General features: G+C 41.2%; 191 protein-coding genes, 8 long non-coding RNA genes and 6 other non-coding genes across 342 annotated transcripts; 104 read left to right on the top strand and 101 right to left on the bottom strand.

Annotated features, from left to right (window-relative positions):
• Positions 1-696: 696 nt before the first annotated feature.
• On the bottom strand, positions 697-2,013 carry LOC129581898 (uncharacterized). The gene is made up of 3 exons (XM_055473183.1): positions 1,714-2,013; positions 1,357-1,554; positions 697-876 (listed from the first exon to the last, which is right to left on the bottom strand). The coding sequence occupies exons 1-3, from the start codon at positions 1,809-1,811 to the stop codon at positions 840-842; spliced, it is 333 nt and encodes a 110-aa protein (XP_055329158.1). The 5' UTR covers positions 1,812-2,013; the 3' UTR covers positions 697-839.
• Positions 2,014-3,225: 1,212 nt separating this feature from the next.
• LOC129581897 (protein FAM210B, mitochondrial-like) lies at positions 3,226-5,100 on the top strand. Of its 2 annotated transcripts, XM_055473182.1 has the most exons (4): positions 3,226-3,407; positions 3,520-3,934; positions 4,170-4,373; positions 4,717-5,100. In XM_055473182.1, exons 2-4 carry the CDS (start codon positions 3,795-3,797, stop codon positions 4,916-4,918), a joined length of 546 nt encoding a protein of 181 aa, XP_055329157.1. In that variant the 5' UTR covers positions 3,226-3,407; positions 3,520-3,794; the 3' UTR covers positions 4,919-5,100. The 2 variants fall into 2 exon arrangements, with proteins under 2 accessions (XP_055329157.1, XP_055329156.1); XM_055473181.1 differs by having other exon boundaries at positions 3,226-3,934.
• A 580-nt stretch (positions 5,101-5,680) lies between these two features.
• LOC129581894 (alpha-2-macroglobulin-like) lies at positions 5,681-12,939 on the top strand. The gene is made up of 17 exons (XM_055473177.1): positions 5,681-6,317; positions 6,529-6,792; positions 6,915-6,966; positions 7,100-7,228; positions 7,286-7,373; positions 7,434-7,569; positions 7,850-8,269; positions 8,353-8,646; positions 8,921-9,115; positions 9,226-9,387; positions 9,613-9,684; positions 9,756-10,141; positions 10,251-10,368; positions 10,445-11,779; positions 11,860-12,179; positions 12,275-12,440; positions 12,646-12,939. The coding sequence occupies exons 1-17, from the start codon at positions 6,036-6,038 to the stop codon at positions 12,778-12,780; spliced, it is 4,554 nt and encodes a 1,517-aa protein (XP_055329152.1). The 5' UTR covers positions 5,681-6,035; the 3' UTR covers positions 12,781-12,939.
• A 284-nt stretch (positions 12,940-13,223) lies between these two features.
• Positions 13,224-14,923, bottom strand: LOC129581896 (uncharacterized). Its single transcript, XM_055473179.1, has 4 exons — positions 14,423-14,923; positions 14,066-14,186; positions 13,800-13,887; positions 13,224-13,562 (listed from the first exon to the last, which is right to left on the bottom strand). The coding sequence occupies exons 1-4, from the start codon at positions 14,685-14,687 to the stop codon at positions 13,422-13,424; spliced, it is 615 nt and encodes a 204-aa protein (XP_055329154.1). The 5' UTR covers positions 14,688-14,923; the 3' UTR covers positions 13,224-13,421.
• Positions 14,924-18,128: 3,205 nt separating this feature from the next.
• LOC129581630 (uncharacterized) lies at positions 18,129-20,535 on the bottom strand. The gene is made up of 3 exons (XR_008689523.1): positions 20,279-20,535; positions 18,929-19,163; positions 18,129-18,725 (listed from the first exon to the last, which is right to left on the bottom strand). It is a non-coding gene; the product is annotated as an uncharacterized LOC129581630 (long non-coding RNA).
• On the top strand, positions 19,878-23,540 carry LOC129581628 (uncharacterized). Of its 3 annotated transcripts, none has more exons than XM_055472823.1 (4): positions 19,878-19,892; positions 20,888-21,104; positions 22,459-22,595; positions 22,931-23,540. In XM_055472823.1, the coding sequence occupies exons 2-4, from the start codon at positions 20,892-20,894 to the stop codon at positions 23,130-23,132; spliced, it is 552 nt and encodes a 183-aa protein (XP_055328798.1). In that variant the 5' UTR covers positions 19,878-19,892; positions 20,888-20,891; the 3' UTR covers positions 23,133-23,540. The 3 variants fall into 3 exon arrangements, with proteins under 3 accessions (XP_055328798.1, XP_055328797.1, XP_055328796.1); XM_055472822.1 differs by lacking the exon at positions 19,878-19,892 and adding an exon at positions 20,185-20,324; XM_055472821.1 differs by lacking the exon at positions 19,878-19,892 and adding an exon at positions 20,528-20,574.
• Positions 23,541-24,852: 1,312 nt separating this feature from the next.
• On the top strand, positions 24,853-32,058 carry LOC129582080 (atrial natriuretic peptide receptor 1-like). 2 transcript variants are annotated; one of them, XM_055473485.1, is made up of 23 exons: positions 24,853-25,418; positions 25,677-25,718; positions 25,808-25,832; positions 26,229-26,542; positions 26,612-26,655; positions 26,781-26,819; positions 27,028-27,108; positions 27,186-27,323; positions 27,533-27,583; positions 27,665-27,847; positions 27,930-28,071; positions 28,276-28,375; positions 28,466-28,580; positions 28,865-29,002; positions 29,094-29,270; positions 29,447-29,774; positions 30,032-30,350; positions 30,431-30,650; positions 30,820-30,958; positions 31,079-31,127; positions 31,229-31,278; positions 31,343-31,433; positions 31,765-32,058. In XM_055473485.1, exons 1-22 carry the CDS (start codon positions 25,079-25,081, stop codon positions 31,423-31,425), a joined length of 3,117 nt encoding a protein of 1,038 aa, XP_055329460.1. In that variant the 5' UTR covers positions 24,853-25,078; the 3' UTR covers positions 31,426-31,433; positions 31,765-32,058. The 2 variants fall into 2 exon arrangements, 1 of the variants encoding a protein (XP_055329460.1); XR_008689587.1 differs by lacking the exon at positions 31,765-32,058 and having other exon boundaries at positions 30,820-31,005; positions 31,343-31,369.
• Positions 32,059-34,846: 2,788 nt separating this feature from the next.
• LOC129582088 (zygotic gap protein knirps-like) lies at positions 34,847-45,845 on the top strand. 5 transcript variants are annotated; one of them, XM_055473493.1, is made up of 5 exons: positions 34,847-35,295; positions 37,414-37,488; positions 42,531-42,608; positions 43,235-43,379; positions 44,589-45,845. In XM_055473493.1, the coding sequence occupies exons 3-5, from the start codon at positions 42,531-42,533 to the stop codon at positions 45,380-45,382; spliced, it is 1,017 nt and encodes a 338-aa protein (XP_055329468.1). In that variant the 5' UTR covers positions 34,847-35,295; positions 37,414-37,488; the 3' UTR covers positions 45,383-45,845. The 5 variants fall into 5 exon arrangements, with proteins under 5 accessions (XP_055329468.1, XP_055329470.1, XP_055329467.1 ...); XM_055473495.1 differs by lacking the exon at positions 34,847-35,295 and adding an exon at positions 35,427-35,808; XM_055473492.1 differs by lacking the exon at positions 34,847-35,295 and adding an exon at positions 36,751-37,290.
• A 633-nt stretch (positions 45,846-46,478) lies between these two features.
• Positions 46,479-54,869, top strand: LOC129582086 (cytochrome P450 20A1-like). Its single transcript, XM_055473490.1, has 12 exons — positions 46,479-46,942; positions 47,011-47,063; positions 47,173-47,342; positions 47,685-47,824; positions 47,963-48,127; positions 52,951-53,020; positions 53,204-53,383; positions 53,549-53,669; positions 53,893-54,004; positions 54,070-54,134; positions 54,197-54,298; positions 54,463-54,869. Exons 1-12 carry the CDS (start codon positions 46,868-46,870, stop codon positions 54,641-54,643), a joined length of 1,434 nt encoding a protein of 477 aa, XP_055329465.1. The 5' UTR covers positions 46,479-46,867; the 3' UTR covers positions 54,644-54,869.
• Positions 54,719-59,735, bottom strand: LOC129582081 (uncharacterized). Its single transcript, XM_055473486.1, has 15 exons — positions 59,394-59,735; positions 59,221-59,315; positions 58,808-58,922; positions 58,540-58,694; positions 58,398-58,429; positions 58,163-58,306; positions 57,771-58,055; positions 57,622-57,705; positions 57,400-57,562; positions 57,165-57,329; positions 56,551-57,028; positions 55,858-56,425; positions 55,684-55,794; positions 55,448-55,615; positions 54,719-55,237 (listed from the first exon to the last, which is right to left on the bottom strand). The coding sequence occupies exons 1-15, from the start codon at positions 59,475-59,477 to the stop codon at positions 55,038-55,040; spliced, it is 2,847 nt and encodes a 948-aa protein (XP_055329461.1). The 5' UTR covers positions 59,478-59,735; the 3' UTR covers positions 54,719-55,037.
• Positions 59,736-60,544: 809 nt separating this feature from the next.
• LOC129582082 (protein cappuccino-like) lies at positions 60,545-65,850 on the bottom strand. The gene is made up of 13 exons (XM_055473487.1): positions 65,222-65,850; positions 63,933-65,065; positions 63,711-63,846; positions 63,493-63,643; positions 63,237-63,407; positions 63,082-63,161; positions 62,814-63,016; positions 62,330-62,463; positions 62,134-62,251; positions 61,913-62,069; positions 61,703-61,852; positions 61,267-61,351; positions 60,545-61,165 (listed from the first exon to the last, which is right to left on the bottom strand). Exons 2-13 carry the CDS (start codon positions 64,258-64,260, stop codon positions 61,076-61,078), a joined length of 1,803 nt encoding a protein of 600 aa, XP_055329462.1. The 5' UTR covers positions 64,261-65,065; positions 65,222-65,850; the 3' UTR covers positions 60,545-61,075.
• Positions 65,851-66,250: 400 nt separating this feature from the next.
• LOC129582084 (uncharacterized) lies at positions 66,251-69,961 on the top strand. The gene is made up of 10 exons (XM_055473489.1): positions 66,251-66,571; positions 66,840-66,931; positions 67,023-67,087; positions 67,288-67,555; positions 67,904-67,996; positions 68,088-68,375; positions 68,503-68,568; positions 68,641-68,694; positions 68,897-69,103; positions 69,487-69,961. Exons 1-10 carry the CDS (start codon positions 66,471-66,473, stop codon positions 69,702-69,704), a joined length of 1,452 nt encoding a protein of 483 aa, XP_055329464.1. The 5' UTR covers positions 66,251-66,470; the 3' UTR covers positions 69,705-69,961.
• A 211-nt stretch (positions 69,962-70,172) lies between these two features.
• Positions 70,173-71,831, top strand: LOC129582092 (uncharacterized). 2 transcript variants are annotated; one of them, XM_055473504.1, is made up of 2 exons: positions 70,173-70,820; positions 71,053-71,831. In XM_055473504.1, exons 1-2 carry the CDS (start codon positions 70,448-70,450, stop codon positions 71,313-71,315), a joined length of 636 nt encoding a protein of 211 aa, XP_055329479.1. In that variant the 5' UTR covers positions 70,173-70,447; the 3' UTR covers positions 71,316-71,831. The 2 variants fall into 2 exon arrangements, with proteins under 2 accessions (XP_055329479.1, XP_055329477.1); XM_055473502.1 differs by having other exon boundaries at positions 71,050-71,814.
• Positions 71,396-75,785, bottom strand: LOC129582089 (uncharacterized). The gene is made up of 3 exons (XM_055473498.1): positions 75,441-75,785; positions 72,661-73,198; positions 71,396-72,322 (listed from the first exon to the last, which is right to left on the bottom strand). Exons 2-3 carry the CDS (start codon positions 73,105-73,107, stop codon positions 71,681-71,683), a joined length of 1,089 nt encoding a protein of 362 aa, XP_055329473.1. The 5' UTR covers positions 73,108-73,198; positions 75,441-75,785; the 3' UTR covers positions 71,396-71,680.
• LOC129582087 (major facilitator superfamily domain-containing protein 10-like) lies at positions 75,621-79,589 on the top strand. Its single transcript, XM_055473491.1, has 10 exons — positions 75,621-75,848; positions 75,936-76,188; positions 76,281-76,496; positions 76,723-76,923; positions 77,191-77,349; positions 77,412-77,606; positions 77,862-78,070; positions 78,378-78,486; positions 78,697-78,865; positions 79,251-79,589. Exons 2-10 carry the CDS (start codon positions 76,168-76,170, stop codon positions 79,388-79,390), a joined length of 1,419 nt encoding a protein of 472 aa, XP_055329466.1. The 5' UTR covers positions 75,621-75,848; positions 75,936-76,167; the 3' UTR covers positions 79,391-79,589.
• LOC129582083 (protein kinase C and casein kinase II substrate protein 3-like) lies at positions 79,577-83,601 on the bottom strand. Its single transcript, XM_055473488.1, has 9 exons — positions 83,120-83,601; positions 82,640-82,848; positions 82,406-82,543; positions 82,209-82,334; positions 82,047-82,147; positions 81,618-81,738; positions 80,930-81,455; positions 80,507-80,781; positions 79,577-79,941 (listed from the first exon to the last, which is right to left on the bottom strand). Exons 1-8 carry the CDS (start codon positions 83,352-83,354, stop codon positions 80,543-80,545), a joined length of 1,695 nt encoding a protein of 564 aa, XP_055329463.1. The 5' UTR covers positions 83,355-83,601; the 3' UTR covers positions 79,577-79,941; positions 80,507-80,542.
• Positions 83,602-84,191: 590 nt separating this feature from the next.
• Positions 84,192-86,244, top strand: LOC129582091 (40S ribosomal protein S6-like). Of its 2 annotated transcripts, none has more exons than XM_055473500.1 (5): positions 84,192-84,419; positions 84,554-84,685; positions 84,892-85,057; positions 85,151-85,300; positions 85,889-86,244. In XM_055473500.1, exons 1-5 carry the CDS (start codon positions 84,414-84,416, stop codon positions 86,089-86,091), a joined length of 657 nt encoding a protein of 218 aa, XP_055329475.1. In that variant the 5' UTR covers positions 84,192-84,413; the 3' UTR covers positions 86,092-86,244. The 2 variants fall into 2 exon arrangements, with proteins under 2 accessions (XP_055329475.1, XP_055329476.1); XM_055473501.1 differs by lacking the exon at positions 84,192-84,419 and adding an exon at positions 84,438-84,499.
• A 345-nt stretch (positions 86,245-86,589) lies between these two features.
• Positions 86,590-90,209, top strand: LOC129582090 (muscle-specific protein 20-like). Its single transcript, XM_055473499.1, has 6 exons — positions 86,590-86,835; positions 86,904-87,031; positions 87,533-87,699; positions 87,769-87,806; positions 88,166-88,457; positions 89,905-90,209. The coding sequence occupies exons 1-6, from the start codon at positions 86,800-86,802 to the stop codon at positions 89,955-89,957; spliced, it is 714 nt and encodes a 237-aa protein (XP_055329474.1). The 5' UTR covers positions 86,590-86,799; the 3' UTR covers positions 89,958-90,209.
• On the bottom strand, positions 90,135-103,279 carry LOC129582079 (protocadherin beta-1-like). Of its 2 annotated transcripts, none has more exons than XM_055473484.1 (6): positions 102,099-103,279; positions 98,008-99,399; positions 97,098-97,426; positions 91,873-91,965; positions 91,336-91,432; positions 90,135-91,006 (listed from the first exon to the last, which is right to left on the bottom strand). In XM_055473484.1, exons 1-6 carry the CDS (start codon positions 102,802-102,804, stop codon positions 90,414-90,416), a joined length of 3,210 nt encoding a protein of 1,069 aa, XP_055329459.1. In that variant the 5' UTR covers positions 102,805-103,279; the 3' UTR covers positions 90,135-90,413. The 2 variants fall into 2 exon arrangements, 1 of the variants encoding a protein (XP_055329459.1); XR_008689586.1 differs by having other exon boundaries at positions 90,916-91,006; positions 91,144-91,432.
• A 9,972-nt stretch (positions 103,280-113,251) lies between these two features.
• LOC129581844 (U11/U12 small nuclear ribonucleoprotein 25 kDa protein-like) lies at positions 113,252-116,637 on the bottom strand. Of its 3 annotated transcripts, none has more exons than XR_008689551.1 (6): positions 116,327-116,637; positions 115,880-115,997; positions 115,504-115,600; positions 115,317-115,391; positions 114,159-115,094; positions 113,253-114,101 (listed from the first exon to the last, which is right to left on the bottom strand). XR_008689551.1 is itself a non-coding variant. In XM_055473109.1 (5 exons), exons 1-5 carry the CDS (start codon positions 116,414-116,416, stop codon positions 114,980-114,982), a joined length of 495 nt encoding a protein of 164 aa, XP_055329084.1. In that variant the 5' UTR covers positions 116,417-116,637; the 3' UTR covers positions 113,252-114,979. The 3 variants fall into 3 exon arrangements, 1 of the variants encoding a protein (XP_055329084.1); XR_008689549.1 differs by having other exon boundaries at positions 113,253-114,095; XM_055473109.1 differs by having other exon boundaries at positions 113,252-115,094.
• Positions 116,638-117,228: 591 nt separating this feature from the next.
• Positions 117,229-117,300, top strand: Trnad-guc (transfer RNA aspartic acid (anticodon GUC)). The gene has a single exon. It is a non-coding gene; the product is annotated as a tRNA-Asp (tRNA).
• Positions 117,301-117,731: 431 nt separating this feature from the next.
• Positions 117,732-119,433, top strand: LOC129581831 (uncharacterized). The gene is made up of 4 exons (XM_055473091.1): positions 117,732-117,935; positions 118,025-118,282; positions 118,914-119,044; positions 119,129-119,433. Exons 2-4 carry the CDS (start codon positions 118,067-118,069, stop codon positions 119,283-119,285), a joined length of 504 nt encoding a protein of 167 aa, XP_055329066.1. The 5' UTR covers positions 117,732-117,935; positions 118,025-118,066; the 3' UTR covers positions 119,286-119,433.
• Positions 119,434-119,887: 454 nt separating this feature from the next.
• Positions 119,888-121,008, bottom strand: LOC129581830 (uncharacterized). The gene is made up of 2 exons (XR_008689545.1): positions 120,448-121,008; positions 119,888-120,298 (listed from the first exon to the last, which is right to left on the bottom strand). It is a non-coding gene; the product is annotated as an uncharacterized LOC129581830 (long non-coding RNA).
• On the top strand, positions 120,801-122,903 carry LOC129581829 (uncharacterized). Of its 4 annotated transcripts, none has more exons than XR_008689544.1 (4): positions 120,801-120,815; positions 120,914-120,995; positions 121,716-122,201; positions 122,689-122,903. It is a non-coding gene; the product is annotated as an uncharacterized LOC129581829 (long non-coding RNA). The 4 variants fall into 4 exon arrangements; XR_008689541.1 differs by having other exon boundaries at positions 120,914-121,174; XR_008689543.1 differs by lacking the exons at positions 120,801-120,815; positions 120,914-120,995 and adding an exon at positions 121,019-121,033.
• A 1,459-nt stretch (positions 122,904-124,362) lies between these two features.
• LOC129581907 (uncharacterized) lies at positions 124,363-127,861 on the top strand. 2 transcript variants are annotated; one of them, XM_055473199.1, is made up of 4 exons: positions 124,363-124,774; positions 125,247-125,336; positions 125,621-126,187; positions 126,263-127,861. In XM_055473199.1, exons 1-4 carry the CDS (start codon positions 124,510-124,512, stop codon positions 127,621-127,623), a joined length of 2,283 nt encoding a protein of 760 aa, XP_055329174.1. In that variant the 5' UTR covers positions 124,363-124,509; the 3' UTR covers positions 127,624-127,861. The 2 variants fall into 2 exon arrangements, with proteins under 2 accessions (XP_055329174.1, XP_055329173.1); XM_055473198.1 differs by having other exon boundaries at positions 125,621-127,861.
• Positions 127,862-128,317: 456 nt separating this feature from the next.
• LOC129581909 (uncharacterized) lies at positions 128,318-129,949 on the bottom strand. The gene is made up of 5 exons (XM_055473201.1): positions 129,894-129,949; positions 129,496-129,643; positions 129,329-129,413; positions 128,948-129,097; positions 128,318-128,844 (listed from the first exon to the last, which is right to left on the bottom strand). The coding sequence occupies exons 1-5, from the start codon at positions 129,932-129,934 to the stop codon at positions 128,570-128,572; spliced, it is 699 nt and encodes a 232-aa protein (XP_055329176.1). The 5' UTR covers positions 129,935-129,949; the 3' UTR covers positions 128,318-128,569.
• Positions 129,950-130,704: 755 nt separating this feature from the next.
• Positions 130,705-132,554, top strand: LOC129581910 (uncharacterized). The gene is made up of 2 exons (XM_055473203.1): positions 130,705-131,330; positions 131,682-132,554. The coding sequence occupies exons 1-2, from the start codon at positions 130,949-130,951 to the stop codon at positions 131,966-131,968; spliced, it is 669 nt and encodes a 222-aa protein (XP_055329178.1). The 5' UTR covers positions 130,705-130,948; the 3' UTR covers positions 131,969-132,554.
• Positions 132,555-132,638: 84 nt separating this feature from the next.
• Positions 132,639-136,707, bottom strand: LOC129581908 (uncharacterized). Its single transcript, XM_055473200.1, has 6 exons — positions 136,235-136,707; positions 134,817-134,917; positions 134,369-134,481; positions 134,201-134,285; positions 133,685-133,870; positions 132,639-133,225 (listed from the first exon to the last, which is right to left on the bottom strand). Exons 1-6 carry the CDS (start codon positions 136,312-136,314, stop codon positions 132,930-132,932), a joined length of 861 nt encoding a protein of 286 aa, XP_055329175.1. The 5' UTR covers positions 136,315-136,707; the 3' UTR covers positions 132,639-132,929.
• Positions 136,340-139,127, top strand: LOC129581911 (uncharacterized). Of its 6 annotated transcripts, none has more exons than XM_055473206.1 (3): positions 136,340-136,806; positions 136,956-137,085; positions 138,054-139,127. In XM_055473206.1, the coding sequence occupies exon 3, from the start codon at positions 138,327-138,329 to the stop codon at positions 138,930-138,932; it is 606 nt and encodes a 201-aa protein (XP_055329181.1). In that variant the 5' UTR covers positions 136,340-136,806; positions 136,956-137,085; positions 138,054-138,326; the 3' UTR covers positions 138,933-139,127. The 6 variants fall into 6 exon arrangements, with proteins under 6 accessions (XP_055329181.1, XP_055329182.1, XP_055329180.1 ...); XM_055473207.1 differs by having other exon boundaries at positions 136,340-136,861; positions 138,172-139,127; XM_055473205.1 differs by having other exon boundaries at positions 136,340-136,861.
• A 488-nt stretch (positions 139,128-139,615) lies between these two features.
• Trnay-gua (transfer RNA tyrosine (anticodon GUA)) lies at positions 139,616-139,701 on the bottom strand. The gene is given in 2 exon segments: positions 139,616-139,651; positions 139,665-139,701. It is a non-coding gene; the product is annotated as a tRNA-Tyr (tRNA).
• Positions 139,702-140,922: 1,221 nt separating this feature from the next.
• On the bottom strand, positions 140,923-158,013 carry LOC129581878 (partitioning defective 3 homolog B-like). 2 transcript variants are annotated; one of them, XM_055473159.1, is made up of 13 exons: positions 157,521-158,013; positions 152,503-152,607; positions 151,185-151,443; positions 150,937-151,115; positions 149,913-150,298; positions 148,064-148,419; positions 146,334-146,824; positions 144,591-144,995; positions 144,355-144,440; positions 143,225-143,890; positions 142,087-142,269; positions 141,756-142,007; positions 140,923-141,471 (listed from the first exon to the last, which is right to left on the bottom strand). In XM_055473159.1, exons 1-13 carry the CDS (start codon positions 157,638-157,640, stop codon positions 141,318-141,320), a joined length of 3,642 nt encoding a protein of 1,213 aa, XP_055329134.1. In that variant the 5' UTR covers positions 157,641-158,013; the 3' UTR covers positions 140,923-141,317. The 2 variants fall into 2 exon arrangements, with proteins under 2 accessions (XP_055329134.1, XP_055329135.1); XM_055473160.1 differs by lacking the exon at positions 157,521-158,013 and adding an exon at positions 152,715-152,973.
• A 788-nt stretch (positions 158,014-158,801) lies between these two features.
• LOC129581881 (bifunctional coenzyme A synthase-like) lies at positions 158,802-163,141 on the bottom strand. The gene is made up of 4 exons (XM_055473164.1): positions 162,015-163,141; positions 160,620-161,015; positions 160,358-160,531; positions 158,802-159,351 (listed from the first exon to the last, which is right to left on the bottom strand). The coding sequence occupies exons 1-4, from the start codon at positions 162,831-162,833 to the stop codon at positions 159,166-159,168; spliced, it is 1,575 nt and encodes a 524-aa protein (XP_055329139.1). The 5' UTR covers positions 162,834-163,141; the 3' UTR covers positions 158,802-159,165.
• Positions 163,142-163,218: 77 nt separating this feature from the next.
• Positions 163,219-163,290, bottom strand: Trnaw-cca (transfer RNA tryptophan (anticodon CCA)). The gene has a single exon. It is a non-coding gene; the product is annotated as a tRNA-Trp (tRNA).
• Positions 163,291-164,107: 817 nt separating this feature from the next.
• On the bottom strand, positions 164,108-169,408 carry LOC129581885 (L-gulonolactone oxidase-like). 3 transcript variants are annotated; one of them, XM_055473168.1, is made up of 12 exons: positions 169,242-169,408; positions 168,746-169,156; positions 168,494-168,619; positions 168,098-168,192; positions 167,715-167,805; positions 167,211-167,396; positions 167,019-167,147; positions 166,855-166,943; positions 166,534-166,680; positions 166,286-166,453; positions 164,880-164,970; positions 164,108-164,679 (listed from the first exon to the last, which is right to left on the bottom strand). In XM_055473168.1, the coding sequence occupies exons 2-12, from the start codon at positions 168,866-168,868 to the stop codon at positions 164,527-164,529; spliced, it is 1,398 nt and encodes a 465-aa protein (XP_055329143.1). In that variant the 5' UTR covers positions 168,869-169,156; positions 169,242-169,408; the 3' UTR covers positions 164,108-164,526. The 3 variants fall into 3 exon arrangements, with proteins under 3 accessions (XP_055329143.1, XP_055329142.1, XP_055329144.1); XM_055473167.1 differs by having other exon boundaries at positions 168,746-169,408; XM_055473169.1 differs by having other exon boundaries at positions 167,034-167,147; positions 168,746-169,407.
• On the bottom strand, positions 165,343-166,257 carry LOC129581891 (uncharacterized). Its single transcript, XR_008689554.1, has 2 exons — positions 165,503-166,257; positions 165,343-165,385 (listed from the first exon to the last, which is right to left on the bottom strand). It is a non-coding gene; the product is annotated as an uncharacterized LOC129581891 (long non-coding RNA).
• Positions 169,409-170,210: 802 nt separating the features above from the next.
• LOC129581890 (COX assembly mitochondrial protein homolog) lies at positions 170,211-172,312 on the bottom strand. Its single transcript, XM_055473175.1, has 4 exons — positions 171,928-172,312; positions 171,572-171,676; positions 171,173-171,263; positions 170,211-170,622 (listed from the first exon to the last, which is right to left on the bottom strand). The coding sequence occupies exons 1-4, from the start codon at positions 172,025-172,027 to the stop codon at positions 170,448-170,450; spliced, it is 471 nt and encodes a 156-aa protein (XP_055329150.1). The 5' UTR covers positions 172,028-172,312; the 3' UTR covers positions 170,211-170,447.
• Positions 172,313-172,503: 191 nt separating this feature from the next.
• LOC129581887 (26S proteasome non-ATPase regulatory subunit 14-like) lies at positions 172,504-175,362 on the top strand. Its single transcript, XM_055473172.1, has 9 exons — positions 172,504-172,871; positions 172,943-173,020; positions 173,294-173,413; positions 173,643-173,713; positions 173,817-173,875; positions 174,051-174,250; positions 174,325-174,399; positions 174,842-174,967; positions 175,023-175,362. The coding sequence occupies exons 1-9, from the start codon at positions 172,824-172,826 to the stop codon at positions 175,182-175,184; spliced, it is 939 nt and encodes a 312-aa protein (XP_055329147.1). The 5' UTR covers positions 172,504-172,823; the 3' UTR covers positions 175,185-175,362.
• A 37-nt stretch (positions 175,363-175,399) lies between these two features.
• LOC129581888 (uncharacterized) lies at positions 175,400-181,318 on the top strand. Its single transcript, XM_055473173.1, has 4 exons — positions 175,400-175,698; positions 176,162-176,741; positions 180,268-180,735; positions 181,180-181,318. The coding sequence occupies exons 1-3, from the start codon at positions 175,497-175,499 to the stop codon at positions 180,317-180,319; spliced, it is 834 nt and encodes a 277-aa protein (XP_055329148.1). The 5' UTR covers positions 175,400-175,496; the 3' UTR covers positions 180,320-180,735; positions 181,180-181,318.
• On the bottom strand, positions 177,255-179,998 carry LOC129581886 (lysophosphatidic acid phosphatase type 6-like). The gene is made up of 2 exons (XM_055473171.1): positions 178,744-179,998; positions 177,255-178,044 (listed from the first exon to the last, which is right to left on the bottom strand). The coding sequence occupies exons 1-2, from the start codon at positions 179,507-179,509 to the stop codon at positions 177,527-177,529; spliced, it is 1,284 nt and encodes a 427-aa protein (XP_055329146.1). The 5' UTR covers positions 179,510-179,998; the 3' UTR covers positions 177,255-177,526.
• LOC129581879 (methionine--tRNA ligase, cytoplasmic-like) lies at positions 180,236-183,874 on the bottom strand. Its single transcript, XM_055473161.1, has 4 exons — positions 183,151-183,874; positions 182,401-182,870; positions 181,156-182,058; positions 180,236-180,695 (listed from the first exon to the last, which is right to left on the bottom strand). Exons 1-4 carry the CDS (start codon positions 183,686-183,688, stop codon positions 180,501-180,503), a joined length of 2,106 nt encoding a protein of 701 aa, XP_055329136.1. The 5' UTR covers positions 183,689-183,874; the 3' UTR covers positions 180,236-180,500.
• A 212-nt stretch (positions 183,875-184,086) lies between these two features.
• On the top strand, positions 184,087-185,814 carry LOC129581889 (translation initiation factor IF-3-like). The gene is made up of 3 exons (XM_055473174.1): positions 184,087-184,677; positions 184,757-185,039; positions 185,450-185,814. Exons 1-3 carry the CDS (start codon positions 184,382-184,384, stop codon positions 185,633-185,635), a joined length of 765 nt encoding a protein of 254 aa, XP_055329149.1. The 5' UTR covers positions 184,087-184,381; the 3' UTR covers positions 185,636-185,814.
• A 549-nt stretch (positions 185,815-186,363) lies between these two features.
• LOC129581884 (protein-serine O-palmitoleoyltransferase porcupine-like) lies at positions 186,364-189,741 on the top strand. Its single transcript, XM_055473166.1, has 5 exons — positions 186,364-186,932; positions 187,083-187,258; positions 187,627-188,283; positions 188,383-188,634; positions 189,412-189,741. Exons 1-5 carry the CDS (start codon positions 186,704-186,706, stop codon positions 189,511-189,513), a joined length of 1,416 nt encoding a protein of 471 aa, XP_055329141.1. The 5' UTR covers positions 186,364-186,703; the 3' UTR covers positions 189,514-189,741.
• On the bottom strand, positions 189,621-194,196 carry LOC129581882 (putative serine protease 47). The gene is made up of 6 exons (XM_055473165.1): positions 193,786-194,196; positions 192,764-193,320; positions 191,761-191,840; positions 191,238-191,518; positions 190,017-190,290; positions 189,621-189,880 (listed from the first exon to the last, which is right to left on the bottom strand). The coding sequence occupies exons 1-6, from the start codon at positions 193,949-193,951 to the stop codon at positions 189,763-189,765; spliced, it is 1,476 nt and encodes a 491-aa protein (XP_055329140.1). The 5' UTR covers positions 193,952-194,196; the 3' UTR covers positions 189,621-189,762.
• Positions 194,197-195,108: 912 nt separating this feature from the next.
• LOC129581880 (DNA polymerase lambda-like) lies at positions 195,109-198,629 on the top strand. Of its 3 annotated transcripts, XM_055473163.1 has the most exons (10): positions 195,109-195,673; positions 195,940-196,176; positions 196,285-196,359; positions 196,460-196,567; positions 196,893-197,086; positions 197,157-197,177; positions 197,249-197,454; positions 197,646-197,734; positions 197,827-197,988; positions 198,112-198,629. In XM_055473163.1, exons 1-10 carry the CDS (start codon positions 195,257-195,259, stop codon positions 198,217-198,219), a joined length of 1,617 nt encoding a protein of 538 aa, XP_055329138.1. In that variant the 5' UTR covers positions 195,109-195,256; the 3' UTR covers positions 198,220-198,629. The 3 variants fall into 3 exon arrangements, 2 of the variants coding, with proteins under 2 accessions (XP_055329138.1, XP_055329137.1); XM_055473162.1 differs by having other exon boundaries at positions 196,893-197,075; positions 197,157-197,454; XR_008689553.1 differs by lacking the exon at positions 198,112-198,629 and having other exon boundaries at positions 196,893-197,075; positions 197,157-197,456; positions 197,647-197,734; positions 197,827-197,966.
• A 1,902-nt stretch (positions 198,630-200,531) lies between these two features.
• Positions 200,532-208,553, bottom strand: LOC129581877 (membrane-associated guanylate kinase, WW and PDZ domain-containing protein 2-like). Of its 2 annotated transcripts, none has more exons than XM_055473156.1 (6): positions 207,842-208,553; positions 207,308-207,748; positions 204,677-206,014; positions 202,407-203,338; positions 201,730-202,276; positions 200,532-201,618 (listed from the first exon to the last, which is right to left on the bottom strand). In XM_055473156.1, the coding sequence occupies exons 1-6, from the start codon at positions 207,996-207,998 to the stop codon at positions 200,951-200,953; spliced, it is 4,083 nt and encodes a 1,360-aa protein (XP_055329131.1). In that variant the 5' UTR covers positions 207,999-208,553; the 3' UTR covers positions 200,532-200,950. The 2 variants fall into 2 exon arrangements, with proteins under 2 accessions (XP_055329131.1, XP_055329132.1); XM_055473157.1 differs by having other exon boundaries at positions 201,751-202,276.
• Positions 208,554-210,697: 2,144 nt separating this feature from the next.
• On the bottom strand, positions 210,698-213,709 carry LOC129581767 (uncharacterized). The gene is made up of 2 exons (XM_055472991.1): positions 212,878-213,709; positions 210,698-211,437 (listed from the first exon to the last, which is right to left on the bottom strand). The coding sequence occupies exons 1-2, from the start codon at positions 213,416-213,418 to the stop codon at positions 210,899-210,901; spliced, it is 1,080 nt and encodes a 359-aa protein (XP_055328966.1). The 5' UTR covers positions 213,419-213,709; the 3' UTR covers positions 210,698-210,898.
• LOC129581768 (MICOS complex subunit mic25-a-like) lies at positions 213,671-215,851 on the top strand. The gene is made up of 5 exons (XM_055472992.1): positions 213,671-213,894; positions 214,019-214,342; positions 214,948-215,018; positions 215,106-215,241; positions 215,620-215,851. Exons 1-5 carry the CDS (start codon positions 213,829-213,831, stop codon positions 215,644-215,646), a joined length of 624 nt encoding a protein of 207 aa, XP_055328967.1. The 5' UTR covers positions 213,671-213,828; the 3' UTR covers positions 215,647-215,851.
• LOC129581766 (uncharacterized) lies at positions 215,831-218,398 on the bottom strand. The gene is made up of 4 exons (XM_055472989.1): positions 217,947-218,398; positions 217,668-217,826; positions 217,314-217,572; positions 215,831-216,833 (listed from the first exon to the last, which is right to left on the bottom strand). Exons 1-4 carry the CDS (start codon positions 218,213-218,215, stop codon positions 216,135-216,137), a joined length of 1,386 nt encoding a protein of 461 aa, XP_055328964.1. The 5' UTR covers positions 218,216-218,398; the 3' UTR covers positions 215,831-216,134.
• Positions 218,399-219,160: 762 nt separating this feature from the next.
• Positions 219,161-221,637, bottom strand: LOC129581916 (galanin receptor type 2-like). Its single transcript, XM_055473215.1, has 4 exons — positions 221,168-221,637; positions 220,723-220,866; positions 220,394-220,658; positions 219,161-220,100 (listed from the first exon to the last, which is right to left on the bottom strand). Exons 1-4 carry the CDS (start codon positions 221,410-221,412, stop codon positions 219,561-219,563), a joined length of 1,194 nt encoding a protein of 397 aa, XP_055329190.1. The 5' UTR covers positions 221,413-221,637; the 3' UTR covers positions 219,161-219,560.
• Positions 221,638-223,769: 2,132 nt separating this feature from the next.
• On the top strand, positions 223,770-227,844 carry LOC129581635 (fibroblast growth factor receptor 3-like). Its single transcript, XM_055472830.1, has 7 exons — positions 223,770-223,823; positions 224,028-224,459; positions 224,752-225,338; positions 225,549-225,764; positions 225,854-226,251; positions 226,776-226,996; positions 227,243-227,844. The coding sequence occupies exons 2-7, from the start codon at positions 224,179-224,181 to the stop codon at positions 227,451-227,453; spliced, it is 1,914 nt and encodes a 637-aa protein (XP_055328805.1). The 5' UTR covers positions 223,770-223,823; positions 224,028-224,178; the 3' UTR covers positions 227,454-227,844.
• A 776-nt stretch (positions 227,845-228,620) lies between these two features.
• On the top strand, positions 228,621-230,145 carry LOC129581950 (uncharacterized). Its single transcript, XM_055473273.1, has 4 exons — positions 228,621-229,100; positions 229,338-229,460; positions 229,603-229,768; positions 229,831-230,145. The coding sequence occupies exons 1-4, from the start codon at positions 228,819-228,821 to the stop codon at positions 229,887-229,889; spliced, it is 630 nt and encodes a 209-aa protein (XP_055329248.1). The 5' UTR covers positions 228,621-228,818; the 3' UTR covers positions 229,890-230,145.
• Positions 230,146-231,601: 1,456 nt separating this feature from the next.
• On the top strand, positions 231,602-233,339 carry LOC129581747 (ferric-chelate reductase 1-like). Its single transcript, XM_055472966.1, has 4 exons — positions 231,602-232,035; positions 232,108-232,215; positions 232,334-232,484; positions 232,809-233,339. Exons 1-4 carry the CDS (start codon positions 231,781-231,783, stop codon positions 232,865-232,867), a joined length of 573 nt encoding a protein of 190 aa, XP_055328941.1. The 5' UTR covers positions 231,602-231,780; the 3' UTR covers positions 232,868-233,339.
• Positions 233,234-236,030, bottom strand: LOC129581703 (high-affinity choline transporter 1-like). The gene is made up of 7 exons (XM_055472917.1): positions 235,704-236,030; positions 235,327-235,449; positions 235,076-235,231; positions 234,842-235,005; positions 234,331-234,613; positions 233,975-234,186; positions 233,234-233,812 (listed from the first exon to the last, which is right to left on the bottom strand). The coding sequence occupies exons 1-7, from the start codon at positions 235,867-235,869 to the stop codon at positions 233,234-233,236; spliced, it is 1,683 nt and encodes a 560-aa protein (XP_055328892.1). The 5' UTR covers positions 235,870-236,030.
• A 1,645-nt stretch (positions 236,031-237,675) lies between these two features.
• Positions 237,676-241,372, top strand: LOC129581935 (uncharacterized). The gene is made up of 6 exons (XM_055473244.1): positions 237,676-237,989; positions 238,393-239,603; positions 239,697-239,831; positions 239,999-240,309; positions 240,382-240,676; positions 241,026-241,372. Exons 1-6 carry the CDS (start codon positions 237,923-237,925, stop codon positions 241,137-241,139), a joined length of 2,133 nt encoding a protein of 710 aa, XP_055329219.1. The 5' UTR covers positions 237,676-237,922; the 3' UTR covers positions 241,140-241,372.
• On the bottom strand, positions 241,300-249,933 carry LOC129581936 (atrial natriuretic peptide receptor 1-like). The gene is made up of 23 exons (XM_055473245.1): positions 249,270-249,933; positions 248,097-248,471; positions 247,852-247,895; positions 247,724-247,762; positions 247,434-247,511; positions 247,226-247,363; positions 246,919-247,149; positions 246,390-246,522; positions 246,150-246,243; positions 245,934-246,054; positions 245,640-245,801; positions 245,308-245,490; positions 245,104-245,193; positions 244,330-244,489; positions 244,041-244,159; positions 243,523-243,616; positions 243,032-243,239; positions 242,738-242,957; positions 242,525-242,672; positions 242,205-242,253; positions 241,896-241,945; positions 241,719-241,813; positions 241,300-241,643 (listed from the first exon to the last, which is right to left on the bottom strand). The coding sequence occupies exons 1-23, from the start codon at positions 249,730-249,732 to the stop codon at positions 241,602-241,604; spliced, it is 3,336 nt and encodes a 1,111-aa protein (XP_055329220.1). The 5' UTR covers positions 249,733-249,933; the 3' UTR covers positions 241,300-241,601.
• A 982-nt stretch (positions 249,934-250,915) lies between these two features.
• Positions 250,916-257,633, bottom strand: LOC129581933 (atrial natriuretic peptide receptor 1-like). The gene is made up of 23 exons (XM_055473241.1): positions 256,810-257,633; positions 256,621-256,670; positions 256,103-256,427; positions 255,791-255,834; positions 255,600-255,638; positions 255,446-255,523; positions 255,207-255,344; positions 254,902-255,132; positions 254,566-254,704; positions 254,327-254,417; positions 254,137-254,254; positions 253,898-254,062; positions 253,645-253,827; positions 253,494-253,583; positions 253,261-253,408; positions 252,966-253,081; positions 252,386-252,687; positions 252,067-252,286; positions 251,859-252,006; positions 251,687-251,735; positions 251,428-251,477; positions 251,208-251,302; positions 250,916-251,113 (listed from the first exon to the last, which is right to left on the bottom strand). The coding sequence occupies exons 1-23, from the start codon at positions 257,462-257,464 to the stop codon at positions 251,066-251,068; spliced, it is 3,522 nt and encodes a 1,173-aa protein (XP_055329216.1). The 5' UTR covers positions 257,465-257,633; the 3' UTR covers positions 250,916-251,065.
• A 438-nt stretch (positions 257,634-258,071) lies between these two features.
• LOC129581934 (atrial natriuretic peptide receptor 1-like) lies at positions 258,072-265,755 on the bottom strand. Of its 2 annotated transcripts, none has more exons than XM_055473243.1 (23): positions 265,213-265,755; positions 264,294-264,343; positions 263,696-264,020; positions 263,589-263,632; positions 263,420-263,458; positions 263,235-263,312; positions 263,027-263,164; positions 262,667-262,897; positions 262,387-262,525; positions 262,217-262,307; positions 261,846-261,963; positions 261,619-261,783; positions 261,355-261,537; positions 261,168-261,257; positions 260,799-260,946; positions 260,575-260,690; positions 260,008-260,309; positions 259,655-259,874; positions 259,448-259,595; positions 259,135-259,183; positions 258,993-259,042; positions 258,565-258,659; positions 258,072-258,471 (listed from the first exon to the last, which is right to left on the bottom strand). In XM_055473243.1, the coding sequence occupies exons 1-23, from the start codon at positions 265,718-265,720 to the stop codon at positions 258,430-258,432; spliced, it is 3,369 nt and encodes a 1,122-aa protein (XP_055329218.1). In that variant the 5' UTR covers positions 265,721-265,755; the 3' UTR covers positions 258,072-258,429. The 2 variants fall into 2 exon arrangements, with proteins under 2 accessions (XP_055329218.1, XP_055329217.1); XM_055473242.1 differs by having other exon boundaries at positions 261,619-261,786; positions 265,213-265,754.
• Positions 265,756-269,806: 4,051 nt separating this feature from the next.
• On the top strand, positions 269,807-290,115 carry LOC129581801 (transcription factor AP-2-beta-like). Of its 4 annotated transcripts, none has more exons than XM_055473048.1 (7): positions 269,807-270,096; positions 280,710-281,180; positions 284,719-284,797; positions 285,694-285,901; positions 286,697-286,815; positions 288,291-288,432; positions 289,286-290,115. In XM_055473048.1, exons 1-7 carry the CDS (start codon positions 270,073-270,075, stop codon positions 289,563-289,565), a joined length of 1,323 nt encoding a protein of 440 aa, XP_055329023.1. In that variant the 5' UTR covers positions 269,807-270,072; the 3' UTR covers positions 289,566-290,115. The 4 variants fall into 4 exon arrangements, with proteins under 4 accessions (XP_055329023.1, XP_055329021.1, XP_055329022.1 ...); XM_055473046.1 differs by lacking the exon at positions 269,807-270,096 and adding an exon at positions 276,690-277,907; XM_055473047.1 differs by lacking the exon at positions 269,807-270,096 and adding an exon at positions 277,931-278,062.
• On the bottom strand, positions 290,096-299,714 carry LOC129581800 (endoribonuclease Dicer-like). Its single transcript, XM_055473045.1, has 20 exons — positions 299,444-299,714; positions 299,268-299,322; positions 299,029-299,136; positions 298,669-298,851; positions 296,905-297,191; positions 296,439-296,693; positions 296,031-296,277; positions 295,733-295,894; positions 295,528-295,672; positions 295,050-295,331; positions 294,728-294,863; positions 294,434-294,655; positions 293,444-294,156; positions 292,891-293,264; positions 291,779-292,745; positions 291,498-291,644; positions 291,243-291,438; positions 290,940-291,123; positions 290,538-290,613; positions 290,096-290,477 (listed from the first exon to the last, which is right to left on the bottom strand). Exons 1-20 carry the CDS (start codon positions 299,555-299,557, stop codon positions 290,336-290,338), a joined length of 4,995 nt encoding a protein of 1,664 aa, XP_055329020.1. The 5' UTR covers positions 299,558-299,714; the 3' UTR covers positions 290,096-290,335.
• Positions 299,715-299,823: 109 nt separating this feature from the next.
• On the top strand, positions 299,824-302,387 carry LOC129581804 (transmembrane protein 170B-like). Its single transcript, XM_055473056.1, has 3 exons — positions 299,824-300,130; positions 300,292-300,462; positions 300,894-302,387. Exons 1-3 carry the CDS (start codon positions 299,980-299,982, stop codon positions 301,022-301,024), a joined length of 453 nt encoding a protein of 150 aa, XP_055329031.1. The 5' UTR covers positions 299,824-299,979; the 3' UTR covers positions 301,025-302,387.
• Positions 302,097-307,199, top strand: LOC129581802 (uncharacterized). 4 transcript variants are annotated; one of them, XM_055473054.1, is made up of 10 exons: positions 302,097-302,248; positions 302,326-302,387; positions 302,458-302,526; positions 302,626-302,652; positions 302,863-303,020; positions 303,137-303,186; positions 305,290-305,628; positions 305,894-306,119; positions 306,398-306,738; positions 306,818-307,199. In XM_055473054.1, exons 5-9 carry the CDS (start codon positions 302,895-302,897, stop codon positions 306,716-306,718), a joined length of 1,062 nt encoding a protein of 353 aa, XP_055329029.1. In that variant the 5' UTR covers positions 302,097-302,248; positions 302,326-302,387; positions 302,458-302,526; positions 302,626-302,652; positions 302,863-302,894; the 3' UTR covers positions 306,719-306,738; positions 306,818-307,199. The 4 variants fall into 4 exon arrangements, with proteins under 4 accessions (XP_055329029.1, XP_055329028.1, XP_055329026.1 ...); XM_055473053.1 differs by lacking the exon at positions 302,626-302,652 and having other exon boundaries at positions 302,139-302,387; XM_055473052.1 differs by lacking the exons at positions 302,097-302,248; positions 302,326-302,387 and having other exon boundaries at positions 302,388-302,526; positions 302,587-302,652.
• LOC129581803 (elastin-like) lies at positions 307,054-308,332 on the bottom strand. The gene is made up of 2 exons (XM_055473055.1): positions 308,196-308,332; positions 307,054-307,793 (listed from the first exon to the last, which is right to left on the bottom strand). Exons 1-2 carry the CDS (start codon positions 308,208-308,210, stop codon positions 307,305-307,307), a joined length of 504 nt encoding a protein of 167 aa, XP_055329030.1. The 5' UTR covers positions 308,211-308,332; the 3' UTR covers positions 307,054-307,304.
• A 1,884-nt stretch (positions 308,333-310,216) lies between these two features.
• Positions 310,217-311,365, top strand: LOC129581702 (trace amine-associated receptor 7e-like). Its single transcript, XM_055472915.1, has one exon. It carries the CDS (start codon positions 310,217-310,219, stop codon positions 311,363-311,365), a length of 1,149 nt encoding a protein of 382 aa, XP_055328890.1.
• A 1,422-nt stretch (positions 311,366-312,787) lies between these two features.
• LOC129582033 (integrator complex subunit 11-like) lies at positions 312,788-317,346 on the top strand. The gene is made up of 14 exons (XM_055473402.1): positions 312,788-313,125; positions 313,231-313,242; positions 313,314-313,399; positions 313,616-313,801; positions 314,037-314,249; positions 314,314-314,487; positions 314,691-314,810; positions 314,878-314,973; positions 315,032-315,154; positions 315,494-315,586; positions 315,653-315,908; positions 315,985-316,052; positions 316,121-316,260; positions 316,669-317,346. Exons 1-14 carry the CDS (start codon positions 313,098-313,100, stop codon positions 317,087-317,089), a joined length of 2,016 nt encoding a protein of 671 aa, XP_055329377.1. The 5' UTR covers positions 312,788-313,097; the 3' UTR covers positions 317,090-317,346.
• A 429-nt stretch (positions 317,347-317,775) lies between these two features.
• Positions 317,776-340,995, top strand: LOC129582037 (uncharacterized). Of its 4 annotated transcripts, none has more exons than XM_055473410.1 (9): positions 317,776-317,849; positions 318,273-318,425; positions 318,494-318,856; positions 319,174-319,255; positions 319,691-320,115; positions 320,499-320,782; positions 339,683-340,092; positions 340,154-340,278; positions 340,478-340,995. In XM_055473410.1, the coding sequence occupies exons 5-9, from the start codon at positions 319,871-319,873 to the stop codon at positions 340,629-340,631; spliced, it is 1,218 nt and encodes a 405-aa protein (XP_055329385.1). In that variant the 5' UTR covers positions 317,776-317,849; positions 318,273-318,425; positions 318,494-318,856; positions 319,174-319,255; positions 319,691-319,870; the 3' UTR covers positions 340,632-340,995. The 4 variants fall into 4 exon arrangements, with proteins under 4 accessions (XP_055329385.1, XP_055329381.1, XP_055329383.1 ...); XM_055473406.1 differs by having other exon boundaries at positions 317,834-318,050; XM_055473408.1 differs by lacking the exon at positions 317,776-317,849 and adding an exon at positions 318,044-318,165.
• Positions 320,559-339,075, bottom strand: LOC129582035 (uncharacterized). Of its 2 annotated transcripts, none has more exons than XM_055473404.1 (2): positions 337,166-339,075; positions 320,559-320,775 (listed from the first exon to the last, which is right to left on the bottom strand). In XM_055473404.1, the coding sequence occupies exons 1-2, from the start codon at positions 338,467-338,469 to the stop codon at positions 320,757-320,759; spliced, it is 1,323 nt and encodes a 440-aa protein (XP_055329379.1). In that variant the 5' UTR covers positions 338,470-339,075; the 3' UTR covers positions 320,559-320,756. The 2 variants fall into 2 exon arrangements, with proteins under 2 accessions (XP_055329379.1, XP_055329380.1); XM_055473405.1 differs by having other exon boundaries at positions 337,217-339,075.
• On the bottom strand, positions 334,433-336,074 carry LOC129582034 (uncharacterized). The gene is made up of 2 exons (XM_055473403.1): positions 334,544-336,074; positions 334,433-334,478 (listed from the first exon to the last, which is right to left on the bottom strand). Exons 1-2 carry the CDS (start codon positions 336,070-336,072, stop codon positions 334,475-334,477), a joined length of 1,533 nt encoding a protein of 510 aa, XP_055329378.1. The 5' UTR covers positions 336,073-336,074; the 3' UTR covers positions 334,433-334,474.
• Positions 340,908-345,157, bottom strand: LOC129582032 (PWWP domain-containing protein 2A-like). Its single transcript, XM_055473401.1, has 7 exons — positions 344,999-345,157; positions 344,512-344,929; positions 343,627-344,025; positions 342,783-343,563; positions 342,488-342,631; positions 342,382-342,424; positions 340,908-342,276 (listed from the first exon to the last, which is right to left on the bottom strand). The coding sequence occupies exons 2-7, from the start codon at positions 344,745-344,747 to the stop codon at positions 341,384-341,386; spliced, it is 2,496 nt and encodes an 831-aa protein (XP_055329376.1). The 5' UTR covers positions 344,748-344,929; positions 344,999-345,157; the 3' UTR covers positions 340,908-341,383.
• Positions 345,158-345,566: 409 nt separating this feature from the next.
• LOC129581594 (cGMP-gated cation channel alpha-1-like) lies at positions 345,567-351,435 on the bottom strand. Of its 3 annotated transcripts, none has more exons than XM_055472772.1 (17): positions 351,216-351,435; positions 350,887-351,000; positions 350,482-350,687; positions 349,690-350,277; positions 349,369-349,404; positions 349,146-349,258; positions 348,744-348,837; positions 348,496-348,581; positions 348,318-348,438; positions 348,016-348,186; positions 347,767-347,942; positions 347,629-347,654; positions 347,095-347,498; positions 346,875-347,016; positions 346,504-346,564; positions 346,143-346,417; positions 345,567-345,969 (listed from the first exon to the last, which is right to left on the bottom strand). In XM_055472772.1, exons 4-17 carry the CDS (start codon positions 349,696-349,698, stop codon positions 345,797-345,799), a joined length of 1,887 nt encoding a protein of 628 aa, XP_055328747.1. In that variant the 5' UTR covers positions 349,699-350,277; positions 350,482-350,687; positions 350,887-351,000; positions 351,216-351,435; the 3' UTR covers positions 345,567-345,796. The 3 variants fall into 3 exon arrangements, with proteins under 3 accessions (XP_055328747.1, XP_055328746.1, XP_055328748.1); XM_055472771.1 differs by having other exon boundaries at positions 351,221-351,435; XM_055472773.1 differs by lacking the exon at positions 351,216-351,435 and having other exon boundaries at positions 346,504-346,568; positions 346,875-346,906; positions 346,983-347,016; positions 350,887-351,107.
• A 130-nt stretch (positions 351,436-351,565) lies between these two features.
• Positions 351,566-358,330, bottom strand: LOC129581560 (phosphatidylinositide phosphatase SAC2-like). 3 transcript variants are annotated; one of them, XM_055472704.1, is made up of 13 exons: positions 358,092-358,330; positions 357,927-358,010; positions 356,850-356,989; positions 356,626-356,784; positions 355,935-356,432; positions 355,342-355,453; positions 355,042-355,234; positions 354,256-354,678; positions 353,825-354,049; positions 353,283-353,584; positions 352,752-353,087; positions 352,277-352,526; positions 351,566-352,122 (listed from the first exon to the last, which is right to left on the bottom strand). In XM_055472704.1, exons 1-13 carry the CDS (start codon positions 358,186-358,188, stop codon positions 351,753-351,755), a joined length of 3,189 nt encoding a protein of 1,062 aa, XP_055328679.1. In that variant the 5' UTR covers positions 358,189-358,330; the 3' UTR covers positions 351,566-351,752. The 3 variants fall into 3 exon arrangements, with proteins under 3 accessions (XP_055328679.1, XP_055328681.1, XP_055328680.1); XM_055472706.1 differs by having other exon boundaries at positions 355,935-356,429; XM_055472705.1 differs by having other exon boundaries at positions 357,927-358,007.
• A 3,397-nt stretch (positions 358,331-361,727) lies between these two features.
• Positions 361,728-361,846, top strand: LOC129582139 (5S ribosomal RNA). The gene has a single exon (XR_008689597.1). It is a non-coding gene; the product is annotated as a 5S ribosomal RNA (ribosomal RNA).
• Positions 361,847-362,110: 264 nt separating this feature from the next.
• LOC129581921 (rho-associated protein kinase 1-like) lies at positions 362,111-373,875 on the top strand. Its single transcript, XM_055473222.1, has 21 exons — positions 362,111-362,649; positions 363,135-363,380; positions 364,971-365,052; positions 366,016-366,116; positions 366,199-366,258; positions 366,521-366,598; positions 366,712-366,887; positions 367,491-367,575; positions 367,667-367,950; positions 368,435-369,284; positions 369,950-370,531; positions 370,637-370,698; positions 370,775-370,844; positions 371,009-371,455; positions 371,533-371,881; positions 372,049-372,211; positions 372,295-372,448; positions 372,619-372,748; positions 372,812-372,901; positions 372,968-373,109; positions 373,350-373,875. The coding sequence occupies exons 2-21, from the start codon at positions 363,294-363,296 to the stop codon at positions 373,480-373,482; spliced, it is 4,125 nt and encodes a 1,374-aa protein (XP_055329197.1). The 5' UTR covers positions 362,111-362,649; positions 363,135-363,293; the 3' UTR covers positions 373,483-373,875.
• Positions 373,876-373,880: 5 nt separating this feature from the next.
• Positions 373,881-379,807, bottom strand: LOC129581923 (uncharacterized). Of its 9 annotated transcripts, none has more exons than XR_008689559.1 (5): positions 378,874-379,807; positions 378,114-378,422; positions 376,075-377,946; positions 374,506-376,021; positions 373,881-374,307 (listed from the first exon to the last, which is right to left on the bottom strand). XR_008689559.1 is itself a non-coding variant. In XM_055473225.1 (3 exons), exons 1-3 carry the CDS (start codon positions 379,533-379,535, stop codon positions 374,205-374,207), a joined length of 1,074 nt encoding a protein of 357 aa, XP_055329200.1. In that variant the 5' UTR covers positions 379,536-379,803; the 3' UTR covers positions 373,891-374,204. The 9 variants fall into 9 exon arrangements, 1 of the variants encoding a protein (XP_055329200.1); XR_008689557.1 differs by having other exon boundaries at positions 374,506-376,240; positions 376,393-377,946; XR_008689558.1 differs by having other exon boundaries at positions 374,506-376,780; positions 376,841-377,946.
• Positions 379,808-380,232: 425 nt separating this feature from the next.
• Positions 380,233-386,143, bottom strand: LOC129581922 (glutamate--cysteine ligase catalytic subunit-like). Its single transcript, XM_055473224.1, has 15 exons — positions 385,628-386,143; positions 384,885-385,065; positions 384,611-384,726; positions 384,411-384,468; positions 383,866-384,002; positions 383,520-383,639; positions 383,259-383,317; positions 383,043-383,185; positions 382,787-382,861; positions 382,546-382,662; positions 382,114-382,252; positions 381,893-382,005; positions 381,345-381,624; positions 381,003-381,221; positions 380,233-380,789 (listed from the first exon to the last, which is right to left on the bottom strand). The coding sequence occupies exons 2-15, from the start codon at positions 385,032-385,034 to the stop codon at positions 380,551-380,553; spliced, it is 1,965 nt and encodes a 654-aa protein (XP_055329199.1). The 5' UTR covers positions 385,035-385,065; positions 385,628-386,143; the 3' UTR covers positions 380,233-380,550.
• A 533-nt stretch (positions 386,144-386,676) lies between these two features.
• On the bottom strand, positions 386,677-388,226 carry LOC129582038 (uncharacterized). Its single transcript, XM_055473411.1, has 3 exons — positions 387,655-388,226; positions 387,174-387,551; positions 386,677-387,032 (listed from the first exon to the last, which is right to left on the bottom strand). Exons 1-3 carry the CDS (start codon positions 387,708-387,710, stop codon positions 386,894-386,896), a joined length of 573 nt encoding a protein of 190 aa, XP_055329386.1. The 5' UTR covers positions 387,711-388,226; the 3' UTR covers positions 386,677-386,893.
• A 732-nt stretch (positions 388,227-388,958) lies between these two features.
• On the bottom strand, positions 388,959-407,218 carry LOC129581927 (laminin subunit alpha-like). Its single transcript, XM_055473232.1, has 35 exons — positions 406,672-407,218; positions 405,679-405,915; positions 405,357-405,527; positions 404,791-404,958; positions 404,685-404,730; positions 404,463-404,581; positions 404,296-404,386; positions 403,794-404,066; positions 403,427-403,564; positions 403,218-403,355; positions 403,010-403,147; positions 402,714-402,908; positions 401,704-402,656; positions 400,862-401,401; positions 399,553-400,173; positions 399,120-399,415; positions 398,206-398,906; positions 397,478-397,954; positions 396,915-397,314; positions 395,956-396,718; positions 395,063-395,740; positions 394,432-394,866; positions 394,017-394,211; positions 393,760-393,893; positions 393,058-393,547; positions 392,830-392,960; positions 392,640-392,768; positions 392,423-392,540; positions 391,690-392,290; positions 391,027-391,275; positions 390,633-390,894; positions 390,181-390,518; positions 389,696-389,878; positions 389,577-389,630; positions 388,959-389,464 (listed from the first exon to the last, which is right to left on the bottom strand). Exons 1-35 carry the CDS (start codon positions 407,092-407,094, stop codon positions 389,172-389,174), a joined length of 11,178 nt encoding a protein of 3,725 aa, XP_055329207.1. The 5' UTR covers positions 407,095-407,218; the 3' UTR covers positions 388,959-389,171.
• Positions 407,219-407,293: 75 nt separating this feature from the next.
• LOC129581928 (UDP-glucose 4-epimerase-like) lies at positions 407,294-411,129 on the bottom strand. The gene is made up of 8 exons (XM_055473233.1): positions 410,646-411,129; positions 410,426-410,547; positions 409,813-409,926; positions 409,421-409,600; positions 409,044-409,224; positions 408,892-408,977; positions 408,635-408,827; positions 407,294-407,877 (listed from the first exon to the last, which is right to left on the bottom strand). Exons 1-8 carry the CDS (start codon positions 410,773-410,775, stop codon positions 407,822-407,824), a joined length of 1,062 nt encoding a protein of 353 aa, XP_055329208.1. The 5' UTR covers positions 410,776-411,129; the 3' UTR covers positions 407,294-407,821.
• A 356-nt stretch (positions 411,130-411,485) lies between these two features.
• LOC129581707 (transmembrane protease serine 9-like) lies at positions 411,486-414,722 on the bottom strand. Its single transcript, XM_055472921.1, has 9 exons — positions 414,570-414,722; positions 414,382-414,474; positions 414,176-414,317; positions 413,813-414,066; positions 413,457-413,751; positions 412,447-413,253; positions 412,217-412,304; positions 412,000-412,088; positions 411,486-411,932 (listed from the first exon to the last, which is right to left on the bottom strand). Exons 1-9 carry the CDS (start codon positions 414,640-414,642, stop codon positions 411,704-411,706), a joined length of 2,070 nt encoding a protein of 689 aa, XP_055328896.1. The 5' UTR covers positions 414,643-414,722; the 3' UTR covers positions 411,486-411,703.
• A 721-nt stretch (positions 414,723-415,443) lies between these two features.
• Positions 415,444-418,261, top strand: LOC129581562 (alpha-(1,3)-fucosyltransferase C-like). Its single transcript, XM_055472709.1, has 3 exons — positions 415,444-416,215; positions 416,710-417,169; positions 417,564-418,261. Exons 1-3 carry the CDS (start codon positions 415,798-415,800, stop codon positions 417,934-417,936), a joined length of 1,251 nt encoding a protein of 416 aa, XP_055328684.1. The 5' UTR covers positions 415,444-415,797; the 3' UTR covers positions 417,937-418,261.
• A 30-nt stretch (positions 418,262-418,291) lies between these two features.
• On the bottom strand, positions 418,292-419,290 carry LOC129581566 (39S ribosomal protein L41, mitochondrial-like). The gene has a single exon (XM_055472713.1). It carries the CDS (start codon positions 418,998-419,000, stop codon positions 418,434-418,436), a length of 567 nt encoding a protein of 188 aa, XP_055328688.1. The 5' UTR covers positions 419,001-419,290; the 3' UTR covers positions 418,292-418,433.
• A 144-nt stretch (positions 419,291-419,434) lies between these two features.
• LOC129581564 (uncharacterized) lies at positions 419,435-422,510 on the top strand. 2 transcript variants are annotated; one of them, XM_055472711.1, is made up of 6 exons: positions 419,435-419,722; positions 420,290-420,339; positions 420,530-420,795; positions 420,924-421,014; positions 421,097-421,316; positions 421,885-422,510. In XM_055472711.1, the coding sequence occupies exons 1-6, from the start codon at positions 419,582-419,584 to the stop codon at positions 422,194-422,196; spliced, it is 1,080 nt and encodes a 359-aa protein (XP_055328686.1). In that variant the 5' UTR covers positions 419,435-419,581; the 3' UTR covers positions 422,197-422,510. The 2 variants fall into 2 exon arrangements, with proteins under 2 accessions (XP_055328686.1, XP_055328685.1); XM_055472710.1 differs by having other exon boundaries at positions 420,918-421,014.
• On the bottom strand, positions 422,508-424,361 carry LOC129581565 (chymotrypsinogen A-like). Its single transcript, XM_055472712.1, has 4 exons — positions 424,007-424,361; positions 423,151-423,622; positions 422,894-422,976; positions 422,508-422,733 (listed from the first exon to the last, which is right to left on the bottom strand). The coding sequence occupies exons 1-4, from the start codon at positions 424,282-424,284 to the stop codon at positions 422,652-422,654; spliced, it is 915 nt and encodes a 304-aa protein (XP_055328687.1). The 5' UTR covers positions 424,285-424,361; the 3' UTR covers positions 422,508-422,651.
• A 4,069-nt stretch (positions 424,362-428,430) lies between these two features.
• Positions 428,431-455,155, bottom strand: LOC129582047 (ecdysone receptor-like). 9 transcript variants are annotated; one of them, XM_055473427.1, is made up of 11 exons: positions 454,642-455,155; positions 454,168-454,580; positions 441,577-441,666; positions 440,922-441,352; positions 440,118-440,326; positions 431,577-431,762; positions 431,288-431,428; positions 430,607-430,938; positions 430,219-430,377; positions 429,884-430,103; positions 428,431-429,756 (listed from the first exon to the last, which is right to left on the bottom strand). In XM_055473427.1, the coding sequence occupies exons 4-11, from the start codon at positions 441,245-441,247 to the stop codon at positions 429,509-429,511; spliced, it is 1,821 nt and encodes a 606-aa protein (XP_055329402.1). In that variant the 5' UTR covers positions 441,248-441,352; positions 441,577-441,666; positions 454,168-454,580; positions 454,642-455,155; the 3' UTR covers positions 428,431-429,508. The 9 variants fall into 9 exon arrangements, with proteins under 9 accessions (XP_055329402.1, XP_055329403.1, XP_055329407.1 ...); XM_055473428.1 differs by having other exon boundaries at positions 454,168-455,155; XM_055473432.1 differs by lacking the exons at positions 454,168-454,580; positions 454,642-455,155 and adding an exon at positions 448,747-448,768.
• Positions 455,156-456,232: 1,077 nt separating this feature from the next.
• LOC129581527 (SAYSvFN domain-containing protein 1-like) lies at positions 456,233-457,710 on the top strand. Of its 2 annotated transcripts, none has more exons than XM_055472656.1 (3): positions 456,233-456,432; positions 456,535-456,836; positions 457,141-457,710. In XM_055472656.1, exons 2-3 carry the CDS (start codon positions 456,540-456,542, stop codon positions 457,534-457,536), a joined length of 693 nt encoding a protein of 230 aa, XP_055328631.1. In that variant the 5' UTR covers positions 456,233-456,432; positions 456,535-456,539; the 3' UTR covers positions 457,537-457,710. The 2 variants fall into 2 exon arrangements, with proteins under 2 accessions (XP_055328631.1, XP_055328632.1); XM_055472657.1 differs by having other exon boundaries at positions 456,511-456,836.
• Positions 457,711-457,738: 28 nt separating this feature from the next.
• On the bottom strand, positions 457,739-470,389 carry LOC129581526 (heat shock cognate 71 kDa protein-like). The gene is made up of 11 exons (XM_055472655.1): positions 470,085-470,389; positions 467,917-468,194; positions 461,085-461,148; positions 460,936-461,000; positions 460,681-460,782; positions 460,165-460,560; positions 459,802-460,079; positions 459,533-459,743; positions 459,059-459,364; positions 458,455-458,970; positions 457,739-458,276 (listed from the first exon to the last, which is right to left on the bottom strand). Exons 1-11 carry the CDS (start codon positions 470,125-470,127, stop codon positions 458,043-458,045), a joined length of 2,493 nt encoding a protein of 830 aa, XP_055328630.1. The 5' UTR covers positions 470,128-470,389; the 3' UTR covers positions 457,739-458,042.
• LOC129581528 (uncharacterized) lies at positions 470,073-474,120 on the top strand. Its single transcript, XM_055472658.1, is given in 6 exon segments — positions 470,073-470,284; positions 470,604-470,703; positions 470,858-470,945; positions 471,329-471,667; positions 472,094-472,912; positions 473,603-474,120. Coding segments are annotated over 4 exon segments (615 nt in total). The 5' UTR covers positions 470,073-470,284; positions 470,604-470,647; the 3' UTR covers positions 472,226-472,912; positions 473,603-474,120.
• A 4,138-nt stretch (positions 474,121-478,258) lies between these two features.
• LOC129581606 (5-hydroxytryptamine receptor 1-like) lies at positions 478,259-484,672 on the top strand. The gene is made up of 4 exons (XM_055472789.1): positions 478,259-478,928; positions 481,849-482,335; positions 482,816-483,183; positions 483,779-484,672. Exons 2-4 carry the CDS (start codon positions 482,113-482,115, stop codon positions 484,490-484,492), a joined length of 1,305 nt encoding a protein of 434 aa, XP_055328764.1. The 5' UTR covers positions 478,259-478,928; positions 481,849-482,112; the 3' UTR covers positions 484,493-484,672.
• Positions 484,673-486,003: 1,331 nt separating this feature from the next.
• LOC129581960 (uncharacterized) lies at positions 486,004-487,698 on the top strand. Of its 2 annotated transcripts, none has more exons than XM_055473288.1 (6): positions 486,004-486,282; positions 486,357-486,504; positions 486,741-486,782; positions 486,861-486,905; positions 487,121-487,263; positions 487,392-487,698. In XM_055473288.1, exons 1-6 carry the CDS (start codon positions 486,097-486,099, stop codon positions 487,458-487,460), a joined length of 633 nt encoding a protein of 210 aa, XP_055329263.1. In that variant the 5' UTR covers positions 486,004-486,096; the 3' UTR covers positions 487,461-487,698. The 2 variants fall into 2 exon arrangements, with proteins under 2 accessions (XP_055329263.1, XP_055329264.1); XM_055473289.1 differs by having other exon boundaries at positions 486,014-486,207; positions 487,392-487,697.
• Positions 487,699-487,752: 54 nt separating this feature from the next.
• On the bottom strand, positions 487,753-492,228 carry LOC129581798 (syntaxin-1A homolog). The gene is given in 11 exon segments (XM_055473044.1): positions 487,753-488,150; positions 488,258-488,374; positions 488,773-488,828; positions 488,831-488,909; positions 489,328-489,407; positions 489,713-489,821; positions 489,996-490,063; positions 490,130-490,204; positions 490,309-490,405; positions 491,443-491,610; positions 491,836-492,228. Coding segments are annotated over 11 exon segments (963 nt in total). The 5' UTR covers positions 491,869-492,228; the 3' UTR covers positions 487,753-488,069.
• Positions 492,229-495,900: 3,672 nt separating this feature from the next.
• On the bottom strand, positions 495,901-498,920 carry LOC129581974 (23 kDa integral membrane protein-like). The gene is made up of 6 exons (XM_055473310.1): positions 498,696-498,920; positions 497,897-498,312; positions 496,931-497,012; positions 496,591-496,644; positions 496,462-496,513; positions 495,901-496,311 (listed from the first exon to the last, which is right to left on the bottom strand). Exons 2-6 carry the CDS (start codon positions 498,280-498,282, stop codon positions 496,232-496,234), a joined length of 654 nt encoding a protein of 217 aa, XP_055329285.1. The 5' UTR covers positions 498,283-498,312; positions 498,696-498,920; the 3' UTR covers positions 495,901-496,231.
• Positions 498,921-500,741: 1,821 nt separating this feature from the next.
• On the bottom strand, positions 500,742-503,335 carry LOC129581913 (CD63 antigen-like). The gene is made up of 4 exons (XM_055473211.1): positions 502,674-503,335; positions 502,153-502,237; positions 501,811-501,925; positions 500,742-501,204 (listed from the first exon to the last, which is right to left on the bottom strand). Exons 1-4 carry the CDS (start codon positions 503,069-503,071, stop codon positions 501,116-501,118), a joined length of 687 nt encoding a protein of 228 aa, XP_055329186.1. The 5' UTR covers positions 503,072-503,335; the 3' UTR covers positions 500,742-501,115.
• A 777-nt stretch (positions 503,336-504,112) lies between these two features.
• Positions 504,113-508,785, bottom strand: LOC129581765 (nuclear pore glycoprotein p62-like). Its single transcript, XM_055472988.1, has 17 exons — positions 508,472-508,785; positions 508,235-508,393; positions 508,044-508,115; positions 507,779-507,943; positions 507,520-507,708; positions 507,081-507,308; positions 506,861-507,013; positions 506,550-506,780; positions 506,180-506,416; positions 506,008-506,070; positions 505,922-505,945; positions 505,800-505,860; positions 505,481-505,658; positions 505,097-505,296; positions 504,906-505,038; positions 504,588-504,672; positions 504,113-504,526 (listed from the first exon to the last, which is right to left on the bottom strand). The coding sequence occupies exons 1-17, from the start codon at positions 508,635-508,637 to the stop codon at positions 504,444-504,446; spliced, it is 2,427 nt and encodes an 808-aa protein (XP_055328963.1). The 5' UTR covers positions 508,638-508,785; the 3' UTR covers positions 504,113-504,443.
• Positions 508,786-509,018: 233 nt separating this feature from the next.
• On the top strand, positions 509,019-512,421 carry LOC129581729 (microtubule-associated protein RP/EB family member 1-like). Of its 2 annotated transcripts, none has more exons than XM_055472944.1 (6): positions 509,019-509,131; positions 510,336-510,615; positions 510,685-510,931; positions 511,142-511,419; positions 511,674-511,829; positions 511,900-512,421. In XM_055472944.1, the coding sequence occupies exons 2-6, from the start codon at positions 510,337-510,339 to the stop codon at positions 512,041-512,043; spliced, it is 1,104 nt and encodes a 367-aa protein (XP_055328919.1). In that variant the 5' UTR covers positions 509,019-509,131; position 510,336; the 3' UTR covers positions 512,044-512,421. The 2 variants fall into 2 exon arrangements, with proteins under 2 accessions (XP_055328919.1, XP_055328920.1); XM_055472945.1 differs by lacking the exon at positions 509,019-509,131 and adding an exon at positions 509,141-509,380.
• LOC129581727 (beta-alanine transporter-like) lies at positions 512,408-516,984 on the bottom strand. 3 transcript variants are annotated; one of them, XM_055472942.1, is made up of 7 exons: positions 516,904-516,984; positions 516,528-516,770; positions 515,455-515,746; positions 514,681-515,103; positions 513,805-514,614; positions 513,127-513,309; positions 512,408-512,939 (listed from the first exon to the last, which is right to left on the bottom strand). In XM_055472942.1, the coding sequence occupies exons 3-7, from the start codon at positions 515,635-515,637 to the stop codon at positions 512,766-512,768; spliced, it is 1,773 nt and encodes a 590-aa protein (XP_055328917.1). In that variant the 5' UTR covers positions 515,638-515,746; positions 516,528-516,770; positions 516,904-516,984; the 3' UTR covers positions 512,408-512,765. The 3 variants fall into 3 exon arrangements, with proteins under 3 accessions (XP_055328917.1, XP_055328916.1, XP_055328918.1); XM_055472941.1 differs by lacking the exon at positions 516,904-516,984 and having other exon boundaries at positions 516,528-516,880; XM_055472943.1 differs by lacking the exons at positions 516,528-516,770; positions 516,904-516,984 and having other exon boundaries at positions 515,455-515,794.
• Positions 516,985-517,531: 547 nt separating this feature from the next.
• Positions 517,532-520,919, bottom strand: LOC129581627 (beta-alanine transporter-like). Its single transcript, XM_055472820.1, has 4 exons — positions 520,387-520,919; positions 519,772-520,267; positions 518,260-519,014; positions 517,532-518,042 (listed from the first exon to the last, which is right to left on the bottom strand). Exons 1-4 carry the CDS (start codon positions 520,537-520,539, stop codon positions 517,695-517,697), a joined length of 1,752 nt encoding a protein of 583 aa, XP_055328795.1. The 5' UTR covers positions 520,540-520,919; the 3' UTR covers positions 517,532-517,694.
• Positions 520,920-521,137: 218 nt separating this feature from the next.
• On the bottom strand, positions 521,138-524,483 carry LOC129581626 (beta-alanine transporter-like). Its single transcript, XM_055472819.1, has 4 exons — positions 524,069-524,483; positions 523,271-523,767; positions 522,108-522,862; positions 521,138-521,845 (listed from the first exon to the last, which is right to left on the bottom strand). The coding sequence occupies exons 1-4, from the start codon at positions 524,183-524,185 to the stop codon at positions 521,385-521,387; spliced, it is 1,830 nt and encodes a 609-aa protein (XP_055328794.1). The 5' UTR covers positions 524,186-524,483; the 3' UTR covers positions 521,138-521,384.
• Positions 524,484-524,654: 171 nt separating this feature from the next.
• On the bottom strand, positions 524,655-536,587 carry LOC129581665 (POU domain, class 6, transcription factor 2-like). Of its 3 annotated transcripts, none has more exons than XM_055472870.1 (12): positions 536,476-536,587; positions 535,413-535,537; positions 535,234-535,328; positions 533,873-534,102; positions 533,261-533,538; positions 528,487-528,602; positions 527,838-527,989; positions 527,553-527,771; positions 526,951-527,323; positions 526,222-526,555; positions 525,662-525,882; positions 524,655-525,310 (listed from the first exon to the last, which is right to left on the bottom strand). In XM_055472870.1, the coding sequence occupies exons 5-12, from the start codon at positions 533,320-533,322 to the stop codon at positions 525,186-525,188; spliced, it is 1,602 nt and encodes a 533-aa protein (XP_055328845.1). In that variant the 5' UTR covers positions 533,323-533,538; positions 533,873-534,102; positions 535,234-535,328; positions 535,413-535,537; positions 536,476-536,587; the 3' UTR covers positions 524,655-525,185. The 3 variants fall into 3 exon arrangements, with proteins under 3 accessions (XP_055328845.1, XP_055328846.1, XP_055328843.1); XM_055472871.1 differs by having other exon boundaries at positions 533,261-533,408; XM_055472868.1 differs by lacking the exons at positions 533,873-534,102; positions 535,234-535,328; positions 535,413-535,537; positions 536,476-536,587 and having other exon boundaries at positions 533,261-533,799.
• On the top strand, positions 536,580-538,516 carry LOC129581666 (tRNA N(3)-methylcytidine methyltransferase METTL6-like). The gene is made up of 6 exons (XM_055472872.1): positions 536,580-536,805; positions 536,916-537,112; positions 537,217-537,545; positions 537,621-537,788; positions 538,014-538,155; positions 538,240-538,516. The coding sequence occupies exons 2-6, from the start codon at positions 536,917-536,919 to the stop codon at positions 538,383-538,385; spliced, it is 981 nt and encodes a 326-aa protein (XP_055328847.1). The 5' UTR covers positions 536,580-536,805; position 536,916; the 3' UTR covers positions 538,386-538,516.
• Positions 538,517-538,659: 143 nt separating this feature from the next.
• Positions 538,660-539,862, bottom strand: LOC129581667 (uncharacterized). Its single transcript, XM_055472873.1, has one exon. It carries the CDS (start codon positions 539,340-539,342, stop codon positions 538,887-538,889), a length of 456 nt encoding a protein of 151 aa, XP_055328848.1. The 5' UTR covers positions 539,343-539,862; the 3' UTR covers positions 538,660-538,886.
• Positions 539,863-548,764: 8,902 nt separating this feature from the next.
• Positions 548,765-551,392, top strand: LOC129581859 (uncharacterized). Its single transcript, XM_055473130.1, has 5 exons — positions 548,765-549,499; positions 549,601-549,723; positions 549,843-549,997; positions 550,363-550,737; positions 550,877-551,392. The coding sequence occupies exons 1-5, from the start codon at positions 549,110-549,112 to the stop codon at positions 550,968-550,970; spliced, it is 1,137 nt and encodes a 378-aa protein (XP_055329105.1). The 5' UTR covers positions 548,765-549,109; the 3' UTR covers positions 550,971-551,392.
• Positions 551,393-551,458: 66 nt separating this feature from the next.
• Positions 551,459-563,299, bottom strand: LOC129581855 (uncharacterized). Of its 8 annotated transcripts, none has more exons than XM_055473126.1 (10): positions 562,750-563,299; positions 562,498-562,655; positions 559,260-559,880; positions 558,987-559,038; positions 558,379-558,754; positions 557,936-558,011; positions 557,639-557,868; positions 553,933-556,470; positions 552,833-553,878; positions 551,459-552,574 (listed from the first exon to the last, which is right to left on the bottom strand). In XM_055473126.1, exons 3-10 carry the CDS (start codon positions 559,829-559,831, stop codon positions 552,011-552,013), a joined length of 5,454 nt encoding a protein of 1,817 aa, XP_055329101.1. In that variant the 5' UTR covers positions 559,832-559,880; positions 562,498-562,655; positions 562,750-563,299; the 3' UTR covers positions 551,459-552,010. The 8 variants fall into 8 exon arrangements, with proteins under 8 accessions (XP_055329101.1, XP_055329099.1, XP_055329100.1 ...); XM_055473124.1 differs by having other exon boundaries at positions 551,459-553,047; positions 553,129-553,878; XM_055473125.1 differs by having other exon boundaries at positions 551,459-553,038; positions 553,129-553,878.
• Positions 563,300-563,775: 476 nt separating this feature from the next.
• LOC129581858 (nuclear cap-binding protein subunit 3-like) lies at positions 563,776-566,122 on the top strand. The gene is made up of 5 exons (XM_055473128.1): positions 563,776-564,459; positions 564,601-564,729; positions 564,822-565,176; positions 565,280-565,486; positions 565,627-566,122. The coding sequence occupies exons 1-5, from the start codon at positions 564,057-564,059 to the stop codon at positions 565,823-565,825; spliced, it is 1,293 nt and encodes a 430-aa protein (XP_055329103.1). The 5' UTR covers positions 563,776-564,056; the 3' UTR covers positions 565,826-566,122.
• Positions 566,123-567,498: 1,376 nt separating this feature from the next.
• Positions 567,499-571,978, top strand: LOC129581857 (ectonucleotide pyrophosphatase/phosphodiesterase family member 3-like). The gene is made up of 11 exons (XM_055473127.1): positions 567,499-567,812; positions 567,981-568,207; positions 568,531-568,891; positions 569,070-569,226; positions 569,517-569,758; positions 569,824-570,390; positions 570,608-570,826; positions 570,915-571,041; positions 571,124-571,319; positions 571,406-571,553; positions 571,681-571,978. Exons 1-11 carry the CDS (start codon positions 567,726-567,728, stop codon positions 571,834-571,836), a joined length of 2,487 nt encoding a protein of 828 aa, XP_055329102.1. The 5' UTR covers positions 567,499-567,725; the 3' UTR covers positions 571,837-571,978.
• Positions 571,972-573,472, bottom strand: LOC129581860 (uncharacterized). Its single transcript, XM_055473131.1, has 4 exons — positions 573,188-573,472; positions 572,739-572,848; positions 572,472-572,672; positions 571,972-572,164 (listed from the first exon to the last, which is right to left on the bottom strand). Exons 1-4 carry the CDS (start codon positions 573,247-573,249, stop codon positions 572,145-572,147), a joined length of 393 nt encoding a protein of 130 aa, XP_055329106.1. The 5' UTR covers positions 573,250-573,472; the 3' UTR covers positions 571,972-572,144.
• A 1,598-nt stretch (positions 573,473-575,070) lies between these two features.
• LOC129581597 (medium-chain acyl-CoA ligase ACSF2, mitochondrial-like) lies at positions 575,071-580,044 on the top strand. The gene is made up of 10 exons (XM_055472776.1): positions 575,071-575,464; positions 576,315-576,815; positions 577,339-577,552; positions 577,639-577,698; positions 577,795-577,960; positions 578,169-578,320; positions 578,454-578,561; positions 578,905-579,053; positions 579,201-579,447; positions 579,777-580,044. Exons 1-10 carry the CDS (start codon positions 575,403-575,405, stop codon positions 579,930-579,932), a joined length of 1,815 nt encoding a protein of 604 aa, XP_055328751.1. The 5' UTR covers positions 575,071-575,402; the 3' UTR covers positions 579,933-580,044.
• A 295-nt stretch (positions 580,045-580,339) lies between these two features.
• LOC129581598 (uncharacterized) lies at positions 580,340-582,375 on the bottom strand. The gene is made up of 4 exons (XM_055472777.1): positions 581,800-582,375; positions 581,172-581,399; positions 580,812-581,052; positions 580,340-580,655 (listed from the first exon to the last, which is right to left on the bottom strand). The coding sequence occupies exons 1-4, from the start codon at positions 582,233-582,235 to the stop codon at positions 580,604-580,606; spliced, it is 957 nt and encodes a 318-aa protein (XP_055328752.1). The 5' UTR covers positions 582,236-582,375; the 3' UTR covers positions 580,340-580,603.
• A 202-nt stretch (positions 582,376-582,577) lies between these two features.
• On the bottom strand, positions 582,578-586,018 carry LOC129581596 (uncharacterized). Of its 2 annotated transcripts, XM_055472775.1 has the most exons (4): positions 585,890-586,018; positions 585,203-585,780; positions 584,451-584,945; positions 582,578-584,092 (listed from the first exon to the last, which is right to left on the bottom strand). In XM_055472775.1, exons 2-4 carry the CDS (start codon positions 585,537-585,539, stop codon positions 582,822-582,824), a joined length of 2,103 nt encoding a protein of 700 aa, XP_055328750.1. In that variant the 5' UTR covers positions 585,540-585,780; positions 585,890-586,018; the 3' UTR covers positions 582,578-582,821. The 2 variants fall into 2 exon arrangements, with proteins under 2 accessions (XP_055328750.1, XP_055328749.1); XM_055472774.1 differs by having other exon boundaries at positions 585,203-586,008.
• Positions 586,019-586,461: 443 nt separating this feature from the next.
• LOC129581814 (protein timeless homolog) lies at positions 586,462-591,502 on the top strand. 2 transcript variants are annotated; one of them, XM_055473069.1, is made up of 14 exons: positions 586,462-586,597; positions 586,881-587,070; positions 587,277-587,382; positions 587,474-587,633; positions 588,129-588,258; positions 588,314-588,516; positions 588,648-588,881; positions 589,036-589,303; positions 589,367-589,506; positions 589,647-589,751; positions 590,193-590,375; positions 590,471-590,613; positions 590,718-590,880; positions 591,022-591,502. In XM_055473069.1, exons 2-14 carry the CDS (start codon positions 586,891-586,893, stop codon positions 591,377-591,379), a joined length of 2,373 nt encoding a protein of 790 aa, XP_055329044.1. In that variant the 5' UTR covers positions 586,462-586,597; positions 586,881-586,890; the 3' UTR covers positions 591,380-591,502. The 2 variants fall into 2 exon arrangements, with proteins under 2 accessions (XP_055329044.1, XP_055329043.1); XM_055473068.1 differs by having other exon boundaries at positions 586,493-586,536.
• Positions 591,503-591,949: 447 nt separating this feature from the next.
• LOC129582111 (cell division cycle 5-related protein-like) lies at positions 591,950-595,857 on the top strand. Its single transcript, XM_055473538.1, has 8 exons — positions 591,950-592,406; positions 592,523-592,684; positions 593,030-593,257; positions 593,352-593,586; positions 593,659-593,799; positions 593,954-594,284; positions 594,415-595,385; positions 595,451-595,857. The coding sequence occupies exons 1-8, from the start codon at positions 592,258-592,260 to the stop codon at positions 595,565-595,567; spliced, it is 2,334 nt and encodes a 777-aa protein (XP_055329513.1). The 5' UTR covers positions 591,950-592,257; the 3' UTR covers positions 595,568-595,857.
• Positions 595,858-595,996: 139 nt separating this feature from the next.
• On the bottom strand, positions 595,997-597,969 carry LOC129582114 (proteasome subunit beta type-2-like). Its single transcript, XM_055473541.1, has 4 exons — positions 597,774-597,969; positions 596,677-596,870; positions 596,351-596,563; positions 595,997-596,272 (listed from the first exon to the last, which is right to left on the bottom strand). The coding sequence occupies exons 1-4, from the start codon at positions 597,952-597,954 to the stop codon at positions 596,168-596,170; spliced, it is 693 nt and encodes a 230-aa protein (XP_055329516.1). The 5' UTR covers positions 597,955-597,969; the 3' UTR covers positions 595,997-596,167.
• LOC129582115 (spermatogenesis-associated protein 17-like) lies at positions 597,035-598,173 on the top strand. The gene has a single exon (XM_055473542.1). The coding sequence runs from the start codon at positions 597,035-597,037 to the stop codon at positions 597,701-597,703; it is 669 nt and encodes a 222-aa protein (XP_055329517.1). The 3' UTR covers positions 597,704-598,173.
• Positions 598,174-598,347: 174 nt separating this feature from the next.
• Positions 598,348-600,283, top strand: LOC129582113 (proteasome subunit beta type-4-like). Its single transcript, XM_055473540.1, has 7 exons — positions 598,348-598,651; positions 598,704-598,910; positions 599,061-599,144; positions 599,356-599,418; positions 599,482-599,563; positions 599,652-599,768; positions 600,006-600,283. Exons 1-7 carry the CDS (start codon positions 598,542-598,544, stop codon positions 600,105-600,107), a joined length of 765 nt encoding a protein of 254 aa, XP_055329515.1. The 5' UTR covers positions 598,348-598,541; the 3' UTR covers positions 600,108-600,283.
• Positions 600,284-600,318: 35 nt separating this feature from the next.
• On the bottom strand, positions 600,319-603,195 carry LOC129582112 (COP9 signalosome complex subunit 6-like). The gene is made up of 6 exons (XM_055473539.1): positions 602,375-603,195; positions 602,141-602,272; positions 601,904-601,995; positions 601,553-601,660; positions 601,164-601,487; positions 600,319-600,905 (listed from the first exon to the last, which is right to left on the bottom strand). Exons 1-6 carry the CDS (start codon positions 602,556-602,558, stop codon positions 600,546-600,548), a joined length of 1,200 nt encoding a protein of 399 aa, XP_055329514.1. The 5' UTR covers positions 602,559-603,195; the 3' UTR covers positions 600,319-600,545.
• A 287-nt stretch (positions 603,196-603,482) lies between these two features.
• Positions 603,483-605,766, bottom strand: LOC129581519 (eukaryotic translation initiation factor 5A-like). The gene is made up of 4 exons (XM_055472647.1): positions 605,456-605,766; positions 605,285-605,389; positions 605,078-605,212; positions 603,483-603,971 (listed from the first exon to the last, which is right to left on the bottom strand). The coding sequence occupies exons 1-4, from the start codon at positions 605,630-605,632 to the stop codon at positions 603,900-603,902; spliced, it is 489 nt and encodes a 162-aa protein (XP_055328622.1). The 5' UTR covers positions 605,633-605,766; the 3' UTR covers positions 603,483-603,899.
• Positions 605,767-605,996: 230 nt separating this feature from the next.
• On the top strand, positions 605,997-606,866 carry LOC129581520 (DNA-directed RNA polymerase II subunit RPB7-like). Its single transcript, XM_055472648.1, has one exon. It carries the CDS (start codon positions 606,099-606,101, stop codon positions 606,618-606,620), a length of 522 nt encoding a protein of 173 aa, XP_055328623.1. The 5' UTR covers positions 605,997-606,098; the 3' UTR covers positions 606,621-606,866.
• Positions 606,867-608,238: 1,372 nt separating this feature from the next.
• On the bottom strand, positions 608,239-611,285 carry LOC129581761 (uncharacterized). 3 transcript variants are annotated; one of them, XM_055472983.1, is made up of 4 exons: positions 610,879-611,285; positions 609,673-610,623; positions 608,568-609,225; positions 608,239-608,461 (listed from the first exon to the last, which is right to left on the bottom strand). In XM_055472983.1, exons 2-4 carry the CDS (start codon positions 610,425-610,427, stop codon positions 608,441-608,443), a joined length of 1,434 nt encoding a protein of 477 aa, XP_055328958.1. In that variant the 5' UTR covers positions 610,428-610,623; positions 610,879-611,285; the 3' UTR covers positions 608,239-608,440. The 3 variants fall into 3 exon arrangements, with proteins under 3 accessions (XP_055328958.1, XP_055328957.1, XP_055328959.1); XM_055472982.1 differs by having other exon boundaries at positions 609,673-610,572; XM_055472984.1 differs by having other exon boundaries at positions 608,239-609,225; positions 609,673-610,572; positions 610,879-611,283.
• A 2,088-nt stretch (positions 611,286-613,373) lies between these two features.
• Positions 613,374-614,630, bottom strand: LOC129582027 (V-type proton ATPase subunit F-like). The gene has a single exon (XM_055473398.1). The coding sequence runs from the start codon at positions 614,035-614,037 to the stop codon at positions 613,636-613,638; it is 402 nt and encodes a 133-aa protein (XP_055329373.1). The 5' UTR covers positions 614,038-614,630; the 3' UTR covers positions 613,374-613,635.
• Positions 614,631-617,035: 2,405 nt separating this feature from the next.
• LOC129582017 (soluble calcium-activated nucleotidase 1-like) lies at positions 617,036-619,101 on the top strand. Its single transcript, XM_055473385.1, has 2 exons — positions 617,036-618,056; positions 618,339-619,101. Exons 1-2 carry the CDS (start codon positions 617,432-617,434, stop codon positions 618,914-618,916), a joined length of 1,203 nt encoding a protein of 400 aa, XP_055329360.1. The 5' UTR covers positions 617,036-617,431; the 3' UTR covers positions 618,917-619,101.
• LOC129582006 (nuclear pore complex protein Nup153-like) lies at positions 619,016-623,657 on the bottom strand. Its single transcript, XM_055473367.1, has 9 exons — positions 623,269-623,657; positions 622,752-623,184; positions 621,335-622,567; positions 620,800-621,270; positions 620,422-620,616; positions 620,082-620,204; positions 619,767-619,916; positions 619,480-619,708; positions 619,016-619,406 (listed from the first exon to the last, which is right to left on the bottom strand). The coding sequence occupies exons 1-9, from the start codon at positions 623,374-623,376 to the stop codon at positions 619,349-619,351; spliced, it is 3,000 nt and encodes a 999-aa protein (XP_055329342.1). The 5' UTR covers positions 623,377-623,657; the 3' UTR covers positions 619,016-619,348.
• Positions 623,658-627,616: 3,959 nt separating this feature from the next.
• On the top strand, positions 627,617-635,537 carry LOC129582013 (orexin receptor type 2-like). Its single transcript, XM_055473380.1, has 6 exons — positions 627,617-628,614; positions 628,768-628,909; positions 632,216-632,343; positions 633,000-633,572; positions 634,635-634,747; positions 634,948-635,537. The coding sequence occupies exons 1-6, from the start codon at positions 628,334-628,336 to the stop codon at positions 635,154-635,156; spliced, it is 1,446 nt and encodes a 481-aa protein (XP_055329355.1). The 5' UTR covers positions 627,617-628,333; the 3' UTR covers positions 635,157-635,537.
• A 346-nt stretch (positions 635,538-635,883) lies between these two features.
• On the bottom strand, positions 635,884-643,161 carry LOC129582004 (structural maintenance of chromosomes protein 5-like). 3 transcript variants are annotated; one of them, XM_055473363.1, is made up of 20 exons: positions 642,771-643,161; positions 642,545-642,710; positions 642,082-642,276; positions 641,777-642,005; positions 641,279-641,491; positions 640,850-641,089; positions 640,623-640,757; positions 640,425-640,542; positions 640,173-640,327; positions 639,898-640,109; positions 639,586-639,784; positions 639,196-639,503; positions 638,941-639,061; positions 638,739-638,864; positions 638,544-638,678; positions 638,325-638,420; positions 637,632-638,039; positions 637,414-637,506; positions 636,877-637,168; positions 635,884-636,474 (listed from the first exon to the last, which is right to left on the bottom strand). In XM_055473363.1, the coding sequence occupies exons 2-20, from the start codon at positions 642,595-642,597 to the stop codon at positions 636,110-636,112; spliced, it is 3,693 nt and encodes a 1,230-aa protein (XP_055329338.1). In that variant the 5' UTR covers positions 642,598-642,710; positions 642,771-643,161; the 3' UTR covers positions 635,884-636,109. The 3 variants fall into 3 exon arrangements, with proteins under 3 accessions (XP_055329338.1, XP_055329337.1, XP_055329339.1); XM_055473362.1 differs by having other exon boundaries at positions 642,545-642,661; XM_055473364.1 differs by lacking the exon at positions 642,771-643,161 and having other exon boundaries at positions 642,441-642,569.
• A 1,167-nt stretch (positions 643,162-644,328) lies between these two features.
• LOC129582012 (ornithine decarboxylase-like) lies at positions 644,329-649,794 on the top strand. The gene is made up of 5 exons (XM_055473379.1): positions 644,329-644,492; positions 646,079-646,255; positions 646,892-647,894; positions 648,377-648,526; positions 648,596-649,794. The coding sequence occupies exons 3-5, from the start codon at positions 647,097-647,099 to the stop codon at positions 649,151-649,153; spliced, it is 1,506 nt and encodes a 501-aa protein (XP_055329354.1). The 5' UTR covers positions 644,329-644,492; positions 646,079-646,255; positions 646,892-647,096; the 3' UTR covers positions 649,154-649,794.
• Positions 649,795-650,422: 628 nt separating this feature from the next.
• LOC129582002 (ATP-dependent RNA helicase TDRD9-like) lies at positions 650,423-664,131 on the top strand. 2 transcript variants are annotated; one of them, XM_055473361.1, is made up of 34 exons: positions 650,423-651,424; positions 651,671-651,889; positions 653,268-653,408; positions 653,539-653,619; positions 653,707-653,871; positions 653,980-654,080; positions 654,148-654,188; positions 654,503-654,560; positions 654,651-654,808; positions 654,887-654,991; positions 655,482-655,576; positions 655,635-655,778; positions 655,888-656,050; positions 656,125-656,252; positions 656,396-656,503; positions 656,608-656,727; positions 656,845-657,110; positions 657,210-657,296; positions 657,364-657,483; positions 657,559-657,658; positions 657,721-657,834; positions 657,904-658,020; positions 658,105-658,311; positions 658,649-658,786; positions 658,848-658,922; positions 658,987-659,060; positions 659,142-659,348; positions 659,474-659,624; positions 659,817-659,953; positions 660,060-661,526; positions 661,871-661,986; positions 662,685-662,879; positions 663,203-663,313; positions 663,410-664,131. In XM_055473361.1, the coding sequence occupies exons 1-30, from the start codon at positions 650,681-650,683 to the stop codon at positions 660,205-660,207; spliced, it is 4,512 nt and encodes a 1,503-aa protein (XP_055329336.1). In that variant the 5' UTR covers positions 650,423-650,680; the 3' UTR covers positions 660,208-661,526; positions 661,871-661,986; positions 662,685-662,879; positions 663,203-663,313; positions 663,410-664,131. The 2 variants fall into 2 exon arrangements, with proteins under 2 accessions (XP_055329336.1, XP_055329335.1); XM_055473360.1 differs by having other exon boundaries at positions 660,060-661,986.
• A 218-nt stretch (positions 664,132-664,349) lies between these two features.
• Positions 664,350-668,746, bottom strand: LOC129582011 (ATP synthase subunit beta, mitochondrial-like). 2 transcript variants are annotated; one of them, XM_055473378.1, is made up of 11 exons: positions 668,613-668,746; positions 667,974-668,102; positions 667,625-667,795; positions 667,201-667,409; positions 667,098-667,109; positions 666,861-666,994; positions 666,412-666,718; positions 666,006-666,164; positions 665,616-665,738; positions 665,327-665,530; positions 664,350-665,134 (listed from the first exon to the last, which is right to left on the bottom strand). In XM_055473378.1, the coding sequence occupies exons 2-11, from the start codon at positions 668,086-668,088 to the stop codon at positions 664,685-664,687; spliced, it is 1,884 nt and encodes a 627-aa protein (XP_055329353.1). In that variant the 5' UTR covers positions 668,089-668,102; positions 668,613-668,746; the 3' UTR covers positions 664,350-664,684. The 2 variants fall into 2 exon arrangements, with proteins under 2 accessions (XP_055329353.1, XP_055329352.1); XM_055473377.1 differs by lacking the exon at positions 668,613-668,746 and adding an exon at positions 668,203-668,573 and having other exon boundaries at positions 664,351-665,134.
• Positions 668,747-669,616: 870 nt separating this feature from the next.
• On the top strand, positions 669,617-671,752 carry LOC129582026 (dynactin subunit 6-like). 2 transcript variants are annotated; one of them, XM_055473397.1, is made up of 6 exons: positions 669,617-670,114; positions 670,211-670,384; positions 670,440-670,513; positions 671,070-671,114; positions 671,179-671,280; positions 671,392-671,752. In XM_055473397.1, the coding sequence occupies exons 1-6, from the start codon at positions 670,038-670,040 to the stop codon at positions 671,496-671,498; spliced, it is 579 nt and encodes a 192-aa protein (XP_055329372.1). In that variant the 5' UTR covers positions 669,617-670,037; the 3' UTR covers positions 671,499-671,752. The 2 variants fall into 2 exon arrangements, with proteins under 2 accessions (XP_055329372.1, XP_055329371.1); XM_055473396.1 differs by having other exon boundaries at positions 669,669-670,114; positions 671,179-671,327.
• A 145-nt stretch (positions 671,753-671,897) lies between these two features.
• LOC129582016 (ankyrin-3-like) lies at positions 671,898-674,773 on the top strand. The gene is made up of 6 exons (XM_055473384.1): positions 671,898-672,219; positions 672,417-672,475; positions 672,576-672,697; positions 672,807-673,024; positions 673,563-674,129; positions 674,323-674,773. The coding sequence occupies exons 1-6, from the start codon at positions 672,046-672,048 to the stop codon at positions 674,560-674,562; spliced, it is 1,380 nt and encodes a 459-aa protein (XP_055329359.1). The 5' UTR covers positions 671,898-672,045; the 3' UTR covers positions 674,563-674,773.
• Positions 674,664-676,545, bottom strand: LOC129582018 (uncharacterized). Its single transcript, XM_055473387.1, has 5 exons — positions 676,159-676,545; positions 675,784-675,999; positions 675,446-675,628; positions 675,164-675,389; positions 674,664-675,080 (listed from the first exon to the last, which is right to left on the bottom strand). Exons 1-5 carry the CDS (start codon positions 676,375-676,377, stop codon positions 674,728-674,730), a joined length of 1,197 nt encoding a protein of 398 aa, XP_055329362.1. The 5' UTR covers positions 676,378-676,545; the 3' UTR covers positions 674,664-674,727.
• Positions 676,546-676,711: 166 nt separating this feature from the next.
• On the top strand, positions 676,712-678,594 carry LOC129582024 (PITH domain-containing protein 1-like). Its single transcript, XM_055473395.1, has 7 exons — positions 676,712-677,062; positions 677,208-677,251; positions 677,356-677,433; positions 677,539-677,577; positions 677,729-677,794; positions 677,852-677,937; positions 678,018-678,594. Exons 1-7 carry the CDS (start codon positions 676,862-676,864, stop codon positions 678,140-678,142), a joined length of 639 nt encoding a protein of 212 aa, XP_055329370.1. The 5' UTR covers positions 676,712-676,861; the 3' UTR covers positions 678,143-678,594.
• Positions 678,595-679,468: 874 nt separating this feature from the next.
• Positions 679,469-685,927, top strand: LOC129582005 (A disintegrin and metalloproteinase with thrombospondin motifs 18-like). Its single transcript, XM_055473365.1, has 17 exons — positions 679,469-679,650; positions 679,739-680,129; positions 680,222-680,303; positions 680,379-680,650; positions 680,954-681,092; positions 681,168-681,388; positions 681,710-681,851; positions 681,947-682,108; positions 682,207-682,255; positions 682,350-682,409; positions 682,485-682,725; positions 683,030-683,305; positions 683,754-684,438; positions 684,571-684,788; positions 684,874-685,126; positions 685,258-685,399; positions 685,491-685,927. The coding sequence occupies exons 2-17, from the start codon at positions 680,070-680,072 to the stop codon at positions 685,708-685,710; spliced, it is 3,222 nt and encodes a 1,073-aa protein (XP_055329340.1). The 5' UTR covers positions 679,469-679,650; positions 679,739-680,069; the 3' UTR covers positions 685,711-685,927.
• A 44-nt stretch (positions 685,928-685,971) lies between these two features.
• On the bottom strand, positions 685,972-690,866 carry LOC129582007 (uncharacterized). 4 transcript variants are annotated; one of them, XM_055473370.1, is made up of 5 exons: positions 690,685-690,866; positions 690,108-690,435; positions 686,840-689,937; positions 686,346-686,635; positions 685,972-686,237 (listed from the first exon to the last, which is right to left on the bottom strand). In XM_055473370.1, exons 3-4 carry the CDS (start codon positions 689,307-689,309, stop codon positions 686,523-686,525), a joined length of 2,583 nt encoding a protein of 860 aa, XP_055329345.1. In that variant the 5' UTR covers positions 689,310-689,937; positions 690,108-690,435; positions 690,685-690,866; the 3' UTR covers positions 685,972-686,237; positions 686,346-686,522. The 4 variants fall into 4 exon arrangements, with proteins under 4 accessions (XP_055329345.1, XP_055329346.1, XP_055329344.1 ...); XM_055473371.1 differs by lacking the exon at positions 690,685-690,866 and having other exon boundaries at positions 686,840-689,316; positions 689,707-689,937; positions 690,108-690,592; XM_055473369.1 differs by lacking the exon at positions 690,685-690,866 and having other exon boundaries at positions 685,972-686,240; positions 690,108-690,592.
• LOC129582008 (xaa-Pro aminopeptidase ApepP-like) lies at positions 690,735-694,676 on the top strand. Its single transcript, XM_055473372.1, has 7 exons — positions 690,735-691,083; positions 691,176-691,257; positions 691,349-691,748; positions 692,278-692,632; positions 692,869-693,106; positions 693,185-693,782; positions 694,020-694,676. Exons 1-7 carry the CDS (start codon positions 691,038-691,040, stop codon positions 694,491-694,493), a joined length of 2,193 nt encoding a protein of 730 aa, XP_055329347.1. The 5' UTR covers positions 690,735-691,037; the 3' UTR covers positions 694,494-694,676.
• A 5,091-nt stretch (positions 694,677-699,767) lies between these two features.
• Positions 699,768-701,908, top strand: LOC129582022 (uncharacterized). The gene is made up of 2 exons (XM_055473392.1): positions 699,768-700,313; positions 700,461-701,908. Exon 2 carries the CDS (start codon positions 700,613-700,615, stop codon positions 701,474-701,476), a length of 864 nt encoding a protein of 287 aa, XP_055329367.1. The 5' UTR covers positions 699,768-700,313; positions 700,461-700,612; the 3' UTR covers positions 701,477-701,908.
• A 265-nt stretch (positions 701,909-702,173) lies between these two features.
• On the bottom strand, positions 702,174-705,740 carry LOC129582020 (syntaxin-16-like). 2 transcript variants are annotated; one of them, XM_055473390.1, is made up of 8 exons: positions 705,627-705,740; positions 705,187-705,480; positions 705,007-705,131; positions 704,847-704,899; positions 704,097-704,384; positions 703,285-703,421; positions 703,058-703,207; positions 702,174-702,614 (listed from the first exon to the last, which is right to left on the bottom strand). In XM_055473390.1, exons 2-8 carry the CDS (start codon positions 705,286-705,288, stop codon positions 702,432-702,434), a joined length of 1,038 nt encoding a protein of 345 aa, XP_055329365.1. In that variant the 5' UTR covers positions 705,289-705,480; positions 705,627-705,740; the 3' UTR covers positions 702,174-702,431. The 2 variants fall into 2 exon arrangements, with proteins under 2 accessions (XP_055329365.1, XP_055329364.1); XM_055473389.1 differs by having other exon boundaries at positions 705,187-705,736.
• A 1,236-nt stretch (positions 705,741-706,976) lies between these two features.
• Positions 706,977-709,992, top strand: LOC129582015 (uncharacterized). Its single transcript, XM_055473383.1, has 6 exons — positions 706,977-707,330; positions 708,126-708,169; positions 708,263-708,328; positions 708,635-708,689; positions 708,769-709,440; positions 709,557-709,992. The coding sequence occupies exons 1-6, from the start codon at positions 707,007-707,009 to the stop codon at positions 709,803-709,805; spliced, it is 1,410 nt and encodes a 469-aa protein (XP_055329358.1). The 5' UTR covers positions 706,977-707,006; the 3' UTR covers positions 709,806-709,992.
• Positions 709,993-709,994: 2 nt separating this feature from the next.
• LOC129582009 (uncharacterized) lies at positions 709,995-714,670 on the bottom strand. Of its 2 annotated transcripts, XM_055473374.1 has the most exons (7): positions 713,804-713,860; positions 713,707-713,740; positions 713,165-713,396; positions 711,492-712,869; positions 710,942-711,225; positions 710,412-710,697; positions 709,995-710,318 (listed from the first exon to the last, which is right to left on the bottom strand). In XM_055473374.1, the coding sequence occupies exons 3-7, from the start codon at positions 713,304-713,306 to the stop codon at positions 710,222-710,224; spliced, it is 2,187 nt and encodes a 728-aa protein (XP_055329349.1). In that variant the 5' UTR covers positions 713,307-713,396; positions 713,707-713,740; positions 713,804-713,860; the 3' UTR covers positions 709,995-710,221. The 2 variants fall into 2 exon arrangements, with proteins under 2 accessions (XP_055329349.1, XP_055329348.1); XM_055473373.1 differs by lacking the exons at positions 713,707-713,740; positions 713,804-713,860 and adding an exon at positions 714,540-714,670.
• LOC129582021 (uncharacterized) lies at positions 713,913-716,179 on the bottom strand. Its single transcript, XM_055473391.1, has 2 exons — positions 715,103-716,179; positions 713,913-714,684 (listed from the first exon to the last, which is right to left on the bottom strand). Exons 1-2 carry the CDS (start codon positions 716,022-716,024, stop codon positions 714,578-714,580), a joined length of 1,029 nt encoding a protein of 342 aa, XP_055329366.1. The 5' UTR covers positions 716,025-716,179; the 3' UTR covers positions 713,913-714,577.
• A 127-nt stretch (positions 716,180-716,306) lies between these two features.
• LOC129582019 (uncharacterized) lies at positions 716,307-717,448 on the top strand. The gene has a single exon (XM_055473388.1). It carries the CDS (start codon positions 716,399-716,401, stop codon positions 717,446-717,448), a length of 1,050 nt encoding a protein of 349 aa, XP_055329363.1. The 5' UTR covers positions 716,307-716,398.
• Positions 717,449-717,450: 2 nt separating this feature from the next.
• On the top strand, positions 717,451-724,450 carry LOC129582014 (uncharacterized). Of its 2 annotated transcripts, none has more exons than XM_055473381.1 (3): positions 717,451-717,542; positions 721,802-722,142; positions 722,930-724,450. In XM_055473381.1, exons 1-3 carry the CDS (start codon positions 717,451-717,453, stop codon positions 723,904-723,906), a joined length of 1,410 nt encoding a protein of 469 aa, XP_055329356.1. In that variant the 3' UTR covers positions 723,907-724,450. The 2 variants fall into 2 exon arrangements, with proteins under 2 accessions (XP_055329356.1, XP_055329357.1); XM_055473382.1 differs by lacking the exon at positions 717,451-717,542 and adding an exon at positions 718,093-720,348.
• On the bottom strand, positions 718,246-720,656 carry LOC129582010 (uncharacterized). Its single transcript, XM_055473376.1, has one exon. It carries the CDS (start codon positions 720,419-720,421, stop codon positions 718,334-718,336), a length of 2,088 nt encoding a protein of 695 aa, XP_055329351.1. The 5' UTR covers positions 720,422-720,656; the 3' UTR covers positions 718,246-718,333.
• Positions 720,745-724,508, bottom strand: LOC129582030 (uncharacterized). The gene is made up of 3 exons (XR_008689576.1): positions 724,173-724,508; positions 723,733-723,902; positions 720,745-723,648 (listed from the first exon to the last, which is right to left on the bottom strand). It is a non-coding gene; the product is annotated as an uncharacterized LOC129582030 (long non-coding RNA).
• Positions 724,509-734,982: 10,474 nt separating this feature from the next.
• Positions 734,983-736,333, top strand: LOC129582023 (acidic leucine-rich nuclear phosphoprotein 32 family member B-like). The gene has a single exon (XM_055473393.1). It carries the CDS (start codon positions 735,328-735,330, stop codon positions 736,066-736,068), a length of 741 nt encoding a protein of 246 aa, XP_055329368.1. The 5' UTR covers positions 734,983-735,327; the 3' UTR covers positions 736,069-736,333.
• Positions 736,334-736,779: 446 nt separating this feature from the next.
• LOC129581701 (uncharacterized) lies at positions 736,780-743,891 on the bottom strand. Its single transcript, XM_055472914.1, has 11 exons — positions 743,693-743,891; positions 743,453-743,616; positions 743,020-743,066; positions 741,307-741,382; positions 741,124-741,231; positions 740,883-740,992; positions 740,508-740,690; positions 740,089-740,238; positions 739,757-739,864; positions 737,704-738,229; positions 736,780-737,468 (listed from the first exon to the last, which is right to left on the bottom strand). Exons 2-11 carry the CDS (start codon positions 743,598-743,600, stop codon positions 737,062-737,064), a joined length of 1,863 nt encoding a protein of 620 aa, XP_055328889.1. The 5' UTR covers positions 743,601-743,616; positions 743,693-743,891; the 3' UTR covers positions 736,780-737,061.
• Positions 743,892-744,022: 131 nt separating this feature from the next.
• Positions 744,023-751,769, bottom strand: LOC129582110 (sister chromatid cohesion protein DCC1-like). 2 transcript variants are annotated; one of them, XM_055473537.1, is made up of 10 exons: positions 751,552-751,769; positions 751,241-751,457; positions 750,771-750,936; positions 750,565-750,696; positions 750,229-750,322; positions 749,913-750,172; positions 749,685-749,851; positions 749,493-749,555; positions 749,208-749,390; positions 744,023-746,241 (listed from the first exon to the last, which is right to left on the bottom strand). In XM_055473537.1, exons 2-9 carry the CDS (start codon positions 751,435-751,437, stop codon positions 749,234-749,236), a joined length of 1,236 nt encoding a protein of 411 aa, XP_055329512.1. In that variant the 5' UTR covers positions 751,438-751,457; positions 751,552-751,769; the 3' UTR covers positions 744,023-746,241; positions 749,208-749,233. The 2 variants fall into 2 exon arrangements, with proteins under 2 accessions (XP_055329512.1, XP_055329511.1); XM_055473536.1 differs by having other exon boundaries at positions 751,241-751,769.
• LOC129582109 (protein tumorous imaginal discs, mitochondrial-like) lies at positions 744,069-745,920 on the top strand. The gene has a single exon (XM_055473534.1). The coding sequence runs from the start codon at positions 744,269-744,271 to the stop codon at positions 745,718-745,720; it is 1,452 nt and encodes a 483-aa protein (XP_055329509.1). The 5' UTR covers positions 744,069-744,268; the 3' UTR covers positions 745,721-745,920.
• On the bottom strand, positions 746,112-746,183 carry Trnap-ugg (transfer RNA proline (anticodon UGG)). The gene has a single exon. It is a non-coding gene; the product is annotated as a tRNA-Pro (tRNA).
• LOC129582108 (trichohyalin-like) lies at positions 746,713-749,358 on the top strand. The gene is made up of 5 exons (XM_055473533.1): positions 746,713-746,873; positions 746,942-747,254; positions 747,541-748,304; positions 748,574-748,798; positions 748,996-749,358. The coding sequence occupies exons 1-5, from the start codon at positions 746,791-746,793 to the stop codon at positions 749,135-749,137; spliced, it is 1,527 nt and encodes a 508-aa protein (XP_055329508.1). The 5' UTR covers positions 746,713-746,790; the 3' UTR covers positions 749,138-749,358.
• Positions 751,770-752,320: 551 nt separating the features above from the next.
• LOC129581906 (39S ribosomal protein L15, mitochondrial-like) lies at positions 752,321-754,071 on the bottom strand. The gene is made up of 4 exons (XM_055473197.1): positions 753,776-754,071; positions 753,527-753,684; positions 753,103-753,268; positions 752,321-752,920 (listed from the first exon to the last, which is right to left on the bottom strand). Exons 1-4 carry the CDS (start codon positions 753,875-753,877, stop codon positions 752,459-752,461), a joined length of 888 nt encoding a protein of 295 aa, XP_055329172.1. The 5' UTR covers positions 753,878-754,071; the 3' UTR covers positions 752,321-752,458.
• Positions 754,072-754,209: 138 nt separating this feature from the next.
• LOC129581619 (uncharacterized) lies at positions 754,210-758,586 on the top strand. Its single transcript, XM_055472809.1, has 8 exons — positions 754,210-754,898; positions 755,034-755,490; positions 755,745-756,320; positions 756,391-756,688; positions 756,886-757,010; positions 757,087-757,279; positions 757,707-757,991; positions 758,059-758,586. Exons 1-8 carry the CDS (start codon positions 754,486-754,488, stop codon positions 758,232-758,234), a joined length of 2,523 nt encoding a protein of 840 aa, XP_055328784.1. The 5' UTR covers positions 754,210-754,485; the 3' UTR covers positions 758,235-758,586.
• A 347-nt stretch (positions 758,587-758,933) lies between these two features.
• LOC129582028 (uncharacterized) lies at positions 758,934-762,507 on the top strand. The gene is made up of 7 exons (XR_008689574.1): positions 758,934-759,068; positions 759,190-759,322; positions 759,456-759,523; positions 759,612-759,848; positions 760,078-760,145; positions 760,393-760,558; positions 762,429-762,507. It is a non-coding gene; the product is annotated as an uncharacterized LOC129582028 (long non-coding RNA).
• A 1,245-nt stretch (positions 762,508-763,752) lies between these two features.
• Positions 763,753-765,132, top strand: LOC129582029 (uncharacterized). The gene is made up of 4 exons (XR_008689575.1): positions 763,753-763,821; positions 763,887-764,018; positions 764,075-764,135; positions 764,590-765,132. It is a non-coding gene; the product is annotated as an uncharacterized LOC129582029 (long non-coding RNA).
• A 5,405-nt stretch (positions 765,133-770,537) lies between these two features.
• On the bottom strand, positions 770,538-772,966 carry LOC129582044 (cytoplasmic 60S subunit biogenesis factor ZNF622-like). Its single transcript, XM_055473423.1, has 6 exons — positions 772,540-772,966; positions 772,126-772,399; positions 771,621-771,776; positions 771,321-771,557; positions 771,120-771,245; positions 770,538-770,867 (listed from the first exon to the last, which is right to left on the bottom strand). Exons 1-6 carry the CDS (start codon positions 772,714-772,716, stop codon positions 770,740-770,742), a joined length of 1,098 nt encoding a protein of 365 aa, XP_055329398.1. The 5' UTR covers positions 772,717-772,966; the 3' UTR covers positions 770,538-770,739.
• Positions 772,967-773,343: 377 nt separating this feature from the next.
• Positions 773,344-774,573, top strand: LOC129582046 (transmembrane protein 234 homolog). The gene is made up of 3 exons (XM_055473426.1): positions 773,344-773,554; positions 773,714-773,920; positions 774,256-774,573. The coding sequence occupies exons 1-3, from the start codon at positions 773,507-773,509 to the stop codon at positions 774,472-774,474; spliced, it is 474 nt and encodes a 157-aa protein (XP_055329401.1). The 5' UTR covers positions 773,344-773,506; the 3' UTR covers positions 774,475-774,573.
• LOC129582041 (HBS1-like protein) lies at positions 774,431-779,245 on the bottom strand. 4 transcript variants are annotated; one of them, XM_055473417.1, is made up of 15 exons: positions 778,997-779,239; positions 778,684-778,925; positions 778,437-778,502; positions 778,221-778,355; positions 778,021-778,155; positions 777,670-777,717; positions 777,563-777,604; positions 777,279-777,491; positions 776,875-777,178; positions 776,554-776,793; positions 776,012-776,472; positions 775,677-775,850; positions 775,342-775,601; positions 775,064-775,249; positions 774,431-774,683 (listed from the first exon to the last, which is right to left on the bottom strand). In XM_055473417.1, the coding sequence occupies exons 2-15, from the start codon at positions 778,721-778,723 to the stop codon at positions 774,672-774,674; spliced, it is 2,316 nt and encodes a 771-aa protein (XP_055329392.1). In that variant the 5' UTR covers positions 778,724-778,925; positions 778,997-779,239; the 3' UTR covers positions 774,431-774,671. The 4 variants fall into 4 exon arrangements, with proteins under 4 accessions (XP_055329392.1, XP_055329393.1, XP_055329391.1 ...); XM_055473418.1 differs by having other exon boundaries at positions 776,554-776,790; positions 778,684-779,245; XM_055473416.1 differs by having other exon boundaries at positions 778,684-779,239.
• LOC129582045 (uncharacterized) lies at positions 779,174-782,795 on the top strand. Of its 7 annotated transcripts, none has more exons than XM_055473424.1 (6): positions 779,174-779,509; positions 779,604-779,829; positions 781,097-781,287; positions 781,519-781,849; positions 781,960-782,172; positions 782,284-782,795. In XM_055473424.1, the coding sequence occupies exons 1-4, from the start codon at positions 779,449-779,451 to the stop codon at positions 781,680-781,682; spliced, it is 642 nt and encodes a 213-aa protein (XP_055329399.1). In that variant the 5' UTR covers positions 779,174-779,448; the 3' UTR covers positions 781,683-781,849; positions 781,960-782,172; positions 782,284-782,795. The 7 variants fall into 7 exon arrangements, 2 of the variants coding, with proteins under 2 accessions (XP_055329399.1, XP_055329400.1); XR_008689578.1 differs by adding an exon at positions 780,200-780,941 and having other exon boundaries at positions 779,281-779,829; XR_008689579.1 differs by adding an exon at positions 780,200-780,836 and having other exon boundaries at positions 779,285-779,829.
• A 117-nt stretch (positions 782,796-782,912) lies between these two features.
• On the top strand, positions 782,913-786,540 carry LOC129582043 (UNC93-like protein MFSD11). Of its 2 annotated transcripts, none has more exons than XM_055473420.1 (14): positions 782,913-783,303; positions 783,527-783,705; positions 783,855-783,936; positions 784,131-784,168; positions 784,226-784,268; positions 784,342-784,492; positions 784,558-784,593; positions 784,650-784,853; positions 784,917-784,948; positions 785,054-785,248; positions 785,333-785,501; positions 785,575-785,615; positions 785,683-785,777; positions 785,978-786,540. In XM_055473420.1, the coding sequence occupies exons 2-14, from the start codon at positions 783,535-783,537 to the stop codon at positions 786,182-786,184; spliced, it is 1,464 nt and encodes a 487-aa protein (XP_055329395.1). In that variant the 5' UTR covers positions 782,913-783,303; positions 783,527-783,534; the 3' UTR covers positions 786,185-786,540. The 2 variants fall into 2 exon arrangements, with proteins under 2 accessions (XP_055329395.1, XP_055329396.1); XM_055473421.1 differs by having other exon boundaries at positions 783,290-783,425.
• A 372-nt stretch (positions 786,541-786,912) lies between these two features.
• LOC129581827 (UNC93-like protein MFSD11) lies at positions 786,913-790,596 on the top strand. Of its 2 annotated transcripts, none has more exons than XM_055473090.1 (17): positions 786,913-787,392; positions 787,571-787,633; positions 787,863-787,881; positions 787,988-788,023; positions 788,107-788,151; positions 788,217-788,335; positions 788,489-788,520; positions 788,617-788,652; positions 788,723-788,789; positions 788,865-788,977; positions 789,065-789,096; positions 789,154-789,219; positions 789,297-789,588; positions 789,757-789,797; positions 789,924-789,946; positions 790,022-790,093; positions 790,191-790,596. In XM_055473090.1, the coding sequence occupies exons 1-17, from the start codon at positions 787,138-787,140 to the stop codon at positions 790,341-790,343; spliced, it is 1,464 nt and encodes a 487-aa protein (XP_055329065.1). In that variant the 5' UTR covers positions 786,913-787,137; the 3' UTR covers positions 790,344-790,596. The 2 variants fall into 2 exon arrangements, with proteins under 2 accessions (XP_055329065.1, XP_055329064.1); XM_055473089.1 differs by having other exon boundaries at positions 788,202-788,335.
• An 815-nt stretch (positions 790,597-791,411) lies between these two features.
• On the top strand, positions 791,412-795,605 carry LOC129581553 (uncharacterized). Its single transcript, XM_055472694.1, has 5 exons — positions 791,412-792,496; positions 792,829-793,590; positions 793,757-794,116; positions 794,172-794,414; positions 794,544-795,605. The coding sequence occupies exons 1-5, from the start codon at positions 791,674-791,676 to the stop codon at positions 795,368-795,370; spliced, it is 3,015 nt and encodes a 1,004-aa protein (XP_055328669.1). The 5' UTR covers positions 791,412-791,673; the 3' UTR covers positions 795,371-795,605.
• Positions 795,606-795,733: 128 nt separating this feature from the next.
• LOC129581554 (clusterin-associated protein 1-like) lies at positions 795,734-798,835 on the bottom strand. Its single transcript, XM_055472695.1, has 9 exons — positions 798,652-798,835; positions 798,443-798,554; positions 798,198-798,282; positions 797,784-797,960; positions 797,454-797,549; positions 797,209-797,292; positions 796,829-796,962; positions 796,568-796,700; positions 795,734-796,126 (listed from the first exon to the last, which is right to left on the bottom strand). Exons 1-9 carry the CDS (start codon positions 798,671-798,673, stop codon positions 795,827-795,829), a joined length of 1,143 nt encoding a protein of 380 aa, XP_055328670.1. The 5' UTR covers positions 798,674-798,835; the 3' UTR covers positions 795,734-795,826.
• Positions 798,836-799,164: 329 nt separating this feature from the next.
• Positions 799,165-806,868, bottom strand: LOC129581980 (uncharacterized). The gene is made up of 7 exons (XM_055473315.1): positions 806,574-806,868; positions 805,248-806,103; positions 802,789-805,055; positions 801,740-802,624; positions 800,790-801,478; positions 800,196-800,653; positions 799,165-800,127 (listed from the first exon to the last, which is right to left on the bottom strand). Exons 2-7 carry the CDS (start codon positions 806,092-806,094, stop codon positions 799,412-799,414), a joined length of 5,862 nt encoding a protein of 1,953 aa, XP_055329290.1. The 5' UTR covers positions 806,095-806,103; positions 806,574-806,868; the 3' UTR covers positions 799,165-799,411.
• Positions 806,869-806,918: 50 nt separating this feature from the next.
• On the top strand, positions 806,919-814,349 carry LOC129581981 (multidrug resistance protein mrp-7-like). Of its 4 annotated transcripts, none has more exons than XM_055473317.1 (11): positions 806,919-807,049; positions 808,150-809,073; positions 809,564-809,602; positions 809,663-809,723; positions 810,623-810,681; positions 810,822-812,285; positions 812,405-812,679; positions 812,917-813,002; positions 813,073-813,141; positions 813,278-813,772; positions 813,843-814,349. In XM_055473317.1, the coding sequence occupies exons 2-11, from the start codon at positions 808,184-808,186 to the stop codon at positions 814,083-814,085; spliced, it is 3,681 nt and encodes a 1,226-aa protein (XP_055329292.1). In that variant the 5' UTR covers positions 806,919-807,049; positions 808,150-808,183; the 3' UTR covers positions 814,086-814,349. The 4 variants fall into 4 exon arrangements, with proteins under 4 accessions (XP_055329292.1, XP_055329294.1, XP_055329291.1 ...); XM_055473319.1 differs by lacking the exon at positions 806,919-807,049 and adding an exon at positions 807,365-807,917 and having other exon boundaries at positions 808,150-808,835; positions 809,672-809,723; XM_055473316.1 differs by lacking the exon at positions 806,919-807,049 and adding an exon at positions 807,365-807,917.
• Positions 814,350-814,457: 108 nt separating this feature from the next.
• Positions 814,458-820,487, bottom strand: LOC129581699 (mutS protein homolog 4-like). The gene is made up of 23 exons (XM_055472911.1): positions 820,419-820,487; positions 819,864-820,245; positions 819,463-819,611; positions 819,168-819,364; positions 818,977-819,098; positions 818,622-818,899; positions 818,257-818,517; positions 818,087-818,153; positions 817,837-818,021; positions 817,736-817,760; positions 817,635-817,668; positions 817,450-817,574; positions 816,677-816,771; positions 816,531-816,578; positions 816,306-816,473; positions 816,102-816,174; positions 815,941-816,005; positions 815,777-815,847; positions 815,601-815,704; positions 815,408-815,496; positions 815,050-815,338; positions 814,911-814,946; positions 814,458-814,837 (listed from the first exon to the last, which is right to left on the bottom strand). The coding sequence occupies exons 1-23, from the start codon at positions 820,485-820,487 to the stop codon at positions 814,755-814,757; spliced, it is 3,015 nt and encodes a 1,004-aa protein (XP_055328886.1). The 3' UTR covers positions 814,458-814,754.
• A 504-nt stretch (positions 820,488-820,991) lies between these two features.
• LOC129581647 (mediator of DNA damage checkpoint protein 1-like) lies at positions 820,992-825,737 on the top strand. Its single transcript, XM_055472848.1, has 8 exons — positions 820,992-821,177; positions 821,254-821,669; positions 821,956-822,408; positions 822,508-823,134; positions 823,266-823,460; positions 823,882-824,754; positions 824,828-824,911; positions 825,160-825,737. Exons 2-8 carry the CDS (start codon positions 821,256-821,258, stop codon positions 825,421-825,423), a joined length of 2,910 nt encoding a protein of 969 aa, XP_055328823.1. The 5' UTR covers positions 820,992-821,177; positions 821,254-821,255; the 3' UTR covers positions 825,424-825,737.
• A 263-nt stretch (positions 825,738-826,000) lies between these two features.
• On the bottom strand, positions 826,001-829,884 carry LOC129581613 (beta-1,4-mannosyltransferase egh-like). Its single transcript, XM_055472803.1, has 4 exons — positions 828,520-829,884; positions 827,550-827,809; positions 826,957-827,102; positions 826,001-826,790 (listed from the first exon to the last, which is right to left on the bottom strand). Exons 1-4 carry the CDS (start codon positions 829,140-829,142, stop codon positions 826,377-826,379), a joined length of 1,443 nt encoding a protein of 480 aa, XP_055328778.1. The 5' UTR covers positions 829,143-829,884; the 3' UTR covers positions 826,001-826,376.
• A 373-nt stretch (positions 829,885-830,257) lies between these two features.
• On the top strand, positions 830,258-833,058 carry LOC129581612 (uncharacterized). Its single transcript, XM_055472801.1, has 4 exons — positions 830,258-830,562; positions 830,674-830,754; positions 831,163-831,732; positions 831,949-833,058. The coding sequence occupies exons 1-4, from the start codon at positions 830,522-830,524 to the stop codon at positions 832,835-832,837; spliced, it is 1,581 nt and encodes a 526-aa protein (XP_055328776.1). The 5' UTR covers positions 830,258-830,521; the 3' UTR covers positions 832,838-833,058.
• LOC129581614 (EP300-interacting inhibitor of differentiation 3-like) lies at positions 832,827-834,796 on the bottom strand. The gene is made up of 2 exons (XM_055472804.1): positions 834,149-834,796; positions 832,827-833,957 (listed from the first exon to the last, which is right to left on the bottom strand). The coding sequence occupies exons 1-2, from the start codon at positions 834,477-834,479 to the stop codon at positions 833,209-833,211; spliced, it is 1,080 nt and encodes a 359-aa protein (XP_055328779.1). The 5' UTR covers positions 834,480-834,796; the 3' UTR covers positions 832,827-833,208.
• Positions 834,797-834,962: 166 nt separating this feature from the next.
• Positions 834,963-835,999, top strand: LOC129582075 (uncharacterized). The gene is made up of 2 exons (XM_055473480.1): positions 834,963-835,198; positions 835,317-835,999. The coding sequence occupies exons 1-2, from the start codon at positions 835,184-835,186 to the stop codon at positions 835,674-835,676; spliced, it is 375 nt and encodes a 124-aa protein (XP_055329455.1). The 5' UTR covers positions 834,963-835,183; the 3' UTR covers positions 835,677-835,999.
• A 234-nt stretch (positions 836,000-836,233) lies between these two features.
• Positions 836,234-838,885, bottom strand: LOC129582074 (bromodomain-containing protein 4A-like). Of its 2 annotated transcripts, none has more exons than XM_055473479.1 (3): positions 838,375-838,885; positions 837,805-838,297; positions 836,234-836,780 (listed from the first exon to the last, which is right to left on the bottom strand). In XM_055473479.1, exons 2-3 carry the CDS (start codon positions 838,294-838,296, stop codon positions 836,559-836,561), a joined length of 714 nt encoding a protein of 237 aa, XP_055329454.1. In that variant the 5' UTR covers position 838,297; positions 838,375-838,885; the 3' UTR covers positions 836,234-836,558. The 2 variants fall into 2 exon arrangements, with proteins under 2 accessions (XP_055329454.1, XP_055329453.1); XM_055473478.1 differs by having other exon boundaries at positions 838,405-838,882.
• On the top strand, positions 838,789-842,449 carry LOC129582072 (uncharacterized). 5 transcript variants are annotated; one of them, XM_055473475.1, is made up of 5 exons: positions 838,789-839,000; positions 839,704-840,102; positions 840,245-840,606; positions 840,767-840,872; positions 841,039-841,903. In XM_055473475.1, the coding sequence occupies exons 2-5, from the start codon at positions 839,766-839,768 to the stop codon at positions 841,587-841,589; spliced, it is 1,356 nt and encodes a 451-aa protein (XP_055329450.1). In that variant the 5' UTR covers positions 838,789-839,000; positions 839,704-839,765; the 3' UTR covers positions 841,590-841,903. The 5 variants fall into 5 exon arrangements, with proteins under 5 accessions (XP_055329450.1, XP_055329452.1, XP_055329449.1 ...); XM_055473477.1 differs by lacking the exon at positions 838,789-839,000 and adding an exon at positions 842,284-842,449 and having other exon boundaries at positions 839,094-840,102; positions 841,039-841,410; XM_055473474.1 differs by lacking the exon at positions 838,789-839,000 and adding an exon at positions 839,094-839,591.
• On the bottom strand, positions 841,431-846,019 carry LOC129582070 (neuronal acetylcholine receptor subunit alpha-10-like). 4 transcript variants are annotated; one of them, XM_055473470.1, is made up of 13 exons: positions 845,783-846,019; positions 845,288-845,564; positions 845,003-845,059; positions 844,796-844,884; positions 844,664-844,690; positions 844,313-844,440; positions 844,034-844,093; positions 843,773-843,866; positions 843,517-843,658; positions 842,970-843,125; positions 842,714-842,800; positions 842,144-842,511; positions 841,433-841,944 (listed from the first exon to the last, which is right to left on the bottom strand). In XM_055473470.1, exons 2-13 carry the CDS (start codon positions 845,466-845,468, stop codon positions 841,687-841,689), a joined length of 1,647 nt encoding a protein of 548 aa, XP_055329445.1. In that variant the 5' UTR covers positions 845,469-845,564; positions 845,783-846,019; the 3' UTR covers positions 841,433-841,686. The 4 variants fall into 4 exon arrangements, with proteins under 4 accessions (XP_055329446.1, XP_055329445.1, XP_055329444.1 ...); XM_055473472.1 differs by having other exon boundaries at positions 841,687-841,862; positions 841,928-841,944; positions 845,288-846,019; XM_055473471.1 differs by lacking the exon at positions 845,783-846,019 and having other exon boundaries at positions 841,431-841,944; positions 844,796-844,915; positions 845,288-845,432.
• A 1,064-nt stretch (positions 846,020-847,083) lies between these two features.
• On the bottom strand, positions 847,084-864,369 carry LOC129581697 (uncharacterized). The gene is made up of 23 exons (XM_055472908.1): positions 863,848-864,369; positions 858,600-858,656; positions 858,335-858,423; positions 857,326-857,349; positions 856,972-857,102; positions 856,830-856,889; positions 856,568-856,661; positions 855,869-855,891; positions 855,760-855,769; positions 855,574-855,682; positions 855,046-855,288; positions 853,804-854,430; positions 853,123-853,133; positions 851,558-851,666; positions 850,951-851,016; positions 850,598-850,686; positions 849,861-849,884; positions 849,661-849,791; positions 849,336-849,395; positions 849,088-849,181; positions 848,646-848,787; positions 848,290-848,532; positions 847,084-848,087 (listed from the first exon to the last, which is right to left on the bottom strand). Exons 1-23 carry the CDS (start codon positions 863,987-863,989, stop codon positions 847,489-847,491), a joined length of 3,177 nt encoding a protein of 1,058 aa, XP_055328883.1. The 5' UTR covers positions 863,990-864,369; the 3' UTR covers positions 847,084-847,488.
• Positions 864,370-865,242: 873 nt separating this feature from the next.
• Positions 865,243-870,159, top strand: LOC129581511 (sodium-independent sulfate anion transporter-like). The gene is made up of 7 exons (XM_055472637.1): positions 865,243-865,880; positions 866,860-867,067; positions 867,335-867,506; positions 867,576-867,718; positions 868,284-868,503; positions 868,571-868,747; positions 868,931-870,159. The coding sequence occupies exons 1-7, from the start codon at positions 865,524-865,526 to the stop codon at positions 869,847-869,849; spliced, it is 2,196 nt and encodes a 731-aa protein (XP_055328612.1). The 5' UTR covers positions 865,243-865,523; the 3' UTR covers positions 869,850-870,159.
• Trnap-ugg (transfer RNA proline (anticodon UGG)) lies at positions 868,093-868,164 on the top strand. Its single transcript has one exon. It is a non-coding gene; the product is annotated as a tRNA-Pro (tRNA).
• LOC129581510 (WD repeat-containing protein 7-like) lies at positions 870,042-877,023 on the bottom strand. Of its 3 annotated transcripts, XM_055472634.1 has the most exons (17): positions 876,698-877,023; positions 876,540-876,640; positions 876,403-876,481; positions 876,086-876,254; positions 875,663-875,856; positions 875,376-875,521; positions 875,240-875,266; positions 875,065-875,164; positions 874,724-874,990; positions 874,512-874,665; positions 873,631-874,380; positions 872,834-873,395; positions 872,148-872,687; positions 871,587-871,925; positions 871,132-871,380; positions 871,041-871,062; positions 870,042-870,880 (listed from the first exon to the last, which is right to left on the bottom strand). In XM_055472634.1, the coding sequence occupies exons 1-17, from the start codon at positions 876,863-876,865 to the stop codon at positions 870,395-870,397; spliced, it is 4,353 nt and encodes a 1,450-aa protein (XP_055328609.1). In that variant the 5' UTR covers positions 876,866-877,023; the 3' UTR covers positions 870,042-870,394. The 3 variants fall into 3 exon arrangements, with proteins under 3 accessions (XP_055328609.1, XP_055328611.1, XP_055328610.1); XM_055472636.1 differs by lacking the exon at positions 876,540-876,640 and having other exon boundaries at positions 876,698-876,760; XM_055472635.1 differs by lacking the exon at positions 875,240-875,266 and having other exon boundaries at positions 870,043-870,880.
• Positions 877,024-877,145: 122 nt separating this feature from the next.
• On the top strand, positions 877,146-878,654 carry LOC129581513 (uncharacterized). Its single transcript, XM_055472638.1, has one exon. It carries the CDS (start codon positions 877,366-877,368, stop codon positions 878,392-878,394), a length of 1,029 nt encoding a protein of 342 aa, XP_055328613.1. The 5' UTR covers positions 877,146-877,365; the 3' UTR covers positions 878,395-878,654.
• Positions 878,655-879,468: 814 nt separating this feature from the next.
• On the top strand, positions 879,469-884,114 carry LOC129582050 (uncharacterized). 3 transcript variants are annotated; one of them, XM_055473438.1, is made up of 5 exons: positions 879,469-879,653; positions 880,017-880,267; positions 880,405-880,637; positions 880,724-882,066; positions 883,910-884,114. In XM_055473438.1, the coding sequence occupies exons 1-5, from the start codon at positions 879,478-879,480 to the stop codon at positions 883,959-883,961; spliced, it is 2,055 nt and encodes a 684-aa protein (XP_055329413.1). In that variant the 5' UTR covers positions 879,469-879,477; the 3' UTR covers positions 883,962-884,114. The 3 variants fall into 3 exon arrangements, with proteins under 3 accessions (XP_055329413.1, XP_055329415.1, XP_055329414.1); XM_055473440.1 differs by having other exon boundaries at positions 879,929-880,267; XM_055473439.1 differs by having other exon boundaries at positions 879,895-880,267.
• A 553-nt stretch (positions 884,115-884,667) lies between these two features.
• On the top strand, positions 884,668-888,487 carry LOC129582052 (uncharacterized). Its single transcript, XM_055473442.1, has 4 exons — positions 884,668-886,381; positions 886,665-886,981; positions 887,056-887,243; positions 887,599-888,487. The coding sequence occupies exons 1-4, from the start codon at positions 886,321-886,323 to the stop codon at positions 888,275-888,277; spliced, it is 1,245 nt and encodes a 414-aa protein (XP_055329417.1). The 5' UTR covers positions 884,668-886,320; the 3' UTR covers positions 888,278-888,487.
• LOC129582051 (heat shock cognate 71 kDa protein) lies at positions 888,484-892,297 on the bottom strand. The gene is made up of 9 exons (XM_055473441.1): positions 892,138-892,297; positions 891,605-891,676; positions 891,425-891,526; positions 890,915-891,310; positions 890,544-890,821; positions 890,275-890,485; positions 889,823-890,128; positions 889,343-889,738; positions 888,484-889,044 (listed from the first exon to the last, which is right to left on the bottom strand). The coding sequence occupies exons 2-9, from the start codon at positions 891,668-891,670 to the stop codon at positions 888,811-888,813; spliced, it is 1,989 nt and encodes a 662-aa protein (XP_055329416.1). The 5' UTR covers positions 891,671-891,676; positions 892,138-892,297; the 3' UTR covers positions 888,484-888,810.
• Positions 892,298-892,730: 433 nt separating this feature from the next.
• LOC129582049 (heat shock protein HSP 90-alpha-like) lies at positions 892,731-896,113 on the top strand. The gene is made up of 5 exons (XM_055473437.1): positions 892,731-892,944; positions 893,285-893,912; positions 894,136-894,575; positions 894,676-895,236; positions 895,396-896,113. Exons 1-5 carry the CDS (start codon positions 892,882-892,884, stop codon positions 895,876-895,878), a joined length of 2,175 nt encoding a protein of 724 aa, XP_055329412.1. The 5' UTR covers positions 892,731-892,881; the 3' UTR covers positions 895,879-896,113.
• Positions 896,114-896,488: 375 nt separating this feature from the next.
• Positions 896,489-898,644, bottom strand: LOC129582134 (ras-related C3 botulinum toxin substrate 1-like). Its single transcript, XM_055473570.1, has 5 exons — positions 898,385-898,644; positions 898,160-898,280; positions 897,778-897,868; positions 897,346-897,430; positions 896,489-897,063 (listed from the first exon to the last, which is right to left on the bottom strand). The coding sequence occupies exons 1-5, from the start codon at positions 898,421-898,423 to the stop codon at positions 896,821-896,823; spliced, it is 579 nt and encodes a 192-aa protein (XP_055329545.1). The 5' UTR covers positions 898,424-898,644; the 3' UTR covers positions 896,489-896,820.
• Positions 898,645-898,759: 115 nt separating this feature from the next.
• Positions 898,760-900,860, bottom strand: LOC129582131 (mediator of RNA polymerase II transcription subunit 6-like). Its single transcript, XM_055473565.1, has 4 exons — positions 900,538-900,860; positions 900,317-900,479; positions 899,975-900,066; positions 898,760-899,620 (listed from the first exon to the last, which is right to left on the bottom strand). The coding sequence occupies exons 1-4, from the start codon at positions 900,584-900,586 to the stop codon at positions 899,133-899,135; spliced, it is 792 nt and encodes a 263-aa protein (XP_055329540.1). The 5' UTR covers positions 900,587-900,860; the 3' UTR covers positions 898,760-899,132.
• Positions 900,861-901,010: 150 nt separating this feature from the next.
• On the top strand, positions 901,011-904,541 carry LOC129582123 (ribosomal large subunit pseudouridine synthase D-like). Its single transcript, XM_055473556.1, has 10 exons — positions 901,011-901,362; positions 901,629-902,004; positions 902,457-902,878; positions 903,046-903,226; positions 903,295-903,395; positions 903,458-903,507; positions 903,707-903,848; positions 903,990-904,050; positions 904,112-904,148; positions 904,215-904,541. Exons 1-10 carry the CDS (start codon positions 901,317-901,319, stop codon positions 904,413-904,415), a joined length of 1,617 nt encoding a protein of 538 aa, XP_055329531.1. The 5' UTR covers positions 901,011-901,316; the 3' UTR covers positions 904,416-904,541.
• LOC129582122 (sodium/glucose cotransporter 4-like) lies at positions 904,018-911,151 on the bottom strand. Its single transcript, XM_055473554.1, has 18 exons — positions 910,710-911,151; positions 910,388-910,462; positions 910,155-910,209; positions 910,005-910,054; positions 909,787-909,846; positions 909,606-909,710; positions 909,111-909,216; positions 908,916-908,963; positions 908,602-908,824; positions 906,929-907,083; positions 906,692-906,799; positions 906,477-906,627; positions 906,274-906,313; positions 906,039-906,167; positions 905,762-905,980; positions 904,966-905,080; positions 904,595-904,767; positions 904,018-904,510 (listed from the first exon to the last, which is right to left on the bottom strand). Exons 1-18 carry the CDS (start codon positions 910,809-910,811, stop codon positions 904,475-904,477), a joined length of 1,950 nt encoding a protein of 649 aa, XP_055329529.1. The 5' UTR covers positions 910,812-911,151; the 3' UTR covers positions 904,018-904,474.
• Positions 911,152-912,242: 1,091 nt separating this feature from the next.
• On the top strand, positions 912,243-914,167 carry LOC129582132 (uncharacterized). Of its 2 annotated transcripts, none has more exons than XM_055473568.1 (3): positions 912,243-912,767; positions 912,991-913,130; positions 913,538-914,167. In XM_055473568.1, the coding sequence occupies exons 1-3, from the start codon at positions 912,736-912,738 to the stop codon at positions 913,954-913,956; spliced, it is 591 nt and encodes a 196-aa protein (XP_055329543.1). In that variant the 5' UTR covers positions 912,243-912,735; the 3' UTR covers positions 913,957-914,167. The 2 variants fall into 2 exon arrangements, with proteins under 2 accessions (XP_055329543.1, XP_055329541.1); XM_055473566.1 differs by having other exon boundaries at positions 912,245-912,767; positions 912,868-913,130.
• A 77-nt stretch (positions 914,168-914,244) lies between these two features.
• LOC129582116 (atrial natriuretic peptide receptor 2-like) lies at positions 914,245-921,707 on the top strand. 2 transcript variants are annotated; one of them, XM_055473543.1, is made up of 22 exons: positions 914,245-915,342; positions 915,513-915,905; positions 916,273-916,316; positions 916,418-916,456; positions 916,580-916,657; positions 916,837-916,974; positions 917,079-917,309; positions 917,400-917,538; positions 917,623-917,713; positions 917,841-917,952; positions 918,196-918,345; positions 918,413-918,595; positions 918,667-919,000; positions 919,285-919,439; positions 919,551-919,852; positions 919,964-920,021; positions 920,073-920,183; positions 920,365-920,512; positions 920,789-920,837; positions 920,930-920,979; positions 921,045-921,130; positions 921,310-921,707. In XM_055473543.1, exons 1-22 carry the CDS (start codon positions 914,937-914,939, stop codon positions 921,370-921,372), a joined length of 3,360 nt encoding a protein of 1,119 aa, XP_055329518.1. In that variant the 5' UTR covers positions 914,245-914,936; the 3' UTR covers positions 921,373-921,707. The 2 variants fall into 2 exon arrangements, 1 of the variants encoding a protein (XP_055329518.1); XR_008689594.1 differs by lacking the exon at positions 921,310-921,707 and having other exon boundaries at positions 919,964-920,183; positions 920,729-920,837; positions 921,045-921,094.
• A 2,821-nt stretch (positions 921,708-924,528) lies between these two features.
• Positions 924,529-930,353, top strand: LOC129582120 (atrial natriuretic peptide receptor 1-like). Its single transcript, XM_055473552.1, has 23 exons — positions 924,529-924,918; positions 925,001-925,044; positions 925,114-925,132; positions 925,221-925,240; positions 925,347-925,386; positions 925,449-925,486; positions 925,604-925,744; positions 925,841-926,071; positions 926,316-926,448; positions 926,626-926,719; positions 926,804-926,921; positions 927,011-927,154; positions 927,238-927,420; positions 927,499-927,732; positions 927,908-928,027; positions 928,100-928,401; positions 928,469-928,674; positions 928,790-928,803; positions 928,902-929,049; positions 929,286-929,334; positions 929,526-929,575; positions 929,692-929,783; positions 930,049-930,353. The coding sequence occupies exons 1-23, from the start codon at positions 924,582-924,584 to the stop codon at positions 930,112-930,114; spliced, it is 2,823 nt and encodes a 940-aa protein (XP_055329527.1). The 5' UTR covers positions 924,529-924,581; the 3' UTR covers positions 930,115-930,353.
• LOC129582137 (uncharacterized) lies at positions 927,028-932,028 on the bottom strand. The gene is made up of 3 exons (XR_008689596.1): positions 931,283-932,028; positions 931,128-931,229; positions 927,028-927,782 (listed from the first exon to the last, which is right to left on the bottom strand). It is a non-coding gene; the product is annotated as an uncharacterized LOC129582137 (long non-coding RNA).
• LOC129582118 (atrial natriuretic peptide receptor 1-like) lies at positions 930,931-939,664 on the top strand. Of its 7 annotated transcripts, XM_055473545.1 has the most exons (25): positions 930,931-931,187; positions 931,416-931,933; positions 932,394-932,789; positions 932,851-932,894; positions 933,129-933,147; positions 933,271-933,290; positions 933,360-933,399; positions 933,520-933,557; positions 933,650-933,790; positions 933,867-934,097; positions 934,349-934,481; positions 934,808-934,901; positions 935,007-935,124; positions 935,945-936,088; positions 936,319-936,501; positions 936,572-936,805; positions 936,876-936,995; positions 937,524-937,825; positions 937,897-938,102; positions 938,172-938,185; positions 938,343-938,490; positions 938,633-938,681; positions 938,857-938,906; positions 939,051-939,142; positions 939,280-939,664. In XM_055473545.1, the coding sequence occupies exons 2-25, from the start codon at positions 931,528-931,530 to the stop codon at positions 939,337-939,339; spliced, it is 3,282 nt and encodes a 1,093-aa protein (XP_055329520.1). In that variant the 5' UTR covers positions 930,931-931,187; positions 931,416-931,527; the 3' UTR covers positions 939,340-939,664. The 7 variants fall into 7 exon arrangements, 6 of the variants coding, with proteins under 6 accessions (XP_055329520.1, XP_055329521.1, XP_055329519.1 ...); XM_055473546.1 differs by having other exon boundaries at positions 930,931-931,933; positions 936,572-936,790; XM_055473544.1 differs by having other exon boundaries at positions 930,931-931,933.
• Positions 939,665-941,004: 1,340 nt separating this feature from the next.
• LOC129582119 (atrial natriuretic peptide receptor 1-like) lies at positions 941,005-950,330 on the top strand. Its single transcript, XM_055473551.1, has 25 exons — positions 941,005-941,116; positions 941,169-941,250; positions 941,441-941,885; positions 942,399-942,794; positions 942,882-942,925; positions 943,298-943,316; positions 943,427-943,446; positions 943,547-943,586; positions 943,854-943,891; positions 944,083-944,223; positions 944,288-944,518; positions 944,616-944,748; positions 946,127-946,223; positions 946,376-946,490; positions 946,807-946,950; positions 947,147-947,329; positions 947,399-947,752; positions 947,818-948,119; positions 948,185-948,390; positions 948,459-948,472; positions 948,678-948,825; positions 949,193-949,241; positions 949,332-949,381; positions 949,612-949,703; positions 949,819-950,330. Exons 3-25 carry the CDS (start codon positions 941,498-941,500, stop codon positions 949,879-949,881), a joined length of 3,267 nt encoding a protein of 1,088 aa, XP_055329526.1. The 5' UTR covers positions 941,005-941,116; positions 941,169-941,250; positions 941,441-941,497; the 3' UTR covers positions 949,882-950,330.
• A 545-nt stretch (positions 950,331-950,875) lies between these two features.
• Positions 950,876-955,407, top strand: LOC129582121 (atrial natriuretic peptide receptor 1-like). Its single transcript, XM_055473553.1, has 14 exons — positions 950,876-951,233; positions 951,455-951,850; positions 951,907-951,950; positions 952,137-952,175; positions 952,353-952,430; positions 952,528-952,665; positions 952,732-952,977; positions 953,097-953,244; positions 953,836-953,929; positions 954,015-954,144; positions 954,302-954,430; positions 954,566-954,757; positions 954,894-955,136; positions 955,198-955,407. The coding sequence occupies exons 1-14, from the start codon at positions 950,900-950,902 to the stop codon at positions 955,255-955,257; spliced, it is 2,271 nt and encodes a 756-aa protein (XP_055329528.1). The 5' UTR covers positions 950,876-950,899; the 3' UTR covers positions 955,258-955,407.
• A 2,150-nt stretch (positions 955,408-957,557) lies between these two features.
• Positions 957,558-961,906, top strand: LOC129582136 (UNC93-like protein MFSD11). The gene is made up of 18 exons (XM_055473572.1): positions 957,558-958,167; positions 958,392-958,397; positions 958,472-958,553; positions 958,707-958,744; positions 958,813-958,855; positions 959,011-959,161; positions 959,235-959,270; positions 959,360-959,545; positions 959,639-959,676; positions 959,852-959,917; positions 959,976-960,101; positions 960,238-960,324; positions 960,420-960,501; positions 960,582-960,622; positions 960,781-960,803; positions 960,882-960,953; positions 961,042-961,060; positions 961,334-961,906. Exons 1-18 carry the CDS (start codon positions 957,913-957,915, stop codon positions 961,570-961,572), a joined length of 1,590 nt encoding a protein of 529 aa, XP_055329547.1. The 5' UTR covers positions 957,558-957,912; the 3' UTR covers positions 961,573-961,906.
• Positions 961,907-962,317: 411 nt separating this feature from the next.
• On the top strand, positions 962,318-966,398 carry LOC129582127 (UNC93-like protein MFSD11). 2 transcript variants are annotated; one of them, XM_055473561.1, is made up of 16 exons: positions 962,318-962,505; positions 962,675-962,832; positions 963,085-963,166; positions 963,273-963,310; positions 963,385-963,427; positions 963,519-963,669; positions 963,781-963,816; positions 963,923-964,143; positions 964,255-964,320; positions 964,416-964,541; positions 964,707-964,878; positions 965,148-965,188; positions 965,289-965,311; positions 965,516-965,587; positions 965,668-965,686; positions 965,885-966,398. In XM_055473561.1, the coding sequence occupies exons 1-16, from the start codon at positions 962,448-962,450 to the stop codon at positions 966,028-966,030; spliced, it is 1,452 nt and encodes a 483-aa protein (XP_055329536.1). In that variant the 5' UTR covers positions 962,318-962,447; the 3' UTR covers positions 966,031-966,398. The 2 variants fall into 2 exon arrangements, with proteins under 2 accessions (XP_055329536.1, XP_055329537.1); XM_055473562.1 differs by lacking the exon at positions 962,675-962,832 and having other exon boundaries at positions 962,367-962,505.
• A 141-nt stretch (positions 966,399-966,539) lies between these two features.
• On the top strand, positions 966,540-970,624 carry LOC129582128 (UNC93-like protein MFSD11). The gene is made up of 15 exons (XM_055473563.1): positions 966,540-967,100; positions 967,367-967,433; positions 967,978-968,015; positions 968,171-968,213; positions 968,398-968,548; positions 968,613-968,648; positions 968,717-968,890; positions 969,047-969,084; positions 969,161-969,226; positions 969,287-969,412; positions 969,468-969,636; positions 969,770-969,810; positions 969,871-969,893; positions 970,056-970,127; positions 970,219-970,624. Exons 1-15 carry the CDS (start codon positions 966,861-966,863, stop codon positions 970,360-970,362), a joined length of 1,428 nt encoding a protein of 475 aa, XP_055329538.1. The 5' UTR covers positions 966,540-966,860; the 3' UTR covers positions 970,363-970,624.
• A 132-nt stretch (positions 970,625-970,756) lies between these two features.
• Positions 970,757-975,392, top strand: LOC129582124 (UNC93-like protein MFSD11). The gene is made up of 17 exons (XM_055473557.1): positions 970,757-971,795; positions 971,961-971,990; positions 972,069-972,120; positions 972,227-972,264; positions 972,456-972,498; positions 972,633-972,783; positions 973,003-973,038; positions 973,108-973,290; positions 973,368-973,408; positions 973,492-973,557; positions 973,866-973,991; positions 974,173-974,341; positions 974,413-974,453; positions 974,575-974,597; positions 974,681-974,752; positions 974,827-974,846; positions 974,925-975,392. Exons 1-17 carry the CDS (start codon positions 971,529-971,531, stop codon positions 975,163-975,165), a joined length of 1,599 nt encoding a protein of 532 aa, XP_055329532.1. The 5' UTR covers positions 970,757-971,528; the 3' UTR covers positions 975,166-975,392.
• A 205-nt stretch (positions 975,393-975,597) lies between these two features.
• Positions 975,598-980,069, top strand: LOC129582126 (UNC93-like protein MFSD11). The gene is made up of 17 exons (XM_055473560.1): positions 975,598-975,930; positions 976,482-976,511; positions 976,733-976,784; positions 976,962-976,999; positions 977,078-977,120; positions 977,302-977,452; positions 977,670-977,705; positions 977,816-977,989; positions 978,103-978,128; positions 978,241-978,306; positions 978,372-978,405; positions 978,583-978,674; positions 978,737-978,905; positions 978,976-979,016; positions 979,100-979,122; positions 979,332-979,409; positions 979,546-980,069. The coding sequence occupies exons 1-17, from the start codon at positions 975,688-975,690 to the stop codon at positions 979,747-979,749; spliced, it is 1,500 nt and encodes a 499-aa protein (XP_055329535.1). The 5' UTR covers positions 975,598-975,687; the 3' UTR covers positions 979,750-980,069.
• LOC129582133 (pyridoxal phosphate phosphatase PHOSPHO2-like) lies at positions 979,928-980,853 on the bottom strand. Its single transcript, XM_055473569.1, has one exon. It carries the CDS (start codon positions 980,757-980,759, stop codon positions 980,049-980,051), a length of 711 nt encoding a protein of 236 aa, XP_055329544.1. The 5' UTR covers positions 980,760-980,853; the 3' UTR covers positions 979,928-980,048.
• Positions 980,854-983,649: 2,796 nt separating this feature from the next.
• Positions 983,650-991,613, top strand: LOC129582125 (uncharacterized). 2 transcript variants are annotated; one of them, XM_055473559.1, is made up of 8 exons: positions 983,650-984,209; positions 986,832-986,969; positions 987,097-987,280; positions 988,010-988,131; positions 988,370-988,774; positions 989,278-989,509; positions 990,054-990,242; positions 990,724-991,613. In XM_055473559.1, the coding sequence occupies exons 1-8, from the start codon at positions 984,015-984,017 to the stop codon at positions 990,798-990,800; spliced, it is 1,542 nt and encodes a 513-aa protein (XP_055329534.1). In that variant the 5' UTR covers positions 983,650-984,014; the 3' UTR covers positions 990,801-991,613. The 2 variants fall into 2 exon arrangements, with proteins under 2 accessions (XP_055329534.1, XP_055329533.1); XM_055473558.1 differs by having other exon boundaries at positions 983,652-984,209; positions 986,829-986,969.
• A 505-nt stretch (positions 991,614-992,118) lies between these two features.
• LOC129582135 (ras-related C3 botulinum toxin substrate 1) lies at positions 992,119-994,796 on the bottom strand. The gene is made up of 6 exons (XM_055473571.1): positions 994,348-994,796; positions 994,127-994,247; positions 993,937-994,027; positions 993,439-993,523; positions 992,938-993,025; positions 992,119-992,612 (listed from the first exon to the last, which is right to left on the bottom strand). Exons 1-6 carry the CDS (start codon positions 994,384-994,386, stop codon positions 992,458-992,460), a joined length of 579 nt encoding a protein of 192 aa, XP_055329546.1. The 5' UTR covers positions 994,387-994,796; the 3' UTR covers positions 992,119-992,457.
• A 148-nt stretch (positions 994,797-994,944) lies between these two features.
• Positions 994,945-997,551, bottom strand: LOC129582130 (cleavage stimulation factor subunit 2-like). Its single transcript, XM_055473564.1, has 5 exons — positions 997,292-997,551; positions 996,908-997,209; positions 996,231-996,443; positions 995,631-995,807; positions 994,945-995,484 (listed from the first exon to the last, which is right to left on the bottom strand). The coding sequence occupies exons 1-5, from the start codon at positions 997,410-997,412 to the stop codon at positions 995,146-995,148; spliced, it is 1,152 nt and encodes a 383-aa protein (XP_055329539.1). The 5' UTR covers positions 997,413-997,551; the 3' UTR covers positions 994,945-995,145.
• A 1,677-nt stretch (positions 997,552-999,228) lies between these two features.
• On the bottom strand, positions 999,229-1,003,270 carry LOC129581797 (nicastrin-like). The gene is made up of 14 exons (XM_055473043.1): positions 1,002,976-1,003,270; positions 1,002,822-1,002,920; positions 1,002,610-1,002,742; positions 1,002,281-1,002,402; positions 1,002,095-1,002,219; positions 1,001,881-1,002,025; positions 1,001,578-1,001,705; positions 1,001,366-1,001,512; positions 1,001,058-1,001,258; positions 1,000,634-1,000,806; positions 1,000,380-1,000,548; positions 1,000,074-1,000,304; positions 999,755-999,875; positions 999,229-999,638 (listed from the first exon to the last, which is right to left on the bottom strand). Exons 1-14 carry the CDS (start codon positions 1,003,028-1,003,030, stop codon positions 999,445-999,447), a joined length of 2,043 nt encoding a protein of 680 aa, XP_055329018.1. The 5' UTR covers positions 1,003,031-1,003,270; the 3' UTR covers positions 999,229-999,444.
• Positions 1,003,271-1,008,751: 5,481 nt separating this feature from the next.
• On the bottom strand, positions 1,008,752-1,010,629 carry LOC129581636 (uncharacterized). Of its 2 annotated transcripts, XM_055472832.1 has the most exons (4): positions 1,010,372-1,010,629; positions 1,010,235-1,010,303; positions 1,009,145-1,010,168; positions 1,008,752-1,009,103 (listed from the first exon to the last, which is right to left on the bottom strand). In XM_055472832.1, exons 1-4 carry the CDS (start codon positions 1,010,494-1,010,496, stop codon positions 1,009,080-1,009,082), a joined length of 1,242 nt encoding a protein of 413 aa, XP_055328807.1. In that variant the 5' UTR covers positions 1,010,497-1,010,629; the 3' UTR covers positions 1,008,752-1,009,079. The 2 variants fall into 2 exon arrangements, with proteins under 2 accessions (XP_055328807.1, XP_055328806.1); XM_055472831.1 differs by having other exon boundaries at positions 1,008,752-1,010,168.
• Positions 1,010,630-1,012,574: 1,945 nt separating this feature from the next.
• LOC129581551 (ammonium transporter Rh type B-like) lies at positions 1,012,575-1,018,384 on the top strand. Its single transcript, XM_055472688.1, has 9 exons — positions 1,012,575-1,013,220; positions 1,015,029-1,015,092; positions 1,015,164-1,015,283; positions 1,015,389-1,015,466; positions 1,015,623-1,016,010; positions 1,016,900-1,017,037; positions 1,017,099-1,017,232; positions 1,017,534-1,017,715; positions 1,017,889-1,018,384. The coding sequence occupies exons 1-9, from the start codon at positions 1,012,935-1,012,937 to the stop codon at positions 1,018,107-1,018,109; spliced, it is 1,611 nt and encodes a 536-aa protein (XP_055328663.1). The 5' UTR covers positions 1,012,575-1,012,934; the 3' UTR covers positions 1,018,110-1,018,384.
• A 348-nt stretch (positions 1,018,385-1,018,732) lies between these two features.
• Positions 1,018,733-1,023,147, top strand: LOC129581645 (retinoid-inducible serine carboxypeptidase-like). 2 transcript variants are annotated; one of them, XM_055472846.1, is made up of 12 exons: positions 1,018,733-1,018,960; positions 1,019,042-1,019,129; positions 1,019,217-1,019,287; positions 1,019,538-1,019,687; positions 1,020,023-1,020,158; positions 1,020,598-1,020,707; positions 1,020,793-1,020,916; positions 1,021,040-1,021,101; positions 1,021,381-1,021,509; positions 1,021,932-1,022,049; positions 1,022,135-1,022,311; positions 1,022,539-1,023,147. In XM_055472846.1, exons 1-12 carry the CDS (start codon positions 1,018,958-1,018,960, stop codon positions 1,022,838-1,022,840), a joined length of 1,470 nt encoding a protein of 489 aa, XP_055328821.1. In that variant the 5' UTR covers positions 1,018,733-1,018,957; the 3' UTR covers positions 1,022,841-1,023,147. The 2 variants fall into 2 exon arrangements, with proteins under 2 accessions (XP_055328821.1, XP_055328822.1); XM_055472847.1 differs by having other exon boundaries at positions 1,018,734-1,018,960; positions 1,019,048-1,019,129.
• Positions 1,023,148-1,023,508: 361 nt separating this feature from the next.
• Positions 1,023,509-1,024,997, bottom strand: LOC129582031 (rhodopsin-like). Its single transcript, XM_055473400.1, has 2 exons — positions 1,023,996-1,024,997; positions 1,023,509-1,023,708 (listed from the first exon to the last, which is right to left on the bottom strand). Exons 1-2 carry the CDS (start codon positions 1,024,896-1,024,898, stop codon positions 1,023,574-1,023,576), a joined length of 1,038 nt encoding a protein of 345 aa, XP_055329375.1. The 5' UTR covers positions 1,024,899-1,024,997; the 3' UTR covers positions 1,023,509-1,023,573.
• Positions 1,024,998-1,029,915: 4,918 nt separating this feature from the next.
• Positions 1,029,916-1,041,465, top strand: LOC129582102 (pecanex-like protein 1). Of its 2 annotated transcripts, XM_055473515.1 has the most exons (28): positions 1,029,925-1,030,051; positions 1,030,152-1,030,406; positions 1,030,634-1,030,911; positions 1,031,224-1,031,444; positions 1,031,532-1,031,651; positions 1,031,719-1,031,790; positions 1,031,871-1,032,386; positions 1,032,562-1,032,769; positions 1,033,037-1,033,119; positions 1,033,190-1,033,246; positions 1,033,307-1,033,477; positions 1,033,587-1,033,674; positions 1,035,521-1,036,233; positions 1,036,376-1,036,956; positions 1,037,092-1,037,309; positions 1,037,399-1,037,794; positions 1,037,861-1,037,877; positions 1,037,949-1,037,990; positions 1,038,046-1,038,234; positions 1,038,364-1,038,639; positions 1,038,776-1,038,969; positions 1,039,031-1,039,258; positions 1,039,652-1,039,755; positions 1,039,840-1,040,139; positions 1,040,380-1,040,563; positions 1,040,704-1,040,873; positions 1,041,100-1,041,191; positions 1,041,324-1,041,465. In XM_055473515.1, exons 2-28 carry the CDS (start codon positions 1,030,254-1,030,256, stop codon positions 1,041,374-1,041,376), a joined length of 5,724 nt encoding a protein of 1,907 aa, XP_055329490.1. In that variant the 5' UTR covers positions 1,029,925-1,030,051; positions 1,030,152-1,030,253; the 3' UTR covers positions 1,041,377-1,041,465. The 2 variants fall into 2 exon arrangements, with proteins under 2 accessions (XP_055329491.1, XP_055329490.1); XM_055473516.1 differs by having other exon boundaries at positions 1,029,916-1,030,406; positions 1,033,307-1,033,465.
• Positions 1,041,466-1,041,613: 148 nt separating this feature from the next.
• On the top strand, positions 1,041,614-1,049,383 carry LOC129582103 (hyaluronan mediated motility receptor-like). Of its 9 annotated transcripts, none has more exons than XM_055473520.1 (13): positions 1,041,763-1,042,045; positions 1,042,295-1,042,556; positions 1,045,098-1,045,247; positions 1,045,393-1,045,489; positions 1,045,619-1,046,006; positions 1,046,301-1,047,107; positions 1,047,174-1,047,562; positions 1,047,666-1,047,779; positions 1,047,850-1,047,948; positions 1,048,160-1,048,231; positions 1,048,329-1,048,469; positions 1,048,609-1,048,785; positions 1,048,972-1,049,383. In XM_055473520.1, the coding sequence occupies exons 3-13, from the start codon at positions 1,045,123-1,045,125 to the stop codon at positions 1,049,224-1,049,226; spliced, it is 2,664 nt and encodes an 887-aa protein (XP_055329495.1). In that variant the 5' UTR covers positions 1,041,763-1,042,045; positions 1,042,295-1,042,556; positions 1,045,098-1,045,122; the 3' UTR covers positions 1,049,227-1,049,383. The 9 variants fall into 9 exon arrangements, with proteins under 9 accessions (XP_055329498.1, XP_055329495.1, XP_055329492.1 ...); XM_055473519.1 differs by lacking the exons at positions 1,041,763-1,042,045; positions 1,042,295-1,042,556 and adding exons at positions 1,043,875-1,044,670; positions 1,044,734-1,044,821; XM_055473523.1 differs by lacking the exons at positions 1,041,763-1,042,045; positions 1,042,295-1,042,556 and adding an exon at positions 1,041,614-1,041,732.
• Positions 1,049,384-1,060,344: the final 10,961 nt, after the last annotated feature.

Genomic DNA, 1,060,344 nt, shown 5'->3' with positions numbered 1-1,060,344 from the left:
CTTCACATTTTTATCCTCCCGAAACTCAAGGAAAGCAACTAAAATTAATTACTTGTGAAAGGTTAAGGGCGTAATAGTACCAAAATGCATGGCACTTTGTATACTATATATATAGGTAAATATCATATTTATACTGTGAGCGATGCTTACAATTAATGATGTACTGTATGCATAGTTATTGCACACTGTGAGTGAATTTCCTCACATCAGAAACGAGGTATCAAACAATACTGCTGTCCGCCTCCGCTAGAAGCCGCTCAGTACATGTGCAGCACCTATTTTTGTATTTTGATTTCACAAAACAAAATTCTGCAATCTGTGCACCAACAGCAAAACAGCTCCATTTATTACCGACTTCTAGTTATCAGTACACTACACTATCAATTTCTGGTACTACTCTAGTACTATAAATAAATATCCAGCAACACTACAACATATCAAGGAAAACGAAGCATTTTCCACAGAAAACTGAGAACGAGATAAGAAGATATGTACACAGGTAATTTCTGATGCTGTGCATTTTCATCGTACCGGTACACCACATGCTGTATCACGAACTTCAAAATGCAAATCAACACATGCACTCATTGAGCAAGATGCTAATTTCTCAAGGCCGCATTCCTGGAGGCAACTTGAAAATGTGTTCCTTCCGAAGGCGCTTAACAATAAAGGGAGTGGAAACCGCTGTGATGAGCACCCGGACCGGAGAAAAAGCTTTATGTATCGAATACGCTAAGGCAAAATGGGAGCCTCCAAATGCCTGTTGGATATGGGATAGCAGCAGGTTAAACGGTGACACAAATCCCAGTCGTGCCAAAAAGCCCACCACATCGTATCCACTACAACGGCCCACGAAACACTTTATTTATCCACAATCTGGAGTTTCACAATAAAAAATAACGTATAAAACACAAACCAACACCACAGTTATAGCATTACAGTGATCACACACTCGAGCGTTTTCACATTTAACTGATTTAAGTAATCTACGGTATCAAAAAGTTACAATGATTTTATACAGCGCTGGGAAAAGTATTTGCAAACTACAGTCTACAGATATACAACAACGTACGTAATAATTATGATCAAAATATTGTACAGTACTGTACTGTATTAAATTAGCAACCCTTTATACAGTTTCATTTGTAACTTGTATTTTGTAAGCATGGAAGTAGTTGTACTCGTACTGTATGGCTGCGTAATCAATTATGCATGATCCAAACATTCTGTGCATAACAAAGCGCTTACCCGACAAAAACTCACACAAACATCTAGAAATAATGTACTCGAAACATCACAGCTGGCTATATTTTCAAATTTTATTACAAATTTCACGAGCGAGTGCGGAAGACTTACTTGTAGATCAGATACCAGATCGAACCCAGGGAGAAACCAGCGCATACAGCATGGAACGTCAACGCCGTCAGGCCGTAGTCCCGATATCCCACAATAAGTCGTATCATAAATTTCAGAGGAAGAGACATCTTACTGTAGTCAGGAGTGCGCTTTTCCTCCTGAACAGTCGCAAAGCGGGACTGCGTGTAGGAAAGACACCTAAGTGATGCTACAATAAGTAAAAACATAACCATGCATCCGCTTGATATAATATGTGCGAACGTTAAACACAAGTACACACCAGTGGCACATACAGTGACATACTGAGATACACCTTCCAATAACTCAATATTATCGCACACCAGACATCTGAATTACCTGGATGAACGATTGTTTAACTCCGTCAAGTACCATAACGATGGACCGAAACGCCTTGGGAGCGACGCAACTGTCCTCAAACCCAAACGCGCACTCATGTTGTTCTTAAAGCTTCGCTATCACCACTATGCCCAATCCTTCGAGCTTGCTCATGCGTTTCGTAAAGCAGAATCTTTCGAAGATCTGAATGCTTGCTTTCGAAGATCTGAATGCTTGCTTTCGAAGATCTGAATGCTGATCACTTCTGAGTTCTGACAACTCCGAAGTCCGAACTCCTGGAAACGCACATCTCGTGAAACAAACCTATGCGGCAAACCTATGCCCCTCTAGAGTAGTAAAACGGATGTCGACCGCACGAGATGGCGCCTTAGTTTTGACATTCACAAGTTGGTGACAGTTGGTCATTTATTTGGTCATTTCCAATTTTTCATCCCATTTTGCTTATTTTTGCACATTTCCGAGATTTTTCATCCATCTCCTTTCAATTTTCTTAGGTTTTCTGTGGTACCTGCGAAATCCGTGGCACGTCCCAACCGTAATCTCGTAGATGTTTCTAATTTACGTTAGTTTCGACGTGCCTGTTTTTAAATTTAGCCTATTGTGATATTATCGGTATGCAACGCTCTACAGTGCTTGTCGGTGCGTCGCTCGGAGCTTTGGCAGGTCTTGGTTCTGGATACCTGAGTTTCTTCGGCGATAGTGGTATGAATTACTCTAATGCCCAACTGCTTGGAGGTATCGGTGGGGTAGTGTTTGGTGGATTGGGTGGCATCGTCGTCCGAAAGCTTTACATCCGTCACGGTGCTGTCCGGAGAATGAGGATCGTTGATGCTTGGATGTGTGGGACTATTGCTGGGGCAGTGGCTGGACATTACATCGGGGGATTCGTCCACGAGCGCATCGCACTCACAGCCAGAAACCATCAGGCAGTCTGTGAGCCTCACTTGGGTTAAGCCTAATAAATGTTGATAGTATAAGTTATTGTGCCTGTTGTGTGTGTGTGATACAGGTAATAATGTGTTATTAAACTGTTCGACAAAAATCTTTGCGTTCGTTTGCAGCCAATGCTATAATTTATTGCGATTTGTAATTGTTCCGCGTACGTCCATCGAAATGATAAGTTTTGGGCGTAGTTACTAAAAACAGAAAATATGGATATCTCGTATGGAAAATGGAAAGTTGCGTTGCACATATGTATCCCAATAACTTACAGCATCGTGAAAACAGTGATGTTAATTCACATGGGATGTGTTGAATTGTAACAAAGCAGTCGCATACAGCTTAGGACAAAATGGTCGCATACTCAATATCTCCACATTCAGTACGAATGCAGCGCAGTGCACTGTACGACTGAGTTCAAAATATCCGTTTCGTACAAGTGCACTGCACCGCTTGCGTACAGAATGCTGGGTATGGGGCTATGCGACCATTTAGTCCTACATTGTACGGCCATACGCTACTGTACGTCAACTGTTTTTTTTTGTTGTGAACGCTACACCAATTTACCCTGCTAACCGTATTAAAGTTGTTCTGCGAAACAGAAACACTTATATTAATTTTTCATCCCATACTTAGTAGTAGTAGGCTAGTAGCATAGAAAGTGGAATAGCTTATTTATTTGAGGAAATATATTTGAGGAATATATCCCTGGAAAATGGAAATATATTTGGAAAGTGGAATAATTATAATATTATGTAGGTATTTGAGGGACCGGTGGACGGTGGTAATACTAATCAAAACAGAACTCCACCATTTGCGTTTATATCGCATACGTCAGTAGACATTAAATAATGAAAAGTCGTCCAGGTTTTCGTCCAGTCGTAAAGTCGTCCAGACCCTTGCCGCTGTGTGAACCGTGAACTCGAATTGTGTTATCTTCAATATCTCATATAAACACTACTGATCTGCTGCCACGTTTATCCATGAAAATCAAGTGGAAAAGAGTGAAATCTGCGGTCCACCGTTCAGCTGACAATGAGCATGAGATAGTGTTTACTGTGTAGCGTTTGCTGATTACGATTTTGCACGTTTTCGAATCAAAACAGTCAAAGCCAAAAGTGGGATTTTGACTGCAGTGCAATATGTACCGAATACCTCGCGTGTTGAATCTTGTGCTTCGTGGGTCCGTCAATATTCCTGGTGGCATTAGGAGCAACCCAGACACGATAACGATGCTAACGAGTCGCCGGAGTCGGGCGCCCTCCTTTTTAAAAGTTTCCAGGTATGACTGCGAGGTCTGTTGTTGTCGCTTCTAATATAAAAGTTCAGAATTTTCAGAAAGAAATTTATAACCCTTTTTCTCATTGAATGATTAATGGTTAGTGGTTACGCAGATGTGCGTAGCAAGTATCTGCAGATGTAGAGTGAAGACTAATGGTACTCGTTATGATATACATAATAACATACATACATATTTTTTGTCAAAAAACAAATGCGATTTTGTTTTGTTTGTCAAGATTTGCGTCTTCCTCAGCAGAAACACCAGCTAAAACGCCTTCCACCACTGATCCTCCGCTAGCAGAAGGGACGCCTTCCCCTGCACCGAAGACCAGCCGAGAGAAATTAAAAGCAGCGATTCGGGATTATGGTTCCACTGTTCTTGTTTTCCACATTGCCAGTGGAGTCAGTTTTCTGGGCATGTGGTATTTATTGATTTCAAGGTTCGTGTCGAAACATCAGATTGTAATTATGATAGGGACGTTAGTCGTTATTCTAAAAAATGGGATAAATATATTTATTTATAGTAGATTGGTGCGACTTGTTGCATATTTTGTTGAAACGCACATGTGGGATTGTATGGATTGCAAAACAGTGAGAACATTTGAAAAAGGGATGATTCTTTCAAAGATGCTCTTAAAATTTTTGTTAGTTTCTTGCGCATTATCAGTACGGATTGCTGTCGCGCAATTAAGATCTTTTAAGTGAGTTTTAACTAAGCAAACCGAAATTAGACACTTCTGTTCTGGAATATGCTATTGCGGTGAAAATACCTGTTGTTTGTAGCGGTGTTGACGTGACAAGCGTGATCAAAACTTTTGGACTTGAGGGAACCTTGGGGAAATATGCTAGCGGCGCCGGAACATTTGTTGTGGCTTATGCTATTCATAAGGCCACCGCTCCATTACGGATTGCTTTGACTTTGACCGTATCGCCTTTAATCGTCAACTATTTGCGTAGGAAAGGATTTATGAAAATCAAAAGTTAGATTAATCGTTAATCGTTAACTGAATGTTTTTACTGGAGGAAAATTATATTTAATTATGAATTGCATCGTTGCGTTTTTTTAGCATTTGACGGCACATATGATCAGCTCTTTTTGTGTACTTCTACTGTTAATTCCGTACGAGTACCCTATTCCGGCTTTTACGCAATAAAGTCACTCTCATATTGTGTTCGCTACTGCTGTTTACATGTTTCTGATAATCATAAGTGTATTCTTACAGAGCAGCGCTTTTTCAACTTTGTTACTGTTTCGTTATACGATTACATTTTTATTTAGTCGTGAACTTTCTTTGGGTTGCCAGATTTTTCATGCAGGTTTTCGATTTTGGCATCACTTAACTACAATCATTTAATGACAATTATGTGGGAAGAGGATAAATTAACAATCCAGAATTATTCCTGAGAGGAAAGCATGGCAAGACGTTTAATAATTATATACTGCATTATTAATTATTTATTACAGACAACACATCAATTGCCATGCTATATAATGACACAACCTAAAGTCATTAAACAAAAAAGTTTTAACTCTTGTTAGCGCTATATTTCCCTTTCCCGTACTTGCTGCACTTATGACTTATAAACATTCGCTGTGCGAATTCTTCTAATTGTGGTAGGTACAGTACATCCTGTCCTGTCTGGTTACGAAATGGTTATTTAACACCCGACAACAATACGTCACAACGTTAGAGAAGTTAGTCTAATAGATCATTATCACTTTTTTATATGCCTAGAAGTAAACCGCAGAATTCATAGCTGAAGGTGACACGTGGATATTAGTAAGTAAATCTGGCAGAGATTCCACACATTTGCTTGAATATTTCTAGTTTCTCGAGCCTATTTTCGTAAAAAACAACAACACATTTCTTTGGAGTGTTAAGTTCAAACCGGTTTCGTGCGCACAGTGTGTTGGTTGTAATCAAGAAACAGAATACATACAGATTGTTGCATTATTTTGTACTATATAAATGCTTGTTGCGTTAACGAAGCGGCCATTTGTCCATTTAGCCGCACTTTACCAGTGATCACCGGAAGAGAACACAGCTTTACTCTTCCTCAACCGATTTTTTTAATCGTACTTGCTATTGCAAAGGAAAACGATGGATATTCATTTGAAAAGTCTGGTAGTAATAACAGCGTTTGTCTATGGAGCAAGCGCTTTTGATTATGTGATTTTCGGGCCAAAATCACTGCGGTCCAGTCAAGTGTTGCCGATATCTATTTTGTGCCGGAATACCTCGTCGGACGTTAAGGTGGATGTAACTATTCAGCCTCGACCGCAGGCATACGCAGATTTCCAAGATACGGATATCAAGAACAAGTTGACTTTTACGCAGTCTTTCCTTGTTAAACCGAATCAACTAAGTCAGCTGGATTTCAAGGTGAATCGGACTTCATTTATCATCTATCATACATACTGTACTGTATTTGTATTTTGTAATGCCTTCTGTACATTTGCGCTGTAATTTGTTATTGCCATCCCTTTATAACTAATTTGCTGCAATAACTAGTTTAAACTAATCGTATTTATAACGCTGTTCAAAATGCGTCTTCGTAATTCTTTAATCGCTAATCGATTTGTTTCATGCACAGGTTGGTGATTTATCAGTTTACCCGACCAAAACCGCTTTCTCTATGGATTTAGTTATCAATGGTTCCAATGCCGAAGACTTTTTTAATCGGGCTGTGTACAGTTTGACTGTGGAGAGTGAGGAGTCGAAAAGTGTGAAACAACAGTTGGTTTTCATTCAAACTGACCAGCCATTGTATAAAGCCAAAGATACCGTTCGATTTCGAATTGTTACTGTTGACCAACAACTACTTCCTGTATATGCACCTTTCACTATTCGCGTTTTGGTAAGTTTTCTAAATGCTCTGAAACATATAAAAATCAAACCCCAGAAACTTTATGAATGTGTAAAAGTACTGCACGAGATAATCAAATCGGAGCAATAAATAAGCACCTTTCTCTTTCACAGGATCCTCAAAATAACATTGTGAAGCAATATAGCAACGCCTCGGATCCTAATGGTAAAGTGTGATACTGCTTTGTATTACTCATTTTTTTGGCCTGTGTTGTAATAAAATTCAGTTATACTTCTAGATGTAAAAATTAATATATTACAACAACCTCGCATGGAAATTTGTATTTGTAATGTTTTAGCTGTTGGATTTTTTGCCGGTGATTTCCTTCTGTCCACTGACCCACTGATAGGCGCATGGAAAATCGAAGTGCGCAGCGGCGATTTACAGAAGGTCATGGGAAGCAAGCAGTTTTCCGTTGACGAATATGGTAAGTGGCGATATTCTGCAACAATTCGCTAGAAAAATCTGTCCATTTTTTCATTAGTTTTGCCACGCTTTGACGTCAAAATATCTGCAATTGATCCGCCTGTTGTTACAATTGATTCCGTGCTGCAGTTCGTCGTGGATGCAAAGTAAGGATTCTGTGGAGAATTTTTTCTGGCAGTTTTTGATCAATGTTTTCACGTTTTTAGCTACACATTTGGTGAACCCGTGAAAGGAAACCTGGAAGTCAAATTAATTGAACCTATAAGTAGTTCCAGACGAATCATCGGTCGACGCAGCAATGTGCATGAAACGGACCGGTTAAATACTACTGTTTCTGTTACGGTAAGTGCAATAACGTTCAACAAGTTAGATCTAATAATTTCGTCTTACCATTATCAGTTTAGTTGATCATTAGACTAAGGTCACAGATATTTATCTCGCATACACTTTGGCAATTCAAAATCGCAAACTCATAATTATCGGTAACAAATTGTGCACTTCCAGTAAAAATAACTATATGCTTGGACAAGTATAGCATCAGTGCTAAATAACCGCACACAAATGCCTGTTGTTTTTGGTGCAATTCTGAAATTTTAACATACATCGATACGCAACATTCTAGGATTTTAACGGACGCTACAAGTTTACTGTCCCTTTAAGCCGTTCCGTACTGAATCCAGAGAAAAAGTACAAGTTAAGCAACCTGGAAATCCGTGCTAATTTTACCGAAGCGCTGACCGGACAAACTAAAAACGCTACAGCATTTGTACGCGTCAGTGATTTGCCGTACAAATTAGAAGTAACGAACAACGCCAGCACATTTTCGCCGGGACACCCATACACTTTTCGCGCCCTCGTCAGCGATCTCGTTGGGCGTCCACTGCCTCCCAGCACCAAAAAGGTCAACATCGAAATTTCGTTCTTCGATAAACGTGGTTACTGGGGAACCCAGCTGACCAAATATACAAACATCAATAAAACCGGAAACGGTTCAGACGCAGACATCTCGCCAGATTCGTTTTACCGTGGATCCGTCGGTCCTGTAAGTGATTCAGTATCCACAGTTTGCAATGATATTTCAACAGTGCGCCGCTTGTACTGTATAATGTACAAGTACACTTTTAGCGTCTTCCGTCGTGGGCAGTGTCATGGCCACAGTCACAGGTCGATGTGATAAACTCCTCCATTCCTGCTGATGGCATCGTCGACGTCATTTTCAAAACACCTAAAGAGGCTCGTCGGATTGAGATAAAGGTCACGTATTTGGAGGAAGAGAAACGTTTCACCGTCAAAGGAAAGGAATCGCCGAGCAGCAGTTTTCTGGAGATAAAACAACTGTCAGATGATCTGCAGAGTGGAAATTCTGCAACTTTTGGCATCAATATGACAACGAGGACAAACGAAGCAATTCAAATTCTGGTAAATCCACATAGACAAAAGCCCTTTTCCAACAGTTGTAAACTGTTGCGCGAAAATCCCTTGAAAATCCCTTGAAAATCCCTTACAAACATACCGAGCATCGTAATTTTTTTATACACGCGCCAAGTAGTTAAACTGTAAAACAATGTTTTTGTAAATATTTAATAATTTTAGAATCGTAGATTAATGTAGATTAATGTTTTAGAATCGTAGATTAATGTTTCGTAGATTAATTTTAGAATCGTAGATGTGAAGAATGTCGTTATGTTATTAGGTCCAATCAAACTCCAACAGCAGCTTTTTATGGAGTAACTCAACATCTGAAACCGGTCCATACGTCGTAATTTCCGTTCCCATTCTGGAGGCGATGGGTCTCATTGGTCGGTTGATGGTCTACTATGTGCGAGCCGATAAGGAAATTGTTGGAAACATTTTCGTCCTGTCACCGACACCAACAATGAAAAACACTGTCAGTAACCTTATTTATTGGGCATTTGCTGATAAATCTCAATAAACTGCGTCGGCATGGTCGTATATACCGTTATGTGCACTGGCAGTAAATTAGGCTTTTTTTATCAGGTTGATGTGTCGGCTGAAGCAACCAGCGGATTCGGTTATGCCCAGCCCGGCGAGGAGGCGCTCTTTAAAGCCAACACTAGTCCGTCAGCCTTTGTGGCTTTTCTGGCTGTGGATGAGAGCTTGCTACTGATGAAAACCGGGAATGATCTTTCAGCCGATGAGGTATAACGATACGCGTAAATCGGACACTTTTGGTCATCAGCTATCACTGGCACATAACTATTGCACCTTAATTAAGCTTACAATATTCTTGGACTTTACCGGTAATTTCCTTTTCTGACCTGCAAAAACCGGTTCAGTTTCAAGAGTTTTGTACTTTTACAAGATATTAATAGAACACGAGCTATTAATATTTTATTTTGCTCGATGAAATCATATTTTTTCTAGGTGAACTGGGTAATAAGCAAGGACAGATTCGTTATACCGTCAGATATCTATTCCGTGGAAGATTACTTTGACGTAAGTTGAAAGAATGTTTATAACTGCATGTGAACAGGTCATTTTAATTATACGTCAACTGTTTTATACAGAAAACTTACACCTCTGGCCAGTTCATACTGACCAATAACCAACTCCCCACATCCCGAGAAGAGCGACCATGGTCTTATCACAGGCGGTACAGCCCGTCGCGTGGGCGTGGCTGGGGTGGTGCCCGTTCCGGCGGTTCCTCACGCTTTGCAAGTGCAAGTAGCAGTCGTAAATCGTGGTCTATGAGCGCTAGTAGTGCCTCGTCTGGCAGCGTCGGTATTCCTGGAAGACAGCCTGATGTGGAGTTAGAGTCTTTTGCATACACGGAACTTCCGCCGACGTCAAAAGCACCATTCAGTGAGGAAAGCTCCGTAGAAAACTTGGAAACTCCACATCAAACGCGAAAGGATTTCCGTCAGAGTTTCTTGTTTGAAACAGCATTTTCTAAGTAAGCCTAGACGAGAATATGAAATTTTCCACTGAAAACAATAAGTTACCTTTTTCCCGGATGACCTTTCGGCTGCTCTGTTTTGATACTTTGCATTCGCTGTTGTTAGCTCCAACGGACTGGTGGAACTGCATTCAAAAGTGCCGGATGCAATAACAACATGGAGAATCTCGGCGTTTAGCTTGAGTAACACTAGCGGTCTTGGATTAACCTCCACTCCGGCCAAGGTGCGTCATGTCGTCAAAACTTTGATATTTACAAAGCACTGCACAAAATATTTAAATTACGGCGTTGGTTTTGCAGTTGAAAGTTTTTCAGCCCTTTTTTGCTGTACTGAATTTGCCGTTCAGCATAGTGCGGTTTGAAAACCTGACTGCCGAAGTGCTGGTCTTCAATTACATGTCGCAAAAACAAGATGTGACGGTCCAGCTGCAAATTCGCAATCCCGATAATACAACGGCTACGTTGAAAAAGAATGTTCTCGCCAAACCGAACGAAGGCACCACCGCAACTTTCACGATCATTCCCCAGCAGATTGGTGATCTAATACTGAAAGTGACCGCTCAATCGTCATTTGCTGCCGACCAGCTGGAGAAGACCCTTCCAGTCAAACCCGAAGGCGTCAAACAGTACTTCACAAAACCGGTTTTTATTGATCTCCGCCAATCAGCCAGTATGAGCGCACCAATCACCTTGCCGTCCGATCCAGCTGGTAAAGTTGACGGATCCGATCGAGTGGAAGTGAGAGTGGTCGGTGACATTCTGGGCGCGGCTATGAATAATTTGGATAAGCTAATTCGCCTGCCTACTGGATGTGGCGAGCAGAATATGGCAACGACCGTCCCTAATTTAGTGGTTGCGAAATATCTTAAACAGCTCAACCAGTTGGCTGAACCCCAAAAGTCCAAGCTGTTAGCGAATATTCAACTGGGATATCAACGGGAACTGACCTATCGTCGTGGTGATAACTCTTACAGCGCATGGGGCAAATCTGATCCAAAAGGCTCAACATGGTTAACCGCTTACGTCGCCCGCGTTTTCGCCGAAGCGGTAGAGTTTGTCCCGAGCATTGAGGATGACGTGATCAAAACGGCATTGCGCTTTTTGGTAGATCAGCAAAATACCGATGGATCGTTTGAAGAGAACGGCAGAGTTATTGACAAACAGCATCAAGGCGGTGCTTCCAAAGGCATTGGATTGACAGCGTTTACGTTGATAGCCTTCTTGCAGTACAAAGAGTCCGGTAAACCTGTTGTCGTTAAATTTGACGAATCCATGCAGAAAGCCACAAATTATCTGGAATCCAAATTGAATACACTGAGCAACGATTCTTACGCTCTAGCCATCACGGCTTATGCGCTGGCAAAGGCAAAGAGTGAAAAGAACGCTGCTGCCTTGGATTTACTGGAACAGAAAATGATTCGAAATTCTTCGTTGGCGTACTGGACAACTACGGCCTCCCTTTCTGATCAAGGCGCCGATGAGGAGCACTCCTATCCAACGAATGCTAAGGATGTTGAAGCGACAGCTTACGCGCTTTTAGCATTCATGGCTAACGGGAAAGTATCGTCCGCTCTGCCCATTGTTTCGTGGCTGATCTCGAAGCAGAATGCAGAGGGTGGATTTATTTCTACGCAGGTAAAAGAATTGTACAGTTTTCTCCATGGCGTCATATTTAAATAGTTAGAGAAACTCAAAACATGACTATGACGCTTTAGGATACTGTAGTCGGCTTGACGGGCTTGGCAGAGTTTGCGAAAGTTTTTGTCAATCCGCCATCAATGCAAATTGATGTGAAGTACAATGACCAATCAAAACAGTCGGTGTCCGTCACTCCGCAAACAGCCGTCATCCTTCAAACAATTGAACTACCAAAGAAACCGAAAAGTATTTCCTTGAACGCTCAAGGCAATGGTGTAGCCTTAGCCTATTTGAGTTGGACGTATCACGTGGGAAAACCCAAAGAAGATGTGGCGTTTGACCTTAACATTACCAAAACGGTTTCCACAGCGGATCTTCGTATGGGAATATGCAGCAGGTGAAATAAGTTGTTCATTTTATTAGTGCGAAACTATAATTTTAACGAGTGATAATTTGGATTTATAAAATGCTAGCAATCCGTGACCTTTGCAGGTATACTCGTGACGGTAAGAGCAGCATGGCTGTTATTGAAGTCAACACGCTGTCGGGTTCCCAGTTCGATGAAGATGAACTTCGTAAACTGCCAAAGATGGTCCCTGGTCTGCGAAAAACGGAAATGGAGAATAAGGATACCAAATTGAATTTGTATTTCGATGAGGTCAGTATTCAATACCGTAGACGTGTATTTTACGTGTTGTACTTGTACGAGTAGCTGTCTTTATGATGGCTTGTTACCACTATCAATAAGTATCATACGCAGTATAATTGTATTTCGGCAAACTTTCCTTAATTAAGCGCACAAAATAGCGAATCATATCTTATTGTTAATGTTTACATAATTACATTAGGTTTTTCGTTTGCAGTTGAATGAGTCAGCGACATGTTTCAAGCTGACCATGTATCGAATCTACAAAGTGAAGGATCTCAAAGACCAGAGCATAGTTGTTTATGACTACTACAATCCTAAGGAGCGGAAGACTGTATCGTACAATTTGTAGTATTTGTTACGTTCTTTTGTGCATCGAGCTTTTGAGAGAATTGGTTCGTTACAAATAGTTGTGTTATGTTCTGAACATTTGTGTGAATGAAGAATGCAGGAATATTAAATTACATAATGGTTTTTCTGTTAATAGATGTATCGTGCACAAGTGCTTATTATAAAACTGCACCAACATAATCTTATATTTGGCATTGCTTATGCAGCACCGCGTACGTGCTATACAACGTACACTATTCTATGCGGGAAACCAGCACTATCACGCAAACGCCTCAGCACATCAAAAAGCGCTGTTTATTGATTCGATGTTTTTATTTTGTTATACAGTAGTAATTCCAGAAACATAGTGCGGTTAAAAAACCAAGACAACAGCTACGCCGGTGCATCCACCAGAGCGCCACAGACTATTGTATAATACCACCATAAGTACTGTAAATGTCCAGGAGTGCTCGCTAAATTTAATTCAATCGCCATTTTTTTGCAGTGAATTACTCGAACGTATCCGGGTATCTCAGGATGACAGAAATTTCTTTAAACGGGCAGAGGAAGTGTGCTTTGTCTTAATTATGTTATTGTTAATAAAAAAAAGGTGTAAAACGATCACAGAGTGGAAAAAAACAGGAATAATTTATCATAAAATACTCAGCGATTTTTCCCGTATGTTTGACTGGCCCATATACATCTTCCGCCATGAACATAAAGGCACAGATTTCCATCTGTCTGCACTTTGAGCTCTGCACCAGGATTTCCGTGTGTATTTGTTGACCAATAGGGATGCTTATGCTGCAGAAAAGTAAACATAAGCAAGCTCATGCGATGTTTGCCTTATATGTAAAGTAAGGCAGTAAAACTGCTCAGTCAGTTTTTTATTGTGAAAATTTATGCCTTAAAAATAATTATTACGTTACTGTAAAACAAATAAATTATATTCAAACCGAAGATTGTTAGGGCTTACTCCATGCTTTTGAAAAGTTTTGTAATCGCACAGTATGCACGTAAACAAAGAGTTCCGAAAATTACCTGGTCGTATAGCACGAGATTTCCGTCTTCTTGCATGACGCATTCCGTTATAGGCTTGTGTTGTGTATCAGAAGCCCAGATTGCATGACTGCATGAAAAGGAGAAAACTAATTATTATTATTATTAATATTGTACATACATTGATACCCTAAACTTAATCCACGTGGTGTAGCGTATATTTCATCTATCGTTAAAGCACTAATTACAGTTTTGCTTAAGCTTTTTTTTCACGTAATATTCGGATTACACAGTAACTGTTCACGAACTTGTCACGGCTGCGATAAAGCACCAGATTCCCGTCGGTCTGCATCGTCAGATACACGGAGCGGTCTTCGGCAAAAAGCGACTGTCCAGGAACTAGCCGTTGTCCAGCTCGCAGGGCATATTCTACAAACATCGCCGATTGTACTCGTACTCATATCAAGGTCAACTGGAAACTTAAGATAAGTACATAACAAAACCATACGTCTTGCTTACCATCCTTATAATTATCCCTTAGGCCCTTACCAAGCATAATTATTTATAATTATGGGAACGGCTTATTATGCTCGCACTTGGTATGCGCATTATCGCAGCTACATACTACCATTCGATTACTATATTAATGAACATAATAAACGAACCTCCGTATGGACTGTACGGTCCAGCAGCTCCCCCTGGAACGGCTCCCGCGGGGTAACTGGGCACAGCGCCGGCCGGATAGGTGGGAACCGCCCCGGCGGGATATCCGGGATACGAGGGAACTGCGCCGGCGGGATAACTGGGAACGGCTCCCGCTGGATACCCAGGTGCCACTGTCGATCCCGATGGATAACCTGGTGGCACCGTCGATCCTGATGGATAACCCGGGGGTACTCCGCCAGCTGGGGTTTGATGATGGTGTGGCATTTTGCAGGCTTATACAATCCGTTCGTAAATTGCAGTAGAACTTTCGAAACTTTAACTATGTAGTGGTGAACTAAGCCTCCTGCACTATGGTTATATAAGTACCGGGTGTAGGTGTAAATTCTAAATTTATAAAACGGGGTAATTCGTTAGTTGATAAGCAGTGTAAAGTGTAAACCGTAGCATGGACTATGGAGAATCATTCTTATGATCTTGACGAATGCAAGCGAGTTGTGTGATCATATGCACAATACAGCTCGGAAGAATGTGCTAGCTTTCAAAGTATGGTATGCCTGATTCACTTGCGGGGTATTTCCGCTACCCTACACGCTAACAGCCAGAAATGCGATCGATAAGGCAAACTTTGACCCACACGGGCCACACCCGTATAAATGTACTGCAGTAGTGTAAATGTCTGGTAAAAATCTGGAATATGCCCGTCTTTATGTAATTTCTTTACTGAACCAAGTAACCAGTATGGCGGAAATGTAACGGATTGTACATGTTTGCCTACCGGAAAGTGTCCGAAATTACAGAACAGATGTACTCGTAGTTTGAGAACGGGCGGCTTTTAATGGTTTAAGTACGGTTGGCTATGGTGGAAGGAAAGAGTCAGCGAATCAGTAGCAAAAAACCGGCAGTTCAAATTACTTATTACATTCGCTGCAAAGTGAGTAAAATGCGCTACAGATCCGTACTTCGCACGTCGCATATACACCAATTTTATTTCTTTTTTACGGGTGATATCGAAAAACTAAATAATCTATTATAGTACTCTTTGTAACATGATTAGCTAACGATTCATGCCGAGAACGAATCCTGGAAACAAACAACCTAGCAAGTAAGCAACGAGTAAATGACAAGAAAATTAAAAACATCATCAGGATAAGATTCATTAGTTCAGTAGCTCTGTCATGTTTTTTCAGTCTTCTGGGTGCACAGGCGCAGTATTATTAACAGCCGACATAATTTCTTTCATCCAGTTTGACGTTGACTCCTTCGCTAAAATTTCCTTCGTAATTACAATGAACGACATCAGCACCGCAAACGTCTATAACAAGTTGTAAGCCAAAAATTAGTAGCGGTGACTGTATTGTGCAGTTATATTTGTAGTTATCAAATTAGCGCTACGCTAATTTTACACAAAAGCGGTGACTTACACTAAAAATGAATGCTCGTGTAATGTGTAAGAATTCCGCGCCACTATACAACAAATGCCGATCCGTGCTTGCTTTTATGCAGCTTTTCAAGATTGAACGCAAATTTTTGTGCACCTGTGGGAAGAAGAAAAAGTTGTGCGGTTAGGGCAATTTGACGCGAAATATTTTAATTTTCTGTGTTTACCGGCATTGTTAAATGATTGCTAGAGCTAACTATCACTGTCACTGATATAATTCAGAGAACTATCGCACGTACCGCAGATTTAGGAATGTTCATGGATTCCACAACTGCCAAGGAATCGTGAAGCACAATATTAACGTGCAAACTCTGCAAAAAACAAAATGTAACGTTTTTGCATAACGAATTGTTCCCTGCAATACGTTAATACCCGTAAAAATGTTTGATTGCTGCAAGATTATCCTATAATATCCGGTTTATGTACGTGATATACATAATATTATATGTAGATTATAGATATATACATCCAAATGTTATTTTTGTTAACTGATGCGGCTTCGAGAAAAGGTTACACATTTGTTGATTAAAATTCAAACGCGATAACGGACTCCAGAAAATCTCTGTTATCTCTTCGGTTGCAACTTGTAAGGCAAAATATTTAGCAGCAATATATACACTCATCATACAGTACAGTACTACGGGTGTGTGCAAAATACAATTATACAAGTTAAGAAATTTACTAGTGTTGTTAGTGTAAACTTATGGTTACCGTTAGGGATATTTCATAATTCTACCATACTGTTAGTACTGTACAGATACATAGTGATGCTACATGAAATTTATGTCTAATCCGTCGACTCTAATCTGTACATGGCACCTGTTCGTATGCGGCAGCAAAAGGCCACATGTAAGCTGTGATAAAAGTTGTATATACGACTGCCCCGACAAAATTGAAGATTCTTGTTGAAATAAACTTGTCAGTATTTTGTACAATTGCTGCCACAAATCCCAGCACCGTTATCAAATCCAACCCGTAAATAAAAAAAATTATAATGCCGAAATTATGGCTGATATTGTCGCATAAACGACAAAGATCCAAGTATCGGCATTTAATTGCCGTCAGATTCTCCGCTGCCAAGTCAAAAGCTCCGCACATATCCTGCTGACCTTTGGTTGCAACACTGGCACACGTCGCCACTGAGTGCAAATTATTAATTTCCAGCAGAATGGCACGTTTTAAAACCGCACAACAATCACCAGACATTTTGGCCATTATGGCAATCGATATAAGCAGTGATTGTCCAATAAAAAATAGAAATGACACACACGAGTACCACCAGGCCATGAACTGCCATAGCAGCATGCTGGCCGGTATCGGATCCAAAGCACCATCGTCCATCCAGGAGATTCCTGTGGATTCCGTGTACTGTATGGATTCGGCTGTTTCCCATCCCACTTGCAACACAATGGTAGCAGCGACCATTATAATATTGAATAACTGCCAGTGTGACCAAACTTCCCGCAGTTTATGGTAATTATTTTGAAAACATTGGCTGGCGAGACCATTGGTTTCATCCAGTAATTTTTTCCATTCAGCTTTCCGAAGATATAAAACCGTCGGAACAACCGCAGCCCGGAAATTCACTGTGGCATATGGCAGCAGCGTAATGACACCGGTCAGGGAGTTTTCTGACTTTTCTTGGCCGGATTTATCTAGTAACGCTTTGGCCGCTATGGCGAGATTTAAGAATGCCATGCACCAACTGGCCAACAACCAGAAAAATGTGAAAGAATGGAGAAAAATAATTAGTAAGGTTTTTAATCGCTTGCACCCCACTTCCGGCTTGTATGAACTCCTGTGGTACAGACCGCAAAATTTAAAAAGAATGATTTGAATGCGCAAGGAGCTACTGAACCAATACTCCTTTAATGTCATGATAACTAAACGAATTCGAATACTGCAAAGAATGAACACATTATCAGAGTCCGTATGTGCGAGTACATTAAAAATCATCATATGTGCTGTTTTGCCAGGTGTGTGAGCGCATTTATAAATCCGATACATATATGTGTACATACCTCAATCACAACGATTTGTATATGCACCAGATACAAACGATGCGACCGTTACAGCTGTATAAAGAGAGCCTTCCCGAATTACCTTTTTTGTGCAAAAATCGGACGGAATGCTGTCAACGATGGGTATGTCAACCGTGACCTTTGGCCATGACAGTTTAGGTTACTGTTTGACTTTGGGTAAAATCCTTTTAAAAAGGAAATTGGTGTCATAGTAAGCGGACGATTTGGGAAAAATTTATTCCAGTGTACAGTTTCATACCAAAATGCAGCAAAACACGGAAACGTAATCAGAATAATCTAGTATGCATCGTAACCTGCCACGAACTTATTTAAAGGTTACGGCAAGGTAAACAGCTGCAGGCACTTAATCATGAGCTTGGCTACAACCCCTTAAGTACTTAATACTAGGCAGAACATGTAATATAGATATAACGTCATTTTGTGCATTTTTATTTGCCGGAGTCAGTGCATGAGGTCAATATGGCCTTGCTTCACGCGACGTACAAATTCCTCTACTTCTTGTGGAGAAGTAAACACCCAGACATGAATTCCTTCACTTCCAAGATATCGAACCCATTCTTCCTTTTCTTTCCTCCTCCACCAAAAATTTTTAATCATCGCATAAATAAGACCGTCGTCATTCAAAGCAAACACACTGGATAAAGTTTCCCGGCATTTTCCCCACAAGAGTTCGTTGTTCCACCATCGCCAAAAGGTTCTTATGAGAAGTCGATAAAGCACCACATACAAGGGAAAATTTAGCCAAATGGCATGTGTGATTATGGGTGTGCACGGGCGTGTAATGCGCTTTCCTTTGTAATTAAAGTTTCCATCCACGGTAAACTACAAAATTTAAATAATATATTTGAATACTGTGAGATTCGAGCACCGCTCCTCCTTTTCGAAGCCTTGAAAAGGTCACAAAATAATAAAAATGCGCATAATGCATTTGCGTGCAAAATGTGACTGTATTCCGTATTGATCTGGAGATTGTACTATGAGATACCATCGTAAGCATATTCAAGAAGATATTTAAGATAACATACGCCGTCAACTATCCATGATGGGCCTTCCATAGCATTGCGGGCGCGCAGTAAAAAATCCGGAGCGGGATTCCAACCGGGCTCCCACAACAGACTGTCCAGTTCAATGAATGGTACGCTTAGCAGTTCTGACAATTTGTTGCATAGCGTGGATTTGCCAGATCCAGAAGGACCGAAAACTGTAATTCTTGGCATATTCAGTTGCTGGTATGTATGGTAATACCGGAAGTCTCCGGCTCTGTTAAAAGAAAGCTATAGTTTAACCACTGCAACGCATCTCGATATTGCTGTATTGCTCGATATTAATTGCTGTTACAACGACATAATATTGCATCAGTCCAGATTGTGCAGACAGATACTATATAAATTTTAACAGATACTATAAATTTTAATAATTTTGTAGTGTCTGAAGCAAAGCGCTGGAGGATTTCTTGCATATTCGCATACAGTCGGTGTATAATAGCATCGATATCAAGAGAAGGACATGTACACATTACATATACGTCACACTTGCAATTGTGCAATACCACTTTTGTACTGACTTGTGAGTTGTACATGTATTCAAATAATCAGATCTGTATCAAAAACGAGTACTTACCTTTATAAAATTGATCTAATGATGCGAACTTTATTATATACTTTACCGCACAGCACTACTTTATCGCATAAGCGATGCCTTGTACAATATTACCTAGCTAATTACCGTACACAGTGTTTTATCTAGGCAGTCTTACACTTTCTCTTTTGAGATAATTATTGTAACGAAATTTTCGTTTTCTTTAAACACATGTGATCCGGGTCGTAGCGCTACAAAATTGCGAGCAACAACCTTTCTCGGTTGCCGCTAAGGCGCATCAAACAAGTTGATAAAATTTCACTTGTTATCAGTTACTAATGTCCATTTATAAAATTAATTTGTTTCCACATCCACAAGCCGATGCTCCAACCGGTATTATCGCCTACAAGTGTGAGTAAATTCTTTGCTTCTTTGAATTTAAACGGTTATCAATTTCAAATTAAAATAACAAATATAAAATTGTAATCTAATTGTAAGTTATCAATAACATAAAAATTCTGATTTCGTATCTTCCATTAAACGTACAGTAATAATTTAGAGCTACAGTTTGCTTAATCGCTATGATCCGCATCCCGAGTAGAAATAAGTATCGATCCTGATACACCGCTTACATACAGTAACATTAAACGCTACCGTGCAACGTATTCTGTAATCCGTACTGTATACGGTAGTTGAATTAGTCAGCTATACGCAGTTCAACTGAACAGAATTATTATTATAATATTTTGTTTTAACTAATACAAAATAAGAGGGTGCCTAGAAGAATTAGAACTTACAGATTGTACCACTGACTTTGAAACTCCGGCAGCCAACCTTGCACAGGTTTGTACCCTTGTAACTGTAAACAAGATACTAGCCCGGCCCGAGGTAGACCTACTACGCGCGATCCCGAAATGCGATGTGGGTTTCAGCTTACTTATTTCATTCTTTCAAAATAACTAGGAGATAAACCTGCGCTAAATTTTATCTTTATAAAATTTTAACCTGCGCGTACAGGTGATAAGGAAAAGCTTTACGGTATGTCACAAACCTTGTAGTGCATGACTGCAAACAGCCTGTGCACAAAATGCAGGTATTGCCGAGTCATATAGCAATAAACTGCGCTTCATTCGTGCTATGACCAAGTTGCTGTTGGCCTGCTCACTTCAAAATGTGACTCACGTCTTATGTTTATCGATAATTTCAGTGGTGATCCAGCCTAAAAATTTTACGATGATGATCTGTTGTCGTTCTGTTGGTTAAACTTACGATTTTAATAAGCGACTTTTCCGCGTTTTCTTTGTCATGTTTTACAGTTTTGCTGGGTAAACATTTTTCTCAAGTATTTCTCTTCTCAAGTTAATGGTTATCGAGGCAAGGAGCTGATGGTGCTCTTTTTCATGAAGGAATATGGGAAACTGTTTGAAGCTGTCGCGCGTTGACAGCCAGCACGATTATTCGTTGTTACATGGGCATCAGGAGCACGGCGGACACCATCATATGGGGAACATTCAGCAGGGCTCCGTGTCGGGTGTGGGACCATCATCCGGTGCAGTCAATTCAGCGTCGTCTTTCAGTGGAGCATCGCCGCGGGATTCACGAGACTTCCCCAATTTTTCGTCCGTAAGTTACCTTTACTATTGATTGTTGGAATATCAGCTGATTGATTATAAATAAAGCGCAGATCATCGCTTTGCTGGTACTGTACAACGCGAGCATCTTGTTGTCTGCAGAGAAAAGTTAGAGTCGCGCCTATGGTTTCTGTTTTTGATCGTGACAGACTGAAAAGACTTGGTATTAGAAATTTGAATTGTTTTGCATTTTTGTTTTTATCCGATGTTTTACGTTTTTTCGACGATTAACTGCTTCTAGTTCTTCGAAAATTTTTTAATGCCGTGCTGAGAAGTGTGAATTATTTACATCTGGAATTCGAAAATAGCGAGACCCTTTACGTCGTATAACAAATATTGTTTTTGTTAAAAAACTAAAAACTTTCATCACATTCTAGTTTTTGCATCGTAGGCTCATATTAGGCAGAGTTAAGAAATGGGTTACTTAATAGTTAATGGACATGGTTTGTTGCACCTGGATGCTGCATAACAAAAGCAAACAGTTCGTTACAGTCATCACGTGTGGGTTCAAAGCAGACTTGGGCCGCCAACGACATCTCCGCTTTCCGCCCGCCCCGCTCTTGCTAAAAATTTTCCGCCCCGCTCCGCCCCGCCGTAACAAAAAATTTCCCACTTCCGCCCGCCATATTTTAATTTCCCGCCACCCGCCCGCCAAAATTGAGAAAAAAATTTTCAGTGCTTTTCCTTTTTTAATTTTTTTCCGTGTGTTCTTTTTCAGAAATGTCTGTTCAAAGACCACACCAGTTGCCAATTTTTGCGCGAAGCGCGAAGCCAGCAACCAATTTCGCCGCAAAAACCGTTAGAAATTCTATAAAAAATAGTGAAGATATTTCAGTAAATGATGTTAACTTTTATTTTATGCTTGATCTCCGCCCGCCTTTGAAATAATCCCGCTTCCGCCCGCTCACACTTTTTTCCTCCCCGCCCCGTCCCTCCAAACTCAAAACTTCCGCCCGCTCCCGCCCTCCAAAAAAGCGGGGAGGGGCGGGAATGGCGGAGAATTTTCCCGCTCCGCAAAAAGGCGGCCCAAGTCTGGTTCAAAGTTGTGCTGCATCATTTTCCAGGCTATTTATAAACGAACAGTCGTTTTATCTGCCTGTTGACTGGAACTCTAAACCCGGAGGCCATACGTCTATGCGAGCAGCATTGTTCTATTTATAAAATCCTGTTCTTTAGTGGTTTACTATGTGCATAAATTTTATTTTCCTTTGTCCTTTCCCAAAATAAATGTTCTTGTCTAAAGCTAAATCTGTCATGCTTCCCCAGAAAACTTTCCGCGCGGAAGTTATGCTAAAACTAGGAATTTGAAAATTAACTGCGATTTACATTGGCTTTATTTATTTCAGGATGGTAACTCAAACTATACGATCTCATCGGATCGTGGGGTGCCAGTGGATGACAGCCAAATGAAACTTGCCCAGCGCTACGGTTTGATACAACATTTACCAACAGGGCTCTACGACGGTGCCAAAAAAGATCGCGAGTAAGTGATGCGTTATGCAATTTCTCTCTTGACCTGCTGGTTCGCATTTGCTAATTGCCAATTGGTATTAGTATTCCTCAAAACTATTCGCATTTTCTTCTTACATTTTTATTGATTGACACTAGCGCTTTTTAAATCGATGAATAATCCCTATTTTTTTGCTTAGATGCGCTGAAAATATAGAAAGCACGTTTATCACTTTAGCGCTAAAATTTATTGAGTATTCATAGAAAGGAAACTTGAGCTTATTTTTTTGTGTTGTTATTGTTTTGTTCAGTATTCCTAACTTAGGTGGAAGAAGGACGTTAGGGTGACTAAATATTTGCGCTGTCTAGGTGTCCAATTTGCATGGTGGAATTGAATTGTGGCGATCCGGTGCGCTTTCTGCCCTGTATGCATGTCTATCATAAAGACTGCATTGATGACTGGCTCCTGAAGCATTCGTTAACCTGTCCGAACTGCATGGAGCCCGTCGATTCAGCGTTATTAAATTCATATGAAGTCGGAAAGACGCCATGGAACTATGATTCCGGCTGACGATATCAGTCTGTTTTTGTTGGGCTGTGCAGTGAAAAATCACCTGCAAACACACACACAGATCTGAATCACGCGTACGACACCGGTTTGGCAAGGTGGAAAGGGTTACCGATTATATGTAACTGCTTTTTTTGTGGATCTCATTTACTGCGTTATGTCCGCACTTGCTGATTCTCATTTCTTGGTTGGGCCGATTTCGCCGATGTTGTTCTTTTTCTGAATTTGACCAGTGTTTGGTCGGATTGCGATTTCTTTCTAGCGATGCACGATTGGCTTAAAACTAGCGCAACTAGTCCAGTGGGAAGGTTTTATGTTTTATCATTGTGTTTGTTTGCCTCAGCCGCAAATTATTTTTGTCCTGTTGTGATTATCAGTTGTATAATTGTGATAAAACTTTCGCTGTCCCGATATCATATCATCTACAGACGAATTTATTAAAAGTTTTCGACGCAAACGGCAGTCTCATGTAATTATGAAAAATGGTACAGTACAGCATTTCTTTTAATAATTAAAAAGTCCTCCGAAGAATTCCAGAAAAATATGGTGCGAAAAAAGGGATCGCTAAAGTTCGATACTAATACAAAGTAATAACGCTTCAGATTTTACCAGAACTGCAGTAGCTTTACCTAGCGTACCGATAAACGATGACCGTTGGCACAGCTGATGACTGGCCGTGGAACAGTTTGGGAATTCGCAATTTCGCAGTCCCGATTTCGTAAAATATTCAAATAGGAGTGCAGACCTGTACCTGTGGACACACAGTACAAAAACAATACGGTAAAACTCAGTAAAAGCCAAATCGAACTGAGAAAACAGTGGTGATTTTCGGTAACAAATCATAATGCAAGTACCGATTTCGAGATCAAGGATCGCTAATTTAATTCATCTAGCGTCAAGTCAGTTCAACTCTATGGGTTATCAAGTAATAAAAAATTGCGTGAGTGCGCGCCAACTTTGAAGAAAAAAATTTAATATGGTATGCTGTAATCATATCTTATAGTAAAATTACTGTAATACTTCAGTTCGCACTTTTAACATTTTCCATGTTTAGTCGGTCTTTCGGTTTACCTGCTTCAACCACACTCACAACATTCAGTTATTAGATTATCACACATGCTTTTTTATTGTAGCAGTTCAAAGTTAATAGAAACGTATTCGTACATAGGTACAGTAGTTCAAGATATGTGCAGACACCTTATTTCGAACTACTCGTAGCAAATGAGAACTATTTCAACTATTTTTTTACACTATTTCCAATACATACAGTATTAATGCATAAAAGGACGCAGATAATGTATAATTATAAATACCTCGTAGCAGTGATGTCATTATCCAAGACTTTTCATTCGGGGATACAGGCATAGCGATTGACTGGTTGTTTCCGCTGCGCCGTTAACTTTTGTACTAAAGAAAGTACCGGTACCGTAGTATATCCGTCCGGATATACATGCTTTCACATAAAAATATGCGCATGTTAGTTTATTGATTTCCTCACCTGTATGTACTAACTTCCTTGTTGAATTTTGAAGGTGTCTTTTCAGAAATGTTTGGAAACGTGTACCGATATGTAAGTAATACAGATCGATACGGAAACCTAAGGTCTCAACAGACTGAAAAATTTAACTATTCCGGCAAGACAGAGGGAATCATCCCGTCTGTGGTAAAACCGGAAAGTGCTAGCTAGCGCTTTCCGCACCTCTGTACGAACTACTACGAAGTATTTCCGGTGTTTTTGGTAGATTGAAGTACGTTACTAGCGCTGTAATACATTTCTCTCGGGACACGGTAAGGGTTGATTAAACCCATTTCTGCTGTGAAAACCAGCAGGAGACGGCATACACACCGAAAATCCAACTTGTTTTGCCATTGTTTTTGTGGAAACTATTCTGAAGATACATTAAGTAAAATTATCTGGTTCTGGACAACAATGGAAAATCATTCATACGATGTGGCCAGTGCGAACATACGTGTATTTTTCACTGCTGCTTTATAACTCCGTCGTGAATCTGCTAGCCGCTGATGACAATCACGTGGTTTTTTTGTCCATTCACTCCTATTCAACTTTGATACACAGTCTGGGATATGTTGGTCCGGCCATCGATATGGGACTGCTGTACGCACGAAATACCTACACTAATCTGAACTTTTCCTTGGTGACCTTTATGAAACCGTCTGTGAAGTTGTGCACAACCGTGCAAGCCGAAGCGTTACCACTGGTTGCCGATTATTATTACACTCATCATTTGGATTTGCTTAATAATAGAACCACCGTCATTCTTGCCACAGGTAAGCTCTCTGCAGTTTGCCAACTTTGTTTTTAGTTAACGTTACGAGTACATAGCTTTTTAAAGATATGCCTTCGGACATATTTAAACTCTACAAACAGGCGACACAACTGTTTGTTTTTTGACGTCGGCTTTCGTTTATGGGTTTGGTGTAAAACATTTAAAAGATAATGGTAAACCTTTCTGTTTTAAGAGACTGCAACAACAATTTTGAATTACTGATTTACTAGCAAATCGTAACATTTTTTTTAATTTTCAGCCTGCAGCGACGCGTTGCCAGCATTAGGCGATTTCGCACGAGGTACTGAAACGACGTAAGCGTAAAATATACTACATAGATACTTGTCGAAACAAATGTGATAAGACTAACTTTGTGTTTATTGTTTGCAGAAAACAATATTCCCATAATTACTACGTAAGCATGCAACTGCAAGCGTATTTATAGTGGAGCAATTGTTTTACTTGCTTAGAAATACAGTAATTACCGTACAAGCAAACTATTAACTGCATAAATTATTATAAATAATAAAAAAATTAATAAGAGCTATTCAGAGACTAAGCAGGGAAAAAGTGTTGGGTAGGGCATTACAATTTATGGGCGCTAGTGGAACGCTAATGGAATGTCTACGCCACAAAAAGTTTTTTATAATATCCTACAATTCTTGTTAGCTGCCTTGCCTTCGCTCATTTTGTTAATGCTTCCATTATGATGAGTTTAAAAATTGCGGTAATCAATGATGCATAACGTATAATATAGATCAGCATTATTATCTGGAGATGGTTATTAAATATTAAAATTCGGTTTGTTTAGCGGTGGAACAGATTCCCACCTGGATTCACGCGAACGCTTCCCTACACTACTGCGCCTGCTTCCGTATTTATCCAACGAACTGGGCGAGGTCACGGCGGCCTTGTTAGCTTATTTTGGATGGACGGATGTAACCATCATTGGTGATGATGGTGCCACAGAGCTAAACACTTTCGCCATTCTGAATCGCGAACTGCCGCAGTACATGTACAATGTTAACGCCGGCAATCTGACATCCGTTCACTATCTGCATTACAATTTTGTCAAATATCCTCTTTACGATTATTATCTGCGTGAGGCATCACGATACAGTCGTGGTACGAAAAATGAGCAGACCTTTCAGAAATATGAACTTTACAGTTAAGGTAATAATCCTTTGCTTGCAGTGTTTATTGTCATTACGCACGGATCACGATTAAGGCATATGCTGGTAAGTTAAACACAATACCAACATATACATACGTAATGATTACCCACATTGCACAACATTAAAAAGTCATGACGTACGTTGTTCGAGTTTTCTTCTATACCTCCGTGTTATTTATTGCATTCTAGGCTGCTGCTGAACAGATGGGAATGACTGCAGGGGAACATGTGGGTGTTAACCGTTCTGATATAATTTACTCCTAGTGGTAATCGAAATCTATATCCCAACGAAAAATTCAGTTCTACAGACTTTGTATTTGATAAGCTGACACTCATTACACATATCATAAAAATTTAACAATATTGCTGATTTGCTGTACTGAAACTGTTTTTGCTGCTAAGAGGTTCCCACCGTATCCGCATGTTACTGTTGCAGGTTTTTATTGCGTTTGAGCCTTTTAAGTCTCCAAGAGGTTTTGGACGAATGACTTGGGAATATGGCGACGAATTGGACAACGTAAGCCGGTTATTTGGATAATATTATATTAGTGCCGGCTGCCAGTTGCTTTTTAATAATTGTCCTGATTATGTTAGCAAACTCGCAAAGCCTACCAATCTCTCTTGCTGATTTCCACGTTGGAGCCGGAAACCAATGCTTCCCGTTCATTGTTGAACGAAATGATAAACCGTTCACTGAAGGATTATGACCAAATTTACGACTTGAATGAACCTGTACGCAGTACTAAAACGCACAAATTCAAGTTGCGTATTCGACTAAATGTATTAATAAGCTTATTCTGTCATAACTGTTGATGTACGGATATGTAGATCGTATACTTCGTACCGGTAATATTTTTTCTGGAATTGACTTAAGCCAAAATGAAAATATTTCAAGCGTACACGTACGTGTATATGTCTGCATTCCTTTCCTTTACGATTAGGTGATACCGTTTGTTCGGGAGTTTTATCAAGGAGTAATAATGATTTCAAGGGTAAAGTACTGTCATTTGTTGGATGATAGGACAATAAACCGACATTCTGTACAACTTGAATTTTGTTGGTAAAAAATGTAGATTATCTCGGAAGCCCTTAACGAATATGGCACAATATCCGCTATGCATAGCGTGAATATGGCCCGACTGGCATGGGATCGATGGTTCACTACTCCACTGGGGACATTTCACGTTAACAGTAACGGCGATCTGGATAATAATTACGCCGTATCCGGCTTAGTACCCGGGGGAAATGACTTTCAGGTGCCGACATAATGTGAAGTTTAATTTCTTTAGAAACGTTCGAAAGCTAATTTGGTAGATAATGCTTGTCATGGATTATCAGGCTGTTCTGAAATGGGATAAAGAGCATCGGGAATTCAGTCGCATCGGTGATCGGCAATTCGACTGGCCCAACAATGGCACCCCGCCATCCAACCGACCGCCATGCGGATTCGATGGAAAAGATCCCAAATGTTTGAATACAGGTGCTGTATTTATATCAAGTAGCTATCGTCGGAAACGTTACACGTGCGCCTTGCCCCACACGTTTGTTTTATTGAGAAATTATAAATTATTCATATTTTTACTCGCATATAGTACGGTTTAATTATTATTATTATTATTATCACTCTACAGTAGTCAAACTCGTATTCGCATATTCCAATGCATAATTCGTATTTCTGCTTCAGGTTTCACTGCCGCCTGGAACACAGCCGTAGAAGCACTGACTATAATTTTACTGCTTTTGATCGCCGGTATTTTGTCTACTGTATTCGTGATTCGATACAAGTAAGTTTAATCAACATATGTTTTGTTCTAATTATTTATAGCCGGGTGGCCTAAATTCAAATGCTTATTTTAAAACCGTTTTTCACGCAGAAAGACAAGAAAACCAATAACCGGCGAATGGATGATATCCATGGACGAACTTACACCGGTAACTTACACGACCTTTGACAGCCTGGCTAGTTCCAATTTCCGCGCGAGGGTGTCGGTAAGGGAGTAAAACGTTATTTTTTGGCAGTTTCAATACAGCGCTAAATAGTTATGCTTGTGTGTAGTAACTGTTAGCATTTGTTCCAGTGGTTGGCTTAAAAATTCAACGTAATGATTAAGTTTACAACGAGCTGCTTTACTTTAATTTGTTGCACATTTATTAGTGTAAATCGGCGCAGGCATGTTTTTATGTACACTGGCGCCTGTTGTCGAAATAAAAGTACTCGTACATTTGTTGCACTGGTACTCAAATCTTACAACTTTTGCGGCCACTGATTACAGCGACACACCGATATGTTCAATATGCAAATCTTGCACATGATGACGTATCGCGGCACTATTGTGTGGGTGCGTCGGCAAGATAACAAGGAGCACAAAGACCCATCGCATATTGATGACCTCCGGAAGCAGATTAACCTGGTGCGTAAGTTAACGTGCGCAATGCAATTACTATGACGCTTATCCCACATTATTCTATATAACTCACAACTACTGCCACCCTTTGTCGTAGAGAAAGTCCCTGCGCCATCAGAACGTGGCTGATTTCATCGGAGTGTGCTTTGATCAGGCCAGCATTCTCACTATATCCGAATATTTCCCCCGAGGAGGAATCGATAAACTAATACAGGATAGGGATAAACCTATAGACCCCAATTTGCAGTTAATGCTGCTTTATGACTGTGCTCAGGTAAAAAAGAACTCATACATTATACTCGTACATTAATATTTACATCAACAATGCAGTAATACATACATCCTAATTATTTAAGCATATGCGTTACAAAATATACCGGAACTTTGGAGATGACCTTTGATGTTTCTTTTATTTGAAATTCAGGCATTCTGTGTACAAAATGTTTTTAGGGACTGGCATATATTCACCGATGCGCCACATTTCATGGCTCTTTGTCCACTGCCACATGCATGCTGACACCGCATTTCAGTGTCAAGCTGACAGATTTTGGTTTGCCGGTTTTTTATAAATGCCGGGTAGAGTTGGCGCTACGTCAAGGGCAATACGAGAAATTGTTCTGGACGGCACCGGAGTTACTACGGCACCCGAGGAGCAACCCGACTTCCGCAAGTGATGTCTATGCTTTCGGTATTGTCATGTATGAGGTGATGTTCTTGACGAAGCCGTATTACGTTCCGGATGGAGATACTTATCATCCACCCAGTTTGTCAGAAAAGGGTAAAAACATTTTGTCGTACACTGCCGATGGAACTGTAATTTTACAATGCTAATCATTATTATGGCAGCAATTAGCGACGCATTTTTAAGCGTTAGCTAAAAAATTATTATTTCAGGTCTAATACACTTTAACGTATGGCTTCTTACATGTACAGTGTGGTAGTTACAATCTATAGTTTGTGTGGTAGAACCGTAGAAAAAGCCGATGCTGGAATGCTTTTATACGAAATGCGTATCTGAAATTTTGAATTATTTAGAGATCATCAGCCGAATCAAATCCTCGAGCAGTCCATACATGCGACCGGAAATGTCAATCGGCAAAGTGTCTATCGACTTGAAGGCGCTAATAGAGGAGTGCTGGCGACAAACCCCGATTGAGCGACCGACCATCGACGAAGTCGTAGCCATCTTGACCTCCAGCTTGCAAGGCAGTTGTGAGCGCTCTTATGTGGACAATCTCATCTGGCGACTGCAAACATTAGCGGCTGACTTGGAAAATGAAGTCAACCAACGCACACAGAATCTGCAAGCGGAAAAGGAACGATCGGAAAATTTGCTGAGGGGTATTTTGCCCAGGTATTTTCAAAATCAACAATCTGCATATGATCATGAGTACTACATGCACTTATAAAAAATGACCCTTGGGAATTAATTAGATCCGTGGCCAACTGTCTTCTCCGCGGGGAAACAGTTCTTCCGGAATCTTTCGAAAGTGCGACGGTAGCTTTTACGGGAATATGGGAATTTGCTGCGTTAACGGCGCACTTGACACCGCTGGGAATTGTTGCCTTGCTGAATGACCTTTACGTCTGTATGGACAACCTGCTACCTTTGTATGATGTGTACAAAGTGGAAACAATAAAAGACACATATATGGTCAGTTTAAGGATTGTTTTAGCATAATTAGATTATTTTTGCCTGAATACGCAGGAAGTATAAGGAACATGTAAGTAATACTAAGTATATATAAATAATTGTTTACTGCCTGACAAAAACCTAATTTGTAAATAATATTGAGATGAAACATTTAATTTGGCACTCTTAGCTGACCAGTGGTGTTCCGGAGCGTAATGGACAGTACCATGTTTTTCAAGTGGCATCGTTATGCTGCGCGTTTCTGGAAGCAGTACGCACCCAACAGTTTGCTGGATGCCGAATACGACTGCAGATTGGGATTCAGTGTGGTAAATCAAAATAAATATTAAGAATTTATGGATAAAAAACTTTTCAGGTATTGTATGATCACAAAAAATGTATTTTATGATCACAAAAAATGTTTTAAAATCTCCCTCTCTTTTGATTAGGTCCACTGGTTGCCGGTGTTATAGGAAACAAAATGTTACGCTTTTGCTTGTAAGTGTTCAGCATGCTAGTACAATAAAACGTAGTGGCGTCGCTTTATCCTACGCAATGCAGTAATGCAATCAGTATAGTATACAACATTTTTTGTTTAGGTTTGGTGATACGGTCAATTGCGCATCACGTATGGCTTCCACTAGTGAACGTAAGTCGCGTGGGGCGTTACTTGACCTTTGAGGAAAGTTTAAAAAAGTTCGAAATCTTTTCAGCTCAGAGGATCCAGACGACAGTAAATGTTAAAGATGTCCTTGTGTCAGCAAAAGGATTCATTTTACCACCCGTGGATCTTTAGAAATAAAGGTAAAATTGTTACTTTGCAAAGGGAGTTTTGTAACGCGAGGAGTACTTGTACTGTACACATGATAAGCTAGAAGCCATATTGCAAATTTGCAATGTAGTTTAGACTTTAGAGTGCGACCTTATACGACTGCGACTTTATACGTGTGGTAGATCAAAATAACGATAATAAAGAGCACAACAATAATAATAAGCATGGCAAAAATAAAAAATTAATAAACGTGTGAAAGATACGAATTAGCGTCTATATCTATATACCGTATCCCACTTTGACTGCATGGCCCTAATTGCTTTATTAATTAACCTGTTGGTCAAGCAGCTTTATGTATTACAGGGGAAAGGGGTTATGCAGACGTTTTGGCTGGAAAAAGTCATTCCGGCACGACTATCTCTCACGGACAGTTAGTTTATATTTCAAATCAAACATTTGTTGAAATGCACTTTGATGACTTCAGTTTGGAAGCGCTTATATAATCCATACATTGCATTTACAACGCTTAATTATTTTATATTGTGGACAAATAGAATAGTTTCGCACATTTTTTTATCGGATGGGAAAATTCGATTTTATTATTGTATTTATTGGGCTGAAAGTTCAAAGAAGAAAAAACTGGGACGTACCAAACGATTAAAAAGAAAATGTATTGCCAGACAGGTAATTTACATTATGCGGTACTAGATGCATGACCTGTGCAATTGTTTACGAACAGACACTAATGTGCAATATTTTAAGAGAGCTTATGCAGTGTATAATAATAGCGTAATAAGCATTGTAATATTCTGCTTATTGTTGAAATATGATTAAGTTCATTAACAACATTAATTTGAGCTCTTCTAAAATAGCAAAAAACCATTATAGTATTATCTTTTGCTGCATATTGATATGATGTCATACAAATAAACCTTTGCAAATCATAGTACTATGTTTTTTTTTGTTAGCAGGGTTAGTGTTTAGATGTAACATATTATAAACTGAATGCATACGAGAGCTCGATACTGGCGCATGATGGGAAGACTCACGCATCAACTTACGCATCGAATGATTACATTAATTCACTTTTAAATTTATGTTTCGGCCTTTTTATAGACAAACAATAGGTAGCTATGATTTGTTATACTGTACAACAATATTGAACCAATTGATAACATATTACAAACACCCTGCCCAGTTTTACTTCGCACAATCGAATTTTGTCAAGGAATCTTGTCCGTACATTATTACCTTGTTAAGCATAAAATTTCCATCTTCTGGATATTCTCTGTAGTTTCTCTTGCGAAACTCCAGTTTACCTGACCTTAACGCCCTGACGCACGAGTTTAAGCCGTAAAGTTCTGCCGCTGGAGATTACCCGATATTGGGAACATAGCGTTGTCGACATCAAATCAGACCTCATCTTATTACCTTGTCTCACATTTGTTGTGCTTGGCCACTTTTGCGTACAAAGTGGATTCATCACTCGGAAGATATTTCGAAAGACTTTGGTGTGATATCAGGAAAATAGAATTACTGGCGTGGGATACGTAGAAGCCGTGTAAACGGTTCCCATAAATTTTTACACCAAAGGACGCTGCTGCATGTTTTGCGACGATTTTGTTCCTACTTTTTTTCTAGACAAATAGAATAGTATGAACATCATTTAGAATCCATAGTAGTTATACAAAACCAAAATGCGAACTGATAATATGGTGATGCTTTCTTTTACCATTGTAGTAATATTACAAGAAATATTTCTACTTATTATGCTCTCAAAGATGATAAGTAGAGACATTGTTCATATTGATATTTCTGCCGTGCAACCGGCATCGGAATATGAGATAATCCAGATATGTCCATATTGAGAGCATTTTTTCAACTGGTACAAACCTTTTATTGCGCTTTAAAAGCGTCATCTGTTCAACTTTGATAGTGGCTTACTTTTAGTGCGCTCACCGAAGCGCATATCTCTCCGCTTCAGTGGAGATTGTCACTACCGAACATTTCGAACTGCAAGCAAAATTTGAATTCAGATAGCGTTGAAAAATATGTATCATTACGGTATGTACGCCGTACGGTGGTTCAGGCTTGAGTTCTTGCCGACGGACGGATAAAAACTCAGTTCACGTTCACTTTAATACCCGTTTTTCTCTTCCGCCGTAGTTTTCCGCTTACCTTTCATCCGTAATATTTTCTTTATGGTGGCTTGATAAGTAAGCATTAGTACTGCTAAATTTAGATTAAGCATGGAGAAGATTCATAAAAAAAATGCACGTACACAGAGAAGTCTGCCATAGGATCATTCAAATATAGTACAATGTACCTGCAGTATGCACTTTGGAAGTATACGAATATACAGGATACTGAAGTATACATAACTGCGCTGTATCTACTGATCCGGGGGTACAAGTTTTCCTGTCAGGATTAATCGCATATATTTCAAACGAATATTTTAAGTACATAAACTTTTGCGGTTGTATTATACCTTACTTAAAAAAATTATGTGGAACATTGTAGTACCTTAACACATGTTATGAAAACGTGTTTATATGACTTATGGTTAGGTCGTACTTCACTTGTGCGACTTAACCTGTAAATTTAGAAATCCCATGATAAGGAAACGAGAGCACCTAAAGTTAAAAATAGTGTTTTTCATACAACAGAACGATCATAGCAGTGCATGTGATCTGCTTTAATTTATTTTGCATATCAATTTGTTCTAGCAAAATTATTCCATCATCCAAAAACGCAAGCGCCAAGCAACCATTATACTAGAACAAGTAAAAATGGTTCTTTTAGCTCTTTAATAGTTCCCAAAGCTGAAGCCGCATTTCCGCGCCGATTTTGTATACTTTTCCGTTGCCGAAAAACTGGGTGGCACGCGCTTCTCCGTTTTGATCGTAGATAAATAATTCACCAACTTCATTAACTTGTTTGTTTTGGAAGCAACTTTATTACAAGTTGCGCTACTTATCTATAGGTTCAGTTATTGTACTATATAACAGTGTGAAAGTGATCAACACTGATCCTTGAATGCAGTATACCAATCATGGGATTCGCACTTACAGGTACAGATGCGGTAAAATGAGGTATACTCAATTTATTTAAAATCGTTTTCTGGTCAGCGCAGTTATATCTGCCGATATGATGTGCACTGTGCACAAAGAATTCCTGCGATCCTGTACATGTAACTGTAGTAGGTGTTATTACCGTGCGTGATTGTAGTGGTGTTCGACTATGATTTTCAAACTGGTTTTCAGATCCTGGCCATTAGCTGCATTATTTCAGCTTTGGTGGATCTTCGTGGAAATTTTTACTGTAATAATTGCAGCGGTAGCTGTATCGTCAAATCAGATCTGGCGACATATATTACTTTCAAGTCTACCATACCGAAAAACAGAGGGTGAACCTGAACCAGAACAAATAAACAGAATATCGAAGCAGTAGAGCAATCGTAAAGCGTCAGTTTAGAGGACGGTGTGACAACCGGTATTCTGTTATACAGCGCGTTCACACCATAGACTATTGCTTGGGAATCAACAGGTTGATGATCAGTGCATATGTGACAGAGAATTTCAAGTTCCGCCTTTTGTATCCGATTTTGTCCAATCTGATTTTAAAACCAGCGCTTGCTCTAGTTGTCCTTATATATTATAGTATGTATGCTAAGCACTAGCAGTATGATATTGTAACAAGAATGTGTTAAAAATTCGGGTGGTGTTTCGGTTGATTCTATGAGAGTTGATTCCGTACGTTCTGCAGTTTAATTTGGAAGGTACGTATTGTCTGACCACTGCTCAGCTTGCTGCTTAAACAGTGAGTTAACTAATTAGAACAGTGCTTTTTTGGTTCCGCTCCCGTCTAGTCCCGAAGTCAAATTCTGCTTTCCTGGTAAGTGAAGTCATCAGAAGTGTCATTAAGCGGTCGATTAACAACTTTTGATGCGATCCATACTACAAAAAAATTTTTCCGTGGCGCAGATTTTGTTACACTCATAATATTCTCTTACATGTACAAGTCTTTTATACAAGTGTAAAATTATAATTCCGCCAACTTACTACTACAAACAATTTAACTACTTACTATTTCGGTTTCTATCTTAAATTCACATTGAGTTGACGTGCTAATATTACTGGAGAATGTAGAACTTTTTATTCTTTTTACTGCTTGGCCAAGCAAACCAATGCCACAAGCTGGACTTCTAAATTATGACAATTTAGCGGTTTCACGCTCAATTCATCGTCCATATCATCTCCTGCTCGGGCATTTATTCTTCCGTGCAGTATTAGCATTGAATTTAAATGCGGGCAGATACATTTGTGTAATCGTCATTTAGAGCAACTGACTGATTTTGTGTGAACGTCCAAAGCCGACCTAATTGTTCCCGTTCCACACTCCCCTTTGGTACGTTAAATCCCAGCTTCTATTGGCAAGGGTGTTTAATGAAGCGCAAATTTCAAATTATCTCAACATGTTTGCATTCATCGGCTAAATTAACTGTCTTTTTAAAATTTGCACTTTGTATCTAAAAGCAGCAGCTGACGCGAAAATGTTAACGCGCGTTGCGATATAACACTGCACGTACATATTCAGACATAGATATAATTGCATTTGATCTTATTAACCGAACATTTATATAAATACGCAGAAACTTATTGACATCTTATTGCGGCTGTCCTATATATTTTTTATCAAATAAAATATTCCGTACGCACATCATGTTTTCTCTGATATTTTACATGAATTTTTCACTCAGGCAGTTTCTAACATTTAGAATATAAGGTTGCCCTCTTTTTCGCGGAAAACGAGCAAAGAAATAACTTTGCAATTGCGAGTACAACCTGAAAGGTTGTTAAACGCATTGCACGGAAATGCGCATTGCATGGAAATACAATCGTTTGCATGCAAAAAAAAAAACACCACAATTTGTGACGCTGATAAATAAAGCGCAATAAAAGTTTACTATCGGCACAAACTTAGAAGCAAAATTTGCTTGACATACGCGAATGTCTCATCTTTGAAAATTAATAGAGCGAAGATGAATCACAATAAGCAAATTCCGGATTTATTTTGCTGTATACGCCGTCGTGACCTGGTCCAAATAAATTCTGATCTATTCTCCTAATCACGCTAGTCAGATATGTTAAAAGGTCTCATTTCGTTATTCATGGCAAAATGCATAAACGTAGCGCATCCGCGCCGTAGCGAATGGGTGTTGACTGTTTGTAACTTTTGCCCGGTAACACTACCGGGTTATACAGCATCTATATGTGACATTGTGGATATTGCGCGGTGTTATTCTTTGTGTTGTGTACTTGGATTTGTTTTTAATGATTATGTTCTTCTTTAGACTTGTAAATACATATGTCTTATAATGTAGAGTTAACCCATTGGCCGGTCGATGATCTTCAGCAGAGAGTAATCGCTCGTGTTACCAAGGGGGGAAAAGAATGATTATTAACGGCCTTTTGGAAACTTGTTAGTGGTTAGCTGGTGGTGGAAAAACGAAAAAGAAAAAAATGTCATTGGCGCCCGCAAGCGCGAGTCATCTGATTCTTATGCGATAGTTTACTTTGTTATTCCGATTTTTCGCAAATGCGCTGCTGTGATGCGCGTTTGGCATTTGTTGTTGTCATCGAACTCACTTAACCATTCATTCTACTTATACTGTATATCGCACAGCAGTAGCATTCAGCTTCTGGTGCATCCGTGTTGCCATTCTAAAACGTCGCAACCAAGAAGCCGCTAGTTTTTTTTCAAGGTCGCTACGCAGTTTTGCCGAAGAATAAAGCTTTTTCCTAGTGAACTATTCCAAGTTCGAACAGCTTTGCCTAAACCGCCACTACTATCTATTAGCGCATGCAGTGCGCAATGATTGACGAAGAGGTTATATTGCATATGCACAAGTTCACAATTTATACATATTTCTACGACCCTATGTGACATTATTACAGTTTTTTTACGTATGCTATTTCCGCAGATCTTAAAACGGTTCATTATTATTTTTAGATTGCATCCGCGCAAGACTTTTACCCTACTCTTGGTACGAAAATATCCTTGGACAGCGAGTATACATCTTTTAAGGTAAGAGAAAGAAATAAAAAACAATACTAAAAAAATTAAGGCCCATGCAAAGAACGGCATTTATAGGTAGCATTAATAAAATTCTTGTTACAGTAATTCGTATTAAGAAATGGAGCAATAACTTTACTTAAGTAAATATCTGGTGTCTTGGAAGTTAGTTTATTCCAATGAATACAATCAATAACATGACTGTAACAATAACGAGCCGATGTACAATACAGTACGAAAAAAGTTCATTTTACGAGCAGTTTGCTTCGCGACAAACAAAGAGCAAAGCGGCTAGTAATTGCTAATTTTAGAAGTGGTCTTTCTGCAAAGCTTGCATAGGAAAATGTTACCGAATTTGCAGTTTAATGCATCAGTTATCTAAAACCCGGTAACGGTATATTTAACTACTTCAGTAATAGCCACATTTGACCACCACCTATCTTGTATTCATTGTGACCAGCTTATAAGCAGGGAACGGAATAGGCTATTGTACCGGTGCTGGCGAATGTGTAACAAACAAGTGCGTTACAATATCCTGTTCCTGGAATTTAATTATAGTTGTCCTAGACAACACCGTTAACGCTCTAATAGACAAATCTCATTAGACAATCTGGACCCCAGCCGAGTAGGGCTGCACGGGAAAACTAGAGCAAGTGGATCGCATGCAGTAATTAAGCGGTGTGGCAGCACTTAAGAAAGGTCAAAACACTGTCAGACACATTTTCAACGAGCAATTACTACCGACTGCATACACCTATATAAACGAGTAGCATAGTTTAAAGACACCGGGACGCGGGTTTACCCACATAAATCTCCATGCCTCATTTCCCGGGAGATATTCAAGGCAAATTTATGATAATAGATGGCACCTATAATTACCGAAAATAGACGGCTGTTATATGTGTGCAGGGAAACAGAACACAGTGATGTTTATGCTTTCCCTTTACGTGCTGACCTACAGAGAATTATACAGTATTATAAAACTGGTTCTCTTTTACCATAGTAGAGCATTATATTCCGCTGCCTGCGGCGCGAGCGCATCTTTCTTGTGATCTGCGAAACAAATTAACATTCCAAGTCCATAACCATATAACATTATTCCACATAACGTGACTTCCATCGTGCTCTACCGGTGCAGATTTCCTGCAGCAGACATTGTCCAATATATTTTACTTTTAAATTCTTGGTAAGCAATTGATTTCACTTTCGATTTGTTGCATAGCGAGAGATGACAGGAGGGGATTTTGGCTGATGGGCACTGCGCCAATTCAACTAAGGTCAAGACAGAAATTTGAACTTTGATCAATCAAATTGCGCCGACCCAAGCCGATCAGCTTCCGGGCACAAACTGTCACAACTTTTTACTAGCATTATGCGCACCAATCGGCAGCGTTGCCGGTTAGGAATGATGCGGGTCACTATTGCCCGCAACGTCAGCGGCACTGCTGTGCAGCTACTAGTACTCTAGGTAATTTATTAATGATAGTGCAATAAGAAATACAAAAATTATATCAATCATAAAAGCTCGTATGTACTTGTAATTCGCTGAAAGAATAAAACAAAACAACGTATACAGATTTTCTAGGATGCCTTGCGTACAGACTTTTAAACTAATATTTAGTACCAGTAATCGTGTTTACGAGTTGTATGTTACCATAAACGTGAAAAAGCAGAGCGAAACCATTGATATTCTTATTACTGCTTACATTTGTATAAGCGAAGCTCAAATCCGAGATCTATTTGAGGTGTCAGTTAAAAAAGTAAGGAGCCGTGAGTTAAACAATTTGTATGTGCAACTAAAGACAAGCTGGTCTGATTTGGAAATATTGTAACTGGAACGTAATACAGGTGGTTTGTATTGCTTCTGTGTATCAAGAAACTACAATGCATAATCACAAATAATCACAAATCGACAGTAATACATTACAAGCCGAGTTAAATATGGATTCATACCTATTCAGAATTACATACGTAATGCAGCAACAGGTTTTTCCTTTTCGGCTACTATGCACTGTCAAAACCGTGCCGCGTGTGCGTACGCACTCGCAGTACAATTGTATATGGGTGATGCACGTGAATTTCTGCATTTTTGATTATACGTGTCTTGGTTCATGGTCAAGATGATAATATAATATCGCCGTGAGATCGGCGGAGACGATGAACTGTGAGTTTTGCTGCTGGCGAAAAAGCACAAAACAGACCTTTGTTGTCCATCAACATTCAACAACAACTCATTGCCAAAAAATGGAGCGACATAGGCGATGCTATTTCCGTTCTTGTAACTTTTCACGCAATTAGTGCACCGCTGTTTATAACACCCGATACTCTTTGTTTTTCCGTACTGTGTTCGCACATTGATTCTTTCCATATAGCAGCGCTAATTGTTGATGATACTATCACATTAACAAGCAGGCCAATTTTAACTGCTGCCGGTATATGCGACAGAATCAATTAAGTCACCCTTCCGCTGCCATGAGAAACGAAATAACGAAATAGTCTTTCCACGCACTAATACCTGCAATGAGAAATCTTGCTGTTTAAGGTGACAATTTGTTCGACCAATTGAACTATGCGGTCAACAGCTCACAATATGGCAGCCCCAATGTAAATCAATAGGATTTCAAATGTAAATACTTACAACATATAGGAAACATCAGCCCGCATATGTATCTATCGTGTCGTTATGTGTCGACCGGTAGCGCGCACTGGTTCTGCATGCCTGACTGCATCATCTGATTTGTGCGTGGATGCGGTCGAGTGGGTTTCATGATCATTCGATTTTCCCCTGTTTTATTCCGCACTAGAATTCAAATCGGCTATTTTAAAAAGAAAAGAGAATATGCGAGATCATTGAGACAATAAATTGTGGCGCGAATAGATTGGTGAATAGATCGGCTAGAACAACATAAAGATTCCCAGGCCAGTGTTAAAGTTTTGAAAAGGAGGATTCTTTAAGTGAAGAGACGGCCTGTGAATTATTATTGATAATTTGCTCATGGGGTATTGATGCCATTAAATCCAGCTCACGGATTCACCAATTTATGACCGGCATCGGCTGAATAGCCGGTACACATACTGTACATAGAGTGCATTGCGGCTGATGGTCATCATCGCCGCTACATATCTTATCTGTGTTGTGTTGAATACAATAATATGCATGCAGGCGGAACCGCGACATAGTCTACTTATAAAGCCGGGAAGAATATATTTTCTACAATAAATCTTTAGAAATGGGCTGCATAGATGGGAGGAAGATATTTTCATGTTGTTATATACGCATTGAACATATAAGCATCTCTTGCCGCAGCCAGACAGTCAAGCGTTTAGTCCATCCATTGTCCACTGTCCAGTGCACTACTTTTGTTGCTCCACTGATATATCGCTGGACAATTGATTTTTCCCAGAGATGAGATGGCTGAGTGGGGTGAAGAACCTGTCCGAACTGCCGCTAATCATCATTACGCGGATTACATTAATATTTCTAATTATCCGTAAACACTCATACGTATCTGTACATACATAAATCATTGGCTGCTTGAGCTACCGTGCAATGCTGAAAGTGATTTACACCGGCCACAGTGCATTTGGAACAAAATTCTTGTTAGTATGTACACACTTGCAATAGCAACTGAAAAATTATGAAAATACATAATACAAAGTTTTTCTGCTGATTTTCCAATTGGTGATCTATAATCTGTTATTGTGCACGTAATGACAAAGAGGTAGATTTAATTTAAAGTTTCCGTAAATGTAAATAATGTTAAACTGATAACCGAGATTTTCAAGTGCCTTTACATTTAACATAGAAGTGCTCATATCTTCTTTCCGGCTATACTGTGTTTTTAATTATTGTTTAAGTTTTTTTAATAAAACGAACATTTGCATTCGACGTTATTCATACTGACGAACTAATTTTCTCTGCGGTTCATAATTCACATTACCTATGCCTGCTTAGGTAGTGAACGTTTACAAGTAATTAGAGGTTAAAACAATAAAAAGACAAATTCGAGCGCTAAATTAGTCAAGTGTCAACACATTAGAAAACGGACCAGGAAGCAACAAATCTTTAACACCACGAGCACCAAAACCGCTCTCACCAAATCTGTGTTTTTCGGTCTGCAGTGTCGATGGCCTTTCACGGTCAGACTTCTTCTGATCTGCACCACCTCAGATTATTACCGCAAAAGAACCAAAAATTACGATGGCAATTTGGATCATTTTCCGCAGTTATTGAAGTATAACCGTTGTATGCAATAGTACTGTGGCGTATACTAATTTTAGCATCTGTCGACACGCATCGTTGATGCTTCGGGTAGTAATTACGGACATTAAAAATGTTCTGTTGCTCGAAGAACTTTATTCAATTCATTGCATCTGAATGTGCTTGCGGATTATCGGTACATATTGACGTACATTGCTTGACCATTACCTAATAAGGTACAATATTAATCGCCAGTATTTTCGGTGGAAACCAGGGCGATTTTCTTTCCACCTGTTGCATCGAAGGGCAGCAAATGCCGGTCGTTACAAATCTTCGCATTGTGCGGATGCCGCACTACTTAATATTTTATTAATCACATTTACTTAATCGTTTTGTAGTGCTACTTCGCATTAAAAGTTTTCCATATCGATCGCAGACGGTTTACTGACTTTAACCTACCTGTTATCTGTGCGCGCCAATCAGAGGGTTTCTGGACTATTTCGAAAAACGGAGCAGTGATGGTCAGCGAGTGTACCATACCGGCGATAGCGCCACCTCCAGCTAAAGTGTATCAGAACTGTACTAGCGATCGTTAAATGTGCCAGTACTGTAGAAGATAATTCGGTTCAGTTTGCAACCTTGAATCTTGAATCCATGATGTGGAATTATTTCGTCTGATCATTATCGACAATTCATGACTGATTCTTGATCCGGTTTAGTGATCCGGCTCGCAATTGTCAGAACATAAAGTAATAATTTCGGACGACTTTCAGAATATCTTAACTTCTTCGTCAGTTGTGCTAATAAGAGACTTTGGATTTAAATGACGCTGATTTCACGCGTTTTGCTACAGATGAATCAGCTCTGCAAAGTATGCGGTGAGCCTGCCGCAGGATTCCATTTCGGGGCCTTTACATGCGAAGGCTGCAAGGTAAGGATTTCTGGATTTTCTCCAGACACTCTGACAGTCGGATAATGCATGTAGGGCCAGCGCAGCGTCGGCAGACAGAGTGTCGTCTTTTCCTACTGATAACGATCGAAATCGCATTACGCAATAATCGTGTACCTACTACCTTGTATTGATCAAACTACTGCTTTTTATTGTGTCAAAGTTGAGAAATCGAAGTAAATAAAAAAAATAATCTCAGTAGTATTCAACGAATGCTTGATTTTGAATATTCATTGCACGTTAGAATTTTTATTATCTGTGCATGCCCTTGCCCCGTGTTGAAAGCTGGAAAATTTTGTTTTCAAAGAACTGATACAATGCGCTGCAGTTTTCAAGGTGCACGAGTTTTTCCTGATACGGTTGTCTACTAATTTTTCACATTCATATGCTCCTTTTTAAGTTATTATACTTCATTTGTCGAAACGTTCGCTATAAGTTTGTTTTGGCACACTGGCCACCGAAGAGAGTGTAGGTACCAGTCGCGTGTCCTTCTCTGACCTTTTGCTCAAAATGCTGCGCTGCGCTGTGCCTTGTATTATTTTTCCATGATCCTGGCTGGATGATGCATTTGTCAACGTTCTAACCGGGTTTCCCTGCTGGCATTGCAGAGTTTTTTCGGCCGCACCCACATGAACAAGGAGGCTATGGCCGAATGCAAAAACGGCGGGAACTGCACGATCAATCGCAAGACCCGCACGTGCTGCAAAGCCTGCCGACTGGAGAAATGCCTCGCTGTGGGCATGTCGAAGAACGGTAAGCGTTTGCAAATTGCAATCACTTATTAGTAGTGAAGTGAATTCTTCTGTTTTCTTTCTGGATCACGAGATGTGGTGGACTATCAGTTTGGTGCAGATATTTCGGTTAGGCCCAGTCAGGTCACCTATAGTCTAGTCTTACATTGTTAGTAATTGTAAAAACATGTACTGGACTGTTGGGAATCTTGGGATTTTACCGTTCCTGCTTATTGTGGCATCCAGCTTTCCGAGCGTGATAATATCGTTATTGATTTTATTTAAATCTTATATTTTGGAAAAACTAAATACTATTAGCTAAACATATTTAGGATATTAGGATCATGTTTTATTGTTGTACGCTCAAATTATCGAATAGGTTTTTTTGCGCCTGTCTGCGTTAAGTGCTTTATAAAAAAGTGAGAATTATAGTTTCGACGTTTCGGATTTTTGAGTTTTATGTACCAATAAATGCGGTGTATATCCGTGTTGCGATATGCAACACAAACTTAACGATAACGATCACACGCTTTTTTTATCGTCGCCTTTGCCGTATGACTTCTCCACTTTATTGATAACCAGTTGTAAATTCAGCTGTTTACGATAAAAAACGACCGATGGCGATGGGGCAGACTGCTCTGATTCCTTTTGCCAACGACAAGAGTTAGTAACTTGACTAGGTGTTGTAGTTACTACTTACTGTAGTACACGGTACTGTACAATTCCGTTTACATGTTATCCTGAGGGTTTTCCACTGTTCGATTTATCGGTAATTTCCAGTGGTCAACTTTTACGACATCCGATACATGTGTTCTGGTATAATAATTTTGTTTGTGTTTATCCACTTACGACTTAACAGTATACTCGAAAGACGCTTTTCTAGGACAAATTCACGGTACTATATACATGCCTTTCAAAAGGCGGAAGTAAGGCGGAAGCCGCGGAACAAAATCTCACTGTGATAGAATCAACAACAACATTCTCTAGATCTGCGTAAGAACGCTTTGTACTTTGGTGTGTACTGTGTACATTGTGTCCGGTATTCCGTATACGTACAGTATTGAAATCTTTAATTTCATGTGGATTGACCGCTCGTAAATTAGGTAGCCCACACCTTGGCTGCATGTCGCTAAGAGTGGATCTATTGTACAGTACACAGGTGTACGCCATAATTATACTGAATCGCAAAGTTTGCGAATATGTTTTTGTTTAATTTCGGATTTTATTACAGGATCTCGCTATGGCCGGCGTTCGAATTGGTTCAAAATCCACTGCCTCATTCAGAGCCAGCACGATCAGAACGGCAGCTCCGAGGCGGACCACGACGCTGACGAACGCTTCTCCGACCGCACCGTGTCCACGCCATCCTCGGTCAAGAGCGGCGGCCGTCGTGCCCCGTCGAAACTATGGAATCCACCGGTTTCCCCGTCCAGTTCTGTTTCGCCGGCTTTTGAAAAGGAAGAGAAGCCGGATATCCCGCGTTCACCGTTCTTCAGCCCGTTCTTCCCCGGCAGTCCATTCGGTCTGTTCCCGCCCACTAGTCCCGGAATGCTCTCCCCCACTGGTCTCACCGAAGAGCAGATGCGTCTGGAGTTTTTCAAACTATTCATGGCCTGCCAGACACAGGGAATGTCCATGCCAGGCGCATTTCCGCTGATGAACGTCAACGCCGGATTACCCCTGCTGCAACCACAGCCCGCGCCGCTCCCGGAACGAAAGGTCGCACCGGCGACTCCCGTTGACCGGAAACGCCGTATCAGTATGGCGGAGGCTATGCAGGATTTCCAGGAGCAGCCGCTAGATTTGTCGGCCAAACGATCGCGTTTAACGGAGCCGCTGCGTAACTGCGGTCTTGGTCTGCGGGGTGGTGACAGTACCGGCGATCAGTCGCCGATTTCCGGTCGGGAATCGGATGCCGATGATGAGCGGGAGGATGACGAGGAGGAGGCCGATGTTAACGATCATTTCCGGCGGTGTTTCCGCGGCCCGAACGGGTCCATTCTGGATTTGTCGGCGCGGAAGTAACACCGGATGAAGCGGAATTTTGCGGACTAGTCGGTTGTGGTCGACATTAAAACGGCCGAAGTTTAGTTTTCTACCGTAGTTTTCTAGTTTATTTGAGCACATTCCTTGCGCGCTGGCTGGGTGAGAAGTGATATGTTGGACGACACATTCTCGTTTTCTTTTGTTATTTGATCATTTCCAGGATACTCTTCATTTGTTTGATTACTACTTCGTGGACGGATAGTTTTGATAATTGATTGTTTGTACTTTATGTTTTTGTTGTCGCGTTCTGGAATGCAGACGTGTGAATTTTGACGGTTACCTGTTGCATTGGATGCGATCATGCGTCGCCGTTCATATTATTTTGTATGCTGTACAGCAACGCTTGTTTGACTTTTGTTTATTAATTAGTTCTGGTGTTTATCTCATGTTATTATCCAGTGAAGTTTGGATGCATAAACGTTAATAAGATTAAAAATCGTAATCTATATATCCGCTTACAGATACTTGAGTAATATCACAATTCCAGGTTGAATTGCATGAAGTCCTTGATTTCAACCGAATCAGGTGACGCAGTTTGTGGACGTTTCTACAAACTGCATTCGCATTCGCAATACACTGCAATAAATGCATACGTTTACTGCACTGCAATAAATTTGCATTCATTGATGTGAAAGCTTCGTACTAAGAGTAAAGTATAAATTTTGGTTTGGTTATCCAGTTGCCTTCGGGCTGCCTTGAAGCTTGGCAGGAATAAATTATACAAACTTATAATTCTATAATATATTAATCTTCAAATACTTATCGAACCACAGCCTGCACCGGGACACTGGGCTGTTCATTGACTGGGCACCGATTTTGAATTCTTCGAAGTTTTGACTGTTTTGTAAGCATTACATTGTGTCATACTTCGATACTTATTTACTCAACTGAAGGATGCAATAAAAATATCTGTAATAATTATTAAAAATATTGTGATCTTTATTTACTGCAATCCACTAACCAGTTAGTGCCGAACCCGCAGGCGGTGCTCTGTTTTGCTTACGTCACTGACTGAACGGTAACAGCTGTTTCGAAACTGGAGTATCGTTCGTTTTTGCGATTTTTGTGATGTCGATAAACTGTAAAGTGTGTAAACGCTGGAGTAAACAGCAAATGACCTGGTAGTTTCCGACCACTTGTTGCTTATGGTGTCCGCTTTTATTGTTTTTGAATTTTTGTGATTCTCTAGTATCGTGTCGCTACGATTTGCTAATAACTGCGACTACTGTAAACACTACTGTACAGTATACTCGGAGTTGCGGAGTAGAGTACAGATAGTGTTCGGATTTCTTAATTCTTTCTTGCGCGTAATCGCTGAAGCCGTCGGAAATAAGCTGGAATTTTGATATTGTTAGCTGAGATAACTAACTGATACTCATGAAGGATTTGCTCTTCTAAAGCTTTGATCCAAACCAGACAGTCCTCCAGTTTTTTTCAACTTTTTCCCAACTTTAAACTGCCATTATGATCAGCTTCGCCGTCCTTGCTGTGACCATTATCTCTGGATTGCTGGGATTCTTATTCTACGTCTTCCTCAACGTAAGAATAATATCGTCATTATCTCGGTTCGCGGTTTGCGGCAGTTAAGCTTGGTGTGAATTTTTCAGAATAAGACACCGCGAGCATCGAAAATCCCTGGTCCGCCAATTGCTGATAAGGCGTAAGATGAAGACTGATGTTTAATTCCCTGTCGCTGTGCATGCTTTCCTTACCATCTTGGTATTTAATTTATTTCACAATTTTCGCTAAAAAATCTTTTCGCTGTGCAGGGAGGGAAATGTGCCAGAATTGCGTGAAGCCGGAACCATCCATGATTATCTCAGCGAACTGCACGATGAATATGGACCAATTGTGGGATTTTACTTGCGGGATTTGTACGTAGTCAGCATCGGATCCGCAGAACTGTTTGAAGAACACGCGCAGCTATTCGATCGGCCCAGTAAGCTTTAGTGCTGCTTTTTTGTAAAAAGTTCAATATAAATAGAAACCAAAAATACAAATAGAAATCACAAATTGATTTTGTCAATGATCCGTGTGTGTGTGAAACCGCTGAGGATAGGTCTTTATTTAGTACTCTGTACATTTCGCTGGAACGGTAAAACCCGAAAACATTTAATTTCGAATTTTTTTCGTTAATTAACACGAAGGACATGACGTACGTATCTGTATATACATCTTTCGCAAGTGAAAAGGAAATAATGTAATCATTGTTCTTGTACCTCCAGTTGTGGCATCTTCGTATTTATAAAATTAAAGATATTAACTGGCTATTTTTTTCCAGAGGCACTGTTCCAGAAATTTGAAGAAATAGCTACACCGTCGACAATTCAATTCCAAAATGGAGAGGAAGGCCGGCGACGACATGCTTTATATGCTCGCTATTTTAATGGCACTGCAAAATTCGTCTCGGAATTATCCGAAGTAATAATAATTAATTATAGAAGTATAGATAGTACTGTATTTCTTTGCACGCACCATTTGTTAGCATGCGAGATACTAAGTATTCAACAATTTTTGCCTGTTGTGCCTTGATTTATTAACTTAAAGGCTTTCTAACAGGGTGTTCAGGACACGATCAACTCCATATCCGCTCTTCCGGCAAACGAATACATTCCGCTACGAAAAAGCATGTTTATTTTATCATCAGCCAACATTTCCAAAACGGCGTACGCCAGTGTCTTTACGAAAGCAGAACTGGCCGAACTAGTGGAATGCTATGATCTGGTACAGTACAAAATTTTACAAGATTAATAACTAGTATAAAGGTCGTAACCGCCCTTAGTGCAAGCGAGCGAGGGCGTAAATTTTTCTTGTTGTAAAAGACTCGGTTGGGTAAGACTGCGCCACTGGAACAGAAGTAGTTGAGTCTACTCGTTTTTTGTAGCTGTTGCATATGCTGTGGAAGGCTTATCACCAGAGCTGCTCAGATATCAGTTTTGTCACTGCTACGATGCCGATATAATATCATTATTTTTATGCCGCTTGCAGAATTATGCCGCTACAATATGTTCTTTGAATGTTTTTTTTTTATTTTTGATTCCGCTGGAAAAGTATAATATTCTTTGAGCTTCGTACTGGTGCATCCGTTCCAAGAAACTAAATTCCGAATTTCGTAAACTGAAATGGTTTCTGGTTGGCTGAAAATTGCGTGTGAAAAGATAAAAGATGTATTTTATAATGCGTAAATTTCTTCTAATTAACTTTTCACGTAAAACTAAATTCTAAAAATTATAAAATTTAAATTTTTTTGGTACTACGCAGGAGGGGGAGGGGGGCGGGGAGGTTGAGTCCGTTGAGACGCTTGAGCTAACCAAGCCAAAGGCATTTCAGGTTTGTGTGTTGGCCAAAATATTTTTTTGCGGTTACGCTCGCCATTGTAGAGCCGATTGTGAGTCGACAGTCGGCGTGATTGACTGGCACGAGTTTACCGCTATCCACCAGTCTGTCTAGATCTCTCCGTACTCTCGCACGCGACGCAACGCGATACGACTGTGTCCCCGGTTAGGCTTAATTTATTGCGCAAACGATTTATCGGTTCAACACCTTATTTGATGTCTGTTGGCAGCGGCGACGTAAGTAACAATAACGCAGTAGCGGGTACTAAACGGATGACTTTCTTGGGTAAAGAGTACCATGTTTTTCTATGGTTTTTAGTTTTATTCGGTTAATTTATTTTGAAGCAAAACATCGATCGAGTAACTCATACTTGCCATGGTTTTGAACACCAAGTGCCCGTTTCCCGCATAGGACTATGGCAGGTAATCTACGGTCGTTTTTGGTCTCAAGGTACTAACTCAACTCGACCTGGTGCGACAGCGTTTTAGTGTTTGGGTATTAGTTTGACGAAGCTTATCAGAATCTTTGGTTTACAATAAAGTTCATGGATCGCATTATCTTCAAAAAATGTCTACAATAATTTCCTCGAAAGTCTTTAAAAATTTAAGAATTTCGTTAAAAGTCGTTTGAAAATCAGGAAATTTCACCACTTTACTTACTACGTTGAACCTTACCCAATATACGCAATGCTCGTGGGGGCAAGGCCACATGATTAAATTTCTGTGAACAGTGGTGTATGTAATAGTAAAGGCCTTTGAGGTAGATCACCCTTCTTTTTCTCCGCAAAGAAACATGAACGTTAAACGCTGAGGTTTATTTTTTTTGTTTCTTTGTTTTCAGATTTATATAAACCTTCAGAAGTGACCCTGTTTTAAAGTTACAGCCCAAGGCGAGAAACTTTGATCTAGCAGTCAAATAATTCGTTTTTCATTTGCAAAACTGTTATCTAAAATTTATGAAGATTTTATTAAGATTTTGTTATATTTATTGAAAAAGGTTTGAATTAAAAAAAGTAAATGTTTCGTTCTACTTGATGCTTCAATTGCGCAACCGCTTGGCTTTGCCTTCGGTTTTCCTCGAAACGATATTTCGCTACGGAATATGATAACGTTAACGGAAAGTTCATCCATGAAAATTATCTTTTTAATAAAAAGACAATGGAATGCTCTTGTTTTACTCGCTGTTCCGCTCGCTTCGAAGCGTTTGCTCTCGGCGCAAATTTGCGTCGCCTTCGACTTCGTACTCGGTTTTCGTAGAAATGATAGCACGCTACCGTACCATCACAGTAGCGAAAAGTTCCAACGAAACAGTAAGAACTTCTTCAGAATAAAAGGCAATAAAGTCCTCTCATTTTACTTGCTGCTCCGCTCGCTGCGCTGCGCTTGCTCGCGCCGCAGCTCGGCGTCGCCTTTGGATCCGCCTTCGGTTTCTGCTACCGTATCAACACGGTAACGAAAAGTTCAAGCGGAACTGTAAGAATTTTATTAGAATAAAAGAGCAATAAAATCCTCTCATTTTACTTGCTGCTCCGCTTGCTGCGCTGCGCTTGCTCGCGCCGCAGCTCGGCGTCGCCTTTGGCTCCGCCTTCGGTTACCGCTACCGTATCATCACGGTTGCGAAAAGTTCCAACGAAACAGTAAGAACTTCTTCAGATTAAATTCAATAGAATCCTATCGTTTTACTTGCTGCTCCGCTTGCTGCGATGCGCTTGCTCGCGTCGCAGCTCGGCGTCGCCTTCGGCTTGGCCCTCAGTTTCCGCTACGGTATTAAAACGGTAACGAAAAGTTCAAACGGAACTGTAAGAATTGCTTCAGAATAAAAGATCAACAGAAACTCCTCGTTTAACTTGCTGCTCCGCATGCTGCGTTGCGCTTGCTTAATGCTGACGTTATTAAGGGAATGTTTCGCTATGGCAACGTTTTAAAACATATTTCCAACAACTGCTCAAAAGCCTGAGAATCCTTTGGATTTTGTTTAAAAAGTTACAAATTCTCGACTATGCGCTTTCTAAGCGTACATCTTCAAATAAAGTTTAACTCACAACCCTCGTGAGCGCGAATTTCCGTAGTTAATCTTTGATGAACATTGGTGTTAGTAATTCTAAATCCAATTCAGGTTAGCTTTTTTAAGGATTTTTACTACCCCTTTTTGAAGCAATAATCAAATAGTTGTTCGCAGTGCAGCTAGGCGTTGCCCTCAGCCTTTTTTATCGAAACGGTCAATTATTAAAGTAAGAGCAACTGATTGGGACAACTGGCGATGCTAAAAGTGAGCAGTAACGGTTATGGTGACCCGAAACGGTGACAAAAATATGCACGGTAATCTGTTACAATAACGGTAGCAGTAACAGTATCCCGCCATAGTATTCCGTTAAAGAACGGTTTGCGGTAACGGTAACCAGTTACGCTAAGGATTAATTATTATAGAAATTCAGTAACGATCGCCCGTTGGATAAAAAGTAATCCGTTGTGGTGACAGTAACCCCCTGCTAAAGTAATGTATTGCGGATACGGTAATTTGATTGATAGTATTTAGAAATGGTTGTAAGAACTTCCACGATAAAACTAACCTGTTAAGGGACCCGCAACATAAAAACCCTACCACCAACACCGGGCAAAATGATCGGACAGGGCTCATAAATTGGGCCACCTATACAAATGCACGGCGGACTCCGGAAGAATGAATAAGTATCTCCCAAAACGTCAATTCTCAAAACGCAATCCAACCGGGACCGCAAAGAAATCATTCCCGGGTACAAAATTCACGACCACCCGTATATTACTGGGTTCGTCAATAATGACCCGGTTACATTTAACGTTGCGGTTCCCTAAAACTGTTCCTAACCTAAAAAAATTTAAAAAGGGTCCAAATTTCCAGGCACACCGTGTATTACTATGGCGGGTTCGTCAATAATGACCGGGTTATGATTTACGTTACGGCTCCCAAAAAACTGCACCACCCGGGGCCGCTAATATAATCCGAACCGGGTCCAAATTTCCGGACCCTCGTATATTACTACGGCGGGCTCGTCAACAATGACCCAGTTATAATTTACGCTACGGTTCCTCCAAACAGGCCCAACTGAGACGCTCAAAAAAAAAGCCGGACTGGGTCCAGATTTCCGGAACCCCGTATATTACTACGGCGGGTTCGTCAAAAATGACCCGGTTATAATTTACGTCACGGTTTTTCAAAATCGCTCCACCCGGGGGTCGCTAAAAAAATCCGGACCTGGTCCAAATTTCCGGACTTACCGTACATTACTACGGTGGGTTCGTTGAAAATGACCAGGTTATTATTCACGTCACGGTTCTTCAAAATCGCTCCACCCGGGGGTCGCTAAAAAAATCCGGACCGGGTCCAAATTTCCGGACCCCCCGTACATTACTACGGCGGGTTCGTCAAAAATGACCCGGTTATAATTTACGTCACGGTACTTCAAAATCGCTCCACCCGGGGGTCGCTAAAAAAATCCGGACCGGGTCCAAATTTTTGGACCCTCTGTACATTACTACGGCGGGTTCGTCAAAAATGACCCGGTTATAATTTACGTCACGGTTCCTCAAAACCGCTCCACCCGGGGGTCGTTAAAAAAATCCGGCCCGGGTCCAAATTTCCGGACCCCCCGTACATTACTACGGCGGGTTCGTCAATAATGACCGGGTTATAATTTACGTCACGGTTCCTCAAAACAGCTCCACCCGGGGGTCGTTTAAAAAATCCGGCCCCGGTCCAAATTTCCGGACTCCCCGTACATTGCTACGGCGGGTTCGTCAACAATGACCGGGTTATAATTTACGCCACGGTTCCTCAAAACCGCTCCACCCGGGGGTCGCTAAAAAATCCGCACCTGGTCAAAATTTCCGCCCCTGGACTCCGGGAACCCGGCCCTCCGGTTCGTCACGTCACACATTTTAAATTAAAAACGCTTCGCTCGCTTCGCTCGCTCGCTTGATTAATGTCCGATTTTTGCTTTTGTGTCAGTGATATTCATAATTAAGCTTTTTTTTGCTGATGCGAACTCTGGTGTATACAAAAGAGAATCTTTGTGCGTAAATTTAATTAGCAATACGGCTGCGTGCTAGTACTTAATAAAATGTTTCACCCTGATGCACACATTTATGGTCGAGTAGAGTTGTTGTGGGTTGATTTTGTTTTTATTTTAAGTGCGTTTGATTTCAGATTTATTTCTATCCTGGTTGTCGTTTTAGTGGGATGCTCGTGTAGAGAATGAGTTAATCGGGGAAAGTGTGGAAGTTATCAAAGGAGGGAAGACTGATCGTAAGGAGCTGTAGTGTGTACTGTGTAGTGTAGCAAGGAAAGACCGCTTTACAACTTGAACAATTACAACCCATCATGATATTACCTGTAAATTGTTGTAATGATTCTGGGTTTTTTTCGAGTATTTTGAACAGGTGAATCGACTCGATTACAACTGTTCACGAAACTTTGATGTGTTTTCAGCGGTAAAAAGAATTCAGGGACTGGTTAAAACTGGATTAAGCCGGCGACAAAGCAGCGGTGACATTGCCGAGGATAAGCGATTCATTGACATACTTCTTGGTGACCCCGAATTATCTTCGGAAGCCAAATTTGCAGATGCACTAACCATGTTTATCGGAGGACTGCATACAACCGCTAATCGTAAGAGGTGTTTTTCTTCTTGCACGATAATGCTGTATGAAATTCAAGCTTGTATGATTCGCTTTACGTATTCTTTGTTGCACAATACATACACTCTACACAGTTCAGTGTTGCACTGTTGCAGTACTGATTACAATATTTAGCTTTTGACTGGTGTTTTTGTAGTACTGACATGGGCGTTGTATTTTTTGGCTGATCATCCTGAAATACAGGAGCGCTTGCACGAAGAATTGGACTCCAAATTGAAATCGAAGGATATCACTAAATCCGAGCTTGATTCGCTCACGTAAGGATACATTCACTATAATTTTCTATGCACTTTTACAAACAACGGTTGTGGATTTAATACTGAATTGATTTTATAAATACAATGTACACTATTTTCTAACTTAACCTTGTGCAGATTGTTGTTTTTGCGTGGAAATCTTACGATAGTACATTTATCAATGAATGTCAGGTTATCGGCTTTCATTGACGTCCTTATTTGTACATCCCGCTCGCATTTGCAGGTATCTGAATCAAGTCGTCAACGAAAGTCTGCGACTGGGAGGAGTTGGAACATTTGCAGCTCGTTACTCGGAAGAACCCCTTTTACTCGGTGGATATACAATTCCTGCTGGGGTAAATTGTTCAGGCAGCTCCAAACTGAGTCAGTTATTTGATTGTTGTGCTGTTTTACACTGCAGACCCCTGTCTTTCATCCGGTCGTGTATGTCATGCATTCGGAGAAGTATTTTCCTGATGCTGATTGGTATGTGTTGATTTATGTTTATTGGTTTTAAAAAATCGTGACATCTGAACTGCCGTGTTTAGTTTCAACCCGGAAAATTTCTCCAAGGAGAACGTGAAAAAGCGCCATCCATTTGCGTTTAAGCCATTTGGTTTTGCTGGAGGTCGGCAATGCGTAGGCAATCGGTAAGAGACCAAGTACGGTGGTTTTTGTTTTTGCGACATTTAAGCTAGCTCATTGCGTTAAAATCTATTTCGATCGAACATTTTTGCATTTTTTTTCATACATACTGTCTGTTCTCCTGATTTGGTCTCGCATTAATTTCTGTCATCTGCCAAATTGTTCTTAGGTTCGCTCTGGAAGAAACGGCCTTGGCGCTGGCGATGCTGATTAGAACATTCCGATTTGAAATGGTTCCTGATCAAACGGTGGAGCCGTTTTTTGGATTCGTAACCCGACCGGTGGAAGAAATCTGGGTGACTGTTTCCAAATGGACAGAAACGGAAGAATCTTTGCTGCCTTCCGAATGAACTAGTTTCGTTCTAATTGTGTTTCGACGAAATTTTCCGTCCGTACCATCTCATTCAGCTGCATGAAACTTGCGATTTCAATCTGCAACTTTAATTCGACTGGTGAATAGCCACTAAATGTACTCGTGATTTACGCTTTCTGTATCAACCAGTATTAACAAAAAATCTCGAGTAGTTCCGTCAAAGTACAAAATTTCCAAAAATCAAATAATGCTGCAGGAGAAAACAGCTACCCATTCCGCCAACAAAGTCAACAATGAATACACAAACAATAAAATGCGTATACCAATAACTCAACCATTGTCATTAAGAAAATCCACAAAAACATAACAGAATTACAAAACTGTACAATGCCGTTATAAAGCGAAACGCGTTAACAATGCGCACCATCAACTTATTTCTTGGCACCGCATTTGTTGGCAACCAACAAATCTACCGCTGACTGATTGCCTTCATCCAACACCAGGTCGCCCTCAAAGACACCGTATTTCTTGTCCACGCCGGTAACAGTCAACTGGCCAAGTTTGCTCGCCAGCAGCTCCATCGCCTTATCGTTAACCGCGCGCGAGTACTCCTTTCCCACGGGTGCAATCCCTGAAATACAACAATAACCTTGTTTATGATCCTCTTCCCACACGTTCTTTTCGCAGATATATAAGTATACTTAACTTCAAAACTGAAAATTAGGAAGCAGTCTTATTAAATGATTTGTAATAACGTTTAAAAGCCGAGATCTGTACCAAAAGTGTTTCAAATAGATGAATTCAAAATAAAAATGGCAAAATACAGTTCCAAGTTTCTTACCGTTCAGGCCAACTTGAAATGCGGCCCGTGGCACTTCGAAAAGCTCCTTGGTGATCTCGCGCATATCTTCCAACTCCACTTCTTCGGTGTTGCCGTAATCAACATAAGTAACCAGTCGTTTCTTTGCCGTTCCTTCTTTCTCAATGGCAGCGCGATACCACTGATTATCTAAAGATCAAAAAGCAGGCAAATGTTGAAATGCATCGGCAAGTTTAGTCAAGGTAAGTCCCGTGTACCTAGACTAAATTTCGCAACAACAACGGATCCCGTCGGTGGCATCTCTGCAAGCTTCGGCAGCTTGTCACCCTCTTCCTGAAGACGGACTTGCAGTTTGCTTAACACTGTATCTAAAAGCGAATAATCGTTTCGGTAATTCGAGCTTTTAATTAAAACAATTACGCACTGCTTACCAATGTTGAATTGGGTCGTATTGAGGAACACGAACTCCGGATCCGCAACATGGCTGACCGCGACTGGAATTTTGTCACCTTTCTTTAAATCCACATAGTATGTCATATCTTTGGCCAGGAAGCTCGGCAGTCCATTCTGCACCACAGTCTTGTCCATGAATTCTTCACCAACCAACTTGCCCTCAGCATCCCACAAGAAGACGTATTCAAGTCCGTCCTTCTCATACTTGACTTCGTACGGAACTGACTTCGAGAGAAGGGCGTTCAGCTGGGCAATCAGGGCCGGATTTTTTTGATCCTTCGTTGGCACATTAGCCACAAAGCATCCCAAAGTCGGCGTGCCCATGTTAGCCACTGATGAGCTTAATCCGCGTATCTTATCAGCAGACTGTTCCACCATGTTGCCATAATCGAAGAAATCCACTTCGAAGCCTTTCGCAGTCTTTGACGTCAAAATTCCGCGATAGAACACGTTGTCATCGTCGAACAGCACTGCATTCATTTCGTTAACTTGCAGCGCACCTCGCAGATTCTTCTCGGCATCTTCTTTCACAAGGCTCTGGATTTCCTGTAAAAAAACGGCAAAGAGTCAGCATAATGTATCAGGCCGAGCAGGCAAGCGGTAAGTCAAGTTATCGGAATAACTTGGACAATTAAGATTTCTATTAGTAAATATTTGAAGACAAGACTTACATCAAGTTTCGCCAAATTGGAATCATCTACCAGGAAGAACTGCCCCGTTCCAGAGTCAACAAACAAAACATTGCCGATAGAGGCACCGGTCTGTACGTTGCCGGCAATCTTCTTCCCGCTGGCCTCGCCGCCGAACAGGCCATTCTTTTCCGCCATCGCCACCACCAGCGGATCAGTCTGTCGCACGACGACCTTGAAACCACTTTGATGAGAATCTTCGTAATTGGTGAGCGCTTTTTCCAGATCGGTCGATTTCATGTTCTTCGGCACGTCCTCCAACGTGGCGACAACAGCCAGGCAAGGATCCCCAAATTGCTTGTCCAGTGGCTGGATAGTTGTGTTTGGCAAGGAAAGTTCTTCGCCCACATCCACGAGTAAAATTAACGAGTTGGGGCTCCCTTTAGTTAAACATTTCCCACGATACCACTGGTTACTTTTATCATCCTTGACCGCCACCGGCTTGTTCTCTTCGAAACCACTGAAACAGACGAAAGAAATCACTGAAAAATGCTTACTGCTGTGTGCCTTCGCTAACGTTCCTCATTATCAGAGATTAAGTAAGCTCCTCAAACGAAACTACAACACATCGAATAAAATTTCTTCTTATAACTTACCGTGATTCCGCTTTTCCATCATAGAAATTCTTCAAAAGACCGCCAATTTTGTTGACGGAATCGTCCCCAGTAAGTGCTTTGTCTTTTTGAGGCAGGAAGAAGCCCACGCGGCAGTCGGGGAGCACAGATGCCAACGTCAACACAACTTCTTCACCCACAGTCAAGCTGAAGAAAAAGATAACCAGCGGTCAACTGACAAAACCGTATCATCAATGAATTATCGACTACAACCAACCTTGTTCCTGGAAAAGCATCCAGATCCGTGCTGTCCTGGCCGATACGCGCCGAGCGTGCTCGCATACGACCCATTGCCATGACTGGCTTGACCGGCTCCTCACCTTCCTTTGGCGCTTCAATTGGTGCATGTCGACGACGGGGAGCGTCGCTTTCCTTCTCGTCTGTAAAAGATAATTGGTGTTTGCCATGAGAAAGCCTGACTTGAATATCAAACCTGTACCTTTTCCGCGCTGTGCGTCCGACACGCTCACTGACGCATCGAGAATTCTGCGCCGGGATGTTCGCTGCGGTACATCTTGGATTTCTAACATAAGCAAATGAACAATGAAATGAAAGTCACGTCCATAAGAAATTACTACTAACTCTCACCAGGCATAATATCTTTATCTTGGTCTTCGATGACGTTGATGGAACTCTTCGATTTGTTGACATCCCGGCGACGGAAATAGGGTTTTCCTTCTTCCTCACTGGCAGGAGCCGGCTTCTCTGTAGCCGGTTCGTCACGCTTGGCACCAAAACCTCGACCAAAACCACGAGCCGGCTCATGCGATTTCCCATCTTCTTCACCGCCAACAGGAGCAGCTTTCTCTGCGACCGGTTCGTCACGTTTGGCACCAAATCCTCTTCCAAAACCAGTGCTACTGGCTGCAGGGGCTGAAATGGATGCAGTTGTCCAAACAAAGTTCTTTTCGAAAGTCACCGGATGATTTATAAACTTCTTTCGTAAACCATAAATCAAATAAGACAAAATAGTAACTTACCGGCAGCGCTTTGTTCATTAGCCGCTGAAGACCTGGGAAGCGTCGAATTCCCAGTCGCTTCTTCCCAAATATATCCAACAACCGTGTTCTTTGTGTCTCGAAGCGGAACAAGCACACGTCCGCAGTGGGAAAATGAAACGTTGACTAATTGTTAAAAAGGAAGCAGGCATAAAAAAAACCGGTATCAAATTGGATAACTTAACTTTGCATATTAATACTGAAGAATTTAACTCACCATCACTAGCGCCGCCGTTAGCAAACGATGATCTGAAAATGACACGTTGTTGATCATTTTGTATTGTCAACAAGAAGTCAGAAATTAACAGTAAGTATTCACACTACACATGCAGCCGTATAACCAGTAAATTAATACTTACCCCGTGTTATCGAAGTTACGTGGGCCACCGCTCTGGAATGAACTGCTACCGGCGCCGTTTCCCGCCGAACCGCCAAAGCCGCCGAAGCTGAAACCGAAGCCACCGCCACCGCCGTCACCGCCGGATTCCTTCTCGGCATTGAAACCGCGTTTTTGCTACAATTATTCCCGCATATATTAAATGTTCAACATGTTCAACAGTACTGTTAACGTTTAACTAAGAAATGTAAAGTATATTAATTTCGATACCGCTAACAACGGTCACTTACCATACTGCGACCATCCCAATTGACGCGCACTTTCTTTCCCTCCTCAAAAAGATCCCTGCCAGCCATTGTTCGCATGACTTTCTTGGCATTTTCTTTTGATCCCACGTCAATGATACTAGAAATTATAATTACCATTTAAAGAAAACATCGATAAAAGTCTGCATGGAAAAAACACAATTAAGTAATCCGATCTTGTAAGTTTTATCGTAAATGTGATTTCCGAATTTTTTTTAGCTAGGAGGCAACCGCTTTTCTGTTCAACGATTTGTGTGGTGCATAAATCATACAGGGAAATTCAGGCAATGAAGAAGTTTATCTCTACAGCCTGATTTTTAATGTCCTTATTGGAACGCATATTTGAAACATCAAAGAAGAGACTGAAAGAGTTCATAAATGTGTGAAGGTCAACTTACCCAGCCCGTGTTGTTTGGTCTTCTTTCTGTTTCAGTAGTCGAATCTCAGCGATCTCCACCTGGGCCTTCTCACGGAAAACTTCTCTTGTGCGATCCTGCAAAAAGTCATTGTAATTCGGCTCTAAAAAACTGTTTCCACTGAGTTCCTTAGCGTCTTCCTTAGTGATGCTTACTTCATCATCTACAAGATTGGTAATGAACAAACACCCGAAGTCAGCAGGGATTTTCGCTTCATCGTATTCCGGACGAGACCCCATTTTGAATGATCACGGAAGGAGTTGATACAGCTAGTAACACTCAATCCTCCAAATTAAACTTTCAGAAAGAAGGAAAACTGAAATTTTCTTATCGCGAAACCACTGAGTCAGAATTAGTTAGATTATTGAAACACCACTTAAATTAATAACGAGAATCAGGAAGGATGGAATGCACAAAATGGCCGAGGTTAACAACACGAAAACAAAACAAAATGATGTTTCCCATCCAGACCGATCACGATAGCCAGACTCTTCTCACAGCGCGTAGCGGTGAGCAAAATCGGCGCTCCTTCAGTTGACCCGTCCTGCCGCATGAAAGGCGGCTTGTTTGCCAGTTGTACGACCCTTGCGTACGTTCCGTACTCACCATCAGACGTACTGTACGAACACTTCTCGGGTTTTCTATGTTCATGCGCGATATTAATTTGAACCCGATTCTTGTTGCTGATTGGTGGAAAATTTGGTAAAAACTTAAAAGTAAAATCAACCGCTTTTCTGCAGTTTTGTACTTGTATTTAAACTGTAACTTTTATTCAAGCTTTGCGCTTTTATTCAAGATTCCACACCATGAGAAAAACGAAGAACTGCAAAGCTGAATATTTTATTATTAAATTATTAATAAACAATAAAACGAGCCGCACGATGCACTGCCACTTTCCCGTTGCGCCGGCAGCGTCTGGTTTTACATAATTAAAATTAATGTACGTCATTTGTCAAATCAGAAATGATTACTTTACTTTCAGTCAAAAGAAAACAACAATGAATTGTTGTTTTAAAAAAATAGAGTGGTTTGAACATTTGCTTGTGCGAGAATTGAGATAAACCAGCTGTTGACAGAGGATAAAGTTTAACTTGACAGCAAATACTATAAAGTATGCGTCAGCGTCGCTAACTTGGGAAATTTTGTTGTTGATCTTACTGTTAGTCGTTGGAGATTTTGTTGGTTGTTTCAAGTTTTTTTGGGCGCCGTTATCATGCAACAGTTATCGAAAAATTAAAAATATTAAATGATGTTGCAGACCTTCGAAACTTCAAACAGAGTTAAGTTTATGGTTTCGCTTTACTTTATTTGAGGTTTTTTCACCTCGTGCTCGCAAATGACCAGTTCACATTATCGCGTTATATTATATTATCAAGTCTTTCCGTGCTAGTGTTTTAAAAATCAAAAAGCGATAGCAAAGCCATCATCCCATCACCGAACGTAATGGATGTCAGAAAGAAATCCAAATGTGTCAGAATCCACAGCTTATGGATAATTTTTGAACACTCTTATACCGTTACGGAAATTCATTTCAGTTTTTATGTCACTGGGATCATAATGCTGACCAGAAATTTCTTGCAATCTGCAAAGTGCAGTGCCCGGTTTCCAGCTTAACGCAGCATGGTATGGAATACGGTTCAACGCCGTAACGGATGAACCACACATTTACTGCTGAACAGCAAGTCCGTGTCCAGTAATTAATCACCTCATGGGTACGACTAGCGAGCACCGGAATAACATCGGCTGTGATCGGCATGCATTAAAACCAAAGCATCCAATCCCAGCAAGAATAGGACTGGGTGGAAAGAAACCCGTTAAATCCTCGGTTTCTTGTATTTCAAACGGACATGCTTGATTTGGGTGTGGTTGTCCCGGACTCTCCCACGGTACATTTGCGCTTGCTTATCAGCGAAGACATTCGCTCTTTCTGCAATTTAACGTTTGTCAGTTGTCACTCATATGTCAGCCTTATCAGTCCATGCAACAGCAACAACAGCTTAAATAAAAAAAATAGTGTAGCCTACTCACAAAGCCGCCTTTTTCCACAGTCTTGACCGATACACGCTTCTGCTGATCATGCTGAATCTGTTGTTTACGTCGGTCTGCCGCTTGCCTGCAATCACAGAAATAGGTGTCTGACTGCGAGTTGTGCACCCCACTTATCAAAGAGTGTCGGCACTATAATCTTGCACAAAAAATGGTGAGAAATGACACAACCTATGCTGACCAATTGGCCATGACCATTTCAATAACAAGATAATTTACACAACAGCTTATGATTTAGTAAACAGACGGCAAAAGTCGATATGCATTGTCCGTCTTCATAATTACCAAGTAGCCTGCTTTTATAAAAATTTTCTGTACATTTTGAACGAATAACCAGGGCTGAGCAACCGAGAATAATCTTCTCCTGAAACATAAAACTGAACAATATCGCTCTAACAATTTTTCTTTAAATACTCGCCTTTCTTTTATAGCCTTCAGCTGCGAAGATTTCCAAATAACGCTGACGTCGTTGGCAAAAGCACTCCAGATTCCCACGAACTCTTTGATCAGTTCATTTTCCTTTTTACCTTTTCCTTGCCACTGGAAAAACTGGACAGCCTGTTCAAATCTAGAGCCAAATATGCATTGTTCTTCAATTTTTAAATTGTGAACAGTCTCAACACCATACTTTTCTTGGCAGGTTTTGACCAGAGTACGAGCATCATCCAATCGGATCCGGGCGGCATCGAGGAAAGTCGACATTTTCACAACAAAACCCTGTCCTTCTTCTGGTGTATCGCTAATTGTGGGCGAAGATGTCACAACTTCCACTTGTTTCTCAGTTTCTATAATTTAAGTAAAAACGAAACTATAAAAGATTTCCAAACTCAAGTTTCTGTTGTAACTAACTTGTGAGAGTAGCTTCGATCTGTTTCAATTCTTCGAGAGCGACTTCTGGTTCAGCGGTTTCCGCTTCACGCATCATACTGCTTTCGGGTAAGGGAAACGGGCAATCAGGAAAAGTTTTCTACAGCCGCATAAAAAACATAAAACTTTCCGTCTCCCATTGCGTTCATAACCGAAGAAGCAACCATGCACGCGATACCTTCTCATGTCTTTCGATATAGATGTCCATCACAAAGGAGAGAAAGGTCACTTGCGGATCCTTGCCTTTAATATCTTTCAACTTTCCTAATAAATCTAACTGGAAGCCATCCGCCTGCCCACGCTGCCCATGTCCTGTAATATTCAAACTGAAACTCTAATGCCATCAAAATAACGAAATTTCAACACACATTAATTACACATCATACTGTACATAATCACGAGTATTAACAGAACAGAACCCGAAACCAATGCAAAATCGAGGTCAGCAAGGTGTGATTACTTTTTACGCCAGGCGAACAAAAATATGAATCTATGATCTATCCTTATTAGTCACAGATACGTTACTATGAAATTACGTACTGTAAAAATACCAAAACCAATGTTAAACAAATAATTTTACTGTACAAATTGTAACCCAAACGAGCGCTTCTCGCATCGCCATCTTAACGGCATAAGGCAATAAGGGTACAGTAATACTGTACCTCCGTTCATGTAATTCCCGTACGACAGAATTATAGCCAGAATATTTTTAACGGAATCCGAACTGGTAAGAGTGGTTAGTATACTCTGCAGAGCGGCAGTCGGGTTTGTTATCGTATTCAGTTTCTCTTCGAAAGAAAAGAATGTTTGCAGGCACGACAGTCGAGTTTCAAAATGCAAGATTTGCGACAAATCCAGCAGCCACCTGGAAATACGGAAATGGTATGAACACGAGACGGAAATAACAGAAAATCTACAAAAGAATCGTACTTTTCGGGTTCATCCAATGGGGTATCCGGTTCTCGAGTTAGCTGATCCCGCATCAGCTTCAATTCTTCCGGTGTTGCTTTCTAAAAACGTGCAACACACGTTTTCGGAATATTTGATAGCGCTGCACAAGTGCACATGAACAAGCCTCGCAATACCATTTCGTCCAGACGTTTAACAATCTCCGCAGTTAATTTTTCCGTCTGGCCTTCATACAGCGCTGTTTTAATATCGCCCGCTGTTAATTTCTTTCCTTCTATCTTCAAATTTTTCATCACAATTCCCACAGCTTGACTCCGCTTCGCATCGAAAATGTGTGCCATTCTAAGCTAACCAATAAAAAATCATGAATTATGTAATCACAGCTGACAAAACAACAAAAGTAAGTTCGCGTTCTTCTTACGACATTCTCACCTTTTCCTTGCTCTGAGAAGCTAAATTCTGGTTGACTGCCGACTGCTTTGTCTTCAGTTTAATTCCCTCTGACTTCTTTTTAGAGAACTTGTCGACCAGTTCCTCTTCGTTAACTGGAACCTCCGGTATAATTTCCCACAATGATTTGGCTCTAATACAATAACCGGACGCTATTTCCACAGTGAAAGTAATCAAATTTTTATAGTTATTGTACTTACTTTGAAACCATAACGAAATCGGCTTCCGAAGTGGAATCACTGACCACAGTATCAGGAAGAATGCTGGGAAGAGAGATTTTCGTCCAGAAAACCGGTGTCATTTCTGCTTTCGGCTTAATACATGGTTTACGCGGAACTGCAATAGAAAAACCGTTTAACACACACACACACCGTGACGATAGTCTACACACCGTTTAACCCAATCGTCACTTTATCGTTCACCTTTTTTGAGAACACCGAAACCACCCGGAGGAGGTGCAGGCCATGCCGGTGGATTGGAAGTATTGGGCGAAGTCAGTGGTAGTCGCACGCCATTGATGGGAGCTGGTGGGGGTGGAGGGGGAATTCCACGCAATCCCGGAGGGGGCGGTGGTGGGGGTGGGCCTGCTCGGGTTCCAGGTGGAGGCGCTGGCGCAAATCCGTGTCCGCTGACTGGTGGCGGAGGAGGCGGTGGGGGACCGGCCTGAATTCCTGGTGGAGGTGGGGGAGGAGGTGGAGGTGCACCGGAAACCGAAGGAGATATCAGCACACGAGGTACGGAAGAAGCCATTCCAAACACGGGAGGTGGAGGCGGCGGCAGAGGAATCTGCGCTTGAGATCCAAGAAGAGATCCAGGAGAAAGACTGAGTGTTCCATTATCTGACCGCAGCAACGCAGAAACTGGTGGTGGTGGCGGCGGAGGCGGGGAACTGAACGAGTGAAAGGATGCTGAGTTTCCGGTAAAACTGTAGCGGATAACGAATCCTTCGATATCAGGCCATCCAGTGATGTGGGTCGCAACAAACCAGATTCCGCATCCGTGAGACTCGAAGCTATACTTTTAACATGCGCTGCGTCTGCAGAAGGAATAGGTTGTACTTTTCCATGTTCCAGAGCGGCTGTGAAACGCTCCACATCCGACAGCGTCACGCGAATGCTCTCGTGAGCGGGAGAGACAATCCCTACATCCGAGCCTGATACGGCGGAAAATACGCTGGGCACGTGTGCAACATCGATAACCGAACCGAGCTCCGTCTGCGACACGGCGGTGGCGATGTCCTGTGTGGAAGATATGGCTTGTACCGCTGCATCGGAAGTCTCCACATCCTCCACACCCACTTCAAACAGATCATTAACTGTCTTTTCCGCGAAACAGAAAACACTGTCACTTGGCGATTGATGATCAGGAGGTAAAGGCGCACGATTCAAAACTTGATCCAGCGGATTCTGATTAACACTGGACGCTAACGGGCTCTTGATTTCAATGGGAGATTTTAAAACACATGATAATCGCGTAATAAATGCGGCATCGGACAGCGCATCTTTAGAGTGCAACTCAGTGAACGCGGACGATGGCAGCGACAAATTCGACAATCCTGTACAGATAAAATTCCCAGAAGATATATGTATACAAGAAGTAAATAAAAATGTCAATAAAATAAAGCAAAAAAATTTCTTATGTACAGCTAGAATAACTATTCGCAAGCGGCACGTCTGTCTACGCAACAGTATGAAGTGGATGTTTGATTTACCTGCTCGAAGTTTACTGGCACTCCGAACCAGCTCTTGCACCTGCAATTCAGGGCTGCAGGGTTTGAAGTTAGGTTGACGATCGTAGAACGCATTGGCCCGTCCGACAAAGCCACACTGCGGACATCGCAGAGTGCGTCGTCGATGTTTGTTGCGAGTGTTCTCCAGCGAATGGGGCTCGGTGGGGAATTCGGATTCACTGGACGATGATACCAGGGGACTGGTTTGTATTCCCATGGAGGAAACTTCGGGCTTCGGGCCAATCATGGTAGGATGCTCCAGAAAGCCAGTGACAACCAACCGAATCAAACGCCACTTAGGGAGCGGAACCCGTTCGCGATTCAGGTTGCACCATCACCGTCAAAGTTTGTAGCCTGCATACTGCACACAGCCACGATATCGTTCGCCAAATGGTAAACAAAAGAATTTTTTAATTACTTAATACCACATCTCCTACAACTTTCAAGGCAAGAGATCAAACAACACTTTAAAGAATTATCAGTTACGAACCTTCGGTTCTTATTCCAAAAGCCAAGCAGGTTTGATTTAATACGAAAGCTCAAGTTAGAAAAAAGTAAACTGAAGTTAAAGTTAAATTTTTCAAAAGTTTAAACTCAATGAACTGCTTAAAAAATTGCAGACTCATTTGGTTTCTTTCAAAGGTAAAGTGACAACAAGGCTGCGGCAGGAGCATCCACCCAGGTAACAACGCTACGTATATGCCGCACTAATCCACAATAGGGAGGTCGAGCTCGTATTCCCATTTTAACAGTACAGTAATTGCAAGTGCAGTTTTGACTTTTAAGTATGTATTTACGGTTTTGTTGCTGGACAGGTATACAAGTATATGTACCGGAAAAGCGTTTCCGCCTTCCTAGTCGTCGAGAAAAACGTTTTCTATATAGTTAGAGCAACCGGTTTCCGTTCGAATGAAGAACTGCTTAAATGAAGCACTGGAGCGCATAGGGCACATTGCAGAAAACAAACCCTTTTCTCTCGTGCAAATAAGGCGCTGAACATACTAGCTTGCAATTATTTGTAAGAAACCGATATCGGCACAGGTGCCAAGTCGATATGGTTCGCGCATTTTCGCACAGTCAATGCCGATATCCTCGGCTTCTGTCGGACTGGCGCTAATGTTCAGATTTGCGTTTGCTTTGTTACTGCTGTACTCACTGCAGGTTTCCTGCGTATCGTATGCGGTAAAGACTTCAGATTGGCTTGAAACAGTTTGCAAAGATTTTGATAAATATGGAGCAAACATACTCTGCTGAAAACATTTCCGTTAGACTGATAACTGGCCTGCTACTCGGAATACTGTTAACGTTTTCGGACGTCGCAGCTCACATCAGGTATTTGACGGCCCCGTGCGGCGCAGTACACAGACAGAAGTACAATATTTGCATATACATGTAATACTAGCTATGTGCATAAAATTTACTAGTTTTCGTGCGGTAAGTTTACGTTCGGAAAATTGTGAAGTATATCGCAGTCCAAAGTTGGATATACAATTAATACTTCGTAATTAATTGTTATCTCAGGAGTTCAGTGGATCCTGCCAAACATGACATTAACACCGACGTGCGTTTGTTTAATCACGCCATTTACTACTCTTTCCAGTTTAGTTTATCCCCGGGCTAGACAGTATCCCATAAACGCCCTGACTAACAGGAATGCTCCGGTTGGACCATGTGGAATGCCCAAAGGAAATGGTAGACTTTTGTAGATTTCCTTGTTATTTGTAGTCATTAGTGCTTAGCACCGCAACCGAAAATAATCTGAATTCGTTCTTGCTGATTTTAGACGTTACTGAGCTGCTAATGGGAAGCTCTTTTAATGTGACCTGGGCAGTCGGCCAGCTGCATGAAGTACGTACCTCTGTACATATGTACGACTGCATTGTGTTTATATTATACTTGTACCTCATGAAGTATTAATAATTATTATAAGTGTGCGTTTGCTCCTTTTGTGCAATGAACCGATCAGACTTCTACAGTATTTATTTAATTTCTTCTTACTGGTTAGCTTGAAAACAAATTTACTAAACACTAGTGGACACTATTTATAGGGTGGATACAGAATTGAGTTACTAGATAAAGAATATAATGCAATAGCAACATTGGCTCCTCCGAATGGAAAGGCCTATGAATTCTCTGGAAATAACTCGGCTGGAAATATTGGATACGTCACCCTGCCGGCGGAAGTGACTTGCGGTCGCTGCATAATTCGTGTTATCAAGCAAGGCTTGGGTCCAGCGTGGACGAACACTCCCGCCTCGGCAGTTCCGCCTGGGTTCAGGACCTGTGCGGATGTCAGCATAGTGGAAAAGCCGACAAGTAAAATTTAATAATACGACTGATAGAATACACAAGTATTTTGATTTGTGGTGTACCGCGCGAACAATAAATCTTTTTGTGCAAGCAGTGAAATTTTATTAAGGAAAAGCTATGCAGCCAGGAGCCATGCATGTAAGAAAAGTTTACATAAGCAGTAGCCAACATAAACACTAAATTTTTTTTATGGAATGATGGTAACGCTAGCGGCCAATGATTATATTTAGGTTATTACAGAAACAAAAACAACTACTTTGTTAATGTTCGTGTTCCTGTATAAGAAATACACAGATATTTGGCTGAACAAGATGAAAATCCAAATATGAAATGCCCTGTCGATTTCTTTTCCAGCTGAAAAATCGTCGTGTTCTGATCACGGAACATGGAATGATGGTTTCTGCAAGTGTGAAAAACCATTTGTCGGCACCTTCTGCGAGTTTGAAGGTAGACTGATTGATGCAGCTTTATTAAACATTTTACGTCATTTGGCAACAGAATTCATAAATATTGACTTGCTCGGTTTCGCTGAACACAGAGGAGTGCTTGGACGACACTGACTGCGACAACGGTGGAAAATGCATCAACACCCACGCCCAGTTCTATCCTAAGCATCAGTGCTATTGTCCCACCGGTTGGTTTGGTCCGAAATGCGCGAGCGAGTCATCGGTCAAGGACTTCAACTTCCAACCGGATCTATACAGAAAACGCTCGTCGCCCGGTAATTTTACGTTTTACTGGAGAATCCTGCCAGATATCGGAGAAATAGAGGTGATTCTGGAAGCCGGCACAACCAACTGGGTCGGTTTCGGTTGGCGCCCGGAAGGTAAAATTCTTCAGTAGCCCCACTGTTTTTAATTATATTCATATTTTATAACTTTTTGCCAGGATTGTACGGCACCCATATTCACTAAAGTAATAAGCAGAGATAATCAATTGTCGCTCAATTACAGGGATCAACACCACTTGCAAAACATTTCCCATCATTCCAAAAGAAACAGTTTCATCTGTTTCAAAAAGTACGAAATTCTAGAACTTATCGTGAGCTTTATTTCTGCTACAACTGTGGGTGTGTTGTTAATTTCTTTTAGATGGAGAAGTCATTCAGACGGTTGTGGATTTCCAAGATCAGGCATTTTTCGCTGGTATGCAAACTTTACATAAACCACCCACCACTGTTCGTGAAGGAAATGCTTTTCTAAACTACCTTATAATGGGCATGTCTTGAAGTCATAATGTTTTAAAGCATCCATGTATTTCGAATGTTATTTTGCAAAATGAGTGATCACTCTATAGTGACCCTAGGTCCACAACATTAACACTCCTTTACGTTTAACACACTTACAGTGCCGCTCCATCCCATGGGTTGCAACGATATTACATACGCAGCTGCTCAAGGACAACTGTGTCGCATTCGTGACCTTTATACTCGTGATCACTCCACACCGCTACCAGATGAAGTATTTGGTGGGGAGCAAAGTCTTACAGCTGGAAACTGTTATGAAGATCCAGATACAGGAATCTTGCATGTTTTATTTCGCAAAAAATTGCAAGGTAGGTTGTTATGCATAGCGAGCGCTATCTGTATAGTGTACGACGCGAACATAGCTGTACCGGTACAAATGACGTAATAACTATGAAGTATGAAGGCAGTGTGATCTGCGTTGCTGAAAAATGAATATGTACTCGTAATTAATACGATTCGAAAGTTCGTGACTTCCGGTTACTTTGTGCAGTAATTTGTTTAATAACTGTTATTTCAAGTTTTTATATTTTTTTGTGTTATCCGTATTATTTTGCTAAATTGTCGATTGTCCGAGTATAATGATTGTAATTCAAATCTATAAGGTAATTTTTGCATGAGAACGTATATAATTTATGCATATGCATTCTTGACTTGTGTGCTTGCAAATACTCTACTTCACTTCTGTTTCTAGCATCTCATCCCACCGACCAGTCTATTGTCAATGGCGTTATGCATGTGATTTGGGCAATAGGAGAAGTGCCATATTCCCCGACAACAAGCGATGCCGACATGTACAAAGAAGCCGACAGCAAAACGTTCTACCGAAAAGGCGAACTAAACAGTCATGCCCACTCTCCTCGAAACAGAGGATTTTTCAAAATTAACCTGATGACAGGTGGCTCGTATTAGTTTCTGCATTCGCAGCCTGGGCGAGATACATATGTTTATCTATCGTATTTGCGGACAACGCGCTCAGATTTTTCGTTGTGATGAATTAGCTACAGCCGACAAACTCGTGAGATTTTAAATTGGAGCAACTGCGGTCTTGATTTCCATTGCGGACAGTTATTAATTTTGCAATATTTACGGTAAGATATGCAGAGTACAATGCATATAATACAAATACGTCATTTTTCAATACTGCAGCGCGCATGGAGTTTGAGCGCAATAAATGATTGCCACACAGCCGATGCCGAAATCGGCATTCACCATATACATATGCGGCATGAATAGCAGGAAAATCGAAAGCGATATCGCTACATGATCACACAGACTTGCCCACAATTCCAGTAACGACTGAAATGACAGCAGAAAATTTGTTCTGAAAACTCAATGCAAAAATAACTTTGTAAGCTGCGTCACGCAGTCAGCTGACAATGAGCATACTGTTTGTCCAGGATCTATCGTTGTCAGCTTTAGCGAAAACAGGATTGGTTTCAGGATATGCAGATAAGTTACTACCCTTAATACCAAGAAGGACTCCAAGTGCTCGGTGCAACTATACTGCGAGAAGGAAGATCCCCAGAAGCTGCCTAGTACTATTTCAGTCTGGGTAGATTCGGTGACAACTTATAATCATTTGCGAAGTTGATCAGAACGTTTCAACGTCGCTTCGGTTCTGTGTCGTACTATCTTCCTCGATACTTGTAAAAATGCAGCGTGACCTTTGGCGTTTATGTGCCGCTGCCTTCGTGGCATTTTTTGGTATCGTCAGTGCCAACAAATCGAAACAGTCTTCCAGCATCTCTACTAGCGTCACCTCTACTTCTTCGCCGGGTATAAATGCTACTTCCACTACTGAAGCTGATGAAATGCAGTTGGAGGATATTGATCAGGAAGTTCTGAAGGAACTGCAGCTAGAAGACGAAATGGATAAATTAGCGGCCCGCATTGGACAATGCCGTCAAGTCTGCCAGCGCCGGTGTTTCTCTCAGGGAATTACCACCTGTCGGAATATCTGTCACAATCGCTGCATTGTGGCCGATGAAGATAATGAAACGAGTAATGCCACGGAAACCACTGCAGGTAAAGCTAAGCGATATGTTTGATTTTGTGCAAAAGACAGACTTTTGCCCACCGTTCCATTAAAGCACCAATAATTTCGTACACAAAATTAACAAAAAGTACATAGATTATTACAATTTACGTATTTATAATGGTTGAACTGATTTTCGATTACAAATAAAAATCACCAGATTACCGTTGCGCACCATACCACCCATTAATCAAAAAATTTAAGCGATTTCACTTTCAGAAGCTTCCGGTTGGGATAACGTGACCGCTTCGCAACCATCGTGGAATGCAACTTTGGGCGTCAACACTGCGAGTACCGAGACAGAAGCCGTGCCTCGAAAACCTGCAAAACCACAGTCTTCGAAGTTCATCTTGATCAAAGAGTCGAGACCCAAGCGCATCCGCGCGAATCGCCGTAAAGTTCAAGAAGTTGTGCTGATCGTTGACGCGGGTGACGATGGGACAGAAAAACGCTTCGATCGTGACGCAGAGAATATATTTTTTTAAACGAGACCGAACCGATATGATTCGCTGACATGGCTTGGTACTGTGGACAGTTCGCGCTCTCAACTAGCGAATTATTTCTGACTCTTTTTTGTTTTATTGTTCCTTCATGTACTTACGATGCAGCCGCAACAAGAATACACTTATCGGCAAATAAACTGAAAGTTTGGAAAATTATACGAAATTTTCGAAAAAAAATGGAAGAAGAAAACTAGTACAGATATATGAGAGACATAGCTGAATACATAAATATCTACAAGACTCCATACAATTATCTAACTAAAAAGATAAAACAAAATTACGAACGACTTAATCAGGGAACATCATAGAAAAGCCATCGTCCGACTAACTTCAGCAACAGCTGTACATCATGAATTATTTCGAAACTCTTCCTCGGTCATCCCGTCTAAGATCTTCACTTCTTTACACCCAACTATTAACAACCAGTCATCGTCCAGCTGATCGATTTCTTTTTGCGAGCACCCGGCCTTTTTCGTGATGTACGTCTCATGGTCCGATTTGAGCAGCGTCATCACATTCCCTTCCACAACCAGCACTCCATCGTCTTCCCATATTTTATGTTTGCGACTGCTGGGATTGGCATAATTTACGCGCCAGTATTTGAAACGCTGTTTCTGTTTAGGAGCAATGGGAACGGCGGAAAACATGCGGCGAGAAGCTCCGAGCATACCGCCGTACTTGGCAGACGGCGATGAGATTGGGCGATACGGAACTGGGTTTGTTCTCGGATTCGGATACACGGGAGTATCGCCACCACTAGCCGGTGGCACAAACGACAGGGGAGGGCGATCTTTTGAGTAGTCTTCCTCCTGGTTAATCGCAGGTGCATTCGGAAAGTAATGCGACTGACGAACACTGGTCAGGTTCCTTGTTTCCTGGAAATTACAGTGGGCACACTTAGTACTACCACACGGCTCAGGCTCAACTTCGTTTCGAAGAAGCTGTAATAATCGGGCAGCAGTTCGAAATTCTTTAACTTCCACAGGCGCCTAAAATGTGCAATTATAATCATGGTCAAACGTACAGAATACACATAGCATCTAAACGAATTTTATGTAAAATTAACAATTAACTGCTTAATATGAGAAAGTATTAAGTATTGAAACCATTTTGCACAATCCATGAAATTCACGAGCACCAACGAAAACACATTTATTATTGTTACATTTTGCCGTGAAAAAAAGGGAAAGCATGTACGCCAACTGGTACTCAGAATTTTCCTACGGTAAGCACAGCGAGCAGGAAACTTTCACGTTTATGTATGTGCAGGCCAGTGCAGCAGCACATGCATTATGTGTACTTCTTTGTCACTAGTTTTCGGACTTACCTCTTCTTTGACTGCTTCTTTCTGCTTCTTGGCGAGGCCTGCCCTCGCAGCGCTCTTGTGGGGCTTCTTGGAAATGGCCGCATCCGAAACTTTCACGGCAACAGTATCCACAGAATCTTGCACAGCTGCGTCGTGGTCATCAGAATGCCGTCGCTTGTTTTTGGCTGTCTTCTTCGTTTTCGCGTGTTCTGGAGCTCCAGTCTCTGCCTCAGGTTCATCTGCACCTTCTTCCGGAGCATCCTCGCTTACTCCGACTCTTTCTTCGCCAGCAGATATCCGGGAACTGGCTTGTGGGGATCGAAATAATTCTGCGTCAGAAACAGAAAGTCGTGGATCCGGCGATTCCGCAGTTTCGCCACTCTTATAAGTCTTATTCTCGAATGACAATTTCATAAACGCATATTCACGACGTTGTTTCGGTTGCCCCTTAACTGATTCAGCATTCATAATTCAAAAGCAATAACTTCTCGTTTGTAAAAAAAAACTTTGAAGTGAAAAATTAAACAACTGAAAACTTTCGTGCTTTCGACTTCGCGGTCTAAAAAAGAAGGCAAAAGTCAAAAATTAACAGAAGCATAGAGAAGACTCGGAAGAGTTTTCGGGAAGCATACGTTTGGGAGATGCGGGTAAGGACATGCGACTGCACTGCCAATGCGTTGAGCGCGCTGGTGTTCGTTGCGACGTCGGCCAAGTGCAATGCGGGTGACGTCGACAAGGCATACTACCTCCGGATGTCGCAACACCGGCAATAGCTTTATTGTGTTTAACTATGGAGTTTGCAGTCTCATAAATTATTTCTGATTTTTTAATCGAAAATAGTTAATTTTAATACCATAGTCATTTGATCTAACCATAAGTCGATAATTCCAACTAGTGCTAAATTCAGTAAATTACTGTAATGCTGTTCAGTAAATTGCTAATGCTGTTCAGTGTTCACTACGCACTTGTACGTCAAAGTTTAATGTTATAATTCTACGCTGTTGTCGGTTTCAATAGTTCACTTTGAAAATTTGTCGATTAAATTTTGTATTCACAAATTTTATAAAATCTCAAAAATAGTACAGTAATTAGTGCACATTCAGAACCGGTACTGTACTTTCGATCATACTATGCTAAATTATTTGAACAAAATTTTTGCTGTTGTTTTGAGTGCTTATGAACAACCAACCTTTATTGAGTTCCGTATGCTGTTATGCGGCAAAAGACCCTCTCAGCTCTAAGCTCTAAGAATAATACTCACGCATGCAGTTAAGTTAATAGTGATTTAATAATTACGTTACAGATTTTGAGAATTAAAAAAATTGCATTTTACAGGTACTGCAGCTGATTGCACTGTAATTAGACGCTTACAGATTATACAATAATGATAAATAAATATTACTGTATAAGCACTTGTGCGCTACGATAACCTTTCTTTATCGCGTATATACACCAAAACATTTGGAGGGACGGCAGACAGACCGTCCATTTCCGGCACGAATTTATGGCAGACCAACGTAAAATGTGAAATGAAAAATACACGTGTAAAAATTACACGACGGCAACGGAGTCATTAGTTCGTATTTAGTCTTAGTTGTCCAGCATTGTTGTGCACCACGGTGTCTACAAATGCCGATTACTGTGCACCACAAAACGATTCATAACTTTTCTGAAAATAATCATTTAGCGCATAGTGCTGGTGCGCTTGTGACTCCTATTGACCGGCATCATAATTTTATCCTGCGGGCTGTTTATAACTTTTTTTATTCAAAATTAAAGGTGTTGTTGCAATGTTAATTTTCATCTCACTTGCGTTATATTACGCAGATATAGTAATACCACATCTGGTGTCGGCTTTCGGCCAGCACCTGATCAATGAAAACTGGCAAATAAAAAATATCCTAAATTACGTTTAGCCACGTACCTGATGTCGCGAGCCTATTTCTTTAAAAATTATATTCCTGGTAAGTATGTACGTATAACTTACGAAGTATTATTTTTTGGTACTATTGACATTACTGGAAAATGTAAGACTGTGCGATTTTATTACTGCTATTTAAAAAAATTTTAGCTACAGTACTCTGGAAGCCGGCATCTGCCTACTTCGAAGTGCTTTTTTTCGACCTACAAATTACATTCAATGCAAAGTTATTGCAAAAGAATGATAACAAAAATGCGGCAAAATCTTTAGCGTAGCGAAAATTTCACCCGATGAATGCAAGAAAACGAATATTTTAAATTTTCTCGACGGACTTTTTTAAAAAAATGGGGAGTCAGAAGGTGCATTTTTATGCTGGTGCATCACTAAAATTTTATAAGTAAATCACCGGTGTGTTCCACAAAATTCGCCACAAAATTTTATAATTCACCGGTACATTCCGCAAAAATCCAAAGGCGTCGCGAAATTACTTAAACGCACTATCAGCCAAAATATAAGAGCTTATTCCTTAAAATCGTGAACTGAAATTTTGTGGAATTATAAATTAAACTTTGACGATACGTAGTGAACAGCATTAGCAATTTATTGAATTTAGCACTAGTTGGAATTATCGACTTATTGTTAGATCAAATGACAAAGATATTAACAATTGATTATTTTCGATTAAAAAATTAGAAATAAGTTATGAGACTGCAAAATGCAGAAGTACTGTACTTTGTAGTTAAACACATTAAAGCTATTGCCGGTGTTGCGACATCCGGAGGTAGTATGCCTTGTCGACGTCACCCGCATTGCACTTGGCCGACGTCGCAACGAACACCAGCGCGCTCAACGCATTGGCAGTGCAGTCGCATGTCCTTACCTGCATCTGTTTGGGCATGCTTTTTGTGTTTCCTTCCTTGCAAAGCGGCCAACCGGAGGGGGGAGGAACACCACAGAGTCACAACAACTGAACACAATCGTACAGACCTATGTACAATCTGCCCGATTTTCAGCAATGTGATAACAGTGCTGGAACAGGTGGCTGCGAATCTTGCTTCTGCGACCGTAAAAGTTAAAACGTAAACTCAGTTTTTTTGTTTTGTAAGCAGGGTATAGTTTTCGGGATTTTAGTTTTCCATTGGTTTTATTAAAAATAAGTTGCTTATAAGTTGCACAGAATACAGACTATACGTTCTTGATAGAAAATAATGAGCGCAGGATACGATTATGTTTTATCTGATGCACCGATACCATTGTTTTGTTTTGGTTTATGGTCATACCGATCAAAGTGCGTGCCACATGTTGCAGTTATTTATGAATACATTCCGGTCAAGTATTGCAAACCGGTTCTTGTACTGGTTAGCTTTTTTAGCAGACAGTGCAGATTGCCGCTCAGGTGCGCACGACAAATGGTGGCACGGTAAGACGATGCGAGTGCTTTTATGGATTCACCCGATCCAAGGACACTTCGTTGAAACGACTGTAAATCCAGCGCACAACTAAATGAAAGCTCTGTAAAGACAACCAAGTTCTTCGATATCGGATCTTCGCAAGGGATGTGAGTGAAGCCATCGGCCCATCACGAGATTCGGAAAACTGATTTAAATATGGACGCTGGTGGCAGCTTGGTGAGTCAGAAACTGAGAAACTGTACAATGACAACCGTGCAGTGCCGTTTGTGAATTTTTATTGATTCTTGTAATCTTGTTGCTTTCAACAGCGGGAGCGAGGACGCCGCGATGGATCGTCGAAATCGGATGATCATTCAAACCCCCGCGCTGAAGCCAAAGACATCAAGGATGGTGATGCAGCGGACGGGCACTGTCGAAAAATTTACGGAATAATTTTCGTTATATTACTGATTGATCTCTTGGCATTTACTTCCATTTTACCGCTTATGCCAGCGTTACTGGATTTTTATGGGAAAGATGGCCAGGTATCGTCTCGGTCAATAAACGAATATTCAGACGATAGTAATATTTTTAAACACGTAATTTTTTCCGCAAGCGGCAAGATCATTCACAGTTACTTACGCCGAGTTCACCATCATAACGTAGTTTTTGTTTGTATTAAATGATTAAAATTATATTGCAACAACCACCGTAATATCATTACATGATTACTGAAACAATTAAATTGAATGTTGTAAATTATACTTATAGGATGTTACATATAATGTGATCCAGCAGTGTATCGCAAAACTCCAAACATTTTTGGGAATTGCTGATTTGCAAAAATTCAGCTCGGTGTTGTATGGAGGAATTTTGGGATCACTGTTTTCCCTCCTGCAGTTTCTGGCTTCTCCTTTAGTGGGAGCGCTGTCGGACGTGTACGGCCGGAAGCCCTTGCTGTTACTAACAACAGTAAGTTGCATGTGTTGCACAAGTTCTAAAATTATCGAATCTCTCCAAATGCAGTCAGTCTGTTATTGTGAATGTTGAAACGCTGAAGCTTTTTGTATTAGTGCAAGATAACCTGTAAAACTGAAATTAATTAGATGCAGTTTTGTTACATATCTCTATTTGCATGTTTTTCCTATGCCAGCAGAGGTCAGATTGTAAATACTGACCAACACCATTATTTTGCTTTTTGGGTATACGGGTGAAAATGTTTCCAAATATTATTTACAGAGTGGAATTGCTGTTTCGTACTTGATCTGGGCATTGTCTTCGAGTTTCACCATGTTCATTGTGGCCAGAATAGTGATGGGTTTGAGTAAAGGCAATATCGGGCTCGGAACCGCAGTTGTGACGGATGTGTCCACCGTGCAAACCCGGGGCAAAGGCATGGTATTAAGAAGCTCATGAAAAAATTTCACCATGTACGATTTTCACAGCGGAATGCCTTGTAGGCGCTGGTTGGAGTGGCTTTCTCAGTTGGATTTATAGTCGGTCCGATGATTGGAGCACTGTTTTCATCCTACGCACAACGAAACAATTTGTCCCTTTTTTACATCTACGCAGCCCTTTTTGCGTTGGTGCTGGAAGTTGCCGATTTATTGGTTGTGTGGTTCGCATTGCCCGAGACGCTGCCGAAACATAAACGAGTAAGTTTTTTTACCTTAATTTTTATCGGTATGTTTTGTGAATTGGTCTATGTGGTTGGGTGGGCTTCCGTACTCATACGAGTATTAATTTGAAATACAGCTTTAGAGAATTAGCATATATCCATTCAGATGTAGAAAATCTATTTAATAATTCAGTATTATATGTCGTACACTTTCGTGTATATGATAACTTTCAGTTACATCAGTTACATAACGCTTTGTAGACCACCGTTGCTGTGATTCTTGCTTTTTTAGGCGAAATCGTTAATACACAATCTTAAGGAAGCTGTGTATCTTATCGATCCCCGACATTTGTTCAACTTTACCGCTGTAAAAGATCTCAGCAACGCTGATCGAGTGTGGATACGGAAGATTGGACTGACAAATTTCCTGTTTCTCTTCTTTTTCTCTGGGTTGGAGTTTACTTTGACATTTCTTACCCACACCAGATTTAACTATACCAGGTGAGCATTGTTAGATATATCGTTCCTCCACCTTGTGCCATATTAGTTTTGGTACAAGTACCTTGTAATTTATTTCTAAGGCACATGCAACTGCGACGCACATAAAGGTATTGTCCATGGCCATAGCAAGTCAACAGAAAAAAATCTGAACGGAAAATATTTGTGGAAAATATTTGTGTTTTGCACTTCTAGTAAAATTTAACATAAAATGACGTATTTTTTGCTTAACACGTTCTTAATGGATTTTTAATCCAGCTTAGTGAGGCTGACGTATTACGGGCATAATGCTGATGAGAGTGTTTTGCAGCATGCAACAGGGCCGTTTATTCTTATTTGTGGGAATCATCATGATTCTGGTGCAAGGCGGATTCGTCCGGCGCTTAAAACCAGGAAGCGAGAAGAGAACGGCATTGATGGTATTTACTAGCAGCTTTTGTTCTGTGTATATTCTGCATTACATTTGTGAATTTGCATTTTGGTAGCTGTCAAATAAAAAAATGCTTGTCTGTTGTTATTTTGCTAGCATATTGTACAAGGGAAGTTTGAACGAACACTTATGTACTGCACCTGCACAAAAATCTGATTGAGTTTCTGCGCTATGTAATGATGTATGTGCATCTTTACAGGGATTGGCTCTAGTTGTACCTGCATTTGTCATTATCGGAATCGCTAACAGTCAGGGTGTGATGTATTTTGGATTATGTTTGTATTCATTTGGTTCCTCCACTGTTGTGCCTTGCCTGATGACCATGATTTCTAAATATGGGCGAGATGATCAAAAGGGCACCATTATGGGTATGCTTTGGAGTACTATAAATTTTACTAATTTGTTGTTGGGATATTTATTGGGCATGATTATGGTAATGTGATTAAGTAATGAAATAAGATACAAACAATTTAAATAAAATGTTTAATTTAAACTAAGGTTTGGTGGTAAAATACAGCATATACTAAAGCATTATTAATTTTTAGCATGGAAGACAAAAACGAGCTGTTTTTTTTCTATGGCCCTTGCGTTCTTTCGAAATTTTTATTTGCGTAAATACATGGCATGTCTTATGTGTTTTACCTTACAATTGGTACGGTAGTACGTCGCTAGTACGGTCGCAGTTTATGGAATAAGTGACGGTTTCCACATTTCGTGTCATGGTTTTCTGATTCCATCATTTAAAATTTCAAGGGATCTTCCGCTCTTTGGGCGCTTTTGCCCGAGCGACTGGTGTGCTTCCAGCGTCTGTTCTTTACTGGATCTTGGGACCAACGTTTACCTATTGTATTGGCGGTTTGATGTTACTTTTGCCGTTCTGTGTCCTAAAATAGTGTCATTCCTATTTGAATTCTTTTTGTCTGGTTTAGCTCGTTTGTATAAATTTATATTTTAATATATATTCGCATACATTTTTTATTTTTATATGTTTATGTATATCTGCCATAAGAAACTTGAGCATAATGTCACCGGAACTCACTGGAAGACTTTGGGGCGCCGTCAGGCTATCTTTAATAAACACTAACAACATGAGCAATGTCGAAAAGCAAATGCAACAAAACAGTAAAAAGCAACCGGCAATTCATTAGGATTGGGTGGGAGGGAGACAGATTTATTGACCAAAATAAAGAAATGTTGTCAACTACGAACACAAACTCTCCATTCACCAACAGCGAGGAAACAGCTCAACCTCCCAGGAAACAACCAAATCAATTCAGGAAGTGCCGGCACCAATCAAGAGTAAAAATTCGAAAACGTGCAGAGCACAGATGCAACATCGTAATTTTCTGTCATTGCCGAATGGCGAAGTGCCGGTCAGCGGAGAAAAAGAACACGAAAATCAAGCGAGTTCAGACTAAAAGCCACCGGAGGCCGATCCACAACCCTGCAATGACACCTCTCGTACAAAGAATCCTGGTTTATGTGATATTTATACAGTACTGTTTAGGTATACTTACGGTACTTATTTGAGTACCTAACTTCCGGGCCTATTCACAAAATTGTGGCACTTGTAAGTTGCATATTTTACAGTTACAGATTATACAGCAGTAATTGTAACTGCTGTGCAATTGTAATTATAACTGCTGCTGTGTTTCCTTTTGTATAAAAATTACGTATTTCACCAACTTTCCATATTTACGAGTATAGTGTATTATTACTGATGACACTGAACTGTCACTGATGGGAATCGTTGGAAAAGTTGCAGATGCTTGTTGGGAAAATCAATTTTTGATAATGCATGCGAATGAATGCATCCTTATTTGGCTCTGTAGTCACGTAAAAAAATACACAACACTCCTCGGGGGGATACGCAAAGGATTACTGCCAATCGGTACCATGTACAGAATCATTCTCTTATAAACGTTGTAACAAAAACAAGAACTAAATGGATACTGGCAGAAAACGGACCTCAGTTTCCATGTGATACAACCTGATTTTACAGTACATACCTGGATGTTATAGTTCACAAATTCGAATGACATCAACTACTGTGAGGGATTTCGGCGTCGCAGGGTCCTAAGGCGTTGCTGCACTTTTTCCATGTCTGCATTCTGTTGCTTCACGATTGCCAGCTCATTGCTCATTATAGTATGTTCTGCGGTCATTCTGCTAATCTGATCGTCTTTGAGTTGGCACTGATCGCATTTACGCGGGCGCTTGGAACCTCGACGACTAGTAGAACGCGGAGCGACTGTGGGTAGCGAAGTAGGGTCGACAACCGAAACTGAAAAAAGCAGATGTGTTCACCTGTCTGACAGCCGATTGCCGTATTACAAAGGCTGTCAGTTGTCATGTATTTCATATTACGCTGTATTTTAACTATAATAAGTACCATATTATCTGAAAACAGTCAGTTTATTTGAATAACCTACCAACAGTGGTCCGTGGCCTTTGGGATCTTCGGAGAGAAACGGCGGCAGGCGCGTCTGCTACGGTCTGGTTCTCCATCCCGTTCGGCTGGTTAACCATCCCGTTCGGCTGGTTAACCATCCCGATGGGAGGGTCATCCATCCCTACAACTTGGTTATTCAATGCGACGGACGAGGTTTCCACCGTGGCTACACGTCCAACACCGCGCCGGGCATGCGGTGTTCCGCGATGACGCGTCCTGCTCCGTGACGACGCTTCCTGCACGTCCTGCACCGCAACCGGCACGCCCAGCACCGCCGCCGACACGTCCTGTGCCACGGCCGGCACATCCTCGTCCACGGCTGACGTATCCAGCACTGCGGTCGGCCCGCCCTGCACCACGACCGGCACGCCCATCGCCGCCGTCGGCACGTCCTGCACCACGGCCGACACGTCCTGCACCACGGCTGACACCTCCAGCACCGCGTCCGGCCCGTCCTGCACGTTGTGCACCTCAGGAAGCGCATCCGGCAAACCGGTGCAACGTTCCTAAAAAACCAGCAAACTGTCAGCTTTACATATGCCAGAAGTATGTAAGTGCTGCATCAATAGCAGTCCGTTATACGTATAGAGTAGAAGTATAGACTATAGAAGTATCTATATAAGGTGCAGACTTAAGTACGCGTACAGATGGTACACGGCTAAACGCACTTCAAATTTGGGCCAGCTCATAGGCATATCGATTCCTCTGTGTATATTCCACCATATTAAATCGTTTTCAGAACTTGCTGCTTCAACTTCCTTGAAGAAATCCTCAAAAATCTGCTTGAACCTGTACGGAAAAACACAACGAAGCAAAGTTTCGTGGAGCGTGCTGATGCCTTATATAGATATATAGCGTGACAACATTTTCAAACTTTCGACAAAATTATCGTAACAAACCATTAATACACCTAACGTAAAACAAAAAAAAGAACATGCGGGGATTTACCGGTATTTTGATCTTGAGTCTATCCTTCAAAACGTAACACACAACGAAACTAACGATAATTACATACTTAACGATAAGCGAATACGTAAACAGTTTATGTCGTTATGTGTGCAGATTTATTAAAGCGCGTAAGACGGTTATTAGCATACTGTATGTCATTGGGTAAGTCTAGTATTTGATGTATGGACATCAGTCTTTCGTGGAAGAACTCAAGTCGCTTTTTCTCCATATCTTGACATTTGCCGTAGACCTGAAAAACATGTGTAACTTGATTACTCTTAAGCCTGACCTTACCAGTATTCAGTGTTCACCTTCTTCATATCCTCTACATATCGCGGATTATAGCGAGTCAAATCCCGAAGAGCACCCTCGTAAACTGCTTTTGCTTCCATTTTTAAATGTGCAGATTTCGCCACTTCATCAGCAATGTCCTTATGCTGCATGGAATTAACTCACAATCAACACTGCAATAGACAGACCCGAAATTCAACATTTCCAGTATTTGTACCTGATCTGCGGAAATAGTCGTGTCGCCGTTGAACATCTGATATCTTGCAGCTGCCGACTGTTCTGTTTGGGAACTGATATGGTATTCAATTTTAGATTTTTCTACGAGTTTTCGGAGGTTTGCCCACTGTTTTTGAGCCTGCAATATAATTCTGCATGATTTAGAAATCGGCAAGTACTATTATTTACAAACTATAAATAAACGTTTAGGTAAATTCACTTAGTTCAGTCATACGTTCTCAAATGCGACGTCCGTATCTTTCTTTTCCTTGAAATGCACTGAGTTTAACATCCTAATTTGATGGAAATGATCCTGCTGCCAGCGTCCAATCTCCTGGACAATATTGATAAGATCTTTTTTAACACGCAAACGAACTTCCGCTTCCCGGTCCGCTGCAACGAAAACAGCTTTCCATGCGCCAACCAACGATCCATACACTCTGTCTAAAACCATCAATGCACGTTAACAAAGGAATCAACTTCTGCACTTTACGTATACCGTTGGCGCTATCCTGTAACGAATTGAAATAACGACCAAACGACCGTTGCACATGGTTTAACAAATGAAAACGAAAATTATTTGCAGCTACAGGAAACAAAACAGAAACTGTGTAATTTCTGCTCTACGTAATTTTTGCAGCGCAAATTTCCATTAGGTCTCCATAAGAAATTTGTCTGTACTAAACACCGCCCGGGGCAATCCAGGCCGACTAACCTTTATCGACGATCTTTCCATTCCACTTTGTTGACCAACTATTTATCTCATTGGCATGTTTTGTTTCAATTTCGGCGCGCTCTTCAATCATCTCCGCTAAATCATTGCAGAGTTCGTAACCGTCGAAGACGCGCTTCGTCGTTCGTTGATAACCACCTGGTTCCCAAAAGTTCAGCACACTGACGGGCTCACCATGGTCCTGCAGGTTGGGCTCCATACTAGAACGCCCTAGCATAAAATTAAGCGCGCGGTACAAGGAAGGATACTGATACAAGGAAAGATACTTAATAAAAAATTGCCTTTCCCAAAATTGCCCGATTAACAATTCTAAAAAATGAAAAAGCGATTCACAAAAATCGCGTCTGACGACATCCGCTGCATGTCGCGAATCGCGATGTGAGTCCTGGCGGGTCACCCAAGTGAAGAAATGTGTATTCCACCAAGGTATACTTTTGATTCCACCAATTCCAAATACGACAGATGTGGTTGTCGCCTATCCCTGTCCGGTCACTCCGCTGTCGCGCTCGGGGTAATGGAATCCCAAACGCGGCCCGACTGCTGTTTAGTGTTAACTAACTGTTAAGCGTTACCGTATTCTACGACGAAACCGCATCTCTGTAGCGGTAAGTAGTTGTAGAGAGTTCTATGGTAATTCCTGGTATGCGGTAGAGGGGCGGTGCCGGTGCAAACACGCTCATTGGCTATGTGAGTGGCCAAACAACAGAGAATTAAGCATAGCGCTAACAGGGCAAACTACAGGTGCGCAGTTATAACAGAATCTGTAGTACCGAATTTTATGGTGCAAAGCGCTGGCGGCAATAAGTCACTGCAGTAACAGATTTCCACGTGACAGTTAACATTTCCTTGTAGAGCACATTTTTCTGTACATTTTGGTTATGGTCTTGGTTTTGCTAACAGATCATTAGCTGCATGAGCAGTATTTAAAGTCGCTGTTTCGAACATGTGCTTAGCGACAGAAACAGCGACTTCCGGAAACTCGTAAGTTTTCACGAACTGCCGTCCGTACGCGGCTGCCCTGTCGCATAAGGTCAATTTGGTAAAATAATTTATTATGTAAGCAGTAGCACAGCGTACTTACAACAGAGTACTTACTCGTATAATATTATCATAATTATTATCATTATTATTATTCGGGAGTCTAGACTTTAAATCACAACTTTAAAACGATCCTCGCTCGTTAATTTTGTAATAGTTCTGGTAGCAGGAGTTTCGGACACCTGTGAACCAAGAGTAGAATCCCACGAGAACCCGATTTCATTCCCTTTATGCCATTATGAAGGTGAACTTTCATTATCTTTAATTGTTTCCTCTAAACTGACTGAAGAGCGTCGTACGAGTGTACGGTCATATTGAGGCTAGGTACGGTGAATTGTGCATAATTAAAATTACAGCATCTTTGTCGTGGTTTTGCAGCTGAACGTCACGTATCCGGCCACTGGGGCTCAGATGCTCCTTGACATAGAAGATGAGTTTTGCATTCGCTTTCTGCATGCACAGCGCGTAGGACAGGAAATCGCCATGGACCGTCTCGGTGATGAATGGAAAGTAAGAAACAATCAAAATTGGCCTAAAACTTACTTTTGAATTTGCTTTGTTTTAAGATTTCAACGTCAGTATTCACCGTCTGTTAAGTGGCAGTTTCGACATGGTTAATTGAGTACAAGCTTTCACTAAACAGCGCCGCAACAGACTGTTTTTTACGCCCGTCTTGCCATGGTACTGTAACTGCATTCCGTTATTTGCTTTTTTAGGGTTATGTCTGCCGAATCGTTCGGGGTGATGCCGAAGATAGTTCTCCAGTCCAGCAGCCTGTCCGAGAGCGCCAACGACTCACTCTTGAACGCAAGTGCAAAGGTGCCCAGGGCTGCACTGCTAACGGAAGTCTTAATGTTATGAGTCTGGTCATAGTCAAGAAAGGTACTGGCATTATAAAAATTTTCGATTAATTTAATGTTCGTTAATATTTTTTATCCTTATCACATTAGAGGATAAATTGATTTTTAATTACAGGTGACGGCGATTTTCTAGGAATCACTGACACGACAGTTCCATGCAACCCTCTGCCATCCAAACAGGCTGCCCGCAATAAAAAGCGGACTAACGTGTCCAAGGAGAAGGGTGCTGCTCAGCGCGTCGTTCGTGAAAAACTGAAAAAGAAAGGTACGGCTCATACTTTGCAATGTGTATGTTTACGAGTTTTTGAAGTTTTATTTCGGTTGTGTATTGCTCTTTACAAGCGTGTTTGGAGTGCGTATGTGCATGTGTGTTTGGAATTCGTATTTAGACATACGGAATAATTTATAATTTAAGTCTAGTTTTGCAATTTAGTTTATGGAGGCTGTTACTGAGCTCAGTCTTTTGCATGATGAGTTTTTATAACTAATGAGTCCTTTTTTATTGTGCAGTGAAGGGCTTTGCGAGACTTATATTTAAAAAGGTAACGATTAAATACAGGAAATATTTAAAGTGTTTTAGCCGTTTGATCCACAACAGTGGAAAGTGGAAACGAAAACTATCCCGGTATCCATTAATTGAACCATTCGAACGTACAGATAGAAGCAGACAACAGTGATGTTAGCGCAAGCGTTAATTATAGTTGACGAGGGTGTTTGGCCCCGACAGGCCAGTTAGTTGTGGTGTTATGGAGCAGGGTGATGGTACTGAATTCGTAGCCTTTTGGAATTGATTAACAATGAGTGTGTTGCCCTTATTGCGAATTCTGTGATAGCATTGAACGGTTTACTACAGAAGTGACCAAAGGTGCCTCGCGGAAGCAGCGGACGACCATGAAGCCACGTGGTTGTTCCAACTGCAAGAAATTGGATGACGCTGCTCGCGATCTCCTGGCTAGCATGATTTCATTGAGACGTGAAATTGCTGATACGAAACGTCAGATGGATGAGACTCACAAAAACATGTTGGAGCTGGAACAAGAATACCTAATGTCATAGTACTCTGCCGACGATAATATTTCTTTTTGGCTAGTTTTTCTTAGTTAGCTCAGTGTTGTTATTACTGTAGCATAATGTTGTTCTCATTATGTTGTTAGGTTAGTTTGACTGACTTGAGAACAGTTTATGGGTATGTGGTTTTCAGCCGCATATTGAAATGAAAACTGAAAACATCTGTATCAGCAGTTTTGCGGTTCGCGTTTTGCTTAATTGGCATTTAGTCGATGTGGTTGGATTTCAGTAGCTTTAAAATTGATTCGTCAGTATTTTTTTGCATCCAATCGCGGCCAAATATAGAGATATCTTCTTTCATTGGAAGATTATTATTCTATAAACCTTGATAATCTCGTTTGTTTATATTCTTTGTATCTTCCACAATGTTTTTCGGCAGCTCGTGTCGTGTAAACTCAAAATCTTTAATCTGTCGTGAATGAGAAATAAGAATCGCTATAATTTCTTGTGATGGTATTGGTTTTTTTGGATGGCAATTTGTTTGATATTAGTTGGTGACTAGGCTGAGTTAAGTTCATGGGATTATTTTTGGCTGGCGCCTAGGTAAACAAGTGTACGTTTTTCTTGTTCTGTCTGCTTAATCGATTCAGTATTTTCTGTCTGCTTTGAGATTCCACATCTGGTTATAGTCAGACACATCGCTAAGAAATTTCTGTGTTTCGTTCTTTTTACTCGGTGCGTTACATTTTGAAAAAAATGGCACAGTCGTCCACGGTTTTTGGTGGAAGAAAGGTCAGAACCCGTACAGTGAAAATTATTAAATTTTCCATGACCGAATTTACAAAGTCTTTGGGTTTCAGTTCCGAGGTGGCCGTGATTTAGCGGAAGAACAAGCTGCGCTGCAGTGGATATTCGGCGTACTACGGGAGCCGGTGCCGGCAAATGTTCCATTTGACGAATTATTGAAAGATGGTCAAGTGCTGTGCCGGTAGGTACAGAATGATCGTGAGATCACGTATATGTTAAAAAGTAATGACATAAATCGTTTTCTACAGCTGCGTTTGCAGAATACGTTAGTGTCTAAATGATAGAATTAATTGTTTTCCATGTACGTTAAATAAAATGATAGAAATATTGCATATCATTAAAACTTTTGACTTCAGTTTCAAATAGTATGTAATTCTGGTGCTTACAACTTACAAGTAGTGAGTCCGCACTATGTGTTTATTGTATTACGTGGTCATTAACTGTTAAGTATTGTGAATTAAATTAGTAAAGCCATTCCTAGAGTTTTTGTGGTTTCTTGATCTTAAATCTGTGAATATTGTTAATTAATCAATACGATGCCGGTTAGATGGTACTTCTTTTATTCTGACAGCCGATGTATCACGAATCGCGTTTTACATAAAAAAGTGCAGTTGGAGTAAATCCCTGGTGAAATTCGTTGAACTCACTTTGGTAGTCTGATCACGAAACTGTATCCACGCAGGTTTATGCAACGAATCGACCCTCAGCTGATACGAAAAATTAACACATCCGGTGGACCTATCAAGCTGATGGAGAATCTTGGCATGTTCAACGCAGCCTGCCGGCGTTTAGGCGTTAACCATGTGGATCTGTTCCTGACCACTGACTTGTGGGATAAACAGGATATCGGTTTGTTATGCTCCATGATTTAATTAATGTACTCAGCACATCATTAATGACAACGTCTTCCGTTTTAAGGAGCTGTGTACAACTGCTTGAGCCAGCTTGGCAAAATCGTAAGCATACCGCGAGCGTATTGGGGCACAAATATTATTTCTCAGTAACTTGGTAAACGAATAATTATATGTACTAACACGTTTGGTGGCAGCCTGTGAGCTGTGCTGGTTAAATTAATACACACTGAATACTTGCTTAAATTAATACACACTGAGTGCTGCGGTTTCGTTTAACAGGAGTTTCGTTCCTTCTACAGCCCTTATATGTACGATGACTTTCTTCATGATTCTGCACATTATTATGTGCTTATTGTAGCTGTTCTGATATGTTACTGTGATAACGAGTGTTGATTATTGTTTGTTTTGTTAGTGATATTAATCTTCGAAGAACCAGTTAATATTTATACGTGCATGTATAGGTGCAGAAAATTCGGCCGGATCTTCCACCATATGGACCAAAAATCGCGGAGGAAACCAAAAAGAATTTCGCTGACCAGGATGGCCGTTTCGGTGATACCAACAAGATAAACCAGCAGTTTTACAACAAAAACTATCAATATGATCAGCAGCAATTTAATCAACAGCAAAACCACCAGCAGCAACAGCAGACGACGACGATTCATCACCACAGCTCGCAACAACAACAGCAGCGTCAATACAGCAGCAGTGTCCAGTACAGTCAGCACCAGTTCATGTCAGCCGTCAATGCCGGTAATTAATCACGATTTGTTACATATTTAAGTCCACAGTGGTACAGCTTTAGGTTAGATTGTAATTAATTATCATGGTTTTTTCCTGTCAGAAAAGAAACGCGATGCTTTGATCATATTATTGTGTGTTTTACCGATGGGACATTTCTAGGTGCCGCTTCCTCTGTTCTAACAAAAACCACGTTGAATCTAACAGCTTTTTGACAAATGACAAAGCTCGACCTTGTAATTCATATCACTTGGTTAAGGTCATAAGTAGTATTTTTTATAGGGTTCCCTCCGTGTAATTCGCAAATGGTTAGTTTATAAGTGACGCTAAATCTGATGTACATTATTCAAGGCGAGTGAGTATGCGAATGGAATGCGCGGTTTTTTCTTTACAGTTCCTTTTTTCTTTCTTTATGTTTTCTTTCCTAGAACATTTGCCTTCACAAATACAGTAGTAATTTGTTTCGCGTGAAAATTTATGCTTAGCATTGCTGAGACAATTTCTGACGCTACAGTTTACATACACCTACAGTTGTAAATATTGTTTTGTATAAATCAGTTACAGTACCTACGCTAATTGCATTTCGGTCACAAATGCTAACCGTAAGAATACGTGAATACATTATTTTTGCATATGATGGCTATTACTGTACTTATGCGCCGTGCGGTAAGTTGCGGCAAAGTTATCCAAAGTTCTGTTGTGCTGAATTTTTTTCGAATGAATTGCCACTTTTCAAACGTGAATAGCGGTGCATACAAAATATTTAGAACAGTTTTATGGATTGACACATGCACTGCATTGGTGGTGAAATGTATTTTTCCCTGGCGTGCAAGTAATCGAATTTACCTGTTAACAAACTTCGTTAAACGCCGCTGAGCGGCAGGCAGTGCTGCTTGATATTACTCGCTTCCGTGCCCATTAAAGTGCAAATTGGAAGCTCCATTACCGGCTAAATTGGCTAAACAAGCCCAATTTTTTGCACCATTTCCAGAGAGTGCACAGTCCGTAGTGAGATCCCCGTACGAAAGTGATGCGGAAAAACTATGCTGATTTGGTCATCTTTCTGTATATTTCCAATTAACTTCGCGCAAATCCGACTGTTGAAATTATGTAGTTAGTTGGTTGTCTCTAAATCGTATGCCAGGTATGCGCTATCTTACGGAAATTTAGACGCTTGCGCACATTTTAGTACCACTTTGCAGAACGACTACTTTTTCGATTGAGCTAGCACGAAATCCGATCGACATCAACCACTGGATTTCTGACCAGCAGGGCTTTTAACTGAAGTAGAAAAAAATAATAGCAGAGATTTTTAAAAATTCGTTAGATTGAGAAATCGTGCAGAATAGAAGAAGCCAAAATGCACGCGTTCGCATTCTGACCGCATCACTTTCGTATGGGATCAGTGTTGTTCCTCATATAACGCGCGCACTTATTCTCGGCTCTCTCTGTGTTTCAGGTGGCAATCAGCGACCTATAAACGCAGGATACGGAAACAACCGATATCAGTAATGATTCGGGCGCACTGCACTGCTAAGGATTACTCTGGACAGCCTTTTCACTTTAAATTGGATTCGGTCTCTTTCGCTGTGCTGGGCTTGTCGTAACTCTTTACTGTACGATCAGATATTTTGTCAACTTTGTGGGTTTTGTAGCATTTCATGCGGAAAACGCGCATTAATCGTAAAACGGGGAATTTTACTGCATTTCGCGCTGTACACGCTATGTTGCACTGAACTGGCCACATGTGACCAATAATAAATAGACAGATCAACATTTTAAAAAATGTGCACTAGAAACATTTTCCTCTCCGACCAGATCCAGAATACAGTGACAACCGACTGACCATGAAACCCTTCAGGAAGCAATTGCGTACGAAAATGGTCCAAACGATAAATGCCCGTTAAAAAATTTTAACAAAAAACACAAATTCTTGTAACATTATTGACACAATTGTGCACTTCCGTTTCAACAAAGCGATTGGTATTCTACGACTTGAGACACGCCAAACTGCGGCGGTGTCGGTGGGATGGGAAGCAATCCGATCGGTGGCGATGGGAGAAAATCATCAAACTCCAAACCGGCACCGATGGATGAGGATAAGGTGGATTTGCCGCTCGTGGCGGACATGTTGAGCGAACTGGAAAACGGACTGGAGATTTGGTCCTGATCCTGACTACTGGGTTGCGACTGACTAGCCGCATACACTGGCTGCGCACCCGCGCCGCCACCGGGAACCGGTGTCAGGGCATAAATCCGTCCCACTTGCAGGGCATCGATGTAATTGCGGGTCATGGGACTCAGAGAGGTGACCGGCTCCCGGTGGGGGGAGGTGGGGTAGGCGATAGGGTTGGCGCGAATGATAAAAGAAGAGTTGGAACTGTAGCCGCTCTCCGCGGGCGGCGGTGGCAGTGAGCCGCGTTTATTCAGCGAGACACGCCGCGGCAGACTGTTGACCCGCTGGAAATTGGCTGGTGTACTGCAGGTCCCATTGATACTGCTGGCACAACGGGCTGTCGACAGGGTCAGCGGATGTCGTGCCGCTTGGTAGAATGAGGAAGCTGCGGAAAAGCCAGATATGCGTGTCAGACAATACGCTCGTGGCGCCGGCATGTATAGAGAAGCGGAGAAACCGGGGAAAAATAGCCAATTACACCGGAAATGAATTTGTGCCGGTTTTAAAACGGCGACCCCATACCTGGTGGAGTGGTCAGAGAGAGAGGGCCATGTGGAGTGAGAAGAATGCATTTTGAATAGGTAGTGTGAGATAAAGATAGAAGATTAGGGGGGATACACAGAAGAAGAGATAATATAGGCCGTCACCCGAGGAAACACACACTGAACCGGCATCGCGCGCTCGCATCCCCATCTCAGACAATGGAGTATTTACCTCGTATCACCGATGGCCGCTTGAAGCCCCCATCATCGTCCTCCTCACCGCTGTTATCCACATCCTGATCTAGCGTCTTTTGTAATTGATTAGCCAACTGCAAACAGCCACATATATATAATCAAATGTGGAATAATTAGGCACAAAAGTCAGTGAGCGCGCAAAGAGGGAAGCATAATGCTGATCATTGGCATTTAAATGGGATAACACCGGAAATACACTAAGCAAACGATGTGGCCCAGAATGACCACAACAGCCCGCGGTGAACGCCGGGGATAATAATTGATTTTCACTGACCGGCATACCCGACTAGCGTACTGGTTAGGGACAGGAAATAAATCAGAATTAATGGTCTGGAAGGTGTCAACTAATTGGCTTAATAAAGAAGATGAAAATTTCTCTCTCGATATACAGATATGCGTTGCGGCACAGATGCGCCTATCATAACATGGACAGACGCGCGCGCGGACGAAAACTCATTAGGCCAGATGACCGGCGTTGCGCTCTTCTTCTTCACTGCATCATTAAGCGGCTTACTTGAAATGTCTGGATGGTTTTTCCCGGTGGACTAGTGGTTTCTTCATTGACAACATCATAAATTATAGGGCCATTAACGACTTTTCCATAATCCTGCAACGATAAATACACTCATCAATTTTATTTGTTTCCTTATATAAACCCAGAAAGAAACTTATTCGGAAAATGGACAGATAATCCTGTGATTTTTTCCTTCCATTGTATGTCTGAGAATGTCCTTGTGTGATGGTCAGCTGTAATTTGTAGTTGGGTGTAAGTGGAAAAAATTTATGTGTTTGACACACATTTGATCTATTGTCAAAGGGATTTAACATGTCAAAATTTCCCGGCCCATTGCCCGACCGGGCAGCCGAACTGGTACACGTATATATTTTTATGGAAATTAAAGTTTAATGTAGCTAACCAGTGAAGTGTTAAGTATTAAAACCGCAATCGGAACAAGTTTTTATTCATGATGCGTAGCATCCTAATGGCTATTTAATAATCCGGTTCTGTTGTTGCGGGTGAAGCATCCCTGGCCCTGATTGCCGGTTCTCAAAACGGCGGTCTTATACTGGCTGTCCTAACACACAAGTAGGGTGTTGTGTCGCCGGGACCGGGTACACAGACATGCCACGGGGAAGGGATTTTGGTGAGAAAACAGGGCTCTGCTGCACTGCACTATGACACGGGCGGTTTGATAATCCCCCCTTCTCACACACGTCAGTAGCATGTGACAAAATGAGAGGCTTTCATTTGCACTTTGCCTAATCGTCATCAATCACAATTAATCGCTAGTTTAGGCCCATTAAAACAGCCGTATAATGAACCGATTTATGTGCTAGGCATGGCCATATAACAGCATGTATTGGCACATATACCGCCATTATACCTTTTACTTTAGTAAAAATAAGTACATTAAAATTGTTCTCTTTTGGAATATGAATTCTTAAACAAGCAATAATTTCCACAAAAAATATAAGCTAATACGTATATGTGCACACTTAATTGAAACGTTAAAAATGCGGCCATAGTCTATACGGAACTTGATTTAAAAATGCATAAACGGCATATCTTCGCTATCAAAAGTTTTAATTTCTCTAAGTGCATTACCGACACCGCGGCGGTGCAGCTTTTAGGTTACGTATACGTCATGTTGGTTACTCTGGTACAACATGTAAGTAACAAAATTTGTCATTCAAATATTATTTCAAGAGCCTGACACGAAATTGTCCTGTTTTGATTTGTAGATTAGCATTAGAATCGGTTGAAACAGTACAGCGCCGACTGACTAGCTGGCGGGCATTAAAACTTCCAAAAGGTTGCATGCAGAAGTATAGCCTGAACTTCAGCCTGTTCAAAATTCCATTCTGCGCATGACGCAGCGCGAGCGGGGGTAAACAACGCGCACATAGCGGATAATCGGATCGATTTAAACATGGATCTACTGACCGAAAAGGTCGCAATTTGCGGGGAAGAAAAGAGGGGCTTAGGATGGCTACTCTGCACACAGAATACAGATACTTTCGCGTATAATATTATGTATCGGGCGAATTACAGCGAGCCCTTTCACTGGTCACGCATTCCATTCCACTGACCACAGGATATCGAAAACAACAATTTCCCCCCGGTTTTTATCGATTAAAAGCCAGATATTATGTTGCCGGTTGGGCAGTCCCAGTGCCGATTACACACAATGATGATCATGGGATTCCCGGCTTGATCGAATCAAAATATATGTTTAGACAGGCAGTCAAACAATTTTTGGCGGCGCTACCACTGGTCAACGATATTACTATTATTTTTACTGTATCAACGGATGACGTAGATAGTAACCGATAATTGCGATATGAACAGCGAAAGCAGATTTACTCAAGATTACAATTACCAACTTGTTCAGCAATTCAATATCTCAGTAAGAATGCGGCTTTTTATCCAAAATTAAACACCTGTACCTTGTTAATGAAAACTTTTTATTCTTTTGCGATTTATCAACATTTTAAAAAGTTGGGACCGAATGAGTAGATTTAAATTTTTAATGATTTATATTACACATCAGACGATTCATAAGCGCTAAATTTTTGCTTAGTTACAGAAACAACTGCGATTTGTAACAATAAAAATCCGGAATTGCAAATCTGTATACACCGCATACTAGTAAAAAAATTCCAGATAATAAGACATGCCACGCCTTAGAAAGTGTCTAAATCTATTTATAAGTTGCAATGCTTTAGAATGAAATTCAAATGAATTCGAAGGTCCTCAAGTGCGGAAGAATGTGCGAAGTCAAAGTTCATTTACGCTAAAATTTCTGCCGAGATGGAAGAAGTCGGATTCAGTTGCAATTTTCTGTGGATATTACTGGACTGTGCGCCATGACCCCGGCGAACTTCCCTTCGGTTCAATTGCTAGCTGACAGGCATGCACCATTCCCATGATGTTCCTTACTATGCTACTTTCTCTGCGTGTGTACTGTATGTCAGTTTCACACACACACACTTGGGATAATATGAAAATTCTCCTGTTTTGACCAAACGGCAGATCAGGTTGCTTTTATTGGATATTGATGGTCAATCACCAAACACTTTGGATGGCTTTTGGCTACTACAGCAACATTGTGATAAGATCTCTGTATATATTCCATCAGTTGGATCTCTTCCGGCTTCGCATACCTCTTATATATACGGACAACAGGAATAATATATGGAGCAAACGGTTGGCCATTTTGCCGATATATGCGTACCGGATAGGCAAACTTGAGATTAAACAAACAGAAAGCACGAAACACTTCACTTATGCAGCATATTAGATATGTGTGTTTATATTGTACTATATTCTAAACCTCAAAAATTCTTTCATTTCACCTGCTCTGATCGATGGCCGGCTGCATTAGTATTGTCTTCGTGTTGATTTTCATCAGGCTGCAGAAAAAGAGAAAGAGAGAGACAGAGCAGCATTCTGCCGGTTCCGTCCTCATATTTCCTATTTTCTGCCTCTTACACTTTTCCCTCTTTTGGCATACTTTGTCTGGCCCCGGCAATTGTCCAGTGCCATTGGAGTGAATTGCTTTTTAAATTTTAAAAACCATTCCCCGACTGCTGCTTCTTCCCTGTCTGCGTGTACGCGTATCTGCATAAAATGCCCTGACCGATAAAGCTGTCAGTATCGATCAAAAAGCGTCCCTGCAGTAAATATACGCGCTACAGCCATAATATATATAGACCGCTGCGTAAATTCATTCTCCATTTGCAGTTGGTCATTCTGTGTCAATATTTAATTATTCATCAATTTCATTAAACAGATACAACCCTACGGTATGTATGGATATTCTATCGAGGAGAGAAATAAAGTTAGTTAAGCTGATCGGCAATGAATGCTGTTCGGCTACATGCTGGCAGTATATATGGACATTACGCATTATGTCTTCCAGCGAATATCTCTATGCTGATATTCCTTGTGAATTGTGATGCTATACGAAAAGATACATCAAACAGTCAAGTGTACTTGAGACTGCGCTTTTCTATACAGACCCAGGCTGTACGTGCACTTCCGCTGGAAAAAGGGCTCCCTATGGGCATCTTTAGTTTGAAGCTGCGCTAGGCCATGCTAATGTCCACCATATGGTCAATACTCGAGCGATTATTCATCAGGCAACGATCAACGTCGAACCATAAATTATACACAAGCATTCTTAGACGATGGCCTTTTAAATATTCCTTTCTAATGACTGTATTCACGCACAGCGTGAAACATTATTCTTATGTATGGAAAAGCTGTTATACGTGCGGTTGGCGCTCTTTTTGAAAAGGTAGATTATGAAGATATCTCATTTCTTTGTAATACAGACATCATAATTCACACAAGCAGACGCCCCTTTAAAGTTTCTACCTCAATAATTTGAATAACGGATACAAAACGTATTTGTTTGGAATTCCTGCTAACAAGATGAAAAAGCAGTTCAGTCGTACGCAAAAATCAAAAACGTTAAATAAATAAATTTGTAACTATTAATAAATATTCAGTTCTTGTTCTTAATAAGCGACAAGAAGAAAAATTTGGCTTATATAATAATATTTAAGTTTTAAAAATTAATGGGTGTGTCCTAGTTATGAAAGTTACAGACGTTTCGCTATTTGGAATTACACATTCGGCATTGATAAAAATATACCATGTCATATGTTTACCACGTTTTTATGGAACTTCGCTCAAAGATTAAAAAGACAGTAGTCTGCAATTTTTCATTTTTATTACGTATACACTTCACCGGCGACAGTCGGTCGAGCGCCACATTGCCCAGTTATTATTACAGGCGCAGCGCCGCATCACACCGTGCGGAGAGAAAAGTGCTAATTTTCAACCTGAGCGAAAATGAGTGAATTTTGATGAAAAACCACTTTGTACCAGCGCCGGCACGTGTGGTCAATATTTGGGTCATATCAACGCCTCAACCGCTGTTTAAGGTGACGTTGATTCTACAATTTCGCTCCATATGCCGCATTAAACAACTCCGACGTGTATTTACCGCGGCTGACCATGCTCCGTCAGCGCGGATAGCGGTTATGATAAGAGAGTAGTTCTGCTCTCTCTCTTTGACTCAAAAACCTGGGCTGGAAAATTATCGGTATCGCAAGATAAATATTGCCTCACGTAACGTATCATAGACTGGATTATTTGCTTTCCGCATGGTATGCCGACATAAATATAATGTACAAAAATTCGCGTTTTTGCTTATATACAGTACACAGTGCACACATCGGGGGTAATATAATAAAATATGCCGGTTTTTGGGTGCATATGTTCCGGCGGGGAAAAATGTCAATATATACCACTGACACCGAAAGCATAACCTCTTCAATGGATGGCAAGGCGTAGGGAGATAAAAGGGGCGCTGGAAAAAAAGTGTCACACCGGTTTTGACACGCTCTACGTCTCAGCCAGTGTGAAAAGGCTACTCTTCTTCCCCCCATTCACAAGTAGCACATAAGGATGCCCTTCTCATGACACAACTTGTCGTTTTCTTATGGTGTTTGGTCAAGGAGAAATCCACACCACACACGTATATATAGACGATACGGCATATATGTGCATATAATGTATCCCAACCCAGATCGACATCCAGGCCGAATTTGAATTTTCATCAAGTAGCTTCTTGTGAGTAAATTGCAAAATTGGCCTGGTTTCCTACTACAGAGCCCGGCGAAATATTATGCTGCCGCCGATTTGCGACGACAGTAGTATCTACTTACATTCAACAGGGAATTGCGATTAGTGCTGGCTGAGGAGCATCGCGATGATTTGGTGCTGGAGCTGACGGGTGGCGTTTGGCTATTGGGGAATACCCAGTCATACCCGGCTTTGTCATCAACCCCGCCAGTACCACCGGCACTGCAACTGCTACTCTCCACGCTCCGCCGATGACAGGAGTCCGTGTCGCTCTGCAGGCCGCTACCCTCGCCCAGGGCTAATTGACTTTTGGAGCCCCGTTGAAAAACACGCGCCGTCTCCATGCGGACGTTGTAGCTGTGGTTCTCTTTGGATTTGTTACGATATAATACCACAAAGCAGATGGCTCCCACTGCAAACACATCACCAGACAAACAATCATTACACAGTATAGATGTATACATATAAGAATGCCGGCAGGTCGCACTGGGAGAAGGAAAAAACTGGGCCACTTGCTCGTTTTGCTGCTAGTGCATTTCAAACATATGAGAGCCACTTATCCTTTATAGCAATGTACAAAACTGTATTGAATATTTTTTCATTTACATAGCCATGTGCAGTATAAACGAAAACACATGTTTGTGGTTCTTTTTTCTACATCCGGCAGTATTTGCCAATAAGCTTTCTTGCGAAAAACTCATTCTGCATCAGTTATAGTTATTACAAATTTTACAAAACAACTTCCATAAATTCTATGATAATGAAAATTATTTGTTGCGCGCTTATTTGGGCGTAAAAATTTTATACAGGCATAGTTAAACGTCTTTTTACGCAACCGCAAGCGAAAAAGCTCGTTCATTACACATCAACAACTTTGTCATTTAAGAAAAACCGATGCGTATACTGTTGAGAAATTGACCGTCTTTCGACACTCCATTAATCATGATTTGTCAACAGATTACTGCGCACGGCGGCACATTGACTTAAGCTTACCGAACAGCGCCAGCCCCATGACGATCAGCGCCACGATGACCGGAAGTCCCACATCCGAGGCGAAAAACGTGGTCAAGATATTCTGCGACGTGGCCAGCTGATTGGCGCTGACATTGGCAATGGTGATAAAGACCTGGGCGGTGGCGGTACGGCGCGGCTCACCGCCATCGGCCGCCAGCAGTGTTAATTGAATCTGTCGTGGCTCAGTGACGAATATATCCCGGGCGGCTACCAGCTCACCCGATGTCTGATTAATGGTGATTTCCGAGCTATTGATATAGTACGTGATAATGGCGTTGTTTCCGAAGTCGCTGTCACTGGCGTGGACACTGCCCAGCACCGTGCCCCGGCGGAGGTCATTGTGGATGTCGAATTCATACACTGCGGTGGACCATTCCGGTGCGTTGTCATTCTCATCCAGGACTTCTACCACAACCGCCGCCTGCGAGCGGAAGGCCGGCTTCTCGGGGTCAAAGGCCTCCACCGCCAACTGGATCATGTCCCCGAGGGTCTCCCGATCTAAGGTACTTTGCAGGGAAATGACGCCGCGTTTATCATCAATACTGAATAAACTCGACGGCTCCAGTAGCCGGTAGCGGACTTGTTGGTTGTCCGGACTGGAATCGCGATCCTGCACGCGTAGTGAAACTATTTCCGTTCCGATTTTGGCGCTCTCCCGCACTTTAATCAAGTATGTAGAGCGGTCAAACACGGGCGGCGAGTCATTGACATCGCCCACCAGGATCTGTAGAGTGGTGCGGGACTCGAGGGAGGGTTTGCCCTGGTCGCGGGCAGTCAACTCCAAGAGGTAATCCTCGCGTTTCTCCCGGTCCAGCATCTTACTGGTGATGATGGCGTAGGTGTCGTCGGACTGTTGTTGGAGGACGAAAGTGTCGCTTTGCAGGGAGCACACCGCGCGACCGTTGACGCCGGCATCGGCATCCTTCACCCGCACCAACGCCACGAATGTCCCGATGGGGGCGTCCTCCGAGATGAAGGCGGCACTGGCTTCCGGGGGGAAGTACGACACATCGATCAGCGGCGGATTATCGTTCAAATCATCCACGATGACCGTGGCCAGGACGCTGGCGTCCAGCGGGTTGCTGTCGGCCCGATCGCGGGCACTGATCCAGATCTTGTGGACATCCTTGACCTCCCGGTCCAGTTCGGCTTTCAGCCGGACTTCGCCGGTTTCGCCGTCAATGTCGAAAATGTCACGGACTAATTTGCTGGTGATGGGGGCGATACTGTAGGTGATTTCCCCGTTCCGGCCCAGATCGGCATCCGAGGCGTGCACTTTCAGGATGCGCGTCCCACGGGGGACATTCTCGGGGACGCGCTTCTCGTAGCTGGGGTCATCGAAAACTGGGGCATGATCATTGGCATCCGTAACTGCAGCATACAAACATGGGATGAGAAAATTCAACCCCGTCAGTCTCTTCTAACTCATCAAGTCGACTTGATTAGCGCCCATTACGGCCGTAAACAACTCTCTAATCGGCAAATGTTTTCTAATCACCCGGCACAGAATTTTTGCAGCTACAGTGTATATTGCGCTCGCTGTGACGTTTTTCTATCTGTCTTCGCTGGAATTACGCCAAGAAAGGCGTGAAATGTTCACTGAATGCGACATATTTCATAATATAATTCTGGCCCAAATGATAGTGTATGTAAAATAATTATTGTAAACGGAAACGTATTTTGAATACAAGCTTGTACCGAAAAAATTATGAGCACTTAAAAGTATTTTGCTAGAGATAGCTATAAAACATTTATATTAAGTTGTTCAATAATTGACATTAGACCCACTTAAAAGTATGCTTACCATCAAATCTGATTATTGAACATTTATTGAAGAGTATCCTTTCTAACTAATTATGACATATCAGTGTAAACACACAGTCACATATGCGAATCTGCATTCATATTAGATTTCACATATGGCAACGTATTTTCGCGCTACGGATACACGTGTACAAGTCACACATCTCACACACTGACCAGTGACGGACACATCAACCCAAATTCAAAATTTTCCATTCGGATGGACTATCCCGACCTAAATAAACTTACTTCCGTTACGTGCAGGCCTTGTATTATATCTTCCCACAGAACAACACCCGACGCCTGATTTTTGTGATACTTTGCACACACACAGAAAATGGTGAATAGCGGCTAGTTTGCCGGACACACCGCCGGATTACACGAAATCGATCAACTACTCCCGATGGAAATTCGGGCTGATAATTGTCAATTTTAGACTTTTCCTATTCCAATTTAAAGGGCATTGAATTTTTAAACAGTACAATGCGCCCAGTACACTGCTATTCCACAGTGATAGATTAAAAAGCGGGGAGTTGCCCTTTAAGCACAACACTTAATTTTCTGGTATTACGATCAGCTGTCATAATACCACATCGTCCAGTTTAGCGGACTACAAACGAGCCTGGCCTACTTTCTCTCCCAACAGGGCGGAAGTGGGTTTCGGGTGTTTTTTCCCGGTTTTCTCTTTCCTTTTCCTAAATGTGTGATTCATTTGATATGGCACGGCTTCCAAGTGGTTCCGTCGTTAAGAACCAACGATCGAAAAAACCATGTCAATTATTATTCCCAGCCCCAAAAATCAATTGTCTTATATACCAGCATGTCAACACTCGGCTGTCATAAGTCAAACTTAAAAAGCCGGCTTTTCTCTCTTCACAAGAAGCGCTAAATGTATGGTTTTTTTAACGACTGTCGACAGCAAATCGTTTAGAAAACAGCTTGAGTTACCGCAGAACCTATCAAGTGAATCTTTGTAGTTTAATCATGATATATGAGAGTGTAACGTGGTTGGAAAAAATGTCCACATATCGTTGGTGGTGCGGTAAGGAACCCATCTCTTTACGGTATGTAAGTAAAATCAATGCCGGCCAGTAGTTTAAACATGACCCGGCTCGATCCGTTACCCTCGGATGTATTATATATGAGGCGTATCCAGGAATGTGATATATTGCGCAACCCGCCACCAACCATCGCCGACCCAACACACACTCAATTTTGTGCACGGCTTCATTATCAAATTGTGCGGAGCAATCAAGTTGTTATTAGTGTATTCGCCTGGATGTGGTCGTTTTAACAAAAGGTGTGTAGAACCAGCCACAGGGGAGATTCGATTGCTGTCGCACAATACTGGGAGAGAAAAAACGTGCAAATGCTTTATACATACACTGGGTTGCTCAATTAACGGTTGCACGATATGCGATCAAATTTTAATTTGCATTTTATGTACAAACTGGTTATGGATCGTTAGATCGACAGGGTGACGTTTTCACCTAAATATTAGATCAGTCTGTTATACTTCCGGTCAATTAAAGCGCCTTTTGCATTATGTAAGTACAGCAGCAAAAAACTCTTTGGAGATGCAACCAGTATCACGCTTTGCATATCACGCTCGTGCACTCAGTCCACCACTATACAAAATTATCTAGACAAAATTATGCAGTAATACCAAAAGAAGGAATAATGTGCTTTAACTGATATGAATTAAAATTTATAAAAATAGGCAGTTAAGCTGCTTTCTAATTTAAGCAAAAGTCTCTAGAAAGGTAACTCTGCTAATTCTGATTCGTAATACATATACTTATTTACCTTTTCTTTGTTTAGTAATTATTGTGCTCTGCTAATTGTATAGTGCTAATGAATAAACAACCAGTTGTGTAAATGAAAACAAACTGGTAGCACTCAAAAGTGCAACGCATATAACAATCAAGACATATTGCAAAGTGCCGCTTGTTTACACTTATAACCCACTTATTATTTTGATAATGTTTAACTGTCTGACCTTCGGTGAAACAAGTTCAAACCGCAACAATTGTCTGACACAGCAGCGATGCTGTTCTTGAGCATAATCATCGGTAAACACGGATGGACAAGTTTTTTTCATAGACACTCATACCCCATCCTTAAGTGGCCACTATGGATACATATCTATGTTTGATGTTTGACAAGTCAATGAAAAGATAAGGAAAGTATGCTATGCCGACAAATATTCATACTTTTCCGTAATTACATGTGACATCGTCACTGTACATACAGCATATGTGTCTTACCTTGAATGACCACATCCATAGAGCCGACAAGGGCGGGTACACCTTGATCTTTGGCCAGTACGGAGAACGCATAGAAATCCTTAACTTCCCTATCCAGTGGAGCGCTTAATTGCAGATACACGTCTTGTGTTTCTGTATTAACACTGTTAATTATCACGAATGGAATGTCGGCCGATGGGCTTTTCAGCGAGTACTCAATCTGCGCCGCTTTACCCCCATCGGCATCGGTAGCCGGTGGGATCTGGAATTTCGCCCCGACCGGCTGATTTTCACTGATCTCCAGGACAATCTCCCGTTGTGGGAAGACCGGCGCATTGTCGTTAATGTCCAGCAGTTCCACTTTAATGGGGATAATTTGAAATTGGTGCAACGGCAGCGTTATGACCGGAATGTCAAAATAACAATTAGCCGGCTCATGCTGATCAGCGCACAACGTCTCGCGGTCCAGTTTCATCGCCGTACTGATATGGCCTGAAGTATCGTTAATTTGAAAGAAGCCTTTTTTGTCATAGCCCCGTAGGAAACCGAATTTCAAGTCCGGTTTACTGCTGAGATTCCGCGGTAGCTGTTCACGGACGTCAGCCACAAACGTTCCCACCGGCAACTCCTCAATAACGGGATAGATTTTTTCCCCGGCTGCCGTCCAACTGAATAATGCATTTATATAACTGAGAACATATAAGCCGCATAGCACCAGGGGCCTCATTTTCTATTAGCGTAAATGAGAGAAATTTTCACACCACTGAAGTCGCTCCTGGCGACGCGCAGTATATACTAACGAGATCGCTGTTTCTCCACAAAAATGTCACAAAATTAATGCCGGTGAAAATGAAGGATAGCGCGCGCGTTTTCCCATGGATAATGCATTAATGTGATTCGGTACGGATGGAGATATTATGATACATATGTAATAACATCCGATTCCACGGGAAATCAATGCCTGTCCAAAATCAAACAACCGCAACTGACCAGCGGATATTCTTTCATTGCCAACTGATCAACAGTGCACATCAGAGTGAAGCGCGTAGTCTGAAAAAGTCCAAAGTAAAAGAGGCACATTCAGTGAGCGGGAAAACAAGCGGCGCGTATACAAGCTGACTGGACATTCGAAACTGGTCTGCCATTCACACACCGAAATATGCGCAGAATCAAAATGCTCCATCTCACACAGACATACACCACTCTCGCTTCTCTCTCTGCATCTGCACAAGTTTCGTACACTCGCCGCTGAACAGCTGGCGTGAATAGCCATTGATTCCATATATGGTAGAAATGCTCGGCGCCGATTGGCCGGCTACTAACCACAAGAACCACCCTCCTTGGATACAATATGGGAGGATCGGTGGCTGCCCAGAATATTTAACGGGTATTGTGTATTTTACGAATAGCACAGTTTCCACCCCGGTTACACCCAACCGGAAGGCCCACCAAACTGGTCTGGGAAAAAATGCCGAACCGCTGCTGATGGGTGGCCATACTATAGTAATCAAGTTGGGCCCTGTTAAGTGCCTTGCGCAATAGGTCAAATTAATATCAAAAAGAATTTGTTCTCTCTCCGACTCCCTGCGTTGGGGCAATTAAAGAAAAACAACCACAAAGAGTGTTTTCTTCGATACTTTTAAAGTGGCTGTGTCTCCCTCTCAAATTAGTTGTAATTGCATACCAGTTTTTTTCCTTGTCATTCGGGCTGAGTTTATTTGTCTATCGTAGGGTTTCGTAAGCGACCCTTGAGCAATTAAATTTACTAAGCACGTTCTTTGTATACATTAGGGATTTTTCTGCCTGTCAATGGGGCCAATACATTGGAGAGTATTATTGCATAACATTTGGACAGAACTCTACAATATATGGAGAAGATCACGCCATCGTGATCGCATCACAATGGGAGAACAACATTCCCACTGCTATTCTCCGTACAAGCGTAACCGTGAGATGTATCCATTTCAACACCAGATAACAGCCATCAACACCAACTTGCATCAACGAGCCTCACTGCAAATGCAATACACCGCGTCATGAAAAGCATCTCAATATGACTGTTTTCCGGTTTTTTCTTGTAGCCGGTAATTGCCGAGCATTTGCTTCGGATATTGAGCGTTTTTCAGAATAAAATTGATCCGCGCGCGTAATCCGTGTGTTATGTATGCACCTATATCTGTCTGATGCATATATAGATAAACGACCATAAATTGTACTCAAGATATACTTTTCAAAGAAAAATTATAGTGATTTACACCGGCATAGCGGTTCAGTGCAATGGTAATTAGTGTGATCGCCGGAAGCCGTTATTTTCCAGCCTGATGTAAGGTAGACTGTCAGTCTAGCGGTGCTAAGAGAATAATGATACTTTTATACACTGGACACGCTATCGTAGTTATACCTGAGTATGTACACCGGTATATGGCGTGTCCAGCGCGCGGATTCGCATGAGTGACCAAAGGCGTTCTGATTGTAGTCGGCCTCACCTCACCTGGCAAATAAGTGGGTTGTTGAAATAGTCTTTCATACCTTTTAGACGACCATATATGTATAAGCAGAATGTGTGTATTTGAATTCATTTCCTTGCAAACAATAGACCCCTTTGGAGAGGGAAACAGCGAAGAGAGTAGACTGCGGATTTGCATGCCAAGCCGAACGCATTGCCGGTTTTACTTGTTAGAACAAAGAGAAAAGGGCACATCGATGGGGTGTTCGTATTCGCTCCAGTTGAATATTGTTGGCGTTTTCTTCCTGTGAGCACCGTATGTCTTTAGAACAATTATCCACAGGTGGAAAATAAAAAGTTAGACGACCTTATAATAACATCCATACAACGCCACTCAATTGCCCTCATCATTGACCGATTGGCGCTGGGGACAATGCACAGCCAATTTGACAATGTGGAATAAGTTTGGTATTTTAATGAAAAATATTTTCGGTAAATGCGCGTTGAGATCTTCAAGTGAGGGCGCATACGCATTTCCGACAAAGTAATCCCTGTTCAATGATAACTCATAATTCATTCTTACAGAAGCGCTTTGTTTCGATCGGGTGTATGGTACTGGCGTAGTGCTGACAAGCCGCTACAGCTGTCGAGCAAGTATTTTTAAAATTCGGAAGATGTTGAGTTAATTATTTCAGAGCTATTTGCATTGCATATTTCGCTCATACGAAGCGAATCCATTAATTCTATGAACTGCAGTATTTGTATTTTATTCTGAAAACCCTTTCTGCTTTGTGGAAAAAAGTGGAAAGGATTAATGTTGTTGTGTAACATGTGTATATAATTGCAGCATAATTTTCATATAAAAAAACTGAGTGCTTATGTACAGCACTGGCATGTGTTAATGTAAATATGATATCATTCAAACACAGGCATGCACTACTGAATGCTCTTAAAATGGAAGTACAGAAGGTGCAGACAGATAGGCACTTTCTGGTCATTATTCCATTCGGGAAAGCGCGGAATACGATCTAATAAAGTAATAACGTTAACGTGAATAATGAGTGTAAAGATAATAACAGCTTGTGGATGCTGAAAAGTTAGTTGAAGGGTAGGTAAAATGAGATGGCGCACACCTGTCATCCGTTTTGTATTTTCCTGTGCTGAGTTGCCTTATACGGCGGAGCAGGAGCGCGTGCCGGACCGCGGCCAGACATAGCCGCCTAATGGTGTTCAGCATATCAGTAGAGTTCGATTAGCAGTTACCTCGAGATCGACCGTATGGATCTAACAGCATTATCCAGCCGGCACGCTGGGAACAAAGCCCGGCTGAGTAGGCAGCTTACAGCTTCTGATTCCTATCAAAACAAGAATCACTAACAAAAATAATGAGAGTTAATGGTCAGCCGGTTTTCATCAGCACATTATGCGATTAGCGAGAGATACAACCGACACTTCATTACATTTACCCTAATTAATTCCTGTGCAAACGTACTGTGCAAAGTATGCATGTTTCGGACGAAATGCCAATGGTTTTATGTCCACTATACTATTATGTTTCATTACCATGATAAAACATCAGTATCTAGAACAATTAACAAAATTGATTGAATGCTAGTGATGGAAATTAGGGTATGTTTTGGGAAATGCCTCTTAAACCAGAAGCATATTTACTGAACTGCTACGCTATATATTTGTATCGTATATTAGCGGTTTCGCACAGGTCGACTTTGATAAACTGAAAATGTTTTGCACGCTCCCAAAAACCGGAACTATGGGGAAATTTCGTGCATACTCATTGCGCAGTTACATTTACGCGTTACGATTTCAAGGTTAAGAACCGTAACATTGTGGTCTGGAGCTGCACTGTGGCGCAGCATTCACACCCATGCATAACCAGATTTGTGCGATATGATGTCCAGCTGCAACTGGATCGATTAATCACATACTATACACATTTTCCGGCCGCGACTCTCCGGGACGAAATGATCATCTAGATCATGTACTGCCATATTTTTATCGCCACTACAAATTTCCTCGCTACATAAGCCGTCATCTTTATGCCGACAATCCGACCGACCTCCCGTTGTGCGAAGGAACACTTTTCCTTATCGGTTTGCAGTATTATGGCTTAAGCCCATAACTGACCGGATGCGGAATATATACGTGTTCGCCGACTCAAAATGCATATATGCATTTTATGCCATAATATGACAAAACAGTCAGACAAACCAAACGCCGGGAAATAAGATCCTAATCAACAGATGGTCGATATTCGAACGGAAAATACATTGCCATCGATAATCATAATGTATGCGTACAGTTTTCTTTTATGCCGCTTTATGGAACATGTGCCGGCTACCATTATTATATTCGCTCTCTCCGAAAATTGTTCGCGCTTGGCTTTTCTACCTGCACCAGTGCGCCTCTCATTTACGCTAAACAGCACTTGTCCGGCATTATTGCTGGCCGTAATCGAGACTGTATAGAGGACAGATAAAAGTGTACATAACGTTAGCCATTGGCTTTTTCTTTTTGCCAATAGTTCATGAAAGGACTACCGTCGCCTGACCATCTGCTCAGGTTAAAATTGTGCACCATATATCGGCATCATTATTATTTCAGATGCCAAGCTGTGCTCTACACTACGGTATATAGGCGATCGAAAATTAAATTTTATACGCAAAACTCGCATCTCTGCGCACCCAATGATGCTTGCCACACAGTGACAGGATCGGATTATAATGAATCACTAGTGTTTAAGACTCAATTGTAAATATGTTTTCTCCGCAGATTCATATGTGTGACACTGTCGAAAAAGGATTAAGTTTGTCCCCAAAGTAAATCGGTTTTCGCATGCAAAACATGATCGCTTGACCTGCTTAATGTAAAAGGCTGCCGTTTCAAGGATCAACTCGCCGGGTGGATTTGGGGAAATTTTTTCCCTTTATCGGATCAAGCACTTGTCCACGTATTTCCGGTTTTCAGCATATTGAAATAACGGATGCCGCTCTTTGTTCCATTATACAAATAGAACTATGAACATTATTTCGTAGTTCACAATTAGCTAGTAGGACAAAAGCGAATACACGATCTGTCTGACCACTGGTCAAAAGATTTTTTAGCAGTTCGTTAATCTTTAAAACTCACTATCGGATTCGGAAACTTTGCTTCTGAATTCAGACGCATTGCGTTCTTTCCAGTCTTCACGTAGATAAAATATTTCATATATATATTGACAGTTATATCTCAAATTAGAAATCATGTTTTGGCACGAACACTGCTGAGCGCACGCCAGGATAACACTAATCTTTCACAACAATTTTAATTTAATTTACATGATCCGGCTTTAGAACGGTGGCATCCGTGAATGAAAATAGAAACCTCGCAATTTATTGTCAGATGTTTAAAAGTGATCTGCATGCTGCATAAGCACCATACCCAGATCTGCTTATCACCAAATTTATCTCCTGTGACAGAAAATGCGTACAGCGAGTAATAATCATATTCCGCCTCAGCCGATCATTATTATTGGCTTACGCGATGAAATCCAACTATGCGAGCGACCACACATGCGCCGCTGCATGGGAATCACTTAAAAAGCAGGTTTTTATATGAGATTGATGACCGTTAATAATTTCCTAATTGTATAAAAATACGATAGATATTTAGTATTTCCCTAAAAATGCAGGCTGTTATAAAATTATAGCCACCCAAGTATGTTATGGGCTCGAAGCGAATCTCATCTCCGATGAAAAACTAAATTGTTTCCTTGTAGAGAAGTATTATTATAGAAGCTTAAACAGTCATAAAAATATTTGTTTGTATAAATAGGATTATTAATAATACTTCGCTTTTTTGCAGTACACATCTCTAACCATTTCGAACAGTTAAGAAAAAGATAAATGATGGCTCGGGTGTTTTTGAGCCGCTAATTGGCACTAAGTGCCCGTAAAATGTAAGAAATTCCATCAGCGAATAACACTGAAGGGTAATATTTTTACGGTTGCTGTATTCGCAACTGTCTACTTTTAAAACATACATTTTTCTGCCTTTAGCATATGTTATACTTTACAGCAAACGCGCGAAATACTTGACTGGAGTTATGTTAAATTTGCAGTTGTTCACCCTTACTGTCAGGTTGAACTGCTTGCTCAATCCTGATGTTGTCGATAGATTTTTGCGAAGATTTATGGAATTCGTACAACATACCCAGTGAATGTATGATAATGCATCTAGAGTGCCGGTTTATTAAAGGAAACGGAAGACCAGTTGACGACGTGTCGTGGGACGTAATTAAGAGTCAGCAGTGAAGATTATGTTTCTTAGGCGGGCCAAACCAATCCAACAGACTACCCGCAATAATATTTCAGCGCCAACTGATAACAGTCTGTTGTGGTCATCCTCCTCATCGTCGGAAGTGATTTATGGATTTTTAATTTTCGCGTTATCCATGTAGTTCATATCTTTATTTAAATCGTAACCATCTTCAAAGTGAGGTCTGTGCGGTTTCTGCTCACTTTCAGCTCCATTCAAATATAACGATGCAAAAATTTGATAATTACGTATACTTTAGTTTTGGTTAGCAGTAGGGTTTTGTACCGTGATAAAATAACAAAATTTTTATTCGACAGGAGATAGGAAGTCTTCAGAATTTGCACGAGAACATGCGCAGGCTTAGTTTATTTTCGAGAGTTAATTGCGATCACATTCCTCTCCAATCAAAATTATACAAAATATTTTTCATCAACTCTAGAGAAGCACACACCATAATTGCTATAAATTGTGTATATTCACTGCCGGCTTGGCTGTGCATTTCGGACCGAGCATTTCACGAAATTAGTCTGTATGCCGTAAACAAAATGAGCCGATATGGGATATGCCTGGGACATGCCCGTCCGCACTGCATCCCGCCTTAATTAGTGCAGTGGTCCCTTTTGGGGCCCAATTTTCCGTTCATTTACGTCCGAATCCTAACGGCACTGCTCCTGCGTGGTGGCAATGGACGCTGTCCGCCGCTGCATTACTGCAGTGGCCAAATGGATCCACGCGATCAAATTTACTTGGCCTCCTGGGGATTCATTTAAATGATCGAATGATGCACGCATATGTAAATGTTCCATGACCGTGTACGTGGACCGCGACACTTTGCAAAGCCATAGCGAAAGCAATTGAGAATACACATCGCCATCTTACTTAAGGCTCAAGTAAAATGGATGGACACCGGTCGTTTAGCAAACAATAGCACCTACTGTGGAGTAAAATCCCACTCAGGGAATATGGAGAGGCGGTGCGAACCCGCTGGACACCGTTGTGTGATGTCCACTTTAGAAATTTCCCGTTTGTCAAGGTGCATTATTGTATCCGTGTCCCGCCTGTAAACATCACGTGCGCTATGCATCGCGCATATAATGAGAACACTTCTCGAGTTTTGATAAGGTTGCATATACATTATTTATTCATGCATAGATTATTTAATTAACTAATGCACGCGATTTTGCGCAAATGATGCGTTCGACGTGTATTTATAAACTGCAGCATCAGATTAATTCTTACAAATTTTTCTACTATTCTGGGATATTGAAATTATTTTCTTTTTAGTGCTGAAGATTATGAAATTGATTTCCGGCTAATTTCTCGTAACCAAAGTGTTCATGGTGAGCATCAACAACCTTGCCACATAACACGAATAATAATAACCACTGTTTAACAGTTCTAGATTTTGAATGTAGTTTCAAAACCTGCACTTTGTAAAAACAATAATTACTGAAGGCGAATTTTTGGGAATGTGGCTACAATTTGTATACGATATTTCTATTACTAAACCAAATTGTTAATCGAAGGCCAAACCATAATTGTTAATAAGAGAAAACCATTAGTATATAAATGTAAGAGCACAAAATAAATTATACCCCCTTCGCTATTGCAGTCATCGTATTGCAGTCACATCGTATTGCAGTCACATCGTATTGCAGTCACTCGGTCAGATTAATTTAAAGTCAACATAATACTCGTATATTGTAGCTAGTATATATATTGTGCATGATAATGTTAAAGTTGTGAACATAATTTTGCTATTAAATATTGGTATTATATTGTAGCGAACAGCGGATATACGGTAAGAATTTTTAATTTGGTAGCCGGGCTATTGGGTAGCGTGACCTGAACAGAAGGGTGCCAAAGTTAATAATAAGACTAATTAAACGTTTGCGTGAGGATACCGTGCAGCGAGCAGTGTGGACAGCGTCCAGCTGATACAGTAGCCGCTGGCCTTCCTCCACCTGCTCTACTTGCCCAGACGCACAACGTTAATCCCCTTATAGACGTCGCTCCGACAACGCCCTTTTATGACCCAGACTTTGATACAAATAAGGAGCTTTATGAGTCTTAACCTGGATAAGCAAACACTGGTTTTATGGCCAGCAATTGTCCTGCCTAACTTCTGATTGAATGGGATGCTACTGCAATGACCAAGAAATTACCGCGATTAACACCAACAGCAGTATTGTCCCTGATCATTCGTCTCGCGTGTGTCGGGTGTTAGGATGGTTTGCATATCCGACAGATGTCCCGTTTGCATTCAGGCGACTGACAATAAGAAATGGGATTAGGTGTTTCACTGTGTTTGTGTTTTTGTTGGCTCATCAGGATGTGCGTCTTTAATTACAAATACAATATGGGCATACTACGCAAATATTACTGCACCAGAAAATAATGCGGCGACGTTTTCTGACAAAGTCAAACGTTTGGCATCCTCGACTGTGTTGTTTCACAGTACAACAATTACGGAAATAATACATCAATGTCAACAATAAAATTGTAACTCTTATTTTTTTTCCCCTTTCAGTTTCTTCCTTGTAGGGCTTTGCCAATTTTAAGTCGTTATCCATATGTTCAAATTAATTAAAGCAAGAATTACCCGACAAATAATTGCGGAATGCAGTTACAGATGATTTACTGTACATACTATACTACGAGTATTTACAATTTACTACTGTTTATGGCTGGTGCGAATCGGTGAAGCCACCGTACAAACCACAGTCTTTCTCCGTCCTCGTATAAAATTTACTTATCAAGCACCTTTCAATGTACAAACATTGGCATTTATACAGTACGTAGTGCACAATCGCAATTAAGAAAGGTGAAACTCAGGTAGTACAAATCAGTAAAAACTGTCCGAAAACAAATATTCTAAAAATTTTAAACCTGGAATATAGAAAATGCGTCAGATCCACCAGCATCAACTGGGAGCGTTTGAGCATGCAACACCACAGTTCGCGACAACAACAACAAGTGCCAGGGTCAAAACCCAACGAATTACCAGCACATATCAATGCGATCATCAAGTGGAAGTGGAGCCAGCAGCAGCATGGTTCTTCACGCCCTTGGCCAGTGCCGATCCGGCTCCGACTGCTGCTCCCGCTGCAGCCCCCTCTTTGGCGCTGACACCCGGAACGACTGCTCCAATCACGGCACCAGCTGCAGCACCCTTCGCTGTCTTGGACACCGCGCCACGCTTGACACGGTAACTCATAACTGATCCGGCTCCATCGGCGAAGTCTATGGGATCGAAGAAAAAATTAGATGTTCTAAATCTAAAAAATTCTAAAATTAGATGTTTTAAATCCGAAATCTGGTAACCAATGTACAGACACTTGCGATTCCAAAAAATTCTGCATGCACTACACTGCAGCAGTGCTAATTGTAAGAAACGCATGATCTTGCATTCAGCATAGAATTAGTAACGGGCACAGACTAACTTATTGTTAGCTTACCAGTTGAACAGAACCGCCGAAAATATCACTACAAAGCTTACCGTCGCATACTTGCAAATTGTTTAGGATTGTACTTAGATGTTCTGATACAGAAGGTCAGACTACAATTTTTTACACTTTTCGCTTTTGTTTACAAAAGTTGTACTGCGTACACTTACCAGTTGTCGAAATGAGCAACGCCATCAGGAAGAAAATGAACAACACACGGGATTCCATTCTGCTGAGATTTATATCAATACGCTATCAACGAGTAAAACGTGCTCTTTGGATCGGAGAAACTTACGATTAAAATTGTTTAAGTCGGAAAATCTTTAAGGTCGATGATGAAGGCGCAGTATGGTAAGTCACTAAATCTAAAAATTCGTGATGTTTGCAGGGCGTTTAAATACAAAAGTGACACAGTGGCACTAGCCCTAAAATTTAAATTAGGGTAAAGATGCTGGTCAGTGGATCCGCGGTACATTATGGGATTTTTCCACGGGAGGCGAAGACATTGGTTTAGCACTTTAGCTTGGCAATACAGTGAAAACACAGTACAACCTGTGCAATGTGCATTTAAAGAGTTTTTACGGCAATTCCGGTACTACGCGGTATCTACTGCCCTTCTGACGCTAGCTCCGTACGTACACGCGTTAGTAACAGACGAAAATCCAGAGCTCCCTGACCCTGACCGATCGTACGTCACAGCATTTTCCCAAAACAGCCATACTCGTACGGTAGAAGTAGGTAAGTAGTTTTAATTGTCATAATAATATCATTAATTCAATATTATTAAAAATTCTTTTGTCAAGGTGCGCCTCGATCGTACAACAGAAGTGCAAGTACTGTACTGTATGTCAAAATTTCTACGCCATGAAAGGAGATCAAAATTTCTAATTGCAGAATTAATGGTTTGACTATTCTAATCATCGTAATCATGTAAGTACAGTAATCCATGTTGCATCGTACATATAAACTCGTAAGTGTCCCAACTCGACGTCCCACATATTCCAGTCACGAAAATAATGGAATCCCAAAACTTTCACACGAAGTAGATTTCAAGTGCAGCGTCTACGTATTTTAACCGCAATTAGGCTTTGTCCTCAACTTAGTCCGGAAGCGTTATTCAGACTGTTACATAATAAGGGAACGATTTGATTACGTTCGTCGTATTCTTCAGCTGCGACAACTTGTGGGAAAAGAGACAGAGTTACAAATGAATATGTCTTTTGATGGCGTATATTGACACAGTGTTAAATAACCCAGTAAAATGTTGCTGTTCTTGAGAACATAACAGTTACGTCGTCTTATTAGTTTCTTTACGCTGGTCGCCCCAGTGGAACGGTCAAACTCAATTAGCGCATTGCTACTAGTCCGTTCAAGAACGCACCATAAACACAACACCGGAAATAATCGAGTAAAAAAACAGGACAGCTCTGCTTACTCGAGCCACAAACTGCTCCCGCGTATGAAAGTGCCATGGCCGTTCTCCTCTCGAGGCTCAAGTGCCACTTGGTAAAGAAAACTGACGCTATTTTAATAAATTAACCAGTCAAAGCCTTTTCTTCGTTTATTACGTCCATCTGAATCATCTGCCACTCGATGACACATTGGCCATAATTGCACCGCAGCAAAATACGTATGCTTTTCTGACTCCGCTATTGACCGATGAATTCCCTGTTCGCGTCCAAGTGGTTCAGCCATTGTTGGCCGGCATGTCAATGGTCATTTGCTCGAACTCACGACCGCAGCGGCTGATATATCTATTGCATCACACTCCCGGTTCCCGCTGTGTCCAGCTGAATAGATCCTTTGCACAATCTGTCCCTGACATGAATGTTACACTATAGTTCGGAATATCGTAGATTAATATGAGGTATTTACGCAGTCAGACGCTGCGCCATAGGAACGACGGCAGATTGTACAGCTGTTGACCGCACAGCACCGTGGTTGCGGCGGCATCGTAATTGTTTCCGGAGAAGGCATTCCATTTTGACCGATGCGTGTAAAGATAAATAAAATGCTGGTTCATAATTAATCAGGCCTATTCAACAAACCAGCTGCGGATGATTGTACGCAAACATTACATCAGTCGTTATTATGGGATAGCCATCACGATATAAGGTCGATGGACAGCGCGGGCATCTTGCCCTTGCTCCTGTCAATCTTCCCAGGCGCTGGTACATTATTAGTGTATAGTTAAGCTAGCGCTATGTAGCGCTAGCTTAACTGCCACTGCAAGAAATATTTGCAATGCGTACAGTCCTACATATATTTCCTGACATTCTAATTCTGTCAATATTCCCCTGCACCAGCATTTCAATTTAAAAACGAATATGATTCAAATTCAGCTATAATTATCAGAAATTCTGGACATCCTCGAATGTTTCGCTATAAATAATTACCGCAATCATCTCAATCATTAATCGCCTAATATCTGCAAACGGTAAGCACCAATTACTCAAATTTTTAGTAACATTTACTTTTTAATTCAACTCAACTCTCAGTCAAGCCGTGAATTCAAATCCAGCTTTGAGTACACGTATAACTTTAAGCAAAAGGTTCTTCCAGCTCGCAAATGCATTGCATATATAGCTCTAGCTAGGGTAGCAGATTCGATACATTAAAAAAATTTTTAAAAAGATCATTCCGTCCCAAATCACGACTATGCCGTATGCATATCGAACACTGCAATAACTCAGGCGTTATTGGAAATCTGATCTCACATTTTCCTCATTTTTTCGCTTTCCCGCCTTTTTCGGCTTTCTTTTTCTTGGTTTTCTAACAAAGGTCACCACCGAACTGTTTTCCAAGTCGTACCTAAATAATACGTTACAAAGAATAAGAACAACAGCAAGAAACACATTGCGAAAAATTTACATACGGTACCATACCCATACAAAATAACAAAAAGTCAACCAAAAACCATGCCTTATAATGTTTCTTTATCAAAATAAGCTGGGATAAGTAAATAAACCAAAGTTAAGTAAATGGTGCACAATGAGAACTGTCTGTAAAGTATTTATCGCTCTACAAGCTCACTCTTCTAAGGTGGTCAAATCGTTGGTAAGCTGTTGATTACCAAACGCCAAATTGTGCTTTTGCCAGATGTATTTCCTGCAAAAACAAAGCGTCAAAAACTTGCACGACTTACAGCTAGCTATACTTCTACCGTAGTGACCCTGCGAAGTAAAAACAAAGCCCGCATAATGAAAAAACCTCATTTTACCAGTTTATGCGTCGCTGCTTTGCATTGAGAAGATTTAGCTTCCGTCCGACTGCCTTTTTTAATTCATTCACTGATGAATTCCTTGGGATTACAATTTCTGAAAAAAGTAACATAAACCCCACTTAATAAAGGATCAAAAGTCCAGCGCTCCACAATTGCTGTTCCTGGAGAACAAGTCAATCCTCTGCCAACTGGCACTGTACCATGTTGTAATATCAAATATGCATGTCTCGAAAACTTATTAACGCCAACAAGTAGACATGTCACATCTGTAATTACTTCGACAAACATGCAAGTTGTGCTCATTTCTATATCTTACTGCAAGTACTTGCTGCTTATAAGCTTACACAAAACTTGTTGTTAGAACATCTCGTACCGACAGAACCCTCCGATTCTCGATGCAATATAATCAGAATTCCCTTCCCAGATTCCCGCAACACGATATCTTTAAGCTCTTCCGTATCAAATTTTGCAACATCTGCTAAGACCGGAGTCTGCAGAAAAAAGGAAGTTTTCGCAGTTTTCATAATCTAATCGTTGCCACTTGTCAAGTTGGCAGCAGCGCTTCTACTGTTTTGCATACAAGTACAGCAAGAAAATCCTCCTATTAAGACCGTAATAACTCTTATTCAGCTAATGAACTATTTCAGCGACCAGCGGTCATACATAGTTCCAGTATTAATTAGTCTCTCAAGACTCAAATTCCAAAAATGTTTTAAAACACAGTCTGCAGACTCTGAAGTCTGAAAACACCAGTGCGTACCATCTGTCAAATTGGCAAAACCTACATGCTAACTAACGGGTTTTACAACACTGTCCTTACTTCTTCCAAGAGCAGCTGTAAACGTTGTTCTAATCCTGTGAGATACTCATCGGGAAAGGAAGGGTACCTCGATCTTTTCCGTTCCCCCATCGGCTTCCACAGAAACAGCCTATGGAAGTAACAAATTATTCGTAACAAAACGTCACCTACAAGTTTTAGCTCATGTCAGAACATAATAGTCAGAACATCTCAGAACACTGCAAGGGTGAGTGGGCTCGAAACCTGCCCGAAAAGCAGCTTGCTTTAAAAATCAATAAGCAAGGTCTGATTTTTGAAAGATTTTTGGGAGCAAAATGTCACAAATATCACAAGTGTTGTTGTTTTTGTTGTGCATGTAGTACCTTACAATACTTACTGTAATTTTTATTCACGGATACGGCATCCTGAGGCGGTAAGTAGACTTCCTGCCATGCAGTCAGTCAGAACGGCCGATGGCCAAACAACGCAGCTAGCCGGCAGAAAACAGGCTCGGGAGGCCTAAGAACAATGAAAAACTTATCTAAATTTGCTCCCGGTGGAGCTGTTTTCTGAACCAAGGCCGCGTTCCCGCGCTGGATTTCTATGCTGATGCGCTGGCGCAAATATTCCAGTGCTCGTGCCTTTCCGGTTTCTTGCCCCACTTCCGTAAGCAGGCGGGCAGCTTTCGGTCCATTTGGTCCTAGCGTTTCGAAGCAAAAAGCACTGAAAAGGTAGTCCTGGGTGATGTTCTGAACTTCTGGTACTTACCTAAGTTGCCTTATCCTGTTCGGCCTTTGCCGCCGCTGGTCCAGCTCGCACGGATGTTGCTGCGTACGGAGTTCTTAACATAAGTTCTTCGTTGCTAGCTACTAGAGCAGCTAATTGTAAGTACCTTCTATAAATGCAAGTTCAACGGATATTAAATGCGTACAGTTTGTGAACAATCCCAGTTAGTATAGTGGTGAGTATCTCCGCCTGTCACGTGGAAGACCGGGGTTCGATTCCCCGACTGGGAGACTTTTTATTTTTTTGGGTTCACGTTTTAAGCTTAAGAATAAAAACAGCCTATCTTCTTTTTTCCCATTTTTGCGAAAGCAACAACACAATCTCGCCTTTCTCCCTTTCACTTCAGAGTCTGAAGCGAAATTTCCTGTGATTTGGAGGTGCGAGCTGGATTCGTAATAAAATAAAATACTGTATACGAGTAAGAAGGGCGAATTACAGGAGATTTAAATCCACCGCAAATTTTAGTTGGAGTGTGCCCGTACGCTAAGCCGAATTGTGGCGCAAAGCGCTCTAGACCCCGTTAACAAATTTAGTTGAAATCCAGGCGCATGCATTGGCCATGCAAGCAGCAAGCCATCGCAATCCTGAACATAATCATTTTGGCGAAAAAAATTGAGAAGATAACCAAAGTCATAAAAATTAGTTAAATTACTATTTCTAATTTCTTGTTAAAGTCCTTTCTTTTGGGAGCTATTAGTATGGTGCTCGCAAGATTCGTTGGTCTGCTGGTCTTCTGAATGTTTTCCAGTGTTTTACGGTGATTGGAGACTGCTATGATTTCGGATTAACTTGGGCCAAGTTACTTGGCATTCCCTGCCATTCCGATTCGTGCTGCGTGGGTTGAGCAAAAACTGAAGTGTCCCTCGTGAGTTTCCATTTTCAGATCTTTCGATTAATAACGCGTTTAGGGTCTGAGCAGGAGAGTATGTGAATTGATAAGCTGGCTTACCGTAGGTTGATTGCAACGTGGTCCGTGCCCGGTGACGTCGGACAAGAATGGCATCATTTCTCTGCAGACGGGTTCTCGCACAATGTTTGCAGCAGCGGGTACATCTCCGTAGACCGCTCCGAGCGACTATTACTCCATGCATCAGGTTCATTGCTACTACGGAAAAGAAAAAGGATGCCGCGGTTGGAGGACTGGCTTTGCCCGATGATTGCTCAGTTACTAAACCAGGAGGTGGTGTGGATACAAATTATGAGCAGCGAAAGGTATGTCTGATGTGCCCAGCAAATGGGGATTTTGGCTGGAATTAAGTTTAGAAACTCACGAAATGTATGACGCTTTGCTATCAATCAGGGGTTTGCTTTTTGCATGTTGTTTTGATGACTTCTCTTGTAACAAATAATTCGCCAAAAATTGTTAGAATGTCTAAACATGCACACATCGATGGTCCCGTCCCCTCAACGATTTTTAATTTTTGCAGTGGAGAATCGGTGTTATTTTTGAATTTTTCGATGCATATTTTCGTGCCATTTGAATTTTGGCTACTGCATTGCCATTGCAACGTACATAGTGGTTGCAGCTTTTTCATTTTTTAGAGCGCATCGCGTTTTTTAGCCTTTTATGCCAACAGGCGGTTGCTTTCGTAATGTTGCTGGATTACTGATTCAGTATTGTTTATTTTTTCATATGGTTCTTTAGAAGGTTAAACGCATGCTTTTCATATGATTGTTTGGAAGATTAAACGCTTGCTTTTCATATGGTTGTTTGGAAGATTAAACACATTCTTTTCATATCGTTGTTTGGTAGATCAAACGCATGCAACTAGGTAGGGTGCGCAACGAGTTACTGGGTTTAATAAGTACCTATCTTTCAACTATTTTTGTTACTGCTTCACAGGATTGGTATACTCGTGGAATGGATTATGACGACGAGGACATCGATAGATGGCAGTGGAATATTATAATGTTTGTGGTGGTTACCTGTTTCACCATAGGAACCACTTGGTTTATGATGTACGCCCCAGTGAGGTAATGCAGCTTCTAACTTGCGATTTTTGACGGAGCTATATTAACGAGGGAAGGATTTAATCATACCGTTTTGCGTGTTTGTAGGTTTCCTGATACGGACTGGGTTTGCCGCGAAGCTTTCCTGGAGTTACATCGTCGTGAGAAATTCGGCCTGCCTTTAGTGGATCCCGACCTTGTACCCCGAGAGAACATAATTCTACCGTCTGATGAAGAACTGGGTGATTTTGCTATCACTATTTAATTTCTTGCATCAAAGCGATGGGCGTCTCTGTGTTCAAGTAATAAGCAGATGGCTATGGGCAGCCGTGTTAGTTACAAGTGTTCATGATAGGTTTTAGATGGTTTTATTTTGTTCATGATTTATTTCAAGGATAAACTACTGCATTTGTGTCGATGTTGCACGCATATCTAGGTAAAATTCTGTTCTGTTAACTTTGCGACTTTATTTGCGTGTATTTTCTGTAAAATGAGTAAAATGTTGAGAATATCACTAGAGTAGTGCTCGTCAATCGTATGGATTCCAGAACTGCTGAGTACGACTGTACGAGTACTGTACGATGTCGATGAACAGGTCTACCAAAGAAGATCAGTATGAATTATAAAGTTAATAATGAGTGTTAAAACCTTGAGAAAATCATTGCAGTTGGTGTACATGTTTCAGTGGCTTACGTAATAATTATGCTGATGCATTTCTGTTATGCTGATGCATTTGCGGCTCACCGCTGGGCGCTGGCTGGTTAACATCATGTTCAGAGTGTGACCTTTAAAGGTACAACCGTATGAGTGTAATTTGTACGGTACATTCGTCTAGATCAGCATTTTACTACGAAGTACGAGCTCGTGCTTGATACAGAACTTTTAATCAGTGGTCATAATTCCAAGCTGGATTTCTAGTTTTCCACAATGGCTGCACAAAGTAAGTATCCTAAGCATTGTTGTACAAATAAAATACAATGCATACATAAAATACATACATATTCAGAAAGATGACAACCAATCAAAATCTGATCTGGTTGTACGAGTCCGCATCAAAAGTAAAACAAAACAATCATGACCGTCAATTCCGTGAAAACTGGAATACTGTGCAATTTAATGTAAGGCTTGAGGAGTAATTATATAAGGAAGTTTTGAGAGATGCGTCCTTCCTTTCGCTATGTCACACCGGTCCTCCGCATCATTTCCGGTCAGCTAATTGCCCTTTAAGGTATTAACGATCTTGTCTGTCGTAGATTCACATCCCGTCGCATGTTTTAGCTGAAGTTTAGAAAACAAATGAATTTAATATAGTATGTAATTATATACGATATGTACAACTGCATATCACTGGCACTGGTTAGGACGTAAGTGCGCGGTATACGTACTGTATAACTATACTCGTATATCTATAGATATTTATACTGTACCTTGTCTATTCCTTCCTTGCACTTGTCGACCGGCAACAGCAGCACCTGCATTTTGCACATCCTTTTTTGCGGATTCGGCGGCATTTTTCACTTTGTCCTGGGTTCGGTCAGACATTATTAAAAACACTGTCTTACTTCTTAAGCAACGATAAATCAAAACAAGATGGCGTTTGCGCGAATATAAGATGCGTTTGGACACTCAAAGGAGTCTGAAGTGAAGGATTGAAGTTCATTTCAAACCGGCTGCACTGCACATGCTTTTATACCGCAACTACAGCACATTTCCCAATCTTTATTTACTTCAGCGTAGTACAAGTGATATACCGCAGCTATTTTAAACTTTGGAGTTTGGACTTCGAAACCATAACGTACAGTATTAATTATTGCTTTGTTTTGTTTGCGTAAGTACTGTAGACGTTCAAATCTGCGCTCGCATTTGTAAGCACGAAGTCTCGTTATACTGTAGTAAATCCTGGATACATAGGACAGATCGAGACGTAATGTGGACGCACAGTCGGCATTCAAACTTCCAAGCGGCATCATCAACGGTTAGTGGGTTGAACTGGGTTCCACCGGAAATGCCATGGTACTTATCGATCCACAGAGTATTTAAATAGTGGCGGACGTTTCCACATACTAGTGGGAAATGGTAATGTTTAAATTTCAATTGCAAGAAGCTGCATGCGATGCACTGACAGTCACGCGCGACATTCATGTCGAAATTACGGTAATAATAAAAGAAGTACTCTAGTAGAATAAAGTACGGCACTACCGTAGCTGCAAATTTACTTTTTAGAATTAAAATATATAGAAACTATTTTTTGTTTCATCTATAGACTCTGTACTGTAGGATTATGTATACACTTATTTATCGTTATATCTATATTCTATGATTGTATAGTACCTCAGACATTAATTAGTTTTATAGCGAGCACTAACGCTCGCGTCTCACCGCGTTTCACGTAAAAAAAGCGACGATGAACTTGAATCCTCGTGTCAAAGATAGAGAGATCGTATAGTTACTGTAATGAAAATTAAATGCAGGATGCAAATTAAATATTTTGTTGCTCTAAATTTCGTTAAACTGTAAATTAAAGTAAAGCTAGTTACGCTAGTATGCTAACAGTAACGGCTAAACTATTGCTCTGCCTTCCGTGGATAAAGACGTAAGAGTTATTAAGGAATTTATGGTGCGAACTGCGAAGTTTTTGTCCTGGCCCACTTCCGGTAGCTTTTCGGTTGTTCACATTTGTGAAACGTTTTTGCAGCTTCCTGGAAAGTTACAATTGTCGGAGGATGGACAACCTGAAATGATGTTCCGCGAATGTTGGAAATTCAAATCTGATCTATGCAGCCGCGGACGATTCCATGATTTTATGCGCAAACCGGCGCGATAAACTGGTTGCTCGTACAGAATGATAAAGTAACCGATGAGCAGGCTCCGCCCCATAACAGCAGCATTTGGATGGAGCGGAAATTTCCGAAACGGCAGCGTGGTGCTTTTAACTGCGCAGCATCCTGACTTTAGCTCCATTTCTGGCCAAAGCAATTTTGATCTCTTTTTCCAGATTGTGAACATTCAACTGTTTGCATTTCCTCTAAGTCTTCTCGCAGTTTTTTCGTTCCTAACGTAAGCCGCAACCATGTCTGACCGAACCCAGGATAAAGTGAAGGATGTCGCGGAATCCGCCAAGAAAGATCTGCAGAATGCTGGAGCAGCAGCAGGCGATAAAGCTAAAGAGGGCATCGATAAAGTAAGTGCATTTTCATCACGATATAGGAAAGGTGGCTGGTAGACTGATAGTCATGTTTTTGTGTTTTACCTTGAAGTTATCCTGTGTTGTCGCGATTTTGTATGTTGATAAGTTGATTTAACAAATGGACGAAGCGAATATTTTTTGACGTTCGAGGATAGTTTTTTCGCTTTTTGGTATGGTATTGTCCGTGCAAACAGGTGGCTTTCGTTTAGGCTTCACTAATTAACTAATAATTCATTTGTTAGTCAGTCGTTTGTATGCAATTGCAACGCACGTATTATATTCGTTAATTGCTTTCCTGTAAGTTTTACAACCATATGAATAAGATTATAAGATTATTTGACTTTCCTTATAGATTATTTGTAAATATTGCGATTGTTTAATGTTTATTAGGTTGCGTCAGTAAATTAGGTTGTTTATTATGTTTATGGCAGGCTTTCGCATGCTATAAGCACAACTTTACAGTTGTATTATTTTGTTGCAGTTAAAGCATGCCACGGGTGCAGAATCCACCACCGATAAGATCGTCAACACCCTTAAGGGCAATTAGCCGGATTCTGCAGCGATGTCGGATCCATTCCACGCTCGGTAAATCTCATCCCGTGCTTCCCGCCTGTCACCGCGGTGGAGTCTGCTGCACAGTGCTCCATAACGGAAATTAATGCCAAATGTTTTGTACTTGTGTTGTTCGGTAATCGGTTGATGTTACGCTGTAGTTAACATCTTTCTAGCAATCTAGCTTTGTGTTCTAGCAATCTTTGTCAGTCAAAAATTGTGCGTCATCCTGTGAATATGTCTGTACTGAATACTGATAACGATAAAAAGGGTTTAGAACGTTTACATGCGATTATTATGTTCGGTAATACTAAAGTGAACTTCTGATTTTTAAGTATTGCCGAAACATTTTGCGACACTTACAGTTAACAATAATTTGAAATTCATATATCCGGTATACATGAGCATAACAAGTCAGTTTACAATGAACTATGTATGAGCTATAAAACCGAGCAGTGTATTGAGGAAGAGTTATGTGTCGAATGTCGATCGATCGACTGTACAAGTACCGGAATTTATGCATTTTAACTAGAAATCGCATTCGGGTACAAACTCTTCAACGTTTGTTATTGACATGTAAAGATCAATTTTTGCCTTGCTGGCCGTACTTTGCTATCATATGTGCGGACTATTGTACGGAGTACTGTAATATTATATTATTCAAGTTAAAATCTTTCAAATCAAACCAATTTTCGAGCAATTAATGATGCTGTGTCTGAAACGATGCATAGCCACGTTGACGATGCATACTCGTGTGTTTCGATGCAGGCCGTAAGAACATCCTGCGATGGTTTCGTAGTAAATGCTGCTGTCCGCGGAGTCGGCAAGAACGTCCTTCCGGTTTCCCACAATTTGTTTGTTTGCTTCGTACTATATAAAGCAGAATACGAGAGGATCCCAAGAGGCACATGGACTTCTTAAGTGTTGTACTTGTACCCGTGTACCCATGTTTGATATACTTATCTATATTGTTGAATTCTTTTAATTGATGATGTACCTTCAGTTTTCCTTATGGTTAGCTAGAGTACTGAAGTAGAAGATCTGCCAGTTCAGGGTTGGTTCCAAGTAGAATGAAGAATGCTGTAATACCGTATGAATATGATACATTGGAAAGTTATCGAAAAGCTTCTGTCATCGTGTTCATTGCCGTTTTACCTGCATTTGGCCAGAACAGCCGCCGAACGATCGCTCTTTTGTTGTGGTTGACGAAGAAAGAATGTTTTTCTGAGTGATTTCATATTTATGTAAGTATTAAAAGCTTATTATCACTGGCGCGGCATGCATATGTGTTGATCCCAGTTAAGCCGAAGTGGGTAATTCAGTGCGAGCTGCACACCACATGCGGCGCATGGAAGTGCGAAACAGAGGCCTAATTAAATTATATTGTCATAAAACATGGCAGAAAAAGGTGGAAAAAGTCATATTATTTACCACTGACATTTTGGTGCGATAAGACACCGTAACACCGAATGGTGCGTAACAAAACAACAGCAGAACGTCCGTTGGACTTGAGCTGACGTCTACATGTTAAGCAATGGTACGGCGGCACATTTAATAACATTTTAATATCCGAACTTCCGCTAATTACTTCAAAACCCTTGAGCTAATACGGGGCTGCTTTAAGTTGTTAAAACGAACCAAGGTAAAAGCCCATTGATTTGATTAAAAAGCACATTTCAGGTCGTGCATTCCACTGTCCACACTATCTGAGTACACGACGACACCGCATGCTGGCATAATTGTCAATACTATGGCGAAAGCGCGGAATTTCTACGTGATAGGGCTGGCCCTGCTGTTATGCCCTTTTAGTGACAGTGCTATTATTCGTCGGGTACGACAGGCATATGGCAGTTCGCCACCCTCCAGCTCGTATTCGGCACCGTCGCCGATGTCCCCGGCACCCATGCAGAGTTCCTACGGGTCATCGCCGTCTTCATACGGATCCAGTCCGACACCACCAGCACCCTCTCCACCAGCACCATCTCCGCCATCGTCATACGGAAGCTCACCGACGAGTAAGTTTTAAGTATCCCACAACAACGCTTGTTGAAACTGAAAGGGGCTAAACATATTATACGCTTCATTGCTACATAAATATGTTGTATATATGTATAGATAATCGTATACGTCCATATAATATATAATACCGAAACGAACTACAACCGTACATTATAATACCGAACTGCTGCTGCTCTTATCGTATTAATATTATCGTTTGCTGTAATTATTTGCATACGCATCACCTATTTTCCTATATACTTGAAAGGTCACCAAATACTTCTCTGTATTACATAAGGTCATAAGGCAAATCCACTTCTCGCTTCACCGTTTGAACTGATTAGCTTTATTTAGAAGATCCCAGTAAGTAGATCTACTTGTTGATAGTTGCAAAATGTGCTACCAAATATTAATGACCTTCAAGCAGTTTCGACTTAAAAGTAGTAGTGTCTATTGCTGCACTATGTAAGAAGCATTCACGAATAATAGGCTACTCCTCGCCGCCTTCTCCCAGTCCAGTTCCCAGTTCGTATGGATCATCACCAACGCCACCGGCTTCGTACGGAAGTTCACCGTCAAGTACGGCAAAATTGCAATTTGTTCATTAAAATTAACTAGTGCAAATCGTATAGCGTCTATACGAACGTTATCAGCGCCATTCTCATGTGAAAGTGCATAAAAGATAAAACCATACAATGAACTAGAAAGAAAGGACGCTGCACATGCAAATAAATTATGTATATCAATGGCGGGTTTAGCGGAAGTAGTTAGGACCGAAAATTGGAACAGTATAGCCAGTGCAAATTAAATTCGTTTAATCTGCTAAATCAGATTTCCATTAATATGAATATATCTCGAACTAGGCCCGGTACCGTCCGCACCAATGCAGAGTTCGTATGGCTCACCGTCCCCAACACCAACTCCCTCGAGTTATTCGGCGCCGTCTCCACCGGCTCCTATAACCTCTCAACCATCTTCCTACGGCTCATCGCCCCCGGCTTCGTATTCATCACCGACCCCAGTTCCACCTTCACCATCACCGCCATCCAGCTCGTACGGATCGTCACCCCCTGCCAGCTATTCGTCACCGACACCACCGGCGCCGTCCCCACCTTCGACGTCCTATGGCTCATCGCCACCAGCCAGTTATTCTTCCCCGACACCTCCGGCACCAATGCCATCACCACCTAGCACACCGTACGGCTCGTCACCTCCAGCCAGTTATTCTTCCCCGACACCTCCGGCTCCAATGCCATCTCCACCTTCGACATCGTATGGATCCTCACCGCCGGCTAGCTATTCGTCCCCGACACCTCCGGCTCCAATGCCATCTCCACCTTCGACATCGTATGGATCCTCACCGCCGGCTAGCTATTCGTCCCCGACACCTCCTTCACCATCGCCACCGGCCACCTATTCTTCCCCGACACCTCCGGCACCAATGCCATCTCCACCTTCGACATCGTACGGCTCGTCACCTCCGGCCACCTATTCTTCCCCGACACCTCCGGCTCCAATGCCATCTCCACCTAGCACATCGTACGGCTCGTCACCACCGGCCAGTTATTCTTCTCCGACACCTCCGGCACCCATGCCATCACCACCTAGCTCGTACGGATCTTCTCCCACTCCCCCATCCCCGTCCCCTCCTAGTTCGTATGGATCCTCGCCACCGGCTCCAACACCACCAGCACCTTCTCCCCCGTCAACATCCTACGGATCCTCCCCACCGGCGAGCTATTCATCACCGACACCCCCGGCGCCCTCTCCGCCTTCCTCTTCTTACGGGTCATCCCCACCTGCTAGTTACTCCTCCCCAACGCCGCCGGCGCCATCTCCTCCGTCGACTTCTTATGGTTCATCGCCACCGGCTAGTTACTCGTCTCCGTCTCCCTCGCCTCCTGCGCCGGCTCCCCCGTCGACGTCTTATGGGTCGCCCACACCCCCGGCGCCGTCACCGCCGACCAGCTCTTATGGATCCTCTCCACCGGCCAGTTACTCTTCCCCGACCCCTCCCGCTCCGTCGCCACCATCAACTTCCTATGGGTCATCCCCGCCGGCCAGCTATTCGTCTCCAACCCCACCAGCACCATCACCTCCAGCTTCGTACGGATCATCGCCGCCCGCAAGCTATTCGTCGCCGACACCGCCGGCTCCCTCCCCGCCGTCCACCTCGTATGGCTCGTCTCCACCGGCAAGCTATTCCTCACCGACTCCATCACCGTCACCACCGAGTTCCTACGGGTCATCGCCCTCCCCTTCCCCTAGCTCGTACGGCAGCCCCTCAGCGCCGTCTCCAGTGGCTACCGCTCCTATGCAGAGCGCTTACGGCAGCTCGCCGGCTTCTTACGGCAGCGGAAGTGGCTATGTGGCATCACCGTCCTCTTCCTACGGCTCCTATCCGAGCGGACCCACAATGGCCCCGCCCATGACTATGGCTCCCCCCATGACCATGCCTCCTACCACGACAGTGCCACCACCGCCTCCGACCACCACGATGCCGCCACCCCCTCCAACCACCACTACCCCACCGCCGCCTCCACCACCGACTACCACGGCTGGCCCCCCACCACCTCCTCCCACTACCACCCCGCCGCCGCCGCCTCCCCCCACCACCACGCCTATGATGATGACCACGATGGCGTATGGTAGCTCATACGGTTCATCGTCCTACGGCGGTAGCTCGTCGTATGGTGGGAGCTCTTACGGCGGAAGTAGCGGCTCCAGTAGTGGTTCCGGTTCCAGTACCAGCAGCGGGAATAGTGGAATGTGGTTTGCGTATCAGTACCCGTTCAGTCGGGCGTATTACAATCCGATGGACACCCGCAATCCGCAAACTATGTGGGCGCTGGGAACGGCAGTTTAATTACCGGAAATTATTTATCTATTTGTACCTCATTGCTCATTTTGTACTGTTGAGTGTTCTAGTATAATGTACCTTTATTTAATTTATTTTGCGTGAAAATGGATTCGACTGCAGCAGTTGACACCGAGCTACAGTAGTGTTGTGTACGTAACGGAAGGGAGGTCAAAAACGGTCATAATCAGAACAGTTCGACGTCAATAATGTCCAATTATTACCGAATAATAAGACGAAAAACTGATCGTGAAGATGTATTATGGAATAGTGTTCGTTTGCTCAACTGGGCATAATAACCGAACACTGAGATGCATTGCCGTATTACAAAACTTTCGGCTTGACCTGTTGTCTTAATTGGAAGTTGGAACCATTATTATTATTACGAGTACTCGTACATACAGAATACTTATATTATGCGAAATCATTGTTACCGTACTGCATTAAGGCTGTAGACTGTTATAATATTCACAATCAGTTCATCCGGAAGCAGCATACAGATATAACGTTCTCCGCGAAGAATTGTTTAGAAAAGTTAGCTTTTTTGTAGTTGTCACAGGGATATGATAGTTATTCGAGTACAAAATAATATTGTAAATTAGCAACTGCTTATTTTGGAACTTACTGCGAAAGTTTGTCGAGTAATGTGTCCTGTTTACAATTGTCAGCGTATTTTCGGGTGCTAAGCGCAAAGCCAGAAGACTATACTATAAGAATGGTTTACGAATAGCGCTACTACAATTAACATAATTTTTGGAATATAATTTAAAATGCATTATGCGCAGTTAGTAATAACACGGTTAAATACCGAATAATGACAGCCGGTAACAAGTTCAACAAGTTTCACAAATTCACAACGCTAGTAACACGAATAATGCATATTCAGCATGCCCGGTACACATAAACACTTCTGGCAATAAAAGCACTTGAAAAAATCACACCTTTCATATATTAATTACATGAGCCTGGAAAAAAACAAAGCCAGAGCAACAAGAATACACCCAAGGTACGGCTGCACACTTCCGGCACCTGATCCGTAACCCAGCTCCTGCATGCTTTTACCATTGCAACCATTCCAGTTGCACTGGCACAGTCTGGACATGCGGGCTCCCTCGTTATACGCTGTGCAGCTCTCCTGATGACCGGTGTTGAAGGTGTTAATCAGCGGCTGGCCGTTTTGAGTGGTCGGCATCTCTACACTCTTTCCGCACTGACGACTAATGGTTGGAACTGTATTTCAAAGTACATGTTTAATTATGTCCACTTCGATCTGTATCAATTTTGGCAAGCTAGTAAAATAATTTTCTTGATTTGGGGGTACTGCAATATTTACTTCGCTCTCCAGGTAAGGTTACGGAAGTCGTTGTACAGATATCCTCGTTCAGTTGGCATTTCCGCAGCATTGTGTTTCTGACAACGCTACAATCCTCCCCGCTTTGGAGGACTACCTGACACACGTAGCAATCCAGAGCATATACTGCTACTAAAGAGACAATGAGGATTATATATCTGGCAGTGTCCAGAATATTCAAAAATGTTATGATAAATTGTTCGCTAGAAATGGACAACTCCAAATTGTTCATGACCATTCTGGATCAAAAATAAAATTTTTAAAATGATTTACTAGAAATGAATTATTGATTAGCAATCTAAATATTTTTTAAGCTAATCAGCTCTCTAAAGAGTTTTTAAAATGATTCGATAATTTTCTTACCCGCTTGCAGGAAGATGGTGAGAATAGTGCTGGCAATCACCATTTTGTACCAAATCATCGCCATTATATTGGAAAATATCGTATTCTTGGATGGAAAAAGAATAATTTTATAACAGCTTCGAATAAGTTTACGTGCACAAATCAAAATGTGATTCCCATATAATTACCGCATTAGTTATTTCCCGAACAAGAGGAATAACTCCGAACAAGCATAAACATGCACGAATGATATGATCATATATGGACGATGAATAAGCGGCGCCTACCGTTCGTACAGCTGCCGACAAAACATTCCCGTACGTGATTTTTTTGCACCTATTACAGTGGAGACGACAGCACACGGCGATATTTTGATGCAGCACTGCTATGATGCACAGGTGTTGTTTATGTGTAGATTGTTTATTATTGGTTTGACCGGGTTAGTCATGCGTAGGACAAAGCATTCACTAACAAGTATGAGTAACGATGCATTGAATCATAGTCATGCATTGTATGTCAACAAGCATGCACGCCACATCTCTATAACAAAATTCGGAACTACTAAAATATTAATATTATATCGTACCAGATGACTGCAGAATTTTGAAGCATTCCGGAATCGTTCATGGATGAGCCAGAGCACGTGGGCGCATTCTGTTCACAGTCAGAAGGTCAGAACCGGTTGGGAATCTGATTCTCGTAGTATCGTAGTAGTTTTTGCAGTGCACTGCAAGCCGGCACGATCGAAGTATTTTCGTGTTTTCTCCCTTTGAATGTTCAATATTTTTAAGGGCTATAGATAAGCGTTCTCAGAATTTTAAAAACATTAGTAGAGGGTTATTCTAAAAAGATCAAAAGAGCTCCGTATTCGAATTTGAAACTGCTTTTAGACTATCGATCGCATTACACATGCATACACTTGATCGAGAACTGCAACGTACATCAAATTGTTCCTGAAGCTCCTGAAACTCCCCCTGAGTGCTCCTGAAGATAAGATTCTGCACAGCATGGTTATCAAAAACTTTAAATTATTTTTTGATTTTGTAACGCTTGAACGAAATATTGAGTATTCAAGGAGCCGATGATGCAGTAACTGTCCGGTTTAAGTATAATTCTGCGACAACATACAGATAGACCAGATGAAATATGTAGCTTATTACATTAAACAATTTTTTTTCATGCGATGGATTGAGTAGTTGTTACCTGCTTATATAAATGTCGTTAGATAACAGCGCGCGTACAACTGTAGACAAAAAAAACGGATGCAAATATAATTATTACTTTGCGGTTCATATACTGTTCGCAATAGAATGTTAACATGTACAGTCTGTAGAATCTGATAGCGATCATCAGCTTGACCGCCGGAGGTTAAAGTATCGGAGGTTTATTCTACATATATTACTGTAGCTGTGAGTAAATGTGAAAATATGCCGGCGCTATCTGCTCAAATTTACTGTTATCGTGTAGTGCATACTGCAAATTTCGATTAACACAATTACAGTATCGTCGGCACATGCCGTATCGTTTAATGAACTTGTGGCAAGCGCTTCTCCGTAAAGCACTTGAAAAAGACAACATATTTGCAGCTTGACATGCATCCTCCAAAATTTTGTTGCAACATTCGCGGAAACGAAGCGTAAAATGCTGGACGTTCGTATTTGGCATTTCCTAACAATGTATTCTGAAAAATCCGTTTTGTGTATAGTACTCGTTCTTCATCTGTGTGCGATACAACTTCTGTCAGGTGAACCAGCGAACTGCGTTCTCGTTGACCAAACCGATGCCAACATTGCTAAAATAATTCTCGTTTGCCGTGGTCCTACTCGTGATCTACAGCTCTTTGCTAATGAAGCAAAATTTAATGATTCGTTGTGCGTTATAAGAGAGTCAGTATTACGAGGTTACTGGGATTTGCATGAAAAAATCTACGAATGTGCAACATATTATCCGGGCCAGTATGCATGCAAATGTGGACGAGATACATCTAACACCATCAATAAGGCGTATGTGTTGGGGCCAACAGGTATGTTAAAAGCTTGAGCAGTAAAATTTTAATTCATGTACACCGTATAATATATGATCTCTTCGCAAGCGAAACCACTGCTATCATATAATATTATCAACGTCCCTTTGGAGTATATATTAGCGTACCAAGTCAAGCTCTATGCTGCTTTCTTTTTTACTCACTAAAAGTTATACTCCTGTTATAACAAAATATAGTTAAGAGACAGCAACGCATCATTGTAAAATGCAATATTACAAATAATTGGTAATCGGTTTTAATACGGTACAATTATTACGTGCAGTTGTGGACATATCCGCTGTACAAACACATGTTGAACATGCAACAGCAGACTTTTTGTGATTCTATTAGGAAGCGCAACGTCCGTAACGAATTCCAACATGGGGGTGGGATTCACGGACGCTCTTGGCGAGACCACTTTCCCGAAGAACGTAACTAGTGAACCGTTGCCGAGCAGTTATATTTCGTACGCTTCCGACAATTTTCTTTATATTGTTGGCGGGGTGTTTGGAGCTATGATGCTGCTGGTTCCCACGATGTGGTTTGTGATGAGACGCCGGATGCGCAAGCACCACTATACTGGAGTAACGGTGCATGATGGAAATGTCAAAGTACAAGCCAATGGAAATAAAAGCTGAAGCCTGAAAAATATTTTCTGCCTGCGCAGGATCTCGGATCACCCATTGATATCCAAGGTGTCGCCGGTAGGCTGCAATTCCAGTTGGCTAGCACGATTTGTGTTTTGTTTTAACAAAATTTACCGGTGCAGAGGCCAGACAATTTCGTTTCGTGATTTCCGGTGCGAAATAAGTTGTTTTATATAATTATAGTAACAAAAAATGCTCGTGAATTGTGTTAGTTTCGATGTAAATGATAATTATGAATTTGAATAATATAATGAATGGTACGAGTACAAATTTGAAGTACAGAGTACAATAGTCCAGTGCCGGGAGAGGTTGCATAGTCGACCGATGCGATCCGACTCTGTACATTTCTCAAAACCATTGTATCAATTAATGCATCATTGTGCACAGGAGTAGCGTTTTTACTTGTGGTTAACATCGATCGCAGCACTGCTTCCAGGCTCTGCACTGATCAAGTTCTGATTATAACATGCCCGATCGACGTCACTTTCGATTTAAAGCCTTGTCTCGGGACATATTTGCGCTGCCGGTCTTGTGGTTTTTCACAACCTGCACTTTTAATTTAGGAATTAAACCACTTCAATTACTTCCGCAGAACTGCGAATATATGCAGCTGCAATCTGCACTTTACTACAAAAGATTCCATCGATCTCAACCGAACCAGACTGCTGCCTTCGACACTTTTAATTATCACAATAAGCGAGATTTAACGAAGTAACAAAAACCGCATGTCGTTTTTCAATGTCAAAGGAATAAAATAAAAGAAAATAAATCAAGATCCCAGGACACAAGCCACTATGTACAAAACGTCAGCTGAGAAAGAGGAACATGACCTGATCAAAGATAAAATTAGGTAAAATCCCATGGCAAACCACTCCCGAATCAACAAAGCAGGGCTTATAGTACGCTTCTAACAATCCAATCAGTTCCACGTTGCGACAAACCCATTATATTCTCAGTCTTTACGGTTGTTTTCCTGACGGTGGCGACGCAGTGTTCCGCCTGACGTAAAGTCACCCACGAGACGGCCACTGGCAATACTGGCCGGGAAATCTTCCGGTATATCATCGGCATCCACCACCTCCACGTCCGAGGGAATGGGCGAAGTATCATCGTCCGTGGCCTTGGAACTGCTCATACTCTCTGCCATCACAGGAAGAAACTGGGATTCCCGCATTAGCGATACTGAACAAGAGCCATCCAGATTATTTAATGCAGAAACGTCAAATACCGATATATCCATGTCAGCTTCTGCAAAGTCAGCTAAGATTAGGGCATTTATTGCTTTGGCAATTCTGATCCACTACAAAAGTTTCGAAATAGATACATCGAGCGGCGTTTCGAGGTTTCGAAACAAGGGTCTGCATTTTAAACATAAACTAAATTATAGAACAAACTAATCACTGATCTCACAAATATCTGCTCATCGCACGTAAAATACAAAACAGAATGTTATGATTTAACATATTATAGTAAGTTACTAATCAAGTATCAATTACTACCAAGCGGCAAGCGGTACCGTATCGGCAATTAAATGTTAATTAAATGTTCATTTTACTATCATCTGACTCTGCTCGAGTTGCAAGACGTGGATGTGTTTACAATATTTTTACAAAAGAAGACGTTATCTTATTGATACGCATAAGACAAATGCATATATTTGGTTATGCACTATTACGTAATGCAATGAGAATCTCCGAATGGCATTACCGCTTTTTTCGTAGCTGCTCCTTCGCATTCGTATGCTGAAATCACGGGACACCTCGTTTATATGCGGCATATATTCAGCCAGTTCGGTTGGTTCCGAAGCTGGAGGGTGAAATAAACGCGACGCTAACTGCTGGGTGCCATGGCCTAATAATTTTCGAATTATGGGAGACGAACCAAGCAGCACACCTGCAAAACATATACGAGTACGAAATCAGTAAAGCGTAACTCAGCACTAACAAAATTATCGGCGAATCATTTTAGCTTACTACGGTGTTTCAGATTCTAATCGTTTTTAATTGCTTATCTCTTCAATTTTTTCAGCATATCTGCACCGTAGCAGAAATTATTCTCACCTCGACAAAAAAGATCGCAAACAAAAAACTCTTCCAAGAAGCGATTACATTTTATAATCTGATTCAAAATTTAATACCAAGGCCATATAAATCTTCTTAGAAATCCAGAAGCCCTGGAAATTTCTCTACAATCATCAAAAATTTCCCCGGTAATACCACTTACAGGCTGCATAAACCACCGATGCATCATCCATTTGTCGGCTGACACAGTACAGTGCCACGAAGAAACAGTTCAATGTCCAGAAGAACTAAAATACAAACAGCATTTTGCTTCGTAATGATCCACGATTACCAAATCTAAAAAAATTCACTGATCAAATAACACCCATACCGTAGTTCTTTGATCCCGACGTAAACGCGACAAGAAACCCAGGCCCTGACCAACGATAAAGAGCGGCGATTGGGCAATGTTTTTAACCTTCAACAGTGCACTTTCTCCCACTACTACAAGGAAAAACACCAGTGTGTAACCAGTGCGCAAAGAAATGTCAAAAATAGAATGTCATAACAAATCCACATGACACACTACACTAATCATCCGTTGTCGTCACTGGAGAACAGTTTTGAATAACTTTCATTAAAATGACAGAAGCATACGACAAGCGTACGCTGGCAAACAACTCTCACTAAAAGTTTTGTTATGAATTAAGATTCAAATCAAAAACAGTTCGGAAAACGTCGTGATGTCTACCGTACTGATTAACTGATACCCGAAAACTGTACATTTTAAGAAGTCAAATTTTGGCTGTGTATTAAGTTAATGTACCATAAAACGTTACCTCGAATCAGGAATCGTTCACCGTACTCCAGGGCCAAAACCGAGAAAGATAACCAAAGGAAAATATAGAATAGCGGCTGATGCTCCTCAAAATCACAGAATCTGGAATTGGCACAAAAAACCACAACATCACAGCGCGGTCGTTAAATGAGGCCGCATCGATCGATAGCAAAATACTGTATGTAAGCACCCTGCCAACAAGTGCACATCAATAACGCTGCACCAGAGTTTAAAATGAGGACACCGACCTTTTCGGTGACACAAAACAGAATCCCCTTTGTAACTGTTTACAGTATGTTAAGCAAAAATAGATTTCTAAACGCTACAATAAGAATTAATTAAAACAATGACCGATGTAAAAGTTTAAGCGGAAATCGATCTGTTACGTTTACAAATATATGTCCAATACAATACAAATCACTCAATCACTGGCTCAATTAACAATTAGATAAACAAACATACGTATACACAAGCACAACCACACAAAATTATTATACTGTCTTGCCTGCAGTATCGAACGCTTTAATTTCACTTTCTGATATAAAAATGGAAATTTTTAGTTGTTTCCACACAAAAGATTCAAGAACGTACAACTTGTGTAAAAATTCACATTTTCACTACCACTATTTTTAAAACTTTAAAAAAGAACCACACTTACGGTGCACCATGAAAAACGTAAAGCGTATGAACAGCTTTCCGGCGTATTTCTTCACAAGTGATAAATTATGATTCAATACTTCGCACTCGCACACTGAACCACAAATGCAAATATGCCCAACACCCAACGCAAGAGCACTCAAATCAAATTTCTGTTATTAATCCGACTCCATGTAAAGTCACGCGTGCATGATCTCCGCTTCTACACCTATGTTTACCTAGCGCAGCGCTTTACAACAAAATAGAGAACCTCAAGGCATTTCTCCGTTCTCATGAAAAGCAGTCAGCTGACTGTGACTCTGTCAGAGCAGCTATACCGAGTGTCGAGCGGAAGAGCGCCTACCGAGAAAATCGCGTGTTCTGATCGATTGTATTTTGCATTTCTCATAGCACACATTAAGCGCGATGACGCTGATGACATACATAGAAAGAGAAACGGAACCCCATTATTTTGGTTTTCTCCCCCAGCTAAAACGGGACACGAAAAACGATGACGTAGAAAATTCCGGTTCCCAAGTCAAGTCAAAACCTCTAAGGTGTAAACCAATTCTAAACTACAACTCTAAACCAATTTCGAATAATTCAAGCGCTGCAAACTACAGAACTATTTAAAAACTAAATGCACAAAAAAGCTCGAAAAATTCGCTGCGCTTCTCTCCAGTTCTGGGTCGTTTACAAAATAAGCAGTCAATTAATTAGGGCTTAGGGCTCTTAAATCATTAGCTAACCCTGTGATAGCTACCAGGCCGATGATAAACTTACAGATAAATAATGGTGCTTACTCCACAAAGAACTGCCGAGACGCCAATGCTAAATCGTTCTGCTTCTGCGTCCAAATCCATTTAATAGACAACAAAGATCACAGCTTTCAGCTAAAGCAAAACTGTATCACATACAAACAAACCCGATAAAACCGTGAGATCACGATAGCAGTAAGCTGATCGTGGGCTTTGAATCGTCAAGCATGTATGCAAACGCAGGAAAGCACAACACGCTTTCTACGCGAAATATGGCGTCATCATTCTCATGCAACCATGTGATTTTACGGTCATTTACCGGGAAGCCTGGTGCTGCCTACTGCATCAAAATAATTGCACCGGAGAAATGTTTTATCAACGAACCACTAGGTCTAGAATAGCACAAGAGGCATGGCCAAGAGGAAGGACCATTTGTAAAGGAAGCACGAACCATGGAAAATGTGTTACGAAGTGCTGGCACGCTTACTGTACTGGAGTCCATATCTCCACGAACATCTGGAACAGCAGCCAAGCGAGCGAGCGTACAGGCGGTTGCTCATCACGCTGTTTGTTATTACTCAGCGGTGGACAGAGTTGGTACATCGAAGCCACTCTGTTCATTGAACTCCATCCCGCGTTTGTCATTTATAAAGTGCTTACAGATTGTAACCGGAAGTCCTGTTCGCAATATTTTTCCTAATTTTGTTATTCTTTTGCATTTAATTAATGTGACCTAACCTGTTTAGGGTTTACCAGCTGTACACGTCAGCGAATGAACATTAATTTCGCAGCGCATCTTTTACTTTGCTTTCGGCATCGCTCCTCTTTTAGTCATCCCTTCAGCGCCGATGGTTAACCATTCGTGGAGTTAAAAAGGTGCGATACGTTTTTCTTATTCTTATTGTAGAACTCCGCCAGTAGAAGTAATGCTGAATAGTATCGACACAAAATTCTGTGCAATAAAATTTTGTGGAAGCTGCATTGAAAAGCTATTTAAGCGGTGCCATCATTATTACAATATTTATAGATGCACTTGCATTACAAAAACCTAAAAATTACAAATACGTAGCAAGAACATCATGACCATGCATTTGGAAAATACAGATATTTGGTACAGTTTTTCTTTTACGTATGCACTGTCGAAATTCAGTCTAAAAATGGACCATTAAACTCCACTTGCGTGACCTGCTACAAATAATCACAGATAGCGCTGCTATTTCCGGTTCAAACTTTCTTTATTAATTAATAACCAATTTACCTGCAGTTATGCCATGCTGCAAACGAGCTTCTTATCAGAAAACCGTTGTAACAACAAACTCGATAAACGTTTCCGGGCAATCCCCTGCAGTGTTGTGTCCTATCGCTTATGCCGGCATAAAATGCCTTGACTACGCACTTCTGTACTCGCACCTTATCAAAAATTTGCTTTAATCGTTACCTAAACATACAGGCGACTGAATATTATTATGTTTTACAATAAGTTTGCAAACAGTACGTCGTGTGTTCGGTTGTTCCGTTCCTTCCTTGTTCATACGCATCGGTAGTTCCTTAACTTCCTGTCACAAGTGAGCATGCCAATACAAATACTTAATTATTAATGCTGTGCGGAGGAAGTTGTGCATATTGTATGCGCTGCGCGAAAATTAATGCTTACTACATGTAGTTCATCACGTCTTTTATTGTTAATGTGATATCTACAACTTTTAGCAACTCACGTGCATGATTACTTATTAGTAATATTAATTAAAGGAACATGATTATCACGTATTCAAGTACCTACGATGCTAGGGCATACGTTCACTGACACGAGCGATGAGTTTGGCTAGTAGCAACATTTTCTGCAGGTTATACAGTTTAACCTGGTTGAATCAGGCTGATCATATAAGAATCTTATCATGGTGATCCAATTCCTCCGATAATTAGGACATTCCGATTTCAATTGGTGTCAATTTTGGATTTTAGCATTGCCTGCCGTTCCATTTGTGGTAATCACGATCGTGTCTGCTTACACTACGGTTTAGTAATTCTCCGAAGAAACGTCTATACTCATACCGGAAGTTTCATTTTTGTGGAAACGCTTCATATATCTCTATTGGCATTTTGTTATTTAAATCGAAATGGTGCACCTGCTGGATTGGCTGCGACGCTGTCCCAGCGGACCAAGCCGCTCGAGGTCACCGGAAGTCTCGGCACCTGCCGCCGCTCCCCTTATCCCGGCTCCCAGGCTCCCGTCCCCCCAGCTAGCCGGTCTCCCGTCCCCCCAGCTAGCCGGCTCCATCCCGGCTAACCTTCACATGGTCTCCGATCCGATGGCGGTTCCTGTGCGGCAACGCGCCGTTTCCGCTATTTGCGAGGATCGCGCCGCTTCCTTCGACGAAGTGTTCCCGGCTTCCCAGTCCTTCACCGACGGGACAGCCATGTCGCCCAGCGATTCCGGAGTATTTTTGGAAATGGATAAGCATCGTCGGTACTCTGTACAGGATATGGAATTTTACAAGGCGGAGTGCGAGAAGGCCATCGGGAAGGCACAGGATCAATATAAGTGTATTATCTGCTTTACCGGTGACCGCGCCATTATGTTCTCGCCATGCCACCATGTTATTACCTGCTCCAAATGCGCCAATACCCTGCCGTTCTATGAAACCATAACCGGTCACTCTATGCGCAAGTGCCCGGTCTGTATGAAATATGTCAGGAAAATGACCAAAATATTTCTGAGCTGAATGCTGTCATATAATACAAGAGTTGCCATCTTTTGTGGCTTTGATTAAGTATAAAATTATTAATGCCGACTTTTTTGTCTGTGATATTTTTCTGGAGACAACACCCGCTAGTTTGTATAGTCGCATATATATTTTAAATTGGAAAATTCTATTACATCATGGTGTGATTGTTTGAAATAAAATCCTGTGAAGTTGTGAACCCTTGTGCACTCCACTGTATTACCATGCGCATTACAAAGATCATTCAATGTGTAAATATTGTATCGCTGCCATATTGGCTCCGCATTCGGAGACACTGAAAAAAAACCAAGTATTAAAGTTACAAATTTTGTTACGGCATAACGTACACAAAATTAGCAATAATTATAGTAAACATTTTGCAATATCAAAGATTTAACCCAATTTATATGCTTTTATCGATTTCATAATTTGGCAAACGTTTATTGCTGAACATTCTTCGTATACTGTGCATTTTAAAATTACAAAGACAGGGCAGGGCCAGTCTGAAGTCCATGATCATTATGAATTACAACAACTGCGACAAACGTCACTGCATAATTCGGAAATACTGTTAGCTTACTAAATAAAAGTGTCAGTTAATTACTGTTTATCTTTCATTTTGATACAGGAGGGACTACAGATATATACAGAATGTTTTTACAAAATGAAAAAAACAAAAATTTTCCGACGACTGAGAATTGAACTCAGGACCTGACGGTACCTCTGATAACACTACAGCCGTCCGCTCTGCCAACTGAGCTATCGTCGGTTTCATACTAGTTGAACAAATTCTGTCGAAGCAGAGGCTATACTCGCAAGGTTTGGGAACTGTTAAACCGCCGGAAGCCTGCACTGCAGCCTGACCAATCGATACAAAATGTGTTAAGCAGGTAAAGTGAATCGTAGCATATCAATCTCAAAACCAGGGAAAAACATAGTACTTTGTACGGCGAATTTAAAAAACAAGTTATGCTACGAGTACAATTTAGGAGATCACTACATTTTACTGTCAATATTCACTACTGAAATTAATTGTATGTATGATGAGCTTTCATCTTCCTAAAAAACAATATTAAAAGCCTTCTAGGAAACAGTTTATAGGACAGGAAATAGTAGGGAATTAATTGTAAGTGTCTAGCATGGGACGTGACATGTGTAGACACGGTTGCGCCGTCACATGTCAAAGCAACTTCGACTACAGCGGGAGCGGCCGCCGTGCAAGCTGAGGATAAGAAATCCAGACTTTATATTTACCTAGCTGGCCGTTACCTGTTCGTTCCAATTGCTTTTGAAACCATGGGCCCATGGGGACCGTCAGCAATCGCATTTATCAAAGAACTGGGGAAGAGACTTCAGCAGCAAACTGGCGAAGCACGCTCGCATGAGTTTTTAAGACAGCGCTTGTCGATATATAGAAATTCAGCGGGGTAACGCGGCGTCAGTGCTTGGCACGAGGGAAGGGCTGGATAAATTAAATGAGATTTTCTTGTTGTAGTTTGCATGTTTCTTTCTTTGCTTTGCCCCCAAGTGCATTTATTTGACCAATAAAGTGCATTTATTGTAAGTAACTGTTCTACAGCAATTGCTGAACATCCTGCTGCTGGTGTAAATCTTATACAGTTGTTATTTGGAGCTTTGGACTACAGTAAACACTTATCGGCCAACAAGAAATTAAAATAAACGCCGAAGGAACTTACAAATACTTACAAGAAATCGACTGAATGAATAAAAGACCTGCAAATTCTTTGGGTGGAAGTGGCAGTAATACTGAAAGGTCAAGTATATTAATTCTAACGATTTTGGATGTTTTTTCAATGTTTAAATTTTTATCATTTTAAGTAGTGTAAACCTGTGCTATCCCATCTGATCTGTGAGCTGACTGGTGTCGAATAAAATACATATTAATTGTGTTGCAGCCATGAAACTGACGTACGCTTTATCATCGTTATCCGAAAAAAAGACTTTGGTTTGACAATCGGTAGACAAAACGCCATAAAAATATGAGCTTTATTTTCTAAAAAATATCAAATGACACATATAAATTTTGAAATTCTAAAACAGAATATACCATGCCATGCACAAACTGCCCCGGAAAACAGATCAAAAATTCAATTTGTTCCAATTTGCATCGAACAGAAATACGTATTCAGACTTTAAAACACGAAAAAAGCAGCGTACGCTGACTAAAGCAAAATCCCGTCAGAACATGTTCGGAAGATATTTGTACACATTAATTCTTAAAACCTGAGCAAATTTCGCAATTGGCGGCCAATCAAACACGAAGAACACAATCGACTCTCAAAAAATATTGCATGCTTTTGAAGAGAAAAAAACTTAAAATTTCAAACAACAAAAAACAAACTCCACAGGATCGGTTGGCGACATTTACACCTGCGATCCCATGAGCGCAGCCGCTGTGGTGGTGGTCACCAGCGGCTTTGCTATTCCACGGCGACTGGCAGCGGCGTAAATCACTCCATCATTAGCACGATTAACACTTAATTTCTCCATGGAATTCTCTCGAATTTGTCCCAGCGGCCTATAAAATGCGTACATATGTATAAACGTTCAATCAAGAACACCCTATTTCACATCAATTCTGCATTAGCAGCGAAAAAACACAGAAGACAGAACCGCATTCAAACAAGTCGCGACAAATTTGCTATGAAAAATGGAGCGAGACACAGGTATGTAGTCTGATGTAGATTGTAGATACTTCATATATCATACTCGCATAACTCAATTAATAATTATGTTTTAAATACGTGAAAAACACAAAATAATATGCCGAATAGGCGGAATAGCAATAAAATTATTACCAACCTAGCGGGGGCGTTGTACGCTGCATTCGGCAGCAACAAGTGGTTCGGTATTTCAGTTCGGGGATGAGCATAGACCCCATTACCGGGCACCGCTCCATACTCGAAAAAATTGGACACAGGCCGCTGACGCTGGAGAGCTACGGGCTGGGCGTGTGTATTGGGTCGCCTTTTTATAACTTTTTGAATCTCATCATAGTTCATGTAATGCCCGTAAGGATCACTCGTTACGACACCATACATATTCTCTGACTTCCTGTAAAACAGTCACCGGTTACAAAAAAGTAATGGCGTCAACAATTTTAAACCAGCGGTCCTCTTATTGTTAAACATACGAATTTCTTGGTGGTGGATGACCGCTAGTTGGAATGTGAACGACTACTGGTTTCTGTTCAGCAGCCGGAGGCATCGTAGGCTTCTTCGTGGTTGGCTTGACGGCAACAGAGGGTAACTGTTGGTAAGATTTCTGCTGTTGTTGGAGCTGTTGCGATTTGAATCGCTGGTAGTGAACATTAATCCTGCAAAAACAAATCAAAGTTGGGAACTTCACGTGCAAGCCATGAAATTTGAAAATTAAAGGCGACCATAAAAAAATATTATATAAAACCAGTGAGAAAAATTGCGTGAAATCAAGCTTGATTATTTCTGACGGTCTCTAATAATTTATAACCCATATATGAATAAAGAATAACCAGATTAAAGATGCCCTTAGATTAAATATGAACATTCCGGAATTTTTATTGTGCACAGCAGCGGGCAGTTTCAAAAGAATGCATAACAAACGCATCAAGGAAAATGATTGACATCATCGCGAATTTAGAACTGTACTGATTACACATTCCTCAACATAGATCGTCACTTTTGCAAACGCACATCACATCACAACATAAGGCAAAAGACGGAAACGCGTACGCGTCAGTTTTTCATCTTGTTTCGCGGTCATTAAAACGATACGGCGATCGGAACAAGCCGTTTTTCTTGTCAGAACTGCCATTATGACAAGGTCAATCAGATTTACAAATATGGCTGTGCATACGCCGCCGGTGGCTGCGCGGCTCAATAAAAAACAACTTAAAAGGAGCGTGAAATATATTTTTAGGCCTTTTAATCGGTGACGGACCAGTCACCGATTCATCAAATTCAAGCTAAACTAATCGACTGCAGATTTCTTCAGTTGTTGCGTAAATATAGCGCAGCATTAATCGATGAAAAGTCGAAATCGACAAACACGTACTGAATGGCGTTAAACTATGAAACTTCTACAAGCAAAGCGACAAGATGGAACCAACCCGAACTTAAGATACCAAAAACTGTTTGTAGAATATTTTCTTCTACAGAAGTGCCAATTTCTGTTGCATCGCGTGTGCAGCGAACGAGTCGGATGATTTTTTCACTAACACTTAAGTGGAAAATCTTGCAGTGCATACTAAATTCAATTAAAACTGACATAGTGTACTGAAAAAAATTCCTTACCTCTGTTGCTCTTCAAGCGCCGCTTGTCGAGCTTTGGCCGCTTGTTCATCATGCACACTGGGCGCCGATCGGGATACGGGAATACTGCTGGACAATGTCTGCGTCGTCGTCACGACACTTTCCGACACCGGCGATCCGTCGCCCTTGCGATTCCCACTGCGCCGTAACCATCCTCGCAGCAAGCCCGGCTTCTTCTGCTTCTTCCCATCAGCACTGGGACTACTGTCCATCACCTCGATATTCTCCTCCTTAAACGTCACCGACGGTGTACTATCACTGGGCCGAATGTTCTCCTCATCCTTCTCCGCGTCATACGACCGATCGACGGCCACGCGGAAGCTCTCATTACAGCCCCGATTCCGATTGGCACTGCTCTTGGAGCGCCGGCCATTATGCGAAGGCGGTGTGGCGGCGGTTGGAGCGGGACCACCCGCGGCTGTCGGTCCTTTAATCACACTTTCCAGGGAATTGGCGCGCCGTAGTTTCTGTTCCATCTCGGCGGGATTACTGGGGGAGGGGGTGTGAGATTTGGCGGCTGAATGGAAGTGGGCTAAGGCGGCTTTGGACTTCCGGTACGTCTCCAAGTGACGCGGATCCAGGTGAGCATGGCGCTTCTCCGACATGCTCTGACGAGCGAAACTTTCACGATTAAATGGATCATAATCCCTGAAATAATTTCTATATTATGAAACAAGCTGCAACATTCGGAAATCATACCACGAATGTAATGTTTTCGCCATTAAGCTAGCAAATTAGCTAAAATACCGGACATAATTTTTTCCAGTGAGAATCACTACCACTTTAATTTTAGCGATCAAAACAATTAAATTACTTTTTCCCCAACAACATGTATTTGTATAAAAAGAGCAAAGAAAACATTGTTAGTCACAGAGTTCATTACTCCTTCCACCCGCTGTCCTAATTTCCGAAACAGCGTCAAAATTTATCAAGCAATAAATTGCAGCTAATTACGCGGCCGTCATAAACTGGGTCAATTAGCGTCAGGTGTCACGTTATGAAAGCAAGAAAGAGCAGACCGTTTCTGAGCATAGTTTTCCTTCTGTCAATCTCCATTACTGACAACTATAGTAGCAGTCTAATGAATAAATTGAATTTAACTTTTAACTCACATAGATACATCGGCATCGTAAGGATCCTTCAGTTCATCGAGCCGGTTGTGGTGGAATGCCGTGGAAGCCGCCGAATTCGGAACGCTCTGTTTAAACATATACAAATAAATCCCCAGTAACCTAATTTAGATAATTCCAAGTACGATACCATAAATGCCACGTAAATCGTCACATGTTACTTTAAAAAGACCAAATCACACAAAGTAAGCAATACTAAGCTTAACATAAAAATTCACCTCGGAAAAACTATCATCGCCCTCAATCAAAATCAGATCATCTTTTCGCCCGTTAATGGTAACCGAAGTCAGGTTCTGGTACAATCTCGGTGGTTTCGGCGGACTAATATCGGAGTGCGGCGAGGAGACGGTAGCAGTATCCTGAGAATTTGGCACATGAATAACATGGCTTAATGCCGCTGGGTCCGCCATTCCGCCAGTGACCGGGAAGCGCTGAGCTTCTTCTTGACCAGCAGACCCATCCGGCCGCACCTCCCGGGCCACAGTGATGCTCATTACGGGAGAGGAAGAGCCATGTTCCTGCATAGCTTTTCGCAGCGTTTCCATTGCGTCCTGATTTGACTGATGCAGCAGAGAAATGCCGTTTATCCGGATTAGCTGGTCCATAGGCTGAATTCTGCCATCCTATACGTTCAACATAACAATGTACAAACACATTTTCCACATCGCTAACTGTGAAGATTTGTTAAGAAGTAAAAAAGTATTCGTATAGAAGTTTTTCTACGATTAATTAAACTGTAATTTTGTTTATGGTCACTTGTAGTTACTGTCTGTAAATGAGCTAAGCGGAGAAATCGTGGTATATATCAAAGCTTCGTTCACCGAGTCGCAGCTAATTGACGTAATCCTTGTTTAATTTGAGTGACCCGCGCATAACGTGTTTGCATGTTCTCACATTTCTTCTATGCGATAACCAGCCCACTCATTTTCTTTACAGGACAAACAAAAACTATTACACACGACAAAAATTACGCCTGATAATGTAATAACAACGCAGCCACAACATCATCTGATTAGTCATGAAACAGCTCACATTGCACTTTTTCTTCAACAGATAACGTCAGTGCTCAAGCGAGCATCACGCGAAGTTTAACTCGTCCAGGTAGTGCAAGTCAAGTTGGGTTACATCTGTGGCAGCACTTTTTTTTTCACAAAATCAATCAAGAAAAAAACACGAACAAGCAATAAAATGTTCTTTACGTGCAGCAAAACTAATTACCAGAAACAGTTTTCAAAGCTTTAAGTTCGACACTTATCTGCAGCTTGAAAATATCAACTCGACTCTATGCCTACTGGCTGCATTATTATAGATATACTGTAGTGGCTCGCACATCTTGAACCACAGAGTTGGTGTACGGGAAAATAGTGCATCCAATATACACACTCTAACCGGGCAAAATGCACGGCTACGACATAATGCTTCATTTGATTTTAAGATGAGCACTCTTCTGAATCTGTCCAATAAATCAAACTGTTTCATCAAAATTGCAGTTCAGTCTAGAAAAAAAATCTGTATCTGAGATTCTGAGAGCTGGAATTATTCTGTAGCTGTAGAATGTTGTCGCTGAACGTACCCGTCCCCCCTCCAGGGGTACCCCAAAAACCACAACAAATCAGCTTCTGAATTCGAGCTGACAGCAAAGCTCTAAGTTAATGGCTGCTTTCGAGCATAAATATAATTAATAATTGTTAGAGCTCTAATTTTTCTAAATATTCAAGAAGGTTCTCCAGACGGAGACCACATGTTGTGAGACATCAGAAATTTATCAGTGCACACCAACTGGCAATCGTGCGTTTGGCCATGTTAGAGTGTGTATATTGGATGCACTTTTTTCCCGTACACGAACTCTGTGGTTCAAGATGTGCGAGCCACTACAGTAATACTCACACATACAACACGTATTAGCATAATTTTTCAAATAAAATAATCACAAAACAAATTAATGAGCAGTTAATTCTCACCTTCGATGCGGCACCACCGGTGATAACATTCATGACAAAAATCCCTTCGTCCCGATTTTCACCGTCCACCACTGTCGCTTTCCCCTTGACCCGAATGCCCAAACCCGCCGACCCCGAGTCCTGCAGCGGCACATCCAGTGTCAAAATCTCCATATTTTTCCGCGCTAATTCTTCCTTATTTTCCGACGTGAGCATTTCCGTAGGGCCCTCCCATATGCGAGGCAAGACGGGACTGATGGGCGTCGCTTCGGGACGTCCCACCACCAACACCACTTCGGCATTGTAGGGAATCCCGCGCAGCAACCCGACGACATCATCTTGTGATTTGCCGGTCAAGTCCTGCCCATTGACTTCCAGCAGACGGTCGCCACTCTTCAGACGACCATCTTTGAACGCCGCACCTTTCGGTAAGATGCTCTTGACATAAATCGGACATACACTACCGGCCGGATTATCACGGGTCGTCACAGTGAACCCTAATCCTTCGGGGCCTAAATCGACAGCACAATTGTTAGAAAGTTAATAAGCAACAAAGATACATTTCAGTATCGTATTGTTCACCACTGCAACCATTGTTTTGGAAACAAAATTCGGAAAAAAAACAGCTCAACCTAACCGCAAGTTTGTAGTAACCACAACCAAGCCAAGCCGTACCTAGGTACAGAGAAACAGTGTTTTTTTTATAAAGCAACGCTCAATAATTTTTTAATGAAACTTAGTTGGCGCCTTCAAGTGTGCTCCAAAATCGCTGTATTTTTTGGTAGTGGACCAAGTGTGAAGCAAGTGCTAGACGGTCTGCTGTGCTCTATCATTAGGAAAGAATGGCTTTCACGCCAAATGAGCTCTTCGGACAAAAACATAGTCAGCAGGTCATCAAATTACGATTCATCAAAATGTGCAATATATATTATTTGGATCCATCGTTCCATTCGGCACCCCAGACGTCAGATGTGCACAACCACTAATCAATTTATTGCTGTTGCTGATTTTTTATGCATCTGCTGTTTCCGTTTATGGACCTAATTCGGACATCTAACTGCGCTACTTCCGCAATCTATCATTAACAAGTACTTTCTCATTGTGATAGAAGAATAACTGCGCAAGCAATTACGGCTCAATTAGAAAATTATTTCTTTGTACATCTTTTTTAGACACAGCTTCTAAACACCGATTAAAGATTTTTACACAATCGATATTGAATACATTTGTTTACCAAACATCTTAAGTCAGTTTATCGCACCCCAACGAAATCTGCTTATACCGCTCACATAATTACGCGAAGCAGCACGTGGAAATTTGTCGAAAAAGTGTAAATATTCGCGAAAATTGCAGCGAAAGAGTGCAGCACAGAGAAACGACATACAGACAAAATAGTGGCACGTTATCAGCGCATGCGATCGAAAATATGCTAGCAGTCTTTAAAATACAATTAGCAAAACTTTCAGGACAACCTACTGCAAATGAACATCTTATCACAATAAACGATACTTCAAAGATTAGTAAGAATAATTATTCATTTCGTAAATCATAGAGAATTGCGAACACATTGCAGGCCCTCTCCATATGCAATATTACAAACACAAGCAACAAGTGGTTGTCAACATTGGTAATCCAAAAAATTGCATAACATTTAATAGTACTTATGTTCAAGATATCCGCTTCCGCTATTTACTAATTTAAATAATAACTAATCATAAACCGCCACACTTCTACTAGTGTTCCAAACTCACCTTTCAGCAAATCAATGGTCAGCTTCCTGCCTGGCCGTCGCAGCGATCCATAAGAATACAGTCCTTCTGCTGTGTGATAATCATTATTGACCACATCCGGTGTATAATCCAGCATTCCCCCGTCGCCGTTGGCCCGTTGCAGCATGGTCTCAATGTCATATGGTAATTTGGGTTTGGGTGGTAATGGCGGCGGTGTTCGTTTGCGTTGCTGCAGCACAACTGTCTCGAGAGTTGTTTTCTCGACTACCGCGTCGTAAGATGATGGTGAAATAGCGCGTGCTGTTGTTGCAGTTGAGCAGACACGAATTTTCACAGCACCGCCTTGAGCCACCGCTGTACGTAAGATTTCTTGCGCTCTACAACATTATTATTAAAGCATTATACACTGCTGAGTTGTGACCAAACTAAGCGCTTAATCTAGCGACATAGTTCCTGGCTATCAACGCTTTTCAACAAGGGGCTGGGTGCGAACTGCTCGTTTCTCTCGCTGCGTGATGTGACCATTAGAGAAACGATGCAGTTTACGTTTTCTCTTCCATGTTTGCTGACATTTGTGCGTCACCACTGTAAACATCAGGGAAACCGGTTGGTGGACAATTTTCCAGCCGTGCTAATGCAGTTGACCGGTTCTCCCAGATTAGTAGTCCATTATGACAAGCACGTAAGAGCGCATGTTGGCCATTTAGCTCTCTTAAATCAAGACAATAATACAATAATGCTGTTTGTATGTGTTGACTATTTACTGCACATCTAAGCGGATTTGTCGGCTTTACTGTCATTTTGTCAGAAATCAAAATATTCGGTCCTGACTCTTCTGTCATGCAAGTTATAAACACATATAGATATAATGTGTATAAAATAGACATGTATAAAAAATTTACACATATAACAAATAGCGCGACATCATAATATGGTTTTAAAATAAGTGCAAAGATTATTGCATTATTAAACAGTTAAACGAGTCTTGTATGCATACACCTTTACCTGAAATCTGAAGTAATTAATGGCATGAGCCTATGACCGTAAATAAGAATTACTTATAAGAACTGAAGGTGATCAGAAATAACTTATAAAAAACCACAACGTACGAACAAGTCGAAAAACTGCATGCAGCCAAAGTAACGAACTGTAATTGGGCTCATTAAATATGCACTAATTTGTAACCTCAAGATATCAGCGCGTGACCGTATTTCAAGTAAAGAAACTGTATAAGAAAATCTGGCATTATATCATATCTTGCGCAGTGGGGTTTAGCATAAGACAATTTTCCGGTTTTACCGTTTTGCCGTTTCCAGTTTTCCGGTTTTACTCTAAACTTCTAATATCCATAAAACACCAGATACTGCAAAGTATTACCACCAAATGTTGAAACGTTTAATAAATTGTGTAGTTAACAGAGACCTTTTCGACTACGTGTACGCACAGCAACAAAAAAGTCTGCTTCAGAAAAAAAATGCAAGGCAGAAATCCCTTAATTTTAAAATATGGCCGTATAAATTTTTTTCGACCTCCACAAATCGGACACTGAACCTTTCATACCACAATATTTCAGACTAATACTGCCGATCAAGTAGATTTAAACATGGGCGCCCCGGCGAGTACGAAAATCTGAGTTACTAGGTTTGGCAAAGGTTATCCATGCGAGAATGCCAGTGTAAATGTAAGTAACGGCACAATAAAAAAATAAACCAAAGAGAGTTCTGAAAAGGCGTGGTAGTAAAGGGCGGCAGTATAACGAACGTTTTGAAGGCATACAAAATTGAAATCCAACTGTGAAATCCGAAGGAATATGGCTATAGTATGGCATGCCCCATAATCCATACGCTGACAAAAATCTATTAAAGCTCACCTCCCAAAATCCAGATCGTCCACGCGCTGTCCATTAACATCCAGTATGTAATCGCCCAAGTGTAGCAAGTGTGTCGCTTCGGCCACGGAATTCCTATCAATGGCCTGTATTTTCAGTCCCTTTATATCGTGCTCCGGAACCAGATGCAGCCCAACCGGTTCGTTAGGCCGGGGAACAAGCGTGACGGCTACCGTGGTAGTCGTTACAGTCGGAGCAGCGCCAACTACACCGCTATCCTCTGCTTCATTGATTTCGTGCTGTACGGGCAATTTTACACCTGACGATGAGCATTTCTGACTGAAATGCACTGGCAGATGGTCCTTGTTGCCTGCTGAGAAATCACTCTTTCCACCACCGCTGTCTTCAGGCCGCACGAGCAGGTTATGCTGTAATACACAGACAGTTCAGTACCGGAAAACCAGCTGTGCTTATTATCACTGTCAATGCTAGCAGGGAGCGGGCAATTTAAATAAATACATTTGACACTCTGTATTTAGTATTAACAGTTCAAGTAGCGGCAAATCCGCTGATCATGACGCTTTATGGTAAAGCAGAAATAATACAAAAATAAAACATGCTGAAGCAAGGTTGACCCCAAAATAAAGCCAAAATACACACTCATATAAATTTATACACGATTCCAACTGCATTCTGACACTAATGGTTCAAAATTTTAACAAATGCTGCAGTGCAAACTACACGATAAAAACCTGCAAGGAACGAACAATATCTGAACTGCCTGAACTCTAAATACCTAATTCTACAGCTTTACAACAGTACTGTGACCAAAGAAATTAATCGTGCAAAAACCAAAAATACCGTGCCGTTTCATTATTCCGATAATACTGTTGTAAAGCCGAAATCTGCAGATAGAATGATAAAATCAACAGAAGCAATTTAAACAAAAAAAACCTAACAGGCAGAAATCGAATTCAGCTACCAAACAGCAAAACCCGAAATCATCATCAGCTTTGCTAATTTCGGTTTTTGATTAGCTACTAAATTGCGGAAGTGCTTCGCTCACCCCTCGAGAAGTCTGAGACATAAGTGGAAGAGTGCTCTTGGTCCGCGACTCCTGTCCGTACACGGCCGCCGCTGTTGACCAGCGTTTAAGCTGAGACTGAGGAATCAGGATGTCTTCATCGAGATCTTTCACGTTGTCAAGATTAGAATCACTCCCTCGCCGAACCGACAATGTCAGGCCTAACGTAAGGAAAAGAACAAGCTGGCGTTATTAGCAAATTTGTCGAGAAAATGTTCTGATGGTGTTACCAGGTTTGACAGTGACTTCATCATCATCTTTGATTTCAATTCCATTTTGATCATCGGTCAGATGCACTGGACGATCGAGAAGCCAGCGCTCGGTGGGGGTCAGTTTACTAACTGCAGCCAGATCACTGGGATGGCCGATCTTCTCACTGTTTTCACTGTCGGGACGCCACGTATCGGTAGAACTGGATCCAGCACTCATTCCGTCGCTGGCTAAATGCATATCCAATTCATCCGATTCCTCGTCGAACACGGCAATAATCTGCAAACACGAAACATACATACAGTACTCGTAATTACATACTCGTGTACAGGCATAGTGGATGCATCCACTCTACCTAATTACACACTTTAGGAATGAAATGCAAGAACATGACAATGTAAACCCATCTGTTTCCGATTCAGTTTACAAATACACAATAAATCCACTTTAATCCAGATAAGAATTTAAGGAAGAAAAAGATAAAACGGGAGAATTCGGAAAAAGTCAGTGCGGACTTCTTCCAAAGAACTGGTACCTCCGGCTGGTAGTTTCTTACATTCGACCGCATCGATACTTGCTGTGTGCTGAGTCTTGACCAATCGCTGAAGCTATACTCATACCAGTCAAATGGGGCCTGTTTTTGTTTACCGTTCCATGTACAAATAGTTACTAATACGGGGAATTTAGCAGGAACTGATTTTGAATTTTGAAATAACCACTCGGTTCACTTGTTCGTAGACTACTTACTCAATTACTGAGCAGTCGTACACCTCACTAGCAGGTCAGCCTATGCATATATGACACATCTGGTATCAGTAATTATTTATTAGCTTTTCATATCATTACATCGTAAGTTCTGGGAACTAAACATTCCGTCCTATTCTATCCGCACTCTGCTATGGAATAATTTCTTGTATGATGCATGCTTTTGACACTGATAAAACCTTCGCTAACAAATCAACACGTATAAAGACAGTGCGTGAATAAACATGATAAATTAATATGTGTAATTTTAGAACTGGCGATTGATCTTATCGTTAAGCATCAATTCGTTGCACCCCTGCACCAAGGACATTAAAACACCAAAAAACTATTAAAACCATAAAAATATCGAACCAACACATCACTCCTTCTCGCTGCACGAAAAGATGCCAGAGTTATTTAAAATTATTCAAATCATCAAAAGTAAACAAACGAGCTTCAGGGAGTTAACAATACGGTTACGATACCCTGAAAAACACCAACTGTACAAACAAATGTAGTTTTGGCTTACAAAGCTTTGCATTAACATAAGAACAAAAATTAGCAATATGTTCATATATATTCCCCGTTCCATACCTGTTCGCGGTCGTCCACCACAGCTCCAATCTGGTCACTAAAATCCAGTATAGACTCGTCGCTGGCTGTCTTAACGGTGTGTATGCGTATCTTGACCTTTGAACCCTGGAAACAAAAATCCCATATTTCCGTCCGAAGGAAGTCATAAAATCTCAATCATCTCACTCTTATTCCAATATTGACACATACAGTATTGTAACTACACTACTGACCAGGTGTTGTCAACACAAACATAAAAATACAATCCAACGTGATACAGTTCGCTTGATAACCCTGCAGCGCCGGCCCGCCGTCGTTGGCCGCCGTCAAGTTCCGGTGATATAATGACAATAGTAAGTAAGAAGCCGCAAAAAGATTGTTGTACGGCGAACCAAGCATATTCGTTCTGACACCCTGATAAAAATTCCCTTGAACTAAACTGAATACGCATGCTCCCTAGTACCCTACCAGATTCAAGCTTTTCGTTACTCTAGGTTAGGGTAAAATACTACCACACCAAATTTTCTTTTGATTACTTTCCGCATGACTCGACTCTGGCGAGCCTGCCCATATGCCACTGGAATTCTGGTGATAAGATTAAAACTACATGTAACACATCTGATTTATTCTTTACACAAAGGCCGAACTCGCATATGTACGTAGTGAAATTATTACACAGTACTCTGTACTAATCAAATACCGAACTTTCAACATCGGCATCTTTTTAGCCCGCCTGTAGTTCGCTGCGAGAACTGGGGCACTGCGGCAAATGCAGTTTTCTTTTGTTCCGATCAGTTCCCACACGACATAAGTGATAAAGGTTACAATACTGTAATCTGGATGAAATTTCGAACGGCAAGGAGGTGAAGGGCTACCGCTTCCGGTTCGGCGTTAGTTTTATTTCAAATAATTATAAAGAAAAATCATAAAAGCAGTAAATAACACATAGTATGGATTCTATTATATACTGCCAATACTTCACATCGTTCTACCCTATTCCTCTGGTAAACGAAAACATCTTCAAATTAATTTTGCGAAAACGGAAGTGATTACAATAAAAATTTGCAGAAAAAATAATCAGTACCTACGCTATATATAGATATACTACAATATTTATATGTCATTCCCAATTCACATCGTTGCCTACTGGAGTCTTACTACTGTAGTTAATTTGTAAGAGCGGTGTAACATTTAACAAAAACTCTTCATCAAAAATGAAAACAACTGAACGATACTGAGAAGAATGCACGTACCGAAACGCGTAAGGCACAAAATAAATTTGCCTTGACTGAATTTTATTAAACAAATCTATTCCATTTCACCTTGTCCTTAAATCTGACCTATACGACTCACACATACGAAACCAAGTTCCTAAATCGCCTAAATTATGGCTAGCAGCATGTAAGCCAGAAGTCAATATGTAACACACGCAATAAAATAAATTAATGCATATTCATAATTCATCAAAATCTGGGGCAGAACAAATATTAGCTTTTTTAAATACCGCCAATCGTTATTAGATAGTAAGGTACTAGTGACCGTACTACTACTAACACCATATGCATACTATCACTGATATCGGCACCCAGTTCAACGTTGTTTTAAAATCAGTTGACAGCTTTGAATCAACAACGCTGAGGACTGCTGTAATAGTCATTATCAATGCTCATGAAAAGAGGCCAAAATAATACTAGTTTCTTATAACCGTATTTCATGGTTTCAGCCAGTTCCAGAAGAAACAATAAAGGCTTCTTATGCAGCCGCTCGAATATACAACTTTTTGACAAGTCAAGTTCGCCTTCGACATTGTCGAACCCCTCACAAGTCAGTGCAGAAAAAAGACCGGATAAACAAAAGGCAGCAACATGTCGGTAAACATGTTTCAATTAAGTGCCGAACAAAAATGGCAGAAAATCTAAGCTGTCCAACGTCAATTCACGGACAATATGATCAGATAACCAAAAATCAAACACCCCGTCAAACCGACCAAAAAGAACCCTCCATTTCTGCCGTAACTCCGCTACAACATACAGAAATGTCCGCCAGCCACAAACTCCAATCAAGCAATTAGTATTAGCATTATCACGAAAGCGTGGGAATCCTCAGGCAGCGTAATTTTCGACGCTACGCTGCTGCTGTGTATGTAATCGACGAAAAGACGTCGTACTTTTGTGACCTTCTTTGAACACGTATAGTGCGCATTTGGTGATTTAACAGCAACAGCAGCTATTCGGTATGCTAGTTATTATATTGTGTTTGAATGTTTCTAATATGGAACCATCCATACGCGTACATTTCCATTAATAATACGCAACATGATTGCGGTGATTGATTAATGGTATTTAAGCATTTTCTTTAACACCATCAGATGCCTAATGGAAGGCTTTTTAACGTCTCAATACTCCCCCATGTAGGAAATTATGAAGCCCTTAGTCACAACAAGAGGCTATATTGCGAAATATGATCGGGAGAGGAATGACACTGCAATAACGTTAAAGAATATAGGTCAAAACTGCCCATTGTCCACATGCCCTTAGCGCTAAGCTTCCATAATCCTACCACCAGAACAAATTGAAAACCCTTTTCAGCATTTCAAGTCTGAATTAAAAAATAAGCATAGCTTTCCAAATTCCAAGTAATTCTGCATCCCCACGAGATGCAAAAAATGCATGATCTGGATTCGCTATTTACGTATCACAATTCACGGTGTTGTGCCGCTTAGCGCGATTCCTCAGTGAATTCGGAATCGACACTACTTGCATAATTATCACAAAATTACTATATTGTTTTAAAGTCTCGTACTATTATTTCATACATGATAAAAATTATCCTAAGGGACTGCTATCCACTCATAATGAGCTCAAACATCGATGTGAAAGACCTCGGAAATACTAATATAAATGCGCAAATCAAAAATTATTTACGAGCTATAAATCGTCAAAATTGTTTCTATCTAAAGCAAGGTAATACAGAACTGGTACTGTACAACACAGTTTGCAGTACCATTATACATCCTATTGGAAGTACAATTATGTATTAGTGTAGGGTTCAAGCATGTTATTTACGCAGCAAGCCGCTGCTTTGTTATTCAGCAGGAATCAAGTATCTATTTCGCTTGTAGCAATAAAAATCCATGCTTTCGAAAAAAAAACTTGAACTGCTCTTCGATTCTTAATGAGCATTACGATTGGGGCACAGGATGGGAACAAGCAGCAAATCGTATATTCATGTATAACATCAGTTAGTTAAACAAAACCCAATCAGGCAAATATTTTCTTTCTTTAATATATTATACCGTTAGTTGACAGAATTCTGTGATTTTCATTTGTAATTGTGGTGTGTGGATATGCGGTAGACGACCTAGTTTACTAATAGATATTTTGCGCAAAAGTGTCTGCAACATAAATACACACGCTAACGGAAAGATAATTTCAGCCGGGTGTAACAGATAAAGAGTCGAAAATTATGACCGACAGGTAGTCACTGTTCAACAGAGCGAGAAATATGCGGAGCTGCGCTGCAGAATGCGAGAAAGACTACACACCATACATACATAAATTATGAACATTTTTCTATTATTCTCTGTTCTGTGTGAGCTGCAGGTGAGTTTGTACACGCGCGGATGTGGAGTGCTGTTCGCAATGGTCAGGTACAAAATTCTTCGAGTAGCTTTAACCCGATATACGCAGGTGAATGAGATAGAATGATAAATCAGCGAACAAATTCTGCAATATTAACGCTTTCTCTGTACACAAATCCCTTCCACAAAATACTGCAATAATGGGTTCAAGTGCCATACACTTGGGGAATACAAGTGGAGATAAAAATTTACCGCTTAAACCAGCAAAAATACAGCTGAAAATGTACGGAAGCAAGTTAAACCAGCAACTTTATCCATGCAAATTTTAAAAGTATGAGCATAGCGTAAAACGGGCTGCTTTTACAACACAGCACTGGAAATCTGCAAAGCCTTTATGAAAAAAATGCCCAAAAACGTTAGATGACAACGTTCGCACTTCGCAGATCAACTTTCAAGAAACGAAAATGAAAATTTTTCAAGTTGCAGAAACTTTCGAAATGCGGCAAACCGGTGAAGATTGTGCCGGAGTTTCGTAATTCGTGCTATCATGTTTCTGCAAAATCACATATTACTGAAACGATTTAACTGTGGTAATAGTGGTACTGCAAAATGCAAACTGTTGATTAAAAATCTGGGTGAACAAAATATCAATAATCTACAAAGGTTCAATAAAACGCATTATATTTGAAGATCACTTTTAACGTCTACTCTGAATCGACAATGATCTGGCAGAAGAACAATCAATAAACCAACTGGATCGACGAAAGTAGTTAAATATACATTACATTTTTTCGCCAAGAATATGAAACGGTAAGGCACGGCGGCAAGATGCTTGAATACTTTAACGAATACTTTAAATTTCACCATGGGCTGTAAGTTCGAACAGATGCATTTTCTGTTCACTCCTCTCACGATCGAGCTAACAATCCCATGCACGATTTGATGTAAACGAATAATTCTAACAATATTTCACATCGATTTATGTAATCCGCCCAAACGGTTTCAATGTCGATGGTCGAATACTAGTACGAACATTATGTAATCTACACTTCTCGTCGAATCCGCCAAAAACAAGAGGTTAATAAAATATGTGAAAAAGATCCGTTAAATGGGAAAGAATTTTACGGAAAAAACTACTGACAGGAAAAAGAGGCGGACGCTTGTTTTAATAAATAAGCTTTATTTGTAAACAGAAGGCAAAGGCCACTCGCAACCGGACACTACCCTAAGTACCCTTTACCCAACAAAATTATTAAAATCCAACTGCTATATATTATTTATCATCAACAAAAATTAACAGTAAAACCCAAATCAGAAGGGTCCCTTACTTTTCCGTTAAAGTTACAATTATTGAATAGGGAATACATAAACGGTGATAGCTCCTGTCTTTAAAGTATACTCGTATTAAGTCGTATATTATATATTTATATATATATATATATATTTAAATTCAGCCCACCTTTCCCGTAGCTCTTTTGTAGCGTGAGACCGCTTCATGGACAAGATCTTTGACCAACATGTCCCCATTTCCACAAGGCACCGTAATCCTCGTATCTTCAAAGCGCACAATCACCTTCATTTTTCCTACAACAACCTCACGAAAAATCTCTCGAGTCAAGCCGTTGTTGGCCTTGGCGTGATGATGGTTAAGATGCTGGAGACGATGGTAGTCGCTATTTAACGCCGATCCTCATGGTCAGACGGCGGATAAATCCGCTAATCCCACCTGAACATCATGATAATATTATATGAGTTCTAGCCAAAAATGACAATCCTGTGGAAATATTTAATAACGATTATTCCATCAGGCACCGCACCATCCAAATCGTATGAAACGTGCAAGGTGCGCAAAGGTAGTCAGTAACCTACAGATAAAACTGCACAGGCAAGAGCGAAATCGCTACACACACCGTCGTGTACAATATGTGATCATGAAGCATGGAGCATGTCTGGCCGGTCTTACGGCTTCACCTGCCTACAAACGTACAAAAGGAATGGAAACGCGCTCATTGAATGAAACATAACCGCTTTCTGTGTTGTATACCGGCAGCATAGTCCGGTAGGTGGGGTTACGCCAGCCAATGGGCCAACCTTTACCAGTATGTACTTTATTGATGGGAAAAATTATTCTTTTCCATGTTATAGCTGACGAATGACGATAATTTTCTGCCATGGAACCGACAAATACAATTATTATATACGATTTGTCAATACTTGATAATCTTATCTTAAGGTAGAGCACAATTCAGGACATTGTCCATTGGACATTCATTTTGTCTACTCTAGGGAATTGCACAAAGTCACAAACTTGTCGACTGTGTTCGCATTTTTTCATAAGCGTACAAATTAATATAAAAATACGTACTTGTAGTACATAGTTTCGTACTATAAATATGACAATCTCAGCTACCAACATAAACCTTTTTGTTTCACACTGAAAATACATAATATTCAATAACTATTCTTAAAACAGCGGTAGCAAACACCAAACAGCAGTCTGCAGTAGTATAGATAATAGATATACTTAATAGATATTACGCGACTGAACTTTTACATGCGTTTTTGTATTGACAATAGCACTTCTCGATTCTGTAATTTAAATACGCTAATAATCGATCATATTCACCAGACCTTTCCGTCAGTCACTAACCGCGTACTCGCAGCCTTCAATGCCACCCGAATCGCACAAGCGACAAGAAAGTCAAACACGTCCATTGTTAAACAGTACGCGAGTTCATTTTATTGTAAAAATAACCGCACTCCATAAGCACCCATAATCATAACGTTTACTTTATCATTATGGCTTTTTGTCAAGTGATATTGTACAACATTAGAGACACCGGATAGCTGCCGCTTTCTCCACCGTATTATTTCCCACCCATAGAAAAAGTGCAGCGCACAGCGTTTAACTACCGTGATACGCTCGAGCTGATCGTTTTTATCGCCATTCAAACATATTTAAAGCACTGTATAATCCCTCCGAAAAGGCATATTGCGGCAGTATGGCAAAGAAAAATGCAATGATCAAATTACGGTCACCAAGAGTCAAGCGCTAACGTAACGCACACCACAGGTTTCCTCCTTTATCGAAGTACTCTGCATATTTAAATCCTTTTCAGTAAACCATTCCATGCATCATCAACCTGCTGTCGCGTCACAGAATACTCCCACAGTGAGCAAAACACTACGTTGGCTTGCTCTATTCGGTCCCGGTTTGACATCTGGGTTTTCAGGCGGTTTTTCGCTGCAGTTTCGTCAATGCCATCGCGCTCCATTATTCGCCGCATAGCCTGAAACGAAATCAAAATTCAGGCTGTTAAAAACAAACAGCACTACGTTTGTAGTATCATACTACATGCGCACATACTGGTATGTGCATACAAAAATTCGGTAGTTATTGCGCAACCAGCGCGCGGAAAGCACTAGATCTAAGATCACAATAATTGTTATGATGAACGGTCCTCATGCAAAACAGTGCCACGGAAGTATGCAATAGCAGTATTTTTGACTCATAAATATTCTGAGATCCGATGGCTAAATCGCACTTAAGTGCGTAAAATTGTTCGCTTCGACTATTTTTTGAACAGAAAAGTCAAAAGAGTAAATAAACCAGTTTTCCATTACCATAACGAGCTAGAGTTATGGTTTCGCACTATCTTGAAATTCTTCGCTATTGGCGCAAGTAATTCTGACTGTCGTGGGACGGTGTAGACAGTAGACACATAAATATAATTTACAGCTATACGCAGTGGAGTTGCTCCTTAATTCAAATTTTACTCCAGATATACAGGCTAAAGCAGCGAAATCAATCTACTCAGATTATTAAAAACATTGTAATTGCACGAGGACGCATAACACAATCAGAAAATAATAGCAGCCAAAATACAGCTGACTAACAATAACTCTGCAATACAACAACCACGCAAATGTTCCAGATACCATATCAACCATAAAAACTTGCGGCCCTTTTCGCACATGGCACAATACAACGGTTATACCTAATTCTTGCGCTCATTCATACAAAGGCGCTCGCATATTTTACTGCTTACTCGTAACACCTCTTAATTTATGCATTTCTCAAGCCGAATACACAACCAATGTGCATCATTACAATGCGTTACGCCTCAATCGCGGTTTAAAGCTTGAATAACGGATAACGGAAGAAATAATATTTTACGAAAACCAAAAAGGAAAAACAAAAAATTTCCAAAACGCCAAATCGTAATACGAGTGTCGGAGAACATGTTTATCTCTTCAAAACATGTTTACATGTTTATCTCTTCAAAACATGTTTACCTCTTCTTCAGGTACGAAAGTGACCCAAATCTCGTGTAGACTCTTTCCCCAACCAGCTTCAATCAACAATGCTGCATCAAACACCGCGACATCCGGACTGGCTCGACGGACGGTTTCCACACAGTAATCCATCACCGCTGGCCACACTAGACTGTTCAATTTATGTCGGGCGGCCTGCGTACACAAACAACTGATTACCCTTAACCGATCATGATCAACTACCAATCACTCAGCAGGGGAGCCCCGATGCATCATCACGCACCTCGTCGCTGAAGACAATACTGCCCAGTTTACGGCGGACAATTTCCCCACTGGTCGGATCAACAATATCTGTGCCGTATTCCGCTACTAGGCGCGCGTGTAGCGGCCTTCCCTTCTTGTACGCCTCGTGTGCCAATTTGTCGCAGTCCACATACAGAACGCCGGGTTTCTGAGCCAGGTATTTGCCGATACTAGATTTACCGCTGCCACTACCACCCGTTAACCCGATCAAATAGGGACGCCGCGGTAATTCCGGATGTGGCGAAGGAGGTTTCAAAACCTTCCCCAGCATCTGCTGACGAGACCAACTGGAGCTCATAGAACGCACACCCTCTTGTTTACCGGTCACAGCCACGTCGTGAAGGGGAAATATGTGCACGGCCAACTGACTAAGACCCTGAAGAACAACAAGTACCTCATTAGTACTGTAATTTGTGCACACTGACATCGCATGACTCTGATCATAAAACTTATCAGTTTATGAAGGAAGTAAGTAAAACTGTACACATTTCCATAGTAATCTCTGCATTTAGTGAGTATATAATTCTAAACAGTAATGTCAAATTTTAAAATCAAAGAAAACGTCACCATCATTATTATTATGCAACAGGTGATTACGAGACCGGTACATGGATGTAAACTTATGGTTAAATAAAGTTCGATCTCATTTTCGACAGCTGGGTACATCCAGCTACAAGAAGGAGAATTTTGAGAGTATTGCAACGGCAACTTCTAAGCTGCCACTAGTGGAGTGGGTTAATCCACCCGTACCACGATAAAACGAGGTTTGATGGTTCGTCGGTGACCGTCGGTGATGTTCCGAGTTAGCGAATTACCCAAAAGTCAGTTATGCAATTGCGAACATGTTAACCGATACCGGCGCGATTGTCAAAGTGCACAAACATTTTTTAATCAGCTGAAAAGTCATCGGGGAAGAGCAAGGGCAAGGGCAAGAGCAAGAATGATTTCAGAACATTCAGACAATCTCAGAAGTCTAGAAAATCCACGTTAGAACTGGTCATTTCGTACAAGTACACATTCAGATGTTTCCGGTTGAACTAGCACCAATGAGATGTACATCTTCACTACAGATCTCATTTGTACGGCTACAGTATACAGTACCGAACTTTTAACTGTAGAAGTATCTGAGATGATTTACCTTTGCAAAAGAAAATTAAAAAAACGATAAGAGCCAACTTAAATCAAACTGTGGTACGTAGTGGTTTTTTCAGATAATTGAGATGAAATTAATTTAAAGAGCTTCGGAAAACAATAGTGTATGCCAGTTTTTTAATTTCATGCTTTCGGCTCATAATGTTAACACAGCCATACTGTACCATCACTGGCACATCACAGACGCAACACCAAAACCACTGCAATCTGCAGTACATGCTACCTTCTTCGCACGTTCCACATTTATAGCCAAAGCTCCATCCTTGGTTTCCTCGCTGGCCACAACGGCTTGCAATGTAGGATCCACCGTGGACGGCCCGAACGGATCATGGATAGGCTGAATATTGTACTCCAAACTCGGATCAATATCCGAGCAGAACTTGTGCAAGATCTCCTTCCGCTGTTCGATCGGTTGGATGAGATCCGCTAATCGTTTCTTCTGCAGCATCTCCTGTACCGTCAATCCAATCGTCAGCCTCTTCTGACATCGCAAAATGGCATTAGTCAGAAGAACCTTGTGGCCAGCGTGAATGTGATCGAAAGTGCCTCCGATCACTACTTCATCATACGTCTGCCAGGCCTCCGAACCGCTCTCACTCCTACCAACTGACTCCTCATCACGGGGACTAGATAAATAATGAATATTATTTGACAGGGAAACGGAACCTAGACCATGCAAAATGCGAGGAAGAGGAGCTGTGCCGTCTGTCAGTACCGTATCCACTTGTAGCGTGTGCGACAGATTGGGATACAGTGTTTCCAGTGTGCCGGATCTCTTCAAATGCAGGAGAAGAATGCGCACATCCCAGTCGGGTTTGGCGACAAACGACTGAATGTACAAACGCGAAATATTGTCGAATAACGTGCTGGTGAGCTTTGAGGACTGCTGGTGTCCAGCATCAGGATGGAGGAATACGTAAAGGACGTCAGACACATGCTGAGCGCAGGACTGCAGCACACCAAGGAAAGATCTTGGATTGTGTAAAAATGATTCCCCAATATAAAGCAGCCCGTTCTTCATCTTCGTTAACCAAATGACCATTGACTCATAATCAGTAAACCACAAACATTATAATTTATGATGACGTACTAGCAAAATGAAAAACGTCAGGAACGGTTAGGTTGCTATCTTGCTAACGTAAATAGATTAAATAAAAATACGAGTATAGATACGACAATCGTGCTAGCAGCGTACAGTACTCAGTACTGGTAGTCTAGCAAGGCTTAGGCCGCAGATAAAAATTCAGCCGTAGTCCCGGTACTTTTCCAACATTCCCATTCACAAAATTACAGTACTTACTTACTTTTGTTGAAGTTTTTAGTTTTACTTTTACATTCAGATCGTACATACCATTACCTACTGTAGCCGTGTATAAATCTGCTCAACTGTATTAAAGTGCTAAAAAAATATATGCAGAGCCAAAAAGGGGAACGCAAGGGATTTGAACCCTTAACCTTTCGATCTGGAGTCGAACGCGCTACCGTTGCGCCAGCGCTCCTTCTACTTGCATAGTCTAAAAATTTTGTCGAAATATTTGTAGATTTTTTAACTCGCAGAGATCGTATAAGTAGCTGTATGGAGTGCGCAGGAACGCAGGATTCCGGTATGTATAAAAAGGTAATCGGGTATACAGTCAATACGGCAAAGCAGTAATTGCCAATCATTATTATTGAAACTGTTTTGCATAATGCATTCATAAACCGTCACTTTGATATTGCGAAAGTTTGTGTAAAAAAACAGCGGGAATTTGTGATTGTTGTATTCGGCTCGGTTTTTTCGAAAAAGTACTACTGCCCACTGGCCACTGTCCAGAATTAATTAGTCAAGCATGCAAGCAGCTAGCAAGAAGTAGAAAGATACGTGAGATTTTTGCTGGTAAGACTAAACAAAGTAAGACCAACTAAATTAAGTAAGACTAACTAACTGGTAAGACTAACTAAATAAACCGTAAGAGTAAATAAATTACAGTTTACAAGTAGAATATTATAATATCATCTTGTACAGATATGATCATGTATTACCGAGAGGAAAAAGATTTGAGAGATATACAGTAATCAGTCATACTGATTGCAAGTATTAGTACTGTAATTAACGATAAGTAAGTCTAACCATAAATCACAAAAGTAAGTAAGTCGATAAGTAAGTCGTAAGTCTCACCCCGTAATCGCTTGCTTCACGTTTAACTTTAAGATATAATTTTCAAGTTCTGCTTGCTTTTGTAAGCACTGTTGGATGAGCTACAATTGATGCAACACAGCTTTTTTCAAAATTCTCACGATAAGTCTGACCTTACTCCTTGGGGTACGAGCAGTACGTACTTAGCGGGGGATTTTATTAATCAAACAGCTCACACAAACACTAACAGACAAAAAGGACACCAAACAAAACTGACTGCGAGTATGTATGCACAAATAATTTCAGTAACCATATCACTTTGTTAAGAACAAACCTTCTGGCAAATTTACCTAGCCAGTCTCAAAATCACCGGAATTATGAAACATTACCATGAGTAACTCAATGGTTCCGTGCTTCAACAACACTGTTCATAATGCACGCATCAACGCAGTAATAAAAGTCCAACATCCGTTTTTAAACTCCAACGATAAAAGATCAAAATTTAAAAGCAGCCGTCAGTTAGGCAATAATTTATCCACCGGTAAAAAGTTTTCGGTATGACCACAAAACAAGTGATTACCAAGATACAATATTTTACGCAAAGTTAAACAAATGTGTTTCACAACATGGATTGTGATGCATCAGAGCCAAGCAACTGCGAGATATAGCGATTGACAAAAATTCGGTTGGGATCCAGGTTTTCCCGTATCCGACACCAGTCCTTGAAATGAGGATACATTCTGACCAATTTGGAACCATCTACTTTATGCTCCTGAAATAAAAATAAGACATACGATTACCAACAATATAATTATAGCTAATTATAATTATTCCCATTTTCATAAGCTACTCTGTAGTAGTGGCATTCGTGTACAGTACTTACTAAACCTGAATGTCTAAACTAGAAAGTTATGTAATTAGCGGTATGATATCGTACGGCAGGTATCGGCACAATAATAACTTCAGTATTACCTTAGCCCAATGCGGTCTTCCGTCATGCTTTTCCATAAGGTTTTCGTAGTACGTCCATAGCTGATCCTTCATGATTTCCTTACCGTATGGTCTAAAGTGATGCACGAACACAAGTTCATGTAAGTTAGTTAAGTACATAGTCATACACAAAACGCACCAATATTAGATCTGCTATAAGTCGAATTTTCTCTAATGTTATGTATTGGTACTTTCTCTAATGTTATTGGTACTGGACAAGGGGTACGATTGTAGTCATTGTACCAAGTCTACCCTAGTAGTAGCTTTTATATGTGAAAATTTCTGAATTGGGCGTATTCGTAGTCTCGTACAAAACTGTATAAATTTTACAATGCGCAAGCCCAGCAAATTAATGCGTCCAAAATGTATCTCTTATGGTTAGCAAAGATCACACCACGCACTTCTGACGAAGAGCAAAAACTGAAATCTTCTCTCCCCATTGATGTCCCCTTTCTTTTTTTATTTGCAGTCCGGTAAGGACCTGGGTGCTGTAAAACAGCAATTTATGGATTTTACTTTTCCAAAATATGGTTAATTTCGACAGTTTACTGTCATCTGCCGTAAAGGCAAACCAAAGCCATTTCTGGCTAATTTACTATTTTCACCGAAAGCCACAATCGGAGCTCCAAAAGACTTTCTATCATTTCATGTACTGAGTCAGACATCATGTACTTTTCACATCAGTTTCAACATCAACTCATTTCAACATCAGTTTACACTATCGTAGTAGTCCACGGGCTGCCGTCGCCATTGCGGCACGCAACATGTCACGAATCATGGCCTGACGTCTAGTATTGGAGCAAATTTTCATAAACGATTATCAACAGCTAATTTCAGATCAGGATGTTAGATCAACGGTAACTTAAATAATAATTTTGGACATTTGAAAAGCGGCCTATAATTTGTAGAATAATATTCAAATCATGCTTTTTTGGTAGAATTAAGTACCTGAGGGCTGAGAACAAGCTACTACCATACTTTTCTATTGACCAGCGTACGTATAACACAGTTTTTGCAGGCAATCAACTTTGTACCAGAGCATGTAGCGCTAGCAAATCTATTTTCGTACGAGAAAGCGAGCTTTTTACATACAGTACTTCAGTTATTAAGTTAGTTCTTATCCTTTATCAATCACAATAATCCAGAATCAACTTTACAATATCTTACTGTAAGTCTGTAACGAGAAAAAATCGTTAACCGAACAAATTAATTACTCTAAGAAACCGAAACGTAAAGTCCAAGAAGCTTACAGTAACAGATTTGAAATACCATAATCTCGAATAACAATAATTTAAAAGTTTCATCACGGTAGCAGATAACCCATCAAACGTATAAACTTTCGCAAAACAGGTTCGCTAGAAATTAGTTTTGGTTCGGTAGAAACGTACCGGTAAACAATGATATTGATGAAGGCTGTATCCCGTCCATATGCCGGGCTCATGTACATATCGTCCTTCTTCACAAATCTGACTTCTACCGGAAAATGCGCCACTACCGTATCATCCTGTGTGTCTAGCCACTCTTTCAAATGCGTAACCGCTTCACCAGTCTTCTCTCTAATAAAATTAACGCAATAAATACATAATTTATAACTGAAGGAACGAAAAGCAAAAATGTTCAGTTTCTATGTAATTACATTGGTATTGCCCAGTCTGTCACAAACTGCTGGAACAGACAATCGAAATTGAAAATACGATAGCTGACATCGTCCACCTCCGTTGGACCTTTATGAAGATGGAATGCCAAACGATTAATATACGCTGTAATGCCTGGGATAAACGTGCTGCATGAAAGAAATGAACACAACAGATAAAAGCAAGTAATTAACCGAAACGTGAAAGTGAAACTGTAGTAGGATAAATATAAATAATTTTGTAACATCAAACTTACGGTACAAGCACAGCAGGTCGAAGATAAAGAAAGATATTTACACTTAAAAACAGTTAATCGCACTTACCTAACCCAATACAGAAATTCAATCAGATAAGTGCTTAAGAACAGAAGGATCATCCAAAACCTCTCCCAGAGCAGTTTGTCTTTGGTAATCTAAGCAATCAACAACAAATAATGCATTAATTTAACCGCATATATTTTTATGGATTCCCAATGGAAAACATATACCTGGACACGCCGTACCTTATTGTAGGGTGTCCGATTTATTTCGCACACGATGACATCATCCGTATGTGGATACCACATAAATTTGAAGTGTTCTGAATTTTTCAGGTGCTGATCCAAATTTGCCAAAACCTGTTACCGATGCCGATGTAAGCGAAAGGCGTTTAAAAAGTAAACGGTAACTGGAAGACTAACCGTACTCATTTTTTCGCCATAATGTTTTTGTGTTAAATTGAATCGAGGTTCACATTGTAGAGTTAATTGAATAACGATTCCCATTGCTCCCAATCCACATGCCGCCGCCAGGAATACCTCACTGTTTTCCTCTCGGGAACAGTGCAGAACTGTGCCATCCGCAATCAACAGATCTAATGCGGTGACCTAAAAAGCAGTGGTTCTATTAGTCTATTACCTACTCCTGGTAAAACAATAAATTTTTTCCCGAAAGTGTATGCCATGTTTAGAGTGCAAAGACGGAGATGGATACGAAAACAATCATAATATAAAGAGTAAAAGGAACTACAGATAAGTGGAAGTGCGTTCTGAAAGATTTTCCAGGTTTAGAAAAACTTCCCTTTGAAAAAGCCCACATTGCCTCATAAACTACATATGAAAACGAAACTTGAATTTTTTTTCGAACTTGAAACTTGAACTTGAACGTGAAGTTTCGATGTAGTATTACAGGCTGCACGAACTTACATACGAAGATAATGTGCCATAATTAATTCCACTCCCGTGCGTTCCGGTTCCGACGGCTCCACCGATGGACATATCCGAAACCGATGGCAAACTACAATATAATGCAAGGTAATGGAGAAAGACAAATAAAAACCACGTGCCTGATACTAGTAATTTCGAAGTCATCAAACAAACAGGTTTCCCGGCAAAACAACGATCGTAATTGGGGTTAACAGTATCGATATGTCGACAGAAACCGGAAACTGTATATGCCGAGTGCCAGAACGTTACCAGACATGAGAAATAATCACAGGGACCGAAATCACCTTGTGGTGATTTCGGTCCCTTGTAAATACGAGTATAGACGAAAAAAAGTAGCCTAATAAAAGCAATGTGTTGCTTACACGCTGAGAGCCAGTCCATTTTCTGTCAATAAAGGATTTAGTTCGTCAATCAACATTCCACTTTCCACCGTAACCTGGCATAACTCCTTGTTAACCTGCAAAACTCAAGAGTCAAATTTGTTACGCAAAGACCGTGGACTACTACTTGGTAGAGCACAGATGAAAATAAACACAACAACTGACACTGCAAGCATAAAAACAATAAATATTAAATACTGTACTTACTGTACAATATACAATCGTGCAACAGACATAATTATGTTAATTCAAAACTTATTAATCCGTTAAGTTGCAATTCAAATGAGATGATAAAGATTAAAATTACAGGATTCGTATGCAACAACCACCAAAAAATTACAAATCCGAAAGAAACCATGTTTTCTTAAAACTACTCACGCTGATTAAATGGTTCATTCTCCTCATGGATACCAAAATGTCATTAGTAAATGCGATATCCGATGGCGAATGCCCAGCGCCCATTACTCGAACAGTCCGCTTCTTGGATTGAGCATGAAGCAAAATCTAGCGTAAAAAATAAAAATCAAACAGATCCTGACCAATGCAGGCTGATGATATGACAACAAGTGCGTTTGCGCCACATTATAATTTTATAATTCTCACACTTATGGTTTATTTGATTTTTCTTACCTGCTTTAACTCATCCACATTGGTTGGTTCACAGAACATCTCCGGTGTGCAGGAGAACGTCTTGGACCAGTTGTAAATATCAACTCCCGTCTTACAAGGAAAGGAACTATCGCCGCTTTCCATGATTTAAAAAATTTGGAATTATGCAGTTATCGCGAATTTGCCGCGCGCACCACGATCATGCAACAATCCACCAACGAAAACCACAATGTCTGGCACGGGGTATGATGTCGGCAATTGGAACCAAACGAGATAGCTTGCTTTATCGACGAAGGATGACGAACACCGAAAAATGCACCAAGATTCAAGAACTGAAAGTTAGTGAAACTGGTCTTGATCTACCGTCTCGGCGACAGGTAACCGACTCTGAGAGGCACAGGCCGCGATTCGCAACTGCTTTGTACAACTACACTGCATAAAATTATGTTTAATTGTAATAAGTAGATATAGAAAAACAATTCGTAATCGACTGTAAGAATGCCACAGGGCTCGGTACCTGGCACACGAAGTCTATTGCGCGATACGATGCAGCAAGCGCAGAGATAAAAAAGTAGCAAAATTGCTTTGTTGTTCGATTTACAGTAAGAGATGCGTTAAAATTTTTACTCTATCGTGTGACAAGTGACAACTTTGACATTGCGCAATGACACTGTACTTTAATCAAGCAAATGCCGGCTAGCTGGCAGCTGGTGAATGAACAGACATTCAACAGGAAGCATGCAGTGTCAAGGTCAGCCGTTAAAATGCTTAGAGACACTTCTGAAAAATCAAACCTAAGCAAACAGCATAGCTAATAAGCTTGTTAATGCATAAACAATGTGCAAACCTAAGCAGTTTTAAAATTTCGATAGCAGAAGTTGCTGCATAGCAAGAATTAAAAATACTGGTGCACAGACAAGAGGAAATACCATAATCAAGTACTGACATAATTAAATATTATTAAGCCTTATTAAAGATTTTTGGCGTTGGGAGACCTCATTTTTGGTGCTTTTCGGTGTTCCATGGAATCGGGAATGTAACTGAATCGTGCCCTTTTGATCAGATGGAGACACCCGGAAACGATACGGTTAAGTTACCTATGTAAATGCAATTAAGGTGACCACTTCATTCCCAACTTTCACTCGGAATTGGAGATTTACAGCGTTTCGCCCTAGTAGTGCACGCACCGAAGATTAAAATTTAAAAGATAGTGAAAGACTGCGATTTGCGAATCTGGTCACTTAAAATTTTGTCGTCCGAAAATATTCATTGTATGATGTTATGTCACAGAAATGATCGCCTTCACACAATATAATAATTCGCAATCTCCGCACCGGAAAACGTCCTAGTCTTATACAGACATAAGCTCAAGTGCTGAGATACGACATGGCGATTACATGCGTACTAAGTAGCATGGGGAACTCACAAACGCTTGCAAAATACATTTGGAGGCTGGAGCAGCTATAATCCAATAAGCCAGAACACATTTCTTTCTTCCAAAACTTTATTTATTCAATCTTCTCCATACAACACGGAGCGCATTTGAACTACATGTAGAGAGGAGCTTCTGGCATGCCAGCCCCAACTATCATCCAGAAAACCCACACCGGCACAACTGTCGAAACTTCTTTGGTCAAAAACAACAAACTGTATCTTATGACTGTTAAAAACATGAAAATTATTCAACACGCGACTTTGCACAGTTCGAAATGGCCTACACCAATCAAGTCTTTTCATCTCCGTCCTTTTTCTGAAAGGGTAAAGTACCATACGGTACGTACTCTCCTGCCGGTTCCGTAAATTTCCTCCGCTTTTTCATTTGACCGGTTTTACGAAACTCTGCTCGTTTTTCCAAATATTCCTGTGTGCATTCTTCTACGAATTCAGGATCATGATACCTGCAAAACAAATGTGGTACAAGCAATCGCACTGTGGAACAATCAAAACTAATATTATGACATTGTGTTATGTTTTTAGGGAAGAAGTACTATACTAAAGAAATACTACAGATACTGTATACTAAGGCCTTGTCCCGAATTCAAAGCGAATCTCGCTATGGTACGGTTGCTCAACCGCACCAGGTGGTGGTATGCAGTGGCCACGCCTATAGATACGGTACGCGAAGCCACCTCGCGAGGTGGAGTTGCTGTATCGCAACGAGATTCGCTTTGAATTCGGGACGAGGCCTAATACTACAGATACTACAGATCTGTATAATAAAGAAGGCCCCACTAAAAATACTACAGATCTGTATACTAAAGAAGGCCACACTAAAAATACTACAGATCTGTATACTAAAGAAGGCCACACTAAAAGAAATTATTTTCCAGTATATTTTTGACAGTTTGAAAATTTGCTCAAACGAAAGCATTTAAAGAACGCAAACTGCACTTAAAAAAGTAAAAAGGCAAAAACCGATTCCGATTTTGCCTTTATATCTAAACGCACCATTTATTAAAACAGCGCACCATATCCTTATTTTCGTTTCTGCATCGGAAAACGATCCCCAGACCGGCTGCTTTACCGCATGCCCTGAAAGCTTTAAAACATCCGAATTAACTAAAAGTTCGACAGGTACTGTATGATGTGATGATGCCCTTTTGTCGTAAGAACAACCCAGAAACATATCAACTATAAACCCGAAACCGGCATTTCGAATACATAATTTATAAGCTAACCTAGGGTTTCTCTGAGAATAGCGAACAACAATTACAAAAAGTATCCAGTGCCAAATAAAGACACCATTATTAATTCGTAAGTTTTACAGCTACTCAAATCGCACGCACATACGGTAAACACCATTCAATTACTGTATCTAATCTGCTGCGTGTTTGCAGGCTGTTTTACCATCATAATATTCCCGACATTTCTCGAGCCTAGTGCGATCGCGGATGATCATAGGAACCATAACATCTTTCTCCACTTTTCTTAAAGTTTTGTCGTCCGGATCACCTGCACCAGTGAAAAACGTCAGTAAATTAAAGCTTCCCGTGGAAAATTAAGCATGTCAATCTGCCACATCCCAACAGCGAAATGACTCTTGATGAAAATCATGAAATGGCTTCTTAGTAGCTTGAAAACATTGCCCGCTTTTTACTGTTTTCACAAGTACTCTTAAGATGCAGCACTATTGCGATGCAATACAGATTATAAATCACTACTGCTGATAACTAGTGACAAGTCAATTATTTCAAGCTGCTCACCGTATCCCATGGGACCTCCAGCTCCTTTTTGCAGGACATGTCGATGCCTGTCGAACTCTTGTTCAAATTCCGAAGCAAACTCTTCAGACTTCCTAGGCATTTCGAGAAGGAACTCAAACAGTTCTATGCTCAAAGCTGAGATTAGATCATAACATGAAAAATTGAATACTTAATAGTTATTACTGCTTGCAAAATTTTTTACAACCCGGACGATTGCATGCGCAGCAAGAGTTACAGTACAGGACTGAGAAATCAATATGGCCACTTTCAAACTACGACGTTGTCGGCACATTCGAAAAATAAGATTAGTACTGTACTAGAAAATGAAAAATCGCATTAAAAATTCAAAAATAACATTCTAATTAAATTTAACATTATAGATAATTATTCGAATTGTTAACGAAAACTCAACTGGTTTAAAAGCAAGTATTGGCCTATGTTGGACCCTGCTAACAGGGAAGTGATAACCGGGGTATAAATCAAAGTACCCAAGCCGCACTTCTGCAGTGCACGAACTTAATCCCCGGGGTTGACATTATTGTATGGGCCAAACCGCACAGTCACTCTGAAATTATTTTTATTTTCTGGTGGAATATTATTGACGAGAAACTGGAGTTTCGCTCCGCTTCCTTCGTTTGTGTATGTGTAATTCTTTTTTCTTTTACGAGCAGTCATCTCGATTCGTTAGAAACTAATATTTCTGGATCACTGGAATTCCTAGTCCCACTGGCGAATAACTGCTCTGCTAATTTTGTGAGATTCGATTGAGTTATCGAAGTGCGGAACAAACTAGTACTTGCAGTAATTAAAGCCCTGCTTCTTTACCCGTCCATATACAGATTTCCTGTTTCTCATCGAATTTAAACTGCTGAGCCATTTTCTCAATTTCCGTCAGAATGGAGAGATTGTTCCGTCTGGGAGCCGGAGGTCTGCCTGGACTTCAGGTAACCAGATTCCGTTTTGTTCGTCTTATGATTCGCCTCCATCTGCCGCAACGATGCTTTATGCAATGTAGAATGCAGGACCTCAAGGCGATACACCGAGCGTGGACACTGCGGAACAAGTTTACATCTCTTCTCTGGCCCTTTTAAAGGTATTTACCTTTCTGTTATTATAGCCGCTTTTCTTCTCCGTGAAGTCAGCGTAAGTAAGTAGATTAAAGAAGACTTACACTTCGGCGTGTATACTGTCTCGTTCGCATTGTTGTTAAATGTATGGTGCTTAGTGCAGACTGTAAAGGATTTGAAAGTCTGGCAAAATAGTGTGGTGGTCCTTTTTTCCATAGAACGTCCGGAAATTTCTTACTGTATATAGCGTGTACTTTACGATTTACGCTGATCTTATAGCGGTGTGTTTATGATTGCAGATGTTGAAACACGGCCGGGCTGGTGTTCCTATGGAAGTCATGGGTCTGATGCTGGGCGAATTCGTGGACGATTATACAGTGCGCGTTATCGACGTTTTTGCCATGCCTCAGTCCGGAACGGTAAGCGGTGCGAGTTTGTTTTCGGTGTTTGTCGTACCATAATATGCAGGTTTTTTTTGTAAGTTTGTTATTTCTCACTTGCGGCACCTTATGGGTATCTCTTTGCTACAAGATTAATTTACCTTAGACGTTATGATTCTGCATTTGCGAGTACGTATGCCTTGCAACATAGTGTATGGTTTTCGTGTTCCAGATGATTCCCTAATTTGGTTACTATCTTGTATTGTAGGGCGTTAGCGTGGAAGCCGTGGATCCTGTCTTTCAGGCTAAAATGTTGGAAATGTTGAAGCAGACGGGAAGGTGAGTTGATGTGGTTGTTGTCGTTGTAGTGGTGCACGTCGCAGGTTTGTTAGGTACTATTGAAGCGCTGGAAATGTTGTCATGGATGATTTCACTTTTTTAGGCCGGAAATGGTAGTCGGGTGGTACCACTCTCATCCTGGTTTCGGCTGCTGGTTGTCAGGTTCGTAGATCTTTAAGCTTAAGCATGCTTTTTCATGTGATCTAGCATTGTTTGTGTTGCTGGATTTTTGTGTCTGCACTCTGCACTGTCCGGCATAGGTCTCAAAAGTTAAATTATTTCCGCCGAACTTTCAACTAATCGCCGTCTTGTAAATTGAGTAATCTTAATAATTTAGGAGTGGATATCAATACGCAACAGAGCTTTGAAGCTTTATCCGATCGAGCAGTTGCTGTCGTGGTCGATCCCATTCAGAGTGTAAAGGGAAAGGTGGTCATTGATGCTTTCCGTCTGATTAATCCTAACACTGTCGTTTTGGGACAAGAGCCTCGTCAGACGACGTCTAATATTGGACATCTCCAGAAACCTTCCATTCAGGTAATAAATTAACTAATTATATTGTTTTCTTATAAACATCTATAATACTTATTATGACTTGACTTCGATTACAGGCACTTATTCATGGTCTCAATAGGCATTATTACAGCATCGCCATCAATTATCGAAAAAATGAACTTGAACAAAAGGTGAGTTGGAATGCATGATAACTACTATTTGAAATCTGTTTGTGCGAAATTTATTTCAATTCAGTTGTCGCGTTAATTGATTTACTTTACTTCGTAATTTTTATTTTTGTAAAGTTCCGTTAATTTGTTTTTGATATCGGATTTTTGGGTCTTTGTTGAACAGTACAGCCCGTTAAGTTTTCCCACGTTTGGCTTTCCTTGGGAAAAGAAAACTTTTGTAGAATGAGTTAGATACCTACTTATTTTGTTGTGGACTACTGCTTGTCACACTCTTGAGCGTAGTTTTTTTAATTTTATTTGTTTTGTATAATTGTTTTAATTTTCTTTAACAGATACGATTAATTTAACAAATATGTTTCTGGTTAGTAAGTACTTAACTAATTATTCAAAGTAAGCACTTATCAAGTTGTATTACCGTGCCTGATGAGTGACTGCTTTTTAGATGTTGCTGAACCTCCACAAGAAGTCATGGGTGGAAGGCTTATCGTTGCAAAAATATGAGGAACATTGTGCTAATAACGAAAAGACTGCTGAAGCCATGGTTAAGCTGGCGAAGGACTACATTAAAGTAGGATTATTGTTTTGCGCTGGCGGTGGCTGTTTGTAATTTTGTTTTCGATTAGGCTCTGGACGACGAGGAGAAAATGACCCCGGAGCAACTTGCTATAAAGAATGTGGGCAAGATTGATCCAAAGAGGCATCTCGAAGAAAAAGTCGACCATTTGTTGGTGCAAAATACTATTCAGTGTTTGGGAGCTATGGTTGAAACTGCGATTTTCAAATAAGTCGGCATAATGTTAAAATATCTGATTTTCTACTTGAAATTGAAGATTTGTACACTCCTGCTGCATTATCGTGCATTTTCTCACTTCTTGGAACCTTAAAAATCGTTGAACAGTTTTGATGACCTGCAGGACTTGTTTCTTGGCAACCTATTGGATTTTAACAAAACTTTCAGTTTTTTCCGCGCTCACAGTACAGTACTTGTAGAATTAACAAGAATGCGCTTGTATTTTAGTGTTGAAGAGATTGACTTTATGCACACTTACATAATACTGCATTGGTTTTTAAATTGTCCGACTAATTTTTCATAGGTTATGACTTGGCATACTGGGCATCATTATGATGAGGGAGCCCACGAAAGGCAACACCGTGCCTCGATAGTAGAAAATCTACCGCTGCAAGAAAAAATTCGTAATACGGAAGTTGAACGAAAACCGATGATGATTCCATGTGTTCAAGCAATGTTTACATTTGAAATTATCATAAGTTGCTTGATGATTGGCGCTCAAACCATCGGTTAGTTAAAGTACCGTCATCAACTACGGTAAGGAAAGTTGAAGTTTTTTTGCGCGACAATACAAAGTCACTAAAACGTAGCTTGTGCAAAAAACCTTACTCGCATTAATTAGTAACTGACTAACTAGTAACTGTTACGTATTAATATTTTGTTACCTAATAAACCACTACGAGTAGGTTTATTTAGGCAATTGTGACAACACAAACCGTTGCTGGTATGACTTTGTGGTTTCGAAAATACTCAAGAGTTTTCAAACACTAACTATAATAACATTAATTTTAATTTTTTGTTATTTGTTACGGATTTCTTTACATGGAAGCATATGTAGAATACAGTTTTTCTGGTGCGCAAGAAGCACAAAGTTCTACAGTATGTAAGTGCCGCAATCATGTGTGCTACGTACAGTACGTAAACACAGTACTTACATATCTATTCCTAATCTGTGCCCTTTGTGAAGTGCAGCCTCCAGCTTGATATGGTTTGGTGGAGATTTTATTACCGCTGGATACACAATGGACAAAGGCTATCCCGGTGTTTTCGCTGGCATAGCGCTGATGTTGTGTATAAGATCCTTTAGGAGATTTATAACACTAGCAGAAAATCAAGCTCAGAAAGTAACGATGGATATCACCCGCGTGGACGGCGGGCACATGTTATGGAGCAATACTGAACTGACCAAATTACAATATTACTCCCAGGCTATAACCTGCATTGCGCTGGTTATTGGTGCACTTTTTTGTTCGATTGTTGGTTTATTAGAATCAGCGAATTTTTTGCTATCAGGATCTGCCATCAGTGACGCCAACTGGCGAACTGTTCTGGTCATTGCAGCCATGCAGGCCTTACTGATTGTTCCCTGTGGAATTGTGGGACTAAATTTGGCTATACAGGGTTTTATCGCTACTGGCACACTGGGTCATCGGGATGGCGATAATAATTATCCGCTGATAGCGGTTACGGACTGGACGCGCACTGCGAAACCGCTACTCATATGGCCCAACGCGGTCCATCAACTGGAAACCGGGACAACTTACGAAATTTAGTAAGTATGTAAATCCGCCGTTCTGCATATTCTGCGTATTATACGTACTTATTATTTATCTTCAATCCCATTAATGATTAATCTGATGTGTAGCAGTGTACTGTACTGGTGCATCAGCAGCACGTATACAGAAATGTACCGGTTCTTTTTGACGTCATAATTTACCGAAGGTATGAGTCGATAGTCAATAAATGGCTATCAAAACTTTGTTTCTGACGGTTAGTCGTCAGTCTACAAGTGGTAATAAACAAACAGTAGAAGATTCTCCATACTAAATCAGGCTTTAGTACAAGATAGATCCATGACGTAGATATCATGTATGTGGCCTGGACTAGACCAAATTACGGCAAAACGTTCACCAACTAATTTTATTGCTGGACGCTCCAACTTTCAAACACCACATACGTTACGAACCAGACGGTACAAATGTTCCATATGAAGTACTAAACAGCGAAAAAGTAAACTTCGCTTCTCAGTTACAGGTAATTGATAATCTACGCACTGGAATCGGAATAGTAGTCTAATAATTCTCAGCATAGCCTTCAAAACATACAGGAAAAACGGTCGCTAACTGCAAGGACATAAATCGAAGAAAAGCATTAGCAACACGAGCGCACTAAAAAAACAGATTAGTATAACCGAAAACAATACATGAGTGCATATCACCGATATCAGCTCTCAGTCAATAATTATGGCAATGATAAAACTCTATCGTCAGTCGTCATAAGTTCAACAGCAACCGGCTGGCCAACACCGTCGTAAATCGTACCACCACAACCATAATATCACTTCTTCCTGCCCCCTATCACATCCATCACTTCCCCTCCTTCCACCTCCTGCACATCACACACCCGGCGATATTTCTTGTAGGACAATGAAAACGGTGCAATCAATTTCTTAAACTTGTCATATGAGATAATTTCCCCCTGCTCTTTCCCCAACTTCTGTGGCCGCCCCATAAACAGTATGCGTACCCATTTCTTGTCCTGTTTGTCCGTATACAATTCGAAGACAATATCCGCGGCAAACGGAGGCCAGTGTCCGTCAAAGAAACCCAGCGTCAGCAATAGCGCCATCATCAAAGAATCATGGGCGGAGTAGACAAACATCTTTTTCGAATCAGTAACCTGGCCGGCCGTATCCATGTTGGCGGCCACCATGTGCAGAACAGCACCGCACGATAAGGACAGCACAGTACTGCGCTTCTTTTCGTCCGGACCGGACACCATCAGTTTTAACATCTCGATGGCATGACTGTCGATCTGATTCCACATTTCCTTGGCTTCCGGGGGAATATACAGCCCTATTGACAGAATGCCATTAGCCTTCGTACAGCTAAAAGTCCAGTATACGGTAAGTACAATCACTCTTAACAATAAACTGAAAGTAATTGGTCCTTAATAAGCCTTTAGGCCAGCCACGCTGGCCCACGCATGTCAAAGAAATCAAAAACTGAACTGAGCATTTCAAGTAGTACTTACTGCAATAATGCAGTTTAGCATTGAAGAACGGTACCACTTTGACAACTCGAGTACACAATGCAATACCGCGAAATGATGACAATATAATTTATGAAATACGAGATGCCTAAGGAGATTTATTGGTTACGAAGCAGTCAGATAATCCATTCACTCAAATAACGTTTTTTTCGAAACCAAAGTAAATTAAACAAACCTTTAAAATACAACATTAGATCGAAAAGGATGCAAGCTGCAATTTGACATTCGTAATCTGATATTCATACAGTGTTAAATATCCAAATTTCAAGTACTGAAATTTGAGAACTAGTCACAGATTTAAGGCGTATTAAATTTAATAAACAACTTTTTAACATTGTGAAAACATACTAGTAATAAGCACTGAAAACATTTGCTGTGAATTATTTGGTTTACGTATACGGTTTACTGAACATATTTACTTATTACGGCGGAATGTTGCGAAACAATTTCGAAAATGCAGCACAACTCAATGAAAGCAAAACTTTGGAAACGAAAAAGCATACCATTAGCTTCTCTCGCACTCAATTCATCGCGCAGTTCCTGGTAATCCAGCTTTTTCCCATCATACTTCTCCGGAGTGTAATTTAAAATCTTTGTGTGTGCTAAACGACTCTTCTCCAACCCGGGCATATCGTCGACCCACTTGTAGAAACTCTTATTGACATTCTTGAGAGCAATGCAGAAATTTACATTTGGATACAGAATTTCCTCCTCATCCAGATCCGTATGAATAACCACAGGCTTGGCGCCTTTTGCAGCTGCATCAAACATCCCACTAACCATCCACTGCGCGGATTCCACGGTGCGCAGGATATTAGTCGAACGCACGTACACCTGAGATTCACTGTAGGCCGGATTCAATAAACGGCGCTTTTCAATATATTCCATACGTAGTCGTCGGCCGAGATCAAACATCTGCTGCTTCCCCACCGTGGTCAGATGACCTGCTTTGGCACCGCCTGGAAAAACAATCTTCTGCAGTTTGTCATCGTGGGGACTGCGAGTCATGACTTTGCCGTCCATCCCCGTGAGGACGTACTGCACGGGAGAGGCCGGCGGGTTCGCCATGAGCTCCTTCGGCCACTGCACTCCGGGGAGGAAGGGGATAGGGCGCAGAGGGGTACGGGCGCCATGGCGGAAAAACACTTGAATACTCTGCAACTTGAGATCGTCCAACGGGGGCGCACTCTGGCTTTGGAAACCGAACAATGAAAACGCTGAGCCCGTGAAAGCTGTGCCGATCAATCCAGTAAACTTGTGCCGCCACATCGTATGGATAAATCTTTCTTCAACCGAATAAAACACCACCGTATGAGAAATTCACCTTTTCAGTACAGTACGTACTAAAAAATTTACAGCACTGCAGTCACAAATACAAAATCTACAGTAAATACAAGCAACTACGTAATCACACACAGCCACACGGAAAAGTTGAAAGGACTGCAAACACCAGAAACAGAATATTAATTTGACGGGTTAAATCAGAAAATGAAATGCTTGGCGGAAAAATCCAGTTAAAAACTAAAAATTTCAACTCCACATTTCAACTCCATTGTGACTAGACTACGGATCTGTGATAATGTGATTCCGTATCCATTCCAAATTACGGGAAATGGTATCCACAACTCACGCAGTTATCACGGATGTTTCACCCACCCTGTCCATGATCGCTGATTTCGAAGCGGAAAACAAATCACAAACCGGAAATGGAACAATACGGTAGAAAATTGTAAACATGCATACTCGTAGGCGGCAACCCTGACCTTATCGTTAGTAAATTCTCAGCAATAGAAATGTTAATAAATATTTCCATAACAGAATTTGGAAACCTGTGAAAGCGTCCAAATATATCATTGTTATTGAAGTAACAGTACTTGCAGCCGTACTATGTAGTTAGTATTTAGCAGTTCTACAAATACGAGCGCTTTGTCCTAATAGTTTTCGTTCCACAATAATTAACGTAAGTACTGTACTACGGTGTAGTATACCTAACTATGACTGTATTCAAACATTTCAATGAATTTCAGCATTAGTGGACAACTAGTACTGGAACTGAGTGACATTAGAAAAATGCGATAACAATGCGAGATAACAAGTAAGTAACAAATGCTGTTGCATTTCTCTGTCTCCGGTTAACTTTCCTTGACGCACCGAAGCCAAAACAACAAAGCCACATTTTTAAGATCGCTTTTTTTTACGAATGCACCGAAGACTTTCACGAATAATCAATGGATCAATATAAAACTATAAAACAAAAGTATCAACCGGATGTAACAGGAGTTTTTTGTCCACCTTTCGCCTTAGCTGCTCCTTTTTTGTTAGATTCTGCTTTCGTCGAATCACCAGCACCGCCATGCAGTTTCAGTTTGTTCTTCAAACCCAACAACACCGCAACCGCCTTGTCGATTTCTTCTTTTGCTGCATTCTGAGTTTTCAATGACCTCACCACTTCTCCCTAAAGAACAACCAATATCAACCACTGAAGTATAAATAAAGTATGAACCATTTACGCACATCTACAATTTCATTAACAATAATGTAAGCAGTATGCACTCTTACAAGTAAAGAAGAAGCCATGCAAACGCTAAAAGCGCATAAATATTCTGCTTGTGGGTTGTGGCCATACCAAATCTACCATGTAAGATGTCAAAAACGACAGTTCACGTAATTTAATTAACTCTCTCGATCCTTTCAACACGATAAAACACCGGCTGTTGCTCTTGGGCACCAACAAAACAATAATGTGAAGTTTTTTGTGTCCTCTCTTTAATTATCAAATGAGCGATAACCAAAAAACATTAAGCGAAATGCATAAATTACAGAAACATCTGATCTAACTGTAAGACTCTTTTTTCATCCTGGCAAAATTTAACGCTAAAGTAAGTCAAACGCAATCTGTGATATTAATACCGTACCTGCGATGTTATTTCCTTGTTCAGCGCCTCAAGCTCCTCCGGACTTAGTGCCGCAGCTGGAATATCTGGTTTAGGCGCTGGCTTCCCGGCGAAACGTTTCTTCAAATCTTCCACTTCCGCGCTCTCAATTCTGCGGAATAACGGTCCCGGTGTGCCAATCTTATGTCCAGCTTCGAGATGGCAAATCAAGTATTCCACCAAATAGTAACAGCTATCCGGGGCGTTTAGCTGCTGTTGGATGACCTTACTATAATGCGGCATAAACGGCAACAGCATAATCGACAACTGCAGACTGATATTTGCCGCTAAACCGATCACAGTGCCGCCACGAATTTTCTGCTCGTCCGTGCCCTTAACGAGAGCCCACGGTTGTGCTGCTTGCATCATCTGATTACCCAAACGCGATACGGCCAAAATATCCCGCAATGCTTCCTTCAGACAGACCTGCTCCATGTTGCTCACATATGCGGCAATTTCACAATTAATGCTGGCCAGCAGTTGAAAATCTTCGTCAATTAACTTCATTTCCGGGATGACACCACCGAAATTCTTATCTAAAAAGCTCAGTCCGCGATTAATAAAGTTGCCAATGTTGTTTAGCAGTTCAGTGTTGTTCTTCAGCACGAGATCGGCCCACGAGAATGACGTATCTTGGTTTTCTGGACGCACGAAAAGAAGATAAAAACGATAAATATCCGCATCGATGCCTGTGGATATAGCGTCCGTTCCGAACACACCCACTCCACGACTTTTCGAAAATTTGTCGCTTTCGTAATTCAAATACTCTGTAGCGCTCATGTGAGTGACTAGGGTGTAATTATCCTTAGCTCCAAGTAAGGAGCACGGAAAAATCACGCTATGGAATGGGACGTTATCCTTTCCCAGAAAATTGTAGTATTCAACCTGCAACAACCATGCAGAATTATTGCCGCTGACTAAACAGTCAACAGAAGAAGTACCACAAATATTTATAGACATATACTGTATATCAATTACAACGGGTTCGTTAGATTACCATTTAAATGGCATGTAAATACACAGCGGAAAAACTGCAACACAGGGAGCGACAGAATATCATAAACAAAAATTAAAAGCGCTCTAATCCCATAAAACCGTTTTAACAGGCGAATAAATCACACAGAATTGAATCTATCCAAAGCATGCAGTGGGCATAACACACAACCCCGTAAAATATTCCTTCATCAAACAAGGGCGTAAAAAAGCAAAGAACTTCAGTTTGCATACCTGAGTCGGATTTTTCCACCATTTTTCCCAATCCTTCGTGTAATTCGCCGTGATCGAGATGTAACCAATTGGTGCATCAAACCACACGTAAAACACTTTCGATGTGTAACCTTCCAGAGGCACCGGTGTCCCCCAAGTCAAATCCCGCGTAATGCATCGCGGCTTCAAACCATCCCGCAGCCATGACTGCGTAATCAATTTCGCATTGTGCGTCCACATTCCCTTACCAAACGCTTCCTTTTCAAGATATTTTTCCAACTCCGGTTGAATTTTCGGCAGATCCAGGAACAAATGATCCGAAGATTTGACAACGGGGGTCGCACCGCATTGTTTACACTTCGGATTAAGTAATTCCGTAGCGTTAACCAATTTTCCACATTTATCACACTGGTCTCCGCGACAATCCGGATACGCGCACAAGGGACACGTACCCTCCACGTATCGATCAGCCAGGAATCGATTACAATTTCCTAAATGGACAAAAAAATGAAAATGTCGAAATCGAATTTTGCTTCGTTAAACATTTTTGTTAAAGTTCCAATGACCGCAAACTATTCGTATTTTTTACCTGATGTGTAAATGTTAACACTATCTACCTGCAAATACAAAATTCATCCCTGCCAAAATGTAATATTCAGAGACCCGCGAAGACAACCAAGCTGATGCAATATCACGTTACATCAGCATTGTACAGACTGTACTTCGGAATTCCGGAATTACTATCAAGCGAAAAAATACTCCAGCTCGTACCGCAGTGCAACTGTTCCATGCTTTCCGCCAATAATAGTCCATTCTTGTGCAGTTTCCAAAATATATCTTGCGCAATCTTAGTCTGCTCGTCCGTACTAGTGCGTCCAAACGTGTCAAAATCAATGTTGAACCAGTCGTAAACCTGCTTATGGATGGCATTGTATTTGTCACAGATCTGTCGCGGTGTCAGTCCTTCTTCGATAGCTTTCGTCTCCGTCGCCGTTCCATATTCATCCGTACCACAGAGAAACAGAGAATTGTAGCCCCGTAAACGGCAAAAACGCGAGAAGGCATCCGCCGACAGGACACACCCGATGATGTTTCCTAAGTGCGGAACATTGTTGACATACGGCAGTGCCGACGAGATCAGGACATTGCGGCCACCAGCCACGGGAAGCAAGGGATGGTCCCGTGGTCGTAACGGAGACGGACCTTTCTTCCCCTCAGACCAGTGACTGTAGGCCGCCTGTAACTCTTCAAGAGTGAAGGTTCTCGCAGGCTCTTGAGATTTTACATCGTCCACGTTGCTGGTAGCCATAGTGTTGGAACAGGCAGTATTAAACCAGTCTGAACAATCTTCAAAGAATTAAAAGGTAACAATTATAAGACACAAAACTGCACCACAAATAAATATTCTCAATAATCGTAGCTTCACTTTTCGTTTCGAAAAACCTGGCGGATAATTGTGCATTTGCTCATTTGCACTTTGCAGTTATTAGTTCTCATCATTAGAAATTGTTCGCATAAAAACGGAGTATCAAGTCATTCCGTAGCAAGCGCAGACTTATTTTTGGGGTGGTATCGTCGAGATAAATGACTGCTTTTTCTGGGGGCACTACTCTGCCGTAGACTTCGTGACGCCACAAGTCATATAAGTTGATATAACCCAGACTGGTCCCAGAGCATGCGGCGTTTGATTGCTGATGTTGTTGAATGTTGATTGTTGCGAAATGTACTAGTATGGTTTCTTCTTGTTCTTAAAAATTTTACGATAAATTTTGGCGTGGTACGCTTGCCGTGGGTAAATTTTTTATGGATTGCGCTATAGTCTGTCAGGTATCGTTAGTTCTTATCAGAATCCAGTGCTTTTGCGCACTTTCGTTCGGAGGGACGTGGGAATACGTTTTGCCTGGAGCCTGCAGGAATCAGATTTTGCAAAGAATTCTGGTAGCGCATCGATACGTGGAACCTACGAATCCCTGCTTCGCCTGATTTCCAGCGTTTGCTGAGGATGCAGCTCCGAAATTTTTGTAGGATAGTATATCCGCCATGCTGGAATTTTTTTCGACCAAATTTGATGCTCGTTGATCCCTTATTAGCGCCAGGTACAGCGTTGTTACTGACTCGCGGATTGCAATCGAGCAGTATAGTCATGAAAAAGAAAAACATCCTGTCGGATCCCTTGCCTCCCATACGCGTTAAAGACGCTGATGTGAAAGTATTATTACTCGGTGTGGACGATAGTACGATTGGCGTGATGAAGAAATCCGACGCACAGGCACGTGCCAAAAAGGAAGACTTGAAAGCGTACGGTATTTCCTTTGTAACTTGTTGCATTCATGGGATGTTACATGTTGCCATTTTCGCTGATTTGGGTATTTTTTAGAGTAAATATCAAAGAGTATCCGGCACTACAGGCCGCGTTGGACAGACCGGCGATTTATCCTGTTTACAAACTGATTTCCGGTGATGACTTGCACAAGATACAATTAGCGGATCGTGACAGGAGGAAAGCTGAGAAGATAGTTCGTGAGAAAATATTACAGTTAACCAGCACCGCGACGGACCATGATATTTTGACCAAAATCAAGCAGGCTGAAGAATGGCTGACCAAGGGCGATAATGTTAGGGTGGTGATTCTGGGTAAACCCGACGTCAAAGCACGCATGGTAAGGGAAACTAATATCTGGAAGCAACCGGTTTTGATATTTTACTGTTCCAGTTTATTTGTTTCTCGCATCGTTATTTTGTTAACCTTTTATAATTGCTGTTTACCGTACTCGTCGGGTTGTTAGCAGCTAATTTTCAAGTTTAGCTTAGACCGTTCAGTTCTGCCGATACGACGATAAAAAGAAAAAAAGGACATTCATTTAAAATCATAAAAGTTAAAGCAAAAGTAATTTGTGAGCGTGGTATAAGCTGATTCTGTCAGCTGCAGACGTTTTTTAACTGTTAGTTTGTTACAAATAGTTATCGTTACATTATCGTGCTTATTATGCTGTAGGTAATACAGATGGTTCTGCTAATAAGATCATATGCCTTGCTCTTGTTTTGTACGCCTTATTTTGATTTTTTTCAGGGTCAGATTTATGAACTTGTGTTAAAGCAGTTGAAAACACTTTACCATCCCGTGGTTGCGGATTTATCCAAAACTGAGCGGAATATTCGATGCCTTTTGAAATCAGTTGCAGTACCAGAAGACTCGAAGATTCCGACCGAAGAAAATCAGAAAGAGACCAAAGAAGAAGTACAGATAACTGGTTGAAGTGCTCTTATCTTGTAACTGTAGAAAAAGCCGTGTTTTTCATTGGGTTGTAGTTAAAGGAATGAATAACAACAAACAGCACGCTGGCATTTCAGAATTTGATCGCCATTACGCTACATGAATGTACTGTTTTGGCCGTTTAATTAATTGTAAGCATGACTACTGTATTAAAAGTTTAAAACTCAACAACAGATCCACCGTCTGTAATATATATACTTAAAACTTGCTATATATTTTTATTTGACTGCATTTAAATTTGGTATTTGGTATTGAATTTGGTATTTGCTGCTAAGTTTTGAGAGCATAGAGGGCTTTTTGCAGATGGTAGGATGGGAAATGAGGAAACACCATACTTGTGAATTTGTACATATGCATATTACCTTAATAATCTTATTGAATCGGTGCAGTGTTTTAAAAAAACCACAGCGCACAGTCTGACTAAAGCCGGCTGGCTTTTCTCTGTTCTTTAATGTTTCTTGTGATAATAAGCCAACGATGTTTTGTTTTTGCATTATGTTTTGTGTTTTTTTATTGTTACAAAACGAAAAGTTTTTCTGAATCTTTGTTTCGAAAATACGCTGAGACTGACTGAGACTTGGGAGCAATGTTGTGTAAATACGTACTTCCGGTGGCGTCCGCCTTCGTGGCAGTGAGTACTGTACAGTAAATGCTTGAGAGTGTCCACTGTCCTTATTTGTACTCATTTGTTTTGGTTTATTTTTCGTGTTTCGTCTTTACTTTAACTGTAAGTTCTGTACTCATGTACAATACTGCGTACGTAATTATCAACCGAATGCTTGTAAATCTTTGTTTCTTTTTCAGTTATTTTTAATTATAAATGTAGATGACAACGTAAAGGATCGCGCTTCATTGTTTCGGCCTTCGAAATGCAGTATCAGCCTACAATTATGCCAATGACATTGGACTTGTAAAATTAGCAGTTGAGTCGTTGCAAGTTGCTGTTAAGCCAAGATCAAGACATTTTGCCAGTTTGGACTCATTTCGTTCGCGTATTAAGGAATTCATTCTTTGTCACCGGGAACCTGTGAAGAACCTGTTGTGTTCACAATGGACGTGCTGGATTTTCCCGTATATGGCGACTATGATGACGGAGAGTATGAATTCTCCAATGAGCAGTACGAGTATGTGGATGTCAGCGATCATTCTGCGTATAATATTCCGTTCATGGAACTTGTGCGCACCTGCATCATGCCCGTGCTTACGCAGGGACTCAATGACGCCGCGGTTGTTTTGTTTTGCTGTTTCGCTAGCTTCACCGTGAGCTGTATTATTCCTGGTTAGTGATCCTCTTCTCAACAACGTGAGTCCGTGCTGGTGGACTTCCTAAATTGTTTTATAATCATTTTGTGTTTTCGGTAAAAAATCAAGAATTATAAGTGCATTGCCCTCACTGTGCGCTCTATAATTTTTGCTTCATGTTTTTTAGAATCTGCATTCTGGAGACAACGTGCCATAAACGCCTTTGCTGCACTATGTGGATTGTGCGCTTTATTTTCCGTGTTTGGAGAAGACTGCTATCTGCTGGCGCTGGTTGGAGCGTCGGGCTATGTTCTTCTCTGGCTTGGGACTGCGATGAGTGTTTTACAGTTTTTACAGCTACAGGTGAAATTGGAAAATAATTTTTGCAAACTTTAGTATTTACTGCTGTTTCATTTTTCTGTATGCGTATTTTTTAATATGATAGCAATCAGTAATTCTGTTTAAATTATTTATTGTTTTAAATTCGAACTGTTAGTCGGGTTCGGATTATGTAATCGATAACGGCATAAAGCTTATCATCGGCTTATATTGATTGAATATTGATTGATTATTTTTAAATAATCAAGCCCGTACATGATTAGCATTTACGGGCTTACAGCAACGCCTAAAAATGTGGTCTGAAAACAAAATATGAACAACTGTAGTCAAATAAAAATATTTTATTTGCGGGACCAGAACTTGAAAAATAAATTATTTTGTTATTTTTTCAGGGTTTTGTTGTAGTCGTCGTTGCTGTAACTTACGTCGTGCTGTTCGAATTCAAGTTTGGCAAAGCGACTGTCGTTCACAAAATCCGTGGCGCTCAGATGATAATCTTTATGAAAATCCTCTCCCTTGCCCACCTGGACAAACCCTTGCTGCCCAGCTTGCTTGAATACTGTGGATATATTTTCTGTCCCGGTACCGTCGTTTTTGGGCCTTGGATATCTTTAGATCAATACCGTCTGTGGTCAGCCAAATCGCATCTCCTGACAGTCAGAAATCTCATACGATCGCTGTGGAATTTTATGCAATCGTTTTGTCTTTCATTTTTCTGCCTTTCATGTTCGACGTGCTTGATGACATGGATATTTCCCTTTGTAATTAATAAATGGGCAGAAGCCTATCGAACAGCGGCAATGTTTCGATATTCACATTATTTCATTTCTTATTTATCGGAATGTACGCTTATTGGAATGGGAATTACGGGAGTGCCTGTCGTTAAAATGCTCAAAATAGAATTGCCGCGATCGCTAGTGGAAGTTGTAGAATTCTGGAATATTCCCATGCGGAACTGGTTGAAACGGCATGTGTTCTGGAATGTCCGCAAACGATTGGGTGTACCAGCCGCCTTGGCAATCACTTATGCCGCGAGTTCTCTTCTTCACGTGAGTTTATCCTTCATTGTCAGTTTTAATTCTAAAATTATTATTTTCCAGCATATTGTTTTGTTTGAATTCAGCTGTACATGAATGTTTTGTTTTTAGGGTCTAAATTTTCAGTTATCAGCCGTTCTGCTATCTTTGGCAGTTTTTACTTATGGGGAACACCGGTTGCGCAGAGAACTCTCAGAGATATACAGTGCCTGTATCCAAGCGCGATCGTGCAGAGAATGTCAGCATAAGAATACCACTAAAAATCCGTTTGTCATTGCGACAAACTTGGCTTTCGGTGTTCTTGCGATATTCCAGTTAGCATATTTGGGTATGATGTTCGATGCCAGTCCAACCCAAGAACAGGTGAGGAAATTACTCGTACTGGAAGTCTTGCTGACTCTTGCAGATTTTTTATAACACAGTTTTTGTTGAAGCCGATGTGATTGTGTGTAATTAATTAATAATAAAAATGCCGCGAAATTTTCCAGTTATTACTACTTACTAGTACATTTTTGCTTGCCCTTCCCTCTGTTAGCCCCTTTCTTTTATTTATTATGGTTCGATTAGAACCTGTTTGAGCGGCTTTGGCGTCGCGAAGTTTTTTGCATTTACATTCTTACATTTATGAGACGAATTATTACCGTCCAACCGAGGACACTTCCCATAAATATAAACATCAAAATAAACAACACACGAACAAATCAACAGGTTGCAAACACCGACTCACCGCTCACACTCTCGTAGTGGCCACGGGCGCGACGGCAACCACTGGTCAATACGAGTTTGGAGCGTGATGGTGGCTTTGATTTTACGGCTGATTCCCTCACGAGTTTTTTCAAGCATGATTTTCTGGAGCAGTTTTACGAAATTCCGGAACTTCACTGGTTATTCATTCGTTGTAATTTATTTATAGAATTATCAAATTTTTTGTTTTCATAAATATTCACCGCAAGCTTTTATTATGGATGAAGAATTATTCAGATTTACGCGCGACGTACGCGGTTTTACACATGTTGCATACTGTTATGTACTGTAGTTGCCAGTTGGAGATGTTGCACAGAATGCACGAGTATTTAAATTTAAGTTTTAGGTGATCGACTCTACTGGTACTGAAACAAAAAATTTCTGTTTTCTTTTTAGGGCTATGGGTACGAGCACACGCTATCAAAATGGTCTGCAATGGGTTTTTCTGGACACTACATTGCTTTGTTTATGATGGTGACGCAGTATTTGCTTCGATAAGGTTCCCTTTTAACGAACCACTTCTGCACTGCATTCCCGCCTTTTTCTCGTCTGCAATAATCTTTTTCGTATTATGGGTTTATGACTACTTGACGAATCTCCGAAGCTTCGATTAGCGTTTTTGTTGACAAGTTTCCCATGTCGAATGTTTTTTTATTTTTTTACAGCATATTATTAGAAAATTCTCACCAGTTAAAAAAATAGAAAAACAAATAAATCCCGTAAAAACATGCGCAGGTTGTTGACGCATCAGACTTTCGATATGGAATTAATCCAGTTGATAGCCGGTCTCACGTGGGAGTATACCGTCGGCACTAGGACATCACGGTTGGTTGCATCTTTGACAATATTCCGGCCGCAGGGCAACCTAGAAATGGAAACAATACTCATTAGCGGCGCGTGCGAAATGTTACTAAACTGTCTCAATAGGCTTGCTTAATGGGAAACATAAATTACGCTGTATATACATAACACGACATTGTAATTAAACAATTATTACGTACCCCCAGGATGATAGGCCAACGAGCGTGTAGACGTCTGGCACATCGGGATTCATCCGGCAGACCAAGGGCGAGCCGCCGTCCAGATCACAGGTATCGGAAGGTTTGGCTGGATTGTCGCCAATGGCGCAGATCATTGACTGATCCAGGAGAAAGTTTTTGGGAATAGCGGAAGAGAGATGGAGTCTGTCGGTACACTGGCGATTATCCGGCAACTCAACGATGACATTGACATTCGCGATGTTGAGAGGACCAATGTCTGCCGGTGTTTTTCCAGCTGTAAAAATTAAAGTAACGTTTTGATTTCGGTGACAGAGTAAATTGGCATTACATAAACATAAAGTACAAAGTATTAGGAGTATTATTCAGTCGGCATGCCACAGTCAAGGCCATTCAAAGTAATGTTGAGACCGTAATTTTCCGCTAATGCCATTAGCATAAATTATGTACTGCAGCACTGAGTTACGAAAAAATGCTGATTAATATTCTGATTAAATAACACGGTACACATTGTTTTGCAGAAACTAATCAAAAGAGAGGAAAGAATTGTGAGAACCATAAAGTCGACGTAATTACATCTCCATGGCCATTGTCTATGACATCTATATTTCACAGTGAAAATACATAATTTGAAACAAAATGACAGCAGTTAATCTTCGGGTGGCAAGATGCCTATCATACTGTTTTACTTTAAAGTGAACATTTAATTTTGACATCTGTCAACAGAACAGCTGGATACTGAAACTGTTACGAACAGCGTTTGTCCGTTCTGACTTATGAATGCATGATCCGGTTTGTTTCTTGCGTAATCTACAAACTGCACAATACAGTACGCGTGGTGTAATTGGTGTTACGCCGGCATAATGGTGCTGCTACTATGATACTCCACTTTTTCAGCTACAGGATGGTTGTGGAATGTTATCCGAAAAAGAACTGCTTACTTTCTTAATTCAAGGTTTTCTTGGATCTGCTGACCAATATCGTCAGAGACCAATATCGTCAGAGATTTTTACAGTGCTAACCTTCGTATTTTTATATTCTGTTCTACAGAACTAGTAAATAATACCTAAGTTGTAAAAATTATGATAAAATGTTGGAAGCAGTGTATTCCGCGTTTGCTTCACATGGATTCGGAAGTTAAACTGACGCAACGTCTGTGCTCTAGTTTTCAGAAACGATCATTTTTCATAAATATTTTAATAATTATTAATTATGATTCCTTACGTTCTGTTGTTCCATAGCCGCTGACCAAGCAGGATAATTTGCCGGACGCTTCCGTATCTAAGCTACCTTCCGGCATGCAAATTCGGCAAGTACAGTTGGTGTTAGTAATGGGTCTGTCCAGTTTTATCACGGCCATATCGTTGACTAAACTCCTGGGATCATAGCTGTCATGGAAATTCACATCCGCAGCCGCAAAGGTTTCTGCGCATTTGCCTTGAGCGTGAATGTTTTTCGAGCCCGTTACGACTGAGATTTGTTTCATTTCCTCCACGTCATTCAAGCTGGCAAAACGAAAATGACCCCAAATAAAGTAACATTATCATGGTTCGAAACTGTTACTAGTGTAATATAGACTGCCGAATGAAAGCGTTTTAATCGGGTTACAGTTCTTGAATTGGTACAGGAAATTTATTATGTAATGGTACTTATTATGAAATTTACCATGATACCAAATAATATGGAAATTTGCCATTAAGAACAGCGAAAGATTAATTAACCGTGCACTTAACGCACGGTTACGCACCAATGTCCAGCCGTCATGACATTTCGGGAATTGATCACCACTCCACCACAGACATATTTTCCATCGACTAGAATGGCTGCCTAATCAGAAGACGAATTAGAATAGGTCTGTGGTTCGCAAAAAAAAACTTATAACCAGCAAAACATTTCATAATTCTGCAACCGGGTCATCGAGCAGTATATGTATGGGTCTGACACAGACAGATTAATAATCCAGCCGTGGATAGCTCGATTGACAATTTATAACTTGGAGAAGAGATTAATCTCAAATCAGCTATCTGGCAGTCTGGCACGACAAAGTCAAAAATGAAAACAGATGCATTTTTAATTATCCACTACCTTTACAATAATTATAATTTGTAATCAGAGTTAGATGTACACTCGCAGATACGGTAATTATGATGATATATTAGCAATTTACATTTTACGCACGGATCTGTACATACTTTAATAGCCTATGATTATCTCTGTTCGAACTAATTACAGTTTGACACCGGTAAATGTATTCTTTAAAAATGATGTACTTATTTTTTCAACCATTCTTGAAGTTTGCCACCGAAAATCACTGTGTCCACTGGCGTACTAAATTAAAAATTTGATAGACATGTCTATGCTAGAGTAAAAAATCCGCCATACATTATAATTTATTTTATAGGCAAGCGGCACTGCGTATATTGTACGAGTATTTACTGTAAATGCTGTCGTTTTTGCTACTGCAGATAGTACGAAGAACAGCTATAATCAAATCATTTGTGAAAGTTACAATTGCAGTTGATGACTGAGCAATTTATAAACGTGCGAATGGCAGGGTAGGAAAATAGTCATTTTTTTTAAAGTGGCTTCACATTTTCTGCAACTAATAGATAAAACTTTCTTCAGATTAATTTACTACCGAAATAATTTTAAGGAAAAGAAACGCATGTATATTACATACAAATGGGCTTTCTAATTCAACACGATTCACCCTAATTTTAAGTGTTTATTTTTTGCTTATTTATTTTTACCTGCCAACAGATTTCATTCTGGAACGCTTCTAATCCACCCAGTATGCGCATCGGTACTTGGTCGAAGTTTTCTTCATCAGCGATACGCTGCAGTTCTCGTTGTGCTAATTCGGGCGTTCTTCTTAGACCGCATGGTATTTGATCAAAGGACGACTCGACAACATCTTTGGTCGACAATTTGAAGCAACACACTTCATTATTCTGACAATTATTTGACCTTTCTGTCCGTGCATCTGCACATTTCCGATTGATGACCACATCAAAAACATTGGCACATTTTCCGTTGATTTCGGTATGGTTAACCGGAATACAGATCCCACCGGTCAGGGGCAGGGATTGCACATTCTGATTGAATTGCACTTTGTTATTAACCATATCGCCAACTGTTAGAGGTGCAGAATTAATGCCGGGAAATTTCCCGCTCATATCGGGATCATCTTGGACCGGAAATTTATCACCTAATAATCCATGAATACCGGCAGCGGTTAACAGAACATCATCTTTATTGGCACCGGGTGATGGTGGCCGATTTAAGTTTCCCCCAAACTGGCGTGAATCTGCGAAATAATAAGAATACAACAACGATATACATCGTACGAGAACATATACAGGGAGGGTTACATGGGCAATAAACACTTGTTTATCTGTTGTGATAAATTAAATTAGTTGAATTACGTGCCTTGCGACAAAATTATTGACTGAACTGCTATCGTGCATGTAGAGTATTAATCATACGATAAGAAAAATGTTTTTGAGTATAATAACGCAGAACATCCAAAACACCAAATCACCGGTAATTCCAATTCCATATATATTACGTATACTACACTGCTTATAAAATTTGATAACAGTTTCAAGAAGTACTCACATGTACATGTTAGCCAAAAATTTTTATTGATCTGACGGCGCTAGTAATGGATTCGCCAATGATGCCATTACAAGATGCAAAATTGTAAATCAAAATAACCACCCGTATATGCCGCACCGACAAATTACTGTGAGCGACCCACAGCTGTACTTACTTATGACAGGCTTATCACGACTAGGAAAAGCACGGCCGGATGGATGCGCCGGAAGGGCGTAGACATGTGAGATCCAAGAGGCTGACAATACAAAAAAACTAAATAAAAAATCCATAATGAGCAAAAACAGGAGTGTTTTCCCAAAATTGACAGTGAGAGAACACATAGAGCAATCGATTGTTTTATTGCAATCGCATGGTTTGTCGCTCTGGTGATTATTTGCGTTCGATGAGAATTTTCCGAGATGTAAGCACCTATACAACGTCTGCTACTATTGTGCGCTGAAAGCGCCTTACAACAAGGTAAGACACAATTTTTCACGGACTAGAAATGAGTATTGTAAGCTACATAATAACATCTGTGACAGCGCCTCGTTTTTACTTTTACCAGGACTTTTACGAGACTGATCAAGTGCGTTAATATAAGTCTGAGAAATTCGTTATGAAATCACGAACGCCGCGTACGAAGTTACGAACTAATGATATACACATATACATCTGAAATTGCCCTAAATATGCTGCAGATACATGTACATCTGATTATTCTCATTCTTTGCCGGCACAATCGTCAGTCTTTGCCGCATGCGTACTTTATAAATATCGCGTACCTACCTACGTAGCACCAAACTTGCCTACGAAAACACTGCTACAAGTAAATTCAGCTGCCGCTTATTTTAGTATTTTATGCAGCGTTGGTAGATTTCTCCTTTATTTACGAAAGGTCAAGGCGAAGTCACCGATAAAACTAGCAAAAGTAGCGCGCTGGTTGAGAGCCAGGTTCCGTATATAAAGCGGAGTGGTTGACTCATCTCCAAGACTCCAACAAAATGCACCGTTGTCAGCTGTAGATTCCTCAAGCCATAAGGGATTTATGTCATAGTTTTCCCGTTTACGAGTAAGTAATTTGCGGCAGTTGCAATACGTGTTAGAGATAAAATCCAGTTGCACCTGCGCATGGATATATTATAGCATCGCCAGTCAGAGAGTTTTCCAATTCAACAAGAACAGATTCACAAGAATAAAATTATGCCATTCAAAATTTTAACATAATTGAGGTGAAGTTATAAAGTACAACAGTTGAAGCTTCGGAGTTCGGTGCACCCGAAAATGTGTCTGGACTCCGGAGAGAGCAGATGTTAGATGTGTTACCATCCATTTGTACTCGCGGTATAAATACTCGTATCTTGTCTGGAGGATTTGTCATATAACTGGACATTCGCCCGCGCTCGAGCGCATGCGGGTGGGGGCGACAAGTTTTAGCAAGATTCCGTTTGCTTTCACGCTCGAGCCTGCAGGAAACTCGCTGCAGTCTAAACACACTGGACTCGTTACGAAATACGGATGGTTGAGTGTTCTGTGGTACACTTTCGATTTCATTTTTTTACCGTTTAAAAAAAGCCGCAGGTGTCTTTAAAGTTTAAACCGTAACTTCCCTTCAGGATCAGTGGACTGTTTTTGGCGGACTATCAGCAATGCACCGCACCAGCAAAGCCCGAGCCTCATCTTCCGCTAATTCCTCTGTTGCGGATGGCGACCGATCGCGTGTTCCAACCCCGAAGCCATTTCTTCATGGGACAGTGATTTGCATCTTGCCTTTGAAATTACAGAACGCAAGACTGAAAATTCTTCATAAGCGTTTGGGCGAATCTGGAGCTGCTATTGTATCTTTTGATACAAAATCGAAAAACTTCCCGGATTGCACGCATGTTCTTGTGGAAGAGAGGGTTGTCTTTGACGAGCTGTTTGAACTTTTTGCTGTTTTATCTTTATTGAACCTGAAGGACATTGTTGGGAAAGCTGAGTTTGTCCGTATACCATGGGCGTCCAAGTGTCTGAGTGGGAAAAGTAAATGTCCGGAAGCAGAATTCAGCTTGAACGCGCAGTTTACGGTGAGAACTAAGAAGTCGGAAACTTATTTTTACGTATTACCATTATTCTCACTTACAGTATTTATTATTATAGTATTTTTACATATTATTCTTTTTTTTACTTATTATTCTCGTAATTCTTATGATTTGTGCGTTTTTTTCCGTCGCCTGCTTATTATTAACGATAAAGTAAATTTGCTATATATTTAAAAATTTTTTATCAGTAAAGCAGAACATTTTTCCTTACATTACAATGAGCTGTGTATCTGTACAGTGCTGTTCTCCAGGTTTTGATCGAGGTGAAACTTGAAAAGACGAAAGGTGTAAAGCGAAATCATTCTCCAGAACGGTCTTCGGAAAAACCTGCTGGGACGGTTAATGTCACACCGGTTTCTGTTGGTTCCGGGAAGAAAAAATGTCGTGCTGAAGCTGGCTCGAGTTCATATGAGTCGAGCGCGGAAGAAGCAAGCGATTCGGCAGATGGCGATGAGGATAATGTGTCGCCCATTGCTGCACGTCATTTGGTGAGTATTAAGTTTTACTGTGTGGTGGTGTTAAAAAATTGACTTTTCGCGGTTGTTTAATGGGTTTATGTTTAAGTTTTTATAATTTCGGATGTGTTTTTTTACTAGGGCAAATATGTTTGTTCGGAGGCGTCCTCATCGAAAGCGAAGAGTTTGAACGGACACATCACCGGGCCTCTTGAGGTACAAGTGGAGCAGAACTTCCTCTGCCATAAATATCTGCTGCTACAGTGATACTTAGACCCCAGAGTTTTACAGGTTCTGACACAGCCGTGCTTTGCAGGAATTAGCCAGTGTGTATAAAAATAATGGTGAAGAATTCCGGAGCATGGCATATGGGAAAGTGATTTCGTTTTTGAAAAATCATCCCAAACAGATTACGAAAGTCGAGGTACGCTGAATGGGGCGGTGGCATAGAAAACTCGGTATTGCTTCATAAAGGTCTTGACGCTTCTGCTTAATTTATCGCGAGCATCATTATTGTCCTTGGCATTGCAGTATGCGAAATAATTGCACAAAAAACATATAATTTCGTTTGTAAGTTTTCTTATTTTTTTATTACACCTAAAGTGAATCCTTTTGATCACTCGTTTATTATTAGTTTGTTATTTGCCAGTTGCCCTCGAATTTTGTGAACGGTGCTGCTTTAAGTTTCTTATAACTATAATTTGAAATCATTGGAAAACGATTTGCGACACATTTACAGTGTGATTCAGGAGTTAAATGGCTTTCGCAACATTGGACCTAGCATCAGAAGCAAAATAGTGGAAATTTTGGAAACTGGTGCTTGTCAGAAAGTGGAGGAAGTGTGCCAGGATAATGAATTCAATCAGGCAGTGAAGCTTTTTTGTAACATCCATGGCGTATCTTCGAAAACCGCTACCAAATGGGCTGCCTTGGTTTGTCAACAGTATGGTGTGATAGATGCAGTATTCTCATAGTACTTATTCGATCGTTTTACCTTATTGTTGTTGTTGCAGAATCTGCGAACGTTGGACGACGTGAGGAACACCGTTAAACTCAACGCACAACAGTCAGTCGGCTTGAAACACTACCATGATTTTATTGACAGAATTCCGCGCGATGAAGTAGCTCTCATTGAGAATACGGTAAAAGAGGCAGCGCTGGATATTCAAGAGGGACTAACCATTACAACATGTGGATCCTACCGGCGAGGTAAACCGACATGTGGCGACGTGGACATTTTGATATCGCATCCGGATGGCAAGTCCCATCGAAGTGTTTTTGCGCCGCTGCTCGAAAATTTGCATGCTACAGGTAATCATAGTTAAAAAATATTTTTTTTACAGTAGGTTTTTTCTCTTGCACAGGTGATACTGTACCTTTTTCAGTCTGCAGCGTATATCAGCATCTTTTAATACTCGTAGTCTGAAACTGCCGCTGCTCCTCTGTTGTGAAGGCAGCTAACGGTACATTTCGACATGCATAATCGTAATTTCTTTCGTTAGGTTTTTTGACCGATGACTTATCGATCGGTGAAGACGGAACACAGAAAAAATACTTGGGAGTGTGCCGCTTACCAGGAGAACTTCGCAAGGTGTTTATTCGTTCCCTTCGTTAGTTGTTTGGAATAACTTTCTGCATTATCATTTATAAACCCGAGCATTTTCCACACTGCATTTCTTGTAGCACCGACGCTTGGATATTATATGTGTGCCGTATAGTGAATTGGCGTGTGCGCTGTTGTACTTTACGGGATCGGCACATTTTAACCGATCAATGCGATCTTATGCACACCGATTAAATATGGCCTTGTCTCATCACTCCTTAAACAAGAATGTGATTCGCGTCGTAAGTGGTGAAATATTATATGTTCTAAGATTATAGGTATTCACAGCTGTTATTTGAACTTTTATGTATAATCTGTTACTACTTTTGTGACCGTTTTCGCTTTAAACCATGTACAAATTGTAGAAGCGGGAGAAAATGTGTGATGGAGAAGTGTTGCACACACCGACTGAATTGTCAATCTTCGAACATCTCGGAATGACATTTCTGGAACCCGTGGACAGAGATCATTGATCCCCGTATTAATTTTAAGTATTTGGACATTTTCGGCACACTTAGGATGATTTGTTAATACGACATCTGACCGGTTTAGAACGATCGCATTAGGGCAGCCTTTTAGGCGATTTTTCCGTTTGCTGAACTGGACGTTTTGGGCTCGTTTGTTTTATGGTTTAAAATTTTTATATTAAAGTTTATCAAGCGCTTTTTGCATGCTACTGTAAATTTGATTTTTTTGTGATTTAGATTGAGATTAATTAAGTTATTGCAACTTGGGATTTTTGTAAACTACGTATGTTCTTATCTTCAGCGTATTGCGTCGCAAGCATTTTTCGATGTCTTTAATAAACATCTTGTAGAATGTTTTATTTTGTTATACTTTTTCTGTCACACAATGTATTGAGTATTTTCTGGCAATAAAAAATTTCGACTTAAAGGTCGACGACCATGCCACGTAACACGAAACTCCCGGTTTCGGAAAATAAACTGTGCCGGTTAATGCTTGGATGGGTAACCGCTTGCGAACACCGGGTGTTGTAGGCTTTTTTTCTTCTTTTCAGCTATTTTCCATTCAACTAGGTAAAGTTAGTTTTGGAATTGTCCTTTGCATTTTGTATTCAAAGCAGTATTTTAGGGTTTCGTCACTGAATAAGCTGGCAGTATAAACCAAAGCTTTGTATACCGTAAACTGGTTACTGAAATACAAGGTAACTAAGCACCTGCAGTATTAAAGCACTTGTTGGCGCTCTGCCCAGTGCCCACCCATTTGGTGCAGTAACCAGTAGCAGAGCAGATCTCAATACACCAGCAGGACCTGCCAAGTGCCAGTACGTATCCGTTGTGATATTTCTCTAGTAACAGTCTTTTGGCTTGACTTTTATTTGTCACATTTTCCGGAGGCGTAGCGCTGTATAGTGCGTACGTCTAAAGGCAAGATACGTACGTTTACGTACGTACGTATATATATATGTAAGACTAGTCTTAACATATATATTGCCTTTAGGCATGGATTCAGGTCGTTTCCTATCTTGGGAACTGTTAAGGCCGGCTCAAGTTCTGAACGTAGCTAAGTATGATGCAGCTGCTCCACCGCACGAGATAGCTACATGAAGTGTCCACGCCGACAAATACGGTTCGCAAAACCACCTCATGAGGTGGAGCTGCTGCACCGTAACCAGATCTAGCTGGACTTTGAGAGTAGCCCTAAGAAAGTGTAAACTTGTAATTCTGTAACACAAGACAGACAAAAACGTAGCTCTGTTAATGTTAACACTGGACAGACAGCAATGAAATTCTGAGTTCTGTGACTGAGGAGACAGAAACGCTAATGCAAGGGAGATGCATGTTATGTGGAAGAAGGCAGGGCAATGGGCAATTGGACATAGCTGCCTTGCTGAAACTGGCAAAAAAAGAGTTAAGATTTGTAAAAAGAGTTAAAAATTTGCAAAAAACACTCACGCCTCCGGAAGTGTCCCGACGTTTACGAGGGTCGCCACGCTAGTGTTTTGAATTCGTGGAGTTTCTCAGTTGTGACTTGTTACAATGAGCGTAATTCGCAGATTTAGCCTAATGGAGAGCATTGGAATAGTTGTCGGTGGCTCGCTCGGAGCTTTGGCAGGTCTTGGTTCTGGATGCGTTAGTTTTTTCACTGGTAAGGGAGACTGTGAAGCTCGGGACTTCGGCCTGCTAGGTGGAGCAGTTTCTGGTGGCTTGGGTGGTTTGATTGTTGGAAAGCTTCGCTCCCGTAAGTTAAGCTCTGGAGCCGTGAAATGGGAGCTTATTGGTGCTTTCAATATGGGGACTGTTGCCGGACTAGTGGTCGGATATAGCGTCGGGGGAATCGTCTTCAAGCGTTTCATGGGCTGCCAACGCCAGAAACTACTGTAACAGACAGTCCCTAAGCCTCACTTGGACAAAGTCCATATTATGCATGTGCAGTCTTTTCGATTTACCCCTTGATTATTTGTTGCATTGGTTCTCATGTTTTGCAAGCTGAGTTTGTTACAAAATCCATATCATCGGAAATAGGTTTCCGGTATGCGTATACGATAATTCTCAACTGAATGACGAATCTGGAAAAATAAAAGTTTGGCTCAAAATGCGTAAAACAGCAATTCGTAAATCATAGAAACCCACGATTTAGGGTGACTATAGTCTACAGACTACAGTTATGTGAGCGAAGTGTAAAAATTAAAATATTGTAATTTAGCTCCATCAGTTCAATCGAAAAAACTCGTATGACTCGTATCCAAGATTCGCGATTCACATTCCCCGGTCTTAACATCATTCTAAGTTTCTAACCATAACTAAAATCCATAAGTGAACGTTTTTCCTTTCCATGGACTGCAGAAATCAGTAAAGAAAGCTTGTATTACACCATTATCACGTCCTCCGCCTTTGAGTTTGAGAATTTTTTAACAAATGTCGTAGAACAAGCATAAAACTTAAAAATTCAGAAACATCAAAACAAAACGCAGAATACGCAATCCATGGACTTCACCAACAAAGACAAGAACATTACAGAACGCGAGCATGCATTATTGCAACTCTATAGATGCCTGAAAATTAAAACTACATGTGCAAGAAAAATGACAGTACTGAAATGACCTGGTCCATAAAACTGCGAATGTCACAACGGATACAGTTGGCGTCCAAAATCGGATAACCAAGCAAATAGGAAGCTCTAGAAATTATAAATCAACAAAAACAACGCAAGCAAGGTCAGCTGCTCGATGCAAGAAATCAGTTATTTTCCCGAAGAACCGAAGTAATAAGGCCGCGCCTGAAACGCCACATTGGTGCTCTGCAAATGCGTCTGATACGCTCCTTGCGTAGGGTATGTCTGCGTTGAAGGGGAAGCCCGATAAGTCGCACTTGTATTATAAGGAAGATTACTGGAAGACGAGTAGTTGCCGTAGGATCCTGCATCAATATATTGCCGTGATACCACACCGCTCATCGAATGATTGCTGCCGGACTGAGGAACGGACATCCCCAGCTGTTGCTGCCCATGTGTCGGTGAGACCATTCCTGTCGCGGAATTCCGTCTGATTAGCAGACGCACCAGCGTGCCACCACGCTGAATCAGTTCTATTGCTTCACCGTGAGTGAAGTCCTTCGTGCTGATCCCGTTAATTTCGATGATTTCGTCACCCACTCGCAGACGCCCATCATCGGCTGCCGGTCCATTTTCCGCTATACGCAGAACAAATAACGGCATGTGAAATTCCTTCCCACCCCGAATACTAAACCCAAAGCCACGGGTAGCACGCTCCAGTTCGATTAATATATATTCCACTTTACTGTTGGCCCCGGTTGGCTGCGGACTGTACGGAACAAAGGCGCCCTCCGCTTCTTGCCGGTAAAATTCGTCGAAGCGCTGCTGGGAGTTGGCCGAAACAGTGCTGGCATCATCTACATTCAAAATTTGGAATTAGATAACATAGTAACATACTAACAGCAACGACATCCCGTGCGCTATTTTGAGCAAACACAACCAAAACATTCAACACGAAAATACTCAACGAATCGGCGAGCTTTCCATACCAGGCAGTCCGCTGGCTTGTGACATAATCGTCAGCATAACACTTGTTCCTGATTCCTTGATCATCTGTACAATTTCCGAGTGGTGCAGATGCAGCACATCAATCCCGTTAACCGCTAGAATTTTATCACCGACATGCAGCTCGCCACAACGCTCAGCTGGACTATTGTCCAGAATACGTCCCAGAATGGGATAGTTAATAATCGGCGCACTGCCGCCGTTGACGGCTGTCCCATTGCCCAGCTGCTGGTTTCGTGCAATACTGCTGATAATAACGAAACCAAAACCCTCGTTGGGCTGACGGTGGATGGTGATCTCGCGAGCCACATTGGCTGGAGCATAATTGATGCGGCGCCGTACTCCCAACACCACGAAGCCATTTAGCGATGATTTTTGCATCATCTGGATGACCTGACTGTGAGAAGCATTCATCACCGATACCCCGTCGATATTCACAATTTCATCACCAACTTCCAATCGTCCATCCTTTTCCGCGGCACCTCCGGGTACAACATACCCAACGGCAACCTAATCAAACCAAACGAAACTTATTAATATTCGAAATGATTCTAAGAGAGCATTTCTAGACAAACACAAAACAATGTACATGAATTTGCTGTTAGATCACCGTAACAAAAGGTTTTTTACTGCTCCTTACTTGAGAGCCTTCCTCGGTGCCGCCAACAATGCGGAATCCAAATCCAGCATCTTCGCGCCGCAATGTAACAATCAGGTCTATGGAGCCGGGAGGCGAATGCAGCTGCGACTCGTTGTCGCCATCAATAGCTGTCGACGACGGAATCGATGCCAGGGAAGAATTCTCAAAAGATGGCCCATTCAGCCGCAGCTTAGACGGTCGGTTATCCATTCCGTTAATCCGTACTGGATGCGCTACGGCAGTCGGTGGTTCCACGGGTTTCTGTACGCGCGCATACATGGTGGAGGTCGAATCGGCTCGATTCCACTCTGGCACGGCATTAGATACAAACGCTTGGTTCTGCATTTTTTCTTCGTTCTTTTTCGTATACTGACTGGCAGGTATGTAACTCGGGGTAACCATTCGTGTCATGGAAGAGTAGGCGAACTGATTTCTTTTAAAATCGGCGTCTTGCGACTGCGGCGCCGGCGACACAGCCTTATCCGGGCTGCGTGTGTCCGTTTTGACCACAGTCTCGGTTGTTTTTGTAGGTTTCTCGTAGACCACAGTGTTACTGGTGGACGTACTTGTGACCGCTTCTTGAACGTTTTCTTTAACCGGCTTGGGCGTTTTAGAGCGGAAGAAACCAAAAAACGATGAGGATGACGGGCGAGGTGTAGGAGTTTTCGAACGCTGTTTTTTCGGATGAGAAATCTCAGTGCTGCTGGTATTAGTATGGCTTTTGTACATATCAGCCGTGGGAGTTTTGGATCGTCCCAAAACTCGGCTGGCACGCTGTTCTTTACGTCCTTCTATCCGTTGCGCCCGCTGGACAACAAAGACGGATGGCTCGTCGATAGGTGCTTCTTTGAACACTTCCACCACACTGGTATGATCCAATCCTCGTACAACTCGGTTATTTATTTCCACTAGCAAATCGCCTTCGAGCAGACCTAAAACAGGCAATAAATATTACGGGGATAGCATACAACATGTCTCACAGTTCTCACTGTCGAGGTACAACACATAATGCAACAAATTTACGCACACAGTTCACATAAATATGACTGTACGAGTAATTTAAATATTGGCCGGTAAAAACAAGACGGGCACAAATTTTTCATGATCGCTATAATATCAAAAGTGGTCATCCAATGTCACGTACTCTGTACTTCGTGTAAATTATTTTCAAATCAATTTTATCGTAAGTGTATATGTAAGGTGAGTATGTTCGAAGACGACTTTTGATTCTGAGACCACGGGTTTATTTAAAGTCAGTAACGTTTCGTGAAGAGGGCGGGCAAATTATTGTTCATCGCTGTTTTTCAAAAACACTAGAACCAGGAAACACAAAAAATTGCGGCGAATCAAAATAGTATCACAATGCGTAGTATTTATATATATGTGCTTAATTAAAGATACTTCTATTCATACATTACGAGTGTTGTACTTTAATACGACAAAAATGCGATAAAAAATTCAAGAAGCAAATGGTGATCGATTTACCACAGAGACTGAAAACTTCTATTTATCATCAATTTGTTTTGAGAACGAAATGATTTAGTCCCGCACAAACTACCTGCTGAGACAACAATATCATAAAATTAATGTCGTGAACTCGTAAACTTGGCCCGCTAATGCTCGAAATCCGAAAAAATTAATAAAAATGTTAATGTGGTTATGTGACTTCGTATTAGCTTTCACATTACCGGCAAAACTGCATTTTACATGTGAAGCTGTCAAATCAGACCAATAAATAATAAAGTGCTTTTATAAGTTACTGACAGGCAACCTAATAAAATTAACTTTCATACTTTAAGCACAAATAACTAGGCCATGACTGGTTTTCGTTCAACAAATTATCACCAACTGCAGCAGGCCCTGCTAAGAGAACATCCCGGAGTACAGCGAAATGGTTGAAAAGAAATCATTTTCAATTCGATCATTGCACGCTTCATCTCTCCATAATCACCGAATTACTTTTGAACTGATCAAACATTTCATCACCACCCGCTGATGCCGAAAGAGAATATATTCAGTCTAAATCGGACAAGTCAGATAAATCCATTGCTACATCTGCAGCACTAAAGCGGTCGGCTACTACTGTGCGTAAATCATGCATACTCTCGTAACCTGATTTTGACAATCAGCCGACAAGATGGCTAATATTACGTTGCAAGTGCACTGCCGTTCGCTGTCTGTCCACTAACCATTCGGAAAACGCCCAAGGTCAATACCACCACACCACGTCGTGCATTACATAACTATTTATGGAACAGAATAAGACATACCTTGGCAACGTTTCTTGTCAACGATCTTCTTGATCGTCTGACCATCCGGACTTTCCGCAATGGTAAACCCGAATCCCGACGATCCCTTGGTGATTTGCAATTTATACAACGGTCCACTGGCCACCGGCTGCTGGTCGAAGAAAGCAGCCGCCACTTCCTGATCATTAGTATCGATAGAAGTCCGCGTGTCGGTGGTCGACTGCCGCTGCGTTTCCACCATGCGCGGCCGTGAACTTCCCACACTCGTAACCCCATTTCCCGCACTGGAAACCGCGTCCGTTGTTATAATTTGTGCCCGGGGATCAGTTGCATCGGCCGGCAGAGGGTAGCCCCGACACACTCGCAATCTGACCAGTTCGCCCGGCTGAATTTTTTGGAACAGCTCAATAACCTGGTCGTGTGTGAATCCCAAAACACAGCGGTCATTAATGTTGACCAGCGCGTCACCCGACCGTAATCTCCCATCCAGGTCGGCAGGACCACCCGGCGCGATGCTTTTCAACTGCAACAAAGTGCCCATTCCGGTAACATCGTCCTCGTCAAAATCCGCATCCGGAAACTTCTGATTCGCTTCTCCACCGATAATCGTGAAGCCCAATCCGCGATTACTCTTATTTAACGCCACATCCATCAGATCTCCCCGAAGATCCTCGGGGCGCAGTATCTGTCGTCCGCCTCCTCGTTGGCCATTTAACGCCACATGCGTTGATGCCGACTTGGGAACACGACTCTCTGGACTGCCAGGCGGACGTTTCTTGACACGTGGAAATGTCGACGAAGTGTAGCCACTTGAGCCACTAGAGACTTCCACCCTTGGGGTTTGCGGATGATCGTACTGCGTGCGCTTGTTATTGTGATCGATATAGTAGGTCCCGTAAATGGGATCATCGACCTTCTCCCATCCATATGGCAGCTCCTCTTCGTGTCGCAGGGCATGTTCGTCTTCCGAATGATGACCGGAATCATGATGCCGAATCTTGTTAACAGCCTGCGATGCAATATTACCCCACAATCCACCATCCTGCTTCATTTGGGGGGCCACGAAACGGTGTGCGTCACGCGCCATCATAGTACCATCTCCCGTGCCATTACTGTCTGCCATCTCATTACGCATTTCGGGGGCACCGTTTTGAATGGCCCGTTTCTGTGCTAACACAGACAGCAAGTCTTCTGTCGATTCCGTAGAAGCCCCTGGTGATAAGGCTTCGACATTGCTGCGGTTCCGTTTCCGCTTCCCTTCGGATGACGGATGGGCTCCGGGCTGAACGATGTCGGCTATTGATTGGGCCTTTTTATCCAGGGGTTCGTGTGGTGGTTTGGGAGTGCCGTAATAATTTCCTGCAAAGGAAAACCAGTCAAAGACCCAGAAAATTAGCATAATCCACTTTGATTCACAATGAATAAATATTTGCACAGGAGTTACGCATGGCTATTGTATAGGATACGGTACATGCATCAGCTTGCTAATTATGCCATAAACCGAAACGCATGTGTACGCAACGTTTCCTCACAAACGCCAAACGAACAACGTCTGAATCCTTTCAATTCTTATGCTCGCCAACAAATATTACTGTATAAATGAAACCGGAAATGCTGTTTATTGCAGATTTGTAAAAGCTTTCATCAGCTTTCAATGCAGCGATTAGGTATTATCGCTTCGATTCAACAATCATCTTCTCAAACTCGTAATTAATTATCAGCAAAAAGTTTTTGTTTCCAGGACTGAACTGGACCCTAAACACTGACAAGATTCAACATAAAAATATCGATATCGATCTGCATACATATTTAAGTCAGGAAAAATATCTTACACATTTGCATACTCCTGTTTTTGAGGGAAGCATTTTTAATCTTATGTGTGTTAACGCATTGTGTTTGTATTGGCAACAGGCGTGCTATGATTTCTTATCTGCAAAATAAAACAGGCAGGACTGCCAAGTTGAGCCAACTTAGTGATAACATTTCGCAATATCAACAACCTCATTCCTGTGTCAGAAGCAAAAGTTTTTGTAGCAGTGAAAATTATTACATGCGCAGCGAGGTCGTTTCAAATTGATCCATATTTTCTACGTCCAAACAGTCGAATGTCAAACGCAGTACATCTGTGATGCAGTTGAACAGCTATTAAATGAATTTTAGTCCATACCAAGTAGGTCAACAGTTCGTATGCGGCAACGCTAATAAACAGCACAGCAAAAAGGAATACATTATCGTTCGTTTACGATCTTTAAGCGCACCGCAAACAGCAACCGCTGAAAAAAGATTAACCCAATGAGGAGAAACACCATGCCGGTAAACATTTAATTATTAGTAATGAATCCATTATTGAAAATTTTATCAGTTCTTATGACAGCTAACAATGCGTTGGTTTTCGCCAATAATAAAAACCTAACAGAGTGTGACACAGGCTAAACCGACTAAAACAAAACTGCACACAACTTTTCCTAACTTTTTAAAACCTGATAAAGTATCTAACCAATTAAAACGTTTTCAACGCAGCTGTTGATTTTATCAGCATGTTGTTATCTTTTCATATTTTGATAAAACCACTTCCCTATGACTAATCGTGCGCTGCAGATAATCGAGGATGGATGCGGATACCTGATACCCGAGTCATTAGCGGTGACTAACCTGTGTATAAACCACTCTCCAACAGGTGTCCCTGTTTCTCCAGCTCCATAAACTCATCCTGCGTCATAAACCAATAATCCTGTCCGTTGATTTCTCCCTCCCTGGGAGTCCGCGTTGTACAAGGTACCGTCCGCATATATAAATTATCCCGAATCGTATTCTGCAGCTCATGGTCTAGACTCCCTTTCGGGAAGCCCCCGGCCAGGAATTCCTTCAGATCCTTCGTTAAATGCCCCGCTTTGACACATTTCAGCGAAACAGGTGTCCGATTGCGACTGCAGTGTTTGAGCCACAATACCACATCGCGCTGGGTGAAACCAGCCACTTTCTGGCCTTGAACGTCTAAAATTAGATCGTCTTGCTGTAAGAAGCCTTGGCCGTAAAGAATATTCTCCTGTTTCAATTCTCCAAGGTAAGGAAATTCGCCATAATCGGCACCACCTAAAATATACAAAAGTGACAAGAACTAAATTACTGTCCACCTCCGCGATATTCCTCATATTTTTACAAATTTCCTGGCAATCTCGCTGCTACCTTTAATGGTCAATCCCAGGCTGCCCTCAGGATGTGCAATAATAACAGCCTCCGATAAACTCTGCGTCCAGTGGGGGCCTTTCTGGCTTTTACTGGAGGGGGACTGCGAAGATATCCAGGAGGACTGCCTGTACTTCTGCGCCGATCTAGTGGACATCTTATCTTCTCACCGATGTCAGAGACGAATCGCTAGCTCCACCACAAGATAGATATTCTTGTAAAATTAATCCGATAACATAAATACTATCACTCATAAATACTGTGCATCAGTAAACGGCAGCGTGTCGCCACCTCAAGATTGATGCATAACATTCATTCCAACTTTTCCCGGGCTTTCGTAGCAGTCCAAGCGCTTTCGCGAGCACCAAGAAAGCGGCCAAATCAGGGGTACCTCTTTACATCGTCTATGGACCATAGACTGCATCAAGAACATGAAACCGATAAAAGTAAAATAAATCCAACAGCTAAAAGTGTCCGCGTATCCATCCAATCTTGCTTTCTGATGATGAATAATCCAAGAGAAACCTCTTCAATGCATCACTGCCACTCATGCTTCAAGACGATAAATAATTAATTCAATACTGCGCAATATTAACTTTATTCAAAAGATAAAACAAAATTCAGTCAAAAGAAAGACAAATCCTGTTCGCAAAGCGATACCTGGAAGAAAGGCTTAGAAAGCATTTAATTTTGTGTTTGGCAGCTCAGTGTATGTCACATTTCACAAGCAGGTTTGCTTTCGCGCACTTGTACATACGTGGGACGTAAGCGTAACACGCCGTAGAAACAGTCTGTGCATCAGACGAACATCAGCGTGTGCACAAGGGAGCCGCCTACTCCAACTGCGTAATATAGCGCCTATTATTAGCGTAGCGGGCGTCCGGTTTAAGCATTTTATGTTCGAATTTCATACAGAGTCAAGAAGAATGCCGTGGATTTAATAAGCACTGCTAAGGCCTATGTATTGCAGCTGCCGATAAGCACATGCTCCCTGTTGAGCCTGTTAGTGGTCAGACGTTTCAAAGCACGTCTGTGGGTACCACGGTCGGTTCATACTTGCTTCTACTACAGTATTTACGTAGTGCAGTGGTCAAATACCGATAAAACTAGAACTATTAAAATTTCAGTTTTATGATCATAACAATAGGTTTATGACTTTTGTAGCGTTCGCCATTGCGTTGTAGCCACTCTGAATTGAGTACTCTACGTGTCTTGGCTTCTTTTAACGTAGTGGTCAGGTCACGCGAACTAGCTAGAGCTTTGAAATTAACACGTTTACTGACATAAAAAAGTTCAAATTAAATTTATGAGCATAAATTAAGCACCTGACTTCAAAAAAGTGGAAGTTTAGCTTTTGAAAAGAGTACTAAAATCTAGAGTAAAGATAGACGCACTGCAAGGCGTGCTGCATGTGGTTTGAATGTACGTACTATAATATGATCGATTTCGATAGAACTGTTGTAAAATACAATACTAGTCTAACCGTAAAATTAATGCTTTGTCGTAAATTGTGTGACAAATTTTGCCTACCAGATCTGCTTTCAGCAATAAAATAGGTAGCTCGCAGTAGCACACAGGCAGTGCTACTATCGTACTATATAGCACATTACTTACTGTAAATTTGTGGGACATGTTAGTAATTCATAATACAGAGCCTTTTGCCTACTGACTACTGTAGATGCGTAACAAATCATGCGTTGTGCAATTAGTCCAACGGGAGAGTCGAATTGTGTGCAAGTATACAATATTTATCCCAGTAAAATAATATGTAGAACTAACTATCTATTCTAGCTATTTTACCATAGTTTAACGACGTTAAAGTAAACAAGGCGGGAATCGTTATCTGGTGTGGACAATGAGATGGCGCCGCTGAAGAAATAATTCTTCCATCAACAGCATCAGGCTGTATTGCAGATTCACTTTTAACGTGCTTGTACGTAATGCCGAAAAATTTAAAAACCAGTAAAAATTCAATAGATATAAATACAAACATTTGTACATACGGTACCTTGAGCATGCAGTAACTTGTACCGCCAATATTCATACGAGGTACTTACATAATTACATTACCACTAGAAGTACTGACAATATAGATATAGATAATGTCAGCCTGATCATGATTATTTAATGGAATACGTAGTATTTCTACTCTACTTGATCATTCATTGATTATTGGGATATTATTATTATAGAGATATGTTGAGGCATCTCAATACTAATCATTTTACTGTTCGGTCAGAATTATTGTTATTATTTGATTTATTTTTATTATTTGACGTACTCGTACACTAAGTTCCAGCTTTTTGCCAGCTTGGTTCCTAAACTTTTTTCCGCTCGGAACTTGATCGTAAATTGTTGGATACTTTGATGTGTTTGCCGTTTGGTAATTTGGTTAAATTATGTACTCTTTTCCTGATCTTTTACTTCCCGAACAGCTGCTTTAGGATAACGTACGTAAATCCCAGTTTTTAACGTGGTCGACCTATAACAAACTTAAAAGTGCTTTCTGTCCGCGTCGCTGCAAGTTGCTACCGTATAGCGGATAAATAGCAGAATTTGTTTGATTATCATTTTACTGACAGTCAAAGATTGTAGAATGTAGATTCTAATTCTATAATATTTGTATACTAACTAATATTGTGCAAAATATCAACATGTGTAAATATGTATACGTAAATTGTTCCATGTGTTTTTATGGGTAGCACATTTTGACATTTTTATGCATCTGCTGGAAACAGAAAGTTAAAGGTCAATAAGATACCCGCTGTAAATTTTTTCATCGGCTGGTGGCATTGTGGTGCCAAAATGATTCTAAGTTTTTAATAAAAATTAGCCATCAAGTGCAGTAACTTCGCATTTTGCCATACTATGTACGAATTTACGATACAACGAGAGACTTATCAGCAAAGTGCTAGAGTAGCCAGCGGTCGGCAATGTGCACTTAACACTTACTTTTTAATAGCAAACAAGTAGCGAAATAAAGTTCAATTCCATCACAATTAACCGTATGTCAGTCAGGATTATCTACTTAATTCTGTATCACCACATCAAAGTTAGTTAACAACCAGGATTATGCCGTTTATCTGTGACAACATCCGACAGAGGTATGGTAAAATCGAAGTTTGCACGCTTGCGTTTCGAGCTTGCAAATCGCGAAGTTGGAATGGGTTCAACCAGTACCGGCATTTTCATTCCCGGACAAGAAATCCTGTTTTCGAACTCATTCATTTCCATTACAGGAGAAGCAGCAGTGCTTTTTAACAAACGCTTTATTCCCTTCTTCGCTGAAAGACAATGAAGGAAGGCCATGAGATTTTCAAAAGCATCCAGCGCTGCCGGATGTTTCGTATTGGGAGCTTTGGTTTGCACAGTGCGTTCGCCCACATCATGTGACAGAGAAAAAACATCACAGTCATCAGCGCCGTCCAGTGAAAAATCGCAACGAAAAGGCAGTCCATCCCAGGATAAAGCACTTTGGTCCGACAGTAGTGCAGCATCATAAACTTTTCCTGGGAACAAATCATGAATGCGTTGAAGATGCTCTTTGGCCGTATCACTCAGTATTCCCACGAAGGCCGACATAGCCATTAAAAGGTCTGAAAATAAAAATTGCTGTTTAATTCTGCATAACTGGGCTACCCGGAAATACGTTACTGTTTACTACATACAGGTATTACCGATTTTCACATGTATGTAGAGTACTTATTTTCCAAATTTAATTGTGCAACGCTGCTCGCGTACTTCTACGTATTATGGATATTTTCCGGACATTTTCACAATATGGATTCGCAAACCGGACGCCAGAGATACGGTATTCTTTGCGTTGTTCCACGTGACAAAAACTTCCAAAACTTTATTACATGATAAAACTTTCAAAAAATTTATTACATGATAATATTGTCTATTTTTATGTAAGCTTGTAAACGAAATTATTAAATAATTATTAAGGTTTTCAATGTGGAAAAGGCTGAAAAGCGCAGAGAATACCGCTACTCTGGTATCTGGCATGTGAAATTGTGAATCCATATTAATAGTTGCTGTCAAATATGCCACGGATTGGGACTCTGATGCGAATTGTATCTAGGTCGAAACTCTCGAGTGCGCAACGACTCACGCACTGATTTGTGAGTCAGACAGATTCACTGATAACGCCGCGCGCATTGGTCAGATGGAGAATCAGTTGCTGAATTAGAAAACCGAGCTGTTGAGCTCGGTTTCATAATTCGCGCTCACATTCATGACCGCTTGTCAACTCTTCAAAATTATTCTGCGCTGCTAATAAACGTTCGTAATGATCCAGGCTGCATTAAACTGTATGTAATTACGCTGTACTTACTGCAGTTCGTCATTAAGGTTTTAAGATAATAAGGTTTAATTAATTAACTTAATAATTAGTGATTGAGCGAAAATCTGATGAACTAACTAGAGTCATTCACACCTAATTAGCACATATAACACCAAATTACTGTAATTAGCGAATCTGCCCCTAATTAGTAATTTCGCACCTGGTTTTTTTAACACCTAATTAGCAAATTTATTACACATGAAGAAAAAAGAAGAAAAAATTAATTTTTCTTAATAAGTTAGCGCTTGTTGTGTTGCGTTGTCCATGGTAGTGAATGGCACTGAAGGCAGATTTATTGCAGAATTCACGGTGCTGTCAGATTTGGTGTTTATTTCTACGAGTGTATCCGTTATCAGTGGTGGGAACATGTTTCAATTTTTTTCTCTTAGTCATAGCGGAAAGATGAGAAACCGATACGTGCGCATCAGTCGTGCCGCAGATACAAGCGGGCTGCTGATATTTGACAGTCCTAATTGTGAAAATGGCCGGAATGGAAAAAATGTCGACGTATTCGTATACGTATAGGTCGGAATACAAAATACGATGCACATCGCAAACGAAATTACAACGACCTATCACGAAGATGATTCACAATAAATGAAAACTTTTATGATTTTCATTTTTCGAATCTTTACTTCATCGAAAGCAATGCACCCAAGATACCAGTGGATGCACAATAATCGCACAGTACCTGAAAGACCATTCCGAACGATAACTGGATGGCACCCGTCACCGGATCCGTGCACACCCATGAAGACTTTCCGAATCTTCTGCGAGATTTCTGACTGGTTAATGGTATCATCGCGTCCTCGGTAATACGGAATGCCAGCGCCAGCTATATAGTTATAATCGTATCCAAGATCCAGCATCCGCAGCATGTCTTCGCGTCGCACCTTACTGGGCGCCATTGTGCAAGTGGTCAAGTTGAAGTTCTGGAACACGATTTTTGTCGGTTCGCCGGTAGTTGCGTCGATGTTGTCTTCGGAGCAATGTGCAGCTGCCAGCCCAACGCTAATGATTTCTTCATGTAAGGCAGCGGTCTTGTTACGCGCATACCACTCTTCCAGTGTTTCATCTCCAAGCTGACTGGTAGTACTTGGTGATATTGGTGAATGCACAGTGAAACCTACTGCGGTAGCTTTCCGCAGAGAATCTATGATAAAATTTTCGTATTTCGGAAGAGATTCCTGGGAGACCTCCAGGAAACGAAATCCTGTTCCATAAGAATGCATTGTTATAAGTACAATTTACAATTCGAAATCAATATCAGACAGCACTGAGTGCCATTATGCGGCCACAGCAAAACCAGGGCCACAGACTGCGAAAGTCGCTGGCAAAACTGAAAAACAATTTAGGTAATGCATTTTTGTGACTTGATACTTCACGAAAAAATTTTACGATTTACGGTTTACGTTTATTTATTTTGTGTAATGTTGCAGCCGCCTTCGGGAGAGGGTGCAGGCACCTAGGCAGATGATGGGTTGCAAAACTTTAGCTTATAGCTTTTGCTCCTATCACGTATGGCCCTTTTTGATCTCGACGACATTTTGCTGAAAAAAACTAGTGCAGTTAAAGAAACTGAACAATTTTCGGAGTAACCTAGGTTGTATGATTTACTTTGAGCTCCTATACACCTCTTGTAATGGGGAATCAGCCGACAGCCACCAGACGAGTTACCTTCGAGCGCGAACAAGCTGGAGTGATCGCGGTATGCTGAAGTTGAGTGTTACTGTTGATTGTGGAATTGGTCATCAGTCATCTTGAATTTGGCTTTTACGTGTTATTTTTATGCGTCTTGTTCCGCAGCACTCAACTGGTTATCCGTTATTCAGATTTCAGACAGCGTTGCGAAGCGCTTGCGGTCGGGTGAAGCGCCATCACACAGCAAACAGCATGGCGAACCATCACACTCACAAGCGCCAGAAACGAGTTCTTCCAGCGGGAAAACGAAGAATGACACCACCACGCGAACCGCGGCGTCATCGAGTGGGATGCAGAGTGATGGCATGGTGTGGAATACAGACCAACCTTCCGGAGAGCAGAGGGGATTTATTGCGCAGGGTCTGATGCAAGAACGGATGCAGGGTGATTATAACCAGATGTTGCGCCAATTGGAAGACGACTGGCAAGAGCGATATAAGCGATTGGAAACCGATGTAAGTTATAGTCTTTTGTTCGAAACTAGACTACTTAGCTTTTGTTTTGCGTTAAATTAAGTAGATTTTATTGGGCAATTGCGGAGTGTCACAAGGTAGCCAGTACGTATACGTTCTCGTTTTGCGCACCCGATACCAGAATACGGGAATAGGTGTAATACACAATCTGCCAGTGTATGCCGTAATTGCTTGCGTGTTGCATGAATTTCGATGCAACTTATGAAATAATTTTGATGCAACGTGTATTGTATGAAATAAATCATGATTTTGATTTGGATTAGGAATTCAGGACAGTGATTTTTTGCTGCACTTTTCAGTTTTCAGTATTAAATAACTGTTGCATCGGAGTTACCTATTAGCATTTTCTTGTCGAATCATCTGGCAAATACAGAGTATGTATTTAATATAAAATTAATATTACGTCCCGACGATAGTACCAGTGCGTATGAGCGCTGCGCTGTTAAAACAGAAACAAAAGCGTTAATACTTAACCGCCAGATGAAGTTACGTGGTTTGAACGCCTGTAAATGTACATATATGTTGGTCAGTCTCCTGATATTATGATACATACTTCTATGTAAATCATAATTGGCCACATGTTTTAGTCAGAGCATGTGAGAAAAACTTCTGGAGAAGAGCTTCATCGATCTTTGAAGAATGTAGAGTCCATGTTTGCGTAAGTGCACACTGTAATCTTAAATTTAATGGGGAAAAACTAAATGTATCTGCATGCTGCGCTGACTCTAACCATTCTCTTCAACAGGACAAAATCGCAGAACGTTATAAGTAGTGACCTGCAGCAAGCAGTAATGGAATGCTACAAGCAGAACACCACGCGAACGCTGAATTGCAGTCAGGAAGCAGATGCTTTTATTCGCGGAGTTGAGACGTTCAAAACGGTGAGCGGCACTTTTCCGTGTATTTTGTCGCGTTTAACCTTGAAATACGGAGGATTCCGCGTAATTATGAATAAAGATATTGATGGAACAATTCGTAAATTTTTAGTGTGTTGACAGGCGGCGTGTTTGTATCTCTTAATAAGAATTATCCGATTATATACTGCATGCCTACAGGTCTTTCTGCTTTTCTTTCAAAATTTTCCAGTGTAATTTGTAGACATGTAGTTTTATTATGAATTTAGTCGCCGATGTGATCTTTCAGAATTGCTTGGGGTGAAATATTTGATGTCACAGTTTTCATAGCTTTTCCGCTTTTTGGACAAGGCTTGAACTGGTTTCCTGCGAGCTGCTACATTTATTGGTTTTATCCTTTTGCAGAATTTTCTTGGAAAACAGATGAGTTAGTTGGATTGACGGTGCTTGATGCCTGCTTTCAGCGTTTTGGAAATGGACTTTTCGAATGAATTTGTTTTAATGTTTACATGGTTACCTATATGCTGTGACACTGTTGCATTTGATTGCTGTGTTTGATTGGGTATGGAGCATTGTAATACTTAATCGGAGTATGAAATTTACTGAAGATTGGAAATCAATTCACAAGCTAACTTAACTGCTAACACTTGATTTGTAACGCCGGGATTTGTAAATTTATCTTCCGATTTAACAGCCAGAAATTGACTGTTAAGCCTGCAGGTGCAGGAAAACAAAAGTACGAGTATTACAAAATCATTGAAAGCACGTGTGACGAGAAATAAAAGTGGACTGGCCATCAACTGCCAATTTATCACATGGTCGGAATAATATGATATTGGAGCCGTGTAATGCTCCGCTATCCCTATGCAGAACATTGGCCATATAAAGGAACAGAAGCGAACATACAGACACATATCGGGCTACAAATGAACAGTTGTAGCTTGCAGAATGGATTTCCGCCTTCGCAAATCTATTTCCGCCATGGTGCTGATTTCTTCTGACGTCCGCTCTTCCTCGGACAGATGAATACTAGCTGCTTGTAGAATAGATTTTCGTCTTCGCAAGTCGATCTCGGTCATGGCTTTAATTTCTTCTATTTGGTCATCCTCGGACTTCTCCACAGCGATCTCTGTATCATCGGACGAACTGCTATTTTTTGGACTCAGTGTTTGCATTGTCAACTGGACTCTGCTCTGGGTCGGATGCATGCCCCCTTTATTTCGATGCTGCTTCCCGTTCCTTACACCGGTGAACATGCTTTTCACCTGTTCGCGGAACTTCGCACTCGACAGATAATACACAAAAAAGCTGACGGAATAGTTGCTCCAGCTGACTACGTTGACAACTGATCTGGCCTTGCTATCCTGGGCGTTGGTCATACGTAAAGTACAGTATGGTGGCGATCTGGCAATTTTCAAGCAGGTCAACAAAACATACGGCAGTTGGGTCACCATGTACAGTGTAAGGCTTCCGATGACGATTAAGTTGGCATTGCGGGCGCGGTTGTCCTTTTTCTGAGCGACCGACTTTGAGATGGCTTTTCGGTGCTTCCAGAGAACGAAAATAAGGGCCGCACTCAGAAACGAGAGAGCTAGCCACTTGGCTATCCACATCCCCACCTATATTTGCACAGAAAGCTGAATCATTCTAAAAATCCGAATACCGTTGAATTTACTTCTGAACATATCATTCAGGTTGAATGTCACTTATATTATTGCAGAAATCACTATGTTATGGGGAAATTGCTTTGCTGAAGTCAATATGTACAACGTATGTGCATTCTTCATCGGTTCAAATTTCAAAATATGGGCGGTTTATTCTAATAGGTATGCATGCTACTCTAGAGTAGGTACCCTAGGGAGTAGTTTTATTGAATAGTTTTATTGATCGTGAGTTATGATGCAGCAAATATGAAAACGATTCCGTACAACACAATAATTTCAACACAAAATAACACAAGTATTCGTAATACAGTATTTTTACATAGTATCGTAGTACTTGTATAAACTGTGCTGTGCGAAAGTGTGTATATTATATAGTATATAAGCTGTTCATTTTGATTCTTAATGTTGTATTTGCTAGATGTTAGTAAAACTTACTTCAGCATCGTTCTGCACAGTGTACCAACGTCGTAATGGCGGTGTCAGGAGCTCCTGGAAAGTTAATAGTGATGTCGCCGATAATGGTAACCAATAATAGTACGTGCACAACCAGGATAAGGAAAACAAGCAGGCCAAAAGAAGAACAATCAATTCTTTTATGATTGTTTTCTGCCACGCTGTGGAAGCTGTTCGGGCCATAGCGGACAAAGGGCGCAGTGTAACCAGCAGCCGCTCGACAGAGAATACTATTAACGTCCTGCAAAGGGCAGATTGCAGAATTATGAGTAATATTTTGTTCCAAAAGACAGTAAATCATGAACTTTGATGCTATAAACGTGGAAAATTCCTTACCAGTCTACAAACTGAATGGACGTTTCATTCCAAAAAACGCCAAAACCTTTATATTGCAGCAACGCCAAAAGATCTGCGCTACTAGTGCTGTTATCATCGTTCTCGTCAATGCCAAGGGAAGATTTTGCTGATGTAATATAATCGGGTAATGCTGACCATCTGCAAAAGTACTTTATAGAATTTCAATCAAGGTAATTATTTACTGCACTGAAATTTCTGATTGATAACTGCTTACTACAGTACGTACAATTACATATGCTCAAATATTCTATCACTTACAATATACATAAATTTCCACAAGCAGAGCAAATCATGTAAACGGCGGTTGAAGTTCGGCGACTGCTGGGGTCTTTCACCAATGCAGCGATTGTCAGACTGCTGCCCACCGTACAGCAGAACAACAGAACCGGGTACAATACCAAATAAACATAGATTGTGGAATTGTTCTCCACATTCTCGAACGTGGTATTAACACCCAAGGCTGTATCCCAATCGCATCCACCATTGTTAACCGTTAACGTTGGGGTCAAGGTTTCGTTGTCAGTCATGGCTGTGATGGGACTATATGTCGTGTTCCAATATGATTATAAGATCGTTATCCAAATTATGTCGTTTTCTTGAATACGAAACAGAAAATTTATTTCTGCATTGTTGATTTACTAATGCATCGTACACGTTAAAACTTTTATATACAGAAGGACCCGGAGAAACAGCATTCGTCTAAGGGGAAATTATTTGTGGATTTTATGTGAATCACACTATCTTTTGTCGTGCGTTAGGCCTTACTGTAGTCAGCTATGCTATGCATTGTGCATACCTATCCCGCGGGCAATGCTTGAGCCGTGTGGAATAATCAAAAGAAAACAAAACCGGTCTTGTTAAAACGGTCTGCTTTATTGTTTTTTAAGTACCGTTTTTCGTATAAGTTTTGATTCAAACAAATTTACGTCAGCTGATATCTCTTCAACTGTAAAACCGAAAGCTAAATGGAAATATATAGTCGTACAAAGCTATATGTACAATATCAGTCGTACCTGCGCTCGAGCTCCCTGGTTTAGCTGGGTACGTTAAAGTCTTAATTGATTCGGAACCTCGTACCTGCAGTTATTTATCGCCCTAACAAGCATCCAGGCACAACGGGGCTAGGAATTTAAAAAGCAAATTACAAAACAATCTGGATCAATATTTTGACAATCTCACCGATAACAAAGGCCACTGGCAGTTTTTACTGTGACCTTTGTGCTCGCCAGATTCTGTTTTTTTTTTGTGTTGAACCGCCGTGCTTTTAAAATAGGTAAATTGTTTGCTATCGCGGACGTCAGCTAATGTTAAGTCGAAAAGGAACCACAAGTGCGTAGTACAAATAATTCTTTCGGCGCACAGACAACTCAAGACGAAGTACTGGACTAGTAGTATAGCGCATGTTCTCATAGATTTTTTTTGGGGATAGTCTGGTCGCGGATGGATCGTGACTAACCCAACATTTCGCAATCGCCTATTTCTCCAGCGGTCTTTCAGACATCGGACGGTGCGATGACCGCTGCTATTAATCATATCTGTCACCATAAAAGCATTTAACACCTTCCCACGACATAAAATACTTAACTCTAAAATATTCATTCAATTGATAACGGAATACGTATCAGTAAAAATCCAGCAATAAACAGTGAACAATTAATAAGAACTGCATTTTTATTTATGGTATCGCGCGTTCGACTAGCGGATCGCAGACAGTTGCGGTTGCGAATGTTATATAAGTTGTTTTGCATGTTTTGGTGGAGAGGCGCCCGAATGCTTATTTATTCCTGTTCCGTTAACGGGCTGTTTATGCCGATTTTACAGTCATAATACTGTAAAACATTGTGCAGTTAGCAAGATTACAATCGATGCCCATCAAAGTTTGCTCATTATCCGGTTAAAACGCTCGTTGGAGTCTCTTCGGGTTGTATCAAGAACGATGATTTCCGTTGCTGCCGACATCCTCTTGGATGATGCAGAATACGAGGCCTGCTCTGATGTCCTCCTGTACAGACTGCGAAACTGTCGGCGGAATTTGGAGCTGACCAGACAGTAGACAAAGAACGACATACAGTAGTTACTCCAGCTAATAATATTTACCACCGGCGTGGCGCGGTTTTCGGCATCCGGCGTCAAATTGTACGAGCAATACGGTGGCCGACGGGCGATCTTCAGACAGGTGAGGATGACAAGGGGCAACTGCGACACCGTGTACAGTGTCAGACTCCCAGCCAGGATGATGCTGGCATTGCGTGGGACCGTGGCGTTGGCGTTGGTGGTCGTCGTCATCGGCGCTGCAGTGACCGGCAATCCTGGATAGTGTCGACGCATTGCGTTCCAGTGCAGCCACAGAACAGCCATCAAGCTGACATCGAATATCAGTAATAATATCCACTTGGCTATCCACATTCCCATCTGAAATAATCCAGCAAATACATATATATGTATATATTTTATAGATATTTATTTTTTAGGTGTGTATCTGTACTTTTACATTTACAAGTCCGGGTTTAGAATTTCCAACGAGCACTGAGTAGGTACAATAATATAAATGAATTTCGGTACTGCTGCTGCCAGCAAGCAATGGGAAATTGAACAGACGTTTTGCAAGTCTTCTATACGGGTGAAAAAGTAATCCGCCGCATTGGTCGCAATAAGGATATCAATGAAATTCGTTTTCTTTCGGTTGTTAACGTTCTTTTGCGTACCTCAGCATCCGTCTGCAACAAATACCAGCGGTATAAAGCCGGTGCACAAAGCTGGAGAACATCCGGAAGTGTAGGAGCCAGGCACGTATCAGCCACCGACATGTAGTAATAGTACCACACGAGATAACTGAGAGAAAAGAGTATCGCCAGAAACAGGACTACGGCCTGCACAATAATGGCTTTGCGAAATCCGTCGGGAACCGTTCTTCTACGAAGTGGTCTTAGGGAAACCACTAAGCGTTCGACAGCGAAAATTATGAGTGTCCTGTAAATTCGGTGCGTGAGGGAGTATTTATTGTGCGCAGTGAAAACACAGATGTGCAGTTTACCAGTCGGAGAACTGTGTTGCTGTTTCGCCCCAAAATGAGCCAAAACCTTTGTAATATATGGAATCGTGCACAATGGAGCTGTTTTCGTTCAGCATCCCAAGATTCGCTTGCGCTTCGACAATGTAATCCGGGAGAATGGACCATCTGTTAATTAAACAGCCCGACTGTTGCAGTCACATAGCCTATTCGAGGTACATATACTCGTACAATAATTATAGTATAATTATATTCATATCAATCATATGCTGCATCGAACGTACATGTACATGTAGATGCAAAAATTAACATTGAAAAATGGATTCTATAAATACTAGTGCACGGATGCGAACTGTTTCCTGTGCAGCAAAGTAAGAGCGCGCATAAAATTTTCAGTATAAAATTAAAATTAATAATAATTATGTGATTTTATTTCATCGTAAAATAAGTGAATTTGGAAGTTACTTACAGAACACATAAGTCACTAACAGCCAAACAAATTAAATAAACGGTCGAAGATGTCTTAATGGAATCTTTTAGTAATGCAGCCACTATCAATAAACTCCCCATTGTGCAGCAACACAGCAGAATAGGATATCCAATTAAATACACGTAATGACTGGGATTAGTCTGTGCTGTATCGTCCGGTGCTGCCGTTCCATTTGTTATGCCAAACACACCATCCCAGTTGCAGCCGGGATCAGAAGAAGCCATCGTTTATTGGCAAGTGATAACAATAAAATGCCTTTAGAAGCTCTCGTGTCGACGAAATCAATTGCTACTCATCGATAGTAATCATAATATGGTTTACCTCGAAGGTACAGGATTGTTTAAAATGAGTCTTGGTCATAATTAACGGATGCATTAGTGAGAATTCAGAGCATATAATAGCAATATGTAAGTAGTTTATTTTCGGAGTATAACGATGACTACGTTATATATCCATGTAAGAACCTTGCTAGTTCTTTACCACAGGCAAAACTCAAGACAGATCCGTAGAATTTTGGTGTAAATAATCTCACTTTAGCTGTGCCTAAAGCGTTTGACGTGAATCAGCGTATGACCATTATAATAACACTACGTTGTAAATACATAACAACAAAAACATATAATGTACAACATTCCGGTGTTCTCCGCATGGTAAAATTTTGTAATTTGAATAACATTACTTCAGCCATGTTTTAATTATATTACGGTAATTTTGATGACTGGTTTAAGTTTGAATAAACGCATAATAAGCAAAGGGCTCGATTTTATACAGCAATATTTCAGACCAAAACCAATATTTGACCTTTGCCCATCAGCATTCCTACATCAATTAAAACCAAGCCCTGTTGGAAGCTTAGAGACTAGAGACATCCAAATTTTTTTAAAAATCAATCCATCCATCCAAATTTATGTATTTTTGGTGGCAATTTCGCCGATGCGACCTGAGGTGTGCAACATTAGTTTTTGCTTTGAACTTCGTAATATAATTAAGTATGTTCTGTGGGTAGTCTTTGTTTTGCAATGGCTTTAATATGGTTAAGTTTGAGCATTAGCAGGCTTTCTCCGGCATCGTTTATATATACAGATACTTACGATAATCATCTGTAAAGCTCCCTAAAGGTTACCCTCTGGCTGTTGATACTCCGCGCAGCAGCAAATTAGGCAACGATCGAAACGTACGAATTTTTGCTGATACCGCATATGTTCTTAAACCTATTCACGTTGAAATTTTAAACACAAACTTAGAAACATGTGTTTGCCTTCAGAATCATTTTAACTTCCGGTGAAAAATTCTTAAATTTTCATCTGGGCAGTTGTATCACAGTTGCTTGCATTACAGTCTTGTGTTTTAATACATGCAGGTGGATATTTTCCGGTTTATTAAAGCTTCAGTTAGTAAACCTGACGTACAGCGCGCTGACGGTTTTGCTGCCCCCTTGATCTGTGGAGTTTGATTTTCTCCTACTTATTAAACCGCAATAGCGTTTGGCTTTAAAGATATCTACAAAACAGGTGTTCGACAGCAAAGCGAATCCGAATGTTTGGACCGAAAGGTGTAAGCCTGATCACGTAATTTGGAAAGAATAAAACAAGAATCTGACAAAGTGCGGGTGACAGAATATTTGCGCCAGTGAATCAATATTGATATCTGACGCGGGAATTCGGCATTCGTCCAGTGAACAAGATCACCGGGAATAAACTTGGACCAAAACGTATTTCATGACCAGGCCTTTTGCGGCAGTTGGATAATATTAATGATGTTTGCATTGTTCACTAATTCATCAAACAGCTTTGTGCATGTGTACTGGAGATACCAACATCAACAGTAAAAACAATGCAGAGGGCTCGGATTTTTAGAACTGATTTGGACCATTCTCGTTACTTATCTACCGGCGCTATGCCCAGTAATCCTTGCCTTATGCCCAGTAATCCTTGCCAGTTTCCAGTCATGAAATCAGTTAAAAATCTGTTGCCGATTAACGACGTTCAATAGTTTTTAAATCTGTCTGTTTAATTATAAAGGTAAACCCTGTTGCCAGCAACAATCGGCTTATGTGACAATTGTGACCGCGGGATTTTGAAATTGTTTCGATTTGCAGCAAGTGGATGTAGAAAATCATACAATAATTGCCCAAGAAATTGCAGATACAGGGGTACGGTAACTGAGTATGAAGCTGCATTTTATGATCGGTTAGTTTTTCCTTTACAGACAAGTCCAGCATAATATTGATATCTATATTGTTTTCCCCAAATCCATGATCAATTAATGTACGTACACTTCTAGCCTAGTGATTGCACGTTTTTAAGTCAGTGCCTGTTGATCGTGACCGCTCATCCGCTTATAAACATTGTTTATATGTATATTTATTCATACCGGGCAGCCGGTTAAACTGGAAATGGGATTGTAGCAGTTGTTGACTTATGGTTAGCTAAAACGCAATGAGCATTTTCTACTGGTAATTTCTACTGGTAATTTTTGCAAAATGACTGCGCTGCAATGCGTCAGACGAATGACGTTCTATAGACGCACACGTCGTCGGCATCGTTCCCTAAAGCCTAAAGGTATACAATCAGCTGAAAATTCTTTGTGCTTATGCGGTGCATAATGTTATTTCTGTACTGCCGTATTTCAACAGGTAACATACCGGTAACTGTTTCGAAAATCTTATAAACAACAACATGTGCTAGCATGCGCGACAAATGTACAGTATTGGCACAAGTGAAGTCTAGAACTTTTCCCTGCATATTATGGGGCTGCACGCTATGTATCGGTGGTGTTTTATAATTCTGTTTATCAAAATCTGTCATGTACATACTGATCCAGCGGATCCTTCTAATAGCACCGAATATGATGTTTTTCGTGATGATTTCGATGGACCCGCGCTGAACTTGTCCAAATGGACACCAACCAACCAGAAGAGCCAAGTCAATCAGGAACTGCAATACTACATCCCGGAGAATGTTGCTGTCAACAACGGATTCCTGGAAATTATGACGAAGCAGAAACTAATGGAACGCGGAAACACGACTACCGCCAATTACACATCCGGCCGCGTGGATACGGGAAAAGCGTTCAACTTCTTATATGGAGAGATTGAGTGGCGCGCCAAGGTCCCGAAAGGAAAAGGTGTATGGACAGCATTGTGGCTGAGTCACTTTGAGTGCCCAGCGGCCACCGTGTGCAGTCACTGGCCACCGGCAGTCAGTGTGATCGATGCGCGCGGTGACCAAACATACAATATCTACACCTCGGATTACTACACCCTAAAGAAGTAAATAATATTTCATTAATTTACAACAATACAACATTATTAACACAATATTTAAAAAATTTGTTGTACAGAACGTGAAAATTTATTTTTCCCCGATTACTATTCAGAATTGACTAAAGGCGGTAAGCGTTACTTAATGTAATTGCTTAATACTTTGCGCGATTTCTGATTTGATTCTGTTTGCAAAATTAACAATAACATAAATTAATCGTTAGTTCTTTATCTTTACATATAGCACAGTCGCTCTGTATATATTATGTAACACACGCATATTTCGCTGTTAAACTTTCAGTGACCAAGGTCAACCAACAACACAATCTGCCAGTAACACTTACTCGAGCCCGATGGATATTACGGAAGATTATCACTTGTACAAATTACTGTGGACCAAAGAGAAAATGGTTTGGTACTTCGACAATCAAGAGATCTTCTCCGTTTCCGAGAGAGCTCAGATTCCCACCGATAAGATGCAGATTGTGATGAATGTGGCGGTGGGTGGGATGTTTCCGGGACCACCGGCTGACACCACAATATTCCCTACGCGCTTTTTTATTGACTGGGTCGTTGTACGGCAAACTCCCAGTATGATTGCTACCGAAGGGTCCGTGAAAAATGATAATTCACGAACAATTTTAGCGGCGGTTTTGGGAACTCTACTACCACTAGCCGCAGTAATAATTGCTGTTGTATTGTGTATCTACTGGCGGCGACGACAGTGGCGGCACGGTGATATGCGCAAGGAATCCATTATCACGTTGACCGATTCGCTGTCCAGTTCGGCATACCGGATATATATGCTAACTGGGGATGATACAGCTAACTCCGCTATGCAGCATTACGTTAGTTTGCTGGAGATCCCCTCAGCTGATCTACAGATTAGTACGTAATTCGAACTGTGGTCTCTTCCACATTAAATGTGAATTTTTCTTAATATTTTACTGTATAGCCTTATTTATTTTTATCAAAATATGGGTAGTTATGTATCATCTGATTGCTTAGCGTAATAATTAGCACCAGGGTCACTTTTATTTTGTTCTGAAAGGACGTAAATATTCAGTATTGTAGTTCATCGGTTTGATTTTATTGCAGGTAACTTCGTTTTGGGGAACGGTGAATATGGAGTCGTTCGAAAAGGTTTAGCCAGAGGATTGCGCGGGCAACCGCGCCCGACCGTTGTCGCCGTGAAAAGTGTCAAAAATGACAAGGATGTTGACCAGATAAAGCAGCTCTTCGAAGAGATGAAAGTGATGATCAAAGCCGGCAGACATCTGAACATTGTCAATCTTTTGGGCGCCATCATAAAAGGTATTCAACAAATACTGAAAATGTCACAATAAAATTTTTGTACGATTCGCAGTTTAATTTTTAACCCTCAAGTGTGGTGTTTTCTTTAGGAGATGTACTGCTCTTATTGGAGTTTTGCACACATGGCTCATTGTTAAAATATGTCAAGCAGCACCGTGGAGTTTATTTTTATAACCATGTTGATTCAGCTGGGCGGCTGCTGGAATGGAGCAGTATTGAGGCGAAAAAACTGCAAGAAAACATCGAAAAGGCCGGGCCTAAGCAAACATTTCCGGAAGACAATTTCGACAATACTTTGCTGGCTACGCGTGATCTCCTGTCGTTTACCTATCAAATTAGCCGTGGCATGGAGTATCTGAATAGCCGGTCCATAATACACCGTGATCTAGCGGCACGAAATGTCCTGATAACGGACGGACGAATTATAAAAATTGCTGATTTTGGAATGGCCCGGCAACAAGCCGAGTACGTTGTGTATAATCAACAGGTGGGTCAACCTACATTCCCATGAAAATTACGGGCAATCGAACAAGCAAAGCAGTCAGCGTGAGGCGATATATGATTGCACCGGTTGTTTGTTCGTAATTACAGGCATGGTCGCCATATATCGACACAATTTAGTTTTTTTTAAAAACCTCAACATAACGACCATCGTGCACTGCATTGTTGTAAGCGTGCATTGATGTCAATGATAACATGTACTGCATCTGTTCGACACTCGTATGCTATTAATCATTTACTCACAGATTCTATATTACGAGTATAATATACTCCTGTTTCAACAAAAGTTTACAACCAAGGCTTACCTTGTTTTATGACCAGTTTTTTCGAATCGTTACTAATGACGACATTGTTTAATCGTCACTAATGACGGATAGCGACAAAGATTTACTACCATCAAATAATTAGTTGCATTTATGGTCGAAAAAGTTGCTTTCTGTCTTAATTAATTCGATACCGTATTTCACACAAGTTATTTATGTAAAGTTAGTAATTTCATAATTTTCCTAGGTTCCGCTACCGGTAAGATGGATGCCTCCGGAGTCTATCAAAGGACGAGTATTCTCGCAGTATAGCGATGTGTGGTCATTCGGAGTTCTGTTATGGGAAATATTCACTCTGGGAGAAACACCCTATGCCGATAGCGGTATACACGGTTATGTTGTGGATTTCCTAAAAACACTATCCAGCGGCTATCAGTTGTCTCGTCCACCATATTGCCCCGAAGTGATGTAAATATTCTGCAACTAATTTTACTGGTAGTTCAGTCTTTGAATATTGAGGTACAATAAGGCCTCGTCCCGAATTCAAAGCGAATCTCGTTGCGATACAGCAACTCCACCTCGCGAGGTGGCTTCGCGTACCGTATCTGTAGGCGTGGCCACTGCATACAGCCACCTCGTGCGGTTGAGCAACCGTACAAGAACGAGATTTGCTTTGAATTCGGGACAAGGCCTAAGATGCCAAATATTTTTCAGATATGACGTTATGCGGAAATGCTGGGATCTGGTCCCCACGAATCGTCCAGTCTTCAGTAAATTGCAGAGAAATTTACAAGACATTGTGGGAGATGATTCGGCGGAAACATATCTGTCCCTGGATCTCCCTTATCAGCAATTTAATTCTGCCTATCAGGAAATATTCGATCAAGTAGTGGAAGATCCTTACAGCGAATCCGGAGAATTGTAATGCAACTTATGTTGGCGGCATCATACCATCACAGTCAGCGACATTTTATCGATCATGTTTTTACGTGCATTTTTCTAGAAGTTGTTTTTTCCTGAATTCCTAATTCAAACAAATGTTTGTTCACTTTTTTGTTGCATTACCAACTGATTAGTTTTATATACGTAGGAGAAGGAAAACTGTGATAATTTATTTTTATAGAAATTAGTTTTTTTATAGAGATTAATTAATTATAAAGGCCAGAACTTGTTAAGTATTAGTCTACTGAGATGGTTAGGCACATTATTGTGTTGTGAAAAGTCGGATTTATTCAGCGTGTTGTACTTGTAGCGAAAACAAACGAGTTTTCACACAAATGAATGATGTCACGGACCCTGGTAGATATATCGTATAGTGGAGCCAATTACAACCAATGAAATAAATTTACCGCTGGAGCAAAAAGGAAAATATATCGTTTAAGAAATAAATAAACCTGCTGAATTACAACTGCTACGTAATTGTAAAAAATTAGACGTGTACACGGAAGTTTTGTAATTGAAATAGAAAGCTTGGTAATGGTAACATCAATTTTGATGGTAACTCATATATTTCCATGCAGAACATGATGCACATACATACATATGTAGGAATCGCTTAGTGACTTCAACATATTAGAAATATAAAAACACAATCCAAAATACAATCCTTTTCAAAAAACACAATCCACTTTTTAGAATACACTGCACTGAGTTAATTTCCGCTTGTATTGGATATCGTCCGCCGAAAACTTCCGACGACTTCCAAAATATCATTGACATCATCATAATCAAAATACAAAACCGAACACACATCGCTATTGTGCTGGCTGCCAGATATTGTTACGCCGATATTTTTTCAACCTACAATATACATATTTTCCTGTTTATAAATGCAACATCGGACGCCGGTATCGGTTGTCGGTGTCGTAAGCCGGTGTTATTTTCGTCCCGTTGTGTAGGCAGGATGCATCAACAGTCTGCCCATTGTTGTCTGGGCCACTCGGTGATGCAGGTCATGATATCGTATAACGAGATCTTAATTATGCATATGCCAGCGGCCTCACAAACGGCAACAAATTGTTAAGAGAGCCCGCCGGTGCATAATATGTCAGCTGCCGGGGCGTATAAAATAACCGTCTGAACACCATCGTGAACAGCCCACTCGAGCGACAGCGTTAACGAGAGCCCAAAGGTCATCCACGAGGACAGTGGACAGACGTTGTATATACATTACTGTTTTTGCTACTTTTTTCGCACATTTGGCTTCAAGCGCGTTGTTCAGTAAATAAATTGCATGAGGTTTTTGCGGTCATCCTTATACCACGAAATTCTAGTTGTATAGCAGATAGAAATGTACTGTATTTTAACATTTATCACGATAGCCATAGCGGCATCATTAAGCTATGCAACACACACTAATAGGACCGAAGCCCATGAGTGCGGACAGCCGGATGTGGTTTGTCATGGACTGAAAAAAGGCTGCGTGGCTAGTGATTTCCACACCTGTGAAGTTCTGGCGACAATTGCTTCCCACGATAACGATACCTTGTGGATCGATCTGTCTGCGTTTGCCAGCAAGGAGAACCTGCAGCTAAACTTTACAAACCGTTGGATTGGAGTGGGATTTTCGCTGGTAAATATTACGAGTACAAACATAAAAGTGACATTTAGATACTGGAAATTAACACCGTAATCCATAGGAAGACAATAGTAGCAGTTAGTGAATAAGGAAGCATCGGAATCTGTTTCAGTACTTATTTAAAGAATCGCGATTTTCTCGCATAATCAATATTACATTTTAATTAATACAATTTTGTGTCAAGAAGTCATTTCTCAAAGAGCAGACTAATGAAAGTACATGGTTTTGCAGAGTGGACAGATGCCGAACTCTGCCGTTGTGCACTGTTTTAACGACGAACATAACGTAGTGCAAGCTAAATTGACCTTTAATGTTCCGAATCGCCACTTCAACACTGGATGGAAAGACATCGATGTAAGAATTTTTTTGTGTATGGCAGCGCATAATCTATTAGTATCAAAACCATTCGTCGCGTGGCTGTGCAAAATGCAGAATATATGTTCAGGTTGCACCAGTATAATTTTGTAATTAAATACTATGAGTCATCCTTTTTCAGCAAACACCTTTGCAAGTGGACAGTGCCAAATTAGAGAATGGACATTTGCAATGCATAGTCAGGCTGAAGAAGCACTTCACCTTAAAGAATCCTCAAAAGGACGATTCTGTTTACGATTTAGTGCAAGATCACCATCTCATTCTGGCTACCGGACCGCTCAAAGACGGTAAACAGCACAATTCAAACAAATTATGCTCCTGTTATTTAATTTCTTTTTTTGTTTTAAAGGATCGATATCCCGTCACGATAAGGCTCCTCATATTTCGGAAAAGGCTCATAAGTTTTAGATTCTGAAAGATATGTTTTATTCCGTCATTGTAGTCTAGCTAGCATAATCATTGCGCAAATATTTACTTCTGATCCAATTTTGCCAATATTAAAGTTGTTTACTTCTTGGAAAACAATGACGTAACGATCGATCGTTTGGTGTTGTGTCATCAGCTGCCAAATGTTGCGTATGTTCGCATACCAAATCTGTTGCACTTGAAATGGTGTATTATAATACGGTACGGTGTTTGTACGACAGAAAGGATTAAATTATAATTATACCATTGCTACATTGGCCTGTTAACGAAATTTACGTCATCGGTTGAAATAGATTTAATAGAATAAAACAGAACGAAGACAAAATTAGAAATCAGCTACTAAGTAGCGCTATTGCTTACCGTATTACACAGCTACTCACTGACCATCAGTACAACCCATCTGATTGCATTACCAAAAAGGTGATAAGGCGGTACAACAGCATCCCGAAGTATACAACAAAATCCCTGTAAAATCAAGAACCGTAATTTTTGACACATCATTTCCGATCGTAGCAGTTGTTTTTGCCTGTAATTCGTATGCCATTAAGATATTGCTCACGCTACAACCACAAAAAACATTTTAGAAACAAGCGGATTACATGATGCGAACAGATGAAAATCGCTCCAGAAATACCTTTTAACCATGCTATCAATTAATTCTGTTCATTAGGACTTCCTTATTATCTTCCATAAATCTTACAACATCTGATACTGACATTTCCAAAAGTGTCCTGTGTTATCCCTTATCGGCGGCTGGGTCAGCTGGGTTTCGTTTGTTAATAAAATAAAACTGTTTAGAATGCTCCGATATAAAAATAAAGAAGGGAACACATTTAAGCATTTTAAAAATAATAAAATTTAGGTATTTGGAGATTATGCGTGGTAGTGCTATATGAGTGCTGTATGAGTGTTTTAAATGCTTCTCGTGTTAAATGTAGAAATTCTTCATTTGAATTTATTTACTGAGTGGCGCTCGCTGATGTGCATTTTGTGAATAAAAACAAATGATAATTTAGCTAACAGCTATGTGCGAATTGAGCATTCTGCAAAGTGGGGAGTATCACAACATTACAGTATAATGTTAAAAAAATTATGCTCGTTGTTTCTTTTGAATGCGCAGCTTACAATTAGCTTCAGTTCGAGCTGCGTCCCACATAACAAGCTCTAATTTTTAATCGGACTCCTTGGCCGCATTCACTTGATAAATTATTAATTATCTATGCAAAAATTCTGTTGTATGGGAGATGAGTTTTTGGATTAGTATAGATGAAGTATATGTGAAGCACAGTACGAATGCTTGAAATGATTCCATATGAAACTACAGTATGTAGTACTTTACATGCAAACAGTACTTCACTTGCGTGACCGGTACCGACTCTTGAACGATCATCCATTCGCATAACCGCTGTAGATGTCGTTAGAAATTTCTGGTTTCCCTTTAAAAAAATCACCATGTTGTTGTTTTGTGAGTGTTAGAGGATACACTGCTAGTCATTATAATACAATAGATTATGCACGTACTATAGAATTACTATTGTCACCCACAATAGCACTGTACAGTCTGTAACTGTTCTCCGGTGAATGCACGTTGACTATGGTTTTATGACAATAAACGGCCTTCACTGCAGTTTAATAGTTTTAAAGAAATGACCGCTCAGATGCGAATAACACGCTGAGCATAGGAGAAATCGTTATTCATGATATACTCCACAGCGATAATTTGTATAAAAGGTGCCGAATCTTTTCAGTTTTTGGATCCCTTATGGATGGTTACACAATGCATGAAGAGCAAAGGTCAACCCATTAACAGGTCGCCATATATTCTCCCTAACTGATGTGGATTACAACGCAAACAATTTGACAATCACTAGTTATGGATTACGGCTTGATAATAACTGGTTTGGTTCTCAATAGTTTGCTAGGAACGTTCTGTTTGCAAGAACTGGCGAAAGGCTGTGGGAGTAATGGAAAACATTGTATTGGAAGGCCACATGACTGTATACCAGATCCGAGACTGTGCCAGCAGTTGGCAGCGGTGACAACACTATCCGCCAGTCTAGTGCACGTGGAGCTGCGATCGAAAGGTCACTTGAACAGAAATCGTTGGTTAGCACTGGGATTCTCCGAGGTAAACTTTGTTTTTAGGTGTATAAAGCTGCATTAAATATGGTGATTCTGTATACTACTGCACTCATTACAGGACGAAAACATGGGACGCGATGCAGTTATACACTGCATTCAAAATGGGACGTTTACTGAAGCGCAGTTGACATATAATCCGGAACATCTGAATATTCAAGGTTTGCCGGTAATTGCGCCCTCTGTTAACGTTGCTACAAATTGTTTCATCTTTGTACAATTAAGTGCATAGTCGGTTTAATTTTGCTATGAATAATGTGGTGTTTACTTCAGTATTCTGGTTGCAGCAAGCACCGGTTCATGTTACCGAAGCCACAGTGGAAGATGATGTACTCCATTGTGCGCTTGATCTGGATAAAAAGTTTATCGTCCAGGAACAGGAATTTGATCTCCACAATTCGCATCATTTGTTATTTTCGACTGGTCCTGTTAAAGCTGGCAAGTCATTACGCTTAGAATCTTTAGCATAAGCAAATTATATGCCTAAACAATTTGGTAACACACACAAAAATGATAAACCATACGAACATATATGGGAATGGAGCGATATATGGGAATGGAGCGCTTAACATACTGTTATATAAATCTTATTACGAGTACAACACTCGCACACAAAACTTTAATTCATACCTACAGTTAAACTCAATATTTTAACAAAACAAATTCTGAAAGTCAAATAGGCATTAAAGTAAATGTTGAAAGTCTTGCTCGAATTTACAAATGTTGCTAACGGCTGAAAACTGACATCTTTTGCACTTTCAGGTCAAATTATGAAGCACGACAAGGTCCCAATAATCAGCACAGAAGCTTACGCATTCTGATACCATTTCCGTTTGCACCTCTACATCATCTCGACATGCGCGAAGGATTCTTCAGTGCCCGCATCCTGGAATTTGATTTTTTTTCTGGATTTGTAGTTAATATTGTGTCGGTTAAGCAAAAAATAAAAAAATATATGGTAAGACGGTAAACCATAGCATATAGTTTAAAAAATATGGTATGGTATGATTGTAATATAATGTACAGATATGATAGTAAAGTAATACTGTTGTTCGTCTTACTTATTGCACTCTGTTTAATCGAAACTGTACAAAGTGTATTATTTGTTCAGGTTGTTACCATGCACTACTCTGTAGTTCTTCGAAGTAATGCGTCTGTGTGACTTGATTACATTGCACGAATTACGGTCAAACGCAAACGGATTGGTTTTTTATTTGAATTGAAGCGGGATGTTTTGTCCTTTCGGCTGCAACCGACTCTTGTGAATCAAAAATCTGATCGCGCATCGGAACCGAATTAACAGTCGATAGTAAATCGGGAACGGAACGATCGAAAACATGTAGAAAGTCAAATCGAATAGGTACTTTCCGTGATTTAACAAAGCCATAGGTCGCCAGTTTGCTAAACAATACGGTTGACGCTAACGATACCAGTAGTAATACGGACCGATAGGGAAACAACTGCACATCCAGATCTGCGTTGTAAAGCGGCAGACGAACAACTGTCAGATGCCGGGACAGAGATGGCTCACCAAATAATAAGCGGGCTATTGTTGTTAGTCCGATTGCTGACAGCGACCCATAACCATTGCATTTCGGAACGAACAGAGCACAGACCAGCTGCGGGAATACGGCCGTACTGATAATGTCCGTTAAAAGTAATTTTATGCCGCGATACGGCAAAACCACACATCCTAACGCGGTGCCAATTACTCCACAGTTGATTACACAGACTTTGAACCACCGGATGTGCTGCTTTTCAGACTTCTGTTAAAATCAGATAAAGAGATGATTATGTATAACATTTTCTAATGCATGAAATTAATTTTAAACGGTGTTATACAAAAAACTCCATACAAAAATTTAATGTAAAATGCATGCATGTCATGCATTTAAAGCTTTTTACATAATTCCAATTTGCCTACTTACATAAGACCGCACAAAAGCCGGTCGCACGTTGGATACGAACATGGTACTTAGGGACAGCAAAGAATTGTCAAAGGCGCTGATTGTAGCAACGGCAATAACACCAATGGCCACCGACGCAATTACCGGCGGCGTCAAAGTCTGGAGTACGGTATTAAAAATAAACGGTATCTCTTTATCAGTCGGGGAATGTCCGATTTCTGTTCGATTCCAATCTGTGTACATTCAAAACAGAAGCACTTTAAAGCTCGAATACACAGCACGGAAGCTCAAAGATTTTTCAGTATAATATTATGTTGTAATTCGTATGCAGTGCAATAAGGCGACAAAAAACTATTACAATATGACCACAGCTCGACCTGTTGATTTGCCGACAGCGCCAATTAATGCGGAAGGTGCAGCGATCAGGATACAGAGTACAGCGGCGAGCATGCTGGCTATGCGCGCCTGATTAGCATTGCGTACGGAAAGAATACGCTGGAAATAACTCTGACACACTAATCCGCAGGTTATCGCCACAATGTAATTATCGAAATATACTCCTCCATATACTGGCGGTAAATGTCCAAGCCATTGGTCAAATGTTAAGCGAATGCAGCGAACAAAATTATAATTTGCCAAGGCGCACGGTGCAAATATCCACTGAAAATATGCAATTTTTTAATATCAATTGCTAGTCAGTATGTATATGCATATATAGATCAAATAATTTTCTTGATTTGCGAACTGCAATGAATGTCCATATTTTATACCAAAAAGTAAAGGCCGTAGTTACATATTAAAACTTACTAAAACTTACTTATTAAAACTTACTAATTAAAACTTATTAAAACTTTTAGTTCATTAAAGGTATAACGTGGGTGTGCTTACCAAACCGCAAAAGATTATGGCAACTTTGGCAACGTCAGTGTAAACCACACTTCTTATCCCACCGAGAAAGCAGTACGTAATGCTAACGCTAGTAGCCCCCACGCAGATGAAAAATACAGGTGCGTGTCCAATATTAAGAAAACTGTGGCGAAATAGTATGTCTCCTGTAGTATAAAATGCTCGTTCAAAGATTGTGATACTTACGAATAAGTACGTCCACAAAATCATATTTACCAAAGTAAGACAGTGACGCTCCCATACTAACAAACTCGTACAATGCCAGCGGAATGAACAGCACACCTGCCATAATGGCTCCATATCTTTCCGAGCAAGGGTCCAGAACCGTCAAATAATTTTTTGATCGCATTGGACTAGCGAAAAGCAGACCACCTAAAATCCCCTTGATACAGCGTTTCTTATGCATAAGGATTGCAGTGAATATGCACAGGAAATGGGGTAACTATAATAGTAAATCTTTATTGTACCAATCAAAAGGCTGATTGCTGTTGCAAGTGGTTCCTGGCACCAGATAAGTCCACCATTTATGGAAGTCGTATCGTAAACAGTTTCGGCAATCTGGGATATAAATCTTCCGGCTACCGCAGATGCTACATATACAGATCACGCCACGTTTTAGACAAAGGTGATCGCCTTAAGTACGTACGTTTATCAAAAAAACTGAAGAGCACAAACCAAAGCTGCTTAGGAGTTAAATTCCTCTTTTTAGTATTCTATAAAATTAACGCTGCATAAATATAGTAATTATTGTGTGCTGTGCTTATTCTCCCGTTAATGTGACACTACTGCGCGCCGTGAAATATTAACGATTATACGATTTTTGACCGTGCAAAAGAACACTCACCGGTGATTGCAATAGCAGCCACAGCTGCATTTAAATTTCGGCCATTAACCAATAGTTCATCTGCCCGTAAATGCGTCATTTTTTTGGCCGTCCATATTCCGATAGTTAAGAGCAGAATGTACAATAAAATTATAAAGATTAATGAAGGTGTTGCTAGCTGTGACATGTTTGCAGCCAGTGCCTGCAGACAAAACAGTTAAAATTACTCGTATTACACGATGACACAAAATTTATTCTTAAGGCAAAGCTATAATTGATTGCAATACAACTACAATGCTTCTCACTTCGAAAAACTGAGAAAGCGTGAGATGGAAAATTTCGATTATGTTAATTGTATCGCACACAAAACGGCAGTGCTGTAAAAGCGCTAATGGCCAGCCAAATACGTTAGGGAATATCTTTTGATCAGCGATTGATAACATAAATCTATGATCGGCATTTGATGATGAATATCGCAAACATCACCAAAGTTAAGGACTCTTACCAGTTTCCTTGCATATTATGTGTTAATTTAAATACAAAATAAATTTTAGCCATGTCATTGAACGTTTTAAGAATAAAATCACATTTTCATGCTCTGTGTTTCAGCAGTACCCTTACTCTGGCGCAAAAATTTCCTGAACAAGGGTTACCAGTGAAACTTACCACTATCAGTACAATCACTAATCTTCCAAATTAAAATGGCAAATAAATACAATTCACTGTATTACAAAAGTAACAATAATTCTAATTCAGTGTTTCAATTATCTATTTTTTTTGTTCAATCTTATTTCACCTTGCATTCAAATTAAACGTACTATAATAATTTAATGGACAGTTGACGGACAATATAATTTAACGGACAGTTGACGGACGGACAGTCCACTTTGCGCCTGGATAAAGGAAAGGAAAACGAAAACATGTACGTACCTGCTGTACATGTGTAACTTGTCTAAATGCAAAGAAATAAAGGCGCGGTTCTTCGTAGTTGTTCTGTATAACGGACAAAATTTTCTACTATTTCGTGCAGATATTGTTTCCTGTATACATAGTCTGTTAAAAATCGGAGCGTGATTATATGAGTACAAAAACCCGCGTGCGGTGTACATTTGCACCCATTAACAGTGCAAAAGGTCAACCTATTGTTGTACAGTAATTTTACGTTCCGTTCGAGCACTTAACTTGCAAGTACCAAACGCAAGCAGTAAAGTGGATAGAAAGTTACAGAATTTTTATACAAAGGATAAAAAGTTACAGAATTTTTCTGCAAGTCAACATTTCAAAGTATTGTCAGTGAACGTCTGGCGTAGTAAGACATGCTGCACAAAAATACTCGGTGAACATTCCGTGGTTTTTATTCGGTAATCGGTGAATCAATGGAAAGTATAAGGTAAGCAATAGACACTGGATAGTAATTTTTGAAAAAAAAATGTAGGGGCCGCACTTCTGTGCACTGTTACACACCAGACAATAATTCTTCAGTTCGTGCAGCGTTGAGGTCAAAGCCTTTCTACAATTACGAGTACAACAGCAAAATTTTATTCTATAGTGCAATACTTATACGTAAAGCGAACTGATCATAATATGCCAAAGTCTTCAAACGGCGTTATACCGGTCGAGGTTGCTTGTTTGGTCATCCCATTTTTACACTGAACAACGATAATAATTAATATGCACTCCGTAATCAGTATCACAGCAGTAATGTATACAACGATATAAGCCAAATAAACCTAATGGCATTGTTACAACTACGCCAAAATTTAACGAAATAGGACAGTAGGCGGTTGGCCTTATCAGCAGATCCTGGGTGGCCTACAAAAAGTGATCCATTTGTATTTAACTAGCATCATACGACCGATCCCGTTTTAGCATTTTAAACAGGTGAGCAATATCGATTTACCTCTTTTCATCTCATCGGCCCGTTATATATTATAACCTGCTTTAGTGCATCGCTTCAGGTACCGAAGGTCGGCAATCGCAGATGTTCCCGAGCTGGTTGGCACTCGTACACAGTTTGGCGTCTACATCCTTATGAATGCGCGCACTTTCGTAGGTGCTTTACTATAGCCTCAAAATCTAAAGCAGGGGTTTCTAACACTTCCCTCACGTGTCATAATCTGACTGTAATTTTTGTTTATTGGTACTTTCGGTATTTTTCAAAGCAGTTTTGTGTATTATACCTTTAACACTTCTAATATACATTTAACATTTCTCATATACACTTCTCGTTTACATTTGACATGGAGGAAAACGATGATAAATCTGACTTGGAAGAAGTGCTGTCCAACTACGACGACGATGTTTCAGGTATGTCTGGACAGACTGGACTGCCTAAACAATAGAGCTATTCATAATCTTTGCATATACCTTAAATCTACATACGAATAGTAGCTGTGTTCAATACAGTTGACGGGCAAAATAGTTAAAATAATTATGATGTATAGTTGTATACCAACATTTACGATTGTACGGTTTATCTCCGCTTCGAACTTCCATTTCGTTTTTAATTTGAATAACGACCGATTCATGTACATGATTTAATTACTAGGTGTATTCACTGTATATACCATTTTTTTAATTTTTGTCGATGCTTTTACGAATTCTTTTATGCAGTGCCATGCATCATGCTGTTATCGTCGATTGTCATAATTCAGCTCATAATACTGCTTCAATAGGCATTTTGTTCTTATTTTCTGCTTTGTTGTCGTAGAAGTTAAGGCGAACAGTGGTCCAGTATCTCCCCTTTCGATTATCGACGGCAGAGCAGAAAGCCGTAGCCCCGTGAATAGCTTCTTCGATTTCACCAATAAAAACAATCCACCCAGTGTATTGTCCTCTCCAGATCCCGGAAGTCTTCGTCGCGACAACGTTAACGGTGGTAATCACGAGCCACAGTCAGTGCGGTTAATTAGCTCCCCACTTAGTGTCCGAGATGATACTTTGGACTCGCCACCCAGCTCGAAAGCCGTGTCGCCAACAAAAGTACCAATTCCTCGGCGTCTTTCCATTCCCCAACTGAATCTAACAACCGTGATTAGTCCGCTCAGTCCTCTGTCGGATGCTTCGGTTGAGAAAGATGACGCCGCAGAAAAGCAATATGTCAATACGATCCCGAAAGTGACCTCAATGCCGGTTGTCATTCCCGTGTTGACCCAATTAAAACCTAAACGTCTTGTGAAAAAAGAGGACAGAAAAGGTGTAATTTCCTTAAAGACACCGGAGAAAAAGAAAATTAAGGACACCGTTGCCGCCGGGAAAACTGCACCGACGAAATCTAGCGCGGCTCCACTACGAGAGAAAGCACAAAATAAAACGATTACACAGCCGTTTAGAACTGTCTCCAAAGAGAAACGCGTTAGTGAAAGTCCAAGGAAAACTGTTAAAAGGAATCCAAAAAAATTTCTAGAACGGCAAGACTCTTTCCCGGAACAAGTATTGGTTAAAAATCCAACGCAGCCAGTCCGCACTGCTACCAAAGAAAGGCAAAATCCTGAAAAAATAATTAAGAAAGCCAAAACGACGCAACTGATGAAACAGCAGCCGCAAAAGCAAAAGCTGCAGCCGCCTACTTTACAACGTCCAGACAGGGCAAAACAATTACAAAGTCAGGACGAAGCAGCACAGAAGGAGAACAAAACAATACCTGGTCTTCGCAAGCCAGTCCGAAACCAAAGTAAGACGCTGGTCGCAAAAATTGAAGAAACGCCGCTAAAAGAACAGCCCTTAAAGATTGGTAAAAGCACTAAAAATCCCTCCGGAAACCAACCGAAGTCTGTGAACGCGGTGCGTACGACCATTGTTACAAAAAAGTCCTTAAATTCGACATTTACGATTGGCCGCGTGGATGAGAGTCAGTCAAAGCCGGTAAATATCCGACTGCGCCATTTATCTGTCAAATTGCCAAAGTTCCCTTTAAAGCAAGTGAGTACAATTTTATCAGCTGTATGCTGAAAAACCCCGTAGTACCTCTCAGATTATGGAAAGGTCACTGTATTTTTTTCATTATATTTGCAGACCACTTCGAAGCGTCACAAGCGTGCTCGTACTGCATCCGCTGTTAAAGAGCGCAAAGCAGTAGACGAAATGTCCAAATCCAGTAAAATTTATTTATCGACGGGAGTGGTTAATGGAAGCCAAAAAGATGAAAACGTACGCAACTACGAACTAGCAGTATTAATATTCCCGTTGCGTACCTAATGCGTCGTGTATTATTTTTCAAATATAAATATAACTGTATTATCATTATATCATCAAAATTCGTTACCTAACGCTATAGAAGAGGTATATTTAATCATTAAGTGTGTTGAAATTTCCAGGCAGATGATGCCGTTCACCTGGATAAAACACTGCAGCGCTTGGTGGATTTCACGGTGAACGACAGTAATCATTCGCCCCAGGAGAGTTATTTGGCTTATTTTGGGAACAGGAACGGCAAGCAATTTCGCAGTTCGCATTTTATGCCACGCGATAATCTCACGCAAATAAAAAGCGGCCTTTTCCTGGAATCCAGCCAGCAAGAACTAAAACTGTATGACAAGCTTCTTGCCGAAACGTCGCACGATGTCAGCCGCATTCCGAACTACGTGGAACGACTCCGCTATGACGAAAAAGTGCGACATAAATCCAGGTTTGTCTCGTGGAGAAAATAGCTTTCGGGTCCTTATATACTGATCACTATTGGTGCCATATTTAATTTCAGCAAAACAAGCAGTGCGGCTATTCCTGAACAAATGCTACTGACAGAGAACAAAAAAATCGAAAAGAAAATTGGTGGGATACCGGTCATACAAGACGGAGAAAATACCTTTGACAACACAAAAACGTTCCTGGAGCAAGCAGCAATAAGAGCCACATCTCTGCCTCCTTATCATCAGCATGGTCAGTACCGTTCCGCTGAAGGCTCAAATATCAAAGAAGCGGAAATCCAGTTAAGAAGTCGCGTCATGCGGGACATAATGAAATTAAATGATTTCAGCCCACAGACAATGAAGGAAGTACGTATTACAATTCCAAAAAGCCAACACAAATCTGGAAACTGTTAAATAATTTATACATACGAATATATCTACGTACATCTACTCGTAGTACGTAGTTCAGATAGTACAAATATTCAGCGATTGTTAGCTGAAGTGATACCACCTCTGAGGTATATCTGTAGGTACATACTCTGTACAGTACATTTAGAATTAATATTTACTCATTTTCGAAGTCTTCTAATGCCCATTTTGCGAAAGATTTTTGCGAATTTGCAAATTTTTTGTTGCGCAAAATTGTGAATTCTTGCTGTTCTGGCATCTACATCCACATACATCTGAATTCAATTTTTGTTTGGTTTTACTTTAGATTATGGTAAGCCATTTCGATCGCCTTACCTGGCCAGAAGCAAAAACCACTACAGCCCTGGAAGCGAGTCAAATTGCGAGCATTTTATCATCAATTTTGATAATCTGGTTTTAGTGTAGCACCCGTTGATCACGAATTTGGGATTACGCTATTACGATGTACTTAACGGTTGCATGCATAGTATTGCATAATGCCATTTATGTAAATCTATAGCGCTGCTCTACGAGCACACGACCAGTTAATTCCATATGAATTTTATTATGCAACTTCGACTGCATATAAAAACTGGCAATACGGAAATGACCATAATGGCAAGCATGTTATGAGAGGGAGACACAAATAAAAATGGACGGTGTGATGGTCGGCATCGCAGCGAAGATATATTTACATGAGTCGATCGTCAACTATAACATTTTAGTGTTGTTATGCGTGGAAATATGGAGCTACTAAGAAGCGAAAAGAGTAATTCCGATGGATAGACTGTAGGAAAAGGCATCCAAAGCTGTGGTTCCGTTATCTTAATTTCTGTGGAAGAATCAACAAGGAATATGGCAGATGTCACAGTCAGTTGCCAATTTACTTTGCCGACAGCAACCAGAATGTGCGAATTTCGTTTCCCTGCAATAAAATTTATTAAACAATGCAACATGCTTCATGAATAAGCCTGGTGTTGCTTTTCGTGGATGGGGTTACCTTAAATTCTACGGTTCTATCTCTTTCCTGCATTTGGAATCCTCCAATATCGTCCAACAATTGTTTAGCAGCAAGGGTCACTTGAATTTTCATGGCTGCATGATATCAAAGCCGTTGAAAATTTGTTTTAAGTTATTGCTTACAACATTAGTGGAAAAAGTTTTATAAAACGCTTACGTTCGCCGCTGGACTCCATTTTCATCGCAATTTGAACAGTATCACCAAATCTGTTAACGAAAGCAAAATTTATGTATCATGTACGTTAGAACCGAATTTGCAGCACAAGTACTCTACAAGTTGCTGTATAGTTTTCGCACAAAGTAGTAAGTAAGTAAATGTCACAACACGGTGGTTTGCTTTATTCGAGCCCTGAACGATAAAATTTTATTTGAATACTGTAGATAAATATACGCATATAAAACGCACAGTAAATTTGCAGTAAGTGCAATTTAGAGTACATGTTTTGTATATTCTATCTGTACATACAAGCAGTATCTTGGCATTTTCAAACCGACAATTCCGGCAACGCATGCACCTGCAGAATCAAAGAAAACTTCATGTAAAGTACGTATATTAAATCAGTAGCATACGCAGGGTACCGAGGTTGCAGTTTCCAACACCAGCGAAAGAATAAAAATTATGGACGTTTTAAGGAAATGCCTAATCATTTTAATGCATTGACAAGTTCACAATAATAAGTAGCGCTGAATGTTTTCCAAAACAAGAAGGGCCATTCAGCTTTTTGTCCAACCATTCAGCTTTTCGAGTATTTCTTTCGACTTCGAATACAGTACGTATACAATTACCTGAGTGCAGTCCTATGCGCAATCGTAACTTATCGTTTGGCTGATGAGGAATTTTAAAGGTATCGAGATCCTTTCGTATTTGCAAGGATACCAGAGCAATCTCGCTGGCATGGCGATTACCGTTACGCACAGGAAGGCCGCTCGCAACCTAATACGTAATGAAAACACCATTGTATCTTTTTCGTGACCTTTTGAGTGTGCGAAATATAGTACCATGTAAGCATCTCCAATTGTCTCCACTTTATATGCATCAAATTTTTCCAGGATGCTATCAAACATCGTATACAGGTTGTTCAGCATGGAGACAACATCCATCGGTGTTCCAGCCGCGGAAATCGTTGTGAAGCCGACAATATCACTAAAGTATATCGTAACACTATCGAATGATTCTGGGTCCACATTCTGACCTCTGGTCAACGATTCAGCTATTGATCTGAAATACCAAAACACCTGGTTAGTTTATCTGAATGAAACTGTCTGAATGAAACAAAAGCGAATTGAATGTACTTGGGAAGAAGTTGGCTCAGTAATTCTTCTGAGCGACGTTTCTCCTCCATAAACTGTTGCGTCTTTTCAGCAACCTGCTGTTCGAGATCATTGGCATATTGCTCCATCCTCTTCAGGAGGTGGTCGATTATGTTATCACCGGAATTGCCGATAACCTTCTTCAGTCCGTCTTTTATCTTAGCAAAGGTGGGACGCTCAATGGGGTACTCTGTCAAAATTGGTCGATATGTTGAAGTGTTACGTTTACACTCTGGTAAACTATTTTCAATACTCCATGACAAAAAACCCCGCTGAATAAATAAAATTTAAGTGAGAAACTTATGCCAGCTCGTAACAGGACAGTGGCCACAATTTATAATATCACAGCAAATTAGTTTTATTATTTATGATAACTCGTTATATTAACTTTGTCGGTATTTTATTTTAAAGCTTAATAGTGGTTCAATAATACGGGTTAGCGGAACATTCGATAACAAGCTGTGTAATCTTACCATCCCAACACCTCTCCATTAAGTTGAAGAGCTCACTTGAGCATGCGGAGCTGGGCACACGTGGACGATATGGCGGTTGAAGTCCTTTTTTTACCTATCAGAGAATCGGATGAAATGCTTAATTTTCTATAACCGGTATATACATTGTGTCGTCACCTATCAGGATCAGTACGTTGCAGGCAATATAATATAAGTTCTGAGCGTTATGGCTGATCGGTAAACAAGTAACATGGAAATAATTCAGTTCAAAAGTTGCCACAAAAGACCTCGCAGGTCACTCGTACGTTGTTATTGAGGACAGTGTGGATCAATTAGTGTAAATATGATTATTCAACACTATTAATCGTTTAGTTGTATTTTTAAATGTACAGAGTATCAAAATGTTGCGTAGCATATACTGAGGCCGGACATTAGTAACTTTGAAATGGTGATCTGCTGGGTATATCGATTATTATCCTTAAAATTTTTAATGATTAGTTGTAACAAATCGTGCTCTGGAAATTAAATTTGACCTTTACCTCCAGTACTACTTCTTTGGCAGTGGTCTGTTGGGCTTTTGTTGCATCACCCGGCGCATCGAAGGGAGCTGATCGAAGTATTATTTGCTGTAACAATATTCCAAAGCTGTAGACATCACCTGCCAATTACGAAAACACATTGTGAAACTTTGGCATTTTTGACTAGTTATTGAAGGAGATGAACTTGACAATGCGTGGGCACCTTTCTGCAATGCAAACGACAAACGGTAGTTAAAAATCGATGGAAAACTTTTATTTGTGTTAGCTAATTTAAACACTTTACAGACACAGGAAAAGAGCCCAACCTGTGAGCCTTTGGGTGGCATTTGTTGGCGCAGGAGTTCCGGTGCGCGCCATAGTAAATAATCGAAATTTCGATCATCTTGATCTTCCATGGGCGGCAATAATTCGCGCAACTCCCGAAGTGTTGTCAGACCAAAGTCGGTTATCTATTGTGCAGCGAAATTAACTTTTATTATTTCCACAAAGAATCCATATATGTAGGACGTTTTTATTGTTGCGGCTAAACATTTTCTGGCCTTTAACCCGTTCATTTTTGGCAATGGACGCACTGCACGAAACGAGTAAAAGATCAATCAAGCATGAAGTAGTGGACTGGGATGACACAAAGGAGCATACATTAAACTGCCACAACTTACTCAGATTTCACGGTGTGCTTTAAACTAAGTACTTCTAAACTATAAATTATCCTCCAATTTCCACTACAGTTCGTCTCACCAGTCACTCGAAAGAAATTTCATACGAAACTGTAAAAATTTTATAATAAGGGTTATTATCGTATACTTTATCCTTTTTTGATATCCTTACAACAGATAATAGACAGATAATAAGAGATTATATGTAATTTTCCTCTACTACAGAACGCAATTTTTTCCATAGCTCGGTTCATACGAGTAAGCATTCTAAGTTTGTGATTTGCCGATACGTTTAACGTGTAATAAATTCACTGCATTCGCAGTATCGACAGTTTCGCATCTTTTGCGGATCGGTTCCAGACCAAAAGTTTACTAAATAATGTTTTTAGATTTAGATTATTATTTACCTTTAGCATAAACCGGCTATCCACCAGGCACGTATGCGCTGTAAGGTTTCCGTGCGACTCAATGGATGAGGTATGAAGAAATGCCATGCCCTTTAAATGATATGCAGATTAGCATTAAAATATATCCTGATAAATAGAAAATTTCCCTGGAAATCTGCAGTTAAGTATTACACCAATCCACTAATTCAGAGTGGCTGCGCTTACCATGACTATGTCTTTTATTAATGAGTTTTTAAACGACCAATCCAGTTTAAGTGAGTCCTTTTCCAGCAAATCCATTAGCGAGCCCTTTTGGCACAGTTCACCCAGCAAATACATACAGAATCCATCTTCGCTCATAGACACTCCTAAAAGTCGCTGCAGGTTCTGATGGCTGACGAGGCGCACCTGTCAAAATTGGTGCACAAAATGTTGTTGTTGCATCATACTGTCGTGTTTAAGTAAGCATTAATATTCTGCGCCGGGACAACGCGCCAGTGACCCGCCCCAGCAACAGTACTACTAGTAGTGCTAATGGTGCAAATTTTTCCCATTACCTGGTTTAATTCCCTAATGAAGTTGGGATTTGGGCGAATGCGCTTTTCGGAAATGTCGGTGATACTGACGACATTTCCTTTCCATGTCGCTGTTCTCCCAGCCATACTGTAGCCCGATGTCGCTTCGGTATTTCGCGTTGTTTGGGAAACAGCGTCATCTTGCTGAAAGTAATTTTGGCATCTCTTACAAAAATCACCTCTTATAGTTTACTTACGTACCACCTTTGACAAGCGAGATTTATCATATATTTATTTACATCAGTGTGGGAGTGAAACGAGAAAAATGCATCGTACCAATGATTTTTGCGATCGCCCAATTCTGCTTCCTTGACTGGCGTTTTTTGGTCCAGTGATATCAACTTCGGACTGCGGCACTCGCCACCAATTGGGATCCAGGCCTTCGTTGCGCAAAAATCTATCCCGAAAGTGCCGGTTAATAAAATCTGTATGAAGCGCGGCAAATACCGGTAGTAGTCAAATGCATTAAGTTGCACGTGGGAATTTTTTTACCTGATTACGCAATAAACAACCAATCCAATTATTACGAAGAAGGCAACAACCGGTATGGCGACAGCCACAGCTATCATCGGTCCAGAGAGACCCACTAAAAATCAATGAATAATTACGCATCCGATACACCGCACGCGTGCACACAGCGGTAATGTGCTCATACATTGTTAACAGACCACTCCGTTTTTTATGCACAGTGCCTTCATTTTCAGACGAAAGTACGAAAATAACAAGAAGTACCTTGCGGATGACAAATTGCAAACTCTCCTTGAAAGCCACATCGGGGAACATCAGGCGGCAGCACTTTAGTTGGCCAATATAATGGTCCTGTGGCCACCATCGAGTCGCCTATGGCGGTGTATGTGTAAAAATCCTGTAATTAAACAGTAAGCCAAACTAAGCAATGGTTTTACTGTAATGTAATGAATAACCAAATTAAAGCAATATCAAAATTTGGACTAGTTAATAATAATTTTGATTAAGTACACTTGAATCATAAATTAAACCTTCCTAGCTAAACAGTAAATAACTCTAATCTTGTACATATAAAACATCGACATGATATTGAATGTATTTAGGATTGGTTGACATCGCATCGCTAGCATGCAATATTATATGCATAGTATGCATAGTACGTATGGGTATTTTGCGACAACAACTGCGCATAATTGACTAATTTGTTGCTTTAACTGTCATTTGTTCAATTTTAATCCGATCTCCTGTGTTTCCACGTCGATAATGGCCTATTTGCAGAGGTTTGCAGGATCACCTCAAATCTTCCGGTATCGGGATTCATGCTTTTGACGACGTAATCCGATTGCCGATCGCCCACGGCATCAATCCGTACGTCTCCGCTAACCGGACTGGAGAAGGTAAAGTTACGCATCATGCCCGATGTTTTGACGCCGTCGTAAATGTTGCCACCGGATGTAATGATTTTATTCATTATTGTACTGTATAACACCGTCGCATCGTAGAAACTCGTCACTACAGGATCAATCTAAATCAAAAAGTGCATTCAATAGCTGCAGTGTTACGAATACTTATGGTTTTGCAAGATGGGAAACCGATTCTACCTCTTCGAAAGCCCCGAAAGTGTAATTCATAGATTTCCTGGCAAGGCGTTTAACATTCGTGGAAAACGTGTCGTAATAATCGTTCCTGACTTGGTGGAGCGCGACTAATAACACGGATTCGTAGGCTTGTTTGGCTTCCTGTCAAAGTAATTTTTTATTGCAAAAATCTTTTTCTTTAAAAATTTGTAGTCATATGGCATAAATTTACCCTGTCGCCCTGATCTCCAAAACTCCACGTAAACTTCCCCCAGCTTTGACTGTCAAATAATTCGACAGCAATATAAACCTGAATAAAATGTACGGTTACTTCTCACAATATTACTTTTCCAGAATATAAAATAGAGCTTTGTAAATAAATCCCAACTTATTAATCATTACAAATGAAGCTGTTTTATTTATGTGGTTAATTTTCAGAAGTACAATTAAGAGTTTTAGTACGCTAGCGGCCTAGCCGAACTATTTATGCAGTCTACTCGTAATATGCATATACATACGTACGTATTGTCCGTTGGTCATGCCTAATCTTTGAGCAGTAATCTAAAATTCAAAGCCATATTTAAAAAATGCCCTTTTAAATTGGTACGAAATACGACGAGAGATCGATACACAATTTTTTCACTAATTACCATCAGTGTTCGGAGAACGGTGGCATTCGATAGTACAACAAACACTACAATCAAATAAAAATTCTGTAACCAATTTCGGACCTGCCTGTTGAAGAGGCGTATTAATGGTCACACAGCGGACGCCATAAATGAAAGGAATAGGGTAATTTAAAATTAACTACTACCGTAGTACTCGTACATATATTAGCTATGGATAAATGGGATTTACCGTGAATTTGTATGGTTTTACTCCCGGCGTAACCTACCTCTGGACGACTGATTACCCGTTGACAGCATACGCTCATACTGTTCAATCGTTGCATCCCGGCTGCGAAAGGGATATTCGGTAACGGTTTGTATGAGATCGGTGCGCTTACGGATCTCTCCGTTAAATACCGCGGTAAGCTGTTCAAAAAAGCTGACAGAATCATCTTGGACGACAAAGACATGTTTATAGGCATGCTGTGTGAAGAATCGGAAGATCACGTTGACGGTGTTTTTATGCGTGAAACTCATTCGCGTGGCCATTATGTACTTCTCACGATCGGATGCCGCTCCAAAGCCGGCAGCCGGACAACCCATCATCGGGATCTGCATATATTCCACCAAGTTGTACAGACTGTCAGCACTGTATCCACAACCTGGAAAATTGTGCATCTTTCATGCATTATGCAGTTGTTAATTATCAGCCTTGCGTAAGCTGTACTCATGGGAGCACCTCTTACGCAGAATTTGTATCGCCTCAGCCTGCACTGAAATATACGCAAATCAAGTTCGATTTTTTTCATAAATTTATTTACGGAGATGTTTACGTTTTCTAATAGCTTAAAAACATTACATTGCTTTTTAATTACACGATAAGCCGATTATTTTTATTTACTATGTCGATCGGGGAGTGCGAAACATTCGAAGATAAGGAAAACTTTTCAATTGCCAAATGACGTCTTTTTTCAAATTGATTTGTTTACTTATTTACAGCCCGTGCACTGGGCGTTCGTTACAGTTGCAAACGGGTAATACGAGTATGATACGACCCGTCTGCCAAATCGTTTCACTTTTTAATTGTGCAGTTAGAGCTGAAATGAGGCTAAGAAATATGACCATGGCATGTTACGAAAAGTACTACTATATTCGCGTAGCCAATTGAAGTATAATAAGTATTTGAAAACCTGATACACCCAAGATCTACAGTGTGCTTTGAATATTAATTTTATGCCGTGTTGATTGTCAATATCAGTCAACCGTTACAGAAATAAGAACGTGTGACACAAAAATTCGATAATACTCCTTCGGGCAGCACATGACTGCATCCACAAAATATGGAAAACCATCTTATGAAAAATATCCATCACCATGTCAGTGACAATAACTATCTGTCAATGGCACTCTGCCGTTTTGCATTAAATTAGGTGGCTATCTTGGACACCGGAAACACTTACCTGGACCAAGGTACGCATTGCAGTTGACCCCGACGGACAGTACTTGCAGGGCATATTTAACAATATCGTTTTTCTTATCACAGTTTTTCCCAATATCTTTATAGAATGTCTGCAACTGGTATCCGCCGGATAAGACATGTTGATTAACATGATCAACAGCCAATTGTATGGCGGATGCTACCCGATCATAATCATAGAACACCGACTTATCTCCGCGGGAGCGTTCAATTAGTAGGCACAAGAGGATATTGCGATTACTGAGATCCGGCGCCTGTGTGATGCGAACGGGATAGGAGGTAGTGGCTGCTGGTGCTGCTGTGTATGTTCCCTGTGTGTTGTTATCAGAGCTGATATCACGACCGACATTGGAAGAACTGGGAAGTGTGACAGAAATGGATGACTGCGCTGAGGTGCAAAAAGATAAGTATCCAAAAACAAAATATAGATGGGCTATCAACCGCATTTCTCACGCTACCAACAACCGGAAGGGGTGCAATACCAGTAAATATAACACATAATTTATTCCTAGAAGAATTTAAAAGTAGCAGCAAAACAGACTGATACTAGCTGTAATATTCCGCGAATACTTTTTTAGCTTCTGTGCGTGCGTAATGGAAGAATACCCCACAGCGACGAATTGGTGATATTTATTTAAGGGAAGAAACGGTTTGCATGGCATTTGTTGCATTCCGTATGTGGAATCGTCGAAGCACAGGGAAACATAGATTGTATATGTACCGGCACCTGCCTCTCTCTGTGTTTGTTGCCGGCATGCCAATCAATAAACAGTGCGCTTCCGTACAGCCGCAGTCTTTTATGTTGCATATGTACATGCAGGTACATCCACTATTACAGGCACACACTACGGCAACCTGGTGAGATAAATTATTATTGCGTCGGGACCACTGTTTTCCGGGGAGAGGGCGGGTAAATTGCGCACCTCCAGTTGAACGACTGTAATTACTGGTGGAAGTGAACAAACTGCAGGATAGCGCTGCCGTAGCATATTATTATACAATCGACGTTCCCATGTGGAGGTATCGCACACGCATGCCATTAATGTAGATCAATCCTACAATGTACTAGTCCGGGTAGCTACTGTGGGACAGTTTATGCTTAATAACTAAGGAATCTTCTCGGAAAATTCTCTACGTCGGCTCGATACCAAACAATTCATGCACTGATTATAATCAGTGCATTATAATCATAATTATGGTTAGCTTAAAATTAGCAAATTACATTACTAGTTATCCTACTAGTACCGTAGCGGTTTTCGTACTAATTATTATTCCGTAATTATGTAATAACGTTTAACTATCATTGTCTGAAACTTATTCGGTGTATCTAATAATACGTCATATAAATTGTCTCTTTAGAAAATAGAACTGTTCAGTAGCCTGCCAGTACAAGTTGTGCAGTACATACACTTGCAGCAAAACGAAAGCTTCGCTGGTAGCAAAAAAAAACTCGTAGTCTGATTGTTCCCATCAACAATGTATGTAGCCAATGACACACTCAGTGTCGAGCTCGGGCGTATCCTTAAATTAGCGATTCGTTTTCTTTAGCAGACATTCAACGCACGCTTCTTTTAACCGCTAATCACGGTCATGGGTGTGTGTGTGTGTTTATGCGTATGATGGGCAGAATATGTATGTCAAAACATTTATTTGTGTGATTGTGTGATCCTGCTCCAGCACTGGCAGTTCGTAATAACAGTGAGAAAACTTCATACCAACTACGCAGTACGCACTGCTGTTCTTAGTACTAGTAGTACTGCTCTTAGTGATGCAGGTCTTCTATTTTCCAGATCCAGAGAGAAGCCAATATGTTTTGAGTTCATTTTCCTAAATAAAATAGCGAAGTTTTAGAAAATCCCCATTAATTTTCCGGCTCCGTTATGAACTAACGAATTATTCGCCCAATGCACACTTTGCGTACCTTAAACATTACGGTCTCGTCACGTTCTTGCATCTGGAAGCTACCAATTTCTTCCAACAGCTCTCTCGTAGAACTGGTGACTTGGATTTTCATCGCTAGAATTTTAAAAAAATTACTACAGTATTTTTCCGATACATGTTATGGCATTCTAGGTGCACGCGCAGCACTGTATTAATTAAATACTGTGTTCATAATAATATTGCTTTTAATGTCTACTTACGCTGGCCACTTGATTCCATTTTCTGGGCAATTTGTACAGTATCTCCAAACCTTTACAAAAGGAAGCATATATAACTACGTCTTACTGGTATTACATTTATTTTCTGAAACTGCATTTTTAATCTCTCAACCTCTCGTGCAACGAAGCTTGCTACAAAATATGTGATTACCAAAACATGCACAGAATAAATCTTCTATAGCTATTAACAAATATGTTATCTTTATTAATTTCCATTTTGTTTTCAAAATTTCTCACTTACAAGCAGTAACGAGGCATCTTCAGTCCCACAATTCCTGCGACGCATGGTCCTAGACAGAGGTAATAAATAATTTTTAGGCGCTGGTTTTTTAATCAGCTGCGATCAATTGCGGTAGAACTCTTCCAGGTAGCAGTACGCCTTTGATGACATGCATAATTCTATGCACACTTACCCGAACACAAACCGATTCTCAACCGAAGTTTGTCCATGGGTAAATGGGGGATTCTAAATGTGTCCAGATCCTTCCGAATGCTCAATGCCACCAGAGCAACCTGCTGCGCGTGACGATTTCCGTTGCGGACAGGCAGACCGCTGGCCAGCTGAACAAAGAAATACGCGGATTATCATGTCTGTATAAGAGCTCATCCGATGCGACCTACCATGTAAGCATCTCCAATAGTTTCCACTTTATAAGCGTCAAAGCGAGCAAGAATGTTATCAAATGTTGTGTATAAATTATTCAACATGGATACAACATCCATCGCCGTTCCAGCTGCAGATATCGTTGTGAAACCTACAATGTCACTGAAATAGATCGTGACATTGTCGTATGATTCGGGGTCGACATTCTGTCCCCGCGTAAGAAATTCCGCAATAGACCTATCCAAATAGAAAAAGTTGGTAAATGCAGAGCATGAAAGCCATACGCTACATTCCACTTTTATATTAGTTTTTTTCAACTTTGATCCCACATCTTACTTGGGCAGTAATTGGCTTAAGAGCTCCTCAGAACGATGTTTCTCTTCGATGAACTGTTCAGTTTTCTCGGCAACCTGGGCTTCCAGGTCACTTGCGTATTGCTCCATCCTTTTGAGTAAATGATCAATGATATTGTCTCCCGAATTCCCGATGACCTTTTTCAGTCCCTCCTTAATTTTGGAGAATGTGGGTCGCTCAATTGGATATTCGTCCCAGCAGCGCTCCATTAAAGTAAATAATTCATTAGAACATGCGGAAGGCGGCACTTGCGGTCGAAATGGAGGTTGCGTGCCCTTTTTGACCTACGCATGTGCAGACATATGTACAAAACCTTGTAAGAAATCACATCACTGTGTACGTAACAAAGTTTAATGTAAATATCCTTTTATGTATATCATAAAAATTAATACAATAAGAATTTTCCCATTTGTAAGTGTTCGCAAAGACCGTGTGATTTTCGTTGGACCGAGTCTATCGATATAGGATAGGGTAGGCTGCAGAAGTATTGCGCTTGGGCAATTATTACAAGTACAGAGTACACTTTAACAGTCTTTATAAATGACGTCATTTTATCACCCACCTCCATGACCATTTCCTTTGCTGTTTGATGCGCTTTGGTCGGATCTCCGGGAGTATCAAAAGGTGCGGTGCGTAAAATAATTTGTTGCAATAATATTGCAAAACTATATACATCGCCTGATGAAATGCAGCCAGTCAGTATGGGCATCGTATCGGCGGTTAATGTAGCCAGTTAGTTAAAATATTTTTTACCTTTCTGAAAATGGAAAAGAAGTGTGGTGATAATGTTATTCTGAATAGCCAGCAAACTGGCATGTTGTTTGAATATTTTATAATCTGGTTAAGAATAACGATACCCACTTGGGATCCCTTGATGGGCATGACCTGACGGAGCAGCTCTGGTGCACGCCAGAGAAGAAGATCAAAATGACGGTCGTTCTGATCTTCCGATGGCGGGTCCAGATCACGAATCTCGCGAAACGAATTCAAACCAAAATCGGTGATCTGAAACACATAATTAAAAATACCGTTGCCGGTAATTTAGGATAAGGAGAAGGAAAGAGTTGCATAAGTAATTAGCAGCGCTGACCTTTAACATAAAGCGGCTATCAATGAGACACGTATGAGCAGTCAGATTTCCGTGCGATTCAATCGCCGTCCCTTGAAGATACGTCATGCCCTGCAACGCTTAGCAATTTGATTTGTCATCCACAGATAAGGTAGCTGGTGGCAAAGCATACCATTACGAGATCCTTTATAAGAGAGTTCTTAAATGACCAATCCAGTTTTAGAGAGTCTTTTTCCAGTAAATCCGTTAGTGACCCTTTTTGGCATAATTCACCGAGTATATATATGATGTAGCCATCGTCGTTGACCGAAACGCCTAACAATCGCTGTAGATTTTGATGCGTAATCACGCGCACCTAAATTAGTTGAAATTATAACCACCGGAAAAAAATACCGTAGCAAAATAAAGCTCTTTCCCCAGGACACCTGATTTAACTCCTTAATCATTTGTGGATTGGGACGTCGTCGTTTCTCCGAGACATCGATGATGGTAATCACATTACCACGCAGCGTCGCCGTGCGTCCTAACATAACACTGGCACCCGAAACCGTGTCCGTCTGTCGCGTCGTTTGCGACTGGGTGTCATCGTTCTGCAAAGACCATATTTACATGTTGTTGGCAGCACTTAATCATAAACTAACAACGGTAGGTATAATAAATTTACAAGAGATTTTTTGCTGCTAGCAATTCGGCTGCCTTGACTGCCTTTTGTGCCGGTAATATCGAGTTCAGTCATCGTCACGCGCCACCAGTTAGGATCTAATCCTTCGTTTCGTAATGATCTGTATGGAATAACAGAAATTATCTTTGTATTCTTGAACTTTAACGGACCTGGCTCACTTTAAGAAATTTACCTCGCAACGAAATAACAAATGATACCGCATAACGCTAAAACGATGAGTAATGGTATTACCACCACCGCAGCTAACAATCCTCCCGAAAGGCCTGCAGAGCAAAATTGCTTTCCTTTTGAAGTATGCGTAACGTCAGAGCAGCTTGGAATATTCAAAACTGTTGGTTTTCTGGCTTTGGAGTATCCACTTATTGTTCGGAATTGTGAATATTTTTAATTTGTTCAGCCGTTTGCTAATACCTTGTGGATGGCAGATCAAAGCTTCCCCGGTAAAACCGCATCTGGGCGTGTCCGGTGGGAGAAAGCCATCTGCACTCGGCCAAAGCGGCGGGCCCGTTTGTGTGAACTTATTTGTGGATACCATGTAGGTAATAAATTCCTGTAAAAATCTAGTTTAACCACAAATTAAATTAAAGTAAAGTAAAGTAAAGTAAAGTAAAGTAAAGTAAAGTAAAGTAAAAGCAAAGCAAAGCAAAGCAAAGCAAAGCAAAGCAAAGCAAAGCAAAGTAAAGCAAAGTAAAGTATTGTAAAATAAAGTAAAGTAAGGTAAAGAAATTTTAAGTATAACTAACTCACTAGGAATCGGCCAGATTTACTATCCAGCGTTTTGATAACAAAGTCAGACTGCCGATCGCCACCGCCATCCATGGTAACGGTCCCGGTAACGGGACTAGGGAATGTCTGATTCCGGTACAATGAAGATACTAACTGTCCATCGAATATGTTTCTTCTCATTGTTAGCACTTGGTTAACAATGCTGGCGTACATGATCACAGCTTCGTAAAAGCTGATGACCACCGGATCAATCTACAGAGAAAATATGCATAACTCAACTATCATAATTCTGCCAACAACCCAATACGGCACAAAGATTAAATCACGTTTTCAAATTCTTCAAATGTGTAGTTATATTTGATCCTTGATTCTTCTCTAATCTCCGATGCAAATTGTGCATAATAATCCGTACGTTGGGGGTTCAAGGCGATAAGCAGCATGGAAGTGTATGCCAGTTTAGCATCCTGACATTATTCAACAGTCAATTAATAAACTTATATACTCGTATGCGTGTGCATACAAATTATAACATGAGTGTGAAAATTTGATTACATAAACTGCATACTCTATCGCTAGAAGTGCCCATGTTCCATGTAAACGGTCCCCAAGTCGAACTTTGAAACAATTCGATAGCAATGTATACCTGTAAATTACCGAACATAATCAGACCATGAATTTACACCTCCAATCAGCAATTAATTATAACGTTGTTAACGTACATAGCTGCCATCCGTCATTCCCATTTGCAGTGCAGTTATCTACATACATAAAAACTGAGTGAATTTTAGTAAGATGCTAATAGAAGCGATCGTGGTTGATCGGTATAACAAACACTGTAAACCTATATAAATCGCTCGGATAATAGTGCCTGACCTTTCTACGTGTGTGGTATTTTCAAGTGGGCACATACCATGATTTGACGAGTGACAGTTGCATTTGCAGCCAGGAGGAATACTGAAAAAAACTAAGTACTTATTGGTGGATTAGTAAAAGCGACCAAATTTCCTATCGTCTGAAAACGTTGTTATCGTACAACGTTTTTAGACGGTATTACAGGTACCGGTATATATGATTATACCTCTGTAACATTTAAATCAAGACAATCTTTTTAAGAAATTCAAATCGACCCTATATTTATGTCAATATACATGTCTGTAACATTTAAGCACCGATATATTAGCTATCAATTTAATTAGGTAAGATCGAGTAGGTATGATTATACCTCTTGCCGTGGAGTTGCCTTCTTTTAGGAGACTGGTGTAAGTTTGATTGGTAGCCGTAGCACTTTTAATATTTCGCGTAAGAATCGTTTGCACGAGATCTTGTTGCTTTCGTAATTCCGATGAAAATGTGATGCCGAACTGCTCGTAAAAACTATTGGTTGTATCCATAATGGCGAAAACGTGGCTGTACTGATAAGCTCGAAAAAATCGGAATAACAATGCAGTGGTGTCCTTGTGAGTGAACGACACTCGTGCTAGCAACGGATACTGACTCCTATCTGCCGCATTACTGGAACCCGCTCCTGGACAAGCCATAATGGAAGTCTACATATACAGAGCAGAGTTATTCTTAAAGGGGTTTAAAGAATTCATAATTATAACTAATTCGCAGATTTATTCGACCAGTTTAACTGTAGACGCGTTACATTTTGTATTTTCTCTATATTGTTCGGGCGCCGGATATTGATTTCGAATGTTTTATAAATAGTTAAATAGTGTACGTGTAATTTGTTCTTACTTGAGTATATTCCACATAGTTGTACAAACTATCTGCGTTATATCCACATCCTGCAGAAAACAACTACAGATTAAGGCATTAAGGCAAAAGGCATTAACTTCATCAAAGGAAACTGCGTGCTAGATACAATACGTGTTACTAATCGTATGTACAAAGTACTAGAAATATGTCTGAACCGGCTTGTCATACCTGGACCTAAATAAGCGCTGCACGTTATCCCGGAATTTTGTATATCCAAAACATTCTTCACTGCATCATTCTTTTTATCACATGTCCTTCCCATATTTTTATAGTACGGATTAATCGTGTAGCCCTCAATTAGAATCTGCTTGTTGGCGCGCTCGACTCCCTTATCAATAGCCGCAGCCACGCGTCGATAATTGTAGAACAACGACGGTGAACTTTCAATTACCAGGCATAACCGAATCTGCTTATTGCGCAGAATGCTGGGTGAGGGTAGAGCCCTCACCGGGAAAGGTGACGATGATCCTGCTGATGTTGCAGTAGAAACAGTGACCCTATTGGCAGTTGTGGGGACAGTGGCGGCGGTCGGCACAAGGTGCGGATTAGTGGCACGGCTAGCTGTATTGTTTGAAGCAATGAGTTTGGTGGTGGCCGTTCTTGTTTCCGCTGTGGATGGCTCTACAGCTTCGCTACTCCCCTCGATGTTCTCCTCACTAGATTCAGTTGGCAGAGTGGTTGTGTCGCCTGCCTCTGACTCCAAAGCATCCGTTGTGCCGTCCACAGCAACAACTTCCGACTCAGTATTTTGGGTGTTACTGTACCGGCTAAAGGTCACAAAGAGTACAACGATAATTTGTAACGTAATAAAGAGGAAATGCATGTTTTCTCGTAAAAGTGCGAAATGCAAACTAATTTTTCAGTGAACAGGCAAATAGCGTTGCATCTATGTTGCGCGGTTGCAAAAATGTATCTGCAGAATGTTCTGATGCAAGATATTACCACTGATGCAAAAAATGCCGCGCTCGACATGATGTGTTGACTATATGGTGTTAACGACGGCCATTTGTTCGTAAAGCAAATAAATCAGGACTGGACGTCCATTTTGCTATGTAAGAAATCTTTCAAAATTTAATTGGATTCGCGCAGACTTTTGTTGGGCCATCGATTTTTTCTCGATTCAATATTTTTCCTGTATTGTATGCGCAGGGATTGCTGGATGTTAAACTGTTTGCCTAATCCATAAAAAAATTATGTAGTGAGCTACATCGTAACATATGTATATGTATCATGTACCAAATTATACCAGTACAGATGCAGTGGGCACTCTGACAGCCAGAGTAGATTAGTTTATATATATATGTAATATTCCCACACATATGTACGATAACAATGTGTCATTCGTTATAGAACGTCGAATAATCAGGCCTTTCCGGCTTGCAGAAGAAACAAGTACGTCCAAGCATTATTTGATACGTAAACCCTTAATACAAATTGCATTCAAATATTTACTGTTAATCATTGTACCGGCAACAACGAAAGTAAAACAAACATCTGCACTCATAAATCTATTTGCAAAAAAATCAAAAATATAGTTGGCAAGCATATAACAAGATTTTGGATAGCACAAAACTTCACTCTTTCTGCAGTGGTTTACCACTTCTAAATGCAGGCAATTCCAACTGTGCTACGTACGTACCAGGAACAAAATTCAGAGAAGTACATTAAAACAAACACCTTTACTAGTCAGAACAGAACAAATTCAAGCAATCCAGACAGAAAGTAATCGAAAGAAAATATTCCCACTCTCATGCGGCTAGCAAAGAGGCAAACAGCGCATTCCTTCTGCTACTTTCCGGACAACAGCCAGTATGTTCGGATTTCCATGTCCTGTATAATGTAAAAAATTTCGATGCAACTGTATTGACAAGTTTGTATGAGAAATATATACAGAGTATTTTACACATATAGAGAGTTGCATACCTTAAATTCTATAACGCGGTCTCGTTCTTGCAGCTGAAAGCCGCCGATATCTTCCAGCAACTGCTTAGTGGCGTGAGTGGCTTGGATTTTCATTGCTGAAGAAAAAAATAATTTAAATGCAATACGTGGTTTGATCTGGCAATTTGAATTATTAATATGCACTTCATAGATTTATTTTATAGTTAATGTTTCTAACGGATTAAGCTGCAAGCAGCAGAATAATACACCGCTGTCCCGCAAATCAGCATGGTAATGCGGATTGTGCTCTAACCAAAAACTGGGCTATTGAGTAAGCACTTTTTAATCTGTCGATTGTTCCAAACGTTTTAAAAGCACCCTTCTTTTAATGAAGTTATAACACCCTTATTTTAATTTTAGCGTATTAGAAATCCGTAAAAGGCAAAGCTTCATATACAGGGAAAAAATACCTTCTCCGCTGGATTCCATCTTTTGTGCTATCTGAACGGTATCACCGAACCTAAATAAAACAGGCAGTCACTGCTGATGACCTTTTATTAACTACGGTTTTTGAAAACAGCTTTGATATATTGTAGTAAACTATCGCCTTACAGACAATATCGCGGCATCTTTAATCCAACGATTCCAGCAACACACGATCCTGTAGCAAAATATGGTCAGTTAAACCAAATCTGTATATTGTAAGTTTGTCAATTTTAATGCCAACACTTTTTACAATTTATAGATACAAAATTTGATCCTGTATTTATGTAAATCGTTTACGGTTCTTTCCATTAAGAATTACACGGTCTGTGCATAAAGTATGCGACATTCTACAGTACAACATATGTATCAATCAATCATTGATATGGACTACTAGTTGCAATGATAATCAATGCAACTAGTATTCCACATGGATATTTACCCGAATGAAGGCCAATGCGTAACCTGAGTTTATCGTCAGGAAGGTGGGGAATTTTAAAGGTGTCTAAGTCTTTTCTTATATTTAGTGACACTAAAGCCACTTGGCTCGCATGGCGATTTCCGTTGCGCACCGGCAGACCGCTGGCAAGCTGTGAAATATAAAGGTCAAATACTGTTCGCACTAATAACTTTCACGCAGAGTACGAACCATATAGGCATCGCCAATTGTTTCCACTTTATATGCATCATATTTTTCAAGAATACTGTCAAACATGGTATACAAATTGTTCAACATGGAAACCACATCCATTGGTGATCCAGCAGCCGAAATGGTTGTGAAGCTGACAATATCGCTGAAGTACACGGTTACGCTGTCGTACAGTTCGGGATCGACGTTGTGACCTCGTGTCAACGATTCCGCGACCGATCTGTAAAATGTCGTAGAGCACCGTTTTAATATTTTTGGTTTATAGTTACGATCTTAATTTTGGGTTCATATTTATGTTGGACCATGTCATCGCCTAAATATGAAGGAACACTAAAAACAAATTGGCATCGTACTTTGGCAGCAGTTGACTGAGTAATTCTTCAGAGCGCCGTTTTTCTTCGACGAACTGTTCGGTTTTTTCTGCCACTTGCGCTTCCAGATCAGCGGCGTACTGTTCCATGCGCTTAAGCAAGTGATCAATTATGTTGTCGCCGGAATTTCCTATGACCTTTTTCAGACCTTCCTTGATTTTGGAAAAAGTAGGGCGTTCAATGGGATACTCTTCCCAACAGCGTTCCATCAGACCGAACAGTTCACTGGAACATGCGGAAGGAGGAACTTGAGGTCGAAAAGGCGGTTGAGTTCCTTTTTTCACCTTCGACGTCAAAACAAGTTACAGCAGGAAAATCAACACTGTATACGAAGTGATTTATGCAAGAAGTTGAATTTGCATCACAAAATAAGACAAATTAACAAACAAATATGAGGATGCCGCAGTTAGGTAATTTTTCATTGCATTTGACCTTTATTGGCCTCGGTTTAGAAGACATCTACAGCGTGGCGGCTTTGTAATTCCATAAATAACAGTATAGACATTGTAGGCTAAAAATGGCAGACAACGATTTACTTTAATTACGTACTTCCATTATCACTTCTTTGGCAGTTTGATGCGCTTTGGTGGCGTCTCCAGGTGTATCAAACGGACCAGTACGAAGAATAATTTGCTGCAGTAGAATGGCGAAACTGTAAACATCTCCTGCAAATATTATAAATCAATTCCTCTTCTCACAAAAGTTGTACACGTAGGCAGGAACGTAGCGCAAATGAAGGAGGACTTCATATGCACTACGGCAGAAATCAATACCTTTTTGCGTTCCTTTAACTGGCATTTGCTGCCGTAAGAGTTCCGGAGCTCGCCATAATAGATAATCAAAGTTGCGATCGTCGTCATCTTCCGCTGGTGGTAATAAGTCTCGAACGTCACGAAATGACGTTAATCCAAAGTCGGACACCTGCATTTCACGTGAACATTTGTTTAAACGTACTGGTTTAATCGTAAGATATACGTATACCAATATAGTTCAAAATCCAACAGACTTTAATGTGGGTGAAGAGCGCACTACAGAGGGTGATTTCGCAATATGCTTCCAGCAAGGGAAAATTAATTTATGAATAAAGTGGAAGCATATTGCGAAATCACCCTCTGTATATTAAATGCGTAATCTGCAACTACCTTTAGCATAAACCGACTGTCCACAAGGCAAGTATGTGCCGTCAAATTCCCATGCGATTCAATAGATGATCCATGGAGATACGTCATTCCCTAGCAAAAAAATTATGCCAACTCCAGACTGACATCGTGACCTTTTACTCGCGCATGCACATGTGCTAATTATCTTTAATAAATGTTTTTCAAGTACCATAACAATGTCTTTAATTAACGAGTTCTTGAAGGACCAGTCGAGCTTCAGGGAGTCCTTTTCCAATAAATCAGTCAGAGAGCCTTTTTGGCACAGTTCGCCTACGATGTACACGACGTATCCGTCATCGTTCACCGATACACCCAGCAGGCGTTGTAAATTCTGATGGGTAACTACCCGGACCTGCATTTACGTTCTTTGTTAAAGATTTTAATGCAAAATCCGTAAGTAGTTACAGTTCACAACGGCAGCCTAGACATATACTTGGTTTAGTTCTTTAATCATTTGGGGATTGGGTCGTCGGCGTTTTTCCGCAACATCAATGATGGTAATGACATTTCCGCGTAGAGTAGCCGTGCGTCCATTCATGACACTCATACCAGAAGTGGCATCCGTTTGTTTGGTTGTTTGAGATGTGGTTTCGTCGTTCTGCTACGGAAGGTAACCAAAGGTCAGCCATGCTGACTTATTAGACGAAAAACAAAACTTACCAGAGACTTTTTACTACTGGCAATGCGGCTGCCTTGACTTCCTTTGGTTCCGGTAATATCGAGTTCAGACTGAGATATGCGCCACCAGTTCGGATCCAGCCCTTCGTTCCTCAGTGACCTTACATTATTTCATGGTCAAAATAAGCGCATAGTCGCAAGTTAAAACCTTTCAGTTAAAACCTTTCAGTTATTCTACACACACGGCTTAAGTTGTTCTGCACTAATCTTTTGATGATTTTATTTTATGTATCGTACTTTATACATATCGTACTTTACATTCGTTTATTTATATTTTATCGTACTTTATATTGCCTTACAAAATCAAGACGTTTCTTAACCACAGATAAACCGTTTGCGTTCTGGTTTCTTACCGCATGATTAGATAACCGATAAGGCCAAAAAGTAACAGGAGAACAATGATAGGGATCGCTACTGCCGCTCCCAGCAAACCGCCAGAGAGACCTGGATATTACGTCGTCAGTATGACGTATTATTCGACTGTACGTGCAGCACCACAAAAACTTGCCACCGTTCCACTGACCTTGAGGATGGCAGATTGGAGCGTCCCCGGTGAAACCGCACCGTGGACTATCAGGAGGAAGATTACCGTCCGGTGTGCCCCAAACGGGCGGGCCCACTTGCACTAGCTGGTCGGTATTAGCAGAATAAGCAACAAAATCCTAACAAGTAAGCAGCATATTACAGACGCACTCGCAAGCAGTGGCTTTAATTCTAATACTGTAATTATTAGTTAATGACGGTAAAGTACAGCTCGACTAATTCCAGATTCCGCCATGAACTCAACATATACCAAAACGAACCATATATCGCCCAGTATCGTAGTCCATTGTCCTTATAATAAAGTCTGAAAGTCGATCACCAAAGCTGTCCAATTTTACGTTCCCACTGACAGGACTGTTGAAAGCTCCGTTTCGAAATAACGAGGATACGAGCTTGCCGTCATAAATATTTCCTCCACTTGCCAGTATTTTATTTATAACGTCTGCATACATTAGAACCGATTCATAGTAGCTAATAACAACGGGGTCAATCTAAAAATAAATTCAAATTGTAGGTTGTATTGATTATGAAATAACTGAAATAACATGCATAATGGCAAAATTATCATTATTATGCATGTGCATGAAGACAATACTAGGCAAATTACCGCAGCGGCTTACATCTTCAAATTCGCCAAACGAATAATTGTAGTTCTGCCGGGACAGCCGTCTGATGTCAGAAGAAAATTCGTCGAAATATTCGGTATGTTGCGGGTTCAGAGCAACCAATAGTAATGAATTATAGGCAAATTTAGCATCCTATAAAAACCATTGCTATATTTCTGTTACCTTTTTTTGTACCGCAAAATTCAAATGCCATTTTTCTTACTCTGTCTTGTGCATTACCCATGCTCCAAGTAAATGTTCCCCAAGTACTGCTTTGAAAAAGCTCAATCGCGATGTAAACCTGTGCAGTTATTAAAAGGAAGCAATCTCAACCGGCGAAATAGTTGAACACGTTTTTTTTAGAATTTAGTATTCTTGTTAAAATAACTACGACTCTACGTTACTTACATAGCTTCCATCCAGCATATTTAACGTGTTCGCAGTTAGCTGTATAAAAGAACCAGTTATTTTAATACCTTTTTGGACGAATAATTACGAATTTCGATCGAATAATAATAATTTTATTAATCTCATCTCATGATTGTGTAATATAAGTCAAGGCGCTGTTTGGACTTACCATAATCTGTCGAACCACACTTGCATTTGAGCATAGTAAATACACTACAAGAACAATTATTATCACTTGTAAAGGGAATTTTGTTTGGAGATATAAAGGTCACTTACCTCGCGCAGTGGAGTTGGCTTCTTTAAGCAGGTTGACATATGTGTCCGCGGTAGCATCACCGCTTCTGATCGGTTTCTGCACGATGGTCGATGCGAAGTCTGGACGCTTTCGGAGTTCTGCGGTGAACGTAACACCAAACTGTTCGTAAAAACTGTTACTATCATCCATAATAGCCACCACGTGTTTATAGCCATATTGAGAGAAAAAACGGAAGAGCAGTTTGGATGTATCCTTGTGGGTGAAGGAAGTGCGTGTCATCAGCGGATACTGGTCTCGTTCAGCTGCGTTACACGATCCAGCCGCTGGACAAGCAAGTATTGCAATCTATTTAAACACAAGAAGTGTGACTCGTGCCGGTCTTTTGACTTTACACTGTTTTGTGTTAACATGAAATACGTAAACCGATATGGATATTGATGTGTCAACTTTATCTTTATATTATCTGTGTTAGTTCTGGAGTATTAGTGCACCTCTTTAATGAATTACTGATATACAATCAGGCTATTACGAGCCTTTTCCTGTGCTAATAGATTATACAGTTTACAAATTGGTAAAATCACTAAAATGTATCGTTAGTGGCCACTAACCACAACATACCTGCAGATACTCCGCCAGGTTGTACAAGCTATCAGCGCTATAACCACATCCTGTAATTCACGTAATTATCAGTTAAACATGCTTCAGTACCACGTACCAGACCTGGGCAGTTAATTTTAACTATTTAACTTAACGCGAGTTATTTTTGAGTTATTGAGTTATAACTTAACTCTTTAGCGTAACTCGTTCAGAAGAAAACTTAACTCTAACTTAACTCTCATAAAAATACTATATATTGTCTATGGTAGCGTACCTCGCGGTTTAACTCGAAACTCGGTTTTCTTGCATAAATAACTTAACTCTTAGCGTAACTCGCACGCTCCCTGTAACTCGTAACTCTAACTTTAGGTCAATTTTCTATAACTGCCCAGGTCTGCCACGTACGGTATAATTATGAATTTATGGGGTAATAAGAATAAATTCTTTTGATGCATCATATGAGAGTAAAATTATTTGTACACGTGTTTGTGCGGCCAGAACACAGAACGGACTCTTTAATATCCGGAAGCATAATTTTAGGAGTGTTATTGCTTAAACTAAATCTAAGTACAGTGCAGTGTGATCATCACAACATTTTACACTAGCAAGTATCTCAGACTTAGGAACTCTACCCTAGTTGTTACTTGTGACAAACTTTGCTACAAAACAGAATTTCAGCTAACCGTTAGCATGACTGACTGCAAGTAATACAATCCTTCCGTATAATGCATTACACGAGGTACACCATTCGCAGTTTCCAAACAACATGGAATACGTAACAGCTAGCTCTTCCAATTTCAGTTTGTATAAATCTGAGATTGTCGTTAATCTTCAGTCAGAAATTAAAAAAATGCATAAATTTACGGCCAGCTCACAATCAATTCAGCTACAAGCATAGGAGTACAACAGGTAGATTCATACTGCAATTTGCAAGCTGTACCTGGCCCAAGATAAGCATGGCATGTAATCCCACCGGTAAACATTTCCAATGCGTATTTAACGGCGTTGTTCTTCTTCAAGCAAATTTTTCCATAATCTTTATAATAAGGTGCTATCTTGTAATTGTTGGTTAATATTTGGCGATTTGCTCTTTCGATTCCCATGTCGATGGCGGTGGCTACTCGCCGATAGTAATAAAAAAATGATGGTGAACTTTCAATGGTCAGGCATAAGCGTAGCTGTTTATCGCGCGGATCGGGTATGGGTACGGGTTGTACCGGAAATGCTGTGGTTGATGTCACGATCGTCGTAGTATAAAACGGGGTTGTTGTTGTATCTTCGGAAAAAGTACTTAAATCCCCGCCATCGGTAGAAATATCCACAAATGATACATCGGGACTCAAAGTTGTTGACCGAGTCCTTTGCAGTTGCCCATAAATTAAAACGCGTTTATCCACATAACAATGAAGAAACGAAACTAAAACAATTCGAAAAAGAACAATATCCATTTTTTATTTTGCTTAAATAAGCTATAACTTCATAAGAACTTTGAATGCTATCATAACCACTAGATTGTTTTGACGGTTAAATCGAAAACATTTAACAAAAAATTACTGGAAGAAAAACTGGGGATGGTAGCTAACTGGGGACAGCTATGATAATGCGGTGCTTTGTGCCGAAGAGGATCGATAGCTTGCGACAGAAAGCGTTACAACGGAGTGTGTTTATCAAGGTTATCCGTTTTTAAAGTAAACATACGTAACCGCTACCGGGTTTCAAAAACTTATTCAACGGCTAATTGGATACCATTTTCCTATTGTCAACCACTTCGATTTTTTCAACACAGAAATCCGTCCATAACCTTGGAAAATTGACCTTCTTTTGGCATCTTAACGAGGAGCAGGCATTTTTTGCTGATTCAACTTGTATGTCTTAATTTAATCCATAAATTCTAGTCTTCGGCAAACTTTTTGCGCCGGCAGCAAACCAGGATAATTGTCCATACGTATGTTATCGATTTCAGATAGGTGTGATAACTCAAGTAATCCTGCTACGTGTCCCTAACAATGGCTGTCGACGGAAAGCGGATGTATAAAAATTTTAGCGGATGGTAGATCATGTACAAATTAACTCACAATCATGTGATATACGTACTACACTACGAACTCAACAAAAAGCTCTCTGCTCTTCCGTTATAGGAACTGGCGTGTTGAGTTGGTGTGTGCCGTATAAACCATACTGCAGAAGCAGTACGTGCTTGACAGTATTTAAAACAAATTTACGAGTTAGTATCACTGTAATTGACTGCACTATGAGCGCAGTAATATTATGATCATAAGTGTAAATCATATTTATCCTTTTGTTTACCACTATGCAAAGCTTGTTTTTATCGGAGTACATCTGTAGTCAAAATTTGAGCTTTCCTATTTGAAGAAATCGCTGTCTTTACCTAGCCAGCTGTACATGTTTCCCGGCTTTTTCTGGAATGCTCTCTGTCTTCTGGTCTCATGGTGAAGAAATCTTTTACGTATACAAAAAACAAAGTATATTTTTCCAAAAAACATTAACGCTCTTTGCGCTCCTTAGTTTTTCTTCTCTCCTTTCTCCTGTCGGCACTATTTATTTGCCCCGGCCCTTATACTCGATTTCCGATTTTGACATAGCGACTTGATGAATTTTAATTTTCTGAAATGGCTATTCTTAGCACCTTAGCAACACCTGTGGCTATTATCACCAGCTTTCACCACGTTTTGACTATTCGCACCACATTTTTTTAAATATTAATATTTTCTGCATTACCTTTGGCTATCCCCCCCCCTGCGGCACCCCCTTTTGGCTAATTCCACTTCATATAATTCTGTGCAAGTAACTGAATTTAATTACAGGGTCTTCTGAGTAGTAATAATATTGAAGAGTAATAATATACATAACAATAAGCGTTTAAGACATTAAGACATTTAAATGCCGGCAGTGGTAGACTGTTAGTACTGCAACCGGCAATACGCAATCTCTGTAACAAGGTCGAGACCTTCGGAAAAATTGAGCGGTATGTATTACATTATTGCCGGAAGAAATGCAGACCTATATGCATATGGCGATCCATCGGTACAACCGTCGAGAAATGTGGTCACTGGTCATTAGGCTTCCGCCATGGTTTGAGGACTGGTGGAGCGCATACAAACAATTTTATCAACGTATTCTTCCGGTCTATGGAAATGTTTCTGCAGTTAGCAAGACATCGCAGTCGCAATAAAAATGCATTACAGCAATAAATGCAACAAACAGATGGGACTAGCCAAAACAGGTGCGTGAAGGCGGTGACAATAATAATAGTCAAAAAGGTGGTGTTAGAATTCATTTAAAAAATGTAGTGGGAATAGTTTAGATGTGGTTAAAGATGGTGAGACTAGCCAAAAGGTGACGCGAGGTAGCGGCAATAGCCGCACCCTTAATTATACTCACATTAATTAATTTAATTTAATACACCAAACGGAAAGGTATCAAATGATTTTATTCCCCCTTACGGTTTCATTACAATTATGTGAATGTGTGTCAAAGTTTGTTTTGCTTCATACTTACTAGTTACCACAACCCTTTGTTAGTCACCAAATAGCTGTTTTATAAACAATGTTTGTTTTGGAAAATTTTTTTGCTAATACTGTGAAAGGTGCATGGTAAACCGGACAATGTTATCGTTACTTTAATAATATGTTGTCGTTACTTTAATAATGTTACTTTAATAATTATATGACAATTATATACTGTAAAGAGTAATTGATATTATTGGCTACTGTAGAGTGATAATAATAATAATAATATGTATTAATTTTGTGTAATATATTACTTTATGTTGTAGATGGTCTTCATTTGCGCTCTCTATTCCTTGTATGTTGTGTTCAATATTACTGTGTGTTAGTAATGTAACGTGTCAGCAAAAGTATTCTCCAATCCGCTTATGATCCCATACCGGAAATGGGAGCACGTGGACCATTCATAAATGGATTCACCTGAGTTCCAATTAACCCTATTACACACTGCAGAATGACAGGGCATCAAAAGGGATATGGAAAGCAAACATGGTCATTAAAGCTTCAATCGGAAACAGGATCAAGATCCCCACTATTAAGCTAATTAGATTCTGGAGGAGTGAGATTGCAGTTATCGTGGGTGAATTCCATTGTTGGAAATTACTAGAAAATTTTTAATGAAACAGTTAATACTGACCATGAGAAGATTAGTACGTAACGTATATCGTGGAGACGTTAGTAACAGCATTAATTGTGGGTGTCTACTGCGAGATGCGAGCATAATGTTGCCGGAACTGGAAGACTTCTGGGCGCAGGCCCGTCAGCCCCCCTTTAATAGCACAACCATCAACGTGATCAAAATAAATGCCATAAATGTAACAAACAGAACAAACAACAACAATGCAATGGGAATGGGCGGGAGGGAGAAAAATTTCCCTTGCCAAAACTGCAGAAAATGAGTTCAAGAAAGCACACAACTCTCCAGCAACGAGCAAACATCTCAGAATCTCCGAATCTGAGGAAACAAGGCCACCCAGCAAACCAATGAAAACCGACAAACGGCCATAAACCCAAAATGGGAGGGACGTGCACCCACAATTAACTGTGATTAAATACATTTAATCATTCAATCCAGATTACCTTCTCACAAAATTGTGATGTGCTAAATTATATGTGATAAAATCTGTTGTATATTAATGTATTACTGTATTACAATCAGATGCTTCAAAACCTGTATAGTGCACACTATATATTTACTGCAGTATTTAATCTGTAGTTAATTATATGCTAACAATTTGCGACAACACATGAACAATTTCGTTAGCACGACGAGGGACAGCTTTTCACCAATATCGTTTGCGACGGCTAATAATGGCTTGGCGTAATCTACACAGCGATTCCATAATAAAATTTCAACAGTTGCCAGATTGCATTATGGCGGAAATCACGATAATTATACTCCCATGTGCATATCCGGTGCAAAGCGCAACAGAAGGTTAACCCGTGAATCCGCGCACGCTCGGCGCGAGTGTCAAATGACAGAGGCGGTGTAATAGGAAAAGCGGCCGGCGTACATCCACATTTTGTATGTATATGTCACCGGGGCTTCTCCGGCGACAAGTAACCCGGGACAAACTAGAAGGGATCCCTTGGTTAGCATACATACACTATCCACTCCAATTCGTATACATTGCCAAGGATTAAAGTGGGAGGAAAAATTCTGCTGCTTTCATCTTCTGATGGAATTAAAATGATGGTAACAGGAAGGGAAACATGTCGGCAAATAATACCTACAGGCCATTTTCACAGCCACCAGCTTCCGTCCTGATCAGCTCGGGTAAAAGCAACATTGGTCCATCTGGAGACATTTCCATACGACACATGGCGGATATGTTGTTTCTAGTGGAACCCTTCGGGCTTTAGTTCGCTTTTAACCAAATCTCATATATCGCATCCTCTTGTCTTTTCTGTTAAGGACACATATACGCGCACCCACAGCTCACAACCAAATTCTACAACCCCCAGCCAACATCAGCTCATATAGTTACTACGCATAACGGAGGTAGAGGATCTTCCTATGACGAAATCTCTGGTGTGTGTATAAAGTAGCCTTTTTTGCCGACACTACGCCGTCCACCCTTCGGCGAGTTTATACACCGTTGCGCCAGCGTGTGCGCTTATTCCCGCGCACTCTTCAGATCCATCATTTCCTTCTCTTGGGCCAAAGTATTCTTGCTGGGAGCTTCCGGATCCTCCATCTCTCTGTGTCCCTTGATCTTACACAGCTAGTCCGATATATAGCCGCCAACAGCGCCCCGGCACATACATACACAATGTCCTTTCTCAATTCATGGCAGGTAAATATGCTAACGGTTCTCTTGTGTTTACTTTATGGAGAAATTTTATCTAAATAGCCTGGATCGGTTTTTGAGCCGCTAAGCAGTGTATGGTAGGGACCTATAGGCTACTATCCATAAAATGGCATGCTCCGGTGGCAATTAACACCATAATCCCATCGCGAGCATTATACAGTAGTGGTTCACCACCGACAGACTTTCTTTGGTGACATTTCATATATTATGTACCAACTGTTTAGTTATTATCTGACTATCTGTATATTCCGTTGCATCACTATCTTACTTCATGAGGAAGCGCTTTGCTCTAGAGTTCTGTACGCTTTATTGGAGTATAATCCCGTCATTCTCATAGCGAAAGCTGGGGGTCCTTACAATAGTAGTTCTTGTTTATCCCTCACAAGTTTTTTTTGCAATCTGTGGTTATCTTAGCGTTATTGTCTTAACGTCATAAAAATGCAATCAGGATCGTTGTTGAACGAAAGGTGCAGAAATTGTTTTTGTGGCAGTCCTATCCGGTAGGTTTTCCGCCCTTGATGATTTGTATTATGAGCAGGTTTCCTGCTGACGGTGACCTTTATTCAGTCTTTCGTAGCGCCACGAGTTGTGACATATGTGTTGTAATATGTGTTTGTATTTACTTAATCGTTAGTTCAAATAGGTTGTCAGAAGCACCGTAGTACAGAAAAGAAGTTGCTTAGTTTGATTTGTGATTTCAGTTCTATTTGCAAAAGCTGGATTGTCATATATAATCGTTTTGCTATTTGAAAACTCTCAATCGTTTAAGATACTGTATATATGCCGGTAGGATTGTCATTCCTGGTATTTCCGCTCTGTAGAACTGGGATTGGGTCGCGACCGCTTTGTGTGGACCTGATTCGTATATACTTTACCTTGCATGCATTTGTTCTGGATACAATAGAATAGAAACAAATCACTTACATCACAACGCACACTGAATGAAGTTGCCCCAGTAGCCGCAGCACTCGGCAGCCACATTCTGCTCCTGTACCTGACTGCACGATGCAGCAGTGCATCTCCTAGCGGCAAATAGCCACTGGTCAGTCGTGTATCGAATGGGCGTGCTATAATATGTTAGACAATGCACGTAGCCAGTATCGTCCTACAGTGTCCCATTTCATAATCACCTGGATTAGTGTGCATGGTGTAATTCCTCGAACCTGTGCCTTCCCGAAATTTGTGAAGATGCTATACTCTTTTATTTAGGTTAATATTAAGTGCAATGCACTTTCGTGCACATTTTGATCAGTATTTTCATTTTGACATTTCCTACAACAGCTTTCGATAATTTTAATTACTGGATTCGCATTATTGCGTTTCTTATAGCTGTTTTGCAAATTAAATTATGGCATTCACAACGATGAATCATTTGCGGAAATTGCAAGCATTTTCGCCAACACATTTACGCAAAAATATAGAGGACGAAAAATGCGGAGATGATCAACCGATAAAGGAAGATGACGCGGAGGCTGCAGATGAGAAGGTAGAATTAACAGCTGTTCGTTTTGCATTTTAATATACATAGTAGCGAATATTTGCAAGGTATTCTAGGAAATAATTATAGCATTTAGATTGATCCATCCATAATGCCCCGAACAGCGTGTTCTCTGCTGCACATTTCGCTTAATTGTGCCTTAACTTAGTACGTACATAATCAGTACTAGTAATGGGTTTTATTTGCTACCGTAGTTTCTGCAACAGAACCTACAGGACCTGCATAATCTGCAAACATACTTGCTGAACTGACTTGTGAATGCATAATCTGTTCGCTTCTTCGATTTGTGTATCTATTTAATTAAGCGAATGTTTTGAGAGAAGTTAGCCGTATCGTTTTAGCCTCCATAACTGATGAGCTGGTGGTTTTTCGAGTTTTCGTGATGCTAAAAAAAACTTTCGAAAGTGGTAATTGTGTTTTTTAAAGGTTCACCCAGGCATTGTTTTTGGGGGCGACCTTTAAATTTGGTGTGTTGCGTAGATTGTAGCCGCTCACTCTTTAATACTAGATCACGGATTATACAGTAGTTACCAGCTAGCAAAAAAGAAAAATTTTGTTGTGGCGCACTGCTTTTTTAATCAGTGTTTGACATTGACCGCGGCCAAAACTATGTGGGAGAATTCCTTAACACTATCTATATAGGCCAGCTTAAATATAGTCGCCTTCCCTTCCTGAAATTCTCCATCACGAGTGGATTGCCATCACCGATCGCATGGTGCCAGAAAATTGGCCATTAAATACGAAATTCAAAGCGACAGATAAATGCGGGACATCAGCCTGCGTCGCAGTCCGCGGCGAAGCGAGAGACGAAGATGCCCTTTAAAATGCATTATAATATGGCACTTTTGAATATTTCTTCAGTAATAAAATTCTACGGGCCTCTAGAATTTCACACAGGAGTTTTAGGAAGATTATCGCCGGCCAACAGACGGTGAGCGTAGACAGAATAGAGAAATGTCAGCGAGAGTAGCCAGCGCGATGATCAAGTGCTATTGCGCCAGGTAATAGTTTATCCTGGACAGTAGCTGGTCATTATAGTGACTGGAGCCCTTTGATTATGCTAATTGCTAAGTCGACGGAGTAAACCGTGTGCTCCTGTCAGAAACTGCAGGATAATAACTTGTTGAGAGACAGAGAGAGATTTTCCCTTTACAGTTTGATGGGCTTACGTTAACGGAGTTACGGTTGATGGGTGCTGGACACGACCGGCAATCAGGTGCACAATACGTGCAGCACATATTTTCCTGTTAAATCTCTGCCCTATCGCTCGCTCTGTGCTGAAGAAATGCTATAGCGCATTATGTGTTCAATGCGCATGACAAAAAGGATATTGCGGATGCATCGCCTGAACTATTCATCAATCTGGCTTCCGATACATAAAAGATGGACTGTGTAAACTGTAGAGTGTAAAGAGGATGCTACCGTGCATATATTGAGCCTTCTGATATTTGTTTACTTTAGTCGGCATTGGTCTTGCTCATACGCACCGGACACATGCGACCGGGTAGAGCATTTCAGTTCATGGCCTTTGATGAATGTGTAAACGACGAATCGTTTCTAATGCTAGAAAAATTTTTATCTTCAAAAAAACGCGTATATCACCGTATCAAGTTTTACTGTGGTTATAATGTTTATACTGTACCGGTATGTAAATATAAAATATGTATCAGGATAGCACTTCAGTTCATTTATGGATGTTGTAAATTGCGTATGTATTTTCAATTAGAAGTCCAGGAAACTGAAATTAAAGTCGCGTACAACAGTTTTATTGAAGATAATATTCCGAATTTCGGTAACCGAAAACGCTTGCTACTGCGAGATTAATTATGCCGCGTATACCACTGCGCCTGCTCATGTCAGACGGTAAAGACAAGCACCTGTCACTATGGCTGCCAAAAATTTTCTGCGTTTTTCTTCTTTTACGATTTTTAAGAATTGGTTCTTTTGAACCTGACGCTCGTATGACCAGTTATTCAGGTAACATATGATCAAAAACGATCAACAATTACTTTATGTGTTATGAACATTAGAGCACGGATTTGCTAGCGTGTTTGCGACACTATGTATAACTGCAACGAAATAAATCAGAGACATCCGGCGACTACCATATTCGTTAGTTTTATATAAGAAGCAGTAGATAATTACAATCCGAATTACATGGCCGCCGTCAATTTTGCTTGATTCCGCCATATTTTTTTGCGCCTGTCATTTTTCATTACCCAAGTTCCGTCAATGTAATCATGCGCAAAATTACAGTTTATCCGTTCGCAGTTCTAAAGACTTATGCAGTTCGGTGCAGTATCGCAATTCCGTGATATATAACTCCTCAAAACAATAATCACTTGAAAGGTCACTCTTGAAACAGAAAGCTATTTGAGCACGATTTTACATGAGGAACAACATCGAGATGATTAGCATTTCGCATAAATTAAGCCATTACGTATAATGATATATTTTACGATTTATTTATTGTTTAATCTTTTGCGCTAGAAGTACAGATTTAAACTTAAAATAACTAAGTTCCAAACAAAAGTTGAAAATGACATAAAACAAAAACGAGACTGATAATAAACAACTAACTATAATGCGCCTATAACTCTCCGTAAGAGCTTTTATAGCAGAAAGTTTACTATTTTACCCCAGAGAAATGATATTATTGAGAAGCTTTCGGCGTTTATAAACTTTGACGGCGTATTAATGGAAAGTTTTTTATAATACCGCAACACGAGAGAGTTTAACCCCGTAGCAAATCTACTCACATCAGACAAACTGCTAGAGGATTTGTTTGCGTTTTTTGCCAGCAAAATTGTTGCAGGCGCTTCTGACCACTTGTACGTTCGCGTAAACAATGTTTTTGCTAGCTAAACCAAAAGAACTAAAAGTTTAAAATCCTAGATTTTAAAACCTTAACCAGTTTGTGTTTAGATTCGCCAAAATACACTGCCCACTGAACCATTTAATGTTTGTGAACCGCTGCTATACTTTCATGAGTCTGTCATCTAGTACCCTAAAACTGTTTACGTTAATAATATACTTATTATGCACGCAACTTGACGCAAGTAACCTTTAATTACTGCACACAGATTACGCATTATTTCATCACTGTCAACCTTTTGTCAGCGTATTACTGGAAAATAATTTTTTGTTCTCGGTTAACAGTGTACTGTGCTTGTACACCGTACGTACGGAGAGTGAAACCAGAACAGCCGCACTTCTGCCATTGAAATTCCTTTCTTATAATCAAAAGCGGCTTGCATACATTTTACGTGTTATTATTTATGGCTTGGTGATGTTTCGGCAATTTCTGCCAAAATGTCGAATTGGAGCCAAAAAATTTCACCGTTCAGTTTTTGAACATGTTTGAAGCGGTTTACTGGAAAGCTGAGTTAAATGACAGAGCGCATTAACAGAAGGACATTCAAGGAGAATTGCGCGCAGTTTAGGTAAGTATTCAACTGGGTAGTTGATCGTAATACTCTGCAGCTTGGTTAAACAAAGCAAATCAATTATATCAATTAAGATTGACAATTTCGTGAAAAGTATAGATGTACATGAATCAGGATTTTTTGCTTCATGGTTCTTACGATTAGTCATACAAATGCTACACAGATGCCAGCTTTGATTTCACAATTAACCACCGAAAGATCGAAGAAAATAATGTATAACCAAAGCCTATGTTGGTTTAACGCATGATCACATTACCTATATGCGTTCAAATTTACCGGTATTTCGGCACAAAATTATATCTTATGTAGCTGCACAATTTAACACAGCTGCACGCAACGTTCTTGATAACAACCACAAAGATTTCTTGTAACTTATTTTTAAACCAAATATGCATAGTAAGGATAGTTTACGATTCATGCCTATGAAAAGATAATAATAATTGCTTGCGGTTAGTGTATTTTTGGATCGTTGTTAACAAGATGGGTAGTATACCGGCTGTACGGCTACGTAATTCGTTCACAAGACAACTCCGCTACTCGCTTTCAGCGATGTGTGAGCACTGCAGCGTATCGAAGAGTGGAAACCCAGTGGGGTTTTCTTTTCTGGGCTTCCGGCTTAGTTGTGAACGTGAACGTTCCTGGAGGCTGCCGTCTAGGAAGACGTGATTGACCGGATGGACAAGAATTCGTACAAAGTGTACAGACGTAGATTAGTGACTGAGTAATTTTGAATAGTTTGACGAATGCATCACACTGCCACCGTGTGTGCAACCGCTAAAACAAAACATAAATACACAATGCAAAACTACAGAGAAATGCCGCTCTAGTACATCTGTATGTTTGTTTGTTCAAGAGCTGCACGTCTATATGAATAACTTGAGAAGGTGCAGACGCGCTACTGTGCAGTAGCGTAGCCAAGTGGTCACCATATTGACCGAGCTTTAAGGATAACGTGCCGCCGCGGCTGATCAAGTAAACACGGCCATTCGCGCCCATGAAACAATACATTCATTTAAGTAAATGGTCATCTTGTGGTCATATGTAAACAATAATACAATGGTTTACCAAATGGATTATCAGAGCAATCGATGAGGAAGTGTTGAAGTAAATCTTCGTAGCAAATAGATTTGCATATGCAATAGGACATTAACTTTAATAAGTATTCTGTTTGTAATGCTGTCGAATATCTGTATGCTAACAAGATTTAATATTTCTGTAGCATTTTACTCAAAGCTTTAAAATTATGTGCACAAAAATAATAATTATAAGCAGCTTCCAAATCAAAGAGTGCAGTAATGATATTGGACATCCATCGTCCATCCATCATTAAACGCCGCTATCAGTCCGGATAGCAAAGAAAGAAGAAAATCGACAGTAGCTTCGCTGGTTGCGAGTTATGAGTTCGTATGGCGAAAATGTTGTCCAACAGGTTTTTCATATTCTGCTTGGTTGCCTTCCATCAAGAAAAGATATTTCACAGGTACGCCTCAACATCAAAGTCACGTTGCGTATTTGTTAGAGGCTTTGGCTGGCACAAGGTACAGTGTTATTGCACAGATCGTCCGTCGACTGTCGCCATAACTCACCTGTTTTCAAGCGCAGACACATACTCTCACTGCACAACACACCGTATGCACTGGCAAATGAGCACATAAGGTTTAGAATATTTTCTTCGTCCAAAATTACGAGATATAAGGTGGTTTGACAGAAAGGCAGGTTAGGAGCCGCGCTTCAACCTTGGTTGAGTCAGAGCCAGAGCCGATCAGCGCCGATCGACGTAATGGAAAGAATTTCTTAATACCCCGAATCAGCCGCAAATACTATTCGCCATCCGCACATACCTTGATGTTGTGTGTACCTGTGTGCACGCATCAGCGAGCGTTGGCACTTTTTATTCTTTTTCCTCAATCGTAAAAGCTTCTACTTTCCATACAGCCAATCGAGCCGCAATAGTCGGTTTTTTCTATCTCTTTCGCTACCTCTCTGACAACAAATAATATCAACTTGCGGAGATTCTGCTGCATGCGTTATAACTTTCTCCAATATATACTGGGGGCGACAGTGCCGCAGGAAACGGCACTTACACACATACACTCCGCATCTATCAGCCGCTGAAAAACATTTGACTGCCGTGCCGCTGCCGACTAACTACGCCAGAGGAAGATTGTGTTCGCCCGTGCTTGACGTGCTCCCGGCAGAAATTCACAGCTGACGCGCGAAGACGGTAAAAACAATACCGGACACGGACCGGCAGAAGGATATCGTCCCTTACGGCGATTAGCGGCTAATTAATATCCCCTTATCATCATTATCATCCATTCTCCGTTACACACTGTGGTTGCGCTTCATTAATCTCCATAAAAAATCCCTTAATTTGGTCCCGGCGCAGCGTATGTGTGTATGTATAGTGCAGCTCGATGCACCGATTTATATTACGCTGTATTTCTTGGCGCTGTATTTGCTAAGATAACATGTCCGCCAGCATGAACGGCAGCCCGGGCAGTAACTCCGCACAGCTCAACAGCATACAGGGTGAAAATCAATCGGCAAATGGTAGTGCTCCAGTTTCATCATTGGATGATTCGGTAGCCGGCAATGCCGCGGGACATTTGTCAAATGGCACTGCCGCACAGCAGCAGCAGCCGGCGCGTACAGCCAGTCCCAATACGGATCACCATCATCAGCATCATCATCATCAGCATCAGCATATCGTGGATGCAGTGGGCAAACGAGATCACTTGACGAATGCCACAAACACAGCCACGGTCAGTGTTATCGCCAATATTAACCACGCTGCCGTGGCCTTTAATGCCTTCGGAATTCTGGATGCCGCATCCCTTAATAGTCTTGAGGTAATCTTTCATCGCTTTGAGGTATAGAGATATAGTCGGGGTTTTTTCCTCCTTTTTCTCTCTTTCTCTCGCGGCGCTTTCTTGTCGCTTTTTCCTGTTAACCTGTCATGGTGATGATGTGGATGAATGCGAAATCCGCTGCGGCCAGTGCTTTGGTAAGATGCGACAGCACGCAATCAAGTCATAGGGTCATTATTAATAAGTAGTATTATTATGGGATTCCGTATGCGCAGAACCGTGGTGGTTGGCATTCATAATGTACAAACGAAATACTACCACCGCTCACATCCGGTTTTCCCAAATAGTAATTTAAATTTTCGGGTACCGATGCCAAGATGAATTATATTAGCAGCCTGCGTTGCTAGAGTGTAAATGCGGGTACATCCGTACGCCAGATTATGTAATCAGCGTACGATATTAATTGGTAAACACCGAGGAAAAAGTGCAGGGTTTTCTGCATGAGCGACGAAATGTACGTTTAATTGATCTTGTTCATCTAGTCAAGCACATCGCCTGCCAGTTACAAACTGTCTGCCAGTGCGATTTGCCTTTAAAATGGTTTTATGGTGTCTTCTTCTATACTATATAGCTTCAGCTTAGTGAACTGTAAATACCCAGTGGTAGCCGCAGGTTAAACAATCTCCGATTGCTCGTGCCGCTGCCGTAGTTTGTCTGTGCCCCGGCGATGACCATAAGGGAAGTGGCGGTATGCCCTGGTTGCGGAAACCCGGGGACAATAATTACCAGTTATGTTGATCGCGAGCTTCCATCCCCGGCTACTTTTTCCAGTAGATCGTGATAAGCGAAAACTACTAGCGATAAAAAGAAGCAGATAAGAGTTAATGTTAGAGTAGCAGTATAAAGTAATCCCCTCTGGTATTGACGCTTTAGGATGTATGTGATGCCCATCCACAAAGGGCTTCCCTTCATAAACAGTTGTGCCTGTTGGCATTTGCAGTAGTGTTAGCGCGCGCGCGCCGCGCGATGACCTCCGGCTGTTAATGAAGTTTACTCGTGTGTACATGAAAGATCCTAGCGCGCAAATCAACAGTGTTCCACGATGAGAGAAAAATGTGTTATTTAGATGAAGCAGAAGGGTGATGGTAATTTTGTATTTCCGTGCTAAGGAGAAAAGTGTTCTTGTAATGTTTCGGAGATTCTTTTATGCACTATATTCCTCGGAATACACACGCGTGGCAGTGTCCTTTTGGATTATGAATCTGTGTATCATTTTGTGAACGTACATATTTCATAAGGTAATACCCAACTTAAGTTTCTAAACATTACTGCTGTAAAGCAGAGTTAAGAGTTTCTCTATAATGATTTGACAGTAGATCAAATCGAAATGTTACTTCATTCTAGCAACAGTAATTAGCGATTTCAAGTTAAACGCGAATCTAAAAAAGGTTGCTTTAGGAGTTTAAGTATCTTGATTGTGTAATTGTGAGCGACTTCCGCTTATGCACAATTTTACACAATTTTTTATTATTACCGTATCCAGGTCTGGTAAAGTGTGGTCGCTTCACTTACGGCCGCTGCGCTTTTTAATAATTGTGATAATCCGCTGGCATTTAGTCTGCTTATCAAGTTTAATAAGTACGTCAGTTCATGCAGCCACACACACACATGTGTATGAATGGCAAAACCTGATGTCGCTGGCTTACATGTCATTGCTTGATTAGTCGTACCTGTCGTTGATAGATTCCAACATTTTTTTGACTCAGCGTCTTTTACCTTTGATTCATTATGGTGCTGGAGATTCGTCTATGCATCAGAAATATTAGACGGGTTTACCATTAGGCAGAATCTTGCCATTGATAAAGTGCAAGTTCGTTGGACTATACGCGACGATTATATGCGATAATAGCTGTGGAAATTATTACGTATCAGCATTAACCATCAGGAGAAAGCGCCGTACAGTGTGCCGCGTGGTTTGTTTTTTTCTTCCTTCCATAAGGAATCTATTCTTGTTATGCCACTTTTGATAGCATTCATCCGTTACTGCCCGCTGCTACTGCCCCATTGAGCGTGTCGGTTTCTCTCACGCACACTCGTACACTCTGATCAGGATAGATTCATAAAGAAAAATTCAAATCTCATCCATTATTATAACAATAATAATGGACTTGAACGGCGAGGTGATTATCATGTATAAAGTTAAATTTAGCGCTCTTCGCTATAGTTTTTCAGTGGAGGAAGCTTCTGTGTGTGTATGTTCATATGCTACGGCCATTGCCGGCGAATATATAATTGGTACGACAAATACCTGCACCGTCGTATATATAATTGTATTATAATTTATGGATGACTGACGATGGCAAAGCTGCTCATCAGAACGGACTAAGTGAACGGAAAAACCATGTCAAGTTCAGAAAATGCGCAGTGCAGCGAGTGTTAATATACTTATTTGTCCTACTCAAGCGTATCAATTTTTATAAATAGATTAATCTCATTTGCAAGCTGTTACTTTTAGATGAGAAATTATTGATGCTCAGGACATAAAAGATCATGAATTTTGTAGTTGCATAAACTTTTAATTCATTCAGTTCATAGTACGCGCCGAATTTCCGGCATATTGTTCAGAGTGACCACCTATAAATATTTTTACATAATTCTGCACAATCATATGCATAACATTCTTAGTAAGTACAGTGTAAACTGGACACAGCCAAAAAGTGTTATGTTACATAAATGCTGCTAAAAAATTCAAAATCCGCTTTATGAATTGATGTCAACATTTGTTTGTCCGTGCTAATATCGCGAGCATTAGACCGGGGAGCTTTAAACTCCATTTTTTTACAGGACCGCCGCGACTTGGTATCTGTCGGGCAGTTCTCCTCGGCCTCAGTATCGCCTTCATCATACTCGAATGCCGCGCGCTTTTCCGGCGGTAGTGCCGATTTTCAGCCTCCGTACTTTCCGCCGCCGTTCGCCCAGCAGCAGCTGGAAGCCTACCATCCCCATGTTGCCACGGCGGCCGATGCGTACTCCCATTTGAACACTTTCCAGACGCATCAGTCCTGGTCGCACGCGGTAGCCCCACGCCGTGACGCCCAGGATGCCCTGCACTCATTCCAACCGACGGCCAACGGTCAGCTGCATGCCTTCCAGGCCGGGGCCTACGATACGCGCGGTCGGCCAGATTTTCCGCAGATCCGCCGGCCGGATATCTTGGTGCATGCTGGGCCGCATGGCGGCATCGCCTCCGAGCAGGACCTTATGACGCTCAGCTCGGCTAGTATGCTGCAGCAGGTTATGGAAGTGGACGGACAGGTATGTTGATTGCGTTGGAATCTGCTACGTATACTGTCAGTGATGCAGTAAATTCGAACTGTTAAAGCGCTCTATAAAGCCGTACACAAAAGTATTGCAATATCTTACGCTTTATGGTGAGCCTTTCATACGAGGATAATGTTTGTAAAAAATTTAAGACACAACCATAAAGCAATAAAATGAAATCATAGGCACGCAATAAGCAGATGCTGGAGTATACCAAACATAAATCAAACGTTCGCTTACAAGATACAGAATAAATGCGAGTCTAAAACTTTTTTTTAAAAAAACCTGTACTGCAACGGCACTTCTGTTTTCGGAAAATTTATCGCAGAATTTAATATTTTAGCAAAAAATAATTGTTTCTGTAAGCTTTTTGGAACGATTCATATTCCAGAAGTTGTTATTGCGGTTTTATTAAAGCTGCTTTTCATTGCAAGTTTTCTAACGTAACGTGCCGCACTTTATGTGCGCATAAAAGCCATTTTATTTATGTAATTGCCTGTAATCCACTTAGCAAACAAAGGAAGACTTTTTTAAAATATCGAGAAATCTGCTCGCAGTTTTTATCTTTTATTCACTCATTTCCTACGAGTAAGAAATGGCTTCTGTAAAAATCTTGGCATTCGGTGCCATTCATGTAAACCCTGAGGCTTACAAGTCAACAAGCATGATCCGTATTATTACCGTTGCAAGACAAAAACCAAAGAACCAGGTAAAATAATACCGTTACGAGAATTTCGAGTTTTGCGACGTTTCAGCACTTTTTGGTGAACCACGGAACGCAAAATACTACCGCGCTTGCATAAGTAGCTAACAACACTTTCAAACGACCAGTTTCTTTTGAGTAACTCAGTGCACTTAATATGCCATAAATGGTAACAGAAAGATTTAACATTTTTAATTATGCGTTTTCAACCATCAATATTATTTTTAATGCTCACAAACCTATTCTCTGAAACAAACAGTATTTGCTCAGGATGCTTGCTTGCTTGATCACTTGTTTAATGGTTATTATATCCACTATATTCGAGAAACTTGTACCTTTTTGTTTTATTTTTAAGTGTAGGTCATCCAAAAGCCAAAACATTAGTAATCATGTTGACCTTTCGTATGCAGTATGATAGTAAATATCCCTTTCAAAGAAAATGTCGATCACTCTTACTTACTTAAAATTACACAAAACGAATGTTATCAACAAGATGGATAAATATTATAAGTCATGGAAAGCGCTGTTAATTGTTTTATTTATACTTAGTGTTATGAAATAACAAAATTTTATAAATCCTTACTGGATATAGGTCAAACAATTAAACCTGGCGTCAGACTCGGAATTTTCTGTAAACGATGCTTCTGTATACATTTCTGCTCCAAGCACTTGGAATGTTTATTTTGGGACTAATCTGGCTAAAAATCCCTCCGGCCGTCAGATGTGGGTAAAGAGCTATAACGGATCTGACCGGCACGCGCTTGATTAGGGTGATTAGTACATGAAGGTTGCAAATTTCATGTTATTGTTCAAGAGCGTTGTGCACTATGCGGCCGGATTGGATTTAAAGCGATATTCCGGCGGGATTTGCCCAATCAGATAGGGGGTCCCTCTCATGCAACACATGTAAAATCTACTTAAAAACTCCCAAAATATCCTACATCCTGTGTGTATACATCATATACTGTATCTAGTATATACAGAGGAAAACTGTGACAACTGCGCTGTGCCGGCGCGGCTATTCATCCTTGATCCGCAATCCAAGTTTAATGAGCCGCTTCAGACCTCGATAACCTGCAAACATGCTCGGGTTTAGCAAGTTGCATCTCCTTGCCGCGGATGTGCGTTAAAATGGGAACAATACCGGCAACCCGCACTAGTTTACATGGACACACGCTACATCTGGAGTGCGTATTGTATGCTCACTGGCTTTTGAAATAAAGTGAAGCGTGTAATACGAAAAATCACAACCCATTCAATTAGAGACGCACTGAAACAGCTGGACAGCAGCGCAAATTGTCCAAGAGCCCCGGCCGGGCACACACAGACACAGTACTCTCGTCTGGATTTGCGCAATGCCATATTATTCATATAAACACATAATTAAGATCCCGCTTAATTGGTCTGTTGTCCGCGCTGATGATCATTCCGACGGATTGTATTGTTTACAAAAGAGCTAAATACGTGGATGAAACGCTAAGTAAACAGCGGTGGTTCTGTAAATGAAATCAGCTAATTAAGGTCGATTCCATTTATCAGAATCGACAATACTTAGGTTTTGAATTTGCGCCTTATTGCGTTTACCGTAACACATAATTTATGGCAGATTTGTACGTAGGAGGTTTTAAAGGTTCACAAAAAAATATAATGCGGAAATTTAAATTTCGCAAATCAAAGAAACAGAAAGCAAATTTGGTGGCTTATCAAACAGTTAGGAATACTAGAACTGGCATTGTAATGCGTAAACGCACAGATTTCGTTTAACAAAAAGAGTTATGTTCGCGGCACAAGAACACAGTGGTGGAACCATTAAAAACAACAAGCTAGACAACCTCCGCCCGGGGAATGTACCTGACAGTAATCAGTCATTTCACTAATTGATATCATTCTTTCTTTAATTACGATATTATTTCCCTTCAACAATGCGGTGTTATTCAAACCTACCACAGCAAAATAAAATGTGTGTGCTTTTGTACAAGCTCGAAGAACAACGTTGCGACCGATTGTCCACAACCGGAAACATCTTGTCAGCTTGCATAAACATTTTTAAACTATCGACCTTAACTTGTTGAAGCTTCACCAGCTTACGATTTTCTATTAAGGAAATTCATAGGTTTTTTTGTAACTTCGAAGCAATCTTCCTTTGTTTATTTACTTTGTTTTACATTTTACACTGGTCCAAAACTTGCCTTTGCCATTAGATACTACGTTAGTATTGTTAAGTTCCTTGTACAATATCTGTATCTATCGCTCCTCGCATCGTATGGTTGTGTAATTATTAATGTCTCATTCTGTGTAAACAGCGCGCCCCGTTTTAATAAATACTGTCAGCTTCTGCTGATTTCTGATTAATTACTTTCATTTCTCCACTTCATTACACAGCTAATCCACATTCGGAGATTCGTTATGATAAACACGCAGACGCTAAGTACACGCGCTTATGGCATCATTTATACACCATCAAAATCCACTTAATGCAAGAACTTCGCTCCGCTATAGAATAGCGATACTACAAGGACCTTATTTTAATGCTACACGCGTAATAATGGCGCATCTGTACGCAAATTTTTAAAACGCAACAAAGAGCAATAACGCTTCGTTAACAGAAATTAACAATTACTCAAAGGTCACAAGATACAGAAATGTTTCAAAATGCATTTGTACAGATATTGCATTTATACAGATATGCTTCAAAATTTATTGTGTCTAAAGAGTCATGAAGCCGTTACAGGTCAACGAAAAGATTCAGATATGCATACATAGGGATAATTTTTAGTTTTAAATACGTTATTTTTGATTTAAAGTAAAACGTGTGCATTTGAATTGCAGGGCGTTGTCGATCATCACGATGGTGGCGGTGGAGGCGGCTTTTCCATGGTGAACGAGCACAGCACCGTGATTCGCAAAGGTAAAAGTTTTATTCGCTGTGGTATTAATAAAGTGCAAAGGCATTGTGGGGTGGAGCATTTTTTAATTATTTCTCAATTTATCGGGAAAACCGATAAGAGTCGTTGAAACGACAAGTGAACGATTTTATCACACGCACCGCACGAAACCCCGCACAGCAACATGGGTGGTTGAAGGAGTTGTTTAAGAAGATCCTTTCAATGCATTCTCAAAATTCGTCGGGTAGGCAACAGAGGAATCCGAACACACAACTGGCCACTTGACGAGCCATGGCTTTATTTACCTTCTGTATATTGAGTAAACGACTATCTTGAGCACGGGATATAATTAAATTCTCTGGCACTAATCCCTTAATATAGAGAATTGTATATAGTATACTGGAAGTGGAGAGGAGCAGCCTCATGATCAAGAAAATCGATGTGCTGGAAAAATATGTGTGCTTTCATGCACTGCCAAACAGCAGGAAATTTAAAACATTGATTTAACCGCATTATGTACGCAACAAGAGGCGCTTTGTTAGGGCCCATGTCTCGCCATATAATACAGTCCGGGCAGTTCTGCACTGAAACTGCCCGATCGAACAGGTCATAATTGGCGCATTTCCCTCAGGATAAACACCGGCTATCTTGTTACCGTTCTTTCTTGATAATTTTGTTATTAAAATTGCATTGCCTGTTGATGGAAATTACGTTGTACCGGGCAAACCCCAGTAATTAATCCCTGCACTGACGATTTCAACTTTATGATAGAGGTCACGCATTTCATTGCGTACAACGTTATAAGCAAGCAACGTATTATTTTACGATACAGATCATACTTGATACGCTGCATCAGCGATATTTACGTACGCATTTGACAGTGCCTTAAGACAAGATTTTATTTTTCTTTTTTTTGTAGTCGGAATTCGGACAAAATCGGAAAATGCCAAAGAAATTGCCATAAACAACGGCACAATTAGTCACATGGATGTGTTCTGCTCAGTACCCGGTCGCTTATCTTTGCTGAGCTCCACCAGTAAATATAAGGTGACCGTTGGAGAGGTTCATCGCCGATTATCACCACCGGAGTGCTTGAATGCATCCCTACTTGGTGGTGTACTACGGAGGTCAGTAAAAATTAGCCATGTGAAAAAAATATCAACTGTGCAATAAAATAGTTGTGCATCAAGTTATGAGAATGTTTGCTGATAAGGCGGTAAGATCGAACAGTTTCTATGCCGCTAGAGAGAAACAAAACCCAATCAAGGAGTCGTCTATACTGGAATCAGTGGAATGGCAGATGCAATAGTTACTGTATCCCCTTGTATAATAAATTGTGGAGCATGTTGACGAAAGGAAATGGTCTGGTTAATATAAATGCAGTATATAAAAACGAGAGAGAAAATTCAGCATCCCACTCTGTTTTCTATTTCTGGGATGTATCTTCGAGAGAGCTTAGAGAGAGCCTGAGCAAATTAAGCCGGAAGGCAAATGGAAAATTTCTCTTATTCACTGCGATTTTGATGAGATGGTCGATGCGAATAGAAATCTAATGGATTTTAAGTTGATGCGGCCTTATTCACAAACCCAAGATTAAGCCATCACAAGGCATTTTCATGAGGGCCTGGCTAAAGGTCACAGATGGCACAGAATACTGCATAATAAACCTATCTGGCAGCGCTGCTTTAACTTGTTCTAATAAATTTTGCACCGTGTGTATCAGAGTTTTATTATCATTTTAATTTCGGCGCCTGCTGGACGGCAACTATATAATCTCAAAAGTTTTTGTGTGTGCGGTTGTCATTTGCTTTCACGTTAATTACTGCAAACAAACAACCAGTATCAGAATCGGAACTGTTATGGAGTACGGTAGGTTGATGTATGGGTCGTTGACGTGTAGCATAGTGTTTTATTTGTTTTAGGGCCAAATCGAAGAACGGCGGCCGCTCGCTGCGAGATAAACTGGAAAAGATTGGTCTTAACTTGCCAGCTGGTCGTCGAAAGGCAGCCAACGTCACTTTGTTAACTTCGCTCGTTGAAGGTACCCTTTTTTGTAAAAAAATTGTAAGGCCTTATAAAATACTATTAATTTGCATCTCATACTTCTCTGGTGATCGGCTTTCTTAATTCTGTTAACATACGTAAAATACTTGACAGCAAAAATGTCTACAAGCTAAAATGCCACAAATTTGTGAATAGTAATGAGCCACACAAGACACGTGCAGTGCTCGCAACGTTCGTTGATTGTCAAAGTTGGAGAGCTTCTAGCTGCAGCCTTCGAGGCCATTATGTCTAGAGGTCACTAGTTGGGTGTGTTGCACGAAACAACAATAATTTTATGCGGTAACCTAGAGCGAGACCCATGGTGAACTACTCCCATAATAGCCAGTATATATTATGATTCATTAGCCACAGCATTTGTATATGTGTGCGTATATGGTCCTGCTCGGAGACATTTTTTGGCACAAAAGGTTTTTACATACTTTAGAACTTTGGGCGTGTAGCTAAATCTGGCATTAACTCAAGGCAAGAAATGGCCGACGTCTCTGCTAGATACGAGTATTTCACAACATATTTTGCTTACCATTAGATATTTCACTAACATGCATGCGCATGCGGATAAAAGTTTCGAATTTGTTTTTTGTGACATGATCTGTATATCAGACAAATATTTTCTACATTTAAATTTTTTCACTATACTGAGTGTTTTATATATAATTTTATTCTCTGAAATTTTTATCGCGTTCATCAGTAATGTATTTGCAGATCAGGGCGATAGCGACAGCGCGTCAATTTGCCGGCATCTCGGGCTAAACAATTTTGTTCATATTATTATGTGTTTCCACAATAGGCAAAGGTGTCACTTTCAGTTCGTTTTGGCACAGTAATTGAGTAACCTGGTATTTATTGAAAATCATATTGGTGTTTTTCATGCTCCATGTCGTTGATTACTTGACGAAGGCAGCGATTACGCGGAAGGACACCATAATTACCGCAATTAATCAGCAAACCATCCTTCGTAGCTGGGTCATAATCCTTTCACAGAAAAAAGTTTTTCTGATCAAATCTCGCCATAACAGCCGGAGCAGTACATGACAGTTTAAATGACGGATAATTGCGGTACTTTTAACAAATATCTAAAAAACTTGAAATAAAATGCTGCAGGCTAATATCATTGTTCGTTATGCGCAAGACGTTTGCTAAGTGAATATTGGCATAAATCTTTGGCGAGAGATGGCAGACTGGATCGATAAACCAACAACGTGACCTTGTAGATTGGTTTTTGTGTAGCGTTTCAATAGCGATAACTGACCTTATTCCGCTTGGCAAGGAAGCGCTATTAAGGCAAAATTTTAGCTGATACCTGCAGCTGAACAAATTACGTACCTGTACGCGATTTATTCAAATCATATCATAACCAATGTCAAACATATAGTAATTTTGCTGAAAAAACTCCATAACAATAAAAGAAATAATTATTTAGCATCGCTTCTAACGGTTTTCTTGTTTGTGTAGGCGAAGCGATTCACTTAGCACGAGACTTTGGATTTGTATGTGACCAGGAATTTCCTGCTCGCCACGTTGCCGAGTATTGTTCGCGACAGCACGTCGATCCCAGTGACATTTACCGTCGTAAAGAACAAGTTCATCATGCAAAGTAAGTATTTTGTAACAAGATTTCCAGTATTTTAATCAATTATGAGTTGTAAAACTTTAAAAGTTTGCGTTGCCACAGTACACAGCTTTCTGCTTTACAAGGCATGAGTATAAAGCATGATTCTGTGAAATTCTGGCAAGGGCACCAAGACGTGGTAAATAGTGTCGCCTTGGTCAATCATTTCAACTTTTTCCGGTTGACTAAGCTCGAACTCACCATTGGTAACTTTATCAAAATATAATCATATGAAAATTGGATGTGACAAGACAGAACGACTTTGCAAAGCCTTTGCTCGCCCACGTTCGTCGTGTGGGGTCAAGCGAAAGACTTATCACAGGCCGGGTTTTTGTTTGTCGCCTTCGTTCCTTGTTTTTTATTCGGGTAATTGACGCATTCGTTAACGTATCCATTTGTATAAATCAGTGTTCGTAATCGGTCCGGTTAGTCAACCGATGACAGATGTTATCACAATTACCAAAATGGTTGATGACCTTTGGAAAAATGCGTTAAATATTCGATACTGAAACACAATAATACGTTGTATTTTAAGCACGACATAAATGTTTTATGAAATATGCTTTTCTGAAAATATTCTTTCACCTGGACTAGGATATTAAGTCACTCAATTAGTCCGAAAAATACAGAAAACTAAACGATACGGATGAGCAACCCAATTTCAGTGTTGTTGTGTTGATAACATAAAGCATGTGCACAAATTTCACGCAATGAAGAACGAGCTTACAATTAATTTTAGGTAAGAACACAAAATGTAGATTAGAATAAGAGCAAAGATTTCATGATTTTCGTTGAATAAGTTTTAAATTCTTGTGATAACTGACAAACTGTTTCACAGGCAAATGCTCAAGGAACTCTCCGATGTTTTAACACAAGACCGTTCACCACTTTGCAATACCAGGCCGCAGCCGATTCTCGAACCCGGTATACAGCGTCATTTGACCCATTTCAGTTTGATAACCCACGGATTCGGCAGTCCGGCAATATGCGCAGCAATTACTGCCATTCAGAATCATCTCACAGAATGTCTGAAGTATCTGGAGAAGAATTATCCCGGTACCATGAACGGTACGACCGATATGAACGGCGGCAAGATGAAGGAAAATGAGAAGAAATAATACATAATCTACAGTAGTATTTTCCAATACTGCATGACACCAATACTCGGATGGGAAAAGATGCTCGTGTCGAATTCGTGTATAAACATCCCCGTAAATCGTGAAACGCGTGCCATGACAAGATAATACAAAATCAAAGTCCTAAAAATAATTAACCCTAATTACCGTACAAGTGGTTTTTTGCACATGTTCGGGCTGAACAGGCTTTCGATATCCAAAACACGTACCGGTATTTCGTATTTTTTTCGGTAATTTCGGGTTGTTTTTCTTTGTTTGTAAGAGTTTAAAATTCATTCTAGCGCATTGCTGTTCGTCGCAAAATGCATGTGCATACCCATTTTGGTTTTGTTATATTTGTACGGAATTTTTCGTATTATTTTTAAATATGATTAATAACTTCCTTGTGTACCTCGCAGCTTGTATAGAACCGCACCTAATCCGTCTACTGTGAATGTCGATGTTACAGTGTTTGCGTTCGAAGATCATACTATTATGTCTATCATATTGCAGTCTGCTGCCAAGAATCTTGCCAACAAGAAATAAACTTATTTTGTTTTCGCTTCCCAGAAAATCTCAGTGCAAAACGCGCAAACAAGTAAACAGTGACATAAAAAACTTATCAAAACAAATATATTAAATCAGTGAGATTTATCACAACCAAATAAACAACAAGATCCGCCAGTGTACCAGTTAGCACAGAAACATATCGTATACAAATGAAAACCAAAAACTTCCGACAACGAAAATCCAGAATAACACAAGAGACGGAATCACCTTTTAATCTGAGCCAGAGCAGCTTTAGAAGCATTGCACTTTGCAGCGCGAGAGTTATTACCTTTCCCAACAAAGGTCCCTTTGCCTAAGACTGTCACCTGGACCAACGTTTTCCCATTACTCAAACGTTCGGCTGACCTGGAAAGATGAAGTAAAACTGAATACCAGTTTTCTTAGGATTAGTATGCGAGTACTCACCCAAACCGACAATTCACGCCTTCCCGTTCCATTAGTTCCCGAACTGGATTTATCGGACAATTTTTCGTGAAGTGTTCTACAAAAGTTCATGTTGAATTACATATTTATATGTCAAGCTTGTTGCAATTAACCTGTAACTTCTTAAGTTACCACAGTACTTCGGCGCCTTCATAACACGCACCGTTCGTGAACTACCTGCCACAGCTACTTATTATACGCACACAGGTCGCATTGATATTTTTATACCGATAATTTTTTATTTGTGGCAATCGGTAGTTATACTGTTGTACCTAACTGCATCGTTTTTGGATGCAAAAATTTAATACCATTATTATGTCATGCAGAAAACTCGTAACGTGTTGCTGTATACGTCTACAACCATCAAGTATGCCATTTACTCACCTATTTGGGCTCGCATAATATTGTAATAGACCTTCCACACCGTATCGAGTGACAAACCACTGTCTAGAAAGATTGCCCCGGCTACCGCCTCGAATACATCTCCCAAGGCTTTTGGAGCTTCTGGTTCTTCATACCCGATATCGACGTCGTCATCATCTTTATCGTCGTCAAAGTCAGCAATCAACTATTGGCAAAAAATTATGATTATCATTAATAAAACCAAGATGGTTTGGTTTCCCTTACAAACGCACAAGCCATAAATAAGAACAGATTTATTAATTTATCACTTCAGAACTACCGTACCATTTCCTCTTGCAGCGGCAACACATCCTGATGTTTCTCCTGCACCGTTTGGACAAATAAGTCGATGGTATTATGTAAATGGAGACTTTGGAATTTAATATGATTGTGATAATTGTATTTAACAGCTAATGTAGAAAATGTCAGATTATTGACCAAAGCTGAACGCAAGTCTGACATCACACCGGGAGCATGACTCCTGCAATCAGGGGCACCATCAAGCAAGCCATAACAAAAATTCAAAACTGTTAACCTTACTTGAAATCTTCATAAACGTAACGGGTTATTAAGAAATCGATAATGGCATCACCGAGAAATTCCAGCCTCTGGTAGCAGTCCGTAATGGAATTGGGTTCATATGTCGAATGCGTGAAGGCCTGCAGTAAGAAGGCCTTGTTCCGGAATCTGTAACGCCAAAACCTTCATCAGTTGTTTACGAGGTTTCAAGATATGCCATCACTACCAAGTCTGAGGCCCCACAAAATGTCAGCAGTAAATGGAAATCGACGTGCAAACTATGAACAGAGCGTCCATCTAACCTGTATCCTATTCGCCGTTCAAAATCGTCGAATCCCGCCGTCAGCTTGCATAGTTCGGCATCAACATCCGCACCCATTCTAAGCAACGGAGAGGTAATATCTTCCGCACGAAACACTCCATATCTGTCAACAGATGGTCCTTCTTGGGGTGCATTTGTCGTTTCCGGCAGTACACACAGCCCCAACCATGACATAAACACCTGCGCACTGCGGGCACTAGAATTGATGAGAAACGTGCCTATCAAAGCTTCCATAACGTCGGCAATTGTCTTGTCTTCAATGGGTTGGTGTACGCGAGCCGATGGAAATTTGTCCGCCTTGGTACCTGAATTTGCCAGCATCTCGTTGGATTCCTGCTCATCAAAAATATAACCAGGTGGGACGAAATTATCTCCTGGATTAAACTCTTGATTCAGGACATAGTTTTGAAGATCTTTGGTTTTCGCTAGGCGATAAAGATTAAAATTCGATACAAACTGATCGCACAGTTGCGTCAGTCTTCCTTCTTGGTGTTGCCTGAACCGGAAATACACGTAAACATACGATGAGAATTTCAAAAACGTGTCTCCAATAACTTCTAAACGTTCCAAATTGAATCCATCAGCCACTTTGGCGGATGTCACGGCGTTCAACAAGTGATTCAGATCAGGTAAGGGTAGTTTCCGTACATCCAAAGAAAATTCAGCATCTATAGAAAACGGACATTCAAAAAGGGCGGGAGAGCATCCAGATGCCGGGAGATCGTAATAAAAATCGTTAGCTGATGTATCGGAAGATGCAGGGCTCTTTGGAGAGGGTTCTTCTACTTTCATGACCTCATAGTCATCGACTCCCTCATCCGCCAAACTATAAAATTTATGACGGACAAACTGAGTGTAGACTAATCCGAAATCATCAGGAAGTTCATCTGCTTCTGTTTCGATACGTTCAGGCTCTGATGATGATTCCTTTTCGGGCATTTTGTTACCTGAAGTAACAAACGAAGCGAAAAATATCAAATAAGGGTCGTGCGTGTCCTTTAAATTGTTCAATTAGTTTTGCGAACATCGTACAAAGCCCGTTTCGTTTTCAGTACTATATATTTCCATTCAAAACTGCATCCAGATACCTACCACTGACAACGGCTACCGACATTTCTTGGTCAGTGTCTTGTTGGAGATAACGCTGAGATGCCCCTTCGATATCCCTTTGCGTTTTCCCTTGATAAACCAACGGCGGCCAGCTGTCCGGTTCGACAGTGTCAATTCCAATACCAGTTTCGCTTTTCAGTCGGCGATACAAGGAGAGCATATGCGAAAACCAACGCATGCGATGCTGGAGCGACGGAAGAACAAGACACTTGATGTACAGCGGCGCAGGCATGGGAAAGAGTTGGCAGAGTTCTGGGACAAGCATTAACTGTCCATTACGCTTAGTTTCTGCACGGGAATCTTTCGCTGTTTCGTCCGGTTTAATACCGTGATAAACAAACTTTATCAGATTTAGCCTGCAATACGAAAACTAGAACTTAATCTACTCAGTCAGTAGAAGTATTAAGGGTATCACACAAAGCAAAAATAGGCAATTAAAATGAAGTAAATGATGAATTAAGGTAACTGATTGCCTGACAATTGCACATTTTGTGAAACTACTCGTAATAAGTTAACTGTACTACCATAAACCAACCTTTTGGAACAAAAAATGGCATCCATAATTGGTTGATTCAAGTCCTGAATCTGTATTCCGTACTTCCGCTCAAAATATTCACTGAATGAAGTATATTCGTCTAATTTACAGGGTGTCGCTGGCGTCATATCATCCCGCATATTCGTAATGAAAAAGCGGTCATCTTCCGGCTTATACCAGCGCACTACAACGCCATCGACGAAACTTGTCGGTTTAACCTTCCGATACCGCCGCTCTTCTTCCGGAAGAGAAATCACGGAGTATTGAGCAGGATCTTTAATGCGATCAATCATTTCCCAGTCAATCCCGTACAGGCCTGCACCAGTGAGTAATTTGGTCAGCGGCACCACGTAGAAAGCTTCACTGTCCAGATTCTCGTCGAAATGCAACGCGATGGCTTCGATAAACAGAAGTGCTTGCTCATAGATGGCACAATGAGCTTTTTGTATATCGTCCAACTTTTGGGAATTCAGAATTATGGAATCGCTTAGCAGCGACAAAGTTATCTGATATTCCGCTCTGCACATATAAACATTAAAAGCTGGGAAGGGCGGCATGGCACATCTCGACAAGAAACCGATACATCTGGAATCATCGGCGAGAAATCTGGAGGAATCATCTTTTAGAAAAGACCGCTGATGCTCAATTCGAATTAGGTACAAATGGCAGGGCATTCCCACGATTGGACGGCAACGATTCAGAAGCGATGCGGTCTAAATGAAATAGGACCAAATCAAAATTCAAATGATAAGAACGAACCCGATACAGAATAAAAAATAATAATAATATAGATTATAAAGATTAAAGAATACCGTAATACACTAACAATTTACGTGTACCATACAGTCCTCTATATTTGTTTACGCCTATAAAGCGGAGAGCAATTTCAAGCGCGTGATCACTGGCACTGATTTTGTAGGGATAATACCTACCGAAATAAAACTGCGGCTTAGACTGCAATATTGCGATTACAAGAAACATGATTACAACCTTTTTAGGATAGAACTGTTTCCGACGCTTTGATCCTGCCGCTCCTTCTCCCTCTGTTGTTGGTTCTTTCTGCCGATCGCCAATCATTAGGAACATGTCATCCTGATGAGTTTCCACGATTGGTAGCAAGTTTTCATCCAAAACTCCCTTGTTGTACAGTTCTTCTACGCACTGTAATGCCGCGGCTTGCTTTGCCAGTTTTCTGGACTTTTTAAATGGACCCTACGATGCAACAGTCAGTCACTTCTCAGTTTGCAGCTCCACTGGCGGTTCAAAACAACTGTTTATTCGTACGGTAACAGGATGCTTTAAAGCAGAGTCCAGTCTCATGTAAATCCGGAAAGCATATAATCCTGAGCTACTGTGAATGTATTTGCCATGAACATTTCCAGCGGAGAAGCGTAATCGAGGTTCAAGGGAATTGCAATACCTAGCTCAAATCAATACGAAAAATTCGCGTATCGCTACAAACTTATTATACAAAGTTATGATTACCGCATTATACGTGCATGCCCACAATAAGATGAGTTTGTGATATTTAGCACTTTTTAAGGGGGTATCCAAATACGAGTACTTAGCTATAACTCCTGTAGCGCAACGAAAAATAATTACGCACTTCTGCAGCAAGGTAAGTGCTGTATTTAAAGTTGCCATAGCTTTCGAACCAGGAGGACTAAAGTGGTCCGATTTATCCGAGAAGTGCTGGGACTGCGTATCCATATCAGGAACCACGCGTTCCACACACATATCCTTGAGGCGCTGGTCCAATTTGTCATATTCGTCCAGTTCACGCTTTGTCTTATCAAAGGAATCCGAAAACACAATATATCTGGAATTCTGCGCTCTTGCGCGTCCTTTTGACTGGACGTATGAGCAGTAATTCGACGGTTTATCGAGCCTATAAAGAAAAACATAACTCATAAATATCTGGAAATTCGAAAAGAGATCAAGTGTAACGCAAAGCTGAAAAGCTTGCAGTTGGAAAATATAATCAGTGGTCGAATGAATGCACAAAAAACAGAGGCGTGCACATAATGTTGTATCAGATGACACAAGTTCGAAAACGACTAAAGCAAAAAAAAATTTCCGGTTACCGAATAATCAGATTGCAGTCGGGAACATCCAGACCTTCTTCCACGACATTCGTGGCGATCAAAACATTTACAGCACCTCGTCGAAATTTCTCCAAAGTGGCTGCTGACTGTGCATGATTTAAACCCACTCGATAAGGTTTCTCGCCTGAAAAGCGAAAATTTTAGCTCTTAGTTTTCACTAAAATATCCACGTAATCTTCCGCACCATCGCTTCCCGACGGCAGCAGTTGACCCACAAGATACCCAGATTTAATGAAAGAAAATTCTCCAGATCCGCCGACGGAGAGGAAGGAAAAAAACTTAGCCAATGCCCATGCGTCGAATCGGGACTGCACAAATACAATACAACGCAAACCCCTAGATGCATCTACAAAAAGAGAAACTGAAAATTACAAAATGTTTGTCTAACCGTAAGACAAATACGTTTTGGCGAAATTCTGCAAATACACTAACCATATACGGCTTTCTACACCCATAAAATATTTTTAACGGGAGTGGTTTACCTTCCACTTTTTCACTAGGTTTGTTGGCCATCATTACATCCATAAGTTTGCGTAACTTTGGAGAAGCCACTTCTGATATCGCTTCGATATCCCCTCGCGGAATGTTCTTTGTGTGCTTTTTTATTTCCAGTAACGATCCAAAAATATGCAGCTCACTTATAGCACTCAGTGCGGGATTAACAAGCTCCTTGTAGAAACATTTATTGCGAATTAACAATTCAAAATCCTTTTTCACCATACAGGCCACCTAAGAAAACCAAACGTAACATAAATAATAAATATCCAGATCCCTGATCCTCTTATGACACATGCCTACGAGTAATATTTTCTAAGTAGCATACGTACGCGCGCAATGTATACCGCAAAGTGCATTGTGCCAAAAGTGAATATTATATCACATTGTTCTACCTGGTAAGCACACCACGGGCCCAGTGAACGGTATGTTTCCCTCATCTGCGACAGGGAAGATCTCAGAAGCTGGAGGGATCTATGGACACCCAGCTGAAAATGCTCATCCGACATTCCATGGACGTCCACATTCCCTGCCTCACTGGCCGCATTAATTAGGATTTCTCTCAGATATGTTTTTGCAGAATCAAGCCACTGAATTGTTTCGTCAAGTTCAGAACAAATTTCAGTGTCGTCATCGTTGTCAGACTGCGGCTGCAAAATTAAAAAAAAATCGTTAAATATTCTCTCCGATCAAATTCAATCACACTAAATCCTGACCTCCTATACAATTATAAACCACACCAAAACCAATAAGATTCAAAATAATTGTGGCAGGTTTGTAAATCGGAATATGCAGATAAAACGATTTACAAATTTAAAACTGTGCTGACCATATAAATTGTTCTTCTATCAGATAAATCACCTGAAAAACTTCAACGGATATTTGCGGTTTAGCTTCGTATAATCCAACCGTTTCGTCCACGGATGTACAAACTTTGGCTCCCAGACATTCTTCGCGTTCTGCTATCAACGCATTCAGACCGTCCAGATTCCTTAGTTTGCACTGCACGACGGATGCCGTCAGACCCAAGATGCGGGGACGTTCGGAAGATGGACGTTTTTCTATGTAGCGCATTATCTCTCTGTAGGAATGACTCTTCCCGGCACGATGACACTCGTCCAAAATCAGCAAATTTATGCGTGACACGTCTATAAGTAGAGGTATTCACAGTAAAATACGAATTCATCTGTAAAGAAACAATTTTTTCTACAATCAGTCTTTGGTCTTAATAATCGTTATACGGTTACAGAAATTGTAACAGTCACGGTAATTCTTTCACTGAACGGAACCTTTAATAAGTATCGAAGTAAAAGTACAAACTAAAGTACCAGAACGGATGAAGGATGGTGGAAATCAATGAGACCAAACCATTACAGCTCCTTGGGGGCAAATGCCCACTCACGCACCCCGATGTTAGGGGGCCAGTTATCGGGGGTGAACATTTTTTCGGTTTCACTAGCGTAAGAACCAACACGTGCTAACAGACTATTCTTACGGCCGTTTTTAGCAGAATAGATCGAAACAAATCTCACAGAGATTCCAATAGATTCAATAATTGCCTTGAGATCCTTGCTGTACTCGTCGAGAGTCTGGTGTTCGGTCTGCTCCCGAGGGGGGATGCCATGTAGACAAAAGTCCTTTTTCACCTTCTCTTTCTCAGCTCTGGGGGCTCGCCGGATCTGCAGGGCAGACATGACGATGTCCTCGCTGGCGCTGGTGGTTTTTTCACGCGTGCCACGGACCACTTTTCCTTTTTTAGCTACGGTGGCCCAGGATGCTTTCGAGTCCGAAGCGTCAGGGGGGGTTTCATCAAAGCGCGGTTGGGGGACTTTCATGTCAGGGGTTGTGTGTGGCTCGTGTGGGGTATCGGTGGTGGAGGGTTTCTCCACAGGCGTCTTGGCAGGAGTCTTGGCGACCGATCGAAACCCGGAGGGTTGGAGTACTAATCGGCCGACATCGACGGTGCTCATGGAGGGTACAGGCTGCGCCGTTTTTACGGCATTGATTTCGTCCCTGAGAACCAGTAGCGACATGGAGATGTCATCATACTTTTTCTGACGTTCTTGTAGCTCTTTCACTTGGGCTTCCAATGAAGAAAGCTCTGCTTTCAATCTTTGGTTTTCTTGCACGATCGGTGAGATCAGCGCAGGAACTTGAGTATCGATACACTTGGTGATGAGGCCGTTGAGATCCTCGTGGTAGACTGGGTATTTCTGTACGTTCTCCAGATCACTGGCAATGGCCGGAATCATCTTTCGTATCAAGGGTATCAGCCTTCCGAAGGACCATTGATCTTTGGCCGTTCCATCAGGGAATAGGCTAGAGAGTTTCTCGATGGAAAAAGGCTCATAATTATCTTCAGCATCATGGGTATTATCGCTGGCTTTCTCAGCCATGTTTGCCAAACTGACCACAAGCGATGGCCCCACAATCAGGTTTTAAAATTAAGTCACATAATATAAAATAATCAAGGTAAATTATTTAGTTGGTGAAAATTTGAAAAGTTGAATTCTTTCACTGATTTAACGGCTTATGTTACTCACTCTCCTATTACTCAGTCGTTGGCCAAACAGAAATATAGGAAACTTGACATGTCATTGACATGTCTAAAAATGCACAGCGCACCTAAAATCCAATTATGCAGAAGGTCTTTTAGGACATCTGGTACCATGAGCAACATCTGATGCGCCCGAAACTCAGCTTCCCACGACTCTTTGTTCCATTTAACGCATATTCCGCCATGGTATCCCTTGACAGATATTGGCAGCCACCGTCGAAAGTATTTCGCTTGCTGATCAACCAGCGGGACTAGGCAAAAAAAACGACACTTCCTAATAATTATGTTGTTACTAACCTACTACTAACAAATTAGTATTAAGTAGTTGCTAATAAATTAATAAACAACTTCTGGAAATTCGCAAACCATGCATTAAAGCTTAAAAAAACACATAACAAATTGAATTAAGCTGTGTGTATTTTTTTAACCTGTAGGAACCACCATTATCGTTCGTTTTCCTCCTTCATCCCAGGGTACCGTGATTTCGAACAGCAAGCGTTTACACACACCCACAGCAATCTGAGTCTTCCCCATGCCTAAACCAAAAGCGTTCGCTTAAGCAATATTCCAATGTCCAGGTTGCAGATTAATGACAGCAAACGTCACAGCAACATTATTTAACTACGAATAAACTAAAAAGCTTATAATTTCCGGGATTCCCACTTACCAGTTCCCAGAGCGCAGATGACGTTCTCTTTCAGTGCAAGGTCGATGAGCTCGTCCTGCAAAAGTATTCATGCTTTTGCAAAAGTATTCATACTTTTGCAAAATAGAACGCTCGCAATGCGACGTCTGCGACTCTGTGGCTTGCAATGTAGAAAACTAATGAATCCCACACTGTACCTGGTAAGGGCGATTCTGTATATCGTCTGCCAACGCAATGTCTGCCAAATCAATGTTATCCTGATCGCCAAGGTTTTCGTCCACTTCCATACTCGTAGAGAAATCTGCAGCCATTCTGCAGTCCTGCGCTAAGTGTGTGAATTTTACCTGTTTGAATTTATGCGCCACTCGATTAAATTGTTCGCAGTTATAGATCAAACTCCAACTGTTCAACTACGGCTGTTGCGTTGATACCGAATGGATAAAAACAAACACGAAATCTGAGAAATTCGAATGTTCGCAATGCGAATTTCAGTACATCTGTGAGTCTGCGGCCATCGTCTACTACTAACTCTACTCAGTACTCGAACTCACGCTGCTGTTTGCCGCAAACAGTAGCGAGTCAACTTGAAAAAGTACGAAAAACGCAAATGCGTTGTAGTTTGCGTTTTTCAAGTTGACTCAGTTGAGAAATTTGGGAATAGTCCGGAAAATCGCTGTTCCCAACATTTTTTCTTTTTTCAAGCTGAGAAGTTTCAAGGTTTCAAGTGAGAACCATGAAACTTTATGAAACTGTTATAGCGGGCAGTGCGTTCGGAATTCTGGCGCTGGCAGAGGAGCAGAGCTATGCGAGAGATTTTCGGCCAGGGGATTCAATCTTCACCGTTTTGGCAAATGACGGGAGGACTCCGCTGAAGTTTTTTGCAGGTAGTTCTGCAGGGTGAATCATCACCAGTTGAGTTCACCATTGGCATTAGTCGCTCTGTGCACGTGGGTTTCCACAATATTTATCAGCATACTAGTACTAGTACATGATCACCCTAGAGTGTATAAACCATAAAATTAACCGCTTTTAGCCTTTTTTGCAGAAATGTGGTACAACATCTTTTTGTGGGAACTGTTTGCGTCTTTCATCATGCATTCCATAGCTGGCCTGATATCCATCATAGCCTTGCGCAGGCATAATTTGATGCGATGGTATTCTGCAGCCATCGTTGTTGTTGGCTTGCTTTCTTCGCTGACAACAGGAGTAATTACCAGTAAGTACAATTTTATACGACGGAATAGCGCTTCCGTATCCCGTAATCGTGCGCTGTTCAAAGCGCGCTTTATAGCTGCAGACAAAGCGTACGCATATGGCGCATTGCTTACTGCTGTGTACTGTATGACTGACCAGTGAGAAAAAAGGGGGTTTTCAGCTGGCGTAAATTTTTAATTAAGCGCGTTGGGAGTCCTCCCAACTTGGGACGAAGTTACCGGAGAGGCGACTCAGGCGACCATTTCGTCATAAATTGAACGCGTATCCTTTTCTGTCGATGCTCGTATAGCTGTTACATTTAGTTCTTGGACACCCCCACATCTGGTATGCATAACCGGTTCATTGATTTCCTTTGGTTACTGTAATAGAAATATGTACGCTAATTATCTGCGTAAACAAATTTATCAAAATTACAAGCGAAAATTTTTGCAGGTGCGGCGATTGCGGGTGTTTATCGGGCTTCGAATATCCAGCTCGATCCCATTTATGCTATGGTATGGGGAGTGGGCCAGTCCGCGTTCAAAGTTGGACTGTCGTTTAACAAGATTCTGGCGTCGCTCTGACACTTACAGGGCCCATTGTTGTTGTTGCCGGCAGCCAAGGTTTCTTCGTCTAGTCCTGTCAGGATATCGGGACTCCTGCGTAGTGCAGGCTGTATAATGTACATTGTTTTTGATCTCACTTTTTGTTTTTTGATCTTCCAAGTGATCTTATATCGTGATCGGATTGCTGTTCAGTGTTTTCTACGGTTTCATTTAAATGTTCGTTTTAAATGTCTACATGATAGTTTTCACCACTTTTGACATTTGTAATAGTGATAAATGAGCGTACGAGTATGCATAATCATAATGTAAGTATGTATATTAATAAAAAAGTTTATTTATAAGTACTTTAATTCTTTATGTTAAAGTGACTAAAAAAGTAAAAGTGACCTTGCTGCTAGAATAGTATGTTGTAGGCACTAGCGCAGTTAACACTTAATAGTTAATAATTAAGAAAGAAAATATAGGTTCAAATCCGGACAGCTTCTAGCCCGCTGTTCTAGCCCTAGGCCGTCGAATTTTCGTCTTCTGATTTCTGAATTCGTCTTCATTCTTGACGCTTGAGTCTATGGCTGCGTCGGCTTAGGACCATGCGCTTATGGCTATCGCTTTGTCAGCTGTCATTGGCATCTTCGGTCAGTGGGCGGTGCATCTCTCCAAGATCTTCCCTTTCCGCCGTTTCCGGTATGTACGTACTAACGTTAGCAGGTTGGTAGTACTAGTGGTATCACGCGTAGTACGTAGTACGTAGTATGCAGTGCTATTAAACGGTAAGGGGGCATCCATAAATTACGTACGCAGAGAACCACGGTTTTTTCACCCCTCCCTCCCCCTTCGTAGCGGTCCGTCACGTTTGCTTGACCCCTACCCCCTGGTTCGCTCAATCGTAACACATGAAGCTGACCACCCCCTCCCCCTTGGGTTCGCCGGGGCCGTCACAGCTTGTCACGTTTTTTGGACCCGTCCCTCCCTGGTTCGCTGCGTACGTAATTTATGGATCCCCCCTAAAGCACGGACTAACCATAAAGTACGTACGTCCCGAATACCGATGATCCGCTTTTTGCCTTTTCAGTTTTCATGATACAATTTCGAGTTTCTGGCCTGTGATTGTGAAATCACTCTGAATTATTTCGGGTATTGGTAATAACTATTAGTGGGTGTTCTGGTTACATTCTTACTTGTTTAAAATTACTGTAATAATTTTTATTAATCAAAATACAACACACAATTATTAACTCGATTCACGTAAGTACTGGCTGTACAGCCAGTGCCAATCAGGCCAGCGGAAGCGGTGTTGTGTTGAAGTGTGCTGCCGGTTACAGGAGCGCCGATCTTTGCGCGGTATTTTGTCCAGCTGATAATAGTCATTCGGCGAAGCAGATAAGTAAATTGCTCGTAAATTGGTTTTAATATCTGTTTCGTCTCGGGTACTGATTTGAGGGATTTCCTGGTAGAAAACAAGACCTCAATTAAGTGTGAGAAGGTCGCCGAAGTTCATCTGGAAATCCGAATTACAGATAATCGTAAGTTTAATTTGAATGTTAGAGTTAGTAAACTGTAAACATTCATATTTGGAACTGCAGAGTATAGAGATTTCATACCAAATTTTTATACACATCCAGATTGCCCAGATTGCGAAGATTTTCCAGGTAAGGTAAAGTCTCAAAGGTGTGATGACGAGGCAGTGCATAGAATGATAGTGGTAGAACTAACAAAAATTTCCACAATTGCAATTCGTCCCTGTGGTGTTTTAGATTGTAATGTTATTGTTGACTAGAAGTTCTTTAGCGTATCTGCGTATGCCATATGATCGAACTTTGCAAGTGGTCTGTTATGATGGTTCATATTTTTCCGTGTAGATCGATCATAAAAAAGACGAAAATCGCTGAAGATGACGTCCTTGAAAGAGCAGCACAAAAGTCTTGCGGATGCCATGAATGATTTCAAGAGATCTCTGAAAGGAAGTCTTGAACTCAGCCGCGATCACGACGACTGGGATAAATTGGGTTTCGTCATCGTATGTGATGATTGCACTACTTATTGCAAGATGTGATCTGCATAAATCATAAAACTAAGAGCACACCGGAAAAAAATCTTGGAACAGTATTTTCTTCTAACGGTATTTGTTTTCAGGAGGAAACGGCGGAGGCGTTAAAGCAGGCCGATCTGGAAATCCGAAAGCGGTAAGTAAAACGTACGCACTATACCGGTATCCTGCATACAAGGCTGCCAGTGTGGCACTGCATTTCAGTAGAAGTATTCCTGGCATATCTGTCAGACTGCGCGGGTCAGTTCCCGTTGTATTTTGTAAATGTTGTTAATAAAACATGTTGTTTCGAAAACTGCATTTTTCTTATAACTTCCCAGGCTGAGATTTTCAAATTTAGCCGAAGCTTTTTTGGTTTCTTTGTTTGAGAAGATTAATTTATACAACTAAATCCATTTCTCTTCAAATTGGCATTGACGTATTCCATCCACTAGCTGGGCGTTTCTGTATTTCCCTATGCATTCTCTGCATTTTTCGTGTCTTGCAGCGCATAATTGCTTTTCATAATGCGATTCGATTAGCGATGTTGGTTCCGTTTAGTGCCGCTAGTGCATTTTGAGTGGATGCTGAGAAGTTTTCGCTACGATAAGGATAGAATATGCTGTAATATTTGCCTTTGTCAGTCTTGAGAACGTCTCAACATTCAGCACAATACCCAGCTTCCTGTGAGTTAGTGGGGGAATAATCGATACGGCAATCAGGCGCTTTTTTTATTAAACTAAGGGCACACCAATGACATTCGCTTCAAGTGGATTGCATCATCATAGCTGCAGCGGGGTGTGCATTTTCCTTGCGTGGTCCTGTTACATTAAATGACATTTTGTCAACATACTCTGGGTCGCACCTGTTCCCAGTTTGTCGATTCATAAACCTATTGACTTACGATTGCGTAACAGCGGATTTTCGTCCCGTTGTGGTACAATAAGATTTTGAAAATTTGAAAAAACGGGAGAAGTAGTGCTGCTTTAAAACCTAAACATTACTGCTACGAAAAACAAACTGTCATTCAAATAAATTTTTTCGTTATCTAATAGTAAGTAGGTACTAGGAATATCTGTACGAGTATGCCTTTTTTTCATAGCTAGCGGTAGTTCCTGTGCATGTTTTATGCGCCGGTGCTGAAAATTTACTATCCCTGTGCCTTTCCTATCAGAAGAATGATTGCTTACTCGTAACTTCGTAAGCGTGGAACATTTACAGTAAGTCGTCTTTGAGGTTTACCAGTATACACATTAAACTGATACCAAATCAAAAGTTGTGAGAATGCATGCATTGCTATATATGTTTGATTTGGCGAAGAATTTGAAAATTTGTTGGCTGGTAACTGGCTCGGCTACAGAGCTTCACTATTAACCATAAGATATCGTTTGATTGTGCCGGTATCAGCTTTTCCCTTTTATGTTTGTATTTGGTGTAAATATTGTGCACTGCGGCCCGGCACTGCATTAGTTTATTCATGATAGTATTTTCCATACGATTTTCAGTATGCTGGCTACAGTACTTGTAAATGTTATGAATGCTTTTGTACAGCAATATTCTGTCTGATTCTGTAATAACATTTTCCAGTGAATTATTATTAGCTAGATATACGACAAATCTACATTCACTGATTTGTGTAAAGCGTGCTGTTATTAATAAGTGCCAGTTTGCCACTTTTGTATTTACAATAATTATGGAAAACAGAGCGGTACGCCAAAGTTCTGACGATAAGCGATATTACTTGCTGTATAAATTGAGTATACCGCGTGTCCCCTGTATACTACTGAGAATTCTCTTTAAATGGTTAGTCAAACTGTTTATTTATGAGCGTAGGATACCGAGCGGAAAGCGTTTTTATTGATCGCTTTCAACATTCTTTGTGATATGTGCATATTAAGTAGACTGTCAATGCGGTAATAAATCGTTTCCGTCGAGTTCTGCTTATAAGGCGGTTTAAGTCTTGTTATAATGAAAGAATCAATACTCGTATGGATGCTTTTATCACAAAAGTATGTATATTTTGTGTGATTCTTTGTGGATTAGATTATAATAACATAATTTTGCGTAGTCGTAATTTGTGAACCAGTTATCTAAAATCGGATAAAGTATACTGTTACTACAACATCGAAATTACTTTGAATGAGTTATATTAAATGCAGTTTTCCTCATTGTCAGCTACAAATTTGCAGTGTAGCGCACGTGCGTACAGAATATTTGTAAATTTTCGTTACTATTAATATACTAAAAACTACGTTTGCAGATATCCACCCTATCGCGAACGTAAAAATCCGTTCCAAAACTTTACCGGCCTGCCGACGGCCTCCACGACTGGTTCTGTCAGTTCCCACGTATCGACCAGTAGTGGGAACGTAGTCGCTCCTGTGCCATTTGCACCGGTAAACGGATTCGGTCGTGGAGATGCAGAACAACCAGGAAATAACCGGAATAACCAGAGGTATTTGAATAAGCCTGATTTACTGAGTGAAGCTGAGCGAACAAGAATTGATCGCGCGAAATTCAACAAATCTCCCACTAAAATCAACCATAAAACAAAGAACGACTGGCTGGATTCGGAAGGCCCCAAAGAAGAAAATCCTTTGTGAGTGATGTTTTGTAAATCTATTATGTGTGTGTTTTCGGTGCGTTTAAGGAATTACTTTGCTTGGTGTACAGTAATGTGTTGTGTACAGTAATTGACAAAAAAACACACTTTTTATGATTAATTATAATTATGATTTTATTAATTATATTACTTTTATAATTAATTTAGGGCTAATATGACAAGTGAACAGCAAACGAGATGCAAGGATTAAGCGGAAACGTTTGTGTTTTCGATCGACAGCGCAAGTTTTTTGTTGTTCCAGTGGGATTTTTGTACCCGGCTTGTCGCCGAATACCAAAGAAAATGACATGCGGGCTGCTTTTGGTTCATATGGACGGATTACAAAGGTGATCATCCATCGCGATAGCCGCACTAATGAATCGAATTTGGGAAAAGTTTGGTTTGAATCGAAAGAACCTCCGAAAAGACTGATCAGAACGACTGTAACTGTGAATGAACGCTTGGTGACGATTGCTCCCTTATATCAGGTATGCCAAAACTTCGCCTTTTATTTTTGTATTTTCGGACATTTATTTTATCGGAAGCAGGGATTTCGCAGTTACAATTATTAAGCAGACTAATTATTTTATTTGATAATAGGATTTACAGCGCACAATAAATTTTATGAATTGTTTATTGTGCGCTGTAAAGCCTGTAATGGGATGTTTGCAGTGTTGTACCTTAAAGAATAATTCTTAATAACGAAACTTTTGTCGGTTGTTGGAAATCTGTCTTTTGTGGTTAATAACTTCGATTTTTTTTACAGAAACCGCGTGTGGACAGAGAAAAATCAGAACAAGGTTCTGCGACAACCGTAACCTCGGGCCAACAATCCAGTCGAACGGTGGAAACTTTGCGCGAAACAACCATTTCGCGCAAAGTGCCGTCTGATAGCGGAAGTTTGCCGGATGCTGCTGGGAAATGTATGATGTGCCCAAAAAAGGTCGATTGCGTTCTGAGTTGTGGACACCGAGTGGTATGTGGAAGTTGTGCGGATAAACTGGCTGTTTGTCCTCAACACGACTGTGGAAGAAAGGTGGAGAAAGTGCTGGCGTCGCGTATGGATAGCCGTGGGGTTCGAGTTTGATTGCACTAGTAAACGAAATGGTTCGTGGAAACGAATGACGTTGTCCCATTACTTTATTCCTTTGAATTGTCAGTTGGGATATTGGATTTTTTTTTGCAGATATTATATGGATCGAAAAGATGTGGCTGTGGTGTCATGAAGTGATCGGTTCCGCGATTTAGTATTTTTGGAGCTAATTTTGTATATACAGAAGTGTAGCTTATAATGTATTCTTGATGGAGCCGTTATAGTTATTACATGGGAAAATAACAGAACGGCATAATTTTTGAATTAACCCCAAATCCTATGCAATGTATTTTGCTGTTTTTCTTTCCTTAGAAGTCGGAGTTGGTGATTATAACATTGATGTTTTGTCCTTTAGTTTATCGGAATGTCGATCATTGTAAAATGTGGAAGTCGTCTTTATTAACTCATGTTACTCATTCACTGAAGCGTTTAGTAAATAATTTCTTCAAATAACTAATAAGAAACTGTTAGATTCCGGGATCAGTTTGCTGTAAATTACAGCGTCAAAAAAGTAAAGCAGAAATAAAACTTCAAAACAGCCCATCGAGAGTTATTGGCAAAAAAAACAAATATCAAGTGTTTATCGACCTAAGACTGAGCCCCAACCGGCTGCATTCTGTGAAGGAATGGCCAAGGCTTGAATCGGCGCCGTCGCGGCAACAGGTGCAGCAATGGGCTGAGTGGCAGCGGCAGCAATGGGTTGCGTGGGAATGGCGGCCGTGTTCTGGATAGGCATGGTCAGCTGCACCGGTTGGAGTTGGACCTGCGGCTGAGTCTGCGCACCCCATCCGCTGGACGTCTGCACGGGCATGGCAAGCTGCATGGGCTGGAGCATCTGTGTGGGTTGGGCGGCGGCACCCCATCCCGATCCGGCAGTGTTGGCACCCAGACCGGCTCCCAAACCGCCGTATCCACCAAGGCCTCCAATTCCACCGATGCCGCCAAGACCACCGCCGAGACCACCAAGTCCGCCGCCGATACCACCAAGACCGCCGAAGCCCACATTTCCAATACCGAACTGGGCAACGACCAGGCCGAGGCAGGCGAACACCACGGCGGTGAACACGATCTGTAATAAAAAAAACCAGTTAATTCTGAATCTAGTAACTGCTCGCAAATGAAATGCATGGAACTTAAGAGAATTAATACGAATTCGAGAACAATGACGAATATGAATTCACTATCGCGAAAACAGAAAAACAAAGCAGAATTTGAATCACAGAAATTTCTTCGATCCGAAGTGGTAACGCATATTACTGTACTTTGTAATGGTCTAAAATACAAAGAAAATAATATTGCGACGTTGCTCCGCTAAAATTTTAGTTGATTTTTGATATATATATTAGTTAAATTATGTGATTTGAAAGTTCAGTTTGCAACACCGTATCCGTTTAATATGTACACGGTGGTAGCGGTTTGTTAATTGTTCAAAGGTCATTTAGTAGTTTGATAGATTTGTACTCGGACTTACCGTTTGGGAATACATGGTTTGATGATACAGTTCAGGGATTATGAAACTCGTAAAAAAGTCAGTTAGCGGTAATTAACAGTTGATAAAGCGTAAAAAGCAGTAAAAAACGAAAGTAGCAGGATTTGCTAAAAACTGTACTAACGATCTGATGGTGAGTGTATTTTAGTGGCGAAATGTCCGGCTTATATACCTTTAAGTCAAATGAACTGACAGAAAAAAACTGTCCTCAGTCTGAGCTGTGATATGTCTCTCTCCTTTGAAAGAAAGTTTTTTTCAGCTATTGTGGAGCACAGATAAGAACCAGAGACTATACAGAGCAGCTTTGTAGTTCATGTCTGTCTTGCATGAGAAGGAGTCCAGTCGACGGTCAATGCAGGCGCCGTCCTATTTTGTTCGTTCTGTGGACTTGCTAATCCATCATGGTCAACTGGCAAGGTCCTAAAAGGAGGTTTTTGGATCGCGTTCTGTTTTTTGGATTTCTTGGTGTTTTTCGAGTTTAGCACAGATTTGCTGAATTAGGACTGAAATGTTTTATGATTACTTTATACATAACAGGCTGGGCTGTCAAACTGGGACGCGTGATATTTTCGCTATTAGACGGCAGTTCGACAACTTTTATACAATGAAACAATCCACGTAGGCATAAAAATTCACGTCAGATTTAGTACTTACATTAGTATTGTACATGGTTACACTTATTTAATTTTATTTACACGCTGTAAAGCTATGTCAAATCAACATTCCTTTATATTTTTATATTCATCGAAGCCCATTACAAAATCAAAAATTACTTACTTTTGTTACAAACACAGAGTAGTAGCAAAATGAGATGCGGTACTCATGTGATACGTTGATCCAGTTTGCCCATTCAGTTGATTTTTTAAGCCCACGTTAAACAAAGCGGTAGTTTGCCTGAAAAATTTAAATAAACTACTTACTTCCAGCTGATATTGTACGAGACATTATATTGACGAAACTCTACAACTCTTGCCCTGGAAACAAGGTTTTCGTTTTTGTATGGTGTCGACAACACGCTTGCTGACGCTGGCCATTCCAAAGATTTATTTTACATAATTATAGAATATATGGTTGTGAAAATTATCACAGCGTATTGTATTGTGCTTAGAAGTTAGAATTTACTTCCGACAACGTTAACACAAAACTAACCCTTCAAAAGGGCAGACATTCCCGGGTCATGCAAACGGGCAAAAATTTCCATGCATAACAATACATGCGCACATACAAATACAACCGAACTGTATTATATGACTGTAATATGAATATGCGGATACTATTGCAGACAAATAGTAGACCTATTCTACAAGCACGTACTGCGCCATTTCATTATTGTTATCGATCGAAAATAATCAAATGGCGCACAGTTAATTGTGCACGTTTTAGTTTGCCCACTCGATGCTGTATTGTAGTACTTAATTGTGCCAACACTTCGACGGTGCACCGGCGTAGCTGCCTAATAATGTCAATGCGCTACACTGTCATCTTCCAACTCCAAACAACCAATTTTGCACCGCCAAAGTGCACGTTTATCGCCATCAAATAACAAGGACGGGCGTAATAATCCACTCAATTAGGGATAGAATACCGGATTATTTTGCGGCAGCTGTTGAAACCAAAAGCCGACTCACACTGGCGCGTATTTGCATTTCCGGTGGCAGACATTCTTCGCTAGCGCTTAGAACATGTGGCAAATGTGCTACGGCTTTACTAGTTTAATTTGCTACACGTAGAATGCAGCTTGCGTGGATTTAAACCTTTAACATGGCTGTGCATTTAATCGTAATAAAATTTTTAGATGTTTTTATGGATGTCATGAATATTATTTTATGGATGTCGTGAATATTAATATCAGCTAATCGGTTAAAGCGGTAATTATGTAATTTACGTTAATTAAAATTACGCGCAAACTTTCCTGTAATTGTTATTGTTTTGGTTATTTCTGATCTGTTTTGGAATTAGCAAAACTAAAGATTTTTGAATATATATTATTTTTTGGATTCTCCATGATCGACGAAAAATTATTAACAGTGAATAATTGGGAGATCTGGAATACCAGTTTCAACGTCACCAATCTCACCATCACGAAGTCATTAATATCGCCAAATCCGGATTGTCCCGTGTATGCATTCAACGTTTTATTGCGAACATTAATTTCGATTATCTGTATTCCCCAGAACATTTTGACAATTTGTATGAATCTCATCGTTTTGTACTTGTTTATTGCGAAACGCGAACTGCGTTTGCCGCAGCATTATTATCTCATAAATCTGTCCCTATGTGACGCGCTGGTTGGATTGATTGCGCTGCCATCGCGGTTAACGTTGGATTTGAGTGGATGTTGGCCGGCTCCGTTTGTCTTTTGTCGCATCTACAAAATCATCGACTGGACTATAACCAGTGAAGCCAGTACGACAATCATGCTGGTAGCATATAATCGGTATAAAATGATCAGCAAAGGCGCGGCATTTGCAAATGAAGAAACCCACAGAAAGGTCATTTGTAACATCATTTACAGCTGGGTTTTCAATCTACTGTTATATGGCCCGGTGCAGCTAATGGATGTTTTTACCGGAATCCGGATATCTGGCGGCAACCAGTGTAAAAATGAATTTTTCCAAATAATCTGGTTGGGAAACTTCTTAGTGGTTACCAGTAATATTTTACCGCCGATTATTGTGTTCATCCTGTATGGATGGATTTTTCTCGCTCTGCAAAAGCGGAAGAGAAAGCTGGCGGCAGGAAAAGCATCATTAAAGTCCACCGACACTAATTCGCTGCAGAACGGCGATGCTAAACCGCCATCGAGTAACAAGCAAGCGACGACGATGATGATCCTAACGACTACTTTTTTGATTACTTCCTGTCCCTGTGGTATCTGCAGTGCAGTTATGTTTGTGTGTTCCGATGAGTACTTTACAACGGTATACCAGATTTATCTCACGACCTTATATCTTCTGTATGGAAACAGCTTGGTCAATTGTGTCGTGTACGCCACAAAGGTGCCCAGTATTCGTGAACCACTGCGCCGAAAACTGTATCAGTGCGGAGCCTTTGGCCGGGTACCGGTCTCGGTGTGTGATTGGCGGGTCAGCGTTATTCCACACCGCACCGGACAGACCAGAAGCACACATTACACAGGAAACCATTCTTAAATGTCGCATACTGTAATCGAACTCTGTGATGGAAATTTAATGTCATAATCATTAAGTGGCGTGGTTTAGTGTCCTAAAGTTGCTATTGTGACCTTTGATTTGTGTCCCGTGTGTCGAGCATGGAAACTGTGGTATCAGTACCTAACGTTGTTAAGTACGCGTCTGTTCCCAATATTTATTTGGTTGGTTGTTTGCGCTCACAGTTGCGGTTCAAAATAAATACGATTATATATGCCGTCATGTCAACTCGTGACACATGCATCCCATTTGCGGTAGCATTATTTTATTTACGCGCTAAATTTCAATAATAATAATAAGCAAGAAACAGCATCAGTCATGTCTCATAATTTATATTTAAAGAAAGTAAATGCATACCAAGGAAAAGTAATTAATAGCGGTTCGTCTAGTGGAATGCAACTGCACTTACAAATCGAAATTGTTCAAATTAAAATGAACATTTGTTAATGTTAGGAAACACGCAAATAAAGCGGCTTGCGCAGTGCGCACTCGCATTTGGGCTCTGAACATGAACGTTAATATTGCAACCGGTTCACCTTTGGTCGGATAGGTTAGATAAATGCAGATTAGAAGGAGTCCCTGGTACTGGACTAATGCGCTACCGCGCGTATGCTTCTATACACAATAAAAAGTATCATGTCTGTGACTTTATTCCAGAAAAAGTACTCATACTTCCGGCACATTGCAGAGCGCTGATTTTGCAAGTCACTTCAGGTTTCCACTCATGTTCATCCCGGATTGGCGGCGGATTCCCAGTATGTACCTCATGACTCATGAGTAAAGCTGCCAGTGTGCATGTGTGACCAGCTTGTAAGCTGGTGACAGTTTTGGATGACAAATTAATCCGGAAGTCCGGGTGTTCTATGGGTATATCTTCCAGATCTCACATAAGTTGGGATTTAACAATAATATCAAAATGTGGAACGCCAATGGAGCTTATTTTCTCATCCTATAAATCAGGAATGTTGTGGACCGTTTTGTAAATAAATAAATCGTATCGTAGGGGGTCACCGGTCAACAATCAGACGTTAGTTCCTTCCGGTCCTTTTTCTTCTACTAGTTTTTGGTGGAAAAGACCGTAAAATAATTGCCAGAAATATACAAAAAGGAAAACTATGCGAGAAGCCGTGTACACAACGTAAAGAGGTTATAAAACCAACCTCAACTAACTTTTAAAATTCAAACAAAAAAAGAAGTCTACTTTTACGACTTCACATTTCACATGTTTACGGTAGTAAACAAAACATACTGCCATGGCTGTGTATACTGTATAAATTACGCATTTACATAGCCATGCAATCGCTAACAGTTCTCAGGTATGACTTCTTGAAGTGGCAGTTACCTACAGTACTCGTACTGAATTGGAAGAGAGAACTCGCAACAACAAAGTTACAGAATGCCCAATTTTATATTTTTACAGGTTTACAGTTTACTTGAACAGTTTATAAACGGAGGAAAGCCAAACCATGTTTTAAGTTATCATTACTTGGGACCAGTTATTCTTAAAACTTTGTAATTCATAATTCTGGTTTGCTACAGTGATCGATCAGCATTGCGCTGGTGCGCTGTCACTTGAGCTTCGTCGTTGTTCAAGTGCTGATGCTGGGTTTTTCGTTTTTGTTTGAGTAGGATCTGCACATTCATCTTGCGTTGAAAACCTGAAAATCTTCGTAATACACAATCCTTGCTTTGTGCGAGGAGTATATGGTTAAAGATGCCATCAATCAAAGTCACTCCTTTAGGTAAGCACGGTCAAGTGTTCCCGAGCGGAGCTGTAGTTAAATTTATGGTACGATGTCATCGCCATGAAACGGAATAGTGACAGTTCGTTTCGTTTGTTTTTGCAGGAGCCGGCCAAGGTACTGCTATCCTCGCGAGTGCTTTGATCTTCGTCGTTAATCGTCCGTACTATTCCGTGTATTGTTTTCAGATGTGGGGCGCAGTTGCATTTTGGTCACCATCGGAGGTCGTCACATCATGTTGGATTGTGGAATGCATATGTCTGCTGGTGATCAGGTACGTCGCATTGCTCCATTGCTTTGCCATGGAAAAATTGCTTTGCCATGGAAAAACGAAAGATTAAAAAGAAAATTGGTGGAATAAAAATTTTATTATTATGACAACAGAACATCAAAATCGTTGCGCCGTAGATGTGCGAAATGCTGTATTTTTTTCGGCTGTTGTTAAAAAATGTTTGTTTACGGTTTATACGATATAATTTGCTATCTATAGAAAAAGTTTCCGGATTTTGAGTACATCACATCTAAGGAGAAGCTGGACGATTACTTGGACTGTGTGTTAATTAGCCATTTCCATTTGGATCACTGTGGGGCTTTGCCGCACCTTACTGAAGTCATTGGTTACAATGGGCCAGTGTTCATGACACATCCGACAAAAGCTGTATGTCCGCTCCTTCTGGTATGTCTAAATAAATTGATTGTGCTATTAAATTATCCGTCCACTGATACCTATTCGGTACTTATTCGCGGGAATATTTTCTAACACATTTTTGAGAAATTTTTCTGTTTGAAAATTTGATGCTGTTTATGATATCTCTGAATATGAGTGTACTGTAAATTGATTTGAAATTATAATTATTTTTCGATTTTTTGCATACGGAATGGTTGGAATGTTTACCATATTTTGGTTTTAGGAAGACTTTCGCAAAGTTGCTGTGGAGCGTAAAGGAGACACGTCCATGTTTAATTCCGCTCAAATCCAAGCCTGCATGGCTAAAGTGACGCCTTTGGGACTGAATCAGTGCGTAAACGTTGGAGATATTTTTATTAAGGTGTATTATGCTGGCCATGTTCTGGGCGCTGCGATGTTTTATGTACGCGTCGGCGAGGAGAGTTTGGTTTATACGGTAAGGAGAAAGGAGTCTCTTAATGTGGGAAATTCCGGATTGTTATTTATAAGCGGTGCTGTAGGGCGATTATAACATGACGCCCGATCGACATTTGGGTTCGGCGTGGATTGATCGGTGCAGACCCGACGTGCTCATAACAGAGTCAACGTATGCCACAACAATTAGGGATTCCAAACGGATTCGCGAGAGAGAATTCCTGAAGAAGGTGCACACGGCAGTTGCACGCGGTGGAAAGGTATGGCCAGCCTTCGTTATACATATTATTCTTCTCTTAATTTAGTTCGTTTAAGTTAGAACTTCGCATTTCTACTTCAGTTTCGTTCTTTTGCTTTTGTTGTCTGGTTACCTATATCTTAATGTTTGAAAACCGCTGCATTGTTGGGAAGCGTCGTGCTCAGATTCTCGATAAAAGTGGAACACTTGTACGTGTCTCTGTAGGTCCTTATTCCTGTCTTCGCGCTGGGTCGCGCACAAGAACTATGCATTCTTCTCGATTCGTATTGGGACCGGATGGGACTTACTGCGCCGGTTTATTTTAGCGCGGGATTGACAGAAAAGGTATGAAATGCAGAAGAATATCGATGAAGAGTGCCTTGTGTATTGAATGTCTATCTGTTTATTGCAGGCAACGAATTATTATAAGTTATTTATTACATGGATGAACGAGAAAGTGCAGAAAACTTTCGTGGAACGCAACATGTTTGAATACAAGCATATTTCAGTAAGAGTTTGTCGGTATTCGGTTAAGTTGAATTTACTGATAATGTCCCCTTTTCCAGACATTCGAGCGAGCTTTTGCCGATAATCCTGGACCCATGGTGGTTTTTGCTTCTCCTGGCATGCTGCATGCCGGTTTATCGCTGCAGCTTTTCAGAAAATGGGCGCCCGATCCCAAAAATATGGTTTGTTGAATTTATTGCACATTTTAAATATACTTAATCTTCGGTGTTTGTGCTAATTCGGAATAGCTTGCAAACGTTTATGATTTGAGGGGAAATGAGAATTAGTGTAGAGTCCCTACAATAGTTGTGCATACGGTGAAACTCTTATTGGTAATGAGCCACACTTTCGCTGTTTTTTACCGACATTATTGGCGACATATTGATATACAAAGAAAGGAACATTAAAGATTTCTGAACTATTTAAAGATTTTTTATGAAAGATTTCTGCACTGCTACTAAAACTCACTAGTAAGCTTACTGCGAATTTGAATGGGATAGACAAAACTTTTACATTTTCAGGTTATCCTGCCAGGATTTTGCGTTTCGGGAACTGTTGGAAACAAGATCCTGAGCGGAGTTCGGAAAATCGAATTTTTTAACCCGAAAGAAACGGTATTACTACGAGAATGATATTTTTAACGAAATGGAATGTTTTTTAACTTATTTCTTGTGCTGCAGATCGATGTAAAGCTGGATATCGAATATCTATCGTTTAGTGCCCATGCGGATGCCAAAGGCATAATGCAACTTATCAGGATGTGCGCACCGCGTCACGTGTTACTGGTCCACGGCGAAGCAGTGAAAATGGGCTTCCTCCAGAAGAAGGTGGAGAAGGAATACGGCGTGCCTTGTCTGTATCCGGCTAATGGAGAAACGGCTTCCATACCAACACCTGATGTTAAGAATGTTTTGATCGATAAAAATGTGATGTTAGGTAATTGGTGCAATATCTTGCAGTTACGAATTTATTGACAAAATCTTTTACGTTTTAATTATATTTAATATTTTAGTGCCTCCCATGCATTCCAAGATGATCTCGCGAATTTTCGATGGGATTGTTATCGTTGCAGACGAACAGGTAAACTTACTCGTTTTTGGAGAGCTTTTAACTCTGTGAAACAAAAGCTGCATGAAAAATTGTTACAGATCTCCATCGTCAGCGAAGAAGAGGCCGCACGATTGTACTCATTGAACTGCTACAAGACTTATTTCACGGAGCATTATTCGTTCTCTTGCCAAGCACCACCAGCAGTGGCTCGAAAACGGATAAGCCGAGAAGTATCTAGGTAAAACTAAAGAATAAGTATTTGAATAGTGAAGAGAAGAGTAAGTATGCTATCGTATGAGCTTCTCTGCAGGTTAGTGATGAACCCGAAGAATCAGGCTTTTTTCTGTAGAACTGTCTGCTTTCAATTTCGACTGCGGTGTGCCGTTACAATGCTAAACCCCCTCATTTAGCTCGAGTTTCGGTATTTTAAAAGTTCTTTTCCGAATCCGCCGATGGATTTATTTTACTGTAGTTTTACAGTTTATTCGTTCGCTGCTAGAACTTGTAGGATTTTTTACATGGTGTAAAACGTGATAAACGTTGCATGTGAAATGTGGTGCACTTTTTACTGCTTGTTAATTTTATTTACGTATTTAAATCGTTTGTTTTTTACGAACGCTTTATTGCAGTTTGAGCTGTTTTTCAGGCGGTTTGGTCCGTTTTGTGGCTCGAAAGAAGAGGACTATGGACTGGACATGGGCAGCAGCCAGCTCGCCAGCCCGCATTTACTCATCGACGTTACCCTGAATACCGATACCTCGGACGCTCCAAAAACTTTTGTCTATGATTTGGTGATGAAGTGGGAGGACGGTCTTGTTGAGGCTGATGTTGTGGATCAATTTATCGAGGCGTTATCGTCGATCGTCGATGTGCATCCCGAAGAGGGCGAAATTGATGACACATTGCAGCCGAACACGGCATCCGCATCCGATTCAGACAGCTATACGGTCAGCGACGCTGAACAGGAATATGGATGTCTCTTGCCTCTAAAGAAGCGCACCGCCGACGATCTCGATTACCTGTATGAGGATTATGAATGTGTTGATGAAGTTACAACGAGTTCATGATTTTGTAGAATTATTTTCGTATTCGTCGTTTGTAGAATTTTGGACTAGTAAAAGAGCAGGTATCAGTTTAGCAAACCATTCGGTTTCGGCCGTCGAGTAGACCTGGTGCTGATGCTGTGTAATGACAACGCTCTTTCTGATAATTTTAATAAGTGGTTTTGGCTTTTTATAGTAATCCCAGTTAAACTTTCCGTTGGTTTTGTTGAATGTGAGTGCAGTCGACAACGTCGTAAAAATATCAGCAGAACCAAATAAACAAAAAATTTCTTCTGTAATTTGCTAGTTTGCATAGGCCGAGCAGCAAAATAAATGCACACAGTACATTGCTATCGTTGAAAATTCTAAAAAGGTGAAACAATTCAGCACAACACAATTCAGTACGGTAACATGAACGAATTATCACGTACTGAATTAATTGCAATAGCGTGATGCAACTATTTATGCCCATTTGCTAACTTCAGAAGCTACGTAGACGTAACGTAGTCAAACACCGTAAGATTTTGGTGATGGTTTCACTAATCTTGCAAGCATTATCAATATTGCGCCAAAATTTTCGTAAGCCAGCCGTATCATTCCATTGCAGTTTACGTTTCCCACATTTGTGCGTGGGAGATATCGACCGGCACTGAAATAAATGAATGCACTCGCGAACTTAATCCGTTTATCACGCAAAAACATAAACGGCATCAACATCCCTGCTTGACCTGCGCTCATTTATTGACGCCATTTGGCGGAAGGGAAAAACTTTGAGTTCCTAGTCGTACGTTTTCTCATGTTGAACTCCCAGTATAGTACACAGCGATTAAGTAGAAATGCTGTTTTGTTTATTGTTACTTACTTGTCACTAATAATTATTCATACTGCCGGCTAATTCTGGCGCGAGATCGACTTTTTAGCGGTACAACATATATCGGACTTCCCGAGTTTTGCCAGTTGCTTATGCTTACAGTTAGTAAAAAAGGTGCGGAATATATCCTCTGGCTGTTCTTTTCTGTTCCGTATTCACAGGTTACAATTTTACATTTTACACCCTCATTCTTACAGTTAGTTGTGTGCAATACAGAGCTCGAACTTATGTATTAGAGTAATAATACGAGCAGGGTTTCTTTACAGTAGTTTTTCTACTGGCAATACTTCCATATATGCATCGACTGTATTTGTCTTGTTGGTACATTTCGCGTAGGTGCTGCAGAAAGAATGATGAAGGTGTTGCTGTTTTTTGCACTGGCAATTTCTTCCGGGACCACCCAAAACCTCAACTATTCAATATTCAACCAAGTGCTGGATTCTCTTCCACGACAGGATGAAGTCCCGCGCACATCTTGGCGTGAAATAGGTACGTTTTCTCATAATTCGCGACAAATTACTTGTAGTTTAGTAAATGTTCTGCGGAACATATTGCAGAAGGTCATGCTTCACAAGCCACACTGACTTTGTGTCCGGATGTGGTAGATTTTTTTAATCATACAAATTTCGGTGTTACGAATGAGACAGTATGGCACGGTACAAACGTTACCCGGACTCGGAATATCGACGATGGGATGCGCTATTACAATTTGCAGCGCCTGCAGGGCACTGAGGCCCTGCGCTTCTATATACGCTCCACAAAAACCGGCCAGATGGCTGGTATGCCGATTCATGCAATTTTTTTACGACAACTCAGATCCTTCCTCCAACTGCCGGATGCTATGGGAACTCATCAGGTTGCCGTTCATATTAACGGTCTTTCGGTAACCGAACTAGAGGATGCCCTTACGTATGCTTGGGGTGAGCTTTTATTTCTACATGGAACCTAGGCGAACATGCTGTTCTCTGTCTACATACATACAGACATCCATTGTTTTGTGTGCGTAATTATAATTCGGTATACCGTGCTTTTGTGACGAAGTCTTCTGACTTTGCAGTCCAAAAACGTTGCTCATCAAAGCAATAATGACGATACCATAATATGGAAACCACATTTGTACTAACAGATTAACCACGCGGTTGTATTGTACTATAGCTCATTAAAATATAGTAAAGTATCACATCGCTTTTACTGTGCTGCTTAGCTGTTTATTCACAATTTGGTGTCCACTGAATAGGAGGAGCTGACTCGACAAGTAGGGACCTGCGCGCCCAAATCGTCTTCCTTGAAAACGGCACAATGTATTTTTCAGGAAACGGGTAATGAACAGCTAAAAAATCGAATGACGCTGTTTAACCGCGTAGTTTAGACAGTACATAAAAAACTCTTGGGCATATACAAATTTCAATGCATTCGGTTACAGTATTATACTGCCAATCATTAAAGCTATCTGCTCTTTCCGGCAATCACGCGCAGAATGCCTGAATTTTTGATGCAGTTGTGACGGGTTAAGGCGGCTCGAATCTTATGGTTGATCCCTTGCAACTTGAACCTCTGTCTAAGGCTTATTTTATTTACCGACAATCATTTAACTGATTGATTGACTGCTGAAATTTTGAATAATTTGAATTCTAACGTCCCGGTGCACTCTCACAAATATACGAGTTACGGTATTTTGTTAATAATTTATAATTTTCTGCTTGTGCATACATAACGTCGCAACTACCTTGTATTGAGCCAGAAGTTATTTTTAGGATACCACTGATGGTAATCCTGTATATTCTTCGAATTCCTAACCCTCCGAAAATGGTTGCGGTGCCAAACTTAGTACCGCACCAAACGTTGTCCGCAAATGCCTCAGTACGTCAGCTGAAGAAGGTACAGTAATTCCTCCTTCAGTCGAGGACTTCCGCCAGCTATTGCAAACGAAAGGCATGATCTTACATTACGACACGCCCATGTTTACTGGAGCCGGATCCAGGGCTTTCTTGAAGGCGAACCAGACGTATCGGGGATCAGAGTCATATCGCGCAAAGAATGACCTTTTCGAACTGGCTATGCAAGAACGAGCTAAGCGAGGCTGTCTCAATGATAGTGCCGCTGATATTGTGGATGTTCATCTGGGCAACATGGCTGCGCAGTGGACTATCCTTTCCAGGACAAATGGCTCCTATTCCCAGTAATCACTGTGTATACGTATAAATTGAATCTTTTTGTGGTCAGTACACGTAGCAATATGATATAGTGTCATATAGCAATTTTTTCGGGCCGCCCTCTTATTTCGATTGGCCTCATCGGCACTGAAGTTTTGAATATTTCGAGTTCAAAAGTTCTGAAACGTTTAAATCTTACGCAGGTTTATAAATTATTAGTTTTAAACTTTAACAGATGGCTTAGCAGTGAAATACATAGCTGAAAAAAGATAGTAACTAATCTAATAACATCATCTTGTATGTAACTTGTGCTAAGTGCTTGTGCTTACTGAGTTTCGATTATCTATTCAATTAAAATATTACAGTATAACAAAAGTCACCTTGTCATCATTAATTTTTTATGTTGTAGGATCGTTGCATCGCCATTGAGTTTTGCACTGACAGTGAATAAAGAACTGTATGTCGGACAGCTGAACTTAAATTCCCTGAAAGAGCAGAAATATGGAGACCGGTACCACATGCCCTCAAGATTCGAAAATTTATATGCCGCCGTCGGTAAACTGCATTGGTCAAAAACATTGGAACTGGATCCACAATATTCATTCCGCATGTACCTTGATCGACCGCTTCATGTCCAGTTGATGCCGCTGCTGGAATCGGTGCTGACTCAACGCTTGAACAGAACTCTGCAAGGTAATAAATAATTCTACCCCAGAAATATAAATTACTTTTAGAGCAGAACAACATGTATTTGTCTGCGTCAAATTTAATCGTACACTCAATAAGAAAAACAAATTTACGAGCATAAAATTGTAATGCCATAGCATAACAATTACTACGATATTATGTGTTGTAAAGTATGCCATGCCCATGTAACCCGTATCCGTATTCTGAGCTGCCAGAAAATTACTTACAGTAATCAATAATTTGAGCTGCGAGTTCAACTAATTTTATAATTTATTATCGCAAACTGAAAGAAAGAAGAAAGATGAAAAATCAGTGCGTACAAAGTTATGTCATCCGTATCAACCAAAATAAAAGATCGTGTTCGTGTTGGACATTTTCAATATGGGTGGTCAAAATCTCTGTGTATTCTTTACGCGGCAGTTTGCGCGGCAGTTGGGTAAAAAGCGTGAGTCAACGGCGCGTAAACAAGCAAACGTGCTCATTCGTAAACAAGAATTCTGGGATGGGTTATCAGCTTACTCTTCCATGTAAGCGTTGCGCTTCGATATCGAAGCGCAACCATTACTTACCCAGACATACACACGTATATGTCAGCCAGCAGAGTTCTTTGTTGTCAACATTCTGCCAACAACTGTATATAATGGATTTGTATAATTTCATATGTAATGATCTGATATGTCGCTTGCGTGATTAATTACGGAATTACCAGCATATTTTGCATTTCAGTTTGTTTGACTTTCACTTTGCATTTGTTGCCGGCTTAAATAACGACGGCTCTGGAGACACACTTTAAATTTCAACATGAACTCAACATCGTCGTCTTCTGATTCAAGCGCAACAAAATCGCTATCGCTGGTGCTTTCGGAATCGCTTTCTAACAAGGCTTGCTCCGTTTCATCATTGATTAACTCGATCTTTAAACTGATAATCTTTTTGTCGCATAGATTAAGAAATTTCTGCCTTTTAGATGGTGGTGTCATTGCAGAAATCACAACAGTTATTGCCACTACTGTAATTTATACACGTGCAATTAATTTTTGAACTCCTCGCAAATAAAGAATAGCTGCAGCGTGACAGGCGCAGCGATGTCTTCGTTATGCCGGGACATGATGCAGACTAGTTCATGTGGCGCCGCATTTTGCATTAAAAGTTACTTTTGTTTTCACTTTGGTGGTCAGTTTCTATCCTGGCACGCAAACATACTCGTCCTATCATTTGTTGACAGCTTTTTGGCTCAACCTGCAAAGACTGGGTGCCTCAAAATTCGCATAAATGTTACTTCCAACCTCTTGAACCAGAAGAATTGGATGCTAATCCGAAGTACATTTTCTTTGATTTCGAAACTTACACGTCGGTCGATGGTACTCACATTCCAAACTACGTCGTCGCGCAGTATTGCTGCGGAAAGGAATATCGTTTTCCTCCTGATGGTACTCCTCTAGCCGGTTATGATGTCATCGCAAACTTTTGCAAATGGCTTTTCCGTGAAGAGCATCGTGGCTACACGATAATTGCGCACAATCTGCGAGGATACGATGGACATTTCATTTTGGCCCACATAATAGACAATAACTTGAAGCCGGACATTCTTTGCCGTGGTAGTCAGCTGCTGAATATTCGCTACAAAGCTTTGGACATGAACGCCGTGGATACGCTTAACTTTGTCAGCTGGCTTTGTCTAAATTTCCTAAAGCGGTCGGTCTTAAATCTGATGAGAAGAAAGGTGACTTCCCTCACAAAATTAATCAGCCGGAAAATTGGGATAAAATTATTCCCTTCCCAAACCCGTCTTCTTACGGTATCGAAGCAATGTGTGCCGCCAAGCAGGTCGAATTCTTTAAATGGTATACAGGCGAAAAAACAAGAAGCAAGGACGTTTTTGACTTTCGGCAGCAGTTAACCAGCTACTGTTCAATGGACGTGTCAGTTTTGCGGAAATGTGCCTTAAAATTCCGAGATGATTTTATGGCTCTAGCGTGCATTGATCCCTTTAAATCCGTAACCATTGCTTCAGCTTGTTTGAAATTTTTTCGAACTTTTAATCTCCGGAAGGAAGAAATCGGAGTCATTTCAGCTCACGGTTACCAAACCAACAGAATAACCAGCATGGAAGCAACTCAGTGGCTGACCTGGGTTAACAAAACAGAAGCTGATTGGCGAATCGAGCATGGGCGAAATGGAAAAGAGAAACGTATTAATGATTATTTTGTGGACGGCTACGATCAAGTTACCAACACGGTTTACGAATACAACGGATGCGTTTTTCATGGACATCCGGACTGCACCAACGCAAATGACCGTTCACCTTTTTCAAACAAGACTATGCAAGAAGTTTACGAAGAATACCGGATCAAAGTTTGTTCTATAAAAGCTCGGGGCTTCAACTTTGTGGAAATGTGGTCATGCCAGTGGCGCGAGCAGTTAAAAGATCCAAGCATTCGGCAGTATATGAACGATATGTCCCTCCGCAGTCCTCTTCAACCAAAAGAAGCATTTAAAGGCGGCCGTACTAACGCAAACAGGCTACTTTACGAATGCGGTCCGAATGAGAAGATCCATCACTATGATATCGTCTCTTTGTATTCTTATGTCAACAAGAATTGTGTGTATCCAATCGGGCATCCGAAAATTATAACAGCAGACTTTAAGGATATAAGCGAATATTTTGGATTTGTAAAGTGTACAGTGCTTGCGCCGGGACAGTGCTTATTTCCTGTTTTGCCTGCAACTATAAATGGAAAGTTAATCTTCGCACTCTGCAGTAAATGTGCAGAGCTTCGGCAAAACGATTTTTGCACGCATGGCGACAAGGAGCGATTGCTGGAAGGTGTGTGGACTACTCCCGAACTGCATCATGCGATTTTACGTGGGTACAAAGTTGTTGCTGTTCATGAAGTCTGGCATTGGGAAATACGGAAAGAAAAATTGTTTGAAGACTTTGTTAACACATTCCTCAAAGAAAAAATTCAGGCAAGTGGATGGCCAAGTAACTGCACCACTGAAGCGGAACGGTTGGAGTTTGTCATAAAAGTGAAGGACGTGGAAGGTATTGAACTGGATTCCTCGCAAATCGAAGACAATCCAGGCCGAAAAGCAGTTGCAAAGTTGATGCTGAACTCATTCTGGGGCAAATTCGGACAAAATGACAATCTTCATCAGACGAAAATTTTCTTCAAGCCGAAAGATTACTATGACTTCCTCGTATCAAAATCTACCTGGATCCACAATGTCCATATCTTCAGTCCTGAATGTGTCATGGCAACTATTTCCAAAATCGACGACTATCTAGAAGGATCGTACACCGCCAATATCCCTATCGCAGCCTTTACGACGAGTTATGCCCGGCTGAAACTTTTGGATATGCTTGAGAAGTTAGGTGAACGAGTACTTTATTTTGACACAGATTCCGTTATTTTTGTTCAGCGGTCAGGCGAGTGGCAGCCACCAACAGGTACGATGCTTGGAGAATGGAGCAATCAGTTAGAATCGGGAGAGAGTCATATTGTCAAGTTTATTTCTCTGGGGCCCAAAGTTTATTATTACGAAACAGATACAGGAAGGATAGAAAGTAAAATTAAAGGCTTTACTCAAAATGGATATACGGAGAATATCCTAGCCGATTCTGGGGAAGGGCTGGTTCAAACAGGCCAGAGTATGGACTACAACCTTTGGAAATCGCTCTTGAAGAATGATGGCCAAACGGTGCGCGTTGTCTATCCCGAAACCATCAAAAGAAATGTCAACACTCATGAAATCAGCACCGTTCAACTGACGAAAACTCTCAGGCGAGTATACGATAAACGGATGCTGTTGGATGATTATAGTACTTTACCGTTTGGAACTCGCATGGAGTAAGTTAGAGTGCTCTTTCTGTACTTGTACAAAAAAAAAATTCGCACTATTTTTTTTTGCCAGCTAGCGCGCCATATTCGAAGGGATGCGCAGGGACATGATGTCGTTGGAGCAAGTGTCGTAGTTTTCGATTTTGCAGTTTGTAACTGTTAGCATATAATAAAAAAAAAAGAAAAAAAAATTTAAAAAAAAAAAGCAAAAAAAAAAGAGGGCGAATGCCCCAAATCTGTACCGGCTTTAGCTTGTCTGCGGCCAGGTTGAAATCGTTATGGCTTTGGGCTTCGTCGCTGAAACAAAAGCCGCTAGCGGTAATATTTTGTGCTGCTGTATTATGGTGTTATATAACTGCATGGAAGCAACCACAAAATATGATGAAACGGGGAGTAAATTGGCAGTGCAAGGTACTGCATCGAATATACTAGAAGAATAATGCTAGAGAAGTTACAAAAATCGGAAGAATGGTTAGCAAATGCGACCAGATGATGCGCGTTCCGTTCATTGAGCTTGTATTCAAATCGAAACATATGTAAAAATCTACGGGAAACTCATATGAAAAACTTCCGTTTTGCAACATTTCGCTGCAAAAACTTGTAGTTTTCCGTAGTCAAAAAAAAAACGGAGGCTTTCGTTTTGGGATTCTCATTGACTTAACATACATTTTCGTAACTTTTAGGGAGTTTTTCGTTTTCACTTTTGGGAGTTTTTTGCTTCAGTTTCTTTGTTTTGTAAAACTTCCATTTCCGCACTAGCAAAAGAAATAAATATATTGACTTACTTTCACGCTTTTTGAAGAACGACAATCCATCTTACGCACATGTTCAAAGTGGCATTTCTAACTTGCATGTTTGCCGTGACATTTTCCAACTTCGTTGCATGTTTGCCGTTACATTTCCAACTTTGTTGCATGTTTGACATGACATTTTCAACTTTCTTGCATGTTTGACGTGACGTTTCTAACTTTATTGCATGTTTGCCGTGACATTTCCAACTTTCTTGCATGTTTCGCGTGACATTTCTAACTTCACTGCATGTTTGCCGTGACATTCCCAACTTTCTTGGATGTTTGACGTGACATTTCTAACTTTGTTTCATATTTGACATGACAATCCCAACTTTCTTGCATGTTTGCCGTGACATTTCCAACTTTTTTGCATGTTTCCCGTGACATTTCTAACTTCACTGCATGTTTGCCGTGACATTCCTAAATTTTCTGCATGTTTGGCGTGACATTTCTAACTTCACTGCATGTTTGCCGTGACATTTCTAACTTCACTGCATGTTTGCCGTGACATTCCTAAATTTTCTGCATGTTTGGCGTGACATTCCCAAATTTTCTGCATGTTTGGCGTTGCATTTCTAACTTTTGTTGCATATTTGACATGACAATCCCAACTTTCTTGCATGTTTACCGTTACATTTCCAACATTGTTGCATGTTTGCCGTGACATTTCCAACTTTGTTGCATGTTTGCCGTGATATTTCCAACTTTGTTGCATGTTTGGCATGATATTTCCAACTATGTAGCACTTGTGACGTGACATTCCCAAGTCCCTTGCATATGTGACACGACATTTTATGCTTTCCCACAAGTCAAGTATAATATTTTTGGCTTCTTTAAATGTTTTGGTACGGCACTCTGAACTTCCAACAGGTTTAGTGTGTTATGCTCAAGTTTTGCAATCGTTTCTTTTTTCGATATGAATTAAATGCATGTTTGGCGCAAGTCAGCTGATTACACATCAGTAGGTTACACTAATGATGGGATCGGAATGCACACCTGGCGTCAGTTAGACGTTGGAATGCGGTGATTATCGCAAATGTAAGGGGACACCGACAGTAATCATGGGAACGGAATGCATGTTTGGCGCAAGTCAGCTAATTACACATCAGTAGGTTACACTAATGATGGGAACGGAATGCACACTTGGCGCCAGTTAGAAGTTGGAATGTGGTAATTATCGCAAATGTAAGGGGGCACCGACAGTAATCATGGGAACGGAATGCACGTTTGGCGTCAGTCAGACAATTACACATCGTTAAGTTACACTAATGATGGGAACAGAATGCACACCTGGCGTCAGTTAGACGTTGGAATGCGGTGATTATCGCAAATGTAAGGGGACACCGACAGTAATCATGGGAACGGAATGCATGTTTGGGGCAAGTCAGCTAATTACACATCAGTAGGTTACACTAATGATGGGAACGGAATGCACACTTGGCGCCAGTTAGAAGTTGGAATGTGGTAATTATCGCAAATGTAAGGGGGCACCGACAGTAATCATGGGAACGGAATGCACGTTTGGCGTCAGTCAGACAATTACACATCGTTAAGTTACACTAATGATGGGAACAGAATGCACACCTGGCGTCAGTTAGACGTTGGAATGCGGTGATTATCGCAAATGTAAGGGGACACCGACAGTAATCATGGGAACGGAATGCATGTTTGGCGCAAGTCAGCTAATTACACATCAGTAGGTTACACTAATGATGGGAACGGAATGCACACTTGGCGCCAGTTAGAAGTTGGAATGTGGTAATTATCGCAAATGTAAGGGGGCACCGACAGTAATCATGGGAACGGAATGCACGTTTGGCGTCAGTCAGACAATTACACATCGTTAAGTTACACTAATGATGGGAACGGAATGCACACCTGGCGTCATTTAGACGTTGGAATGTGGTAATTATCGCAAATGTAAGGGGGCACCGACAGTAATCATGGGAACGGAATTCACGTTTGGCGTCAGTCAGACAATTACACATCGTTAAGTTACACTAATGATGGGAACAGAATGCACACCTGGCGTCAGTTAGACGTTGGAATGCGGTGATTATCGCAAATGTAAGGGGACACCGACAGTAATCATGGGAACGGAATGCATGTTTGGCGCAAGTCAGCTAATTACACATCAGTAGGTTACACTAATGATGGGAACGGAATGCACACTTGGCGCCAGTTAGAAGTTGGAATGTGGTAATTATCGCAAATGTAAGGGGGCACCGACAGTAATCATGGGAACGGAATGCACGTTTGGCGTCAGTCAGACAATTACACATCGTTAAGTTACACTAATGATGGGAACGGAATGCACACCTGGCGTCATTTAGACGTTGGAATGTGGTAATTATCGCAAATGTAAGATTACACCGACATTAACCATGGGAACGGAATGCATGTTTGGCGCCAGTCATATAATTGCACATCGTTAAGTTACACTAATGATGGGAACGGAATGCACACCTGGCGTCAGTTAGACGTTGGAATGCGGTGATTATCGCAAATGTAAGGGGACACCGACAGTAATCATGGGAACGGAATGCACGGTTGGCGTCAGTCAGACAATTACACATCGTTAAGTTACACTAATGATAGGAACAGAATGCACACCTGGCGTCATTTAGACGTTTTTAATGTGGTAATTATCGCAAATGTAAGGGGACACCGACAGTAATCATGGGAACGGAATGCATGTTTGGCGCAAGTCAGCTAATTACACATCAGTAGGTTACACTAATGATGGGAACGGAATGCACACTTGGCGCCAGTTAGAAGTTGGAATGTGGTAATTATCGCAAATGTAAGGGGGCACCGACAGTAATCATGGGAACGGAATGCACGTTTGGCGTCAGTCAGACAATTACACATCGTTAAGTTACACTAATGATGGGAACGGAATGCACACCTGGCGTCAGTTGGAAGTTGGAATGTGGTAATTATCGCAAATGTAAAGGACCACCGACAGTAATCATGGGAACGGAATGCATGTTTGGCGTCAGTCAGATAATTACACATCGTTAAGTTACACTAATGATGGGAACGGAATGCACACCTGGCGTCAGTTAGACGTTGGAATGCGGTGATTATCGTAAATGTAAGGGAGGCACCGACAATAAACATGAGAACGCAATGCATGTTTGGCGCAAGTCAGCTAATTATACATCAGCAGGTTACACTAATGATGGGAACGGAATGCACACCTGGCGTCAGTTAGAAGTTGGAATGTGGTAATTATCGCAGTTGTATGGTTACACCGACATTAATCATGGGAACGGAATGCATGTTTGGCGCCAGTCATATAATTGCACATCGTTAAGTTACACTAATCATGGGAACGGAATGCACACCTGGCGTCAGTTAGACGTTAGAATCTGGTAATTATCGCAAATGTAAGAAGACACCGACAGTAATCATGGAAACGGAATGCTTGTTTTGCGCAAGTCAGGTGCATTCCGCTCACTTTTCCTTATGCCTGATGCGACATTTTAGACTTTCTTACAAGTTTGGCGTGACATTCTCAAGAGTTTCGAAGTTATGCTATCATGTCTGGCACCAGTGCAGGTGCACTCCCATTCTCTTGCTTATGCTTGACAAAGCTTTCTTAACTTTCTTACGTGGTCGACGCGACATTCACAACTCTCGTACATGTTTGACGTGGCACTCCCAACTTTCTTACATGATTGATTGCTTTCTTGCATGTTTGACAAGGCATTCACCACTTTCTTGCTTTTGACATGGCATTCTTAATAATTTTGTTATACATGACGCCAGCGTAGTTACATCCACAACTTTCCCGCATGATTGACGCGACATTCTCGGGAATTTCGTTGCTATGTCAACATCCCAGTAAAGGCATTCCCACTCACTTTTCTTTATGCCTGGCGCGTCTCCACAAGAGTGGCGCGACAGCTTGAAGTCTTTTGTCGTTATGTCAATAAGCTTGGCGTTAGTTCAGATGCATTCCCACTGTCTTTGTTATGTCTGACGCGGCATTCTCAGCTTTATCATAGGCTTGACGCAACATTAATAAATTTCTCACACGTTTTCGCGCGTTATTCTCGACTTTCTTATCACTGTGACGCGATATCCTAATCTTTATACATGTATGACTCGACATTCTCAATTTTATCTCGTGCTGGGCACTGCAATTTCACATGTTTTGACACGACATTCAACTTTCCAGTTTGTGCATTATGTTTTGGAAACGTTCATGATGATGCATACTGTGTACAACTTTGCCATTCCTGTAGCAAATTTTTTTTTTTGACCTTTCATGACCCTTTTTGCATGATGTCTGAAGTTGCCGTAATCATCCATTGCTTCCATTCAGTACTGTCGCGTTTTCAGCAGGACAGTACTGAATGGAAGCAATGGATGATTACGGCAACGTCTGAATCCTTTTGAACAAAGAGTTAACTCACATGCTTTAGTGTCAACATCTTCCTGGCCCATAGCATCGCAGACTTTGACGTTGCCGTAATCATCCATTGTTTCGATTCAGTGCTGGCCTCTCGATCTTTTTAATAATTATGACCAGAGGCAAATTTTGAACAAAGTTCGAATTGAAAATAATAAAAAACGCAAATAATTTGGTTTGAGAGTGTTACTTTGGCTTGTTCAAGATGCAAAGTTGTACTGAATACCCCAACAAAACCGACTTCAGACATGAAAAAAAAAATTTAGGAAAGGTCGCACAAAAATTTTACTACAGGATTGTCGAGGAGGCAAAATTATACTGAATGCACAAACAAAACCGACTTCAGACACAATGCAGAAAGGTTAAAAAAAGGACACAAAAAAAAAGTTCTGCATAAAAATTTTCTGGATGCAAAGTTGTACCAATGCCTAATCGGTTGCGACTTCAGAAACCATGTTCAAAGGTCACGGAAAGGTCACCTGTAGATTTTTGTGTAGAAATGTTTAGGATGCAAAGTTGTGCCAATTGTCCAATGGGTTCCGACTTCAGACATCATGCAGAAAGGTCACAAAAAGGTCACCTATAAATTGTGTGTAGAAAGGTTGAGGATGCAAAGTTGTGCCAAATACCCAATGGGTTCCGACTTCAGGCACCATGCAGAAAGGTCACGGAAAGGTCACCTATACATTTTTGTGTAGAAATGTTGAGGATGCAAAGTTGTGCCAAATGCTCAATCGGTTGCGACTTCAGACATCATGCAAAAAGGGTCATGAAAGGTCAAAAAAAAAATTTGCTACAGGAATGGCAAAGTTGTACACAGTATGCATCATCATGAACGTTTCCAAAACATAATGCACAAACTGGAAAGTTGAATGTCGTGTCAAAACATGTGAAATTGCAGTGCCCAGCACGAGATAAAATTGAGAATGTCGAGTCATACATGTATAAAGATTAGGATATCGCGTCACAGTGATAAGAAAGTCGAGAATAACGCGCGAAAACGTGTGAGAAATTTATTAATGTTGCGTCAAGCCTATGATAAAGCTGAGAATGCCGCGTCAGACATAACAAAGACAGTGGGAATGCATCTGAACTAACGCCAAGCTTATTGACATAACGACAAAAGACTTCAAGCTGTCGCGCCACTCTTGTGGAGACGCGCCAGGCATAAAGAAAAGTGAGTGGGAATGCCTTTACTGGGATGTTGACATAGCAACGAAATTCCCGAGAATGTCGCGTCAATCATGCGGGAAAGTTGTGGATGTAACTACGCTGGCGTCATGTATAACAAAATTATTAAGAATGCCATGTCAAAAGCAAGAAAGTGGTGAATGCCTTGTCAAACATGCAAGAAAGCAATCAATCATGTAAGAAAGTTGGGAGTGCCACGTCAAACATGTACGAGAGTTGTGAATGTCGCGTCGACCACGTAAGAAAGTTAAGAAAGCTTTGTCAAGCATAAGCAAGAGAATGGGAGTGCACCTGCACTGGTGCCAGACATGATAGCATAACTTCGAAACTCTTGAGAATGTCACGCCAAACTTGTAAGAAAGTCTAAAATGTCGCATCAGGCATAAGGAAAAGTGAGCGGGAATGCACCTGACTTGCGCAAAACAAGCATTCCGTTTCCATGATTACTGTCGGTGTCTTCTTACATTTGCGATAATTACCAGATTCTAACGTCTAACTGACGCCAGGTGTGCATTCCGTTCCCATGATTAGTGTAACTTAACGATGTGCAATTATATGACTGGCGCCAAACATGCATTCCGTTCCCATGATTAATGTCGGTGTAACCATACAACTGCGATAATTACCACATTCCAACTTCTAACTGACGCCAGGTGTGCATTCCGTTCCCATCATTAGTGTAACCTGCTGATGTATAATTAGCTGACTTGCGCCAAACATGCATTGCGTTCTCATGTTTATTGTCGGTGCCCCCCTTACATTTACGATAATCACCGCATTCCAACGTCTAACTGACGCCAGGTGTGCATTCCGTTCCCATCATTAGTGTAACTTAACGATGTGTAATTATCTGACTGACGCCAAACATGCATTCCGTTCCCATGATTACTGTCGGTGGTCCTTTACATTTGCGATAATTACCACATTCCAACTTCCAACTGACGCCAGGTGTGCATTCCGTTCCCATCATTAGTGTAACTTAACGATGTGTAATTGTCTGACTGACGCCAAACGTGCATTCCGTTCCCATGATTACTGTCGGTGCCCCCTTACATTTGCGATAATTACCACATTCCAACTTCTAACTGGCGCCAAGTGTGCATTCCGTTCCCATCATTAGTGTAACCTACTGATGTGTAATTAGCTGACTTGCGCCAAACATGCATTCCGTTCCCATGATTACTGTCGGTGTCCCCTTACATTTGCGATAATTACCACATTAAAAACGTCTAAATGACGCCAGGTGTGCATTCTGTTCCTATCATTAGTGTAACTTAACGATGTGTAATTGTCTGACTGACGCCAAACGTGCATTCCGTTCCCATCATTAGTGTAACCTACTGATGTGTAATTAGCTGACTTGCGCCAAACATGCATTCCGTTCCCATGATTACTGTCGGTGTCCCCTTACATTTGCGATAATCACCGCATTCCAACGTCTAACTGACGCCAGGTGTGCATTCTGTTCCCATCATTAGTGTAACTTAACGATGTGTAATTGTCTGACTGACGCCAAACGTGCATTCCGTTCCCATGATTACTGTCGGTGCCCCCTTACATTTGCGATAATTACCACATTCCAACTTCTAACTGGCGCCAAGTGTGCATTCCGTTCCCATCATTAGTGTAACCTACTGATGTGTAATTAGCTGACTTGCGCCAAACATGCATTCCGTTCCCATGATTACTGTCGGTGTCCCCTTACATTTGCGATAATCACCGCATTCCAACGTCTAACTGACGCCAGGTGTGCATTCCGATCCCATCATTAGTGTAACCTACTGATGTGTAATCAGCTGACTTGCGCCAAACATGCATTTAATTCATATCGAAAAAGAAACGATTGCAAAACTTGAGCATAACACACTAAACCTGTTGGAAGTTCAGAGTGCCGTACCAAAACATTTAAAGAAGCCAAAAATATTATACTTGACTTGTGGGAAAGCATAAAATGTCGTGTCACATATGCAAGGGACTTGGGAATGTCACGTCACAAGTGCTACATAGTTGGAAATATCATGCCAAACATGCAACAAAGTTGGAAATATCACGGCAAACATGCAACAAAGTTGGAAATGTCACGGCAAACATGCAACAATGTTGGAAATGTAACGGTAAACATGCAAGAAAGTTGGGATTGTCATGTCAAATATGCAACAAAAGTTAGAAATGCAACGCCAAACATGCAGAAAATTTGGGAATGTCACGCCAAACATGCAGAAAATTTAGGAATGTCACGGCAAACATGCAGTGAAGTTAGAAATGTCACGGCAAACATGCAGTGAAGTTAGAAATGTCACGCCAAACATGCAGAAAATTTAGGAATGTCACGGCAAACATGCAGTGAAGTTAGAAATGTCACGGGAAACATGCAAAAAAGTTGGAAATGTCACGGCAAACATGCAAGAAAGTTGGGATTGTCATGTCAAATATGAAACAAAGTTAGAAATGTCACGTGAAACATCTAAGAAAGTTAGGAATGTCACGGCAAATATGCAGGGAAGTTAGAACTGTCACGTGAAACATACAAGAAAGTTGGAAATGTCACGGCAAACATGCAATAAAGTTAGAAACGTCACGTCAAACATGCAAGAAAGTTGAAAATGTCATGTCAAACATGCAACAAAGTTGGAAATGTAACGGCAAACATGCAACGAAGTTGGAAAATGTCACGGCAAACATGCAAGTTAGAAATGCCACTTTGAACATGTGCGTAAGATGGATTGTCGTTCTTCAAAAAGCGTGAAAGTAAGTCAATATATTTATTTCTTTTGCTAGTGCGGAAATGGAAGTTTTACAAAACAAAGAAACTGAAGCAAAAAACTCCCAAAAGTGAAAACGAAAAACTCCCTAAAAGTTACGAAAATGTATGTTAAGTCAATGAGAATCCCAAAACGAAAGCCTCCGTTTTTTTTTGACTACGGAAAACTACAAGTTTTTGCAGCGAAATGTTGCAAAACGGAAGTTTTTCATATGAGTTTCCCGTAGATTTTTACATATGTTTCGATTTGAATACAAGCTCAATGAACGGAACGCGCATCATCTGGTCGCATTTGCTAACCATTCTTCCGATTTTTGTAACTTCTCTAGCATTATTCTTCTAGTATATTCGATGCAGTACCTTGCACTGCCAATTTACTCCCCGTTTCATCATATTTTGTGGTTGCTTCCATGCAGTTATATAACACCATAATACAGCAGCACAAAATATTACCGCTAGCGGCTTTTGTTTCAGCGACGAAGCCCAAAGCCATAACGATTTCAACCTGGCCGCAGACAAGCTAAAGCCGGTACAGATTTGGGGCATTCGCCCTCTTTTTTTTTGCTTTTTTTTTTTTAATTTTTTTTTTCTTTTTTTTTATTATATGCTAACAGTTACAAACTGCAAAATCGAAAACTACGACACTTGCTCCAACGACATCATGTCCCTGCGCATCCCTTCGAATATGGCGCGCTAGCTGGCAAAAAAAAAATAGTGCGAATTTTTTTTTTGTACAAGTACAGAAAGAACACTCTAACTTACTCCATGCGAGTTCCAAACGGTAAAGTACTATAATCATCCAACAGCATCCGTTTATCGTATACTCGCCTGAGAGTTTTCGTCAGTTGAACGGTGCTGATTTCATGAGTGTTGACATTTCTTTTGATGGTTTCGGGATAGACAACGCGCACCGTTTGGCCATCATTCTTCAAGAGCGATTTCCAAAGGTTGTAGTCCATACTCTGGCCTGTTTGAACCAGCCCTTCCCCAGAATCGGCTAGGATATTCTCCGTATATCCATTTTGAGTAAAGCCTTTAATTTTACTTTCTATCCTTCCTGTATCTGTTTCGTAATAATAAACTTTGGGCCCCAGAGAAATAAACTTGACAATATGACTCTCTCCCGATTCTAACTGATTGCTCCATTCTCCAAGCATCGTACCTGTTGGTGGCTGCCACTCGCCTGACCGCTGAACAAAAATAACGGAATCTGTGTCAAAATAAAGTACTCGTTCACCTAACTTCTCAAGCATATCCAAACGTTTCAGCCGGGCATAACTCGTCGTAAAGGCTGCGATAGGGATATTGGCGGTGTACGATCCTTCTAGATAGTCGTCGATTTTGGAAATAGTTGCCATGACACATTCAGGACTGAAGATATGGACATTGTGGATCCAGGTAGATTTTGATACGAGGAAGTCATAGTAATCTTTCGGCTTGAAGAAAATTTTCGTCTGATGAAGATTGTCATTTTGTCCGAATTTGCCCCAGAATGAGTTCAGCATCAACTTTGCAACTGCTTTTCGGCCTGGATTGTCTTCGATTTGCGAGGAATCCAGTTCAATACCTTCCACGTCCTTCACTTTTATGACAAACTCCAACCGTTCCGCTTCAGTGGTGCAGTTACTTGGCCATCCACTTGCCTGAATTTTTTCTTTGAGGAATGTGTTAACAAAGTCTTCAAACAATTTTTCTTTCCGTATTTCCCAATGCCAGACTTCATGAACAGCAACAACTTTGTACCCACGTAAAATCGCATGATGCAGTTCGGGAGTAGTCCACACACCTTCCAGCAATCGCTCCTTGTCGCCATGCGTGCAAAAATCGTTTTGCCGAAGCTCTGCACATTTACTGCAGAGTGCGAAGATTAACTTTCCATTTATAGTTGCAGGCAAAACAGGAAATAAGCACTGTCCCGGCGCAAGCACTGTACACTTTACAAATCCAAAATATTCGCTTATATCCTTAAAGTCTGCTGTTATAATTTTCGGATGCCCGATTGGATACACACAATTCTTGTTGACATAAGAATACAAAGAGACGATATCATAGTGATGGATCTTCTCATTCGGACCGCATTCGTAAAGTAGCCTGTTTGCGTTAGTACGGCCGCCTTTAAATGCTTCTTTTGGTTGAAGAGGACTGCGGAGGGACATATCGTTCATATACTGCCGAATGCTTGGATCTTTTAACTGCTCGCGCCACTGGCATGACCACATTTCCACAAAGTTGAAGCCCCGAGCTTTTATAGAACAAACTTTGATCCGGTATTCTTCGTAAACTTCTTGCATAGTCTTGTTTGAAAAGGTGAACGGTCATTTGCGTTGGTGCAGTCCGGATGTCCATGAAAAACGCATCCGTTGTATTCGTAAACCGTGTTGGTAACTTGATCGTAGCCGTCCACAAAATAATCATTAATACGTTTCTCTTTTCCATTTCGCCCATGCTCGATTCGCCAATCAGCTTCTGTTTTGTTAACCCAGGTCAGCCACTGAGTTGCTTCCATGCTGGTTATTCTGTTGGTTTGGTAACCGTGAGCTGAAATGACTCCGATTTCTTCCTTCCGGAGATTAAAAGTTCGAAAAAATTTCAAACAAGCTGAAGCAATGGTTACGGATTTAAAGGGATCAATGCACGCTAGAGCCATAAAATCATCTCGGAATTTTAAGGCACATTTCCGCAAAACTGACACGTCCATTGAACAGTAGCTGGTTAACTGCTGCCGAAAGTCAAAACGTCCTTGCTTCTTGTTTTTTCGCCTGTATACCATTTAAAGAATTCGACCTGCTTGGCGGCACACATTGCTTCGATACCGTAAGAAGACGGGTTTGGGAAGGGAATAATTTTATCCCAATTTTCCGGCTGATTAATTTTGTGAGGAAGTCACCTTTCTTCTCATCAGATTTAAGACCGACCGCTTTAGGAAATTTAGACAAAGCCAGCTGCACAAAGTTAAGCGTATCCACGGCGTTCATGTCCAAAGCTTTGTAGCGAATATTCAGCAGCTGACTACCACGGCAAAGAATGTCCGGCTTCAAGTTATTGTCTATCATGTGGGCCAAAATGAAATGTCCATCGTATCCTCGCAGATTGTGCGCAATTATCGTGTAGCCACGATGCTCTTCACGGAAAAGCCATTTGCAAAAGTTTGCGATGACATCATAACCGGCTAGAGGAGTACCATCAGGAGGAAAACGATATTCCTTTCCGCAGCAATACTGCGCGACGACGTAGTTTGGAATGTGAGTACCATCGACCGACGTGTAAGTTTCGAAATCAAAGAAAATGTACTTCGGATTAGCATCCAATTCTTCTGGTTCAAGAGGTTGGAAGTAACATTTATGCGAATTTTGAGGCACCCAGTCTTTGCAGGTTGAGCAGTACATTTCGTCACAGTTATGAACCTGATCCGGGCGATTGAGCATATTCACAAACTTGTTGCACTTGGAGCAGATGAAAAGATCCTCGCAAAGCGTCCTTCCATTTTTTCGTAAAGTCTTGTGCACATCAAAGCACTCTTTGTTGGTGAAAGTTCGTCCACAATCGGGGCATAACTTTGGGTCACTGGCCTTGCAATCGCTTTTACTGCGATAACACATGTTGCATCTCTGTTCACAGCGATGATCTGTCTTTCGGCCGTATCCTTGATCGCAGTTTGTGCAATAATAACTCTGCATGTGGTATCCAGATGGTTTAGTTATCAGATCGAAATGATTTTTATCGTACATTAAGTAAATCTGCTTCATTCCCGGTTTCTTCTTCTCCGGCACTTGAGCGATAAGAGTGTTTCCTTCCTGCACAGAAATAACCTTGACTTGACACTTTAAAACGCGTTGAAAAGCCGGCAAATCTTCCAACCCAAACATTTTTCCAATAGTGAGACCCGCATCTTGGACCAACTGACACGCGAGTTTTTCCAACTTACGCCCTCTAGGATTAGTTAAAGCTTTCCATTTCATCTTGTCTTTGCCGCTGACATCATGAGTGTTTCTGAAATGACCGAGCGCCAATGCTGCAGGTAAGCAAAGGTTGTTTCCTGTTGTCACTGTAACAATAGACGAGCTGAATCGTTTTCGGTCAACCGTAGTATGGATATGTTTTCTTCTTCTTCCACCAGCCGGTATTACGGTCCGAACAATTGTAATTTGAAAACTTTCGTCGATGCAGAATGAGTTGCTTGAATTAATCATGACCATCATATCCATAAGGTCGTCAATCTTGAAATCTTGTAACCTTTTCATATGAAGATCAGCTTTGCGGTTGAGTGTATGACTGGAGAGAAGGATGACGATTCTGTCGTCTGGTCCGAATTCTTTCGTAATGACACTGAATATAGCTTCGAACACTTTGGGCATTGCTTCCATTGAGGTGACAGGATCGAATTTCATATTGAGGTTTTCGATTTTAACGCGATACGTGATTTCCAATATTGAAAATTTCTTTGTTTGCTTTTCGTTGATCTTTTCCAGAGTAAAGTACTTTGTCCAGTCTGTGGATTCCAGTCCCCTTGATCCACCGCTCTGTATGGCGTTAGCTTCCCGGTATTCACGAATGAGCTTTTGTTTCCCGTACAGATTGGCAATTGCATCGAGAGAAAACAGCCCTTCTGCCTTTTCTGGCCAGTTTTCATGCAACCATTGTTGCAGAAACTCGGCATAAAAGCGCAAAACTTCATCCAAGTTAAACATGGTTTCTGCTTACCTGCGATTAGTAATCCGCAAGCACAACAATAGCAAATGGCGGGTAACGGCCAGTAATCCAGTTAACACATAAATGCTTAGCTCGAAAACAAAAAAAGAAAACCTTTAGGAACAAAACAATCAATGAGACGAGAATGGAATACAAAGCGTGCTAAATACCTTTTACTATAAGCTACGCAGCTTCACATCTACTGCAACTTTTTTACAGTTTCCTATGAAAAATTGTGTAGTCTAAGTTGCCAAAGGGCAGAACATGCAGTTTGATGGATGGTTTTAGAGTCTTCAGTGCAAGTGTACTGTTTAATATGGCAATTGTACGACGCCCGTTCAGATAGAAATGCAGTTGTCGACAGAAATGTCGAGACTTAGAGGCACGAAGAATAGCGTATGGACGTGTGCGTGGTTAAATGTCTACAGAAACTGACAGATCACAGATGACAATTGCGATACGTGTGCTAAAATCGCAAAGTTCATGAAAATTGTGCACAATCAAACAAATAACGTGCAACAAAAGTGCACGCAGCTCGTCAGATGTTTGTGAAAGATACGCACTGTAAAAACGTTTTGGGCCTTACACACTTGCGGACAATGAGATGTTTATGGAAACTGGCATACATACAACAGTCAGATGTACCTTAGAAATGAGTATGTTGCAGAACTGTACGAATAATATGAGTAGGTAGAAACAAAATGTTCAGATGTTTGTAAGTAATCTGTACCCCCTAGGATACGACATGAGAGTATACCAGCAGTTAGATATCTAAAGAAACTGTGTGTTGTGAGTTATTAAGGAATGAGCATGTTTTGACAGATCAGACGCCAAGGAAACATGTGTACGAGAATCATTAAAACACAATCTTCACCCAAACTTGCGCATAATGAGATGCCTATGTAAAAGACATATGTCAAATCACGAGCATTCATATTAAAACACAATCTTAACTCAGAGAAGAGCAAAAGTAGTAATAAAATATAAGTTAGATAGTTATTTTACGTAATAAATATAAAAATTAGATAAAATATGTAAAATAGATTTTATTCCATATCACCCGTTACTCTTCTTTCATCGGGTTGTTTTTACTTGTTCTGGCCTTTACGCTACATGCATCGATTACACAGAAGATTTTGACCACCCATAATACCGTAAATGCAACCTAACTCCTCTCCGTACGTCTATCGTGTACGTATATGTTTTGTTTAGGTGACCGCCAGTTTGCTCAGGAGTTGCACGTGGTACTATGGGATCTGGATCCTGAGGGTTACGTCGTTAACTTTTTTGTCCTCGGGTCCTACAGTAGCCGAAGTCCAGTTTTGGCATTAGATGCCAGATTGACTTATGCTCAAATTATCTATGACAAACTCAACAACGCTTCCATCAATCTGAACACAACGGAATTTAATAATACGTACACCCTCAGCAAAGCTCCTCCCGTTGGTCTGACGGAGGATGGGAAAAGACGGTATAAATCTATCGTCACAGAAAGCTGTCAAAATGGTATATCGGATGAAGAATGCCCAGTGGACAGCACATTCAGTTTGTATGTGGAATCGGCCATACGCGATCCGTTTTCTTATATCTTCCGACGTCCCACGGAAACGTCCGTATTTCCGGTACATTTGACCAACAGCTAATTTTGTAACATTTCTAGCAGTATGTGGCGTTTTATTACAGAATTCGTCCACTGTTCTCAATATTGTCCAAACGGCATTTGCTAAGGCGAATCCCGTAACGATTAATGGGCTTTCTCTGACGATCGCCCTGACGGAGCGGGATGATACTCTCCAGACTGTGGAAGGGTAAGTAGATTAAAATCATAAAATCATATCACACCATTACAGGAAAAAGAGAAATTGAGACAACCTTCGCAGCAATTATTTTGCCGGTATTAAGCATACTATTTTAAACGCGGATTTTTTGTATACCAATTTCAAAGAATCCATGAGAATTGTCGGACTGTATTAACTGTATGTAGTGAGATTTCAAATCGGGTTTTAGATTTGATGCCGCCAAGTACACATTTTCCATATCTTATCCGAACATGGACACCGGGAGATATTGGAAATTGTGGCGTTACCCAAGCATCAGCGATCTGAATCTTCTATTGAATACTACGGCCGCCGTTCGCGTTGTTGAGTCTCGAACATTTTAAAATGCTCGCATTGTAGTTTTACGGAAATACGAGTATGTGATTAAATCGTCAGGCATTATGGTTAGCGCGATGAATTCGCGTGTTAGTAGGTTATGCACCGACTGAGGCTGACAGAGATCAGAAGTCTATCGCGCGGTAAATTCCTAGAATGTTATTTTTTCTTTTTTTGAGAACGAAGGTGTATATGATGCCTTTAAGCTGGAATGATGCTATGTGTTTTTACTGAACAACTTTTTTCTCTCAATCGCCAGTCGCATTCTCAGTCAGTCTGCGCCGCATTCTCAAATTGTTTAATTCCGCGTAAAGAATTTTGAACAACTAGTCACTCAAATGTACCGATCGCGTAAGACAGTTCTTCCCGAAATAAAAACACAATCAATTTCATTCTGTCAGACGTGCACGTCACCTAATTTATCTACAAAGACCAGACAAGAACATAAAACGCGAAGGATTACCTATGAAATTAAAACAGCCATTTCGTATAAAGCTCCAACATAAGCAACTACGACAGCCCAATGCTAAAAACAAGCAAACCACTGTCCCCGAAAGAAACAATATAAGTACTACAACTAAATTCTTTTAAAAACATTCCCAATGTATACGTAAATCTGCACGCCTTCTCCTTATTTGCGCTGCTCCCCAGCACATCAACCCACCCTCTGTCCCTACATCACAAAAGCCACGCTCACTGTCTCATTCCGTCACTCCCCAATAATTTCAGTACAATTTCATTAAACAGAAAGGTTTCGTATTTATGTAGTTGGCCAGACATTTGAGCCAGGCGGTCGTTCTTCCGCTGCAAATGAGCCCGTGCCGTTTTGATTACTAGTCACTCCCACATTATTGTTCATCGGCAGAATGGGTGGATGGATATCCAGCGGGAAGGTCCGCCCGAAACTCGACGCAAAATTTCCAGTACGACTGGAATGCGGTTGGGCCTGATGTCGTCCCGGTATGCCCAGCGGGAACACCGTGATACCGCTGTGATCCAAATGTTCATGGTTGTGCGCAGAGTGACCGCTCCCGCGACTGGACGACGACGTGCGTCCACTGCGCGGCCCATGCGGATGTGGGGCCGCCGACGTATCCGTGGGCTCAAAGTTATAAATATCCTTCGCCAGAATCTCGCCTCCGCTGACCGCGGTGAGAGAAGACTCATGGGCACTCGGCAGTAGCGAGACATTGGACTGGGAAGGTTCCTGGACGGCTTGGGCCCGCTCTTTATCCAGCGTCTCGCGGGCTAACTGTGACAAGATGTCCGGCTCTTCCACATCTTCATCGGATACAACGCGTCGACGTTGTCCACTGGCTTTGCCACGGCCACGCCCCCGTCCACGGGGGACGCTGTCGCGTGCGGGCTCGGAAGTGCGTTCCGTCGATACTGTGTTGCGATTGGGCCGATTAGCCGCCGCGTTGGCGGCCTTGATGGCTTCCGGATAGCCACCGGCTCGTTCTTTCGGCTTGTATTTTTTCTGATAGTCTTCCACATAGTGACTCAACTGCATAACTTCAATGTAGGAAATGGACGATTTCTGACCGTACCATTCGATTTGAGCTTCTTGATACTGCAGCACAGGAGGAGAACGGGGATCCGTCAAGGCGGCACTACTAGCGGTATTCTGTAGCATCGGATCATCGCATACGACTGCAACGATACAAAACAACTCGCCTTTATCTGGCACCAGTCTACACTGGAAGATTCAAGGCGCCTGGAAAATACTGTGCAAAATATGCCTGAAAAACTTCATACCTATATGGTTGATTTTGCCTGGCCACCACGGATATCCAGTCAACTGCAAAAAGATTAGAAAAACATCAATTTTCAATATTTATCTCATACTCACTACGAGACTTACTTTTCCCCACACCACGTCACCGACGTTGAACGTTCTACCATCCTTAGTGACACAGCTATCGACAGAGCGAGCCTTTGGCAAATTATCAGCATCCGATTCGGACTTGGATAAAATGGCATCCCTTGTTCTCGCTTTCTTCTGCTCCTGTAAATCAGTTATGTAATGCCTCTTCCAAATGCTAAGCCTTAGTTAAACCCTTAGCTTCTTGGTACCATAAATTACCCATCGTAGCATCATAAAACTCATTAACAAGCGCTACAGAAGAAATGAAAAAATTAGGCTACAAAGTACAAACCGGCTGCTTTTCTGTTGTCTCCGCTATAGACCCATGCCCCGCCGCTTCATTTTCAAGCACCTTCGCAGTAGGACGGCCTCGTCGTTTTGGTTTGGCAGGGGTCGCCAGAGTTACCATGGGACGCGAAACATCGCTGACCACCGGCTCCGAAACCTGGACCGACGATTCCTCCGGACTATCCGGACTCTCTTTATCTTTAATCTCTTCGGCAGCATCGTCGATACGCAGCTTGGGTGGCCACATAAATTCATCTTCATCCTCTTCGGGAGCCGCTTTGGCCCGTTTCGCCCGTTTCGGTTTATTATTCACGCTAGGAATATCAGCCGGGACGGCTCCGCTGGACAATTTGAACTTGATTTTCAGCCCCGAATCTCCGGAGGACGTCGGTGACGAGAGGATCGTCGCAACAGCCAACGGGTCTTCTTTCTCCTTGGCTGCACCATGGTTGCGTTTGGAGCGATGGGTGGTTGATTTGCGCTGTTCAGTGGCCACCGGTGCAGACGATTCACTGGAAACCATCGAATTGATACCGGGAAAATCAGGACCCACTGTTGGGTACGCGTCCATAATGTAACTCGGTCGCACGATGGTCCGCTTAACCGGCGGCTTCCGTTTGCGAATGTGGGAAGGTGACAACGGAGTGGCGTTGGTGGGCGGCGATGGGGTGGCGGCTGCGATGCCGTTGGCATCATCCGTGCTTTCCGGTACCGACGCGGGTGTCTGGGGTTGCGTGAAACCCGGAAGCGCGAATTTACACCGCGTGCACAAGAAATTCCGCGGTCTGCAACGAAAACAAAAAAAATTAAGAAATCCACCTTTATCATAATCACCGAATATCACATACCTGAGTTTTGGAACTGCTTCCAGTTTCTCTTTTTCCCGTTTGGATTGAATATTCTTCCGCGGCAACTGTGGAAGATTCTTCTGGAAATACGACCAGCGGTACTGAATGGCAGCAAAGTCACTGCGCCCCTCACTGCTGTTAACAGTCTGATCGCTATCGGCCTGTGGGGCCGCAGCAGCGGCTGGCGGCTCGGTCGACCCACCGAGACCGGATATGGGCTCCATAACGGGATTAGGCCGTCCCAATGGCACCTGCTCACCGTCTGGCACCGACGCTAACAACTCCTTGGGGAATGTACCGACACCAGCACCCATGCCATCCTCTGACAGACCGGAGACGGTGCTGGCAACAGCGTCAGGTGCGGATGTCACGTCCAGAGGAGGAATGTCAGGACAGGGCCTGTAACGACATATGCATATTACCCATCAACCCATGAAGGAACTATATATCCTACAGATATACTCACGCATAAATTCTACCACGAATCGATTTTGATCCACTAACGAAATCTGAACTCGCACAATCGAATGCAACTTATCCAAATGTAACCACAAGACGAAGTAATGTAACGATAACTGCAATGGCTATAGTTATCACAATTAAAATCGTCGTGTGAGAAGTTATGACACAGCTGGGTAAAACCAGAACCATACCAGTCATTACTAGTTACCACTGCAGTTAACAAAAGTGTATGCCACGACACATTTCCGTTTCCGATAAATTCAAGTCATGTGTGATGCACGTACAGATTTTTAAAAAAATTTACTTAATAAATCAAATAAAAAAACTATAAAATTTTAGAAAAAAATCTTCAGAGAAGCAGTTCAAAGAAACAACATTTTCTGAGTAGCGCCAATATAGCAAATAGGCTTACAACAGACATACCAGGACTTGACTTTGAGGAGGGCGCCCCGAAACAGGCATCCATCATCCCGCTGCACACTGACAACCAGGACATCTTCTTCCACTCTCTCCAGACGACAACTGCACGTGGCACTCAGATCCCCTTCCTGTTCAGTACCCGACGTCCATTCCGGTTCGTTGCTGGAGCAGGACGAGCCCGAGGGCTGCGGTTGCACGGCCATGGGGCGCCACACCGTTGGTGGTAGATTACGCTGCATCCTCAGCGGCCACCCAGCCGTCTCACATTCGCGGGCTGATGATCAGCAGTTATTTCAACCAATAAATTCCCGCTGTCTTTCGAAGGGAATATGCCATGCACGCTTCATCGGCTGATGGTGCTGACTGCTGCTCCACAATATGTGGTTGAGAGAAAAGATAATATTAAATCGGTGATGGTTCTCTGAAAAGAAAATTAAAAGAAAAATAAATACCACATGATCAATATCCTGAAAAGAGGGCAAGCCCATACCAGTCGGATTGTGGACATCTGCTCCAGGTCTTAAGATCGCCAGGTCCCAGAAGCTTCAGGAAAACGTCGAAGACGGACCCAGGGAATCCACACACATCCAGGAACATCCGTTCAGGAATGTGAAAATCTGGAGCATACACCAGGTGTACAGCTGTCAATACACACACTGGTACCAGGCTTACTTCACATGGTGAACCATTTGGCTTGATAATCATGTTATCAGGTTGGTAGGCGACTGCCGTTTTGTGGGCGGGTGGATTGCAGGCATGGATAGATTACGTAACATGATCTCTTCCAAGCCGGCTTGTTGAGCGAGCCTTGTTCTCTTTTCAACAAAAGAGCAAAACCACACGCGGGGCCGGCGAGGGATGTTGGTTGTGGTATTCCCGAAACATTTGCACTTAGTGATCCAATCAATTAATGCTGCTGCTTTCTGAAACAGTTGTACCGCCAAAAAGACAAACGTGCATTCGCAATGAAGTACGCAAAAGCTCATAGTAGAAATGAAATGGCTTTAATACAAGTTTCACGAGATGTTTAGGCTCTGTATGTTTATCTGCGTCACCCCCATTGAAATTTCGTTGTTTAGCTGTTTGCTCTTTTCCAGAGAATTCTCACAGTTCTGTTTAATAAATCTTGCTAAAAATTTGCCAATTGAAGGCAACCGCTCGACCAACCGAACAGTATAATATTATCGCTTATATTGTACAAGTTATCTTTTCCAGACAGGCACACTTTGTCATAGCATCGTCGTCATGGCAGATGAAGAAACAACATGAAATGTTTTAAAATTTATGGCTAGGGTTGCGATTTGGTAGGTACTGAGGGAATTCCGGCCAGCTGTTGATTTTGTCTTTCCGCTTCGTACATGAGCTCTTTTTCCGCCCGAGCAATTCGCTTTTGCAGTTTGTACACCGCAGCGGCACGTTCGGCCGTAATGCGCCCAAATTTTAGGTAAAGGCTATCAACACCTGGCAGATAAAAAGGAAATTAAAATGCCAACAACCTTATACGGGTTTCTGATAAGTATGCGTAATTTATTGTTAGGTAACCATATAAGCACTTACGATTAATGCTGCGCGTATGATGTATGTACAATACACATGCAACTACATACAGAGTATGCATTATATGGCTTATATACCCGTTACCACGCGATCTAATGCTCGAATCAGATTCTCTTGGCGCTGTGCCTCTTTTTCAGCCACTTCCACATTGAGGAGATTGTCCTTTAGTAAAATTTGTTTTCCAACTTCCAAAATGCGATTTTTTCCTTCAGGATACTCGGCCAATGCTGACCAAAGGTCTTGTTTCGATAGGCAAAATAAATCAGCATAGCCCACACTGCGGACGTTTGCAGTTCGTCGGTTACCGGATTTCATTCCGACCATATTCAGTAAAGAAATTTCTCCAAACACGCTAAATGATCAAAATTGACAGCATTTATTTTTCTTAACTATTATTTTTCTTCATTGGAAATAATATACACACTGCTAGTACCGTACCTTCCCTCGCCAAGTCGTGCAAAAACAAATGAACCATCTTCCGATACGACTTCCAGACAACCTTTCTGCATCAGCAATGTAGGTACGTCATAGGCTTAACTTTCCAATCAAATAAGTTGTACAATCAAAAGCAACCAAAACCAAAAAATTAATGATAAAAAATGTCACTCCATATAAACTGATAAACAGTTAAAATGTTTGCACTAACAATTCACAAACTGGAATTAAGTAGCGTCCTTCAGATGATCGTGCGCGATACAAACTTATATACGTATTATTTTTTCCGTTGAATTATGATTAGGATTATACAATTACTAAATTTGTTAAAAATCTGAAATCCATTCATTAATGCCGGTCCGCTTAAATATTACCTTCACTATGTAGAGTTCCTTGCCGATATCTCCTGCTTGACGAATGTTTACGGTAAACTGCATGAGTAATTGTTCGTATATTGAAAGAGAAATTTGATTTCGTGTTACCTTTGCGGCATACGTATTCACCTGGCGTAAATATCTGTAAAAGCCGTAAAGATAATAACAGTCGGCACTCCGATCCGTGCTTCGTATGCAAAACAAAAACTTTTAAAAACACCTGCAGCTTCAATTTCAGTACGAGGTCCTGTAGCAAACCCGGCTCGACACCCTGAAAGATCCTGACGTGCTTTAACGTGTTGAGATGCACTTTCATGGCCATGTCGGACTGAAGCCGGTGCGGCAACGCGCCGACAATATGCCGCTCATCTTCCACCTGATGATTCATCCACTGATATTCAAAGTACTTGACAACCTTTTCGCGCAACTCCCCGCCGACACCCCGTAAATCTAGATACTCCATAACGTGATCCATACGCAATCGAAAATGCCGGGCATGGGCGCTGGCGTTAAGTACGGTTCGCGAGACATTGCCCAGCACCTGCGAGAACATCATCACCGAGACAATCATAATGGAGCTCTGGAATATGAATTCCCAGGGTTCCTTGGGCTGGACGGTGATACCTAAAATTTTTTACATGATGTAATTAAGAACTTTTGTCGTACACTGTATATGCCTGTTCCTTTTTTTAACAGCTTCTTAAACTACATGATACGTAATTAATGATTTTCGTACTCGTTTTAGTGTACTAACCGATCATTGTCAGCGAATGCATCGACCTAAAAATTTATAGTGTATGGTAATAATTCTCTGACTTGTACTAGAAGTTTTTAAGCTTAAAATTTCCGTTAACATAATAACGGATTTGAAAAACTTAATTGTAATACGTACCAATAGAAGCTCCAAGTATACTTCAGTATTAAAGGGTCATTCAAGTTTTCAGTGCCTTCTTTACGCCAGCTAGCTTCGCCTGGATACACGTACTCGCTGGATTCAATGCCGACCATTTCGCTAAGGAAATAGTATAGGCATGCGTTGAGGTGCATTAACAATACAAACTGGAATAACTGCAACGTAAATCAATTCACACAAAATCATTTAATTTTAATATTAGTAATTTTCTTGATAGGCATGTCGTACCACAGCTACTAATCGAGCAATGTCCGGCTTGGATGATCGAGCCTCGGTCGCCTTGAGAAAATCCGAAACACGACCATACTTTAAAAATCGGTTGAAGCGCAGAGCCGGAAATGGCTGTTTTATCCCCGTGTAGATAAATACAAAGTCAAAGGGAACAAGACAAATAATGTCCTGCGAAACCCTTTATTAGCGGTGGTGACTTTTACATCTACATTTTGCTTTTAAATCTTGGACAGACACAATGAAACATCCATATACAAATCTGAATTTCTGCAAATACGGTACTAGTGCGAGTAGCTTACCAACTTTCCTTCTGTGCTGGATATCCAGTTTACTATTAATTTTCGCGGTTCTACAACGTGCAACCGCTCAGTATCAGATACATACGTTGTAAACATGGAGACAATTATATCCAAAAAATATCTGAAAACAAAGCATCGCATAAGAAGATTTATGCTCACAAACAGATGCCATGTTTACATGGAATCTGCAATGTAGTCGCACGTCAGAAATGTTGTTTCCAGGCTATCGTCGTCCATCTCACGAAAAACCGCTCGCAACGGAATCTGCCGGTTAACACGATTAATATCAGAGATAAAGTAAAATGAATACAGTGACTACAGTCTCGCCATTTTTGACGTTTCTATATATAAATACTTGAAAATACACATACAAATATACATAAACATTTTGTATGTCTTATAAAAGCTTATTTCGTTACCACTTACCACGAGGATGTTGTATAAAACAGCAAGGAATACCAAAGTTAGCCAGTAATAATATCGACTTCCTTCTGGATGAATTACCCAATCCGGTTTGAACCTGGAAACCATACGAACTAATTCAGTCATTACCTGCATAATTACCCTCTGTTTCTGAGGGTAATTATGCAGGTAACGACTGACTATTAAGCTTAGGTTTCCATGTTCCAGAAACTAAATGTGCAAGCCGTGACAGCACGATTAATTAATCGGAGTATAATTATTGTGCTGATAGATATGTACGAGTACACTAAATAACCAATGAAAGACAGTAAACGTGACCTTTACTCGTTAATGTATTCAGACGGTCGCACCGTCGCACCTACAAATTAATTTCTAGTCACTAGTACAAAATGTAAGCGCTGTTACCTTATTCCGAGAACGATCATGGGATCTTTTACTTCGGGCTCTTTTCCCTCCTTTTCATCGGGTTTTTGCGCCATTACAGGAGCATCCCATAATGGTTCCAGCAGCCCGATCTCCTAATTTTACAAATTTACCATTCATGACCGCCATTACGGCATTTGCTGCAGTACGGAGCAGCCAGTTGGAAACTGATGTAGATATGCACATATATTGCATTTTATCTCACCCCCAAAAATCGACGGATTCTCTTCCCAACGCTTTCCTACCAGGATAAAAAAGTTAAACTTATAAATTTATCTACATAAATTTATTCATTAATTAAACTGGAATTTAAACATTTACAAGTATTTAACCATTAATAAATCATATGTATTTTTTAAGGTTAACGCAAGTAAATGATGAAACAAAGACATGCCGCCAACTTGTGAGATTTTGCTAAAAAAAGGCTTCAATTAGCTCATCCGTGTGTGTGTATGCAACAAAATGTATCAATAATAATGATGATAACGTATAGAGTAATAATACTTTTGTAGACAAACTTACGTACTTGTGTCATTGCAAGCAACCACGGCGTAGACAGAACAGTGGAGCAAAAAAATACACTTGCATTTGTGTCTGCAGTTAAGTGACGAAATCTATAGTAGCTTGAGATTTGCGGATTTACTAAGAAAGGTCAGTAGCAAATTAAACGGAACAACAAGGAGCTTTCTAGCGTAACTTGCATACGGAATAGTTTCTCCCAAAGATGTTAATTTTAAAATGCTCTGTAGGTATCGAATCTTACGCTTCCGCACATTGATCTTTATTATTACAATGACCAGTACGACAAAGCAAGATCGATCATTACATAATGAAAAAATGGTGATCCAATCAGTACTTCTCGTTGTCACCGAGTATTACACAAAACTGGAGGAGATTCAAGATGCCACACTCGGTGCCTTTACAACTGAGTCAACCAATCGGCTTCATATTAACATTTCCTCCGTTTCTTAGGGGCCACCTTACGGGTACCTTGAGCCGCTTTCTGTCCACAAGCGTTCAAAAGATCCTTGCCGGTAACTGTTTTCCTCTTACCGTATTCGGCCCACCAACGGGATTCTTGAAAGACATCTTCCAGAAAGGAATCAGAGGCCTCCTGCAAACAAAATAACTCAATCCATAATAATTATTGTGAACGCCTGTGTCGCAAAAAAATCGATCATTGTGCATCATTTGTGATCCATAACGCCGGAATTTTGTAAGTGTTCAACGTGCGGCGCCTAAAGTCTTGATGACTAGACACTGGAATGCCAACAAGTTTCTGCGCACACAATTTCAAGCTTGGAGTTTTGTTTAATACCTGCAAAATGCGGACAACTTCCTTTGGATAATCCAGGTGACCTTTTCCCAGCTTGTCCACCGTTTCATCAAACAGCTTCTGAAATTCCTGTTTACCGGTTACAGCATAAACGTGCTCGAAACGAGCAGAGTGGCGCAGATTATCCTTGAGTTTCTTCTTCAGCCGCTTGTTCAACTTAGCTTTATTGGCTTTTGTAAGCTTTCGCTCTGTAAAAAATTAACTTAAATATCAGACACGTAATCATTATGATACAATTACCACACTGTATCGATTAACCTGCTACTTCTATGGAACGACGGGTTCCTTTCGCATTGCTATTTCTTTAACGCACATAATTCAATTGAAATAAAATTATAAATAAATATTTATTTCAGTTATCGATCAAAATTAACCAATTATACGTACTTTTATTGAAGGCCTTTTTTATCTTTGACGGAAAACAGGCGGACATCACTGACTCAGAGGCTTTTGCGATTTTCGTGCCGGTCATCGTATTAAATAGTCTAATATGACAAAAAGCTGAAAATTCAACAATGTTAGGGGAGTATACGAACGCAGCAGGATTCGTGTAGGCGCAAGCGAAGGAAAACCTATGTGATTACAATTATTTTATTGCTTGATTTCTGCTGTCATTGTCCACTCCGTTTCCATAGAGCCAGAAATTTTGATGCACAGTAAGCAATTTTATGTCTAAATCAGTAGCTTAACTAGGTATTTATTCTCTCGTAGCTTACTGTACTTTGGAAGTCTGGAATAAATGTGCCAAATGGTGATTTGTGAACGGCTTCCGGCTAGGAACATTTAGCTATAAAACTGCAATTAACGCGGCAAACACAATAACAACCATTGTGGTCACTACAGCAGCGACGTAGAGCGAGATCCGTACAAGGGGCCGCAACATGACCGCACAGACTATTTTGAAACTGCAAGTATTTCTCGCTGCAAGTAAATATTCCAGTTGAAGAAAAATTGTTATGACCTTCAGATGCTGTACTTTTGGGTAGTATTTTTGACATCAGAATCCTCGCTTTTGTTGGTAACTGTTACTGTCGTATTGCTTAACTCACCATGATCAGAGCGTTGCTTGACCAAAAATTTACAAAAACAGTGACGAATGTTGCTTCAAATGAAATCATTATTCAAACAAATTACAACAATTTTATGCAGTCGCACCGGATTTTAATAATGCACAGTAATAAAGGAAGTGCAGAATTCTCATACAAAGTGGCGTCAAATATTCAACATTGGTAATGTTTATCACAGACTGCCTGTTATAGCGCTATTATTCTCGTGCGGCAAGTTCGATTTGACTTAGAATTTGGGGCTAGTTCCGATGAGAGAGCTAAGTTATCATTGGTAGCATTGGGAGATCCACTGACTAGTCGTAATTCATCATCCGAGTCGGCTTCGTTGATATGAAACGCCACAGACGCCGGAGCTTCTTCGTCGTCCACGACAGTAACGTTGTCAACGGAGACTGGCACATCACCTTCGGTTTCGTCGTGGAAAGCTTTGATACTGGGTGATGCGCTCAAGATCAACGGCGACCGTAGATCGAGCAAAGTGTGTTCCAGAGCTTCCGACGAGCGGGAATGATGACGCTGCTTCATTGACAACCGCCGCGGTGTGTCTAAATCCAGCCTGAAACGTTCCAGTAAATTTCATACAAGACAAAATTTGGTTCATCCCCGGAAGCAGTTTTTCGGAAAATCGTGGTAACTTGTATTTGCACATCAAAACGTTTCTGTTCCAACGCACTAGTCGCAAGTACGATACACAAGCCGATAAAGCTTACAGTTTTTCATGAGAATCATGGGAATGTCGTCTTCCAGTAGGAGATGCGGCGGAGGTATCGAAATTCGGTGTTGAGATGAGTTCGGGGAAGCCCATCCCACAACTATCCATAATACTGGCTATTGTTTTTCGATCCGGCAGAGGCGATGTACCAGCTGATTCTCCTCCCGATTCACTCCTTTCACTGGTTGTTCCCTCCGAAACAGCTGGAGATGTTGTAGGTGACAAGATATTAATGGAGGGTAACACATCTATACAAATACAGATTGTTGCAAATATTACCAGAACGGTTTCGAACTTCCGATCAACCAGATGACTCACTTATCTATATTTGAACGTTATCTCATTGTTCTATGAAGTTCAGCAATTTAGCTTAACAAATAGGAAGAAAAAGTCGGGAAAGACCGAATCAGCACGTCCGTAAATATCAACCAGTTACCAACTAATAACCAGCCGTTCGTGCAGAATTACTGTACCTAATCTGCCCTCGTTTTTGGAAAACGCTACCGATGTAGCGCCCTGATGCCGGGAATCCCGTTGCGCTAGATGCAATCTGTGCATAGGATTAAATCCAGCCAACTTATTTTTCATCACCGAAAAGAGATCATTTATATGGGGTTTATGGAGGTTGGCACTGGAAGGAACAGCACGAGCGGCAGTAAAAATGCCGCCTTCGGCTTCGTGAGGGGCTGCTTCTTTCGGAGGCGGTTTGGTCACTTTCTTCTGAAGGGGCCCGTACATGACCGGGATCGCAATATCAAACTGCGACTCCAAAGCCATACGAAAGGATTCCCCAATTGATCGGAGCATTTCTAGCAAGAATTCAAACGTCTGGTTTAAGCATAACAATCTGACCTACTTTATAAAAAATTATGTCATTTTATTATCACCACGAAAAGCAAATAAGAAATCATAAAATGCTCTTGAACTAAAAAAAACCAAGTCGAAAACGGAAATAAAATCCAAAAGGCATACATCGATCTCTGTCGCAGGTGCATTAAACATACCGATACATTCGTCATTTGTTCTCAGCGGCATGATCATATTGTTGAAAAACCGCAACCCGGCCGTGCCTAGATTATGACAGTATCCAGACACTTCTCCAACGCGGTAATTTATTCGCATGATGGTACGCCCGGTTTTGAACATGGACATTTCTGAGCCTATTTCGATGTTCTCGATTTCACATAATGGAACCTTCTGATAACCAACCAGCTGATCGCTTTCGTCACTATATTCTCCGATATAATAGGCTTGAGTGCTGAGCAGTAATACTGTATCCATATCTTGTCGAGCTGGATCACCAGTCCTATAAATGGTAATTTCAATGTATTTTTATTTAACCATAAGTAAGACACACTTTACTGTACTACTCCGTAAGCTGTTCGGTTAAAGTCATAAATACTTCATAAAACATTACGGAAACTAAATCTTTCACACCTGCATCAAAGATAGCAAACAAGTGACTCATCGGTTCACATGAATCACAAGATGCAGTACTCAAGTGACCATGGGAAATGATTCATTAGCAAACACTATAAAAACTAACCGCGAATCAGCATCAACCATCGGCCATCCACCCAGAGCAATTTCGGTCTCAGGTATCAGAATACGTTTACAGTCATCCACCAGCTGTTTTACGCGGTCGAACTCCGATGGATCTACTGAGGTAGACAAACCAGGAACCAAAATACTTTCTTCCTGGAAGAATTTTCCCAAACTCGCATCCACGGCTGCTTGGCGATAAGCATCTTTAAACTGATTTAGATAATATCTGAAAAACAACCGGATTAAAAATTTTTTAACGTAAACTGCCATTGCAATGTTGCCGGTTGATCAACTGCAGCGAAACAAAAACTACAGAGGCAATGCAAGCTGTAAAGCATGTAAAGAATATCGAACAGTACTTAATGCAGCAACAACAAGCGACTGTTTCCAGCGTTATCGATAACAAAGGGAAGCAGTACACCGCTCATTTACCGATTCGCTGATGTATAGCCATCTTTCATCAGGCCAGTAAATTTTCGCTCGCCCGTCCGCGTGAAATCTCCCTTCAGAGCCGATGTCCCCGCATATTGCCGGCTTACAATGTCTCCATTATTCGCCCAGATTATTTGGAGTTTCTGCTTAAAATCTGATGAGAATTCACTATCCGGCAACAGGAGGCCCATTTTTCGCAGCTGTGTTTCCAGAACAAAACGGGCCAAAGATGCCTGAATCACGTTGGTGCGGTCCAGACAATCGACGCAGTTGACACGAAATACACTTCGCTGTTGACACATGATTTGTTCGTCCGTAGCGTCACGCACATTGAGAACTTTACACCAGAAAAAACGCATTCCTTGAAAGATTTCTTGTAGGCTTTCAATTAAAACTCCAATGTTTTCCAACTTCAAACCACGACTGCAAAAGTGAAACGATTCAGCTGCTAAAAGCATAGAGCAGGCTAACCCTATGACTATAAGCAGCTACGTGATGTTCGGTTAAGGTAGCGACAACTGAAGAACGCATTTTGCGAATTATAAAAAAATTACCCGTGTAACAAGGATTATTCAAAAACTCTAATAAAAATCAAACTCACAAATTTTGGCTATAGTGAAATATTCAACACATAAATAGAGGCTCCAGTACGAAAAGTGTTACCGTAAGTGGCTATTAACATCATTATTGGATATCTCGTTAAATTGAAAATTATGTCGCAACATAAGCACGGGAAACGACGTGTAGTAACGCCATAATAATGTCACTAATGTAATGTCAACATACCAATAGTCGTGAAAATCGAAGCTGACATAAACAAGATTCTCACTGTCGTATGCCTTGATTCCTTGCAAATAAGCATCAGCCAGAATCTTTTCCCTTCCGGTTTGTTCCACAAGGTTGATCAGCACCTGATGCTTATAAAGCTTCATTTGCTCTGTGAAGTGCTCAGTCAAAGCTGTATGACTGTCCTTTTCCGCTGAAATGACAAGGATACTTACCACTTATTATTTGATTAGCCTAATAGGCCTCAATAATATAAAGTACAGTTCTCTAATAAATTACAGCATATAAAACGAACATTACTTCGATCCAAACGTGCAGCCGGCCGATAACGCATGCCAGGTTGACTCCAATAAACCGGTATCGAGCCTCTAACTTGGACGAAAGACAAACAATGTCCCATAATTTCCAGCACCTAGAAGAGGTTGTCACTATATAATTTCTATGCTTTAAGCAAGATGGATAGGGGTAGATAGCCCCTTTCCACCTTGCTTTTAGTTTTGACCATACTAATTTTCGAAGCTTTGTAATCGACCTTGTTTTCTATTTTCAAGACATCTTCGAGTCATTTTCCTCGGCCCAGGATTTACTCGTACAAAGGCCGACGGTAAGGATTTCAGGTCAACAATACTTCATCGAAAATTTCACATATTCTAATGCACAACAAGAACGAGAAAAGGTGCAATGATTTTACAGTGTTTTTACTGTTTTATCGGTTTTTACATATCTCTTCGGGCATAATTCCCTCATAGTGTTCACACATACGTACAAGTGCTAATGGTAAGTGGTGGACACAGTTATTTAACATCATGTCTATGCTATAAGTATAGTCTATGTTTTATTCATCCTGATTGCGCTGAAAGTCATCGTTATCGTGAATAATTCAGCCATCCTACCTGTTCGGTTTCCACAAAATTAGCACAATTGCCTTTGTCGTCGATCCCCCGACGTTTATAGCGCGTACCCGCACGGAATCGGCTCCGTCTGGATATTAGCATCAGCCGACAGCTGACCGGTGCGCAATATTCTCCCAGGGGACTATGCAGTTGGCCTCCGCTGTCAAAGGAATCCAAATCAATATCTAATTTCTCCATCTGCACGTAGCCTTGGATGATGGGCACGATCCAGTGATCGCTTTCCATATTTCCGTTTGTCAACAAGTCTTTCCATAAATCACGATTCCAAAAGAAACGGTCATCCGCAGCATGCCAGGAGGGACGCCCAGCAGCCGGCTCCGATGCGCTCGATTTGTGTTTGCGCTGTTTGAATAGGCGCTGCATACTGTTAGTCAGGTCCCATGCCAACGAATAATAAAACGACTGGGATTCATTAAACATCTTTAGGATATCCTCTAATATCCGCCGCTCCAGTTTCTCACGATCCGACCGATCCTTCTAAGAAAAAAAATGTATTTAACGCACACGCTCCATGTGTAAAAATACGCTAGGTGTCCAGGATTTCTAAGCACTCATAAATTCTATCATTTACTGATGAACGTTCATCATACACAGCGTCTGAAAAACATTTACGAGTACGAAAAAACCAAGAAAAGTTCATAAAGTAAAACTTTTCCTAATTCGATCTTACTCTGTTTTGTCGCAAACCAATGTTAAAATTTGTCGCCTGTCGCAAGGTTTTGAGAGTTTTTTGTACGCCTCTATTCACGCTGATTAGATTAGATTCTGAAAGGCTTTCACTGGATCGTCCCGATGACTCGGAGGAATCAATATCGAAATGCCCTGAAAACTGTCAAGACACACAACTTGCAATCTGTTGCAAAGGCGTTCTTTTAGCCGTACAAGAGCGTTTACCAGTATCCGGTCCCCTTCCGGTGGGTCTGTAGGAGATAGCGGGAGCAGTCCAATTCTCTCAATTCGGTAGATGTTGTGCTCGCAAGCAATTTGTGCCGCGGTGGATTTAGCCAGAATTACCACCAGCTTTGGTTCACTATCTGCAGAATACTCATCATAAACAGAATACACAAAAACTATTAACATCAGATTTGTCAATAAAATGCAACTGCAAGACAAATCCGTAAACATAAAAAAATAAGTCTGTCAGGTTAAGTGGCCCGTTGTCTCCCGTTAAAGCCAATTCAAGAGAAATTTCAAGGTGTGATTTCTCCAGTAAAAGTTACTAGTACTTAACGCATAATTGTCGATACCCGAAAATTCATATCATAGGTATCGTTAGATATTCATAGTGAAATTTTTCTATTACAAGAAAAAGAAACATAACAGCTATGTTGTATGGCAAGAGTAATATGACACAAATTTTTACGTACAGATTACCGAAATTAGTGTGTGCAAGCAATTACTGCGCGATGTCACATCTGATTTCTGAATGTGAGACCCTTCAATAGGTTAGTAGGCACTAGGCGTTAGTAAATTTTTAATTCATCGCCAGCTTATGGAAAATGGATACATCTGTGAATAATAAAATAAGTCAATGTTGCGCAAAAACCGGCGGCCTAGCCCATATGGATCTGCGTTTTTCTCATCGTGCCGTAGCCGCGTAATCGATCGAAATCACCAATGTAACATCCCACCAAATAAGCGCTCTCGAGAGCCAAAGCCGTGAATGATTATGACATGTTCAAGTTAAATTTATGGGTCTTGATAAATTCAAATCAAACAGCCAGCAACTAATCAATAAGGTATCATTAACGCAAGTCTCCTATTTAGATGCACAGGATTACAAATCAGTGTGCTGCCCAGAAAATTACCTCAGAATTTATTACAGTGTGCTAACTCAACAATTACACACAGCGCCATCAAAGTTTAATTAAACACGAATAATTTGAAATTAAATCAATCGGTAAATACTCGTCTAAGTTTTCATTTCAAAGCATTTATACTCTGGCCATGGGAAGCACGCACGCGTCTTACCAGGGAATAATTGTATCTTCCCAATGACTCCTTCCACATTGCACAAGAAATCCAACGATTTCGCATCGTTAATTGAAGATGCTGCTACGAAAACGCTATGTAATTATGGATAATTCCGATAATAATCGTAATGTGAAAGAATTCGGGACATTGCGTGCGACGCACCTGATTTAGCTTCTAAACTCCCATCAAATCGACTGCACCACAAACAATGTTCGCCATCGATAATTAAATAATGAGATCGATTGCGAAAGAGCTGCATGATGATGAAGTCAGACAGACACTTATTAGGCACGCGATAATAATCACGACAAAATAAGGTTACTGTAAAAAATGCAAATGGAAGGTAAAAAACGGAATGTAAACAGTAAACATCAACATGGTCGCAAAATCCCACTTGGCCAAAGCTGTTCATCTCTGCACTGTGCACTGCAAAGCTGGGCTGATGCGTACGGCATATCGTACAATCGCGAGTAAAGGGGCGGAAACATGTGCCCGGAACGCAGTGCATTAACGAATCCCTCGCATACGTACATGTGTGACTCATGCATACTTCCCAGAAACGCGTGCCTGTGCTCTGATCCAATCTTGCTGGAGGGTTGGGATCTGAGTTATTCACTTAATTCGGTTCATTTTACGCACTTTGCGTCTCGCGCTCAGTAGCAGTGTTTACAGCTGTACACGTCTCGACATCCATTGGAATTTGTGGTTTCTTGGTGTGTGTTGCATTCGGTTTTCGCAATCAGGTAATCAATGTTTTAAAAAAGTCATTCAAGTTATCACAATGTTCTTTTTTTGATAAAATTTATGTTTACATCCACTGATATCCGAAAGGTTCCAATTTACCACGGGAAAACTAAAATATAATATGAAATACTGGCACCTGCAGCAATATCGTAAAAACAAGTTCCTTATGAAAATTCAGCGACATGGAAACAGTAGCTTGTGTGATCTTGAGCCACAAGGTTTCGTAGTTTTTGTATTTCTTTGCTGAAAACTACTGTACATAAGGAATATTGTTGGACATATTGCTGGAAAGGCTCATTATGATGCTCCCCAGTCCTACAACAGCGGTAGTGAAATCAAGATGATAAAGCACACCTCATTCCATTTGTAATATGCTTCGGCTTGCCAGGACACGTTTGCAAATAGCTAAAATTTTAAGCATAAAACACTGTTAAAAAACATATTTTTTTGTCAGCAGAAACTTTTGACAGAACTAAGATGAACACTCGGGTTAAGACTACGCTTAAAACTAAGATCAGTAATTCTGATAATACTCTGATAAAACTAATATTTATACTCAGGTTTTCAAACCTCAGAAAGCTTAGTGTTTGCGAACTCTGGTTATTTCTCCCAGAAACTCAAAAATTCCTCCGTCCACAAAATGTTTTAAACCTAATTGAATTTATTATTATGTTCACCAGTGAAGTTTATTCAGCCAGAAATACACTATAACAGAAGTTAGGCACTATAACAGAACTTCAAATTTAAAAATTCAAAGAAAATTTAATGGTATTATACATTTTATTTTGTAATATCTGTTTTTTGGCAAACCAAAGGAATACTAGAAACTGAAAATGACGAAATGACGTAATTGCAAAAAAATATACGACATTACTAATGACGAGGATTTAAAGCCTGAGTTTTGAATTGTTTGCACATTTAATTTTGCGCCGTCATTTTTCACAACAATTTTTCATCCTGCACGTTTGCTAAATCTGTTGTCTTGAAACACTAAATATGCGTTGACCAAACAGTTATATTTCAATTGAGAAAGATTATTAGAGAAAAAAAGCAGAAAATAAAAGTTATCTTAGCATACCATTTTTCTGGTTAAATATTTCGAAAAAAAATGTATATTTTTTTGTTTTTAGCTGATGTTGGAAATAAAAGAGGCTAGCGCTACGCTACTATATACTTCCACTGCCGAGTAGCAGAGCGTTTCAAATGTAATGGAAATTGTTTTAGAACGCATTATAGGTATTATACGCAATTATTCCGTTGGTCTGAAACTTTTGCCAACACTACTATGAGCACTCGGGTTAAGACCATGCTTTGAACTAGTATCACCACTCAAGTTTATACGTTGATCAAAACTAGCATTAGTACTCGGGTTAACACTCTCGTTAAAGCTAACACGAACATCTTTATTTGTACACCAAATATCATTCAATAATTCAGGAATCGTAACTGTTTCGCTACACATAATTATTTTTTGCAAAATGCTTATGAAAAACAATTTTTCGCGGACGCTTTGGCATGAGAAAAATTTGGTACAAAACATTTTGCTGAATCGCTACACAGACATTCGGCATGCTACTGTCTTTTTTGTTTACGCTCTAATCTATAATCTCATTAGAATGTTTTCCTAAGTTTTTTTATATTTTACTTGTTTTTGTTAGCTTTTCTTGTGTTTTCTGAATATATTTTCGTGGTGTTCATAAGATTATTAGCTTTTTTGGCTTTAGCTTTTTTTTAATCCAGTATGTTTTTAACTTTTCAAGCTTTGTTAAAATTGTTTTTTAAGCCAAATTGTGCTATGCTAAAATTGGTATATGCGGAAGAGTTTTATGCCCTTATGTTCTTATTCCGAAATGTACGTATATCATGCGGCTTCCCCTGCGTAGATGTTACTAAAAGCATTTTCAACGAAAAGTTGATTTCAGTATTCTTAATGAAAAAAAAACGAAGATAAAAAGAAATGAAGACATTTTCAATGCGAAAGTTTATTTGAGTTATAGTTCCGAAGAAGATTTGCAGAAAAGATCGAGAGTCAGTTTGTCGAAAGGGGTTAAGCTAAAGCCGAACAAAACAGTTGATTCGTCTGTTGACCGTATTTTTAACCAGAGTCTTAACCAGAGTGCTGTTTTAGTTTATAACCGAGTATAAACCTTAGTAATCTTGTTAGTCCAGATCAAAGTCTTAACCCGAGTGCACACATTAGTATCGTCAAAAGTTTTACTTGACTGGAGGTTGTAAGTTAGATTTGGGTTTTCAAGCTCATTTTGGAATTTCTGACTTTTATTTTGTGCGGGCGCGATTTGCAATGTCCGTTTAATTGGTTTGGAAAAGAACCGTCAGGGATAAATTTTGATTGCGTAGCATAACTTTTATAAATACTGTGCGTTAATGTATAAATATAATGGTTGCCTTGTATAAATTGTTTACTCGTGAAATATTATAGCACAGTAATGGTAAAATAAACATTCAATAAACATTTATATGAAGTAGTGCAACAGTGAATGCAAATTTGTGGATCAGTGTATAAGTTTCGCTGTACACATGAAGGTTCCTCACACTTAAATAAGAACTAATCTGAAAATGCGCATTTACAATTATAATTCAAAAATTTGATTAAGCAGTCGGCGATGATATTATTTGTTGAGATCCGAAATAAAAAACTTTGATTTTACCTTGTTGCATCACTAACAAAGACGCGGCACAGCTACAATTTCCAATGGATTTCATGCGAGAGTGGAATTGTAATTGCTGTACTGAGCACGAGATGTTAAGTGCACAGAATGAACCGAATTAGGTGAATAACTCAGATCCCAACCCTCCAGCAGGATTGGATCAGAGCACAGACACGCGTCTTCCCAGAATATGTGTCACGCAGTTGCACCGCGCTGCCACACTCCCAGTGCACGCTATACAGTACAAAACATTTTTAATGAGTAAAAACAGGTTGAACATAAGTAATTAATTTTACAAATTTTTGAAAAATTACAATTGCTTTATACAAAGTACTGTTCGCCCAGAATTACGTTGCCTTCCGGTGATAAAAATTTCGTAGTTATCGTCTACGACCATACCACGTAGAAAACTCCCGATCCCGTTCGATCTCGGAAGATAACCTACGTCGGGCCCGGTTAGTACTTGGATGGGTGACCGCTTGGGAACACCGGGTGTTGTAGACTTTTTTAGAATTACTACTGTATAATTTTTGTATCCATGCTGTGCTTATTGTTAGTACTTACTACTTACGTTATTAATTTTTAATACAGAATCGTTCGGCACATTCTAATGGTAAGATTCGATCTTTTATAGTTTTATTCCATGACATTGCGATAGCAAAAATAAAAGTACGGCCACGCCCTTCAAATTTAGGACAAACCGACCGACCACCTCTTTCTGCTCTAACGCGTACCGCAAAGCATACGGTACGCACACTTTTGTATGAGTGGCGCAAAGTCATCATCACCACTCGGACTGGTAAATCGGACCGCTGTGTCTGTGAAAGAGAAAGAGAGAAAGCAATAATTTATCCGCATGATAAATGCAATTTACGCCGTTATCGTTTTATGTTCAACAGCATCGGTCGTGGTGGTTCCTGGTTTGGAATACCTTATGAGTTCGCATTACAGTGTTTTGTGGAATTATTTACTTTATATACGAATATGTTTTCTGATGGGAGTTGCCATCTGATTATACTATCGAGTGTTTAGTGTGGGATGCGATTTCCTAATGGACATGTAATATGTGGCACAGCGACGCTGGCCGACGGAGGGTTCCAATGCGAACCCGAACTTAACAGTTGCATATTTTATTCATGTGGTTACCAAAACAATGCTGACTTGTCCTTGATCAGGCAGTATTGCTTGACCAAACGCCACCGTTTAATCTCTTGAATAGCTGCTTGCTTTCCTCTGGCCACCATGTAATTATCCGCAAATTACTGTTTATTGATCCCCGGTTTAAATTGAATTTTGTCTAATCACGGGTAAGTAAGGCTAAAGTATCAATCGATATCCCTTAATTGCCGTTTAAGGTGTAACTGTAGAATCGCCCGCAAATCAGGGATTAATATCTGATCCGAATCATTTAATGTGGGGAACATATCACATAAGCGCTGTACTGACCGTCTTCCAGAGATTTGAGAACGGATAGCAGTTACAAGTTACTCAAGCAGAAGTGGGCGAATTTTGTGTTTTGCGCGACACTTGGAATTTCCGTGAAGAATTAATTTTTTAATAGCCCTCTTGTCTAATCACGCCAGCCGTAGTGTTGCCTTAAAAGCAAATCGTTTGAAGATCTTGATGCTCGTCCGAACTTTGTGGCTGTCTGCTCATAATAGCCAAGTCCGAGCGCCGAAAGAACGAGCAGCAATGCAGTAGCGAGTTGTGCAGCACAGCTGCATCTCCCCACTAATTGAGCTTGAGGTCTATGAACATATTACTGTTTATGTGTTTTTGGCTCATCTTGCAGATTATTTGGATACGCCTCAAGTAGTTTTTGGCCGGAGAGGAGAACCTAATTTACTGCGCGGCCTGTGTGTTAGTATACACAAACGTGTGTGTGTGGTGCAGTGCTGCTGGTGATCGCGCTCGCACGGCAGGATTTGCCACGGAGGAAAAAAACAAAACGATGGATAAAAATCGCCGGGAACGACTCGGCGTGCTGGAGCGCCAGTTGGTCGATCCGCGATCTGAGTTAAATGTCGACAGTTTACTGGTAAGCCAATATTGTTCGCAGTATTTAATTAAGTAATGAAATTGGCGTAGCTGTAATAATTGCATATTATTTCTTGATGTTATTAATTTTACTATCCCTGATTTGTTTTCTGAACTCTGAACGTACATTTTTACTGTTTGGAAATATCAGATGTTTACATTTTCAGGGGTTATAACAGCATGAATTAGTTTCTTCTGTGATTGTGTCAAATCCTTGGTGAATTAGAAAAGTAGGATTAAATGCGTTTTAATTATTCACGGCTTTGCTGATTGTCGATGTTAAGATTAGCGTAACAATTCACTGGATGAATATTTTATCCGAGGCATATGGAAAAGTGTTACGCAGTGGTTTCCATTGGGGAATTGAATAGCTTAGCATGTGATTTTTATGATAAAATGCCTGGGAATTGGTGTAGCTGCACCGGTAATTGCCCTTGAGGATCCCAGCCGTGAAAGTGTATCGCATGGAATGAGCTCTGGAGAGGTCATTGAGGGGCTGCTTCATAATTTGTTACTTAGTTAAGCGCCATACAGTTCATCCTGGTGTTTCCTGTCAATGACACTGCGATTATCGCCTGGATTCGGCGTTTGGGAATTACCGTTTATTTGATCTTGATATTCGTCTGTACTCCACAGGCTACGAGTACGATTCACTGAATTGTTTTTGATACGTTTTATTAACAATTATGAATAATTATAGCGTGCAAAATAAATGAGGATTCGGTTTCTAAAGCATATTTTGTAGGTTATTAAATATTGCTGCTGTATTACGTTGCAAACTAAATAAGTAATGTTTCAGTTTTTTACGCAAAACTGTGAGAGAATTGTGCTGGTATAAAATTTAATCGGTAATTTAATTCTGTTTTTGAAAGACATCGCAAGGTATTTGGACGGAGTCTTCGGTTTCATAAATTTAGCTGGCTGAAGTAAGAAACAGATTTCTGTTGTTTGGTTGCGATGTACTGTAAAATTTGCCTTGCATGCATTTATCGTCTCTAACGATAGACCCGATCAATCTTGTAAGATGTATGTCCATGCCGCTTTGACCCATAAATAATGCTCACGTTTAGTAACGGTTTGATTCCATCCCCAGGAAAAAAACTATATCATGAATGTAGCCCAGTTTTTTTTTACATTTTTTGTAGCAGTCACATTACTACTTAAGAAAAAGTTTTACGCACTGTTTGGCGGAAGTTTTTGCTCCCATGCTTGATTCTGCTACTGCAATGGCAGCAGTACTTGATAAAAGTAAAACTCTGTTTTATCAAAAACTGGGAGCGTATAATTATCTGCATGGTACATGTAAAATTGGGTATAATCGTAAAAGTTATAAATTTTACGTTGTGTCTTCCTCATGATGTTGCTTTTTTGGCTAGGAAAATACTGTATTTTTATGGCAGTTGCTACCTAAATTACCTTGTGAATTAGCGTACACGATAGGAACATCTCGATAATAAGCTGAGTGATCATCTTTCATGCTTCTTATTGAGGCTGTTTCCATGTTTATTTCACAAGTGTAAACAAATGAAATGTCATGAATTTTTATAAGTTGCGGCTTTTTTGACATGAAATTTTCTCGTTCTCTCTGCAGGATGGAATTCAGGCGCTGGTGGCCGATTGTGCGTTCGACGCCGTTAGACGGAATAAGAACGTGGAAAGCTTCTTGGACAGATGTAAGTTCCTTCGTGTGTGCATAATTTCTCTTGACTGTTTCGTCATAGCAATATATTTCGATTAGAAGATGTCGTTAGATAGTCGAAGAAAGATGCCTTGTGACAGGTCATTAATTTTAATGTTCCCTTTTAGCCCATAGTTATTATCGTTTTAATCTGCTAGCCGTTATCATTGACCATGTTATGCTGCAAAAAACTGCGACGTCGCATTGGGTAGCTTGTTTAGGTATGTCATATTCTTTAATTCTGGAAAATTTGAAATATTGTTACTTGTGAATTGTTGGATGCTGAACTATGCTCTGGAGTTTACAAGCCAGCGAAACAGCTTTCACTTTTAATTCTGAAAGAATACTTTTACTTGCGTTGTTGTGGGTTGCGCTAAAAATTCCCGTCCTTCATCGATTGTACAATGGTGGTGAGTTTGTGTTTTACGAGCGGCGTCGTGTGTCTGATGTTTGCCTGAATACTGACATTTTCTTTTATGAATGATGATGGTGAAAAATGAGAACAGGCACGACAGGAAACAGCGAGCCAGCCAGGAAGGAAAAGCGAAATTATATTCATTAAACTGTCGAGCAGAGTTTGTTTCGTGCGTGGAATATTGTTGCGTTATAAAAGGAATTTGAAGCGCTATTTTCACGCTTCAGTAGGCAAATTTGGACCACCTGCTGAAGTTAGTTTGATTATCACAATTGCTTGGTGCGATCACTGCGATGTTACCGCATTTACAAGAAGTCACAAAAATCGATAAAATGTCGCTAAAGAAATTGGACATCTTTATACGATAGAATTTTTCGCAAGAAGCTAGCTTGCATTTGCATTTATGGGCGTCTCTCTGGGTTGTGGGTGTTAAGAAAACTGTGAGATCGAGTGTAATTATTAGATACGTAAGTAAGCAGAGATTGGCTACCCGTAGGCAGTATATTTTCTGACTCTGTTTTTACTCTTTTATGTTTTTTACAGACGAGAAATCTGCTAAGAAGATTTTACAAACACGAATGAATTACACCGACTATACGTTTTTAAAAACCATTGGCCGCGGTGCTTTCGGAGAAGTGCAGCTGGTAAAATGGACAACATTATTTGCTTATTCTTGCATTGTGTCACGTAAGAGAAACTTTTCTCTGATGTTACGTTTATGCATAGGTTCGGCACAAATCCACCAGCAGTGTTTATGCCATGAAGCTCCTTAGCAAGTTTGAAATGGTTGGTTTAAAATTAGTTTTTGGGTTTTTGTTTTATTGTAATATCAGATTAACTCAGATTATTTGTAATAAATTGATTGTAGGAGTGGAACTGTGAAATTGCTTTCTTTTACGTATAATTTGATGGTGATATTGCATTGGACTTCACCAAATTCGATAATTTTTTTTTTAAGCAGAAAGTTTTACGATAATGGATTGTTTATAATTAGCAATCGTAAACAGACATTCGATACTTCAGTTTTTCAAGAACTTTGTCAATATAGATAAAACGCTCCGACTCGGCTTTTTTCTGGGAGGAGCGCGATATAATGGCGCACGCTGGGAGTGATTGGATTGTGCAAGTAAGTGACAAGCAGCTCGCACTTCCGTCTGTTATTCCCCTTGCATAAATTGTATCCCTGTCCTTTTAAGAAAGATTTTAATGGTTGATTTAATGCAAGTCTCCTTCTTGCAGCTTCATTACGCCTTTCAAGACGCTAAGTTTTTATACATGGTTATGGACTATATGCCCGGCGGGGATATGGTTAACCTAATGAGTCAGTATGAAGTGCCGGAAAAGTGGGCTACATTCTATACGGCGGAAGTCGTGCTAGCTCTGAATGTCATCCATGAAATGGGATTTGTGCATCGGTAAGTAAGCACTTATCACTGTTAATTAGTTCGATTGTCCGTTAAAGGACGTAGTATTTATAGAATGTTTTGTTTGGGAATACATAGTAAAATTTCCACGCTTACATAATAATCAAAATGTGAAGCAAGCTATAAACGTTTCTCATTTACGTTTAGATTAGGTCATTCAGGACTCAGTCATTGTTAAACTTTCCTAATAATGTTTTAAACGATTCATTTGCAAATAGTTCTGAAAATTGTGTAGCCTGTGTATCTGCTGATTAAAAAAATAAAACTTGGTTGATTTTTGTATCGATGTGCCAGAGATATCACTCTGATGTTGCTTTTGGAATTTTTACGATTCAGCTCGACTGACTACGTGTTTCATGCATTTATCCTTGAAATATTTTACGCTATCGTAAGACTTCTCGTATTGGTGATTTTATGGTTTCGATGACGTGCGGCGATTACTCAATGTCCGAGACAGGAAGTCCTACACATACAAAGATAGACATATCAAGCTAGGATTACGTTGGAGATTTTTCGTCAATTGACATACTCAGGAATCAGTTATGCATAACTGTAATCCGCTCCTAATCACTGGATGGTGTGCTGTGCTTTCAGCGATGTGAAACCCGATAATATGCTACTGGATGCACGTGGCCATCTAAAATTAGCCGATTTTGGAACGTGTATGCGAATGGGTCAAGTACGTTTGGCATCTTCCTGCGTTTGACGTCATGCGCCCACCCTTTCATGTTTTCCCGGTGAGTTAATATGCAAAATATTATTTTAAGCAGGATGGGATGGTGCATTCGGACACGGCGGTGGGTACACCGGATTATATCTCCCCTGAAGTACTGCGGTCCCAAGGCGGGCAAGGACTGTATGGTCGAGAGTGCGACTGGTGGTCTGTGGGTGTGGTGTTATATGAGATGATTATCGGCGACACACCCTTTTATGCGGACTCACTAGTCGGAACGTACGCCAACATTATGGACCATAAGAACGCCCTGAAATTCCCCGATGACTTTGAACTGTCCGGTAACGCCAAGAGCCTGATCTGCGGCTTTCTTTCTGACAGGTATGTCGACATTGACCGATATTTCGAAACCGTTACTCATACCTTTGTTCTAAATTAACTGGTGCCGGTCCACTTCGATTAAAATATCGTGAAAGAGTGTTACACTTAGCGTTAATGTATTATTTAAGTAAATTAGATAATGTACTGCAGCAATTCAGAAAACTAACCTTTTTATCCCTCTCGAGAAAATTTTAAAACAAAAATTTTTGTCGTTTGGTGCATAGCTACTGCGTTCGATGCCGTCGTTGGTGGAGATAATTCTTCAGACCTTGTACAATGACGAAAACATTTCTTGTCTAGACAATAATGTGAAAATACTGTCAGTGCAAATTAAATAACGCCGAAGTCAAACAGCGTCAGTATGTTTATTTAGTCAGTATAATATCAAACCAACAAGACGATTTATCACGTTACGTAAGCGCTGATAGGCAACTAACCGCATACGATAAAAGTTTAGTTATAAGTTTTGTTTCTGTGAAATTAGATCAACACGTCTGGGTCGGGCGGGGATCGATGACATCAAACAGCATCCATTTTTCTCCAATGAGAACTGGACGTGGGAGAATATTCGCCAGTCGGATGCTCCCGTGGTGTTTGATCTTCGTTCCGACGACGATACATCAAACTTTGATGAAATTGATCGCACCGAAGAGGATCATCACAACGAGACCTTTCCGACACCAAAAGCCTTTGCCGGGAATCATTTGCCATTTATTGGTTTCACATACAGCAAAGATTATCAGTTGCTTGTCAGTGCGCCTTCGGATCAGCCCGATTTAGTAAACGCATCCACGTCGAACGAATATAAGAATGCCAAGGGTAATTTAGACGAAGCGCTCCAAAAGTTGCAACAAGAACTTAAACGAGAGAAAAGTCTCCGTGCTGATTTGGATAATAAGTACCGGGAAACTGTTGGATTGTTGGATCGATTATCTTCGAATGAGGATTTGGTCCACAAGGAGCGTTCCGATCTGGAGAAGACGATGACAGCCAGAAATCAGGAATTACGTGAGATCCAGAAACGCTTGGAACTGGAGATGCAGAATCGCGCTCAACTGGAGAAGCATTTAGTGGATACGGAGGAAAGCTTAAAAAGAGAGCGCACGAATTTATTGACCAGTAAGGAGAAGTTGAATGCTCTGGAAAAACAGTTTGCCGATGTCAGCACCAAGTTGACTGCCGATGGAGAAGGCGCGCTAAAGTTGAAGAAAACCAATGCGGAGTTGGTTGCTGCTTTATCTGAAAGGGATCATGAATTGGATATGATGAAGCAGGCACACCATACACTACAGTCAAAGTTGATGCAGTCCGAAAATGATCATTCTATTGTACAGGTAAGATGATGTATTATGCAGCGAATATTCTTGTAGCAACAGCATGTTGCGCCGGAAGCGAATTTTTTTGTGGTTTCGTTTTGCGATTTGTCACTCTTTACAATAAAAGCGATAATAGTTTATAACCTTTCAATGTGCCATTCTCCATGTAATATTTTCGTAATTAATCACTCACAGAACGGCGCGGCTGTATTGTGCCGATTGTGGGAAAATTGTTTAATTGCTGTTTATTATTTAAGACAGACTTCGTGTTGTACCTCTAAAGATCTTTTACTTACAGTTTTTGTTAAGTTATTCTGTAGATACTGCATGGCACACCCGTAATTTTGGCGAAACTTTCGCTGTTGTGTTGGCACAACAGCAAAAGAAAAGATGAAATTTTTATCGGTATTAAATTATGCTTTGGAAAATTGCTTTTTATAGTGCATTTGTTCTTTTGGTACTTTTATACCGCATTTTGTTGACTTGAAAGATTTTCTTGATTGTTTTTGAATTTTTTTTATGAAGTGGTTAGTTGATGGATTGTTGATACTTGCAGAATGTTATGGTGAAGGTTATAGATAATGATCATTTTATTATTCGCATTGCTCGATATGTTTATTCATTGTTCGTGATACTAACTGTAAGTACTGTAATTCAGTGTTTGATTATTTTATGCATCGCAGGTGAATGTCACTTCGTTGGAATCAGAGAAAGCCCAGCTGATCTCCAAATTGGATTGGTCAGTTCGGGAAACCGATCGCCTGAAACAAACTATCGCCACAATGCAGACGGAAAATCAAGGACTGCAGGATGACCTAAGCCAACTGGAAAAAGACATGGCCATGGTTAAGGTTGAGCTGACCGATTGGAAAAATAAATACCAGGCCGAGGTGGAAAGCCACCGTAAGAGCGTTTATGATCTGAGCAGTCGTTCCCAGGATAAAGTTTCCGCTGAGGAGAACTACCATAATCAAATCCGGCAGATTGAACGGAAGTTAGCCGAGGAAGCAGCCGCCCGTAAGGCAGCGGAATTATCCAAACAAGAGTTACAGCGACGCAGTTCGGTGCAAGATGTGGATCTGCGTCAGATGAAGATGCAGATGGAACAAGTGGAAAATCAGTTCAAAAACGAGATTGAGAAAGTGAAGAATCTGACTATTCAGGTGGAACAGGAAACTCAGAAGCGCACAGTATTACAGAATGAATTCCGTACGCTTAGCCAGCAGCACGCTGTGCTAAAAAATCGGGAAAAACAGTTAGAAACGGTAAGTATTTTTGAAGTTGTACATTGTGCAGTGCTATAAATAGATAGCAGGCTTTGCTTGATATTCAGTTTTGTCCGCGATATTTTACTGGTTTCTTGCTTGTAGATGTTGAATGACATCAAAGATTTGAAACGAACCATGGAGGAACAAATCCATAAAATGAAACAGTAAGTTAACCAACTAGAACGGGTGTATCATATGTTACTGTACGGCACGAGTAATTCGGGATATCGCAATTTGCAGATCGAAAGCGCAGGATGACACTATTATTCGTGATTTGCAAGATCAGTTAGAAGCAGAGCAACATTTTTCGGTAAGTGAAAATCGACACGTGCCCTCTACCTCAACAATTAAACATTACGATAGATACGACTATGAGTATAATGCAGTAGTTGTATATTTGACAGCAAGTTTACATGACAAATGACTTGTTGATTAAATTTATTGGAGTGCAAATTTTGTTGGGTTTTGGCACAGTTCCTCTATAAACAAAATACTCGATCCTTGGAAGAAACTATTGAAGAAAAATCGCGACTAGTGGATGATCTTGAAAAACAGCGCGATTCCTTACGGCATGCCGTTAATCAAGCTAATATCCTTGGAGAATCCGAAGCCCTAGCGCGACGTGTCGCTGAAGACCAAATATCGGAGTATCAGAAAGAGCGAAGCGCCAAGAATGGCGAAATGCATGGAGCTATCGAAAGGTTACAAGAAGATTTAGCAAAAAAGGAAAACACCTTATACCAGCTAAAGGAAACGTATAAGCGGCGCGTTGAAGAACTAATTTATGAGAAGACGCAGCTGGAAAATCGACTGGAAGCCAAGCAAAATGGCTCTAATCAAAACGGATATGCAAATATTGGACCAGACGCCCTCGCTGATTTACAGAAAAAATTGGATGAGGAAACAATTAAAAAGCAACAGGTTAGAGTGGCCAGTATATATCGTTGTGGCTTAACATTCGGTAGTTAAAAGCTCATTCACTCCTTGTATTCTTGCAGGCAATTAATAAATTAGCTGAAGTGATGGCTAATATGATGCCAAATCCCGACCGCGGAAGGAAAATCAGCAAAGTTCATAATAATCAGCGTGAAAAAGAGATGCGCAAACTTCAGCAGGATATGGCCCATGAAAGGCAGAAATACAATGATAGCATTACGGATTTGAACAAACAACTGGATGAACTCCGCGCAAATTTATATGAAGAAAGCCGTCTGCGTGAGAGACTGCAGGTGGAGTTGGACAGTAAAGATGACGAGATCGATCAGCTGAGGAAAAAATTGCAAAATTCCAATTTTGATACAATAAGCCAGAACAGTGGCTCCGGAATTATCGACGAAGAAAACGAAGGTGACGTTGCATACTTACAGTTTATGTAAATTTAAACGATTGGTGTAGCCTTTTTACGCGTTGCTGATCGAGAGCAGCCGAAGTCAAGTAAACTGAAAAAGCTTGTCGAGGTATTTGCCGACTGTATTTATTTAATAGTCTGACATTTTGTCCTCCATTTCTTCCAGATATTCGGTTTGAGGGTTGGTTATCTATCCCTAATCGCCATAATGTTCGCCGACTGGGAATGTGGAAAAAGCAGTATGTCGTCGTCAGTAGTAAGAAGATACTGTTCTACGATTCCGAAACGGATAAAAGAGAAATGAAACCTTCGCTTACATTGGATATGGGGTAAATTTCACAATGGATATGTTACATGGATATTTCACAGTGGAACGCCAGTGGTATTTAATGTATGGTGCTTTTTTAATTAGAAAAATTTTCCATGTTCGAAACGTTTCCAAAACGGATGCGCACCGTGTGGATGACAAATACCTGCCACTTATGTTCCAGCTATTGTACGCCGGCGAAGGAGAAGCTCGAAAGGATGATCGTGATGATCACGCACATTATGCAAACGATCACCATGTACGTTTGCAGTTCTTGATTTAGTTTTTTACCTGTGGCATTTTTTATGGACGATAGGGCATGAATTTGATTATTATGTCTAGTTTTACAATTAGGTAATACATGATGTTGGTGTAAGGAAATTCCACATGGAAATGGTGGTATTGATGCCGTTTTTTTACATTCTGCAGTCATCATCGTTGGTGTCATTTAAAAACCATGAGCTAGTTCCGATCGTATTCCATATGCCGACCACTTGCGAAGTCTGCACAAAACCGCTATGGAATGTCCTGAAGCCTCCTCCCGCTCTCGAGTGCAGACGTATGCTTTGCTCACGTCTATAAGATTATCGTTTTTATGTAACTCCATTTTTTTGTCATTTAGGATGCAAAATAAAGTTTCATCGCGACCATATCGAAATGAAAGAAGGCGATCTCTCCTCCTCACAGTACTGCCCCGTTGCGCCTTGCAAAAGTATGCACGGGTTTTTATTATCGATTTATGCGCGTAATTTGATTATTGTTTACGTTTATTTTCCAGTTAATGTGGATGCGGCAATTGCCAAAGAGATGTTACTTCTCGCCCCTTCTGCCGAGGAGCACGATAAGTGGCTCAAACGTCTTTCAAACAAAATCAAGCAGAAAGGATATAAAGCCAACGAAGCTAATAAAACTTCGCCTAGGTACGACACACAATTACCAGTGCTTTGGAAAAATATTTTCTTAGTTTCGTACCTGATGGACGTTTTTGATCATATGTTTCCGACGCTATAATAATTTAATTATCGATGGCTTTCGGGTTCCCGAAGCGTTTGTTGGCTGAGTAAACCAACAGCTATTTCGTAGTGGTAACAAACACTACTTACAATTTTGAAATTATCGTTTTGATTTTTTTTCGATGCTAATGTATTTGGTGTTTTCAGTGGTGCTTACGATATCCGTGCCTCAGTACGGCAGCCCTTCAAATACACATCGCAGACGAGTTTGAAGGGCGCTTCGCTTCCACATTCAGGAAATTCCGATCCCAGCTTGTTAGCCAGGAGAACGGGTGTCTGATTGAATGGGATGTTTAGACGGTGTAATGTAATTGACTTGATCCTTCCTTCTTCCCGCCTCGAAACCTGTGCCTTTTGAGTTTGGAGATAGTTATTTTAATGTTGCCCAGTTTTAACCATTTGGAATCCTGATCTGTTTTTGGCAATAGACTAATGGCAACGATTTGGCCTGTTCATGTGCTAGTTTGTATAGGAGAAGACACACAATGTTCTTTCAGAAGTGCTCAGTAACTGGGCGTGAAGTTGGTTGTTTTTATATTGCTTTGAATGAGTTGCTTTTTACTGTTGATTTGAATGTGTTAATCTGCTCAGCTGCGTTATGTTGGTTTTATAAACGAACCTTATTACCGTGTCCCGTTGTCAGAATTAAGTAAAAAAAAGTTTCCTGCTATCATCGGACACAGTGATCGCGTAACAGCATCCGTAAATCCGAGTTTGGACATGTCCTGCATGAACCATTGTATGCAACAAATTCCAACATTTATAAGATAATCAAGTACTTATACAAGTACAAGGAACAGAAGCAAAATTATATTAATTAATTCGCCTGTAAAAAGATATTAGCTGTCAATTCTGAAGTCGAAACTGTAACAATCAAATCAGTAAAGAACCACAGCGGACTGAAAAGAAGGGTTATCATTCACAGGTAATAAAAATGACTGCGGCGGCAGTCGTAATAAACACCGATATGCCAGGCTAGTTGAGGAATGACGGATCTCCGTATCAGTTGAGTCGAACATTTTTTCCCATAACGCCTTCCCTTTTCCATTTCTCGAATCTCTCCCCTTCTGGAGAGAGAACAACCGTTTTGAAAGAGGACGGCTGCCTGAAAATTGAATGACACCATGTTGAATAAATTCCACTCAATTGTTATCTCACTTATAGACGAGTACAGAAATAAACAATACAGGTTTTACATCTACCAGAGATCACTAAGAAAATATCCGAGATAATTGAAAGATTATGGATGTTCAACATTTTAAGTTTTAACTCTAAAATAAAAAACCAAAATACCGTTCTGTACCTGTACACTGCATTGTGGACCCAAAAAATAAACAAAAACAAATAAGATTTTCAACATTATACAGTTTCCGTAAAAGAAACACAGTAAAGTATGAACAGACTAAAAATAAACCATCAAGTTTTGCTGCTTTTCAACAGTTCCCAAGACACAAGCAGCATTACCACGCTGAATTTCTACACGCTAACGCTGTAACAGACACTGCTTTGCGCGAATATCCCCAGTCTGCTCTCTGATGCGTCTAGCCAGCTCATCAATAAAGTCCATGGTTCGAGGACCGCAGCTTCCACATTGTTCGGATTTGTTCCTAACGCGACTGATTGAAATATATACTGATCAGCCGACTCAGCATACCGTATTTTTCGAATTAGAAGCCCTAGGATTCTAAATTTTCAAAGGTGCCCGGGGAGAGGCTTATACCGCAGAGGAGGGGGAGGCTTTTAAATTTTCGAAGCCTTTGTACTAGCGTTATTGCTATAGTACACCGTTTATGAAGGGAAACCTCTAATGCGGAGGAGGCTACTAAATTTTCGAACTAAAGTGGGGGAGGCTTATACGACAGAGGAGGCCTCAATTTTGAAGAAGGCGGCACTTGCTCCACTTCCGGTGTTCGGTCCCTTTTGCTGCACCCCCAGCATGATCGGATGTCTGACCAATATAAGCCTGTGCAAACGTATCTGCCACAGCTGTAACGTCCCACACCAACGTTTTGCCTTTTCCACGGATAACGATTTAATCCATCCCGTCGCTTACCGTTCTTTCGATCTAGACCCATAGGCTCACTGATAGATGATATATTCGCTGGTCCGATCGCTCTTTGCATAGTATCATTCACATGTTCGTGTCGAGGAATTCTTCCTTTCTTTTTGAAGGGTAGTCCGTGCCGACCAAATTTATCCATCATACTTCCACAAATGCATTTATGTTCACTGCAAACGACAGCACCAAGCGCAACGCAACTGCAGTTCTTACTGTCGCTCCGTCCAAATATACCGAGGCTGGATACAGGCAAAGCAGACACCCAAGCAGCCGATTCTTTCGTGGAGACAGTCAACAAGCAAGCTTTTTCGACAACGTCGGCACCCTCCAGCAAACACTTGATGCTGGCGGACACAATTGCCGTCCGCGCTGACTGTTAGTGACAACAGCGTATATGTATTATATAAGCTCGCTGGTGACAATACATTTCTGGTGCGGGCACTTCACCGCTCTTCTCACAAAAGACCTCCACATACGACTCGATGTCGTTTGCGCCTTCATCAGGTACGATATCGGCAACGAGTGCATTCGTAGCATAACGCGAGGAGAAGTAGGCAGGCAAGCAAATTTCCTCTGCTTTCCGAAATCCTATTCCTACCATCCGGTCGGGCAAGGAAGCCTGTTTCCTACCATCCGGTCGGGCAAGGAAGCAAAGAAGACTGACACCAACATTTCGATGTTAGTAATTTCCTGCGCTTTCTTCCTTATGTATTCGTCAAATTCGTGCAGCTTTTCAGGCCACCTCCACCAAGGCGAACACCTAAAGGTAAACAATAACCCGGGCAACGAAAGGCTACTCTTAAGCAAGTATACCGACTGATGAGCTGGTAACACACCAAGAAGATCGGTCAGTCGCTTGATCTGATCGATCTTGCCATCCAACACTCGCCGTATTGCCCAATCAGTCAGCGGGGCACCCCACAGATCCAGCTAGTCTTCAACCACCCACTGGACACCGGGCGCTACTTCGCTGAACATCCTGAAAAGCTCTTATCTGCTCAACATCCGATTACCAACTTATAAATAGACAGAAATAAATAGATTATTTCTTTAAGTTAATCTGCAGCCCAATCTAACGCGACGCGCAGTCAGCTATGTTCCTGAAGCCCGACAATACAGATTCCACATCACCTCCCATTTGTCGGGTCATCAAAATACCACAAACTGAATAACGGCCGCACTGAGAGCTCATTTGTACAAAAGGAAAACAATAACAGCTTCAACGGATCTCCCTGTTGAATTCCATGGGCAGAGGAAATTAAGTTTTCACCGCAGAACAACGAAGATGAACAACCATACGCGGCATAATACTGGGGGATTACTTCCGCTATTTTCTTCAACATGTCCTTCTGCACGGCATCGAATGCGTTGGCGAAGTCTATTCTGCACGGCATTGAATGCGTTGACGAAATCTATTTTCAGAAGTACTTTAATTTCATCAGTTTCTTTGTCCAACAATTTCCGAGCAGAATTCACTACCACTTCAGCGCCACCGCGAGTTCTGTATTCTGTAGCCCAGCTGAACAAGACGAAAATAGCTCACCCATCTGTTCGTAGATTCGCCTTCCAGTCAGCTTACCGAACAAACGTTTTCACGTACAACCATACGGTATTGGGCTATTCTATCGGACTTGTTCGTCAATGGCAATAAGTAATATCCCTCCAAAAACACTTTCCTGGTAGCAACTGGTATATTCCCCGCAAGAACCAATTTAGCCATTTTGCAATAGCCGATAAGAGATGTGTACTTGGACCCCCTGGCCCGCTTAGCATGTCTTTGATAGGCTGTGGCCGTAGACCGTCAGGGCCAGCTGAAGAGCCTGCAGGTAAAGACTTGACAGCACACAGAATATCGTCAACAGAAACATCGTGTGTTATGGAGGAACGTCAAGGCCGTTGTATCCAGATCCGCTGGTGGATCTGGATGTTCATCTTTCAGCGCCCTTAAAATTTCTTCGGAAAGTTCAGCAATGGTGTCTTCGGGGGTGAGTATCTTGACGGCTCTACCAATGTCTCCATCCTGAAGCTTCGCGTCAACGGCTTTTCGGAAAACTTCGTCAGATGACCTACAAGCTGCTTTTTGTGCATCCAGTAGTTTGCCAGTCAAACTGGTTTTGACAGCGCTCGCTAGGAAAGGGCCTCTTCCAGATTTCCCAGTAGGAGCGTGCAGATTGTCGAATGCAAACAAAAGTAACCCAGACCAAGAGTCTTCTTCGTTCCGTGCACATACGTCCTCCACAATCTTCTTGTACACTTCGGCGCATGCTCGTCTGGCTCTTGTTATGATGTCATTTGTATGATGTCATCGGGAATGCCTTCACGCCCGTAGGCGTGTTCTTCCCATGAGTTTTGATTGCATAACCTGTTGTTTAGGTTTTGCTATCTTTTTTGAAGCCTTTGATGTTTGCCATTTGCCGCCAATATAAGCGCGACTGCATCGCGAGTTTTAGGAGTTGCTTTTTAGTTGAGAGTTTTAAGTCGAGAGAGTCACCAATAAAGTCCATCGCAGTACACACTGCAAGAGTCCCTTTCCCCTTGTAACACTCTCTCTGGGATGCGTCGAAGAATGGCATGCTGCCTCCGCCCCGTTAATATCCGCTCTTCAAGAAACTGCAGCAGAAGGCCAATGGCCTGCGTTGGCAGATGCAGATCTTCGCTCCAGCAATTCGACAAACTCCAAAATTTCTGTGCCACTTAATACCGTGATTTGTGATATTAAGAGATTTCCCACATAGATCACAAATAAATGCCATGTCTCACATTTGTTTTTTTTGTAAGCTTGTGCAGTAGAAACAAGAAAATGTAAGACTTTCATACTATAAAACAACTCGTTGAAAAAAGAGGTTACTCACCCAAAAGATTTGAAAAATTCAGCCTTGGCTTCTTCGGCGGACTCCACGGATTCCAGAGATTCCCATGTGCATTCCTCGAAAGGAAACCCTACCCACTTAATCAAGAATGTCTCCTTTCCCAACGATAGCGCAGCACCAATAATACGCTCCACTTCGTAATACTTGACAGCCTTTTTTCGAGACTTCTTTTCGGGCGCTGGAGGAGGATCCGCGGCAACCAGATTCTCAGCCGACGATCCTCGTGGAATCTGCTGTCGTGTGGGGAAATTTTCTCCATTCGGTGGTCGGCCCCGTTTACGTTTCGGAGCACTGTAGTAAACGCACAACGTCTGTTAAGGCATAATCGACAAAGACAACTTTTATCCTACCAAGAACTATTAGATGAGATAACATTTATTAAATATTTTCAAGCTCATACATATTTACTGACGGCACTATAAAATTTACGAAAAATAGCGTTGTAAACTTGTACACCAAGAAAACTGCAATGAAATGAATGAATCAAATAAACCAAGAAAACTTCAATAATCAAATTTTTTAGGAACAAATCTAAGTTACTATATACGGGCTTTACGACCTACAACGAAGTTACAACGATAATAATCTCAACTTTATTGCCATTTGAAATGCCAATAAAGTTGAGATTATTATCGTTGTTGAAAAAAAAAAGTTGAAATGCCGCATTTCAACTTTTTTTGTGTAACGCCGTTATCTAAAGCTTTTACAGAATGCAAAACGGTAAAGGCTCCCACAGCTTTACCTCGGAGGATTCGAAGATGTCGTGGCTCTCCTCTTAGCAGGCTTTGCGGCTGCATCTTCATCGTTCCTCCGTTTCTTGGCAGAGCGTTTTCGCTTGGCAGCCTTCTCAACCACACTCCTCATGGTTTCGTCATCCAGCATCCCAATTTCCTTCAAAAACCCCACCACGTCATCCATCGTGTGTATGACGGATTTCGCTGTCAAACGCAGCGATTCGCCATCCGTCAACCCCGCCGATGTTGAAGGCACTTCATCGGTCAGAGTCGGCGACGGGACACTGGAATAATACTGCGCGATGAGGGTGCGTCCAGGGGCGCCCCCCTGGTCGTCGCCCTGAACGGTCTCAACATGATTATCCTCGGCTTGCGTTTCGTCTGTTTCATGCAGAAAACGCACACAATCCAGCAAACTGGGTTCGATGTCTGTGGACAGGCGGGAAAATGCAATGATCTCGTTCGTGTGATCAATCTGTAACTGCCAGGACTCCGTTGGGCCACTGTACAGCAGACCAGCCAGAAATTCGAATGTCAGTGGTGTGTTCTTGGGCAGTTTGGCTTTGCGCCAGTGATCGGGATCCTTGTGTTTCCGCTGCCGTTTGGGCTTGGTCGAAGGTTCGCCAGTTTCGTGAGAAACACATGCTTCTGCCGCAGGTTCGGAATCCATCAGAAAGGAGAGCAGGACCACAAAGACAGTTGTTCGTTTTGACAGCGAATGAAACAGATCACAAGAGAAAAGACAAAGTCAGCAGTTTGCTCGCCAGTGGCGCGTGTAGCATATCAACCATACTCCTTATCGCCTGCCACAGCTAATTCCAATATCAAACCAAAATGACTACAGTAATGCAAAACTGAGAGCTGAGAACCGCATAATTCGGGAAAACCTCCAAAACTTGACACGAACAACACGCAGTCTCACAACCAACAACAAACTTCAAGCTTCAACCAGCAGCAAAAACTTTAGCGCTGTAAAGAACGCTATGATCGACTCGGCTAATGCCTGGTCGGGCTGGTAACTGTAGGACATTTACTGTAACTGGCGCTCGCGGTAGTTTGCCGTTTACCCTCAGGAAAACTGGAAACACGAATACTACGAAAACTAGTAAATCAAGGTACTATAATAATTATCTTCTCTGCCCGCTGCCCACTCTGTGACCTTCATATGCAAGGATCTTAAAATGATGATTACGGCTTTCAGATTTCTTTATTTTCTGTACTTACTTATAATATCGTATTGACAATTTATAAGATCTTGTATCAGATATTTGTTATCCCTTACTTGTTACGAAGTAACAACTGCATCAGATATACAAAGTATGTAAATTAGGTCGGTAAAAAATAAGTACAATAATATTTTTTATAGAGTGCAACGATATCCGGACGAAGTACTACCAAGCCTTTAAAACTACAATTTACAACAACACTAATGATTACCTCTTGCAGTAATACGCCTGCTTCACAATCCTACCCCTAGGCTCTCACCATAACAGATGACAGGTGGGGTTATTTTGTAAAACGAACGAAATCATGATGCAAATCGAGCCCTCATGAAACTGCACTGAGAAAATAAAGTTACATGTATAAATACATAAAATGCTGCTCGACCAAAAGGATAAGACGTATGGTTAATCACAAATGCATCCGATCACGTGCTGTTGTGAATGATATGTTCCATTCTCATTTCAGTTCTCAGTTTGGTCCACATCCACCTGACTCCAGTCTTCCTCATCACTGTCCTCCGCCTGCAGCGGTGGTGCCCGTTCCAGCTGCAGAGAAGGGTCGAAAGCCTGCCCGCTAGCCAGATCCCGACATTTACTCAATAGGTCATAGTTAACCCGATCATTCACAATTGAATCATGTTTATATTCCGGATGCTGGTCAACGAAATCTCTCATCCATCGCGCGGCTGTCTTTAGCTCGCCTATAAGTAAATCCACCCTCTCAAAATACACATTATAAGGTTTCAGTAGTTTCCTTAATTACTAAAAATGAATTCCTAAATTTCTTTCCGTCATAGTGTTTACTAATAAACCAAAAAAAGTAGTAAGTGCTTTATGGTGTTCAAATAATTACTGTACAACAAGATAGCGTTAATTCATATGAGCCGGCCGCCGGCGTATGCCATCATACTGACCGGAAGCTCTCCTGCGGATGAAACGAAGGTAAGTCCGCAGCTTAGTATGTGTCTCAACACTCAGTTCCACACTTTTCAGATAATCCTTGATCAATGGCAGCAATCCAGGGAAATGGCCTTTTTTCCCATTGATAATATGGTTGATAGACATTTGGCTATATTCTTTTTTGAGAAACTTGAAGTATTTCGTGTAGAAAGGCGGTGTTGTAGGAGAATTTTCTACAGATTGGTAGCCAGTTGGTAGCTTATTAGTCAAACATTGCACCAGGTTTAAAATTCAGAAAAGCATTAATCTGACTGAGTACGCGTAAGGTTTTCAAACAAAATTATGACAGCACGTACCTTGGAAAATATCCCTTCGGAAATAGAACTGGCCATTCCGAACGGCATCCATCTTTTGGGCTTCTTTGATGTTCTCCTCCACTTTGGACATAGGTATGAGCAAATTCAGATCGAAGGTTAGGATTACGCGAGTAAGAAGAACAATGAAGATAACGAATGCGGCATTCTCGAAGTCGGTCAACTGGACTTCCATGGGGCGGAATTCCACGCGGCAACCGATGGGACTGTCCGGTGGAGGCGGCTTGAAGCGCATCGACTGCCAGTTACTTGACTGGATTCCCTGTTAACAATAATATTAACACAATTAACCTGATAGAACGTGTTAGAGTTATACTTACTGTGTCTTTGCTAATTCTCGATAACATAAATCACTTTTATACCCGCGTCAAATTATACAGAATTCTCTTAATATATACCTTGCCCACGTTTATCCAGAAGCTACGTACGTAAATTATGCTAAAGAACTTATCACCACGCATAAAGCTGAAAAGCAGTGGAACAACATGGTTGTATTTATCTACTGAATCCGTTATTTGGCCAAGCCTTACCTCAAAATGATCTGAATCCTTCTCGTCATCTTGATGGAGATTCTCTTTTAGAATCAATACGGGATCGCGAATAAATAAATGCGCTACATGGCGTGCCAATGGAACATCCACTCCTAATCATACGAGTACATGAATATAGCACTTGAACAAATAGGGTAAGTAATGGTTGAATAAAATAACAGTAAACTGCAATTTTTTTTCGTGACTTCCTCTTAACCTACCGGCATCCAGCATGATTTTGAGAAGTTCTTCGTCCACTACGAGATCCACGTCATTGTACAATGAACCGGCGTCAGAAAGGTAAGAATCCACCGATCCATACCGCGCTTTTGGGATAACATGCCGGCTTTCTTGTAACGGCTACAAAAAGGACCAAACGAGCCGATATCAGGTTTGCAAATTAGTTTAATTGGCCTTTACTTTTTATGCATAACAGCATAAGCACTAAGTGATTCCACAATATTCATTTATCTGGCTCGCAAAAAAACAAATCCTCAACTCTGCACGTGGTTTTAATTACGTGGTTACCCTGTTAACCAAACTATAACAGTTTCTTAAATTAATTAACAGCAGCACAGAGTAAATACGTAATTCTGAAACATTAAGATGTTTAAAGTTGGAAGTGAAACAATTTCGAGTTACACTTGGCATACTTTAAGACCACGTTCCTCCTCTGTCCTGTCATCCAGACTCTGAGATTCTATTCCCCAACGACAATCCGTCTGGACTAAGTATCCTTTATATATCGGCGCCGCCGCTGTCATGGCCAACTGCAACAGCAACATTCAGTCTTGGAACACCCCCATAAGTCATTATCATCACATAATGCAAGCAGATGTATGCACGTATCATGCGGAGTGGTTTTATACGTAAATGACTCAAATAACGACGGACCAGAATGGGACACAAAGGGATCAACTGATCATAAAGTCGCCGGCCTTCTTCCGTATTCCTTGCTTGAAATGTTGCCTGCAAATTGGCGCAAGCCGTATCAGGATAAAGCACGATAACTGGAAAACTAATAGTAACTACCTTGACCAGCAAGCGTTACAACATATGCAAATAACACACCATCAGAATGTATTACAGCTAATGGCGAATAGATTAAAGAGCAGAAAATCTGAGTTCGATGTGTTTCGCCGCATTTTACCTGCAGGCAGCAACATCCAGCTCCAAATCCGCCGCAATCCATGTATACATGATTTTCTGCTCGTTGAGCAAGATCGTTTCCTGTTGTATCCAGTCCAAACAAATCATCCATGAAAGGCTGTGGCGTATTTTTATCCACGAAAACTACCATAATTACGTGACTTACGTCAAATCAACCGCAAACTACTCGAGTAGGGATTTTCAAATGCCGACTTACTTGGAACATTGATCACCGGCTTGGAGCCGCGTCGTTGCACCATGTTTCGGGCCATTGTCCTAAAAATTACCAAAAAATTGTTAGCCAAGTAAGTTTGAAGAAACGCAATCTGTATCGGATTACGGAAGGCTTGCAAAAGAGGTATAAAGTAAACTACAAACATAAACCATAAAAAACTGTGTAAAATATTAAACAAACCTACTGCACAGAATAAAACAGCAAATACATATAGCTAAGCGGACCACAAGAATGGTAAATTACATAAATCTGGGATGATCAGGAAATACGCATTCGTCCGGGAAGAACAACGACCGCAAGAAGCTCTTGGTGTCCAGTGGTGTGCATCTGGATGCCGGAAAGGTGAAATCCGGACAGCCATTCCTAAAACACGATTCTGCAATTTACTTTTATAATAATGAAAAACATATTACTACGATAAGAACATACGTAATTTTGCACGAAAATGCTGTAAATTAAGATTTGCGAAATAAGCGTAAATAATTCAAAAATATCCACAAAAAACCCGAAGCAAGAAAAACTATTTTATTTCATGAATGAACCACTAAATTCTCACTCAAACAACGAACTGAATCCATGAACAACTGACCGTGGAAAGTTGGTCAATGTCATGACGAAATCATCTTCCTTCATGACAGCATTCGCTTCACTGCGCCGCACACGCATATTGTCCTCGACTTTGGAGAAGCACTCCAGATCCGACGTGTTGGGCGTTCCGGGAGCACTCTGTAAAAGCAGAATGTTTATTACTTACAGAATTGCGTGTGTGACTATTTAATCTGTTGCCGAGAAGCGTCAATATCTCACAGGCAAAAATATATGCAGGCAAGCCAACCAAAGAAACGCGAATTGCGATAACATCTCTTCCGGCTACAGTTTGTGTGTGTGGCAAACAAACAAACTAATTGATTCCAGCAAATACGACAGCAACAAAAAAACAGTTGCTAAAAAATTTCGAATGTTGACGCATCACAAAAACATAACTACAAATACCGGAGTAATTAAAACTCAGGTCACGTTATATATTAATTTTTAGTACGATGTCCGGATGGAACAGCAAATAATTAGTGTTCCTCCCATTCATTCTTAAAGCTAAAATTCGGGAAGCAAGCAGACTATCTTGAACATATTTACCTCGATCATAAAATTCCCATACTCCGGTCTCCATAATGCTGATAGTAAATCTTCTTCACTGAAAACAAAAATAGTAAATGATGGCTTATGGTGTGATACCTGTCTGCGCATAATGTGACATGCCGTTTAAATACATCATACGGCCATATATGACTGATAAATCTATTTGTCCCTACATTAAAATTGGCGCTCGTTATTACCCCTTTTTTATGGCTTCATTTTCTGGCTGCATCAGTTTTGGCAAAACTTCAGTGGCGACCAGCGCTAGCTGGGCCTTCTTATGCTCGTTATCGAAATGAACCAGCATGTACTCAATCTATAAAAACCAAAAAAAATCAATCACGACCATATGGCCAAATTAAAGCTGCAACTGTTGTACAGGCCATGGTTATGGGCAACGTATGGCAAAAATGTAAATGCGTTCAAAGGTAGGGAGCCGCTCAGTTTTTTTAAAAACGAGTTTTCAGTACTTACCTCATCGCCCCATTTGAACTCATCGTTTTCCCGTTCCTTAAGCTTTTTATACAGATTAATAAACTGCAGAATTCCATGCTTTTTCACGTAATCCCGGTAACGCTGTGTTTCCTCCCAGCTGAGAGCGCTGCCTTTAGTTAACAACCCCATGATGAATATTACCGCATGTGGTAGACGAATTCTGCAACATCGTAAATGCAGACGAATCCTCGCAAAAACATAAGGCAATAAATTATCTACAGGTACGAGTACGTAGTATGCAACGTGTTCCAATGCTTTGTCAACACTGCATTTTATCGGTTTTAACGAAACATAAAAATCGAATACTCAAGACTGCAGTTCCACTTATTGTCTTGTTACAACTTGATCGAATGGATAATATTTTGAAATACCTAACATATGTTAAATCTAACCCATTTTTGAGGAAACGAAAATCACCAGATCAGTGAATAAAATCCTTTAAATATAAAAAACCTCGTCACATAAAACATCTACTACGTAGTGTACTTTACTAGTATTATACCACAGTTAACAGTACAACCATAATCCATAATTTACACTCAGTTTACGTACGTTTAGAAATAGTTTTAAAGTTTAATGACAATTCAATCAAGAATGATAAACACTGTCAATCGCAACAGTACGATTAAAACCGCGCAAGTACTTGTACATTCTCAAGTTTCGCTTTTCGCTGCAACGAATCACGAATGCAGCTTGAATAAATTATAACTAAAGACACTTACCGTCAAATAGTTCATCCGCCAGGTAACTAGTTTTCAGAGAATAGCTTCCAAAGATGTTGGATAAATATCGAAATCGTACGTTCTGGTTCCAGTTTATAGATGCAAAGGTTTCGCTCCGCGATGGAATGAAAATTTCTGCTCGGGAACAGATTTCGGATGCTCGACAATTAAGCGATTCCCCACAATACGAAATACCAGTAATTGATCTGTTGTTTGTGGGAATCCAGAGATAACCACAGGTGCTTATGCAAATACGAATGGATATCAAAAACTCAGCAGTAGTTCAATACTCGTATCACTAAAACAAACTATTCGGCTAAACGTTTTGCCTTCTTGTACTGCGCACATCCGTTCTGGCAATAAGACAGCGCCATTGCATCGGTTTCTAGGAATATGGGGAAAATACTCTCATACCGGCGTTTGTTATTACTCTTAAAACCAACGCCAATCATGTCTCGTACTGTAGTTAAAAACTATCACAACATAGGGTTGTTTCAGGACACACACTTGAAGTACTTAAAAATACCCGGCCAAAAGCTCGCACTGGCACTACGTATTAAAATAATGTCACTGTGCTGCGCGAATGGTGCAACGGCCGCATCAGCTGTTGAACTTGACTTTGACACCGGTTCATCTGATGCAGCCGCCGCCAGAAGGCGAATGAGATATGTACAGATACATGTACCAAACACCGAAAAATTCTACATAAAGTATAAAAGTTAATTATAATAATAATCATGCGTTTGTATAATTATTATTTTCGTAATACCAGAGAAACTGGTCAGAACACCTAATAGAAAAATAGACTTATAATTTCTGCGGCCCGTTTATGGCGCAATCTTGAGGTAGCTCATGTATTACTATTAACGATATTTTTCTTTCAAATGCTAAGAGATACCGTACGTAGCAGCCATCGCGGCATCGAAAGATTTATGGTTTATACTTATGGTTCACAGTGCCCACTTCGGTACCGAGTAAAACACATGTTCGAATTTTGGCCTTTAACTAACGTTTAGCTAACATATTTTTACAAATTGTTTTACTCGGGGGTCCACCTCGCACCGGAATCGGAGATAAGAAGCATCAATCAGTGATCGTACTAGCCTCTTACAATCTCTACATGCATTTTCTTTTTCCCGAATCATTGTGTGAAATAATGAAATTAACTTTGCGACACAAAAACACAGCTGATAAATGAAAATCGTGTACCGGTAGCGAGCAATGTATCGGTACAGGTACGTACTGCGGTAACTTTTACACAAAATCCTACGCAGAAGACAACCATTTACTGTACATCCTGATTATAGAAATGCGATTCTGAACACCAGTGGAGCGGAGTTGCTTCCACTTTTCAAATCTTTCTCCTTCGGATGATAAAATCACTCTAGTATGGCATGAGGGAGTTCTAAAGAAAATAAAGTTAAAATTAGCGAAAACCTAGAGAACTTTTCCGCTGTTTATTGTGTTGGCTTATCATTTAATACGCGCAGCGTCTGTAGCTGCTTGCTCGGTGGTAAGCATTAATAAGCGGTTAAGTAAATTTTACCCGTAGGTAGCGAAAAACATCTCTTTCGCCCTATCAGCGTTCCATAAGGCGGTTTCCGGTTCCCACGTACAACAATCCATAGGCCAGCCCATCCATTTAATAAGGAAAGATCGATAGCCGCAGACTGCCGACGCACCAATAATCCGCTCGACCTCGTAATATTGTCCACTTTCGTTGACCACGCGTGGCCCGGGACCGATCAGTTTGTTGTCCGTATCCAGTATCCCGTAAATTTTTAATCGCTTGCGAGCGATTTTTGTACCATGTGGAAAATTATTTTTACCCTTTTCCTTCCTGTCTAATGGCTGGTCAGTTATCAGCCGACCTCGTTGTCGTGCCGGAAATTTGTCTTCCTCTGCTTTACGGTGTCTCCTCATTCTGCAGTAATACAACTGGTTATAAGTTAATAGTTAAGCATGTTGTGCAGTTGCATTTATAGGATTCAAGCTTTATACTTTTTATATATGCTGATCCTACTTACCGTATCGCTGACCGAAAACGCTCTGGGTATCCATCAAGAATTAAACGCATGTCCATGTTCGTAACAACAATTTTGCTACTTCATCACATAAAAACGAAATTTTGTGACTTTTCAGTCGTCGCTTTTCGTGCTGACGAGTACTATCAGTCGTACTGGGCGTACGATTGCTGTCCTGTAGCTAGTAACGATAATTCTAAAAACTGAAGCCAGCTGACTGACCACCATGCAACGTCAAATATACATAAACTGCAAGCGATAATGGAGAATAATCGGAAGCAATAATTTATGGATGGAACTGATTTCATCAGATAAACGAAAACTTTTGCCAAAAACAGCGTCTCTGCGAATGAGTTGTATTAGAGAATTCAAAACTCATGCGATACTCGAATGACTGACGTAATAATTATGGCAAACATTTATTACGACAAGAGCAATATCGGTCGAATGCCAGTGTGGATAGCGGATGCTTCTGTATATGACGATTTTGCAATCTATGCCAAAAACTTCAACGTAAACGGGAATCGGCGAACCGCAGTAAACAGACACACGTACATGAACAAATAGCGAGAACAAGAAAGAAGAACACCGGTTCCGTTAAGGATACAATGACGTGCTTTCGATAAAAACTGGTTCTTGCTACTGGTTGCCGACACACCGATACCGGTGGTAATGACCGAAAAATATTAAACTTGTTCTTTTCAGGTGCGAAACATTACAGAATGAAAAATTATAGTGTGAAAATTTCAAAATTAGGTCGTACGAATTGCCGATGGTCAAGTTCACGGTCGTAATCGCCTTATAACAATAACTTGTTACCGCACATGGTCCGCATACAGAACTTTTAGCGAACTAGATCAATTCCATTTCAATCGTGACAAATAAAAAGTGTATTATCGTCATCAGTAATAACCTACCCTACAAGACCGTATGTTTAAATGATAATAAGTTAGCAGGAGTTGCAAGTGCCATACGTAGTCAAAGACTGGTGAAGCAAAGCAAAGCAAATAAGGGCCGGGCGCAAATTTTTGGACCAAATATTTTATAGATGCTTAATTTATTCGTTTATTAAATTTGGACTAATTTTCGCATAAAAAAAAACAAGTAATAAGCATTAAGCAATGTCTGTTGATGGAGCACTGCTGGAACCAGTAAACTGATTTTCCACTGTTTCCACTTGTTGTCCGACATTATGAGCTGTGACTCTTAACTGTGTATTCACTGCGCTGAGAATATCGAGCTGTTGTTGTTTTTGTAGAGCAGTCCTATGAGCTAGTATCAGTGCCGGTTGATTTTCAGAATTAAAGACCAGTTTTATTCGAAGTTTTTGGAAACACCAGAGGAGCATTTCTTGACAAAGCTGTTGCACAAATTCCTGCTTCCTAACGCATGACCTTAACTCCAACCAATCAGTCAAATTTTAGTTGTCCACAGCTTCTGAGTAAAAACTTGTTTGCCGAAAATTAAACCACAAACGCAGGTAAACAAAACAAAAAAGAGATATGCTGTAATTACGGCTGTCAAGCAGTATGACAAAAATTGGCCAGGACGTTGCCACCCACTTGTCCTGTGGCAAAGTTCTCCGACACGCCCGGTGCCGCGGTGGCCATCCCACCCGGACTCAACACCAGATTCCGCATACAGCCCACATACTGCTTCCTGATCACCTTTCCCATGTTGCCCACGCTGGCCGGAAGAGAACCGAGGTAAATGGGCGTGTCGGTGTCGGCAGCGGTCACACCCGTCGGACCACGATTGTCGCTCGTGTAGTTGTCATCGACACTCAGCATTGCCATAAATTTCGATTTGGAAGCTACATAAAAATCAAAGCTTGCAATAATTATTGCTTCAGTTTATTCACGAACGGGTAATAACTGTATCTTAAGAAACCAGCCGGCATTTGTTGGATTATGGATGAAACTGACCTTTTATAGTATGCCATTCGCCATCGCATATAAAGAAACGAGATGGAAGTGTGACTGCAAAACACCCAAAACTTCGTCATGCGTGGCAGTTTGACCTTGCATAAATACAGTACGCTTACCGTTAACATGGGTAGGTCCGGCGCCGTTGTCAAAGCTGAAATCCACCGTTCCATCGATTAACTGGATGGCCAAGTAATCGCGCCGTTTTTTGACGGTACCAACAGCCAAGATTACACCGTTGTTAGAACGAGGTTTAATTTCGATGGCAATATCCAGATCTTTGTTCACCACGAATTTGTCACCTATAAAATTAGACAAACCTTAAAAAAGTTAAAAATGTATAAAATATCTATATGTATACATATGTATTAAAAATTTCGAATCGCTGACGGGGAGCTATATTACAGACGTGCGTAAATTCAAACTGCTCACATACAGAGTAAGTACATCCATCGGTACGAAGTTGAGTTACATTACACTACGATTCAAGTCATTCAACATAATTTTTGTGCACAATCCCGTGCTAAGTTACTGCTAACCCTGACGAAGTGAGATTTTCTAATTCCTGCTAAAAGTAAAAAAAAGCCTGTGTTTTGTTACATACGTAAGGCAATATAGCCACCGCTGGCTGGAAAGAATGCTCCTGGTTCTGTGCGCTCGCTGCAAGGAGTCACAGCCACCGTGGCGGAAGGCGCCGACAAGGGTACACCGTTCATGCGTAAATTTCGCAGGCACCCATTGAACGGCAGCAAGACACTTTCCAAATTCTTCGATGCATTTCGCTTGCCATTCATTCCACCAAAGTACAGGGGGAACTTGGTGTTCAGGAATACAGTTGTGCCGGGACTCTCACTGGATGCCACTTCCTCATCATCCACGAGGAGTCGTGCGGCTTTGTTCTGTTTGACGGCTTTAACACTGTGCCATTTACCATCGTTATACCTGAAAATAACCCGGTATATGCACCACCCCAGAAAACTATTCTGCGTAACGAAATGTAGTTCATGACCTTTTTTTAAACGTATAATTATGCTTTTGCACGGTATTATAAGGTACCTTTTTCGACTGCGAGCTATGGCCGAGCCCGCTCCCGGATTGAATGAATATACCAGATATCCGTCCTTCATGTACAGCGCTAAGAAATCAATCGGGTTGGCTTTCTGATCGTCAACATACAGAATAACACCATCCGAGCCCCTCGTCATCAGTTCAACAGAAAATTCGCTATCTTCCATAAACTTGGACGGTGTCGAGGAGAATTCCTGTCGTGATTCTGGTCGACTGCCAAACTGTAGCGCAGCAGAAGTGACGGAACCAACTAAAGTACACACAAAAATGGTTGCACCGTTACTTAAAATTCAGAGTGCGGTTATTCAGATAAATCAGTGAAAAAGATGCATCTTTTTCACTGTGTCCAATGCAGTACAGTTCAGCTTAATTACTAAGTTACCATCTGGAATTTCGGGCAAAACACATCGTTCTAGGACCGGACCGGCGTAAGCCGGTGTGGTTTCCGGCTCGGGAGCTGTAACTGCCGGTGCTGTGACGGTGACAACGGTGACAGGATGAGGATGGACTGGAGCATCGGTTATAACCACCGGCATGCCGACCGGCGTAGTAGAAGCAGATGTTAGCGCCGTTGACGTTGACATCGTTGTCGTAGTTGTCGATGAGGTTTCTAGTTGATTATGGAAAGGTCCTAACATAACCCACCGGGTATTAAAAGCAAAAGCGCGTCATGAAAAAAATAGTCTTTTTACATATTCCTCTCGGTAGCAGTTTAATAAACAATCAAAGTCGGTTACTGAAGAAATATGTTCAGTTATTACAAATATGTGACATATTTTACATTATGTTACATAAAATTAATATGTTACAGTTCCTGCACTCAGTGAACTAAGTTGTAGAAACCGAACGTATTCTGTAAGGTTACTGCAACATCGTGGAACACGACCACTGGAAACCATGTTGTATGTAACGTGCATAAAATGCAACCAGAATTTGAGTTACAAAAATTTATATTGCAAATTTCTCTAAATTTTCAGTTTTATAACAACTCTAACCTTTTCACTTTTTAATTCAGATAATAGCTTTTCGAACGTTCTTCACTTACCCAGTGTTGCTTGGGTAGGTTGTGGTGGCAGCGTTGGTGGTGTCACTCCTGGCTTGAAATCCACCATGCAGCTAGCGAATGACGCTCCCGGTTTATCCTGACTGATAGCGAAATTCTGCACTACATCATTAATCACGACATCCCCAATACATCCATCAAAGCTTCGCGTTTTCGGCATAGCGTCGCTCTCTTTGACAATCCCGGCTGGGATACCGCCGAAGAACAACGGTTTCGATGTGGCCAGATTGTCCACGCGACCGACATTGCTCTGCACGGACTCAAAATCATCAATCATCAGCTTCAACCGATTGGTTTCTTTCATGGCCGATACGTAATGCCACTCGCCATTCCAGTAGCCGGTTAGTTCAGTTTCAACGGAAGTGGTTTGACCTTTGCCGTCGTCGGAGGCAAAAACGATGCGACCTTCCCGCAAGGATAAACTAAGAATCTGCGAAACATCCTCGTTGGATGTGAAAAAGAGGAGTCCGTCTGGTTGGGCGGTACGGAATTTCAGGGTGATGTGGAAGTGATCCTTGACGCTAACCGATGGCATGGCCAAATAACCGGGAGCCCCGCCTTCGAAGCTGACGCCACGGCGGATCTAAGCAAAATGAATTACATCTAAAAACCTTCAATACTTTCTTTCTGTGTAGGTTTTAAATTAGTTAAAATAAATTTCTTCTAAACACTTATTTTGTTTATAAGTAGGGTTTAAATAAATTTCACTTCCTACCGTTTCTGGGCATCCCAGAATGCTGCCCTTCGATTCTTTCAGTTCGTCTAACTTCACTTGCTTAGCCATGAATTCCAAACTGTTCACACATCCTTCAAACCCAGTAGCTGTTGTTTCACTGCAAAAAACAAAACATTTGACGTCACAAGACCCAGTTGCACTGTTGCAAAAACTTTCGAGTACATTTAGAAACTGCTAAAAGCAGAAACAAACATACTCTTGTCTCGTGAACGATGTGCCACCCAAATACATAAATCGCGTCACTTCCAGTTTATCCTCATGACCGGGCGACATACCATCCGCCACGGAGGCACCATCAATCATCAAACCACCACGCTTACCAAACCTGCAAAATACAACATCTTGACAATAACACAGAAGAAACGGTCCACCGTTTAAGGTTATACCGCTGTGCTTGAATATTGTGGTAATTTCCGTCATTATACTGCTGTTGCGATTTCAACTCCACAACACCAGATCCGAGATTATATTTGAAAACCACGAAGCCATCTCGCAGTTCCAGAGCCAGAAAATCCTCCTGAAAAATTTACTTAGATTTATTAAAAAAAACAAATTAAAAAACAAAGCGTTAATAATAGAGCAAATGCAATATTTGCACCAGAAAAATTCCTTACATTTCCATCGCCCGCTAAATAAAACAAAAGCCCATCCTTAGCGAACGTCTTCATCGCTACAATACAAGACGTCTGGCTGGCCACGTCGGTGCGGGCTTCCATGGCGTAGACGGCGTAACCCGTCCCGTCTAATTTGATGCCACCCTCCACCTGGCCCTTCGATTCAATCAGCTGATTCCGCCCGCCCGCCAACTGCGGTACTGTGGTGGGCCGCTCTGTGTCAAAGGTCATATTGCCCATATTCCACAGCCCCACCGGATCCTCATCGAACGCCACCTGCTCGATGTAGCCGGCAAAGCGTTTATTCCGTACCGGAATTTGTAAGCGGTAGTTCAGTGGCACACCGCCCACGAAGAACGTGGAGTTGGCCTGGTTCAGATTGAATACACTGTTGGCACCCGGCGAAGTGCCGCTCTTGCGCGCGTACCCTTCCGGTTTACCGTTCTGCTGTCGCGGGTAGCGCACGAGAACCGTGGCTGTTTTACCAATTCTGTAAAAAATAAATTTTGCGAAAACAGTGAAAACTGGAAGTTTTTGTGCCATCCGAACTACAAGCATTTTGACATGTAATTTCACTTTTTCCTGCTAATGTTTGCCAGTTCACCAAATGTCTTTTTTTTCGGAACCAACATCCATGACGTTTATTATTATTAATTACCTTATTTTTCTTTATTACTTACTCTTTTTACTTTGATTACGTACCTCTCCACAATGGCCTGGTACCACTGGTTATCGGCCACGTAGCGATCGTCCACGCGGATTGTTGCTGCACCTGATCCCAGATCGTAAACTAACTCCACAAAGCCCTCCATGATTTGCAAGGCCATGTAGTCATCCTACACAAAGCGTCAACATAACGTACGTATTTCCATCATACCATGAAGCACATGCAAAATGTGATCTCGCTGAAATGATTTAACATAATAAGTCCACCTAATTAATACATTTGCGTTTCTTACGGTGACAAAAGTGAAGTCGCGTTTAACGCGTCGCGATGTGCCCATTTCGTTGCCGAGATAGAAGAGCAAACCGTCCCTTTCCACAGTTTTGAAGAACAAGCTGGCATGAGTGTAGGTGGCAGCGCGCGATGATAAATCGCGCGGATTCTTCACTTGCAGAATGTTTTCCCGAGTAAACTGCGATCCAACTTTAATCTATCGTAAAATACATAAATGACTCTATTAAATTTTCAAAATTTCGAAATACCGATAAACCTAAAGGAATCGGTAGTAGTGGCTAAATGCGTTGGAATCTGTCCGATGTAGCTTAATGCGCTGGCAAGAGCGAACCAGTACCCCGCACAAAAATTATATGCGTAATATGTAACTATGTACAGATACGATTTTTGTGTAACGTTTCACATTTGCAACGTACTCTGCTGGCGAGACTTCGTGTCAGTTCAATCTTCTCCTTTAATTCAGCCAATTTGTTGCCCAGCGCGTTGACCTTTGCATCATTCTGGTTCACCATCGTCTCCACTGACCCGATCTGCTGCGTGATCCGATTAATATCCTGGGGAATCTGGACCGCTGCACTCTGGACAATGACCACATCCTGTGCCGAACCGCTGGGCTTATTTTGCTGTCCCACCGCCGTCCCGGCCAGATTCGCGATAATCTCGTCGGCTCGCCGCATCGCCTCATTGGCCTTGTCGATGCCCGCAACCGCGCTGGCTTTGATTGTATTCGCCTGACCACGACTGTCACCTTTCGGTAATTGCCCCATCCCCAATCGAACAGCCGCAATGACCTGCTCGGTTTTTACATGGTCTTCGCGAATGGCCGCACCTTTGTTTTGATTACTCTCCACCTGGCAAAAAATTTGAAGTTAACAACAAAATATGTGCCAAAAAACAATTACTCAATTTTTCATCGGCAAAACTCGAAAACATATATAAAAGATAGTTATCTCGAAAATTTTAAAAACAGGATAAATACAAGATGGTGACCTTTAAAGTATCGTTAAAGCATCTATCGAGTACCTATATTATTATTTTTTATCTTACTTGTCCGCGTAGTTTCAGCGCATCTATTTTAGCCTGATCCGCCTGGCGATTCAGGGTCTCACTCGCACTCTTCGATTCCGGCACAGCTACTTCCAGTGTACTGGTGATGCCGGTGATCTCCGTGGCGAAGATGGTCGCATTGGCCAGCGCGGCTTTACCCTCTTCCACATCGTCCACAATATCGTCGTACACATTCGCCGCTTTCTTGCCGTCGGCTGCGGCGTTGCGTGTCGGATTAAACAAATTATCCACGCGGTTAGCTTCGTTTTCCAGCATGTACACATGTCCTCGGGTGTCGGACAGTGTGCGCCGAGCTTCTTGATGATCCAGACGCATCTGCCGGTTTTGTTGTTCGAGGTCATCGGCTTGTGTTTTGACGCGGGTGCTTAGTCCATCCAAGCCGGCAAAGGCCGTTTCCGCTTCCGTTAAGAACATCTGGGCGCCGGTCTTCTTCGTGGACGAATTGGTGATGGTATCGCGGATGAGAATTTCCAACTGGGTCAAGGCGTTGATGTTGTCGGTAATGTTTTCTTTGATCCGGTCAAGCTTGTCCTGGGTGGTAGCGGCGGTCTCGGTAGCGTTGATAGATAATTTCTCCAGATCGCGCATTTTCGATTGATACTGCGTCACATTGGCCAGCACTGTTTGCGTCTTTTTATCGGTTTCATTGAATTTCGTCTAGAACGAAAATTAGTTCAAATTAATAACGAATCCAAATTAATAACGAATTAATAACGGATATTTCGAGAGGGTTGCAACCTCCATACTACTTTATATTTTCTGTAACTGTATGCACTGGGACTGAGAAATCAAGTGATTTCGCATTATATTGTACATTGTACGCGCCCTTCGGAAATATATTTTATGTGCATATTTGTCCGTCCATATCTTACCTGGAACGTTTTGACGTTATCTCTCAAGGCCTCTGCTGCTTCTTTCTCTTTCGTGGTGTTGGTCAAATAATCATCAAATTTCCTATTTTTCAGCTGATTCAGAATCGGCTCGGCGATATGCGCGCTTTCCGTGACCCTTCCCGGTCCCAGTCGCAGATAATCCTCCAGCGCGATCATCTGTGTCCGAAATTCTGACGCATTGATCTTGGCTTGCACCAGCTGCCGCCAGATGTCCACCAAATCCTCCCGCGCCTTATCCGCTCCATTTAGTCGCTCCTGTGCGTTCTTATTATGGTCGCCACCTGTCTTCGACTGACGATCGATGACCTTTTCATACTTCTCGAGATCGGCCCGCACGGCATTGAGAAGACTGGGTGTGCCACTCAGTTGCAAGAAATTCACGGCTTGCGTCAGATTCCCGATGGTCTCGTTGATGTGGTTCTGTCGGCGTATGGCAAAATGGGTGGCCGAGACGCGCTCGAAGTCGCTGCTGGCCACGCCCACTTGGTTGTGCAGGGTGTCGAAATCGTCGAGCAGAGTGACGACACAGTACTGATCTTCGCAGCTAATACAGCCATAGTTTTCTTTGAGGACGTGGCGCGCTTTGCAACGATCGCAGTCACTTCCGGTCACTCCCGGAAGACAAGAGCAGTGCCCGGTCTGCTGGTCGCACATCTCACCAACGGAATATTTGGTGGCACAAGCACAGCGCTGACAGCCGGCAGCAGTGAGATTCCAATATCCGTGCGCGCATTGATCACATCTAAGTATAAAAGAAAGGTCATGCATGATAAACTTTGGCGGCCACTTATTTTGCAAAAGAGATAAATTGTTTTATGCATCCAAATTATCCTGGACAACGACGTTACTTAGCCATCACCAAATTACCAAAAAAAAAGGATAATCTTGAGTTACAAAAAAATACTTTCATTTTTCTGATAATGTGCGTTTTTGTTTACCGTTGTCCAGCGGCTCCCGGTTGGCACAAGCACTGTCCGGTTTCCAGGTTGCACTGCTGCATCTTGCTGCCAACTCCGCAATAACAGGATGAACAACCCTTTCCAGACTCAAAATTCCAGTGGTTGGGTGCGCATTTGTCACAACGTGGACCGACCACATTGGGCCAACACTTGCACGATCCATCCGTCGTGTTGCATTCTTCCGTTCCATACGGCTCACAGTCGCACACCTGACATAGTCCTTTGGTGGGATCTCCATAAAAATCAGTGGCACATGTCTGGCACTGGTCACCAGTGGTGTTTTTCAAACATTTTCGGCACTCTCCGGTCACACGATCACAACTCTCGGGATCCAGTGGATCAATGTTATCGTGACACTGGCAGGGCTGACAGTATCCACCTGCGTTAAAAACGGTCATGTCAAATAAATCTTCCCTAATACTTTTATTTGTAATTGAGTTATTTGGGTTATTGTAAGTAGCAAATTATACAGCTTTCTGAAAAAATAATTTTATACTGAAACTATAAATTATTTATATTTTTTACGGCTGTGCGAGTCTCACCTGGCGCATCCGGCCGTCCAAAATATCCCGGCGCACAATGCTGACACCGTTCGCCCACATATCCCTCGCGACATGTACAGTAAATATCCAGTCCATCCGGCGCAACCTCGCAAGTCGTCGCGAAATTGTTGCCTTCGATTGGCAAGGGGCATGCACAAATCATACAATCATACGGACTACCGCGCGTGGCATCCCCATGGTATCCTTCCGCACAGCGTTCACAGCGCTCGCCGGTGGTATTGTGCAGGCAGTTGATACACTGACCGGTCTCCACGTCACAACGCTCAGCGTGATTATTACAGTCACACGGCAGACACATACCGAGATACGGACCGATCTTACTGCGGAAATGTTGGGGCGCGCATTCCTCACAGGAGGGCCCCGCATAACCCGGAGGGCAGCGGCATTCTTCAACTTGTTGCGCGGTCTCGTTCAGAACCAGTCCAGCGGCAAAAGCAGCCGAAGGGGAAAGGGCACCTGTTATGGAAACTTATAATTCCGGCTTTTTTTCCCAACAATTTCACGTATTTCAAATCGTTTTTTAAAATCACTTATTTGTCAATAACGTACCAATCTGAAGAAAGGGCAAGATATAGCAGCTTTCTTAAAGCTTTTAATTAACGTACTTGTATGTACACAAAAAATTAACTACAGATAGAATAAATAAAATATCGAATACAATACGTCGAACAAGATTTTAACAATTTTTCATACATATGATAACATACCGTGAATCGAAGCATAATTCAGTGTCAGTAATTTCGGTTTGCTGAAATAGCCGGCCTTAATTCTGATCTCCTCCAAACCGGCTAACAGCATCATAAACTGATCACGCGTGGGTTTATTCCCCGACTCATGCTCGAAATTCTTCTCCACAATCTCCACGTCCACTTCGTGATGCACCCCTACCGACGGTTGAGTGTCATGAAAATGCACCAGCGTCATATTCTTCCCCTTTAACACAACATCCGGCGACATGGACCCAGTACTATCATCCGCACTGACAATAACAGAATATGTCAGATTCCCGCCATATGATGTCACGCGGTTGCCCAGGAATTCTTCCGGTGCCACCCAATAGATCTCGCCGGTGATGTTGGCGGTGGGCGTAGCTTCCACGCCGGTGCTGGTCACGGCGATGGGCAGCGATGGGACGGTGGTCCAATTGGCCTGACCAATGCTGGTGATGAGATAGCGCAGGTAGGATGAACTGTGGCATTGATGTGTAATACCGAAACAGAAGCATTTGGTGCAACCTTGGGGATTTTTGGTGTCCAGAAGGAATGTGGACGCTTTGCACACGTCACAACGGGGACCGGCGACGTTTTCCTTGCACAGACACTGACCGCTAGTCTGATCGCAAACGGCGTCGGTGGCGCCACGTATGTCACAGTAATGGCAAGCTTGGCATTGTGGAAACGAATAATACCTATAAAATGATATGCAGGTTGCGTCGTGCGAAGCAAAGGAACAAAACGGAATACCTGATATAAAATAAAATAAACTATATAAAACAAATTATAAATTATATAAAGATATAAAATAAATTATATATAATTGGCATAAAATAGTTAAATACCCTTGTTTAAAGTTTTAAGCATAGTTTTAATGTGCAACTTCTTCTGGTAAAAGTTTTAGCTACCCAGTGAGACAGTGGTCGCATTTCCGGCCGGCAACATTTTTCTTGCAGTAGCAATTTCCGTTGTCCTGGTCACAGCTTAAAGAGCCGTTACTTCCGTAAGGATTACAATTACAATCCTGACATCCGGTGATCGCATGGAAGCCGAAGGTTCTTGGCATACATGTATCGCACCGGTCTCCCTGCACTTTCGGTGGACAAATGCAGGCCCCACTAACCGGGTCACATATGGAGTTGAAAGGGCAATTGCACTGCTTGCACGCCGGAAAACCCCAGAATCCCGATTTACATCTCGTGCACTTAAAAAACAAAAAAATTAATAAGAATATCCAGTTATTCATTTACCATAAAGCCAGATAAAGCATTTACCCAGCTTCCGGTGTCTGCATTAGCCACTCGACTACGATTCTTGTGTTTAAACATACATCGCACTCACTTTTCTCCCGATAACATTCGCTCGACACTGACACTGTCCACCCATTTCTTCACACTGCATGGACACCGACCCATCCAAATTACAATCGCACGAAACCGCCTCGCTGTTAAATCCCGACACCAGGGAAAATGTCGCTTGCCGGCAAAATCCCTGCGTCTTGGGGTCAATATCAAAGTAACGATCCGCGCATTCCCCGATGAAGCGTGCCGAAAGGTCACGCGACGGTTCTTGTAAAAGCTGCTCCCGGTACTTATCCGCCGGCAGTGCCACGACGTAGTCAATGTACACTTCATGACCGTCGCTACCCTTAATGGTTACCGAGTAATCTTTTCCCAATCGGAAACTGTTTTGCTGCCCTTCGGCGGGACGCAGCACTGCCCGGCATCCACTAATGGACGGACAGAAACTGGTCTCCAGAACAGCCGGCGTGGCTTCCACACCCTGGACCGCCGCCTCTAGCTGGGCGCCGGCTCCGTGGGGCTGGTAGTAGTGTACCAAGAAAACGTGGTTACCGGATCGCGCACTGCTGCCGCGCAGGTAGAGGGACTGGTTGGATTGGTATAACAGGGCCGTCTGTACTTTGGCTGGTAATGCCGGGATTTCCGGCCGCATCAGGTTGGCCTGCATAGCAATGAAAACAGTATGATTGCAGAGTGGCTATTACTTTGTAAATAAGTTCTTATTCTTAAGGATCACACTCGTGAACGCACTTTCATATTTCGCACCACTAGGGGAGTAAATTTTATTGGAACACTCGAATCATGCTATTTGCAAGCTTTTTCAACAATGTTATATGGATAAGAAAAGAAAATCCACAAAAACTCACTACGAGATATGAAAAATTGTTTAATTACTGTAAACGCACTTCTATTGCACGACGCAAATCTACAATTATAAGCTGGTAGAGGTATTCGCCATCACACTACGATATATATATATTCAGAATTTCAATGTTACTGTTCAGAGATCAGGTGTTGTCGGTTAATTATAATATCTCAGCTGAGCAAGTTATTACTCATTATAAGAACTTAGAGTCATCATTAGAACGGCAGCAGTGCGTTTCACGTTCTATCTATAAATTACCTACTTGAAAATTTGCCTATGAAAACATCTCGTGTAACGTTAAATTTAAATTCATTTAATTAAATTTATATTCAGTTAGTCCAAATCTGCTGATATTAATTTGTTGTTATGCATTAAAAATTTAAATAAACCCATTACTTCGTTAAGACAAATTAACCTCCACAATTGCACCAATGCTCACCACTGGTTTCTTTAAAATTAACTACACATATAAACAATGACCAACCTGCAAATCCGTCTCGGCTTCAACCATTTCCGACTCGGGAATCGGCATATATTCCATCACTTCGCACTTATCACCCACCACGACACACGCACTCTTCGGGCGTACATAATCCACACTCCACTGGTCACGCGGTACCGCAGTAATCCCGGTTAGGACGAAATCCGGATGGGCACCGTCGCGGCGACTAACCGGCACCAGGACTATTTTCCCATAGCCATCCGTCGGGGCGAAGGTGGCCATGTGACCCCGTTCATCCACTACGACGCTGCGGCAGCCCTGTGCATATGGGCAGTCGTAGATCTCCACCCGGTACTCTCCGGGGGCTACATCGTTGCGCATCTGAATGGATACGTTTAAGCGGTCAGCCGCGTTGGTGTCGGCGGTGAAGTACGACAGGATCAGGTGATGGCGTTCTTTGGGGAGAATTTCCGGTTCTAAGGTTAGCTGGGGCTGGCTTTCGTCGATCAACACTCCACGCATTCCCGGCCGCGATTCATCCACTTGTGGTTTGCGATTATCTCCGTTTTTCTTGTAATACACCTTAAAAACCGGCGAATAGATAATATAACCATAGAAAATAAACAGAAACTGTAAATAATAAACCAAAACTATAAGTCACCGGTAAGTTGGTAACCAGGCTAAAGGTACTTAATTAATGCAGTATGTATACGTAAGAAACTGTGCGTACGAGTTTTTACTCAACTACGAGTACGTATTTACGGTTAGCTGTTGCCACTTTATTTTAAATACTTTCAGTTTATGAAAATTAGTTACAAGTTATTTTACAGATGCATGTAGTTATTAAACAAATTGCTAAGAAATATCAGTTTGGTTTGCTATACCGGATGGGTTGGATCCAATGGATCTATTTGCACAAAATTATCGAAATCCGGATACGTATAGTTCTGGCACGACGACTGATTCCCCTCGTACAAACACGGAGCGTGTGTATTCTGCTGCAGAATGGTGGCTTCATAGTACGCCTGCGGTAGAAGCACAATGTAGTCAATCAGCACCGGTTGCGCCGTTTTCAGCACCACCTCCCAGTGTCCCGGATGCAGAACGAACGTATTGACACTTGTCCCTTCGCCCACACCCACATACTTCCCTTCTTTAGTCGGCAGAAACTCCACCGTGCTCTTCTGATCAATCTCCCCGCTCATTTCCGGCGAGACGATAACCTCCGCCTTAGCCGACGCATTAGCCAGGTTGACATACTGAATCAGCAAGCGATACAGTGATGGTTTCCGTATCTGAATGGGCACATAAATCTCCGGCTGTTTGGTCGACATCACCGCGTATCCTCGCCACGAGTATCCAGGATAATCATTTACGTTGAATTCGTACTGCACCGGAGCGTTTTCCTTGGCGTGTCCGTCTTCCGCTTCGAATTTCAAATGATGTAACGTGGGGAAATAATGCATCTTTAACACCTGACTGCAAGTTTTCCCGTTAATACGCGGTCGGCACTGACACTGTCCGGTGTTCTTTTCGCAGATGCCCGTAGTAGCCCCGCCCACGTCACATCCACACGCCACACAGCCGTGCAGATGGTGAGCGTCCAGACTGTAAAAGCCGTCGCGGCATTTGTCGCACGTGCGCGATTCCACATTGGTTTTGCAGGGACAACGACCATTGCGCGGATTACACACGCCTAACGCCGAGATGGTACCGGCGGCGTGACAAGTGCATTCGTCGCAGGCTAAGGGATTATAGATGTCCAGGCCCCAGTAGCCGGGTTTGCACTGGTCGCAGATGCGACCGGTAACGCGCTCTTTACACTGGCACAGTTCTCCTACAATACCGTTTCCTTACAGCATGTATTTCTATGTGACCTTTGAGTAAAATTCACCCTGGACTTTTCCGCATCCACCAAATGACGTGATTAATCCGGCTGGATTACAGTTGCAGCCTTCGCACAGTGGATAATTGTAGAATCCTTCATTGCATTGATTGCAGGTTTTGCCGACAAAGTTTTTCTTGCACTGACACTGGCCACGATTGTCGCAGGTGGTTCCGATGGTGCCGTAGGGATCACATTTGCAGTCTGCAAATTTAATTAGTGTTTTTCATAAGTCGAACTTTAGCTGCACCACTTGGTTAGCAACTGTCAAATGAAAGTGTGGTTTTTTTGTTCAAATAACCTACCTAAACATTCGGGAAATTTGTAGTAGCCGGTAGCGCAAAGGTCACACTCGCGTCCAGAAAAATTATTTTTGCACGGGCACCGTCCCGTGCTGCTGTCGCAGATATCGTTGATCGATCCGGCGGCATGACAGTCGCATTCTAACGAAAGATAAGTTAAATCATTGGCATAATTATTCGCTTGTAAAATTTATCGTTCGAAATGATTTACTTTTGACTTCCGGATAGCCATAGAAACCTGGCGCAGCACGATCACACCGAACACCATCGTACCCCGGTTTGCAGATGCACACACCGGTGTCCTTTTGGCAGATTTCTTTCACCGTTCCAGCCGGATCACAGTCGCACACTGGTAATAAACATAATATTACGGTGACGCAATCACGCTGAAAAACACCGGCCAGCAGAACTTGTACTTACAGCTGCACCGCGGATGACCGTAATATCCATCACCGCATTGATCACAACGGAGCCCGCCAAAACTGTTTTCACAGGCACACTGTCCGGTTGTTTTGTCGCAGACGGGATTAGGGGATCCCCGGGCATCACAATCGCAGGCTGAAGTTTTGAAAAAAAATTAACCTCTCAAATGGAGAAACAACTATGCCGGAAAGTGGGAATAATTTTATAGAATATGTAATAATTTTATTTTTGGTATATTCTGTACATGAAAATACAAACAAGTAAAACTCAGAAAGCCAGTGGAAAGTAAACAAACAGTAAAGCCAGACGTACTAGGATCAACGATTAATCTACTGTATATATCGACGAAACAATGTATACGTACACGTGCAGTTGGGGAAGTCGTAGTAAGTGTCAGCACACTGATCACACTTGGGACCGGTGTAGTTCGGTTTGCACGGACACGCGCCGCGTCCCACATTACACACTTGGTTCATCGTTCCGTTGTAGTTGCAGTCGCAGGGTTTGCATTCCGGAGGATCGTAGTAGCCCAGATTGCAGCGATCACAGTTGGTGCCCGTGTAATTCGGCTTGCACTCGCAGATACCGGTGCCTTCCGCGCAGTTTCCGGTTGTGAACCGGGGATTGCAGCGACAAACTACAAAATTTTCAAGGCAAATTAACATTAACCACTTTTGATTTCAAAAGAAAAGTATTAATAAAACCCCTTTATTTACAAAAATTGTATCAGATTCTACTTTTGTGATTGCTTTAGAAGCGTATTCTTTTGATGAAATGCGGAAATTCAGCGGTTTCAGAATTCCGGAAAAATGGATCTGGCACAACACTACACTACATTGACCACATCGTTATCGGCACCCACATACCCTGGCACGCGTCGCGGTCCGATTTATCCTTTCCATACGGACGGAAAAAGCCCGAACGACATTTCTCGCAGTTTATTCCCTCGGTATTATCCTACATGAAGGCACAAACAAAATATTCAACTGGACATTAATTAATCGCACATCCGATATATTGAGAAAATCCATACATGGCAGTTACGACACACTCCACCGCCCTCGTAGTTCCCATGGATGTCTAAACTTAGATGTTTCTCGTCTATTTCTGGGTCATACTGGCATTCGCTGGAGTGACCGTGGCAGTTACACGCTAAAGAATTTTCAAGATTACCACAACAAACAAATCAATACTAGGCTCGATCAATCTTTACCCTAAAGAATTACACGCTAAAGAATTACAGTAAGCCACCCACGTTCACATTCGTTGGAGGCATTAGCGAATGCCGGTTGCCATTTTTTCTACAAACAACAAAATTTTATCTAACAGGAATTTTAGGGAAGTCGACATGAATATTCTACCTGCACGAATCCGGGACAGCAATGGTCACAGTATGTTCCGCAAGTATTGTGGGCACAACGACATAACCAACGGGCAGGGTCATGCGGATCGAACGGTTCGCAGGCGCTGGCGTGTCCGTTGCACACACACATACCGCCGATACTAATGTCCCGTACGCTGTAGTAATACTGCGGAAGAAGAAAAATGCGAAATTATTGAAACTATCAACAGGAAATTCTACACAATATCGGTAAATATTTGTTGCTAGAAATAATTGGTAGCAATTTTTCAAAATAAAAAGAAACAAAAATCTGAATATTGTGCTCGAATACGCTTACGTATTAATTAGTCTGTAATTTTTTTCTGTTTTAAACAAAGTAAAATCCTTATACATAATATTGGTAAATTGTACTTAATAAATTTCTGGTAATAAATTTCAGACAAAGCCAAAGTGAGCTTAGTAAATTATAATTCAGTAGACTTTGTTTGTTCTAGACTTTCTTAGTGTGCTAGATTTTTTAGTGTACTATCAAATTTTATAGTTGTTTTTTCAAATTTTTTTTTTGGAAAATTCTGATTGTTTTACCCGGCGCGTGACCGTTTGATCCTGTCGTGCGACACCGCTACTGTGCCCCATCAGTGTTTTCATCCGGCGGAAGCTGAAGCGGATATTGGTCGCTCTCAGCCAGTTCTGCAGTACCGGCGACGCTAGGAAATTAGATGAGCCCGGTCGATCATTAACCAGGGAGACAAGAATCTGTAAATGACACCGGCAATCGGGTGAGAATATCTTCCATTGCATACATTCCACGGTTGCAATTATCATCACGCTGAATCGCTCTCAATTTCCATGCCGACTGTGTTTACGATTTTGATCAAGATTACGCTTTCCTACTGCTAAATTGTACCTCGCCGCCTTCCAACGGTACAATCCGGCTGAACTTGGAAGTGCACAGCACATCATCGTCGCCGTTAATCGGCTGGTCCGGTTCAACGCCGAAAAGTAGTGGGCAGTCGCTGGGTGGATCAGCAAAGTACTGCCATGGCTGGAACGTTTTCCCGTAGTCGCTTGACCGTTCCAGCACCCACACTTCCGGTCGCGGCGCATTACCCATTTTCAGGACAACATAGGCGATATAGAATTCCTACCATGCCGAGCATATGATTATCGAATAACAATTACATTTCAAATTTTCAGATCATAATTATGCTGTATATTTTGTTGTGCCTTTGCTGCACTTTTTGCGTTTTACAATACCCGACAGGTCAATGTTCCTTTAATAACTGAATTCTTACGCCATTTTGTATTGTAATATTTTCAAGCAATGCATTTTATTTCCAACTATTTCCAAGGGTATAGTTAATCTGTGACAAATTACTACGTACTAAAATGTAAATTTTGGAAATTATGCCAGGTTACACTTTGGAATCTGTATGCTGCACCATTTAAGACTATCGGAACTACATTTTCCGAATGCATAGCGGCACGATATGCAGGTGCTTTGTATAGTATAAGTGGTATAAGATTTGCTGCATTTTTCTCACAAGCCAGACAGTTGTTTATGTCACCGCAAATGTCAGTGCACTTAAATACATAAACATTCAGATAAACGTGAACAAACCAATTAAATGTCAACAAGGAAACCGGCAACTTACAAGTAGAATTTACAAGCTGTTGCATAACAGTTGTAACCGCCATGTCGTGCATTTTAACCACAAAATATAATCAGAAAATAGCCGACTGCCTAAAAACTTTAAGCAAAACCGACGCGCCGAATTGCTTGTCGGGTATATAAAAGTGTGGGACATTGAAGACACAGAATTATTATTAGCTTTATCAATTTTGTCTGCATTTTTACCGGTAATATTTGCAAAAAAAATGGAAAACTGGGAGAGGATACCTGATTGAAATCCACTGTGAGATTGACTTCCATAAACTGGCTGCCGCGAGACAGTGGCGGGCTCTGCCACCAATTCTCCGAGCCATCAAGGGCATGTGACGCCGGATGGGCGCGATCCGGATCACTGGGATCACAATAGTCGCAGATCTGTCCCTGGACAATAAAATATTTTTCCCGCCCGACGCGCTGCACATGTTGCTGGTCACCGCGTTCCAAACTGGCGCCGATTAATTTACAGAACATTTCCGGTTGCGCTGTTCCCTCCCCACAGGTGGCCGTCGCCGTGATCTGGCGACCACGCGCCAAATTCAGGCGCAATTCAGCCGGCACCAATCCACCCGACTGGCCATTACTTCCAGCAAAAAACATCCCCATAATTACCAGGGAATACACCGACAGCAGCCCGGCCATCCTTGCCGGCATATTTCGGCTTGCCGCCTTAATCAGAAGATGCGAATATGAAACATGCAATTATCTTCTGGCCCGTGCCAATAACCTGATACTTTCTATCTTTCTGCACGATGTCCAAGTGTATCGACGATGAGTGGAAAATCATTAATGAAAGCAGAGAGAAATTCAAGATGGTTAGCATGCAAGATCGCGATAAGATGCAGCGAGTATGGACTTTAATCGTTTTACTGCACTTTTCTCCACGCCCCAGTAAAAGTCAACACAGCTTGCGCTGGCGCATTGACTGCGCCGAGTTAGACAGCCAGAAACGATGGAGACTTGCCGAGTTCAGCAAAAACAACACTTTTCCAAATGGTTATACAGTGCACTACACAAAAAGGCAAACACCGGGAAGGCCGAAGCAATTTAGAAAAATATAGAACATCAGGGCACAAAGTTCAGTATAATCAATCATTAACAATATTCGCGATAAAAAACTTCGTTATCAACAAGGAAGATAATTTCTGGAAGGAACACATAAATTATGGAGACGACGACAACAGGGAATGCTGATTAAATTTGATCTCTCATCGGAGTGTGAAAAAGGCAAGTTAATCATCCGGTTTGCAGAAGAACAATGCTGGCCAGCCTTGAATATTTCCCCTTCATTGTGAGAGAATGAGCTGTTGATTTAACCCAGTCAGGGCACTAAAAGACACGAGACACGGCTCAAGTGGTCACTTTCTCTTTCCACTCTCGTTCACTTGTTTGCGAATCCCTTTGGATTTTGCTCCTGCCAACGCCACAGATCTCGACCTATAACATAACCAGACCAATTATGTATCGGAACTGCCCCAGAAGTGCCTCCCCTCTGATTACCGCTAATTCAAGCCCACATGCAACAAGTGCAGAGCAAGCCTGCCATTGCACAGGCACACAGACAAGCCGCGGTAAATTGCAGCAGAACGACTGGGAAACAAAAGCACACCACTTCAAACGAAAGACATAGCAGCAAGACATCCGCAGCTATTAAAAACATTCGGGTTGGATTGGCGATTTTTGTTATGTTCCGTAGTTTCCAAGCATTGAACCAATGCTCTGTAGCTTCTTTAAAATTGCATAAAGCGGTAAAACATTAAACGACACTTAAAGCATCTGATAGTAATGTGCCGTCATACTAGTGCCTTACTGTAGTTGAGAAACACAGTCAGTAATAATCTTCTTGGTACAGTGTGTAATTGGAATTTTACAAACATGATGAAATCCAGAAAGATCCTATAATTCCTTCATCTAGAGCGGACGAACTATGAAGGATTCAGCGAAGCAAACTTGAAACGACATTTCCAGTATCATGCACATATACATAAAAGACAAAACTATCTAAAACCTGAAGTGGCACACCTAACAATTTAGGTGATTATGGTTATAAGTTATAACAAAATTATACCTACAAATTAATATAGCTACAACAATTTTACTACAGTATATCAGGATGAATTAACAGGAAATTATGTAAAATTACTTAACACAGTCCAACAAAGCAATTATAAGAACAAGAACATTAAAAACTTACACATATCATCCAATCCTTTTTCGCATTTCCAGTTTAGTTCTTTCTCCGCCAACGCTGCGGAACCGTATACAGTTGGAACATCTCCTCCTCTTCTATCGACCTTTCGATACTGTATATCTCGACCGGAAGCTTTTTTGAAAGCCTCGACCATTTCCAGAACGGAATATCCCTGACCAGTTCCCAAATTGTAAACCTAAACATCAAGTTTCTCAATGCTCAATGGCAAATCTCATGAGCAGCAACCAAAGGGGTCTCACCTTCAGTCCAAACGATTTTTCGAACTTTTTCAGAGCAGCCACATGGCCTTTGGCCAAGTCCACAACGTGGATATAGTCTCTCACACCTGAAATACACAACATGCAGCCATCAAGCAATGAAAACTGCATTTTGGGCCATCGGAGGAGTTTACCCGTTCCATCCTTTGTATCGTAATCCGATCCAAAAACTTTCAATTCCGGTTGTCGGCCAACTGCGACCTGCGCAACGAACGGCATAAGGTTGTTTGGAGGACCCTGGGGATCTTCGCCTATTCTTCCCGATTCGTGCGATCCTACTGGATTAAAATACCGCAGCAAGATTATGTCCCAAGCCTAAAAAAGAGGTAATCTCAATTGCACCTGCTCTGTGATAAAATCAACCAAAATTCGTATCTATCTCATAAAACTTACCGCAAAAGAGTTTAATTTTACAAAAAAACACCTGCTACCACGCTATACACGCTCAATATGAAAAACACAAGCACAGTGGTACTGTCGTCAGGGTAGCGGCAACTGGAAGTAAGCTTACTGCATCAGACTTGTGCAAATCCTGAAGTATGACTTCCACCATATACTTCGTCTGCCCATAAGGATTCGTTATTCCTACACCAACCGGATGTTTCTCATCAATCGGGAGATACTGAGGATTTCCGTAAACTGTTGCTGAACTGGAAAAGACGAAACGCTTGACTCCCGCATTTCTAGCAACCTGTTGAAAACCGTAACCATGTTTGCATCAAGCCGAAAAAAGGCGAACAGGCATTTTCGCACACCGCTACTTGCATCTTGTACGATTTATGTAAAGTAATAATAAGTTTGAAACTAACAATATTTAACCGAACCAGTACATTTCTTACACAGCCATAACACCGTTACGTTTCACTGGTAACACAATTTTTGTGACCACACTACATCACATACCATTAAGAGATTGATCGATCCTCCAACGTTGCTCTTATAATATTCCAATGGTTTCTGCACCGATTCTCCCACCGCTTTCAAGGCAGCGCAATGAATAATGCAATAAATTTCATGCTGAAACAGCAATAATTATCAAGAATTGCAGCATGCAGGGAAAAGGCGAATAATTTAAACGCATGCACCTGTTGCACATTCTTTTCTTCAGAAAACAAAATGATGAAAAGGACAGGGTAACAGAAGTTTTAATGCACGTTTAGTCGTATACCGATAATTATTCTAGTGTATAGCATGCATCTTGATCTCACCACCAACACGGCAAACGAAAGAAGTCCAGGTAGTACAATACAGGCATAATAGTAAATAGGCAAAATTACTGTAGTACATACATATGCACATATAACGTGTGATAAAATGTAATAGTTTATATGGCAGCAATAAAATTTTCGAAAAAAATTGGAATAACATGCACAAAATACAAAACAAAAAATTTTAAAAAAATTACCCTATAGTTAAAATACATTATCATCAACATGCATCGTTACCAAGATTTCAACAGGCAGCACAGCAAATCTAAACGCAGAACAATACATACCATAATTATGATTTCACAAACCTTTTGAAAGATTGCATTCAAAGCTTGAGTGTCGTTCATGTCAGCCTTATGAAAAATGCATTTCTTCCCAGTGATTTGCTCAACCCGCTTCAGACTCTCTGGGAATCCCGAAGCCTGAGGATCTAGGGAAAATAAACATTTTAACAAATAGACGGAGGTATCTAGTATCCACAACTGTTGAATTTATTATTTACAAGAGTGGAGTGGAACACACTTTTACCTTCCACAGCATTGGCAAAATTATCCACAGCCACCACTTGGTATCCTTCGTTCAGCAGCTCCACAATGCAGTGGCTAGCAATATATCCCGCTCCACCAGTCACAAGAACGGTCCGGGATCCCGATGTCATCGCTGCAGGTATAGAAAATTGTCTTCTTCTAGTCAATACCAAATTTGCAATCCGTTCCGCTGCAGCTCTTCGATCACTTTTGTGCGGATAACTGTCACGTAGAGCACGGTCGAAGACGCGGTCGACCAGCACAACTAAGTAACTATAAGATAATAAGAGTCTATAACTACGCTAATGTCGGAATACCAGAATAAAACAATTTTGTAACTCGTTGTAGGCCAGAGTTCAGAACAAAGCTGTCACCAAACCGCGAACAAAAAAATTGAAATTAGTTCACACAACCACTAAACAAAAACAACGACAAATTTCTTTTCATTCTGAATATTCCAAAAGGACTTCGTAAAACTGGCTACGTCGCACTTACTGGAGTTTCAAAATTAACCTAACCACCGGCTCGGCATCGTCGTGGCAGACTGCAAACTTTCGCTGAGTCGGCGGTTACCGCGATTAGCAGTCAGTTCCAAACTGCATAATTACATTTTGCAATTGTAGAGCGTCCGCATCGGCAAGTCGAAAAGTTAGCAAGTGGTGCACGTCATTATTACCAAAAGACGGCAAAACTTTTGGCAAAAGTTACTGAAAATTTTGAGATTAAAAATCGTGAAAAATTTTTAGCTACGAACAAATGCTGCTTGTACTGCTAGACTGCTAGTAGACATATTTCGTGTGTTCAGAAACAAAAATTCAATTAACAAAACATCCATATGCCCACTGTCCAGTGTCCAGTCATGCGTCAGAAATATGGCCTAATTATATTTAAACCATCAGCAACATTATATTTACCACACATTTCACATAAGGCAAATCAAACCCAAAATCTGGACCAACAACATTCGGTGACCGCCACACCCTGACCGGTGACCAACACACACTGCCCCATTTTAGTGCAAATCACTTAGTCAAAACATCACAGATTAAAAAGCTCCCTTCAACGTCGGCGCATTGTCGAGTTCGTTAGCAAAAGATCTGGCTGAATGGTATTTGGTTCCCGGATTGGTTCCGGTGCGTCGTGTATAGCTGCTTTGGAGTAGCCAAACAGGTCGCTCAAGAGATTGTTGAGCGAATATTGAGGTTTTGCAGCACTTCTTGTGACCCGCTCTATCCAGTGAACGTAGTTGGATACTCGAGTGTACACCGATGGTCTTTTAGCTCCACACCTGTATGCAAAACAAAGCAGTTATCCGAAAAAAAATGATATTTATTTAATACGTATTCAATTCTTACCCCGCTCCAAAACTGACAATGCCTTCAACTGACCAGACCCTTTCCGATCCATCTCCCCTTCGACATACCAACGGGCCACCGCTGTCACCCTACGAAACACAAAGTAAATTATACTACATGATAGTTTTGGCAAAAAAAAGTTGTTTAGTACGGTTATTAAATTATTTCGAACAAAACTAACGGAATTCAAATTTAAACTGAAATGTGATTCCTTTACTTTGCAAGGCTCTATATCCGCAGCAGGAGGCATACTGCATAGCATCGTTTCCCGGATTAGGCTTTTCCAGTACACCGAACAGTTTGTTCTGCAATAGCAACCATTATAGGAAAAAAACACTGTCTGGCTCAGTCGGCACAACTTTGATATTTTCCAACATAAATTTTAATATCGCAAATTCTCTCTGCTTGTCATTTCGAAACTTATATGTAACCATATTTGTCGCTCACCGGTCGAAAATGTTGACCAAACCCTGTTTCAACGCTTCACTGTGGACATTAACCGAGCTATACTGGTACGGTGGCACGGTAGCGGCTTGCCGGGGATTGACAACCATGCGGTGTCCATGTGGTACAACATGATGCGCCGGTTTCACGGGTTTTACCGAATGCTCTGCTGAGGGTGACGTAACCACGGAGTAAACTTCCTTTTCATCCAGATCCGACGTTATTACCGCCTCAAGGAACGGCAATAGCAAATCGCTTAACGACGGTGCCCTTCTCGTCGTTCGTTTCGTAGTACTCGTGTGCGTTGTAGTAGTTATTGTGGTTTCCGTAGTTGCTGGTTCGTCTTTTGCCGGCGCTGCCGTTTGGGTCTGCGAGGCGGATTCCGCTGCGTTTGTTGCCGTTTGCGTTGTCGGTGTGCTAGTGGTTTCCGTTGTAGTACTCGTGGAGGCTGTGGTCGTAGAAGTCGTAGTTGCAGTTGTTGTCGTCGTGGGCGTGGTGGTGGTAGTGGTGGGCGTGGACCGCGTGGTGGTAGTAGTTGTTGTCGTTGCAGTTGAGGTTGTTGTAGTCGTCGGAGTTGTCGTGGGAAGAGTGGCAGTGGTTGTAGAAGCGGGTGGGGTCACGGATATGGTAGAGGTCACCGCAGCTGTGGAAGTGGTGGACGGTTTTGTAGAGATTGTGGTCGTCATTATATCGCGGACCCCACCGGCTGGCTTGGTTGTCGGATGGGTAGTTGGTGGTTTGGACGTTGTAGGAGTTGTTTTTATGGCGGTCGTAGTGGTAGTTGTCTTTGGCGGCGAGGTTGGCAAAGTGCTTAAATTAAAGCAAAACCTCATTAGCATTAGCGCGTCAGTTTTAAAATTTACTCATGGTCAGTACTAGTAAGAATGAAATTCCATGACTGCAAGCCTGAATTAGCAAAGTTTAAGTATATTTCACCTACTACATCAATGAAACCATTGTTGCATTGACTTTCCATGCACTGCATCTACAGTTAGTGTGCCAACAGTGGTCACCTGGTTGTTGTTGTGCTTGTCTTTACAGTGGTGGTAGTCGGAGAGGCGGTCGTGCTTCTTGTAGTAGTCATTGTTGTCGGAGTGATAACAGAATGCTGATTCGAAAGCGAGGCTTGCAAGTTAGGATTCTGGATTTCATTTGCACCAGCGGCACCGTTGTTTGCCGCTGCCGAAGGTGGAGTGGGATCATCCTCGGGATCAAAACCATCATCCGCTGTGGTCTTTACAGTTGTTTCCGTGGTTGTAGAGGGCGCAGATGTAGAATACGAATATTGATCCAAAAATCGTCCCCATCCTTAAATGTATTCCAAAGCAAAAATTTGAATGACTTACGCGTAAGCAATTTTAAATTTAACCTGTTACAACACATTCCTCTCCTGGCTCTGGATCATTCATGGGCGTCGGAAGGCAGACACTGGAGATTCTCTCGTTGAACACCAACGGATACGTCAGGCGCACCAGCGCCAGGTCATTGGCGGGCGCACCGCGATATGTATAATTCGGATGACGATAGATTTGCTGCACACCGTAGTCTCTTTCGAAAGATTCAAACACCGACATGTTGTGCTCTCCCACACGTACGACATACTTTTTCGGATATGATGGGCTACTGCAAATTTACAAAAATTGCGATAAAAAGGATTTTCATTTGGAGCAATACCGCAATCGCTCATAACTCATAAGGAACATGCAGCAGTGTAGCCAGTGTATTAACCAACCTCCCAGGGAAGCAGTGTCCAGCAGTCAGAATAAACTGTTTATTGTAAATAGCTCCTCCACAGAAAAATGAAACACCGCCGGTCACTCTTTCTCCAATTCTCACCTGCCACGGCCAACTACCAGGCACAGCATCATCACCTCCTAAATCAGATTAATAATTACGTCAATGTTAATTAACACAAAATGTTTAAAAATGTAATTTTACCAAGAATGCGGCTATCCGAAAGTACCGACGGAGCAATGGCTTGTTTGCCACAGTTAGGATGGGTCACCGGAAGTTCGGTGGATTGACCGAAAACTGCAAAACGAATAAATCTACATATAACACAATCGTCCATAAAATAAAAATTACACCAGTTGGCGGATTTCGATTGATTGCAGGCTTGCTAGTACCGGTAATAGCTAGATAAACGAATGCCACAACGAAGAGAAGATTTCCGTACGGCCACATGACGCAGCGGGGCATTGAATTCCCTGGCTTATAAATCTTGTGCAGCAAGTGATGTACGTATTAGGAGGAGTCTGGATGACCGCACAGATCTTTCCTTACTGCCACACAGGAGGATAAACAAAAAGCCATGCTTGCATTCGAAGGACTGCTTGCCTGTAGTGTAAAAGTGCCGCGCCAGCTGGATTATCTCGTCGGGTGCGGCACGAAATGCTGACAAACAGGTCACTGAGGGCAGTGAACATTTCCCAATTTGCATCAACTGCATTTTCATACTAAAATTCGAAGTATCGGCGCGCGAAATTTCAGTGTTCGTTGCAATGGTATTTAATTTTATTGTACGAATACCTTAGAGTACTATTAATTGTATAATAACGAGTTCTTCAGGTGAGTTCTTCAGGTCAGCCTCAAAGCAACCAGATTAAAGTACCAGTTGATCGTACGTCGTACAAATTCGATGTTCATGGCCGCTGTGCCGACAGTTTATGTGGAAAACGCAAAAAGCAGCACAGCACAAAAACTGGAACAGCACAAAAATTCACTGGAGTTGTACGTGTTGGTGGCATTTGTCAAATTAACGAATTTACTCAAACTAAAATCCGTATTTTTGAAGAATGGTTTACATTTGACGCTTCCAGGAGTGACGCCTCAAATTGTTTCTAGAAGGGTTCACAAGCAAGGAAGAAATACGAAGTATCGAAAACGGAAAATCGCTAAACTTTTGATTACAGTAGTACACTCTGGTCTTTCGCCCGCAGCAGGCAGTCAGCAGCACCGTAAGCTTGCCTTGGTTTTTTTGCTGCGCTGTTCAAAGTCAGATTTTGTCATTTCTTTATACCTGCAAAAGATTCTTGAAGTTTAGAGGATTGCAAAACTCCAAACGTTTAAAACTACAGCTTGTGAATACGTACATATCCACTGAAGCATTCCAGAAAAACTGAAAGTTCAGAAAGTGTCTCACTGCGATGGCGTAGCTTCTTCATTTACAGTGTTTACTTCGTATTTCTGTACTGTTAAGTGTTCCCCGCGGCTATCACTACGTTTGATGCGTATCTAATGTGGTGCGAAGTGCTAATATCACCGATAACAGCTGACTGGTTATCAACATGCGGCTCCGCTGATTGGCAGCGCCGTTTTCCAAGCTACCGAACGTTTTGACGGGCCATCATCATCATGACTGTTGAAGTTCTTCCAATGGCACCGCTGCAGCATAACAATAATGCCAGCATTGTCACACGGCGAAAGATGGGTTCGCGGTTCCTCACGCGATGGACAATATTAGCCATCTGTCTGTGTGCTGCATTAATATATTTCCTGGATATCCCTTCCCGGTTTGATCAGGGGAAAATCATTACTACTTTCATATCCGGAGGTACTGTGGATCCTCTTGTACTGGATATTCAGCAGCAGATTAACAGTCGCAAACAAAGTGCGGCGCAAGCCAGTAATCTCTTCCCCGTTGATCCAGATGCCATAAAGACAGTGTTGTTTTGGACGCAGTTTTTTGGTGTTCCGGATTCCAGGGGGACGATGGGATCCAAGTTGTTTGACGGATGCCCTGTCAAACAGTGTACTGCTACAAATGATAAAGGTGTGCGCTAATTTTTTACTGAGAGTTATAATTTATTAAAAGGCATTGACGAATAATTCTCGTAATTGCAGTAGATTAATAAATTTTTGACTGATTTTTGACTGAAGCCTTTAGGCTTCATGAATTTTATGAAATTTTTAAGATCTGTTTTGTTTTTATGGCACGATAAAATCAGTTTTACTTTAAACAGCTTTGTTTTTATGGCTGGTGACACTCGCGACAGTTTGTTCTGCTTTGAAGTTTTGTATGTAGCAAAACATTTCGCAATGCGACGCTCAAACTCCATTATCGTACAGTTTTCTACGTACAAGCTATAGTCTCTGGCGTGATATGTTTGCTTTCATTTGGTTTTAAATTTTTGTTTTACGATGTACATATTTGAGACAATGATTTGTATTTGAATTAGTATTGATTGAATTATGTGGAAGCTCAGGAATGTTCCGGTCGATATAAGCAGGGAACTGGCAAGTAATGGTATTTGTTTGAACTTGCAGGAAATCTCAATAAGGCTGATGCTGTGATATTCCACGCTTTGGACGTTGATCCGAAAGCTCTTCCTGGACCTCGTGGGTCCAAGCAACATTACGTTTTCCTGATTGGCGAATCTCCAGCCAACTTGCCAAACAACCGTGTCCCGGATACTCCACTGGGATTTTTCGACATGACACACACATACCGACTGAACTCTGATATCCTGGGACATTACATGTACAGTGCTCCACTGGAGCAGGCACCAAAAAATTTTGCCGAAGGGAAAAATAAATTGGTAGCTTGGTATGTTAGTAATTGCCATACGCACAGTAAGCGAGAAAACTACGTCAAGCAACTGCAAAAGTATGTGAATGTGGATGTGTATGGAAAATGTGGATCATTAAAGTGCTCGCGCAACGATGAGCAGGCATGCAATCAACTGCTGAAGAAGGAATACAAATTTTACCTTGCTTTTGAAAACAGGTGCGTTTGACATTACATTGCGACTGGGTGTTGGTTACAGCATAAGAGCTGCATGTTTGTTTTGCATTTTTGTTTTCTTTATAATCCCCTATCGTATTAAACGATTTCTTGTCAAGACTACGTTGAAACTGCTTTACGAAAGGCTTTTGGAAAGTGTTTTTAGGAATTACGAGTATAATGTTAAATGCTTGAACTTGCTCACAAGTGTGTAGCAAAACGTTAGTGATGTACAATTGTAAAATACGCATTTGTAACATTTGTGTCAAATTGTGTGTGACACTGTGGCACATGTTTGATTTTTTCAGTTTCACGAGCATTAAATTGATAACTTCATTAAGTATTCGGGTAAGCGCATGATATCACAAATTAGTTTTCGTTCCTCTATTAATTGCAGCATATGCCAGGATTATGTAACGGAGAAGTTCACCAACGCCCTATCCAATTACGTCGTCCCAGTTGCGCTAGGAGGAGGCAACATGACAATTTACCCACCTAATTCGTACATCCATGTTGATGACTTCCCTTCCGTGAAGGCGCTAGCGGACTATCTGCAGTACCTGAACAATAATGACACAGCCTATAACGAGTACATGAAATGGCGTTTCGATCCTGTTCTGGTATCTTCCCATGGACGTTATTCTGCCGCCAATAGTGGTTGGTGTGAGTTATGCGAGAAACTGCATGACCCGGCATTTGAAGCCAAAGAGTATCCTAACGCTAAACAGTGGTATATGGAAGGCGGACACTGTCGAGAAGGAAAGTGGTGATGAGTGTGTAAAATAGTCATGATAACACAGCGGAGTGCGCGTCAAACTGAATTGACGATGAGCTGTTTCCGGTGAAAAGTTCCTTGGTGGAAAAGTTTATAGCGGTTTTACTTTCGTTAATGCAAACTGCTTCTTTGTTTTTAAATTTTACCTGTTTCTTCTGCTGATTATCATCTTCATGCCAAAAATGTTTTGCTCATCTATGGTGGTTGCATATTGCAACAGCAGCAATGTTCAGTAATTAAGAAGCGGAAGGTTACTATAAAATTAGTCGTATCAAGATAACGATTCCGAGCTTCCTGTTGTGAGTGCACTTAGCTGTCACTTGTCAGGCTGTCAACACTGTTTGTACACGTCGGTGCAACAAACGTTTTCATTCTTTTAACTTTTTATTTCAAAATAAAACAACCATGAGTACATCATGATATACAGCAGAGCAGTGGTTGCTCCAATAAAACATGCAAAATCAATAAAGAAATATCGAAACAGCTTCCCGATTATATTTTTTCTGTAACGGGAACGACAGATGTATCCAACATTCGAGGTGGCTCCAAATCATATGTGTGTTTCCTAAGTAAACCCAATTCAGCTCGCTCCATCGTTTCCGAAACAAGATCTTCTATTTTGCCCTCCCCGAAGTCTTTGGCCAATTTCACCCCGTAGATGGCATCGTACAGATCCCGCGCCGAATGCTCCGGTTCCACCGTATCCTGTGCTCGGTAGGAAACGTACGCTTTCAGCGGAAAATCCGTTAAATCCGGAATAACCAACTCGGGAATCATTTCGGGAATCTCACGAAACTTGCCCGTGCTGGCATCAAGTACGCCCGTCGGTCGCACATCATAACCGTACAACCCAAAGGGATACTCGTACTCCGGAACGCCTTTAAATAATTTCTGTAGATGCTTAGGTAAATCCAGAACAGTGATGGGACGAGAACGGGGATTGTTACGGCTCTGCGCAGGGCAAGTGGTGCTCAAGCATCTTGCACCAGAAGATGTAGCTTTTGCACAGTGCGACAAGGAAGGCGATGCCTTGATGGCGGTAATGCGCATGCAATTCATGATTCCCAACCTTCCAAACTTTACCAGTCCGGCACCAATCCGCAGTCGAATTCCGGCTCCCGTTCAATAAGATTATAGAATTTATAGAACTAGAGTCCTAGACAAAGACCCAAAGACCTGGACAGCTGTTAACTCGCTGCCAATACCAAAAACGATGTAGACGAAAAGAGTGAGGCCAAACAATTACCGAGAACGCACAGCAACAAAAAGAAAAGAGAACAATCACAACATAGGAAAGCAACTTTCTAAAAGGGAATTCGCCATGATTTTACGTATCCGCAAAAAGATAAAACTTTTAGATGGTTTAGAAAGACTCAAAGACATGTGTTGTGTGAGTGTGTCTACCGCCCCAGGGTTCCGTTTGTGAGAGCGACAGTAGTGGCTCGATTGCAGTTCTGATGTGTTGAATTTTGGCTCACAAGCGACGACTGCAGTAACAAAATACAGTATTTGGAATTTTTTCAGAGCTTTTTGTTTTCGAGTTTTCAGTCTTCAGATACCAGGTTTGCTGATGCTTTTCAGAGTATTTCTGGCGGATTTTTGTGTTGCCTTCTGCGCGTACGTGGAACTCTGATGCCAATATGGCTACCACAGGAAACCAGCGCGGAATTTCGGAGAGAATCGCGCAGGTGGTCTGCTTGAAATTTGAGTTTGAATCCGCGCTGCACGACATCATTACTGATGCCAGTCTTCCGGAGATTGAACAAGTTCGAAAAATTATCGTAAGTTTTGTATAATGTATCGTAAAAGCAGGATATACTACTGAGCAGAGTGTAACTGGCAGTCGTTTTTGGTCTCCTCGAGTTTGCATGGTGAGCATGCGTTGCACTTTTTCGACTTGCAAAAGTAATCACTCCGACAGCATCGCAGAATGAGAAAACGCATAGAGCTGCGATCTGCCGAACTGGACGCTGGGTACTCTTGGCCGTGCAGAAGTTACTCTGAACAGCAAAAAGTCCGCAGCATCCAGATACAGTCTAGTTGTTCGATACGTGCTACTTTAGTTGCATGAGGACTTGCATTAACATTTAACAAATTAAATTAACAAATGAACCGTCTGCAGCAAATTAACATTCAACAGTCTTTAACTTCGATAAATGCTTGCGTTTTTCTCCTTGCCCCCTCCCCTGTCTTTGCCCCTTGGGCGTTGCTGCGTGGTTGAATTGTGTGTTATAAAAAAGGCTGTTTTTTTGCATGTGCAGCCAGTGCAGGTAAGCCGCACACGCGTATGGTCCTTTAGCATCGAAACAGAATATTATTTTTTTCAATTTTATTTTCGTTTTTTACAGACTCAGTCGTCTGAGATGCTGAATGGATGCCTGTTAAATTTACAAAAGCGGTATGTTTTGAAATCAGTGTTTACGAGCTACAAATCGTGCAGTTACAGGTGTGGTAAGATAAAGTGAACGATACGTTTATGCTCCTTTATCGACTATTTGGGTTACCGTACATTTGAGTTATTTATGCAGCGTAACACGATGAACGTTATTTATATTGCATATTCACTGGTTTTTTAATCTTAATTGCAGACAGGACACCCTTTCAGCAACACAGTTGCCGACCACTGCGAGGTTGTGTGCCGATTTCGCAACGAAAATAACACTGAACGGAGGAGCTGGAGATGCAGCTAGCAGTATTAAATCCATTCCGGCGCCAGTGCCGAAACCCCAAAAGACAGCCTCTCCGACACCGCCTCCACCGCCAAAAATATCTCCGCCGAAAGCCCCGAAACCGCAAAACGCACCGGCGCCTGTGTTGTCCAAAAAGCAACTGCGTGCACAACAGTTTGCACAAGGTTAGGCAAAATAAATGCGCTCAAATTGGAGCCATTGTACATGATAGGTGTTCATACGTTAATTAACTGGGATTATTCGTCTCACTCGGCGTTTTGTTCTTGAATTGCTAATTGCTTTGTAGTAACAGCGCCAGGCCATAAATCGAAAGTCTTCCAGGCGAAAGTTGCGAAGCAGCCCGTAATTCATAAAGCTACGCATAAGAAGGCCGACTGGGAATTGTATGTGATGCAGATTTTTTAAATACAGTCAGCGTCTGTGACTAAATGGCTTACATTAGAACATCTTGTTTGTTTGTTATAGCAAAGCTTATTTTCCGGAAATTCCTGCGACCATAACAGAAGAGCATCTGCGTTCCTTTTTTATGCTATATGGATTGGTGGTGAACGTATCCATTTTTTCTCGAGCCAATAGCACGAAAAAGGTTGGAACCATTCAATTCGCCGCAAAGGAAGCAGCGCTGTACGTTGTGAATAAGACGTTCTTCGTGCACGGCCACAATCTTCGAGTGACACCGTTTCAGGTAACTTTGAACGTACTACGCTAGTCTTTTGTAAACAAAACTATCATTACTGAAAAATAATGTAATTACAGTACCTTTTAAATGATATGGCATATTATTGCCGAAATGTCATCACGTGTACGTATATTGGCATGTGGGACATCCTTGCAGTGTTGTAACAAGTTTCTGGTATAGAGGACACTGGAACAGATGTAGAAAAGAAGTTGTTCATTCATCTGGACGGTTATATGTGAATGCTTTACTTGATAACATCCATTTCAGAGGTTTTATGCTCTTTTATAGAAAACTAAACCAGTCTACGTTTATCAAGTAATACTGCTACGCTTTGGTCATGCAGTTCCCGCAAAAATCGAATGCGCTTTCCTGACTAACCTTGTTGCTTGCAATTTCATTTTTGGGTCTGTTTGCAGGTTTTGATATGTCTGCTTGCGATTTGACGTGTGGCTGTGCAAAATTTCGCATATTAATAATTGGTTTATGTTGAGACATACGGTGTTTTTATATCAGCTGATTATAAGTGCTTTGGACGTTGTCGTGCTAACGGTTTAATTCTGTTTTGCTTTGTTAGATTAACCAAGTCCTTGGAAACGCAGCTGCGAAAAAACCAAAGTCGCCCAATAAACCTCAAACCCAAGCGTCTATCGTAACGCCAGCGGAATCCGTAGGGTCGGCCACCGGAAACGACGTCATGGAAACGCTGGGCAATGCCAATCACTTTACCGATAGATGCATAACATGTAAAACCGCACAAGTGGACTGCATTATACTCTGGTGTGGCCATGTCAACGTGTGCTTGCACTGTGCTAGCCAAATGCAAAATTGTCCCGTATTCGGATGTGGCAAGGAAATCGAGAAGATCACCAAACTGGACGATCGATAGTATTCTTAGGAGTTCCTTTTTAATATAAAAATAATGATAACAAAACTGCACAATGAATGACCAATAACTTTTTTTCGGGGTTCGTTTTTATATGAACGCACTGCACACTATTGATTATGCAGTACTTGCTGTGTATTGTACAACTGCTTTATACGTTCTGCAGGTTTTTGCGTGTCGATTGTTGATTGTTGATTGTAGAACAATTATTTATCTTCTGTCTGATTCTTGAGTAAACGTGGAATGCGCTTTGTTATATGGAATTATGGTTTTCGATTAGCGGAAACGAATAGATTATTTCGAACGGAATAAAGTTCAAACTGAATGAGATTTTATTGTTTTAATGAGCGTACAGTGACCACCGTTATTTGAACGGCCATTGATGGTAATTTTGTGATACAAATTCTTGTACAAAGTCCCGGCAGCCATAAACCGGTGTAAGAATTGGAGAAAATGCTTTAAAGGGTCAGTTTTTGCTGGTCGATCCAGTCGATGAAGCTGGCTACTCTGGTAAAAACAGCCGGGCCTCGCTGACCGCACCTGTCAACAAAAAAACCGCCGCTATACAGTAGTTGTCTCCAGCAATAACGGTATAATTCGCTATATATCACAATTCACAAACAGCTTTGGTAGCTTATCGTTAGGTACATACTGTATATCTATATATAATTAAAAATTGAAACTGTTTAGCGTCTCTTACCCAGCGCCAAAACTGACGACACCTTCGACATTCCAAGTAGAGCTTCCGTCCACTTTGCAAGCCATAGGGCCACCACTGTCACCCTATAACCGATAAAGATATTTATAAAACATCTAAATTTTTGAATCGTAATAATAATAAATTAACTTTGCAAAAGTTCCTGCTCTACTATTACAACATATGCAAGAATTACTAAATGATGGAATATTGCTTAAAAAGCATCCTGCTAATCATAAGCGCTTTGTATATAAGCATACCTGGCACGGTTCACCATGAACGTTGGCCACCCATTCATCGGCATCATCATAGGTGCAGGTCATGTAATCCCGAATGACAATCGGTCTCCAGGCCTGCTTGCAGGTGTCACGATCCAGAATAGACATTTTGGCTTGTTTCAAGACCGTGCTGGGTCGAAGGATGGGCTGGGCCGGCGCCCGGAAGATCCCCGTGGACTGGTTGACGGTGCTGCCCCACCCGGTCACCACACAGGTGCGGCCAGGCAGAGTGTCTGAATTCTTTTCCGGCAGGCACACCGGCGACACGCTGTCGGAGAAGGCAATGGAGCTGGACAGTTTCAGCAGGGCAATGTCGTTGCTGACACCGGTGGCGGTCATACCGAACTGGGCATGTTTGCGGATGGTCTTGATGTTATAGTCTTTCTGGCCAACTTCCACAGTGTTGTCTTGGTGGTCACCAACCCGAACGAAAAAGGTCGCACCGAACGGAGTACTGCAAAAATTTACAAACATTAATGAAAAGAACAAAGTGCTAAGGATTTGAAAGCGCAATTATAATAAGCAACAATAATATTATATAATTATTCATGAGAATTATCCAGGGTTTACAACTTCGGTTTATTAGAAGTACCGGTACAAGATTTCCGTTGATAGCCCTATAGAATAACTACTAGGCACGATTGAGTGCCTGTTTTACAAGAACCCGTAATCGGCAACGTTTTTTAAAAAATTCCTTAATTATATGATTCAAAGCCGGTGAAAGAAATATACAGACTGTACATGGGAAATATGTGAGTGCTGAGTATGACACCGGAATTATATATAATTCATACATTCTGCAAAATAAAATTATTTTTGGGGAATTGTCAGTTCTTACCCTTGAGCAAAGCAATGGCTTGCGGTCAGGATGTGGTCTTTGTCGATGATGCTTCCGCCGCAGAAGAACTGTGTCCTTCCCAGGAAGTCGCGCATTCCCAGGCGCACTTGCCACGGCCATGAACCCTTCTTGGCCGTTTCCCCACCACGCACTTTGGTGACACTGGTCAGCACCGGATCTACCACCGGTACACCGCACGAGGTGACCTCTTGACCGTTGGATACGGCGGCCAAACCGGCAACGAGGACGGCGGCAACAACGAAAAGGGAGCGAACCATGGTAGAGCGGTTTTCTGTGAGCGGAAGGCAGCAAGTTGATGCGGGATATTAGTGCTACATTTACGCTATTTGTAAGCCGGTTATAAAGGATGTAGGTGGATTGTTCCATATTTGATTAACGGTTTTTCTTATCGGTTTTTCATTCCAGAACAATGCGTGCCAATCGAAAGAAATTGATAACGCAGCCGCTATCACGGTGAAATATTTGGCTATCGACACAAATACATCATGCGCAATGTATCGTGGTATCACATTTGCAGTGGTAAAGGTCACCATTCCCAGAAGAATTGTGGAACATCGATCAAGGCGGAACCATAACGTCGGCAAGTACTTGTTATTTACCGCTCTACCTAAAAATTAGGCCTATATCTTATCTCCTGTTTCAAAGATCTCGCAGTACCGTTATCTTGGACTGAAGATATCAAAAGGTTCTTAACTGGATAGGACGTCACTTTCCGTACCGCACGGTATCTGGTAAAATTTGTTTTCAATGTTTTTAGCTTACGCCTTGTACTACACAATTCGTCAGGCGTTTCACAGAATATTCGAGAAGATCAATAAATTTGTCATACACTGATCTGCGCTTCCGTAAACCGACTCGGTGCTAAGTTGCCCTATTTATTTCCAATTTTCCATGTGGAAATTGATTCTGAATACCACATAAAAAATGTATACCGGAGTAGGAATAATTAGTAACGACGATATGTGCAATACCTGATAGCAAGTTAACAATTTTAATATCATTGCAAGCGATAGTGATGGCTGATATGCCGTATTCAGATCTGTTTTGTACTCGTGCAATTACACCTATAAGATGATTACTATCGCTTGTAGTGATATATGCATTGCGTTTATGCCTTGTGATTACAGTGCAAAATATGGCTCGTAATGGTCATATGTTCTGTAATCAAGCGGGCGAGCGAAGCGAGCCCGCGTTTCTAATTCAAGACATGTTGAGGGTTCGATGAAACGGAAGTGACAGTGACCTTTGGGTCGCCGAGTGACCTTTGGGTCGCCACCGATTTTCATCGTGATTCCTATACAGTTTGATGTGCTGAGTCGATCTGAAGTACTCGGGGACCTCGAACCCGGGTCCCCGAGGTCGCCACCACGATATGTACCATATATGTATAGTTTGACGTGCTGAGTCGAACTGAAGTACTCGGGGACCTCGAACCCGGGTCCCCGAGGTCGCCACCACGATATGTACCATATATGTACAGTTTGACGTGCTGAGTCGAACTGAAGTACTCGAAGACCTCGAACCCGGGTCCCCGAGGTCGCCACAACGATATGTACTGTATTTGTACAGTTTGACGCGCTAAGTCGAACTGAAGTACTTGGGGACCTCGAACCCGGGTCCCCGAGGTCGCCACAACGATATGTACTATATTGCACAGTTGGACGTGCTGAATCGAACTGAAGTGCTTGGAGACCTCGAATCCGGGTCCCCGAGGTCGCCACAACGATATGTGCAACATATGCACAGTTTGACGTGATGAGTCAAACTAAAATGTTTGGGCAGTGACGACGACGGGCACTTCTAAGTCGCAAACCCAGTTTCCCAAAAGAGCTATTATGTTATGAACTTTAAAAATGTTTCAAAATCTCTAGGTGTGAGTACCAACCGTTACTGAACCGTAAGACCTGATCCAGATCTGAATCCAAAATATAGTTTTAAATAATTCTAAATAATTCGAAATAATTCGAAATAATTCATATTTGAAATTATTTAGAATTATTCTAAATAATTTTAAATAATATGATTACAATACCGGAATCTTGATCACCTCTGAAAAATTAAACAACCAATTGCAAATATCTACGCACTCAAAACTTAAGTAATCACCTTCAAAAAATTAACTAACTTTCGAGTCTACAAGCTCTCCATTTTAAAATATTTACATTGGTTAAATCAGTTAAAAATTTAGAGAAAAAAATAACTAAATAAATAGCCGGATAAGTAGATCATGAAAAACTTCGGCAGCTAGGTGCGATGATGTTTAATTACTAAATTTGCTTATTTTTCAAATCACTCATTTGGGGAATATCGGACGTTAGAATACCTTAGATAAATATATATTTAAATAATTATCTTCGAAGAAACTGATAGTTGCCTTTGAAATCCAATGCAGAAAAACCATTTTCTCACATTTCGTGTGCCGCTGTAAAATGCAGAATTCAAATGTAACGAGACACTAATGGGAATTAAAATACAAGAATATTCAAGAAATTAGAAAATAAGTAATAAAATTCTCTAATTCAAAATCCATAATTATATAATATTTTATGAATTTTGTAGTGGAAACCAAATTATTGCTCTCACCGTTCAAATTTTTTCCCGAATTTATTTTGAAATCGTTTTACCTATAACTAAATTCCAAGGTATTATAAGAGAAATAAATTTACGTGCCACGATTTTTAAACTTAAGTTCGACATTTTTTTTCCTGATTCGTTAAGTGTACAGTCAATTTTCGAATCAAAATCTGATTTTTTTATTTTTTTTTCGTTCTATATCTGAATTACTATCAATTTTTAGAATTCGCACAAAATTTTCGAGACAGTCTTAGTTTCAGGTATGATTCCAAAATCCTAACGGATTATAATTTATTAAATTACTTTTCTTTATGTTGCAATAGCGGTAAATCCGAACACCACTTTCGAATAATTTTAATGGTTACCGCAAGTCTTTGTTTGCTTCTCGAAAATCCATATTATATTTTGATTTCATTTTTAATATTGTATTATTTATTTGCTTTCTGAGAATGCAGTGGAAAAATAAACCCTTACAAAAACAGCTTCGGATGCTTGAAACATTGAATTTTCCCTAAATTTATTCGGCAGTTTTTTTCTATTCTGCAGGTGACACGTAAGCATGAACACTGTTTGGGCTTAAAAACTTACCGCAACACTCGATTGAGGAGATTTCACACGGAAGTGAAAGAAACACAGTATCGCTATTTTTTCCAAGCTTTCAAATGTTTTTTTATAATTTCTGGAAACTATTTTAAGATTGAAAAATAGCTGCGCCGTTGTTGTGTATAAAAATAATGTAATTGTTCATGCGCATTTACATGTACTTAGTTTTGAAAAAGGTGGAAAGGTGGATTACATTTTATAATGAGCCCTTTGATGTACCAGTTTACTTTAAAACTTATTGAAATTTTACGGCCTATAATTCTCCAACTGGATGATGCGCCTACCAACCGCTTTTTTTGGGGTGTATGCAATCGACAAAATGTCATAAAAGAATGTAAAAGTATGTGAAAGACTGGAAGTACGCGAACGCAAAAGTTTTCTTGTAGTAAAACGTAAGAATAGTATCAAGTACCATCACTTCCCTTAAACTTATATATCAATTTCCTGGCCAATTCTGCAGCTTCAGCGCTTACGTTTTTTAAGACAGTACTTTATACATTTGCTGCCTTATACACTCAAAATTAAAAACCGCCGCCCGCTTGCCCTAAGGGCGTATGAGACCTTATACTAGTAACTGTATATCTGTATATGGCTAATCTTATGAGAGAACAATGGCTATGAATTCCAGCGAAATTATTTCTCTTTGGTAATCTATGGTAATAATTACTGACGCTGGCATCCAGTGCAGTGCGTTTCCAAAACACACATTACCCAAATAGCCCCTTCCTTCTCCTCATTATTGCATCTCGCGGCACGACTGGTAAGGTGTTGCTTAACTTGTTTCCTGCTTGTACTCTGTAGTTTGTACGAATGCCCTGTGCACGAAGACCTTAATTCGGTATCCCCTTGGTCACCGGACTTACTGCTTGCATTCGTTAATAATTACTTTTTCTCCATACTGACAAAAGGGGAGAACAAACTATTAATTTAAAATAGTCAACAACTCGTACGAACACACAATCATACGAAACTATAGGATCATGGATGACCACACACACGTCATGGCATTTAAAACGAACTCGAAAATTCTAGCTACTTTAGTACAAATAGTTATACTGGCTATTTGACGTGAGTCAGTCTACTTAATAATGGTATTGCTTGTACTTGTACAACTTTGAAGCTGAATATGTTTAGTGTAAAACTTGTGGATAAAAGTTTTGATACTTCTATACTATTCCTAGGTGGAAGAACACATTCTAACTAATAAATGCAAAAAAACCAAGTCGTATTGTTTTTGCAATATTTTAATGTCAAACCATAACCAGGAAATAGAATTCGCTAAAACCATGATACGAAAACATAGACCGTCCCTCAAATTCCAATTAAATGAGGCTTAATTCATGTAAATCCATCCAAATACTGACAGAGGAAAAAATCCGCTTCCTGGTTAAGCAGCAATTTCTGTATTAGACTTCCACAGACAGATAAAAGTGGATAAAATTGATGACATTAACAGCATGAAAAAATGCAAGACATGAAAATACACATAAAATAATTCCTCTGTACAAACGGACGAGCAACACTACAGCGAAATCATCAATCCCCAAACGAGTATGCATCATAAAAAATCTGGCTTATCTATGAGTGCTGCCATCCACAAAAACGGGGGGTTAGAAAGGATAAAAACACATCATTATAGTCTGTACTAAAACCGTTAAAACGTTAATAAAATCCATACTAAAAGCAATTAAAATATATTAAGAATTAGCGACAGATGCTAGGAATTTTTTGTCAACAAAATATGTACGACTACAAAAAAGAACGGTTTTCGTTGAATGAGAAATGCGGAAGCAAAAAGTCAATTAGGAAAGCAGAACGGTAATTAAGATCGGCGGTAGCGCAACTAGGCGAGGCAGGCAGCAGCGGCGAGAATCAATGCAAGAAAAAACAAGATGAAAACGCTAAGATCACTACAAAATAACTACAGTCGCTCCGTCCAACCGTTCCCTCGAGCTGTCCGCCGGAATTCGGTCGTCAAAGCATCAACAAACAAGCTACACGATAAATCCAATAAAAAACCAAGACGTAGAACCAAAAACGAACGCGCATCTGTATCCGCCAACGAGCAGAATAATAAGAGGAAAAAGGAAAGGCCACAAATTCCCATGTCTGTGAGTAAACATCCCCAAGCTCCACCAGAAGAATTACGCACAATAACATCAATCCACAGTAGCGAGCAAATCACCGGTTAATCGAGATTCATCTTGCAGTTTGCCATTTTTCTTATCGGAACAATATTCGGCGATGACTGACACTTTCCAGTTTCAAACTGCAAGAGGAGCACTCCTATAACAGCCTTTTTTCTCACTGACAATCGAAGTCCCAGATTTCTGACAGAAGCGGCGGCAGACGACGCTTTTGCAGGCGCAGATTGAATAACAATTCCGTCCATTCGTGGCCTAATGTGCGCAGTTCGGTAAGACGCATCAACAGCCGAGCAAAAATCGAGCCACTTTTACTCGGGCGATGTGTATCCAAATATCCACGGAGAGCAAACAAATACATTTCCTGAATCTTTTCAACTTTTGCAGTCTCTTTTAGCATTGGACGCTCTGCAATTCAACAATTTTGTGAAGAAAGGCACGCCAAAAAAAATTTTTCCACAAACAAAACAACTAAAGCGTTTTTCCGTCAGATAATGACATGCTTAACCAATAAGAAAAACTACAGACGACGTACCCGAAAAAATGACGATAGCAGCCAAAATGGCATACTCTGCATTATCCACTCGCATAGAGCACATGGATTTGCAAAAATTGTACAATCCATCCCCATTGTGCAAACCAGCGCCTTTGTAGTTCTCACGAGTAAAGGGAACATTGTTTGCAAAAACAATGGAATCAGTTCCGGTGTCATACCGGCGTGAACAGCGGAGCATCATCAACTCGCAGGCACATGCCTAATAAAATTACGTAATGTATAAAGTATCTGTCAATCTTTTTACAATATACGAGTACATCGTAATACACTCGCTCTCTTGCCGCATAACAAAGTTTAAAGGATATGTGACTGACCTTCAAAAGCGCTATCTGGTCATCACGGGTTAAAGTCTCGAAACCTGGCAAACTTTTCGCAAATTCAACAATCAATTTGACGGTGAGGATCGTGATCTCGGCAACATGCTGGAATCGATTGGCGCAATCATCATCTGGGCTGCCAGATATGGATAACGGCTACAACAGAAAAAAGCGATTAAAACGGTATCTAACTGAACATAAAACTAAACTTACCACTAAAAAAAGTAAACGACAAACATGCTCATTTTAACGTAAAATATAAAATAAACAATTTTCACGAAAAAGCACCATAAAGTATAAACTGACTAGTGACTGAAGTAACAGATTTCTTGATAAAGACGCAATGTTCAGGTGCATTCCAAACGAATTTTTACAACAGTCATACCGTGATGCTGCGGAAATCATCCTCACTGGGTAGCTCAAACTGCTCCTGGTACAGCACGAGGCGCTGGATCAGGTCCAGCTGCTCTTGTGTCAGCACGGTTAATTCAACAAAAGGTGTCACGGATGCCGGGCTGGCCGAAGAGTTGGGACTGAATGACTTAGGTGAAATGGGTTCTTTGGCAACAGCCGTGGGATGCGGCGGGGCCGGTACCACCGCCGAAGTGTTGCCACCATTAGCCAGAGCTGGACCATTACCAGCTTTATCCTTCTGCTGCTGTTGCTGCTGCTGTTTCGATTCCCGCTTGGCTTTGCACTGCGTTTCCGGTACCACGCCTACAAATTCGAAAACCAATAAACGATAATTCCGTTAAGCTACAGCAACAGTCACAAAATTTAATAAAGGAATCGAAATACTGAATTTCTACCATAATAATTATAACCGAGCGAAAAAGTGTGCCACAAAGGAAGTACTGTGTAACAGCTCCACAAAAAGTACATAACATGCAGTTTTGATACAAACGTTGGCAGCCATAAAAATCCACCCAGATTTCGCAGTATTCTACATACGCACTCAAAACTGATAAGAATCAAACCAAAACGATACAATTCTGCGGTCGAAAGTCTTGATGATATTCCACGCACTGCATCAGTACACTTTTCCCACAATATCTGCCACACTTACATTCTGGCCGCATGCCAATCGTAAGACATTTGCGCAGTCGGCATTCCTGACATTTGCGGCGCATGTACATATCGATATCGCAACTTCCTCCGTATTTGCACTGATATACGGCATTTTTTGTGATGCTCCTTCGAAAGAAGCCTAGTAGAAAAAAACTCCTGTCACTTTCCAACACAATCTTATCAGCCAGACAGATATTTTCTTAAACACCACCCCTGGCGTTTTACATGATGATAATCTCTGTCCTTCTCGTGGAAATTTACATTTAGAACACTCGCAGACTGTTTACCTTTGCAGCCTTCACACGTCAGGGCATTATAATGATAACCGGAAGCCCGGTCGCCGCACACCAGACACAGTTCCTCCTGCTGCTGGGCCCGAGGATATGGAGGTCGTTTCTTACGCAGGTCCCCGCCGATACCGCTGTCCGGACTATTGTAGCCGTTCAATCCACTGGATGACACCTCATCCCGACCTGCAACAAACCCATAAATAATTAATCCATCAGAACAACATAAAAATGAACAATACAATGGAGCTCACCAAAAGTGATAAGTTATAGAGCTTCCCAAAAAATAACGAATATCGTAAAGACCAGCTACCAGCTTAATCTGCGTTAAAGCAGGCGCTATTACAAAATCTGAAACCTACTAAACTACAAATAAGAAGGTAAGGCATTCGGTTCGCTATGGAAAGTAAAAAAAAATAAATCAAATATTCCCTTGTTAGATACAAAACATACGCGATAAATCATCGTAGGGATAACCCCAAAAAGATAAATGATGAAAAGATGGAAATTTATCCATTAAATCCATCAATTCGTGGGTGTATTAATACAAATATAAGATATCCAAAATTAGGTATGTGGAGCTTGCACGTTCAAGAAAATTAATAATCAGAAAGTGTCTCACTGTGACTGCGCATACCAATGACACGTCAACCTCTCAGCTGTATGAAAGTGTGAGTACCGGTTAAAAACTTCGCCAGTCAACCGTCTGGCGTAGTCGATAACTTTCGATACTTCGAAGTAAGTACTTTTCATTTAATGGATTAACGACAATCATCAGCTATCGCTGTGTCTGCAGATTGTACGTACAGTGCGTATTTGAGATAGTTATCGCTAGTGTCGATGCAGGCGATTTAGCTTGCCGGCTTCTTGGAAGAACGCAAAATTTTAGAAACGTAGCAAGTGTTCTAAAACATTGGTTTAACTTAACCGATGCATCAGAGTTTTTATGCAAGCCCTAACTATTAATGTATATTAGCGATAACGTTGTTACAATATTTCCGCAAAATTTTAAAAAGACCGACATGAACTTTCATAGCAAAGTTTTTCACAATCAATGCAAACTGACCACACTACGTCAAAGCCGATACGCAGAACACAAATGTGTGAGTCTGCAGCAGTAGGGCACGATAAGTACCGATTACATAAGCACCGTCACAGATCCTTCCGGTGACTGACCCACTGAAAGTTTACAGTCAACAATCACTGCTACCGTCAAATAAAAGACAATCGGGCAAATTAATGAACAGATCGCGCATGTTCTCGAACATATCCAACTTGTTAGATACCGTTCTACAGTAAACACTGCAAATATTGTCCGACCAGTGACCTATATGCATCTAACTATTCCAGTTTTTCTGGTTAATACACCATTTGCCTGAATGGTAAAAAGCACGTCCAGTCCCGTCCAGAATAAAAATGAGGATTTTAAAACTGTCGTTAACTTCGTGCCAATCGTTTGCGTGCACTACAGGAATCAGCCCCTTTGTCAGTAAGTACTGTTTACCCCAATCGTAAAAGAAAAGCCACCGAATATGAAAGTGAAACAACAGCTCATACAACAACCACAACCATTTTACAGTTTCTCATTTTTCACCGAAAAAAAGTCACAAATGCCTGACTCTATTAAAAAAATACACGAATATCAGGACCACACACTGTCGAACAACGAAATAATATTATCAATGGACAGCAGTCATAACAGACAGTACTTAATAAAAAATTTTAATATATATAATTTAAGGCATCTGGCCAAACTCGTACCACGAAATCGGGCATTTTTATCGTTGTTTACCCACTGTAAAATTGTCAACAGATTCCCTTTGTGAGCCATGAAACAATACCCATAAAAATAACAGCCGCTACTGCGCACTACTGCCATGCGACTGGTAACCACATATTTGAACCGGACCGGATTACGGAGCTTCAAACAACGAACAAGAAACCGGTGTGAATAATAAACCCAGCGCGCCAATATACCGTCCAAACCGGCTCATCGTCACCGTTTTCAAGGTCGTTTAGGGGTGAGGTTGATTAGTATCGGTCAAAGACCCAAAGAACCACTTCGACTGCGCCATGCTGCCTCTTCGACGACATCTCTCACACTCTCTATACGCGCTAATACATTTGACCAACCAACTCCACCCAATCTCTAACACCGCAGCACGATCCACGAGCGAACCAGTTCTCCCGCACGGTGCTATAACGGCCAACCAGTTGCCCACAACGTTTCCCGGCCACTGGTAAAAAACATAAGATGCGCCTAGAATCTACACAGGCGTTTACGGCTAGTTTATGATAATGATTCATAATTTCCACCAACTGTTTACTACCTGTATTGTCTTTCTCTCGAAGATTTCACATGCACAAAAGCGAAAATTTTCCAAGAACCAAAGGCTGCTTACAACACTTTGTAAAATAAAAATAGCATTCCGTATTAAACTGTTTTTTTTTGTGAAAATTGTTGAGTGTTACCAACGAAAACTTTTAACAAACAGCATAAACATTGACCACTTATAAATAAATTTTCTTTTTCTTATTTGTTCAAGATATTATTTCGGTTCACTTTAATCTGGAAATTGTACCTAAGTAATTATTTTAGAAGCGCACTATTTACCAGCAACTACGATAAACATACCTCCACAAATGTTGAACGTGAACCTTGGACTATTATCGCGTTCGTGGCTGCTACGACGTCTGATACATTTGTTGAAAACGATACATACCAGTGTTAAGGAAACGCTATCAGCTGCCACTGCCAGAGCTCTCTACGCACTATCAGCAGCGCCGGGCATAAAGAACGTTCGAAATTTCTTACAAAAGATGACACCTCGAAGACCAAGGACCAAAATCATAACCTACGTAGTAAACTTATTCACACAACAAACGCCGCAAACTTCCTTTCTTGCAGTAAACTTCACCTCTTTGTTCCTTCAACACCGTCCACTACCAAAATTCCTATTGACATCTTTCCAACGTCAAACGTAAATACCCTTTACGGTTTAATAATTTCAAAGATATCACAACAAAACATCATAAAATCGAAATAAAAATCTGCGCAAATACGGGAAACGGATGTGTTACAAGTGATTGTACCTTCCCCATGAGGATCGTAATCCCAAAACACATGCTCCATGGGTTCATGTTTAATGTGCATATCGGTATACGGGGGTGGGTGGGCGTGGGGCACGGGCGGCGGCGGTGGACCCGGTCCATAATTGTGGGCCGCGTGCATCGGCGGCACCGGGGGTCCCGGTGGTGCCACTAAACAGTCTGCTCCCATGTACGCCCCATAGTCCATCATTTTCCCGGCCCCCGGTACATTCGGAGGCGCGGGCCCGTGATGGGGAGCGCCATGGTGGTGGGGCAGCGCATGGTGGTGATAATTCGGCATGTGCCCCACCGCCGATGACGGAACACCGCGTGGATGATCCAACTTTCAGCCGGAATTTAGATGTTTACAAATAAAATGCAATCAGGACGGTGTCTCTCCCACCCCAAAGACCAACGATATGCCGGAGTTTTTTAATAGGTACCAGATGCCGGCCAGACGAATGATGGGAAGAAAACACGGCTAGCAGCAACAGGCTGCAGTTGTAAGCGGTACACTGTCAGACCAGAAATAGAAGGTTTGGTTTGGACAAAATGAAATTGTTTTCCTGATCCTATCAGCGGCACACACGCACACTGCTACAGCACAGCTGCTAAAACAAAACTGCCACACACAGCAGCAATCTGTGATTTGAATGTCAGACTGTTACGTGCATTACATCACATTTATCATTTTACGGTGTGCGTGTGTTGGTCAGCAGAGATATTGCGCTCTACACGGGTTCGACGAATAGGACCTCTTCACGTACGATCCACCTGCACTGTTATCTACATCTCCCCAATGTAAACCGTACATGCTCATTGTGGTCTGACAAGAACACACTGGCCACCAGCTGAATGGTGCACCATGACGCAATAACTTCATTTCGGTAAAGCAAATAAAAATCGGTAAAAAACTGTACTTACTACGATGTGAAGTAGTCATTCCGATTCACCAAACGACAGACCACCGGTCAATATAACCATGTTCAGCACCAGCTGACTGCTGACAAGTATACGTATCATGTTATTTAATTCTCCCGTAGCGTATAACAATTAGTGTCTAAAAACCCAAACACAACAATTACAAAAAAAAACTTTTCGAAACTATAATAATAATAATTTGAATTCGCACAGATTTTTTATGTTAATACAGTACTTCTAAGTTTCACTACTATAGTTGATTACCCATTACTGTAGTAAAATTAATTTTTACTGTACATCATGCTCTTTGAGTACGAGTACAGTACGTTTCTCTACTCAGTTGTTTTTTAACAGGATATTATGTATACAAAAATCGAATAGGCGAAAATTTCAGGGAATGCATAAATACTAATTATTAAGTGTGTAATTTATGCGCAACCTTTGTTAACTTTGCGACTTCGATAACATGGATGACTAATTCGGAAGTAATACATTGTTAACAAGAGATGTTGCAGTAAACAGAAAAATATAACTCGATTGCATTTAGTCAATTATCAAGTATAAGCATCTTGTCCCTAAAGCAATATTTTGTACAATTAAACAATCGTACCGGTAAAACAGGATCTTACCGGTACTACAGTAAAACATAAAACCGCTTTCTGCGCTAAAGAAACCAGTGATAAAATATAGAAAGCTGGTCGGCGCACATTCTAGGAGACCGATTAATAAAACGAGAAATAACTACGAAATGTTAAGGGCAAAGTCCTCATCATACAGATATACCGGTTGGAAGGGTTTCCCGGATGATAATCTCACACACAGCACGACTATCTCATCAAACAAGAAACAACAGAGCAGGTGAGAGAGAAGCAAAAGAATCTCTCAGCACAAAGCATATGGATTGCAACAACAGTACAGTATATGACAAAAGACATCACTGGTTAAATGAAATGAAAAGAAATTCAAGGCATCTCGTGCCACTGCCACCTGTACAGAATTAAATCCCATTTGGCAGACTAGCGCTAGCAATATTTGTAATTACTACTCTGCAATACTTTACAAAATCATTCTACTCTACTAACAATTAGATTAAGTATGTTTAAACGTGATTTTCACCTACAAAAATGACATAAAATTATCACTGGATTCGCTACGTAACTGATTCTTCATATACAGATAATAATAACTGGTACTCGATGTTAGTGTTTGCGATGCTTACTGTCATTATTGATGAGTATCGCAAACGTCTATATTAAGAGCGCCATATCTTTATGACATAAGATATAATATAATATCGCATCAAGTTAACGGATTATATATACTTTATATAAACTATAAAATTCCTCTATAATACCAATACGAATGTCTAAATCGTAAAACCAAGGAGTGAATCAGACAAAAAATGACTGACATACCGAATACATAGTGATCCGTGTACATAACATAATCAGGTGAACTGGGATTTGAGAAAGACTCCTTGATATTTCGTAATGGCTCCAGCATGGTAATGGTTTCATAAAAATCATTAAGTATCTAAAGCTTTCGAACCAATGTACACACTGGACACGGTGTTAGTTGTCCAAAGATTCCAACGTTAGCACTTGACGCATTCCTAAATGCAACTCAAATAATCTTTCGCTTATAACCTTAACTGAACGGTGTCCTCACATTTCCCCAAAAGAAACTAGGATGGTCATAGAATATGCTCCAAGGTAAAAGACAAAGAAATTAGCAACTGATCGGGCCAGACAAATTTCTTCAGTCTAGGGAGATTGAGAGCAAACACGCCACGCCGCCAGCCTCCAGGAAAAGAAACACTGGCTGTCCCCAAATTATTTCAACATGCAGCAGAAGGCAGCTTCTTTCCGCTAATAAACCGAGCACATGCGTAGCAGCAGCCTATTAGCTGAGAGTCGATAAAACACCGTTATGCAGGGGGAGAAAATGCAGAAATTAAAAGAGCGATGACGAATCGTATCGCTTCGTTAAGAACGTCTATGAAAGAAAGAGAGAATAGACAAACCGCACCGCAACGTCCGATAAGTGAATGTTTTTATCTGTCCGTAGGCGACAGGACACTTTCTTCGGCCTCTCAGCATTAATTCTACCTTGTATATACACCTGGCTTAAAAAATTCGCAAACGATATTTTTATCACCCAGGACAAATGCCATCACTAAGAGACACCGTTGCCGGCCAATCTTCTATCATCAGCAAAGGGAAAAAACTAACCCAACCAGTTCTGGCAAATTTTAACGATTTAACAGCGCCAGTCAAAACCATTCACGCAATGAACTCGTGGTGACTTGAAGGCTGAAGCAGATTTCACTTCGAGAACTGTGCCACGTAGTCCACAGAATGACCATACGTATTTTCTAAACTGAAAGCCAAGTTCTCTCGTAAAGCTTTTATATTTGGATTCACGCGTCCCCCGTAATCCACCGGAAAAGGATATCATTTCATGAGGAAATGCTGCATAATCTATCACACTTTTCAGGGAACATCTCTAATCAAAAACACCCACCACTATTTTCAGTTCTCGTACACTAAATTAAAATCCATCCTCATTAATGGATGAAAGAACTTCAAAGAAGTAATATAAATATCCCCCTCTCAATGAAATACACCCGTTTTGTTTTTCTTTTCCGCCGGCAACCCATGACACAACACATTACGGGCTGGTTCCCTAGCAACGCAGTTCAGGGTTTATCGGTCAGGTTCACCAGGTTAGTGATACCGTATTGCTAAGAATTCAATACTCAAGGCGGTAACGCAACCAAATTGTACACAGGAGCTTTTGATTAGAGCCCATAATTGTCTCATATGATACGCGTAGATAAGTCACGTGTTCGATTTGCGATTTCCTTTCCATTTGGAAGTGCTATGAGAAAAGCGTCAATACGGGATCCCTCTCGGGAACAAAGGCAGCAAAATTCTTTTAAAGCATAACGTGCCACTATTAGAGTTCCCACAAGAAAACGCCCAAAAGAACAACTTTCTGCCTGTAATACTGCATCAGCATTCTGCTGAAACCAACAGTTTAAAAACCTTTCTGTTGCAAAACACAGTTTATTTACAGCGAATATTCATTTCTAAAAAGCGCTAAAAAGGACAAAACAATATGTCCCCGAAATGTGCGTATACTATCGAAGGAAAATCCTAAAATTTCATGGAAACCAGTGTTTTTATCTATTTACGTAAACCATGGCCACGGCTATTATAATAGCCACAGGCTATTATAATAGCAGCAGCAAGCGAAAGTTATGCGAAATTCATTAATCTTCCAGTAACTTAGTTTGATAAAGGCAATGGTATATGTCCGCGTAAGCAAGCAATAACCAGCTGTAGGTATAGACTCAGTGCATCCCATTCTCATCACCCAACACTACTAAACCATGAATATAGATATCAGGTACTTGTTCTTCTTTTCCGACCATTGCAACTGATGACATCCGGCTTGACCGTCGTAATGATTACTACCAGTATACTGTACGCTTCTACGTACTGAAGTAATCAATCCAGTGTACATAATTAATAAAGTGCGCTTTCAATTGTAGTACGGATTGCTTTGGTGTTATCGTGGCCTGACCAGGTTTATGGCTGTTATCCCACGATTCCAAGAAGAACAACAAAATACATAAAAATTGCATTTCAAAGTTGCTGCAGCAGGCTTCATAATAAAACCACTGACAAAAGTCTTATGGTTTGTGTCAGAAATGTGCACGCGCAGTATCGAAACTTGAGCATGTATTTAAACCAACTCCATGATCCAGACTTCAGTGTCTGGACACACCTTTTCTGGCCTTAATGATGACATGTGTTCACCTCCTAAACCGTCGCCATCAAAGTAAAGCCGCAGAATAATTGGCATATAACGATCGTGGTCATTAAAATATCGCGCTCACCGTATGATAAGAAAAAGCTGTCTCATTAGCCGTAAAGATCGACAAGAAGAAAGTAATTAACGGCCATAGCATCTTCGACGGATGGAATAGTGTACAGAAGCACAGAAAACTGATCGGCGCAACATGTTCTGTTTACTTTCTGGTATCCTGATGTCGTATTTCCAACAACAAAATAAAGACGTTATAACTGTTGCACAAAAGACATTGAAATAATATATTTTGAAAGTTTACACCTTCCAATCAATCTATTTTTGTTCGTAATGTTTCATGGTGTCAGATTCCTGTGATTTTGTTTGCATGCCGATCGATACTACTCAATTCAGTTCGTACTTCCTACCACCCATTAAAAGAAAAGCAATTTAGCGGCTTATGTAGATATAAAAACCAAATCACACAAATATCGGTATGCCCACCAGGAACATTTTAAGCAGACTTTAAACCGGATCGTTTAAGCTGAAAGTTGCGCTAATAGTACGTACGTAAGTTCCAAATCTATTGTTAACCAGTAAAGCAGTCGCAACTAAAAATTCTTCACATGTAAGCTGCAAAAGAAAAAACTATTCATGAAACGGAGCCTACTTTAGGAATTTTCAGTTTTCCTGCCTTAACATTACAAGTAAACTTACCAGTTATAATGGGTTTAGTAGTCGGTGGTTGTTGTGGCACCACGGTGGCAGCTACTGCAGGGGCAGCGGGAGGCCTCGTAGGCACATTGGGCGGCGGACTGGTCTTTGGTCTGACCACCGGCATGTGCAGTTGACTAATGATGTGTGCAACATTCAAGGGTGTGGCCGGAGAGAGGGGATCCTTCAGACTAGTTGAACTGGACAAAGGACTACAAAAAGATGAAAATTGAATTAAATCGTATTAAAAAATTAACTAGCCAAAATATGAACAAGATTTTGGTTTTACTTTAAACTCTGCGATGGATGTCACTGCAAATTTTTCAACTATAATCTAATAAAATAAGTACATGAAAGTACAGGGCACAAAACTCATAAAACCTCATAATTAATCAATCACCTATAAGAGCTCACAAACGAATTAAACAAATGAATTAAACTGCGTGCACCGAAGTATTCAGGCGTTCAAAAGAAAAAACCCAAGCTCTGTATTGGCATTTCCAATTGCATTACGGATCTACACTGTTATTCAAAGGAAATCATGAAAAAAGTAAAACGCGAAAATATTAACAAAAACCAAAATGTCCGTAACCCAATTATATGCCTAAGTACGGTTAAACGTTTCGTATATCAGCGCAACTACAATACAATTATTTTTACAAAATCAAAACGATCACCGTATGATGTGATTCCGCACAAGTCGCAGCTTGTGGCCAAATTGACACTTTACCGAAATAGCGACATAAGTTCTGCTATAAAGTTAATTTTCAAAAAATCCATTCTGAAAAGAAATTTACGATAAGTTACCTTCCGCAGTCGGACCAGTTATCCGACTCCGATTTCGGACGTTTTATGCTGGCCGGACTGGGCATAACTTTTTCATCCTCCTCTTGGATGCACATCGTAGAGGGAGACTTGATGGTCAACTTCTGATAGCGTTCAGCAATGAGTGCCGTCGGCGAGAGAACCGGATGCTCTTTATGATGTTCACCATTCATTTTGGACAGATTCAGCGGAGCAGAGGTATGGTGACGCAGAAAAGACAAGTCGGCTGGATGCTCACTTCCTAATTCAGTTGTCGAAGAGACCAAAAAGGAAGAACTGATTATGTCACGCTTTCGTTTTGCAGCCATAGAAAATCCCAATCTATCCCAGAAGCTAGCACTTCCGGGAACGACGGTAGTGGCCGACGGTGACAAGGGCCAAACTTATCCACAGGGCAGCCGTTTTTGTTTGATCTAATAACAGCGAAAAAACAAAACTGACTCGAAAAGCTATAATAAAAATTCTTACTTAGAGTCTTACAATTGTTATAATCATTAGACAAATGACGAAACCGGAAACCAACAAGCTCACATCTATACAGTATACACCTAATACGACAAGCGTATTAACAATGTCTACAAAACTTCAGCAAAACGAAGATTTAATAATGTAACTTCTGTCGTAATTTCTTGCTTACCAAAGTCACCGTATTGTAATTTCTGTGTCCGTCGAAGGAAATGCTTCACAAGCGTTGTAGCATTGGACGGGAATTGTCTATTGTCCAGTCCTGCAATAACGTACAATGTCATGAACGATAAGCTATCAGAAAATGCTGCAACATTCGATATCGATGCCACACGTAACTAACGCACACACGGAACACACTTCAAACAATCGCTAATATTCCAAACTGGCAAAAACAAACACAGCCTAACTGATAGCGACTGACTGATAATCGGTTAAATTCTTCCGCACAAGAAATGCCAACTGATATCTCACCAGACAGTCGCGTCAACCTTGACCTGGAAATCTTGCTACTTTTCAATAGGGCTTAACATTTTCTTGGAAGTTAACAGTTAGTCACACTAACGTTAATAACATGTAATGTTATGAGGGTTCAACGATATAAACACCCGTATAATTTACTATAATATCCAACAATAAGAAAACAACTACACTGTACTTACTCAGTAGGTATAACAACATCTACCACACCACATGCAAATCGATTCGGTAACAATTAAAATTTGCATTTACCACCTTGCACATTCGACTTCTTCCCAACAGGAAATGAAATCAAGCAGCACGAGCTGAACAGCCATACCAAACAAAATGTTTATCAGGCAGATCAAGAAAAAAGCATTAATCACTTCCTATGTTGTCTGCCTGTGAACCGCGCCACACTATTCGACCGCAGTACAAACACCAATGTGAAGAACCGATAAATAGGACGACGAGCAAAAACGTTTACCCCAAGTCACGGTGACATAATCCTGGTCAGAACAGTACGGTTACAACAGTACGTTGCAAGGGCAATAATTTTTCGTTTTCAAAATACTTATGTACTTTTTCTCTATGCAGTAACAGGCCGTGCACTGAAGCTTTTTCCGCATTACCAACCTAATGCTAATAAATTAAATCTAAATATAATTAAATATTATGAACCGCTAGGCATTGTTAATGTTACAATCGTAAGCTCTGCAAACAAGATGCAGTATCACACATGTTAAAAAATCGCGGTGGATTCTCATTTCTAAACCGCATGAACAAATACTGCGAGATGTCAAAAAGATTAATTTTACTTTCACAAAAATTTACGAACATTACGAATATTCTAAAACTTGAGCAGAATTTACGTAAAAATTATAGCAAACCATCATAATTTACAACCTTTCTGCTCGTAACATCAGCCGTGCCCTACAGCAACTGAAAACAACCCTTTCACTTTGTCAGCTGCGCGTATACGATTTCTACTAAAGAACTCGTTCCGCTCCATCCTGAAATCGGTTGGTTGGCAGTTTTCAAGGACATACCCAACAATTAATGCAGCCGAAGCGTACTGTTCGACGTGGCCAATCCTGCACAAAGCTATACATAGATAGGCTAACGAAAAAAAGAAAAAAAGGCAACTGAATTTTTCCACAGGCAACAGTTGACCAGCTCCATTGAGACTAGATTAAAAAACTTGCTAAGAAGGAAACTCTTTTACGCCTGCCATAAAGAAAGTATAAATACTCTACTGTTGTAATACGTCTTACTTCAATATTTCAATACGAGAGAAACCTATGTTCATAACGGTTAAACACTAATTAAAATAAAAATTTTGATAACGAGTCGAGAATCGCAAAAAAATACTCTTTAAATTCTTCTTCCTTTTCCTAAAATGTCTTTTCAAAATAGTAAATCCGTATTCGCCATACATGACGTGAGGACCAGACAATGCCAGCAAAAAATCCCAGCTTTCTTAAATCTTCCGAATTTTAGGCCAAACACATACTACACTTCAACGATTTCTCCCATTGCAAAAATAAGTAGCTCACATCCAGACTTCCGGCGCATTTCGACCGAAAATTATCTTACCTATGCAGTTTCAAAGAGCACCACTTTCATCTAAAGAAGAGCAAACAGAACTGCAATCGCCGTGCTGAAATACACCACACACACACGTCCATCTAGTAACTATGCGGAAAGTCTGAACGGAAACCGGTAAAACCACTCAGCAGCGCAAACTGCCTATTGCCCACTGCAACACATCCAACTTTCCAAAACCTAATACGGAATGCAGCTCACGTGTGTTGGACACACTTGATCGCGCGAAGTTTGATCACCGCCACGAAGTTTGATTACATTTTCACAATGTACCGTACATTATAAAACCGGTACCAGCCATCAAGTCGCTGACTGTAAACCGTAAAGGAGCACCAGTACAGTGCAATACCTGCACCGACTGCTTATTATTCACTGGAAACAGACATCAGTGTCTTTCAACCAGTTCACACACAATGAATTCCTTCGCATGGAACGCGTAAAAAATGTATGAATCTTCACGTTCACTGCCAAAAAGTTCCAGACCGGTCAAAAACAACACGGAGTTCCGACGCAGCCAGCCAGAAGCACACCGCTGCACAATGAATGCAGCGTATTAACAATGCGGAACCCCATCAAGCCACTGTACTCTGCACATACTCATATTACGACGCGGGTTTAATCTGTGCGACTGATCAAAAAGTAAGCGATGCAGTACAGTAATGTAAAGGGAATTATTACAAATTTCTCTAATCATGCTCTTCATCATAAAAAAGAGGACAACGTACGCGCGGTTACAACCGCGGTAGTAATCGGCTCCCGTAAAAACAAGTCTGGGAGAGAAGAATCGGGTCAACAAACAGCGAATTATCATGCGCGCCGTATCGCGCCCAGCTGCCGGCGATAATACCGGAAGATGTGGCTACTGCATAGCTGATCCAGTCATACTGATAAAGGATTTGGAAAAACTACACGTATGGATTTTTGCCAACCAGGCACGCGATCTGCGCCTACTCGATTCAAGATCAACGAACGGATTCAAATCAGACTGTTGACACTCTGAAAAGTCCAGACGCAAAGCACTCGATAGGCTCAATATTATAAACTTATCTCGTTTAAAATCCAACTTTAATTTTGTGAATAATTTTTCAATGCCGAAAATTTGATAAAAACAATACAATCACAAACTTACATCGTTTAAAGCCAGACAAAATTCAGAAAATTAGTCGCACTTACACAATTATTGATGAAACTGAACGTGACTAGTGACCACCATTATTTCCGTACTTACGTATCCGAGACACCATTTATGAATTTACGGCATCTTAATTTTAGATTGCTTTACTGATCATCATGTCTACTGATATTCATGTAAAAATTCAGCCAAGATCATTTCTTTAAACAACGCAAAAATTTAATCATTAAACGCTGTACTTTCAAAAGAAAAACTCGTTGAAAACAACACCTATCAACGATATCGATCGAACGATCAAACAAACGGGTACTTACATACTCTGATCGAAGAACCGTTTCTTTACATCAATCGAGACAAAATTTCGGTCAAGGTTGAAGCTACTTCAATGATCTATCTCTTTCTGCGATGCCATTGCATCGTGTGCCAGATCGGTCACACAAACATGCTGCTGGAAAAAAGGAAGCGCTCATTTGATCGACTTAATGCAGTGGGAAATTGCTCAAGGAGCATTCTGTATCGATTCAACCGGAAGTGTGCACCGATCAGCCAGGATTATAATCGGCCAAAGTCGCTGACCTACAGTGACGATATCGTGCCGCGCATGTCTGGACAACAAACACACTCGCCCTACCACTTTATCGCGCACACACAGTCCGACTGACGACAGGATACGCAAGCAAACAGCATCGATGTATTGCTACGGGGAAAATGTACGGACAACTTACCAAACTCAGACCGCTTTCGCAATCATGCAAATCCTAACGATGCGGTAACCGGAAGAATCATTAGATACCATCCAGATATCCAAGCCATAAAAATTTGTTAAACCCGTCTATTTACACCTGTTCAAGGAGCTCGCAAAACACTTTGGTGCTGCAGTGTTAAACGCTGAATCGGATCTCTGTTGCGCCAACCCTCGCTGTGGGTGCACTGCGCGCTTGCTATCAATGCTATCAAATTCGGCCAATACATGAATACTGTACGCTAGCTATTTCTGCGCTGGAGTAGCTGACTCACTGCCGGTCTCTCTCTGTCTGTCTAGATCTGTGGCTGGCGTTAATTCAATGGCGATTTCAAATCGTACTACACTGAAACAGCGCCCTGGACCAAGTACAGATCAAAGAAGCTGAACGGCATTGCATTCTCACATGGACGGCATACAGTACAACGGGGTCTGTTCAATGGCTATTTCATTGCAAACAAGCCAGAGAGTCACGAGGGCATTAGAGCAAAGCTGACCAAACGTGGCCTCAATCCACTTTCGACCAATAGACTGTATGTACTGGTGCAGAATATGCTGCATATGGTTTGCACCTCGTTTCCCGGAGATTCAGCTGTGAGAATTTTCAATTCAACTGGAAAATAAAAGTTTTTCACAAACATACTGGTACGTTCGGTTACGTATAGCGCTTTTGCTAGCTCGTATCGATCGCTGATTGTGACCACTCCGGTCGTCCACATGTCGATATTGCAAAAGCAAATTGCATTATCTTTATATGTGAAGTTCTTGCAAATTTGCAGTCCCTTGATCATTGATCCCGATAAAAAAAAACATTTATTGCTACAAGAAACTCCGGCAAGTAAACAAAACAAGCAGAACCACAACAGCCAGTGGTTAAGGGAGATATCTACCGGTAGCGCTTTGCATTAAAAGCCTTCCAGTATTGTGATATTTAATTTAACATAAGATGCGAACATGCTATACATCCCGAAAAACATATGGACGTGCACTGGAAACGGCAACATAATGAGACATGGCTCAATATTGCCGATTCCACGAACCATTCAAACACTTCTCCGAACTCGTCTCGGTTATGTAATATGCTGGCCGCCAACACAAACCAGCTGCCGCGAACGACATCCACAATTCGGCAAATAATCGTACGCGCACTAAATTGCCGTGTCGGACATTAAAAGCAGTTAAATATAAATGCAGTAGCAAGCATGTAGTGTTATCAGCTGCCAGTCGGCTCCGAAGTTATAAAAACATTAGCCTAATAATGTAAAAACTTAGTGCTATATATGGAATGCAACAAATCTTGGAGTGAAACGTTCTCGCAGGAGCAAAAAAGGAAAACACTTTACAACTTTCAGAAATTTTGCGAAACACTGTTAAAAGGTTAAGGGGGCCGACGCATTAATAAATTAAATGTGAAAATCATTAATAAATAGTCATAGTGCAAGATGTGCTAACGCGTAATTACGAGTAAAACAACTTGCAAAGAAAACGTTAGCTAAGGGCCAAAACTGAGACACATCCGTTCACCTAGCGGTACACGTTAAACTAATGTTTTTCCTACAAGCCGTTTTACTCGGGTAAGCAGGAATTCCAAAATAAATTTATACACATTAGTTGCTTAAATTATATCTGACTCTTGATTTTTTTAATTATCTTTTCTGACTCTTGATTTTTTTCATTCAAAAGCACCAAAATAATTCTAAATTGTATTTTATACGTTTGTTAATTTCTTCGTGCAACTCTTGTAACGCAGTATGAAAATGGTTAGTTTTCTATCCATTAATTCCTAAATCAAAACCAGCTACCGTTATTCAACACGCATCATCTGCAAGTCATATGGATGCAAAGGTAATTATTCAATTGATACAATTAGCTTAACGCGGAGACCTAAAAGGTCATCATGCGCACAACCACCTATGAAGGGCGTAGCGCATCACAAAGGCTCTACCAAACAGACCATAATGGCTTGATTAAAGCAAAATGTCAATACCCTGACAACGGAAGCCTGATCCATAAACATTATTACATGATGATTACATCACGATCCCCGCAAACAGGAATTTCCGCCGCAGCCTATAACTGCCTTACGCAGCGTATCTGTACCGGCACGCGGAAGCTTGATCCCATTCAGGAATCGAATAACCGTGGCTGGTTGCGGTCGTTTCAAGGTCACGCATTTCATTACAAGCCCTCCACGTGAATCTTCCTTTCTTCGTGCAAAATTATGTAACACAAAAAGCCAGTTACATAATATAAACGCCACAGAGACGCCGTAAGAGTTAGATAATTCATCTGAGAAGGTCGACTGTGAATTATAATGATTTGATACAGTTCCCGGCTACTATAGACCTGTTCACCCAATGTAACCAGCAATAATCAATGGAAAGAAGAGCCTCTAATCCTTTTCCCATGACATAACCTTTCCGCTTCCGTAAGGCCTTATCAGCGAGCCCACATCGTCTACGTCGAGACGTCATGTGCACCGAATGTTCAGCATTAGTACGCCTAGAGCCTTGGGGAATCAGATTCTCGCTTTCGAGGTAAAATATTAGGTAACATCTGATAGGGGATGCGACCGGCGGTGTTTCTCTGGGATTCGCTGCCGATTATGCCATCGAGATTAACTACACCGACGTCATGCACGGCCCTCATCAATTATATTGTATTAAACATCCGCACCTATAATGTCATGTTTTCGCTTTTTCATTACAGATCCATTATAAAAGCAGGATGCACGAAGATATAAAAAAGCACAACAAGCATAAAATGCGTAATTTGATAGAAGTACAGCAACGCAGCATGTGATTTTCTATTAACTGCAACAAAAGTCTTTATTCTGCTATAAACGAAACAGCAATTAAGGCTAATACGGCTGATAAAAATTATAAAATGGTAATATCAGGGTGGTTCTCTTTAAACTTTACAAATGCAGATTGCAGAACACAACTTTATCGAAACCAGAAAATTGCGCAACAAAAAAAAATTGAACACACCTCCTGACAAAACCTTTCACGGTTTGGTGCGAAGTTTTTACTAAATATGAATATTAAACATTACATTCACTACCTATAACGAAATTAGAATCTGTTTTCCTCAATTTAACAGCGCCGCTTATCAGGTTCTCTACGAGACAATACACATACTGCATCGATTGATTCGTGGCTGCAGTTATCATAATTTAGCACAACAAACGCCGTAGTATCCATTGAACGCAGTCAAGTTCACAGGTCGTTCTACTGTTACGTAAAGATAGAGAAACCGTGTTGAATCAAGCTACGGGCAACGGCCGACAAAAATGCCGTCCGATAACTTTAATCCATATTTCCGACAGACAACTGCTACACTCAGCTACAGTAAGTGTTAAATAATAACTCTCATAATATTAATACAATTAATAATTCACGCACCTGTGGAGACTTTGTTTCCAGAGTCAAGATGACCACAAAAATTAAAAACGGTTGTGACAAGGAAAAGGTACAACCTAATTCGCGAGTAAATACTGAATGGGCCAAATGGCTTACTTAATCAGATTCAAAAGCACAAACCTATTGAAACGGTAATTTTGCGTTAGTTTTGATTTTTTTTTACACTGGAGTAACGAATTATTGTATATGAATAACTACAATACTACTAGTTAACGCGAAAATTACCAATGATAGTGATATCGAATAGTCCCAACACAACACCTTATTTATAGAACTGCACCGATGCTCCACCTGGATCTGCGTATCAAAGTGATTTATTTCAAAATCTACCTATGCGTTATTTAATTGATTTTATCCACTGATAACTCACACCATTATGCTAATTCATACACAAAACGAAAATGGTGACAGAGCACGCCGCCACGTAATGTGCCGGTAAGATAAAAAGTAACCAGCCTACCCTACGTTTAGAGAATTAGTTTTCAAGGTCAACGTCGACGCCGCACCAAAGACAATGAATTTTTTGCAGAGCTTGCCAAAAAACTTTCAAAGCAACAAGCCACATGGTCAGAGCGTAATATTTATCGAACCTAAATCTCACTACTACGCTTGCAGCACTCACTACCATACAGCTCGTTACGGTGTGTGATTTAATTTTTACGTGCGAGAAGTAACGACACGTAGGAATTTTCTCATTAAAACCTAGGGTAATGCACATACAGCACGCACCCCAAAAGCACTGAACATACTTTAAGGCACAGAGTATTCGCAATCGTAACCATATGACCGTAAGTTTCATATTTGCATTTTAATATCTCGATAATATGATTGTTAACGAATAACAAGGAAGAGAGATACACAGAAACAATCGTACATATTCCGCGATAAATTTTCACTATTTCTCATACCAACCCGTACAGTACACGTTATCGGGGTTTTTCTTCAGATAAGTTTGCTGATCTTCCTGTTTTGCATTAGCACTTTTGTTTCATCGAAAAGCTCTTCGCCATAAAGTTCTGCCATGATAATTCAGTTGCGGCGATATTCATTTCCGTGTGGCGTATACAGTTCTTATGTATGTACAAACTACATACGAATGCATGCTTCAAAGCTTCACTATCTGCTTCCTTTAAAAAGCTTCGATCGACCTTTCGTCGACTTTGCACCCAAATCTTTACGTAACCAACCATAATGTTATTCGTATCGGTTGACCGATCATTACCGTTCTGAATGCAGCAGTAGCTGCACTAAAACACCCAAGACAGTGCCAAAAAACCAAGGTGAAAGGCACAATCGACGCACGGAAACATGCGTCCAAAAAGCAGTTTTCTGAACCTGTTTTCATCGAAATTCTGTTTTAAGCACACTATAGTACTGGAGGCATTTAATATTATTGAGAGGTGGGTGCCCTGACAACTTTTCCTTTCTACGCATCTGTGCATGCGACCAGACCGGAACTGCGTACTACCGCACAGACTGCGCATTATCCCGGCAATGCATGCAGCACATACACCACTCAGAATTAAAAAAATGAAAAACCCCTATCATATTCGACTGCAACTGACTTGTGAATTCGCGAGTCTGCATCTGTATAAGGCAAAATGAATAAATGGGTGCCCTGTGTATAAATACAAGTTATAATCATGTGCATATTATCATGATTAAAACACAGATAAAAATAAAAACACCTTACAACAAAAATTAAACTTAACATAATGGGTACAGTGCTTGTATAAGTAGGCACACTGTGTGCCCTAATATGCTCAATAATCAATATTATTCTAGAAACCACGGGTGTTTAATAATATTTCCTACAAAATTACGTACTTATATAGTAACTAGTATCTACTGGAGCATAGTTCCCAATTTAAGAAATGGGCGAGCCACGCGCTAATAGCGATTTGCTACTGTTGCACAATGCGAGAAAGTATGATAGTGGTCGAAAACGGGCTGAGCGCATTTTCTGAATCGGATATGGAAGCCCTGGTTATATTTAGGGCTGATCACCAGATCCATGATGATCAGTTTACAGATACCTTATAAAACGTATGAAGTTGCGGTTATAATGACTGATAACGATTTAATGTCGGGTTGATCGCTGCTTTGATATGCTGTAGTAGAGATGGCAACGGCTCAGCCGAAGCCGTTTGAGCCGCGGCTAAGCCGGCTTCGGCTGAGCCGGCTCGACCCAAAATTGAAGCCGTAGCCGATGCTAGCCGAGCCGATTGAGCCGGCTCGGAGTCTCAGCCAGCCGCGAGCCAGCCGTAAGCCGATGTCGGCTAACGGCTTGCGCATTGTGCGCGAAAATGTGTTGGGAAGTTCAATTTTAGCTCTTTTGGCCCGTTCAAAGCCGATTTGGAGACTTGAAAAGTCGATGATCTTACAAAAAAGTTCTGAATTTTTGTTTCGGAGACCTTTTTTTCCAATAAAAACTGATTAAAAACAGTTTTTGCTTAAAAGAGAACAGGAAAAAGTGCTTTTCAGTGAAAAAGAACTTGTGTTTTCCGGCGCTAAAAAACTATCGGCTAAGCCGGCTCGGAGCCGGCTTAGCCAGCTCGCGCTCAGAGCCGAGCCGTTAGAGCCGGCTCAGGTAGGTGAGCCGATACTTTCGAGCCGGCTCGCTATTTTAGCCAGCCGCAGCCAGCCGATAAGCCATTAAGCCAGCCGTTGCCATCTCTATGCTGTAGTATATATAATAACGAGCAGACTTGGTTGCAACAATGGTTTTATGGTTTTGCATTAGTGTGAACACACTTGCAGTACGAGTGCACTTTTTTAAAGTTCATGCCCTAGCATTCTATTGGGCTGATTCAGAAAAACTGCAGTTCCAAGAACACTTGTAATGCTCTCCATATTACTAATGTTTGTTGAGATGGAGCTCAACCCTGACAGTCAGCAGGTACAGTTGAAACTTTTCACCCTATGTTCGCGATCAAACCATATTCATCAAAATGTCGTTGGCTCGCGTTGTGAAAGTTAGGAGTCAGCACGTACGAACGGAACTGCCATAGCACACAGTATAAGGTAAACGTTTATCCTTGGCTCACTGTTGACTTAGCCAGCAGATTGCTGAAGACTCCAGAAAAACTTCTGAATAATATCGCCCCAAGCACTGCGCACCGGCCGGTAAATGTTAACAAACAGGTTCAATCACCTTGAAAGAAATGACTACTTTTCAAACATAATGTGATTAGTATTATGCTTGTGCTAAAATAATGCTGATGCTTGCCAAAATTTCCTCAAATATCTCACGAAGGTGAACTGTCAAAGACAAGAAGAATATGCTTGTATGACAACATTTACCTGACAAACAATGCTAGCGTTGGAAAATGGAAAAAATATATGAGCCAAAACTGGAACCATTCACTTATGCAGCAGTAAATCTCAAATGCAGACAACATGTGCCCTGTCATCTACAACTTATCCATTTACATATGAAAAAATCTCCATTCGCGCAAAACCGTTTTCCCTTCTCGTTTTCGCAAGTTATAAGTGCAACCTATTACCAATAAACGGCAATACTTATTGACGTCAAAAACAATGTTGACGGATCTATTTTGGGCGGGAAAAGCCAAATAAATTCCTGTCTCCGGTTACAAGAAGTTGAAGAATCTTCAAATCCAATTTAAGTTACCATTTGTATAATGCTTTAACATAGACAAAACATTTATTTGCCTACATGAATAGCAGCGTAATCACAGGAGTAGCTTCGTATACGCTTACTCAGTACAGTATCACATTCAAAATGATCCAGCGGTACAGTGTGGCGGCATGTTTGGCGGCAATTGGCAACATATTGTACACGGTAAGCACTACGTTTTTCGAAATGCTTTCGCCCTTACTTTCGTGTTGCACTTTTACAGTCAAACCGAAAGACTACAAAAATCTTCAAAAATCACCAAAATAAACTTATCAGTACTAAACTTATCAGTAACGATTGAATAATAATTATAATATCACACCACTGAACCAAGTGAACGAGCTTTGTATACGGGCACTGTACTCGTACATGAAGATAAAAAACCTACCGAAGGCATCCAACAGAAAATGCCAAAAACTGCAAAATGCCACTAAGAGTAAAGCAAAAAGGAAGGCAGTCGCAAATACGCCTTCTGTCCTTACATAACCTGACCTTCACACATGATCGACATCGGTTATTCACGTAACAGGTCTTTTGTTTTGGCGCGGGTTATCGTTTTATCGATTACGAAGGTCTGTTAAATTTAGAGCAACATCGTCCTCTCACGCAAGGGAAAATATTTAACGGAGCCCACTCCGACTCTCACACTCGCATCAGAATTTGTCACACAGGCCAACGATGTCGAAACCATTCCTCGTCGGCACGAAAAAAATGTCTAGCGTCTAACTGTCTGAACGTTTTGGGTTGTCAAGTTCACCTTACGTAAGTAATGAAACAAATGTGATGCAAAATAACTATCACAGAAGTACAGGATAAGTTTGTAAAGAAATATAATGACTCAAAAGAGTAAACTGGAAAATTAATCACGTAATGCAACAAACGGGATCGAAAATGACATAATATTGTGATGAAACTGTCTAGTTAGAATCAGTCATATGATAAATGTCACAATTAATTTAAAGCACCATAAAATTACAAAACACCCTAAAATGTATTACGGTTAAACCACAAAGTCGTCTTGTGCATTAAATGCTGTGTTCAACTACAGTAGGCTTTATTTTTCAATTGGAAAAGTAAGATGCCTACAGGATCTGAGTTCTATTTAAGGCATAAGTTCCATGTTTTTAGACAAAAAACCAACCAATATTTACATAGAAAAAATCATACAATGGTATTTATATTTACTATAATTGGTCTAATTATGATATTTCAATAATTACTTATTACTGTAAATCACAGCTGATATACTCGACGGCAAATGTGCTTTTTTTAACGTCACAAGCGATAGATAATTCGCATATTAATAATAGCACAGGCGCTATATAGCAGATCAGCGATTATTGCATGACAGAGAACAATTTGTAAAATCACACCAGGTGTTGCCGACAGTTGATTTTAGGTTAGATATTGCAAATCGACAGACTATTATAGCCAAAAATTACGATGTACCCAGGTAAGAGCGTGTTAAAACGTTACCACACCTTATAGACTGCATTATAATTAATTATTGATTACGTCAACTTCATTACTTGCGTGCAGAGAAATTATGAGATTCTAATAACACTCTCGATTTATGTTATATTTCTAGTATACTACACAAAGTTTGTTTACTGAAATGAATTGTTTGCGTTGCCATTCGAAAAATGCCATTCGTTCGTTTAATACCATAAAAAACCGACGTGAACGACACACTTTTATGAGGTGCACATATCGAAAATTACACAAGTATTATCAAATTAAGTAGATCATAATGCGGTACTTACAGTAACCTTAACCCAGAATGCCTGGCTGGTAATTCGCGTCTGGAGAGCGAGGAGACAGAGAGACAGGGGGAAGCACGTCGTTTCTGGAGTCCTATACAGGCTATGCTGCAGCTGTTTTCAGGGAAAACGTCGGGAACAAATACACGTCGTGCACACACGCTCACAGAGTTCGTCTGTACCGCTGAGTGTTGTAACGATCGACTGGAGGCAATGAACTTTCTTCCGATGAACCCAGCACCACAAACTGGCACGATGAATAGTCGGTACCGTGTATTTCCTGGGCAGAGCAGCTCACACACCACACACACAGCTGAGCAGCCAACGGCAGGCCTTCGTGATTGGGCACGACGAACAGCAGCCGAGCGTCATACTACATCGATCTCGAAGTTGTGAACCGAGGGAATATTGCCGCACTACAAAATTTCAAGGTCTAAGAATAGTGCAGCGGCAAGCCAACATACACACGCATCGTACAAGTCAATCGAGCCAAATCAGCGCTTAACCAAACTAAAAGCCTTGCCAAATGTCTGCAGTTTTTGGATGATGCCAATGGATCAACAGTACAGTACCCCTCAGAACAATATTGTCTACGCTGCACAATTTCCATCTAATCGCGGATTATTGTGATATGGCTTCTTCCGGTTGTAGCCTTGCCAAATTTCATCCAAGAACATTTCCATCAATACATCCGGGCATAAACAGTGCAGGCCCTGACGACAGGCTGTCGCGGCTAGTCTCTTCGCTCTTCCCGAACGCTGTCACAGTGCGATAAGAGGGAACACTTTTTCAATTGATACGGCTCTATTCGGCATTATTGATCAAGAGCCGCTGACGAACGAGGCTGTGCCCGCCCCGGAACTGACTTGTGAACAGACAAGCAAACGGTCAACGTTTGAGCGTCGGGAAAATATGTTCGTTGCCCTTCACGTACCGCTTAGGTCAAATGCACCGCTGTTCTTGTCCAAGATGATTTTTTGTCCTCACAGCAGTTTGTTTCTGCACCGGCTCTCAGATCGTTCTGAAACGGAATACTGATGCTGAATTGCAAGTAAAACAGAGCATCCCGCAGTGATGAAATATAATCTGAAATAAGTTCATCCCCCTAATATATAAGGCCTACAGTATGATACTACAGTATGTGCCGCATAAAGACAGAAGTATCCACAAAATCAGTTAAGACAGTAGATTTCGCGAAAAGCAAAATTTTACTTCTTATCACTAATAGCTATGAATTTCGAACATCAACTGTCATAATAATTAATACGGTATGGTTTTGACGCGTGCTATCCCCATTTAAAACACACGACCCGAAAAGCGGAAAACATAAACATCTTCAAATTAATTTTCTGGCTGGTTACTGGCTAGTAGCTGTTGCTAACCATTCACTGCATGCCAAAAAAATAAAGAATCCAAAAAAAGGCGATGGAAAATGTGCCATTCAAATTACAATAAGGAAGCCAAACCAAGAAAATACACATATTTTTAGAATTCTTGTACCCACGGTTTTGTTCGCGTGCAGCGGGACCTTGTCCCATCTCCATGTTTCCATGTTGGATAACGAAGCTTCCCGGAGCACCGTGTCAAAAATGGTCATCGATCTTCGATGGCTTGACGTCGATTCAGTGGCACTGCAGTCCAACTGCAATTTTAGCTTGAGGAGAGCACACAGCAAAGTCGTAGACAATCGGACAAGTGCGTGCGCAGCAGCGATCGGATACAAATCTTTGATATACCCTTGGTTCTCGACCGCTGGATCGAAGTCAAATTGGCGTAATAGATTCCATAAAATACTACCTCAACAATAAGCTACAAATGCGCTAAAAAACGTAGTAGCAATAAAATTTAACGCGGAGATCGGAAAAATGTAAACAGTCACCAGTAAGTACAATGAGGTTCTTGCCTAGCTAGAATGTGACAAAAGCACCCGGTACTGTATCACGCAAGCTCTCATCCGGTGGGCGGTGGTTAGACGATCGGGGCTCTTGACCACCCACAGGTGCATCCTACATGAAATGTTTTGTTTAAACAGTCGAAATTGCTGAAAAGTACTTTAAGCTTGTTTTCTTTTCAGGTTTTGTTTTTTTTTTCTATTTTACTTTTACTAATTTTAGCTGGTATTTTTCCTGTTTTAGCTAGAACATTTGGTTTCAGCACTTGCTGTTAGTACCAGATACGCATCTGAGTTTGAATTTATCGCTTTCTCCAGAAATCCACATTGTGAGAAACACAAAATTGTGGTTCTCCTGTTTGCTTCGACGACTCTGCGTACGTGGCGCGACGTGTTTGATCGCTTCCTTTTCATTTCATGGGAAGAACACTGGAAAGGACATTATTTTTCTCTAGATACTCTATTTGTGGCAACCTTAGGTTTCATGGATCAGTCAAGCGGATCAAGAAACACCCTTAAGGAATTGGAGGAATTTCGAAAACGAAAGTTGGCGGAAAGAGAAGCAGTCGCACGGACCATGATTAAATCGGATAGTGCCCCCCACCAGACTGATACTCGTGGATCGCGAACTGAGAACTACGCTCACCATACATATGATAGTGAAAGGCCGAGCTCTGAAACGATTTCTCCTGGGTCTTCGGATGGAGGAGCCCCGCCATCGTCTGTCCGGAAAGAACATTCCTCGGTTTTTGACAGGATTTCTTCGTGGCTGTACAGTGTCGTAAGTTTCAAAAGTAATGTTCTGCTGTTTTATTACTTTGATGGGATGGTTTATCGTTACCCTTCGCACAATCATGATAAACTAATGAAATCTAGTATGTTGGATCAGTGTGGAAGTTTACTGTTAGTCTGTTATTGGTTTTGGGGTCATATAGATGTATGGAGTACACTCAGTCTAGAGTACTTTATGTGTTTTTTACGGTTTGTGAAGCTTTTTTCTAGTTTTGGACTGTACTTTTTGCTCTTTATATTATGTGGCTTTTGTCGTATTTTAGCTTTCCGTTTTTTCTTGTAAAAATTTGTAGATAATGCCCGAAAACCTGACTGCAGCACCAGTAGTACGTGAAAGAGATGATGTAGCGTCTCTCAGTGACAGTGACGACGAAGAATCGGATGCCCCGTCGTCAAGTCCAGTGGAAGCTGCTTCATGGTCGACAAGAATAAAATTATTTTGTCAGTCTTATCGCTTCTGGTGGATTTTGGCCTGGTTATGTGGATTTCTTTTGGCGGTGCGATTCGGATGGGGAGCCGTGTATTTTGCCTTATCGGTACTTGTGTTAATTTGGAAAGGGTTGAGTGACTCGCGGAAACGGAAGCGGGGAACGTTGAGTGCATACTCTGTTTTCAATCGTAACTGTGAGCGTATTGAGGGGACTATCGACGCGGAGCAGCTACAAAGACAGATGTTTTTACGATTTTGAGAATGTGTATTTTGGTTAGCGTCTTACTGAGCAAAACTCTGCTGCATAATGTTGCGCTGTTAGTGGTGATTTCGTTTTTATTATAGAGCTTGTATGATTACACTGTACGTCTGTCTGTGCATTCACTGACTGTGAAGAGTTAACAATAATTAGTAATAATATTATGTAATCAAACTAATATCACACAGTATACTTTTGAACACAAACCGACATCCTTTATTCCTCATAAACACATGCAGCTGCGGAATTAACATTGACAAACGCAACCGACCTCTTGTCGAAGGAACATACCAAAATCAAACAAGATACCATATCCGAACTTGCTACAACAGAAAAAACCCGAGAAAATTTACGTATTACTTACGAATGAAGTTTGCCGATCATGGTACTTTCAACAAACAAACACACGAAAAGTCACGTACGGTATTTCACAAACTACTGCAACATTTCACAAATATATAGACGACAACAGATTAATTATAAAGAAACAGATAACAAACCCGATCTTAATCAACCTCTTCAATGGTTGGCCCACCGCCACTGCCTCCATGACCACCACCAGGAGCCGCGCCGCCAGCTCCGGGGAAACCTCCAGGGAAACCGCCGCCCGGGAATCCCCCAGGACCGCTGGGGGGAGCGCCACCAGCACCTCCCGCTGCTTGGTACACTTTGAAAATGATGGGGTTAAACACCTTTTCGAGTTCCTTTTGTTTATGCTCGAAATCTTCTTTTTCCGCCAGCTAAACAAAAATTAACAAATGTTGTAGACATTTCCGGATCAATGAACCAACCAGTACTTCTAGATCATAACATTCATAAAAGCACAATCTATACTATAATTACAGTAAATAGCATAATAATATTACGAAATAATGAAAATATTACGATATTATGATAACATCTACGGTGTTTGCTTACCGTGTTGGCGTCCATCCATTTTTGCGCTTCTTCGATTTTGCCGATGATCGTAGTGCGATCGCCTGCATCAATCTCATTCTTCAGCTTTTCATCCTCCAAGCTCTGATTTATACTGAAGCAGTAGCTTTCCAGAGCGTTGCGAGCAGAGATACGGTCCCGCTGCTTCTCATCCTCATCACGGTACTTTTCGCCGGCGGGGGGACGGCCGTCAGCGCCTCTCGGTGCTTGATTTAATTTGTCAAATAAAGGAGCATAAAGCTGCTCCAGTTCATGCCGCTTTTTATTGTACTCTTCATTCAGCTTCTTAATATCGTCTTGGTACAATTCACGAGCAATCGCCGCCGCATCCCTGGGCGAACGACCAACAGTTGTAATCTCTGCTTTTTTGCCCGTGCCTTTGTCGGCTGCCGATACTTTCAGAACGCCACAGGCGTCTACATCGAAAGTGACTTCGATTTGAGGAACACCACGGGGCGCTGGAGGGATGTCGGTCAGTTCAAATTCACCCAACAGATTCTGCAATAAAAATATCAGGTTAGCACACCCACTTTGACCAAACTCGAACACATTTCAATCAAAACTGCATTATATTAAAGCAACTTACGTTATCCTTTGTCATAGCGCGTTCGCCCTCGTAGACCTGAATGAGTACACCCGGCTGGTTGTCAGAATACGTTGTGAATGTCTGGGTCTGCTTGGTAGGAATGGCAGTATTGCGCTTAATAAGCGATGTCATCACACCGCCAGCAGTTTCAATGCCCAAAGACAGAGGGGCCACATCCAGCAACAGCAGATCCTGTACGGCTTTAGATTTGTCGCCAGAAAGAATGGCGGCCTGAACAGCTGCACCGTAGGCAACGGCCTCATCGGGATTGATGGACTTGTTTAAGTCTTTTCCGTTGAAGCAGTCCTAAATAAGCAAATTTCTTGTGTTTATAGAAATACTGTGAAAGTACAATTTCAAATTACAAATCTTAATGGCGATGTTTAGTAAACCAAGTGAACTATTACGCAATATAAAAACGTAAAAGGAGTTAACTATAGTAACAAATTGTAAAACTAAACAAACGAAGCATACCTGCAGAAGCTTCTGGACTTTGGGGATTCGAGTAGAGCCACCAACCAAGACGATATCGTGGATCTGATTCTTATCCATCTTAGCATCTTTCAGAGCCTTCTCCACAGGGTCCAGAGTGCTTCGGAATAAATCAGCATTCAACTCTTCAAAGCGGGCACGGGTGATACTCGTGTAGAAGTCGATACCGTCATACAACGAGTCGATTTCCACACTGCAAGAAACCAAACTAATGAATTCATTCACACAAATTCAGAAAACGGAAAATTTACCTGGCCTGAGTGCTGGACGAAAGCGTGCGCTTCGCGCGTTCACAAGCAGTTCGCAGACGACGTAAAGCACGGGCGTTGTCGGAGATGTCCTTCTTGTGCTTGCGTTTGAATTCTTGAACGAAGTGATTTGCCATCCGGTCGTCGAAGGTTTTGCCTCCCAAGTCAATCTTTTGGGCCGTTTTTTTAATCTCGCAAACACCGTTGTCCAACGCCAGAATGGTAACATTACAGCTATCCCCACTCAGATCAAAAATCATCATGTGGCAGTTCAGCTTGGCCTGCAGTTTAAACGATCAATTCACTCCGGCGTCCTATTATATGTACCTTCTTAGGAACAGATACTTTTGACTTACAACATATTACCTTTTGGTGTAATCCATAAGCGATAGCTGCGGCTGTGGGCTCGTTGATGATACGGAGAACATTTAATCCCGCGATCACCCCGGCATCTTTGGTCGCCTGGCGCTGAGAGTCGTTAAAATAGGCCGGCACCGTGACGACTGCATTCGTGACGGTCTTGCCCAAGTACGCTTCAGCGGTCTCCTTCATCTTGGTAAGAACCATGGACGAGATCTCTTCGGGAAAGAACGTTTTGGTTTCTCCCTTGTATTCAACCTGAATCTTCGGCTTGGTGGCTTCGTTGATGACTTTGAAAGGCCAGTGCTTCATATCACTCTGAACACTGGAGTCATCAAAACGACGTCCGATCAAACGTTTCGCGTCGAATACGGTGTTAATAGGGTTCATGGCCACTTGATTCTGCAAATTGTTAACAATACAATTATTACTAAACCAGATAAAATGCCACTACCGATAATTCTGCACTACCATTTTAACGGTTTTCAAAAGCACTTTGAACTCCTTCGAGTAGTCTCCTACCTTAGCGGCATCTCCAATCAATCGTTCGGTGTCGGTGAAGGCAACATAACTGGGTGTTGTCGTGTTACCCTGATCGTTAGCGATAATTTCCACTTTTCCATGCTAAATTTAAAATGATCGTCAAAATCATGTAATCAACATAATTTAATTTTGCCACGCTTTTCCACATAATATAACTTTTCCACGCTAAATGAAAATATACATATCTAAATGAGATGTTGTATCAGCAATAAAAATGAGACAATTAAATATTACCTCAAAAATCGCCACACGACTGTAACAGTTTCCCAAATCAATCCCAATTACCGGAGAGAAAGGCACTAAAAAATTTAGGAAGATTTAACAAATATTCTCCGTGACCATAAGCTGCTGGCACAGGAACCGAGAGAAAATTCAAAAGTTACCTTGATTTTCAAGATCGCTGCCAGCCCTGGTCGACAGCTGATGACAAAGGATCAAGGCCCGTTCCTGCAAACAGTAGAATCGGCAATCAGCCACCCTCTCTTACACCGAAGTCGTCGAAACCAGGAATTTCGACGATCCGGTTTCAACACGATCATGTTCCCTCATAGTCATCCGTAAAAATGGGACGGAGAGTCGGGGAACGGTGTCCTCATAGTCACTCGAAATCTGAACACCATTTAGTCGAAACTGCAGTTTTCGGTGAACTTTGAGGCCGCCTTTACAATGCAGTTGAATTAAAATGCTTTTCAGCTTCAGCGCTTTCAGCCTGCACTGATGGTATTGGTGACATCTGCCGCCTTCACTCTTCAGTTGCAACTCTATACTGATTTTCTGGCGCAAAAACGTGGATTACCAGTACAATCGCTAAACTTTCGCGATAGCTCTTTAAAAAATTTCTTTGTGAGCGGTCCAAATGTGCCCGTAGTTTCAAACGCGATCGGTTGTACCCAGGGCCGTCGCGAGGTCCGAGGGTAGGGGGGGGGCGCGGTCGCGCGCCAGTTCGAAAATGGCTCAAAAACTGAAAAAAATCGTAGAAAAGTGGCTTTTTTAAGCCACTTTTCTACGCTTTTCTATTGTAATTTTCGGTGCGCGAGCGCCAGCTCCATTTTTCGCGCCAGCGCCAGTTACGCCAGCTCCCGGCGCACCATTTTCCCGTTTTCTCCATCCGGGAGGGCAGCGCGCCCCCCCCTCGCGACGGCTCTAGTTGTACCATAGCAGATAGAATCTATCTGCTATGGTTGTACGACATATCGGTCTGCAGACTGCAAGTCCCATACTTTCCCAGCTTATGGTTTTCGCGTGCTTCCGCTGCGCTTCCTGGCAGTTGGCACTCGTGACGTCCGTGCGATGTACGTTCAGTCCGTTTGTGTTCATACCAGCGCAGAGTACTTATTTTCGTTAAAACTTATTCCACGTTCGTACTAAACACGTACCAATTAGAATCAGTGTTGATGAACAGCAAGCGGGGTAACCAAATGCTAGCACTAGCTATGCTCGTATGCTAGCACCGTGGTACTTGATCTGAGTTGATTGTGAGATTCATTTCATCATTTATTATTCCAACTCCTACAACCTTCCGGTACTACCTTTCCCTTTGCTCACCACTTTTAATTACTACCGGTGTTTTCATTGTGTCAAACTTGAGCGATTTCCTTCAAGTTGGCATGTTTCAGATTTTTTTAAAATTCATTTTAAATCGGAAAAAAATGCCATGGATCTGATATTGGTTCACATTCGACTTTATAACCTTCTGTCTTTTATAGCAAAGTTTCAAGAAGATTGGGTATTGTAACCAGACTTTTGGCAAAAAAGTGATTCGGAGTGCGGGAAAGCGAAAGTTTCAGTGTATGTATCCCATTCTGACACCATTCATCGGGCCATTTCCCTCAACAAGAACAAGATTTTCGGGTGTTTTCGTTTTTGCTTGTAAAGTTGTGACAATTCCCACAGATTAATTACAAAACAAACTATTGCAGTTACTGCGTGCACTAACCTTTAACGGAAACTTTTAGATTAGTATCTGCATATAGATAGTACTTTTTTCACAAAGATCGACAAATGACAGCTTGGCAGTCAGCACGTTAAACGTGTGCCTTTTGTGAATGATTTTAACCTTGAAGTTAAAACGTCAAGTTGCCAAATGCCAGTTGCTAACACACACAATCATATACGCTTCGGAACGGCAGACCAGCAATAATGCAAAACGCAGAAAGCCTAATAATTATTATAATGAACTTTATAATGAAATTTATAGTGAACAGAACGATATCGCCTTAACTCATATTTTGTAAAGTTGTTTTTATGAGCTATTAGTGCAAACTTACGGGCAGCTTTCTCTGACTTCTCACCCCCATCCGTTAAAGCAGTCAGCAACCAGTTCAAAAATGAAAGTAATCTGGTACTAGTAATCAATATTACTCAGCACATGTCTTTCTATAGGAAAATAAAACAAGAAAAATTGGAGCGATTGGTCGGTGCTTGACTCAATTATCCCATCATAAAGAAGAGAGCGAGAGCGCGCAACAAAATGCATCATGGCACATAATAAAACAGTCAAAAGTGGGACAATATTACAATATACGTACGTGGTATGCAGTATGTACATCTGTAATGGTCAGTGGCTATTGTCCCACTCACAAGCCAATTATAGGACAGTTATGCAAACCATGACTCTGCCCTTTCCTACATATTTTGATAGGGGGAAGAAACGGCATGTGGTTGAAACGTAGTCTAGCTGAACCTGCTTGCTCTGTATTCTCTATGTATCTAGCCTCAATTCAGCTAGACTACGATTGAAACCTATCGGTTGAAAAGGCGATTTGGACTGCAGTGCAGATCGTAGCAGAGGAAACTGAAGAGCCCTGAGCCCTTGGTTCGCCGCGTGCCGTTTTTTGCGTTTGTAATGCAAACCTAAGTTACTACAATTTTTTTGACTTTAAACTTAAAATCAGAACCAAAATTTTCATAAAACTGAACTGAAAAAAAGTTTTTGATTTAGGACTGATTTAGCATTTTTTACAATTTTAAACTAAATTTCTAAACTGAAATCCTAATTCATAAATTACCAATTACAAGCGGATAAAATACACCAAGGTGGCGTTTTCTTGTCTGTTGTTTTTTGTCTTGTTGCTTCGCAGTCAGCGAAAACATTCCGTCCCGGACTCGCTGTACAAATTACGTATTATTCGTAACTAGCAGACCCCGCGCAAATTGCGCGGAATAAGTATTTGCGCGGAATAAGTCCGCGAAGGATTATTATTACCTTTTCATACTAAACGCAAAAATATAAAATAACGATTACAAATGTAACTTTAATAAGCGAAACCTCGTGCAATTTAATTTATTTGCATAGGCAAATGTTTGAATGGCTTAACGTCTCGTCGATTGTTGGTTCAGATTACGGAATAACGTTAAGCGTAGAAATTTGAAAGTTTCCCCTCAAAAATTGCCGCTTCCATGTGCACCTTATTAGTTCTACAAACAGTAAATAAATTTTAAATAAATAAATTCAAAGACACCCCGTCTGCCACTTCCGATTTCCGGCCGCATTTCCCTGATCGGCGCGGGTGTCCCGTTACAGTACTATTATACCACAAAGCTGGCATTGTCAAACTTCCCGTGTTTTATTTTGTTTTTGTTAGGGCATTATATATAAAAAAAACATTCGAAAAATAAAATCAAAATTGGCGTGTTTCTGACGTCAAACCTTTTGGATGTACATGTTGGACCAAAGCGTTGGAATTTGTAACAAAATTAATTCATTTAATTTTCGCAAGGTTACTGGTATAAAATTCTTAATGGAATTTTAAACTTCATAGATAATTCTCATAAAATCGTCAAAAGCCACAACAATTTTCATGACAAATGACAACTGTAATAACATAATAATTAGGTCAACCCTTTCCTTTTCAAATTTTCTGAAAAGCAGGAGGCCCACTCGGCTTGAAATTTCCGCTACCACTGTGACTTTCCGTGTTTTACTGAGCCGGTACATCACGCGTCCGGCTCACTGTTACTACAGACTGTATTTTCCGCCATTTCGAACTCCAAATCTGTCCGTAATTACAATCTGATTCCAGAATCCAGTATTCGACCACCATTGTTGCCCACGCTTAATAATAAAAAAAACCAAAATGTGAAAAATTTGCAAGATGGCTGACCGACTAATTCCTACTGACCACTGACCAGTCACTAACTATTACCGTGTTTTGCAAATATGTGTCCCCATTGACAGAATCCCGCGATACCGTTCTCCCGCCTCCCTTACCTTGTGTAGCTGTCTCGCCATGACTTTGAAGCTCTAAAGGAGCAAACAAATTTAGGTATTCTATCCCCGACCACGTCTCCCCCCCCCCCGCCAAATAGCGTCCCCTTCCGAAGGCAATCCACAAATCTTTTATAATAAAAGAATAAGAAGGTGCACAAAAATCGTGTCTGTCTCCCTTTTCTGAGCGACACAGTGAGCGAAACTTAGGTTTCTGTATATCATTCGATAACGCAAGGTATGTGGATGAGCCCAAAAGAGTTAGTTTTGTGAAAACCAAAACCAGGTTTGAGAAAAAATTCCAAAACCTAACATGCAAAACCTACGGGAACGTCAAAAACCTGTAAACTCTATAACTGCCACCTCGAGTGCGAGAGGCTGTGGTAATGCGAATAATGCATTAGCTTACTTATTTCGCTATCAGGTTCGTTAGCACACCACAGTTCACAACAGCCGTTACAGTTATGGCTTTGTAGCCCTCAATCATAAATTTTTCTAAAAAGTCTTTTCAAAAAGCAAGTGAAGTTTAAAAGTGGCTATTTTGAAAGACTTCACAGTCAACGTGCTATCCCGTTACGAATGGCTCAAAATTCCATAGATAAAGTAGTCGCCTCCCAAAGTGGTTTGGTTCTTCACTCACAGAATTACGGTGCCGTATTAATTTTACCAATTAGGGTATACCGATTAGTGTCCAATTAATTCAAAATTTGTGGATTGCCTTCGGAAGGGGACGCTATTTGGCGGGGGGTGGGGGGGAGACGTGGTCGGGGATAGAATACCTAAATTTGTTTGCTCCTTTAGAGCTTCAAAGTCATGGCGAGACAGCTACACAAGGTAAGGGAGGCGGGAGGGAACGGTATCGCGGGGATTCTGTCAATGGGGGGACACATATTTGCAAAACACGGTAATAGTTAGGTGACTGGTCAGTGGTCAGTAGGAATTAGTCGGTCAGCCATCTTGCAAATTTTTCACATTTTGGTTTTTTTTATTATTAAGCGTGGGCAACAATGGTGGTCGAATACTGGATTCTGGAATCAGATTGTAATTACGGACAGATTTGGAGTTCGAAATGGCGGAAAATACAGTCTGTAGTAACAGTGAGCCGGACGCGTGATGTACCGGCTCAGTAAAACACGGGAAAGTCACAGTGGTAGCGGGAAATTTCGCTCCAAGCGCGAGTGCTTGGTCAAATGGGCCTCCTGCTTTTCAGAAAATTTGAAAAGGAAAGGGTTGACCTAATTATTATGTTATTACAGTTGTCATTTGTCATGAAAATTGTTGTGGCTTTTGACGATTTTTATGAGAATTATCTATGAAGTTTAAAATTCCATTAAGAATTTTATACCAGTAACCTTTGCGAAAATTAAATGAATTAATTTTGTTACAAATTCCAACGCTTTGGTCCAACATGTACATCCAAAAGGTTTGACGTCAGAAACACGCCAATTTTGATTTTATTTTTCGAATGTTTTTTTATATATAATGCCCTAACAAAAACAAAATAAAACACGGGAAGTTTGACAATGCCAGCTTTGTGGTATAATAGTACTGTAACGGGACACCCGCGCCGATCAGGGAAATGCGGCCGGAAATCGGAAGTGGCAGACGGGGTGTCTTTGAATTTATTTATTTAAAATTTATTTACTGTTTGTAGAACTAATAAGGTGCACATGGAAGCGGCAATTTTTGAGGGGAAACTTTCAAATTTCTACGCTTAACGTTATTCCGTAATCTGAACCAACAATCGACGAGACGTTAAGCCATTCAAACATTTGCCTATGCAAATAAATTAAATTGCACGAGGTTTCGCTTATTAAAGTTACATTTGTAATCGTTATTTTATATTTTTGCGTTTAGTATGAAAAGGTAATAATAATCCTTCGCGGACTTATTCCGCGCAAATACTTATTCCGCGCAATTTGCGCGGGGTCTGCTAGTTTTGAATTAATTGGACACTAATCGGTATACCCTAATTGGTAAAATTAATACGGCACCGTAATTCTGTGAGTGAAGAACCAAACCACTTTGGGAGGCGACTACTTTATCTATGGAATTTTGAGCCATTCGTAACGGGATAGCACGTTGACTGTGAAGTCTTTCAAAATAGCCACTTTTAAACTTCACTTGCTTTTTGAAAAGACTTTTTAGAAAAATTTATGATTGAGGGCTACAAAGCCATAACTGTAACGGCTGTTGTGAACTGTGGTGTGCTAACGAACCTGATAGCGAAATAAGTAAGCTAATGCATTATTCGCATTACCACAGCCTCTCGCACTCGAGGTGGCAGTTATAGAGTTTACAGGTTTTTGACGTTCCCGTAGGTTTTGCATGTTAGGTTTTGGAATTTTTTCTCAAACCTGGTTTTGGTTTTCACAAAACTAACTCTTTTGGGCTCATCCACATACCTTGCGTTATCGAATGATATACAGAAACCTAAGTTTCGCTCACTGTGTCGCTCAGAAAAGGGAGACAGACACGATTTTTGTGCACCTTCTTATTCTTTTATTATAAAAGATTCGTATACTTACTCTACTGTAAGTTGAGCTGTAACTAACATTTAACGGTATGATTAGGGACCATATATAAATTACGTAAAGAAATAATTTTTCGGGAACGTAATTTATGGATATTTCCTTACAGTATCTTCCTTTGTGTAACTTAATGCCTGTGCTGTGCGTGTGCGAATCAGAATTGTGTAACATTTTGGTTACAGACTTTCATAGACTGTTCGAAAACAAGCCGTAAACTAAATAGTGTACAAAGACTAGTCTTTGTAATTATTCTAGTTTAACGGACTGCCAACTGGTGTCAGTCCGCTCCGGAAAATAATTTCAGGAAAACAGCCATAACAAGCCTAATATCGGCTTGCTAGAGCCAAGTACTGTAACCCGTTACATGGGCGGTTACGGTTACGAAAACTAAAAACATAGAAATCTTAAAAAGTTTGCAAGACGAAAACCGAATTACGCTGCCACACCGGGTGGTTGTAATTGTATCAAGCGTCCTACCTTGTCCATTTCACTGATGCCTGTTGGCGAGGGCGATGGGTTTGGTGATGCTGACATACATCCCAAGCTGACGGACTCGTCTGAAGACACCCTAATATAAGCCTCATCCTTTCGCCGACGTTTCTTTATCACCACCTGCAACTGCAAGCTGAGTTTATCGGCAAAGTTCGGATCAGCAGCCGACGTTGGCGGGATGGCAGGCACGTCGGTCGATGGGGGAGGTGCCGGTGGAGGAGAAGCGAACACTAGTGCCGCCTGGTGATCACTTTCGGTGTTCGCTAAACAACAGAAGTAAAGTTCAGAGTTACCCAGCAACAATACCAGTGTCATACGAGCAGAAGTTTCCTTAACAAAAAGACAGACAGACCGGTTTAGCTTGCCCCGTAATTTCCATCGCATCAGAACAGCGAAATATATAAATTCACGGGTGACGCCAACTGCATACCACGGCGCGCTACGCCACACTATTTACGCTGCACATACATTTTACATGGCGGATACATGCCAAATGTTGATCAATTAAAAATAATAATTTTTATCCTGTATAATTATCTGAAACCTTAAGAGGAGTGAAATTTGTCTGTGTTGTAGACGTAGTGTAGTGGCAATCGTTCATAGCGTAACTTCGTACAGGGAATTTGCTAGGCCCGTCTGCACAAGACTAAAGCTCATTTGTTACTAACAAATGAGCTAAAATATCTAAATTCTATCACTACACACTCCCCCGGGGCGCCCCTGGGGGGCGTCCCTAGGGGGAGTGACTGCATTAAATTTTACCAAAAGCAGTAAAAATCTTCTCATTGTTTTTTAAGAGAAGGCAAAACCAGCGCACGCACGATACCAATTAAGTGTTAAAAATTAAGGTGAATGTCCACCTCCGCGCAAAGCGCGAAACCAGAGACCATTTTTACTGCGGAAATTGCGGGAGCTTTGATTAAAAACAGCAAATTAGTGCGCTTGAGACTAAATTATTTGAGCTTACGAAAGCTTAAGGTCGAAATACAACGCTAAGATCGAAATAAAGTTGAGAGATGAGGCAGGTTTCGCGCGAAGCGCGAAGCCGACGCACGTTTTTCTTGTGAGAATTGCTAGTGAGAATTGCTAGAAATTCTATGAAAAATAGTAGAATTAATATTTTTTCATTTTCAAGATACCCCCCTGTAATTTTTTTAACGGTTTTGAACTTCTTTAATCTTACACACTTGGACAGCTAAAACTACACACTACACGTTTATCACTACACGAAATGTGTATCACTACACACTATTTTAGCCTATGTAATTGTTAGCCATTGTACTGTATATGCAGCCTTCAAGAAAGCATTGCAGAAAAAGTCGTGTTCATGGATGTTTCCAGTTAACCTAACGATGTATTTGTAAGTACGTAGTAGTTAGTTGGTCATTCACTCATCCCTAAATCGCATCCCACGTATGCGCTTTCAATTTGGAGGTTTTGTGACTTTTGTCCCTTGCGGCTTGCGCCATTTTAGCAGCACTTTGCAGAATGTCCGCCTTTTCGATGGAGCTAGTACGACATCCGATGGACAACGACCGTCGGATTTCTAGCCTACTGGGCTTTCGATTGAAAGAGAAAAATATAATAGCTGACATTTTTTAAAATTCGTTACGTTCGGAAGTCGTGCAGGACAAGCGAAATCAAAATGCACGCCTTCGCATTGTGGCCACATCATTTTCGTGTGCGCAGCAGATTTACGAAACCCGAGCGGTCGACCCGTACGAAAGTGATGCGGAAAAACTATGCTGATTTGGTCATGTTTCTGTATATTTCCAATTAACTCAGCGCAAATCCGACTGTTGAAATTACGTAGTTAGTAGGTTCAGGTTGTCTCTAAATCGCATGCCAGGTATGCGCTCTCATACGGAAATTTAGACGCTTGCGCACATTTTAGCAGCACTTTGCAGAACGACTACTTTTTCGATTGAGCTAGCACGAAATCCGATCGACATCCACCACCGGATTTCTGACCAGCTGGGCTTTTATTGAAGGAGAAAAATATAATTGCAGAGATTTTTAAAAATTCGTTAGATTCAGAAATCGTTCAGAATAGACGAAGCCAAAATGAACGCGTTTGCATTCTGACCGCATCACTTTCGTATGGGGTCAACAACTTGAAACATACGTTACCAAGTCTGCTAAGTAGCACTTACAACTAGAACGGCTGCATGCGCTGTCAGTAGCCCGTGAATCCATCTCACAAAAATTTTAATCAAACAATTTGCGCTAATGTGATGGACAAGAATGGAGGATTAAAGCAACAGCGTGAAGTTCTTGATCGGATGGGACTGGATAAACAGTCAGTGGTGATCATCCACGGCGGCGTTGTATACGGGAACAAAACGGACAACACGTGAGTTAGCTGGTGTCAAAACAGCAGACAAAACAATTCGTAAATTTGGACGACCAGTACTGTTGCCGATCGTCCGGATGTCGCTGGAGAGCGAAATGAGATTCCGATAAATTCACGAGATAAGCAAATACCGCTGCCAATATATCACTACTTGGGTTAGTACTTTAACTAGTACTATCAGTTACTGTACTTACCATAAACATCAATCCTGATGGTGAATACCGTATTGGACGTACTATCCTAGTGTTGTAGGTGATTTACGTACAGACCGCACACTTGGTACAGTATAGTTATATTATTTGTTATATTTTTGTTTCAGCGTTTAAGTTTGGAAATAATGCGTGGGAATGCCATGAGTGTGTTATGTACGGTCCCTTCTCGTGCCAACTGGGACAAATGTTTCATTTGAATGTATTTTGGTGAGCGATGCTCGTCTCCGTACATATTGCAAATAATGTTATATTATTTATATGTTTGAAACAATAATACGAATGTTACGTTACTTTCATTCTGGAATGAAACCGTGGAAATGACATCCAAGTATTCGGGTTATTCTCTGATAATATTATATAGTATCCCCAATTGCATCGCGTCCACAAGCTGTCTGTATTCAATGGACTTTGCACAACCGTTGCTCTCGCAGATTGGAAAAACGTCCAAAGTAAGCAAAGCAAGCGCGTTTATGTTGTACTTAAAAGTTAAATGTGGTGACAATTTAATTACTGCAGTAATTAATCGTTGAAAGTGCAATTGCATCTTGTAAACTGTTTGTCACAAACCATCAAGTAGCAGTAAGTAATAAAACGTCAGTTTTCATTGTCTGCGTTGTGAGCACTTTCGTCTTTCGGCACAGATTTGATCATCTTTTCTTCAGATTTTTATTTTGTTATCGTTCGAGTGTTTAGGTAATTACCGGTAAATGCCTTTTCTTCGGTAAAAAGCTGTAAATCGCTGTTTCGGCTTGATAGTCTACTGAATCACCGTGTTGTTTCCAGGTTTCCTGTGAGCACTGTTGACTGACGTAACGTTGTCCCTGTTTTGCAGGTTGTCCCCAATTCGACCATTTTTGGATTGGAGCAACAGTGCGGAGTTCTTGACCGGATGGGACTGGATAAGCAGTCAGTGGCGATCATCCACGGCGGCGGTGTGTACGAGGACAAACCGGAAGCTCTGAAGATCTAGAGGCTGGAAGCTAATTTTCTTGCCTTGAAACACAACGTGAGGGAGCGGTTAGTCTTGGAAAATTATGAAATGTCTTACAAACTGAAGGATCTCTTACCGATAAGTCAGAAGCTGAAAATTCCCATTGTTATCGATTTCCACCATGATGCTATAAACCCCAGCATGCTGCCTGTTGAGTCTAATCTACCGGCCGTTTTTCAGGTTCTTATTTTAACTCTTCTCCTTTCATGTCTTACCTAAGTATAACATTATGTGGGCACCGAAAGCAAAGTCATACTTCTTATTTCTGGCTAAACTTTTTGATAAATTCGTTTTCATTGTGAAAAGATCCCAAATATTTGTAGTTTCAGTTATGAAATTAGCTAGTGCTGCATCCTACTGAACTGAACAGTAAAGTATAATAATTAGGTACGTTGAACTGGCCTCGATTGTGTATTATTGTATTGTGTGGTTTACCGCTTCAGAAGAATTGAAAACAGCTTGGTGCATGTATAGGCATTTATGTATGTACTGATCCAGTGGATAGTTACTCTTACAATTTTACTAACATTTTTTGTTACTTCTTTTCTGAATGGTTATACTTTATTCCTTTTCCAGTGAAGCAGAGTCACCATGGCCTTTTTGCAGGTATGGGATGAGAGAGGCATCAAGCCGAAAGTTCATGTGTCGGAAAGTCCACCAGGAACCGACATGACCAATGCATTCGCGCGCCGTAAGCACGGCGACTATATAATGTTTTTGGTCGTTCGTGCTTCTTAGTTTTATCCTTTTCCCTTGCTGGCTATAATCAATCGTTCAAACTCTGCACGCAGCAAAACAGGTAGCCAACGACCGTATTGTATTACTGTACCTACATTTATGTAATTTGTTAGCTGACTTCTTTATTTACCGGTTGCACTCCGATCCGTTAGGTAAAAGGTTTAGCAAAACGCTTATGACCAAAAATTCGGTCAACTGTACCGGCATCTAAATTCAATTCAGCATTTCGGAATCCCAAGTATTTGCGGCATTCTTTCATACCGTCTAGTTCGTTTTCTTGAACCAGGAAGGTTTCGGTATAAAATAGTGTTCTTTCGTTTGTACCATTTTTTTGTTACGCGTCTTTGTCGTCTGATCCGTATGCAAACAAGTATTATGTGTAATATGAAGGGAAATTGGCATGAGAAACATGATGGTGCGAGCGGTATAAGACAAGTGATCTACGGTTTTCTCGATGCAACAAACGATTACGTTAACGTAATCACAGCCATAGTTTTGGCTCCTACAGCAAAGATTTCTCGCAACACTCTGCATCCGTTAGGTGTAAAAAGTATATAAGGGTAGACGAACGGTTTTTTATATTGCATCTAGCGTCTGTACGAAGTATTGCAATTACCCGTGGATAATACAGCTTTAATTTCCCGGACGACGATTTCTTATTAATCAACCATGTCTCGTTTACTTTTGGTAAGGATTCAGATAAATCGTATTTGTATTTACGATAGAAGCTATTTAAAAATAAAATTACATCAACATTTCTTAATCGAATGCGTAATAAGCTTGAATGTGCTTACTGTACCGGTGCTTATTATTGAGTTGTTAACAGCCATTTTTCATTGCCCTTACTTGTAAGTAAAAAAAACATCTGATTAGTCCGCTTACAGTCTTACTATATAGTCTGTGCACTGGTAGAATCCCTTTCAAAATGATCTTGTCCACTATTATCAATCGGATAATAATCGTAAACGCCAAAATTTGACAAAACGTTTCTCCTATTTAACCGTGCAAACTGACAAACAGGCTAGCCGTATTCTACTGGAGCAGCTTTAACGTATAGGTATGAATTATGCTCCTATTAATTTTATGTACTTCATTTGCATATGTTTTTGATGCGCATGCAGTCTATATACTGTAGAAGTATGTTAGGCTTGAGTTGGGCATATAATGCAATAACATACCTTTTAGAACTAAACTTACTTTTTTTGAATATTTGCAATTAAAATTATGGGTCAGATAGGCATCTGAAGTACTTAATAATTCAGACAACTATACAAGGATGTTTACAATTTGCTCTAACTAGCCATGTTCATACATACAACATATCCAATCACTGATTCGTTACACCGACTTGTAATCAAATGAATACTTTCGCTGCAGGTATTGTTCGCTGCCGGTATGCTCCTCTTGGTCATCCAGGTTGCCGATGCACAAATGGGCATGGGCATGAACTTCGGAATGGGCAACTTTATGGGTAACCGATTTAACGGCGGCATGATGGGCATGGGTCAGCGACGGCCAATGAATTTCGGAATGAACCGCGGCTTCCGTCCGATGGGATTCAACGGGATGAATATGGGCAACATGGGACTTATGGGATAGAACACAGGACTGCGACAGATTTCTCCCTATAGCGTAAATAATATGTGATTGTTCGCGAACAAAATTTTCCTGTGCCTTTGGCAACCTTTCCAAAAATTTTTAAATTTTGAAAGTGAAATTTATGTGGACGTTACTGTTCGTATTGCATGCCCTGGTGGCTTCCTTGTGAAATTTGTGGAGTTGTCCAGCTTATCTGTTGACTGTTTGAAATGAACCACATATAGCAGCAGTTTTGATGTGCATGCAACAGCATGCGCTGCAGCTGGCTGCCTTGGTTCATAAACACAACAAAACGATCCGCCACAGTTCACGATGACGCAGTTTTGTCGCCTGCCGTTTTCTCCAGTTTACACAGGCGTACAACAGAGTAGTATCTAACGCAGCGGCACCACGGCAAAACGATGGAGTTGACACAAAAACAAGCGAAGTCATCACCAGTGCACCATAAATTTGTTTAAGGCAGCGCCGGGCGCGGACCGGAAATGAACTTTTATTGGTACTTTGGGCAGAATGCGTAGCTAAGGCATAGGTGACCGGCGCAGCGGATCCCATGAGCCCTTTCTACAACAACAACAACCCCCTCCCTAAAACAAAAGGGGAGGGCGGGCGGGAGATACGATTTGGCATTACGCTTAGGAAACCACAGAAATCACTAAATATTGAAGTGGCATGTGTATCCATGCGAACAGTTTGGCTTTATATATGCCGCGGCAACTAAGCCCGCGCTTGCGGGGCGCTTGTCCTGTTGACCACTGTCCAACGGGAGACATCGTACCGCCTCTTCTTCCTCTGCTGCCTTAACTGGAATTAGCTCCGCTAATTCTATTGTAACTTTTTTGATCACAACCTATGATGACTGTCTCCGTGACTTTACCACTCGACTTTAGCGTGATCCTGCCATTTTGTGCATCATAAACATTTTTTTATTCCATTCATTAAAACAATTTTATTCCAGCAACTGCAGAGTACGATACTGAAAATTTAAAAAATCGTAAAGTGCAAAATATACAAAATTCAAATCACTCATAATATAAACCGACACTCTGCACATTTCTTCACTGGCTTCTGAGACTGCCTGGCAGTGCCTGCAATAAGCGCTTCTGCCTAATGGTGAAATCCCGGTGAAATCCCGGAATACCCATCAGTTTACCCCGAGAATCCTTTAACATTTCCTGAGTCTTTATGGTTAGTTGCTAATAACAGATCATCTTTTGTTAAAAGATTTCTCTCCGGCTGAGCAAAAGTTTTAGTCTTTTATCTGCTGGCAGCTGTGGATTGCTGTTTTTGCTTAAAATTAATTGTTAGCGTTAACGTTATTACTGAAGCGTACACGTTTTTTCTGTTAGTTCACAACTTCACATACGTAGGAGTCTAACTACGGTATGTTATGTGCATAATGCATTTGCTGCTGCGGTGGTATAAGTTTTCTCATAACCGGCATTGTTAACCTTTTGTACTCATTAAAATGGCAATCAGAACAAGCAAACCATAGCGGTGAATTTTTCACCATCAAATTTACAATTAGATCAAACCAGCTTCCGGCAGGAAGGTGAACTGTATCGTGGCCTGTTCGTTGGCTTGCAGTATAATATTAGCCGAATTCGACGATCACGTCATTGTTCAGTTACATACGCGACATGTCCAGTAAAACAAAGCGTAAACGGTTACCTTTTGAAGATGTTACATGTTCACTGTTGTTTTGGTCATGAACCTGATCCACATAATGCATTACATATACACGCCGAAGAGCAAAAAGTTCTGCAAAAATCATCTGGGCAGTACCTATATAAACGCTCTGAAAATTTATCAAATGCATCCGCATCGGTCACTACTCCCCTAACTTACTAAGTATTAGTACTCCGTTGCAAAACTCGCTTTCGGAATTATTTCCATTCATTGTCCGCAAGAATCAATGATGAATCCGTTCAAGGTACGTTTGACAACATAAATATTAACCATATTTTTTGATTTATTTAAATTAAGGTGCACTTACTCTTTTCAAACGAAATTTCTGCAGTAGGATTAAAGATTTTTTGTTAAGTCTCGCCGTATAAGCACGGGACGTGCCTCAACTCGGTTACAAGTTGTACAACCTTTATTTTTTGTACATTTGATGCACGAGAATGTGACGACATATGCCTAAAATATAGTTAGGCAATAACTACTTTTTCAGTATGTATATACATATTTTACGTTTCGCCAACCTGTGCCGATATTCAAGTTGCTGCAGTAATCCTGCTATACAGAGTATATGCATTTCACAGTGTTCGGCATGTGGTTTTCTTTTAGGCATTTTTGGCAATCTTTTTCCTCGTTACATTGGTTTTTGCGGGCATGACAATGGCGCAGCTTATGAAAGATCCGCGACTCCGTACACACAGCGATATCCGGATACCGGGTCAGGGACAAAATCTCAACGTGCAGAACGACCCCCGTTTGAAGACCCATAGCTTCATCCCTCAGTTGCGCCGCAAACGCAGTCTGCTCAGACTGTAAGCGAAAATGAAAGAGTCTTTTAATGTTGATTGTGCGCTTGTGTTCTCGCTAAGGGGTTGCTGGCGAACACGATAATATGTTTCAGTTTAATTATTTTTGCTTTTCTACAACGTTGCGTTCCCCAGCGTACTGCACGCAATAATTTTTTAACAATAAAATGATACGCTTAAGAGATACTAAAGGGCTTTGAAAGGGCTTTGAAAGGGCTTTGTATTCACGTACTTGTAATACGTATAATTTGATTGTCAGTACAGAGTCGCAAGCACTTACTGTGATCCTTTTCTTAAACCGAAAAGAAATTCTCCAAAGATGGAAAACGAAAAACTAATCAGCTTGCCACAGTCTGAAACAGAACCGGTGAATATACATCTGTAGCAAATCGACTGTCGTGTATTCAATATTTCCACAGGAAGTGTTGTCAACTACAGAGATGGCAAGACGGCATCAAAGAAACTTTACAGAACACTGAATACTTATTGTAGAGCATATACACGTAAATACTTTTTTTAAAAATTACTTCTCGTATAGAGCATTTTATTCATTTTCTCAATTACTAGTTTTCTAACCATTAAATCCACTTTGCGTACTTTCAGATGAAGGAAGGGTGGGCCGATTACAGCTTGTCACGGGGCCTTCGATAAAGTGACGAAAGCATTAAAAACCATTGAGCATACACTTCAAATATGAGATAAAAGAATTGCCAAAAATGTACCAAATTTTAAAAACTTTTACCTGAATACTACAGAGTACTGATGTGCACTATTTGCTACGATAGAAACCGTAGAATATCTGCCACCTTCAGATATTTTTGGCTAATAACGATGCAAAAATACATATATCGCTATTAGCCGGCGCTTTGGTTTTCCGCTGTTGTCTTTGGAAATACGAAAACAATGCCCGCGATTGATAATTTTGGAGTAAGGGTGGACTGAAGGCCTCTGAGAGATGGTAGAGGCCGAATGTCGGAAAGGATTCGGCGAAAGAAAGCTTCAAAGTCACAGTATAAGCATAAGCCAAAGGGCACTTTTTGGACCAATTAATGCACGGTATATATGTTAACACTCAAACGATTCCCGAAATTCGTTCATTAAAACGGATTCTTGCAAACCGTCGTTAGAGATTTTCTCTTCGTGTGTAAATAATTCTCTTATCAAGGTTTCGTTTGTTTTTGCTAGTTTTGTCATTGTGATCTCGTTTCATGTGCATATATGTTTCACGATAAGCATCTGTCATGCCGTATATGTACTTTCGTTTACACCTTCAAAGTATTTGATACAATTAAGTGCTCCTTGCCATTCACTTTTTTCAGGTATTCATGAATCTATAACGCACTGCAGTACAGTTAATAAGTCTGTGCCCAAAAGTTGGTAAAAGTAAAATTTGCCCAGTTCCCTTACGTCTGGTTACCTCTAGCCGTAAATTTGCTGTAAAAATGACAAATATGTTTGCTATGACGGATGGTACTTAATTTTTGCTTCTTATGAAGCACTCTCTTTCAATCTGGGACATTACTTATTTTTAGTTAGCAAAGGGAGCTCTAGTTTATAAAATTTTTAATACAGATTTGGATGACAATAGTTTTCCCAAACAGATAAGGTTACATCGGTGAAGTAGCTAAATTTACTGCAGGCGTGAGGAAATAATAAATTCTCACTGTGCCGATATTCTTGAGAAAAAGGTCGCGAACGACTGATCGCATCGGTGATGTGCGAGTAATCAAAACTTTAGGTTGACCTTAATTGATGTTAAAAAAGCCCGATAATTGCTACGGATATATGGCTGGAGGAAAGCGCGACAATATCCGCTGGATAACAGAAAGTTCTATTGTATCCGCCGTCGAGGAGCGCCAGATGTATCCGGTGCCTGTGTGTGCATCTATGGCGCATACAGAATGCCGACGCGCTCGTCCACATTGGGCGATTATGTTGAGAGATCGCGGCGGGCCGGGACTGCCTGCCTGCCAACGTAACGCTACGGGGATTCTCTATTCAAGCTTCTCTCTTTTGGAAAAGGATTCCGCTCGTGAACCGCGGAAGTGAACTATTCAGCCGGCTATTAGTGCTGATATGGTCGAGGCCAGGAGTACAGATAAACGCGACGCGTGTGCCGCAGGGTTAACTTTCTGTAATCCAAATGGACGAATGTCGCATATCTACACCGTCTACATGCATGGATATTCCGCCTGGGCAAGATACCATGGCTAACAGATGTTGATAGACAATTTTTACGATGCACTTGCGGATCACGAGAGCGTTTTTGAATATGCGAAGGGGAACGGCAGATACATATTCATATTTATATCCGGACTTGGTCGGTTGGGAATATCTTTGCGTTCGTACCAGACAATATATATAATTTATTAGTAATGGAAGCGTGATCAGCTGCTTTCGGAGCCGGAAGGATTATACTTGTGTGCGTGTACATGGGCCATAAAAACTCGCGTTAATGACTGCTTCCGGTCGGTTTGATTTTATTATTCTGAGGTAACTTATGTGCTGCATCGGATTTACCACTGCCGGCTTAATTCGATATTAACCGCTCTATCTTGGATTTATTGGCCGACAGTTAACCCGCAAACTTCATTATTGCAGCATCCTTGGATTATCGGGTATGTAATCTGTTGCTACCTAGGTAGTTGCTGATAAAAATATGAAGTTTTGTTTTCTTAAAGCCGATTTTCATTTCTTGTGATAAATCTGAAACGATTAACTATAGGAATAATTTCTTTACGGAAAATAACGGACCCTTCTGTACCGTAATTAAAAACTGAAACGTACACTGTCATTTTTATGTGCATTTCATAATACTTTAGTTTTACTTTATGACCTATGTACGCGGGCGCAGTATATAGATATTTGCTTTATTTCGTTCGAGTTTTAATCACAATAAGTACTGCAAATGCCATCCACATTCCTCATTTGTAATCAAACAATTTTTTTCGTGACTCAATCGTGAACTCCAACAAACATGGTTGATTCTGTATCTCATTTCAAAAGTTGTTTGATTGCTTGTCTAAGCAGTTAGTGGTCGGTTGCTCTTTCTTGTGATTTTCTTTTGCAAACTTTGCAAATGTCCGCTTTCATGGCGAATATATCAAACTGTGCGGAAACAATATCCCATATTAAGCAGTTGTTTATTTATACAGTTATTTTTACCACAAGCCCCCTTCACCATTGACAGACACAGGTGGAATACATAAAAAACACGTGTAGGGAAACTGTTGTGTATTGCACATCGTTTGAAGTGGATACGGCGCGGAGCTTTTAACTATGTTTAGGAGTATACTCGCATAAGCAAGTACAGTGTGCATTCAACGATCGGTTTCGTGCTCAAGTGTAATATATCAAGTGCATAGATATGTACAAATAGACATGGCATTTTATGACACCGATCATGAGATAGAAAAAAATTGCTTAGCTAAAGAATCTTAACAGATGAGCACGCCTTGATGGTTTAGATGAGGGGGACCAACTAAATTGTCCCAGGCGAGCAGCTCCCACCAAATGATATGGCGAGTTGATGGTGTCTGAAGTTGTACTGTATACTGTACACGATCCCGTAACGTATTTATCAGCGATAAACAGCGGAACACATGATTTTCTTCAATGCGGTTCCATTATCTAACCGTAACGATGCTTGGATGCCTATATTCTACAATTCCCTAAATTCTGGTCAGTCAAAGGTTATCGTCCTGTTAAACACGGGTAACACGCACATGCAGGAGTATGTCGGGGATGTTTCCAAGACATGCACGTTTTGCGAAGCGTTGCCGGTCGGCGGATGTCGATGCCGCAATGTAGAAGGAAATGCGCCAAGGCCAGCCGACACAACGCTTACGTATATATCGCGTAGAAGCCGGTCCTGGGGATCATTTTAGGAAAAGGAACAAATGATGGTTTAAAGCCGGCCTTCTTGCGACATTCGGTCATTAAGCTGTACAAACATCGATCAGCATCACCGGCTGCACATTCAGCATATACCCGGATATGCTGTAGTGCCCTGGCATTTTTCATAAACTGTCGATTTTTCATTCATTAGATTTTTAACCAGAGAAGTGTGATTACTGGATGGAGCTGTATGCATAATACTGTAGCAGTTTTGAATATGTATCGATTTACAGATAATATTCGGAAGAAGTACAATTTGTCGTTGAATTGTAGGATCCTCGCTGTGCAGAAATTTCCTAATTGAACTAATCGCCTAATACTCACTTTCGGTTATTGACTGCCCTGTTACATATGTACGAGTTTACAGACACATGCAGCGTCGCTCACGCACACTGCGTTTTTTAAGGTTGGTGAAAAAGCGTACAAAAGGCACTACGTTGGGGTAATAATGCTATTAGATTTTGATATTTTGGTATGAGCATTATGTGTTTCACTCGTATGAGCATCGAACATTCTAGTACACTTTGCTTCGCTTAACTTGTATAAAAATAGTACTGTAATTTTGCGTAGTGCAGGTTTTTGTTACCTTCTAATGTTAGAATACATACAGAAGAAACACGTGCTTCAGCATTAGGAGTTTTTATGCGGTGAATCAAATTTTATTGACTTTCGGTAACCGGTTGACTATTACCTGAAATCTGTTTGCGCCATAATTATACAGTACTCATAGCAGCTTTTGTGAATTATGCCACATTGTGCTCTTGCAAGATTTATGATGTTGTTGTGCTCGTACTAAAATTTAAAGACGCATTCAGATTATAGCACTTTTGAAATGCATAGTATGAACTGAATGAACTTCATAAATCAAATATGTTTACTATTTGTTAAGAACACCACTTTTAGCGGTAAACTTCGTAATATTGATTAGTAAATTTTGCAATGCCTTTACCAATCTAAAATTCTTGCTGCACACATTTTGGCGTACGTATAGGTCAGACAATATCATAAATACGGGAAAGGTCAGTGCGCTGAAGAATAATTATGGATGTTAACTCACAATGGTAAATTCTTGAATATCAGGAAATTTTGCATTGGAATGGTGTAAATTGCATACCTCTTGCCGTGGGATACAGAATTAATAATGCCATGAATTAGATTTTCCCAATTAGCTGAACAATTCAAGAGAACTAGCTTATTTTACGGTTACCTTTTTATATTGGTTACGTTATAATGATTTACCACCGATTTTAGGAATGCGCAGTAATATATTATTGGGTTTCAAATGCGCAACACAGTGCCAGGATAATTTACATGAAACAAACTCTCTCAGAACCGTCAAACCGTCACTGATGGATCTGCTTGTTGAGCGATACTTTATTCTTTTCCTGTTTCTCTTCTGCCCTCCTTCTAATGCTTATGTATTGGATTTTCTTAATGTTATTTCCTATGCAAATTAAATCACATTACAAAAAAAACGGCACTGTGTGCCGTTATGAGGCCGTTTTACAGTCAAAAACGCAGCATTACCAGTACGCGTAAATAATGGTTACTAAGCGTGCATAGACATTTTTGTGTCCCTATGAATTTATATATGTCAGCTACTTTGATTTCAATTAACAGCCTCTGTTTGATCGATCGTAGTAGCGAGTGCGAGAGTTCATAATGTCAGCCCGTGATGCAAGTGCACCCCGGGAATGGAGTGTACATACCGGTTCCGGCTACTGTCCTGCAATCTGGCATTGCACGCCAGCATCTTAAGGACTTTCGTGAAATTATCCAACTGATCCGGGCAGCGCACACGCGTCGACCGTGAGAGGAATATTAAAGACATACCCTGCACTCCATAATCTAATTGCCTGTTAGGTGCGCTCCGGGGATTATACGCATGTCGCCTGTATTGTTATCATGAACATAATGCAAACTTCCACTGCGCCTCACACTGCTCCACCCAACATTACTGCTAACTACGACAATAGTCCACATCTCCAGATTTTACGGATTGGAATTATCAGTTTTATCCTTACCATTCTCAGCATTGCTACCATTGTGGGAAATCTTTTGGTGGTTTTAGCCGTACTCCTTGTCCCGAAACTGCAGCGGCCGGAAAATTTACTGATAATTTCGTTAGGTATGTTGGGAATATGCCCCCTTCGGCATTGATGAGGTTATAGATGATGAAGATACAGTAATCAAATTTCTGAATTGATCCAAAAATGCAGTTGGCCATAATGCAGAAATCTTCGAGAAAAATAGAAAAAGAGTCCTTATTTAAATAAATTATTATAGGCAGACTTAAATGATAACTTTGTATAATCCACAACCGTAAAATAATATTGCACCAAAAACTGTAAAACTGGTAAGGCATACATACAAGTAAAACAAAAATGATTGCGCAATCACGGTTTTGTATTTTGTTGGATTAAGTAACTATTCTGATGGTAAACTGTGCCAGGTAAAGGCAACTGTAAATCAGCGCAGCCTTTTTTATAGCGAGTTAATAAACTGAAAATATGTAGAAACAAACTTAAAAAGCTAAACCTAAAGGGCGCGTCTGCGTTGGCATTTTTAGTAGGTATGAAAGTTAGATTTCATTTTAAGCCTTTTTCAGCCATCGCGGATTTACTTGTGGGAATGGCGGTAATGCCGATAGCGATGATTTATGAAGTTGCGGAGTACTGGCCATTTGGGAGCATCGTATGCAATTTGTGGATAAGTCTTGATCAAACAGCCTGTTCAGCCTCCATCCTCAGCTTGTGTATGATCAGTTTAGATCGCTATCTGGTCATAACACGACCCTTTCAATACGGACCAAAGCGAACACTATGGCGGATGATATCGGCAGCGGTGCTAATATGGATATTATCCTGCATAATCAGTATACCGCCTTTGTTTTATTTCGGGAATCAGACGGATGAAGTGTGCCTGGTTAGCCAGGATCCCATTTACCAAATTTATGCAACGATTACTGCCTTTTATGTAAGCTGCATTATATAGTAGCATCGGGAAATTTCTTCACTAATGACCGGTTATTACCGACAAATGATCAACACCATGCAGATTTATTGATTATTATGAACGTTTAATTTATTAAATTATTGATATAACATATAAACATCGCACGTGTATGGCCCAAGACACTCCGCAGTGGCAGGCACATTAATTAACTCGCACGTGTATGGCCCAAGACACTCCGCAGTGGCAGGCACATTAATTAACTAAGTGCTACGGTACAACGTGTAATTGTAAACTTTCAATAAGAAAATCATGTTCTTGGTAATTTCTCCAGGGTAATGCGACATTTGTTTAAGTGCAGTTGCATATGTACTCGAATCTAAAATTGACGTTTTTCTCAGATGTTTTCTTAATATATATTGATAATTACTACTGATACTGCGCTATGTCGAAGATAATCCTAGCGCATTATAGAGTAAAGAGCAAGGTGCGGATAAAAGCTAATCCCTTTAGTCCGCATTGGGACTTCGCAAAAACCCTCCATAAGATGCCTGATTAAATGCCGATTAAATCCCCCAATAATCCCATTCATATTTGTTAACAAATTTCTTCCGCACAGGCTCCAGTATTACTGATGGGTATCGCCTACGCGAAAATCTATCAAGCGGCAATGAAAATCTCCAAGGAGGAAAAAAGTTACACTGTAATACATCCTATCCAGACGTCGATGCCGGCTGGCCAGAATATTACACAACAGCATCGACATTCAACCGGCACTCGACCACCAAAGAAATCCCAATCCTTTCCGCAGCGTCTCGTCCGTATCCTAATACCGGTTACCGCCAGTAATCCTTCCGTCAACCATCACGATCCTCACCGTCATCCCAGTAATGCAACCGGCTTCCACCGCACAACATCGTCCTTCCGTTCACGCGAACTGAAAGCCTTCAAAACTCTGACGGCGATTATTGTGGCCTTTCTCGTATCGTGGTCACCTTTTTTCATTCTGGCATTAATACGACCTTTTTATACGGGTCACATTCCCAAATGGGTGTTTGGACTGACATTGTGGTTGGGTTACTGTAATTCTACCATCAATCCGGTGTTGTATTCGATATTTAATAAGGATTTCCGGCGACCGTTTTCGGAGCTGCTGAAATGCCGGTGCCGGTCATTACGGAAGATTATGCGGACGGAGAGTTATGAGACACAGTTTGGCATGGCTGTCACCCATCCATTACGATCCCCGCGAAATTCTTCACCAGAACAGAATCATTGTACGGCGCGCTTCTATCTGCAATCGGAAGGCGACACATACGGAGAAGAACTATAATCTTTCACTAACCGTTCCGTTTTTACACATTATGCCGGCCGGCTTTCTGGTAGTAAATCTATTTGTATGATAGTTTTCCGGTGTTGGAAAGCATGTTTTCGTGTTCGACGAGATTTTCATGGCCGTTTTATCGAGCCATTAACGACTGCCACAGCCCGCTCAACAGATGCGCTAATTATTTTTTTGAGCACAGAAATAAAATGATTGATAGCATATGGCATTAGTATTAGCTAACTTTATGAGGGATCTCGTTAAAATACGGTTTCATTGCATAATTTTCCGAGGAGTATTGGCGCCTAACTGATCATGACATCTGTTGAGCATATCATGATCAAAACCAAAACACAAACACACCCATACAATAGGCGAACAGAAAAGATAAAACTAGGAGCAAAAAGAGCTAAAAGTTTACAACTTAAAGTGGTGGTAGCGCTGCGATTTACTGTGATACGAGATGCTTAAACGTCTGCATAATTATGGTTAGTTGCGGATTTTCAAAATGGTCAGCAGAGGTATACGAAAAACGAAACGAGGTATTCGAAACGGTGTGTATGTAAAATATTGAAGAATGGTGGTATATCTATATTATAAAAGTTTCACAGATGATTTATAAACGCTTTACATGAATTACTATAAATTGTGATGAATTTTATAATACAAAGAATAATAATCGCTGCACAAGTAGTTATACTTTTAAACGGAATATAGCGTGGTGTTGAAAGTGCTGTACTCAGAGTGGCCGATAAAATCTCTTAGTATGTATTTTGTACGTTATGAAAAACTAGCTTGCATTTGATACGCCTTTTTGAAGTTTACTACAGCCTTCTTAAAGCGGGAATTAGTGAAAAAGGTAACAAAACTTTTCACAAAAAAGTGACGATCTGATGCAGTTATAGGCGAGGTTAGGACTACGTCATAACGTAGCAAGATTAATGATACTAGCGCAGCTCTTTAAGAATTTACCGATTCCCGGTGTAACGAAACGAGGTGTAACGAACATTTTGAACGCATACGTACTACAAATGTATTAAACTTTACGGGCACGGTTAGCCTGTAACTGCAGGTGCGTGCGTTATGTGAAGCATTGTACTGTAACATGTGCGCAGTATGATAGTAATGTTATATTATTGCTGCTTTTTTGTTTGTTAATTATAAAGACTGATAGCGTAAGCACGCGCATATTGATCAACAATAAACGTAAGAAACGATACAGTAAGTACAAGAAGCCAAATTTTTGCGCCGCCTGTACATTGAATTGTTCTTGGGACGACTTGTACAATGATTTTGCACTCTGCTGGCCATTCTTAAACATTGAAGATAGAACTCCTTGGAATGGATATAACTGTTATAGTGACACATAATTTACACTTACGTCAGCTATTTTACGTTTTGGTGTAACTTTCCGGACACCCGTTAAAATTTTGCATTTATGCAGTAAATATGCGTGTAATGCACAAAAAACAACATTTTGCACGTATACATATGACAGCATAAATGGGATGACCTCAGCAACTTAATCCAGAAAGTAATGTGCTTAATACGATATTGATGGGCTAAAGATCCTGCTGAGATCTCACTCTGTACTCCCAATACAGTGGGATTAAATGGGCGAATCATTTCTCAACAGGATTACCATCATGCTGATAAAATCATCGGTTACCGTCATATTTTGTGCTTTTTTTGCCTCGACTGCCATAGCTACAGTAGTAAAGAAGGTACTTTCACCTGTTTATAAGAAGCATCTACGAGTAATTAAATTACAACTTTTTAATCCCAAACAAAGTGGAAAGGTCAATAAACGTTATCTGTGTCAATCTCTGCATGCTAACGTATTTGGGTTTATTACCACAATTATATTATACAGGATAAAATGGACACATCAACCGATGCTCATCATGCCAGAAGGGCGTATGATTATTTTTATCAGCGATTATCAGCAATGCGGAATGCTACGGATCGCGGTCCTCCTGTTCCGCCGCCTCCAAGTTCAATCTTGCATTCTACCCTAGTAGGTACGTAAATTCTTTAACTGCGCAAATAAATTTTTGCATTAAATAGATAGTCAAAATACTACTGTTAATGCTTTGCAAAGATATATTAACTATATTACGGTCTACCAATATTTTTATAATAACCGCATATCGAGGCTGTATATATATTGACGTGGCACACGGTATCAGTGTTTGCTGTTCACCTTCTGCGCCGGATGTTGCTTACGTGATGCTATCAAAAATTTTGTGTTTAACAGAACAAAACGAACCGCAAAATCGGAATACCTCCCGCTCGATAGGTACAATTCAGTTTGCCCATGTAACGGAAGAACTTCGCTTGGTGCGGCGTATAATAAAATTAAAGCTCTTGTTTCCAGAAATACATCGGCCGGTGCTGACGGCACATCATAGAGATGGTTCCGGTAGGTAATTGGATTATATGTAACCACAGGAAAATGCAAATTATTGCATACAGTATACGTTATGAATACAGCATGCACGCAGGTATGGATATGGTTGTTGAAAATCAGTGCGCTTCGCCCACTTATTTTGCCAACACGTCGCCTTGCTACCGCTCGATCGTTTAAAGCTGCGGCATATCCCAGTACTTACGAGTGCTCTTTTCTTATAATTAAAGGGGGCAATCATATGCAGATAATTCAGAGCGGGAACAATAATAACATGGCGGCATTGTTACCGCTACTGTTGATGAACAACGGCGGCGGAAACGGAAGACAGGATGGCAACGGAGGCAACAACAACGCAGCACTAATTTCCATGGTATGCACTATGGAATATAACCGCATTTGTGCACCAAAATAACGTAAAATAACGATAACGTGCAGCAAACTATTGCGTATTTTGAAATCTTTGTTCCAGCACTTAATTATTGGCTACTGGTTTTGCAGATGATGTCCATGATGACCCAACATAACACCCAACAAATCCAGTATTATGGTGGTCACAGCGACAGATGACCCAATTTTTACCCAAATTTAATTTTCAGCTTTATATTGTTCACTTCAATATTTTGTGCTATAATATCCAGATTTCATAATGCAGTTTTAGTTCGAGCTTGCTATCTTGTAGCTTTACGTTTGTGCGCCATTGGAGCAGCATAAGCGTAAAATATTTTATACTTAATCTGCAATGGACACTGGCACGTGCAACAAGCTGGCAATGAAAACATCAGCCCGAAAACTTGGTTCTTAATACATGCTTTTGCTTCTGCTTGACGGATAATAACAGTAGCTACTTTGCTCGTAACCTTTAATTTTATTAACTAAGAAACACGACCATTATCTCCGCCGTATAACTATTTCTCAATTCAGATCTATGTCGCGACCCTTTGTACGCTTCCAAAACAAAGTCGGCAATGAAACGCAAAAGATTCAACGCGATTACCACAAAAGGAAGCTAGAACATTTGGTCATAACAAGCAAACAGTGGCTTCTGCACAAAGCCGAAAAGTTATTACTTCTACAAAAAAATTCCGCAAGGAGCCGTTTAAAAGAGAATGCATAAACATAGTGCGTAATATCGACAAAACTTACACAGATACATACAAAATATCGCATAAATTTCAGTCACGCAGAGAAATATACAGCAAGAACAATAATGGTTGTAACTATCCCCAAGAATATCCCTCCAAAGCAAAGCAGTTTTCTCTGTAAAAGCAAAGTAAGATGAGTTTTCTCTAAAGAATGAAGTTATCGAAAAATTCAAGTACATGCACAATTCCTGGAAGAATTACCTACAACTCCTAGACACTAACCTTTTTAGATCTGGCACTTTTTCGCATAGCTCTGGCTTCTTTTAGCAAGCTCCCAGCATCGTTGGCTCCAGCTTTTGCTAGTTGAATGTTGGTTTCGATAGCAGTAACTGTTTCTCCCTATAAACGCACAAAGGTCAATTTATACATATAGGGGGTGTTACCGAAGTATTATTTGTTAGTAATAGTCCGCAGCGCCGGTGAGTACTCTGTACTTGTACATATAGATATTTCCACATGTTTTTCGAAATTCGTTAGCTATTACGTACTTCGATTACGTATATAAATATCACAGATACAGCAAACACAAAATCTTCATCGATATCGTAGCATTTCAGGAGTTTTTTACTTTTAAAAATAGATTCAGATTTAGTTAACGATAATATCGATATATGTTTTTTTGTACATTCAGAATGAGAATATGTATGTGTAATTTATTTTGCATTGAATCTCTTCGTAGGCCCGCTTCATTTTATTTCGTAAAATTCGTTCAAAATTTCCAAATAAGTCAGCATTACTTGGCTTTCCACGAGAATGGCTAAATCTTTGAAAACGTCACGCAATTCGACAATGCTTTTTCCAGTGCCAATAGTTCGCCGTGTCGCGTCTCAATATCCGCTAAAGTTTCTTTGGCGCGCTGGGAATCGGCAATTACCTGGGATCGGCGACCAGACATCACAAACAAATCATACATTATGCGCTTAAAAGTGCAGACACCATGAGACGTATACGCATTGATGGCGAAGAAGCATTTTGAAATTACACACAATGCATATGCATTATTATTTTACTGGTGTATTCATCTGATCATTCCAGTCTGACCACTTGGTTCGTGCAGGTTGTGGAATATACATATGTATAGGGGGCAAAACTAAGCGTGTTCCACGGTTCCCCAGTACTGCTGCCGTCACCCGCCTGGAGTGTGACGTTACGGCAATACATATGGTTAAATCTGGCGCGGTACATAAGCGCCATGTTCAGCCACAACGTAAAACTCCAGCCGGGTGACGGCAGCAGTAGCCGGAAACCGTGGAACACGTTTAGTTTCGCCCCTTATATACTGGTACACCTACCCCTTGTGTGAATAACATGGTCGGCTCACTGCGTGATAGGAGTTCTTCGATGTGTTCTTGGCTGACAGCTGGCTGACCAACTACAGATATATTTCAGAGCAATAAATATTAAGTACAAACGCGTGGCGATTTTTAATGGATTTAATTTTGCCGTAACCTAGAAGTGTCGTGACAATAGACTTCTAACAACTGGCCTCTGTGTTCTACATAGATCAAAACTCAATAATACTCGTACATCAGCTTATATAAATGATGATGGGACGTTAGTGTAAAACTTTGCTACCGAATTCAGTTGACAGGTAGGTATTTTTTTGTGGTCAATAAGTCGGCTTATCTCACTATTCAGTGCAGATAGATTATGTGCAATTCAAAAACACTACTTTACCTATAAAAAGCTGACGCTGCACCCGGTGCACACAGCGTTGCCGATAATCAGTTTCCGCTTGGGCGAATTCCGCCAGAACCCGGCTAACGTTTTTGTTCAACGCGTCTCTCTAGATCAAAGAGACTTGGATGTCAAAATTTTGTCACGATGTTCTGTGCACGAATAAATTATGTTGTGTGTAATGGTTGTAATACTGTACGTTGAAGAATAAATATAGATATACGATATGTAAGGCGTTAAACATGTTACAAAAATATTTTCCAATACTTCTAACACGTTATACCTGCGCCAAGCAGATTCTTGCTTCCGTGGCACCACATTCCTTCGTGATAGCAATATCATTATCCAGTTCTACAACCAAATTATTAGTTTAGTCAAATGTCAACATTATAGCCAAGATATTACAAGTAAACTAACCTTTCAACTGTCTCCGTATGTCCAGAGCGGTTGTGCGGAATGTGTTGAGCATACGATGAATTCCGTCATTTTGTCCTGGAAGTTAAATTTTTTTATCGTAGAAACCCAGTCCCGTGATAAATTTTCTTGTGTACTTTGCAGAATGGCATTCAAATCTAAAGTACATTTTAAGTAAATACCCGCAGAAAGTGGCGATGCTAAAGTATCCGACTGCAACTTTTTTAATACGTTCAGTTCCTTTTCCAGTCGATTTATGCAACTGGACACCCGCTCAACCTGCAAATAAAGCAACTCATCAGACCTTATACTATTTTCACAAAAATTAAACAAGCACTCTCTAGAAAATTATGCTTTCTTTAAGAGCATATATTTTTTAATTTTTCTTAAGGGCGGCTCATGGGTGCTTTGCACTGCTACGCACTAGCAGTTACAGGAATGGACTGCCGGGTTCTAAAAAGCTCATGTGGTAACCTCCTTCATTCATAAAGTACTAAAATTAAGGGCTACGATCAATATTGATTTCTGATTATCAGTATAAATATACGTACTGATAACTCAAGCTGTAAAATAAACAGTAAAGTCCTTGCAAGTTGCAAGCAAGCTGACTTTATGGGCAATGCGGTTGTACAATACTTGTAGCAAGTGTAAACAGCCTTCAGACAGGATTAATTTAGGAGATTCGGCATATATTTACAAAAAGTTTTTGTTACGATTAGTACTGGTCCATGGATTTTTTACCTGTAAGTAATCACTGCATTAGTAAAGTGTACCAAAGACACATTCTGGCTTCCTGCCGAATCGAAGTAGATTCAGTTCTAACGTCAGAGACGGTACTTTCGCTGTTAAACTGTGCGTTAAACTTCAACATGCTTACAAAATTCAGGTAAGGGTACAATTACTAGGCATGCAGTATTTTTATTTTATATGAAAAAAACATCGAATAGATGACGCATGCAAAACATTTCTACCGAACGATTTGTAACTAAAGCAGTTACGCAAAAGTTTGACAGCAAAATTTGGGATCGAGTCTCTGTATGCTTCGTGGACCGTGGGCGTCTATATCACAGAGACTTCATCGGCCTGACCAGTTTTACGCATAGTCATCGACAATATCCGTGTAATAGGCAACCGCCAACAGAGCGAGAAAAAATAAAATTGATTTGCATATGCTTAAAAAACTTGATAAAAAAACTGAACTTGAAAAAGTAAACTTGATTGGCATAATTTTAAAAATCTAAGCATTAAAAAATGTAATGATAATCTATGAGCTTAAACGTTACCGTATTATTTCGTCCTTAAACCATTTGACTTACCTTGTGAAGAAAAGTCTCGGTTTGACCAGCTCCCACGGGTACACGAATTTCTTTCTGCCCCTTTATTACCGGCAAATCTGGCAGCTGGCCTTCGCTTTCGCTCCGCAGTCGAGAGTGGGCGTGCCACGGGAAGCTCCGTTTTGACCCCCGAACCCCATCGTTCCGTGCCTAAATAAACTTTAATCAATCTATTTTGTAAACTACGTATCAAATGGTTTTCACAAAAAATTCAGTTCACCGCAGAAATCTTGTTTTGTTAAGGATGTTAACGTGCTTTCTGGCGATCAAGATACATAATATATGTGCATGCTAAGTAGGTACCGAGTACATGTTCAGGTATAATCTATACCATCGATATTAACGGTAACACGCCTTAACGGTTGCACGCCTTACCAGAAATTCGCTCAACCGGTCTTTGGATGGCATGGTAGTAGTGGCAATTGCACGAATGCAAGAATTCGCTACACTGCAAATTCCTACTTCTCGCCGTCACTCCGAAGTTGCCATGATGATGTTAATCGGCAACATTGGCTACAGTAGTTTTTTGCAAATAGGTGCGCGCGAAAAATTTAACTTTCTCTTGAACACAGACGGATGCTAGTCGCAGCACTTAGTGCAAGACTGAAAAGTGCGTTAGTAGTGCTGGGGCATTGCAAGTGCTGGTCACAACGACCTGTGAGTAAATAATCGAAAATCGTGTGCTTGCCATGAGTCATTCAGTTAGGTCATTTAGCAATTTTGATGCATCGGTGTGATCTATATTCGATGGAAGTGAAAGCCGACGAATCATTTCGACCACCTGAGCGCACAATAAATCGCAGAATGTGCTAGTCTTCGAGTATAGAGTGGATAGTAGATACATATACGTATATATAATATAGATATCCGCTGGTGTATGACGTACCAGAATTAGTTGACTGCGGAAAAGCTTATGAATTTAATACTGCGTTGACTGCAGAGTGTATACGGCCTGATTGTGAAAATTTGGCTCTTCCGTAATTAGGTATCTGCCATAGCGTTCAAATGATTCATTTACGAATCACCTATAAATCACTCGCTGCACTGAGCATTGCTACCATAAATTTCCTAACATAAACGTAAACGTAATTTCCTATCACGTAAACGTTCTTTTTACCGGCTTGATAACAGGCATGCTGGAAATCTATCGCAGTTCTTTTAATTATACGGTTTATTGTGTAATAAAGATAGAGTGTTAAATTTTATGTGAACTTGTATAGATATACAAGTCCAGACTATTGATCGACCGACACAATGTAAATTTCACATTCCGCTATGTTAAAATTTTTCCGTGACCTCTTTCCAACAGCGTGAAACCATTGATTTTCAGTGCACGAGCATAAATGCACTAAGCGGAACGTGCAATGCCGTACAAAAACTTACAAGAACACCTGACTGTACTACTATGCAGTATGCACTATGCTGTACACCGGTTCCATAACGTTGACGTGCTGCATCTTGCATCTTCATGGATGCAGGTACGTTTAATAGTATATCTATATAATATTCGTCCTTACATTAGTCATAGTACTTCGAGAGGTTAAACTTACCGGTATAAACACCGTTGTTTTGCGTTGTCGATTTTACCATGTACTGCAAAGCGCGCGAAGTTATACGGTACTTCGACAGTCGCATAAAATACTTCTTATTCAAGCGTTGCATTTCCGGTGCTAATATAGAACAGCATGCGGCTATGCCGAGCAGATTTAGTATTTAGCGAAAGTTCTGTTCAACTGCAGCAGTGCAGCGAACATACATCATGTTACCAACCGTAATAAATTTTTTAAAGTTGATGTTGTTACATTTTCAATTTTAAAGAATCTCTATGGTACGGTAGTAAGATAAAGACAGAGAAGCAACTATTTTCAAAGCATTGTCAGTTATTTATAACTTATAAAACACATGAATTGTATGGAATATTCTAGCGGCTGTTCGCAATAAAAGATTGTTATATTGCGTTTCTGTATTCGTATCGTGCGAATGCTACGTAATACCAAAATTAATTCTAGCAGTAAGTTGGTGGTGGTATTTCTGCCTGATGGTGATAATCTTTTGTAAAGATCTATCATACAAAAGAGCTCGTAAAAAAATTAATTTGCTGCATGTGTCTGGATTTGCATTAACGTTTTCTACTTCCTTCTGTTAGTGCTGCACTACTGTTCATGCATTGTCACTTTCGGATACCGTGAGGGACACATTCCATCTGCAGTACCGCACCAGCCCACCACCATTCACACCGATCGCAGAATCCGATCGCTCAACATTAACCTTTTCGTGGAAGATTAACCCAACAACAATGGATCCGCCACGTTTACATCAGGACTATCCCTAGACTCCTTACTATTGTCTAAAATTAATTAATTTTCGGCTATTTTTTCGTTAACACTCCCTAATTTTATCTTGTTGAGTGAGACACGTATATGTCATCGCCACCGTGAGGGATGCAGCGATAGCGATAGACATATGTATATACATGTAGGAGAATGTATATACATGTAGATACATGTAGATACATGTAGTATGTATATACTATATACATGTAGGAGTGTTAATTGCCTTTCTCCATTGTTTACTGCTTGTTGTGTTATGAGTATCAGAATCCTTATTTTCCAACATTTTACCGACCGCATCTCACGGTCAGAAACATCTTGAAATTAGTCTTGCTGCAGCTTGCTCCCGATCTTGCTCCGCGCCTTCCGCGCTTCTTGCCCCACGCTTATGCGTTCTTCCTCCTCAGCATGCTTTGCTCGCTGAATCTTGCTACGTTGTACTTGCTAATAAACACCTGCGATGACCTTGTGTTGTGTTGCTTAACCGTAATGGGATGATCGTGCATCTCGCCATCTCCCACCGTTGTCACCCTGTAAACGGTGGAATCAAATTTATTAGAACCTCTTTCTTACACTCACTGTTCATCAAAAGAGAGATTTCCTTATCCGACTAAGCGCGTTTTCACTTTGTAGTCAACTATTACTCATATAACGATTGACTGTGCTTGTTAAAAACGGTTCGCGCCAGATAACGTGGGGATAACAGTACGCATCCTCATGGATTTCTTGGGTAAAATTAACTAGAAACTACACGAAAAACAGCTGATTATCATTGACATATTTTGATGCGAAAATGCTCGAATAATTTAAGGCAGAGTATATATGGCTCAGTCCATCATCTGCTGCCCGGTGGTGCAATGCAATAGCAAAAAAGCGCTGCGTTGTTCCGGGTGAATTATTTTACTTGTAGGTTTGAGATTCTCCAATGGACCGACCAGGCTTATTACCAAAGTGCAACAAGTAATGGAGCTCACGCCTCCAGGTTTCTCCACTGCTTTTGAGCTAGAATAGTAAGAGAAGCGTCTAGGACTGCATCCAGATATTCCAATCACAACTGGTTCATGACTTTAAAAACCTTTTTCTTGTAAAAACCGAACAATAAAACTGAAATATCAGAAATGCCTTTCCCTCTGGAACGGAAATCACCATGGAAGCTTCAACTGGCCTCCTCGCAGAATCCTGGAAGTGGTAATCAATAATAATGGCCATATGTCCCAGTGTCCGGACTGCTTTAATTAGGCTTCACAAAGACTGCTGGATCGCTCTAGATCTGTTGCTCACAAGCTACGAGTACACACGGCGGTATTTCACATTGACACGGCTAATTCGTCTGTAACAGCCAAATGTTAACGGCCAGCTGAAAAATGCTTCAATTATGTCTATATTTGTCTCTTTAATTATGTCTAGCATTCTTTATGTCGCATCTTAAGAACCTTGTAATATACGACTTTTTATCCTTTTTACTGAATTTTCAGGATAAGCTTTCATGGTGTAATGGGTGTTCACAAATTCACAATCACCATCATAGTACTGCTTCAACTGCTCCCTGACAGAAAATAAGCACTCCTGTTAGCCAGTACTGTGATTTTGAGAAAATACAGTAATAAATTAATTTTAATGCTTCTCTTTGATTTGTATTCATCCAAAATTCTACTACTAATTGGTTGTGATTCGTATTGTTAATAAAGCTGGCCGTAAAGCGGTATATATTCGGAGTATTTACGTTAGTACCAGCAGATATGTATATTGTGGTGTGGTTTGTTACCGTAATAATTCCTGTCGCCCTTTGACGAAAAGATAAAACACAATGGGCGACCGAGCGCACCCAGAATTACTCGTAATATTTCACGCCTCAACGTATCAGAATGTTGCTGTATATTCCCAGTGTCTCACTTATCAGCTACTTATTAACTGTTGATAAACTGAAACCTTATAGCAGCGCGACAGCTGCGCAAGAATTTAAACGAAGATTTAAAGCTATGGTAAATCGTATAAATTCTCAGGATTGTAAAAGTTTAACTCGTGCACAAAATCTTAACATCCGTAGCGAAAAACATATTAATCTTCAAAATCATATTAATCTGTACATATTAATCTTTAAAATCATGTCAAATTAACGGGAAACACCACCCCAATAGTACAATGAACTGAGACTTCTAGTTCAGAACATGACAAGAAAGGAGTCACCTTAATTTGCTTTGTTACTCTCGCATGCAAGCACCAAGATGTAAGTAAACAGATCACATTATGTCGGCATCGCTACGTGCATTTTAGCATCGCGTTTGTCCTAAGTGGGTTCATTTACTTCAACTCCAAAAATTTTTATGCGCATGGCCGATGCCGGTTGGATAACATCATAACAGCTTTACAAATTCTAAATCAATATGCTATCACATTATTGCAGTTTGTTTGGCTGGATGGCTATCCTGTACTTTGTGATTTCATAGTCCCTTTCGGTAACACACATAGGTCAGCGCCGAGCATAACACCAGTCCGACACAATGGTATCCTGTTAGGGCAGCTGAAATGGAGATGGTGGGCATATTTAAATAAACAAAATCCATACATACTGTATAATTTCGATCAATATTAATGCGCCGTACTGTGCGGTACGTACATACAGAGTACATATGCGTTAACACGTATATATGGCATTAACCTTTGTAATTACCTAATGCGCGCAGTGCGTAGGAAGCGGTATTTTTTACATAGCTGGATATCACCTGAATATGAAGACGGGGCATAGAAAGTATATCAGTAATGACACATGCGGTAGACCTTTTACTGTAGGGGACCTTACCTGAGTACAGCCCAGTGTTCGCGGCGGGGGACCTTTGCAAGAGTTGGGCAGTTTCTAGTGAAAAAGGCGTAGGGAATTAATTATTACCGCGTATGTAGCATGCATAGCGAATTCTATTAAATTTTTATAGTTTACTCAAAGAAACCGGAAGAGAACTAATATGAATGCCCAACTACATAACGACGTATATTCGTTCGTCATTCTGATAATTATACGTATACGAGAACAAAATTAATAAAAAGGTTATCCATGATTACGTAGGGTAATAATCATGGATTAGAAAAATGCATAGGTACTGGTAAGATTTGGGATCACGGAATCACAAAGGTATACAACTCACTCTGTAAGGTGTGGTTAACCAATCTTCCGGACCATCCGCACCGCAACAGTAAAGCTGCTTTTGATAAATGTCCAAATCTAATCTGTGAATCAACAAAGCCGTGGTAATAATAATAATTAGGTACTGAATCTGTTTAGCCAAGTACTGAGTTTGTACGTACGCGTTAACAAGACTACAAAAAGGATGAATTCACAGCTAGAATTTCCTGTCTATGGATGAAAGGTTTGGAAAAGGTCTGATATTTATGTATGTATTGCTACTTTTACGTCATATGACGCCGGGAGCATGTTACTGATAATAGCAGTTCTTTAAAATGCTTCGACCTCGCTTTACATCGGCCAGGAACGCATGCAGATGAAATTAAAACGTGCTTGCCCCTAATTATAACTCGCTGCATAATGCGCTTTTACAATTTTATATGAAAGGGTAAAGAAATAAAAAACTAAATGCACATATACGGACATTATCAATACGACACATAATGTAAAAAAACAACGGTAGTCAATGAAATTGGAAAAAGACTCCATGGATTTCGCTCTCTCGATCATATGAGCTGATACGCAGCAACTGTCAACACAAGATCTAACGAGGCAAAGCTGCTTCTGTATATGGGATGATGGAAGAAGCCGAGGAATAAAATAAAATTTTTGTAGCAGTAGAGTGGTTTTCTGGCTTGGACGTTGTACTCTTTGACATTTCTGTGATTTCTGTATTGTTAATAATCATATTCATAGAGGCCCACACTAAGGACACCGCGAATGCATTATTCGATGGTAGCGATGTAATGTGAAATATTAGCTAAAGTAGACAAACAAGATGAGCAAGCCTATATGTTTTAATTACCGTATGCTATTTTTTTAATGTTAATGCGGTGTTTATAAACAACAACGCGCTAAAACCTTCCAGGTTCATGCAATGAAATAAAAAGTTACTTGCAATTGTCTTCTCTGTGAGTTTTGGGCTTACGTTGTTTGTTTATCGCTGGGATCATAATGCTGCATGGCCAACTTGAGCACTTGTCCGACTTCCCGACCGGCATTGTTTAATTCCACTTGTGCATAAATCGTAAAACCGACGAAAGCGGCACATACTACCGCCAAGCATGTTGTGGCTACCACCAGGATCAGCAGACTGTCCAGTTTGACCGCGGCTATTCCGATTATGCCGACTAATACTAGTGTCCCGCCACACAAAATTGCCACCCACACCGTCCATCCCACTTCCGTGCCGCCGGCAAACCGATGCTTAACATAGATCGCACCGCCACCCAGTCCTACGCCAATGATCATCGATGTGGCGAAGAATATTGCCACGCAATATTTTAACCCCCGGTTGATATTTGAGTGTCCCATTCTGATACGGGCAGTTACAGATGTATAACTCTGTATAACACGCAAGAATTATGATGAATAGTTGGAAAAAATGTCCGTTAAGGAAATTTTACTGGGATTCAATATTAACCTTGAGAGGGATAAGGAAAAATACTATACATGGTTTCCAGGATTTATGTTGAAATGAAGCAAAAAAATCAGCAATAAAATTCAGTCGATAGCTCGACGATAAACTAATTGCTGACGATAAACTCACCGTTCGTGCAAGCGTTATGGAAAATTGTTCAGCTGGTTTTAATTAGGTCTAAATTGTCAGGGGGAATGTCAATAATTAAAGTGCAGAGATTAGAGGCTAGAGATCGCGATTTGAGCCAGAGAAAAATTTCAATTGACAATATCACGCTCCGGGCGCGGATGGATGTACGAGTATTTACCTTACTGGAACACCGGTGCGGAAGGAATCGTGCCGAGATCAATCCGTTCAGGTAGCAGCGGCACTGAAATTCATTTAACCAGCGAGACACTTGATCTTTTGTACGGGCGATGGGATCAAAGAAATAGGCACCCACTACCAACAAATGACCTTTGCAATTCCCACCACGGGGAATATGCTGTGGGAACGGAAACTTTAATGCAAAGAATGGTGCGTGGTACAGCGCTCAGTGAAGACAGCTTAATAAGGTGGGATGTGTCTAAATACCTGTCCGTATTACAGGAGAGAAAAACCGGTGTGATTTGAAAGAGAGAATATAACACGACAGACAATGGTGAAACCTCATGGTTATGCCACTTATAGTGCCCGTGCGGTTAGGGAAAGTATGACCCCGCATCCATTTCCGATCGATAATAATTAACCACGTCGTCTAATGTTTTCTCTGATTGCTTACGACGTTGTCTAATCAGATGCTACCGTGATATTTTCTAATTCCTTGCCATGGAGAACGCATGAACATGTGGGAATTCCATGTTGTGCAAATTCGTTAACATATTATTGACTACAAATTGCAGCTCTGTATATGCACGCCAGATATTGTGTTAAACATTCGTTCAAACAAACTGCATCCAGGTCTTAATTAATTTTGAACAGATCTCCAGGTGACCGCGCCCAGAAATACAATATATGGCAATTAATGCACCAGATAGATAATGTGGATGCACTCAAGCGCATGATCATCATATGTGGGATAATATAAAAAGTCATGGCAAATTAGCGGTTTATTTAGTAAAAAATCCTCGGAAGACAAATAGGCGCTAATGCCGCACTAACCGAGTTTGCAATCTCGTTAGCAATCTATAGCGCGTGTCCGAGGAGATCGCACTCCGCAAAAATCCATAATGGAATATTAACCTTTGCTTACTTTTCTGTGATGTATTGAATCAACAAGTTAAGACCACAAAAGCCGGAAGGTTTTCGCAATATTATACCTAATTTGCATCGACGCGTTATGGATTTCTGGACGTACGTAAAGGGCGTCTTTCCCATTAAGAGCACTGCACAGGATAACGCATGTGTTTGTAAAGCAAAGAATTAATGCATACAGAAAAGTTTTATTTGAAAAAGTTTGCGTATTAGTGGCTTATGTGGCCATTTACGTTCTGGTTATAAGGTGGAAGGACATCCTTACACAATAAAGCATTGAAAATGCTGCAGATAAATTTCTTTACGTTGAATAAAGTTCCGCACAGAAATTCGATACCAAAACTTTCTCATATCGCCACGCGCCACCTATGAATTCCGTGCAAATCTTTGGTCTTTGCCACTTTTATTGCAATTTCAAAAAATATGTGCTCACTTCTCTAGATTTACAGTACCAGCTACATATAAACTTGGCAAATATGAGCAAATAAATAACTAACTGAGGAAATAAATAGCTAACTGGCATTTTTAACTATTAAGTATTGTATTAGCGCCTGCAGTCGAAGAAATGATGATGCGGAGCAAATATTTCGAGAAAAATACACGAGAAGTGTTGCAGAAACCGAAAAGCCTCTGCACCAGTCCCGTTGGCCCCTGTTACAAACAATCAACAAATGTGAGCTAGAAAAACAAAAAATAGCGTAAACTAAAGCCAATCATGTATTGCATGTTCAATAACAGTGCGCCGGAGGTAGAAACGTGACTTTCCAAGCTGCAGAAATCAACTGTGAAAAGAAGTATGCACGTATACTTAATTACAAGCCAGAGAACCTGCACCACACTAGCAAACCAATGCAAGCCGGCAAAACGGCCATCAACAAATTGTGAGATGACTGCACTTATTTACATACGCCTTTAAATTGTCGTAATTAACTATGAGCAAACATATTTGGTCATAAATTAATGGCAAAACAGTTGCAGCCATGCCATATGCGGGCCATGAAAAATAGGTAATTGTGTCGTTTGCACTGCTAGTTGACAACACTTAAATTTGCAGCAATTGCTTTTAACATTTACTGTAATCGGATTACTGAGATGATTAGATATCGCCTCAAAACATCATTCCGTGAATAACGATACTGTCCAATGGTCTTAGCTTGCCCGCAGAGTCAGCTCTTCCACGTTTGTGCGTCATTAAGACAATAATTATAATTTTGTCCGCAACAAAAAGCCATACTCGTACTTATTTTGGATGGTATGGTGAAATACAGCGCAGTTACGCAGGCACTGCACTCGACGTCTCAAACACACGTGGCGACAATCATCGACTCCACATTAACAGCATACTTCAAAAATAAAACATATTTATTTAACGTAACACAGGTCTAAAAATGGCCGTCCTTCAAGTTTGCACCAGTACAAATTTACTGATTTACATTTTCTGTACGGGTGTGCTAGAGATCGGTCGATTTAAAACGAAGGTATATGCGAAAATTTTCAAATTTCTTTATCCCGTGTTTTTCGAAGCAGGCAACAATGCATGACATTACAGATGAATCCAAGGAAAAGGATACCGGCCATTACTCCTGCAAGAAAACGTTAAAGAATCCATAAAGCGTTCGATTCGCTAGTGATGAACTAGTTCTCCAAAAATTAAAACGATTCTATCGTACAGAAAGATATGAAAAACTAAGGAATGTCCTGTCGATAAGCCTTACCGGCTTTTAATCTGATTCTTAGCAGTTTTCTTTCGTCACATTAGACAAAGATTTCCCATTCGATAATAAATGTAGCACTTGAGCATGCACATTAGAATTTTGCAGAGGTTGAGATGCTAATTTGTCGATCTGCGCTCTAGATTTGTCAACTTGTTAAACATGTCATGGAATAGTGATGACGTTTATCATTTCCGCGTAATAATACTTGTATCTCTTACCAACGTTTTACTATCTAAATAAATTAAATATATATAAATAAGAAATCAAATAACGCAAAATAAAATAGCACATACTGAATTAAGCGATAAGCCAAGTACCAGTACTATGCTTGTTGCGCATCTCGCTGACCGATCGTTATATCTAGCGTTATTGTAGCAACACTGGCGCAATTAAGTACGAGTATTTAAGCTACGTCGCTTTACAAAAATAAAATACTATGCGGTACTCCGATTTGCGGGCATATTTCTTCCGTACCTGTCGAAATAAGAGTCCCTTCGACTGCTTTCCTGGCCGGTATTAAAGAGTGAAAGAGGCATCCAGGCGAATGAAATACAGAGCCGCCATTGGGATAACACGACTGCGGAACCAACTGAAACCAGGAACAAAGATTCCCAAAACAGTAAATATTCGTAAATCGTAACTGAAGTGGCCACTGTCGCACTCTGTAGTTATATATATATATAGATATACAAAGTACTTTAATTTCAGCATACAGGTACTGCAGAACATATCTATATCTACAAGGTCAAGATGTACTTAATTACGTACCTTCAATGCCTAGAAATATGCCGCATCCGCATTCTATCACAGTCTTACCTGACTCAGACTGCTCCAGTCGTCTGCTGATTCAATCCCGCAGCAGTTATACTTCCTCTGCATGTTGTCCCAATAGGAAATGGTTCTGCTCAAAAAGACATCTTGTATAAATAGGAAACACGAAACAAGTGCACAGGAATTCTGTAAGGTGATTAATTTTTGTAGACTTAAGGCTAACATACAGATACGTGGTACATAGTAGCTGGAATACATATTTCAGTAAGCAATCGTATGCAGATATCGATGTTTTAAACCGCGTTATAGCTATATAATTCACGACGTCAACAGGCAAACGTCAATTAGTACAATTACAAAACATTTAGCTTGCTGCTTGCATAAATATTGTAGTTATTTTTAGCACTACTGCTACCCGTACAACACAGCCCGTTAATAAATTACAACGACTGAAGGATGGTCGAGCAATGTACGGAAAACGTTTATGATGCACACTGCAGGGCAATTAAAATTCCCGGGTCATACCCATAACGCATTTATGAATAATGCATACGACAAACACGCACTCGTTGAAATCGGTGTTGTTATAGGCCTGCATCTGGCTGATCATCGTGTTCTTCACCGCATGCTCCGCATCCGCCATCCGCGTATCCAGAAAGACCGCCACCACAATGAACCCGCACGCCAACATCAGGACGCACACGGTGGAGAAGACCAGCCATCCCAGCGCATCCCTCAGCGCCGCCACGCATCCCAACAGACCGGCAATGCCCAGAAAAATTCCCAGCAAAATTAACACAATTAAGACACGATTAAAATGCAACCAATTCTCGGCTGGTCCCGTATCCACACCGTCCGAATGCAGACACCACGATACACTGACGGCCAGATCGGCAACGGCCAGCATAACGTACAGCACGGTAAAGCTCAGCGAAATCCATTTCAGTTGAATACAGAGACCCATTTTTCATCACGGTACACACGATAACAGCGCAGCCTGTGCGGTATCACAACAAATTTTTACTCCGCAATCATCTCCACTATCAACCCGATTTATTATGCTTTATTAACACGCTATGTGTTAGAGACTCCGTTTATTTTGTTCTTCCCCGCGAGACGACACCGAATGCGTTGAATCGATACAAAGCCATTTTTCACGGCCATCACTTGCGCAGTACAGATATGTCGGTTGGGCATTGATTTTATGGACTGGAATTATGACATAACACCCTGTGTTGGCTGTGTTGGCGGCGTACACTATGCGAGGGAGCGGGAACTTGTATCAACAGGGGCAATTATGTGCTCGCTGCTGCTGCTCTTCCCAGCTGTCTGCATCTGATTTCCGATAGATTGTCCTTAATAGCGCCAATTGGAATAGCGTGTTGGGATGAGGATGTTACTGCGTTGTATCATGCCGAATTTCCCAAGTGACAATCTTTACGCATCTTACACATGAACATGGCTGTACAGTAGCGCACAGTACATGTGCGTAGATCGAATTTAAAATGCATAGTTTGCCGCGCAGTGCAGCTGCAGTGCCACTTCCTGTCTCCTGGTCAGCATATGAATTTCTTCGGATCACAAACAGTGCACATTACCTAACCATGTACTTAGTATAGTATTGTTCTTTAATAAATCTGCGCGTGTAACTTTAAATCCTATTGGCAACGGGGCATAGTAAGAATAATTTTGTGATCAGAAAAAGATTTCGATTACAGCGATGCGTGCATTGCCGCTTGCTCGGTTGGTACTAGTTTATTATGAGCATATTCACAGCTGTGATTTAAAATTAATACGTACAATCGTTATTCTACGTACAATTAGGATCGTATACAACGCACATATACAACGATCGTATTAGGAATCGTATACAACGCACTCGTATTTCAACCGTTATCTTTTTTGTTAAAAAATGCTTTCCGTATTCATCTTTTATGTTTGAACAACACTGTAGCTATTCGGTAAAAAGTTGAATATACAGTAAGTTATTCTGGAGGCTAGAAATAAATTAAAGCAATTTAGGTTGTATGAGAAACATGATCCTTCAACATTGCGCAAATCGACCTGACATCCCCGATTCGACCTAACATCAGTCAGCCGCAATAGTGAACATATTACATGAGGTCACTCGTTATTCAAGATCCAACAATGTCTTTTGGTTCATATAGCAAACCTTATAAAATCGTTTCATGAACAGGCTAAAACAACCAGGAACAGGTCAAACCTGTGTGCACTGCACTTGAAAAACGTTTGCCTTCATTACAAAAAAATCTACAAAAGATCGCATCTTGACAGACGGAACGAGCAAGCGCAAAAATACTACAAAACATTTAACTTCAGCGAGATTGGGTGCCAGCTTCGGATTTGTTCTGGAATCGCAGTTTCGTCAAAGCTTGCCGTTGTCCATGTTTAACTTCTTCTGCAAGCATTTATATCGTTTCTTAACAACCGCACTAAAATGGAATGGTTACGAGACGTACTGATATCCTTCATCATCATGGATGCAATAGTTCCCAAAACATACGGGTTTTCCATCAGCAACTGTGGGGCGAGTTGACCGGTTAACTACAAATGGAATAAAATTAATAACAATATTATAGAAGTCTTAACTCACTCATAAATCACAACTTCATGCAACTTATGCAATTTCGTAAACGATTTCCATAAAATCTGCTATTCCTATGCTTGCCTTTTAGAAACTAGAGATAATTTCGATCCAAATCATGAAATTTCAGTGCATGAGAAACAGCACACTGAAGACATACAAGTCGAGCGAAGTGCATGAAAGTCAAATTTACCATTTTTTCGCTTCCAAGCAGATCCCGAACTTCATCCTCCTTGATAAGGCTTTTCATCAGACGTTTACGAGAAATATCGATATCACTCAAAGCAATCCTCACTTCTCGATAGAGAAGATCCAACGTTTTGTAGCTACAGACAGAAACAGTTTTGCAATATTATTCCAACAAAATTTTGGGTGTCACTCAACCAGTTAGCGCGATATCGATCTTCGGCAGATATTCGTTTGGCATTTTTCTTGAAGAAATCGTCAGGATCCGTGGCGTGCTTCTCCAAATATGTCAATGTTTCATCAATCTGGGCCATGCTTAAACTCACAGCTGCCAGTGTGCGCTCGACGCGAGTTTCAAAATCCCACAGAGTCTGAACCTTTTCCCGCAGTAACCACATCTGAAAGTTGAGAAACAAGTAAGATTAAAATCAAAACCAAACAAATAAGTTTAGGGCAAAAGGTTAGGTAAGTCCAGCAAAACTGAAAGTTTAGAGCAATAAAAGAAACAGTGCAACTGCAGTCTTTAGGTATGCAGGCAACTACAATTTAGATCAGAAGTGACGTATCTTGTTCTGCACTTGCCGCTTTCGTATTGTCTTTGCGCATCGACAAAAAGCCGTTAAGTTTCAATGTGCTCTGAATCCAGTTCTCCTCCAACTGATCCACGAGGCGCTTCGTATCCTCCAGATAGGAATCAAATTCATCATAAGTCATCTTGCTCAGCCGATCTAAAAACTTTTTATCCTCTTCGCTGATATCACTACAACAACAGAATAATTTAAATCAGCCCATTTTTTCGAAAAACATAACGGTATCAGGTCTACGGCATATTATTTCATTAAATTTGGCAGTTCGTATAACAATTAAGGAAGCTCGCCACAGTCAAACAAATATACCGTACCTGGATGTGGGCTGAATCGTGCTGCTTAAAACCTGACCACTAGTGGCAGTGGCAGGCGTCGCTGGAAAATAAACTGCATAAATATTTATAAGAATTTGCAAGTTTGCGGAAGCGGAACCTACTGCTAGTGGGGACAGCCGAAGCTCCTAAAATAAAAATTTAATCTGCATAAATATTAAAGTACAGCAGATTCATTTTCGATACACACCCTGAGTGGTGGCGGTAACGATCGGAGTCGTACCAATGGTGGTAAAAACCAAAGTCGTTGGAGCTGTAAACAAATGAAATGTTTACTGTAATTCTATGGAGCAAAACCCCGCAGTATGGAAACTGGAAATCAATGCATTTCTTCAGAACTTTTGATTGGAAATAAAACGCACCAGCATTGGACTGCGGCGCAGACGACGCTGTAAAAGCTGGCTGTGCTGGTACAGCACTAGACACTGCTGTCGTCTGCGGTGTCGCGGCAAAACTGGGAATGTTAGTGGTTGCTGGCGCCGACACCGTCGCTGCGCCAAACGAAAATCCTGAAAACCCCTGTGTCGCCGGCTGTGTGGCTTGTGGTGCGGAAACCACAGGAGTCGTTCCCATAGCCGTGAAAATCGAAGAAGTCGGAGCTGAAAAGCCAAACGCACCATTTACACGAGCACAGAGTCGCGCAAAACATGCCGGAATAGCAAGCCAAACAGAGTCAAACTTCCTCATTCAGCAAAATGTACATTTGTAAATTAACGAGAGATATTCGTGTACCTGCAGTTGTGGTGGACTGCGGTACTGACGAAGCTGTGAATACTGGTGCAACACTCGTTACGACAGTTGGGACAGTTGTAGTCGGTGCCGCCGATGCAAAACCAGTGAATTTAGGTGTCACGGTCGGAGGCACCGCGGGCGAACTAAACGAAAACCCTGTTGTTCCCAGAGTAGGAGCGGCAGAACCCAGAGATGTCGCACCCAAGGCGGGAAAAATGGAAGCTGCCGGAGCTGAAAACAATACACACGATGTAGAACAATAAACTTTCTCACACAATCTACAGACCAAATTGTCTCCCTTTCTCACGTACCCGCAGCGGATTGTGGTGCGGTTAAATTTCCAAACATGGACTGCGCTGTGGTGACCGGTGCAGCCGCGGATACTGATGCAATCGGCGCAGATAAGAAACCTGTGGTGTTCCCGATAGCCGGAGCCGGCACCGAAGATTGACCAAACGAAAATGCTGAAAATCATGTTTTCGTTGAGTACTGGGCCCTGGCATTTTACAAGACCTAATAGCACGAACTCACCTCCGAAAGAAGGCGCTGTTGCTGCTGCAGTGGAGGCAGGCTGCAGTACGCTGGTCGTTGCAGGTGCCGGCTGGGTAGTTCCGCTCATCAAATTACCAAACATGGACGAAGTCGCGGTGGTTGCCGGAGCAAATCCAAAGTTAAATGTCGACGTACTTGTCGGCGCTGCTCCCAGTCCTACCGTCGGTGTCACGGCCGGTGCAGCGGGAGTTTGTCCAAAGGAAAACCCTGCCGTAACACCGCAAACATTGTAAGAGGACATTTGTATTTACAAAAATTACAAGCTTTTTTACTTATTGCCTTGACCTAGAGCTTCCTAAGTACCAGCTCATGAGAATCACGTTTGCAAATTTGAATAGAGAATAATATACAATAATGAGTAAGAAAGTGTGACGAAGTGAAACACTCAAGCGCTTCAACTGAATCAGAGCTGACTTACCCGTTCCAGCAGGAGTTGCTTGAGCCCGGGTTGCCGCAGGTTGGAACAGCGTTCCCGTTGGCGCTGCGGCGACGCCCGGCTGAGTGGGTTGTAAACCACCGAAGAGCGAGCCTGTTGTTGGCGCGGCGGCTGGCGGAAGAGCAGCCGCAAAACCCGTCCCAGCAGGAGTCGATTGACCAAAGGAAAATCCTGATCGAATCATGTACGTTGCATATATCATCCACAACAGTTAAAAATCGAAGTGGTTAGTACTGGTTACCGAAAGTCCCAGGTTGGGAAGCAGCCGCCGCGGTTGTCGCTGCAGGCGCTGCGCCAAACGTGAACGCAGATGTGGAAGCGGCAACGGCCGGAGCATTCTGCGCTGCACCGCCGAAATTCCCGAACAACGATGGTGCCGAAGTGGGTACCGTTGTCTGTCCAATACCTTCGATAAAATAAAAGCAGTCTAAACAAAATATTCCGCAGTTGGTTGAGGGAAAAAATATGAGATTCCAGCTGAAGACATAAAGCGACGTCTTCCGTACCAAAGGAAAAGGGCTGAGAAGTTGTAGTCGGCGCAGCACCCGCTCCAAACAGGGAGCCTCCGGACTGAGACCCTACACAGCAAGATAAGAGGTACACAGAAATTCCGTACGCGGAAAAAAAAACCCCTGCTAGTTACTAGGTCCTGCGAACACATTTACATTTAACAATCAGTCAGATTTTCAGCACTTACCAAATGTACTGAAACTCGGCAACGCCGCCGTTGTCGTCACAGTCGGTGCGCTGTTAAAAGTGAAGGCAGATGGAGCGGACGCAGAAACGGCAGGAAGCTGAGATCCGAATAAACCGAAGCCAGCAGTTGTGGAAGGCGCTGCTGCTGGCTGCCCGAAACCTAGTTAACGATGTTTAGTTAAGTAACTGCAGCTCGACAAAATTCTAAGGCTTGTAACTGTTTTAGAGATTCACATACTGAAAGTAGACGGTTGCTGTCCTGCCGACGGTGCCGTAGTACCAAAAAGCGAAGACAACGCTGGTGCGGACGTCTGTGTCGTCGTTGTAGGGTTAGAAAATCCAAACAAACCCGTTCCCGCTGGCTGAGACGGAGGGTTTTGGTTTCCGAAACCCCCGCCGAACATTTTTGAAATTTCCCTGGAATGTCTTGTATAGAACCCAGGAAGAAGAAGGTCAAGACAAAACAAACACTCTAACACACAAAAGTCGTGTAAAATTTTACGTGAAACAGGAAACTCTGAAATTTTTTGGCGTTCTGCTTTGGGATCGAGCAAGAAGCAACAAGAACCGCACTGCGAGTCGTAAATAAATGTGGCCGAGTAAACGCAACCTTATGGTGTACGCAATTGCGACAAGTTGGCCCCTCAGACTCCCGCCTCCCTCTAGACCGGCTCAGACCGCGATTCGGTAAGGTTGTGCCGTACGACATGCCATGGCAGTCTGTAGTGAATAATGTGCTGTTGTTGAGAACAACTACGTACTAGACATATGCATATACTAGACAAGCCTTATCAGAGACAGACTTTTTGGCTTGTCACTTTTCCAACTTTTGGCATTTTGCAATTTTACAGTTTTAATTTGTGGATTGTTTTAATTGAACATCTAGAAAGCGTAAAAGGTATGGTGTATTTGAACATTATTTCATCAGCGGAAAGTTTAGATAGGAAGCGCTCGTTCGAGATCGTAGTTTGTCTAGTAAATTTCTTATCCTGACAGTATCTTGTTCACTACTGTTTGCTGTTCACAACTGATCTTCTCACTTTGATTTTGGAGTGTCATTTTTGGTTTGTTGTCCTTTTAACGAGAGTACGAATCTCAGAGATCCTCTAGAACTAGTCAGAGCAGAAGCTGAACAACAGTGAGGAAGGTATGGTCTAAGTTTTCGACTCGTATCTGTTAGTATTCGGTTCAAATCTTTATTGGTATACCGTATACCGTATTCCAGACGTTACGGTATACACAGGTGTAGGTCGAGGGGCCATTTCACATGAAATGGTGATGAATACGAAGTACTAACGAATTCCGACCTCGTAGGTTTGTAACGAAAACGTTTAATTTGAATATTTATTTTATGGGTATTTGCAGTGGTTTGTTATATGTTCAATTGTGCATTAATTGTTATTATTGCACATTTAGTTTAATTGCACATTAATTATTTTATGTTTAATTGCGCTTTGTTTGTTATATGTTTAATTGCGCTCGTTGCATAAAACTGATAAAATAGTACATACTGTAATATAACGTGCCGAAGATTTTTATCATACTCTATAGTTGCAACTTTTTACATTATTAGGTGTAATTTTTGTTTATTGGTCGATTTTTCGTTTATGATTTTTTAAACATTTTTTATGCAATTATGGGACGATCCGAAACTGCCCACAAAAATACCACCTTAAATTTAAAGTTATTTACTTTTCGTAGCCCTTCGAATTCAGGTCTGTGGCACTTGTGATCTTTGCATGTGCAAATGGGTTTCACTGGGTCAGTGCTTATTATTAGAAGCAGTTGTTTGATTTGAAAGTTTCCTTCTTTAATTGCTCTTATAGAACGGTTCGGTCTTAGTTAATCACTATTGCATTTGCATTCCTTGTTTTATGTAAACCAGGATTCTTTACAACGCTTTATGACTTAATCTTAATTGCTGCGGTTACCAAATATCGTTGATATTTGTTGCTTTGCTGTTCGTCATTTTCTCACTTTCATGGTCAAGAATTTTTACGTGTGCTTTTATGACCGTAAATTTAACGTGAGTAGCGTCATTGCACAATAAATACCAGGCAGCATTGTGCAGACAATATTACAAGACTGACGATATTTTGCAGAATGTCCAAAATCCAAGCCGTCAATGTTTTTTCGACCAGCGCGACTACGGACAACATCAGCCGTCATGATATGCTGAACTGGGTTAACGACTGTTTGCAGAGCAACTATCAGAAAATCGAGGATTTGTGTAACGGCGCAGCGTACTGCCAACTCATGCATATGCTGTTTCCAAGTTGTGTGCAACTGAAGAAAGTCAAGTTCAACACCCGTCTCGAGCATGAATATGTTGGTAACTTCAAGATTTTGCAAGCGGCATTCAAAAGTGTTAATATTGATAAGGTAAGTTGTTTTTAAATGCATAAATTAAATTTCCCAGGAATGGAACAATCAGTTTCATTGTTATTGTAGACTGTACCAGTGGACAAACTGGTTAAAGGGCGCTTCCAAGACAACTTTGAGTTTGTGCAATGGTTTAAGAAGTTTTTCGATGCTAACTCGGCCGACTGTAACGTTCAGGAATACGACCCGATGGAGGCACGCAGCGGAGAGCCGTTGGGTGGACCGAACACGTCGCCATCGGTCAGTAAACCTTCTGGTCTGGGTAAAGCGACCCAGCCTCCCAAAGTAATGCCGGTTCCTTTGCTAAAACGAGCTGGTAAGTGCACATTTTTCTGTTTCCATTATTACAGAAAGTAAGATATACAAAGAGGCGTCTCATCTCTCTCTATGATGACGTAAGGAGATATATAGTTGCATTTAGTTTTTAAATTTAATGTGTACGAAATTTTCCAAGTTAACTATTTTTTTAAAATTATATTGGCGCGGTGTGGGATTACTAGCATTAAGACCGGATTTGATTTTTTAGAACCTGCAGCACGGCCTAACACTGCGTCGTCTACGCTGAACTCATCTCGCAGCGGCAAGGCCTCATTGCCGGCGACCACCACAGCAGCTCCTAAGACGGCGCGTGGTAGTGCCCCGGTCAAAACAAGTTCTAAGACAGACGTAGCCTCAGCTGCTCCCGCTGCAACTGCACCGGCCACCAATGGATCTCGTAATGCCCACGAAACGTCCAGTAATACCATATCAGTAGAGGCGATGCATGATGTGTTGGTCCATCAACTGGAAACGATGCAAGCTGAAGTAAGGCGATAATTTGCTTGTGTAACTGCATGACGGAAAACTGAAACGAAGTACAGTACAACAGTAGGAACGAAGGGTTGCGTTTTGTTTGGCTACTGTGTGTCATGCGTAGATGGTTTACGTTATATGCTTTAAGGGAAACAACTTTCTCCAGCTGAAGTTTCACGGCTTTCATTTCATTTTAACTGTGCTGAGTATTTGCTACTATTTTTGATTTCTATGTGCGCCAGTGGCAAAAATGTGTTTGGTTATAGCTCGCAGACACGAAAGTGGCTTTGGAGAACACCACACAGGAGCGGGACTTTTATTATTCGAAACTGCGCGATATCGAGATTCTTTGCGTGGAGGCACAAAAGGAGAGTGCGGCTGTGGAGGGAGATAAAATTCTTCAGATTATGTATGCCCCGGAGGTGAGTGATGCACCGAAGATGGTTTTAATTGTTCAGTAATATGGGAATGTTTTGTTTTACAAACGTGCAGGCTGGTGTGCCGGATGATGGGGAAAACGGAGAGAATGTCAGCGAAACGCTTCACCCTGATAATCATGCCCAAGGTGACCATTTGGGATTACCGGATCATGGAGCCCCCGCGCTTCCTGCGGATGACGAAGAGGAGGAATATTAATCGCCATCCCATCGCTATTTGAAAACATTCGTCATGCTATTCATCTTTCACGTCAAGTTTCCTGATTTGTAGGAATAGTCAACTGGTTGACTTCGACATCTCCGTAGATGTGTGTAATTTTTTCGATGTTTCAATTTGCGAAATTACGGTTGGTCGTCAGTTATTATTGTTCTTCCTCATGGCTTTCGCCGATAGTTGTGTCGTAGTTTTTCCAGTACGAAGATTTTGTCTGTCGTACTAATTGTATGAGGAATCTCTTTTTTACTATTTAATATTTATGCTGTTAACATGGTGCGAATGTTCGTACGCTTGCATGTGGTGTGTAGTGTGTACCTCAAGTGAACTGTTGACAATGAAGTTCGGAACCACATCCTTTTAATCTGCTTCAACAAAAAAGTGATATCTCGCAGTGCTAACGAGTTTACGAACTTCAATACAGTACAAGTGGTAAGTTGCTATTTGCTAACAAAAGAGGTAACATTCCGCCAACCATAACCAACAACCAGCCTTGATTGCACTAAAGTCAATACATCAACATCATTTCTTACCACACAATTTTTTACAACACAATTTTTTACCACACACAATTTACTTTTTACCACACACAATTTATTTTTTACCAAACACAATTTTTTACCACACAATTTTCCGTGCTCAGAATTTTTACACTGCTAATACAGACCTATACAATTTTGTAGTTTCGTCGTAACGCTTTTAAAATTTTATCCAGTAATTGTGTAAGGCCCCTCTTCCTTCAAATTTGCTTTAAAGCCAACCAACTGAACACGAGTCTTCTTCGGTCTTTTAGGCGGAACAAGAGACACTATTGTGCTCCAGCGCATATGCTTCCCGAAATTTTCCCCGTCGTCCAAGGTTTGGGGAAGTTGCTTGTAAACCTGTTCGATAAATAAAGTCAGATGAAATACGCAAACTCTCACGAATCTACGTATACTGCGCGGGCCAAATATGCATTCAGTGCCTTAAGACCTGATTTTGGGCAATTAAATATTAAACGGCTTAGAGATTCCAACATAAAATCTCTTGGACAATTAAACCATATAGAATTAAAAGTGGAATAAATACCGTTTCTGGCATGAACAGAGTTGTTCCAGCCCCAACAACGCTCAAGCAGCCAAACACAACCAGAGGTAAAACTAAAAAGGCATTCCCCAGATTGACGACGAACGGGGCTCCTACGCCGGCAAACTGCGACACGACACTGGTAAACGAATGACCGGCGCCACGAACAACCGTCGGAAACGATTCCTGTAAAAAGTTAAATCACATGTATGACGTATTACTGCAAAACGTATTGCTGTTTTAACAAGAGTAAAAGCTGCGAAAGCAACAAAATTAATTTACGGCTATCGCAAGGAACTTGGTATTTAGGACCACGTCAGTTTGAATCGGAACTGTCTAAACAGATGCCGGCAAATTGTAAAGGTAAAAGCAAAACATTTGTTTTTTATTTCAAAGGTACAGGAATTCAAAATGTATCAAAAGTGGTGCATTTCTTAATCACTGAAAAAGCTGCCGGCAAGATCAAGGTGAATTAATGTACTCCTTAAGAAGGATTACAAAGTTCGTGATTACCTAATTCCATCTATTCCGTAGTTCATGGTGCATAAAAACGTATTTTGAGCTCTTATCAAATTTATCATTTAACTACCGGATAAGAGCTAACCTTATATATATGTATATATCTAACCAACTGATGCATGATCCTATAATCACAGTAATTACGATGCAATGCATACCAACCTCTTCATACAGTTCTGCAACCAGAAAGGTAATAGTAATGCAGAACTTGGCTGCCAACGACAGCACCGTCAACGCCGTGCCACCAGTTATTCCCGCCGTAACCAAACAAAATATAGAACAAAACAGCATAAAATAAAACAAGGATAATCTCCTTCCCAGGCGATCACAGATTTGTTGAGCAAAAAGATACGGCGGAAATTCCACCATATTGGTCAAGAATGCGCTCCAGTGCGGATTGCCACCGAAAGCGGGCGCATACAGATTCAGACCGGTAAAAATACCGCTGTTGCAAAAGTTAATAAAAGCTAAGATCAGTGTTTTCTTCCGCAGATTGGGCGTGCGGAATAAATCCACTAAATTGGCGGTTTCTTCATCTTCGTGTCGATCGAGATTAGCCAGGATCAGCGGCAGATTCTGGTCAAATTTCGGATCCAACTGGACGCGATTAACGCGGGCGACTTTGCGCACGTATACTTCCAGTTCTTTTAAGCGGCCTTGTGCCAACAGCCAACGCGGAGATTCCGGAAAAAAAGGGATCAAGAAAAATAAGCTTAACAACGGTACGGATGAGGCCAGTGCAAAGTGATGCCAGTCGCGCACAAAATATGCAATGAGCAATAAAAGCAGGACGGAGCTGGTATAGCCGATGGAACAAATAACCGACATTAATGCCCGTGTTTTCGTCCCGGTAATTTCGATGGACATTAAAAGGCCCAGAGTGTAAACAAACGACGTACACATTCCAATGCACATCCGAAACATGCAGTAGGCTAATAGATTTGGTGAAAACGCACTTGCTATAGCAAACGTCTAAAAAACACCGCAATATCTATTAATTAAATTCCTCAAAAGAATAAAATAATTTTTTGCGCTTACCAGCTGAAAAGCAATCATGGAAAAATATCCTTTCTTACGACCAAATCGATCGGCAATAAACGCCCATATAAACGCCCCAAAAAGTCCCCCAAAAGTGGACGATGCAAAGGATATAGTGGACAACACTTCTTTGTCGCACACCAGACCCCATTCGGTCACTGTCGTGCTTTCATACACGGAATGGTCAAAATCCCAACCAGAACGACAAGGAACGACAGACAAAGTGCCGTTGTAAATGCGCACGGTGTTCGCGATTTCCTGTTTGGTTAAGTTGGCGTAATTTAAATCGAACATCATACAGCGACTGTGGACGATTTCGCCATTACGCTGTTCTAGCGGCAACAGGTGCGGCAAGTCGCTGATGCTAATGTTGTCGACTGGAAGCCGGCACCAGTATTCCGCTGGAGTTGCCGACATGAAAACCTGTTCAAAAAATATTTTAAACAAAAAAGGCACATTATACAAATAAATAACAGCTTTTTGTCGGTGTTGAACCTAAAATTTTACATAATATTTCGGAATTACGAACTTAAAGTTTTTGCAATCACTCAACCGACATTTTTACTCGTACTTTTAAATTCAGCACATAACTGAAGTAACAGATATCAATAAATCAACTTTCAATAATTTGCGTGGGATATTTCCATGTCCACTAGAGTAATTTGTAAGAATAAACCAAGTTTCATAATAAGTCTATCTACAGCTGATAAATAAAAAAATAAATCACAATCCATTGGCATTGCTTCTTTAAGTTACTTAATTCTTACTGCTTACAATATTGTAATTGTAGAATCCATTCGGTATGATGGCGGGAATCAGGACTAAAAAGAGGATCAGTTTCTGGTAGATCCCAAATCCTCCAATTTCGTCGAGAATAGCATCGTAGTTGTGGAATTTGTCACGTATTCCCGGGTCCAAAGATGGGACATCGTTCGGCGTTAGCGCACTGGAATCCATGCTGATGTCGTGCAGTATGTTTTGTGCATGAACACTTGTACCACCAAATTTGGCCAAAAATTGGCTCCATACGTGGGAAACGAGAATATACTTCAAAGCTGCCGTAAAACTGCAAATTTAAAAATGCCATTCGCTGCCGGTGCAAAGCAAAGCAAAAAAAAACTAACAGCAAACAGGGAAAAGCTCGTAATGGATTTTGCCGGTGAGCGCTGCACAACAATTTAAGAATTCAAAGCAACCGCAGTTGTGTTGAATGGATCGTACAAAACATACTACGCGTACGCGGACTCTGTGACGTACGATAGCAATAAATGGCAATAAATTCCTACCTGTAAGTTTGTAACCGCGTACGTAGAGCATTGGCTTTATCTAACGACTTTAAATCATAGAAACTTCGAAATCTAGTGAACCGAATTTACCGAAGCTACAAACGGTATACTAGAATGATATGTTCACTGCGCTTGACAGCTGACCCAAAAAAGATTGAACGGCTGACACATAATAATGTTGACCAAACATAAAAAATATTTTTGATATTTCTCCTCCGGTCGTCCTTCATATGTCATAGAAATTGTTGTACAGGTATGTTTCTTACAGCTTATTACTCTGTGTAAAGATTGCGTTTTACAGAATTACCATCCTGCCCTAATTAAAATCGCAGATTCATTACGTCAGCAATGCATTTACGATAATTTACCTGTTAACTTGAGAGTACTGACTGCTCTAATGTTTCTAATTTACGCAAAAACATGTAGTATGTACATAGATGTTTCATATTACTTTAGTGTTATCTCAGCATACGCTTTATGTCATGCACTGCTAAAATAACAAATATAAACTGCTAGAGCAAAACCAAAAAATACGTATTTCTGCAGTAATTAAGCAATTACCGTGCGCGTGCGTAACCGCTGCAGCTACGTCCACTGCTGAAAATGGGTCTCCTTGTCACATCCGGTGTTAGAAATGTTTCGGATTTCCTTACACCGGCAAAGAAAGTGGAACAGTGCAGAATCCTGTGATATTTCCAATACAGTTCTGATTACATCTTTCAAGAAGAATAGCCCGAACCCAGGTTTCATCAAAAGAAGTTTATTAAACTGCTCGATCTACTGTAGAATTTCAGTTGCCGGTCGCTACAAATTAAAGCATTGAAAAGTTAACCCGGTGTTTCACAAGTCTAGTGCGTGATACAGTGCCATGTTCAACTGCACCAATGCTCTACAGTCTACAAATTTGTAATGCACGAAAGCATGATAAAATAATTACCTAATTGCAAATTGCTTGATATGATAAAAGAGGAAACTGGATTAGCCGATTTGTTGGCAAACTTGTTTACAACATGCGGTATCAATCGTTGTATCGCTCGCGGTGTGTCTGTATTAATGTATTTTCGTTGTTTGTTTTCTGTTTGCTATCCAGATAGGTGTAATTTTTCATCTGGTATTGTACGAGTACTGTCTGTACAATAGTTACTAAGTCTTGATCGAAATAAAGTACAACGTACAAGCACTGACAATAGTTTTTGCCAAACGGACTTTTCCGCTATACATATCGAAACACCTATAACCCGCATTTTTACATCTAAACGTTTGTTATCAGAACATTAGTCATATAGATATCCTTGCAGCTACACATTTCCTGGACAGGTAAAAATTATCAAAACATAATCATGAAGTTGTTTTTTTCTTATTAATGTTGATGTAATCGCTGCTTTAGCACCACATGTACATCGGTCCACAATAAGTAACCACATGGACGTACGGGGTACAATTTCTCATGCAGCCCATGGCGTTCTTACGGTGTTGACTGGAAACCTGTTGAATGCAGACTTACCATAAAAGTGTAAAAACAAAATTAGGATCCTTATGGTTAGTTTATGATCGAGACACCAGAACCAAATTTTTTAATAATTCATTTTATTATTATCTTATTGCAAAAACAAAACGGAATCAGCAAAACAAAAGACGACTTATAATATATTTACATGCATGCATAGTGCATAGTTTTAAATTGAAACTATTGAATTGTCAGCTATCGTTAGGGAGCATTAACTTTATTTAGGAAAAGCCATTTGTCAGCTCAACATGTTCGCTGGCAACGACAGCCTGATGCCGCTCGGACGTTCGTTTGGGCTTCGGCACATAGAACCGGAAAATATCCTTACACCCCATATCTTTTCCAAACCGCTCACCGTCTTCCAGTGTCTGTGGTAGATCTTCATTGGCTGTCTCTGGTAGGAACAATGCAATAAATGCCGCTGAGAAACAACAGCATCCATATACCACGAGCGGCAAGATCAGATAACTGTGCCCGAGCTGGACAACAAACGGAGTGACGCAACCGGCTAATGATGATACTGCGCTAGTTATGGAATGACCTTCACCACGGATAACAGTTGGGAAGATCTGCAAATAACCAAATTAATTACCAAGTTAATTTATATTGCTAATGGTCAACATGCCATAAATGGTTTATAATTTTGATACAAGCTTCGCCTTCTTAATATAAACCTTACAAAAATTTATTAATGTTATGCATTTATTTCTTTTTTTCTTCCAAACCAGCGTGCGTACAAAATTTTAGGTAAATTATAGCTAGACATTGCAATTCCCGAATCCGTACCTCATCTTCCATTAATTCTCCCACTAAATACGTGAACGTTATGCAGAATTTGGCTACTAAGGAAAGAGACAGAATCAAGGTAAACGACCCGCCGGGAACTGCCGCCGTTATTAAACCAACGAGTGACCCCAGCAGCATCCCCAAAAACAACGACATTCTTCGTCCGATACGATCGCAGATGAATTCCGCAAACAGATATGGTGGCAGCTCAATAACACTGGCCAGGAAAAAATTCAAATGTGGATTCATGCCGAATCCCGGTGCGTAATAATTCAATCCCATGAATACGCCCTTATTACAAAAATTGACGAAGACCAGAATGGCCGTCTTTTTCCTCATATTAGGAAATTTGAACAGATCCAGAATAGTGTGGTTTTTTGTGGATTCTTCTGGTGTTATTTTTTGCAGGACGACGGACAGGTTAGTATCCAGTTCCGCATCCAACTTCTTTCCATTGACTTTGGCCACTTCACGCAGATACACTTCCAACTGATCATAACGGCCGTGGGCCAGTAGCCATCGTGGAGATTCAGGAAAAAAGAAATACAGTATTACAAATATCACGGCAAGGGGGATGGAAGAATACATTCCCAGTTCTCTCCAGGATCGTACAAAATATGCCAGTAAACCGAGTAGCAATACACCGCAAGTGTAAGCCGTGGAACACAAGACCGCTATCAATGCACGAGCGCGCGGTCCACTAATCTCCACACACATCAACATCGGAAGCGAGTAGCTGGCAGAAGTGGTCATGCCTAAAATTGAAAAAAATTTTAAAAAATTCCACACATTCTTCCAGCACAGTTAATTTTATAACGTAACTTTAAAAAAAATCAAATCAGCCAGTGCTCTACCAGTACGTACCGATACGTACGGTACTAAGTTGCGTTTAATTTTGAACAGTTACAAATCTTCATGTTTGTTGCAGCTATACCATATTATACGCACTTTTCTGATTGAAAAGTTTTGAATAATTTTCTTTTTGTCAGTGACAATAGGCTAGATTGTTAGGTACATTTACTGCATGGTTAACGGGTCCCTACACAACATTGATTGGGGAAAAAATCATTAAATTTTGCTTCCTGACCTTTCGTGACAGTTTACTCTTGCAGTAAAGGTTTTCTGGAAAGTTGGAACCAGCATTTATTTAGTATTAATAAGGCGAGTTTCATGGTGCACGTGTTTAATTAATTAACAGCACTAGTAAATCTTCTGCAATTATCCACGAAAACTGTTTGTGATCCAAAAATTCCACGTGCGCTGCTACATATTATCGGAAAGACTCCCGATAACCTTATCAGTCGTTGTCGTTGCCGTTGCCGTTGCCGGTAGCCGTAGTCACTCAGAACAGACGTGACCTTACAACGACATTCAGCGAAAATTCGCGCTATCAGTTCGTTGCACAGCATAAACAACGCCAACAACCGGCACCCACACAAAAGCCACAATGCAAGCGCACACGCGTACAACATTGACCTTTGCCCACTGGAATTCCCGGCGCAGAATTCTTACCTACACAGAATCGGAATACACAGTACCACACATAATTAGGAGCAAACGGGGTGGCAATGGAGAACACCGACTGGAAACTGACACAGGCAAAAAACCCAAAGCGTCTCCCGAAACGATCAGCCAACAGTCCCCAAAATAACGGTCCAAATAAACCGCCCAGTGTGAAATATGTAAACGATGCGGCAGCGTACAGGCTTTTGTCGCACACCAAATCGAATTCGGTGACAATGGTATTTTCGTATACCGAATGGTCATACTCGTATCCGTAGCGGCAGGAAGCCTGTGCATTTTTTGTACTGCTTTTATTGTTGGCAGATTCCATGATACTTTGATAATCAGTTGAAGAATAATTCGCGTTAAACATTGTGCATTTGCTGTACGTCAGCACTCCTCCGCGTAAATCTCGAGGCAGGAGATTTGTGACAGACTCTTTGTCAGTAACGTTTTCCATGGGGAGCTGGCACCAGTGGTCGGCTGGTGTTGCTGCCATAAACACCTGTAAGTAATTTTTTAAAACATTTATCGCAGACAATAATATAATTTTTGTTACCATCTGAATCTCTGATGCTGCTACTGATTCAGCAATTTAAAAAGCAAATTTGCAGAAGTTCTTACAGCATTTAGAACCAAAACTCCATCTGGCAGTAATGCTGGTAAAAATACCAGAAATATGAGTAGTTTCTGATATTTTCCAAAGGATCCAACTTCCTCCAGTATGTCATCAAAATCCACAATGCCATAGTTCGATTTTTTGCCAAAAGCTGTCATTTTCCAAGCGAATTCACGGGCATGCGTAATGAGATTTCAATTACCGTACCGGCGAAAACCAACAGAAAACTAATTTCCAACCACAAATTCAAAACCAAACGCATATCTTCCTAGCTAATTCACAATCATGCAACAGTGCTCGCTGCTGTGCATTTTCTTGTGCATTAGGTACAAATTGACTTCCGGTGAAAAGGTATCAGTCGTAGATTATTTTTAATTTAGGATACTTTAGCTGCAGTGTTTCGTTTGCCAAATTAATTAATAAGACTACAAACAAATAGTGGAGCGAAATACTTGTACTGTAATGCATACGATATACTGTATCTATTCGCCCACTAACCGTGCATCAGGGTAAGAGTAAGGGCAGAATCAACGGCATAAGAGCAACAACTAATTGTAAGTAATCTACAGGTGACTTATCTTTTCGTTTTTGTATGCAGTTGCATAGTACAGCAATTTGTACCCAGTGGCAAACATGTAAAATGGGTAGCAAACAGGCTAACTTTTGCATAGCGGACGGAATATAATGTGTAGGAATGATTAGTATTTCGTAGCCTAATAGGCACTGGCAGAAGATAATATAATTAGTACTATGTATCGCTTACGCTATCAGTTCTGCAAAGTGACTGGGGCTAAGAAATTCATTAATACAAGAAAACTACATCTTGTAGTATCGTTCAAAGGTCAGGAGTACGATTATTTATTATTAATCAGCTGTTGCGCGTAAAGAGAACAAGCATAATGCAGTTATCGTTTGCGGAATACGTTTACTTGTTTAAAAATGCAGTGTTATAGAGACCATGCATAAAAGTACTCGGAAAAAATTACGGCTGAATTATAGGGAACTAAACTTTAATGTCTGCAATCACATCCGGAATATCATCGCTGTCGAGCCGGCGCCCATGCACCATAACTTTGCCTTCTGCTAAATCTACATCGAGAACCATACTGGTCCGCACATTGAGACCGGTTTTGGGAATTTGCAGCGGGTTTGTTTCCTCTGCTTCAAGAGCTGCCATGTTGCGCCGTTTGGACGGTATCTTGAAGGAAAATACTTCCGCCCATCGCATGTTCTTGCCCATTAATTCACCGTCTTCCAACGTCTGCGGGAGATCCATGTTGACGGTTTCCGGTAGAAACAAACAGAAAAATGCCGCTATCAGACAAATAGCTCCGAACAAAATCAGAGGCAACACCATGTACTGGTAGCCCAGAAAGACCATAAAGGGCACTCCGAGCGTGAAAAAATTGGAAGTAAATGCGGTCACCGAGTGGCCTTCTCCTCGCACAACCGTAGGGAAAAGTTCTGAAATCACAACACTTTTATTGAAAATTTTTGCATTTGTACTGACATAAAAATTGTTTATATGATGAAAAAAGTTTAAAATATAACGTTTGGTTGAAGAAGCGCGCATGGAAGTATATATGCAGCATTCAGGGTAACAGATATGACACATGAAAAACATTAATTTCGCACACGCAGTTTTTAAATACTGTTATGTATTTTATAAATACCTTATACGTACACAAAATAAGAAATCCCGATTTTGTTATTGTGTAAAACTTACCGTCTTCCAGCAGCTCGGACAGGACAAAAGCTATGCTGATGGAAAATTTGCAGGCAAATACCAGCCCCATCAAAATACCAGTGGACGTAACCGGCACTCCAGCGGCGGCGATGCCCACCGCTCCGGAAAACACCATACAGACCACCAAAGTGAACCTCCGGCCTAACCGATCGGCCATAATGGTAGTGAATAAATATCCAGGCATTTCCGCCAAACCCGATAGAAAGTAATTCCAATGGGGATTCTCATTAATAGACGGTCCATACAAGGTCAACCCGATGTACACACCCAGGTTGGTCGTATTGGCAAAGATCAGAATCAGGGTCTTTTTACACATATTCGGTGTGCGAAAGAGATCCCAGGTGGTGTATCGCCGATCACCACGCTCATCCGCCGCGCGGGCATCTTCATCAATACGACGTAGAATCTCCGGTAGCCGTTTATCGAAGCCGGGTTCCAGTGGCCGCTTATTGACCCGGGCGATCTTCCGGAAGAACTGTGCTACTTCATCGTAGCGGCGCTGGCTGAGCAGCCAGCGTGGAGATTCCGGCATAACCCAGTAGAAACCGATGAAAATAATTAGAGGAAGCGAGGACACCAGTGCAAAGGGTTTCCAGGATGGTAAGAAATATGAAACACCACCAATGAGCAGAATACTGAGGGTGTAGTATACGGAGACGATCACCGACATCAAAGCACGTGGGGCCGGTCCAATTAATTCCATGGCGATCATCATTGGAATCGTGAAGGACCATCTGGAAACAATAAGACATTCCACTATAATAAACTGATCGAGAAAGCGCATTACATACGATAGTTCGAGCTCCCAAGTCTAAAGATTGTAGATTTGGGAGTTCGAACATTTAATATAATGTAATATAACGATATAACGTATCCCGGTACATAGGCATGATTGCCTCATCGGGTTTTAAAACGCCATGTTCGTGGTCAGAAATATAAAAACGATTTTTAAAATAGTTATGCATCGGAGCTTATTTATTTAGATGCTCTATATTGACCAAGCTAAAATAACAATGGCTTGCGTTGAAGAGCTAGTAATGTATAAGCTAGGACATTTAATAGCGTTCAGTTATACTCAAAGCAACTGCGCAAATTGTTTAACGGCCCTTTCGCTAACATCTGCCTAACAAATCTTTTTTTACCCAATGCCGCCTCCAACAATAAACCGGAACACACAGAACCACGCATAATTAGGCGAAAACGGTGTGGCGATGGATGCCAACATCATCATGCCAAAGGTCAAGAAGTAGGATATCTTCCTTCCATAATGATCCGCCACATAACCCAGCAAGAACATAGCCAATAAGCCTCCCGCTCCATTGATCGTGTAGGCGTAGGTCACATACAGTTCCTTATCGCACACCAAATCCCACTCCGTCACAATGGTCGACTCCCAATCGGTGCGATCGTATTCCCAGCCGTTGGTGCACGGGATGGTCGTGGCATTGGACAATATGCCGGGTAACTGCAGCAGCAGGGTCGGGTCCGTATAATTAACATTATACATTTGACATTTGTCATTGGGTGTACGAGAGTCCGGATCGGTGCTGTTGGGTAACAGGCGGAAGATCTCTTCTTGGGTCAGATTCTCGACGGGTAATCGGCACCAGTAATTCCGAGGCATTCCGGACATAAGTAACTACACGTCAAATAATATATGAAAAAGTTGGTATAATTAATTTTATTAAATTAATTTACGGCCTGATAGCGTCTCCCTTTCATCCATATGCATGCCCATAATATTAGCAAACCTTACCTTAAGGTTTAGTAGTATTGTAGTATTATGGCATGCCTTATGCATTTTAGGAACAATGTAAATGCATTTGATATGTACCCTACTGTAGTAAATGGCATAAAAAGATATAATAGCCTGGCAAAGGTGCTGCAACAATGGTATTAGACATGCCTGCGTTTATGACAGCCATTTTTGATGCAGTTACCTGATTAAAAGCAAAAAACCCACATGGTAAGGTTGCTGGAAAAAGAACCAAATACAGGATGAGTTTCTGGTATTTCCCAAAGGATCCAACTTTTTCTAAAATATCGTCGAAATCCATTATATGTTTCGCTGACCGATTACCCAGGTATCGTACTTTATAACCGACAAAATCAACAGCTAATGTACAAGCATAAATAAAAACAATCCAACTTCCTTCTGGTATTTGCGCAGTACGCTCATCATGCGCTTCATAGAAATTTGGGCAAATACAGAATTTTTTCCGCAAAAATTCTACCGACGATTTTGATTTACTTCATTTGCATTAGTAGCACAGAGCACCAGCAGTTTATTCAGGATTTTGCTCTTCACAGCAGGTACAGGAGTTTTTCACACAGCATGCTGGCTTACTTTTGGAAAACTCCATGGCAGAATTGACAGCCGTGCCGCTAATAGGCTTAATTGGTTAGCCGATAAGATTACCGGCAAAGTTTTCAGATAAACCATACTCATAGTCAAAACATGATACTTGGCTGCCTGTAAAGTTATTCTTCTACATTGATTAACACGATAATGATATCAATTTAAACTTAACCAACCGGCTTTATTACCACCTCTCCAATTATCGAACGAAAAAAGCACAAATTGACATCATCAAAGACAACAACATGCAAAAAAATGTCAAACACACATAAACACACCACCGCCACGCTTTTGTGTATTTTATCTAATTAACAGTGAGATCATAAAGACTACAATCAAAAATCTTTGGTCAAAATGAGTGTGTGTACAGCGTGTGCCATCCATCCAACAACAGCCGCACCGTGTGTCTTCTTGAAAACGGAAATGAGGATGTGCCAGGGAATGGGCTTACGCGGTGTGTTTCCCGCGGAATGTCTTTTATAATGTCTCCAAAATACAAATAACCGGAACTGCGCTTTGTATGTCAGTCAATACTGATAGAGCACTGAACAAGATTATATTTGGGAGAGATTTCTGTGTTTTGTCAACCACAACAACCACAAAAAATAAAAGCCAACAAAAAATCTGTTTCCTCTAAACTGCAGTAACAAATAGGGAATATAGTTTTTTGTGTACAAAAAAGAAACGGTTGTACGGAATTAATTTGTGGAGTTTTTGATTTTCTTAATGGTATTTTTCAAGGCCTGACGTTTGTTGCAAAACCAGACGCGCACCACCTCGCGGTCGTAATTGAGCTCATCGGCTAATGACGTCACTTCTGCACCTGCAATTAGCAAACATGAAAAGGTCAAAATGGTACATACATACGCCTAAACCACCGCAAAATGATCAACACTATTAAGGAGTCATATAAACACATCGTAAAATCAATAATAAATGCAAAATTATAACTGAAAATTCATTCTTCCCAACTCTCGGCAAAACGCTTGTGGATTATTTTACTCTTGTTAATTTTACTATTTTTATGGCATTCGAGAATCGTACTATGCATTATGCTTGTGCAGCACGCTTTGTCGCTGATAATTTTCATGCTCTTTTCAGTTTTTTTCTGTTATTCTACGATTACAAATACCACAATGTACAATATTTGACATATATATATAATGTAATGTACCTGAAGGATGAGTATTCTTTTCAAAATGTGCATTAAGGACTTCCAGCGCTTGTGGAGTAAAACTCGTTCTTCTTTTCCGTTTTTTGTTAGGTTCACATCCAACAAATTCGGCCAGATTCTGCCCACCATTCTCATATCGCTCCTCGGCTTCCTTCATCCATCGTTCCAGTACCGGCTTGATTTTCTGCGCACTACGTGGTGTAATATCCAGTTTCTCAAACCTGAAATACAAAAAGATTTTCTGGTGAATATTATTTGCATTAACATTCAGCAAACAGGATGCAGAAATTGTTAAAAAGGTATCGCGGATACCGAATTGCATCAGTGCAATATATATCCCTCAGCCCTTTTTCATTGACAGTACTCTACCCAGGTAATGGATAACGAATGTCCGAAACTTTCAGGAACTCGCTAACAGAACTGGGTTTTGTTCTTAAACGCAATTAAATATACAGAGTAAAATTTCGTTCCCATTTTTATTTTTTATTAGATGTCATTTTACGAATGATTTTCTATAAAGCATAAGTATTCTTAAGACATCGCCATTTCAGTAGCCTTACCGGCAAATGGCGCTCTGACTGTACGAAGGCCCCTCCGTGGCGCTGAGAGCTTGGCCGACTTGCGTCTGCGTCAAGCCCAACGATAACCGGCGCATTTTGAAACGCTTAGCGAATTCACGAATCTCCTCCAGATCTATCCCATCGACAATATTGCTGGTAGCCGAGCGAGCTGTACAAATAACTGACTTCTCCAGCCGATGATGGCGGGCACTGTTGGCAGCGGGTGAGGTTGAGGTGGGTGCGCTCGAGGGGGAAGACGCGGATGTCGGAGGCGAGACCGACTTTTTTGGATTCAGATTAAAGGAAGATTTATTAGAGTGTGCGTAACCAGAGCCTGCAACAAAAAAACGATCCATAAACGGCTCATACTCTCCAAACAAAATACTCTCTCTTTGCCACGGAAAACAAACCACATCAGAAAATGTCTGCTAAAAGCTCAAACCTTGACATAATTCATAAAAAAAGAATTTCCAACATCAAATCAATTTTATAATATGAGAAAAACGTTTTTGCGAAAACAAGGTAAGTCTGCCATTATAGTCCAACAAAAATTCGATCATGTACAGATCTGCATACTTATATGTACACGAAATCAGTGAAACGAAATATTCGTACAATTCCTCCTTTATTTCTCACGAATTGTGCTTGATCCCCAAAATATACGCGTAAAATACTTTCGGAAATTAAAGCGACATTTCATTTCTTCCGTTATTTCAAATGCGAGCATACTTTTGGTGCTCCGGATGACACCGGGCGTATTGGTCAACTGTGCAATAGTAGGCCCACGATCCAAACGATCCCTCTCCTCCTTGTCGTCCAGTCCGTTTTCGGAATTGGCCGACTCATCATCCTCCTCATCCGTATCCTCCGTCTTCATTATATGGGGCATAACAATACTTTTTTGTCCTACATCACCGGTACTGCCCACCGAAGATTTCCCAGCGCGTCGAATAACCGACGACTGATTCATCATTCCACTCTGTGCTAGCTGATTTTGGGCGGCGGCGAACAGCTGATTATTTAACGCGGCAGCCAAAACCTGGTTCCCGGATAGGCCGCTGTTAAGGAGCTGATGAATTTGCAGTTGATTCATTAATGACACCTACAATGACAAATTTGAAACATATCATTAACAAACTTCTATTTAAGTGCTCTATTTTAAATTTTTTTACATTTACTTTCTATGCCTGTTTTGCAGTACAAGTACATGAAGTGTATAAAAATGAAGGTGAAAACTTATTACTTTTTACCCCCAAAGTCCCAATGATATATGTAACTAATGTCTTTTAATTATTTAGGAAGCAATAAAGAAAAATTATCAGAAAGCATACCCCAGCCGGTGTATTTTGGGGATTGTTGCCGGCCTGTAGTCCCGCTAAGGCCGAGGTCAGCAGCTGGTTGTTGTTGGCCATACCGGAGCCCGGCATGGACAACATGGGCTGGGATGTGTTGGCCGACGCCTGCAGAAACTGCTGCGCCTGCTGGAGTCCTAAGGCTTGATTAGCCAGCAGGAAATTAGCCGCTGCCGAGGTGCGCGGTAGTACATTTGACTGCAATACAACAAACCGGATTATTTAACCTTATGTATTACCGCTTAGGTATTCCGACCACCTTACATGCGCTTGGTTGGCGTTCTGTGCAGCATTACCCAGGGCGGACGTCAGGGACCAGTTATGCAGATTCAGCAAGCTGGGTAGTATTTGCTGTACACTGGGCAATTTGCCGGTATCCGTCGATGTGCTGGAGACTGGCGAGGGCGAACCACTTTCTAAATTAAAAAACCCGCATGTATATATATATATATATATATATGCTTTCACACCTAAATATTCTTGCAGTTCGGCCAAGAAAAAAAATATTGTTCATAATAACGTTAATTTCCAGGTACTGTTTACAATTTTGGTGCCTGCCTGCGCATTACTAAATTATTCACTCATAATTATTTATAGTTTTCAAGCATGGAGTCCATAAGTGTTGAATTAATTAAATTTTAGCCATTATGCCGATTCGTCTGCTGTATATGCCCGAATGTACGCGCATTAAAAATCCAGCATAGGATACACAATAGATACACGCGGAAACCGCACTGGCGGTTGTAATGTACAGTATAATGTTGCAAGTGTTTTTGATTCCACGAAAAGTGATCGCCGTTATATACTCACCTGGCCTGTGCGAAGACGCAGCCATAGTATAGCGTTATTGATTTTCCATTCGAAAATCTTGTGCCTAATTGCAATTACGATAACAATCTAATGTAAGCCTTACCGGGACTGCCGGATTGTTGGGCTTCCATCGTTTGCGCATGGGAGCGATGGTCAGAATACTTCACGTGTTTGACTTCCTTCAGCGACTCTTCTGCTTCTTTCTCCATCCACATGCACCTGCCGATCAACACAAAAAACCGATCATGTTATTACGCCTCATCAACACACGACTGGCGACGCCGTTTCAATCAGACCCATTACACTAAATACTTTGGCCGGAGAATGGAACATATATAAATCACGATGGGAAGCGCACACGCCGGCGGAAAGCCGACCCAACAACGGATCGATTACAATTAAGAAATCTTTCGTCCAAACCTCAGAGTCAAAGATTGAAACTTTTGTTCGCCCTATGTGATCCATTTAAAGTCCGATTGCTTTAACGGATCAATATTTAACAAAAATTCTTGTTCCGGCACACGGGCTGGCTTAAACACATTCCGAGGATTGTACACGTTAGAAGAAAAGTGTCAATGCTTTTATGCAACATTTGAACAAACAGTGTTAAGAGTTTTTTTATTCGGAAATAGTAATTTATCTACATGCATCCAGTTTCACGCGTTCGTGGTAGGGATACTCGGTGCGAATGACAGATCATATTCCAGGTCAAACTGTAACTGTCACTCATAGTTTTTGGGTTGACGTACAAGGATAGAAAAATTATCACCGTTAAAATATCAACGATTATAAATGCATATATGTTTGCTTTACTATCTCATTTCCAACGCATTGTGCTAATTATTTCGCGGCCATGCATGATAAGTAAAGCCACGTCAATATTTGCCGAAACTTAAATTCGCAAAACCTTTACCGACGCAGTATCACCAACGGCAGCTAAACATGAAAGGTCACAGTATGATATCTTTGAACTGCGCCAGAAAGTACCGCTACTGTACAAAACAACAGCTCGGGTAATTCATGTCCAGAAAAAGAACCGCATGATAGATGTGCGATAAAAATCGATAAAATCCGTGATTGTGGACACAAGCAGGGCGAAATGAGTAAAGGAATTACGATATAAACCAGGCCATCCATTCTGCAGCTGATACCGAATTCATAATTTATCCCCTATAAAATCGCTACCCCCTTTGCATAGTCCCAAGGAGGCATGCCGGTGCCAGCTGCTGGCATCTACAGGAGATTAATGCGCCCAGATTACTTTATCTTTACATAGCTTTCTGTAAAAGAATTAAATAAGAATGACGTGAACTGGATCAAACATAAGAAAGTAAGGTAAACTGCCAGATACCGTTTCCCCACTAGATCAATCCGCAATAATAAAGATTAAAGAGTATCTCGACTCTACCGTACAGTCGTACACTGATACCGATGTACTTGTACATTCTGTGTTACTTTATAACCCAAACTATTTTCTTCGCACAAATTTCGCGAAGTACTTAATTTAATCCCATAACATTCTCGGAATACCACTGACCAATGTAAATCAGATTTTTTGGTCGCCCACGTTTCATAACCTTCGAACCCGACGTAAATAAGGTCACCATAATAATTATAGAGAACGGTTTAAGAAAAAATTCTGATGCCATACATTTTTTATAACCGCAGTGACATTCTTCGTTTCAGTCTGTATTTAGGCGTTTCAATACAAAAGACGTGCTTTCACTGTGATTCTGTAGGTTTTCTTTCAGGCTGTTAGGAAAATAATGCATTCCCTGAATGCGGCAAGCAAAGGCAAAAGCATTATCCACTGTCACGAAAAACTGCCCAAGTGTGCGTTCTGCAGACGCCGGGGATCCGCTGGAGCATTATACAAATTTATGACGCGAACCAGTATTAACTGGGGGCGCGCATAAAATGAGATCTGGAAATGGCATATATATGATGACGCTGGAGACGTAATCAGGAAATAGAGGACGATGCTATGGAGCTGAACAAAAACACTGCTGCGCACCACCACCACAACCGGGAGACGGCAGTGTACTCGTATAAGCAGTATGTGTATATGTGTGCCTTTAGGAGCATGTTGTGATCTCATTTCCCAGCATTTTCTTTTCTCTCCTTGAATCAGCAGCAGTCTCAACAACGTCGTTCCCCTTTTATATATCTAGTGGCGCAACGCAGAGCAGATTGTCAAAGAAGGCAACGGCATGAGCATTCATGATCATGGACCAGTAGTTTGAATAATGATGCATTTTAAGCAGTCGTTGGGACTTTGATTTACTATGATTATGGCAGCAATGACATTACGAGCCAAATCCTTAAGAAGGATACAGCGCCCGTATATGCGCCCAGTGCTGGTCCCGCAACGACGACGTACACGCTCGGATCGATAATGTTAAAATTGGGCAGGAAAATGGGAAAAGATCAGATTCAAATGATGGCTGATGTGCATTACTTTAAAAGCAAAGTCTTGTCCTCAATCCGTGCAGCCCGCAAACCTTGCGTTGATCTCACCCAACCACCACATAATCACAAAAACCAAATAACCGCTCATACATATCGCGGTGCAGCAGCTTGCCCCAAAAATCATCGCCTAGTACACACGACCGTACAGGATAAAAACCATTTCGAAAAACTTTCAAAGCCGCCACTGTCCTTACGGCTAACTAACGCAAAGACTCTAGCCATAAATCTATAGAAACGAAAGGTTACTATTTCTGCTGTAAACCAACTTCATCATAAGACGGACTAGATTCTTTTAAAACATAAAAATCTAAACAATTAAAATTTTGAATTGGGGTGCCAAATACTTAAAAACTATATATGCCGACCACTTTATTTGCTGTTGTGATGTTGTACACATGACCTTCGATATTAAGTATGACCTCGTGATCATATCCTAAATCAGTGATATTTATAGAGAAAGGTGCCCTTGAGCCCCGCAGTAATTAATATATCACCGCCTAAAAGAGCCACCGAAACGATGGCGAAGAAAACTGAAGAAATGCATTAAGCAGAAAGTCGATTCGCTACAAAACGCCACAAGATCGGAACATTTTATCCTTAACCATGTAATTACATGAAAAAAGCAATTAGCACAATTTAATATCATCTCATGCTCAGCCAATAATCCCGCTTTAATAACCCAATCAGTTCAGTTAGTTAGCTGGTCTACATAGGCCACGAGCTTATTACACGTTGCATGCATATATATAAACAGCAAACATTGCATCCATAATTATCTGGACGAATATTCCAATGACTATCCCCCATGTATGAAAGTTAGGGGACACTGCACATGCCGTCAAATATCCTATGAATATTGATTAGAATTCAAGACATGTGATGGAATGTTGCATGATACATATAGTAATACACGGGCCTGCGATGATGAGTATTCACCGGGCAATGCATCATTTAATCGAGAGCAACATTTTATTACATGTTTATTTTTTGCTCGGGTTAAAATGGATTAGGCAGTTTTTATTATACCTGTTGTCGGGCAGCCTCTTGTGTCCAGAAACTGTTCAATTTTTTTCCTCTTTCCCTAAACTGCCACAGAGTACGTGACACCGGCGTGCGCACTACGCATACACAAAAGACTAAACGGGTAAAACGGGCCCCGGATTAACTCATGCGCATATACCGGGATAATCGATGGCATATACAATATTACACTACACACACAACTTTCGATCGCCGTTGGTAAACTGTATAGTGTCATGTGTAGTAAAACCGGGTCCACCAGAGAGTATCCCAACCATCAATTTACATTTCTTACTTGTGCATGAGCATAAAGTTTCGGATATTACATATTTAACTAGTATGCAGAATATTGTCTTGACAGTGTGTACGGGGCAGCCGCGCCGCGTAGTGTAAACGCCGGATCGATAGGATGAAACAGTTTATGTAAAAACACATACGAGCAAATCGCTGCCGAAACAGGAGCACTTCTACAACCACATGCCTTACATATTCTCGGCACCATCGTTTCCCATCGCAGCAAAATGAGGTCACTCCTTGCTGTTGGGAAATGTATGGTCCCGTGAATAAAAGAAAATAGCATAAAATTAAAGGCCTATACGAGCCATTTCAGTCGCATGTGCCCAGCCTACGCTGTACTGCGGCAGGGCACACATGCTAATGGGAAGATTTTCCTTATACGTACTGTGTAATTGGCAAATCCTTTCTCACAATCTTTCAACCTAATTTCTTGTTCAAGTGCTTCAGGACAACATTAAAAAACAAAGGCACCCAAAAATTTGCGGACTGGATTTCATGCCTTTTGTGTGACCATTCAGATAAAATAATATGTTTAAACAATCGTACCAACTGTTAAAAACAGCATCCATTATTGCCAACGATGATTTGTTAATTTTATACTGCATTGTAAATTTAATTTGATTTTCTCGTTCCAGCGTAAAAAGCCTGAAAACTTTGTACACGAGTACACCTGGTACAAAATCAATGCTAAATCATGAACATTTTCATTACATTATTTTGATTTACATATAATTAATTATTTGCATAAACAGAGAGGATTAAGCCAGCAAAAAACTCCCCGAGTATTTTTAGCAAACCCTGTAATCGGGAAGGTCTGCCGGAGTAACAGATCGAGCTAACCAGCAGCAGGCACTTCATCCTAAAGTTAACCGTAACAGCAAACATATACGAGAACAATTTCTCAACTCCACAACCTTATTCATGCCACACTCAACATTTTTAAAAACTACCGAAACAATAATAAAATTATGATAATGTATGGGTAGACGTAAATCCGACACAATATCAAAATATCTCGACGTGACCCGAACGGGTATTGCGCAAGCGCCCCCAAAAGTAAGTGCTACTTCCCGGCACAATCGTCAGCTTACCGTTGATCAGCGAGGACTCCACGTAATAGGCCAGGTTTCCCGATATTCTCTCCTTCACACATACATATACACCGTCACACACTTCTTCTCTGTCACTCGTCTCTCTCTCCCGTGTTGTTTCCCGTCGTCGTTCCTCTTTCCGTCCACGCTGCGCGCGCACACACAGAGCCCAGTCAGTGATTTTTCCCGCTTGGTTTTCTCACATGACGAGCGCTGCGTGTGTATATGTGTGCGAGTGTGCCACACACATAAATAAACAGGGGGTACAGCCCAAACTACTAAGCACAATATATGCAAGCGCAGGAATCCCGTTAGCATATATTGCAGCCAGGTTCCCTTGCGATTCCCAATAGAAAATGGGCGGCAAATGCAGGAATGTACAGTGAATGTATACCGGGTATGTACTGGCACCACTCCATGCCGATATATATATTAGACTCCTATTTATCCCATTCTTTCGCGCATCAAGCTACGATAGCGCCAAAGCCCTGCTGATTGGTCTTCCCACAATTCGCCAGTAGTATTACGGCTTGCGCAATTTCCTCCGTACCGTATAATGTGTGTGTGTACGTTTATGTGTGTATGCTTATGTAGGATGCTACTTGTACATACATTGGTGCCGGGTTGCCCGCTGCCTGATCAGGGATTCAAGGAAGCGGGATGTGTTTGTAGAACATATGGGCGCAAATTCTATTCGGATATTCAACCCGATTTCTCCAATATTACGCGCATGGCCTTCTCTCTCTCTCGCTGTGCTCTGTGTGTGACCGATCCCTTCTCGTGACATTACCGGCAAATTCCTCACAAAGAACTACCGGCCGCGGATGTGCGGCTAATTTTCCCTAGAAAATAAATGAGCAATATTTTATAAGAAACCTCATGTTTACCAAATGTAGGAATTATTTTATAATAAGCAGTACAATGCGGGGATAAAAAATTGATTAATGATTTAAGCTGACGCGGAATTGCGCACGCATCGCCAACCTGCGCGCAGTTGGCGTTATTGAATTTATAAGCCAAAAGCACTTAATTATTATGCTGATCACCGTAACACAAAGCCTCTTCCACTGCCCAGGTCCACCGATTTCGCTTTACAAATACCCGCGGGACTTTCAATAACGTCAAGTTTACAATTATTATATTTTATTAATTACTACAGAGTAACCGGTTTCGCGGTATTGTTAACACAACAAAACCATGTAGCAGCTAACTGATGAGCAATTTCTTAACAGTGACTTGCCTGCAATTAAGACGACATCACGCAAATTTATCCATCGCCGTCATTAACCAATCAAGGAATACGCAGACAACTTATAACTTCTTCGACGGCTCGTACGCTCATTTCCTCATAAAAAACTTTCTGCCTAAATGATTTCAGCCGGCACTTAACACTTTACCGGTCGCGCTTTAGATAACCGCAGCCTATCGGTCAAAATTTCTCGAAATTTTCCATGTTTCCATGATTTCAACAATTAATAATTAGTATATATTATGGTTTATTACCACAAACCAGAATACGAAGATGCAACATCGTCGCAGTCGGGCGTTTTCGTGACATATATCTTGTGGAACAGCTTTACGACATATTGTGTTGGGTTCAATATTTTGAGCTCGTTATCCCTCTGATCAGATTACCCTCCTCAACAAGTCACAGGTAGAGATGCCCGGAAGACCTGAACGAAAGGTCATTCATGGGTAGCTCTTGTATACTGTTACTATGGCCATACAATTCACATACCGTATGGTATATTACGTGTTTAGAGAAAGAGATCTGAATGAAGTACCGATTTTCGTAGTTTATTGATTACGTGATAGCATTCTGTGTGTGCATCTCAGCTGTGCCGATCGTTTTTCACACACACGCATACACACTCACACACCACACACACCTAATAAACTCAGCCGCGCATTGCTCCCTAAAAGCGGAAATGTGTAGGTTTCTAATTAATCGATACACCCAGCGTAGTACTCACGTTTACGTGATCCGCTCCTGTGGAGCAGCATCATTTTTCGTGTTTAACACCTGAGCAGCTGGCCAAACCATCCGATACCGTAAATGCGCAGAGTTCTGTGAATGCCGTGCGTTTGGAAAATTACTTTGAAGCCAGTGTGTATGTACGGTAGATGCATAAAGTTATACGTAATACCTTACATCAAAACCGGAATTTTTGTGGAAAGTTACAGTCCGATCGATGACATATAATCAGCTCATCCGTCCGCTGCGCACGAATGTCGCTAAGACCGTGAAAGATGAGAAGATCGCATTTCTCCGGTGATCTACGAAATTAAAAACTGTTGTCTTCTTTATTATTTCATTAAGCAAAACACAAAGATCGTGTGAATATGTATGGGACCATAATCTAGTAATTAACACAGGCAATTTTATGTATTCGACCTATGGCAGAATGACGTAAACTCGAACTTAATAATAAAGAAAACATATAGATATGTGTAGATAAATGTATGCCGACATTCACAATTGTTAAAGCGACCTACACTCTTCAATGGACTGAATACTCATTTTCGTAAAGCGGTAAAGGCACAAGCACTTCCAAAGCAGTTTCTCATTAGAAAAATTTGAACTCAAAGCGCAAGCGAATCTGATGAAAACAAACTACGTACTTTGACACAAAAATTTTATCGTAAAAAACCCATCAAGAATTTTGAGACATTAGAAATAAAATAACAATGCGGCAATCCTGCACAGCGAATTTAACGATCAACCATGATAATACGAGGTATTACGACTGCGGTCGCATGCATGATGTCGGTACTGCAGTTCCAGTTTACGCTGTTGAGTCGTCGACGTTTTCTTAGATAAAATGCAATAAGTACTAGCTAAAACTGCATTTCCAACTGATTGTCAGTATTAAAAAATCAGAAAAATTTCGGGGCAATGACTGCATACACGCACGGATGATACACCTCAACTAAAAGTGCCCCTTTAAACGTCCGGGCCGAAAAGTTCGAACGGCCATTTACTTTAAAGCAGATTTAAATTTAAGTACAGTACTAGTAAATACTTTGTATGTGGCACCAGGCCTAACTTGGGACTACCTTCAAGCGAAAAACATGAATAATTCGCTCTTCCTAAAACTTTCGGGCATTGGTGATATTCGCATTGCTAAATTATTATTACAACATAAAACATGCGTATACACCACAAATAAGTAATTTTTCTGCCGCTTTGTTCACATAGGACAACAATAACATACGGGTTTGAGGAAGGCGGACGTTCATGTTCCGTTCGCCTCGCCATGGCGGCCATCCATACTGCATCAGCAGATCAAAATTCATTTCATCAGCCCGACACTCGACAGTCACTGAAAAGCTGAAAATTTTCCCATTCATAAAATTAAAATCAACCCAAAGTAAACCAGCTCTAATTTTTTTAACTGATTTTACTCAAAGACATTTAAAAGTTTCGAATTTCACGAAATACGAAGTAGAAAGATTCGCGCCGTATATTACAGTAAATAATTTATTTTTACGGTTGTTTATCTGGATTCATTTCGCAGATCGGGTGCTAGTCTGCTACAAACAAGGTACAACAGTATGTCGCTGTGAGCAATTAGCGTCTGTTTCGTGTGTGAATTTGATATTTGATCCGAGATGCCACAGAACAAAGTTCTGTATACATTATGCCTGATTGCAGAATGCCTAGTTCGGAGACCAAAGCGATATCAGCAGGCCCGAGTGGTGATACCGCCCAGACCAGCACCACCACCGAAGAGAAGAAGCCAGCATGTAAAGCATGCTGTGCGTGCCCCGAAACCAAGAAGGTTCGCGATGCGTGCATCGTGGAGAACGGCGAGGAGAACTGTCAGCACCTGATTGAAGCCCACAAAGAATGTATGCGCTCGCAGGGTTTCAAAGTCTGAAGTGGAAATCCTGAACGTTTGATGTTCTATACCGTGAAACTGTCTCCTAGTTGAAGTCCAATGTTTGTATCTTAGCTCTACCGCGTGATTTGTCGCCCGAAGATTTCCTTCAGTTGGCCAAACACGATTCCCGACCCGTAACCGCCTTCAAGCGCACCCAGTTGGAGAATGATTCACGGAAAAACTGGGATAAATTCTACAAACGGAATGGTGATAAATTTTTCAAGAACCGTCATTGGACCACGCGTGAGTTCGAAGAGTTGGCCAATCTGAGCCAGACTGGTGTTCGTGTCTTGGAGGTGGGCTGCGGTGTCGGGGATCTCGTGTTGCCGCTGATTGAAGCGAATCCTTCGGTGTTTGCGTATGCGTGTGATTTCTCTGCGAATGCTATTGATGTATTACGTGTAAGTACAGAGAATATCTACCGATTAAAGCTGGCGAAGATTATTTCGGTTTTTGTTTGGTTTGTGTATTTGTAGAAAAATGACAATTATCAGCTAGGACGCATCCATGCGTTCGTAGCGGACATTGTTCAAGATGATCTCAGGGCGGAAATCCCCGAACCGGTTGATATTGTTACAATGGTTTTTGTTCTGTCGGCCATAAATCCACAGAAGATGGCGCAAGCTCTCAGTATAGTTCGAAGGGTACGAAATAGCGGCCAGCGCCGTTCCAAACAAATTTACGCTATCGTAAAAAACTCAAGATGGACTGAAGTTGTCACTTGTCAGTAATTAAATTTTCCCCAGTTTTTTCATTCGTATCGATCTGTGTAGCCCATATCATTATCAGATTTGTTGTCGATAAGTTCAGTAGCTTGTTGGTTGTGCTTCCTGAGCTACCTAAAAGAATATTCATGCGACGGATTATAGGTCCTACGATCCGGCGGTGTCATTTTATTCCGTGATTACGGGATTTATGATCACGCTATGATTCGTTTTGCTCCTGGCCAGAAACTGAACGACCGGTTTTATTTTCGTCACGACGGAACATACAGCTATTTCTTTTCCCTCGGTGAGAGTAACCGAGAAATTAATTAATTTTAAATAAAATTATGCTGTGTCATAACACTTTGAACTGATGCTGTTGTTGTTGCAGAAGAAACGCGAAGGTTATTTGAAGAAGCTGGATTTGAAGCCATATCATGCGATTACGTATTCCGCGAGACCTCAAATAAGAAAGAAGACATCTGCGTACCTAGGATTTTTGTCCAGGGAAAATTTAGGCTAAATAAAAATTCATAAAAAACCTCGAAAGCTTTCTGTACCAGCATAAAAACTGCAGTTTTAATACTAAGTTTTTTCCCCTCGTGAACTGATTCTGGATATAGTGTTTTCTTTGCATACATGGAACGGGAAGATGATAAAGCTATGTATCACCTTAAAACATAAGTCAAAAATTGGTACCTCGTACCGATCGAAAAATTACCAAAAAATGCGAGCCGAAGTGGCGCAATATGTACTAGTAACAAATATTAATGACACTCTTCAGTAGAAAATTGAACCGCAACAAATCGAGGCACACTGTTTTTCAGTTTTATCGTGTATATTTACATAATTGCTATTTGATGGATATATCAGCAAGAACAAACAATGAAGAAATTAAGAAAAGTGTAAACCAGTATAACGAAATACGGTCAAGCCGACGCGGAGAAATCTTACTTCAGAAAACGGCGCACCATCGTCCGAAACAACACGCTTCAGGACCGCTTTCCATTAAACAAATCTTTTTCTCCAGCATATCCATCACAGAGTGAAAGTGTCGCCCGAGCGCAGAGCATCGAAGAGGAACTTTTCCACTACACTGATCACATCCACCTCCGGCGGACTATCCACGGTGTATGACACAAACACTTGGGCTCCCAGTTTCTTTGACAATTTCATGGCCAGCCTCCGGCTCTCATCGTTCATTCCAATGGAATCCGCGGGACGTCGGTCGAGAATGCTGCTGGCTAGTGGCGGTGCTTCGAAAGGGTTCGGCAACGCTACCGTCAGATTGTCCAAGCATTTTCGCTGGTCGCCGATCCAGAGAAAGCAGGACTGCTTTAACTTCACCAATTGGATGTAGATGGTCAACTGCCCCACTGCGCATTCATATAATTTGGTCTGCAAACGTGATCCGGAATGTTTCCCCTTGTGCTGTGCGCACTCTTCGCTGGACTCCACAGACAGCGAAACTGCATCTTGACCGCCAACAGACATGGTGACTACAGAATATGCTTGACTGTCTTAATGCAAAACTCCTTCACAGTCAACACTCAACATCCGAAATCGGTCAAATGAATAGCAGGCAGCGCCAGGCAAGTCAGAACCAACCCTTCCAGAAAATAGCTAACAATTTTATGCAAAATTAGCGATATTAGAAGCAACATGTAAACAGAAGGGAAAAAGTAAAACGTACGGTAATACAACTCTACAATCTACATACATGTACAAGTACTGGGTAACTGGCGTCACGAAGCTCAAATCAAGTGTCGACAAGGGGACTACTGCAAAATGTCCTGCAATCTGCAGACTGCTCACTGCAGCATCCCAGACATCCAAGTTAGTAATATCCAACATACGAAACAGACGGCGGAAACGGAGTAGCGATTAATTTACTGTAAGTCTGTAATCAACAGTTTTTCATTAACAATTTACCATTAATAACGTACATAGTAGTGCAATACAGTAATAGCAACACAGAACATAAAATTAATGAAAAGGACAAAGACAGAAAAGTGCTTGGAAAATTAAAAGGCGGGTAAAGGAGGGTAAAAACTGTGCAACACTGCTCGGCTCGACAGTCGACAGATATGTAAATGTAAGGGAATCCAGGCAGGCGAATACTAGTACGTAGTAACATAATGCTTTTACTTAGCAAAAGCATGCTAGTAAATTTACACCTAAACATCATATGTAAAAGGCTCCTGCTTGTAGCTGACGTCAGCAGCAAGTCGAGGCTGCGCGCACGGAAATTTACAAATCGACTCACGACTGTTTCGTACACGTACTGTTGACTTGTCAATTTTCTGAAAGCTGAGTAATTCCAGTCCATTTCTTTCGCAAACCTTTTGTAAATGGAACTGATGTTGCCAATATCATATTATTGGCAACAGACCTGAACTCGCAATGATATACTTTCTTGCACATTTATATACAGCTTTTGATATTAATAATTGGTTTAATTTCAAAGATGGTATTTGCTTACATTTTCACTAAACCGTCATTGTAAATCAGTAAAAAACCGCATCATTTTCTTCACTCTTAGCAAGCAAAATAATATAGTCAGGCTATTAAACCGAGCAAAAGCACAACCCATTCTGTCAGCTCATCATAGATTTAGAAAGCTCAAAGTACAGTACTTTTAACTACTTTGTAATATAAAACCAGCCTATTTCTTATTAATTTGGGAACGTTGAAGACGCAGTTCTCATATTGCGTTTTATTGCAATCATTAGGGTATATTCCAAATGCTACATCTTTAACAGAGGACAATTGTTGCATTTTACATGAGCGTTCCGCTACTTCCGCACATCTTATGCCATAGTGAACGACACAGTTGACCCCGCAGTTAACTGCATAGTTTACTCCACAGTTATTTCTATAGTAAACCACACAGTACTGTAGATTCCACAGTAGAATATCCATAATACATGTGACTGTGAAACTGAGTGTGAATACAGAATAGTGATAACTACAATCCCTAATTGGCTAACTTTTACTATTTATGGGAAAACTGTAAATTAGTACTATGCTGTGAAATCGAATTAAATAATTTTAACTTACCAGGGGTTCGCCTCTCAGAAAAATTTGGTGTTTTGTCTGAAGGAATTGTAGGTCTATATTACACTTAAAATATTTGCAGCGGCAGTGGTCCAATGGGGGTGGATAAGCATGTATTTTATGGTCTAAAGTATTGTATGCATCGTAATGGTACGGCAATGCCTTATTCTTACTGTTTACACGATACAGTGATAAACGTTTTTTTTTAGCATTGTGTTACAGGTTATTTCTTCAAGTACACTCTTGTTCCTTCAGTATTATTTTATTTTCTGAATCACTGCTCTGACAATATAAAATATTCTCAAAGATTCTCACCACTTATCGGGTGTGCTGAACCACGCCCGCGCTAAAAATACACAATACGCGATGCATTCTTTAAAAATTTCAGATTGTCACAGCAGGAATGCAGAAAATGAAATCAAATGAAGGAACAAGACATCAGACTACAGTGATAACCTGCAACTCATTGCTCGAAGAACAAAATTTACAGTATAAAGTGTGAACAGTACTGGGGTTAGGACCTTTAATAAGTATCACAATGCTAGTACAAAACTGAGTACCAAAGCAGAATATAATCTATAATAAAAACACTTCTTCGATGCTATCCTGTTCGGGGATTGTACCCATCACGCATATCGCGTTTCCCCGTTGCATTTGAATAGATAGCCGCTGCCTAAAAAACTCTTTTGCGCGTTTTTGGCCGGTAGCAGTTGCAATTCCGTTTCCTATCTTCTGGACGAGCGTTTTAGTTCCATTTCCCCAGGGTCCGTAGATTTCAAATGCTGCTGCCATGAAATTGTACCTTGGTTGCAGCCAGCCGTGTTTTGTCAGCTTTCCTCGCTCCGCGTGCTCGGCCGCAGCCCCGAAGTTCACCAGGGTCCGATCAATATACGAAACCGCTAGTGTGTCTACGCAAGTCACATCGATAGCCAGTGGCTTTCCGCGCTCCCAGGGTACGAGCGTGATCACGTCCGGCCTTTGCGATCTTTCACAGAGAGACCTTTTGGTTCCATTCTGGCTGGGAAACCTGCGGTTTTCAGGCCGCGGGTGAACTCTCCGCTGAGGCCATCATGTCTTGGCAATCTGCCGGCTGACCGTTTACAACGGAGCCCGTGCCGCCCCAGATCATCCACTAGTCCACCACAAACACACACGTGAGGGGTGACGATTGGAGCTCCCAAGCGTAGCGCTACGCTTATGCGAAAAGTGTTGTTTTCCAGCAAATTTCCGAGACATGCTGCGGGTAACGCATGAATCCATACACCAGATTCGGGGACAGATACCGCCTTTAGATGAGCGATTTTCTCCTTTGTGGCCCGCAATTCGGTTAGCCTTGCATAAGTGCTCAGCGTTGTGGGTGTGTCCCAGGCTTTTTGAACATGTCATAACGCTTCGGACGGAAGTTCACCAGTGTCGGTCAATAGTTTCCAGGCGCGCGTGGCGGCAGACAAATCGGTAGCCGTTAGCGTCGGGCGCAGCCTTGAAGTCAGCGGAAACAACGAGGAAGCCGATGCCAAGTAGGCAGAGGGAGCTAGCTTCTCGGTGCGTCTGACTCCCAAGCCGCCGAAGCGAACGGGGAGAGATGCCTGGAGCCACGTAGGATGATCCATCCGCACGTTGGTGATCATTTCCACTGCATCGCGGAACACCTGGTCGAGCCTGTACAGTTCCTGCGGAAACATCTAGGCGAGAAAGGTGCGCAAGATATGCACGATTTTTGGCACTCCTAAGCAATTTTTCAGCAGAAACAACGCTTGATGTTTAGGAATCAACTGCAAACGGCTGCACATTACCCCGAGCTGACTGATTTTCTCGTTAACAATCGGTACGACTGCTGGTGGTAACAAAGGGGATCCGAGCAGACAAAGCTTATCTGCTGTTAGCACTGTAATTCCAGGAAACAAAGTAGTGAAGTTTTCGATGACCCATAATCGCTGTACTTCAGTACCACCACAGAGAAAAAGTTCACAGTTCGCAATGTTGACGGAAAGGCCAATCCGTAGGGCTTCCGTGATAAGCAGCTGGAAATTGCGTAGTACACTTGAAGAGTACTAGTACTACCTAATATCTCACTATGGGAATTGTTAATTACATTACGTTGCCTACGTATATTAACATACAGTACCTTTTATCGTTAAATTCGCGCTTGACCACGCCCACTGGACAATTGCAGGTGAAAATATTTTTAAAGTATACCCTAGGCCTACTCTCCCTTCAGACAAAAAATCAAATTTTTCTGAGAGACTAACCTCTGACCGGACCCTGGTTAGTGAAAGCGCTCTTAATTTTAATTGCCATGCAAGGCACAAGGGCAAAGTATTAAGTAGATGCAATAAATATAAAAATTAATAAAGAAAGTAGGTACGACTACACGACAGTCGACGGTTAAATATTCGGTTATAATATTAAATAATATGCTTCTCAATACCTGAATGCCGGTCGAGTACTTGCTATATACTACCACTACTACCCACTACCAATCAAGTGGGCGAGTAACAGGTACTGTAAATGACTGTCTAGTAGATCAGTGATTGTTTGTTCTACCATTGATTAGACCGAACTACAATACCATCAATGCATCACTGTCCAGTCCCCAGAGTCCGTTAGATGAGTGAGTGACCGAACTACCACCACTGTCCAGTGCACAAACCCGTTAGGTCAGTGATGGACCGAACCATTGTTCAGCGCACCAAATAAATCATTACCGCAACTGTCCAGTTAACACGGCCCGTTAGGTAAACGAGTGACCGAATTATCACAAAAAAGAGGTCCCAGTAAAAAGCTCCCGCTAAGTCAATGAGTGACCGTTACGTACAAATGTTGTGTAGTGCAAACGTTCTGAGAATTTGCAGATTAGTACGTGGAAGACAGTCGGATTTCGGTTAAGTTTCGTTTCGTAAATTTAGAATAGTCCTAACATGCAGCATGACCCACACTTCCCACAGTTTATCCCTTAAGCCAACCCACAGTTGACATCAAAGTTTATCCCACAGTACGCTTTACAGTTTGCACTTAGGCTTATATCGTAGTCCGCAGTTTCTTACAGGGTTTTACTGAAACCATGTAATGAAAAGATTTCACTGAAATTTGATGTACCTCGGTTTCACCTGAAGATTTCACTAAATTTGATCTGAAATTTGAGATTTCTGGTTTTTGCAAATTTACAGTAATAGGAAGGTCGTTATAACCACGCTTTGCAACCTAGAGCGAATTATTACCGCGCCTTCTACTGTGACCAGGAGGTCATCCGTCGGCACGCGACAACAGCGGGGCTTCCAAGAGCAAGAGCGGTGTTGGGCAAAATTTCGTCGGCCATAGAGTGAAATATCCTGTGAATAACGCCCTTCTTTTCGTATTCTCTATGATGCACACATTCGTTAAAAATCTTTATTTATGGAAAGGCTGAAGAGCTTCTCTCTTCTTGATATTCTCGGACCGTCGCATTATGAATGTTTTGAAAGTCGGGACCTGCTATGTCATAAATTGCTTTCTCGAATCCTTCGGAAAAGTGGTGCTCATCCTTCATCCAAATTCTCGAGTAATGGAAATGCTAAATCATATGGCTTCCGCTGACTCCAGCGCCGGAGGGCTGCTTGAACCCGAAAAAATACGATATTTGTCGGTACGGAACACAAAATTACCGGTGCGGTTCTAAATTTCTAATATGGGTGTGTAACACTTTTACAGGTACATTGACTTTTTGTCCATAATAAGTTTAACCGCTGTATTAAGCAACAATGAATTATGTAACAATGTTACGTTCGCATAAGATAGCTTATAAATTCAAAATGGGTGCTCAAAACGACCATAAGGCTATAATAGATGGTGCGAAAAAAAGTGCGTGTAATAGACGGGGGCTTTAGGGGTTGCCTATAGCGGTTTCCTTTATGAAAACAATAGAAAAAAACATAATTATTAGCATAAATAGCGTGCAAAGTCTACAAAATGTCAAGAGCAGTTGTAGCTGATCCAGAAAACTGCCACCTAGCAGAGCTTACCCAGGACGATGCCAGTCAACATAACCTGTAATTTATCTGATAAGATCTTCAAAAAATTACAACAAACTGTTTTTCAATTAGTCATTAGGTTACTACTGGAAACTCGCGGTCTATTTTAGAAGTTTCGTTTTGGAAAGTCTCTTCTTATTACACGATGCCAAAAAATCCGCAAACAATCTCTTGTCAGATACCTATGCGCATGACGCAAAGCCGTGGGAAGCTGCAGGTGAATGAGGACCATCGCATGAATCTACTTCTGCAAGAAGGTAATGCAACAGGTAGTTCTCAAAGATCAATCAAGTACGCCGTTGTTAGGACCAAACTTCTGATAGTACTGTATATATACAATTTCAGAAAACACCGGAAACATCAAGGGTACCGGTACTGGTAGCAGCGAGACGCTCCAAGTACCAACTGCTGGTTTCTCTGGCGGTAAGATGCTGTACAAAAAATGAATAGAAATAATGACTATTATGTTACTTATCATAAACCAAAACTGTGTTCAATTATATGAAGGTGATCCTGTTAGTCGCAGCAGCTCAGCTCTGTCAATGCATTCGCAAACTGAAAGCGGGCGCTCAAATGAAGGCGCTAACGTCACGACCCCGGACTCTGGTAATACACATGCATCGTGCATGCACTTCAGCAAGTAAACTGGTAGCTCTAATTATGCGGTCACCGTTTTTTATTGTAGACCACCTGACCACAGGAAACGAAGAAGATCGTTCTTTTACGGATAACACTGGGGGCGAATGCGAAGATGATGGTTTAGATAACACGTTGTTAGGAGTGAACCCCCAAACACATGATTACGTTAATGGCTACAAAGACGTGCCTCAGGAATGGTTTGCCATGGTAATGGAGTCATTAAGCGCGCACAAAACTCTTGCAATTCGTGTCGAGATTTTTCATTGCTAAGACGCGGCTATAAGTACCTCAGTTAAAAAAATGACTATAACTACGCACTATTATAATTTTATATGCAGATGGCATATGCCGCCGCATAGTTCAGTCAGCAGTTTAGTTCATAGGTCACGACACAGTGCGCTACGCAGTGTATCCCATAGGCAACTGTGCAGTTCGGCATCTGTACATTCCGTATACACAGTCACATACAAAATACAGTCATACAGTTTCTATTTTTGCAGTAGACTGTGCGTTATATAAAAAAGTTCATCGTACTGCACTAAGAAGCATTAGCTGGTAACATAGTACTTGCAATGTACTCTAGTATGTACAGCATATTTCGCAGTAGGTACTTGCTCTAGGTACTTAACTGTATTTTCGTTGAAATACAATAGGTTAATTGAGTAAGATTCCATAAGTAGTAATTATGATATAAAAATTCATAATTGAATTATGCATTTGAATTTAAATTAAAATATTTAAACTACTGCATGTTTAGAAGCAAACGTTATTGAAGATCACTTGGCACGGTGGGGATGGGCGCAAATAATTTAGTATACATATGAATAACAATAATGTAATGAAATTTATTGTGCTCTACGAGGCTCACCGATTTCGACTACGGACTACGGTATATACTGTGAGAGCGCCCGCTAGGTAACTAGCAGCGGTTATTCTTCCCGATCTCAACTTACTTAAACGGAAGTTTCCGTATGCTTCCTGTCTAATGTCGAGCCGGATTCTGCGGTGTGGAACGCCTTTTTCCAAACGATCAACGATATCCGCTTTTACCTCTCCGGAGATGCTCTGAAGGTGAATGTCGTCCAGCGGATCATGGTCATAATGCGCTATGCAGTACTCCACCTTGAATTTCGCACTATCACTACTGGTCATTACCTAAAATCATCCCAGAGTATTTAGGACGTTACATTGCTACGTCATGCTTCGCTGCGCCATTTTTGGGCACGTTTTTCAGATTGTCCGGCACCAGTTGCCAGCATATTAAATTTAATATTTACGATCGCTACGATCTAAGTTAATGCGCTTATAGAAACAGGTTTGAGCCACATTATAATGTGGCTCAAACCTGTTTCTATAAGCGCAATAACTTAGATCGTGATAAACGGGAATTCAAACGACATTTTACGTGGGAGGGACGAAACCGCAATAGCTGGACTGCAGCGCATTTTGGAAGTGGTCGGCTCTAGTTTTAATATTCCTGTAATTTGTTACAAACTCAAATCATAGAAACCCCAGTTGTAGATGCTGTTAAATAGATTCAGTAATCATATAGAAGTTAAAAAAAGTTAAATATATTGTCTAGTGGTTCATGGGAATTTTTTAAATGGACGCCGCCAACTTGGCGTGAGCGGGGTGTACTTTGCTGAATTAAACGACAATTTGTAATTAAAAATGAAAAGGTTCGATTTTTTTATTCTAGGACATCTTTCAAATCCACCCATTTTTTCCAAAGATTACATAAAAAGGCAAAGTTTTGAATAATGCTTTTCCATGGAATAAACAGTGTTCTTTCGAACAAAACTAAAAAAGCATCAATCAAGCACCGGAAGGCCGCAGTGCACTCTATTAAGTCAGACCGACATTTTGTTCAGCCATCCGGTATCAGCCGGGTGCTTCATTCTTCCGTAAAGCTGTACAACTATGCACTTATTAAGCGCTATATTGGCGCTTAGGAAGCATCCACGTATACCTGCAATACGATAAAAAAACAAAGAAAGCGTAAAGATGCATTGCAGTACTTTTATAATTCATTTACACAGCTGCCCGAATTTGGCGGTGCAGGGAAGTGGTACGAAACACAGCACTAGTAGCTGTACTGCCGTCTGTACGAAGAACTACAACGAGGTGACCTATGAGGTCACGCATTTTGGCAAGCTGGACTGCAAATGCTTAAATTATGGTATGAATCACTGATCGAGAACACAAAATGATAGTACCAAATCAGAACGATATCTAACCTTAATGAAAGCAGTACAATGCAAGGAATCTGCGCCGGCGCTGTTTTGCAACTTTGATTCCGGAACTCGGGATGTTCTGTGGCAGACATACTGCTCCTGCTTTATCCCAGCGCTTGTCACATACAAGCCACCCCATTTACGGAACTGCGCGTAGGTTTCGGTTTCGACACGGGATTTCCAAAGGTCGAATTCGGCATCACTATTCAGTTCAATAAGCGATATTGTGTACTCCTTTAAATTATGCATTTCGTTCAGATGGGCGATTAGCTCCGACCGACGATTAAATTTTGTGTCGCATTCGGCTTCTTGACAGGAACATGCTGAAGGATAAGGATGCATATGGTCACTTTATTACATTTATTAATAGTGATCTTCTTGACAGAAAAGATGCTTATGTATTTTTGGCTGGCTAAAATTTATTACGTTACTTACTACAGGCTGCAGGTTTTTCGGAATGAAATGATTTCATATGCCTTGAAAGATTGCTTTTCTTGCTAATACTTTCGGGGCACCATTTCGTTCAGTGCATATAAGACACTCCATAATGACAAATTTTTTATTTATAACTAGCTGTGACAACCCATGCAAGAAATATTTGCAATGAAAAAAGGGACACTCAATACGTTTTGTTTTTTTAAAAATCGGAAAAAGCTGTCACTTGCATCAGTATCTTATTATCTGTACATGAACCCAATACTTTATTATTTATTTATTTATTATTATTTATTTCCCAGGGAAATAGTGATTTTATGCCGGACCATCTCCAAATCAGCTGTAAGTGGTAGTGAGTTAGATTGGAATTACTCAAGTTTCAGAAAATCGCTAAGTTCCACTACGTGTGCCGGTGTACGAAATATGTACGCATCGTTCCGTACGCATCCTAACGACTCGGTGATGACGTCGACCACGGCAAGAGCCTTTGACAGATGATGTTTAGGTCTAGTACCTAGTAAAAGCATTATGCTAGTAACAAAGTCAAAAGGCGCGCTAGAATTTTTGGAGGTTTGGCAGCTTTCTAGTTTTCCGAATTAACAAAGTACTGGTTCGCCGTTTGCAGTGATCGTTTTATGGGCAATTGGCAATATTAATAGTTTACCTAATGTGATTTTAACTTTATCGTATGTATTTTAAGGCTTACTTCTAATTCCAACTGTCACATACTAATCCGAACTTTCCGCGTGCGCAAAGCTCAAGATTCTGAAGCTGGACCAATGAGATGCAGGTTTGTTGGTGAAATAAACTGCATTCGATTTTTGAAGTTGGAAGGGTCCAGTGATAAACATCCGATATGTGCTCCTACTCCGTGTGAAATCGAGCGACGATGAGTTCTTCGGTGCTTGGCGCACTTCGTAATCAACTGGATTGGCGATATGCATTAAAACAGGGAAGCGCCGCCTGTTTAGAAATGGATCCTGTGGAGAAACTACATTTTCCTAAAAATGTCGAAGAGGATGATGATGTTATTCTGATATCCGAAGATGAAATGGAAACAGGAGGTGGAACGCCCGACGATGATATACAGCTGCTCGAAGAAACCACCCCAGTTACAACAGCTGCAGCAACAGCAAAACCGCTTGCTACCTCAGCGAACGTATTTCGTGATTCAGGTGATGCTCATGCATTATCCAGTGAACCAGCCGATCTCATTTCCAAAGTGTGCACGCATGGGCCGCTCAGGACGGTTGCAGCAGCCATTGAAACTCTGAACGAAGTAAGAAACAGTTATTGTTAAACAGTTGCATTCGCTTTCTTCGCAGTTTATTTAGTTCGGATTGGCTGATTCTGCTACAGTTTTCGATATTACTTTAACAGGAGATATTTGTCTGTGATTCCAATTGCATGTGCAAAGTATCTCGTCGCGCTCAGGAAAGCATCAATCATCATCGCCGAGAACGTGCCCGTCCTTTGGAAATCGTGAATCACAAATGGCACGGAGTAAGCACTGAGCACAGCACATCAGTTTATTTAAAATTGTATTTTTATTCTCACTGCTCACGTTAAGAAAATCATTCATGTAATTTTACCAGTGATATTGCTTTTTGGTTTTATTTTAGGGTCACTTATTTCTGCATTGTAAATTAGATTCGGAGCGCACTTGCTTGGAATATCTGAAAGTCTGCCAAATTCCTGCGAATATTCGACGTGAATATAGTGTTTACCTGGAGAACTGCCAAAAAATTGGTAAACTCCCTAAACCTGGAAAGAAGTGGTAAGATACCATAGCTCGGAATAAGTATTTCTGAATAAAGCAATATCGAACTGATATTCAGTTTTCCTCAAAAGAAAGGCAGCGCGAAATGTACATTTTTTTTACACTGTTCAGTGTTCAGACTGGTATTGTAGCAGTAACCAGTAAGCACTGCAATTAGGATGCATTTATTTGAGAATAAGTAATTATGTTAAAGATTAACGAATGTAGGTTGCCGAGAATATTAGCAAAACATTACACTCCTAATGGTGAGGTATATAGGAAAGAAGAAGAGCGTATATTTGTCTTTGTTGTAATTAATCCTGGAATTTGCTTAGACGTTTTTGGCTTATTTAATTATACTGAGCTTTTATTTTAATTTTTAGGACAGTGCAAGATGATTTGGCGCTGAGAGAAAGACTATACCCGTCTCTAACTAAGGAACAAATACGCTGCCAGGAAGGCCTGACCAACTGCACCGATACGGCCGAATGGGAAGTCATCACTCGCAATGGACGAGGAACGGTGACACTACCTCGCGCCCAAAAAGTCCCCGAGACATCCCGTCCGAAGGCGGTTTTGGAAACCGCCACCGAGGAATTCTACGAGGTGGAGAGAGTGATTGCAGCTGAATTAGAAATGGGCAAGATCTCTTACTTAATCAAATGGATAGGCTATCCACTGGAAGAAAGCACATGGGAGCCACAGTCTGCTGTGCAGATGTCGCGTGACGCTGTCGACCAGTTTATCTCCAGTTTTGGGTAGGTCATTTTGGTCCTTTTGAATGGCATGGTTATAAAAATTTTTGTGTTGACTATTTAAAAGAGTTTTAGAACTGCTTAGTTTCGAACTTCAGACTAAAATTCGAGACGATAAATATCGTTCTAAATTATTCCACAGGAAGCCCAACAAGACAAATCCAAAAATCTTTAGTCCGGAAGGCAATACCTTTCTTGAGAAAATAGCGGCTAAAGCTAAGAAGAAAAAGAAGTGATTAAATGTGTATTTATCTGGTGCTTGCCTTGAGCCTATAATATTGTGTGGAGTAGATATGGTGGTGTTGGCTAATTTGTTAAGTTCCGGGGCAATTTGCGTGCTTCCTGATCCTTGTTTTATTGTACTGGTGTGCCATAGTTGCAGTATTATGATTCAGTTCCTCGTTTAAGCTTGTGTTCAGAATATTAATTACTTTTGTGATGAAGACGTTATGAGGATAATTATAGAAGTATGCATGCGATTTCGCACTTGGGGCAGTTGAAACCGAGATATTTTTTTAGTTGTTGATTTGTTATTTAATACTTTCCACTTGTACAGTACTGTACCATAATCTATAGCTGGCGAATTCGAATAACTGGTGCGAAAATATAAACAGACTGGGCTACCTTAGCCTACCTAGTAACCTACATACGTGGATACCACATTCTAATGGCAAGGTTCTCATGGCTTTATTTTTGGCCATTCTAATGGCTTTATTGTTCTCATTATTATTTAGATCATCTTCTTGCAGTTAAAATGCGGGTTTAATTTTTTTTATACAGAAAATGCTTCGAAGTTCGAATTTTCCGAGATTATATGAAATGTTAACAACACAGTGACAACAATATTAATGATAAGTGGTAGCCACTAACCAGCAACACAGGTAATGAGTGACATTTAGTGTGAATAGTGAATATACACAAAAACAGCCATCGCCCAGTAACGTCCACAATTATTGCACTCAACACAATGGAATGATTATTATAGCGCAAAGCCGCAAACTGATCCACAAAACAAGCGGGAACGGCAAAACACAAAGCTGTTAAAAAAAGCATAAAAGGGCACTATGCAAACAATCCAACCAATAAAAAGTGTTAACAATTGAATAACATGAGCAATAAAGCATTGTACCATTCCCAAAAACACTCCATTACGGTCACATTAAATGATTAAACCACGGGTTCATTACACGCACACTGGGAATCAATGCGCTGTTAAATGTCAAAACTAAAACCGACATTTTTAACAAGGCAAGCCAAGGGCACTTAACCGGAAAAACTACTCTTCTATTTTCTGTCCCAACCGCTTCTCCATGTCGTGTTTTGCATCCAAAAAGGGCGTGAAATCGACCTCTACAACTTCTTCCAGCATCAGCTCCATCCATGCCTCTTCCGTAGCGGCAACGTCTTTCTCCGGAATGTACAAATCGTGCTGGGCCAGCAGCGCATCGTTCGACATCTGAAAATCGCTACCATGGAACTGGACGCAATGTCTACGAAATTCTTCAATATCATTGGTGCGGAACTCTGCTGATCCACAGCAAGCCACATCAAAGCACTTAAAGCGATAATGTTCCGGATTCCCCGCAGTAATTTCTATTACATGGAACCCTACAATACCCAACGTCGGATACCACTCCCCACATCCAGCACATTTATAAGGGAACACAGGCGATCCGGTCCGCGTCATAGCCTCGTGCCGGATATGGTCCATGATAACATGCCGCTCAGCAAGTATGGCAACGCAATCGTTCTCTTTGCAGTATTTACACCGATACTTTTTCTCAGTCATGGTCTTCGGGATATTCTCAGCAGTTGTAGCTTCATGCATCTGCTCGTCAACCTGGTGATTTAAAACAAAAGGCACATATAACCCACATTCCTCTCCCATCGCTGAAACCACATCGGAAATATTAATCAAACCATCCTTAGGACATTCACAACCAGAGTCATGCCCATCAGTATCCCTAACAACATTTCCATTAAACAACTCAAAAGTGCTGATCATTTCCGGAAGATCCTTATGCCAAACAAAATTATAAACGGTCTTAACATTCCCCGAACTATGAGTGTCGCCGTCAGTTATACTGAATTCGTGCACCTGTTCGTCCATTCCCGTAGCTGGAACAACCGGACTCGGGTCGCACCGGTTAAGTTTCGCACCATCTTCGGGATTGTTCGGCAATGGATACTCCTCATGCTCCAAAACCACGCCAGGTTCGTCAAAGATATCGGGCTCACTTTCCACAAAACTGCTGTTAGCATCGAAATGTCCTCCTGCCGCTTGTGTCGGCTCAACAACGTGACCTATAATATCTGCAGATAAAGATGGAAAACACTGATCATCCTCGGAAATATCCGAATAAGCAATAGAAACACATCGATCCAGCCGTTTACTTTGTGATCCGGTGGCTGAGTCATTTAGAGAAGCAGGCTCGGGTGAAGGGTTTTTAGCGATAATACTCTTACTCCCATCTCCACTACGCTTTCGACTACAAGACCTCGAGCGCGAACGCTGACGTCGGACATCGACCGAGCAGACCCCGTCCTTTCGAATGTGGTTGTCATGACGTGGGCTAGTTCGTTCTTTTCCCGAAACCTGTCGCTCGTGCGATGACGATGACGACCGGCGTCGGGCTTTTCGATCACGTGGCGGCGAATGTCGACCATGTCGAGCATCCGGTCGAGCCGACCGGGGTGCATTCGAAGACAACACCTGTCGATCCTGACGGTTTCTCGACGACGATGAGATATCGTCTCGACGTCGTTCTCGAGAAGAATTCCTTCCAGATTTCGATCTGTCGTTCTCCAATCCCGTCTGCTCCAGTTTTTTCTTGGGGAGGGGCTGACCTTTCTCCTCGTCCAAATTCTTTGTAGTTACGCTTTTCTTAGTCAGTGAGGTCGACCGCCCCCGTTTCGAAGTGGTCGAAGCCAATACCGAATTCCTTCCAGACGCTTTCTGGTCAACACTCTGGCCAGCAGTAATGTTCGATAAAGCATTTCGAACCGGCTTGGCCGTTGTGGACAACTTCACAGCTACAGTCGACGATCCACAGGCTGGGCCGGTATTATGCACAACCGACTTCGCAGCCGTTTTCTTCTCCATATCCGCAGCTTCCGGAGCAGTGCCGGGAAGGGTTCCTCCTCCTAGAGCATCAGACCACACATTGTGCAATGCATTTTAATGTCAGTGACACTTACTTTTCCGCAAGAGGGCATCAGTGTTCGGCACCGCAACCGAAGTGTAGCTCTGGGATCCTTCACTTGATTTAGTCGCAACTCCAACCGTTTGGACAGGCTGTACTCCAGCATTATCAGTCAAGGCTGCAGTGCCATCATTCCTGTCCTCCAATGTCAAAGCAACTTGCTGCTCACAATGGTGACTGCAATCTTCAGTACCCACGGCGTCTCGACTCGGAGTCCTGGGTGCAGCAGCATTTCCCGTGTTGTCGAAGGTGGGAACAATAGACTGATTACTCTCTTGTTGAGAACTTAGACGCGCCGCTACTCCAGAACTTTGTGAAGTGACCGATGAAGCCAACCCGCCTTCCAGATCAGGTAGCACACGACTTCCGGATGCTTGTTTCTTCGTAATAGTCCCAGATGACTCCGCTTTTCTTTTGGGAGAGTGGACCACTTCGGAGGATGTCACAGGACCCTCCAAGAGGGTGTCAAGCCTCTTTTTTACTAGCAAAGGATTGTTCACACGTTTCTTGGCCATATTCTTTAGCGGTGAAGGCATGACGGAGGCTGACTGAGCACCGTGTCCATCGAGAGAAACGGCAGTCACAGTGCCGGTCACTTCGGGTTTCTTTAATTGCGCAGGGGTATTGCTTACATTTGATTCTCCGGTGCTCGTCGTGGCCGCTGCTGCATCAACCTTTGGGCTATGTGTGCCGGCCAGTAGGAGGGAGGAATCCTTAGATACATCAATTCCATTATCAGCATGCGCTGTTGCAGGCTGCTTCACGCTGTTTCCCGGGGAAGCTAAAGGTCCGTTTGACCCAGCAGAGTCTGACCCAGTGGAGTCTGACATGTCGGTGGCCTGCTTCTCTGACCGATTTGTCACCATTCCGGGATTCTTCGTGATAATCACCGGTATGGACTGGCCCGCAGCAGTATCACAGGATATGTTGCTGTTCTGTTGCGATGCTATATGCGTTTCCGTGCCGGTTACATCAGCATAACCGACGACTGTATTCTCTTTATCGGATAATGTAGCGACTAGGCTGACCTTTCCCGCACCGTGACCAGGTGTCTCACTCTGCTTAGCCGTTTTATTCTGAAGAAGACCACTGGAGGATTTTCCGGACGATATCGGTGCAGCAGCCTTTAGCGCAATCCCGCTTCTTCCGACTGTCGAAGTTTTCTCCTTGCTGTCCGGTTTCCCCGTTGACTGCACGTCGATAATGGGCAGAGCAGCTTCCTTGTCAACAAGTCTCGTTTTGCTTGTTCTCTCCGGTACAGAGCTAATACCACCAGTAGCAGGACGCGATGCAGAAGTTGTCCGACATACTTCCGTACGCTTCTGCGGCACAATATCGATTTTGTGACTTTCCTTTGCTTTCAGCGTCGTGCTGTCAGTGGGACTGCGGATGGAGATGCTTTGTTTCGGACTGGACGATACCGTCTGACTGTTGGAAGGCAGTGCAGCCCTCGAACTAGTTACCGGCTTAGTAGGCGAATTCGCTTCGCTGGAAATATTCCGTTCGGGATGACGTTTAGTGGCCGCTCCGGACACCGCAACGGGCGCGCTTGATTTATCACCGTCTTTAGAAGCACTTTTCGATTGTAAAGCACTAACGGGTGGGATAATCTTGTTCACGCGATTATTAACGGGCACAGGTGGCTGATGTGAACCAGATGTCTTCGTGCCTGTAGTCGGCACAGCTGACTGAGTGGCAACTGGCCGCCCATCTTTAGATCGCACACCACCAACCGGTTTATTGACAAGTGGTGCCACCGGCACTGGTTGACTAGAGTCCAAATGACAGCTGGCCACCGTCTCACTGGTATTCTTAGAAGTTCCACTTTCCAGCGGTGTGGTTGCTTTCACAGAATGAGATGACCCTGTGCGTGGAGATCTGCTGGTTTCCGCTGAAGCCCTCTCGGTGTTTGACGATGTTCCATTCTTCTTACCGTCGCCAGATTTTCCAACTTCCGGAAAATCACAGATTTGATTATTATTTACCTGCGCTGGTTTAGATAACAGTTTATCCACAACAGTAGGCACGTGCACGGAGTGGCTTGAGGTATGCTTTGGCATTGTTGGGAGCGCTTCAGGAGCACTAGAAGCAAGTCCACCACCAGCAGATTTAAGGGAATAAATAAGACTTTGCTCTGTATCCACCACTCGAGGATTTTGCTGCTTGCCTGTAAACTGCATCTGAGCACGAGGCACAGCACTCTGCTCGCTGGTCGAAATTCCAGTACTGAACTTATCGTTATGCGCATCAGCAGTTTTAATGGGTGGAGACTTTATCGCCATCGCTGGCAGTGGCTCAGAAGGAGTGGTGCGGCGTTTCTCGGGTGAAGGCGATTGAGAACTAAGCACGGCTGGGCGCACATGGGCACGCCGTACGTTTGGAGTATGGATTGACACACTCCTCTGAACAGCACATACATATGTATCAGCCTTCAACATTTCCGGGTGTATTATCGAATCAGGGGATTGGTGGCCAAACGAAATGGTAGATTCTCCTTCACTTTCCACAGCAGTTTGGAAGTCCACAGATGGAACTGAGAACAGAAGTATAACAATAACTCAATAAAATGCACACCCTTTTATCCTAAGTGAAAAAGCTGTAAAATTTATGGCAGTCGATGAACAAATGGGCTATGAAATTCAACCACGAAAACTAACATAAAGAAGCTAATGGTAATATTAAAAAGAGGTTCACGTCTGTTTCAAGGCTTTTATGGTGCCATCTAACAAGGTCATAAAAGCGTTTTGCTATTTCTCGACTAAGCGGCTAATAAACGATGAAACGGCACAATGATCGTGAGCTGAATAGTGTTTGCTGCATACAAATGCGTGGTCGATCAAAGTTTTTATCCGCATTGGCAGACATGCCCGCGGCATTTCTCATTCCTGAACACAATAAATATTATTTTTAGCATCTACTATAATGATAACAATCACTGCAAACTACAGTAGCAATTCTAGCAAAACCACGTAGTAACACACTCGCACAACTTGCCAACAAAATGCACTTGCAGAAAATATGCCACCTCTACGTGACCTTAGCCCGTGCTTCAATCACGACCAAATCGACATCCATGCAACTGCTTCAGTTCGGGCCTTCGTGCTCGCAACCCGGAAGGTGTAAAAAAAATAACCATAAAACGACCTCAGACCTATGCACATAATTATAAGGAAATCTTTAGTGAATCACCCAAAATATTATAAGTAAAAGACCACATTTCTTTCTAGAGTAACATAATATAAAACAAATGTGTTCGAAATCCAACTTCGAATTACATGACTCTGCGAATCCCGACGCCATCGGCCTAACTGCAGACCAGATACATAACGTGATCTGCAAGATAAATTTTGAGAATGAAAAAGCTAATTCAAGCTAAGCCTAACTGTAAGCTGCAAACTGTATAGGAATCCCCTACCCATAACACGGACCCTTTAATCCAGTTTTCACCTTCGGGAACCTATTAACGAACTACCAGGGCATTGTTTACTTTTGTCAGTTCTGTGCAAGCCGCTGCGGCTGCGTTACGATGCCCCTGAGCGACTCGAGTGATACACATTACACCACCTTCACCACCTGATTTTCATATTTATACAAACAAGGTAGTGATACCATGGGGTTTATTAGTTTCATGAGAATGGTAAAGATTTGTACCAATCACCCTTGATAAAAACGACAATCAATGAAAACTTTTATAAACCTGCCTTCTTCGGTCGTATATTCCACACGCGGTCGGGAAGGAATGCGCTGACTGTCAACGGACGAAATGCCTTTGCCACTGCGGAATCTGCCGGCATCATTGTCCTTGGAAGAAGGCCCTACAACAACTTTCGCTGCAGTAACGCGCTTAATATTCGAAGACATTGATGTGCGACCTTTTTGATCTGGTTTAGGGCGGGACGATGGGCAGTAGTGACAGTACGTAGTTGTGGGCCTAAATCATATAGTATTCCGTTAGTAAAGAACGCCAGACAACTAAATAAAACCAAGATAAGACTAACTTTTTTGTCGGGCGGGAAGACTGGCGACGATCGGGATGCCTTTTGGGTCCTCGCTGATAATTAAATTCAGGTGCATCTGCAAATAAAACGCAATACTTTACGACAGTATCGCATATCAAAATGAATCTCTGTAACGGCTGTTTTCTAAGCAAATCAAAACAGGTTTTCCGATTGGAATTGCCTCAGCACAAGGATTTTATTTTCGTTAGATATTTTCGCATACCCCAATAGCATAATATTTATTGGCTCGGAATAAGTTGCTGTTCAGAAGCAACAAAAACAAAATTATTTCGTTTTTACGGGTAATTACCACGTATTCAAAAAATTCTAAACACGCTACTTATATCGCAGATGCGCGCACACGAACAGTACAATACACTCAGGTATTTAGACTATGTACTGTACTTAATGAACGTGTCGATAGCTTCAAGAAAAGAACCTACAGCCAGCATTCAGTGGAGGCGAACTGTTTCGGTCACCAAGAATCCTGAAAGGCTCCAATGGAGTGGACAACAAAGGTGACTTTTTTCGTCGGCGGAAAGTGGTATTGAAAACTGCGTCAAAAATGGGTGCACAAGGAATATTTCTAGGTCGGGTACGAGCAGTTGTTGCACTCGTGCGAAAAGAAGCAGTCGCCCAGCTAACGATTTTGTACAGCTGCTGAACCGCATCAAAAAAGCACTTCCGGAGATCATTGTCGCCGCTACCAGGTGCACAGGTCAGTCTGAACACAGCGACAGCCAACAAAGTGGGTATATCAGTGCGATCGAAGTCCAGAATCTTGTTCAAATCATGCAAGGTATAAAAATTTGCGGAACCCTGTAAAATTGCACAGAGAGATTATAGATACAAAACACAACGCCAACTCTCACGACCTACCACAACAAAATCAAAAGGTCGAACACAGATCGAAATTTTCAGCAAACTACGAACAGTATGAAACCAACCGTGTCTAGTCGATAACGTTAATTAATTATAAGTATTTTCTTTTCATCGAAAATTCCTAAATATACTCGATAATCGATTGTACACTGTACAAAATGCTCTCTACCTTCAACTTATCGCTGGTAAAGTCGATGTCCCCGCTTCGAAAATAGTCCGACCTAGAGAAAAATTGTCAATAACGTATCTCAACTGCAAAGGTGTCGACTTTAAGGTACTTAATAATATTAAAATAATACAGTTTATCATAGCATGGTGGAACTATAAAGACAGTTTTATTTATCGTTAGCACTGCCATGATCCTGGTCATCCTACCAGTAGTGAAAGGGTACTTAATTACAATTAAGTACACGTTTTGCATTCGGTAATTTTGACGGCTTACCCTTCTACAATTTCGTTACAATAACGGGACAAAGTTCCAAATGCACTGATGAAATACTTTTGAGCACTCAACAGACGATCTTTATGTAGTCCAAGTCCATTACGAATATAGTCATTCGGCATAAAACATCCCACTGATGGGTCCATCAGGTCAACGAAAAACACCGCGATACAGTCGTGCGCTGCACTGTTGCTAATATTCGCGATCGCTACCAAATAGCGGCGGCGTCGTAACTGTCCAGCAAGATAATTACAGACACTTTCGTGAATGGTCGGCCATATGGGATAAGGTGGCGTTGCATCAGCTGGCAAAGCGCCAGCAACAGCCCGGTCCCATGTACCTTCGTCTGGATAGTAGTCCGCTTCGGAGAGCCTGCACAATTCGTGCATTACTGCCGGCATCCACACACATGTTGCCGGATTGATCGATGAAACTGCCATTCCGACAAGGGCCTCGGTATCAATCCGGTTGTCAAAGATGATCCTGTTCAGTACACCAGAATCAAATTCTCCTTCTCTGCAGTATCGGCCCAAAGCTTCCAAAACAGAGCTGTTATCCAAGTTGACAGACATAGCGAACACAATTGTTTACGACAGGAAAATCTCCTTCAAAGAATCGCACCTACGAGAGAAACAGAAGACCAATGTTTCGGAAACGAATCTAGGAACACTGCAGGCAACATAACATTTTAAGCCTTATATATCAACATAACATTTTAAACATAACATGGATCAACATAACATTTTAAGCCTTATAGTCTTAAATGCTGAATCTGGCCTATTCTTGCGCAAACCGACTTCCCGCTATATCACTGTATAAATTTCGCATTTTGTAATTTGCATAACGCACCATAAACACTACGAAACAGTAGGCGCGGACTATCTGAAAACGATCCTGTTCGTGAGGCGTGTTACGGGTAGAAATGGCCAGCCGTTATGCTACGAAATACTTTTTGACTGCCGACGTACCGCGGACATTGTTTCACGCATTTTATTATGCAACTCCTACCCCCAGATTCTTGCAATTAGACTTACAATTTCTAGCGTTTGATTAATGCTTGTCAGACGCTTATGACTACCCAAACGACACGCACCGTGAATCCGTGACCAACATCGCATTATAAACCATTAATATTAGTGTAGTGTGGTACAACCGTACAAGAACGCGATGAAAACATTAACAGTCACTGTAATACACAAAATACACATAATACACAAACTAATAACACATAATACATAAACCCTGATCATCTGATGGTCACATTCGTTTATTTTTAATCGATACCTCAAAATGCTAACAAATGCAACGTATTACTAACTGCCCTTTCCGATTTCCAACTATCACCGTACTACGAATTCAGGTAAGAACGCAAACAACTTGACCCTGCTGGTCAAATACGTATACACGACACACATAATATAATGATACACGTATTCCTGCATAGCTTCTCTTCCCGTAGGGCGCAGATCATCAATAATAAATTAAATTAAAATAAATGAGCGCGATAAGTAGAAAGGAGCATAATCGCAAAAATCGGTCGATTTGACTTAGCAACGTTTCCGTGTAGATCTCCTTGAAATCTTTCAAACAAAAAAAAATAAAAAACATCGGACCATAAACAGCCACAGGACACGCGGTTAAAGTAGCCTTGTCCTTAAAAATGCTTTTTGAGAAAAACGAGAAAAACGAAACACAGCAACTGTAATGGTTTTAATTAATTATAAAATTGTGGCTGTTAAATAATTAGCATCTAATAGCGGATCAATTAATGTAATTGCAGGGTCCACTATCTCAGTTCAACATTTCGTCCACGGAGCTGATGAGTGGTTAAAATAAATAAAAACATTTAAATCGTTAAATGGTAAATATACTGGGTGATTGCGTTTTTTGACCCGTGGGTAACCGTATGATGACCAAACTGACCACCGGCTTCACAGGGTGGTAGAGCACCGTTTTCCCTATAAGAAAGCGTTGCTAAGTCGTTGTGGTCAACCCGGTCCCCCTGGACCAATTTCACGCTCTACTGAAAAATGCGCTGCTGAGCGATTATGCTCCTTTCTACTTATCGCGCTTCCTGATTCTCATCCTGCTTCTCGCGTACCCCATACTTATAGTTCCATGAGTTTACATAGATACAGCGTAGAGTACGTACTTTAAGGTCTGTACGTATGGAATATTAGTAAAACCAAACAAGTACTTTAATTCAACACAAAGCGCGAATACTACCATCAGGATCAATACAGTACAAACATTTGACTTTTGAGCACCAGCGCGCAGACGTCCCACAAAATACAGGTCTACATTCTACAGACTACTTACAGTACGAGTACTCTATCTACAGCCAGCGTAATGGATGACCATGCTACAGCCATGCACGATGTTGCGCAATGTTCCGGCACCGAGTCGCCGGCACCGGCGAATCCGACATCTTGCATCAACGAGCATCTTCACTTTTCAACAACTTGGCGTTAACAAAAAAACTAATCGTAATTTACACATACTAAGCGATTCAGAGCTCACAAATTCCGTTCAGAATTTACGCAAATATTCATATATCTGCGTAAATTCATATAGTAAAAATATACTATATGAATAGTAAAAATTATCCATATACTAGTAGTAAAAACATACTATACCATCTCAAATAGTTTGACATTTTACTCCAGCAAAAAAGTGTGCAAGAAGCAAAAACCGGACATTTCGTAAGACTTCCTAAAACGTAACTCGTAACTGCTTGGAAATAACTCAGAAAAGCACCATAAAATTAATTCAAATCGATGACGGATCAAACTAATTTAACTGCAGCCTATATATGCACGGCACTGACGGCAGGTACTTAACAAATGCACATCTACAGCACGGTGTAATTAATGTGTATATTATATACAATTGTAGATTACATCTACTGTATATAGATACTGTATATTGTAGGGTGCACCTCTAAAGATCGTCAAAATTATTTAAGTTTTTAAATTACCTTAATTTTAATTTCTGCATTAGACTTCAAAGTGCAGCTACGGCGGTACATAATATCTATACATACTGTACGTTTATTTTCTCAGGTTACTCTGGTAGCTTCTAGAACTGTAACAGTAACTCCTTGTTAGCTTTAGTTACTGTACCTGACCACTGCGCAGGTTTAGTTTCAACTTTCGGCTGATATTTATATAAGGCAATTGTACTTCTCATTACTGCTGTTAATAGCCAGCAGTGCTAATTCCTTACATGTTGCACGTACCTCCGTAGTTTAGTGACTTCAGGACAGTGAGTTCAGGTTTAGTCAGTCGTTATCAGTTTGGCGGATTAATTATCAGCTGGCTCAGCAGCAATAATAATCAAACCTTTCCGTTCTGGTTTTCCAAAATAAGAAAAGTTATGCATGCAATATACTTCGTTCTGCAAAAGACACAAGCACAGTCTATATAAATTCGAGCAGGGTTTGAGTTCTTTAAATTCATGGGGAACACTTTGTGCGAGCTCCCACGAGTACCTGAAGTTGCAACCGTCGATCTTGAGTAAACTGCAACACAAGCGCTTTGTCCTGATCTGCTTCAGCCTGTCTGACAGCTGATTTCCGGTCAAAAATTCGACCAAGATTGCAGATAGCCGAGTGAATTAAAATCGGATAACAAAAGTAACAATATTACACATTTTTGGCGAAAAAGCTCTATCAATTACATCAAATGAAAATGGAATCCTTTCATCAACATTAATGACAAAAGTGATCCCACGTGCCCCAGTCCATTTGCATAGAAACAGAGATAAGAAAAGTCATACAGGGCCACAGGCGTGCTCCACTGATTCGTCTGACAAGTGAGTCACTGCGGAAATCGGAAGATCCGAAAGGTTTTAAATTTAAGCGGCGTGCGCCTGCCGCCTAGCGCCTGAATCTAGTTGTCACAACGGGAAGGTTCAGAACTTCAGACTTCGGTGACCGGAACAACTCAGATTCATATGCACGCCTGCATCGAAGCGAAACTCAGCCTCGAACTGGCTCGAAATTGAACCAAATACGGCAGATGCGTATCAAGTTCAAATTTCAAATTTCAATCAACGTGATTTGTAGCTGTCACCTGGTTAAAATCTTCAGAAACTTCAGATGATCGCAATCCCTTGGAACTGCAAAAAAACGACTGTACATAACTCAGTTATTAAAAAATTTGTTACCCAAATCATCAACGTCAAATTTCACCTTGAGTGAGGCTGCGAGCGAAGCGCTGCATAAAAATCTGAACTTTATTTATTACTGTGATTGCACTCAGTCTTGCAGTAAACAGCAAAAATGTAAGCCGCTTTGGCATTCGTAATTCATTTTTTATTAAATGCTATTAATCGATAGCTTCACTGTTTTAAAAATTAAATTTATGATTTATTTTTTTTGCAGCCCTTACCAGTTAGAAAAATACACAAGAGGGACAAGACTGACCAGAGCATTGGAATGTATTGGAATGTTGGACTCCGGAGTAAAGCCTAAAGATTCAGAAATTTGCACTCATCATATCGTGCGACTGGCGAAAAATGCCTGGATTTATAATTTACCGATTTTAATTTTTTTCACTGATTTGAAGTGATTTCAGTGATTTGGAAAGTGGAAACGAAATGTTTAGAAATACTGTTTACTGGATTTCTCTTGATACCGTATTGGACAAGAACTTCCAGTCTGTGGTTGAACGGAAAATTTAGAAACAGATAGAGTTGATAGAGTTGGGCTCCAAGTGTAACGAAATTCCATTCCTGCAACCAGTGTCTCGGTGTATATTTGGACTGTTAAGACTTTAAGCTCTTTGAATTTGGAAAATGTCCAGCCAAGATCCGCTGATCGTTACTCGGACCGATAGCATTCCACGGAATAATGATGATGACTTTATGCGCCTGTCCGTATCCGAAGAGGAGGCTGCTGAATTCGGGTTGGAAATGCCATCGCAGGTCGTGGTTCCCACTCGCATCACCGCTCCTGTCAGCATTGTGAAGCGCGCGGCTCCGAAGCCTCGACCACTTCCTCCAACTCCGCTGCAGAGTCAGATTGTCAATGCGGATGGAAGGAACGTTGTGATGTCTGGAGATGTTGAGATGGAGGATGCTTCGGCTGAAGGAAAGCTGATCGTGGAAACTCCGCCATGCAAACCTGCAACTTTGATCGAGGCTTCAAAGTTGCCTGCGTTATATGGCAGTTTAGCAATGGATCTGGAAACTTGTTCTGGTTCGTTCTGGTCTAACAGCACTCTACAGTTACTTGAATAAATTGAACAAATTCTCGTTCTTGACTGAAGAAGATTTCTTTTTAAAACAGTTTCTGCATTTTGTTATTCATTGACTGGAAGCTGTGCTATTTGTATTGCAGTTATGATTCCAAAATATCGTTTGGATACACTGCACGTGCGAGGCGTGGATGAAATGAGCACTCAAGATGTTCTGAATTATTTTGCTTCATATAAACCGGAGCGGGTGGAGTGGGTTAACGATACATCTTGTAAGTTTATCAGACAGCACGCTACACGTTCAGGATTTCGTAATTTGCTGTGCAGTCAGATTTTGTAATTTTGCACTTATTCACTGCTGCAGGCAATGTTGCGTTTCCCGATGAGATTTCCGCCGCTAGCGCACTGAAGGATCTTTCTCAGCCGTTAAGACTGTCCAAAAAGCCGTTGACGGAGAGCGATACCGGGACATTTTGTGATGCTCAAACTGGAGAGGAAGTTTTGCTGTCGGATGTTGTTTCGTTTCCCATTCCGGTGCCACAAGGCACATGGCGAGTAGTCAAGAATCTCCCGGCCCATGCCAAGCAGCTGATACTGCGCTTCGCCCGCACAATCGATAAAAAACCTCCCAATGCACAAAAATACAGCCAGTACTATGCAAAGTATGGAAATGCCAATGGAAAATCTGCTCAACCAACCACAAGTTATTCACATCGCAGGTACATTCGAGTGCCGATAGTATTTCTTTTTTATTCATCTTTTTGTGATGTCTGTGGCTTAGAGTATGTAGAGTTAGTGTGATGTAAATAATTTGTGTTTTAGTGTTTTCGGAGATTCCGGCCGAAGAATATCTACCAGCTCATCTGAAGATCATGAACCATTTGGTCTGTGCAATCCATATTCACGTGAAGAAGCCAATGTAGAAGTGTTGGAGGTGGATCAACGTCCCAGTGAATCACGCGGTTATCACCGTTTTTTGGGGGGAGCCTCCGAACGCCGTGAGGGCTATTTTCCATACCGAAGAGCGAGGTGATTAATGTCTATCGAATTAATTTTTTCGAATAATGCGGTAGAGCGTCGATTGGTTCGGACTTTGTTATTCTTTTAGTTGTTTTACCTTATTGTCTTTTTGTTTTATGTAATTATGTAGTTATAAAATTATTTTTTAGATCGGATTTGCAAGTTGAGCAAGAACCGAAGATTTTCCGTGAAAACAGCGAGCAGGGTGGTTTTGATTTGCGCAGTCTGCTTCAAGTGCGCAGCTCACCGGTGCTGCAGATGAATGACCTCAGAAATCGTCTTTCAAACCCAAATCGCATCGGCTCAAACGATCTGCGGAATCGTCTGAACAGACGTAGAGGAAATTGATAAATTACTAGAAGCTAGTTTGCGCTGGTGGTGAAGATATGTTTATTTTTCAATACCTTTTTGCAGAGAGATTGCGAGTTTACTGCTACATCCGGAAAAGTTATTTTTATGTTTTTTTTTGTAATGCAAATTTTCGAAATCCAGGCAGAAAATGTTGTGAGGCGGTTAACTACTAGCAGTTGTTGTTTCTGAATATGCTTTTTTAGAACTTACAAGTTAGCACATAATAATATTATGTTTCAATGCAGATGATTTCATTACAAATAGAAGTATTCAAAATAAAAATCATGGTTAGTACGGTTCCTCCATGTGATGCTCGGATGTACTAGTCATATCCGCTTGCACAGCGATGTACAAGTTTAGCATAAAATGTTTGATCGCAGTGGTCAATCGAAAATTAGACTTTGCTTCTCTTCGGTTGTAGCTGTCTTAAAATTGTGTCTTTGATTTTGATCTGGTATTTCGTTGTCTTGAGATTGAGGAGGAATTATGTTTACGGTTATCCACATAGCGGCAATATATCATTTGTAGCCCACTCGCGGTGTATGACTGCCTGTGCTTAATGGTTTTAAGCGATTGCTTAATGGCTTTGGATGACTAACACTTAAGCATGTTTACATATTACGGAAATAATATATGCGCACCAAGAAGCAGATTGCAGACGGTCTTATCTTACATACGCACGTATGCACGTCATTATTTTCCGGTGCCGTACACCTGATTAGCGAGAGTTGACTTTACTGGACATCAGCCTATCGACAAATGCGCTCGTTTATTCTAACTTTATTGTCACACTACGAGTAGACAGTTCGTACCGAACATAAAGTATGCCATTAATTGTCGAAGTAGCGAAGAACAGAAGATCGTATAATTAGGTATGCTAATAATTAGATTTCAGAGTAGTGTACATTGTACAATCTTTGCCTTTTTGGTTGCTTATTTATAAAATTGGGTGCCCCAGTTCGGCTTCTGTAACTACTCTTCATAGCCTGTGGACTTTAGTGGTTCAACTATTTTAAAACTGCATTTACGTAGCCCAAAAAGGCGCCTGGTTTGCACAAAAAAAATTCCTGACAAATGAGGAAATTCAAGTATTTATGTTTACATGTTGTCACTGGAAATTTTACGCACCTAACAGATTTACGCACCCTTTCCTGATAAAACGGATGAGCTATTAACGGCCAGCCGGAAATCCTGGACATAGCGGCGTAAATTAAAGATCCTGTACGGTACTATTATATCGGTTATATAGATATATGTACTTTATGGATAATGGAGATACATATAGTATTGTGCGATAAGTATGCATGTACAGACACTTCATCTGATTCCGGTAGGAAAAGGAAGTGCTCCACTGCTGATGCACCGGTTGTTTCGTTCTCTGAATAGTTTAGTACTATGATAGTAATTTTATCGGTACGACCAATCAATTAAAAAATATAAATTAGAACTACAAGTACGAGTACTTGATCTATGTAACCTGACTAACCTCAATTGCAAAAGTGCTTGAAGTATTACAATAAATAATGCGCTATGCTTTGTTTTCAAAAACGTGCGCGGCATACGATAATTTCTTAAACTCCCAATCGGATTTGGTACTGATGGAATATCAAAAATCATAATTACTACGACTAATTAGGCAGGGTCAACTATACAGCACTATGATAAAGCACGTAACTATTATCAGTGTGATAGACCTCCTATCGATTGATACTTTACTTTGTCGCAGGCAGCAATTTTCTTACCACGCCAGTGTTATTATCAACAAGTTCGTGCCAAACGGTGTGTAATCTGGAAGTGTCAAATCAGCGAGTTATGCATCTAATTTCCTGTCTTGTGGTGTCTGTCAGAAACCCTGAAAGAGCAGTTTAGGCAACATTGCACTCCAGTTTTACGTAAAATGCCTCATGATCTGGAAAATGACCCGACAGCGATTGCGCTAAGTGGGAATCATCTGCACACCCATCCCGACTGGACACGAGGAAAGGTAATGGCCGTAACGCTTCCCCGTTAAATTTAAGACGATGATAACACAATAAAATATTACTACCTGTTTACAATGAAGACTACTTATACTCGATTTTTTTCAATCCAGACGCAGCGGTTTGCAGATCTGGCGTACGCTTTGTACGAACGGATATTGTTTTCTTTTTAGCAAAAACGAAAATGGATACGAATTTTATTAGTTATTATTGCCTGTGTCGTTTTCCTTTTAATTGGACTAATAATCGGGTTATTCATTCCTCGTGATCCTGCAACTTCCATATCGGAGAGCAATGAAACGTCAACGGCGCCTTCCACCACCGTGACATCCGCTGGAAATGCCACTTCGTGGAGAAAAACACCATGCACGGCACCGGATAATAGCCAATGCCCTAAAGGGTAAAAAACAGTCTACGTATTAATGTTATCGCTAGAAAAACGCTTATGACATTTTTACAAGTTTTGCTTAAATCCCTTCACTTTATGCAGCATTTCTATTTTGCTAGGTGAAACAATGATCCCAAAACTTTGTTATATCATCTGCATACTGCAGTTACGCTTATCGCCTAAAATTTTCAGCGCCTACGTCTGCATTTACAGTTTTAAGTTTAATTTTTGAGTTAAGTCCTCATTGGAATTTTTTTATTTGAATGGCTATTGTCTGTTATAAATGGTTAATGTGGATTTAAATGCTGCATGGCAAAAATTTTTTATCTCTTCAGCTATCGGGAGCGGCCTCCGTTGTTGGTCGTATCAACCGATGGATTTCGCGCGGAATATTTGTCGCGACAGCTGACGCCCGCCCTGGAGCGCATTCGCTCCTGCGGAGTGTCGGCTCCATCGATGCGGCCCACCCATCCGGCCATCACCTTCCCCAATCACTACAGCATCGCCACAGGTCTCTTCGCCGAATCTCACGGTATTGTGGACAATACATTCTATGATCCCATCTTGAAGGCGCAGTTTAACTACAAGAGTTCGGAGAGTGTCGGACAGTCACGCTGGTGGAACGGAGAACCGATATGGGTCACTGCGAGAAAGCAGGGCAAACGCGCTAATGCTTATTTCTGGGTGGGAACGGAGGTATGCCAACTACGCTCTTATATATGTTTGTATTTTCTAGCTTATCGATACAGCACCCTTTGATCCCTTTATCTATATATACGTCCTGTCTCCTTTGAATTTAAATGACTTGTAGCGCTAACATGTATGTATTGTTGCATACTGAGAGCTATAAACTAATTAAAAGTAAATTATGCAGGCTGAAATTCAAGGATACCGGCCGAACGTGTATCTACCGTTCAACGGTTCCACTCCCTTCGAAGACCGTGTCGACGCGGTATTGTCCTGGTTATCTTCTCCGGATGACCTCCGTCCAGATGTCACGATGCTGTACTTCGAAGAGCCAGATTCCGGAGGTGAATGGGTATTCTACAGTAGCTTAATTCTAAGGTTCAAACAACTAGCAAGCATATTTACGATCAGCGTGGTCCAGTCATCCGAGTAACGAACCACGGTACAAATTAGACTTATTAGTATATCAATAAATCGCCTCCATTGCACATTTACACATGGTACACAAGTTCGGGTAACACAAACCTCACATCCAGCAATTGTAGAACACAAATGATTATAGCAGGAGTATTTTAGGTAATGACAAATAGAGGAAAGTAAATTACAGATTCGTCCCTGTCCTCAATTTGTTTAGGGCATCGCTATGGAACTCAGAGCCCGCAGGTGAATGCCTCCTTAGACAGGATGAACTCTGTCTTCGATCGACTTATGCAAGGCCTGCACGACCGAGACATTTTGCCTTGCGTCAATATTATCCTGGTCTCCGACCACGGGATGGAAGATGCTGACTGCGATAAAGCTTTTTATCTTGTCCCGATGCTGCAAAACAACTCTGCAACGTCTTCCCTTACCAGCAACGATATTTTTGTTTACGGTGTAATAATGGACTTGCGGCAGCTGGCATAGCAGACAAATGTTTCATTATCATTTTGTATTGACAGGGCGTGCACGCGCGTATATCACTGAAGGAAACCTCGCCGTTTGCCGCTGATGACCTTTATGCCGCTTTACAATGCCCAGCTAAGACACCGTCCAGTTCTTTTCCTCCCTATCAAATATACAAAAAAGAACAGCTCCCGCGTAGACTCCACTATACGAATACACCACGCGTGGAACCGTTGGTAATGAATCTGAAAGCGCGCTCATCGGTGTATGCATCTCAGAACCCGATGTACACCTGTACCGGCGTCAGTGGTATACATGGGTACGACAATTTATATGAAAGTCAACAGTCAATTTTTATGGCAATGGGACCATCTATTAAATCGGCCGTTGAAATTGAGCCATTTCGGAATGTGGAGCTGTATAACTTTATGTGTGATCTGCTGAACATTTCGCCAGCGTCAAACAATGGAACATACGGTAGTTTGCATGGATTACTCAAAGAGCGAAAATCCGCTCCCACCGTAAGCAAGTCGAAAGTGGATGTGCCAATTTTCCCACAATCAGAAGCGGAATTCGCTTCAAGAGGAGATGATACCTGCTCGCCAGCTCAAGCCTGTTTTACGGTATGTTAAAAATAACGCACTTTTTGTTAAAATTATATAAGGGAATTCGCATTCCTTAATAGTAATTCCTTAATAGTAATAATATGTAATAATAGTAATTCTTCCCCATGTATAATTACGTTAACTTGCGTACTAATAGCATAATTATATTAATTAGAAATATCGGTACTTTTTCTTGTGAAAAAATCGTTTTACTTCTTCATGTTGCCTTCATCAGGGAAGTATGGCAGAAGCTGATATGTCACTGAATATTTCAAATGCGGAAAGTGTTGCGCTTCTTGCCTATCATGCGCCTTTTGGGGTCCCCCAGTTTGAGTCGAGTGAAGAATCAGCGATTCGATTGTTGGTTAATCCAGACTACATTGTTGCTTACGATGTTGCCAGACAAAGGCCGATCTGGAGCAGCTTCCGCATTCAGCCGAACAGCACTCGCACAGTAAGTAAAAGAGTTGCGCAGCCGTGTTTTCTGAGACAGGAGTCAGTTGAAATAAATTTATGAGTGACCTTTCGTCTTAATCTTACAGCTTACAAATCCTCCAAGTCTGGACTGCATACGAACTGATGTCCGGTTAGTAAGTTCAGATAAACCGACTTGTCAAGCTCTCAGAAATGCTTCGTTCGGGACTAAACCAGCAAACTTGGTGCCATCAGGTGAAATACTATAAAAAAATCACAGTTCGTTTTGTGAACTTTGCTTATTCTGGGATAATTAAAATGTTGTGCTTCTTAACAGGCACACGTTTGTCAGGAATTAACAATATCCAGTTAATCTCTAATATGATTCCCATGTTTGATAATTTTCGTAACGGTGTGTGGAAGAGCTTTTGGAACGTTGTGAACGGGTGGATTGACCATGGTTGGAAATTAAATGTCCAACTGGGACCGTTGTTTGATCATCAATATCCGTATGGCGTTGCCGATACAGAAAAGTAAGGCTATCTCAACTTACTTATATACCGAAGCAAGACATTGCCAATTCTATGCTATCCATTGTAACGTCATATATCTTTTTCAGTACAAAAAAATCGGAAATCCATTATCCATCACATTTCTACGTAATTGTGACACGGGATAATAGAAAAACGCAATGTGTTGGAAAGGAGTGTTTAACAGATATACTAGCATTCATGCTCCCACATTCCAACGATGTGCAACATTGTCAGGTATACTATATGTATATATCATATAGCGCTACATCATTTTTGCACGATACATATTATATCATGATTTTTTATCTTTTGTGGAAAATTTTCCAAAGGTCAAACTGCAATCTTCCTTTTTGCGTTGTAGGATGATAGATCGTATATCCTGACAAACAGTGCAACGGTGACGGATATTGAAAGTGCCACGATGATGCGCTTTTATACTGATCTTCCAGTTTACGAAAGTATTAGATTACGAACTCTTTTGCGAACGAAACTCTGGGGCTCCGAGAGCGGGCTGTGAATGCCTTACAAGCACCCAAAACCGTTTTGAACTTTTAAGTCAATAATTTTGTAATTCCAAGCATTTCTGTGCCCTCTCGTATTGAGAATGTATTACACAAAACTTTGACCAAAGATCAGAGGCATTAAATTACGGTAACCGGTTTGCTATCCGCTTTATTCACCTTATAGAAGCACTTCAACCGTATACATGCAGAAGTACGAGTACAAACAATTGCTTTTTGCTTGCGTATCGATTCCATGCCGGTCCAAATATGGAAAGACAATGTAAGCACTGATCGATAGAAGTATCATGGATGAGTTTGCTCCTTAAACCGCTTTGATCCGCTCTACAACAGCAACAGAAATAGCAAATAAGTATTCCTTGGTCAATCCAGTGTTATCATCCGTAATGAGAACGTCAGATAATTGTTATAACTCACATTAACACGCATAAGCATTTGGTAATTCCGCCATTAATTACGTAGAATCCTGTAAACTAGTGGTAGTCTTCCTTTTATTATGTAAACGAGTCCAGACATTTGTTGCTGCTGGTATGTTTACTCTATGTCGCATATGAATACACACATATCCGTAATGTAAATAATTAGAGATCCGTAGTAACATAAACAAATATCCGTAATATCAATAATTTACCTCCTGGTTTTCCGGAATACGCCAGCCCACGGAACAGAGGCGGGCCCACTTGCGACCAGCTGCCATCCTGGTGTTGGACGGGGTCAGGCGCCCGAGCAGCGCCCTCAAACCCACTGGGAGCCACATCGCCCGGCACAGGAGGCTCAAAACACACTGTGCCGACAAATGTCCGCTTTCCATCGGGCACCAACTGGAAAAATCCTGCACACCAATCCAGCTCACTGTAACTGACCAAATACGTGATCTACATTTCAACAATCAGGATACCGTCAGTGGAATCCCATTTTCCCTTTATCGGTTCGTCGTCAAATACTATAGAAAAGCATGGATCATTCTTGCCGGCATCTTCTTCGTTTGGTCCACGGGAATGAAACTTTCTGTAAAATTTTAGTACTTGTTTTATGTAGTCTTAGGGAGCGGAGTATTTTTGGTATATAGTGTGTGTTTCGTATTCACTTAGTCAGTATGCAGTATGCGTATTGCGTAGTTAAGTAGTTGTTTCTACAATACATGAGACTATTAAGCAGGATTTAATCTTTTATCCAGATTTACAGAGTGTACTCGTGCACATATCACCATCATATTTACAATGTATTTTGTTCGCCATCAGGAAATAGACTACGATGGCGTACAAGCGTATCGAAATCGGCACCCGGCAAATAAATTAGCGGAATAATAATTATCAAATTAATGGCATTTATTTTAGATACAAGTACCTGTAAGCGTCGTATGTACCATCGGAAAAGTATTGAACCACAAATCCTTTATTGTCGGCCATGGCAATAAAGTGCGATATGAAGAAGTTTGCTCAGATTTAAAATACTTTTGGTGTAAAATGGGACATTGGAGTGTGAAACTTTAAGCCACTGAAACTATCAAAAGCTCTACGCTCCTAAAATTATAAGAACATGAGACTACAGTGGTATTCCATCCCGTCACAGCTATTATATGTTTACTTTTTCAACAGGCAAAACTGTTGGTCACGCGTACAGATGCTCCTGGTTGGTTATGTCGACGACGCGACGCCTCTAAATTTTGTCTTTCCGTCGCAGTCACTGTCGGGATGTAAATGCCGAAATACGAGAACATTCATGACCGTCGCATTACTGCAGTTCAAAGCGATTTTTAACAGTGTGTACAGCCAAAATAAACGAGTTTTGCTAAAGGAGTTGTTCATTAAGCATGCGTGTAGGCGAGAGGGTAAATTCAATATTGTGTCATGGTCCTGACTAATTGCATGATGAATCACAGCTTCGGATTAGCGGTTATTCTTGTTTGATTCAAGCTCCAAAGTTATTGCCTAATCGTAATTATTTTCTGATTCTGTGAAACCTAAAATTATGGTTGCTAAAAGTCTGTATTCGATTTACAATAATTATTGTTTGTTTGGTAGGGTGCACAGCGGGCGGCCATATGTACAACCACTCAAGTTTTTTCTGGCTATTCAGCAAAATATCAACTTTTAATTTACATTTAAAGGTCATGTTGCACATGCTGCACATGAGCCGGCTTCCGAAGACTTTACGGGAAACAAGAAGTCAAATTACCAGATCATTTATTTTTTTGAATTTACATCGTTTTCAGCGAAAGTTGTTGACAGCTTCTTGCTGTGGTCGCAGTACCTTAACTAGCAACTTTATGGCACACCATGGACGTCGCTACTATAGTAGCCTTATCATATCGGCTGGCATAAAAAGATCGGCTTATGCTGCCGTTCGCCCGTTACTTGTTACTACCTTGTTGCAACAGGTCTTAATTGGCGGGAATTGAGATTTTCTCTTTAATCATGTATATAAATATTCGTTAGTTGAGAAGGAAATATTGTACCGGTTTCTGCAATTTTTGCAAGCCGGTCTTCAGCCCGGTCTTAAGGTGCGGTTTAGATCTCCTTGCTACGGCAAGGAGATAGGCTTGTGTAGTTAGGATAATACCGCATACCTAAATCCAAACCCAAGCGTGTACACGGAAGTTTTTTCTATCACCCGTCGCATCGTAATCCTGATACGAAATGTTATGGCGATAACATAGCCAGTCCCTTAAACAGTTGAACTCGCGCGTTACTATATGCCCATACTTATAGCAGAACACAACTGACCATCGTCCATTGACAATGCCTTCGTATGTATTTCTTCGATCTTCGTTATAAAATAATTAAAGCCAGAGTCTATATTAAAAGGACTATAGGACAGTGCTTGCCACTCACAGATATCCCAAAGGTATCGCTGACAGGTGAAGACATGCTCTTTTAACTTTTTCCTTCTTCCACCGTGCAAACAAATTTACTGACGGGTATACTGTGCAACTGAGTGTGCATACAGCCGCAAAATGTTCACCGGAAGTGGAATTATATTACACCGTTAGATTTTGACCAGTATAAGTAAAATCTCTAGATCTATCTTTAACCATAAAACCATACGCACTATTACCCAGCTACCTCTACATACGTGTTCGTGCCACCTTCGTAGTGCGTGTTTACGCGTGTACGCTACGCGTATCGTATCGCAAAATGCTATCAGCTGCAAATTTAATAATCAGCAAATAAGATCAATCATCAAAGTAACCACAACGCGTTATCAAAACAGCCCTGGGCAATTTCACTGCCATGCAGTGGCGTCGTTGTGTGATTCTCACAGCTATCAGAATGAGGAAACAAAGCCTGGTATAGAATTCCTAATTTTCTCCAAAAACAATAACATCATAATATTATGCATTTGAACCTCATTGCAGCATTTCTCAAGCGTGGCACTTATGGTCGCTCATAATTTGACTGATATTTGATTAATTAAATTCAATCCCTGGAGCGTAATGATATTTCCCGTCAGCCACTAAAAGAATGAGCATATGCACGCGCTGATGCCGGATGATTAAGAGAAACGTGGAAACTTTAATCCAGATACCAATACTAATAATTTGCATTCGGTTTGTGCGAAAATGTACACCTACGCGAAATCGCTACCACCATCATCAAGGATTTTTTCCGGCTTTAGAAAAAGGTATTTCATAGATACCGGTACTAGTTAAATAAATGTAATAATACAACAACCTTTATTAATTATTATTGATTTGAATTAAAGGGCCACTGGAATTTATTTCTTAATATTTATATGCGAGCAGGAAAGAACGAATTAAAAGCAACCGGTGTTGGTGGTCAATCGACTTATTTGATACCGTAATAGTGTTGTTGGTGCTGCCATACGCGTCCATTATTTCTCTTGTAATTTTTGGTTTTGAAGTAACAAAGTACGTAATCAAAAAATGAACCACCATTTTGTCTAAACCTAACCATAAGTACTATTACTGACTCATCACAGATCCAAATTTACTGCAACAGTTTTTTTTTTGCAATGTTTTCTACAACCGGTATATTATTTCAGCATTTGCTAATGTTCTTCTTAGCCATCCTTTTTATAGAAGTACTTACAATGTTTTACTGGCAACATTAAAGAAATATCGCGTAAGCACTCTAATTATGATTTCCCCCAGGTTGATGCGCAAATAATAAAATCCTAATAAAAACTGTCAGTTTCAGGATCTGAAAAATTTTATTTTGATATTATAAAATGATAGCAGCTGATTTAATTCATTACTTTAATCAACCCGAGGGCTACTCAGTAGGCACTGATTGACAGGCAAAAGTCCTTTATTTAATTAATTTTTAACAATACTCACTACATGGTGACGCTACTCTAACCACCAGCACCTTGTCATTTACATTCAGAAGTATGTGAAGATAATTTTGTAAGTCCAGCTGTCGTATTGTAAACTTGTGACATATAGATATTACTGACATGCATAAAATCGTATTGGTACAGTTGTTTACCTAGCTACCAGAAAGGTCTTTAGGTTCTTCACCAGCACATCTACTCTACTGCAGCAGAGCACAAAGAAACCAGAAACACTTACATGTACCTTAAGTCATGTCCGCGGGCCTTCCACTCCGCCATTATTGACCAAAACAATTGGCCAGATCGTTGACGAGCAGGCTGAACGGCGTCCGGATGACATCGTGTTCGTTGTACCCTTCCAGAATACCCGTAAGACGTACGCCCAGTTTAAAGCGGATGTGGATGCCACTGCCGCTGGACTGCTGCATCTGGGCCTGCAGAAAGGTGACCGTGTAGGCATCTGGGGACCGAACTCGTACGAATGGCTGCTGACACAGTACGCTACAGCGAAAGCCGGTCTGATCATGGTCAATGTTAATCCGCAGTACAAAGCCCATGAACTGGAGTATTGCCTGAAGAAGGTTCAGATTAAAGTTCTTATCGGTGCTACTACAAAGGAATGTCTGGATGTGCTTGACAAGGTCGTGCCTAATCTTGTGATCCCGAAAAAATCCTCAAAGTGGGTCAAATCTTCAGCGACCAGAATCGTTGTCAGATAACAATAGCTTCAGCTTCTATCGGTATTCAGCAGATGTATAGAACCTACGTAAGAAATTGCAGTGTAACCATAGGCTAATTAATGGCATACATAAATCGAAATAAACAGCGCTAATTCAATGAATGGTATTTTTGTCAGTTATTTTTAATGACAATGACCACAGCCGCACAGCGGCAAGCACGACACTAATGTTATAAATTTAATTTACGATTAGCAAGGAACATGTATTGCTATTAAAATGGCATAATATCAATATGTATATGTGATCTTTGCACATTGTAATTGTTTTACCGGACAGCCGAATGTACCGACAATTAAGTTGATGTGAGTATAATTACACGCAATATGTCAGTACCATATATCAAAGGGAACGAGTAGATTAGATCTAATTACGAGTAGATTTGATCTATTCTCACAAAATTTTGATCGCTCAATTTAGGAAAAATTGTATTGATGGCTATTAATAATACTGGTTCATCTGCAGAATACCGGATCTGGAAACTGTTGTCCTTATCTCTGATAACAAAAACCAGACACCAGCTGGAGACAGTCGGTTTTTCCATGAAATCCTCCAGGACTATGGACGGGAAGATTTGTCTAAGTTGGAGCGCAATGCCAAGCAAGTAACGCCCAATGACCCGGTTAACATCCAGTTCACTTCCGGTACAACCGGTAATCCGAAGGGCGCTACACTTTCGGTGAGTCACCAGTTCATATATACGAGCATTATTTCACAGCGATTATCGAAGCAGTCTGACTAATTCTAATTAGGATGCTATTTTAGCACCAGAACATACTAAACAACGGTTATTTCGGAGGGATAACGTTAGGATTCGACAAAGAGGTGAGCATAAAATAGATATTGTTACAGTTGCTGGACTGCAAGTGTACAAATAGTACTTGTACACATTTTTAAAAACGCAAAATTTTATGATTATAGAAAACCATCCTTTGTTCGCCAGTCCCGCTATATCACTGTTTTGGTTGCGTTCTCGGAAGCTTAATGACAGTCGTGCATGGATCTACGTTGGTCATACCTGCCCCGAGATTTGACGCCGAAGCCACCTTGAAAGCCATCGACGGGGAAAAGTGCACATTCCTTTACGGTAATTTAAGTATTTTTTGGAATATTACTATAGCAGACCATGGAGTACGATACTACAGTACAAATGTGATGTACGTATGAGTGAAAAAGAAATGTGTTAATGTAAGTGTAAATGTAAATCAAAAGCGTAACGGACATTGTATAATATTTTGCACTTGTTTAAAAGCAAAGTTAAGAAACCGGTGTTCACAAACTTTGGATCGATACAGGCGTGCCAACAATGTACACAGATCAGATTTACCATCCAAATTTCGCAAAGTATAACACGAAAACTTTACGCGGAGGTTTTATGTCTGGAGCGCCATGTCCTGTGGAGCTGGTTAGAACAGTCAAGCAAAAGTTGGGAATGAGGGATATCATCGTAAGCTTTAATTGTGACCTTTGTCATGCATTAACGCACCACGAACAAACATTAAAAGATTATTTTTGCAGACTTACAGCAGTGATAAGAATTCTTACTTATAATTAATTTTGTTAACCTTTGTGTGCTCTAGGTTGGTTATGGAATGACTGAAACAAGCCCATTAGTGCTGTTATCCAAACTTGGCGATCCTGAGGAATGCTGCACTCAAACAGTTGGTACCGCGCTACACCACACCGAAGTAAGCAATTTTTGATCGAGAACAGGCGCAACGATAGCAAATTAAGTAACGATATTTTTTGTATTCACTACACTTCTGACAAAGATATTCCGCATGTTTTTTTATCCTATGCTGCAGTTTTAACTATCCAGCAAATCGTTTACCTATATTACTGCAGCGAAAAGGATGAGCGCTCGCACTCGCCAAAGAACTTCGAGGACAATTACAACCTCATATCTACTGCTGATATATCGATATAGCAGACATATTGGCTCTACAGTGTATCGTCTTCGTTTTCTAACTCTTTTACCGTTAATAGGGATTTCACCATTGCATGCAGAAAATGTGGTAAGTGTTTCTTCAGGTGCGAATAGCCAACGAAACGGATCAAGTGGTGCCGGTTGGAACAAGAGGCGAAGTGCAAGTTAAAGGCTTTCCCGTAATGTTGGGATACTGGCAGGACGAATCAAAAACCAACGAGTTTTTTACGCCTACCGGTTGGGCTCGCACCGGGTATGAAAACGCATTATTCTGTACATGGTCTGCGTGACAGTGGGTGTTTGTTTTAAATTAAGCCAGTGAATCAAGATATTGCCGTTTGCCATGAGCAAACAGCACAATGTATTTTTACCATTAGGCCGATAGACTGACTTTATTTAGAGATATTGGAATAATGCAAGAGAATGGCTATGGGAAAATTGTTGGACGCATGAAGGATACAATAATCCGAGGTGGAGAGAATGTTTTCCCGGCAGAGATTGAGAATTGTCTCCACGAGCATCCGGCCGTAGCGGAGGTGTACATTGTGGGCGTGCCGGATCGGAGGTTGGGCGAAGAGATCTGTTGTTGGATCAGACTGAAGAAAGAAGTTTCCGAAGAAGAGCTGAAGAAATTTTGTAGAGATAACGTAAGCCAGTTTTAAGTCTGATCACCAAATTAATATTACTTTTAAATGCGACCAAATGAACCACACTGCAGTATGTAGTATGTACTAAACAAGTGTGGGAAATATTCATTTACAGTATATGTAAATATATAAGTGAATCTGGACTATAATCCGAATCTGGACTGGAATCTGTATCCTGTATCCATAAGTGAATCTGGACTCAATTTTAATTAATCCGCAATCAATTTTAAGCAGTTAATGACTCATTTCTGTACATACATTAATAATTCATTTCTGTGTATCAATTTAATTTGTGCGTATTGATAGTAACAACCATTAATTATTTTCAGCTGGCTCGGTTCAAGGTGCCGAAGTATTTTGTTTATGTGGACTCCAAGCAGAGCTTTCCACTGACGGTGACCGGGAAAGTCCAAAAATTTAAAATGCGGGAGCAGTCTCTGAAACTATTGAAGCTGGATGATGATAAAATGGAATATGCATTGTAAATCAGTATTTCTTATCTGCTTTATCATTTGGTGTGATGTAAACACTTATTAATAAGCCGGCACTGCTGCATAGTGAATACAGATCCGCATAACAAGGCGAAGTTTCTGTTTAGTTTCGGAAAGTTGGAAACGTAGATCAGTAGAATATGGCTGCCTGAATCACACGTCTTTTAGCAGAAAAGGGCAAATAACATCCGTGCTGATTACATACGTAAAAACTTTTGGGGTACCAAAAATTACAAAGGATGATATTCATAAAGGTTAGAGTACGTTATCCAACCAAAAAAAAAGTTTTTTGCACCACTTGCAACTTACGTATTAATCGTTTTGGGTTATATAATCTTCTATCTTGTTCCATCATTGTGAGGCTTCGACGCTTCGTGAGCACTTTGTGTGGGTAAACACGTGTCAAACCGGCATTAAAAATTTCGCTTTAACTAGGAATTAAAGTGCACTATGGTTTCTAAGTCCGTATGCAAAACCAAGCAAGACTTACTCATTGCAGCTTAACGACTGACAGCAAACAATCTCCTGTCAATTTCCGTCAGCACCGAATTGCTGATGTATAGCGTACCATCAAGAACTGAACTGAGAGATCTCAACATCATTTGCTTAATATAACAGAAAACAAATTCAAAAGTGTACTTGCATGGCGATACATGACAAAAGCCTTAGAATTGGGCAGGGAAATTAAATTTTCTGTTGCGAGGATATACGGGAAACCTACAACGACAAACATTAAAATTTAGTCGGATCGAATACGGAAAACTCCAACTTGCATCATTATTACTATCTTTACTATTATTAGGTACTCTTTATTTATGCTGTACAATACCGATTTCGACAGTATGTACAATATGTATAATTTAATGGCTTTACCTCCAGTGACTGGTAGGACGATCTAGACACTGGATTTCTCCAGCCACAGTTCCATCGTTTCCACACAAACAGGCCATGTAACAACCTGTTGCCGCGTTAGCATAGAATGCCGGTCGTAAAGGGCGATCATCATCGCGCAACATACTGCTGGCCAATATCCAGCACACGGCTTCCGGCACCGGATTGCCCACACGGCACGAAATAGCACCGCTGTCTGTGTCATTAGACTGAGTCCAGTTTTCTACAATTAGAAAAATTATTATTATGCATCACTTATACTTTGCTAGCATTCTACATTGTCTGCGTCAGTTTTAGTGCAATGTACACCCAGCATGCTACGAAGCGACCATCGGAGCTTACGACAGTTTTTATATAAAGGACACGAGCTCAAAATCGAAAAACTGGCTTCACAACGTTGATCCCGAGGTGGTCCATCACACAGCGAATAGCACGAAAACTGCGGCATGGCGGTGGAATCACTGATCGGTCGGCATTCGCATTCAACCGTGGATAACCAGTGGTTACGATCGTTGGACATGCCGATAACTGCCCTTGGCTTCTGGCAACTGAGATCCGTCACTTGCACAGCTACAAAGGTCAAAAAAGGTTTTGTTATCAGAATACAAATTTTTTTTTTCTGTAATCACGTTTAACACAGAATGATACTTTTATAAGAATTATGTTAGATGCTATTGCGGTTGCAAATTTGAAAATTGAATTCTAATCAAGTTTCCTTGTACCGCTAGGCTAAGTAACTTATCGAGCGCTTTTAATAACTGGAATGGTCGTATCGCAACAAAACGAACCATATGTAACAATAACTGAAAATACGAGGTATTTTAATTACGCTGTTAACATCTTGTTGATCGATTACCGCTGTCGATATATCCCTAATTGTAAGTAAATAATATACAGTATAAAGTTCGAAATATTTATTTAGTTTTCTGACTAATGTAAGCAAGATTCCTGTAGTTTTTTTGCCACTTACATCCGTCATTTACCGGCCCGTTGACTTGGTTTTGGGGCGTTTGCATGGGTGGTGGCGGTGGTTGCATATTAGGCATCATCATGGAGCCACTGTTTGGTACAGGCGGTGCAAAGTCGGGACCATACCATTTTGTCATTCCTGCTCTGTTGGTGTTTCGCAGTCCCGGTAGCGAAGGAAAATCATTGTACGTCAGACTATTGGAAGAGTCGGCACCCACATTACTCCTTCCGGTTAGCGAAATAGGATCGCCGTACTGTCCGGTGCTGGCACCCGGGAGGGCCGGTATGCCGATGTAGTTAGCCAATCCTCTGGAAAATTTGTCATCCAAATCCGGAACTCCAATGGGAATGTCCATACGACCTTGTAACTGAGCCGTAGCCCATCGTGTCAGAAGGAGCAGAAACACAATACTGATCATGGTGAAATACTCGTGCATTCGAATGCGAAAGGTCGCTTCGGTTGTACCGCGCGCAGTTAACGTGAGCTACAACAAATTTTCTTCGTGCGTAGATGTTTTTAAACTTGTACCGGTGGCTTCGTTTGGGTGGCCAGGGTGAAGTTTGGCCGCTGTGATTATCCAAGCATTTCGTTGTGTACGTCGAAGTAATAACGCACATAGCGTTTATGAACTGGTGTTATTTCCGCTTTACCAACTAGAGCATTCGAGCGAGAAAAAGATCACCCTATCATCGCTACATTGTCTGCGGACATTTCCTCCCACGCAACAATGCCATTTTACGAAAACAGCCTATTAACAGCCGCTAATAACGCGTTGATGTTCAACTCTTCTTCCTAGCGTAAAATTCCGTACATTTTAAAAACTGGCCATCCGTGTCACAGAAATGGTTCGACGCATCAACTTTTGATCAAGACAAACAACCGCTAGGATACAAATTTAGAAAACTTTATCAGGTTCCGCAAACTTCACCCATAAATCTGTACAAAAACGATTATATCCAATTCAGTACCATGAAACGACAGCGCATTTACTGAAAAAAACAACAACCGCATAAATTTTTGCGTCAATCCAGAGTGACAACATCAGCTGAAATACTCTGTGTAGACGAATTTCCGGTCGTCCGACTTCGAAGACGTTTCCCAGCTTCCATCGCATTGGCCTCGTTGGAGATCTGCTCCAGAGGCAAACGGTCTCGATTAGCTCGGTTGCTCGTACTGACAGCAGCAGGTTGACAAACTGAAGTTACCGTGATAGGTGCATTGACACCTTTCATGGGTGTACAAACTAATGACTGGCCATTAACGTTGATCGACATGCCGCCACGCGAGCTATGTAACATGTCTTCAAATTCCTGCGATGTGAGATCTGTATCTGGCAAGTGAAGGACACCAGCGGGAGAAATACAATCATCGTCATCGGACGGAGCCAAATCGTTCGGTTGGATGGGACTAAGCGCCGCTGACTCGCAATCATCCAGGATAACACTCTTACTGGGTGAAATCGTCGGTGTAGTAATTTCTGGGTTGCTGTTTCGTTGTGCGGTCGGTTTATCGTCGGATGAGATTTCAACACAGGAAACATCAGCGGATGTTGAAGCTTGCGATTGCGCGCGACTTCTCTTTCCTTCTACCTTTTTCTCACCCGCAAAGCGTCGTTCGACGATGGTTTCTCTCACAAGCACACACGCATCGTTTTCGTCGATCTTATCTGACGCTTCCGCAACGACTCCGAGGGATTTCTTTATTCGATAGAACGGGTTATTGGTCTTTCCCAGCTCCGGTACATTCCATTCTCCATGAAACGTCGCCGTTCCACAACGGTGCCCAAAACAACGCTGAAGGGCTTTTTCCAGCAATCCTAAATTTGCAAGCGCACCACCCAAATGGAAGCTAACGGTATCACAAAATCCAACGGGATTAATGACATTGGCACAATTCCCGTCGTAATATTCCGACAAGGCTTTGGTAAAAATCATTTGAAGGATAACGCTGTCGTGCTCCGATGAAACGTCCACCACGACAATGTCGTCAAAGGGTATCCAAACAAAAAATCGGCCGGCTGTCCCTTCCAGTTCAAAACACATCGTTTGTGAGCCTAAGCTAAAGCTCAAACACCACTGATCCGGCGCTTCATCGTTGGAAATAAAAGGGTTATAAACAGGAACCGGTGGAAAATCACTTTGGTCGGAAGATGCGTAACAAGGAGTATTCAAGCGGAAGGAGAAAACTTTGCGGTGAATCCCGCGACGCTCATTAGTGAAATTAACCGCCTCGTAGGCAAAGTTGGGAATCGGCGAATCCGTCGGTGAGCAATTGCGGAAAATAGACACGAAATCTAGCAAGAAAAATCAAACCAATTATCAAGATCTCCCGAGAAACATTGATAGGTATCGCGGCGTTCAAATTAACGTAAGCCAAGAGAAACTTATCCCTATCTGAATAACGATGCATAACAACAACAAGAAGCAATATTTTAATTTCCGACTTCTCTACTTATCGAGTTATACCTAAATGTGCATTTTTTTAGGCTTGCAGAAAGCACCGTAAAATGTCTCAGAAGTCGCAAGAAAAAATGAAAAATCTTTTTCAAGTCAACCGTATATTCAAAACCTATACTCGTACTTATCGTAAAATGAACTTAAATGTGACTTATAAATAGTGGCGACACAAAAATTGTGGAAGACAAAACGTACCTTTTAACCACATGCGCAAACCCACTTTGTATCCAATCGCGCGAACAATGGTGACAGATTTCTGGCACAAAAACCCCATCATGACACAAAGTTGTAGTTGCTGGGCATAATCTTCGCATGTCGAGAAAAGTTTATATATTTCCCTCATGATCTCATTATAAAAAGGCCCATTAAACATCGCAGTCAAATGAGCCCACAATCCAACAAGCAGGCGCAAAAGATTTCGCTTGACACTACAATGCACAAACTTGGCCAACTTATGGAGATCCACAACACAAGGCATTATCACGGTAGCGCAGTAGTTACTATCATCCAGGGCAGGCCTAGAAATATTTCGGAATATCCGAAAAATCATCCAGCTGCCCTCGAGAAACGACACCAAAGCTTCAGCGAGAGTGTTATGGCTAGAAATGAGAGACGGATCGGTTCCGATGTTGCTGGCGGTCCTCGGCTGATAATTCTCTTTACAGAGCACAACGCGCCTCAGAATAGCGACTGAAATGTAAAAAATTTTTAATGCAGGTGATCAAATTTCTATAATTTCCTAAAAAGCCGAAGACATCCAAATAACAAAAGAAATTACAGCCACAACACGGACGGATTGAAATAAATAAATATTGCAACAGCGTAAGAGTCGCAATGTAAAAGGTAAATCCGCTACAGCAGTAAGAAACAAAAATATTTTTACCCCTAAAAACTAGCCATAAAACTTCACAAAATTTTTAGTTGTCCAAAGAAACACATTCGCTTACCAATGTCGTCATGTTTGGTTGCCTTCCATTCTGCTTTGATTTGATTAAGCGCTGCGTCTTCCAGGGAGTCTGCTCCGACGCTGAGCAGTTGTTGAACACTATTTAACTGTCCACATCGCATCAAGATGTCATGAGTTAAACCTTGTGTTTCACTGACATTGGCCAAGCATTTTTGAAGGGTGGATTCCTGCTTCGTTAAGCGCTTCTGCTTCTTCTCCTCCTCCGGATCCACAAGGGTAACTTCGCTGATCTGGGATTCCAGTCCATTTAAACTGGAAGTCGCATTACGAGCTGGCTGTATGCGCGTTGGCTGAGCCTGTGCGCGCGCTCGTGACATGATGATTTGAGCCGCAAAATCCAAAACAGAAAATAACAGGTCGTATCAACAAAACCAGCGAAGAAATTTCAGTCAGTTTCGGGCAGAGAAGACTACTGATAAGAGACACCATTAATCGGAGAACATCCCAGTCATATCAAACTATCAGATAATCACCAGTTCATAATCCATCTGTCAATATGAATAAAAATATGTATAATTTTTATGGAGTTCGCGGCTCGCCAAGACAATCCAGAAAAGACTGAAAGAAACGAGGAATTATATAATTTTATCCAGGCACGATTTACCATATTAAGCATATGCCCCTGTATGTTAAACGTTGAAAAAATGCAACATTTACGGTGATTTACCAATGAAAGGTATTTTTCAAGGCAATATTTTCTCGTTAAGTTTAGTAAACATAAAATTCTAAACAAGCGAGCCGCAAAGGTATAAAATTAAATGTAAATTAAGTGAGATAAAAGTATAGTAAATTATTAATTTTTTATTTATATTCATAATTGTCAGGCAAAAGACAACCATGCTGGCTGCAACCACTATCGACTCGCCCATAATTCGTTCGCCCAAACCACAAATCCGTCTTAAGCCCAATGACCCACAAGGCATTGCAAATAATTAAAGAGTGAGTTAGTCCGACAGTCCGACTCAGTGAGACAGTGAGTCGGACTAAAGGTTTTTGTTTTTCGTTTCTCGTTTTTCGTTTTTCTTTTTACTTCAAAAGGTTTTTGTTTTTCGTAATTTCAGTATCGGTAAATTATTAAAAGTTGTTTCGATCAATTGCATACTGTGTCTTGAGAAGACATGCTTTTAGAATTAATTTTAATAGGTAAACAAAAATGGATTCAAAATTTATTGTTGGAATTGGCAGTGGTTCGTGGAGTGATTTACTTGGCGGGCACCCATAGCGGACCAAGCGGAAATGGTTCGGCCACAGCGCCGCCACACACAGAAAAGAGATGATTTTGATTTACTCGTTAATACCTGCTTCCTGCAGTCGGTGAGCGGGAATTTCGCAAAACACAGGCTTGGAGTACTCACAGCTGTACAATTCGAGCAAGGTTTGATTATTGATAATTTGATACTACTGTGTTTTCTGGTTTGCCATTTATTTATTATTGCTTTTATTTGTTTACGATAATTTAATACACGATCGTCTTCCGTTGTTTAGAGTTTTTTTTAGACCATTCAAATTCTGAGATTGCAAAACTCTGCTGTGAAAATATCGATGACGGTCTGTTCTAAATCACCATTGTCATAATTTACCAGTTAGAGTTAGCCCAGTATTGAGGACTCGCTTTGCCAAGAGCGCTTGCTTATTTCGGTTCTGAACTTGTGACGCAGCGGAACCTGGATGCTATTGTCCGCCACGATGTTTGGTTATAATTCTACTGTCAAAGAAGCGAAAAAGCTTGGAGAGCGGCTGCAGCGTGCCATCAATCCAAATGGAAGCAACACAGTGAACAAACCAAAGCCAGTAGCACCAGGGAAGCCTGAAGAAGAAGAGGCTGCAGAGGAGCTGGTTCCAAATGAGGTACATACTACATATTAAACGAAGTTATTTAGTTCTTTAGAATTTAAACTGTTGCACTGTGCTTATATGTGAATTTTGAGAAATTATCAGTCACTTCGTAAACTGTTAAGCTTATGAAATGCATCATTTCTTACTGCAGTTCTTACTTACCTGCACATCAGTACCATTGCTTTTCTCCGCATGCTGACTTTTCGTTCATTTTTCAGACTGTCGAAGATGTTGAACTGAATTTGGCATTTTACGTCAAACATTTGGGAACCGTGGAAAAGGAAGGAGACAAAGAAATTTACAAGAAACACCCAAAATGCTTACGTAAATAACTTTCGCGTAATTCTTTGTAAACATGCAGATCGACCAAATCGCTCAGTAGAACCTGAAGTTTTTTCTGTCATTTTTCGTATAGTGGCCATTAAGAATATGATCCTGCAAATTCGACATACAGAGCTCAGTCCAAAGATGACGGTGCGACGTTATTTGATCAACACAGGCATCGTCTGCACGGATTTATATCCCGTTTTGATGAACAATCCACGAGATGACGGATTATGGAGAGCCACCATCTGGTACAGTGTTGTACATGTTTACTGTTAATTTTTTCTTAATTTATCGGTGCGGGTTGCAAACTAACGCAATAATTCCAGCCGTATGCTACACATACAGTACTATGTAAGTAATTCGATTCAGTAGGAAATAGGCAATTATTCCAATACGAGTACAACTATGCACGCTAAGACGCTTTTGTGGATTAATAAAGATTTCTTACGATTAGTTCTGGTTTTGATTACAGAAAGCTTACAACCTTAATCTCTTAATATCCTCTGTTTTGCATTTTGTCTTTTTATTCTGGTGAAATTGGCAGTAATAATTCATCGAACTGATGACTAGACTTTGCCATAATATGATAAAAAGTATTAAATATTTAACAAGAGCGTATTTAAATGCCATTCCGATCGTTACGATATATCTATATTAGTGGCTGTCGTATCTGTATGTACTATGTACAATAGGTTGTACCGTTGTACAGTACGAGTAAAAACTGGTCCAACTTCGCATGTCAGGTTGATCGACGAATTAACAATGCCGCCCAGTGAAATTTCATTGCGCATTCCGCGAGATATCCTGGAAGATAATATGGATGTCAGGGCTCGTTTGAAAGAAATGGACGATCGCCGGCAGCCCTGTAAAAAGGTTCTGTAGCATTTTGAGTGAGCGTTACGTTCCCGCCTTATATTGTAGTTTTTAGATGTTTACTGATCCGGAGTTTTTCGCGCATTTTCGTGCTCGCCTTACAGAAGTTCTGAAAAAGCCATCTGAAGAGCGAGATAAAATTGATATTGGCTTCTTGCGGCATTCTTTGAACTTTGTCAGTAACATATTGGAAATGCGTGGTGAGGTGTATGGAAAACAAACCGATTCTCCTGCGTCTCTTCATGATAAAGTCTTCAGGTAAGTGGTATGCCAGGGACTGTGATCTATCAAATAAAAAGCGTTGTTCTGTTTTATGGTGTAGCGCCGAAAACTTTGTTGAACGCTGTTTTCGCTGCTGATGGCGTAGTTGAAAATATACTTCTTTGTAGGGCCATAAACAGCTCCGGATTTACCGGCATAATTCTGTACATGGCATGTGCAGAGAAGTATTCCTCTTTTCGTGTCCTTGATATTCTTCATAATTTACTTCGGTTTCATGACCCGGAAGCTTTAATTAAAGTCAAAACCACGGAATCATGCGAAGCTGACGACAGGCACTCGCAGCAGATATATCAGCGTTCTTTGGCAGCAAAAATGCCTGACCCGCTCCGATCTGTTTCCCGGTACGCACGGCATAGCTGAAATGTGTGTAGTTTACTTGAGTCGTGAGCGATACGTCAGTTATACAATTACAGTTTGTTACTGAACTACTGAAATACTCGTACATAATAAGAGAAATCGTTGCAGCTGCGTATTAGAAATTATGAAATTTTATAGACATTCTACATTTGGCGGTACTTTCGTTCTGAAAGGAGCTAAGGCCGTGAATCGAGAGAATGACATGGTTTTGGTGAAGCCACTCACAAATATTTTGGACAACAAATTCGAACTCACTTCGGATAAAACACCTGATTCACGCAGTCGAAAGGTCTTCCGAATCAAAGAGGAGCGGCATTCATATGTTCCGATTATTTCGCCTGAATTACGCAATTTTTGTGTGATGTTTCTGGAGAATGCATATAATTTGTTTATGGTTAATTTAAAGGTAAAAAGCTAAATATTTTGAAATTTTGATTTTATTCCATTTCTCAGTTTTTTTATTTTTTAGAATGAAATACCTCATCTGATGTCAGTGACAGAACCGGAAGAGTACATTTTACGATATTTGTGGGCTGTGAGGTTTTTCATGGCGTTAAATCGGTTCAACGGTGAAAAGAACGGTGAAAAGGTTTGCGTGGACTTCGTCAGGTTAGTTGTTGTACCGTTGTAACTGGCAGTCTAGGTTTCTGTAGCGTTTTTCAAGATTTTAACATATCTGATAACTGCCATCAGTTTATTTTTCTATATTCGGTCATTACGTACTTACGTAATATTGTTTTCTTACGCAGTGAAACGGTTTCCGTTGACACCTTTCGTTTCATCTATGAGAAAATGGAGAATTATCTCGATATGATGCGTCTGAATAAAACGGAAACCGTGAAGTGGAGCGAGAGGTTGGTTAGACCGTTAGAAGTGAATAATTCGAAGATTTTTCAAGTTCGTATTTCCAGTAAAACCCCTGGAAAGGGCTAATGATTTTTGAAAATACGATATCGCTGAATTGCTTCTAGATTTTGGTGGTTTAAATGTTACTAAAATATTTACAGTGTAGGAAATGAAAACATACGAAACGAAATTTCATTTGTGTTACAGTACTTATGTAAACGGTATCTGTTTCTAGTTTGTACTCTGTAAACTTTCTATAGAAGTACAGTTTCCTTTCTATAGAAGTAGATTCCTTTTACGTGTGTCACGGTTTGTGTAGTTCTTTTATATCTGTTTGCTTTTCGCAGCGAGCAGTTTTGGTTTAATATTAGCACCTTGAGGCATTTTTGATTTGTAGGTATGTGTCGTAAAAGTATTGTGTGTAACTAACTATATACGTGTTTATGCAGAGTGCATGCTACACTGAAGTGTTACCAAGAGATGTTGTGGACGGTGTCCGCCATGCTTTCTCATGAAGATGCCACTGTGCGACGCTCTGCCAAACAGCTTGAAAGTAACGTATTCTACAGCGAAGAGCATCGCGATATGTTTTTTAGTTTATTGAAAGAATTCCACGAAGGAAAGTTTTCACGGTAAATATGTTAAAATTTATGTATGATTACTGATTAGACTTACTGTAATTCTTTGACACCAACCGCATAAACGCTTCTCGTGTGCTTCTTTATAGGCAGTATTTGAATGACCTTGTTATCACGGTACATATCTTTGTTAAACTCATCGAGACATGCTTGGCATCGAAAACCCAGTTGTTTGTGCGCGCCAAGCAGCGGAAGCGGAAGGCTAAAAATCCCACTAAATCAAACAAGAAAAGTAAGTAAGCAATCAGTGGTCAGTCTGGTTTTGTGTTATTTTATGAATGGAAGTTCTGGAAAGAAATTTGCGAACGAGCAATAGTAAATGCGATTCTTTTTCAGATCTTCAACCGGCTTTAGATCATGACGGAGAGGAACATGGCAATGATAACAATGAGAATGACGATGAAGTGATGGATGACGAAGAAGACGATACTGAGAATGACCAGTCGAAAGGTCGCGAGCCGCGTGAAGTGGCGTTCCATTTGAATGCTTATGTGAAACGGTACTGAGACTGAATTTTATAATGATACTTCAGGCGTTTTATTTGGATGCCCGTAATTAATTAATTATGATGAATTGAGGAAATACGGTTAAAGCAGTTGGTGAAAAATGCATTTGTTACTCGTATTTTGTTTCGCCATAGTTTTTCTGTGGCGAGTCATCTGGAACCTTTCATGATCCTGCTGAAGTCTTATTCCTCGAACACCTCCCTGGCCAATCATGCTGTACTAAAGATGTTTCATCGTATTGCGTGGGATCTGAAGATGCCGGATCAATTTTTCCAAATGGAGTTATTCCGCATTATTTATGAGATCAATAATGGGAGGCTTTCGGTATCCGATGGTCGGTTTATCGAAGAGTATCGAGAGTTCATGAAGTACATTCTGACCGAATTTTTTGAACAACTTAGACGAAATCACCTTGTTATTCTTGGTACTCTTTTTTCTGCTGGGGCTGTTAAAACTGTTGATTCGGAGCCGGCAGAGACAGCGGTATCTTAGCGCCCAACTCTAAGAGCTCTGCCAGCGGTTGTGCTTTTTTGGTTTCCTGAAGTCCAGAATTATGCATGTACAGCATTAATTTATTTGGCAGTGTTAATTTGTACCGTTATTAAAATGGTTATTTGGTCGAGCAGTGGCTATCTTCGTGTAATCTATTAATTTGTGAGAATTCTTTTATGCGGTTTCTCATTGCTTTAATTTGCCCAATGGTTGGTTTAATTTGTATTTCGAAATCTCACGCACTTGCGCGTACGACTACAAAAATTAACAATAACAGTTAAGTACCATATGTATATCGTCGCGAAATGGCGTAAAAGCGGTCTTTTTTATTTTTTTTTAAACAGAGTTTTTGGACCAAAAACTCTTTAAAAAATAAAAAAGTGTTATAGTGTGCCAAAGTGTAATGTGCGTGAATATTACTGAATAATTGTAGCAGATTTTGTGAATACTTGTAACGTACGGCTAGCATTATTCGTCCATTTGCAGATTTTTTCGGAATGACCAAAAACACTAACACTTGCGTATTCATTATTCAAGCGCGTTGTCTATACGCAGACTGCAAAGTGCAAACTCAGATATTTGCGATTTACGATTTACAGTACGGTGTACTCCAGTTTGTTAAAGTCCTGAAAAATCTTTTGTGAGGATTGCCGATTGCGATCTATCTTAATTGTAGACTCTTTATGTTGAACCTGATAGTTCTAAACTTTTAATTTATTTTAACAGTTAGTCTACATTGTTTGATGGTAACGGTAATTACGGATGCAAGCCTGTGACTTATTTGCTCACTGATTAATATACTTACATCGTAAACCCCATTGGCAAGAATCAGGCATTTTTCGTTTTCTTTTTGACTCTCCACTCTTCGTCAGGGAACCATGCCTCGCATTCTTATCAAAGGTGGTATTTGGCGCAATACCGAGGATGAAATCCTCAAGGCAGCTGTTATGAAATATGGAAAAAATCAGTGGTCCCGTATTGCCTCTTTACTGCACAGAAAAACTGCCAAGCAGTGTAAAGCTCGCTGGTAAGACTCGCAAGAACTTAATATGTTGTTATGATTTGGACTGTGAAAGTTATGATAAATATTGTTGATTGATCTCACATTTGAAATGGTTTTCATGAGTTGATCTCTAAACATAGGTACGAATGGTTGGATCCCAGCATTAAAAAGACGGAATGGAGTCGAGAGGAGGAAGAGAAACTACTGCATTTGGCCAAACTGATGCCCACACAATGGCGAACCATCGCTCCAATTGTCGGCCGAACGGCGGCGCAGTGTTTAGAGCACTACGAGCATCTTCTGTGAGTGAGGAAGGGTTGTTTTCAAAGCATGCAGTAAAATAATTGCGCATATGACGGATATGAATGGCTCGAACATCTAGCATTCTTTCACCGCTCTGGGTTTTGCATTTTCCTTTTTTTAAACTATTTCATATTTTAGATAGTAAATCTATTTTATCAACCTTTGGACGTTTCCTATTCGTATTACATTTGCATTTATAAATTTAAAGCTTATTTTGTCGAGTTTTGAATATGTGCTGATTAGTTATTAGGTAGATGAGTGATAACCCATTTGTTCTAACCGAATGAGATGGCAGAGCACACTTTTATATTATGATTTACCATTAAAAAATTATTAATTTATAGCGATCAAGCGCAAAAGAAAAGTGAAGGTGACGATGATGCGTTGGATCCCCGAAAACTGCGTCCCGGGGAAATCGACCCGAACCCAGAAACCAAACCCGCACGTCCCGATCCGAAGGATATGGACGAGGATGAACTGGAGATGCTGTCGGAAGCCCGTGCGCGGTTGGCCAATACACAGGGCAAAAAAGCCAAGCGGAAAGCCAGGGAAAAGTCGTTGGATGAAGCAAGGTATGACCGTAATTAAGTCTATCAAACATGTTACCTTCACTTCGCTCACCATCAGAATAATTAATCTTATCCATAAACTATCGTTTTCGTTTAGACGCTTAGCGTCGTTACAGAAGCGACGGGAAATGCGTGCGGCGGGTATTCGTGTACGGCTGATTAAAAAGAGTAAACGGATGACCGTGGATTACCACGAAGAAATCCCGTTTGAGAAAAAGACGCCCAAAGGTTTCTATGACACGAAAGAGGAGAACGAATTAATTAACACTAAAGAATTCAAAAGATTGAATCCAAGAGAACTGCAGCCGGAACCGAAATCAATAACCGAAGCGGTAAGTTTTGCACTTGTGCGGATGAAATGCACACAGTATTATTTGATGTACTTACTGGTTTTGTTATTTCAGCGAGAACGCAAGAAAGATGCGGAAAAGATGAAGAAGCGCAAGGAAAATGAAATGCCAGACGCATTTTCTAATCAGCCGGTCGTTAAGCGCGGTAAACTTGTGCTGCCCGAACCACAGATTACGGATAAGGAACTCGATGAGGTGCGTAATGTCACGATAGTACGAGACGAGATTGGTATGAGATGAGATTGGACAGTCTTTTTATTCGGTTATCGTTCTGGTTTTTTTGCAAGTTTTTATGTTAATTGTGCCCTGTAATCGGCCTGATTTCACATTTTCGCGGTGATATTTTTAGGTTGTCAAACTGGGTCGGGCAACGGAGGCGTTCCGGGATGCGTCTAAAGAAGGATCCGAAGCGTCCCAGGCTTTGTTATCGGATTATTCTGCTACTCCCAGCGTTCACAATTTCCGAACACCCCGCACCACAACACAGAAGGATGTGGTGCTGCAGGAAGCCCAAAATATCTTGGCGCTGTCGAATGTGGAAACGCCACTGAAAGGTGGAATGAACACTCCGCTGGTGGAATCCGATTTTACCGGTGCCACTCCACGAAAAAATGTTGTGCAAACACCGAATGTGCTGTTACAAGCTTTGAAAACACCTGGTCATCCAGGCGGTGCTGGAGGTACGACTGAGACGTTTACATGAACATTTACATTACTTTTTATGATGTCTGCAATAGCAACTATTCTTGTGGCGAAAACATGATAACATTACTTTGTGGACTCTAACTGTGACATGGTAATGTTTTCCAGGAATGACCCCAAGATCGAATGCTGGGGTTAGCGAGCCTGGTGCATCAGTCCGCGAATCCGTCCGGGATTCACTTCGAATCAATGTTGATGAGGAGGTGGACGATTCATTAAACCAGGACGTATTGCGTCGAAAACTCCGCGACGGCCTGTCAAGCCTTCCCGCCCCAAAGAATGATTTCGAAATTGTTGTTCCGGAAGCGGATGGCATTGAGGAGGGTGTGGAAGTCAGCGACGAAATGGAGTTGGCTCCGGATGCGGACGATCTGGAAACGCAACGTCAGTTGGCCGAAGATGCTCGCCGGAAACTGGAATGGAGTTTGCGATCGCAGTCGGTCCAGCGCGATCTTCCACGTCCCACCCAGCCATATATGATTAGTTCTCGACTGGATGCTGCTGGAATTGATAATGATTACAAATCGGCAGAGAATCTAATTCATAAAGAAATGTTAACTATGATGCATTACGACGCGCTGAAAAATCCGCAAGGGAAACTGGCGGATGTGAAAAGTAGTTCCTGTGCGTTCTTAAAGGTGAATCCATATGAGTCTTTTACAGCCGATGAACTGACACATGCCAGAAATTTAATTGCTGAGGCCGAAAGGGATCTGGCTGTGGATGCGGAAACGTTTAATTCCGTTTGGGAAGATATCAATAAGAAGGTGGCGTATATCGGAGAGAAGGATCATGTTCACCGCTTCGGCACGCTGGACGAGGCATCTAAAAAAGATGTGTGTGACTTTTTGGAAAAACGGATTGATGGATATTCGAAAGCGAATGAAAGGCTGAATGGAAGGCTGGAAAAAATGGATAAAAATTTGGGCATTATGACTGCCGGATACAGACAACGCGTTGCAGGGTTGTCGAAACGGCTAGAAGAATCTGAAGCGACTCTAGATCAAGCAAATTTGGATGTGACTTCGTTTGACTTGCTGAAGGCCAGAGAGGATGTTGCTATTGCGAGAAGATTGACGGTACGTTTTGTTTGATGATGCACTTTTATGTTAATTAATTACAGGAATTATTTAAAAAATTGCAGATGATCGAAGAGGATGTTAACAAACAGGCAGAACGAGAAAAGGCGTTACAACAACGCTTTATGGAACTTCGTCGCCAGCTGGAGAATTTCCAAACCGCTGACGATGATGAAGCTTGAAAGCGCGCGGAATTCAGTGCATTTCTGCAAAACCTAAATACATTTTATGTTCAGTGGTCACTTGATTTTGATTGGTAGTTTCGTTATTATTCCTGGTATAATTTATATTGCACTGGGCGGAGCGCTTTGAGTGGACTTAGTCGTACCGATATTATAAACGCGTACCGTGGATGTAGAGCCGAAACGCGTGAACACATAATAATGTTATTGCAAACGCGTGAGTCAACGAAATACGATATATCTGGCAGCAGCTGTTGAAAAATAAGTAATAGTACTGTAATGGTTACTCGTTAGTAAGTATTATACTAAATTATCGAAAATATTGTAAACACCATACATATGCTGTTCTCTACAAAAATATGAACTACGCCTAGCCGTGCAGCTCCATATTAAAACAGATTCTATGCGGTACTTGGGAAGTTAATGCAGTACTGTCTGCGATAATACAGATTGCCGATTTACTGCTCTTGTATGGAGGTGGTTCATTAACATTCAGAAAGCGAAAAATCCAACATTTAAAAAAGTTGTGAAGAGGGAACACACGGCGAAAAACTAAATTAAAACAGTGGAGAGATACAGTTTGACAACAAACAACAGAATCTAAGCCTTCACTGTTGGATGAAGATCACCCAACAACTTGACGCCGTCTTTGTCAATCCTGTGCACTTTGAACTTCGGGATATTAAGGATGAAGCGCTTATACAGCTGAAAAATTACAACGTAAAATTAGATCGCTATGATCACATATTACTGATATTAGTAATCATATTTAAAAAGCCGTACCTCATTGATGCAATATTGTAGCAACTGAACACCTTCCGCTTCGTTCATATCTGGTCGATAGTGTTTATCCAACAATCCAAACGAAAATGACGCAGCATACCCATGTACGGCGAATGGCATTTTGGCCAAAGTGCCCATATAGTCGATGAAGAAAAGCGATGGTCCTTCGATGTGATCGTGTCCGGCCAAGAGCATGTTCACTTGATAAGGAGTCTAAAAACGTTGGAAGCGTAATGACCATTTCGAGATATCATAAATTAACAACAGTAAGCGACAATTTTATCAGATTAAAAATACGTAGACATTATGGCGCAACAGAAACTCACCCGGCTCCGTAGAAATTCCGCCAACTGATTGCGCACAAAATATGCCGCTGCCGATGGTGCGAGATCATAGCCATTGCGTATGCGGTACAACTTCAAATTCTTTTCGATATATTCACCAAATTGCTCCGTGTCTCCGGATTCTCCATTGGTCAGCAGTAACAACTTCTCACCGAGACGGAATGTCTTGTCCGTATCTAAAAAATGAATCAGTAATGAAATCAAATTTTAAAGGCAGTAATAATTCGAAAATGACTATAGGAAAAGTACACAGTCATGTTCTTTTTAACATACTAAAGTATGCTGGAGCAACATCCTTAGCAACCCCGAAAGCCTTCATTCTTTTTCGAACAAATTAAAAATGGCTCTGGCTTATTACAAAATTCTCAACAGCGGTGACGAATTTGTTCGCAAACTGCTCGAAACACACCAGCGTCTGCTTCCGTACATAAGAAAAGAGCGCGAAGCGGCAGTGAAGATTCAGGCGACTTGGAAACGCTACAAAACCCGTCGCATCATTGCCGCTTGGCAGGGAGCTGCTCTGACCATTCAAACAAATTGGAGAATTTTCCTGGCTAAGCGCAAAGTATCCGAAATGCGATTAGAACAGCAAATGAGAAATCTGGCTGCATTTCTCGACCGTACCGCAACTATCATACAGTCTGCATGGCGCGGATATTACGCCAGGAAAACCAGCCTGGATTATTACAAACGGAAAAAGAAACTGCAAGAAATTCAGCGTATCAATGATTCCATGCGGGAACAGGTGCAAGCCAACTATGAAAGGCAAGCATACGAACATGCTATAAAAGTTAAAGAAGAAACCGACCAGAAAGTCCAGCGCAAACTCGTGCAAACACACTGTTTATTAAGTACCAAACAAGTTCCTGGAGTCTACGCAAACAACAAAACCATGGAACACGCCATCGTGGAGCAGACTCGAAAAATACTGCGCACTGAGAAAAGAAGCTGCGCATCGAAAATGGCAAAACAAGAAGAAACTCGTCGTGAAATCCAGCGGAGAATGTAAGGAACACGGTTCATTAGGTCATTTAAGTCATAAGTGCCAAAATATGTGGGCACTCTTTGGAGTAACTCACCTTGGTGAAGAGCAATCACGCTGAACGCTGTCACGGTGTCCGCGGCCACAAGGACGAAATCATTAAACTGTACTCCAAACAGACATTCCGCCATTTTTTTGTTTTGGCAAAAGAATCTTATCAAAACAAATGTATTTTTGATGGATGAGAAATTCAACCCAAACGAGACCAGTCTTTTCATTGATCCATGATGGTGCAGTTCTGTTGACAACGGAGCATACGAGAATAAACCTCACAACAGGGAACTAAGCGATGGAGACTGTTTCCGGTTGCCGACAGAAGAATCGTCAAAATCTTGATTTCTGAAGGTTGCATATGGACCAAGATATCACATATAATTTCAGATTTTCAAGTGTTTATCTGAAAAATTTTTCGAATAATTGTGAACTGTGCTTTGTTATTTCCTAGCTTAAGGCTTTCGCGGATAACCATTCAGCCACCGGAAGTGATCATGTTGGCTGAAATTTTTCGCGCTAATTCGATTTGAATCCCTGTACTAAATATGCTGACTTGTTTTTGGTCATTTGGATTGTGAGTTGATGTTTTATGTGGTACGCATGAGCATGGAAATCGCTTTTATTTCCTGCGATTGTAAAGATTTTTGTGAATCTTGTCAACAGAAAAGTTCCCTTTATTTCACCTTTTTTCGGGATTTTAGTACCTTCGTAGATTTTTAAAGATATTTGGTTTATCTAGTGCATAGATATCGTTTCTTTAATTACGTAAATTGGATCGTAGTTTGCTGTGATTTAGCTGTCGGATCAGAAAATGTCACAGAAGTACAACATTGATTCCGCTTTACAGCGCGATCTGAGTATTTCGAAAGGCCGAGTCTCGGTGTCCTCAAACCATTCCTCCCAGCCAAAGCAACATACTTCGTATGTACCATGAATGACTACGGCTTCCTTCTGGTTAAAAGTTTCGTTGCAGGTCGCCGAGCGTTTCGGGTACAGCAGTTATTGGACTGGCTTTCCAAGGTGGTGTAGTTCTCGCTGCGGATTCCGTGGCATCTTACGGTAGTCTCTGCAAATTGCGGACAGTCCCGCGCTTACTGAAGGTCAACAATAATACGGTCGTTGCTGTGACTGGCGATTATGCAGATTATCAGTTCATCGAGCAACATATCGCCAAAAAGTCGTAAGTTAGAGCGTGTTAAAATAATTATTAATTAAGCGTCGATGTCATGGTTAATTTTTTGAATTATTTTACGTGTTGAGTTGCTTCGGTACATAATGATAACTGGGGCTGTCAAAAACACAAAAACTTTTAAAATGATGTATCTTTCAGTATTGCTGATTTCTGTTCGGACGACGGGTACGAGTGGTCTCCCAAATCTCTACACAGCTGGTTGACTCGTGTTTTATACAACAGGTAATTTTCTCTTCGGATTAACAGTTGATTTGGATATTTTGTTTCTCAAGTAATGCGTGCGACATTTCATGACAGTTGCTTTATGTTTGAGTTTTGAAACGAAACCATTGTCTGCGTAAATATTGCTAGATAGGATTTATTTCTGGAAAGTGAACGTTGTATTTAATACTTTTTATCAATCCTTGTAAGTTCATAGTTTGGCACATTTTAGTCGCTCGAAACTGGACCCGATGTGGAACAGTTATGTCGTCGGAGGTTTGGAGGAAGGAGAAAGGTAAAAATTGATTTTCGCGCTCTGTAGCTTCCGAGTGCGTAACTGCTTTTTTTAAATTTTTAGTTATGTTGGTGGATTGACAATGCTGGGAATCAGCTATAACGCCCCTTACATTGCTACGGGATTTGGACGATTTATCGCTCAGGTTTGAATAAAATAGCTGGAGAATATTCATTGTTGTAGTATAAAATTATAAGCTATTATGATTACAAACTACCCTGTTATGTTTTTAGCCCTTTCTGGCTGATCAACTGGAAAAAAATCCCGCATTGGATGAGAAAACTGCTCGAGAAGTGGCTGTACATGCTCTCAGATTGTTATATTATCGTAATCGAGAATCCAGCAATAAGGTAACATCATTAATAGTGTGCCACAGTATTCATTATACCGTGCATATCTACTGTTAAGAGCTTGATTTTGTTTCGTATGGCATCTACTGAACGAAACGTATTGAATCGATACTGTAAAGATAATTTTTTTTCAACAAAACTGAGTTTTTATTTGATGTGAGTCGTCAGTTTTAGCTTTACAGGCGTCCTTCTGTAGTATTCTGTACCATATGTACATCTTCTTACGTTTTCTTGCAGTACCAGCTGGCAGTTGTCACTAAGGATGGGGCTGTCGTTGACCCAGTAAAAGAATTTGAAGGCCAATGGAACACGGCCTTGATGATTCGCGGCTATGAATAGTCAGCATTCTCTTTACTTTTTTGTTAAAATATCTAGCTAACCATAAGCTGTGCGTACGAGCTTCTGTTTAGGAAAAGGCATCTGAGTAAGTCTTCAATATTGTACTTGCGATGGCATTCATTTCTGGGATATGTGTTTACGATATTTTTTGGCGATCAATAAAGGTTCCATAACGGCTACCTAAAATAGTTCAGCACCTACAAAATCAGCGTCGATCTCAACAGAATACAAGGTGCCGTGCTTTAATGACAGTGTGCACTATGCATTACTCATTGAAATTTACATGAAGTTTAAAGTAATAACTCCGCCTAATCAAAACAGAAGAAAGCAAATAAAGAACATTTGAAAGCAATACCACCAAGTTCGTACTTAACACTGTCCGCTTCAAACTAAAACCCGTCCGAACGCAAAATAATGTGCCAGAATTACTGTGCCGCCTTAATGAGACAATTCGCCCACGCTGTTACCACTTCGTATTCCATCGCTATCGTCACTGCGTCCGCGACCGAAGAAAGACATCGACCCCGAAGGTCCATCGCTACTATCATCGCCGCGGTTTCGACCAAATAAATTGCCCGGTCGAAATCGCTGTCCCATACTGGGTCGGGGTTTTGGCCCTTTGCTCATTCCACGCATAGAAAATCCCGGTTGGGGCTGTCCGAAGCGATGACCACCGCGAGCAGCAGATGGTCCTTTCTTTTCCACGATGACAATATTTTTGCGAATAAACTCGATTAACAACTCCACACTCTGCGTATAGTTGCCAACGGAAGCGGTCATCAAAGCTTGCAGCTTCATCTGAAACAAAAACGTCACCAATAAACTGCCGCACAAAACCTGATTGTGAGACCGGCTGCACTTAGCCGAGATGGACAAAAAAAGAAAGCAAAAGAAACAAAGCCTACCAACAAAGTGCAGATATTACACAACATTATAAATGGCATACAACAGAAAATTATAGTGCTTCGTTCAGAAGTACGAAAAGTACAAAAAACTGACAAAAAAATAGAGTAGTTCGAATTTTCAGCTACGATAACGGATAAACCAACCACTTACCACATTGTACTTCTCCTGTTGCTCTTCCGAATCAAGGCTCTGTAGCATCTCTACAATGCGCTTCAGTTCCACGAGAATATCGTTGTCCGGTGGCAACTGTTTCTGCTCCACGGTGACCATGTACTGACATAACACAGACAGACGATCTTGGAGCATGTGCACAGCGCTGGACATGGAACGCATGCTGATCTGGTACTCGGTCTCGGCGCCGGCGGATCCACTACCCGAATCTGCATCCGTCTTAGTGGCCACATGGTGCACACCAATCTGCTCGGCTTGCTCGAAGACGATGTTGTAGGCAATGGGGTTGAATTTCGTCACGGGCTGCATATCAGCAAAAAAAATGGGTTTGAGACTCCATCTAACGTGATGCGCAAAAGACAACTTACTGAGCCTCCAGTGAATTCCACCACCGATTCGAACAGATCAACGGGGAAGGAATCTGCCTTATTTGCATGGGCTTTAAGGAAAAACAAATTCTGGCACACTTCCCATAACTGCAAAATGCAAATTTCAAGCAACACAACATCGGTTAGTAAAGAAGTATGTATGATAGTTGAATAGCGGACGTATAGTTGATTCATATCGGAAAATCCGAGTTTTTGCCGCACTTCGAGCCTTTAGCCACCGAATCACTCATTTCAGAAAAAACGAATTAATGATATAGTTTTTTTGAAACAATTCTGTTATGCCAACGCTGACTGCCAATATCCACTTACTTGTACTATGTACTACCGTACCTGATTTTGGAGATCAACATCCTCGACGGTCAAATAATCATCTGCAACCGTGTACCATCCAATGTAATCCAGTCCTGGAAGGATCTGTTTGACTGAAAATGGGAAAATTTTATCAAAGCCTATTCGAGGAAAGCCTAAAGCAGGCTGTGCCAAAACGGCCAACTCAGAGTAATTCATAATGTTGGTACTGTATTTAGTCACTTAGTCTTAGTGTATTTCGAAAAATGTCAAACTCACACTGTTCTTCCTTCTGAAACCAATACTCCTTATCCAGGATGTAGCGACCATTCTCCCGATTGACGCGAATTTCAAAAGCAAAACATATTTCCACTTTTGGCCCATCCTGACGACCCAGCAAAGCTCCAAAAACTGAAAAGAAAGCAGGTTGCAATGATTTGTAAGAGGAACCCAAACTGCAATAGAGTGACTAAGTAGAGTCAGTAGACCATTAGATTTCTCGGAGAAGCGTACTCTGGAATTTGTTCCCATGCTGTGCGACGTTACGATGATGATGATCTGCAATGTGGAGCAGAACGACAGGATGGAGATCAACAACCGAATTTGCTTTCGCCGTGGAACTGGTTAAAAACGGACTGGATTGTTCTGCTCGGCCAAGACGCACATTCTCTGCACTGCTAGATGATAACGTCTCCATGACCGCAGCAAGCCTATTTGGAGTGAGTACCAACCCAAAGTCGTTCTACAAAATCATGTGGCAAGGGCAATAGTTTGTTGAATTCCAAGTGATGGTAAAGGCACTTGTACAAATATAACTAACGAACTACAAGTAAAGACAAGAACAACCCAAAGCGCCCAAAAATTCTGATTCAATTCCGAGGACAAGTTTTCAAAATGAGCGCTGACGGAGGACAGGTGAACCAGCTAGTTGTTTCGGCTCAAACTGTCCACCATGAGCGACTGACGACTTGCTACGTCTGTGTTCCCGTTCCAGCCCACTTCCAGGCTTCCCTTCCATTATAGTTCCATGACTTTCCCTTCACATTCACTACGATCTGTCAACTGGTTTACATTGGAAAAGCTGCAACACTTGTCAGTTGTCCGCAAGGATGCTCACCGGAAGCTGACTAACATTAACAATAACATTTATTCATTTAACGACCAACTGGGATGCACGATCTCCTCGATGCAAGTCTAGCTACGTAGCGCAGGTCATCGCAAGCGTTTATTCGCAAGGACACTCAACAAGGTGTTACACAGCAAGACGTTTACAGCTGGCGAAGTAAAAATGTGCAAGAATCAAGAGGAAGTCTGGAAGACTCTTATTGTTAGCAAAACTATTTCTTCAGGTTGTTCAGAGTTCTGGCCATAGGGATGCGGTCGATAAAAATGAACAGAGCTCACCGGTCAGAAGTTAGAGGTGTACTAGTAATTATTTTACGACATAGTGCTCTAGTTTACCTGCTATTTGAGCTTCCGTATCATCAACAACGATGTATAAAAAGAGAAGTAGGCTAAAACTCTCGTACCGAACACTTCCTGAAAATAAGCACCAAAACGAGCAAGAGTTATTATACAAAACGTGAAACTATACATACGGTACTCGAGAATCCAACGTAAATTTGTCACCCATTTTTATAAACCTTCTTCACAAAAGACAAAAAAATGGAAACATTCTTTTAATAAAAACATAGCGCTGCGCATTGGTACTAAAAAATCCTGAATCGCCAGCCGACTCGTTGAATTATTCTGCGGTTATTTCAAGAAGTGTTGCACGAATTACATGAAAACGCTAACAGTTTATCTCAACTCCGAAAACAGCAAACAAAACGGAATTCTGGCCAACCGTCAACAAAACACCAAGTCTACATCACACAGGCATGTTACACTTTCAAAAGGTAGTTACAACTGTTAAAATCACCAGAAAACGAGAAAGCCGCGAATGACGGACACAGAAGAATGTACCAGGCGGACAATGCGATGTACATCTTGTAGTTTTACTGCGGTTCACACCAGACAATGGATCCTTCCGTTCTGTTTATTTCTCGGCAGCTGTATTCGGCTTCCAGGCGATAACACATTCTTCACCGCAAGCTCTCAAAACGGTCAGCTGCAAACATAACGAAATCATTAACCAGATAAATAATAGCTACCTATACATAACCTGAAGAGATACAATATTATTTCTACTAAAAATATTTAAGTGTATAAATGCACAATTAAGGTAAGTACACGTACACACTTCTAAATGATTCGAGTATTTACTATCATCAAGCTTTCAGAATCGTAATCACCTCGATATCGATGACAACAGAACCTCAAAAAGTCACCTCAACGGTGGTCAGAAGTATTGTACAAGAGTGAGTAAAGTAAACCTATTCGTCCTAATTATTAGCAGTTAATTATGAGAAGCAGCTTCCCGAGAAATCCGAACAATGTGCAGCAAACAAGCACACGACTACAAGATAAGCAATTAAAACGGTGAATCATGAAGTGACAGCAGTCGAAATGATAAAAAATTGGTCAGAACTGTAAAGCTGGAGACAATTCTGAATCGTTGATTACAACCGATTTATAGTCATAACTGATTATTGTTATGACGTTATACAAGAGTTGTTCCTCACATAATCCTAATGACTGATTAACCGTCAACTTGAGGTTAAGTGAAATGTGAAATATACAGTCAGAGTCTAAATGCTATAAAAAGTCGAATTTTAACGAATTTCAAGACAAAAAACACTTAAAAGTTTTAAGTTTTTTTGTCTTGAAATTCGTTAAAATTCGACTTTTTATAGCATTTAGACTTTGATTGTATATTTCACATTTCACTTAACCTCAAGTTAACGGTTAAAACGGTTAAAGTCGCTTAATATTAAATAGATTTAACGTGATCTAACTTATGAAAACAGAAAATGTACATCAGTCAGTATTAGTAATCCTTCCACTCAAAAGAATCAATGATCAATGTTTTCAAAATCCAGGATGAAACTGAAATACGTACTTAAAATTAATAATCGAGCCAAACTTTCATAATTTTAACCAGAACTGCATTTAAAGATTTTGGCGTGGTGGTACTCAAGGTCGTGCATTATCAGGGACCAGCGCATCAAATTTACTTCGAATAACTTTTATCAAATGCGCATACGGATATCTTAACTCTTAAGCATATATCTCTCCGCTAAAACACACCAGCGCTAAATACACAGTATATCTTACCAACAATTCACGGCCCCCTTCATACTCTTCGCGGATTTTTTGCCCCAATTCCGCCTCTGGAAGCTTCAAATCCTCACGCAAATCTCCACCATCGTTCATCAAGGACAAAAATCCATCATCACCAATATTGACCAACTGAAATATTACTGGTTCCACAAATCGCATTGCAAAACGCTAAAAAATATACTGGTTGCTTCGATCGCTAACCTGCAAGTCTTCACGCTTGACGTTTGGCACATCCATGTTATGAGTTGAAGGACATAAGTCATCGTACTTCCTTCCGGTGAAAATGTCCAAACCAACCAAATGCACCTGGACGAGATGGCGAGAAGCATGATTAAGCGGCGCAGTGTTCAACAAACCACCGAATATTCTCACCTTAGCGTGACCATGTTTTCCAGTCTTGGAAGTCGACATTTCCACGATCTTGCAAGGACGGCCCTTCAACATAACGAAGCCGTTCTTGCGCAAAGATGAGCACTGCTGCGGATAGGTAGCCGAGGCACCAGCATCACCGGATTCGAAATGCTCCTCAACATCATGTTCCTCAGCCATCTTCCTTGAGTACGTATACGCAGACAATGACAACAACTTCCCAGTATAAGGTGACAGAAATAGTATGGCGACCCTCCGCGAACCAGAAATAAATGGTCCGAAATTAACTATGAGTTGAAGCTGAGCGCTTATAAGCGGCTGCATCGGCATGCGAATGGATTGCGTTGCATGTCATTCTAAATCGTGAATTGAACGGAATCACCAAATCTCCAACCAATCAAAATCTGTAAAGTTTGATACGCGCTTATCATATTTGGGCGTAATTTGAAAGTGCGCTTGTATTGGCCTTTCTTGGTTAGGTGGGTGGTCTTGGGGGAAAACGAACAAAAATTTGGTTTTACGAAGTTGCGTTGTTTTTTTCCGCGTTCCAGTTTGTGGGGTAAAGTGGCACGTACAGTATTTTGAGACTTTCGAGCAGTGAGCACTTCGATTGTAATCAGCCAACATCGCTCTGCTTTTGCTCATAATGTTTTACCATATTACGTTAGATCACGAAGTGATCCTCCATCCACGTTATTTCGGACCGCAGCTACTGGACAGTGTTAAAGCTAAGCTTTTCTCTGAAGTGGAAGGAACCTGTTCGGGCAAGTATGGGTTCGTCATCGCTGTCACCACGGTGGACGAAATCGGTGCCGGATTTATTCAGCCTGGTCAAGGCTTCGTCGTCTATCCTGTCAAATACACCGCCATTGTATTCCGGCCTTTCAAGGGAGAGGTGTGCGATGCTGTGGTGACACAGGTGAACAAAGTGGGCATTTTCTGCGAAATGGGACCATTGTCATGCTTCATCTCGCGCCACTCCATTCCGCAAGATATGGACTTCGATCCTGCCGCTACACCTCCGTGCTACCGATCCAAGGATGAGGAAGGGGTTGTGATTCAGCAGGATGATGAAATACGGGTGAAGATAGTCGGAACTCGAGTGGATGCTAAAGACATCTTCGCCATTGGAACGCTGATGGATGATTACTTAGGTCTTGTGAGTTAGTCTGTTAGATGAATTGTTGCTGTTGAATTGTTAGTCATCGCGTCTTATTTTTGCTGTATTAAAAGGTGCTGGAGCTCTGTTGTGCACGGTTTCATTAGCGGATCTCGTTGTTTTTGAATACCTGTGTAACCTGTCTGTTGCGGTTAGATTTTATTGGACTGTCAGAATTAATTAGTAAGTACTTGCCAATATTACGACGGCACTGTAATAAGTAATCCGGAAAGTAACAGTAAAACTAGTACTGTACTTACTACTTAAACTAAAACTATTGGTATTTCGTAGAACTTCATCAGGCACTTTTACAAGTTTGAACTTACTTTTCCATCTGGTCCTGTAATTATGAAAAGCAAATGACGAGAGTTTATTGCCGGCTATCGGCATCTTTGATATACTACAATTAGAATTTTCGAAACAATCTCTATCAAAAGTGGGTTCGAATTAATTTTGAGTATTTATTTTCTTTCGTGTGTACGAGCACTCATAATTATAGATATTTCGCTAGTTTTAGACCAAGTTGACTCGACAATACAGTAACTTTAGAAATGGTTCTTCCCCGTGTTATTAATGTTAACTGAAAAAGGATTTTGATTTTCAATTACCGTACTATACAATATCTTAGCAAACGTGCCATTTGTAAACATAGTACTGGAAGTACTGATTTTGAATGAAGTGAAATTATAGATATAGATATAAGAAAACAAATATTTCCATACCAGCATGGTTGAGCTGATGCTTTTAGCGAGATAATGTATTTTAATACAGCTAGTGGCCTAATAACCGCAATCTGTCGTATTACAAGAAAAAGCTGGCTGGTCGGCAGTGACCGGCAGTCCAGGATCACCGGCAGCGATGCTGACCGGAAGCGTTTACACGTGCGAGTACATCGCTGGGATGCAGGATCATTCCAGTGCAGCAATGCATAGTAGCATAACATCGTCGAATTAATTAGCAAGTGCGCACAAAACAAGGGGTTAGCAGCTTCATGTCGCCAGCAAGAGAATCAGTTTTGCATACGAAGCAAGATGGGTAAGAACAAGTTGCAATTGTTTGCTGAAGCAGACCCAAAGCAATACTCGTTGCAAAATGCCGTTGAAAAATTGCAAAAAAACTCAGTGCAATTACTCGTTGCAAATCATACTCATTGGTAAAAATTAGAGTACAGAAATTATGATTTTGATGTTCATTGCAACGACCAATGAATGGTAAAAAACATTTTTACTGGCGGTATAATTAAACTGCAATTGGAATACCGATATAAATGTTTTGAAAAACAAAACCAAATATGTTTCTACTTTCGGTTTGCACCAGGCGATCCTGTGCCCGTAATACAGATATTCATTTAATATTTCCACACTCATGGTCGGTGACTCGTGTAGAAAGTTGGGAACACAAACCCTCACAGTTTTGGACACATTCAATAAATCTGCACCGCGCAAGACGCAGTCCGAATATTTAAGTAAATTTATATTATAGAGTAATTATGAAACTGTTATGATTTATCGTAAACATCCGTACTTTTATAAAATACCTGCGTACCAGTATTGTACAGCATCACATTACGCATTCGTCAATGTCTTACATATAGCTTACAGGTGCCGCAATTACTTGTACTATAGAAGCTTTATCTGTATCCGTTTATGATCAGTAAGACTTAGATAAAACAAAACCAAAAATTCTAACAAAAACCATTAGAAGGCTACCATTTCTGCCAGATAACAATAACAATTTTTGGTAAGAATGTCATGACTTTAACTTATAACCTATAGTCAGAAGTCCCTTTTCCGCATCATCACTTATTCATCAGCCGCAGCTGCGTTTCGTTAAACAAAGAACCACAGGATCTGTAAAAAGAAAAAAGCTCTATTAGGAAAACTTAGCTACCCAGATGCGGGACTTGTGCTAATTAAAAAGGAATGCTATTATCACGGAAATTTCCAACTATTGTACATTTCGGCTTGAGCGAATCGAATCATCGGCTGCCTGGTGGCATGACTTGTTCAAGTTCTGTCTTAATGTCGCAAATTTTACTCCAGCATATAAACTCAAGCGGCGCAGCAGTTCATTCCGATCCTGTTGGTATTTGGTGTCGGTTGCTCTTCTACGCATTTCATACTCCAGTTGACACATCGTTCGGCGCAACTCAGGATTGTTGCGGAATAGAATCTTTCGTCCATGGCGTGCTCGTCCTTTTCGCTTAACTTCCTCCTTCCGGCTACGCACACAATTGAGAAAATCCTCGACCGCCGTTCTAAGTGGTCCCTGGCAAAACATCATCAATCCGTTATATGAAAATCGGGATGTTTCTTGTTCGGGAGACGAAGCACCAGAATTCCGCGACAAATTCGGCGCAACAACTAAGTTTCCATTTAGCAACCCATGCACCGCCTTAATTTTGCGTTTCTTCTTTTTGACTATTCCTTTTCCCTTCTTTCCGTTCAATGGCAAGTTCAGTTCCATACCCACATTAGAAACGTTCGATGGTCCAGCAGGCACTACCGCATTTTCCAGAGCTGGAGCACTGTTTTCTGAAAATGTGCTAGCACTTCGTGATGCAGGGTTATCGCCGAAGCCAGCTGGGACAGAATTATTCATATGCATGGGTAACCTAAAACATCGGAAACGATTGAATTAAGTACTCATACCACAAGCCCGATTTTGAGTACATACTTATCAAATAAGTGTACAAGTCAAAGCAAAAACAAATGCACAATCCATAAGAAAAATACAGCATAAGCAGTCTTTTACTACATTCTTATAGAAAAGGTAACAGTCACTTACAACCAACTAAACAAATAACCGTTTATTATGCTTGCTTCGCTTAACATAAATTCGGAAACGCAATTAAATTTAATGAAATGCGACATACAGATATAACGTTTATTGATTATAACCTGGGGGTTACAAATGTTTTTTTAAAAAAACTGCAAGAACAAAGCCATTAATAATTAATTTAGAATTAAAAACCCCGTGTCAACACTGGGCGATAAGTATTCCGACCGCACTCCTTAGAAATAGTTCTTCAAATTTCTAGTACTTAAGTACGGTAACGTACCCCTCCATCCACGAAATATGCTGCCGAGTGCGACAAACTTCATCCATCGGCTCACGTTTGACTTCAGTGTTGAAGGCATTAGTGCCCACAAACCCGAACGGATACGACAACTGCTCTGGAATACGACAAGTCTCATCCATCGGCTCATGTTTGACTTCGTGTTTTGCACCGTTAGTGTCCAGAAGCCCGAACGGATGCAATACCTGCTCCGGAGCATAACCAGCTCTGTCCTTCGGTTCAGGACCGGCTTCGGTCTTGACGTCGGCAGTGTCCACCAGCCCATACGGATCGCTGATTTTCAACGAATCCGTGGTGAAAACACCGAGCAAATCCAAAATCTTGATCAGATCTAACATATTGCGGATGGGATTCTCAAAGGGAATGCTCTGCAGGACATCCGAAAACACGGCCTCTCGACCAAGGAACACGTACGCAATGAGATGTGCTCCAGTGTGAATAGTATCAGCGGGCGCGCGCTGGATCCTGACACTGCGGGCCACTTGAGGTCCTTGTGGACCAGAAAAGTCCAGCTGGTAGAACAGAATGATACCTTCTCCCCGATCAACGTCCTTCTTCCATACGGGGCCTTCGGCATCGGGAGAGGACTCCTTAACGAATTCGGCCATTTTGTAGAACAGATGAAGTGGCGAGAGAGCTTTCGCGGTTTTTGTACCGGCAGGTTTTGCCCGTTTCTGGCGTTTCGGAGGTTTACTGGCCATTGGGGATGGTTTAACCGAGTGTGGCAAAGAATCCATATTTGTAGCCCGAATAGTCCAAAGGTGCCAATGTTACGGTATGCCGTACGTTACAGTGTCAACTTGCATGGTTGATGATAGCAAAATATATCCGAGCAACGACGATCGACACCAGGTGCAACACAAACGCAACGACGAATCCCACCTAAATGCACGACAATTGTTGTTGCTAGAAACAGAGACTAGGAAGCTGAACCTAAAAATGATGCTCCTGTTGTATACAGCAGACTGAGCAGACATAAATTTCAAGGTTTACAGCTGAGTATTATGCGATCACTACGGCAGCACTAACAAAAATGTAAATCAACTTCCTGGTATTACATAAAGAGAAAACAAGTGCGAGATCAAGAACCACAAAGGACCTAAGGTAATCCGTGAAAACAGTCTGCAAGAGATCCGCATCTCTGCAAGACTGTTTTCGTTATCATGCTGTTATTGCCTCAGTACTCACCGTTTGGTAGTGCAGAACTGAGTTATTCGAAACAAATCTTTGCAAGAAAACAAAATATCTAAATCAACAGTTGTGAGGTAACCCGTAACTTCAGTCAAATTAGCTCGTCAAACAGAAACTCAAAGGAAAAAAATTCGTAATGCACAGTAGCGAAGACAATAATAGACCGCGTGCGATGACAAAGTGCCGCTCGTGGCAAAATTCAAAAGGATACGAAAATTCAAATTCCGCCCCGTGCTCGATTGGCATTTTCAATTCATTTTGGTCTGCCTTGTCAGTTTCTTTAGACAGCCGTGCGATTTGCAACGCCACAAATGAGCATGATTTGACTAAAAAAATTATCAGCTGTCTGAATTGTACTAGTACTCGTACTAGTACAACAGTATTATTCGTGGTTTTTTGAAAACATCTGTCGGCGACAGATACCGTTTGTCGTTGTTGTAACTTTTTATTTAGCCTTTTCTGGCTTTAGTTTTATCTACATGATTATTATAAAAAAATGCATTATTATACGGTCCATTATTACACAGAACAAGAGGCAGATCAGACTCTCCTACGCTAGAGATATGTAGCCTCTATACTTTTAGAACATCACTGATAACTAAACCTAAAAGGATTTTGTAAACAGTTAGTGTTAATATATTTTGTTGAATTGTCAAACTCCAGACCGTTCTGTGAAAGACTGAAAGAGCAAGTTGTGTACATCTGCATGTAGTGCATGTTTCCGATCATAATTTAAAATCCACCGAAACAGGCAAGAGCCATAAAATTCGGTCTGCAGGAAATCATGATTTAGAGGCTTAGCAGGAGCTGGTGTAACTTGGTAGCTTGATAAAGTAATAAAAGATCAAACCAGGCAGTGTTTCCACTGCATTTCAACAACGTCTTTTTTTATACTAGGCGCTGTTTAGATGTTTGATATTCAAATCTTTTCATCGCATTCGCGGATAACCGCTTCGGGGACTCCCCTTTTATTCGTAACACGAAAATAGAAAATTCATCAATTGAGCCGGAAACACCAGACTTACGCACATGTAGTCTAAAAGCAACATCTAATTGCCTCCAGAATTTCTCTGCTGATTAAAAGTCTATAGCACTACTTATAACCTGGGATGACACAAACTTTCTTTAGCACAGCTGAACGGTAAACTTTCTGGGAGATAATGCCATCGGGATAGGATTCATCATTCGTGCTCTACTGTACACTTCTAGTACACAAGCAAGAACGAAACTAAATGCGGATAAGTAAACACGTATATACGTAGCTGGACGTTAGAAGTAGATGGCAATTGCGACTGCATTTTGGTCATGCCAGTCATTCCGCCCTACACTGCCCCAAGCCCCCCAAACGAAAATGCCAAAAATCAAAGTTTTTGGAATCTTCAGAATCGGTCTGCCAGAGCGGAAATTCCGAACGCGACGAAATTCCGAGCGCGACGATAATTACCAGCCAATGGCAGCATTCTCGGGGTGGGCATGAATTTTAATTTCGGCCGTCATTTTCATTTTCGACTGGCATGTTCATCCCGCCCAAGAAAATCGCACTGGGTACAATAATGAGCAAGCATTTCGCGAGCAACGGAGCAGCTGGTAGCAGAGCATGACTCATCAGTCACCATAGTGATCACATTGGGCCCGCCAGCGGGAAGCTGATTTCCGGTCTCACAAACCGCATTGGCACGACGAATACACTACTCGTACTGTATTACGGTAGCGCGCAATGGTCGTAAAAATTGCTATGCAAATAACTGCAGCAATTAAATCCCTGGAAACTCCGTGGGATAATTCATATGCTTTTACTTATCGATTACAAGTTTTCACTACAACCTTACAGAAACACTGCTAATAGCACACTACAGACCAGCAATGGTGAGAGCACTGAGAGGCGGTTTGACCACAGAGAACATTATAATTTTGATCTAGTTTGCCTCAAATTAAAGGCGCCACCTCCATGATAGATTCCGCATTTGCATCGTTAGCTTGCAGTGGTGATTTGCGGACGGGAACATCCCGTGGCCCGCTTTTCGCCGGCTTTCTGTCGGACTCTTCGTGCAATTCCGTGATCACGCGGACAACTTCTGGTCCGAATGGCTCGAGAATGTCGAAGCCCAGGGGCAAAATGTTTAGGTGACGTAGCAATATTTTTTCTTAACCTTATCCCGCTCGTTAGCAGTGGTGTCGCTTCGTTGATGTGAAAGCTGCCACTAGTTTCGACAACAATTTCACTGACTTCGTTTTATACGAAAACTACTCGTGTCGGTACTCGGTATTGTAGAATTTGCATGTAGATGTAGGATAAGTACCAAACTACGGATCTGTACATATGTGTGCGGGCACGTGAAAGGTTAGTGTTGGCAGCACACAGGTCACAGCGATTACCTACCTAAAGTAGATAGTCTTATTTGCACATTGAAAAAATATTTAATGTTTTCCTCCGTCATTTTAATCGCACCGAATTCAGACGACAGTGCTATAATCGCCCGGATAATTTTTATGGCATATCTGGAACTTTTTACGGTACAACACATCGTAATTATGAACTCGATCCACGATCGTTGGGTGGCAAATTCAGGCAATTCTGACAATTTTAATTCGAATGGTACTAAGTAAATGTAAACAAATTAAATCACTTGCCAGATAGTATATCTCTATATGTATACAGTATATATATCGTCGATGCAAAAGTAGTAAATTCAACTCAAAAACCTGTAAAACCTCAGCTGCGACATTTACCATTAGGTCGCTTTGTGTGATTTTTTATTTCCATTCATCGGTGCTGCTGGATACCTTCGCCCGACGCAGTATGGAATCTTTCGAAGGGTCATACGGATGGTCTTTAGAGGGAATTTCTAGCACTGTTGGGATGGTTTGCCGGTAGCTGTCAATGGCATAACGAATTTTCTCGGCTATACCCTGGCTGATGAGGATAATTCCAATATCATCCCGCTTAGTGAACGTCTTAAAAGCCTCCTCAATGTCGCTGGTCAGTGTTTCATTATTCACAATAAAATAATTCGGCTGGCGCTGCTTGTTCAGCTCCCCGATTCCTCCCAGGACAAATCCCACCACAGCATCTTCATCCGCAATAACGGCAATCAGTTTTCCGCCTTTAGTGCCCGAGGTTGCTGCAGCGTCAGCTGACTTCGACGATGACGCCATTTCCGGTTAACAGTTAAAAGGTTACAGTTACGAAATATGGTCTGCGGAAAGATACGTTGTATATTAATTATATAGATGCAAGGGAAATAATAAAATTTCGTGCAGATCAAGAATGCAATTGGTTTATTTCATAAATGCCGAAGCAACAGTCTGCTGACCTGTATGTAGTCCACTTTTTACCTGAAACGCGTTTTGAGCTGTTGACTGAAACGCGATCGCCCGGATCAGTCAAAAAAGCAGCAATACCAACAACTTTCTTTTATGTAGCCGCTTCGGTACTAATTCCTTTACGACGGTATACGCAATGTCAAAATTATTGATTTGACCGTGCGTCTTGTGAAAATAATCACACGGGTTGTACAAAATATAATATTGTGAGTACGGAATACTTTCTGTCTACAATTCTGCTCGTACCGGTCCCGGCGGTCCGTACGTAACAGACTAACAGGTACCACTAACCATAAGTATTAAGAGTGTTAAAGCTGTAGAACAGTTCTTCAAGTGCATCAAACAAGATTCCTATAAGCAATCTTTGTTCTATATATACGTATGTATTCCATTTTTGAGCAACACGTTTGAAATGCTCAGCGAAGCGAAAACATCGAGGTACTGTGCTTTTGATTGTAAATTTATGACTTACACGTAAGTCCAAAATTTGCACTAACGGTATGTGAAGATGTACAAATAATCGTATACGACAGTATTGCAGTTCTAATAATTCTGATGTAACTATTTACTGTAATAATACATGCAACATTTTCCGTAGTTTCATTTTGTGGAAAAACCACTACCAAGTAGATTAAACAACTCCTGCAAGTCTGGAACCTACAACAGAATTATGGCAAAGTGGCCTGCGTATCATGTCCCGACATCGCGAAAAAATTTTAAAATTGGAAAAGTTCAAAAGGCTATAGCTTAATCGGCATGTCTTATGTTTATTTGCCCGATGTAGACTTTTTTGATATTACTCTTGTAAATTTCACCAATATACCGTAAAAACTATATGCATTAATATGCACTATAGGTTACGAAATCGATTTTTACGAAATCGAAACTCTACTCTAGAGTAGAAAAATTAGTCTGGGCCGCCAAATTTCAACCGGCTTGCCAAAGTGAATTAATTCGGCATTCAAAAGTTGCAGTGTAATTGCGTCTTCATAATTATTGCAGTGTAACTGCCGACTTAAAATACAGTACTGCTTCGTCACTGCTTTGCGCACCGAATATCTTATTCCATAATTATTCATGTATACAATCTTGTATTACAGTTTTTTTTTTGCCTTTGCCTTTTTGCCAAAGCATGGATAACAGCATCGCACAAGCACTTGTTTCAGTACTATTGCGAAACTATTACGATTAAAAGCGTAAAATTAATGCACAAGTACTCTCGCAGTACTTATTAATTTAAAATATTATGATAAAAATAGGATTTTTAGTTTTTTTTTAAATTAGGCCACATTAATTTCATGCATACGCTAATTGAGATTTGTGCGTATGTAATCCCTACGAGTAGTAAGTATCTATACAGAATACTATATACCGCCGGTACAAATTTATGCAATACGAGTGCATAATAATGTACCTGCAGTCGCACAATTTCTACCAGAACCATAGCTGGTTGATGTTAGAATTTCTTCTATACGAGAACGGAAAAAGCCGCTTCACCTGTTTTCTTTTCAAACGTTTAAGTCTTGAGATTCAACGTTGAATAAAGGCTCAGAGTGCGTTGGGAGAGCTGTCCCTGCCCGTGTAAGTTCACCAAGTAAGTTGAAAGGGATTTCTTATGTCTTTGTAGGCGCAGTACTTAATACGCCGTATTGTACTCAGTACTGACCTTGACGGTGAGCTGCATTCTAAAATGAAGCAATGCAGCGTATGATGAATTAGTACTCGTACTTATCTGTACTAATGCTTCGGAAACATTAAGGTTATCAATTATTATTAGAAAAAAACCTTTTTTAACTTTCACATCTAGAGCTATGCATGCAATTCCGTTGATCGTATATAACAATGCCAGTAGCCCAGGACAATAACTTCCATTAATTTTATTCGTGTGCGTCAGACTAAAAATCATAGAAAGTAAACACCAAACACTACTGAACAGTCAACAGCGATCTGCAACTGCAGATGTTTTGCTTGCGCGGCTTAAAGGCATTCTTTATCACTAACATTTTTCAGTTACAATTCTTGATAAATGGCGCTCAACACCGTGTAGCGCACGCCCTTTCCTAATGTCCAACGTACAATACATAATCGGTAACTCGATTTCTTAAGCATAAAGTGCGAGGATTTCCTTTAGTTTCTAACCTGATCGGATTATTTAATTTGGCTATGTGACCGTAAGCTTAAGATATTGTATTGTATCGCCTCTAGATCTGCCGACGATGCTTTATTTAGATGGCAAACACGGTACTTACGTTCGCAAGAAGTAAAATAGGGTCTTTAATCTGGAATCACTCTTTTGCGGCATGCAATTTTGTGATTACCAATTATGGGTAAGGTATAGCGAGTGCCGCTAAGCTATCATGCACAAGCTGGTGTTCCTGCTGTAACCTGTACTTCACGGCCGTCTTAAAATACCACGTAACGATAAATTAGCTTTTGGCCATTAATTAAAATGTTTTCTACTGCATACGAAGTACAGATTGTAGTATAGAATATGAATTTGCTGGAAATAGAGCCTCTTTATGGCAACACATTACTGTAATAGCCTAATAGGTATGCGCACAATACTGGGATACAGATAATACATAGAGTATATAATTGTATTATATTATTTTGTAATTAATATACTTCTAGTCAAATTTTTTAGCAGAAAAATTTTATTATTCTTATTGTCTTTTTATTTTCGTACTTATTTTAACTTTTTATTTTTTTATGTTACAGTAAATCTTATTTTTAATTTTTACGGTTGTACAGAGTGCAACAAACCTAATACCCTCCAGTACTACTGCATCAGCAGGGCGTTCATTGTTCAACTTCAAGTTGCCCCAAAGTCCAAACAAAAGTGACAATGCGTCGAATGCGACTATACTATAGTACATATCACTATTGTCTGTATCAGTGTGTCCATCTTACACAAAATTTTTTATAAGTCTGGATAAAATCATAAATATGTTTAATTTTTCCATGGCCAAGTTGTGATAAGCCATCCTTAGTTCTGGGTTATTTTGTGGTTAGTCTTAACTCTTACAGTTATGTTTTGAACAACTTGCTAGATTGAGGGAAAGCTATATAAAGCTAATCCTTTTTTGGTTTCCTGTTTGCCTTGTTTCATTCTGATTACTGCATTCAACACATGATCAGCTGGCTTCTCGGAGCTTCACTGAATAATGCTGACACTTCGACGCTTCTTCGGAGAAGTCCTCATAAACGCTAGGTACCCACTTTTTCGATGAATCAGTACCGGAGTAACATATTCCTAATGGAAGCCGCCGAGAAAGCCAGAGTGATCAAACTAGGCAACTCCACGATCCGTCTGCAGGGCAAATCCTTATTCGCGCTGATCGTCGCGGGAGCGCTCATCTTTATAATTTTTCTTTATAAATTAATGCCTTCGGATGGCCTCTACCGGAGGAATCCGCGCTTTCCCATGGGCGATCCCTTGGATCCGTATTTTTTTCCCGAGCTTCCGTATAACGCCACGTACCCACTGACACATCCTGTGAAATTAGAAGGTGGCTGGATAAAGTATCGCATTGCACTGGTGGCCGATATGGACCTGAAAGCCAAAGTGGAGGGAAAAGAAGAGTGGATGAGCTATCTAAAATACGGGGATATACTATGGAATCCGGAGTTTAAGGAGATCAAAGTGGAATGGGAACGCGAGCCAGCGGGACTGATTAAGCTGGTCAGTTCATGGGCTTACGGGAATCGCGGCATGGAAATGAGCGAGTTGGTGGTGTTCAACGGGCGACTGTACGGTGTGGATGATCGGACCGGTGTAGTATATGAGATTGAGGGGAATCTGGCGATTCCCTGGGTGATCTTGACGGATGGAAATGGCAGAGCCACGAAGGGTAAGGAAACCACGTTGATGCCACGACATATGACGTGGTTGGGAATAAATCAGCGATTTATAATGAGCTTCTGATAAAAGTTTGGAATGGCCACGTTAGATATAGTTTGCACTTTGCAGAATAACATTAAGCATCTCGTCGACGGTATTTTGTCGCAAGTTTGTGGAATCTGCGACAGAAATTTCTTGTTTGAAAAATATTGAACTGTTTTTGACAGATTTTTGCACATGCTTACATTTGTTTTAACGTTTTATTCTATTGATTTTCTTGTTTTTTTTGTAGGTTTTAAGTCAGAGTGGGCAACTGTTAAAGATCAGCACTTATTCGTGGGGGGTTTCGGGAAGGAATGGACATCGCCCACGGGCGAACTGATCAACGATAATCCGTTGTGGATTAAGCGTATCTCCACCGATGGCCGTGTCCAACATTTCAGTTGGAAAAAGAACTTTTTAGCCATCCGCGAAAAATTAAACATCCAGTTTCCAGGTTATGTTATCCATGAAACCGGTGGTTGGTCGGAGAAGCACCGCAAATGGGTGTTCCTACCACGAAGAGTCAGTAAAGACAAGTACGATGAAAAACTGGACGAGCACATGGGTGCGAATCACATGTTGGTGGCGGAGGAGAATTTTTCGGCGATTGATGATATTCTTGTGGGCGAAGTTAGTCCGACACACGGGTTTTCGTCGTTTAAATTTCTTCCCGATTCCGGTGATAATATTATTGTAGCGTTGAAATCGGAAGAGGACGATGGTAATATATCGTCCTATATTATGGCCTTTGATCTAACTGGCAAGATTTTACTGCCAGAAACTCTTATTGTTAAAAATATAAAATTTGAAGGCGTAGAGTTTATATGACAATTTTTTATCTGTGTTACTGCTATCAATGTTGTTTCCGCAGACTTTGAAAGACATGCTGCTTCTTGCCAGAACGTGGCTCGACAGAGAAAATGTCAACATGTTTTTGTTGTTTATCGCATTGCAAAATTCAGCACTAGATGGGCAACTGGGCATCATTGCCAAACCCGAAAAAATAACATCCATCCCAAAAGAAAACGACATCAAGTTAAGACAATAAAGCAAAGCCACAGTATGAATATCCCTCGTCATTAAAAACATCTTCTTTAACAATCCATATTTAAAATAATTGGCCGTCAAAAATTTCTAGTACCACATATTGTCACCTTTGAACAAAAAGGTATGAAAGTAACCCGAAAGAAAACTGCATAAATTATCAACTTAGCAATCACGGCAAGCAATCGCCGCACCCCGTCTACAGACTCCATGGATTCACCTTTGTGTGATATTCCGTTTTGCTTTTAAAATTCGCCGGGCATTGGGAGGTCCACTGCAACACAACCGAAAGCATCTTATAATTACCAGTTGCGAACGTTTATAAACAAAATACAAATAAGACCTACCCCATGCTTCCAAATGTTCCGGGCTGACCAGGCATGGCAGGCTGCTGTGATCCCAATATACTCAGCACTTGAGCATTTGGCTGCGAAGAAATTCCACCGGCAATCGACTGGCTTGATGGTAAAGTAGACGTTTGCCCGTTCTGTAACGGCTGTCCGAAATTGAACAGTGATCCCGACGGTGGCGCTTCCGATTTACTTTGACCGAACAAGTTGCTTCCAAAAGTGACACCTGCTCAGAAAAACTAACGTTCACATGCAAAGTTACCGCAAAATTGCAGCAAAGTTACCCGAATTGCCGCTTGTAGTCGCAACTGAAGAAGAGAATCCACCGGGAGCAGCACCAAACCCGGTAGTGGATGGGATTTGTGCAGTAAATCCCGGAAAAGTCGAGGCAGCGGCAGGATTGCTTTGGCCAAACATGAACGGCGCAGGATTACCTAAACGAAGACAAGTCTTTGAAAGTACTGGATAAAAAGCGTACTTTGATAACAACTGCAACCTTGTCGCTATGAACCTAGTATAAGCATGTTTAAATAATTAATCCCGGAATTACTCTTAAATCTTAACTTTAAGTGAAAGACTGCAAGTACAGCATAGCTTACCAGGTGCGGCAGTAACCGCTGCTTTGACCTGTCCTTCGGCGCCAAACGTGGGCAGTCCAGATGTGGGCGCAGTGGACGCCGATGTGCTCAGACCATTCGCCAGACCGCCGAAAAGCGAAGAACCTATGAAAAAATCCTCGTTCAAGCGGATTTCTACTCTTAAGCTAGGCGGTCATAAAAAGCACTAACTTAACAACGTGAAAATTTTGTTTAAAAAAAACTGAATCCGATTATTCTATAAAAACATACCAGTACGCCACGGCTAGATACTGTAGCTGGTTTTAGGTATTGTAACTGTTAAAGGAAAAATAAAATGTAACAGTTTCATTGCAAATCGTACCAGAGCTTTGAGACGGCGCATTCAATCCAAACTGAAATGCTGGCTTGGCAGGCTCGCTAGGCGCCGCTGCGGTGCCAAGACTGAATCCACCAAAAACAGAGCCCGTTGATGACGGCCTGGGAGCATCAAAAGTCGAACTTGTACTGGTAATGACCGGAGTAAAGTCCACTTTACTTGGCGCAGACACCGGTAATCCTGAAACAATTGTTGTAGTAAGATTATTATATTATTATAAATTACTGTAAGATCAGAGGAAAAAGACAACTGAAGCCATCGAATCAAAATCGATAGTTTGTTGCTGCACTACTTCAGTATTCCAAATTCCATGACTGCTGCCCACAGAACAAACAAATATAAGGATAACTACAATACACATACCGTTTGCTATCGGTGCAGCTGGAGCAAACCCGAAACCCGCAATGGGGGGTGCCGTACTCGTACCAGACACTGGCGGCTGGCCAAAATTGAACGAAGGTAGTGATGTCGTAATCGGAGCGCCAAATATCCCCGTGGACACTGCCGGCTCGTTTGTGGATGCCGATGGCTTTGATCCAAAGGAGAATCCACCAGTTGTCACTGGGGCAGCCGTAGAAGCCGGCGCAGAAGGCTCAGTTGGCTTTGCTAACGGAGCGCCGAACTGAAAATTCATGGCACCCGATCCAAATGAAAAACTTGGCGCAGGAGCAGCAGCCGCTGATGAAGCAGCGGAAGAAGTGGAGGCGGCTCCAGGTCGGGGTGTTCCACATGACGCACACGCATTCTGGCCGTCCTTATTGCTTACGAAACATTCTTGACAGTCCCATCCGGATTTCTTTTTCGACCAAATATCAACGAACGTTGAGGGAGCAGCTATAACAAGTCAATATTCATTATCAGGAGTATTTTAGTCAAACTACCATTTTAGAAAACCTACCGGTAGTGGTTGCGCTGGCATCTTTACTGGAGAATTCCGTTGTTTTTTCTACCTCCAATGGAGCTCTAGACGCAGTCTCCGGCTGCCCTGTCCGCGGAACGGTCTCCTTCGAAGTAGACGCAGGGACTTTTACGGACTCTACACTTTCCGATGATGTGGAAGGTTTAACCGTGCTCGAAGGCTTTTCTATGGCCTTACCAGCTGGTTTCTTCGCGCCGCACTCCACACAGCGCTCAGTACGTTCCGAGTAATGATTACCGCAGTTTTTGCACGTCCAACCTCCTGTCTCAACAACAGTCGTCTCTTTTTTCTTACTTTCCATGTGCTCAATGCGCACGGTATCTTGTGGAGTGGCGCGCGCTCCGGTGCATTCACTACATTCTTGTTCGCCACTCTTCACGGAAATGCCACAAAGACGACAACGATGTATTTTCGGTGGTGGTGAATGGCGGGGGGAGGGTTCGGTTGAAAATCCACTAATGTCAATTGTTTGAGCTAGAGCGCCGCTGGGCACCACGATAGACGCATTAAACACAAAATCCTGTCCATCTGTGGGCAGGACAACAGGGGAACGGACAACGTATTTGTAATCCAAATTCTCCAACTTCAAACGATTGCGGTTCGCCGATTTATCTGCTGACTGAAGCGGGGAGGAGGATCGGCCAGGCATGGGCATGCGTTTCAACGGCGGAAACATTTTCTCCAGCTCGGAGCTCGCGGGACTGGAGCGGGCCGAGTCCGACTGTGTATTTAACGGGATTTTCACGCCACTGTTGCCCAGGTAGCGTTTACTCAAATTCGTCGCCAGTGGACCGCTATTCCCACTGCTGCCCGCCTGAACTTCCGATACTCGCGAGCCGAAACGCGAAACGGGCAGCACACCCGACGATCTTCGGTCCGCCGACCGTGGGAAAGTGGAAAAGAAACTCGGCAGTGCCTCGTCCTTATCGACTTCCTGAAAGTTGCGCTTCTTGTTGAGTGTGGCTTGTGGCGGAGTAGCAGATGTGGCACTGCTCACGGGTGATTGCACCTCAGACATTAAAGGATGATGCTGAACGTTAGTGCTAACTTGGGATGATCGCGAAGGCGTTAGAACAGACGGCAATCCGGTAGTCTGGCGAGATGATGCAGATGATAATGGACTAGAGAGATCTCGTCGTTCGCTCAGCGGAAAGCGAGGCAGCCCCGATGAGCTGGGTTTCCTGTCCGAGTCGAATATATCACGGGAAGAACCTAAATACGATAAAAGTATTCTCACTGGCAACTTTTGCAAGTTTTAGACTTCTACTTTAAAACAGAAGGTTCATAATTCTAGTGTCGCGAAAACATATACTTAATACAATAACAATCATAATAAAATATTAAAAAATAGTGCCAGAAAATCCCAGGAGATACTGGCGCGAAAACCAAAACTTACCTGAAGTTCTTGATCCTTCAGACAATTTCTTCCGACGATTCACGATCGACGACGAAGATGAAGACAACACTTCTAGGTCCGAATCTTCGTCCTCTGTTAAATAACTACCAACACTCGAAGTGGGACTCTTGGGGGGTCGCTCATCCACCATGAGGTCCACATTGGGTGGCATCGCGCCATTCGTCGGCGGATTTTCGCCGTACTCCTCCCGCTTAATGATCTTGCCAAACTCGATTTCATAGACCTTCCGCCGTTTATTGGGCTGTTCGGGGGGCTCAGCAGGCGCATGGCGGGGGATGAGGATGGCAGGGCGATTGGGTGGCGGTGCTCGGCGCGGAGGTGGTCGCGAATATGGCGGGGGTCTTCGCGAGGGCTCCTTCTTAAACCAGTTGAACGGATTCAATAAACTAGCCGCTTGAGCAACACTCTGACCCTGAAAAGAATAGGGAATCGTGTCGACCAGTTGTAAGAATAGAACCGATGATGTAGCAGAATCTCGACAAAAAAACGGACGTACAATACTTGGTCGTTCTAGCGCACTGGGAACGGACGCCGGACTCCCGTCAAGATAATAGCCCTCTTCCGTTTGCCCAACAGGTTGAAACTCAACATCGTCTGTTTCCATTGGATCGGAAGATGTGGCCACTCAACTTGTACGGAATTTATCGACTCTTGAGACGATCACAGATAAACCGAAGGGGAAAACCAGCTCCCCACTCTTCAAATACCGTCGGTACTTTGATTAGCCAATATAATCAAACGGCGCTGTTACTACATTTAAAAATCATTGAACGTTGAGAAGAACCATAAAACTGGCGTAGTTCTTGACAGCTGAACGCAGACAAGAGGAGATACTCCAGAAACCCGACAAAAAAGACGAAAATTCCAGACGACAAAATTAGACAGTACAATATACATACTAGATGTGACGTAACGGTTTACGCCGTAAAAGTGCACCAGCACATAGCACAAGCGTTACGCATATATTGTGGGCGGTATTATGTACGCCCTGTTCACACTGGCGAATGAAAATTGCGAATCAATAGCGATTAGGGGAATATGCCAATCACAAAATTGGCGGTTGATCATAAGCAAAGGAACTTAGCGCCATCTGCATGGCCAAGGATCTGCTTGCTGAGATGGCGCTGCCTTCAATTTTTTCCAAATTAACAAGCGCAGCACGGTAGGGTGAATGTCTCCCGCGGCGGGTGCCCATTTTACAAGCCGTCATAAAAAGGTCAAAAAACATAATAATCCATAAAATAACATCAGTTATTTTAACTTATTTATGAAAATGAATTGTAATAAGTATTCACTTTATTGAGATTAGCGATATAATAAAATCACAAGTTTACTATGAAAGTAGAAGATATTTGCACTGATTACACAACCTCAGCCGTTTACGGAAATAGGTGGCCTAAATCCTAATCATACAGAACATTTCATCCAAATTAGCCGATTCTAGCTGGTGCTGTTCCCAAAACAGATGCCGCATTCCCGCGTTGGTAAGTATTTAAGTTTAATTCAAGTAGGTAATAAATCATATAGACCGCTAAGGCGAAGTCTTGAATGTAAGCGTAAACACGTTTTCTACCTCGCATATAAAATAAAGTTATACTGTATCTGGATTGGCCTGGACAACGGTTTTGCGTCTGCGAGGTCATATCTGCTTGGACACAGTGGACTGTCCAACCTGTCTTATTGGTACGCATTTGAAGATGGAGTGACCCGAAATACACATTATATATTTTAATTTTAGTTTTGGAAATGAAATTGGATTGCTGGTGCTAATTCCCAGTTCTCCGCAACTGGATTCAGATTTTGTAGTCACCATCTGTAGATCCCGGTAATCGATGCATGGTCTCAAAGCGCAAAGAAACCACTCGACGATGAGAAATATATATGCAATGTTAAGCGGTTTTTGATAAATCATGCACTCGCGTAAGTTAGAAAAATGAAACTATGGTCATGAGTCCGAGCACCCGCCTTAATTAATTGCGAGTTAACGGTTAACGGCAATTATTAAATTATAAAAATTTACATTTACAGTACACAGTAGGCGCAAAAACCAGAATGTAGATATTCTGGTTTCTGCGCCTGTACGTAAATTTTATAATTGTCGTTTTTTTACAGTTTCATTGACATATACAGTACACATCGTATAGAACGTTCTACTCGATGTGTATATTGTGTAGTGTATAGGTCACTGAAAGAAGTAAAAAACAAAATTTAATTCCTCGTCTTTGTACAGTTATATTTAGTGTGTTACTCGCAAATAAAAAATTTTGCTATTGTACGAGTATACAATGTACCAGTATGTGCATAAAATTTAACATTACGTTACGTTCGTAAGTACCCTACAAACGCTGCCCCGAGTAAAACAGCTTGTAGGAAAAACGTTAGTTTAACGTGTAACTACCGGTAGGTGAACGGATGTGTGTCAATTTTAGCCGTCTCCTAACGTTTAACTAACGTTTTTTTTGCAAGTTGTTTTACCGGGGTGCCAATCCAAGCCACCAACAGTGCAACCAAAAAAGCGGTGCAATGCTACGTACCCCTATAACTATTATTGCCGTCTTATACTGCCTAACAAAAAAGTTTCCTGTTTAAAAAATTTGCAGAAAACTGTAGAGGGTCTTGTATCAATGCGAAGTAAGCTTGGAAAAGCGATTGGTACTTCCTATGTACAGTAATTCTGCTGGTACAGGTAAAGGTGCACACACATACATATGTTGTTGTCCTGATATACAAAGTATTAATGTCATGAACGTCATCCATCGCAAATTGCTGGACGGTATTTAATTTACGAATGATGAAACTCAAAGGTCAGAGGAAATAAAAGTACGCGTCAACGCCAACGGAAATGCGTTTTCCTTTTCATACGCAATTAAATTCTGATAATATGGATGAACATATCTCGTTTTTGCAGTTCCGCTGTAATTAACAGCACCTGCACACTAGCTGCAATAATTATTACAAATACATACAGGGCACTTGATCATGAAGTTTTAGGAGCTAAAACGGAACATGCAAGGATTTTCCAGTGAAATGGCCATTCGCGTATGCGCTAACAAATTAAAGGATGTGAAGATGTTATGCGAGAGATAACTTGAATGTTATTAAATAATATCACAAAATTTTTGATAGTGCATATTAAATAAGGAGATTAAAATTTCTTTTTACAATTTCATTTAATGGACAGACTTGTGCAAAGTGAAATTCTAAAACTCTTAAGGTTTTCTTGTGGAAATTCTACACAGAGAATGTATGGTTAATTAAACAAAGTCCCTTCCCATGTCAACTGGAACAGAGTTTTCGTTCAGAACTTGTCAGTGCAGGCGCAGTAAATTGCTACGTAATGTTTAAATTTTACATATTGTACTCGTATTACTCTAGCTAGTGTTCAACTAGTGCCTCCAAGACTCAAATGCCTTGCAGTTAACAGTAAGTCACCCTAACTGAATTATCCCACACGGCGCATGCCGCGCATCTGTATGTAATATGTGTTATGTAATTATTAACTTTTATAGACTTTCACTGCATGCCTAATAAATGCAAAATGATGCAATGATTCTTTTAATCAAACTGTCACGACTGTGTCATCCCCATGAACTCTCTTGTCACTGCTATCGAATACGCATTGTGTCTGATCCCGTGAATTCGGGCAGCTGATATTGACATCACGTACCGGCAATCTCTCAAATAACTCAATTAATTACGACCATGCGACCTCAAGATCTGGCGCTTACTCTACTACCCTAGGACTTTTTGTATGTTTGGTAAAGTATTTCCAGGTTAATACGTATACAGCAGCCTAATTATAAAAACACATGCCCTTTAAAATCTTCAGAGTACGTCGATCTGCCAAAGTGAAAATTTATCTTTTCACTATAATGAAGGTATAAATTAGATATGGTCCATGGGCAACGAATCTACTTACAATTAATAGTACTTACCGCATTTCTGCGCATGTTTATTTGCTTATTTTTAAAACTGATCGTGAAATGATCATGATAACAATTTCCTTTGAATTGCACACATGTGTACTGAACAACAACAACGGAAGACTCTGCGCACTCCTAATTCTGATTTTGGAACCAGGCTGTCGGCCGAAGTGCAGTTTATAATACTAATATATAATGTCGGGCAGACGACCATTTTTAATGCGAATTTTTGCCTTTTGCAATTGATTAGCCACTCTAGGCTTACCAACAGCAACGGCTACATTTACTTCACATTAATTCTAAAAGAAGGAAAAACTCATTACATGCTGCACGATAATTAACCATAAGTACAAATTTGCAATGAATTTGCAAAGACTCGTATACGATATGCTGCCGTCGTGGCTTGCAAGCCACGACGGCAGCATATCGTATCGAGCGAATGTCCATCATCGTGTTATTAGAATTGCCTCTATCGATAATGATTAACATAACCATTTTAGAAGGCAGCATGTCGCCAAATTTACAAATATGATTGACAGATCTGATGGTGTGGAAAAGACGACAGGACGATGATCACGCCGAGGAATGCCGAACATCGTTTCTAATTTTGCCGGGATTGCTGATGGATACGGTATTCGCGGAGCGCGCGCGGATGATGATGCACTTATACTTACCCCCCAATAATATCGCCTAATACTGTACGGATTATGTATCCCGGACATGGCAGCCAGGGCATAGCAGTGTAACCGTGCCTGCAAAGTGGCGGAAATTACGAATCCCTAGTTGCACCCCCTCTCGAAAAACGTGACACAACTATGAGCGGCCAGTCCCGGTATGGATTGCACGCCCGCCCGCGCGCGCTCCCAGTAAGCCGCTTGGGACCGACACTACATGCGCGCTCAACGTCGACTACTTAGCACATGAGAGAGAGCTAGCGCGCGCGTCTCTCCTTAATTTTCTTTACAAACAAAACTAAGGAACGCACACTGGCCCCCGACTGTTTAAGCGGTCATGATGGGTGATGATGTTGACACACTGGGTGATTTTCGGTTTGAGTCTGCTGCGCGGACGCATACACACTGACCCGTTCGGCTACACATGACTATTACTGTATTGTATACACAACACCAATCCCGAATTGGACCGATAACTGAAAATAACACAGCTGGTCACATCCGGAGTTCTGTTGTTGTACTGCCTATCGATCGATGCGTTGATTGCGGTGTTATAAATTAAGCAGCTGTTCCTGTCCATTTGGGATTTTTTTCTTCTATTTCCAATTTATTCAGCTGACTTTTAAGAGGAAGACCGCGGCAGTAATACGCCGGACGCGCATACGGGCCCGGCTACGTAATCTGTGACTTATTGCATCGACGTCGGCCTGGCGATACGTGCTAATATCCATTGCGACGCCGCTAATGCTGACAGCCAACAAGAATTGACACTGATACCCTTCTAATGTGAAAATTGTTTTCCCCGTCAAGTTTCCGGCACGAAACAAGCGGATTGCCGGGGCTAAATTATACCCGACAGCGACATTATACACCGCATACTGCGCAGGAGAGCGCTGATAAAGTTTTACTCCATAAATCTTTTTTTCCCACTATAACACTGTAATTCCCAGCAGCACATCCGCATATGGATGGAGATGCAGGCGATGTGTTACTGGACCCCACGGTTATCGTTGCGGGCAACCAGACAGCGGTAGCAGCCGGCTATTTATCCCCGGCCAATTGCACTAACAGCAGTAACACCTACTGCTTATCAGATGATGATTATATGGAATTTGTCGAAGCATACGTTTTCCCCACGATCCTCGAATGGTTCCTAATTGCTCTGAGCTCGATCATTTTCTTAGTGGGCACCGCCGGTAATATCCTCGTCATCATATCCGTCGTTCGGAATCCATCCATGAGAAGGTAACTACACTTCGATAAAATTTTGATTAAATTGTGTGGGATTTAAATCTGGTGAATATTAAGACCATATTACTGGCGTGCAAGTGACTAGCGTTGCATTATGATTATTGTTGGGCAGTTAATTCGGCATGTGCTAAAGACGGATTTTTGCAGCGTGACGAATCACTTCATCGTCAATCTATCTGTAGCGGACTTCTTGGTGCTGATGATATGCCTGCCGCCGACTGTGTTGTGGGATGTAACGGAAACGTGGTTTTTAGGGAGCCTTATGTGTCAAGCAGTCTTATTTTGCCAGGTAATCACTGTTATGATGGGATTTTATATACAGTAAAAAACCAGCTACCACTGCCCAATTGGTACAGTAACAATAACGATTTTTGTGTTAATTATCCCTTCACCAGACTATCGTCACAGTATTGCAGTATATAAGCGTTCTGGAGGATAATTTGTAAATTTAAAATCAGATTAAAGGTACAAGATACAATGATATCTATTAAAATCAGATTAAAGGTACAAGATACAATGATATCTATTAAAATCAGATTAAAGGTACAAAAATTAATGATATCTATCACCTTTAGAAATTCTGTTAGTACTAAAGCGAAGTTACCATCAAAACCGTTAAAATAGCTACAGTTTGTAGCGAAATTTATGGTTTCACATTTAATTGACATTTCAGAAATTACACGTGCGACCTAACTGTAAGTTTAACTAATATGATCATACTGCAATACTGAATACACTATTAATTTTATTAAAGTGCGCATCCTTTAATACGGATTTAAACTACTAAGATGAGTATCATCTTTTATAAAATATGGAATTATTTTGGTGGTGTTAGGCACAGGCTCCGGCTTCCTAGCAAATTTCTAAAGGTCAACCCAACTTTTAACCGTTGCAGAAGATTTGGGTTTGTAACTTTGCATTTGCAGTATGGTTTCTCGGTGCATGATATACAACTGCAGGTCTGTTTACGTACGGCCGAAAGCCCCGTGAAAATATCATGTAAACGACCGGGAGATATTACATTTACGATAATTGCACATAAACGAGGACGGGAAGTAAATTATTTAACTTTTGCTGTGTTATTGGATTACTTACCAAGTTGCCACAGTAATATGATTTGCGAGGCTGTGCACCGGCATCGTGCGTTGCCAGCTACTGCAGTGATTTAATGTGCTCAGAATGTTTTCCGCTGCGCACTTTTTTTCTCAACATTAGTACTAATAAATCAGGCATGCTTATTAGAACGAAATAAAAAAACTTGTGCCTAAACTCAGTAAACTGGCAGTCTTTGACCAGTGTGCCATCTGAACTTGCAGTGATGAGGGATCTAAATGCAGACGCTAGGCATCAAGACGACGTTAGTGACTACTGTATTTCATGGTAAATTATAATTTTCGTGTTGTCTAGTATTTTACAGTGATAGGAAATTTTTATTCTCAAACAATAAGTTGCAAAGCTCTAGTACGCGCACACCGCTACCTTTACTGCATCTAGGCGCAGATGACATTATTATATCTCATAATTTTAAGGGAAATAATCTACCCTAGTGAGCGAATCAACGAAATGCGATGATGCGGCATTACAAAGGTGTTGGTCATGTGGGAAATAGGGTTGGGTATTGTAATTCCCATGAAGACAGTATTGCTTATCGATAGTTATTCTCTTTACCTGATTAATTTACGAATTACTGAATTTTGTGGTGCTCATTGCCGGCAGGTCATCTTGTGGTCGATCTCTACAGCGTCACAGGTTGGCTTCGCGTTTCGGTGCCGACATACAAGCGTATTTATAAGCTTTCAGTTCCTCGAAAATTTGCTTGATTACTTTTCATAAGAATCACGTTTGATCAAGTTACAGTTTGCGTTCCATGCCATGTTTATGAAGGTACCAGTCCTAATATAATATAATGTACAAGTCAGTAGCGATCCGATTAACGTTACTGCGACCGTGCTTATACAGCTGCCTAGAGGCAAAACAATTATCGAGAGGACCTTTGAGATCATCATTTTTGTAATAAGATTCACCAAACCGGCAGATAATTTGCATCGTAAAGTTCGCAGATTTATTAGTTTAGAAAATCAGATTTGCAGAAACTACTACAAAATCACGATTTTCGATTCTAACGTGACTTGCACGTGCAGTTTCATTTACGGCGGCTAAATCTGCAATTGCGTGACTAATATTGATTAGACTCTTGCTATAAGATCCGCCAACCTTTTAAAAATTTTATTATTATGTGTTGGTACAGTTTCTACGCAAATAGTTTTGACGTAGACCTGATCTTCGAGGCTGCTTTAACTCCGAGTTATCCAATTAATGCACAACAATCCATTACCAGGCAGCTCTGGTACGTATACATCGTGAGCCTAGTCAGCCTACAGAAATACGTTTATGGTTCCTGTGCAAGAGGCTACAGGAACCGAATTCCATTTTTTCTGTATTACTAGAAAAATGCACATTTGCCTGCATTGGCAAACCGGAGCGCTGCATTTTTTAAACACCTACGAATACTCACAAACTATATCTGCGCACTTAATTAAGCACTGAGTAACCATACTTTAAATATTACTTAATAATTTTAATAATTAAAACAGTAACATTTGTAAATGTACAAAACCGCTTCCAGTTATTCTTTGAAAATGGCTTTGTTACTGGGCGTAACAACAAACTGACGTTCATTTTTCCGTTTTTGTTGAATAAGACCTTCGCTGCGATCCGGTGGACTAGTGGCAGCACAGTAAACATAGTGGTTTCCTATTTTGTTACAGTAACTTCAGAAATACTATTTCAAAACCTATTGTAGTATGACATGTATACGTGCTTGAGATAGATTGACTGCGTAAATTTAGAACGTTGTTCAGGACTCAGGTAACTCGTAGGGTACACGCTTCAAAATTATCCTTATCAGAAGTAAACGCTTTGTTTAATTTAATCGCTACCGTAAGTCACCATCTCTCTTCCGGTCTCCTTCCTGTTGCATAGTATTAACAGTTACCACAACTGTATGACGGGCACAGTGGGAACAAACTTTCCGGCTTTTGGACAGAGCAACCCGACTCACTCTGTACACTTCCATAAAGCCGAACATAGCCGCAAGCGGAAACACGAGCTGGAAAATGCACATAGTGATTCAAGCGGAATAATATGCACTTTAAGCGTCTCCATCAAAACAGATATTTCGAGAATACTGTGTCGCAGTATATGAAATGAGGATTGATATGTGTCATAATTACGCACATTAGATCTGCGTATTACACACCTACGCATTTACTGCATATTATATAGTTGTGGAAACCTTGTATCTGCTACACAAAACAAAAAAAGGCGGATACTATCAATTTGGTATCTGAATTACTTTGCATTATGAAGTGTTGTGCTTCGTATAAATTAAGTACGAATTTTGACATTTGACGTAAAAATTAGACACAACAACCTCAGGAAAAATTTGTATTTCAAATACTACAGAGTACTGTATAACATTGCATCAGCTTAGTGATACTGATGACAATAAAATCATTATACTTGATACAATTGTACACTCCAGTGCCTTAATAGGTACTTAAAGGATTAACCATTGATTTAATACTTTTTACAGAGAGTCTGTGTTTCGGTATCCGTCCTGACCTTTTTCTGCATCGCCGTGGATCGATGGTCGGCCATTGTTATTCCCCTGCGGTTTGCCAGCACAGCCTTTCGAGCCAAAATTGCTGTGGTTATGACATGGTAATTCTTATGATAGACACTTGAGAGATATCGCTTATGACATGAGCTGTAAAATAAACTTAAATCCGCTACGTGCTTATATTCAAGAGCGCAATCAGAAGCAAAAACCCTAAAGCATTATAGAGCAGCTTTACTCGTATACATTACACCCGTGACCCGTGGTCAGTTCACTCCTTCGTCATAATTCGAAAATAATTATAAAATTATCATGTTGTTCGGTGTTTTTGCTTTATGATCACAATACAGTATCTACTTCACGTTTTAAATTATTGTATTTGTTATGTGGGTTTTGTTCCAAAATTTCCCTGCTTCAGTGTCTCATCATTTGAAATTTCCGTTTATCAAATATTGTTGCATCAGAGAGAAATTTTTGTAGGACGATTCCTAGATTAATGGATGTACTTATATCAGTTATATGTAACGTCAGTTAAAGTCTTGCCATTAACTGATATAACAAAAAGTTTTTGGGAAAGCATTGCGGTCGAACAACGGCTCGCAGTAGGGATTAAGGAATTAAAGAAATCATCTAGTATGGGGTCAGATGGCTTGATGTGATATATATATTGCCACTGTCAGGCTCCAAATGGCATTGGACAGTAACGACAAATTTGCCTCTTGTGAGAGTGGAAATTAATCGCATCGTTTTTCTTTGCTAGGGTTTTATCCATCGGTGTATCGCTTCCGGAACTTGTCTACTTGGATGTGAAGCCATCATTTCTCCCCATACCCAGTATCTACTTCACGCAGTGTGTTGCACACTGGAGTGACAGCCAGGAAACGGGTTATCAGATTTTCATCCTGTTGGCTCTATATCTCCTGCCCATATCCATTATGACCGTTTTATATGGTCAAATTGTTTATGCTCTATGGTGGCGCGCCCTGCCCAAGCCACCCGAGGGATCGGCACTGCAGCTGTCGGCGGGTGCCGGTAGTAGCGGTAGCATGATCTTACTGAATGGGAAATATTACAATAACATTGCCGGCTCTAATCCAACCGGAACTGTACTCGGTGTACCGGCGGCACGCGGTGCGGTACATGTTCAAACCGGAAGTACGTGTCTTAATGGACGATCATTGTCATCTACGGTATCCAATCCGGTCGCAAACTCCCAGTCCGCCCTTATTGACAATCAAATTCGCAGTCGACGTAAAGTGGCAATGATGCTAATTATCTCTGTGGCCTTATTCGCATTCTGCTACCTTCCCGTCCATACGCTGAATATCTTACGGTAGGTACTAGGTACCTGGCTGTACTTAATTATTTACGCTTCGTTGAAGCGTGATAAACACGCTCGTCAATATGATTTTATTAAGAATTGTGTATACATATATCCTTGCCGTTTACGGCTAATTAGACACGAAACAGTAGTCAACAAACCTAGACAGTATATTTTTCAAGTCCAGAACTATCTGTACGCCTTTGCGTGCAAAACAAGAGTAGGTAACGGGAAGGGATTCTCTAGAGGCTGAAATATTAGACAGACCGAAATGCCGTCCACAACAATTTGCTCAAATTAAATACGCCATGTAGAATATGGATGTGCCCATAAACAGTTTCTTCACGATCAATAACAGCAATTTTCTCGAACAGTGCAGGCGCATTTATTTCGTGAAAAAAGACAATTAGTCGCAATCTTGAGAAAATAATGATTAACTGTAGCGGAAGCGGGGGTTAATGCTGACAATTGTAGCGATATACAGAAATGATTAGCGGATATACGACTCTGGAAAATGGAACTGTCATTGAACCGATTAAGCCGCACAACAGTGGACATTGATTCTTCTTTATAGTTCTTTGTTAATACCTAACTTGTAAACCTGGTTACAAAATAAAAATAGTAGTTACCTGCTGGCTATTCACGTACAGTACATAAATCGCTATTATTAGACTGGATAATTATTGACTTTAGATTTTCTGTACTAAATACCAAGTGGTGGAAATCGTTAAAGCGACAAAAATCGCTGCTGTGCTAGTTGTTTTTTGTTAAGTGACGCTGTGATAGTAAGTGACTAAATGCTCGTACTTTAATTACTTATGGTTATCAAAAACAACTAGAAGCAAAAGATTATCATAAGCTAGTAGTATTAATTTTAATTTACATCACACGTAAAAATTACAAAGCAGCTGTAGGTTGCCATTACAAGCTCACTGGTTAGCTAACCATGGTAAAGGATACGCCACAAACAGATGGACACCAGATAGTTAAAACTGTTATGCCGCATTAAAGCTAACGTTGTTTTTACACTACATAAACCGGGATGTTCATTTTACACCCGACTGTCTTTGACAGGTCAACCGTGGGATTACCAAATACACCGATTTGGGTTACCGTTTCTTTGTTGGTCCATTGGATTTGCTACATGCAAAACACCGCCAATCCAATCATCTACTACGTCATGAGTGGTAAGTGAGAATGCTGATAATTAATCAATCTATGACGCTTATATCATCCCCACGCATGCCGTTTCCCCTTTCGTTTCTCCTCATATACTCGCACAATATATTACACTCGCATACGCGTATATCTGGCGACCGCTCCCTGTTGATGTTAGGAATGCATAAAACAAGATTAACACACGCTCTCTTTTTGGGGCCGTTTACAGAGAAATTCCGCCGGGAATTTAATCGCATCTTCCGGTGTTGTATGGCACTGCGACCGGCACGCTATATGCGCCGCAACTCCAGCGAGGTGTTTCAGTGCGGCCGACCGCCACAGCCCACATACTATCATACCTTGGGATTGGCACGCCGTACGTCCTCGGTCAATCAGAAATGCTACTCTGAAAATGGCAAAGAAATCGTTCAACTGTGATTGAAAAAGAGGCAAGGAAGGCCTGCCCGCAAAGTTATTCAGATTTCCCTGCTGTATTTTTCTTGTAACCTTTAGTACATAGTACACACTAGTAGCACATCGGCTTTTTTATAAATACGAAATTTATTGTTGTTGCAATTTTTGCATATGTCAAACAACCAATCATTATACGGCTTCAAACAGACGGTATTCAGTGTTTGACACTGCTTGCTGAGGCCATGGATTTTTAGACTACATGTGATTTTTTGATACTTGATAGTGAGATTTTTAAAAATTACTAATGTGAATCGTAAACCGAGAACATTTTTGTTGATTTCAGAGATGTCGCGAGTGTTTTAACTGTATACCTAATAAAAAGTTTAACCACATTCCTTGATATCTGTAAATGAAAACTATCCATTCAAGCGAAAAAAATGCTCTGTGAAAAGTTGGAAACAGCCAGCAGACTGAGATTGCTAACATAGGTACTAAGTTTAAAGTTACCATTACTGTTTAGATATTTAAAGCACTCATCGATCATTTCCTGAATTGCGCTAACATTTTCCGTAGCAGTGTTTCCTGTTTTCATATTTGTAGGACATGATTCAATACATATTTAGTACTGTAACTAAATTACTGAAGTTCTAGGTTAACTTAATATACTACTGTAGTACAATAAATTCGCTTTCCGTAATAATGAATTTCAACGCTGTGGATCAGTTGAACGATGCGGACAATTTGTAGCGAAGTTTTTATGGCATGCTAGCGCAATTAAAAAGCGATCAATGCTATGAAATCCTTACAAAAACAACCCAAAACGAACGAAAACACTTAAAACAAGCATACACAAAAATATGGAATGAAAAAGCATAAAACCTCAATCTCAAAAACGTATTCATCTCAGCAAAAAGCAACCACAGAGTCAACGAATGAAAAACTTTAACAACCAATATCATCTACTTCACCATTCAAAACTATTTTCGCCGTTGAGATTTCTGTGTGGGAGGAAGAAGCGACTGACTGGCAATGGCACTGATATCAGCGCCGAATGTCACATTCATCTGTTGATTACGTTGGGCAACCGGAGTACTCACAGCGCGATCAGGCATTGCGCCGTTTGCAGCAGTGCGCAGAGTACGTTTAGAAAACGGAACGGCAGCAGCGGTGGCGGCGGAGCGCTCCCGTTTCGATGCTTTGCTGGCGACTTGCGGTGCGTTGGTGACGGTCAGCATTGTTTCATCCGGACGATTTTCCATAGAACTGTCTCCGCTACTACTGCTGCTGCTGTTCGGTGCCGCGATTTCTGGACTTGATTCCCGTTCATGCTGTCGGCTTCGTCCTGATGCGGGAAAAAAAGCAGTGATCAAATTACGTACTCCACTTTTTAAAGAGTGTATTTTCAAGTGTGGAAATCGAATACTAAATGCCATTTGCGTGGAATTCACACCAGGTCACGTGATTATGCAAAGCGCATTATACAGTGTTATGAAATCTTTTAAGACGATTTCGCGGCAAGCCATTCCCACACCGTACGTCACTTTACTCCATATTCGACACTGAATTCGAATCACGTATGAAACTAGAAAAATTCTCGACGCCAGTTGCGGCGCAAAATCTTTCGTTTGAATCAAAACAACAATAACAAAACTTTCAAAAAGAACCATCGAAACTAACAAAACCAAAACCTAAGGCTACAGATATTCCTAACAGCTATTTCAATTCCTAGTGGCCAAACGCTTACGTCGATTAGTGATGACAGGATTTTCCTTCAGTGAAGTAGGGCTGGTCTCCACTTCATCTTCGACTAGGGTCGGCTCTCGTGCCCGCTTACGGATGTCAGTTTGACCACGAGACAGAGAGGCGCTTGATTGTCCCAGTACCATCGGTGTACCGTTAACGTTGTTCAAGCGGACCATGGCTTTGATAATGCTCGCCAACGACCACGGTTCCAATCGCAATCCCGAATGCATTTCACTCCCAGCAAAGATCACGGTGACCGTCACATCTTTGGTCAGGTGGAGATCGGGCAGCAACTAAAACAATTCCAATTCACTTAAAATCTTCAAATCGCGTCCAAAACATGCGCAATTATCAACACTTCACATGAAAGATAAAACAATCATTAATGAACAATTAAAATAACCAATTGCATAAACTGAAAGTGTCACTGAAACAAACAGCAAACTTTTTTCGTAAAGGGCGCAACTGCAACTTTCTAACAGAAACGAATCCAGGCTTTGTGGTTTGTGCTTAAATTTAATTACAGAATTAAAAATACCTTTGGACTAAGAATGAAATACTGTCCTCCACACCGACTCGCAGTTTCCACAATCATTTTAAAGACGCGTCGTTCATTGTCAGCATCCATCCCCTGCAAAAACGATAAGGAAAGTTCAAACTAACGTCTTAACGATGGATGGGATATTAGCAATATGCATTACTAGCAGTTCTATGCTTCCAATCGGAAGATAATGTTTTGTAGGAAAAACAACCCACCTGGTTGATTTCATCCACGACACGGAAAGGGCATTTGGTCAGTTCCTGGATGGCTAGCATATACAGCGCCGTGGCCACGCTTTTCTCTCCACCACTGTGCACCTGGCCGCTCAGTGTTTCCAGAGGACGATTGGTACGATAAGACACCTTAATCTCAAATCCGTAATTTTCAAAGTGATCCGGATTGTTCGGGCGCAGAAGCACGACATCTCCAGCCAGATTCATCAATTTATAGAAGTCAGAAAAGCTGTTGCCAATTTTTGTAACCAAATCATCAATGGTGTTCATCCAAGTGGAGCGCAGCCGAGCCATGCGCTCTTTCTCCTTCTCCACACTGCTATTCTTCTCGGCAATCTTTTCTTCCAAGTTTCGCATGGAGGCAACGTGTTTCTCCAGATCGCGACGAGCCTAAAACAGGATCCTTTGTTTCGAGTAAGTTCATTAACTGTGATCCAAAAATTGCAGGAAAAAAACTCGTTCTTAAACCGTATAATCAGTACGAAATACGCATGCAAAGTTATCATATTATACGAACGCATCAAATTAACGTGTACTAACGTCTGCCAGAATATTGTCTACATGTTCTCACAGAATATGCCTGCGAATACAGGTATTGGTACGATGTATATGTAAAATACTGACAATGGCATTCACTAGCAAGTTCCTCCATGAAGATTGCAACAACCGACTTACGTTAATGTTAATGTCTCCAGCTGCATTTAGTTGGGCACGCTTCGCACGTTGGAGGTTTTCCAACTGTTGCATATCTGCCGACAGCGCCACATATTGCTGCAACAATAAAAATGTTCCTTTTTCAACGAAAGGTAAATAATTAGTAAATAATTTAATCAACTAAATAAAAGCCGATTCTCCATCACATTTTAGTTTGCAGAAAATTTAGTTCAGATTAACCTGTAGGGCTTCAGCAGAGAGACGACCGTTCGCCGAGCCTGGGATATCTTTTATGCGTTCAATATGATTGTTTAGGCCATCTTTGTAAGTCCGAAGTTGCCGGTCATGCTGTTTAATTTCTTTTCCATATTTATTCTGAATTAGCAGACACACATATTATTTATTAGTTCCATAGAAAGTGATGAATTTTGTTACCCAAGTGGTTGCGATAGTTTGCAGGTGCTTTCGAAGCGTCTTTCCTTGCTTCTGCATTTCCCCGCGTGCTTTCGCATAATCCACTGTGATCGTAATAGACTCTTTCAGTAGTTCACCAGGCACATTCTACCAAAGGAAAATAACAAGCATTACCCAATGCTAACTGCAATCTTTCACAAGCATTTGATACACCTATACTTACATTTAAGGCGAAATTTCCCAGAAGCTTTTTCAACGCGGCAGTGTTGCGTGCTTTCACCGTTTCAGCCACTTTTCGCTGCTCAGCAGCAAAATCAAAAATGACTGCTCGCAGTTTATCGACCCTATAACGCACATGAAGTTATGAACAGAAATAATTGCCCATCGAATGCAGAAGCGATGATTTCTAGAATAACTGAATATTATTATTATTTGCCAATTCCATTCTATCTTTACACCAGCACGTACTATCACTTACTCTTTTTCAGTATCTGCAATACGACGCGCAAGTCTTTCCGCTTCCTGGATAGCAGTGCGACCTTGCCCGAGCTCACGATTGACCGTGCTGTACTCCTCCTGTTTGGCAGTAACCATTTCCTGAACTGTCTTTTCTTTCTCAGTAATCGCAAGAAGTCGCGTATGCAGCTGCTCTAGTTCAGCATAAAACGGGGCCACATCGGGTCTGCCGCGTCGCAGATGCATTACACGTTCCAAAAGTTGTGAGGGTCGGGTTTCCACGTTGGTTGTGGCAATATTCGAACTAAATCTCGTGGTACGGAACGAAAACTACAAATAAAACTTTCCATAATACACCAAACGCATACCTAACCGAAGCCGAATTGTAGCTGAAGCAGACAACAACACATACACTGTATTTTCCCGCAAACATTTTTCTTGTAAGCAAACGTCCGTTAACGGTGATTGAGCGCTTAAAGTTAGCCAAAAAATCATTGTTCCAGTTAGAGTAAACCGGAATGTTGAGCATCTGGAAACGATTGCAGAGGAAAACAAAGACAGGTTCCGGGGCTTCAAAAAGATCTGCCACGAGAGTCTGACAATCGACTTGTCTGTAATCAGAATAAACAGAATTTCATAATCACAAAATCAGACTACGAGTACGTACCAAAATTTAGTGAACTATAAACTGAGGTTGTACAGTATTTTGGCACGTTTAGCATACCGTCGCAGCTGATTAGGATCAACAGCTGGCTTCATTGGCGTTCCCATCGGAACACGCTTCAAAGGCACACGCACTCGCATCTTTGTGACTACTTCCGACATCATCAGATCCAAATCTTCATCTTCTTGAAAAATGAACATGTTGAGAAATTCCCGAGGGATGAGAGATTCGATCATCGCCGCGTGTTGTTCACTTTTTTCTTTTAGATTTATCTGCAAAAACGCATACCTATTAAAATCATCGAGTAATCATAACAAAAAACAGCATTAACTTACCTCCAAAAACAGCGGACCATACACCTGCCCGCGAAACTGATTTCGGTTTTGTTCCACCCACTGATAGGCCCGGTAGGTGGACTCATTGTGCTGACGCAAAAATCGCACACGTTCATCGTCCGACTGCTCCAGGCGCTGGAGATCAGCTTGTTTATCTACATTAAACATGATCAATGTTTACCAAAAACATGAAGGATCTGAGAATCCACGAAATAGACAGTTTAGTTACTCTGGACTACTCGATCAACTTACTCTGGATTTCATCCTCGACTTTCCTTTTGTGAGTGATCTGCACGTTCTTTTCCCGTACCAATGCATCGACTTGATCACGCAAACGTTTGGCTTCCTGGCCTATCTGGGTCAACCGTTCCTGTAAATAAAAAATTCCACAACACGTATAAATAAAGTGTAGAATGTTACTGAACCTAATAGGATGGGCTAAATCTTTACCTTAGTGTCGCCCACATCCATCTGTGCCGCTTGAGCGCGAAGATTAGTAACCGCATTCTCCAACAGCCCGATCTTATTTTGTCGCTCCTCATGTTGACGTTTATATGCTGTCAATTTGCTTTGATCGGCAACATTCTACGGAAAAAAATAAGAAAATAAATACTTAACATCGTGTTACATGTTCAGATTTCAGAATCGTGGGTGTCTCCATAGAAAGCACATCTTACGTCGTGTTGCAGCTTATCCGGTTCTGAAGCATAAACATCTGGACGAAACTTCGCAATCTTTTCCTCGACTGTTCGTTTAGCCTGAACCATGCTGCGAGTGGCCAGTGAATACGCTGCTTTCCCTTTTGCTATTTTCTTTTGGAATGGTAAGATTTTTTTGGCACAGGAGTTCAGGTCTTTACTGAATTTGTCTAACCCTTTCCTGGTATTCTTCAGTTCCTCCTGCTGATCAACAAGTGCCTGCAAGCGAATACCAACCACCTTATTGTAAGAAATGCGATACAGCAGTTTTAAAGTTGATTTACAGAATTACACTATACAGAACTATTGTACATACAATAACCGAATAACGTAAAGTCGCAAAACATACGTAAATTGTACCTAACCGTAAGGTAGAAAAACGGATAAAGGTTTAGCTGAATTGTGTACCAGGCGATCCTTTTTCAGCGCAGCCAATCCCATAGCTGTGGCTAATTTTTCCTGAGCAGCCAAATTGTCGACATCCAGCTTCAGCTGAACTTCCTTATCGCGTGCATCATCAAGAGATTTGCGCAATCGATCAATCTCCACACCCACGTCCATCCATTTATTGCCAGCGGTTTTCAGTTCCTCGTGCATTTTAAACAGATTCAGCTGGCCAATCTATCGACACGGAAACTTGAATTAGGTTTTCAGAACAACTATTGGAAGTGTCCCTAATTACAGTATTTGCTGCCTGAACAACTATATGAAGATTTCAGAATATTGATAAATCCATTATTCGTGCAGGGACAAAAGCTATCACCATCAAAAGATGTGCATATTTTCTTACCAGATTACTGTACCAAATAAATAGTCGTGAATTAATCTATCGAAACGCGAAGAACAACGCATCTTTCAATTAAACAAAGGCAGCTGAACTGAAACTCATAAACTCAGGTGGAGTACCGTTTTTTCCGTATTTTCCAGGAGTGCGATCGGACTCATGAGGCTGAAATCAATGACACGCTCCTGCGGCAGAAACTGCACCAGATTGTCCGTCATGATGTTCAGTTCCTTGATGCGTTCCATGTACGCCTCCAACGTCACTTTCTCGCCATTAAACCAACATTCATTCCCTCGCGCAGAGCGGTAAATTATCCGTCGTACACGTATAGGATTTCCTCCAGGGTTGGACCTGAACACAGTTCGCATTAAGCAACTCTTTTATATCTCGTGAGACACTGTAAGACGGAATGAGGCAGTAGCCTTACAGTATCAGTTCCACGGAGGCCGACGTTTTTCCGTGCTTGATAAAATCCGCCAAGTGTTGAGCACGTCCAATAAACGACGGTGTGGATCCACAGCACAGAGCGATAGCGCAGACGATCGACGACTTGCCACTTCCGTTGCGACCCAGGATGAAGTTGATTCTGGGTCCTGGGTAGTGGATAACATGTTCGTAAGTCCTGTAATCAAATAAGAATTTCCTGTGAGATTGTTGTTGTAATTAACAGCACACCCAGTGACACCAACCCAATAATCATACAAAGCTACGAGCTGCAAGCAGAACTGCTTGCTGGCTCCTCGTCTTTCAAACATAAATTACTCCGTCATTAAAACAGCTACTTACAAAGCACGGCCACGAGTAGTCGAGCAAGACTGTAAGATCTTACGAAATCTCAGTCGTAAAAAACCACCTTGTAGTTCGTAAAGATTATCAGCATTTTGACTTACATGAAGTTGTGCAACTCAATCCGAGTTACCGCTCCTTTAGGATATGACGCCATTGTAGAAAGCAGCAGCAGCTACCACTCAGCGATGACAACCGTAATACTTAAGGACGTATTCAAGCTGGAGATAGAAGAACGGGGTAGTTTACGACAAGTCGACCACGGCGTATCTTTGACAACATAAAAATATTTACTGCTTACAGTAATTAATTATAAGTTTGCATACGTACTTGTAATACCAGGATTCAACAATGCAGAAAAAGACGTTGAAAAGCTTTGGAAAAAGCCAAGGTAAGAAAGGTACCCAGCGGAGAAGAAAGCTGTCATACAGGAGAAGTATGGTAAAACCAGCAACCGCTAAAGATTCCAAACATGAATAAACATGTTTTTCATGTTCTCGAAGACGTTGCACGTCTACATTGCGAGATCTTTTTCAAAAGAGGATCACAAAAGCATGTAAAGTGATCTGGGATATATTCGGGGATCAAACTTACAAAGTTAAACTCAAAGCTTACAATGTTACAAAGGCATAAAAAAAACTTAAAAAATGCATTCCAAATTCAAAAATCCAAACTGCAGCGAAGGTATAGAAAACTTCGGGGTTTTTGTATGTCCTGAAAAACTGGCGGTTTAAATGTGCGGCTGTTACCGTATAAGAAGGCCCGGTGAGATTTATCGTCCTATGTGCTGAAACGGAACGCCAACAGTCGAGTCAGACGCCCCGGGTTTTGATCTCTTTAAAGTCTACTGGTCAGCCGGCTCCACTGTGAGTCTGTGAGGAAAGCAGCCAGGCTGAGCCAGCCGAATCACCGATGTATTGTGGAAAATACTTATACAAGAATCGAAATCGCTAATCCAGCCGACAAATTAATGCGGAATTTTTTAATTTTTTTAAGCAGTAAAACTAATTACAGTATTAAAAGACTCTCAATGGAGATACAGCGGGGCAGTGCGGTGTCAGTTATAGATACAAATACAATGGGCGAAGCGGAAAAGTTAAAAGAATTCTGGATGTTATAAAGTGTAGCTTTTTCGCTTACTCTTAATGGTTTTCTTTTCCGGACACATGTGTTGTTTCAAATTAAGTTTATTAAACAAAATTATTTCAAAGCGAGTCATTTGACTCGTTTGTATGAGCGTGTTCAACGTACAACTACATACAAGTATACGAGTACAGAAACAGGGCCGTCGCGAGGTTAGAGAAAAAGTAACACACCGGCGCGCCAGTTTGAAAATGGCATAAAATTATGTTTGTGGTGAAACGTAGAAGAATGGCTTTTTCGGGCCATTCTTTTGACCAACGTCCACCCTCTTCGCGATCGCCGATCATCTTGTACGGAAAGTTGAGGAACCTGCTTTAATATACAGAGTACACACGCGAGCGGGTGATGAGGAGGCCATAAGCACCTAACTTACAGATGAAGCGCCCTTTCTAACTGCACTACCGGTGGCGGCAGCCTGTAGGTACAGAGACATACGCCGGTCTACGGAGTACGGGCGCGTTCTACGTATGCCATTCTACATACGCACGGATGACTCAGCTTTTAACTAGCCATTGACTGGTAGTGGGTACGTCGCGATTCTGTGGATCGCTCATTCATCTGAAATAAGGACCGCCTACCACAAGATATGATTGGCTGTAGAAGGATGAATCACTGTATGATCAACGCGTTCGCTTTACTACACGTTCAGTTACCGCGTAGATGCACTCGTCTCTAAAGTTGTGACGTTGACGTCCGATAGCAGACGGTATCAACGGTTTCCGTGCGAATATAAACGCTTGTGGGCCACAACCGAGCTCTTCAGTTTGCAGCACCACAAGTACAGCGCACGTTAATTTTCAGATCCTCGCAGCCTTCAGCGCCCATCGGGGCGTTTTTGGGACCCGCTATACCTTGAAAATACCGCGACAAGGGCCATTAACTTCCAGCTACAAGAGATTTGTTTTGAAGGTAAGAAAATGAAGGAATCTCCACTTATGAGTCGAGAGATAACGGCATCATAAGTAAGAAGTTCATAAGTACTTAGACCTTAGTACTTCTATCATAACGCTGTAACAGTAAAACTGTAAAACCGTAAGCTGTAAGCGTGTCTAAACTTTAAAGGCGAAAATCGTTTTCGGACGGTAGTGGGTAGAAACTATATAGTACTTACTGCATTAAGGTTTTAAACTATACGTACTAATATTATTGATGAATTTAGTAGTTCAGTTTTTTATTAGTATCTGGTTATTGATCATTATTCTGATATCGGTTTGTTTTGCTGTTTAACTACTTGACGAGTTAATGTTAATACTTATTGATAATTATAAAATCTTTGACTATAAAGTTGAGATGAATAACGTTCTAGTAATCTGGTTGAATAATTATTTGTGATAAGTAATATTATGAGTATTGTCACTGTCACACGAGTACAGTATGTATTAAGTAATTGTAATTTTATTTCGGGTTTTTGCGTGTTTATTCCAGACAGTAAAATTAATAACTTCAAATTCCAATTTTGCATGTTCGCCACTATCTACTCGTATGTATGTACAAGAACTCATGACGGAGAAAATGTTCGCTCGTAGTGCTTATGAAGACCATATGTAATTGTAAGCCGAGTACGTGAATGAGCCGAGGAATGAGCAACTTTCGTGAACGCTTTTGTATCTTTTTAGTTTGTTAATAAACTGCATAGTGTTCAGTTTCGGTACTATATGTTCATATCTATACAATTCGTTGCAGTACTTCTATAAGTATTTCCTATACTAGTGCTAATTGTAAGTTTTTTCAGTTCAGTCCATTTAACCACTGGCATGAATCGACCGAATTCTGCTCTTGTGGCATCGTGTCGTACAATTCGTGACTTCGTGAGACTTGTTTAGGCGAAAGCTGTAGAATTCTATCAAGTGCTGAGCCGACAATTTTGAACCAGGAACTTTTTAATATCATACTAAAAAGAGCATTATGTTTTTTGCATTGTCAGTTGAAGGCGGGTTAACAAATTCAAGTGAATGCAAATTTGCAAGGACAACTTTGTAAGCTTTGTTGACCTTTCGCCGTAATATCACAGCAATACTGAATGTTCTGTAAACTTAAATAATTGGAATCACATGAGAAAGTGAGGCTGAAAGGGGGAGGTTTATCAGAAAGTTGTGGAAGTGACCGGCATAACCGATAATGCTGCGTAACGTTGCGGCATTAGAAGTTCACGCGGGGCCTCATGATATTTCGTTTGTGCAGGAGCAGGATAAACTGAATGTAAAATCAGTTGTGATTTTAACATTTTCTGTACTGCTTGCACGGCATGAATAGTATGGAGTTATCTGCTGTTTTTAAGGACGTGCACGTGAAAGGTTCGTGACATTGAATTACCGGAAATTTTCTAATCAAAGTGACTAGTTGGAGTAATCTTCGTATCCGATTTCGCGATAGGGTCGATGATAGGTAGTACTTGTACGTAAGTTAATTATTGGCACTGCCTTTCAAATGAAGATTACGTATGTTTTCACCTTTAAATTATTTGGCAGTTCTAAAAAATGGAGTTTGCATTGCAGGGTATTGGTCACAGCGTCCTATATAGCAGCGCAAAAGGTTACTTCAACATTCACAAGGACTACTCGGTCTGCTCGGAACCTCCACCTTGTTAGACACGTCCTTGCTCACCATCTCCATCTAACAGCACACGGCGACTAGAGTTACCATCCTGCCGGCGTACCACATTCGTCATCAGCGTAAGTTGTAGTGTCGCCGGTCGCGCCGACCAGCACGTTCAGACAGAGTTGTAGAGTAATGTCAGGCTTTTAGCTAACCGTTTAGTGCAGACTGTAAAATACGCTGAACGCTGACTTCGTAATAAAGCAATTAAGAGTCTGTCGGGTGTCTGCACCGATCTGGGACATGCGGTACGAACTCACTACGAAGTTGGCGTTCGACATTTGACTTGCCTGTCTCAAAAGCGTCACGGAAGATGAGGATGCAGACAGTCTTGGCGGTTAGAACGAACCGTTTAACACAACTTCAATCCAGGGTTTTGTGATGCGTACCCAGATGTAGTTTGATGACACTTTTATTTAGAATGCTGAACGGTGGATTTTGCTACCCAGCATAATTTTCCCTTCCGTGAACCATTTATTTGATTTAAAGCGTTAGATGTCAATGGCCCGAAGGATGTCACAGTTTACTGTAGTGATTTTAGTTGTATTAAAACCATTACGCTCGCTTGAGAGTTAGCTACAAAAATGGTTCTCTCAATTATTAAATTACCGAAATGTTAACATTTTCTGTAGTTATATTGTAATACAATTCGAAATTTGGTGTACGTACAATACATGGTGTTGATTCGCTTAAATAAATGTGCTGTATTATAGGTTAGCTCCGCATATACCCGTTCCGAGAAGAAATCCAGTCATATCTACCTATCCCTCCATTTAACCTCATCAGTTTATTATCCATAGTTCCTGTCGTACGAAGCCTTATTTCCGTCTTCCGATCAACGCACTACACTTTTCCACAGTTTCCTTGATTTGTTTACGAGATCGAATAGTTGAGTTGGTCATATCCAGACCGACCGCGATGCAACTGTCCTCTACTCCTTCAATCCCTTCCGTTTCGCAACACGTTGTACTGGCTGGAGATAATTTACTGGAAATTAATACGTTCGATCCCAATACGCTAAGTGTTCAAGATTATGTCAATGAGCAAATTAAACTGTCCGATACGCAAGGAAAAGAAGATGCGTTTTACATCGTCAATCTGGGAGATGTCGTCAACAAGCACCGTATCTGGAAAGAAAAGCTGTCCCGCGTTGAACCGTTCTATGCTGTAAAATGCAACGATGACATCGGAGTATTGCAAACTTTGGCCAGCTTGGGAACCGGATTCGATTGTGCCAGCAAAAATGAAATCAACAAAGTGCTGTCGCTGGGCGTTCATCCCGACCGGATCATCTTTGCTCACCCGTGCAAGACATCCTCGCACATCACGTTTGCGGCTGAACACGATGTCCGCATGACCACCTTTGACAACGAGCCTGAACTGCACAAGATCAAACGTCTCCATCCTGAATGCAAGCTGCTGGTCCGTATTCGTGCCGATGACCCGCTGGCTGTGTGCAACCTGGGGATCAAGTTCGGAGCCAAACTACAGGAAGCCAAGCGCTTACTGGGTGTGGCCAAGGATCTGGAACTCAATATAATCGGGGTCAGCTTCCATGTCGGCAGTGGATGCACCAACGCGGATGCCTACGCCAAGGCCATCATGTGGGCTCGGGAAGTGTTCGATCACGCTAAGGAAATCGGAACGCCATTGACGATGCTGGATCTGGGTGGTGGATATCCCGGACAAGTTGGGGCGCCTATTGCTTTTGATGAGGTATGTGCCGAATTTCTGGTATTACAGGTTTTCTTGGCATTTTGGTCGATGAGTCATACTCTTACACTGCATAGAAGCACTTCATGTCTTGGCTTTTGAATACAGTGTATGAGTCATTTTTGCGGCGGGTTAGCTAACTCTACCTGGAAAAATCGTTTTCCGGTTTGCGTATTTTGTGACATTTCCGAAAGTTTACGATTTTTACGGTGCTGAAATGCGATTTATCGACTTGTCGTTACCAGATGTTGCTCTTAGCACGTTAAGGGTGTGGGGATATTGTGTTTGAGTTTAACAATCTTGAGAATGCACCCAGATGCGGGCTTGAGAGACTGGGAAGACTGACTGCATTTCCGTATTGTCGGCACTTTGTGAATTGTCTAGTAGCGGGTCATGTGCCGTGATCGATTTTATGCCTATTCGGCAACACCGCGTGAACGGAAATTGTCGCGATATGGTTTACTTATGCGTATTTTGATTTGCAGATTGTTGAACAAGTAAACCCTGCCCTGAACAAATACTTTCCGCCTGAAATGGGAATTCGTATCATTGCCGAACCCGGACGTTACATGGTCGCTTCCGCATTTACGTTGGCTGTCAACATTATCGCTAAGCGTGTGGTGGATACGCAATCGGTATGAATAATCTTGTACAAGAAAAGCATTAGAAGTCGATAGATTTATTACGTTAATCTGCCCTTACAGACATCGGACGAGGAAGCCACCAAGTTTATGTACTACATCAATGACGGCGTCTATGGCTCTTTCAACTGTCTGCTGTACGATCACGCTACGGTGGAAGCTAAAATACCGCCGTTCTACGTGCCGTCAGAGATGTTCAAGTCCAGCATTTGGGGGCCCACGTGCGACGGAATCGACTGCATCGCCAAATCCTGCTGGCTTCCCGAGATGTCAATGGGACAGTGGCTGATCTTTGAGGATATGGGCGCTTACACCTGTGCTGCTTCTTCGACATTCAACGGTATGCCACGCCCATCCATGATTTACGTGGTGTCAGAGACTGATCTGGCGCTGGTTCACAATCATCCTCAGCCGGCCCTGGAAGAGATCCAGGAGTTTACTGCGGATCTAGAAGAGATGCCGGAAAGTCTGCCGCGTACAGCCACTGTGTCTTCCGACGAAGGTGTTAGCATGGAAGAACAGATTTTGGAAGATGTGGCCGTCAGCTGCGCTGCCGAACAGGTGGACTATTACGAAGTGCCCGCGCTGCCGGAAGTGGGATTGATGTTTATCGGCGATTAATGCTGGGATTGTCGACACCGAACTTCGCAAACGTTCCTCGTCTCTGTGCCTCTGTCCTTTTCTACTTTATTTATTTATTTCTGTCACACTATTCTTTGCTCAACATCAGTATGTCCTATTCGCCTGTATTTCCTTTTCACTGGTCTTCTGCATCGACATTTCTAATTGAAAGAACTACCTCGTGGATTCAAGCCGGATTTAATGGGTAATTGCGGAGCTATTCGCATTCATGATGACGAATTTGTGGTACGCCGTACACTTTGGTGACTGGAGCACGTGTTCCCTGAGCGGATGGATGTGAGCGTCTGTCCTGCAACGATTTTTCCATGATGTGTGCTGTGTGTGCAATTTTATGCGCTGTTATTTCGCTGTGACTGTCTATGTCGCCCCCGCTGAAGTAATTATGGTCAATTTTGCCATTTGCTGCTGTCGTATTTCATTCACCACTACATAAATCGAGATTTTTCGATTCGATGATAAGTTAAAAAAAATGCAGCCAACGTTTTTCATTATGCTGTTCATGGTTTTATTCGCTTGTTAGCGGTGCTTTTGCATACTTGCATTATTGTAAATAAGCATAGCCCGCTTGTTGTAGTACTGTACTAGCGCGGTGATTATTACTCAGTAAACTTTAATACGAATTTCGAATTTCTTGTTTGGAATCATCGAAAAAGCCTAAAACTGAACCGGCACTGACAACTGCCAGTAATAAGTAAAATGCGAAAATTTTTAAATTGCAACATTAGCGAGAGACAAAAAATTACTAAACGAAATGGCTAGTAATTCGGGACCCCTAGCACTGACCAAAAATTAATCAGACCACGATTGTGACTGGTTTATGGATACCCTTGAATGAAAAATAAGTTGGCTCTGTCATGCTCCGGTCGAAAGAATGCATTGGCATCTGCGATAAATAAAAATTATACATCCTTATGAGGTACGACAGTCACCAGAGCAGAAACGCTGAAATATTATGGATTAGGCCATCACGATTCACAACAAAAGACTTGTTCATTCAACAAAACTTCCAAGGAATAAAATTCCGAACTCTGGGAACGAAGTACTACTGAAATATTGTTTTTAATTTGATTGAATAGTACTAACCTACAGTGCCGAATCACTGCCGATAGTGTATGCTGTGTGTCGTACATAACTTTTGTTCGATAAGTGCGACTTTTGTCAGGTGCCGGAGGGCAACGGGCCTTCGTTGAGGCTGCTGAACTGACCAATCGCCACTCAAAGGTTTTTCCTGCTCATAATCAGCAGCAGCTGTTTCACACTCTCAGCCGACTGGGATTTTTATCACAAATAAAGAGTTCAGGGTCAGCATCCCCAATAAAAATTTCGAAGATTATTGTTGTGTTTCTAGGCTTACTTTTTGTTTATTGACTGACACGAAGAAGATTGTGAAATCGACTGACACGAAGAAGATTGTGAATTTGATGTTTGAATGAACTGCGGGATGATAATATGCTGGAACGGATGGTAGTAATATAGAGAGAACAACGTTTATTTTAGCCCCGGAAAATGTCGTCAGTGTGTGAGGTGGACGAAGAGTTCTTGTATGATATTTTGCCTGTATCCGCATCTTCTCCGAACGGTTTCCCATGCACCGAAAGCGAATCTATGCCGCGAGAGCTTCCTGGTAGCAACGACGATCTGCTGGAAATCATCTTGCCATCATCATCACCAGCTGATCCATACACTGCTCCATTAACCGAACATACATCCGAGGAACTTCCTGGTGGCAAGAAAGAACTACTGGAAGTCACTTTGCCATCGGCATTGTCAGCTGACCCGTACATTGTTCCATTTACCAAAGATACACCCGGAGAACATCCTGGTGGCAACAACGAACTGCTGGAAGGTTATGGTTTGCCAACATCGTCATCCGCTGACCCGTACCGTGCTCCAGTTAATGAATATACACCCGACGAGCTCCCTAGTAGCAGTCCTAGCGAGCTGGATGGCGAATGTGTAGCCGAAGTTGAGGAAGAATTGGAGTACTGCGAATCCGAAATTACAGTGACGGAGACGCTGGTTGATCAGGAAATAAGTGGCCGTGAAGTTGAAATCGTTCAAGAAAATGTGCCGATCCAGAACGATGACGGAAATCAAGGTTTTCCAGATGGCCAAACGATAAAGGCGGAGCCGGAAATGGTGGACGAAACCGTGCGGCCAGTGAATCGTGCAGCGCAACCAAAACCGCCACGGAGACTGCGGATCCCGGATAGTTTTAAAGTTTTCCCCGTTTGGCGTCACCGACGACAGGTAACGCAGTGCCTAATTTTCGTTTGCGTTATTCAGTAAAGTATGGGTCAAAATTTGCAGTTTTTGTGAATTTGTGATTTTGATATTATTTTATTTTTTTACATTCATGTCCAGAATTTTTCTGTTGTAATTTATCCTGTTTTTGTTACAAACATGTAACGTGACTGGCTTGGGCTAATAAAATCTGTCCAGAATAGATTAGTAAATGCACGATTCAATAAGTTTGTATATCTTTACTGTTTGCAGATACTGGATAATGTGTGCTTGAATCCCGTAACGCTGATCAGCGGACCGACCGGTTCAGGCAAGTCGGCCTTGATTCCGCTTCTTCTGGACACTGACGCCAAACAAGGCGAGAAGCCCAACATCGTCGTGGCCATGCCGCGGCGTATTGCTGCGATGAGTCTGTGCAATTATGTCTGCCAGGAACTTGACTGCCGGCAGGGAAGTGAAGTGGGCTTTCAGGTACGTCGTTCTTATTTGAGTTATCTTCAGTATTAAACTATTCAAATATCAATTTAAACTGTTAGTTATGCTGGCAGATTCATATGGCCGATATGGGGCTCTTTTTTTTTCAGTAGCGTCGAATGATTACCTAATTTCCTTTCTGGAGAGTTGTTTTGCAGCTAGACTGTTGTTGACGTGTACTACAATAATTATTATTAAGCAGTTGTGGGTTACTGTACGTTCTGGATACTTCGCTTTGCCCATTATTTTAATCAGTACCGCTTTAGGGATCAATATATTAATCACTTTACCGAACTGACAGCCTTTTGGGGCGGGCGGCTACATGAACATTTACAGCTGACTGTAATGCAGTCTTCGCACTGACTGAGTCGAACGATATGCAATATTGTGTTGAAATCCGCATAACGAATTTTATTAATAATTATCAAAAACCGCCGAGCTTTCATGCATAATTTAGTATTTTACTCCTTCTCTGCGTGCAAGTTTTTATATTATCTGCTTTGTTGTACTACATATTAATTTCGATTTATGGACAAGCAAGGCCGTATTAATCTCGCTGTCAAACAAGTTCAGGATGGAGTCTTTTCTCTGCGTGCTGCATCGAAGTTGCATAAAATTCCCTTCTCTACACTGCGTGATAAGGTGCGTGGGACGCAACGCGAAGCTGTGGGATCTTGGAAAAGGAAGTTTAACGATGCAGAAGGAACGTATCTGGCGGAATTTTTACTGAAGTGTGCAGATGTTGGAGTCCCCATGAACAAGACGTTTTTACGAAGGTTGGTGATAAAGAACGCGGAGCAAAAAGGACTGGAGCCAACGTTTAGCAGGAACTGGTTAAAGGGTTTTCTTAAGAGACATCCCACGCTTCGCTACCGCGTTTCACACGGAGTGAATAGGAAGAAGGCCCGCGAATGGACGGCAGAAAACTGTGAGGGCTGGGTTACGCTCCTGAGTGAACTGCACATGGAAGGATGGCTGGATAATCCCAACGGGATTTGGAATTTAGATAAGAGCGCCTTCTCTACGGCTGAAGAAGTTGATAGGTCTCTACGGCTGTTTCTGACGTTCTGTTTTTCTTAATAAATGTTCTTAGGAATTGTAATATCTGTTTATGAGAATCTAAAAAATTATTTTTTTTAAAAGGGCCTGCACGTCAAAAGTTAAGTTTCGGGTGATTAATATATTGGTCCGTACAAGGGAAGTGATTGAAATAATGGGCAAAGCGAAGTATACTAAATTATGAATTCAAGGTTGTAACCACTTGAACTGAAATTTTAGTAGGTGTTTTGTGTGCCGGTAGCAGTGTCTTGACGGTGTTTTTGTTTGCTTTACCAATAATAATAATGACATAACTGTGTTTACTTTTTAATTTCAGATCGGAATGGCCAGAAGTATGATGTCGTCAAGGACGCGAATTTTGTACTGCACAACTGGGGTTCTTTTGCAAAAAATGATGCACGAAAGCTTAAATCAGTCGCGTCCGCTTGAAAAATATACACATCTAATTCTCGATGAGGTGCGCACCTGCTGCTGATCTGTGTAGCGTAATATTAATTTCGTTAAATTTTTTTGTATTTTATGTTTCTTTCAATTTTGATTTCCAGTAAAAATGAAATTGTCATACGGTCAAGTTGTTATTGTTCTAGGTACACGAACGATCAGAAGATATCGATTTTACGATGTTATTGGTGAAGTTGGCACATATTTCCGGTGAATGGTTTCCAAAGGTCAGTTGGGCAAGATTTGCTGTTGTTCTCTGTAATATCCCCTTATTATTTGTTCGTCTAATAGTTTATCAAACATCGGGTTTTCAGGTCATCATTATGTCAGCCACCATGAATTCTTCCGCCATTCTTAACTATTTCAAAAACGAAACCTTGTGTGTGTGTCCACCCTTAATCAAGATTGTCGATGCGCCGCTCTATCCGGTAAAAGAAGTTTATCTGGAAGACATGTGTGCAGAAGTTGGCTGTAGCATGGTAAGGATTGGAATTGGAGTTATGAATACTTGTATACTTGATGCACGTCTGTTTTTTTGTGTTTTCTCTGTTGTTGTGTAATGCCTTGTTTACAATCTGCATTTTTAGGAAGGCTCATATTTCGACCACGAGAAGCCGTTCGCGAAGAATGAGATCATGAACCTCGTTTTGAGTCACATTGACGAGATGTACAATCGCAATTTTGGGGGGTAAGCGTTCTACTGTTTTGTTGTAAATAAATGTGTTTTTGCTTTACGTGCTTTGGCTTTGGTTTAGTGGGAATGCAAAAGGAACTACGACATTAGTATTTCTGCCTGGTAAGATTCCGATATGCAAATTTACTCGATGACATGCAAATGCGCTGTACAGTTGGATCACTGAGATTGGCGGCTTCATTGAGATTGGGGGCTGCTAACCTGCTGGATTGGGATTCGCTTGGGCTGTCTTTAAACTTTGTGATACGATTTTGTTGTTTGTTTAAACAATAATGATAGTCAAAATAATCATTCACAACTGTCCATGATAGTCAAAAATAATAATATTACTGCAAAAAAATTGGGAGTTTTGCCACTTGGCTAGTGGGTTTACTCTTGAAAGGATACAGTTTAAAACCGTTTTTCTTTTTTATTAGGTCTGGAAGACATCGAGAAGTTAATGGATAAAATTCACATGGACTTCCCGAATCGCCTGTGAGCATTTGGCTGACTGCTGCGCCATAATTGATAGTGCAAAAGTTTTGCTTGAACGGGAAATTTTATTTTTTGAAATATGAATTGCAGTCGCGGTGCTCCTCAGTGGGAAATCTGCCCATTACATTCACTAATTCCTCATCATATCCAGAGTGCGGTATTTCAGCCGGTTAAGAGAAACGTTCGACGAATAGTTTTAGCGTCTAATATTGCGGAAAGTTCAATTACGGTACCGGAAGTGGATACAGGTATGCTGCCTGTTTCAGTCTTTTTCCGGTTGTTGGGTTGCATCTCACGCTCAGTGCATGGTGGTTTTGCTTTTACAGTATACGATTTTTGCCTGACCAAGAACATGACCACTGACGAGGAGACCAAATTGTCCTTTCTGCAATCTCAGTGGGCCACCAAAAGCAATTGCGGTCAGCGCAAAGGTAAAGTCAAATTCGAAAAGTGTCAAAGTAGAAAACGAAAATTTTTCTGAGGCGGCAGGCAGTACTAGTTATAACAAAGGCAGCCATAAGTCGGCTGTCCGTGGTGATCTCAGCGAGGGAGGGCGGTCAGATGAAGATCCTGTCTGTTGAGGAAATTCCGAAAAATGGTGATGGAGCGGAATCGAACCGCTGGCTACCGAGTGAGATCCACGTAGCACAGCCACTGTGCCATCGCCGCTGTTGGCGAAGATCAAGATATTTGTGCTTGAGCTTGAGCCAACCAGGTAGGCGGCGGATGGGCGGCTGCTGTGTGTAAAGAGGATTCTCCTCTTACATAGTTTAATATAAAATAGCTTTTGTTTGATTACTTAGTTTTCGTGCAGCCAAGCTAAGAGAAGATGTTGCAGTTATGCAGCGGCAGTGTGACCTTTATTTTAGTAAATCAGGCAGTGTGACCTTTATTTTAGTATTTTAGCTCTGTGCTTTGCAGGAAGAGCCGGTCGGACACGTAATGGTACAGTATATCGGCTTGTTTTCCAAAATTTCTACAATCAGTTAGCTGATCATCCAAAACCGGAAATCCTTGTAACTATTTTCATGAAAATACTGAAGTGGCGATGTTCCTTAATGATTTTCTCTCTAGAATATTCCCGTGACCACGTCCATCCTTCGCAGTAAAATGCTAAATTTGGATCAGCTGGATATGGACCCGGAGGAACTGATGGGGATGATGTTGTCGCCGCCGACTTCAGTAGATGTGCGACGTGCTGTGCAGATTTTGAAAGAAGTATGTTTCTGGCTAAAATTGTTTGAGAATAATTTTATCTTGTGATGAATCTTTGCACAGTTAAGCACTGTACATAGTCTATCCAAATTTTTTGTGCATTTTTACGCAGAAAGGAGCGCTGAACCTATACCACAAAGGTCAACTGAAAGAGAGCGATGGCGATTTAACATTCCTTGGGCATTTATGCGCTACTATCCCGCTGTCGATTCCCTTGGTTCGACTTGTGTTTCTTGCATTTTGCTATGGACTGCTGGATGACGGCATAGTGCTTGGTAAATGGTTGCCTTCGAAATTCGTAAATTATTGTGATTGGTCAATGTTTTTTCTGGCGCTGTTCCACGTCTAGCTTGTGTAATCAGTGTCCAAAGCATTTTCCAAACCACCTGGATGGACGACACAGAGGGATGGATATCTAAAAAGAAGAACGACCGCGGATTTCGAAGCGATTGTTTGTCGTCATTTCGGATTTTCAGGGTTAGCTGCCCACATTTTCCTGGTGTGGCCGTTGCATGAAATCTACCAGATTAAAAACTTCTTTTCATCTACAAAGTGTATACAGTAGCACCTTTTTACGCAGTACTATATTTTGCACTGTGATAAAGTTTTTCTGCACACAGGAGTGGATTTGGCTTTCTGTATCTGGTCAGTTTGGAGAGGGCGACAGCAGTGACAGGGAACGAATCTGGTGTATGCAAAATCGACTATCCCGAAGCCGTCTGCAAGAGGTACGAGTACGTCGAGTATCGTACTATTGTTATTGCGGTACTTAAAACAGTAGTAGCTGAAAATTGATTTTTTACATCTGAAAGTTTTTTGTACGATTTTTCAGATATTGTATATCGTGTCTGAAATTCGACGACGCTTAAGTCGCTTGGGCCTCTATATGATTAACGATGAATATTTCCGAACGGAGTTTAGACCCGATGTTGAATGGGAAATTCTGATAAAGGTGAGATGAAGACAGTCCGAGTTATTTTAATTCTTATTTTGATCAGGTCTAAGGCTATTTGTGGGATCGCGAATAACTGACTCCAGCTATTGTACGCGTTTTAATTTTCTCTTCAAGGTGGTAATTGCGGGTGCTTTTTATCCTGATTACATGATCAGTTCGCCTCATATTGATGATACAACCACAATGGATTCTATTGCTGCGGCCTCAGAAAAACAACGGGAAAGATTTGGTGGTTTTGATCCCTTGCATTGTGTGGAAATCGCTGTGCCTGCTCGAGCGGATACACTAGCGTCCCTTTTCTACGAAAGTTTGCTGCGACAGTATCTCAAGTCAATTCTGTATACGAACGTATTATTCAGCATCAAGTATTTCAAAAACAGGTATAGCTGGCGCAGTAGTGTTGCGATTTTGAGTGCGAAGCAGATTAGTGAAAGTTTGGAAAAGGCTGTTGCAAAAGATCTACCATCTTTCAATTACAGAGCCGTCGTCTGCCTTGAACGAGGAGTTGAGGATGTGACTGGACAAGGTGCTCTCCTTGTGGAACATCTGCTGCGGTCAACTAAAAAGTAAGAACAGCGTCAATTGGTCAGTAACTCAGCGGAGGCCAAACCGGTAATGTTAACTGGGTTTCAGGCAGAAGCGTCGGAACTGGGATACTGTCCACAAAATTCCCACGGTGAAAGATTCATCAGTGAATAACTTCGCGGTGATAAACCCAGAGTTAGCAAAAGCCATTAAAGGATCAAACAAGTGGTACGTTTGTTGACAGTTGGCGGTCGTTGTCTGATTGCGAATGATGCCGAACGCCTGATGGACGAGTCTGTTTAGGCTTTCCGTTGATTATACGTTATGGTATCCTGAACTTCCTCCCTGCCCCGTGTTATCGTCTTGGACTGATGATTTGAAACTGAATGCCACCGTCACTGCGGTATGTTGGATAGTTTGTGACGAGCGTCCCATAACAAACTATTTCGATTTATTTATACCCAGAAAGTGGACGACAATGTATTCTTCGCTCGATTGTACCCAAGTGGTCCCGATCCAGTGAACCAGCTCAACCAAGATTTGCAAGCTCTTCTCGGTTCGGACCTGGTTCGGAAATGTGTATGCGCCATGGAGCACCAAAATTACGAAATCATTGTACTTGGAGATTCTAGGGGTTTTTTGTTGCAGTTGCCTTCGGATAAGGATCAGGCACTGCTGGGTAGCTACGTGATTTCGTATATGGGTCATCCATCGGAAGATCTTGCTCGTGCAAAGGTGGTGCGAATCGACAAGGATATGATTGAGGTAACAGACAGCGTGCACATTACGGAAAAGAGCATTCTACAGTTTGGAATTTCCATTTCAAGTACGGTCAGTATTTCGTTATAGGTTTACTTGGTCGATTACGGAAGAATGGCACGACTGCCATGGAATCGGACATTCCTTGTTTTAAAGTCGAATGCTACGAAATGCTTCTGGCAGACACCTCAATTGGCTGTTAAATGTCGATTGTCTGAAAGCTTTTCGGTGCGACCACTGTCCAATATCAGCGTGTATGACCGGCTACAGAGTGAAACTTCCCAGCTGGAATTCGGGGTATGGATAAATAAGTATTTACCTGGATTTTCTGAGTATACCTGGATTTTCTGAGTATCGGCGTTTTGCTCAACTTATCTAGTGTGATGTCATTCTCCGCAGTGCATATGTTTTCGGCGCTTATGTGTCCCTTCTTCCAGCGCCGTAAATTTACTAATATATTTGTGTCAATAAGCGGGAAAACGAATATCATAATGATCAACTGTTATGTAATAACAGTTTGCAACGGGGCGGTGGACTGCTCGAGTTATGGAGTTATTAATTCTAAATTTTTTATATATTTTGCAGAAGGACATCTTGATAGACAACGACAATCTCACAAATATCGCTGTTCTAGGTGTGGTATTCGGCTAAGGATACGGTAATGCTGAATGGGATCTGCGCGTTAACGGAAAACTCTTTAACTGGACGATGTAGCCTTTTGGCACGGATGTTTGATGAAGGATTGCTGGTCTTCGAGCACGATCTAGTGGAGGTAGTTAGTGTTTCTGCAGCACTAATAACTTGAACTAATAAACGGGAATTTCATGTGGCAGTTCGCGTGGCCGGATGTAGAATCCCATGCAATCGCAGCGGTCAAAGTCAAACCACAATACTCGGAAGAAATGCCGGTAAAGTTAGAGTCTCTGCTTGTTTGTAATTAAAAGTTTTTAAGTGTGACATTATGATTTGCAGATGACATTTGGAAACCCAGTTAACAGTTACGATATTGGGCGTGGTTCGTATCGATGGTTGTACAAAATTCCACGGTACGTTATTGTATACTACTGGCTACTGCAAATCTTTGCTGGTCGGAGGATTTGTGATTGTGTACATTCGTGTCCATGTAGTTTTGTGGAGCCTCATCGAGAAAGTGTCAATACCGTCCTTCTGCGGAGTGTTTACCCAGATCCGGTTGATTACGTTTTGGTATCCACTGAAACTGTTGTATCGAAGCGGAAGAACATGGTCGTATGCGCTGATACCACTTTAATGCCGCACGTTCCCGGCATATCGGCATTGTTGATGGCGTTGAATGCACCTGTGGTGGAAATGAGGTCGGTTGTTTTGAATGTTTGTGGTTGATTAACCATCATTATCTTAGCAAAATAATGTTTTGATTATTTATTATATCCGACTGAATAATAATTTTGGTCTTGTGTGTTTGATAACTTATTTGCAGAGATGATCCGGATACGCGGAACATTTTGGGATTTTACTGCGGTCTCGGCTCGATTTGTCGTAATACAAATCAACCAGCGAACCCAATATTTGCGGCCCATGACTTCATATTCTTTGGTGATGCCGTCCTGAAAAGACCTGATATGGATCTTGTAAGTTGCACCCATGGTGTGTCCCAAAAATTTTGCGTTGTCGTGAAATTTGTTTTCCCATGTACTTTAAATTGGTTTTCATAGCGCCCTTCTGCTGCTTCGAAATTCCGTTAGCCTTATTGGTCTAACAGACATTTTTAGGTAAACTATGCGGATTGAATTTTGCCGACGACAGTTTTTGTGTAATGCTAGGTGAAAAGCATCCGCAAAGTGGTCAATGCATTGCTCTGCTTTGCCGCTGACATGAAGCTTTCAAATGGAAATCCCAGCACCGAAATGGTGGAAAAACTCAAGAATTTTCAGGGTTCTCTGCGATCCTCGACTTTGTTGTAAGTATACACATTTGTGTAAAAGCTTGTTTTTCTGGATTTGAAACATAATCACCGAGGTTTAGAAATACTGACATATTTTGTATGACCGATTATTTTTGGACAGACTGATGCAGATACCGCGCCGTATGTCGGTAATCCCGCTGAAAAATCGCCAGCCTGCAGTGTGCCCACCTCGCTGGTTGTCGACTTTACCGGCAAGTGAAAGGTCAGATGACCGCAGTAATATCCATCGGATCTATTACGAATCGTAAAGTGTTTCATCCGCATTTGGAGATGAGTTTCTGATGGACGATCAATAGCTGCAGCCTACGTTGATAATTGGAGTTTTAGTTTTTGATATGTGGTTTATAGTTATACGTTTTATGATTTGTATTATACAGTCTACTACTTACTTGTGGTTTATACGTTTTTGTTGTGTTATGGGTTTTAGACTATGGTTAGTTTATGCTGTTGCTTACCACTGACTATGAAATAGCGTTTTTATTGTTTTAAATCTGATGCCTGTGATGAATCCCATTGTGATGCATTTCTTTTGTTTTGGAAAATGTGGCTCGACGTTTTATGTACGATATTGTGCAGGCCTTCTTTTGATTGTAGTGGATGTGAATCCTGCTTGCTTTGTGTTGTTGGATGGGAAATTAAAGACGGAAATCAAATATACAAATTGCTGTAGTGTTGCTGTTGTTGTACTGTTTGTACTCCATTCTGGTGGTATTTTCGCTGCTGAATCAATTGCACAGTATTCATTTTGAAAAATTCCACTTTCGTGAATGATTTGTTGCATGGCGTCTACAGCCATGCGCTAATCCAAGTTGCCAAATAAATAGTGTTTGGATGCGATAAATTTCAGTCACAACTTACCGCTACCATCTAACTGATCAAGATAACTTCAAGTACTCTTAAATTATTTTATAGAATGATGATAGCCCGTAAGTATCAAAATTAAGCAATCTGCCTGAAATGTTGTTCACCGTGATCCTGAAATCTGATTTGTCACACCCTCACAACTTACTGAACTTGGTAGTTAATCTTGCCATGATCGCTTCCAAAAAAAACACCGTTTAATGAATACGTTCTTTAAACAGAACGACTTTTTATTCCTGCATGCAGTTTTTGTACTTGTACACGTAAATTGTAATTACTTTGTTACTGCGTTGTGGTGATTGTTAGCTAAGTCGTAAAACTGACACGTGTATTGGATGAAACTTTCTCAACATTTATGTTTACCGTAGCAAGCGAATGTCAACCAGTTCCGACTTTTTTGGGGTGTTTTGCGTTAGTCATAAATTTCATGCTGTAATTATTTTCTGCCGGCAACTTGATTACATTGCGCATAAAACATGATGAAAAGGCTGAGCGTTGTATACTTACTTGTCGGCTGCGAAAAACGTTTCCGTGCCATACCATGATGCGTAAACTGACACGGATTTTGGTCTCGTGAACGTTGCATTCCTTCCCGGCACCGACGCCGTTTGTGGCTGCATGTCGCCATGGCATGACTGGTGACGGATGTTCAGTACACACGAGTCGCGACTACCGACTGCGTATGCAGATGCTCAACAAATCTATGGTATGCTATTGCAACTGTGGTCCTAATCTGTTGGACTGTTGGTGGTTTTACAATAATAATCTGTTGGATTTCTATTCCTTTGTGATTGTGTTGCCTTTGAAGTTTTCAGTGCTGAATGTATATCCCGCTTGTTTTGCCATACTTCATGTAAAATCACCTATGCGTTCCCATCTTATGCCATACGTCTGTTTTTGATCCTCTGGTGCTTTATCGGTGATGCCGTCATGCGCTATAATTTTGTTAGCAAGCTAAATATTTTAATTGAAGAATTTTATTTCAGAGACATTCTAGGGTAGTTTTAAGAAATGCCATGTTCCGTTTGTAAAATGTGTTATACTATGTAGCCACACTATGACAGAAAAGTATCGTTATCCCAAAACCTTCGGATGCCGTGGGAAACGGAAAGCGCAAACAAAGAAACCCCCATCCCATGCGCAATTGAACAGGCGAAAAATTTCAGGTGAGCATAATTGACTGCCTGCGTTTGTCTCCGCAAATTAAAGCAGTAAAATATTTCCACAGTGTACTTTTTCTGCAAGGGCGAAAGTTTGGTAAAATGCCTATAGCTATGCAATAAGCATTAGCGGATTAGCTGTGTATAAGCTTCTGGCAAAATTCAAAAAGTCTTTTATAAAATCCTTAAAAACTGACAAATCAAAATTAATGTTGAACTGTGTTACATAACAGTGTAGTCGTTCCGTAAACTTATTGTCAGCGGTTCTGTATGCTTAAGCTTAATTGACGTGCCGGCGTGTTTTGCGTTGTGTTAATTACGAAAAGATTGGTTATTATTATGAAATAAGTTTGTTAGTAAATAAATAGGAGCTACAAAATGACCTGCTGCTTTTAGAATTATAAAGGTCTCTTTTCGTTCGGTGTTTTAGGTTATATGACCTACATCTGCGAAGTATAAAAAATACTTACTTGTTAGTTGTACTACTACTGATTACAGTACTTACTTTGTTCCAACTGTACCTTAATTAAGTACGTACATAAGTATTAAGTTTAATTACCGTTATGAACATGGTAATTACTTAACTATAAAAATTATTATTATGAAGAGCGTGTACCGTGTACGTACAAGATGGATGCCGTCCTTAAATTCGTAAGTAATTGCATGATTACAATATTACTTTCTTTTGTTTTTGTTCCCTACAGTTCGTTCCGGTCACAAGCCATGCTGTCCACATCCCTTCAGTGCGGATGGAGATTCTTTGAAAATCCTCTATTTCAACAGTGGGATCACGGAGAAAATATCGAACCAGTGTTGTGAAACCGGAGGGAAAAATGTCGAAAAATTTGAAAAAACCGTTCACGATCAACGAATACGAAGCGAATCGCCGCTCGAATTTTGTACGTAAAAATTCATACATCAGCTCTCAGTTCACAATTTACGACAATATTTATTGATTTATTATTTACGGCAATATTTATGAATAGTTATGTTTTTGTCGGTCTGGAACCTGTCATAATTTTATTAATCACAAAAGTGTGCGCCAATGTTCTTGTCCGGACTCGTAACTTTCGGTCTGGCAAAAACGTATTTTTGCCTTTTTCTTTGTGTACATGTACCGGTAGATTTCGTTTTGTTCGCGTCTCACTGATGCATTTCCAAATTTTATTAGAAGTATGCTACGGTGTCTTATGCCGGTTGCGTATTATTTCCGGTTCGTTAGATATTCCTTCGAATTCGGGGAAATCTGGCCATTCGGATAAGATGATAGCCGGCACTCCACTTGGGGATGAAGAAATGAAATTTCTGAAGAAATGCTCAAAACAATCGGGAAGTGAGTTGTTTATTATCAAACTCACTCCGAGTTTTAAATTTCTCTGGAAAATGTGGTGCTGTTCACAAGTCAGATGCATATGAGTGGTATTTACAGTTGCAATGAGGACATTTCTTCAAAAGTACATTCCACAAGGATTGACCAAAGCAATGCGAGATGCCCCCGATATCCAGAGGATTCTGGAAAGTTCATGGCAAATTTGATCTTTGTGAATTTTTCAAGGCAGTTAGTTTTCTGTAGCTCCAAGTTTGTATTATCTCTGTATGTGTATATGTTTGACAGTATTACCTCAGTGAACTGCAGCTTTGAGTTCGCTACTCTATCAGTGTACTCTGCTTATTTTTTTACAAACGTCTGTACTTTCTGGGTATTTTATGGTTTTTTGTACGTCGGCATTATTTTCTTGTATTAATGTGTACTCTGGACGTCGTTTGTACCTACAATGCCCTGCTATACTGATTGTGAGAATAATCACAAAAAATGGCCAAAAGGTTACTGCGTTAACCTGTGCGATTATTGGCAGCGTGTTAGCCTTTGGTCATTCATGGGGAAGCGGGATGTAACGCCGCCCCGAACGAGACAGTATAGATAGCTGTCCCGGGAGTTTATCCTTAACAGCTCTTTTAGCTTTAGTTTCGTTGCCAAGGTTCAACTAGTCTTTGGACATTTTGATACCGCAGCGCTTTGTGTTAGTTTTTGATCTTCCCACCTTCCCCCCTTACCAGTCTGTATTGGAGAGGAGGTTTCCGGTTGCACCCTCGGTACAACCGGCCTGTTTTTCGTTTGGTTTTTGTTAATATTATTTTCATATTATATGTATGCTCAGAAATAAATGACGAACGAGAGAAAAAACGGCTGCTGTTGCTGCGTACGCGATACAATAATCCGTTTATTTACTATAGTTCACTTTTTATCATTATACAGATGTACTTACCCGTTGCCAGTAGTTCGTACTTTTTTATCAATGATTTGGTCGAAAATGCGCTTAGAACACGAAGTAGTTTCGGAAGACGAAAAATTTAATGTCACCACCAGCTGCGATGTGCAGTTTAGGTCAGGATTTTGTAACTACGGTGCGTGTAGAACCTCGCATTTGATCAGGTTTAATTACATTTTCGATATTTCCAAATATTCCGTCTCAGTCAACAGCAGCAAATAATTAGGTATAGATAATTGTATCATACGTCTATTTCCATGGCTGCCGCGCGAAGGGGAAAACTCACCACAATGCATTGTTATCGAGTTACATATGTAATATACTGTAATTTTACGAGTATAACTGCTGGATGTGGATGCGGTATAATGGGATGCACTATGAGTTACCAGCAAATCATTCTGAGTAAATATGGAAAACCACTGTTTTAATTGAATTTATTCTTCTTCTTCGGAATCTTTCTTCTTCGATTTTTTATCGTTTCCCTTGCTGCTGTCCTTCTTTTCCTTACCGGCTTCACCTGACGGAGCCGTTACTGGAGCCTGCGGTTTCTTGTCCTTTCCTGGTTGACCTTTACCACCAGATTGTTCAGCAGCTAACTTTTCCGCTTTTTGGAAAACTTCTTCAATCGGTCCAACCATGTAAAATGCAACTTCCGGTATATGGTCCAGTTCGCCGGCCAGGATCTTTTGGAACCCTTTAATGGTTTCCGCCAAAGGAACAAATTTCCCGGGATGACCCGTGAAGACTTCTGCCACTTGGAACGGCTGACTAAAGAAGCGCTGTATTTTTCGGGCGCGAGCCACTGTTAATTTGTCGTCTTCAGACAATTCATCCATCCCCAGGATGGCAATAATATCTTGTAAAGATTTGTAACTTTGCAAAATCTGTAAATTTCAGATTTCAGATCGATGTACTTGTAAATTTTAATTAAATTTCCAGTTTTAAAAACCGCATTAATTTTAGCGACAAAATAATGAAATTAAATACGTTCGCTACGGTTTAGACACGTCTGACTTACTCTCCAGCTAATGTATGTTGAACGAATTTTAACTACAAGCAACCAAGCTGCGATTCACCTTTTGAACAGATCTAGCGATATTGTAATGTTCTTCCCCAACAACATTGGGATCCATGATGCGTGATGTAGAATCTAATGGGTCAACAGCCGGGTAAATCCCCAACTCGGCAATACCACGGGACAGCACTGTGGTGGCGTCCAGATGCGCAAAGGTAGTGGCGGGAGCGGGGTCCGTCAAGTCATCCGCCGGTACGTAAATAGCCTAAACGCACGTGTAAGTCGCAATACCTTATCATTTCAAAAAAATTAAATATATCGTGTAACACGCGCAAATTAAATGCACCTACTTGCACTGACGTGATGGAGCCTTTTTTCGTAGTAGTGATTCTCTCTTGCATTGCACCCATATCTGTCGCCAAAGTAGGTTGATATCCAACTGCCGACGGAATACGACCCAGTAAAGCGGAAACCTGGATGGAAGATTGGTAATGTACTGTAGATTGTGTAATCCGTAAGGTCACCATGTTAGTCCACATCCTCAAAATTCATGATCTAGCTTATTATTAAGTTTTGAATGATGATCGCGACCTTTACAAAAAGTGTTTACTTACTAAAGCTTGCTTCTCCAAAAATCGCACGATAACTTTATGTACAATTATTACATACATGCCATGCTTAGTAATTATATGAAGCGATATCGTGAAAATTCAAACCCAAATTCTTTAAAAATAACTTACTTCGGAGCCAGCCTGAGTAAACCTGAATATGTTATCAATAAAGAGAAGAACATCTTGGCCTTCCTGATCTCGAAAGTATTCCGCAACAGTCAGTCCTGTTAAGGCCACTCTGGCGCGCGCTCCCGGTGGTTCATTCATTTGTCCATAGACTAGCGCAACCTACGACAGAAAAGTCGCTTTTATTTTTTTATTTTTATTCTAAGAATTTTATCGTTAACGGGCTAATTTGCTTTGAAAAGTTCTTATGCAATCCCCGATACTGTGCAAAATTACTAATATTAACACAAATATCCTGTACGCGAATGCAGGTTGTTAATTGCAATCTTTCCACACGAAAAGTTCACATCAACTGAACGAATTTGCGCTATTACAGTAAATTACATAATTTTCTTATTCAAATATTTACTTTGGAGGTCTTATCCTTCAAACTGATGACACCGCCCTCGATCATTTCATGATAAAGGTCATTCCCTTCCCGAGTGCGCTCTCCAACGCCGGCAAACACCGAATAGCCACCGTGGGCTTTGGCCACGTTGTTGATCAGTTCCATAATCAATACCGTTTTACCCACACCGGCCCCACCAAACAGACCAATTTTGCCTCCTTTTACATACGGCGCCAGCAGATCCACGACCTTTATGCCGGTGGTCAAAATGTGGGGAGTCACCGCCATGTCGACAAACTCCGGTGCCTCAGCATGGATTGGCGCCGTTCTAGAAACACACACTATTGACCACTTTGACTGGATACGGTTTTACTGGTGTAACACATTCAGTTACTCCGTTTGTTTAGTGGCATTGCCGATCCGTGTTACTATAACATCGCTCGTTCATAAAAAGTAAACAACATACTAACTTTTCCGTTTCGATAGGTCCTCGCTCATCTATGGGCTCGCCAATAACGTTCATAATTCGACCTAAACACTCAGGTCCGACTGGTATGCTAATAGGACTGCCAGTATCCGCAACTTCTTGACCCCGAGTCAATCCCTGTTATAAACCAGACTGGATAACGGTGATACGGCCATTTTATGCTTATATAAGTAGGTAAGTGTAAGAAATTGTCCGAGTTGCGATCGTTAGTTTGGCACACCTCAGTTCCATCCTGCAATAGTTTAACGTTGTTTGGATCCCATTACAAATATGGGCACATTCGTTCGATACACCAGTGAAAATGTAAAAGAATAATGGCTGACCATGGCTATGGTGCGAACACAATTTTCTCCCATATGCTGCGCGATCTCCAGTACAAGACGTGGTTGACGATCCACTACCTCCAGCGCATTGAGAATCGGCGGCAATTCTCCATCGAAGTGCACATCAACCACCGCCCCAATGACGGCTACCACCTTTCCTTTCAGGCCAGTTTCCGTGCTGGTACGAATGGGTTCTTTCTGGGAAGGATCTGTATAAGGAAAGGTCACAAAATATTACAAATCATTATCAAAAGTCGAAGAGCAACCGCCAGTCCAAGCTCTTTTTGTTACCGCATTTAATTCACACGGTGACCATGCCGTGGGAAAATCAATGAATGTGCAGCATCTGCGCTTTTGAATTACGGTCAGGCAGTGTTTTTGCTGTTGTATTGTATTAAATTGTGCTCGCCCGTGTAATAATTACCTTTTCCTTTCTTGGGAGGCATTCCAGGCGGAGGTCGCCCTTGCTGAACACGAGACGGCCCCGGTCGAGCAGGCGGGCGCGCTGGTGCGCCCCGATCGGGAACACAGTCTGGTTGATCATTGTCACGTGCTGTGGTTCCTGTGAGCTGACTTGACAACCTCGCAAAGCTACCTGGAACATGCAAAATTGTGCTTGTTTTCTACAGCTGCATAAAAAAGGTATACTGTCGCGTACCACGTTCAGGTTACAGCTATCCGAATTGAACTATTGTAATTCTTGTTAAAGAGGTCAGATGCGGTAAGTAGTGATAGCAAGAGCAAACTGTTAGTGCCAAACAGGCTGTACGTACCGGAAAATACTGGATTATGTGGGTTTAGGGGCAGCACTACTCTGCGATCGCGCTGGATGTATCGCTTCCCGTAGTTCACTTGAGCGGTGGCTACACGTGCCAATCGCGAAAACATTTTCAATAATATACCTAAATAGTTGTACTATGTATCAAAAATCAAATATTTCAAAGATAAATTAGATTATCACATAAATTAAATAAGGTAAAGACAGTAAATTCATCGAATTACAGTAACAAGCCAAATCAAAGTAGCTTCAGGGTGCTTTATAGACTTCGAATCCAATAGGTAGACAAAAAAACATGGAAAACAACAATTTGCGCAGTGGTACAATTTAACACCAACGACTTAACACCAACGAATTTAAATTATGTCAAAACTTATAAGTCGTGCTTCGAACTTTCTAAAACAGTACTAAGCTTAAGCTTATAGGAGCGAGTTAAACTTTTTGTTGCAATCTTGCTAGCTATGCACATAGACATAAGAGTAGTACTTCCTAGGTACATAATTATAATCGTATCGCTAAAATAATGTTGGGTCAGTAAGCAAAATTATTTACAACAGTACTGTATGTATCTGAATTCTGAAGTACGTACAAAATACAATTATCTATGCTCGTACAATAATTACGGACTGTATACCTGCACGGTGTTCTATAATAGTGTAACAAATTAACTGAAAGCGGGCTTGGGAAAGTTCAGAAAAGTTTCCAAAAATTAAAGTACCATTACTGTACAATAATTAGATATAAATGATAAATTAAGCACTTAAATTATTCCCGACTGCCGGCGACTGGCGATCGATAAGATCAAAGTTTGTCGTTGCCATGGTTTCCGACTTTCCGGGAATGCCGATTACCACAAACACATTTAAATGTAATTTTTGTGTAATACTCGTATGTTTTTACAATGAGAGCAGATATACTAACAGTGCAGAAGTATCGTTTGTGGCAATTTTTAACTTAAATTTGTCTGAGCCGCAGCACCGGGATAACATACCGAGGCGGTGAGCAGGCGACGGGTAGTACTGACAATGCTTTACTCAATGTGACTGCTGCCAAATTACGTGCAAATTTTAAATATTCAAAAATCTTTAACTTTGTTTGTTCTTAAGCAAAAATTGTATCCATAGGCTTGAAAAATACATAATAATATATACTTTTAGGCAGTATGCATGGAGTTATTTATTTTGATTGCAGAGTAATGATATGACTCTCCGCAGTTAACATAGTCTTCTACGAGAAAGTAGAGAAAAGCCAGCACCAGGTCTGCCATAGACGGGTATGCTAATTTCTTATCGCCATAACACTGCTTTGGCACGAAAACAAAAAAAACTGCATTCATACTGCCTAAAAGTAAATATTATTATAAATTTTTCAAGCCTATGGATACAATTTTTGCTTAAGAAAAAACAAAGTTAAAGATTTTTGAATATTTAAAATTTGCACGTAATTTGGCAGCAGTCACATTGAGTAAAGCATTGTCAGTACTACCCGTCGCCTGCTCACCGCCTCGGTATGTTATCCCGGTGCTGCGGCTCAGACAAATTTAAGTTAAAAATTGCCACAAACGATACTTCTGCACTGTTAGTATATCTGCTCTCTTACAATGACATTATTTTTATTTAGTTGATTCTATTTGCTAATTTAATAAATTTCAATTTATTGCGTAACTTTAGGTGTTTAATTAACATGTTCAGCAGTTATCACTACTGTACGACATTAATTCAAAATAATTAAACTTTTGGCGAAATTACTTACAATAAATTTTTCGGAACAGAGAACAAGTGCGCACGCAAACGGATGCTGTACGAGTACTGGACTGTTGAACGATGTTGGACACTGCGCCAGCTTTTTTGAAAAAATGGATACCGCCCACGAATGGCAGCAGCCATTTACACCATATTGTAGTTTTTTCAGTCTTTTTGTCACATTTGTTATGATTTTCATTTGTGATTTGTTTTTGCCCTGACAAATCTACCATGTACCAAGTATATTTGGGATCGAGTTTGGAATAACATATAGAGTACGATTGCAAATTATTGTTTTCGGCAGAAACGATTGCAGGATGGCCGCTCGAGCTCCTACTGGACGCGCTGGGGCTGTAACGGGAGAAGACGCAAGTAAGAACCTGACGGCACCGATGTAAGTGACTGAGCACGCATCCTCCAGACACAGTCTTTTTATGACCCGTGGCATCACATTTGTAATGTGTCACGTGTGGATCATAACTGTTCTTAGAGGTGTTCTCATACTGCCCAAAGCCATTGTGCCAAAAGAGACCGAGCTGAAAGGCGAAATCACTATCGGCCAAGGAACTGTTTTGCATCCTTCGTGCAAAATCATTGCTGAAAATGGACCCATCGTTATCGGAGAAGGCAATATTATCGAGGAGAAGGCAATCATTCGCAACAGGTAAATCTTGTCGAACGGAGGAGACGACCAGTGTTGACTTTATGGATTTCCCCAGGTTTCCCGTTGGCGAAGATGGAACACGCAAAACGCTGTATATTGGATCGAGAAATTTGTTAGAAGCGTATTCAGGTGCGTCAAAACCGTATTTGTGACAGTAAGGTAGGGGAAAATCGGAGAAATGTTGCAGAAAAACTCTTATGTCCATTTTACGGGGATAAAATCATTACATGCTTTATGGTAATTTGTTTAGTTTTTTTCGCCTGTTAATAGCGGTAATGAGCAAAGACTATTATTTATTTATGCAGTTAATGTTGTTGAGTTAAATACAAGTCTACCGGTTATTAACTGTAATTATTAATGTTTGGGAATTATGCGATGACACCTGGATGTTTTTACTTTTTGTATTAGCCCAGCTTTTCTAAACATGTACTTATTTGTGTCTTCATTTGTTTATCAGGAATTGCTCTGCTTATCTTATCTTTCATATTGTTATCGAGATCTTTGCTCATTGTCAGTTTGATCTTTTGGTCAATTATCATTGCAAATTGCTATTGTCTGTAATACAACTTCGGCGAAGGGTTCAAAATCTTGACCGGACTTTGTTGGTTTAGCTTTTGGTTATTGTAAAACCTGACAATGTTGATAATGTGTATTCAAATCAATAGATAAATACTTTTGCTTGTAGTTGTCGAAGGTTCGGTGGGAAATAACAACTCCATTTTATGCAAAGGTTTGTCGCAGATGGGTTGTATAAGGACTTTCGCGACTTCGTGGAAATAAAAGTTTATTTTTAGCCCGCATTGGACCCTTGACTACGATTAGTACCGGCTGTGTGATCGGAGTGATGTGCAGTATAAATTCTGACGAAACACTCGCGCCGGATACGATTATTATTGGTGAGCATATGACCAGGAGAACAGCGGAAACACCTCAAAGCCCCCCGGTGTGTCTCCATCGTTACCATTCCTTTTGTAGCCAGCCTTTTTTTGATTTTATTTTTTTTCTAGTTCATCGAAGATCATGTGGAGTACCTCCAAAAGCAACTGCCTACATATCACTACATTCTGAAATCATCCGTGTGAATTTCTTATCAATGTCATTTCTCTGTAAGTGAATCTGTGCTGTATCGTATTAAACGTATTGTTGTTATTATAAATGCATGAAATATCTGCACTTACTAAACTGTTTTAATCGCACCTAATGTGTAGAAGTATATGTGACTGACTAACATCATCGCATAGCATTATTTGTTTTCATTTTTTATGTGAATTTTATATGAATTTGTACCTTTTTGTACCTGCGTACGATTGAATACGTGCGTATTTGATTCTGAAAGTGCTTTCATGAATAATATTCAGAAGTCGGTTGGTTAACCTGGATCGGGGCTTTGATTTATTCCGTTTAATTGTATTTACGAGAATGCCGGAGATTAACGTCATGTTGAAGCGCAACAAAAATCAGTACTGATTAGGTGTATCAGCGGCTTTTAGGTAAACAATGTGCAAACTTCTTCTAGCCAATTTACAGTTTGCGATGGGCAACGACGGCGTTATCGGCACAGATAATGTTTGCATGCCGGTGCAGTCTTCGCAGTTTTTATCGTCGATTATTCCACAGATTTCCGACCTTCGGCGTTGTGCTAATATTTTGCTTGCGTCTTTATGTCAACCAAAGCCTGCTCCGCAATACAGCTGCATTTTGCCAGTGATTTTTTGTTTCAAATGGCGAATAAGCGACTGGAGGTAGTTCTTCCCGCCAGGAATATACCGAACGGTATCCGACCACAATGTGCATTTGTGGAAGATCACAGCGTTGTACCACCGCCATTGCTTGAAGTACGTATGCGTTGTTTTCCGTGTATCTTATTAATCACTAACTCCCAAAGCAGCCAGCGTAACAAATGCGACGTGTGCTACCTTTTCGTATGTTAAATTATGATGGTAAAACAGTGAGATACCATTTTGTTTCTCGTAAAAACAGACGATACTTTGCACATCTTGCGACTTGTGAGTACATCGAGTGTTTGTTGCAGGGCGATGGATTAGCTTGTAATATAATCGCGCTGCCGCCAACAGATGCAACAATTCCTGGGTGAGCGGAAATAAATCATTCTGTCAGTGTTGAGATATCGCCACATCCATGCCTACTAAAATAATTGTGATAATTAATCAGACGCATACTTCGCATTTAGACCGATTATGATCGAGGTGCCTTATTCCGCTTCGCTGCGGGCTTTGGAGCGAGAATTGATAATCTGGCGAAAAGAACAGGATGGACAATGGACAGTGCACGAAAATATCGGCAGTAAAATCGGTTCGACTAGTAATGTAGTTTGAAGGGCTTCAGAGTGCATGGACTACGAAGTCTGTCAGTGTCAGTTAAAGTATGTAACATGCACTATTACAGGATTTATTAATTTTAGCTTCCACGGATTCTGCAACATTTGTAAATCCAAATGAAAAAATTTTACGAATAACGACAGCCAGTCTGCCGCGTTACTTTGCGATTGTTTCCCGCATTCGACAGGATTTAGCCACAATTGACCCGGCTGGCGGTATAATACCATCCACTGCCGTACCTGCCGCTAACGTTTTATTTCCGGTAAAGGCAGTGAAAGATGTATCCGATATGGCAGTCCAGGTAAAAGTAATTGTATGTAAATTATCTAAATTTAGCTGTTTATATTGCAGACTATAAATTATTACTGTTTGCTGGTGCTAACAGCTAATGTGGTCATTTATATCAGTCTGTACTCTTCAGTTTCTGTATGTACACCTTAATGTCAATAATAATAACTCGTATGTCAATTGAAACATGGTTTTTACATTACATGGGTTTGTACCTGGAGCTGGTTGAATCCGTTCAGTAGGACAACTATTTAAAATAAATACATAGATAGTAGTGTAGAAATTGTATTAGGTATATGAGCTGGCTGTGTGTTGGCCGTTCTTTTTCGATCCTGATTATCAGTACGAGTAATTACTTATGAGTACGCTTTTATTTTTGCACTTCCCGAAATATTTTAGTAATTATGACTAGCAGATTCGCGTCTTTGGCGCAAATATTGTATCGCATGCATGCTAAATGCAACGATACACAATACATACTAAAATAAGCAATAAATTTATATGTAATGCTGTTGTTAATGCTGTATAATTACATTAATTGCTAATTGCAGTATCATCAGATTGCTCCCGAAACGGCTAGTCATTTCCTGGGCGGACAGCACGCAGCGTGCTGCATCGTGACCATTGAGCCACGGCGGATGAAATTCGACAAACCCATCAAAATCACCGTACCGGTTCCGAAGGGTTTCGTGAAGCGCTCCCAGACAGAATACTACTGCAATCCAACCCATTACCGGTTATACTGTAGTGTGGCGGCGGAGCATAAGCAGTCCCAGTGGGAAGATGTTACCTGGTGCAACAATCTGGTCAGCATCGATAACGCGACCATTCAGTTTGTTACCATTTTGTCGGCGCGCTACTGGCTCATAGACTGTGGTCAGGAGATTCAGAAACGGGCGCATGAGGAAATCAACCTTCTGCGGGATGTACGCCTTCTGTACAAGGAAGCCTGCGCGGTGCCGTATTGGGTACGATTTGCGGTGGGAGTGCGTAGCTTGGGTAAACGATTTGCCGCGATACATGTCGCGATTGTTATGGATGATGGGTGTGATATGAAAAAAGCGTTGTTGCCCAATGACGGAACGTTCCGTGAAATTTGCCGAAGCGGATCAATGGAGGTAAGCTTTTTTGTGAGGACTAATTATTGTTGAATTTCCTCAGATTATCAGTCGAAACTTCCAACCTCAGAAATTAAATAATTGTAAACGTAAACACACCCGAAAATCAAAAATAAGCCGAGTTGAATATCGCATTTACAGATTTTTTTATTGAGTATTCAGGTGAAAATTAACAGGTTTGAAATTTTCATAGTTAACTGAAGCCGACCAAATATCCATCGAAGTGGACGGAAATCTCCACCTTGTTACGAAAGAGGAAAAGCAAACGCGGCTGATTTTTCTTCCTTTACGCAACAATATAATACGGGGATTATTAAAAGTCCACGATCCCGAAGAAACACGCGAAGGCCGTTTGCGCATACTCAAAGACGTTAGATCCAGACATAACGAAGGAACAAAGCAGTTTCTATATTCAAGCAGTATTCGGGTCTAGTTTTTCCCAGATTTTCGAATATTTTCACAAATTCTCAAGAGATGTGATTCTTTATGCTGTATTATGCAATCGCAAGGGGGCTAGCAACAGTTCATGACTACTAGAGGTAGATTCGTATTCACATTCCATAATCCATATCCTACAGCTGATTTACTTGTTTACAAATCAACATTTTAAAAATCCGGCCATATCGCTAAATAAACCGTTGTTCGAACAAGTCTGAATCCATTTCTTCACTTTTCCATCTGCTGTCTTGACCAGATCCGCATTGATCAGACCATCCAGAATTACTGCATCCAGCAGATGCGGTTCTTGTCCAACAAGAAAGGCTGTCTTGTCTAAACGTGCGGCCAAAGTCTTCGCGGCTTTCTGATGATCGCTAGCATCGCTACTCTCTAAATTATGCAACACGTCCAAATATTCATCCACATTTGCAGTTGCACCTTGGTTACTATTCTCGATGACTCGGAGAAAACAGCGCAGAACTTCAGCCTTGTTTTTGCTTTCACTGGCTACTTCTAAACACACAAAAAGAAACCGTTGGTACAGTAATTCGGGATTTTAAAAAAGTGCATATTAAACAAAACTTATGCACGAGTACCGTTTCTCCAAATCAACGTGATAATCAGGGAAGCATCAGACCGCGACAACTGCTGCTTCCGGTCCGGGAAGAAACAGTGCAAACCGGGAACAGCTTCGACCGACGAATGAACATACGTCAGTGTCACAATCGAGTCACGTTGGGTGAGCAGTTTGATCGCTGGCAACAACCATAAAGGAGGGCGTTTCGGATCGGCGAATACCACGACATCTCGACTTGCAGACGTCTGTTTCAAAAACTGTATTTCAGAATTACATTAAAACTGCGAAGTTGCGAACTAACCGGGGGTTGCTGCAGAATCTTTTCAGTAACCACTGAAAGCTCCGGCTTAGTGGGAGAAAGAGTAGAGCTGCCCGACAACTTGTCTATCTTCTCGCGAAATTTCTTCAGATCAGCCAAGAGGTTAACTTCGCGATTTAATATTTCTTCCTGCATCGCCGATTTACTTCCAGATAAATCTTTCAGCTACAATAAAATCAGCACAATGTTTGAATAGATGCCTCCGGCAAGTTAAAAGGAAATAAATGGGATTAATTTACGCTCAAGACAGTAATGACACTACAGTATCGTTTTCTAAGCTGGGAAGTCACACACCCAAGCCGAAAACTGCAAATACTCACTTTTTGAGATAGCGCAACTGGTGCGCCTGACGGCGCAGCAGCATTAACCACGGGCGATTCAGAAGACACTGGACCGGTAGTTTCTTCCTTCGGTTCACTGCTGCGCAGAGATGCATCTAATACGTCGACCTGTCTTCGAAGCTCCTTCAGTTTCGACAGAATCCTACTTTGTCGCGCAACCAGTTCTTCCACCGACTCGATCGGAGCAGCCGGAGTCTACACCAACTTTCAGATAAAAAAACTTTCTAAGGCCATATTAATATTAATTAAACGCGATCAAGTAACTATTAGCTGACTGGTCTATTCCGTGCACATGGTGAACTGGAATGCAGCAATCGCCAGCATACTGCACACACGAACCGTATGTGTACACACCGTATCTCCATGAAGTCCTTGACAGGAGGACTGGCATGCATGCCCGCTCCCGGTGGATGAGATCCGCACGTTAGGTGATTGATATCCAAATACGTTATCGGTTTTATATACCGAAGGAGGATAAGACAGCTCCAGAGCTCCGTCGTAGACGAATGGACAACGATAAAACGCGTCCAGCTTCTTTCCCTGCAAAAGGGGCGAGTGCGGAACCTTATCCATTTTCTCGTAAGTATACAAACAAAGGATCTATCGTCAAACAAACGTGCGCCGCAAAGCTGTATTATACAAATTTTCGACTAATAAATACAAAAAATGTCGTGCCAGTCAATCTTCTTAATTGGAACAAAATATAAAAGCAAAGCCACAATAAAGCCGCGAAAGCATTGCCCAAAAATGGCAAAATTGCAAAAAGCCAAAAACCAAAGTAACGTTACATTTGTTGAGCCAGTGAGCACCTCTGTCGAAGGTTAACCGCCCTCTTCAGGCAGTAACCGTACTAAAGTGACAAGTGAGTGACGACGCACATTTATTATGCAGTATTTTGTAACTTCTGGATTGTTCTAAATTTTTTGGACGGGTTTCTTGTCTTTTTTTCTCCGGATTACTGGGATCACGCAAACATAACCGACCAACTTCGACAGAAGATTCTATAGCGCTCTCTGCGGGATTACCATTTTGCACTAGGGTGGCCCTTGTACCAAAAATGTGTGACCACCACGACCATGGTGGACATGGTCATGGAGCGTGTGCTGCGGAACATACTGGGGATGATGTTGAGAGAGGAGTTCAGTACAGTTTGTATCTACGAATCGATCTGGACCACCTTGAATGTTTGAATGAAGATGTTGAGGGCTCTGGTAGGAAAGTTTTCAAAGCCTGGGAAGATCGTCATCAGCGAGATGTCGTACGTGTTTCCTGTTTTCAGTTAGTTGTAGTTTTTAGGTTTTAGGCTTTTAGCAGTCAGCAGTACTGCCACTGGTTTGCTGGTTGATTTGGTCCGCTTACAGTACATCTTTACTGTCTTATGAGTTGTTCATTTGGTTTTGCAGTATGCTGAGAGTGCCGATGATGCCGAGTTATTGTTTAACATTCCGTAAGTATCGTTGTTGCAGCGTGTTGCAATAATCTATCATGTTGGTGACTTAGTCAGTTTGTGTTTCATAATCCATAATCCCGATCGTAACTGTTTTTTTCCAGTTTTACTGGCAATGTGAAACTTAAGGGAATTATCGTCAGCGGTGAAGACGGAGACAGTCATCCTGCTTCTATGCGCCTGTAAGTGGATCATTATTGGTAATGCAAATATGTGTATATCATCTGGACATAATTTAAGAGTTCGGATGAAAACGCCAATTAAATTTGTGAACTTGATGTTTTCAGGTATAAAAATCGCCCAGAAATGGGATTTGATGACATGAGGTACACTGTAACCACAAAGCAAGATTTTTGCAGTTATTACTTGTACGATGTTACTAGTGGTGTGCAATCGAATGTTTGGTTTAAGTGCGCGATCCCGTAAAATTTTTGGGAAGGATTTTGGCTTAAGTTAATCCTTACCATTATTTTTTAGTTTACCACCAGACCAGGAATTTGAACTGATGAAAGATCCTATTGGAGAATTGGAATATGGTGTCAAGTATGCGCGAAACGGTGGCTATAACTTTTTTCAGTATAGAGTTTCCTTCTTTTGCAGGATTGTAAAGTTTGCCACTGTCCACCATTTGACGATTCATTTCAAACGTAATTTTGGTGCTGATACAACCAGAATTTATTATATAGGTGAGTAATGTACTATTGTTGGAAAATAATTTCAAAATTACTTAATTTTGAATATTTCGCAATGGAGATCTTGCCTGCAGGATTGCGAGGTGAATTTACTGCGGCCCGGCGCGAGGAAATTGTAATAGCTAATTATGAACTCAAGCCGAATCCATGTGATACCAAGCTCAAAGAGATGACTTTGTCTTCGAATTTTGTACAATAAACTTTCCGAATAGTTACCGTCATACTTTTATGATTGAATCCCATTTTGTTTACTGGACGTTCGTGAAAAGTGGACATAATTTTTGCTTGATGGCTGTCTCTTGTTCAAATGTAGTTTAGTTTATTGCACCAGTCTTGGCGTAGTTGAGAAACGATTTAAAGAATTTCTTTGGATATTATCGACTGACGTGTAAAACGATTTTTGTCCAGCAAAAATTTTAAGCAGTTTTAAGAAAAACTGCTCGCTTTGTCTGTTTGATTCAATAGTATCTGTAGTTTTAAAATGTTGAGTGGTTGCAAATGCGTCTGCTGGATAATGTGTGATGGATCTGGGATCTCTGCGGCACGCTTGATGTTGGAATCGTATTTATCGCCGGAATGTTTTAGCTAATGGCAGTGGCAATACTACTGGCGTCGCCATGCGGGGCGTAACAGTAAAATACTTACACTAAATACCTTTTCAGGCTCTTCTGTTGCTTAATTACTATAAGTTGTATAGTATGTTGTATTTATGTTGTATGTTTTTCGGTTTTTCCGCACTGTTTTAAACCAGACTCAAATCGTCACCATGCAGGCATTGTAGAAAAAAGGAAAACGTAAGTACTTGTCTTCTGGGCGCATATTCAGATGTGTGACACGCGCACAACCAGCACAGTGATTTGCGATCAACTGCGTTTTTAATTTTTTACCTGCGCGACGGCACACAAATGTAACACCGCCAACGGAAGTAATTTTTAAAATACCTTTTTGCAGGTTAGGTAGTACCACATTCGATTCCTTGTAGCGTAAACTAAACATTATAAAGCCCACGATCTTATCGTAAATTATCGGGAAAATATAACATTTTACTATGTTCTTTGGGTGTAATTACGGGCATAGCGTAATATGGCACATTTTCATGATCGTATCCATGAAGGTTTTGTTTGCATACGTATTTTTTTAAAGTGCGGTTTATAAATATATATAGATATTTGTATGTGGTATGTATATTCTACCCTAATGGACAATTGTAAGTATATATATGATTATATGTAGTGTTTTATACTCGCACTCTCGCAGTATCATTCATACTCGTAGTATTTTATAATATTCATTTCATAGTCGCACCGACGCGTCAGCCTACACAGGGTTGGTCATTCGGTGCAATGGCGCCTCACCATTGGGCAGGTGCAGTAATCAGCATATGTACTTTTAGGTGACTATAAGTATTGCTGGCTTCGATTTCCGGCTATGTACGGAAACGCGATGCAGAGCTCGAAAAACCGAGTTTCATGGACATCTTCAACAATTTCCAACTGACATAGATAATACGGTGATCACAGTTAATTTCAAATGATTGTAGTACAGTATACCAAGAATCCTGCAAGAAATATTTCAGCGTATTTATCATTGTGGGTTGAAAACGATATTGCCAGATCTGGTTTAACGATGATCTCGAGGATGCAAAGTGTGCCGAGGATAAACGGCGGAAGCATGTCCTCACTACAACCATCGTATAAAAAATGTCAAGTAAATATACCGAGTTCGTGCTAGTTGATGGACCTTTGCGCCTAGATTTGCCGACGACAGGAGTTTTTAATATTACTACTCTTAACAGAATCTGCGGCTAACTGGATCATCATCGAGGTGTATATTATGATAATCCTCATAACTTGGATAATATCTGAAAAAACCGCAAAGGCTTTGAGGTTTGCTTGCTTGAACCGGCATTTTGGTTTGTGTGCCAGTACTCGGTTCCGGTCCGATCTTTATCTTGGATCAGCCGATTGGTCACTTCGGGGTTACGCACACTTACGAAGTACGCGTGTTAGACCTAATGCGCGTATTTTGGACAGTTCAGTGTAGGGCGGTTTGACATTGGGAAAACTGGGATATTTTCGATCAGATATCAAGAGTGTTGCGCAAACCAGGTGTCCGAGGATAAGAATATGGATTTGTCCACGTGGTCAGCATCAGTAATTTGTCTAATCCTAATTTGCAGTATTAATGTAAGTTGCGATCGATTTTTCGCAGCCGGATGATTACCTGCAATGGCATTAGCAGTGTACTGAATTTTAACCATGTGTCGGTTTTGCAACAGTTTTACGTTGCTGGCGATCTGCACCACAAACTGACCAAACGCGAACTGCTGGGAATTTTCGGGTCCACTTCCCATAACGATGGTGCGCAACTGGAACTAACTGAGGATTACATATTTGACTGCAAATTGCAATGCTAGTGATGGATTTTTGTTACAGTTCCCAAATATGAAATTGCGTTTATCAGAAGCCATACCGTCAACAAGAGAAGCGTCGTGCCCAATGATGTTTTTTATCGGTTACATCTGAACGGCGAGAACTTGACGCTGCATCTGTATCCCAACACTCAACTGATCTCTCCACATTTTGAGCTGAAACCGGAAGGGCTAAATGTCAACATCACCGCTGCCACAGAATGTTTATACCATGGACGTATCCTGCAGTCACCTCATGGTCGAGCAGCTGTGTCGGTCTGCGATGGACAAGGGCTGGTAAGTTGTGATTCTGCTTTGTTCATTTACTTTTTTCTTTTTTTGCAGTAGTTTTTCTAGAGCATTTCCAGCTTCTACTTCTATTTCGAAATGTTAATGTACTTTATTTTTAGTTACGAAAAATTAATTTAAAAAATTTTTCTTATTAGAACAATTATTTCGTGTAATCTGCCAATTTTGAATTTTGAAGCGCATCTTTTCAGCCTAGGCTTGCATATATCCTGATTATGTACTTCAGCTCAGTTCCCTATTTTAAATTTCTGCATTTTTGCGGATGGGTAAATATTTTTGTATGGTGTTTAGACCGGCCTTATCGAAACATCCGATGGACGCTACCAAATTCAGCCTGCTCCAGCACGTTTCCAAGAAAGCGTGACGGAGCAAGGCAACATGCACATATTGGTGCCGAAAAACGAGACGGGAACGTTCTGCGGTGTCCACGGTCAGTGCGAAGCCGGAAGTGTGTTCAATATGTTGACGCAAAACTTCTCATATTTCTTTTATGATATTCTGGCAGAGTTGAATAAGCCGCAAAAGCTGGTTGCCGGCACAACATATGCACATGAACCAGTGCTTCTGCAGAGCAGCCGCAATCGACGCTCGGATCCCGTCGTGGACAAACTGTACATCGAGACGGCCGTATTCGCTGATTACATGCTGTATCGGACACTCGTGGGAAGGACTCTGTTGGCAGATCATGATGCGTTCGTGAAATATGTCCTTGCCATTGTCAACACGGTATTGTTAAACCCAGATTATCCTTGCTGACCACCAGATCGCCTGTTCCCTCGCTCGTTATCACTTACTTTAGATGCAGTTAGTATATGCGCGAAAGAAAATTAAACACAGGAAAAACTGTGTATACGTGTGTTGTTAATTACCGTAAAATCCAACGCGCTATCAACGGGAATTTTTCAATATCAGAAGCAGAACAAAAACGTTCATCAGTTTTAACCTGCACGCGCTTCGCTTGCAATACCTTCTAATAACGCAATACTTCAGAAATTTTTAAAAATAACATAGGCGGTTGGGTTTAATATTTACATTTCATATTTGCAGGTACAACTTATCTACAACGAGCCGTCCCTCGGGCGGACGGTAGAAATTGTTCTGGTGCGGTTGGAAATACTACAGAATGAACATTTGCCATTTTATAATGAAGAGGTGGATAAATACTTGTGGGATTTTTGCAAGTGGCAGAGTAAGTTAAGGAACAGCTTAACTTTTTTGCTTTGTTAAGGAACAGCTTAACTTTTTTGCTTTTGCGTGGTACGATGACTAACTTATCGAAATCAGGTGGATTAAATCCGGGCACAGATCTGTCCACCCCTGGGCACTGGGACCACGCCATCATTCTCACGGGATTTGATCTGCGCAGTGGCAACATGCGCTCTGTGACAGGATACGCGCCGGTCGGTGGGATGTGCAATCCCATGTATAGTTGCACAATTAACGAGGGTAACGAGCCTGATTAATGTTTCTCTGTATTTGCAATTATGTATACTCGCATAATTGTGGCATTTTTCCTTATTCATACTTTTTGTTATGCATTATAGGTAACCACTTTGGTGCTGCTTTTGTAATTGCGCACGAGATGGGTCATAGGTAAGGTATTCTCATGAGCGTTAAATTACGTGGATATATCGGATTTATTATTTACCATATTACTCACTTTAATCGCTGACGTATTGGATTTCAGTTTGACCATGCAACACGATGGACAGGCGGGTGTATCGGGTAACGGATGCGATGCGCAGAGGTAATGCGCGGGGTTTTTGTTATCGTTTCCTTACCGAAAATTATTCTCCCCCATTAACCTCTGCTATTGTTTCAGCTATTTAATGTCGCCGAGTACGGGACGTGGAAAAACCACTTGGTCGACCTGTAGTCGCAATTATCTTGACGCCTTCCTAATGTCCTCGCAGTCAACCTGCTTAAAAGATGTACCGCCTGGCCGTGAAAGTGCCATCGATTTCTATTCGGGTAACCTTCCTGGCCAGTTATACCCACCCGATGACCAGTGCCGGTTACTGTACGGAATTGAATTCCATCGGTATAATATGCAACCAGATGCCGTAAGTTTCGCGCATAACAATTGTGTAAATACTCGTACATGCAATAAAATGCTGGATTCTGTTTGGGTGTTCACGTTGTTGCAGGGTCTTTAGACATTTACTACTGTTAAAATTTTTTAAGTTGCTCTTCGTGAATCTGACGTTTAAAATCTAATTGTAAAGAGCAAAGATAATTGTACTTTCATAAGCAACCTTTTGTTAACATTAGCTGTCCGAAAAATTGTTGTTTCCTAATTTCTTCGCAATCACTGCTTCAGTCACTGCGAATAATGTCTTGTGGCCTGACATAATAGCCTTATTTTAGGACGTTTGTGAAATTTTGATTTGTGCCAACTCCACTGTTTACATCACCGGTCACCCGGCACTTCCTGGTACATATTGCGGCGCGGGACATTGGTGCAGTGGTGGTGAGTGTGTCCCGTGGGGAGTCATGGGCCCGATACCGGTTGACGGAGGCTGGTCGGCATGGCCTTCCTCAGCAGAGTGCAGTGCCAACTGTATTCTGCCCGGTACGGGGGTGAGGATATTTGATCGGAGCTGTACGAATCCAATGCCATCCAACGGAGGCAAAGCGTGCGAGGTTAGGAAACTTTTTAATTTTTCGGCTTGGTAACTACATAATTTAGACAGCTTGGTTTACGTAACCTTTCAATGTTTATTAGTGATCCACATCGACCGAGTGTCGTTGTGGGTGTTCGCTGAGACGATTGCATTTAGTGTAATCTGCATTATGAAAAAGCGCTCACCGTTCACAAACCTTACGACTGTCAATCGTTCTCTCCACACAAATCTTACAATAATTCCCGCTAGCGAATGAATGAATACCGGGCACCGTTTTTCAGGTCGAGGTTCCAAAAAAGTCTTGATCGTTGCGTATATAATGTAAAATTTTGCGATTAGGCTATAACTCGTGTTTAAGGTAAAGTGTTTTTTGAAGTAAAAAACAAATACTTTTTCCATGTTTTACCGAGTTTTTCGTGTTTTTGTTTGCAGTGTATTGGAGTTATAATTTTGTGTGTTTTCTTCAGGGCAAATCGAAGCGTTACCGTACTTGTGATCAGGCGTCCCTTTGTGATAAACTGAATATCTCAACTATAAGCGAATATTCAAATCGTCAGTGTGCGTCCACAAAAACTGCGCAGAATGATATCACATTGGCCGGTTCCGGTCGACAAAGAATTCAGGATCCAACCGGTGGTTGTGTGGTATGGTGTGATACTCTTCAAGGAGGATACAAAACCTGGGGAGCGAAATTTCCCGATGGAACTGATTGCAGCGGAGGAAACGGTAAAGCGTTCTGTCTCGACGGCCATTGCCAGGCATTTGGATGCGATGGATGGACACTTGACGAAAGCTCACTGGCGTCATGCCAGTCTTTCACCACTACCGCATCGACGACGACTACCGTCTCAACAACGCCGACGTATGTGCTTGTGAACGGGGAGGATACCTCGAATGGGATCAATACAAATACGCCGGTTACTCTTCCCACTAAAACATTACTGTTTCCCGATCAGAATCCGTTTTACGCCATGGTAGACCAGAGCTGGGGTGGGTGGGAAAATGTTGGCCCGTGCATCGCCAGCTGCATTCAGAACAGTACCGGAATTCGCCGACTTAACCGAAAATGTGTGGATCCCGCGGGCATTTGTATTGGAAGGAATACGTCCATAGCAAAATGCAGCACAACATGTCCAAAAGTGTCTTATTCTGGTAAGAGCAATACTAAAGCCACTTAATGAGTATGTGTACTAAACAGCATCCACTTTTTTGCGGCGAGTGCATTTGCAATTTCTGTGTGATATCAGACCGCTAAAGTAACACGATTGTGGAATAATTGTTTAGCGGAAGCATACGTTACAAAAATCTGCAGCGCACTGAAGACTCTTGACCATGGACTAACTGGTCGGGGAAAGCAGCTTCCCCATTCGTCTTCCGATAATCGACAATCATGCAAATTGTGGTGCGAGAAGGAAAACACATTGCGGTCATGGCCGGACATGTACTTCCCTGATGGAACAAGGTGTAATGCAGATAGCACTTTCGGGGCCTATTGTTACAAGGTAAGGAAAAATTAGCGCGAGATTACAAGGTATACGAAAGAGATGTTTTTTTAATTTTTTTTCTAACTAGTTTGGATAAATTTAGGGTGTTTGTACGGATTTCGCTTGTGACGGTGTAGCTGCAGACCCAAACGATGCGCCCAAGTGCGCTGATACGAAAGGAATTCTGGCTGATGAGTCATCTGGCCACAAACGGAAAGTGAATCACACCGTTGACAAATCGCCCCTTGTTGCCATTGAGCAGCCGCAATCAGGAACAATCCCAAGCGCCAACAATGATTCATCCCATTTCCAATGGGTTATTATGTCGTCTGCATGTTCGAAATCCTGTGATGGCGGTACGTGAAATGAATTATATTTCCAAATTCCAGCAGAAAATTAATAGCATGTGAATGATATGAGTCGTGACCGCTAAAAAAATTGCGTCCGGAAAAGTTCAGTTAAAATCCTATATCAGTGTTTGTTGTAGGCACAAGGAAAAATTTCGTGCACTGTACAAAGAATGCCAGTTCTTCAAAGGGCGGTCAGAAAATTGAAGAAAGCAACTGCGATTCGGAAACGCGTCCCGTAGTAGCTTTGGAAGAAGCGTGCAATACCGAGCCATGTCCTTTGTACGTAAATGAAGCATATATGCTTTATTTTTCTCGGCATATTATGCCGAAACACGAATTAGAGTGACACAATTCGTTTTGACCATTTCAGGTGGAGCGCCAGCAACTGGAAGGAATGCAGCGTTCAGTGCGGGAATGGAACACAGACGCGGCTAGTCCAGTGTGTCCGGACAGCGGCTCCTATTGGGAATGTGACCGTGGAGAGTATTCTCGAAGATGCTCATTGTGACCGTTTAGCGAAACCCGTTGTCACGCAGACATGCACACGACCACCCTGCAGCGTTGCAGGAATGGTCTCCGGTGTTAATTAGCCGGTGCCGGCTATTTTGCATGTTTTATTGGATTGTTAAAGCCAAAGGTTTTATTTGTACGTTTTATGTCTTTAGCTTAGTGAAATTAAGTTTTTGGTTTGTTGATCTGTGTAAGTTAATTCGGTGTAAGTTGAAGTGCTTAGCATATATTTGAAATTTTAATGATGTTGTACTGGAGACTATCATCATGTAGTTACCGGCTTGGCAAAACCGTGAATGTTACCAAAATACGCTTTGATCGCGACTTTATATCCTCAGTGCCTCACCTATTCTTTTCCGTTTGCATGGTACAGTTTTGTTTTTACAAAAATCATACCAAAAAACAGTTTTGCACTATACAAATTAGCATGAAAATAATATATGTTATAAACCCGTTCGATTCGAGCAAAATTTCAACAACTACTGAAATGTGGGTAAACCATGTCTTTCGAACAACTACTGAAGTGTGGGTAAACCATGTCTTTTGATATCTGTTATGGTGGGGCTTATGTTGTTTCCGATCCCGTAATTATTGCTCCAATCTTGATCTGCTAAAAAATATAATTATTCAGCTTCCAGATTTCAAACGTATAAGCTGTCACTTGAACTAAATTGAATCCCTCTTTACCGCTGAAAAGCATACTGCTGTTCATTACCATTTGGATATGACCGGTGTAGTGGACCTGCGCTGGTGGTCAAAACCATTTTTCCAACAGATCCGTGAGATCTTATTGGAAAGTACCGGCATGATGGTGCCGGCATGATACTTCATACGTTCGTGGTAAAATACGGAGGGCTGCTGCTGTCCCTTTATCGCCAGCAAATTGGAAAGGTCAAGCATCCAACATCGCTCTATTAAGTTCGCCTGTGCTCTCCGCGAACAGGCAGTTGTTAGATCGGGCGTATAGTATACGAGGTCCCGCCGTTGACTCCAGCTGATCCACACCTGCCATAAAAGTTTTTCCCATTCATCAAACTTCATATGAATTTTCATATGAATTTTTACTATGTACTTGATGAAAAAATTATTGAGTATTAAATTATTGATTAGTAAATCTATATTTGTTGGTGTAAAATTGGCAACTTCATTCGCTGCATTTATTTTAGAGGCAAAAAAGGTTATTATCCAACAAGAAGCGCAGAACTTTACCTTGCTTGAAAAGATTGCTATCAAACGGCGCATTAGCGGTAAGTTCCTTGTGTGTCCTTTCCAGGACGTATAGTAAACATTTGGAGCATTCCCCCATGTTTTGTATGATACGTTCCACAGATGGTGAGTAACCGGTGTTCGATCCACTGCGCAATAATAAAATCAATTTTCTAAATTCTTCCGCTATCCATGGTTTCAGTGCATCGTTCTTTTCAAGAAAAAAATTGATATTCTCTTGAAAGAAATCAGTCATGTAATTTCCAATAGGTTGTAGCAACCTAGCCTCCTCATCCGATATTTTATCCCAACTACTACACAGTAGAATTTGAATGGAATAAATTACCGGCTTCACTTCGGTATACTGCCACAATTTGCTTAAGCTACGCAAAAACTGACGATGTGGCAGGAACTCCAAATATTTCGTAATTTTAAAGCTTTTCAATAAAATATTTTCTAGCGGCGACAGTAAAACTTTCTCCACTTCCGGCGGACTTTCCTGAAAATGTTTCAGCAGCCGGTCCACGCCATTTCCCATGATAAACTGCATTTCCGCTGCCTCACTGCCAACCACCCACGTCTCCGCGGCAGCAAAGATACAGCGTATCACATCAGCGCCATCCGGCTTTGTCGATTCTATGGGAATCTCCATTAGCGACAACAGCGCGTGAATCCCCAGTTGTCGAACCGAGTCCCGAATGACCTCGTCCCTTTTGCTCACATGGTTAAAAACAGCCAGAATATCACACCAAATCAGTGCCGAATCCCCGAAATCTTGCGATGCCCTTTCTTGGATTGTGGCGGTTAAAACCTGCACCAGTGCATAAATGCCTTCACTGGCGATGCAGAATGCGGTTAATGTTTCGGTTTCCGTTTTCTCTGACTGCAGAATTGTTCGTATACATCGAATAAGAACTTTCCGTAGCAGTAAATGTGGGTGTGCGTGGAATATCGCTTTCAGCTCTTGGTTACCAACAAAGTACGCTTCGCCGTCCAGTCCGTCCATGCCGCGTAACAGGGAAATCACCGCTTGACTGCCTTCCAGATCACGAAACTCCGCGGCCAAATACGAATATGTCACGGTCAACACTTGGACACCGATTATCCGATTGTGTTCGTAATCAACAGCACTCCAGAATGTTTTTTTATGAGAGGCAAACGGCGGCATGTAAAATAACAAACTTTTCATAATGTTCATCCTTAATTCGGAAGCGATATCCGGCAACAAACGCAATGCAGGAATTGTAGTCTGCAGTAAAATGCGTTTGAGTGCGGCATCTTTAGCGTGCATCTGCAGACGGAGCTTTCCAATATCAGAATTTTCGTGTGTTAATTCTGGTCGCGTTGCTACTTGCACAAACCATTCCACAATATTATAAGCGTTTAAAATATTTGCCATTGCGTCGCTTTTAACACCAATCTCGAACAGAACAAAAATGATAACCGCAAAAGTATTACGGATCTCTCGATCGACATCATGTACAGTGAGAAAATATCGCTGAAATGTTTTGTAAATAATCTCTACAATTTTTTCTTGGGCGAAATTTTGTACAATTAAATTGCTATGGATTTCCCTATTTACTGAGCACAGCTGCAACAGCAGACCGGAAATGACAAAAACCGGTTCACGATAAAGTATGATTTCCACGACATCGCATAAAACACAGTCCAACAAATCGACCAATGGGCTAACAAATTCGTTTTCCAACAGAACAATCGCTGAGTCCGGTAAGAATTCTAGAAGATCGTTGAAAATACCCAGCACAAAAACAGAGTACGTTCCATCGCGGCATATATTGTCATAAGCGTTTATTATACTGGATAAAATTGTACTGCGCACAAAACTCTGCCGCGCACAACTGGCGAATTCTGCATCCGATTCCCGCACCACATCGGCAATAATATAGTTGACAATTTCCCGTACAGCCGGGATATAAACATGCAGTAAATTCGGTGGCGATTTCGCGATAAATAATCCAATGGCATCGTACAAATCGCGAATATGATCGGATTCAAAAAACGATGCGGTTAAGGAGGAAATATTCACCGGACGACTGACAATTTTGACCAATTCCACTAAACACGCTTCGTATAGGGCAAAATCCGTGTGTTCGGTTATTTTACTTAAAATGGAGGTCAGCAGTGTGCTGAAACTGTGTAATGTTTCCACATGAATATCACAGGAACCTTGCAATTCGATGACGCGTTCTACTGCAACCAATTGACGTGCCGTCAGTTCGTCGTAATAGCGGCATTTCAGCGTATACACCGCGTAGTTGCAGGCTTTGTTGATTTCGATGGCAGGATTCGGGAGCGGTGCTTCGTGCTCGCACGGTGGCCGCATGAAAATCTTCCGCGGAGCATCTTTGTAGTGCTTGTGAAATTTCTCCTCAGATTTCGTACTGTGCGTGATAATAAATCGATCAGCTGGTTTGATTACGCTTTTACTGGCAAACTGACATTTTGCCGTCATCTTGTTACTACAAAAAATTCAAAACCTTCAAATCATAAAAAATTCTCGCACAACGGTAACGACACACACCAAACAGCAACAAAAGCGTGCATAACCGCATAAAGTAAACAACAGCTAAACCATTCAAAACTGTAAAACGCATGGGCTGCTGCACAATCTGAAACCAACGTTGCCAAGCTCATAACATAAGATCAATAAAACGAACAACTACGTAATTTAAGTAGATACAAAACTTCGATTTTGTATAAGTCGAAACATTTAACCCAAAATCCTAACAAACACTGAACTTTATAAAGCAACTAACCAAAATGAAATTATCACAAGACGCAATCTGGAGATCATCGGTAAACCTTAAATTAAATTACCATAATATTCATCTGGAATAAAAGTATCGTACTCGTTGTGAAATCACCCGTGTGATAGGTAGGGTGTGTGCTGCACAACTGCATGGAAGTACTGTAATTTGTGCGCATCATCCCATCTTCTTATCATCCTTTTTGACTGACGGATCCCAGAATACTTTCACGAGAAAGCTCCCCAATTTCCCCATAACACCCATCTTCTTTTCTGCTTTTTCCTCCAGACTCGACTCCGCATTTTCACTCGCCTGCGCACGGGTCGATTCCTTCTGCAATAATTATGCTCTATCATAATTCGGATATAAATACACTCAGATTTAATGTACAGTAATTAACGCAGTAAAACTGAAGATCACACTATAAGCCACACGAGTTGCAAATTTCCATTCTACGAGTAGTTTTCAACCGTGACGTTTCACCTAACGGTAAGGTCACTTACGCTGTCTGATACCGACTCCTCATCCGTGTACGACGGGCTGCGGTCTAATCCCGAAAACAATTGGCATCCACGGTCTTCTTTCAGTTTCTCGTTGTAGATGTGCAGAAAATTTCCGTGTTGTCCGAAAGATTTTTCTGAGACGGCATCATCATCTGCTGCGCTCTCCCGATCGTTGCTCTCCTTGGCAAACTGTTGCTCCGTCAGCCAACATTCCTCGTCGCTCATTTCATCGGGATGGTACGGCAACATTAAAGGATGGGATCGCCGCTCTTCATTTTGAGCCATGTTTTTAAGTGATTTCAAAACACAGCTGGACATCAATTTTGCTCTGTAAATCAATAAGATCTTGTTGACGAAGAACAGAAATCGCATTCAGGTAGATAGCCCAGATAGAACTTTAAGTATATTGATACACAAAACTTTTGAATGGCTTCGAAAAATTTGTTGTGCCACTGCCCAGTGCCCGACATTATGAAGCCATATGCGCTCGGACTGGTTCTATCAGCTGCTAGTTCTATGCTCACAAATGTGCAGAGTGAGTGCGTGCACCTGCGCACCTCTCGAATCGTGCACTTACGAGTACGACAGCTTTCGGGACGCAAACGGCAAAGTTGCAGAAAAACTGAAAAACAGGCAAAACTGAAAACAGTAAAATTATTAATCATTTTTATTAGGTTTTTGTATTTTTGTTTATAAGTTTCTGTTGTCCTGCAGAGCTGATTTTCAGCCTGAAACTCTGTACCCTGAAAAGCAAAAATATCGCTCATTTCCGAAACGTGAGCTGCGGTTCTCCAGTATTTCGGTGTCTGTGTCTTTCACCAAAACTGTCCGTCCTATCCATAATTAGATTATTTTGTATGGGTACTTACAATTAGGTATTTCACCTCTTTCACAATTGACGTTCTGAGCGTCATATGCTAGTTCTTGTTTATGCGATCAGCGCATTGCATGCTCTTATCTGGTTTTATTTATCGAGGTAAGTTATCTCCTGCACCTGCAGCTTGCTTATCAGCAAGGTGAAATTGCATCCGACAGTTTCCTGCTGTTTATCAACTACCTTGCTTGCAGCTGTTGGCTCGCACCTATCCCGTTCCCTGAAACGACAGTTCTCATTTTTCCACCAACCCTGCGGACGTTCTCCTTGTGCTCGGTATGGCATCATCACATACAGCTCTCGTGTCCCGCATCAAAAACATTGCACCAAAGCTTGTCGCGGGTGTGGTAATTGTAATTGTTTGTAGTATTCCGCTCTTTGCGCTGTACCTGCCCGGACCATCCAGTAAATCCTCACCCGATTCTTACTGCTCGCGTAACTCGCTATCCAGTGCATTACTTCGCAACAGTCGCGCCTACTCCACCATGCCGAAACTCAATACCACCGATCGCCTGTATCAGCTGCGTCAGGTGATGAAGAATGTGACGGTGGTGCCGGAAGTCCTGGCGGCTTATATTATCCCGACGGATGACGCTCACCAGAATGAGTATATTGGGCCGTCGGATCAGCGACGCTCTTATATTTCGGGCTTCACGGGATCGGCCGGTACTGCAGTGGTCACGGAGCATAAAGCGGCATTGTGGACGGATGGACGATATTTTCTGCAGGCGGCGGATCAGCTGGATGAAAACTGGGTGCTGGTCAAGGTAATTAAATCTGTCTGGATACTGACGGCAGAATAAAATGTGAACACTGTTTTATGTTTTAAGTCAGTGTCAGTGTGGGAATACTGCTACAATCCTTGACCAGTTTAGCTGTTTTTTGCCCATAAGGAAAAAATGCGTATAGGTTTAATAACTAATTACGGTTTTTGTGATATACCGTATTCAGAAAATTACTTGCCCGGAATTTAGTTTCTCTGCATTTTTGATCTTTTGTCGTTCTAATCGTGCCTACTGCGTAGAACGTTGTATCCCACAGGCATCTGGAAATTGGAAAAATTGAAATTTTGATGTTTGCACTTTGCATATGTGCATTAACGTGAATTTGAAAGTGTAATGGGTGCATCGTGTGACATAAAGCGATTAATTTGGACTAACATAAACCGTACCAGGATTTACCGTCGATGTACTTAGAAAATTGCTTTAAGATTTTATTATCGCAGTGCAGCGTTTGAAATTCGCACTTATAAAATATTCGCACTTATAAAATATTGGATATCCATGCTGCTTTCAGGATCGTTTACCTGACACACCTTCTCTGGGAAAATGGCTGAACGAGCATACTCCGGTGCAGAGTGCAGTTGGGGCTGATCCCACGACGATGTCGGATTCTACATGGGATACCGTGGCCAAGGAGCTGGAGAGCCAGGAACGACGTTTAGTGCCTATTCCCATGAATCTAATTGATTTTGTGTGGGAGAATCGCCCCAGACCTTCTAACAACACTGCTTGTGTGTTGCCACTAAAGTATGCTGGAAAAGACTGGAGACAGAAGGTTCTCGAGGTGCGGGAAAAAATGACGGAAAAGCGAGCCGATTTTCTTGTCGTAACCGCTCTGGATGAAATCGCTTGGCTGCTCAATCTGCGAGGTAAAGACTGGTTTTGTAGTAAAAGGTAGTACTGTACAGCTGAGGACTAAAAAGACGCATAGCCCCATACCCAGATATCCGTACGCATGGGCAAGTGCACTTGTACGACAACCGGATATTTCAGCTGAGTCGTACAGCGCACTGCGCCGCATGCGTTCGGAATGCAGTGGGTGGGATTATGCGTTTTTTTGTCCTAAGCTGTACTTCAAATTCGATCGCATTTATTGTATTCTTAGGTGCCGACATTCCATACAACCCGGTGTTTTTTTCCTATGTCATTGTTGGCTTTGATGCTGTTCGATTATTCGTTCAGGAATTCAAAGTGACACAGAGTGTTTTGGAGCACTTTCAGACAAAAATGGAGCATGGGCAAGTGCACTTGCACGACAACCGGATATTTCAACAACCGACAACCGGTTTGGGTTTTGGTGTTTTGGAGCACCTTTCAGACAAAAATTCTATGGATACAGATATGTATGTAAAGTTTTGTAATCCTTGACTTTTTGTTGATTTCAGAATTAGTCCCTCGTTTAATACAATACTTTTTGCTAGGGAACTTGTAATTTTGCCTTATGACCAGATGTTTTCTGAACTGGACAAAATTGTGCATCAGAATGCTTCCAAGAAAGTTTGGGTGGCACCGGAATCAAGCCACGCAGTATTCAGTAAAATTCCCGCGAAACAGTTGATTCGTACTGCTTCCCCGATTACCTTGATGAAGGCTATCAAGAATAGTGTGGAACTGGAAGGAATGGTTAGCTGTCATATTCGGGATGGGATTGCACTAGCTGAATTTTTTGCCTGGATGGAAAAAGAAGTTCCCAAAGGCACTGTCTCGGAGTTATCGGCCGCAGCAAAACTTGAAGAGTTCCGCAGTGCTCAGGAGAACTACATTAGTCTGAGCTTTGACACTATTGCCGCATCGGGACCGAATGGCGCTGTGATTCACTACAAACCCACACCGGAAACCAATCGCGTGGTTTCGGTCAACGACATGTTCTTGTTGGATTCCGGATCGCAGTACTTGGATGGTACAACGGATGTGACGCGGACGATGCATTTTGGCACACCCAGCGAGTATCAAAAGGAGTGTTATACAAGAGTGCTCAAGGGCAATTTGGCGCTTGCTATGACAAAGTTTCCCGAAAAGGTTAGTCCAAATAAGTACGAGGCTTTCCGAGAAAAATCATAAGTCATGCTTTTACAAAATACCATTTAGTATAAACCGTGTGTAAATTAGCATATGTGATTTGCATTTCCGGGTTTTTGCAGATGCATTTTTGAGCATAGCCAACAGCATTTCTACTTTCTAGTCTTTCGGCTCGTATACTGACTACTGAGAACCGGGACTAGTTATTCACGAGTGAATGCTTTTGTTTTCAAACAGACGACAGGAATCCGGTTGGACACACTAGCACGGCATGCTTTATGGCAGGTTGGACTGGATTATGGTCACGGAACGGGCCATGGCGTGGGCTCTTTTCTGAATGTTCACGAAGGGCCAATGTCTATTAGCTTCCGCCACAATCCTAACGATCCAGGCCTTGTGGCAGCGATGGTAGTAACTGATGAACCTGGATACTACGAAGCAGGAGCATTTGGTATCCGCATTGAAGACCAACTGGTGGTGGAACAAGCAGCGATGACGTACGGAAATGCAACATTTTTGGGATTCCGTGTGCTCACTATGGTGCCGTTGCAAAGAAAACTGCTCAGGCCCGATTTGTTAACCCCGGTGGAGATTGAGAGAATTAATAAGTACCACGAATACTGTATGCAGCATGTGGGCCGTGCACTGCAAGATGCAGGGAAAACGGAAGCGTACCGGTGGCTGCAGAATCAGTGTGTGCCTATTGGTTAATCCGAATTATTCTAAAAAAAAATGACACTAGTATATTTTTTATCTTCGGGTTGGTTAAATTGTATGTCTATCTACACTTTTTTTTACTATGTTATTGTGCCATTATTATTACTTCTAATTGTTTGTGGTGGAGGGCACTGTTAAAAAATAAGGCTTTCTGTAAAATAAAACAAAGGAAGTGTGTACGGTGTGCATTCATCGGGATTTAGGAGTACTGCATAACGCGGTAATTATTGACAGTATAATGCGTCGATGGTTTTGATATTACAGCTTAAAGAGCTTGTACCGGCCCGTAATCGCGGCAAAAATTTATTGTTTGACCCCGAGCACCTTTAAATATTTTTGCGGTGAGATACAAAATTCGCAGTTACAAAGTCATGACTAAGGAATGATTATTAAAACAATATATGTAGTTATATTAGACCCCAAACAAAGCATGCAACAGAACAACACAAACGAGATTCAGGCCATGCAGCAAATACTGAAGACACAACAAAGCTGCATCGCTGACCACGTTCGCAGAAAAGCGCATCATTGATAAATCCTTGGTATACAAGTACACATAAAGAGCATTATAATTATTTTCGCATAGAATATCAAGTAATTTTCGTTAATTAATGCTTGGAAAATACAGTTATAAACTGGATGCATGAACTACATTCTTGCATGACTTGCTCTGAATGGCGGCAGGTGTTGTGAGAATTTCCGGCAACCCTGGGCAACGTGGTACCATTTTGGTGGTAGTAGCACCAATGTGGAGCATGATTCCATCAAGATATCGTAGGTGGTTACTTTGCTGTCATGTTATTCATGAAATCAGGGATACTGCGACCATACCTGCAATATGATGGCATTAGGTTAAAATTTAGAAAACCACCGTGCTCCGTGATGACGTACTGTGGTTTAATTTTGGAAGGCTAGCTCCCAATATTACAGTAGTTATCTCATAAAATTACGAGCTTTCTGATATCCGCAATGTAAAGTACGTAAAAAGCTTTGCGAAAGGTTTGAAGATTTGAAGTGCACTTTCAACTATACTTCGAAAGTATTACAGGATTGCGACGGAGCATGCACGATCACTGTATTATTACAGAATGGGGATAAATAAACTGAATTTGGCATCTTCCCCGTTACTGATCACCGCGAACTGCATCGAAGAAGTGCACGTAAACCGTAGCAGCAACTAGCAAAAGGCCAACCCATATTTTACATTTGCATCATGGCTTTACAAACGGGATTGCTTGTAATTCGTAGTGGATTAAAATAAAACGTTGAAGCCTGTCGGTAAACTCCCTGACGCAACAACTGGGCCAAATCAGTCCCGTTTAATTTGTATCTTCCTCAACTTAGATACAAATTTAAAAATTCCTCAATTTAGAAGTTATGATACAGAAAATATCTGTATTCTGTACGGTATAATGGAATCGCAAGTTATCATACAACAAATAAAGCAATGGTCTAACATTGAAAGTATAAAAATTGATAAATATCTGCTTGGCTATTTTTATATATCTAAACTGTGAATGTTTGCGAAATTTGGCTCACCGAGATCGTCCACGATGTGACAACACACGATTTAATTGCTGCAGTTTTTGTAAACTTTTCAACAACTCCACATATTTGGGATCAGTTGGCTCTAGCTGCAGATTAGGCATGCCTTTCTGCATATCGTCCAAAAACATATGCGCCGGCGCTGCTGCACTGCGCCGATTGTAACCCGACTGACGAAATTCTGAAGCCGACACTACCGGTACACACAGGAAGATGGCGAGATATGCATAAACACAACACAACATCAGCATGTTTCCTTTACCGGAACGCATAATTAAATTTTGCTGTAAAGCCCGTAATATATATTGTTTAACAAACGGTGAATAATGCTTTTTCAGTAATTACAATGATATAATTTGTCAAGCTTTGCTAAACATCGGCAATGCAAATGCAATTTCGATGTGCATACACAGTACTCGTAAACGATTTTACGCGCCTTCAGATTCAACATGCAAGTATAGAAGTATTATGGCATTGAAATGTCAAGTTTACTCTAGACCATCAGGGAGATATTCTAAAAAGGTAATCCCCGCATCTTTGCATTTTAAGCTGCCCCAAAAGCCCAACAAAATAACATTCGTGCCGAGTCTAAGCGGCCAGTTTCCATAGAATTCATTAACGTCACAACCACATCAGCGTGCACGTACGCATACATAAAAGAGCACGCATACGACATGCAAATTGGAATCTTTAAACTGGAGTACAGCGTCGGGATAGGAGACAACCAAAGGTAATTAACAGAAAAACTTAGACTCATTGGAAAAAGCTAGACCTTTAGAATGCGGGATGTCCCTCAACAAAGAGACTTAATGGAACGCCGGTAGCGTATGGGCACGTCAATTTTTAATAGGCAGAAAAACTCTCCAATTGTTCATTTATGCGTTTTAAGTAGTCTTTACATAAAATTGTGTCCTAACGAGCTACTATTCTCAAGCAACGTCGGCTGATCTTCGATTTTCACCCAACAAAATTCAGAGAACAGTGCCTCTACTGGCTCTGCATAACTGCCTTTGTAATACACTGATTTTCACAAGGTCGTCAGGAAGATGTTCACAATGTTGGCGATATTTGAGTTTTGCTGGAGTGCGAAAAGAATGCTCAAAGTAGCTGGCTTTCTAATAATCGGTGTATGTACGTATTTCTTAATTGCAAGGAAGTTAGTGTGAAGGTTTTGTAACATGTTCGTACAACTGTTAACTTGAACTCACTTCTGCAATACACTTGCAGATACCGCGAGCACAGAGTTAGGTATGATTAAACCAAAACAACTTTGGAATATAAGCATTAGAATGGATTTACTGAAACATAATTTTATTTACAAAGTGGTACAGGGTGTAGATACATATGTATTGTACTTACTTGTAAGTACATACATCTTTCGTCATACTTATGATTTGAATATATGTGGCGGTGTATATATCTATATTTCAACTGGAATGTACCTTGCGTTCTTAAGTTATAAAAAAGGCCATAAAACATTAATTAATTTTTGCACTATCTAATGCATAGACATTTTGCATCATTATACATTTTATAATTGCGTTACAGTCACAAGTGTTCAGCACACCATCGGATGCATTTTTTACTAAATAAAATTTGATAAACATGTAATGCTTTATGCTAGTAAATACGTTGTATGTTATTTTACTGCTTACCGTGGTCGACCTTTGTGATTGTAATACTCCGATAGCTCCTGTACCATTCGTAAACTGTCAGCTAACACGGCCAACTCTTTTCGTTTTGCATGAGGAAAAGGGCCGAGATTTTCCATAATAGCAACATCCCTGAGCAACAGTTGCAAAACTGGACGTTTCGGGAAGACACTGTGAGATCCATAGTTATAAGACGGGGCGTGATTTTTGGTAGCCAGTGATACCGGCGCAGCAAATATAAACACCAGAAAGTGATATGTCATTACAATGCTCAAGCCGCCGGATGCGCTCATTGTAGCCACACTTTTGATAATCAGAGCTTCAGAAATCCAGCAAAAAAGAAGAGCCAGAGAGCCGTAGATTGTGGCGATTTGAGCTTACACTAATAAAGGCCAAATATTTTTTCTATAACTGACCGTGCATAGTGCCACAGACGTCATGGACTCATGGATGCTGTTGGACTTTAACGCTTGTTAGTGTCTAACGATAACGTTGCAGTGGGTGAAGCAGCTGCGAGCATTTAACTATCTTCCTAATGATCATTGCATTGTATACAAAATGGATAGATTGCAGTCTGTTGTCAATAATGTACGTATATCATCCGTAATTTCGATGACCCCAATATTTATACGCGGTTCCTGAATAATTGGAGTTAGAGATAAAGGTCATGCAGTTTACCTTGGGTATTTCGGCGACGGAAAAGACTGTTTCTAATCAAAAAAGTGTATTTCAACATTTCTAATGCGGTGGTATGCGTTTGCTGCTGGAATTTATAAATCAGGGTAATACGTAGTAATATTCCGGTTATCTGTATAAAGGCGATCTGAGTAATGTAAGCAGTATTACATAAAAACGGTAGAATTTGTCTCACGAAATTGAACCTAATCAATCCGAAAGTCGATGACATACTTAAATCCGGCCTAGCTATGTATAACGTTATGTGGATACCGTATAAAAACAGCCCTTTTAAAGGTCAGTGCAACGGTGGAGCTGGATATTGGCGTTACAAAAGAAATGTAGATTTATTGAACTGCGGTTCAATCCTGTAATTATTTTTCTGCTGCGCATCTTATTTGATTGTCACGAACTACCTTGCTATGTGCGAAGTGCACAAGCCATAAAAGTCCTCCGCCATATTTTTAAAAAAGTAATGGCAGCATTGTATAGATATATTGCTGCTAATAATTCAACAATTGATGCAGCTGGACAGTTTATTACTAGGTGGAAAACAGTAATTTCACTGACCCACACTTCTATATGAATTAATACTTCTACTTGAAAGCTCCAATTACCATTTATAAAAAATACTGGAGCAGCACCACGTACCCATACTTATCCCAGTACCACGCGGTATTAATGTTATTACTTATATATTAGCGTTTCACAACAACCTCGTCGCAAGACTATAGACAATTTGACAAGCGAGCTAGATCTGTGGCAGCTTTATTTTCGCTCTAAATTATTCTCCAAGACTGTTAAGTATATTTATATTCTGTGGACGAGATCATTCACAAATTATAAAATACTCTCACAACATAATAAATAAATAAATACTTCGCACCGGTACATCACGCTTTATAAATACGAATACAGCAGAAGTTGGAACTGCGGATTATTAAGCAATTATACTTCGTATTCATATATTGTCATGATATTATCTGTATGTCATTTCCGATCACTCGGACGTTTGCAAAAGTGGGGTCAGTATTATATTATAATTTATTTCGACTATGTAAAATTGCGACAGAAATTTAAGTGTGCTGTATCAGAACTGGAATAGAAGTACGAGTACATACATGAAACAAAGCGTCCCATGTCGGTTTAGAAGTTGTTACAAGTACTACTAAAACTGGACAATACGAGAGCACACTTGCTCCTGAGCACCAGCTGTAATTCCCCTACTGCGCTATACTCCATGCTGACGCAAGTATAGGAAGTGCTTCCCCGATCGATCAAAACCCCTTTAGACACATCTTCCTGATCTGGCAGGACTAACCATTGCGCCACATCATGCCGTTTTACGGCAAGAGTACAGTATCAAATAAGTGCACAGTTGACGGGAGGTCACGCTTGTATAATGTGTGATCGGCTTAGCTTTTGTAGTCTCGGCGGTTCACATGTAGGATACTGCTATATGTACTTGCTTGATTATTGGTTGTCGCGATATAAACCGCTACGCAGATTTGCCGACGTGCCACCGAATACAACATACAGCTGGTGGCGCTTATTATAGAAGCCGCACTGATTTGGCAGCCATACTTCCGGCCCCGTCAATAATAAGCACAATTGTGTTAATTCGGCACTGGGTCGGCTTTATGGTTATTTTCTGTTTAGCGCGGCATATATGCATGCTACCGCATAACGTTATAAAAGTGCTGACAAGTTAGTTAGAGAAGAAAATGACACATCACCGCTGATACACTTGCACATGGTATTTTTCCGCGGCTTGTTGCATTTTCTGGATTATGGTGAGCCATACATAAGTATGTGGTCTGTTGAGGCAGCCGGATTCACATAATTAATCATGCATAATGACCGGAGCAGACGTTTGACATGATTGTGAATTGATGCTGTTGTACCGATCTGGTGTGGCATCTGTGTGTTTCCAATCGATCGTGTAAGCAGTAAAAGTCGCATGTTTATGTACTGTACTTTCACCAGTTCTTCGACATATGTTCAGTCGTATTTACAGAAATCCGTGTCATGACTTTTTAATCGCTGTAAATTTGATTATGCCCCTTGATACAATTTGCATATTTTTTAGGACATTTTCGGATTGTATTCCATTTGTGCAACCGGCAGCCCCGCATCATTCATCAGCTTTTTAATAAGTACTTATCGCATTACTGTTTTTATTTTATTCCATTATGATTTCTACGATGTTTTGATCTGGGTAACAAACCAGTTGCTGTGGGAATGTCGTCAAGAAAATCCCGAATAAAAACCACGAAGAGTCTTCCCGACCTGAAGGCCAAACAGGCCCGCACGATGCCGACATCAGCGGCCATCCCCATTAATAACCATCACAATGGGCGACCGGCCAGCAGTACACCCGGCGATGCGAAAAGTCTCCTGCCATATAAAGAAGAGAATTACTGCTCCAAAGTCCTCATGGGATCCTGGCAGGAGCGTCGTATTACCGAATCTCTCCCCAAAGTCCCTTTTGAAGAGGCCTACATGCTGGGCGATAAGGCGACCGCCGAGACGGCGACAACAAATGGCCGCCAGCCGCGCCCGGCCTCTGCTTGCCCGCTTACGCGCAAAGACTGCCTGCACGACGCCATCGACCACGCATACCGTGTCAGTCGTAAGGAATTTTTAAAAAATAAAACCCACTTTAATTCGGAATCCGTGGACGATGTGCACCACCCGGAGCCCGGCACCCCGGCCAACGATCAGGGCGCAGCCAAGCACACCCTGTACCATCAGACATACACACTGCGTAATCCCCGCATAACCGGCAGCCAAGTGCACATTTCTGCGGTGGGCGTGCCGGAGATGCAGTACGGATTGGGTGCGAAGTTAACGAAGAAATGGGCAAAACAGCGGGAGGACGCTATGGATCTGACATGGAAGAGCACGTATCAGGCCACATATCCGGCCGATCAATTGATCCCGGTTGAGAGGAAATATTTGAATTCCCGATGGAGAACACAAGAGGGATGTATTGTGATTGGGAATCCGCGTACAGCGGGTACTGTACATGTGGACAGCGAGGCTGAGCCTGTTCAGTCTAACAGGCCGGTGTCACGGAAACAGCCACGCTCAACACCATGTTAAGGCTGCTAGACGGCACATATTTTGACCTTGAAGACCCTTTGATTGAATGCGTCATCTTCGGGTTGGTGGGCAGCTGCAAATCTTTGAGGGGATTCTTTAAAACGGGGGCTCTGCTGTTTTTGTATTGATCTCACTTTTCCAACCATGCAGGAAGCTTTGTCGGTACAGGCGTACGAGTATAGTAATGCTAGCGGTTTTATTTGTAATTTACGTTTGCTATTCTTGCTGTTTGGATAACCCGTGATAACAATTGTTAACTGTTGACATAGTCAGGAATAACTTTTATAAGATTTACGCCATGAAGCATTGCTGATATAAGTGGGCATATTTAATGCAATGTAAAATGAATGCGTTTCGTTTAAAAAAAATTAAAGGTTTATTCCCTAATGATAAACTACTGTGTGGTTACCCGATCTATACCAGTAGGTTGGCTTTTTCAGTTGCATCCTTCTGACGTGAGCAACTAGATAAATTCAGTCATAACAATACGTATTCTGGAATAAATGCCAACTTTTTCTTTAATCCAACCTCGGACTAACTACTTAATTAATAAGTTAATGAACTTGCAGATTTTGTAACAAAATGTCGCCATCCGCCGCGCCGCAATGATAAGTTTGTCCCCACGCTATTTAATATTTTGTTAAATCAAGTTTATACAGTTTGCAGTTCACTGCAGGTGGAAGCACCGGCATTCGCGCAAAGACGATTAAGCAATCGTTTCGGCAAAAAGTATAAATATTTGAATTTAATCGAATTTGCGAAGTTTTATAATTTTAAATAAGTTACTAAACTACAACAACATCCGGAGATTCCATTCAACCGCACAAAGTATCGACATTCGACAATCTCACCAGGCAAATTAAAGGAACCGTTGATTCTGGCAAGTGTTTAACAAACAATAATAAAATTACAAAACGAAAGCCCACATTTCTGACACTGTAACCACGCACAGCATTCAAGACTTAACGACAATCAAAATAATCATTAAAAACACAATTACAACAGCTAAAAATACTATACAAATGAACTTGCGGTTTTTTCTTTGGTAATTTTCGGCTTTCTGCAGCTGCTGCAAGCCAACTGCGGTTTGTCCAGCCGCACGATCAACGTTATAATCGATCCGATCAACAACAGTTCCCTACAGAACAGTATCCACAGAATAAAAAAATTATTACACCATTAGGGAAGAAAATCAATAATACAGACGATCAATACTACCGAATACCGATCAAACCGCAGATTTATAGTGCTCATATTATAGTCACATCACATGACTCGCCCTCGTACAATCTTTTGGAAATTTTCGAAATAATGCTACTACCACTTCGCTGTTACTGTAAAAAGAGTAAAGCGAATTATCATACTAAGGAGCAAGTCAGGTCAAAGCAAACTGGTATAGTATATGCAAACCAGTGCAAACGGGTAAGTAACGAAACCGGTAAACAACCGGATAATAGCGAAATTAAAGAACCAGCAAAATAAGATGCAAAGATGTTCTATAACGGCATTTGATCTAAGGACGCGAAATGATAAATCGTACATCTAGTAAACGATGTAGCGGAAAAAGCATACTGATTTTACCTGTTCTACAACCATCATGGACAGATCATTAAAAATTTCGTTGAGTTCAGTTATGGACTTGACTACTTCGGTAATTTGTCGTTCACGATGACGGGCCATCTCGACATTTTCTTCATGAATTTGTAGCTGGCTCGTAAGTCCCGTATTCCCCTGAAATACACAGATCCATTAATCAATTTGATTCATTTCCCAAACGATGGACTCGAACGATTAGATGTGAATCCTACACGCTGAAAAACAGTCACATCTTCCGCATCATCATGATCCTCTATTCCATAGCGATCTGAGAATAATCCCGTTGGACTAGATTTTGTCAGTCGACTGCCGAAATACTGTTCTGACTGTTGTTCCCGTTGCCGCATGCCTAAAAAGCGTTGGAAAAAGTCATAAAGTGTACACCATGCTACGCAACTACTGCTGCTAACTTTTCCGAAAGCCTACGTGAACGTGAAAAAGAGTGTGAAAAAGCGGAAACAAATCCGTCCAAATACTGAAGCAATATATCCTTGTATTTCGGTGAATTAACGGAAATACGTAGCATAAGCTTATCCGAGAAAAACTTACTAAAATTTTACCGCACACGTTATCTATTAAATACCGCTTTTGCCGGAAAAATTAGCTGACAAAAAAGGTATTTTTCTTCTTTTTCCTTACCTGTTAAAATTCGCTTCACTAAGCACAAGTACAAGTACAAAATATACAACGTATATAAAATTTTACTTTTAGTGTGCAAAAGATCAAACCGCAGATAATGAATGCGCAGCTTCTCTGTCCATGAATTGTGGTCGGATAAACGATAACGTCATGAAGTCATAAAGATACTATGGAAATGCGTATTGCGAACCACAAAAGACAGTGAAACATCATCAGGAAGGAGTGGGAAAACAAGTGAGCCAGAAACCGAAATTTAATTACCGCTCGAAACGTTGTCACAGCATGTGAAACAGCACTCATCCCAACTATCGGGCTTGAATTGCTCGATTTTCCTTTAAACTTAATTACTCTTCCCGGCCTGCCACAGTTTACTTCAAGGACTTACGCGCCAAATAAGCGGATTGGCTTTGGCGGAATTCCGTGGTTACTTCTTGCAGCTCGGATACGATAGACAGGATAATGTTTTTCAGTAAACGCTCTTCCTGTTTGGAGGAAAAGGACTGCGAGCGTTTGCGGTATGTTTCGGCTTGACGCTGGAGCTGGTGAAGTTTCCGTGTCAGATCCTCGGACAGCTGCTCAATTATACGCTCCTCCTCTTGGGATTTCTCATTATCATCAAACAACAGAGCCGGCCGTGTCAGATGTTTGTCATGACAAAGATTCAGTTCCTTAACTAATGCAGAAAAACGAGTAGGAATTAATTAGCGTTGACAAGCCCTTACGCTGGCATCTGCCACCGAGCACCATTTAATCGAAAAAAGCTATTACAATGCGCTCAAATAACAATTTACGGCGAAAAAGCGACAAATAATTCTTTTAAAAGAGATTAATTGCATTACTACAGATACAGTAAAATTACTATGATAGTATACCTTCGAAAATGCATTTCGATTTATTAATTTGTACTAGTACAGTGGTATAGAAAAACACTATTGGCCATAAAAATGATAAATGATACAAATCACATAAGTAGTTAGTTATAAGTAATAACTAAATAAAAACAGCTGGATTACCCTACTGTATAATAAGTGTATATGTATTATGTATGTATTCGCTATGAAAATATTTACGACAGCGTGACATTCACGTTATGATATTAGCTGCCAGGTATCGGAAATCATTTTTTTCAACTCACTTTCTTGGCGCAGAAGATCAATTTGCTCCCGGAACTCAGGAATCGTATTAACCCTAACAAAATATTAATGTAATTAAAGGCCATAGTTATTGCATTATTCAGGCAAAATATCAGTTCTGGGATATTAATTTTGACAACTGATATCATTATCTTTACACACCAGTCAGGAGGAGCAACAGCGCGCGAATATGTCACAGTTTCGTCCAGCTCTATTTCCCCCTTTTCCAAGTCGATTTCGAATCCTTTCCTGGCTCTGCGGGGTACAAGGGAAACCTTGTCTTCTTCCTGAAGAAAACCTCTTCACCGTCCGCTATTTTATCACAAATATGGTTTTTCTCACCTGGCCATTGCGATTGTTCATCTGATCGGAGAACATGTGTAGTCGCTGGATAGCATTATTACGCATTAAATGAAAGATGTCAGTGAGATTTCGCGATGCCATGATTTATTCCAGATACAGTAGCTTCTCTAGTTGATTAAGATACGACGCAAGTCCAAGAATAAAAATCCTTTTGCTTACAATCTAATTAACCCCACCCGCAATAATCAACAGCGAAAGCACAGATCGCAGGATTCGAAATCACCACCGATCATGGATGGGTCAGGGTATCCGTATAACTTGCAACTTTGATCTCTGCGAAATTCAAAGATGTCAAAAAATTACCATCATTACAAACAAACTTCTGCGCATACGGCTATAAATATTGTAAATTCACTAAATTGGTAATTAACAAGAAATGGCCCCAACAAACACATCAGCCGCCATACGCCGCCTCGTACAAAGATTATCAAATTTTGGTGCATCACGGTGCATCAGCAACCATACTGCCAACAGAAAAAGGGAATACGAAACAGGAAGATCAAGAATCCCGTATGCAGTGCTATGCACCGAGCCCACCGCCAACTAATACGCAGGGCGCAAGTGATTCAGTAGTAAGACCAAACAACGAACTGGACCCTTCAGGCGGTTGGCACAACAGCAAGATGGAATGGAAACGGTACTAAAGGTACTGTACTGTACGCCAGTGTACGGTACGTAAACGAGGTGACCGGCAACTACCGAAATAGAAATGAAAACCAAATTAAATGCTAAAGCTGTCTGATTTAAAAAAGTGGACATTTTCAGCATTACGTTAATTATGGTTTCTAATCTGATTTATTATACTCATATTGCTATACTATAACACTCTAATATGCAATAGGCAACAGCCATCAAAAATAGTACCAGTATAAAGTTCAAAGAAACCGTCTTCGTCTTTCTGACTGTCTTTACATTTAATGGTTGGCCAGGCTCATCCCATACTAGTCCTGTATATCACCCTAGACGGAAACGAACTACCTGATCCCCCAAGAAATAATAATAAAATTAAAAAGGTTCAAGTAGGTGTACGCAATGAGAATAGTCTGTCATTTATTCCAAAACTTGTAACATAAGTGATTGCCGCGTTAATTATTTTGCAAAGCCGTTCTTGAATTTCTCAAATTAAAGTACAATTATTGATAAGTTTCCATCGGAAACACAAAACAATACGAGTAAAGTTTTAACTTTGCATCACGTAAACGCAACGCCAGTGTGCCGCATTCTGCATATATACTCGTAGATGCATAAATTGGCGACAGCATTCTGTAGTCACTATAGCATACTACGTAAAATAGGTACGGTAGTACAATAACTGCAATCGTTTTGGAAGCGCGGCACCGGTCTCGGAGAATGTTGCTATAGCACGTGCATATGTTTATGTTTCGACCAATGGACAGATCTGGCTAGCACCAGTTCCAGAGAGAGTCGTCCAGCAACATCTGCTTCGCTTTCACTACGTGCTCGTCATAGCAAAAGAGGTGCAAACCCACACTTCTGTGCTCCTCTGATGCCGTTCGAAGCCATTTCGAATGCTGCAGTTTACACAGCACTGGAAAATAATCCAGTTTTCCGAGTAAAGCATTGAATGCTTTACGGCGAAATATGAAGTGTTAGAATTCCAGATAACCCTTAATAGCGCTGTATTGTACTTTGTGGATATTGTAATATCCTTTGCACAAGATATCATCGAGGCCACTACTCTCGTATTCACGTAAAGGGCTGGTGATTTAATTAATGTATTCGAAAAAGTGACTTGTTAGTATTGCGACAGTTCGTTAATTTGGTTGCGGTAAGAAATCATGGAAAGCGATCAGTCCAGATCTCCAAATGAATCACAGGATACCGCCAACAACGCAGATCCTGTCCTTATTTCACCTCCAACCACTTTGCCGTATGAGGACAACATCGGTCATGGTCCAAATGATCACCCGACAACTGATGATGCAGAACGGGAAAAGTGTGATCCTGTATCAACGAAGCCAGCTACATCATGCGCGCAAATATCTGATGACCAGCCGATTAAAAAACGGAAAGAGCGGTCGCCATCTGAACCGAAATATGGCGAAGACGGCGAAGAAATATTCTACGTGGAAAAGATTCTCAAGAAAAAGACAACCAAAACTGTAATGTCCTGAATTTGTAGTTTAATTAATAAAGAAAAGATGCCGCATTAATGATACTCAGTAAGACCGCAAGAATACGCAATACTTTCTAACATCTCAACACTAATTTTTACTTTATTGGGTAACCGAACTACCGAAAAACATACGTGGTCGAAATGTCAGGGCACCACCGCAAATAATTAAATTGGTCAAGAAGTTTTGCTCTATTAATTTATTTTTACAATTCTGGTAGGGAATTTCGGTGTACGTAAAATTAAATCCATTTGCTATGACTTATTTTCATAGGCACATATATAAGTACGTTTTGCATGGTTAAAATCAAGACGAAATTTCAGATACGAGTATGCGTAATTTTAAACTTTCCGCACTGTTAAAATTTTAAAAATATCAGAAATGTACTTCAAAATGTGCCACTAGAACTGACTTGTCATTAATTGCAATTTTAAAGCGCTTGTGTATGTCCACTAATCCACTGGTGACTAATGCATGCTACAAAGTATAATAACGTAATCCGTCATATAGTTATATACTCTGCAGATAAAATGCTTAAATATTGTACGTATGCTTTTGTTACAAGCTTGTGCTATTAATCTGTTTCAGTAAGTATGTATTTGCTTAACTGGCCAGTCACTAATAAATAAATATGAATCGTGTTTAAGATTGCTCATAATTTTTACATGGGAGCGTTTATTTCTTATTGGGCCAGTTCTACGCAAGATCGCTTGCTATTTTACGATTTACACCCTCATTAAGTTTACTAACAAATGCAGCTGTTCGAATATCCTTTTCTTGCAGGGACAACCGCTATATTTCGTGAAGTGGAAAAATTATTCTGAGAAGTAAGAACTGAACTGGTTTAAAATTATGACTTATAATAAGATTGTGATGTGACTCGTCAGCAAACTTTAGTAAAAGGTTTTATTTTTGTGCAGATACAACACCTGGGAGCCTCCGTCGAGTTTTAACAGTGCTTCTGTTATTCGGCAGTACGAAAGAAAGTGAGTAATAAATTTTAAATTAATAATTATTTACTAATAAAATTGAGTTCTTACATTTACTTATATAACCGCCCACAGACGTAGGAAAGAAGTCCTAAAAACATAAATTATGCTGGCCCGCGTACAGAATCGATAGTGTTACTAATGGATTGTGAACTGTTTTCTTATTTTTCTACCTCTGTCATCTGTACCTGCAAAGTACCTAGTAGCGGCATCGATGCGGAAGTCCAGAACTATGGCACTGTGGCCTGCCGACACGTTAAAATCAACTGACTTGATAAACAAGTATCGTCAATATTATTTCAGACTGCAACGGGAAATAAAAAAGAAAGCTGAGCGTGCTCGGAAACGATATGTAATGGTTAGTACGTACGATAGTCATCTATATACATAATTCGACGTAACATCCGAAACCAAAAGGGCATGACTTCCTTCTACAGGCGCGAGATCCCGACCCGGACTATGATGACGTGCCAAAGTATCTAAAAACTAAGAGAATCCAGAAGGAAACCAGTACCGGTTCGAGAGATCAGAGTGAGGCATCTGAGCGAGAAAAGGTCACTGTCAAATGTGAATCGCCCAGTGTGGCTACCGCTTCCCACCAAGACGGAAAGGCAGCACCAGAAACGTTTTCGATTGAAAAACTTATTCAACAAGAAACGGCCAGTCTGCTACTTGTCGAAGATAAACCTGTGCTGACAGAAGTGGTTTCCGCCACCTGCAGCTCTCCTGGTCATCCTAAGGATCACGATGCGCTTGATGGGGCACCAGAAATCAGTTGCACGCAGACGTCCACCGTACCAGAATCAGAAAATAAAACTCAGCCGACCATAAATTCGCATTTTATGGAGCTCTCGGCGGAGGATCTACAGAGGATTGAGCAAAGGAAAAGAAGTTATAAATGCGCCAAGAAATCCGTAAAATCAGAAAAGAAGGTCAGGCAAAACGTAATTAACGACGTTGCTATCGGAAATACTGTGAAGACAGAAAATTCCCTAAATGAATTTGCTAAACCGAAAAAAGCATCGAAGATCGAAGCGCTGCTACTAGTCAAGCGGAACAAGTTAGTCAATGCAGATGTGGAAGCACCTACACTTTTCGGGAATGGACAGGTTAGAACTAAATTGTATACTGTCGTTTTATACTTTTATCTATTAAGTGACAAAATTTTGTCGTTGTTCTTATGTTGTTAGCAGTTTGTGTTGAAACTGTTCCTTTTTATTAATAGTCTAACAACGTGGCCACGGTTTTACCGGTACCCATTCGAAAGGCTGCAAGCAAGCAACCGTTTCAAAATCAGCCGGTAAGCGCGGCCATCTACGTATCGGATGACGACAGTTCCGGAGAAGAGTATTTCAATGATGACCAAGACGCCATTTCGGAGTTTACCGTCATTAAAGACGGTACTCAAAGTATTGTTTTCGAGGAATCCCGATCTCGTTTTACTGGTTTCAAAAATCCCTCCACCCATCGATGATTATCAGATATTTTTACAAACAAACCGATTTTATTCAACAGATTGTCGCTCCCACATGAACAGAAACTAATGTATATAGGTAAAGTTTTTTGGTACGGCTTGCATTGTTCTCGTATATTACTAGACTGTTGTCGTACACTGTCACGAATGTTAGAAGCAAGGATGTTTTTCTTGTATTTCCCTGCCAAACAACACTCAAAATTTGTTCTCCTTGTCTGGATTATTACACTGTAAATTTAATTCAAGTGTTTCTCGAAATGTACATACCAGTATAACAAAAGCTTCAAGCTAGTTAGACTGGATCCTGCAGTACTATTTAACCATGAGCCTCACCTGGACCAAATGACCACTTCAAGGAAGCCACATAACAATCAATATTAATACTACTTCTTTCATTTCTTGTCAGCCGTCGTGAATCACTGTAAATTTCGTTTAATCCACTGCACTTGTTTGCGGACGTTGGTGTACACTGACGGCATTCTCACGGATTCCGTTGTCCGTCCACAACCCAACCTGCAAATTTATTTACACCAGATTTAAAATGTAGATGCATCATGCATAAGTACTTTGTACCGAACATATGGCTTATGGCGCCAGGATGCTTACCCCCATGTTACAATGCCGGTCAATGTGAACCTCTGTGGATCATCGGCGTCCAGGGCGCAAATCAGCGGACTACCGCCGTCGCGCATACATGTGTCGCCCACACCCAATCCGTTGGCGTAATTTTGGTCCCGGCTCAGTGTACAAAACATTGACGGATCCAGCTTATAATCAATAGGCATTCCGCTATAATCATTCATAATCATTTGGCAGTTAACCGGTCCGGTAGTGCTGTTAATCACTTGCACTTGAGATGAGCGCAAACGTCCATAGCTTAATGGATTAGTTGCTGAAATTAACGAAAAAACATCATGAATTTAATATTTTTCATATTGTATTGAGCGGAAGCGTATTAGCAATCGCGTCAAAATTAATCCCACCCTTCACATCCGCAAGATAAACCATATTAATTCACAAAACGACACCTAGACATTAGTTCACAAACAACCGGTTTTGCCTGCACAGTCATATAGTGGCCGCACTGTATTTTCACTTTAATTTTTTTGTTTCCTGTAATATGTGGCAAAACTTACTGCTGGACAACCCGTATCCAGTAACGAGGCACGTAGAATCAATTCTCAGTGGTCCAGTCCATGATTCTGGCAGGCAAAGCGCACATGAACAGTTATTTGCTGGCACGCTATTTGACAGCCGTAATACGGCAATATCGTTGGACAGAGTCTTGGAATTAAAAGCATCATGGAGTTTCACGGACGATATCCCAAATGCTTGCGCGCATCCGCCAACCGGAACGTTCTTCACATCCGTCGCGCCAAAAATTACTCTCAAATTATTAGCCGTTTTGTCTCTCTGGAAACTAGAGGCATAAAAGCTGAATCACATAATCTGAACTGCTCGCGTGAAATTACAAAAATTTAAAAATCTCTACGAGTAGACTTAGTGGAATAGCTAACATTTACAATAACATTCAATTAAAAACATTAAATATACCAAAAACATACCAAAAAACCATACATACCAAAAACACTACAGATAGTATGTTATATGATTACTGTGTAAAATTTTATTAAATATTATATAAAGTCAAATTATGACATTTAGATACCGACAAACACGAGTTACCGTTGTATGCAATGTGCCGATGTTATAACATGGATATCATCAATCAGCGCTCCACCACACAAATATTCGTTCCCGAGAAATATCGCCGCTTGCCAGCAGAATTCCCCATCAAGCGCCTTATCTCCGTTCAAAATTCTCGACACCCTCCGATTCCCAGATTTGACACCCAGCTTCCCACAGGCCTTCATCTCCCAGCTGAACGCATCTCCTTCCGACATCACTCGGTTGACAATACCGGATGCCGCATCCAAACCCCGGTCAACGGGGTTATTGGAGTTTCCAATAGTCACATTTCCTTCATCTTCGTTCCCCGGCACTTCATCCGCCGACAATCCATTCCCTTCCTTCCGCGAGGCAAAATGATAATAATCCGTGGTCTCCTGATCAGGCGCCCGCCGTGCGACAAAAGCATATCCCGGTGCCAGTGTCGGTCGCGAGATCCGAGGCGGCAGAGCCCGTAATGCCGTTTTCGGCCGCCAGTAGCAGCACAGCTCTGACTCGGCACAATCCGTATTCCGGCTATCCACGGCCATCTTATTACAAACTCGGTTATTAATCACATCAAAGTTGTTGCGACAGAACCCCGTCAGACCGGGTCGACCAGTCGGCTTGCATAAACGTTCGCGTTTTATTGCCGCATCAAAGTTCTCAACAACCGGCTTCAGCGGTACCGCTGCCGCATCGGCATCCTTTTCAAAGGTCACCGGCAGCGGATCAAAGGGACCTTGATTGGCCACCGGTGAGATTCGGTTAAAGTTATCCACCGGTGGAAACTGTGGCAGCAGACCGTTGTTATCGTAATTTGAGAATGAGATCGCCGGTAACGGTGGCAACGGTTCGGGTAACGCAGCAAAACTGGCCGGTTGCGCCATCAGATTGTTTTGGAAGTTGTTCTGGAAGTTGTTGAACGGCGTCTGAAACTGGTTACCGTATCCGTAACCGCCGATACTCCCATCCCGGCTGTTGTAACCGGTGAAACCGTTGTAACCACCCACCGATGGAAAGGCGCTATGTCCCCCAAAATCATTGTAGCCTCCGACATTCGGGAGATTGTTGAACACGCCCATTGGAGCACCGATCCCGTTAAAACCGAAACCCGGACCACCGCGGAGACCGATACCATATCCACCGAAGTTGTTGTGGTGGTATGGTTGGCTATTCCCGCTAAAAGCACCATATCCGCCTAACGGAAGGCCACCATCGGGAATGGAGTTTATGGCGGGATAAGGAAGAGTGGAAAACGTCTGAACGGCAGCGAAGGGTGGGCCACCAATATTGCCGACAGCCGGTAGGGAGGGCAGTGGAATTTTGGGAATCTCGAAACTGAAATCGGCACGGATTTGCGGCGGGTCAGGAACGGGGGGAGGAGGAGGAGCAGCTGATATTAACAAACACGTTAAATATTATAAAAATTATGTCATCGAATAAAATTATCCAAAACTGCGAGAAACAGTAACCCACGACAACCGATAAGCCATGCAAAAATTACTGCTTTCCTCTGAAAATTGTTCAGTAGTCCAACATACGTATCGACAACAGCAGTGATGACAGCATTCTTGGTGGCAATAAAAACAGTTACTAGAGCATATGTTGATTCAGCCGGTAAAAAACAATTTCACGATATATTTGACCATTGTGTGCATCTTAAGCACCTAGCCTCATTCGTATCTCACCTATCTTCAGGTTATCCGAAGGCGAATCGTAGTATTCCTTATCCCAATCATTAAATGGATCATAAAAGTATCTGTTATATTTGGCAACAATCAATCGGATCTGGATACAACTGAACAGGAATAATGCGCTGCGAATCAGCATTATTCCTTAGTGCTACGGAAGCCGGACCGTTTACAAAGTTCAGCACAGGTCCACCAAAAGGTCATAGTAATCCCGATATATAATCCAAACCTGAAATGCCACTTATGTTGGTCCAGCACAATGTAAAGCACGAGTGCAAATATGAATTCAGTCAATTGATTATACAGAGTAGCCTGCCGTTAAAGTTTCGCTTCAGTGCCCTACTGGTGGACCGGCAAAACAATATTGTTGCAGGCGGATTCATGAACGAAAACCCAGATTGTGACAAAGGATAACAGAAAGTAGATGAAACCAGTTATCCCGCTAGACAAATCCCGTTTACGCATTTTTGCTAATTTGGAGAATAAAACGTCACAATTCACACAAAATCTAGTTAAAAGTAGAACAATACGATACAGACCATATCCTTTTGCAGCAGAGATGCACACCAATAACTGCCCAAGCATAACAATTAGATCAAGTTCAATAAATTATCAGAAATGCGGTTTGATACTGACTCGCAGTGGATTGCGCACACAGCGGCCGGCGATCGCAGTGTCATTGTGCCGAGGAATGACGGCTACGACTGGTAAAAAACGTAATTTTAACCGCAAAGTCCACAATGATTAAACAGAAACGTTACCGGAAGTTAAACTTTACGCATATCACCTTTGACCAGGTGGTGAGTATTATTGTTACAAAGCGACGATGTACACTTTTCATAATGTAACTTTGCTAAAAATAAATTAAATGCAAATTACTACTTCAAGCCGCGAAACAACAACAACAAATTACAGATGTTATGAATGCCAAAAACGCACAAAATAAAAACGGAGCAATTACTAGAGCTTACTAAAAGCTGGGTGGGAGGTTTCACTTGGGCCAGTTAAAGGTAATTCAGGCCTATAGCGAGTATATAATGCCCAGTGATGCGCAGCAATCACCTGCCGCACCAACATCTGTAATCTCTTTGAAAAATAAACAGATCCCAGACAATAGATTAATTTCCCAACATCTTCATACCGAGCGGATTTTCATACAAGTAGTATATAAAGGTATTGTGGCCAATAATCTCAAGCCCCGATGAGCAGCTCACGAAGTTCATCACCAATATCGTGCCGCAATACAATTAGCAATTATTAAAGAGGGAATGTACTAATAACGGTCATTAGTGACATTACTGAATGCAACAAACCCACGTTTTCAGCTTAATCACAATTTCTGACAGGAAGACCCTGGTAGATTAACGCTTACATGGCTGACAAAGCGCGACTCAAGTTCACCAATGCAGTTTATTCTATCATGTCCAGCATATCACAGTATTTGCCATCAACATCCATCTCAGATTCTCCTTTATGAACGGTAGCCCTCTCTGGAACCGAAGGATCAAATCCAGCTTCTGGAAATAGAAAACGATTATTAAAGCCAGCAATTATATAAACCGTAAATTCCTATAATATATACTCGTATAAATGCATGCTGTACATAAACCATTTGCTCCTACCTCGAAATACTGGTATGGGTGCGAGCATACAACTGCGTTAAAATTACGCAAATGAAATCGGCAAAAAAAGAATGAAAATTTATACACACGCAACCAACTAAAAGACAGAAAATTAATCTGGACAACCAGAACAACAATTGGGTTACTGTGTTTCGCAGTAGTCGGAACTCACATACATAATGTGACCCGAGCAAATATATCGTGTATATATATCTATATAAGAACATTAAAATACGCAAAGAGAAATCCACATACGTACCTGCGGTAACGTAAATTTTTGGAGCTACATACTTCATAAAATAGTTTACTGCACCTTGCAATCCAGTTCTTTCGGACGATAGCTTCCTTTCCGAATACTGTTTCTTCATAGTTTTTCGTTCATCTTTCCGAGCAACAGTGCGCACGTTGACGCCGCGCTGTGTCCCGAAAATCGCACTAAATGTCGTATCCCGCGTCCCGTCTATCTGCGTGGCTTCCATGAGATTGCTCAGCGTGATGGATTTCTCGACATAATACGCCACGTCTTCCGCGTCCGTAATCGCCAGCAGCCAGCCGTCTTCCACAAGAAAACCCATGGCTTCCATTCTGTTTTTAACCGTGGTTAACTCTTCTCGCACTGATTTACGAAAGGAACCGCTAACTCCTGCCGTCCGAGAATTTCCCGGAATGACCGCGACGATGGTGGTTTTTTCACGCTCCGATATACTTTCGTCTACAGAATTCTCTTGTACTGCGTGCTGAGATGATGACTCAACAGGTGTACCATAAACAGATTTCCTTGAGCGCAGAGTGTTGTTCAAAAGTTCTTTTGTTGCATCCCTAGATTGCGTTTCTGTCGCCGGCTCTGCTTCATGCTTAGCACGCTTTTCCTCGGGCATTTCATAGTGAGACAGGTGTCGCTTGGACGGAGAACTCCACAGTGGTGGTTCTTTTCCGAGGATTACCAGTAATCGCAGCTTGGCGAGATATACCAGATGCAAAAACGTAAAGAGCTGCCGATGATGAAGATCGCTGATTACGCGGTGAATATACCCGGCAGATTGCCATTTGCAATCCAGATCCCATCTGGTTTGCTCCAGAAGATGCACAATATCCAAAACGGAGAAACACTGCACAGACAGAGATGTGTAACTTTCCAGCGGCAGAATCTGCACGATGGTGGTGCCTGTGGGATCGACGACAGATAGCACGAAGTCTGTGAAAGGTTTCTTCAAAGGTGGAACGCTTTCCGTCATCCTTTCACAACCTACACAATGAACTATGATGCATAACGCGAATACCCAGATACATAAACCAGACCCAAAATCCCTGAGAAACTAATACAGAAATTAAAAATGCGCTGAAAACAGAAAACATCCAAACGGAAAAGTGCTAGTATCTGTATCATTGTAAGTACTTTAGGCAATTTCCTCGTGAGTTTTGTTAGTTTGCGACGCCCGCCTGGGAAGGCGTTTATGAGAATTTTGACACCGTAGTGCGAAGAAAAATTATTGCGACAAAAAGTCGGCTTTGTAAAAACCGAATGGTGTTTTCAGGTTTGTTAGAAGTTCCTTGGACCTTGGGTAAATTAAACTAGAAAACATAAGGCTAATATAGTTGATTGATTGTAATGAAAATGACATTTAACTACTGTCCATCTTGCTTGAAGGAAACGGAGTCAGTGGAACAGTATTTTGCCAGTGGGCCGCAGTTACTATGCGGAGTGTGTGATGCCATAATTGAAGATTCCCCAATTTGCAATCCAGATTCTCCAGGAAGCGGGGAACAGTATAGTCGCCAGCCGAATCCAGATTGGTCGGGGCTGTGCTCTTCCACAAAATGGAACTGTCTTGCTGTCCTCAAGCAAGAAGACAGCCAACGTGGCCAGCAGTATCGGAAAACTATCGAGAAAAAGCAGTCTATTCTGTATCGTACGATCTGCGATTCCATTGAGTCAACAGCCAGTAAACTGAATTTAGATGCTCTCTTGATCAGGCAAATCCAGAACAAATACGAAGAGGTCCGGGCACCGCACGGTGTTGTGGGGGCGCGTAACCGGCGCCATATCGCGCCAGCATTGGGTGTTGCGTGTATCTTGTGGGTTTGTCGCCAGCAGGGATTGGATTTGCCTGCTGATCGACTGGCAGCTATTAGTGAAGTGAAGAAAAAGGATTTGTTGGGCGCGCTTATGTATCTGGAGAAACGTTTTGGATTCCCTGCCAATCGTCTGTCCGAAATTTCCCCGATTTTTCAGGATCGTGATTTGGAAGCAGATGTGCAAAATCTGAAAAAATCTTTAACGGAACAACATTTCGATGAAGCGGATACACTGATGAAAAGTCTGTCACGACTGCGAATAATCCCCGACAGCTGCACTATGGAGGGCTTTATTGTGTGTGCCTTTTATTTAATGGGAAGAAAGAAGTTAACGAAAAAGAATTCCGGTTTAAAAGGATTTTGTAAAACGTTTGGATTGGAATGTTCTCGACGTTTGGAGGCCGTGAAGGATGGACTGGACAATGCGATGCCCATGTTAGTTGCTCATCTCAATATTCAGTACACTGTGACTGCTAATCCATACTGGATTTCGCATGTTCGGGACTTTGTGACCATTTTGAACGGAGTGGATGCGAATGAGGTTCCGCAGCGCGTTTTGGATTGTTTAAAAAGTGTCTTGTAGAAATGGACCAAAGGATAATGCATCTGTTTTTGTTAAAAAATTTGAGGAAATCTCTGGAACTGTGTGATAATTTTCTGTTGGTTTCGAAAAAATGGTAAGTTGTGAATTAATCAATACTGATCTAATTTTGCTTTGCACTGCGATAGTGCGCCTATCGGCCTGCTCGATTTGCTCATGATTAGGAATCTTTCTGTTATGATTGTTTATAGATTGCTTCCGTTGTTTTTGAATTAAAATGAGTTTTTTGGCGGCAGTTTTTGTTCTTGGGTAAGAAGTAAAATGAACTTATAAAATAATTGAAAGAGAAACGATTTTTAGGAATTATCCTTGTATATCAATGGTTTATTCTGTTTTACTCTGTAAAAATCTAATTCTTGTCGATTCTTCCAGTTTTCTTGTAAAATAGCGTAAGGCTTTATCGGCCTTTATGCTTTATAGTAAAACAAAGAATAGACTTAGACTCTTGCTGTTAATCCTAAAATTCTCAAAGCTAGTTCTGTACATTCTTTTAAATTTATACTCAGATCTGTTAATCTCTCTTAAATGTTTTTGTTAACAGAAAACTGTTTTGTTGGACCAGACCTGAAGTCCCTTCGGGGTTGTCTGCTCTTGTGCCGTAATAATAATAATGCAGTACAGTAGTACTGACTTCTACTAACCGTTGTCCTTCTTCGGACTTAAAATTTGGAGTTTCCATAATTTTGTGTTTTGCCTTTGTGGTGAAACGCGTGTACGTATATGGCGATATGTAATTGTATCTCTCAGTGAATGTGCTTGAGGCGTTCGGCTTCACACAGTAAATGAAACGGACATGCATATATTTACAGCAAAAATACAGTTGTATACAAGCGGTCATTGGTCAACATTCGCGAAATGTCGGTACTATTACACGAGTGTCGGTACGCCGGTGAACGGATTGGATAACCACGTGAAGGACGAGAGTGGGATGAGCACAACGCTGCTACTAGAGCTTCCTGAAGAAGATCCAGATGAACCAGTTCCAGATGAACCGGAGCCAGAAGAGCCGTAGGACGAAGGCGAACCGCCGTACGAGTAAGAGCTGCCGGGTGAACTACCGTACGATCCGCCGTATCCCATGGTGGTCATTGGTCGCATCGTTGTGGTGGTTGCTGCAGCGGTCGTCGTGGTCGCTGCCGCGGTAGTAGTGGTGGCGGCCATAGTAGTCGTAGTCGCAGCAGCAGTCGTGGTGGTGGCTGCAGCAGTGGTTGTCGTAGCCGCCATTGTGGTCGTTGTGACTACCGGCATCATCGTGGTTGTTGTCGCTACCATCGTTGTGCCTGTTACAGGGCCGTATACGCTTCCATAGTATGCAGAAGCTGGACTGGGAGCGCTGGGAGTCGGGCTGGAAGGCGAGCCGTAACTGGACTGCATCGGGGATGCGCCGTATCCAGATGGACTGGACGGTGTCATGCTGGGCGGGGAAGCCGGCGATGACCCGTACCCGGATGACGGCGGGCTGGGATTGCTTCCGTAAGACGATGGCGGGCTGGGATTGCTGCCGTACGACGACGGAGCCATTGGTACCGGGCTCGACGGGCTGGGTGTCATAGTCGCTGGAGGTGAGGGTGCCGAGTAACTGGAACCACCGTAACTAGCCGGTGGCGTCATCGGCGAGGGCGCGCTACCATACGACGATGATGGAGTGGGAGCGCTAGGCTGCGGCGCGGGGTTACTGCCGTAACTTGATGGTGGACTTGGATTGCTGCCATACGACGAAGGCGGACTGGGTGCCATTGTGGCGGGCGGCGACGGGGAACCGTAGCTGGCCGGTGGCGTCATGGGTGACGGAACACTTCCATAACCCGATGACGGCGGGCTGGGGCTCGGCGGAGCCGGCGCCGGAGGCTGCGGAGCGGGATTGGGGGATGGTGAATAAGAACCACCGTAAGCCGCCGGTGGAGTCATCGCTGGAGGAGTGCCGGCAGGCGGAGTCATGGCTGGAGGAGAGCTTCCATAGCTCGATGTTGGTGGACTGGGGCTAGGTGGAGTCGGTGCCGGTGGTTGCGGTGCCGGATTGCTTCCGTAGCTCGAGGGCGGGCTCGGATTGCTACCGTACGACGAAGACGGACTGGGCGTCATGGGGACCGGAGTAGGTGCCATCGTGGCGGGTGGTGAAGGGGAACCGTAGCTACTGGCAGGCGGGGTCATGGCAGGTGGCGTCATGGCTGGTGGCGTCATGGCTGGTGGTGTCATGGCTGGCGGAGAACTGCCGTAGCCCGATGATGGCGGGCTTGGGCTGGGTGGAGACGGTGCCGGTGGCTGAGGCGCAGGATTGCTTCCATAGCTAGAGGATGGTGGCGACATCGGAGAGCTTCCGTAACCCGATGGTTGGTTAGGCGCCATCGTCACCGCTGTGGGCGCTCTCGTGGTCGGCTGTGGCGATGGTGCGGAATAGCTGGATCCACCGTAGCTGGCCGGTGGAGTCATTGCTGGCGGAGTCATTGCTGGAGGAGTCATTGCTGGAGGAGTCATTGCGGGGGGAGTCATCGCTGGAGGAGAGCTGCCATAACTGGATGGTGGAGACGGTGATGGAGGTTGTGGCGATGGTGCGGAATAGCTGGATCCACCGTAGCTGGCCGGTGGAGTCATTGCTGGCGGAGAACTGGCCGGCGGGGTCATCGCTGGAGGAGTCATCGCTGGAGGAGTCATTGCGGGGGGAGTCATCGCTGGAGGAGAACTACCATAACTGGATGGTGGAGACGGTGACGGAGGTTGTGGTGATGGGTTGCTTCCGTAGCTGGAAGGCGGTGACATTGGTGAACTTCCATAACTTGGAGACGGTACATTTGGCGCTGGTGTGACAGCTGGTGGTGCCATGGTGGCAGGAGGCGAGGGGACTGGTGCTGAACCGTACGATGAGCCATACTGGCGGGCTTCCGGTAGGAATAAAGCATTAGCAGTTATTACACAGGATAACGATAATAAAATTATAAGGTGTTTTCTCCTGGCCATTTTGTATGCGTGCGCGTGATAATACTTTGAAGTAGTCCTTGCACCAGTCGAGCGGAAATAAAAGTGGCAAGAAGTGTGCGTGCCGATAAGAAATGTTTATTTATCGATGAAGTTCGAATTTTACGAAAGGTGACGGTTGTTTGTACAAGGACAACGATATTCGACTGCCGTTATGATTACGTAAAATGTCGTTTTCACCCTTCTGTTAAGACGGTGATTTTTGTATTGTGTTCGTAAAGAAGCCTATTGACACGATTTTTAATCGAATTGGAATCTTAGTTTTGAACATTTTCACGGTTTTGAAAGTGTGAAAAGGTAGCGGACTTTGCGATGCACATGGATATTTTTCGTAGAGGTGAACGGCACAGTCAGGTTCAAGAATGTACGACGCTGCCTGTTATGAAACAATTATTTCGATCGTTGTGGTCACTGATCTTTGTAGAAGTTTTTCAGTTAATCTAACAGAGTGGCTTGCACGCTCACAATGGCGTTCGAGCAGCTTGCATCCAGTATGGTCTACAATTCAGTTGAATATGACAACGATTATTGCATTACGCTTGCTGTATAAGACTTGATTGAAATATATTAGCGTTTTCCGTTGATCACGGAAGAAGTACGAATCAGCTGTCCACCACTAATGAAGATACGATATCACAAGCAATCCGATCCAACAGCAGTTATTAGTCCTGTGCTGAATTTACATACAAGATTTAGATCAGATTTTTTCAAAAATTCTCGGTGCGATTGGTGGTTGCACTTGTGCACATAATTACTCGCTTATTTAGGTCAATAAAATTACGTAAATTAAACGTAACGCGTATTATGGCCCGTAGAAATATTTTGCTCTTCGTTGAAGCACGCCAACTAGAGTAGATGATTGTCTTATACGGTTATGGTTATGAGCAAACGTGTAATTAAAGTTTGATCTCTGAAGTTGTCAAAGTCATTACCGTGTTGCCGCTGGTATATTAAAAACTAAGTTATATGCACCAAAGTTTTGATCTTTTGCGGTATAAGCATCGACTACGTTCTATAGGAATAAATGTTAACGGCATACGTCACTGCGCTCTATAGCTAGAATCTTAATTCGTTCAAAGGGCACCTATAATTCACCTTGTTAATTTTTTAGGTTGAATAAATTTTAAGATGGTTTTTGTATTTTTGATTAATTAAAGCTCTGAAGTTAACTGCAAACGTAGAATATTTGGAATTCTTGGCCGTGCTGACAATATCTGTATAAGCTAAGCGTTTCTATGGCGAGATTTGACTTTGGGAACTTTATGTTTTCGGCAAAGTTACGGAATCAACATACCGGCAAAAAGTAACACAAATTTCACTCTTAGAACAAACGCTACGAGTTCAAATTGTTTTTCATTGCAGTTTAATACCGCGCATGTCTGCAGCTTTGTCATTTCCACATACCTGCGCAGGCGACCAGCGTGACGCCGCTGTCCGGAAAGCTGCAACGCTGTTTTCGTACTTTCCAGACTATTCGGAAGAGGAACTGAAACCTTGGCGGCAACTGATTCATACTTACAGTGCTAACTGGTCTGGTATGCATCAAGGACCGGAAATGGTTTCTCTAAGCATTATCCCGGATGAGGGCTACAACAGTCGTCTGATACCGGATCGACCGTACCGAGGTCATGGCCCGGTCTGTCTAAACAGCGGCAGTCCGCTGGTCAATCGAACTTGTTGGTATGTGGAACTTGATGTTATTGGTAAGATAAGTTTTTAGTTCAGAGTAATACAATGCATTCAGTCATTCACATATTATTCAAGAATGTACATAAACAAATTATGTACTCATGTGTTTCAGTTACTTAATTGTGTTATCCTTGTTTATATGCATTTCAACAGCTTATAGCAATTTTATTGATTGTGAATACTCGTACCTTGAGATTTTAAGTATTTTGCAGTTATTTTTTAAAATCATTTACTAGTTCAGGATTCGAAATTTATTACGAAATTCGTTCGCGGAAGCTACCACATATTGCTTAAGCTTTTGTGCCATATGAAACTGTTGTGGTGTTTGGGTTTTTGTACGGAACACCTGAACAGTGAAGCGGTATTTTTTTGATAAAATTGTCTTGCGGTCCAGTATAATTCATAATTATTTTGATTAATTTTAATCGATTACAATTCTTATTAGTTACGATAAATTTTGCAGCAGTAGGCAGATTATTCAGTGGAGATTTACTTTTGTGATGAATAATCGCATTTCGTTTATCTACCGCATGTACAGCTCGAAATAAGTTAGACTCTAACTTACTGCAGTACTCTAACTGTTAGAGTACTGCAATAAAGTGTCAGTAATGCACTCGAAATAATTTTGGCACGTCGAAAAATTAACAGAAGCATAACGTCCAATTTGCCGTTGCTAGCTAGATTCGGAAAATATCATTTTGGTAAAATTCTATGTTACAGAAAATGTAAAATAGCATATCTATATATCCTTTTGTTTTCGACGTTCTTAAACCTGAATTCTGATACGAAGCAATTTTTAAGCGAGCTACGATATCCCCTGCGCTGGATGCCAGTTTGAAAACGACATTGAAGAACGGCCACGTTACCATTTACGCTGCAGTCTAGCCCATGTGGACAGTCATATCCGTGTGAAGAAATTTAAACTCTCCACCCTGGACGGGCTGTGGATGATGGAGTTCGAGGGAGAGGAAATGCCGCTGGTCTCCACCGGCCCCGATATGCTGGACTCGTATTACACGATGAACACCAGTAGTTTCGGCCGGAGCAGTACACTGATCTGTCTGCCACAGGACGCCTGGACCACACATCCGATATTCAGCGGCGACACGGCCCTGCGTCTGGATATCGTGGTTATGCCGGCGTTGCGGGAAGCCGACATCCTCCGCATTATTATGCGCGATCAGAAAATTGATGTGCAAAATCACACGGGACTACGGATGCTGATGGAGAAGTACCGGCAGTTAGTGCGTGACCCGGATTCTGGGAATTTCACCTTGCTGCTGGAGGACGGAACGGTGTTGCGGTGTGAGAAGAAAATTCTGGCGCTGTGCTCGGATTACTTTGACGCTATGCTTAAGCATAGCAGCCGCGAGACCAACGAGAACCAAGCGGTCATTCGGAAGTTTTCCCTGGATGTGGTCATGGAGTTTCTGATTTTTGCGTACACGGGTGAATGTCCGTCCATGGGAAAATATGCGGAAGAGGTTCTGGAGCTTGCGGATATGTATCAGGTTAAGGGACTGAAAGAAAAAGCCGAAAAGAGTCTGATGAAGCGACTTAGTAAAGGCAATTGTATGAAAATCCTGGGCTTGGCTTTCACGTACAGCTGTCGGCGTTTGGTGGCGCCGGCCTTCATCATGTTCAAAGCGTTCGGCTATGAGCTGTCACATGAGGAGCAGTTTTGGGACTTCAATCTCAAATACGCTGAAGAACTGAGAATGTTGGATGTCTTTTGGTTTGATCCGCTCTTCGGGAATATTCCAATAAAGGAAAACTAAAAATATTGTATGGCTTAGATTAAATCGCGAACATTGTTTTTATAAAGCTTTGATTGGTTTCTGGGAATATCCCTTCATGACCGGCGTCGCTACTTGTTACTGCTATCTGACTTTGTTAAGCAGGAAATTTTTACCGCTTTTTTTAAAATATTTCTACTGCAGGGCGATTACATAGAAGAATACTTGTATTTGGCGGATTATGACAGGACTAGAGCAGGACAACTATAGATATTTACGTATAACATCGTTTGCACGGTTGCACCTACCCAATCAACAAATCCAGATTTACACTTTTGAGTGATGTGACCACTTGAAGTTTTGGAGCTTAAAGCCAGAACAATGAATACGATTAAGGATGAACGGTAATTACTTATTATTCCGATTGTTTATCGGTCGATTGTTAACCGTAGATGAGTAATTTACCGCAATTTTACTCGTATAAAAAACGATCTAAAAAAGTGCCGAATTCAAACCAAGAAACAATTCGCATACAAATACAATGCTGCTCGTTTTCTAGGAAAATTCAAAAATTAATGACATCATCTCCGCGTTTGAACCCCACAAAATGATGTCATGACTGTGCTCACGCTGGCCAGATACTATTAAATATTATTGTGTACAATATGATATTATGACTTCAAGTACTGTACAACAGAAAACAATAGCATACAAGAGCGGATGACTCACAGTAATAGTTATTCATATCTGGAACAAGTTCGAAATCTCGCGATTCACTGTTTTAAACACGAAAGCATTTTGAACAAATCACCAATAGCAACACGGGTATTTCTTCTAGCAACACCCTTTTCGAATGAGAGCGCAGCAGTCTCCAATCAGTTTACATCAGTTTCAAGTGAAGGCGGTATCTCTAGCCGGTAGTTCGGAATGATAACGTTCATATAGTTTCATATGAAAGGGTATAAAAGCTGCGACCGTTTTAACAACCATGCCAGTCCAACGCAACAGCCTAGCGTGAAAATGCTTTGGCAAGCTGTATTTCCTGCCATGGACGGAAAAAGAAACGATCGCGAAGTTGGCTAGGGTCGGCCATTACGAAAGCCTCTGGAAACGAGATGGGTGAGTGGCAGCATTTTTGCTTTGTTCGTAATATTGTTTAATATCCTTAGTGACCTTTAAGTTACTTTACGTAGATTTTATTAACTGAATTAAGCACTTTCTGACTGGTATTTAGCGCAGAGTTGCTGTAAATGGCAGATAATTTGTGCACGACGACGATACTGAAAACGTGAATTTTCAAACTGCGAGGTTTTTTTGTATTGTAGCTCGCTGGTGTTATACATATTTTGCGTACAAATTGTCAGGTTACCCGTAATAATGTTTATTTTCCGAAATAAATAATTATGACCAGATATTAATTTTATACAGTATGCTGCTAAATTTTATTATTCAGTATCAGCCAGTCGTAACCTTGTATGCCCTCGTGGGATTTCCATAATTATTGATATGTTCACTATACAGGAGTGATTTTTAAACAGTATGAAAAATATTGAGTGTATGAAATGTTGCTTTCTTTCACTTCTTGTAGTTACTTGGTAACGATGGTGACCTTTACTTTTGTTGTTCAATGTGTACATAACGAAAGAAAAAATTTTATCACGAGTTGTTTACGCTTTTTAAGTTGTACTGCAGCTCGCCAGTTCTAGTACGCAGAAAGGTTCCATGAAGTATTTCGAAGTAGCGTATAAGCTGCGTAGTTTGTCAGAGTGGTACTTACTACTGTACATACGCACTGCCATCATTCTAAACCATTTGAATTTGCTCAGAAGCCTGATGGCGCTGGTCGATCGTAGCATGTGGCTTGCTCCAGTGATTTTGAATGAGTCAGTCGAACTATGACATCAGTACTTGTAGAAGCATTGTGTTCACTGCGTTGTGTTATCGCATAGATACTTACCGCTAGTTCTACAGTCAGTTCTTAAATTGAAGCTTTTTTTGTTGGTAGGTTACTACTTCAATAATTTTATGACTAGTGTATTAATTACTTAACTTGTTGAAGAAAGTGTTCTAATAATGTGCATCGAGCTTTTACAATTCTATCGTAATGCACAAAGCCAAGCGTACAATATAAGGTCAATTTATTTGCACCATGGTCATGTTATGGTCTCGGTTTATTGAGATCCCACATCTTTCCGGTATATTAGAAGATGTTAAGACTGACCTCGGCTTTTCACTCAGAGGTACTTCGCACTGTTGGTTTTTAATATGCATTTTGATTCTCGGTTTATGATGAATCAAACATTGCGGCGCGCGACGATATCGACGTTTTGAATTTCATGGGGTGTATCAGCAAAAATCTGAGATTAATTATGGCGGTAAATAGAACTGTTTCGTATAAAAATTTTTGAATGTATGATGTCCATTTTGAAAAATTCTGTTCTGCAGCTCTGTTTATGTGCAGCTCGGTTTATTGAGCAGCGCAGTCTAAAAACTAAAGACGTAAAGCAATGTTGGTGTGATATCTATATGTTGAATTATGGCATTTCATGTCGAAAACACACGCTAATTTTTGAATTGATCGATAACTGTTTATACTTTATACTTCGAAGTACAGTACTCGTAATGATTGTCGAATAATTCTCGGCTGCGCTACATGATCGAACGGTTTATTGTACGACCATGTTTAATCGGTTTACGGTTTAACGAATGCCGATGTTACTGCGTTCTCGGTTTATGAAGAGCGCTCAATACAGTCCTTTTGTGTTCTGTATGGTGAAACTTAAAATGTAGAACCGTGTATGATATGTTCGCGGTGTATTAGTGGGCATTCATAATTTGGTACGGCTGTGGCAAACACTGGTAATGTTAAACTTTAGGACTGTTGCCTGTACATTGAGTAATAATGTTCGCGGTGTATTAGTGAACGTTCATAATTCTGTACGGCTATACTAATGCTAAACTTTGGAACTCTTACCTGTATTACACATCTAGATATTAGGTAATAATGTTCGCGGTGTATTGGTGAGCATTAAAAGGTTTCCGGCGATGAAAGTACATTTAATGTATTTGAGCTGATTGCCTATAATTCCTTCTTGCAGCTACAGCCGTTTCTTGACCGGAACAACCCAATTTCCGGGAAACCGGACTTCTGGCGAATGGTCTTCGTACTGCAGCGTGTGGGGTGGTGAGTGTACCAGAATGTTTCTATAGGTCCGAACGCATTGCTAGCTTTCTCTTTCGACTTCAGGGCGGATTGCGTCAGGTCGCAGGACAGGGATCCCTTCCTCCAATCGTCGATCCACAAAATGCGTTCCGAGCTAAGCGATTACAAGCTAGCGAGTGACCTTTTGTGTGTTCAGTAATTCGATGACAGCAGCAGTAGCGGTAACACCAGAGATTCCTTAAGTCGAGGGAGAGCAGCGTTTTCCATGTAAAGATCTCGCCTGTATCATCGCGTTAAGCCTTCGTTAGGACTGAAGCGTTCCGTCGGATTAGGAATACAATTAGCTGACTAGGAGTAGCAGCCGCTTTTGTCCGTGTAAACCGAACTTTGGATTAGAAATCTACCTACACAAAGAAAATTTCGGGAAATTTTCGCTTTTCCTTTGTAAGCGGATTTCAAAAGAATTTTCCTGTACGTGAGCAACATTTTCGAAAGCCTTTTCAAGATTAAGGAATTTGGATTTTCGTACAGCTGTATGCCGTAGTGGAGTGTGTGCCTAATAGTTACCTGAAGTTGTGAAGTTCGCAGTAGGATTCTGGTGCGTGACGACTAACCTTTGATGTAAATGGATAGAAGTATGCCTGTATTTGTACCCACTATCGAGTATGTTTTTTGCCGTACATACTACCTGTGAAAGATGACCGTGTGCGTGTGATGTGATACGGAAGGGGCTAGCAAAGTAGTCAGCCTTACGGATGCAGTGAGCTTTGGGTAATACGCAGAGCGCACCTGTAGACGAACGGGACAGCTACTACGCAGCCAACCGGATGTACTCCTTAGTTGCTACGAAACTTTTGTTGTGTGGCAGGCAGAATGGAAAAATCGGCCTTGGTCCTTCCAGTTCTAACTCGAATAAACCGAAGTTTTCCGATTACATTATACGGTACTCAGCGTAATGTCCGGTGTGAAGTATGGGAATGGCGAAAGTAAAAGATTCATGGACGGGGTAGAGCTGTAGATAACGTTCTTTGTACCATGATGAATTTCAACTGAAAATTTCCAAACCAAAAGAATTTGAACACCATTCAACATCCTACTTTATACCACGGGGAATAGCTACCGAAAGGTCAAGCTGCGTGTGCCTACCTAGGCGGAAGTGTCTGGTTAAGAATACATATCTGCAGTGATTTAAGGATCCTTTCGACATAGCCATAGTCAGCGGGAAGTCCAGAATATCCAGTCATTACCAATAAATAATTTACAAGTACAGTAATTTACGCAAGATTCATGGATAATGGATAGAATTATCGTTCAGCAAGAATATCTACAAAAAAACGTTTAAGACAACATCATTAACCGAAGGATCTCTTTTCCACTGGGTAAATATTATCATTCTTAACCACCATTTCTCAATTATTTTGCGGTTGTTTAAAATTTGGGATCGTGCGCATCAACAGTAATTGTCATGGGATCTTGTTATGGAATCGCAAGGCCGGTTTATAATTTTGATTTTGCTGAATAACTCCCGGTATCACCGTTATTCTTCGTCCTGATCATTAGACAACTAGCTTTCTTTAAACATACAAGGTTAAATCGTGAAACCATTATCCTTTTTCATCGGAGCGTTTAGTTCGTGAATCTACTTTAATCCGTTTTAACTACTGCTTTAAGTTTGTTTATTCCGTTTGCGCTATAATGTGGAGTACCCACGTTTACGGTTAGTTACTGTACGTATACGAACCTTCGATTTTGGAAGTCGTAGTCGCTTTTTGTCACTTCCAGTAACTGCATTTTGCTACTTCAATTTGACATTATGGGAGTTTGTTCCGTGTATTGTGGGAGTTACTCCTGGTCATCTGTATTGGAAGTTGGGAATGCAAAGTGGAGTGTTTTGCGCGACGCAGTTTATGTATTAACAGCGAATACGGTCACGTTGTTTTGTATATCGTCCACTCCCGTTGCATCGTTTGTTGGTCAGTCCAGTTGAAGCATTTTCAAAATCTGTTGATATTTTATCCGGGTTTAATTTACAGTAAGTAACGTCTTCCTTGATAACTTATTTGTAGTCATGAAAAAATCAGGTTTTCATTTTTATTTCTTGGTGGTGTAGTAGGCCGTTGTGAACAACCTACCAGGTCGAAGGATCTCGCGCCGCGTTGTCCGAGCTACCGTTTAGTTTTTCGATAGTGCCATCCAACCAGCAATTTCCGCTTCCACATCATAGCAGCATTTAACAGCTAATCAACCACCAACACAGATCCTTGGTAACGAGTGAAGTTGATTTCCCTAATCAAGGTCATTCCTATCAAGGATGGGGAAGCTGAAATCCATTACCACACAAACACTCAGCCACAATGCCAACACCACACCATCGGGCAGTTCCAGCAAGCAGTATTCCATTTTTCCATAGATTATTGGTGACGACCGGTACGCGTAAACGCTCACAATTCCCCTACCCGAAATCCGTCACGAACACAATAGCGTTCAACATCAGCAGCGGAAATCCAGCCATAACCAATTAGCATTTCAGCAATGAACATGATAGTTGGGAACGGGATGGATCCGCGCCGCCGCACAGTTTTGTCCTTGCGTTCAGATTTTTCTCTAGGTGCAATAGCCGTCGACAAAGGCGTACATGATACGCAGTAATTCAGCTTTCAACTTCCATTTCCAATAATCCAGAATACAGCAATAGGAAGCCACAACTAAGTCCACAGTACAGCCCAGGAAGTCTCCACACTACACTTCACAGCGCAGCATCACCTTCAGCTTAGCCTTAACAGGGGATACATAGAAGAGACGGGTAAAGTGAAACTACATGTAACCTGAGATGGGCCGTCACATCCAGGATCAGCGATTCAGGATGTCCAGTACCAGTACAGTAATATCCAGACATAACAGCGTAGCCGTATGCCCTTTCCTTTGACGCCCTCGAACTGCGAAGTAGTGCCGGTGAAAGCTGATTTGATTAGCTGACGCGTTTCCTCCTCATGTATGCAGTAGAACTATTAGAAGCCCAAGCCTCGCAGCGAAGTAGACGATATGGCGACACAAATGAGCATTAGCATCGAGGGATTGCCGTGTATTCTCCAAAGATAGCTGTCCGTACCCGTGTAACCAACCGCTCCAGATTTATTTAAGCAGTATGCCGGTTTATATAAGTATAGCAACAGTCCTTATCGCCGCTTACCATCGCAGAACGTAGTTGCAGTGACCGCTGTCGTCGTAATACACAGGTATCGTCGGTGTGTTGTCTTTTTTTAGTACCGTTTGTTAGGTGTGTTTTAGGTCGTCATAATATCGTTTTCCTGAAGTACGCGTATCGTGAAAGTCTCCAAGAGTTGTCTCCAGAATAGTTTCCGGGATTTTTCGGTTAGCTGAATCCGTATTATGAACGTTAGCTACAAATCGCTTTGTCCGTTTTCTACGACTACAGTATCGTACGTCAAAAAAGCCTTGTACTATCCGCAAGCGTTACCTAGCAATGTATGCAACAATGCAATAAGGAGAAGTAACCTTTATGGAGTAGAACGGGATGGGAGCGGTAAAGATTCAAGTGTTATCATTAGCCGAATGTTTGTGTGGTCCAGTTGTCCGTAGATGGATTTAGAAGTTTTAACTTGGTTCGGATAGCCACCCGGAACTGTAAGAAGGATCAGCTAGGATTTAGACGTTATGGATTTCCTTTGTAACATCCGTAAGAAATGTGCAGTGTACTGTAATTATCAAGTGTCCGCAATGGGGAACTACAAGCCGAATTTAACTGACGACGAATGTAAGCAAGGCGTAGCCGTGTGTGCAAGTGTCATCGTAGACAGCCTAGAAGCAGGAACGGAGTGGGATGGTTTTCGGAAATTTGTGCTTCCAGTATTCCTACGCGTAAGAGTCCGGTTGATGTACTTACTGTACGTTAGCGCTCCTGGTTTACATGGATGATGTGCTGCGTGTGCGTAATTGGACCGTCGCCGGTCCTTGCCGTTTCTACTGTTGCAGTTGAATTCCAGTTTACCGTTTACGTCTTACGGATAGCCAGTTCTAGATGTTACGTGAAATCAATGAAGCTACAGTACCTTGAATGGTTGGAGAATTTTTCGAAGTCTGTGCCAGATCAATCGTGAGCATTGCAGTATTATTGCTACGTGAAGCTGTCAGCTATGTACAGTGTGGTTGTGCCCTTGTGATCCGGGATCGCCGATCCCGTTGTGCAGTCTCATTGCAGTGTTAAGCGTTCATGTTGACCTTACGGAACTGTGTGGAAAAGTTGTGCATCGGAATGCAAGTTTATGGACCATGGGGGATGGCCGGTACGGTTGCAGTTTGTTTCTCGTCATCTTGCGTTATGTCGTAACAGGAGATCACCTGAGCGGGATCGGAAAGTGCAGTAAATCGCAATGGATAGTCATTCAGTCTGACCGGATGTGTAGCCATACCTTTAACTGTTGAAGGACAAGATGCGAATTTTTCAAAGTACGAAAGTTTCTGCGTCCATGTTTTCGTTGAAATTTCTCCGTAGATGTCAGTTGGCAAGGATGTATGATTCTCGTAAACTTCAAATTAAGGACAGGAGAAGCCGATATAATTTCCTTGTTAAAGCAGTAAGAAAAGATGTTGCCGTCAAGTATTCTTGAAAGCGGTTGAAGTGAATTAACTGGATCGGTGAAATGCCTGAAATTGTACTCAATTATGGTGAAGATTACGGTAGCCGAGCAGGTGTCGTCGTAGATCTTAAATACCGGAATTGAAGAAACCATTTTTTTCGGGAAAAGATAGTCCTAAATGAGCTAGTACCAGTACCGTTTTGACCGGAGATTCGTAAGCGTACGATTAGCCTCTACAGCTGCTGAAAAGATCCATTGATTTAATCCAGTTCTTGGTATACGTACTGGTAAGCAGATCGATACTCATTTTCTGTTTTGCGGAACTTTGCCTTACAGTATTAAAAACGGGGTAAACGCCATTGGGAAATCTTTCGGGAAAGTTGGATGCCGTAATGATAACTTTCGGAAGCTAATATTAGAGGTAACAACGTGGACTATTTGACAACTGAATATTTTGGCAATTTGTTCTCCAGCAAGATTTTCGATCAAACATCATGGTTTCGTCAATATTTTTTTCCCAAATCGTTCACTTATGTATGCGGTAAGCTTTGGAAATTATTCTTATATTTTGTTTGATAAACTTGCTTCCAGCACCTTCTTTGTTCGGGAATTATTGTTTTCGCTTTAAAGTATTTCGGAAATACTGAACTCCTCGGTAAGCCAGCATCGCTTTTATTGCTTCTATCTGGATAATGACGTTTTCAGCATTGTTGCCGAATTACGTACTTCAAATGATTACTTTGCCTTTTGCGAATTTCCGGAACATTTTCTTGTCAATTTTGGGAAATCTTTAAGCCTTTCGGAGCTTCCGTAATAGCATCTGTGGAAACATCGTTACAAGTTAAAGATTCTAGTCCAGCCATTTCCGATTGCAAGCCTTCTTTGAAATTTGTAACAAAATAACGGACCAACACAACTGTCAATTAAGTCAACTCTAGCACTTCAAGTTTCCTTTTGATTTTCTCGTCGTAAAGTTCAACTGGAATATTTCCAACGAATTTCGATAGCGTGATAGGAAAGCGGATAACTTCAACTTCGCATCTCGTGAAAGAGTTTAGTGCTTCTGGTAGAGTTTCCGGTACTTGATGGTTAGATTCGCTTAATTAGGATCCGCTCTTGTATAGGTACGTAAAATCTTTACTTTTCCGTGCTGCTTTTTGTGTTTTTCGAGTCTTTAGGATAGGTATTACTGCATTTTCGGTACGTTTCGGATTGTGCATCTTTAACACCTCTGCGCTTGTCGAAAGTATGGCCCGAAATTTCGTTTCGCATTTGCTGATAGACTTCCGTTTCTGATATAACGGCATAATCGACATTTATACCACCCAGTTTCCAGTTGCTTTTGTGCAGCATCCATTTAAGCATTGTGCTATCTCATTCACTTTTGCCTCGTCTTTTATCAACCGCGTCATGAGCAGCTTTTTAACAATCGTTACAAGTTCAGAATTACGTTTCCGTTGTGTTTTTGAATTTCGTTTACCGTGTGCCGATTTTATTCCGACTTGTGTCCAGTCTGTACCCGAATGGTGTTTTCGAATCGTGATCTTTTTAATTCTTTGAAATTCCTGCTAATCGCTATCGCTTCTGGGAGCATTGCGGTGCATGATATTTTGTTGTACAGTTCTGTTTTTTTCTTGAAATTATGTGTACTTGCAGTGATTTATCCCAGTTATCTAATTTGCGTTCTCGTATCTGTACTTCTATGCTGATTCCGTATCCAACTGCTGTCATCGAGAATTATATAAATTGTGTGAGCTGGGTCCGTAAAGGATCGGGCTGTGCCTTTGCGCAACCGATCCGCTCGTTCTCGTCCAGCGATGCCTGACTGACCCATCAGCGCGGAGGACGGGAACGAGTCGGACAACAAAGGTGTCCTCCACCTCCTGCCGCCTCCTCGTGGCGTTGTCTGGAAACGTCACTGTGTTGACGGCCAAGTGCAGGTTAAATGAGAGGAGTCTGACAATGAGATTCGCAGTATATGCCGGCATTTGGTTAACGGGAATGGTGGACATCCGCAAAAACTCGTACCAATCTGGAATTCTATTATACGAAGCATCCAGTTGCAATTAGTGTTGCATGGCACATTGTTTTCGCATTGCATTAAGATCGAAAAAACCTAGATCAATAACATTATCGCGGATTTTTACATTTTTTGTAAATTTACATCTGTGTGGCTACGTTGGTCAGCGGTATTGCTGCTCTGTTTCTTGAAAAAAATGTATATGACTTGCGAACTTGGAAGCAATCATCGCAACCATTAAAGCAGAGCAAAAAATTTTCGGATTTATCAACGTGGTAATATGGTCACTAGACTCACTACTAACGCATATTTAGGTATACAAATTTTATCTATCAGGGTGGCGGCATCCATCTTATTCTTAATTAAACAAAAACACAAAATTTAATTTGATTCGAATTAAATTACTACAGCTTAATTCTTCACAAGACTTCACTCATATTGCCGACACATCGATGCAGGGTATGAGGCGCTAAATAATGCCAGCACGGTTGTTACTCTACTCATGCTCACATAAGCAACTTCACGAAGAAGGCAAGTATTACTGATTACAGAAAACAAAATTGCGAGTACGTACTGAAATAAGCTTTTCCAAATGTCCTGCTTGTTTTCAATTCTTACACAAAGAAGGCACACTTATGTTAAGAGTTCAAACTTAAGCGAATAGGGTAAACCAGAGTTTGTTTCTCCATAATTTCCTGTATTTTGTGGGAATATTATTGACGACTGGCAAACAGAAAACGATTATGATTTCATTTATAATTTCAAAACGATTATGATTTCCAAACGACCGAAATAAAGGCATCACAACATTTCTAGGAGCAGTTATAGAATTATGTTAAATACTGCTCGACGCAACAGTGTTTTTAACAGGGTTTTGAAGGTCACTGTGAGCTGAAGTTGTACCGGTATGTACCGACATCCGTGCGCTTTCTCTTATATGACAGATATTTTTGAAAACAAATGCATGTGAAATGGTTTTTGGACCATGCTGATGAGTTTAATAATGGTCGTTCTGGTTTTTTTAATGGTTTTGTGACTTTGTCGGTTTATATTCCACGGGGAGGACGATCAATGGCCATGGTCTGTTTCATTTAGAACTGCACTACGGGTACAAAATACTTGACACAACACTACGGTACCGGTAGGCCGTAGTATACGCGTATAATATGGGTTCACTACGGGTATTTAATACTTGACTGTCCATTTGAAAAAATATCAGTTGGAAGGGAATTTGGAAAGAACTGAAAAAGTGATCGAGAATCCAGATTGGTGAGAACTGTTTATGTAAGACGTAAGCATTTTATTGCACAAGTGCGGTTTCTGTTAAGTGAAAACAGTGAAAACAATCGACAGATTTAATTTTACAGAGATTTCAATCTGGTTAAGAGATTTTAATTATTCAAGAACTTAAAAATTCAAAGAACAAATTTACTGGGAGAATTTGACATTTCCCATTGGCTCGCTTGACTCGCTCCAGCGGGAAAAATCCAACAACCGCGAGCATCGAGCATCGAGTTCTCTACGCTATGCTGCGATTTAGTTTTTTGTAGACCATCATACGTTTTGATTACAGTTTTACTATTTTGCTTGTGATTTATGAATTTTGTCTTGAATTTTCAAACCTTTGCTCCTATTCTAAACTTGGTTTGTATTTTGTGGATTTGTGAATCTGATTTCCCAAGATGAGTAAAATTCCAGATATCAAGGAGCGCATACAGAAACAGGCCAAGGATCGGAAACCTGCTGATGTTCTGGACCTGAATCTCGATAACTGCAAAGCAGAGTGTCTCGCTGATAACGATGTTACCCAAATCCTAGAGCAGTATTTTAACCTGGAGGAACTGAGTCTTATTAACATTGGTTTGACGTCGCTGCGCGGGTTTCCCAAATTACCGAAGCTGCGCAAATTGGATTTGAGCGACAATCGTCTAACCGGTGGCCTGAACCATCTCGCCAGCACTTGCCCAAGCCTGGAGAAACTTCTGATGGGAGGCAATCGTCTGAAACAACTGGATGCGCTCGAGCCGCTGAAAGCACTTTCTGCCCTGCGTGTGCTCGACATGTGCAGTTGTCCCATTGCCGATGTGGATGATTACAAGTTGAAAGTATTTGAGTATCTTTTCCAGCTGACGGATCTCGATGGACTGGATCGGAACGGGCAAGAGAGTCGCGAGTCGGACGATGAAGATTCGCAAGAAGACGGCGACGATTATTCGGATACAGAGTCGGAGAATGGGGAAAATGTCGGGGCGGGAGAGGACGGAGAGGATGATGGGGACGATGCGGGGGATTCGGAAATGGCGGAGGAGGACGGTGAAGAAAGCATGGGAGACGAGAGTAATGAGGCTGCAGGGGAACCTTCTGGCGCTCGGAAAGGGTTGAAGCGCAAAAACGATAACGACGAAGAGAAAAACGGTGCATGAAATTGAATGCTTATGTGGTGGGTTTTTCGATTTTTTATATTTCTGATGGAGCAATCATGTGTCGAGTCATTGACATTTTACAATAATTATTTTGATGGCGAAATGCTGTATTTTGCATCTCGTGTGCGTCAGAAGTTTGCTGATAGTTCCACTTTGCTTGATCTTTTGATGAGTTTTGAGGGTTACGAACTTGAATGTATGGGTTTCCTTTTTTTTATCAACTTAACTGTGTAGGAATCTGATGAACTTAAAAAAAACCGGAATGAATCAATTGCTCGTATCAATAAGCCGAAGAATATTTATTATTTACTAATTGGTTTATTGCTAGATGAGTACACGCGAAATCAGAAATGTAGAGTAGTAGGTCAAATTAATACGTTTAAGATATTTTGTTGTCAAACGTAAAGTCAAACCCAAAAAAGCTGAAAAACTTATTTGGTGCACAGTCACACCAGTGCTTTTCTTGTTTCGGTTTATTCCGTACTCGTATACTAGTTTGACATTGTGCAATCTACAGCAACTATCCAAATATAAAATTATTACAGTAATCGCCAAATACGTGATAAAAGCTTATTCTTGAAACAATTTAATGATGTGCATAGTAATTAGTAAGTACTAGCATCTGAAGAGTGGCACTGAAATTATCTTAACAGAATTTGCCAAACTAATTTTGCAAGACGAAACCCGCTGATGTTCAAGCGCAAGTCAAAGTGTGTATCTACTGAACTTTTATAGGTTTTATAACTAACCATAAGCACTTCGCAAAGCTAAAAAAATGGAAAGTGTATGAAAGATTCGTAACCAAAAAGTCCGCTGATATACAATTAAAATACCAATGCAGATTACAGTACCAATATCTAATAAGAAAGAGTCAACAATTCCAAAGCCAGAGCCAAAGTTGCAATGGATTCATCATACAGATTTACCAATAAAAACGGAATAGTAACCGTAAAGGGAACAGAATTAACTTCAAAAGTCTGATGCCGGAGGAATCTATTCGTCGCGGCCATCACCCTCAGCCTTGCGCTTCATTCCTCTCTGCGGCGAACCTGCAGGTTTCCCACCGCGCTTCGCACTAGCTGGTGGTGATACCTCCTCGTTGTTGTCACCTTCTTCTTCTTCTTCCTCCTCCTCATCATCGTCATCGTCGTCGTCATCATCGTCTTCCCCTTCAAACTCATCGTCATCATCATCATCTGCGCCGTATTCCTTCATCAAATCCGCCAAGTTTCCACTCTCCTCACCCTCGCCGTCCTCATCATCCTCATCATCATCGTCGTCGTCTTCATCGTCATCATCTTCGTCCTCTTCCCCTTCAGCATCGTCGCCATTCTTGGAATCACCATTGGTATGTTTCTTCAACTGGGGAAGCAGTTCTCGCAGCTTCTCCTGATAATCACCTAAAAAACGGAAGCATTTTATTACTACGATGATACTATCAGTTTGTGAAAGAAAACATTAGCTGCAGAAGTACCAGAATTATTGAACAGAACAATACGAAAAGTATTAGTCAACGACAACTAGTTACAACTTACAACACATTGCCGTTTGACATGCTACGAGATTTTGCCAGTAACCTATAAGTTATATGATTTAAAAGTGTGGTGAAAAACTTCAAATAATTATTACTAGTACCTTTGGCAATTTCGCATCCACTCAGGTCAACATCTTTCAAGTGCTCCAGCTTTTCCAACGGCTGCAGTTTACTGAGATCTTTAATGGGGTTCTTCTTCAGCGTCAAGCGTTCCAGTTTCGGGCAGTTCTCCACCAGTCGATTGAAATCGTCCCCATTCAGTTCATTGCCGTCCAGTGTCAGGGATGTCAAATTAGGTAACTTGGGCAGTCCCGAAAGGGATGTAACACCCGAATCGGTGAGCTGGAGGTTCGTCAGATTCACAAAATCTGCGGAGATCCCGGCAATGGTTTTAGCTCCTTTGATTTCCGAGATCGTTAAAGTTTTGATCTTCGAAGGACTTCTGCCGTTCAGTTCGCGATCCACAGCAGCTTCCATGGTTCCAGTCATGTCGCAGAAATACGACCGATAAAGAATACCGCAGATTTGATAAAATTTGCTTATTAATGCGCAGCTATCTTTGTATATTTTGATGCAACCCAAAGTATTCGAGCAAACTGGTCCGTAGCGTTTCGACTGCAAACTGAAAGATCAAACTGATTCAAGAGCTTCTTTCTTTGCTTTTCAACCAGGAAAAACCGATTTTTATTTCAACAACGTGAGGATGATTCAGCGCGCGCTTTACATTTGTTGCGCCAGTGCTATTTCTAGTATGTACCAGAGCTCATTTGATGTTTGATTGGTTGAAATCAGACTTGGGCCGCCTTTTTGCGGAGCGGGAAAATTCTCCGCCATTCCCGCCCCTCCCCGCTTTTCTGGAGGGCGGGAGCGGGCGGAAGTTTTGAGTTTGGAGGGACGGGGCGGGGAGGAAAAAGTGTGAGCGGGCGGGAGCGGGATTATTTTAAAGGCAGGCGGAGATCAAGCATAAAATAAAATTTAAGATCATTTACTGCAATATTCTTACTATTTTTATAGAATTTCTAACGGTTTTTGCGGCGAAATTGGTTGTTGGCTTCGCGCTTCGCGCGAAAATTGGCAACTGGTGTGGTCTTTGAGCAGACATTTTTGAAGAAGAACAAAGGAAAAAAATTAAAAAATGAAAAGCGCTTAAAAAATTTTTCAAATTTTTGGCGGGCGGGCGGCGGGAAATTAAAATATGGCGGGCGGAAGTGGGACATTTTTTTGTTACGGCGGGGCGGAGCGGGGCGGAAAATTTCTAGGTAAGAGCGGGGCGGGCGGAAAGGGGAGATGTCGTTGGTGGCCCAAGTCTGGTTGAAATCCTATTTTTAAGATGTTTGATTGGTTGCAATTTTATGTAAGGCGTGCCTTTGGGGAGTCGTACAGCACAGCAAAGAAAGAAAGAACCGCCCAAATCTTCTGCACACTGCGCACGTGCACAAGAATTTTTAAACTACTGTAGCAAAATGGGTTATTCTTTACCATACCTGAGTACTTTTGAAAAACTATTAGCATGATCGTAAATGGTGGAAAAAACACTTTAGCTACAAGCCTACAACAGTCTAATGGTAGCTTTCAAATATAATTGTGCTTTTAAAAATGAATTCACAGCCACTTTGTACTGGCATGTGGCAACTATTCGGCATGCAGTGGTTGACCTCAACAGTACTTAGTACTTACTGACTCCAGAAAATAAGGTTTGATTTTCTGTTTTAAATATTAATTTAATCTTCCTGACAACAGAATACCATTCTGCGACAAGATAGAGCCTACTTAAAGCTTCATACATTTTTTCACAGGACGACACTTCTGACCGAAAGGGATAAATGCTTCGGAACGAACTGAATAGGTCAAATCAAAGGTGCCACACAAAATTCTGTAAAAATTCTCGCTTGTGTAAGACGTCTGAAATACAAATTAATGAACCTAACAGGAAAATGCAAATCACGCGAGTCAGAGTTAAACTCAAAAAAACCATGTTACCGGTATATAACTATTTTAATTTAGAACACAGTGCCGAAAAAGCAGCAAAACTTAAAACGAGCAACAGTGTGTCTAGCATCTGCAATACGAGTACATGTACGTAAAACGCGGCGACGGTGTTACTGTATCATAAAGGTGTTGCATTGCTAAATCGGGCAAAAATTCTTATTCCACGTCGTCCGCTTTCGATAAACTATCAATCATTGACTCTCGTAATCCCAAGAAAAACTTCTTCTGCATTCTTTCGCCAATCCATGATGGCAAAATTGAATAATACCACCCCTGCACCACAAAAGCATCGTATAATAAATATCAGGGGTCAGTTAGTTTTAGCTGTAAAGTATTAATCATAACACATGATGATGTTACAATATACTGAAAGTTTATCCATACTTCAGTGCAGTGAAAGTTATTCTTAAATATGGAGCGCCACCGCACTTGTGCAACGCATATCCATATCATCCAGCGATTTAACAAAATTATTGTTGCAACTTGTAAACACGTACTTGGAGTGCGTGCGGAAAGTACCCATGCGTGCGAGATGATATTCCCACAGTACGAAGTGCTGCCTGAACATATTCGTCTGGATCGGGAGTGAATAAGTCCTTTGCGGGATTACCGGTCATTTTGGTTCGAACAGTAAACGGAAGAACCGACTGTAAAACCATAACACACAATAACTTCGCAATAAAGCGAACAAAACAAACAGTTTACTGAAAGCAGGAAAAGAAATCTGCAGTGCTTTAAAATGATTTTAACAGTAATGTCGGTCATTTAACAGGTACGAGTAGATAACGTATTTGTTCAGTCGCCTCCATTAATTTAAGCCATATTTTCCGAAAGCACTGAAGATAGTCGACACCGTTAAATGGGTAATTGCAACTGAAAGTCATTCTTGTTAATCTTTGCAAGTTTAAGGACACACCTGCACCGTAATTCCATAATCCGAATATTCGTAGTTTAACGCTTGAGATAGGAAATCGACATACGCTTTAGATGCCGAATACACCGCGGCAAGAGGAGAAGGAGTTAGTGCGGATGCCGAAGAAATATTGATGATGAGTCCTCGCCGAAAATGTTTCATTTTAGGGATGCATATCCGATTCATCTGTGACATTGAATAAAAAAACTACAGTTATTAGGAATGCGTGTTCTTGTGCTATTAACACTGTAAAGAATACATAATTCAATACGAAATCAAGATCACATGTTTTACCCGTACGAAACACATGGACAAAAGAATATCCTAATGTTTACTTATTGTTAGTCAATTACAAATCGATACAAATTTCAACCTCACCATAGTGATCGCAATGGTATTGCAACGAATAATATCCAACATTGTCCGCTCACCATCGGGAATCAGATGAAAATATTCGGGATAATTTAACATCTTGCCTACGTTATTCACTACAAAGACAATTTTAAACCTTAAATTCATTCACAATGTTTACAAGTAATATTTACCTCACATAGGTAGCATGCTGTTTTTTTTCCTGCTGCGCGCTGGTTTACGAATATTCGCAGTATATATTACCTACCTAGCACGCTTACACGAACTTCCCTCAACAAGCGCTCAATACGTTCGTAACAATCCTCTTCGGTAAAGTCAGCCTGAATGACATTAACTTCCACTCGATGCTTTTTCGCTGCAATAATAAGGAAAATTAAGTTTCAAAAAGCGGATGAATGTACTGTACCCAAATACCACAGTTGCTCCTAACCGATTTTTGCAGAAACGGCAGCAAGTTTTTGTCGATTCCGTCCGAGAAGAACGACATTTAGCCCTTTAGCAGCCAACTGTTAAATGGAGGACAAAATGCAGATTAATGTAATATTCAAGGAATAGCTTACTAACGTAAGTAAGCTATTCCTAAGTATTAAAGTAAGCCTTACTTTAATGTTTACTATAACTTGCTGGTTACGACATTTATTGACACAACTTCGCAATACGTACAGAGGACACAACCTACACAACCTACACCTCTGTACACAACCTACTCGTACGCAATACTTATGAATTTTTATTTGCACTGAAATTTCGAAATTTCCTAAACATAAGTACCGGAAGCGTTCGTCTGCGAAATTAAAACTACTTTTAACTAGTACGAAATCTACAACGTACACCTAAACAGGTACTACTGTAGTATTGTACAGAATATCTAACTAAGCAAAAAAAACAACCAACAACTAAAAATCTCTGACACACCGTAACTTCGAACTAAAAATTTTTCGGTAACAACTATCAAAGACACCACTGCATAAAAGGCGACCACCCCATATAATGTTAACTGCAAAAATTATAGCCTTCCAAAGATTCTCATTTTCTGTTCGACTAAAAGGTTGGGCGCTTTAACTGCTAAACGAAAACCCTGTAGCCTGTCCCAAGGAAGTTGAAGGAACGCAACACAGCTAACCAGATTCATCAGTACAATACAGTATTAAAGGAAGCTTGCGTAGAAAAGCGTACTGGATGACCGCATCGGGATCATTAACAAATTTAATTTCACACAATTTGATCGCGCCGTCGCGGGGAACAACACGATCGATATATTATAACCTTACACGAACTTCTGAAAACTGCTGTAGCAATTAGTGCCATCCACCCCGTGACCCCGGTATGTAGATCACACCAGTAATATCGATTGTTTATATCGCTAAAATGAAAATGCCATTTTTTATGGTAATATGTATAATAGCGATATTTCATAATGACAAGCTGGTAACACTAAATACAGTTTTTCAGCAAAATTTGAGATTCAATATTTTTTGTTGTAAAAAACTGAGAATGCAAGTACTTAATATTCTGTTTTGATAATTTTCTAAAACTATATTAATTTCACAGAAAAAATTAGAAATCAACAACATTAACACATCTGTATCTAATAGTAATACCACGGTGGTAATACAACAATATGATCAATATTTGCTACGCCATGGTTAACAATAATTATTTGTACCGTGCTATTATCTTACAATCGCTAAACGGCAGGCATGCTACCTAGAATGTAAACGCTGTCGCTACAAGCAGTGCGAAATACCGGTGCATCGATCTTTCCTACAGTCCATGGAACCACTCGCAGGACAAGAACTACAGATACTGTACTCGTACTACAGTATTATGTTGAAACTACGGTAGGAAACTTGCGGTTAGTGTTAACTATATAAAATTTTTCCTCATGAGTGCTAGGCGGCAAAGCTAGTGAAACTGTGCACTTTTGGTCAGCCATAAAGGTCCTTACGTATTTTTAAAATTCTAAACGATAAATAACTACAGTAATGGTAAATCCTATAAGTAGCAGGGGCTGGTAAACGTAAGCGAAGTTTACATATATCCTAATGCTATTTTAAATCTACAAGTTTAAGTACAACGCGCAACAAATGGCGGTTGCCTTTTATGCGGGCAGCAGATCAAAACTGTTTTTTGATTTCCTTACCGCAAACGCAAAAGCTTTTCCTATTCCATCCGTCGCTCCCGTAACCACTGAAACGACAACATAAAAAAACTCGCACCATAAAGCTGAGGAAGCTGCACTATTTTGGGTATTTAAACAATTCGTGATAGTATCTTCAATACCGTTTTCTAAAGCAAGTTAAGTAAGTAAAGTAACGATGTGCAGTATTACATATGTTTACTGTTTACACATTAGTATAAAATATTCATCAAACCGTCAAAACATCAACTGCATTTGTCTGATCATGATGTTTTGTAGAGAAAAAACAACAATATCAAAAAAAGTTTTATGGGGGAAATTAACTAGCACCTAATTGATAGAAGAGAATGGCACAGGAGTGCGATACTACAGCATACGGATATTGTGGACACTTAATCCACGAGTGTTCGTACAGTAAAGTAATAAATCGACTAACCTGCCCAGCCGCCAAACTTTTTCCATGGGTATCCAAATCCAACAAATACAGCCACGGCATGAGCAAAGATCAAATTTAGCCATTTTAACACAATACCGAATGTAAAAAACAGCCCGACTGCGGTGAAAAAATCGTTAAGTGATATCATGTCGTTCAATTCGCAACTGAAATACAGGCAAATTAGTTCAGTGATAAAAGTTCAAAATGATCAGTTAGTTACGTACAAGAATGTACAATTACCTTTTGTTGGTTCACTAAACTTGCACTCGCATCACTACTGGCTCATCGTCTGTACTCCTTCGTGCTAATAAATTGTTTGATAAACAATTGTTAATCATATTAAGTGAGGCTAAATATGTAAAATACTAAATTATAAGTAAACCGCAAACTGCAACTCTGTAAATAGTAAATACAATTAAAAATTTATAACTGCTTCGCGAATCGTCATTAGCAGAGGAAAGTTAAACCAAAGAAACTGCAGAGCAGATGCTAACAGGCTAGGCCACAAGCCTACGATCGGTAAACGACAGAACATTTTGAGACAACCAGCTTTTCATAGCCTCTACTGAGCGTACTGCGGTTACTGCAAGAAAAACCGTGAAGTACGCACAAATTTGGAAAATTTTCGCCCGATTTGCTCAATGCAGTCAACTACTGATATTAGTTTTAATTTTTCCATTAGCTGTATTAATTAATAAACTTCGCAGCTTTAACAGATTGACTGTACCTGTTCACAAATTTTTGCATAAAGTATCTTGCGGATGTAATCAATTGTGTGTTCTTCTGCAGAGCTAGTGCGAACTGATATGCACGAAAATGGGTTTCACACCCAGAGGCTGCTGTGAACTGCGCTCAGCATTGCGCCAGCTTGTGTCACAACACTCCGCTACATATTCCTGTTCCCCATTGAAATACGGATCCCTCAAATCGCCTTTTCTGTGCATCTTTCCAAAGCAGCCATGCAGAACATACTTTGTTTCCCAAGGCGAGAATTCACTCAAACCTCTTCTGAAGCGCTCATTACTGCCTCTTACAGCCGTGCTCGGCACTTCGAGTTCTTCCAGGGAGCTGCATACTTCCAGTTCCTGGTGTCAGGCCAAAAAGAATTTTTATGATGTGCTGGGTGTGGGTAAAACGGCGTCGCAGAAAGATATTAAAAAGGCGTATTATCAGATGGCCAAAAAGTACCATCCGGATACCAATAAGAATGATCCACAAGCGCAGAAAAAGTTTCAAGAAGTCTCCGAAGCCTACGAAATTCTTAGCGACGAATCGAAGCGGAAGCAGTACGATCAATGGGGCACAGCCGGTAATGAATTCCCCGGGGCAGCACCAGGTGGAGGAGGACCCCGACCAGGCGCAGCACCTGGTGGCGGGTTCCAGTATCAGGATTTCTCCGGCCACATTGATCCGGAAGAACTGTTCAGACGGATATTCGGGAATGCGGCGTTCACTGGCGGTGGCGGAGGCTTTGGTTTTGAGGAGGCTGATTTCACGGATAATCTGCAGGGTTTCGCCCGCACCCAGGAGATCATGATGGATCTCACGTTTACCCAAGCTGCACGCGGTATCAATAAGGATATCCGCGTCAATGTCACCGACACTTGTCCCTCCTGTGAGGGGACGAAATGCGCGCCGGGCACAAAACCTGTGAAATGTCCCAACTGCAGTGGAACGGGGATGGAAACAGTCAGCACAGGACCGTTTGTGATGCGCAGTACCTGTCGACAGTGCCGCGGCACGCGTGTTTACATCAAAAACCCGTGTACGGAATGCGAAGGGAAAGGCAAGACCGTACAGCGCAAAACCATCACCGTCCCGGTTCCGCCTGGTGTAGAGGACGGGCAGACTATCCGGATGCCCGTGGGAACGAAAGAAATCTTTGTCACTTTCCGCGTTTCGAAGAGTGATATTTTCCGACGGGACGGAGCGGATGTGCATAGCGATGTGGAGATTTCCATCGGGCAGGCAGTGTTAGGCGGCACGATGCGAGTGGATGGAATCTATGACGACCACAATGTCGATATTCCCCCTGGAACTTCATCTCATACTAAGATAAATTTACCAGGAAAGGGAATTAAGAAAGTCAACAGCCATGGATATGGCGATCACTATCTCCATATTAAAATTAAAGTGCCCAAGAAGATGAACGACCGACAGAAGGCTCTCGTATCAGCGTATGCAGTCACCGAGAAGATCAAAGGAACAGTGAATGTGTCGGGAGTGAATGAGGATACGATATCTCAGAAGGAACGCGGCCAGGTGTGATTGTTTCGGTGGATGTGACAGATTGTTCTGCCAGTAGTGTTTCATGTCGTGATTTACAGTTTATGGTATTTTTAATTTTACTGTTGAAAAAAGGCTGTTGTTGTTGCAGTTTTAGATGAATCCTCTTCGTCTGATAAACTGTTTGGCATGCGGTTAAAATTCCAGTGCGTCGAGAATAAAATAAGCAGCGGCCAGCGTGATATGTCACATCAGACTCTTGTCAGTACGAGCACAATCTGACAGTAAAAAATTCGGAAGTTTCCACTTGTTAATTATTCACACCAGATTAACTGAACAATGCAGCAAAACCAAACAATGAAGCCGACAATCCGTGTAAGTCGATAATCCTAGCACAAGGGCTCCAGTTCGCATTAACAGTACATAAAAAAATGGGGCCAGCCGGGAATTGAACCCGGGACCACCTGTACCCAAAACAGGTATCATACCCCTAGACTACTGACCCGCGTTACGCAACGTCAAAAAACCCGGTGTCGATAAGTGAGTTGTGAAAGCCAACCGCCCTACAACCAAAACAATTTAATGAGCAGTTTACTGAAATGTGCATTTGAAAACGGAAGTGGTAAACCGCGGGGTAATCGAATTATTAAATTCTTAACACCAAGCCGTTCATCAAGAAAAAATACAAAGGTACAGTTAGTAAAAATTGTAAGTCTTCGAAAATACTTTGCAGATCACTGAGGCAAAATAAGTGCTCAGGGAGTTACAGTACCAATCACTATGTTAAAACTTGAAAAAAGTATTGTACAACGTTACAAACTACAAAGGTAACACTATGTATTTAAGATTTACTATCTAGAAGGTCAAGAAAAAGTAATTAATCTGTATTTTAAGGATGATTCGTAAATTAAGACTATCTGTGGTTCCTTCCTGAATGATTTCCGATAATTAATTAATTTTAGTATCACTAACATTGACGATGAACTTTACCTCCCTAGCAACATAATTAACGACGCGGAAACCTTAAAACAACAACTGCTCTCTTAAAAATAACGGGACCAACAAAAAAATCCAAATGAAAATCGACACTCATCTGGTGCTGCGATTGGATCATGACAAAGGTATTAAAACAAACCGGAGCCGGGAAGCAGGAAACTTACAGGATTCTCACGCGCGATCACTGCAGAGATTTGCGGTGAGATTAGGAATGCTTTCATGCGTAAAACTGTCATAAGCGACTAGTTGTTTCGTTTTCCTCTGTAGCATACCAAGAAAAAATCACAGTCCAGTCCGGGAAATAAGCGAAAATGAATGGAGAAAAATTCGTTACCTGGCTAACTCAACGGAGCTTAAACAAAAACTGGAAGATGACAAGAACCGGAAAGAAGAGCGCTATCAGATGGAAAGCGATTACCTGCGCCGTAAAGCGGAGTTTGATCAAATCGAAGCCGAACAAAACTACGATCCGATGGAGGAGGAAATTCGGCGCGAGAAATCCGAGAAGGTCCAGGAGCTGGGAAATCAACTGGTCACAGAAAAGTTAGAAAACGACGACACTGTCCGATTTTTTAACGATGTAAGTAACACCATGTACGGTATAATTATGACTTGGATAATTTATTAAATCAATGAGTTGATCAAAAAACGGATACAACACTAAACTACCATGTCCGTATATCGGTGAACTGCATTGGAAAGGTCACCAACTGTTGGGGACCAACATAAGTCATTTTGTTATTATAAAAGCTTCGATGTTTTCGTAATATTTTCATTATGTATTATCTGCGTTAATAGTAGTCTTTTACAACAAAATTTTACCTCGTTGAACGATGAAACGGTTTTAACTTTGCGCAGTCTTGCAGTGCCTGAATGGTGCTTTGGTGCGAGCCGTCCGCGATCGGCAGGTATTGAAAAAAGAGCAAATTAAGCAGTTAGCGGAACAAGAGGAATTCCGCATCGACAATGCCTGTCAGAAAGATGCGAATCTGGGTTTTGCTATCGGGCAAAAAATTGAAGAATTTCGTCATTCGGAAAATTCACGGTATGGTCAACTTCTGAAAGATCAACTAAAATCGCGCGAAGAAGAGCGTGGCATGGAGAAAGAAGCTGCTGCGGTAGAAGGGCGCCGTGCACTGGAGTTTGCGCGCCGTATGCAGCGCAAAGAAGTGGAAGACGGTATTCGCGAATATAACAACAAACGACAAATTACCAAACGCCTCTTACAGCAAAACGCCAATGTTTTGGATAAAAAGAAGGAAGCCAAACTGCACCAAGCCCGCATGGACATGGCCATTGCGCAAGCATGGAAGGAGAAGAATGCCGAATTAGATCGACGAGAAGAAGAAGCTCGAGCTGCGAGAAAGAAGAAAGAAGAGGAACTGGCCTTTGCCCTCTCGCAACAGAAACGCTCTGTTGACCAACGGGCTATAGAAGATGAGAAGCGTGCCCAAAGAGCGGTGTATCAAGCAGACCGTGAATGGCGAAAGAAGGAGCTGAGCAAGGCTTTAAAGCATGCCAGGGAACTGGAAGAAATGAAAAGGATTATACAATATCAAAAAGAGCAAAAGATTCGCAAAGACGCGCACGAACTGGAAGAAGAAAGAAGAATCTTTGACCAAACGCAACAGTAAGTTAAATTATCTGCAAAGGTCAGTTCGTCATCCTGACTCTTGCCCGCTATCGATCGTACACAAGTTCAATCGACACAGAAAACAAGGCGAAAATAAACCTTCAACTACAGTTTTGCATAAACAGATTTAAATTATACTCAGTGAATTAAGCAGTTCCGGGAAGTTCGCATCATTGATGAGGGAACCGGAATTCATTCATGCTTCATAACATCGTTGCTAAATGTCAATGTAGTAATGTAATATTTATAGATCTTATGTTTTTCAGACAACTAGTTAGCGAAGCACAAAAAGCGGAAGAAAAGCGTTTGGAACGTGAAGAAAAGCGCCGACAGAATGCCGAAGAACTGCGCAGGCAAATTGAAGAACGCGAGAAGGACAGGTGGCAATACATTCAAGAGAAATGGGATACAGGCAGCAATATTCGCCAAGAAATGAAAGGACATGAAGAGAAGGTGGCAGCCTATATGAAGGATAAAATGGACAAAGCAGAGTAAGTTTTAGTACTTGCAGCTCTAACAGACGGCATGATGCTGCTACTGTAGCACGTGCATTTCTCCGGTGAAGGAAGCTTTCTCCGGTTGATTCACAGTAAGACGTCCCTGTCGAACCTCAGCTAATCTTAACCGTTTCGCTTTTGACAGAGTTTTCCTGTTTTGTACCCTGTCGATATAACTTTGTGCATTCTAGAGCGGCTGGCGTTCCCCATGCGTACATGCTGGACATCGTGCGACACATGACAAACGAAGGATATTTGCCCAAGCCAGAAAAGCCACATCAAAAATTAAAAAATATTGATCACATCACTAAACTTGTTAGGCATTTCGAGTAGTTGGAAATTTTTAAAAGAGCCTTGGCCTATTAGAAAAAATTTACGATTGGCAGTCTGCCAGGGAACTTACCTGTGCTAATTGATGCGTATATCAAATCACAGCTGGCGCAAAGCGATAAAATACGTCATTGGACGAACAGTCGTATCTTCAGTTTCTGTTTGAGATCGTTTCTTACTCCTTGATCTGTCCAGATACGATTTAGCATATTTGAACAAAAGCTGGTCAGCAGTTTGTCCCGGAAGAAGAATATCACTACAATAGAGGACGATTCAGCACCACGCCAGTGCAAATTAACACATTGTACAAAACTGCAAATTGAGGTGCAAATTATGATCTACTAAGTCTAAACTTTACCATATGAACGGCAATATTTCTTCTCTGGTCCAACGAGGTCTCGCATCGAACAATGCCTGAAATCTAAAACAATCGAAGTAGGCAAAACAGCCACCAAACGTTAACTGTAAATTCACGACGGCTGTATGCTCGTAATTCGGCTTCACAAAACACGCAGACTAATCTATCCTAAAGCGCACATGAAAAAGCTACCTAGCTTCCGGTTCAATCCGAAGATCTTCTTTCGGAAAGTATTCTACCGTATCCGTAACGTTCAGTTTATCATCCAGAATGCGGAAGGCGATACCTTCCACATCGGCCATGGAAAATTCTGATCCAATTTCACGGACAAAAAGTTCATTCATAACGGATAACGAGGTCTAAACACCACTTCAATAATTACGAAGTAATCGCAGCTGCACAATCTACGACGCAACCTACCGTCTGGATCTTGGAAAGCACAATGCGTGCAAGCTGGCGCCTGATAGCGTCTTTGCGAATCCGTAGAACATCACCAGATCGCTCAGCGAAGCGTTCCCAGAAAAAATTTCGCATCACTTCCTCTGGCTCCATGTCGAGTAAAGCAGTGTATGCTTCGTATGAGGGAATTTTGTTTTCGTCCAGAGCGTTGGTTCTTGTCCAAGATGCTATCCGTTCAGCAATGGAGTAAATGTAATGATTGTCCAAAAGTCTCCAATACCCTACGAACATTAACCGTAATGAAACGTACACCAAGAAAATTCACAAACATAAATACCATCAATTTCACAAGCCGGGATTTTCTGTCGAAGATAGCATAGCAGTTCTTCTTCACTGCTTTGCACTAGGTCCAGTAAATCTGAGAATGTGTACTAAAAGCAACAGGTGGACCATTGCCACAGTATTCTTCAAAGAAACGTGCTCGGTCAATTAATTTTTTAATTGTGGTACATACTTATACTACCGAATATTTAATGTACATAGTACTACATACAATTATAACAAAACGTAAACAATTTAAAGCGAAAGTTAGTTAAAACGAAAAAATTAAGGTGATGTGCAAAAGTACAGCAGCCGTGAAGCTACAAAATTATGATTTTCGTTTTCCGCATACTTTTCGTTTATCGTTGACTTTTTCTTCATTCGCATATCCAGAAAACGGAGCCTCCTCCAGTAAGTGTTTGGCTAAACCCCAGTGAGGAATAATTTGTCGTAATTCCAAATACTCCGATGTGACGCTGGGAATCTTAAAGACAATAATAAAATTTAATCAAGCTGCAATGCACCGGTGTCGGTGAAAGCAGAAAGAACAGTTCTAACTTCTCGAATGGTCACACTGGATTCTCCACCCAAAGAAAGATTCCCCGCTGTCGCAACATCGGGAGCGACTAGTAGGGAGTTGCTAGTTTCACGTGCTTTGATTTCCCATGTGCGATCCGGAGAGCACAGCACGGCTGTATCGCACCGGCTACCTCTAATCACAAATCTGAGACACGCAGAAACAATCTTAATATAATATCTTAAATTTCTAAAACGATTTACTGTTGCACAATGCTGGTCAGTTAGTGTGTGACTGTACGTACTTTTGCTACGAAGTAAATACGCCGGACATGAAAAATTAACCATAATGATAACATATTAAAAGCAAATAAGTCACAATTCATAAATGAAACGGTTTCATTGAAACCGCAACGTTTTTAACAAGTAAACACTGACTGTACTCTATTTTCAAACATTTCCTAAACATGATCTTGATGGTCTAGTTATAACCTCGAAAAGCAAAATTCTACCTTATTCCGCTCTCGATCTTGGTGATCAGCTCTTCGCTGGCCTCCAAGAGAACAGTTTCAGTACAGCTGAGATCATCGGAGAATTTCAGCACCTGGACTTCTGGAAACAGATTCGGTAGACTGATTCGAGCTGCACGTGTCGCAGGCCCAATGTCGCATGTCGAACGGTAGTGTTCATGAGCAGCATCGTCACACATGATGTATAATCGAAGACAATCTGCCCGCAGAAAAGTAAGCTACTGCCAGTAACAATAAAACATACACATTCAAGTTTTTAAAAAAAAATAACAAAATTAGACAACCGCAGGAACCTGCAGAGCAGGACGAAGTGGTTGCGCAGCCAGTGCCAGCCACGTTAACACAGGCTTAACACTTCCAGATTCCGAACAAGCATTCCCATTCGGAGGGTTTAAAACAGAAGACGATAACTGTTAACTTTAACAATCACGATATCGGCTTATTAAACTATGACTTCCCAAAATGTTAAACCTGTATTACAGAATAGGGACTGGAAAGTCTGAACGCAAATGTGAAATATATGGGCATTTGTGATTTGTGAAATGTCTGGCAAACAAAGACCGAAATGTAAGGATGGGTGTTCCATTTTCAGCTGGAAATACCAGTCAGCAATGTCCTTAAGATTCCATTAGTTTTAGCATTGAATCCGCCATTAATTTTGATGATGACCCTTCGCCGTTCTCATAATCAACTTGCAGTTTTCTCACCGCTGCGAAGAACGATTTATTAAAGATAATCAACATCATCCACTCGAAACTTTGACTTAAATTGTTCGAACTTTCGAAGTAAAACTAATTGTAAGTAACAACTAACTAGTACTGAGCTGTTTGCGAAACGGAAGATGATGCATTACTGTTACTTTTGTGAGTACCTCACAAAACTCGCTTTCGGTCGTACCAAAGAAACCGGTATTATTTTGCGGCCAATGTTTTTTGACATACCTGTATCACTGCATGTGTGTAATTTAAATTTTAAGTACCACTTTTGTAAGAGGCTTGACGCGGGAACATGTGAGCTGCCTGATTTGCAAGAAACTCTGATGTACGGTATCCAACCATTTCAGTTGCACTTCTCACTCTGCCTCATGTACAAACAGAGCACTATTCACGAATAAACTAAACAGCTTTTGACGAGCGTTTATTTGTTTCTCGTCCATTACAAATATTACATATTACATCCCATCAAAAACGTCAATAAAAATCAAGACTGATAATATGTTCGAAGGAGTTCGTCGGTGGGTTTTAAAACAACTTTGTCCGTTAAATTGACCACCCAACCCGGCTCCAAGCCATAAAACACCTGCCGAGGATCCTTTCGTTTCATCAGCATATCGTATAATGGATCTTTGGTAATATCAGGTAGAGTGTACCCGAACTTTTGTGCCAATTCCAGTCTGGCTTCACTCACTTCCTTTGGATTGGCCAAATAGCCGCGCATCTTGGGATTCGAATAATGCTCTAGGCAATTCTCAGGGGGTACACTACGCCGAGGAATCGGCGTCCCTTTGGTAAAAAAATAACCCGGATCGTGAAGGGCTTGCAGGGAAACTGGATCGTAGTACGCTAATGTAATGGTGCCACCGTTTTTTTCCACAGCAGCGATAACGTTCTCTGAGGCCCACTGGACTTCCAAATTAACCTTCGCAGCGAATCGATCAATGCCCTAAAATTAAAAAAAGTTAAACCAGCGGTCAGTCTAATAAAACGGAGAAGTGCAATAAGAACTCGTATTAAGTAACCATCCGGTCCATACAAACAACTCCTGGTAAACACTTGGGGACAACAAATTCTAATGTAATTAATTTATTCTGAAAAAAGTAACAAATATCGGTAAAAAATGCCAACCTCCTCTGTGAGATTAACTCCAAAATGTCCAGCCCATGGATCTATTCGGTATACTTTTGTATTACATATCACTCCGAGGTCAACAGGTTGATCTGGATCAAGAAGCCCCGTATCGATCATCCTCTGCAGATTTAGCATCGAAAGCGGTGGATACTGCCGTCGTAATCTACACGAAATCAAATCAATTCACACATCTCAGTAGAAAGTTTAATTTCAATCACAAAATATCCGTTTACAATGACTACAGTTATTAACTGTCGGAATATCTACACAGACTGCACTATCCTTTGCATGTACGTCTGCTTCTGCTGTAACAAATCGAAAATTACGCCATTGTCGAAAATTACTTCTAGCATTCTAGCTCGCCTCAAATATCCTTCGATTCCTTCGAACCAAATTTCGCCACTAGCAGTCTGGACCGTACCTGAAGTTTTTGTAGTACATTTCAGACGGATGTTTAAGGAAATATGGAGTCTGGCCTCCTTCCCATCCCAAGGGTGGAAGAGTTCCTCTGCCTTCACGAGTGCCATAATTACGGTCCCCGTGCAGCCCTCCACCGTATTGTCCTCTTGGTGTTTGACTCTAAAAGTATGATGCAGCATCTGATTAATCAGTCATTACTCCAAAATGTATCATAAAAGCATGATGCACAAACATCCAAAAACACACTTACCGCTCTTTTGTTCCGTTGCAGAGGCCGCAAGTTGTTAACCGATACTCGGGGAAGACGGTATAAGAGCTTAAGAGCTAAATCAGTGCTTTTTGAGCCGGACATGGCTACTATCCTAAATGGGGACACTCCAGAAGCCCTAGGTAAGGAGGTCCCGTAATAATATCTGTTGAAAGAAAGTCAACTGTAACTAGAATCAAACCATCGAAGTTCGAAGACCAGACAAAACAAATAAAAACTAAATTTTATTATTCTGAGAGCTTCATGTTGTTTTTCGCACTTGTGACTTTTTCGTATTTTACAATATTTTGCAATTACTTCTGATGGTAGCCGCCGACCACCTAAGGGAAGCAGTTTTACAACAGTATCCTATTGCGACACGTCAAATTCATCTCCACGCTTGGTCCACACTCCACAATAATCTTTCCGTGGTACGGTATATCGTTTTCATCAGTTTCGGCCACTTTCTGGAGTTTTGGTTTTCGACTTTCAAGAACTTTTTGGGCTATGATTTCTTGAGGTTTTGTAAATGTATTATTTTAGCAGAGAGGAAACCTATAGAATAGTTTCACAGTAACGAAAAGCTGGTTTTACAGCGGTAGGAAGGTGGTGCTTGCCATTAACAGTGGTTTATATCACAGTGCTTTGAATCAGAAACAAAGTGGATCGGAATCCCGAACACATTCTGTCTGGATCTTATGTAGTCTGTCATCATGGAGAATTCCTCGCGGATTGTACGGATTAATGAACAGCCCGTACATCCGCGGAATTCTTTTATACCCGCTAACCGACGCCGATACGGCCCGGGTAATCGCTTTCAGAACAGACATTCCTCGCAATCTCACAATGGATTCCCCTCTAATCGACCTCCACCGGCCAACAGCTACAGAAAAGAGGACGATAGTGATAAAGACCGGAAAGAACAAGAAGATGAGAAAAAAATTAATGCACATGTAAATACGGATCACGGAGAAGCGCGAACTGGTAGTGACGCGGCCGACGGGGAAATTCCGAATGAAGAAGTGAAGATCCACAGCGAAGAACCAGTCCAAACAGCAGAGAAACCAAAGGTTAATCTGGTGAACAAATTCAGAGTGGAAGGCATCAGCTATGCCGCCATGATAAAGTAAGTAATTTTGTCATGTAGTTGCTGTTGATTGATTATTAATGCGTGAAAGGAACATTTTAACTTTCAGTACAATATTTGTCGTGGCATTGATAACACTCACACTTACAATCATAACTTCGGTGCTTTCGTTAGGGGTGCTGCAAAGTCACCTCCACTGCGCGTTAGCAGTAATAAGGAGGATCAATTTCCTTCACTGTCTACCACTTTTCAAAGTAATGGAGTGAAACACGATCCAGCATCATTATCTCCGCCTAAGCTACAGCCACCTGTTGCCAAGTCAGTGTCGTCGTCTGCTGATGCGCTTAAAAAACCTACTTCCGGGAACTCGGATGAAAATGCCTCGGATATGACATCTCAAATGGCTGTCCCACAGGAAGAGACAATTGTAGAGCAAAAGACGATTGCAGCTGAACAACCTGAGGCATCTCCTAGTCGAGCAGCGTCGAAGGATACAGGCAAGGATAGCGATGTGGTTTCCGGTGATACGGAAACAGTCGCGGCAGATACTGAAAGCAGCTCGGACCAAAATGCTCAAACTGTGCCTACGGACGATTCTCAAAAGACTATTGTTGTTCCGGATGTGATACCGGTACGGCACGTAATTTTTCTCAGATTTTTGGAATATTTAGCTTAGTAACCGAAGAGCTTCAGATGGTTATGGAGCAGCTACTGCTGCTCACCATCTTAGAAAATTGAGTAATATATATGGATGCGGCACACGCTATTCTGTACACTATTCAATCCACAGCCATACTGGTACGGCTTGTCATCTGCTGTATGAATGAATTTATCAGTTTTTTTACGCTTGTCCAGTGTATCTACAGTGTTATTTCGGTTCTCTAGACGAGGCGACTTGCACCGCCTCCTAGTCGTCCGGCTTGGACCGGAAAGCTTCCGGCTTCCATAACAGCGAAGCCTGTTTCCAGTTCAGTTGTTGTGCCCATCTCGCAGCCGCAACCTCAGTCCACACCCTCAGATACATCTTCAGAAACCTTTGCTCAAATTTGTCCTCCCGAAAGCGCAATGCAGTCTGACCTTCATCAAAATGTCTCACAAACCGTACCGTCTACAGAAGACGTGATCACCGAGAAGAAAAGCAGTACCCCCTCTCCGGAATCTTTGTCGAACAGCGAGCACATTTCTAAGCCTAAAATGAACGGTTATTCTTATAATGCTGCCTATCGACCCCAGCAAGGCGAAGGTCCGCGCGGCACGAATCGTGCCTTTTATGGTAATGAGTATGACTTTGGTGGTTCCGCTGGCGCGGCCGACCGACGGGATTACTGGACGTATGGTGCAGAACACAGTCATGTTAGTCAAGGAAACTCGTACAGAAGAAGAGGCCAATTTGTTGACAGCAGTTCTGCGCTGCTAGGGATGGAGCATCAGCTGCCTAATCATCCCCCAAATGTTGCGCAGGTTTGCATTACGAATTTTGTCAAATTAAGATTGTTTTGGAGTGATTTATATGATTGTCTGCACTCTACAGTACTATCAACCTGTTACCGAAATTTGTACCCGAAATGGTCCTTTGCTGGTGAACACGTTGGTGTGTCCGGTTTATGAAGGCGACAGTGGGCAGCGTTTGCGCTCTCCAGCGACGCCTTTGGCTGGTGCAGCTTTATATGTGATCAAGTCTTTCTATTTCCCTACCCAGCTAACTGGGGTCGTGTTGGGGAAGAATGGGACAGCGATCCGGGAAGCACAGCAACAGTTCAGTTGCCAGATTTGGATAGATGAAGCGGACGAACCGCGCTGGCCGGGGCAGTCGTTGTTGCATTTCTACGGTACGGGGCCTACGTATTAGGGCTCTCTTATATTTTGTTTTTTTACTGCTTTAGCTTTCTTTATTCGCCTTACTTTATAAGACTTATTAAATGGTCAGCGCATGTTTTGTTTTTAAAGAATTTTGTTGGATTGAGCGTGAGCAGCTTGATACAAGTACGAGTATTGATATTTATCTGAAATTTGGTTTGAATTGAAGGTTTTGGGCAATGTGTTGATGGAGCTGTCGAGAAAATTCGATTACGTTTAGAAAAATGTGGTGGAGAGATGCAGGCTATTGCCGGGGTTCAGTCTGTGGACTTTTTGCGACCGTACATTCCTAGAGTATGTATTCAAAATCAGTAGCAAATGCGGTTTCCAGTAGTTTTAGCGTTAGTTTGAGCATGGTTTCTTTATGTAGCTGGAATTGGCGCTGGGAGTGACACTGCACGTTTTTGTGGCACATGTGGAGAAGAACGGGGTTGTTTTCCTCCAAATGCCCGGTAATCCGTCATTTTTGAGGTTATTGGACTTGGAAAAACGTTTGACGGCACACTGTTCGGATCAAACGTTAGCACCGTGTATTGATCCGCGTTCCAGTCCGCTGTTACCAGGTACTATGAACACCCGTCATCACTTCCCCTTTTAAGCATTTTGGTGAAATGAAAGGTTAAGCGGTACTGCTTGCTAACTGCTTAGATACCTGCCAGCATATGCAAGAAGTTAAGAATGGTAAAAATTGTAGTCCAATGGAACCGGCCAGCCTTAGGGCGATTAAAATTGTAAATTTCATAGTATTTATTGATGATGCTTCTACGTGTTACGTATGCGCTAAATTTACTTACAGATATGGACTACGAGTCTACGAGTACTTACATGATGACACTGTAGTGGTGCTGGTGGTACTTATTTGCTCATGTTTGGTTTCGGCTTTGTTTTGCTCACTTGTCAGGTGGTAACACATCACCAGAGCGTATATAGTAGTGGACGTACCATAAAAAATGGATAAGTTTTACTTTTATTACCATTCGTTTTTCATAGGATGTTTAGTGGCAGCGCCGACTTATGGCTTGGTCAGTGAGGCCATTTCCGCTTCGCCCTCAGAACTGATTTCTGGTGCTGACTCTTGTGATAATAGCAGTTCAGTGCGCTGGTTGCGCTCTGTGGTGATAGCGCCTGCTAATGCTGAAGGACGTCTTAGTTTGCGTTCCCTGGATCACGGTTTCACCTTTACTACAAACTGTAACAACGTCAAAGTTTTGCCGATGCAGTTCTGTGGAACACCTTGTCAAGCCATCGAATGTCGGGTTGTCCATGGAAAATACTGTAATTTTTTAAATTTTTGTGGAAATTTATTCCTACTTGTTATTGCTGAGACGCGCTACTTTTGCAGATGAAGATCGAGCTATTGCGGAGCAAGTCAGTCGAAGTGTCAGCAATAATGTGTTGCGACAATGGGTCAAAGTGCGTCAAGTTAGTACGATTATGGATTTTGATTTGTTGTTGGGGATGCAGTCAGAGGGGACAGAGGTGGCGGTTCCGGTTGTGGAGATGTGGATTGCACGATGAACTACTTACTATCAATTTTGGCTTTACGGTTCTTCGCAATTTGATATCTGCCGCTGGTTACGTTGGATTTGAATTGTCGTCGTTTCAGAGAGATTCTTGTCTTGTTATTAACTTCTGGACTGAATCACTAGCAAGTGCCTTTTAACAAGAAGTCTTTAGATATAGGTCAACGTTAATTGCTTAGTGAGAGATTTTGGGTTGTATGTTCGCTGCTGTCTTTTCATTCTTTGGTACAGTTTTACTAAATGCTTTATTTCCATGATTTTACATTATAATAATGTTTTTTATTGCTTTTTGTTTCTGTAAAAGTTCACACAAGTGATGTTAATAAAATTCTTTCGTAGTGCAGGGAGACATCTTATCTTTGGAAATCTACATAAACGCACTTCGGAACTTGCAAACCTACGCCCTTTATAGGAAGTGTCGCAAGGTGCTTTGATTTGTCTGGCCTATTATTACCAATCTTAGCAGTCCTTGGAGTAAAAAGATTGGGAACCGGGGCTGCTTTTTAAGAGGTTAGGGCCAACAATAAAGCCGACGATAGCGGCACTTTGGGAGGCATGGTGAAGCGCATAATCCGTATGACGTCATCCGTGTGCACGCATATGGTCCATCAGACATGGAGACAGACAGAAAGATAGCATGCTTTCGCTGACAGCGGACTGACGTGACTGAAGAACAGTCTGCCTGTCGATTAATCGAGTCCAGATCGGTGAACTCTCTTGAGCTCGAGCCAGTCTCGAATCTCGGGAAGAAACATTCGAATTTATGGTACTTGCTGCTGGCACTGATATCGGAGCTCCTTCTCTCGCTGTGTTACAATGGCTGTCATTGGTAATTTGTTACTTACTGATTTCCTAGTGTCAACTGACACAAACTCTATAAGGTAGTCTGGTAGTGTTTGATTTGTTTATGTGGATTCTGAAAAAAGGAATAGTTTTTTGACACGTCGTAGACTTGGAAGGACGGTTTTGTGCGAACGAAGGGATCGAATATGTGAGGACAGCGTTCGGTGCGCTTTTGCTGTTCGTTGGCTCAGCAGCCTGGCTACATTTGTAGGCTGCAGCCTGCATCGTATAAATCAAAATGTAAGTGAATACTACGGTGCCTTTCTTTTTAGTTCGAAGTGTTAGAGTTCTTATTAATTTTTGATCTGGGTGAGTTCATCGGGGTTTAGTTGTTGGCGCTTGGCTAAGACTTCCTATCTGTTCTTTGTTTCAGTCAGAACCCTATATACGGCATACCGCACTTGAGGTAGGAGGCTCGAGGGCCTCGAGGCGGACCTCGTGGTAAGGTTTCCAAAGATTGGCAGATTGTGCTGCAGTCTTTGTGCAATGTTCAACGTTGTAAAGCACTGTAAATAATTTTACATTGTAGACGTATTATTACGAAGTGTTCCTTAGCCTTCGTGGATTCGTGGATGCGGAATTGGTTCATGGTGGAGTTAAAGATGGTTGATAGATTGACAGCGGCTGGGTCATAGACGCTTCGGAGGCTGCAAAGTTCTTATCCGTATTGAATGAGTGAACACAACGCGGTTTGGCTAGTGACAACCAAAAGTTATCCCACCAGAGGTATGCCGTCATCTACAGCGAACCCAGTTGGGCGTTATTGGTAAGTTTTGGTTATCTTGTATTCTTATATTCTTGTCATAGAGTAATTTGAGTTGGTCGTTTCGTCACTTATGATGCTTAGAGCACAGGCCTGACAGTGTCAAATGAGAATTGTAGGTATGATTGTATAATAAGCGGAGATTGATTGAATCGCAATCTATATAATAACTATAAAGCCAAAGGTTTGAATTAATGGTCAGCTTATAACAGACAGTTGGCTCTATATACAGGTTCAACTGGAATGGGTGTAGTGGAGAATGGAGACTCGGTTTCCTCGTTGACGACGCCGACTATCAAGGTACGAAAAAAGTTGAATTTGTTTGTTACGGTCTGCAGGGAGGGTCACTGGGTTATGTATTAGCGGTGTGACTGTTGTAATACTGTATCAAGGAATGTTTGCAAATTTCTGCCCTGAAATGCTGTAGGGTATGCTGTAATGGAAACGCCGTATGTAAAACTCAGTAGCGACATGTCTTTTTATTGTTCTGTCTATATTCCGTTTATTGGGACCAGATTATGTAGTTTTTATTCATACTTCGTTGCAGCGTTATTTGGTTTGGTTGGGCATATTTTACTGTGAGATTGGGAAAGCAGCGACCGGGTGGAAGTATGTTTGACTTGGAGTATGTGTCTGTGTGAGCATGCTGTGGCGATCAATCAACTTGTGGAGACATACATCATGACGATGTCATATTTGGCTTATTATTACCGGTAGGTTAACTGACGCTGCTGATTTATTGCTGTTATGGTAATGACAAACAAGAGTTGTGGTGAAATTAATGAATTGTGCCGCACTCAAACGATCACGCCGTTTACTAGACAGTGGTAATGTCTGATAACTTTTGTTTTCATGAGATAATCAGGTTTGGCTTTCAGTTATGCTTGATGCGCTAAGCGGTATCTTCTATTGCGTAAAACAATTGCTAATTTATTTCACTAATGAATTAAGTATTTAGGACTGATAATAGCCTCAGTTTATCATAGAGTACGAAAAATGGTTATATTGCCGTAGATGTTATGAATTTCAGTCTGTGATGTGAAGTGAAATCAGAAATGCTGTCGACACGAACGTTTGATATTTGAGATAATTAATGCAGGGAAACCTGCTTGTATGTTTACTTAAGCGAGCGATTCCATTTGAAAAAGCGCTGCAGAATGGTTAAATATGGAAGATTCGTGCTGTTTTGGTATGGCTAGATTTGTGATGTTTGATTTCCACTCGGTATGCGTAGACGAAAATATTACTTACTGACATCCATCCATGAGACTTACGAGTTATCTGAGCTTAACTGACATGCTGACGTGAATGATGATATTTGGGATTTTCATTTGAGATTTACGTAAATTCTGTACTTTAGCAGAACATCAACAACTACTGCATAGCCGCGTAGTAGCCTAGTGGGGTGCATGATTTGAAAGATCTGTTCTGCGTAGTTAATACGCCTATTTATTCATTTATTATAATTGTGCGCCAGAACTTATGTTATGAGTATTTAAGGCTTGAACGCGTTTTTTGCCTGCCAGCCAGAGAAAAACCTTTATTGCGATGTACTACAGAATAGCTGATTATCTGTCCTGTTACGAAAAATTGCTGTTTTTTTTACTTATAGTTTATTGATAATGGTGGTAGTTGAAATTTTGCTTTTCAACTTCCTGTCTCTTGGTAAGTACTCGTAAGTTTTTATTTATTCGAATGCATTCAAATTCTCTCTGGCGTGAGGCTTTGCACTCTCTGCGGAGTGCGTAATTTTATGGGCATTTGTTTTAGCAGTTCGGTACGCTGAAAGTTTTCTGTATAATGAGTTAGACAAGTTTATATCTTACCTACAGTACTCTAGTGAGTTTGTTCTTTTAAGCCACGGACCACGGTTGCCACATATCTGTCATGAACGATTTATTTGCGCTTGCAGTTTTACACGTAGCGCTTGTGTGGTACATAATGCCCAAGGAAATGTTTCTGAAAGACGTTCGATACGTCTGCGGCACAACAGCCGAGGTCGAGAGAAAAAATTGTTGAACGAGTTTTTATTTGGATTGAAAACTAGTTACGGCCCTGTGATTTTCTGAAGATGCTTTGTGTCTTCAGTAAAGTACAGATAAAGAAAATCTACCGACTGGTTTTCTTCACTTGAGCAGCATTTGCACCTGGTTAATTTTCCACTCTTGATGCCGGTTTGAGATGGCTTCTGATCTGTGTCAATTGTCGACGACTCGACATCCGGCCATGCAGTTGCCTGCACTGTCGTGGGAGTTGTTACCTGGAAAATGCTCCCACCCATGTGCAGAAAATTTCATAACGGACATAGTTCATAGAAATGAAAAGTCGCCATAGTTTGGTAAATTGCTAGCCTTAATTTTGGCATACTGTACTTCTGCTCGAGTAGTACTTCTATTGTTCTACAAGACTACCCGCAACAGTTTGTTTTTTTAGATGTGCAGTTTTTGCATATTCATTTGGGCTGTTTTGCGATAACATTACAGACTGCATTGGTCTTCGAGTACTTACATTTCTTCTTTGCATTTTTTGTGTTCAGATAATTCTTTGTTTATTCTGAGTTTCAACGTTTTAGGTGTTTTTTAGGGCAACAACTCAAAGGCGGCCTGTGAAATAGTAGCTTGAAGGGCATTGTGGTAATCCTTATCCCCATGCGTTGCCGATTTTTATACTATTTTTCCTTTTTACCAAAAAAAGAGTAAGTAAAATATTTGGCGCGATAGCTGATTATTATTTTGTAATGTAGTATGCTGGATGCATGCAGTCGGTTGAACGTAAGTACAGTTAGGCTGTTATGTATTCGCTATACCGTATAATATCTATATGTATGTCTTGGTGCATCGAAGTGATTGAACACCATGCATTCGTAGTTCGTACCCGTACGGTATATTGTGCGTGTCGTTTGAGGCTATCCGCTATGGCAAATCGAGGCTGGCTGGCACTAGCGGAATTCTAGAGAAAATAAATGTTCTCTTGTCAGCCCACTTATTACCATTATTTTCTTTCACGTGAAAAGACAGTTTTGTCAGTGAAATGTATAAGAAATTTCCTTGTTTATGCTTGTTGAGCAACTTAAACGTAATTTGAGATCACGACTTGCGTTGCATGAAATGTCGCAAAGGATTACTGCCGTCGCTTGTCGTTGTGCGGCCGTAATACGTTCCCTCTGTAGTGCATGGCATGCTTGAATTTCTTGACACAAAAGGCCATATGATACAAAGCCGCGCTTGTCATGTCTAACGACTACGTGTAATCCATATTGCGCTGTTAATAATGACAAACTACATGATACGGCTTTCATAAATTTTCTCTCTTAACTGGAACTTTGTGGAAAAATCATTATTCTCGATCTGCTTTGCGCTTCATCTTTTTGGCAAACCATACTGGAAACAGTTAGCTTGAAAGGTTCATTAATCGTCGATTTTACTGATTGAGCTGCCGGTATTTAGATTTTGCTTCGTTTTACTTGAGGGTAAAATTTTCAAGACATCTATGATTTTTCGGCTGTTATTGTGGCGCAACAACGTAAACGCATGAGAATTTATTGGTCTGATTTTCGTTTGGATAAGTGCTTTTAGTATTGCCACTATTATTGCTCATTTTATTGCCCGTAGATTTTCGGTGGCGGTAGCGGGAGTTCCGACTTAGTTGAACAGTAGCAGCGCTGCGTAATGCATTTTGACATATTTGATTTATGAAGTGTTTCTAGTTCACTGTTAATTTTGCGTTAAGTGCTGTGTGGTAACGATGTGAAAGGTACCGGCTTATTTATTCGCACATACGTGCAGTAGGAATCAGCGTGGTAATGCATGTACGAACGTCGACCGATGTTGTCTACAACTGGTGAACATTTTAGGAGCAAGAACGATCGGTTGACCACATTAACCATATTTTGTTGCAGATCACAGGAGTTCCGCGAGAGTTAAGGCTGTCCGATCAATCCATATTATCGCTAACATAAAATGTGGAAATTTAACAAGTACGGTCTCATCGAACTGTGTACAAGCACGGTACAATATGTCACGGTGATGTTTCTCCTTTCAGCTGGATTGGCAAATGGTGTTGATGGATTAGACCGAATGAAAATTGGCCTGTCTTGAAGCGTACTGTCTGTTGTTTTATCGCTGCCTAATCGACAAGCTGGAAAGTTTAACTAACTGGCATTGTGGATGGTTTGTACGTGCCGCATTTGACGCTGCATATTCACAGTCGACTGACGAATGTATTTTCAGGATGGGTGTCTACCGGGCAACCGGAAATTCTTGCGCAAACCCCATAAGAGAAAATTAACAAGTACGTCGGCTCTCTTTCTCTTGGCAAGTTAGAAACGCGTCGCAGCGGTATGTATGTATACTTAACTTGGTCGTTTCGTTTGGGCCTGAACTTTTTCTTGTCTTCTTGCATTCGCCAATCATTGGCTGAATCAGCATGTGTTGAAATTTGCTTGGGAAATGCGGTTCTCTTCTACCACGTTGAGAAGTTTGTATTTTTCTTTGTCGTTGCAAATTGCTGGTGGCATATGTTTCTCAGCCTACGATGTGAGTTGAGCCATCTTTTCCGGCCCAAAGCAAACCGTATATTGAGCGCTATACATTGGTACATTGAGTTTCGGGCAGTGTGGACCACTGTACAGTGTAAAATTAGATAGTTTTCTGATATGAAAAATATTGAACATGGGCTTTGAGATCCAAATAATCGATTATATGCTTGGAATTATAATGCTTACGCTTGTGTTATGAATTTGCAGTGGATGTGCCGGTACGCGATTCACCTGGCGTTCCGGTGTGGTGGATTGGCGGAGCGGATCGGGAGCGGTATAAATCGATCATCGCTCTAACTATGAACTGGAAGCAATCCGGCCGGTATGTGTGTATTGTGTGTGAGCATGAGAAATGGGTAATAAATGGTAAGCGATTGATATAAATGGGGCTAATGCAGTTTGTATGCTGTTACTGCAAAAGTTAGTTGTTTATATTCTATTCCGTGTATGTGGATTGAAGTGTTGTGCATGCTGACGCACATTGGATGGTGTAAAATCTAATGGGAGAACGTATGCATTAAGCGCTGGGGCTGGTGTGTATTATCCTAGTTTCCATTTCCGGGAGAGGGACTCCCAGAGAGGAGAGAGAAGTCCTCTGTTTGCCTACCTGTGTTGGAGCATTTTAAGTGGTGCATAGGTAAGTTCCTTGGATTGACGAGTAAACAGTGTGTGAGCATGAATTGGCGGTACATTGAATTATGTTTTATTGGTTGGGATGTGTGCACTGTTTTCCACGATGCATATGCCAACTTGAGCGACTCGTTTTAAGGTAACCTTGTTATATGTGCGAGCATTTGGTGAAAAGCGCTTGCTTATATGGGGGCTTTGTAGTGGAGCGTGAGTGTAGCTGTGAGGAGAATAAATCAATAGTATGTTTGTGTCGTAAGATCAAATTTCTCGACAGAATGAATGGGAGACGTGTATATTGGCCATGCTCTTCTTTGGCCAAACGTCTTTGTAGTGAGAATGTAGTGTCGTAATTGACTAAGATGAGTGCTGCCATGGTACGGTACATTGCTACCTGGTGATTGTGTAGTTGAAAATATGAATTACTAAACGCACCGGCATGGTAGCAGTGAAGTTGGCTAGGAATGAGAATTCTCCCCCAGCATGGTGGTGTGGCATGAAGAGTTTGAACTAGAGCAAATACAGCACTTGCAGTCTATAGCGTTTGTTTGAAGAGGGCAATAAATCGTGTTTTCAACTTCATGGGTTGGAAACTGAGAGGATATTTTCAGTATTGAAGTGAAAATTATGGTTGCATCGGCTTGGGTTGTGCATGCGGCACTGTCTACTACTTGTAGTTAGTTTACTACACAGTCACACAATTAATAATGTGTTTCCTAAAAACGTTTTGACGTATAGAGGTAGAATTAGTTGCAGTATACCGGTGATTATCCAGTTTGAAGTTTCAAAACATAAGTAGAAGAATAAATATGTTAAGTTAAATATATGTTCTTGTTGATGTTCGCGTACAGGGAATCTGCAATAAATCTGCATGCATGTGTAGAGAACCGTTTGTTATCCAGTATTTGGGGTTTTAAATTTCGGCGATATTTTGTTCTGCAGAAAGCTATAAAATAACGTTTGCTATATTATAGCTGCAAATATTGTAGATGGTACTGTTATTTGTTGGTCGTTGGCTCGTTACTTCACTTTGGATTATTGTGATAGCGTATGACCATCGGGTATTGTACGTGGTTTTGAACGCGAAACTGAGAAGGTTGTGGTTGAATGCATTCTGGTGCAGTCTGGCACCGACAATTTTCCAAGTTGTGAACTTAAGTTGATTGGAAATGTAAAGAAAATATTGTCCAACCTGTTCCATTTACAAATTGAGTAGAACGTAGGGCTTATATAAAAGCTGGCTCGGCAGTACAACGTAACGACGTTTTCAATGCGTGCCGAGAAAGCTTGAAAGAGAGAGAGTTTGCGAGCGGAAGGAAAAAAAATCGATGTGTTGATATATGCCTGGCGTACATGTAGGCGCAAACGGGTACTATTTGGCAATATGGAAAGTTGAACAAATAACAGGTCCATTATACTGCCACAACTTAGACCAGTTATTCGGACATAGAGAAAAGGAGACTGCATGGTTGTTGTGTATGTGGATAGTGTGCACAGAGGCCTGCCGGCACTCAAGATTGGAAAATCGTTTGTTCAGCGAGAGCGACTGCATGGTAGTTTGACTGGTTCTGCGCCCATAGTTATGTGTCGGTGTGGTTGTTGAATATTCGGCGTTTGGGCTGGCGGAGTTTTATCTGTCGATAATAAGTTTTATAACTTGCCAGTCCGTCCTCTTCCTTTTACGCCGGCACACATATATGGATGGAAGCTATCCCTGATCTGATTCCCGCTTTGTCCCGTCCGCACAAGCATAGCTGACGGTGGTATAGCGTCCCGGGCGGGCAGACTAACTAGCCCATGTCGGCGTCAGTGCAGAATCGTTAGTACATGTTTGCCTGGGTTGGGATGATGATGGCTGTGTTGTGTGTGCGTGCGCGAGCGCAACTGGATCGATGGCAAAATGAAAGGAAAATTTCATCAATAGTTGGGACTGTGTTGTACCAATAGTGCAGCGATCGGCCTCTCTTCCCTTCTCGTTGTGTGTGGAGGAGAATGGTATGGCAATTTACGGGCCTTTTCGATAAGATCGTTTTTCCTGTAGTGCTAATATAATCAACGCTGAGCGACCATATCAGGCCGCGCGCAAGATTTCCGACGGCGGTAGAATGTCGCGAAACCCTTTTGATTTGGAGAATGTACAGTCGGCGATTGACCGTTGCACGGAAAAGGTAGAATCTCTTGCCAATGGGTAGCTCATGGGTGCCGACATCTGGGTGGCAGAAGTTTCAGGTATTCGGGACCCCTATTCCTGATGCCGGTATTCTGAGACTTGAACCGGTATGTAGATTTGATTTGTTGCGGTAGTTAAGAATTTCTTTCGTCAAGTCGTATGAGAAACGGCACTCAAATTACTAGCAAATAATGTAATTTATTTTTTAATTTTATAAGATCAAAATAAATACTGAGTTGAGTTCGTTTAGTTTAAATCTTTGCGTTAGTGCTCATGTCCGGTTGATCATAACTTTAAAATAACAATTGATAGTATGATAATTGTGTTTATCATTAATTTTATATTTTTCCTCGGTGCAAATTGCACACGTTATGCTCTCATAATTTTGCCATGTTCATTACCCAGCTTTTTCGGAAACCTTGGTGATGTCGTTGGCATATGCGTTTTGATAGCACTATTACTAACTGGTTACATGTTATTATGACGACATTGTGTAAACCTGATGGTTAATGTGAATTTGGGAACTGGATAACTAGGCGCAGCGGGACGGTGGAAGCGGCGTTCAGTGTAGTAATCGCGTTAGTTTAGATACCGCAGCATGTGTGCGCCTGGTGGCGATGGGTGTGCGGTATCGCAGTGTGTGTTTGAGCTGCTGCGTTTGGGTAGTTACATCTATGCGGGCCAAGAAATTAACCTGAAACTTGGCCTTTGTTGAAGCACTTGTGCGTTCTCCTTTTAAAAGCAATCAAAATCTGTTGTGTAACATGTGGATGACGTCAAGCGGGGTGAAAAATGTAAGTAGAAGCGACACAGTGTACAGTCGTTTTGGGCCACTGGCATATAGAGTAGACGCTAGTTAGATGTACGCACACACACATCTGTGTATGTTCCCATGAAAGACTTGGGAATAGGCTGTTGTGATGTGGAATAGGCCGGCGATGATTGGGATTCTGCATATGTGCACAGTGCACATATAGACGTGGCTAATCGATAATGTGGCATGGTTAGTGGAACATAAGGGGTGCCGTACAGGAAATTACACACTACCAGCCGGGAAAAAGTGCTGATGGAAACCATTCGCAGACAATTGTGGAAACGCCGTTGTCTGTTGGGCTGGTTAATGTTTGTTACACAATAATCGTATTGGGAAAGTCGAAAAATTGCTGCCGAAATTGACAACTTGTCTGATTGGCATCAATGATTGTTGTTCAGGTTAATTACATCAACAGGCGAACAATAAAGTGTGTTTAGAATTTTTGTAGTACGTATGCCATTAATTTTGTAATTTTCGCCCATATCACGTTTTGATTGGTGGTAGCTGCATCCGGGATTAGACAAACATGATGGAAACTCGGATTTCATAAATGGATAACTAACAGAACCGTTTCATTGATTTGCAAATGTTGGCAGTCTGGTTGCGACGGAAAGAAAAAGTTCGAAGCTGGGTTCAACCTTGAGAGTTGATTGGAAGGGTGGATCAGCGTTTCTCATCGGTGGAATCAATTATGAGTGAATAACAGCAGCTGCAGACACAGATGTACCTACTCATCGTGTGTACCGGCGGCGAACTGAATAGGACCGGTAATTATGGCTCGATCCTGCGCAGTGCATGTTTGAGTCAGCCATGTTTGATCAAACGTTGCAAGTTGAGTAAAAAGAACAAGATGCTTGCTTTGACTCATGGGTACGGTGGTGCACGGTAAGTGGTGTGTTTTTTCGGCCGTTTTGAAAAAGAACTGTATTGAGTTGCTGATTGACTAGTTTGCGGGAAGCTGTGTACGGTGATTGTCAGTTGTCAAGATATTTGGGCTCGACTGATGAAAATGAGCAGTGATTCGGTATGACAGTTTTGACGCCTGTATCTGTCGACTGCGTTGTAGGATAGTGTGGAAAATGGTGAAAGTGAAAAATTGGTTTCTTCCTGGAGATTAAGCGCCGATTTTTTGGGTTCATGGGATAATCGAACGGTTTTTTATTACTTTTTACAGGGAGCGATTTGTGCCGATTGTGGAAAATGCGGATGGAATCGGTCCGTTATGGGAATGGATTGCGCCTGCGTTGTAGTCAGTAGGCCTGAGAATTTGACTCAAACCGAAGCCATTATTATCGGTGAGCAAAGTTTCAGGTTTATTGGCTGACGTCAGAGCGGCATTGTTCGGTGTGTTTGTGGAGGGAAAGTGCATTCTCATAGCTGAATGTGTGTATGAGTGTCAGCAATTATTGTTGGCGGTGTTGGATCAACCCGGCGTCCGCATTCATGGGCGTTTTCCGCGCAAAGAAATCGAATTTCGTCGTGTTATGTTCGCTCGCCCGATCGCAAAAGGTGCTGGTAGTTCGCGTTATCGTCGTTTTAGATTTCGATCGGGTAAAACATGTCACTGGAAATGCATGATTGTAAATCGGGAGTTTGATGGTAAAACGCCGAGTCGATCAGCTCACTGATTATCCAGTACATTAGTAGACGTTATTGTTGTGTATTGGACCAGGGCAAGTTGGTTTTTTCGTTTAGTCAATGGAGAGGTTGGACGCGATATGAACTGTTTATCGATAGGTGCTATGTCGGGCTCGAGTTGGATGATTTATTGAATTAGTGCCGCCTGCGTTATGCTTTTTTCTATTCAGAAATTGCCATAACATAGATATGGCTTCCGGCAAGACTACCGCTGCAGAAAGCATACGGTAGTCGTTTTATGTACGCGGCTTGTCAGCAACGTTTACAAATGGCACCGACGTATCTATGCAGTACGCTGGCCGGATATTCGGCGTTACGTTGCATTATGTGGCCGGCATTAGTGTTGATTTCGCAGTGTGTCTTACGTTTCAAACCGATAATTTGTCCACGATCAGTTGGATTCCTGTGACATAATGTCTACGGGTAATTGAATTATAATTTAAAATGTCTCTGCCTGTGAGGCTTGTAAGCATTACTCGTTTTGAATATGAACAGAGACAACAGAGTAACAAAATGAATACTGTACTGGAAGGCCAATCTCATACGTAATTCTGAAATCAAGAATTGAATAAAATTAGTTTTCGGTAATATTTCAAACTGGAGTTACGGATTATCGGTAGCGCTAACCTAATTAATTTACTAATTGTAAGCTGAGTTTTCCGATATAATTGATGAGCCGATCCGATTCGTAACAAACCACATGGCAGGTCATAGACGCAGTTATGATGGGTGTAATTTTGTAAATACTATCTGGTTCGAGACTTCCTGCATTTTACTATGAAATTGCTCACGCAGGAAGTTAAATCAGAAACGGTATGCTAGGTGGTTACCCTCGACTACATGAATCACACGTATGAGTGCCCAACATCGAGGCTTTCGACGCTTATACCGTAAGAAGCGCCACACCAACAAACGCTGTTTTTTATCGTAAGAACACTTTCCAAGCGCAATTTCTACAAACGAACAAAGACATGGTTTTTCCTTGAAATAAACCGCGTCTCACAAGAGCATCCCCAGAAAAACTTTTCCACACAAAGGACATTTCACTCAATTTACCAGGAAAAAAGGCAGAAGAGATACAACGTGCGCTTATTTCGTCACCGCGATCTCAGAATCCATACTGCCGACGGTAATGCTCCATCATAATCTTGTTAGTTTGCATGCCAATGTGGAGTTTATGCTTTAGGCGAAGATTATGGAGCTGCTTCCGCATAGTCTGAGTGTAGGCTTCGTCCCCTATAACGGAAAACATACAGCTACTATTGCAATAACAACCCGAATTAAGCGACTCAAATTATGATAAAAAAATTAACCAAACTTTTGGGTTAGATTCTGACTGCACTTTAATCAAATCTTACTGATTTTTAAAAAAAAAACAGTACCACCAGTTTCGGGTCGATCTGTAGAAAATTACAAACTATTTGTACAAGAACACATGCTAAAAGTTAAGTAATTTGAACCGTCCATGTACGAAAAAAATCGGCATACTTTCTGAACCAGTCCAGCCAAGAGCTTTATACTGCCCAGTAACACGCGAAATCAGCGCCACATCCCGCACAGGACGCAGGCTTTGCTTGTAATACCGATTGAGGTCTCGGTGACCGATTGTAGCTCCTGCAAGACAGTCGTTGCGCCAATTTCAAAATAATGTTGCCAAACACTCGGTTAACACTCCTATTATACTTATACCAGAGGGCAAGGTCATTTCATAACCACTTCCATCCAGAACGGCATTCTCGTCATCGGCTGGACCGTCAGAGTCGGCGTTCTCGGAGAAATCATAAAAGTCTTCATACTCCAGGAGGAACTCGTTCTCATAACCCATTTTATTATGTCCCTTGGCGTCCATGTGGCGGTGCACCGCCGTGGTGTCCTTAAACGACTGATTGCAAAATAGACAAGTGTGCCCATGAGTTGTTTTTTTCCCTAAACCAAAACGCAACAAGAATAAGGACAGAAATTCTGAAACGGTAACTGCACTGACCATACCCAGATAATCCACTAATCCGGCCAGATCATTGCAATATGCGAAATCCGGGATGAAAAATGAATGTTCAGTGGACATGTGACTGATGTTCTGCTCCAAAGAGGTCAGTTTTTTCTCGCAAAACAGGCAGACAGTAATGTCATACGGAGGAATTTCTTCTGCAAAGTCAAAATCAGTTTTATAACATGCATTTTTTATCAGTAAACTAAAAAGGAATAAAACAGAAAGAGCAGCAAAAAGAGCAGTAAAAACAACCTAATAAACAGTTTAACAGATAACCTACATGGGAAAATCTCAAAAAAAGTTTTTAAAAAGTTTTAAAATACACCGTATAATAGTTTTTAGTTTTAATTTATTTATTTTTTATCAATAAATGAATAAACTAAAAAGGAAAAAAATTTAGTAAAAAGAGCATATTCCGGCACAGGCACAAGAAACAGAATTATCTTATTACTGATTACAGTACATACGCCAGGTTATGTCGCCGTAATATTACCGTACACTGACCGTCTTCGTCTTCCCAGTCATCTTCATCATTTTCCACCTTGTCAACATCGGCCATTTCAACAGCGGCTGCCGTTTCTGCTACCATCTTCTCGGAAGTCGATGATGTTTCATTAGACTCGGAATACGATCGGGACCGTTCTAAATGCTTTTTCGATTCCATATGAGCCGCCAGACTTTTGGCATTCTGGAAACTCTTTGAACATTCTTTGCAGTAGAACGCGCTATCGGATTTTTCACGTTTCCCTCCGCCGTCAGCCACTGCACTGGATGGAGCCTATACATTTTCCATCAAATTATTCTTTCAAAGATTTAATACACTAAATTTTACACAAAAGCAAAGAACGTATTCAAATACCTACGCACCTTTTTTTACAATCCTAATAAACCAATTACAAGATTCACACGGTACGATACCTGTTGTTGGTACGCAGCAACGATCTCGGCAAAGTTTTCAGCACTTATCGGAGGTAATTCGGCCACTTTTCGTTTAAGGTTATATCGGTGCCAATCACATTTGTAGTGCGTCTGCATTAGCTCTAAAGCGTTGAACCGCACTCGACAGGTGCCACACGAAAATACGGACGATGCCATGATTTTTGGCCAGAAAATGATAAAATGACAATCTTCGAGCGAACGGTAGAACCCAGCTACTATCTGATATCCACTGAACAACCGTTCTAAAACGTCAAAAGCCCTAAACCCAGTCTCTCTAGTAAAAGAGCAAACCGTTTTGCGACTTAGAAACTAAAACGCGAACACTTCCCGCAAAACTTGAAAACCCGTTGTGAAAAAAGTACTCGTAGAATCGGCAAATGGAAACGGTTAAGTTTTGTCAGGACTAGAGCCCCCAAACAGTATACTGTACTGCCGTATACGGCATACTGTACGGCACAACAGTACGTAACCGTAGTGAAAATTGGTACGGTAACGAAAGTGCCGTACGTAACCGTAAGCCAAAAACACGCTTTTACAATGGGCTTGCCGTATACGGTACTGCCGTATACGGTATACCGTACGGTCGATCCAGTTATTTTTGCCGTAACCGTACCGTACAGTAAGAGCCGTAAGCGGAAACCGTACGTAGCCGTACAGAAATTTGCTACTGTTTGGGGGCTCTAGTCAGGACGCAGAAGCTCCCACGGATGATATCACGCAGAAACAGCTGTTATCGTGAACCCAGGCCTGCCACCCGGCGGAGGTTACCATTAGAGTATTGTGTACGTATAAATATTTTAGGTACAGTACTTATGGCTAGGTGCATATGTCTGTGTTTACCGAAACTTGTTCTTGTTTGGGAAAGAGTTCGCGTTTTATGAAGAATGGATATTTTTGGGAGAATTAGGCTGGAGCATGGTTTTCATTCGTTGTACAGCTGCGTGAAATGGTAATCTGCGAAGTGGGCGAAACGTTAGGAGGTGCTGAAGAACAGGTAAGAACAGCCGCACTTCGAATGATGAATTTCTCTTCTGAGCCGTTTTTACATTTCACATTTGTGTTGTATTGAATAGCCAGAATAGGTACCGTTCCAATGAATACGAGAATAATGGTAAGGGTTAGATAATAGATAGTGTTTGATGCTTTCGCATAGGCCGCTGGATCGTATGGTTATATCGGATTTCTTCTCACGGCCGCAATCGTATGGGGATGTACCAATCCATTTATACGACAAGGATCCAGAGCGAATTCGGCGAAGTCGATCTCAGAGATTCAGAAACGTCAGTTTGCCTCTTGCGGCGTGTGGTGGTGGATATGGAGAAATGTCTGTAAACTAGGAAGTTTCATGGGAACTTGGCAGGTATATAAGTTGTCGCTTTTAGCATCCTTCACGCTGGTTAAATGTTTTAAATTTGAACGGTAATTGAAGCACTTTAGTCTTTACCCTAATGAGTCGAAACGTCGAATGGCTACTTTGGCCGGCTATAAATTATGGGATTGTTACAGTGTTACTGCACATTAGAATATAAACTGACAATGCAGGCACTTTATCTTTAAAACTCCCTATTGTTTTGCATTGTGTACTGCCATGTTTATATGCGTTTGTGTAGTTCATTCCTCTCAAATACTACAGATATGCGCAATCGAAGTTTTCATAAACACTGGCCCAAATTTAAGGATCTGGTTTTTCTGCAGGTATTTCTACCATTTGTCATCAACCAGTGTGGGAGCGTATTTTTCTGGATGGGTTTGGCGCACGCTCCACTGCGCTTTGCTGTACCATTTACGAATGCTTTAACATTTTTATTCACCACTTTGACTGGTGCGTTTCTTGGAGAGACAATTTCCCGAAAGCACCTGTGTGGGATGATTTTGGTTTTAACTGGTATTTATTTTTGCACAAACGATGGCTGAGGTACAAGGCGTCACTGATACTAAAAGTAACAACAATCCAACTTATTACTTACTATAAAGACATCGCAAATGAATACTTCTACTCGTTCGGTAGCAGGTAGAAACAAATAAAACAACCCAGAAAGTCGGCACAACTTTCGGAATTAATTATATTTTAAACCGGATTGGCATTCGTTTTTTGAAATCTTTTCTGAACCTCATTCCAATATCTGCAAGAGAAATTTGGTCTGCATCAGCATAAACTTCGTAAGAACGTTCAAGGCTTACTAGTGCTCAAATCAAACAATAAAAACACGAAATTTGTTCTATCTAAAAAAACTATTTGCAACTGCAACATAATTAACAACATTTTCAACAACTTTAACGTTTGTAAAGTACTGTAGAGGAACGGCAACGCAACGTATGCAAGACAACAGGTAGTATGATGTTATGGCAACGGAAATGATGTTATGGCCTTTTTTTTGTTAACTGATACTCTTGTAATACGTTTCCCAGCACGAAACGCTAATTAAAACTTATGACAGGTAGTACATAAATAACGCATGAACAATACAACCAAACAATTTCGCTCAATGGCGTGTATCTTTACCTCTGTAATGAGACCTGCAGCAATTGTTGAGCCAGCATCACGCAACATAAACCTGCCAAGCTCTTTCGAAGCCGAATACAGCTCGGCACACACCGGCCGCTGCAAGAGTATCTCCACCTCCCCTGATGTGTTTTTCGTAAGTGCTCTGGGATTTTTCTTTTGCACTTCACCCGTATTTCTGTTAATCTGTAAATGAATCACAAACACACGGCTACAGGAAAAGTCCTCGCGTTCAAAATGAAGGTTATCTAAAAGTTCAAAACATCCACAAGCACTACCTGAGTGAGAATTTTCTTTATAACACAGGATTCCGTGTATGACTGATTATGGAACACACACTCCTGGCCAGCCAGTAAAGGAACTTTAGGTGTAAATAAGGCAATCCGAGCCCGTAGTCGAGTAGCTGCAGCCACTGGATTGACAGGATCACATAGCACATCACCAACATGGATATTCAACACATCCACACCCGTCAGCGTAATGATCGCATTGTCACCCGCGAAGGCATTGCTGCAAGCACCCGAATCCAACATGATACCTGTTCAAAATGTTCTCGAATTAGAAACAATGCTCAGCGATATTCCATTAAATCCCAGAGAACAATGAATCGTACTTTTAACGGTTCCCGCAACGGCTGCCGGACATACTGATATACGATCACCGACTTGCACGTGACCCGTTTCAATTTTTCCAGCTACCGAACAGCCTCCAGTGGCAGATTTGAAAACATCGGTAATGATTTGGCGATATGGTTTGTCGATCTGCCGTACAGGCGGGCGAAATTTATCTACAAACCATAAACTATTTCGAGGTTTATACAAACATTTAAACTACCAAAAAAATAAGTAGTAAGCAAGAAGCAACTCTTAGAAAAATTTTACACAAGATGTCATAACAAAAAAACTGTATTGAATCATTCGTCTCACTGCTTTCGTTGAAAATTCTCACCAATTTGGTCAATTAAAGTAGATCCCGTCCACCAATTTGCGAGTTTCGTCTTTGGAAGCTCAACCAAATTATCACCCGTAAATCCACTGCAGGGAATGAAGAACAGATCCCCGTCTTTAAATCCAATGCTCTTAAAAAATTTGGACAATATGACCACAATCTGGTCAAACCGATCCTTGGACCAGTCAATCGTATCCATTTTATTGATGGCCACAATCAACTGTGTTACACCGAGGGATCTGGCCAACAATGTGTGCTCGCGGGTCTGACCACCGGCTTCAAAACCTGTCTCGAAACCACCACGCGCCGCATCTACCACCAAAATGGCCACATCCGCTTGTGCGGCACCCGTGATCATATTGGGGATGAAATCTTTGTGGCCTGGTGCATCCATTAAATTAACGGCACGGTTGGCGGTTTCGAAGCTCGTGTGAGCAATATCCACGGTGATGCCACGAGATCTGCAAAAAAATTAGAGAAATTCCCGTTTATCGTTGGCAACCGGAATAATTAGCAGGTCATTAGGTAAAGGAACAACTTACCGTTCTTCTCCTGTCTCATCCAGAACCCATGCATACATAAAGGAAGATTTTCCAATTTTCTTGGCTTCGTGCTCAAATTTGGCCATCTGCTTGGCATCCACTTTGCCAATAAGGAATAGCAAATGTCCCATCAGTGTACTTTTTCCGGCATCCACATGCCCAATTACCACCAAATTAATCAAAGGCTTCGATTCATTCTGACGTTGTTCATATAAAGCGGATACCTTTGCGGCATTTCTGCTGCAGAAACAAATTCACAGTGGTTTACCAAACTGAGAAAATCATACCGAAAGGTATAAAACGCTGTCAGCTACAACAAACCTGGCATTTGGCGCTTCGGGGCCTTTGCTGATCATTCCATCGCCAGCGGCTTCTTCCTGCTTTTCTGCAGCTTTCACTGGGGAAACCTTATCTTTTGGTCCTTTTCGTTGAGCTCGGGGCGAACCAGGTGAAGGCGTAACGGCCGGTGATATTCCGATAGGTGTGCCTTTTGAACCCTTTCTCGAACCTTTAGGTGAGCCCGGAGTGGGAGTACTGGCCGCTGACCGGTCCAAATTTAAACTACGGAAATCTGGAGTTGAGTCAGGTCTTGGCATACTTAACGCCGATGGCCTCTGTTTGGACACTGGAAAACAGAGCATTTTGTGGAGTTAATAACTGCCGGCAAAATTCTTTCAATTTCCATTACTAAACAGTAAACAAGCGTGGCGAAACCATTCTACAACCTAAAACTCCAGCAGCAGAAGCGTTGTACTGATTTACGTCTGCTACGAAGCTGGAAATCCAGTCTGGAAACTGTACAGACGGAAGAGCAGACTTATAACCGATTCCAGACGGAACCAAAGTGGGATCTTCGGCAACAGTCACTTTCCGAACATTTCTCACGCCCGTCTCTTTCGATAAAAGCTTCTTAGGAGCATTAGATTCTTCATGTGACACTAACCTTACAAATTAAAAAAAAAATTGTCAACACAACGAGCACACAATTTCAATATCTGCACTAACCCACCTGATAAATTCTCCAGCTTTTTTGCAATCGCCGGGAGAGGGGCTGCAAGATAACCGAACAATATATTCCGGTTATAGTTGTACAATTAATGAACAAAATCAACATACGTTTTGAAAGAAACGCAGCTGGTAGCTCGTAATTTTGGGGCACGTTCCCTGTAACATCCAACATCGCAATGAGAAACCAAACGCAAAAAAAGCAAAATCCAATGACGTGCACGCTAGCCCACGATTAATTCACTATCACAGTTGTATCTACAATGTCCATTTTAACTCTTTTTAAAAGCGCTACAATAAAACTGTTCACAAAATTGTGGAAAATGGATTAACTGAATTTACAATACAGGTACTTTACTTCTAAAAACGCTTAAAAAAACACACGCCTCCGTTAACCATGAAAAACATTGAATTAACAAATAAACGCTGATTATCCACGATCAAATCAAAAAGCAGAGCTACCTTCGTGATCCAAAAGCAGCTGCAGTGCCAATTCGGCATTGTAATTAGACGCGACGACGGCTTTCTGCATTTGATCCGTTGTATATGCTTCTCCTGAGCAGCTTTCGATATAATCAATACACGAACGCATTTTTCCTGCAAATAGCCAACGTCACGAATTTCCATGAAAAAGTACGGTTAACCACATTTGGGTCGCAAACCTGGATTTATCGCAGTTCCCGAGGATGCTGATGATTCTGATACAGGTGCTTCGTCGTCCATGGCCATTTCCTCCTCTACGGGTGGTGGCCGGTTCAGAGTTTTACCGGAATCTTCGCGACGGTAAATAAACTGAGCTGCAGATAAATCGTAAATCAACGTTAATAAATTCAAAACCACGACAAATTCAGCGTCAGTGGCAAATGCAAAATGCGCACCCATGCTCGGTGACATGCAGCTGTCATCCTCGTACGACTTGCCAAACTCCTCAATCTCGTCGTAATCTGTAAGTATAAAAGCATCGCAAGTCACTCGATAATATTCCACACTGAACTCAGAAATAACTTGAAGCGGCAAACAAAATACCCAAGCAAAAGTTTTCAATAACAGTATAACTCTAACCTGAAAAGATCCATAATTACCTACTTCTTTTACAGCCAAATTGTCATATCACACAGTTCTTACCATCGTAATTCGCATTTCGAATATTCCGATGGCGCGCCATTATATCAAGTGTGGAATGAGAGATTGACGAGCGTCAACAAATCGACAGTTACCACGAATTTCAAATAAAGACTGGCGATAGCGATAAATCCAGACTTCGTTATGGTTACAGGTTAAGGACGCATTCTGTGGGAAACTCCAGCAATCCAAGAGTTCTTTTACTTATTCGCCGATTTACTCTTCATCATTCGCTGCGTGATGAGCTTCCCAAAATCAAAATAAAATTAAGTAAACTTCTGTACACCACATTAGTTATTTCCAAAGGAAAACATACTATAGCTGCTGTCGTTTATCCCTTTGCGAAATTGCGTCCATCGTATTCGTGGCAAATAAAATTTCGTTTCTGTTTGCAAAAGGCAAAAAGCCGAGAACGACGTGTGACGTCACTGCGGAATCGGCCTTCCTTTTTTGCCGCTACATATGGTCGGACTCGACTTAATCGTTAGAGTTTAAGCAAATCGTGAGAAATAAATTGCGGATTTCTAATTTGAAACTTAAGACTGCACTATTTTATATTTTTTAGGCTTCTACAAAAAAATTTAACACGGAAATTAACAAAGTTACGAATTTATGAAGATTTTCATTCCAGCAGCCTTCCATTCCAGTTGCTGCATGGGCAACCGCATGCGTACTTCAGCTACTTTGCTTTGCTGCTAGACAGCTGGCAACATTTTGCGAATACATGTATACTAGTATAAAGGCAAACAAAATCAGCAAGAAAAAAGAATGGAAAAAAAAAAGAAAAAAGAAAAAATTCAAGAAAAAAGAATGGACTGCTCTGTAAATAGTAAGTATGCTCTCTCGCTAGACGTGGACTAATTAGAGTTTAAACTGCTCAGTTCGGAGTGACTTGTTCCTTTTTAAAATGGCTGAAATTGAAGATAGTCGATTGACGAAAATGCGTTTACGGGCGTTCATGGACGAGTGCAGCGCACTGGAAATAGGCCACGATAAAACGCTGGATATTCTGATTAAAAGCAAAAGCGACGCCACCTTCGACTTCAACGCAGCGCTACAAGCCCTGAAGCTGGAGATCCCCATTTGGTCGGAAGAAGAAAAGGAATTATTTCACCGATATGTCTGTCGTTATGGAGACAAATTCTTTATGTGAGTCGACTGCAGCTTTTAATACTTACTTATGCCAGCAAAATTTAGTAAGGTCCACAGTGTACGGCCAAAGGCATGCACGAGTGATGCGAGTGCACTCGTGATGCACGAGTGCCGTTTGATGAATTTTAAGTAAGTAATCAATGAAAGATTTTCCAGTTTCTTTTTTCTTGGTCACTTTATTGGTCAAATCAAAATGCAATACACAAATTATTAGAAAAGACACCCAAACTACAACATAAAAATTTCGTTTAGTTTGTCCAGCCCTTCCATCGAGCCTAGCACTGACGCCGCATTTCCCCGTTGAATTTCTATAGACAAGCGCTGTCGTAGAAATTCATGCGAACGTAGTTCTCCGGTGTTGTTGCAGTCTTCTGCCCAGTTCTTTAACGAATGCGATCGCTGACGGACCCCACGTGCCCATCGTTTCGAAAGCGATCGCAATGAAAAGGTAGCGGCCGACCAAATAGGAGTACAATCTGGATTTCTTTTCCTCTGCTTGCACAGCGGCCGCTCCCGCGGTAGCGGAAGAGGCTTTAACATGCGACGGTGCAACCGTATCTACACAAGTTACGTCCCACGCGAGACACAGTCCGCGTTTCCAAGCAAAGGTCGTGCAGCCGTCCGGGCGACGTTCAGTAGTATGTGAAGTACCGCGTGGTTCCAGTTTCGCCGGTACACCCGCGGACACCAGACTCCTACATATGATACTGTTCAGCCCTCCATGTCGCGGATGCCTTCCGGCGGAAAAGGCGCAAGACAGTCCGTGGTGCCCATAGCCATCCACGGGTTTGTGGCATTTGACGCAGTCATGAGGCACACAGATCGTGGCACCAAGACGGAGGCCGATGCTAATCTTCAGCTCGTCGTCCCCGAGCAGGTTGCCGATGTGTGCAGAAGGCAGGGCATTCAACCAGATGCCGGCTTCTGGCTTAGTTAATTTTTCTGGCTTAGTTTTTTTTTCTTGGTTAATTTCTGATTATTCAATTAGTGACATCACTGACTCGGTATCGTATTAAGGCAGTTTGAACTTGAAGCGTAGTGCATATGAAGGAGACTTTTCTACGTACTACTTACTGTACTAGTCTCCAAGTGTTCATTTTTATTGACTCGTGAGTTGGTTATTGGCTAGAATTTTAAACATTACATGTGACATATCACATTTATATTTAGAAATAATTATTACAAAGCAAAATAACCAGCATTGACACCATGCGAACGTGGGACGGTCGACGTAACAGACTATTTGTTGGTGTGTTTTTTGCAGGTTCCGCAAACAGTTTCCTCGTTTCTGCTATGGGGATTTGGTTAGGCAATATAATTTGCATTATAAAGCCCAGAGCGAAAGCCCAGAGCGAAGGTATCCTCGTAGAAAGCCGACTCGCATGTCGCTTAGCGATCTGGAATCTGGAAAACATCGATCTCGCTCTGTTAAGCGCAAAGAAGTGTCTGCGAAAGGTAATTCGGCAGGAAGCACCACTCGTAATCACACACTAATGGATCATTACACTAATCACTAATGGAAATTCTTAATTCTTTAAGGAATTTAAAGAGTGTTTGTGGTCCTTTTCTCGCTTTTCCGTACTTCTTAGTTACTACTAGCGCTTAGCGGTATGCGAGGCATTACGAGTATGAAGACTGACCATGACGGCTATCAAAGTCGTTAAGAGATTTTTTTACCTTTGACAGCGGTGATAACGCCACAGCCCCCTGTGAGAGATGACCAGCCCGGAAGTGTACAGCCGACGTTTGGCGCCGTGAACGAAACCCAAGTGACTGGAGCGGCAAACGACGAAGTTGTTTGTTCTCCCCGTCAAGCCACGCCTGCAGCCGAAGCAGGTGACAGCATTTAATTGCGAATCACTGGGGAGTATGTTGTCCGAAAGTGTGGAAGAAAATAAAGCAGTCGCCGTTTCCATCGAAATTATCAGCGCTCTTTTTCCGAGCGCTAGCAAAGGTCGTAAAAGAGCCGGAGGAAAGGTGTACGGGTGTGCAAACTGCAGAAAGTATTTGAATGTCGGTAAGAGTGAAAATGTGCTAGTAATATACTGCTAGTAATATTGTAATGCTAGTAATATTGAAATACTGCTAGTAATATTGTAATAGCAGTAAAAATGGATGTTTCTACAGGTAGAAAGGATCACGCAGAGACCCATTTGGAGTCGTGCTTTGAACGACGCGGTCGCAGGCGCGTAAAAAGTCCGCTTCGTTTGCTTCGAATCATTGGAATTGGTCCAAACGTTAGATCTGATCGGATTTCGGTTAAAGTAGAAGATTGGGAAGCTAGTCTCCGCCGTGTAGAATGGCCTGTTTTGAGCCTGAAAATCAAAGACGCATTGCAGAGTAAGTGCTCGTTTAACCAATACCTTTATTAGTCTAAATAATAAATTTTAATTCGAAGCAATTATTTTGTAACGGGACCGACTATACTACATTTACGTGTTTACTGCACAGGTGCTTACGTTGAATACAAAGACGGCACTATTCGGTTGTCTTCACACCAGTACAAGGTTAATGCACGCGCCCGGGGACAAACAGAGAAGTGGATTCTGGGCCATCTCGCACAGGAACCTGGGTAACACCATCCGGGCGTTTTCCGTTCTCTGTACACATTCCTGGAGGCTTCAGTTCACACCGAACACCCGCTGCGGAGAATAATTTTTCCACGATTTTGCTCATTTTACAGTGTTATCTTCCTTTGTTGGACAGACAAGAAGGGCCATGATGTCCATTAGACTAAATAGTATTGTTCCACGCGCGTATGAGTCGTATGACACGCATCGCGGTTAAAAAACCGTGTTTCAGTAATTGGACCTGGTTTATTACCACTCAAAGAACTGTATGTACTACGGTACAGCATACAGTAGTCTACAGTACCTTTGAACTTTTCTGTTGTAGGTGGTTTGGCGGTTTTTGTATCTTACAATTATGTACTGAGTGTGATCTGACAAATAAAATCAGTCTACTCATTGCATTATACAACTACTGCTACTTTACATCAAAGTTTCGACACGCTTGTAGTGAAACTAAGTGGAAATCTGAAAATTATTTACCCGAAATTCTCAAAACAAATAGAGCAGCTGTTGCGTGTATACTGGCGCTGTATGTAATGATCATAATTATATAGATAGTATAATATTTGTAGTAGCCACTAGCCAGGCTTGTTTAAGTTTAACAGTCCCACCGCAACATAGTATTCTTATAAGTACTGTACTGATTGCTAATAGACTAATACATTAGAGCACTTATTTCGATTGCACTTGTTACTTTAAATCATAAGTTCATAACTGATGAAGTATTCCAGTTTTCTTCGAGTTCTGTATTGTTTGTTGTGTTAAGATTTCGTGAACATTGGAACTTTATCTATGCTTCCGCAATTCATGAACAACTATACCTGAGGGCTGAGGGTATCGCGGACACATTACAGTGCTTACTGCACGATTTTTGTATGACTGTTTTGGAAAAAACGGCAGGGTATGTGTCGATTTTGGAGTTTTTGTTTATTTTGCTGAACGTAAGATTACGGCTGGAGTCGCTGGGCATGGATTTAAAATCTCTCAAGTTGCAAATTTCTGTGATTATCAGCTGTATCATCTGTATGTAATTGCGGAGAGCGATACTTCGCAGCTCGAACAGCGCCCGCGTAATCGCCGAGAAACACCTTTCACGTTGAAATTCAGCAGTTACAGTATTTTAGGAGCAAAGATGGAGCAAGCATATGTGGCAATCAATTCTGGGGATTCCGAGGAGAATAATAACCCTAATACTGACAATCTACTTCGTGCACAGCGTAAAATGCAGCTGCGAAATGTTATCCTCGTGGGCATTGTGTTTATGCTCCTGTCCAGTGCATCCCAGACGTCGTCTACAGTAGAAGTAAGCATTTTTTTCCAACGGGAATTATACGTCTACTCTAGCTTGCATCATTTAGATTTGTCCGACTGTATTCACCATTTAAACGTAATTAATCAATTAGTGATAACTTTTTACTAATGCTGTATTGATAACATATTTCTGTGCTGTAGACGATTGTCATCGACAGCGTTCACGATCAGTATTTCAACGGAACCAGCACACTTGGATACAAATTATTGGCTGTTTTAAACGGTAAATTCTAATTCGTGTCCAGTGAGCACGCGCATGATTGCAGAGAGTTTTGCAGTTTTAATGCAAATTATACATCCGCAAAGGGTTTGCGCACTTCATAGCTCAATTTATTTATGAAAAGTTAATTCGCAATTTCTGCACAGGTTGATTTATTTCTACTTGAGGAGATTAATTAACTGCCTTAATTTTGACAGGTGTAATCGCTGGATCAGTATGGATATCCCAGACCATGGTATGAGTAAATTTGGAAAGGGGAGATAAATCGTTTTCAAAATGTATTTTAATTTAGGTGGCGAATATCGGACCGAAGTATGGCATGCTCATTGGGGGAGGTAGGTATAGCTAGTCTTGGATGGCTGATTATTTAATCCATTTTGCATGGTATTGACTGTTCCATGATTTTAGTTTGTTACTGCATATTTGTTTCCACGTTTATCCGGCCTCTCGTCAGCACATTGTTCGCGGGAGTAGTGATTCTGGGTGTTGGACAGGCCGTATTATGGACATCGGAAGGAGTGTTTCTGTCGCTTAATTCTGATAAAGAAACAATTGGCCGGTAATTTTCGGCTCCGGACGTTTCCAGTTCGCGCGGAGCTTAACATCTTGTATTTTCTTTTGCAGAAACTCGGCTGTGTTTTGGGCGTTGTACCAGACAAGGTTGGTATCTTTTTTGATTTTAATTTCTTTTTCTTAACAGTATCCATTTATCGCAGCTTATTGTGGGGGAATTTTTACTTTTTCTACAAAATGAATGGTGCAGAAACCATTGATGATGTTACGCGGTACTGGATTTTCGGAGCCCTTGTGGTTTTGGCTGGAGCAGGGACATTCCTTATTATGGCTCTAAAATACCCTGTCCCTAAGCTAGTCCCGCATTCGATTAATGCTGATGGAAGCGTAAAAGTGGAATCTGCAGAGTAGGCGCTCGAGACTTCAGTTTTAGTGAAGACAGAATTCCATTTGCAAATTGTTTTTTTTAGGGTGAAATCTCGGGGTCTGGTTGACTCTATTAGTAAGTGAAGTTGTTTTGCAGTGAAGTGCAAATGGATGTATTGCAACTGTACAAATGAATGCATTGCAATACTATACTTACTACTGAACACACACTAACTTGTAGGATGCTCGTTACGTTTGATCACAACGAAGCGTATGCTGTTTGCCATGTGGACTTTTATATATATCGGATTGGAGCAGACTTTTTGGTCGAATGTTTACGACTCGTCATTGGGTTACACAAAGAAATTCGGAACTCATATTGCGGATAGTTTGGTTGGTTTGTCTGGGGTATTCGTCGGAATTGGGGAAATCTTAGGTACATACATGTCCTTTGCGCAGTTTTTGCGACTCTTTTATTGCGACAGCATGCGACCAGTTCAAGCATTGCGACCGGTTTTAGGTTCCATCATATTTGGATTGGCTGACACGCGTTTTCCTCGTATGGGAAGAGATCCGGTGATTATCTGTGGTTTTGTTTCGCACATGGTGGCGATATTTTTGGTTTTTATTAATATTCCCAATGCGGCTCCACTGGGCGCGACTTTTGATGACGGTTTTATCCATCCCAGGTAAATTAATCTTGTGCTCGGGTTTTAGAAAATGCAGATGATTACTGTTTTACATCAACATTTTGTGTTGCAGTTTTCAGCTGGCGTTGTTTTGTTCTGTACTTTTTGGATTTGGTAAGTGTGCAAGCAGCACGAAAAATTTAATTAATTTAAAATGCTTATTATATGGTTGATTTTATAGGCGATAGTGCTTTCAACACGCAACTGTATTCGTATTTGGGAGAAATGTACGCTGCGGATAGTGTTCCAGCATTTGCTCTGTTTCAGTTCATCTGGGTAAGTCGCAATTTCGGCAACTTGTGTCTGAAATTAAGCACACTAACTATATCTTTTCGATTTTTTCGTGTTAATGCCGGCCTATGTAGTATAAGTATAATTTTACAAAAATAACATTGTTTTAACTTTTTGATATTACTTCCTTTAACCGTGAAACATACAGTATTCTCTGTTATGGGTCTGTTAACTGTTTTTCGCAGGGTTTAACTTGCTGCGGTGCTTTCTTCTACGCCACTGTTTTACATTTGTATATTCAACTATTGATTTTGGCCATAATTGGAAGTATCGCCACAATCACGTTCTGCAAGCTAGAATGGGATTACAAAAAGACAAGGATTCCTTTTCTACAATCGGAACGATCACAGTTAGCAGACGAAGGAACTGAGAATCTTCTGCATAATGAGTGAATGATCTTTTGAGAATCTTGTATCCGTGAAATGAATCTTGACATTTGGACCAAAACATTTTTGGACTTGAAAATCTCCTAATGGTTTTTAGAAATTTCAGCCTAGTGTCACTCTTTTATACCTCCTAACAGATGCTCTTTACCGATTTTAAGCTTATAAAGTTTATTCTTTTAGTATTTCCTCGAGATAGCTAGCTTCAAGATGGAAACAGCAGATGTGTACGTAATTCTCGGATTCCTGTTTATGTGATAATATTTTCGTAATTAAGTTTTTATAGTTATGCTGTACTGTTAATTTGTGTAAAGTGTAAACCATGGAGTATGTGGAGTTTATACTAGATGTTTAATAAACGCAGAAGGCGACAGTTTGCGGAGGTTGTGTCTTTACGATAAGTATGTATTTGCTACTCACTAATTGTACACTGCTGCGCAGAAATAAAAAAACGATCCAGAATGGATGTTTACTGTACACCGATGCACCAGAAGAACGAAAATCATGTTGTTTGCTCTTTCAACATTACAGTAGAAGTATACACGATTTGCGGTGCTTAGTGTAACTGCTGTTCAACAAGGTAACCGCAAAACTGGTTTGGGGTTGAAAAAGTAAAGAATTAGACTTTGGGTGCACTAATGAACAAAATTGTTCATACTGCTGAAACTTTGGTATGCCTTGCGGCTTCCGGCAAAACTTTGCTAGTAGAGTAATTTCTTTTTACAGATGGCAGGTAGCGAAACGTTAATCTATACCTAACAATGGTAAAAATTTTATGCGAGTAATGATGGATAATTTATCGCACACAGCTGTTGCAATAATACTAATTAATAAAATTTTTATAAGACCAATTTTTTGGGCCGGCTTTATGTTTATTTGAGAGGAAGTATACTGCTACACTGTTGTTAATTCCCTCATAAGCACGGATTGGTGACGGACACGATTTATCAGTTCCACTGAAAATGGGCACATCAAATTATGGCGCCACGGAAACCGATCTCCCACAATATCCCGACCTGTTCGGCACTCAGGAAACGCCGAAGTTCGCCGATCAGGCACCCACCCTTACTGTGAGCAGCGTGCTGCATTCCAGAAATCCCTTGGTCCGCAGTGCCGAACTGAAAGCCAGACGTAAAGTGCAATTCTGGAATCTAATCCAAACTGGACTGGCGTATATGTTTCTGCTTTCTTCCGTGCAAACGGCCCTTTCCATTGGAGTGAGTATCGTTCAGATACTTCGCAAGTCTACACTGAGTTACAGTAAAAGCTGTAATTATACGATGTATACAATAAAGCATATCTGTGCACTTCCACAGAAGCGACTTAAAACAGCTAAAGTTACATCTTTTGCATATTCTTCGTATTATATTGCTTTTTATGCATTTCCGGTTGCAGACGCTGGTTCTGAACAGTGTGGATGATGAGAAATTTCACGGAACTAGCACTATTGGCTACACGGTAAACTTCAGTACAATAATCTAGACGTAAGATTTTATTTTGTGCAGTTACGAATGTCAAAAGTTTTGAAAGGAAAAATGCATGCGCATTAGAAAAATTTTCAATTGAAAAGCTTTGTTTAGCTTCCGGTGTCCTATCTAGTCCTGTGAACGGACGTCAAGATCACATCAGCAGCAAATAACTTAATAGCTGAATACTACATATTTAAAAAACGATCGGTATATTGCAGGTGTTGGGAGTGACCTACTGTAAGTACTGTAAATCTTGTGATGAATTCCTAATTTGTGCCAGTTTGTTATTTGTGTCTAGTATTATTTACGGAAATTTCCTATCATTTTTCAAGCTTTTTTGCAGGTGTACTAGCTGTTGCGTTTTGGCTGTCCCAACCTGGTAATACCTAGTTTATATAGCAAACAATTTTTTCCCGCTTTTTCAGTGTAAAGCGATGAAGTTACATGTTCTTTTGCTTTTAGTGGTGGCTAACATTGGACCAGTGAATTCGATGATAATTTCAGCCGGTAGTTTTTGTGTGGTGTGAATAAATTTACACACTGCTAACAGTGAATAGATATTATCCTTCTAGTGTGTTTTATATTGTTCCTCGTGGTATTCATACGACCTCTAATGGTTCTAATTTTCATCGCGGCCATTGTTGCGGGATTTGGATCAGCTGTGCTGTCCACAGCCGGCGGCGTGTTCATGGTAAATGTTTCAGATGAAACGTTTTTACAGCAAAAACGTTAGCGGTTAGGTTTGGCTAGATAGATGATCCCGATAATATATGCGAAAAAAGAAACATATGAGATAATATAACGAAATTTAAATCCAGATGTCACATCACGGTTCTTTGCGCAGGCGCTGAATTCCGACAGCGAAACCATTGGCCGGTATGTTTGACATCTTTCTTGCTGTAGTTGGATCATTTATGCTGGCACCGGTATAAAAAGCCTATTACGGCTATAATTTTATATTTATAATTTCAGGAATACTGGCATATTTTATGGATTATACGAGACGAGGTAAATTCGGTATGTTTACTGAACAAAATGCTGAGTTTTTCTCATGAGTGGGTTTATCATAATTTCATAGCTTAGTCTGGGGTAATGTGGGATTCTTTCTAATCATGAGCGGCTCTGTGGAAATCAGCACGAAACAGGTGAGCGTGATTTCACACCGTTTTGTTGAAACTTCCAACCAAACTTTGCAAGAAAATCTTTCTGGTTTTATTTAGCGGTACTTGATATTCGCATTTCTCTTATCGCTGGCGGTATTCGGAACGATTCTTGTGTTACTTCTAAAACGACGACAAGCCGCCTCTGTACTGCAGCCATCAGAATTTGCGAGGTGAACAACTTAGCAGCGCGATTGAATTTGCATAGTCTTGTGTACATGTTGTACTTTTATTATATATGTGGTTGCTTTTTTCTTTAGGGCGATAGACCGCAATTTTTGGGATTCCATGAGTAAGCGACATAATTAACTCGATGAAATGCTGACAATTAACAATTTTGCATTTACAGAAGCTGCGATAATGCTTACGCAAGATCCCAATGTTTTATATATGACACCTTTGGTAATATATTTAGGTATATCTGCGTTGTCGTTCTTTGTACAATTAAATCCTTTACTATTTGCTGCTTCTGACTGTTCTTTTTCTTGCTAGGGTTATCTTCAGCATTTAGAAATGATATATACAATTCGTCCATTGGATACACTGATCGCTTCCGCTCGTTAGCGCTGGTGGGAATGGCCGGTGTCTTTCTTGGACTGGGTGAACTGACCGGAAGTGCTATCTGTGGCGCAGTTAGTAGTAAATTTCCGTATATGAATCGCGGAAAAATTGTGATCGGCGGAGTGACTTTCAGTGTTATTGCATATATTTTTATCTATCTTAATCTACCATCCGAGGCTAACCTAGGTCCAACGGATGGCGTGTCCATAATCAGTCCTCCCAGGTATGAAAACCCTTTGCCGTGTATACGTAGTCAACACAAAAATGCGTTTTATTCATTACAAACTAAAAAACAAATGTATGGCCAAGGCAAATACTTGCATGATAAAATTATCGGCATATTGTAGTGCAATCTGCTGTGTGGATGTATTATAATTTTTTTTGATTTTAGCAAATTCGTTGCTGTATTATGTTCGTTCCTAATGGGAATTGGTAAGTCAAAAGCAGCATTATGAGAGACTAATTATTGTCAGGCCTCGGAAGTAAGAAAAAACTATCGAAACAATACTGAAATTTGTTAAATGAGTTTCGGTAATAATTTTGGTTTCTTGTCAACAGGGGATGCCTCTATTAACACTCAGGTAACACAATTATTTTGCCAAGGTACCTGTCTTTGGTTTTGGGTGGTGTTTTTATACTATGCTGCATCTATCCAGATTTACGCTCTACTGGCGGAAATGTTCGGCAGAGACATTGTACCTCCTGTCGGATTGTTTCAATCTGTTTATGTAAGCTATTCTTGCCGATATTATTATGTCGTGTAAAGATACATTAGCGTGTCGTATATGTAAACGATTCAAAATAATGTAGAACGTATGTTTTCAGGCTGTTTTCTGTGCGGTTGCCTATTTTTACAGCACATCGCTGAAACTGTATGCTCAGATGCTGATTTTGATAGTTCTCTCCGTTGCCGGCTGTTCGTCTTTTACGATTATGGCCGGGCGATTTGCTCGCAGCCGGCATTTTGAAGATCTCTAATGTTAATTAGTATAAGCAGTCACAAGTGTTATCCATCCCATTTCCTTCTAGTTTTCCTGTAAATTTTCCTATAGCAGTATGTTATGCGTAAAGTGCGTATGATGTCTAAATAAAATTATATCAAAAGCATTTTTGCAAAACTATGGACATACCATGCCGGTGTTCAGTATCTACACATGATTTCGTAACTGGCGAACTAGTTCTGTGCCATCTGTTTCTTCTGTTGCATTTCTACATTGCCCAGCGGAAAACTGCCTAAAGCAACGGTTCATCGAATTGGGGATTTATAGTTTGGTGTTTCCCTTCTTGTTTTGTGATAGAATTGTATCTCTTTAGATTGCGCCGATAAACTTCTCAACATACTAATGCCCAGTCATTATTTTCCTTCCCTTTTTTCATGATCTTAGCATCGCACCTGTGTTAGGTGATAATTATGTCGGTACCAGTATACCTGTATTTGTGGCAACGCCCCGCCGTTAAAATTTTTAATTCTTATTTAGATGAGATTATTTAAACTTTCTTGCTGCCCTCTCTTAAGCTTTTCGGTAAAATCAATACAACATTACGGTAAGCATGCATTCAATACAATATTTTATATGGTTGAAGATCGACATTATCTCACATCACGGATTATAATGATAAAATTACGAAGTAAATGGAAACACCATCATTTTTTACGAAATACTGCAGGGTGTATGCACCTGTTGTAAAATTGGTTTAACATCCAATGGTCACTGACTCACTGGTAAGCAGCGCTTGTACTTCAGTACTCTATATCTATACTCATATGGGTTTCCATAATTATGCCGAATTTTTTCAACTGGATGGTCCCGTTAGGAGCAGAGTCTAAAAATATAACACTGACCGTAATCCGTTTAAATGTTATACACCGATACAAATTCGACAGAAAGTTTACGAGTAGGTGGTAATTAGCTCAAAATTTGTTTCCCGTCATAGATCATAGATGACCAGAAGGCTTATAAGTTGCAGTCGCACAGCGACCGCCCGCCCTGCACAATTGATTACGGGCCATTTGCAAATGCAGACTCGGAAGCTCAAAATGTTTTCCCGTCCAGTGTACGTAGTAAACTAAAAGATGTGTTACTTGTTTCATTTTTTGAAACCATGAATCGATACCGAAATTTGCCAGGCCATGATAATATTATGGTATTAGTGGCCAGATTTTAAAATGCGAAATTTTGATCGGGTAACGATATTCTGCAGTTCTATTGCAGTAGATGCACAACGACTTTCCCATGGATTTGAAACTTGGTCATTGTGTTAACTACTCAATAATGGCATCTGCCTGACTTTTGCTACCATTTCCATAATGGAATCTCGTCGTCAGCGGACGCTGCCATCAACACGAAGTCGAAGTTCTCCAGCAGGTGATCATCGTTCCCTAACTCTTAGCGACACGATCAGAGAGCTGTCTGATCAAGAGCATCACTTGGAGAGTCAACTGGAGAAGCTGCAAGAGAGGAAAAAATCCCTTTTGAAACTGCTGGAGAAACCATCTACAGCAGCAGCCAGCTTGCAAGCTTCTCCGACGAACGATAGTCGTTCCCAACTGGTCGCTCATGTCCCGCGATCGAAGCCAAGGGAGCGCGTGAATCTCTTGGCCGAGCAGACGCGCCGTCTTAACGATGATCTACAAACGAAGCTCCGAGAATTAGATGCCAAAGGACCCGCAGCCGAATTCCAGGAGAACGATCCGTATAATTTTCTCAACACATATATCCGCAAGATGGGTTACTTGCAAGTGGCTCAGAAAGCGAAGAAACGTCCTCGACGGGAGCGACCACTGGTCGCCAGTCGAGGGGAGAATGGACCGGTGGAGGCAACCATTAATTCTAAAAAAGATGATTACGCCAGTGATTTCGATGTGTCTGTGGTGACGCCTGTTGTTCAGGAGCGGATTGCACCCATTCCCTTTATTGATGAAGAAGCCAAAGAAAATGTGGCACATGCAGGGCAGAGTGGAGTTGGCGATAGTGCCATGGAAAAGTCGAATAATGTCGTGGAAGAATGGTTGGAGCATTCGTTTGGGAAGGGTTTGGATAACAGCTCCGACCATAGTCACAACACTGGGCGCATGTCCAGTGAATCGGGTTTGGTTGTGGAGAAAACGCCGAAACGGGAGAATATCACTGGTATGTCGATTATTCTAATCTCTGTGTTGAACATGTAGCTTCCGAAAATTTACGTTTTGAATTGCATAAAATCAAGATAATGGGGAGATATGGCTTAACTTTACTTGAAGTGCAAGGGCGAATAGTAATTCTCGAATTTTTGCGAATTTTAAAATTACTTTGGTTTGTTTAACACAGAAGTTGTGTAAGTTTATAGCTGGAAACAGCTAAAATTATACAGGGTTGTGAGATGTTAGAACTAATAAATGGATGCGTTTGATGTGTGCTATTAATTTTTTTCGAATAATTGTAATCGAACCGTTACTACGGTGTTTATTTATAATTTTGTCTAGATGCCCGAACATCATCCTCTTCTTCGTTATCAGCAGAAGAGAACGAAGTTTCCTTAATAGAAAATGAGCCCCCGCCAAAGGATGAATTTTTCGAAGCTGATCCCGTGGATCCACCGAAATTTCCCGTTCTGACTATCCCGCCACTCAACTTCGCCAACCTTCGCGTGTCCACTCCACCTGTGAATGAAGTCAAACCGTCTTTTCACAGTGACAAACCAGCTTCCCAGTCCAGCTCGACTGCTGTGTCGGTGCCGGTACAGATAAGCAGCCCCTCATCCCGCTCCAGCAGTCCGAAGCGGCTCAGCACACCGGAAGGATCGGGCTCGGAAGTGTCGGTGGCCTTCTCCCTCAGTTCCGCCTCCAAAGTTACGCCCACTGAGCCGCTCACTCCACGTCAAATCCGTTTTGAGATCAAGGAAGAGCGCCCAGTGGTTTCTGTGGAACCTCCCCACTTTCCTGCGGACTTTGTCCCGCTGCACCCGATAGTGCTTCCTGTGGACACTGACGCTATTGAGAAGCTTGCCGAGGACATCACGCATCGATCAGTTGCGGACGAGAGTGTTTCAATCGCGGATTCGGTTGTTGAAAGGTACTCTGATGGTGAGATTGGGAATCATGCAGCGACTGGTTCCACGGAAAAGGAGTTTCGTTTGCACATCAATGGCGATGATAAGATGGATCAAAACACCGAATTGGACAAAGTGGATAGCAATGTTCATGACATCGTATCGCCAACGCTTAGTCCGATGCTCTCCATTCCAGGTATTCTGCATGCCTTAATGTTTTTGGTTAGTTTTTTTAGCTGGTTCGTAAATTCATAAATGCATGTGGTTTTTTATCGGATTCATATTAATACAACGCTGTCACTTTATCGATTCTTTAATACAGCAGTGGGGCATTATTTTGAGGTTAACACTTCTTGCTTCAGATGCTTTCGTGGACGATTTTGACACTTTTTCGGACGATGAAGGTGTTCAAAATCAACCAGACCGAGTGAAATCTCCCCCAAAGAAAACTGAAACTGCCACCCATGACGAGAGCAATGCCAACGAAAACCGCAGCGATATTGCATCGATTCGAAGTGATTTCTTGTCATCCAGCCATTCGGAAATTGGCCAGGCTGGTGTGAATCTGCAAGATTTTGATAACATTGAGGTGGATACTATTTTGTCAGATATTGCCGTTCACGAGACTTTTGATTTGGATCTCCGTTTCCCATCCAAAAATGCGCAGGAATTGTCCTCTGTTGAAGATGAATTAGAACATGGAGAACTACTACCTGCAGCCGGTATGAATGATGGGATGTTTTGTTAATGCAGGCTAAAAAATTGAACTGTTTTTAGATGATATTGTGTCGGAAAGCGGCGTGACCGTGTCTATTGTGGATGAGGTTGATGATCTCCCCGCGAATGCATGTGAAAAAGAGATTGAAGAAGTTAACAACGATAATTCGGGCGGTGACAAGAAAGTGGATGGAAATGATGATCTGTTTGCTGGGCGTAAAGTTGGGGCGGTGGATGGTGGAGATTTGGATGCTGCACAGGAATCAGCTAGATCCACTTCGTCGTCTGGACATTCTATTATTGGTAAGGTTTTCAACACCTGAGCAGATATTGTGAATAAGTATTTTAAATAGCTTTGAAACTGTAAGGTGGGGTTTCATTGAACGGAATTATTTAAAATCGCCACCATAATCAGCATAATCTTATTTGTAGACGATCTACTGGGTGTAACGCGGTCGATAGTCAACGGATACTCACCAGATGTGAATGTTTCGCCTCAATCGTCGCCTAGACTAAATCTTTCGAACAATGCCTCTCCATCCTTATCACCTAAACAAGCATTTAAACCGATTGACATTTCGTTGCCATCGGACGACTGGATGGAAGATGACATCTTTACCGCCGTCCACAATCCTGTAGTGATGCCAGAAGTGGCTGAAACCGTTACGGAATCGACGGAAAAGTTGCGTAAGCAAGGTGAATATACGCGCCAGCACAAAGTGGACAGTTTCTATGCCGTGGTGGACGCAATGTGCCGCCTGATCCATCAACAAGCACTTTCCGCCTCATATAATTCTTTTCATGAGATTTCCTCTGACGCCGATCAGCATGAAGAAGAAGCTATGCTGTTTGATAGTATAATTGATGTCTGCGAAGAGAAATTCATCTTCCCGGGAACTCCGACACGGAAGCTGCAACTCTCTAAGGTCAAATTGCCCAGCGATGCAGATCATTTTGTGGCACTGGTATGGAAATCGGTAGAGGATGTGGCGGCTCGAATGGTGCTTCCGGATGTAGCGCTGCATGCTGGCCGAATGGAACAAGATGATGTGGAACAACAGATGGTTTACGATTTGGCCTTCCAGGATTTGGAGCGCAACGAGGCACAGTGGTGTGATTTCAAGCAGAGTGAGGCGATTCTCAAGGAAGAATGTGTCAGTGTGGTGTGGAACGATTTGATTAATGAGTACTTGATTGAACTGAAGAAAACTGCCGACAAGCGCAGTGACCTGCCGACAACGGACGTTGCAGGATGGTAGATACTTGTATTAAAATTGAATCTGGATTTTTAGACAATGATCTGACAGCTTCTCTTTTTTTTATGTGCTGTGACATTTTTTATGGTGATTTGGTAATTTATTTAAATAATTGGGTTCCGGTCATTTGCCATTTTTGGCGCTGTAATATATTCAGTTGTACATTCTTTTAAGCAGTTGGTTAAACCTTGTGGTGATGGTGAATGGTTTTTGGTTTTATTCAAAATGTGAAACTTGAGTCTTGTTGCTTGATTGATCTGCTGTATGCGTTGGGACTTAATGTGTCTTGTGTAACTGGTGTTAAAAGTTATTTATAAGCGCTCTTAAGGATCTCGGAAAACGCTTCGTTGAGTTTCCAGGTTTCCATTTTACTGAACTGAATAAAACCTGAAGTCTGCGGCTAATTTATCATAGTGTGGCAAGAATTACATGAAATGCGAGAAGATCATCAGAGACGTTCTAAAAATCATCGTCGCTTAGTTCGGGTGGGTTTCCGTTGATTCTGTTGGCGACTGAGATCTGGTTGGCGCTAGTGGCTCGCTCCGAATCTGGTGAATCGCGTGAATGTACACTGACTTCGTCGATAGCGTTTTCCCGGACTACCAATCCCCGCATGCGACGTCGTTCCGGTTCCGGTTCGTCTTCCGGTGAGCCATCGTTGAAGCCGTCGTCGATGGCTGTATTGTCTAATCCCAGCATACCTAAATCGTCAATGCGCTGGGTTTCCGATTCATCCTTTCCCTGAATTGTTTGTTTTTTCTAAACAATCGGAAAAACCACGAAATCAATACTCTGAAGTCTGAACAAAGTACTGTATAACTAATCAAATGATCCCGAGATGGCGGGCTTTAGTGATCAAATGTAAAAGTATTAAGTATAGCTTCAAGATACATGAAGTACAAAAACTGCAGATGTTATAACAGATAAATAGTGAGCGAATTTACTCGTACAATGAAAATAATTCATGATTGTGGCCGTTGTGCCTTGTTACTACACATGTCACTCAGATATGCACAGTCGCGCTTCAAGGTAATCGCCTTTATTTTATTTCTGAAATTATTTTTGCGAGTGATTTTTTTACAAAAGCTTCTTTGTTTTCGCGCGTTTAGTAATGCATAGCCGTCCGAAATTGTGTGGCAATGTTTTATTAATTATCATAGAAAATTTATGTGTAGAACTATACAGCCAACGTGTACTAACCTTTTCCAGATCTTCTTCCATGGTTTTCACTTGATCCTCCAATCCTATCAAGTTCCGGTATCGAACACAGTAACGTTCGTATAGCTTTTTCAGTTCCACTTGCAATTTATCCGTCTCGTCCAGGAAACCTGGTCTATAACAAAAGCACAACAGCAAAAATTAAGGTTAATTTACCGCGTCCAGTTCACTTTTCAAAGTTTGCCGACAGGAAGCAGTGTTTTGTACACTGTCCATTGTTATTGCGTTTAGTAAAGTTCTTACTTGGAATTCTGCACCGTCTGGTAGCGTTTTTGTAGCCGATCAAATTCTTCTTCGCGCTTACGAATTTTTGCTTCCAGATTGGCTTTGTCATATGCAATATTTTCAAACTTTTCAGAATAATCTTTGGTTAGTTCCTGTTCGAAGAGAGAAATAACACTTTTAGTAGTAATATTCCGTTAATGGAAGTTGATTTAAGTACAGCATTCTGTACGGAATTTTACTCATGTCTACAGTTACCATTGTCAGCATACTGCTAAATTGCTAATGACAAAGCGTTCAAAATTTCATTTTTTTTCATTAGGCTAACCTTTGCTCTTATTGCGAAACATGCAACAAAAATTACTGCAGATGTCTTCCGTGTGTGAACTGCCATGTTGTACCTCAGCGTCGCTAACAGATTTTGCTAACATCTCATCCACTTTTAATGGATCCATTTTCAGATTTAAGGCGTTAAGACGCATAACCTGCAAAATAAACACATAACGTAACCGGCAACAGTCATGATGACCTTTAGTTCCATTGCCCATAGTTGTATTCCGAATTACTACTTTAAATTTTAATAGCTTCACGATTGTGTCGTTCTGTTTGGAATAAAGTTTTTTTTCGAAATGGGTAGGACACTCACGTGATTTTCCGGTTCTTTACGGAGAAGGTCAAACATTTCTGCGCTGGACAAGACAAGATCGCCTTGTTCCTTTCGAAATGCCTTCAAGTCCATGATCTACAAACGTCGTCATTGTGTGAATATTTGTAAAGTGACACTTTTCGTACGATTTTGCATGGGTTAATTAAATCTGGCATGTGTTCAATTTCGGCCAACGCCAATTTCATGATTGCGACGCATAACAGTATTGCGCGGTCTTCAAAATAAATACTATTATTTTTCCCAAATGCGCAATATACAGCTTTTAAACGTCGACGTCAATCAGGAAAATCATCGCACCGGAATATTTACCTTGGCAATTGCCTTGTTTTTAGCATCCTCATGAAAAGCGGGCACATCTTTGGATGGATTGCTCACGCTTGCCAACGCTTGATGCAGTACGCGGGCAATTTTTAGCATTTCTCGCACAGCGTGGCCATCTGCCATGTACAGCTTTCTTGGATCCAAAATTATGCTGTAACGGTCGGCCTATTTAAAAAATAAAACCAGATCGGTTGCAAAGGAAATACAGATACGTTCTACGTGCCCTGGAACTGTCACGGATTTACTGTAGAAGCTACATATAAAAAATAAATACCATTATCTGTACATGTTGTATTTATCTGTTACGATTAAGTGAATATGTTGTATGAGCAACTGTACGAGTACTGAAACAAAACCTTACATTCTGCAGCGTCGAAACAATACTGCAATAAATTACGATACCATGTGATCAGTTCCGGCCTTGAGAAAAAAGATTCTGTCTTGCTCAGCTTCGATTTCCAGCGGAAGCTGAAATGCAGCATCGCACCTATAAATATCAGTTTGTTTATATTTACTGCTACAGTGTGTTACGAAACTGTTTTTATTTTTTTCTCGGTTTTCCATATTATGCCTGTAATTTGAGATGTGCCTCGGCTCACTGCGGTCCATACTGGGAACCGAGAATAATAAAAACTCGTGCGACTTACTTGAGAATTAGCCAATGTAGTAATTTAGCTATCAGCACGAAGTTTGGATACTGAAAGGAATCGACCTGGATGCTTTCTGGACATTCCAGTTCGGCAAGGATCTCCACAAATTCTAGAAGCAAACAATTAACGGATCTCTAGAATTATGTTGTTTCCAGGAAATGGGTTTTAGTTTTGGAAAACGAGCCACGAAAAGTGCGCCAAAGTACCTTTGGTCTCCTTGTAGGACATTCTGTTCCATATGCATTAACTGGACATTTGCTACAAAAAAAGTGCGATGAAAGACCTCCAATCCTTGACTGAAAAAGCTACCGCAAAAGAGAGAAAAATGTAAAACTGTGCACAACTGGAGTTGGCAACACAGGTATTATGTACAACTGTGCAATCCAGTTATGCCCGAGCTGGCATTGTGGTGCGTGGTATAGAGGTACATATATACGCAATTATGTATTTGTGCAAAAGATCGATAACTTGTCCAGTTCTTGCAAAAGCAAATGCTTTGCATGCGCAGCAGTGCATTAAATGTAAATCATAGATATCCTCACCTTTGCACATTTCGCGATCAATACAAATTGTGGTACAATGATTGCCTTTTAAGAGAAAGTCGTGGACGTCGACTCCTAGTCGCGTTCCTCTTTACTACGTACTTTTGTATAGTTCTATGTTTATTTCAAAAAGTGCGAGACTTACTTAATACTGGGGACCATTTCCGAATTTTACAGCATTGCAAACATATTTACAGATTTATTAATCTAGGTGAACGATTAACGGGGAATGCACAGTGCTCAACATGAAGAACCGTTGTGATGCAAAAGACAAATGCCGAATATAACGCCATCACAATCGACATTCCCAGTGAAGATATATACGTATACGCAGTGAATGCTTTCCGCATTAGCGCAGTTGGTAGAATTATCCGGACATATAAATCACAGCGCATGAGGAAATAATTAATGTAATTAATCCAAATTAATCTAAAGTCTTTACACCATAATAATCCAACAGGTTATTGCCCTCCGCCTCGATGATCTCTTTGTTACTAATTCGTTTCTCCAGGACACGTTGCCCCTTGTCCGTTGTGACACCGGTTTTCAGTATACCGGTCTTAGCGTTTGCAATACCATTCAAAATTGTCTGCATAAGCGGATTCGTCTCCCATGGTCCGGTCGCTGCGATCCGCTTTACTCCCAGTTCATAATCCATTCCTTCCCAGTACTTATCCCGAAAACCATACAGAAATGCACCAATTCCTTTCTCTCGGCATGCTTCCATAAAATCTTCCAGGTATTCACGTGCTCCCACAGTATCCCGACAGATACCGAATTCCCCGACACATAGTCGCACTTTGTGGGCGGTGGCCCATTGAATGGCGATCTGGAGACGTTGACGGATTTGACCTTTATTCCACTGCTCCACTTCCGAATGCTGGCAGTCCCAGACAGGGACATTGCCGGGATAACCGTAGCGTCGCTTGTTTTGGGCGCGGTAGGTCAGTTTGCGTGGCTCGTAGAAGTGGACCGATACGATTAGGGACGGATCAATTTCCGTGAGCGATATGATGGGGAAGTTCGATAAGGCGTTAATATGGGCCCAGAAGGTGGGTTCGATGAGAATCGGAGTAGCCGCATCAACTTCTTTGATGGCGGTAATCATTTCTTTGTAGGTAAACAAAAGATTCTCTATTCCTACAAAAAATTAAATTCGTCAACAATCCTCGATTTCACTCCTCGATCTCTTATGTATAAAAAATTACCTGGGTCCGTAACATCCGAAATATCCGCGGCGTGCGATTCATCGTCAGTAGCGGTAAACGGCTCATTGATTAAATCATAGCCCACAACATTTTCCAAACACCCGCAATATTCGGCAATAAGCTTCCAGGTGGCGGCATTAGCTAAGCGCCGTTCCAAAGTAATGACGACTTGAATTTTTCGATCCTTTAAAGCCTGAATGGTTTTTACTAGCGCTGTTAGTTGTTTATATGGTTCAGTCAAGAAACCACAAAGGTCATAGTCGGTTTCTTCCTTCACACCCACTGCACCGATACGGATACACTCGACGCCGGCAATGGAAAGATCATCAATATCTTTGGCTGACAAGCGGCTACTTGCGTTATACCCAACAAAAGGCTTCATCCAAAATTTATGCTTTGTATTCCGCATTTTCTCGGTTGGCTGTGCCGGTACAGCAGTCAAGGAACCAAGCGTTGGACTGCAACATTAACAATTTTGTTAAGTTTCCTGCGATTAGTTTTTTTAAGCGTAAGATCAAATTTTGAATTGCATAAACTTTAATTATAGATTTAATTATTGTTAACTTTTATTGCACAAAAATGTCATTGTCGAACCTCAGATTCTCCGCTTCGTTCCACGTTGGCCAGCCTTGCAACATGTGGTGTATGTAAAGCCGAATCCGAGCATCTTTGACTTCCGGTCGCGTATGCAGCGCCAGCCCGACTGTGTCGGAGTCCTCTGCTCGCTCAACGGGATTATTTCCCGCTTCGGCGCATAATTTGCGGATTCTTCGTCCAAACTTATGTGACAGCACAAAACTCATCCAGTAATCATCTACCAAATTAAATCCTTCATCGGGCATGGACACCGAAGCACATTCGCGTAGTGCCTGTCGCGGAATCAAACAGGCGTCGGCATGAGCAAAGTGAATATATTGTTCCGGTTTATCGTCACCAACAAATCGCAGTTTCTGATAATCGTTCCACACAAGCGTCGGGTCGTCGTAGTTGAGCTCATGCGGGAGAAATTTATGCCCACGCAAGCACAGTACATCCTCCGGGTGTACAGCTCGTGCTTCCATGAAAAAGCGGATAAAATTATTTTCAGGAAGAATGTCATCATCGCAAATTAGTAGGTTGTCGCTCTTCATTAAAGAAGCAATGGCAAAGCGCACCGAACAGTAATAATTTGCTGTGGAATTGACCAGCTCCAGACTGCGCTGGGAATTTGAGCGAGCAATAAATGGTTCACAGATTTGATGTACCAGACGGGAACGCCATTCATTATTATTCCAGACAATTATCTATAATCAAATGTCTCTTGAACATAAATCGAAAAAATGCTACTTTACTGTTTTTAACTCAACCCATATTACTGCGTAATGCGTATTTGCGATTTTTTAAGTTTGTTTTTTGGTTAACCTTGGAAACTGATATTAATATTCGAATTCCTAATAATTATTTAGTTAAGTTGCCCAAATCTGAGAAACTGTTAAACTACAGTATTACATTTTTACCATGTAAAGATTTAAAAAATAGTTACATATTAGGCATTTAATTAGTACCTGCATTGTTCCAGAAAAGTCTTGTCTTTCCCAAATAGCCGTGAGAATCTTTAGTAAATGGTGAGTGCGCTTGTACGAACAAATGCATACGGTCACGTCAAACTTTTGCGTAACTTTTGGTGTTGTAATAGGAGGAAGGGACAGTAACACCGTACTTTGCTGGACCGCGTTGACAAAGTGACCGACCGAAAACTTGTGCTTGTCCACCGACTCCAGATATCGAACCGCCTCGTCGATCTTGTCCTTTGTTAACAGCAACCGGAAGTCTTTCGTTGCCTCGTTGGGATCGTACAGCAAGGGATAGTTGTCGCCAAGATATTCCTTACACGATTCGAAAGCCGGCGCAAGAATGGGAATATTTTTGGCTACGCATTCCAGAATGATAGTATGCGCTGCTCCATCGTGTTTGACGGCCAGGAAGACAACAGACTCTTTCAACGCGTGCTCGTATTCTACTTCGTTTAGTCGCTCACGAACAACGACATCCGCGGGTGACGGATCTTGCGACAATAACAGTTTGGAATAGCTATCACACAGCAGTAAAACTTTTTGAATATTCTTCGGAACAAGGCAATCATAGAATGTGTCGTAGTCACGAGCGAAACTTCCCACGAATAAAAGGTCGACCTTTTCGCCGGAATGTAAAAGTCCAGATGCACTATTTTCCGATTTTAATGGGAAATTTCCGGTGGCGTATGGATACGTGATGGACTGAATGGGAATTTTGTGGTTACCCGTGTTGAGATTATCCCGAAGGAACGATTCTTGAACCTTGGTCAACGTGAACAGTCCAACGCAGTTTTTCATTCGATTTTCGAATTTTGATCCCGGTTGGCATAAGCGATTCAAGTCGGGATGATAGAATTGTTCAGCATGGTACGGCACCTGGAAAGATTTTGCGTTTGGTCAAGTAATGGTAAATAAAATACAAATTTTTGAAATTGTTTGTTGTAAAATAAACTACATAAACTAAAGCAAAATTATTGCATATGTACGTTGTTGCCGATACGTTCAGTCGAACCATTACATGTACACTGAGCGACCTTTACCTGATGGACGATTCCCATCCATGGCTTGCCGGTGAGAAACACTTCATGATCGTTGCACAGATACTCTTCCACGGCAGGAATGAAGCTAACCGGGCTTTTCGCATCATGTATGGCTGCTTTCAATTCGGACATGGCCTGGAAGAACGCGTTCTTGTGGTGGTGTTCCCACAAAGGTTCCAGTAAGAAATTCACTTTTCTCGCCAGCATCGTTACTGTTTCAGATGGTATGGGCTGCTCAATCACAGCCGGTGCCGGAACATAACGAAACACCTTCGCTATGGTATGCGGTTTATGCATAGTTACCAGATCCTTGGAATACTTGGAAAAGAAGGGAATAGATGTCTGCGATAATCCGTTAAAAACAATTAATGTTTCGTTGGCAATTAGACGGGATTTCAAAGCCAACCATGTCGTCTCCAGTTCTTCGGCTTCCTGTGTAAAGTCGATGAAGACCATATCGACCGGTTCGGTTTCGGTTAAGATGACCGGAAGTTGTGTCGTACCCATGTTTGCCCATCGAATAGGAAAAACGGCGTCCTTGACCGGTTCGATATTGCGCCGAAAAATATCGAGGAACGAGGAGGAGTTGGGATGATCTTCCGGCGACATAAATCGCAGCATCCAGTCTTGCATTTTGAAGCCATCGCAAGCAAAAAACTTGGTTGGTAAATTGTCCGTTTTGGCCGCTAGAGCCATTAACAGCGTGCTATGACCAAACCAGCAGCCCAGCTCGAAAACGGTCTTTGGTTTATAGGTTTTGATGAGCCAAACCAGTAACTGCAACGTTTCCGGATCGGAAGTAGTGCGGACATTCGCAGCCGGTTGATAAACCGTTGCTTGTAGATTTTCGTGCAACCATGGTCGTTCCTGATCCGGTTCCAATGTAGTCTGAGACTGGATGTATTTGACGTATGGATCGAGATGTTTGCTAATCGTATGGAGGTTGTCATCGGAAGTGTCGGAAAGAATTTCTTTAACGGATTTCAGGATGCTGGCACCGTCATCAAATCTCTCCTTGATTAAATACTGCTGCGCTTCCAGACCAACGGTAACGGCATGACATAACGGATGGTCACGGTAGAAATGGGTGACTTTGTTTCCAGTACGGCGTTTGACCATCAAGCGCAGCCCATCGGGTTCAAACTGGATCCGGTCCTCGACCTTTTCCGGCTCTGAAATTATGTCAGGCAATAGCGGAATGCGAATGACGCTAGACGAATTTTTTTCTGTATTGAAGAAAGCTTGAATAATCAGCCCAATGTATTTGACGTCTCTCTCGGTAATGTTGGGATGGGTTGGCAAATAGAATCCCCGATTACCCATCTTCTCTGCATTTGGTAGTCGAGTGACCTTACCATCGGGTCGTCGGTAAGCAGGCTGGAGATGCAGAGGAAAGAAGTAGTCTCGGGTTTCAACGGCATGGTCAGCTAACAACGCACGCAGACGCGTGCGCTGGGTTTTATTTTCACATTCCACACCGAACACCCATGGCGTATCTTGCGGACCACACGAAGGCATCAAGCGAAGCGGTGTGGATTGAAGGGCTTGACGGTACCAGTTTGCCAACTGGCCTCGGTGATAAGTAATTTTGCTGATTTCGTCCAGACAACCGCATGCAACCGATGCGCCAATCCCGTTGATTTTGGCATTAATAGACCGTTTGAAGTGCACAAAGTGGTACGAAGGTGTAAAGCCATGGTTAACATAGCTGGCCAATGATGCGGCATGCTTTGGGTCTTTGGCTAACACAAATCCCCCATCCCCAGCATGGATAATCTTGTTGGCATACAAACTGGCGCACGCAAAATCTCCAAATGTCCCCAGATATTTACGGTCACCGGTGCTGGTTTCGTACTGTATTCCGACGCACTCGCTGATGTCCTCAATAAGCCACCAATCGCGTTGCTTGCATTCGGCGGCGATGGATTCCAGACCGTGAACAGGGACACCGTAGGTGTGCGCCACGATGACCGCTTTGGTTTTTGATGTGGCCACGGCGGCGATTTCTTTCCACCCCGGATTATACATGGAGTCCGCGTTGTCGGCGAACACCACAGTTCCTCCAACGTAGTGCACGGCATTGGCAACCGCGATCATTGTCATGGAAGGGATAATGACTTCGTCATCGGGTCCGATATTGGCGGCTTGTAACGCCAGCATTAGGGAAGTGAAACCGTTGCAACAGGGCTGTGCCACGGGGACTTGAAACAGTGATTTCAGCTTTTTTATCATTTCTTTCGGCCAAAAGCCAGCGGAAGAAACGCTGCCTGAAATCAAGTTAACAGCAACACGCGTTAAAACACGTTACCTTAAAATGCACCATGCAAAAATATTTTTTAAGGAGCGTTAAGGCAGTCGGTTTACAGGCTTGTCATATACCACATTATTAAAATGCATGAAGGTTTGAATAAGTCTCTACGTTGAATTGGTCAGTTTTATGGTCCATTTCAAAATCTTACCAGAATTTAAACACGCAGCAACATTTTCCTTGATAAGGTCACTCATGTACGGCGCAGACACTTGATAGCGCCATCCCGCTTCCGGCCGCGGTGGCTCCCGATCTGGCACAAACTGGAGTAATTCCGTCGGAACCTGCAGTGACTGATTAATTGCTTTCTGCACTATCAACTCGATGTCCACTGTTGCCAGCTGTTCGTCCGTGGAAAGGTCAGTCCAGTTGGCAATTTTGTTCCATGGTGCTTCTGGATTCTGTCTCTGACTATAAGCATCGTACTCGTAATCCGCGTCTTCCAGACTGAGGCGATGGAGGATCTTCCTGATTTCCTGCATCGGTGATTCTACCAAATCTTCGTATTTGACAAACACCGGAATAACGTCTACCGGCCATGTGGCACCGATTTGGGCCCAGTCGCTTTCCGTCTCTTTGATGTAATCGTCTAATTCTTCCGAGGAAATGGTGACCTTTGGCTTCGGCTTGTTATTGTCACCTCCCGGATGTAAAAACCATTCCCCGGTTTCTTGGGCAATTTTTAGTGATGCCAGTTGTTCGATCAGGTTCTCACGCCACAGTACGATAACGTGTGTAATTTGTAGATGGCGCACTAATTGATCGAATTTAATTCCACGCAGTTGCAGATGCTCCGGAAAAAGCTTAAATCCAACCATGCTTTTGGATTTGATTTTGGATAGCTTTTTGTCAAGGTCTTCCAGTGGATCGCCTTCGATGATTCTGCTGTCGCTGAGCATTTCCCCGGTTAGCATGATCTGAGGATGACGGCGAAGCAGATTGAGCAAGAAAGTCGACCCGGCGCGCGGGCTGGACAATAACAGACAACGTCCGGACATTGTTGAAATCTACCATAACAATGCACAAATGTTGCGTATAATAACAGCGTAGTTACTGCGCAGTTGATTACAACATAACTGATTGTGATCGACCACAAGGTTTGCTGTACAAATAAAACTGAAACAACTAGTGCTAAACACTAAACCGTATCAAGAGCAATCACATCAATGACTATAATAAACAATTACAGGTAATAAACAATAAGCAATGTACTGTACAAAAGATGTCCTCTGTATAATTGATAGTCTTATATGCGCTCCAAGATCGGAAGCTGACCACTTCTTTCCAGCCCCCATAACTGATATAATATAACAACGCACTAGGAGCTAACAAAAAAACAATACACTGAAAAACTACAAAAATTTGCAGGCGTAACGATGCAGTTCATAGTAATATTAACAATCGATACATCGAATGCGAATTTGCGCTTACGCAAAGCGAGGCAAATTATTATATTTTGGTGACCTTATGTACCTACCGAAATACAATTTGGGAAGCGAGCGGAGATACAATTTGGAATAGGGTAGATCAACAATAACGAATAAATGGCTATACACTAGCATGAAGTTCGAACCACTGTCTTGTGCAATGTCAAATTTACAATTTTTGTACAGTTAAACGAATTTGATCAAAACTGACAAATAACTAGATTTACTGCAAAGAACTCGCTAATCCCTGGACAGCTTATATACTGTGCAGCGTAACCGAGATTTCTTCTGAACATTAGAGGGCGATTTGACAAGTAGATCAGAATAGGAAGTGATGTATGATAGATTGCTGATCTTGTTTTGGTTTACTGTCACCAGCTGGAACCGTGAAACATTTATTATACGTCCCGGAAAATACCTTTTAAACATCCGTCTGCGAATTTGCTTAAGCAAATGATAACGAAGTGTTTATTGCTAGTTCTGCTTGCTCTAACCCGAAATGCCAACGTCACATACACCAGTACTAGTGAGTATCAACAAAGATCTGTGGTACCAAGTACGGCAAGTACAACTAGATCTACGGCTGAAACCTTTTGTCTGATCGATGACATGTTTTCCTGATAGGTACAACATTATCCTTGGTAGAATGCTTTGGATTATGTTACTTGATTACTATTCGATCTGTACCTAATATCATTTAACGGAATATAAATTTCATTTGCAGTTTTTGAGTGCTTTTTATTTGGTGAACAAAAATATCTATGGAAAAAGCGATAACTCAGAGCGAAAAAATACTAAGTTACTAACTACTAACCTAACTAATGTTGTGTTAACGTACGCGGCGGGAAAACGTTTCCAGTCAAAAAGGTTTCTCTGAATAAGCGCAACAGTCATGTTCCGAATCAGAGTATGCTCGCAAATGATTAATTCAAAGATAAACCGCTTGGCTTGCATTTCTGTTTCCCGTAAACATTTGCACGTTATATCCGCGTTGCCGGTGTTGTTGTGTTATCACAACTGCCGGCAACAGGACTTCGCGCCTACGTTTTTACAGTTGAGCTTGACGAAATCTGCCGGCTAGCGTTGATACGTTCATACATTACGAGTACTTGTGTGTTTTAAAGTTTACATTGCACTACGCGTTGCAATGTATTCGTAATCATACTCGTACATCTGTATGATTACGATTCCGAATTGTATGACCCCGATCCCGGATATTGTGCACATGGAGAGTTTTATTTTTGTCCCTAGAGTTTTTTGCCGCCACCGCTTGCTGTCATTCGTAAAAACTATGAAAATGTTTTGTTTCCGCAATCTGGTAGTATCTATGTCTAGCTGAATCGCCGAGATTTACAGCGTTGGATAATTTCGGTTAACGTCCATTAATTTTGTGTGTAAGTGCCGTGAGTCTATTTAATTAATGTGTGTAAGTGCGTCAGCATTCGTTTTGCTGAAAATACTGCAGAAAGTAAAACGAACCAAGAAAATATTGGCATATCAAATACTAGCTCGTAAACTACTGCTCATAGAGATATCTAGTGGGAAAAGCTCGTATTAAACATTCATTTTTGCTTTAGAATTATGTATTTACTGCCGAAATGTTCAAAAAATTTAACTTCCTTGTAGGACAAGTATTGGACACAGCTTTAACTTTAAAGAAATGACTGCGCCTGTTGGATCTGAGGATTCGCAGCAGTTTTCGCACCAGCAGGCGGAAATTCTTTCTTTGGAGCAACGCCTACGCCAATGTCGTCCTCGCTCCTCCGCGTCAATATTGTCTGTGCTATTTTGGAACCGTCCCCTTATGTGGTCAGGAATACTAATTTTCAACCTTTTCGTTAACCTCGGCGACGTATTTTTGATGCCATATGTCCTGACTCAACTCGGATCTAACAGTATTTTAGACAACAGTGTTAAGTACCTGATTGTTCCTTTAATTTATTTATTTATTTGGAAAGCCGCCGTTATTTTGCGATTATTGCTAACTGAAAAGTTTCGTTTGCACATGAGCGCTAGTTTTGTGCAGTGCATGTACAATAGTGCGTTCATGGTGCCGTTGAAGTTTATATGCGAGCAGGCGGTTTGCAGTCAGTGCATGGAAAAATTCGCGCAGTGTTCAGAAAAGCATACCGCACCCAAGGAAAGCATTTCGGGGAGTGCCGCATTACAAAATGTTTTGGGCGAAGATACCTATATTGCAGTTTCTTGTCTACTGGATATTTTGGAATTTTCGGCATTTCCAGTTGGCATTGCATGCAGCTTGCTGTTATTGTTCAACACACACACCGGTATCAGCGTGTCACCCGCATACGGTATTGGTTTGCTTCTGGTTTTAGCTTTTGTCTTTGTAAATTTATGTCGGAAGTTAATTTTCAATCAAACGGGTTTACGTTTGGCCACGGAATTGCGAGTGCAGCGGGTCAAAGCCATGTTGCATCAGTACTATCCCATGAAAATGCATATGTGGGAATGTTTGTTCGCCAAGCGCATCCTAATGCACAGGATGGTTGAATTGCATCATATAGCAAAAATATTTTGGATTCGTTCCATGTGAGTCTCTAAGCCAGTTAGGTAAACTTATTTCTAAAATTTAATGCATGATAATAAGTTACCAAAGAAAGCTAAGTACTGCATATATTTATTAACTATTTGTAATGTACATGTAGATACGGTATATGCAAGACTAGGTACCGTATTTATCGAATTAGAAGCCCAGGGTTACAAATATTACAAATGACCCACGGGGTGGGCTCCAATTACGGGCATGGGCTTGTATTTAGGGGGGGCTTCAATTTTTCAAACCAGCTTTTTGGCATTTTTTAATATGGGGTTTACGGTATTTAATTAAGCCCATGGGCCTCTATTTCGGGGGGGGGGCTTATAACTTTCAAACGACCTTAGGGGTGGGCTCTAATTACGGGGGGGCTTGTATTTGGGGGGGGGGCTTCAAATTCGATAATTACGGTATATAATGTGACCAGCCGGATTTACAATGTGCGAGGAGATATTTCTGTTCGGTCAATAAATTTCATTTTCGCAGTGATAACTCCCTCCAGCATCTACTTCCTGTTTTTGTTCTGTAAGTAACGACTGCGACAACTGTTGATTTCTTGCAAAAAGCACAATAAAAAATTAGCAGTTTGTTTAGGATTTACGGACTGTACCAAGAAGGCAACTCAAAATCGGTATCCGTCGCTCAGGTTAGTGTCTTAAAGAATTGTTATGACCAGGCCCGTCGCGAGACCCCTGTGCAATTTTCAAAAAAAAACTCCTCCTACAGTTTTCATCGGAAAATTTTTCTGAATACACCATTGGATTCGTCGTGAAATTCTGAACAAAACGGTTGAGGCCGATTTTTGAAATTCGCATTTCCCCCCAGACCGTTACTGCGGGCGGTCGCCAATGCGACAGCCCAGTTCTTGGGGCATTCCCCCCTGGCCCCCAAGGGCAGTCAAAGACACCTTCTCGAGCCTTTTTCAGTGATACAATTAGTATTTCAAGCGCAAATGGTTTCTCTATTTCTGAGGGGTCAGGGGGGAAAGCCCCAAAACTTGGGTTGTGACATAGGCGACCGCCCGGGTGGACGTGCTTGGGGAGGAACAAATTTTGAAATTTGGCCTCAACCGTTTTGTTCAGAATTTTACGGCGAGTTCAGGAATGTTTTCAGAAAAAATATGCGATAAAAACTGTAGGAGAAGTATATTTTTGAAAGTGCACGGGGGAATTCCCCAGAAGTCAGGCTGTCGAATTGGGGACCGCCCGTAGTGAGGGTCTAGGGGGAAATGTGAATTTCAAAAATCGGCCTCAACCGTTTTGTTCAGAATTTCACGACGAATCCAATGGTGTATTCAGAAAAATTTTCCGATGAAAACTGTAGGAGGAGTTTTTTTTTGAAAATTGCACAGGGGTCTCGCGACGGGCCTGGTTATGACGGGTATAAAAGGTCAGAAATACTTTGTGCATGCAATTACGGTATTGTAGTAAAGTCACTAAAGTGCGAGGTTTTACTATGCAGCCGCAATACAATATCCGTACAGGAATAACATAATAAGCACGCTTAAGAATTTATGGATTTCTAACTACAAACTTTTATTAATAGGTCATGATAATCACTGCGACAGTGCGGTCCATTTGTAGATATGCTTCCGGATTATCCAAGTACGCAAAAATCTAAAACCAAGATTTACGAAATGTTTTTTAACATAAATCAGCTCTAAATAATTAGTTTTTATAAAATTACCTTCATAAATTATTATGATCGCGGAGGCTATTCCCTCATTTTTCTAACGATTTTTCAGGTTGACAACATCCTTGTCTGATTTGAAAATTTCTCTCCGACGCTTAAACAAATTTATTTCCATGGCAAAGTGTGAAAAAGAAAATCGGGATGGTGTGCGGTCTCCCCCAGATACACCTCTGGAAATCGGCATGCCATTAGAATCTAAGCGAAATCAGTGCATTGGAGTAACGGGACCCACGGGTTCAGGAAAAACTTTATTTTTCTTATATCTTCTTGGAGAGTTTCCGAAAACCCAAATGAAAAGTAAAGCCGACAGGGAAATCCGCCAACTGTTGTCCCTTGGAAAGAAAATAAGAAAGAGCCACTCTGTAGCCTACATTTCTCAAAAACCCTGGTTCTTTCCTGGGACAGTCAGGGAGAACATCGTGATGGGAAAACAATATAAAAAAATCTTTTACGAAAAGGTTGTTTTTGGATGTGGATTGCACATTGACTTCCTTAGTCTTTTGGATGGTGACCTTACTGTAATCGAAAAGAATGGGCAGAATTTAAGCGGTGGTCAGCGCAGTCGGATCGCATTAGCTCGTGCCGTGTATCAGCGGAAACAGTTTTATCTACTGGACGCGCCGTTTGCTGCACTGGATCCTAATACCACGCAACACATCCTGGACAACTGCATCTTCGGTGTGTTGTCAGGCACTGTACGGCTTATTATTACCGCGAACGAATCGGTGCTTGCAAAGTGCGAAAAAATTATCTGTTTTGATCAAAGTAAAGTTTCGATCGTGGAAAATAATTATTTGAATCGGTGGTCTAATGCTGAAGAAAAAGTAGTAAATCGTGAGACTTATCCCGAAATGGTTCCAAAAGTATTACCGGAATCTGAGAAGAAAGAAACACGGAAAGATGGATTTATTCTTCAAAAAGATCATGAAAAGACTGAAAAGCTTTTCACCCAATATTGGCAAAGCCTGCCTTTTTTGCTAAGGACAGCTTTTTTAGCGACCGCCTCCCTCCACTTTTTCCTTGGCTTTTTTAGTGATTTGTGGCTCGCAAAATGGAACGGTGCATCACTTAATTACGAGAATGGCACGGATACTATTCGAACCGGTATTCGGTCGGAAAAGTCAAGCGAAAGCGTCTCCGCATATAGAATATACTGCGCCATTTTCGGAACTTCCCATTTACTTGGCGCCGTTGCGTATCCGCTGTACTTTCTTGGCACTTATTACAGTGGAAAATATCTAAATGGATATCTTACTAATTCTGTTATGCGCTGCACACCGCACAGTTTGTTTAGCAAGCGCACGACGACGGGAAAAATTTTAACACACTTCGGAATGGACACAACGATGTGTGACCTTTCGTTGCCTGCGACCAGTTTTGCATACCTTTGGCAGTGCGGGAACACTGCGATATCTTTATTTACCGTGTTTTACTTGCAGCCGAACCTAGCAGTGCTTCTGATACCGGTGTTAGCAATCGTTCTGGGATCGGCAAAATCTGTTCAGAAAAGTATAAGGTAAAGCTAATGTGAGCTAATTTCCAAAATAAGTACCAATCTTATCTTTAAGTAAGTTAATAAGAAAATCACGTTTACGGCTTACTTGACTATCTGCGTATAATTATGGCAACTTTTAGGCATATGAAACAACAAGTAACGGATGCCTGGATACCGGTTTATTCTGTGCAAAATGCCACAGCCGATCCAGAAGGACTTGCTACGCTGCGAAGTTCTGGTTTCGAAAGCTGCACGTATTTCAAGCTGAAGATGCTTAATTGTGTTGCTGACCTAATGCGCTCGGAATTTCGTCTAACACGATTTATTGCAATTATCCAGAGTGTATTTCTCATCTTCGAATCGTTGATCATCTTCGCCGTAGTGACAACTGGATTTTACACGGACATTTCGAGAGGTACTTACTTAATGTACGAGTACTATTAAGAATTGTTAGATAGATTAAAAAGACAGATAGGTTAAAAATAGGTTAGACCAAAAGTAAAATACCGGCAACATATTTTGTGATCGCCAAAGACATTCACCAAATATATCAATAACTAACGAGTAGATATATTTTTATCGTGGAAGTTTTCATATATAGCGATAATTTATATTGTTGCAGTGCGCTGCTAACCAGTTCTGAATTTTGCAGCCAAAATAATCATTGTTCTTCTTCACTGCATCGAAGCCACGGATAATATTCGATGTTTATTTGAAAGCCGTTTAGAAGCCGAAAAGGTCGCCTTATTGATAAAACAGCCCGGCATTCTTCGTTACTAATGCTCATTATTCGCATTCCGTTTTGTAGGCTGTTGTGCATTACCATCGAGTCATAAGTTTCGTGAAGGACCTCGAGAAAGAACCAAGTGAAAAATTGGTAGCGTTAAAATTTGTATTTCCACCCGATAGGATTATTAATAATTACTTAAAGCATTTAATGTAAATATAAAAGCATAAAAACCATGTGCCACGGAAGCGCGTAATTACTGTACTTAACATTCGTGTGACTTCAGGCTACGGCAAACATTCCGATCGGCCAGATAGAATTTAGCCATTTTTACGCAGCTTATGGAAAACATGGTGACGCTACGCTGCATGACATATCAGTGAAAATTCCTCCAGGGCAGCTTACTGCCGTCGTGGGGCGCACCGGAAGTGGAAAGTCCAGCTTGGTGTTGGCATTGTATCGTCTGCTTGCGTCTCGGTCAGGATACATTTTACTGGATCAAAGGGACATTGACCATTTAGACACACGTTCGCTTCGATCGCAGATGGCTGTTTTATCGCAAGTACCGACGATGTTTGATGGGAGTTTAAGGCACAATTTGGATCCAATGGGAAAGCATTCCGATGCACAGCTGCAGGTGGCAGTAAAAGTTTGCAATCTAGAGAAGGTTATTCGCCGACTAGGATCTCTGGATGCGAGTGTTGGGAGCGAGGGAGCGTTGCTGTTCACTGGCGAACAGCAATTAGTGGCCTTTGGCCGGATGCTACTACAAAACCGTCCAGTGAGAAATATCATTTTACTTTTACAGCGATTTTTGGTTGACCATCTGTCATGTGGGTTTTTCTTTTTAGATAAATATACTGGATGAATTTACAGCTAATGTAGACCCGATAACGGAGAAATTTCTGTTAAAACAAGTCATACAACTGTTCCAAGGGAAAACCGTACTGTTAATCACGCATAAACTAGACGTTGCCGTATTATGCAAAGAGGTCGTGGTGATGGACCGTGGGCGTGTCGTCGAAACTGGAAATCCCCGCCGGCTGCTGGCCAAGAAAAGCTCAAGATTTTCGAGTTTATTTTTAAATCTGTGATAGCATGGGTTACTCAGAAATTTAAATTATTAGCACTATAAAGTACATGCGCAAACGATTTATTGTATGCGACATATAAATTATGGTATCCGACAACCTTATTTCAAAAATGCAACCTTCCAATGATCCGGCGGTATCCTGAAACCCTGACCAGGGCCATTCTATCTGCACATTTTTTGTTTTGTTGAACCTTATTTTTGCACTTTTAATAAGATGTTGTCTTGTTTAACGCACTTACCACAAAGACACCCGCTGATATACTGATTATTGGTTATTCTTTAAGCCAAACTTTTCAAATTATCGCGTATGAAATGGTATCCCGGTGCCGGCCGAGATATGTCGGCTAGAAAGATGGGTAAAAGATATCTGAAATTGTGTGATGCTGATGCCCACTTTGAAAAAAGCTTAAAAATTTCGGGCGCCGATGTTGGATGCGTGTTCGTTACTTTGGATAATAAACATGATAACAATAACCATTCGAACGTGGAACAAACAAACACTGGTAACAAAAAAAATCAATTTTCAGGAAACGGTTATGGATTAATCCATATCTACAAATTCTGTAATACAATACACCGGCAACGTCAGAATCAGCAGAAGATTATTCCCTTTTCACAAACTATTCTATGCAAACGCCGCATTATCCTTATAATACCTCAACGCCCAGTACTACAGCAAAGGCGAAAGGATTGGCGGACGGCAATTTTCCTCCGGGGATTTCGGATCTGGCGCAGGGGATTCAGGCCGAAAATCTAATTCAAACGATACAGAGAAGTCAGTATCCGAAGCGAATTAGTTTCGAATGTGAAATTCAAAAACACTTGCATTCTGATCTTGACGGTGGCCGCTCCGGTTCACTAGCTACAATTCAACCAAATTGTACGAGCATATATTTGCATTAACCGGTGCATCTGGCAAAATTCAGAATAAGAAGACATTCTGAGCAAACAAAGCAGCGTCTCACCTCTATCCATTTCCGGGGAAATCGGAAAAGCATCAAGCCCTTCTTTATGTGGAATCGAATCTGTGTTTCCTGTGGACAAATCGTCCACAGCGCGATCGGATGAACTGATGGCGAGCTCTTGGTGTGCAAGGATGGCCATCTCCGTTTGATAGTCCGCTTTGATTTGCATGAGACATGCTACAATATCATCGTACGGAAGCGATTTGTTATGCACTAGCTGAATGACACGATTTGCATAACGACAGTCAATCTGTCGCTGGCGGAATTCTTTTTCATCTTCTCCCATTGTCTGGCGAGAAAAAAAGCCGTTCTTTAAAACTCCAAAGAAGTAAAATCAGAATACTTTCATCATTCTTACAAATTTTATCCTTCGAATTTTTTCCAGCATTTCCATGGCGTTTCTTGTTAGTGAAGTAGGCAAAGATGTTGCCTCCGCAAGCGCAATGCCTACGACAATTCTTTTGAATAACTATTTTTTCCAAACTTGCAAAACAAAGTTCTTAATGAAACTGCAAATCAGATTTTGTAGTGCAATGTCCGGTGTTTCGTACCGTAACTGATGTCCATGCAGGGGCCATCTACCATTTCGTGCGTATAAACCAGCTGTCGAGTCGATGTCGTCGGGTTTTGGGCAATAATGGTCTTAAAGTTCACACTGAAAACGAAATTTATGCTTCTGCAGTACTCGTACACCAACAGTAACACGGGTTAGGAGTAACATGGTTACTTATGAACATTTGGATACAGATGTTGCAGATCACAGATTTCTTCATAATGGGTAACGAAAAGCGTAGTCGCCTGAGCCAAAAAAAAACACAATATACTGCGGAGTAAATACTTTCAAAACGGTTTAGGACAAAAAGTAGTTGATAGGTGATATCTAGTGTCTACCTTGGTCAACAACAGCTGTTCACACAACGCCCAGCATACAGCAACTCCTTCCTCTGGACTGGTACCTGACAAATGACAATATGATTACCAATAATTATTTAGTAATCGGTTGTAGCAAATCAACTACACAACCATGATAACTAAAAACTGTATATTCGTACCACGACCAAGTTCGTCAATAAGCACCAACGTCTTCTCATTGGCCTGAGTACAGATATGGAACATATCCCGCATCTAAAATCAGAACTGCAGTGTGTTAAAACAACCTTCAAAACACCATAACTGTATGTCGCGAATGAATTAAAGTGAGATGTATCAATTTTATGGAAAGTGCTTGGTCGAGTTAATCGGGTAGCTACGTTCACCTCCACCATGAAAGTGGATGCGTTCGACGCAATATCGTCACCCGAGCCAAAACGGGAAAAGATCTGTTCAAACACCGGAAAAGATGCGAAAGTTGCAGGAACAAATGATCCAATTTGCGCCATAATCTGGAGCAGGGCCACTTGCTTGATGTACGTAGTTTTTCCAGCCTACAAGAATTCAGCGTATTCGTCACAAACCTAATGAAATTTTACAAAAAAACTCACCATATTCGCTCCGGTAATTACGAGAAAATTATTGCTTTCGTCAACAAACTGCAAGCAGTCCAGCAATACCGGAATAGAGTTACATAGGTGACGTACGTACAAATACGGTACTTCAAGTACTCGTATTGTATATTACCAGTACCCACCGCATTGTTAGGAACTGGCTGTTGGGCTAAGAGGCGGTCCAGCACAGGATGCCGGCTTTGCTCCAGAACCAATGCACCATGGAACCGCGGACGAACTACGTAAAAATGTGCTTGTGAAGAACGTTCAAAATGTGATCTTATAACAGTACTGTAGTGGCTCGCACATCTTGAACCACAGAGTTGGTGTACGGGAAAAACGTGCATCCAGTGTACACACTCTAACAGGGCCAAACGCACGATTCGCAGTTGGTGTGCATTGATAAATTTCTGATGTTTCACAACATCTGGTCTGGAGAACCTTCTTGAATTTTAAAAAAATTAGAGCTCTAACAATTAATAACTATGTTTATGCTCAAAAGCAGCCATTAACTTAAGTCTTTGCCGTCAGCTCGAATTCTAGCGCTGATTTGTTGTGGTTTTTGGGGTGCTCCTGCAGTGTGAGGGGTACGTTCAGCGTCCACATGCTGCAGCTACAGAACAATTCGAGCTCTCAAATACAGATCTTTTCTTTCTAAGGTGAATTACAATTTTAATGAAAATGCTTAATTAATTGGACAGATTCAGAAGGAGTGTTCATGTTGAAGTCAAAATCAAGCATCATTTCGCCGCCGTGCATTTTGCCCGGTTAGAGTGTGTATATTGGATGCACTTTTTTCCCGTACACGAACTCTGTGGTTCAAGATGTGCGAGCCACTACAGTACACGATAATTAGCAAGTCACTGTAATCAAAATTACCCAATATCAACCGTAAATGCTGCAGTACTATATTTACCATATTCTCCCAATGAGCAGGCATGGGTTAAGGACACAATCACGTCGATTGTGGCGACACATTCCGTCAGTTCGTAAAGACATCCAATAAATGGACGCAGTGAATCATGAGCATGCTTTAACATTCTGAAAGGTCACTAAACTGGCACTTGATTGCATTGTTGATTGCAGAATGAACATTCTTACTCGTCACTGAGGACAAAAATGTCGCGCACACACTCTGCACTTCGTTCTACACCAAGGTAAACTTCGGTAAGACCCAAAACTAACCCAGATTGCAGTTTGACGTAAGATCTTACCGTTCAAGAAAATCTGCAAAGATACAGCGCGAAATGAAAGCCATGTAATACTAAATATGCGGCATTTGAAAAGGCCAAGCAAAACTTACAAGATCTTTTGTTGTAAAGGTAATCATATTGCGTTTTTTTGTGATATACAAAAATTCGGGCGGAAGCGTGGTCACATCCACTGGGTTCTTGGGGCCGCTGTGGAGCTGGATACAAAAGCCGCGCCCGGCTTCATAGCCAATTTGCAAAGGTAAACCATGCCGCTCTGCCAAAGCGTTGACGTGTGCTGTCAAGATGTTCGCATTTTATCTGTTTACTTATCATAAAAAAATCTTTAATTTGTGTGCCAACCGGAAACATCATCCACAGATTCCGAATACAACAGCCGAGCCACGTCAAGGCATCCATTAATGTGGGACTATTTAACATATTAACTTGTAGAAACGAAGTACTTATATAATCTTATAATTCTGCCTTCCATCAATAAACCTTCATTTAAGTAAGCATAGAAACGTACTTACCTTTAAGGCATAACACTTCTGAGTTTTCATCCGTAATGTTCCCTTCTCGTACTTGGCTTCCGGGTGCACCAGAACATCGATAACGTTCCGCATCTCTTCATATCGACTGTCCGAGAGTAGTTCGTAAAATCCCCGGAACAAGGCGTTGGTGCTTTCTTTAATGCATTCGCGTAGTGGCTCCACGAGACCGAGGACATGCTTTAAATGGATGAAGGAGCCAATGTGCCGCTCCGATTCACGAACGGAATCTTTCTTCGGAATCTTAGGGTTAAATCATTAACAATAAAATTAATATTTAAGCACACATAAAAGATTTGCTCTTCAACACTGGTGCACTGGAGATAAACGAACGTACTCGTATTTACCTGTATTAGAAACCAGATTACCCGTTCAACGTCGATGAATCGACCTAGAAGCTGTTGCAATCCGAAGAACATTTCTTCCGACATAATCAACTCTTCGATGCACTCCAATCGCATGTTAATGGTTTCCAGTTTCGTAAAGGGCTGCAGTAAATTAGTCCGCAGAAGGCGACCACCAGCGTATGTCTTCGTATGATCCAAGATACCGAAAAGACAATCTTTTTTCTGGTGTGGATCCTGTGCGTTAGCCAACACTTCCAAACTACGAGCGGTCGAAGAATCTGGAAATAATTCCGCTTTGAGTAATACATTGACGACGAAACAGTTATAAACTAAGATATATCAAGTGCCAAATTACCAATCAAGCAGGTGTCCTCCATATGCATATACTTCATTCGAAGCGATTTGTGGACCAGCACAATTTTGTACTCGTACTCGACGTAGCAGACCAAAGCGGCAAATGACGCCAGGCAGTAATACCTACCATTTTGCGATCATTAAAATGCGGCTAAAGTCAAAATCATAAAACATCTGCGGATAAAAACAAACTTAGAAGCCAGTTCCGTTTCCAGTTTGGATTCATCCAGGAGATTCAGTTTTTTAACCTTGTCCATTCCGAACCCCTCGTTGAAATGCTTCCGCTGGACGGTGATGACATTGGGTCCGCCGTGAAAATGCAGTTCACGGAGAATGATGTACAAAGGCGAAGGATGGTCGGCGCTGGTCATCGTTTCGGAAATTACAACCTTTGAAGCAAATTCGAGTATCATCGATCAGGATTGATTATGTTAGTCATAAAAAATAGAAATGAGTCAAAATAATAAACAATTACTGATATTCGTACCACCGATGGTTCCAGAACGTTGAGCTTGATTATCGTCCTCATGTAGCTTGCGGTATCGGCATATTGTCCCAACTCCACAACGGAGGTGCGCATGTCGATGGTCGCTAATCCGATTTCCCCATGGGCAACGCCTCGCCCTTCCGCCAGTGCTGCAAACAGTTAAAGCACATTTGAACTACGTACATGCACTGTGCAGTCTGTGCTTATGTTATGTTTATTAAATTTAACAATTAGCTAAAATCTAAATGAATGCAATTAAAAGTATGAAAACATGTTCAATATTGTACCATCATTTAGTCACGCATTGTGCGTATGCACATTTCACGGTTAAAACTATTACTGCTGCTTTGCTGCTATCCGTTAACGCATTCACTGATATGCGCAAATTCCCTGTTACGTACCGACAATCACTCCCGGCTGTCCTCGGCCACTTTCTTCGCTGGTCTTCGAATTCGTTACCCGAACGGAAGCCGGATAGCCGCTACAGCTGGCAGAGTCTCCAGGCTGAATGGTTTTCGCGCTGCGCGCTACTGATGCAGATGCAGCAGGCTCGGTGCTTTGCGAAAAAATCGGATCAGCGAGCAGCGATCGACGTGAACTTCGGTAGTAATCCGCCGGGAAGTATGGGGAAGAAAAACTGTCTGCGGTGGAGCGGCCTGAAGGTGGCAGTGCACTGGATGCCGGCCGGCGCAGTTGATTGGCAATAACGGCAGACATAACAGTGGCCGGACGTGACGCTGGGGACGGCGGAGGATCATCGAATGCCGCCAGACTGAGCGGTGTCTGCAATTAATTAAAGATGCGCGTGATACATAAATGATTCGTTAATAAAGACGGCTCGAGCTCATGACAGTACGCAGTATGCTAGCTTTCTATGCGTACTCGAGTTCGGTCCATTTCTGAAAGATATTAGCAGGAAAACCAAAAATTATATAGAAAGTGTAGTTAGTACGTACTGGAAACGGATGAATAGTTGACCTTCGGCGATCAAAAGGAGAAAGCGAGTCCATTCTTTCGCCGTTCATCGTTGCGCTTCCAGATCTGCTCTGGGCATACTGCATAGGCTATAGCACACAGTGACACAGATGCTATATCCAAACCTTATAATTTGCCTAGTCTGCTTTAAACAAAAACAAATAAGAAATTTTTGTTCAGAACTTGCAGTTTTGTCAGTTTTAGATCCAGCTTGCTTACAATTACATACGTAGCTTGAACAGCTTTAAATACTGCATCTGTGGTCTGTGCATTATCGAACAAAAGCTTGCATGCTACTCATAGAAAATCGCTCTCCCGCACTGCCTGCTTCGGCGGATGCACCGTCTGAATGAGCAAACCACTTGGCTGCCCACCCGCGAAGTGGGTGTCTAGCCGCAAATAAGAAGCGGAAGATGTTCATGATTGGATTAAACATGTAAATCGACCAATAACGAGCAGCATCTAGACCATCGGCAGTTGTGATGTTTTTGTTCCACAGAAAGCCTGACCGTGAGGCAGGTTGACAACCTGACTTTGGTCGTTCGCAATAAATTTTGGTACGTTTAGGTTTTGATTTTTTATCTTCAAAATTATTATTATCTCTTTGAATTCTTCTTCATGATATTCTTGACAAAATTTTGCAGAGTAAATCCCTAATTATTTTATTTACTTTTAAGCTTGGTGGTTCTAGCTGGTAATTATCGAGTGTTTCAATTTTTGTCAGTAATCTGCTGCAGACGGTAAGGGTTCTCGCAGATTGACTCAATTTGAGCGCACATATCACATTGTAACTCTTTGCTGTGGTATTTTTTTTAGCAATGGCTAAAACTAACAGAAAAACAACAGGCCGTCGGAAAGGGGCTCCTTCTCAACCCATTTCGGCAGAAGAGCCTATCGAACCCGTCGCGGAACATGGAGTAGTCGAGGAAGAACTGCGAGAAGTGTGCTCCTTCGAGGAGTTTCCATTGCTGCTCACACACGCTCGAGCTATTCGGGACAGCATTCCAGAGAGTGACGACCCAAGAGAAGCGGCAACAAAGTCACTAATCTGGCTGGAGAATTTCACAGCGGAATTGGACAAACTGAAGAACATGAACCCTCAGGAATGCACGGTCGTTATGCCTCCGCCGTCGGCCATCAACACAACGCGCAAGCGACCAGTTCCGGGTTCAGGTGCTCGGGGAACTGTGGATAAGAAAATGAAGTCTGGTGCAATGAAAACTTATACCAAGGTAATAAGATGAAAACTTGTTTTTGAACGTAATAATCTCGACATCAACTAGCACAGGATCAGATCACGAAAGCAGTAAATTTTTTTCCTGGTGATGTCCGTAATAATATTCATGTGGGTAGCCGTAATTATGAATCTGTGATAGTGAATGATGACGATGTTTAAAGTTTGTTAGCATTTTACCAGTCAGCCAGTCACGGAACCACAATAAATCTGTGGTTCAGGGAAATAAATCTGTTAATTTATAATTTATTTATTATTGATTTTTTTTATTGTGGCAATCCCAGGTGGCTAGCGCTTCTTCGCCAGCGCCCAGCAGTGGTCGTCCACGTCGTCAGGCTGCCGTGACCGCGCAGCAAAGAATCACTTACGGCAATCAGACCATTCTAAAATCTTCCAAGACCAGTGCTACCAGTCGACGAGGGAAGAAAACTCCGCAGTCATCGTTGACAGATGCCCTTCCCGAGGACTCTTCGAACAGCGATGTGGTGATAGTTGAGAAGACTGATGAGAAATGTGTGGTGACTGTTGTAGCATCCGAAACAGCTTCTGTCGAGATTTGTGACACATCGATTACCGTGGTGACGAATACGGTCGTACGTCCCAGTAAACCATCGACATCTTCTAAATCCAGTGGAGCGAAAGCCATTCAAGTGCTAAATTCACGAAAGTCTTCGACATCTGGCGAGCGCACTCAGAAGGGATTCTTTGGTAACGGCACTATTTTATCTCCCATTCAGGTATGTATAATAAGCAGATTTTATAGCCTTGAAAAACTTAATTGTAAAAAATTTAAAATACTGCTTTTTGTGATTTACATGCTTTCTTCGTGGTTGCAGCGTTTGCAGGACGAGACAGTAATTTCGATGCGTTCCTCCATGGGCCCAGTGACTTCAACACCGAATTCCGATGGTGCAACAATGATGGAAAGTTCACCGAAGGCTGCAGCACCCTCTGCACTGATCTCCTCCCGGACCTCTGAAGCTGCCTCTCGAACTGCAGAAGCTCCTAACATATTTTCTGGAAGTTTTGATCACCACCTTGAGGAAATGGCATCCCCTGTGTCAGATGAATATAAAACAGCTTATTCGGTGCTGGACAATCAGAAAGTTGGAAAACCGCACACTTCTACCAAAACTAGTCTGGTAAATGCAACCGCCGTCATCCCGTCACCGTCTGTAATTCCTTGTCGCGAAGTTCGGGGTACAAGTGGGAAACGCAGCAGTATTGCGCCTCCGGTTAAGCCTGTTGCAGATTTTCCAGGGGCTCAGTTCAGTCATGCTGAAGCGCACAACAGGGTAGAGAAAATGCCGGACGAAGAAGTTCCTTCTGATGATGCACTTACCGACGAACACCAAAATGTGCTTTCGGAAAATGGTAAAAATGTTGCCACATTGGAAGAGATCGATATTGACGTTGATGGTGAGATCACTGAAAAACCTGCCGAAGAGACCGATTCCCTTCAGGTAATTCAGATTCGTGTATTGTGTTACGTGACGTCGGGAATTACATGGGTGTTAATTTTTAGCAAATATTGCGAAGTTTATGACAGCCATGGCTGTTCTGCAGTAAATCAAGAATACTTTCTCGTTTGTAGCCTGCTCCCATCATAAATAAAGCCAACACGGAGGCGGAGGTCGAGCTTAATGCATCCATGGCCACTTTATCGTTGAATACGTTTGTTCCGCCCGCTGCTCCGGTTATTGTCGCAGAGTTTACTGTCAAGGAGCCCACTTCGCCGAAGTTTGCGGACCAAGGATTAAAGCGGAGTGTTGATCAGACACCCGCCAGGGTAAGCCCTAATGAATGTGTATGCGTAGCAAATATACTGTACAACGAATTGTGAAATGAAGATTGCGGTGCTTGTACAAAATATATGTTGAATATGGACCAGACGAGTTATTTCCTTTTGCAAGACATGTGTAAAAAAAGTCAATCTGAAGTTGGTATAATTTTCTGTGTGTACCGTACAGTTGTAGAAGAAGATACTTCGTAATACAGGAAGGTAGTTGTACCATGACCACTTGACCCCACCACCCATTAACTAGCTATGGTTGTACTACAGTTCTTTAAAATAACAGTGAATGGAATTCAAATTGCGATCTGGGAATTTAGGTGCAGTCAACCAAAAACTGTAAAGAGTTAATTTTCTTAGGTGAAAGCAGAACGCACATGTCTTTCCTCAATTTTTTCAGCCGTTGCTTTTGTTCTAGATTCCTCCTGTCCCGGCGCGTACACTGTCTCCTGTTCGAGTGGAGGATCCATTCGTAAACGCTGCAAAAACCGGGAAAAGCGTTTCACAAACTGAGCTTCCCAAGACTCACTTTCCGTCTGCCGCTGCCAACCGTGCAGGGATACCTCGTGTGAAAGACCAGAGCAGTGCACAGAAGCTTATTAATCAGCCAAAAATACGTAAAGATGCTCCTCCGTCGAACAAGAAAACCACCCCACTCCGACCAGCTCATCAAGCGAAACCTTTACAGAGCGCCGAAAAGAACATATACGTTCCCAAACCGCTGCCATTTGGAGGAGCAACCCCGTCATCGACGAATCCAGTAACTATTGGTACCGGACCAGGAAAATCAACATCTAAAGCGGCTCCGTTGTTGAAAAATGGTCATGGACTTTTCTCTACGTCGGTTGTCCATTCGGTTATTCCGAAAGCTGTGCCCGTTTCGCATCCGGCAGTTAATCCTCATGGTTTGAATATGGGAAAGAAGATCATTCAAGATCAGCGAGAAGCCAGCAAAAATAAAACGAGTGCATCGAAAGCGCCGGCGATGCCGTCCTTGGAAAAATTAGGGTCAGGAGTTATGTTCCCATCGCACGAGCCCACACCCATTCCTTTGAAAGTGCCATTTTCCGCAGGCATGGTTCGAGCGCCGAAAGTTGGAAACCTTGCGGGGGGAAGTTCTGACGCGAATGCCGATGGGAGCGGCACGGATGAAAAGAGCCCGGTATCGCAAGGGACGGCGGGTCTTATTCCTAAGGCTGTAGCTGGTGCGGGGACTCTCCATGTTCAACAAATGGTTACCAGCGCAAGTAGTCTGTCTGCATCTTCATCGAGGAACAACCTTCAGTATACGGTGAGTCTTCTCCTTTCGAAATAATTCTTATTCGAAGAAGATAAAGTCGTTTTAAACTGTGGTGACTTTACAGAATGCTGCCGCTCAGGACGTGCTAGCTAAGGTGTCCGATGAATACACCGATTATGGTCTGGATATCGCGGAGGATGACGACACGGTAGGCATTGATTTAGCAAAAAGTAGTGGTCGCTTCTGCCTGTCGGTTTATCAAGACTCAGTAAACGTCGTCTGGACTGGGTCAGTTGCCGTAGAAGCTGTGATACTGTAATACTGTTTAATAAGCTAAAGCTGTCATTTTCGACTTCTCTTTTAAATTTACACTGTGTTGACTATATGCTGTGGCGGTCATTGCATACTGTGAGAAGTTGAGAAAGATACGTTTATTGCATTTACGATTTTGCACAGGACGATGAGGAACGCCCACGCAGAGATGTTCCGTCGTGGGCAGCCCCCGAAAATTTACGGAATCGCATCCGTGGACAACTGAAGAGACAGCTTAATCTTGACGAAGTTTTTGAGGGTGCTCGACCGGAAGAAAAGGTGGATTTATCACGCATTTTCGGGAGATCTAAGGACCGTTATAACCGTCGCAATTCGAGCCAAGTTTGGCCTCATGGCGTCTTGCCCTTGGGAACGACCACACCTCTCGCATCGGCAGACCTTGTTTGAATGTTAATATGCTGGCTTGGATGCAACCTATGATGGTGGAATAATTTTATCGTGGCTTTTTTCTTTGGATCCTTCGTTTAGTTCGCTTTTTGCAGCACTTAGCGTTGGAGCTGCGTAATATTATTATGGTGAATTTATTTATGATACCTTTTTTAAATATTTGAATTTCGTTTGCATTTCTTTTCATAGCACTCGTGCTGGCTGAAATATTGGAGTTTAAAATTGCATTTTTTTTGTGCTATAGCATTTCAGTCATTGCTGTTCGCAAGTTGCTGTGTGCAAGGTAAACAATGGCGATTGTCAGTTTGATTAAAAAATGGAAATATGTATGGATGCAATATCTTAAAAGAAATTTTGATTGTCCGCTTACAATAAGTAGTATTTATCTGGCAACAATAATACAGCTTCATATCAGTATTATAAGTTCTGGCACTCCCATCTTGCCAGTTTCGTGACTACATCTGTTGCGCGTGCTGTATATAAAATTAATTAGAGAAATCGCAACTAGAATGATAAGTGACAACTGGCAAGTGCTGCACAGTAGACAACACGCTTTTAACATTCTTTTGCTGCCGTCGAAGATGTGCTTCTATCGGTTTTGGAAACGAAAATAACTTCATTGCATATTGCATCTTCATGAACAGGGGGCAAACATAATTATTACAATAGAATGAATAGATAGTACTTGACAAACAGGGATCACATTAGGATAGAACCGGCCAGAAAGAGTTAATTATTGTACCAATGACAGGAAGTACTTCAGTCACACGACAAGCTTAAGGACCGGCTGCAGTTTGATGTGTACTTACATGAAAGCAAAAGGAATTGCATTTACCTACGGCCACACCCGATGCTACATTTACTACCACGGGAATTAGTTTTAAATAGCGGTTCTGACAACTTCGTAATTATTGCATCTAAAACACATATAGAGGTAATCTTGTAGAAGGGTTCTAGTTTGCAATGCTTTTGCGTCGCGTGAGATCTTGTTCCACGTTTTTCAAAGCTTCTTTAGCTGTCGCGGCACCCCACACTGCCACTACCGCATCCAGAATAACATCCCAGATAAAAACAAACGGACTGAGCATAACACATAGCGTTTTGAACGGCTGATCATTAGGAAAGCTGCGCACGATTCCAAACAGAAATCCGTAGAATCGAACGGCAAAAATGAAGGCATTCAGCATATCCAGAATGACAAAGGTCGGCACGGGGCCCAACAAGCCGAAGATCAGGGATGGGAGAATGAGTGGGGCGACAGAATACGCAATATGCTTAATCTGCAGCAAGATTTTGATGTCCATGGGAATGGTCGTGGTTTTGCGGATCCACGCACCTCCTTGCAGCCATCGGATACGTTGGCGAATCTGCAGTTAATATGCGCCATTGATAGTATGCGTATTCTATGTACCTAGATGATATCACCCTTCCTACTGACAAATGCACTCTAATCAAACATAGCTTAGAATCTTTGCTACGTGCAAAAGGGCAAAATGTTCTCTTCTATTCATGTTTTAGCTAAAGCGGGAATACCTGATCCACAATGGAGAATGTGCTCTTTTCCCACACTTCGCCTTCGACGAAATCGAACGAATATCCACTTCGAGCAGCACTCAGGGCAAAGTACTGATCCTCTGTGATACTTCCTTCCATCCCGCGATCAAAGCCAATGCGTTTCTCTGGCAAAAATTTCATCAAAAAATTTAAAGCTACATGTATTAGTATACGTATAATGTACGCAGTTAGGCACAAAGGTTACTAAAGAGATGCTCATACAGAAATACACGTTAAGTCCGCATTAGCTCATATTCCATTGTTTCGGTTATCAAAAATCTTACGACGGCACTTTGCACTTAATATGTGTGAAATAAAGTGGACGTGAATGAAGTACACCTTATACATTTACATTTTATCAGTCATCCAGGCATACTAAATAAATAAAAAAAATAACCCTTTTTCGTGCGCTAACGACGCGTCAAAACAAAAGCTTAAAATTAATGTATTGCTTATGCGTACGTACTGCACACGCAAAAAAAACCTAGTTATTGCTGGACTCACACTAATTTTTTCATGATTATCCCACCAGCGTTTTGAACTCTCTGATTTTATTTTCTAAATGCACTTACCAACAGCTTGGTTAGCCACAATAAACGATCCTTTCCAGGAAAACACCGGTTTGTGGAGAACTTTGAACTGGAATCGAAATTGGCCCAAGTCATCGGCAATGCGGTAAGCATCGCCAATCGTACAGAACCAGTTGACAACATCATCGTTGGCATACGTAATTAGACCCGTGCCGAAATGATGCTTCCCGCGACAACAGAAGTTGACGATGCCGCGAACGGCATCTTCCGTAAGAATGGTCTCCTCATCCAAATGAGCCACCCTGAAAAACAAGCCCACCATATAGGATTACTTCAGGTAATGTCAGCCGTGCCCTGGACAAATGATTCATGAGCGAAAATGCTTTCGTTCAAGGCGAATACTTGGTGCTGTCCGGCGCTCGACGATACAGCTTAAAATTTTTCTGAATTCCTTGACTGGCGGGATTAATTATAGATCTCTAGATAGCGACATTTAGTCTACAGACTGCAACTTTCAAAGAGTATGCACCATATTAAACTGCAGTACATCATTACGAGTGTCGCATACTCTCTGTACGTATGTATTGTACTATATTTTCTACTTGGTTAACCTTTTAACAGGCATGGTACTCGTACAATGCCGCTCGCTATCTTAAACGTGCTGAAGAATTTTACTAGTAAAATAAATCAGTAAATAAATTTCTTAATCAAATCATTACATTCGGAAAACAACACTGCAGTTAACTACGCTCGTAGCGCTTGTACACCAGCGCTTTGAGTGTGCAACGCAAGCCGGGTTGACAAATTACAGTACAGACTCGGTACCTACTCGGTAGTGAACATAAAAACTTTTGCAGTGATTATGCGAAATAGGTACAGTTGTGCTATAATGATTTTGTCTTAATTGTGATATTGGGTAGCTACTGTGAGTACTCATTTGGTGGTACTTATTTAGCAGGTCTTAATACGCTAGCTGATTAAATTAAAGCCGGTTTTTTAAAATACTTCTCACCATGAATTATGGGTGATCGGTTCGTGCGGCTCATCCAAACAATACTGCAGTGCACGGGCTTTATATAAAGAATTATTTCGGGTACGGTACTCGCGCGGCACAACACGTTCCACCAGATTAGGGCGTTCCTCCAGTCCGATGGCTTCATCCGTAACAACCTCCAGCACGTAATGCTGAATCCCGGAGTTCTCCAGCACCGCCAGATTCTTCTGTACCGTATCCCGTATCAGTCCCGGGTACACACCGCGAGTGATAATCCGGAACGCAATCGTCGGGGCTTCCAGCAAATTATACTTGCACACCACTTGACTGTTAAAGGCGTTAAAGAAGACCAATCCGCAGAACTGGAAAAGATATTGCGGTAGATACAGCAATGTGATGATGCGTGACAGGTAGCATAGTCCGATGGTAATCGGACTAAACTGTGCCAGATGATCACCGTCCAGTTCGGCCGGGACTTCCACGTCGCCGTGAAAGGCAAACCGGTCCTGGAAGGCACAGATGAAGATAACTAGGAGTAAGACGTGCAGGAGATGTTTGCCCCAAGAGGCCATATCGGCCGATTCCGTCTCGGATGGAACATGCACATTCGGTAATAAAAAGCTTGACCGACGCCGCGTCATGTTGATTGTACAGATATATATATCGTGTATGTATAGAATACAAAAAAAAACTGATTATAGCAAATTATCGCTTTCACACTACAGATAGCGTTGAATAACTTGGGCCGAATGAAATTACGCATTCACTCGGACGATGTGGAACATAATTTTGGAGCTTATGCAGTTTTGGCGTAGCGATAGGATTTGTTACTTTTGAGTGTGGGCTGGTTAGCTAGTCGGGAAGCTGTACAACACTCTGCGCAAACATGATTTTTTTAGCATCATGGGCTGGGAGATGGCGGCCACGGTAGCGGTCCACTTACTCAGCTTTCCACCCGCCAAAAATTCATTTCGTCTGCCTGTGTGCGCTCGCGCGCCAGGCTGCATCATACCGATCGGACTGGAACGCGAATAGGCGGGAGCACTTAATGGTTGTTGCCGTTTTCAAAAATAGCCCAACACTAGTACAGCTGGCGAGACAACTTCCATCCAACCACAAGAACGTTAACGGCTTTCTACTGAAAAAAAAGTAATTAAAGTGCTAGGGTAAAATATGCGCTGACTGACTTATGGCACAAGATGGATAGGCGAGCGACACATGCGTAACCACTGGGGCACAATATTATTATTGTACGTTTTTAATTAAGAGAAAGTAGATTTTCTCAGCAGATTAGTACTGCAATCATATAAAAGGTAAAGCTGACTGCATACATAAAATCATAAATTTTGAAAAGAAATATGCTATAATTATATAATAAGTAGTATTTGTTGAGCGAAGCTCGCCTTGTACATATTGAGATATAACAAGTGTCATTTATGCTATACTAAGAATCTCAGGATCATACTTGCTTTGCACTAAACTGCACATATAAATATACGAGTACATTAATTTCAGTTCACAGAACTTAATGCATGCCTTATAATTACATGGCTACTTTCACCATCAACGTAAAAGCAATGATACTTAACTTCCTACAGTTCATCAAAGATATGCCCACTGGCTACTTCAGCTTTTAGAAGGGATAAAATTTAGCACGTACTAGTATTTCATGATTATTTTTTACAGATTTTAAACTTTCCATGGAAACAGCTATGAGATTTTTATTTTCTTCCTTTTATGACCGAAGGATTCGAGATCGGATCGTCATATACAGTACATTAGTTTAAGTTTCCCTCGACTTTCTGTCTGCAGCTGTTATGACACGGCTTACGAAACCATCATGTTGTTCTACTCTTAACCTCTTTGCACACAGGATTATTCGATAGAAAAGTCAACAACTTTTGGCTATTTAAATTTGTAAACATCATGCCAAACGTCGCCACGGACTCCAGCAGCGCTCATGAGCAAATCAACGAACCAGAGCTGCCACCATTTTCGGCATAGATGATAGAGCGATAACATGTCGCATGGACTAATCAACGATTCGAAATTTTTGTTAAAGTAACATATTATACGATTTATAATCTAACTTAAAAGCGTAATATCGCAAGCTGTAATCGGAACTGACAGACTGTCGTTCAGTTGATCAGTTATCTTAACTTTTTCTTTTAGAGCTCAAAAGATTCTCTTAAATCGAAACCGTTACACCGGCAATGGGCTGGATGGAAGAATAATTATATGGAATGAAATTCTGTAAGAAATCATTAATTTACGATAACGTTCAACCCTGGGTTGGTCATTTCGGCTTCATGCGATATACGATGCGTTGCACAACAGTTATCCTGGTTTATTAGCGATTATGTATTGTACGTACGTACAAATGTACTGCTGCACTATTAAAATAACGTTATACCGTAATCTTTGCTGCTGTGTTGTAGTAATTACAGTTTCAGTTTTTTTTTTACTTTGCCACAACGATATGTTATTTTTTATCATAAAATCTAAACGCTGTATGATTACAAATCTTCAATACTTAATAAATTAATTCACTTTGGGAGTATCAGTACAGATAGACTGATGATCTCCTTCATGCGATATATTGTTTAAAGTGCATGATTTCACACTAACGAAAATCAGCTCGGATTAATTTTGGTAGTAAAGAGCTGAAAACTCCCGGCAGCGCACAAGTTCTCCTGTGCGCGCCATCGCTAAAGCCATTCAGGACACACAAGGCATATTACCGGCATCGAGCGAGCAGCCAGTCACATCCGCCGACCAATGTCACAATCAGTCCCAAGAAGCCGGTAGTGGCAGTGTACGCGGTCTACCATGGGGCGTGTGGTTAGACGGCACTCCGTCCGAGAAGCTGACCATGGTGCAGCGGCATTTGCAGGAAGAACACGAATTCATGTATCCCAGCCATCACAAACACTTCCATCCGCCCATGACCGAAGAGCAATTGCAGGCGCTGCGCTCGGCGGCGGAAACTGAGCAACGCAAACTCCCCTTTGCTACCGGAAGTTCATTATCCGATGACGAATGTCAGAAATTGGAGCAAGTAATTGCGCATCAAGAGGTCTACGCCCGTATTGAGTCCAAGCGTAAAGATGCTTTTCTAAAGGCCAATATGTCGCAGTATTCGTCGGCAAATACGCTGAGGAAGCAAATGCGCTATGAAGAATTCAAAACACACAGACTGGATCAGTGCCGGAAAAAATATGAAGACTTCCGGTAGTTATGTGTAACCTATATTATCGGCGGTACTGTAAAAATTAAATAACTTGTTATCATAGACGCACAAATGCGAAAAATCTTTAATTTTATGGTTATTAAACGCAACCTATAATTATTTCACGCTACTGTGTACATGCTTGTTAATCAGTAAATCGCATATATAATCCAAAAAGGTGCAAAAAGTCTGTGGATAATAGTTCGTTATGTATTCAGATGGCAGCATAAAAAGAAAGTGTCCAGTTTCCGACAGGAAGCGATAAATACCATCGGAAAATTTTGCCTCTCGAATCCGCGTTCCGCAGGATTTCCCACATCGATCACGTTCGATGTCATGGAGGACTTCAAGGCAAAGCTTCATCAACGCCAGTTCAAGACTGACAGTGCATTGATCTCCTATATGAAACAAATCAATAAACTTTATAATAAAGAAACAAAGTTTTTCCGCACCATTCGCCGTCAATCCAAACAGCCGCAGAAACACTTCATTCGGACGTATTCAAACAAAAGGTCAACTCCACACGGAAAGAAATTGGTTGGACAGTGGTCGTCCAGACCAACGTTCGCTCGGAACTCAATTGGCTTCGCACTACGCGGATGTCCGAGCTTGGTGCGCAGAGAAATGACACAAATCCTGAAAGATCGACCTGTCAAACGGACGAACGTCGATCATTTGCGTACGGCAAGTTACTGGCACCGTCAAACCGGCACTATAATGTGCATGCAGTGTGGCAGACAGAAAAAAGCCAGTGTCGACCGCACCGTGATTCCTGAGTTCTGGATAATATTCCTTATAAAGATTGGACAACTTTGCGACGGTTGTCCTCCGTTGGAGGTTTTTTCAAAATCACTTCGTTCACGTGAGAAGCCCAACAAAAAGCATCGCGGAACCGCACTGCTGTTTCCAAGATACGAAGCTACGCTGCATAGAGCACGGCGCCAACGAGAAGTAAAAATCAACAAAGGAAAATACCAGGAATTAGCCAGCTTGCAAATCGGACTAAAGGGAACAGCAGTGGAGATCAGGGGTAAACGATTGCAAAAGAAAAAAGGCAAAAACGAGGAAAGTATACTGGATTTCGATGGCTATGAATCTGTTCCATAGAAACGAATTTAATTTTTCGTAATATATTGCAACGATTTTCCGAAGCCATTAAGATTACTTCAATAAGCCAGCAAAAAAGGAGGAACGTTTGTCAGTCTTTGTCATGTCTACCAAAGCAGAAAAACTAGGAATCATCACAAAATTATTACTATACACAATTCTTTTATGGCATCAGATGAACGTCCATAGCATTCTTAAAAAACAAACGAGAGCTGGGTTGTACCTGGTTAGCGGTAAATGTAGTACAACCACCGCCACCATCAAGGTGTTACCACTATGAAATCGAAAATGTCACTTCTTCTCCAGTTGAACATGGAATTTGGTCCGGAATCAATCAGAGAACTAAGGTAGTTCTTATGTCCTCGTACGGCTCATCCCTCAACGGGGGCAGGTATGAGCGTCACCAACTTTTTCCACGAGCTTTCTGTCAGATCCATCATGATGATCTGGAATTTATCATCGGCGGCTTTATCGCCCACTGGATCGGGAACCACCTCCATGCTCTCATCGTCATCAGCTCCCGGTTTGGAAGTTTCAACCGGCGTACACACGGGCAAACTATGATCATCGAGAAACATGCGTACTTTGTTGTCTTTCAACAGAAAGGAAAAGCAGAAGAAATTCTCCACGGTCTTGGGAAAGGATTCCCGATCCACCAAGATGCTCATGACATCCATTTGAGTTCTGTTTTGAGAGTAAATGTTCTGAATGTACTCGTACAGCTTATTGACACGCTCCATCGTGGGATCCAGCGACGCGCTCATTTCGGTCGTTTTCAGCTTTTTAACCACTTGTGCTGGCTCTTTTGGTTCTTTGTCCTTCTCCTTCTGGGTGGCTTGGGTGGTCTTCGTGGGTTTCGGTTTAGGAGGGGCCGTGCTGTAGGCTCCATAGACAACCGTCAAATTCGGTGCGAGACCTGGTGCGATTTGCGAGGCAAAGTCGTCCACAAACAGTTTCATCCGTTTCAAATCCAGCTGCAATTTCTCATCATCTGCGGGTTCGTCGTCCTCTTCATCAGCACTACGACTTCGGATGAGAAGAATTTCGCGGAGCCGTTTGGAGAACACCTTGGCGTTCCAAATAGATGGAGTCGGTCTAATTTCGCTTATCGGTTTCATGGCTGTGAAAAATGCAAGGTTTTGTCACTTGTGTCATCATACTGTTTTGATTTTACCACAGCTCGAAAAAATAAGAACAAGCGTGAATTTTGATTCAAGAACCCGAATCCTATTAAAATATTATTATTAATAACTAATTCAAACCTATAGTAATTTAGTCCTCCACAATGAGCAGCGAAAGCTCAACACTTACTCAGAGTGTTCAAACGACTTGTTAATCGTGCATCTAGCACGATTTGCGACGGTGTGCCTTTCTTGCCAACGAGTTGGCCCAGCCTGTAAGACTTCTTCTGTGTAGCCAAGCTACTCCGGAGCTGGCCCGAGATTCGATCCTGACCAACTGGTTCTTCAGCATCAACGTCCATGTCATCCACCTCACGCTCTCCGTGCTGTATATCATCAGTAACCTCGTGCAGCAGGTCCTCGATCTCTTCGTCATCCTCCTCAGCAATAACTGTGGGCTCAGTGACGTCCACTCTCGAAGTCTCTCCACGGCCCCGGGAACGTTGCGATCTGGACGACATGATGAGCAGTCGATCGCTTCACTTAAAGATTTGGAAGCAGCCAAATTTACAGAAGAGAAACTCAGATACAGAGTCAGAGTGTCAAATGAATGAACTTAGTGGCTGTGCATCACAGGACTGACAGTCCACATTCCCATGCAAGGCCGCAAGGGACAAGAATGGCCTAAAGTACAGCCTTGCACAGTTTCACTTCCTGTTTTTGAAAAGCTGTAGTACTTTTTATTATGTTGGAACTTGGCTGCAAATAGGAGAAGTACTTCATAAAGAAATCGTTCATAAACATTTATGATCCATTTCTGGCATTTCAAAATCTCAACGACAACAGAAGCGTACACTTTCTGCGTGCTTTCGTCAGTAGTAAAGAGCGGTACTAAAGACCGGAAACACTACCACTGGAAGTCCGCCAAATGACATGAAGCAAAAATAAAAGGACGAGTGAACGCTGACAACTTGGTGTGAGAAGTGTTGTAAGACGTGATCTAATAAGAGCTCCGTTCAAAAACCATTTTTTCGATATCAGCATTCATGAGTCTACTAATCAACTAATGACAATAAATTTGTCTCGGCGCTGAATATTGTCCAGTAAGTAACATAATTTACGATTTTTACGTTACCTGTGACAGCCCTTTTGAGTTTCTTTCAATCCTTGTTACCTTGTACTGAGTATTTGAAAATTAAGTATTTTTTCTACCTCTCAACTGGCAATGGATTGCAACCAGGTAAGACCGTAAGAGCTGTAGAGACTACTATGTACCCATGTTGCGAGATTCTGATTTTGTTCGAAATTTTAAGTCTTGGTCTCGTAAGTGATTATTCATGTGTGAGGACTTTGTGCAGATGGAACAAGCACTGGAAGAGAAGCGAAAGGCTATTAAGCAGCTGGAGGATTGGCAAAAACAGTGGGCAACAGTTGATCGCAATCACAAAATGGTTCTCAAAGATATTATGGCTCGCTTGGATCAGCCACCGTCTCAGTACCGAAGACCTTTTTATGATGAGCGCTGTACAGCAGTGAGAGTACTGATCGGACAATTTGCGGAGCAGCGGCAGGAAATCGAAAGCCAACTCATCGTTGCCGAGGCCAAGTTTGTCGCGTACCAGCGCAAACTGGACACTTCTCTCGCTGTAGTGAATAAACTTCTTTCAAAATTTTCGGAAGAAGCTGCTAAAAACCGTGAAAGACACGAAGGTGCTTAACTGGATGACGGCTAAATATAATGAGCCATACACGAAATTACCCGAAAACTTTTCTAGTTCATTTACGTGCTTGCTACTCATATTTATTCTAAATTTTATTAGCTATGACATTCCACATTTTAATTGTGCAGTTACTGCAGTGGATTCCTTGAATGTTTTTTTCTTGATTTTATCAAAGCTTTATCTATCGTTCGTTAGGTATGCATACCAGCATATGTAGCACATATGACATATTATATGAAATTGTGTAAGGAATGTTCAGTTCTATCATTCTGTGTACTATGTTGCTGATTGTGAGTATAAAGTACTTATTATATTCCAGATGTTTTTTCATTTATTACGCAGTTTGAAATTTGGGTACAGAAAATTTGCACCTTTTACGGTATTTGGGCTAGACTGACATCAATTGCAATCAAGTCTGTCAGTTTTACTGAATGTTTTGCGCACTTCTTGTTTTTCGTTTCTGTTATTATTAACCTTTTCGCTGCCAATGGCAAGACTGTCGAGAGACGAGAATGGTGTCATTATTTATCAAAATCGAAGTTACCGTTTATGAATCAACAGACGACTTCATTCTGAAATGAACCATCTCCAGTGGCAGGTGGGATTATATAAAACAGAACAAATAGATGTAACTCATGTAAGCGAAAAACGGAAAAAGTGAACATCAAAATATCTCCATTTGCATCCGCTATCTGTACATGAATAACAACTGCCTCAAGCTGGCGACGCATAACCCGCAATACACCATTCCACTTCCCATCACTGAAAATTAGGCATACCAAAATAGAAAACGAAAGTCTAATACTACCTATCGCAATAAATTCTCGGCGTTAATGCTAAAACGAGAATTCGGTGCGGGCGGATCGGCGGCCGAGAATTTCATTTCCCACCTCGAACCAAAGGCGTGGTAACGGAATGTGGAGCTTTGCTTGCTGAAGCAGCGTTTACTCCGGCTTTTGGCGTGGGAACAGCCGCTGCTGTCTTTGGTGGACGAGGCTCCAAACGACCATCCGCCAACTCTTCCAGCGCCCGCAGTGTGATGGGACGCAACCGCTGAAAGTCGATTTCTATTTCGTCCGGAAGCTCAGAATGGTCAGGCTCCTAAAACGACAACCGGTGTAATCAAGGCAGTATGATCAGTATGATGCCATTGCCAGTAAGTATCCAAACCAACAGAACGTCCTAGGTTGTTAGCAGCAATCCGTATACGCTTACGAACTGTCTAGCACGAACAAAGCGTCTGAAGTTCTGAACGAGTTCATTTACGCATGCATAAATGAAACGAAAGCAGTAAAATAACCATGACTGCTATGCGCCTCAACTTACTGGGCGCACGGAATCTGATTTCGCGCCCCGAAAATTCAGTACTCGTACCAAAATTTAATGATGCGGCCTAAAATCTGAGTCGCAGCTATATTTATTTTGTAACGGTGCCACCTGCAGCAGTTCTCGCTGACATAGTGGAATCAAACTATTTTCGTTTTAAATTATCCTTGTGTTTAAAAAATGGTAAAGTGTAGGTGCGAATCTCTCGAAACTTATCGAGGAAAATACAGACGCAAAAAAGTCGAAAATTTTAGGCAGACATAGCTACACCAATTCTGGGAGCACATGTGGCGCAGCCATTTCATCGTGTAAATACAAAAGTAAAATTTTTAAAACGCGATTCATGTCAAACATCACCTTTTACGCAACCGTAGAATTTTAAACCTTTCGGAATTCCACACGGGGATACGGGAATCAAATTCAAGTTAACTTACTTATCGTTAATCATAAGCTGATGGCAATTACAGCTTTTATAATGTTCGCGTTAAATCTTTATTCGACATTCGTAAAGTTTATTGCAGAGTGCAAACCCATTAAAATCCTGGATAACAAACGAATTTTACAAAATTAATAGTACTTATTACTTATACACCTTTCCTACTTTTAATCATAAATAATGATCATAAATTATTGATAATCTTAAATTAATCATAAATTATTCATAATGGCAATACATACATAGTAAATGGTAAAACCGTACTCATGATGAACAACGTTTACACACGTCAACTCATACGCAGCATTTCACTAGCTTTGACTCAAGTTAGTCAAGTACGATATTAATTTCCGTCGTACTCACCAAAGCCTGAACAATGGACACCACGCGGCCCAATTTCTCCGCTGGCAGACTGTTGATCTTTATACTGAGTTCGCGCTTTTCCTTGTACTTCATCGGTCGAACGTTGACTTTGCGTGCTGGCTCCTTGGTTTGGTCCTCCAGTACGACGGCCGTGCTGGGTGTTGGCTGCTCCGCTTGGAGAACGGCGTAAATCCCCGTAGCAGGCAGAGAGGAGACGTTTGCCACGGTTGGAAGACCTCGCAAGATGGGAGTCGTGGTCGACATGGGAATCAGGTGCATCCTGGGTGGTACAGGCGCATTGGCCACAACACTCCCTAAAGGCCGCGTCTTCTGCACTAGTTGTACCGTCGACGTTCCTGCAGGCACTTTCATGCGGTTTCCATTAGCCGTCGGAGAAACAGCCCGCTTGCCTGGAACAATCTTTTCCCCACCAAGCGGCTTGGGAGCTACTGGTGCGGACACCGTCACAGGTCGAATCGTAACAGGAATCATTCTGTGACCAAAATCTAATGTAGGTAGTTCTAGGCACGGTAATCAAGATCGAAACTCGAAAAAAACAAGAGCACCTACTTAGCAATTTCTAATCAGAAAAAGACGAACCTTTCCCCTCGCTTCAGTTGTCAGGAAGGAAGAGGAACTTGGACAAAATCCGTTGCAAATATTTGAGTTTATTACAATAGAGCTTTTCAAAACCGGAAACGCTTCGTTTTGAGTCTAATAACTCCTACTTTCTAATTTTCAAGAACAAGAATGGGTTTTTAAGTTTTATTTGCATTTTTCGTTTCTGTTCGAAATCATGCTTGCAGCCTGCGCGATTTAATAAGTCAGTAGTATACGCTATGCGAGATGGTTTCGTTCCTTGCATTAAATTTTGAGCGTGCGTTTCCGTACGAAACTGCGATCCTGGAAGGGCATACTGGTGCCTAAAAATCCTGTGGTGAAGATCCCGGCCCCCGGGTGAAGTGCGCAGCCGGCAGCAACATTTTACTTAATTTTATGATGTTTTGTACGATCCTTATTGAAATTGAGATTTTATGAAAAAATACAGTCAAATTCAAATAAATCATAGATTGTAGATTCGGATGTCGTATCGAACAGCTCGTATCCTTTTTGTACAGTATCTGTATACTGTGTGTATTCGCTTTGCTGATTGTTAGATCATGACCTTTGTTGAAATTATGGCATTCGGAAATATGGTGCGTATTGCAGTGCGTAGTACTTTATCTGCGCATCCGTTTCTTTGACAACTGAAAATGAGCATAGCAAACCCATCGCATGTATCAGCGTGGCTAAAAAGTATAGAAGTACTGAAGAATATTAATCAACCTAGCTAGGAGCCTAGGACACTCGTAGGAACAGCAGCCCTGGCAGAACAAACATTTAGAGCATTTTGCCGACATGTTATGCATTTGCCGACATCCTTCTTTAATTCCTTTGATCCTTCCTTAAAAAAAAACCAATACATAAGTACAGTAAAATTAGATTCAATAACTGCTCTGCAAGAATTGTAACCCATGTGCAAGTGCAATGAAAGATTAACAAATTTCACCGCATTTTCCCATGTATTTGAAAATACATACATGCCTGACTGAAAACTTTCACAAAAAAAGTTTTTTTTATGCCGTTAGAATATGCTTTGGCTTCTCCGAATAGTAATAAATTTAATAATTAATGATCCAGCGATACAGCCGGGGCTTTCAGTTAGTTCATAATATTATTTTCAAAACTTTTACGAGATATTGTGTTTGATTATTAGACACCAAAAGCCAGCCTTTTACATGGTGTCAGTAAGTTCCAGATTTAATACTTCAAATTTTTCTACGTCCTCATGAGGTGATGATTACCACCTGATTATTATAAAATATGCTAAACGTTTTTCGTTTTGCAAATTTGGATTAGAGCGGAATCTAGTACTTACGCTTCTACAACGATCAAAACCGTTCGAAATTTCTGATTGGAACATGGGAAGTCATCCGGATTACGAATCGATCCGTCGTCGACCAACACCCCTCAGGTCTCGTGGTATACTGTCCTTGCGTCAGAGTTTTAAAAAAACTTTTGATCCCGACACGTCCGATGCCAGTGCGGGGTTACTGAAGCGTCATCCCGTCAAGAAAACCAAAGCCCATCGACAGTCCATCTATGAGCTGCTTCCAGCCAGCAATAGTCACAAGTCACACTACAGCGCCGAAGATGACTCGAGCGATCACGATGCGACATCGCATCAGGATGATCTAAATGAAGCGCTCAACAACAGCCTAAGACTATCAACAGGGATCATGCAGAGCATGAGTGATAGTACGTTGTTTTTAAACTCTTAAAGCGCAGCATTCTGTTCAGCACTTGGTGCTATTCTTTGTGACCTTTCGTAGCCAAAAGCTTTTTCCCTTGTATAATTATTTAATATTGACTCCTAGAGTTATGCATAGCTTGATTGCAGATTCACAGCATGTGATGACGTACCTGCAAATTAACAACAAACCCCATCCGAATTCTCTGGGACATGCAATACTCGATTATTTGTTGAAGCAAGATGCGCGAACAGCACTAGCGTGTACGATGAATACCCAGTCCGCTGGTGCAACGCGTCCAGCCTTGCCGTCATTTGATCTGCGCCGACTTGAGCCGTTTTCGGCTAGTATGCACGAGTCTCTGTCGGACTTGCTGAAGTCAACGGGAAATCTATACATGGATACCGTACGCCGTCTGGAAGACCTGCATTCTGTACGTGGACAGCAGCAGATCGCTCTGTTCAAAACCTACGTAGCACAGCGTCTGCAGGCCGCCAAAAACCTCTTTACCGTAAGATCATCTGCGTTCTGGCACCCTGCACGTATGTTGCGTCCTTGTTGAATCATACCAGAAACTTCGCGTACCGTAATTGAAAATCACTGATTTCTAAATAAATTCCATAGCTAAAATTCTATCGCAGTTTGTTACCAAGTCTACCATGCTTTTTTAGTTGCATGAGTTTGCCAAATACTATACTATGGGCCATTGCGGTATGGAAGGCTCGGACAACGTTTCCTCGTATTCCGATGCATCGAAGCCGGTTGTCGTGTCTCCTTGTGAGTATGTATGGGTAACCCTGTCAACTATCTAGATATTTTCAGCTGGATTTGTTTGTGGAATTCGAAATGCATATCAAAGTAGTTGTTGTCAATTTGTTGAGATCTTTCTCTAGCAGATTTATTGAAGATGAGACTTTTATTTTAAATGCTTATTATATTTCAGTAGAACTGCTCCAGAGGGGCCCGGAATTCGAAGACGACGACGAAGTATTGCGCGACGACTTGATCGGGAAAATTCGTGCATACCGGCAGGCGGTGGTTCTTCGGAAAAGCCAGGCCATTCAGCGACCGGCCGATACTGAACGGTTGTTCCCGTGTGTGATACAGCGGAAGGCGGCAATGGCTTTAATGATCGCATCCGTAGAGCTCCAGGATCATAACATCGACTTCGATATAACATCCATCGCAGATGTGGCCAAAAAGTATGACCAGCTGCATAAACGCCGTACCGCCTCGGCGGCACCGTTAGCGGACCGACGTCCGTCAAAAGGTGTGCAAGTACGCAAAAATCGTTCATGGCCAACGAAAGCCGAAGGTAAACTATCGCACCATGATAATCGTTGGTCGGTTAATAAAATTCGCGACGCCGAAAGCGAGCGGATGGAATGGAAAAGAATGTTGTGTTCAAATACCGAGTCAACAGTGGAAGCCGATGAAGGTCGAGCGGACGTGTGTAGTAATCTTTTTAAACATGTGGCGACATCATTTGATTAAATTACTTAGCTTACAAAATTATTTGTATTCACGTAGAACGAATATCATTTTGACTAAAATTCTCGCTGACCAGAAATCAGATTTTGAATATTGGCTATTATAAAATCTGGCTTTGATTTGTGGGCACCAGCAAAAACAACGTGCTAGAAAAAATGGTGATGATTATAAAAAATAAGATAAACAGCAATTTATCGACGACGTAGGCTAAATTTTTCCATTCCTGTGTTACTTCATCCAGGTGGATTTCTTTTTGGACATGTTGCTCGTTGGCTTCTATCAGTTCGCACACATGGTTCAACATTCTTTGTATGCGAATGGCAAAACTGTGCACTGTGTACCTTGCACGCAGGTCGTCCTAGATGAACATATTCACGGTGGCTAGTGGATAATCGTTTAATAAACTTTGCAGTACAATACTTATTAAGAAAATAATTTTGATAATTTCCGAATCAACTGGATAGCGATACGCTTTATTAGAATTGCTTGCTCATTAGTCGTTATAACGTTTTAGTATTTGTAGTGATATATTGATAATGCTGCTCGTAGAAACTTACTTTCATTACTTGCAAATCGGAAGCAGTGTTTCGGCTTGCGGGCGAGTTGACTTGCCGCTGTCCATCCATCGACGATGCTGAGTGTTCACTGTCTAATTTTTTCACATTGCTTGATTCACGCATAATTGTTTCTTTTGCAGCTGCAGAATATTTTTCCGGAAACAAATAATTCGTTGGGGAAGCAGGACGAAGTGTGCCTTGGGTACCGGTGTGAATGCACAGCGTCGTAGCGACAAATTCCATAATGACCTTTTTTATCCATTTCGGCACTCGCTGTCCACGAGCGCCGCGGTAATGCAGATTCAGTGTCCACACCTGCACGGCTGTTGTAAGTCCGATAAAAAACATGCAGATTCCATAAAAGGTTGCTAAAATAAGCCCAAATACTTTCACAATGCTTCTGCTTACGTACCGGTGTGCATATTCTTGGATAAGTTTGTTGATACACAATACGTACGTAAGAATACAAGAACACCTAGTTAGCGTAAATAATATACAAATGCCAAAATATAAGTAATTTCTTATGCAACAAGTCTGCGTGTTTGATTGATTAACTTAGTGGTTAAATACCTATCAAGGGTAAAGATGTTGCTGTTGGTGGCATAACTTCCATAACCATTAGCAAAAACAAGGTCAGTGACAGCAGCGTTGTTATTCCTAAACGCAGAAGTATAGCATAGGAATCTTCGATGGTATTATAGTCAAGCAGATGTACTATACATAATGAGGTGATAGTTCGGTTTAATATTAATGGTGACTAAATGAAACGTTACCATCAAAATCTGATTAGAACTTATTTGCAACAAATTGAAATTTCAGTACATACCCAGTGTGACCTTCTCGCCGCATTCTCCGGGAGTATAAAATCCCAAGAACGCGAATAGCGTAGCGCACCCACAAGGCATAAGGTAGTTAAAAACATAATAAAGCGGACGACGTCGAAGCAAGATATGCACAGTAATGTCCGGGTAAGGCTCCGCGCCTGCAGGAAAATTGTGAAATTTATAGTACAATCGGTACGAAGTATTCTTATTTCTTAAGCTTGACACCCTTTCGTGATTTTGCTGTACAATTATAAACACTGCCTTCCGAATAGCAGCAGTTGGAATACGCCTTTTTTTTGCAAAGCTGTACTAAAAAAATATAAATTTTCTCACAACATTTAACAATAATGTTTGGTACAAACTATTGATAAACTATGGAACTCAGAACTGAAACCCAGCAGACGGCCACAATACTTCCACTTCTCGTGCGAGTAAAGTAAATCAAATTAAATATGTACAACAAAGTAATGAAGTAATCTATCTGTTTATTGAAAATTTGGGTATCGGAAAATATAGTAAATGGAAATTGCTGGAATGGTACAATCTTACAGCAGGAGTAGTAGACAACAGTTCGTTTAGCCGAAATATTGACAAGATCCCATTCTCCACTGGGGACATAATTTGATACGTCTCCAGCTTCTGTGATGACGACAAGATCTACTTTGTATCCATCAAAGGTCCAACTGGCAAACTGTAAACAATCTGCAATTGATTATGTGCAGAAGTGAATTTCTCTGATGAAAAGGGGAACAGTTTCAACTGGGATCAATCGCTTTGAAGTTTGAAGCGCCCGTATGCAATGTACCTTTAAAGAACAGCTCTGATAATCAAATGGAAAATATCGAACATCAATCGCACATGTGCTTCGGATTATGCTGGATGCCAACCATGTAACGTTCCTATAAAAAGGCTTAAAACTTAAAACATACGTATTGCTGGTGTGGTACGCAATTAAACTTTGTTCGTGTAGGTGTTGCATAAAAAATGAAGCCACACGATTTAAAATTTACGCATAGCAAAACTGCAGTCGACTGTTATAGTTGGACGTTCTTGCATATATACGTACCCGTCATATTGAATAATACCGTTTGTGTTGATCATTTTGTGGTAGTACTCGGAGTCGGCGCTACAATCCATAAAACGTCACAATAACTTGCGAAACAAATCGGCATAACTTTTATACTGCAACTTACAGTGTGTGCCAGCTTAAAATGTGTAATTTACCATATGTTGATCTACGTTTTCTGTACTTTCCAAATGTACTTTCAAAAAGGTCATCCCTTCAGACAGTTAGGTTTCTTACTTTTCCAAATGTCGCACGAATATCATGCAAACATTTACTAACTTGTTATAAAGCAGGATATCCGGCTTCCAAATTTGGTCCATTGGTAGCATAAGGCTGGTAACGTTGCCGAAATCGATCGGATTCCAGATAAGTTTGTTATCCATCCAGTTTTGACTTAGCCAGCAGTTCTTTAATAAGCGCAGAAAATTAATAGTATACGTAAACTGTTAACATAGTTGTTAATGCTGCACAGCTGCAGTACATAACTTTGTATACAGCAACAAAGTCAATCGTGCGAAGTTATTAACAATAATAAAATACTACTAAATTTTTTGCAGTACTTCCATAATGTTTACACAATTCTTAGCTTGGCTACGTTTACCGGCAGCTATACTGTAACGTCTACACTACCGTTGTCATGATTTGATTTCTTTCGTCCTAAAATACAAATATATTCAAATCTTCTGTCAGAATTACCAAATGTTATTTTGTTACTGACTGAACTGTCGCGTAAAATGATCATGATTATGCATAATTTCTTACAACAGAAATAATTTGAGTAAGCGACAATCCGAAGACCACTCTGACTGATTCGGTATGGTTAATGGTAGGGCGAATATCTTTGTTGTATCCTGCAACAAAATGGTACAGCGAGAAGAACGTCTGCAAACCCGAAATGCAGGTTTTCCGATTGGTACGAGTATATGACAGAAAACTGTAAATTTCAACATTTCAGTTTTCGTACGGTACCTGTTTGAAGATGCTTCGTGAGTTTTGCTTCGTAATCTTGGTCCCGAAATCTACGTCCTATTATGCAAAAGAACAACTGCACAACACCATAATACAATTTTCTCTAGCAGAAATAAAATCTAGCAATTAATCATATACAATATATAACAAAATTAAACAATAAAATATAATATGCGATTACAAGAAACGCTCTTACGATCATATCAAAGGCATAATTTCAGACTCAAAGGAAGTAAATCTGCTGTCAAACAAAAGTATTAGTTATTTTGTTGGCTTGCAATATACCTGAAAACGAGACATTTGCCGCACAGATGCCGTTAAGAAAGCAGATATCGAAGACTATAACTATTGTTATAACAGATGGTTTTGACAGAAGACAAAAAACAGCTAAAGTTAGCTGCTGAAACAGCGTGCAGCATTTACGTTGGTATCTAGATCTGTACATGCGATCGTTGAGTTGCAGCATTCAAAAGAAATTACTTAACAGCATCAGCTTAGCAATGTCTTTCATATTTTCCAAGTCAATCACGATGTATAAACCAGAGTAATCCATATAGATATACTGGAAAATAATTTACATGAATTCCCGCTGTCAAAAGTATTTTTACATTGCCGGCGTAGTAATCAAGTGCTCTTCCTGGAGACCAGGATGAAAACATGAACATTTCACAAGTGTTCACCAGCTATACGCTTTTAAAGGCATATAAAAAGTATATCTGTATATGCACGTCACAAATGATTCGCATTATGCGCGATGAAATGTGACAAATCAAAGCATACCGCAATAAAAAAAAACCGATTTAACGATAAGAACATAATAACGATGATCCAGAATGCCGACGACAGAGACTGGTGAATCGGAAGGAAATGCGACATTGTGTTTGTACAAACTGCAGCAATCTGGGTTTATCCTTCAAGATGGATGGCCACAATGTTCCCAGCCGGCCATTACACATGCTGATGTGGTCCTTGTTAGTGCACCTCACGTATGTAAAACTATGTATGCATAAAACGTTAATCCACATCATTTCCTGAGTTTGGTCAATATGTTTGACGATTCCCTGAGAACTGCGGCATTTGTTGCGCCTCTGATCTGTGTTACAGTACGTATGTCATCAAATTTTGTGCGTTAAATGCGACTTACTGGATTTATACTGGTTGTACACTAATGCTTTACCAATCAGTACTTCCACTCGTAGTAAGTTAAACTTTTGTTGCCGCACTAAAGCACTTTGTATTCATTGGAACCGATCACGAACACTTTTCGGTTCAATAAAATGGAAATGGCGAGTCAATAATAGGGTATTTTAATACCTATCAATACGCTTTCTAGAGATACTCGTATAATCTGTATATACAATGCGAGCAAGAAAGGAAGCTACGGGTTTAGGGTATGCGTTGTAGCGAAGACAGCGAAAACCGGTTTGTACAGCTAGTACGCGCACAGACAGCCACACTCATAAGTGTGCAAGTGAATGCGAGCGGATTTACCCACTCACACACACATGTGCCGATCGATCGATACAGCAAGGCAGCACTCCGCTTGCGCTTTTTGGCAGCACCGGAATGCGCTGTCTTCGGTCTATTTATAGTCACAACAGAGAGGCTGCATTGATCAACCAGCCTCAGCGGGCAGAAAAGGCTGTTCGCTGGCTTTTTAACATAGACTAGAACATAGACCGTAGCCTCCTCATTTAGTCAGATTGTATGTCCCTCATACCCATGCTGAGTCGTTGGCATAATATAAATACGTCATGTCAAAGTGCTTAACTTTATGAAAATTAATTTTACTTTTGAACGATTGTACATGTTACAATTATATGCTCTTATCGCTCCAGTTTTGTTTCTCCACGATTGCTAACGCACGAATAGATGCGGTATAGCAAGGATGTACTAATCTTCATTTTAAGGACGGTAGAAAAAAGGACAACAATAAAATGACGTCATAAACTGAAGGTCTGAACACTATTTACTGTTAGTAGTTAGTACATATAAAGAACTAGACCATCCTTATTGAGGAATTTATTTGCAAACTGCCTAAATATGAGCGGAGCTCACAAACAGCTCACACATTGCCCAGATAACATGATAAGAGAATCTTGATTGTATCGATATACAAACTACTTACAATTAGATCTCACAGTTTCAAAACAATAATTCAAAGTAACAAAATTTCATTTAACGCTGCCGCTCCTTCCATCGTCCCGAGCACGGAAGCAGCGTTGCCTCGCTGAATTTCCAGGGACAGACATTGACGGAGGTACTCATGGGAGCAAGGCTCTCCCGTATGCTGTCGGAGTCGTTTGCCAATTTCTTTTACTAAACGGCTAGCTGATTAGTAATAGATCTCATATCCTGCGGTATAAAATTTTTAAGTGACTTGTATTGTTCATTGTTCTAAAAATAGCGCACTTCAGCCTTTCTTTGTTTTGTTGCAGGATGGTCGGCTAAAAACGCTTGCAAAATACGCAGCTAAATCAAATATTTTAATCGTAAGCATACGTAGAAGACAACAACACTAATACCGTAACAAGAATAATTAATACAACAACTAACGACAATCTATCCAAGACCACAGCGACTTCCTGCCATTCATGTGCCACATCATCCAGTGTAGTTTGTACATTGACGCGTCGTTCACTTTTTTCAATCATATCACATAGGGCTCCCAGTGTGCTGAGAATTCGGTTCTGGAACATATCCAGTTTCAACCCATAATGATGGGTTTTGTTTGACGTTCCAGCGGAATGTTGCTTTGGTTTACTGTTACTTGAGCCGAACGATGTTTCCTTTAGTCGTAGCTTTCGATCCCTAACCGGCTCGTATACGTTTCCGTGCGGAGGACAGTGCGTGCGGAAGATACCGGCATTTGCTCTTCTATCACCGCTTAACTTCTGACAACATTGACCAATAACGGTAGCCGGATGTGTCATAAACAACAGTGGAGCGATCCATTGGAGAAATATTTTCCGCAGGTGAGTGGGCAGTTTCTGACCCCGGGATCCACGATAATGCAGATTCAGTGTCCAAACTTGGACGGCCATGGAAGAGCCAATAAACAACATGCTAGCACCGTAGCACATCGCTGAAAAAGGTTGAATATCATACAACGGCAGTTAAAGCTTAATTAATTAATTAATTTTCCTTTTTACAGGTAAATTAGTGTATAAGCAATTCTCGACGCCAAATAAAAGACATCTTATCATATCACTAATTTACTTGTAAAACGGAAAATGAAAAAATAAAATAAAATGCAGACTACAACTGTAATTATGCTCTTCAGTTACTTATCAGCGGGACGGAAGCAAAACTTGACGGCATTGTTTCCGAAATGGTCATCACAAAAAGAATTAAAGACAGTAGCGATTTGATTCCTAAAAAGATCTTTTCCCCACATTCAACGGGTAGGAAGAATCCAACGGTAGAAAACAGCGTGACACATAAACATGGCATCAAGTACATGAACAAATAAAATAGCGGCAGACGGCGCATGGAGATCGTCACCGTTATGAACGGCTGAGATTTCCCACCTGAAAAATAACAGCCTTCACATATAAGCTGACTTCCTGAGAACAGCTAGGGACCTGGCCCAAATCCGCGACAAATCTAATTATGGTGCCGCTCCATGCTGCGTACGGCTTACAGCAGGAATGAGGTCCGATGGATTTGTTAGCCGACATGTTGTTCAGTTCCCATTCGCTACTGGGAACGTAGCTGCTCAAGTCACCAGCTGTTGTGGTCAGTGCCAAGTCAATTTTATCTCCACTGTAAGTCCAGCTTCCGAACTGTAGCAGGAAAGAAACACTGCTGATAGGAAAAGAATTTCAGTGCCCCTTGCCAAGTGTTTAGAAGATATAAGTTCAAGTTTCACCGGTGGGAATGTCTACGTACCATAACCTAAGCCTTATTTCGTTACGAGTTTTACGTAACCTCGGGTTAAGAATACCGTTTGAAAGCCGCCCAGAATTTACATGATTACTGAAAGTAGCCACAAGGTAATTGTGTCGCGATACAATAAAACTAGCACTTCATGTATTGTATATATATGGCCATAATGAAAGACTATACTACACAATACACATTACCTTCATGGTGCAGATTTGCCGGTCAAAAGGAAAGCGTCTCATATCGATAGCGCATGTACTGCGATAAATATGAGCAACGAACCACGTCACATTTCTGGAAAAAAAAGCTAGTTTCACGAACGGGGAAATACTTGCAAAAAAAGCTTTAATCACGTCCGAGAAATGGCTCTATTAGACTAAGGAGCAAACACTAATCCTATTTAGAAAAATATGTTATAAGCACGAATCATAATCATTTCATTGCATACCCCGTGTGTTGAATAATGGCGTTCGTGCTAATTGCTCGATGGTAATAAGTCGCATCCGCACTAAAAAGCAACACCTTTGAGGTATCATTTGCTCTCCCCATTCGGCATGAGCCGCTTTTATATGCTCATATTCGCTTGGTTTATGTGTCACGGTTACAATGAATATTTTGGATCTGCAGAGGTTTGGCCAGTCATTGGTAATGTTTGTGCTGCGGGGTTGCAGTCATGCATTAATTAAGCTTTTATATCAAGAAGTGGCAGAAGTGCCTTCGGAAGTGGCAGAACTGAAGATTTCGGACGGCGATGCCAAAATATCTGTACTTACGTGTTGTACAGGAATACGTCGGGCCTCCATATGCGATTGGCCGGTATCAGGATGCTTGTAACATTCCCGAAACTCGCTGGATTCCACGCGAGTTTGTGATCAAACCATACTTGATTGAGCCAACAGTTTGTCTGTTTAAGAAACCTTCAATGTATTTTGCGCGCTCAGAAAACTTACGTGTACATAGTGAGTGACCTTACCGTCAGAACTTGATTTCTCTCATCCTAAAACAGACGAACAATTTTATTAAAATAGTATCTTTTCAGGTCAGAAATGCACGAATATATAAAAGATGTAGACACGAGTCACATTTGTAAAGGTCCAATATTTTAAAGGCCTTAAACAACTACTCGCAAGTAAGTGTGCGCGATAGAAATTCATACACTTTTAGGTACTGTACATTGGCTTCGTGAATGAGTTGCTAGCTATTTATCGACCGAAAACAATTTCCTTCGTGGCAGATTAACAGAAATTGTTTTGCATGTAATTATATTAGGCATGTGTTTTCGCTTGATGGAAATAGTTTTTCAGAAACGTTAAATTCTAGAAGCAAGTAAGTATCCGTACAGTTCTGTATACCGGCACAATGATACAAACATAAGGCCATCTCGCGCCGGCAGAGCTAAAATGAACGGGAGAGTTATTTCGCCCATGACCGAACCCGGTACACTTTACTTACTATCGGAGTTTATTAATATTTGATGATTGTCCTATTTCCACACTAGATTTTCATACTGCTGGAAGACGTGCCAGATTTCATCACCATTTAATGGTATATAAATTACTAATCGCAGTAATAGTTGCATTTCTTTCAGTGCTTCATTGAGTAATTTACTTTAAAAAGTTGCGAGCACATTCTGTACCGATTTACGGTATCTGGGAAAGCTGTATTCGGATTAGCGATAAATGATAACTTAAAATTTACATTTTCTCGTACCAAATTTATAAGATTGATTAGAGCCAGTCCCAAGGTGACGGTGAGCACGTCGGTGTGGTGCTTTGATGGCATGATGTCGGCATTGTAATCTAAAAAACAATAAAATAGGTTAATCTGGAAAACTCGAGATATGTATTATAAACAGATTTTACAAATAAGGGCAACGATTACTCTGTGTGAAGAATAACATAACCGATTATTATAATTAAACTGCACGACTAGTGAAACCACGTATGGAGCTACGTTATGTATGTAATGGCATAAGTAAAATACTTAAACTCCAGAAAAATTGCTTCACAGACTCCAAATCGACCAGCAAACACAGTAAGTCATTGGGGAATTCTTTAACTTGCCTTTGAGGATATAATCGGTAATTCTTAATTCCATCTCCTGAAACTGCTGATCCAATTCGAATGATTCTGTAATGCAATCAGCAACGCTGAATATTTGTTTTTTACGTGAAAGCAGTTGTTTGTGCGCAGTATTAATCACAAATAAATTACATATTGGGTTATGGTGAGCATAAACCATGTCTGGTAAAGCATATGCTGACTGACCAGCATCGAAACATTCTACAATGATTTTGATTTCTGAGTTAATGCAAAGCTGCAAATGGGTACGTGTGGGTCGATAACTTGTTAAAGACCCCTACAACACCATGCACAATTAAATACTTTTAAAAATTAGTGCTCTCCCAACCGCTCTTGTTGCTGCAAATCAGAATAAAAAGTCAATTAATTACCGCTTTCATTCCGGGAGAGATCTTATAACAACCCTATAATTACTGTCGAATATTTGGGCAGAAACATCTACAGCCAGCTTATAAATCGAGCAGTTACATTTTAACGGCTTCGATTTTAAATAGTGCGATTACATCCAAGGATATAGTGCAGCAGTACTTAAAAACAAACTGGTCTATAAGAGGAGGCATAAAAATAGTGTATTTTTAAATAAACTTACTGGATATCGGAGGCGGAAAGAGCATCGTGACATCTTGCAAAAGGTATAGAAACGTAGCTATTGCCGATATCTCCGCTATGCTTCCCTTCATAATTTCGTATAATATCCTCTGTTTCACATAGTTCATTCACCGCTAAAGTCAAGCTAAATTGAAAGTTTCTGGTATCCACGGGATCATCTGATCAGAATCCCAAATCCCGTTGGATCATTTGATGATAGATAAGTGCCGACGGTCTCGGAGCGGTCTGACTGTACCTTTTCTGTGCCAGCTGCTGGATAATCTCATCCATATATACACCGGTGGAAGGTCGGAATAGTCCATGCCAGATGTGTATACGGTGTGATAATTAGACAGAAAAAACTCCTAAGTCAATTTGCTATATACACAGGGAGAACCGATCGCAGAAGAAATTTCCCAGGATTTCCATGGATGAGGAATTAGGTGAAGCAAGCCCCGGAGTAGGTTATTACGCATTAATGTTGCGTACAGTGTTATTTCTGGTTTTCAATGCGTATATGTGGAATGTCTTTCACGCGCAACAGATCTTAATAAACTTGATAACCCCGGGAGCATGGTCACGTACGGGATACAAAGGGTAGACAAGCCGAATAATACATGACAGGCGATAAATTACTCAAACTCTTTCTCCACAATCAAACCCATTTGAAGCGCATTTCCTGTCCATTCCGGTTGGTATTTCCGGCACTAACTTGTCGTATATCCAGTCAAGCAGGAGCAGAAAGATGGGTAGTAAGACAATTGTATTCAGCGATATAATGCGCTCTTGTCTATGATGATGCTTACGACGCTCTAATGACTTTCGCGGGAGATGCGCCAATCTGCACAGAATATATACACATGTTACACTATAACGCTAAAAGCGGTTGAGCACTCTCAAAATTAGCCGACGGAATCATATTATGTCGCGGTTTACGCAACCATCGACGCAGTGTGCATTACAGCGTTCGGGGCGCCCCATCTGCGGATGTCCATTAACATAAAATCACTTTGGCTATTATTTACCTAATAATATTTCGAAACTAACGGCATGTTTATACAGGACACACAGCGCCGGTTCGGCATCCGGACAGGAAAAAATTAGTAAATCAATTAAATTACGCATCGCTTAAGGACATAAAGCTGCGCCAATATTATACGCATTTGCTTGTACGGTATATATGGTAGTTGTAAGGTTTTCTAAGCAAATGTATGGACGCCTGAACACATGTCCACAAACTTGCGCCGCGGATGCTGAGACCATTTCCGGTTCAATCAAGCACTTTACTGTGGCACAGCCGCAGCGTCTTTTGTGTGTATTCATACCGCTCTGTCCCACTCCATGCATATTCAAATATACGACAGCACAGCACCGCACAGTGAAGTAGGCTTTTAATCAGAGAAGTTGGTTGTGAAAAGGCTGAAAACCCAGATATGAACAAGCGCTGATGATTTTCCGCACAAAATGATGTAAAGGTTACGGCCGGCACTGGCGTTCTTCTATGGGGAAATTACTCTCCTGAATCAACACTGGGTCTCGTTATTTCATTAGAAAAACAAACACTACTTTACGGCGTACTGCAAAGAAAACCGATTGTGTCAGAAAATGGAAACTTGAGCTTTACAATATAATGTGCGGTTACACATGACCAGATGGCAGGCATTTTCGAGTGGTCGAATCCATATTTCTATCTCGGTGATAATCTGCTTAAAGAGTTCCTAAACATATCTGTTCACCTGGTTGTACACATATTCGAAAATCTAAGTGTAACCAAGATAATGACAAAAAAGCATAATAAAGTGCAACAATCCCAAGGCAAATTGCAATATAGTTTCTTTTATAATATGCAAGTAAAGAAATTAAAGTATGATGTCGATGTCAAGCGTATCTCCCATATGGGCCGTACGATGTTCTTTACTGAGCCAGTCTATTGATGGGTTTTACTTAATTTGTTTCTCTCTTCATAGATTAATTACACATTACACATCACGCATGATAAAGAATCTTTTGATTTTACAAAAACATGCAATTTAGCGAAACCCATTTGGAAATACAGCTGGAGATTGTAACAGCGTAGCTTGTTATATTGTAGGAACAATCTAGTAAAGGTCACTCTTTCTCCGTAAAATTTATTGCATTCTTCACAAATATTCTTGCATTGTTCAATTCTTGAGCATATTTTACACGTGTAATTGTAAAACAGACTGTTTTGCCGAATGAGCAAAAACCACATAATCTATCTAATGCGTGCATGGGGTGCATCAAAAATAATTATACCTGAAAAGAACAGTGTAGCCACAAAGAATACCAACAGTAAGAATCGATCCAGCACTAAGGCAACTTCCTGCCATTCTAAGCACAAACTGTCCTTATAATCCTGCTCACTTAGCCGCATCTCATTGCGTTCTATGGTCTGGTAGACTTTATTCAGCACCCGCAGAAACTGCCGCTCAAAGGTGTCCAGAAAGGGATGATTGAAGTTCTCCTGGGTGTCAAACTGGAACTGCTCCTGTGCCGCGCTGGAATAATCCCGCGCCGAAGACGACGTCCCGGCTCGAATGATACCGTTCTGCATGACCAGTTTGCCGGCGGTGCCGGTATCGTTCTGGTTGATATTCTCCATTGACAGGTGTGTAGCTGGACGGATGTAGCCGCCCCGGTCAGGATGCGGGGGCTTGGGTGGACGTACACGATACTGCCGGGATGTGCCTTCGATGTGGATCCGCAGGCAGGGCGCCATGTACCCCAGCACAACGACCTTGAGGTAATGCGGCACTTTCTGACCGCGTGTGCCGCGATGGTGCATGTTTAACGTGACGACCTGCACGGCGGTAGCCAGGGCCACCAGAAAAATGGTGATCCCGTAGTAAACAGCTGAAAAAACAAATGTCTACACAGAATGTCACTTATTTGTTTCAAGCAAAGTTGACTAATTGGTAAAACTACAATGGAAATACTACAAATGGATTTTTCCGAGAACCGTTTCCAATGTTTGTAAATCTGCACGGTCTCAATACGGATATTCACCAACCGATACCTTGAAATTTAAACTATTCCTCTCAAATGGTACGTGTGAAATTTATCACCACCATCATAACAGTTTCTGATTAAAGGAAAAACGATGTACCTTGACAATATTCCAATATTTTCCACTTAATTTTCCTTCATATAATATTTTCCACCATACTCGTACACAATTTGTCAAATCCATTTCAACAAGAAATATCACAATTTTTTACCGCTTGTCTCACAAACAGCGCTAGCGCATGTGCTTACTACCTTAGTATACGATAGGAAGTTGTCGGCATATCAGAGACAGAAATTATTGATTTTATATCGTCTTCATTAATTTGCCGCGTCAAACATAGAAAAATTGTTGCTGTCGTGTGTCCAACGCAGGGTAGGGCCTAGTGTACAATCTCATGTACCTCGGTGAAGAACCCCTTATATTAAATTATCAATGATTCTGGGATAAGTGAGTTGACTTACCGATGAGCGGCAATGATTTAGATGTGGGGGGCATCGATTCGCCCACCATCATCAAGAACACGGTCATGCTCAATAATGTGGTAATCCCTAGTGTAACTTTTTCTCCACTTTCACTGGGAGTATAGAAACCCAGGAAAGCCAAAACCGTGATTAAGGCACAGGGCATCAAGTAATTGAACACGTAAAACAGTGGTTTGCGCAGAATAATCAGTGTTATCGTGATATCCGGATACGGTTCGGGACCTGTAACGGGAGTTAATCAAACATCAAACAAGTTACTCTCGCAGTCTTTTATAATGAGATTTCTTTTCAAGACATTAAGTAATTATCTTGGTAGGGTAGCAGATAATTGGGCCGGGTTTATAATTAATTAAATACTTGGTAACAAGATTGCCCTTTTTGGTGTAACTTTTTTGACAGGAGTTTGCTATTTTTATTGTGGTATGTACGTATTTAATTTCTGACGGTTTAAAAAATGTAAGCAATATTTCGAAGAAAGGTAAACTCTGAAAAGAACAAAGTACTAACAGCAAGAATATTTGACGACATTCCGCTTGGCCGTCATGTTGATCAGGTCCCATTCGCAGCTGTGTACGTAATTGCTCAAATCTCCCACTTCCGTTGTAATGACCAGATCCTGAAAACAAGTTGTTTGCAGAAGCCATCGATATAGCCGTATGGCGTAGTTTGCAGGGTAAGGTGGAAGCCACTTACGACTTTATACCTGCAGAACGGAAGTCGTTTTCAAAAGGGCGTCTGTACTATGCAGTTGCACGTCTGGCTGGATATAAATACAGCGAATTTCACGTGAAGTGCTACTTACCCATCGTATGTCCAGCTGGCGAACTGCAAAGAGGCAAACAACAGCTTAAGAATCATTTGCACGAATCATACCCCGACAGAAATTTATTCTGTTTATTCATACAATTATGGGTTCTTGCACATTGTTTGTAATGGCACAGTCTGCAGCAGATATACAATTAAAAAATTATCTTTATTTTGACAATTTTTTACAAGCCGACAAATAGCGGTATTAGTATTATTAAAATAGAAAAGTAAAAGCAGGACCATGTTGATAGCACGATACATGACATACAAAACGTTATTGTTGTCTGCAGTACAAATCGATACGCTAAATAATTTTCGATTTTTAGCCCAAGTCAAATGTACCGTACATTCCTTGTCACCTTAATGATTTCAGTAGAATAGGTTCCGATCGCTAAAGGCAAGAAGCTGCCGTATAATTAAATTTGACAAAAATTTACTGTATAGCTTACAGATATTATTCGATGCAATTTAGAATAATACACCTGCAACAATTCACTAATTGGCGATGAATTCAGTATATTGTATGTAACTGGCAGCTACGCAGGTATATCTGTATACAATAATTATCGCAATTCGCAACAGCTGGCCGTTAATAACTTTTCACAAAAAAATTTATAGCCATTAAAGCTTCAGTTATTAAGTATGTGTGTAAATTGCACAAGATTCGTTCAAACACACTTTTTTACAAATTTACCTTCATGGAACAGTTCTGTTGGTCGAAAGGAAAATACTGAACATCAATCTCACACGAACTGCGGAAAATTGTGCTCGCCAGCCATGTGACATTCCTGAAATAACTTAATTCTGATAAGGTATATTATAAAATTAAGTGAAAGATTATTTTTAAGCAAAAATCTTTTCCATAAAGTACCGGGAAGATTTTATATGCACGAAAAATTTGCATATTACCTAATAACAATAACAGCTACAGTATCTTTCTGTCCTCTTATTCTTACCCATCGTATTGCACTATCGCATTTGTGCTGATTACTTTGTGATAATAATCAGAATCGGCACTAGAAAAGTAAATATTGTTAAAATCGGTGTACCTATTCTGTTATAATATCCACATTTAAATAATAGAAAGTATTTGCATACTTGTTATACAAAAGCAGGTCAGGCTTCCATATCTTTTCGGAAGGAATTCTTATGGTCGTAATATTTCCGAAGCTAGCTGGATTCCATCTTAAGTTGTTGTCCAGCCAAACTTGATTTAGCCAACAATTGGTCTGATAAATGACAGCAAAAAATTTTCAGTATTGGCAATTAGTAATTACAACGCCAATGCACAACGCTCTAATCTACTGTAGGGTAAGGTCAGCTTCGTGTCTCAAGTGACTGGACAAAGATAATTGCATATCCGACGTATATTTTGTGAGTATATCATTAACTAACCTATATACGCTAGAAGTAATTGAGCAGTTTATAATAAATTCGCGTTTTCTTACTTACCGTCATTATCTGATTTTTTTCATCCTGCAAAGCAAAACTATTATAGCACGTATTATCATAATTTATATCAATAGGGGTTGCTCTTGAAAGCGATTACGTATTGTAAGCACGTAGTAAACGATTTCTGGAAAACGGTTTCTCAACAATAATGCGTTTTTTAATTTCATCGAAACACACCGGAAAACGAGAAAAGGTATCTTCAGCGTTAAACCACATGAGTCATGGGAAATTGCAAATTATACCCAAAAAGCTCTTAGCTCAAGTATTAGTCCTAGACAAAAGAGCAAATTCCTTTTAAGCAGAAAGTGTTCCACTTCGAAAGAGGATTTCGAAACGTTATCAAATAAATGTTATGGAATGCAAAATAATATCCTAAGCCGCCAAAGCCACCGGGCATTAAGCACTCCAAGCTGCAAATGCAAATTTCCTAAAAGCTCTTCCTTAACCGCACGTTTAGTCAAGCCTGTCGTTTACGCATTGCGTAAATAGAGTACAAGTAGTTTTAACTTTGATTTCCTGTTCGAAGCCACTCGCCGGCAAATTACTACCTGATTCTAGAGCCCGGTTAATTTATGCTTGAAAATCGTTAAAAGCAAAGCTCCTATCGCAAAACCAATATGGTTTGCTATTTCACAATACTTATTATTTTTCATCAGCCCTTGTCGCATTTGTTGAGTATGCTTTTGCTCAGTTCAACTTTTTTAGAAGAGATTTTTTAGAATTTCGTTTGTTCGTGGTCCTTTTTTTAGATATCTCCTAAAGTGCTACTACTGCTAAATCACATCAAAAGTTTAGTGCAGTGCGTTTTAAAGAAAAAAACTGTTGGACCGATTTCGCCCATCTTATAATTGTAATACCAAATGATCAATTTGTAAAGATATAATATTACCTATCAACCGGTCAAAGTCGCCAAATGAACATAATAATATGGTTTTCAGTGGCGACGTCAACATGGTTAAATATAATTGTCGTGCAATAAAAGAGGTTACTGTTGTGTTGCGGTACTTACCACATCGATTAGCTGAGTAAGAGCGACCCCAAATGTGACAGTAAGCGGTTCGGTGTGGTTCTTTGCCGGACGTACAGCTTTATTGTAATCTGCAACACAAGAAAATCGAACGCAACCGAAGAGATCACTTCACTGATTTCTCCTTATAATCCCGCTATTATGCCTAATGTCGGCAATTATTTGCTTACATGAAGCCGAAAAAAGTTTCACAATCATTAGCTGTCAGCATCGTGGTCAATGTGCAGAGAAAAATGTAACTACTTACTGTCTAACAAGTAGCTCATGAGGCGATACTCATGTTCATCGGCCATTAATTCCATTGCTGCAAAAAAAAGATGATATTTAATCAGCTCCAATTCATTCAGAAATTAACGAAAAGTAAACAGAGAACGAGTCAATATATATAACAAAAACGTGAGACCGATGTGGGATGCTTTTAATAAAGCTCAAAGGTTTGTTTGGAAAATGCGATTTTATGTTCTATATGGAAGTTTATCTTTTGTGTACAAAAACTGTCTTTTTTACAACCCGGAATAACTGCAAAAACATTACACTGTTGAAAACCACAGTATTAGGCCAGCAGTAAAATTCACTACAGCTAAAATGCAACGTATCACGTTATCAGTTTTGAAGGGTCAGATAAATAAAGCGTGGAGCTGTGCAGCGCAAAGGTCGCTTCGTCGTTTCACATCATACATTTCATTTGCTGGTGCTTTCTGCAAATTGAATTTTAGAATATTAACAGTTTTTAATGGTGCAAATAACCTTTTTGGCGGCACCAAAATTTTGTCCCAGATTTTTTAAGAAATTAAAATATTACTTTGGCCTGCAAAAGGATTTACGGCTGGCACACGCGTAATCAAATAACTGTACATAGCCAACTACAGCGTCGCATGAACGCTCAGCGGAGTCGCAGTGCCAAGGAAACACAACTGGCCAAGCCTTTTGCGCCACAGGAAGTCCAAAACGATGATGTATCATGGTATTATATTGTCTGTGTTTTTCAAAAGCAAATTTTCAACAGTGCATTGACTGGGGGTAACATGTCCAAAAAAAGCATCCAACCAGTGAAGGATGGACTGTTAATCCCTTAAGTGCATTATCTGGCCGGCCATTCTCTAACACATCTGCCAGCCAGCCAGCCGGCAATTATGGCCAACAAAATGGGTACCTTGTGACAGCAAAACTACAGCAGTAACAATAACAAATTGTTGCCGGAGTGGTGTAATCAATTCGGCCATCGTCATCCAGCGATATCCGCTTGAAAATTCCCATTACCGTTGCAGTGATGCGTATAGACACAGAGAGCTCGGGTATATAGTTGTCTGTTACATTGTTATGACTGTGATACAAGCGGCGCAACACACACTCTGATCATAATCAGTACACGACCGCGCTGAAAATTTCCGGTCCCGACCCGACTATTGTCGGTCGGCGGCATATAGACCACACTCTTGATGGGGCAACGGATTATCATAAGAAAACAAAAGACGAATCGGGATGGTTCAACGGAAACCACAGTCGGGATGCCGACGTCGACGACGTCCGCGGCGTCATTTCACCGTGCGCCAGAAAATGTTAATTTCGTCTACGACGTAACTAAATGGCGCACACGGGCAACATGTGTGAAAAGATGTCTGTAATGGTGTGTATACAAGAACGGCTTCTAACGCGCGGCGCACTGCAGCACACTACTTTTGTCAAATGATCATTTATTGTCAAGTGCGGGTGTGTAACACAATTTACCGATACACATGCCGGGATCGTGCACGAGCCCGCCTCCGTGGTCGCTCGATCCTGTGGGCATGGTGCGACGGGAATATAGTCAGCATAAGAGAAATGCGCCCAATGCACTGGCATGGTATGCCAGTGTGTGTGTGCAATGGTGAGTTTATAGTGCAGTTGCCGCTGTGAGAGAGTGCAATTGCAATCTGCAAATGGCGGTGATCCGTAAGAAAACACAATAATCACCCCAGATTTTTTTACCCTACGCTTCCGACTCGCTAGAGAATGAAACAGCGGAACCAATCAGTCTAACGTACGCCACCGTGTGTACTGTCCCAGAAGCGAAGGACCGAGGAAAGTGAACACGGCGCATGTACCGTATAATATTATATACTGGAGACATAACACTTCTGAATCCATTATGCCGCGTGCAGTGGTCCTGGACGTTGTTAAGCGTCAATCTGGATGTTAAGATGTGTGTGCCCTTTTTTGTATGCATTTGGATAGTAGCTGGATCTCTCCGAACTTAGAGGTTGCACATGCCGGTCAGTCGGACATGCGCCCTTTACCCAGTCACACCCGCTGCGAACGCACAATATACAGTACAAGTATTACACATCTACAATACGTGGTCAAATTTACAAAATCAAGTATTTCAAAAATTAAATCTAGACTATGAATCCTTTCATTATCCACATTGAGCACCCAAATGCTTATAACAGAATATTATATATATTCTCTATGTATTTCCTTTTGTTCGAGTAAAAACCAACTGTTGTGGAAGTTTCACTGTAAAACAAGGTATTTGCCGCGAAAATGCCGGAACGTATATATGGCTTCTGCATAATATTATTCAGAACAGGCTGGATATCACACGGTTATCACATTATTTTTTTGTATCGAAAGGCTAGGTATAAGCACTGCGTGTTCGTATAATATTTAATTACACATCTTATTCAATGCAGACATCAGCAAGTTACACAACACTTTGAACTATGAACTGCGGTGAATAATTAGTCTGGAATAATTAGTCTGGAATAATTATTTGAAAGAGATAATGAAATGTGCATAACGTTGTGCGAATTTGGATGTTTTACATAAATGTTATGCAATAGAATTTATCCATGTGGACATCTAATCCCAAAAGATGGACTCAATTATGTTGGACTTTGAATTAATGGGAACTGTTGGAAGCTATAAGGATGTTAACCGAACCCGGAAGCTACACACATCCACGAACGTTTCTCATAAAGAAAACGTAAGGCAATATTTTTCATTAATAACTATTGAATTCTGAAATAGATTTCACAAAACGGACTACGTAAAAGGAGGCGAATTCAATTTTTTTTCTGCGAGAGTATTGGATGTCGATCGTTAAGGACGGTCTTTGTATTATGGTCATACACCAGTAACACCATCACTGGGGTGGCTGTTAAGCACAGAATTATTGGAGTTATGTACGCGAATTTTGTGCTTTCATCACCACTGTTTTTTATCGCGCTAATATTTAATTAAATTATAATTGAGTTTTTCGGTATTAATTTTAATAGAAAATCTATGGAAACACCCAACCTTGTTAAATCTAATGAACGTGTTGATGAGAATATCAGTTTTGCAACGGCTTGATACCTCGTGTTAGGGATTGGCGTACAAGAATTTTTAGCAGCTTAAGCTTGTCATTCGGTTTACAAAACTCTTTTCTGTTTTACCTAATTCACGATGATCTGGAACTTTTCGTTTATTGTTTGTGAAGTGCGATGACAAAAAATCTTCGTTAGCGTAACCAGTTTTTTGTTTAGCGTTTCTGGTCTGTTGTTGCAAGACGTGTTCTCGCGGAGTTCTTGCAAAAATAGCGGTCGGTTAAACATGCTAAAAAGATGTTAAAATTCTGTCCCAAGCCACAGGCAAAGCCCTTTTTGCCACTATTTAATTTGAATTTATTGCTAAGTTATGGTGATTGCGGTGGGCTATCAACGACTGGTTTTATTACCGTAACTGTCACCATATATTTTATAACTGCAAATTTTGTACGAAGTGATACGTATTTGAACTTTAAGTAAGACGTCAGCTAAATGTATAGCGTGTTAAGCTATCAAGTAATAACCTAAAATCAGCATGCTTTCAAAGATTTTAACAAAGGTCATCATGCAATGTATTTCAGCGAGACTTTATGTGTATGTATTACATCTGTATTCTTGATCAGCTATGTTTTGATACTTTTTTTTTAATTATGTATATAGTAAAATGGTTTAACATTTACTTTATTTTAATTCTCCATGATTATGATGTCCTTCCAGTAGCTCTTGCACCAAAAAGATTTAAACAATACATTTGCTTGCAGCTGTTACACTACTCGTAGTTCTTTGTTAGAGTTTACCGGTAGAATGTCAATGTCGTCGGTACCGGTGCAAGTACCCTATTGTACGAATGAACTAAGGAAGTACAGAGTATTGTAGTCAATAATTTACTATGTCTGGCAATAACTGTTATTGTCTTATTGGTACCAAGATATCTGTACGTAGTACCAAGACAGAAGACCGCTAGTTTCTATATTGATTATCATGTTTTACCATGGTAGTACTAACTACGTACGTACCAATGGTAAGAACGAGCAGAAGTAGGAACTATGTAACAAATTCCGAGGCCGTGCTGTGTACAAACACGCACGTAGTAATTACTTCTTTTCATTTTCTTCATCCTTTTCACTTTGAACTGTCTTCCCGCGCCTTCGAACAAAGCAGTCAATCGTAACTCTAAATTAAAAAACCTTCAAGTTCGAAACTGCCGCTGGAGCAATTATGACCCTGTATCTAATTGTAAGCCCAGAAATACAGTACAATACAAAACGCAATAAGAAAAAGCCTATGCTTATCTATCTGACTATCTCATAGGTTATATTAACGGGATAATTTTATTACTGCTACAAAAAATGCACCATTTTTGCTGTCTGTGGAATTATAAAAAATAATTTTGTTAGCTTAGCTTCAGGGCAAATTTTTTGCTGTTATAAGCCGACCTTTGCATGCAAAATTGCAACTTTGTTGATCAGTGCAAATAACACAAAAGCTTTATTACGGCCTTTCAGCATCTTTACTGTGACATCGTAAGTGGAAGGCTATTGGTCTCCGGCATAGCGACGTATGTGTGCGTAATAAATGACATGGCAATTATGCTGAACACAGAAAGAGCGATAGTTTGGCAATCAAAAAATTTTGGTGCAACAGAATTTTAGAGCTACTAATTACTGCAACTGGCTACAGATGGTGTCAGGCGCGCGTTGTATATTATGACAATCAAATTAAAAAGTACTGTTTTAACTTTGCAACACTGCGGTTCGTAGCTGGAGAAATCAATTTCTAGCGAGTACACTTTTCAAGCTATTTGCGAAGGTTAAAAGTGTACTGCCAAAATTCAGCGAAGAAAGAATCGGAAATCGGACACGAGTTAATCGATTTGAAGAGCTTATATTTTTATATGGATAGCACATATACTTGGATATTTATAAACAAGCGTCTATGTACATTTCCACACCCGGCATTCGCACTTGTACGTCAGCGCCGCGCTCTTATATTATTGTCCGGATTACTCTGGAAAATCATATTTGTGCAAACACACAGACCTGAATTGACCATATCGGCATTTAGTTAATTCCTTTAGCATAGTGTGCAAACTTGGATGGAGTAGCATGATGCAGTTCGGCTTATTTGAAATAAAAAAATTTTGCCGCAGATAAACCATTCTCAATGCGCTTATGATCAAATAAGCGAATGTGACACAAAAAAACGTACGTTTTGCGAAGGGTCGAAAACGAAGATCAGGCTCGGCATCCGCACGAAGAAGGACTCCGTATGTTGACCACACAAAAAATACATTGCACCACAAGAGGATCGGTCGCACGATTCTTCTCAATTGTGATCTGTGATCTGCCATTTTTCATCATGTTAAAAAAATAATTTATTCGGTTGTAAATGATACCGATCAGAATCCGTTTGTCATATATATGCGGCACAAGCCGGCAAAGATACTAACTGTCACCCAAGAAAGTCATTTTTTCGATACACTTAATTGGAGTGGTTCAAGCGGAACCATCTAATGTCATGATCACCCCTACGGAAGCGTAAGCTGTATCGTCAAAGGATAAAGGCCATAAAACAGTCTGTGGACGCAACTACTTTTGATAAACAGCTAGCCCGATGTCAACCAAAAAGCCACTCCGATCATTTTATGCACCACATCAGTCTGTTTAAATAATAATGATGATAGCCGGAGAAAGATTGATCAGAACGGGGTCTGCATAGAACTCTGTTGGCCCTGACATGTATGTGGCTCCGATCATTATGGGATGTCGAGGTTGCTTATAAAGCCATCTCGGTATGTACCAAGTACCAGCGGAATTGCGGGATGCGGTAACCCGGCACGTAACGGCGGCAATCCCTCGATTTGCAAAATGCACTCGTGCTGCAGTTGCATCGTCTATGGATGCAGATGTTTTTCTTTACCACTGCGGTGCCGCTAGCAGAGAACGGTTTGTGTACTGTATGTACCGTAATAATCGTTAATAAATTAAATAACCGTGGTGCAGAAATCCGTACACCAGTAAGAGTGTATTGTAGCCAAATACGTACAAATGCATTGTATAGGTAGGTACAAGTACTTGTATAGATATTCATAAAGGAGATTCCCACAATGCGTAAGTCATTACGCAAATCTTTGACCCTTTACGGTTATGGTCTTGACGAAAACTCTGGCAATACACAAACCGTTTTCAGTTCCTTGATGTAAAGGAATAAAACTGATGTAAAAATTTATTCATTGGTCGAACTTTGTAATTTTGACGACCCGTCTTCACAAATACCGTGAGCCGCAAAAAACAAACTTCAAAGCATACAAGATGCAGAACACCTACCTAGATACAAACCGAAATAATTATTTTTCCGATAAGCACGCGGAAATTAATGTGTTGCATTGTATACAAAATGATATATTATGATAAACTTAAATTCTATGCAAAACAACACTTACGCAGAAAACAAAATTTGTTACTTATTATAATATTATAGTACAAAGTACGAGTACATGGATGTGAGTCACGCACATCGCATCCGGTAACTTCCGGTTTACTACCGAGATGCAGACCGCAGTGCACGTAAACAAGACCACGTATCGGTTGCGTCGGTGGTTGTTATCGTGTCCTGCCGTGTCTGTGCTTCAGCCAGACATGCCAAACGGATTTTATGAATGAGTTTATCGTAACATCGTAACTTTATTGTTCTTGTGATAACAAAAGCCGGACGCTGGTCTCTTAGTAAATTAATGAAAATAAGTTATCTGTTATCGCCTACAAAGTCAACTGCATAAATTGTTTGTTGTGTTCACGCATTGCATTAATTACAGCCTTAGAATTGTCCAATCAAATCAGAATCTGGATGCAGGACTCAGCGGTGTTGTTACGCTTTAGTCTCTTATGGATGAACCGGTGCTGATCCGTTTTGCGACGAAACCCGCAGACGCCTACAGCCCACAACCTGATCAAAATGGCAAACGCCCCTCACTGGGCAGTGATGCGGATGCATGGATGCTGCATTCCGAAGTGCGCACGACGCGAACATATGGCGGTCCGTTGAGTGTGTCGGATGTGGTGGGGACATTGCGACGGTGTTGTTGGCTGCGGACATGGCAGCGACGACTGCCCATCTCGTTGTGGATTAGGAAATATTCATGGAAAGACCTAAAGGGAGACTTCATTGCGGGCGTAACGGTCGGTCTGACGGTAATCCCCCAGGCCCTGGCCTACAGCGCCATTGCGGAACTTCCCCTCGAGGTAGGAAAACTTTTCTGATTTCAGGTTTTTTTAGCGGTTTGTCAATTGTTGTCGAATGCTTCTTCGGTATATGCTTGTTATCTTGTGCTTCACGGATTAGACAGCTGTCAGTTTCCGCGCACTAGCTCTTCGATTGCTTTCCCGAATCAGTTTGGTTGTACTTTGTAGAAACATCTGAAGATCTCGAGAAATAAATTTTCCTCTTTCCTTAGCTCAAAATTGTGGGATTCAGATTGAATTCCGATTGTTGCGTCGGATATAATAATCATATATTAACGTCACACTCTTGCAGTTCGTCGATATTTCGATAACTGTTCAGTACAATATTGGGTTATTTGATATACTTCTAGCTTTAATTTTATGATGTACTGGTTCTTCGACTTAAATAATTTTCATTACTGGATGGTGTAGTTAAAATTCGGAAGCTGACAGTTTTCACGTTAGTTTATTAAATAACCGATCTGCGTAAAAAGGATAGTTTTTTCTGACCAGTTAAATCGCTTTTACAGGATGTTTTATTGTTTTAGTCTTTGTCGTCTCCTTTTCACAGTCGTTCCGTTGTTGTATGCAGTTTGCATAAGACACGCTGTGCATGCGATGCAGTAATCTTTAATTTCACTAAAGTTCTGCGTTATTTTGGTTACTTTTAGATGTACATCATTGGTGGGTTGCTTTTTCGTTGTACGTATTTGCAGTTTATGTTACTTTGTTATATTCGACATAATAAAAGCATTCACTAGAACATAAAAATGCACTAAGTCATCTAAAACTGTACTTACAGCTGCAAATTTTTGCGGTGGTTAGTCACGAATATGATTAGCGACAAGTTCTTGTTCAGGTAGTGCATTTAGTCGTCTCTATATTCCAGCTATCAGCTACGATTCCTTGAAAATGTGAATCTGCCTCTGTATTCCTTGAGAAATTAACGTCGATATGCTAGTGTTTTAATAACATCGTTTTGACCGGACTTTCTTCGCAGTATGGACTTTACTCAGCCTTCATGGGATGCTTCATGTACACTTTGTTTGGCACGTCGAAAGATGTGACACTGGGCCCAACTGCCATTATTTCTCTACTGACCGCGGAATCCTTTCCGAAGAATGCCGGGCTGTCGAAACCACAGTATGCGATATTTCTCTGCTTCTTCACGGGCGTATTCCAGTGTTTGATGGCCATATTCAATCTTGGTACGGCATGAATTTGTAATTGTGGATATTAGTGTAACTGTAACCTGACAATGAGAGTCGAACGTTTTTTTTAAATTCGACTTCGATCTTGCCACACGGCAGCACCGTGTTGTGCTTGATAAACGGTTAAATACTGTAAATAAAAAACTGTTTTGCTCTAGAGTGTATGAGATTTCTTTTAGGATTCAGATTGTTTTTTGTGGTTTGACCGCATCCGGCGTTAGTATCACTCGAATAAATTGTTATGTAATCTTATTGATTTTTTAGGTTTTTTAATTAACTTCGTCTCCGCTCCCGTCATCAGTGGATTTACCAGCGCCAGTGCTTTTATTATTATGTACGGACAATTAAAGAGCATCTTGGGAGTGTCGTTTGGGAAAAGCACTGATGGGGTGTTGGAGCAGACAGCGGGTTATCTGAATACTATCTGGAACATTAAGTATTAACGAAACTGCTGGATTTGCTCGTTTTAGCGTCTGCATGGTGATGAGATTGGGTTTATTGATAGTGGTTGGGATGTGCTGATGGGTGTAAGCTGCATGGCTATCCTGCTTGTGTTAAAGGGATTGCGCCTGCCTCGTCGACATGGTCAGAAATCCAAGTCACCTTTGTACACATATGCTCGCGAAACACTGAGGCTTATATCAGTTGGTAAGTGGTCTGATCAGCTCTAAAAATGGATTTACTAATTGTACAATTATAGATAAATTACATATTTTAAGATGTAAATAAAGAGCGAAACGGATGAACTTGAGAAAATATAATCACAAGATGGCTTTATTGCATGTTTCATACGTCAGATTACGTGTCGTTAATTAATATTAGTGGGCTTGTTTGATGGTTTATGGTTTTCCTGCGGCGGAACACAAGGCTTACCCTAGTGATTAGTGATTGCAATCACACGTTTTTTCTGAGTCAAACCCAGTGTAGCGCGAGACGGAGAAGCGTACTACGGAGTGCGGATTCAGCATTAAAACGCACGTTGCACACACGCTTTGACAAGAACAGTATCGTATGTTACATACGGGTCAGTAGTCTAGGGGTATGATACCTGTTTTGGGTACAGGTGGTCCCGGGTTCAATTCCCGGCTGGCCCCAGTTTTTTTCTCTTTTTAGGCTTCTTTTATCGCACGTCGTTGTTATTGACATTTTTTTATGGTTTATAATGATCTAAACTATATCTTTTGAATAACTACTGTTTAAATTGCGCTTGCAGCTCGCTATGGAATTGTGGTGATTGTAGCTGCTGGAATTGGTTATTTCTTGGAAGAATATTTTCCGATCTTACATTCCGTAACTTTAACCAAAGACGTGGAAGCGGGATTACCCAATTTTACCGTACCCGAATTTTCATTTAACAACCAAACGTTCCGAGAAGTGTTTGTGGATATGACCCCCGGTATAGCAGTTGTATCCCTTGTTGGCGCCATGGAGAGGTAGGCACGGTGCACCACTACACTACGTTAGACGAGCACATTGTATACCGCTTGCTTGTTATTGCAGTATTGCCATTGCAAAAGCATTTGCGCACCAGTTCCAGTATAACATTGATCCTACGCAGGAATTTCTGGCCTTGGGCATGGCTAATTTCCTGTCATCTTTTGTTTCTTCGTACCCTGTAACCGGAAGCTTTACCAAATCAGCACTGAACGCGCAGAGTGGTGTGCGCACACCCATGGGGTTGGTGTAGAATTCTGGAAGCAGAACTTGATTTTGAACGGCATATAACAAGCTCAGTTCCATATTGAAAGAATTTGTAGTAAATTAAGCAGCTGTAGCCGAGATGAAGACTTGCAAAGAAATTACGAGATCTTGTATTATTCATAGGCCATAAGAGCAGATTTATACCTGTATCCCTTACAGGTGCGTGTTTACTGGAGCATTTGTCCTCGGTTCTTTGAGCCTGCTGTCCAGTTCTTTTCGTTACGTTCCCAAAGCTGCACTAGGTGCTGTGATTATCTGCGCAGTTAGCGTCATGTTCGAATTCAAGATTTTCCGTGATCTTTGGCTGTTGAATAAGAAAGAGCTCATTCCGTTGATTATGACCATCGCGGTAGGCGTGATCTTTGGTGTGGATTTCGGCCTGTTAGCGGGAATTATCGGCGCCTTGTTGCTGCTGCTGTATCCATTAGCGCGTCCGGCTATCGATGTCGAACATCTGACGAAAACCTACACACCGGCGCCTATAACGTACACCGACATTACTTCAGGACGGCAGATCTTGGAGGTCACTGTCACGCCCCACGGTGCACTGTATTTCCCCTCGGGTGAATACATCAAAGAGTTTTTTGAAGAAGATATTTTTCCGCAAAACGGTTTGGAGAAGATGCGCGTTACGGATGCCGACGGCGCGGACGCCATCAGCCCGGTGCTGCTCCCGGAAGGACTGGTTTGCAGCGTGGATGAAGTGATTGTGTTCAACGGGATCCATTTGATCAACTCCGATTACACGACACTCCGGGCGCTGCGGGCTATTGTCATGAAGTGTCGCAAAGCCTGTAAGACACTCAAATTCATCAACACCCCGATGAAAATCTTGCGAATTGTTCTGCCGAAAGAGGTGCGAGAACAGGTGAAGTGGCCCGATAAAGAAGAAGGCCAAGCGATTGTGGTGAATTTTAGCCAGTCGTTACCGGAAAAGCTGGCGTCGGTGTCGCTGAATGTGGAGGACGGTGAGAGCCGGCGGGGATCCAGTGAAGATAATCGACGGGAAGGGGAGGAATCTATGGTTGTGGCTAGTAGTACAGCGCAGTTGGAAGTCACTTCGAAATCTCTTCCTTAAGTATTGTATATGGTTTTTTTAAAGACAGAGTAGTTTAACTCATTCCCAGAATTTACTTTTTTAAAATTTTTCCTTGTAATTGTTCTGTAATGCGTTTTATATTTCCATGACCCAGGCTTCCATTGAGTTTGTTCCAATTTTTTTTGTATGAGGATTTACCGTTCTTCCCTTTTATACCGGTCTAATTAAGGATTGCTTTTTTTACAGAGCTGTTGTTCAATATACTTCGAAAGCGCTGATTTGTTTTCTGTAAAACTTGCATATGAAGACATGAGTGAAAACCTGATAAAAGACCCGTATAAACACAAAAACGGAATTGTCATTCACAAATTACAACAAATAAAACCAAATAAAACTTCACAGGGTCGCTCAAAAACGCATTAAATTTGCATAAGACTTAGAAAACAACAGCATCACAAACAAAAATTGTCCACACAGCTGCTTCTGAATAAAACATGTTCACAAACCACAAACGGAATGCATACCACATGAAGATTCATTATTACCAGTGCAACGGTTCCACACAATCACCAGCTGAACACCGCTCAAAGGGAGAACTTTTCTTCCTTCCCATTAATCAGCATACACAACACGTCCTTATTAGTAATCCAGCGCAATCGTGCTAGCCGATATTCCATATGTTCCTTCAATTCAGGCCAGTTCTGCCACAGCACCGTATTGGCTTTGCAGGTTTTAACACAGCGCGGCTGTGTGGAGCCCAACCCGAACAGTGTAGCTCCAATCTGCCAGAACAAAAGCTTGCCTTCACGGAGAGAAAAGCTAGCGAAATGTTTGCCGTCTGGTGCAAATTCAATGGCCGCCACCGCCAACCCGTGTCCGCTGTACGATTGGACTTTCATTCCACGCAATTCGTAAATGAAAACTCCACCCTTTTTCGATCCAACCGCTACCCGACGATTTTGTTTGCAGTAGGCTACCATTGGGAAGCGACCAATGGGAGGGAACAGTTCAACGAGACCGCTGTTTTTGATACGACCTGGATCCAGGCAGTGAATTACGACATCGATTACCTAAAGCAAATCGTACCAGCGTAAGTTCAGCAATTCAAGCAAATAATCCATCTAAATACAGAAGTGCTAAATTTTTCGACACTACTAAACTGAAAGAAACCCAAAATTAGGACAAAATATCATCAACATTCAGTGAGCAAGCGCATACACTATTACTTACCTCGACAATAAGATCGGCAACACTAAAAAGAAAAATCATGAATCGACCGACATATGTTTGTGCAAAATATTTTTAAACACGATAGGCTTACCTCTGGGGATTCTTATTTATCAGCAGATCCAACGTTCGCAGCAGTTCTTCTTTAGCGCGTACAATTACGGCGTTGTTCAGATTGATGTTCAGCGTTTGCGCACTTTGAATTAAGGAATTATGGCGGGTAATTTCCATATTGGTGACTGTAATAAAGACCGGCGGTCGGGCTGAGGCTATCATGTCCAATGCTTGCCGTGCAGCACGAGCCATATCGGCTGCTGGTGTCAATGGTACCGAAGCAGGAAGACTGAAAGAAAGCCTCAAGTAAGTAAGTACCCCACGACCTGTCTTCTCTTTTACGTAACCCAAACGTTTAGAATATGGTGCGTCTTCTAAAAGCGTAAATATATTATATGTTTATTGTCTGAATAACTATAATCCCTTTATGTCACCCAAATACTGCAAATTATCAATGTGATGTAAATTATTGCAGCCGGCAGAGTAAGTAAGTACTTTGCGGGTGGTCGTTCCACATCCAGGGTCAACCGTAACAGGGATAGCAGTACATGTCCGACATCCAGAAACGGTTCCCATACCACGAAACCGCGACCCAGCAGATCCACAGCGGAACGTCGTAAGGAACTATAAGGCTGCAGTTTCTCGTCTTGATTCACCACGATATAGCTCAACGCTTTCCCCACGAGGCGAATAACCGGGTCGGTAAACTGCAGGTTGTCCGGGCGCCCGGTTGGCGTCCTGTCTCCAGTTGGAGTTCGTACGGGCGATAGGGTTTCCGCTCCAAATTCAGCTCCGATGATACCCAACAACAAAATCGCAACGCTCTGCTTTTTCCTGAAAGCACGAAGAAAAATTGAAAAGCTGTTCATGTTGGTCAAGCGGCGATCGATAAAATGAAAACAATGCTTTACAAAGCATCTCAAAGCATCACAAACAAGACAGCAAAAAAACCAACCACTTCAAGTATAGAAAATCTTTGAATGCAATTTATCTAACCGAAACACTAAACAAACAGTGAGTTATAAAACAAGATTTACAACCACCTTAAGCAGTCACCTGTATTCGACTGAATATATACTGGGCAAATTAGGATCCGTTGCAAGCAGCGGATCATTCTGCAGATCCTCAAAATCATCATCTCCACCAGCCTCAGGAGCATTCTCCGAAGCAGGAGTTTCAGCCACGGCAACCGGGGGAGGCATCGGTCTGACTTCGAATACAGGGGGTTTTTCACTTTCTTGGAAATTCGGCAAGTAGACAGCCCATCTCTCGATCAGCCGCCGCCGGCCATGAGTGCCCATGCGTCGCAGTTCGGATAGGATCAAAGCCTGTGCACCTGTGCGAATCTCCAGGCAGCGGTCCTGCCAGCGCCGAATGAGAATCTCCACATCCGGTGGTTTATAGTTTTCGTAACCGAGGCGTTCGGACAGCAGTACACAATGCATAGCCGTCAACTGCGACCAGGTTTGCTTGATCAGAGCTTGCTGCTCCACGAATGTCTGAGCCACATCACTGGTGGTATACCCACCCAGACCCTGTGTGGCATCGGGAAGCCCAGAGGAAGTCACAGCCGAGGTGTCCATTCGGACCAACCGCCTATAAAATGGATCGTTAATCCGTAGAACACTGAAATTAACTCTATGCAACACACGGAAACAACCCCAGAATTTCTAGCAGAAATTCATAGTAATCTGTTTACAATATTTTCCGTCATTCTAATTTTTATTAGAGAAACAGCATACTTATGAAGTTTTCTTCGCTTTTCGTAATCCTGGTGGAAAGTCGCATTCTGGATATTCATCAGTGTATTAGCCACCGATACGATTGTCATCAGATGCACTGTGGTCAACGTTGACGATAGTGACCAATGATTGCGTGTCAGATTGGATAGCATATCGCGAATTCGTTCCTGTGGCTGCGGTAGTTCAATACTTTTGCGGTGCAATGGTGTGGGCAGCAAAAGGGTCATGAATCCAGTCTTGGACATAATGCCATAGTTAACCGCTTGCTTTGGTTGCAGCATGCCCAGTTTTTCTACACAGAGCTTATCCATTTCGTGATCCAGTCCCCATGCATAGAGCAATGATATCAGGATCTGCGCAACTTCCATGGCCATACTCATACCCTCTGGAGCGAAAGCGATGTGTTTTGCTGGCTTTGCTGCTTCGGCACCACCAGTCACACTTGCAGCACCCGGAATGACGGATGTGGATTTCCAATCGGATCCGGTTTTTGGCTCCATGCGAGGGGTGGCCTTGGCCGGATCGGAGGTCTCTCCACGGTTTTCTTCGGCCAATAATTGCACTAAAAATAACAGATTAGCAAATTTCTTAAATAAAACGAGGAAAATACCCTGCAAATGTTTTTCAAAAAACAGCAAAATTTTTTAAAAACTTATAATCGATGAAATCAATCAATCAATTTTTTCCTGATCCTCAAACACCTTTGTATGTTGACAAATCAACATAACTTAAATTTAATTAATTTATAAAAAGGCGGCAGCAGACAAGAAAGACACTTCTTCGAAATTTTGTCTTACGTATTAGTGCCTCAACGTCAAATAACAGCAGATGGTTTTCCTGATCCAGCGAGTTGCTTCGAACAGCTTGAACAGTCAAGGGGCAACCGAACCCTTTCGCCCAAGCCTCAACAGCCGCCGCAGAGTTCCCACCCGCAGCTGACATGTTTTTCAACCCAAGCTTGGCTGCTTGCCGCGCTGCATCCATATTGCGATGCTTTAACGCCCGGAAGAGATGCAAAGTCGGATTAGCCGCGATATCCTCACCGAATCCACCCGCCTCGCCAAGCTGCTCATCGCATGCTTTCATAATATCCTCTGCGGCGCTGCCCTGCACCACCCGATCCAAATGGCCAGTTTCCATCTGCCAAACATACACCGTGCCGTCGGAACACTGCACCAGGAGAAAATCGTCCACCGGACGCCATTTAACCGCCTGGATAGGAAATACATGCCGACTGGCCATCATGATGGCTTTGCGTTCCTTCAAACTCAGCAAAGCGACTGAATGATCGCTGGCTATAGAGCAAATACTATTCAAGACGCGAGTATTGCAGCCAGATGGAGGTGTCAGCAGCTGCAAGATCTCGCCAGCTTGGCATACAAATGTATGCTGGAGATGGCACTGGTATAAATCCCAAACACGCACCGTGAAATCTATGCCACCCGATATTAACATGCCTGGGTCATAACGGGGATCATCCTGATGAGGATACAACAGTGCCGTGACTTTGCCTTCGTGACCCCGTAAAATACGATAAACTGGCATTTCTGAAAGAAATGCGAATGAAAACAACGGAAAAAATCCCCAATAAGTAAAAAATTTTAAAAAACGCAGTAATTCAACTATAACACTATGACAGTCTAATCAAATGTACTCGTATACTCAGTGACTCACTTACCTGGGGTCTTTTTTCCAATAAAAAATTGAATGCACAATTTTTGCATTAGCGGGAGCATAATAATGGCACCGTCTTCCATTCCCAAAAACATTCTCCCGTGCATGGAAACGTACAGACTAGACGTAATTTTGAACGATCCGCCATCATCAAATTCCTGCAGAAGAGCATTCGTAAATCAGTTCCCCATCATGAAAACTCAGAAAAACACCAACCGCCCGGTCAATTATGCCAGGCTGCCGCCTGGTCAAACGATCCCATTCAGCGTCCATGGAGGTGATTTCAAAGGGTGCATGCTCAGTGACTTCCCCGCCACTGTTGATGAGGGCTGTCAACTGATCTTTGGTATATTCTGGGATGGCCCATACGGAAATCCGGCCCCGAGCATCGCCACGAATCACATAACTGGTCACGTGGAAAGGATACTCGCCAGTCGCCGAAGCTGACCGGAAAATAGTCCATGAAGGCTCGCAGGATAAAGGCTAAATAAAATTAATAAAGAACAACGCGATCAATGAATGGTTACAACTATTTCAATCTTCAATCAATCATTTACCGTAGCATTAGGAATTTTCAGGATTCCGAACAGCGAGCCACCCAACTCTTTTTCGCTTGTGGAGACTGTGCGCCGGAACTGCTGGTTGTTTGCATCCGAGCTAGAAAATCCAAGTAACAGCATCGGTTATCATTTCTAATTAAGCAAAGCAAAACATGCAGAAACCATCACCAACCCTGGAAACGGTACTCGCGCAACGCGTCTAGATCAAAAACAGGTAGCAGTCCATCATGCGACATAGCAAATAGAGGATAAGCCCATTCCTTCAACAGAACCCATTCACACTCAGCACACCCCACCGCAACACTTACTTGGCCGGAAGTCGATACAGATACGCTGTACCATCCGTGGCATAAATCACCACCTGTTCCGTGTTAAGGAAATCTCCGCCGCCCCAGTATAGTCCCTTGGGAACATGCGTGCTGCATAACAGAGAAAAATCCCCGGCATCGTAGATCTACAGAACACAACAAATTTTGCTAAAAACAGCAGATGGGTTTCTGAAAAAAATCAGAAGGGTACCAACACTCGAAATAGTGGTACAGTTTTTCTGTGCTTGTACTGCAAATTTTTCTGATTCTCACTTCCAGAAACTTACTTGCCACGTGGTTGGTGAAACGATTAACATAGTTCGTGGAAACGTCGGACAAGATTTAAGAGTCCAAGCATTCTGGACGCGCAACTGCTTAGATTCGTTTTCGAAGATGAATTCCCTTCCCTGACCGTTAAAATCTGGTGGAATGGTCCAAACTTTCATGGAGCCAGACAGAGACAGTCCAACCACCACGTCATCTGAAAAACATAATTGGAAGCAAATATGCAGAAGTCGCTCACTGATTAATACATTAATTTAATACATAGTACATTACCAAAATGTTGTTACAATAGTGTAATTTATTACAGTTCTTACAGAATCAGCATCAATAAATATTCTAAAATGTTTATTACATACTACAGAGTAGTATTTATATCGCATAAACTGGTTTTAATCGCTAAAGCTGTTTCGGCGAAATTCTCATACCTGCGGACTGGGCAGGCTTCATCACAATAACAGACGTGATCCAATCCGAATTAATTTTCGATGATAATCGAAAAAGCAGGCTGAGAGATGCAGCATCATAAACCATGATGTCTGGATAGTAGCCATTACAAAATATTTGTCCAGATCGTCGCCCGACCAAATTGTACGCCTAATGGAAGCGGAAAAAATTAGTGAGCCCAAAAACAAAGAAAACATATCTCTTTAAATTAATTCTAAAAAGATCAGAAATCCAAAAAACCTACTATAAAACTAAGCAGTCAGCCAGTGAAGGTACAACAAATTCTACCTACTCGTACCTGAGCCATCGTATGCACAAAGCCGCTAGTAACTGCTTCTGTGCAAGATGAGTCGTCCAGATCCCATAAACTCATCTCCCTACACAATCCCCGATAAAAGAAATATCAAAATGCAACCCATCCAAGGAGTAACTAACCCTGCTTCGGAGCAGCTGAAGAAAGATTTGGCAGCGGGCGAAAGCCATGCCAAACACGTGACGGCTCTGGTATGGCCCACGAAAATTCTGCTTGGCGTAGCCTACGAACAAACTAGCTGCCCGACAGTTGTATTCTTCATTAAGAAAGCTTAGTTCACCTTGAATGTGTTGGATTTCAAGTTCCAGAGGCACATCTGACCATCGTGGGAGCCCGTAACGCAGACATCCTGCTGCGGGGATATCAGGATGCTGGATATACAGTGAGTGGGGCAACGATTCCCCCATAATATGATAGGGACTGCCAACGAGCTCGATGCAGTCTGCATTTTGAAAGATCACAACACAAACAGTTGGAGGCGATCAGCAAGCTTCTCACATAATAGCTAAGACGGGACGACAACTACCTGCAGCAAGGAAGAAATTTTGACAAAGTAAAAACTGTAACAATATTGTGAGACTTTTAATTTTTTAACTTTTTTGTAAGTCGAGCAAAGTGCGAGTGCACTCAGTGCAGCGTACGCAATCAATGAGACTGCCGCACCGAAAGGTGGTGTTTAGTAGACAGAATCGCCGAGCGCTCAGCCGTTGTACTACGTCATGGAAATGGCGAAATGCGGCAGTCTACACTCTACAGACTCTAAAGTCTGAAGTCTACACCCTACAATCTTGAATTATTCATGTTCTGCTGGTGATCTCTTTTATTTTGTGGATTTTATTTGGATTTTATTGAGATGTTCTGGCAAGCCACTCGAAGCCAGTAGTAAAGAAGTTTTGAATACACAGAATTTTCAATTACCCGTTACCATCTAGTTTAACCTATTTTGCCATGGCCGAGTTGTCCCCTCGTCGACAGAGCCCGCGTTCTGCTTTAAAGCGCTCCCGATCTCTGACGCATCCTCTAAGCGAAGAAATCCGCGAACCCCTTCTTCCGCTGCAAGATGGAGAGGAAACCAGCAGTACGTCTGCTGCCACTAATCACTCGGAGCCACCACGTGCTACCATGGTGTTTAACGATGCAGAAGCGCGAGACAGCTGGTCGCGTCGCAGCTCTCCGCAGAGCAGCTCATCCAAGCTGCTGCGCCGCAGTTTCTCCCTGCCACGCTCCACATTCGATCCATCCCCTCGCCCATCAATGCCTGCTCTCAGTCAGTTTTCCAACTGGGATCAGTTATCTCAAGCCTCCACCAGCTCACCTCGATATTCCTCTCTATTCGCGCGCAAAGACTCAGTCATGCCGCGAGCTTCTTTAACACCACTGCATCGCGAACCTCTGGAGCGTTTCAATGTGGCACTGGAAGATTTCGTCACTGAGATGGTGCCTAATAATCTCTACGAAATCGCCTGCAAACACCTTCCACAGTTTACGAAATATTATGGCGATAATTTTGTTAAGTGTGTTGGAGGATGGATGGAACGCACCACTGACGATACCCTGAAAATGCTGCGCGAGAGCGCTGAAGTGGCTAGCATCGAGAAGGCGATAGAGATTGTGGCTCTCTCGAAGAGCGATCCCCTCGTCATTAAGGAACAGTTGCGCCTTGCTACGCCAGCGGGTGCTCTGGCTATGAGTAAAGTCCCGAAGATGGTGGCGAAAAATCTCCGATATCAACAGAAACTCTTGGATAAATTAAGGAGTGAAAAAGCTGAAAAAGAAGCCCTCGTGGCGGAAAAAGTGCAGCTGCTTATGGAACGACATCGCCGTCTGGAGCAGCAGCGCGGAAAGATTGAAGAAATGGTAGAACAAGTTAACGCATCGGGTAGCTTCGCTGCCTTGCTGGACGCCTACCGCCAGGACGTGCTCAGTGAGAAGTACCCAACCCTGGACAGCACTATTGATAAATGCTTTGATGAATGATCGGCATGTTCTTCGTTTTCTTATCAGCGGTATGTGCGTGCGGTATATTGGAAGTTCATGCTGAATTGTATAATTGTGTAAATATTTAGGGTTTTCGAGTTTCCTTTCTTTTTAATATGTCAGGCTTGATTACTTTCACTTTTGTGACGCTTTTCTAATACGGCTTTGCATTTTTCAAGAAAAGCAGTTAGCATCAAACGCGGTTGCTTAACTTGCTTTAGAGTGGTTTTTAATTATGCTGCAGTTATTAAACAGTTTTACAGTCGCTGGTGGTTTGGAGGTCAGTTTATCACAAACAGACAATTCGTTTTTCGTTTCTGCCATGGAAGTCAGGCAATTGCGGCGGCTGACATAAGCGTTCATACTTCATAAGCAGTTACATACGGACCATTGATATGGTGACGCTGTATGTAGAAATAACGGTGTATGTGGAAATAACTTTAAGAGAAATTCTCCATCAAATTTTTCTTAAAGTTATTCAAAAATATATCGCCCGTTCCGACTTACAGGAAACAATACAAAGATTGCTTACGAGTAACTGACCGTACCGATATTAGGAGATTCAAGCAAACCGGCAAGATCTATTTCAGTTTTTAAAACTACGGTATGCTCGACATTCACCAAACCCAACACAGAAATAAAATACTAGAGTAGAAACTATAAGCTATGCGGGATCGGTTGAGGATTTCTTTCGTGCACCTTCGTTGGCGAACTTCTCAGCATGTTCCTGTTCGTCAGCATCTGCACCAGCAAGATTCTGCATAATAAAAATAAAAATTATCATTTCCAGCCATTACACACTACGCAAAAACATTAAATTGCTGGTGTTAGGTCAGTGGTTAGTGAGTAAGTACTAAGTACTGGTTACCCATGACATTTGCAGTCCTTCCGGTGCTTTCGCTAACTCTAAATAATGTTCCTTATTTGCCACATCTGTTCCTGCATTTGTTTCCATCCCTTAGATTTCTATTTGCACACCCCAAAAAGACATATTTGAAAAGAAAAAGCGATACACACATGAGGCACGTAATTACATTTTAATATATGAGGCACAATTAAGGCGTGTACGAAAAGGTCACAAGAATGAAGAATGGCCGCATGCTGATCTGCTCTACCCGCGATCATTTCATTTTTGTTCATTCTGCACAAAATGGAATATCGGTTACAGTGAGAGCAGTTCGATTTTTTGCTGTGACCAAAATAACTATGGTTTTCAGGCCCGTCTCTAGCTTTTGGGAACCTCGCGTCAGCTGTACCAGGTGGGAAAAGTCCGAAAATTTTGGGGAAAACATAGAAAAGTGGCTCAATAAAAAACCCACTTTTCTATTGTAATGCTCGATGCGCCAGCACCCGTGCGCCCGCGCCAGTCCCATTTTCATGCGCCAGCTTCCGCACGGCACATGATTTCCCGTTTTCTCCCTCCGGGAAGAGGGGCACACTGAGACTGGCGTGGAGATTTTTAGTTTAAAATTGCGTGATGTGTTCCTTACATATAGCCAGACTGATAATGTTGGTATTGAGGCAATAATCGTAGCTCCGATTTATTGGCGTACATTTTGCGAGCTGTGCTCAAATTGCAACAATTTGCTTACGATTTCTTTCCGCCAAATTCGAATGGATAGAAGAGTTGCAAAGATCGAAGAAGAAGCTGCACTTATTTTCTACAGTTTAGAAAACTTAAAGGATATTAGTTTTCGTGAGATACCCTCCCAGCCAGACAACCAGTACAAACCTCAACTGAGAAACGAATCATCTGTTGCCAAAAGCAGCGAAGACATTTTCGAATTCGAAAAGGTTACAGATGATGGTGCTGTGGAACCGAGCGCAGGGGAATTCCCAGTGCACGATCCGGAGTACACCATTACTCAACAAGGTAAAAGCAATGAGTTTTGTAAATTAATGCCACTGCCCCTGAACGGCTATCTGTAGCTACCACAGAATAATTATCACTAATTTTGGAAAAATCACTGAATTGAAATCACATTATAACGAAATCAAAATTAACTATAGGGGAAATTAGCGAAGAAATGGAAATTCAGAAATCCAGAGATATTTTCGAATACAACTTCAATCCACCGAACGAGAGCGACGTGGATGCTTCCACCGATCATAACATTACAATTCTACCCAACCCCTCACGTCCATCTGAAGAATACTCGATCCAGTCGCAAACAGACCGATTTCCCTCGGAATCCAGTCAGCAACGCGAACTACTGATTGTTCCATCACAGCGATTCAAAAAGGTAACTTTTAAGCTTGTTAACGTTTCGGGAAACCAGCCGCTGGTATTAATAAGTAATAACCTAGCATACAATTCTTTTAATTTGAGGTTACACACAATGTGACGGAGAATGAGCAACGCATTGATGAACTGGATCGACGTATAAAAGTTTACGTTATTGATGCGTTCGAATCCCAGAAAAGTTGCGTGGAAAACCTCATGGACGAGAAACGAAACAACTGTGCAATACGCATTCAGCATCTGCTGGCAGCTAGAAGTTTCCAAAAGGTCATCGGCATAATCCGACGAATGCAGGTTGTTTTTAGTTTACGGGATATCGACATGGCTGTTGTGGGCAACTGCGCCTTTAATTTGCTGGATTATAAAACGGCTATACTTTGGTTCAGCGACGCCGTTGTGCTTTCGGATGGAAAGATGGACTTCTCCGATCGTTGCGCCGAATGCTACTTCCGTCTAAGTGCCATGTACAGCCAAAGCGGCAATAGTCATCAAGCACTTCTTCATTTGCGAAAAGCAATTTGTACGTTTCCTAACAATTTAGCGTATCACCAAGCGCTAATTAATAAGTACATCGAGCAGAAAAATTATAAAGATGCTGTTCTGGCAATTGAGGACGCTGTTAAAACATCACAAAGTGACAAAGTTGTGGTCAGCAATCTACTGCACCAGGAAGCCGCTTTATTAGAAAATATGGAAATGTTGCCGGAGATGTACGAGTGCTTGAGTAAATCCTTGCAAGCCAATCCCAGCAACGAAGCAGCAATGGATCTGCATCACCGTTTGCTAAACATGCAACAGCAGCTGCTACAGGACGCGCGGAAACTCTTCACCATCCAACGGTATCATGCCGCTAGGAATAAAGTACAGGAATTAATCCGTCATAATCCACAACATATACAAGGCTTATTCCTGATTGCGAAGATATTCCGCAAACAAAATGATTTCTGGTCGGCTGTGGAGATGCTCGAGCTCATCCTCCGCAATGTCAATCTCACGGATGCAGAAAAGTCATCGTCCGTATTGTACGAAGTTGTTCTGCTATTGAATGACTGCGGAGTAGAATTCTTGTCCACCGGAAATGCTACTGCAGCTGTTGCAGTATTTGAAACGGCAGTAAAAATAGTGGAAAAGTCCGCGATGTTGGATGTGGAGCAAATTTATATATTGAAATTTACCATGTATGCAAACTACGGCACAGCCATGGAAAAGGCAGGAAATGTGCGGGAAGCGAAGGTTATGTATGAAAAATCCGCTGAAATTCTGACGTTACTGACGCAGAACACTTTCCAAGGAACCTCTTTGTCGTTTGCCGGTTTAGTTCGAAACCATCGGAACAAACTCTTGGATGCGATTAGTCGCGTGGAAATGAAGTCAACTCATCGCAGTCGGCTACAACAACAGCAAATACGAAGACTGACCAATTACGACAGGTACTTCTATTGCGTTTTTCTGCGTTATCATTTACAATAACATTAATTTTACGGTTATCGTATCTTGTTTTGTTATAATTGGCTTACAAGTCAGTACAGATACATACTCTTCTGAAGACATTAGGTACTTTCAGTTCTGACTGCCTTTTGATAATGCAGGCCAACGGGCTCTGCGTCATGGTCCTATGTGTCATTCAGAGATAACGCAAGCGTTGTGCATTGGTTTGTTGCAACAGTCAACACATGCCCACTTTAAGGCAACATTGCCCAACGGTAAATCTAGTCTCGACTAGATTTTCCGTTGGGCATCGTTGACTTATCCATGCATTGCGCGTATTACACGGTGTACACGGTGAGTGCAATGCAAATGCACTGCATTGCACGTCAATGCTGTTATACTGTACTGTTATCGACGCTGTGTAATAACAAATTTAGATTTAACATAATTACGAACGCAGAGAGATGCATATGCAGATGCATATGCATATGCTACCATTGATTTAATGACTTCGAGATGGCATTCATTACTAATTAGGTGGTAATTTCGTGCAATAATTATCAATTAAGCAATATTAATGCTAACTAGGTAGTCATTCAAGACGGCAGTAATTAGCTTTAGTACCAATGTATTGCAGATACAAGTAATTAGATCATTAGATCTACAGTAACATTTTCGCGCTCCTTTTTTGCATGTGCGATGGGAAGATACATAAAGTACATGCACTCGGTTGTTTATCAACAGGCTGACTTAGTGTAAGTTCGGTCATTCACTTATCGCGGCAGTGACAGTTGTTATGTTATCGCATTATTGGGTAGTTTTTTACGCGCCTTTTGTTGTTACTCACTGCCACTTGGCTTTTGGTAAATCTGACTTGCGGTAAGCCAACAGAAATGAATCTCTATATTATGTTCTTCAGTTACTACCGTTATAGGGCTATAATTTTGCAAACTGATATCGAAGCTACGCAAGTAGTTGAGATGGTGCTTGATTCAATTTTGTTGCATTATAACACATAATTATACAGTCCTTGTCTTGCTCTTAAAACTTGCGTGCTGTAAATTTCATGAAATGAATTATCGCTTTTAAGGAAAATATGCAAGAATATTTATTGCGTTTTCAGAAAAATATGCAGGGCGTTATACGGTTCAAATGGTGCCATGAAGTTCAATAATATTACTTATCGTTAATATAGACATACACAGAAATTGTAATTGAGATTTGATCGCATCCTCTACGCGCTGTTTTTATTTGCCGGTTATAAATAATTATTCTCAAAATTAAATCCTTTTGGATGCGGTAAAAGCGTTATCGCGTATGAGAATTTATTCGCCATGCGTAGCCCATAATTATACAATAAGAGTATATGCACTAATATGTACATACCGGTGCATATGCGGCAGCATTTGCGGGTTTCATTTGCGACTCTCTGACACGTGCCGCTAACTTCTTGTATTATAGCTTTGGCGAGGCAAACCGTGCCATACTGTGCACAATTTTTGAATCAGGGTGTTTGTACAGTATCATATTACGCTATGCAGTTTGTTCTACCGCAGTATCGCAAACAAAACTTACAGTCTTTCAAAACTTTACAGTTTGCAATGAAAAAATTTGAGTATTAATTTGCACACTCTTTGGCCTGTCTATTTGTGGCATTTTCAAGGAATGACGATAGCAAAGAGTTTATCAGACTGTTGTCTATCTAGTTGGAAATTTCAATAGAATAACCGCATCTCAAAACTTATCTGTTTCCGCTGTTTTGGTTGCAGTTTTAATTTTCCATTAACTGCTAGTTGCTCTGCCTGTTTGTTTTTGGTTCATTTGGAAGAATGTCTTTCTACGTAGGCGCAGTTATGGCGCGACTGATGCCGCGTCTACAAGCAGCCAAAAATATTAAAACACTCTCCATAATGGAGAATCCGGGCGATTGGGAGCGCTTTCAACGATTACGGGCGCAACCGCATCGCACACGCTTTGGAGCTGGTATGGCCATGATGGTATGCGGCGGAGGAGTTGCTCTGGGATTTTGGCTTAGCCAGAAATTTGCTGAGTTTCTGGAAATCAGTGAGATATTTATTCCAGATGATGAGGATGATTAATATTCAATGGTAAGTAATTAACATTTAATGGTCAGCAGTGAAATGTGAATCATAAATCCATGCTTGGCTCCAGGAAGATAACACTTGGATCGAGCACATTTCCTAAACAGGAAAATCAACACCTTTCCGGCTTCTACAGTCTATCTGAAATCCTTTGCATAATTTTAGTAAATTTTAAAAATAACGTAAATCGTTGGCCAGAAAAGAAGTTTGATTTGATCTGTGCTCAAGTAGACAACATTGATCATACGTACGACATTTTGATTTGATTTGATTCTACATTAGTTATTGTACATGTACGACAATGCCTATAGAAACTGGTATCTTTATTACTTTTACGTCGCGACATTACAGTCATGAGTCAAATCACTACAGCCTATAGAAAAATACTATGTATACAGCTGTGACTGGCTTCGGTCCATTTTTGCGTTACGTTACCATTCATCTCGATTACAGAATTAATACGAGTAGTGAAGATACTATGCAGTTGCTCCTTGCAGTTGATCGTGTGGATACTGGGATCACAAGAAGTAGATGCTGCATTTTGTACTGGATTTCTTGTAGAATGCAGAACGGTGCAACCTACGCCTCGTCACTTCCACCACGCATCCAAGCAGCAAACCTGTTGCTTGTATCAGTTGAGTTGTTAGCGGTATCACTCGTGGAAGTTCTGGTGTTCGCACTGATAAAGTTCAAGCATTCGTATGTGTTACTACGATATTATAATATTGGTTGTTTTTGATCCGCCTCTTTTCATCGTTAAGTTGTGATATAAATAGTGAATTGATTTGTGATATTACATGATGTATTCGCCTCATGGACATTGTGTGGTGGTTTTATTAATGTATCAAAAATTAAGCGACGTGTTAATTATGCTGGTATGTTTCTTGAAATTCACCGAAATTGTTAAAAGTGTACGAATTACGAGCACATAGAGTATGTATTGTACAATTGTACATCAGTTCGCCTGCTGCAATTCGAATTATTATTATTATTATTATTGCATCAAGACAATGGATTGCGGATTACATTGCGGAGTGCAGACAATTATTTTACAAAAAGATTTTGATTAACATCCTTCGGATTTTGGTTTTGCAATCGTAAAAGGGGCACGCACAATTTGCTTTTAATTTCTAAAAGATGCTACTCTTAAACAATGGCACAGTTGCAGACAGGAATAGAATGCACTACGCCAGTACAGTAATACATTTAATATGCACTTGGAATTGGTTTATCTATAATACAACGTATCACCTAATCTGCCTGCGCACAACTGTGCACGCCGCATTTAATTAATTCAGCTGTTTTCGTCATAAGTTTACTTCATGGGCAACTATTCCTTCTGGTAAAACTTCCAACAAGTAAATCTAACAAAATGAACAGTAATAATATCGTTTCTAAACAAAACGGCGTTAATAATCGTCATAATACGAGTCATAATCTCGTATGTTACGATGCGTGAATCTGTGCAGATGCTGTCCTTACTGTTCACTATACGCAAAAAATTCTTATGCCGTCGTCTGGCTGCACGGTACAAAGCAATTAATTTACCGCTGCCGGCAAAATTAAAGACACGTTCGCACATTAGTTGCAACATCGTATTATATTCGTACCGTTCTTAATCGAACATCTTCGACAGCGAACGTACTTATTGACCAATAGTAGTGTCCAAGAAAAAGAAGATCTCTGCAACTTATTGGTCATAATGTTGCTGTAAAATCATATATACAGAGCACATAAACGTACACCGAAACTTCTGCTGTGCGCACAATCGCTTACTTTCCTAGCAGGAAAATAAGAATGCTTGACAAGTGTTTATGACTATACGATAGTAGCTGAAGCGGAAAAAGATCTGACCTGATAATTTTTGTCAGCTCAAATATTGCAGATTCTGTGCTGCCAATTACTGAGCATCTGGAATCATTTTAGCAAATCCGGCAGCTGGTCATGGCGTGCTGATAATTTAGCAATACTTCTGCATTTGATGTTGAGTAATTGACTGTGCGCGCCGAATTATTGCACAAGATACAATTGTAAAATTAATTAATACAATCGAATATATTTCTCTGGTTGTATAACCGGTGCACCAATTTTTAAAATTTATTTACTTGTTCTACCTGGGTTACTTCTAGTTAGTTCACGATAATTAATTTAGTTATGGAGACGGGATCGAAAATTGTTACTGTGTTTATTTCTGTCATCATCTGCGGTTGCTTCGGTAAGTCATAAAACAACTTGGAAAATATTTCTTGATATAGGTGAACCGAATATGTATAGGTAATCGTAATAATTTTTCATGTTTCAAGCTACCGGGAAAACTCAATGATTTAGTAGCAGTTCTTGTTGTTTACTGACAGAGGACGTAACAATTATACCTTTTGAATTGCAACCACATGTCATACTAAAATACAAGTGCCTTTTCGAATGCGAGAAAATAGAACTTATATTGCAACAGTTGTCCCAAAAATTCTTGATTAGCTAAACACTTCTCTATATTGTAGGTTCGACAGAGCTCGGCGGACCACCCCCGGAAGATCTTCTGATACCTGTCACCTATGACCTTCCGATAAACTCATCGGTGGTTAGTCTATCCCGTTTGTTTCCAGCCGGTACAAATTTCTCGATGACCTCTTTGTATTATCAATCGCGGACAACTTATGCCCAGCCGTCCTTGGCGTTTTTCCTGGACAATCAGCAACTAACTTTGCGATCCCAGGAAAGTCTTAGTCAGTATAACCGAGGATTCTTCAAGATCAAAATAAAGAAGTACTCATTGCTGGGACCAGATAGCGGAATCGAAACCGTTGATGAACTAAAAGTACAACAACTTTCTCAACATTAACTAATTTTACGTACATCTATACAGTGCCAGTCATGCATTCGTTTTTTCAGGTATTTATCGTGGACAAAAATAGCGCTTTGAAAGTTGTGGCTAAGCAAAATGTGCAAATATTAGAGAACTATAAAGCGGATATCTTACATTCTCTTGAGAGCACAATCCTGTACAACGGCCAGAAGGTGAACTTTATTGCGGAGAAAGTTCGTTATACAATTACGGATGGAGTGGTCGATATGAATCAGTAAGAGTAAAAATTTTGATATATCATTATGCAGTGCCTTAAACAAATACACGTATGGAAGCCCAGAATTACAGTGCTGAGAAACTCTGAGAAAGCACAGTCATCGAAGCGTTAATTGCATCCGATGAACGGTAACAGTTACTGTAAAGTAACTGCAGCGCAATTTGCAAATTAGCTGTTAAACCAATAACTTTCAACTACTTACTACTGATGGTGAGTATGATCCAATTTAAAAAATTAAATAACTTGGAACTAAGAATTAACTGGTAAACTTTAAGTTTTCCTTGCCAGTAACTCTAGATCCTGATGACTTTGGCCTCGTACTTACTGTACCAATCTGGTTGTTATGTTCCAGGGCGGAACTATGCTTCTATGTTGTTATGCCACCTGGCTTTGTGCTACCGGGACAGGAAATTCTGGCACTTCTACAGCCCACCGGGAATTCACTGTTGCAGCTGTCATATGAAAGATACAATATTTCAAAGATAATATCCTGTATTCCCGATCCAAATACGTCGCCAAATTACAAACTGGACAGCTTATCCATCGGTCTACTGGTGCTGGCTGTTGCACTGGCCATTACACTGATTTGCGCAATCATCTTCATATGCTGCTGGATACGCATGAAGAAGCTGCAGGCCACCGTGACATGTATCTCCACCTCCGCATCCACCCATCATCCGTCGTCGCCGGCACATATTTATGCGATGCCGAAAGTGTCTTATTATCAGAATGGCCACTTTGCCGCCCCACCACCCTGGCCCCATTTATCCGGCTATCCGTTCTACGATGTCAGTTTACCGGCGAAACGGGCAACCTTACCCAGTTCCTGTGATGTCAATTATGAATGGCAGGAAAGCACAATGGATCTGGCGGTGGATGCCGACAGTCTCACCCAGGGATCTATTCTGCATTTAGCGGAAACCTCTTCTTCGGCGCCCAGCATAGCGGAGGATACTCCGTCTCGAAATACATTAACACCCTCTCCGCATTCTGAACTAGGATCGGCTCATGTCGAAAACACGACCTTATAGAAACTGCTTTTACAGTAAACGCATTTTATCTAAATTGATTTTTTTGGAAAGATTGCACCTCTCAAAATCAGGCTTTCAAATGCTTCGCGAATACATAATTAATGTTGACGGGTCATGACTCACAATGAGCAATTGAGCATAGAACGATTTTATTACTGTACTACAGTACTTAATTTATTCAACGATTCTATCGTCGAGCCAATAAACACGAACCGGCATCCTTTATTTCTCATATCATAAACGCGCGCAACTTAAATTAACAACGACAAACGCAGCGGTTCTATTGTCAAGGATCCGATCCAAACATGCCACAACAGAAAAATCCCGAGAAAACTGACTTATAAATAATTACGCATTGATGGAGTTCACTAATCATAGTACATTCATGAAATACGTATGACACGGAAAGCTACATATTTCACAAACTACTGCCGTATTTCACAAATGTACTGCCTCTCTTTAAACACGAATTTCGCAGTGTACAAGAACGACGACTGAAGATTAATTAAAAAGAAACAGATAAAAAACCCGATTTAATCAACCTCTTCAATGGTTGGCCCACCGCCACTGCCTCCATGACCACCACCAGGAGCAGCGCCGCCAGCTCCGGGGAAACCTCCAGGGAAACCGCCGCCCGGGAATCCACCAGGGCCGCCGGGGGGAGCGCCACCAGCACCTCCCGCTGCTTGGTACACTTTGGAAATGATGGGGTTAAACACCTTCTCGAGTTCTTTTTGTTTATGCTCGAACTCTTCTTTTTCCGCCAGCTAAACAAAAATTAACAAATGTTGTAGAAATTTCCGGATCAATGAACCGACCAGTACTATTTATACCGTAACAATTTATAAAAACACGAACTCTTCTTTTTCCGCCAGCTAAACAAAAATTAACAAATGTTGTAGAAATTTCCGGATCAATGAACCGACCAGTACTATTTATACCGTAACAATTTATAAAAACACAATCAACTATTATCCATAATTACAGTAAACAGAACAGTAATGTTATTATTCTTTTACGATATATAGATATTATGATAATAGTCGACGCAAATTGTTTGCTTACCGTGTTGGCGTCCATCCACTTTTGCGCTTCTTCGATTTTGCCCATGATCGTAGTGCGATCGCCTGCATCAATCTTATCCTTCAGCTTTTCATCCTCCAAGGTCTGTTTTATACTGAAGCAGTAGCTTTCCAGGGCGTTGCGAGCAGAAATACGGTCCCGCTGCTTCTCATCCTCATCGCGGTACTTCTCCGCCTCGTTAACCATGCGCTCGATCTGTTCTTTGGTGAGACGACCCTTGTCGTTGGTAATGGTGATCTTGTTCTCTTTTCCAGTACTCTTGTCCACAGCGGATACGTTCAGAATACCGTTGGCATCCACATCGAAAGTGACTTCGATTTGAGGAACACCACGCGGCGCTGGAGGGATGCCGGTCAGTTCAAATTTACCCAATAGATTCTGCAATAAAAATATCAAATTAACAACTCACTTTAACGCAACGTAACACATTTCAATCAAAATTTCAATATTAAAGCAACTCACGTTATCCTTGGTCATAGCGCGTTCGCCCTCGTAGACCTGAATGAGTACACCCGGCTGGTTGTCCGAATACGTTGTGAATGTCTGGGTCTGCTTGGTGGGAATGGTAGTATTGCGCTTAATAAGCGATGTCATCACACCGCCAGCAGTTTCAATGCCCAAAGACAGAGGGGCCACATCCAGCAACAGCAGATCCTGTACGGCTTCAGATTTGTCGCCAGAAAGAATGGCGGCCTGAACAGCTGCACCGTAGGCAACGGCCTCATCGGGATTGATGGATTTGTTCAAGTCTTTTCCGTTGAAACAGTCCTAAATAAGCAAATTTCTTACGTTTACAGAAATACTATGAAAGTACATTTTTAAATTACAAAATCTTGAAAGCAATACAATTACATATGTAGTAAACCAAGTGAACTACTGTAAGCATTAAGCGGTAAAAAAACCGAAGTAAATACCTGCAGAAGCTTCTGGACTTTGGGAATTCGAGTAGAGCCACCAACCAAGACGATATCGTGGATCTGATTCTTATCCATCTTAGCATCCTTCAGAGCCTTCTCCACAGGGTCCAGAGTGCTTCGGAATAAATCAGCATTCAACTCTTCGAAGCGGGCACGGGTGATGCTCGTGTAGAAGTCGATACCGTCATATAGCGAATCGATTTCCACACTACCAGCAAAACAAACTGATATTCTTTCACAACACTTCAGAAAACAAAAAAATTTACCTGGCCTGAGTGCTGGACGAAAGCGTGCGCTTCGCGCGTTCACAAGCAGTTCGCAGACGACGTAAAGCACGGGCGTTGTCGGATATGTCCTTCTTGTGCTTGCGTTTGAATTCCTGGACAAAGTGATTTACCATCCGATTGTCGAAATCTTCACCGCCCAAATGGGTGTCGCCGGCTGTCGATTTTACTTCGAAGATACCATCTTCGATAGTCAGAATGGACACATCGAAAGTACCACCACCGAGATCAAAAATCAGTACATTGCGTTCTCCTCCAACCTGTAATTTCAAACAAAAATGTTTTCAAGCTACTCCCGAATGAATTATGTCCTCAAATGAATACAACTCAATTCGCTACAGTAGTTGAATTACCTTCTGATCTAATCCATAAGCGATAGCTGCGGCTGTAGGCTCGTTGATGATACGGAGAACATTTAATCCCGCGATCACCCCGGCATCTTTGGTCGCCTGGCGCTGAGAGTCGTTAAAATAGGCCGGCACTGTAACGACTGCATTCGTTACGGTCTTGCCCAAGTACGCTTCTGCAGTCTCCTTCATCTTGGTAAGAACCATGGATGAAATCTCTTCCGGGAAGAACGTTTTGGTTTCTCCCTTGTATTCCACCTGAATCTTCGGCTTGGTGGCATCGTTGATGACTTTGAAAGGCCAGTGCTTCATATCACTCTGAACACTGGAGTCATCAAAACGACGTCCAATCAAACGTTTCGCGTCGAATACGGTGTTAATAGGGTTCATGGCCACTTGATTCTGCAGATTATCAACAAAACAATATTATTAATCCAGAAAAATTGCTACCACCAATAATTCCTTATCATTTGTTTCAGCGATTTTCAAAAGCACTTTTAATTCGTAGTTTCCTACCTTAGCGGCATCTCCAATCAACCGTTCGGTGTCGGTGAAGGCAACATAGCTGGGTGTTGTCCTGTTACCTTGATCGTTAGCGATAATTTCCACTTTTCCATGCTAAATCGATAATAATCATCAAAATTATGTAATCAACATAATTTAATTTTGGCACTATAAATGAAAGCAACCAAGTACCTGAAAGACACCAACGCAGCTGTACGTCGTTCCCAAATCAATACCAATTGCTGGAGCTTTAGCCATTTCGTACTACACAAAACCAACGCACTGAATCAGTTTGAATCCTCTGATATTTGATACCAAGAAAATACGCGTAAAAAAATTTGATACAATCATACACCTAGTTCTTAACTAAAATTCGACAAAGTTAAAAGCTACAAAAGAACACTACGGCGAAACGCCGGAAATATTCAACAACCACGAAGTTCAGGTCTTTAGGATTCCTGTCTTGTCAAAAAATAATTTACTTCAAATTTATTATCGAAAGGGTACCGATGCTGATATTAACAAACAAGCCTAAAATTAAAAGAACAAAATATAAGTTTGGTCAAAGTCAAATTACACGGACGAAATCCAGAACTACTCTAGACTGAGCAAAGTACGGCACAAATTACAAAATGGAAAATTCCGCAACCACCGCGAAAATCAAGCACATACGTGCAAATTTTCTACGTTAAGCATCTTGAAAAAGTAGCTTCGCAAGCTCTTACCTTTTGATTTGGAGTTGAAAGTTGAAACAACTGGAAACTTCAAGGTCAAAAGTAAAACTCCCGAATTACTGCCTTACGAACTCTCGAAAACCTTCAAATGCGAAAATTAGGGAAATGACCGAGACTTATTAAAAAGCCGAATCGCACCGTGCGTGCAGCGCTCCCGCTTCGTTACCAAGTATCGGGTCTCTGAGCGATGCTGTAGAAAGTTCCAGAAAAGGCGTATTTGGAATTCCATTCCGCAGTGCAGTAAATCCATTTACACCGAATGTCGGTCAGAAGCCGTTCGGCTCTGAAGCGGTTAAGCCGTGCTCGAGCTACTTGTGTTGCACCCAGATACAGTACGATAAACGATTAAAAACCCGAACCGATATGTATCGTATAGGAAGCCAAACGGCCATGAGTTGAACCATTCAAATTTAAAATTTTATCGCATGCTACGGCCGTCTCATGCTGAAATATTGGAATTGGTAACCGGAAACAGCAGTACAAGACGCAAGTACCATGGAAAGATCTAGAACAGTCGAGTTCGATGATCGATCAAAGTAGGTGTGGTTATCGGCGATCTGACAACGAGTCCCGCTTCGCAGTTGCCACAGATTTATAAATTCGTCAGTGCAGTTGCCGGGTCGTCGCTTTCTGAAATTTTTAGTTTCTGAGTTGCGGTGAGCTTTGAGTGAACTTCCCAACGTTTGTAGCTTCATTTCTGCAGCTTTTTAATTGAAGTTCCAAGCCATACCGAAAATGCCAGAGCAAGAACAACAAGGACCAGCGGAAACCTTCGCGTTTCAGGCGGAAATCGCCCAGGTATGGATTTTATTAATTTTTATAGAGAAATCAGAATTCTATGTCTAACTGCTTCGGTGTTCGCTTGACAATTCCGATTTCGGTGGTTTTTTAAACCTTACAATCAAATAAAACCCTATTTCCTATTGAAATAAATGATATTTGTCACTTGATGTCATAAAAGCGCATAAAAATGTAGTACCGGCGTATTGATAACTTGGAAGTTCGAAATTATTATGATTTGCGTATTATTTTATTGGTTTTTTTATAATTCATGCAGTTTAAACTTCAAACTTTGTTAGTTATTCACCATAACGAACGTGATTAGGTAAAATACTAAGATGACGTTGTTTTCTTGCAGTTGATGAGTTTGATCATCAACACCTTCTACAGCAACAAAGAGATCTTTCTGCGTGAATTGATTTCGAACGCTTCCGATGCCTTGGACAAGATTCGTTACCTCAGCCTTACCGATCCCAAGCAGCTGGAAAGCGGGCAAGAGTTGATGATCAAAATTACGCCCAACAAGAATGAGAAGACGCTCACCATCCGGGATACCGGTATCGGCATGACTAAGGCTGATTTGGTCAACAACTTGGGTACCATCGCCAAGTCCGGGACGAAAGCCTTCATGGAAGCCCTGCAGGCCGGTGCTGATATTTCCATGATTGGTCAGTTCGGTGTGGGTTTCTACTCTGCCTACCTGGTTGCCGATAAGGTAGTGGTCCGCAGCAAGAACAACGACGATGAAGGCTACATTTGGGAAAGCAGTGCCGGTGGGTCTTTCACAGTGCGTACGGACAACGGCGAGCCGCTGGGCCGTGGAACGGAAATTACGCTCTACCTGAAGGAAGACCAAATTGATTATCTGGAGGAGAAGAAGCTGAAAGACGTGATCAAGAAGCACAGCCAGTTCATCGGGTACCCAATTTACCTTGTGGTCGAGAAAGAACGCGACAAGGAGCTGGAGGAAGAACCAGAGGCGGAAGGTACTTGCATGTTCTAAATTCAAAAGTTTTGAAAGTTCCCATTATTGTAATCTTTCGTTAATATGCTAAGCATACTGCAGAATCGTATTTAAAAAGATGTGCTATCTTTTTTACCGGTTATTAAGTTGCAGGAATACTTAAAATTCTCATGTTTTAAACACTTATTTAACTGCATACTGTTAATAGTGCATACTGTTAATAATCACCTTTGATTGGTATGTAGGCGAAAAGAAGGAAGAAGAGAAGAAGGAGGGCGAAGAAAAGAAAGATGACGATGAGCCCAAAGTCGAAGACGTTGAGGATGACGAGGAAGGTAAAGACAAAAAGAAGAAGAAAAAGACCATTAAGGAAAAGTACCACGAGGATGAGCAGCTGAACAAGACTAAGCCTCTGTGGACTCGTAATCCCGAGGACATCAGCACAGAAGAGTATGCAGAATTCTATAAGAGCCTTACCAATGACTGGGAGGATCATCTGGCCGTGAAGCACTTCTCCGTGGAAGGCCAGCTGGAATTCCGTGCCCTGTTGTTCATTCCTCGTCGTGCTCCATTTGATCTTTTCGAGAACAAGAAGCAGAAGAACAACATCAAGTTGTATGTGCGCCGCGTTTTCATCATGGAGAACTGCGAAGAAATCATCCCCGACTATCTCAACTTCATTAAGGTTCGTTGGTTTGTTTTTTTCTGTAATTTCTTTGTACCACGATAATAATCTTGCTGCAGTCTAGTTTGCGGCGATCGCTTTAAGATTTTGATTTTTTTAGGGTGTTGTGGACAGCGAAGATCTCCCTCTGAATATCTCTCGTGAAATGCTTCAGCAGAACAAGATTCTCAAAGTTATTCGTAAGAATTTGGTGAAGAAGGCCCTCGAGTTGTTCGATGAAGTGGCAGAGGATAAAGATCAGTATAAGAAGTTTTACGATCAGTTTGCCAAGAACATCAAATTGGGTATTCATGAAGATCATACCAACCGAAAGAAACTGGCTGACTTCCTCCGTTACTACACATCTGCCAGCGGTGACGAGATGGTTTCCTTCAAGGACTACATTAGCCGCATGAAGGAGAACCAGAAGGCCATTTATTACATTACCGGCGAGAACAAGGAAGTAGTGGCTGGTTCTCCCTTCGTCGAACGCCTGCGAAAACGCGGCTTGGAGGTGATATACATGACAGATCCTATTGACGAGTATGCCGTCCAGCAGCTGAAGGAAATCGACGGAAAGACTTTGGTAGCGGTCACTAAGGAGGGTTTGGAACTTCCGGGTGATGAGGATGAAAAGAAGACATTCGAGGAGGCAAAAGCCAAGTTCGAAGGATTGTGCAAGGTACAGTAGAGTAAAATTTGAGTAATTTGCGATTTGCTTTAAAGTTTTACAATGTTAATTAAGTTCGACATTTTCAAAATAGTTTGTCCAAAATGTCTTGGTTAACGGCGTTTCATTTTGCTCTCTCTGTTTTTTTACCGAGTTTTTGCGCTTTGGCAGGTGATGAAGGATATCCTGGATAAAAAAGTTGAGAAGGTGACTGTCAGCAACCGTTTGGTCTCTACGCCTTGCTGTATCGTTACAAGTCAGTATGGTTGGTCGGCCAATATGGAGCGCATCATGAAAGCTCAGGCTCTGCGCGATACTTCAACGATGGGATACATGGCAGCCAAGAAACACCTTGAAATCAACCCCGACCATCCTATCATCGACTCATTGCGCCAGAAGGCTGATCAGGACAAGAATGACAAGTCTGTGAAGGATCTCGTTGTGCTTTTGTACGAAACGTCTTTGCTGAGCTCGGGCTTCTCGCTGGAAGATCCGCAGACTCACGCCGGTCGTATTTATCGCATGATCAAGCTGGGGTTAGGTATCGATGAACAGGAGGGCGCTGGCGATGCCGCTAATGAAGCTGTCAACATGGATGACGTGCCGCCTCTGGAAGGAGACGACGAGGCCGGAAAGATGGAGGAAGTTGATTAAAATCTTGTCTGACCGAATGTATGACAACTCTTTATGTTTCGTTTCTTTTTGATACATACCAAAAAGGTTTGGCTGTTTTATAGCACCAGTTTTGCGGTTAGTCATTGTTATGTATAGGATTAAGATGCTTTTTGGCTTATTTCGCGGATGCATTGAGAATAATGTTTGCTGTTTACTAGCGTATCGGTTGAAAGATACACTTGCTGTTGGAAATTAAAACGCTATGCATTGCAAAGTATGCGGTATTTCATGGAATAAATGAAATAAGTAACGTGTAGAAAGATGTAGCTGAAAGTACTTGATTAATCACTTGGTGCTGCTGGTGCAATTAATTAATCAATTACTGCTGGTGCACACTGCACAGTAATAAATTTAATTGCAGAATTTCCGGAATTCTCTATGAGTATTACTGCACTATTCCCACTTTCTGCACCGTCTATTGCGAAATGTGTAGTTATGTCAGAAAAATTTTCGGTTATTTAATTGCTGGTATTTTCTCTGGTTTTGTGCTTTATACCCAATAGGCAGATCAAGTGTCCGGGTGCGGCTGATCAGCTATCGTATACGAAATTTTTGCGTCAAAATAAATTTGTAGGGAAGGTTTCAAAAATTTTCTGTGTTACGGTACATCTTAGCTGACAAGCAATCGGCCTCAAACAGGTTCGGCATAGCACAGTGTATCAATTTTCAGAATAGCATTTAAAAAAAGATTCCCGAAAATTCAAAGTAATCGCCACAAGTCCAAGACCGGCGAGTCATGGCACTAAAGCCGATCAAGGCGGAAGAAAAAATTGATCCAATCCCAGAAAGGAAACCAAACCGCACCAAACCTACTCGATTAAGCCATGACCTTAAAATGCACAATACAACATCGCAAGATTAGTAACCACAACTACAATAACAAAAACGGAGGAAAATTCTAGAAATTCCCTATTGGAACGGTTACAGCAGAGTGCAAATTTTCTTGTTTTGTGGTTTCGGAGGAGGGAGCAGCACCACTCGTATAGCTTCGTCGAAGACATTCTTCACACCCTTTTGGGTAAGGGCACTACATTCCAGGTATTTCACGGCACGAATTTCCTTGACCATGGCCAATCCCTGAGGATACGTTATGGGCGCCAGTTTGCGCTCACGCAGCTTGTCGATCGTATCCTTATCGTCCCGCAAATCAAGTTTTGTGCCCACCTAAAATACGCAACACTGATAACAGGTATGTGATCATGAACAATGCGTATTGTCTATCGTATAAACAATATCAAGCAGCAAATATACCAGAGCACCGAGAGCAGTAATATCAGCTCAACAGGTAAGTAACAATAACGAACAACGTTTACGCAGTCCTAATTGCTTGATCACATTCAGCGGTGCTGTTAAATACTGTACATAAAGCAATAAAGTATAAGCCGAAAATTTTTACTGCGGTTCAAAGTTTATTCAGAAAACGAAGTAAAAACAAGGCTCACTTACCAGAATAATAGGCGTATTAGGGCAGTGATGGCTCACTTCGGGGTACCATTTAGCGCGCACGTTCTCAAAGGAAGCAGGATTAACACTGAAATATAACGCAATTTTTTACACCTGACCGGTGCCTGTCACCTCGTTAACAAAATTAAACAAAAGTACTCTGTATCAACGCGAATATAACCGAGATTCAATAGCAATTAATGGTGTTCATGTCGCTTAAATCGAGAAACAACAAAATCTTAAATCAGTACAATATATCTCTCTGCGTACGTTTCGTACGCAAACTGATTATGCGAACAAAATTGCCGCTTACAACAATTCTACAAGCAAGACGGGATTGCTGGCAAATGACAATTAAAAATGAGGAGTGAGAACCTCCATTCACTAACAATAAACTGCAAACTTAAATATCCCTCTATCCAGTTTATCACTTACATTGAGAAGCACACAAGGAAAACATCTGTCTGGGGATAACTGAGCGGTCTTAAACGATCGTAATCTTCTTGTCCTGCTGTATCCCATAATCCTGAAATTAAGAACTTGCGTTCTAAAAGGTGCTGACAAATAACGATCGTAACTTAATTTTAGCATCATACTGCGGTAGAGCTGACTCTGCACTTGCAGCGATGCTGCAGGGCCCTGGGAAACACCAAAATTCATATTACGGCTTTCACTGTATATTAACTGCCATTCAAGTACGGTTACATTTATTTATTTGTAATATGAGAACAATCATAGCATCTTCATATAATTATTTTTGTATATATCTTTATAGTTTAGTAAGTTTACTGCTCAGTGCTCACAATCAGTGGCTCACCGAGGTTTATTGGTTTGCCATCCACCATAACATTGGCGGAATAATTGTCAAATACGGTGGGTATGTACTCTCCAGGAAAAGCGTTTGTTGTGTAGCTGATCAGCAGGCATGTTTTACCGACCTGCAAATTCACAAAAATTAAGAATTTCGGTTATTCATAAAAATCGCCAGAAACGCAGATTAAATTGTAGTAGATCACGTTGTACTTATCAGTGTCTCACTTACAGCACCGTCTCCGACCACAACACACTTAATAGCCTGCATTATTCCCAGCCTCCCAGATCCAGGCAATGATCATTAAGCGATCAAATAACAGCGTTTGGAAAATCTACCGGATTAAATCATCGGAATTTTTTTCAAATTGCTCAGTACCTCACCTTAAAGTTTGACAAAGATGGGAAATGAGTCAGTGACGAAATATTACGACAAATCACAAATGCACGATGAATCGCATCGTCAGAAAACGCAGTGAATACACACACATGGCTAACTGCCACTGGCATTGTGCTTCACTGCACTGCTGATGGGAATGATTACGCCAAAGCGCGATGCGGCACGTGTAACAAGTAAGTATGCGCTGTTCATTTAGTGGCTTTCAATGGCCAAAAACGACCATTCATTCGATCGTCTGGAGTCCAGACGGACATTTGTACATCCAGGATCTGGACAAAACACAATCGTAAAAATACAGACAAATCATAAAATGAAATTATGTCATTTCAACATATTTTTCACCATTAATTCTTCCAAACAGCTTCATACAAATTAGTAAACATCACTGCACGATGCGATTCAAAATCAACAGAAATTCCAGTCAAACATATCTACTGTATAAGATAGTAGAAAACCAAAGTAAACTGACGTGAGCTGGCAATCAGCATCAGCTAGCGGATCCGAAAAGAGCGTTAATTTATTTACAACAGCCACTTCACGGAAACATTATATTTGAGAGATCAAGCCCGGCATGATATCACTATTTCAAAGATTTCGCTTGATCAGATGAATCTTTTGCTAAATTATCAGTCTTCTGATCAATAGCGGGAACAGCTTCCACTGCGCCAGCGGGATTACCCGGCTGCACCGGCTCCCGTGGTAATCGTGGGCCATAGGGATGCGGCGTATTCGGCATGGGTTTAGGTGGAAACTTCTGGGACAAGGCACCGAGCAAACCGTCCACATTCTTTCTCTGAAACACCGTACCCGACTCTTCCGCAGTCTTCCGAGTGGGATCAATGGGCACGAAAGAGATTCTGTCGGGATGCCGCGTGGAATCACTGCCCGGATGTCGGATATCCCAGTAATAACCGCTGGACGGATGGTAGCGCACGAAGTTGCTCATTTCAGCGGCTGCTGTGTGAAGATAATGCGCGGTGTTGAGCAATCGCGAATTGACAACGGACCAAAGGTCGGGGGCTTGATAAACGGTACCGGCCAGAATGTAGTATACGGCAATGGGGTGCACTAGAAAATTTTAAAACACTAATATAGATATGAGATACAAAACATCGCTGTGAAAGACTGAACTCAATCAATATGACCTAAGCACGGATTTCTCATAAATCAAATAAATAAACAAAAACTAAACAAATCAAAAATAAATAAGCCCAGCACCACACAACGCAGTAAATTGTAAATAAAAAGCATTACAGCATTTCGCCAAACAGAATTGTGTTTCACAGCATACGGCGACATCAACTGTATTTAAAAATATTGCTGTATTAGATAGTAATCGAAACCGTGGCCGATAATCGACCGGAAAAATTCATACAAAGCAGATGTGTCTATCTGCTGTGTAAGTAATAATCTGGCTCGTACCTTCAACGGGAGACTTTCTTTCTTGTTTTTTAATGATGTACAAAATTGGCTCCTGAGAGTAAGCCAATACGAACTCGGTTCCCACCATATTCCTAACAACAGAACAGCAGATGCATTCGCTCGTGGATAAGATAAAATCAGATACCCGGAAGATCAACTTTCTATTTTATTTACGGCCGCGAGCACTAATACCAGGTAGCCGGTGGAGTTGCTAAAACAAGAGTTGATCCTCATAGACTCATAGTCAACGATAACGACTGCATTAAAAGAGCACGAGTACGCGTATAGATGCGAAACTTTTTCTCAGTCACTCCATAACCTTATTTCACTTATTCCTCTCACTTAAGATTTTCTAGCCCCAACCGCTGCATCCGAATCTGCTCGTTGTTGCAGAGAGGATCGTAGAACGGGTTAGACATTTGCGCAAAGTAGTCCATGACATTAGCGGCCGAGAGATGGGGAACCCAAGCAGAATCCGTCCAATTGATAGAAAGTGTCTTGGCATCTAATTTCAAAATAAACTCAAACAGTACTTTCTAGTCGGAGTAAAAAACGTAAAGTACCTTTTTCTGACAAAGACACGGCCGAAGCAGGACTAACAGATTTGGCCATTTTATTTTTGTTTGTCAACTTTTGATCACAATTCGAATGGAAGTCAGTGTGAAAACGAGTCCATCAGAACGTGCAATAAGCGCTATGGGTCCACCCAAATACAACACAGTAGTGACAAACTGGAAGACAAAACTCAAGGCTAAATCAAGGTTCTCAAGAACTGCAAATTAATCATAAGAATAAATTGCAAAGAACAATGCCAAACCACAATTTAAAATTAAAATCAGAAATCTGAAATCACAACCACTTTTTGTTGATGTTTAGACTTGCTACAGTACGTACTTTTTCACTTCTGCTTTTTTCAGGTCGGCACTGGGAACGTAAGTACGTAGTCTTCGTCTCCGGCGGATGACATAAATGCTGGTACGGCAAAATTAATTTTATCGTTAATTGTTGTGTATGCGGTACAAATGTACAAATTAGTAATACATAGAAGTACGTATTGTATTGTACTCGCAAAAATTATTCTTTTCAGTTTTTACTGTTGCACTTTCTGACTTCCAAAGCTCAAAAATTAAAAATTTATAGTTGAAATCGAAATCGTTTTATTTCTGAAGAATCCGCAACGTAGTATTCGTTTTTTACCTTCATCGTCTGCCCATGAATCAAGTGGTGACTTCCAGCTCTAGAGTTTTCGCTTACAATCGACAATCCAGAAAACCCAAACGCTTCGAGGTCTTGGCTATTGACTATCTGAACTGGCGTTTGCGGTTTTTTCTTCCTATAAATTATGATGCTTCGTCAAGTTGTACTCCGTGAACCGGATTCATTATTCGGTAAGTGACCATAAGTCATAAAATTCTTAATCTTTCATGACATTACTCATTACTGACAACTTGATTTCATTCGATGTATACTTTTGTTCCTGGCTCTGGAACTTCTGGTTTGCTTTGTACTCGTACAAAAATGTGATACTAGTTACTAGTACTACGTTTTTTTTGCTTGATATACAAGTACTGTAAATAGCCCTTTGGTGCTGGTTGTCCAGGGCAGTTAAAATTCTTAGCAAAATACGTAACTGAATGCGCTTGATTTTATCCAGGCTCGTCAAGAACGGTATGTGCTGCTGTTGTGCAGTTTACACGATTTCTTGTGGGGCACTCTCGAACTCCAGGAATTCCACGACGGACTATTTTTCATGATGCGCGGAATTATCTTCACCGGCGTGAAGTATGTGTTGACGATGCGCGGTGTACCCGGAGCAAGCAGGTGCGGTGCCTCCGGACCGTAACCGCGCCAGGGAATTTGGAACCGGAAAAACGTGATTATGATAAAGCACGAAAAGAGCAAGAAAAGTGGCGAGAGAAAGGTTGGAATTCCTCCCGCCCCGAAGATACAGGCAAACATCGAATGAATTCTGTTGGCAGTAACCGATTTTCTCAGCGATTTTCTCAGCCTAATCCTCAGGAATTTACAAGGTAATGCTCGCAAATAATTTCAGGATGCCGCGGTTGAAAAAATGATTTTCGGGTTATTTTATCATATTTAAAGACCGAATATTGAAATATCAAGTTTTTTCTCGAGATTTGCAGTCACGACATGTGTCATTCACTTACCTATGTAAAGGGAACCGAAGTATTGTACACTCGCTTGTAACATTCTGATATTGTGTTATAAAATTAAGGTAAATCTGATATTACCGGTTGAATTGAAAATTCATTTTGTCTAGTATTCGAGACGATAAGTGCGTTTAGGCACGTACGAATTTCGGACTGCGGTACATCTGATCTGTTTCCTTGAAGTGTAATTCTGCAGACAGAAATATATTATGAAAATGGATTTATCATTCCAAATTGCTAAAAAATGTTTATCAAATGAACGACTGAACGCAGTTGATTAACAGTCATTGCATCAATTGCCTTACAATTAGGAGAAGTGCGGAAAATTTTGAAGAGCGGAAGCCGCACAGCCCTAGACCTAATTTCAAAAAGTCTGGCTCGGTAAACATGGATAGTTTTCTTCAACAAACCGGGCGCAAACAAGAAACAACCGACGCCGACAACCCTAAGGACGATAAACCGAAAACGGCATCCGACATTGCAAGAAAGTTGCGATCTGCTCCTCGCACGGACCATGAATCCAAAAGCCCTGACAAAGAAACGGATGAAAACGATCATTCCGAATCCGATTCAAAGCCCATCTCCCCTAGAGACCGCGTCAGAGATGCAGATAAGCGAACAGATATTGATTCAAAGGGGTTTCGGATATACAGGCATTTGGTTCCGGACTGGAACAGGTTTACCGCAGATGACGTAGTGCACCTTTTGAAGAAATGTGTGATATACGACGAAAGTAAGTGAGCCTGTTCGCAATTTTATGGCATCTCCCAAAATTTGTATGCAGAGACTTGTGGTGTTGTTTTCCGTGGATATATGTATATGCAGCTGTGCATGTATGTTCCGTGGTTTAATGCACAATTACCGAATGATAATGTTATTAGAACAGAACTATTCTTACAGATGACATTGTCGCTATCAATAAGCCTTATGGGCTGCCCGTCCATGGTGGCCCGTCGATACACCACAATGTGGCCAGATATCTCCCGGAATTAGCTGATGCACTGGATCCGATGGGAAGAACGAAACTGCATCTTGTGCATCGCATTGATAAAGAAACAACGGGCGTGCTGCTTTTAGCAAGGTATGGTATGGTATGGTGATTTGGCATTGGTGTTTTCGTCATCAGTTCGTAATTTTGTGGGTTTGTAGGAACGAAAAGATGGCTACGATCCTGCACAACATGTTCTTGCGCAGACAGATCAAGAAACAGTATATTGCGATAACTAAAACCGTCCCACAACCTTTGGAAGGTATGGAAAAAATTCACTTGTGTTAAAAATCACTTTATAAGTTTTTGCTGTGTCATTTTTAGGAGTTATCAATATTCCTATAGGAGATTCGCGAGCGACTGGTGTTAACAGGGTATGTCTCATAAAAGAGATTCTACATTTTCATACTTTTCTATCCATATGGTTGTATTCGGTGTAACTGCTCTACCTACTCGTACAATGCATCTGTCGGTGATACCTTAATTTTTGTCCATAATGAATGGAAATCTTTCTCCGATTGCACGGTCGCACACTTACAGTTTACGTTAACTACTGTTTGGTTGCATTGGCAGAGAGTTTTGAGGCCGGTGAGAACGGATGAATCCCGTTTAGTGATGAACAAATCTTCTGCCAGGGGAGCAGAAGCTATAACGGAATATGAAGTCGTTGGTGCTTCTGGACATTGTGCCTTAGTGGAAATCCGGCCTCAGACGGGTAAGACAACGCATATCGATTCGAAGGTTGTTGCATCTGATTTCAAACCACAATTTTACAGAACCCTTTTGAGTGCCTTCAATAATGAGACACATTAACAACTGTGAATATTGATATAATAAAAGCCCTGCTTTTATTCAGGTGTTCAGCATCAGATTCGCGTTCATATGTCACACGCGTTAGGATGCCCGATATTGGGAGAGTAAGTCGCCACGTTTTTTTCTGGAATTTTTAAATCCGTAATTGCATTGACTTTTTTTCAGCCACAAATATTCCCATTTTGCTAAGCTCGCTCCACAGGTATGTACAGATATGTGTAAGCATGAAGCCGGTGTACTAAATAACTAAATACTCTTTTCCTAACAGAAGTTATCGAAAGATACACTGACAAAGCTGAAAATTCGTCAAGCTAAGGTCCGGACACTTCCGCTCTTCCTCCATGCCAGTTCGGTGACGTTACCGGAATTTCTTGATGGTGATAATTTGTTTATTAACTGCGAAGTGCCTTGGTTTTTTAAGCATATAATGTCACGCCTAAAACTTAAGCGTAATAACTATGAAGAATAGATCTGGATAAAAAAAGAATATGCAGATATTTTCGTATAGTAATGCAAGTGTTGTGCAAATTAAGCGAAAAATCCGAAGCAGAAGATTCCAATGACCTGGAATAAAGCATACAAACCCTAGAATAAATTTTGAGTGTTCACTAAAGAAAATACGTTTAATAATTTGTTTAATCTGCTTGCCATGAGAAACAATGCCGCAACTGTTGAAGCTCGCTTCATGATAATATTCTCGTTTAAAGAAACCATTCGCTGTTCTTGTTCTTGTATTTCCGCTTCTGAAAGAGTCGTTGGACTCGGTTCCGTAATGCAGCAAATGCTACCACATTTTTGGATCCAGGTCTTCGGTTCAACTACTGTATGCAGAATTAATAAGCACATGTTTGCGCCGTTAACTCCTCGTTAACTCAGAGTGATAGACAACCCGAGGCTAACTTTTACGGACAGCAGATAGTCAGGTGGTTGACAAAATGAATTGCAGAGTAGACGAATAAATTATTATTTTCCTGGATTGTTTACAAGGACGTATACTCCGTTGAGGATGTTACCTCTACCTTGTGTTTCCAGCATATCCATGTCAGTTTTATCGTGTGGATTGGGGTCCATATCGTCCGCCTCATAACGCTTACTGACGGGGTTGTGCCGGGTCATGAACGTCACACGGGCGAGCTAAATTACGAAATCAGATCAGCTGATTTTCGGGTATTGGAAATAAAATATGTAATTAACGCGCCAACTGTCTAGTCCGGAAGCGAAATCTGATACATATCACAACAGAACGGAATTATTGCTTCCGATTCCCGATAGTCTTCAAAGAGCGGCTACATTATACGTAAAAATTGATGTAATAATTGTAGACTTTGTAGTACAACTGTACAACCCATGATCGAATAAGATGAAAACAGTAAGGCAGCGTTCAAATATTACGTAACGCAATTTTTCGTGATTTTCGACCACCCCCCACCCCTTGTAACACCACATAACAAAATTTTCGACCCCCCAGCTGCATACGTAACGAAAAGTCCGACCACCCCCTATAAAAATGTAATTAAAATATATTATTTTTTAAAATTTTTTTATGGGGTGTCGGCCCGCACTTAACAAAAATTTTTGGACCCCCTACCCCATGTAACAAAGCGTAACACTTTTGTTAGACCACCCCCCCACCCATGGCCGTTACGTAATATTTGAACGCTGCCTAAATGTATACTATAGTTTTATAAGAAACTTTTTATTCTGCCATGTACATTTTGTGCAGTTTGACAAAAACCTGATTCATGCGATACACTACTGACCATTGAGCAACGTGATGCATGGCATGTTACTTCTTTTTTATACATACGTACGTACCGGTCTTTGGTCCGGCGATTCTGTGAGAAGACTGACCGAAACAATAACGCAAACGCACAACAGAAACAAAATTAATCCAAAATGCAGATAATGGATATCTTTAATTATGCTCGGACGCCGGTCAATTTCCCCACATGGCACGCTCGGATATACGAAAAATTCCAAAATAAAACGAACAATTCCTAACATGAGTCCAACTATCAAACCCCAGAATGCCCCCTGCCACAAGAATTGGGATATTAGCTTTTTGAGCCTATTTTCAGGTATTTATAATTACTTTCTCGTTGATTCTTGTGGTAAATACGCCAAGGAAGTATACCGCGGCAATCGGAGGCGCCAAGTAGGAAGTGATGGATTGAATATAGTGCATGAGCTGAGATCCTTGTGTGGCTTTTATGATTGGCACCTGATGAAAAACTCGATAGACAGGTAAAAACTTTAACCACCATAGGAAATATGATTTATGTATGCCGCAACGAACTCAAATGTTTGCACAATTTAACTGACCATACCCACAGAAAGGACACCAAAATCATGACTCCGGTTACTATTCTGCAAGCACACACAAGGTCTAATATATTAATTATTAATTTTATGCAGTATTTGAATTTGCTAGAAACGTCTACAATATACAAAGAGAATCACTTCTACGTCCACTTAAAGTTGTTATAATATTTCGTTTATGAATGTGTATCTACGTAATACTACTGCTTGCCTTCCAACGATAACCAACTCGGTTTCCGAAGCCGTCTGGCGGCAACTTTTCCATATATCGATTGTGAATATGGTGGAGCTGCTGTTAAAAATGGAGGTTAAAGAGCTCATCAATGCCGCCATCATAACCGCTAGCATTAATCCTCTTAAACCTGCATTTAAAAAGCGATTTACGTGGAGCTGTGGAATTGTGGAACGAAATGCGAGCAAAGCTACCTTGCGGCATCAGCTCCAATACGATCTTTGGATAGGCTATATTGGTGCATCCTAATCTGGATCCGCACACGCGTTCGCAGACGTCAGGATTTACGCAAGCTACTTCGTCTGTAGAAAAGAACATGATTAGCGGTTTAAAAATTCCGGTATAGTGATGAGCAATGATAGTGGTACTGAGATTTTTTTAATTTTTTGGACAGAATAATTTATTGATGTTATCAGTACGTTATTGCTCACCTGGAAAGAGCACCCGTGCCGCCATTCCTGGGAATACCATGAAAAACATGGGCAGCAGTTTTAGATAGCCGGCGACTACACATGACGCTTTGGCGTGAGAAAAGTTTTTGCTGGCTAAAACACGCTGGACAATAACTTGATCGGAACACCAATACCTATTTATGAAACAGAAACATGTTTAATTGTACCAAGTCAGTTGGAATTATTTAGCGGAAAGACGGAAAAATGAAATTGTAAGGGCGGGACGCCCCGCCCTCCTGAGTAGCTATTCGCTGTTTCTGGGGATTTCCCCCCCCCCGCACATTGCTGCGCTGTTTTGACGGACCTGCAGCACAGTTGCACTGGCTGCAGGATCCTTCCTCATTAGTTTTGGTGTTGCTGCGCCACGGTGCGCATTAGATTCGGCAATAAAGCCTCATCCGGGTTCACGCTGTTCGCTGTAGAGGATACGCGTGGCGCCCATATGGCCCCGCGTTATATGGTAGCAGATCGTTGGTTACGAGCCAGGCCGTGCACGCTGCCCGCGCGCACGGCTCCTCTGATTATTTGAGCCAATTTAACCCCTGGGTGTGGAGCTACAAACGCCCCCCCATTCTCGCGGAACGTGACGGATTCCTCTCCCAACTGACGGAGATGGACGCCTCCCCGCGACGACATGCCTCCCAAACTGGACGGAGATGCCGCGGAGCGAGAAACACCTCCTGCGATGCCGTGGAGCGAGAATTGCCTCCTGCGATGCCGACGGCGAACGCGACCCGGACCAGCGGGAAACCATAACGGATACACCGCCAACAGCAGCACCAACTCCGATCCCAACGGCACGGATCGACCACCAGCACCACGCCGAAGAATTCCCCACCAAAACACTGCCCGAACTTCCTGGGACGGCGACATCCCCCCGGACGGAGCAGTGGATTTCACCGCGGATTTGCGTGCTTTGTTTTTTTGCAGGGTCACGGGCCACATAGACCCCAAACCCTGCCCAAATTTCCCCAGAACGTGACCTTTCCTTTGCTGGAAGAAACTACGGAATTCACCCGTTTCCGGGTTGGACCCTGGATCTGGCGCGACAGTGCGTTGACCCAGACGGTTGACTCGGACCGAACCGGAGCCGACCTGACCCGGAACCCAACCTGAGCCGAACCGGATTTGAGCCGACCAAACTGGAACCGAGCCGACCGGATTAACCGCCCGAACCGGACCGAACTGACCCGGAACCCAACATGAGCCGAACCGGCGGGGGGGTGCGGATCCTCCGAATCCTGGGAGATTTCGCTCCGAGGACGTAGCGATGCCTGCAAAAGGGGTGTAAGGGCGGGACGCCCCGCCCTCCTGAGTAGCTATTCGCTGTTTCTGGGGATTTCCCCCCCGCACATTGCTGCGCTGTTTTGACGGACCTGCAGCACAGTTGCACTGGCTGCAGGATCCTTCCTCATTAGTTTTGGTGTTGCTGCGCCACGGTGCGCATTAGATTCGGCAATAAAGCCTCATCCGGGTTCACGCTGTTCGCTGTAGAGGATACGCGTGGCGCCCATATGGCCCCGCGTTATAAAATTAACAAATTTATTTAAAGCAACAACTGTTGGGTAATAAATTTCGGAATTCATACGTTCACATGCAACTAGCCTACATAGTGTCATTCGACAATATCTTAGACAATTTCGGTAATTTACCAAATGGATGATATAGACAGTCCAAATACTATTCCTGGCCACGGCAGTTCAGTATCCTGTGCATCCCGTAATAAATGCAGGAAATTTTTGGGAACGTGCGTACACTCAGTTCGGTTAGGCCAGATTTCCGTGGGCTTAACCAGAGGGAACTGAGAGATCAGAGATTGGTAGCCGCCGACTTTTACCATTACAACGACTAAAAGTGACATAGCTCCAGCCAACACTATAAGTGTAAGTGGGAAAAAAGGTTAAGTTTAATTCGCGCCAAATACGGGATCTTTAAATAACAATAATAAATTCCGACTCTTTCTTACTAATAACACACTGCACAAAATCCGTCCATATTACCGCACTTAAACCACCTGAAACGACCAACGCAATTCATGTTCTTGATATCAGAAAATTCTGAAACCGGACGTTCTTCTCAATAAATAAGTTCGTGTTGTCACAATGTGCACAAGAAGTACAAACAGGACGAAATGCTTTAAAAAAAACCCGTCATTACACACCTGTTATCGTAAAAAATGCCGCAATGAACAGCAGAACGGCTGCACTCAAGTATAAATCCCACTGTAGCGACTGTTCAATAAAAATGGCTCCCGCAAATAAATCAGCCTGGAAAATGTAGATTCCGTCTAGCACGCAGTTTGCAAACAGATGTTTTTGTGCAGTAGTTGGCTAATAATAACTGTTATGTTCCAAACTGTAATCTTTTTTCTCCGGGTCATATTCGGATATTATGATATCAAGTACTTATTTTGAAATTTTGCGTTCACAAGCCGTACATGTACAATACAAATACCGTGATTCGATTCCCTATGCTTATTCTTGCTACAGTATTATACAATTGTACAATATGAATAGACAGCCATATGGATTTATGCCGAGATGAAGTTATGCAACTAATGTAATCATAATTATAAGAGAGTGCACAAATGATTATTTTGAATCAGCACAGTAAGTGCTGATTTAAAATAAGATGATCCTTAGTTCATTTACTGTACCGAGATCTTCGTAAATACATAGAGGAAGAGCGTGAGAAGCGATAAGTATATCCGAATCCGTTGACCACCGTAACGCTTTTGCAAATACTCTGGCATCGTGTAAATCTGTGAATGAACAGATTTTCCGCCCGATGTGATCTAGAGTTATCACGCAAAATTCCCTGCGAAAAGCACCGCATACCCCCGCAGCAATGTAGACCGGCACAAAAATCCATCCCAGGAGTAATGTTATAAAAACAGCCTGAAATTGAGACAGCATGCCAGATGGGCGTGTGGCTATCCCATATGACAAAGGTCACATGCACGCAACCACAGAACAACGAAGGTTACACAGTCGGTGCGGGTCATGAATATTAGGTGCAACCAGCAGACTCACGGAAGGACTGCGAAGGTGCTTACATTAAGCTCAAAGGCCGCTATCCCGATTCCCGTAGCAGCGCCGCTCCCAGCTAGAAAGCCTCTCAGTTAAACGTCAATTTTATCAAGCACCAGTATCTTATTTTTTAAATTCTGATCCAGAGAATTGTACGGTAAAATAGCAGGCAATACCGAGTCCTATGAAGTGACCAGATCCAATGTTAGAGGCAAAAAGAGAAGTTCCCACCTGCATTTTGAAACGCGATCAAGCTAAGGATACAGCATTAAACAACATTGTCATTAAGGATACAACATTGTCATTGCAACTGTTTCGGAATACATCGCAGCGGTTAATGCTGTTTCGGAACTGTGAAAACGTGTCAGTTTACTTCCACTTGCTACAGCGAAATTGTTTTCAAGCTCACCAGTACAAAGTTCATACTCCTTCCGGCCAGGAAATAATTGGATATGGATCCAGATCTGACCGTTTGCCGAGAGGACTACGAAAACAAAGTGCCCATAAACCCGTTTTCCTAATGTTATGGATTTCCTTTGTATTTGTTCAATGTGACCGGACGCAACTTGTTCAGCTCGAACGCGCTGCAACAGACTCGTAATACTTGATAATGATCGACTCGTAATAAATGATACATAATGCCATGTTAGTGGAGTTTATACCTGTAATCCAAACCAGAAGAATTTTGCGCGTGCCTGTTTCTGTTTAATTTACTTTTGTTTTGTACGTACCCAAATCCCGACAGCCAGAACCAACACGAAATAGCCGGTAATAACAACAACATCCGTCCAGTGTAAAAGTGAACCCCGAATGTGTTGATGCATGGAGGTCATTTTTGTAACGAGTTATTCCGCATGCACAGGAACAGGAAGTGCTGTATTTACATCGATGTGTACAGCATAGCCGAATACGATCTTATTGTGAAGATGTATAAAATTAGCACTTTAGTATACGTTGCTTTACTGGTTTAAAGATATGAAATATAGAAGGTCAAATTTTCAATGCTTCGAAGCACCAGGAGCAAGTCACATATATGTAAATATCTATACGAAGTAGTAGAGGTACTTTCGAGAAATGGATGGATACTACCTGTATCACATAATAAGCTGTAACGTAATATAGCAGTAAATATTTCAAAAATTAGCTAATATGCGGGAATATGATATAGCGCGCACAAAAATTCACGACCGGGCGGAAGTCCGGATCCAGCTCATCCAGGGAAAATAGTTGATAATAAAGCCGTCTGGTGATTGCACTGCGCTGACTGTGAGTACGTAGTATTGTACATACAGTTTGCACATTACATGGTACTTTTACTCGCATGGACTATGGCACTTACAATACTTACTGTATTGCAGTACAGTACCTATATCAGAGTCCAGAGACATAATTTGGAGAAGTACGGCATAAACGTGATGACTACGAAGTTGTATGGGCACTAATGTGTATTCTCGTAGTTAATAGGGCATATAACCCTTCTGCCCAATAGTCATCCTGATCGAGTTATACATCCTTTCCCGCCAATAAAAAACAAGGATACTGTCAGTCATTGTTAGCCTGCTAAACGCCAAAGTCGACGGCTAAAATCGTCATCCGCAATCTTGTGGTAACGATTCTGGTCTGTTTGTGGAGGAGCTTACCAGCGCTCTAACATCTTTACCGGTTAAGCTGTTAATTATTACTATCGTCCACCGGCACGAAGGTTTTGTTTTTCTTCCACATTTAAGTGAAACAAATTTTGTATAATTTTAATTATTTTTCCTTACATTCAAAATGGAATAACATAATCGAAACAGTACTCATAGTCGTATGCATCCAAGAAAACAACGATGATATTAATATGGTATTATGTGTATGCTTCCGCTGATTTGGACTAACATCAGTACTTTTGAGCTGTAATGTATCCCTATAATTATTATTAATGTTGTACTGCGTCAATAAAATGTTTATAAGCATTCCTGAAGGTGCGACATGTATTGGCATTCCGTTTGAGAAATCCAGCAGAATAAATAGGCATTAGAATCATTACATTTTTAAAAAAAAGAATACGTACGAAGTACTAGCATCTATAGAATGATCAGTTTCTATAAATTTAATAAGATGACGCGTTACAGACTACCATAGTCATAAATTAAAACTGAAGGCGTGCCGATTTCATTGGTAACGCTCGTGACACGACAGCAAAAACTGCGAAACAAAAGTGGTGAACACTGAACACCCCCTACGAAAGTTCCCTTGTAAAGTACAGTACCAACGCTGCAGGAATTTCCCACAAATCCTGCCATTGACATCAGCTGTTCCGTTGTTATTGTTTGTATCTGCCTGTTTTGTGGTATTAAAGACCGATACCGCGAATAAACTTATTGCTTAAATGTTTTTTCTGATTATAATGTTCTCGTATTCTTATTCGGAAAACTAGTTGTATTCGAGCTTTACTGATAATAGATGATCATTTCGACAGTGTTGCGTTGTGTTTAGAGAATATTTGTACATTGCTTTCACTGCAGTTGGTTCCAGCTTACTAAACTTTTACTTGGTCTTTACTTCTCCAGCATTTTGTTACCTTGTGAAGTTTTTAATAAAAACACAGCATTATTGATTATACGGGATATTTGTCGTGTCGCAGTGCTACAACTGATCTGCTGAACTTTTATTCCACGTTGCTGAGTGCGTACTGATTCCACAAAATATCTTCGACAGTGCAGTTGAAGTTAGACTTACTCCAAAATCCCAAATCGTGATCACTATTTCTGTGCTATGGCACTTCGAGCAGCCACCGTGGTAGCCAAGTAAGTCTTCAAAGCTGGTAGCGATCTGAGAAATGTTGATCCGTAGTACATAAATGCACTGATTGGGAACTACGAAGAGATAGTAGCCACAATGTTGTAGGACCCTTTTAGCCGAAGAGGGCGAGAATGTTCTTTCCACAGCCGTGCGTATGATACGCACGACGGCCGTGGAGGAAAGTGGCTTGACAATGCAGTCAACGGAAAGTGTGGGTATGGTTTCCAGGACTGTGATGGAAGCGGGTGTCGCTGATGCTAGCCATGCAGCTGGCGAAGGGTTGGCTGAAGCATCCAAAATTCCAGAAATCACACCAAAAGTTCCGAAGGAATTCCAGGTTAACACCCCACGAGAAGTGGAACTGCCAGGTAAGCGGGCGCTGTAAGCGCATTTTGTCGTGTGTCAGTGCGATTTTTATCGTCGTGTGCGATTTTTAACGTTTCTCGGTGTGATTATATTTTGATTTATTTGTTTATTCAACACAAGGGCTGAATTTATATTGTAGAAATATTAGCTGGAAATGTTGGAATATCTGTATATTTCAGTAAATTTCGTTTCTTTCCCAAAAAACAGTCCCGTTCGTAGATTGTAGAAATACTAATTAAACCATAGATATTTGACTCGTGTGAGAATAGTTGGTGTGCTTATTGTGAAATAAACGGGTAAATCGTCATAAAACGTAATTTAACGTATGTCGGCGACAATAGTAACCTTACTACCTACTCATGCGCTCGGGTTACCAGTTCCACAGAATAATTAATTTTTGCTCTAACAGGGACAAAGGGTCCACCAGAAGTCCAACCGGGACATTACCAAGGGGAGAAAAAGGAAATAGATATTGGAAGTCCTAAAGAAATCGGATTTCCCGACCCGAAAACCGTCCCCGAAGTTAAACCGGGGGAATCTGTCGAAATTAAGCATATGGAAAAAGAGGCCGAACTGGACCAGAAGGAGCAAGATATTTTGGATAAAATTACTAAGAACGTCCCAGCTGATCCGAGTAATATTAATCCAGTCATTGAACAAGCTCGTCACCAAGAGCGACCGGAAGTCGGTGAAGTTCGGGCAACGGTGGAGGTGGATCGTAACGATCGGCAGCAGGAGAGCACTGACGATGGCCAGCGCCAACTGGATGTTAACAGCGCTAACTCTGGACCGGAAATGGGCAGAAATCCCTTAAACGAGCAAATATAGCTGCAGATAAATGATCTTGCATGCCTGATCCTTATACAACCGCATGTGTTTAATTTATTTCTCATTTATAACTTTTCCTTAATTTTGACTTTTCAGGAACTGCAGAAAACTACAGTTTCTGGTTTATGGCAAACTGTGTATGCAAACCACGAGTACTGCGCAAACTGTAATATGTATGTACCATAACGAATCGATAAATTATTTGCAGTTATTACTGGATGGGGTTTACTAAATTTGCAAAGTATTGTGAAGTACGAGTATACTTCCGTATATTATTATCATAAATCGTTTGCCGTCGTTGTAATGAATACCGGTATCCGTGGAAGACTGCTTTTTTACGCAGAAGCAGCAGGATGGATGGGGGCCAAACTGACCAAACGAGTTGAAAACGTTTCGCAATTTATATAAATACAGCTACAAAGTCTTATAATACTTATTTAATTGATTTTTTGTTTTATGGTTTACGCAAAGATGAGGATTCCAAATTTTATTGAACCATTTGCAAGATGAAATCCATGGCGCTTCTCCAAAAGCATCGCCGGAATCATTGGTACTTACTTCCTTCGTACGCGGCACTAGCGCGGATTGTATGATTTGCAGAACTGAACCAGACGTTACTCCAAACGTAGTTGTTTGTTTAAGGGAAACTAATACCCAGGTACTACTTATGGTTAGAGCGACTTTTGCAAAGGTGTATTTGGAACTGTTCATTTGTCATTGATATTCACAGCTATGCAGCCTGTGCTGGCGAATGCACTTTGACTTAATGTTAGCTAACCGGTAAGCCTAAGCGGTAAGCCTAAGCACACCAGAACAACAATACTGACGATTTCTGACCATGCTACCTATTTTAACTTTTCGGCTGAAAACGAACTGGATGTTGTTCGATCATTACAACAAGCAGGTGACGAGTGATCCTTGAATGGTTCCACATTTCGCTATTATGCAAACCCATCCAGTTCCAGTTACCGCACAACAGAATGCTGCATGCACTTTTGCTTATCACACTGACCACAGGACAACTGCTCATCGCCACCTTGTTCAATAAAAGCGGCTTAACCTCCGCTTCCGGTGCCCAAGTGGTTACACCTGTGAGCAGCCGGAGTAACTCACGCATCCGAATTAGTAAATCGGAGAATATTACCATTCATGTGTGTTCCATTGTGGAATCCGACGGCACAGACAACATTGTGAACTTTGAGAAAATCCGTGCGGCGGTTCATGTGGGAATCAACGAAGCCAACAATGGAATATTACCACCCGGGATCAAGCTCCAGCTGCACTACCGAAAAGCCGGGTCGACTTGCTCCGCACGCAATGATGCTTTCAAAAGCATCATGGAACTGTATGTAGCCAATATCACTTGCGATGTTTATATCGGTCCAGGTATGAAAAATATTAATTAACAAAAACTGAATAAAACTCTTGTTTGATAAGCGTTTTAAAATGGTAAAAAATTTAAGTAAAAATTGTAAGTAGTTAAAATTTTATGATCGATCGGCTTTCTTAATTGTTGCACGTGCAAGAATAGGTTAATTTCCGCTTTAATTTTTTAGGATGTGATGATGCGGCCGCGGATATTTATGCTATCGCTGCCGACCAGAATGTTCCGTTGATTGCCTGTCCGGCTCCGAATATCGTGGATGCACTAGGTGCGGAGCGGAAAGATCTGCCGTATTTAATACGTACATCCTTCACCCTGCCGGATATCTGCAGCATTATCGTTACGCTGCTGTACCAATATCAAAACTACACCGATATTGCGGTGTTCGTGGATACGGCCAGTATCTTTTATGGGACGTTGGGCGAGAAACTACGGGTTTATTTGCGAGGATTTACCAGCGGACAGATTCGGTCTGTTTGGGAATTTATGAGAGCGGATGCAGAAGACGAAAGTTACCGATCCACTTGCCGGCAGGCTCTGATAAACGCCAACCATAGCACCAGAGGTACATGTGTATGTTGTTCACCCTTGTGAACTCGGTGCTCCACTGCAGGTTAAATTATGGGAAAATAGCAGGTGTTCAAAATTCACGATAGCATCGTCCCAGAAATATAAACAACGTAATGTCACTAAAGTGGCGATATTTTGACAGTATCTGTCGTGACTTGTTTCTTCAGTATAATAATTATTATGGTTTACTTTCTGTATGAGATTGAAGGTTTGTCATGAAAACGTTTGGTTATTCAACCTGACAAAAGATTTTTTTAAAATTGTTGTTTTACAAGATGGATTTCTTAATGCAGTATTTTTCTTTATCAAATACTACCAGAAATACTTATCGAATTAAAATCTTTTGTTTTTGTACTTGGCAGTGATTCTTCTTTTTGGTGCCGCAAAATTCACTCGAGATTGTCTGGTAAGCAGCACAACATCGGTGTTGGCGCAAAGCATGAGGCGCCAAGGTACAGTATGCACGGTTAACAGCGTCAGTTTAATACAATGTTTTGGCTTAACCAGATCGTTGCGGCACAGTTGAACATGATCCTGGGAGAGCACGTAAGTTGTTGCAATGAGAGCAATGATAATTCCCAATGATAGTTGCAATGAGAGCAATGATAATGAGCCCATTCGTATTCTAATTACATAAAATTCCTGACATTGTTTATATTATTGCATTAGGTCTATATTGCCATTGAACTGTATCAAAGTGAAGTTTGGGGCACATTTCGTTTTGATCTTGACGATCAATTCGATCGAGTGAGTTTTAGTAAAACTCCATGTGGCATATTTAAATGCTTACTTACCTCTATAACCAACTCTTACCTCTTAGTACCTACTTACCTCTATAACAACAAGTGTCAATCACCGTATACGGCTTAATTTTGCATCGTTGTCATTTGATTGTCCCTATTGAATGGCTTAAATTTTTTAACCAGATCGCCAAAGAAGCGTACAAATCGTTGGTCATATTCTCGCTTTACGAATCAAACGACCATAATGCAGCCGAATTCGAAAGAGTTGTCAGGAAAACGTCTAAATCTTTGAACCAGTATGCATACCGCCCGTTCGAAAACGTAAGTTAAAGCTTGGAGTTATGCGTTCAATTTAAATACCGAATTACTCGTTATGTACTGCGTTTGCGCTGTTGACAAATGTATTATTTTGAGTTTTATTGCAGGTTGATCCGATAGCGACGAGTTACTACGATGCTTTTATTTTATATGCACATGCCGTGCGATCCGTGTACAGTCAAGGTGGGAACTATACGCAAACTCATCTGCTTTTGTCTAAAATGAAGAATGTTACGTATACAACACCGTATGGAGAAAATATCACCATGAACTTCTACGGCGATCGAAGGGTTCTCTATGCTATAAAGTCATTTGATCTGGACGAGGAAGTTTTCAAAGTATGAACGTTGTTTACATAACTTAATCACAGGAAATTGTACGACAGACTACAGTTGCGACGGTAGAGACACATCCTGTTTTTTACACAGCTTGCAGTCAAGATAGAATATGGGAGAGTGCGTGTGTTATCGCCAATTAACTGGATTTGTCCAGATGGTCAGTCGTACACGTGTCGACTACCTCCCAACCAACCCCGCTGTGGATTCAATGGAGAATTATGCAGAGCCGGTAAAAACGAATTTAGGAGTTCGAAACAGGCGACAGTAGCTAGACGATAGGCTCTGACTGATCACTTTCTTTTATTGAATCTAGTTGCTCCACTTTCCGTTCCTGGAAACGTTGCGGCATTAGTTCTGTGTCTTCTGGTATTGATAACCGGGGTTTCTGCTGCAGTGCTCTACAGGTATCATTTTCTGCAGGGCGACCGACATAAGGGAAAAACTTTTCGGTGTTCGCATGCCCCTACCCGGGTAGTCCCGTATAAAATCAGATTTTTAAATATCAGCGATTATACTGTGGTCGTGTTACAGAAGGCGCCACCACGAAATTGACCCTCTTTGGTGGAGAATCAGTGAGTCGGATGTAGTCATTGCCAGTCGTGGAAAAAGTTACTCCAGTCTTCGGCGCAGTGAACGATCCATGGTAAGGTACTTATTATTAGTTTGTATTTGTATTGCTTCTTTACAGCTTACATTATATTTTAATGTTAATCGGAAATACGGTACATAGATGACACTGTGACAAGAAAACCTAGGGTTGGTTTTTCTTTTAACGTTTTAAGTATTGCTTTTTAAGTATTTCTACCTAGCTCAAAACTGTATTATTATAAAGTGTATCGTTTGCTTTTATACTCGTTTGAGTATAGTTAATTCTTCCGGATTCCAGGGAGATCTCTCCGACAGTGAAACCGAAGGCCAGAAATCAGCCTTCAGCACATTTATCATGTTGACATATAAAAACAACGATATAAGTGCTACCGCGCTTCCAGAGAAGCAGTTTCATGTCACCAAGGACCTGATCAAACAAATGAATTTGGTATCTTGTTACAAATCACACTTTCCGCAGTTCCATACAATAAAGGTAATTTCCTGGGTTTTGTTAGGTTGAACCTCTACGGCACACCAACCTCCATAGATTTGTTGGAATCGTTGTTGATGAGCGCAACTGGTGCGTGTACCGCTGTGGGGAGTTCTGCTCGCGTGGCACTTTAGAGGATGTTCTGGAGAGTGAATCATTGAAGTTGGACTGGTCGTTCAAATATTCGCTTATGAAAGACATCTGTGAGGTATAACATACAGATATAGGCAGGTCATTTATTTTTTGAAAAAATGCATATAGGTACGCATACAATTTTAGGGAATGACCTTTCTCCATGTCTCTTTTCTGGAATCACACGGCTTTTTGGGTGCCCTTTCATGCTTAGTGGACAGCCGTTTTGTAGTCAGAGTTACGGATTATGGACTTAGTCTTTTGCATGAATTTTGGGAGTATTCACCTCCGGAGGAATCAGAAACAACGAGAAACTTCAAACAGTTGCTGTGGCGAGCTCCAGAATTGTTAAGGGAACCTATGCCAAAATATGGAACGCAGGTCAGAATCTGCCGGTTTCCACAAACTTTTTTTCTCTGCAATGGGGATTTTCTTTTTAACACTGTTATTTTATTATGTTGCACGCGAACGGAAAAGAAAGGTAACTTTATTAAGTAATTTTTTGGACGCTACCTAACTCTAAGCACTAAAGTAGTAGTGAGCCAGTCATATCACGCTTTATTATATTATAGTGATAAGAAATATGCGCCACATCAATATTTATGTAGAAGTTAAATAAAAATTAATGTTTTTTCGGGTTAAAAAAGCGCATAACGTGACAGACTATAATTCCTTTGGTGCAAAAACCGTTCAAATGCCATAAAATCAGATGGCTAAAGGATCATAGGATATAGTACTTTATAATATGTGAAATTTTAATTGCAGGGGATATTTACAGCTTTGCAATCATTATGTCGCAAATTATTTTACAAACGGCTCCTTTTGAACCGCCCGGAGACGATAATCAGGAGGAGCAGAGTAATCCGAAATCGTTAGCGCAGCTTTCCTGGCTGATATCTGCGAAAGACATTGTTTTGAAGGTTGGATACGAGTATTACTTATTAAATGAAATATTTAACACAGGGGATGAACAGTTATGTACCTAATAATAAGCATGTACAGACTAGTAATAACGCTTGTCAATTATGAAGATAAAAGACGGTTGTACTCCACCTTTCCGGCCTATCATTCCGCCGTCAGCATGCCCTGGAGATTTGCTAGCCTTGCTACATCGTTGTTGGGCAGAATATCCAAGTGATCGTCCAACTTTTTCCAAATTACGCGAAAGTGTTAAGATAACCGCTGGTAATATGGGAGAAAACATCATTGATCACCTCATAAAGGAAATGGAAAATTATGCCAATAGTCTGGAATCCAAAGTGGCGCAACAGACGCAGCAATTTCTGACCGAAAAGGAAAAAACAGAGGAATTGCTCTGTCAGCTGCTTCCAAAGTACGGAATTGAAATTTGCTCCTACTAACTACTTAATTTCATATACATGTCCATACCATAGTTAATAGCGTAATTTTGAGTAAATGTAAGGATAAAATGTTTTTGTATTAGGTCAGTGGCGGCAGCATTAACGAAAGGCGAAATTGTGGAGCCAGAATATTTTGATATGGTAACAATTTTCTTCAGTGATATCGTGGGATTTACAACTATCTCCGCGCAGGGAAGCGCAATGGATGTGGTTAACCTGTTAAACGGATTATACACACTTTTTGATTCAGTTCTACTAAATTATGATGCTTATAAAGTGGAAACCATTGGGGATGCCTATATGGTAATGCCCATGTTCTAATTTTTAGAATTTCTACACATTAATACAAATAAAAACTGACGCTTGCAATTTTGGCTGCTCGATTATCGCTTACAACTGCTGAAGTTTTGTATGCATTACACCGTAAAATCTAGTTGCACCACGAAAAAACAACATGAATTTAGTATTTTTTGGGCGTTTTCAGATTGTTAGTGGATTACCGGAGCGTAATGGTGAAAAGCATGCTGGACAGATTGCTATGGTGGCCATGGACATCGTAAACAATATATCGACGTTCAAAATCAAACATCTTCCTCATAAGAAGCTGCAAATTCGAGTAGGACTGCATTCAGGTCTGTTAACGAAGCTTATTGTTAGAAAATTATTTTGAATCCGTAGTGTAAGAAATAAAGTCTGTACTCTGTACTACGTATAAGATCGTATAAGGTCAAAAGATGGGAAAGTGAGTTAGGTAAATGCAAATTTATTTTCCGTTGTTATTCCGATTTGCCTGAACTTACAAATACTGGGTTTGCTGTAAACGGCTAAATTTAGCTGGGTTTTTTTAGTTTTAATCAAACTGTATATGCTCTGGACAGTGCATAACCAATGAATTTTTCTGTGGGAAGGGTCATGCGTGGCAGGTGTTATGGGACAAAAAATGCCGCGATATTGCTTGTAAGTTGTATGTACTCGTCCTATAAAAGTCTGAGCCAAATTTCCGTCCGACTACGCTTAATAATAGACAAAATTTTTTTTGCTAATCACAGGTTCGGCGATACGGTGTTAATAGCGTCTCGGATGGAATCGTCCGGTGAACGTGAGTAATTCGGTTGGGTTGCAACACTGCTGTTAGTTTTATTCACTGTAATATGGATATTTCAGCTATGCGTATTCACATAACGCTGGAGACAAAGAATCTACTTGATGCGGAGTTTGAAATAATTCTAAGAGGAGAAACGCTTTTAAAGGTATGCATACGAGGCTGTAATACTTACGTTATACGTAATGTGGTGCATATACAAAAGTCACCTACGAGTAACAGAGAATTACCGTAGTTGATCCCGGCGGTAGCTCGTACATGCTCGAGACTCGAGAGCTGTGTTTTCGCAAGTAGCAGCTAGTACATATTTAACTTTCCTGTTTCTAGGATAAAGGCTTGATGGTGACTTTCTGGCTCGTTGGAAAAAGTGTTCCTCGTGCTGAAACATAGCAAAGTAATAAAACAAATTGGTCGCAATGTTTTCTGTATTAAAAAGTGTGGCGCATCCTAACGAGAACAAATCACAATCATCAACTTTATTTTTATGAAGGTGGTCATTTATCCTTTTTTCGAGCCTTTCCAGTTTGCGCAGCTGCATTTTGTAATAAATCTTAACCAAGGGGCTGTGTACAGTGTTTGAGTGGATGTTGTGGCATGCGGAAATTTCTGTTATTTACCGTGTGCTCTAGAGGAAGGTCACTTCATCACGTTCCGATATTTGCAGCAATTGTCCCTTTTCCCGAACGTACGTGATTGCAAAAGAAGGATTCTGTTAACATTAATTTACAACAAGAATAAGCTGCCACAATATCATACCGCTTAAGACAAGTATGCGAAACGAAATGAAACATGCGATTGAAATTGTGGGATTTGCTAAAGGTGACAAACAGTGGCGCACATTGTTATGCACAGTATTTATTTAGTTTAAAACCTACAAGTGCAGAAATGTTCCTGAAAACAAAATTAAGGAAATAACATGAGTGTTCAGAAGTTTCCTGGTTCCAATGGTTCGTTATGTATTGTACTTATGGCTGGCTTCGACGTACCAATAATACACGCATACACACGTTGTGGAAATAGTTTTGGTGTTGGTGAGCATGGACATGCGAAATGACCGCGTATAAGGTTCTCTAAGCAGGGCGCAATCCGAGGGAAACCGAGAAACGACTGAAAAAGGCGCCGATGGGGGAATCGAACCTACGTCGTTAGATCCGCGTAGGCAGTACCACTGCAACACGGCGCAATACGTTGAAATCCTTTGAAAGATTTTGTCGCTTTACGTGAGCCGCTTCTTCGCTCACAGTTCTGTAAAAGATGGTTACTTTAATACAGATCCGTTGCTAATTGTGCTGCAAATTTCCTGCTGTTCATCCCGTGACGTTTTTGCTATTCCAGTAATCTCTTTCAACCTTCCGCATGTGTTAATGGCATTGTAGGTTTCTGTGTATTATGTGCTGAGTGTAACGCAGAAAGACGAGCGCGCATGGTGCCAGTGGAATATGCAGCACGCTCCCGGCAAGATTATCCCGATCGTCTAATTACAATCCTGTTCAAGGGGGCAGTTGGAGCATTCGTGCCATAATACTGTACATTCTCTAACGAGGCACAATTACCATCAACTTTTATTTGCCGATACAGCTCCACGCACTGGGATTTTTCCTTTTTCATGCCCGGGATTTTTATTTTTGAATACATATTTCTGATGTCTCAAAGTTTAGTGTAAATAGTGTTTGTGTAATTTTTATGAAGGATTTTATGAAAAAGTTTTATCTCATTTACTGCTTCCGGCTTTGTACACGCATACAAAAAGTACAGTTGTGCTGCTATAACTTGTGATTAATATCACGGCATACCTCTAAACTTTATGTCGTTGAAACACTGGATGCAAGGGATGCATCATAAATCTCTAGAGCGATCTCGTTGCGGCTAGGCAAGCTACAGAGTACATGTACAAGTAATATAGATATGATGCATTTTGCATTAATATCCAAGTTGTTCCTTGTTGTTTCTTGTATCATTTTTAACCGCATCCGCTGTTGGCCAGACGCACAATGTGTAGCATCAAGCAAGATCTGCTCGTCGTCTGCCAATCTTCCGGTTAATATCACTATCTGCACCATACTGGAAGCGGGAAATCCAAATTTTATTGTTGATTACAACCGGATCGCCGCCGCCCTGGATATCGCGGTCCAGCATGCCAACGAACTTATCATGCCCGAAGGATTTCATATCGTCCGACTGCATAAGAATAACTACGGCTACTGTGCACCAAAAACAGCCGCGCTGCGAAGATATTTTGAATGGTATGCCGAAGGGATCGCTTGTGATGTTTACATTGGTCCAGGCAAGTGGTCGGCTGCACTAAAATTTTCGAAGAATTAAGTACTGAAGTTTATTAGTACATTTACGTAAAACGCAAACCGTCCGCGCAATTTGCGTACTCATTCGCACTGTTTACTTTAATGGCGTAATCTCATTTGTCAGAAATTCCTGATTATTTATAGATCAAACATGCTTTTTTTACGCATTACAAGGTGTATTTACCACAAAATTGCAGTACCACATTTGTAAGAAAATTATTTACCACATTTGTAAGAAAGTATTAATGATGATTATGACTGCATCAAAATTATGGGTATTATTTGTTAATAAATTGCATAATTTGAATTTGAAATTTTTTTTATGTATTTGACTTACAAATATAGCAATATCTCTAAATTCGTGGATGTGTATTTGCATGACCAACGAAAACTTATTGTACAAGCAGCATAGTATTATACAGTGCGTACTATCTGCAACACCCGCACAGGGCCGCACTGACTATCTAAAGTAGGAAGTACTCCTATCAGTCCTATGGAAGGAAAAAAACAAAAGAGAATCATTATAGAGTATAGACAATGTTGTAAATACTTCGCAGTCAAATTATATTAATTATTATATTATCTAATTATTTAATTATTATGATCAGAACAGAAAACGTAGTTTTGTTGTTGTTATATGAATACTGATTATCTGTGCCAGGACTTCGGTCCCTCTTCTTTGAGGCAAAGGATCTCGGCTTCTACTTCACCAATTTTGTTGCTTTAAAGTACATCAAAATTCTCTAGTTGTAGCGGTGGATCCAAGATAGTTAACTTTTTGCCAAAATCATTTGTCTAGGTCCAGTGGTCAATCATAAGCTTGTTACCATGGACGCGATAAGAAATGCACACTGTTCTAACACAACTTGACCCAGAACAGTAGAAATATCTGAGCTGCTACTTAACAATAAGTACGAGTACAATACAAAGTAAAAAATTCATGTAACTTAACAAGTTAGTCATCATCACGTTAGTCATCATTGCAAGTTATGTACTGTATGTACAGTACAAGTAGACAGTCCGTGTTTCGATTAACTTATGTAAAGTGGTATCATAATATAGATAATATTAAGTACTAAACATACGTACGGGTTTATTAATATTTTGCCAGTTTGTAAGCGACCGCAAAGCAATACTTACATCCTTGGTATTACTTATTTTTAAATAGTCATCGGCCAATATTCATCCGCGCTGGGCTTGTATGTATATACGTATAGCAGGTTTGCCTGATTTTTAATAGGCTGCACCGAAGCACTTCTGGATATTTATAAAGCGATAGAGTATCAGGAAAGAATCGTTATGGGCGTACCGGGTCCTGGTATAACTGCTCGCACTGGACTTCCACGGACGGACTTCCCGTATCTTATTCGCACTACATATATTGCCAATTCTATCGGCAGAACAATTGTCCGATTCATGGATACCTTCAATTACAGCCATGCGTATCTTATAATCGACAAAGACGATACCTTCTATACGGAACTGGGCGACAATTTTCTCTATTTCCTCCGCGGACAACGCATAGAGCTATATAACCAGATGAGTTCGTCGTATATTTCTCGCAGTATTTCCGGAAATACGTCGCTCGATTCTCAGATAAAAGACAACCTAAAAGCTGCCAACGATTCCGCACGAGGTACAAAGGAAACGTTTCTTAAATTATACGTCAATGCTTCAGCTGTATAATTTCTGGGGTTAGTTTACCTCTTACTTTGCAGTAATCGTTACGCTGGTCAATGCGGATACTGTCAGAAAAATCTTGGTAAAATCGCGTTATAATTTAGTAAGTTAGCAACTAATGTGCGTCATATTAACCGGCGACATTTTTTAGATAATAGCCAGCAGTTTAGGTAAGATGTTACATTAGTTTGATTTGCTTTTGCTTTTAATTTTATTTACTTCAGTTCAGCATTAATGTATTTTCTGTTCGCAATTTAGGAATGGTAAACGGACAGTACGTGAGTATATGTAAAATGGGTGTTTTAACAGTTTCTGTTACATCGACCATTACACGCAAATCTTCTACCGCAAAAATTACAAAAGTTATTTTATCTAAAATTTCAGGTTTATTTTGGAGCTGAACTGTTCATCAGCAAATCTTGGGGTATTAATTTTATTTGTCTAATGCCTACACTAAAATGCATGAGATCTTTTTTCCGTTTATAGGGCGGTTTTCGTGGGAACGCGGTGATGAATATGATCCGGTAAGTATGAATAAAGTTAATTAAAATACAGTAGACTGCATGCATGTGCCGAATCTATATATTTTTTAAATTAAGCATAATTAAGAAAACTTGAAATAATTTTTAGTTTTGTTGTAGATTGTGAAGAACGCATTTAAATCTCTTGTTCTGATATCCATTGCGAGAACATACCAAGGAGACAGCTTCGAGGACTTTGAGCAAGCAGTGCGAAAGCTTGCGCTGAAAAAATATAATTACCGCTACGGAATTTTTGACCAAGTAATTTAGCAATATACTCCTGTTTTCCATAAAACGTTTTAATTTTTGGAGGTGTATGTGATGTATTATACTTACACCATCTCTGAACGTTTTTAGGTTGATCCGGTCGTGATGGGGTATTATGATGCCGTGATTTTATTTAGCACTGTCATCAAGCAGCTTTACGACGCAAACCTGCCTATCTTTAACGTGACAAACCAGCTGAACTGGATGAAAAATACATCTGTAGTGACTCCTCTGCAATCGGTGATCAATATCTCTTCTTCCGGCGACAGAAGAGTCCTGTACGATGTCAAATTTTTCAATGAAGCGCAAAATTCTCATAATGTACGTGCTGCTTCATATTGTGTTATACCGTATGTGTGATCTTCTTAATTTCTCATTGTAGCAAATACAGAGCCGAGGCATTTATTCGGGCCAAAAATATTTATTAGTAACTAGAAGATGGAATTAATTTTTTACGCTTTGCAATTTGTGGCGCAAGTTAACATGTTTAACTACTGTTTTAAAGTACAACTACAACACAAATAGTTTAATAGACCTGTTCTAATGCAACCAAATAATAATGTAGCCATTTTTGAGAGTGGATCCAGACAGCAACAAAATCGAGACGATAGGTAAACCGTTTTGGCCCCCAGCTACGGATGGAGCATTTCCGCCAGATGTGCCAAGATGTGGCTTTACTGGCTTAGGATGCGTTATCGGTAAACGTGTTCATTGTAAAGTTCATTGTATTTAGTTTGTCAAAAATCGTTTATTTTGAATTCAACGTTAAAGACACGAAGTTGCTGATGACTCCTGTAGAAATGAGCGTACCGAGTGTTCCTATGTCACAATTTCATAATGCGAACATTTTTGTGTATCCATATTTTATTATACAGAGCCGCCAAATGTGACCCTCATTGCTATCGTCAGTATATTTGTGTTGCTGTTGGGTGGAGGAGCGATCGGTGGATTGGTTTATTATTTCCTTGTGTGAGTTATACTTTTTATACCATGTAAAGTTACAACGGCAAGTTGCAGCAGCGGCAAGTGACAATTTAATTTTTCCATTAAAAGGAAGAACCGCGGTGTGCTGCAACCAAACTGGTGGCGATATCGCGTGCACGAATTGGATTTACTGGACCGAGCACCATCGGTTAACAACGGACAAAGCAAAATGATGTCAGGAACGCAAGTATGTGAAACATATCAATTAGCAGGTGTTAACACCACAAAACCGTATGCAATGTCTTGTAAAATAATGGTAAAAACTGGTCTTTTTAGGGTTCTAAAATAACAAAATCATCCTATTTCAACTCTGTCTCCGCTTGGAGAGGCGCCATACTACAAGGACAAACGATTGGTATCAAAGATGTGGCAGATAAGACCTTTCGTCCTACTCCTGATATTATTGCTCAAATGAATCAGGCACGAACTGATAGGTTTATAATACCTAAGTAACAATTATTGTAGTCGTAGTGTGCAAATCAATTTTGAAAGAATTGTTTTAGATTCAGCCAATAAGACATTCTAATTTACAACGTTTTATCGGGTTGTGTCTGGATGAAATCAACTGGGTTGTATACATCATGGCCGAATTTTGTCAAAAAGGCTGCTTGGATGACCTTTTAGATCAAAGATCTTTGCAAATGGACTGGTCATTCAAGTATTCTTTGATTAGCGACATTGCTGAAGTAATGTTTGATAAGGGGTTGGCTGGCATGCCTACTTGCTGATGGATGTAGAAACTCCAAAAGGTCATTTCTTACTAGGGAATGTTTTGTCTGCACGCCACACCAGTCCAGTCTCACGGTTACCTGGCATCATTAAGCTGCTTAATCGATGGCCGGTTGTCGGTAAAGGTCGCGGACTACGGTATAACCAAATTACACGACCCAAAAGAAGTTGCTCCACTGGGAGCGGAGCAGAAGGATCGAGATTATAGTGTGTTATTTTGGAGGGCTCCTGAATTGCTTAAGCTGCAAATGCCCATTCGAGGAACACAGGTTGGAAACAGAAGGAATCCGGTCTGATCAAAACTTACCAAAGCCATTAACTGAAACAAAAGACTTAAGTAATTCTAGAATAATGAATAATCCATTCAAGATTAATCACTAAAACTACGGTAAATATTGTTACGAGATAGAAATCATATGAGCATGCGGCATGTTTTTCTTATAGAAAGGTGACGTGTACAGTTTTGCCATTATTCTCCAGCAGATCATTTTGCGCTGCGGTCCCTATGAATCTCCCGGAAACACCGTTCAGTTAACCGACGCACCATTCGAGCTTTTAACCGAGGTTAATCGGAAAGCACCTGTTACATGTAGCCTGCGGTAAGTTTAGCGGTACGGTTATTAATTGTACTTTCAGATAGCTCGATGCACGTCTCCGCCTATTCGTCCACCTGTTCCTCGAGCTTCATGTTCTGCTGACCTTTTTGCTCTCATGGAGAACTGCTGGTCAGAATTTGCTATTAATCGACCCACGTTCCAAAAAATCAAAGAAACTATACGAAGGATTAGTGGTTTTACGGGGGGAAATCTGGTTGATCATCTGCTGAAACGCATGGAAAAATATGCATCCGATTTGGAAGAACAAGTGGCTTACAAGACGCAACAGTTTATGGACGAAAAACTACGCAGTGAAGAGCTTCTGGGTCAAATGCTACCGAAGTACGTGAAACGAAACCTGCCATTTATTTTTTGTTTTATATTGGATGTTTGTATTTTAATACCACAGAGCAGTCGCACTTAGTCTGGTGAGGGGAGAATCGGTACATCCAGAATTTTTCGAGATGGTAACAGTGTACTTTAGCGATATTGTTGGTTTTACGAACATCGCCGCTTCCGGTACGCCCATGGATGTTATATCGCTACTCAATGACCTTTACACACACTTTGACGAAATCGTTGAAAAGCACGATGCTTATAAAGTGGAAACAATTGGTAAATGAAAAGAAATTGTCTAACAGTACTACATAGTAAAATAGATATAATTACTGTGAACCAAAACAGTAATACTGATTATTTAAACGTTAACAGTAGTAGTGATTTTTTACAGGTGATGCATATATGGTAAGGAAATTCTTCGAAAGGAATTCATCGAATTTATCTGGTTATTTGATAGAGTTTTGTGTTGCCAAGTTGGGCATAGTCTATTGACCTTTCATCAGGTAGCCAGTGGACTCCCCATAAGGAACGGAACTGTTCATGTCAAAGAAGTGGCTGCCATTGCTATAGAGATACTGCGCAGAATTGAAGAAATCAAAATTCCTCAAAAGCCATCTGAACATCTCAGAATACGGAGCGGAATGCACTCAGGTAAACTTAACTTTATAGAGCAAAATTTAACCAAACCATTTGAAATTTAATATACTGGCAACAAAACAATTTTGTCGGGAACTTCAGTTTTTTTTTCGTTGGCACGAGCCTTTGCTAAATTTATTTTCGTCATTAACTTTCTTTGTTAAATTTATTTCACATTTTACTCATACTGTTACATTAACGTAATATTATGTATATCGAATTAATACATTTTGGAAACGTTAACGTTGCAGGTTCATGCGTTGCCGGCATTATTGGCCTTAAAGCTCCGCGATATTGTTTGTAAGATTGCAATGAGCATAAAACGCAACGTGCACCGTTATGATGCAGAATAAAACTGTCCGCGATATTGTTTGTAAGATTGCAATGAGCATAAAACGGAACGTGCACCGTTATGATGCAGAATAAAACTGTTAATTTTTTATTACTTACATTGTACAAATGAGTATTGCTGTTGAGCAGTGCTTTTACAGGTTTGGGGACTCTATTAACACAGCCTCCCGAATGGAATCGACAGGAGAGCGTAAGACAATGATAATACTTTTATGGACGTCATCCTCAAAGCAAAATATGTTTATAGTGCGCATTAGTGTAATAAATAATTTTAGTTGAAGTGTATCCCTTTATTAATTTGTTTAGCTATGAAAATACAGACAACACAGCCTACCAAAGATCTTTTGTTTGGATCCCCCGAGTTCAGACTAGAAATTCGTGGTCAGGTTGAAATAAAGGTAGGACATTGCATTTACTCTGCTGCTACAAAACGCTTCGAATAATAAAAATTGCGAAACATAAATTTTAAAAATTAGGCGATTTGGTCACCCAGGAAAGCCGCTCCTTTGGTCTAGTCTTATTCACCAGTCAGCAGGAGTTTTAACACAGAAAGAGTTTATTTTTACTCAGTTTCTGTTAACTATGTAAAGTAGAAAATTTTCAAAAAAACTTCCATATGTCATGTGTTAAGTAACGCGACTTAAATTCAAGCATTTTTTGCAGGGAAAAGGACTCATGACAACTTACTGGCTCATGTCTGCTCAGCCTGAGATTGCTCCTACACCATAGCCTTTGGCATATCCCGACATAAATTCGACTACTGAGCAGTTAGCTCTTTTTTTAACGCTGCTTAAGGTTAGCGGCATGCAAAAGATGTTCACGGAGATCTTTTTTCAAGTCGATGCGCCTAAAAACTGTGTGAATAAAGCAATAATATATGAAGTACTGTACTCGTAATGCTTCTACCTGTAACTATGTTCATGTAATGCTTCTACCTGTAACTATGTAAGACCTTTCTGCCGATATAAGATCACTCGCTTTAATTGGAATGGAATGGTTATGCAATCATTGTATTTATTTCAATAACAATAAAGTCGTAATTTTTGCGCTAACAAGTATTTAAGTTTAATTTTAGCTCGCACCTTTAGACTAGGTGCTACCGTGCTAGCTTAAAAGAACAGTTCTGGCGGGACTGGTTTGTACTTCGTATTTAGTAGCATGTAGTGTGCACTGGAAGAGAAGGGCGTTAAAGAAAGATTCTGAACGAAGCAGCTGCTGTACGTGACGGAAACAATCAAGATTTTGTATTTTCACATTTCGTGAGCTATTGAATAGAACGAAAGACCTTGCAAACAGCAATTAAAGTGATGCAATCATACGTACAGCACGGTTCTAGTGGAACGTACTAGTACCTAATAATTAAGGATGAGGTTAATTAAGGCAACATGCAGCATTTCAACGTGGCGACTGCGTGCATGTTTTACGATTACTACGAATACAGTACAAAGTACTTTTCGCGGTATTCCGAAAGCGAGAAAAGTTAGCTGCAGTTTATTGTTGACATCATCGTACCGGTAATAGCACATAAATAAAACAACTGCCTCACTGAGATTTTAGCGGTTGCCTCCAAAAACCTGGTTACATGACCTTTAAAAATAAGAGTGCTCTGGTTTCGATATGGTTGCTTTATTTTATCTTATCGTTAATACTAGTCAGTTCATTCTTAATACTGAAGGTAGTTTTCCGAAAACCATGACAGTTACTTCGGAAGATGATGGGGGTAATATGCAAGCGCAATTTACCTGGCGTTGGCAATCATGACGAACGTGATGGCTCTTTTGTGTTCGCGTAATTGATCCCTGGTTGGTACAAAAGCGTGCAGTAGGGTCGTTGGTGAGAAGTAACTGGAAACACTTCCCGTCAGTCGATAAAATTACACATACACACCTTGTCGTACCGGTAATACTGTTATACCGTGGACCTTTTTTTAATGATACTGGTGAATGACTAACAAATGCATGAATCCACGTCATTATGCAAGCGCAAATGGAATACAGCTTCAGTTAATCGAATTAACGCTTTTATTGCAGCTGATTGAACTCCAAATATCCATTTTCGCGCGGTACGCAGTAAGTGATGAGAAGGTCTCTTCAGGATTATAGGCCCAGTGTATTCGTCTAGAGACAGCCTTGCTGTAACAGAATGCGGCACATCACGTCGTGCGCGGCGAAGGTTAATATTGCAATTAAACTGTGCACTGCTTCTTTATTTTTTGCTCATTTTGGATCACGAAATTGCGCTACGTATGCCTGGGACGTTCGGAAGTGTGAGGTGTCAAATGTTATATCAACACGGCCGCAGAATAATATAACAGTCTGTACAATTATCGAAGCTGGAAACCGGAATTCTATCATCGACTATGACAGAATCGCTGCCGCACTGGATATTGCTGTGAAGCACGCTAATAAGCTAATTTTGCCAAACGGTTTTCATATGGTGCGCTTGCATAAAAGCAGCAGCGGGACATGCGCTCCAAAAAATACGGCTTTGAATCAGTTTCTAGAATGGATTATGGAAGGTGTCGTGTGCGATGTATATATTGGACCGGGTCAGTGCAAAAAACATTTTGTCGTTTTTGTTTAACGGGTACTTTATGTCAGTGCAACCCTTCCCAAAGTACCAGAAAAACGGCTTCTGACAACGTACAGATATACTCGTACGTCTCAAGCTTGGCAACTACTTATTAGCAAAAACTGTATAAAAAATGTAATGGAAGTCAGTCATTATTTATGGATCAACTTACAAGCGCATCTGCAAAGTTTGACAGTGCGATACGCATATTAAATTGTGATGAACGTTAACGTGCCTATGATTATGATCATAACGTAATTGTATTGGAATTAAGTAAACTATTTATTTTAGTTTTCTGTATGACAAATGAAAGCTATGTAGCGCAGTCTGTCTTGTAAACCCGGAAATAATAAATTATGCTTTTTGAAGTCCAGAAATATGGAATTGTCTTCGTAGATGAGTTTTGTTGTTTACAACAATTGTTTTGTTTTGACAAGGATGCACGGAAGCCGTTCTCGATATTTACAAAGCAGCGGAATTTCAGAAGAAAATCCACATTGCCGTACCCGGCCCTGGATTAAGTGCCCGGACTGGACTGCCACGATCTGACTTCCGATATCTGATCCGCACGACATATACCGCTACTTCAACCGGCAATGCTATTGTTAGATTTCTGGATTTGTTTAATTACACCCATACCTACCTTATCGTTAATAAGGATGATCCGTTTTATCTGGAGTTAAGCGATAATTTTATTTTTTATTTACGAGCCACCCGGATTGATTTGTATAATCAGTTTAGCAGTTCTTATATTTCCCGGATTTCCACCGGAAACGCTTCCATAGCCACACAACTGGATAATGTCTTGCGTGACGCCAATACATCTGCACGGGGTGAGTTAAATACATCGTAATTACGCTTGTATCAGGTTACATCGGTGTTTCTTCTTCACAGTAATAGTTATCCTTGCCAATGCTACTATTGTGAGACGAGCTTTGGTAGGTCGCGGTATGTTAACCGAGGTTCTAATGATAAGGTTTAGCGCAGAAATAAACAAAATGCAGATGCGCAGCATCGCGCAGAAATAAACAAAATGCAGATGCGCAACATCATACGACCATCAAAGGTGTGCTACCTAAATGGTATCGTGCAAAAAGATTGACGTACATATTCGTACAATCGTAAATCGGTACAAACTAATATTATATTGCATTAATTTTTTATGTATGTAGATAGCGGCAAACAACCTCGGTAAGTGACAAAGTGGCTACCAAAATTGTCTATGAATTTTCTAAAATGGTAACTAACCACTCGCTGATTTAAAGTCAAAAGCTCTATAAAAAATAAACAATTAATATGCCGATTATCTTACAGGAATGACTGACGGGCAATTTGTAAGAATTTTCCGCGGATGCCATAATATTATCAAACCTTCATTTGTTTGCACGGCCTGCTTCTTGTAGCTTTATATCGGAGTCGAACTGTTCTCCAGTAGTAGTTGGGGTATGCAACAAGTGTGGGATTAAAATTTATTTTTATTTAAGTTTAAGCATGTGTGTGTACGTAAATTGTAAATAACAACATCGACGCTAGAATATGAAAACCATCTGACTCTTTACTTAGGGCGGTTTACCTGGGAACGAGGAGACAAATTTGATTCGGTCAGCATAACTATCACATTTAAAATGATCAGTGAATACAGATATGCATAGAGGTATACAAACAAGGAAGTTAATTAGTTTTTATTCAACAGATTGCAAGATTTTCGTTCAAATCTCTTATCTTACTGTCTATTGCGAAAACCTATCAAGGTGACAGTTTCAAAGAATTCTCAGAAGCCGTGCAAGATTTGGCACTGGAGAAATATGGATATCAATACGGTGTTTTTGATCAAGTATGGCTTTATTGTTGTGTCCCGTTCAAACTGGTGATTAGTAGACTGGATTGCATGCTAACAGCTTTTATTGTAGGTTGACCCCATCGTAATGGGATATTACGATGCCATTGTGCTCTTTAGCACCGCCATCAGACGCCTTTATGATGCCAATTTAACGGTTCTGGATAGCGAAAATTTGTTGGGACAATTAAAAAACACCACTATTGTCACACCTTTGCATTCAGTCTTTAATATTTCCGCCAGGGGAGACAGAAAAGTCATGTTTGACATGCGAATATTCAATGAAGCACAAAATTCTCATAACGCAAGTATCCTTTTACGATGTGTATGGAATTCAGTGTAGCTTAATCTTAAGCATAAACAACTTATTCTAAAATTAATTTATTTCGAATAAAAAAGTATATTAAAAGTATTAATTTATTTCGAATAAAAAAGTACATACTTAATAAGAAAAAAGTCGTGAATGTTTTTGAACTAATATCTTTTTAAAGTCCATTTTAACTCTTACAGACTCTGTACACATACATGTATAATTTATTTTGCGCACACCTACAGCCGTTTCTTCGAATCGATCCCGATACCGGACAAGAAGAAGCTTTAATTTCTCCTGTGTGGCCGGGAACATCGGGTGGTTTCTTTCCACCTGATGTGCCGCGTTGTGGTTACCTGGGCCTCGATTGTGTGAAAGGTCTGCGAATACGAACTCTGCGCACTGTACCCACATTCAAACTTTGTTGCAGCTGTTCTTCACATTAACTTTAACATATTTTATGAGCGCTCCTATTAATTTTGCAGTGCGCGTTTGTTGCGTTGAATATTTATCCCATTAAACAGGCATTATGGAACATAATTTAAACGCATAACGGTGCACCGTTTCCGCTCTAGACTCCAAGCTTTGCATTTTAAATACTCGATGATGTCAAATGTTAATCAACGCATTATCATTTTACGTATGCACATCGTGAACGTTAGGTTTTGTCCCGAAACAACCGACTACACATTAATATATTGCAGAACCTCCAAACATCGTCCTTATAACGGTCGTAAGCATAGTTGTGCTGTTAGCGGTGGGAGGAGGAATGGCTGGAGTGGCATATGTGTTTGTAACGTAAGCACGTGTCCTACAATATGTACTAAAATGTAATAATACAAGTTTGCTGATACTAATTAAGTTGGTATAATGTATTACTGTGTAAACCATCGCTTGTTCTAGAAAAAACAAAGGATCTTTAAAGCCCAACTGGTGGCGATATCGCTTAAACGAAATAGATTTAGTTGATCGAGTTCCTTCTCTGAATAACGGACAAAGTCGGCTAGCGTCAAGCATAGCGGTAAGTAATAATATCGAATAATAATAATATGCAGTATAATAATAATATGCAGTATAATAATATCGAATGGTAAGTAATAATAATATCGAAATATCGATAAGTAGTAATAATATCGAATGGTATATGGTAAGTAATAATAATATGCAGTATAATAATATCGAATTATAAAATGACGTCACTTTAACAGACCATATGAATTATAAAATGACAAAACTTTCATGATAGTATGAATTTTAAAAGGGCAACGTTCTTTCAAACGAAAAAAGAAGGAGAAATTTATCCCATCATTCACGTATTTATACGTAAGTTATATTAATTTTTATAAATATCTTACTCATTTCACTAATTTTTATTTTAACTAATTTTAACTAACAGCTTCTAATTTTTATGAATATTTTTCACAAGTTCGTCGCGTTTTCTGTTAAAACTGTTAAAGGGTCGAAACTGATAACAGTTAACAAACAGCAGCACTGTAACATGTACGCCCAGAAGAGCTTTAGTTGGCCGCGTCATACTTATGAGTGTCTGTGGTAGGTAAAACCGGGAGTAGACAACCTTTCACACTCATCCACAACCATTTGCACTACCTTTCATCCCGGCCACTATCTTTTCATTCACAATCATTCACTTCGTAATTCTTAACGTTTTCCTTGATATCCCTGATCCGATAACATATTTTAATGCATAAAGCAGCTAATACACTAACATAATCACATTCTTATGTTTTACCCTGTTTACTCGGCTTTACCGGTTACGCGGAAGACATCGCTGTTCAGTGCCTGTCATAATGAAAACAGGACTAATAAATCCTTTCCGTCAGGGCTCCAAGCTTACGAAGTCCTCGTACTTCAACTCAGTTTCCCCATGGAGGGCCGCTATATTACAAGGCACAACCATTGGTATAAAAGCAGTTCCAGACAAGACATTTCGGCCTACTCCAGATATAATTGCACAAATGAATCAGGTAAGAACTGCGCTAAAACATTACTTTAAAGGGGTCTTGCCAAAACAATACCGATAGGGTTAATCAGAGGTGACGAAAAAGTTCACTAATGGTATATGGGATTTTCACGTTGTTGACCTTCATTTTCTGCGTGCTGCATTTGCTTCGTGCTCATATCAGTCATATGTAATGCACTGCAGTTGCACTAAGTTTCTTGCTCGTTGTTTTATAAGATGAAAAGAACATAACAGGTACAGCCGATCCGGAATTCAAACTTACAACGATTTATCGGCTTATGCTTGGACGAAATTAACTGGGTGGTGTACATTATGGCGGAATTCTGCCAGAAGGGCTGCTTGGATGACCTCTTGGATCAAAAATCCCTGGTGATGGATTGGTCGTTTAAGTATTCTCTCGTTAGCGATATTGCCGAAGTAAGTGTAACTGTGTAGGGTAGTGCAGCGGATACAAGTCCAGCGGAGTACTAAAAGGTCACTGGGTTAGGGAATGTCTTGTCTTCACGGTTCCCCGATTCAGTCGCACGGCTACCTGACATCTCTGAATTGCTTGATTGATGGACGCCTGTCTGTTAAGATTTGCGATTATGGTGTAACCAGACTGCAAGACCCAAAAGATGCAGCTCCTCTAGGAAACGAGCAAAAAGAGCGGGATTACACTGTTCTGCTTTGGCGTGCGCCGGAATTGCTCAAATTACCGATGCCCGTACGCGGCACTCAAGTAAATGTATTCAACTGTAAGATCTGAGTAGCATTAATATTAAAACAAGAATGGTTTAAATTTATTTTAGAAAGGAGACGTGTACAGCTTTTCGATTATCCTCCAACAGATAATTTTACGCACTGGTCCTTATGAATCGCCAGGCAATGCAGCGCAGCTGACTGACACAACTTTTGAATTGTTATGTGACGTAAGAATGCCTTATTGTATTCGTAATATGATTTGGGTGTTACTGTAGGCGCCCCTTTCACCCCCGTTTACTACTGGCACTCCTTTTCGATTATTTATGCTTGCATCCCGTTTTCCGCGGACTATAGGCACCTTGTTGCAAAGCAACTTTTCTTCGACGCGATGTTTGTGATACACGGCGCAACGATATTTTTGACAATTTTTCAGCCATTTTCTTCACATAGAAGTACTGATAATGAAGTTTAAGCACAGGTGATACTATAGCCACGTCCAGTATGTTTTAGCTTTTTGGGCAGCGTTAGAGTTTCACTTTCTTAATTGGCTTAATGAAGTGCGAAAATATTTCCAAAATTTCATAAGGTCAAGAAAATATGAGCGGATAGCGTTATAACAAATAGATATTTTCCATTTTTGAAAGGGAGTGCCTACAGCCATTTCCATATAATTTAGCTACTAGTACTGTTATACTTACATCTGATGATTAATTTTGATCAGCCCTGATATTGACAGCTTTTGCGTTAATTAATAGATTGCCAGCGGAACGTCTCCACCTATTCGCCCACCTGTGCCGCGTGCCGCCTGTTCAGCTGATTTATTTGTCCTGATGGAAAACTGTTGGTCGGAATTTCCCGTCAATCGACCGACATTCCAAAAAATTAAGGACACGGTGCGACGCTTAAGCGGTTATGCTGGTGGGAATCTGGTTGATCATTTGCTCAAGCGCATGGAGAAGTACGCATCGGATTTGGAGGAGCAAGTTGCGTATAAAACGCAGCAGTTTATGGAGGAAAAGTTGCGCAGCGAAGAATTGCTCAGTCAAATGTTACCAAAGTAAAACCTTTTTATATGTTTGCAGTTGTCGATAAAAACAGATGCTTAAGTGCTTGGATGTTCTACTGTAGAGCTGTGGCGTTGAGCTTAGTAAAAGGAGAATCGGTACATCCGGAATTCTTTGAAATGGTCACCGTGTACTTCAGCGATATCGTTGGTTTTACCAACATCGCTGCTTCCGGTACCCCCATGGATGTTATATCCCTTCTCAATGACCTCTACACACATTTTGACGAAATTGTAGAGACGCATGACGCGTATAAAGTGGAAACAATTGGTAAAATTATAAAATCATAGAAATCTGAATTCATTTTGTAACAATATTGTATCTTGTTTTCTGTTATAGGCGACGCTTACATGGTAAACACTAAACATACGAATTTTGGAAGAAAAGCATACATTGTACCACAATAATGATGATCTGCGTCCCTCCGGACAGTTTTTCCTCTTTGGCCTAATCTGCTTAAACTTGTAGCATGTTTAAGTATTCATAGGTTATACCTTTCTATTAATAAAGGTAGCAAGCGGATTACCCATAAGAAACGGGACAATCCATGCCAAGGAGGTCGCCACAATAGCTCTGGAGATCCTGTCAAAAATACCTGAAATAAAAATTCCGCAAAAGCCGGCAGAGCATTTAAAGATTCGTAGCGGAATGCATTCTGGTTAGGACGAACTTATTATAATATATCTGTATGCATTGCAGCTGCAATGTATTAAGCACGCAAAATTAAAGCGAAGGTTACTTTAACTTTAGAGTAACATTTTTAAGATCGTGTAAAACTATCGACAGCGAATTATTTTTAGGTTCATGCGTAGCTGGGATTATTGGGTTAAAAGCTCCGCGATACTGCCTGTAAGGGAATAAAACTCAATCTGATGTGTCAGTTGTGCCATTTAGTTTGCTTTAAAAGACTAGTATGTACTATGTAGTGTACTGGCTGTAACGACCAGAATACAAGCCCGAAATTTGCAAGCTCTACCCTAGCAAAAAGCCTACTATGGAATGTTTGTGGTGCGGAATGTTGTAGGTTTGGTGATTCAATAAATACCGCATCCCGAATGGAATCGACTGGCGAACGTAGGTCATCATAAAACTATGAAATACTTTGTAGTTATTGTTTGTACAGATAGTAATCTACACGCTGCATACCGTTACGTTAATTTTTACATACAGCATTTGGGGATTAGAGATTAACGCTTTGTAATTTGATATTCCAACTAGCCATGAGAATTCAAACAAGTCAGGCAACCAAAGATGTACTGACCAATTTTTCGGGCTTTATGCTGGAGATGCGAGGTCAGATTGAAGTCAAGGTATGTACATAATAATTAATCGGTAAATGCTCACACTACGGTAGTAAAGCATGGATTATCCCATTATTACTTCCATCAATGGCTTGACAAGCCAGCTTAGAACTTTTAAAGATAATAACAAAAAAAATATCTTTTAGGGAAAAGGCCTCATGACGACCTACTGGCTGCTATCACGCAATGATCTCGTTGATAAATGACGGTTATTATGTGCACTTTTTATTTATTATGTGACGCAACTGATGTTCCAGATTTTTATGTGTTAAATGTTATACTTTGATTTTTCTGTTCTGGGCTATCCGCACTAAAATTTTAGCAAAACGTTTTACGGTCTAATCCAATTACTTTGAACTGGATCTACACCATTATAATTTATACTGTTATGACCGAATGATGACATCATGTCCCATGGCCTAGTACAATGCAGATTATGTGCATAATACGAGTAATATTATATTGTTCAAAGTAAATGGTCTAAATGTTTACGTTAGCAATTTTTAACGTACTGATTACAGAATTCGGTATCGAGGCGCACCGATTTGACCGTTTTGTGTGTTAATAATAACATTCTTTCGGTGAACTGGAAACTCTTTTCATACTGAAGGATCCAGGCGGTTGTTAACTTGTTACTATAGTACATCTAATTTTTTCGTGTTTATATTATCGTTAATACGGAGTTGACCATTTTCGGAACATACTCTCACAATCGGTAAATTAGAGTTTTTTCTGTTTTACTGTCATGTTGGAATCCGCTATTGCACGTAAAGGCACGGTATCAATTATGATAATTTGGTTCTCTCAAAGCGTGACCTTATATCCCACGCCTTTGTGCTTTATGGTCGGGTCGGACAAGAAATTAATCGCTGATGCACCTGATTTACCAAGGCGCAGCAGCATGGGGTTACGTAACATGGATTTTCAACGCATGTTCTACTCGTCACGGAAGCTGGTATGATGATCTCCTCTAAAATCACACTCCTACAAAACACTTCTCTAGGTGTCTCAATTGAGCCGCGAGGTATCTGGTTCTCAACGTCCACTTTAATTCGCGCACGTTCCTATAGAAAAATTATCGGAGATATGTTTAAGGCTTTCCTTTGTTAGATATATCCAGTCATGTGTCATGCTTTACGATTTATGTCGGCTTGTAATGTGTACTCCTGTATTTCCCTGCATTATAATTTCGCGATGAGTGCGACCTGGCTAAAGGTTACAATTGGTTTCGGTTTCTGCCAATTGGGCCAAACTATACGTCCATCAGTCAAAAGGCTAACTTGATTATGATTGGATTTCCGATTACGATCACGGCATTCCCTTATACATACATGTGCAAACACTTTCTTTTTCAAATGAAGTGTATTTTATTCCCACTTTTTGCTGAAAGACTGCAGCAAGTTTTTCGCTTATGATACTTTGATTTTTGCTCTACCTGTGATTCCGGATGTGCTTGATATGATGCAGCAGTGCTAAAAAATGCCGTCCGGCCTTTATAGATTTCCTGATTGTTCTACATAATAACATATATTTCAATCAAGTGTCGTGCACAGTGTCTCGTTCTCCCACGCTTTCCTGTCTTGCGTTATATTTATCTATGAACAAAAAGTGTAGCAAGGTAAAAACACTGAATTCAGGAGAAACCTTGATCAACCCCTCCCGCACATATAAAAAATCTGATAATCAATTTCCCCAGCTCATAAAATCCATTCACATGTAAAATGATGGATTATATTAATAAAGGCATTAATTGTTAACTGAACAAGCAAAAGCTCTTCAAGAGAGTCATCAATGGCAAAAGCAATTACTTAACTGTAAGTGATATGCCGGTTTGTAATCATAACGTCCAGCCAAATGCAATGGTGGAATTCCGTAAAGTGCACGATACGAGTACTTTTAATTGCGCATGCATACCAGCTTTAGCTTTCCATGAAATTATGGATAATCTATAATTTTTGCGTCAAATTGTCTGCGACTATCGAGGTACGTAAATTCGATGCACTTTAAGTTATGGACTAAATTCCCTTTATTTCAGTTTTCTACTGGTCGACGAGGATTGTTGATCTCCAAGGCCAATTCGTGAACGAACGTCATCGCGTGTAATAAAATGTCACTGCGTAAGTGAAAACAGCAGGCACAGTTTGTAACCGGTCGGTCGATGAGCTTTATATGCATCTCCCTTCCGTGGCTTACCAACAAAGTATCCGTAAGACAAAATGCCATATATCTTTGGTAATTGATTAATATTTAAACATAATCGCTGTTTTCACGTGCCTTTGTGCTGCATTTACCGTACATGGTTGATAGATTGCGTTCATCCATTCAACGTCGCCGAAAATAATACATTTTCGATTTGGAAGCGCCATGCAGCTAAATATCAGTATAATTTGGAAAATACTTTTTGCCATGATAAATCTCCTGCATTTACGTTGTGATTATGGATGTGTTTATGGAATGGAAAGAGGAAATTGTGGTGTTTATAATAATTCCTCCTTACAGCCGCAAAACAATATCACAGTGTGCACTATAATTGAGGCTGGCAGCCGGGATTCTATCGTGGATTACAACCGAATTGCTGCAGCTTTGGATATTGCCGTTCAGCATGCTAACAAATTCATTTTGCCAAAAGATCTCCATCTCGTACGGCTGCATAAGAGCAGCAGCGGTGTCTGCACTCCAAAAAATACAGCGTTAAGCCGATTTTTGGAATGGGTTGTGGAAGGGGTCACATGCGATGTATACATTGGACCAGGTAAAAGTGTATTAATAATAAATTTGAACAATACACAGCTCATATACGCTTAGGGTCAGGACGTGGCACAGCAAAACAATGACGATTAAAAATTATTTCGTACGCTTTTTGTTTGCACCGGTATAATATTAACGTATTCGTAAATGCACTGAAATATGCACTTCTTTATTTGCATTTGCCACTCAATTATTAACAAAAGTCGCAGACGGTGGCACACTACTTGATAGTTAAAATTTATACATTAAAAATATACTTCTTGTACCGTAAGTGCCCATTAAAAATTAATTAACCGCTTTGAATTTCGCGTTTAATCGGCAATAACACAAAGACAAAAAAGCACTGCGCCAAATTACATAACAAAAAGGACAGTTGAGCTTTAAGTCTGTAATACGTCTAGTTTCATCTTACATTTTCTCTCGTACATAAAGAACAATTTAAATTCTGGTATTCTGATTCACTGTCGACTTTGACTATGAAGATAATGTTTTTTACGCTTTAGTGCATTTATTTTAGGGTGCACTGAAGCCACTTTTGATATTTATAAAGCCGCAGAGTTCGAGAAAAGGGTGCATATACCCGTTCCTGGGTCCGGTCTTAGTGTTCGCACTGGAATGGGAAGACCGGAATTTCGATATCTTGTACGGACCACATACACAGCCACGGCCATAGCCACTGCCTTTGCAAAATTTCTGGACCTGTTTAACTATACCCATACATACCTTATCGTGAACAAAGATGATGCATTTTATTTGGAGCTCAGTGATAACTATATTTACTACTTACGGGCGGCACGAATTGATCTATTCAATCAGTTCCGTAGTGCATATGTATCCCGTGTGTCATCATATAATACTTCAATGGATGCTCAAATTGAAAACCTGCTGCGTGACGCCAATACTTCTGCTCGCGGTGAGTGATGTCCAAGTGAAAGCTTTTTTGTTTTTGCTAAAATGCATTTGTTTCAATCGTTTGTATCTTTTGTCGCATGCTTTATAGCCATAATTATATTAGCCAACTCGACCATTGTGAGGAGAACGTTGGTAAGTTGATGTCCCTTCGTATAATTAGTTTTTCTGGGTATTTATATCAAGTATTAACTTATCTCAAGTGCTTCGGTATGTCTGTAAACGTTTTCGGGTTCAAGGAAAAGGCCCTTCCTACTGCAGAATAGTTGTTCTTTCGGCTGTGCAATATTATAAATCGATAAATACATATCTAAATGGCAACGTGCACACAAAATCGGCGGCGCAAAGGTGTGCTGTACAGCTACTAGAGTAGTGATGCGCTGAAAAGGATTAAAATACTTTGTGTATGAATGATGATTAAGTAGACCTTAACTAAAGGGGCAATTACTCACGGTCAGAAATTCACAAAGCTTTTCGTAATTATACCGGTTGTCTGATTTTTTTCAGATAATAGCCAATCGCCTTGGTAAGCCAAACAAGTAGCACTATTCGTCGATGAAAATTTAGATTTGCTTGGTCAATGTAAAATGCATTGCTACAGATTGTGCGTGCATTTTCTATTATTTGTTGTTCTAGGTATGACAAATGGACATTATGTAAGCACGATAGCTATTTCATATGAAATAACAAACTTTTAATGGAAAACCATCTTTCGTCTTTAAAAAAGTTGGTCGTTATCAATTTTTCAACATGCAGATTTATATGGGAATTGAATTATTCATCAGTAACAGCTGGGGTAAGTGAATGAGCTCATTTTACGGCGATAATGCAAAAAATGCTAGAAAAACAGCGTGTAAAACTGCGGTTAATTAACTGAAGAAAACGTAATTAAACGAAAGTAATTATACAAAATTAGGAGATACCTGGTTAGCACTTATTAAGTGAAATATGTAATAAGATATAAGGTGGGTGATTCGAAATATAGATAAGCCGAAAGGAGAAAAAAAATGTTTTGAAAGGGTGCACCTAATTCAGTTACATGTCTGTTGTACATTTGTACTAGGTCATTTCGATTGGGAACGGGGAGATAAATACGACATGGTAGGGTCATTTCTGACAATACTCTAACGAATTCTTATTTAACATTAAAATTTCCTTTCATGGTTCCAATTAAATGTGTGCAACAATGCTACAAAGTTTTGCCTAGAAAAGAAAAACACAACCAGAGCATTTCCAATACGAAAGCAAGAAGTTCTAAGTTGCGTATTTTAAGTGCAGTTATTAACTTGCAGATTGCAAAATTTTCCTTCAGATCGCTGGTCTTGCTGTCGATTGCAAGAACATCCCAAGGCGATAGTTTCAAAGAATTTTCTGAAGACGTTAAAGAGCTGGCTCTGGAAAAGTACGGCTACAAGTACGGGATTTACGATCAGGTACATTCTACTCTAGGGCTGTTTGCTTTTACTGTGATGAGAATAAACCATAACTGTTTCCCAGATTGATCAGATCGTCATGGGATATTACGATGCCATTATCTTGTTCTGTACCGCAGTCAGACGACTGTATGATGCGAATATAACCTTTCTGGATACAAGCAATTTGCTGAGTCAGCTTAAGAATACTACTGTAGTTACGCCGCTGAATACAGTCATCAATATCTCAGTACGGGGAGATCGGAAAGTTTTGTTCGACATGAAAATATACAATGAAGCCGCAAATTCGCATGAGGTAAGACTTATTTCTAGAATTTTAATCTTTGACACAGTTTCTAACGATTCAGTGTCGTTATTGCCAACTTTTAATGTTTGCCCAATTACTGCTGCAGCCTTTCCTTAGAATCGATCCGGATACTGGACAGGAAGAATTTTTACTGCCTTCTATATGGCCGGGAGCATCAAATGGAGTTTTTCCTCCTGATACGCCAAGATGTGGATATTCAGGCTTGGAGTGCGCACGAGGTTAGTGTGGTGTACATTGTCTTAGTTATGGTGTCGACCAATGGTGTGGTCATCACCATGAGATGTCGGTGACGCGTGTCTTTGCTGAAAAAAAAACTTGACAAATCTCGTTGCTTTGTCTGTGAAAAAGTTCCACTTTTTTCAATGCAACTGATATAGTAATGCATTATATTCCCAACTCCCAACTTCCAACTGGGAAAAATTTTGAATAGTAATCATAAGGCTGCCCCAAGTGGATTGCGCATGGGCAGCTCGCGCGCACACTTTACCGTTTGACATCGTATTGACATTACTAAAAATTTAATCATCTAAAACAATTACCGACGCCTGATCTATTGATTTGACATCACGCAGTGTTTATAGCGCTGGAAGCCAAGAGAACTGTAATATTGCACTTTCCACACACACTTGCGTAAATTATTAAAAATGTGATTGAAGTAACACATTAAAAGCATTCCAATGAAGCGTCTGAAAGCGAAAATTTCCCGTCATAATGAAATCAGAGATGTGATTCATCGCGCCTGTGGGTCAGCCAGTATCCCTTCCGTTCTCGAGCCACCAGGCCTTTACCGCGATACCCAGAAAAGACCGGATGGCATGACCTCAGTTCCCTTCAGCCAAGGAAAATCCTGGGTGTGGGATGTCACCTGCACGGATACCACGGCCACCAGCTACATCGCCAAAACATCCCAGGAAGCCGGCGCTGCCGCCACCATGGCGGAGGCGAAGAAAAACCATAAGCACGGATATTTACGCGATAATTTTAATTTCTCTGCTTTGGTTTTTGAAGCAATGGGTGTGTGGGGTAAAGAATCGTAATGTAAGATGTCTACACTCGGTGAGACGCTTTTTGAGAGGACACAGGAGAAACGGTCCACTCACAAGTCAGTTTCTGAAGCAGAGAATCAGTGTTGCTTTAATGCGAGGTAACGCTGCTTGTGTTCAGGAAACGTTTTGTATCGGTAAGAGACTGGACGAAGTGTATTATGTGTTGAAATGATGAACTGCGTAATTTTGCTTTTAACCTATGTTAATGTGATTAACCCAATTAAAGCTTATCTTCCAATGAATAAATGGAGCAAATCAACGGATATGAAAAGAGCTTTTTAGTTAGTTTCTTTCTTGCCTTTAAATTATCAGCAATGTTTTCCGAAAAAAGGTAGAATTTAGGTAGAAAGGTAGTTTTCCGAAAAAAGTAATTAACAAACACGGAAATTTAAGCTACGTGTTCCCCATTTTTATATTCTAGAGAATATGCACGCCGTTTAATGTTCATAAAACCATAATGCCAATTGTACGATATACAGTTAAATGCTTTAGAAATTAAAATTAAATTAAAGCACTAATATTTTTATCGCGACATTTAACTCTTTTACAGAATCCACAGATGTTGTCCTGATTACCGTTGTGAGTGTAGTGGTAATACTGTTTTTAGCCGGAGGAGGAATTGCCGGTTTTGGATACTACTTTCTGATGTAAGTAAGGAATGTAGGCATTCTGGGTAAGACATAGTTTTCGCAAAAGTAAATGTCATGCAATACCATATTTTGCTTTCTTCAGCTGCCTAAGGTACATTATTAATTTCAGTATATATATTACGGTAATTTATTTATTGTTTTGCTTACAGGAAAAATAAAGTGGCGCTTCAACCAAACTGGTGGCGATATCGCCTGCACGAAATAGATATCATGGATAAAATTCCATCGCTATACGGGCAAAGCCGGTTGTTGTCAAGTCAAGCGGTACTGGACGTGATAGTCCATATGATATATGCACTGCCGCAGCAGTTGTTATGTTTACTGCAGTTAATTTTTTTTATTATTTATTCTGCTAAAAAATAAATAGTAACCTTTATCAGTACTCACAGAATAAAGCAAGTGCACAGTAATCTTTTACGGCAGCACCACGTCTTTTTTTCGGTGATCGCAGTCTGTATACTTTGCTGTATTTTGGATTTTTCCTTGTTATGAATGACCTTTACACAGTGTATTAAGATGAGTTTTCCGCTTACCTGCTGCCAGAGTGGAATGATTTTTAACATCAGTATTTGATTTACAGAGCGTTAAAGTAACAAGATCTTCGTATCTCAAATCAGTTTCGCCGTGGAAGGCAGCTATGCTGCAGACCACAACCATCGGCATAAAAGTCGTTCCCGAAAAAACCTTTCGCCCGACTCCTGACATCATTGCACAGATGAATCAGGTATCTATGATTGTACCGATATCTCTGTTGTGTTCACTTTTAAAGTACATGTTTCTGTTTTTGTGTATACTGTAACTGATGAAAGCATGCATTGCTCCTTATGAGAAGCTAAAGTTCGGAAGAGCGAAATTGTCGTTCAGTTTCAGTTTTGGTCAGTTACGAAGTTTGAGCTATTTCATTTTTCTGTTGTTTACAGATCCAGGCAATTAGGCATTCCAATTTACAACGCTTTATCGGACTGTGTTTGGACGAAGTTAACTGGGTAGTTTACATTATGGCCGAATTCTGCCAGAAAGGTTGCTTGGATGACCTTATTAGTCAAAAATCTCTTACAATGGACTGGTCTTTCAAGTACTCCCTCATTAGCGACATTGTGGAAGTATGTCCAGAAAGCCTAGGAACTGAAGACTGGGCAGTGGCTAAAGGCACCGATTATTTTTTGCTGCAGGGAATGTTTTGTTTACACGCCACGCCCATACATTCGCATGGTTACCTCACCTCGTTAAGTTGTCTGATTGATGGGCGAATGTCAGTCAGGATCTGCGATTACGGAATAACTAAACTCCAAGATCCAAAAGACGTAGCTCCCCTAGAAAAAGAAAGAACGGAACGCGATTATACAGCATTATTGTGGCGCGCGCCGGAATTGCTCAAAATGCCAATGCCAGTCCGAGGCACCCAGAAAGGAGATGTGTATAGTTTTTCCATTATTCTGCAGCAGATTATTTTGCGGTCCGAACCGTACGAGTCGCCAGGAAATACATCCCAACTGACGGACCAAACTTTTGAGTTGTTATTAGACGTAAGCGCGCGTCACTGGTTTTTATTGCAGTGCTTTCATTCGTTGACAAAAGTAACCAATTGTAGATTGCGAGTGGCACGACTCCGCCCATTCGTCCTCCTGTACCACGAGCTGCCTGTTCGCCTGATCTATTTTCCTTGATGGAGAACTGTTGGTCGGAATTTCCCGTCAGTCGACCCACCTTCCAGAAGATCGCCGAAACGGTGCGAAAGATTAGCGGTTTTGCTGGAAATAACCTTGTTGACCATCTCCTCAAAAGGATGGAAAAATATGCATTAGATTTGGAAGAGCAAGTTGCTTATAAAACACAGCAGTTCATGGAAGAGAAGTTGCGCAGTGAAGAATTACTTGGCCAGATGTTACCCAAGTTAGTTTTCAAGTTAATTTTCACCCTAAAAAGTGGCCAATATTAGTTCTTTTTGAATTTCGTAGAGCGGTGGCGTTAAGTCTGATGAAAGGGGAAACAGTTCTTCCAGAGTTTTTTGAAACGGTGACAGTCTACTTTAGCGATATTGTTGGCTTCACTACAATTGCGGCTTCCTGCACCCCCATGGATGTCATTTCGCTTCTGAATGACCTTTATACACAATTTGACGAAATTGTTGAGAAATATGATGCTTATAAAGTGGAAACCATTGGTAAACGATTATCTTTCACCTTATTTGATTCAAGTGAAAATTTACCCGTTTTGCATCTTTTGTTAAAGGTGATGCGTACATGGTAAGGGGACTAAGGTCAAATGAATCGCGCTGCGAGCAAAGTACTCACTACAGTTCTAGTTTGAGTAACAACAGTATTTTAGGGACTTTCATTTATTTCAGAGTTAAGAAAATATTTTAAAAAGCACATGCGGGCTACGGGCCCCAGTGACTGACTGGTTTGAATAATCTGTATCTGGTAGATTTGGCAAAAATTAATATTGCAGGTGGCTAGTGGGTTGCCGATAAGAAATGGCATTAACCACGCCAAAGAAGTAGCAACAATTGCCAGGGAAATATTAGCAAAAATACCGGACTTTAAGATACCACAAAAACCGTCTGAGCATATAAGGATACGCAGCGGAATGCACTCCGGTTAGTAAAGTGGCCAAGGTCCACGGTCGAGTAGTGGTGTGTTGGATGTGTTTCAGTTCATTTATTTTTACCTGTTTCTTTACCTATTTAAATGCCCAGGCTGCTCCGAGTACGAGCAGCTGCAGTCTGAATCGCAAAATAAAGAAACTGTCCAAAATGAGCGGTCTGTATTGTGCTCTCAGTACCAGCAAGTGCAGCACCGTGCTTCACTGCTTGTTTTATAAACGCTTGCTTGCTTGCTTTATACTGCTTGATTTATAATTATAAATGTCTTCAGCATAAGTACTACCGGGTTTAGCAAAAATTTAATGCCGTGCAGATGTAAGTTAGTTTGTGAACTATATTTAAAAGGAAGTTAAATTCACAGGATCATGCGTTGCCGGAATTATCGGCTTAAAAGCTCCGCGATATTGTTTGTAAGTCCCAGATCGAGCAACTCATGATCATGACAAACACTTTAAAACCGTAGACTTCGTTTCAAACTATCTTGTTTTCATGGTTTTCAGGTTTGGCGATTCCATAAACACAGCTTCCAGAATGGAATCAACTGGAGAACGTATGTTACCATACCTTAACATAGTTATAAGGCTTCGGTGTAATGCTAGAAACGGTCTGAAACAATCCGGGCAATATACAGCAATAAACAACAATAACCAAGCAATAACCGAGTAAATTGTCAGTACCAAGTTTAATCAGCTGACAAATGAGCGCTGTCCTGGATATTCAGATCCCTAGACTGCGATTATGCCGAATAAAAAATGGTTTCTAATCTCTTTTTGTTATTAGCAATGCGCATACAAACCACGCAGGCAACCAAAGACATACTAGGAAAGTTTCCCGGCTTTACGCTGGAGACACGCGGTGAAGTTAACGTAAAGGTATGACTACTCCGTACCCGAGTCTCTGACCTGGTAGAGGCGCGTCGCGCAGCAGCACGACACCGTATTAATTATGTCAATGGAAGTTCCGGAATACATAATTTTACTTTTATAGGGTAAAGGTCTCATGACAACTTATTGGCTACTATCACGCAAAGACCCTCCAGTTGAGGAATGATGGCCAAACGAGCAGAAATTCTACTCTGGATTCTGTATCTGCGATATAATTTTCACATTCCTTCCACGTACGCCTTGATGCATTTCAGCAGTCTCATAACCTGTGATAAGCACGAACAGACTTGACGTACAATTTGGGATGGACTGCCTTGGGCCGTGGAGACAATACGTTGAATTAGGAAAATGTGCTGGATTTTTAATTTGACCCTTGTAAACGATTTATTCTTGGTGAAATGCATATATATATGCAATCAGTATATGTGGTGTTTTGTCATCATAAATGCGTGTTTGTAATTTATTGTTTATACATGACGGCAGAAATACGTGACACATTATGACGTATCAAATCAAAGACCTGTATTTTGTAAGGTACGTTATAATGCTATCACGTGTAGATAAATGACTTACTTTGTACATGGACGATAGCATCGATGTTGGTGTAAATTGGCCACGGACACTGGCATAAATTATAAAGTGTTACTTTAAATAGATCTTATAGGCGAAATTTCGGTTTTTGTTAGTGAATCTGCATACAGATACAACGATAACTTTAAACTCGAAAATCGTCCGGTCTTTAGAATTGTTTGACTTAATGTACCAGATGCGTCTTCAGTTAATTTTTTAAAGAACGAGGCTTGCTGGGGATATGTAAGACAACTCGTACAGGTGTTTTATACGCGTGTCCTTCTAATCCATAAATCCATCAGCATCGGCCTGGCAAGGGTGTAATATTGACAGCCGGCGGCAATGTTTATCCCGATGCTTTTCCAAATCGTAATTCTTATTTCCGATATTACATTCGCTCCGACAAATGTGAGACAGCATCAAATCAGGAAGCTGTCGCATGCGTATTGACAAAATTATTTGTGGACGAATGCCTGGTGTAAGAGTACTGGTATGCTGTACAGAACTCGAAAGTGCATACTGCATACAACTACGTAACACGGTTTATTATAATGATGCTTTCTCCGGAAGCAAAATAGGCCTGGAATTGGATTCTTGCTATTCTCAAAACACAAATGATTCGTATCAACTGGGTGCTGGTTTTTGTCATCGGTGCAACTTGTACGGGTCAGGGCGCCATGCCCGGTGAACCTAACACGACAACCTTTCTCAATATTTGTTCCATACTGGAACGCGGCAATCCCCGACTAGTAGTGGACTATAATCGCATTGGAGCAGCTATGGATTTGGCTTTGAAAGTCGTAAATGAGGAAATTTTACCACCGGAAGTCCAACTGCGAAAGCTGTACAAAGATGGTGGCAAAGCTTGTTCACCAAAGAATTTGGCAATTTCGCACATTATTGAATGGGCTCACGAGAATGTTTATTGTAACATATTCATCGGGCCAGGTAAGATTCGTGACAGACCCCCAGAGTTTATTCTTCTGAACTGCTCATACACGATATACACCTCTGCATCATACAGTACGTAGGAAACGCGATGTATCTGTACTGTAAATTTGTAATTTCACAATTGTTAATAAATATACCAAATCTTTGCTTTAATAATACTAGCTAGTCAGTTTTACATAATTTTTTACATAATAACCGGATAATTTTTCCCGGCAAAGGATGTACGCATGCAGTCTTGGACATGTACCAAGCCGCAGAAAGCCTGAAAATCCCATTAATCGCAGCGCCTGGTGCATTTGTATCGGGTTTATCTGGAGTTCCACGAAATGGTTTCCCCAATATGATCCGCACAACGTACACGTTTGTTGACCTGGGAAAATGTCTGTTGAAATTTATGAATCTGTTTAATTACACCCACAATTCGGTTATTGTCGACGTTGCCGATCCGTTCTTCTCGGAGATGGGCGAGAGCTTCCGTATTCAGTATAAGGCCGAGCCGCTTATCACACGAAAGAACACCACATTTCTGGATCTTACTGTGGAATTCCGTACGCAGGCAGAATACAGACGACATTTGGATTCACTGCTGTCACAAGCAAACCGTGTCTCTAGAGGTAGGAAGAGGTGTAACATCGTAACATAACAACAAAAAATAATTATTTATTTTCAGTGATAATGATTTTTGCTAATTCGACTATCATCCGGGATCTTTTGGTACGTATCAACAATCTTGGGAAATTACTTGTGCGGCATGCATAAATATACTAGCTAGTACCGTATTGTCAACGATTGCTTAAAGATTTTCCATGCATATTTACAATTAGCTTGAGGCTTATAGTAATATAGTATAATTTTTCAAGCATTCATGTCTCTGCATGGCTCTGATACGCGGTGTTACAGATTATTGCGAATCACAAGGGAATGACGCAAGGTCAACATGTAAGATTGTCGAATACCACATAATAAATCCTGCGGATTACCCCACGCGTGGGGACAATAGCTTTGTATCTACAACGACAGCATCTCCTGGATTTTACTAAATAAGAAATCCTTGTTAATAAGAATTCTATTTCTACGTTTCGATCGAAAGTTTGGTTACAGTGATAGTTTTTGCAGGTATATATGGGTGTGGAAATGTATAAAAGTAGGATATGGGGAACATACACTTGGCAATTCAACGATTTCGGCGATATGGTATGTGAACCACAAACAGTTTATACACCTGCCTTAAACTGTATCAAAATGGACGCGACCTTGACATGTGCGTTATCGATGATATACGCTTTTCCAGTCGGCGCGTACTGCTTACCAGTCCCTAATTATTGCTTCCATGGCGGAAGTAAATGGCCCGCAAATGGATGAATTTGCCCGAATGCTGAGGAAACTGGCCTTGAAAAAATATAACTACACTTTTGGAGCATTTGAACGCGTAAAGAATAAATCAAAAAGTATTTTTCTCTTAGTAAATTAAATTTAGCACATAAACCGCTTTAAGGTTGACCCCGTCGTAATGGCTTATTACGATGCCGTCACCCTCTACGGAACTGCTATCAATACACTCATTAACGGAGGTGCTACGCAGAACATAACGGATTTGAATTCATTGATAAAATCCATGCGAAACATAACAATTCCCAGCAACCTGCAAGCCAACATCGATATCGGGGCTAATGGAGATCGAATGGTCCTGTATGAAATTAAGCATTTTCCGCAAGATGTATCGACCGGAACTGCCATTTCCGTACGTATGTACAGAGTACTAGATCACAGCCAATTGGGCACGAAAGTGTAAATACTAAATACATGTACCTCAAATAAGAACATATAGATATTTCTAAGGTGATAATAGCTGTAATTTAGGCTTCTCCGTTTCTACGACTTGATTTCGTGAATAACGAATTTACTTCGTTGGGTGTTCTGAGCTGGCCACAACCGGATGGGTCTTTCGGCACCCAGCTTCCGCCCAACAGCCCACCGTGTGGATTTTTGAACTCAGAATGCAAAGAAGGTCTGTGCGCAAAAACAATGTGTACTTCAAAGTATAGCATTATAACTAGCGGTGGTTGCGAACCACATTATTGCACGAGCGCGAGCGCCAGTAAATGGAAATGGTGTTGGGATTGTGGAATTGGAAAAGCGTGACGTACGCTCTTCGTGGCGTCAGACAAATTTTATGCTCTTGACGAAGACTTATTGCAGCACCTCGCGCTTCGCGCTCGGTGCAAATTATCTGATGGTCATATGAAGTGGCGCACTTTGAAACAACGATTTGATGATTATTGGTAGAAGTTTTCGTGGCCATAATTAAATAATGTTATTTTTTGACGTAATACTACGAGTAGTTTTGACGTCATTATTATTATTATTATTACATCAAGAGCAGACAACCCGACAAACGGGACTTCAACGTCTGGTCGGTAAATATCTACATATCTACATATCTACAAATATGTAATATCTACATATGGTACAATATTACATGAACATTGTAAATTCATTGTATCACATGCACATTGCACAGTGTATGATAAGTACGTACATTAAAGGTTGCCTCCGTCGGCCAGGAGTTGTACAATTACCATTTTTTCGTAATTTGCAGAGCAAATGAATTACTCCGGGTTGGTTTCTGCGGCGATAATTATTCCACTGTTGTTAATAATAAGTGGGACCGTTGCAGGATTCGTCTTTTATCGGTACAATTTCCGCTTAATGTTCCCAACATATGCTTGTTGTTGTTGCGCTACGCGAATAAGCAGCTTTTCAATACATTTTCCGTAGCCGCCTTAATTACGTCCGCGATCCATATTGGTGGCGATATTTCGTGAATGACCTTGAGTTTACATCCACCGCTTCTGGTCCCAGAAGCCATTCAGCCAAGAGTATGCAGAGCAAAGTGTCTTCCATTAAGGTTTGTCGAGGATTGACCCAAAATCAATGGTTTTCCGTTGCGTAAAAGTCCATCCCCATTCACTGTAACAAAATTTATGACCAAGGCTGTAGATGAATAATTCGAAAAAATTCTAATTGCGCAATATTTTTTAACTAAATACGCAATAATATTTTAGCAATCAGAGACAGTGTACATAATTTCCACGTGGAAGACGGCGTTTCTCCATGGCAGTATGGTCAGCATAAACCCTGTTCCAGACAGAACCTACCATCCGACAGCGCCGCTGTTGCAAGATTTGGAACGGGTAGGCAATATAATTTCAGTCAGATGAAAGCAAACATAAAATTATATTTCGTATTAAGCAGTATGAAATATATTCTATTAAGTACCGTACTCGTCGTTTTCGGTTACTTACGTATACGTAGTTATTTTGTTGCAGTTGAGGTTATTACGCCACCAAAATCTGCAACGATTTATCGGGTTATGTATTGAAGAGTCCACTCACAATGGCTGGATATTGTATATAATCGGCGAATGCTGTACTAAAGGATGTCTACAGGACATCTTGAATAAGAAAAAAATGAAGTTGGATTGGAGTTTCCGGTTTTCCTTCATAAAAGATATTGTCGAGGTGTGAATGTGTAATTTTTTTTCCTGATGAATTACGTTACGTGAGGCAAATTCTGTGCACACTGATACACTGAAACCCACTTCGAATACGAATAATTAATACGGTTAATGTTTCTTTGATTTTACTGGCGCTGCAGGGAATTTGGTATCTCCATTCAACATCGGTACAATCTCATGGCTACCTTACATCAAAGACAATTCTAATCGACGGACGGTTTGTGGTAAAGCTGTCAGAATTCGGTCTCGCAAAACTGCAAAATCCTCAAGAACGAGAAGCGTTTCTGTGGATGGATGAAAATTGCGACGACGAAGTTGTGCAAAGTTTACTGTGGAGAGCCCCTGAACTGCTCAAAATTAAAATGCCTGAAAACGGAACACAGGTCTATACTGAGAAAAGCTCTCCTTAATTAAGTTTGTGATTCATTTTTTTATGTGGTGTAGAAAGGTACGCAAGAAATGTGCATCCAGCTTAATACCTTCTGTTACACTTACCGCTGTTGACAATACGGGGAAAGGAAAAAGGTCAATCCTTCTGCAGGTGACATATATAGTTTCGCAATAGTTCTCCAGCAGATCATTCTGCGCACGGACCCTTATATCGCTAGCGAACAGGATTTGGAAGAATACAGCATAAGCAGAGCGCAGGAAATACTAACAGAGGTAAAAATTAATCTGTATACATATAATATCAACTTTGTGCGAAATGCCGGGATCCAATAATAGGCAGGAGAATGCAGTTTTAATGTACCTGCAGGTTGCTAAAGGTCAGCCTCCCCTTTTAAGACCGCCAGTGACGCGCTCCGCTTGTTCGGTGGAACTGTATGATCTTTTGGAACAATGTTGGTCGGAAGTACCTATTGACCGACCATCGGCTACTCGAGTACGGGAAACTGTCAGAAAAATCAGTGGTATCAAAAACGACAATATTATCGATCTAATAATCAGTCGGATGGAGCAGTATTCCACAGAACTTGAATCGCAGTTGGCAGAAAAAACGGATAATTTACAAACGGAAAAATTACGACAAGAATCCATTCTGAAACAAATGCTGCCAAGGTTAGTTTTAATGAGTCTTGTACTATGCATCCCAGTACAACCGTTGCAATAAATATCTGCGAATTTATTTAATTGAAATCAACCGTTCCAGTTAAAATTAACCCGGGTTACGGATTATACGTTATACGATATATCTTATTCATGCTGGTGACTTTTTGCAGCGGTATTTCTCAGGCGTTACTCCAAGGCCTCACAATTAAACCCAAATTTTTTCCATTTGCAACGGTTTTATGTGCGAAAATTACCGGGCTCGAAACGAACGGGCCTGCACAAATTGATGACGTACTAAATGCTCTTGCTGAACTAATGTTTTCCTGGGATGCAGTAATAAGAGGGTACTATTGCATGTGTATCCCATCGGCAGCGGACGCTTTGAAGGTAACGGAATAATTTATAACAATATATCGGCACTACATAATTAATTGGACAATCTGCCTACAAAGTACAGTCACAAACTCTTGGAACTGACGATAGCGACAAAATCATAAGTACCGTAAAACATAAGTATATTTTTAAGAATAAACGTCGAAGCAGTCAATTCAAATATCTGTAGATATTAAACTATCTAGTACGGTAGCTATCGAAGTGGCAGTTTACGTATACGTATGTCTTCAAGTTAAAGGTAACAAGCATCTTGGCTGTAGATTGTAGACGATCGTCGCACTCCTGAAAGTGAATGGGCTCACGTGAAAACATGCGCAGCTGTGGCATTTGACCTTATGGATGTTGTACGGCAAATCTGTGCCTCTTACAACTCCGTAAAAAATCAGCTGACCTTTAAATGTGGCATGGATACAGGTACACAGAGTAGGGCGATCATCGATCAGCCGTTTCAAATCTGTCAAATGTAAAAATCTTCAAATCTACAAATCAAAATATTAATGTCATAACGTACAACTGACATACAAATTGGCTGCCAGCTATTTTGTATGTCAATTGTACGTTTTGACCTGTCAATTTGTACATATCTATATTTTAATTTATTAAAGATTTACGTGGTATTGATCAGTAACATCTTAGTTAAAAATCTGCATGTCTTTTTTACCTCTAGGAAAATGCTTACTGCTGGTCGCAAACGTAACCGGCGAACCAATCCCCCGCTGTTTTCTGTAAGTAACGACTGGGACACGTTTCCCAGATTTTTACTATAAACTCAATTTAATTTCAGAGTCGCGTATATGTAATAAACGCTTTGAATTTGCTTTCAGGATAGGATTGAGCGTTTCGACTGCGGAATATTTACTATACGTTTGCGAAGGTATAGTAAATAGGTATCATTTTTGCCAACTGTCAGAATCCAGTTGGCGAAAACAGCAGACAGCAAAAAAGTTGCATTTGCTCCGGTTATATTCAAATTTTTACATCGTATGCAACTTTCGATAAACCAATTTTTGCAGAAATTTTTTGGTAGTGTAGCCATTCATGTGGAAAAATTTTTTGCTTGCAGCCAACCATATTCATGTTTCTGAAGCTTCCAAGAACACTTTGTGCGATGATTTTGATGTTTCTCAATACATCATTTCAGAGAGGATGCCAGCGAAGACTGAACAGAACACTGCAGTACGATGACACATTTATAATCAAAAAATTATGCATAAGTTTATTACTGAGCAGTTTATGCAGATGTAGATTACAAATAAGCTGATTACATACCACGGTGTTTAATATTTCAGTGTTTTGAGCTCCCAAAAACTTACTGGATCAGGAAAGCGGAATCATAGTCCCGCACACCTGCACACGTGGCTTAATTACGACCAGAGATCTATAGATTTTTTATGCATATGAGTTGACCTTAACTTCGGAATTTACCCTGTTCTATTTTTGTGAACATTACCAAATTAGATAACCAAGTGTCTATCTTATCGGGTACTGAAAGTTCAAATGCTTTGACATGATGCTGTCAGGTTACAGTATTCCATAACTCATGATAGCATCCAGCAAGTACCATCTCTCGAAGTATTCAGTGTTGCACAGGTTATTCGCCTACTAACTGAAATGATAAGGATTCGCAAAACGCTGCTCCGAAATAAATCTGGCGCTCGATTCTTCTCGCTTGTGCTTAGCGTTTTTTAAGTACTCAAGACCACATGCTTAAGAAAAATGGCGCACAAAGAGGATGTCGAAGAAGACGAACCACTGTTGAATCCCAATCCAGTCGGTCAAGAAGACCGGTCATTATTGTCATCCATGAATTCGGTGGATAGTGTGGATGTTCCTCTTTTAATTGCTTCTCAGGATCTCCCCAAACCTCGACAGCAACGAAAATTCTTTTGTATTGACGTGGAATTTTTAAATATTATACTGTTAGGTTTGGGATTTATGTTTTCTATTGGAGCCTATCAAACAGCAGCAATGGTAATTTTGTATTATTCTTAACGTAATACGTACTACAATTTTGTATTACGTCTGGCTTATTGTACAGCATCAAACTGTAAACGGAAGATGAAATTTTTTAGACAGCACAACAAAACTAAGCCGGCACTGAAATACGAGTACTTAAGCTAACATTAATTTTCATGTGTAGGTTTGGTAAAAAGTCTGTCCGAAATTTATTTATCAATACGGTTTTCTATTTTCAGGCTCAGGCAAGTACAGAAAACGCCGCTTTGAATACGAAAATTTTAGAAATGGAAAAAGTAACCCGTGCATGAAAATATAGACGGTGGTGCTCAACAGCGTAAAAGACGACTGGTTTCAAGGGACCTCAACAATGGGATACATTTGTCTAGCAATCAACTGTGGTATGGCGACATTTGTGTAATTATTGTCTCTAGTTCTCCCTACATTTGCAGTGCGAAGTGTTATGTAGGTACTCGTATCTATGTCTTTGAGTATGAAATAACGGTGCCACCAAGTTTTTGCAAAATTCACTTCCTGCTGCTAAAATGTTTTAGGAACGCAAGCGGTAGCATATCTTCTTGGGCCATCCATCGTAAGTCCTGAATAAAGTGGTCACAACGCATCATTTCGCAACTAACAATAAAGTTTGAATTACCGTAGGTGGCAATTATTGGTCCAAAACTAGCGATCGTTGGAGGAGCAGGTACTTCCTTCCTTCCTTTGCATTTTAGGTTAATTCAAAATAAAAACGAAATTTGTAAAAAGAATGTGTACTAATGTTGTAATTGTAAAGGAAATTATGCCCAGTAATCATAACTAAAAAGGATTTTCAAATTATTTTCATGCTCTTCTTCGCAGTTTGCATAAGTTTGTTCATATCGACATTTCTGCGACCAATTGCAATTACTATTTACATCGGTTCTTCCATACTTGGATGGGGCGTCGGTATAATATGGGTCGTGCAAGGTTATTTCGTCACTATCAATTCCACAAAAAGCACAAACGGAAGGTAAGACCAAAGATGTCGTAATACTGTAGAATTTAGAAATATACGTATTTTACTAATATGTGAATTATTGCAGAAACACCGGCATCTTTTGGGCACTGTACCAAACAAGGTAAATTGGACCAGAATATGAAATTTCAGTAATTAACCTGCTTTCGACGAAAAACACACAGAAGGTGTTTCCTGTTCATGACAGTATAGCTTAGTGACTGGAAATATGTTTTACTTCCTGATGCTGCACGGACAAGAATCCATTGATCCAACGACTCGCTTCATAGTCTTCGCCGTTCTTCTGGGTGTTTCCGTACTTGGTATCGTGACCTTCAGTTTACTAGTGCATCCATGGACAGGTAAACCTCTTCGACCTCCTACGGAAGAAACGGAAATGTGAGTCTCGTAGATAATCTACTTACTAATGATCTACTTATTAATAAAATTTGCTGGTATAGTTTGAAGTTTGAACTGTATGTTTGTTTTTAGAGACGAGTTTGAATATCAAGGCCCGAAGCAAGCACTAGGTATTGTACATTTGCAGTTTTATGCTCGAAGAATTATTCGTAGTTATCGGGACGTAACTATCGTTTTTTGTCATACCGGTTTCAGGCTCTTGTAGTTTTCTGTGCTTTTCAGTATATTTTTTTACCAGTTTTCGCTTACTTAATTTTCTGAGTTAACGCTTTTTTAATTTTGCAGTGGCAACACTGAAGTTTGCAATGAAAAAGGAGATGTGGATTTTACTGCCCATGTTTCTGTATATCGGTACATCCGGCATATGCATGTACTATGATGAATCGGTAATGCCATCTCTTTACGATAGGGATTGAACTATCGTTTTGGGTGAATGTTTACGGAACCTGCCTTGGCTATACTTTGCGATTTGGCATTATTCGAGAATCGCTTGTTGGACTGAATGGAGTTTTTGTCGGCATAGGGGAAATAACAGGTATACGAACTTGATTTATGTACATAGCTCTATGCTGAATGCAGAAAGTAAATAATTAAACTAACAAAGTTAGCTGTAATTTAATCTAAAAAGCACCACAAGTAGTGTTGTAAACTTCTGCACTGCTTTCTCTCAGGAGGTTTTGCACTGGGCTTATTGGGAAAATGGTCACATCGGAACGGAAAGGACCCCGGCATTCTTTTTGCCATGCTCATTCATTTTTGTGGGTCTTGCTTGGATTTTGCGCTTTTCGTGCAGACTATACAGCATATTCTACAGACCATGCGAGGATCTATAACAAATTTGTTTTTATTCTAGGTTGCTTCTACTTGGCGTTTCTTAATCTTCCAGCCGATTCACCTCTTGGTAAAACCCCGGAGAAATCGCTTTTAGAGCCAAAGTACAAAAAATTACTGATTCCACCGAAAGATATAATAATAAATACTGTATGTAATTAACCAAGAGCATTATGCTTTACAGCGAGGACATTGCCATGCTGTGTGCTTTCCTGCTGGGCTTTGGTGAGTTTTACGATGCTAAATTAATGTCACCTTTGTTACAAAGGCTTTGTAACAGCTCTAAATTCAGCCATCCAGAGCGACGTACTGCCGCATATATTCGTTCAACAGACAAATATATTCGTTTCAGCCGTTTTTAATGTAGATCATTGTCTTATTAGGTGATGCAGTCTGGAATAACCAGGTACGTAATGCAATGGAATAAGTCGAAATAACACAGCTTCAGGAATTCGTAAAACAAAACTGAAATATATGTTTACAGCTGATGGCCTTTCTTGGGATTGTTTATCCTCACGAAACCGTCGCCGCATTTGCAGTGTACCAGTTTTGGGGCGTAAGTGTTTCTTTTGATCATAATCGGGATTTACGGGAAATATTCTTTCTGAAAAAACATCCAGTTTGTAACTGTTTTCCTTTTTTAGTCAATCGGAAACACTGTTGGTAAGTCCGTGTCATATGTCAGCTGCATAAACAGTGTATCTGTAATCTCCTGTACCTTTGTGGAATATATGAGCATGCAAACACTGAAACACAGTAACAAACTTCTGGAGGATTCTCCTCCAAACGTTATTATACTACAGTTTAATTGTGCTTGTCCACATCAGAGACTACCGCAGTATAGTTACAGTAGAACGTAACGTGTTTATCGTGGTTTCTAGATGTGTACCTTGTGTTTTTGTACATGTTGGTAAGTTCTTTCCTTGTTTTTCTCAGCGTATCTGTATTCAACGGTTTTGCTACTTCCTTATCAACTGTTGCTCTTGGTTGTTTCTGCTGTGCCGGCAGCCTTCGGGTTTTTTATGGAAGAATGGAAATGGGGATTTTTGGATTCCGAGGCTTACAAACGGCTACATCGGAAAAATTCTGATCCTGATTTTAACGAACCTGAAAGAAGCATTTATGAACCACAATGTGTTGACCATCATGCTGATCAATCACTAATAATCCCCTGATTACAGTAATTACCTGCCTATTTGAGAGCGCGGTGAAAATTTACCGTTTTATGAATCATCAAAAGGTCATTTTCGTGGTTGTTGGTATTAGAGGCGCTCGGATTATTGATGGTACTGATTCCGGCGACCATGTCAGCATTCAAACAACACAAAAGATAAAAAACAGCATACAAGCCGTACCGTACCTATATCTGTATAAATCTGGATATCTGTAATTGCTTCCCTATCATGCAGCAGCACCTTATTGACCGTGTTGTAGATTCGTACTACAATACATATAATGTACTGTACTTACTTATGCTCAACGTGTATTAAACAAATCTGTAGTCAGCGGTTTTCACGGTTTGGAGTAAATTTCTTTTTTTATTAATGAGCTGGTTCTCTTTATTAGATAGTATATTTTGCCAGCAAAAGTCGACAGCGTTGATCAACTAGAGCATTAATTAGAACACGGCCCCAATAAATGAAGATTTGTGTTCTTCTAAATTAAAGAACTTGTCCAACACAAAGACATCACTTTTAATTTGGCATTTGACTTTGTGTTATATACCCAAGGATATCTAAAACCGTACTACTACGAATTGTATTGTATTTAAACATTGTCCATCATAAACGATAAGCGATCATAATTACAATCAACTGTGTTACTGATAACACACAAAATAATGGAGCATATCTCTAAAATCTGTGCAAATATCAGCGCTGATATCGTGCTTAAGTCTTAAGATTTTCTACAGAAGTTTACTACACCGCTCGCTGCTGAAAATTACGAACGGATGTGAGTTTCCGGTTGAAGTAAAACAACGTTAAAAAAATAAAACACCAAATTTGTGTATACTGATATTCAGCACACCTTCCGCAGTTCCAGTGCGACAATGTTGTCGGAACCCAATACGGATGTTATCATTACGGGACACGAGCGATTGATTAATGGTAAAGTGCGATTTTCTTGGGTGTAATTTTATTCCCGTCCATTACTTTTAATGTGTGTGCCGATTTAAATATTGGTAAAAAAAGGTTGCAACTATCATACTCCTGTTTAGTTTTTACTGTGTACTGTATATGTGTATATACACTTATGTTTAACAGTTAACAATTTTAGGCGAAGACACTTTCCGATCGATATCAATCAGCTCCGAAAATGATTTCTCTGAGCGCAAGCATTTTAAATTTATCCCTGAAAAATTTCTAAATGTCCTTTTGCTGGGATTCGGATTCATGTTGAATATCGGAGCACTACAAACATGCGTCATGTGTCAAGTAAACACTACAGATACAGTACTTACTACGCGATCCGTAGTATACGTACTACGAATTGTTAGGGAAGAAGACTTTAAACTGTATATAGTCCTTGGATCATTCTTTTATTTAGATTTCGGAAAGTTGTGACATTTAGCGAGTTGGTATAAATTTGTCCAGAAAAGTTCGTATAAATTTGTCCAGAAACGCATTCTGTTTTTTAAAAAGCGCATTTCACTAGACCATTTTTACGATTCGTGTTGTGATTTCTAGACAGTTGTTCTAAACAGCGTCCATGACAATTGGTTTGACGGATCGCCAACGGAAGGATATGTTTTCATGGCTATCAACTGCGGTATGTAATAAGCCTTTGAAGCGTTAAAGATCTTACAAGTTAGCCTGTAGAACTCATTTTCCCACTTGTACTCGTACCTAACGAACTTTCAATGTTTAATGTGCAGCAACACAGGCTGTGGCGTATTTGTTCGGAGCGTCCGTGGTAAGCCATTAGTTCCAACCGATGTGATAATCAGATTAATTTGATTTTGCACCATTTCAGTTTGTTGTGTTTAGAGCGCTCTGATTGGTCCGAAGTTGGTTCTGGTTGCCGGCTCAGGTAACGAAAACGCATTTACAAAAATTAATACGATAGCATGCAGATTTAATATGTTAAAACTGTATTTTAAATTGGGTGTAATTTTATGCAGTTTGCATTTCACTATATATTGCATCGTTCATCCGCCCGTTTGTGGCAACAATTTATGCCGGATCGGTTATTGCCGGAATGGGTGGTGGTTTCATCTGGGCAGTGCAGGGGTACTTCGTGGCTGTAAACTCGAGGAGCGACACCGTAGAAAGGTGACCAGCACTGACCACTATCGACTCGCGTTACATGCAATAAAAATCATTAATCATTTCCGTGTACGAAATCGTGCGCTATTAACCCTGCATGTTGCTGCGTTCTCGTAGAAATTATGGGATATTTTGGGGAATCTTTCAATCAAGGTAAAATTTTACAATATATATATAAATATTAAATAAAGCGTCATACTTGTTCCATCCATCCCTCTTCACTGGTCAGTTCAGCCTGTTTAACTGAATATAATTCTAGCTTGATATCCGGGAGCTTGTTTTATTTCTTCATGTTACGTGGAGCCGATACAATCACACCTAATACGAGATACGCTGTATTTGCGACACTAACCACTGCAGCAGTGGTAGGAGTGATATTATTCAGTCTTATACGGCATCCATGGACATCCTCTACAAATGTACGCAGGCCGGCTGTTTCAATAACTCGGACGCGCACCGAAAAGGCAAAAGAGGAATTAAGTAAATTACTCGTAATTAATTTTACAGTAAATTAAGCCACGCTGTCTTTTTGTTTGCCTTAAGTTTTGTTGATGCCATTTAGATTTAGTGTTTAACTTTTTATGTATGCAGTCGCCACAGTCAAACTTGGTCTGAAACGGGAAATGCTCTTCCTTGTACCTCACTTCTTTTACATTGGTAAGTCATCTACTGCACTGTATATCAGCACCTCTTTTTTAAGTAATTGACCAGCAATCGAGGAAGGGTACATTTAATTTGCTGTACTGTTTTAGGTATGCAGGCCACCTTCTGGAATAGTGTTTATAGTACTACACTAGGTTATACTTTACGATTCGGCAACATTGGACAGTCGCTTGTTGGTTTAAACGGCGTCTTTCTTGGGATAGGAGAAATTATAGGTAACCGTGTAATTGGAAATTATCTTTCTTGCCAGGTAAAACATTAGTGGTTTTAGTATTAATCATGAAGACCGTTAACTAACAACACATAAAAAGTTTTTATCTTTTGATTGAAAACAAGCTGCGGTTGTATTCCCGATAAAAAAATAATCATGCTTGTTTTAGCCAGCAGTTTTTTGGGATTAGCCGGAAAGTGGTCTAATCGGCACGGAAGGGATATTTTCCTGATAGCCGGCATGATTACACATTTTGTCGCACTGTATTTGATTTTCCTCAATCTTCCATCTGATGCGCCGATTCATCCCACATCTAATGGCTCGTATTTGGGAAACCCAAAGTAAGATAACTGGAGCACTAATGTGCAGTTAAATATTCACTGTTTACATCTCACCACAACCTTCTGCAAAATAATATAGTATAGCTTCGAGATATACGAGCACATATAGCGGAGTATACTGAAACCGCCAAGGAGAAAAAGAATTTCTTATAATTTAAAGTCAAATCCGTTGTAAAAATTACTAACAGAGCAGTCAAGCACAACGGAATATTAATTTAAATCTTGTAGAGTTCTTACATAATAACAATTCCAACCCATATTTTTTGCAGCGCTTATTTGGCAATGTTTTGTATTGCAATTTTTGGAGTTGGTAAGTGCAGCCTTTTTAATTCATGTGTTCCGTACAATAATTTGTATTAGATGAAGATGTTCGTGTCCGTGTAACTTATCTGTGCATTCTTTTTCTACAGGTGATGCAATTTGGACCAATCAAGTAAGACATGCAGGCATAACCTATTACAGAAAAAGTATTAGTCTTTCGGGAAGAAATATCACATTAAGACTGTAAAAAGCTTTTCCGCCATGTAATTACCCAAGGCCCAAGTTGTTTACTTAACCGTTTTAACGTATGCGATATAGATATTTGAAAATGGTCACGCTAAGACATGTGTGTATGCTTACAACGACCTTTTCTTAGTTAATGGCATATCTTGGATGGGTGTACCCCTACAAAACAGTTGCCGCTTTTGGAGTGTATCAGTTCTACTGTGTAAGTTAATGAAAGTCGAAACCACAAAAATATTTTGGTTTCACCATTACCAACGGTAATCGTAGTGTTTTCTATTGCAGGCTGTCGTTAATTCTGCAGGTACAGTAACTGTATTTCTGACAGCGGTAGAAACGGTACTGTTTATTATTATTTTTGAAGTACATTACAGATAGTTGTACATATAAGCCTTATATTCGGTACGTAGCAAAAGCGGTGTTAGAAACTGCTTTAGTTTGTTGAACTAGCTGACTTATTAAAAGCCTAATTAAACAGAAATTAAATTTTTTTTTCTTTTAGCATTCTGGTATTCCACAATTTTAACCCTGCCCTACCAATTCCTTCTCCTTGTCGGAACCGCTCTTCCAGCTGCTGCCGGCTTTTGTTGGATGGAGTGGAAGACAAGCCGTCGGACATGGGAAGCCAACGAATCTCTGTTTAATTAGCGATTTTATGCTTGAATAGCAGTAATAATTACTGCAAGCTGAAATGTGATAAGAAATTATTGTCGTCAACGTTTCACAATTTTATATTTACCCACTCCAGACAAATGCCTGCAAGAAGTGCATTTTAAGGGAGCGTTCGACTGTTAGAAAGTGTCTGTGTGTATTGTACTCGCCGGCATCATGGGTTTACCTGCCCCGCACCGCGGTTACAACTTTTGCAAATCTTCTGATCTCTTATAGCCACTTTTTAAGCAGGTCATTAATTTTTGTTGAACTGCCAAGTTACTTATAAATTAATCTTTGTTGTTGTTTCTTGTTAAATAAATCGGTTTGTCATTAAAATCTGTGGGCAAAATTAAAATGTCCGAAGGGAACCAGCAAACACAACGATTTTTGTACTACCATTCACAAACTGCCTCGAACTGGTGGCTGGCGCGTCAACACTTTGGGCGACCAACAGCTGACGTTTTGGTCCTAAGAATTATACGAGTACACTCAGTACAGTACTTTTGAGTTTTAACTGTCAGAAATAACGATGTCCATTGATTTTGTTATTCTGAGTTTCCGCGCGTTATCGCTGTTATCATACGATAAAGGTTTACAATAACATTATAATAAATTTATCACTACGCATGATAGTATGAACTTCGTTCTTCGTGTGAAATGTGCAGTCTGTGGCCTGTAATCCGCCAGGATCACGAGGAATTATGTTTGACATTTTCGTTTTTTGTGAAGATACGAAACTGAGCTGGCCGTCTTTCTTTTGCACGAACAGTTATTATGTATGGTTTGCCTGCCAACGTAATATTTTGCAAAAGTAACTCCGGAAAATGGAAAAAAACGATGTTAGCGGACCCGCTCTCTATGAAGAACCGGAACCTGCTTTTCTGTCAGGAATGAACGCAGAAGACGAGCATGAACGCTCTGAGGACTCACCCGAAACTCCCAGGCTATTAGATTTACCTGATGAGCCAAGTATTACGAATCGGCGGAGACTTATAAACGTTATTCTTTTGGGATTTGGTTTTATGCTTAATATGGGATCCATATTAACCGCCGGAATGGCGCAGGTAAAAATCTGGGAAATAAATCTGTAAATGTTGTAAAACGGTAGATTTTTTTTATTAAAGTTATTTCAGATGGAGCAATTTCAGTCAAACGTAGATTTACAATTTTAGTTATTTATGAGACTTACAGTGGTCTTTATTTGCTTTTAAAGTAAGCGTGGGTGTGCAACACACGCAATGTACAGTAAATGAACTGCCAAAACCCTTTGGTGGCTTTTTACCTTTGCCTTGAATTCTTTGTTGTAATCCATGTTTCGCTTTCGTTTTAGACTGTGGTGTTGAACAGTGTGTTCAACGATGCCACCTTGGGATACATTTGTCTGGCGATAAACTGCGGTACGTTCTCCAGCATCTTCGGGTCTGTCGTGCAATTTATTTGTCATGACGATTTGAAGATATGAAGAAGATTTGAAAATATGCAAGGGATTAGTGACCATTAGTCATTAGAAGCTTTGAGCAACTGCTCCACTTAACCATAGCCATACACTTAACCATACTATATGGTTAAGTGCGAGCGTATGGTAAGTGTGAATACCATACAAACGTGTCGTATGGTGATGGACTTTCAAAGGCTCCCCTTAACACCTGCCCAATTTAACTTCCCCAGATATACACTTTTTGAATAGAGAAAACATTTTTGAATGTAAATGTAATTTTTTGGAAAGAGATCGTTTCACGCAGTGCGAGAAAACAAATTAAATCTGAAGGGACCCAGAGTCAGCTATGCGCCTTCGCTGAGTACTTTGTACACTGCTACCTCGATGGCGGTCGTCCAACTACACGATAAGGGATGGTTAAGGTATGGTTATGGTGTTTTCTGCTCAAAGCCTCTATTAGCTTCATTAATCATTAACTTCTTATGGGATTTTCTTCTGTTTAGCGACACAAGCCATCGCCTATTTGATTGGCCCATCCGTTGTAAGTTGAGCTTTGGTCAGAATGCGATTAAGTGAAATAAATTTTTGCGGTACAAAGTCGTCATTAGAATTCGTGTAATTGTTATAAAACTTAATATTATCATATTATGTGCTACGATGTTAAAAAATTGTGTTATATACGATTGACTTTTGCAGTGCTTTTTGATGGGACCAAAGTCTGCTCTGGTGGTGGGATCCAGTATGTACGAGTAGCTACTGTGTTGCTTTTATACAGCTCAGATTTTGAAGCACTACTGGTAGCGAAGTGTATAACCACTACAAAGCCCCTCTAGGATTTATTGAAAAATTTATTGAACTCTCGGATTTATTTCTTGAAAATTTGACTTTTATGTATGGACTATGGAAATTTTTTAATTTTTTAGTTGCCATCGGCGCCAACATTGCTGGTTTAATTAAACCAGTGTATTGGATAATTTTTCCGTGCGCAGCCATTTCCGGTTTCGGCGTTGGCATCGTCTGGGCCGTTCAGGGATATTTTGTGACAAGCAATTCTGCCCCGAACACGATTGAAAGGCAGGGTAATTGCCCATGCCATGGACCGTGCTGTTGGTGTATTTACGTCGTGCTTTTTTTCTAGAAATACCGGGTTATTTTGGGGAATTTTCCAGATATGGTACATCACATTATACTTGCCTGTGAAATTTTGCATTTGTGTGTATGAATTTTCCACGTCTTTTACAGTTTACCAGCCGGAAGTTTGTTCTACTATTTCATGCTTCGAGGAGCGACGACAATCGAAGATCGCACACGGATAATCGTGTTTGTCACACTTACGGTGACTGCGATGTTAGGAACGCTGGTGTTTATTCTAATAAAACATCCATGGAATGCCAAACAGTACAAGCACACTCAAGAGTATGTCTTCGAAACTATGATAAAAATAACTGTATCTTCAGTTTTCTTTTTTTTCAATTATCTCTCACCTGAAATTTTTTTGGATGGTAATTGATCGGGATAGTTTTTTATGACAAACCGTCTGAACCCGAAATTTAAATTTTGTTTTTTTAACAGAATTAACCAAATGCCGGTGGGAGCGAAAGCTGCTTTAGGTATGAGTTTGTTGAATTCGCTTGGTATATGTATGGTAGGATTGATTCCGTCAGCGTATTTTTGTTTCATTTTCAGTTGCCACAATTCGTTTGGGTTTTAAGAAAGAGATGCTGTTGCTCATTCCACATTTCTGCTACATCGGTAAGGGAGTGTGGTCGTAATAGATAATACGAATCTACATGCGTTTGAAATTATCGATAGGGTTTACCTTGACATTCTGGTCCAACATTAATGGCACAGCGTTGGGTTACACTCGCGCTTTCGGAAACTTACGAGAATCCCTCGTTGGATTAAATGGAGTATTCCAGGGCGTGGGGGAGATAACAGGTGCTGGCTTGTGTTGCCAAAAAAAACAGTATTTTATTAGCGATCGTTGCTGTAGGTGGTGTGTTCCTGGGAATATTTGGTGCATGGTCTAACAGGAAGGGACGAGATGTATTTCTAGTTTTGGGACTGATGGTGCACCTGTCAGCGTTTTATTTGATTTTCTTGAATATGCCTCCACTGTCGCCACTGCAAATGACCAATGAACTGTCCTATATTGGGCCGAAGTAAGCATATCGAACCACTTTTTGTACATCTAAGCGGCACTTGGATGATTTTTTTATGATTCCATTACACCTGTGAAGATTTTTAATGCTTTTTTGTTGGTGGTTTATGACACAGAATTTTTGTTTTTTTCAGCCCATACGTCGCTATGCTTTGCACAGCTTTAATAGGATTCGGTAAGATAAATTTTCTGTTGCTGTGGGTGTAACTCTGTACATGAAAATTGTTCTTCATAGGCGATGCCATTTGGAACAATCAGGTGCGTTTTGAAATCATTTAGGCCGGTGTACTTATTTGTGTACGATGTACTGGATTTGGGGATTCGAGTGGGAGCATTTATCTAGCGAACTGTCTAGCTTGGAAGTATTCTACTGAGTTTGCTACGTGTTATGTGATGTCGGTATTGCCACGTGTTTTGTAGCTAATGGCGTACTTGGGAAGCGTCTATCCATTTCAAACGGTTGCTGCATTTGGAGTCTATCAATTTATGACGGTACGTTACAAGCAGCATAACAACGTGGCGCGAATATTTTCTTTAATTTGTGGTCTTGTGCAATTTGGTAGCTCGATTTTTTGGTTTGTAGGCAGTTGCCAATGTAATCGCGTTCGGATATTCAACAGTATTAACTTTGCCTTTTCAACTTTTGATTATGGGGATAACTGGCATTCCGGCCCTGGCAGGCTATTGTTGGTTAGAATGGAAAACTTCTTCGAAGATTGGATTGTAGGTTAAGGAAGACTAGTTTTATGATGAGGTCTCTCTGCTAGATGAAAATGTTGATTTCCTTGAGGGGACTGTGATTAACAGAAGCGATCTTAGCACAAGTTTTTATATTTTCACTTTTACTTTGTTAACGCAGCAGTGGTAACTGGCAAGCAAGTAATGTCAGTTTATCGTTTTTTAAAGAAGTGTTATAATTGCAAAGCTTTTGCTAAAAAATATTTTTTTCTGTAACGAAACGAAAGCTGTGATAAACCCGATTGAAAATGCTGTTGTGTGTTCCATGCGAATCGGTTGTGCAGTGCTCGGTATTAGGGTAGATTGTTGCGCATACGATCTGCTTTTCATTTATAGTACATACCGTAGAAGAAGTAATTGTCCTTAAAACTAACTTCCAACAGTTTCGTTTTGCATGCAACATAAGCTGCAGTAGCTGTTACGTAATGAAATTTCTGTTATTTTTGTGGCTCAGTTAATTCGCGTTTCGTGGAGACTTTCGTGGAGATTAACAAGATACTATAGCTCTAAAACCTAAGAAACCATCGCAATTTTCCATTGAAATTTACCAATAATTATCGGTTTCTCAACGGTTTTTGTGCTCCCACTGCCATCAAAAATTGCGGCCCTTGTGGGAAAACACATCCGTCATAGGTCATATAGTTGTCATATTGTGCATTACCGTGCATTACGGACAAGGTGACTGTATAATTGAAGATATGGTAATTTTAATTTATGTCTCAAGGACAATACCACTAACTGTGTAAAACTGTTCGCTCACGTACGTTAATTTTATTGATGTATGTGTCGGAGCAGGCGATCTATTACGTTGGTTAAGTGCTCCTTATCTTTGTCCCAATAAAAGTACCGCCGGCTAATCTTTATTGTTCGATGTGATGTGCGCAGATAATCATTGCGCCAAAGCGTCATCGGCGTTTCTGTTTTTTATTACTTATAACAGATCTCAAACCATCTTTATGTCGAGATGCTGTATGCAGAAAAACTTGACTATATGACTGATTCGCTGTAGCTAATCTCCAAATGTCTGTGGATTGTAATATTTGGCTACATAGTTATACATAGTATAATTTACTTTTTGTGGTGAAAATTTACGTATGGATATACTACAAGAAAAATTTGGTTTTTCCTGACTGCAATAATTTGTTGGTTAATGAAATGTTAAGCCCAAAAGATGTTGTGGAGCAAAGTTCCAAAAGAGATGTCCCTCCGGCATCTCCAGTATGGCGTTTTCCGGCTAACCTTATGTCCGCTTCTCCATCTTTGCCACGGAAGGAAACGACGATCGAACAAGGCGACAATTCTATCGCAGTTGTGGCACCGGTGACGGAGCGCTGCTGCAACCAGCACATGTGTAATATCATTCTGCTCGGATTGGGATTCTTTTTTTGTATGGGATCCTTTTTCACCTGCATGTTCTCTCAGGTAGAACTTGTTGAAATATTTTTGACTTTTAACGTGATTTACCGGTATTACCAGTTATTTTAAAAACATGTCAGTCTAAGCGCTGTAAAAACCTTCCGTGTATATTATTTGAACAGCTATCTGGCTTTATAAACTTTAGATTAATGATGGTGTTTAATGTTGCAGACAGTTGTGCTGAACAGCGTTCATGATGAGGTAAGTAACGTGTCGTTTACGCTTTCCTGACTACCCCATCTTTTTAATGTACATTTTGTATGAGAGTGCTTTTTTCAGTATTTTGAGGGAACACCGACAATGGGATACGTTTGTTTGGCCATCAGTTTCGGTGCGGTATGAGAACTTGCTGTTTCCGATGGCCTGTACATTATTGTGAACTGAAACTGCGTGACCTTTGGTTGCTCAAGTATTATATAACATTGTTGCTTTTATAGCGGCCATGACCGTATCTTTTGTGTTGTCCCCTGCACTGGTAAGTTTTGGACTACTTATATTATTACTGCTACGGCACTTCTGACAACTTAATTTGTTGAACAGGAAGCCTTTAAATGTATATGCATATGACCTGCTGCAGCACCGCAGCGCAGAACTGAAGTACAACATATGTTACATATATATTAGATCTGCCACAGCTACAATGATTTAATGTTTGTAATTTGATAGTCCGCAGTTATGGGACCAAAAACTTCAATGGTTATTGGAGCAGGTAAATTGTTACTTCGTAGGGTAATGTACTCGTACCTTGACTATGTTTGTCTGAACGCAGATGATAATTTCAATAGGCTGTTTTTATACACCCTGAGCATAATTACGATAGCTGTTTTTGATATATGTATGCAGGGTTTCTCACGCTTTCAATTGGAGTGTTTTTGCGCCCGTTGGAAATTACTTTATACATGGGATCACTGGCACAAGGCATTGGTGCAGGAATAATGTGGACGGTTTATGGGCATTTCTTAACGGCAAATTCTACTGCTAAAACTATAGGAAGGTAACAAATAATTATAGGAATAATGGTTGTTCAACACACCGCAATGAAAATATTGTGTCAGATTTTTTTAAGCCATGGTGCATGTCAACTCTGGCTGAGGTTTAGATTTCCAATCGAGCGACATCCATTCAGCAATTTTCAAGCATTAATTTGAGTTTTTATTGATCAGGCATATCACAATTTTTCAGTCGGCTGCTTCGTAACTCCAGGTTGTTTTAGGAATACCGGCATTTTTTGGATGTTGTTCCAGGCAGGGTAATGGACCTCACGCGTAATATTTTTCTTTTTGTGTCATACTCGTCCATTTCTGGGGCTATTTTCCAGACCCGTTTGTGGAAATTTGTTTTACTTCGTCCTGACGAATAACGCATCATCCATAACAGACACCACCCGTTACATCCTGTTTTCCGTTCTCTTACCAGCATCTTCTCTGGGTATATTTACATTGTCCCTGCTACGTCATCCATGGGTACACGATACTTTGAGCGTCAAGACGTGTGACCAGTCGTAAGTGAACAATATGTTTAAATTCGCTTTTCCAAAAGTACTCTGGTAATCATATGCATTTGTTTCTTTGTGAAAAGGGAAGAAAAAGAGGAGCGATTAACGTTCGGTCAAGCTTTGCGTAAGGCGTTTAACGTTTTTACGTCAGACCTTGAGCGGAAATCCGTGATTTGATTACACTTATGTTTAAACAACTATTTGCAGAAGGGGAACTGAAAATGGCCATGTCGAAGGAAATGCTCCTCTTAACGCCGATGTTCGTATATATGGGTACGCCGCATTACATTCACAAAAATCTGCTAAAATTCATGGCAAATTTTTTTTATTTTATAAAAAGAATTTATTACCTCTGAATGGTAATTCATTGTGCGAGATCAGATTTATTGAAAGATTTTTGGATGCATAAATGAATTAGTACGCATTTTCGGAGCATTTCGCTCAGTTTTATCGTACACCATGCTGGTTGCAGTTGCACCTATTAATTGTTAACTTACCATTAGGTTATGTACGTGCTTACATGCTTTTTTAGGGTATGTTTACTTGAAAATATCTTGTATCTATATGTGCATAATTTTCAGGCATCGAATTGACCTTCTGGATGAATGTATATGGAACTTCTCTGGGATACACCTTCAGTTTTGGATCTGTTCGGGAAGCGTTAGTTGGACTAAACGGGATGTTTATTGGATTTGGTCAAATTACCGGTACACATTGCTAGTAAAACAACCAAATCCAAAAAGATTTGCAAATTTTTAAAGTACTCCATATGGTACCATATGGTACTCCATCTTTGGTTAATATATACTTCTACAAAGGCTGTACTGGTAAATCTCGGATTGGGATTATTTCAAAAACTTTCAAAATATTTCAAACGTTGCGCGTTAGGTGGGTTTTGCTACGGACTTCTCGGGGGATTTTTACGACGGAACGGGCGTGATGTCGGCGTATTGCTGGCATTTGTTACTCATCTTGTTGCGTTTTATATTGCGTTTTTAATTTTGCCGGAACGATCGGCGTTGGAAATGACTGCTGCTCGTGGCCATATTGCAGCCAGGTAAGAAAGATAAAAAGAAGGTATCACACTCGTATTATTCACCGTTCGGATTACAAGATATGCCTTTGCAGCCCCTACATTGCCCTCGTTTGCTCGTTTCTTTTAGGATTTGGTAAGTAGAAACGTAACGTCGTGACCTTGAAAGCTGACAACATAGTAATGATAGTATAGCAGTCATATTTTTTCTGCAGATTTTATATATTTTTCTGACAGTAATATTTTATATTTTACAGGGGATGCCGGGTGGAATAATCCAGTATGATATGAGAATAAAACTAACAGCTGATACGTGTCAACTCGGTAAAATTTGGGCTGCATGGAACCTTTTTGTTGCTACAGTTATTCGCTTTATTCGGATCTTTATATCCCAAAGATCCCGTGTCGGCTTTTGCAATTTTTCAGGCGTATCAGGTACACTTTGCTTTGTATTTTACCTGTTAATGTATTTACATGTGACCCCTGTTTTGTTTTGTAAAATGTTGCAGTCTTTCGGAAATGTGATAAGGTAAGTGTACTTTATATAAAATACAGAAGAGCGCTGAATGATGTCCCCTGCATTTTCTGCAATAATAGATTGTTTTAGCTTCGCGTATTCCACTACACTCATTGTTCCTTATCAGCTGGGAATTATGGTCATTACAGCCGTATTGGGCTTGTTTGGTTACTGCTTTGTGGAATGGAAACTGGCATCGGACGAAGCTAAACTCGCAATGATGAAAAAGAAATTGGCTGAACAAATGATTGCCTTTCAGCTGAGCGATCCAAAGCCATGGAGTTCAAAAGAAGCTCAAATTATTAGCAATGTGCTCTCCAGTAATAAGTGATATGAACAATAATTGTGAAAAAATTTTTAACTATAACTGATTTCGTGTTAATTATGAAGTTCAGTTAAAAATTAAGCTGAAACAAGACAGTTCCTTTATACATATGTCGATCAGGTACCGGTTCTGTAAAATTTTTATGTACTCACAACACTGCAACCACGGTCTGCGCGCTGAAAACTGGGACCAAAGCAACAAGTGCAGTGAAAACCCGAAAAAATAAAAACTGGATCTCCTGCGTGTTGACTGCCGCAAAAATAATCGTATTTAACTGCGACAGTAAAATGCAGCAGAGAAACGACAAATGGCTCAGACATTGGCGAACACGACATAAAATTTTTTATTTCACCAGAATCAGTGCGTTACTGTCGGTTCCATGAAACAATATAAAAAGAGACGATATCGAACCAAATAACAGCAATAGAACTGCCAAAGACGGTCGGGTATTTTTGAAACTGCTACTGCAGAAGGACACATAGCCAGTGCGTTTCCAGTGTTCGGCAACATTTCCAAAAGTTACTAATTATGGCGTTCAGAATCGAAAAGCTAGAACCGCTACCGATTGGTACCGCCAATGGACATGAGCTGCATGAAGTGAAGTTTTGTGACCTTATCGGACATAACATCGTTCTCACTGGGGCGAACGGAGATTTGCCGAAAAAGTCAAAAACATACGGCTGTATATCCAAGGAGTTTCTTAATATTCTGCTTCTGGGATTTGGGTTTATGTTCAGCATGGGGTCGTACACTACATGTGCAATGTCACAGGTAGGTCAATCCAGATTTAAAGCACCGGACTTGTTCGTGGAAATGTCAACGAGGTGCAAGCGATTAATGTGCGTAATATCCACTCCTAATTTGTTGTCTATCCCGCTGGTCCGAATATTTTCCTGACTCACAGAGTTATTTTTGTTTGCTACATTATTGAATTTCCGGTACAGTAACAATTTTTGAAATTCATTTAAATCTTTAGAAAAATGGCATGACATCGAGTTACATAGCAGACATCTACAAATGCTTGTTTAAAAACTTCTGTAAACCAAACGAATTTAAGTTATTAGTAAGAATTAAAATACATAGCTTAAAATAAACAAACCCACTGATTATCATCCCGTCTCGCGTTAATTGGGGCGGTTTCTTCATTTTAAGCGTATTTGCTTGAACGATGGTTTTTGATATAAGTATACGTTGATGATTTTTGGTATGTTCGTACTAAATTAAAAGCTTTTACTCCCACCTATCATATACAATACTATTGTGGTTGGTATGAGCTCACACAACTTTATCAATCACCATGCAGACTCTTTGTTAATTTGCAGACGGTTGTACTGAACACGGTCAAGGATGAGGTACGCAATAAAGACTGACCTTTTGGGACAAAATATAAGCATAACTATAGTCTGTAAAGTAGTTTTTACGATTGCGTAATTTTAGGAAACACGTGTTCGTGTACGCATATATACAAAAGCTGTGCTTAAAGTACTTAGGCTTCTCTGTTCGCTTTCTGCGCGGCAAATACCGTACTAGTATGTAACAGCTTTATACCATGCGAGTATGGTGTTTTTTTTAGTATTTTCAAGGGACGGAAACAATCGGATACAGCGTTTTATGTGTTGTCTACGGTAAAACACTACTTCTATTTTAGTTTAAAAAATGTGAGTGCAGTACGTGCTACATTGTATTAGTCACAGGAATACAGAAAATTTCAAATTTAAAAGATACAGTATTTAACTGATGTACGTCCCTTTATTTGTACGTGTCAGCATTATTTTACGTTAACGCTTTTGCTAACTTTGCAGCCTCTGTGGCGGCTGGTTTTCTTATTGCACCATCTATCGTAAGTTGCTAATATTTTAACTATCAAATCGACCATCGTATTTTTAAGGCATCTAATTATTCTGGTTTTTTATTTTAGTCGGCGATCATAGGACCAAAGCCAGCCATGGTTCTTGGAGCCGGTGAATAAAATGCAGTAAAAGCGCACACAATACTGTCTTTCGCGGGTTCAATGAAAATCCGTACTTCTATATTTATCTTATGTTAATTTTGTTTTGCGCGCAAACTACACATAGTGTGACAACTGCCATCATCTGAGCGCGAGCACCAACATTGAATACCGGGATAAATGGTTTGATACAGGTTGCCTTCTGCTATATGTTGTTACATTTTTGCGTCCACTCGTGGTGACCCTGTATATTGGAGCATTATTTCAAGGGCTTGGTCAAGCGCTCATATGGACTGTGTATGGACATTTCTTAACTGAGAATTCCAACAAAGATACATTAGGCCGGTGAGTGAGTAATTATTCATATCACAATTTAAACAAACAATTACAATACACGAGTCAGCTATAGCTAGTATCTTTTTCTGGCTTTTTGTATAATTATTTAAGCCTTTTGGCGTGTTGATAGATCATAGCACTGCTGCATATAATTATGTAATCATGTATGGTGTGTTGGAAACTATTAGATTTTATGACCTTCTTTGACTGGGTTCTTGGTTTTCAGAAATACTGGAGTATTTTGGTGTTTGTTTCAGTCTTGGTAAGGTTGTGAGCTTACATTAACTTTATTATTTGTACCACCATTCATGTATTTATACCATGCGCTAATACACAAAAATTCTTAACGGATGTTTTTCGATTTGTCTTTAGTTTGGTTGTCGGGAATCTATTTTACTTTGTGATGATGCAAGGAGTAACAGTTATAACGGAAAAGCAGCGAACAATCCTTTTTGTCGTCTTAATTGGTTCGGCTGTTGTCGGCGCCAGCATTCTGGCTCTCATGCGTCATCCATGGCGAATCAAGCAAAAACCAAACGATGCATTGTAATTAATAAAATCTTAGCAAAACGGTGACCGTTGCTGCCGCGAATGTTTATTAGATAATGGTTATTTCTGGTTACGGTCGCTGTTTTCATAATTTCCGCTTTTTTTCACAGATCTCACGGACCGGTTACCGCGATAGGTACTGCTGCTCAGTTTGTTTTACGTTTTATTTAAACGTGTTGTAGCAGTTATATTTTTATCGAAATTTTAAAATTGTTTTTCTTCTTTTGCTGTATAATGTGACGTTGTAGTTGGGCTGTGCAGACTGGCTGTGAGCAAAAACATGTTGCTTCTTTTCCCAACATTCGTATACGTAGGCAAGTCCATACCTGCACAATATGTGAAGAAAGGATTTTTGAGATAACAAATTCTGCAATTGTAGGCCTGGAACTTGGGTTTTTCATAAATGTGTACAGGTACTGATCCTAAACGTTATCCAGTCATGCTTTTGACGCTGTATGTAGCAGAGTTCGGTGTCCAGTTACAATACTGTACTTTGAGGCTAGCTTGCACCATCATAATTCAATTTCAATCATACTTAATACAACGATTTCTTCTCGCATTAAAGCATAGTAAAATGTGGAGATTTGCAGCACTTGTGTGGGTTACACAACGCGATTTGGATTGATCCGGGAATCCCTTGTTGGGTTGACCGGCGTTTTTATTGGCGTTGGACAAATTTCTGGTGAAATCTGGAGCACAGTTACCTCACATTTTTAAAAATCCTACGAAGTTAATCCATTTTAGGTGGTCTTCTGTTCGCCTCGGTTGGGAAAATTCTGACAAAGCATGGGCGGGATATAGGAGTGGCATGCGGATTCTTGGTGCATGTTTTGGCATTTTTTCTTATATGGCTGACCATTCCTAATGATGCCTCACTGAGGATTACAGACAAAAAAGCCTTTTTCGAACCTAAGTACAAATTATGCTCTGCATAGATTGATTATCTTATCAAAAATTTAAACGAATCGCCTACACTTTTGCAGTCCTTATATTGCGATGATTTGCGCCACTTTGTTAGGCTTTGGTAAGTATTTATATTTGCAAAATACACAGGTTTTAGTGAGGTAACTGCATGGTAATAGTGCTCATATTTAGATTAATTTGCAGGAGACGCAGCGTGGATAAATCAGGTAGAAAAGCGGAACATTAGATACACTGTGCAGATATATCTAGCAAAATTCTATTCGGCTTAAGACGTATTAAATACAAATAATACAAATTGAACTCACTAGATTTCCCAGCATACTGGTTAAAGTAACCATCTACGCTTTGTATTTAAAAACTGCATATTGCTTTGAAATCGCGCATAGCCTCCTTTACTTCAATCATAAATTTTTAGATCGTGGCTCTGCTTGGCACAGTGTATCCCGGTGGCAGCGACTGTTTAGCAGCATTTGCATGGTGGCAGTTTCTTCAGGTTCGGGGCAAATTTAATTAATACAAAGAGTTTAATCTGAAGGCATTCTCTATAGGCCATGTCATATGAAAACAATGTCTTAATTGAGCATTGATACTGTAAATTACTTCCAATTTTGTTAATCATTACTTTGTAGTGTTTTAGCGCTGCAGCGGTCTTCTTTTATTCCGCAATACTTCAACTGGACGTTCAACTCTTAATCCTGATCATTATGGCAGTCGTGGGGCTTTTTGGCTACTGCGTACTGGAGTGGCGTATAACACATGAAGAATTAAAGAAAAACACTAACATTGCTACTCGAAAAGAAAGAATTAAGCTGATTGATAGAAAATATGAATAAGAAAAACATTCCTCTGATCTGATATATATTTGATTAACTAATTACAGTCATTGTCTTGTGAGTGCAGTGTTTTAAGCAGCTCAAGTTAAAGTTGTTCCCAGATGTGATTTTTCCTACAAAGTCATTACTTTAGTTCAACAAGGGAGTTTGCCGAAAATGCAAGACCTGATTACATAACTTATGTATCAGTGTGTATTTTTGTCATAGATTTACAATCTGCTTGCAATTGTTGTTTTGCACTCTGAAAGACACTAACAAAGATGGAGCTTAATTTTTCATATGACCTTTTCACTCCTGCACTATTGGTGTAACTGCAGTCTCTGTAGAACGTGAACAATCTCTTGGCCATTTGTCCATAAAACTACTTGAGCAGCGAGATTATTACACGTTACAGCCGCGAGCTCAAGTGGATAACCTTTTCGCGCCAGTAGTAGATCATCCTTACTGAGCAGTAATGCTGGACAGAGATCTGGCACACCATCTCCAACGAGAACACAAGCAGTATATTTTCGATTTTCTTCTAAAAACGTTTTCAGAACGATCCTTTTGCACATATTTACTGGACACGTCGGGCACACCATCTGGTGGTGATAGTCTTCCAGCTGGACTGTCAAATTCGCCAGCCTTGCAGGATTGGCAAACACCTTCCGCACCGTATCGCTGCGTCCGTGTTTCGAGAGAACCCATTCGATAAAGCAGGTGTTAGCGTCCGACAGAATTATTACGTCGAAGATGTTTGGGTGTTCACGCAAAAACACAAGTAGTTCTAACATTTTGTCCGTTAAAGGGAGATCTTGCACCATGGCTTTAATTTCATCCACAGAAACACCTTGATCCTTTAGAACGGCGAATACGTTTCGCATGTACACAGGCCAGCCTTGTTGCTCTAAAACTTCCTTTAGACATTGCAGCGCTGCAGGGGAGACCATCTCGGCGACCTTTGTGTAGGTATCACTATGAACTATAGTTTGGTCAAAATCTAAAACCAACAAATACTTCGACTGGGCCATAAATCGGAGACATCAGCTCTATATCACTTTCTACATTTCTTAAAATTAATATGTCTATGTCAAGAGCTACCATGGTCACACATTCAGATTTAAAAAGAAGAGAATACTCTGCATGTGCAGTAATTATCGTTGATTATGCGTGGATCATACACAGATAAATTAAAGCCAATTTTCGTATACCGTGATTAATCGTAAGTAATAATAACGGGTTACTTGACAGCTTAATTTATCAGTTTTGTGCTGTTCTGCAAATATAGTTCTACGGCCTAGTCTACATAAAACTGATACAGCTTCTTCTCCTTTCTTACAGCTTTCTAGACGATGTTTACAGAATAATTGTGTAAGTACCTACTCGTACTAATATCTATACGATCGAGTAAGTTCTCTGATTTTGTATTGCAGCATTTGCAGTAGAAGTACTTGTAATTGTACTATGTTTCATAAAACTTAATTGCACAATAATAATAATTATTAATAATTAATTGCGTAAAAATATAAAGTTGCAGAGATGTATTGTATAAGATTTATTTAGATTGCATAAGATTTATTGATTGAAGGCACAAGATTTATTTATCGTTAGTTGCATAAGCCGGACGGAGAATTAGTTCTTCATTAAACTGCACATACGAGTACCAGAATTTAGATAGGAGTATTTCCCCATACAACGTCGTATCCATTTTAATTATTAGACTAAAACAAAGTAATCTTTATTCAAAATACTTAACACATCTTTGATCCAAAAATGTTGTTATACGCGGAAGCAATATTAATCTTACGTATACTGGTATCGACTTAGCGGTACACCGCACACGTTATATCTATTTTATATTTACATAAGTTTTGTAGACTCTATATGCGTAAGACATAAAATTAAAAGGGTGACCCATTAAGAACACTCGCAAAAATTTTTTTAGATTTTTATATGGAAGATTAAAGATGTCATAATTTAATTCTGTCGGTGAATTCACTGGCGCATTGTGTGCATGATTGCGCAAAATATATGGGATACAGTTATATATAGATATACTGACCATCCTGCTACATTGTATAAGATATGTACTTAATGACATAATGGTAATTTGTGGGAAAGCTTTCCTTTGTAAGGTAAAATACATTGGCAGCTATAATTTCCATGTATCGCCTTAACGTACTTGGAATTTGCACGTCTGGAATACCGGCGTTGTCCTTATACTTTCAATTAAAAACAGCTTATGGTTAATTCTGTGTTTCCTTCTCGTACTGTTACAAGCTTAAGGATGTGGATATTGCTGAAAATAGCGACGTGCAGCGAGACGGAAGCGGAGGTGCATATGAAGTATATCAGATTCCTTGCTGGTGTATTACGTGACTGTCTCCCTCCCAGCCAGTGGCCACACCACTTGTTAGCTGACGCACACTCCAGCCGTTCCTGTTTTTTTGACGTCATTCTAATCCACAGAAAGCGTCGCGCATAAAGTCGTGAAATCCAGTCAATCCGTAGCCGTGTGATGTTTGTTCGCAGCTATACCAACTTTCAAGCGTCAGCATCCCGGATCGATCCTAATATTATAAATATCTTTCCGGTCTAATTGTGCGGCACGTTTCGGTATACTCGCGTGAGCGGTGCTTTATTGTGTCGACTGTATACTGAATGGTATAAGTCAGTGTGCAGTATAGCCAAACGTATGCAACAAACGGACTTCTATTGTAAATGGGAATTCTGAAAATACTCCAGGCGGAATATCGATAACAATTAATCCATACTATTTAAAGCAGCATCCGGTGGCAATAGTAGAGCACTTAGTTTAAAGCTCTTGGTAGTCAAATTTGTTGCGTTTGCAAAAATAACCATGCCATCCGCAATATTATTAACAGGACAGTCAGGACTAAATAAAATTTCTCAGAGTACCGTACAAAGAATCTAATCAGCCGCAGGTAAGTATTGCAAGCATTCATCGACACAACTGACAACACAAATTCATGCCATAAATGATTTTTCGAGACAGAATTCAGTTGTTTATCTAATTCGTGCATGTACCACCATTAGGATACTATTTTATAATAAGTACAATTATAACGTGATTTAATAACTTTCAAACGCACAATTCTTCGATTTGTACAATGCAGACAGACTGTGATGCCGGCTCAAATCAAATTATTTTCTTCGACCACGGGCACAAACTTTCAAAAAACCTCTTTCTCAAAACAAATATCTATATATAATTAACTTATAAACATGTAACAATACTGGAATTTCTCTGAGTACTAAAAGCAGCCACCTGTCACCTGATTATAAATGCTCAAAACTAAAAGTCAAAACCATCGAGTCCATTCAGAGTTTAAAACTGCTCTCATGGTTAGTGTACTTGTACAGTTGTACTGGATTTACACACGTGATTTTTACACATTACGGTTATATTGACACATTATTGTCTTGTAAATGGTAAAAATTGTGATGCGCGGCATCATAGGCCTAACATTCATTTTATGAAGTTTTAGCAATACGAAATAACATAATTAACACATTTATTTTGAAAACACAAGTAGTAAAGCGATGACAATAGGTATTGCGCAAGCGAGTATTCGAATGGCCCGAACACGGAATCCTACGCAGTACGCGGCATTTGTAATACTGTCGGGATCCCATTGACGGTGTTCCCAATGTCCAGTGACGCATTTGAGGTTGGGCGTAACTTCACAACTACTGGAAAAGTTGGTTCACAATTTAGTACTTATCATAACTTGGGAAACCACTGGCGCGTAACAAGTACGTAAACTATGAACCGACTAAAAAGCTGGTCCGCCCGTCACAGCTGGGCCGCGGTCCGATTGGTTGACGTATATGCTATCAGAATCAGTACTCAGTATAATACCATTTCAAGTACGGTACTGTTTGGTATTCGTACTGCATGTGGCTGCTGATGGTGAATACTGCTTGAACTCGAAATACTTCATGTGTCGGTGCTTTACCATTTGTTAGAAATTTGTTAACCATCTAGATGCTGCCAGCTTCGAAGTCTGCTTGAAAAGAAACGATAATTTGTGAGCATTCAGAATGTAGAAGTTTATTGCAATAATAACTGCGCATTTCAGCGTTTGGGATTACAATGGATGATGTTTTCTACTAGATACTATGCGGTCGTCAAAGAAACTGTGCATTTACTGCAGCGAGTTGGCTGGTGCGAACCAAGGATAGACACAGACGGTTGATTTCTCCTCAATGCACGTTGATCTCAGATATTGTAATTAATAACAATATTTCTCCATCTGTTCACAATGGAAACCGAAATCTGGGCCTCGATGTATGTCGTTCCCGTTATTGGAGTATTTATCTTGGCCGGTGCGGTATATTTTCTCAGTTTTCGAACCAAAGACGATGGTAGTGATCAGCTGAAAAATTATCTGAACGTCCTGAGTGATGACGAAAAGAACCGGAGGACGAAGCGATTGCGCAAGTTCGGGAATACCAGAGTGAGTGGGTTTAATAATATGCTTTAGGGTCGCTGACGATCGGGATACGGTGAACCGTGATCGTAAAATAATAAAACAGCTAAAATTGCCAAACATGCTATACGTTTTGTACTAATGTTTCGTAATCACAGTCGATTGTATTTTTACTATTGTCCTGTTGGAAACTTCGTTTGTGTCCGGCCAATGTTCATGTGAAAGTGGTAAAATTCGAAACATATCGACGTTCGCTATCTCCATTGCGGTAGCTTGTTTGATGGTAATCCTGTAAATGTATTTGGAAAAACGGGTAGGGTTTTGAGATCGAAATCTGTGAATAACAGTATGTAGGCTTTCCTGACCTGCTAATGTTTTGAGTGCGGAAATAATTGATGATAACATTGTTCTGCTATCTCATTATTAATTTTTGCTGTTGATTTACTTCGCTTTGCAGCCTTTGCTGACAGTTTGGTCTTTTAAGTAATTTTTTATCGCTTTTGGTATTTTTTTATATATCGAAATGTCGCAAATTTTGCAGCAGAAATTTGTTTGTGGCAGGAAAACTTAACTGGCTAATTAACATATTTTTCCAGTTTCCATACTTACTGAACTAGGGAGTAGCGCTAGCGAGTGAGTGCGTTGGCATTTTTACTTGTAAGGATTAATTACAGCGTGCGTTCCATTTCATAGCATAGACGCCGTAAAGGTATTGTTGTTGTTCTTTGCACTGTTACGTGATTGCGATCGCGTAATGTTTTAGCATACGGGCCAGAAAACTTGGGTATGGCTGATGAGAATTCGCGGTAGTGTAATAGGAAGTCTGCCTACTTAATACTTCGTGTGCACTCGAAGCATTCCGGATTTCAGCGAATGTTCACTGGCAGCCGTGACTGCTGTAATTATTTTTCTTATGATAGTTTTAGTTTTGGAGTTAAATTCCCGCATTAAGTTCTTGCGTCAGCACTCAACAGCATTATTGTTATCACGGTAGCATATTCATCATTACCTGAACATTCACCAGCGATCGAAATCATCTGTAAAATAAAAATCTGTTCTGAAACCTCATAAGCTTTATGTTTCCGACGTATTTATGTTGTGGAAATTAATGGTATATGTTATGTAGGCTAATGTAGCGCAGCACAAATATAGATATTTAGTTGTTTACGAATTAGATTATTGACATGCGCAATTCGCGACAGTGAGAACTCTTAAAAGAATTATTCTGTTCACCGGCAAAATAAAATTATCTGTATCAGTAATACATCATAAATGCATACGAGTATGCTGAATTGCATAATGTGGCGACACTGATATAGTGATTGCGGATGCTGATTATTGATACATCATGTATTCCCGTTGTCGAATGAGAACGTGTCCGAAGGTCCGCATAGTCTTCTTCGAGTTCAAAGCTCTAGCCGATGAGGTTTTTGGCCTGAAGGTTATGAGGATGCTTGTACGAAAGTGCTGGTAAATCGCCGAACGTAACCGGTGATTTGGTCGTTTTTTTCCCAATAGCGAATATCGTAAATACGAAAGAAATGGCCTAACTGCGTCGATCTTTGTTGATATGGTTATGGCTCAAGTGCAGAGAAAAGACGCGATAACCTTGACTTTTAAATTTTAAGCATGTGTTTGACAATTTATCATTGATGGATACGTAATACACAATGCCTCTGTTTTGCATTACAACATGTCACATACATGTTACTTGATAATATTGTTATTCCGGCATTTTTGCTATTTTGTCGTTAACACTCTCCTTTCGCTTAAAATGCTTTTTACAATAATTTATATGCATTTTGTGAAACGTTGCAACAAGCTGAAATCAGTTAACATAATATCGTATATAAATGATTGAGAATTACTGGTAGTAATATAATTGCGAGCCTACCATATGGTGGTCTCGTTTATTTGTCAACTGCGTAGGCATGTCCCTAGCGGCAGAGCGATATTTTAAAATTGTATCTGGGTCATCAGACGTTTATAGGACCTATGTTGTTAATGCTGTATATGGTGGGCATATGTTCAGTAATTTCTTTGTTTGGCTTATAAGTGTGTTTTCTGTTTAATAGCCGCTTTCCTTGTTGCATTCGTCCTGTAAACGTATTTTTCGTTGTGTTGTGCATGTATTGTATATGTTATGTGCTCGTAATGGGTTGGTGTGCGCAAAGGTGTTGAGGCTTGCGCAAGTAAAGATTTTAATCGTACAGACATTTGAAAATTTTTAGTTGCACTGTTCGAAAAAAACTATTACGTTGATTTTGCAGATAAGTGGATTTTGTAGATAAGTGTTATAAACTTACAGTCACAATATAAGTACATAGTGCTGGCTTGTTAAGACTTTAACAGTAAATACAGTACCCACCGTAGCGTACAATATGAAGGTGAATGCCGTTTTTAGCTTCATTAATTTATCATCACGAAATTACTGGCCGTTTAGAAATTATTTGACAAGGAACTGTTTCTTTTCCTCCGAGCAGAGATGCCGAATAGTTTATAAGCGCTGTATAGATGGAATGAATTCGTATACGTTATAATAACATTAATTTTCTGAATGATGCGAGAAACATTGTTTATAGAGGGTGTGAAAATATAGATTCGTTGAATGCTATTATGACTTTCACGTTTTATTGCGGTTTATAGCAGAAACTGCCGAGCGGAAATGGCGGAGACAGTGAAAGCAAACAGGTTGATTCGGATTCGGAGAATATTAATGCCGTTGCTTCCTCTGCGGAACGAAACGCAACGACAGACACAAGTTTTTCACCGAATAAACTCACTCAGGTAATCTTACGGGTGGATGTGTAATATTTCTTTTTGTGTGTGTTTGTTGGAGGTTTTCATTCATTGACGCGCTGGTCGAACACTGGCTTTCATAAGAATAAAAATATGTTTTTTCTGTTGGTGTCAGGTGGTCAATAAAAAAGTTGATCCGGTTGAAAACGCCAGATCAGCACTGTTGGATAGCCTAGCTGTCAAAGAACATGATTACAGCAGCGGTATTGTGTCGCTGTCGTCTTCCACACCGGAAACTGTCACAGATGCTGAAGGGACAGAGGCCACTGCAACGAACGGCACCGAAATGATACCGGATGGTTAGCACATCTTTCTTTAAAAAAATCATAAAAATAAAAAATAAGTTGTTTTTTTAACTTCGCTTAATTCGATTGAATACTGCTCTTCAGGCCTTCCTCGGCATTACCAGCCAGATTTCATACTGACTTGTGAGCCACTCACAATGTTGGTGTTTTCTCGTTTGATTAGTTATTAATTTATTGACACTTCACTTTTGATTTTTTTGCTTCGCCCCACCCATACTGCCATAAGCATGGCTCTTTAATTTTTTAATTTTTAAAATTTTCGGTCCAGCTAATTTCGATTCGAAGTTTTTTTCCCTTCACAGTCGCAATAATTTCTATGAAAAACTGAAATTTAGAATTGAATTATTCAGGTATCTGATTTTGACACTGCTAGGCAGAGAATAGCGTCGCGATGGGTGGTTCGTTTATTTGCGTTTGGTAAGATGGAAAATGTTGTGATCGAGTCGCACATGTGTCGACTTAGAGAAATAGGAAGAGTTGGCTATCCTGGTTTTCAATATTTAACATAAAGACGTGAACTGTGGTGGCAGGGCCACAGCGGATAATGTCGACGATTTCTGGTCGCTTTGAATAAAAGTGGTAGGAATGAGAAGAGATTAATTTGGTCAGGCGATCGTTTCAATCGAAACCGATTTCGTTTGATAGATTAAAAAGGTTTTTGTGCTCGATGAATTTTTGCTGTTTGCATTTTTGTTCTGTTAATTAAACGTGTTTTTACCCTAGGTGCTGCGGGCTGGCATAAGGCAGTGTCACGTAAGGACAAAAAGCTCTACAATACTCAAGAAAGTAAATGTGACGATGCTACAAACCATTCAACTACAAGTGATGAAAGCCGTCCGTCTTTCGTAAGTACCAAATGCAAAGACGACAAAAAAATTCTCCAACACGTTGGGTTCTACTGACCCAGCTTTGGTGTGCTGCTTTTGTTTTTCTGTGGTTTGATTGTGCGCTATGTTGTGCGGCTTGTGGGGACAGAGAAAACGAGAGGCAGCACTTTTTTCTCCATCTATCTTGCATGTCGTTTACCGGTCCGATTACCGATTAGGGTCTAACTGGTTTTTTCTCTCTCTCGTCACTCTACAGAAGAATTCATGCAGTTCACGCAATTCTTCACCATATCGGCATCGTATGACCTCCCACAACAGGTCAAATGAGAGAACCGCGCTGCAACATCGCAAGCCAGCCAGCCGCAAGTCGACGATGGTCGCTGCTGCAGCGGTCAAACCAGCGCATGTGCTACAACGCCCTGAACACTTGAAACTGGATTCTAATAGCCGGCTGCCGGCCAACAGCAACAACCAGCAGCATCTCGTAATAAGTAATTCGCATAATCGACCCACAATCCTCTTGAAAGCTAACAACGACCACTACCACGTTCCTTACGGATGTTTCACCTCTAAATCGGCATCCAGTGTCGCTGTTGCTGCGGCTGGCAAAATTGTCTCGCCTGAGCGCAACGATATGTGCATCCAAACTGACGAAAATGAGGTATTAAAAAATGTTACACGATATACGTTATGCATTTAACAATAGTGTTAACATATAAATTGTTGTACATTAAAATATCGATGCAAGTTTTAAACCGAAAAACTGCATAAATAGAAAATATTATTATAAAAGTGTGCACTGTAGCAAAATTATTCCTTACGTGGAGTTTTCGAATTCTGAAAATCTGAAGCCCCTGCGTCGACCGAATCATTCAAGTTTTGCTTCAACGATGACTATTTTGCATGCGTTTTATTATAGCTGGACTTCGGAATTTGTTCTCTTACAACCTTTTTCTTTTGAAATGACTGACGACAGTCGACTTTTGTTCTAGTTATCGATCATCAGTTTTTTGTTTAAATCGCACAATTCGGTAATTGTTTTAATTTAAGGTACGTACGGGCACGTGCCATGCGTAAGAAATCCTCATAGGTTTTCAGAAAAATTAGTAGGCAAATTTATTGCTACTGCACCGTATTGGACAGTACAATTAATTTGTTATACAGGAGTTTCCTTCACCACTGGAGGGATTACGTGAAGTGAGCGAAGGCAAACCACGTTTCATCATTATGATGGACTTCTCCGCCCAAGTAGATCTGGACGAAGACAGCGGTCTAGAATCTGAAGATCGGATGAATTTCGATTTAAACGGTAGTCTGAGCTCCGGTGACGGATCCAACCGTGTCACTCCCGTCTTAGAAGAAGGCGGAAAGGATTTCGCGATTACCTTTGAGAAATGTGAGTTTTTTTGCGGAAGTAAGAAATGCATTTCGGCTTCTAGTTATAAATTGTTAAGTTAGTCATGCACATGCGTACCGGATCCGGTAATGTATGAAAGTTTCCAGGGGTTGAAGTAACTTTTTCGTTGGAGTAAGAGAGTTTTTTATGGTGATCGTCAGCCGTATACAGATACTCCTAAAAAAACAACTTAAAAGCGCATTAGACGGTTCCTGTCTAATCGTTAGCTAAATTTGCACCATTTCTCACTTCGCAGGAACCAGGAACTGTGTATAACGGTACCAGTTCGTGAGATATTTGATAAGCACTTACTGGTTGCGTCAGTGTTTAGTTGAGAAATCCCATAAACAATGTAATCACAATGACGTCATGGAGCGGGTGAGCGGAACGACGCGTCTCCCGCGATTATAGGGCATCGTGTTCAGCTATTCACTGTTGATATACGATTTTATCCCGTCTACTGCATTTATTGAGCGCTTTTTGGAGTAGGTTTATTGTGGAAAGTGTGACGTCAACGGTATCATGTGTTCTTCTATATTTGCAGCGTTGGCCGTACACCGCCGCACTGTATCCGACTCTATACAGCATTCCCGCAAGCGGGTAGTATTAACAGCAGGCGGAAATGGGAGAAGGTGGGGCGCAGGCGCAGCTGGCTGTGATGGCAGTGGAGACGGTGTGGGAGGGACGTATTATGGCGCAATGCGCGGCGCTCTACGAACATCTGCGTGTAGAGGTGAGGTGGCTGTTTTTCAAGGTGTTCCCATAGCCGCATAACTTATTCTTTCAATTTTTAATGAGTACTTTAATTGGCTTGTTGTGGCACACTTGTGGGCGGATTCCCGTGTTTTTTAGGGAATGTAAAATGCTATTAATAAGCTAAACCCACTTTTTTAATAAGTTACGTTTGTGCATGTCTGCCAGGCGGCTACGTAGTGTTGTGATCTCTGTACTGTACGTCATTTTTGATTTTCAGTATTTTCTTAGCACCTGCGATCTGAAACGTACGATTTATTCGATAAAGTGCCGATTTATTCGCCTACTGCGTTATACCATTTTTGCACGTAATTTCACTTATAATTTGTAATTAATGTGAGCACTTGTAATCGTTTTTTGTCTGTGGTTTGTCTTTATGGAGTAAATTATTATTTATTAGCGCTGATTTGTTGTGATTAGCGGTTTGAGTTCCATTTCCGGAATGTTTCCTGTATTCACAGAAAAGACGCCCTCCTCGGATTTGATCGATAATGCTGCGCGTCGTGGACGACAGAGCAACGGACGCTGGCGGAACTGACAAGGATGATAAAGCTCTGCGTTGTCTGCCACTTGGTTCCGCATATATCTTTGTTGACTGGTGCGGATCTTTTTATACACATTGCATGCTACGCCTGTTGCTTTCGGAGAAAGAGATTACCTCAGGGAGATTTTTGTCTAATTTAAGCAAAGGGGAAATTTATTACTTGGAGGAATTATTTTTTATTTAGAAGGGGACATTTTTTTATGATTGTCGTTATCGCTTGGTGATTAAGGCCGCCTGACAAAAATGGCCACATTTTTTGGGGGATTCATTCGCTGTTATATGCTGCAGTCTTCGTATTTTTTCTCAGTTCTTTCCGGTTGCATTCCATTCTCTTATGCTTTTTCTTTGGACTTTTTGTAATCTCGTTTTAATCTTACCGCATTGCCAGTTTACATTCCGTGCAAGAATCGACAATGATTGAAATGGAACGGAGAAATGGCTGTAAATATTGTTGGAGGATTCCTTCCCGTTTTTTGTCCTTTATCGTCCGATGAGGGAGCATATTGGTGATCTACTCGTTGTTGTTTCTATAGAATCGAAATTTGTAATTACCGTTTTGCGTTCAAGTTTTCCATTTTTTGGAAAGAACATGACGGTTATATTTTTGGTAATTGGGCAACTTGCATGTTAAAACAATGCAGAGCTTTACTTTTTTGCTACTTTTTTGTCATTTGTACTTTTTCGGCTCTTTTCTGATGTGTTATTCCGGGTCTTTGATACATTCACAAATCACTTACGCTTGCTTGTTCGATCCGTTTGTAAAGCATTAGGCTTCCTTGGTCAAACTAATAAAAATTTATGGACGGTCTAAACTTCAGACGTTTGAAAATTCTGCACATGCGGACACACGGCAGTTTTGTAACATATTTTTGAAAAGATACTATTTTTACGTCCTTTCGCGTCAACAGTCCGTTACAAAATGCAATTAGCATAATTATGTAATTTCCGGTCTTGTACTCTGTAGGTCGGTACGAACTGCGAGCTTCGGTACGCAACCACGAGTGTACTCGTACTGTTCTTGTACGAAAAGTGATTCTATATTACAGTATAAAATTATGAGTACGCGGACGCTAAACAACATCCATAATATTATGGTAAAATTATTGACAAGTGAATAAATAAAATTTTCTTCCACAGTCAGGGCAATGTAGTAGCTGGGTAGTTGTCACCCCCCTTTTGCCGAACCTGTGACGCCCCTGGTAGTTGGTGTTGAAGAGTATGTAATTCGGCATCTTTTTATTCTGCCAGAATTAGCATTTAACACAAATGGTTCGGAAACCGTAACAGCGAACTAAGCGAGCATCCGGACAAATCTCCACGCGTCACGCGTGCTTGTACCCTTTAACTCTTCATATCGGCATTCTGCAGCAAACATAATCGGTCAACTTGCTTATTATCATACAGAAAAGTTTCAATTTCAGTTCAAGCTGAACTGCGCAAGGCATACGTATCGTATAAATTACCAAAATATATTCCTCAACCACAGCTGCCTTAAAAACAAGTTGAACTTACATAAAAATATAAAAAAAATTATCAAAAATACGTATATCTAACCCTGTAATTAGCTAAATAAAACTGTAAAACAATTTGAGCCTTGGAATAAACTGCATGTCATCGAAATACAGATTCTACATAAGATGGACTCCAATCGCTACAAAATGCGACACGGTTTCTTTTTCTTCGGTTTCGGCGGCGGACACAGTACCGCTCGAATGGCCTCATCGAACACGTTCTTCACTCCTTTTTGCGTCAGCGCACTGCACTCCAGATACTTAACGGCTCCGATCTCCTTCACCATGGCTAACCCTACAAAAACATTCACGTTCGGGGCGTGCTATGCTTACCGGAAAATAAGGATGCACAGCTCGAACACACAGCCGGAATAAACGCAATAACAATAAAAACCGCATTAACAAACATTCTTAAGCGTCCATAGCTCATTGCACTGGACAGCAGGTAAAACTAAAAATCAATTATGGACAGACATCTGGCTGATAATAAAGCTAAAAATATTACAAGTAAGCAAATTATGCTATGAAAAGCTCTCAAAAGAAGTACTTAACCCATGCACCAACATCGAACCAAAAATATGAACTTAAAAGGTGCTTAAAAAATAAACACAAATACGCACCTTGTGGGTATGATACAGGAGTCAATTTCTTATCGCGCAACTTTTCTAGCGTATCTTTATCGTCTCGCAAATCCAGTTTCGTTCCCACCTACATAAAAGATAACGCAAAATTTTAATCATGCATGCCTAATTATTAGACACGTTACGTCAGCTGCAAGTAACCTAATTCTGCAAGATTAACTTCAAAGCCATCAATCAAATCTGTAAATCATTCAAGAAACATGAACTTCATTAATACAGTTTGTTTACGTTTTTTTGCAATCAGTTCTGGGTCTTCCGAAGATAAACTTCCGTGTTCGTTGTTTCGCTTCATTTAAAAAATGCGCAGGGAGGAAATGATGTAACCGAATTTGGCAGTACAATATCCTTACAATGTTAAACCGAATAAAATGGTTGATACCGTAAACAAGTGGCATAAGCAGAAAAAATCAACAGCACAATATAAGTACAGTATTTCTACGCAAATGTTTGCTGAAGGAAGCAGCAAAAATAACAACCTACCAATATCATGGGCGTATTGGGGCAGTGATGACTAACTTCCGGATACCATTTTGCTCTCACATTTTCGAAGGAGGCAGGGTTCACGCTGTTCAAGAGAAAATACAATTACCTCAACAACCACAACGGTGAAGGGTATTATGATTCATATAAAAATGGGAAAAAACAGTCAGAATTGCAGTTTGCACCCCTGCATAAGGAAAATGCATTATGTTAATATATCAAGGATCCAACAGCACATAAAATAACGCAAAGTCGCAACAAGAGGATTACAAAAATATTTCGAATCGTTTCACCCACGTATAAAACTAATAACAGATCAAAATTTAAATCCGTCAAATTCAATTCACCACACACCCGGGAAATGCAAAAAATACTGTCATAAAATTAAGAAATTATTAATTAACATACTCGTATCATAAATAATTTAAAAAACGCTTTATATTCACTTAAGCCATAGAAAATAAAAACCATAATTATGTCCAAAAATAGAGAGCTTACATAGAGAAGCAGATGAGGAAGACATCTGTTTGTGGATAGCTTAGTGGTCGCAGGCGATCATAATCTTCTTGGCCAGCCGTATCCCAGAGACCTAGTTAACCAGAAACCCACTTATAAACACATTAACAGATGTGCTCCCATCAAACATGTCGTGAGCAGACTCCGAGCGCTGCCACATGTCGTGCTTCACCTAAATTTATCGGTTTGCCATCCACCATCACGTTGGCTGAGTAATTATCAAACACTGTGGGAATGTATTCGCCAGGGAAGGCATTCGTTGTGTAACTTATCAAGAGACATGTTTTACCAACCTGAAGAACAAATTAGGCGCTTATTATTAATCACTTTCACATTGTACAGTACTCGAATACAAATGAAACAAATCGCAGCTATCCCAACTTTAAGACTTACCGCACCATCTCCGACAACAACACACTTTATCGCTTGCATCCTATATCTGACGATGCGTTTATCATAAGTAAATAAACAGTATGAATCTTCACAAAATAATAAACTACCACGATGCTACTGGACGTCTCCAAAAACGACAATTTTAATGCAAAATTATTATGGAAAAAATTTATCAAGAAATTTATTGAAGAAAAGAAAAAAGCATAAAAAATCTGCGTAGACTCGAAATAGTCGTCGTGCAATGTGCACAGCTCATATTAGAATGTCGCAATGGAATCAGAATATCAGACCAAGTGGCAAAATAGCGAAAATACGTAGGTGGGCGTCGTACAAATTACAACCAGCAAGTGCACCATGTCGTGACTCATCAGATTGTTGCCAAGTTTTATCGGTCAATACTCTGTTTTTCGAATTGGTATACCGTAAAAACCATTTTAAATGAGCGGCTACTCATTTGCGATTCCCACAATTACATACCTACATCTGCTCTTTCCTGAAATCGACCATACTGCCACGTGCGCCAGGGTCAGAGTCGTCAAATAATCAACTACGGTATGCTGTCCCACCCAGTATAAGAAACTCGTACTCGACCTCGGCTGACTTCCGTTCGCACTTAATTTCTCACCAATAAGTGAGTGACTCAACGCGTTACATTTTTTCAAGCATACCCTGAGCGACCGGCCGAACATAACTGCGCAGAAAATCAGCGATAAAAACACCGCAATGTCAGAAAAAATCGTAAATCAAATACACTGAATTACTGAAAGATCGTGTCGACAAAATCTGGAAATATAATGTTTACACGTGACCAGCTATCTGCTCCCGCAACATGAGCACAGCTTGACGCTGATCGGGCGGTAGCTGCGCCAACTGCTGGTCGGTCATCTGGAGTAACTGCAGTAGCATACTGGCCCGCTCCATCTCCGACTGATTGGGCTGCACCGGTTCCGGTGGAGCGGCGGCGGCGGGAGGAGCAGCGCCATACTGCATAGGAGGCGGTTGAGCAAATTGCGATCCCGGTCCCGGACCATACTGCGATGGTGGTGGTTGACCAACAGGTGGAAATGGTCGGGGATAGGGATACTGCGGAGGCGGATGACCCATCGGGGGAGGATAATGATCTTGCCGACCACGTGCCTAATTACACAAATGTCAAATGAAACCAAATAAATACGGCTCAAAGGAGCATAAATCGATATGTCCACAAAATGCGCCTGCTCTCGATGCGGCGAATGTGCCGTCAAAGTGGAACAACGAGAGCGCGATGGGAGAGCTCGACCCACCTGTCGGGGATCCATAGGGATCGCTGGCCCAGGAGGAGGCATATTGTACACAGGGGCATGGTGAGGTGGAGGGTGAACAGTTTGTGGGGGTGCGGCAACGGGAGCGACTGGCTGTGGGACCGACGACGTTGGCTGCGATGGTGGGACCGCCTGAGGTTCCTCTTTCATAATAATATCCTAGAACAAAAATTCATAAGTAATACAATGCCATTTGATCTAAATGCTGTTTATCGCATAAAGGTCGAATTTGACGGCATCCTACCACAATATTTGCTATGATCGTCAGTCTTCTGACAAAATAAATTACTAACAGCTATAAATATTAGATACTATTCTATCATTCTTAATAAAATGCACAGGGAATTTGCTATGCATCGTTGATTTACTACATAATGCATTGATTGCGGCAGTTACACCAACATCTGATTACGAATTCATTAAAACTGCAGTGTATAGCTAAAGCGGTAGGCTGGAACCAGAATACTCCAAGGAATTATGTTTTGCACAGGTAAAGTACATAAAGAGCTTTTCGGTTATAAAAAGTAAGTATACTAGTAGTATGCATATTGTAACCGAAAACTACAATCATAATGGATTTACCAGTGCTTCCTGAGGATCGACGAGCTTCATCATTAAAAGAGCCTGCAACATTCCAGCTGATAAGGTAAAATTCCTCAGCAAAGCATTCCGTGCTTCCACCGGGTCGGCTTCAATACACAGTTTCATCTGGTGCATCAAATTAAACATTTGTTCTGAATTCAGATTAGCCAGATCTTCGGTATTCTCCTGTGGCTCCGGGGGGATTTCCATAGGCTAAAAATCGTAAAATATAATATTAATGCAAATTTCATTTACTTGAACTGAACCAACAGTCCACGACCAACATCAAGCATTCAAGCCACGATAAAAATTAACAACATAAACTGAAACATAAACTAATGATTAGTTTATCACAATCAATTATTCACAAGCAATTATTCACAAATTATTAGCATCCGCTAAACTTAAGTAAATAAAAACGTTTACTCAACTTAATTGGAAATATAACACAGAAGTGCTAATTCTATAAACCCAAGCTGGAAAAATATTTTAGCAAAAAATATCGAAATATTTAACGAAATTGGATTTTCAAACCCCTATTGTCGATATTGCACAACGTTAATTATTACCATCATGGAAAATCCAAGTATTGCAAATTTTAATCCAAGTATTGATTTCTAAATATGTAATATTTACGTAATACGTGCAAACTATAAAAAGGAAGAGTGAAACACCACCTGTGAATACTGCGGCGCAACCGTCGCATTACGGCTCCTCTCCTTTTCTGCCATTATTCTCGCACGCTCCTCTTTCCACTCGCTGCCCACTGGCTCGATATGGATGGGATTGCCCTTGAATGCGACGCCATTCAAGTGTGCCACCGCGATCTTTACAGCCTGCGGATCGCTGAATTCGCAGTAGGCCAGACCCATCGGATTCTCCCATTTATCCACAACGACCCACAAATCCATCACACTACCTAGCTGGCTGAAGATTCTTCGCAGATCATCCGGCGATGTTTCCGTGGCCAGATTACGAACTAGCACGCGTAGAATAGCAGTGACACTCATATATAGATAGATAAATCATGCAGGCCTTAAAACTGAAACTGCTTAACTTACTGCGAATAGTTTTGGGTTGTTCTGGCGGGAGCTCTTCCGGAGTCCAGCCGGGTACAACGGGTGGCGCAGGACGGTAGGGATTATTGGGATGTGGGCCGCGAAAATATGGGCGACCCGCCATGATGAACAGGTTTGTAATGCTCAATCAAAAATCCCAATGTGGGAAAACGAAGCTTCGAACTGACAAAAAGTACGTACCGTACTTACAATTGTTAACTACGGCAGTGCGCAACTTTTCTCTGACAGGCAAAGCACGACTGCTTTTCTGCTGAGAAACTGAAAACTGAATCTATGACTGAATGTTGCTAATGCTGCACCGTAATGGGCAACCGCTGCGGGTGTTTTTCATGTTAAAGATGCAATCTGTTTGCACCATAAACGCACAAAATCCAACTTTGAATTCAGATTTGCATTCGTACTCGTACTCGTAGTGGTTTTAAACTTTAGAGTAAGAATGATCAAAACGAAGTATTTATTAGCATATTAATTTATTAGTGCAAGAGTTGTAATTTATTATTATTAACAAGTGAGTAATATATTTAAGCTTAATTTAAATTAAGTACTTGTGTAACTGGAAGTGGTGCAAGGCGTCTGTTAATCTGTCGAGGGAAATCGGCAAAAAACTGCATATTCAAACGGGAGAAAGCCGCTCCACCTTTTTCCTTTTTCAACGTTTAAGTCTCGAAATTCAATATGGTAATGCTCACTGCTCAGAGTATTTTGGGAACTGTTCCGTCTCATGTTAACTGGAAAGGATTTTTCATTTAGAAAATGTGAAAGCAAGGCGTTGCCGTTGTTAAGCATACTTAATAAAGTTATTATCATTAATTTATATCAACCAAAATTACTCGCAATATCAAACTGTAAGTTACAGTAAGTACAATTAATTTTCCAAAAAAAATGGCTAGCATATCAGCGACTAACAAAAGCGAATCCTTTCGGTGGGCCAGAAGAGGGCGCATGGCTTGCAAACCAGCTGTCCAGTGTAGTGAGTGTACAACTGTCTTGTACACTGTTATTTTTATGTGTAAGCTAAAGTATACGGAGGATAACTGTCAGTTGCCAAATTTTGCTCAGAAAGTGCACCCAAAACACGCGCATCTCATGGTCAGTGCGATTGACATTATAGTGCCGGTCACTATAAACCATAAACTAAAAACTACCGATAAAAGTTTTGCAGATGCATCCCCTTATTTTGATGTACTAGACAGATTATTGGTTTTTTTCCAATAAAAACAGTCTAGTCACTTTTAAGTTCTAAATTTTCTGCCAGGTAATGACGCTGACTGCCAGGCAATTTTTTTGCCAGGTGGTGGCGTGTTCGCCTGAAAATCGGAATGCTGATACGACTGGGCCGGGCCACTGGCGAATTTCCGGTGGTACCGGCTTTGGTAGGAAAGTCGTCACCTTTTCCAGGTTGGTACTGCAGTGTGCTTCTGAAGTTTATACCGAAATTTTCCTTATCAGCACTATCCTACTGAGTTCTTTACTGCGATGTGCAATGTGCTTCTGGTTGGTACTGCAATGTGCTTCTGAAGTTTATACCGAAATTTTCCTTAACAGCACTATCCTACTGAGTTCTTTTAATATTGTGTATCTGACGATGAGATATAACAGTTTTCGGCAAATTGGCTGCGTACTAGTAAGGGCTCGCTATAATCAAAGGCTGGCCGAAAGTGAACGAGCAAAGTTTTGGTATCTCGTGTGTTTACGCTAGTTCGTACTCGTATGTTTATTTATTTTTACTCGCAACCAAATCTGCTCTGAAAATTGAATTCAATCGGTGTTTTGTGTACCAAAAACTATTTTATTGGCAAACATCCAATGTCTACATACAAGAGTTCAATCATTGGTCGGGAAATACAGGATCAATTTATCGCAGATTTTTGCTCGTGATCCAGCAACAGAAAAACAAAAATTTTCATTACATTCTCCAAAAATAACGTTTTATTTTTCCGTCAGTTTTAAAATCTTCATTTAGCATGCATACATCAATCAAAACACAACAACTGTGAACAGTTCAAAAGATTAAAAACTGCTAGTCAATATTAACTGACCAGCGAGATCATTCAGAATCAGTTACAAAGGATCGGAATGAAGACAAAAAATTGATTCCCATAGATTGCACGATAATATAAAAAATTAGCTGCCACTTATTCATTAACAACATGGAAAACATCTCTGGCAGAGCGGTTCAGTCCAAAAATGACAGCTGTTAACACCAAAGTTATGGCGATACCAAATATCAAAGTATTTATATCATCTTGGGGATTGGGTTGAAGAAACACTCGCACCGTCGGAACAACCCATATACTTTCTGTCCACGTGGAATATTTCCCAGAAAAATCTGAAATTTATAAACAAATTTGGTATTTTGGTATTAACCGGTTAGCGTTGCCTGCTTCCATGTAATCATGTAATCAATAAAAGCACTAATCACTAACAATAAGTAGAATTAATTACCGTCGGTTGAAAATGCCGGCGAAACAGCCACGGATGTGTATGTTGGACTAAAGACGCAGTATCCGGTACTGTTATTACTCCTTTCGTAAATCCAGAAACTGTTCATGCCTGTGTCGTTCACCTGTAAAAAAAGCATATAATGAAAACAAGTACTACTCTGTACATAGTGCGCAAAATTACTCTTCGCCTTTTCCCAGGCTAACAGAATTTCATAAGCAACGTATACTAGATGCTACATTTATGACTGGGTTGGTTAATTAGTTAAAATGTTACGACTTGACACAACGCACGATATAAATTCATCATCATATATACGTACAGAATCTTTTTGTGGAACGCAAAATTTCGGATCAACATACGACACTTCTCCATTCATAAGTGCCATTGTGGTCGACACAACTAAAGATGCTGTGTTGGGTCCACCAGCACCGATGTACAGATCAAGAGGTGCTGGCCTCAGATAAGCCTTCGCAGAGTTTATTGAGTCATAAAAGCGAATCCAATAGTCGCAATACGAACTGTTGGCAAAACAATTCAACAAGATTCCGGACTGCAAACAAGAAAACATGCTATGTAAACTGCATAAAAACTTTACTGCGAAAACATTTAAAACTTCCAAACGTACCAGCGTGGCATTCACTTCGATAGACGAGTGATTCCCAGTCACATAAGCATAGATGCTTTGGCTAACTATTGTAGCGATTTTCTGTAAACGAATCGTTGCATCATTGGTGGAATTGTTAATGAAGGATAAATTCCAGTTCGTTCCCGTATCGTAAATGCTGTTGTAAAACCTGTAAAATACCAATTTCGGCAGGCTGGGCAAAGAAGTAATACACAGCTTCTTCTCTTCATACACTATGCTCGTAATTTACTTACTTGTTGTTGTACTGTTTCTTATGGTCAGCCAGCACAACTCCTGGAATACTTCGATCGGCTTTCAGGAAGCTTTGAAAAGACGCCGGCGGTAAAGGCGCTTCAAAGTTTAAGAAATTAACAGGAAAACCAATATTCTGCCCTTCTTGCAAGAGGAACTGAGAGAACGATTCAATCTGCAACATAGGATATTTCATAAGTGTAATGCCGAGAAACCGTAAATTACTAAATTGCTCGCGCACTCCAAAAGTGCAGACTGCCGCGCTCCACAAAAGTGCATGTTCATCCAAACGCTGCAGACGACTGATCAGATAACTATAGACTGTACCATCATAAAATTTCCAGATATATGCTATAACAACTATTTACACAACTGTCCTCTATTAGCCCAAATTGAGAATGAACGATCTGCGAAAAAATTTCTTACCTGTCCTTTTGTGGCATTGTTCAAGAGTGCATTGGGATCACTGTGGATATACATTTTCTCCTCCATGAAAGCTCCCAACTGGCTCAATTCAACAAACATATCAATATGGTCAAGTTTCAGTTTGTCCAGAAAATCCGTGGGAAATGCGCCATTTTGAATATCAACCGCTATTCGACTGGAGCCGATATAATCCCAGGATTCCTGGAGTAGCCAGAGCAAAAAAAAAACATTTAATCAAAAACAAAGGAAATTATTACTAAGGAAATCTCATTACTACCAAGAAAATCCAAACATTATACAACACTCACTCCGTTGAAAAGAATAAACAATAAGCGCTTATCCTTCAACTCTTCCTTATGTTTGGACAGGGCCTCCAAAACCAACAACAATGTGATGATGCCAGTGGCGGCAGTTTCTGTGCCAGGAGATAATTCGAATATGCTAGCAGAATCCAGCTGTACAAAATAAAGCAGGTCTACAAAATGTGGAAAATTTCAATGGCAAAGAAGCAGGCACTTACTCGTGAAGCAATAATAATCGTTGAGTTTTTTCCTGGGCATTCGCCGTATAATTTGCATTTACTGATAGATTCTGTTGATTTCACCTGCGACATAATATTCCGTCCCAGAAGTGGGCCACAGCGAACATCTGAAAGCAAACTTAATGATCTATGGAGCAAACAGTAAGACACAATAATCACCAGCAATCGATTTGATGTAATCTTTATCTTTATGATAAAGGTGGACCAAAACAGTTAAAAAATTTCCGCTACATAAGCCGAACGAAGCCACAAATTATTATTACTTCCCCTAATTATTTTCACCTTGATGAAGATTCATCTGGAGCCCGCTTCGTCGGAGACATGTTGGAGCATCAACAGCTGCGTACATGAAGCTTTTTAATTCGGCGGAACATAACGGCCAAGACGGTGTGGTCCCATTGGCACGTATATTAAATTTATAAGTGCACTGAAACAGAGAAAAAAACAAATGCCAGGCTAAAATAGCTGCTGCAGTACACACACACACACTACTCACATTATCCAGCAGATAGCTGATCTCGGCTTGGTTGTACAGCAAAAAAATAGGAATATCCCATTTCTGGAACAACATCCCGTTTCCGATCGGATTCCATTCGGTTTTATCGCAGGAGCCTTCCAGGGCTACAAAACGATACTGTTTTTTGTGCGTCTACCGAAGAATACACATCACAAGCATCCTCACACGAAGCAGCATTCGGGCATGTCTGATCGTATGAAATCGATTCCGAGAATGTCGAGTTGCTCAGACTGATCAGAATAATTCCACTAACATGTCCGGATTGTTCCAATTTCCGAAGAGTAGCCCTGAAAAAACAACAATGTCAAAATTTTCGTTATTTCAAATGCAAAATAAATATGTTCCCATGAAAAAACGTGAAAGCTTTTGGGAATGGAGAAAAAAATAAAAACTGAAAAACATAGTAACGAGTAAAGACATCGATGATAAAGCCTACTACTCTGTACGTATAACCAAAGTGCTTGCTATTCACTTTGGTGTTACTGAAAACTTACACGTTGTAAAACTGAATGTCATTGGCGTTCATCACAGGAATGTATGGATAATGCGGGCCTCCTTCCGAGACGAGGTGAATATCTGCAAGAGCTCTGATAGGATGGAGAACTCCGACGTTCCCCTTCGGGAAAGCTGTTAAAAAGCAAGAAATCAATCCCAAGCTGGGACATGGATAATGTTTCGACGCAATGGAAGTCTGTCGAGCACGTACACTGGCATCCAACCTCGTGGGTTCCATTGAGTCTCCGAAAACACGAATGAAAATCCTTTATTTCATGATAAATCCGATCTTTGATTCGATCGCAGAGAACTGTCATCAGAAAAATAATTAATAAAATCGGAATTCCACTATTTATGTAGATTACCTCTTCCGGGTCCTCCGAGGCATAATCCGAGCAGAAGGAGACACTTTACATCCATGTTCAGTGAAAGATGTAAGTAGTCATGAGAAACTAAAAGCTTAACGAATCTGCAACTTTATATGCATATGGCAGGCTATTGGCAGCGTACAGAGTACAGTAACAATTAACAACCATAGAAAAACAAAAAATTGCTGTAAACAACAACAAAGGCTAAAGTTAATTTAATGAACAAGCTCACGAGTACTGTAAACCTGTCAACGAATCGAAAGCGGAATGAAACAGAAAGGCGGAAATCATTTGATTGACTTAGTCTCAGTGGGACGATTCTGGATGAACGCACACCGTGGGAGGGGACCGTGCTGTTCTTGCTTGTATAGATTTTTAGATAAACGCAATAGTACAGCAATAACAGCATTGTACTTCCGTAAGTTATTACTTGAATTTAGAATATTAAAATATTGTTGTCGACTGTTGTTCAAAATAACTATGATTGAACTATCGTTAAAAATAACTGCCGTTCATGGATTGCCCACCGCGCAGCATTACAATCAGTATAATATTACATTTTTTGAATACTGTACCACTTTTACGTATCTTATTTTCTTAATAATTTTAATTCTGATCCAGTATTCAGTTTACAGTACAACCAAAAGAAATTTCTAGAAGTGAACTGCAGGAAAAAAGGTTTGATAAAAGTGAAGAAGTGATTTAATTTGGAGGATTTCACGCAGTAGTACGTACAGCTCACACACGCCTCAAAGGAAGTGACCCGGTATGTACACGGTGATGGTACCAAATTCGTGCAGCACGAAAACGTTCACTTTCACGTACTCCCAAATCCCTAACACCTTTTTATATTGTTTTATGCCATTGTATAGGCAAATGATTTGTATGCACTGGTGGGTTTCACGCCTATGTACGCAAAATCATATTCTGGCTACCGAATGCCATAAAACAACGCAAAAAGGTTTTTGGTAGTGCACGAAAGTGAAAGTTTTCGTGCATCATGCGTATAACGATAAGTAAGTATCTATAGATATATATATTTATAGTACTTATATAGAATATAGATATACGAATTTGGTATACGTACATGTACCGGGTCACTTCCCTTAAGGCCTATTTATACTTCACTTCAGTCACGTTTTTTTCCTATATCCGTCAAAATTGTGTTTTATGGACGTTCACCAAAATGTACGAGAAAAAAGGTGGCCGTGACAAAAAACGGCGCTAACATCCAGCTTAGATCACGGTCGTGTACAAAGCGGCTTTCTATTTATATACTATACTAGGACAGCATGTCCGTCAAAAACCAAATTTCGAGCCCAAAACTACCCGAATCAATTGTTCTGGAATCTGTCCTGAATGTATGCCAAGTGGAACCTATTACGTACATCTGGTGCCAGTAATTGCTCGTATTAATAGCTCTTTTTAAATTTTGTTTAGATTTGAGAACACAGAAAATGCGCTTCTGTACATGTTACTACATGTGAACTCGCGGCCGGGTTAAAGACTGAAAATTTAATATCGCGCTGATTCGCGCATAACAATTGGCATACGCAGGCTAAGTTTCTAATGCAAAAATTTCGAAAATGCTAAAGGGAACAAAACGTAGTAGAAAGTAATGTGAAAACCACGTGCAAGTTTCAGAAAAGTTTGTAAAGAACGGTGAAATTTTGAATTCTTTTGGGAGGTTATTTACTGAATATAAGCAGACTTGCGCGAAAAATACAGAACTTGATGTCCGTCAACTTTGAAAAAATGGAACCAGTTCTATTTCAAAATTTTGACGGACGAAGCCACATTTTGACGGCCATCAACTTGACGGACCTAACTTTCGGACGATGTCCGGGTATGTGGTTATACTCCACAAGTCAGTCACGTGCAATGTGACGGAGATGGGGAAGTGTTCATACTGTAGTTGCGAAATTTCATCAGTTCCGTGAGATGTGACGGTCTTGATTCTTAAAGCAGAGTATAAATAGGCCTTTAAGAAAACATCACTAGTCTTATTGTTTTACTCATGGTCAGCATCAACTGAGCCATGCGGTCCAACAAAACCAACAGCTGATTTAAAGTACTACTTTATACTTGCATAATTTGATAAGTCGCTCGCGTTAAAATCAAAGCGAATAATATAGTATTACGAATAATATATTATATAGTACTAGTAGACCCCGCGCAAACTGCGCTAAGATTGTAGACTTGATGCGCAAGTTGCAGTCATCAAAACCAGAACTTCTGTACTGTACTTACAATTGATACTTATAAATACCGTACAATTGATGCTTTAATATAATGCTACGTAGTTATGCACGCAACTTTCACTATAAATTTCATTACGAATTTATTTACAAAATCTCGGGAAACACCACATTTCGTGTATACACTCCAGACCGCCCGCGTATCATTCCTGGCACAGCTTTAACCTTTATCGCAGAAAATAAAGATACCCTAGAAAAAGCAACATAAAGCTGACCATGAGAAAAGACCGGTTCTGGCAAATAAAGCCCTAATCTATTCAGCGTCTGTCCCTGCGACTTATTTATGGTCATAGCAAATGCAACGCGAACAGGAAATTGTTTCCTTTTGATGCTGAATGGCATTGTTGGGTCCGATGTAGTTAAAACTACGCGAGGCAACAGAACGCGCTGTCCTGCGCATTCGCCGGTTAAGACTTCTACATCCAAATGGTTATCATGGATCAGCCGAACAACCATCCTGGTCCCATTCACTAAACCCGCTTTTCCGTTAAAGTTTCGAAGAAGCATAACGACTGCGCCGGGCTTTAAAAAAAGTTCGTGCGGTGGAAGTCCAGCGGGTGTTAGACTATGTATAAATTCCAGTGGGTAATTTGTATAATCATCATCGTTCTCAGTCTTTACAGAGTCGATGCTAAAATACGAACGTCCACGCCCGGGGAGTAAGTGCTTGACGACATAGTCATTTATTTCGGCGCAGTGGTCGTTTTTGGGAGCTAAAATTGCGCAATCGGCCAAAGTCGCAACATCGCTGGGGTCTATTGTCTCGCCATAAATTTCCTTCACTAAATCCATAGGAGAACCCTCAAACACACAGTCAGTGGGAACTCGAATCATGTCGCCTTCTGTTTCCGGAATTGTTTGTAGCCTTCCTTCGCCTGTGAAAACAGCAACAGCATTTTAAAACTGTATGAGCAATGTACTAACAGCGGGAATGCTTAATACTTTTACCTAACTCAAGCAGCCACTTGCTAAATACTTGCTGCTCCGGACCCGCTCGCATATTGATTGTCAACTGTCTGACAGTAATAGCAGGCCACAGAGGACTTTGCTTTATACTTTCTTCCACGATCTTCGTACGCGATCCATGCCGTACAACAGGAAGTACCTGACGAAAATCTCCTCCAAAAACAATGACCTTTCCACCGAACGGCATCTCGTTTCTCATGATATCGCGAAGGAGACGATCAAGTGTTGTGAGCGCATGCTTCGATGCCATTGGAGCTTCGTCCCAGATTATCAGAGCAGCATCTGTTAATCGCCTTGCTTCGGCAGAACCCGGCTTCATGTTGGACACCGACGTTTCATCCAAGTTTAATGGAAACTTAAACACGGAATGGCAAGTGCGGCCGCCTTTCAGCAGTGTTGCTGCAATTCCAGTCCAGGCTACAGCTATAACAGTTCTTCCTTGCCCGCGAAGAATATGCGATAAGCAGCGGTACACATAGGTTTTGCCGGTGCCACCCGGTCCATCAAGAAACCACTGCTTAGGTCCAGCACCTCGTTCAACTGCTTGCAGAACTTCAAATACAAATTCACTCTGCTGTTGGTTCAAGGTCAGCTTTAGTTTTTCGCCATCCGCCGCTTCTTCTTCGTGATTGTACTGGTCAGAAGCACTATCAACCGGACGCACGGGTTGTGGAAGTCCTAGTTGTCTGCAGCTAAGCGCATGTTGCAGCAGTACACACTCTATATCCCACAGTGCTCTGTTTCTACTCTCTTCTTCAGAACGTGTACGACGATAATCCTCAGCCAAGTGTTGTTCGTATGTGTAGAACAGCCCGACCGGATCCGCTGGCATACAAAAAGCGCAAATATATCCGAACATATCCCTGAGAGCCTTCGGCATACTGGACTGGCTCGCTTCCAACAGACATGCGTCCCATTCAGCATCGTCATCCAAAAGCCGATGTGCTCTTGCTGCTTCCTGATAGCTTTCGTATACATTTTCACCAACTGTACGTAGGGAAACAAATGATGTAGCACCTGGAAAAATGAAAGCCATAAATGTTGATTTGCTGCAGAGTACAGTTACATAGCCCAGCTACAAATGCAACACGTGCTTTTGCTTGTATTGTTCTCAGTGCAATAATAATGTTTTCTTACTAAAGTAATCACCTTTAACGTGGAGCAGCAACAGGCGTAGGAAAAATCTTTCCCGATCAGACGGCGATACTGCGTACATTCGTCCTATCACAGTCCCACCTCCTCGTTTGCGTGGCTGCCACGTTTTTGTTCCCTTACTCCACACGAAATGTTCTGGAATGTCCATGTAGAGTAGCGTTTTTGCAAGTTCATTCTCCCGGTTTAATATGAAGTATGCGGTTAGAGTGCTGTTTGATACTGCCGCTCTGGCTGCCGCAGAGATCTCGCTTCCTTCTTGAAACACAACGTTTTGCATATCCTCCAAGTGTACTGCTAAATGTTCAATGGAATGCGACTGCCGGTGCATTTCATTCTCGTACAACCGCCAAACTGCTTCCGGAGCACTAACGTACCGGGCATTCAGAAACGTGTTGACTTCATCCCACTCCACTTGACCACCTTCATTGGCTGGAACTTTTTGTGTAATCTTCACATTCGCACAATCATAGCCCTTGTAGACATACTTGAACAAATACTTCACAGACTTAACGCTGGTGCAAACTTCCACGTTGATATGGGCATCAAATTTGCAGGTTAGCCATTTGTTGTACGGCACTACCCACTGGTTACTAAGTGCCACCTTTTTCACTGTAACACTTCTTCCGTCATTTCGTCGCCGGTAAATCGGATATCCACTAACATTTTCCTTCGTGACTTCACAAAACTCTTTTGGAAAACCCTTGGTGCATTTTCCGTCTTGCATACATGGCGATTTTGGATTAACGGTACCACACGGACCATGCAGCATCGTCGTGCGTACCGTTTCAAAAAGCCGCGGATATAGCGCATTGTCGGGCAGTTCAGCACAAACGATCTTGTCAATATCTTCGATCTCGCGAATTTTGGATTCAGAATCTAAGATCAGCAAAATATGGGCGTGCGGGAGGCCTCGCTTCTGGAACTCTATTACATAAACATAGGCGGTAATATTTCCAAAAACGCGCTTTTTAATTATGTCTTTCATCAGTTCGTCCAGCTTCAGCTTGAACACTCTGTAAGAGAAGACACTCTGTAAGAGAGAATCTAAAAGAGAAATAAGAGAAATGTAAGAGAATGGCACATTTGTTTGCGTAAATTAGAGTGCTTGACAACATTGTTTTAATCTTAACTGATCTAGGTAGATGTGCCAGCACATACATGGCGATAAATTTTGTACATGTACGAAAACGTTCACTTTCACGCAAGTTTATAAAAGCTTTCCAAAAAAAGTGAAACGGTTGGACATACTGTAGTACTATACTGTTCAGCTAACCGAAATGTTTCTGTGATACGTTCATATTTGTACAGTCTGCTTAGATCGTAAGACAATTTTATTAAATTTTTTAGTACAATGTATCGCGCTACTGCAAAATTATCATGCACACTACCTCGCAATTAAATCAGGGCGAAACTCGGCACTTTCCCATTTTTTCAGGTTATTTGAGATTTCCGGCCACTTCGGATTACATGTAAACGTAATAAAAAGGTCCGGTTTTCCGTACCGTCTCACAATAGCCATTGCGTCCTGGTAGTTTTGGTGCATATTTCGCGGACTACCAATAAAACTGGAAGGAAGGATAACGACCTTGCCGGCAGCTACATTGCTATCAGCCGCAACGGTGTTTATATGGTCCAGTAACCCCGCATACGACTCCGCACGCAAATCGCTTTTGATTCAGGCGTATAAACAGGAGACGGCTTCCCTCTACTTTCACGTAGACATCAACCACATATTGTAAGAACAGCCTGCTGGACGCATGAAGCAGGCTGAACTGAGCTCGAACAGCAAGTCGATAAGCATAAAACTGTAGTTGAGTGACACGGGGGCGTTTGGCTGTTCTGTGCTGCTCATCGTGCGTCATTGCCGGGTGCCAACCGAATTCTCCTTTTGGAAACAGAAGAGGGTACACCATAGGGTCACAGTGGGGGCTTAACGGAGAGATGCGAGAGGGGCGGTCAGTCTTGGAGTACACCACGATGTCTCGTTCTGCAGGTGGCTCACCGCTTGTTGATACAAATACTGCAGCTACTTCTCCGCACCTCGGGTCATTGTATCGTCGAGGATCGCTTCCATTTGGTGGCAAAAACACAACCGACACATCTCGCATCTCCGCAGGAAGTGACGCGGAGTCCCGAAAAACATCCCCCATGTGGCGAAATAAATGCGCATACGGATTGCAGTCTACCAACATCTTTTGAATTTTAGCCATTATCAGCGGATTGCACACCTTGTTCTCGTCCCGGTTCATGCGCTGGCTTAATGCTTGCTCCGTGTTGAGAAAATACAGACTTCCGTAAGACAGTGGCGCAGGATTTGCTGGTAAAGCGGTCCATAAATAATGGTGCACTTGTCCATGGATACGGAACGTGTATGGCCCAAATCCTGGTGGCCGGGCAATATCTGCTCCCAAGGATGCAAACGCATTGGCGCTGTTGTACTGTCGGACAAATTCCAGGTAGTTTTCAGAGTCTTTGTTTCCCCCAGTCACCAGTTCTACCAACCCTGCTGGTACCGTCAAAGCGCTCAGAGATACTTTTCCGCGGTGGCAGCACTTAAAGTTTTTCTCCGATGGGAAATTGAATGCTGTACAGTATTTGCAAATAGTATCCATGGGACCAATAGATAATTTAGCAACACTCCTTTCGTCCATAAAATTTCTGGCTGCCCTTGATGGAAGGCGAAAATAACGTCGCTCTCGGTTGTCCAGACCATGCTCCACAATCTCAACAGGCTGTTCGTTGTGCACGGACACATCATCATCCAGTCCCAGGTCATCAAACACATCTGACATATCAGCTTGAGGTTCAACACTACAATTCGTTGAAACAGCTGTAAGGGAAGGAATTTCAGGGAAGAAAGAAAACTGTAGTACCCACTTGTTATTATTTACAGCAGACTGATTCGACTGCAGTACATTTTCTGTTGGACGACTTACGGTAGTTCTTCTGCAAAAGATAAACAAACTTGTGCTGCACAAAATTAACCGAAAAATGGCAAAACAACTCAGGGATACCTGGCGTAACGAAAGCGATCATTTTTCTGCTGTTGAGCTCGTTCTGTGGAGTTTCTTTGGGTGGCTTTCTGCTTTCGTGCGCTTGCTTCTCTCCGCCCAGTCAAGCTCTTTCGCCGCGGTGGCATTCTCAGTTAGCACCACACACGTATGATAATTACATAACCCCCAAAATGATACAGTATATTTTTGTAAGCTCGGGATCAAAACGGATAGAAAACGTGGAAACGAAATCAGGAAACCTTAGAACTCAGCGATAACGCCGTGGTTAATGTTGGGAATTGTTATTACTGACAGCGAGTATCTACTTTTGGTCAACCTTTATGGTATGACATTTACGTGGGGTTGTGTTACACACCGGTGCAGGCAGTTACCTTTCTTTTGGTTTTTCTGCCATTCCCGTAGACTTTGTATGTTAGGTTCTTTCTTGTTTTTCTTTCTAACCACACTTCTTTTCTGAATTTTGGCTTTTGATGGCAAATATACAAACTTAGGGCTATCGAATGGTATATAGCTATCAAAGGTTGGTTCAGTGTAGAGTCCTGGCGAACTGTATGGAAATGGAATTCTGAAAGTCTTATTCTTTTAATTAATAATAATAATAATAATAATATAATAATAATAATATAATAAATAATAATTACGAATAATATATTATTAATTACAGTAAATTTTACTCACTGTACTACGGTAGTACGTTACAAAAGCGGTCATAGGCTTTTCACTGCAGTGTCTAGTGACTCTCTACTCGAGTAATGGTGAGTGCTCGGCTGTCAGTAATAATGACCGGAAATGGAGTAAAGTTTACACACATGAAGACGATTGACAATCCAAGATACCCAGTGCGGTTAAATATTAATTGTATTAATATTAGTAGAAGTATTACTGTATTTTGAGATCAGAAATAAGAGTAAGTAGTTTTGTGCACTTGTAATTGTACAGAGTGCGAGACTATTCTGTCCTTCTTTATTTCGTTTTAATAAAAACTGCAAAGAGCGTTGCTACCGTTGATTAAAACGTGGCAAAATTTTTAATTTCATTGAGAGTTATAATTAATTAAAATGTGCGTGATTGTGCATTGCATTATGAAAATGGCATTTTTTAACTTTTACAGTTACCTTTCTTTTGGTTTTTCTGCCATTCCCGTAGACTTTGTATGTTAGGTTCTTTCTTGTTTTTCTTTCTAACCACACTTCTTTTCTGAATTTTGGCTTTTGATGGCAAATATACAAACTTAGGGCTATCGAATGGTATATAGCTATCAAAGGTTGGTTCAGTGTAGAGTCCTGGCGAACTGTATGGAAATGGAATTCTGAAAGTCTTATTCTTTTAATTAATAATAATAATAATAATAATAATATAATAATAATAATATAATAAATAATAATTACGAATAATATATTATTAATTACAGTAAATTTTACTCACTGTACTACGGTAGTACGTTACAAAAGCGGTCATAGGCTTTTCACTGCAGTGTCTAGTGACTCTCTACTCGAGTAATGGTGAGTGCTCGGCTGTCAGTAATAATGACCGGAAATGGAGTAAAGTTTACACACATGAAGACGATTGACAATCCAAGATACCCAGTGCGGTTAAATATTAATTGTATTAATATTAGTAGAAGTATTACTGTATTTTGAGATCAGAAATAAGAGTAAGTAGTTTTGTGCACTTGTAATTGTACAGAGTGCGAGACTATTCTGTCCTTCTTTATTTCGTTTTAATAAAAACTGCAAAGAGCGTTGCTACCGTTGATTAAAACGTGGCAAAATTTTTAATTTCATTGAGAGTTATAATTAATTAAAATGTGCGTGATTGTGCATTGCATTATGAAAATGGCATTTTTTTTTTTGTGCATTGCATTATGAAAATGGCATTTTTTTTTTTTTGCATTGCATTATGAAAATGGCATTTGGCTCGTAAAAATTGTAGGAATAGCCCATCCCAGTGATCCCACCTACACCTAGTAAACACTGATTTTCTACCCATCAACAATACACTGGTGCAGCAATGGACCAATAGAATGCGCATACGCGTATAGTTATACTTACTAAAAGGCATTTATTAAACTGTACTGTAATTTTTGTGAGAGTCTCATATTTATAGTGTCGCATACATACACGGTACAAAGTTGAACACGTACAACATGCGCAGTTCGAATGATTCATCGACTGGATAAAGATCGGAAATCAGCTGTGCCTTCACTTTCAGTCAGACCTGTTTTCGGTCGTTCGATCCATCGTGTGGTTTATCACATGGGCTATTACCCATAAGTATGGCCAACAAAGAACCTGATATCGCCTGAAAAATTTAGCTCGGTTACGGGTTAAGTTCAATCTCTCCTTTGTTTATCAGGGCTGGGTTTAAGAGGAACTTTTGTAATTAAATTGTTTTGCACCATCAGAACACGCTAGTGTTTCTGAAGTTATGGCAGTGTTCTCTGAAACACTGTATAGTAATCGGAATCCGATGAGTTTGTGCCAGCTGCTGTGGGATCCATCCAGGTCCAGTGCGTTATTGGTCGGTCATCTTTCCCGGATACGTCCACCATAGTTTCCTGAGAATGGTCCTGCCGCCAGCAACAGGACAGAGTCCAGTAACCAAAAGAGCTGCTTGGAACAACAGGAAGTTCGGTTGCACTTTGGCCTTGTTCCAAATCGCTTTTGTTGTGCTTTTCGCTGTTTTTGTCGAATACGACTGGGATGCTCTTCCCTTTAGCAAGAGAATTCCAGACGCTAGCAACCATCGAAAAACATCAGCCAATACAACGTTAGATGGGGCATCGCACTCGATTAATGATAAGGATATCCGAATGCAGGACAGATTTTCATTACGTGATTATCATTCAAGTTAGTGATGAAACACCGCCGCGCTCGTTGTGATTCAATGGTCGTAACTTGTAATTCTAATACTCAAATACTGTATAACAAAAATATTTGTAGTCGTATTAAGAAAAACGATAAACACTTGCTTACTATATAGCACAAAAAGAAATAATTAGCATAGTCAGTTCCTTTTTTGATCAATCAAAATATTAGATTACTGTTTTGCGAATTTTTTATGGTTTGTGCTCACTGCGTCTGACGCCGTATGATTTATGAATTATTGCAGTTAAATGTTAATTATCTAATTCCTGTACAGTTTACTAAAATTTGCTGTAGCCGAGGCCGTAATAACACAATCATTGGTGGTGTGGTCGATGTTAATTTTTATATGATTTCTGTAAACGTGATTGTTAGTTTGTTAGATCAACATTTTTGTTGGCTGTTTCCGATTTATTACGGCATACTACCGGGTATATGACTATATGTAGCTGAAATAATTGATATCGTATGATTGGAAATGTCTGTTATAGATTTTTTGTTATAGATTTAGGCCTGTTATAGATTTTAAACATTACTACTTGAAATCTTACGATTATTTTTATGCATAATTTGTGGAAAATCGAAATGGAGCAAAATGTATCTTCGCGTACCACTCTAATTACGAACACTATTGTGAACGCAGACTATATGTTAGAATTTTCACTTAATGGGTAGTTTTCGAAATTCTGTTTTCAGTTTGTTAAAAAACTCTTGTTTTAAAATTTTTTTGGTTTATTTGAAGCATAAAGTGAGTATTAAAGCTAAACTGAAGGGCATAAGTTATAATCACGAAAAAGACTGTTAAGGATAGGAAGTTCAGAAAGCCGAAAAAATACTTACCTGTCAGTGTTTGTCAGTTTGAAACCGGTTTGTCGTACCAGTCTTGAGAACAATTAGATTAACTTTCAAATTCTAGCTCTTAGCGAGTATTTGCTTTTGTTCAGGAAATGTTCCGGTTTAGAAAAGAGAAAGCCTGACAGCATTTATTTGATTATTTAAGGTCTTTAGTAAAAATTTAAAATACAATATCCTACATGAAATTCGATATGAGCCGATGGCCCGATACGTATCCAAAATTCATAATGACCTAGGGTGACCTTGACGTCAAGTAAAATTCTGGCTTTGATTATTTTTATGATGAGATTTTTGTTGACGTAAGCGGTTTGGGAGATGCAAATAACTTTCAAATGGCAGACTGTTTCTGAATCGGCATCGCAAGCTATAACCATCGATCATCCTGAAAATACAGCTGCCATAAGTGGCAATATAGTTTCCGTTGCAAAAACAAGCCGATTTGAGTATCGGGATGCAAACGATGTTGTCAGAAACTATTTTGTACTACATCCTTTGAATTATTATACATATTTGTATTTCAAACTTCGCGTAGAAAACTTACGTAAATTTATATGACCTGTGAGGGATATAAATATTATGAAACCAGTTGTTGAATACATTATACAACACGTGTCATATGGTGCAGTCGTGCAAATGCAGTGACTGCCTACACCTGTTGACACCGAAATCTGAAATAGAGAAATCTAATTAAATATTAGAGGTAGTAGGCACTAGATTTTTTTAGAATATGCAATAGGTCATGTAGCTGGATTTCATGTAGCTGGATTTCAGCTGTATGCCATGTAGCTGGATTTCAGCTGTATGCCATGTAGCTGGATTTCAGCTGTATGCAGTTGCTCATATTTGTAAACAGTAAAATACGACTGCAAACGTTGATTAGGTGTGCTTTTTGTATCGTAATCAGCGATGGAAATTATTAACAGAAATTTGATTTGCAGTGTATGGGGATGTCCAGATTATGATATTTTGCGCGTTCGGCATGCTAATTTCTTGCTTCAAACGGTATGTTCTTGCACAGTCCGATTTCTGATTCCTGTGTGCTGACTATTCCGAGACCGGATATGTTTTTGCAGATATGGATATTCAAGCTTAGGTATTGCTTTTGTGTTGGCCGCTTTCGTTGTGGAGTGGTCGACGTTGATGCATGGATTTTTCAATTTACAAAATGGAAAAATACCGTTTAGCATTGTCACGTGAGTATGGAGGGGGGCTTTAAAGAGTTGATCAAACACAGTAGTGTTGATGATCATAATGGATTACGATCTGTTGATTAACGCACTTTTCGGTTGTGTTTACAGATTAATATCGGCTGATTTTGCCGTGGCGGCAGTACTGATCAGCACTTGCGTTATCCTGGGCACTGTCAGCCCCTTGCAGTACGTTGACATTCTCGGCTATGCAGCTGATGACCTTTGTGAAAGGCATTGTCATAATGCGTTGTACAATAGTTGTGTAGGCAATACAGTGAAAGTATTCCATGATGTTCACTGTTTTCTTTTTACTTCAGTACATAGATTGCGTTGCGTTTGCAGGTATTTGATGTTGGCGTTTATGGAAGTGCCCTTCTATTCTCTGAACGAATGGATCTGTTTGAAGGTTCTCAAGGTTGTGGATGTGGGAGGTTCCATGTACTTGCACGTTTTCGCGGCATTTTTCGGCTTAGCGGTTTCCGTAACCATTTACCGGCCCAAGCTGTTTATCGATGAGTTAAATAAACTGAAATTCGGGTCAAAATGGAACGAGCTGATCGCCATGGTTGGAACCCTGATTCTCTTCATCTATTGGCCTAGTTTCAACAGTGTTTTCGCCCCGGCCGATCTCCAAAATCGTGCTGTGATCAACACAGCCGTCTCCTTGCTGGCGTCATGTTTGGGATCATTTACGGCATCGTCTGTTTTTACCAAAGATAAATTTAGCATGGTAAGACCTTGATATGCATGGTTTCCGGTGAGTAAGGCCAACGCAGGCATAATTCATAATTTACATAAAGTTCTTAGAAGTTTCCACAAGCGAAGCGATAAACAAGTATGGACTCTACGGTACGTAAAAGTGGTAGTCCAATGGGGAGCTGAAAATTTTAGTGGCCCTTTGTGGCAAATGTTTATGTTGACATTCGTTTGTCGATGGTTTTTATGGGTCTCTTGTCCTTGCCGAGAGCAATTTCGCTTATTGCGATAAGATAGAGTTCCCCGTTGGCTGTAAATGTCGCACTAAAGTGGTTTACTTCACTGAAAGTCTAGAATTCGCAAAAAATGTAATGGATATATATCATGTATTAACACAGTTTTATTGCTTCGTTGCGTGTTTTGGTATATTATGCATTATAAGACTCACTGTCAGTATGGTTCTGTTTTTGTTGTTGGTGCAGCCAAATCCCACCACTGTAGTTAATATGACCTTTACGATGGGAAAAATGCAAAATCGTAACCATTTTCGGTTTTATTCTCTTCGACCACACTCCTGACAAAAAACAAAAACAGATGCCGCATTGCACTACCTTTAATTTGAATTCCAGATGTAAAAAGTATCGTTTTTGAGGTCGCTTACTTACAGCACGTTTCGTTTGTTATGCCAAAACTCGGTAATTAATAAATTTGGCTTTCTTGTTTTTTATCGTATTTGCATACGTTTTAAATATTTCAGATTAGTGTAATGACAGTTCTGAGTTCGAAATTGATTAGACATATGGTCAGTCAGGGATGAGTACTGCATTCTTTGGCACTGGCATCAACCGGAAATGTTTTGATGATGTTTAATGTTTTGATGATGTTTGGTAAAATTTCAAGCGCATATTGAAATTTTTTTCCAGACAGTGATTCAGAATGGTGCCTTGGCGGGTGGTGTTGTAATCGGAGCCGTCGCTGATCTCATGATTCAGCCTTACGTCGCTCTCTTGATGGGATTCTCCGCTGGATGTATTGCAGTATTGGGTTTCCTCTTCGTCAACGTAGGTTGCATTCGTTTGCAGGACTGATAAGCTTGGCTTAATATTCAAAAATATTTTGCAGCCGATTGTGGAGAAGAAGCTGAAGATCATGGATGTCTGTGGAGTGCAGTATCTCCATGGTATGCCAGGGATTCTGGCCGGCTTGGCCAGTGCTGTAGTGTGCGGCCTGGCTACCGAAGAAGTGTATGGTTCAAGGTGCGCCATCCTTCTTGATAGGCTTCTTACTAATTACGTTTGGAATCGATTATTATTTGAATATTTGGTCATGAAGTTAGCTACTCATAAACGGTAAAGGTACAATTGTATTGGTTAGTCTTTACTCTCAGCTTTAGCAGTGCACAATGCAACCGGCTTGGTGATTTGCTCGTTTAATTATGTGGACGGCTTTCTCTGATAATCAACATACGTGTTATGATACTGTAATACGTATAACCTTTTTAGCTGTTAGATAAAATACATTCATTCGTTCAAAAAGATACACGACTTTGATTTTCAGCTTCTGGGAAGCATTTCCGGCTGTTGTTCCTCCAAGCAGTTCACCCCTATATTCCACTTTACAAACTGCCTATCCGGAAATTAAGCCGGGTTATGGCCGAACTCCCGCCCTCCAAGCTGCTTTCCAGCTGTTGTCATTGCTGGTTTCAGTTCTGATCGCCGTTGCTTCCGGCTTGTTCTGCGGTAACTGCAACATAAGCCAAAGTCAACGCGGCTTTTCGAAATATCTGTATAAACAGTGAAAACCATAATGATAATGAATTCCTTGTCTGTTGGTTTATTTAATTTGGCATTGTAAGTAAATACAGTAATACTCTCAAACGGCAAAATTAAATGCTTGCGCTATTATGTTACAGGCATGATTCTGCGTCTAAAGTATTTTGATCCGCATAAACAAGTGGACATGTTTGATGACGAGTATTTGTGGAATATACCGAGAGAATTGTCCTTTGATGAGGAGATTGACGTCAAGGAAATGATTGGCAAGCTGGAAAAAATGTTGGTTACTCAGCAGTCCGCCTATCCGGTCGCGTTGAAAGACCAGCTGAGGGGTTTGGAATCCTGTCTGAAGGGATGAGTTGTATTCAAGCAACTGAATCGAAAATCAAAATGTCTGGATTCCCCTCCTGCATGGGGGGATAGCAGGCTTGTAGTATTTGATAGTCTTGCTATCCTCGGTAATATACCTGCAATAAGTATGTTACTGGGCTTTCATTTGGCTTGTGTTAATCGCCCGATGCGAAAATATTGTATTGACGCGTTTTTGTTCGTTGTTAATGACGATTGCTGGAAGTTTACTTAAATTGTTGGAAATGTTGATGATGGCTTTATAAAAGACTTGGATCCTTGTCCCTGGATTCTCAGGGGTACAGGGTTTATTTTTTCAGAATTTCATTGCAGGTAATGCCTTTTAAATTGTTGCCACAAGTCCCACCACTGATTGTGAACCACATAATAGAGTTCTTGTATCAGAACAAATATTATAATTATTATCAAAACGAAGCCCGAACACTGGATTTAATCATTTAAACGTACAGTATAACTTGTATATACATATACTGGATTGTACAGTATAACTTGTATTGTACTGGTTGTGATTTTGCTTTCCGGTAAGTGTTGATAATTGGCTGCAGATAAGATCGAATGGACTTGTATTAATCTGCACGAAGTAATTGCCGACTTTTGGTTGCTTACTGGACGTAGTTGGGGTTATTCTTGGTTAACGCGATAATAACAACAACGATCTAGTGCAACCATGCAGCGTGCTTAACTGGCTTCACTGGTTCCAATAAACAGTTTCCCATCTAGGAAAAGCTACGGATGTAAAAATTTTTAGCGCAGATCTAGACTTCATCGCGGAGGATTTATAACGCAAACAAACATATCGGTACCGTGTCGGCATCCGGAACGCCGTATACGCCTGAAATGGTAAAATGGTCGTGAAATACAGCATTCGTGGTCAGACGTTTACAAGTTTTGTTGAATACTTTACTTATTTGCATGCGCCAGTTGCAGAGATCAATACTAGGACTGGCTTTTATAATATGTGCTATAGCGGAAGCTTGCAGACATGGCCAGCAGTACATGACCAGTGACGGTAAAAAGATATTAAATTTCTTTGATCATGTAATTGTATACTCCTAATCTTCGTGTAGTAATATTGTAAGAAATTTAAATTTTACAGACGATGAACATAATCGGAGACATATGCACACAAAGGACGGACAGGAGGAATGGGGATACGTTACGGTCAGGGTAAGTCAGTCACTTGCAACCTACTCTAGAGAGGTAGTTATGATTTTATCGCGGCAAAGAATTTCACCGTTCTCCTTATAACAGTATAATTATGGGCAATGTATATCAACTTGAAACTGCAACCGAATTTGTATTACCAGTGGTCTATACAGCTTGTCTATACAGCTATATTTTTTTGTTCAGAAATCCGTTATTCTGTGAAATTAGCTAATTGTACGTAACAATATATTAATAGTAATACTGATCACAGGAAAACGCTCATATGTTCTGGTGGCTGTACAACTATCCTGCTGGCGCGGCCCACATGAAAAAGCCTAGGCCTGGTACCAGTAGTGGTTCGCTTAACAACGACGAACGAAACACGGCTGCATCCACGACTCCACTGGTTTTGTGGCTACAGGTGATAGGATAAAAAGTAGTCTATGTATCGTTTGCAGAAAGATACAATTTATTAATGTACAGAATGTGCCCATGACCTTTAAATTTCTTTAGTTTGTGCTGGCGAATATTATGATATTGTTGACATACCGTATACGTAATACATAATGTGGTAATTGTGGTTGATTCGATTATCGCGTTTATATATAACTTGCAGATACTTTGTAATATCACAACTACAAGCTTAAGCATGCATAATAATTACGATAATGGCTCTTGCTAGATTTCTGTCATTATCTCTTAATTAACTACCAAACCTAATGTTATCACTTTACTGTGTTTTGTACGTATTATCAGGGTGGACCGGGGGGATCTGGAACAGGTTTTGGGAATTTTGCCGAAATAGGTCCTCTGGATATCAGCCTGAAGATGCGCAGTACTACTTGGCTGAAGAGCGCCAGTCTGTTGTTCGTCGATAACCCTGTGGGCACAGGTAACTATCGTTCCTAAATTTTTACTTATAATTTTTGTCTCATAGCATTTTAAAATTTAACTTCTCTTAGCATGCCGGTATAAATTTTCGTAAATAAATTTAGTTTAAATAACTGAAATATGGTTTCCGAAATTTGAATTTGGTCACCAAAGTCATACGAAGCCTGCTTATTACAGAATTGATTGACAGGCTGCTACAATACTGAACTATCCTAAACCAGATAAACTCAAATAAAATTACCGTCAATCAGAATTATAACAAGTAGTAACCTGTATTCTATGGAGAGTGTATATTTTTCAATACATCATTTTAAGTTGTTGCTGGTTAGACAGCACAGTATTTACTCGTACTTATGTTAATATTGCTGGGAATTGAAACCCGCGTGATTAGAAAAGGGCCATTGTCGTTGCCTCCTAATTTTTTAATACGTTTTACGCAGGCTATAGCTATGTAACCGACCCTGGCGCATATGCCAAGACGGTGGATCAAATTGCCGAAGATTTGGTAACACTCTTTATACAGCTGTACCAGCAAAAACCAGAATTAGAGGTGGGTGAAATGCTCACCGGATTTGATTTTAATCTACTATTACAATAAACGCGTCACCGGAGATCATCATCATTCCGTTTCATAGAATGCTCCGCTGTTCATATTTTCCGAATCTTATGGCGGAAAAATGGCTGCAGTGTTTGCGGTACACTTGTGGAAAGCTGTCCAAAAAGGCTTGATAAACGCCAAATTTCGGGGAGTAGCCATGGGTAAACTTAACCACCATTTTTTCGTGCAAAGGCATTATAGAGTATCATTAAGTCGTACTCATTTTGTGTCTGTCATGCAGCTTATATTTGTGCAGTATTATTAATTTTGTTGGTTTTAAACAGGAGACTCATGGGTGCACCCGGAAATGATAGTGCATTCTTGGGGGTTATACCTATATTCAACGGTAATTTTATATTATACAGTGATACAGATGTTGAAAAATCCATAATAACTTTTACCGAAGTAAGGTGTTTGCATATATACATGTATGATACATCCGTATAATACTGTCACAGTCCTCCTTAATAATAGTTTGAATTGCGAGATACGTAGTTTTACTCGTTGTAATAATTAATTTGCACCAGAATCAGCCAACGCACCGCGTAAAAGTTCACAAAATTTTGTAACAGCTTGAACTGCAAAGTTTTAATTGTTTAATCACAGAGTTTTGCAATTGTGACAGTCTCTCATCGACAAACCTGGACTGCAAATTGTGAATCAAGCTGCTAATAATATCAGCCGAGCGATACAAGATGAAAATTGGACGGCGGCAACTGAATTATGGGATGCTGCGGAAGGCATTGTTGGTAGTGTGAGTGCATAATACTATATATATTATCACGAATTTGCACGCAAGAATGTGTACCGTATAATCTTCTAGACATGTTAGAAGCAGTTTTGAATGACACTAACAGTAAAACTAGATAAACTCTACATGCCGCATATACTGCACTCGTAATTTGTAAATAATGTTGTGGAATGGACTGGTACAACATTCTGTAGTAAAGTATTAATGTTATAACAGTGTTATATTGTGCAGTGCCGGCCGTAGTGATATGGCTCATGACTGTTTTGTCGCGATGTAAACATGAATACAAAGTTTTAAATGTTATAACATATATATGCATTTATAATGCTAATTATAACCTGCAAAACTAATCAGCAGTTTTATACAAAGACGGTTTTTAGCAAACTATTTAGCATCCGCGGTGCATATTCATAATTCTTGTAAAGGTCACCGATGGAGTGGACTGGTACAACATTCTGAATCCACTGAATTCGCATTCCAGTCGCCTTAGGCAAAGCCGCAAACTACTTCACCAAAGCCGCCTCATTTCCAATCATGCAATCAGTAAGCGAACCGAAAAATCCAGAATATGGCTTAATTGTACGAATTAATTTATCGGATATTTTCTTATTTTCGAATTTCAATTCAGAAAATTTATACGAGCGCCGCATGGCTGTGCATCAAAATGATGCACTAGATGATCTTATGAACGGGCCTATCCGCCAGAAGCTCAAAATAATACCGGGAAATGTTACGTGGGGTGGACAGTCTAGTGAAGTTTTTGCTAATCAAGCGGAGGAGTTTATGAAACCCGTCGTTAATTCAGGTAAAAAGTTATTGTGGCGACGACTGGTATATAAATTTATTATATCCTGCGGGGTACATACAAGTGCTATCTTTCTGTACAGCTAATTGTATGTATTAATCGTAAGTTATTATGACTATTATTATGGTTATTGTGATTATTATGATTGCCGTATTATGTATCTGTGTATATTTATATGATTATGTCATGTATATGCATTATGCGATAATGAATTAACTTGATTTTAGTTGACTATTTGCTCAACAACACGGCTTTGAAAGTAGTAGTCTACAACGGCCAGTTGGATCTGATCTGTGATTCCATTGGTGTGGAAGCTTGGGTCAGTCAGCTACACTGGCCAGGATTGCCGGACTTTATTACAGCGCGCCGCATACCGCTGACTTTGGACACTTCAGATTATGTTGTGGGTTTTTCGAAACAGTACAAGACATTTTCCTTTTACTGGATGTTGCGCGGAGGGCATATGCTGCCGGCGGACCAGGGGCAGGCTTCTTTGCGAATGTTAAATTCCATCCTTTTCTCAAAATAAACAATTAAGTACATACCCGAGTGAAAAAGCTTGCAGGAACAACGCTAGTTTAACGTGTAACTACTAACTACCGCTAAGGGAACGGATGTGTCCCAGTTTTGGCCGTAAACTAACGTTTAATTAAGCTAACGCTTTTTTGTAAGTTGTTTTACTCGGGATATCTGTAACTTTATCTTGTGCTGGGCGCTGGCTCATATCTTTTAATTGTCTTCTACCCAACCGTCGGTTTGAGTAGGGTTTGTGTTGTAATTACAAATTACAGCAAGCGGCATGTCATTAAAAATCCAAATTTTGTAATTATAATATAAGACATGCTACCATAGCACATCCCACCAATATGGCAAACGTTTACAATATTGCAAAATTGTGTAACATAACATAACATACATGCAACTCTACAGCAGGCTTGCAACGTTCGTTAATTCGGTTATGGCTAGTTAATTAATGGCAAATGGAAATGGTTGGTGGGTATTAAAAGTATTTGCTAACTGTATGTACAGTAAAGTCCTGCAAAATTTGTAAATTTAATTGCTCCGGCAAGACCATAAATCTTTCGAAGATAAATCCGAGTATAAATCCGAGTAATAGATTGATCAAAATAAGTTTTAAACTCAAAACATAAAACAAAGGCTAAAGAGCAAAAAAATAGTGCAGATACATCAAAGCAACTACGTACATAACTCCAGTGCCGTATTTACCAAAACGTTTCGAAAAGGACAGGAGGAAAATTTACTCATGTTCGTCCAGTTAATTCGAGATTCGTTGGTTGTTCAGGGCTTTGTTTTTTGCAGGAGACGCATAGTACCATCAAGTGCAAACATTTGTAAGCTCCTTGCCGATACGATTTTCCAAGCATAAGAAACATCGCCTGCAAAAAACGTTTATCTATTAAAGTGTTTATACTATTGTATTATTATACAAACCCCTATTGAAGTAGTACAGATAGTAGCAAACCCATCATTGAATTTTTCACTATATTTGATAGTAAAACCAGAATAAAGTACTGCAATTGTGGTAGGCTAGGAGTCTGAATTTGGTTATTTGGAAGTGTCTGATCATCTACTCGTAGTAAGTACTGTATATAGATATGTGCGTCTATTTCACATAATTCAGGTCCAGAATTGCCCATGCTAATCTTATGTGCCAGTTACTAACCGGTGAGCCCAGTGTTCCAAAGAAGGAAAACCATCTTGTCAGAAGCATTAGGGTTGGATAGTCCCGGTACACCTTATTGCCATGATAAACAGACACAATAATTCTCGGTAAATAACATGTGATTGTCCATACAGCTGCAGCAAAAAATATCTTGGACAAAATCAAACGGTCAGCGGAATTACGCGCCAGAACCCGATTCGGTAAGCCAGTATTACGAATTCGGTTCTTTTTCTTGACGAGAATAAACGTCAGTGCCGCACAGGACAGCACCATGCCACTAGCTGGTAGCATCATCGACAGCGTCCCAAAGACAGTGAAATACCACCGACCACCTCGCGATACTGGGAGTATATCGCAGAAACCCCACGGCTGCACACTGTTGGCTTGCATTACTTTATGAGATAAAATCGGACACGTCAAAGCCAGACTAATCATCCAGCTGGCCAGTACGGTGCCCTTGACGGATCGACGATGTGCGTCTGTGTTGACAAAGTGCGACTGGGGTCTGATAATGGCGGTTAAGCGATTTATGTTCAGGAACAGCTCAGACCACACCGCAACGGAACCGAAGAGTGTGTAGATGAAGTACATGCCGCGACAGGCCGCGCTAGATAGCTGGAGGGAATCGTAGTAACCGGATACCGTAAATACGGGATGAATCACACCATTAACCGTAAAGATAATGGCGAAAAGATGTATAATCAAAAAGTGGGATCCTTTGCGCACCAAATGCTGGATGATGATGGCCGCGATCACTAAAGCACACATAAATGCGCCAAGGTAGGACACTGTCACGGAAGCGTAATACCACAGAGTAAGTAAGAATGGGTGATTCGTACGAGCGCAAAAATAGTTACTGGAGTTGGAAAGGTCAACTATATGACAGCTTCCGTTTAGGGTCATTTCTCTGCAGACTATAGCCGCAAACAGCCCTTTTAGATTCCATATTTTATGCGGCACTATTCAAATATGTACATCTGGACGAGATGTTGACATATTTCAGATTTTACTACAGACTCGGAAACGGTGCCAATTACAGGCTCCGTCTACAGCTGATGCCGTAATTTGTAACTCTGGCCGCATGCGCAAAGCCCCTTGTTATTACTTTGGATTTACTACATTTTTTATTTCCGGTGGATCTGCGGGTGACCCGACACCCGCAGGTGATCTACACGTATATTCGACGTAATTTAATAATGATCTTTAATTAAGGATGCACGAAGAGTCGATGACGTGCACTATGTATTCAGAAAGATGGCTCTTGATTAGAGTACTTGTACTGTACATATGTTGAATATTAGCCGACAGAATGGCATGATTACAGTTATACATATTACGTGCCGGTGTGTGGTGCTTACTGCGGGAATTCGGGAGCTTGTGTGGGAGTTTAGTAACATTATCATGGCAAGGAGAGTGTACAAGTATAGCTCAAGGATGTTGGGCAGCCGTATGAGTTTTGTACCGCATAATAAATGTTTGATAATCATGGTTGCTGTTATGCCATAATTATAGATATTACGAAAAAAATTTTGGACGGTTTAAAGAAAACGCGTGCTAAGTACTTCAATACTTACAGTACCAAATATAAATACTTGTATATAAGTAATTCCGTAAGTTAATTTACGAATATATCTACGAATTTACGAATATATACTTATAAACTGAAAACATTAATAACGTAACGTTTTTAACCAACAACAGCGACAAATTCGTACAATACCTATGCGTGCGCAGTGGCTGCGCACTCGTATTGTATTGTATAAATTACTATTAAAAGTGCTCGCTTAAATAAATGGCAGATCTGCGTACGTACGTGTATGTAACGATAAGGACAGAAGTACGTACTTTACTTTAATACTCGTATCTGCAATCACAGAAATTTGAACCTGATCCTGTTGTTCTATCGTTGGATACGTTGACAGATTGTGAATCTGATCTGACTTTATTCAAATCTTCGGTCAGTCGTTGTTACTCTGTTGATTGTAAACTGACGCAACTGAACTTCCCGAGTGGGTTATTCCCCATCTTGCACACAGTTCCTATAAATAACAGTCGCCGAAAATTTGAATTTTTTACTCTAATCATTAAACGGTTATTTTGAAAATTCAACAGCAAGTTCAACAACTAATTCTTCTCCTGCACTGCACAATGGATATGCGCACAGTTATCGCCATTCTCTGCGGAATGTTGATCATCTCTACAATGTCATGTAAGTGTCCTAACAATTACTAATTATCATTTTATCGATAAGTACCGTATTTGAGCAGCGACTAGCAAGCATGGTGTTCCTTTGTCTGATGAAATCAACAGTATAAATTGAACCCAATTACAGAACAGTTCATATAATAACATTTTATATTATTCTGGTTGACTTTTGTAGGCTTTGCGCATCCTTGTGATGGGCCAGAATGCGATGGCCGCGAAAAGCGTGGAGCAGTAAAAAATGCCGTGATGGGTACTGCGCTGGGTGCTGTCGCTGGAGCAATTATTCCTGGAGTCAGTTGGAAACAGGGAGCGGCGGCTGGAGCAGCAGGTGGAGTAGGGATGTCGTTGTTAGGAGGACTGAAAAGCAAGTTTTCTTCCAAGGGCTCTGTCGCTGCCACTCCGTAGACAGGAGCATTTTTGTGCCAAACGGGCTTCTGGGGTTGTTGACCTTTAGCCATGTTTTATGGTTTTCTAATTTGTTTTACTTTATCACTTCCCTGTACAGTATTATGGATAAAATTTAGGAAAGCTGTGAAATGTAAACCGTTTTAAGTTTTAAATTTTATGCATGTCTTTTTATTTTTGTTGTGTGATATGTGATCAGACTGAATTTCAAATTGCGTACTTTTTTGCAACTCTCGTGTTAAATGATATAGTAATGTTTAATAAAAGAACGAAAAGAAGGAACTGCAAGCGGCAATAAGTCGTTGAATTCGTCGGTTAACCTAGCTTAAATTAATACTTTAAGGCCTAAAGTTCTAAACCAGTCAATATTGCGAATTAGATTATTCGTATATGAGAATATCGAAGTCTATGTGAATCTGTAAAATGCGTTGAGAAAATTTTTTTTGCAAAGATGGGAAATGTAAGCTAATACGGAAAATATGAATGCAGAGAAACGATACTTCTATACAAAGTGAAGAAACTATTTGAGTATTATCAGTATTATCATCACCGCGAACACACCTGATTTCTGCTGCTGGGCCAGCTCGGGGGGTCATACCCCACACAAAAATAAATTTTCGTAAAGGCAAAATCATAGCTTTGAATTACCGAACAGAAAAAACTACGAGGTTGTTAGGTGCTCTCATTAATACTGCGAAAACGAAAACGAAATGGCTACGCGCGAGAGCATCTCGCGCTATGAGTTTTGGCTACGCGCGAGAATTTCTCGCGCTATGAGTTTTGGCTACGCGCGAGAGTTTTCGGGCGGAACGAAATTAAAAATAACAAAATATAATTTACCATAATACTTTGTAGATTATCATATTTGTCATGTCATGACAACCTGTAAATGCTGTAGGAGTCACCTTCGTACACGAAAGTAATTATCATAAAGTAAGTATCATACTATCGAACCGGCATCTCGCACATTGCGCTGACCGGTGTTTCTGTAATAATTAGCCCACACAATGGCACTAGTAATTAAGATAGGCGACAGATTCGAATCCTACGCGGCGGCGTTACGTGCAGTCGAAGAATGGAGCGAATCCACTCATCAGGTCTTCATAAATCCCGGTGGCAATGCAAAGACTTCGAAAACGCATCCACTGCACGACACCTTCCCGTACAGTTCAGTGAAACTGGCAAGCAAGAAAGCCGGCGTGTATCGTCCTCATCGGCGAGGCTCACTTTCGACGAAAAAGTCTATCACCACCACTCTGAAGAGCGACTGTCAAGCAGCTATCCGTCTGAAACTGGTCAACGGAATGCTGGAAGTCATCCACGTGCCGACTGCAGAAGACCACAATCACGAGGTGTCGCAGACTCTCAGGCGATAGCACAGCACTTCCCGGAAAGGAGACGGCTGTCCGACACGGAGGAGAAGGCCGTGGAGCAGCCGCGTGCCACCGAGGATTATTGCGAGCACTGTTAACGCTTCACGTCGGTCGAGCAGGACAGCCGGCACTGTCTGCATCACGAAGGACATTTTCAACCGGGGGACGAAAATACGCATGGAAAAGAAGCAAGGGCGGGAGGAGCACGAAATTCTCACGGAATTTCTGCGGCAACACAGGCAAAGAGATGCGACCGGCACTTATGATGTAGTTGTGGCGGAAGACGGAATAGATGCGTTGCGCATCGTTTTCGTTCAGACCACTACCATGAAGCAAACGTTCTCTCGCAAACGTTCTCTCGCCACCGAGTTAGCTAAATTCGGAGCGGTTGAGTTCAAAACACACATAGTAGCTCTGCAGCAACACCTGGATATAGTGCGAAGTGAAGCTGTGCCGTTAATTAGTCATCCTGACCTGCTGGCTAAGGTATCGGCACCTGAAACAACTTTAAAGCAGCCGGAAATCCCTGAAGCCGCAGCGGAAGGCGATTTGCCAAATCCAGAACCTCCTGCCGCAGAAAACTTCGTCGCTCCTGATTTTTCTGCGTTCAGAGTCAGACCTCGCGGAACCATTAAACCCAAAGGACGGCCGTCGGAAGGAAGGCGCCATCAGCGGTTCAATCAGACAGCCGTGACGTCCTCAAAGCCAATTCAAGCCACGCCCCAGCCAGCCGACACACCGGTTGCCGCTGTTTCGAACAGTCCCTCGGCAACAAGGAACGAAATGGGCATGCCGCGGCGGAAGTCGGCCAGGATATCCCGCAGTCCACCGCGTTCGGGAGAAACACCCGCTATGCGTGCGGCTCGGATACTTGAGACACATGCGGATGGTCAGAATGAAGTCGTACACCGATTCGGGGAAGAATTAGTGGTGCTTCGCGAGGACATCAACAATCTGAAAACGTTCGGCTCGGATTTGAAGCTGAGATTACTCAACGCAGGAGTTTATCTGATACGCAGTGCATTTCCTCAAAGAGGCTGGCTAGAACTTCCTGCAGAGTTGGCTCTGTGCCAGCATAACGACCAGTGTTACGCTAGGATTCGTTTTCATGTCCGCATGCATGGAGGTATCATCATACAGCCGCTGTACAATGGTGACAATCATTATGTTTGCGCCTTCTTTAATTCTCAAAACCCTGGCGTGGTGCGCATATACTGCTCCACCGGTCAAATGCCCACCGATGCTTTGAAATTGCAACTCAACTTCCTGTTCTCTTATCCCGACACCAAAGGCCAGGTTGCCATCGAATATGTCCCTGTGTATGCCCAGTCTCCCGGCAGTAACAACTGCTTGGTACACGCTTTTGCGTATGCGTATGACCTTCTGCTTGGGAAACAGATCCAGAGCGCAAATTACGCCCGGGGTGAGGATTTCCGACAGTGGTTCTTAGATATAATACAAACAGGAGCACTGACACCTCCTCCTCGAGTACAGGGAAGAAACGCCTGAAGGAAAACTTCTGTGACCAAAAATAACGCTGTAGTAACGGCAGCTGATGTACTGCCCATAATTCGCCGGCTGGGAATGCCTACCGGTTTCCGAACGACTGCGGTGTGGCTGACTTGATGCAAATTGACTGATGCGACAATTATAATGCACTATATAAACAACTCCAGAGCTGAAATTATGTTGAAATGTTTTGATTATATTCATAAATAGTGGCGCCGAAAAACTCTCGCGCGTAGCCAAAACTCATAGCGCGGGAGTATTCTCGCGCGTAGACATGACGAAAATTAAAACTTCCGGATTGCCAAAATTGTTTCAGGCTGCAGCACCGCACCGGACCGGCGGACGGCGGTTTGGTGAAATCTCCAAAACAATCAGAATGATTTCGCAAACAGCAAACTGGCAAGCAAAAATTAAAATGCAATAAACAGTTGATTGTAAAAACAAGTAGAGCTTATTAAATTGTTAATTCATAAAAGTACTGTGCTCGACAGCAATCTTGAACGTATCTGTTTGTATTTGTTCCAGCTAAGACCGCATATAAACCATTTGTGGATGACTTGGATGGTTGGTGACAGAACACTCAAGTTACTGTATCTGACACCTACTCACTACTGATCAAAAGCTTTTGAGCATGAACGATCACATTAACAGGAGTTTTGTACAGCCACTACAGTGGATGTGGTCCTGTGGATGATCTGATGGGCATCTGGAATGAGCAGTTTATCGTGGAAGAAGTTCAAACATCGAACCTACCTTCTATATAATCATGGTTTCGCACGTAGCGGACGTCGTGCGACGCGGGATTTGGGCTTCTTTGACTGGGGGATGGTTTTATGATTCCAGTTTAGATCTTGTCAGCAACATCATACATTTGTATTTATGGACTTCTCTCTTGATTGCACCATTTCTTCTCTACATAGTAAGATTGCTGTCAATAATGTTAGAGTAATGGTTTCTAGAAATCCCTGTTTACGGGTCGTTACTGTCTGGGAATCTGCAGCATTTTGAATTGCTGAATTGAATTCAGTTTTTCGGGTTTTGTCACTTTCGTAATTTGGTTATGTATTGTATTAGGTACCGACGGTACCGCACGCGATTTTTTATATGCTGGATTTATCTGGTTTTTATTATCGTTAATTATTACAGTTGTTCGAACCTTCCTGGATGGTATGGGGCATTTACCTAGGAGTGTTGCTTGTGGTGTTTACGTTATTAAAAGTGGGCAACCACTTGATGCACGGTTTCTTCGATACTCACCAGTCGGAGAACGGCGGCAAAAATGGACAGGGCAACGACACATCCAGTCATGGCAGCCTGGAGAGCCTCTCGGAGCATTTGGCGGCGTTTTGCACGGATCCCGATGTGCTGGCAGACTGGCGGCGCCTGCATCCCAGGCACCGTCAAAGTTTACGGGCACGCGATCCGTAAGTAAAAATAGGATTTGATAATAAACAGCGAAGTAATTTCCACAGATTGCCTCACTGTTTTAACTGCTTTGTTACTCCGTAATTTTCTAGTTGTGTTTTAATGTTGTATTATTAATTTATTACGCTTGTGTTGCTAAAGCTTTATTTCCTTTCAGTGTCGCTTTGCATCATCATTTACTTTCAGATTGTTTTATGTAAACATTAAGACTACAGTAATAATAAAATCATAGATTACAATAATATTACGAGTGCAGAATTTTACGCTTAAATTAAATACATTATTTCTGAATAAATCTGTATGTTTAATAGCGCCACCGACGAAATTCCCCTTCGTTCTTTGAACAGTGCAGCGGTATCGTCGACTGTGGTGGAAGGCAGATCCAAGGCTTCCAGTACGGAGATGGTGGCCATGCTTTCGCCATCCAGTTGGGAAAAAATCAGTATTGACCCTCAGAGTTCGGGGGAAAATGGGGAAAAAGCCGCCACCTGTGATTCGCCTGTTCAGAATCTGGATGGCTCGGAAACCGTCAGTAAGAGATGAAAACTTATGCCGTAGATCTGCTTGTTTTGTTATTGTTTGGCGGAATATTTTAGAAGCTTGGTTACGTGTTTTGCAGATTTTAAGGTAGATGTGCATATCCATCCACCGACGACGAAAGTGGAGAATCCCGTTGATTCAGACAGCAGTAAAGAAGGGGATTCGTTGTTGGTTCCTGACGGCGCTGTGCGTGCCAAACGTACGTAAACGTTGTGGAACTGGATTCTGTGCCAGAACATAATGCATATCTCTGAACATCTCTGCAGGTTCATTGGATGCACCCACTAGTAGTAATGCAGAAGCGTCGGATTCTGAGACGTACGACAAATTCACTTCCGGTACAGCCTGCCTTCTAGCTCGGAAAACTTTTTCTTGACTAAGTCGCTTGAAGAATGATGGTGTCGGTTAAATATTGCAGCAACCCCAGTTGATCCCAGACGAAGTCCGATCCCGCGCCAGGCATCTGCGGGTCAGCTGAGCCGTTTACAAAGGCGCCCTGCTGTGCGGGCCAATAAGAACCGGCCACATCGGGAATCGTCCTCCAACAACGATAATTCGGTTACAAGCGTGCTAAACCAGCCGACGACGTCAATGGAGCAAATTTTATCGACATTTCGAATGCCGTCCCGTAACACTTCCGCTGAGCCTGTGCTATCTGACGAAAGTTTACCACAGTTAAGTCCAAAGGGACTACGGAGGGCTAAAAGTGAATTTTATACTGGAAGTGGTTACGGGACGAGCCATTCGTCACGAATGATCTCGGATCCCTCTTTGGCAGCACCAACGGAGGGCACGCAGCGTCTGCAGACGGACAGTGCACCCGATGGCTCGACCGATTTTGAGCAAGTGCGCAGCACTCCTAATTTGGGGCAAAATGAGTCGGAGCCAGTAGATCCCAAAGAAGACCTGAAAATTTCTGTAGACGAAAAACCAGGTCAGTAATAATCTCCGGCTCGGTTCCACCAGATGCTGGTATAGGTTGTGCCAGTATGTAGTCGAGATCGTAGACGGGATGTTGACTGTAGCCAACGGTGGTGCTAGCATTTACTCCTGCAATTTGTTTTTTGGCGGTAGTAATAGTAGTTGTTTAAATGTGCAAATTTATTTAGTTATGATGGACAAGACGGAGCTGGCGGTGGATAATGGAGAATACCCTCCGGAATACGTATTTCTGGGTCCTAGTACAAGCGGCCTGGAACACCGGAGGACCAGCGTTGTTTCCGAAAGGCCAGCAGGTCATACTGTGGATTTTTCCTCCGGCAGTCGCCCTCCGCCTTTTGGACTGAGTGAACTGAACGCTGCAGAACAACTTTTAAGGTCATTTTCAATTACACAGTAGTGAATATTAGTCATTTTGTATCCGATAACTTCGTTAATTTATTTTGTCTTCTGATAATTTTTTGTAAGCAATGTTCGCGCCTTCGCTGATTCTGAATAATTCGGTCGTAGGTAGATTAATTTTGTTTAAGTTCTTTGAACCTGGCGATTTCATTTACCGAAAGCTCTTTCTTGTGGGCGTTCTGGTTTGAACTTATTCCATTGGATTTCAAGAATTTTAATTTTGCTGGCTGTGTATTCATGTAGGGATGAAGAACAAGGCCTTTTAGATAGCCCTGCATTTCGCCCTGAACCCCAGCTCGAACCTTGTCAACTGACTTTGGAAGAAAGTAGGTTTATTGCATTGTAATGCTATTTTTGTGAGATTTTTTGTAAGATATTTATTTCTGCTCGTTTCAGGTGAGCTATTGGGAAATATTATGCGGAATCAGAGACCGATTCGCGCTTCCAGCCTCTGTAAGTTTCGTATGGCATTGACAATGATAATTGTGGTCTAACACTTTTTTCAAAATTCAGTTCGAAGAGAACGCGAACAACGGGCTTTGATGCGAGCTGAATCTCCCGATGCTCGTGCTCGCCTGGAATCGTTTACAAATAGCCGAGGACTGTTGGAAACCTTACAGTCCTGGTTAAGTGGAACATCCAACCCGGCAACGCGACCATCAGACCCAGAGGGTAGCCGCAGGTGTAACTGAATGTTATTATTTTACAGCATTATTTTCACCGCTTTATTGAGCCATTGCTGCAACATCTTATCAGCAGGGATGAGCTACTCGTATAATTGGTGTTTCTGCAGTGCCGTGGCCGCCGTCCTTTGCAGAACGGACGACGCACTCTCGCACGGCATCGCACGTGGATTCGCACGTCGATGACGAGCTGCCCGGGTAATTGTGTATCAAGGAACTAGATCTATAATATAACTACACAAGAAACAGCCTCGGCTTCGCCTCCGCGTTTCTTGTGGTCCCCAGTCTACGGCCGGTTTATTCAAATGATTTCGATCAGCTGTTTAGTTAACATCTTATTCCTTCAGCAAAACAAAACGGTCCGAAAGTAGCGCTAAAACGTAGATAGGATAATAAGTGAATTTACGGCTTTTGTGCACTCATTTACATTGACTTGACGCATTCACATTGACTCAGAAAGGAATCTATGTTAACTTTTCCATCCCGACTCTGAGTCTACGAGGTAGAAAATTTCAACGTAAAGAACGCTTGCAATAGATGCTAGTAGTAGTTCGGTCACGCGTTCATCTAGCGGGCTGTGTGCTCTGGACTGTGCTCAGATGATGGAAACGGTTTTTGCTGATTCTCTACGGGAAAGCTGGGTTCGTGTATCCCTTTTTTTTGTAATAACAGAGATCTCGAATGTAGATACCGTATTACTATTCCGTATTATACTGAATAATTTACGGACTGTATATGCTGATTAATTAATTACTGTCCTTAGTTTTGCTCGGACTGCAGTGAAAGGTCAGCCCGTTTGAACGATTGCGATGGTCAGCTTCTTTTGCTGCTTTCAAGTGGCTTTTAACGAGCGTTCTTATCTTAAGTCATGTTTTTGAGCGCTTTAAATTGTTAACGATTTATTGAAACGAAGCCATCCACTAGCAGCATCGTTTGTGTTACTGCTAATATTATTGGTTTTCTAGTTTTATAGGAGTAAAATTTTAAATATTTTTTATTTGCTGATCTAAAAAGGTACCCGTTTAAATTTACTGATTTTTTCTCCATGCAACCGGACTTCGAAATTATTTTCAAGGTCACCTTGAGCTTTCAGCTCTACCGGCACGGGGCACGGGAGCCGGAGCGAATAATTTTTAAAACAAAATGCATGTGACACAGTTTCCAGACATGCGGAATCGAATGGCGTTATCAGTTTTTCGATTAATTTTTCTGACCAGATCGTACGGGGTTTTCCGTTGTAATATAGATCTTTACCTTGAAAAAAAGCTGAGGCATCGAGATCGGAAAAACCAGAACCTAATAAAAAAAACTGCAAACGCAATTAGATTCAGCATGTTCAGAAACTGTGTCACATGCATTTTATTTCTTAAAAAAATTATTTAAACCCGTCCCACCGATGCCGGTTTCGGCAGAACTGGCTTCGGTAAGGCTTTCAAGGTGACCTTGAGAATAATAGCAATGCCAGTTGCTTAGAACATTTATTAAAGTGTTAAGTATGTACTATAATAAATTTGTAGTTATTTGATTTGCAAACATGTTGAATTTTAATCGCCTGATTGCTGTTAAAATGTTCAGTGTTTAAATGCCTAAGAAATCCGATTCCCTTGGTTGAATTAGCCCAGGTTTCGAAGGAAACAAAAGCCAGTGAACAAAACTGCTAAGGCAGTGAGTGACCCAGCTACCACCACTGTCCACTGAACAAAACTGCTAGGTGACACTGTTAGTGAGTGACCGAGCTACCACCGCTGTCCAGTGAATAAAGTTGCTAACTAAGTGAGGGACCGAGTTAGACTCCTTGCCTAAGAAGTTCTACAATAACTGCTAAGGCAGTTAGTGAATCTACTAACGAATTACTGCAAACGGAAGAATTTGTTCAAAAGCGGCCGTGGATCACAAGAAACGCGGAGGCGAAGCCGCAGCGGTTTCTTGTATGAAATGTTGCAGATTTTCCGTGTTATCGGTTCTGAACCAAGATTATAGACTTATAAGTGTTACGATATTTCTGATGCGACGCTTTTTGCTTGAATTTTGGTTCATGTTGCAGAAATCGTTATTCACCTCAAACGTCAATTGTTTCTTCGGATATACGAAATGATCTGGAGCAACCTGGACCATCCAGACTAACCGCAGTTGATTCTGGTGCTTTGTCGACTCAGAGGCGGAGATACACTGTATTGCAAAATCCTTTGTGGCACGACGACGGGAATGACGAAGCGACACGCGACAATCGCTTACAAGTAGTTACCGGTACTCGACCTAGTACCAATACGCGGGAAACTCCCTGGCTTTCGGAGCCATCGGCCAATGAACGGGCGGCGATGCAGGCCTTGCTTCGTGCATGCAGTAACCGGGACGAAAAAGCCTCCACGGAACACCGCTTAGGTCCGGTATCATGGCGGGAGCTGTTCGGTGATGAACGGCGTAGTCCGAAAGTGCGCTTTCAACGACCATTGTATAAAATTCCCATATGTCCGTGGTCGAAAGAGCCGAAGCACATCAGCATCCATCTCGACCGGCTGAGTTTGATGGCGCTGTTCGATCGCACTCGATCCGTATGGGAGTGTGTACTAGCAGTAATCATGTGTGGATGCGTTGGAGCTGCGGGTGGACTGCTGTTGGCGAAAGGATTTTACCACGATCTCTGGGCCTTTGCTCTGTGTTTTGTGATGGCCGGTTGTCAGTATTCGCTTGTTAAGAGTGTGCAGCCGGATTCGGCGTCACCAACCCATGGATTTAATCGGGTTGCTGTTTATAGCCGTAAGCTTAATCCCCTTGTACCGTGTTTTACTTTTACTTTCTACATATTTACACGATCAATTTTTTAAAGTAAAAAGGATCATGTTAATTATAGTACGCAAGTAAGTAGCTGTTGGTTATTAATCAGGTGTTTTGTTGATAGGATCGGTGTACTTCTGCCTACTTTCCGGTTTGATCTTGCTGTTGGATCTCCTGGTATCTTACCATGAGCAGCACGCCGCTTTTTCTTTGTTCGGATTCCATATTATTGCGACCGGTGTGTTGGTATTTTTTCGTAATGCTCTGACCATTATCCTGCTGTGCTTTCCTATGGTATTTGCCTACGGATTACTGCCACACATCAATACGTTTCCGGTATATCTTTTGGAACAGATTGATATCCACGTTTTCGGAGGATCGGCAACTTGTGGTTTAATATCATCCGTTTATGCTGTTACGCGCAGCTGTGTAGCGATTGTTGCTTTGCATGGAATCTGTTATGCGGCTCTGGAAGACAGGGCAGCTAGAGGGATGATGGAGTTGAATTTGTCGTTTTCGCTTTTTTGTGGCCTCCTGGTGGCTTTGGGCTATCATTTGAGTCGATCATCGAGCGATCCGGTGGTTCTCTGGAATGTTGTACGGAAAATTTTTAAGAAGGGTGACTGTCAATCGTGGACACCAGAAATTGAGTCTAAAACAAGTCTGGATCTGGATTTGGTTCAAGAAAGAATAGAAATGACCGTAGTAAGTAGTTTGTTAGTGATAAAAGTACACCTTTCGACAGGTATTAACAAATGACAAGAAACGCGATATCATTCCCAAGCCATTTTTTGGGTCTGATTATCAGATTTTGATTTCTAAAAAACTGTGTTTTTACAGTACGACCGACTTCGATCGGATGTGATTTTGTGTCCAATTTTTGTCATGATCTTCTTTGGACTCCAAGGCAGCAAACTGTTTTCGATTAATGTTTTGCTCACCGATGTGCTCATAGCGCTCACCGTTGGAATCGGCTTGATATTATCCTACGTAGTTCCTAAACTGCGAGCTCAAATGCCTTGGCTGTGTTTTTCGAAACCGTTTGTTCCCAGTTACAAGTAAGGATAAAAAATGAAACTTTCAAAGGTGCTTCTATTTTGTTGCAACGAGACATACAACAATTAACGAGACCCGTTAAATATTAAAGGACGCCGCACCGTATACGCTCGTTGGACAATCAGCCTCCGCAAGCAACGATCTTCGAAAGTATTTGTTTATGGCTACGGATTATCGAAAGGAATGTGCTGTATCCATGTATTCTGTTGGGTGTTTTGACGAATCAAACGGTGACGGTGTCCAATAAGTTTGGACCGTATTTGGCCTCCGTTCTGGTAACAATTTGTGGATTGAAATATTTACGATTAGCTTATGGGGATGCAGAGAATCAGTATTTGATCTTGGCGTTCACTTCGCTGTTCTTCCGATTTGATGCAGCTCACAGGAGCGAAACTTTTCTGCTCGATTATTTTGTCGTGTCTTTCTTGTACTATAAGCTGAGCGAATGGCTTCTGAAGTGGAAATTCGTGATGACATACATCGCTCCGTAAGTGGCACTTTGAATGCTATTTTCTTCTACGGTTTTTTTTTAAAATCTGTGCTTTTTTTGCAGGTGGCAAATAACTTGGGGTAACGCATGTCTTACTTTTGACTGACTATTTCATTGTTACCTGCGTATTCAGGGTATTCGATTTCTGCAGGCTCAGCTTTTCATGCATTTGCCCAACCGTTCAGTATTCCACGTAAGGCGCTGTTCGTTTTCTTCAAGAATAGATTATCAGATTTTGTTTCTTATAGATTCCGGAATGTTGCTCATGCAGACAATTATCAGCACCCTTATTGCTAGTCCTCTAAATCCCTTCTTGGGAAGCGCCATATTTTTGACGTCCTATCCTCGCCCCATTAAGTTCTGGGAGAAGAATTATAAAACTCGACGATTAGATCACTCGAACACTCGCCTTGATGCTCAGCTTGACGGCCATTCAGGTATCACTACGACTTGGGGAAAACGTGTATTTGTTATCGTTCAGGCAAAATTGCTTGATTCTCCAGTAATTTGCAAACTTAATTTTTGTGGAGATGACTGTTTCCTGATGACGTTTGTTTTTATGACAGGAAACGACGACAATAACCTAAACTCCATTTTCTATGAGCATCTCACGCACTCTCTCCAAAAGAGTCTTTGTGGAGATATCATGATGGGGAAATGGGGAAACGTTTCTTGTGGAGATTTCTTCATTCTGGCTAGTGACTACCTGAACTGTCTGGTACATATTATTGAAATTGGCAACGGGCTGGTGACCTTTCAAGTCCGCGGCCTTGAATTTCGTGGCACATACTGTCAGCAGCGAGAGGTGGAAGCGATTACCGAAAACGTTGACGAAAACCGGGGTATGTTCAGTAGCGCTAAAACAGTTGTAATGGCATATTGGCTCCATTTTACGTTACTTTTTGTGATGATTTGGGTTGTTCAACGGCCGTTATCGATTTTAGCGTTACTTACGCAAACGTTATTTTTCGCGTTCAGGTTTTTGTTGCTGCGAGCCGGGTCATCTTCCACATATGTTGTCTTTAAACGCAGCGTTTAATCAGCGCTGGTTAGCATGGCAGGTTTTTGCTGGGCGATACATCCTTCAGGGGTATAGCGTTTCGGACAACAATGCGTCGACAATGTTCCAGATCTATGATTTACGAAAGATATTAGTAACGTTTTACGTGAAGGTGTGTACAGCTTGATCAGTTTACTGCCGAAAGGATGTTTAAGTGGGGGCGATTTTTTCAGTGCATCATTTTTTACTTACTGAAACATCCGCGAGTGCTTCAGTGGCTGATTTATACGGAAAAAGAAATCGCTAGCGTTCACAACTTGGATTATTATGATCTCGATCCTTTATTTGTTTCCAACATTGATATGGATTTTGATATTCGCTATCATGGTATTTCGCGACATGCATTTTATCTAGCTTTGGAATCGTGGATTGAATACTGTGTCGGACATAGTGAATATCGGGTAAAGTTGGAAAACATAATTTTAAAGTACCTAACATTTTCAGTTAGCCAGCCATGTTTTCACTTCCAACTTTAATTACCGTAATTATCGAATTAGAGCCCCAGGGTTACAAATATTTCAAACGCCTCACGGGGTGGGCTCCAATTACGGGCATGGGCTTGTATTTCGGAGGGGGCTTCAATTTTTCAAACTAACTTTTTTGGCGTTCGCTAACATGGGTTATATAGCATTTAATTAGCCCATGGGCTTATATTTCGGGGGGAGCTTATAATTTTCAAATGACTTTAAGGGTGGGCTCTAATTACGGGGGGAGCTTCTATTTCGGGAGGAGCCTATAATTCGATAATTACGGTATTTCAAAGAAGTGCATTTTGTAGTATGGCGTTTTTTTAGGATCTTGACATTTCGGAGCCGTCCGCTTTTATGACGCTGGCGTTTGCCATGAGCATTTGTGGTCGTCGTGTGCTGGGTGCCGCTGCTCAGCTTTCACTACATTCGTACGTGTATCCGTAATAATTATCGCGTGTCCGTGTATCCGTATTGCTCTTACTATTAATGTCATTGCTAATATTTTATTGCAGAGTGGATTGGTTTTTGCATGGGCTCCACGCGCTTTTCAAAGGGGATTTCCGAATTAACTGTCCCCGCGACGAGTGGGTATTTACGGACATCGATCTACTCCATAAGGTCATCGCTCCCGCTATTCGGATGGCTTTAAAACTCCACCAGGACCATTTCACTGCACCAGATGAATATGAGCGGAACGAAGCTTTGTACGCTGCTATTCTGGAGCATGAAACCAATATGGTCATCTGCCACGAAGGCGATCCCAAATGGCGACAAGCTGTTTTAGCCAATACACCGTCGCTGCTGGCGCTAAGGTAAAAAGTGGACTTGATTGCGATTTTTTTGCATCCTGTATTGACAACAAAACCATTATGTGTTGACTAAAAATCTTAATCAAAAGTAGCCGTGTTTCCCTGCAGACTGGAAATGCGTAGATACAGTAGTCTATAAACTATGAAGTATACTTCAAGTATGTTTGAAAATCTAAGTGAGCTAAAGAACATTTGCGTTGTTATTCATGCAGTCTTATTTGGATGCCGTGGTCATTATTGTAGACATGTCGTGGATGATAATCGTGACGATTACAAAGTGATCATGCTCGACATCCGTAATTTGGATTTCCGGTTGATTAAAATCAATCGTGAGTGTGTTCGAGGATTTTGGGCTGGTCAGCTGCAGGAGTTAGTGTTTTTCCGCAACCGCAACCCTGAACGCGGTAGTATCCAGAATGCTAAACAGGTTAGATTACGTGTTATGTTTAATATCACTATTATTAGATGCTGTCATTTGGCAAATATGCGACGCATGATTTCAAACAAGTTCTTCGTATCAGTAATAAGTATTGTAAACAATGCGAAACATTTTTTGAATCGTTGCAGGCGTTGCGGAATATGATTAATTCATCGTGTGATCAACCAATTGGCTATCCCATTTATGTGTCCCCCTTGACAACGAGTTATGCCGATACGCACAACAATTTATGTAGAGTCGTTGGCGGACCGGTCACAGTGGAAGCCATTCGCGATGTGGCGCGGCATGTCTGGGAAGAGTATGTTGATGTTTTACCCTTTAGAAACTTACGATGAGAAATATCCAGACGTTCAACATAATGTAAAATTATGGTATGGGTGACAATTGTTAATTCTGTCATCTTGCATCAAATTCGCTATAGCCTTATCGACGCACTGGTTGTGAAATAACTGAGTATTTAAATTTCTGCAAATACCTTATTGTTTAGGTAGAAGTAGGAATTAAGCTTTTGAATTTGTTTACAGTGTTCGTGATCGATGCTACGCTAGCTGTTCTGGTTCCAGTGGAGCTCCGCGTATCGCTCGCCCACGCGAAGCCCCGATTGTGGTTTCATACAGTGAGTACAAGTACAGTAAACTGCCCTTTCACCGCTTTATCTAAAAATTCAGCTGGTGTGTTTCCGTTATCATGTTTTTAATTGATCTCGGTTACAATAAATCACACTGCAAAACCGGGTTCTTGTACACAGATCCACAGCAAGGACAACGGCCCATTGAATTCACCCGGCGTCCGGAAACATGAACTTCGATGGAATTTGTTTTGATAAACGGGTTCGCGTTGGGCCTTTGCGCAGCCTACTTAATATGTGATAAAGCATCGCGAGTGTATAATTAAAGAACCGTTTATTGTTTAATCTCTCTGGTTAAATCTGAATTTTTGATAAAATTGTGTACATTTCCAGGTATAAGTGGTTTTGTTTTGAAGTCCGTTGATGTGAATGCAGTACGAGTTGATTTGTGTTATCGTTCTGCGCCTTCCAAGCGATGTGTGGGCTATTTTTAGATTTGACTTTTTTTAACTTTTTACTCGCATACCGTTGTATCGTTAAGTAATGGTTTATAAATAAATTCCTTGGCCCGATTGAACTTGATATTCGTGTGCGTATCGAATTTTAAGCAGAATGTAAATCGAGAACGCTGGATATGCAGAATTTTACTGACTAATTAAACATGTCGCGACAGAAGCGTTTGAGGGTGTATTTTTTTCCAGCTGCCATTTAGTGTGTGTTATCACTGCTATGTGCCTCCATGGTTGCAGATGCAATTCATAAATCATGATTTACTGGAGTCACTGCACTGGATTACCGCACTAATTCTCATTTGATTGTTTTGCATTGATAATAATAATTAGACCGAAAGCAGATTTAGTTTTCATACGTTTTCGATTGTTCCATCTAAAAATGCTAAGCAGGTAAGTGTATATCTAGCATTTACAGACTACAGTGTACAAGTGCACTGTACAGTAATTATCCGTGATTGGAAGCTCGATAATTGCTGTATCACTGCAGTACTTACGCTTCAAGTCAAACCTTCCTAACGTGGCGTCATTCACATAGATAATAAATAGTCAAGATGACTAAACAAATAAGTTTTGTTATTTTAAATAAAAACAATTCAGCTCTGTAGCTGTCTGGGTGCACATGTTACTGTATCTGCGTAGCGTACATGATACACCAATTCCTCGCGCTCGAACCACCGTAATGGAAGGATGTCTCGAACCACCGTAATGGAAGGATGTCTTGTTCGGGTTATTTACAAAAGTCTGCCAAGATTCTGCCAATTTTAAACCTTGGCTGTTTCTTACATCATGTATTTCTTACATCGTTTTCTACCTCTTACATCGTTTTTCAAAGTTTCGATCTTTGATTGTGAATGAATCACCGGAAATGACTAAAATTCAATACGAGTGGTTAACACAAGAAGTAAGAACAACGTTAACGCGCGCTTTGCCGGCTTTTGTATGGGTGTGGCTTTGCAAACCTTATGATGGGATTGGTGTTGCGCAGTGCTTGTGCCTCCACTCGCACGTACAGCCCGTAGTGCGAATTTCCGATAATATAATTTTGACACCGTTTCCGCAGTTCATCAACTCATTCTTTTTTAATCGTTAATGTTAATCGTATTTGGGTTTCCGACTTTTCAGTTTTTGTTTTAACATTCCAATTTCCGGTTAATGATGCAGTTTAGTAACTGATTACATAATATTTTTATTTATCCGAACTTATATCGTTTACAGAGTGCAATGAGTTCTGGTTAGTTTTGGCATTTTGTTAGCCACTATTCACTGATACCGATCCCATTTTGATTTTGTTGATCTAATTTGGGTAAGACCGGTACTGCGATGTGCTCTGTGAGGGGCACTTAATTAGATGGGTCTTCATCGAAATTGCTGGTGTCTGGTGATATTATTTTTACAGTTAGAAAAATTAGAGAAAATCATACTTCAAGTAAGCATCTGAGAGAGCAAAAATAAGCGGTTCACGATCTTTTGCCTTTTGGTTTTTATACATGCATTTGAGTGTGCAGCAGCCTAATTGGAGATTACTATATTAATTGGTAATTTAAGTTTTGATCGCTTAGTAAGAACCTTCCTTCCGAACTGAAGCACCGTAGTGTTGAATTTTCTTAAAAAGCGCAAGAGTTGATAAATTTTTTCGTTTTACCGTTTTACGGTTACCCATAAGCCGCGGTAGAAATTTCAGCCAGAATTGTGGCACCATGAGGATCGCTTTTCGCGAAGATTTTACAATTTTTACTTTTATTGTTTTATGCAAGTTAATGTTTGCGGCAGTAATAACATGTCATTAGGATTCGATTTGTTACTACTGTATCGTTGGTTGGCTCGTCGGATGAGCAACCCTGGACATCGTTATTTTGGGTTTTGCCTGGCGGTGGTATCGTTCTGCCTGCTATCTCTGAATGAAAGCGCTCTGCAGACACTGCAACGCTGCACAGGTTTGTTACAAGCTGATCTTTTCCTTGCGTGCTGTCGCGATTGCGTCATTCGCGTATTCGCATAGTTTTTGCGGCAGTAATTTTCCGGCATTGAAGCATTCCCTTCCACAAGGACCCATGTAAACCCTCCACAGATGATACATTCCAGTGCTGAAGTTTTAGCAACCTGCAGCAGAAGGAAATAGTGTGTGTGATCAGTAATGTACGAGTATGAATGCAGCAACGCCTAAGTAATACAAGACTCTTACAGTTCTGCCTCATTCTTATTATGACTTTGCTAATTTTCATGATATGTATCTATAAGTTATAAAAAGTAAAGTATGTACTTACTATAATATAAATATAATAAAATATATCTATATACTCTGTAGTGTGTACATAGAATTATTTCTGTTTTCTACTATATTTCGATATATTTCTATTTTCTGCAGTTTACGGGGCTGGATAAATGGTTATAATGAGGTTATCGAGTACAAGTGCAACTGCTGTAAACTGTAGCGCATTAATTTATTGGTTTTTGCTTTCACTGTGTCACATAAGATTTTCTAGCATTAGTTGAATTAATTTTTATTGTCACGTATTAATTTAATTTTATTATTGTTACACTTTAATTAAGATTGCACTTCGGTGTTCCTCGTGAGTCATGACTCTCCGAATAGTTTTAGGTAGTAACCAGATTTTGTTATCAGGACAGAAAGTTTCTCAAGTCTTTAGATTTTAGAAGATCTGACAACTATGACAATTAAATTGGGATTAAACTATATATATGTTTTTAATATACGAGTATAGATATAGAATAATAGATATAAATAGATACGAGGTACATTAGCATCGGGTTAGAGCTTGTGCTTTACAATCGCCGTTCACATATGCAACTACATATTCATATTTTATTCATAATTTGTTATCATTCAGAAAAAAAGGATTAATCAATATTCAGTTTTAAAAGGAAGTGTGATAGCCTGGTCACGGTTCTTAGTTCGTACTATGTCATAAATAATTATCATTAAATTTTGTTTTGATGGTATGCTACACCTCACCAGTCAGCCCACGAGTCCACACCTCTTTTAGGCGTACAAGAGTAAGTACATCTTTGTTGATTTAGGCATTTAGGCTGATTTAGCAACCTTATTTTCACTGGCAGTCTGGCACGCTGAAAATTCCACCCGGTGTGCATGGTGGCGACTGGCGATTGATTATACGGATGTCGCGTTAGTTGTGACTTGTAAAACGTAAGCTATTGTTGACCTGTAGTTCGACACTTTGAGGTCGACTACGTTTAATCTACGTTTATAAATGAGCCTACGTTTATAAGTCCTTTCTAATTTCTATCAGGCATCTGAGGAAGTCCAGTTTGACAAATTTCTTCTTGGGACTCTTACGAGCGTCTCCGACTTAAAGCGATAGCTGTAGATTTCTGCGGACGTACAAAAATTGTCTTACTAATTCTAACCATTCAGTTTCGTGAACTAGCACTAGTAAATATCTGTTCTTTTTTCTGTGCTTAGTCCGTCCCTGAAGAAAGCGATCAGTATGGGCAAGCATAGAAACCGCCAGGAGCCCGTAAACTCCAACGTCAGCTCATCTGTTGGCTTCATTCCCGTTCCGGCATCCAAAGCCGCAAAGGCGGCTTCCCTTCCCGCCCGAATCTCCAAAGAGTAAGCGCCATGACGCGATGATTGACTGCCTGCGCTAAAGCGTTGCATGTGTGAAATGCGCGCCATGCTTTGCTTTCATAAAGCCGTACTTACTACGAGTATAAACGCGATCACTGATTGTTGTCAAGATTGTTATCGGATTTAGGCTGAACCCAAAACCCGACGATAAAGATGACAGTTCTACAATGGGATCAACCGATGATTTAAGCCGCAGCGATAGTGTCGACAATGGCGACGGCCCGGTAAGTGAGCATAGCGGTTATTAGTAAAAAGTTAACCGGTGAGTTCCCGCCTAAATTGTACCCCCTTAACTAATAACTATTGCAACCCTTAATTTCCTTGCGATTAAAGTTGGCACGTGTTATAAACAGAGACGCTCCAATCTAACCAATTCCCAGCGCCGCAGAATTAATCGTAAAGGAAAGTCCAAATCTGTTGAATCAGTGGAAGGGGACAGTCCATCACCGACACCAGCGGAATCTTTGCCGTCCGTTGAATCGGCCGCAGTCGTTGAGAAAAACGACAGTGCAGTGTCCTCACCACCGCAGCCCTCACCGTCGCCGACTCCACTGGTTGTGGAACAGGACATCAAACGATCCACGGGAATCTCACTGACCGAGCCATCGTCAAGCGGTTCTGCGATTTCATTTGCCGACGGAAAGCCGCCGGTTGCCAAACAGGGAAGCTCACCCGTTCCCAAGAAGAAGAAAAGCAAGCGATCTCCGATTCCTCCGATGGCTTCTGCTGGTGCTGGTGCGGGTAAGTGATTCTGGATGCTGCATACGGATTCGCACAAGTGTATATTGGCATATTTTGTTTCGATTTCTTAAATTTTCAGGATAATCGAGTTTTTTAAATTTTCAATTCAAATTAATCTTTATATTTCGATTTGTATCTCCTGCGTCACAAAAAGAATAGGAAAAGATCAATCGGCTTTTGTATTCAATAACATTTATACTCAGTGCCATCTCCATCTGAGTGAATTAATTAAGGGTACAGTGGCCAGCATTCAGTAATTATAAATGCCTTAAATATAGGCCTGCTTAATTTTAGGTGATCATTTAGCCAACTTGCCTCCCGTGGCGTTTCCAGAGGCTCACTCGGTGAATATCACTCCCGTCGTTGCTTCAGATGATCGCTCGATGTCGGATAATCCACCTCCTGTCGTAATCGTTTCGACCGACACATGTCAGTCCTCTCTCCAGTTCGAGGATCATAAGGTCACTACTGCACCCGGCTACAAAGAAGAATGGGAAAAAGCCGTAGGGGAGCTGCAACAGGCGGTTGCCGACAATCAGCGGGCTAACGACGATCTCCGTAGTGCAAAGTTGGAAGTGCACGACCTTAAGGTTGCCATTGCTGCTCACGAGCAGCACGAACGAAAATTGGCGGCTGAATTGGAATCGCAGTCGGCAGTGATCAGCGCTCTGGAAGTCGAAAAGAGCCGAGCGACAGAATTGGAGCAACAGTTAATGGATTTGCGCCAGCAGTCAGCTGAAAAGTACGCCCTTCTCAAAATGGATGCCGCTAATTTGGATACAATCCGTCAGAAAGTAGTCACTTTAGAATCGGATCTGGATTCGGCCAAGAAGGACGTACAGGCGAAAACTGTACTAGTGCGGGAGATGGAAAAGGAGAAGAAAACGGCCATCTCGGAGAAAGAGTCGCTGCAGTCTGAAGTTGGACAGTTAAAAAATGCTCTGGCAGAGCTGGAATTTGTGACAAACGTAAAAGAAACACTGCAGCAAGAGACAGTTGATTTAACGAATAAGCTGTTGCTTAGCCAAAAGGAACTTGAAGAACTGAAAAATCACACGGTTCTGCAACAGGAGGCGTTAGTAAAAAGCGCCGTTGTTGATAGTAAGAGGCTGGCTGCATCACAGGTCAAATGAATCTGCTAATTGCGAACTTTATCGTGTTTTGAAGGTACAGAGGTGGAATCGCTGCGACAAGAGCTGAAACTTTCGCCGAGCGAACTGGAAGAAGAACGCGCTTTGCTGGAAAAGCTGAAAGCGGCGCGCATCACACTGGAAGAAGAAAATCGCGCCCTGATGGCCAAGCTGACAACATCCACGGAAGAAATGCAGCAGTTGAAACGAAAACAGCATGACCTGCAGGAGCAGTTTGACGGGATGGTTATTAAATGTCATCAGATTGACGAGCTAAAACGGAGTAATGAAAGTATGGAGAAAATCATCGGGGAGCTCCGCCAAAACAATGAAAAAACGGAAGAACAACTGAGAAAGCTGTCCCGAGATGTCGCTGAATTGCCGACACTGCGAGAAAATATCACCGCTAGCGAAGCACTTCTGAAGGTATGTATTGTTCGTGATCTTTGTAAAGGGCCCGCACAATTATTGGTTTGCTTTGATGTATCTGGGAAATTGTTCCATGGATTGATATTATTCCCATTTTTAGCAAAAAGAGGATGATCTGCATGTCATCTCTGAAAAGTTTTATAAAACCGAAAAGGCATTGCAGCGGCAAGTACTGGTCAATGAGCAGTTGCGTGGTCAGGCTGGGACACCCACTGTAAGGCATTTTGCAGTGACTGACTGCATTTGTGCGTTCAATTTATATTGACAATTTTATAATTATGTAGATGATTGGTGGCAGCATTCTGGAAAAACTCATTAATGATCCGGCATTAAACACCCCGGAGAGCAGCCCACCGCGCGTAGAGTCCAGAAAGGATTATAAAGTATGTATGGACAAATAAGGGCAATGGATAGTTTCAGTATTTATTTGGCTGTAGTCATCACAGCGGCAAAGAGCAGCTTCCGTGGTCGAACTACTCAAAATGATTCAAATTTTGAACATGGATAGCTGCTGCGTTTTACTTTACTGTTTGTTAACTACAAAGAATTAATTACCGCGTACGTGAGCGCTATCATTTTGGCTGTTGTGATTAGGGTGAAGATTTGGCCTCTGCATCGTTTAACGTTGATGATGTCGAAGACCCATGGATCAATGCGCCTGAAACAGTAAGCGGGAAATTAGGAAACTCTCTCCAGTTACTACTATAACAACAGTGGAGCAACACTTGATTCAATTCAACATATCTGGTTTTGGTATTTTTAGTTTCGTACTGTGCAAATCGAGGGTAGTCCGCGACAGATTACGGAAGAGCGCCACATCAGTGCTCCAATGAAGGAAGTTGATGCTTTTGGGATGCCCGGCTTCAAACAGGGGGCTGATGTGACGGATGATCTGAATAAGAACGTAAGTTTCACCGAATGTTAAACATCAACACCCGCAATTCTAAGTGATAATTGTTGAAATTGTGTAACATTCATCGCTGTATTTTTCAGTACAAACTCATTGACTTAAAATCAGGTGGAATAATTGGCTTTTTATATAGGCTAACAATTCCTCAGCCAACGCGTCGCCCATGATTGATGTCCGTCTCCCAAACGGAAGTTCAACTAGTAATGCCCCGACAGCGAATGGTATCTCAAACGGGACCGCAGCTGACAACGAGCCCAACGGACCACAGCCCTGGCAGCCGACAGAATCGGACGTTCCGAAACCGCGAAAGGTCAGTGAGATTGTTTATGTGATCCGGTCACATGCTAGAAATGTGGTGTTTGTCGCTGTGACCCCCCTAACTCAGTAAAATTCTCGCTTTTGGTGATAATAAAATTTTGCTTTGTGGTGGCGGTCACGTGACTAATGACCATACATTTTGGGCGTGTGATTGGTTGTTTTTGTCGTTTTCTTATAGCTACCATTGTCTGACAATGCTTCCTTCCCCTATAGCGTCGAGGTTGCTGCATCATTGCCTGAATGCCGGAAAGGAGATGAGGGAGTGGCGGTGATGCCAAAAACCAAAGCCTTGATTAGCGATGACCAGTCACGGAATTCTAGTAGTATTTCTGGTCAGTCTTCAGATTCACTGAAACTTTATTTTTCTTGCGGGGCATCGTTTCTTGTGGGAGCAGTAGCCACATTTCTTGTGATTAGAAGTCCCCGATTCTGATTTACCGTCTTCGACGATCTTACTTGGCACTGTTTTGCAGTCGTCTGTAGGTCGAAATTTTTCGTTTGCTGTTAGTTGTACGTTGAACTAATCGGTTCTGAGTTTTGACGATTGTAATCAAGAAATGAAACTGCTTCTCATACCGTTTTGTTTGTGTGTACTACCTGCGTACAATTTCGGAGACTGTGCAATCATGTCTAGAAAATGCGGAGGTATCCTTCATGATGGATGATGGATACCACATTCGACAAGCATTGCGTTTTAATATGGACTTACTGTATACGAAAATTAGTTGATCAACTGTAACAAATTAACAAACATTAGGTTGGCGTTACATGTACGACGCACGTTTTTATCCAGACTGAACGTCGGCTTTCCCACACTTGAATTATACTTGAGAAAACAAACCTCCACTGGGCGGACTCGGATCCGGGCGCACGTGGCGCGGCTGTGGTGTCATTGGCAATTTGCGGTATAGAAGTGATACTGTCTGTGACAGTATTTGAAAAACTGACGATAAGCTGTAAAATCTACGGAAGTTGTTATTGCTCGTTGGATTACCGTTAGTGTTTATAATCTAATCAGCATCAGTTAATTCCAAAACCAGCACGCTCGGTGTGTAGAACTGTATGGGTACCTAAAAGTCATATCTATACTCGAAAGCAACATGGCGGTAATAACTAATAAAGTGATAATCAAGCAGAAAAGAAAAATCCACGTAAAAAGTTTACATGGACACAATACTCCGCTGCCTTTTTTATAAGCCTGTGTGCACGCTTCGGTTTGCAGTTTTCTGAAACCGACGTCCGAAATTGTTTGAGATTCGCCTAAAATTCACGGTTTTTGGGATCGTCGAGGTTAATACGGGTGGATTAGTATCAGCGGCATTCACATGATTGTGCTCGATAAAACTCAGCTGCCTCAGCTGTTAAAAATCGTGGAACATGATTTCCCTCGGTCCCTCATGGTTGTCAGATATGACACAGAAGCAGATGGAAAAATGGGGCAAATATCGCCTTTATTGGTAACAATAAAGCAACCACAAACAAACACAGAAAACCAATGCGGTATCACTGTGGAAAAAGTAGCTGCGAGCGCGCAAGTCAGTAAAAGTGGTAATGATGCAGCGTGCTGCGGGTACGCAACAGCTGATGCCGTAAAGCATAGAATCGCTCGTAGGCGCTGGGCTACGCCCCCAAGAGTGCAGAAATGCGCTGATTGGTCAGCGTAGACAAAGTATACGCTGAGTGAGCAGCGTAATAGCGCGGCACGAATGGAGTAGCCGTGCGCGGGCGGGCGACAGAGCAAAGCCACAAGAGGTGTCTACCGCCTCGAGTGTGCGGTCTCTGACATGCCTCTGGGCGGGAGTGGGAGCTCCTGCGAGCACCTTCCGACTCTGCCCCTGGCCAACCCGGTAGGGTGCCAGGATCCGATACCCGGTAGGGCCGGATGCCACTTTGTCTCTAAACCCGGTAGGGTCGGTTCCTCCAGACCCGCGGTGCAGTGCACCGAACGGCCGAAATCTGGAGTGCACTCTGGTTGCTGGGGGTTCCAGTGTGGTTTGAAGGCTCGGTTGGTCGAACAGGTAAAAAAATAAAGTTTATAAGGCTCATGGGTTAAACATCGAAATAAAAAAAAAATCACAATTTCGGTGAGAATTTAAGAAAGTAAGATCATAGTTAGAGATCCCAAAGCCAATTCCTTTGGTTAAATGGCTAAATAAAAACATTAATTCTTTGGTTAATAAAGTCTAGAAAAACCAGGTATGGTTAAAAAACTAGACGAAAAATGGCTTATTCCGACTAGGTTTACCACAGGGCCACTTTAGTCCACAGGGGTCCTAGTCAACGGTCCGCTGTATCCGTTAGGATTGGTCTGGTCCTGTAGATCCGGGGCGACGGTTCCCAGAGATGTCCACAGGGGTCCAGTGGAGTAAATCCAGCGGTGCGGTATAAGGAAGGCACGGTTGCATGCGCAAGGACAGGTTGTCCCCTTCCTGGTTCAAGTATGGTGGACCAAGCCCGGTTGGGCTGTCCATATAGGGCCAGAGTATTGCCTCTGGACAGGAGAGGTGCTCCTGTGACCAAAATAGTATGCTTGGACCAATTCCGTTAGGATGGCCATGCTTTGGTCTGACATGCCTCTATTGGACCTGACCCGTTAGGGTTGTCCCTGGTGTGGCGGGAGTGGGAGTCCTGTCGGATTCCTTCCCAGTGGCCAAAATTGGTGCTTTGGACCAGTCCCGTTAGGGTGGTTCACATGGGTCTCTAACTTGGACCGGTTTGGCCTTGCATGCCAGTTTGGTCATGCGCCTAGGTCCAAAAATCTTCTAAGTCCAAGAGGGCCACAATGGAAAAATTTTCCAAGTCCCAGGACCGAGGTGGTGTGATGGACCAAACCCGTTGGGGCGGTCCAAACTCGGTCTCTGACATGCTCTGGGCCGGGATACGAGGTTCTATTGTGATATGGCTCACCTCCGGCTGGTGTGGGACGTTGAGGTCCTGTATAACAGGTTTTGGCTCTCCGATGTGGACTTAGTCGTTTTTTTGATGAGCCACGTCGTTGGACGGGCCAAAAAACTTAGTCGTTTTTCGATGGGCCAAAATTGATGGCGGGCCAAATGGACTTAGTCGCTTTTTCGACGGTCCAAGGTGTATGGCGGGCCAAAAGGACTTAGTCGTTTTTTTTCGACGGTCCAAGGTGTATGGCGGGCCAAAAGGACTTAGTCGTTTTTTCGACGGTCCAAGGTGTATGGCGGGCCAAAAGGACTTAGTCGTTTTTTCGACGGTCCAAGGTGTATGGCGGGCCAAAAGGACTTAGTCGTTTTTTCGACGGTCCAAGGTGTATGGCGGGCCAAAAGGACTTAGTCGTTTTTTCGACGGTCCAAGGTGTATGGCGGGCCAAAAAAATTCCAAAAAATTAAGTTGTGGGCGCCGGTAGGCGTTTTCCACAAAGGAGTCGGTCTACTGACTAGAAGCATCCTCATTTGGCCTCTGGGCGGTGCATCTTTTGGATGGGCCTCTGGGCGGTCCGTGGTGAGGATGTTGGACGTGGCATGCTAAATGGGTGTACCACAACTTCTATGTGGCTCCCGAACTCACTTGTCCCAGTTCCTTGGTATGGCAACTGAACTCGTGAGCCATCTATGGTCGGTTAGACGCATAGTGGGCCTGGTCCAACTTCTATGGGCCAGGACTTGGCCTTGGCTTGTCGCAACTTCTATGCGGGCCAGGCTGATCCTTGGCTTGTCGCAACTTCTATGCGGGCCAGGATCGATCCACGGCTTGTCGCAACTTCTATGCGGGCCGTCGCCGCCTTCTGGGCGCTGGATCCTTTCCATGCCGGTGAACCAGGCCTTGTGCCAAGTTCGGTCCGGTGGACTCCGTCGGATGGTCTGGGATGGCCGAGCCAAATTCATGGTCCCAGCCGCTAAGCCAGAGCCAATCCGGGGAATCCGGTTAAGATCCAGGGATTAAGGTCCGGTGAGGTGGACGATACATGGCTGTAAGCCACGTTTGTTGGGCGAGGGTCACAACCGTTGGATTGTGCCCACTATGGTGTTCAAGTCCGGTTCAGCCGATGCCGGTCCAATTTTAGGGCCGACATGCAGGAATGGCCGTTGGCCTATTCCTGCCCTCCTTGTCCGGCTTGGTCGCCGTCGCCCAACCCTGGGTTGAGTGGGTCAACGACGCTTTCCTCCATGTCCGCCAATTCCTGTTCAGTCAGGTTATGTTGATGTTGGCTGGAGGTGCTGGTCGGCTGGACTTCTGGGCCAGACTGTTCGGCCTGGGTCTGGACGTGTGCGGACGATCCTGTTGAGGATCGTTGAGTGCGAAACTTCGTTGGAAGTTTCCGCGCTGCCGTTCGGTTAACGAACGCTTCCGCACCGTCGTCGAAGTCCGTTGGATGGCGATAACGGTAGTCTTTGGGGCGGCTCCTGAAAACATTCAGGGCGCTTTGGATTTTGACTCCCGCCTCGATTTCATGGATTTGGTTTCCTAGGAGGGCCACTTGGGTCAATAAGCGAGGAATGATTTTCCCCTGCCGATAGGCAACTTCAAGTTCCCAGTGGCACCGTAGGTGTCCGAGTCTAGCGGCGAAGATGCGTAACATCGTGCCGTTGTACGAGTAAATCTGCGTTTCCGGGTTATCCTTATGGTCAGCCGGTTTGCATGGGATTTCCATGGCGGCTCTGGCGGCTGCCATTATGAAACTGGCGTTCGCGTCCGGTAGGACGAACTGGGCCAGGTATTTGACGACGTCGAGTTGGTCGTCCTTTATGTGCAGTTGGCACAAGTCGTTCCAGTCCGGTCTGGTAACGGGCTGTCCGAGTAAGTTCACGTCCGTGATGCTCGATAGAGCATTATCACGGACCATGGGGTAGCCCTCGCGGTTATCGATATGTTCCGCCATGCTGAAAGCACGGGGCCACTCCTTTTCTGCATTTCCATCTCGAGTCCGGACCGGATGACGAAGGTTTGCAGATTCTGGACCATGGCATTGACTTGGGCCCATCGATCCCTAGGGTATGGGATAGCGCCCATGATGTAATCCGTCACCTCCCGATGGGGACGTGGCCGGATATTGATGCCCTGGTCCTCAGCATGTTTATATGGGTCGAAGTCCGTGGCACTGACGCTTGCGTCTTGTCGGGCCGGTGGGTCCGATGACGGCGGTGCGGACTCCGTCTCCATTGGTATCTGGATGCTGATATTGTGGGCCACCGAGCTGACGCTTCTTTCTGGTCGCTTGGTGGACTGAGCGACAACCAGGCTGGACTCTGCCTCGCCCCGTTTCCCAGGTGATGTGCGCGTTTGGCGCTCCTCGGGCTGGCTACGGCGGCCAGTTTGGTCCTGGTTGCGGCTGTGGATCTGATGACGTAAGTCATCTGGGTTCCGCGGTAGCGGTGCCAGTGGCGTACGTTGCTCTGTACGCGCTGGCTGATATTGGCCTTTCAGGGCGTCCAACAGTCCACCTTCCATCAGCTGTTTGGCCACCTGGTCAACCATAGCTTTGTTGATGTTTTCCAGGATCTGGTTGTATGTCGTCGGTGTAGACATCTCATATCCGTAGGATTGAGAGCCTGACGATGGCCGTTGCTGATGTCCATATGTTTTCGGGGCGGCCGTTGGGCCGCGCCCTGAGGACTGGTCAGAACCCGTGTTACGGGCTCGACGTTCCCGGTCTCGTTCCTCTTTCCGTTCTCGAGCCGATTGGCTGAGTGGAGGAATCTGGGTTCCGGTACTGCTCCAGCCAGGTTGTCGGTCACCACTGCGTTGCATGTAGAGATCGTAGATCTCTATCTGCTCATGGTCCCTCAGTAGGGGAAACAGGTGGCTTCCATCGCGGCTGGTCATGTGGCAGTATGCCTCAAAGTTGCCTCTCACCACTTCCAAGTAGAAGCAGTAGGCTCTGTCACTCGTCGCGGAAGCCCGGCCGCAGGTGGTATGCGCAAGGGAACAATTCCCGTGGGGCGTTGTCCCGGCGGTTTTGGTCTCCGCTGTTGCGCCTGCAGTCCGAACATCGCGGTTCGTACTTCTGCTGTGGTGTAAGTCCCATTCTCTGTGGTAACAGAAATGAAACTTGCAGAATAAGGTTAAGTCCACTTTCTATGACGGGTCCCTATGGTAATTACGCCCTATATTTTACGTCCCTATGATTTTACGTGTGATTTGTTAACTAGGCTTTTCTTGCCCGGTGTATTATATCGGGTTCACCCCCTAGACCCTATGCGAATTCTACGCCTAGGTCACTGATGGTAAGTGCGCCGCTTCTTCTTGGACTTGGTTGAGGCCAAGGAGGCGGGTTCGGTGGGACGAGGGCCATAGCGATCCGGTGGATTATTCTTCATCCGATACCGCTGCTGGGCTTCTGGCTCGTCGACAGTTTGCTCGAGCCAGCCTTCGCGCAGCATCTTTTTGACGATGTATCGCACGTCCTCGCTGAGGTAGTACAACCCGTTGGGGCGACTAGGGGGATATTCATTCCCGTCACTCAGCTGAGGATCGTACGTCGAAAGTTGTACATCGTATCGTCCAAGGAGTTGATTGGCCATTTCGCCTCTTGTCAGGCCCAAGGGATGTTGCGTGGTGGTCAGTACCGCCAAGATGGCATTTCGCCATTCCCAGTAGCCTTGAGGTGCTTCATCACGTCTTTCCGGTGGGAACGTGTAGAACATCTGCATGTTGGGCAGATGGGTTCGAAGGATGGCTCCTTCTTCATAGGCCATTCTAATGTATTTCATCACCTTGGACTTGGTGATTGGTGGGCCATTCCATTTCTGGATAAGTTGGAAGGCCAAGCCTCCTGTAGCAAGGGTTGTACCCGTTTGGGACAACGCCTTTAAGGCTGCCTTAATGTATGCCCACGTCTCGTCCGTATTGGAGATCTTCGGCTTCTTTGATGGATCTCCGCCGGGCCATTTCCTCGCCACCGTGGTTCTCGGTGGCGGCACATAATCAATGCGCGGTTTGGCCGGGCATGGGTCGGGTAAAGTCCATTGAATCTCACCGTCATTCGACTCTGGTGAGGTGGAGTCTCGCACTCTGTCCCGTTCGGGCTGTGCACCGCTTCCACTTGGCTCAGCGTCTTCTACGCTGGCCTGACTTTCCCGATCGGCGCCTTCTGCGCCGCTCTGGTCCTGACTGGCGTCTTCTGCGCCGCCCTGGTCCTCCATGTCCTGGTCACCGTTAGGTGGCTGATTTTCATCACCAGGTGGAATTTCCATGTCATGGTCCGGTGGGACGTTAATGGTCAGTTTACCAGGGCTCTGGTCATCATCGTCATTGTCATCCGAGTCGGACTTTTGGGATTCCATATTTTGGTCCCGGTCCGGCTCTTCTTGTTCCTCCTCTGAGTTCTCCGGTTCGGAGTCCTCAGAGTCCGATATGTCTCGGCCCGGTGGTAGCGGGCCCTTCCTCCCGCTCCTCTTTGCAGCCGTGGCCTTTGTGGCCGTAGTCTTCCGACTCTTAGTTGATGTGGCTGACGGAGTCGGTGAGGGAGGTCTGGACTGGCCAGCTGCGTTAGGCAGTGACACAGTGTCCCTTGGCACGGGTCGGATTCCGGCCGCGCGCATCTCTTCTTCAACTTCTTGCCGTGCAGCCTTCTCCCTTCTAGTGACCGATGGTCGAGGGGGCTTTTCAACCGGCAAGTTCTTTGGACCTGGCAGTTTGGCCTCTTGGGAGATTAAGTAAGCCTCCTTGGCTCTGCCGGTCAGCTTGTCCTTCGGCGGTCCAACCGCTTTCTTTCTGTCCGGATCCCATTTTGTGTCAACGTCATGTGACACATACAGAGACCGTTGGGTCTTCTGTGGGATGAATCCCGGGATGGTGAAGCGAATTGGTTCCGCCCTGTGTGCATTGGTCGTTTCTAGGGTTCCTTCCCTGACCAGCGCAATTAACTCATCAGCCAGTCTGGTAGTGAGTTTATCCAGATTCTCTTCTCCCTGGTAATAGAGAGCGTTGAGTGTCCTGGCAATATCGGTCAGGTTGGACCCTCTGGGGTTGTGCAGGTAAGCGATGGTCCTGCATATCTGATGGAAAGGAAAATCCCTGCTACGGGAAAGTCCTGCTGGCCGATGGGCCACGTGTAGTTCCATCATGCTGGTCCAATCACGGTGTGTGCGGACCAGAAGTCCCATGTCCAGAATCCGAGATACCATCCGCCGCATAAAGGGTGCCGTTAGTACACGGTCCGCTGGCGGTAGGCCCTGGTATTCTTCCTTATATTTCATACGGGACCTAAGGACGCAGACGAGGCATTGGTACATGTCCCGTCCTGTTGCGCGCCTCATAGCCCTGGCGGCTGCCACAGTTAATCGCACATAGTGATCCGCTGGGACCTCTATGTGTGTGGCCTCCGGTCCAGGATCCGGTAGCTCGGCCTCATCGTCCCAGGGCGAGGGAAGCATGACTTCTTCTGAGGGCGGTTCTGGCCCGAAGCGTGGTTCATACTCCTCGTCCCGCCGTGAGCGATTTAATGCGGGCTCTGCTGGTTTATCTGGACTGTCCGATAGGACTTGGACGTCTTCATCGCCTGACAGCCGCTTTTCGAGCTGGGCGATCTTGGCCTCTTGACTTTTCTTGTCCTTGGCCGCTTGTTTCTTTTGGCGGTTCCTTTCGGCCTCTGGGTTAGATGTTGGCCGAGGTGTGGCCGCCTGACTTCCACTCGGTTGAGGGGAGTTTGGACGAGTGGCCGGTTTGGCCCTCGGTTGAGGAGAAGCTGGACGAGAGGCCGGTCTGGCCCTCTCTGGGTTTTTGGCCTTCCTTGGCTGCTTACTCCGTTGGGAGTTAGCTGAGTGGATCACACCCATGCCAAGTGCCAAATTATCCAGTGTCCCGGTTATGGGGAAAGTTACTGGACGGCCAAAAGGTATGTCGTCGACACTGGCGGGCATGTTCGTCAATATTGTCGGAGTAGCGGCCGTTGACCCTGTTCCGGACTGACTTTGGCCTGCCGATTCCTGTGCCGACGAAGTGGCCTTCGGTGACTCCTCCGGTTGGACTGGTTTTGGCTGTGGCTCTACGGCCACAGGTCCGGACGGAGAAGTATCCATTGGTTCTGAAGCTGGAGATGCCTGCGTCTTTGGCGGTGCCACAATCAGTGGGGCACTTGACAGCAGGGCTTCAGTCATCATTGGGTCTTGCTCCGGTGGGGGAAAGGCCCTTTGGTTGCGACGGGTCCGGTAATCTTTTACCATTCGGTAAACTAATGGCGCGAGCATCTCAGATAACATGTCATATTCTTCCATGTTATTCTGCTCCTTCGCCTCCTGTCTCTTTGTGAGCAGGAACCGGTATCGCCGTCGCTCATTTTGGTCAGAGTGGACGTATAAGTGTCTCTGCTCGGTAGGGGTGAGAGCACTCATGGGCATCAGGGCCGTGTCGGTTTCCACTTCTTGGTCCGAGACAGCCGGAGTTATCTGCACCATCATTCTGGCCGATTCTGCGACCACTGGTGCAGGAGTTCTAACCGTGACCGTTACTGGCTCAAGTGATGAACCTGCAGACACCGTAGGTGCTGCGATTCGTTCCACAGTAATGGTCATGGTTGGCTCTGGAGGAGGTGTGGTGTCCATCCTCTCTTTGGTCGGGGATTTGCCTGGCCGGCTCGGTGTGAACCTGGCAGGCGCCGGTTCGATGGCCGGCATGCTAGGCATTCGCGCCGGGGTTGATGTGGCGCGTCCAGGAGAAGTCCTTTTTGACGGAGATCGACTTCGGCGTGGCGATTCCTTCGTTGAAGGTGGCCGGACCTGACTGGTCTCATATAGCGCCCTTTGGACTTGTTCGTCCAAATCTTCTTCGATCTCCGACTCCTCGCTGGATGTAACGCCCCAGAAGGCCGCAGGCAGTTGAGGACGTTCGTCCTCGCTTTCTGCCTCTTCCGGTGGAAGTTCGTCTTCCACTGGCTGGCCTGGTCGTGGGCGCGGTTCTACTGTCCATGCCCTTGGGTTAATGTGTGGGCCCCTGATATAGATGGCATGCTCAATGATTTCGCTAGGCAACTTGCGTTGGCGAAGGGCCTGGCTCCTGCTTCGCATGGCCATCAATCTTCTGATGAGGATTGTCCGCTCTTGGACCATCAATTGACAACCTCGGTTGATGCGGTCAATCTCGCGGTCCGTTAATGTGGGATCGCCGGCGCGTAGTCGCTGGCGCATGTCCTCCTCAGTCAGGTTTAAGCGTAGATCAAGTTCTATGATCTCGCTTACAGCCCGGTTGTGCGGGTCATCCCATGACTCCGTTTGAGTCAATCGGATACGATGCCTCGTTGGAGGTTCGTCCCGCAATGGCTGAGTTGTTCCTGACGGAATCGCTGGTGCTTCCGGTGGGGAAAGCACATGTCCCTTGCCAGGAAAGTTCTTCGGCGGCGACTTCTTCTTCTTGGCCGGTAGGCCACGAAGTATCAAAGTCGGTGGTTCCGCCTTCTTCGGTTTAAGTATGGACGGGCCAGGCCTGGTAGGGCCGGGAGCGTCTGAGTCCCTTGGCGGGCCACTCCACGCTGGTGGAGTGGACCTGATTGGACGAGTTAATTCCAGGTTTTCACGCGGTTCTCTCCAAGGTGGGAGTGACCGCTGCGAAGGAGGCTCTTCGGCTTCTGGAGGAGTCCTCTTCTTCTTCTTGAACCTGGGCGACTGTGGACCACTTGTTGTGGCAGGAGTGGCTGGTTCTGGCCTTCCTCCTGTCGATTTTCTGTCCGTTGGTCGGACAACAAGGGTACCACCAGATATGTCGCCTTCAATTGGTTTCGACATGCGCTGTGATGACGCCGTTGGCGCATCAACAGCCATTGGACTTATCGGTTCACCAGCCGGTTGGGCTGGTGTCGACTCCGTTTCAGCTGACTTTTCCGACAAAAGCTCAAGGGTATTGTCGGGCAGGCTCACGTCCATTTCGACGTCCTGCGGTGGAACTTCTTTGCTGCTGTCCGCTATGGCAGGTCCAGCAGTGTCCACGGATTGGCTTGATGTTGGACCAGGCACCGTTAGGGCCTGGGCCAACTCAGCTGGAATTGGCTGTCCAACTGATGGTAAGGCGGCCGGTTCGTGTGTCAGGGCCAAAGGTGCTGGCGCAGACACTGGTGATGGTCGCCATTCGTTTACTGGATCGAAGTCACTGGGGCGTGCCGTCGTTGACGGGCCAGGTCGTTGGACCTTCCAGTAATCTTCGATAAATTCACGGATCCATCTTGTGGTATGGTCCAAAACAGTTAACGATTGGCCGGTAGGCATCGTACTGTTCGGAGTAAGATCCCTGAGCAGAGCCAACCGTTGGGTAAGGCTCTGTTGCTGTTCTGTCAGCCTGACCGCTTCTGGGTCGAATGGGCTGAGATCTCGGATCTGGTTAGTTAGGCGACGCTCAATGTCCTCGGCATCTCTAATGAGGTTCCTATTCCTCAGTGCCTGAGGGATCGTCATCCTAATGGGTCCGGTGTCAGCCTCGCGTAACCGTTGGTCCGCTGCTGCTTGTTCTTCGTCCCACTGTTGACGTAAAGTCCGAGGGACTGGTTGATTGGCGTTGGCCAATTGGCCTAACACAGGGAAGTCGTCCGCATAAGCCGGTCTGCCTTGCGAGACGTTGGCCCTCATAATCAGTTCCAGGCGTTCCGCTATTTCTGGTG

The sequence above is a fragment of the Paramacrobiotus metropolitanus genome, unplaced genomic scaffold, assembly GCF_019649055.1.
Source record: "Paramacrobiotus metropolitanus isolate TYO unplaced genomic scaffold, Prichtersi_v1.0 Parri_scaffold0000006, whole genome shotgun sequence".
Lineage (NCBI taxonomy): Eukaryota > Metazoa > Tardigrada > Eutardigrada > Parachela > Macrobiotidae > Paramacrobiotus > Paramacrobiotus metropolitanus.
Note: the sequence above shows the minus strand (reverse complement) of the source record. Positions and strands in the feature narration are given on the sequence as shown.

Bases quoted from the DNA above. Each gene is read 5' to 3' on its own strand.
- LOC129582090 (XM_055473499.1), top strand. From the start codon at position 86,800: ATGGCACAGTCGTCCACGGTTTTTGGTGGAAGAAAG. The intron at 87,032-87,532 runs GTAGGTACAGAA...GTATCCACGCAG, and splicing joins GATGGTCAAGTGCTGTGCCG to GTTTATGCAACGAATCGACC. The intron at 88,458-89,904 runs GTAATTAATCAC...TCTGTGTTTCAG, and splicing joins CATGTCAGCCGTCAATGCCG to GTGGCAATCAGCGACCTATA.
- LOC129581707 (XM_055472921.1), bottom strand. From the start codon at position 414,642: ATGCCCCGCTGCGTCATGTGGCCGTACGGAAATCTTCTCTTCGTTGTG. The intron at 414,475-414,569 runs GTACTAGCAAGC...TTCGTTTTGCAG, and splicing joins CGTTTATCTAGCTATTACCG to TTTTCGGTCAATCCACCGAA. The intron at 413,254-413,456 runs GTGACCACTGTT...CTTTAATTTAAG, and splicing joins ACAAGCACAACAACAACCAG to CACTTTGCCAACCTCGCCGC.
- LOC129581701 (XM_055472914.1), bottom strand. From the start codon at position 743,600: ATGATATCACTTAACGATTTTTTCACCGCAGTCGGGCTGTTTTTTACA. The intron at 740,691-740,882 runs GTGAGGTTGAAA...TCAATGTCACAG, and splicing joins ATACCATTGCGATCACTATG to ATGAATCGGATATGCATCCC. The intron at 739,865-740,088 runs GTACGTGTTTAC...TTTGTGGTGCAG, and splicing joins ACTTTCCGCACGCACTCCAA to GGGTGGTATTATTCAATTTT.
- LOC129581950 (XM_055473273.1), top strand. From the start codon at position 228,819: ATGTACTGTATTTTAACATTTATCACGATAGCCATAGCGGCATCATTA. The intron at 229,101-229,337 runs GTAAATATTACG...ATGGTTTTGCAG, and splicing joins TTGGAGTGGGATTTTCGCTG to AGTGGACAGATGCCGAACTC. The intron at 229,461-229,602 runs GTAAGAATTTTT...ATCCTTTTTCAG, and splicing joins CTGGATGGAAAGACATCGAT to CAAACACCTTTGCAAGTGGA.
- LOC129581645 (XM_055472846.1), top strand. The intron at 1,019,688-1,020,022 runs GTGATAGGATAA...ACGTATTATCAG, and splicing joins CACTGGTTTTGTGGCTACAG to GGTGGACCGGGGGGATCTGG. The intron at 1,020,159-1,020,597 runs GTAACTATCGTT...CGTTTTACGCAG, and splicing joins CGATAACCCTGTGGGCACAG to GCTATAGCTATGTAACCGAC.
- LOC129582022 (XM_055473392.1), top strand. From the start codon at position 700,613: ATGTCGTCAAGAAAATCCCGAATAAAAACCACGAAGAGTCTTCCCGAC.
- LOC129582081 (XM_055473486.1), bottom strand. From the start codon at position 59,477: ATGGGGTCTCGTCCGGAATACGATGAAGCGAAAATCCCTGCTGACTTC. The intron at 58,923-59,220 runs GTAAGTTGACCT...TATAATTTCTAG, and splicing joins GACCAAACAACACGGGCTGG to TATCATTGACGTGGGATCAA. The intron at 58,056-58,162 runs GTAAGTTACTAT...CATCCATTTCAG, and splicing joins TAATGAACAAAGCGCTGCCG to CCCCTGCAGCCAGTAGCACT.
- LOC129582128 (XM_055473563.1), top strand. From the start codon at position 966,861: ATGGAAAAAAACGATGTTAGCGGACCCGCTCTCTATGAAGAACCGGAA. The intron at 969,413-969,467 runs GTGCTGGCTTGT...TCGTTGCTGTAG, and splicing joins GGGCGTGGGGGAGATAACAG to GTGGTGTGTTCCTGGGAATA. The intron at 969,637-969,769 runs GTAAGCATATCG...TGTTTTTTTCAG, and splicing joins CTGTCCTATATTGGGCCGAA to CCCATACGTCGCTATGCTTT.
- LOC129581858 (XM_055473128.1), top strand. From the start codon at position 564,057: ATGTCCAGCCAAGATCCGCTGATCGTTACTCGGACCGATAGCATTCCA. The intron at 564,460-564,600 runs GTTCGTTCTGGT...TTTGTATTGCAG, and splicing joins GGATCTGGAAACTTGTTCTG to TTATGATTCCAAAATATCGT. The intron at 565,487-565,626 runs GTGATTAATGTC...ATTATTTTTTAG, and splicing joins TTTCCATACCGAAGAGCGAG to ATCGGATTTGCAAGTTGAGC.
- LOC129582023 (XM_055473393.1), top strand. From the start codon at position 735,328: ATGAGTAAAATTCCAGATATCAAGGAGCGCATACAGAAACAGGCCAAG.
- LOC129582130 (XM_055473564.1), bottom strand. From the start codon at position 997,412: ATGGCGGGTCGCCCATATTTTCGCGGCCCACATCCCAATAATCCCTAC. The intron at 997,210-997,291 runs GTAAGTTAAGCA...TACGCGTGCTAG, and splicing joins ACAACCCAAAACTATTCGCA to TTCGTAATCTGGCCACGGAA. The intron at 995,485-995,630 runs GTGGGTCGAGCT...TTGTGTAATTAG, and splicing joins TCCCTATGGATCCCCGACAG to GCACGTGGTCGGCAAGATCA.
- LOC129581766 (XM_055472989.1), bottom strand. From the start codon at position 218,215: ATGACTGACAACGAAACCTTGACCCCAACGTTAACGGTTAACAATGGT. The intron at 217,827-217,946 runs GTAAGTGATAGA...GTACTTTTGCAG, and splicing joins TGTGGAAATTTATGTATATT to ATGGTCAGCATTACCCGATT. The intron at 216,834-217,313 runs GTAAGTTTTACT...GTGCAAATATAG, and splicing joins CTGTGCAGAACGATGCTGAA to GTGGGGATGTGGATAGCCAA.
- LOC129581859 (XM_055473130.1), top strand. From the start codon at position 549,110: ATGAGTTCTTCGGTGCTTGGCGCACTTCGTAATCAACTGGATTGGCGA. The intron at 549,500-549,600 runs GTAAGAAACAGT...TTACTTTAACAG, and splicing joins CCATTGAAACTCTGAACGAA to GAGATATTTGTCTGTGATTC. The intron at 550,738-550,876 runs GTAGGTCATTTT...ATTATTCCACAG, and splicing joins CAGTTTATCTCCAGTTTTGG to GAAGCCCAACAAGACAAATC.
- LOC129582114 (XM_055473541.1), bottom strand. From the start codon at position 597,954: ATGAAAAGACTGGTCTCGTTTGGGTTGAATTTCTCATCCATCAAAAAT. The intron at 596,871-597,773 runs GTGAGTTACTCC...TTCATTTTTTAG, and splicing joins CGTGATTGCTCTTCACCAAG to ATACGGACAAGACATTCCGT. The intron at 596,273-596,350 runs GTACGGCTTTTT...GTAATTTTTCAG, and splicing joins TACAATATTGCATCAATGAG to CTGTATAAGCGCTTCATCCT.
- LOC129581560 (XM_055472704.1), bottom strand. From the start codon at position 358,188: ATGCAGCTCTTTCGCAATCGATCTCATTATTTAATTATCGATGGCGAA. The intron at 356,990-357,926 runs GTAAGACGCGTG...AGTATTCTGCAG, and splicing joins GAAGATACAATTATTCCCTG to ATAGTGAACCAAAGCTGGTG. The intron at 352,123-352,276 runs GTAAGCTTTATC...GGAACGTTTCAG, and splicing joins CATGATTCTCATGAAAAACT to GCTGGATTTAGACACACCGC.
- LOC129581519 (XM_055472647.1), bottom strand. From the start codon at position 605,632: ATGGCTGAGGAACATGATGTTGAGGAGCATTTCGAATCCGGTGATGCT. The intron at 605,213-605,284 runs GTTAGCGATCGA...GTAATATTTCAG, and splicing joins TCAAGCGTGAAGACTTGCAG to TTGGTCAATATTGGTGATGA. The intron at 603,972-605,077 runs GTAAGATATACT...TTATGTTTGCAG, and splicing joins AAGGGGGCCGTGAATTGTTG to CTGACCGTTTTGAGAGCTTG.
- LOC129582116 (XM_055473543.1), top strand. From the start codon at position 914,937: ATGCTGCATGCACTTTTGCTTATCACACTGACCACAGGACAACTGCTC. The intron at 915,906-916,272 runs GTACATGTGTAT...TGTACTTGGCAG, and splicing joins CGCCAACCATAGCACCAGAG to TGATTCTTCTTTTTGGTGCC. The intron at 920,513-920,788 runs GTCTGTTAACGA...TTCTGTGGGAAG, and splicing joins TCGAGTAGGACTGCATTCAG to GGTCATGCGTGGCAGGTGTT.
- LOC129582008 (XM_055473372.1), top strand. From the start codon at position 691,038: ATGCGATCAGCGCATTGCATGCTCTTATCTGGTTTTATTTATCGAG. The intron at 691,084-691,175 runs GTAAGTTATCTC...CCTTGCTTGCAG, and splicing joins ATCTGGTTTTATTTATCGAG to CTGTTGGCTCGCACCTATCC. The intron at 691,258-691,348 runs GTATGGCATCAT...AATTGTTTGTAG, and splicing joins GGACGTTCTCCTTGTGCTCG to TATTCCGCTCTTTGCGCTGT.
- LOC129581703 (XM_055472917.1), bottom strand. From the start codon at position 235,869: ATGTCACAGCTAGCAACACCTTCATTAATCTTTATAATTTTATTGTAC. The intron at 235,232-235,326 runs GTACAATAAAGA...AGGGGATTTTAG, and splicing joins AGCAATCAGCCTTTTGATTG to GTGGTCTGCTTTTCGCTAGT. The intron at 234,187-234,330 runs GTCGAGCTGTGG...GAATGTACACAG, and splicing joins CGCTGTCGGCAAATCAACAG to ATTGGAATCGAACAGAAATC.
- LOC129581566 (XM_055472713.1), bottom strand. From the start codon at position 419,000: ATGAATTGCATGCGCATTACCGCCATCAAGGCATCGCCTTCCTTGTCG.
- LOC129582002 (XM_055473361.1), top strand. From the start codon at position 650,681: ATGTCGTCAGTGTGTGAGGTGGACGAAGAGTTCTTGTATGATATTTTG. The intron at 654,561-654,650 runs GTGAGCATTTGG...TATGAATTGCAG, and splicing joins ATGGACTTCCCGAATCGCCT to TCGCGGTGCTCCTCAGTGGG. The intron at 656,728-656,844 runs GTGAGATGAAGA...TTTCTCTTCAAG, and splicing joins AATGGGAAATTCTGATAAAG to GTGGTAATTGCGGGTGCTTT.
- LOC129581801 (XM_055473046.1), top strand. From the start codon at position 277,527: ATGTCCGCCAGCATGAACGGCAGCCCGGGCAGTAACTCCGCACAGCTC. The intron at 277,908-280,709 runs GTAATCTTTCAT...ATTTTTTTACAG, and splicing joins CATCCCTTAATAGTCTTGAG to GACCGCCGCGACTTGGTATC. The intron at 288,433-289,285 runs GTAAGTATTTTG...ACTGTTTCACAG, and splicing joins GAACAAGTTCATCATGCAAA to GCAAATGCTCAAGGAACTCT.
- LOC129582124 (XM_055473557.1), top strand. From the start codon at position 971,529: ATGTTAAGCCCAAAAGATGTTGTGGAGCAAAGTTCCAAAAGAGATGTC. The intron at 972,121-972,226 runs GTGCGGTATGAG...TTGCTTTTATAG, and splicing joins TTGTTTGGCCATCAGTTTCG to CGGCCATGACCGTATCTTTT. The intron at 974,342-974,412 runs GTAAGAAAGATA...ATGCCTTTGCAG, and splicing joins CGTGGCCATATTGCAGCCAG to CCCCTACATTGCCCTCGTTT.
- LOC129582049 (XM_055473437.1), top strand. From the start codon at position 892,882: ATGCCAGAGCAAGAACAACAAGGACCAGCGGAAACCTTCGCGTTTCAG. The intron at 892,945-893,284 runs GTATGGATTTTA...GTTTTCTTGCAG, and splicing joins TTCAGGCGGAAATCGCCCAG to TTGATGAGTTTGATCATCAA. The intron at 893,913-894,135 runs GTACTTGCATGT...ATTGGTATGTAG, and splicing joins GGAAGAACCAGAGGCGGAAG to GCGAAAAGAAGGAAGAAGAG.
- LOC129581897 (XM_055473182.1), top strand. From the start codon at position 3,795: ATGTACCGAATACCTCGCGTGTTGAATCTTGTGCTTCGTGGGTCCGTC. The intron at 3,935-4,169 runs GTATGACTGCGA...TTGTTTGTCAAG, and splicing joins TCCTTTTTAAAAGTTTCCAG to ATTTGCGTCTTCCTCAGCAG. The intron at 4,374-4,716 runs GTTCGTGTCGAA...TGTTGTTTGTAG, and splicing joins TGGTATTTATTGATTTCAAG to CGGTGTTGACGTGACAAGCG.
- LOC129581936 (XM_055473245.1), bottom strand. From the start codon at position 249,732: ATGCGGTTGATAGCCCATCTATATTTTGTTTTTGGATACTTATCTTTT. The intron at 246,523-246,918 runs GTGATCCTGCAA...GTTTAATTACAG, and splicing joins CCGATACCGGAAGATTTGAG to GATTTTTACACATACACCGC. The intron at 242,673-242,737 runs GTACTATATTTC...ATTACGTATTAG, and splicing joins CAATTGGAGATGCTTACATG to GTTGCGAGCGGCCTTCCTGT.
- LOC129581894 (XM_055473177.1), top strand. From the start codon at position 6,036: ATGGATATTCATTTGAAAAGTCTGGTAGTAATAACAGCGTTTGTCTAT. The intron at 6,318-6,528 runs GTGAATCGGACT...TTTCATGCACAG, and splicing joins TAAGTCAGCTGGATTTCAAG to GTTGGTGATTTATCAGTTTA. The intron at 8,270-8,352 runs GTAAGTGATTCA...GTACACTTTTAG, and splicing joins ACCGTGGATCCGTCGGTCCT to CGTCTTCCGTCGTGGGCAGT.
- LOC129581767 (XM_055472991.1), bottom strand. From the start codon at position 213,418: ATGCATTCTTATGGAACAGGATTTCGTTTCCTGGAGGTCTCCCAGGAA. The intron at 211,438-212,877 runs GTACTGTGCGAT...TTTTATTTTCAG, and splicing joins CGTTCGGAATGGTCTTTCAG to ACCTTTTAATGGCTATGTCG.
- LOC129581831 (XM_055473091.1), top strand. From the start codon at position 118,067: ATGGCATCATTTCTCTGCAGACGGGTTCTCGCACAATGTTTGCAGCAG. The intron at 118,283-118,913 runs GTATGTCTGATG...ACTGCTTCACAG, and splicing joins CAAATTATGAGCAGCGAAAG to GATTGGTATACTCGTGGAAT. The intron at 119,045-119,128 runs GTAATGCAGCTT...GCGTGTTTGTAG, and splicing joins ATGATGTACGCCCCAGTGAG to GTTTCCTGATACGGACTGGG.
- LOC129582102 (XM_055473515.1), top strand. From the start codon at position 1,030,254: ATGGTTTCGCACGTAGCGGACGTCGTGCGACGCGGGATTTGGGCTTCT. The intron at 1,032,387-1,032,561 runs GTCAGTAATAAT...AAATTTATTTAG, and splicing joins TTCTGTAGACGAAAAACCAG to TTATGATGGACAAGACGGAG. The intron at 1,033,675-1,035,520 runs GTAATTGTGTAT...TTCATGTTGCAG, and splicing joins GTCGATGACGAGCTGCCCGG to AAATCGTTATTCACCTCAAA.
- LOC129582133 (XM_055473569.1), bottom strand. From the start codon at position 980,759: ATGGCCCAGTCGAAGTATTTGTTGGTTTTAGATTTTGACCAAACTATA.
- LOC129582014 (XM_055473381.1), top strand. From the start codon at position 717,451: ATGGACCAAAGGATAATGCATCTGTTTTTGTTAAAAAATTTGAGGAAA. The intron at 717,543-721,801 runs GTAAGTTGTGAA...TTTTCATTGCAG, and splicing joins CTGTTGGTTTCGAAAAAATG to TTTAATACCGCGCATGTCTG. The intron at 722,143-722,929 runs GTAAGATAAGTT...GCAATTTTTAAG, and splicing joins TGTGGAACTTGATGTTATTG to CGAGCTACGATATCCCCTGC.
- LOC129581906 (XM_055473197.1), bottom strand. From the start codon at position 753,877: ATGTCCGGCTCAAAAAGCACTGATTTAGCTCTTAAGCTCTTATACCGT. The intron at 753,269-753,526 runs GTACGGTCCAGA...GATTTCGTGTAG, and splicing joins ATGTACTACAAAAACTTCAG to ATTACGACGGCAGTATCCAC. The intron at 752,921-753,102 runs GTTGGCATTTTT...TTTTAATTTTAG, and splicing joins GAGTTAATCTCACAGAGGAG to GGCATTGATCGATTCGCTGC.
- LOC129582038 (XM_055473411.1), bottom strand. From the start codon at position 387,710: ATGGACATGCGTTTAATTCTTGATGGATACCCAGAGCGTTTTCGGTCA. The intron at 387,552-387,654 runs GTAAGTAGGATC...GTATTACTGCAG, and splicing joins CGTTTTCGGTCAGCGATACG to AATGAGGAGACACCGTAAAG. The intron at 387,033-387,173 runs GTAAAATTTACT...TATTTTCTTTAG, and splicing joins ATGTTTTTCGCTACCTACGG to AACTCCCTCATGCCATACTA.
- LOC129582018 (XM_055473387.1), bottom strand. From the start codon at position 676,377: ATGGATAAGGTTCCGCACTCGCCCCTTTTGCAGGGAAAGAAGCTGGAC. The intron at 676,000-676,158 runs GTGTGTACACAT...AAGTTGGTGTAG, and splicing joins AAGGACTTCATGGAGATACG to ACTCCGGCTGCTCCGATCGA. The intron at 675,081-675,163 runs GTACTCGTGCAT...TTGTGTGTTTAG, and splicing joins CACGTTGATTTGGAGAAACG to AAGTAGCCAGTGAAAGCAAA.
- LOC129581665 (XM_055472870.1), bottom strand. From the start codon at position 533,322: ATGTGTGAAGGAGAGAATATCGGGAAACCTGGCCTATTACGTGGAGTC. The intron at 527,324-527,552 runs GTATGCTTTCTG...TTGTCATTGTAG, and splicing joins CCCAAAATACACCGGCTGGG to GTGTCATTAATGAATCAACT. The intron at 525,311-525,661 runs GTACATTACATT...TGCTAATTGCAG, and splicing joins AAAGAATACTCATCCTTCAG to GTGCAGAAGTGACGTCATTA.
- LOC129581627 (XM_055472820.1), bottom strand. From the start codon at position 520,539: ATGACAGCTTTTGGCAAAAAATCGAACTATGGCATTGTGGATTTTGAT. The intron at 520,268-520,386 runs GTAAGAACTTCT...AATTACTTACAG, and splicing joins GAGTTTTGGTTCTAAATGCT to GTGTTTATGGCAGCAACACC. The intron at 518,043-518,259 runs GTACGGATTCGG...GGTTATTTGCAG, and splicing joins GAGAATTAATGGAAGATGAG to ATCTTCCCAACTGTTATCCG.
- LOC129582110 (XM_055473536.1), bottom strand. From the start codon at position 751,437: ATGTGTGACGATGCTGCTCATGAACACTACCGTTCGACATGCGACATT. The intron at 750,937-751,240 runs GTAGAATTTTGC...TGCGTGTCTCAG, and splicing joins AAGATCGAGAGCGGAATAAG to ATTTGTGATTAGAGGTAGCC. The intron at 750,173-750,228 runs GTATTTATGTTT...TAATGTTCGTAG, and splicing joins CCCGGCTTGTGAAATTGATG to GGTATTGGAGACTTTTGGAC.
- LOC129582034 (XM_055473403.1), bottom strand. From the start codon at position 336,072: ATGCAAGAAGTTTACGAAGAATACCGGATCAAAGTTTGTTCTATAAAA.
- LOC129581562 (XM_055472709.1), top strand. From the start codon at position 415,798: ATGACTGTTGAAGTTCTTCCAATGGCACCGCTGCAGCATAACAATAAT. The intron at 416,216-416,709 runs GTGTGCGCTAAT...TTGAACTTGCAG, and splicing joins TACTGCTACAAATGATAAAG to GAAATCTCAATAAGGCTGAT. The intron at 417,170-417,563 runs GTGCGTTTGACA...TATTAATTGCAG, and splicing joins TACCTTGCTTTTGAAAACAG to CATATGCCAGGATTATGTAA.
- LOC129581612 (XM_055472801.1), top strand. From the start codon at position 830,522: ATGTCGCATGGACTAATCAACGATTCGAAATTTTTGTTAAA. The intron at 830,563-830,673 runs GTAACATATTAT...TTTTTCTTTTAG, and splicing joins GATTCGAAATTTTTGTTAAA to AGCTCAAAAGATTCTCTTAA. The intron at 831,733-831,948 runs GTAGTTATGTGT...TTATGTATTCAG, and splicing joins AAAAAATATGAAGACTTCCG to ATGGCAGCATAAAAAGAAAG.
- LOC129582050 (XM_055473438.1), top strand. From the start codon at position 879,478: ATGAAGAATGGCCGCATGCTGATCTGCTCTACCCGCGATCATTTCATT. The intron at 880,638-880,723 runs GTAACTTTTAAG...TTTTAATTTGAG, and splicing joins CATCACAGCGATTCAAAAAG to GTTACACACAATGTGACGGA. The intron at 882,067-883,909 runs GTACTTCTATTG...CTTTCTACGTAG, and splicing joins AGACTGACCAATTACGACAG to GCGCAGTTATGGCGCGACTG.
- LOC129582021 (XM_055473391.1), bottom strand. From the start codon at position 716,024: ATGACGGAAAGCGTTCCACCTTTGAAGAAACCTTTCACAGACTTCGTG. The intron at 714,685-715,102 runs GTGCAGTAAACT...TTCTATTTCCAG, and splicing joins CGAAAGAACTGGATTGCAAG to AAGCTGGATTTGATCCTTCG.
- LOC129581628 (XM_055472821.1), top strand. From the start codon at position 20,543: ATGACTGCAAACAGCCTGTGCACAAAATGCAG. The intron at 20,575-20,887 runs GTATTGCCGAGT...TTTTTCATGAAG, and splicing joins AGCCTGTGCACAAAATGCAG to GAATATGGGAAACTGTTTGA. The intron at 21,105-22,458 runs GTAAGTTACCTT...TATTTATTTCAG, and splicing joins ACTTCCCCAATTTTTCGTCC to GATGGTAACTCAAACTATAC.
- LOC129581765 (XM_055472988.1), bottom strand. From the start codon at position 508,637: ATGTTCGGCGGGGGTTTCGGAAACCAAAACCCTCCGTCTCAGCCAGCG. The intron at 507,944-508,043 runs GTACGGAAGACG...ATTTTATCGAAG, and splicing joins TTCTCAGCCCTTTTCCTTTG to GTATTGGACAGACAACGGTA. The intron at 506,417-506,549 runs GTACACGAATAT...TTGGCTTTTCAG, and splicing joins GCAGTCCACCACAACTGCAG to CTCCGACTTCTTCGATTTTC.
- LOC129581597 (XM_055472776.1), top strand. From the start codon at position 575,403: ATGTACACCTACGCGAAATCGCTACCACCATCATCAAGGATTTTTTCC. The intron at 577,699-577,794 runs GTGAGCATAAAA...TTATGATTATAG, and splicing joins CGTTAGGATTCGACAAAGAG to AAAACCATCCTTTGTTCGCC. The intron at 579,054-579,200 runs GTATGAAAACGC...GACTTTATTTAG, and splicing joins ACCGGTTGGGCTCGCACCGG to AGATATTGGAATAATGCAAG.
- LOC129582086 (XM_055473490.1), top strand. From the start codon at position 46,868: ATGATCAGCTTCGCCGTCCTTGCTGTGACCATTATCTCTGGATTGCTG. The intron at 46,943-47,010 runs GTAAGAATAATA...TGAATTTTTCAG, and splicing joins TATTCTACGTCTTCCTCAAC to AATAAGACACCGCGAGCATC. The intron at 48,128-52,950 runs GTACAGTACAAA...TTGTCGTTTTAG, and splicing joins TAGTGGAATGCTATGATCTG to TGGGATGCTCGTGTAGAGAA.
- LOC129581727 (XM_055472942.1), bottom strand. From the start codon at position 515,637: ATGGATTCCAGTGCGCTAACGCCGAACGATGTCCCATCTTTGGACCCG. The intron at 513,310-513,804 runs GTTGGTATGCAT...AACTTTTTACAG, and splicing joins TTGCAGAACTGTATGAAGAG to GAATCGTTTCCGACGGTTGT. The intron at 512,940-513,126 runs GTATTTATTCCA...TTTATCGAACAG, and splicing joins CTCTGTTCATGCCAGAAACG to GTTTACAAGCAACTTCCCCA.
- LOC129581910 (XM_055473203.1), top strand. From the start codon at position 130,949: ATGCTGGACGTTCGTATTTGGCATTTCCTAACAATGTATTCTGAAAAA. The intron at 131,331-131,681 runs GTATGTTAAAAG...TGATTCTATTAG, and splicing joins GTATGTGTTGGGGCCAACAG to GAAGCGCAACGTCCGTAACG.
- LOC129581551 (XM_055472688.1), top strand. From the start codon at position 1,012,935: ATGGTCCTGCCGCCAGCAACAGGACAGAGTCCAGTAACCAAAAGAGCT. The intron at 1,015,093-1,015,163 runs GTATGTTCTTGC...ATGTTTTTGCAG, and splicing joins CTAATTTCTTGCTTCAAACG to ATATGGATATTCAAGCTTAG. The intron at 1,017,716-1,017,888 runs GTAACTGCAACA...ATTATGTTACAG, and splicing joins TGCTTCCGGCTTGTTCTGCG to GCATGATTCTGCGTCTAAAG.
- LOC129582006 (XM_055473367.1), bottom strand. From the start codon at position 623,376: ATGGAAACAGACGATGTTGAGTTTCAACCTGTTGGGCAAACGGAAGAG. The intron at 621,271-621,334 runs GTAGGTTTTCTA...GACTTGTTATAG, and splicing joins TGCCAGCGCAACCACTACCG to CTGCTCCCTCAACGTTCGTT. The intron at 620,617-620,799 runs GTATGTGTATTG...CAATTGTTTCAG, and splicing joins AGCTGCACCGATAGCAAACG to GATTACCGGTGTCTGCGCCA.
- LOC129582112 (XM_055473539.1), bottom strand. From the start codon at position 602,558: ATGGAGACGTTATCATCTAGCAGTGCAGAGAATGTGCGTCTTGGCCGA. The intron at 601,996-602,140 runs GTGAGTTTGACA...TCCCATTTTCAG, and splicing joins GTTTCAGAAGGAAGAACAGT to TCAAACAGATCCTTCCAGGA. The intron at 601,661-601,903 runs GTACGGTAGTAC...TGCATTTTGCAG, and splicing joins ATGTTGATCTCCAAAATCAG to TTATGGGAAGTGTGCCAGAA.
- LOC129582037 (XM_055473410.1), top strand. From the start codon at position 319,871: ATGATCTTACATTACGACACGCCCATGTTTACTGGAGCCGGATCCAGG. The intron at 320,116-320,498 runs GTAATCACTGTG...TTTATGTTGTAG, and splicing joins ACAAATGGCTCCTATTCCCA to GATCGTTGCATCGCCATTGA. The intron at 340,279-340,477 runs GTAAGTAGATTA...ATCGGGTTTTAG, and splicing joins ACTCTCCAGACTGTGGAAGG to ATTTGATGCCGCCAAGTACA.
- LOC129582092 (XM_055473502.1), top strand. From the start codon at position 70,448: ATGCAGCGTGACCTTTGGCGTTTATGTGCCGCTGCCTTCGTGGCATTT. The intron at 70,821-71,049 runs GTAAAGCTAAGC...TTTCACTTTCAG, and splicing joins TGCCACGGAAACCACTGCAG to AAGCTTCCGGTTGGGATAAC.
- LOC129582024 (XM_055473395.1), top strand. From the start codon at position 676,862: ATGTGTGACCACCACGACCATGGTGGACATGGTCATGGAGCGTGTGCT. The intron at 677,063-677,207 runs GTACGTGTTTCC...TTGGTTTTGCAG, and splicing joins ATCGTCATCAGCGAGATGTC to TATGCTGAGAGTGCCGATGA. The intron at 677,434-677,538 runs GTAAGTGGATCA...TGATGTTTTCAG, and splicing joins CATCCTGCTTCTATGCGCCT to GTATAAAAATCGCCCAGAAA.
- LOC129581888 (XM_055473173.1), top strand. From the start codon at position 175,497: ATGACTTGGCATACTGGGCATCATTATGATGAGGGAGCCCACGAAAGG. The intron at 175,699-176,161 runs GTTAGTTAAAGT...TGTGAAGTGCAG, and splicing joins GATTGGCGCTCAAACCATCG to CCTCCAGCTTGATATGGTTT. The intron at 176,742-180,267 runs GTAAGTATGTAA...AATGAATTTCAG, and splicing joins GGGACAACTTACGAAATTTA to CATTAGTGGACAACTAGTAC.
- LOC129582080 (XM_055473485.1), top strand. From the start codon at position 25,079: ATGTGGCCAGTGCGAACATACGTGTATTTTTCACTGCTGCTTTATAAC. The intron at 28,072-28,275 runs GTGCTGTATTTA...TTTCTGCTTCAG, and splicing joins TCCCAAATGTTTGAATACAG to GTTTCACTGCCGCCTGGAAC. The intron at 30,651-30,819 runs GTCAGTTTAAGG...TGGCACTCTTAG, and splicing joins CAATAAAAGACACATATATG to CTGACCAGTGGTGTTCCGGA.
- LOC129581564 (XM_055472710.1), top strand. From the start codon at position 419,582: ATGGCTACCACAGGAAACCAGCGCGGAATTTCGGAGAGAATCGCGCAG. The intron at 419,723-420,289 runs GTAAGTTTTGTA...CGTTTTTTACAG, and splicing joins AACAAGTTCGAAAAATTATC to ACTCAGTCGTCTGAGATGCT. The intron at 420,340-420,529 runs GTATGTTTTGAA...TCTTAATTGCAG, and splicing joins CTGTTAAATTTACAAAAGCG to ACAGGACACCCTTTCAGCAA.
- LOC129581702 (XM_055472915.1), top strand. From the start codon at position 310,217: ATGATCGACGAAAAATTATTAACAGTGAATAATTGGGAGATCTGGAAT.
- LOC129581885 (XM_055473167.1), bottom strand. From the start codon at position 168,868: ATGGAAAGCGGCGATAGTTCCTTTCCTTGTAAGACGGGAGTTGATATT. The intron at 166,454-166,533 runs GTAATTACATAG...TAATTTTATTAG, and splicing joins ACAGACTGGGCAATACCAAT to AGAGAAGACTGGTGAAGCGG. The intron at 164,680-164,879 runs GTAATACTGAAG...TTTTTATTTCAG, and splicing joins GAAGACCGCATTGGGCTAAG to GAGCATAAAGTAGATGGTTC.
- LOC129581909 (XM_055473201.1), bottom strand. From the start codon at position 129,934: ATGAACGATTCCGGAATGCTTCAAAATTCTGCAGTCATCTG. The intron at 129,644-129,893 runs GTACGATATAAT...CCACTGTAATAG, and splicing joins CAAAATTCTGCAGTCATCTG to GTGCAAAAAAATCACGTACG. The intron at 128,845-128,947 runs GTAAATATTGCA...TTTGAAATACAG, and splicing joins AACCTTACCTGGAGAGCGAA to TTCCAACCATTAGTCGTCAG.
- LOC129581974 (XM_055473310.1), bottom strand. From the start codon at position 498,282: ATGGGACACTCAAATATCAACCGGGGGTTAAAATATTGCGTGGCAATA. The intron at 497,013-497,896 runs GTAAGCCCAAAA...GTTGATTCACAG, and splicing joins CCCAGCGATAAACAAACAAC to ATTAGATTTGGACATTTATC. The intron at 496,312-496,461 runs GTAATTACAAAG...TCTCCATTTCAG, and splicing joins CTACGCACTGCGCGCATTAG to CTGCCCTAACAGGATACCAT.
- LOC129581960 (XM_055473288.1), top strand. From the start codon at position 486,097: ATGGGCGAATCATTTCTCAACAGGATTACCATCATGCTGATAAAATCA. The intron at 486,505-486,740 runs GTACGTAAATTC...TGTGTTTAACAG, and splicing joins CTTGCATTCTACCCTAGTAG to AACAAAACGAACCGCAAAAT. The intron at 486,783-486,860 runs GTACAATTCAGT...TCTTGTTTCCAG, and splicing joins GAATACCTCCCGCTCGATAG to AAATACATCGGCCGGTGCTG.
- LOC129581614 (XM_055472804.1), bottom strand. From the start codon at position 834,479: ATGTCGTCCAGATCGCAACGTTCCCGGGGCCGTGGAGAGACTTCGAGA. The intron at 833,958-834,148 runs GTAAGTGTTGAG...CATTTTTCACAG, and splicing joins AAGTCGTTTGAACACTCTGA to CCATGAAACCGATAAGCGAA.
- LOC129582007 (XM_055473370.1), bottom strand. From the start codon at position 689,309: ATGACGGCAAAATGTCAGTTTGCCAGTAAAAGCGTAATCAAACCAGCT. The intron at 686,636-686,839 runs GTAAAGTTCTGC...CTTTTATGGCAG, and splicing joins TAGCAATCTTTTCAAGCAAG to GTGTGGATCAGCTGGAGTCA.
- LOC129581933 (XM_055473241.1), bottom strand. From the start codon at position 257,464: ATGCATTTCCTCTTTATTACGTTACAAATTATCGTTGTACTCTTTGTG. The intron at 254,418-254,565 runs GTATTAGCAAAC...TTTGCTCTGCAG, and splicing joins TTTGATCTGCCATCCACAAG to GCCTTTCGGGAGGATTGTTA. The intron at 253,828-253,897 runs GTGTCCTGGGGA...CAACTAATTTAG, and splicing joins TGATTAAGGAGTTAAATCAG to GTGCGCGTGATTACGCATCA.
- LOC129581860 (XM_055473131.1), bottom strand. From the start codon at position 573,249: ATGGCCGACAATAAAGGATTTGTGGTTCAATACTTTTCCGATGGTACA. The intron at 572,849-573,187 runs GTACTTGTATCT...AAAATTTTACAG, and splicing joins GGTACATACGACGCTTACAG to AAAGTTTCATTCCCGTGGAC. The intron at 572,165-572,471 runs GTAAATTATTGA...TTGCTGTTGTAG, and splicing joins GTATTCCGGAAAACCAGGAG to AGCGGATCAAAGCGGTTTAA.
- LOC129582126 (XM_055473560.1), top strand. From the start codon at position 975,688: ATGGCGTTCAGAATCGAAAAGCTAGAACCGCTACCGATTGGTACCGCC. The intron at 978,129-978,240 runs GTACTGCTGCTC...GTGACGTTGTAG, and splicing joins CGGACCGGTTACCGCGATAG to TTGGGCTGTGCAGACTGGCT. The intron at 978,307-978,371 runs GCAAGTCCATAC...CTGCAATTGTAG, and splicing joins CCCAACATTCGTATACGTAG to GCCTGGAACTTGGGTTTTTC.
- LOC129581761 (XM_055472983.1), bottom strand. From the start codon at position 610,427: ATGGATTCTTTGCCACACTCGGTTAAACCATCCCCAATGGCCAGTAAA. The intron at 609,226-609,672 runs GTACGTTACCGT...CCGATGTTTTAG, and splicing joins CATATTTCGTGGATGGAGGG to GTTACCCATGCATATGAATA. The intron at 608,462-608,567 runs GTACAATAGTTG...TTCTTTTTACAG, and splicing joins CGATTCGCTCAAGCCGAAAT to ATCCTGTGGTTCTTTGTTTA.
- LOC129582045 (XM_055473424.1), top strand. From the start codon at position 779,449: ATGGAAAAAAAAAAGAAAAAAGAAAAAATTCAAGAAAAAAGAATGGAC. The intron at 779,510-779,603 runs GTAAGTATGCTC...CTGAAATTGAAG, and splicing joins AATGGACTGCTCTGTAAATA to ATAGTCGATTGACGAAAATG. The intron at 781,288-781,518 runs GTAATTCGGCAG...TACCTTTGACAG, and splicing joins CAAAGAAGTGTCTGCGAAAG to CGGTGATAACGCCACAGCCC.
- LOC129582113 (XM_055473540.1), top strand. From the start codon at position 598,542: ATGTCACAGAAGTACAACATTGATTCCGCTTTACAGCGCGATCTGAGT. The intron at 599,145-599,355 runs GTAATTTTCTCT...GGCACATTTTAG, and splicing joins ACTCGTGTTTTATACAACAG to TCGCTCGAAACTGGACCCGA. The intron at 599,564-599,651 runs GTTTGAATAAAA...TTATGTTTTTAG, and splicing joins TTGGACGATTTATCGCTCAG to CCCTTTCTGGCTGATCAACT.
- LOC129581886 (XM_055473171.1), bottom strand. From the start codon at position 179,509: ATGTGGCGGCACAAGTTTACTGGATTGATCGGCACAGCTTTCACGGGC. The intron at 178,045-178,743 runs GTATGCTTTTTC...TTCTGTCAATAG, and splicing joins GAGTGCGAGAGAAGCTAATG to GGCTGTATATTCCCCCGGAA.
- LOC129582005 (XM_055473365.1), top strand. From the start codon at position 680,070: ATGGATTTGTCCACGTGGTCAGCATCAGTAATTTGTCTAATCCTAATT. The intron at 682,410-682,484 runs GTAATGCGCGGG...CTATTGTTTCAG, and splicing joins AACGGATGCGATGCGCAGAG to CTATTTAATGTCGCCGAGTA. The intron at 685,127-685,257 runs GTACGTGAAATG...TGTTTGTTGTAG, and splicing joins TTCGAAATCCTGTGATGGCG to GCACAAGGAAAAATTTCGTG.
- LOC129582013 (XM_055473380.1), top strand. From the start codon at position 628,334: ATGGATGGAGATGCAGGCGATGTGTTACTGGACCCCACGGTTATCGTT. The intron at 628,615-628,767 runs GTAACTACACTT...GGATTTTTGCAG, and splicing joins CGGAATCCATCCATGAGAAG to CGTGACGAATCACTTCATCG. The intron at 633,573-634,634 runs GTAGGTACTAGG...TGTCTTTGACAG, and splicing joins CATACGCTGAATATCTTACG to GTCAACCGTGGGATTACCAA.
- LOC129581884 (XM_055473166.1), top strand. From the start codon at position 186,704: ATGGACGTGCTGGATTTTCCCGTATATGGCGACTATGATGACGGAGAG. The intron at 186,933-187,082 runs GTTAGTGATCCT...CATGTTTTTTAG, and splicing joins CGTGAGCTGTATTATTCCTG to AATCTGCATTCTGGAGACAA. The intron at 188,284-188,382 runs GTGAGTTTATCC...TTTTGTTTTTAG, and splicing joins CCGCGAGTTCTCTTCTTCAC to GGTCTAAATTTTCAGTTATC.
- LOC129581510 (XM_055472634.1), bottom strand. From the start codon at position 876,865: ATGCAGACTGCATCGAGCTCGTTGGCAGTCCCTATCATATTATGGGGG. The intron at 875,267-875,375 runs GTAAGTGTTGCG...TTTTTGATCTAG, and splicing joins CTGTATCGACTTCCGGCCAA to ACGCGTTGCGCGAGTACCGT. The intron at 873,396-873,630 runs GTAAGACAAAAT...TGTTATTTTTAG, and splicing joins TGACGTTGAGGCACTAATAC to TGCAATTATTGGCCGAAGAA.
- LOC129581598 (XM_055472777.1), bottom strand. From the start codon at position 582,235: ATGCACGAGTATTTCACCATGATCAGTATTGTGTTTCTGCTCCTTCTG. The intron at 581,400-581,799 runs GTAAGTGGCAAA...TGACCTTTGTAG, and splicing joins CGGGCCGGTAAATGACGGAT to CTGTGCAAGTGACGGATCTC. The intron at 580,656-580,811 runs GTAAAGCCATTA...TTGTCGTTGTAG, and splicing joins CGTCCTACCAGTCACTGGAG to GTTTCCCGTATATCCTCGCA.
- LOC129581666 (XM_055472872.1), top strand. From the start codon at position 536,917: ATGCCTAGTTCGGAGACCAAAGCGATATCAGCAGGCCCGAGTGGTGAT. The intron at 537,113-537,216 runs GTATGCGCTCGC...TTTGTATCTTAG, and splicing joins GATTGAAGCCCACAAAGAAT to CTCTACCGCGTGATTTGTCG. The intron at 538,156-538,239 runs GTGAGAGTAACC...TTGTTGTTGCAG, and splicing joins CAGCTATTTCTTTTCCCTCG to AAGAAACGCGAAGGTTATTT.
- LOC129582134 (XM_055473570.1), bottom strand. From the start codon at position 898,423: ATGCAGGCTATTAAGTGTGTTGTGGTCGGAGACGGTGCT. The intron at 897,869-898,159 runs GTGAGCCACTGA...TCTTAATTTCAG, and splicing joins TGGCAAACCAATAAACCTCG to GATTATGGGATACAGCAGGA. The intron at 897,431-897,777 runs GTAAGTGATAAA...GTTATATTTCAG, and splicing joins TTCCTTGTGTGCTTCTCAAT to TGTTAATCCTGCTTCCTTTG.
- LOC129582125 (XM_055473558.1), top strand. From the start codon at position 984,015: ATGGAAACCGAAATCTGGGCCTCGATGTATGTCGTTCCCGTTATTGGA. The intron at 984,210-986,828 runs GTGAGTGGGTTT...TGCGGTTTATAG, and splicing joins GCAAGTTCGGGAATACCAGA to CAGAAACTGCCGAGCGGAAA. The intron at 988,775-989,277 runs GTATTAAAAAAT...TTTGTTATACAG, and splicing joins TCCAAACTGACGAAAATGAG to GAGTTTCCTTCACCACTGGA.
- LOC129581887 (XM_055473172.1), top strand. From the start codon at position 172,824: ATGGAGAGATTGTTCCGTCTGGGAGCCGGAGGTCTGCCTGGACTTCAG. The intron at 174,251-174,324 runs GTAATAAATTAA...CTTCGATTACAG, and splicing joins TCCAGAAACCTTCCATTCAG to GCACTTATTCATGGTCTCAA. The intron at 174,968-175,022 runs GTAGGATTATTG...GTTTTCGATTAG, and splicing joins TGGCGAAGGACTACATTAAA to GCTCTGGACGACGAGGAGAA.
- LOC129582118 (XM_055473545.1), top strand. From the start codon at position 931,528: ATGCGGCACATCACGTCGTGCGCGGCGAAGGTTAATATTGCAATTAAA. The intron at 933,558-933,649 runs GTCAGCATAACT...TTTATTCAACAG, and splicing joins GAGGAGACAAATTTGATTCG to ATTGCAAGATTTTCGTTCAA. The intron at 937,826-937,896 runs GTAAAACCTTTT...GTTCTACTGTAG, and splicing joins CTCAGTCAAATGTTACCAAA to AGCTGTGGCGTTGAGCTTAG.
- LOC129581923 (XM_055473225.1), bottom strand. From the start codon at position 379,535: ATGGATTCCGAACCTGCGGCAGAAGCATGTGTTTCTCACGAAACTGGC. The intron at 378,423-378,873 runs GTAAAGCTGTGG...CGTTTACTACAG, and splicing joins ACATCTTCGAATCCTCCGAG to TGCTCCGAAACGTAAACGGG. The intron at 374,308-378,113 runs GTGAGTAACCTC...TTCAATTTTCAG, and splicing joins GAATTTTTCAAATCTTTTGG to GCAGCCGTCCTCTTTCAAAA.
- LOC129581565 (XM_055472712.1), bottom strand. From the start codon at position 424,284: ATGGTTCGCTCCCTTTTCGTTGTTGCCGCCGTCCTCGTTGCCGGTTTG. The intron at 423,623-424,006 runs GTAAGAACTGAC...AAATTTTTGCAG, and splicing joins AGCCATTGCTTTGCTCAAGG to TACTCCGTTCGGTGCGACCT. The intron at 422,734-422,893 runs GTAAGAGACGCT...TTTTGTTGACAG, and splicing joins GTCGTCAGTTTTGGCGCTGG to GTGCGGTCAGCGAGGCCCGG.
- LOC129581635 (XM_055472830.1), top strand. From the start codon at position 224,179: ATGACGAAGCAGAAACTAATGGAACGCGGAAACACGACTACCGCCAAT. The intron at 226,252-226,775 runs GTGGGTCAACCT...TAATTTTCCTAG, and splicing joins ACGTTGTGTATAATCAACAG to GTTCCGCTACCGGTAAGATG. The intron at 226,997-227,242 runs GTAAATATTCTG...AATATTTTTCAG, and splicing joins CCATATTGCCCCGAAGTGAT to ATATGACGTTATGCGGAAAT.
- LOC129581890 (XM_055473175.1), bottom strand. From the start codon at position 172,027: ATGCCTAGGAAGTCTGAAGAGTTTGCTTCGGAATTTGAACAAGAGTTC. The intron at 171,677-171,927 runs GTGAGCAGCTTG...TCACTGGTGCAG, and splicing joins TGGAGGTCCCATGGGATACG to GTGATCCGGACGACAAAACT. The intron at 170,623-171,172 runs GTGCGTTTAGAT...TTTGTTTTGCAG, and splicing joins GTGCGCTGTTTTAATAAATG to GTATCATGATCCTGAATTCG.
- LOC129582026 (XM_055473396.1), top strand. From the start codon at position 670,038: ATGGCCGCTCGAGCTCCTACTGGACGCGCTGGGGCTGTAACGGGAGAA. The intron at 670,115-670,210 runs GTAAGTGACTGA...AACTGTTCTTAG, and splicing joins AAGAACCTGACGGCACCGAT to AGGTGTTCTCATACTGCCCA. The intron at 670,514-671,069 runs GTGCGTCAAAAC...TTTTGCTTGTAG, and splicing joins TTTGTTAGAAGCGTATTCAG to TTGTCGAAGGTTCGGTGGGA.
- LOC129581877 (XM_055473156.1), bottom strand. From the start codon at position 207,998: ATGTCCACTAGATCGGCGCAGAAGTACAGGCAGTCCTCCTGGATATCT. The intron at 206,015-207,307 runs GTTAGTCACCGC...TTTCCTTTGCAG, and splicing joins GGAGAGTGGTTTATACACAG to GAAATTATTACGGCACTCCC. The intron at 203,339-204,676 runs GTATGTCTTATT...TGCCTGTTTTAG, and splicing joins TGACAAGAAACGTTGCCAAG to GTCTGCTCGAAGGCGATTTG.
- LOC129582033 (XM_055473402.1), top strand. From the start codon at position 313,098: ATGCCATCAATCAAAGTCACTCCTTTAG. The intron at 314,811-314,877 runs GTATGAAATGCA...TGTTTATTGCAG, and splicing joins GCGCGGGATTGACAGAAAAG to GCAACGAATTATTATAAGTT. The intron at 315,587-315,652 runs GTATTACTACGA...CTTGTGCTGCAG, and splicing joins TTTTTAACCCGAAAGAAACG to ATCGATGTAAAGCTGGATAT.
- LOC129582004 (XM_055473363.1), bottom strand. From the start codon at position 642,597: ATGGCGTCATATCCTAAAGGAGCGGTAACTCGGATTGAGTTGCACAAC. The intron at 639,504-639,585 runs GTATGTGTTGTT...TTTTATTTGTAG, and splicing joins TGTTTGCGGGAAAATACAGT to TTTTCGTTCCGTACCACGAG. The intron at 637,169-637,413 runs GTATTTTTAATT...GAATTGTTTTAG, and splicing joins ATTTCATTCTTAGTCCAAAG to TTGCTGCCCGATCTCCACCT.
- LOC129581857 (XM_055473127.1), top strand. From the start codon at position 567,726: ATGCCTCATGATCTGGAAAATGACCCGACAGCGATTGCGCTAAGTGGG. The intron at 569,227-569,516 runs GTGAATGGGTAT...CAATTTGTTTAG, and splicing joins CGAAGAGCCAGATTCCGGAG to GGCATCGCTATGGAACTCAG. The intron at 570,827-570,914 runs GTAAGTAAAAGA...TTAATCTTACAG, and splicing joins AGCCGAACAGCACTCGCACA to CTTACAAATCCTCCAAGTCT.
- LOC129582091 (XM_055473500.1), top strand. The intron at 85,058-85,150 runs GTACTGGCATTA...TTTTAATTACAG, and splicing joins TCTGGTCATAGTCAAGAAAG to GTGACGGCGATTTTCTAGGA. The intron at 85,301-85,888 runs GTACGGCTCATA...GGTTTACTACAG, and splicing joins TGAAAAACTGAAAAAGAAAG to AAGTGACCAAAGGTGCCTCG.
- LOC129582120 (XM_055473552.1), top strand. From the start codon at position 924,582: ATGGGCGTACCGGGTCCTGGTATAACTGCTCGCACTGGACTTCCACGG. The intron at 924,919-925,000 runs GTACAAAGGAAA...CTTACTTTGCAG, and splicing joins TGCCAACGATTCCGCACGAG to TAATCGTTACGCTGGTCAAT. The intron at 929,576-929,691 runs GTAAGACAATGA...TAATTTGTTTAG, and splicing joins AATGGAATCGACAGGAGAGC to CTATGAAAATACAGACAACA.
- LOC129581882 (XM_055473165.1), bottom strand. From the start codon at position 193,951: ATGTGTTCTCTCACTGTCAATTTTGGGAAAACACTCCTGTTTTTGCTC. The intron at 191,841-192,763 runs GTAAAAATAAAT...TCTTCTGATTAG, and splicing joins AGAATGAAATCTGTTGGCAG to GCAGCCATTCTAGTCGATGG. The intron at 190,291-191,237 runs GTAAGGAATCAT...TAATTTTTACAG, and splicing joins CGGCTATGGAACAACAGAAC to CTGGAAAAACACCGGCAGAC.
- LOC129581804 (XM_055473056.1), top strand. From the start codon at position 299,980: ATGAAACTTTATGAAACTGTTATAGCGGGCAGTGCGTTCGGAATTCTG. The intron at 300,131-300,291 runs GTAGTTCTGCAG...CCTTTTTTGCAG, and splicing joins TCCGCTGAAGTTTTTTGCAG to AAATGTGGTACAACATCTTT. The intron at 300,463-300,893 runs GTAAGTACAATT...AAATTTTTGCAG, and splicing joins GACAACAGGAGTAATTACCA to GTGCGGCGATTGCGGGTGTT.
- LOC129581880 (XM_055473162.1), top strand. From the start codon at position 195,257: ATGCACCGCACCAGCAAAGCCCGAGCCTCATCTTCCGCTAATTCCTCT. The intron at 196,177-196,284 runs GTGAGTATTAAG...TTTTTTTACTAG, and splicing joins CCATTGCTGCACGTCATTTG to GGCAAATATGTTTGTTCGGA. The intron at 197,989-198,111 runs GTAAGTGGTGAA...TACAAATTGTAG, and splicing joins ACAAGAATGTGATTCGCGTC to AAGCGGGAGAAAATGTGTGA.
- LOC129581911 (XM_055473206.1), top strand. From the start codon at position 138,327: ATGGTGCACCTGCTGGATTGGCTGCGACGCTGTCCCAGCGGACCAAGC.
- LOC129581928 (XM_055473233.1), bottom strand. From the start codon at position 410,775: ATGACATCGGGATCCCGGACCGTTCTTGTGACTGGTGGAGCGGGATAT. The intron at 409,927-410,425 runs GTTTGTGAAATC...TTGCTGTTTCAG, and splicing joins TGAATGCAATCTTTCAAAAG to CATGAAATTTATTGCATTAT. The intron at 407,878-408,634 runs GTAAGTTTTTAA...GTTATGTTATAG, and splicing joins AAAAGGATTGGATGATATGT to GTCGAGATCTGTGGCGTTGG.
- LOC129581768 (XM_055472992.1), top strand. From the start codon at position 213,829: ATGGGGAATCAGCCGACAGCCACCAGACGAGTTACCTTCGAGCGCGAA. The intron at 214,343-214,947 runs GTAAGTTATAGT...CACATGTTTTAG, and splicing joins ATAAGCGATTGGAAACCGAT to TCAGAGCATGTGAGAAAAAC. The intron at 215,019-215,105 runs GTAAGTGCACAC...TCTCTTCAACAG, and splicing joins AATGTAGAGTCCATGTTTGC to GACAAAATCGCAGAACGTTA.
- LOC129582132 (XM_055473566.1), top strand. From the start codon at position 912,736: ATGGCACTTCGAGCAGCCACCGTGGTAGCCAA. The intron at 912,768-912,867 runs GTAAGTCTTCAA...ACAATGTTGTAG, and splicing joins GCAGCCACCGTGGTAGCCAA to GACCCTTTTAGCCGAAGAGG. The intron at 913,131-913,537 runs GTAAGCGGGCGC...TTGCTCTAACAG, and splicing joins ACGAGAAGTGGAACTGCCAG to GGACAAAGGGTCCACCAGAA.
- LOC129582052 (XM_055473442.1), top strand. From the start codon at position 886,321: ATGGAGACGGGATCGAAAATTGTTACTGTGTTTATTTCTGTCATCATC. The intron at 886,982-887,055 runs GTACAACAACTT...TCGTTTTTTCAG, and splicing joins AAACCGTTGATGAACTAAAA to GTATTTATCGTGGACAAAAA. The intron at 887,244-887,598 runs GTAAGAGTAAAA...GTTATGTTCCAG, and splicing joins GGAGTGGTCGATATGAATCA to GGCGGAACTATGCTTCTATG.
- LOC129582044 (XM_055473423.1), bottom strand. From the start codon at position 772,716: ATGGCATCGTCCGTATTTTCGTGTGGCACCTGTCGAGTGCGGTTCAAC. The intron at 771,558-771,620 runs GTATGGTCAGTG...GTTTTGGTTTAG, and splicing joins CGGATTAGTGGATTATCTGG to GGAAAAAAACAACTCATGGG. The intron at 770,868-771,119 runs GTATGCCGATTT...TTTCCGTTATAG, and splicing joins TGGCTGGACTGGTTCAGAAA to GGGACGAAGCCTACACTCAG.
- LOC129581981 (XM_055473317.1), top strand. From the start codon at position 808,184: ATGACTGCGCCTGTTGGATCTGAGGATTCGCAGCAGTTTTCGCACCAG. The intron at 809,074-809,563 runs GTGAGTCTCTAA...TCATTTTCGCAG, and splicing joins ATATTTTGGATTCGTTCCAT to TGATAACTCCCTCCAGCATC. The intron at 809,724-810,622 runs GTTAGTGTCTTA...TTTTATTAATAG, and splicing joins AATCGGTATCCGTCGCTCAG to GTCATGATAATCACTGCGAC.
- LOC129582041 (XM_055473416.1), bottom strand. From the start codon at position 778,723: ATGGCGCGCCATCGGAATATTCGAAATGCGAATTACGATG. The intron at 777,179-777,278 runs GTTGTAGAATGG...TCTGTTTTCCAG, and splicing joins TTCTGCTGCTGGAGTTTTAG to TGTCCAAACAGAGGCCATCG. The intron at 776,794-776,874 runs GTTTGTTGTAGC...TTGTTTCTGCAG, and splicing joins CCCGAAGCGCCAAATGCCAG to CAGAAATGCCGCAAAGGTAT.
- LOC129581889 (XM_055473174.1), top strand. From the start codon at position 184,382: ATGCAGCTCCGAAATTTTTGTAGGATAGTATATCCGCCATGCTGGAAT. The intron at 184,678-184,756 runs GTACGGTATTTC...GGTATTTTTTAG, and splicing joins AAAAAGGAAGACTTGAAAGC to AGTAAATATCAAAGAGTATC. The intron at 185,040-185,449 runs GTAAGGGAAACT...GATTTTTTTCAG, and splicing joins CCGACGTCAAAGCACGCATG to GGTCAGATTTATGAACTTGT.
- LOC129582089 (XM_055473498.1), bottom strand. From the start codon at position 73,107: ATGAATGCTGAATCAGTTAAGGGGCAACCGAAACAACGTCGTGAATAT. The intron at 72,323-72,660 runs GTAAGTCCGAAA...TGCACATTTTAG, and splicing joins AAGAAGCAGTCAAAGAAGAG to GCGCCTGTGGAAGTTAAAGA.
- LOC129581619 (XM_055472809.1), top strand. From the start codon at position 754,486: ATGGAGAATTCCTCGCGGATTGTACGGATTAATGAACAGCCCGTACAT. The intron at 755,491-755,744 runs GTACGGCACGTA...TCGGTTCTCTAG, and splicing joins TTGTTCCGGATGTGATACCG to ACGAGGCGACTTGCACCGCC. The intron at 757,992-758,058 runs GTAATTTTTTAA...CTACTTTTGCAG, and splicing joins GGTTGTCCATGGAAAATACT to ATGAAGATCGAGCTATTGCG.
- LOC129581520 (XM_055472648.1), top strand. From the start codon at position 606,099: ATGTTTTACCATATTACGTTAGATCACGAAGTGATCCTCCATCCACGT.
- LOC129581797 (XM_055473043.1), bottom strand. From the start codon at position 1,003,030: ATGGATGTAAAGTGTCTCCTTCTGCTCGGATTATGCCTCGGAGGACCC. The intron at 1,002,743-1,002,821 runs GTACGTGCTCGA...GCTTTTTAACAG, and splicing joins CCACGAGGTTGGATGCCAGT to CTTTCCCGAAGGGGAACGTC. The intron at 1,002,026-1,002,094 runs GTGAGTAGTGTG...TCTCTGTTTCAG, and splicing joins TCAGCTATCTGCTGGATAAT to TGCACTTATAAATTTAATAT.
- LOC129581980 (XM_055473315.1), bottom strand. From the start codon at position 806,094: ATGTCCGGACGTTGTCTGTTATTGTCCAGCCCGCGCGCCGGGTCGACT. The intron at 800,654-800,789 runs GTTCGACAATGA...TTAATGTTGCAG, and splicing joins AACGAAGCGGAGAATCTGAG to TCCAACGCTTGGTTCCTTGA. The intron at 800,128-800,195 runs GTAATTTTTTAT...AATTTTTTGTAG, and splicing joins TTCGGATGTTACGGACCCAG to GAATAGAGAATCTTTTGTTT.
- LOC129581667 (XM_055472873.1), bottom strand. From the start codon at position 539,342: ATGTCTGTTGGCGGTCAAGATGCAGTTTCGCTGTCTGTGGAGTCCAGC.
- LOC129582011 (XM_055473378.1), bottom strand. From the start codon at position 668,088: ATGTTTTCGCGATTGGCACGTGTAGCCACCGCTCAAGTGAACTACGGG. The intron at 667,410-667,624 runs GTAATTATTACA...TTCCTTATACAG, and splicing joins GCCTCCCAAGAAAGGAAAAG to ATCCTTCCCAGAAAGAACCC. The intron at 666,719-666,860 runs GTTAGTATGTTG...GTGTGTTTCTAG, and splicing joins GGACCTATCGAAACGGAAAA to AACGGCGCCAATCCATGCTG.
- LOC129581827 (XM_055473089.1), top strand. From the start codon at position 787,138: ATGGGCACATCAAATTATGGCGCCACGGAAACCGATCTCCCACAATAT. The intron at 788,152-788,201 runs GTAGTTTTTGTG...AACAGTGAATAG, and splicing joins TTCGATGATAATTTCAGCCG to ATATTATCCTTCTAGTGTGT. The intron at 789,220-789,296 runs GTATATCTGCGT...TTTTCTTGCTAG, and splicing joins ACCTTTGGTAATATATTTAG to GGTTATCTTCAGCATTTAGA.
- LOC129581921 (XM_055473222.1), top strand. From the start codon at position 363,294: ATGGATAAAAATCGCCGGGAACGACTCGGCGTGCTGGAGCGCCAGTTG. The intron at 366,599-366,711 runs GTAAGTGACAAG...TCCTTCTTGCAG, and splicing joins GGAGTGATTGGATTGTGCAA to CTTCATTACGCCTTTCAAGA. The intron at 367,576-367,666 runs GTACGTTTGGCA...TATTTTAAGCAG, and splicing joins CGTGTATGCGAATGGGTCAA to GATGGGATGGTGCATTCGGA.
- LOC129582019 (XM_055473388.1), top strand. From the start codon at position 716,399: ATGAAAATGACATTTAACTACTGTCCATCTTGCTTGAAGGAAACGGAG.
- LOC129582020 (XM_055473390.1), bottom strand. From the start codon at position 705,288: ATGGCATCGCGAAATCTCACTGACATCTTTCATTTAATGCGTAATAAT. The intron at 703,208-703,284 runs GTAGGATTCACA...TGTGTATTTCAG, and splicing joins ATGTGACTGTTTTTCAGCGT to GGGAATACGGGACTTACGAG. The intron at 702,615-703,057 runs GTAAAATCAGTA...ACTGTTCTGTAG, and splicing joins CCATGATGGTTGTAGAACAG to GGAACTGTTGTTGATCGGAT.
- LOC129582127 (XM_055473561.1), top strand. From the start codon at position 962,448: ATGTTGTCGGAACCCAATACGGATGTTATCATTACGGGACACGAGCGA. The intron at 963,428-963,518 runs GTAACGAAAACG...AATTTTATGCAG, and splicing joins GGTTCTGGTTGCCGGCTCAG to TTTGCATTTCACTATATATT. The intron at 964,879-965,147 runs GTAAGATAACTG...TATTTTTTGCAG, and splicing joins TCGTATTTGGGAAACCCAAA to CGCTTATTTGGCAATGTTTT.
- LOC129582088 (XM_055473492.1), top strand. From the start codon at position 37,264: ATGCAGTGCGCAATGATTGACGAAGAG. The intron at 37,291-37,413 runs GTTATATTGCAT...TATTATTTTTAG, and splicing joins GCGCAATGATTGACGAAGAG to ATTGCATCCGCGCAAGACTT. The intron at 43,380-44,588 runs GTAAGCGTTTGC...ATTTTATTACAG, and splicing joins TGTGGGCATGTCGAAGAACG to GATCTCGCTATGGCCGGCGT.
- LOC129582072 (XM_055473475.1), top strand. From the start codon at position 839,766: ATGGGAAGTCATCCGGATTACGAATCGATCCGTCGTCGACCAACACCC. The intron at 840,103-840,244 runs GTACGTTGTTTT...GCTTGATTGCAG, and splicing joins CATGCAGAGCATGAGTGATA to ATTCACAGCATGTGATGACG. The intron at 840,607-840,766 runs GTAAGATCATCT...ATGCTTTTTTAG, and splicing joins CCGCCAAAAACCTCTTTACC to TTGCATGAGTTTGCCAAATA.
- LOC129582051 (XM_055473441.1), bottom strand. From the start codon at position 891,670: ATGGCTAAAGCTCCAGCAATTGGTATTGATTTGGGAACGACGTACAGC. The intron at 890,822-890,914 runs GTAATTCAACTA...TTGAAATTACAG, and splicing joins CTTATGGATTAGATCAGAAG to GTTGGAGGAGAACGCAATGT. The intron at 889,739-889,822 runs GTGAGTTGCTTT...TTTTTATTGCAG, and splicing joins GCGCTATGACCAAGGATAAC to AATCTATTGGGTAAATTTGA.
- LOC129582135 (XM_055473571.1), bottom strand. From the start codon at position 994,386: ATGCAAGCGATAAAGTGTGTTGTTGTCGGAGATGGTGCG. The intron at 994,248-994,347 runs GTAAGTCTTAAA...TTTGTTCTTCAG, and splicing joins TTGTTGTCGGAGATGGTGCG to GTTGGTAAAACATGTCTCTT. The intron at 993,524-993,936 runs GTAAGCTCTCTA...TCTCTTGAACAG, and splicing joins TTCCTCATCTGCTTCTCTAT to CGTGAACCCTGCCTCCTTCG.
- LOC129581878 (XM_055473159.1), bottom strand. From the start codon at position 157,640: ATGAAGGTGATTGTGCGCTTTGAAGATACGAGGATTACGGTGCCTTGT. The intron at 151,116-151,184 runs GTAACACCATCA...TCCTTACGTTAG, and splicing joins TGAAGTCACTGTCAAACCTG to GCCTGACATTGTCGGTTCGG. The intron at 144,441-144,590 runs GTGAATTTTTAT...ATGTTTAAACAG, and splicing joins GCGATGATAGTTTTTCCGAG to AGCGTTCCGAATTCGGCGGC.
- LOC129582015 (XM_055473383.1), top strand. From the start codon at position 707,007: ATGGAAAGCGATCAGTCCAGATCTCCAAATGAATCACAGGATACCGCC. The intron at 708,170-708,262 runs GTAAGAACTGAA...ATTTTTGTGCAG, and splicing joins TGGAAAAATTATTCTGAGAA to ATACAACACCTGGGAGCCTC. The intron at 708,329-708,634 runs GTGAGTAATAAA...ATATTATTTCAG, and splicing joins ATTCGGCAGTACGAAAGAAA to ACTGCAACGGGAAATAAAAA.
- LOC129582122 (XM_055473554.1), bottom strand. From the start codon at position 910,811: ATGACCTCCATGCATCAACACATTCGGGGTTCACTTTTACACTGGACG. The intron at 910,055-910,154 runs GTATTGCCTGCT...GAGGCTTTCTAG, and splicing joins TGGTCACTTCATAGGACTCG to CTGGGAGCGGCGCTGCTACG. The intron at 909,847-910,004 runs GTAAGCACCTTC...TCTCAATTTCAG, and splicing joins TAGCGGCCTTTGAGCTTAAT to GCTGTTTTTATAACATTACT.
- LOC129581881 (XM_055473164.1), bottom strand. From the start codon at position 162,833: ATGGTCATTTGGTTAACGAAGATGAAGAACGGGCTGCTTTATATTGGG. The intron at 160,532-160,619 runs GTGCGTGATGAT...TTGTGTACGCAG, and splicing joins GTATTGTCTTCAGCGACGAG to GCCGCCCGACATAAATTGAA. The intron at 159,352-160,357 runs GTAAACATGTTT...ATTTCGTTTCAG, and splicing joins CTTTCGTACCTGAAGAAGAG to GCTATGCGGCGAATAATGGA.
- LOC129582119 (XM_055473551.1), top strand. From the start codon at position 941,498: ATGCAGCTAAATATCAGTATAATTTGGAAAATACTTTTTGCCATGATA. The intron at 947,753-947,817 runs GTAAGCGCGCGT...AACCAATTGTAG, and splicing joins CTTTTGAGTTGTTATTAGAC to ATTGCGAGTGGCACGACTCC. The intron at 949,382-949,611 runs GTATGTTACCAT...TTTTGTTATTAG, and splicing joins AATGGAATCAACTGGAGAAC to CAATGCGCATACAAACCACG.
- LOC129581554 (XM_055472695.1), bottom strand. From the start codon at position 798,673: ATGTCCTACAAGGAGACCAAAG. The intron at 798,555-798,651 runs GTACTTTGGCGC...GTTTGCTTCTAG, and splicing joins GTCCTACAAGGAGACCAAAG to AATTTGTGGAGATCCTTGCC. The intron at 797,293-797,453 runs GTGAGTGTCCTA...TTTATTTTGCAG, and splicing joins GTAAAGAACCGGAAAATCAC to GTTATGCGTCTTAACGCCTT.
- LOC129581594 (XM_055472772.1), bottom strand. The intron at 348,187-348,317 runs GTAAGCTACTCG...AGGGTTTCGCAG, and splicing joins CCAGCACAGAAGGAAAGTTG to GACATTATTTGTCTTGTTCC. The intron at 346,418-346,503 runs GTACGGTACTAG...TTGATCATTTAG, and splicing joins GCACGACTTGGCGAGGGAAG to CGTGTTTGGAGAAATTTCTT.
- LOC129582082 (XM_055473487.1), bottom strand. From the start codon at position 64,260: ATGGCTTCTTCCGTACCTCGTGTGCTGATATCTCCTTCGGTTTCCGGT. The intron at 63,847-63,932 runs GTGAACGATAAA...TTTCTATTGCAG, and splicing joins TTTCGGTGTTCTCAAAAAAG to TTCCGCGTAAACCATGTATT. The intron at 62,252-62,329 runs GTATCGCGTGCA...ATGCGGCTGTAG, and splicing joins ATATCGAAAGACATGAGAAG to AAAACTTTTCCTGATTGCCC.
- LOC129582074 (XM_055473479.1), bottom strand. From the start codon at position 838,296: ATGATTCCTGTTACGATTCGACCTGTGACGGTGTCCGCACCAGTAGCT. The intron at 836,781-837,804 runs GTGAGTACGACG...TTGTCGTTTTAG, and splicing joins TGTCCATTGTTCAGGCTTTG to GAGCCTGACCATTCTGAGCT.
- LOC129581596 (XM_055472775.1), bottom strand. From the start codon at position 585,539: ATGTCACGAGCGCGCGCACAGGCTCAGCCAACGCGCATACAGCCAGCT. The intron at 584,946-585,202 runs GTAAGCGAATGT...TTTACATTTCAG, and splicing joins AACCAAACATGACGACATTG to TCGCTATTCTGAGGCGCGTT. The intron at 584,093-584,450 runs GTACGTTTTGTC...TTTTCTTGCTAG, and splicing joins TTTGCGCATGTGGTTAAAAG to ATTTCGTGTCTATTTTCCGC.
- LOC129582017 (XM_055473385.1), top strand. From the start codon at position 617,432: ATGAATCAGTACCGGAGTAACATATTCCTAATGGAAGCCGCCGAGAAA. The intron at 618,057-618,338 runs GTAAGGAAACCA...TTTTTTTTGTAG, and splicing joins AAATGGCAGAGCCACGAAGG to GTTTTAAGTCAGAGTGGGCA.
- LOC129582109 (XM_055473534.1), top strand. From the start codon at position 744,269: ATGGGTTTCACACCCAGAGGCTGCTGTGAACTGCGCTCAGCATTGCGC.
- LOC129581800 (XM_055473045.1), bottom strand. From the start codon at position 299,557: ATGGCTGCAGATTTCTCTACGAGTATGGAAGTGGACGAAAACCTTGGC. The intron at 299,137-299,267 runs GTAAGTGGGAAT...CTTTTGGTTTAG, and splicing joins CATCTGCGCTCTGGGAACTG to GCATGGGGAAGACTCAGATT. The intron at 294,656-294,727 runs GTACGAATAAAC...GTTGCATCGTAG, and splicing joins CTTTAAAGCATCCTGTTACC to GGTCCATTTAAAAAGTCCAG.
- LOC129582047 (XM_055473428.1), bottom strand. From the start codon at position 441,247: ATGGCTGCAAAACGAAAGCGTGACATAATCAGTTCTTCCTTTTTGGTC. The intron at 430,939-431,287 runs GTAAGTGTGGCA...TCGAATTTGTAG, and splicing joins GATTGGCATGCGGCCAGAAT to GCGTGGTACCGGAAACGCAG. The intron at 429,757-429,883 runs GTACGTCGTCTG...GTTGAATTGCAG, and splicing joins TGCTATCGTCATTTTTTCGG to AGCGTCCAATGCTAAAAGAG.
- LOC129582083 (XM_055473488.1), bottom strand. From the start codon at position 83,354: ATGCTAGGGCGTTCTAGTATGGAGCCCAACCTGCAGGACCATGGTGAG. The intron at 81,456-81,617 runs GTGCGTTTAGCC...CTGGTTTTTTAG, and splicing joins TGAGCTGGCCCAAATTTGAA to GAACGTTGCACCGGTTTGCC. The intron at 80,782-80,929 runs GTAGGTTATTCA...TGCTTTTTTCAG, and splicing joins AAGGCCACGGACCACTGTTG to TTTCGGTTGTCGACCCTACT.
- LOC129582012 (XM_055473379.1), top strand. From the start codon at position 647,097: ATGCAACTGTCCTCTACTCCTTCAATCCCTTCCGTTTCGCAACACGTT. The intron at 647,895-648,376 runs GTATGTGCCGAA...TTTGATTTGCAG, and splicing joins CGCCTATTGCTTTTGATGAG to ATTGTTGAACAAGTAAACCC. The intron at 648,527-648,595 runs GTATGAATAATC...CTGCCCTTACAG, and splicing joins GTGTGGTGGATACGCAATCG to ACATCGGACGAGGAAGCCAC.
- LOC129581606 (XM_055472789.1), top strand. From the start codon at position 482,113: ATGAACATAATGCAAACTTCCACTGCGCCTCACACTGCTCCACCCAAC. The intron at 482,336-482,815 runs GTATGTTGGGAA...AGCCTTTTTCAG, and splicing joins TTTACTGATAATTTCGTTAG to CCATCGCGGATTTACTTGTG. The intron at 483,184-483,778 runs GTAAGCTGCATT...TCTTCCGCACAG, and splicing joins CAACGATTACTGCCTTTTAT to GCTCCAGTATTACTGATGGG.
- LOC129582031 (XM_055473400.1), bottom strand. From the start codon at position 1,024,898: ATGACCCTAAACGGAAGCTGTCATATAGTTGACCTTTCCAACTCCAGT. The intron at 1,023,709-1,023,995 runs GTTAGTAACTGG...CGTTTTTTGCAG, and splicing joins TTGGAACACTGGGCTCACCG to GCGATGTTTCTTATGCTTGG.
- LOC129581613 (XM_055472803.1), bottom strand. From the start codon at position 829,142: ATGACGCGGCGTCGGTCAAGCTTTTTATTACCGAATGTGCATGTTCCA. The intron at 827,810-828,519 runs GTGAGAAGTATT...CTTGTTTTTCAG, and splicing joins CCGATCACCCATAATTCATG to GGTGGCTCATTTGGATGAGG. The intron at 826,791-826,956 runs GTATTCCCGCTT...TATTAACTGCAG, and splicing joins CATTCTCCATTGTGGATCAG to ATTCGCCAACGTATCCGATG.
- LOC129581855 (XM_055473120.1), bottom strand. From the start codon at position 559,831: ATGTCTGTCAACTTGGATAACAGCTCTGTTTTGGAAGCTTTGGGCCGA. The intron at 558,012-558,378 runs GTAGGTTCTTTT...TTTTATTTGCAG, and splicing joins GCCTCCACTGAATGCTGGCT to ATGCACCTGAATTTAATTAT. The intron at 556,471-557,638 runs GCAGGTTTATAA...TTCTGTTCTCAG, and splicing joins GGAATATACGACCGAAGAAG to TTCCATCTGTGGACTTCCAA.
- LOC129581526 (XM_055472655.1), bottom strand. From the start codon at position 470,127: ATGGATTCACGGGCTACTGACAGCGCATGCAGCCGTTCTAGTT. The intron at 460,561-460,680 runs GTAGGAGACTAC...AACAATTTGCAG, and splicing joins TGATTGGAGATGCCGCTAAG to AATCAAGTGGCCATGAACCC. The intron at 458,971-459,058 runs GTAAGTTGCTTT...TTTTTATTGCAG, and splicing joins GCGCTATGACAAAGGATAAC to AATCTGTTGGGTGAATTTGA.
- LOC129581802 (XM_055473054.1), top strand. From the start codon at position 302,895: ATGACGTCCTTGAAAGAGCAGCACAAAAGTCTTGCGGATGCCATGAAT. The intron at 303,021-303,136 runs GTATGTGATGAT...ATTTGTTTTCAG, and splicing joins ATAAATTGGGTTTCGTCATC to GAGGAAACGGCGGAGGCGTT. The intron at 306,120-306,397 runs GTATGCCAAAAC...TTTTTTTTACAG, and splicing joins CGATTGCTCCCTTATATCAG to AAACCGCGTGTGGACAGAGA.
- LOC129581729 (XM_055472944.1), top strand. From the start codon at position 510,337: ATGTCCAAAATCCAAGCCGTCAATGTTTTTTCGACCAGCGCGACTACG. The intron at 510,616-510,684 runs GTAAGTTGTTTT...TTGTTATTGTAG, and splicing joins AAAGTGTTAATATTGATAAG to ACTGTACCAGTGGACAAACT. The intron at 511,420-511,673 runs GTAAGGCGATAA...GTTTGGTTATAG, and splicing joins TGGAAACGATGCAAGCTGAA to CTCGCAGACACGAAAGTGGC.
- LOC129581935 (XM_055473244.1), top strand. From the start codon at position 237,923: ATGGAGGAAAACGATGATAAATCTGACTTGGAAGAAGTGCTGTCCAAC. The intron at 237,990-238,392 runs GTATGTCTGGAC...TTGTTGTCGTAG, and splicing joins CTACGACGACGATGTTTCAG to AAGTTAAGGCGAACAGTGGT. The intron at 240,677-241,025 runs GTACGTATTACA...GTTTTACTTTAG, and splicing joins GCCCACAGACAATGAAGGAA to ATTATGGTAAGCCATTTCGA.
- LOC129581898 (XM_055473183.1), bottom strand. From the start codon at position 1,811: ATGAGTGCGCGTTTGGGTTTGAGGACAGTTGCGTCGCTCCCAAGGCGT. The intron at 1,555-1,713 runs GTAATTCAGATG...AGCATCACTTAG, and splicing joins TTAAACAATCGTTCATCCAG to GTGTCTTTCCTACACGCAGT. The intron at 877-1,356 runs GTAAGTCTTCCG...GTGAAACTCCAG, and splicing joins ATCTGGTATCTGATCTACAA to ATTGTGGATAAATAAAGTGT.
- LOC129581908 (XM_055473200.1), bottom strand. From the start codon at position 136,314: ATGGATTTGGACGCAGAAGCAGAACGATTTAGCATTGGCGTCTCGGCA. The intron at 134,286-134,368 runs GTATGGGTGTTA...TTTGTATTTTAG, and splicing joins GTCGGGATCAAAGAACTACG to TTCTTCTGGACATTGAACTG. The intron at 133,226-133,684 runs GTAATGCCATTC...CTGACTTTGCAG, and splicing joins GAGCAGCTACGAAAAAAGCG to AAGCTGACATGGATATATCG.
- LOC129582043 (XM_055473420.1), top strand. From the start codon at position 783,535: ATGGAGCAAGCATATGTGGCAATCAATTCTGGGGATTCCGAGGAGAAT. The intron at 784,493-784,557 runs GTAATTTTCGGC...TTTCTTTTGCAG, and splicing joins GATAAAGAAACAATTGGCCG to AAACTCGGCTGTGTTTTGGG. The intron at 785,778-785,977 runs GTAAGTCGCAAT...TGTTTTTCGCAG, and splicing joins CTCTGTTTCAGTTCATCTGG to GGTTTAACTTGCTGCGGTGC.
- LOC129582009 (XM_055473373.1), bottom strand. From the start codon at position 713,306: ATGCTGATTCGCAGCGCATTATTCCTGTTCAGTTGTATCCAGATCCGA. The intron at 712,870-713,164 runs GTGAGATACGAA...TGTTAATATCAG, and splicing joins TTCGGATAACCTGAAGATAG to CTGCTCCTCCTCCTCCCCCC. The intron at 710,319-710,411 runs GTAAGCATCCTG...ATAAATTTGCAG, and splicing joins ACCGGCATTGTAACATGGGG to GTTGGGTTGTGGACGGACAA.
- LOC129581626 (XM_055472819.1), bottom strand. From the start codon at position 524,185: ATGGATTTCGACGATATTTTAGAAAAAGTTGGATCCTTTGGGAAATAC. The intron at 523,768-524,068 runs GTAACTGCATCA...TTTGACGTGTAG, and splicing joins GGTTTTTTGCTTTTAATCAG to TTACTTATGTCCGGAATGCC. The intron at 522,863-523,270 runs GTAAAAAAAGAT...TATTGTTTCCAG, and splicing joins ATTGTTGGAGGCGGCATTGG to ATGGTCCTTCACGATTCCAA.
- LOC129582046 (XM_055473426.1), top strand. From the start codon at position 773,507: ATGGTAATCTGCGAAGTGGGCGAAACGTTAGGAGGTGCTGAAGAACAG. The intron at 773,555-773,713 runs GTAAGAACAGCC...GCTTTCGCATAG, and splicing joins TAGGAGGTGCTGAAGAACAG to GCCGCTGGATCGTATGGTTA. The intron at 773,921-774,255 runs GTATATAAGTTG...GTTTTTCTGCAG, and splicing joins GTTTCATGGGAACTTGGCAG to GTATTTCTACCATTTGTCAT.
- LOC129582136 (XM_055473572.1), top strand. From the start codon at position 957,913: ATGGCGCACAAAGAGGATGTCGAAGAAGACGAACCACTGTTGAATCCC. The intron at 958,554-958,706 runs GTATGGCGACAT...AAAATGTTTTAG, and splicing joins TTGTCTAGCAATCAACTGTG to GAACGCAAGCGGTAGCATAT. The intron at 958,745-958,812 runs GTAAGTCCTGAA...GAATTACCGTAG, and splicing joins ATCTTCTTGGGCCATCCATC to GTGGCAATTATTGGTCCAAA.
- LOC129581916 (XM_055473215.1), bottom strand. From the start codon at position 221,412: ATGGCTTCTTCTGATCCCGGCTGCAACTGGGATGGTGTGTTTGGCATA. The intron at 220,867-221,167 runs GTAAGTAACTTC...TTTAATTAACAG, and splicing joins GTTAGTGACTTATGTGTTCT to ATGGTCCATTCTCCCGGATT. The intron at 220,659-220,722 runs GTAAACTGCACA...CCGAATTTACAG, and splicing joins GCAACACAGTTCTCCGACTG to GACACTCATAATTTTCGCTG.
- LOC129582121 (XM_055473553.1), top strand. From the start codon at position 950,900: ATGATTCGTATCAACTGGGTGCTGGTTTTTGTCATCGGTGCAACTTGT. The intron at 951,951-952,136 runs GTACGTATCAAC...GCGGTGTTACAG, and splicing joins CTATCATCCGGGATCTTTTG to ATTATTGCGAATCACAAGGG. The intron at 954,758-954,893 runs GTGTGAATGTGT...CTGGCGCTGCAG, and splicing joins TCATAAAAGATATTGTCGAG to GGAATTTGGTATCTCCATTC.
- LOC129582123 (XM_055473556.1), top strand. From the start codon at position 901,317: ATGATGCTTCGTCAAGTTGTACTCCGTGAACCGGATTCATTATTCG. The intron at 901,363-901,628 runs GTAAGTGACCAT...GATTTTATCCAG, and splicing joins TGAACCGGATTCATTATTCG to GCTCGTCAAGAACGGTATGT. The intron at 903,849-903,989 runs GTAAGACAACGC...GCTTTTATTCAG, and splicing joins GGAAATCCGGCCTCAGACGG to GTGTTCAGCATCAGATTCGC.
- LOC129581636 (XM_055472831.1), bottom strand. From the start codon at position 1,010,496: ATGCCACCGCGGCGAAAGAGCTTGACTGGGCGGAGAGAAGCAAGCGCA. The intron at 1,010,304-1,010,371 runs GTATCCCTGAGT...TATCTTTTGCAG, and splicing joins GATCGCTTTCGTTACGCCAG to AAGAACTACCGTAAGTCGTC. The intron at 1,010,169-1,010,234 runs GTGGGTACTACA...AACGAATTGTAG, and splicing joins TCTGCTGTAAATAATAACAA to TGTTGAACCTCAAGCTGATA.
- LOC129582010 (XM_055473376.1), bottom strand. From the start codon at position 720,421: ATGGCCAGGAGAAAACACCTTATAATTTTATTATCGTTATCCTGTGTA.
- LOC129581511 (XM_055472637.1), top strand. From the start codon at position 865,524: ATGGATGAACCGGTGCTGATCCGTTTTGCGACGAAACCCGCAGACGCC. The intron at 867,719-868,283 runs GTAAGTGGTCTG...TTGCGCTTGCAG, and splicing joins ACTGAGGCTTATATCAGTTG to CTCGCTATGGAATTGTGGTG. The intron at 868,748-868,930 runs GTTGGTGTAGAA...TATCCCTTACAG, and splicing joins GGTGTGCGCACACCCATGGG to GTGCGTGTTTACTGGAGCAT.
- LOC129582103 (XM_055473517.1), top strand. The intron at 1,045,490-1,045,618 runs GTAAGTGAGCAT...TGTTATAAACAG, and splicing joins TCGACAATGGCGACGGCCCG to AGACGCTCCAATCTAACCAA. The intron at 1,047,563-1,047,665 runs GTATGTATTGTT...TCCCATTTTTAG, and splicing joins CTAGCGAAGCACTTCTGAAG to CAAAAAGAGGATGATCTGCA.
- LOC129582084 (XM_055473489.1), top strand. From the start codon at position 66,471: ATGGAGCAAACATACTCTGCTGAAAACATTTCCGTTAGACTGATAACT. The intron at 67,997-68,087 runs GTAGACTGATTG...CGCTGAACACAG, and splicing joins CACCTTCTGCGAGTTTGAAG to AGGAGTGCTTGGACGACACT. The intron at 68,695-68,896 runs GTATGCAAACTT...ACACACTTACAG, and splicing joins AGATCAGGCATTTTTCGCTG to TGCCGCTCCATCCCATGGGT.
- LOC129581527 (XM_055472656.1), top strand. From the start codon at position 456,540: ATGGATCAGTCAAGCGGATCAAGAAACACCCTTAAGGAATTGGAGGAA. The intron at 456,837-457,140 runs GTAAGTTTCAAA...AAAAATTTGTAG, and splicing joins CTTCGTGGCTGTACAGTGTC to ATAATGCCCGAAAACCTGAC.
- LOC129582016 (XM_055473384.1), top strand. From the start codon at position 672,046: ATGTCAACCAAAGCCTGCTCCGCAATACAGCTGCATTTTGCCAGTGAT. The intron at 672,220-672,416 runs GTACGTATGCGT...TGTTTGTTGCAG, and splicing joins TACCACCGCCATTGCTTGAA to GGCGATGGATTAGCTTGTAA. The intron at 674,130-674,322 runs GTAAGCTTTTTT...AAATTTTCATAG, and splicing joins GCCGAAGCGGATCAATGGAG to TTAACTGAAGCCGACCAAAT.
- LOC129581934 (XM_055473242.1), bottom strand. From the start codon at position 265,720: ATGGATATTGTTCTTTTTCGAATTGTTTTAGTTTCGTTTCTTCATTGT. The intron at 261,964-262,216 runs GTAAGAAACCAG...AAATAATGTAAG, and splicing joins ATCGGTTATCTAATCATGCG to GTCACTGAGGAACGAAGGGC. The intron at 259,184-259,447 runs GTAAATATCCAT...ATTTTGCTACAG, and splicing joins ACGCATTGGCCTTCATTCGG to GATCGTGTGTTGCTGGAATC.
- LOC129582108 (XM_055473533.1), top strand. From the start codon at position 746,791: ATGACAAAGGTATTAAAACAAACCGGAGCCGGGAAGCAGGAAACTTAC. The intron at 746,874-746,941 runs GTGAGATTAGGA...TTTCCTCTGTAG, and splicing joins GATCACTGCAGAGATTTGCG to CATACCAAGAAAAAATCACA. The intron at 747,255-747,540 runs GTAAGTAACACC...GCAGTCTTGCAG, and splicing joins CTGTCCGATTTTTTAACGAT to TGCCTGAATGGTGCTTTGGT.
- LOC129581513 (XM_055472638.1), top strand. From the start codon at position 877,366: ATGGCCGAGTTGTCCCCTCGTCGACAGAGCCCGCGTTCTGCTTTAAAG.
- LOC129581697 (XM_055472908.1), bottom strand. From the start codon at position 863,989: ATGGCAGATCACAGATCACAATTGAGAAGAATCGTGCGACCGATCCTC. The intron at 855,289-855,573 runs GTTAGTACTTTG...CTCCCGTTACAG, and splicing joins TGTCGTCAAATATTCTTGCT to GTCCCGAACCGTATCCGGAT. The intron at 849,792-849,860 runs GTAAGGTCACTC...TTTCTTAAACAG, and splicing joins AGAGAAATCAAGTTCTGACG to ACAAACTGTTGGCTCAATCA.
- LOC129581553 (XM_055472694.1), top strand. From the start codon at position 791,674: ATGGAATCTCGTCGTCAGCGGACGCTGCCATCAACACGAAGTCGAAGT. The intron at 792,497-792,828 runs GTATGTCGATTA...AATTTTGTCTAG, and splicing joins GAAACGGGAGAATATCACTG to ATGCCCGAACATCATCCTCT. The intron at 794,415-794,543 runs GTAAGGTTTTCA...TCTTATTTGTAG, and splicing joins GTCTGGACATTCTATTATTG to ACGATCTACTGGGTGTAACG.
- LOC129581927 (XM_055473232.1), bottom strand. From the start codon at position 407,094: ATGCCGGCAAGGATGGCCGGGCTGCTGTCGGTGTATTCCCTGGTAATT. The intron at 396,719-396,914 runs GTAAACAAAAAC...TTTTATACTTAG, and splicing joins CCGGGAGCCGCTGGACAACG to ATGTGATCAATGCGCGCACG. The intron at 391,276-391,689 runs GTAAGTGAAGAA...GGGTTATGTTAG, and splicing joins ACCTACCCAAGCAACACTGG to GACCTTTCCATAATCAACTA.
- LOC129581913 (XM_055473211.1), bottom strand. From the start codon at position 503,071: ATGGGTCTCTGTATTCAACTGAAATGGATTTCGCTGAGCTTTACCGTG. The intron at 501,926-502,152 runs GTAAGACTGTGA...TCCTGGTTTCAG, and splicing joins ACTGGAGCAGTCTGAGTCAG to TTGGTTCCGCAGTCGTGTTA. The intron at 501,205-501,810 runs GTACGGAAGAAA...GTTTTCTTGCAG, and splicing joins AGGGACTCTTATTTCGACAG to GAGTAATGGCCGGTATCCTT.
- LOC129581844 (XM_055473109.1), bottom strand. From the start codon at position 116,416: ATGGGGGAACGGAAAAGATCGAGGTACCCTTCCTTTCCCGATGAGTAT. The intron at 115,998-116,326 runs GTAAGGACAGTG...TTTTTTCTGCAG, and splicing joins TACAGCTGCTCTTGGAAGAA to ACTCCGGTCTTAGCAGATGT. The intron at 115,601-115,879 runs GTACGAGATGTT...TACTTTTTTCAG, and splicing joins AGAATCGGAGGGTTCTGTCG to AAATTGTAATCCCAAGGAAT.
- LOC129582032 (XM_055473401.1), bottom strand. From the start codon at position 344,747: ATGCAGCGTAATCTACCACCAACGGTGTGGCGCCCCATGGCCGTGCAA. The intron at 344,026-344,511 runs GTATGTCTGTTG...ATGTCGTTACAG, and splicing joins CTCCTCAAAGTCAAGTCCTG to GCCCTGTCCTGACATTCCTC. The intron at 343,564-343,626 runs GTATGTGATATT...TTTTCGTTGCAG, and splicing joins GAAGCAGTTCCAAAACTCAG to ACCGCGGAATTTCTTGTGCA.
- LOC129581922 (XM_055473224.1), bottom strand. From the start codon at position 385,034: ATGGGGTTGTTAACTAAAGGCAGCGCTCTCAGCTGGGAGGAAACACAG. The intron at 382,006-382,113 runs GTAGGTTAAGAG...TCGTATGATTAG, and splicing joins CAAAATCATGCTGGATGCCG to GAGTGGATGTTCCATTGGCA. The intron at 381,222-381,344 runs GTACGTGCTGTC...ACCAATCTGTAG, and splicing joins CCGAAGGGATATTTTCCAAG to AAAATTCTCCTACAACACCG.
- LOC129581814 (XM_055473068.1), top strand. From the start codon at position 586,496: ATGATTTTGATTTACTCGTTAATACCTGCTTCCTGCAGTCG. The intron at 587,634-588,128 runs GTACAGTGTTGT...TTCGCATGTCAG, and splicing joins TTATGGAGAGCCACCATCTG to GTTGATCGACGAATTAACAA. The intron at 590,614-590,717 runs GTAAGTAAGCAA...ATTCTTTTTCAG, and splicing joins CACTAAATCAAACAAGAAAA to ATCTTCAACCGGCTTTAGAT.
- LOC129581647 (XM_055472848.1), top strand. From the start codon at position 821,256: ATGGCTAAAACTAACAGAAAAACAACAGGCCGTCGGAAAGGGGCTCCT. The intron at 822,409-822,507 runs GTATGTATAATA...TCGTGGTTGCAG, and splicing joins CTATTTTATCTCCCATTCAG to CGTTTGCAGGACGAGACAGT. The intron at 824,912-825,159 runs GTAGGCATTGAT...GATTTTGCACAG, and splicing joins TCGCGGAGGATGACGACACG to GACGATGAGGAACGCCCACG.
- LOC129581907 (XM_055473198.1), top strand. From the start codon at position 124,510: ATGGCGAAAGCGCGGAATTTCTACGTGATAGGGCTGGCCCTGCTGTTA. The intron at 124,775-125,246 runs GTAAGTTTTAAG...CACGAATAATAG, and splicing joins ATACGGAAGCTCACCGACGA to GCTACTCCTCGCCGCCTTCT. The intron at 125,337-125,620 runs GTACGGCAAAAT...ATCTCGAACTAG, and splicing joins GTACGGAAGTTCACCGTCAA to GCCCGGTACCGTCCGCACCA.
- LOC129582115 (XM_055473542.1), top strand. From the start codon at position 597,035: ATGGCTCTGGCTTATTACAAAATTCTCAACAGCGGTGACGAATTTGTT.
- LOC129582070 (XM_055473469.1), bottom strand. From the start codon at position 845,468: ATGCTGCAACTCAACGATCGCATGTACAGATCTAGATACCAACGTAAA. The intron at 843,867-844,033 runs GTACGTATATAT...GCCTTTTTATAG, and splicing joins GGTATTATTCAATATGACGG to GAACGTTACATGGTTGGCAT. The intron at 843,126-843,516 runs GTAAGATTGTAC...ATTTTCCTGCAG, and splicing joins TGTTGTCTACTACTCCTGCT to GCGCGGAGCCTTACCCGGAC.
- LOC129582079 (XM_055473484.1), bottom strand. From the start codon at position 102,804: ATGAGGCCCCTGGTGCTATGCGGCTTATATGTTCTCAGTTATATAAAT. The intron at 97,427-98,007 runs GTAAGCTTAAGT...ATGTGTTTGCAG, and splicing joins CATGGGGCTGGCGCTGTTCG to TGGGAGCCATCTGCTTTGTG. The intron at 91,007-91,335 runs GTAAATACTCCA...GCTTTTCCGCAG, and splicing joins GCGGCCATCGGTGATACGAG to CTTCCTCATTCTACCAAGCG.
- LOC129582035 (XM_055473404.1), bottom strand. From the start codon at position 338,469: ATGTTTAACTTGGATGAAGTTTTGCGCTTTTATGCCGAGTTTCTGCAA.
- LOC129582111 (XM_055473538.1), top strand. From the start codon at position 592,258: ATGCCTCGCATTCTTATCAAAGGTGGTATTTGGCGCAATACCGAGGAT. The intron at 593,800-593,953 runs GTGCGTAATGTC...TGATATTTTTAG, and splicing joins CGGATAAGGAACTCGATGAG to GTTGTCAAACTGGGTCGGGC. The intron at 594,285-594,414 runs GTACGACTGAGA...AATGTTTTCCAG, and splicing joins TCATCCAGGCGGTGCTGGAG to GAATGACCCCAAGATCGAAT.
- LOC129582131 (XM_055473565.1), bottom strand. From the start codon at position 900,586: ATGGCCAAATCTGTTAGTCCTGCTTCGGCCGTGTCTTTGTCAGAAAAA. The intron at 900,067-900,316 runs GTGAGAGGAATA...TTCTGTTGTTAG, and splicing joins TTGGGGCTAGAAAATCTTAA to GAATATGGTGGGAACCGAGT. The intron at 899,621-899,974 runs GTACGAGCCAGA...AAAATTTTCTAG, and splicing joins AAGAAAGTCTCCCGTTGAAG to TGCACCCCATTGCCGTATAC.
- LOC129582087 (XM_055473491.1), top strand. From the start codon at position 76,168: ATGGACGCTGGTGGCAGCTTG. The intron at 76,497-76,722 runs GTATCGTCTCGG...TTATACTTATAG, and splicing joins TTTATGGGAAAGATGGCCAG to GATGTTACATATAATGTGAT. The intron at 77,350-77,411 runs GTATTAAGAAGC...AATGCCTTGTAG, and splicing joins AAACCCGGGGCAAAGGCATG to GCGCTGGTTGGAGTGGCTTT.
- LOC129581747 (XM_055472966.1), top strand. From the start codon at position 231,781: ATGGATTACGGCTTGATAATAACTGGTTTGGTTCTCAATAGTTTGCTA. The intron at 232,036-232,107 runs GTAAACTTTGTT...CACTCATTACAG, and splicing joins TAGCACTGGGATTCTCCGAG to GACGAAAACATGGGACGCGA. The intron at 232,485-232,808 runs GCAAGTCATTAC...TTGCACTTTCAG, and splicing joins GACTGGTCCTGTTAAAGCTG to GTCAAATTATGAAGCACGAC.
- LOC129581896 (XM_055473179.1), bottom strand. From the start codon at position 14,687: ATGCCACACCATCATCAAACCCCAGCTGGCGGAGTACCCCCGGGTTAT. The intron at 13,888-14,065 runs GTTCGTGAACAG...CTTTTCATGCAG, and splicing joins CTTTATCGCAGCCGTGACAA to TCATGCAATCTGGGCTTCTG. The intron at 13,563-13,799 runs GTAATTTTCGGA...ACTTTTCTGCAG, and splicing joins ATCTCGTGCTATACGACCAG to CATAAGCATCCCTATTGGTC.
- LOC129582027 (XM_055473398.1), bottom strand. From the start codon at position 614,037: ATGGCGTCATCGTCGAAGTCAGCTGACGCTGCAGCAACCTCGGGCACT.
- LOC129581879 (XM_055473161.1), bottom strand. From the start codon at position 183,688: ATGGCTACCAGCAACGTGGACGATGTAAAATCTCAAGAGCCTGCGAGA. The intron at 182,871-183,150 runs GTACGAGCTGGA...TTGTCCATTTAG, and splicing joins CATGGAACAGTTGCACTGCG to GAAATTGTAATCGATTCCTG. The intron at 182,059-182,400 runs GTATGCAAACTG...TGGTTGTTGCAG, and splicing joins GGTGGAAAAATCCGACTCAG to GTTGAATACTACAATTTTCT.
- LOC129581699 (XM_055472911.1), bottom strand. From the start codon at position 820,487: ATGAACGGCGAAAGAATGGACTCGCTTTCTCCTTTTGATCGCCGAAGG. The intron at 818,022-818,086 runs GTTGGCACACAA...ACATCTTGACAG, and splicing joins ATCTGTGGATGATGTTTCCG to CACACGTCAACGCTTTGGCA. The intron at 816,175-816,305 runs GTGAACGTAGCT...TTCTGATTTTAG, and splicing joins CATCCACTTTCATGGTGGAG to ATGCGGGATATGTTCCATAT.